The 1,112,259-nt window shown below is 40.2% G+C and overlaps 68 protein-coding genes, 2 long non-coding RNA genes, 4 other non-coding genes and 7 pseudogenes across 117 annotated transcripts; 45 read left to right on the forward strand and 36 right to left on the reverse strand.

Moving 5' to 3' along the window:
• Window positions 1-17,735: 17,735 nt before the first annotated feature.
• LOC115739734 (probable ubiquitin-conjugating enzyme E2 24) lies at window positions 17,736-24,683 on the forward strand. 3 transcript variants are annotated; one of them, XM_030672962.2, is made up of 9 exons: window positions 17,736-18,106; window positions 19,250-19,970; window positions 20,322-21,737; window positions 22,074-22,208; window positions 22,515-22,964; window positions 23,085-23,148; window positions 23,426-23,565; window positions 23,669-23,980; window positions 24,149-24,683. In XM_030672962.2, exons 2-9 carry the CDS (start codon window positions 19,914-19,916, stop codon window positions 24,386-24,388), a joined length of 2,814 nt encoding a protein of 937 aa, XP_030528822.1. In that variant the 5' UTR covers window positions 17,736-18,106; window positions 19,250-19,913; the 3' UTR covers window positions 24,389-24,683. The 3 variants fall into 3 exon arrangements, with proteins under 3 accessions (XP_030528822.1, XP_030528821.1, XP_048141590.1); XM_030672961.2 differs by having other exon boundaries at window positions 17,736-18,085; window positions 22,515-22,968; window positions 23,086-23,148; XM_048285633.1 differs by lacking the exon at window positions 17,736-18,106 and adding an exon at window positions 18,276-18,493 and having other exon boundaries at window positions 22,515-22,968; window positions 23,086-23,148.
• A 324-nt stretch (window positions 24,684-25,007) lies between these two features.
• LOC115732926 (callose synthase 11-like) lies at window positions 25,008-31,862 on the reverse strand. 2 transcript variants are annotated; one of them, XM_048285632.1, is made up of 3 exons: window positions 31,335-31,862; window positions 26,424-31,304; window positions 25,008-25,396 (listed from the first exon to the last, which is right to left on the reverse strand). In XM_048285632.1, exons 1-2 carry the CDS (start codon window positions 31,816-31,818, stop codon window positions 26,437-26,439), a joined length of 5,352 nt encoding a protein of 1,783 aa, XP_048141589.1. In that variant the 5' UTR covers window positions 31,819-31,862; the 3' UTR covers window positions 25,008-25,396; window positions 26,424-26,436. The 2 variants fall into 2 exon arrangements, with proteins under 2 accessions (XP_048141589.1, XP_048141588.1); XM_048285631.1 differs by having other exon boundaries at window positions 26,424-31,862.
• Window positions 28,720-28,799, reverse strand: LOC125316735. Its single transcript, XR_007199820.1, has one exon. It is a non-coding gene; the product is annotated as a small nucleolar RNA J33 (small nucleolar RNA).
• A 3,654-nt stretch (window positions 31,863-35,516) lies between the features above and the next one.
• LOC115739767 (CASP-like protein 1C3) lies at window positions 35,517-53,732 on the reverse strand. Its single transcript, XM_048285634.1, has 3 exons — window positions 53,439-53,732; window positions 53,247-53,349; window positions 35,517-35,868 (listed from the first exon to the last, which is right to left on the reverse strand). The coding sequence occupies exons 1-3, from the start codon at window positions 53,636-53,638 to the stop codon at window positions 35,647-35,649; spliced, it is 525 nt and encodes a 174-aa protein (XP_048141591.1). The 5' UTR covers window positions 53,639-53,732; the 3' UTR covers window positions 35,517-35,646.
• Window positions 41,660-47,113, reverse strand: LOC115733671 (annotated as a pseudogene).
• LOC115732927 lies at window positions 43,937-44,016 on the reverse strand. Its single transcript, XR_004014430.1, has one exon. It is a non-coding gene; the product is annotated as a small nucleolar RNA J33 (small nucleolar RNA).
• A 17,013-nt stretch (window positions 53,733-70,745) lies between the features above and the next one.
• LOC115739659 (E3 ubiquitin-protein ligase RMA1H1-like) lies at window positions 70,746-73,789 on the forward strand. Of its 4 annotated transcripts, none has more exons than XM_048285520.1 (2): window positions 70,746-70,890; window positions 72,941-73,789. In XM_048285520.1, exon 2 carries the CDS (start codon window positions 72,970-72,972, stop codon window positions 73,675-73,677), a length of 708 nt encoding a protein of 235 aa, XP_048141477.1. In that variant the 5' UTR covers window positions 70,746-70,890; window positions 72,941-72,969; the 3' UTR covers window positions 73,678-73,789. The 4 variants fall into 4 exon arrangements, with proteins under 4 accessions (XP_048141477.1, XP_048141478.1, XP_048141476.1 ...); XM_048285521.1 differs by having other exon boundaries at window positions 70,779-70,878; window positions 72,942-73,789; XM_048285519.1 differs by lacking the exon at window positions 70,746-70,890 and adding an exon at window positions 70,912-71,289 and having other exon boundaries at window positions 72,942-73,789.
• A 7,043-nt stretch (window positions 73,790-80,832) lies between these two features.
• Window positions 80,833-80,905, reverse strand: TRNAV-UAC. The gene has a single exon. It is a non-coding gene; the product is annotated as a tRNA-Val (tRNA).
• A 2,466-nt stretch (window positions 80,906-83,371) lies between these two features.
• On the forward strand, window positions 83,372-85,525 carry LOC115739658 (heat stress transcription factor B-2a-like). The gene is made up of 2 exons (XM_030672871.2): window positions 83,372-83,826; window positions 84,847-85,525. The coding sequence occupies exons 1-2, from the start codon at window positions 83,491-83,493 to the stop codon at window positions 85,267-85,269; spliced, it is 759 nt and encodes a 252-aa protein (XP_030528731.1). The 5' UTR covers window positions 83,372-83,490; the 3' UTR covers window positions 85,270-85,525.
• Window positions 85,526-91,943: 6,418 nt separating this feature from the next.
• Window positions 91,944-94,826, forward strand: LOC115739657 (pentatricopeptide repeat-containing protein At4g21705, mitochondrial). Its single transcript, XM_030672870.2, has 2 exons — window positions 91,944-92,290; window positions 93,212-94,826. The coding sequence occupies exons 1-2, from the start codon at window positions 92,024-92,026 to the stop codon at window positions 94,361-94,363; spliced, it is 1,419 nt and encodes a 472-aa protein (XP_030528730.1). The 5' UTR covers window positions 91,944-92,023; the 3' UTR covers window positions 94,364-94,826.
• A 1,527-nt stretch (window positions 94,827-96,353) lies between these two features.
• LOC115739656 (monothiol glutaredoxin-S17) lies at window positions 96,354-100,476 on the reverse strand. The gene is made up of 3 exons (XM_030672868.2): window positions 100,112-100,476; window positions 99,369-99,443; window positions 96,354-97,720 (listed from the first exon to the last, which is right to left on the reverse strand). The coding sequence occupies exons 1-3, from the start codon at window positions 100,280-100,282 to the stop codon at window positions 96,488-96,490; spliced, it is 1,479 nt and encodes a 492-aa protein (XP_030528728.1). The 5' UTR covers window positions 100,283-100,476; the 3' UTR covers window positions 96,354-96,487.
• Window positions 100,477-101,393: 917 nt separating this feature from the next.
• On the reverse strand, window positions 101,394-112,353 carry LOC115739649 (putative nuclear RNA export factor SDE5). Of its 3 annotated transcripts, XM_048285591.1 has the most exons (12): window positions 110,823-112,353; window positions 107,790-107,843; window positions 107,235-107,260; window positions 106,016-106,105; window positions 104,796-104,869; window positions 104,314-104,591; window positions 103,390-103,466; window positions 103,237-103,293; window positions 102,344-102,412; window positions 102,051-102,162; window positions 101,897-101,964; window positions 101,394-101,770 (listed from the first exon to the last, which is right to left on the reverse strand). In XM_048285591.1, the coding sequence occupies exons 1-12, from the start codon at window positions 111,217-111,219 to the stop codon at window positions 101,630-101,632; spliced, it is 1,443 nt and encodes a 480-aa protein (XP_048141548.1). In that variant the 5' UTR covers window positions 111,220-112,353; the 3' UTR covers window positions 101,394-101,629. The 3 variants fall into 3 exon arrangements, with proteins under 3 accessions (XP_048141548.1, XP_048141550.1, XP_048141549.1); XM_048285593.1 differs by lacking the exon at window positions 107,790-107,843 and having other exon boundaries at window positions 101,395-101,770; window positions 106,028-106,105; XM_048285592.1 differs by lacking the exon at window positions 107,790-107,843 and having other exon boundaries at window positions 101,395-101,770.
• A 5,145-nt stretch (window positions 112,354-117,498) lies between these two features.
• On the reverse strand, window positions 117,499-124,083 carry LOC115739669 (endonuclease MutS2). 3 transcript variants are annotated; one of them, XM_048285352.1, is made up of 5 exons: window positions 123,574-124,083; window positions 120,212-121,169; window positions 119,601-120,122; window positions 118,809-119,270; window positions 117,499-117,951 (listed from the first exon to the last, which is right to left on the reverse strand). In XM_048285352.1, the coding sequence occupies exons 1-5, from the start codon at window positions 124,062-124,064 to the stop codon at window positions 117,643-117,645; spliced, it is 2,742 nt and encodes a 913-aa protein (XP_048141309.1). In that variant the 5' UTR covers window positions 124,065-124,083; the 3' UTR covers window positions 117,499-117,642. The 3 variants fall into 3 exon arrangements, with proteins under 3 accessions (XP_048141309.1, XP_030528744.2, XP_048141310.1); XM_030672884.2 differs by having other exon boundaries at window positions 117,499-117,957; XM_048285353.1 differs by lacking the exon at window positions 118,809-119,270 and having other exon boundaries at window positions 117,499-117,957.
• A 2,239-nt stretch (window positions 124,084-126,322) lies between these two features.
• LOC115739715 (pentatricopeptide repeat-containing protein At3g02490, mitochondrial-like) lies at window positions 126,323-129,804 on the forward strand. The gene is made up of 3 exons (XM_048285337.1): window positions 126,323-128,291; window positions 129,471-129,537; window positions 129,671-129,804. Exons 1-3 carry the CDS (start codon window positions 126,438-126,440, stop codon window positions 129,688-129,690), a joined length of 1,941 nt encoding a protein of 646 aa, XP_048141294.1. The 5' UTR covers window positions 126,323-126,437; the 3' UTR covers window positions 129,691-129,804.
• Window positions 129,805-131,185: 1,381 nt separating this feature from the next.
• On the forward strand, window positions 131,186-136,719 carry LOC115739718. The gene is made up of 5 exons (XM_030672942.1): window positions 131,186-131,447; window positions 132,856-132,909; window positions 133,639-133,742; window positions 135,409-135,447; window positions 136,246-136,719. The coding sequence occupies exons 1-5, from the start codon at window positions 131,372-131,374 to the stop codon at window positions 136,384-136,386; spliced, it is 414 nt and encodes a 137-aa protein (XP_030528802.1). The 5' UTR covers window positions 131,186-131,371; the 3' UTR covers window positions 136,387-136,719.
• A 365-nt stretch (window positions 136,720-137,084) lies between these two features.
• Window positions 137,085-137,157, reverse strand: TRNAV-UAC. Its single transcript has one exon. It is a non-coding gene; the product is annotated as a tRNA-Val (tRNA).
• A 780-nt stretch (window positions 137,158-137,937) lies between these two features.
• LOC115739717 (tetraspanin-19-like) lies at window positions 137,938-139,846 on the forward strand. The gene is made up of 5 exons (XM_030672941.2): window positions 137,938-138,180; window positions 138,490-138,589; window positions 138,907-138,987; window positions 139,146-139,250; window positions 139,472-139,846. The coding sequence occupies exons 1-5, from the start codon at window positions 138,020-138,022 to the stop codon at window positions 139,637-139,639; spliced, it is 615 nt and encodes a 204-aa protein (XP_030528801.1). The 5' UTR covers window positions 137,938-138,019; the 3' UTR covers window positions 139,640-139,846.
• Window positions 139,847-140,155: 309 nt separating this feature from the next.
• LOC115739716 (E3 ubiquitin-protein ligase AIRP2-like) lies at window positions 140,156-144,230 on the reverse strand. 3 transcript variants are annotated; one of them, XM_048285339.1, is made up of 5 exons: window positions 143,927-144,230; window positions 143,149-143,291; window positions 142,989-143,055; window positions 142,654-142,888; window positions 140,156-140,573 (listed from the first exon to the last, which is right to left on the reverse strand). In XM_048285339.1, exons 2-5 carry the CDS (start codon window positions 143,254-143,256, stop codon window positions 140,363-140,365), a joined length of 621 nt encoding a protein of 206 aa, XP_048141296.1. In that variant the 5' UTR covers window positions 143,257-143,291; window positions 143,927-144,230; the 3' UTR covers window positions 140,156-140,362. The 3 variants fall into 3 exon arrangements, with proteins under 3 accessions (XP_048141296.1, XP_030528799.1, XP_048141295.1); XM_030672939.2 differs by having other exon boundaries at window positions 143,149-143,299; XM_048285338.1 differs by lacking the exon at window positions 143,927-144,230 and having other exon boundaries at window positions 143,149-143,900.
• Window positions 142,631-168,079, reverse strand: LOC115739823 (trafficking protein particle complex subunit 13). 3 transcript variants are annotated; one of them, XR_007199724.1, is made up of 14 exons: window positions 167,677-168,077; window positions 167,483-167,567; window positions 167,147-167,277; window positions 166,917-167,019; window positions 166,734-166,748; window positions 165,901-166,046; window positions 165,595-165,790; window positions 163,903-163,977; window positions 163,545-163,661; window positions 162,918-162,962; window positions 161,684-161,782; window positions 160,197-160,471; window positions 146,866-146,876; window positions 142,631-142,641 (listed from the first exon to the last, which is right to left on the reverse strand). XR_007199724.1 is itself a non-coding variant. In XM_030673103.2 (12 exons), the coding sequence occupies exons 1-12, from the start codon at window positions 167,952-167,954 to the stop codon at window positions 160,451-160,453; spliced, it is 1,311 nt and encodes a 436-aa protein (XP_030528963.1). In that variant the 5' UTR covers window positions 167,955-168,077; the 3' UTR covers window positions 160,180-160,450. The 3 variants fall into 3 exon arrangements, 1 of the variants encoding a protein (XP_030528963.1); XR_007199725.1 differs by lacking the exon at window positions 165,901-166,046 and having other exon boundaries at window positions 165,595-165,708; window positions 167,677-168,079; XM_030673103.2 differs by lacking the exons at window positions 142,631-142,641; window positions 146,866-146,876 and having other exon boundaries at window positions 160,180-160,471.
• LOC115739824 (CBS domain-containing protein CBSX5-like) lies at window positions 146,347-148,379 on the reverse strand. Its single transcript, XM_030673104.2, has 2 exons — window positions 147,929-148,379; window positions 146,347-147,366 (listed from the first exon to the last, which is right to left on the reverse strand). Exons 1-2 carry the CDS (start codon window positions 148,276-148,278, stop codon window positions 146,562-146,564), a joined length of 1,155 nt encoding a protein of 384 aa, XP_030528964.1. The 5' UTR covers window positions 148,279-148,379; the 3' UTR covers window positions 146,347-146,561.
• Window positions 157,840-159,485, forward strand: LOC115739825 (stem-specific protein TSJT1-like). The gene is made up of 4 exons (XM_030673105.2): window positions 157,840-158,202; window positions 158,487-158,727; window positions 158,830-158,950; window positions 159,095-159,485. Exons 1-4 carry the CDS (start codon window positions 157,979-157,981, stop codon window positions 159,286-159,288), a joined length of 780 nt encoding a protein of 259 aa, XP_030528965.1. The 5' UTR covers window positions 157,840-157,978; the 3' UTR covers window positions 159,289-159,485.
• Window positions 168,080-169,264: 1,185 nt separating the features above from the next.
• Window positions 169,265-184,771, reverse strand: LOC115739822 (mediator of RNA polymerase II transcription subunit 16). Of its 4 annotated transcripts, none has more exons than XM_048285335.1 (16): window positions 184,757-184,771; window positions 184,090-184,442; window positions 182,277-182,345; window positions 181,710-181,798; window positions 181,101-181,213; window positions 180,839-180,940; window positions 180,183-180,273; window positions 178,937-179,533; window positions 178,187-178,805; window positions 177,972-178,051; window positions 176,933-177,015; window positions 173,104-173,340; window positions 172,402-172,573; window positions 170,956-171,473; window positions 170,570-170,746; window positions 169,265-170,232 (listed from the first exon to the last, which is right to left on the reverse strand). In XM_048285335.1, the coding sequence occupies exons 2-16, from the start codon at window positions 184,371-184,373 to the stop codon at window positions 169,717-169,719; spliced, it is 3,747 nt and encodes a 1,248-aa protein (XP_048141292.1). In that variant the 5' UTR covers window positions 184,374-184,442; window positions 184,757-184,771; the 3' UTR covers window positions 169,265-169,716. The 4 variants fall into 4 exon arrangements, with proteins under 4 accessions (XP_048141292.1, XP_048141293.1, XP_030528959.1 ...); XM_048285336.1 differs by lacking the exon at window positions 184,757-184,771 and adding an exon at window positions 183,817-183,977 and having other exon boundaries at window positions 184,090-184,231; XM_030673099.2 differs by lacking the exon at window positions 184,757-184,771 and having other exon boundaries at window positions 184,090-184,618.
• A 12,044-nt stretch (window positions 184,772-196,815) lies between these two features.
• LOC115739684 (cold-responsive protein kinase 1-like) lies at window positions 196,816-202,514 on the forward strand. 2 transcript variants are annotated; one of them, XM_030672898.2, is made up of 6 exons: window positions 196,816-196,969; window positions 198,866-198,978; window positions 199,656-199,866; window positions 199,946-200,189; window positions 201,012-201,162; window positions 201,726-202,514. In XM_030672898.2, exons 1-6 carry the CDS (start codon window positions 196,891-196,893, stop codon window positions 202,050-202,052), a joined length of 1,125 nt encoding a protein of 374 aa, XP_030528758.2. In that variant the 5' UTR covers window positions 196,816-196,890; the 3' UTR covers window positions 202,053-202,514. The 2 variants fall into 2 exon arrangements, with proteins under 2 accessions (XP_030528758.2, XP_048141364.1); XM_048285407.1 differs by having other exon boundaries at window positions 196,816-196,968; window positions 198,916-198,978.
• Window positions 202,515-204,129: 1,615 nt separating this feature from the next.
• LOC115739685 (epoxide hydrolase A-like) lies at window positions 204,130-212,895 on the reverse strand. Of its 6 annotated transcripts, none has more exons than XM_030672900.2 (6): window positions 212,831-212,849; window positions 206,861-206,974; window positions 206,329-206,543; window positions 205,448-205,618; window positions 205,117-205,352; window positions 204,130-204,518 (listed from the first exon to the last, which is right to left on the reverse strand). In XM_030672900.2, exons 2-6 carry the CDS (start codon window positions 206,928-206,930, stop codon window positions 204,272-204,274), a joined length of 939 nt encoding a protein of 312 aa, XP_030528760.1. In that variant the 5' UTR covers window positions 206,931-206,974; window positions 212,831-212,849; the 3' UTR covers window positions 204,130-204,271. The 6 variants fall into 6 exon arrangements, with proteins under 6 accessions (XP_030528760.1, XP_030528761.1, XP_030528759.1 ...); XM_030672901.2 differs by having other exon boundaries at window positions 212,817-212,835; XM_030672899.2 differs by lacking the exon at window positions 206,861-206,974 and having other exon boundaries at window positions 212,744-212,895.
• Window positions 212,896-214,152: 1,257 nt separating this feature from the next.
• Window positions 214,153-220,406, reverse strand: LOC115739683 (probable polyol transporter 4). Of its 2 annotated transcripts, XM_048285606.1 has the most exons (3): window positions 220,388-220,406; window positions 216,563-216,791; window positions 214,153-216,049 (listed from the first exon to the last, which is right to left on the reverse strand). In XM_048285606.1, exons 2-3 carry the CDS (start codon window positions 216,771-216,773, stop codon window positions 214,686-214,688), a joined length of 1,575 nt encoding a protein of 524 aa, XP_048141563.1. In that variant the 5' UTR covers window positions 216,774-216,791; window positions 220,388-220,406; the 3' UTR covers window positions 214,153-214,685. The 2 variants fall into 2 exon arrangements, with proteins under 2 accessions (XP_048141563.1, XP_030528757.1); XM_030672897.2 differs by lacking the exon at window positions 220,388-220,406 and having other exon boundaries at window positions 216,615-216,747.
• Window positions 220,407-231,434: 11,028 nt separating this feature from the next.
• Window positions 231,435-239,141, forward strand: LOC115739819 (splicing factor 3B subunit 2). The gene is made up of 18 exons (XM_030673093.2): window positions 231,435-231,809; window positions 232,634-232,753; window positions 232,840-232,965; window positions 233,078-233,140; window positions 233,848-233,955; window positions 234,454-234,531; window positions 235,501-235,593; window positions 235,724-235,810; window positions 236,275-236,376; window positions 236,479-236,598; window positions 236,690-236,752; window positions 236,927-237,063; window positions 237,215-237,296; window positions 237,389-237,447; window positions 237,530-237,578; window positions 237,736-237,827; window positions 237,903-237,972; window positions 238,749-239,141. The coding sequence occupies exons 1-18, from the start codon at window positions 231,570-231,572 to the stop codon at window positions 238,818-238,820; spliced, it is 1,761 nt and encodes a 586-aa protein (XP_030528953.1). The 5' UTR covers window positions 231,435-231,569; the 3' UTR covers window positions 238,821-239,141.
• An 11,256-nt stretch (window positions 239,142-250,397) lies between these two features.
• LOC115739820 (dof zinc finger protein DOF1.4-like) lies at window positions 250,398-252,050 on the forward strand. Its single transcript, XM_048285909.1, has one exon. The coding sequence runs from the start codon at window positions 250,949-250,951 to the stop codon at window positions 251,858-251,860; it is 912 nt and encodes a 303-aa protein (XP_048141866.1). The 5' UTR covers window positions 250,398-250,948; the 3' UTR covers window positions 251,861-252,050.
• A 3,709-nt stretch (window positions 252,051-255,759) lies between these two features.
• On the reverse strand, window positions 255,760-258,717 carry LOC115739821. Its single transcript, XM_030673097.2, has 3 exons — window positions 258,525-258,717; window positions 256,460-256,665; window positions 255,760-256,282 (listed from the first exon to the last, which is right to left on the reverse strand). Exons 1-3 carry the CDS (start codon window positions 258,612-258,614, stop codon window positions 256,027-256,029), a joined length of 552 nt encoding a protein of 183 aa, XP_030528957.1. The 5' UTR covers window positions 258,615-258,717; the 3' UTR covers window positions 255,760-256,026.
• A 3,091-nt stretch (window positions 258,718-261,808) lies between these two features.
• On the reverse strand, window positions 261,809-283,824 carry LOC115739817 (protein MOR1). 3 transcript variants are annotated; one of them, XM_030673092.2, is made up of 54 exons: window positions 283,406-283,824; window positions 281,144-281,249; window positions 280,925-281,048; window positions 280,248-280,327; window positions 279,984-280,161; window positions 279,834-279,898; window positions 279,263-279,345; window positions 279,015-279,100; window positions 278,777-278,890; window positions 276,301-276,420; window positions 276,031-276,133; window positions 275,504-275,640; window positions 275,080-275,145; window positions 274,607-274,718; window positions 274,476-274,516; window positions 273,648-273,719; window positions 273,462-273,566; window positions 273,280-273,385; window positions 271,867-271,979; window positions 271,700-271,787; window positions 271,522-271,622; window positions 271,273-271,380; window positions 271,083-271,188; window positions 270,913-270,992; window positions 270,683-270,829; window positions 270,468-270,543; window positions 270,202-270,326; window positions 269,997-270,107; window positions 269,657-269,806; window positions 269,489-269,563; window positions 269,325-269,406; window positions 269,093-269,208; window positions 268,825-268,926; window positions 268,660-268,734; window positions 268,475-268,570; window positions 268,303-268,404; window positions 268,104-268,205; window positions 267,814-267,996; window positions 267,637-267,748; window positions 267,399-267,475; window positions 267,242-267,321; window positions 265,741-265,803; window positions 265,529-265,643; window positions 265,149-265,271; window positions 264,927-265,004; window positions 264,635-264,793; window positions 264,395-264,553; window positions 263,858-263,955; window positions 263,570-263,726; window positions 263,375-263,491; window positions 263,120-263,215; window positions 262,940-263,011; window positions 262,581-262,866; window positions 261,809-262,488 (listed from the first exon to the last, which is right to left on the reverse strand). In XM_030673092.2, exons 1-54 carry the CDS (start codon window positions 283,563-283,565, stop codon window positions 262,226-262,228), a joined length of 6,051 nt encoding a protein of 2,016 aa, XP_030528952.1. In that variant the 5' UTR covers window positions 283,566-283,824; the 3' UTR covers window positions 261,809-262,225. The 3 variants fall into 3 exon arrangements, with proteins under 3 accessions (XP_030528952.1, XP_030528951.1, XP_048141865.1); XM_030673091.2 differs by having other exon boundaries at window positions 274,601-274,718; XM_048285908.1 differs by lacking the exons at window positions 278,777-278,890; window positions 279,015-279,100; window positions 279,263-279,345; ... (4 more) ...; window positions 281,144-281,249; window positions 283,406-283,824 and having other exon boundaries at window positions 274,601-274,718; window positions 276,027-276,133.
• Window positions 283,825-298,944: 15,120 nt separating this feature from the next.
• On the forward strand, window positions 298,945-301,447 carry LOC115739671 (polyphenol oxidase, chloroplastic-like). The gene is made up of 2 exons (XM_030672885.2): window positions 298,945-299,887; window positions 300,285-301,447. Exons 1-2 carry the CDS (start codon window positions 298,974-298,976, stop codon window positions 301,177-301,179), a joined length of 1,809 nt encoding a protein of 602 aa, XP_030528745.1. The 5' UTR covers window positions 298,945-298,973; the 3' UTR covers window positions 301,180-301,447.
• Window positions 301,448-316,546: 15,099 nt separating this feature from the next.
• Window positions 316,547-320,353, reverse strand: LOC115739750 (uncharacterized protein At4g04980-like). Of its 2 annotated transcripts, none has more exons than XM_030672983.2 (9): window positions 320,087-320,353; window positions 319,398-319,571; window positions 319,221-319,316; window positions 318,995-319,121; window positions 317,946-318,909; window positions 317,675-317,840; window positions 317,412-317,576; window positions 317,152-317,304; window positions 316,547-317,024 (listed from the first exon to the last, which is right to left on the reverse strand). In XM_030672983.2, exons 1-9 carry the CDS (start codon window positions 320,159-320,161, stop codon window positions 316,821-316,823), a joined length of 2,124 nt encoding a protein of 707 aa, XP_030528843.1. In that variant the 5' UTR covers window positions 320,162-320,353; the 3' UTR covers window positions 316,547-316,820. The 2 variants fall into 2 exon arrangements, with proteins under 2 accessions (XP_030528843.1, XP_030528842.1); XM_030672982.2 differs by having other exon boundaries at window positions 319,398-319,577.
• An 8,154-nt stretch (window positions 320,354-328,507) lies between these two features.
• On the forward strand, window positions 328,508-329,958 carry LOC115739672 (TIR-only protein-like). Its single transcript, XM_030672886.1, has 2 exons — window positions 328,508-328,998; window positions 329,874-329,958. Exons 1-2 carry the CDS (start codon window positions 328,508-328,510, stop codon window positions 329,956-329,958), a joined length of 576 nt encoding a protein of 191 aa, XP_030528746.1.
• A 6,983-nt stretch (window positions 329,959-336,941) lies between these two features.
• On the forward strand, window positions 336,942-337,631 carry LOC125316478 (TIR-only protein-like). Its single transcript, XM_048284814.1, has 2 exons — window positions 336,942-337,364; window positions 337,499-337,631. Exons 1-2 carry the CDS (start codon window positions 336,955-336,957, stop codon window positions 337,629-337,631), a joined length of 543 nt encoding a protein of 180 aa, XP_048140771.1. The 5' UTR covers window positions 336,942-336,954.
• Window positions 337,632-351,043: 13,412 nt separating this feature from the next.
• On the forward strand, window positions 351,044-354,668 carry LOC115739807 (annotated as a pseudogene).
• An 8,717-nt stretch (window positions 354,669-363,385) lies between these two features.
• LOC115739808 (NAC transcription factor 25-like) lies at window positions 363,386-365,073 on the forward strand. The gene is made up of 3 exons (XM_030673081.2): window positions 363,386-363,762; window positions 363,858-364,165; window positions 364,265-365,073. The coding sequence occupies exons 1-3, from the start codon at window positions 363,579-363,581 to the stop codon at window positions 364,805-364,807; spliced, it is 1,035 nt and encodes a 344-aa protein (XP_030528941.1). The 5' UTR covers window positions 363,386-363,578; the 3' UTR covers window positions 364,808-365,073.
• Window positions 365,074-387,510: 22,437 nt separating this feature from the next.
• Window positions 387,511-394,114, forward strand: LOC115739816 (S-linalool synthase-like). Its single transcript, XM_030673090.2, has 12 exons — window positions 387,511-387,867; window positions 388,215-388,410; window positions 388,973-389,196; window positions 390,686-390,809; window positions 390,892-391,007; window positions 391,091-391,317; window positions 391,399-391,514; window positions 391,788-391,886; window positions 391,970-392,185; window positions 392,288-392,417; window positions 392,493-392,738; window positions 393,524-394,114. The coding sequence occupies exons 1-12, from the start codon at window positions 387,537-387,539 to the stop codon at window positions 394,019-394,021; spliced, it is 2,523 nt and encodes an 840-aa protein (XP_030528950.1). The 5' UTR covers window positions 387,511-387,536; the 3' UTR covers window positions 394,022-394,114.
• A 6,926-nt stretch (window positions 394,115-401,040) lies between these two features.
• Window positions 401,041-402,551, forward strand: LOC115739674 (annotated as a pseudogene).
• A 6,191-nt stretch (window positions 402,552-408,742) lies between these two features.
• On the reverse strand, window positions 408,743-878,448 carry LOC115739662 (equilibrative nucleotide transporter 3-like). 4 transcript variants are annotated; one of them, XM_048285729.1, is made up of 11 exons: window positions 878,251-878,448; window positions 877,984-878,035; window positions 877,778-877,882; window positions 877,238-877,393; window positions 876,965-877,108; window positions 876,742-876,847; window positions 876,243-876,406; window positions 875,992-876,146; window positions 875,552-875,810; window positions 875,428-875,454; window positions 408,743-408,803 (listed from the first exon to the last, which is right to left on the reverse strand). In XM_048285729.1, the coding sequence occupies exons 2-11, from the start codon at window positions 878,023-878,025 to the stop codon at window positions 408,777-408,779; spliced, it is 1,185 nt and encodes a 394-aa protein (XP_048141686.1). In that variant the 5' UTR covers window positions 878,026-878,035; window positions 878,251-878,448; the 3' UTR covers window positions 408,743-408,776. The 4 variants fall into 4 exon arrangements, with proteins under 4 accessions (XP_048141686.1, XP_030528736.1, XP_030528735.2 ...); XM_030672876.2 differs by lacking the exon at window positions 408,743-408,803 and having other exon boundaries at window positions 875,106-875,454; window positions 878,251-878,447; XM_030672875.2 differs by lacking the exons at window positions 408,743-408,803; window positions 878,251-878,448 and adding an exon at window positions 878,141-878,217 and having other exon boundaries at window positions 875,106-875,454.
• Window positions 444,110-450,476, forward strand: LOC115739675 (S-linalool synthase-like). The gene is made up of 12 exons (XM_048285721.1): window positions 444,110-444,438; window positions 444,985-445,177; window positions 445,793-446,019; window positions 446,989-447,115; window positions 447,204-447,319; window positions 447,403-447,629; window positions 447,711-447,826; window positions 448,105-448,203; window positions 448,287-448,502; window positions 448,588-448,717; window positions 448,792-449,037; window positions 449,856-450,476. Exons 1-12 carry the CDS (start codon window positions 444,231-444,233, stop codon window positions 450,351-450,353), a joined length of 2,403 nt encoding a protein of 800 aa, XP_048141678.1. The 5' UTR covers window positions 444,110-444,230; the 3' UTR covers window positions 450,354-450,476.
• On the reverse strand, window positions 462,147-466,725 carry LOC115739815 (serine carboxypeptidase-like 31). 2 transcript variants are annotated; one of them, XM_030673088.2, is made up of 9 exons: window positions 466,360-466,725; window positions 464,944-465,051; window positions 464,423-464,518; window positions 464,107-464,199; window positions 463,944-464,026; window positions 463,559-463,846; window positions 463,145-463,275; window positions 462,944-463,039; window positions 462,147-462,840 (listed from the first exon to the last, which is right to left on the reverse strand). In XM_030673088.2, the coding sequence occupies exons 1-9, from the start codon at window positions 466,682-466,684 to the stop codon at window positions 462,588-462,590; spliced, it is 1,473 nt and encodes a 490-aa protein (XP_030528948.1). In that variant the 5' UTR covers window positions 466,685-466,725; the 3' UTR covers window positions 462,147-462,587. The 2 variants fall into 2 exon arrangements, with proteins under 2 accessions (XP_030528948.1, XP_030528949.1); XM_030673089.2 differs by lacking the exon at window positions 464,944-465,051.
• LOC115739676 (caffeoylshikimate esterase) lies at window positions 482,807-483,946 on the forward strand. The gene has a single exon (XM_030672889.2). The coding sequence runs from the start codon at window positions 482,934-482,936 to the stop codon at window positions 483,930-483,932; it is 999 nt and encodes a 332-aa protein (XP_030528749.2). The 5' UTR covers window positions 482,807-482,933; the 3' UTR covers window positions 483,933-483,946.
• LOC115739651 (helicase-like transcription factor CHR28) lies at window positions 484,245-495,694 on the reverse strand. The gene is made up of 11 exons (XM_030672863.2): window positions 495,264-495,694; window positions 494,395-494,476; window positions 492,721-493,886; window positions 490,395-490,466; window positions 489,141-489,215; window positions 488,167-489,064; window positions 487,381-487,511; window positions 487,015-487,236; window positions 485,796-486,419; window positions 485,476-485,685; window positions 484,245-484,704 (listed from the first exon to the last, which is right to left on the reverse strand). Exons 1-11 carry the CDS (start codon window positions 495,393-495,395, stop codon window positions 484,600-484,602), a joined length of 3,717 nt encoding a protein of 1,238 aa, XP_030528723.1. The 5' UTR covers window positions 495,396-495,694; the 3' UTR covers window positions 484,245-484,599.
• LOC125316699 lies at window positions 484,711-485,120 on the forward strand. Its single transcript, XR_007199792.1, has 2 exons — window positions 484,711-484,864; window positions 484,968-485,120. It is a non-coding gene; the product is annotated as an uncharacterized LOC125316699 (long non-coding RNA).
• Window positions 500,294-510,561, forward strand: LOC115739652 (cell division cycle protein 27 homolog B-like). Of its 2 annotated transcripts, none has more exons than XM_030672864.2 (16): window positions 500,294-500,480; window positions 500,959-501,031; window positions 501,190-501,299; window positions 501,458-501,504; window positions 502,591-502,688; window positions 503,338-503,648; window positions 504,951-505,106; window positions 505,713-505,929; window positions 507,298-507,521; window positions 507,615-507,680; window positions 508,026-508,145; window positions 508,330-508,406; window positions 508,981-509,100; window positions 509,238-509,457; window positions 509,554-509,835; window positions 510,049-510,561. In XM_030672864.2, exons 1-16 carry the CDS (start codon window positions 500,376-500,378, stop codon window positions 510,097-510,099), a joined length of 2,277 nt encoding a protein of 758 aa, XP_030528724.1. In that variant the 5' UTR covers window positions 500,294-500,375; the 3' UTR covers window positions 510,100-510,561. The 2 variants fall into 2 exon arrangements, with proteins under 2 accessions (XP_030528724.1, XP_030528725.1); XM_030672865.2 differs by having other exon boundaries at window positions 507,367-507,521.
• On the forward strand, window positions 522,854-525,454 carry LOC115739654. Its single transcript, XM_030672867.2, has 2 exons — window positions 522,854-523,375; window positions 525,257-525,454. Exons 1-2 carry the CDS (start codon window positions 523,025-523,027, stop codon window positions 525,392-525,394), a joined length of 489 nt encoding a protein of 162 aa, XP_030528727.2. The 5' UTR covers window positions 522,854-523,024; the 3' UTR covers window positions 525,395-525,454.
• Window positions 530,190-531,133, reverse strand: LOC115739752 (translation initiation factor IF-2). Its single transcript, XM_030672985.2, has 2 exons — window positions 531,086-531,133; window positions 530,190-531,050 (listed from the first exon to the last, which is right to left on the reverse strand). The coding sequence occupies exon 2, from the start codon at window positions 531,045-531,047 to the stop codon at window positions 530,235-530,237; it is 813 nt and encodes a 270-aa protein (XP_030528845.1). The 5' UTR covers window positions 531,048-531,050; window positions 531,086-531,133; the 3' UTR covers window positions 530,190-530,234.
• On the reverse strand, window positions 532,473-536,071 carry LOC115739727 (endonuclease 1). 2 transcript variants are annotated; one of them, XM_048285732.1, is made up of 9 exons: window positions 535,934-536,071; window positions 535,089-535,269; window positions 534,889-534,996; window positions 534,733-534,788; window positions 534,535-534,618; window positions 533,300-533,395; window positions 533,068-533,206; window positions 532,800-532,935; window positions 532,473-532,768 (listed from the first exon to the last, which is right to left on the reverse strand). In XM_048285732.1, exons 1-8 carry the CDS (start codon window positions 536,045-536,047, stop codon window positions 532,805-532,807), a joined length of 909 nt encoding a protein of 302 aa, XP_048141689.1. In that variant the 5' UTR covers window positions 536,048-536,071; the 3' UTR covers window positions 532,473-532,768; window positions 532,800-532,804. The 2 variants fall into 2 exon arrangements, with proteins under 2 accessions (XP_048141689.1, XP_030528812.1); XM_030672952.2 differs by having other exon boundaries at window positions 532,473-532,715; window positions 532,760-532,935.
• Window positions 536,154-541,448, reverse strand: LOC115739728 (endonuclease 4-like). Its single transcript, XM_030672954.2, has 11 exons — window positions 541,262-541,448; window positions 541,066-541,163; window positions 540,844-540,990; window positions 540,061-540,235; window positions 539,318-539,425; window positions 539,165-539,220; window positions 538,803-538,886; window positions 538,109-538,201; window positions 537,348-537,415; window positions 536,979-537,052; window positions 536,154-536,586 (listed from the first exon to the last, which is right to left on the reverse strand). The coding sequence occupies exons 3-11, from the start codon at window positions 540,955-540,957 to the stop codon at window positions 536,468-536,470; spliced, it is 891 nt and encodes a 296-aa protein (XP_030528814.1). The 5' UTR covers window positions 540,958-540,990; window positions 541,066-541,163; window positions 541,262-541,448; the 3' UTR covers window positions 536,154-536,467.
• Window positions 542,057-543,441, reverse strand: LOC115739726. The gene is made up of 2 exons (XM_048285731.1): window positions 543,140-543,441; window positions 542,057-542,996 (listed from the first exon to the last, which is right to left on the reverse strand). The coding sequence occupies exons 1-2, from the start codon at window positions 543,408-543,410 to the stop codon at window positions 542,215-542,217; spliced, it is 1,053 nt and encodes a 350-aa protein (XP_048141688.1). The 5' UTR covers window positions 543,411-543,441; the 3' UTR covers window positions 542,057-542,214.
• On the forward strand, window positions 562,750-565,522 carry LOC115739725 (cysteine-rich receptor-like protein kinase 44). The gene is made up of 7 exons (XM_048285734.1): window positions 562,750-563,469; window positions 563,641-563,784; window positions 563,875-563,996; window positions 564,106-564,316; window positions 564,593-564,830; window positions 564,950-565,100; window positions 565,172-565,522. Exons 1-7 carry the CDS (start codon window positions 562,761-562,763, stop codon window positions 565,520-565,522), a joined length of 1,926 nt encoding a protein of 641 aa, XP_048141691.1. The 5' UTR covers window positions 562,750-562,760.
• LOC115739720 (quinone oxidoreductase PIG3-like) lies at window positions 573,371-598,254 on the forward strand. 3 transcript variants are annotated; one of them, XM_030672947.2, is made up of 7 exons: window positions 573,376-573,822; window positions 575,054-575,233; window positions 575,669-575,750; window positions 575,831-575,938; window positions 576,536-576,694; window positions 576,911-577,094; window positions 598,118-598,254. In XM_030672947.2, exons 1-7 carry the CDS (start codon window positions 573,571-573,573, stop codon window positions 598,128-598,130), a joined length of 978 nt encoding a protein of 325 aa, XP_030528807.2. In that variant the 5' UTR covers window positions 573,376-573,570; the 3' UTR covers window positions 598,131-598,254. The 3 variants fall into 3 exon arrangements, with proteins under 3 accessions (XP_030528808.2, XP_030528807.2, XP_030528806.2); XM_030672948.2 differs by lacking the exons at window positions 576,911-577,094; window positions 598,118-598,254 and adding an exon at window positions 598,021-598,114 and having other exon boundaries at window positions 573,371-573,822; XM_030672946.2 differs by lacking the exon at window positions 598,118-598,254 and having other exon boundaries at window positions 573,378-573,822; window positions 576,911-577,280.
• Window positions 588,995-589,733, reverse strand: LOC115739724 (annotated as a pseudogene).
• LOC115739719 (beta-galactosidase 8-like) lies at window positions 598,231-604,414 on the reverse strand. Of its 3 annotated transcripts, XM_048285720.1 has the most exons (21): window positions 604,377-604,400; window positions 604,247-604,263; window positions 603,998-604,177; window positions 603,787-603,882; window positions 603,509-603,621; window positions 603,316-603,382; window positions 603,102-603,194; window positions 602,649-602,792; window positions 602,419-602,507; window positions 602,212-602,317; window positions 602,017-602,104; window positions 601,768-601,886; window positions 601,211-601,375; window positions 600,729-600,928; window positions 600,344-600,450; window positions 599,828-599,937; window positions 599,606-599,713; window positions 599,354-599,464; window positions 599,026-599,237; window positions 598,586-598,913; window positions 598,231-598,470 (listed from the first exon to the last, which is right to left on the reverse strand). In XM_048285720.1, exons 3-21 carry the CDS (start codon window positions 604,166-604,168, stop codon window positions 598,363-598,365), a joined length of 2,535 nt encoding a protein of 844 aa, XP_048141677.1. In that variant the 5' UTR covers window positions 604,169-604,177; window positions 604,247-604,263; window positions 604,377-604,400; the 3' UTR covers window positions 598,231-598,362. The 3 variants fall into 3 exon arrangements, with proteins under 3 accessions (XP_048141677.1, XP_048141676.1, XP_030528805.1); XM_048285719.1 differs by having other exon boundaries at window positions 604,247-604,414; XM_030672945.2 differs by lacking the exons at window positions 604,247-604,263; window positions 604,377-604,400 and having other exon boundaries at window positions 603,787-603,904; window positions 603,998-604,102.
• LOC125316620 lies at window positions 619,750-627,027 on the forward strand. Its single transcript, XM_048285430.1, has 4 exons — window positions 619,750-620,414; window positions 620,630-620,948; window positions 626,650-626,658; window positions 627,016-627,027. Coding segments are annotated over exons 1-3 (969 nt in total). The 5' UTR covers window positions 619,750-619,765; the 3' UTR covers window positions 626,651-626,658; window positions 627,016-627,027.
• LOC115733554 lies at window positions 628,747-638,793 on the forward strand. Its single transcript, XM_048285431.1, has 3 exons — window positions 628,747-629,191; window positions 638,148-638,262; window positions 638,474-638,793. Exons 1-3 carry the CDS (start codon window positions 628,757-628,759, stop codon window positions 638,791-638,793), a joined length of 870 nt encoding a protein of 289 aa, XP_048141388.1. The 5' UTR covers window positions 628,747-628,756.
• On the forward strand, window positions 648,103-649,163 carry LOC125316621. Its single transcript, XM_048285433.1, has 2 exons — window positions 648,103-648,601; window positions 648,802-649,163. The coding sequence occupies exons 1-2, from the start codon at window positions 648,103-648,105 to the stop codon at window positions 649,161-649,163; spliced, it is 861 nt and encodes a 286-aa protein (XP_048141390.1).
• On the forward strand, window positions 666,058-667,777 carry LOC115739757 (vacuolar protein sorting-associated protein 28 homolog 1). The gene is made up of 2 exons (XM_030672992.2): window positions 666,058-666,163; window positions 666,798-667,777. The coding sequence occupies exon 2, from the start codon at window positions 666,921-666,923 to the stop codon at window positions 667,548-667,550; it is 630 nt and encodes a 209-aa protein (XP_030528852.1). The 5' UTR covers window positions 666,058-666,163; window positions 666,798-666,920; the 3' UTR covers window positions 667,551-667,777.
• LOC115739751 (syntaxin-124-like) lies at window positions 668,332-670,096 on the forward strand. Its single transcript, XM_030672984.2, has one exon. It carries the CDS (start codon window positions 669,015-669,017, stop codon window positions 669,918-669,920), a length of 906 nt encoding a protein of 301 aa, XP_030528844.1. The 5' UTR covers window positions 668,332-669,014; the 3' UTR covers window positions 669,921-670,096.
• LOC115739829 (ribosomal RNA-processing protein 17) lies at window positions 670,739-673,539 on the forward strand. The gene is made up of 4 exons (XM_030673108.2): window positions 670,739-670,953; window positions 671,275-671,380; window positions 672,424-672,547; window positions 672,895-673,539. Exons 1-4 carry the CDS (start codon window positions 670,826-670,828, stop codon window positions 673,137-673,139), a joined length of 603 nt encoding a protein of 200 aa, XP_030528968.1. The 5' UTR covers window positions 670,739-670,825; the 3' UTR covers window positions 673,140-673,539.
• Window positions 675,918-693,085, forward strand: LOC115739679 (putative FBD-associated F-box protein At1g61330). Of its 2 annotated transcripts, none has more exons than XM_048285728.1 (3): window positions 675,918-676,905; window positions 677,012-677,182; window positions 692,476-693,085. In XM_048285728.1, the coding sequence occupies exons 1-3, from the start codon at window positions 675,982-675,984 to the stop codon at window positions 692,824-692,826; spliced, it is 1,446 nt and encodes a 481-aa protein (XP_048141685.1). In that variant the 5' UTR covers window positions 675,918-675,981; the 3' UTR covers window positions 692,827-693,085. The 2 variants fall into 2 exon arrangements, with proteins under 2 accessions (XP_048141685.1, XP_048141684.1); XM_048285727.1 differs by lacking the exons at window positions 675,918-676,905; window positions 677,012-677,182 and adding exons at window positions 690,983-692,089; window positions 692,197-692,367.
• Window positions 693,479-694,867, reverse strand: LOC115739828 (F-box protein SKIP27). Its single transcript, XM_048285733.1, has 4 exons — window positions 694,802-694,867; window positions 694,398-694,687; window positions 694,222-694,296; window positions 693,479-694,127 (listed from the first exon to the last, which is right to left on the reverse strand). Exons 2-4 carry the CDS (start codon window positions 694,671-694,673, stop codon window positions 693,879-693,881), a joined length of 600 nt encoding a protein of 199 aa, XP_048141690.1. The 5' UTR covers window positions 694,674-694,687; window positions 694,802-694,867; the 3' UTR covers window positions 693,479-693,878.
• On the forward strand, window positions 706,157-712,175 carry LOC115739834 (protein TRANSPORT INHIBITOR RESPONSE 1-like). The gene is made up of 4 exons (XM_030673115.2): window positions 706,157-707,056; window positions 708,701-709,193; window positions 710,072-710,842; window positions 711,286-712,175. Exons 1-3 carry the CDS (start codon window positions 706,563-706,565, stop codon window positions 710,825-710,827), a joined length of 1,743 nt encoding a protein of 580 aa, XP_030528975.1. The 5' UTR covers window positions 706,157-706,562; the 3' UTR covers window positions 710,828-710,842; window positions 711,286-712,175.
• LOC115739833 (protein TRANSPORT INHIBITOR RESPONSE 1-like) lies at window positions 715,717-722,228 on the forward strand. The gene is made up of 4 exons (XM_030673113.2): window positions 715,717-716,762; window positions 718,508-719,000; window positions 719,736-720,506; window positions 721,914-722,228. The coding sequence occupies exons 1-3, from the start codon at window positions 716,269-716,271 to the stop codon at window positions 720,489-720,491; spliced, it is 1,743 nt and encodes a 580-aa protein (XP_030528973.1). The 5' UTR covers window positions 715,717-716,268; the 3' UTR covers window positions 720,492-720,506; window positions 721,914-722,228.
• Window positions 749,148-773,065, forward strand: LOC115739729 (sugar carrier protein C). Of its 4 annotated transcripts, XM_048285726.1 has the most exons (6): window positions 749,153-749,166; window positions 764,514-764,517; window positions 770,208-770,347; window positions 770,437-770,759; window positions 771,636-772,265; window positions 772,376-773,065. In XM_048285726.1, exons 3-6 carry the CDS (start codon window positions 770,218-770,220, stop codon window positions 772,853-772,855), a joined length of 1,563 nt encoding a protein of 520 aa, XP_048141683.1. In that variant the 5' UTR covers window positions 749,153-749,166; window positions 764,514-764,517; window positions 770,208-770,217; the 3' UTR covers window positions 772,856-773,065. The 4 variants fall into 4 exon arrangements, with proteins under 4 accessions (XP_048141682.1, XP_048141683.1, XP_048141680.1 ...); XM_048285725.1 differs by lacking the exon at window positions 764,514-764,517 and having other exon boundaries at window positions 749,148-749,172; window positions 770,204-770,347; XM_048285723.1 differs by lacking the exons at window positions 749,153-749,166; window positions 764,514-764,517 and adding an exon at window positions 749,182-749,210.
• Window positions 751,637-753,960, forward strand: LOC115739770. Its single transcript, XM_030673021.2, has one exon. The coding sequence runs from the start codon at window positions 752,030-752,032 to the stop codon at window positions 753,743-753,745; it is 1,716 nt and encodes a 571-aa protein (XP_030528881.1). The 5' UTR covers window positions 751,637-752,029; the 3' UTR covers window positions 753,746-753,960.
• Window positions 825,475-831,417, reverse strand: LOC115739741 (vesicle-associated protein 4-2). Its single transcript, XM_030672970.2, has 8 exons — window positions 831,406-831,417; window positions 829,186-829,505; window positions 827,156-827,226; window positions 826,825-826,906; window positions 826,581-826,699; window positions 826,137-826,214; window positions 825,881-826,000; window positions 825,475-825,795 (listed from the first exon to the last, which is right to left on the reverse strand). The coding sequence occupies exons 2-8, from the start codon at window positions 829,451-829,453 to the stop codon at window positions 825,736-825,738; spliced, it is 798 nt and encodes a 265-aa protein (XP_030528830.1). The 5' UTR covers window positions 829,454-829,505; window positions 831,406-831,417; the 3' UTR covers window positions 825,475-825,735.
• LOC115739742 (transcription factor MYB41-like) lies at window positions 843,640-845,179 on the forward strand. The gene is made up of 3 exons (XM_030672971.2): window positions 843,640-843,885; window positions 844,011-844,140; window positions 844,290-845,179. The coding sequence occupies exons 1-3, from the start codon at window positions 843,753-843,755 to the stop codon at window positions 845,095-845,097; spliced, it is 1,071 nt and encodes a 356-aa protein (XP_030528831.1). The 5' UTR covers window positions 843,640-843,752; the 3' UTR covers window positions 845,098-845,179.
• LOC115739661 (probable serine/threonine-protein kinase abkC) lies at window positions 857,225-861,432 on the forward strand. The gene is made up of 5 exons (XM_030672874.2): window positions 857,225-857,488; window positions 858,061-859,399; window positions 859,633-859,902; window positions 860,510-860,665; window positions 861,051-861,432. The coding sequence occupies exons 1-5, from the start codon at window positions 857,481-857,483 to the stop codon at window positions 861,168-861,170; spliced, it is 1,893 nt and encodes a 630-aa protein (XP_030528734.1). The 5' UTR covers window positions 857,225-857,480; the 3' UTR covers window positions 861,171-861,432.
• On the reverse strand, window positions 862,402-869,266 carry LOC115739660 (lysine-specific demethylase JMJ25). 2 transcript variants are annotated; one of them, XM_048285718.1, is made up of 13 exons: window positions 868,515-869,266; window positions 868,273-868,409; window positions 867,434-867,539; window positions 867,210-867,342; window positions 867,049-867,112; window positions 866,213-866,957; window positions 864,352-864,681; window positions 863,610-864,101; window positions 863,453-863,525; window positions 863,290-863,375; window positions 863,079-863,198; window positions 862,931-862,998; window positions 862,402-862,762 (listed from the first exon to the last, which is right to left on the reverse strand). In XM_048285718.1, the coding sequence occupies exons 1-13, from the start codon at window positions 869,067-869,069 to the stop codon at window positions 862,750-862,752; spliced, it is 2,922 nt and encodes a 973-aa protein (XP_048141675.1). In that variant the 5' UTR covers window positions 869,070-869,266; the 3' UTR covers window positions 862,402-862,749. The 2 variants fall into 2 exon arrangements, with proteins under 2 accessions (XP_048141675.1, XP_030528733.1); XM_030672873.2 differs by having other exon boundaries at window positions 862,402-862,736; window positions 868,515-869,262.
• Window positions 878,449-941,152: 62,704 nt separating the features above from the next.
• On the reverse strand, window positions 941,153-946,882 carry LOC115739681 (annotated as a pseudogene).
• Window positions 946,883-963,483: 16,601 nt separating this feature from the next.
• On the reverse strand, window positions 963,484-965,562 carry LOC115739682 (equilibrative nucleotide transporter 3-like). Its single transcript, XM_030672895.2, has 7 exons — window positions 965,447-965,562; window positions 965,174-965,317; window positions 964,967-965,072; window positions 964,458-964,621; window positions 964,208-964,362; window positions 963,747-963,999; window positions 963,484-963,659 (listed from the first exon to the last, which is right to left on the reverse strand). Exons 1-7 carry the CDS (start codon window positions 965,543-965,545, stop codon window positions 963,549-963,551), a joined length of 1,032 nt encoding a protein of 343 aa, XP_030528755.2. The 5' UTR covers window positions 965,546-965,562; the 3' UTR covers window positions 963,484-963,548.
• Window positions 965,563-980,455: 14,893 nt separating this feature from the next.
• Window positions 980,456-998,617, forward strand: LOC125316719. The gene is made up of 3 exons (XR_007199807.1): window positions 980,456-980,575; window positions 983,256-983,258; window positions 998,607-998,617. It is a non-coding gene; the product is annotated as an uncharacterized LOC125316719 (long non-coding RNA).
• Window positions 993,712-995,568, forward strand: LOC115739831. 2 transcript variants are annotated; one of them, XM_048285847.1, is made up of 3 exons: window positions 993,712-994,012; window positions 994,405-995,428; window positions 995,494-995,568. In XM_048285847.1, the coding sequence occupies exons 1-2, from the start codon at window positions 993,724-993,726 to the stop codon at window positions 995,412-995,414; spliced, it is 1,299 nt and encodes a 432-aa protein (XP_048141804.1). In that variant the 5' UTR covers window positions 993,712-993,723; the 3' UTR covers window positions 995,415-995,428; window positions 995,494-995,568. The 2 variants fall into 2 exon arrangements, with proteins under 2 accessions (XP_048141804.1, XP_030528970.1); XM_030673110.2 differs by having other exon boundaries at window positions 993,713-994,012; window positions 994,405-995,568.
• A 1,970-nt stretch (window positions 998,618-1,000,587) lies between the features above and the next one.
• Window positions 1,000,588-1,003,192, forward strand: LOC115739686 (annotated as a pseudogene).
• A 2,155-nt stretch (window positions 1,003,193-1,005,347) lies between these two features.
• Window positions 1,005,348-1,006,343, reverse strand: LOC115739687 (cytosolic sulfotransferase 5-like). Its single transcript, XM_030672908.1, has one exon. The coding sequence runs from the start codon at window positions 1,006,341-1,006,343 to the stop codon at window positions 1,005,348-1,005,350; it is 996 nt and encodes a 331-aa protein (XP_030528768.1).
• Window positions 1,006,344-1,014,135: 7,792 nt separating this feature from the next.
• On the forward strand, window positions 1,014,136-1,016,666 carry LOC115739688 (annotated as a pseudogene).
• Window positions 1,016,667-1,017,179: 513 nt separating this feature from the next.
• On the reverse strand, window positions 1,017,180-1,019,926 carry LOC115739736. Its single transcript, XM_030672964.2, has one exon. It carries the CDS (start codon window positions 1,019,829-1,019,831, stop codon window positions 1,017,483-1,017,485), a length of 2,349 nt encoding a protein of 782 aa, XP_030528824.2. The 5' UTR covers window positions 1,019,832-1,019,926; the 3' UTR covers window positions 1,017,180-1,017,482.
• Window positions 1,019,927-1,021,265: 1,339 nt separating this feature from the next.
• LOC115739737 (probable disease resistance protein At5g45440) lies at window positions 1,021,266-1,022,489 on the forward strand. The gene has a single exon (XM_030672965.2). The coding sequence runs from the start codon at window positions 1,021,266-1,021,268 to the stop codon at window positions 1,022,487-1,022,489; it is 1,224 nt and encodes a 407-aa protein (XP_030528825.2).
• A 2,096-nt stretch (window positions 1,022,490-1,024,585) lies between these two features.
• LOC115739787 (disease resistance RPP13-like protein 4) lies at window positions 1,024,586-1,027,763 on the reverse strand. The gene has a single exon (XM_030673038.2). It carries the CDS (start codon window positions 1,027,683-1,027,685, stop codon window positions 1,025,223-1,025,225), a length of 2,463 nt encoding a protein of 820 aa, XP_030528898.1. The 5' UTR covers window positions 1,027,686-1,027,763; the 3' UTR covers window positions 1,024,586-1,025,222.
• A 13,621-nt stretch (window positions 1,027,764-1,041,384) lies between these two features.
• Window positions 1,041,385-1,043,448, forward strand: LOC115739689. The gene has a single exon (XM_030672910.1). It carries the CDS (start codon window positions 1,041,385-1,041,387, stop codon window positions 1,043,446-1,043,448), a length of 2,064 nt encoding a protein of 687 aa, XP_030528770.1.
• Window positions 1,043,449-1,068,019: 24,571 nt separating this feature from the next.
• On the forward strand, window positions 1,068,020-1,069,999 carry LOC115739690 (disease resistance RPP13-like protein 4). The gene has a single exon (XM_030672912.1). It carries the CDS (start codon window positions 1,068,020-1,068,022, stop codon window positions 1,069,997-1,069,999), a length of 1,980 nt encoding a protein of 659 aa, XP_030528772.1.
• The last annotated feature ends 42,260 nt before the right edge of the window (window positions 1,070,000-1,112,259 follow it).

Consider the following 1,112,259-nt stretch of genomic DNA (forward strand, 5'->3'; position numbering starts at 1 on the left):
TCAACGTGACTCGAGAGAGATTGGAAGAATAGTGCTTACTTACAGGAAATTAGCTGCTCTTAAGCATCCTACTAGAGAGCACAATCTCCTTGGCTTTTTGTAAGGAGATGTTTACTTCACACTAAAGAACATGTTGTCAATGTTTTTTTAGCTCTATTGCTGTATTTCCGTGAATTCGATGAGCAGCATTTGAGAGTGGATTGCGCTCTCCTTCTGAAGGTCATTTTGAATTGGTTGTTTGCTACTCCGATGACACATATAGAGAGATGCTCATTCTTTTGCTGCTTAATTTGGTCCGTTAAGGGAAAAACATTAAGCAAGGGAATCCCTAGCTGGTTCTAAAGCTCATTGCCAATTGCCATAGCAATAGTACCTTCATTCACCATTACAAGCTTCGAGAATGTGATGTACCATTTCCACTCTTGATCAGAGTGGGTGAACATGCTGGATAATATAGCAATCTGTGCATTTTTGGTTAGGTAATCATCCATTTCTCGAGACAATTGGATGTAAAGAAGTTCGTAGAAGATTCTTATCATAACACAATTAGCATATGCTGATGAACTAAAGTTCACTCACGCTCGTCCTTTGGGTATTGAGATTTATAATTGGATAGGAGGGAGCGACTTTGAGTTGTTTTCGATGTTCATATTTGGTGGATTAGATTGTTCAGATGTTGAATGAGAATGGATGACCTTCATATGCTTCTCAATTAAACTACATCTTAGTGCTCCTTCTGGTCAGTTGCTTAAAAATTGGAAGGGCACAAAGTTGCTGTGGTTGGAGACGGAACAGATGACATTCTCACACCAACAGCTGCCATTATGGGACTCACATTTGTTACTCTCGAGCACCGGCATTGTTAGAGAGTGCTGTCTTTATCGTTGGATCAAGAAGAAATTTTCGATCAGTCTGTAATTCACTTATGTAAATGTCGAGCGATTTCAAATGCATATCAGCCCATGAAGTGTGGACGATGCCTATGCCAGTAACATGTGAAAGTACCACTTAATGTCATCTGACTATAACCATTGTGGTCTTGTCGATACCGCTGATAACAAATACCTCACGTGGAAGTTCGCCCATGACGGCGACTATCTCAGTTAGGAGTCTTCTAAGGTGGTTGGGCTCTTTTGATGGAGCCACCCAGTGGCCACAAGGAGGAGATGGGCCACTCGTTACCAAGGTCATGTGGGTGAATACCATAATGTGAGCAGCTCAGCAGGTCTCTCTTTCGGTAACCACAGTCTTAAACGACCAAACAATGTTCAGCAGTAACGAGAAGGGTATCTGGACTGCGATATTCGATAGCTTTTTCTTCTTTGAGGCATTCAACAAGGTTAATGCATGAGAGCTTGAAAACCAGAGCCTTTTCAGAGGAGTCCATCACAGTAAATGGCCATGGTTTGATACAGCTGCGACTTTGTTTCTGGAATTCACATTCGTTGTGACACGGTCGCCGTCCCTCTACCAGTTCGAAAGCAATCTGGACATGACTCCTTTCTTTAGTTGGTATCAATTGATGAAGTCGCCCCACAAACATATTTGAGTTCTTGCGTAATGCTTGTTCGAATTGCTTTTGCCGGTTTGATTCGATCCCTCTAGTTTCTTCTGCGTAATAGGATGCAAGAAAAAGCAGCTCTCTTCATCGCTCGAACTTTGGCATGCCACAGCAACTAGTAGTAGACGATTGTGTGAAATAACGTGAGAGAAATGTATGGAGATGTTGGCGCGATTGGTTGGGTTGTCGGGGGGATTTTCAATTGAGAGGTTGTTGCTTGTTCAAATCCCACCAGTTATACGCAACTACTCTGGGTCAGGGGCATCAGCACAAACCAAAGGCCCGATTTTCAGGGCATTACACGAGTTTGTAGGCAACTGAACTCTATGTTTGTGCCTTCGAATATTGGAAAAAAGGGTACACCATCGACCTAAACTATGTTTTGATATGAATGTATTATGTAGAGTGAGCTGGGTTTTTAATTTTTAATTTTAATTTTTATTATTAAGGTTTTGAGTGATGAATTGGCAAAGTTGTGGCCTCCAATCACATGACAATTTGTTCTGTGCACGGAATGATACATGAAATTTTGATTTGTATGCCAATCCTAATGGAAGACCAATTATAGTTGGCCCCGAATCCATTCACACTTTAGGACCGCTAGCTTCGTCGCCATTGCCGAGCGGTATGGGCGGTGCTTATGGTCACGGGAAAAAAAAAAAGAGGCAGTATGCAATGGCAGAATGCTCTGGAAGCAGAGAATCAAAGAATGGCAAAGGCAACGTGAAAAACAGACGCATTCGTCGAATTTATACCAAGTTCAAGCAGGCCAAACGACCAAACAAGCAATCCTTCCCTTAGAACGTGAACGGACGATTGAGTTTCGCTACGCAGTTGATCAAACAAATATCGGTTCTACGCGAGCAACACATTGGGATGGAGTTATTTCGAAGGTTGCAAACCAGAAGCCATTGTCCAAAGAGACACTTCATCACTTCACTGGAGTTTTGGATGCCGGCCTCTTTCCGCCTCATCAACAGCTCTTGTCAGCTTCCAGAATCACGCGACCGTGCAGGCATTTTTACTCCTGGTGAAATCAAATAAGCAGATTTCACGCTCTATCTGCGTCATGAGTCACGAGCCAGATTTAACCAGCTCGTATTCGCAGTAGAGGATTTCTAGTCATAAGGCGAGTTCATCGTAACCGCAATATTCGAGCTCGTAAGTTATGTTCGGGATGTAAGCAATCTTGGATGAGTCCTCGCCCTCATCCTTTTTCAACCTCTCCGCCAAATGTGGGCAAGCTGTGATTTTCAGGTGACTAAGGCATGCAAGCCTTCGCGTTCCTTCAGGTGATGATGTTGACGAGGGGCGGCCGATGATTTCAAGCTGTTGAAAGTGATTGAAGGGCCTCGATCTGCTCTGGTAAAGCCTTCAAATTTAAGCATTTTCTAAATAGAAAGACAGCTCGAGATTGCTGGCCTGTAGAAGCCACTGTGGGGAGAGATGCTAGTTTGGGAACATTAAGGATGTCCACAGACCGGAGCATCTTGAGTCCTTGCAAATCCAAGATGCTGTCGCTTTCGTCTCTGGATAAATCGAGCTCCTTGCAAAACTGAAAATAGAAATGCACAAAGGTTTGACAGACATCGCGAACGGAGCGAGAGGGAAGTTAACCGAGGACAATGTGTGAATTCAAGAATCTCAAGTGAAGTGAGACTATGGAACCACTCCTCAGGAAAACATTCTAGGAACTCCATCTCCATGATATGCAGCCTTTTCAAACTCATTGAGGCCAAAACTTGATTTATCAACTCTGGGCTAACCTTACCCAGCATTAACTCCTCAAGATGTGGAGTTAATGGCACGGCTTTTAAGTTTTCATAGTCATCAATCCGTGATCTGATGAACAGGCTAGGAAATGATGCTGTTAAAGTGGAGGAATGGTCTAAACCGATGCATTACAATTCAGTCAGCTCCCAGATATGTTCACATCTTCCGCAATCCTGCATCAACTAAATTCGGCAAGGAAAACACGAGATTATCCATCATCTACCTTATAAGCGACAATCCTCAAGTTCTGCAGATTTGAGTGCGCCCTCAGCCCATCCAAAAGAGTTTCATCTCTATGCCCAATTACTGTATCATTTGCATTTCAGTAGCCCCATTGAAGTTCCAGAGATTACAGAAAATGCTTCCCTATCAAGTTTGCAGCCCTGGACTCTACTATTGTATCGTTATCTGTCCCAAATTTTCAATGCTAAGGCTTCCTCGGGTTGCTTTCAAGCGTGAGATTGGAAGTTCACGCTCCAACTTGAAAGTTAAGCCACGAGGTATATGATGCTCACCTAAGACTGGCAAATCAAAATACCTAGAAATCTTATCAACTTCTATGACCGACTTGTGTTGTTGAAGAGAAGGAATCTCATTATCCACGCATAATACAGGATCAAGCCTAAATCAATGCTGCATATGAATCGCACCGAGGTCCGGTCTGAGGTCCGTGATTGGTTTGTCTAAGATTTTTTTCGTGCTTCGAGTGCGTACTCATCTAACATGCTTGCAAACACAATGAAAATGGCGGCGTTGAAGTGACGGAGATATTCATTTAGCAGATTGGTTTCATCTAGCAGTCTCTATTTTGAGCGAGGAATCTTGTCTGGTTGTTTTCGGAAAAGCTATTATCAAAGAGAACATCCTCTTTCCTCTTCCACCGAGACAAACAAGAGCAGCCCAAAGAAGGTGGTGCACAATGCTCGAGTGGTGGAGCATGGCCCAAACGATTTGGCCATAAGGCTAAAGAAACAACTCTAACTTTTGAAATAAGCATTGCAATATATGCAGTTACAAGCATGATAGATCACTGGTATTGACTCTTAATTCCTTGCAGTCGGGCTGACATGGAAGCAAGCTACCTAGCATGACCACCGAGACTGAGTTAGCTTGTCTAGTCGAGTTCGAACCGATACTTTCTCGATCAGCTTGCGAGCTTAATTGAGTGTCTATGCATTACATGGATTTTTACTATTATTTTCGCGACAGAGCATATTGAATCTACATGTAATGCTATTTTGTATCAGGTGATTACACTTTCAGCCTTTTATATAATCTTAAAAACAAACGAAAAGGGCAAGCGTGATTATTTTATCTGCATAGAATTGGGTCAACCTCGAGTATGTCGAGTTCTATATCAAGTGGAGCCTGAGAAGGAAACACTAGTAATAGATCGAGAGTCGAGTTTCTAGATTCGAGTTCATGAGTCGAATTGAGGTCAATCCTAACATTGTGGTGACTCGTTTTGCACCCCTAGGAGAAAACTTAGTCCTAATATATCTTTATAGATATAGATAGTCGTACTTTAAAAACTTGAACATAACGAGTTGCCTCGAAAGCCAAATTCTCGAAAGGAGTACTTAAAGTAGCCATACAAAGTGGTAACTGTTGGGCGTGTGTTTCCTGAAGCATGACATCACAAGATCTCACCAATTCGATACGGAAATTGAGGTGTTTAATCAAAATTAGGTCACGCAGTGATGCTACGGATATAATTTGAGAGTCCTGATATACATTTATATTGTTTCATTGTCATTACGACTAAAATACATGGATCCTTTTCTTTCACATCAACTGAAGTCTAAGGAAATAAGGGATGTCATGGATCGGCCATGATCTGTCCAGTTGCCACTAGGAAATGGGTGTTTCAAGGGTTGAAGATTGCAAAGGTTAAGATGGAGTTTAAAGAAGTCAAGTTTATTTGAGCTTAAAAAATGGCAGATAAATCATGTCTTGAAAATATCTTGTTAGGCATTATCAAGATGCAAGACCGAACAAATGCTACTCGATAAAATTTGTTTTGTGATAGATCAAATCGATCATAGCCTAGACTAAATTCAAATCTATATCCTTTCTTTGTCAAACATATCTATGCTTCACTCTTATGTGATTGAACGGCACTGATGGATGCTATTTCTAGCTTTGAGTTCATGATCCTCGATCTCTCTTCTAGGTTCCCGTTCTCCAGTGGGGGGGAGGGGGAATGCTTTTGACATTACCCCTTTTATAGTGCAAAGTTGAAAGATGGACTTTAGATATTAGCCCCACAAAACACAGCTCCAAATTCTTGGATAAAGGCAATGACCGAGCATCCCATTTCACATCATCTCCTAACAAAAGCAGAAGGAAGCAATCCTATCCACTAACCTTCCTCGCCCCTTCGATTTTTGTTATGTAGCGACTCCAAAGTGGAACTAAAAACATTGCCCATCTATGTCCCGTCTGTATCCAAAATAATTTGCTCAAATCAATTATCATGTGTCGAATTTAAGGATTGCTTTTATCCTCTTTTTGAAACGATAAATACGCCAAATGTGGTCATTCATTTGAATAGAAATTGAAAAACTTACTTTCCCGATTGATTTCGCTCTTACTTTTGATCACCCTTCTCTTGCTTTTGTTCTCCATCACATGAACGCATTATGGCACACAGGCTCTACCTCTCGTCCAAAGGACAAAACCACTTCACGTGATTTTACCTAAAAATACAACTAGATTACTAGAAGTCAAGACAATTATGATTATACCCCACGAGACTATAGGTAAGTGATGTCTCCCTTTTCTTTCAACGCTTTAAAATTGATCGACTGCATCTCATCAGTAGCAAAAACAGTAAAGAGATTTTCATATCACGATTTTCTTTTTTTCACATCTTAAACATGTCCAATTCTGAAAAATACGCGCAAACCCGTCGCAGTAGATTTCGATTGTCGGGAATAAGTCCTAAAAACAGCACATATTTTTAGATATAAAAAAAATGTTGAGATTCCTTGTGCCATTGTTCAAGTTGGGTTCAATAAGTTTGCAAGAATGACTGTGTAATAATGTTGCTACAGTTGGAACCTTCATCATTTCTTGATATTTCCTGCAAATCTCTCTTTGTGATTTGATAAACCCAAAAAAGAAGGCAATAATAGCAAAGGGAAAATTTTCATAGTGGATAGAATTATGTCTAGAGTGACAGCTGGGAGTTGTTGATAGGGAAGAGCAACAAAAAGGGTCAAATCATGGCCCAGCCCCTCCAATAATTTTTTCTCTAATTTTTCATAAACTATAGGTTCTCTCTTCTCCTTCAAATAAAATAATGGAGGGGCCAAAGGTTAAGATTGAAGAATATCCATTTCCATGAACAAAGTGCAACTCAGTGGACTCAACTTTTTGAGAGCCACCTATGCCCTCTTGGATTAAACAATAACTATTTTGGAAAATGACTTTGCATTCGCTAAGGCACTTTGTGTCCCTCCCACTTTCCATTTGAATATGATTGCGCTAATGGAATCCCCCATCACAGTAGTTTGTCACTTCATGGGGCTATCTCTTCATTATTTATTGGAATGCAGGCAACAGGAACTTAGAGAATTTGCTCACTCTGGCACTGAATTGACTATTGTGCTCATATTGTCCTTAAATTGTAGATTTGTGATGTGCTTGTCGATTTCTTGAGGCAAGCACCTCGCTTGTACTTTTTAATCTGATCGTAATTAATGTTGTTAGGTTATACATGTGAGGTCAGAGAGGTGCGGAATTCTTGGCTCTTAATAATCCCTAGTTAAAAAGATTAATATATAATCCATTGAGTTAAGCCGTTATGTGAGTTTAATGTAAGTGCAACTAGCTAGTAGGTACTTGTAGACAGTGGATTTTTTTTTGGATAGAAAAATATGGTTTAATCCGACAAAATCAAGAGTATCTCCCGCTTTATGATAGTCAATAATTTGCATAAAGCCATGCTTGATTCAGAAACTATATATGTATACATGCTTCAAGAAAAACCTATCATTTACTTGTTTCACATGCTAAAAGATACAAGACTTTTAAGATTTGTCGAGATAATTAATTCTTTGATTCAATTCAACAGAATTATGTAAATCTCCAATGTGCATACGGATCGATTTCTGTCGTTATTAGTAAATGTTAGTGTGACCATTTTTTTGTCATGTGATGAGTTGTTATATACACTACAATAACTTGAACTAATTTCGATAACATCAAATGGGTATGGCTTCGACTATTCCTCAAGCCCGCCAATTAATTGACCATTGCACACAAACTTTCTATGCTTAACTAATTGGCATATGTACATGAAGAATATTGCAGTTCAATGACCACAAGGATTCTTACTTCTTCTTTTTTCAACAGTTGATTTGTAATCAAGCACTATCGAAGTGCTCTTAGTGGACTATATTCGAAAGTAATTTCTTTTTATTGCCTAGCTCTATTTCATGGGCAAATATAAACTATCAAATGCTAAAGAGAGTGCCTTGCCTCTTCCTCTCCATTGTCGCTAATATTATTTTCTTTTGAATATGGGTGCACTGTCTTTTAGGATTTTTTATTATTATGTTGATTAGTGAATATCTAACTAATATGTTGACATGCTAACCTTGCTTTAAATCTTTGTCTTATTTTTAAAGTCAAAGTTAACATTGAAGTGGAATATTCTTCATGGCAACGCATTAGGTCTCTTAATGTCTCTCCTCACGTGCAGGTCAGATGAAAAGACCACTAAATAAGATTGCTTTTTGGACGATTATGGGGTATGTCCTAAAATTTGTTGCGATAAGGTATTTGAGTTCTAAAATTTTCATTCCGTCCATTTAAGTTCTAACCCTTACAACTTCGACGCATTTGCATCCCCTCTCAACTCCATTAATTTTAAGTAGACGAGAAATGCCACACGGTAAGTCTTATTTTGTTTTCAGTCCTACGTAGCAGTAAGACACATTTGGAAAATATAAAGAAGAATTCACATGCAAGATGGGTACTTGAAAGGTGCATAAAGAAATTGTATGGAAACTCAAATATCATGTCCAGCCTAAAAACTTAATCTGTTGGACAACTCTGAAACTTATTTTCTACCTAAAAATCGAGGGCATTTGAAAAATTTAAGAGCTCTTTCTTTAATGCATACGTGTGCATGCACATTCTATTCTTTATGATTCCCTTTTATTATAATGTTTTCACATTGGGAAAGCAAACACAGCAATAGCCGCACTACCACTAGACCACATTTGAATAGAAAATTCTCTACCAATTATTTTACATTTGCATTCGAATTTTTAAACTTAGCGGATTACAATTCTTATGTCCTATTCCTGTGCTTTAAATTTTCAGTTCTAACCGAATTATAGAAGTGTGCAACCCTGTTATGGACCTTGGTGTCAATTTAAGGTCAAGTGATCCTAATAGCATGAGCAATGGGATAGATAATCACTGTGCTGTGGATGTAATGTAACTATGAAAAATAATAGGTGAAACTCTACTTTGATTACATCCCTAAACTTTCGGCTTTATTTTTTTTGAATTTGGTTCGTGAAATTTTAATTCATCTTATCAAGTTCACGAGCTTGCATAAACTTTCTAACCAAGCCCCTCGAACACCAATTTTACTAACTTTTGAGCTTAATTGATTGTCGAGCCATGCCGGAATATAACTTGGAAAAAATGTCTGCCTCTATAGACAATTCGTGGTGAAAAAACTTCGCCTCTAGACTTGCACCATTTTATTTTCCACCATGGCTTATCCATGGTGCAAAAAATTTTAGATGTCAAACTAGCATGGTCCACCGGCTATGTGGCTCAAATAAACTAGAATTAGTGCAGGAGAGACTTGATTAAAAAATTTTACAAGCTCAAGGGATTAATCAGACAAATAATAAAATTAAGTTCGAGGACTTAATTGGAAAAATTGTGTAGGTTCCAGGATGAAAAGTACAATTTTACCATTGTAGTATGTCAAATGTCATATGTTTTTCTTGAATATAAATCAAAGGATCAGCTACGGCAACTAATACTGATAATCCTTCTTAGCTGTTAATAAAGGTGTCATGCACTCATCATAAAATTAGTGGTAAGCAAAAAAACCCGACTTGATTTGTAGAGACGGCAAATCTCGGGTTAGGGTCGACAATTAGTTGTTAATTGTCCAACATTGTCTTTGTTAAGTGGAGTTGTGCGGAAAGTACAAAAGGCTAAGGATTTGAAAAGTAGGGTGTGATGTGATTATTCTAACTTTATTTGGAAGGCCACAGATACACCCTCTATGCCACGTGTCGAACTTCATGTTGAAGACATTTATTATAATGGGGTGTTGGTCGGACCAAAATAAAGACTTCGACCGTTGCACAGTGAACCGGCCGTGAACAAATTTATTTATTTTTAATTGCCGAAAGCATCTGGATATTTTCTGGCCCCAGAAAAATGACTTTTCTAAGGCGCGCCAAACCTTTGATCCATTGGTTTTTTTTTAAAATAGTATCTTGATATTTTCTTACCAAAAAAGTTCTAAATATATTTTAGTCCTGAATTTTTTTTTTTGTCAATTCAATTATAAACATTTTTACATTTTATCAATTGAGTCCATATGGTCAGTTTCAATTGAAATTCGCTTACTTGGAAACCAGCCATCCTATATGGCACGACAAGCGCCGATGCGGAAAAAATTTAATAATTTTTTCTTTACTTTACTTTTTCCGTTTTTCCCTAGGTCCAGAGAAAGAAACGATGTAGTAAAGAAAGAAAAAAAAAACAAGAAAAATATTCAAAAAATATTGAAATATTATTAACATTTATTCACGTTAGCGTCCGTCGTCCTACGTGGCACGACCGGCATACACATCACCGATTTCCGGTGAAAATTGATTGCTTGGACTGAATTGGCACAAATGCAAAAGGTTATGACTAAATTGGCAAAAAAGAATATTTAGGATTCAAGTGGCACAATTACAATAGATTTAGGACTTTTTTGATAATTTTTCCTACCTATAGACGAGATGGTTATTGTCGAGCTTTAAATTAGCAACAGTCTTGAATCTATACCGGATTTCAGATTGATATTATTTTGTCAGCCCAATAACGAGGACAAGGAAAAAAAGAAGAACAAAAATAAAAAAAAATGAAAATGATAACTTCCCTCTCTTGTAGTTTAAAGGACATTAACATGTGCTTGGAGAAAAATAGGGACAAAATTCTCTCACTCTCTCTCCCACTAAAAAAAAACAAAGGGTACTCAAAACGAAGTAAATTTCTGGGAAATTACAAAATAAGATGGACAAGCAATGACAAAAACATCCAATCCTGAGATGTGATCTCATATTGACTTGAGTGAAGGCATGAGCAACGAGATTGAATGGCACATTCCAGTGAGATCGACGAAAATGGCGTGAGATCAATTATTTTATTCGTGTGATATGCTTGTCATCCTGTGTGACATAAAAAGAAGTTTGAGAATTGCTCGTTTTTATGTCGACTCATTATAGTACGTGCCGCGTCACATGAACTAATAATCACATAAAATATATGAAGGACATGAAATACCTTCTTATATCTTGTAGACAAAGTTATGAAAAAGCAAAATCAGAGTCAAGAGTGTGATCCTTACATCATTTATTCCCATCGGGCCATAATTGAAAGTGGAAATATTCCCTATCCACATTCATCGGCTGAGAGATTTTTTATCCATCTTCTTATTATTCACATTCATGAAATTCGAAAAAGATAAAGAGGGACAACTGAATTTAAATTTTTCAGACACTACATAGTTAAATTATTATTTTTAGATATAATTTTTTTTTGCCATGAGGTGCTTAATAATTTGTATCCAACCAAGAAGAAAATACATCATAATTGACCATAATGGCGAAGAGGTATCCGAACTGAAATTAAGTCGTCAATACTTGGACTTGTGTTAGGGTTATCCCACATCGATTGTGAAAGAGGCTAGTGATCGGTTTATAAGTGTGAGGAAAAATCTCATATTTTGGATTAACTTTTGAAGTGAGAGATGCCCAAGATCGCCCAACACTAATATCAGAGCTAGGTTACCTACTCAATAGGTCACAGGGGAGATGTGTCAACACGTAAGTATCACATAGTATTATGGAAAAAATTTGAAGGCTCCTTGTATCTTTTACAAAAATGAATACACGAAAAATGTTTCATCGTCCACAAAAATGTTTAGACATAGATAGTTGTTGATAATGGAAATATCTTTTATTAGCTAATTATTTCAAGCGATACAAGCGATTATTTTTTAGAAAATATTTTTCAAATCATTCATTTCCCACGAAATAAACAGAAACTAGATTGAACCCATCCCCTCTCTTTCTCTCTAACCTATAGTGTACATAGGCGCTTTTTGCACTTCCGGAGTTTGCTATAGTTACTCAAGAATTATACGATGTGTTTTTTTTTTCGAAATGAAAATAAACATAAGAATAAATATCATGTGATGTGAGCCACCTTTTAAATCACAAATATCTCGAACCATTCTCAAATTGCTTATCGTGGCCTACGCAACCCAACATTTTCTATTGCATGAAGATAGACATATTTTTAATTTCAGATGAATCATATTTTTCCTCCAAATCGAAGAAAACTCCTCCAACCACACTTCTTAATTAGTAAATTAAAAATGGACATCATTTATATTAATTTCCAAAAGAGAAGTGTCCACATTTGTATTACTAGCAAAAGATGTTAATTTAACATCGGATGAATGGAAACATAAGCCATAATTAAACATCACTCAATTTAATGCGATAGAAATAAATATTAATATCGCCAGGAATCTTATTATTTACGTAGGATGTAGGCGCCCCAAAAAATTATCGGCCCTAGGAGATGTATCGTCGAGCAGTGCTAATGAGCAAGCGGTAGATGGTCGCAGGTTCAAACATATTTTAAGCTGGAGTAATATTGTGTACATAACCCCGCGCGCCCTTTTTTGTACACATCTCGTATCTCTCGCCGTCGATATGAGCGATCAGTTACTTACTCCAAATAAAACTACCCTTATCGACGGTGTAATATGTCGGATATGTAGAAAAAAGAGGGTTACGCGGTCCGTGTGAATTATTGTCCGTAATATACTTTGTCAAACTCTTTTTCTCCTTTGTATTTGAGCTAAGTTTTCCGAGGACAATTGAACAACAAGAGACGGAGCTCACAAGCCATCCATACACACACGATGGTGCAGACAAGTCCTAACTTTTGGGCTCGATCTCGACTATAGAAAAGCTTTGTCGACTCAGTTGGATCGGACTAAGCTCCGACACGAATCTGCGCTGCGAGCGGATAGAAAGAGATTGCGTCGGGGGTTAACTTTAAACCACAATGGTTTCCAATAAGAAACAAAATTAAGCGGATGTTCCAGACAGATAACGACACGACAAAAAAAAAAAGAAGTGCACTCGCATGGCAAAATTGTTAAAAAAATCCTAGACTTATTTCATTTTTGTCAATTCAATCCTAAACCTATTTCAATCATGCCAATTCAATCATAAAGCTTTTGACATTTTGCCAATTGAGTTCGTCCGACCAATTTAATCAGAAATCAATGACGTGGATGCCTGCTGTCAACGTGGCACAGCTGGTGCTGATATGGACAATTTTTAATAGCACTTTACAAAATTTTCAAATTTTAGTACTATTAGTTTTATTTTCCTATTTTATGTGCTTTTTTCTGGCTGGCGAGGGTCACCATTGGCGATTTATTAAAAATTGTCCGCTTCAATTTGTCGGGTAGGATGACCGATGTCCACGTCGTCGATTTTTGGCTAAAATTGATTGGATAGACTCAATTGACAAAATGTGAAAAGACTTATGAGTCAATTGGCAAAATTAAAAGATTTATGACTGAATTGGCAAAGCACAATGGATTTGGGACTTTTTGGATAATGATTTTGATTATGAAACAAAATTAAGTGGATGTTCAAAACAGATAACGACCCGACCGAAAAAGCGTGCACTGATATAGCTTGGTAAGGTGCCTTCGTGTGCGTTACGTACAGGGCTAGAGAGAATATGAGGAGAATTGTGCTTGCTATAGAGGAAAGGCAATTTGGATCCGACTCGACACACCGTCTGATTCATACTACGACAACCCGTGCATAACTCGTCTTCTTCTAGGGTTTCGATTGGGTCGAGAGTCGTCATCACAACATGTGACCCGGTTCAACCCGGCGTCAACCATCTTTGAAAGTTGACGCTAATAGGAGAGGGATAGTGATCCACTCATTCAGAAGTTGAAAAGGACGAGCATCATGAGCTTTTTTTAGCTGCAAAAGCAATGGACAATCCACCTAGGAGCCAGCTTTGATTAAGCTAACTTTAGGAAATCATGTCGGGTTAACTCAGATGACGTCAAAGTTCAGCCGAATCGGGGCTCGACTCGAGGGTTTTGCGCTCCTCATAGTCTATTCCGCTTGTCATATTAAGATTAGAAGATACGGTCTCACACGTCAGGATCCTTGTAAATTTCTTGAGGAACCGGTGTAAATCTATGCAAGAAATTAAGTAATAAGGAAGCAGAACGGAACGATCCAAAACATATTACACCGTATGGAGAATAGCTCTATTTTACGTTGTTCCTCTTTGTGCTTATGGGCAATGGAGAAGAATAAGGTTCCGGACCATATCTTATTACCTAGGACTTAGATTATTCCCAGAATACTGTAATAACTATTCGGAACACGAAAGAATTGACTTCTAAAAGAGTTTGCATGAATGAAGGACATACAATATAGGACGATTGGCATTTATGTTGGCAATTTCAGGACAAAATTGGCGGAACGGACTCAATTGGTAAAGCCTGAAAAGGTTTATGATTGAATTGTTAAAAAAAAAAAAGTTTATAACTGAATTGACATAATTACAATAGGCTTATGATTTTTTTTTATAATTGTTTCTATATTATTTCTAGAATACAGTAAGAGCTATTTTGTACGCGAAAGAACTGACTTCCAAAAAGTTTGCATCCAGACTCTTTTAAGATTGGTGATTGGTGATTGGTGGTGTGAAGGGGACGCAACATGCGTCGACTCAATTCCATCTAAGCGAATCCCATCAGCATTTCGAGAATATACCTCCGAAGTGCTCTTGTCTATCACCAAACACCTAAAGGAATTCTAAAACAATGGATATTCGATGACATTAGCATTTGCACAAGAATTGCCGGTATCTTGTTAAGATACTGAGTTCGAGTCTTCGAGTTCGATAGTTCCACCAAAAATCAGAAAAAAAAAAAATTCGAGAAAAGTATTGGCAGATTGAAAGGAAGTTATCACAATAACGGGAGTTAGAGCCATCAAGGTTATTAGCTCAAAGAGCTGAACTTTTTGCATAACACAATCGAAACCGCAACTTCCGCGGTTTCTGAAGCACATACTTCCACGGACTCGACCGTGACCACAGCGATCTTGTAATCGCACAGCATATTAGATTAAATTTGTCCAAGAGCATGGTCCCTTGGAGATTAGCATGGGGATCTTGATATGGAGTTCGAATACGAAGCAACTTTAGGGCAAGATGCGTAGCCAAGAGCAAGAGCCAGCACTATGGAGGCCACAGGAAAAAGGCCAACAGAAGAAAAAAGTTAGATTGCGATCAGATCTATGCTGGATCTCTTTGATCCCACAGGTGGAAAAGCTAAAGCCCTCCAAAAGGTTATTAGTTAGGATTCAGTCATTTTCATCTCTCAGCTTTCCAACTTAGATTTCTGTCCAGGCACTCTTCGAATTAGCTCATTTTTTAAGCATTCTTTCTATTGCACAAAGAACAATTAACGTTGGGTTGTTGCCAAATAATCAAAATGCACTAATTGTGCCCTTCAATAATGGCATGTATGTAAAGAGGAATGTATACGACATTGCAAGTGATGTACTGCCTTTGCTTGAGTTGCAATTTTCTTCTTGGCAAGCATTCTGGTTTGAGAAAAGTACCAAAACACTCCTAAACTTATTACATTGGTACCAATTCAGTCCGAAACCTTTCGATTGAACTAATTTAGTCATAAACCTTTTTCACATTTGTATCAATTCAGTCCATCTGATCAATTTAGCCGTAACTAGCGGGCGTGGATGCCAACCGTCCTATGTGGCACGATCGACACCGACATAAATATTTTTAAATATTTTTCACTTTATGTTTATTTTTTTTCCTTTTTATTCTTTCTTTTTTTTCCTTTCCTTTTTCGTTCGGATGTTGCCAGCGAGGGTTGGCCTTTTCGAGTTGCGCCTAGGCAAGGGCAAGCGCTGATGAGGCCCCCCTCGCCAGATCTGGTGAGGCCGACTCTCATCCAGGCCAAGGCGGCCTTGGTGAAGTTCTGTTCTTACTTCAATTATTAAAGTTTCTTCTCTATAAATAGACGTAACAGTCACCTCCACATCACAAGGCACTTACCACATATAGTTCCTTCTAATGTTGTTGTGGGTTGGATGACAACCTCGTATTCCAATGGAAGATGTAATGTAACTTTCCTGGGCCCAAAACATGGTGTAAAAGGCACATGTTTGTCTGAAAATGGCATTAATCACGAACAATGACAAAACCATTTGATAACAAGATGCCATTTTTCTTTCCTTTTCCAACAAGTAGAGTTGAGGAAGTAACTCCTAAACTAATTTAGTACATGCCCATTAAGAAACACATGTCTACATGACTCATTTTTACTGGAACATACCTTTTTTGTTTGGAAAAAAAAACCCACAGAAACCCCTCAACTATATTCATTGTGACACATTTACTCCAAATTTTTATTTGTGACACAAAAAAACCCAAACTTTTACTTATGTGACACATTTATCCCAAATTATTTTTTTTGTAACACCAAAAATCCCAAGACATGCGACATATCTACAACAAAATTTGAGGTAAATGTGTTGCACGAATACAAGTTTAGGGTTTTTGGGGTCACAAGAAGAAATTTAAGATAAATGTGTCACATAGATACAAGTTTGAAATAAATGTGTCACAGTGGACATAATTTAGGATTGTTTGTGGCTTTTTCCCTCTTCTTTTTTGGGCAAATTTGATAGTCCCTTTCTTTTGGCCAACAAGAGCGGGATTCACAAGGATTTATTTAGCTGGGGAATCTTGGTCAAGACTTTCGGTAAAGATTATTCCCAAGTATATTCTTGATCCTACCCAAAGTTGCTCCTTCACTAGCAAAAAGTTCGGTCTCCTTACAAATAATATTACATAAAAAAAAAAAAAAAACCGAGACAGACGTGCTCAAATTGAATAGTGTCAAGCAAGCAGACCATGGGAGACCCAAAAACGAAGTTGTGACAAGGGAGAAAGATAGCCATTAGAAAAACAAGTCATGTTTGGAGTCAACCGTTCCTCGTTGGTGCACTCTTCTATTGGTCCACTTTGGGTTGTCATATATTGCAACTCATGATTGGACCTTCGAGTTCACATAGTATAGCCAGTTGTCGGCAACCGCATAAGACCGAAAGTCTCGTTCAAAAATTAAAACTTTCGTACGAATTTCATGTTAAATTTGTCAATGCAAAAGAACCCACAAACGGTTGGATCTTTCTTGGTGTTTTCTCCCCAACTTCTGACTCTTTTGATTGCATTTTGTAGGCCCTAAATCAATAAACGTGATCATAAAAACAGGGAATTGCCTACATCTCTGTTGTATAGAAAGCAAACTTAGCGAGAGATTTGGCGTAGTAATATCATTATTCAAAAGTTGTATGAATGGCCAACGTTATGTTAAGATGTGCTACACTAATGCCAGTACAACGAAATAGGCTAAATTGTGAACCAAACGGTCAAAATCAATTAATTTCGTACACATCGTATTTTCCAAATTTTAACCATTAAAGGTTCTTTCCTTAAAACTCATTTGCATGATATTTTTCCTTTCTTGACTTCACATGGAATTGTTTTTTTTTTTCCCTTAACATGCATATGCATGTGCTCATTTTGCTAGTTTATAGAAGAAGAAAAAAGGATTTATCGACCGAATTAATGGTAACGATCGATGGTTAATAATTACTCTTGACCCCGAATGTTGGGTTCTATTGATCCTTTGTCAATTAAGTTAAGAACATACATCTTCTAATTCCTTGCACTTATAAAGGTTGACGATAGATCATTGAGATTTAGTATGAATGATTCAAGGGTTAGGAAATGTTAGGGCACAATTTGACTTCCAATTTGATGAGAGTGGAATCTGGCCAAAAAGAAAAAAAAAAATTGGGAAATTTCAAAGAGAGAGGGGGGGCAGTATCGTAATTTCCAGTTCCAGCAGGTGTCAGTTGTAAAGGCAGGGAAGAAGAAGGAAGTACATTAGTATGTTCTGCCTGCACCGTTCGGTATATTCTCTCTTTTTTTTGTCATTGTATCTCCCATTTGGATGTGAAAGCACTCGTCTCTGTCCCTCTCTCTCTCTCTCTCTCTCTCTCTCTCTACCTCCCCTAGAATCCAAGACTCAACCCAAGCTTCTTCCCCCCTCTCTTCTCTCTCTGTCTCGCTCTCTCTCGTGCAATGTTCTCCACGGGCATCTATGGCGTGATGGATGGGATTCAGAGAGGACCTTGGCCTCTCTGAATTTTCCAGAAGAAACTTTGGTTTTCTTGATAAGAGTTTTCCGGGCCAAGAAAGTTTGAAGAAAGGGAGAAGTTCTGCTGGGTTAGTTCATGTTCTGGGTGGAGAGCTTTCCCCGTTAAAGTCAGAGCTCATGAAGCTCTCATGCAAGTTCCACGTGTCCGTACCCTAGCGCCGACAATGATTCCTTGGCGGGTATGGAATGATGGGAATATGGTAAACTCTTTCTCCTTGCTTGGCCTGCAGTAGTGTTTCTCTTCGTTTCTCGTTCGTGTTGTTGGTGTCGAGTTAATGTTGGCTATGGTGAATTGGTGGTTTTCTTTCGTGGTATTTATGAGGTTGTGTTTGCTGTTCGCCGTTCGCTTTTGAACTTATGAGAGATTTTTGGCTAGTTGAAGTTTTTACTGCAGTTCTAGGAGAGGCTTTTGTTCATGCTTGTGTATGCTTATTTACTCTGAAATTGTTGGAAAAGATTAAGGCAATTGAGGTTGGTTTACGCCTTTCGGGCAATGAATTTCTTGATCTGTATCACTGTTGATAAGGCCCGGATCATTTGATTATGGACTTGGTTGATGTCCTGAGAAGGATGGGATCGGTTGCTTGGTAAGGTTCTATGCTTTAAATACGAGGAATCCGAAAGTGTGTTGAACTCCTTCTGGCTTGATGTCGTCAAGGCTGTGGTACTTCAACCTCTGTTTTGTTCTTTGGGTTCTAAAGGCTCACCCTAGAGCTTGTTCCCTTGTCTTTGTCATTTAGGGTGAAAATTTAGAGTCGTTTGCTCTGTGAATTGAGTACTTTTTTCCTTTTGTACTTCTCGCTGAGTTGTATCATTTGTGTGGCTATCTGATGCTTTTCTCTAAGTTAATAAATGTAATGTCTAGCATCTTGAATTTGATCCAAAAGCTTTTTCTATGTAATCAAGAATTCTCTACATACTTAGCATTATTCAGTTACTTCCTGGAAAGTATACTGATTGGATGGATACAATCGATACTAAATTTGGATGACCAAGCCAGCGATTAGGTCGTCTTTGCCTTTTTCAGGTGCCGATAATTATATCTTGGTTGAGTCGGTGCTTAACTAGATATGTATAACAGCATACTTGCTTTGCCATCATCCATCATGCTCATGGATCCACTTTTCTGTGTCAGTTTTGGCTCAACTTAAAGGTCCCTCATGCAAATTTTTCTGTAATTAGTGAGATTGATTCTCTAGTAGACAGTAGTCGACCTTTGGACGGTAGGGAATTGCGATGGAACGAGTTGATGTGTATTCTTTCTTTGCTTTTATCACTGTATATTTCTTTTGTTCTATCTGAATATCTGAATCAGAATTTACTTGGGTTTTTTTGTGTTACAGGCTTCATGGAGAGCTAAGGCCTGACTGTTGATTTCTTCCTGGAGGCTTGGAATCAAATTTAGACTGGCAACAGCTTTCCTGATCTCTAGTTATAGTGGGGCAAATCTCCTTTGGCAACATATTCAGGTTTCTGACTGAAACGATTCAGGCTTTTGTGGACATTTCAAACTTTCACCTACTCAGCAAAACTTCAGCATCGCAGAAGTGCTTTGAGGAGACTTAATTTGATGAACTATCTGAGGAAATGTTGCACATGCTCGCTTTTTCCACAAGTCCATCCTTGCAGTCTTCAGCAGCTTCACTCAGACCTGTGCAAGTATTCTGAACAAGAAGTCATCGCTTGTTAGACTTCTGTGACTGGAAAACTATTCGAAAGTTTCTGCTGCTGGAAACTTTGGCTCTAAGTCCATTTTTTTGGGCAAATCTCCTTTGGCATTTCGGAGTCCTTAGTTGGCTCCGTTTATCCCTGTAAACCAGGGGCAAATCTCCTTTGGCATCGGTTCTCCAGATTTAACAGTCACATTCTCTGCTAGATATTGACTTGTTATCTGGACCGAAAAGGTATAACTATATAATATTACAAGTGTGTTACTGAAAAGATTGATCAGCTTGACACTGGAGCATACATATTGCGTCGCAGAAAAGCATCAAGAAAGTCACTTGTATGGGAAGATTGAGCGCAAGTTGTTCTAAAATTTCTCAAGCTAGTGCAAGTTTGGAGGTATTTTTCAGTATTCATCCTTCGTTATCATCTCACTGATGGCATGCATTCATCTGTCTATGATAATATTTGCTATAGTTAGGACTTTAAATAAAAGATCGTTCCCTGACTTTATAGTTTGCTGTACTCAATACATGTGATTATTATCGATGTCTTGGCTTTTCTAAAGAAAAAAATGAGCTGAGGAACTTAAAGCACACAATCCTTGTTCGTGTTTAGACTACTGTGTTGAAAGATCTTGCTTCTTTGAATAATGTTCTTGAGCTTTTTAATATGATTTTTCCATTGTTAACTTTAGCTGGAATTCGATGTTTAATGTCAGTGATGATGACGAGTTAAATGCTTCTGTAGGTATTTGGAGAAATGGATTCTCTCTTCAGCGAGTCTGACTGGGATAGTTTTAGTGAAAGCAGTGAGGAGATGGACTTACTGTTCCAAGGTCAGGCTGTGAACCTCTTGTCTAACCTGGAGGAGAGCATTGGCAAAATCGATGACTTCCTTTCTTTCGAAAGAGGATTTTTTCATGGTGACATAGTGTGCTCTGTACAAGACCCATCTGGCCAACTGGGCAAAGTCATAAACATAGATATGTTTGTTGACTTGGAGAGCGTTCACGGGAAGATCATCAGAGACATAAACTCCAAGAAACTAATCAAAATTCGCTCGATTTCGGTGGGTGATCATGTTGTTTATGGACCCTGGCTTGGAAGAGTGGATAAAGTAATTGATTCTGTCACCATACTGTTCGATGATGGGACAAAGTGTGATTTCATAGGAGTTGATCAAGAAAAACTCATTCCTATTTCTACAAACATTGTCGATGACTCGCAATATCCATATTATCCTGGACAGAGGGTGAAGGTTATGGCTCCAACTGCTTCTCAAACTGCAAGATGGCTATGTGGAAGTCGGAAGGCGAACCAAGAAGAAGGAACAGTGTGCGATGTAAAAGCCGGTTTTGTGCATGTGGATTGGATCGGGTCCGTTCTCATGGATGGTGATTTCCATTTTCCTCAACCCTCAAAATTGCAAGAGGCAAAAGACCTTGCGCTGTTGAGCTCTTTTCCGCATGCAAATTGGCAGCTTGGTGATTGGTGTATGCTTTCAGGCACAGAATGCAAGAATCGTCTTGGCAGTTCTGGAAAATTGTACAAAGGCTTTCAGAGACAGGGCACCAGTTTAAGTTCTGCATCATTGTTTGCTATTGCAAGGACGAAAACAAAGGTCGATGTTGTTTGGCAGGACGGTGGTTGTTCACTCGGAGTAGATTCGGAATCTTTGCTTCCCATAAATATTATTGACTCTCATGAGTTTTGGCCTGAGCAGTTTGTTTTAGAAAAATGCAGCCCTGATGATCCACATACTCCGATTAGTCGGAAATGGGGTGTTGTCCGAGGCATGGATGCTAAGGAAAAGACCGTAAGGATAATGTGGAAAAACACTTCGATGGAGACGCCTGATGATATTGATGGAGAACATCTTGAGGAAACCATGAGTGCTTATGAGCTACTCGAGCACCCAGATTATTCCTACTGCCTCGGTGATATTGTGTTTAGAGTGGTTCAAAATCAGTCTATTGTCAAAGCTACAAAGGATCTTGTGGAGACAGAAGCTACAAAGGCTGAGGAGGCCGTCCTCGAAAGCGAAAAGTTTGGGAGAGATCACAAGGGCAACCCCAACAATTTTTACTTGTCCTGTATTGGCAACGTTGCAGGCTTCAAAGATGGTGCTGTCAAGGTGAAATGGGCAAATGGTCTTACAACAGAGGTATAAAGTCTGGTCATCTGATGGTTTGCTTTTGTGGTTTGGAACATTACTAAACAGTCCACAACCTGTGTTATCTTCTAGGAGACTATATGTTTAGTGTTATAAACGGTACAGTGAGGTTTTTGGTCCTAAAAGAACATAAAGCAATGCCGGTATTTTATGGTTTCTAGTTGGTCGAGTGTTTGCTTGTTTAATTCTCATCTTTGAGAAGAAATGAAGTTTTGTGTTGGGTTCTCATCCTTAACCTATTATTACCTTTATTCGCCGATCTTTCTCGTACATTCTTGTGCAAAGCAAACGGGACAGGTTCGTGAATATCCTCTGCTGTTATTTCAGGTTGCACCCTATGAGATCATTCGATGTGATAAACATGAAGGTTCAACTCCATCTTCATTGCCATTTGATGGAAACATTGAGCAAATTAATCAGCAGGTGGTTGAAAATGAGACAGTACCAATCCAGAAAGGAAAGGTAAAGTCTCTCTCTCCAAAAACAAATGCATGCATGTCTACATTCTCAATGGCAATCATTTTTCAGATGCGTTATGATAAGATAGATTCAAATGGTAGGATTCATAATTTGTATAACCTAGCCTAAAATCACATGGTCTCTCCCTTCCAAAGCAGCCTGATGGTGGTGTGTCAATGAGGATGTGATCGGCATGTTAAAGTGAGACAGAATTGCCACTTGCAATTAGGATCTTTGTAGATTGCTGATGTTCAGAAATCGCTTGCTTTAGCTGCAACTCTCTGAGCACATACTATATATGTCGCGCAGGATTTGCTGTTTCCTTGTACAACTGATGAAGAATGTCGGAAGCCCTCTTCTGGAAGCACCTCCTTTTTACTCCCACAGAATGCTATGCGGTTTTTAACCAGTGTTGCAGCAACCCTATTCAGATCCTTCAGCTCGGTGTCCGAGTCAGGCTCTGTGCAATTTGCTCCGATTTCTGAAGACGAAAATGGATGTCAAGCTTCTTTTGAAAATGTGGTAGTCGAGAATTGCTGTGATACAGGTTCAGAGATTCCATCTTGTGCGGAGAATGAGCTGCCAGCATCCGAATGGACAAGTTCAAAAGTTGAAGTAAAAGATGATCAAGATGTGAGGGGCCTTTTAAGTTCATCCAAGAGCATGGATGTGGAACAATTCAAGCAGTTCGATATGGTCACGGATTGCTCCGATCACCACTTTCTTGATGGTGCTGACAAAGGAGTGGCTACATCTCAGGTTAGAAAGAATGTCCGACCCAAAAAAAAAAAAAAAAAAGAAACTTCAAAGAAACAAAGCAATTAGTTATTGCATAGCAAGAAGACAGGATGAATAATGATTTTTTTCCCCTTTATGTAGGTTAAGAAAGGTTGGTTGAAGAAGGTTCAGCAAGAGTGGAGCATCTTGGAGAAAAATCTTCCTGGTTAGCATCTACTGCCTAAAGGATCTACACTTCTCTTTGATGTGATTTCTGTCTGTTCGCTCTTCTTTGAAATGTGACTGCTCGGTTCGGCCGGAATCTACCATTTAACTGGCATACTAGTGGATTGTTCAAGTATGATAGAATTGGACTGTCCAAGCAACCTAGTAGCATAATCTTGCCGACACAATATCAAAGCTGCCGATGAAATGGAACGTGCTATTTGCTCTCCTGTAATGCCAGTCCTCTATTCTCATGAACCTTTGCTGTACCTCAACAGACTCAATCTATGTCCGCGTCTATGAAGAAAGGATCGATCTCCTACGAGCAGCTATTGTTGGTCCTCCAGGAACTCCCTATCATGATGGCCTTTTCTTCTTCGACATTTTCCTCCCTCCAGAATTTCCAAACGAGCCACCGGTAATGACGAATGGGTTTTGTTATTCTTATGTATGTATGTGCCGAATTTCAGACAACAAATTCTTGTCCCCCAAAGAAAAATGAACAAATAAATGTGGTGCAGATGGTACACTACCACTCTGGAGGGCTTCGTGTGAACCCTAACCTGTACGAATCCGGAAAAGTCTGTCTCAGCCTTTTGAATACTTGGACGGGCTCGGGCTCTGAAGTTTGGAACCCCGGAAGTTCCACTGTTCTTCAGGTTCTTGTGTCTCTCCAGGCCCTTGTGCTTAATGACAAGCCATACTTCAACGAAGCCGGGTATGACAAGCAACTCGGGAAAACCGAGGGCGAACGAAACTCCGTTAGTTACAACGAAAATGCGTTCCTCATGACATGCAAGTCCATGCTGTATCTTCTGCGCAAGCCGCCCAAGGTTAAGTAATTTCACAGTGTCTGATCCAATTCACCATGATCCCCTCTCATGTACATTGGCTATTAGAATGGCTAACTAGTGGTTATGTGTCTCAAAATGTTGCCAATATCTGATAGAATAGTGTCAAATGTTTTAGACAGAGGCTGATTGAATTATGGTACAATGCAGCATTTCGAGGCACTTGTGGAAGAGCACTTCAGCAGCCACAGTGACGATATTCTCTATGCTTGCAAGGAGTATATGAAAGGCGCTCCAGTGGGATTTGCTTCCAGAGCTGAAGAAAAAGCACAAGAAACTCAAAAGGGAAGCTCCACCGGGTTTAAGATCATGCTCGCCAAGCTATTCACTAAGCTCATCGATGCATTCACAGAAAAGGGGATGGACTGCAGCCAGTTTCTCAGTGCATGAAAACTGAATCTCTATGACTTCGTTGTCAAGAAACACGAAGCAGAAAATCATCTCTGGGGTTTCAAACACTCATACATAACGTGTGGATTTGGTGCTGTGGTGGCCTGATGGGCATTCTGTACATAGGTGTTGTGCTGTGTGCGCGCTTGAATCAAGAATAAAACACCTCAAGTGATGCAAGGTGTTGTGGATGCTTGCTGTGTTCTGATGTGTTGTTATGTAATGGCTTGGTGTAAAAGCTCTGAGAACAACAATGGCATAAGGACTGTCATGTCCTGCCCGTTGCCTTGTGTTATGCTACTTGTAGTAACATTCATATGGGTGCTACATGTCTGAACTACTTGCTGAAAAATGCTCCCTGCCGGTGTTTGGTTTCGTCCATGCTTGTCATCACGGGTGGGCAGACAGTTTCGTTACAGGTTACTGCATGACAAAACATCTAATTTGTGTCTTTTGAGAAGACTATAGTTCTCATTAAAAGATTTACAGAGACTTAATTTCACTGCTTTCTTATCTTGTAGTTGGAAAAAAAAAAAAAAGAACAAATCCTCGTTTATGCGCTCGGTACCCTTTAAGAGGGTCGATGCCAAAACGTTAGTGAACCATATAAACGCTGAAAAAGCCTCTCTACTGCCTTTCTTCAAAATATTAACTTGAAATCTACAGCTGAGTCGCAGACAATATTTACAAATACATGCTCGAGGAATACATGTGGTCGTGAGCTGAACACTAATCTATCAACTGCTAAAACTACACCAATTACAGACAAAACACCGGGCCGGAGGAATATGGGCCCCCCTGCAGATCCACATTCGCTGCAAGATTATGCTGCTGAAGGAAACTTCGGTGGAAGCTTCAGAACATCCGCCCCCCCCCTTCCCCCGGCAATAGCAACGTTAACATCCAAGATCAGATGGACCCTGCATTGCAAAACACGCGCATGTTATTGCCTAGGTCGATTATACAACCAGCTCCTTTACTCTCCATAGGACATGAAACAAATTCAACCTGGCCAATCATGTGAAATGCAAATAAAAAGACAATGAGAAAACAAGCACCGATAAAATTGTATTCCGCAGTCAATTGCAAGAGTTTGGATTTGCACCGTGCGCTCAAAATGGTGCCCTGCTAAAAGTCCAAGACATCACCAAAGAAGGAATACAGGAAGAGAGGAGAGCAGGTTGAAACAAACAATACTACAACATTCGAGCACGACATCTTCAGACGATAAGGCCATTTCTGCAGCCTGCCAAGCTGAGTTCGATGTGGGATCAGTCATATATATTCGAAAATCACAGCAGGAGTAAACTCAGAATCTAGTTAGATGCTACTTCCCTTTATAGGGCTCGATTTCACTTCTTCCAAACTTGATTCTATCACTCATCCCTTAGCTATTATACTACCACCACCTATTCATGGCAGAATTGGTTGAAAATATCAATTTGCGAGCTCGTTCTCAATCTCCTGTCAAATTCACTTTTCTCTTCTTGCTTCCTGTCACCTCTTAAGTCCTTCCTCTGCTACTACGAACTCGCTCAATTAAACAACTATCATAAACAAAATGAATAGGGCAGATCTAGCTCAGGATCAAAATATCCTACAGCCTGACGCACATGTTAATCTAAAATATGCCTCATTGCATAATTTCTATTTGGGATAGGCTTAGGCACCATGATAGCTGCTTGGGCAAATCAAGGAACAAGAATCTTCAACTTGCCAATGCGTAATAATTCAAAGGAAGACTCATGCCGAGTTGTTTATTCTAACCCCAACAAGGAAAAATACGCAATGGCAGGAAAAGGTGTGGGGACAACTAGAAAGAGGAACACAAGTTCAACTATATCAAAACTGCCTATTCACCTAATTTTAATAGCTTAGTTTAGCCTCTTAAACAAATCGAGAACAATTACTAACCTCAGACAAAAGAAACAAATTTAAAACAAAAAAAGGGCAAGAACTCATACTTTGACGACATGTCGTTAGACAAAACTAGAAATGTAAAAGTTCAAGAACTACTTAAAAGGTATGGAATTACCTCAACTTGGACATCAGCTGGACTTCTTGCCTGTGAGAATACGGGATATTTGGAGGCCCCGGCTAAATGCTTCATTAAACAAGATTCTTATCTGCATTTCCTGGAATCCCGGCAACCATGAGAGAAAAGCCACAGGAGCCATCACGATAATTCCAAACAGCATATCGTACAGCCGGGCCAACGAAACTACGGTGTCCCACACCATGGTGGACTGCAAAAATGGTCTAAGCACAAGGGCAATGGATATTAGGCCCCATCCTGTGGGGACAAATGCAAGTAGGCTCTTCACAAGGTCGAGGAATTCGAGATGAGTGAACTCCAGCAATAGGATGATCACAAGAAGCACGACCACAATGACAAGCAGCTGTATGAAACGATAGCGTATGTGTTCCTTAGCAGCATATTTATCTCGAGCATATGCCATGATCACATGGATAGCGACAGCCACAACCATGTATATCCATGATAGCAAGTATACAGCAATGCTAGTGCTACCCTGGGTTATACCCAACTGATATACAACACCATACTGAAAAAGGAAGAAACGAAGGTCTAGAATGATCTCCAAAAGCTTGCCCCAAAGCCCTGTCGTCCTCAAATGGTCTTGTTCCTCGTACCACCAGGTCTCCCAGCTATGGTCCGCCTTAGTAAGCATCCCTCCACCATTCCATATCCACTTCATGAAATCATCGTAGTCATACACTGTCTTCAGCCAATCAAAGCCTGAAGGGTTAAATATAAATGGCGACATTATCCATGAGACGACCAGGAACCAGCTGGAGATGGTCATGGCTATGTAAACGAATGTGTCCTTGGCCATGGGACTTTGTGAGGCATACACTACCAGAATAACCCCGAGCTCGATGCCCTTCACAAAGTGACTGCGTGCATACAGTCGATAGTTCTCGGCGAATCTTTTGTGCTCCACCACGAAACCACGGCCGGTGGCTCTGTATTTCGCACCCCCGTGAAGAATGGTCCGGCCAAAATAGTGCGTTTGAGTCCCCAAAGAGAATGTGTAGAAGAATGACGCAAGCTGCAACTGCATCGTAAGGAAGTCCCAAACTGCTCCGAGGAATCCATGCTCGAGAGAGTTCTCTACAATCATTGGGAGAGAAGTGAAAAGGCCAAGCTGGACGGCAAACTGCTGGTTGAGAATAGCCGCGAGAGCTTCATTGCTGGCACTATCATTCATAGCTCTCCCTTCAATGCCACTAAGAGCAAGATAAAGGCGGCCCCACAAAAATGTGTAGACGGTAAGAACCACTATCAATGAGTTGAAGTAGAACCCTATAGTTGTGTAGAAGACAGACAGCATCCGGAAAAAGTCTAAGCGGTGACCCAGCCTATATATGTCTCTGCTCAGAACCTGCTCACCATTGCCACTGGCGACCTTGGCCTCAAACAGAGATATCTGATTCAACCCAACGTCCCTTCCCTTACCCACTTGAATATATTCGTGGTGCGTTACATTCCCTCTTCTCAGTGTACAGTTGAAGCCGGCAAATATGTCCTCACTGATGTTGATCACCTTGGAAGCCTTGCTTATCCCTCCACGGGTTAAGAACCAAAACCTATCAAAAACATCCGGGTGACCATAATGCATACGTACCTTCAAAGGGTTCGCCAGAACACGTTGCCCCAAAGTCACGAAACTCGTTTCCTGGGCGGACATAAACCAGGCAAGAGAGGACACAGAGCCAGTGAAAACATTTTCACGTACTCCTAAAATCGTTGGCCTCCTGATCCCGTAGAATTTCTTGAACTCTTCCAACAGATTACGCATTTTGAGTGCCTCCTCAAAGTAATTGTCTTGGTTCATGTCGATGGTTTGGAGCGCATCCCCCCGAGTGAAGATTATTGCGTGGTTCTGATTCTCTGGCTTTCCTTCGCCGAGCTGCACAGGGCCCGGCAACTGGATCCGGTAGATCTCGACCTCCCTCTGCAGTTGCTGGTCATACTTCACCAGAACGGAGTAAAATTCTACTCCATCCCTCCCTGAGTGAACCTCATCAATGTATGCAACTCGAACAGCCTCGTTTTCCTTCATAAGATACAAAATATCATTGGCACGCTGATCTTTACCTGCCTTCTGAACGCCATAGACCTGACAGGTGATCACATACGTGAACTTCATCAGGGCGCATGCATTCTCGCTCCCCTTGAACAGAAGACTCACGCCACTGGGTGCTCTATCAAGCATCCGTGAAGCCGACATGTGGATGGAAGGAGGACCATTCAAGCTGCCATTGGAGGACCTGAGCGAATGATGAGAAGCGATGTTTTGCGTTCCCATTCTTATGTCCATCTCTGAAGCGGAGTCTAGAAACGAAAGCATCTTAAGAGCCCTATAGTAGTACATCATTCCTCTCACGGTGCGGGACAATGTCTGGCCCCGGTAAGATGCCCAGAGACGCAGCTCTCTTGATTCCAAAATATCTTCAACATCCTCCAAGCCTTCCCTGCGCATCCTTTCCAAGAAGTTCGCCCACTCGTCCTCATAGACCTTCTGCAGATAAAACAGAGTTGAAATTCCATCCTCGTTCTCTTTTCGAAGGCCAACTTCTCCGTACAGGACATCTTCGTCGTAATAGGGAGTCAATACGGTGAAAGCCATCATTTTTTCCACGTAAGGGGCAAGAGGCATGTTCATGAAGAGCGAATTGCCAAAGAAAGCAATGCGACGCCTAGCCTCGAGATTCACTGGGACATTGTGCATCGAGTCTCTGGATGTAAGAATTGTTTGCACCCGGCGCAGCTGTCTGTAGAAAACAGGATCCTCATCACCAGGAAGCTCGACAGCATTTTCAAAGAGGAATCCTGCATCAGGGGCTCGGCCAAGGGGTGCCAGGCCCTCCTGCATCAAAGCTGGAATTGACTTCTTCACCTTTGGGAATTCTCGGACAGAAAGTTCGTAGAGAGCCTGCAGTGCATTCACTATCTTGCTCATATCTTTGGTGTCGCTCAGCAGAAGCTGAAGAAGTAAGCTCAACTTTGCATGAATATCTGTAAGAATTGTCATTTTATAAACTTCCGTGAGCTTCCCCCCCTGAATGTGTTCATCGATACAATCGAACAACTTCAGGGCGATAGATTTCTCTTCGGTATTGTCTTTGATGATCGTGATAATCAAGTGCTTGATGCTATCATATGCTTCAATAACAGCACATCGCCTATACTCATTGACGCAGATCTTCAACCAAAGATACCGGTCAGAACTATCTGCCAACTCACTTGCCTGACTCAGGGCAAGAAGCAGCTCATTGCACAGGAGGGCACAGGGCCAGCGGATTACCCTAATGTCCCAACAGTTGGGCGCAAGTTCCAAAAGCTCGAATTCTCTGTCACTAATGAGATCTTCTTCCCTGAGAGTTATCATGATTTCATTCCAGATCATTGCAAACCTCGTCGCTTCCACTTGACTGGATTCTAACTTATTGTAGGGCTGACCAAGACCATAACGCAGTCTCAGCCGGCGGATCGCATCACGCAGCTTCTTGACCATCGTCGCCTGAGGACTTAGCGTCTGCTCCCCTGGCATTAGATTAAACTGTATTGCACTAGCGAAAAACTGAAACCTAAGCCGCAGCTGCTCGATATTCCGTATTTCGCCCAAATGTGAAAACAGCCCAATCGTCGCACCAGCAACAGAAGAGAAGATAGAGTACCAAATTTGCAAGTCCATAAGGTATATCAAGATAACAGGAGTCCACAAAAGTATTATAGCCATCCTATTAGTTCTACCGAAGAACTCATGCCACCCGTACGGCATATTGTGAAGATGTAAAAGAACCTTTGTTGGAGCAACTAAAGGCTTGATTTGCAGGAAATAACTGAATGAAATTTTGCTAGCCAACACCACAACCCAAAAGAGGGCATACTTCATGTTATTCACGAGCCCTTCTCTCACGCCACGACCCACGAAAATTCGAGTGTGGAACCACCATGTAAACAGATACAATATGCGCCAATCCAACTCTTCAATTCCGTTCCGGATCCAAGGAAGAATGAAAAGCGCCAAGGCCAGCAACTCTGGAATTATAAACACTAATGCAGTCTTGAGAAATACAACGATCCGCCGATCGGCCTCTTGGGACCAATCGTCATCAGTATTCTTCTGACTCCATATTCTTGCATAGAAAACCGAAAAGACGACTATCCAAGTCACAGCAACAAGACTCTTCAACACCATCCTCAACCCAAGAAAGAACGTATCTCTCGAAACCAAACTATACTGTGTCCCCGCGTCGAGCACAGATTGCAGCAACCTGAGTCCACTCCAGGTGATAAACACCGTCAATAGCTTCACCTGCACATGCCTCCTCTCCAATGCCTGCCAAGGGTACTCCGTCCCCTCCCAAGCGATGATTATCATCGATTGTAGCAAGAGAATCAACAAAACCCAGAGCCTATCGAAGCTTCGGAAGACATTCCAAAACGACCTCTGCTCCACAAAACCCGTCTTCCCCACCCTCTGGCTCTTGTCTGCTGTTGCAAAGTAATTGCAATCCAACTCGATCGGCCATTTCAGCGTCTTGAAACATCTCCTGCTCCAAAAGTACTCATTCAAATCATCGTAATTCCGCCAAGCAGAATGTGGGGCCCTCCCGTTCCTACTGCCCTCAACCTCGATCTTAATGGTCTGGTAAATGGGCATCACAATGGACTTCAAGAACGGCTTTTGACGGTAGACCGAGGGCAAGAACGGCCTGCCCGTGTTCTCATCAATGCGAGCCTCGAGAATGTCGTTCAATTCCATGGCCATATGGTGAAACACATAGCAAATGCACTCGGGCATGAACCGCAAGTTCGCGGACTCGCCCCAGATGAGCAGATAGAGAGACACGTACAGCAATTCGCGGCGAAGGCTGGGGCCGTCGGCGCCGGAGGAAAGCCGGAGGCTGGGGACGATGGTGCCGGAGGAGAGCCGGAGGCTGTGGCGCTTGCCGAGGTAGGAGCACCAGAGGGTGTAGTTGCGGAGGAGCTTGCGGCGGAAGGACTGGAGGACGTCGGGGTCGAGGGCGTCGGGGTTCGGCGGCGGGGGGTTGAGGCGCATTTGGGCGTTGGCGAGGTGGAGGACGAGGTGCTCGCGCTGGTTGCGGACGTTGTCGGCCTGGAAGCCGAAGAAGGCGCTGAGCCAGTCGAGGAGGTCGGCGCCGGCGCTGGGGTCCCAGTCGGGGAAGGGCGGCCTGCGGAGGTCGTCGACGAAGCGGAGCGCGGCGGCGGCGGCGCGCACCTCCGGGTAGCGGAGGGAGGGGTGGTCGGTGAGGAGCGAGTGGATGGGGATGATGTTGTAGACCTCGCCCGGGATGGGAGGGGGCGGCTGCGGCGGCAGCGGCGGCGCGTCGACGGGCACGCGCCCACGCGTGGGCTGGGGCCGCTGGCGCAAGTTCATGGTCTGTCCGGCTAGGCGTCTGTTCAGTGATGGAGTGCGTCCGTTGTCACGTTGGTGACCGGGAAGAAGAAGCTGAGAAGCGAGAAGAGTTTCGAGTTTTAGAGAGAGAGAGAGAGAGAGAGAGAGAATATCTATTTTCTAAATTATTTAGTCAATGCATGCTGGGAAATATTGAAAAAATATATTTTTTTTCTTTTTTTACCATTTTTTTCTCAACACTAAACCAAAAAAGTAATTAAAAAAAGGCAAAACCACTATTGGACTCGAAAGCAACCTCACCCTTCTCCCCACTTTTCTCGGACAAAATATTTCCTTCCTGTGCTTATGCTTTTTACTGCGGCATTCACTATTTTACGGAACCAACTACGGTAAACAGATCATTACTTGTACGCTTCGGAATAAGATCGCGATGTAGCGATGCCATGACAGTAAATTCTTCGAGCTCCTTCATCGCTAGACCTCACTTTGACAGAAAAACCTTGCAACTTCATCGTCCGAGCGGCCGGGTAAGTGAATCGCTCGGTCTTTCGCGAGTTCGATTCATATCGCCGCATGCCCACGAAACGCGGTCGCCCCCTCGTTGCTTAAACTGCAGCATGCCTCATACAAGAGTCCTCCGTGGCCGTCAACATCTCGATAGGGACTCGTCGTCCTTGGACTTTCGGATTGCGGTGGTGGCGACATAGTTACAATTCGATCCCGACAATCCCGATGAGCGCAGAATTCATCCAAAGGGAGTTGCCAACATTTCACCCACTTTTTTTTTATAATACCACATAAAAAAAAAACCCTTCGAATTATGTTCATTGCGACATAAATACATTAATTTTTTTGTATTACGAAAAATCTCGAACTTATAATAGTATGACAAATATACATTACATAATTTAAGGGACATTCGTACCACATTAGGCATAATTTAGGTTTTTTTTTTGTGGTATTTATTTATTTATTTATTTTCTTGGTGGAAAAGCTTTTCACCCTCTTCCGCTCGTGGGCAAAACCTGCCACGTCACGTGTTCGGATAACGCACGAAACCGATACTTGACAATGAGAAACTCTCTCCTTTTCGTGCGTGCTAGTGTCGCGGACGCGCGAGCGAGGGAGAGTGAAGTCCACGGACCAATAGAATATCCGAAAAGTGGCGCTCCCGTGGGGCCTCACCTGTCGCTGTCGCACGGTATCCCCTGGGAATAAGCGAGAAGATACAACAATTAATTAGCTGCCCCACAAAAAAAAAAAAAGAACAAATGAAAAGATATTTCTGCTCTAAGCACCAGTCCAATACGACGACGTCGCCGCTTGGTGCCAGCAATGAACCGTACGGCGGTCGTGGACAGTAGCGCAAATTCTTTGCAGTGTTTTTTTTTTTTTTTGTCGGAAGTGCAACTTTATTTCTCCATTTCTCGATATCTGATAAAAAAAAAGGTGCATCATGGGCGGAAAAGAGGGAAAAATAGCTGATAAATTCTAATGAAAATATAAAAAAAAGTTTGATCACATTTCGTCCCATGACCACTTAACCCACATCTATGTTGGAAAATATCACATGCATCGCATCAATTGTGCATGTGCCCCCTGTTCATGAAATTATTATCTTTTTCGAAAGTGACCATTTCGAATAGTAAATTCTCATGTCCATCAAAAGACACTCAAAATCAACCGAAAATCAAACTGCCAAACTTAAATAAGATGGTAAAAATCAGTTTGGAGTTAGGCGATTTGGTCTCTCGAGGGTGGGGTTTTGTTTGAAGGTATGTGCCATTTTTTTTTTTTGGGTGCAAAAATAGAAGTCTGTAGATAGTTAGTGGGTTACCCATGATGTACGTTCACGATATTTTCCATTATATAAAGTGTGGATGAAACTTTAAAGGATGTTCGAGTCAATTTATAGAGTCATTATTGCGAAATCCCTAACTAATGTCGGGTTAGTGCACATGTATCGTCGAATCACATAGGTCTCACGTGAGATCCACTTAGTCTTGATGATTCTTTTGAGCTTGGCTCACGTGCATCGAGGATCACGCAAGAATTTTATAATTTGTGAGCCTCTCGCAATATTAGTTACAGTTTTAATTATTGCATCTAATTTTTTTTGTTCATAACTTACCTTAACATCTTAAAAACAAAAATTTACCGTAATTGAATTTATTTAATGTGCTATATCTAAAACCTTTCAAAAAGCATACAAATATTAACATGCAAAATGCATTCGTGTTTGTGATAATTTCTCGTAAAAATTGTAATTGAAAAAAAGATAGACAATAATTATCGACGAAACACGAGTCTATATTCCGAGGAAAAAAAATCGAGTGGTACTAATTTTTTTTTTTTTCGTCCCTAAATAGTGATATTGGTGCGTCCACCCTCCACAGCATGCGGGTTTAAGTACAAATCTTGACATAGTTACAGTTTTGGTCAATGGGCGTGTGCCACGTGTCACTCGTAACTGGACCAAGCACCGAGCAGCTGAGCTGGATGTTGCACAATTTATTTATTATTTATTATTTTTGGGTGATAGAATAATATTCAAATTAGTAATGTGGTCCCCAGTCCCCACCACAGGGAATCTTCCAAAAAGCGGTGAACGGATCTATCTGAAAACTGGAAAGGAAAATGGACGGGTGTGATGCGCTCGTCTTGCATGGTGGGCCTTGGTGGGGGCCACTCTTCGTTTTGGCGGCTTTATGGGGCTTTTGGAAAAAAAAAATTTTAATAGTATTAAATCATATCTTAGATTGGCCAAAACTTTCTATTAACTGCACTTGTCTCATTTTGAATCTTTTGCACGGCGCTGCTCTGATGTCAATCTTATTTCAGGGGAAGCAGAAAGCGCAGAATCGCTCTATCGAAATGAAAATCAAATCGAACCGAATCGTATCCCGTTCTGTCAAATTATCGAAATTATTTTCGAGTTGGGTTTCGAGTGGATTTTCTTTTCTTTTTCTTTTTTTTTTTTTTTACCCTCTTTACTTTGGTTTCGATTAGATCCGTTTGGAAAATCTATTAACCGAAGGAAAACCGATACAACTTCTTTTCTTGAGCATTTTTTTTTTTTTGAAAATTCACACCCCTTTCAATTCGTAGTCGATAGTTATAGAAACTATGCGTTTATCTTACTCATTTACTTAGGCATGAAGGACGGACACACATAGTTTGAAAGAACGCAATGCGGGATTGACTTAATGATCAAGGAGCGGACTTACGTGTGTGGATTAGGTACCCGCATGTACACCCACCCAATTTTAACTCGCCCGATTGATAAGATAAGTGAAGGTGTTTCACGAATTTGAGTTTTACTTAACTAAAACGGGGCTTCTTCGTTATAAGAAAAAAAAAACATCGGTCTTATTCTTGTTTGACGTAGTTAAGGGTTTGAATACACAGCAAAATCGAAGTTTTGTAGAAAGTATGAAGTGTGTTCCGATTAGTTTAGTTTAGTCAGACGATGTTGTTGATCTACCTATATAAACATGTCTTGAGTTAAACCGAGCTCCTGACGGTTGGGGATTTTCTCTTCTTTTCTCATCCTATACATCGTCGAACAAAATTCGTTTAAAACATACCTCGGGATACATCGCGGGACACTATAGATAATGTAATAACCCCGAGTCAATTTCACTATATCTCCTATAAATTTCCTAATTTATGCATCCACATGTGCGAGTGAAAATTGTAGCAAGAGATTACGCCATTAATGCATACAATGTAACTGATCCTCGCTTGTATATGTTACATGCCCCCCCGCAAGGTGGCATTGGAAGGGAAGTACAAATAATATTGGTAATGCCAAAAATTCACTTTGCTAGTAGTTGATATCAGGAGAGCCTAGGGTTTGAGGGCGAAGAGAGAGTGGAGGGAGCATAAGAGGAGGACCAGGTAAATCGCCGCCGCGACGAAGCCGACGATGAGAGCGCCGATCACCCGGTCGCAGAACTTGGGGACTTGGCCGCAAATCGGTAACCAACCGGCGTGGTTGTTCCCTTTCTTGCCCACCCGGCCTATCGCCACTGTAGCGAAAATGCTGGAGCTCGGGAGCATTGCAATGACCTAGAGAGAGAGAGAGAGAGAGAGAGAGATCATATGTAGTAGCAAAGAAAATGTCATGAAATTTACTTAGAGCGAGAGCTAAATGAAGGAATTGATTGTTCGCAATCGAGCAAAGCATAGACTCGACTGCGTCCCAAGTTGATGTGATCATCGCCGGATACCGCAAGTCCCATATGAACCTGGCTGGTCCCAAGCTAAGTAATTCAGATGTTGGATCGTGATCCACCCGGTCAAAGGTTTCCAATGGTTTGGGGGCTCTTACTAGCTGAACTCATGGGAACATTTCTCTATCAACTTGTTACAGTGCAAAATGAAGTGAAATACCCATCATGATTTGCTAGGAAATGTGTTGTCTAGATCGATTCCGAGAGGGTAATCTACAAAATCATATGCACTGGTTGCTCACCACAGACACTATCTAAAAGGATGAAGATTTCATGTGGTTCTTGAATTATGATTGATCCTATTTATCACGTCGGTGTCGTAACGAAATTAACAAACAGGTATACGTATGTTCGTTTGCTTAGATTCTAGGTGGAAACACATAATTTTCTAAATTATTTAGTCAATGCATGCTGGGAAATATTGAAAAAAAATATTTTTTATTTTTTTACCATTTTTTTCTCAACATTAAACCAAAAAAGTAATTAAAAAAAGGCAAAACCACGTTTGGACTCGAAAGCAACCTCACTCTTCTCCCCATTTTTCTCGGACAAAATATTTTTTTCCCGTGCTTATGCTTTTTACTGCGGCATTCGCTATTTTAAGGAACCAACTATGGTAAACAGATCGTCACTTGTACGCTTCAAGAATAAGATCGCGATATAACGATGCCATGATAGTAAATTCTTCGAGCTCCTTCGCTGCTAGACCTCACTTCGACAGAAAAACCTTGCAACTTTATCGTCCAAACAGCCGGGTAAGTGGATTGCTCCGTGTTTCGCGAGTTCGATTCACATCGTCGCATGCCCACGAAACGTGGTCGCCCCCGCGTTGCTTAAACCGCAGCACGCCTCATATAAGAGTCCTCCGCGGCCGTCAACATCTCGATAGGGACTCGTCGTCCTTGGACTTTCGGATTGCGGTGGTGGCTAAATAGTTACAATTTGATCCCGACAATCCTTACGAGCGCAGAATTCACCCAAAGGGAGTTGCCAACATTTCACCCACTCCTTTTTTTTATAATGCCACATAAAAAAAAATCCTTCGAATTATGTTCATTGCGACATAAATATATTAATTTTTTTGTATTACGAAAAATCCCGAACTTATAATAGCATGACAAATATACATTGCATAATTTAAGGGACAGTCGTACCACATTAGGCATAATTTAGGTTTTTTTATGGTATTTATTTATTTTCTTGGTGGAAAAGCTTTTCACCCTCTTCCGCTCGTGGGGAAACCCTGCCACGTGTTCGGATAACGCACGAAACCGATACTTGACAATGAGAAACTCTCTCCTTTTCGTGCGTGGTAGTGTCAAGGACGCGCGAGCGAGGGAGAGTGAAGTCCACGGACCAATAGAATATCCGAAAAGTGGCTCTCCCGTGGGGCCTCACCTGTCGCTGTCCCACAGTATCCCCTGGGAATAAGCGAGAAGATACAACAATTAATTAGCTGCCCCACAAAAAAAAAAAGAACAAATGAAAAGATATTTCTGCTCGAAGCACGAGTCCAATACGACGACGTCGCGGCTTGCTGCCAGCAATGAACCGTACGGCGGTCATGGACACTAGCGCAAATTCTTTGCTGTGCTTCTTTCCTTTTTTTTTTTTTGGGAAAAAACCACCAAAAACCCCGAACTATGCCAATTGTGACACATTTGCCCTAAAATTTTTTTTGTGACACCAAAAATCCCAAACTTTTACTCATGTGACACATTTACCCCAAACTTTTTCTTATGACATTGAAAACCCTAAACTTATATCCGTGTGACATATTTACCCTAAAATAATTTTTTGTGACATCAAAAATCCTAAACTTATATTCGTGCGACACATTGAAGTAGGTAAATGTGTCACACGAATATAAGTTTGGAGTTTTTAGTGTCACAACAAAAAGTTTGGGGTAAATGTGTCACACAAGTACAAGTTTGGGGTAAATGTGTCACATGCGTACAAGTTTAGGGTTTTTTGTGTCACAAATAAAAGTTTGGGGTAAATGTGTCACAGCGGGCATAGTTTAGGATTTTTGGTGGCTTTTTCCCTTCTTTTTTTTTGTCGGAAGTGCAACTTTATTTCTCCATTTCTCGATATCCGATAAAAAAAAAGTTCATCATGTGCGGAAAAAGAGGGAAAATAGCTGGTAAATTCTAATGAAAATATAAAAAACAGTTTGATCACATTTCGTCCCATGACCACTTAACCCACATCTATGTTGGAAAATATCACATGCATCGCATCAATTGTGCATGTGCCCTTGTTTATGAAATTATCATCTTTTTCGAAAGTGACCATCTCGAATCGTAAATTCCCACGCCCATTAAAAAACACTCAAAATCAATTGAAAATCAAATTGCCAAACCTAAACAAGATGTTAAAATCAATTTGTGAGTTGGGCGATTTGATCTCTCGAGCGCGGGGTTTTGTTTGGAGGTATGTGCCTTTTTTTGTGCAAAAATAGAAGTCTGTAAATAGTTAGTGGGTTACACATGATGTACGTTCACGATATTTTCCATAACATAAAGTGTGGATGAAACTTTAAAGGATGTTCGAGTCAATTTATAACTCATTATTGCGAAATCCCCGACTAGTGTCGGCTAAGTGCACATGCATCTTTGAATCACTTGAGTCTCACGTGAAATCCACTTAGTCATGATGATTCTTTTGAGCTTGGCTCGCGTGCATTGGGATCATGCCAGAACTTCATAATTTGTGAGCCTCTGGCAATATTAGTTACAGTTTTAATTATTGCATCTAATTTTTTTTTTCATAACTTACCTTAACATCTTATAAACAAAAAATTACCATAATTGAATTTATTTAATGTGCTATATGTAAATCCTTTCAAAAAGCGTACAAATATTAACATGTAAAATGCATTCGTATTTGTGATAATTTCTCGTAAAAGTTGTAATTGAAAACAAGATAGATAATAATTATTGACGAGACACGACTTTATATTCCGAGGAAAAAAAAATCGAGTGGTACTTTTTTTTTTTTAATCCCTAAATAATGATATTGGTGCGTCCACCCACCACAGCACGCGGGTTCAAGTACTAATCTCGACATTGGACCCAAAAAAAAAAAGGTACTAATCTCGACATGGTTGCAGTTTCGGTCAATGGGCGGGTGCCACGTGTCACTCGTAACTGGACCAAGCACCGAGCAGCTGAGCTGGATGTTGAGCAATTTTTTTTTTTTTTTTGTGGGGGTGATAGAATAATATTCAAATTTAAATAATGTGGTCCCCACCACAGGGAATCTTCCAAAAAGCGGTAAACGGATCTATCTGCAAACTGGAAAGCAAAATGGACGGGTGTGATGCGCTCGTCTTGCATGGTGGGCCTTGGTGGGGGCCACTCTTTGTTTTTGCAGCTTTAAAAAAAAGAAAATTAACAGTATTAAATCGTATCTAGATTGGCCAAACTTTCTATTAACTACACGTGTCTCATTTTGAATGTTAACACCCCGTGAAGGGCCAACTGTTGCACGGATTGCTCTGATGTCAATCTTATTTCAGGGGAAGTAGAAAGCGCAGAATCGCTCCATCGAAATGGAAATCGAATCGAACCGAACTGTATTTCATTTTGTCAAATTATCGAAATTATTTTTGAGTTGGGTTTCGAGTAGATTTTCCTTTTTCTTTTTCTTTTTTTTACCCTCTTTACTTTGATTTTGGTTAGATCCATCCGTAAAATCTATTAACCGAAGAAAAACCGATACAACTTCTTTTCTTGACCAATTATTTTTTCCAAAATTCACACCCTTTTCGGTCTGTAGTCGATAGTTATAGAAACTATCTGTTTATCTTTCTTGTTCACTTAGGCATGGAGGATGGACACATGTAGTTTGAAACAACGTAACGCGGGGTTGACTTAACGGTCAAGGAGCGACTTTTGTGTGTTCATTAGGTACCCGCATTTACACCCACCCAAGTTTAACTCGCCTGATTCACAACCGAGCTCCCAATGGTTGCGGATTTTCTCTTCTTTTCTCATCCTATACATCGTGGAAAAAAATTCGTTTAAAACATACCTCGGGATACATCGCGGGAAATTATAGATAATGTAATAACCCCGAGTCAATTTCACTATATCTCCTATAAATTTCCTAATTTATGCATCCACATGTGCGAGTGAAAATTGTAGTAAGAGATTACGCCATTAATGTCATAATACGGTAATGCCAAAAAAATTCACTCGCTAGTAGTTGATATTACGGGAGCCTAGGGTTTGAGGGCGAAGAAAGAGTGGAGGGAGCATAAGACGAGGACCAGGTAGATTGCCGCCGCGACGAAGCCGGCGATGAGAGCGCCGGTGACCTGGTCGCAGAACTTGGGGACTTGGCCGCAAATCGGTAACCAACCGGCATTCGCTGAACACTAATCTATCAACTGCTAAAACTACACCAACTACAGACAAAACACAGGGCCGGAGGAATATGGGTCCCCCTGCAGATCCACATTCGCTGCAAGATTATGATGGACTCTGCATATTAAAACAAGCGCATATTATTGCCTAGGACGATTATACAACCAGCTCCTTTACTCTCCATAGGACAAGAAATAAATTCAACCTGGCCAATCATGTGAAATGCAAATAAAAAGACAATGAGAAAACAAGCACCAATAAAATTGTATTCCGCAGTCAATTGCAAGAGTTTGGATTTGCATCGTGCGCTCAAAATGGCGCCCTGCTGAAAGTCCAAGACATCACCAAAGAAGGAATACAGGAAGAGAGGAGAGCAGGTTGAAACAAACAATACTACAACATTCGAGCACGACATCTTCAGACGATAAGGCCATTTCTGCAGCCTGCCAAGCTGAGTTCGATGTGGGATCAGTCATATATATTCGAAAATCACAGCAGGAGTAAACTCAGAATCTAGTTAGATGCTACTTCCCTTTATAGGGCTCGATTTCACTTCTTCCAAACTTGATTCTATCACTCGTCCCTTAGCTATTATACTACCACCACCTATTCATGGCAGAATCGGTTAAAAATGTCAATTTGCGAGCTCCTTCTCAATCTCCTGTCAAATTCACTTTTCTCTTCTTGCTTCCTGTCACCTCCTCTTCAGTCCTTCCTCTGCCACTACGAACTCGCTCAATTAAACAACTATCATAAACAAAATGAATAGGGCAGATCTAGCTCTGGATCAAAATATCCTACAGCCTGACGCACATGTTAATCTAAAATATGCTTCATTGCATAATTTCTATTTGGGAAAGGCTTAGGCACCATGATAGCTGCTTGGGCAAATCAAGGAACAAGAATCTTCAACTTGCCAATGCGTAATAATTCAAAGGAAGACTCATGCCGAGTTGTTTATTCTACCCCCAACAAGGAAAAATACACAATGGCAGGAAAAGGTGTGGGGACAACTAGAAAGAGGAACACAAGTTCAACTATATCAAAACTGCCTATTCACCTAATTTTAATAGCTTAGTTTAGCCTCTTAAACAAATCAAGAACAATTACTAACCTCAGACAAAAGAAATAAATTTAAAACAAAAAAAGGGCAAGAACTCATACTTTGACGACATGTTAGACAAAACTAGAAATGTAAAAGTTCAAGAACTACTTAAAAGGTATGGAATTACCTCAACTTGGACATTAGCTGGACTTCTAGCCTGTGGGAATACGGGATATTTGGAGGCCCCGGCTAAATGCTTCATTAAACAAGATTCTTAATCTTATGTGCATGTCCTGGAATCCCGGCAACCATGAGAGCAAAGCCACAGGAGCCATCACGATTATTCCAAACAGCATATCGTACAGCCGGGCCAACGAAACTACAGTGTCCCACACCACGGTGGACCGCAAAAATGGTCTAAGCACAAGGGCAATGGATATTAAGCCCCATCCTGTGGGGACAAATGCAAGTAGACTCTTCACAAGGTCGAGGAATTCGAGATGAGTGAACTCCAGCGATAGGATGATCACAAGAAGCACGACCACAATGACAAGAAGCTGTACGAAACGATAGCGTATGTGTTCCTTAGCAGCATATTTATCTCGAGCATATGCCATGATCACGTGGATAGCGACAGCCACAACCATGTATATCCATGATAGCAAGTATACAGCAATGCTAGTGCTACCCTGGGTTATACCCAACTGATATACAACACCATACTGAAGAAGGAAGAAACGAAGGTCTAGAATGATCTCCAAAAGCTTGCCCCAAAGTCCTGTCGTCCTCAAATGGTCTTGTTCCTCGTACCACCAGGTCTCCCAGCTATGGTCCGCCTTAGTAAACATCCCTCCACCATTCCATATCCACTTCATGAAATCATCGTAGTCATACACTGTCTTCAGCCAATCAAAGCCTGAAGGGTTAAATATAAATGGCGACATTATCCATGAGACGACCAGGAACCAGCTGGAGATGGTCATGGCTATGTAAACGAATGTGTCCTTGGCCATGGGACTTTGTGGGGCATACACTCCCAGAATAACCCCGAGCTCGATGCCCTTCACAAAGTGACTGCGTGCATACAGTCGATAGTTCTCGGCGAATCTTTTGTGCTCCACCACGAAACCACGGCCGGTGGCTCTGTATTTCGCACCCCCGTGAAGAATGGTCCGGCCAAAATAGTGTGTTCGAGTCCCCAAACAGAATGTGTAGAAGAATGACGCAAGCTGCAACTGCATCGTAAGGAAGTCCCAAACTGCTCTGAAGAATCCATGCTCGAGAGAGTTCTCTAAAATCATTGGGAGAGAAGTGAAGAGGCCAAGCTGGACGGCAAACTGCTGGTTGAGAATAGCCGCGAGAACTTCATTGCTGGCACTATCATTCACAGCTCTCCCTTCAATGCCGCTAAGAGCAAGATAAAGGCGGCCCCACAAAAATGTGTAGACGGTAAGAACCACTATCAATGAGTTGAAGTAGAACCCTATAGTTGTGTAGAAGACAGACAGCATCCGGAAAAAGTCTAAGCAGTGACCCAGCCTATATATGTCTCTGCTCAGAACCTGCTCACCATTGCCACTGGCGACCTTGGCCTCAAACATAGATATCTGATTCAACCCAACGTCCCTTCCCTTACCCACTTGAATATATTCGTGGTGTGTTACATTCCCTCTTCTCAGTGTACAGTTGTAGCCGGCAAATATGTCCTCACTGATGTTGATCACCTTGGAAGCCTTGCTTATCCCTCCACGGGTTAAGAACCAAAACCTATCAAAAACATCCGGGTGACCATAATGCATACGTACCTTCAAAGGGTTCGCCAGAACACGCTGCCCCAAAGTCACGAAACTCGTTTCCTGGGCGGACATAAACCAGGCAAGAGAGGACACAGAGCCAGTGAAAACATTTTCACGTACTCCTAAAATCGTTGGCCTCCTGATCCCGTAAAATTTCTTGAACTCTTCCAACAGATTACGCATTTTGAGTGCCTCCTCAAAGTAATTGTCTTGGTTCATGTCGATGGTTTGGAGCGCATCCCCCCGAGTGAAGATTATTGCGTGGTTCTGATTCTCTGGCTTTCCTTCGCCGAGCTGCACAGGGCCCGGCAACTGGATCCGGTAGATCTCGACCTCCCTCTGCAGTTGCTGGTCATACTTCACCAGAACGGAGTAAAATTCTACTCCGTCCCTCCCCGAGTGAACCTCATCGATGTATGCAACTCGAAGAGCCTCGTTTTCCTTCATAAGATACAAAATATCATTGGCACGCCGATCTTTACGTGCCTTCTGAGCGCCATAGACCTGACAGGTGATCACATACGTGAACTTCATCAGGGCGCACGCATTCTCGCTCCCCTTGAACAGAAGACTCACGCCACTGGGTGCTCTATCAAGCATCCGTGAAGCCGACATGTGGATGGAAGGAGGACCATTCAAGCTGCCATTGGAGGACCTGAGCGAATGATGAGAAGCGATGTTTTGCGTTCCCATTCTTATGTCCATCTCTGAAGCGGAGTCTAGAAACGAAAGCATCTTAAGAGCCCTATAGTAGTACATCATTCCTCTCACGGCGCGGGACAATGTCTGGCCCCGGTAAGATGCCCAGAGACGCAGCTCTCTTGATTTCAAAATATCTTCAACATCCTCCAAGCCTTCCCTGCGCATCCTTTCCAAGAAGTTCGCCCACTCGTCCTCATAGACCTTCCGCAGATAAAACAGAGTTGAAATTCCATCCTCGTTCTCTCTTCGAAGGCCAACTTCTCCGTACAGGACATCTTCGTCGTAATAGGGAGTCAATACACTGAAAGCCATCATTTTTTCCACGTAAGGGGCAAGAGGCATGTTCATGAAGAGTGAATTGCTAAAGAAAGCAATGCGACGCCTAGCCTCGAGATTCACTGGGACATTGTGCATCGAGTCACTGGATGTAAGAATTGTCTGCACCCGACGCAGCTGTCTGTAGAAAACAGGATCCTCATCACCAGGAAGCTCGACAGCATTTTCAAAGAGGAATCCTGCATCAGGGGCTTGGCCAAGGGGTGCCAGGCCCTCCTGCATCAAAGTGCCAGGCCCTCCTGCATCAAAGCTGGAATTGACTTCTTCACCTTTGGGAATTCTCGGACAGAAAGTTCGTAGAGAGCCTGCAGTGCATTCACTATCTTCCTCATATCTTTGGTGTCGCTCAGCAGAAGCTGAAGAAGTAAGCTCAACTTTGCACGAATATCTGTAAGAATTGTCATTTTATAAACTTCCGTGAGCTTCCCCTCCTGAATGTGCTGATCGATACAATCGAACAACTTCAGGGCGATAGATTTCTCTTCGGTATTGTCTTTGATGATCATGATAATCAAGTGCTTGATGCTATCATATGCTTCAATAACAGCACATCGCCTATACTCATTGACGCAGATCTTCAACCAAAGATCCCGGTCAGGACTACCCGCCAACTCACTTGCGTGACTCAGGGCAAGAAGCAGCTCATTGCACAGGAGGGCACAGGGCCAGCGGATTACCCTAATGTCCCAACAGTTGGGCGCTAGTTCCAAAAGCTCGAATTCTCTGTCGCTAATGAGATCTTCTTCCCTGAGAGTTATCATGATTTCATTCCATATCATTGCAAACCTCGTCGCTTCCACTTGACTGGATTCCATCTTAGTGTAGGGCTGACCAAGACCATAACGCAGTTTCAGCCGGCGGATCGCATCACGCAGCTTCTTGACCATCGTCGCCTGAGGACTTAGCGTCTGCTCCCATGGCATTAGATTAAACTGTATTGCACTAGCGAAAAACTGAAACCTAAGCCGCAGCTGCTCGATATTCCGTATTTCGCCCAAATGTGAAAACAGCCCAATCGTCCCACCAGCAACAGAAGAGAAGATAGAGTACCAAATTTGCAAGTCCATAAGGTATATCAAGATAACAGGAGTCCACAAAAGTATTATAGCCATCCTATTAGTGCTACCGAAGAACTCGTGCCACCCGTACTGTATATTGCGAAGATGTAAAAGAGTCTTTGTTGGAGCAACTAAAGGCTTGATTTGCAGGAAATAACTGAATGAAATTTTGCTAGCCAACACCACAACCCAAAAGAGGGCGTACTTCATGTTATTCACGTGCCCTTCTCTCACGCCACGACCCACGAAAATTCGAGTGTGGAACCACCATGTAAACAGATACAATATGCGCCAATCCAACTCTTCAATTCCGTTCCGGATCCAAGGAAGAATGAAAAGCGCCAAGGCCAGCAACTCTGGAATTATAAACACTAATGCAGTCTTGAGAAATACAACGATCCTCCGATCGGCCTCTTGGGACCAATCGTCATCAGTATTCTTCTGACTCCATATTCTTGCATAGAAAACCGAAAAGACGACTATCCAAGTCACAGCAACAAGACTCTTCAACACCATCCTCAACCCAAGAAAGAACGTATCTCTCGAAACCAAACTATACTGTGTCCCCGCGTCGAGCACAGATTGCAGCAACCTGAGTCCACTCCAGGTGATAAACACCGTCAATAGCTTCACCTGCACATGCCTCCTCTCCAATGCCTGCCAAGGGTACTCCGTCCCCTCCCAAGCGATGATTATCATCGATTGTAGCAAGAGAATCAACAAAACCCAGAGCCTATCGAAGCTTCGGAAGACATTCCAAAACGACCTCTGCTCCACAAAACCCGTCTTCCCCATCCTCTGGCTCTTGTCTGCTGTTGCAAAGTAATTGCAATCCAAATCGATCGGCCATTTCAGCGTCTTGAAACATCTCCTGCTCCAAAAGTACTCATTCAAATCATCGTAATTCCGCCAAGCAGAATGTGGGGCCCTCCCGTTCCTACTGCCCTCAACCTCGATCTTAATGGTCCGGTAAATGGGTATCACGATGGACTTCAAGAACGGCTTTTGACCGTAGAGCGAGGGCAAGAACGGCCTGCCCGTGTTATTATCAACGTAATCCTCGTTGAGAATGCGGTTCAATTCCATGGCCATGTGGTGAAACACATAGCAAATGCACTCGGGCATGAACCGCAAGTTCGCGGACTCGCCCCAGATGAGCAGATAGAGAGACACGTACAGCAATTCGCGGCGAAGGCTGGGGCCGTCGGCGCCGGAGGAAAGCCGGAGGCCGGGGACGATGGTGCCGGAGGAGAGCCGGAGGCTGTGGCGCTTGCCGAGGTAGGAGCACCAGAGGGTGTAGTTGCGGAGGAGCTTGCGGCGGAAGGACTGGAGGACGTCGGGGTCGAGGGCGTCGGGGTTCGGCGGCGGGGGGTTGAGGCGCATTTGGGCGTTGGCGAGGTGGAGGACGAGGTGCTCGCGCTGGTTGCGGACGTTGTCGGCCTGGAAGCCGAAGAAGGCGCTGAGCCAGTCGAGGAGGTCGGCGCCGGCGCTGGGGTCCCAGTCGGAGAAGGGCGGCCTGCGGAGGTCGTCGACGAAGCGGAGCGCGGCGGCGGCGGCGCGCACCTCCGGGTAGCGGAGGGAGGGGTGATCGGTGAGGAGCGTGTGGATGGGGATGATGTTGTAGACCTCGCCCGGGATGGGAGGGGGGCGGCGGCGGCGGCGGCGCGTCGACGGGCACGCGCCCACGCGTGGGCTGGGGCGGCTGGCGCAAGTTCATGGTTTGTCCGGCTAGGCGTCTGTTCAGTGATGGAGTGCGTCCATTGTCACGCTGGTGACTGAGAAGAAGCTGAGCTGAGAAGTGAGAAGAGTTTCGAGTTTTATAGAGAGAGAGAGAGAGAGAGAGAAAAGATATTTTCTAAATTATTTAGTCAATGCATGCTGGGAAATATTGAAAATAAAAATATTTTTTCTTTTTTTGCCAATTTTTTCTCAACACTAAACCAAAAAAGTAATTAAAAAAGGCAAAACCACTTTTGGACTCGAAAGCAACCTCACCCTTCTCCCCATTTTTCTCGGACAAGATATTTCCTTCTTGTGCTTATGCTTTTTACCGCGGCATTCACTATGGTAAACAGATCGTTACTTGTACGCTTCAAGAATAAGATCGCGATGTAACGATGCCATGACGGTCAATTCTTCGAGCCGCTTCGCTGCTAGACTTCACTTCGACGGAAAAACCTTGCAACTCCATCGTCCGAGTAGCCGGGTAAGTGGATCGCTCCGTCTTTCGCGAGTTCGATTCACATCGCCGCATGCCCACGAAACGTGGTCGCCCCCGCGTTGCTTAAACTGCAGCATACCTCATATAAGAGTCCTCCACGACCGTCAACATCTCGATAGGGACTCGTTGTCCTTGGACTTTCGGATTGCGGTGGTGGCGAAATAGTTACAATTCGATCCCAACAATCCCGATGAGCGCATAATTCATTCAAAGGGAGTTGCCAACATTTCACCCACTCTTTTTTTTTTTATAATACCACATAAAAAAAACCCTTCGAATTATGTCCATTGTGACATAAACACATTAATTTTTTTGTATTACGAAAAATCCCGAACTTATAATAGTATGACAAATATACATTGCACAATTTAAGGGACATTCGTACCACATTTGGCATAATTTAGGTTTTTTTTTATGGCATTTATTTATTTATTTTCTTGGTGGAAAAGCTTTTCACCCTTTTCCGCTCGTGGGGAAACCGTGCCGCGACACGTGTTCGGATAACGCACGAAACTGATACTTGACCAATGAGAAACTGTCCTTTTCGTGTGTGGTGGTGTCGCGGACGCGCGAGCGAGGGAGAGTGAAGTCCACGGACCAATAGAATATCCGAAAAAGTGGCGTTCCCGTGGGGCCTCACCTGTCGCTGTCCCACAGTATCCCCTGGGAATAAGCGAGAAGATACGACAATTAATTAGCTCACGATCCCAGGCTTCAATACCTACTAGCTGACATCCTAGATAGACGAAAGCCACATGAGAAAAGAAAAGCTGCTTTTCCTTAGCTTTTGGATTTTGAGTAAGGCGAATATGAAAAGTGTTCCCTAAAGGGAAAAGTACAGAATCGTGGCACGTTTCTTGTTTGTTCTTTGGATATTCCTGTAGTGAACGCGCCTGTAAGGGCAGTTTTAAAATGACTAACTTCCAGCTACTTAACAGCAAACAGCTACAACGAAAACTCAAAACACTTTCTGAAATTTTTTGCCTTTGAGGTCTGAATTGATCCTCCATCTTTAATGTGGTTGTGAATTGAAGTGTCAACAAAAAAAAAAAAAAAAGAAAAAGAAGAGGATCTTGTAAGTGGCAAATAGCATGTTCAAAAACAGGTCATGCAGGTGATGTTATAAGGGTGGCCTTTTGAGTTTTGGCTAGTAGAATTCTTAGTAGCCAGCAGCCTCTTTTCCTACAACTCCTTTGCTTCTATTGCTATAACATTGCTGTTATTGTGAAATAAACTGAAACTTATGAATGCTAAAGTTCGTGTAAATTGTCTATCATTGCAGAAAACTTCTAGCCATTGGTGGAGCAGCGGCGAAGATACGACAATTATCACTTGCATAGCATCAATTGTGCATGTGCCCTTGTTCATGAAATTATTATCTCTTTCGAAAGTCACCATCTCGTATTGTAAATTTCCACGCCCATAAAAAAATACTCAAAATCAACTGAAAATCAAACTACCAAACCTAAATTCTTTGCTGTGTGTGTGACTAGTTCCTAACTAAAGAATTGATTTGCTCAACCACTTCAGGGAAAGGAACGCTATCTCCAACAAACCGCATCTCCGAACAGCGCACACCCACACGAACAAGGGGGGCTCACGGCTGAATACCACAAAGAAAAGGACAGAATTCCCAGCAGAAGACAGAAAACAAAACAGGGACAGAGAAGAGGAAAGCAAGTCGGGAAGTGTTTCTCCCTTTGTCTGCTTTCCCTTTTATCTTTTCCTCTACTTGGTGCCTGACTTCCAAGGTTTCATCTTTTAGATCCAGGACGAAACCATTCAATCAACCTGCACGAGTAATCAGTCAAAGATGTCGCAGGTGTTATGCTCGCGACGATTTTTTTTTGGGGGTGCCCGCCTCAATATCAAAGACTCGAGCAAGTGAGAAAGAAGAAGAAAAACCCCGAAAGAAGTTTCAAATTTTAAAATTTGCGCCCGCTTCGGCCGCTGGAAAAGCCTGACAGGTCAGTGAGTTTGGACCATTATTTGAGACTAACTCGGCAACCTCGTATCCCAAGACAATGACCATATTAATCGTTTGTTTTTCTTAGAAAACGGCTCCGGTTAACAGCCTTATTTGAAAATTTCTTCGTTAATTATCACTGTCTACAGGAGCAAATCATGCATAACATGGAAAAACTTTTCAAGCATATTCTTCCCCCTGGACATAATCTGTTTAGGAATGAGAAGCTAATCATTTGTTATGCGGTGGTGGACAGTAGCGCAAATTCTTTGCTGTGTGTGTGTGTGTTTTTTTGTTGTCGGAAGGGCAACTTTATTTCTCCTTTTCTCGATATCTGATAAAAAAAAGTTCGACATGTGTGGAAAAGAGGGAAAAAAAGCTGATAAATTCTAATGAAAATATAAAAAACAGTTTGATCACGTTTCGTCCCATGACCACTTAACCCACATCTATGTTGGAAAATATCACATGCATCGCATCAATTGTGCATGTGCCCTTGTTCATAAAATTATTATCTCTTTCGAAAGTCACCATCTCGAATTGTAAATTCTCATATCCATCAAAAAAACACTCAAAATCAATTGAACATCAAACTGTCAAACCTAAACAAGATGTTAAAATCAATTTGCGAGTTGGGCGATTTGATCTCTCGAGTGCGGGGTTTTGTTTGGAGGTATGTGCCATTTTTCTTTTTTTGTGCAAAAGTAGAAGCCTGTAAATAGTTAGTGGGTTACCCATGATGTACATTCATGATATTTTCCATAATATAAAGTGTGGATGACACTTTAAAGGATGTTCGAGTCAATTTATAGAGTCATTATTACAAAATCCTTTACTAATGTCGGCTCAGTGCACATGTATCATTGAATCACATGAGTCTCACTTGAGATCCACTTAGTCTTGACGATTCTTTTGAGCTTTGGCTCACGTGCATTGGGGATCACGCCGGAACTTCATAATTTGTGAGCCTCTCGCAATACTAGTTACAGTTTTAATTATTGCATCTAATTTTTTTTTTCACAACTTACCTTAATATCTTATAAAAAAAATTACCATAATTGAATTTATTTAATGTGCTATATGTAAAACCTTTCAAAAAGCGTACAAATATTAACATGTAAAATGCATTCATATTTGTGATAATTTCTCGTAAAAGTTGTAATTGAAAAAAAGATAGACAATAATTATCGACGAGTCACTAGTCTCTGTTTTGAGGAAAAAAAAATCGAGTGGTACTATTTTTTTTTTTCATCCCTAAATACTGATGTTGGTGCGTCCACCCACCACAGCACGCGGATTCAAGCAATGGGCGAGTGCCACGTGTCACTCGTCACTGGACCAAGCACCGAGCAGCTGAGCTGGATGTTGCCCAATATTTTTTTTTTTTTTTTGGGGGGTGATAGAATAATATTCAAATTAAATAATGTGGTCCCCACCACAGGGGAATCTTCCAAAAAGCGGTCAACGGATCTATCTGCAAACTGGAAACCAAAATGGACGGGTGTGATGTGCTGGTCTTGCATGGTGGGCCTTGGTGGGGGCCACTCTTCGTTTCGGCGGCTTTATGGGGCTTTTGAAAAAAAAAAAATTAATAGTATTAAATCATATCTTAGATTGGCCAAAACTTTCTATTAACTGCACTTGTCTCATTTTGAATCTTTTGCACGGCGCTGCTCTGATGTCAATCTTATTTCAGGGGAAGCAGAAAGCGCAGAATCGCTCTATCGAAATGAAAATCGAATCGAACCGAACCGTATCCCGTTACGTCAAATTATCGAAATTATTTTCGAGTTGGGTTTCGAGTGGATTTTCTTTTCTATTTCTTTTTTTTTTTTTTACCCTCTTTACTTTGGTTTCGATTAGATCCGTCTGGAAAATCTATTAACCGAAGACAAACCGATACAACTTCTTTTCTTGAGCATTTTTTTTTTCGAAAATTCACACCCCTTTTAATTCGTAGTCGATAGTTATAGAAACTATGCGTTTATCTTACTCATTTACTTAGGCATGAAGGACGGACACACATAGTTTGAAAGAACGCAATGCGGGGTTGACTTAATGATCAAGGAGCGGACTTCTGTGTGTGGATTAGGTACCCGCATGTACACCCACCCAATTTTAACTCGCCCGATTGACAAGATAAGTGAAGATGTTTCGCGAATTTGAGTTTTACTTAACTAAAACGGGGCTTCTTCGTTATAAGAAAAAAAAAAAAACATTACTCTTACTCTTGTTTGCTGTAGTTAAGGGTTTGAATACACAGCAAAATCGAAGTTTTGTAGAAAGTATGAAGTGTGTTCCGATTAGTTTAGTTTAGTCAGACGATGTTGTTGATCTACCTACATAAACATGTCTCGAGTTAAACCGAGCTCTCAATGGTTGCGGATTTTCTCTTCTTTTCTCATCCAATACATCGTCGAACAAAATTCGTTTAAAACATACCTCATGATACATTGCGGGACATTATAGATAATGTAATAACTCCGAGTCAATTTCACTATATCTCCTATAAATTCCCTAATTTATGCATCCACATGTGCGAGTGAAAATTGTAATAAGAGATTACGCCATTAATGCATACGATATAATTGATCCTCACTTGTATATGTTACATGCCCCCCCGCAAGGTAGCATTGGAAGGGAAGTACAAATAATATTGGTAGCGCCAAAAATTCACTTTGCTAGTTGTTGATATTAGGAGAGCCTAGGGTTTGAGGGCGAAGAGAGAGTGGAGGGAGCATAAGAGGAGGACCAAGTAAATCCCCGCCGCGACGAAGCCGGCGATGAGAGCGCCCGGTCACCCGGTCGTGAACTTGGGGACTTGGCCGCAAATTGGTAACCAACCGGCGTGGCTATTCCCTTTCTTGCCCACCTGGCCTATCGCCACTGCGGCGGAAATGCTGGAGCTCGGGAGCATTGCAATGAGAGAGAGAGAGAGAGAGAGAGAGAGAGAGAGAGAGAGAGAGAGAGAGAGAGATCATATGTAATAGCAAAGAAAATGTCATGAAATTTATTTAGAGCGAGAGCGAAACGAAGGAATTGGTTCTTCACGATCAAGCAAAGCATAGGCTCGACTGCGTCGCAAGTTAATGTGATCATCGCCGGATACTGCAAGTCCGATATAAACTTGGCTCGTCCCAAGCTAAGTAATTCAGATGCCGGATCGTGATCCACCCGGTCAAAGGTTTCCGATGGTTTGGGGGCTCTCATTAGCTGAACTCATGCGGGCATTTCTCTATCCGCTTGTGGCAGCGCAAAATGAAGTGAAATACCCATGATGCTTTTGCTAGGAAATGTGTTGTCTAGATCGATGCCGAGAGGCTAATCTACAAAATCATAGGAACTAGTCGCTTCTGATAGACACTATTTAAGAGGAGGAAGATGTCATGCGGTTACTGAATTATGATTGATCCTATCTATCACGTCCATGACGTATCGAGATTAACAAATATGTATATGTATGTTCATTTGCTCAAATTGTAGGTGGACACGCATAATTTTCGAGACCCTCATCAATCAAACATATCACAATCGATCCTAGTAATCAATCCTTGAACTACTTTGCATCGGCCAACTTCCATGCGAGTCCGTGTAGACAAGAAAAATGCAAAGGGGCCAAGAAGTTAAGAAACATTCTAGTCCTGCCTAAAAGGATCGAGAAGTCTTCATTGAAACAAACACAAACCAAGAACCGAAGAGAGAGTTCCGAGACTCACTCACCACATCCATCATCATCACAGCACGCCAGAACAAGCTTTTGGAAGACAGAAACAGAGAGACCAAGCTGTACCCACCGGCGACAGCCTCCGCGACCACAAAGTACCTGCGCCACGAAGATCGGAAATTTCGGATCACAAGAACCCCCACCAAGTAAAGAGAGAAAATGAAAGCTTCGCGAATCAGAGAGCTTACACGAACGCCGGTGTGTTGTTGTATCTGGCATCGAAGCTCAGGTTGAGAACCTTGGCAGTCGCATGGCTGGTGACCATGATCCCGATAGCCGCAGCTGTAGAGCCCACAGCCAGCAGCCTGAGCACTAGCGAGATCTTGGCCTTGGCCATGGAGTCTTCTCTGGCTTTCAGGGGCCGGTGATCGGAGCGGGATGTGATCATGCAATGGCGAGGCGTATACTTAAACGTCCGAATATCGGATTAGTTTACATCGGAGAGAGAGAGAGAGAAGGCGATGCGTGTTAGGAAACCAACCAGGTAAGCGATTCATTCGTTCCGATACGTGCAGGCTCTACTAGGTCAACTGCCTTAGGAATTGGATGCCTCGTTCGTTCATCTCCGGCTCACTATGGCTGCAAATTTTTCTTTTCCCTCCTGTATCTGGTGAACTAACCAAGATTAGGATCCATGACGGCAGCCTCTCGCTGCGCACCGCGTGTGATCGCTCGGCCAGTGTTAGTCTCTTCACTTCGGCAGATTTCTGCTAGATGCCCTATAATTTAAGGGAGGAAGACGATGAGCAGTTGGAAGTCGGAATTCTATAATCAGGTGAGTGCCAAGCAGGAAATTTTTAAGCATACCTAGCACGGCTACATACATCACTATCAGATTTAACTATTGCGAGGGAAAGAATCCTAGGATCTTGGACTCTCGAGGGGGAAAACGATGCAAATGGCCCTTGAATTTTGACTTGATGTGCGACATGATCTTTGAACTTTTAATTCGTTCAATGCAGCCCTTAAACTTTACTTCAATGTGTAATGTGGTTTCCCGAACTTTTAATTTGTTGGATGGGGTCCTCGGTATTTTGATACATGTTCAGTTTAATCCATTCATTTTATTGAAAATGTTCAATGTTATCTCTAAACTTGAATTAATGGAAAGATAATACTGAATATGTTCATATTTTGAACGAATAAATTACCAGTTTCTCATTTTTCAAGGGCTCGTCGGATCTAGCTATTTTATAGATCAGCACAAGATAACCAAATAAAATTGTAGAATACTAAATTATTAAATCGCGCATTCATCTAACAACTTAACCTTTATAATAGTTGACAATGGTCATATAGAATTTATCCCCTTCACACTTAGTCTCATCTTTTTACCTAGTACTAAACATGAAAATATGTAATTAGAGAGGCTAATAGAGATCCGTAAGATTCGAACTCGAGCCCTCCTTGTAGAACCATGTCGCTATTTGCATTTTCATTACACTATTAACATCATAATGAATGCACTTTTTGCCTGTAAAAAGCCCCATGCTTTTACTCTGCAAATTTTTTCCTTCACGCTCGAGAAATCTGCAGTGCAGATGAAGAAGCACCAAAACACATCACCACGATCGAGCTCTTTCAACAGAATAAATATCATGGTTTTCCTCACCACATCGAATCAAGCTGTGCTAAGGTCTTGTAACTAGTGAGATATCGGCATTTTATCTTCTCTAATTATGACGGTTCATAATGCGCAATGTGATTCTTGAACCTTTAATTTGTTCAATATGATCTATAAACTTTACCTCTATGTGCAATATTATCTTTGAACTTTTAAATTATTTAATGTGGTCTTTGAACTTTTGGTACCTTTTCAATCTAGTGCATATGACTATATGAAAATGTTCAATGTTATCTCTAAACTTGAATTGATTAAAGGGCAATAATATTTTCATACATTCATGGACTAAATTAAACATGCATCGAAGGTTTATGAACCACATTGAATAATTTAAAAGTTGAGGGACAACATTATGTATTGGTAAAAGTTTCAAAGATCATATTGAATAAATTAAAAGTTCAGAAATCATATTGCAAATTGAATAAAAGTTCGGAGACTATTTATGTCATTATCTTTTCATTTAACCGAAAGTAATCCCAAACTCTTTGTTATATAGTACATTTTCGGAAACATTACTTAGTCGATAACCATGAAACTTCTAGTTCATTGTCAATCTAGTATAATCTCTAGGGTCGAGCCACATGAAAATAATTTCCAAAAGTTGGCTCTGATACTAATTGATTTTAGGGTTAATATCACGAAAAATCTCAAATCGATACGCATATGACAAATTTACCCTGTTGCGACCCGCCTTAGACCTCCCCCGAGGATCCAACGGGTTTAGAGGTATTGTCATCGATCAATGGCTTGCACTCCCCCAAGTCCTACCTCGCGTGACATTGGATTTCTTTTTACCGATTAGCAAATTAAAATGCTATTAAGAGTCGCCACTAGCCTATTGAGGTCGGCTAGAAACCAATCAAGACATGAGAGGGTTATCTCGATTCATACACAACCTGAGCTTCTAGATTCGGGGACTTATTTACGCTAACTAGATAATTAGCACCCTTTCAATACCTAATCAATCGATATTCCTTAAGATGACCACACATTCCGCATATCATTTTAAGCACATCGGGTATCAACCAAGTGCTAAATGATCATGCATAATGTTTTTCTGTCATTTCGTGCAATTACCTATTTATCATTAACCTAATCATAATAGGGAAAGCGATTAACGAGCAATTTTTCAAAAGACAATTTTTCAAAAGACAGTGTTGTAAACACTCAATTGGATAAATATGCCAAATAAAGATCGGGATAAGCGCATGCGGACCAAATCTACGATGACGATATTTAAACAAATAACTTCGACTCGAAAGCCGAATTACAATAGTTATCAGATCGGATTGGACATCGGTCTTCAATCAACGCCAATCTAAGACTTGAAAATTCACATTAGGGGTAAAAAAAGGTCATGAAAATCATTTTTCTAATTTTCTGAAATTTTTCTGATTTTTTTTGGAATTTTTTTTTTTTTTATGAAAGGGAACCGGTTCCGGGTCGGGTTCTCGGACCCGGGCCCAGATCAGGTAGTTGGACCTGATCAGGCCCGGGAGAGAGGACCCGAATCGGGCCCGATCCGCACAACAGGTCAGGCCCAGTTTTTCTTGTCTTAACAAAACTAGGCCTAAATTTCCTTCTGGCCCAGCTCCTCAAAGCCCCGACGGCCCACATTCTTGCAACAGATGCAAACCAGGCCCACTTTACCTTCTTTTTTCTTCCACGCCAGCCCAAACTGATCAGCCTACACGAGCCCAATCTTCTCTCTTTGGAACAGCCCACCAACATCAGCTTCCCTTCTATTTCTCACGCCAGCCCACACGCCTAAAAGACCCATTCACTCTACCGTTCATCGCCTTCCTCGCGCCGCAACGTCCTCCTCCCTGCAACACCCGACGGCGACAGTAATCTTCCAAGCCTTTGCCAGGCTGCGCTCACCCCACCGCCACTTCGTCGGGACTCGTTCTCCGTACCGATACCGGGACTTGCACGTTGGGCCCTTTGGAAGCCAACCGGCTCTGCTCAATTCGGACGCCCTTCTTTGTGACCCGGGCGGCGACGTAGCTCCTCCGACATCACCGGCCTTCGCCGCTCGCTTCGCCGCCGCACCGCACGGACGCCAACCTGTTCTATCCGCCTCTTGTCTAGTTGCGTTCGTCGCCACGTCGGGTTGCCATTGCTCGGGGCCGGCGTCCTTTTTGCTCACACCGGGCCTCGTCGGCGGTCCGTGTTCGTACGCCGCACCGCTCACGCACACGTCGCCTTCGGTTCACGCTTGCGTCGCATCCGCCCAAGCTTGCATCACCTCGGCACCTACCTTCCACCGGCGCCTGAGCCCGCGTCGCCTTCGGCAACCTTCGATTGCGGCCAAAGTCGTCCGAGGCGGGTCACAAGCGTCTTCGGACCTCTAGCCCTCAACAACTCATCGCGAACGTGTAGGACGCCGCCCACCACCTCGGGTCGGACCCGGACTCGCATGCAACGCCGGCTCGGTCGGTCTCGTTTCCGCCTTCATGAACCCTTATTTTCGCAGAGCAATGTATCGGTAGCCTCCGCAACGTGGTGCTCGAACCCGGTCGACCTGTTTGGGGAATATTTCGCAGGTAGGAAACCTTCACCAGCGATCTCTCAAACACCACCCCCGTGCCAAACTAGTGGCTCGCGCGTCCGACACGGACTGCGGGACCAACATCGTCCAAGCTTCCGCGACCTACGCTCGAAATACCAGTCCTCTCGAGTAGCCCTCAGCCTATTCTTTACGTGCGTTTCACTTCGACTTTAAGAACGAGACCCGCAATGGCTGGCTGTCCACCAAAGGCGACTTGAAACTGCTCTGGATATTACCAACGCGGAAGAAACCGAACAACTGCTGGACAACATCTCGATCAACAGCTCAAACGAAAAACATGTACAAGCGCGAGGAAGATAGCAAGATCCTGGTGTCGCGGACATGCTACAACTAAATGGGGGGCGTGAATTAAACGAGTGGGGGATCTGAGCAGGTCGTGGGCAGAGGACTACATCCAGGTTCAAAAGAAACCCACGCATACATTCATCATACCGCGCCCCCCCCCCCGCGAACCAACCTGCAACCAGCCCACTCACTTTGCTTATATCTTTAACCTGCCTCCTCTCTCTCTCCCAAGTTTCCTTTTGTGGACCAGAGTAAAATCCGGCTGATGGGGACGTGGACTGATGATTGACCGCGTGAAGTGAAGTGTTTGGTGAATGTCAGTGACATGAGTTGAGGGACAGAGAGAGAGAGAGAGAGAGAGAGAGGTGAGATTGAGAAATGGGCTGTGGGGTCTCGCCCACATGGCTAGGGTGACCCGGCCCGATTCGAATTTTCATTTTTTCCCCTTTTTTATTTTTTTAATTAATAATTTTTTTAAATAAAACAAGAACAGATGCATATTTAACAAATTTGAAATATTCTATTTTAAGAAGATGATAAAATACGAGACCGCCAAAATTAGGTGTCAACTTACCCCTAACTATTTTTTTTACCACAAAAATCCCAAGCTAGTATACTTGTAACAAATGATAAATTTATTCTTTGTTAGTTTTCGTTAAATTTTACAGTCAAATGTTGAATTAGATGGCACGTGGCAGGTGATAGGTGTACTCATGTGGGTTTTTACCCTTTGTTTGTCAAAGGTGTAATAATTTAGGATTTTTCCTTGTATTAAATTAATTTAGTGAAATTAACGGAGGATAAATTTGTTGCAAGCGTATCGGTTTGGGGTAAATTTATCACATGTGTACCAGTTTGGGATTTTATATAGTTAAAAACATAGTTAGGGGTAAACTCGTCACGAGTGCACCAATCTCGGATTTTTCATGTCAAAAAATAATTTAGAGTAAATTTGCCATATTTTTATCAATTTGTGGTTTTTTGTGATATTAACCATGATTTAAATGGAAAAAAGGCAAGATAATAAAAAAAAATCCATGTTTAGAGTTATACGGGTCAACTAGACGATGGGCCAATTAACGGGCCCATCCACAAAGCAGACCATCTGCGTTAATTGGACCAACTCAATCCTTAAATTTCTCTTTAATCCTGGGCTTAAAAGGTCGTCGTCATCAACCCTATGGGTTGACCTAGTTTTCATAGAGGCATGGTTTTTAGACTTTTCGTGGAAGCCCGATCAGGGTTACGACACAGGTTCGATTCTCCAGTGTCCAGTCCATCGAATGTGAAAATTTATATGCTTGAGTTAGGGGCGTCAAAACCGATATGAAAAATGGAATCGAACCGAAAATATCGTTCATTCCAATTCAATTCGATTTTCGATTCAGATAATTAAAAAATAACCATTCTTTGTTTTCAGTTCGGTTATTTCGGTTTGGATAATCTAATCGCACTGAAATTCTCCAAAATAACCATTCCTTTTTTTTTTTCTAGTCTTTTCGTTTTTTTTTTCCTTTTTGGTGCAAAGGACCGACCCATAGGCGAGGGCCGCCACGCCCTTGCCTCACCAAATCTAGCACCGTGAGCCCTCGACGACGATTCCATATCTATAAGTTATGTTCTTATGGGACAAGCAACCCTCGACGACGCGAGATCTGGCGAAGCGAGGGCCATGACTCCCTCATCGGCCCTCGGCCGGTGCCGGCGACTCCACCGACTTTGAACCACAATAAAAAATTAAAAATTGAAAAAAAAAAATGGAAAACCAAGCGAAATCGAAACATTCAGTCGAGAGCGCGATTCTTGAAAAATCGAACAAAATTGAACCACCGACACCCCTAACTCGAGTCAAACCCTTAGGTCGAGTCAATCGTCCTGCTTACGGCTTCTGCCTCAATCCGTGAAATTAATGGGATGGTTCGCGGGTCCGGGATTTATTCGTGTACACAAAGCTTACCATAAAACAGAACTCGAAGCCGATGCTGATGATATTTTGACACCGCACCCTCATTATTAGCAACAGCAATGGATCTAACCAAAACCTCGAACGATTCACGTTCATCGATAAATTACGATTTCCGTCAATTGTACGACGACTGCTAGGACAGCACCATTAAGGGAGACCCACGTGCACGAAAATGGAACTTCAGACATAGGACCATAAAGACAAAAGGTGAGATGTCAAGACTCCATGAAAGCTCATGGAAGTTGCGGAGACGCTTCGCTTCCGGTTCTGGTCAAGCGGAGGAGTCACGAGTAAGTTGAGCACTTCGAGACTACGGTGATAGAGATCTCGAGTGTCGGCACAACTGCAAAATATTTAGAACTTTTTTGGTAATCCTCTAAGGGAGAATAGACCGGTCGGTCGGTCGGTCCAAAGAATACGTCAAATCGAGACATGAAGGGCGTGCATTAAAGTCGTGACTCGGGGTCACGGTGGTCCCTCCTCGTGCTCGAGTTTTACTTTGAGTGACTTGGAAGTCAAGAGCCTAATTCGCGATTCCCCTTCTAGAGTTTGGAAAAAAATTTACGAAAAGAACAAAGGACAGGAAACTTCCGGGCCCTCGGAGTTTGTCCGATCGATGGCGAACGAGGACTTTTAAACGGCCGCCGGGGTGTTGGTGGGGGGGGGGGGGATGAACCCGATTTCGTAAAAATCTCTAACGCGGGGGGCACGGAGTTAAGAAATTTACCAAGAGTGAAAAATTAACCGTTTAATCAGCGACGATTTACCTAATGATTCAAATTCACCTCGCTAACTACCGCATACGCGGATGATTAAGCTAGTCTAGCAAAAAAAAAGCTTCCCCTTGCCGAAAAGTTTCTCCGGTTCTTGGAGGAGCATAATTCACCCGGAAGTTTAAAAGGGTTGTTGTCTTAGGTTGTTTCTTCGTAATCCCACTTGCAAGAAATTTATTTATGGAAAGGTCAGTGGAAGTTGCGCTTTGATTTGGACAATCGAGGACATGAAAACGGTTGGAAGTGGGTCGCCTAAGGAAAGAAGAAAATCACACACATCCTCTTGATTCTGTTAAAAAAAGAGAAATAATCGAGACCCTCGACAATTAACCGAATAAGAAGTTCGAATTTTTAATGCGCTAACCGTCCCCGTGACGTCCACGTTTAATGTTACGAGGAATCGAATGTTTCACCGTAAGACGTGTTTAACGATTGCCGCACGATGCCCGGTAACAAAAATTCTCTCCTTCCTTTATATATATATATATGTGTGGAAAAGTCTAGATGCTGCTTGGAACGATAACCTATCACATTATAAATGATGCAAGCTCCGTTGAAGGTTCCGAGAATAGAAGTGTCAAAAGTTTTGAATTCGTGCCATTTAGGCCTCGGAAGAAGGTCACTTCATATGGATGATTTGGCCAACATGGTTGAAATTCTAGATCGATTAACCAAAATTCTTGCGCCAAAAAAAAAAAAAAAAATTGGACCGCCTGTAGATCGCGTGATTTTTACTTCCTGCCTGACGACTTTCTCGCCATATGGCTAGCAAAAGGGGATCCACGTTTGAATTTAAGGAAAGAATTGATTACGCGAATTTAAATGATGTTGCTATGCAATTTTTAAATATCCGAGGTGTTGGATGTGAATTGTTAATTGCTCTATGAATTGTATTTTGATGTGCGAATGCACAAAGGGTAATGCTAGGTGAAGAGGCGTTTTTTTTTGTTGGGGGGTCATGAGGTGATAGGTAAAATGACGATTTATTTTGGAATTATGATCTTCGTGTTTACAACTCTGCGATTGAATATCAGCGACGTATGTCGCTGGCGGCGGCGGCGGTAGCTACGCCGCCCCGAGTGAGTGTTGTGGCCCTCCCTTGAGCAGGCGAAGACCAAAAGCCCTCGTACGATGATGGCGCATCTACTCAACGCCACCTAGCGAAGCCATGAAATGGTGACCCTCGCACGCGGGTGGCGAGAGGTGCCACAACCACACGAATGTTGAGTGACAGGCCAGCTACTTGGGATGTGGACAGGAGCTGGGCCACTCGGGAGTCGGACTAGACCGACTGATTGGCTTTGAGCGGTTTCCGATTTTAGGTGCAGAATCGAATCGCATGGACTGACCAATATGTTTTTTATTTTTATTTTTATTTTTCTTTCGTTTTTTCTCATGAACAAAATTTCCTTTTTATTGTTCACGAAAAATATTTAGATAAAATTTTCTATTAGTTAATGACTTAATTATTTAAAAAAAAAATACATGTGAATGTGATTATTTTTAGAAAACAATAAATTCTTTTCAATTTTGGTTGCACGGGAAGAGGGCAGGAGCCGATTTTGGAGTTTCTACGGTGACCGCTAACGTCACTTTCTCCAAATTAAATGCCCCGTCACGTCGTGGCACGTGTCAATACCTTCTAGAACCTGCCGCAGGCGACAAGAATCCTTGTGATGACAATGTATATCGGTGTCGCATGCGTTTGTATATGAATAATCATACCAAAAATTGCTACAGCCCGCGTTATAAAATTCCAAGTCAATAGTTTAGATCAATTGATGAATGACGACCACCACGTCTATATAAATAGCATATAAGATTCATTGTTAAGTGATGCGATACGGTATTTCGATATCTCTTCTCACATGTAAGCCCGATCGGGAGCGGCACGTGAAATTTGACTAACCGGATGAAGCTGTACATACACGAAAGGAATGACACTGGCGATTGATACCATGTTAAAAAGTCTAAGCCAAATGATTGAGCTAATAGGTGGAGGGAGAGGTCTAGCCACCGAGCGAGGTTTATGGAATACCGCCCGAACTCCGTGAATAAGTTAAGTTTAGGGTTTTGCAGTCCGTGTCGGTGGCCCCTCAATTCTGAGCAATTTGCACGTAATTTGCGGGGTTTGAATATGTAATCTCTAGTTGCGCCAAACTAGAAATCCCTTAATGCCCTAGCCAACCGCGCCAATCAAGCGATTCAAACAGACGCTTAAGTAAAACAAGAAGTAATGATTTTCATCTTCAAAGCTTGCTTCCCTTTCTCCTTTTAACTATTTTGGCAATTCATTTGGTCGCGCCCACCTGTTCTCCTTTAACCAATCTTCTATGCATTCATGTGTCATGTGTAGATATTTCATTATTTTCATGTAATACAAGGTATTTTAAGTTTCTTCAACTCGATCGACTTTCACGGATAAATTATATTTCCAAATCGTATGCACGTTTTTAAATAATTAGTGCGATTCATTTGACAATTCGAGGTTAACTTGATTTTCCTATGAAATCAAATAATTTATGTTGCTCGCTTCTAGAAGTGCATATCCTAGACAAACTTTGCATGATTCCAGCATAAGCACTGCCTTCTAGAAGAGCATAATCCTTCGCGCAATGCTTGTCAACCAAGAGTATATTGCTAGCGAGCTGGTCAACAAGCACCGTGCGAAATATATGCCAACAATGCAGGAGCTGAAGCTCCGATGACTCGTTCGATCAATAAATGGGTCATAAACTGATTAAGTGGGTCTATCTGGGTCAGACTATTTATGATCCAACCATACCTACCCCATTTGACAGGTCTCTGTCACAAGCAATAAGTGCAGGACCAATTGTACAATTTTCCCTTATTTGGTCATTCATTAATAAGTCGCTCATTTGGCTTGTTTTGCTACATTTCAAAGCTAAAAAAGAGAGCTTTAGGTGCTTTGATAAGCACCATGTGATTCTCCACTCAATTAATTATGATACATAAGTGCCACGAACCTCACTTAAAAAATATATATATACATATATTTTCTTGACCCTTTATTCTCTGTGATTGTTCGGGTTCCTTATCATGAGGCGCTTCAAGAGCACTTTAAAGATTTCTAATGAGCAGGACTTTGTAGATTTTCATGATAAATGCATAAAGTCCTTTTCTTTATCTTTACCCTATTGATTATAAGTGCAAAAAAAAGGCAATGACATTTAAAATTTTTTACCCTCATAAGAAACAACTTGCCCGTTGATCAAAAGGGACTTGCGAGAGTATAAATCAAATGCCTTTCTCTTAAATAAATCCGACTTCTTATTTATTTAAAGTTTTAGACAATCCGCTTTTGTTTCTTTCGTCGAGAATACAATATCGTGCGTTTGTCCACATTTAAAGGATTATGTGATGTCCGTTCTTCGGATTCCTATAAATCAAATATTATTTCCAAACCTTCAAAAGTGAGGAAGGAAATTCTAGATGTTTCTTCTTGTCGATATTTTTGAAAAGTCTTGTTTATGCATCATTGAATAATGGTAATAAATTTGGAACGATAAGAACGAAAAAGAAGTGAAAGCACGTATTCAATGCTTCCATCTGGCGGGGGCGAAGTCAAGACCCTAATTCCAATAGCCTTCCCACTTTTCAAAGGTAAATTAAAGTGTACGATTTATAATCATTTGACTTAAACTCGCGCAATTAATATGCCAATTTTGATATTAAATTGATCCGATTGAAAAATTTAGTTCTAAATTGATATTAATGTAATAAATTTATGACTTTTTTAGTAATTTTTTCTCTCGTGACGTGCAAGATTAATAATATGAAAAATCGAATATTTCCTCGTAAAACGTGTTTAGCAATTGTTCGAGAGCACCGGTCAACAAAACTCTTTTTGCATTTATATTTTTGCCAAGAAGTCTAGATGCTAGTTGGGATGATGACGCATCACATGAAATGCTACAAACCCATTGAAGGTGTTAAAGCTTCGAATTCGTGCCATTAAGGTCAACATGGTGGAAATTCTAGATTAATAGACTACAATTCTTACACCAAAAATTGGCATGACTTTTGCTTACTGCTGACGACTTTCTCGCCATATAGCTTGAGAAAACGGTCCAAATTTAGAAATTTAGAAGAAATTCGATTACATGACTTTAAATGTTGTTACTGTATAATTTTGAACATCTGATGTGTCCGATATCAATTATTAATAGCTCTATGAATTGTATTTTGATGCATGAATGCAAAAAGGGTAATGCTAGGTGAAAAGGCATTTTTTTTTATGAGGTAATAGGTTAATGACAATGTATTTTAGAATCATTCTCTTAATATTTATAACTTTGCAATTGAATATTACCGATGTAGGTAGATATCACCGGTGGGCGTGGCGGTGGTGGCGGCGGTAGCGACGCTGCCTCTCCTTAGTTGGCGAGGGCATGACGATGAGCCGAGTCTTGTGGCCATCCCTTGAGTAGGTGAGACCAAAAGCCCTCGTCCAATGATGGCGCATCTACTCATCACCACCTAGCGAAGGTCGTTAGGCCCTCATGACCACCGTGAAAAGGCCAACCGACCCTCCCTCGGTGGTGGCTAGAGGTGCCACCACCACACGAATGCCGAGTGTCGAGTGGCTGTGCAAGGACGAATTGCTTGGGGTGTGCAAGAGAATTAGACCGAACCGAGCACAAGACTAGACCGGATTGAACTGGCCCGCTTTGCGCAGTTCCTAGTTCCAAGTTTTTGGAATCGAGAACAATCGATTTGATTCTCAATTTCAAGTGTGGAACCGAACCGCTCGGACCGGATAAATATGTTTCTTATTTTTTAAATTCGTTCCTTTTGTTTTAAAGAGTAAAAAAAAGGAAATCGCCATAACTCCAAATCGAACCAGTCCAACTTGAGAATCGGACTGAACCGAGACCAACCAGTCCGGTTGGATTCTGTCTTATCGATCTGGTTCTCGATTTCAGGGTAGAACTGAGCCAATGGAAACGGATCTCCTCTACCAACAGCTCCGCGACGACAATTTTGTGGTCCTATGTAATTTATCTCATAAATTGATCGTGGTGAGGACCGCACGATGGATGTCTGTGCCGTTCATCTTGACGGTCAATTTATGGTCCATTTTATCAAAACTCATGGGCGTTTTTATTGATTTTCCTTCTAGAAATGCTAGACGGGTTGCTTACGTGTTGTCAAATGTCACAACGAGTTCGAAATAAGAGAAGAAACAAAAAATGAATAATTTAATATATATATTTTTAAAATACAAATTCTCTAGCTTATAAAAAGCGAATGAATGGAATTCTTTTTATCACTCATAAAAATATTTTAAAAAGCGAATGAATGAATGAATTTTTTTTACCGTTCATAAAAATATTTATACATACATTTTTGTCGGCCCATGATCGACTTGCAGGGAAATTTTTCCGAAAACAGTAAATTCTTTTCAATTTCGGTTGCATGGGGAAGGGGCCACTAAATAATTCTGGAGGAAATGAAAGTCAACGGAGACCACTAACGTCACTTTCTCCAAATTAAATTCCCCATAACGTACCGACACGTGTCAACCCCTTCTAGAACCCGCCGCAGGCGATAAGAATCCCCATTTGATGACAATGTAGATGCATGTGCAAGAATCCCGTGGAAGAACGTATCGCATGCGTTTGACGACAATGTGTCTATATATATATATAAGTGAATATACATTAAAAATTGCTATGGACCGTGTCGTAGAATCCCGACTCAATAATTTAAATTAGTCAATGGATGACAACCACACGTATATAAATAGCATATAAGACCCGTTGTAAATCGACGTGAGACGGTATTTCGACATCTCCTCTCACGTGCAAGCCGAATCGGGAGTGGCGCATGAAGTTTAACTAACGGGGCGTGGACGTACATACGCGAAAGGAATAGCACTGGCTTTGATACTATGTTAAAAAGTTCATCTCAAAAGATTAAATTGATAGATGGAGAAAGAGGTCTGGCCACCGACGAAAGGTTTATGGAATACCGCTTGAACTCCATGGATAAGTTAAGTTTAGGGGCTTTGCAGCCTGTGTAGGTGGCCCCACAATTCATAGCAATTTGCACCTAATTTGTAAGGTTTGAACATGTAATCTTCGGTTGCTGAACTAAAAATCTCTTGATGACCCAATTAACGGCTCCAATCAAGAGATTAAACATAAGCCTTAAGTAAAACAAGAAGTGACGATTTTTATCCTCAAATATTTCGCTTTCGCTTTCGCTTTCTCCCTTTAACTAGTTTGGCCATTGTTTTGGTAGTACGCACCTGTCCCTTTTTAACCAATCTTGTATCCATTCGTGTGTCGCATGTAGATATTTCATTATGTTCTTATAGTATAATATATTTTAATTTTTTTCAACTCGATTGGCTTTCATGGATAAATGCATATATCCCCATCGAAAGCATGAATTTAAATAATTAGCGTGATTTTGACCGAGAAAATGAAAAACAATTAGCGTGATGCTTTCGACAATTTAAGGTTAATTTGATTTTTCCTATGAAGCCAAATAATCTATGTTGCTCACTTCTAGAAGAGCATATCCTAGACAAAAACTCCGCATGGTTCCGGCGTAACAGCCGCCTTCTAGAAGAGCATGCTCCGTCGGAAGTTGAAACCTATGGAAACAACAAAGTCTAACCAATAGAAGAGCATTTGAGGTTAATCGGAATTAAATTATAACGAACTATTATTTAGGTGGAATTCATACAAGTACTCTCAATGGTATAGTCCGCAACAAATTGCAAGTATTGTCTATCCCGAGCAAATGAAACATGCATGTACTCGGATGTTGGTTCAAGCGATTATAACGTGTTGGAATATCGGTCGGTCCATAAGTTCTAAACCAACTAGAGATATATCCTTATACCCAAGGTGGGAGGGCGTAAATTGCGCAAGGGGCCCTACTACACTCCGTAACTTCTTTCTCTCGAAAAGCTCTCTTATTTGTTAGATACGTCTTTGATCCGACATTATTCGTATTTGGGTTATTGTGCTTGTAGGTTTAACCACAAATTAGCATGTCATGGTTTAAAACTATCTGAACAACAATAAGTAGAGGCTAGAGAGAGCTGCGACCAACATCATCTTGTCGATGGGGGAGGTCCGACATCGCTTGTGTCCGGGTTGTTTTAGCCGTATATAAGTTTCAGGTAATGTCAAATTGACACGATGCGTTTTTATGCTATGCATGTTTGTGTGAGTTATGATTGAAGTGGACAATATCATTATGGGGTGTAGGCTCGATAAGGCTGCCTCCGGTGGTTATTCACTAGTAAGTTGCTTATTTGAAGGAAAATTACCCAATCAGCCATAAATCTATTGTATATATACTAATTCAGTCGTAAACTTTTCAATTTTGCCAAACTAGTATGCGGGAAATCCCAATGTAGTCCTATTTTCGTCGGAAATAGATGATGTTACGGTCCAATCATCGTCGGCTATCTTATTGGCACACAATCATGTCGGCGATTTCCGGCGGCAATTGACCGGAAGAGCTACGTTAAAATCAAAAGGGATTGGATAGAGTATAAATCAAATGCTTTTCCTCTCAAATACCATTCAAATCCAACTTTATTTATTTAAAATTTTAGACATTCCGCTTATGTTTCTCTCGTCAAGATTACGATACCGCATATTTGTCCACATCTTTCGGATTTCTGTAAATTAAATATTATTTCCAAACGTTGAAAAGTGAAGAAGGAAATTCTAGATGTATTTTTCTTATTAATATTTTTGAAAAGTCTTATTTATTCATCGTTGGACAAGAGAAATACAATCTAAACGATAAGAACGAAAAAGAATTGAAAGCACATATTCAATGCTCTTTAATTTCGCGAGGGAGAAGTCAAAACCCTAATTCCTATAGCCTTCTCTAGAGGCGTCAAATGGGTGGGTCGGGTCGGGTCGGGTTTGGGTCGGGTTGAATATGGTCCGACCCATATTGACCCATATAACCCGTTTTGACCCATATTCAATAATCTATACTCAACCCGACCCATACCCGACCCGACCCATTTTGACTCATATTACTAAATCGTACTAATATTCTAATAAAATCTATATATCATATTCAACCTATTTTAAGCTCTTCACACGTATATGTTACTAGATAAAAACTTTATATCAAATAAAAAAGACAATTAAATAATAAATAATTAGTAAATAAAATAAAAAAAATAATATTACTAAAATAATTTTATGCAATAAAAAATCAAGTGAAAATTTTTCCTATTTTTAAATTTTTAAATATTTTGTAATCAATTGAAATTTTTTTCCTTTTTTAAAATTTTTCTATTTTTTCGAATTTTTCTATTTTTGAAAATATTTTCAATCAAGTGAAATTTTTTACCTTTTTAATTTTTTCTGATTTCCCTTCTTCTGCACCTTGCATCCCACACGTTATCATCAACGTTGTTGGGAAAGAAAAAGCGAGATTCGGTGTTAGATCTGCTCCAACCTTCCTTTTTGATTCTCCCTTCGGATCATCAAACTCTGAACGATCTTTGTGGCTTTCACCACCGGATTCTCCCTCGCGATCGCCTCACAGGTGGCCGCCTTGTAGTCGTAGTTGCGGTTGTGCCGATCGAAGTACCGGTGCTCCTAGCGGAAGAGTTCTCCGCACCAACATCAAAATCCGGTGAGGCCTACCTTCCTCCGGCATCCGGAGCACCGAGTCACTTCTTGCCTGGGGTTTGACTCGGTCGAGGGAGGCGCAGCGGCCGTCTCTCTTCTGCTCGTCCTCGTCGCAACTTGTGAATCTTCTCGGCGGAGAACTTGAGATCCAAGGTGCCGGCGGCAGAGGAGGAGGAGGAGGATGAGGAAGTGGTGGGGGCGAGCGAGGTATCGGCGGTGGAGTACGACGGCGATTGGCGGCGGCGGGCAATGGGGTACGGCGACACACGGAGGCCGGCAGTAGGAGCACGGTGGCGTCCGGCAAAGGGACGGAGGAGTATAACGGCGATCGAGCGGCGCCATCGGATGGTCGACGGACGGCGGCTGAATAAGGTGGGGGTCGGCCGCATCGACGGAGGGTCAGCTTATAAAAATATAAAAATAATAACTAAGCCTTTTACATACTCTGACCCATTTGCAACTTGTGGGTTGAGCTGTCAATAATGGGTCCAAAATGGGTCCGAAATGGGTTAGAAATAGGTTTCATGTGTGACCCATTTAATTTCACTTCTACCTTTTCAACCTATTTTTTAGTGGGTCTCTACAAGTTAATGACCCATAGAAGACCCATTTTATACAAAATATGGGTTAGATATAGGTTTATGACCCATATTGACAGCTCTAGCCTTCCCACACTTAAAGGTGAATTAAATGTGCGATTTATAATCATCTAGTGCAATTAATATGCCGGGTAGGCGGGCACATTGGGATTGATACGCAAAATTGAGATAATAAATGATGTGATAGATTGCGCACGCAATATTTGAGTACGTGAATCATACTAAACAAGCAATAACAAACTGAAGATCCGTTTGTTTAGCGGCAAATTACTTTTAGAAAATTATTTTTTGATTTTTCGGCGTTTGGACGACGAAAATCTAATCGATCCACGTAAAACGTTTTCCATGGACCGAAACTAACAAAATTAGATAAAAGGAAAACGACTTTTTCTTTTTAGTAAGAAAGAAATCACTTTTTCCAAACACACCAAATAAATGAAAATTAACCATTTTCCTTGAAAATGATTTTTATAGAATTTCTTTTTTCTTTATCTCAAAGTTTTCAGTAAAACAAGCGCATCCAGTATATGAAATTCGTAAGTATGTATACGTATACATACTATACAATACATTTTTCATAGCGTAAATGTTGCCCGGTGACAACAGTGCCATGCCGGCGAGTGTGCTCTTGTTGAGATGCATGAGTGACTTGCGTTAGAGAAATTCCACATCGAAGAATTAATATAGTATTGAGTAGTTAATATATCCAAGTTCGTCCATAATTCAATGACTTAAGCTTTTGAGTGAAGGTGGATTCAATTAAATATTTTAATTGGCTCGAGCTTACACTCTCTCTTGATGCCGATCTCCTCGAGTATCGATCGTTTCATCTCGACCGTTGGATCTCGGGACCTCCACGCGAGATCACATGATTTGATGGTTGAGACGCGTACATGCAAGAATTGCCCCCACCCGTGTAATTATTCCACAAGACAACGTGAATACTGAATACTACTACCATAATATTTAAAAAAGGAAAACGAAAAAAAAAAAAAAAAAACGGTCAAGACTTCTATAAAATTCCTCCACGATAATCAAGCTCCTCCATTCCCCCCCGTCTCTCTCTCTCTCTCTTCTCCCCTTGTGCACGATCGCCATTGTAGCTTTGCGCAAAACCTCGGAGGCGAAGGAAGAATCCTGAAGCGATTTCACATTCGTCGCTTTCTGGTAGGCCTTTCCCCTCCTCCTCCTCCTCCTCCGGCCATGTATTCTGGTTTTTTTCCACCGTCGATTTCGCGCTTCCGTCTCGTCCGAATACCAGTAACCGGTCGTTAATTGGTTTTTCCTTGCGTCTCGCCTCTTTTTTGGAGGATTCGGAGCCTCGGATCTAGTGCTTGTAGACTTTTTCTTGTCATCCTCTCACTTTCCCCGCGTGCGATTGAAGAAATACGAGGAATTCGCTGTTCCAGAAGTCGTATCCGTCGGTCATCTTAGGGTGGCTTCGGGTTGGTATCGCTGGCTTCGAATTCGACATTATGGTGTTGTGCTTTAGGAAATTTCGGGGGATTGTATTGTGGTTGCCGTGTTTGAATCGATTTGGGAGCTGATGGTGACGTGCTTGGTGAATACGTTATGTTGGTTTTTCTTTTTGATATGGTGATGAGGTTGTTCTACAATCTGCGCTGCATTGTATGCCGGCTAATGGCGCGGAATTTTTTGAAAGTCAAAGAGGCATGCTTTTGCTTCTTCTCGAGTTGAAACTTGGAATGGGCTTCTTTCAAGTTCGCTAGTGGAATTGGGGGTTTCTGGGTGCTGGTCAATGTCTTGATCATGGCGATTCTTCTGTATAGAGCTGGGCTGTGGTTTCTCCATGCGAATAAAATCTAACTCAGAGCCAGCATGTTTGTGTAACCAAGCAATGCATAGGTGACTCTTGAGACAGAGGCTTAGGAAAAAGAGAACTTCTAAATTTCCTTTAGATGCCATTAATCATTCGAGCTGATTCAATTTTAATGTCTTCCTTTTGCATCTTTCTTCTACGTCCATAGTTCGGACGGATCAGGAAGAATGGTGGATTGATCTGTTTGTTTTGGCAGGTAGCTATTCTTGTCATTGTGGGGCATAACATTTCTACTTTCAGAAGACATGTATGATTGATCAGCATCTAGTAATTTAATCTATACAGTTCCCCTTATACACAAGTCAAAGTTCTATTGCTAAAAAAGATTAGGAACCAATTTGCGCTTTGGATATATGGTCCTGTTCTTGTTAAAGGAGAGGGGTTGTTTTATGTTTCAGACTTGCCACTCCTATTGTTACTATCAAGCGGATGCAATTGCGAGATTCGTTCTTCTTTCTGTCCTTCATTTTCTCTACAAAGGGGATAGTGGGATAGACTTATTAGTTCATTAGTTCTTTCAACCTAGAATTTGAAGTGGGCCTTTTGCGGACGAAGTCGTTGTTTGTTTTCACCATCTCCTCTATCTTGCATAATTGATTGATTGCCGTTTGGATGATTTGAAAGTGGAGAGCTAGTCAGATTTAGATAAAAGAGACAGAAAAAACCTCAATGATACTTACTTTGAGGTCTTTGGTTACTGTTTTCTGTTTTGTCATGCTCCAGTAGATTATAATCTGGTAGTAGATCTTTGAGATACTTTAGTCTAGCTGGTGCTTTCTTTTGCTTTATACATGATTGTTGTTGGAAAAGAATCTACATCACAGTGCCATTGCAATATGACCTGTCTTGTAAATTCGGTCAGGAAAAGATTATTTTGGACTCTTCACTGCTGTTGGAAGACAAGGCTGGAAACAAAATCATCTGAAAGTCAAAATGAATCTTTTCTTTTACGTAAAGCTCATAAAAAGGATGCTTCCTTTTTTTTTTTTCAAAGATGGGAGAATAGTGAAATCATTGTATCCTCCCAAAATATATAGAAGAGGACGAAAGTGTCTAATTCTGGGACCACATCTGTCATATCCTTTTGTACAACTGTTGTTCATGATATAATCATTTAGTACCTTGTTTGTTTGCTTGCAATTCTGGATCCAAAGCTGTGGGCCCTTCCGATTCTCAGTAGTGATGCATTTGCTTTATAAGGTCCATAATTGTTTGGTTCCTTCTTGTGATCTTCTCCATCTGGTGGGTCCTTGTTTGGTGCGTGTGGTATGATTTTGCTCGTACGAGCAGTTTCATAAGCTTTTCTCATTTATCTATTTATGCTGGCAGAGTTTCTTGGATTTCAATGAACTCGAGAATTCATTAGCATCTCTTCTTTTTCTTGTCACAGTTCTAATTGCAATTCTCAAGATAGATCCATGGCATTTGAGCAATACTTTGCCCAGGAGTGGAGGCCCATCTCTGGACCAGCAATAGATTCTGGAAATTGCAATGGCTGTTTCGACTGCAACATCTGTTTAGACTTTGCGATTGAGCCCGTGGTTACTCTCTGTGGTCACCTCTACTGTTGGCCCTGCATCTACAAATGGCTCCATGTACAAAGCGCCTCGCTTGCTTCTGATGAGCACCCGCTGTGTCCCGTCTGCAAGGCTGAAATATCCCACACAGCAATGGTCCCTCTGTATGGCCGCGGCCAAAGCTCTAAAGAGTCCGATCTACAAGACAAGGCACTCCAACTAGGAACAATCGTACCCCCGAGACCAGCAGCTTGCGGGATCAAAGCTCTCGCCCCTGCTACACCTAGCACCGGTCAGCAGCTCCCCTACCGTAATCCTTACCAAAACCCGTATTACAGTGCCAATTCGTTTGAAGAAGATTCGCCATCGCCATTCCTCAGTGTGGGATCCGTAGGCCTCCACCACTCGATGGTGGGAATGTTCGGGGAGATGTTTTATGCTAGAGTCTTCGGCAATTCGGACAGCATAAATGGTTACCCGAATTCGTATAGGTACATGGGAGGAAGTAGCCCGAGGCTGAGGAGGCAGGAAATGCAGGCGAATAAGTCGCTGAGTAGAGTAACTTTCTTCCTCTTCTGTTGCTTCCTGCTCTGTCTTATTGTATTCTGAGCTTTGGTGAATGAGCTTGGTTGAAGCAGGTGTTTTTCCAACCCCTCACCCGTTTAGTATACTTGTATAGCGTTAAAGAATGAATCTAAATGGCTCGGCTTTCCCTGGAGAAGGCTCTTTTGTCTACGTATTTAGAGACGGATTGCTATGGACGAACATCATAGTTAGTCCCTCCTTGAGCTCATCTTTCTTGTGCTTCACTTTTAGTCCCCTTTGCCGATAATTGTAATGTTTCTGGCACTCAAGTTGTCACCGAACGACCCTACCTAAAGCAATAGAAAATGAGCACAAAAGGGCCCGGGACCAGGACCACCACCATGTTCCTTCTCCCTTTCCTTTGGGATAAAGCCAAGTGGGGTCAAAAGAAGGAAACTTGTGTAATGAACAGCTTTGTCTGTGTCCGACGAGGAGGCCAAGCCCCCAATCGGATGGAGTGCGATGGCCCCCCTTCTCGGAGTCTAGGGTTGGGTATCCTTAGCCACGATAAATTGAAGGGCGATTTGAATTTTTGGTGGGCCTGATTGAAATCGATCTCTCTTGATTTCAGATCGCCTCTTGGCCTGTGGTTACCCAATTGCTACCGAGCTTTCAATCAATGAATGCTTAGCTCGAGTTCATAACTGCGTCATCTGTCACCTTGCTTAGGGGTAAATCATACTTGAGTGGATTGCGTGCACATGCTGAGGAACCGAATGCAATGGGAACTCCAATCAGATTCAAACCGCGGAGACTCGTCCGAACAGGGATGTAGTACGACTTACGTGAGCGTGGGGAGTTGGTTGGTGGGTCACCATTAATATCCTTCCAAAGGACGCTAACAAAGAAGACTTCGATGCATGCCTTTTATCTGCTCCATGGAATGAGCATTCAATACGGCTTTTCCAAATCAGCCCAGGATGGAATCAGAGTTTTCAATCTCGATTCCGGTTCCGTTTATGTCGCGAAAAATGACTGATTTGGAAAACATTTACCAAAAAACTGAAACTTGTATTGCTTTTACAGCGAATGAATGAAAAAATACCTTCATCGTTCACGAAAGTATTTAGACATGAATTGTTGTCGATAATAAAAATAATTTTTATTGACTAATTATTTCGAATAAAAAAATGTTTTCCTGATCCTTCGTTTTTCACGAATCAGATGACGCCTTTTCCTTTTTGTTGTTTGGCTACGAAGAATAGCCCTTCTGAAATGTAATCAGGACTAATTTGCTGAATAATCGCTTTGTATATGCTTCAGTTTTCACCCTCCGACGACGACGCGAGATTAACAGTAGAGCATCCAAAGTCCTGTTGACGAACTCTGAAAGCAGAGCAAGACAGAGGATCATGTGAGAGCTTGGCAAGGAAAGACAAACATGTCGAAAATTAAGTTCTTAAGGTATCTATAGCCTATATAGGCTTATCGGTAGTCGAATCGACAATGTGATTTTGATGGACGGCAATCTGATCAACACGAGCCTATCTAAAGTATGAGCTCCTACAAGAATTTATTAAACGTCGGGTTTTTTGGTCAAGAATAAAGGGTTGGAATCGGACCCGAGTAAGTTCTTGAAAGGTTTAAGGTGAGACATGGAAAGAAACTCCCCGATATGGTGGGGATAAAAGTATTTGGAGGGAGTTTAGGAGCTTTTGATTGGGGAAGGTAGACTCCAGGTCAACTTCAACTAGCTACTGCTCGGTAGGCAAGCACAGTATTAACAAGAGTCTTCCGTGCACTCCTTAGGCGGCAAACGTGTTTAACGAGACTGACTTTTCGTTTTTGATTATATGACGACAAAATTTAGTGTACTGAGAATAGACCGTTTTATTTATTCGATTATTTGACCGATCTCTTTTTAGCACAATAACAGCAAAAAAATCAAAATCTCTAATCAATCTTCTGGGCAGGCAAGCATAGTATTAACAAGAGTCTTCCGTATGCTCCTTAGGCGGCAAACGTGTTTAACGCGACTGACTTTTAGTTTTCGATTACATGACGATGAAATTTAGTGTATTGAGAATATACCGTTTCACTTATTTGGTTATTAAACCGATCTCTTTTTAGCACAACAACAGCAAAAAAAAAAAAAAAATCAAAATCAAAATCTCCAATCAATCTTCTTGTGAAAATAGGCCAAGCTCTCGTGACCCGTGACAAATGCATCTTTCAGTTGTCACGTGAACTATCCTTTCAACTTTTGCAGTCGAACAAACGGACGAACCTTAGAGACTCGCTTTTTGACCTGTTATTCTCACCTTCCATACGTAGCATGTGGATGGCTAGTGAGCCGTGTCGGTCAATAGTACAATTTCTTGGCACATGTTTCTTTATAGAAAGAAGTGTCAAAAAAATCCTAAATCTATTATATTAGTATCAATTCAATCCTAAATCTTTTTTTTTTGTGCCAATTCAGTTCTAAACCTTTTACATTAGTACCAATTAAGTCTTAAACCTTTTATTAGTGCCAATTAAGTCCTAAACCTTCTACATTATTGCTAATTCAGTCCTAAATCTTTTATATTTATGCTAATTGAGTTAATCCTGTCAATTTTGACTGAAAATCGTTGACGTTGACATCGATTGTCCTACATGGCACGGCTAACGCTAACTTGGACATTTTTTAATATTTTAAATAATTTTTTAAGCAAATTTTTGATTTTTTTAAAAATTATTTTTAAAAATTATTTAAAATATAAAAAATATTAAAAAAATATTCACGTTAGCGTCAATCATGCCACGTAGGACAATTGACGTCCATGCTAGTGATTTCCAATCAAAATTGGTCGAATTGACTCGGTTGGCATAAATACAAAATTTTTAGGACTAAATTGGCACTATTGTAAAAGGTTTAGGACTGAATTGACACTAATAAAAAGGTTTAGGATTTAATTGGCATAAATGCAAAAGGTTTAGGACTAAATTGACAAAAAAAAAAAAAAGATTTAGGACTGAATTGGCACTAATGCAATAGATTTATGACTTTTTTGACACTTTTCCCTTCTTTATCTATCTGAATTTTCTTTAATATACAGAGAACATGCTTAGGATTTCTTTATCTGACTAGCCAGTGGGTTTGTAGTTCGCGAATTTCACATGTAATAGTCTGGAGACATTGCATTCCGCTTGCATCGTTCACACTTGATGGCTAGACTCATGGGAATAACACTAGATGGCTGGAACAGACCTCAATTTTTTTTTTTAATGAGATGAAGGTTCGAAGATGATGCGAAGTGGAGAGTACACTCCGATGAAAAGGGTCTTTGTTTTTTTTTTTTTTTATTCATGATAATACGAGATTCATTGGCAATAGTCTAGGAGGAACTCCTGCGTGGTTCGTATCAATTTCATGCATAAGTTTGCAGGTAGGTACACGACCAGTTTTATGAATGTTAAACGTCCATTTCGAGCATAATTTGAGTAAGAAGAAAATCAATATCCAGATGGAGCTTAATTGACTCACGTCTCGAGGTTGTTTGCGAATGGGTTCCTATCTGGGTAAGATTCATACTCCCATCGACAGGATAGCACGGGAATCCCGGTGAGCTGGGCGCGGGTTCGGGGAAGCCGCCTCGGCAAGGTCGTTGGCGGCATGTATAGTTTAAACCCATAATTTATTGTAGTTTAATTTTAAGATCATGAATAGTTACTGTTATATATACTATATTTCTCTTGCAATTGACATATGTAATAAAAAAGTGAGAGGTGTTGATTATAGTGGAATTTTCTACTGGATATAGCTCTAGTTTAATTATGAACTAAGATAAAACCTTGTGTATCGATATCTCTTTCTCGCTTTTACTCTTTACTGCGTTGTGATCGTGCGCCTAATCCTAACAAATTCGAGTAATGATATGCACCCAGGCCGCGTTTGGTCATCCTAATAAAACTCAAGATATGATGTGTTTTATCTTATCCCTTGTTTGGCGATTGCTCGGAACAGGATAAATGGTGATATAGGGAGATAAAATTATCCTCAGGAGAAGGGGTGGAATAGAGCTGGATAAGATTTCTCTTATCCACAGCCTCATAAATTGTACGCTCAAGCCACCTCCTCTCCACAACGCCCAGCCGTCTCACCGGCGGTTGGCCGCCTCTCCGGTCGCTACAGGCAGCTTCTCCGGCAAAGGCGGATTTCAGCTCCGACCCTAGTAATGAGACGATGAGCACGACAAGGTTTCTCTTCTCTCAATGCCTTGACCAACCCATGTTTTTTTCTTCCTGTTTACGTTGATGCAACATTACAAGTGTCGAGCCCTCTATTAGATTCGCTTATGGACATGATATAAATGTCTGTTAGTCACTTCGCCATATAATGGAGTCGATCGCGACCCCATTTCCAGTTCTTGCTGATCTTTTCTCTCAAAAGAATGCAACATTCCATGAGTGTTCAAACTCCCAAATGCATGACGAAATCGCCGGTTGATGAAGGGTTATTTGCAGACTATTTCCGATGAAGTGTTTTCTTTGGATTAATTTGCTGGTTTCTTGATCGTCATAATCTTGTTTACCAAATGATTTTACAGTCGAGCATCAGCGACAGTGATAGCAACAGCAAACCAAAGATTGGTATTTACATTTTCAAATGAGCCTCCATTAAAGATAAAAGCGGATCCAAGAGGGTTAAGAGGTCCTCGCTCGCCGGAAAAACTTCCAAAAGCTGAACAAGAGGGTTCATTGAGTAGGCACGCCACAAAGTTACAAAGCTACTTTGCTCATAAAGTCAAGCATGCAGTACGCTTCTGGGCTTCTCTTTTCACTGTTGCGTCTCCGTAAACAGATCCGATAACTTTCCTGAGAAATTTTCAACGTTTCAGCTCGGACTCCAGCAATTCGAGCACATGACGTTCCTCAGCGACTCGTCGGCCTGCCGCCCCATCTCGTCCCCGTCACGGCAGCTCTTGGCGTGAACGAGTTTGGTAAAGGACAGTTCATTAACTTGATGCTTTGGATGTTGAAAGTTAGGAAATGGAGAGATGAGGATATATTTGGTTTTTTAAGTGGAAATTCCGCCAAATGATCGAAAACGAGCCACTCGCTCTCTCCGTCCTCTCCGTCGTTGCTGACGGCCGTGGAAAACTCAAGGCCGCAAGACAATCGCATACGATCAACGGACGGTTCCGTCAAAGCCCCAGCAAAAGTGTGGGCTCCAAATTGGCCTTATGAACCCAATAAAAACCTTACCATCTAGCAAAAAAATTCAAAGATGACCGATGCACATGAAATTAGAGGGCATACATTTTGCGAAGCACGTCCATGTGCGCCGCCCCGGTTTGGACTTTAGTCCGACCCAAGAAACAAAGATATGTCGAGACCCGATCAATCGCGGCTTCCGATTAAGCAACCGCCGAGCCCGACCGGCCGACTAGAGGCTCATGAATCGTGATGAGGTCTATGGTAAAAGCAGGTAAGGACCCCGTATTGTTGGCATGGGCTTTCGATTTGGTAAAGGCCCTGCGCTTGTTGGGCCAAGGCTGGTTTCTTTCACCTTCATTGGGCCTCAGCCCATTTTCCTCTGCTCAACGCAACAAAAGCATTGATGTTATTAGGGCAAGGTTTATGAAGATAGTCCTATGACGGAATCCGTCTTAGTTTGTATTTGTTTTTTTGGAAAATCCAGTACTTAATTCCAAGCTAATAAATTTTAAGTAAGAGCCTGAAGTGAATCTTGTTTCAAAGAAAGGTCTGAAGTGCTCTCATTGCTTCAAAGAATGACATGACCAAGGGCGTTTTCGTAGTTTACTTTTAATTTCTTTTTACTTTCATGTTTTCCCATTTCTTTTTTTTTCCCTTTTTTATTTTTATTTTTTATGTTCCTTCTCGTCGGTGGCCGGTCTCGAGTGATGGTTGGCCACCAGCAAGGGCCTCGCTTGGGTGAGCCAAGGGCGGCCCTCGCCTGGGAGAGGCTAGGGCTACCCTTATCTACCTCACCTAGGCGAGTCGAGAGTAGCCCTTGCCAGTGGCCAGCCTGCTATCGGTGAAAAGGAGGGAAAAAAGGAAAAAAAAAAATAATGAAAATATATTTGACTATGTTCTTATTTGAGAAAAAGAGGGCAATTCGTTTTCTGGTGACTATTATTTTTTTGGTTGTCGGTTCTCTGTGTACGATTTTTTGTCTTCTTTTGTTTACACTGCGGCACTCGTGGTCTAACGTCTTGACTACTCGAGCCGTCAAGTTGGAATGCACCTGAGAATCCTCCCGACATTGTGATTTCAATGTGAAGGCAGCTTTGGAGGAACTTCCATGGCTTCGACCTTATTATTTACTTAAAACATTTTAAAATCTCGCTCATTAAGGCACTTATCGCGTGCTTTCGAGACACTTATTAAGGTAGCGATCGTTAATTAAATCGCTATTCTTGGATGGTATATAATCCCTATCTTGAAAATAGAATTTTCGTAACGTAGTATCCTTACGAAGTTCTCAATCCATTTGTTAATGCGTCTACATCAAACAGAAAAGTCGACATCTTAATGGCATCTGCCATATAAGTTATTCAAGACGAATAGGTCTTCCTAGCACGTGAACTCGAACTTTTCCGACGACATTGAAGTCGGAGATTTTAGTTAAACAAGAATTTTCCAATCGAGAAAGATATCACGCAACATTAACATTCGGACCTGACATTAGACGATGCGATTAAATCGTTATTTTGCTTATTTCGACGAAATGTTCATTGGACATCGCAAATTGTTTATGACAAGAATGTATGACCAAGCGGCAACATAAATATGGCCATGTCCTGTGATATACATTTTATGTTATATGCCTTGTACTTTTTCATTTTAACCCAAGGTCTTGATTTGCTGGATGCCCAAAAGATTAAATTCACCTGGTCAATGATCTGGAGTGCAAAAAATATTGTGATAATCTTTGACTGAGGTAGAAATTTCAAGAATGGTGTTGAAGCCAATTAAGAGCACATTTTTATAATATTTGGCCGAAAGGAAAAGGGGACGTTCTTACAAAATACGATGATAATTGACGAAAAATCAAACTATATGCTATTTTCGGTTGCCCGAAAATTGCTAGAAAAGTGCTATTATTTTGGTCGAGAAATCGAGAGCCGAGCAAAAAATGAATTTCCGTCAATTAGTAGTAAATATAAATAGAACCAAGAAAAGACTAAAAAAAAAAAGAAAAAGGGACAATGATTTAAAAGGAATAAAAGGAGATGTTGCTGCCCAGGATCGAACTGGAGACCTTCAGTGTGTAAGACTGACGTGATAACCACTACACCACAGCAACAACTTCGAACAAAAGGGCAAAAATGTAACTATATATAGGTACATAGACAAAGAGATATCTCAATTATTCGATGGATTGAGATTTTATCTTTTAATTTATATTATTTCCTCACCGAATTTCGTAAGTACATTCATGACGTCGTGCATGTACGAAAAAAAATAATTTTTTTTGGTCGAAAAAAAATAATTTTTTTTAATAATTTGGATGATGGAATTAATGCCGCCGAAACATATTTGAAAAGCACTTCGATATTGTGACCATGGTCTTATGGCTTGGAAGATCTAATTGCCACATTTAAACCGGGTTCACCCAACATTGCACGTCTTGGTCTTGCTTTTGTGTAATGACAATGTTATATGAATTACTGAAATAGAAGGTAATTTGTTATGATTATTTATTTTTCTCCGCGGCTGAAGATTTTTCGGAGTTTTTTTTTTTTTGTCATTGGGGAAATAAAGAGGAAATGGTCCTACTTTCTTTTTTTTTTTCCCATAACATAGAGCAACCGACATTTTTTTTTTGTTATTAAACTTGATAATAGAAATAACATGAATATTAGTGTAGAAATTACCCAAAAAATAAATGGTAAAATGGCACAAATGGTTTTTAAATTTTGGCTCAATGTGTAATGTGATATATGAACTTTAGCCCAATATATAATGTGATCCCTGAACTTTTAATTTGTTCATTGTAGTCCCCAAAATTTATGGTTCAAGGACTAAGTTGAACACGTTCCAAAAGTTTAGAAATCATATTGGCACAAATGATTAAAGTCCAAGGACTAAGTTCAAGATCATGTTCGACTTAGTCATTAAATTCAAGGACTACGTTGAATTGACTAAGTTGAACATGTCCTTAAAAAAAAAAAAAATTGAACATCTTCCAAAAGTTCAAGAACTATAGTGGCACAAATGATCCGTGAACTTTGATCCAATGTACAATGTGATCTCTAGACTTTTAATTTGATTAATATGATCTCCGAACTTTAGTCCAATATGTAACGTGATCTATGAATTTTCAATTTGACCAATATGGTTCCTGAACTTTTGGAACATGTTCAACTTAGTCCTTAAACTATAAAAAAATGTTTAAAGTCATCCATAAACTTGAATTAATAGAATGACTACATTGAACATTTTCCTATAATTTAGAGATTAAGTTGAACATGCTCTAAAAGTTTAGAAACTACATTGATCAAATTGAAAGTTCATGGATCACATTGTATATTAGGTTAAATTTTAGTGGTTAAATTAAAAGTTTAGAGATCATGTTGTACATTAGATTAAAGTTCATAGATCATTTGCGCCATTATTCCAAAATAGAATTGAAAGGATCAAGCACGTGCCGCACGTGCATTTACTCTCTTTCTCATTACCAGTCAAATCAGGCTGGCTACTAACTCTCCAACGTCCATTTCATCTCCTGCATCCTGCGCCACCGTGCTCCCCCACCGGACGACCAATTGAATCATAACCCTCCACTTTCACCCCAAAGTCAAAGACGACTTTCAGGGTCTACTCGCCTGTAACAACGGCTATGATCAAGATCTTTAAGATATTACCGTAGAACGGATGGCAGCGGATCACACCTCGTTCGCACGGCAGGAAGACTTTTTTGACCATGGAAAAGAGAGAGAGAGAGAGAGCGCTCAGAGCTCCCCAGATCCTTCCGTTGTCTTCTTTGATCCTCCATGGCCCATTTGATAATTGATTTGGTGATTAATTAGTAGAAAGATGCTTCTTCAAAATTTAGATCAAAATTAATTAATCACTGTCCCTGCCAAGCTTAGATCTTTTTAATCACATTCCTAGCCTTAATCATGTCGACCAAATGCACATCGATGAGCCGAAAGATACGTAAATATAACAACCCTTAGCGATGGAGAATCTTCAAATTGTTCACAAAAGAGGAGAGGCGAAGGACATTATTGGATTCATTTTGTAGTAAACAGAACCAATCACATTAATAGTAAGTACAAAAAGAATATACAGCAATGATGCTGCCGGAAAGGACGGTTGTAATTTTGCTTACATCATCACCTGTAATTCACCCTTTGATCTCTAACGGAATCCTATATAAACATATGGACAATATGGTAAATGGTTATCGCGGTTAAGTACGTCATGGTTCATACATACGTGTTTCGATGTATCGTTCGTATCAAATTTAATATGGATCCGATAATTTCTCGGGAGGCGATCAATTTACTATAACTAAATAATCTCGAAAAAGAATTGCTTCGAATTCGTGTGCATAATGGCTTTGAAATAACTTCAGTAGATAAGACATTAGTTAACAAAATTTAATTAGCAGACGAGTTCAAGTTAATCTTGAGTATTCCTAGAATAGTCCACTAACACTTTTTTTTTTAAAGACAGCCACCTTAGAAAACATCACTAAAGTTTTCAAAAAGAAAGAGAGAGAAACATCCCTTCACCTTCCAGGAGACTAGCAGTTTCCTGGCGAGGCTGGTCAAGTTGAATAGTATAAAACAGAAAGACTGGAGAGTGACAGAGCGAGTGCCTTTTGCAAGAAGAAGTGACAAAAAGAAGAAGAAGAAGAAGAAGAAGACGTAAGTGACAACAATGGCGGCTCGTGAGGAAGTTTCAGAGCAAAACACCAACGTCCAGAGCAAGAGTACGAGCCCGAGGACGAGAAGCCCCGCCCCGTTCTTGCTCAAGACCTTCGATCTTCTCGAGGAAACCGGACGAGACGATCTAGGAGATGATGAAGAAGAAGATGATGGCGATGGCGACAGCGACGGCGGCGCGATGAAGAAGAAGAAGAAGATGATGATATCTTGGAACAGAGAAGGGAGTGGGTTTGTGGTGTGGTGTCCTGCGGAGTTCTCGGAGCACATGTTGCCCAAATACTTCAAGCACAACAACTTCTCCAGCTTCATTCGCCAACTCAATACCTACGTTAGTCTCTCTCTCTCTCTCTCTCTCTCTCTCTCTCTCTCTCTCTCTCTCTCTCTCTCTGTGGATCAGATACATACATCCGAACCCGCGTGGCGCTTCTCAATTCTCGTTGCGATCGATCGCATGCTCGGTTCTTGAGATGCATCGCAATCTGCCTTATAATCTTCGCTATCGATTAGAGTTTGCACTAGCGGATGGGATCATGTGACCTTGGAAAAAACAGCATTTCTCGTTCTTCTAGGGTACTTCATTGAAGGATACACAGCATCCGAGCTTAGATCTTGGCGATTCCATGTACTTTTTCTTCTCTACCTTTGCTTTGGATTATACTTCAAATTTTTATTGCTCCAGCAGCTACAAATAACTTTTTGTTGGAATCACAAGAAACGGGTAAAGCTCTTTTTTCTTCTTTTTCCTACAATAAAGAAGCATGAAGTAAGCCATGTGTTGATTCCGCGCATGAGGGTGGTGTAGCTTGGACGGAGCTTGCCAAAATTGAAATGTGTGCCTGAGTTTGGACATTGGTCAACGCAGATTTATTTGATTTCGGCTCCCATGTTACACACCCTGAGCCATTTTCTATGCTCATGTGGCGGCTTTGCTAAATTTCAAACAAAGTATTTGCGAGTCCAAACGCGAAACAAGATAAAGAAATGTCATATCAATATAGTGAGTTAGCAACATAAAGAAATGTCATATTAACATAGTGAGTTAGCGATGCATACAGCACATACGATGCACAAATAGTACCTACGATAATCACTCGTAACGAGAGGTTCGGATATCTAGAAATTTATAAGTATTTTATTCGGAGTTTCTCTTTGCTCTTTTAATGTCTATTAAGCAACATTTTTTGGGAAGCGAGTAAGGTAAGTATAGACTCGGAACAAACGAGGTAAACTAGGATATCATAATAATTTAGATACGACCGCATATTGCATGGTGTTTTTAAGCATTCCTAGGTTAGTAATTTGAGAAGGTTGGATTCATTATTGAAAAAATGAAACAAAAAAAATGCAGGGATTCAAGAAGACATCATCCAAGAGATGGGAGTTCAAGCATGACAAGTTCCAAAAGGGGTGCAGGCACAAGCTCACGGAGATCACCCGCAAGAAGTGCGAGCCGAGCGTGTTCCCTTCATTCCTGAGACCTTCCAAAGAGCACCACCAGAATAGCAGCAACAACAGCAGTAACAGCAACAGCAATAACGCACAGATCAGCGCAAGCTGGGCGGAGGGAGGTGGTCGTGTCCAATTGATGGAGGAGAACAAGAGCTTGAGGAGGGAGAAGATGGAGTTGGAGACCCAGATAGCCCAGTTCAAAGCCCTGGAGATGAAGTTGCTGGACTGCCTTGGCCAGTACATGGGCAACAACCACCACCACCACCACCATGAGCAGATAATGTCCCACCGGAGCAATTTCGGAGGATATGGTGAAGAATAGTACTTGCAGATGGAAGAGGTTTAAGGATGTGGGGTTCTGTTGCTTTTTTGCCCTTTGCATCGAGAGATTAAAACCCAATCAAGGGTGTCAGAATCTTTGAATCTTTTCAAGAAGTTATCCTGTTACTTCTCGAAGCATGTATAGGACAATCTTCTTGAAAACTCGCGAAACTGAACATTTGGTGGGCTCTTACCCCTTGCCAAGGGTTACTCCATGTGAATAATAATATCGGGGTTGGGCAACAAAAACACTCAGATCGTTCGAACTTGCAACTCGTGCAACCAAGGGCTTGTATTTCTAAAGATTGTTGAGGAACTAGGATCAAGTTTCTTTGTTCTCTACCTTCACAACAGTTCAGGTTAGTGAAAACATCTAATTATATCCATCTCTTATGATAGAAGCCAATAAATCTCATTTGTAAAATCCTTCAAAAAAGCATTCATCCCTATAACTCTTCTACAGCTAGCCCAAAAACCCCTTTTGCATGCATTAAAGCATATATGAATTCCATCAAATTTGGTCCCAAAGTCAGGCAATGGCCTCTCTATAGCTTCTATATAAACTCTAGTGGATGGGTTTTGGAGCCTACATCCCTAACACACTCCCAGATCTATGCATATTCTTTCTTGTACTACTCATTAGTGTTCTTGCCACATTGTGCTTGGCTCTTAAGCAACTGAATACTTCACAATAGCATACTTGAATTTCAAAGATAAATACAATGTATGTATGACTTGCGAAATTTTGATCATAAGAAGAATACCTACTTTTCCTTCCATCATCTTTATTCTCATCCTCTGAACTGTTACTTCCATCATTATCATCACTTTCCTCATATTTTATCTCATTAGTAGTAGCCACTGGAGCTCATTGATCATTATTTATACTTCATGCGAACCCCCAGTGATGCATTTTATTTTTGCTTGTGGAAGCTCCTCCTTCTCATCATCACTTAGGCATTCATTTTTTTTGGTCGGACACTTAGGCAGTTTGCCTGCCCCAAAGATGTGACAGCCGGAAATTTTCGCAAGTGAGATTACTATGTGGGATAGTTAATCTGGACGAAAATATGGTTATTGGCGTGAATTATTAGAGATTACTAATTCGGGGTTTAGTTATTTGGTGCGGCGGACAATTGAATTGAAGTATGATAATGGTTCATACGAAAGTCGTTCCGAGATTGGACGTCGAAGACCACCGACCGGCCTTCTTTTCTACCGCCTCTCACCCTACCCCCACTGCAAAAGGGTAAGATTTGCTCTCTCTCCTCAATCCTTCACTCGTCCGATGGCGGCCTCGACAGCAACCCCTCTGGCCAGTAGACCCACTCGCCCGCCCTCTCTCTTTTCCCCTCAGCCGCGAGCGCAAGGATGGCTCGAGGCGGCCTGAGCTTCGTTCTTCGTCAATCGAGCTTCCGTTTTCTTCGTGGATGACCCTAAGGCAAGTACCCACCTATCCTCATCCTTTTTCTGCCCAGTTGCTATTGGTTTTAGCTAGGATTGTCCGAATTAAAAATGGATATTTTGGAGCGAAGATTGGATTGCATGGAAAGGAAAATAGCTTTGTAAGAACGATTCATTGCCCGATCTAGTGTCCTTGAGTTGTGGGTAAGCGGCATTTAAGGTTGATCATTTTGTTTGTCATTGATTTGAGGTGAATCGAAGTTGGATGGCCTATGGGGGTAGTTCGGCTATGCGTAAGCAAGGAGAAAAGGGCCGCGACTTTGGGTGTTTGGATGATAACTTGAGCTCCGTATTCTCAAGCTAATGACCTCAGGCAAGTGGATTATCTACTCTTCTCACTAGCCTAGCTCTTCGTCATCTAATTGGGCGCGACGACACCAGTTGTGTCTAGATGTATTTGCTTGAATGTTTTGTAAGTAGGCGTTTGTCTGTGTGGTTTGAACGGTGTGTTAGATGTGGGGTGTGCAATGGGGTGGTCTTGCATTTGGGTCATTCAGCCAGGTGGCCATGGGGTGCGTGTGGTTGTTTGGGTTTCGCTTGCTGGATTCGTGGAGTCTTGTAGCGTAGGGTTGACAAGTTGTGTTGTCAATCGCATTTCATGTTAAGCATCGAAGTACGTTCGTGATGGATGGTATTGCTTGATGAATTCTGAGTCAGTTTGGTGTGTGTGAGCTTGATGGATAAGTGGTTGAGTTGTACTTGAATCGAACTAAAGAACTGAGGTCCCGTCGGCCTATGTCCCAACGAGGATGATATTATGTCCACCTATGTTCGGACCATACCCCGTGGGAGCCTGAGTGGAAAGCAAGAAGTTCACAGCCTGTGTCCCCTTGGAATGGAGCCAAGAGTAGGGAAAATCGAGGCATGTGTCCCCGCTGACGAAAATCGAGGCATGTGTCCCTCATGATTCTCACGGTCGGCGTCCCATAAATGAAAAGCTAGAGTAAAATCCAGAATCAAGGCCAGTGTCCCTCAAATATAAAGTGAGACATGTGTCCCTCACATAACCATGGCTTGTGTCCTATGGTTCGATTCAAAACGAAAACTGAAAATTAAATGACAAGTTGTATGCATGCTTATGCGCCCGAAAGTCATATCGTATGATGTGTGAGGTTAGTGTCAACTCTTATTCATGCCGTTGATCCGAGTCCTACTTGATTAGGTGGTAAATAGTTAGTTTAGTCGGTATGTTAGATACTTTACTTGCTGAGCATTCGCTCACTCCCGATGGTTACCCTTTTCAACTAGCCGGGTGCTTCTGGCGGTAGCCGAAAGTGACGATGGATGGAGCCATCGATGATGATGGCGGATAGTACTCGGAGTAGTTTTCCTCTAAATCTTCATAGTGTAATTGTTTGATTTATTTTAGAGAAGATAATGTAACTAACCTATATCTATATTCATATAAAATCGGATGCTTTTGATATGCGTGGTATAGACATGTTATTAGTGAGCCCTATGAAGACCATACCCTTTAGACGTGCCTGCCATTTTCTCATTTGTGCATGCACTTATTTCTCTTTTTGGGTGGCCCACTGCATGTTTTTAGTTTGCCTAACTTTCGCATGCGCCCTCTACTATCTATAATACAATATTAAATCAGAGCTCTTGATTAGCGTTGGACGGTGCCCTGGAACACCGGAGCTCTGATGGATAAGGGTAGCTACAAAATATTTATCATTTGATTCATTAGATAGAGCAATTTTCCAACCTACTCCAGTCTATTCTTTACAATTTGTTTCTGCACCAGAATATTTATGACATGTCCCGATTTGTTAAGCTCTCTCTACGACTCCAATTTATCCCTTGCCTCACTCTGTTATCCACCAAAGTCAACACCTAAGTTCAGGACTCCTTCTAAAATAAACACATCCCCAACTAGAGTACTATGTTCAATACCATCTCTTACTTCTCCTACATTAGTGTCCTCATCTTAATTATTGTAATATTGAACGGGATAAGTACACTATGAGTACCACAACTTGTGTACGGTGTTCATTTGAGTGTCATAACTTTCAAAACGTTCACTTAGGTGCCATAACTTTCAAAAATCGTTCACTTGAGTGCTACATCAACTTTTCCGGCGTGCCACGTCAGCTTTCCGGCATGCCGCATCAACTTTTCCAGTGAGCTACGTTAGCTTTCCAGCTAGCCAAGTCAGCTTTTCGGCTGCCACTTCAGCTTTTCTAGCGTCTACGTCAACATGGCACTCAAGTGAACAAGTTTTGAAAGTTATGACACTTAAGTGAATGCCGTACAAAAGTTATGACACTTCTAATGTACTTTTCCCAATACCGAACATACACATAAGCATCATCACCATAGAGATAATAGTAAACAATATCCCTACTACCATCATCATTATGCAAGTATCTCGGACCTTCTTTCAAGCTCTCACCGGGTACCTCGTAATGCACATTTTCTATTTGCATTATATGTTCTGTTATATCAATCACATATTCTTTATATGACAGCCTACTCATGTTAACTAGGACAATGTCGACATTTCACTAGCATATTCTCACTCATCACCAATAATAAATTCCCTACTATGACAAACAATAATGGGTGTAGTGGTGTCATATGTACCAATACTACACTCAAGACCAAAATAAAATTAATTTATGGGACCACAACACACAAAGCATGAGAAATTCAGAAAATTGGTCTCCAAAATCGCACCAAATTGAACAAACAATAGCGGATTTGTTTCTCGATGGACTGTAAACATCATTGTATCTCACCAAACACAATAAATCATTTATCTTTTTCTTGTTGAGAGATTCCTTCCTCTAGCACTAGGGGTGAGCATGATTCGGGTAAATAGGTTCCGGACCTAAAACCCGAAACCTATCATGTTATAACTAGTTCTCTATTTTTGAAATTTGGAATCTACCCTTTTGTTCTAGAACCTACTTTGAAACCAATCTTGTTTTTTCGATGCCGTTCCAAGGTCTACATAGAACCTCTTTTTTTTTTTTTTTGGTTTCTTTTTCTAATTTCATTTTTCTAGCAAAATAATATGAGTAGTAATAAAATAATTCAGAATAAAAGATTGAATAATAAAACTCACTATCCACCAAAAGTAACGATCACAATATGAGCAATAGGAATTTCAATCCACTAAAAACAAAGGAGGTAAGGCGAGTGAGACTATGATTTTTTTTAACGGTAGCTAAAAATCGATTCCAAAAATAGTCCGATTCCCCGGTGGGTCTTCACTTGAAACCGGGAACCGAACCGGTTTCAATCGGTTCCCAAAAGTTAGAACCCGTCTTGGGACCAATTTGAACATGAACCGAAAATCGGACCTATTTTTCGAGTGGTCTGGTTTGATTTTCGGGTAAATCCGGTTCGGTTGCACACCCCTACCTAGCACTTAGCACTAACTTTGTGTATATAGTAATAGAGAGAGAGAGAGAGAGAGAGAGAGAGAGAGAGAGAGAGAGAGAGAGAGAGAGAGAGAGAGAGAGAGAGATCAAATTGCATACAATGTCTTTTTGTCATGAAGAGTCATCTCATCGTCCACATCGGACTTGATTTTTTTTTTTTTGGTCATGTAGGAATTAACATTTTATTTAGGGATAAGTGCACTCTAAGTCTTAAAATTTATTACGAAAATACAATTGAGTTTTAAAACATTCAAAAAAGGGAATCAAATCCTAAAACATGTTAAATTGGTCTAATTAAGTCATTTTGTTAACTCCATCTGATTAGACAAACAAGAAATGTTATAATGTCCGATGAGGCGTCAACCAAGCTTCGATTAGAAATACATTGAAAAATTTTAAAAAAATACAAACTAAGTTAAATTAACAAAATAAAAGGCTAACATTAAAAAAAAAACACACACACACGCACACACACACAAAATCAAAATCAGAAGCCCTTGCCCCAAATCTGGGGGATGACACTACCCTTGCCCCAAATCTAAGCAGGGGTTATCGATAAGACCTCGTGCACAATAGGCGATGTCTCCCGGGCCCCAGGCGAGGGTTGCATCCTCACCTAGATCTGGGCTAGTAGGCCATTGTCAGGCTTCAATGAGGCCCATGCAACCTTCACACTGACCTTTTCGATGATAGGCGGCGATAAGGGCCTGCTCCTTTTTTTTTTTGTACTTTTTTTAATTAACCTTTTTAATTTATTTAATCTAATTTAAGTAAATTTTGAGAAATAAAGTGATAAAAACTGCCATGTAGGAGAGAGAAAGTAAAAGAAACGCCATGTCGGCATTTTTTGTTTGCATTGGCCGTTTTCGATGATGGGGTTTGCTCCTCCTTTTTTCCCTTGGTACCTTTTTTTTTTTTATAAAGATTATCCTTTTTAATTTATTTAATCTAATTTACTTAAATTTTGATAAATAAAATGATAAAAACAGCCATGTAAGAGAGAGAAAGTGAAAGAATTGCCACGTCGGCATTAAAGTGAGTGCCGTACAAAAATTATGAGACTTCTAGTGTCATTTTCCTTTCTTTTTCGCTATTGCCGATTTGGAGTGTTGGAAAAGTTGAACAAAATTTTCTCCTTTCTGTTGAAATTGCGAAATAGTAATCTAACTTTGCGAAAAGCACATGCCAATCGGCATGTAAATCTAAACCTAGATTTTTGAAAGCATTTCATATTAAGAAGTTACAGATTATCACCCCGAACTTTGCAAATCGTTGTAAAAGTAGCCTTTCAATTTTGATAAATTGCTAGTTGACCCCCCCGGCATTTTGATTTGTGTTGCAGTCACTAGTCTCTCAAAATGGACTAGCTCATTCTTCTTAACCAAGATTAGTCTCTACTAAATTTCTTAACTTCATCAATTAGGCATCTTCCCCAATTTTCTTAACTTTATTAACCTTATTTGACCCGATTTTTTTTTATTAACCTCATATTGTAGATTCTTTTAATAAAGAAAAATATGTAAAAGTATTTTAAAATAATATGTAAATTCCGTTTATTTCGCAAAAAGTGAATGATTTGAAAAATATTTTTCTAAAAATAATTGCTTATATTGCTTACATAAACGAATGAACAAAAATATTTTCACAATTTATGAAAATATTTAGACATAAATTATTGTTAATAATAAAAATATTTTTAATTAATTATTTATTTCAAATGATATAAGCGAATATTTTAAAAAAAATATTATCTAAATCATTTATTTTTTGGAAAATAAAAGACTCTTAATAATTAAATGAACAGAATAATTAGCGAGCGCGCTTAAAACCCTGCTTAAACCCCCACCCTCTCTCCCTCACTCTCTCTCTCTCTCTCGCTCGCTCGCTCGCTCTCCATCGATGAACGCTTGGGCGGCTCTGGTCCGCACTCAAATCTGGATACGACTTTCCCAAGCCGTGACCAGCTCGCAGAGCAGAGGTTACTACAAGAGCAGGACCCGCAAGCCCAACCTCTACTCCGAGGTCAGTCCTCTCGGAAACCCTGGCCGGAGCGTCGCTCCGGTGCTCGACGGCTGGGTCCAGGGAGGCAACAAGGTCCGGTTCGCGGAGCTCCAGCGCATAATCCGCGACTTTCGCCGCCGCAAAAGATTCTCTCACGCGCTCGAGGTTCGTCATTCTCCTGTTTTTTTTTTTTTCCTTCTTATTTTTCCCTTCGGACGAGCTGTTGATTGGGTTGTTGGTGTCCCGACCAATGTGGGTGTTTCGAGTGACAGATAGGTCGAGACTTGAGTAGTGTGTGATTCGGTGATGTTTTTAATAGGCGTGATTTTGGGATGCGGTTTGGGTCACAGATTGCTTTGTTTGTTCAAAGTTGGATTTTTTTATTTTTTATTTTTTATTTTATGACTTGGGTCAGATTATGAGATAGGGCATTCCGTCTGTGATGTAGAAATTGTGTGTATATTGGATAGGTTATTTGAAAGATTGTAATTTGGCCAATTACGGGCACTTAGTTTCACTTCAAGGGTTGAGTAGGGGTCTCTAATTCTATACAAGTAGTCTATGAATTTATGCTCCCGATTAGACAGATTATAGCACGTCATTATGTTGCTCGTGTTCTATTTGGTTTCTTATGTTCTTCTGGTAATCGTCGAGCTTATATGAAATGTGGGTGACTAGGATAGAAATGTGAGAATAGATTTGTGATTGCAATGGTAAACTGAAGTGACACTATTGTAACAAGAAAAGGGACAAAGAGAAGGATTAGTTGTATGCACGGTGTTGGTAGCCTAGCCGTTGCGAAACAGAATGAAGTCCCTTTTTTTATGACCTGATAGACAGTACCTCCTAAGAAGTGAATTTACTACCCTAAAAAAGGAAAGTCCGATTAGGTGCTGATTCCTTGGTCATGGGTAAACTGATGACTGCTATAGGCCATATCCTACACTTTTTCTTTTCCTTCAGAATCTGTTTTTCTTATTTGACAAGGGGTGGGGTGTGTGTGGAGGTATACTAGATGTAGTGCTCGATTCTAAGGCAAGTGATTCTGTTTTGTACACACATAAATTCCCCGGTCATGTTTTGCAGGTCTCTGAATGGACGCAAAAGAACGGTCTTTTTGTTTTTTCACCTGTGGAACATGCTGTGCAGTTAGATTTAATAGGGAGGGTCCACGGATTACTTTCAGCTGAAAACTACTTTGCGAACTTGATGGACCATGAAAAAACTTACAAGACATATGGAGCTCTTCTTAGTTGTTATGTAAGGCAGCACCAGGTGGAGAAGTCCTTGTCTCATATCCAGAAAATGAGGGAGAAGGGTTTTGACTTGACGGCTCTCACTTACAACAACATGATGTGCTTGTTCACAAAAATTGGACAGCATGATAAGGTACCTGATGTTTTAGCCGAGATGAAAGAGAACAAAGTGTTGCCTGATAATTTTAGCTATAGGATCTGTATGAATTCCTATGGTGAGAGATCTGACATAGAGGGAATGGAAGAACTCCTTAGAGAGATGGAAACCCAACCTCACATAGCCGTGGACTGGAATACGTACGCCGTTGCTGCAAATTTTTATATAAAACCAGGGCTGACAAAGAAGGCGCTTGATGCCCTAAAGAGATCTGAAGAGAGACTAACTGGTAAAGATGGGATTGGATATAACCAATTGATATCACTCCATACTACTCTTGGAAACAGGACAGAAATTTTGAGGTTGTGGGAACTGGAGAAAATTGCTTGCAAGAGGTGCATAAACAAGGATTATATTAACATACTAAAATCTCTGGTGAAGCTTGGTGAGCTTGAAGAAGCTGAGAAAGTGCTGAAGGAGTGGGAATCATCTGGTAACTGTCATGATTTTCGAATACCAGATACTGTCATAGCAGCTTATTCTGAAAAGGGGTTGCCTGAGAAAGCCAAAATGCTCCTCGAGAATTTGATGGACAAAGGAAAAGAAACTACTCCAGACAGTTGGGCGGGAGTGGCTGCAGGATATTGGTACAAAGGTGATGTGGACAAAGCAGTGAAGAGCATGAAGGTGGCCTTCTCTCTTCCCCTGACAAATAAAAGATGGAAGCCTGATCCTAAGTTGATTACAGCAATTCTAAATTGGCTCGGTGACAATGGTAGTGTGGCAGATGTGGAAGCCTTTGCAGGCTTCTTATCCACAGTTCCTGTTAGCAGAGAAATCGATGATGCTCTGCGAAGGGCTGGTTCGAGAGAGAGTAAGATATAGGTGGGTTCTAGACAGAACGAAAGCTGCTGACCTAGTAGGAGAAGAAACAAGCTAATTAACGTGAAAGATGTTAGCCAAACAAGATACACTGCTGTTTGGACTGGTTGAACAGGCAGAGACTTTTTTCCACTGGTATTCTGGTGAGACCTTGGCTAGCGGAAGATCAGTTGCAGTGCCATTGTTCACCTCAAGCAAGGCAACAGAGAAGTGTAAATGAAATTGCTCTTTTGCAAATCAAAGAAAATCAGGTTAATGCTTTAGCAAGCGGATCATCTGATGCATCGAGGTGCCATGTTAGCGGGGTTTTGGGATTTTTCTTTGGGGGTGCCTTGAGATTCTTCTAGTTTTTCATGTCCCCTCCAAATCTTGCTGTCTTTGCATAGAATTGGCAAAGCTGTTCTATGTCTGAAATTGGTATTAGTTCACCCTCCTTTTGGCGAAGGGGCTTCCTTTGCACGAGAAATGTGACATTTCTTTGCCAAAATAAAATTGCAGCATACCTCGAACGTCGGCGAGAAACAATGAATGAATGAATTGTTCATTCGATCCGAACCAAGAATGAACGAATGACTTGACATTAAGCAGAGAAGCTTTACTTCCAAAAGCGGTCCTCTTTCTCTTATTTGATACACGCGTATAGAAAGAGTTACATGGATAAATGTGCACACCAAGAGAAATATCTGAAGCTGTGAAGTATTGTCAGAATTGAATCCAATCATCATTTGGAGTTTGTTAGAGATTGAGGAAGTATCGCTTTTTCTTCAGTTGACCCTGTTAAATTTCTAGGGCTGAAATGTTTTATGCTCAGTGCGTTATACTGAATTTGTTCTTCTTTCTCTTATTTCTCTTGCTTCACTAGACTCTGTTTCGGATTCCTATTTCATTTGGTTCCTAGCTCGTGGTGGTGCGCCAAATTTTGAGTAGGGGGGATTGTCGAGAAATATACTCGATGTAGTAAACACATCTTTAACTGATATAAGGAAACTTCCGATGAAATATTCTATGACAAAATTGATCTTGAAAGGAGACTTATGTTGAGCCTACTAAAAAAATGTCGGAGCAAATACCACGACCTGTTTGAATAAAATCAATTATGTAGAATTTGGTGCACATATTGCATGACTTATTCATCCCTTGTACCTTGGAAGATGCCCTTGATTTTTTTTTTCTGGTGGGTGGGTGTGTTCCTTGGGGGTGTGGGGGGGCACGGCGCGAGGTATCGGAATCAATCTACCTAAATTAAGATTGTTAATCTGGCTTTGAGTGCATTGTAAATACAAGAGATGAATTGATAAACATGGTATACGTTTGTCCCTTAGTCGTCGCCTTTTTCCTGGGGTGTGGAGGAGGATAATCCTGTGCTTTGTGGACAGGACACGACATGACTGAAGGAAATTCAGTTGTTTTGTATGCTATGGCTATGGATAAGCAGACGTCACAAGAGTTGCCCCGGGACCTTATTCTACATGTACGAAGCTCCTTGATGAATTTGCTTGAAATCACAACACTATTTCACATTGGATTGACCGAAACAAAATTGGATATTTCCTTCTCTGCATAAAGTTTACATAATCCACCACAATGCTGTAAAAGCATCTACCTGTATGTCTGTAAAATTCTCTTCCTCCCAAAAACCTCTATCAAATAGAGGAACCTTGTGCTTTCTTTATTGTAGAATAAGAAAAGCTATAGATAGTTTCTATCAAGTTATGAGTGAATTTTCTCCCCAAATGAAGAGAAGTGATGTCCAGAGTGACAAACAATGTACAGTCAGCCAAACAATAAGTCAAGATGGCTGAACATCATATTCACCATAGAGATTGTTGTAGAAACCATCCTGAGCTTCACAAACAGAAGGCAACCACACAAAGCAGCAGCAACTCTTCGAACACAACGAGAGCTATGCGAGTTTCACCATCTTTACACTACAAAAAAGAAGTTTTCCCCATCTTAAAGATTGCTATTGACAATCAACGCTTTACTACTTGGAGTTGATATAACAAATTTATGGTAAAATAAAAAATAAAAACCTCTGGAACAAACAAAGCATCGACGAACATGCAAAAAGAAACTGATGTTGCTGTCCAGCTGCGTCTTGGCTTGTGGCATGATTTTGGAGCAACTCTACTCAGATAGGGTGGCCTTTAGCTCTCCACCATTTTTAAGATCCATTACAATATCACAGCCTCCTATTAGCTCGCCTTTGTAGTAAAGTTGGGGAAAGGTAGGCCATTTGGAGAAGGCTTTAAGACCTAGCCTTACTTCTTCGTCGGTTAAAATATCGAAGGAGCCGAAGGCAACCCCCTCCTCATTAAGGGCATTCACAACCTTGGAGCTAAATCCACACCGAGGAGCATCAGGGGTGCCCTTCATGAAAAGCATAACAGGTGACAAGCTAACCAACTTCCTAAGACGGTCTTCGAGATTTTCTTTCCGAACAATTCCTTTCTCGAGTAAAACCTTCTCAAGTTGCCCACTTTTCTGCATGTCCAATACAATGTCCGATCCTCCAATGAGTTCACCCTTGATATAAAGCTGGGGATAGCTGGACCAGTTCGAATAAACTTTGAGCCCTTGGCGGACCTCATCATCAGAGAGAATGTCAAAGCTCTCAAACTCCACTTTCTCTTGTCTAAGTATCTCAACTACCTTTCTGCTGAAACCACACTTGGGCTCATCAGGTTTTCCCTTCATAAATAGCATGACTTGACTTGAATTTGTGAGGCTTTCAAGCCGAGATGTAAGAGCTGAACTCAAGCCAGTGGATTCTGTGATGCCAGCCTTACCACTTCCAGTTTCTTCATTTGTTGCCTCATCAGAAGCAGCAATACTGATCCCATGACCCCTGAAAACTTCTGTCAGTTCACCACTATCATGCATGGCAGTTACTATGTCACATCCCCCAAGCAGTTCTCCCTTGCAGTAAAGCTGGGGAAAAGTTGGCCAATTTGAAAACTTCTTCAATCCCTCACGAACCTCAGTGTCAGATAAGATGTCAAATGTTCCAAATTTGACCCCTTCTTTCTTCAAAATATCTGTAACTTTTTGGCTGAATCCACACTTAGGGGCTTCAGGGCTTCCTTTCATGAATAGCATTACTGGATGAGAATCAATTAGCTGCTGCAGTCGAACTTTAAGTGCGTCAATTTTAACAGGTTCCCCATGTTGCTGCACTTGGAAAGAACCATTTCCCCTTGCAAACTCCTGCACTGTCTCAAGAACTGCAGGTCCTGCAGCCATCCCAAGACTGGCAGGAGCTGCAGGTGCACCAGGGTTGATCGATCCTGCAACTTTAGCTACTTTGTTAGCCAGACTAGATGGATTTGCACCTTCCAACGTGTCAACAACTTTACCATCCTGATAAAAATTTAGAAGAACTCAATTAGATACAGAATGCACTGTTAACAAGCATTATTCAAGGTTACTGAGATAAATTTCACGAATAGGAGGCTGCTAGAGCGTGTTCTGGATGTGTTAAATAATCTCATTAACTAGGATGGTATCCAAAATCTGCCACAACTTTCATAAGATAAAAACCAAAGCCATGATCTACTTGACATGTATATTTTTGTCATAAAAAATGGGTTAAGTTACTTCCACATAAAAAATGGGTTCTGGTCCTATGTCTAGCTTCCCCTTTAATATACTTGACATATATATTTTTTCCCCTGAAACTGCCAAGAGAACCCAATTGCAACATCTTCTTTACACTAAAACCCATTTACCAAGAAAAGCTCCAAGCTTGTTCAATAACGTGGAAAATGGAAAATAGATATTACAATGACAACGATGTCAACCAAAGTCTCATCCAAATAAGAGAGGCCAGCACTAAATGAGGTTGGCATTATTATGCAGACAGTAGTGACACATATATCGAATATATTATTCTAAACCGTCCTATAAATGCTTTTAAGTTAAACCATTTCTAGCTAATCATGACAAAGAAACCGCTTTTTGTTTGATGGGCTGGAGAAGCTGGTACCAAGACAAATTCCCTCAGGTACAGGGACTGTTCATAAATGCAAATAGACGAAATAATCACAGTTCAAATTGATTCTTACATGGTGCGGGGGGTTTTACTGATTGTTTCAGAATCTTAAAGAAGAATCTTGCACAGCACAGTCCTCAGAAATAGAAAGATTCTTTAGTCAATTAGCAAAGTTGTAAGGGATTCAAATACAAGACTAAATACAGTACAAGAAGTAAAAGAGAAGTGAAAGACTATAGTTATTCCCCCAATAACCCTTGATGTCAAGTCTTAAGAATTTTACATGAAACAAATAAAAAAAGAGAAGTGGAAGACCTACCTCGTGCCAACAGAATCAAGAAGGCATGTTACAAGAACCTATTAATCTAGAAGCAATTTGTTGAGAACAAAAAAAGGAAGTCAGTCCTCGATAACTCTCAGTATAAGAAAGAGCATTTAAGAGGTTTTAACTTGAAAATTGGAATTTATGTATCTCCAACAGTGTATATTGAAGAATTTGGTCTGTACTTTGTGCCTTTTCGTTCATTTCCTCGCACTAGCAAAGAAAACCAAAATCAAAGTGAATAAAGAAAATCATCTTGGTGTCATCAACATCAGCCTCATTTCTGCCCTCCAAAAGAGAAATATCAGCCTCCTTCCCGAGAATATTTTTGAAAACATAGAGAAAGCAGTTGACAAGTATGTGGTCATTGATTCATACATTTTTAGGAGTACAGGATAGTTTTTATAGCAATCCCAAGCATGGGCTAGATTCATCAACTACATAGACACAGGAATATGCAAAAGCATGACTTATGAATATGAAGGTATGAGAATGAAAAGTACCACCACTAATTTTACTCTATGTACACCAGAAGCAATTGCAACCCTCTTGGAGGAATATAATTGAACAACAGAGGATCTTTAAAACGTACAAAATCTTCTATTCAGAAAGACAGATAACTATTCAAACAGTATCAGCTACAAAAGTCATACCATCAAACAAAAGACAGAACGAAGGTACTCATGAAGACTCACCTTGAGAAACACAAAGTAGGGCACAGCAGACACTGCATAAGTCTCAGATATCTCAGGTTGCTCTTCAGCCTCAACCTACAGAATCATTTAGAGATGAACTCCAATGAAACTATCCCCAAGGCAAGAGACATTTTAAAATTACACAAAGCAAGAGCGCAGAGCCTCATTTGCATCTGAAAATCTATCTAAAGCAGCAACGGTTTAGCAAAGAAAACACCGGTTCTCTACAACCGGTGAGCCCAAGCTTTTTCTCACGTTCCTTTCAGCCTCAACCAACAGCATGATCCGCCATCGCAATCTCGGGATAATTAACAAAACTGCAGTGAGATGTGCAAATCAGACTAATCAACAAGCACGTCAACACTATCCTGAATTCAAGGAACCTACTCAAAGTCCAACAACCTCCCAACACTCCTGATCTCATTAGTCAAATATGGCATCGATTTTTCAGGCTGTTTCAACAGAATCCTGCGAATCAACCCTAAGAACATGTATGAAGTGTACAAACAACAACAAACAAAATACTCAAGCAAGTCCATCACATTCAACACGTGTCGTGGATCCACAGGCACAGACCGAAAAAAGCCATATTTCATCCATCTTCACAAGTCCTGGCGAGTGATTAGCGACGCGAAATACGTCGTATCAAGGCATAGGAAATCTTTACCCATCCTTCCGCACCATAAACCGAGAACCGACAAAGAAACGGCAACCATTCCGCGAAGGGATAACCAGGTACGAACCCGGAGGAAATTGGCGAGGGGGAAATCGGTGGAGAGGTGAGAGAAGACTTGGTCCATGTGCTTGGACGCATCGCACCAGGAGGCCCAGAAATGGAGGACCGACGGAGCTCCGCCCTTCACGACGGCGTCGAGCTCTTGCTTCGATCGGACTTCCTTCACAGAACCTCCCATCGATGTCAAGTGAAGATTCCCGAGTCGAAGCGCCAAGAGAGGGGGCGCGAGGGAGGCGAGACTGTACGCACTCCGTGAGCAGCAGAAACCCTAGAAAGTCTCCTCCTTTATGTAGCTTTCGATTCAAGCGTGGCAGACGCAGAGCTCGATGAGGAGCTGCTTCGTATGTTCTGTCACGCACTGGGGAGGGGATGTGTGTTCGCGATGATTTTTGCTAGACCTTTAACATGCAAAATAAATATAAAAAAAAAATTTGCAATTTAACAGTAAAAGGACCTCGTATTTCACTTTATTTCAAATGAGCCCCTATGCTTGATTAAAATGTGAATTGATCGTTTTCCTTTGGCTAATCTCCCGCGGAAAAGAAGTGGGCCGACCGCAACGCATGTGCGGTTCACATGCTCGATTTCGAGCCGATCAAGGACATTTTCATTAAAAGATAAATGATTGCTCAAGAAAAATAAAATAAAATAAAAAATAAACCCTAGATAGGGAGAGAGAGAGAGAGAAAGAGGTGGAGGTGGAGGTTGAACGGCGGCCGCGGTGAGGGCCTAGTGCCCTCAACTGGCTCAGTCGGAACGTAATATTTGCAAATACAAGATTTTGTCGGAACCTTTACTAATGGAGTCGCGAGTGAAAAAATATTAAAGTAGCAAGAGCTCGAAGAGGGAATCAAGCACTTTCGAAATGTGACCAAGCGACAACATTCGGAGATGTCTAAGCGTGTCGAGATATTCTGAGAGAACCTCTGGATTTGCAGCTCCAGGAATGAATCGAAAAAGAAATTTTTATTTGTTCTACCTCCTTTTTTTCCGAAGAGAATAAATCTTTTTATCGAAGGTCCAAGTACGTCAAGACGGCATTGCAAAATCAGATTCATGATACTAATTTGAAAGGATATACCGATTTCACTGAGCATGCTCTTCACTTGACACTCTTTTGCGAATCCCGTGGATCGTAAAGTTTTTTGAGGACCGAGAATAGTCTCTTTAAATGACCAAAGATGAGGGCCGACATGAGATGGGATGCCTGTCTCGGATCCTCCATGAATCCTTTCCTTATAACTTTCGTGGTATTCCTTTCATGGTATCGAACACAGCAACCTCATTAGCAGTTCAAGAAAAGTGTGGAAACACACTGTACTGTAGAAAAAGATTGACAGACATATCCAAGCCATGATTATTAAACCTCCATGAAGTCCTCACTTAATATAGGTGAGTTCTCAGAAAAGACAACGTTCACCAGTACTTAGACAACAACCTCAAATGAAAATATAATGTCCAGCATGTCCAAATGGCACTCCAGAGTCCAGACCAGAAATAGGTGAGCAAAGAATGACTAGAATTCTCAGCAAGGAAATTTACTCCCTGGTTTCTTCTTGTAAAAACTCAAGCGTTCTCGCTGGATTTTGTCCAGCGCGATCGAAACGTTTCCCGTGGTGCCTTCTTGAGTCCATTCGATGGATTCGTTTTCTAGAAGCTTTAGGATCTGTATGAATAAAAGCACGTATTTCAACAATATGATTAACAGTCTCTTAAAAATGAAAGAAACAAGGATCATGCGGGGTTCTCATTGAGTTCCGTTGAACTCTATGTTTAAGAAAGTGAAACTTACCCTTCGTCTACAAGCTCCTTTAAAAGTATCTACACCACTATATGATTTGACTGCAACTTTGAGGCAAGCTGACAGAAGATAAATCACGTGTTATTATCACACCACTATGTATTGTAATTACATCAAAAGTAATATGATACGGAAAGTAACTGACAGTAGATGCCGGGAAGCGACAGCAGATGACTCTTCAGGAGAATAACTGCCTCCTGGGGATCTTGTTGACGCAGGTCAAGCAAAAATTCATCGTCCGCATCTGCATTTCTGCCACAGTTCACAAAGAGAACAATAATGATGAGTGTGTTCTTTTACTCCTTCCCCAAAACCAGACTAGGGAAAAGACATGCTTAGCATGGAATATGTTTTCCATGAACAATTTTTTTTTTTCCATTTGCATTAACTCTGTTATAAGCACTGTTGAGCACAAGATCCTCTTGCAAAAGGGTAATACCTTGTCTCGTAAATCTTTTCATTGGATTCTTCATCTGCTTCACGAGCTTTGCCCTTGTGGAAGTGTCCCTGGTATAACAAAGAATTATTATATCAATTTCCCAGAAATTATTCTTTTTAAACTTACGGAGTACGGGTGATGAACCCATCCACACAAACCAATCAGCCGTAATATCTCAAAGAAGGATCACTTATTTACTTCCAGTAAGATTCTCCGTAAGCACTTGGAAGGTCACAATTGAAAATATAGCAAGTTCAACATATGGACACCACTGATTGTTAGGTCTTTGAGAACATTATCCTCCCATGAAAAACCACTTATGGTAACAAGTATGAGTGCATACCAATCCCATCAAACTAGTAGCATGATTTACAAGGCAGTGTCCACAGTGCAAGGCCAATCAAAAGAGCTCCTATCTAAAGTTGCTGTCTAAAAGGACAAGGATGTTGAATTATTTTTTCCATCAATCAATGGAACTCAGATGTCCACTGAACTGGCTAATGACCCCCTTTGGGGAGTTGGAAGAGTAAGATATTTCAGGTTGGCACTGACTTGGTCAACTTCTTCCACTTCGGCGTCATCTTCATTCTACAAACTGATAAGAATCCATTTAGCGTCCATCAACTCTTGTAACTTATTTATGAATTGATAGCAATTGAGTGGCCTATTCTTTGTGTATTCGAGTCACAACTTTCGTCGGGCTTGAATCCCTGGTAGATCAATGGAATGATGAAATCAAACTTGCCCTACTGAGATTCTTGAAGACGACTGTCATTGGCCTTCTAAACTTATCAAGACATAACTATTTTATACCCAGACGTTCAGACCAAAAGATATGTATATGTATACATATATATGTATGTGTATAATCACAGACGTTTAAAAGCTTTACCTGTTCCAAAAGTCTTTCAGCCAAAGCCCGATCTCCATTGGCATAAGCTTCAACAGCCTGATTTATAGATTGCACATAATTTTCAGCACACTTTAAACAGAAGGAAATTCAACACACGATTCAGAAACAAAAAGGTTAGGAAAAGTCACTCACTGCTCCATAGTATTCCCTCATAATTCTACGATGCTCCAATACAGCCTTCCGGAGAACTTCATATGCATCTTCCATGTCTATATTAACAGCTTCTTACTTTCTCAAATAAGGACAGGTAAAGGAAACGGCAAAAAGAGGAGAGAAAAAATCAATGCACACATCAATAGACAGTATAGCATAACCAGCTCCGCGCATTCTTTCATTTTGAACTTGAACATTGAATATTCCTGGGTGAAACTTTTCTAAGCTCGTAAATCCATCATAGAGTAAGTACACTTCAAAATGACTGCGTTATTCATGCTATAACTCTAACCTCACACAAGTTTCTTCAATGAGGAAACTGTATCTGCAGGGCGCATATCTAAGCGTTGGAGTCAGAAAGTACCAACTTAACAGGAGATCAAGTACAGAACACGGATCCTTTCATAAGAGAGAGTATAACATCGTGAAGCTGACCTATGCAGCTTCCATGGGTAAAGTTTAGATATTATGAGCAGATATTCAGAAGAAGGGAATTATAATTGGAATCTAACAAAAGCATTTTAACATGCAATCCACTATTGGCCAATATAAGTTTATCTCCAGCTTCTGCATTCAAGGACCACTACATATTGATAGTTTTAGGCCTCTAGCAACTAGAGGGTAAAGAATATCAGACATTATTTATCTTAAGACGCACAAGGAACTCATGGGATAGGAAAGCGAAAGGGTTCTGATATTGTTTGCAATCGAGAGTAACCTGAATTCACAACTTCTAAGGAACGCTAGGATAAAATGTCCCCAGTTGAGAATAAAAGCTCAAGAGTAATTTCCTGTTGAGGTCTATCTAAAAAACTCTTGAAGAACGAGTGCAAACTCCTCCAGATCATAACTTCATAGGGTCTTCCCATCATACAAGAAACGAAGTCTTAAAAAGTAAGTTACCATGGTCATTATTTTCACGGTCTGAATCTGTCCCTCGAACCTTGTCTTCAGGACTTAAATCTCCTGGTGGCGGAATCACCACATTGCCAAATGCCCTAGATCTCCTCCTAGTATTACCAAGAAATGACCTCCTCCTACCAGTTGTGAGGGGAGGTTCATCATCGTTTATCTTGTAAGCACAAAATAGTGTGGCCAAAATTTCCTTTTCTTGATTCTGCTTCTCTATTTCTTGTCTAGTCAGTTCGGCAGACTTAGGTTGGGAAGATCTACTTCTTTCTCTGCAACAAAAGAAACCAATGCATGTAACTATAAGGAAAGTATGGTGGTCACAAGCTGATTCTTTTCCCTGTGGAAATGACTATTGGTTGTAATAACTCAGTTTTTGAGACCACAACCAGAAAATAAGCACATTTGGAATTGAATGGAAAGATCTGGGTGAACGAAAACTGTTTACAAGAATAAGTACAAGGCAATAAGCATACCCTCCTGCATAGTTAGTGTCTCGGAACATTTTTTGTTGCCAAAGCGTTTCAGATGGAGGGAATATATCTCTATGCTGTAACAGAAGCCAGAAATGAGCAAAAAAAATTAAAAGGAGAGCATATATCACTATGCTTTCAAAAGAACCCAGAGATGAATGAGGGGAAATAAAAAGAAGTGACAAAATCAAACAGAAGTTAACATCCCACAATTACAAAATTAAATACAGAGAAAAAAAGAATAGTACACATCATAGCTGTCTCCCAAAGAACCAAATATGGACTCTTGTCAACATTCTGACCAGGATAAGGTATCCTATCAGGTGAGACAGCAATATGAGCTGCGGCGTCAAAATTCGTTGGTAATACCTTGAATCCAACCACATAAAACAAGCTATATCAACCAGCTCTTATTATCGTTGACAGTGATCCTTAATGAAAACTTGTGACAAACCAAATGAAGAACAAGAATGACAGAGGGCCTTGCATTGCACTATTTGACCAATCTACCCAGAGCCTTTGTGTGGATTAATGAAGTGCTATGTGTAAAGAACGACTGTGTTTCTCAATATTTGTTTGAATGTTTCAATTATCCCTCTCATGGCCCCAGATAACACCCATAAATCCATCACGATTAAGGAGCTCTGCTTCGTTCAACCCCATTTGGCAGGCCCCAAATCCACCTAGTTTAACTGGTTATTTCTTCAAACCATTTTCGCAGAACTTCAACGATTTGCAGGTAGTAAATTCACACTGACCAAATCTCTGGTGCAAGAGGAGACATGTCATTCTCCTTGTCTATAAAAGAGTAGAATTTTAGTGTTTACATGCATAATGCTTGAAATTCGGAGGCAAACATGAGTAACTGTATCAGTTCTATCTTACTTAAGATAAGAGACATTTGAAATTTAATCATCAATTCACTGAGTTAACAAACATGGCATCTTTCTGTTTCCAGTCGTCATGAGACACTTGACATGCTTGGTTTTCGGAATATATAAATTATTAAGAATAGATGTAAAACCTTACCAAAAAAAAAAAAAAAAAGAATAGATGTAAATGAAAAGATTATGAATTCTGAGCTCGTACTGCACCTTTATCAGTCGAAGAGTTCTGGTCCAAGATGACAAATTAGGTTTATAAAATCAATTAGCACTGAGCAGTCCCAGAAAATTTTAAGAAGCACTAGGTACAATCGAACAACCATGCAAGAGAAACTTCACAATTTGACCAACCTTCTTCGAGGACTCTCCATCCAAGTTGCTCCTTTCCTTTGAAGCTATGGCTGAAAATTCAATTAGTTTCTCGAAGCTCTGAGAAAAAAGAAATGCAAGATTATCAGGAGTTAGAGATAGCATAAACTTGTCTTACCATTTGTAGTTGATCATGCTATGCAGAAGTTAAACATTTACAATTAAGAATTTGACTGCACTTGAAATGAATTTATTCAACAGCCAAGTTTAGCCTACCCGGGATTTTACCCAGCGAAAGCTTGTATCAGCTATCAGTCTCACACCCATTTCTTTAAATAATCATTATTGAAGACATCTCTCATGTGACAAGTCTCTTCACGTAAGTTACCAATATGACATTCTGTCAAGAGAGATTATCTAAGCAATTTCCTCAGCAAGATAAATTGTAAAGGGTCTTTCTATGTTAATTTCAGAACTTAAGGGAAAATTTTCTGTCCTTATGCTACGAAGTGAAGTTGAACTTTTATCCGAATGTTACAACCAACAAAAGAGGCACTTACTGACCTATTTGTTGACAGGTTGGAATTTACAAAAGGGAAAGGAATGCTCGTTTCTTTGTTATTTAATCGACACATTTCGAAGTGCGTCCTAATCTTCTCTTTCTCGGATTATATTACAAGAACGAGTTTGACATTCCATTATTGTTAAAACATCCCAGATTGCATGTTTACAGGATTTATATAGGCCTCATATTCATGTAGTCTCCCTCCACCTAATAGTTTAAACTTTTATTTTACACTTTGCAACATGGTATCAAAACTAGGCTTTGTGAGGGACCCCGTTTGTCAATTCCACGCATTGTCCTCAATCTGGTTTCCCATGAGAGAGGGTGTTAAAAGTATTTACGAGCATTACGTTTATGTAGTCTCCCTTTACCTAATGGCTTAAGCTTTAGAATTGAATATCCTAAAAATTATCATTTCCTATCCCTGGCCACATCATTAATCTGTAGCAAGCAAACAAAGACACCATAACAATCGTTCAATTTCAACTTATTCACTAAGCATTCCACCGAGTTAAATAGCTAGAATCACAATGGAGAAAGATAATTATACTTGGCTTGTATCTAGCTTGCAAAGTCACTCATGAATTGTACAATATGGCCTCAACATGATCAGCTTTTCTTGAACAAGATGAACTCCAGTGGAAATAATATTGAATATGATCATGGGCAATAAATCATACATACCTTTTTCACATCGTATCCACATATCCCTGCATCAATTTTCAGAATTGTTTGTCAGCCATTTCATTGTATTATATGTGAATCCATCATGCTGTATTCAACTCATTGCATTGTAAGTGCATATATGATGCTGCGTTCATCTCACTTGTTAAGGGCATATGTTATCTGCATTCCAGCTTCATACATTATCCTCTCTCTCACCAACCATCTCATTGTATTTTATGCATGTTCTGCATATGTGTGAAGGTATCTTTCATTAGGCTGGGGATGGAATTGGTACGCATGTTCAATCAGATCCTCCAACATTTAGTTCCTGTTTAGCAGAATCTAGAAAAAAAAACCTGTAGACAGATAATTTAAGTATTCCTTTCTTTCTTTATAAGAAATTAATTTTTCAAACTCTTTTGTCTTCTTGTCATCTATGTCTGCATGCTGAAATAATTATTATCATCAGGTAGAAGAATTGCAAATCCTCTTCCTACGATTTTCCTTTTCTAAAAATGATATACATGATAACCATGGAGGCATATGAATGTTAAGCTTTAGGAAGATTATGACCTCGGAATTTACTGCATGATGACCAATATATAAAAGGATAACAAGCATGACAATCTGTAGATATTTCTGATGTGAGTAACAGCATGATTGAGTGAATTCGTTCAACAGAATAACAAGCTAATATATAACCTATGTCCACAAGCTGATATGCAAATTGAACTTATGTGATGCTTTAGGTGACACAAGATAAATTTTTAGCATTCGAGTGTCAATGGACATACAAACTAACAAGCAAATGGCGGAACTCCTCTCACCCACCATAACGTTCGTAATGCATTATTTTGGTTCTATACCTAGCACACAATTCCTTCCTTCGAAAAGTCAATCCTAGAACCAGAGTGTATTGTTGCTCGAATACAAAGGATGCAGGATAGTATCAAGCACATAAACTGTGGCCTCACTAATAACATTGTAAATTTACTCTCCAAAATCATCATTGGTGCATTCTGCCTTACAATATCAGAGTAGGAACGGTTGAGTTCATTAGCACAAGTTGCCAGTCAGCATATGGGATTCTTGCACTGATGCTGTTACGAATATTCTCCTGCTCGACCCTCTGTATTAGCCACAAGGTAGGGTCTCGAATAGCATATACTAGCAGAGGAGAATGAAAATTAATTTTGTGGTTTCCTATATTGCAATATGATACTTCCCAAAGAAAAGTATGTACATTTGTAAATATGCCATTGAGCAACATCCACCCGACCCTATTATTAACTTCGCAAACTGATATACATGGTCTTCATCTTATTATGTCATTGTAATGTAGATGTGACACTCTTGTTTCTCAGGAACCTATTCCACTGCAACAAAACTGAGACATATTGCTACAAGCAGGTCGCTACATGTACAAATTGCAATCACACAAACTGTATTTTAAAGTCTTATTTAAGATCTAAGAAGTACAATCTTATCCTTTCATCTCTTTTCATGGCTTTTAGGTACTTCTCTTACCCCTCTCAACTATTAAACTCATCCTACAATTGCACATATTCATAGGAGGATCCAAAGGCCATCATTGTACTCGTTCAAACCACCTCATATGAACTTCTCTCCTCTTGGATTAGGGCCTCAATCTCCTCTTCTCTAAAAAATACAATTCCAATCACATCTTTTCTCGAGCACACACACATCCAACAAAGGTTTGTATCTTAGCCAGATGCATTTTGTGCAAACTTTGGTGTTGACCACCCAATATTCCATGCCATAAAACATCATCGGCCCTATTCAGTGCTCACAAAAGCAATGGATGCACCTCATTTCATTCATCCCTATTCTCTTCTCTAGATAATATCTGCATCAATTTCTTCATCACTTTGGAAAATTGACCCAATTTATTGGAAACATTCATTTTTTTGGAACTTCTCATTCTCTAATTCTTGCTGTTTTGTTCCTCAAACCTCACTTCTACTGAACTTACACTCCAAATGCATTGCCTTTGACCAACAAACATGAAAACCCTTCAATTCCAAGTTCCAACATTTTCCTTTAAAGTTTGAGCTCAAATTTACTTCTACTTGAGTTTTGTCTAATACTCTATACCATCCTAAAGAATAATGCAACAAGATAGTTAATCATGAATATCCTTGGTTAACAAGATCATTGCTAGATAAAAAAAGGATGATGACTTAGGGCTATATGCAAGTCTTCCGTTTCTTCTCCATGTGTCCTTATTGGAGTCATAACTCCATCATACATATTCCATGTGTACTTATTGGAGTCATAACTCCGTCTTACATATTCTCTATAGCTTTCTTCTGGGTAATTACTCCTCCTTCTCTAAATCCAACAAATTATTTTTCTTTGATTTCATGTGCTATCTCCATGTAGACCATGGTCAAACCTTTCTACATGTCTCCACAACTAGCAAATTGCCATGATATTCCATCCAGCACAAACAATGTTGGCTGTCCAGAGTATTTAATTCTCGCTTCAACACATGGTAAATTTACCATTTTCCTACTCTGAAGTTAGCACAATTGGATACCCTCTCTATTGTGATATATGGTTCAGATCTCTAGACTCTCTTGTTCTAGCGAATTTATACACACCACTCTCTCCTTTGGTGCCCAACCATTTATAAGGTAATTACAAGCTGGTAGCATCGCTTTACTTGCATCTTCTTTTTTAATTCTTCTTCACTAATTCGTCAAGAAACTTATATGGCTAGTTCATCTATCTCTAATATCTAGGTAAATGAAGGATGAAAAAAACTAGACATCAACTTGGAAATTTCATCCATGATCATCTTTAGATTTAATTATCCGTCCATTACCATCAATGGACACAAATATGACTAAGGGCTTTTCTCATCCCCATTTTCTTGGTCTCCTATTGCCTAGTCAAATTAACTCCCTTTGTTTAAGAGGCTTATTATTATTTTTCTGTAAAACTCATTGCTTTCCATGGAGATTACTTCCTTAACGATGCTAACCTTCAAGCAGATTGATAGATATGAAAAAGTTCTTACTAATTTCTGCTCACACTTGATTAGAAAAGTTCTGTTTAATTTTGATATGTATCAAAATTTTGCTTGCGACTTTGACTTACACATATTGGATTCTCAAACATCCTCATTTTCTATACCTTGTACCTTTTGCAGATCAAAAAATTCTATTTATCTGGACGACAAAGTCAAAAGGATCTTTGAAGGACTATAGGATGCACTGAAAATCATTATCATACTCTCCTCATAATTTAAACTGCTATCTCATTTTCAAACCAATGTCCTCCTTTAGGAGTGCCAAAAAAAGTACTAAGGAAGTTCCACCATTTTCAAGAAACTGCTCATATGAGTCATCTCTCTTGCAAGCAATTGAGAAATGAGCCAATACATTAGATTGTCTCAATGTAACTTTTAGATCTTTATGATTAAGGAAAACATGACCATCTCCAAACAGAGAATAATGCAATACTATATGCAAGAATTTGCTCAGGCTCAGATAATACTTATACCCCGATCCTGTAAATTAAACTTAAAGTATTTTGCGATGTGCAAAAAATCAACAGGATAGCAGTGCTAAAAATGTTTACCAAGTACTTCTCCAATCAAATCTCTATCTAGCTGAAATCCGTCTTCAAGCATTTTGAACAGGAAATCCTCCATATCTTTTTGCATCTCCATGATGGGATTCGACTGAATATCTGGATAACTATCGGAGATGGACAGCAACTTTGCATCGAGTTTCAAAGGTTTGGCAGTCTCAAACGAACAGAGTTTGGCTTTGACATCCTCTTTTCCCCGAAAACTTGAAACACTACCCATCGAAGCAGGACAGCATTTCAGCTTTGAAGATCTGGAATTAGCACCAGCTTGAAATGGCTTAGGAGGGATGTTATCAATTGATGATGATGAAAATGACCCTTCATTCACATCACTACCAGATAAGTGGTCGATGGTATCTGCATATCTAGAGTGGTTTCCTCTCATCTTAACCCTAATGTGACCTAGGAAATCTGTTTCTTTAAGAGAGAAAAAAAACACCAAAGGCACCACAAAAAAAAAAAAAATCGCTGTTTCCTCAAAAGTGTTCTTAAATACAGCCGGACTTGACACTTACATACAAAAAGACAAAACAAAGGGCAATAATAAAAGAGTTGCCATATCATTAGGACGTAATGTGATAAGCAAAAACAGATGAATATGCACAGATGAAACCCAGTTTTCCTGTCATTTTTCTTTCTTCCTCGTCGTTTTTGGTTGGATTTTTTCTTGGTAGATGGAAAGAGTCCCAACACTTCATTAAACCTTCCTAAAGAGAAATTAACTGATTATAATGACTGGAACCTAATGTGTTAAGCAATAAAAGGTGAATATGCAGATTATCCAAAAAAAAGCCGGTCATTAAATTTTTTGTCCTTTTTGGATTTTTTTCCAACTGAGGGGGTGGTCAGTCAAATGTACGATTATACATTCTAAAAGAAGATTTTACTTAGGAGGTTTGCGTTCTTAAGATTTATGTCTCTCGTGCACATCACAACTCACAAACAAATGCACATCATTATGCAATATACAATGGTTCTATTAAGCATCAGTGCAGGAAGTGAAAGCAATGTACTTCGATTACAAAGGATGAATATGCCTGTGTATTTTCCATATTTAGGCATCAGGACTAATACAACCAGAAAAAAAAAATGACAAGCTGAGCCGCTCCAAATAATGATTAGAAAACAGTGCATGATTAACTTATTGCTGTCTGGCGAGCCCTGTGTATGCAATTGCAGTCCATATAGCAATGCCAGAATTAATAGAATCAAGACAACTCCATTCATAAAATCAGCAGGACTAAATCTCTGCTATAGGAGAACCACCCATATCAATTAGCAATAAATTGTGGAAACGGCCAGACTAAGGAGAGTAAAATGGCACAAAAACAAGATAAAACATTTGAGAGAAGTCGAAGGCACTTAATTTAAGTTCACCATGTGACGGATGAGCGCCACATATCGCATTCTTGGATCTGGTGATTTCCACATAACCTTGCTATAAGAGTTCTTAAAACAGATCGCAACACACGTGAAATCCTATTTTGCATGCCATTAAAACCATCCATCAACTGGCAATATTTTCTGTTTTGATAAATGAGCTTATCCACAGTTTCAGTTCAGGGCACCAAAACTATTTCACTAGCTAAGAAAAAGAGCTACTTCATAATGCACTCATTGTAGGTTAAACATACAGCAATTAGCACAAATAGCCAATATCTTTGCATCACTCTAGAGAAGATATTGGGCCTTCATACATTTATAGAAAAATATTGGAAAAATTGTACAAAGCAAGCAAACTTACCATGTAAAAAACAAAGAAATCTATGAGAACAAGGAATCAGAAAATTCCTAGACAACTGAAACTGTCACCCAGTGATGCATACTAAAGGCTGAAGATATCAAAATCTAATGCAGCTAATGTACAAGTGCAATCAACTTATTGCCCCGGACAACCTCGACTCCATACTTTACTTCTCGCCGGCCAAAATTTAACCAACGCCCTCACATGCTCTTTGTATCCATGTCACGACTCGCCATTGCGAGGCTTCCGAAGTAATCGGCTACCACTCACTTTCACATGGCAGCAGAACAAGAAAGGTCGTACCTTTGACCTCCCCTTATGTTCCAAATTTTAACTCCCGACTCGTGCCGGGTCCACAAGATTCAGGCTTTTCATCGTTACTCGAACGCGGGAGGGGGAAAAACTAAAGACACAAAACAATCTCTATCCCGCCATCCGACGCGATCCCAGTAAGCTTCGAAATACATCCCGCGCCTCTCTTTAACGTAGAACAAGCAACGTTTGTCGGTCGGTATTTCTTTCGGGAGAAAAAGAGGGCAGATTGCAATAGAGAAATGCACATTTTTGTTTCAAATTGGAAACCCTTTTTCCCCATAAATCAAATTAAATATATATAGATACATATAATTAGTATCACGAAAAATTTCAAATGAGTATATATGTGATAAAATTAACTCAAATTATTTTTTTATTACGAAAATCCCAAATTGATACACCTATAATAAATTTTCTTCAAACTATTTTTTTACCATAAAAATTTTCAAATGAGTACACATGTGACAAATTTATTCCAAACTTTTTTTTATCACAAAAAATATCAAATCGATATACAAATTTTTCCTAAACTATTTTTCCAGTACATCCATCAACTGCCATTTGTCATGTAAACTCAACAATTTGACACTAAAATTTAATAAATATTAACAAATGGTAAATTTGTTATAGGTGTACCAGTTTGAGATTTTTTGCGGTTAAAAAAATAATTTTGGATAAATTTATTACATGTGTACAAAGTTGGGATTTTCCATGGTAAAAAAAATAATTTTTGGGTAATTTTGTCATAGATGTATATGTTTGAAGTTTTTTGTGGTAAAAAATAATCTAGGATAAATTTATTACAAATATATTCATTTAGAGTTTTTCGTGGTATTAACCCAAAAAATATTTATTTCCTTTATATTACTTATGTGGATGCGTAAATATAAATATCAATTAACTCTATTAGGATTTGTAACAAGCTTTTATGTTGCCTTTACGGAGACAATCACCACTTATATTTAGCTTGTAATTATTGATAGATCTTTCACTTTTATCGAAATTCTTTGAGTTTTATATTTTGAGACTCTACAAATTTTGGGGAATTATTAATAAGGGCTTAAAATGCCCTCATTTTCTCAAATAAAGGTCTAAAGTGAAGCTTGTTTCAAATAAAAACTTGAAGTGCGCAAATTACTTCAAAGAAGGGCTCGACGAAAGGACATTTTTCGTCATTTATTTTTTTCAATTTTTTTCTTTTTCTATTTTCTCTTTTTGCCTTTTCTTTGTTTTCTTTTTTCTCCCCACCCCTACCCTAGCCATCGACAGCATCGAGTTACCCTTGCACGGGCCGATATCGAGCAATGTTCCTCTCGCCGGCGTAGGTTTGGGCAAGGGCTGCCCTCGCTCTTGGCCTTGTTAGCCCACGCGAGGGCTTCCCTTGCCCACCTATGCGTTGTGAGGGATACCCTCGTTGGATCATGTGAGGATTGCTCTAACCTAGCGCCGGCTAGAGTGAGGGTAGCTTGATGCCCGGCCTCGCCGGCCCGAGCGAGGGCTTCCCTCACCCACCCAAGTGCTGCGACGGTTGCTGCGGCCTGACGTCGGCCCGATCGAGGGTAGCCCGACATCGACTCAAGCGAGGGGTGGCTAGCGGGTGATGGCTTGGGAGGGAGGGGGAAGGGAGGGGAGAAAAAAAAAGAAAAAAGGGAAAAAATAAAAAAAAGTAAAGGACAAAAATGTCTTTCGATTAGGCGCTTTTTTGAAACAATTTGAGCATTTTAAACCCTTAGATGAAGTAACGTTCATTTCAGGTCTTTATTTAAAAAAATATCACACCTCGGGCTATTTTTCGGAATTTTCCCACAAATTTTTTATTGACAAAATACTATGGTGGGTTGAGGGACTCAATAGAAATCTAATTACCTCGGTAAAGTGGGTTTGGGGTATTATACCACAAACCATGATAGGGTTGGGATCGGATTGGAGAGCAATAAAAAAGTTAAGGGATAAATTTGTCATGAAATTACAATTGAGCCATAAAACTTTCAAAAATTATAATCAAATTCTAAAATTTGTCATGAAAGTTCAACTAAGGCCTAAAAATTTCAAAATGTGCAATCAAATCTTAAATTTTATTATGAAAGTGCAATTGAGTCATAAAACTTTCAAAAAGTGAAATTTATAAAAGAACTTAATTTTACCAATTTGATAAATTTTATGACGTAATTGCATTTTTTGAAACTTTTAGGACTCAATTATACTTTTGCAACCAATTTTAAGATTTAATTGTACTTTTCAAAAGTTTTAAGAGTCAATCGCATTTTCATCACAAGTTCTAGGACTTCTAATACACTTATTTCAAAAGCTAACGAGACGAGTTTGAGAAGACATTGGGCTGATTCATCTCGCTTCGGTCCCCATATAATAACGAAGCAGTTCATCATGCCTAGTTATATCTTTTTTGTATTTAAAGGACGATTTATTAACTTTGCTTTTAGTGCCCACTCTTGCAATTAAAGAAATAAGGGGTTAAATGTGCTATTAAAAGTGCTTTTGTTTCGCAAAAAATGAATGATTTGATAAATATTTTTTAAAAAATGATCATTTGTATCGCTAACAAAAACTAAATACATGAAAAACATTTGCATCGTCACAAATATTAAGGGAAATATTTTTCATTATTTATTTTCTGCGAAACAAACAGAATCTAAAAATGAAAAACTCGTAGCCTCACACTTTATCTAGTAAGTCAATCGGTAGTCCCATCTCCACAAACTAAGCATTTAGATTGGCCAATCATGTCGACATGCTAGCAATGCTAATCTAGCAACAATCTTCGAGTGCCAAGTACTACATTATGAAGATCAAACGTTTGAGAAACATGTAATGAATCCTGCTGCACTAGGAAACACAATCACCATACGCCATAATCTGATATTAGTCACATGCGGCTGCAATACACGATACGCAAGCTATACTCACACAGGCATCATGATACCCGAGACCGAAAACGCGTGAGTTGAGGAAATCGAACTCCGTCGTCTGCGCAAATCATCTGAATCGCGTTTCACGCCAACCGACTTAGTCCCTTAACGAGCCTTTTCTGAAACCTCCCGTATAAATACTTTGTCAAGCGATCCAAATCCTTTCAAGATCCTGAAAAGTGCGACCTTCAAAATGGCATCGACTAAATGGGCTTGCATTGGTGCAATCTCGCTCCTACTGAGCTTAGGAATGAGCGCTGCTCAAAGATCACTCCTTATGAGTGGTGCCAAGGGGCAAGAGGCCGGCAGCGAGCCAACAGATTTCGACTTACATGGAGGAATTGCGGGAACCTTGGGGTCATCAACTGGGGGTGGCGCCACGGCCAGCTACGACATGGGCAGCTTTGGTCAGGACATGCCCAGCAAGGCCAGGCCTGGCCATCGCGATCTGAGCATGGACAATGGATGGGATATGGATCCGGACGACAAAGACTCTGGCGATCGGCCCACTGATGCGCACGACAATGCTGGGGTGGACAAGGAACCTGCACCCATTCCAAGGTTTCCTAATGGCCCATACGACCCGTATGGCCCGCCATTAAGCCAGTGGCAGGGTCAGTTCATGTATTGCTCTCCATTGTCGTGCCAAGGGAGGAAAGAAGACTATGGCTTCGGCGGCGACGGGGATTGCGCGGGATTTAATATGTTGATTGAGTACCCCCCGCCACCTCCTGTGGACAGAAACCCAGTATACTCGCCAAACAGAGCTGACCCTCATGGCCATTCGGTTGCTTTGGACGAACCTGTTGCTTTTCCTCCAGCCTCGTACGCCACCGAAATGTCGGATATTCCTGGTGAAACTTGGGAAGAACCGACGATTCCTGGTCAGTGAGAGATTGACAAATGCAATAAGGTCTCATTGTAAGATACACAGCGCTGTGACGCAATAAAGACACTGGGGAAACGTATCTCTGGGAACCCTGCCTTCAACAACGGGATTTTATCAAAACCCTAAAAGATGATGCATGTAATTATACTTAAGAGGCCAAATTCGATGAGTTTCACCGCAGACCCCCCAGCTTTCACACATATTTGCACGGTGGTTCCATTCTTCATTAACTGGTCTTGCTTGAGCCGGACATTTTCACCTTGTTTAGAGCCCTAACTTTCACTCGGTTCCTACGAAAGCTGAGAATACTTGCTAGCTCTCACTGTACATTACCTCCCGACCATCCTGTCGTGCAATCTGCAGATTTGCATATTCATAACTTGAACGTGCCGGGATCACATGAATGCACTTGAATAATGCTGATGATGTATTCGTTAACCTTAAGCACAAACTGAAAAATCTGCAGCCTTCAAGTATTCAGAAGAGCGAAGAAATTCAAAGCCCCTAGAACTGTGCAGCCCTCAAAATCTTCAAATGTACAGGATGCGAGCAAATGCAAAAACCAAAAAAATTGAAAAATCTCGAGTCTCCTTGACAATCTCTGGGGACAAAAGAAGGTCCTTCTTGCTTGACATGTTGACTGCCATAAAAAGGAAGGGCCATATGGTTGGGACAACTTTGCAATTTGCCCTTGATCTCAGATACACAGATAATCTGATCCCAATTATCGACGTAGAAACATAATATGTACACATGCACATGTACATATGCATATGACCTCTCAGTCCATGCTGCTAACAAATCGCTCATATTCAGGCAGTTAACTGCAACAAAATTGTTCATGGAAGGCCAGAAAAACTGCTCATGGATGAAATAGCGACCCAAATTACTGAAAAACCAAAGTATGACAGAGGTAAACCAACCAAAAAACCTTCAGCTAATATATGCAACTGTACATCCATAATTAAGTGAACTTTCCTGTTCATACTTGGCAACTCGGGGATGATTCTTCAATATCTCGAGGACACGTTCCTTAACAGCTCCAGTACCCATACCATGAATGATGAAGATGACAGAGTACGAGCCTCTAGAAGAAATGGCCATGTCAAGTTCAATAGCAGCTTCCTCGACTCGCATGCCTCGAAGATCCACAGTGTTCTTTGATGTCTGCAATAATGGTCCATACAAAGAGCCCTCATCTTTTTTTCCCTCGGCTTGATTCTGGAGCTCTTCATGGTTATTCTGTGACTAAGACGTAAACAAAACCATAAAGTTAGCATCTTACTATGCGCACTGAGAAGACACCAAATACGCACCAAATACTTGGAGGGCCAGCTTATATCTTGTTCATTCGCAACAAAATATTTTCTTGAGGAAGAAAGGAAGCGCACGCAAGAAGAAAGGACACATGCAAGAACATTACAAATCATATTTATAAATTTCTGACAATCAAACAAGGGAAGAACTAAAACATGTGCATCCTTCAAATACACGAACAAGATCTAATGTAGGATACACATGTTGGGCAACCTAACAGCAATATGCATTCGCGCCGTTGATAGGAGAGAACAATTGAAATGCACCACATAAACTCCCAGTAAAGAATCATAGAAAATCTGTCAACAAGTTCCATTTAAGAAAGAGTATTTTACAACTGACGAGGAATTGGTGGCATGGCAAATCATCTTAGTGAGGCAAACTAAGAAGAGGGAAAAAACTAATGCTACAATGTACGTTGAAAGATTGGAATGGCTAAAGCCTGCAATTCTGAAAACTGAAGACAGAAGATTTGACCAGACTTATAATAAATACAGGTCGGTTGAAACTTGTAACGACTCCCAGCATAACGGACAGCAAGTCCAAGAAGAGCCTATATAAAGTTCAAAAGTTTGGACTTCATTGCAGAGTTCAATTAAGCACTGGTGAATCCATTCAAGTGCCTAGCTCAAGAAATGGATATTCACTTTCTTGCGGATCCCTAATATGAGCATCTTACTTGCCCACTGCTTCTAATGCATTCACTATATAAAAAACAATGATAAACATATTCGATAAGCATAAAAAGGCAAGATGATAATTTTCAGATAGTGGTCACACACCTTCCTCCTTAACTGTGGGATGGAACCGGAAGCTCGACTCCTTCTACTATTGGCAACAGCTCTAACATCATTTTTGTTTACCCGGACTCTCACTTTACCAAATTGGACAAGGATAGTGTCATCATCCCCAGTTTCTTCAACAACAGTAGCTAACTTATTACCCAGTCCCTTAACATGGACCTGCTCCCCATTCTGCGGCACATACGAAGCATCACCCGATCTATCAGGAAAATCTAGTTTGCCTGGTTGATGAGCTTCTAAGATAGATGCAATCGAGGATTCACATTTCCTGACAAGTGAATTAAGCTGATCAGGTCTGGCATCTTCAAGGTTATTTTCAAACTCTTTTACCACGGTTTGGATTTCCATTTCTGCTGCCTTACGTTCTTCTAGGGCATGATGCGTTTCCTTTGCCATAAGAGCTTTCTGACGGTTATCGATGTCTTCTGCCTCATGCAGGATCTTCATTTAACCACACAGAGCAAATGAGAAAAGGAAAGGACAGAGCAAATTTGTGCACAGGTAGAAGGATTGTTGTATCAGTGAATGACCCAACTCAAATAAAACAAGACAATACAAGGCACTCTATACTCATAGAGAAACCAATTTTCCCATAAAAAGACAGACATTGAGATGCCAACTTCCCTTCTGAACTGGCTTTGAGTGACATAATTTTCAAGTTTCTCCACAATTTATAAACAGTACGACTTACAGGTAGTATCTTTCAAACTATAGGCCAAACATAATAAGTTAGAACAACATTGCATTATGGTAGCGCGTTCAAAATACTACCTCCTGATAAAGATTCATAACCTCAACATGAAGAGATGCAGCCTTCTCAGCTTGAGCTTTCAAATGGTCTCTTTCCTCCAGCAAAGATTGATACAGAAAACCTTTCCGCTCTTGCTGCCTTTCTGGTCTTAACCTCTCTACCCATTCTTTTGCTCTTTCAATTATCTCCCCATCAAATCCAATTGATTTTGCAATATTTAACGCGTTTGAATCACCAGTACTCCCCCAGAGAATCCGATAAGTAGGTTGCAAGGTTTTCAAGGAGAATTCCATAGCTGCGTTCTCAAACCGCCTGTCCTCTTTCAGAAGGGTTAAATCCGCATAATGAGTAGTAACAACAGCTAAATGAATACGATTCTTGAGATACTGCAAGATGCTCACAGAAAGTGCCACACCTTCGGAGGGGTCAGTTCCACTACCAATCTCATCAATGAGGACAAGTGATTCTGTTGAGGCAACATCTAAAATCTTGCAAATCCGAGATATGTGCCCGCTAAAGGTCGAAAGATTTTGTTCCAAGGACTTCAATGAAAAACTGGAGTAAGAACAAAAAATTAACAAAACTGAAACCATCCAAAATGTTCATCAGCCATAAACAACAGAAAGACTACCTGATGGTCTCCAATATCTGCAAGAATAAGATCGAACCACGGAACTCTTGGGGAATCCTTAGCGGGCAAATACATGCCAGCTTTAGACATCAGAGAGGCTAGGCCCAAAGTTTTCATGGAAGCAGTTTTTCCTCCTGTATTAGGCCCAGAGATCACTACTACTTTGGTTCCTCGCTCGATTTTGATGTCTACAGGCACAGGAAAATCAGAACTGGTTCCTGAGTAATCGCTAGAGGTTAGCCCCCTCATACTGTTATTTAGATTAGCAAAGTGTGGGGAATTGGATGCAGCAACATCACCGGGATGCCCAACTGATGACTCAAGAAGCAACGGATGTCGAATACTTTCAATATCAACTAGTCGAACGTGATCAGCTTCAGCACATGAACCATCAGAATGATCTGAACTTAAAGTTGGACAGACTCCATTCAACCACCGGGCGTAAGAAGCTCTAGCAAATGCCAGATCTATTTCAATAACCCTGTCCAATATATGCTTTATCTGTATCCCTGCATCTGCTATTTCAGAAGTAAGCAGGCTCAAAATTGCTATCTCTTCATCCCTTTCAGCATTTGACAGCCTCACTTCCATGTTGTTCAACTCAATGGCCTCTTTAGGTTCCATAAAGTATGTGGCACCAGAACTGCTAACACTAAGAACGAGCCCTCCTGAAAGTAAATATCTATGCGAGGCCCTAATACCAACACACATCCTGGAACGGCGTTTGGTAATTAGAGGCCTGTCAATGCCCCCAGCACGAAAAACATGACCTGACACTTCTTTCAACAATGAATCCAATTCTTCCATGTTGCTCTTTCTTTCAGATCTGATGATCTCTAGATCTTCACTAGCTCTATCAAGAATTATCGAAAGATTGCACTCTACACAATATTCTATCTTTCGTTCTAGGTCCATGCAGAAATCACAGTCATAAAGAATTTCAAGAAGCGGAGAGTACCTGTTGAATCCCACAACAACGATAGAGTCAAGCCATTTGAATCTCATGGAAAGATAAAGTCAAGAGATTCTCCCTCCTTTCTAAATGGGTGAAGGAGACGCAATTCTCCTTTCACCACAACAACTCCAATGTAATAATTTGGAGGTTCATTTTATTTTAGAAAAATGCAAATCGATGAACTACCTAAATTAGTAAATACATTCAAGAGACCATCAAGCTTCCAGCAATCATAGAAATATGAGCAAAGAAGATTATGATATGTCTATGCTTTCCCCCATGTTCAAGAAAAACCTCTTCGCATTCACTAAACAAAAGTTTCTTATACAAGTCACAATAAGAAGAACCACCCACCAAGTGACGAAGTGCTTAGTCTACTATCGGGTATGACTTATTACTTTAAAACATTGAAAAGAGGTACAAGTGAATGACTGACACCATTAAAATCTCACAACAAAGCAAGAAATAATAGATCATGGTGTTTTCATGCAGTACGCTAAATCGCTACTTAATCATAAGAAGCCTACAAGCATTTTCTGTTTCTCTCTTCCAAATGAAACAACAGGGCCAATGTTCTGCCCAATTTATTTTAGAAATGCTTAACACCTATAACTCCCCTATCCATTTAAATGTTCCATCAATCAATTAAAACCAAAAAAATCATACGTGACTCCTCGAAAGAGAAGCGAGTATTGATCCAACTGGTCTACATATCAGATTAGGGAACAATAAATCCAAAAATAGAAGGCAATGAGCAAATGACACTCTGACTTTGCCCATAGGGTCCGATGTGTGAGATTCTTGCTATCTACAGTCTACAGCATTTAGAAGCAAAAGGAATCAAGAAAAATTTGCTGAGAACGAGAAGTTCCAAACATGTTGTATGTAACTTCTAACAGATCACAGCAAGAATAGCAGTGACAGAGGGAACAAGGACAAAGGGACACATGCTCTACTCCCCACCCCACCACCCACACACCAACAAATCTCAACAAACCACCACCCATGTGTGGCATATCATATCACCTGGTTATTGTCCTTGTTAGTTTGTGGCATTAGAGATAATTATAGTTTTGACAAAAATAATCAATAATTTCTTTAAAGGCCAACTTGCCATAGAGAATCAGATTATGTCCAACACAGTGTGCTACTTCCCTTATAAAATGGTCTTGTTAATAAGTCAGCTAAGTGCACTAATGGTAATTATGCATATGAACACCTTTTGAAAATACAAAATGAAAAGATTTCGAGAAAGCTGCTAAATTCAAGTAGAAACATATTAAATGGCATTAATGAGTGCGCTAAAGGCACTAAATATTCACGCTATTTTCATTATAGTCAAATTCGCGCTATCTGTAGTAGTTGTTCTTGCAGTCATGATGTGCATTTATGTTTTGAGAAAGCTACTTAATTCAAGCAGAGCCATTTACACTTCCAAAGCATAATCAGCTTTGATAAGTGCGCTATGGGCACTACAGGGTCAAATTCGTGTTATCCATAGTAGCTGTTCTTGCAGTTTTCCTCCTATATCATGACAAGATTTTTTATGAAACAGTATGTTTCTATAAAAGAGAGAGAGAGAGAGAGAGTCAGTCCTAAGCAGTGTCCACTGTAGGCATCTCTCTAATACAAAACCAAAACACAAAAAAAAAAAAAAAGAACAGAGAGGAAAGACGCAAGCTACTCTCAATCTTACGAATCTAACACCGGTTCACCACTATGAGAGTAGATTCTAGTAACACAAGTTATGGCATTTCAGAGTCAACTCGTAATTGGCATTTCCCTTAACAGCACTTCTTAAGCATCAATAGAAACTGATAGACGTTGAATGTAACAAAGTCCTCACATCGCCCGACTAATCATTCCCAAACTTACACGGCACAAGAAATGGCATTTTGCAATCAGATCCTTTTATCCACAATTAAAGCATCTCATACATATAACCACATCACAAATGCATAATCTCACTGACAAGGAGTGTAATTATCTATAAAATCCAGGCTGTAATCAAGCCAAGTCCAGTCAACCCAGGATAACACTTGAACTCGACTAGACTCGAGAGCGCAAGGCTGAGGCTTGATATTTATCATAAGCCTAATTTTCCAAGCCCGATATTGACCAAGTAAAGTACTCAACAAGCTTGAACTCAACCCGACTCAGATTTATCCAGAATAAAGCTCGAGCTAGGCTCCACATTGTGTTCCCAAAGCACAGTAAGGCTATAAAATGGCATTTTGATAATATTTTATCTTTGTATGACAGAAACAGTTATGCAATCTATAAGAAGCTTATCACCGACAGGAGTAACGAGCTGCTCGAGCCAAGTGCTACGAAGCTTAAACATCTGGGTTGACACTCTTGAGTGACTCGACTCCACTACACCGAGCACAAGAAGAAACTTACTCACCTCCCGAAAGAATCTCGGCCACCAGCCGCCGCGGCCACCTCAAGCTCCTCCCCCACCTTCCTCGAGGCGCTCAGCATCCTCCGCACCGTGCAGATCTCCCCGATCGTGAGCAACTCCCCCTTTCTCGCTGACTCCACGATGGCCGACACATCCTCAATCCCGGACAAGTCCCACTGGCGATACTCAGCCGCGAGGACCGCCGCCGTGGTCTGGTCCAGCAGCTTCCGGCTCTCCGCCGGGGTTTTCCCGATAGGGATATCGGCGTCCCGCGCGACGCCGAGTCCCATGGAGGTCGAGGTGAAGGAGGAGAGCTGCTTGCAGACGGAGCTCCATTCCAGGGTCTTCAGCGTCTCGGATTGGAGAGTTTGAGCGAAAGGGAGGCGGAGAGAGTGCGAATCGGAGGAGCAAGCGGTGGTGGTGAAAGGAACGGCGACGGGTCGTCTTGGGGAGGAGTATGGCGTGAAGAGGAGGCGGGTGGTGGTGAGTTCCATTGGAGAGTTCGAATGAACGTCGTCGGGTGGCACTTTATCCATTGGGACGAGGTGCGGTTCGTCACGTGGCATTTGTAAACCGGACCGGACTGAGGTCAGCCCCGGTCTAGCTCTACTTTTAGTGGTGAAGAAAGAATCAGAAAAATTTTAAATACGGGTATGAAGTGACTTCATTTTCTTAAATAAGAGCTTAAGATAGATTTTATTTCATATAAGGATCCGAAGTGCCCTTCTTTTCTTAAATAAGGGCTTGAAGTAAAATTTATTTCAAATAAAGACTTAAAATTGTAATGTAGTTTCAAAAGAGAACCTAATCTCAACAACATTTTCGTCATTTTTTTCTAAAAAAATTTTCTCTTTATTTTTTTATTTCTTTATTTTTAAAAAGTGAGGAAAAAAAAAACCATCATCTTCAACTTTCCCACAGCAACCATCGAGACCACCAACCCCAACGTCACCATCACCCTTAGCGAATCTCCTTCCTGTCTCGCATCGCAACAACCACCTCGAGGCCCTACCCTCTCTACTCCTTCTCTCCGTCGATCCCAAACCCAAATGCCGTCGAAATCACATATCGATGGTTTCTCCCTCCTCACCCCCTCCCCCTTTTGGCCCTCCGCCATCGCTACCGCCACCGACGGATCTTCCCTCTAGTCGACAAGAAGGCTACCCCTTCCGCCTGTGGTCATCACCCCACCGTTGGTGGGGCATCGATGATGCTAGGCGAGGGCCGATGACCTCGCCAAAATCGAGAGAGAGCTAGCTCTCTCCCGATTCCGGCGAGGTTGTCGGCCCTTTTTAAGGCACAAGCGATCCCGTAGGCTATCACCAACACCCCACCGATGGTGGGCGGTAGCCACAGGTGTTGGCGGTGGTTATCCATGGTAGTGTTGGCTATGGGAAGGAGAAGAAGACAACGGATTTTTTTTTAACTTGTTAACTTTTTTATTTAAAAAAAGGAAAAATAAAGAAAAAAATTAAAAAGTAAATAACAAAACGCCCTTAAGATTGGGTCTTTTTTTTAGATTACATGACTACTTGAGGCTCTTATTTGAAACTATTATGCCACTTTGGCATTATTTGAAACAAAATCTATTTGGGACTTTTATTTTAGAAAATGAACTCACTTCGAGCCATTATTTGAAATTTTCCCGAAAGAATTTAAGGAAAATGATAGTAATGCTAACCCTACATATGATTATTATCTCTCGTCCAATGGACAAAATACATTGTCCCTTCATAATTTATTTAGGGTACATTTATTTAGAGAAAAAACAAATAATTTGAAAAATATTTTCTTAAAAAAGTAGTTTGCATTACTTATAAAAATAAACGAACAAAAAATATCCTTATCATCCATAAAAAAATTTGAACATGAATTGTTATTCGTAATGAAAGTATCGTCATAGATTAATTATTTTAAACAAGACATACAATTATTTTTAAGAAAATACTTTTCAAATCATTCATTTTCTACAAAAATAAATGGAGCTTTAATAAAAAAAATCATCACGATAAGTTTTATATAGGTGATCCTCCCTCTCCTGCCACTTCTCTCTTTAACACTCATAGAGTTCCAGAATAATGATAGACATATTGAGATTTGCTTGTAAAATTAATTTATCGAGTGATGCGACGGATGTATGTCTCTCAATTTATTTTGTGCAATTTGATCCTAGCATCAACTCCGCAATTGAGTCCTGTGGTAACTAACACACTTAATTATGCAGACTAGACTCCAAACATATTAATAAAAAACGAAGACCGTCTTAATCCATTATTAAAAGAGCGAACAATTTTTGTGAAAAAGAGAGAGAAATAATGTAATTAAGAATGTTACAATAAAGGATTAATTTTTGTATCACTAAAATTCCTTGCTAATAATAGGCTAGGAGTGGTTTTGTCTAGCTCCATTAATTTTTGTATCACAAAAGCTGCCGAGCAAGTTATGCTTGTGCAGATAACGTTTCGAGCGATGTGTGAAGAAGGGACTTTTTCATGGGAGGCCGAGGCTTGCTTGGTGAATATTCGAGCCCTTATGGCTCAATTTAGAAACATTACTTTGGCCCACTACACCCGTTCAGCAAATTCTACCGCCGATTGGGTTACGATAGCACATCGGTTGGATTTTATCCCTAGTAATTAGTAAAAAAAGGCATGCTTTCATCCCATCCGATTTTATCTAAAATAAAGTTGTCACAAAATTTATGTTTTACAAGCGTTATCTTGCTTCTTGCTAATGTAAGTCCGAGGGCTCTAAAGAAAACCAACGGCCACAGTCATCGCCGACCGCTCCTCGTCGTCGTCGTCGTTCCATTTCATCGACGAAATAAGAGCAACCCTCGCAGCAATCATCCCAAAGATCACACGGGGATGAGAGATTCATGGGGTTTGCTTCTCTTCCGAACCTACCTCCGTTCAAGATCGAACATCCCAAGGCACTGTCCACACCCTTCCTCGCTCTCCGGCCCAAATGTGCACTCGCTTCGTCACTTGACTTCGCTTTTCCGCACGGACCCTCTTCATGACTCGCCTCCAGGACTTCCGTTTGGTGACCAAGTCGCGAGCTTGGCGATACCCAATAGCTCTTTCATGGCCAGGCCCTTCTCGTCGGAGCCGGCTGTTGAAGTGAGGGACCCGGATCACGCGGTTGTCGCCGATGCTTTCGCTAGATTCGAAGACTCGGAGGATGCGGCGAAGGAGCTGGAGTTGAACAATGTCGCCGTGAGCCGTGACTTGGTTCTGAAGGTGTTGGAGAGTCTCTCTGCTAGGCCTCGCGCTGCGGTTAAGTTTTTCGATTGGGTTTCGGAGAGGCATAGGGAGAGATTGAGCTCGAAATCGTATAATTTGATGCTGGGTATCTTGGCTGTGAATGGCTTTGTCTCGGAATTCTGGGGTTTGTTAGAGACTATGAAGAAACTGGGTTATGGTGTGTCCGGACGCTTTAGAGATCAAGTGTTGGACACGTTTGAGAAAGAGGGGAGAGAGAGTGATGCGGAGAAGCTGAGAGGTGTTTTTGCTTCTGGATCAGTTTATAACTCTGTTGAGAAGAATTCCTCCAGGATTTGTAGGATAGTGCAGAATTTGGTTTGGAGCGAAGATGTCGAGAAGAAATTGCTGGAGTTAGATGTCGAGTTTTCGAGTGATGTGGTTAAGATGGTACTGCAACATCTTGCTACCGAGCCCATGAAAGCATTGATATTATTCCGGTGGGTCGAAGAAAGTGGTTTTTTTAAACACAATAAGCAGACATATAATGGCATGGCAATTGTCTTAGGGAGAGAAGATTGTATCGATAGATTTTGGAAGCTGGTTGATGAAATGAAGTTTGCTGGGTATGAAATGGAATTAGAGACTTACGTCAAGGTATTGGGTCGGTTTTGTAAGAAGAAGATGATAAGGGACGCAGTCTATTTATATGAGTTTGCAATGGGTGGTGCCAATAGGCCTTCAGCGCAGGAAAGTACATTCCTATTGAGGAAAATAGCTGTTAGCAAGGACTTTGATATGGGTCTTTTTTCTAGAGTTGTGAAGGTTTATACAGAGAAAGGGAATGTGCTGACAGACTCCATGCTTTATGCAGTTTTGAAGTCTTTAGCCAGTGTCGGAAGATTAGGGGAGTCTGACAAGGTTTTGAAAGTAATGCAGGAGCGCGGGTTCTCACCTGGCTTCAATCTCCGGAGCAAAATTGCATTCTGGCTTAGTAGTACTGGTAAAAAGGATGAGGCGAGTAAATTCATGGATACACTAGAATCATCTGGGCTTACTTCTGATTTCAGGACCATTACATCACTAATAGAAGGGCATTGTGTTTCGGGAGATCTTGAAAAGGCTTCTGATTATTTCCATGAGATGGTTGAGAAGGAAGCGGGTTCTTCTGCTAGCTGCGCTCTTGATTTGCTAGTTAATGCATATTGCGATGAGAACAGAGAATTTGATGCTTGCCGAATTTTGAAAGATTGTGCATCTAACAATGAGTTGAAGCCTTGGCATGCGACGTACAAACTTCTGACGAAGAAATTGCTGGCTCAAGGAGGATTTGAAGATGCATTGAGACTTCTGAGTCTGATGAAGGAACATGGATACCCACCTTTCCTCGATCCTTTTATTCAGCACGTATCAAACAAAGGAACCAGAGATGATGCTCTTGCTTTTCTAAAGGCAATGACCTCGAAAAAATTCCCGTCTACATCTGTGTTTCTTCAAATGTTCGAAGCCTTCTTCAAGGTTAGGAGGCATAATGAAGCACAAGAGCTTCTTTCTAAGTGCCCGAGACACATACGTAACCATGCAGATGTTTTGGCTCTCTTTTGTTCAAAGTCAAAAGGAACTGTTGCCACCATGGCTGCATAATCCTGTTTTTAAGAATTTTAGCTGGAAAAAGAGTTTTCGTGGCATTTGTTTACTTTTTCATGTCCTCAGAGTGGCAAGCACCTCAATTTTCTTGCAAATGAAGCGGGAGGAGTAAGTCCATTCTTTACTTGCATTTATTTAGCTCATTATATAGCACCATTTTGAAGTTTTGGGTGATATGGATTACATTGATGATTGGACCCTGACATTTGCTGTACACTTGCAAGCTGGAAAATGGATGCTGTCACTGCTTGCTTTACTGTTTATTACGCATGCTTCATGTACGTCTGTTGCACTCATCCCTATTTTACATTTTGCTATGTAAGCAAGAATTTTATTGTAACGACTTTAGGAAAATGCTGATCAAATCTGCTATATCAAAAACACACCAACCTTGCTGCCACGAACCCCACAGCCAAGATCACATCAAGCACAGTTCTTGCAAATTTGAAGCTGAGCAGGGTCCCCGTACGCTGGTACAAATCAATATACTTTTTAAGTCTATGCAAGACGTCACGCTGGACTGTAGAGAAAACTGCCCTACTAGATACAACAAAAGCTAAATCATGCAACTTTTTATTCCTGGTAGCACACCAGGCAGTTTTCAGACCACAAAAGTGACTGCCCTCCCTTTCCACCGACTAGCCACACATCTCTCATACACTAAAAGCTACACCTCCTTAGCAAATGAGAGCCTCTTTGTGCACTCCAACTTTTCACTCTGCTTAGAATCTTCTAGGTCCAAGGTTCACAATTCTTTTCGGTGAGTAAGTCTCAGGTACACTTTCTCCAAGGGAATATGATGGCGCCCGTCTCCAAATGAGATTGTCATATGGTTCAGCTGCAAATGAGATTGTCATATAGTTCAGATGCACACCTTTTCCTCTTTCTGTGTGCAATGCACAGATTGCCACCTTGCTTGTGCCCTTGGGTTTAGAATTCTTATTTACTAGGCATGAAAAGCTTTTTTTTCTTTTTGATTCGTTGGCAGCATGTCAGATTAAAAGTTTCAGGAACATGAATACCTAACCCCAAGATTTTGCTCTCTGGTAGGTTCATGTCGATGGCACGACAACCATGTCTATTCACAAGAGAATAGCAAGTATCAGAGAGTTCTATGGTAAAATTTAGCGTTTCCAAGGTGATCGATCGAGCTGTATGGTGATATGGTTACCCCACATTGCACCTGTCCCCTGATTCAATGTTGCCATTGTTTACCGGCTGTAATTTATCCATCTTTGATGCAACTTCAGAGAGGCATTACAGATGCTGAAGAGAGAATGCAGGAGGCAGTATGCCTGGAAAGATACTGCAAGAGAGGAAGAGGAACATACACGGCACTCAATATTAGGTCTTCACATTCCTCAGCAAATTCTATGATTTATCAGCAAATTCCACAATGTTTAAATAGTTAAATGCCAATGTCTTTTTCCTTGTGTGGTGGGTTGTGGGGGGAGGGGGTTTGGAGAAGTGAATTTGTTCTTCTAAGCATCTTGCTTCCTCCTCTCTTGAAACAATAGTGTAATTGAAATGGTAGCTCTTTCTTCTCTCTTTTTCTTTTGATTTGGGGGGATAAAATCCTGAAAGAGAGTTCACAATTGACATCTGCTGTCAGGATGGCATTTTGAAATGTTGAAATTGTTCTGTGGGTTGCCATCATGAATTTCTTGATGAGGAAAAGTAGTCTGACAGGTAATGTTTCATTTTTTTTGTTTTGGTCGAATATAATGTTTCGTTGCCAGCAATTTCTTTTAGGAATGGCGCTCATTTAGATTTTAGATTTTCTTGTTAACGATATTATAATAAGTTGATAAAAAGTATTTTCATTATCGATGACTATTTATGTTGACGCATTTACATAGAGAATTAAAATACTTTTCGTTAGAAGCAATTATTTTATGGGAGAAAGATTTCTACATCATTCTTTTTCTTTTTTTTTTATCTTTGACTATTTTGATTATAATCTGCACTATGTATCTTGCAAGTCTGAGGATGCGCATGATAATATTTCTGAAAATGAATTTATGCTCCAAAAGACTTCTGCGGCGGAAATCTATTTGGTAACATAGCTTTTGAAGCAAAAATTTATTTGGTTGCGTAACATTATATTTCTACTTTTGAAACAAATTTTTACTTATGAAGTTGTTTTTGAGTCAATTTCAGAAGTTATAAAAAGTTACTTTTCTTTTGGAAGTAGAAATCTTTTAACATCAATATTCTCTCTTATTTTGACCTTTTTTTCATTTTTTGCGCCTCTCTTTCCCAACCACGCTTTCGCCGCCAACGGTCAATCGGCGTCACCGGTCGCCTACCCTTGCCAACCACTGCCACCCTACGTCGCCGCCTTTGGCTGCTTGAGTAAAAAATTATTTTTAAAAAGTAAACAATATGCTTTACTAATAAACATTTTCAAAAGAAATTTTAAAATATAAAAAATGAAGTAAAACTTTTTAGCCATCAATAATAATTTTTCGTAAAAGATTTTGTGTTAATATTTTTTCAAAGTAGAAATTTTTAATTATTACCAAACCAATTTATCTGGTTAAAAATTAATTTTCGGAGCAGAAATAGAAAAATTAATTTTTATTTCTAAGGAAAAGAAAATTTAACTTGTGGAGGTAATTTTTGAAGAATGTTATCATGTGCGCCCTTGACTTTTTGGGGTGGGGCGTTTCAGATCGAGCCCGGTTCAAGGCCGGTCCAGGAAGGAACCGGTCTGATTCTTGGTTCATTTAGCACTGCCGTCACCTTCAACAAGCCTCTCTCTCTCTTCCCTTCGGCTGTTCTGAAAGTGCTCGTGGGTGTGGGTGTGGGTGTGGGTGTGGCCATGGCGGTAACGACTGCGGGCCTGGTTTTCTTCTTGTCTTTCGAAACTTGAAGAACGATTCGGCGAGGGGATTCTTCTAGAAAAGTGTTTCGTTTTCCTCGAAACTTCAAAAGACGGAGAGAGAGAGATGAAACCGCAGCAATGGGCGTCTCCGTGCGGAAGCCAATGCACGAGCAAGTACTCGGCCCTCACTCAGATTCCATGTATCTTCCGATTCTCTCTCTCTCTCTCTCGCTTGCTCGCTCGATTTTCCATACTCGTTCATATAGCTTCCTCTTTGTTATTCCCATGGCGGTTTTGCGTTTTTGACGGGCTATCATAGCTCGATAATGCAACTTTAAGCCTAAAAACCGCTTTGTTTCGGGAGCTCTTTGCGTGAGATTTTTTTTTTTTTTAAATGGAGGGGAATTTGTGCTGTCGATATTGATAGAGGACAAGAAATGCGGGCGTTTGGTCGAGTGGCGAGATGACATTTCAGTTCTGTGTTCATAGATAGCTTAATGATCTGTGATTGGAAATTGCATTATGAAACAAGCATGATAGGGAATTGGAAGAGATTGTGAAGAAGTTTAGTGTTTGCATCGATCAGGATTGGATGGAGCCCCACCCCAGCAGTGCTGGTTTGGCTTATGTCCTGGATTCCCGGGTTCATTCTTGTCCTGACCCTTTGTTCTGTCCTGAGTTGGTTTATGATTGTCTTTGTGGGGAATTCTTTTTTGATAACACCCAATGGACAGAATTTCACGGTGTTGTGTAAAAGGCGATGAATTTGCTGTTGCATTGCTCGTGGACGTGCTTCACCAATTATGGTCAATTTTACCAAACTGGATTTCCAAGCTTTTTAGTTAGCGTTCCTCACCATGGAGTGAGGGTGGGGATTGCAAAGAATGTTAATTTGATTATTTATATACTGGTGGTTGTGTATATTGTCCTATCATTGCCCACCCCAACATACCCTACTCCGTCCTCACCTATCATAAATGTCCATCCGAGGGTGTCACTTCCTGTTTCTGTGTTCTTATAATAGTTGTCTTTGTTTATAGACGCTTCTCGACTGTAATTCACTTACTATGTCTAGATGATGACATTCAATTTTGTGTTATATATGTAATTGTCATGCTGTTGCTCCACATGACATGTTGCCATATTTTTATAGAAATTTATGTTGGAGATAATGGTTTTCATATTTTAGATTGACAATTGAGGTACCTATTAAATTATCTGCTGTATTTGCCTTGTAGTGTTGGATTTGCTCTTTCAGCAATGAGCAGGATAATAGCCCGTTTGTTAATAGATTTCTGGGTTATGTGGTGCCCTGCGAGTTTTTCTCTTGGTTCTTTTCCACTTCGTTTTGCTTCATGGTTACTTAATGTAAACTTCTTGGATGGAAATCTACGGATTCTTGATATGCAGGAACTATTTAGATCTTACTGTCACATTTTGCTGGTTGGTTTCAATTGATTGTGTGTCTGAAACGCAAAAACATTTGCTTGAATTGGTTGTCGCTTTTTTCCCCTTCCTTTTCTGGTGATTGACTTTCCCATGTTAAACCTCATCTCTGCTCTATCCTACTAATTGGAGTATAGTAATGACAACAAAAGGATTATGCAGGGAGAGTATTTTGCAAGAAGGCTTGTGATGCTGATGGAGAGACATGGGAAGAATGTGAGTTCCCTTTTATGTTTCGCTATCTTTTACCTTCATTTCTGGACATTACCTTCTAAATATTACAAAATATGAGTGGCTTACAAGAGTAGTCAAGATTTGAGAACTATGCCTTACTTTGGTTCAGGCTCTCCTTTGCCTCAGTGTGCACCAGGAGAAAAAAATTAAGCAATGAATTTGGGGAAGTGCTAATCAAATAAAGCATCTCTTGTCATGAAGTAGCCTATCTTTTCTTTGCTTTTTTGAGGAGGTGGGGTTTGGGGAGAGGATGGAGTTTAATCAAGAATTGATGCTTGGTTTTAATTTTGCTTGGACCCTGCCACGATACACTTAGCACATACATTTTTGCTGATTTGACAACAAAAGAACTTGTAGTGGAATGATATCATTGAGGTGAAGCATCTTTCCTCGTCCTGGCTTTGTAAAATACTCAATGTCAGCCTTAAGATCATGAAGCTTGAGGGCTGGGGAAGACACTATTGTCTAATGCTTCTCCTGTCTTTGGAGGCTTAAGTCTCGAAAATATCTGACCTAAATCTAGGGTTATCAATGTACAGATTCCTTGCCTGGTTGAAACCTAGCATTGAGTCTTCCATTCCTACTGCTCTCTCTATCTTACACATAACTTTAGCTGAAGCCTTGGGAAAGGCCACCTGACTAGATGTGCACCAAGCAGATTCATCCTTTGTCGATGTGCTACTTTTATTGACTGGGTCATTGGATTTTTAGGTGTGGAAAACTGCAACGAGATGTGTTATAAGGACCCTGTGCTAAAGGACCACCAGTGGAGTGCTTACATTGATCGCTCTCCTGGTGCTGCAACTTACTCAGAGGTTTTGATCTCCTTGTAACCTTCCATGAATATTGTAAACATTACTTTTGTCTGCTCCTTATTTTTTTTAATCTCTCTCTCTCTTTTTGTTGTATGGGCTGTGTTACCTAGTTGGCAGTGGTTCGTGCCAAATGTTCTGTCTTTTGAATCAACCTTCTGTTATTAAACCATGTTAAAGGTTAACCTGATGGTTGTCATGTATGCATTCTTGTCTGGAGATAAACGAATGATATCTCACCATAAAAATGGTGATTAGTTGCAACATTTTAACTACAGTGTTATCCCGTGGCATTGTAACTGACATTCAGCTTGCCATATTACTGTTGCGAACTCTACCAAAAGATCATTCTGTATTCCATAAGGCCTTTCTACATCACACTAAAAGCTTACTGGGGAATAGAAAATAAGTATGCACAGTGATGGAACTCTATGTGTACCGAATTTGGGAAAGATACTTGATTCATATTTGCCTGAAAGGTTTACAGATCGTGTCTTTTGGTGGTCCTTTGTTAATTACAAACAAATTAAGCTATTATTGTTAGATGGGTGAGTTGTGTGAAAATGTGGTTACATAACTAAATCTCAAGCACATATCTTACCTACCTCATGGCGATTGCATGGAAATTCTTATAAATTTTGTATGAAAATCAGTATCATATTGATCTGAAACACAAGATGATTTGGAATGCTCATCAAACTACCTATTCATATATAACAAGTTCCAACATAATGAACTGCTCTTATAAAAATTTGATACCAATGTGAAGTCCCAAAAACTTTTGTCTACTTTTCAAGGTATTGTTAAATAGTGAAGGATTTTGTTGAGAAGACAAAATTAAGTATCTCATTAGTAGTTTTTTATGGCTGAAAGATGTCTCATTAGTAGTTTAATCATATTGGTCGGTCTCTTCGTGGTTTTGACACATCAAGTGGTGGGCTCTTTAACCTATCAATTAATAAAAGAATCTAGGTCAAAGAACCACTACTTGATGTGTCAAAACCACGAAGAGACTGACCGATACGATTACAAAAATAAAAAGTAAAAAAATATAATCTCAGTAGTGTCTTTGATAACGTACCAAATTGAAAGGGGAACAAATGCACATTAGTACTTCCTTTAAATAAGACTTTTGAGTTGCCATCAAAGGAGACTAACTATAACTGGCATTCACGGCCGTTTTATGACTAGGGAGGCAATTTGGGGAGCAGTCACTGCCCCTGACCCCAGCCTCCATCTCTGGGCATGCAGGATTGCTCATAAAAACTGCGATGGGTTGTACAGGTTCTTAATGCTTGTAGAACCTGGTCATGAGTATGTCCTTATACACTGGTTCCAATTTGGTATTTGTATCTTTAAGTAATTTAAGCAAAGCAGGTTAGGAACTATGAAGTACTTATATTATTCCTTCTGGAGACATTGAATTCTGACAATAGTTAATTGAAGAATAAATAAAAACTCTAAATTTACTGAAAGAAACTGCCTCTTGAATTTGACTTAGAAGCTACTAATTATGTGGGCTGTTTGTGGAGTGACACTGGCAGGAGATCATCTCCCCAAAATTGGCAGTGCTTGGTATTTCATCGTGAATAGGGATTGTAGATATGGTTGATACATGTGTACGAAGTATTATCCACTTGACTTTCCTCTACTTCTTTTTCTTCTACAGGAATGTTTTCATGCTTGTGTATCTGGCTGCGGCTACAAGGTCAGTTAATGTGTGCATTAAACAAGTTCTTCGTTTCATTGCATCTGGGGTAATTTAGAAAGCTGAACCATCATGATAATATTGTCTCAACGGATATTATGGATGCACTTATACAGAAGCCATTTGTTGCCATTTCAAGCGTGTAATTTGTTGGCTATTGAGCTGCATCAATTACTGGACGGCACACACATGCTAAGGCTTATATGACAATGGACTATCGTGAAAGTACCTACATATATTTTAATTCTAGCATTTGAGGTTATCTTCCAGCATTCTTGTTTGGTTGCAGATTTAGAAGTACTTGCCGACATGGCTCCTTTAAGTTTTATCTTCTCTACTGCAGCTCCGCTCTGGGTAGCTATCATGTCAATCCTTTTGTCGAGTTCATGTATGTCGTCAAGAAAAAGGTTACATATTTAATGAAATTATCTCTTTAGCTCCCTAGCAATCATTTACTCATTGTTCTTTATCTACATATATGAACACCTATGAAGATGTGGATCTATTGAAATGTCAATGACCCTTATTCACATGATTGGCAGTTGGTTTTGGATGTAGAGATAATGCTGTATTTCTTGCATAAGCTTGAAAACAGAGTGTTGTGACTGTTGTCTTACAGATGACTTACCCTCTGTATTTCTATGCCTTTTTATGCTCCCCTTGATCTGGGGCCAGTACGGCGGATTAAACATAATACACAAGCTGATGAAGCTCTCTCCCCTATTTGGTCTTCCTAACTTCCTGTTACTGCTCTGCATATATTTTCTTGACACGATGATTTCCAAATACTTATTGCAGTTTGACATTCATCCGGAGAAAGCCGAGCAAGTTCGTCCAAACAGACCACTGAAGCCTCCTCCTCCTCCTGTTCAGAAGGCAACTGGACCATCTCCAAAACCTAGCGCCCTCTCCGAAGACATTCCTTGCTCCTCCGCCTGAGACGCAAAGCATCTAAGAGCTGAACTTTCAATTTTAGTAACAATAGATATCCACAGAAGGTTACAGTGGAGCTCACATGGTTTGCTGCTTTCCCGATCAGCTAACTTCAGCAACCAATTTTGGCTTACTGAACCCAATATAACGCATCGCTCACTGCCGTCCCGGATTTTAGGCTTTTTTTGTACTTCTTTCTTCTGACCTTGAGGAGAAGTTTGTGAAATTCGTCTGAGTTAGATGCAATATGTAACTTGAACCCGAATCGGCAATCCAGTACGGCATTGTTGATCCTGACATGCTATGAATCAAACGGAATGTGCCGGAGACTTTTTACTAGAGTAGCAAAGTATTGACTACAGACTTCACGATCTCATCAGATGAATGGTCACTATGAAGCATCGCAAAGGAGAATGGTCCCCTACTGGAGCATCGAAACTCATGTTTCGTCGGATTATCTTTGTGTATCGTTGAGAAAAATGTACTTAATCTGAACTGGACAAATTGATTGTTCAGAAAAATCTCCTTAATCTGAACTCGCCAAAAAAAAAAAAATCATTAATCTGAACTCGACAAAAAACAAAAAAAAAAAGCCTCGACATTCTCAACTTCGCCAATACGACCAGAAAAGGAGATTGTCCGCCGTTTGCAGATGCCAAGTATGTTTTCACTGAGTCAGCAACCATGATCAGACCCAGAAAAAATGTTGCTGCCCAGGATCGAACTGGGGACCTTTAGTGTGTAAGACTAACGTGATAACCACTACACCACAGCAACTCGGTGCGTGCTCACTAGAGCTGCGTTAGCATTACAACACATCATCCAGGATCCGACACTCCAACCAAAGTGCGATTGCCACACCGCAATGAGCACAACAGTCCAACAAATGGGTAATGTCCGGGAAGTTTCTCGCCGACATGATTGCCCATTTGCGAGTGAAGAAATCATAACTTTGGTTCTTTCACTTTTTTGCTAATTGAGTTCTATTGGCAGGAAATTACTCCCGTGGACGCTGGCCATGTCACGGCCAACACCGATGTTGATAAATTTTTGATAATATTTTAATATTTTAGTGATTTCTTTTATTAATTGTTTTCCTTTTTTCATTTGTTTTTTCTTGCCTTGTTGCAGCGACCGGCGAGAACACAAAAACAGATAAAAAGAAAAGAAAAGCAAGGAAAAATAAGTAATTAATGAAAAAATATTAATAAACTATTAAAAATTATCCACGTCAGCGATTTCATGATAACACGACTCAATTGACAAAAAAGTGAAAAATATTTAGGACTGAATTAGCAAATTTAAAAGGTTTAGGACTGAATTGACAAAAATGCAATGGGTTTAGAATTTTTTGGACAATTTTCCCTGACAAGGACAGATGATAACGCAGAACAGGAGCTCCATGTCTGTCTCTATGAAGCTTCCTCATTTTTGTCATGTTCCAAACTGAACTATGATTTGAGCAATCACACACGAAGCAAGTTCACTTGCTTCCCCCTTTCCCATGTGTCAAATCGAGCCTGTCTTTCCACCTTAAGGCTTGAGAGAATCAGTACAAAATCTTATTTTGCATAATCCATTTGTAAACTTTTTTAGTATCTTTTGAAGGAAAAGTAAGAAGGCAATTGAGGGGTCTAAGATGGCAAGAATTGTGAGGAGTTGCCTGCAATCACTGATGAAATGGGTGAACTATGTGGTGGGGATGGTTGGGTTGGCCATGATCCTGTATGGCTTTTGGATGGTCAGAGTTTGGCAGAGAGACATGGATGAAGGCTCCTCTTTTTACTCTACTGCTCCTTGGTAAGCTTGCTCTCCTCCAAACCAATGCCACTTACACGTACAGACTCTCTTTCTGAAGATAAAAGTCCAAACTTTTCGAGCTAAGCAAAAATCGGTGTCATAGGATTCATAATATGCATGTGCATTCGGCAAACATCGGCTCGCAGACGATATGGGTTACAAGTGTAGTTCAGCTAAATGGAATACAATACACTCAGTGCATGAAACCGGGTGCATTATTACAGTTTTTCCTTTCTCCAACATGTTCAATGCTATCTTTTTCAAAGGGAGATCCTACTATTTCTCAGCAAAGTTGAGACACAAATGCAGGTTCATTTATGCTTTTCTGGGGATGGGAGTTATCTTGTGCCTTATAGCATGGATTGGTCGTGTTGCAGCTGACAGTGCAAATGGCTGTTGCCTTTCCTGTGTATCCTTTTTCTTTCTACTTCTCTCTTTCTCAATTGGCTTAGATACAATGCAAGGACAAAGAGCTTCCCCATTAACAAGTTCCTAATGCAGGGTGTAGATGAAGTTAGTCCACTTTGGAAACATTCCTGAAGAACTGCTTATGAGAATGGATTAAAGAAAGAGTTTTGATAACATTCTTGGTTGCTTTGGAGGTAGGAATGCCTCTGGAAGATGAAATATCAGTTAAAATTTCCAGTCAGATATGAACTTTTAAGGTCATTTTGTGTTTGATTAGATTCTATCATATCAATTTGTTGACCCTTAATCGGAATCAAGTACATGTTGATCATGAGTTTGCTCATCCTGATTGAGGTCACAGTGGCTGCGGATATACTCCTGAATTCAGACTGGGAAAAGGTAATGTTCGAGGTTAGGATGACTAATACCTGCATGATTAGGCAAATTCCAGAAATCAACAATACATAAAGTTGTCTGTGTCTTTGCTTTTATCTATCTACTTTGATCATAACACTCAAAATATTTGTGGATTTACACTCTGATTGATGCTCTAAAAGGACTTACCTGAAGATCCAACGGGAAGATTTTCCGACTTCGAGGATTTTGTGAAGTCAAACTTCGATGTCTTTAAGTGGATAGGATTGCTAATACTCCTAGCACAGGTAAATCGTGCTCTGTCAATTTGTATCCATTTCTCAATTTATTTCGAATAAATGTGTTGAAATTTCGGCCGATTTCGAACAATTATTCAAGCTATATATCTGTTGTCAATTAGAAAAGCACAGATTTGATTTGATTGGCTAGAGTGGAGGATGTGTGTACGTGAGTCAAATCTTTCCAAAAGCTTTCAACCTCTATTCATTTGCTTCGTCTGATGCTTCAGGGATCATCGATCCTGTTCACCATCGTGCTTCGATCAGCCCGGTCACGCCGGGAGCCCGACTACGATGTCGATGACGAGTACCCTCCAACGAAGCTTCCACTACTAGGTCATCTATCTCCACCACCTCCGTACGCCGTCGCGCCGCCAACTTTTGCCTCCATTAAATAGCTCTAAAAGCTTTAAAGAGATGAAAGATGGACGCAAATTTAAGCTCTCTCTATTCATATGCGATGTGTTGCGTTTGCTGTGCTGTCTTTTCTGCTAGAACCACAAGACATTTTTGTGGGTTATAAGTCATATGTATCATGCATGCTTTGTCGTGTCACGTTTGTTTGATGTTTTGAAAACATTGCAAATTACACCCCTTATATTCACTACTGTTGGTCCCCCCACATAAGAAGAGAATGCCTAAGAGCTTGTGGACTGAACTCGAGATTTTTGTGAATTCTTCACCATCTTATAGCCTTCTTCGAGTAATCCGAAGAACGATACCTTCTGCCGTAGAACCAGGGAAGATGAGACCATGCCGGGTCATTTAATTCCATTATGTTCTCATGATGAATGTACATAGGACCATAATAGATGTTCTGTGCAAGTGATTAATCATGAGCCCCATGGGCGTCATCGCACGCATCTCCATTTTTCAAAAAGAACGCAACTACAAGTGTTAAGTAAGGCACAGTATTAAAATCGAAAGGTACGCACATTTCAAGGAAGTTCAATCTATACAAACATGTATACACAAGTGCTAAGTTCATCTTGCAAGGAGTTTATACATAGAATTGCAATGAACTTAAGGCCATCCAGCCCACAACTTACCAACCATGAATTGGTTATTAAGGGGAGAAATCAAAAGAAAACTGTGCAAAGAACTAGCTCAAGTTGTGCCATTCACCTGAGGTGAGAATCATAGGTGTCAAAAAGGGTATCAGGAATTATCACTGGCAACTTATCTATGTACATGAAGAGACTCCTAAGATTCTCCCTGGTTACTGTCTGCATGTCCACTATGTCCCTGGTGTCAGTAAGTACCCAGAGGTCACCAGAGTCCACTCTCTTCAAACTGTCGCGACAGAAAGGGCATGATTGCGATCTCATTCTCCTGCAAAATTCAAAGAGGTTTTAAGGATGGAAAACTCTTGCTCCTGCACGGAGAGCAAATAGCTCTTAATATATAGATGCGGCTAATTGTTTCTTCATGACAGGTTCTTGCTTCAAAGATGCATAGCCATTTATTTAATCAGGTAAGACCTCAGCTAGAAATACTTCAGCATAAAGCAATAACCTCTAATTGATCAGTTTGCATAAGAAACATTGCTAAGCATGCAATAACAATTCTTCATATTTTGAATTTCATGTGACAGAAGGCATATCCAAAGTCAGTATATATGCAGCAGCTTGCCAGAGCATACTTCAGACAACAGAGAACAGAACATTCAACTACTTGATCAAAATATCGCTGTCCTCCCAAAAGAGACCATTATCAAGCTAGATAAAGAATGGTCAAGACAGATAATTCTGTGAGATTGGCTTCTGCGAGACTGGCAACACATACTATTCTATATTAAAAGAATACCAAGTCCCCCTCCCTTGGTGAGAAAGTCTTATGGGCAGTTTCTGATACTCATTAGTCATAACCAGCATGGGTGACACTGATATAGAAACCTATGTGCATTAACACTTCAAACCTTATGAAATAACATTACGATACCATGTGAAAAACCCCCAGTGAAAAATTTACTTAGAACAGCTGATTATGGGAGATCAAACCTTCAACAATTATGGAGACAAATTCCAGGACCATGTTAGAAAAACCTTCTAGACAAAACCTTCTATTATATCGGAGCACAACCTGTTTCTTAATAGGACAAATATGCCCTTTGCAGAAAACCAAAAGACATATTACAAGAATTGCATTTCATGAAGTGGGAAAATATTTGACCATTGGGACTGCGTACTAGGATCATTAATATTCATACCCAGTTGGATTTGTACACTTTGTCCGCCCCTTAGCAATTACAAATTGCTTCTGTACATTTCACAATAATGGAAAAGGGCCATCCTTGCGACTATTGAGGCAGCAGCAATAGATTAAAATTCCTTAAAGCTGCAATAATACTTATAAAACCACCTTTTTTCTGGGTTTGGCAAAAGGAAAATACAAATGTCATAGTATCTACAGAAGAATCATGGGGATTAAAAGGCTCTCGAGAAAGCAAGAGTACAACATCTTAGGAAGACAAAAAAGGCACCCAAGTATAACCATTGGAGTTTTCAGAGCAGACAAGGGTATTGTCAAAGCATCATGTCCAGAGCTCCAATCTTGAAATCCCTCTTTTTTTTTTGGGTCGAAGAAATTCCTCTCCAAGAGCTGCTTTTTTCAGTCCACACAGAACAAACTCCAGAGAAAGACCCCTCCCAATGTTTTAACCCTCTCCAACAGGGCGGTTTAGGGTTTTAGAAAAGTTTTATTTATATACCATCCCCCTCCTCCTCTCCTTTTTCCTTCTCTTTAATTCCTCACCCACCTAAAGATCCTCTATTATGGAAACCAGTCAATCATTGTTTTTTCTCCTATATGGAATTATTCATCTAGGAATACCACTCTTCTATCAGAAGTTATAGCCATGGTCGCTTCTAGAATCTACTACGAGAGTCATTCCAAAAAGAAATTGCTAGTAATGAAACATAACGTATCTGTTGGACTACTTTTCCTTGTCAAAAAATTCACGAGATGGTAACCCACAGAACAATTTCAACATGTCAAAGAACCATCCCTGACAGCTGATGTGGATTGTGAACTCTCTTAAGGATCCCCCCATATCAAAAGAGAAAAGAAAGACTTACTAATTCAATTATACTATTGTTTCAAGAGAGGAGGAGGCAAGATGCTTAGAAGTACAAATTCACTTCTCCAAACCCCTCCCCCACAACCCACCACACAAATAAGGAAAAAGACATAGGGATTTAACTATTTAAACATTGAGGAATTTGCTGACGAAAATTAAAGAGAGGGTAGAGAAATGGAAAGGAGGAGGAGGAGGAGGAGGAAAAAAGGGAAGGAGAGGGAAGGGGGGAAGAAGGACAGCTCAAGATCAATAACCCAGCTAATATTTGCGTCAGTTGAAAAAAAGTAACAAAAAAGGCTGTGCGTCCTGCAATTGGCAGGTCTAAAGGATTACCAATCACGGTAGCATTTCAAGCACATAGCATGGTTGCAGTTAGGCAGTACTATTTTGCTATTCAACTCCATGCATATTCCACATTCGTCTTCCCTTTCAGTATCTACATCTGAGTGCTGTGTATGTTCCTCTTCCTCTCTCTTGCAGTATCTCTCCATGCATACTGCCTTCTGCATTTTCTCTTCAGCATCTGTAATGCCTCTCTGAAGTTGCATCAAAGATGGATAAATTACAGCTGGTAAACAATGGCAACACTGAATCAGGGGACAGGTGCAATGTGGAGCAACTATATCACCACAAAGCTAGATCAATCACTTGGAAACGTTAAATTTTACCATAGAACTCTCTGATACTTGCTTTTCTTTCATGAATAGACATGGTTGTCGTGCCATCGACATGAACCTACCACAGAGAAAATCTTGGGGTCAGATATCCATACACATAAAAGTTTTGGACATGCTGCCAATGAATCGAAAAGGAAAAAACTTTTCATGCCTTATAAATAAGAATTCTTAAGAACCCAAGGGCACCAGCAAGGTGGCAGTCTGTCCATTGCACAAGAAAAAGCAACAGATGTGCAGCTGCACTATATGACAATCTCATTTGAAGACACGCACCATCACAATCCCTTGGAAAATCTGAAGCCCTGCGCGGCATTTGCAGAGTAAAGATCTCCCCAAAAAAGACATTCCAGACATGCATGCAGAGCGGGCACACATTCCAAACTGGTGAAGTTAACAGCTCAAGCAGGCAATTGTGTAAGAATTCCATAGAGAACAAAAAATGGGAATCAATCACAAATCTGAAAGCCTTAAGAACAGATAAACATGAGCTGAAGGAAGCTCATTTCCACTTTCTAACAAGTTTTTCTTTCCCCCAACCACTGCAGATTAACAGTCGGGTAAGACCAGGTAAGCGGAAACATTAACTTCGCATTGCAAAGACAGGCACCGTACATTAGCAATACCCAAGTGACTTCCTTCAGAAAAAACTAAATTAGCGATTGACAGTGCACTGTCCAATAATTGAAAAATTATGCTAACTTCATCCTTCAGAAAACGAAAACGAGACGCAACAAACTTCAGAAGCAAAAGGCAAGGAACAAATTCAAACAGGACCAGCAATTATCAGCAAGCGAAATCAGAGCCCAGATGCAACAGAGAACTGAACTCACCTACCCATTTGCCAGCTCAACAAACAAAATTGCGACCAAAAATCAGAAATCAAGACTGAAGAAGCAGATGATCGAACGCCAAATGCGAAGCTCACTCACAGTGTATTGGCGTGCTGGATATCAGCTTCCAGCACCTTGACAGAGTCCTTGAAGGACTTGCGCATCGACCCCATGTACATCTCCTTCCTACTCTTCCCCACACCACCCCACACCACCCCACAAACCAAACCTCCCAGTCCTCACCGGACAAACACCATCAAAACCCACCGCGAGGAAGATGAGAAAGACCCTCGTCGGAGCCCACCACCAGAAACCCTAGCCCGAGGCCCCTTCCGCTCCGCCGTCGACGATCGCGTGCATATCTAGAAAAAGGAGGAGAAGGGCGGCGAGAGGAAGAGGAAGAGGAAGAAGACACGTCGGAGGAATTTATGGCGGTGACTGTCGTGGAGTGGGAGCGCGTGTGGGGCAGTGTACGGACAGATAGAGCTGATTTTGACAAATATTATCCAATAATATCTCTGAGTTTCTGACAGGAAAGAAAATTAATATTGAAAATTACGAACTAGGAAGTATTCACGACCTTATCCGGATTAAAGTAATTAATTAATACATCATGTGGATAAACATATGAGCCTCCAAAATTTTACCAAAAAAGAATGACGCCTCCCTTATTTTTCACATTCCTCATTTTCATTTTCTTTTTTGTTTATTTCTTTCTTTCTATTTTTAATTTGTCCGTCGTCGTTTTTGGGACCCAAACAAATTTCACCCGACAAAAAAGGGGGTGTTTCACCGGACCTCGTTGATCGATGCGTTTCAATTAAAAGACCTGTAGTGGGGTGGCCTTGGATATTAATTAGAACATAGGGTAGTTCTGATAATTTATTCGGGCGCAGGACGCTACTATACGATCCTACTAGTATTAGCCATTCGAAGATGACGTAGAGTCTACCTTCTCCACCATTAGCTCCCTAAATTGAAAGAAAATATTTTTCCTATTTCACCATCCTAGGAATTCCCGAATTTAACGTCTCGGAGTTTAGACGAAGCAGTTTAAGGATTTTACTCGGGTCCAAGACTTGAAGTATGATGCCCTTAGAACATAGGCTAGGTAGGACTGCAAGGTGCATTTTATTGTCTTATATGAGGCTCGGGATCATCCATCGGTTCTAGATCGGAAAAATTGTAAAAAAAAATCGTAAACTTATTACACTTTTACCAATTCAACCTTAAATTTTTTACCGATTCAGTCCTAAACATTTTCACTTTTTTCCAATCAATCCTATTGGTGAAAAATGGGTGACGTAGAAGCCGACCGTCTTACGTGGTACGGACGATTTTAACTTGAACAATTTTTAATAATATTTTAGTACTTTTTAATTTTTTTATTAATTTTTTTTCTTTTCTTCTTTTCGTGTCTCCGGGCCCTCGCAGAGGATTGCAAAGCCCTTGCCAACAGCGGGCGAGGGCCTCGACCCTCACCTAGATCTAGGTGAGGCCGGCCTCGACCAAAGCCGCATTAGCCTCGCCGGCCTCGGTCGTGACCGCATGGGCCTTGCCTAGCGCCCAATCGCTAGCCGCCAAAGAAGAAACTAGAAGAAAAAAAAAAGAATAAAGTTAATAACAAAATTCGTAGAATATATTAAAATATTATTACAAATTATCAACGTCAAAGTCTTTTGTGCCACATAGGTGGCCGACGTCCACATCAATGATTTTCAACCAATAAGATTAAATTTGTAAGAAGTGAAAAGATTTACGAGTTTTTTTTTTTTTTGGTCGGAGAAAAAATTTATGATTAAATCGGCAAACTTAAAATGTTTAGGTCTAAATTAGCAAGAATGCAACAGATTTATAACTTTTTCTAATAATTTTCTCGTTTTAGAGTTGTTAAAATGGATAATAAACTCCTTTCTTAAATGATTATGATGGGTTTTTTTTCTTGTAGTGAGTTGTTAAATTAGTTAGTTATATTCAATAAATGGTGTATAAATAAATTTAAATATAATATGAATGCTAAATAGATCACAAATGTGTTGTAAAAGATTTACAATTTATTTGGACACAATCTATCTCTATATAACTCTCTTCATTTTCCCTTACCTTTATTCGATCTCGCTCTCACTTATTTCACATTTTCAACTCAATTTAGGTATGAATTTTCCTAAATTGAATTAGATATGAAAGTGTATTATGAATATAGATCGGATGCATTGCAATAAGTGGATTATAAACGGATTAAATGCGTCTATATCATTTTGAGCCAATCCAAACCCGACCAACACACTGTTTAACAAGTCTATCCGGTCCCGGGCGTGCAAGAACCCTTTAACGAACGAAGCCTTCCCGTCATCGACAAGCGAAGGCTGATGGCTCAGCTCAGCCAGGTTCGGGCCACCGGCACATATGCTGCCGTCGGACAGTAGCGCGTGGAAGAGAATATAGTCAGTGTACCTAACTCAAATAATGCACTAAGCAAACCATCCTACAGAAAATGATGCAAAGCTTTGAGATTGCTCTCACATCATCAATCTCAATAGTTGAATTTCATCCCTAACTTCAGCAATCAATGGTCGGTTCCCATCATTGGAAAAACAGGAAATAGATTTAAGATTTGACTAAAGTTCACATCCTCAAAACTTGTGACATTCCCAGCATTCAATCTCTGCCATGTTCATGAGCCTGTTTAATCAGAGATTCAGTTCATCAATCTTGGATTTCGCCTTGCTCTGTTTCAGCTCATGGACCTTAGCCGTTCATGGAAGACCCTCAACATGCTCTTGAAGGTGACGATCCCAGCGAGGCTTCCGTCTTCCTCCACGACCCAGACATAACTAACTCTGTGCGCAAGCGCCTGAATCATCACTGCGACGAGCGAAGAGCTCGGATAACACATGATGGCCTCTGACCTCCTCACCATCCTCGCGGAGTAGCCTCCGACTCTCCCATTCCTCACGCACCCAAACTCTTCATCTGACGAAGAGGAAGACGCAGACGGCAAAGAAAACGCTAATTCCTCCTCCAGTGATTCCAAAAACGTGACCAAGTTCTTCTCTTGCAATCTTTCCTTCACCAGACGAACTAAGCCTTCCGGCGGACCACCGCAATCGATGTACGCCATGAGATCTCCGGCAGATAGCGTCAAAACAGCAGCTGATACAGTCAAGTCACAGGAACTGAGAGTCAATGGCGAGATCTCGCCGATCAGCTGGCCTTCGTCGTCGACGATGGCCACCGCAGTTTGCTTGAGGTTGGATTCGGGGATCAGACGCAAGGCCGATGCAGCAGGGTCGTAATAGTGCACGGCAAGGATCGAATCGGTGTCGATGATGCCGAGAGAATTTATCCGAAGGGCCGGTGTGGGGGCAAAGAGATTGATGAAGTTGAGGAGGTATCGAATGATGTCCTCCTGCGTGAGCCAACAGTATTCACGATGGTGGTGGAGGAGGTTTTTCCTCGGGATCGCTCCCCTGCGAGATCGCAGCGGCACCACCAGGTTCTGCGCGCCTTCAAGGATCAGCTCAATCGCATCCAACAAGCTGGAAACAGAAGAGACAGAGTCTGTCAAATGCGTTCAACGTGCAGAGGCAAGAACAAAATCAAGGCAAAATCGACACACAGATACTGTCGCAAAGACACTTCCTTTTACATTGAAGTTGGTGGCATCATGAAATTAAACCAAATTCTCATCATAACAGTCAGAAACAATCGTAGAATTACAACATTGAACGTTCCAACGAAGAACCAAATGTAAAAATCATATGAACATTCCATGAACTCCTCCCTAAGATTCGGACAAGACACAGAACAGAAGAACGAACACATGACTGGAATTAGGATCATGAAGAGCCACAGTTTTAAGGGAAAATCGACATACAATTTCATTCAGGTATGCGCGTAATTAAGTTACTTAATCATCAAACGAAACTAATTCTCATCAAAGTAGCCACAAAAGGTTCAATTTTGACATTGCAAGTCAGAAAGAAGCATCAAATCGTGCATTCATATCAGGATTCTTTGAATTTCTCGCCGAAACTCCATAATCTAATCGGATCTCAACAGATATAAGCGCCGAAACCAGGAATCCGCCAATATACGAACCTGGCGTGGGGCTCCAAGTGCCTGACAAGGCCAGCGACCTTCGGAACGATCGCTTCGACCTTAGACCGAAGCGCGGCGGCCGGATCGGCGAGGTTCTCTTCCCTGCACAGGAAGCAGACGATGTCCACAATGCACACCTTGCCCACGCACACGCATCCGCCTTTCTCGCGATCGGTCGTGGCCTCGCTCGGCGGGAGATCGTCGCAGCTCCACAGGCTAACGGCGGCGTCACCGGACTTCCTGAGGGCGGAGAGAGCGTCGCCGACGGTGGCGGCGGTGGAGAGGCACCTCAGCGCGGGCTTCCCGAGGCACAGGTCGGATATCTCATTCGCCAGCAATCTCACTGCCATGCAAATACGGGGAGAGAGAGGGGAGACGTCGAGGTCGAGATTGGGAGAGCGAAGGTTCGCGAAAGCTGCGGTGGAGGGAAAGCGCAGAGCTTTTCCGGGCTCGGGAGGGATGAAGAAGCAGAGCTGGGGACGGGATGGCATTTAAAGGGCGGGGTGCCACCGGATATTGCCGGTTGACAGGTTGCTAAACGACAAGTAACATGGGGGCACGAGCGGGGCCCGCTGTACTTGACCGTCTCGGACATAGGCATTAAGTGGGGCCCCCTCGACAGGATGACGATCAATTTGGGGAAACCCACGGAAATTAAAATACCAACGCAGGCTAATAAACCTAGTCAAATGAGAAAGCCACGCTAAACTTGAAAAAGTATTCGAATTGGATAATCCGCTATAACCAGGAAATCTAAACCTAATCAAATTTAAAAAGATTAGGATAAGACCCTCCTCCGGCCCTGGCCTAGCCAAATTAGATCTTATTCTTCAACTTCTAGAAAATCTATCTTGAAAATTCAAATGTACTCCACCTATGCTTACTTAAATATCGGAAAGGGATTGGTTTGATCGACGCGGTGTGAGTCGGGTTTGTGAGTTTGAATATCTTCAATAGAGTTTGATACTCCCACATCGATATTTATATCACATTTAAAACCTGGATTCGGTCTCGAAGTTTTCATTCAAAAGTTCATCCTTTGAACTACTTAAGCAATATCTTTATGGTAAAAGTCAATCCACAAATGCTTAATTTGTCAGGATAACGAATTCAATGAAATCTCCCATATCCAAAAAAAGGAAGAACCCTATTCTTTATAGTGTTTAAAAACTTACAGGATTTATATTTTCTTTCTTTAAACATGGGCCGATTCGAGAAGGACTTGGATTGATTTTCAGTAGAGAATATCCATGAATATTGACGGTGAGGAAATGTGCTCATAAAGTTAACCTATATGTTGGGTAACTGTCAGAAGATATATGATTTTTAGTCAAGTTAATGTTCTCTTTATATTTTGAGTTAATACCACGAAAAACCTAAAATTAGTATATTTATCTCAAATTATTTTTTTTACCACAAAAAATTTCAAATTGCTACATCAGCGACAAATTTACCAAAAAATATTTTTTTTATCACTAAAAATTCTAAATTGCTACATCCATGAAAAATTTATCTCAAATAATTTTTTTGATCACGAAAATCCCCAAATTGGTACATCCGCAATAAATTTATCCAAATTAATTTTTTGATTACCAAAAATCCCAAAATGGTGTATCCGTGATAAATTTATCCTATGTTAGTTTAAGTTAAATTGGATTAATACCACAAAAAGTCTCAAGTTGATACATCTAGTGATAGAAAAAGGGTAAAAAAAACCCAAACTAATACACCCGTCAACTGTCGCGTGTCATCCAAATCAGCAATTCGATAATAAAATTTAACGGAAACCAATAAGGGTAAATTTGTCACAAGTTTAGGGTTTTTTGTGGTAAAAAATTAGTTTGGAGCAAATTTATCACGGATGTACTAGTTTGGAGGTTTGTTGTGGTAAAAAAATAATTCGAGGTAAGTTTGTAATAGATGTACCAGTTTGATATTTTTCGTGGTATTAACTTTTATATTGTCTGTATTTGTTGACATGACAATATCTTCGTGGTATGAAAAGCGGACAACGAAATTGAAAGTTGGCTTTATATATTGTGCAGATACATGCAAAGGTTTACTTATTTGCATCAATTAAGAAATATTATAAACTTCATTTGTGAAAAAAACAATTGAGATTTCTATCTATATATAAAGACCTACTAATTGTGGACATCACTTGTACTGTTGATTACACCAGACAGCTATGACTATTAACTATACTACTAGTACTAGACATACCCTCACAGTAGCGAATATACCTTCTTTGTGCGTGGACGACCCCTCCTTGCGCTCGTTGCTCCGTGAAAACAACTTCAAACTGCCCGAGCTCCACAAGTCTAAAGTTCGACAACGATTTGTTTCATTAAAGCATCTCGTTCTCGCTTGCCGACGCGATTAATTATCGTGCTATTAATATACATACGGGGCTCGTTTGTCAATGAGACCTATAAGTTTCGATATTTTCGGGTCGGATATTCCGATAGAATATCGCACCCATGTTTAGGCTCGGTTTATTTCACTCCTACGGCACTCCACTCAACAAATTTCACATGCCATTCCTCCCTAATCCGGCTTCACGCGAGGGGTGTCGAAAGTATCTCACAGCACTTGTCAACGGGGTTTATATGTTCTTTAGACACATGTGGACTACCTCCACATATAGATTTAAGTTTTTGAATTAGACATTCTAACAGTTGTCACGAGCAATGAAATCACCAAAGTGAAAATTTAACGTTAATGAATAAATATCTTTCTCAACCATATGTCACCATTTATTTTGTGAACTTTTGAGTCAAACTTTTTTCTATTCTACGAATGCACTCCTCTGCCACAACTTTCCTCGTCAAAGATATAAGCAAACTTTGTGATTAATGGAAAGTCCAGTGTGGTGATGGTAAGGTAGTGGTAAAAATACCACACTTGATTTATAACTTATTAGCTTAAACCTTTTAACTCGATATGGTGACGCTTTGGACTTGGTCTCCCTCCCGTACTAAAGGTTTCAATTTTCTGTTGTCCGCTCTCACAACAAGATGGTATTGATTGGTTAATGGAATCCCAAGGTAGGTATTGTGGTGTATGGCTCGAACTTAGACTTCCTTTCTCTTGGAAATCTCCTCGAATGAAGGTATCTGTATATGCGGGAACACTTGAAGTTTGAATTTGTCCTTCCTCTTGGCAATCTCCTCGGATGAAGGTATCTGCTTATGCGGGAATAATTAAAATTTAAGCTTTTGGATCGGACATTTTGGTATGATACCAAAGTCATGTTTCGCCCGAGTTTATTCCTTGTGTGAGTCCCCGTTCGTCAAATTTCACGTGTCATGCCCGATCCAGCTAGTGTTAAATATTCCTTATTGGTTGTTTTTTTCTATATCTGTGGTCTGTGGGCGACATTCTAACAATAAATCTTCGAACTCTTCATGGACGTCATCTCCTCTTCGAAATGTTTTGTCTTGCGCTAGGGTTTCTTGGTGGCTATTTAAAAAAAAAGTTGAAAATTTTGTCAACCTTGCTGCTGCCAAAACCCAATTTGTTCACGTCTCTTTTCACATTGGTTTTTTCTCAGCAGCCGATCGTTTCTTCATTGATGAAAGGACAAACGACGTTATTTGCTTTTGGACATGAAGATATTCTTCGGAAGATTTACATTGGATTCGGTCCAAGTTGGGACTTGAAATCTCAACCAAATGTTAGAAGAAAAACTCAACCTCGCATTGAAGATCTTTCCTCCATAGCCATTTGCAAGACACAAGAAGAGAAGCACGAGGAATTAGTAGCATTTGAATACGTCCTCCCCTAAAGTTCAAGGAGACTACTTAAATTTTCGGAAGATAGCAAACGAATTTGAGCACGACAATGTTAAAAGCGACCTTCCCGCCAATACGATATTTCAACTCCTTCCACGTGCATAGTAGATGTACTGTCAAACACTTTAACGTGAATAATTTCGGTGGGCAAGATTGAACTATATGAAAAAAGAACTATACATAATTAAGCGATAGAGAAGATCAACGAAGTTGTATTATCGGGATGAACATTTAAGTTAAAAAGCAACCGGCCAGGGCACCACTCCACGCCACTCGAAGCCCCGCCCACCGATGCCGGTGGCCGAGAGAAAAAGCGGCGAGCATCTGTAAAATCCACGGAAGTGGCTAGGCCGCCGACCCATCTTTCGGACTCGAGGACATTGAAGATTAATAAACCTAAAAAGGCATACGACATCACTGTACGGACTGTCGTATTTAATTTATCGGAAAGAGAAACGAAAGAAATAATTTGAAAAGCATGAGGGGCAAATGAAACGACCCTACCCCACTTCTCTAGAAGGGGCGAGACATAGGGCGCCCACGAGAAAGAACGAGAGGCCAATAATCGCGAAGGCCGTGTCATCATGGATGACGACGCCAAGTCATCCTCCGTACGATAAAACGTCAGACCATCGAAAGGCGGTAGTACAGAGTTACTGTGCCACTACCGGACACGCCGCTGGGTCGACCGACACGTGTCAGTCCCCAATAGCGCTCTCTCTCTCTCTCTCTGTGCCGTGCCGAACCGTACGTGCGAGTCGAGACGAGCAACCAACCCTATCGATCGATTTGAGATGTAGATGTTTTCTTAGACTTCGCACGTTGGGGATTCTCGTGCTCTGGATTTTGATCGAACGGGGCGCTTAACAATGTGATCGCGCCAAGCGCACAAACATCGTTCCCGTAACGAAGAAGAAAGAGATTCGAATCGTCCGATACGATGATTTTGTTTTTAATTCGAGGAGATGGGAACCTCCATATCCTTGGAGAGCGATCGAGATTGCCAGACGGTTTCCACCCTCGAGCATAAAATGAGCAAACGAGGCTTGTCTGGCGTGTGAATTTTGCGAATCTAGTGCTCCGTTCATTTGTTTAAAAACGATCTTACAAAAATAAATGTGCGAAATATTTTCATCATTCATGAAAAGGTAATAGAAAATGACTATTGGGAGTACGCAGCAAAAGCTCGATATCTTCATCCGGGGAGATTACCAATAGAGAGTTCAAGTTCGAGCCCGCTAACGTATCTAGCTAGATCCATTTTTACTCAAAAGTTTGAGTCAATGAGTTATGGGTCAATTAGGATATATTAACCGCTATATACCGCATCAATTCTTCGATGTGAGACTTTTCTAACATAACTCACACGTGCATCCTAATACAAGCGATATAAGCGATTATCTTTAGAAAAATATTTTTCAAATTGCTTTTTTTTAAGAAATAAATGGAGCCTAGATGTGTTAGGACACCGGAAAATTTATAAAATTTTGGTTATAATCGACAAGTGATAGATATAATTCATGGTAGCAGAGTTTGGAGGACAACGGACTTCGTCGGTGAAAAGAACCGACAATCAATCGACATTGGAATTGGGAAGTACATGTAAATTGAATTACATGGACGTAAAACCAATGCGGAACTAAAATATAAATCTCGATATGAGGCTCAAGTGTGCGTTTCCGAATTTATTCATCACAATTTGACGCTCGGACTTTGAAATTTTCTCCAATTGAAAGATCCAAATCCACAAATGCACCTCATCAATCGACCCATAAACTCTTCAAATTGCGTCGATTTCATACTTCAAGCTATATCTTTTTAAAATATCTTGCATCCGTATTCGGGGTTTATACGTTCTTTATATACATATCGTCTCGCTCCACCTACTAGCAACTGAAACTTTTGGATTGACCATTCTATCATAGTATTAACACAGTTTCTGCCCTAGCTTAATTTCACACATGCGGCCCACTGTTCGTCAAATTCCACACGTCATTCCTAATTTGGCTTACATGCGAGAGGCGGTATTGAAGCATCCAACATTCTTCTACGTGGTTTATATGCTTTTCATATGCACGTAGTTTCCCTCCACCTATCGTTTTAAGTTTTTAGAGCCGCCGGCTGCGGTCTCACAAATTTTTTCATAGATGCAAACATAATCTACGTTGACTTAGGCGAATGGCTTTGGAGGAAGTTAGGACATTACTTGAGTGTGCTTGACTTAATTAGTCGATTATGTCGGATGGATGTATATTGAACTTGAGATCAGGAAAAGTTGCGTGGGCAACGCAATGTCCACATGAATTATTTGATAAGTCGCTCTCTCATCTTTATTCAACTTCCGACCATAGCTATCTTTTTCGTGCGAATGAGAAGAAAACATTTGTGGACGATACTTCTTAGAGACTTAGGGGCCCGAAGTAGACTACCGACCACGCGAATTAATGTAGATTCTTGGAACAAAAAATGTATTTAGCGATCGATTCATTTTCGTCGCGATAAGGATTTTGTATGATCATTGTCACTTGAATTTTCTCTATAAATGCCTGAGAAGTCCTAAAACTTACCGCGTAGCTAAAATTTTTGAAAAGTACAATTTTGAAAGCTGTAGAACTCAACCGCATTTTCCCGACAAGCATTATGACTCACACTCGCCCTTGTTTTGTCCATTTCGACGATCAATCTGCTCGTCGAACTACTATTTCTGGCTTTCGATTTTGAAGAAAAACAAAATGGTGGGTATTGGGATTTATGGAAAGGACCGTGGTCCACCCATGTAGGCTAGCACAGCCCTTGACCCACATTCGTGGTAGTTATCGGTTTTTAAACGTGAATGAGAATCACGTCTTCAGAACGTCGTAAGTCTGTAAGTTCCATTGAACACGAAAACGAGGTATGTTTGTTAATCATGATATACTTCTACGATCAATGATTAAAGTAAGACTTGTACATATTATTTTCGTGTGATTCCGCTCCGTATGTTGTGCGATGTGTTCCCTTCAGTGGGTTACAAAGCAGACCTCATACGAGAAAGAGCGGCAGATTTCAAGCCCTTTTCTCCGATCCCATTTGCTCATCGACTAGCTCCTCCGGCTCATTCGCCGGGACGAGCCCATCCTCCACGGACTCGATCGTCAACCGAGCCTCGCCGCGAGGCGGCCGCACCCGCACCACCCTCAAGAACCGCACTCCGCTCCTCTCCAACCCTATCGCCATTTGTTTCCGTTGCCTCGTCGGGAAACCTCACGGCTACACCGGAGACGGAACGGCCCAATGCTTGCCTTCTATTATCTTAAGATTTTACTTTTTTTCTTACACTATCATTCTTTCTTTTATCCAATTTATTTTTAAAACCTTTTTTTACTGTATACATTATAAAAGAAGTTCATAGCTCTTCTTAGTGTGGCGCTTGGCGGATTCCACGTCAGCCTGCGTGTCTTGAGAGAGTAATTAAAATAAAAAAAAGTCACGTTAACATTTTCCGTTAGCCGAATTGGACTGAGTTAACGGATTGACTTGATTGATCCAATTTGACAAGTTTTAAGACTAAATTGCGCTTTTGAGAGTTTTAGAATCCAATTACACTTTCGCAAAAAAAATTTAGGACCAATAGTGCAAAGTGTAAGCTAACTTCGTTTCGATAAGTGATGGAATAAAAATTTATCCGGCCTGAATGTATGTCACGAAGTACATTAGATATATTACAATTAAAATCCCGAAAGAATAATTATCTAATTACAAAGCATACAATCCCAAGCAAAATGTGTCCGAAGTGATCGGTTCCAGAACGGTAAGGTCCTGTCAAGGTTGGTTTCAAATTTTCAGAATTGAAAATCAACCTTGCTAACCAAGGACCCGGCCTGAACCGAACCGGTTGATTCTACCGTCAACTAGGGGACCAGCATATCCCCCAAACGCACATCAACTAGCAAAGAAACAGACCTAGAGCAGCTCATTCCAAGGTCACCCACAATGTCAAAATGACAGAAACTCAAGAAAGAACCCCAAAAAAAAAAATGTGGTGGCAGCATTGTTAAACAGCAGATTTCACAAGACTATGGTACACAGGAAGGAACTTTAAAGAACAGGAGCAATGAGTCAAAAACTGAAGGTAAAAGAAGGCAGGAGTTGAGAAGAACGTTGGGACCGGAGGACATTGCTGATGCTACTCCTCTCATCACTCAAACTCTATCCAATCACTACCCAGTCATCAAGCCGTAAAATCGCCGGCCAAGAGAGATCGTGAATGAAGAAGGCCTGAGTAAGCGGCGAATCCGAGAGAGAGAGAGAGAGAAGGGAAAGAACAGGATTAGGAAAATTAGAGGCGACCCGGTTCAAATGGGGTTCGGTTCCCGGTCTTTGAAACCTAGAACTGAACCGGTCCTCGTGTGAATCGACCAGATAGGGCACGTTTGGGTCGTTTCTCAATTGCTCACTCCTAAAATGTACCATGCAATAATGATTCCATGGATCCATTTGTGTAGGGAAAGTCGCATGAAATCGACCTAAGAACCATAGAACTGCTCCTTTCAAGGAACTGAAGAAGTATTCAACTTCATCCAAGCACGCGGAATTGGAAATCAATGAAGACTCCACTCCTTATCACGGCTTGCAAACCAAGCCCGGCTCAGCTCGAAACGGACTCGGATCTAGGCCAATCCGGATGCCGAGATTGTTCAGTACCGAAAAGATCCAAGCCAAAGCCTTCACAAGGACATTATCCGAAGCGGGCGAGACCCGCCCTTTCGCCACTGAAAGGGACATTTGAAATATGTTGGATCTAACTGAAATCCATGTTCATCCTAAACAATCCGAACGAACTTTGATAATCCACCTTTGTTCATGGTTTAATAGACTTTTATTTCGCGAAAAAATAAATGATTCGGAAAATATTTATCCTAGAAATGGTTGTATCGACCGAAACAATCAACAACTGAAAAAATATTTTTGCTATCAGCAGCAATTTATGCAGCTAATATTTTCATTCACAGGAAAATATTTCCCGAATCATATATTTTTTTCGCGAAACGGACGGAGCCGTGGAATGCCGCTTCTTTTCTTTTATCTTGGGCCTGGATTTGGGCCACAACAGTCAGGCCCAGCGGGCAGTCAAATGGAGCGGTCAACGACATGTTCCCTCTTGATTTCGCTGTCTCGGATTGGGGTAGTGTACTTTATTTTATTTTATTTCGAATTTTTTTTATTACTGAAAAGAATAAATATTGAAAATGAAAAGAAATTGACGAAATGTGCAGATGGAAGACGTGGAGATGACGGTGATCCCAGGAGAAAGCCGACAGGAACGAGGTGGCTGCTGACTCGGATCGGCGTCAAGTGTCCCGCCATTTTTTGTGGATAAGGCAAGGCCCCTTTGACCTTTGACCAATTCCTCGGATTCCTAGAATAATTATTACCAAAAATCTCCTATTGCTTAAAAAAAAATAAAATATTCCTGCCATATTTTATTTTATTTTATTTTATTTTCCCCTTTTTTTCCCTTAAAAAGAAAAGAAAATAATTCTTCTGTGCAACTATATGTCATGTATGTGAACATCTCGGGTGACTTATCTAATCTAAGGTGCTATACGAATATTTCTCTACGATTATAAGACATGTGTCGGGATCAATTAACGAATAGACATCTTTCGATTGTCAGAAAGGCACGAGGGATCGATAGTTATTTTTACCACGATCCGATCTTTCGATGCTTTTTGTAAAATTCGAATCATTTCATCAGATAGGCAAGACGAGCTTACCCGATATTTCATAAGTAATATATTTCAATAATAATATTCATTCGACTAATTCGTGCGATTTGGATCGATCGAGTAACATGAAATTGAGCTAACGTGGATGCACCAGTCGTTGCCTAAGGCCTCATCGTTAACTATATAAACAATTATGACAAAATATATATATATATATATATATATATATATATATATAAACAAACCCCAAAAAAAGAAAAAAAGACTAAATTATATCCGGAAATAGATCTAATTTTGGATTAAAATTACACGTGGCTTGCTGTCATTGGGCCCACCATTATGGATAACGTTTCCACGCCCGACACGACTGGCTTCCCACTATATATATATGCGCACCAAAGACCAACGAACACCTCCGTCCCATCTCTCCAATCACTGTTTGATCGATTTCCAGCGTCGCTCAAAAGCCGTTCAAGCTTGGGTTTCTTCTTCTTCTTCTTCTTCTTCTTCTGGGTGTGTTTGATCTTTGATATTGCGAAGGGAAGAAAATGTTGGGGATATTCAAGAAGGGTTTGGCTCATCCGCCGCAAGAACTCAACAGCCCAAACCCGTCGAAGACCGCGACGAGGCAGCCAAAGTTTCCCAGAGAGATCTTGGAGGAATTCATGGCTTCTCATCAGCCCAGCAGCAGCAATGCCTTCTCGGTTAGCTTCGAAGATGGCGCTGCGCTCACTTACGCTCACCCTCCGAGGTCCTACTCGGTTCATCAAAGGTTGATCTCTCTCTCTCTCTCTCTCTCTCTCGGGGTAAGTTTAGAATGATACATTGGAGATCAAGAATGTGATTGACAGCGCCAATGGCAATTTCCCTTCAAATTGCTTTTAAGCAAGCTAGAATTGCAGATGGATTTGAGTATAGTCTATACTATGTTGGCAATAAAAAAGGGTCATCGGAATCCAAGTTTTTCCGGAGAGTGGAGCTTTTTGAACAATGAACATTTGAAATGGGGAATTCCTGAATTAGGCTGAATGTGTTTCTGTTCCCTTCTCTGGGCAGATTGTTCTGTGGCTTGGACAACATCTACTGCATTTTCGGGGGCAGCCTAAACAACCTGTGCAGCCTCATCAAGCAATACGGCCTATCGAAGGGCACGGACGAGGCCATGTTCGTGATTGAGGCGTACCGGACCCTCCGTGACCGGGGGCCGTACCCAGCCGATCAGGTCCTCAAGGATCTGGACGGCGACTACGGCTTCGTGCTCTACGATAGCAAGGCTGGGACCATTTTTGCTGCATCTGTATGTTCTCAATAAACATCAATTCTGTTCATTTTAGCAAATTTTTGTGGAGAATAATAAAATGATCAAATTTGAAATCTTTCATTTTGATGATGAATATAGGGAGCAGGAGAAGGGGTAAGACTGTTCTGGGGGATCGCAGCAGATGGTTCTTTGGTAATCTCGGACAACTTGGAGATCGTGAAAGGGAGCTGTGCTAAATCATTTGCTCCATTCCCAGCAGGTTTGTATGCTGTAATTGTAATTTTCTTTATGTAATAAGTAAAATCGTGAGATTAATGATCAAGTGATTGAAAATGTTTTAAAAAGACGAGAGTATATGCTTAATAATTAAATTACAGAAGAGGTTTTTTTTTTTTTTTTGCAGGGTGTATGTTTCATAGCGAGCACGGATTGATGAGCTTTGAACATCCAAGGAGCAAAGTGAAGGCAATGCCGAGGATTGACAGCGAGGGTGTCATGTGTGGGGCCAATTTCAAGGTTGATGTCCAGTCCAAGGTTCACGCCATGCCACGTGTCGGGAGCGAAGCCAATTGGGCAATTTGGGGTCAAAATGCATGACCCCTAGGAACCCATTAATCAAAGATTAATTGAAAGTTCGATCCTGCATTTGTGTTTGTTTTTCAGTGTCTTGCTTGTAACTTCTTGTTGTTTGTTTCTCTCAAAGCTCACTTTGGTACCATGCCCTGATTTTTCTTTGCGGATGTACATAATTTGACCCTTTAGAACATCAATAAAAAGGATTCGAATTACGACATTGAGTTGAGTTTAAGTCGGAAGCTGACACAGGTCTACTTTACGGTTAAATTTGAATAGGATTTGGTAATTTCCTGCTCGCGCTGACTTAGGATATCTGTCTTAATTTAATTTGTTTGGTTTTCATAACTTATCTTCATTGGAAGGTATGATTGGGATTCCAAGATTTTCGATCTATTTGGCGAGTTCGATTTGTTCATAGCGTTTATATCTACCTGTTTTTGTTGCTTCAAATGGTCAACCGAAAAAATCCATCAGGAGTACATACTTCTCAATCATTGATGATGAACAGCTTTTGGGTGGGTTAGTAATAGGACTCAAATAGATAACAGTGAGAAAAATAGATAAACCATTCTGACAGCAAGAATGTTCTTACAATAGTCAAAACATGAATAAACAATTGACAAGGTTTGTGCCCTACCTTTTAACTTGGTCTACATAATGATATTGCAATAGACAGGTAGAGAGCCAAAATATACGAATAACCTACCAGCCATTTCAAAACAGCTTGTCGAATGCAATATCCACCTTTCGGTAGCTTACACAAGCAGTATTTAGTATAAAATCTGCTCCTTTTCGATTGTCAAGGTGATGCAAATGGATTTAACTATTACATCACTATCAACAACCATACACATAATCCAGTCGCTGAAATGTAAAACAGTTGGACCAAAAAAAAGAAATGTAAAACAGTCTTCTCCCTACAAGTACACTAGCTTTGAGACAGAAATTGGGGGTAAAAAATTAACTGACGCACCAGATATTCTGTGTGCACGTCCAGAAACTTGATCAGATTCACCAACAGGGTTGACAGGCAGAAATCTGCACTAACTTGAGGTGGATATGTACAATGACCAAGCAATGGCTTCTGTGAAGATCGTCAAAATGAACTTTTTCTCGCAAAACTCGAACACTATGGAATTGGAGTTATCTTCCAATGGTGGAACAGGTCAGATGGGAAGATAGATCACTTGACATCCACGAAAATCTGGAAGTATGCAGAAGAAATCAACAAAACGAACCAACAGCATATCATGTGCCCCATCCAATAGCAAAAGATTAGATTAAGAGATTAACCAAAAAGCTATGTAGAAATAGCATTAATTATGTTAACAATTCCAAGTCAACACTAGAAATTCATATCGAGCATGGTTTGTTGGACAAAACCATCTTGCAGACAACCTGTATGGCTTAATGAAATTTTAAGTCTCTGGAGGAGAAACGATTTCACAGGAAACCTTCTAATTTTTTAGATTAAAGAGCATATGCTTGCAATAGGTACCGAGAGTTTTCTCAGTCATCTAACGAAAAGCTTGGGAAATAATATGATAAGAAAATTACTTTTAGAGACTTTCATGTCGTTCTAAGTTTTAAAGCGGTCATTATCAATTTGCTAGAAAAGCAAAAATAAAAAAATAAAATTTTGTTATTATTCACCAAACACAGTGCCACATTTTTTAACCTTTCAAAGGTGGTTTATCTACTCAACACACAATGTATAAAGCAGTCAGTGGTATGATGTCCAATAATACTGTGAAACGTTAAAAATAAAGCATAACTTAAAATTTGTTCACCTATTAAGTCAACTTTTCCATGATTTTAGGGCAAATGTTGATATTTATTTTCCGATGAGACGGACTAATATATGCTAATAAATCCAAACTTAATATTGATTATGGAAAGATATAAAGAAAATAACATAGATCAAATGCATAATAATGAAGCTCTTATTATGCATATTAATCCCATATCTTATCATCAATCATCAAGTTAAAGAAAAAGTTCCAGTAAACATTGGCCAATAAAAGTAATGTATTGGTACTGGTATTTGGATTGAATTTTGAAGGAAAAAAAAAGTTTAAACAGCAGTGTTATTTTGTTTGAAAAATGAAAAAGTTAAAAAAGAAAAAGGGAAAAGAGCAACTAGCTCACTATGCAACGCAATTTCACCTGGCTACTCTCCTATTATGAGGTCAACACTTGGTCAACCAACCAAGTTTAATGTACTAATCTGTGTCCTCAAACCAAAGATATGTCAATTTTGCAAAGCCATAATGGATTCAGCAATCAGAATTAGTCCATTTAAACTCTCCAGCATGAGACAAAGCCCAAAAAATATCAGGGAACCAAGTCGTCTGATATGCGCACAGCAAGTTTCTGCATAGCCATTGCAAACAGAGAACTGATCAAGAGGACATACCTCCCAATCTGGCAACAGATCATAACTTTTGGCCTCTGTTATGTCAAACACAGTGATGCCTGTAATTCTCTGAACTCCGAGTTTAGTAGCAATTAAATTCTGCACCAAAAGAAGGTGACTGGAGAAATTCCTTTTGGAAGAGAAACAAGTAGATGAGATAAGAAAGGTACAAGCCAGATTTTGGGAATTAGCCTAATAAAAGGAAAAAGGATATGCGGCAGATATGTTGCATTCAAATTGATGACATATCCAAGTACTTATGATTAATAAGAGATTCATTAAGCACCTTAATATTCATCCACACAATTAAATCATCCAGAACTAGAACAATTTGAGACGAGAAAATACGTGGCTCTTGAAGCATCAGAATGCAGAAGTGCATGCAGTATGCAACTAGTACAGTTCTTGCAGGAATAAATTTAGAGGGCAAATGTGACATGAAACGTTCTCTCCCTCTCCATATTTATTGGGAAGGGGCAATTGGTGGGCCACTTCAAAGGTCAGCCACATCATTGAACATAACCTCAAATAACTGTTTGTGGAGCACCGACATTCAACTTTTGTCTATTCAGCTAATAGCAAGAAAGCTAAATTCTGATTTTAATCTGACATCAGTACACAGGAGTGAACATAAAGACACTGCACTAATTCGGTCATTTCAGGAAAGGTCCCTTGAGAAAAGGCAATGTTCATTTAGTTCGCTAGACCTACTTGAATTTATGCACGTATCGCATAACCGAGGCACATTATAATTTAAATTTGAGAATCGAGAAGCTAAAGAAGTACTCATGAGATACTCAGGCCTGTTTGCCAAATGAATTGTGGATTGGAAAAAATTTGACTCCCCCTGTTCTTTAATGATGCACGATGCACCTGACGGTCTTTTAACCCAACCGTTAATTCTAATTGTTGATCACCTACTGCATGAAGATGCAAATGGTCCTAAAAGTAACTTCTTCCCCATTCGTGTATCAACCAAACATTTCAATACATCATAAAGTGACCAAACAAAATGGGCAGGACACAATCGAGTGAGCATCTTCAAAGAAAATCAACCATAATGTGTGAGTTGGCAAATTTAGATAAAAAAGTTTCAAACCAAGCAGATAAAACTAACGTAGGAAGCTCAATTACTGAAAGAGTAATCACAATATAGTGGACAACACAGCACAGAAGCTACAGAAAAGTATACTGAAGCAATCCAAGGGAAAAGCTTGAAGAACATTTTCCATACCAGTGCAAAATCTGATAAACCAAATGCCTCCACCTTTGGTAAAGCCTACGAGGTTCAAATCAACATTTCAATAAAATAAGAAATCAAGATCCTCACTGACATAAAAGGGGCATATTTCCAAGTCACACCAATTTGACCTTCCCTTAGGTCCACCAACTGCATGCTATCAAATGATATCACAAGCTTAAACAACAATGCAAAGGCATGTTACTCCTGGAAGAACTCTCCCTCAATCTCTCTCTCTAAGAGGAAAGAGAAAGAAGTTACAGCAACAGAGGAAGCCCCAGATGAAGCACACATGTTCTGCCACGTTCATCAGTATACATGTATTCTCAGCATAGGAAAAGGTGAACGTTTAATCTATAAAGTATGTTAAGGCCAACACCGGGCATTAGGTAGGTCCACTACAGGTTCCAGTCCTGTCCCAGCCAATCTTTGTTAGTGGAGGATGGGATAATCTAGTAATAAATGAAAGGTACATATTTACAAATGGTGACGAATTTGAATGAAAAATCCCACGATGAGCTCTATGAGTACACATCTCCAATTTAAGTATCCCTCAACACACTGAAAGCTTGACAAATTTCATGCAAAGGAAGCTTTTGAAAGCAAAGACCATTTGATTACCATCTTTTGAAGACCGTTAACCATAACAGCCCTGTCCTCAGGTGAATCATTCTGCAATAACCAAACTTCAAAGGGGCCCAATTCTCGGTCCGTCAAGTTCATGAGATTGAAGCGTACCTGCAGCATGCATCATTAATTGTGCCTTCCCAAACAGTATCTTGGCGAAGATATAAGCGTTTTTTGGGATAACATAACAGTTAGGCAAGTGATACTAATAAGGTTCATTAAGGAGGACATTCATAGTTACTGAGAGAATATCATAAAGTCCTGATCAGCTACCTTAATTATTAAACCATTATGGTTTGTGGAACTTTCTATTCAGACACAAATCCTATGGCACAGTGATGATGGAACTAACCGAGAAGGATCTTCCCAAGTTAATATCGATTGGAGTCTCCACAATGCGCAAGTCAATATCCTTGCGAGTGATGGCCTACAAAAGAAAACCGTTCGAGAAAATGATATACTCTTCGGTATCAGATAGAGGTTAAAGTTACAATGGAACAACGTTGCAGTTTCTCGAATTTAAATATTTCAAGTTACATAATGCAAGATAGCCATGCCCTAGAAGTTTTCCCCGCAAAATACATCATCTCCTCATTAAAGCACAAGCAGATTATCAGCTAAAATATCCTAATGCTGCATTTGGCCCTCCGGATTTGGATTGAGATAAAATAGAAAAAGGTGGGATTAGAAATCCTCTGAGTATCCTGTGAACAGTAGAAAATCCATCCTATCTTTAGCACAACCTAAAATAGAATTGAAAATCTTTGAAGATCTTTAGATAACCCAATTGCCCAGCAAAATCTTCCTGAAATCTCAAGATCTCGCCCCTTGAACTCCCTCACCAGCGTCGTTAAACCCGCTTGCTTCGACTCCTCCAGTTTGTCTCCTTCACCGCCAGTTTAGCCAGATCCACAACCATCTTCACCTCCAGTTCATAGTCCTTGCTGAGCTTCACCATGTCGGACGCAATCTGAACACCAGCGAAGACAAGCCTAAGGTCGCCAGTGGAAGGCAGTGGGCGCAGCCAATCTGGTAGACAAGGTAGCAGAGGCCGATGCAAAGGTGAGGGCTGGTGATAGGGTGGGCAGATGCGGCGTGAAGCTCGGGTGCCACTTGACATCGAAGACAAGGTGGGGTAGTGAGAGGTGGAGAGGAGGTGGACGGAGATACACAAGTAAACAGCGCTGGCAGCAAGTAACATGGCAAGACACGCCTTCGTTGTGGATGACAACCTCAAAGGATTTGGCGCACTCGTGAGGGAGTTCGAGTTCTTTGATGGTGATAGGCATGTGACATATAATTTCTCACCCTTAGTTGTTCGAACACGATCGGCTGCCCGGCGATGACGATTGGCGTTGGTTGAAGGTGACGGCGATAGCGCAAAGTGATAACCGACTATCATGGTGGGGGTCCTCGCGCGGTGGCTGGCAAAGCAATATCTGAATTCGCCACTCCATAAATGGAAGACATCAGGTTTGTTAAGTTATTTTTAATTTTTCTATCCATTCCTAGTTTATCCCACCTTGTCTCGGCTTTCTTATTTGGCATTTTATCCAGATATATCAGGGTTAATCCCAGTCCCGAGCATGCCACCAGACATTGGATAAGATAATTTGTTATCCTATCCGAACTCAAATCCGAACTACCAACTGCAGCCTAAGGTTAGTAAGCTTGTTAATTTGCTTCTCTACCGCTACCATGGCATTTTCCAAGTAATAGCTTAAGTGGTATGCCGAATCACCTATTATGTGTCTCCTCATTGCAGTGTACCAAGACAACACCAGAAACAGACACTCTGCAAGCAAAAGCATATCACACCCAGCTAAAACCTAAGTTCATCATTGACCCCAAAATATAACAACTACCACAAAAAGAAATTTCCAAGGACAACTAAGTAACTTAAAGAGAATCCATTTAAATGAAGGAAACAGAACAACTGCAAACCACTGCATAAAAAGAAAATATAGAAATGCTTAGTCTTGTAAAGTAATGGAAGTCAGTGAACTAAGATTTCCTATCCACAAGCTCGAAGGAGGACACTTACAGTCCCAAGAATCTGCTGTGTCTGTAAACGACCAGGTTCACCCAGATTCGTGCGCCACGTGATCTGAAGCTTACCAAGAATGTTATTTCCCTCAACTTTCATTTGTACATTACTCTGCGAGGATGATTTCAACTGATAAAGATAGTTCTGAATTCCTCCACCTGATCTGATCAGGATTGGTGGCTTAAATATCTCTCTGTAAGTCAAAAATTGAGCAAGGTGTAATCATTGCCTATTGGCATTCACATTTTTTATGAATAGAACGGCATATAATCTGTGGATTTTAATAAGAGATCCTTTACATACTTAGCTGCAGAATATATCTTGGACTGGCGCTCATCAGCTTTTAAGATTGTTGCACCCCAGTATTGTGCTGGCTCAAACTCAACTTGGTCCATATACAAGTTTGATTTGGTGTGATTTTCAATGCATGCTTCCAGAAATGTAGTTTCCTGGTATATGTTTTCAAGATGTCACATCCCAAGCGAACTGAGATGTTTTATTCTCAGCATATAGGGCATTTGTTCCATGGTATGAAAAAATTTCAACCAAAATAGTTGAACGTTGGAGCACATAAATGTAGAAAATGCAATGAGCTTGATTATCAGCATTTGTGGAACTGTCTTAGCTAGGGTTTTGAGACAAAGTCTTACTAGGTTGGACAGCTTCAAATATGGTCTGCGAGAGAAAGGCCCAGTAGTTTGCAAGTTATGGTGATCAAGCTTATGCCAAAAAGGATTAAAGCAACATTTAATATGGAGTACACAAAACTTCTAGCATTACATAACAGGGAAAAAGGATTCCTTTCAACAGACTTCCGGACATTGCTATTACTCGACAAGTATTTGTAGGACAATCATCTCCTATAGAGAGGAAGGCACCTAAATAGAGAGAGAGAGAGAGAGAGAGAGAGAGATGAGGTGAATGAAAACAGAACAAATCATTTAAAGAACCAAAACCATTAATCAGTTAATTAATTTGATATTGTCATTAAGCTATCTAGTCTGATGACAAGTTGCCACTAAAACTTCTGCAAAGAGCTAGCAATAGGACCTAGCACGTAGTTCCTGCAAATGTAATACAACCATCGAGATAAAAACCATAACTTACATTAACTAAATTAGCCAACCTCAACCTACCTTGACCACACGGACCTGCAAAGACAAAAATGAACATTAAAATGGATGTCGAACACAATATCATGCGTAAACAAAGAAGAAATTCTCTCATTGCCACCCCAGCACATATGCATACTTTAAATTCAAATTTCAAGTATTACAAAGAAATACCATCTTGCAGCCAAATGAACACTAAGATAATACCTTTGTCCTCACGGAAAGTGGATTCGCAACAACGAATTTGAAAAATTGAGGTAGATATTTTCTCTCTCCATCACCGTCAGAATACAATGCCGTGCAAACCAGGCTGAAGAAAAAGAAGATTAGTAAAAAAGATAAGATGGGCAAGTTCGAAGCATACACACCTTTCGGTCACCTAATTGAAAGCAAATGTACACAGTTATGTCATCGAAACAAAGTACAGCAAAACTCACGTATGAGCTCCAAGTTCCTTCACATCATGCTCTACAATAAAATCATAACGCCCTCCTGCACGTATTGTTTCAACTGGAGACTTGGAAGTATCCAAAAGCAAAAGCCGCTGCCTCTCAGTTTGAATTTCTGCCTGTAAACTGAACTTTAGATAGACATACCAATTACAACAACCAGAGTACACCAATGAGCCGAAACGTATCTACGCCCTCTTCGCTTTCGCATCATTGACAATGCCACACATAGGCAAGTAAATGGGCACCAACCAAAGAAAAATAAAGCTCGATCATTGAACTACTCAAATTTGAAATCAGCATCTAAGAACTAAACCCACTGACCTTAATCGTGACGTCCCTGACTTCAAAAGTGGAGCTGTTGTTGATACTTATGTAGCTGCAAAACGTCTCTCCCAAATAAATCGCCCTGAAAAACACGAACAACCACCCAAATCAACGCGCCAATCCAACCGATCGACACACACGAAGCGTGCATTCACACTCGGCATCCTTGTAATCGCAAGAAGTCCACAAACCCGAAGGCCTGAGGGAGGAGGAGGAGGCCGGAGAGGCCCATGGCGTCGGCGGGGTCGCGGAGGAGGAAGCGGGAGCGGTAGGTGGGGTCGGAGGCGTCGGAGAGGTGGGAGGCGATGAGGGGAGGGAGGCGGGAGGCGGCGAGGGGGTGGTCGAGGAGGTCCTCGCCGACGAGGAGATCGGAGGGGTGGACGAGGAGGGGAGGGTCGACAAGGAGGGAGGGGCGGCATAGCCTCATCACCCGGAAGGCCAGAGAGTGAGGCCCCTGCGTCGAGCTCATCTCTGCTCCCCGCAGATCACGCAGCTTCGAGGATCGACAAACAAGCTCTCTCTCTCCTCTCTCTCTCTCTCTCCGATGTTCTTCAAACACTCGACATCGGATCTCCGATCGCAGCGCAGTACTCTACTAAGTTTTTCATGCCACGACTAGGAAATCATCCCTCCGAGGATTAACGGAAAAATTACCACAAAAATTTTTTTTTTTCCCAAAACTAAACTTTTTTCTTTATTTTTTTTTCCAATTAAGTAACTATTTGTGTTTGAAAAAAAAATATATCTTTTTATATTTGTGCTAATTCAGTCAATACAAATCAATTTCGATCGATTGATTGAATGTTACCCGTCCTATGTAGTGCGGCCGGTGTTGACGTAAACAATTTCTAATAATATCATAATATTTTTTGAAATTTTCATCTATTTTTTTTTTACTCTTTTTTTTTCTTATTTATTTTTTCTATAATTATCGATGACGTTACCACCCACTTTAGAAGAAAAGAAAATAATTAAAAAGAACAATCTTAAAATGTATTAAAATATTATTAAAAATTCTTAACGTCATTATTGGTTGTGCCAAGTAAGAAGATTGACGTCTATATTAACGATTTTCCTCCAAAATTGATCGGATTGACTGAATTTGCGTAAATGCAAAATGTACTCAATTGGCACAAAAACAAAAAGAGTTTAGAACTAAAGTATCACAATTGTAATGAATTTAAGATTTATTTTGATAATTTTCTCAAGGATTAACATGTTTCGATACGCCTATACAGCAAATGCGAAAATGACACTGGATTTTACATTCTCGAACTTTACAGCACAATCAACAAAAAAGTACTTTTCAAATTACACGACTCGACACGATTGCAAAAAGTACGAAGTGCCAGCTACAAAGACCTCGAAGCAAATAACCTTGCTCGTTGAATTTAAAGGGAAAATAGAAATATGATTATGATTCTCTAGTCCTAACTTGCATGTTAATAAGAATAACGAACCCGTTGTAATTCAATTACGCAACTTATTAAATACGTATGATGCTCTATGGCCGACGCGGATTAGCACAAATTACAATCACAACCACACCGGCCAACACCAATTACCGGGATTTTATAGGTCGGCGCACCGCATTATTTGCCGCCTCTTTCCGGCATCCATTTGTCCCTGCCGAATCCAACAGGGACAGTAGACCAATTCTCGACAGACTAAAAAAATCACAAAAACATAAACATAAGGAAGGGAATTGCCCTGTGATGTTTTTACATGTTGTAGCATGACAAATTAGGATACACTCGGGCCAGAAAAGAAAAATGCACATAAACAAGAAGATATAACCTTCTCAGCTGTACGAAATTTATTCCTTTACAACAGTGTTCCGGCATGTACTTGCAGCGCTATCAGGACTCTGGTAATTGCAAGGAACGCGGGAGTAGAAACAGATAGAAGGAACCGGCCAAATTACCGCCTTCAATGCACCACCATTTTCGTTGTCAAGGTCAAGAATCTTGGCTAGACCAAGTAGTTCTGCTGAACCATTAGGTACTGTACCAAGGTGTCTTATCATTAGGCCTTCCCCAAGGCTGTCTGGGTGCATCTCGACTTTCTCTTGGCGACACCAGAAGCCAACAACATTGCCCTCCTGAGAACCTTCCCGAAATCAACCTTTGGGGATGAACTTAACAAGATCTTCCACATGGAACGGATCAACAAATGAGAAGATAGGAGCTTCATTTATACAACAGAGGCAAAATGTAAGGAATAAGGGCCATTTACATAACCCGGACCCAAGCTCCACCACAAATTGGACATCCATGAACCCATCGGCTGATCCAATGAGTCTCCCGCTCATTTTGATTGGGTGGACTAGCGGAGCCCGGCGAAGCAAAAGCAGAAGTCTGCCTCAAGCATCTCATGCATTTATACCACATTCCATCCAGACCAGTTTTCCACACGGCTGTGATGACGTCCCTTCGAGATCCCATTATACCAAGATACGCACCCAAGCCCACCGAGGTATTCAATCCAAAAGCCGCATCTCTCTCTGACATCCTACGCTTCCTTGGCCATAAACTGAGGACCCCAGGATACGCATCAAAAGCTTCAAAAGAGCTTGAATCCGAAGTACTGTTGCTCGATTTCGGGTTATCCTCTGGACCTGCATCATCTGGATCGGACCAAGGACCACCATGCATATTGCGCCTGTACCACTCTTCAGCAGGCGGATGAAGCTCCAATTCGCGAAGCAACAAACCAGCTGCATCCGCGCCTCTAGGCCGGGGCATACTCTAGATAGCCCACCAGATAGAAAAAGGTACAAAATACTTGAGTTGATACACTAAAACAGGAACTTCGGAACTTAAAACAAGAATGTGGCATGTAAAATAGAATCCTTAGTCTGTTTCTTTTCAACCCAGTCTAATTGCCCATAAATTGAGTAGAACAAAAATCCAAAACACATGATCAGTTTGAGCATGTAAACAGATGCATCTTTGCCCATACAACAAACAAAAAACTACCAGCAAATTTGCCAACATGCAAACTGGATACTAGAACAATTTACGTGAAGAAATGAGAAAAATACATAGATTAAAGATAATACAGTAAGAGTAAATCCAGTAATACCTGCATATATGGACCCAGGGATGCTTCCACAACTTCAGGCAATACAGTGTAATTCCCATCTATGTAATGCAATCGAACCTGAATGCCGCCGCTCCCAACCTGAGAAACTGGCAAAGGATGTGCTAGAGGAGCCGTTCGGAGACAAAGATCTCTAAGGATGAGAAAAAGGACCTTCACCTACAAGACAAAGATGTCAGAGTCTTCTACACAATATCCTTTCCTATTGCCAGGGTACAGAAAAAACATTGCATTATTCATCAATTAAAAACAGAACAACCAAACTGAGAGCTGCTGAAAGATGATTTTTACTTAAAAACAGAAGTCAAAAGCTCAAAGCAGGAAATTTATTGGAAGTTAAGACCCAAAAAACTAAGCCTAATCTCTACCTCTTCGAATGTGTATCCTTGGCCAGCATTACCCGACCCCAATCTTGACCTTCCAGCAGGACCTTCTTCCGCTGCCTTTGATCCGGTTGTCACCTGACCAGCACGAGCTCCATGACCTTCATCTGACCTGGTGATGGATGATGCCGGCTTTGTGGAATTAGAATTCATTTCTTCGACCTTGCCAGGGCCACCAGGCTGTGGTTTTTGCCCATTTGAGTCGCTCATTCTCTGAGCAGTACCCGCAAAGCGAGGTAACTGGCTTCGCCGGAAGAAATAGCAGAAGAGAAGTAATTGGCACAATCTGTGGAGGAAATGGCAGTCACCAATCAGTCTAACAGCTGGTGTTCCAGGAAACGTTCCTGTGTTGATACTGATTGGCATGAAGGATGATGGACCACTTATGGGGGGAGCTGCACCGGAGGCTACTTCACTTGTGTTACTAATCTTGGCAATAGCTCCTTGTACCCAGGCATTTATCTGGGTGCTGCCAGAAGAGCTTGCAGTGCCACTTTGACCAGCTGAAGAAGAAAAGGAACACTAGAAAATATGAGAGGCTAATTAAGAAAAAACAATCTAAGTTTACAGAAGCATACCCCATGAGCAGTATGAAATTTGCATGTTTCGCAATTCTAAAAGTATAAATAACACTACTCAGGCTATGAATTGAACTTACCAACGACATTTCCTACATGATTTATTACCCAACTTTTATTCTTCGGATCAATCTATTAATGACTTAAGACAATCTGACTAAGATTACCCTATATCAGTCAATTAATACACTAAAAAACTTGGTTGAGGCTAAAGAAACTCATAAAGGCCAGACTAATCTACTACAACTTAATCAACTCTCGAAGGGAGATGGAGCCATTGTTCTTCTTCTTCTTCTTCCCTTTATTAGTATGCAATTGATAAGAATATAGATGGCAACACTGATTGAGAAGTTTTGAGATAATGTCTGGTGAGATTTTAGTCAAGTCTCATGACATCATTGATCATTACCTTGTCTATCAAGAGAGACGTGCGACAGAATTACTACTTCAACACACACAAACACAGGTGGAAGAATCACGTCCTGAGAATTTGCATTTTCCCACTAAGGTAGAATTAAGTTTGAAGGTGAAATCTTAATTAATGGGCAATATGAACACCATCTTCTCAATTTGCAACATTAATTCCTAGTTTAGGTGGTCTATCGAATCTTTCTAAGAAATTCCAGAATTTGTAATTGATCCAAGCACTTATGCTTTGATTCAATATTTAACAACCATGGTAATATGAATGACTGTCAAAGTAAGGTCAAACTTCTGTATGACCTAGAATCTTTCATCAATCCATCGAAATTGGGGTCTCAAAGAACAGAAAGCTCATACTGGAAAATCCCCAATTTTACCAAAGTTAACTCTTGAAAAGCAGCAAATTGGTTACAAAGTGGAGTGCATGTACCTTGACTTGTCGTGGGAGATGCTGATGTTTGGTTTGGACTAGTGACCATGTTCCGGTTACTGCCAGTTCCTGCATTGACAGCATGACTGGCCAATGTGCGACAAAAACTAGCATAGCGCCGTAACCTTGTGATAAAATGTGAAGCCAGATCAAGAACTGCATCAACATAAGCCTGCAACACACCTTTGACAGTCAGAAACATGTATACCATGATATCTTTGTTGTAGTTGAAGCAAATTGCCGTAGTCTGGATAGAAGAAAAGGTCAACACGATGGGGAGGAGACAGCTGGAGGGTACACAACAAATGCATTAATTAAAAGGAGATTGTATTAGATGGCATTTGAAAGTGAATGCTAAAGAGAACTCTATGCAAGAGAATACCATAGCCCTTTATTTCACACATCCAATGACAATATTGTTATATTTCATACATAGAATCATTTGAAAGCCAAAAGACATCCGGGCAGCCATTTTTTACAGCAAAAGCTACCTTTCTTTATTTAAAAGCTGATTGTCCTAGATCTTTTGTAAATGAATTTCACCCTCACATTGCCCATAATGGATTCAGTTTAGACGCTAGACATAAAGATGGTCATCAAAATAAAGGCCTCAAGCAATGGAAAAACAAAGCCAGAAGATCTGCACTTCCATATGACAACAAGGAAATCTAATATAAAAAACCAAAATGAAGGTGAAAGGACCTGTATACTAGGGACAAGTGCCGGGTCAACAGCCAGAGCTTCAGGATCGATTCCAGCAAACATTTCACTAGATGCCTGCCATGGCTCAGGTACTAAGGCTGAAGGATTCACCAAAGCAGACTCAATACCCTTCCCCAGCATATCTAGCAACAACCTAGCTTGCATATCTAGTACCATTGCCCTGACCTCTTGAGCATTTGTACCTTCCAAAAGCCGGCATTTTATACGGTCAAGACTCTGCATGTGAAGGAGAAGTTCTGTTAACCAGGAGGGATGACAATCTTTCAGCAACTCATCGTACATAGATGATACAAAGCAAATGGCAGTGTCAGCTTAACAATGCCTCGCTCTCACAAGTATGAGAAACACAGCAACCAAAAATACCAAAAAGAAACTTCACTTTGCAAACAGCTCAAAGTACGAGGAATTTGTTTCCCTCTCTCGATTTGGGCTAGCATTTTTAATGGGAACATCTACTGTCATTGTCATTTCCTACAACAAAAACCTACAAGCATGTTATAATCATCAGGAACAGTTAACAAAACCACTATTCAGAATAGCACCATATAGAGGTGGCCACGGGCTGGTTTGGGCCCAGAACCGGCCCGTTGACCAACCGAAATTGGCGGTTCCGAGCCAGTTCCAACCTGCCAATTAGCCGTTGGGCTATCTTAAAAAAAAAAGGGGGAAGGGAAGAGCCAACGGCCCAATTTATCCAACGGTCAAATGCAATGCAACGGACGGATGCTTTTTTTTTCCTTAATTTATTAAAACTATCTTAAATCTCTATAAATATCCCTCCTCCCTTTCATTTTTTCTCACAAATTCTCTCAATTCTCTCAATCCGCTCAATTCTCTCAATCCCGACTCAATTCTCTCAATTTTCTGAGCCCACTTTCTACTCCATTCTCTAAAAAAAAAGGGCAAGTGGAAGCAAATTTAGTGACGGGGGAAAGAGCGCGATGCGGATGGGGAATCCGATTATCCTCATCCTCATGAATATGATTCTCGTGAATTAATGTTGGGTAGACGAGTGTGATAATATCAACGTTATTCCCAACGTCAAACACGTCCCAACGCAAGAAAATCTTCATCCTTCTACCGGTATCGAAGAAACGTTAACAACAAAGGAGTAGGAACGGGAGGGTACATCCAACATATGGAAACACTTCACGAAGGAACATTTAGGTGAAAACAAGTATTAGGTAAAATGTAAATATTATGAGAACATACGGTTTTATAATAGGAGGCGGCTATGGAACATTTAAACAAGATTCGAGGTCAAAACATGCAACGCAAACGGGGATCAACACCAATCAACAACAAATTTTCGGGTATGCCAATCCTAACACTTTTCCTTTATTTCGTTATAATGAAAAAGTTTATAAAGAAGCATTAGCTCAATATGCTGCCATTGATCGTTTACCGATTAATATTAGTGAAAATTTTGGTTTTAATTTTTTTTATAAACATTGCATATACTCTACAAGCAAAAACCCGTTCCGAGAAATACTCTTAAATGGAAAATTTTTTAGCTTTATAAAAAAGGAAAAAAAAATTTGAAAAACTTTTTACCAATTTCAATGGACGTACGCATATAGGTAGCAACATTTGGAGTGATCCTGGGCAAACTCATTTTTATATGAGTATCACATGTTATTCGATAGGTGACAATTGGAACGTTAAAAAAAGAGTCATTGCATTTCGAGTTTTTGATGATACGAATACGGCCAATAATATTTATAAAGTAATTAGGCAAGTTTTAGAAGAATATAATTTGATTAATAAAATTTTTTCAATTGGTTTTGATAATGCCACAGCAAATACCGCTTCCATTCCCTATTTAGAAAAGATATGTAAACCGCTTTTGGTGGACAATTTTTTCACATTAAATGTGCTTGCCATATTTTAAATTTATGCGAACAAGATGATTTACGAACTCTTGATACTTTTCTCAGCCCAATAAAGAAAGCAATTCAATTTTTATGGACACATCCTCAAATTATGAAAGAAAGGGATAGATTTTGTAAAGCAAATAGAACAACACCAAAAAAATTTCCAAAAGATGTTTTTACTCGTTGGAATTCTACCTATAAGTTACTTAATCAATATTTTACTTATAATTATTTATTATGTATGTTTATTTCGAATAATGTTTCCAAAATTAATTTATTCTCACAAGATTGGGATATTTGCAAAAAAAAATAGATTTTTTAGAAGTTTTTAACGAAGTTTCTCTGGTGTTTATTATCTTACCACGCATTTATTTTTAATAGAGTGTTAATATTGCTAGTGTTTTTGAAGAATATGAAAAAGATGATCAATTAGCTCCGACTATTATAACAATGCAAGGAAAATGGCTACTTTATTATATCGAAATTCCTCTTATTTATTTGGTTGCTTTTATTTTCGATCCATGTGTAAAATTAGATGGTTTAGGTGATTATCTGAATATGATTGTTTACATTTAAATGAAACATTAAATTTTAGAATTATACAAGCAGCGGTTAAAGACACAATTGTAGAATAGTATAGTGAATTTTTTAGTACATATGATTTAGGTAATAGTGGACCTTCCCAATCTAGTGACGTACAAAGCGGGAAGAGTAGTAGAATTAATAGAGGGTACAAAATGCTGATAAGTCCGCAAAAAAGACAAAATGGAGCAACGGGTAATATTTCGAAAATAGACATTTAACCATTTCTCTTGAGATTGGTGAATCCGAAGGCACAGATTTTCCAATTCTAGAGTGGTGGAGGAGTCATTCAACTCAATTCCCAACCCTCGTTCTCATTGCAAGACAGAGATTAGCAACCCTTTGTTCAACGATTGCGATTGAATAAGCATTTAGTGCTGAAGAATTAATTTTGGATGACCGACGTTCAAGATTACATCCATATTTGGTGGAGGCTCAAGTTTGTCTCGATGATTGGACAAAGGCTCAATTTCGATAATAAGAAATGGATCGCAACGCGTAAGTCGAATTCTTCGATGATAATGATGGAAATACTACTGCCATGACTACCGGAATAGGTAGCGACGATTGACGAGGAGGTAAGTTTGAGTTATCAAAGGTAAAAGAACTACATGAGCCTTAATTCTTCTATCTCCAAAAAGATATGTAGGTGCTTAATGATAATTCATTAAGTTCAAGCCCTTTCCCCCTCCCTTCCCCTACCCCTCCAAAATTTGATTATAATGTACAATTTGATGATAATTTATATTTAATAATTTTTTTTATTTCATAATTTATTATTTAAAAATTAAATATAAAAATCGAAACCAGAACCTGCCCGGAACCGCTGGTTCCGGTTCAAGGGTGGCCACAAACCGGAACCGCCGCTTCATGAACCGGAACCGGCCGGTTCCGAACCGTGGCCACCTCTAGTACCACACCTTAACAACAAATAAGGAAAGTGAAAACCAGCATTGTCACTTAAAACTCCAAAATATTCCCCGGATAAGTCTCTCCATATTTCATTTGTGCAAACTCCAGTACTGTTTTCGGGCATACAACCAAGCAGTTTTAATGCTTAGCAAGTAAGATTTGCCTCTATATCAAAAGCTAAACCTTCTGACTTCATGTCATCATCACCCATAGTCGAGCAATATAGCAGCATTTGCTCAGAACAAGACAAACATGCTTTGATGGTTTACAATTTTGTCCTCAAACCAGACTATGTTATGGGAACCAGGGAACAAACAGTTTAGTAATACTAGAAACTTATGCACCCTAGTCCATGTCACATGAAGCCAAAATAACATCATCTAACCTGTCTACTTTAATTCTAAAGACTGCAACATCAGTATGCAATTAGTCCAACTTACAGGTCCATACTGTTGCCTGTGATGAGTCGAAGGAAGAGAATGGAAATCAGCATCCAAAACCGCAATGACACTATTGAGGGAAACTGAGAAAACAGGAAGGAAGGTATTTATTATCAAGCAAGGAGACATACTAGTCCAAACATATTTTGCAAAGAATATAAAGTATAGAATGAAACTACAAGGTTGGTATAGCAATGCAGTGTTAATGTATCATCACCATGCCATTTCATATTCTTTCCAGCCCTTCCCATCTGATAGAAAAGGATCCCATGAGACTCCTATGGGAGGCAGTAGTGGGGAATTAAAACCGAGATGATACAAATTGGTTTGAAAGGAAACAAAGTCTTCTTGAGTGAATTTGTCGTGTTCTGGTTGGATTGGATTGGTTGACTGTTTGACAGATTCCCGGTTCAAATAAAATAGTCATCTCCACCAATCGAGATCCTACAGTTAAAGGGAGCAAAATGCAAAGTATTGTTTTTCTTCAACATAGTTGACTGAAGATTATATTTTCATGTTTGACATTACCTAGGTAATGCCTAAGAGTGATTAAGACTGCATAGGCAAAATAGTTAGAGATCCAGGGTTCACATCACCACTACTTTTGTAGTTCAGAAGAATCAAACCCAAATTGACTCCTAAGGAAGGTAGCAGTAACTAGAAGTTACTGTCAAATGACAATCCAAAGATCTAAATTACCAAGGTTGGTCGATTGCAACCATCATTATTTTGGGATCAAATTGCTTTGGTTCTACCCATATAGGCTAAAACATATTAGTATATCCCAAATAATACACATGCTTGCTCCCTTGCAATAGAAAAGAAGGCAAAGGGAGCAATAGTGATATCCAGAAAATATCTAGCTAAGAAATCTTCACCAAGAAGCTATCAAGTATTGAGACTTCTTCTCAAGTGAGACATTTCGTCATCGTTAGCAGGTTTTAATCATATGACCAAACCTATTTAGAGAGATAAGATTTGGTTGTTGTAATATCATCAAAATGGGCTATAACATTTTCAGAGTAGTTTCAATGCTTACCAATCTCGCACTCGGCAGCACTCTGCGTGCACCCAACAGCATCCCACCAATCAACACCAACCATAAGACTCCACCAAAACCTGCATGGAAATACAACAGATTCCATCATGCTAAACATTGTCATGCCCAAAATCCAGATCAAGATCCTCAAAGGATCTAGCAATAAGTAACTGTTGGACACACTGGAAACTATTACTGAGAAATACTAGACCAACCTCTCAGCAATTGGACGTTCCCAGGTGGATGAGTTAGCCTTTACTTGACTACTAGGAAGAGCAGGAGGAAGGACACGAATAATCTTCAGCATGGTTTGGTCCTTCTTGCTGTCGTGCCAAACAGAAGCTGAGCAGCAGCTTGTGGAAGAGAAGGCAGGAGCAGCAATTGCAGAGCCAACATTAATCTGGTAATTATCAACAGCTGCAAAATTTGGCCCTGAAAAAATGTGGACCCCACCTCGTAGAAAAGCAATAGCGATCTCTCCACCATGTGCAGAATAGACAATTCGAGCAAGTGTTCTGACATCACTTGGCAAGTCAAAGGGATCAAAAGAGACCCTTTTCGCCCTCTCAGCGCCAGAATCAGATGTCTTCACACCATCAGAGGTAGGTCCTGTGGCAAGTGATTGATGGGATTTGAAATCACTTGTTGGTGGTATGCTTGTGTCAACTTTTGATTGCCAAACTGTTTGCATGGGTGCCTGCCCACCAAAACTAGAACTAGGGTTACCAAAGATTTGATGGATAACAACAGGCTGAAGAGATGATTCCCAGCGTTGTACTCTCCATCCTGTAATTGAAGGACCCTCATCCGGATCATAAGGGGACATGTACTGCCCTGCAAAATGAAGTATCAGTGATTGGTAAATTCCTACTCAGGGCCCACTGACAAATAATTCATCCTAACCAGAAAGAAAAAAAATTGTAAAATACAACAATAGCGGCACGAAAGAGAGCACAAAAAGTTACCCTCAACTATAACAATAGCTATAACAGAGCCGCCGCACGTAGGATCAAACGCAACAGCTGTAACACCCGAACCCCATGTGGTGGTCGCTGCTGATTGCGCTGCAGCTTCAGGACTCACATAAGCAGAAAAGTTTGAAACAGGTGAACAATGCAGAGATACTGCATCATTTAGATCTTGATCCGTCTGCCTTTTGCCTTGCTTCGCCTCAGACAATAAGTACTCCTGCCAACTGAACAAATAAGCAGCCAAAGGAGCAAAGCCAGCCCAATTGGGTGGATTGACCGAAGGTGGGACCCCAGTTGTTGCACTAGCCTTTGGAGTTGCTTGAAATCCATTTCCAGGACCAGGAGTGACCTCCCACACAACAACGGTTGAAGGGTTTACTATTGGAACGCCTGCAACATGCATCGCACCACTATCTGTTATGATTGCATCAGCAGCCATGATCCCACTGGGACCAGCACCCAAGAGTCCTTTACTTGTGTGAAACCACTTTGGCGCAACACCACTCTGACTTGGAGGCCACTGGGACCAGTTTAACTGAACAGATCCAGATGAAAAAACGGAACATACGCAGAGAAAATTGGGCCATCTAGCTGCAACAAGTTCATTTATCACATATCCAGAACTCAAATTAGAGAGTAAAGAAATTTGCAGGTCATCATATTCACAATGTCATAAATCTCTATTCGAAAGTAGAGGTCATACCAATGCTTCCTTCATGGTTCACTATGGACTATCTACATTTTTACTAATCAAATTTATATAACACCCAATGAAGTTATTAGAAGGCATAAATCAGAAAGCTTCAAATACAGATTATATTCCTACTATCATCTCTCTCAATCATTAATCTATAACAATACACTCCATTATCCAGTGTTCATTCTTTTGCAAAATACCATTGTGAATTACACAGCCAGCACACAGACCTATACTGGATTTATTGGTCAAGTGCGTGAATTAAATCAAAATGCGAAGACAATGTTCACCATTCTAATGGGTCAATTGATAAATATAATAGGCAAGATAAAAAGAGAGTTAAATGCCAAATTTCTACCTCAAAAGTTACCCTATCAGGGGGATTCCTAGGTTTACTCTCATCCAAAAGTCAATCCGAGCTGAATCCATGTAATATTATTACTTCATTCTTCTCAAATTTTTGAAGGTCTAAGAGAAAAATACTTGCCAGAAGCATAAAAAGGGATGATGCCATAAGTAAGCTCACCATGACAATAAACGTACCTGAAGTTTGTGACTGCTGGGAAAGGAATTTTTCCTCAAAAGTTGACTTCGAATTAGCGAGAGTACTAGATTTAGAGGAAAGCCACCTATACTGATTTTAAAACAAACAAACCAACAAATAGTGTTCAGAAGACCGATAATACAAACCAACCTAACCATAGCTGATGGTAAAAACCAATATAGTAACATGCAAGAGGGTGACACGGAACCATGGTTGACCCAAAAAAAAAAAAAAAAAAGAACTAGATTACTGTAAAGAGTAATGAAAAACTGGAGTAGGGAACAGACATCACTTGTAGTTCATTTTCCATCAGGAAATGGCTTACTGGACCAGCAATACATCCTAAAGCCTTAATTCTTAGAAAAGCATCCCAGATTAGAAGATATGCAAGGGCATGAAGCTACATGACGCCAGACCTTTATGAAATTTTAAGAATTCTACACATAATCAATTACACAGGACACATCGATAAGAAGGCTATTAGTAAGTTTATAAAGAGAGAGACAAGGTGTCAAACATATATCTTTGCTCATACCAGATAATAATACAGATTCCTCCATTCATCCTTTAATAAGCTAAATCAATCAATCATCAGTTGAGAATTATACAACAAAATTTAAACCAAAATTAAAGCAGAAGCACCAAAATAACATACCGGAGACACCCCAGATAACCACTTTGTAACAACAGCAATATCCTGCCGCCATTGATGCTCACATTGCCAGCAGCTAGCATCCTTTACCAGATTAGCTGGCCCCTGAAAGAAAGAAATACACTGTAATTAGTGTAGTCAAACATAATGAAAAAATTCAATGATGTAGCCCATCTCGTAAGATGGAGAAATAAGTTTATTGGCAAGATCCGTGGAAAAAGGCCTTGAGTGTATGAAGAAAACAAAATCCAGAAGGCTTGCTTACTTGAGATGGTTGAGTCCAGATAGTGACACTCCCATGAAAATTAGCTATTAGTAATGCTCGAGGGCATGAGCTCGGGGACCATTCAATAAATTGAACAGAATCTCTAGGAGAATCTGCAGAAAAATTCAAAGTAAGTACTTGTAATTCATATTATTTGGGCAGATCCTTGAAGAGAAGGGAAGATATATCACCCGTCAACAAATAACAGATTAGGACTACAACGACAAAGCTGAATGGAAACAAAGCACGAAAAGAGTACTACTCACCCCAGTGTTCTGGGGTAAGGATAGACATTAATGGTCAGTCTGTGCAATACAAAACAAAAGGAGATATCTCTGTATCATCCGAAAAGGGGGCAAACTAATCAAGCCATCAGGGTAGCAAGGCCCAACTTATCCTCAAGAACTTAAGTAAATAAACTTTTGAATACAGAATATAAGATCCTTTTTGTAAGCAACAATGGAAACATGATCATTGACTAGGCAAATAGTTCACTTTTCTCATGAAACCTTTAAGACCGAAGAACTCATATAGCAACTACACCCAGCACCATGACCCTTGGATATGTTATCTAAATGGATTAAATAGCAAAAGGATCAATCAAAGTACCTGCTTTGACATTAAAACCAGCACGCTCGGTTGGGCGCTCAGGAATAACAATATGGATAGGAATCCAGAATGGTGGATTAGCAGTCGAACTGGAGATAGTACAAAAAAGAAAGTACTAAATTAAAACGTCGCCTCAACTGCCGGAGAAAAACAAAGTAAAGGATCTTGCCCAACTCATTCAAAACTATCATGCATGCAGATCAGAATACCAATTGTGTGTTTCGGGGTGGCTTTTGCTTTTTCGCTTTTGGCTTTTGGCTTATACCTTTTCTTGTCCTTTCAATTTTCACTTCTATCTCATATTGAACACTTGGAAAACTTTTCAAATGTACATATGTCAACCCCAAAGAGCCATTAAGAGTTTTCCATGATCTATAATTCAAAGAGCTATTTCATTTTGCCAGTTTAGAAGCAACCAACTACCTTTGATAAGCTCCTCCAAAATGCACTATAAAACCAATTCAAAAGCAATTTGTGCAAAGCATTTTCATTAAGATAGCAGAATCAGCAGATCTACCACATTGTTCTGGGATCTATGGTAGTGAGAACCACAAAGAAACCACCAACCTAGGAATTCTTGCGCAAGTTTCAGACGCACAAGCTATCGCATTTAGCTTCCCACACCAAGCAACAGCACTGAAAAAGAAAACAAGAAGTGAATAGAAGAAATGAAAAGATAACTGCAGATCAATCATCACAGAAGCGCACATACACTAGCGACCTCTAATGTCTCGTATGCAATCACTGCATAAATCATCAAACACAATCCATTTTGACTCACATTTTGCACCCACAGAGTTATACCAAAAGAAGTCAACCGGAACAGCTTAAACTGTGCTCTACCCTACCCAAGCAAAATTTATATATCCCATACCATGAAACAAACAGCTTATTTTCCAACAGATGCATATCCCTAGTTTTTGCTTCACCTAGAAAAAAATGGCAGATATAAATTCAAGACCAACAGTGAGCTTTTCAGTCTGTCCTCACAGACATCCAATTTGGGACTTACAACTTACAGCCAAGAAGAGAACAACATTTCAGAGAGGAGAATATCACAACAAACATTTGAAACACTAGATGTACACAATGCTAACCGAGCACCAAACACACAACAAATCCAAAAACACACCATATAATTATCACTAGAAGATCCACATTCTACTAAGAAATCCACATAATGGAGATACCATGATTCTGCTTTTAAGCTATTAGTATTCAAAACCACCCTACATATGAGCCTTTCCATAACACTTATAAAGGTGCAAGTTCCCTTGGATTGTCTAGAGGGGTAGAAGTCCATGATTTGTTATAGCCATAGCAATCCTTTAAGAGGTTGATTTCAATGTCTAAGAAAGATTCAGAAAGTTATTATGTTTCCATTAACATAACGTCCACCAAACTGAATGACTGGTCCATCCATATAAGCTTTCCAATATTTTCACCTCAGCCGCGTGTCATGTTAATTTCAAACTGAGATCTCCCAACATGATACAAGGAACCTCGTTGAAAATTAAAGTCCAACAGGTGAATACACATTCAGGTGGAAGATGACAAAAGACCACGAATTACTCGAAATGTACAGTCCAGGAATTGGGTGGGCCATTTAACTAGCAATACGAATATTCATATACAGATTGCAATTGAATTCCTATTGCATGTTGCGTCTTCACTTAGCCTTTATAATACTCAATACGCTGTTCTTGGGAGTTTCAGTCTCACTTACCATTAAATCACTTGACAAACTATTAAGGTTGTCCCTATGATCAGCCCGACTAGAATGCAACCAACGTACGCCTACGGCAAGGTTTCACTTAGTTTTGAAGGAGACGATCAATTATTTATTGCCTCAAAAAAAAAAAAAAAAAAAAAGTTCTCTACCGCGTGAAAAAATAATACCAAAAGAAAACTGCTTCCGATGTTGCATGGTTCAGGTATGTAGGAAAAGTCTTCATCTGAGTGCCAGATTCAATCGCAAACCAAGTTAAAAGTCCCCCACCCAAAAGTTACACTTAAATCAATCGTTGCGAATGAGAACACTGAAATCCTTGTTAATACTTGGAAACACAGATATGCAACATCAACAACATGATCCCGATTGACATACTTCATTTGATGAGATTACCAGCACTCCCGCTTTCCGAGCGACAAAAGACACCATCCCTCCACTCGGAGGCCACAAACCACAGTTACAGAATTCCAACTAAATTCCACCAACCAATGTTGAGTCAATTCGAGGTACTCATCCCAATTCAGCACAACTCAATCCTTAAATACACAAACACGAATTGGGCTACAAACCTAACTCAACCAAAATCACCACAAGCACCAGCACACAACGTCACTAACCACCCCCCCCACCCAAAAAAAAAAAAATCACCTGAAATTCCGACACAGCTCGGGGACGCTCATCTTGTGCATCAAATCGGACCGGGGCTGCCTCAGCTGAATCGAGAACACGGTGGCCGGGCTGCTCACGGAGTCCTCCTCCATCGGCTCCTCCGCGCTGCAATCCTCCGGGCACTCTTCCTCGGCAGCCGCTGCGGCGGCGACGACTCCTGACAAGTCCTCCGCTTTCTCGGCCGGAGGCAACGGCGACGGCGATTTCGCAACCTCGAGCGACTGAGCCACGGCACCCGGCTCTTCCTCGGAGGCTTGACTCATCTCCGAGAAAACCCACGAGTCCCGGGATTTATACCGCGTAGCCGAGCAGGCGGAGCAGGGGAGAGAGAGGGAGAGAGAGAAAAAAAAGTGGGTCGTGAGTGGTGGGAAAGTCGCGATTGAAGGCGACAGGTGACACTGTGAAGGAGAGAGGATTAGTGGGGCTAGTGTGGGGGTGTGTGATTGGGTTTTGGGGCAATTGCTTTTTTAGGGTTTTGGCTTGTGGGTGTGAATTTGGGGGAATTTGTGCTCAACTTGGAGGGCAGAGAAGAAGGGTGGGCGTCGATTTGTCAAAGTCTGTGTCTTGTGCGCTAGAAAGCGAGAGAGAGAGAGAGATGATTGGCTTCTTTTGCTTGGCAAGTCGGAAGCTTTCGTTTGAAATGTGAAGAGAGAGAGAGAGAGAGAGAGAGGGGACAGGAACAGTGAAGATGAAGTCGTCAGCAAAGAGACAGATTCAACGTCCGATCCGGGAACTGGGAAAAAGGGCAGTAGCTCTTGGTGCTGCTCACGTTACTCTTCATCCTCGGACTCAAGTGCCCCCTCACCCTCGATCCATTTTGTGTCGGCTCTATCCGATTCGGTTCGATTTGACTTGGACACCGTGTGAAAACTCGAGACGGAACCACACCAGTGCAATCTTTTATGAAGAAACCAAACAAACAGAGCAAGAATGCAAATAGTTCTTTGTTTGAACTCGATTTTTAGATAGCTACGTTGTTAAATCCATAGAAAGCTTGGAGCTTAGATAAAGATAAAAATTAATCTTCTTTTTGGCTTTCCTGCCAAATTTTAAAATCAGGTTTCGAAAACTTGTGAAAAATGTTATATGGAAATATACATTTTTGCAATTCCGTGAAAGATTCAAATGTTTCCGATCTAATGAAGTTTAAGCGCGGGCATAGTAAAAATTTGATCAAGCAAATGGTAAAATGTACAAGTCGGTCCCGACAAACCCCCGGTATAATTTCTTATGTGTTTTCTTAAACATGAAGAATATGGAAAAGTAATGTCTATGATTTTAGTTGTCCTCCGAAAACAAGACTCCAAGCTCGAGGTCAATCTCAGTTTCCGGTGTAATTCGAGATTAGATAAAATAAAAAAAAAAACGAGGCGAAAGTAATTTGAGCAATTTATTATGGCTTGAAAACCTAGCTCGAGCCAAAAAAAAAAATCTTATGTCTTGAAATATTTGTATCCTAAAAGTTTCAATAGCCTATCTCGATATATCTCGACTTCATTGCTACATATGGCAATGGAAATTCTATATAGTACACATATCCGATATGGTGGTCTGTGATAACTCCATGGGCATACACTTCGCATTTTAGTTACAAAATAATACAAGAGAAAGGGCAAGAATTAGCAATTACTCGACGATTTCTTAATTATTTGATGAGGAATTATTTTCACTGGTTTCATTCGCTTGAGCACTTCGGAGGGCAAAATCGGGTTTTTATGCATTGTGGAATCGAGTTGGCAAAGTGTCTAATAACAAGGAGTACCAGGTGAACAAGTCGATTATTAGACACTGTGCGAAACACGAGTCCACCTAATAGGAAGTCGAAGCTTCCTTTTTGTGACTCCAAGTGCGCGGCTTCCTTTTTGTGACTCCAGGTGCGAGAGGTTATTATATCTACCTACTTAGCAGTCGTCAGTCAAAGCCAACCTGGGGTCTACCTTCCTCAACCAGAGGCCCCTAAGCTCTCTCCAAATATTTTTCTTTCCTGAAAAGAGTGAATACAGATAGAATTTGCAGGGAGATCCCTCCACTATATCGGAGAGCTCCTTCCCCTATCTCTTTTTGAGCCTTTTAAGGACTTGCTCAGATCAAAAGGTTTTAATACATCGTGGAATCGAGTTGGCAAAGTCGTTTCAATCCATCTTTAGAGGGCATGGATTCAAATCCCTTGGGTCCCTCCTGGCGTTTGTGGAAAAAGTGGGTAAGATATGCTTCAAAAGAAGTCCATTTTTCTTTTTTTTTTCATCGTTAATTGGTGGAGTTGTAGTACAGGGAAAAGGTGGCCAGGAATTTGACTCTTACGTGAATCATCACAACTCTCAATTTCTAGAAAGTGCACAATTGGTCAAGCGAGCCGATCTAAAACGGAGATGGAAGGACCAGTGGGTTCGGTTCCAACTGGCTTTTGATCTCGGGTTTTAGACGAGATTGGTACCCGTTGAACAGGTTAATTAGGCAGATCCGATCTACAAGTGGCTACCTTTATGGATATTAAATGAGTTTGCAATTCACTTAAATTAAATGAGTTTGCAATTCACTTAAACCCAACTCACCTATATGACTATTTTTTCGTTCTCTCGTCCTTACTCGATCTTGCGCTCGCTTACTCTGTAATCTCGTATCGGTTTGGTTGCGTTTGACAGTCAAGATAGAAATCGGGATAGGATAAAATTTATCCCATCCCGTGTTTGGCTCTCGCCCACGATAGGACAAAGCGGGATATAATGAGGATATAGCCTAAATAAAATTATCTCGTGGGGGAGGTGGGATAAAGGTGGATAGGATTTCTTATGTTCATATTATAAAAGTTATTGTATCTCGAATAACAAACTTCTTAAATAATAAAATTAAAATTATTATTAAATATCAATTATATTTGAATTCTAAATTAAAATTTTATTTATTTATTTATGTGTTTATAAATTTCAATTTTTTTTTACTTTATAATATATTTTTCATGCATATACACACGCACTTCATATCCACATTACATCATTACTTATTTTAGGTATGGTATTATAGTTTATTATTTGATAAAAAAAATTATTAAGAAATGATGGAAAGAAATAAAAATAATGAAAAAAGGAGATATAAAAATAAAAAATCAGTATAAAATGAAGTAGAAGAACCCAGATTTTAAATGAACAAAATTCGAACTTGAAAATGAGAATAATTCTTGCAGAATGTGGGGCAATGAAATTTCTCCTGTGTATCTTTGATTCATGTTAAAGTTTCATCACTCCTTGGTAGTTTTAACTTCCGTCATAACTTTTCTTCTCTTTCGTAGGTTTTTCGTTCACATCAAAAGTCTATGAAAGCCGAAAGAGAGTCAAAACCTATTCTCCTCCCCAACTTTATGGTTCATGTTAAAGTTTGACGAAAGTAGCGAGAGAGTCAAAACTTTTTGTAGTTGCAAATGCGAATGATCATATTTTCTCTCTTCTCGGAGTTGGCAGTGAATTGTGAAAGCTTTTTATGGTCTCCATTTTTGTATTTTTAAGTTAAGTTACATCAACGTGTGTAAATACCAAATAATGAACATGATAGGATATGAATATATCCAGCTTTATTAGTGTGATTTACCAAACAATAGACAGGATAAAGCAAAATTCTTGAATTTCATATTCTATCTTATATAATCTTATCATGGCTAAAAATCCAGACAACCAAACAGAATATAGATCGAGTCGGATGTGAATTGAATATGTGTCGGGTATAGGTCACTAGATTTGTATTTAGTTCGTCAAACGGGCAAGTCAGGTCATAAATTGTTTGACCCAAATAGATTCATTTAACCAGTTTATGACTCATTTATTACAATGTAAATCTAGAAATTAATACATGGCCGACTAATAACAACATCTACCCGATCCGACCTATATTTCTAAAACACTTACATATTTAATATTATATAGGAAAACTCATACCGAAATTGAGGTAAGAGTGCACAGTGAGTAAGCATGAGATTGAGTGACGGTAGAGAAAATTAAGAAAAAGTCATAGAGGTAAGACCCATTTAACACTTGTATTATGTTTAAAGGCGGTGCTATTTACACTCCATAAATGACTAAATTCACCCCCTTTTACACTAAAAAGACAAAACTGCTCTCAACATTTCAATTACAATCTAAAGTTATGGCCACACTCATCCTTTATTTTTTTTCTATTTTTCCTTTTGGATGATTACCAAAATTAAGCATTTAACATGTCTTGCTTTTTAGTGTATTAAAGAAAAGTGCATTTTCAGAAATTCCTATAACGTTTTATAGGCTCCATATACAAATATCTCGTTAGTAGTAAGAAAAAAGACATTCTTTGGTATAGTATAAAACCGAAATGAATCTTCTTAATCATACTTCTCTATTTTTTTGTCCCTCTTGTCTCCAAAACTCACTTTGTTGTTAAAATTTTTATTAATTTCATTAGTCTAAAGTATATGTCAAGTCTTTTTATTTACTATATCAGAGAATTTAATTTTTTTTCACTATATTGGCGAGATACTTTTATTCAAAGCCTCAGACGTTAGAGGAATATTTAGGAAATTACTATGCACGATGAGGTATTTTGATTTTTTTTTGCGTAAATAATTTAGAGGATATTCATTTTTTTAATCTAAAATGGTATTTTCAAAATAATAAAATTCTTAATTTATGCAATGTCTTGATTTAATCAAATTTCATCTACTTAATAATATATCCATAAATTATTAGCAATGTAGAAGAACTAGATTTTTTTGGAAATTTCTCTTTTCAACAAAACAAAATCTTATGGAAGTAATATCTTACATGATGTATATATGTATATATATATATATATATATATATATATATCCTTTAATATACAAGGAAAATCTTCAATAAACAAAAAACATATGAAATTCTTAATTATGTTAGGTAGATTCTACATAGATATAAAAAAAAACTAATAAAAAGAAAAGTAAATAAATCTGGAACCATCAATTTAAATTGCAATTTAAATTATAGAGGGCAATTTTGTATTTTTGATGAAAATTAAGTGGATTTAGACATATAGGGAGTGGAAACAGTGCCACCTTATATTTAAACCTATTAATGACTAATATATTAAATATAAATAAACCATATAACAAGTCGGCTCATCATATATGAGTTAAAACATAAATTTATGACATATTTTGATAGGTATATTTGTATTACGTGGAACAGATCGATTTGGGTCGGACCATTTCGACCAGATCCACCCGCTTTATGGGTTTGCTCACCTCCCACCACGTCTCAGGACATCCCATCTTCTCTCTCTCTCCATTTGTAGCCCAACAAACAAATCCATCGCTTCATAAATTTTCCTTCTCTCCGACAGAGCAAAGCCAAAAGCAAGTTTCAAAGGTCACGTCTCTCCCCCAAGAAGCCAAGCTGCTTCTCTGCTTTTCACCGCCATTTCCCAGGAACCACCTTAAGGCACGGCGATCGCAATGCGTGCTCCGCCGTACCAAGCATTCGTCGTCGCCTTTCAAGAGCTGCTCTGCCCTCAGCATTCTCGGTCCTTTCTCGGAGGCTCGCTTCGTGAAAAAAAAAAAAAACGCCTAGTTTCGCGGTGAGAGCATCAGAAGTCGAGTCTCGGACTCCCGACGATAGGGAAGAGAAATCCAACCGGTGCAAGACGGAGATATCGCAGCCACCTGATTGAAGGAATATTTACTTGTCTGAGTGATTTTTTGTTTTTGTTTTTTCTTTTTTGGGATATCATATCACCCAGCAATTCAAACTCGATGAAGATCAGGCGATCCACAAGTACTTTAAGAACTACAAGTCATTCATTTTTATTTAATCTTCTTTCTAACACAGATATTCTTCAAATTGAATGCGCAAAGGCATCTTAATTTGTGAATTACATGATCCTAACATCTCTTTCTATCTTACTGTTTTGTTGGTCACTCTAGTATAGATAATACCTCGACGCCGGATACGTACAAAACATAAATGATGCGTTCGTTTTTAGTGAAAAATTCACGATACAAAATAACATTTCAAATGGAAATCATCTTCAAGGAAGATTATTAGTTTTTACTTGCTTGGTGGTTTAGGTAAAACGATTTCTTCTTGCCCAGAGGAGAGGCCGTTTTTCCTTGATCTAAGCTTTTTGGTTTCGATCCATGGAAAAATGTTTTTCGTAGATGATTGTTTTACTCGTCCAAATAACTGTAAGTCGAAAAATCATTTCCCGAAAAAATAATTTCCCTCCGAACAAACGGACCCTTAAGTCTGCAGTAAGATCTTATGGAATCAAAACTAAAACCTCGCACTTAACCGCGAGTGGTATTTCGACTCTTGGTTGCATTGTCACCTTGGCCAATTACCCAAAAAAAAGGAATGTCTTGGTCATCTCGTGTCGCGACCGACCCCTTTTTTAAGTTTTAAGCAAAACTCCTCTTACCCTTTCCTAGAAAATGCACAAGCATATGATGAATTGAATTAGCGCTTGGTCCGAAGGATTTATTTCGATTTTTTAAAAAAAATTTGTCTCCACTCGTGCTTTCCATGTAAAATCGAAGGTGGGACAAGATGCGTTTAGTTCAACTTTCCCAAGAGGTTTGGACTTTCAGCAATGCTGAAGGCCCCATTAATGAAAATTAGCCAATTACCTATTTTACCCTCAAAACCCTACTGAAAATTAATTTTTACCCCTCTTTTGAAAGTGAAACCCGAGTTTCTGTTCATCTTCTTCTTCATGTGGGGCCGGTGAAGGGTTGATGAAGGCGGGCGACGACCGTCTAGGTCGCGCGACCACATTCGGCCTCGATCGATAGCCGTCGAAGGATTTTGACTTTTTTTGAAAAAAAATTAAAATAGAAAAAGAAATATACGGCCAAAAGTCCTTTGTAATTTTTTATTTTTTTTGCCAAATACTACTTAATACAAAGTTGCATTTTTTTTTTTTTACCAAACACCATTTGTATTTTTCCAAAGCCATTTAGGTAAATGACATTTGCATTTGATTATTTTTAAAATAAAACCGAAGGCACCCACAGTGTCTGAAGAGGGAAAATCCGCACAGCTGGTCCAAGCAAAGGAACTTGGCCGGTGGGCCGGGCCAGCAGCCCATTAGATCCATGTATGAACAGGTTACGTTCCCAAGCGGGGCCCATCAAGGAGCCACGCGAGAAAGTCAACGCGCTTGGACAATGCATTAATGGAAGGATAGTCAAACCCAACATCCTAGAATTTTCCCCGTGGCACAACACGAGTCTCTCAAACTTTCTACCAAATCACCAATATCTCAAACGTGTACCGGCGACCCCGAAATTACATTTCGTTAGACTTCAGCTCATAATCGTCATCGAAAATCTGATGTGCCGGCATTTGCGGAGAACGCTAGGTAGACAGATTTGACAGGGCAATGGACACACGCTATCAAGTCAGATTTCTTCCAGTCGTATGGACGGAAAGTACTTTTAGGCTATTGGTACAAGTTCGGGGGCATCGACGAGATGAAAAAAAAAAAAGTTTAGATTACCGGCGTTCATAATTTTGGCGAGATTATCGCTAAACAGAAAAAGGGCAGGATACTTTTGGGTAAAGGGGATTCCTATCGCTTTTGGCTCTCCTCTCGTTCCCGTCATGTGCTCTACGTTTTTCTGGCCTTTTGACTTAAGTATCAGTGGTTCCTCCCGACGTAAAATTCGGTGCATGACATTATGAACATAAAAGTGGCTGTGAAGAAGATGATTGGTTAATCGGACATTAAAATTCTAATCTTATCCAATTGACAGGGACATGGAATATTAAGGATGGTGTACTGAAAGAAATGACCCCTTTAAGTTGAATTCGATTTGACACCTTCCGCCCTCTTCTCTCTTTCCTTGTCAAGTAAACATCAAATCTACTTAAAGACTTTAGAGCCACCTTTAATCACAGGATCAGAACCACGAAATGTTAAATAAATCAACGAGAGGAGATTACGATAGCTCGAAACGCGACTCTCGAGTGTGTTCATAAAATTTTAATGACATCTAAAAGTCTCATAAACTCAAATAAAATAAAAAAAAGAAGATCTATATCGGCGCCGTCCGCACTACGTAGGATGATCGATATCCATCCGGTGATTTCGGTCAAAATTGGCAGGGATAGACTCAATTGGTACCAATGCAAAATATTTTAAAAATAAATTGACACAGTTAAAAGGTTTATGACCGAATTAACAACAATGCAATATGTTTATGACTTTTTTTTTTTACACGTTTCCCCGAAAGAAAAACATAGTAAAATTAGTTGGCAATGCTGTCGACAATTGAAATCATAATAGCAAAGAAGAGAGCTTTTGAAAATTCTCAACCTTATTCTACCAAGAACCTTCTCGAGAAAAGTTGGCAAGACTTCTAAGATATCTACTAGTGCTTTGACCGGTAAAGACAACAATTCAAAACCATTGAAATTAACCAATCCTCGATGTGGAACATAACATCACTACGTGGACGTCCCAGTGCTCATTTTCGTAAACTTTGTAGGGACAAGAATGCCACCAATGCCATCGGTAACATTACAGAAGAAGCCAAATTTTAGATGGGCTATTTTGAGAATATCACCTCGGCTCACCGTGGTTGGTCCGCGAATCGTGTAGCCGATTGGGTAGTTAAGGCCCGTAGAATAAATTCCCTAACCTCTTTTTGGATAGCCCGACAACCCCCACCAAAAAAAAAAAAAACCCCAACCCAATCCCGACAGTACATAAAATGGGTCCGTCATCTTAATATAGATAGATAGATTTCGACAAAAAAAAATTAATATAGATGGTTTTGCTTTGTGTGATATTCATTTGAGTATCTGGAGCACGGAATAGCTCACAAGATATTAATTATGATTCATACTTAATATTCATATCCCATGACCGGACTCCAAATTTTTTTTCCAAAACGCTATAAATCGAAAGATTTTTCCTTCTTTTTCAAATTTTTTTTTTTTCGCTTTACACAATTTCATCTTTCAAAATTCTTTCTAATTTGGCCGTTGAACTTTCAAAACTCCAATCAATTTCGTCCTTTTGTCAAATAAATTGACGGTGTTATAGCTCACCAGAACTTGTGGATCGTATTTACGCGGGCATCCACGTGGCTCTTTCTCTCTCTCGAAACACCCCAGGAGGCCAAGACTGTGCCACGTCACAATGGGTCAGGCACCTGCTATGGTCATAAACTCGGTGGTTTGCTTAATCAAGTCGAAAGCCCTATATACACAGCATTAACTTCTTCTGCACTTATTATTAAATTAAGTTTTTATTCAGGAAAATAATTTTTTTTTTCATGATAAACCAAATATAGTAATTTCTTATATTACTATTCTTGTTAACATTTATGTCGGGCATCATGGGAGTACCGTGATCCGCCCATACAAGTTGTTCCAACATTTTACTAAGGGAATAACTGTCGAAAGTAGTTACTACTCTTGAACATGATAAAAAAAAAAGGATCGCGTTTCTTCGGTTGTTCACTTCTCACGTTCCTTCGAGAGAAAAATAGCGAAGAACGACCACGAACTCCTGCTCCTTTCTCAAGTGCGAGATCCAGGACGAGGACTCTCTCGAGGGCTGCATCGGCGACATTTGATCCGTTAAAAATGAGGTGTGGCCATTACGTGATATACTTCTACGATTAGTGATTCAAGTATGTTCTTGGGCACAATTTTTCGAGTAATTCGCTGCGTATGTAATGGGAATGCGCTCTCCTCAATTTATTACCGTCATCTTCGTTAAGAGGAAGGCCAGCATCATGTCTCCGCACAAGCCATCTCCCATCAATCTATGTACATCGCTATTCTTGCATTTATGCTGTGAAATAAAACTTGTTAATAGAGAAAATGAAATATTTATTGGATGTATCTATCGTTTCATAAGCAAAAATCGCGAGAATTCAGCCATGTACCTAAATAGTTCTTCAAGCAAAGGTGACTGTAAAAATTCCATTTTCCAAGAATGTCGAGCTTCCTTGAGTGGACCTTATCGAAACAATGCTTTATCCCCGGATGGGCAATCAATTACCGTGCCTTAACGCATCGAAAATTTCAATGAATCTCTCATTTAATTTTCAGTCGGTGATAAGCTAGAGGAAGGCGAGATTGATGTTAAGTCATTGCATTAGGTGTTTTTAATGCTAGACGCCTGTCGGCCAAGCCGTGCTCGAGGAGAAATACAAGATTAGAAAAAGCGTCCGGCTCCTTCATGGATGCTCCACTCGGCATGGGAGATGTAGCTTAATCGGCAGAGCTCCGCCACAACAATTAGGCCGTCGCGATTACGGGGCTGGGTGTCTAATTTTCTCAGTCACGTTGTTTGGAAAAGCACATCCAAATTCCGGAGAGGACGGAGGGGTGTCCTGTTCATAGTTTGGTAGGCGTACGGGGAAAGGAGAGACTCGCGGACAAAAAAGAAAGCATCAACGTCGAAGACCGTGAATGTCGACCGAGGTTGAACGAGACGGTCAACAAAACGGAAGGTCCCCTCCGCGTCCCCAATCGATTCTATATTTGCCAATTTGGTCCAGTCTTCGTTCATCAACGTCAAGATCTCCGATTCCGGCTCGCTCTCCTCGTGCCCCGGCGCGTACATACTCGCGTATCGTGTCGGGCATGTCGGGTGTCGGCCCGAGTAAAACCTTGTAAATTACGGTATCCATGGTTCGACAAGATGTCTTCAGGATACTAAAATTTGGGAATTTTGCTGGCTTCGACTAGACTGCCTGCACGTTTAGTGGAATTAATAATGCCGTGGCAAAACGGAAAATACCGACAAAGACAAGGGGGGGAAAAGACATGGTGGGGACAAAGGGAAAGAAAGATGCGGAGGAGGCGGTCGGAATCGAGTTTGAACACGGTAGCGTGTCCAATTCATGTGCCGCCGAAGGTGCTAAGGGGACCACCTTTTAAACCGGGTTTTAGTCAACCACAACACGAACGATCACAGTCAATGATATTTTGAAAGAATGAAAAAAAAATCATAGATCAATTTTGACCTAATTTAAATAACATTTATATAAAAAATTATATCTGGACCAAAATGATGTCGTTTTAACCTTATGAAAAAAAACCTTATCATGTATGTTTTAATCAAGTCGGCGCCACGTAGGATAAACAATAATAAAAAATCACCTCAAAATTGGAATTGACGGAATGATTTGATTATACCGGTTTGACGGATTTTAAAACTTGATTATATTCTTTATAATTTTTAGGACTCAATTGCACTTTGATGATAAAATTTAGGATTTTCAATGCACTTATCCCTAAAAAAAAATTAATTAATTAATTAAATATCGATGCTCTCCTTCTTTTTTATGACCATCCGTTCGGGTTTCTCATATCGTTTATCACGTTTCGTTACATTAGGATGTTTAATAATAAGATGACCTCGTCCCTCATCGTCGGACGCCCGATGCTACACGACGATGTGGACGGCTTTTACTCGAAATGGTGCTCGACATGGACCGTCATGTTGACGGTTCTCAATGAGAATTGGTTGAAAGGACTGCTTTGGAATTTTCGTGCAGGCTTTCGAGATTACATTGGTGAGATCGGAAAGTTCAGGACTGGCTCGACATCCGCACGGTAGGTTTAAGACGGAGTTGGTAATTTTCTCAAATTGTTGCGGGGAGAAAAAAGGTAAATCGAATTGAGTTTGGCGGGGTGGTGGGAAACTCGACCGAGTCAACTCAGAGGAGCGTACAAATTTTCTCCGTTTCCTCCTCCTTCCCGGGTCACGAAAAGGGTCATTTTCAGGTTTAGTGGGAAATGTAGAAACAGAGACACGCACAGACAGCAGAAAAACGCGAGCTGGAGTCCTATGACTCGCGACAGTTTCTTGCGAAAGTTGATGCAAAGTAATCATTTTTTTTCTTCGTTTTGTTTATCTATGTTTATTCTTGCGCGGCGTTTCCAATCTTGATCCTAGAGCGCAACCGCCTACCTACCACAAACGGAGGACCCGGCAACTGTAGAATCGGATAAAGAGAGAGGCGTCGACTCGTCGGGAAGGCGATTGTTCAACTGGGTCGGATTCCGGGGGGGCCGTTCCAGAGACTGCTTCGTCCGAGGTCGGTTGCGGCAGCTGACGAGGTGAATTTTACATCTGTAGCTGTCGCAATTGCCGTTGATGCGCTGAGTTTGTCGCAGTTCATTGATGTGTGGAGTGTCGTAGCTTGTACTGTTCGATTGGTGCCCGTTGTTCGTCAAAATTTTGGCAGCGGATGGATTTTAGTGATGCGGGTTATGGTGGGTTTTGCTTCGAATTGGTCAAAGTTGTTCTTTTTTTCCCTTCGTTTTGATTTATGTCTAAGTAATTCATATTCTTTTTTAATTACATTGACTCTTGGTTAACATCATCGTTCAAAATTGGCCGGTTAATCGGGCTGGGTCAAACTGTATTTATTGATCGAAGGAATGTTGAGCAGAGTGTTATGGGAGCATCCGTGTAAGGAGATTGTAGTTTTCGATGTTGAGCAATGCACTTGAAGTATCCTTACCAGTTCGAATTTGATGCTGTAGATGAAAGTGAGCACAAGTAGCAGCGGCAGTTTGTCGCTTTGCAGTTCTACGTGAAGTTGCTCGGCGTGAATGAGATTCTAAAGCCATAGTTAATGCAGTATTTGAATTTCAAACTTCATATGCTGCTCAAACCTTCAGGATTCATGAAAAAAAGTTGTTGAATTCTTGTTTCTTCTTCTTCTTCTTCTTTTTTTTTCCAGGGATATCCCATCCTTGTTTCTGAAGGTGCAATCGTAGAGTCTGGATATCAGCATCTTTTGATCCAAGTTAAAAAATGAGTTGCAATTGCATTGGCTTTCAGTCAAAGAGGAAAACTTCTTCATCTGCTTCTTCTTCCATACAAGGCATTGAAAGTAAGCTGTTGATTAATAACTGTCACAATTTACAGAAGCTAGTTACTTCTGTTTCAAATCCTAACTCTTTCACATCTTCTTTCTGTTATATTGCGAATGTAGTTATGTTTTGCCCCAACCCCCCGTATAGCGAAAGTCGTATAATACGTGTCGACATGGAGCTTTCAAAAGGGGAAACTTGCTACTATTTTTCCAGGCTTAAATTCAAGAGATTCCCCTTTTGTGCCTGATATTATGTCGTTCTATCTTGAGTTACACCAAGTGATAAAGAGACATAACAAGTTCCATCATCGGAGAAGCATTACACTGGCCAAAGCCTATCTCACCCTTGACCACAAGCTTTCATAGTTGGGCTAGGACAGTAGAACCAGCAATTCCTGATATATGTTAACTCATGCTTGCTGCACCCTTTCACCAAGCCACCACTATACTTCAAATTAGCTTTCCTAGTTGCTCCCCATCCTGGCAATATGAGCCAAAAGTATTAGCATAAGTCTCGTAATGCTTAAGTTGTCCGCCCTTAGCTTTTTCTTTGCTTTTCCTTGGAATTAAAATTTGGTGTAACCGGTTGTTTTATCTGTACAGCTCATGCTAGTCTACAGAATGATGAGTTGGAAAAACCATAACAATGTTCCTTTTCTTCCTTGCATTAGATACGAAGATAGTTTTTCTGGGGAATCAGGCCGAGCATTTATCTCGAGAATTAGTATGTCAGATTATGCTTAGGATAATTGCAGGTTTGCGAGAACACTGAGGTACACATATTACGGGCTTTGCGAAGGAGTAGAGGATCAGCTCCACATCCCATTTGGATCGGTTTTATTGCGGATACATATAGTATACATTTTGACTATAGGGTCGGTTTTATAGCTGCATGGCTCATGAGCCATACTGGTAACTTTAGAACTATAAAATTTTTATCAGTGCTTACCCTTTGATGGTGAGAATTAACCGAAGTAAGAGAATTTTTGTCTTCACACTGAAAGCAATGTTTTTGGCTGCAAGTGATGCTAATTATCTGTAATATAGGTGCTGGTATAAGTTTCAGAAAATCAGTTTTAGTTTATTGTGGTTCTGTTAGGGAAAACTTTAAACAAATACCCAACCAAAACCACTGAAATTACCTGTTCCCTAGGTTTGATTTGAACCATTTCATAAACCAAAAATTTCAGTTTGGTTCAGTTTTGATTGTCCATTTTTGGTCTAAGCAACCCTGGATGGAGCCTGAGATAAACATTCAAGTCCTCTGTTGCAACAAACGAGGATTCTACCAGATTGGCGTTAGCTAGTTTAGTGTAGGATTGGAACTTGAACAGCAATGACATGACCTATCTAACAGGGGATGAAGCATTGTAACTGTTCCTAAGACCAAACCACAACAGTGGCAAAAGCACATGACTTTTGTCTTCCACTTATCTTTTCTTGTTTATTATCAACCCAAATCATGAAGAATGAAGCTAGTTCAGTATACATGACTGGCATATTCGCTTGTACCTGGGTAAATAATGGTAAACTCCAGTGTCAGAGGAAACTATTAAAAATGGGATTTATCCCATCCAATCATCAATTAGTTGCATTTTTCTGTCTGCCTCATGTTAATATCAAATCACTCACCTAATTTCACCAGCCCTACAGCTCATGCTTTAAAAGCATCTAGCTCAGGATACACACAATGAAGTTTGGTGTGCGGAGTGTGGAAGCAACATAGTTAATTTGAAGTGGCTGGGATTTCTTGAGTGGAGTCAAAATCTTGCTGTCGACTTGATGTAGTTTGTTCTGATTCAGTTACAGAAATTATAGAAATATCGTGTCTAATGATCCCGTACTTTATGTCTATTTGCACTTCCTAGTTCTCATATAATTTTCAATTTTTAATTCTCTCGATCTTTTTCTTAGGTAACTTGCTCAGAGATATCACTCATTTCACATTTAATGAGTTGAGATTGGCGACAGATAACTTCCATTCAAGCAATAAGATAGGAAGAGGAGGTTTTGGAACAGTTTATAAGGTAGTCAGGTTCTGTATCTGCTCTTATTATGGTGCTTAATAGTACTTTAAAAGTTCAATGCAAATATTCTTTTTCCTAATGAAACTGATAATGAGCTCAATTCTTCATAATTGCTTCTGTGGATATGCATGTAATTTGATTTTGTCTTCATATATCAAGTTATTCTGCTAAAAGTCCCCGAGTGTTTCAAGAGAAAATACGAACATTCCATGTCTCATCCTTAACTACATCTATATGCTGGCAACATGTCTAGATTATTCTTCAGCTAAGTGTATCCACATGATTTGATTCATTAATGTCTCTCCATTTGTTTTCTGACCTCGAAATTGGGCGGCACTCAAATATGAGTCAATTAATACGTTGTATACAATCTGGTATTGTTATAGCATTTATGGACTGACTTACATTCTAGAGCATAAGTTAATATAATGAGTCACCGTTCTTTCGTTTAGTAATCTTAGAATATTACTTGAATTGTGTTGGTTTAGGGCAAGAGCTGAATTACACTATTTTGTATTGTGGAGTAATAAATGTAAAGAAGGGTGCTTTCCTTAATAAGTAACTAGTCCACTTTTAAGAAGTCATTTTGGTTGAGTGCACGGGTGATTTTCCATGTGTAATTATTATTGCATAATTCAATCACATTGTTTTTTTAGTAACTATGTTGTGGCTGATAGGGAACCCTAAGAAATGGAGTGCAAGTGGCTGTAAAGAAACTTTCTGCAACCTCAAAGCAGGGACTTGGTGAATTTGTTGCTGAGATCAATACTATAGCAACTGTCAGGCATCAGAACCTTGTTCAATTAATTGGTTGCTGTGTTGAACGCACAGACAGGATTTTGGTCTACGAATATTTAGAAAACAGCAGCCTGGATCGTGCATTATTAGGTATTTCGAAGAAAGCGAGAAGTCTGGCACAGAAACTATTATCACTTGCAGCACATTCTAACTTTTCCTTCTTTGTCAGGCTTCGGCACAAAAGCTGCAAAAATAAAACTTGATTGGCAGAAAAGATCTGCTATTTGCCTGGGTACTGCAAGGGGTCTAGCTTTTCTGCATGAAGAATCGGTGCAGCATATTGTTCATAGGGACATCAAAGCTAGTAATATACTTCTTGATAAGGATTATAACCCAAAAATTGGAGACTTTGGGTTGGCCAAACTTTTCCCAGACGACATCACTCACATTAGCACAAGAATAGCAGGAACTACGTAAGTTCTTTCATCTTCTTATCTTCGATTCCACTTTAGGAAAACTCATCTTCTCATATCTTTCTGAGACTTGATCACCCTTATACCTCTGATACCAATCGCAAATCTGATTGGTCTGAATGGAGATACTATTTCCTCTGCAAATCACACTTTGATTCATTGCTTCCACTCTAGGTTCTCAAGCAGGAATTTCAGAACAATTTTTTTTTTTTGACTACTTGAGGAAACCTAAAAGCAATGGAAAAGAAGCATTTTCTATTCTGAATGTGTTGAGCATCCACGGAGCTACTTGAAAAAATATTTTGTGTAGCAGTCAGTATAATTCTAGATGCAGTCAGACACCTCATCATTTCTGAAATAGACAGCCAGGACAAACAAGCATTCTTGAGGAGGCAACTGTCTCATGTGATGGTCAAGGATTTCACATGCCAGCGGAAGGGTCTTTTTAGACACTGGAGAATTGCTTCCTCGCCGAAAAAGATTACTTCTAACCATTATTTTCCCATAATTTGTTGATAAAAGTGATGTTTCAGCGACCTGGTTTACAGGATTTTTATTATGACAAGCTTATTATCCTTGGTGGAGACTTTTCACTGGATCTTTTTAAAGTTCAGGCATTTCCTGGATTGGTCGTATGGGAATGAGCTTACAATTTCTTTCTTCCTTTTCTATTTAGTTGACTTTTTTTTTTTTGAATTATTTGTGTAGTAGAAGAATCGTTAGTGCCATAGCCATGCAAATTAAAATTATAGGGTAAAGTATAACAAGTGCCCTATTTGCAGGTAATTAATTCTAATGATTTGTTGCCTCTGCTCCATGCAGTGGTTACTTAGCTCCGGAATATGCATTTGGTGGCCAGCTGACTCTGAAAGCTGATGTATATAGTTTCGGGATCGTTGTACTAGAAATAATTAGTGGGAGAAACAGTGCAAAGGCAGATTGGAGAGGCTCACAGAAGTTCCTCCTGGAAGAGGTGTGTCAGTGGTCCTTTTTTGGTATAGCTTGGCTAGATTTAACATATTTGCTACATTAGAACAATGGAATAGTAGGTTCAGCTTTTGCTTTTTCCTTCTTCATCATGTTGTGCTTTTCTACCTCTTGGGCCGCCTGGAAGCTAATATACCTGTTAAAGCCAAAGCAAGAGAAACCAGCAGGGCATTCGGTTTTAGGTAGAAAAAGATAACCAATTAGAAAATGCGTTCAACACCCTTGTTTTGCACTTCTTCTAACAACTCAAAGTGCAGTTCCAGAAAGCTGGAAATAACTAAAGAAAATTGAAAATTTCATGAGTAGTGTGATTGTGAAACAATAATTGTCCATGAGAAAATGCAGAGTATCTACATCAAACGAATAAAAAATCATATCAAAAATATTTCCAGCAGGGTGTAAGTGGAGAACATATTGTTTAGGAAAAATTCCACTGAATTTAAGAGCTGGGAAAATTCTTTAGAACCCACGATTCTAGTTTCCTAGTAAGCAAACTTGTGGAATATTTGGCGATCCATCTAATTCTGAATGGAAAGTTTTGCTTCCTAGGCATGGGAACTCTATGAAAAGGGAGCACTCCTGGAGCTGGTGGACCCAGATTTGGAAGAGTACCCCGAAGATGAAGTCATCAGGTACATAAAAGTAGCCTTTTTCTGCACCCAAGCAGCGGCAAGCCGACGTCCATTAATGAGTCAGGTGGTCGACATGCTGTCAAAAAACATAAGGCTAAACGAGAAGGAACTAACAGCACCTGGTTTCTACCAAGATTCAGGAGGCTCAAGTGGGATGCCATCATCCACTAAAAAGTCATCCACAGACTCAAGCTATCAGATGAGTTCAGTTCCTGACACAATCACTCACGTGACCCCTAGATGAAGAGGGTTATGATTTTTTACTCATTGGTCTTCAAGGATGGTGGGTGAGATAATCATTCAATTTGAAGGAACTCTTGAATTATGTCAATTTCCTTCATGGGTCTCTTCGGCTCTCTCTCCCCCCTTTCTCTCCTGCCTCCTTCTGTGGCCAGTGCTTATATTCTTAGGTAGAGGCATTGATTTTGTATATCTGGGCGTATCGTGATGTTCTGCTGAAGCAGAGGTTGAGATGTTTATATAAACAGAAGATATTGGTAGCAGAAATTACATACATCAGTTTTCACAGAGTTTTCTGGGATTTGTTTTGTAGATCTTGTTTTGATGTGATTTTGTTTCACTCTTCAACTCGCTCTCGGCTCGGAAGTACTTTACGTCCAGGGTTGCTGCAAAAAGGATTGAAGGTGAAAAATGACTGTATTTTGCTGGCAAACCAGTGTCTTGTCAATTTGGAAAGTCACACGTTCATGAACTAAAATCATTTACCATCCGTGAATCAGTGAGGCCTTCTGGTGTTGGATGGTATCTTGTTATATGAAGGAATGACAGATGGAATGGAGGAAGAGAGGTATCGAAATGCCAATTGAAGGGAATGACAATTTCTAGGGGCTTTTTAATTTTTCAGAATATGTTTTTAGTATGCTTGGAAACGTGAAGTACTCGAAACTGAAATGACCAAACGGAGGAGGGGGAGCTAGCCAAGGCTGCTTCCGGGTTGGGTGGGACTGCATCGAGGTTGTCGTTAGCTCCAGCGAGGGCGAGTCTGGAGGGTTCGAGGGGTGAGTCCGGGAGGAAAATAAGGCTTGCGGTCGGAGAAAAGAAGAGGGTGTGGGGTGGCGAAGGCGATGGAAGAGGAGGGAGAGGAAGTGGAACAGCGGCTTTTGGAGGAAAGAGCAGATCGAAGCTTGGCTTAGCAGCAAAATGACGAAAAAAAGAAAAGAAACGTAAGAGAGGAAAACTGAAAAAATGGAAAAAAATTCAAAAAAACTAAAAAGACGGAAACGCCCTTGAGTCAGGCCCTTATTTGAAACAACAAGGGCACTTGCAGCCCTTATTTGAAACAAGGTGTACTTGAGGCCCTTATTTGAGAAAACGAAGACACTTCAGGCCCTTATTTGAAATTTTCCCGAATACGTTTTTAGTATGCTTGGTATGTCACTGAAATTCTCGTGTGCGTAGATGCGATGTCTGTTTAAGTGTTTATATCTTAACAAAATTGTAAAGAGGCCTTCTCTTCTCTTCTACTCCATCGTTCTTCATTTGGAAAAAACAATAAACCACAAAGTAATTTCACCTTTCCTTTAATTATCAAAACGATTATTTGTTGTTGTTTTTTGTTCCAAAAAGTTACTTTTAAAGTATTACAGAGGCATTTTCTTGAACGGCATTCATAGTCTATTGAACGTTTAAACAAATCTTCCTCGAGTCATATGTTCTATCTTGTCGTGTTGGGAAGGAAACGAAGCATTCCTATCCCAATTGAAAAGTGATGCCCTCGGTCCACAGTAGGAAAGCTAAGCTCCCAGCCGGACGGAGTAACAAAATGGGAACTGGAATTGCAGAGTTCATTCTATGCACGCCACCTCCGGTGGAACCTCGGTTCCGTCGCATGATTCTTCTCTTTTCTTTCTTTTCCTTTTCCCTCCCGGCCTGCTTGTCAAATCAGTAAAGGAATAGCGGGTTTTCCAAGAAACTGAAGAAAGAGCAATGATACGTTGATGCAGGTTAAGTCCAAACGATATCCAGTTACCGCAGTCATCTGTTCAGTAAGCTAACGATTGCAAATTTGAAGGCATACTGCAACACTGTAACTCAAGCCTCCCCAGAAAGTGAAGCACTCTACACCGAGGAAAGTTTTTCTTTTCTCTTTGTTGGCGAACGGAAACCGAAACTATTCTAGCGGTTCATAAAATTGATATCGCCCTGCAACCATCTTCAGTACTTGCCATCTTAAGAAGAAATCACACAAGCGCTCATGCTATCCCTCTGTCCCAAACACAGGCCTGTCTTCCCAGAGTTACACTTCGACATGTGCAGCTTCTTCTTAGTGGCAAATGATTCACTTGAATGACACAAAGGAGTAAATAGTAATGTGGTCCACGATTATTGAGTATTTTGTTCATACAAAGGACTTCTTGAGGGGAATACACAGTACATAGTGAACTTGACTTTTAAACATCTTTTTTTAACCGCGAATTCTGACAATCGCTAGCCTCGCGTTCATCAAATATGCTTTTTAAGGAAATCGAGAATTAGCCGATTCACCTCGTCAGGGGATTGCTCCTGGATAAAATGCGTTCCCTCTGGCGAATATACAATCTCTAGCTGGGGAACATATTCTTTGACCTTTCCGCTCCTGATGTACTCCTCGATGCCTGGAAATTTGAGCACATAATCCTTCTCTCCCATGACCAACAGTGCTGGAACTTTAACAATAACATCCGTTGTTCCCAGTTCCTCCTTAAACGACCTGCAATATCAGCCAGATCGTTGAAGATAATCTATCTACAGAATGCACGGCTATCTGAAGCACGTATAAACAGCAATGATAGCTTATTCACCCAGGTGATCTCCATCGGGAGATCAATTAGCGCTGCCTCTTTTATTCTCAAAGAGGGATGAACAGAGAACCTGGTTCCACGCAATATGAATAGTTGGAGAATCGCAGTATGCTAATCTCGGACACTTGTATGATATTACAACAGTCTACTTTCATCTTTTGCAAAGGCGAGAACAAAGGACAAAGCTCCAAGGTGAGTATACAGCACAAAAACTATCAGAGGTTCACCTTCTCCTTTTACTTGGTAAATATGAACAATGACAGTACAGAAAACATGTGGGGCTGAACTCATCAGGTGACACACATAATATGATGCCCTAGAGGCATTGGCATTGCTTGCATATTGAATCTCACATCAATTGTCATAAGCCAATCTCAGATCGGTTGCTTTATCAGGATGACTTCCTAGGGATCATGATCACCAATAGAGATTAATCTTGTTGGTATGGCAGAAGGGATTCATCGGCAGGGAGTCTAAAATACCAAGCATAGAGCGTGAGACTATTACCTATATGGAACTTGCAATGCAGTGCGAAACCCTGATTTCCGGTACAGAGAACCGTATTCTTCAAGATCTCCTTCTGTAAACCAAGGGGGAAGTGGGGCAGATGGATCAACTATATCCATAATCTCCTGGTTCTCTGCAGCTATTGGTATTTCACTTCTGGAAAAGAGTATGTAAATATTGCGCACAACTGTTTTGGCATCGAGGCGCCCAAAATCAGCTTCTGCCCGTCCAGGTTCCTAAAGTAGAAAGTTCAAAGATGTCACAGTGAAAGCAGATGTTATCGCTTTACCATGTAATGGTCTTGAGAAGAAGAGTCAGAGAAGCAGAATACCTGCCATCTTGAAATGTAAAAGCCTTCAGGGAGATCCTCATGATATTTAACGGGACGACTAGGAGGGCGGTATGGAATTCCTAGGGTCACGATTCCTTGGACCCTCTCTTGGTGGAGGAGGGAAAACGAGTAAGCAGGAAAAGCTCCGAAGTCTTTAGCTACAAGAAACACCTGCACTGACAATGCCCGAACCTTGTTAAAAGAAGGCTTCACTCTTAGCACATAACCACGGAACTACTTGTTCATAGATGCAACAATAGCAGCAAAACTGCTATAATGAATGTCAGGACTGATTGAACTAGAAGGAGCAACTCCATCAGATTACTGGGATGGTAAAATTATGCATGTACGTGTGAATAAGGCTTCAAACATGCCTGCAAAATTTGTGCTCAAGGAACTATGAGAGTTTTTCTCTTTCCATAACCAAAACAGCCACAGATTCTGAGTAAGTTCCCAGTGAGCCCCTGCCATAGAACTTACCAATGCATTGGATAGACCGTCTCTATGAGGCTTTGTTCACTAGATCTCATCTTGAAGGAATATGCTAAGTGGAAGGTATTGAACACAACTAACACTTGGAAAGATTCTCTATTTCCCTTTATGACAACAAGACCCACCTTAGGTGGGTAAATCACAGATCCATGAAGTACCAACTAATATCTGAGAGATCAGGTGAGACTTACACCAATATCCACAAGAAATAGCCAAGCTATTCGAAGATTGCCTGTTATTCTGTCTACCACGTCAGCATTACCAAACAAAAAGAGAACAGGACCTTTCCACTTATGAACTGTTTCCGATTCTCTCTATCCCTTTTGATTCATCTCCGTTTTCCCAGCAACCACACAGCAAAGAAAAGCGGGAAATAGTAGAATCATCACCTTATCAATGCCTAGGGCATCAAGCAAGGCAGCGAGATCCTTAATAAGGTCACTGAAGGAGGCCTTTTCGGGTTCAAGCGGTGGATCAGACAACCCGTAGCCTCTGAAATCTGGTGCTAGCGCACGGAACCCAGCTTCTGCCACAGCCACCATCTGATGCCGCCACGAGTACCATATCTCCGGAAATCCATGCAAGAACACGACCACATTTGGACCTAAAAAACACAATTCACAAAGCCAGGAACTCACTCCCAGACCAGCAATTAGGCACTGTAGTTGGAACTACTGAAATTTATGGTCAACCCATGAAAGAATTGTCAAGATCACCATAGGGTAGCATGGTTTTTGATACATTTGAACATTACAAGACTCTCCAACATGCATGGTTGATATTCTTTGAGATCTTGAAGAAAACCCAGAAACTCAAAGTGCCCAGATAAAAAAGGGGGGCTGGATCATGCTTCCAAGAAAGGCCATAACAGGTGTGTCGTGTATGAGTGAAACGAGAGAAGTTTGAGCAGAGTGAACTTACCAGAGCCGACCTCGGCGACGTGGAGCTTGAGGCCTTGGACTTCAATGAATTTGTGTTGAATCTGATCCATTTAAAGTTTTGATTTTTCCGCCCCTGAGAGAGAGAGAGAGAGAGTTGGAGTTTCAGAGTCTCAGCTTCAGGTGGAGGAGCAGGGGGAGAAGTATAGTCGAAGACGATCTTTTGGTTCTTCAATGTCGGAAAGCCACAAGCATCTCCCTTACTGCCACCCAAAAAAAAAAAAAAAAAAAAAAATCGAATTAATACACCAATAATAAATTCATCCCAAATAAACTTTTTGGCTGAAAAAAATCTAAAGTGTTATACCTACGATAAATTTATTCACCATTAATTTTCATTAATTATTGAATTAGATGACATGTGACAGTTAATATGTATACCAATTTAAAATTTTTACTCTTTATTTATCATATGAATACCACTTTAGAGTTTTTTGTTAATCCAATTTTACGGATACAAAGAATGATAAATTTATCATAGATATAGTAGCTTGAAATTTTTGGTAGTAAAAAAATTAATTCGATATAAATTTATCATACTTGTATTAATTTAAAATTCTTGATGATATTAACCCGAAACAATTTATGCCGATTTGGACCTCAGTACTTATAATTGTTAACCTATAATTGGGCTTCGGATCGCCAGATATTTTCTAAATCTTGCATGCAATCATTGGATTTTACAAGTTATTGTTTTCAACTTCATGTCCTTTCCTGTACCGATTCCAACACATCAGCACTATCTTGACTTCCAACTTCTATCGACAACGAGAAATGGGCATCGCATCGCTTGCAATTTAAGTCAAAAGAGGAAGTAAAAGGGCAAAATCGCTCTGAGAGATCCGCACACATGCGTCGTGAGGAGTAGGATTGCGAACCTGAAAAATGGAGTAGAGATAATATTGAAAAGCTAGAAAAATAAAATGTATTTTTCACAAATTTTAAATAAGGGCTTGAAGCGCCCTCATTGTTTCTAATAAGTGCCCGAACAAATGTATTTTCATCATTTTACATTTATATTTTTTTTTTCCTTTTTTTCCCTTCCTTTACACCGGTGATTGGTCTCGAGCAATGACCGGCCACCGGCGAGGGTTGGGCGACGGTCGCCTCGTGTAGGTGAGGCCAGCCCTCGCCCGTGGCCATCTAGGGCGGCCTCACCTGAGCAGGGGGAAGCGAGCCCTCGCTTGGTGGCCGTGACAAAGAAAAAAAAAAAGAAATGGGCAAAAAGAAAGAAAGAAAGAAAAAGTAAATGACGAAAATGCCTTTGATTAAGTCATTCTTTGAAATAATAAGGGCACTTCAAGTACTTATTTGAAATTTTCCTTATATATATGTTTTTGTCACTGGTATTGTTCCATAAAGTTTTGATTATAGGAGGTTTCGAATTTATTTAATCTTAACTTTATAGATGAAATCTACTTTCAATTTTTACTTATCAAAAACTGGAAAAGTTGATTACGATTTTGAGTTCATGAGCCACTCTCTGCGCTCTCTTACAATATCACTCTGTCTATCTCGATGATTATTACAACAATTTATATCCAATAATTTTTGTGGATGATGAAAATAGTTTTCGTTCATTTATTTTTGTAAGCGATTATTTTTTGAAAAATATTTTTCAAATTGTTCATTTTTCACGAAACAAACAAAGCCTAAATACAACAAACCGAGTGCTTAACAATTCACAGTGCGTATAAATAGTTTTCCTTCAGAAGAATTTTATCTCCTAGAATAACAAAACGTACAAAATGTATGGAAGACAGAAAGATTGAATGAAAATATGCACATCCAGAAATTTTGAGTTGTTGGAGCAGTGCACTGATTTATATAGGACTAACATGTTGTTCAGGGGCAAGACATCTGTGCTTGAAGTTGCGTTTCAGACGCTTCAGTTTGCAAATTGCCAGCGCTGCAAAACATAATTCTCGGCTGGTATATTATGAACTGTAATATTAGGCCGAGTATGAAAAGGTGCGGTTGAGAGGCACCGTTTGAGAGACCTTACGAAGAGGTGCGTTTTAAAGGGGGTTGTCTTCTTATCCATAATGAAGTTAAAGATAACTTCCGAAGGGGTATGTTCAGGAAACAGATGATAGAAGAACGAGCCTATGTTCTTTAATCTCTCTTTCCCTCTCTCAAAAGTACACGAACAAACGAAAGGCAATCCATGATTATTTTGAGAAACGATCAGCATTTATATTGCAGAACGTGAATATATTCCACTGTGATTATATTCGGACTATCGTGGATTAAAGATTCTATCGAGGATGCATCGGTGATTCAACGAAGTTCTTGCGCAATTCTACAAATCAAATGCCGATAAAGGTTAGTTGAATTCTTCGATGTTAAATTCCAACATGAACAGAGCTGGTAACTGTTAAATGTCGGCCTTTGGAACAACCAATCATAAGCTTTCTTATCGACTGCCTTCAGCTCTTCCATCACCGACTCAAAGTCGCATATTCTAGTTTTTTTTTTTTTTTGGTCGGACGCATATTCTAGTTGCCATGCAGCCTTTTGAAGCAACTTTTTCGAGTTCCAGTATTTTTTTGGCAGCCTGAAAGTTTTCATAAGAATACCTCAAGCAAAATTTATGTCCAGCTTCATGCATCAGATTTGCTATTGTTTGCACCAATTGCTTCTGCTCGTCAAACAAGAAAGTTCACCAACCAAAAAGTAGATCGGATCGTAAAAGCCCACCGGAATGAAGTTATTCCATGCAATCTGCTCTCTAATCCTCATATTTTACCGGACCTCCGATGTACCGAGATCCATTTGCCTTGTGATCTGGTTTTATTTTAAGGAACGAAAGTAATTTTTTCCCAGAAAGAAGAAGAAGAAGAAAGAACATGCGATGCCTTCATCCTCTGAAATATGGTCCACGGCCGCGAGCTGTCAGATGAGTTGAGTTACTGTCAAGATCACTTAGGTTACCCCTAGATGAAGACGGGTATGATCTTCTCCTATTGTTCTTCAAGGGTGGCAGATGAGATGATCATTCATTTTGACATAGCTTGTGAATCATGTTAATCTTCTTCGTGGGTCTCTCCGGCTCTCTCTCTCCCCTCCTTCTCTCCTGCCTCCTCCTGCGGCCAGTGCCTATACTATTAGGTAGAGGCATTGATTTTGTATATCTGAGCAAATAGCGATGTTCCGACAAAGCAAGAGGTTGAGATGCTTGTATGCATAGAAGATATTGATGGCAGTGGTTTAACATGACATCGGTTCACGCAAATTTGTCCAGGAATTGTTTCGGGATGATTTTATTTCGCTCTTCAACTTGCCCACGTCTCGGAAGTCCATTTACATCTGCGCTGCTGCAGAAAGGATCGAAACGATGTATTTTGCTGGCAAGATTGTCGATGGAGGCTGAGTCCAGGGGTATCCAGTCACCTTAGTAACTTGTTCAATAAGTTAACAACTGCAGCATTGAAGATGCAGACTGCAATAGCGAATCTTAAACCCCCGAAAAACTGCAGCATTCTACTCTGTGGATAGTTTTTCTCTTTGTTGGCAAACAGAGAAGTGGTTGCAGAAACCATTCTAGCGGTTCATAAGATCGTTGTCGCCTCACATCCATCTTTTACTTGCCATCTTAAGAAGAAAATCTCTCTCGGTGAGATTTTCGTTCGCACAAGTGCTCATTTATCTCTCTAGGTCCCAAACATACATCCTGCAGATCTGTTTCCCAAGAGTTTTCTTCACTTCGACACATGCAGCTTCTTCGTAGTGGCAAATGATTCACTTGAATGATGCGAAAAAGCGAATAGTGATGGGGTCCATGATTATTGAGAAGTATTTCGTGCTTACAAGAAGACCTCAAGTAGAAATATTGCAATGTGCAGAGGATTTGATTCATAAACATCTCTTTTTAATGCCGAATGTTGACAAACTATAGCCTTCCGTTAGCGTTGATCAAATATGCCTCTTAAGGAAATCGAGAATTAGCTGATTCACCTCGTCCGGCGATTGCTCCTGGATAAAATGGGTTCCCTCTGGCGAAAATACAATCTCTAGCTGGGGAACAAATTCTTTCACCTTTCCGCTCCTGATGTACTCTTCCATGCCTGCAAATTTGAACACATAATCCTTCTCTCCCATGACCAAGAGTGCTGGGACTTTAACGATATAATCCGTTATTCCATGGTCCTCCTTAAACGACCTGCAATATTAGCCAGATTGTTAAACATAATTTACTTGTAGAATGCAGGGCCACCTGAAGTCTGTATAAACAGCAATGGTAGCTTATTCACCCCACGCAATCCCCGTCCAAAGATCAATTACTGTTGCCTCCTTTACTCTAAAAGAGTGATGAAATGAGACCCGGATTCCACTCAATGTGAAACGTTCAAGAGTCTCAGTATGTTAACATTGCTGAACTTATCACGTGAGCCATGGGCAGTGCTTGAATATCGCATCACAGATCAAAAGTCATAAGCCTATCTGAGAGCAGTTGCTTTATTAGGATAAGTTTCTAGGGATCAAAGGGATCACGATCAACAATAGAGCTCTAATCCGGTAAGTGTAGCAATATGAGATTCATCGGCAGGCAGTCTACACTACCAAGCATAGAGCATGACACCATTACCTATATGGAACTTTCAATGCAGTGCGAAACCCTGATTTCTGGTACAGAGAACCGTACTCTTCAAGATCTCTTTCTGTAAACCAAGGGGGAAGAGGGGTAGATGGATTGACTATATCCATAATCTCCTGGTTCTCTGCTGCTATTGGTATTTCACTTCTCGAAAAGAGTATGTAAATATTACGCACAACTGTTTTAGCATCGAGGCGCCCAAAATCAGCTTCTGCGCGTCCAGGTTTCTGAAATAGGGAGTCCAAAGACATCAAATTGAAATACAGTGCGAATGATTATCGCTTTCCCATGAACGGTCTTCAGTCACAGAGGGGGCATACCTGCCATCTCGAAATGTAAAAGCCTTCGGGGAGATGCTGGTGATATGTGAGGGGATAACTGGGAGAGCGGTGCGGAATTCCTAGGCTCACGACTCCTTGGACCCTCTCTTGGTGGAGGAGGGAAAACAAGTAAGCAGGAACAGCTCCAAAGTCTTTACCTACAAGAAACACCTGCATTGACAATGCCCAAACCTTGTATAAAGAAGGCTTCACTCTTAGTACATTATCACAGAACTCCGTGTTCACAGATGCAATAATAGTGGCATAACTTAATGTGACCAATATTCGGCGTGTAATTCTGTCTACGGAGTTCCCACCTATGAACTGCGATCAATTCTCTCTATGCCTTCTGATTCATCTCCATTTTCTCAGCAACCAAGCATAGCATAGAACATCGGGAAAACAATAGAATCATCACCTTATCAATGCCTAGGGCATCAAGCAATGCACCAAGATCCTTAATAAGGTCACCAAAGGAGGCCTTTTCGGGTTCAAGTGGCGGCTCGGACAACCCGTAGCCTCTGAAATCAGGCGCTAGCGCGCGAAACCCAGCTCCCGCCACGGCCACCATCTGGTGACGCCACGAGTACCATATCTCCGGGAATCCATGCAAGAACACGACTACATTAGGACCTGTAAAAGCAATTCACAAAGCCAAGAGCTCGCCCATAAATCCATTAATCAAGCACTGTAGTTGGAACTACTAAAATTTATGGCCCACCCATGAAAGAATGGCCAAGATTACCATGGGATGGCTTGGTTTTTCACACATTAGAACATTTCCAAACTCTCCCACACGTATGGTCGATCATCTTGGAGATTTTTCTAAAAACCAGTAAATCAAAGTGCCCAGATAAAAAAGGGTAGCTTGATCATGCTTACAAGAAAGGCCATAACAGGTGTGTCGTGCACGAGTGAGACGACAGAAGTTTGAGCAGAGGGAACTTACCAGAGCCGATCTCAGCAACGTGGAGCTTGAGGCCTTGGACTTCAATGAATTTGTGTTGAATTTGATCCATTTCAGAGAGAGAGAGAGAGAGAGAGAGTTGGAGTTTTACAGTTTCGGCTTCAGGTAGAGGAGGAGTACAGTCGAAGTTGCTCTTTCGGTTCTTCCTAAGTTTTTTTTTTCGGCCTGGTTCTTCCTATGTTGGAAAGTCAAAACTTTTGTGCTTAAAATGCCAACAGGAAGTCTTGTTTGACCCGTTGTCCTCCTTTTGCATCCACCAACTCCACATCTCGCGTAATCGAAGATGATGAACAGTATGTTGAAGTTGATCCGGAAGGAAAGATAAGGAAGGAAAAAAAGAAAGAAAAGAAAAGATAAAAGATAAAAAAAATAAAAAAAACAAAACAAGAATTATAAAAAAAGCATTTTTTTTCAAATAAAGTTATTCACATCAGATCGATCGTGTCACGTTGTCACATAAGATAGTCGACGTCTACATCGTGATTTTTAGATAAAATTGATTGGATGGACTCAAGTGACACAAATACAAAATGTTATTGACACAAATATAAAATTAGCTAACATGATGTCTGTTATGTCACGTAAGACAATCGATGCTGATCATGACATATTTAATACCATTCTAACTTTTTTTTTCGAATTTTTCTTATTTAGGTTTTTCGTTCCATTTTTTCTCTTTTGGGCTAAGGACCTTTTTTACACATTGTCTCGGTTCATCGACCCCACCAAGAGAGAACTCATCTTCCGCAGACAGCAAACAGCTTACCTAGCCTTTTCCTTGCAGATGAATGCTGGTGGCAGTTCACCATCTTCGCTAGTTTTCAGCATTTTGAGTACTGCTGATTCTGCAGGTCGTCCATATGCTGTGACCAATGCGATGACCATCCCTTCTAAACCGTCGGAAACACGTGCAGCATATTTATTTTATCGCGAGCGAAGCGCCACAAAGCCCGAGAGGCTCGGGATGCGCCATAAGCATGCAACACAAAGCAAGCATAGAGAGGCATGTTTCGATATGGAGATTAGAATTTAACTATCGTTTGAGTGCGATAGCGCAACCATTTTCTGGAGGATAGACTATTCCATTCCACCTCATATGACCTTGATCTGCATAAAAGATTTGCTCCATTGTGGCAGTTAAAATCTTCTTTTTCCTGGTAGAGCACATTGCAGTGAGTGACATTATGGCATACACTAGACAACTTCTTGTGAGAAGGGTGCTTGCCAGACAAGAAATCGAAAAAAAAAAAAAAATGGGATGCTCAGACGTCTTTTGGCCACAAAATCGGAAGAAACCTAAGACGACCTCGTGTGATGCCGGGTTAGAGAGTACATGATCTCAGCTAAATGAATAATCGACAGGCCACGGTCGATCAACCTGCACCAAAATCTAAAACAGTCATCTCTTTTGTACGCCACATCAGATCAGGTATCGCCTGGCAATTTGAGCAGTATAGAAACACCATATCTTCCGAGAACACGTCTACTCCTGGCTTCCAAAGTCTCTCGTGTGATCGAGCCCGACATCTCACCACGCCGCTGATAATCTCTCGGGATGTAAACATAGAGATGGATCAAAAGGGGGGAAAATTTAGCTATAAGGTGATCTTTGGAATCGGTCCTCATGAATGAACTATATCTTTATATATCTTGATGATGCCTGAGGATAAGAATAAGACTCTGCAAACTAAGCTATGACCTGCCAAAGTTGATAACCGCAACAACGGAACCTTCTCGTCCTGTTCACTCGTCTCAGAATATTTTTCTGCTCGATGCAAAGGAATTCTTCAGAGAATAGGCTATCATTGGAGGGCAGAAATGATCTCCGATAAAAATTTCTGAAGTCGTGGACAAGCTAAAATGCACATTGCCTTTGCCTTGACTTGTGTATATTATAAGACAACCGATTGACTGTACAACCAAATCAATCTTTCGGAACCAAACGCTCCACATCTCCTAGTTCCACCTCTCCTCCTCGCCATTCCTTTTCATCCTGAAAGATCATCTCAATTTGCTCCAAAGATTTTCCCTTCGTTTCCGGGACACATATGTGCACAAAAATTACAGACAGCGCAGAAATAACTGCAAAGACAAAAAAGGTACCTCCAACAGTAATCAACCGCGAAACCGAGAGGAAAGACATAGTAACAGCCCCACTGCTGACCCTACTTCCCACTGCTCCAAGAGCTGACGCTTGTGCTCGAAGTCTCAAAGGGAAAATTTCAGAGGACACAACCCAACAAACAGGTCCAATTCCAATTGAAAAGAAAGCCACGTTGCCACAAACCCATAAGATTGCAAACAAAATCCCAAGTTTTCCATTCCCCATGAAGGCTAGAGTGAGGCTCAATCCAAGCAGGCACATGGTCATTCCGATGGTGCTCACATATAGCAAAGGCTTCCTGCCCACTTTATCAATAAGTACTATTGCTATCAAGATTAACATTGTTTTCGTGAACCCTACAGCAACAGTTGCAGCCAAAAGCTGAGTGTTTCCCTTGATCCCGGCTTCTTTGAATATCGTGGGGCTGTAATAGACAGTTGCATCAATTCCCGTGATCTGTTGGAAGCATTGTATACCACAACCAGTAATGAGCATCCGTCGAACTCCCGGTGTAGGGTTTAACAATTCGCGCCAAATGGCCTTGGAATCATACTTCTCGGCATTAGCAAACCTGGCAGCTTGTTGGATTTCCGACAGCCTCATTTCCACTTCCCTTTCGCTCTCATTCGTTTTAGCTAGCACGAGCCTCGCTTCATCGATCCTGTTCCGCATCACCAACCACCTTGGAGACTCAGGGATCACAAAAAGGGCAAACCCAATGAATACTGAGGGAAGGATTCCGACTCCAAGCATGACCCTCCAGCTTAGATGCACGGGCAACCCTGAAAAGGCATAGTTCGATATGTAACCGAGAAGAATCCCGAGATTAACGCAGATCTCAGGGAAAGAGGTCAAGCGTCCCCTGGAGATGGCGGGCGATATCTCAGCGATATAAACAGGAGCAATCATGACCCCGAAACCGATCCCAATTCCTGCCAACAGTCTTCCTATCATTAAAACAGTGAAAGAGGGAGCCAGGGACATTATCGCAGCGCCCGATTGGAAGACGACTGCGGCTAAGGCAATGGTCCATTTTCTGCCAATTGCATCCGATGTTTTCCCGCCAGCTAAACTACCCAGGAGAGAAATGATGCTTAGAATCCCGACAAGGACCTCCTGTTGCACTTCTGTCAGATTCAGATCTTCCTTCATGAATAGAATTGCTCCACTCATCACACCCACATCTGCAGATGATGAGTGAACAACATAAAACCAGGAATTTCAACTACCAAATGAAACAAGAACAATGCATCACAAGATAACAAACAATAAATCAACTTTTCCCCAGCTAGAATCAACTTAAACGAAATAAAATAATAACAAAGAAAGCAGTAATTTTCCAAACGCACTGGAGCAAAAAGCCTATTTATCTCTCTAACTGTCGCATTTGTTAAAATAGTCAGAACCCATCTTAAACAGTTCGTTCCGTTGACTTTGCCAATCAAACAACCAAGATATAATTTTTTTGCCCAGAATGCTGAAAGGAAAGGAATTTCTGAACTTCACTAATCTAGAATTTAGCTATCCTGCTTCGCTATATTGAAAACCAACAAGGCCATTCCTACAGAAACCTACCAAACAAAGAGAGAAACCAACAAGAATCCACTCATAAAACTCCATGAAAGGACAAAAAGAATGTGCAAAGACATAACGAGAGAGAGAGAGAGAGGGACGCATATGATTAACAACGCACGCACCATAACCCAGAAGCACAGAATTGAGAGAGGCGAAGAGTGCACAGGCGAATACGTATTTCTGGGTATCGGAAGGCTTGATTTCTTGCTGACGACGAGACTCGACGTTGGCGCCGTCGTCTTCCTCCGCGAAATCGGAGTCCATCCTCCTGTACTTGTTCTTCTCCTCCTCCAGATCGAGACCCCCATCTTCCTTACCGACCCCGACTCCCATATCTCTCTCTCTCTCTCTCTCCTTCAAAAGATTATTCCTTGTCCGATCTTATTCTTGTCGGTCGTGTTTCTCCCTCCTCCTCTTTGTACGGAAGAGGGAGAGAAACAGAGATCTGGCACCAAAAACTCAGATTCAGACCGACAGTGAGAGAGAGAGAGAGAGATTCCTCGTACAAAGGATTCGACAAACCTGTTTATGGATTTATATGTCGGACAAAAAAATTTATTGCATACATTTAAAATCTTTCAATTAATGACCATATTGTTTTATAAATTCTTTGTGAAAATTTCGATTTGAGCATCATAAAATCACAACGAGGACAAATCTTAAAGGCCTTGCTTATTGAAGATTTTGATTTTACGTTTTTCTAATCAAAAGTAATCTCCATTTTTTTGGTCAAAAAACTTAACCATCCATCTTATTATGCTCGAAATCGCTCTAATTATTTATTTTTTTTCAAAATGATTCATGTGTTTTTTTTTTATCTTTATGTTCACACAAACATCATTGCCAAACGCACTTATTTAAACGTTAAGTTAGATAAACTCTTATTATTCCTAACATCACTTCGAAAACTTATCAAATATATGAGTTTTAGTATTCCTAACAATTTTTCTTTTGTTTTTTGAGAAATGATAAATGCTGCGGACACGTAGGCCGAAAAGGCAATCCAACCGTACCAAATTACCAATTCACCCTCTCGTCTTGTGCGGGGAGAGGGGCCACTTTAAAAAACCAAGGGCACAACAGTAATTTGGATGGGGCAAGCTCAATCGAATTTGTGTTTCGGCCAATTTGGCAAAAGCATACATCAACGATGATGTCGTCGTAATTGTCAATTAGAGATGTAAATCTTTAATTGGCCCATTTTATTACTGTGTATATTTTTTTTAATATTATTTCCATTAAACTTATGTAATGCAAAATTTTCACTCTCCGGCACAAGATCGCTCGTTCGGTGAGCTTCTAAAATTATATTTATGCTTCTTAAGTTAACAAGTTCAAACAAATGGTGATTTAAATGGTTCATCCATATGAAATTCCATCATATCTGGCGGTCAAAAACATATTAATATGCATAATTCTTCACATATAGCGTAGACTCATTGTAATTACTTATCCGCTACATATAAAATTTGCAGCAAAGAATTTTATATACTTAGATAATCCTAGTTAAGACCGTGCGCGCACATCATCTCATTACATGTGCCGTGTCCTATAGACAGAGAATTGGACACGACCATCATTCATAACGTGTTGATTTAAGAAATCTCCAGCAACAAGAGATGGTGAAACCCAACGATTTAGGAAAAAGAGTTATAGGCCTTGTGATGTCGGTTGATTTAAGGCGAAGCATATCGAAGATATGGCGACTCATCATCCCATCGATAACTTTGCTCATCGATTTCGGTGCGGCGATTTATTCTCCTCGTCAGTATTGTGGTACGATAATCTGTTCTCGTCGCTTCGTTTTCCGTACCTTGATGTTCAACCGCTAATCATCTCGTGTCTTTGAATAGATAATGTGTTGAGAACCGCCTCTTGTACCATTTTGAATACATGATAGCATGCGATGCGGATGGAGCGTGCTAAGGAGACTCGCAAGATAAACTCTTCAAAGTTTGATTTCATACATTAGTGAACTATATGTACGACTAGGAAGAAGAACAATTTCGATTATGCCTCCTCTTAACCGATACATCTCATGTATTTGATATCGTGTAACACTTTTGGCAACAGGAATGTGATTGGGTCACTGCCCTACTATGATCAATTTACCAAGAAAATCATTGCTTGCAAAAATACAAAATGATACCAAAATACACCTCAAAGCATATAAGCTCCACTGGGCTAGGCACGAAGTGCAAACCACAATCCTAGTGTATGCTAATATAAGTTGGACCAAAGCTAAAAGGGTATTACAATAATGTTTTCATAGATAAATTAAAAATCAAATCTTCAAAAATTTAGACCCAAATATTTCATTGTGCATAATTTCTCGTTGCAACTTTCAATTGACTCGATTTTTGTATCTACGAAAAACTTATCATCCGAACTTTTCAAAATAATGTTTTTGGGAAACATACACAAAGAACACTCAAAAGGGAAAAGTTAGAATTTTTTTCTTGTTGTTTAAAGTCTTATTTATACGGCTATTGACTCACTATAAAGTATGTGAATAACATTTATAGTTAAAATTAACGGTCAAACACTACAAAAAGAAGTTAGACCCAACTTTTAATTGTGCATAATTTTTCGTGCAGCATTCAATTGACTTGATTTTCATATCTATGGAAAGCTTATTATTCGAACCTTTTAAAATATGATTCTATTGGTAAACTTTTAATTGATAAAATGGTTTTGGAAAATAGGCCTAAAGATTTTTGACTCATCAGAAAGCATGTGCTCTTGCAGTTAAAATTAAAAATAAAACCTTACGAACACAAATTAGACCCAAATTTTGGTTGTGAACAAAATTATTCATGCAATGTTCATTTGACACGATTTTTGCATCTACAAAATAGACCCAAATTAAGAGAAAATTTATGATAATTTTCTTATTTCAATTCTTATTAATACCGTTCTTGGTCGACTAGAAAGCAACCGACTAGGTCTTCTATGGTTCCATCGAGCAAACCGAATGATAACCTGCAAAAAAAAGTCTTATGGAAGAGACTTTAGCATCTAAAATAATTGGAGCAAAATGATTCGAAGAGGATAATTTAAAAACCGAGTTCAAGTTAAGAATTTTATGTCAGTAATGAAGATGGCCATTGTCCCACTCTCTTCCTCTCATAACTAAAGATATTTCAAATGGAAGATTTCGAAGCTAAAAACAAATAAAGCTATGTTGTGGAAATTGCGCTCACGTTGGCCTTACAATTTATAGAGAGTATATAGAAGGCAAAAGTTATGCTAGAATAAAGAATGATCTATGATGGTGATTTGTTGAGGAGAGAATGGTCCAAAATGTCCTAAACCTATTGTATGACTGTCAAACAAGTATTAAAATTTTCAATTTGATCAATGTAGTCCTAAACCTTTTCACAATTTTCCAATGTAGCCCATCGGGCCAATCTAAGCTGGAAATTGCCAACGTGGCGGTTCAACCAACGCCCTATTCTATGTAGCACGATCGGCGGCCGACGTGGATGATCATGGCGTCGTTTTGAAAATTTTCTTTCTATAAATTCTTTGATTCAATCCTAAACATTTGTGCAAAATTTAAATTTAGTCTTTCCGGCCAAGTTTTGCCAGAAATTGCTGCCACATAAGGCGGCACCCTCAGTATGGGAAACAACTTGACGGAGGAGCATACTTGCTATGGAAGGCAAAGGGTGAGGGCAACAATGGCTTCCATGGAGAGAGAAAGAAATAAATGTACGTGACAAAAGTTCTATTGTTTATATCGAAATCATACCGTTACATGTAGCTAGTAAGACTCCGCCGACTCGATCGAAAAAAATCGGGGCCAACCCTAAGCCTAAGGAGAATTGCATTAGCACATCCCGACTATTCCCGAGTTACGAGTTCATGTCAAAGGCATGTTACGAGTTATAACATCTGGGCATTGAAATGGCAAAGCCCTCACCTGATTTTCAAGAGTCTTACGCCTCTCTCTCTCTCTCTCTCTCCAAATCACTCTATAAATTACTCAAAATTTCTCTGTCATGTTGTGCCAATTTGTAAAATACAAGGAGATCAATTAGATCTAAAGAATTAATCAAACAAGAAAAGAACTAAGCATGCTGCATGATAGTAAAGCACATCATAAGCACCTTTCCCTTCATCGGCGATTCTCTTGTCTTTGAAATGTTCAATATCTACTATCTCGCGTAAAACAAACCCATCAAATAAGCATGCATCGGTTACACATAGGTATGTAAGCTGCGACGGATGGTCGCCTTAAGCTCCATTCCCTCTATGTCTTTGATTCAACTCAAAACACAGGCATACTTGGCATATAAATAAGCATTATCCATGAATTGTGACGAATATTTTTCACAAGGATTCACACGGCGTTGACAATCGAAGGTAGATGCCGTCCTTATTAAGTTTTATTAAAACTCGATTTCTCATATGGAGATGGTTCTCCGAGAAATAGTTTCCAATATCACAAGCTCCTAAGCAACTTTCGTGCTTTCTCATTGAAACTCCTAAGTTTCCTTGTGTCCATTGAACTTTAGTTCTTCCCTCCCAATCCATTCGGTCGGGGCAACTCTTTGCTAGGATGCCAAGCCTACTTTTGACATGCTTCATCTTGCTATCTCAGAAGCACACAAACTATGTCAAACATGAGTGTCCATATATGACTGTGCTCTACTACATCATAAATGGAAGATTCATAATAATTTATCTTCATACCGCTATTGCACACAATACATGAAGAGGCTGACAGCTTGGCCCATTTTGTTAGTATGCATCAGCGAGCTAACTTTCTCATTAAACTCTCGGACACTCTCCTAATATTCTCCATCTTGAGATAGGATATCATAAATTCCACAACAATCTAGCAACAAATACCATCCCGCCACCAAGCATTAGTCTAATAGAATACTTGCACGGAGTGTGAACTTGCATCAACAAGCTGGCTATGTTACAAAGCAATGAATAAATGCCGTAGATGGGTAATATGTACGTACATGACATTATTTGCTTTGTCCTCCATTTCAACTTTTTCTTTTCGTAACACTTTGATTTTATTTTGAATTGATTCAACCATGCTTTGATATATTTCATGCGCACTCTCCGTCTCAACCGAGATTTGTTATCCATCTTCATAATCTAAACAAGCAAGCAATTTATGTTGGCAAAAATCAAAAACTTCAATTCTGTCTTAGACTAAAATCCATTAGTAAATTAATACATTAAAGGGCAATTCATCGTCAAAGCACTGAAAATACCCCTAACAACATAAAAAATCGATACATAAAAGCATGAACAGATATACTTCACCATAAATCCACCTTTGTTCATCACCAAACTTCCACCATCATTCGAATAATGTTGCTCAACCACACTACCGCCAACCTCAGGCCACCACTGTTCACCGGACCTTAATTCAAAACAATGACAAGCGGTGGACTAAAATGTGCGGTGAAACCATCTCAAGAAAAGACAAACCAGTTGCTAACAAGTTTGGAACTCAACACTTAGGCTGCAACAATCGAATAGTTTCCCTATCACTAATAACTTACCAAAACTAAACAAAAGCCCATACGTCTTGTTTGTTTCTTTTACAATGTTTTTTTTCCTCTCCTCTTTTATTCATTCCTTTTTCCTGTCCCTCACGTTCATGTCACCATCTTTTATCACGACTAACAGAGATCAATTTCAATCAAAGATTCGTATGACAAAGCCTCAAATCATGAATACATCTAATCGTTCATCACCGGCCTCCACTACCAATTTCCTCTTGTCACCGGATTGCCATTGGCAACCACCACCCATTGATCATTTATAACCACAATGAACGCGACAAAAGCTTGCATTAGTAAAAAAGACTAATTCCCATCTAAAACACATTTTCGGATATGCTCAAACACGACATTGAATCTAGCTACCCCATGCGGTAAGCACAATCAGTTTGGCAATCTCATTATGCATCAAAATCAAAATCAATATCCAACAAATTAACATATCTTACACAAAAGACGTCAAAACATGCTTTAAAACCGAGGTTATTTTCAAATTTGTCAAGGTTTGGACCTTGCCTCGTTGGTGAGGAGCTACCGGCAATAGCTCGGTGAATTGAAATGAACGAGTGGGCGGGAATGCAAGCGCTCGGAAGAGGTGGTTTAGATGAGTAGACAAGCGGGCGACTCTTTTGTCTTTTCATTAGAAAGAATCAGCCAAACTCGCGACTTGTCACAGTAGAATCTGGAGGGGCCTTCGACGAGCAATGTTTTCGGAGGATTCGCATCCAGAGGAATTAACAATCGTCTCATTTGTTTTTCTCTCCTTTTTCCTCTATTTCCCCTTTACTCAAACCGTCTTCCCTTCAATTTTTCCTCTATAGATCAAATAATATATTGATCATCCTAAGCCGTGTACTTCTCTGCTTGGGACAAGGTCTCCCTCAATGAAATTATTTTAGGAAAGAGATTTCTCACGTAACACCCTTTCTTTTCACAAAATTGAAACACTTATAACTCCCTTGATGATGAGATGTGCTTAATGGGTGCTGTCTACTATCCGAAAACATTCCTGGTAAGTACTATTGTCTTATACCGAAGATGCATGTTTTACATATTTGACATTCCAAAAAATGTGTTGAAGGAAAAGAGTTACTAAGGAGGCTTTGTAGCAAACATTTGGCTTGAAAAAGGCTTACTATCCTCTTGTTAGAATCATTACAACCTTAACCCATCCGATAGAATCCGTTTGATCAAAACGTGTAATTCGGCGCACATAGGAGCCAAACGTACTGATTTTCATTGCTTAATGTTTATAACAAGTACTCTGAAGAGTTGTATTGGGTTGAGCAGGAATGCCAAATATATAGGGAACACTAGCCCACGTAATCCTATACGGATGAATGCATCTAACATGATCATTTGCCAAAGGAAATCGCATGTAAATTTCAATAAACTCTACTCTAAATCACCTAGCCTTATAAGAAATGATACTCTTTTCTCAAATGGGTCGTCAACATGGTCGTCATCGGGTATTGGAGTTCTAGGGAGCATCAGCGGTATTATTAACATGACAACAACGGATTTCTAATTTTGGATGCTAGCAAACTAAGAATTTCGGTGGTCAAATCGTTGAGAATGTTGCAACTTCCGCACATAGAGCATATAACTTTCTAATTTAAGCCTTTGCCGCCCTACGAATATTTTTTACCTTGCAATTAGAATTATAAATTTGAGTCCCTAATACAATGGCAAATCCTACCAACAGTCCAATGCCAAGCGACGCAGCCCATTTGTACGAAGCGTGCACTCGAAACAACAAACTACCGAGAGTGTAAACCATTGCATACGTACTTAGATGAGTGCGGTATATGTCCATCACCTCATTGGTCATGATTTGCATTTTGTTCCACAATTCCTCAAATTTTTTAGTCTCCTCTCTTAGCCTCGAATTCTCCTCTTCGAACCTTTTTAGTTGTTGCATTGTTCTATCCTAAGCTATAACCAAATCGGGAACATGAAAACCGGAAATCAAAACACGAGAGTCGAAACAAATGATTGAAAAAATAGAGCAAAGCTGGAGGTTCGAAACTAATTTTGAGCTAGTTGTAATGCCCCGCTTCCCTTATGAGCACGTACATCCATAACACGCCGTAAGTACTATCCCAGGATACTCTTCATGGACGGCGAATGAAATGAAACTTGCAAGCGAAAAGCGAAAGAAAATAAACCCAATTCCAGTCCATCGTCTCAATACATCCACTTAATGAGATGCGGGGAAACTAAAAGACTTTATCCATAAAAAAAAATACAAATAAATAAATAACTACGAGTCCGTACAAACGATACAAAAAAAAAAAACTAACAATATACACAACCGAGGTCAATGAGACAAGACGGCAAACCAAAAATGAAATCACCAAGCCCTAACCTAACACCGTCTCCAATAAAAAGTAGCATCAAAGTCAACCAACAACGGAGACTCTAGAAAGTACTAGTGTCCTCAACTTGACTCGCATCCTCGTCGGGATCATACTCGGAGAAAGACTCCAACTACACTTTGATTGAATCTCCGTCCATCCCGTCATCCTCTGAATCCGAAATCTCTATTACTTCTATATTCTCCTCTCCCACCGGTTTTTTTTTCGGGTATATTCCTTGAACCTATAGTGGACGCTTCAACTTCTATCTCATCCCTAGTAGGGTGGCACCAAGAAGGTACAACCCCTTCTGGCACATCTTGGGGCCTTAACTGTTCAAATACGACCCCGTTTACTCTACGGAACCATGCATCGAACCTATGAGGCTTATAAGATGCTTCAAGCTCATCTACCCAAACCACTGTCGTCCTTCTAACATATATTACATCTCCTCCTTCGAGAAACTCCTAAATATACCTAATCATTTCTTGGGGTTCACCCAATCGGACAGACAACATCTTCAATTTCTAGGATCCGAAAAAGAAAGGTCCCACGACGGGGTGAGATTTACATTTCAGTAAGGCAAGTCCTATCCCTAGGTTAGGCCGACAGTTCATTCGAGTAAAAGCAACATAAACTCAATGTGCACGATAACGTGATGCATACAACAACCATACAAAGTACATGTATAACGATAAGTATAAATTACTCAATCATGGCAATATATCTCATCACTTTACTTAAGACAGGTGCATATAACGAAACCAAGCCATGCATTCCTTTCTTTCCACCTTCATTCGATTCAAGCCTACGTGTGAAACACCTCAGGCTAGGTCCGCGTATTTACGCATCAGATCGTCTCATTGATAAAACCCACGTAAAACGCCTCGGGTTTTCAAAATCATCTCGGGCCCGTGTCGATACATCATAATTTCTGTCCCGTGTCACTTACGCATTAGGATGTTGGCCATTTTCACCTCTCGTCTTTACGCATCGTGGTACCACAATTTCTCAAGCATGCCAACAATTCATCATAATCATGACTTCAAGTTCAAATATAGCTCACACATAGAGCTAACAATAAAAGGCATGCGAGAACATAAATTTTCAACAAACAAGAGGCAATCAATATATATCAAGGCTAATCAATGAGTCTTTAAGCAATTGGCATAACACGATATCATATATCAAACAACATCACCGTAACTCACCAAAATTTGCATAATCCTCATCGTATTCAGCCAATTGAGCCCAATCGTTCTAGCCAAGGTATAAGAACTTTCTTACCTTAAGCTTAATCAGCAAAACACTTCTTTCCTTACCCTTAAACACCTCGGCTCCCACAATTTCATAACAGGGCAGCAAGCGGCCTAGAGAAAATCAATCAATTCATCAATATTCCTTCGCCTAAACACCAAATCATCGATCATACACTTCCTCAACATATCATTCCACACCATAACATGCCTCAAGGATCAAATTAAATCTCAATTCCATCACAAACAGCCCCCTCTAATCGAGTAAGAACGGAACCGAAATAGGGTACCCCCTATTCTGTTTCAATCCAGCTCAAACAATCCACAACTCAACATAATCCTTTAATTTATCCATCAATATCCTTGTTAACACCAAGTTCTATGTATTAAGGGGCCTCACCGAAAATTTTGGCTCAAGGCGACACCGGTTGGTCTTCATTTGGCGCTAATTCCTTCTTATCCGCCATTGGACAGTTTCTGCTCCTTTGAACACAACAGTGGTTCAAGGTCAAGATAGCATTCATTTTCGTCCAAAAATTTACAGCAATATCATATACATGTCTACTAAACATCACCAAAATTTGAGTTCAAAATTCATCCGTTTGGTGGTCCAATAAAATACCAACAGCAGCCTACCTCCGGTTGAGTCGGTTTCCGGTGACTCGCGGGAGATTGGCCGCCCTAAATTCCACAGTGGCTCAAATGGTGCACTTCTACTTGGAAAAGTTCGACAACAGGCTGATCTTCGCAGTGGTAGGTGGCTCATTGGCTGGTTGTTGACGGTTGAAAAGTTGGACGGCCGGGAAGTTGGCGATCAGAACCGGTCGGGGCAGATCGTTTTTGTGCGTGAGGGAGTGAAGGAAGGAGAAAATGGAGGTGATGGTGGTGTTGTTCTGTTCTTAAACGTAAGTATCCAGAAGGAAGAAAGAGAAGATGGCTCATTCTCATCCCAAATTCTCTTAGGTGTCAAGTTCATTAATTGAGCACTATGGATTAATGACATTTGGCATTGTACACATAATATCACACTTTCCTTCCAATTTTGCCCCTCCAATTTCAGCTGATATAAAGGGAATAATCAAATGACAATAATGCCCTTGTCCGATTAATAAAAATAGGATCGAAGCTCCAGGGGCAAAATCGTCTTTTCACACCCTTCGTCCGAAAATCCAAATTTTTTTTTCACCGATTTTCATTCCCGACTAGGCGTTGTCCAATCCAAACTCATTTTTTACAAATCTTCATTTCCAATTTTTTTTTTTGCGTTTATGAGATCCCATTTCGTGATCGATTTCTCGTCGTCCGTAATTTCAATTTATCTCGAACTAACGGACGGCTTTTGTGGACATTACGCGTATTGACTCTGTGATTCTCATCACACTTAGGAAAATTCAAATCACGGCTATCTTGGTTGTCATGAAATCGCAAGGGTCTATTATTAGCCCCGACGGTCGCGATCGTCATAAATCGATTTAGGGAAATTCGCAAATCATACGTTGGTTATGCGGCATCACCCGCGTCCTAATTGTATAACACTAGTAATAAATCCCTTAATCGTTCTCGGATCAGCCTCGACTCTAAATATTCCCTCAACGACCCTTATGGTTAAAATGCCGTTTTCGAATTGAATTTCCTAGGTCCACGTATCTCGTCACGCGTTAGCCTTTCTCCTTCGTTAGTTAACTCGCGATTGATCGGATCTGAGCGAGATATAACCGAAATACTTCAACGGATATCTTACAATCAAAGATCTCGAAATGACAGGAAAATCAGATTGTCACACTAGTCATAAACGAAACTAACAATCCACAATCTAAACAAAAATGGACACACAAACCGTCAATCAATAAAGTGAAAGTGAGAAGAACATATGGTGAGATTGTGCGCTAAAAGTGCATTTTTCGTGCAATGCATGTGCATCTTTCGTGAATTTTATTTTTTGTTGCTCCTTGGACTTGAGTCTCTTGTGGCTTGGAACAACATGCTAACCATGTTGCAGGTTATTCCCAATTTCCCACAGTTCTTTGAAGTAAATATCCTTATTTCGCTATTTTGTGTTTTATATTTAGAGAACTTTTTTGTTCTCTTTAGTTGTCCAACCGTGTATAAACTATTTACTTGTCTTTCAATATAATTTCTTCTCTAATTTGGGTTTGAACTTTGCTCGGGCCAATGTGAAGTCACTAGTTGATTGTGCAGTTGTAATTATATGTTTTGTGTAGGCTAAAGCATTACCATCCTTCAAGAGGTCTTACCATTGTTTATCAACCATTCGCAATTGGGACAATGACTATCTTAGGATACTACAGATCCAGAGTTGATACAAGATAGAGGAATATAATTGTTCTTTTAGTCTAAATCTACTCTTTCTCATAGTTGTAAGTTGTCATGAATATTTCTATTTGTAATGCTCCCGCTAATGCAATTATCTAATTTAAGTTATTCTTCCGGGATTTGATATGCAATAGTTGGATTTAGCAACGTCAAGAAAGGTGAAGTTGGGCCTTATTTTGGTATGTGTGTTTGTTGCCTGTTTTGGAGCGGCCCATGCTCACATTCAAGGTCGTATGGTCGGCAACCTATCTTTCATGCACCCCGAAATCATGTAGATGGACGGTCTCCTGTGGTCTTTGTTGCATTCTTTTCGCACAATTATTTTCTAAAATTTGGGCTCAAGCAATGGCTATCTCACTTTATGTGTTGTGACAGTAGCACCCAAAGACTATGAGGTTTGGCTTGAAGATCACCTCTTTGTCAAAGTTGCATGCATACAACGCATACTATGAGGTTTGGCTTGAATATCACCTCTTTGTCAAAGTTGCATGCATACTAGTATATATGTGTCGTACAAGGAGTTGTTTTTTTAGGATCAGAGCAAAATGCCTTGGGCAACTTGCCCGTGTTGTTTCTCTTGGATGAGATATTTTCAAAAGTCACTATGGGCTGGTTGTGGATCATAGGCTTAGAGAGGAATGATGTTACTAGGGAAGGAAATGATCTCACCGGGCTACGTGCAAGTACTTATCTTTGAAAAGCCTCATTGGGTATCTTTCAAATCTTGTAGTTGCTTTGAACTTTAGCACCAATTGCCTAGAACACTTGCAAATCTGGACGGATGCGAGGAGAAATGCGATAAGTGCGACAACCTTTTTAACCTTCTCCTTAGATGAATCTATCGAACATGCATAGAAAAAGCTTATGAATTCTCGCTCATTGTCTACTTGATCTCTAAAATGATCCGATTCGATATTGCCGATGCTGTAAGCTAAAAAATCTCATGGGAATTAATGGAATGATTCAAATGAAGAAGGGGAAACTTGCAAAGTTGGCTACGTACAAGAAGATACTGTATAAAAAGATCAGCATAGTAAGGGTCAAAGAAGTAAACCTAATGATGCAGAGAATATGCAACTCTAGGATTAGTTTTTAATAATGGGGGTTCCTAGTTAGGTCCGCATTTTGATGCATGAAATGGTCATCTCAGCAAAGGTGGGGCCACAATACATACCATGTCATCATGGTTTCCAATTAGACTTGATAAATGAGCGGGTAGAAGAAGACCGGTTCGGATCAAGAATCGAGTTTAAGAGTTTGTTTGGCAACAATTTCGATTCTTTGATTTTGTTCCCTAAAACAAAAAAGGATCAAAAATATGTTTGGTAACGTAAATGATTCTGATTTCGTTCCCGGAAATAGTTTGGACCAAAAACAAGAAAAAAAGTTGATTCTAAAAAAAGTATAACTTTTGAGAATCACAAAAAAGAACAAAGTCTCAATTCTTTTAGAAAGATTAAGTCCACGTAGGCTTCCACTTGACCTTCTGAACTTTAAAAAAATTAAAGTTAGATTTTAAAATTTATTAACAACTAATTTTTTCAAATACATTTTTTAAATTAAATTTAAAAATAAGCTTTAAAATTAAAACAAAGGTTAAAATAGAGGGGAAATTAAAAATATAAATATTCAAAAATGAAAAAAATTTAAAAAATGGGGGCAATTTAAAAAAATGTAAAAAAACTTTAAAATTTTCAAAAGTTAAAAAAAGAAAAATATTTTAAAAAAGATGAAACTATTTAAAAAGAGAATTCTCGCCACATGGTCGTTCTCGGGAATTGAAATTTTGTGCAGTTACCAAATGCTTTTATGTTCGGGAATAGAAACTTTATGTAGTTATCAAACGCGTTTTGATTTTCTAGAAATCATCTAGGGAACAAATCGGATAATATGATTCTAATTAGAATTACTTTTTTGGATCAAAATCATTACCAAATAGTCCTTTAATCTTTTTGCCTAGATTGTGAAATCTAGTTTTCTTTTTTCTTTTTTAATTTTTTCCAGATTTCATGCATCCGGATAAGGTATCCTACTTTAAGCTTAAATAACCGCCTTCATTATTTCATTGTTGACCTTGTTGGTGTTGGGATAGGGACTTAAAGGTAATTTGATGACTTATGTCCTTATACTAACTTATGATCATATGGGAGGCAATATACCCTTTCCATTGTGATTCGTTTCATTTCTCAAAGGGCGATACTATTTTCATTCTCATTTTGGTTAAGACACTTCTTTTTTTAGCTAAGTTACTGAAATACCCTTCGCTCTCTCTCTTCAATTTATTATTTCTTTCTTTATTAGGGTGATCCACAAAATTGTCTTTATTTATACCATTTATCTAGTTAATTTCACAATATAAATATTCCATTGCACCTATTAATATATCAATTTACTATTTTTTTTTTTAATTTTCCTAGAGAATGTGTCAATTTTAATTTATAGTCCCATATTCTCATTCACAAGAAATTCTATTTATGATCGCTTATGAACACACAACTAAGTGTTTTTTTTTTCCCGAATAGTGTGACTGAAACTATATTTCAATGTCGAAAATTAAAATATAATTTAATTATTTAGCTGATCTTGATAAAAATGGAAAATAAAATTGATCAGCATATGGAAAATCTTAATTTGTTAAAAGCATGATCAAATGTCAAACATATCTATATTTAGACCATATCTAAATATTAACAAAGGAAAAAAGCAAAAAGGAAAAAAATGAAACTTCTTGCTATTCAACTCCTACTACGAAGAAAGTAATTGATATTGATTGCAAATTCATTCTCATAGCAAATGGATCGAAACTTTAAAATGTGCTTAAAACTTTCATCTAAAAAAAAAAAAAAAAACTTGTGCGAGTTTGAAAGTGCGGAATGTGTAAATAATTTTCAACCCCATCTTGCAATTCTTGTTAAAATGTCAAAAACTGAAAAGAAAGGACAAATCAACAATATTTAACTTCATAAACTTACAAATTTATTCCGTAAAATCACCCACAAGGTCAAAATCTGGTAGATAATTAGATTGAGTTATAATTTTCAACTTTAAAATTTATTTTCCCTCAAACCATCTCATAGAAAATATGTAGTTAATTCTGTATTCATAAGCCGTTATAACTAGAGATTTCTAGTCTTTCATATAACTTTTGTATTTGAAAAAATGAGACCATGAGTTAACGATGACGGACCTTCTCTAGGCGAAGTGATAATATGATGCATGAATGATATTACATTGGGTGTAATTTGATAGTTATACTGTGAAATGGCTAATTTTAAAAATAAAATAGAAGTAAAGGCAGTTATGTTGGTTAGGATGATAACAAAAGAAATAAAAAATTGACGAGAGAAAATGATATTTCGATCTGTTAACTTAAAAAAAGAATGGCTTAGCCAAAATAGGATTGAAAATAGCGCCGCCAGGCCTTAGGCGTAGGCCCAATACCATTTAAGCACTAGCGTAGGCCCAATACTATTTAAGCCTTGAACCGGCCCAAGCCAGGCCTCAGGCGTAGACCTTGGAAATCTCTTCTCTGAAACACACGCAGTCTCTCTCTCTCTCTCTCTCTCTCTCTCTCTCTCAGTTACGTCTCGGGGTTCTATTCTCTCTCTTCCCATTTCGCTTGCCGAGAACTCGAGAGAACATCCATCGCCGATGACCGTCGAGTCGGTTCCTTACCAGAACGGCCTCGTCGCCAACGGAGATCTGGGCGGCCGCGCCGAGCCCAACGGTGCGGCGGCTAAGAAGTCTCGCGAGAGCGAGCGGCGTCGCCGGAGGCGGAAGCAGAAGAAGAACAACAGGGCCGCGCAGGCGGCCGATGCCTCCGCCGACACAGGAGGGGAGAGCGACGGCGCGGGGGAGGAGGGCGGCAAGGAGAACGCTGATCCTCAGCAGGTTAACCGGTTTTAAGCTTGCATTTCAGCTTCTAGGGTTTTGGATTGTCAATTGCTCTATTATTATATGCTTTTAGGATGTAGGGGCTATGGTTTGTTTGATTTGAGGGATTGGTTTTAGGTTAGTGGGTACAATGATTTGGGCGAATATATGTTGGCTTGCGATTGCGGGAAGGTACAGAACGAATGTTTTGCTTTCCAGGCGTGGGCAGTGGTAGTTAGGGTAGGTTTGCTACACATTGAGAACTTTTGAATGTAAAACAAAAAGTGTGCTGTGCTCTTGCCTTGTGGTTGAACCGCTTGAATAGGCTCTCTGGCTTACTTTGCATTCTCTGTGAGCGAATCCTTTGCACTTAAGGATGCACCATTACATGCTCTTTTTCGCCTCCCCTTAATCAACTATCGAGGGATGACCGTATGACGGTGGTTAATTGCGATTTGTTCAAGTTAGTTTAACAGGACAAACAGGTTTCTTGTTTTGTTTGGGTTTCTTGTTGTTTTAATTTGAATCTGCTTTATCCTCTTACACTTGAAGAAGAGAAAAATAAGTTGGCATCTAGTATGAGTTGTTACAGCTACATACTATTGGTTCATGGTAATTTTTCATGTTTATTTTATTACGGCATGGGATGGCAAAAACGGCCGGAGTTGATGATGTTCGTGGATAAGTCTATTCTGACTGTATCCTTAAAGGAAAATTTTTATGGCCGATTGCATATAGGACCTGCTATAACTGTAACTTTGGAGGAAATTTGGCATAAGTAGATGCTTTATGTTTTTGTTTTCTTTGTGTCTTTGTGATATTTCTTCTTTTTTATAATGTAGATTGTAGAGAAAGTTGAGGTGGAGTATGTTCCTGAGAAGGCTGAGTTAGAGGATGGATTGGATGATGAGTTTAGAAAGGTCTTTGAAAAATTTAGTTTCCATGAAGCTGTCGGATCCGAGGTAAATGGTGAATTTGTTGGTTGACTGGATATGTTTTGTTCTTGCCTTCGCCATTAACTGGCTTGGTGATTTGGTTTGTAATCTAGGACAACGGTTCCAAGGATGAGGATGCTCAAAATGCAACTATTAAAAAGAAGGATGATTCAGACTCTGAAGAGGAAGAGCAAGAGAACCCACAGAAGGAGAAAGGCGTGTCCAATAAGAAGAAAAAGGTACAGATCTAGTCGATATCATTGTATTGCCACCATGAAATAATCTGTTAACCTAGATATCATGGCTTTTATGATTTCACTTGTTGACAAATGTATTAATGCCATTTTCCAGCTTCAAAGGCGAATGAAAATTGCTGAACTGAAACAGATTTGCTCAAGACCTGATGTTGTTGAGGTAAGAATTGATAGTCTCTGTGTATAGACTACTTTTGAAGGAATTTATGGTGTTTTGATTAGTTGTTAAATACTAATTTTTTAACTCAATGGCATCTTTGCATGCTAAATGCCAATCCATATGTAGAGATATGCAGTCTATAGATCAAACTTTTCATTGTGTCGTTCTTAAATGTTTCTTACCTAAGTAAAGAACACTGCTTTTTCGCCCCTCTAGTCATCTTCTATTGGAAAATGAAATCTTCTAAATTATGGGGTTTATATTCTAGAATCTTGGAACTTGGGGACATCTGTACATGCTGAATGCTAGTCCATACGCAGAGATATGCCGGGGATGGATTAAAGTTTACATTGTCATATCTCAATATTTCCTACCAAAGTACCAAACAATTGCACTTTTCCCCCAATCTAGTAGTTCTTATTTTGAACATAAAATCTTCTAAAAAATCTAAGTTTTATCTGACCTTTGCCCACCTCTCACATTCTTTTGTTAGTGCTAAGCTTCGATTATGTGAAATCTGTATGTCATCCGATCTTTTAGTAGTTAATAATCATACTTTTAACTACTACTTGCAAATTGCATTGTCTCATTAAATGTTACAGTTTCCATGTGGTTCATACAGTGTGTCACCATTTGCCTTCTTATGGTGGTTGTAATTCATCAGCAGCTTAACTATTGTCATACTAAATCCTCATTTGCTCACTCAGATATGGGATGCTACGGCGGCAGATCCAAAGTTGCTGGTCTTTTTAAAATCATACCGTAATACTGTTCCTGTGCCTCGTCATTGGTGTCAGAAAAGAAAATTTCTGCAGGTTAGTTCTTTTGGAAACTTGACAAACGTGAATGCATGCTTAGTATACATATGATCAGGGGTGCAGGGTAGAGGGTTAGGAAAGATATAGTCGATAAGGTCTCTCTTATGTGTATACATCTGGTTCTTGCAGGGGACTGGCTGTGATCATCATGGAGCCTGAACTGGTAGGTAGTGGCCAAGGGGCCTTAGATTTGGTTTCTGTTTGAATACATTTGCTAGTCTGAGTGGGGATGTAGACAACTGTGGTGTGGTATGTAGTTTTAGGCAGTTGTGTGGCATTGACTATAGTGGAGGAGACATCTGTCTGCCAATAACCTTTTGCTCGCTGGACATGACAGAGTTGTTCATCAAATTGCTAATTCATTTTTCGGTTTGAATTTCAGATGCTGTCACATTGTGGTTTAAGCTCGAGTTGAGATTCTTTTATGTATGTGCTCACGATTTTTATACAGATTATTATCATTGTGTCTCATCACATCAAATGTTCAATTTACAGGGAAAGCGCGGTATTGAGAAACAGCCTTTTCAGCTTCCTGATTTTATTGCTGCAACTGGAATTGAAAAAATAAGACAGGTTTGTTTGTTAATTCTCCCAATATTTAGTATGGCCATGACATTTTAACTTTAAGGGAAGTTTGTATCTAGCTGTGGATGGTGTAACTAAAGATGATATAGTATCCCTGTTCGTATACTGACAACTTGTAATAGTCAACTTTTCCACCTTATATTGCACATTGATGTTTTGAAGATATATGAGAGAGTCCATTTAGGATGGGTCATTTCACATATAACGAGCGAGTGGGAAACTTATTTGGGTTTCCTTTTCTATAATCTCTCCATTTTGCTGTATTCCAGCATAATTTTTAATTTTTTGCCGGTACCCTTTGGTCCTAGGTTTGGGCGTGACCAAACCAAATCTATCCAGTACTATTTATCACTCAAGGCTAATGTGCTCAAATATGGGATGCTAGATACTCAAACTCTTGGTCTTGACTTGGTCAAGTGGTTCACAAATCTATTCAGTACTATTTGTCACTCAAGGCTAATGTGCTCAAACATGGGATGCTAGATACTCAAACTCTTGGTCTTGACTTGGTAAAGTGCTTCACAAGCTTGAGCTTGATTTGGCTCAACTCTATTACTATTTATGAAATATTCTAAGCTTGATTTAAGCTTCAACTTGAGTACTATAAGTACAATGAAATTGCGAAATGATGTTATACTTAGTTTTTGTATTCAGAAATTGATTTATAGTTGATTAAAATCTGTGAATAGATAAGTGAATTATGTAACAATGTGATACATAGTTAGGTTTGCGAGCTGCTAGAATACTAAATTTTCAAGCTTGTATTCACTTCCATATAATTCTCAAGCCGCCTGAATTTTACCCTTGACTCATAGGGAGCAGACAAAGAAACTCGAGCTTCCTCTCTCTCTCTCTCTCTCTCTTACACATGCTCGTCCATTGTGGGTGCACCGCAGCATACGCTACTTATGGATGCTATTCGCAGTGCCTAATTCTTGTGTTGTGGCTGCGATGCAGGCTTACATTGAGAAAGAAGATAGTAAGAAATTGAAGCAAAAGCAACGTGAGCGCATGCAGCCGAAGATGGGGAAAATGGATATTGACTATCAGGTTAACCACTTTTGTATAACCGTTTGTTTTTATGTTTCATATTCTGAGTTTTTTTGCCTAGCTGCCTGAGATTTATGGCTGATATGTGCATTTAGCTTTTGTTGTGAGACTGAGTTTCCCTCTTATGTAGGTTCTGCATGATGCATTCTTCAAGTACCAGACAAAGCCAAAGCTTACCACCCATGGCGACCTATATTTCGAAGGGAAAGAATTTGAGGTGCGATGTGCCATCTAAAATGCCTCCATTTTTGTTTACTAGTTGTACATAGTGACATGTCGTGGCAAATCAAAGTAAAATGTGTAGAACTAGCTTCGCAAGGAGAAACATGAGTGATAAGCTAATGCACCAACCCCTACTAAAGTCCTTTTTTGGGGTGGATGGGGTTGGGAGCAACCTGTCCTTTTAGAGAGATATGAGTTCAAATTTTAAATGTAGATTGCTTTTGGTTGTGCTTCTTAGATTGATCTGTGCGAGTGTCTTTCTTGGAAGTGTCTGTGCATTGTACTCTTTTACATCCGTAATTGGTTTTCAAAAGGACATACCTATGTCACTGGAATTGGTTATTTTCTTTGTCTGATCAGTACTGCTGTTGGATTTCTCGTAATTATCATTGATTCCTAAGAAATAGGATCACTCTGCAATTACTGAAGTCAAGGTTTTTCCTATTAATTTTTGGACAGGTGAAACTGAGGGAAATGAAACCTGGGATGTTATCCCATGAGTTGAAAGAGGCCCTTGGCATGCCTGAGGGTGCTCCTCCTCCCTGGCTTATTAATATGCAGGTTGGGTGATGGATAACTTTATTCATTACTAGTCTTAAATCTCTTCGTTGTTCTTCATATTAGTCAATCATTCCCCTATCAAACTGACTCCTTTTACCTCAGAGATATGGCCCTCCACCATCATATCCGCAATTGAAAATTCCTGGACTCAATGCTCCCATTCCACCTGGAGCTAGCTTTGGTTACCATCCTGGTGGCTGGGGCAAGCCCCCTGTTGATGAAGTAAATCTCCTACTTTCTTCGAGTTATCTAGTATAAATTGCATGCCCGAACCCAAGTCACTAGTCTCTGACAATATTGTTTCTTTACTCAGTTTGGGCGTCCTTTGTATGGTGATGTCTTTGGTGTTCAACAGCAAGAGCAACCTAATTATGAGGTATGTCCCTTGAATTTATTTCACCTATCTGAAGCTGGTGATTGATTGAATTGATGGAATTTGTGTTCGCCCCCCTTACCCTTTGGTTTTCAAAATTTTGCGTTCGCCTATTTTATGATGCATTATGTAACTAGAATTGGTTTAACCATTTTGTGGGATGCTTAATTACTGTAGGAAGAGCCCCTAGATAAGACCAAGCATTGGGGTGATTTGGAGGAAGAGGAAGAAGAGGAAGAGGAGGAGGAAGTGGAAGAAGAGATGGAGGAAGAAGAGTTGGAAGCAGGCATAGAATCTGTAGATAGTCTTTCAAGGTATCATGTTGTTTCATCTGTTCTTTATAGGTTGGCAATTGTGCAAAACTAGGAACTCTTTACATCTGGATATTCCAAGTGACAGTCAAAAACATGTTGCTATTACTTAGGTTTGAGTTTTTTATTCTAATGATTAATATATTGTTCACAGCACTCCGACTGGTGTGGAGACACCTGATGTAATCGACCTTCGCAAGCAGCAGAGGAAGGAGGCTGATCGGCCTCTTTACACTGTGAGTTCTTATTTGGGTTTTATCACTTTCTTGCGGCAATAATTGAAATAGCACACATGCTGTTTGTCCTCATCCATGTTCTTTGGCTGCAGGTGCTTGAGGAGAAGGAAGAGAAGATTGCTCCAGGGACCTTGCTTGGAACATCGCATACGTATGCATTTCTCAGATGTGCATGTCTGTTTTATTATCCTATAATAGTGATTATTGTGGTAATTTCTGCTTTCTGCATGCAGTTATGTGGTCAACACAGGTGGTACTCAGGACAAGGCAGGAGCTAAAAGGGTAAGGCAACACCTTTGCCTCTACATTCTTACTCAATCGACTATGGACACGTGATTATACTTGTTCGGAGTGATGCCTGCTTTATAATGTTCTTTTTGTCCTTGGCCCTAATTATTGTCTCTGCAATTTGACTTTTAAAATGTCGATCTTTTGACAGGTTGATTTACTCAGAGGACAAAAAACGGATAAAGTTGACGTCACCCTTCAGCCGGAAGAATTGGAAGTTATGGATAATGTTTTGGCTGCAAAGTAAGTATAATACTTTTCAAGTCTGACTACTTAGAAGTTCCTTGTAGGAGGGTTTTAACCAAGTGTATTCATCAGGTACGAAGAGGCGAGGGAGGAGGAGAAGATGCGGAGCCAGCGGGAGGATTTCAGCGACATGGTTGCAGAGGTTAGTTTTCCTTCCAGCTTTTTGAGCTTGTCCTTCATGGCTGAGTGTCTTGAACCAATGTGTTCTTTGGCTGTGAATTACATTCCTCATGCAATCAGGCCTTCGGTACATGATTAGGAAAGTTGAAGTCCATCCTACTATCAGGTCTAGTGGTAATATGCGCCGGATTGTTTGAGTTAGATTATACTCTTCTTGGGAAGGTCTTCAGACAACTTGCAAAAACAGTCTTGACGTCTATAGAGCTTTCATGATTATCATTTTCTTTCACTACATTTTCTCAGTCTATGTTGATCTTTGCTTATATGAAGTCAAGTTAGATTTTTTTAACAGTGCTTTCTCTTCTGATAGCTGACAGGGTGCGTTTAGTTTTATCCATGTAGTTGAAATTTTTATCCACATTTGTATTTCTTAATTCCACTTTTGTTCCTATGGTCATTTTGCTTGCTTATGGATAAACGTGGTCGAGTGGAAAATCATCAGAGTGCTTCTGTCCTTTTGGGCCAATTGCTAATTATCCAGTTGTTTTTTGTTTGACAGTAGAACACACTCCATCCCTGAGCATGCCTTAACTGGTGTGTGATATATTAAGAGTTCAGAACAAATGTCTCTTTTACTGTATTTTTCTCGCATACCAGTTGTATCAGTCCCACCTGATGTTTGACTGACTTGTTGACCAAGTTCCCTGCTATCTTATGTCCGTCTTTCCTCTTTGGCAATCATTCCCTTTGCATTTTGAGTTTTTGTAAATGATCTAATGGTGAGATGGATTGATGCAGAACGAGAAAAAGAGGAAACGGAAAGTGCAGGATAAAGACGGGAAGTCGAAGAAGAAGGATTTCAAGTTTTAGGTTCTTTCGTCTCGATCCTGTACCTAGAGGCATTTCATGTTTGGAGCTTTCGAAGGCCTTCTCCTCAAGCACTGGGTTTGACGGGTTTAGTATGAGTAATTTTTGTAGCACAGGATTCAATTTGGCAGTTGGCTTAGCCTGCTAGCTGCGGGAATCTGTTGTACAATGTCGAATGCCTTAACTAAAAAGTTTACCTATTTTAGTACCACCTTCTCTGAGCTTATTACTTGAGAAAACATGGTACCTCATTTGTGCGCTAATGTATATGCTACAAACCTTTCTTAGTGTTTTGTCCTCTTTTGTCGTGGATAGCTTATGCAATGTTTACCGGTTTCATTCCTGTGGGAGTTTGACTATGGATGTGCTCTTCTGTTGCATGTGGCATGTGCGAGGTGCTTCTGCGCGGCTTCGTGTTTAGTTGGAATGCGTTTTGTCCATCAAATTGAATCGGAAATGGTATTTCAGTAGAACTCACAGTCCGAGAAAGAGATCAATGGGTGTTAGGACTTGGTGAGTGGCAAGTAGGCGTATGAATACCCGGTCAAGCTTCCCTTTAGGACAGAACCCGAGAGCCAATGTGGAAGTCGGATGTCATTCACTCTTATAAAACGTTCTCTTCTTCGTTTGATCTTAAGTTTAGCGAGTGTTACTGTTTCAGATTGAGTCGGGCTGTCGGTTCATTTGCATCTCTTACCCCTCCAGAAAGATGTGGCTGTCATCCCAGAAAGTTACTGTGAAAGCCCTCCGTCAAATAAGTGTGAAAACAAAAAGAGTAAATTCAGTTAGGGAGAAACGCCTTGCACATGATCCACAAAATTTCTAGGTAGAAAATTTCTCGAATTGGCATTGAACTCGGGTTCGCAATTTTGTGTGTATAAATATATAATGTATACACACACACACAAAAAAACCACCAAGCAATTAAATCGAAGCAATTCCCAGATGAGTTGACTGGAAGCACGGTACGAGTGCCCACGATCAAGAGAGCTGTCCTCTATGATGTTGTAATTGGAGTTACTCTTGGTTGAACAGACGGTGATTCTATGTGACAAAAGAACAATGAGATACTTGAGATCACCAGTTTGGAAATTTCAGATGCTGAAAAAAGTCCTATTCTATTGAAAAATCATCTGAAATGTCCACTGTGTTAGTTTTTATTACATTTCACAAATTAGCATACTATTTGAATCTCAATTTCGACTAATTATAAACATTAAAGATGGCGCACGAGCCTAGCACAGCCCTTGAGCTAATAACTAATCAAGAAGTAGTCGCATGAGAAATTTTGAAATTACGGATTTCCATTGTGTCGAGGAAACAAATTTTAAGATTGGTTGGTAAGCGCCACTACATGAAGAAGTGAAGACGAGTATTACTAAAAAATCCTAAGCCTATTGCAATTATATCAATTCAATTCTAATTTTCTTTTTTGCCTATTCAATTTTTATTTTTTTGTAATTGTGTCAATTTAGTCCATTTAACCAATCGACACTGAAATGACAATTTTTTAAATAATTTTTAAATAATTTTGATTAATTTTTAAATAAATTTATGTTTTTTTTTCTTTTTTACGGTTTGTCTTTGGCGGCCTCGTATCGGCCACCAGCCACGGGTAAGGGCTCACGACCCTCACCCAACCGTGACAAGGTTCGCGACCCTAGCCAATTGAGAGTGAGGGATCGTGACCCTCGTTGCGGCCTAGTGAGGGTCACGAGCCCTCACTCAGGGGTTGGCAGGGCTACCGACCCAAACCCTAAAAAAAAAAGTAAAAATTTTAAAAAATTATTTAAAAAAATTGTCACGTCGGTGCCGGCCACCCAAATGGATTGAATTGGTATAATTACAAAGTGTTTATGATTAAATTGATAAAAAAAATAAAGAAACTGAATTGGTATAATTACAATAGGTTTACAAATTTTTTTTATAATTTTTCCAGGAGTAAAGTGAGGTGAAATCATCATAGTGCGAAACATCCTTTGATTCTACGAGTACTATTCTATCGCGCTCGACCCTAACGTTTGACCACTCAATCTACACCGTCGGATCACGAGCGACTTGCATTCCGATTGGTATCTTGCATCATTTCCTGGCGGCTTCTTCGCTATTAAGGATCGTGAACAAAAGTTGACGCCAGGTTCTTCTCTCTCTCTCTCTCTCTCTCTCTCTCTCTCTCTTTAATACTATTTATCATTATATTATGCACTACACTTTACTACACATGGTTTTGACGGGAAACAGCGTATTGGCCAAACTAAACCTTGATGGCTTTAGAATTTCATATGAATTCCCTTACCCCTCCCCTTTTTCTTTGGGGGATAATCTCAAAAATTTCCGTGGAATATCAATATACCAAAATTTTCTTGTCTCACCAACCTCTAAACTTGTTTCAATAACCTAAAGTACCTCTAGTTCGATCTCCAACCATAATGGCCGTTAAAAATATAACGTGATGCTGTCGCGTCGAATTTTTAACGGCCATTATCAACGGAAACGGTACTCTTGGGTCTTGGGGGTATTAGTTGAAAAATAATTTGGGGGTGCTGGCGTCCGGCGAGAAAAACTTAGGGATATTTATGAGATATATATATATATATTTTTTGTCTTCTAATTTTTACCCTTTTCCGCAACAGTACTTGGGATTCCGTACGGCAAGATTGACCTTTGAGACTAAGAAAAGAAATAAAGTTGACTAAGAAAAGATCGACGAATCCGAACACGACACTTGTTGTCGATCAAACCCACTTTGTGGTATAACGGAAAAAAAAAAAAAAACCCTAGCTCCTGGATTTGGTAATATTCAAATGAAATAGGCTTCAACAATGGGGTTCTCCAAAGAAAGCAAGCGACGAATAAGTTGGACAACGCCAGGGCGTGCGTCCACTCTAAGGCGCATCAACATCACTACTTTCATCCACATTCTTTACTTCCTCGTTACGGCACGGACACACAAGGACCCACCTCTCATTAGCAAAATTCTTAAGAACTAGGATGATTCACGTGGCATCGTAACTTTTGATTCGTCGAATCCGGGCTCCTCGTAATTCGAATTTTGTTTGATGCGAATCATATGAACTCTTTCGAAACACGAATACCGGCATGTTCGAATCACACATGATAGACATTGTTTGACGATAAAAAGAAAATTCAAAAGTTGGAACAGGTTTATTTTAAGATTTAGGAGTAAAAAGTGAGAGATAAAAGTCAAAAGAAGTTGTCCCGAGTGGACCCTTTCGACGTTTTTCCAAATGGGATTATGATACCTTTCGTGGCCCTCGTTTTTCTAGGCTTCGATCTTTCTTTGTCATGTGTCGTTGGACCGACAAAGAATTTGAATTGGCCATCCTTATGTCTGGAGGAAATATATGGTTTGAGTACAAGGAGAAACACTTTGGAGGGTTCTCGAAAAGAAGGGGGCATGTGTTGCCTGAAAGCATACGACGGAAGAAGATGTATAATGGGGTGGTCACTTCACTTAGAGCACGTAGACGGGGAACGATATAATTGTCCAAAAAATTGTACGGCAGCTAATTCAAAAAGCTTAAGAGGCTAATTCAAATTTTAAAAATTTTAATTTGGCCCATTTTGTCCTGATCCTAGCTGCTCTTCTTCTCAAAGGCGGCGGGGGTCATTGGGGCCTTGGCGAGGGCCGCACCGCCCTCGCCCGCCCGGATCTGTGCGAGGTGAGGGCCGTCATCCACGTAATCGATTTCTAGCTAACATTGGCGGGAAGGACTAAATTGTCAAAAAGTTCAGAATTAAATTGGCCAAATAGCCGCACAATAGGTTTGAGATTTTTTGGACAATTTTCCTCACAAAAAGACTTGCTTATATCAGTAAGGTTAATCCAAGGTTCTTCTCAAAGGCTCCGTTTATTTTTTGGGAAAACATTTTCCCCATTTTCCAATGTTTGGATTGCTTGGGAAAATGAGTCAATGGAAAATATTTTCCTAGTCAACTAGGAAAACATTTTCCCTACCCATGCTTAAAACCAGGAAAATGATTTCCTGTTTAAAAGATTGAATATCACTTTTCGAAATATTACTAGATGCTAGGGCTTAACCCGTAAACTTTGCGCTTGGACACGAGAACCCCAACGCTTGATCTCGGACCCTCGGCGACTAGGCCTGGTTTATCGGGGCCCACAAAGGGCAAGCTCGGGTCCATCGATGTAGGGCCCGGGACCCTAGTACCGGTGCTCGAGTGCCCCACGCCCGAGCCAAGGTTAATTGAGGCCGGACTCGAGATCCCCATGCTCCCCGCCCGGATCCCGTGTCCATCGATCCCGTGTCTAAGTCCATCGAGGTCGTAGCTTGGGACCCTAGTGCCCGAGTCCATCGAGTCCTGGCCCGGGTACCGGGGTCTCGGGCCCAAACCTCGATGTACCTAGGCACATGAGACGGGATCCCGAGCACGGATGCTGAGGTTCTATGCTCAACCTCTGTGGACCAAGGTTGAGGCGAAGAGGTTGGGCACAGGCATTCGGATTCTCTAGCTCGGTTTCTATGGGCTCGGGACCGGTACCCGTGCTCGTCCCCGGGAGTTGGAGATCCGGGCCTGGGACTCTTATTCTCGTGCCCAACTCCTCGGCTTTTCATGAGTCGGTCACTAACGCTTGAATAGTCTATGCGTACGCAAATTTATATAAATCAAATAAGAGTTTCCTTATCAAATAACGAAAAATATTTTCAAGTTCAATTTCGAGTTTCAGCTAAATATCGAAAAATATTGTAATTTTCGTAAATAATGACTGAATGAAAAATAATTTTCAGAAATGTCACATTTTTTGTGAAAAAGGGTTAGCTCTATAAGCAGGGAGATCGGCGATGGTTTATGCATGGCACGGAGTGTGCTGTGCTGTGCGGTCAAAATGAGCGGAGGCGAGACGAGAATGTTTCGTTAGGTTGGTGAGCACACGAGGAAAGTCATGATTAGAAATTAATGACAAATGAGTGTTTCTTCGATTGAGAATAAGTTGAGACAATTGCGTCCTTGAACTTTTAATTTATTCATTCTGGTCATTGAACTTTTGGTAGATGTTCGACTTAGTCCCTAGATTGTATGAAGATATTCAATGTCATCCCTAAACTTGAATTAATGGAAGGACAACAATGAACATTTTCATACAATTCAGTAACTAAACTGAACATGTATCGAAAGTTCAGGGATTACATTGAACAAATTTAAAATTTGGATTTGAAATTGCATATTGGGCTAAATATCGGGGACCACATTGAGCAAATTAAAAGTTCATGGATGATATTGCACATTGGACTAAAGTTAAGGGACCACATTGAACGAATTCATAGTTCAAAAGCACATTGCGCGTTAGGAGAAAGTTCAAGGACCATTTGTGTCACTATCCCAAAAGAAAATTATGCGATATTTAGAGTTTACAGAGGATCTAATCAAGAATTGAGCGGAATAGCGTAATTGGATTCATATAGCAGACCCCACCTAGTTGGCCAACGTTTTGCTCCAGATTTTTAGCAATTTAGCTTCACCATTTGATGGATTAGTGACCAAAGGACACGTGTGCAGTATTGCCAATTTTCGCATTAGCATGTATGGTCGATTTTGGCATTAGAACTCAAATTGACAATAAGCTGATTTTCCTCAATCTAGGGTTTTTCGTTAGAGACTTAGAGCAGCTCTTGACACATCTATCCTTCCATAACTATTCACTTGTCACCACTGAGATAATTACCTTGGTACCTCAGTTACAAAAAAATTGCATCAATTTTATGCTAAGACCTTAGTTGATGGTTGGACACAACTTGTCTCGTGACGACATTATTGCCCTTGAAGCTTAGAGATGTTAATTGACCATACAGTCCAAGTACTAAACCAAATCGGGTTCCCTGAGGATGGAAGGGACCCTCATAGGACCTGCCCGCTCAGCACATACGCTACGCCAACGTGAAAAAATAACACGATCTCGAGTCTCGTGTCCCGAAAAAAATAGAAGGCGGGAAACAAAAGTAGCATTCACTTCCCTTTCAGAAGTGATGCCCGGTCTCGGTCGACCATGAATTTTTTCTTTGCTTGTCATGATCATGACCATGGTTATCCCTAAGTTGTCCCACCTTGTCTATCTATGAATTGCAATTATGCAATTTCCGTTCAATCTTGACAAAAACCAGTCACATATGGAGATGCAACTCGCTTCATTTGCGACGATTAATCGATTCAGTTCATTGTTCGAAACGATGATGGGAAGATAATTTGAATAGTGGTGGAGATATGACCTGCCGCCACCACAAAATAGTTATCTCCTAGATAAATTAATCTTTAAAAATACTCCGCATCGCTTGTCCATGAAGTTCATGTACTTTGTATATACATGTGAGAAAATATTATGTAAGCTTGTCTTGCTATGTAAGTGGAAAGACACTCCACTCATTGATCGTTATGTGTCCAATTGGAGCTTGCATTTCATATTTTGTCTCTCTTCTTGCTATCCGCTTATTCTTCTTCTTCTTTTCTACGTGAGTAACATCTCCTTCCACATTGACCACGGCTTCGCCACCAACTCCACCGGCACCTTCAACACCACCAGGCTGTTTGAATGTTTCTTCATCGGCGACTCCTCCTCCGTTGTCACTCCACTCATTGGTTTTTTGTCCTTGCCCTAGCCCTCTCCGGATCTGACAAGGGCTCGACCCTTGCTAAATCCAGCAAGGGCAATCCTTTACTAGGCTACAAGGCTCACCAGATCCGGCGAGAACAACCCTCACCTGTCACTAGTGAGGGGTTGCAATGCCCTTGCTGGCCATGGCCGAGTATTGACCACAAGCAAAGGAAAAGACAGGAAAAAAGGGAAAAAAAAGGGAAGAAATAGGGAGGAAACGGTGATGAAGACAAACAGATTGACCGGTGAGGCTATCTGGACACGTGATGAGCACTGGATGGATTGTCCTACCGCTTACATAGTAAGACCGGCTTACCTAATATTTTCTCCATGTACATGTGGTCTCCATCCCGAGTTATGCCTTAGTATATAGTTTGTGTATGCAGGCCCCTATTTGTCAAATCTTGCTATTCCCCATGTCGCGTTGTCTATGGCTTCATACGCTCTTCAATCACATCCCTCCGCTTATTCGCTTATACTTTTGAATTGGACCACATCAACTCCGTATCTTTGCTTAATCAAGTTGATTAAGCAGATCTAACTAATCAATTCCACTAATCCCAGCATTAGATCTAACCTCCAACCTGGACTCCTCAATTGCCAACACGTGCGACCATCTCATTCATTCTGATAGAACGATTCTTAATTCGGCATGCGTAGTACCCACTGGCCTAGTCAATTATAAACTAATAACCCTTGGCTCCACAATTAAAATCTCACTAATTAAACATAATTAATGACTGACTTAAAAGTACCAAGGAAGGGAATGATGGGTCTTTAGCTTCTCGGTCGAATAATTAGACCCCTTCAGAATTGGAATCTAAGTACGAATTTCTCGTGGGATTAATTTAATTTAAAGTTTTCCCGGGTCGTTTTCAAAGTCGCCCGACAAACATTCCCTTCAGATTGCTACGTTTCTCTCTCTCAGAATGAGGAAAACGCCACCACAACCTCAAAGCTTGTACCTAACTGACCTGACCGTGTTTGATTTGTGTACGCATTGTCTGAGAATAATATCTTTTTATAGAATAAGCTACGATTGTTTAATTTTGATCACAATATTCTCTCCAGTCATGCACGCATTAATTATTTACTCGCACGTGGGTCTTGTGGTCCTGATTGTACAGCCGATTTTATAAATAAAAAAAAATTGTTGGAGTTGATACTTTCGTGTGCCCGATTCGACGAACTTGCTCAAAAACCGATCCCTATGGACAAAGGTCCGATAGCTACTTCTGTAGGAAGGATATCGAACCACTTGGACCCGAGCCGACTCGACCCGAGATAATTTGCACTTAGAAAGAGCTCGCATTTTGGTAGCCCAAGTCGAAACCAATCGAAACCCTAAGATTAAATTTAAGTATGATTTCACCTGAAAAACCGCCACCCCACCCACCAAAAAAAAAAAAAAACCTCGGAGTGACCCTTATCCAGATCCGATCCTAATCATAGAAGTCGCATGGGTTAGTTAAGGTTTTTTTTTTTAAGATAAAAATTTGATTAAGACATGTCTTTTGATAATCCACACAACAACTATATTTTGACTATTGAGTCTGATAATGATGAAGGAATCTTATTTACTTATTTAAAGGAAGTGGAACCCTTGATTGATTAGGAAATCTAAAGCGGAGAATTAAATTTTTAATAGCCAAACTATATATTTTATTTCGTTTATTCTGACAATTTGGATGATATTAAATTAGTGATTGTCCTGTAAACCACCGTCAAGAGCTCTCTCTTATTTTGTTACGAGACGAAGCGGGAGTTTAACAGAGAGCGCCATCTTTAACGGGGGATAACAAATTATAGGGATTAGATGTAGATTATTCTTCTGGCATCAAGGAACCACGGGCACCCTCCAAAGGCCTCCGTGTCGATGTTGGACGCATGTCGGCTTGTCATGTCCTGTCGTGTCGTGCCGCTTCGCGTGTCGATGCTATTTAGTCCGGCAGCTCAGCCCTTTTTATTTATTGGAAATATTTTTTTATTAATGCTCATTGTGCCAAACGTAATCTAATCACCAAATACTAAAGCAAGACATTAGGGTATTCAAAAGGCCTACTTGATTCGCGGCAAAAAAATATTATTTTTTATTTTCCATGAAAATGAAAATGTCCTTTTTTTTTTTTTTATAACTTGAATCGGCTTTAGCGAGTAAAGATAAAAATAGTGAACGACAACAAAATTTGGGAAATTACAATATGGATAACAATTGCGAAAACATATTTGGCTACGCTGTTGTGCAAGTCAAGACGCCCGATTTTTAATTAATAGTAGACTAATTCCATTTTGAAGGAAATGGAAGCAATTATTCAAAAAAAAAAAAATTCATCCAGTTAGTAAAATTGTGAAATTAAAATTCCTTATTTTCTCTTCAAAAAACATGAGCTTTTAATATGCTGTTTTCTCAAAATAATAAAATCCAGACATTCTTTTTAGGGTCAATACCATGAAAAACCCTAACATGGTATACATGTGATAAATTTACCTTAAATTAATATTTTTTACCATAAAAAATCTTAAACTGGTACACAAGTGACAAATTTACCTCTTCGTTCGTTTTGTATTAAATTTTGCCGTCAAATTATTAAGTTAGATGTCACGTGGTAGTTTACGAGTCGGTTTGGGGCATTCACCCTCCGTTTGTCACACGTGTACTAGTTTAGATTTTTCGTGGTCCGAACTCAATTTAATGGAAACTAACGAAGAGTAAATTTGTCACGGATATACTAATTTGAGGTAAATTTATCATAAATATATCAGTTTGAAATTTTTTGTGACAGTAATTTTTTCTTTTTATTCCGAACACAACACAAAAATTTAAAAACCGGAAGAAAAAAAATGTGGGAAAAAAAAAAACCATCTAGCCCCGGATGTCGTCACCCGTCACTTGACACGCGCGCGCATATATATATATATATATATATATATATATATATATATATATATATTGTGTGGCCGGTGATAACCAATTTGACAAGACCCAAGATTCGGTATTACCAACGCAAGTTGTCGTCGAAGCTGGCAATAATGAGTGTACTTGAAATTACCACATCCTCAGCTGCAATCCCTAGCCGTCTAGCTAAACCCTAGACGGTACATGATTGTCCTTTCCCTTATAGAAGTATACAGAAAAGGAATTGGGAAAAATGATAAGACACACAAAATAAATAAACCGACCAATAATATAGGGAAACAAGCGACCGCCCTACACGTGCATGGGATGATGAAACATGTACTTCAACTGGGTAACGTGGAATCACATGCCTATAGGCCCTTAGAAATTATCTCCAAAGATCTCATGCATCCACCCAATTCTCTATTTCTGGTCTGTACGCTCGGCAGAGGTTATGATAATGGGGGCAGGGGAGAAAATAAAAGTCATCAAACAAGCGACAGTAGAATATAACCTCACTTCGATGTCATGTTAAAAACTTCGATCCAACAGCTTTTGCTAATAGGTAGATAAAAATCGCATGTATATGAACCTCGTAAAAGAACGATGTAGCATATAGTTCGCGACACGAGAAGGTACACCAATCTGAAGATGATCAAGTAGCTTTACTAATAGGAACGAGCGAGCGCCTATAAAGTTCTTTTCTTCGCTCTAAATCGAAAAGATGAAGACCCATCGAAAGGAAGGATGGCAATTAGATCATTTGCCGATATAAATCGGATAAACCCTATTAATGTAGTTTTCTTTTCAATGATAAATTATAAAGACCAATGAAGGAAATGCGAGTCAATGAAGTTCGATACGTGCTAACAAAACTTAGGAAATTGTTCAACCGGTTCTAAACTTATTATATGGATGTCAATTCGATATTAAAATTTTCAATTTTGCCAATAATGTCCTAAACCTTTGAGCGGAACTTCAATAGAGTCGTTCCGGCCAATTTCATCGCCAACATGCCGGATCGTGATTTCTGGCGAAAATTGATTATAAATATATTGAAATTTTGGACGAAGGTTTAGGATTGAATAAAAAGTTATAGACTAAGTTGGCATATGGATGATAGGTTTATAATTGATTGGGAAATTGATATTTTGTATGCCAGGAAAGCAAGTTATTCGTGCCGTGACAAAGGAGTTCATGAGTTGTCTCTTTCACGGGTCGACCCTGATAAGGTTGATTCATGCTGGAAATTGCATGTGGAATCTCACGTTACAAGGTGTAAAGAATCTTTTCCCCCTTATTGACAAAGATTACATCTTGTCACTCACAATGTTATCATAAAACCTTTGAAAATTGCAAAAGGAACATTCATGCACGACTACGAGGAGCGGGAGAAATGTCGAAGAATTCCCGCTCGAAAAAGGGCATAAGAACTGTGAATTATGCCTAGAATATTGAGGTATTTATGGTATTCACATTGACTTTTCGAATGTAACCCACTCACTTAAGAATATCATTGGAGCTTCTGACAATTGACTGCGAATTTCTTGATGTCCCAGTCGAGGCTAGGGTCATTTGCTTCGCTCAATTCACTAGTTAAGACTATACACATTGTTCGGCACATAAGATTTAGTGAAACTTATTTATTGCTACTTTGAACATTTCTCCTTAGTCAAATACACACACCAAACATATATTGGATGTTTATTCTGAGCACATTTGGATTGCTTTGGCCACAAGGGAAAGATACATGGAATGATCCATCCAGGAAATGGTTCGTGCAACTTCCACTCAAAGCTTAATGTTTACTAAGGGAAAAAGCTAATGCACATGCAATGGCAATGGGCAATGTGGCATGGAGGGGAATGATATTCCTTTTTGGCGCACGAATACATGAGGAGGAAAAGCACTATCAACGGCAACCATACGTCCACGTGTCAGAAACCCACCTCCATCATACGTCCACGTGTCAGTAGCCCACCTTCACCTTCAGGATTAAGTAAAATCTCTCTCCCTCTCTCTATGAAAATAATGATGTGTGAAGAGGGAAGAGAAGATGATAATGCAAAATTTGCTTTGCTTCTGTGTAGTTTTTATATAAGGGCTCTCTCACCACAAGCGCGCAGAAACCAACAAGTCACACAAAAATCCACCAAAACTCTCTTGAACCATACGAAAAACCTCCCTCAACCTTCCCTCTCATGTTCCTTTCACAGATAGATTCATCCATACACAGGTACATGTAGATAGAGACAGTGAGAGAGAGAGAGAGAGACAGTTCAAGATATGCAAACTTCTCACCACCTTCCTGAACATTTCTTGGCATCATCTCGCCGGCCAAAACCATCATCACCATCATCATCCATTAGTTTTCCTGCACAGAGCACCCTTCGGCTCATAAAACGCAGTCTGGTCTTCCTCATCTTCTTCAGATTCAGATTGATCTCTCTCCTTGCGCTAAGATCCAAAGGCTAGCTTGAAAGGAATCTCTGTTGACTCTTTTTCCTCACTTTCCCTTTCTCCTTTGGTGTTTCGGAGTTCGATCAGCCGCTAGTTTGAAGCCCGGTTAGCTTTGGAGGGTGGATTTGATAGAGGAAACTAGAGATGGGTTTGAGTACAAAGCAAGTTTCGAATGATGGGTTTGATTGGAACCAGTCTTTGTTGCAGGATTGCCCCCAAACCCTAGAGATTCCCAAGTCTCTTCCAATGAAGAGGCCTCTGCAACACCAGAACCAGCAGCTCCATCAGCCATCAGAGCCGTTGAAGTGTCCCAGGTGCGACTCCATAAACACCAAGTTCTGTTACTACAACAACTACAACAAGTCGCAGCCCAGGCACTTCTGCAAGACCTGCAAGAGGCACTGGACGAAAGGCGGGACCCTCCGCAACGTCCCGGTGGGCGGCGGTCGAAAGAATAAGAGGCCGAAACCCTCTCACCCCTCCTCCGCAGCAGTGAACTCCAGATCTGCTGGCTCGCGCAGCATCTTGACCTCCGCCGCCGCCGCCTCCGGTGCCCCGGTTCAAGCCCCCGAAAAGCAAAAATTTCAAGGTCTCCAAAGTGAAGCTTGTGATCAGAAAGACCTGAACGAAATGCTCTATCAGGCATTGATTTTTCATCCACCTCCCCTCGATAACTTGTGCAGCAACAGCAACGTCTTTTTGGGCTCATCACTCTCTACACCTGAAGCTGCGAATCTTCACTTCCCTTCGCTTCAAAGCTCAAGCCCTTTGGTGAGAAACACTTGCTCTTCGACACCGATCTCGTCCTTCGGCTTCTCGTCGACTGCGGATGCTCAAACAAGAGAATACAAGCCACATCTTGAGGAGTGCTCAACAATCATCACCACCAGTGTCATGCCCACCTCCACATGCACTCAGCCATGGAATTTCGGCAATATCGGCACGGAGGTGATGAACAGCACCAGCCATAACTGGGTTTGGGATGATATGGATAAGTTGGTCTCTACCAATCTGTATTTGCCTAATTGGGATGATGGTGAGACCAAACCACTATGAGGGCAGCTTAGTTTTTTTACTATACATAACCTTGGTTTCTCTTTTTTCTTGGTTCTTTTGGGATATATCTGTGATGATTGATGTTCTTGAAATCTCTAAAATTAAACTGGGTGTCTGTGACTTGATTCTTATAACTTGTAACAAATTTAGGCAGAGAGATAGACCAGACCGTTTGAAGCCGTCTACTTTACTGCCTGCAACTCCATATCTCTCTCTCTCTCTCTCTCTCTCTCTCTCTCTCTCATGTAAGCAAAGCTGTGTATGCACGTGAGTGCATGCATGTGCAGAGCAAGAATTAATAGTGTGTCATTTCAGTTCAGATGGGGTTTGGTTTTCCTGATGATGTTTTTTTTTTTGGTCAAAATAAGTAACATTTCGTTCACTTCCTCGAAATATAAGAGAGAAATATCACAGTTCAACAGCAAATTAAGACAAATTCCAAACAATTTCAAAATAAAACAAGCTCTATATAACAAGAGGACTAATCAGAATAAGATTATAGGCCACACGCTCAAAAAGCACATCTGTAATTTCTTCATATCTAAATCAGTCACCAATTACCGAATCCGTCTTGAATAATAATGTGTATAGTTTGATTGGGCCTTGGGTTTTCCGATGATTTTTTTTTTCTCTGGGGAATGTTGTGATTTTCTGGATTGTGATAGGGATGGTGATTTAGATGAGTAGGGTCTTCCTCCAGCTGGAGTGGACTGACAAAATGAGATAGGAAGATTCTTTGTGGATATGTGTAAATCCAAATATATATTTGTCCTGAATAATTGAATCTTGCGAGTAAGGTTTTGTTTGATTACTCGTAATCTATTTCGCCACTTGAAGAGAGAATCATTCTCTCTGCTCTTGTCCAGACAGCTCTCTAGCTGGTTGTAAAGCAGTTAGAACCTGCAAAAATATAGTTATATTTTTCCTGTTGTGTTGCAAAGTATAAGAACCCAAATATGTCCACTTGGTCGGGCTATTCTCGATTTCGAATCTAAGTTTGAAATGTTAAAGTTACCGTGTAATTTTATTGGGAAATCTTTCGGAACTGAGTTGACATCTCGTATCATTCTTATTTACTTTACACGGCTCTTCTTAATCTAAATGTACTACTAGCAATTTGTTTTTGTAGTTACATTTGCGAGTGTATCATATCGACTCGCGTAAACTTCACATATTGACATAACTATAGTTAAACCTGCTTACTACTGTATTTATTTCGAAAGAATGTGTCTATTTTGTATTGGGATTGCTCGATGTATGTGGTATTATTGCTGGCCCTTTAGTAAATTGTGAGGTATAATAGTTTCTAGCAGGCCTAATACCCTAAAAAAATTCTCAATTTTGGTTCCAATCTTAGTTTTATCTTAAACTTTTTTTGTCCGGCAAAAGAGCCCAACTTTAGGTTTAGTCCCAATTCTACTCCAAACATTTTTTTGTCTTGTAAAAATCTACCAACTCTTACTTGAGTCCCAAATTTGTCCCCGTTAACCCTCCATCCAAAATTTCTCTCCGCAATCGAGAGATGTAAAACTCCCAAGCATGAGCTATTTGAGGGTCCCGAGCCGAGTGTCTTGAGCGCAAACTCTCCGACAACGAGAAACGAGCATGAGAGAGTGAAAATTGAGTGCAAAAATTAAGATCCCAAGCGAGCTAGAAGGAAAACTATCTTAAGAGTAAGAGCAATTGAAGAAAGCCAACCTAATTACTCTAATTTTTACCCAAATTTCGAATACAACAAGAAATTGTTTGGGATGACATGGAAATTGAAAAAGTAACCAAAAATATCCTAAAAATAGTGCGTTTGTGCTTAAGACAGGACATTTTTGGTAATTTTTTCAAAATGTCCTAAACATAATGCATTTGTGTTCAACCAAGAAAAATAGTACATTTGTGTCAATTCAGTCTTAAACATAATAATTTGGCCAATTGAGTTATAAACCTTTTGACAATTTGTCAATATAGTTCATCCAACTAATTTTGGCCAAAAATCATCGAAGTGGACACATGTCATCCTACATGGCACAAGCGACGCCGACATTGACAATTTTTGTAAATTTTTTTTAAAAAATTTGAAGTATTTATTTATTTACTTTTCATTTCTTTATTGTGGATGGCGAGGGTCCGGTGACTTCGCCAGATTTGGGCAAGGGCTGCCTCGCCCAAGCCTTAGGTCCTCACTAGCCACTAGCGAAAACGAAAGGAAAAATTGAAAAAGGAAACAAGAAAGAAAGAAAAAGGATAAAAATTCAAAAAAATCAAACAATTATTCACGTTAGGGCTGGCCATACCATACGGGACGGTTGACACTAACTGGACTACCAAGTTAGTATTTTATGGCCAAAATTGGTCGGAATGGCTATATTAGCAAATCATCAAAAAGTTTGTGACTGAATTGGCATGAAAGCAATGATGTAGAAATGCCACGTCACTAAGAGCAATTTTGGATGGAGGGTTAACTGACGCAAATATGAGACTCAAGTAAAAGTTGGTATTTTTTATGAGACAAAATAAATTTCAAGATAGAATTGAACCTGGACCTAAAATTGATAATTTTTTGTGAGACGAAAAAAAGTTTATGATGGACTTGGGACTGGAGCAAAAGTTCGAAGTCTTTTATGAGACTAAAAAAATTTTAGAATAAAATTGGGACTAAAGTTAAACTTGAATTTCTTTACCAAAAAAAAAAAAGGTTAAACTAGAATTTTTTTTCTTTTTAAGGGTATTAGTCCATTTCTAGCATATAACCTTGGGCATAGCTAAATATATGATGAAGAAAGAGTAGCTTTTGTGGATATAACATCAAGAGTAAGAACAATGAGAGACATCCTATTAGATTTGAAACCTTCGAGTTTTACTGAACTTTCAAAAGGATTGACTTAGTGATTAAGCGTTTAACTTAGATGTAACACATCCCCAGTGTTCAAATCAGTGTTGCCATCTCACAGTCGCAAGGATTGTTTCAAGTTTCAACTGTGTTATGACTACCAAACATAATCTACCAAATGAGTGATGAATTCTCGTTAAGTACTTTAAGATGTCCCGTTCTTGAATACTCATTTAGAGTTTTATGGTTCGGATTATGAATTATTTTACAAATTAGACCCCAACATTACTCTTGCATAAAAAAAAAAAAAAAAAAAGCGGTCACAAATATGAGGCTTGCCAACAAGAACGATGTTCAAGTGCAATCATCAAGTTTTTGCCTTTTTGTTTGTGTAGTGCTGTGAATCTGTGATCAAAATGACGGCATTAGGCCTATTTTATACGTACATGACTAAGATTGAAGTGAAAGAAGATATGCAAGAAATTACTCCTTTATGTCTGGCCAAAGAGAACGGGTCGAGAAAGAATTGAATTCGAGACCTTATGACTTATTGAAACAGAAAGCCCCAGTCACCTTACTAACAACACTACGATGTCGAGTTTATATATGTTACCAGGAGTCGGCGACATAATCACTTCTCAAGATTAAAACATGATCATTCATCAAGAGATCCACTAACTTGTCTAATCCACACTTTTACATAGGCTATGTACATATCTGACCTGTGATTGAAACGTTCGACTAGAGAAATCGAGGGAATCCGGTCCCGAGATCGACCGTTTGAGGATTTCCAAGCTGTCGATAGTAACCCCTTCAAGATCCTGCGAACACATATCAATGCATGGATGTACAAATCGCGGATGTGCATAGTTTTCGTGTATCGTACATGTGAACCTCAGCGGTTGAATTTGTATTAAGTGCAGGAGTTTACATTCTGGGCACCACATTGATCTAAGGAAAATTGCACTGAACCAGACAAATTCATTTCAAATGAACTATAATTAAGTGCACCCAGGAGGGTCATTTATGAAACCTGTGCAATCCCGTTTGTGTTGACCTAGTGAAAAGCAAGCAATCAAACGGTTTCTCATCCAAAAAGAAAGAGATTACTACATGATCTGTAAATTTTAAAAGGTTAGAAAAGCTACTTTTACTTCAGGAGCAGAATCGAACAATCCTGACTGAGCAAACATCTAATAGTAACCCAACTAATGGATGCAGTCAACCGACATCTAATTGGAACTTCCTATCATGCACACAGCTATCAATAACAATTCCCAGCTATGGTTGACACGACTTCAACAAGTACACCGAGACACTTCCGTCCGCTTACCAAAGTCGGCTACAGATTCCCCATCCTCACGCCAGTATCTCTGGTGTAAGGTGCGATAGCTTCATTCACTTTGGAATAGCTAACATAATAAAGCTCGGAAACGATGCCCGTGAAGATGATAAATGCAGCCCCAGCCCCAAAGACTCCTTTCCGCAAGGTCTCGCATGATGGGGGATTATTGGAAATTAGTGTAGTGTATTTGGTGTGGTAAGCATTTCTCACGGAACCAGCCAGCAAGCAGGCCTCAGCAATTATAAAGAATACCCTACAAGATAAAAGCCAAGAAAATAATCATGGGGTCACCACCTCGAGGGTTGACAAATATGACTAGAACTAGAAAATTGTGGAGATAAGCATCACAGCATAGTGAATTGATGCTTTAGCATTAAACCCATTTCACGTCTCAAGATAGGGGAATGTGGAGTTTTGGATAAGCACATACCAGCAAGTAATGAAGAGTACTATGGCCCAAGTCCTAGCACCACTTGGCCTCAGAGCCTTACCACAACATAAGCATCTGCTCACCGCCACTATCAGAAGCTGACTAGCCAAAAGGAACAATAGGGATCCCACGCCTAACCCAGTTGCAATGTCTGAATCATAATGACAATATTTGAACTTTTTTGCAGTATCTTCCACAATCGTGGCCTGCAGAAATAACATTCTCAGATGAGATAGACCAGAGTAAGCAATCCACACTACTTATAGTTGTCATGACTAGTATATACACATCATGTATGTCTTATATTGCACATCTTGATATGAAATATAAGCCCAAGAGAAACTTCACGAGTATTGTTGGACTGGTAGGTGACAACTGTTAATATCTTCGTGGACATGTTCCAGAGTCTTAGCTTGACTAGGTACTGACTCGAGCTGAATGTTCATATTGCACAAAGCAACAACAGAACCATCACTAACTGGAAGTCAGTAATGGAAGACAATCATGTGTGTCATTGAGACTGCACACATGGATTCATACTATGTTCAAGTACAAAAGAACAAGAAACCCAAAATTACAGGATATAACATAATCAACATGTATATTGAGACTCCAACAACACGGTCAATCCCAAAATTTCCTTTACTTTTCAAAGAAGGAAAAATTAAAGGAAAAGGAAAGCACTTCACTGTTTCTTTCAAGCCTGCATAGTCAGGTCATGGGACTTGCCATCATTTGTATAATTATTGAAAATCTTGTTGCTGAATATACACCAGAACCCCTTTTTCCCAGGTAGGTAAGTTAATCTTCATTTCATCAAGAACTTCTCGGGATGACTAGCCTCAATACAAGCCAAACAAGCTTAAAGTGAACACACTCACATAAACTACACAAACCACGCAACTAAAGCTGCCCAGTAAGCAGAATGGACAGGAGGAAATGTAGAAAGGTCAGTTAGTAAAGCCACTTAAGTAGTTAAGCATACAGTTGCAGTCATTTTTTAACTGCCAACACATGATCTAAGATCATTTTCTAGCAGATGAAATCATGATTCAGAACTTTAAATTTAGTTTACAAAGCCATTCCTCTAAAGCTACTACTTTCCCAAGTAATTCCTACAAATCTGTCCTTGCTCTATGGCAAACAAATATAAGCACAAGAACATCAAAGAGTGGATCCAGGAACCACCCGCATCCCCACTGACAACAGAGAAACCAAACAGAACACAGAGCACAAACACTGACCTCAAAAAGAGCAAGAGAAGCTCACTATTACAGACTGGATCATGTCCTTCAATAAGCTCACTATAACAAGAGCTAAAGGCTTCGAGTTCACTTGTTAAAGAACTAAATCCATCAACACTTCCACAAAGTTCAATGAGCTCACCAACACACGAGCTAAGGCTTCAAGTTCATGCATTGAAGAACTAGATTCACCGATACTTCCGCAAAGTTCATATCGATCCAGAAGAGAATAGCAAAAGGAAACAAAATTCAAAAGTAGATTTGTATCCAAACAACAGAAAAAAACACGTCACATACTATAACACCCATTATGGACATAGGAAACCAGTATAAATTCTCGGCAAGGACATCAAGGTCAACCAACTACAACACAAGCAAAACCATACGTCACTGACATCAGACAAAAAATATAGCCTCGAACGATTAAACATGCGTTCCAGCTCGAAACCGCCGGCAATTTCTCCCAGAAAATCCCGAGCCCATCTCCGACACAGGGCGCTCAAAAGTTTCAGCAGAAGGCGAGTTCTCTAAGCCGAGCAGACCACCCGCACGGCACCAACCTTTCCAGAACGACCCATGCAACAAATTCACAGCCACCAACTCAAGCTAGACAACTCATGGAAGATTCCTCGGGAAATTATCCAGACTACTCCGGAGTCTCAGACCCAAAACCTCAAAAAGTCTCAGCAGGACACCAACAAGCACACCACAAAATGCAAAGGAAAGAGAAGCGAGACAGATGCACAGAAACAGCAAAATAATAATAATAATAATAATAACAATAATGCTTGAGCTGAGCACACTGAACAGCGATCACTCACAGTGTTCCTCCGCTGCTCCGCCGCGACGGCGAGCGCGAAAGCTATCAAATCGAAGACGAACACCACCACCAAAACCAGCGTCGAAGCCATCTCTCTCTCTCTCTCTCTCTCGCTCTGAGGAAAACGAAAGCAACAGTGCAAAAAATGTCTTCTTTAAATGAGAGTAAGAGAGAGAGAAACGATAAGCTTGCGTGACAACTTTAAAGAAAGGACAGCCTTAATTTTATTTTATTTTTTGTCGAAAGGACAGCCTTAATTGACTATGTGAGATTATGTTAATAACTTCTTGAGCCGCAAAAACACCTTGAAATTTGCTAACTTAATAATTTGATAAAACCATCATTTATTTTTTATGACACGATTTTTTAATCAATGAATAAACAGTATTATCAGATAAGTATTTCTCAAATAATATTTTTAAATAATAAAAAATATAAAAATATATTCAATAAGTAAACCTCGATTAAAATCAAGAGGAGCTCTTGACAGCATTTAATACAATTCAAAAATTATATTAATGACATTTAATTAAGATTACATATATTTTTTTCCCACGTTTCAATGTCATCGAGTCTCCAACCCAAAAAAAAAAAAAAAACATGCCATCGAGTCGAACGCAATTTTGGCGTCAAGTATGCCACGTGGATTGCACTTAGTTCTGGAGGATGAGTAGATACATTTTTTTAATAAAAATTCAGGTTCGAATTTTTTTTTTTGGGAAAAAAGGGATGAAAAAAAATGGAAATTGGTCGCTCGATCATCAACAATTTTGCTACCATGATTACAAGTGCTGTTATAATTATACCAATGATCTTATCTTTTTTAAGTGTTAAACTTCTTCATATTTTATCGATTGAATTCATCCGGATAATTTTGACCGAAAAATACCGACATGAATACCAGTCATCTTACACTATACAACGCTAACGTAAAATTAATTTTATAATTTTTTATTTATTTTATCCCTGCGGGTCTTTGAGCAAGGCTGCAATGCCCTCACCGGCCACGGGAGAGGGGTTGTGACGTCCTCACCGTGCCCGCGAGGGCATCGCCTGCCTTAGCCCGCCCTTGCCTCGCCAAATCTTGGCAGCGGCGGTGTCGCTCATCAAGGTGCAAGGAAGAGAGAGAGAGAGAGAGAGAGAGAGAGAGAGAGAGAGAGAGAGAGAGAGAGAGAGAGAGAGAGAGAGAGAGAGAGAGAGAGAGAGAGAGAGCGCGCATGCCATCAAGAACGCTTTGCTCAGTCACAGCATCACAAGAAAGCAGTGTTCATGATCACAATGTCTTTTAGTGCTGATGAAAAGTATAGAGCATTCATTAACGCCTAATGACAGCTCCGTAGACAGGCAAATTCATCGAAGGCAAAAACTTCATCGTGGTCCGACATACTAGTAGGCAAAATATTTACATCCTCGACTTAAAAAAGCCCGTCCCTAATCTGTCGCGACTCGCTAGGAATCTGCATAACGAGCGGCGTGAATGTCGGACTGCAGCCAGCTGAACCGGCATCGCTTCCCGTGCTCAACAGGAGGCAAACTGAGCGGCCTTCTCAAAGCAGCCGAAGTATATTTCATCACAAGAAACAGTGAGATTATTAGGAAAAATCCTTTCCAGATTGAGATTATACCAAACAAAGAACGTGCCGGTAAATTACCTGGAGATAATGATCGCTGCAGACAAGAATAACAGGCCGAGGCTCCGTGGCCGTGGGGATCCTCGGGACGTGACCTCTGATCGCCGGACCTGGAAGCTTGACGAGTTCATCGAGAAAGGCGAGGACTGTTTGCAACGGCCTATCACCAATGGCAGCTCTTCCCAAAGTAGAATTGCATCGGCAAACAACAGGAATCAGTTCGTGTGCACACTTGAATCAAGGTAAAATAATCTGAAGCACGAGTCTCGAATGGGTTAGAGAAAACCTTCACAAGATTTTGTGCATTCCCAGTTCTTGTAGATGCTCGTGGACATTGTGGAGGACGCTGTCGAGATCAACAAAGTGTGTGGTACTCTCAAGAACCTTAAAAGTCTCGATGTCCACGACACGAATCCCGTCTCCTTCGCTCACTGGAGAAGGCAGCAACCCGCGTGTCGTCGCCCCGAGCCTCGAAACCTCCGGGTTCCTAGCGCCGTCCGGCCTTCGACTAACGTTAAGCAACTGGAACCGATAGTTGGAATACGCGACGGAGTAGCACAGCTTCGCGTTGCGGATTTTAGTCTCCTTCTGAGCTCTCTTTAGTTAATACTCGGTACTTTTGCATAAAGTACGTAGCGCTTATCGAATTTAACCTGTTCTTCGAACGAACAGAATTATAACAATTGTAAAAAACATGCTGTAATATACTCATATAAAAGGAATTCAATTACAAAACTTATGAAGCTTAATCGCGAAAATAGTCTGACATATTATTTTTCGTAATAAAAATATTATTTACTGACTAATTATTTCATACGATACAGGCATTCATCTCGAGGAAAATGATTCTCGGATCGGTTATTTTCTGCGAAACAAGCGGAGTCTCAGGTTGCCTTCTTCATTAGTGAAATGGTGATGCAATATCTCGAGAATTATTTACATGTCCAAAAACATGATTGTTCTATTTATATTCATATAGATTAATACGACATTTTTGTTAAATTCTCATTAGATAGCTCGAATTAGTGACAACATTTAGTCATTAGATACAATTTTTCACATTGATGTGAAATTATGATAATATCATCTTGCGATTCTCTTATAGTAAAACTAAAATTCTTTCACATACTTACAGGGAAAACGACCGTCCGTGTCCTGAACCGTACAATCTCCTTCTTGTATATTTGCAGAGGCTCTGAATCTGTTTAGAAATAACCTATTTGACGTCCCATTTCGATTCCATTTTTCCATTTTTTTTTTCTTTCTAACTTTCCAACACTTACGGTCGATAGCTGATGAGCCGGTTGAAGAGAGTCTTAGAAAGAACTGATAGATCGCAAACTTGGTATTTAAAGGAGGTCGAAGTTCCCGGTTACTATGGCGGGAGCTAGTGATCCTGAACCAATCGAATACTTCATCGACAATGCTGTTGCGCTCGAGAAATTACTGGTGAATTCTCGCGATGAGACGATACTCAGAAAGGATAGGTCAGAGGCGAAGAAAATGAGTGAACGAGCTGAGCTACAGCTCGTGGGGAAGATACCTTCAAGTGGTGCTGGAGGAGGTAGCTCAACCGTCCCCTAAAGGTCCGAGTTTTCTCGATTCCAGCCAGCGTAGTTTGTCCTTTCAAGCGGAGAATCGGTTCATATTCATCTGAAGCAAAACTTTGTTTCTAGGCATGTATATTTCCCATCGGGTTTTAACAGAATCAAATACAGGAAGCAAAGCTTGGACAACCATGAAACCTCAGTATATACAGAGACTCGATTAGGGAAAAGACAACGGTAAATAGGTGTCGGAAAAAAACCTAAGCATATACAAAGAACCTGTCAGACTGCAGAACACAGCAAGCATGCTCCAAGTGCTATATTGCAAAATTTCGGCGTGATTGGGGAGCACAAAATGCCTAAAGTAGGCTCCGAGCCGAATTCACTGGACAAACTCAGTCTGCCATATTTCGATAGGCAGTTCAATTGGAAACAAATTGCAGGCCTTGTGATGGTATTGCAAACGTCCTCAATCTCGCCTAACAAGGTGGACAAATCGATTTACAGCTTGCAACTGCTGCTCCCTATAGCGGCTCGAGAGTCCCACTTTTGAGTCTTTCCATACGGGCTTGAAGGCCGGACAGGGCCCTCTCGTCCATCGGACGAACTCCAGCCTGTCCAGAATCATCCATGCTCGAGTTATCTGTTGCATTCGGGATATGTCCATGTGGTACATTGCCATTCGTGTAGAACGGTGGCTTATTTCCAGAATCGAGGTTACCAGAAGCTGCTGCTAATTGGATGCTCCTCATTCTCTCTCTAATTGCATCCAATGTACCACTGCTCACTGTACTTACCAGTTTGGCATACAGCAATAAAAGTTTAATAGAAAAATATGTGAACGGGAAAAAGAGACGAGAAAACACTATCACAATTTACCTCCAGTGAGTAACCTCTCGTTTCTTTGCTCTGCCAACGGGGCATCAGTATGAGGGCCTCTCGAACTCATGGCAGTGAGAGCCCTGTCATCCTCGCTAAACGATGGAGGTAAACTAAAACTTGTTGGTTCAGGTTTCGCATGACTAGATTTTACATCGGCTGTGGAATTTGTATGAACTGGAGACAACGGTGCAAATTTGGGGGAGGAAAGGTTTAGGACAGCTGGGGGTGGTGTAGACATTAGCAAAGTCGAAGGAGTCCTTCCAGCAGCAGCACTCTTCTCCATCTGAGCAACAGGAAGCAATGTCAAAGCAAATATGAAAAATTATCCAGGGAATACGGCTAAAAGAACCACGGACCTGGGCTAAACCATCTCGAATGTAAGTTCGAAAGGCTTCACTAGCATTTTGAAGCTGAGCAAATATATCAACCTGGATTCATAAGAGTACCACAATCAGAAGAGCGAAATGAAACTCAAAATGAACCAACCTAGCAAATGAAAAGTTTTATGAGAAAGGTCAATAAGGTCACTCATTTACCTGAGGATAAAGTTGAGTGATGCGATACAATTCGTACAAGCCAATGGTGCATGTTTGCTTATCACCAATTTTCTTAAATATAGCAGCAAGTTCTTGCTGCAAATGGACCAAATTATTGGAATTAAGGAGAAGTCACAAAATAAGGAAGAGACTTTAGGAGAAAAACCCAGACAAAATAAAAGAAACACATGCTGTGGCATCAGTGAGAACAAACGACACAAATTTCACAACCAACCAACCCATGTGCAAACTAACCTTCAATTGGGCGTCTGCAGAATGTGTAGCAGGAGTTGGATTGTTGGCAGTGGAGTCACCCCAATGTGTTTGGCCAACAGGGCCAGATGGAGTTAGCATTCTAGCGGCAGCCAACGTCTATTTCAGATGAACCAGAATTATCAGATAAGCTGTTTCAACTTGACGAAAATGTGCGCTTGATTTGTTCAGTAATACCTGAAGATTAAGATCAATATAGGCAAGAATGATTGGCTGGGGTTCCATATCTATAGGAACCATGGAAAGGTGACCCTTGATTGCGGTACCACGAAGCTTTACGAGTTCATGTAGGACAGTTTTAACCATACGCAAAGGCTTATCGTCAGCCCCAGCTCTTTCCCAAGTAAATCGCATTTGCAATTGGAGGGGAGAAAATGTCAGTTCATCAAGACCGAAGGTACCTCTATATAGTACTAAATCATCTAGACATAATCACATAATTGTCGAAATAAAGTTGGTAAAAACCTTCGCCTGATTTCTTCCATTCCCAGTTCTTGTAAATAGACATGGATACTCTGAAGGATGCGGTCAAGATCAACCTCATATATAGTACTCTGAAGGACCTGGGGAAGTGAAAAAGTGACCTTGAGATCTCAAGCATCAGTAGCCAAGTGGATAGTTAAAGCACTCAATTATTGAACCACGCCTTCATCTAACAGTTCAAGTTTTTAATTACATTCGGAGCTGATCCCACAAAATCTCACATATTATACATTTCTAACGCTTTAGTTTTAGGCCAAAATCAAACCTATGTGTGAGGGGGAGTGTTAATGTATTTAAAAACCAAACCACACCTTCATCTAACAGCCTAAACTTTTAGAACTGTTGGCATTAGTCCAACAAAATCTCATATGGATAAAGCATAACAGTTAAAATTACATTCTCCTAAAATAGCCTATATTTACCTTTTAAAGATTGAAAGGACAATTTAATGAAACAGTTATAGGTGCAATAAATGTCATAGATAGACAGAATTAAATTTTGAGGGATACTAAAAATCACCTTCGTAAGTTTGATTAAGCATTTGACAACCAACTCGGAGAATTTCTGGTTCCTAGTGGCAACTGTCTCGTTAACAGCTGGTGAAGGCCATCTTGAAGGATCCAATGGACGTAAAAGGTTAATAAGGACAACAAACGACGAAGTTCGATCTGCATTATCCTGGATATGCAATGACAAATCAAGACCATTGAACAAGATACCATCAAGTAATTTATGAATTTATATTTCGTAAAAAGTTACCAGAATTTTAAGCATCAAGACATTGAGAGCTTTCAAAAGTTGGCTTCCATCATCCATACGGGGAACTCTTTCATCCAAAAGTCTAAGCAGAAGCTCAGTAATAAGGCGGTCAAGAGTGCCCTCCTTGACAGCATGTGCAAGTTGTTTATTTTGAAATGTCTGCAGCAAGGAAACGTGTCAGATAATTCTGCAATAGGCTCTTTCACATACAGATAAGATGCAAATGACTATGTAGAAGGAACAAGGTTGTATTTAAGCTAAATGACATTGAAGCTGATAAAAGTTAACTCACCTGCATGAGGGTGTTCAAAACATACTTGCATGACCTTGATGAAGCTCCCATTGAGCTAAAGTCAAATGTCTTCGCAACCTAATAACAAGCGAAGAAATCAAGAAACATTTTGAGCCCAAAAAGACCCCAAAAAAAAAAAATGTCAAGCAAATTCCGACAACTACAGCTAGGAGATGGAAGAAGGGTGGGTCGTTAGGCCCCTTAATTCACTGCTGTATTCACCTTATCTGCCAAGGCTAAAACAAGTCTATCCGCGACCTTCACAAGATCCTCCATACCACTGCCTTCTGGATCATTAGTGGCTTGCTCCAGTTTGTGGCACACAACTTTCATCCCCTCAATAGACTGTTAAATAGATTAAAGCACAAAAAAGGAAACTGTATTTCAGTAAAAGGAAGGCCATAATGTCCACCCCAAAGCAATACAAAAGTGAGCAGGTACAAGATAGTAAAGGTAGGGTATGGACACAATTTAAACTTGTGATTGCACAACTTAAATCTGGATTGATATGCACAAGGGTGAGCAAGAGCTTTAAGAAAAGCAAAGAATTAGTTCATGTTTCTGAAGATAGTCCAATACATAGTAATAATGTCGAACAGAACCTGTTCAGGAGAACCAAATGAAATAATATTCAGGGCTTCATTCCAGTCTGTGGAGCTACTAGCATGTGACACTAAGTGCCTATCCATATTAACCTCCGCATGACCATAATTCTCCCTGAAATAAAATGGACCCAGCATAGTGACAGAGGGTGAAGCAGAAAATTATAGATCAAAGTCGACACATGAATAAAATTGGGGGAAAGCCATGATACCTTGAAAATATAGGACCAGAAATAGACCGCGACAATTCTCCACTTTGCTCTGCCATGTCAGACCTGAAATTAAGAGATTACAGAGGGCTGATGATTCAATTGGTAGAAGCAGGACCTCATACTTTAGAGTTGAAAATAGTTTCAATGACATTGACTGTCTTGTTTTGACACTGCATCTAAAGGTTAAAACTCTCGCAAAACCATCAACCTACCCTCATTCTTCTTATCTTTCCAAAAAGTTGAAGTACAGACACTTCAACTTTCCTTTAAATGAACATAAGCAAAAATCGAATAACCCAAGAAAAGAAGAACTCTAGAAGGTTACCTACAGTATGAAAAGCTAAGGTAGGGGAACGAAATGAGAAACGCATATAACCAGTGTCTAAATTGTGGCATGATAGGGATAGGTTTCCTTAGATGAAAAATAACATAAAGAATTTCTTAAGAGAATGCACAGCTTACATAGAGAGCATATAGCTTCAGTACAGGGAAAAAACTGAGAATTGGGTGGCTTTGGGAGGGTGGGGGGGTGTTGTGGGGGTTGTCCAAAATGTGGCATGGAATAGGTAAACTTCAGTAGATAATACAGTTGTGATGAGACAAAATCATTGGATTGTACTTAGAACTTGGACTATTATGGTTTATGCGTTGCCAAAAGACTCATCACATAAAATTTAGAAGGTTTATTCTAAAGCCTATGCCTGGAAGAACCAGCATTTTTTATATGTTAATAAGACAAGTGAAGGTAAAATTATTCCTCACAGTGCAAAACATTGAGAACATTGATTTTTAATTTGCTAGGGTACCACAAATGGTAAGGATGTTCAAAATTGTTGCTTCAGAAATAGTGTATTATCTCAAAGGTGGCATAGTTAATTTTTTACTTTCTTCAGTACCGCTCCTGACGTGCTTTATTATCGTCATGCTGCTTGTTTTCCCTATGGCCTATAACAAATTGATTTCACTCACGATATGCCTAGAGACTAAAATTCGAATCTATGTTCTCGCTTCTATTTTGTTCAATTGCGAGTAAGAATTCTCCATTAGTTTTTTGTTGTGCTCGCTTCTTCTCGAGCACATAAAACCACAATAGTGAATATCATAATCTATCAGCTATCACCAGTTAAAGTGAAGCAGAATACAATCATGCATTGACATTTATTATTTTCAACCATTATGAACTGACAGGATATACTTGTGCAGAAAACAGACAAAAATATGAGCTCTTTCTCTTTAATTTGTGCATAAGCATCCAGTTAGCATGTGCTTTTCGGAGTATGCATGATGCAGAGCCAATTTTCTTCCTTTAATATGAAGCATACCAAGGTAAGAACTTATCAGCCTACATAAACAGACTAATCACAAAAAGAACTTGAGCAAGAAGAGACACATGATAAGCTGACAGAAGATAAATCTTCAATGTATGGAGAGCAAAGATTTCAAGCAGCAAAACAAGGCAAGTGCTATAATGCCATAAAGAGCAAGGAAATCAGAAACACACCCATTTTCCCTGACTGATCGCCTAGAAGCTGCTCTAGCTTCACCAGGCCTACCCTCCTTCCTTTGGGCCATTTCTCGGGCCTAGAATTTTGAACTACTATCAGTTAATCAAATGTAAACTAAAGAAGATAGGATTACATGTGTGAAATAGAGACAACCTTCCACTTAAATCTGTCATCTAACATGCTTTTCTGAGCATCAGTTAACTTCCCAACAAATCTCCAAATGTCCTCACCTGAAAAAGCGCATGAATAAGATTACAGATCCATATATAAACAATTAGCCACCAAGTTCAGCCAGTTACGGCGCCCACGCAAGCGAGAGAGAGAAAGACCCAGACAGAGACAGAGAGCATAAAAGCCAGCAACATGTAGCTACAGCTATGTCATTGCATACCGAGAATCTTATAACCCGTAGCAAGAGTATTAAGAGCGGCTTTCCTAATTTCACCATCACGTTCTGCTGTTAAGCTTGCAACAATTTGAAGGGACTTTAGCTGTCCAGAAATCTGTTGAACGAGAAATGTTAGACTACATTGTTATAAAAGAAGGATAATGACAAACCAGAACGTACCTCAGCTGCATGATGATCCATCAAAAATCCCACAAGGTCGGCACATTCTATCCGAGTTCGATTGTTTTTTGAACGCAACCCCTCCAGAATATAAGGAAACGATTTCGTTGAAGAGTATATATGAACAATTTGCTTCGTCAATTCCCGCATTTTTTCACGCACTTGCGCAATATTATGCCCAGACTGCAGCAGAAAAGAGGCACAGATTATAAGCCTTACAACGGTTTCACATTCTTGGTGAAGTTGCATTCGTGTCCAAAATTGAAAATGCCAAGGCTTGCTTTAAACACCTTCTCTATCAAGCATGGAAGAAATATCGCTGCTTCTGATTCAGTCAGCAAGTAATCTTCATCCCTTAATCTGTTCAAAAGCTCAGGGAGAAATTCCAGCACCTACTCATCATGTTAAAATGTTCAGAGATAGAGTGAAGCTGCAAAATCACCAATTCTACAAACAAACTACATAAATCCATTTCACCAAGAAAGTCACCTTCAACAAGCATGTCGTGTTTGACTCGCAGAACCGTAGAACTGACCACTTCAGCAGTATATCTAAAACTTCAATTATTTCCTTTATAACAGATGGGAGAGCCTGAAGGGAAAGTAAACATTATCATAACATGATGTCAAGATGCTCACACTAAGAATATCCATTTAAATACCTTCTGCAGCATCTCAAGCCCATCCACTTGCTTTCTGAAATCGGAGCTTAAAAGTCGCCGGTGCAAATCCTCTCTAAAATACTTCATCATATCATTCTGCAACAAAGGTGTAGAACCCCAAAAAAAAAATTACAAAGAGAAGGACAGTGCCTCCAACTGTCCAGCCAACACCCAATAACAGTTACCTCAAGATCTTGAATCTGCTCTATCCGCAGCTCTTCAAACTTGAACCTACGAACAACCATTCTCTCTCGGTCCTCCTATAGTAAAGTCAGTTTTTGAAATGAGGATAGTAGTGGCTCAGCTATTGTCTTTTTCATACAACCTAGTTTAGAAGCATTACTTCATACCTTAATTGAGTCCTTGGTATTTATCAAAGCCTGTGACTGCATAGCAATGTCTTGCACAGAAATCGTCGAGTCTCCTCTTAAGACCTTTGATACAGCTACCCTCTTTGCAAATGGGAAATTAACAATCAAAATCCCCATCATTCGACATATAAATCTATCACTCCATGCAAATTAGAAAGAACCAAGACAAACATGGTGTGTAATAAACAAAAGGCCCTCACCCCATCTCTAACATTATTCTGAAGTCATTAATGAGAGCTTAACATACCGAAGATACAGTCCGACTTCCAGGCTTTGATGCACCATGAGAAGCTGCTCTTCCAACTTTAGAGCTGCTTTTGGAAGGTAACCCCACAGGTATGGCTTTGGTCAATTCAAATGATTCTGCCAGCAACATTTCAGGTTCAAAACACAACATTTGAGTGTGTGTGTGTGTGTGTGTGTGTGTGTGTGTGTGTGTGTGTGTGTGTGAGAGAGAGAGAGAGAGAGAGAGAGCGCACCTTGGAATGTTCCATGAGGCTTCAATCGCTCAAGAGCAATAGCCAAAGCTGGGCCTTGAATATCTTTCAAGTGCTTCATAACCTGAACACAGCAGTAGTCGTGATCACCACATACTAAAGAAGCCAGAGAATTACTTTTTGCAACTTATGGCACATATACGTACCAATTCATGTCCACCGACTCTCAAAATTTCACCAAAGCAGGCCTCTGCAGCTTTACGAACATCTGCCGACTTATCCTGAAAAGTTACAGCAGCACTCCTCATCAATCTGAAGAAAAGGTGTGCGTCCAAAAGAAGAGATATTATGGAAGCAGGTCGTTTTGACATTACAGTCATAGCAGTAGCAGCTGGTTTCAGCAGATGCGCGGCATCAGGGAAATCACTTAAGCGACCAAGTTGCTTTCCCAACCAATCAAAAAGATCCTTGCGCCCTTCAGCCCCAAGCTTAGGATCCATTAGAGCAGCTGCAAGGTACGGAACCTGTAGCAGAGGCATCATCTTGGTTCAGTGGGGCCATAAATAAAGCATAACCATATCCCACAGGCACACACAGAAGCATGAACACAAGCACAGGTCCATGCATTCCTGTGTGCATCTCAGAGGGAGAGAGAGAGAGAGAGAGAGAGAGAGAGAGAGAGAGAGAGAGAGAGAGAGAGAGGGAGGGAGAGACCATCTTATCAAGATTAACAGCTGCAAGCCATGAATCCATCGCAGCCAAAGTACATTCCCTCATATGCTTTTTATTGTCACCCAGGCATTTCAAAACATCAGAAAGAATACCCTGCGAATAGAGAAAAGAGCACTTCTTACTTAGTATAATCGGCTTTCAACAGCACAAAAAGAAAAGTAGATAATGCCAACAGGAAGATAAGAACCTTGCTTGACTTCTCAACTGCTGGGCCCATTGCAGACGCGACACCACCGATGGTTGTCAAAGTTGCCATGACTAAATTCTTATTGCTGTCATACAGGCGTCCTTTGAGGGCACCAAGCAACTCAACTGCATGTCAAAGCAATTGTTAACGAATGAGATCATAATAATACGCAAAAAATAAGAAACCAACTTTTATCAAACTTGTCAAAACAAGAATTGGAATCAGTGTATTTAGTATCAACTAACTAAAATACAACCAACTCATACCAGTTCCATTTGGTTGAATGCGCTTGTTGGCCTCCTCCAACATTTTGTTGACAGCTTCAATGGATTCAAGACGGACCTGGGGATCGAAAGTTGTATGCATTGATAATTTGATATGATCATTATTTTGCTTATCACTGATTATCATGAAGAATATGCGCGGACAAAAAAAAAGGTATTAGAGATAGGATGAACAGCTTCACACTCGGATGCCAGACCTTCCAATCTGAACTTTCCAGATTCTTCAGCAAGGAAGGGGAGATCTTCCCACTTATATCTTCACGTGGCAGGCCATCCCCACCCGTAGACACAGCCAACATGGATTCAGAGGCCTTAACAGCTTTTTTTGGAACAGCGGCACTACCCTGCAGGATTTTTGCAAGTAGAAACTTCCAGCAAGCACTCAAAAAGCACTACAAGATAAAGCCTAAACATCATTATGATATACCTCAAATGGATTCTTCTCAAACTCTGCATCAAGTGCACTGAGCAGGGCCGGCTTAACATCCGCAACAAAGGCTTTAATATCTAGAGAGCAATAAACACTACATCCATGTAATTCACAAAGTGGGGCTATCCAAACAATTTAAGACAATAGTCTTTTGAGAAATAAATTACCTGGACCAACAAATCTATGTAAAGCGCCTATAAGCTTGATAGTAGCATTTCTAGTTGCTGCAGCACTAGATTGCAGTCCAGTATCTTTACAGAAGTCAATCAAATCCTGTATCGATTGATATTTCGCAGATGTCATAACTTGCATTATAACAATGACGCAAAACATATGGTAAAGAACAGTTCAAATAACCTTCAATTTCAAATATGACACGCCAAAGTCTTCAACTGCACTGAACATCCACGAAATTCCTTCACTGAGGACCTTAGGATTCTTGTGCTCTTTCATAATTTTGTACAACTACACGAACAAAGTACATATCTTCAATCAACACATGACACACAATCGGTTGGGAAAAACATCTACGTCATTATGTCTGTTTAGGTTCTTCTCAATCACGGATAGTTATGCCAGATATTCCTCTTAGAAGAGAGAACTCACTCTTTCAAAAACAAATCCAGGACCAACAGCTTCAGAAAAAGTAGCTAGACACTTCATCGCATGAGCACGGGTTTTGATATCTGCTACACGTTCACTTGTACCTGATATTTAATTAAGTCAAAATAAGTCTTCATATCAGGGGAATAAAAAAAAAAGCATCTCCAGATTCAATACTCACCGAGGAGGCATAGGACAACACATTTTTTTGGAAATTTAGCAGATGTGGAAGCAATATATGTAATGACATCGAGAACCTGTTGTTGGACCTGCAATACTCCAATGAAACCCACATTAACCAAGTCGATCAATTCTGACAAGTAATAAGCAGAAGGGAACTTCCAAAACCTGAACATTCTTTTCATTCCATCCAGGCACAGCACAGAGCAATCGAACCAAAATTTCTACTGACTGGTCCAAGCTCTGTAGTTGTTCCACCTGTTGTTTCAATAAGCCAATTGCTGCAAGGACATGCGAAGCTAAACATTAAACAATGGAAGACTTTTTTAGAAAAATAATTAAAAGCCGCATGTCATGAGTCGATTCTATTTGAATAATGTCATCTGCCATTTTCCCACCTCCCAAAGAAACAGGTTCAGCCTAAGTGAAATATGCACATAGGTTCAGCCTAAGTGAAATGTGCACGTACATGTTTAACCAATTGGAAATATCAATGCAGAAAAAAATAAACTACTATGCTTTCAAAGTAGAATGGAACAAACATTTGAACTATCGTTATCGTCCACTCTGAAGATGCACTGTCTAATTCGTCCCCCAAAAAAGGCGTTCACTAAGGAATCATAAACCAAAAAGAGATCTAAAAAACCAAACCCACTACAACATTCCATTTACCAGCTATTAGCATGTATCGCACGATGTTGACTTCAATCTAAAATATCTGACCATAGGCTTATAGATCTCAGCATATCTAAGGCATTTCAAATTGAAACAAAGGAAAATTGAATCTGCTTCTTAATCTGTCTTTCAACAGATGTACAGTTTTTAACTGGTTCCACTAACTCCTGCTTGGTAAAGAAAGGAAAAAAGACAAGTTTAGGGCCTGTTTGGTACGAGAAAACTGGTCCAGTTATCTGTTTTCAATTATCTGATAATGAAAACAGCACTGAAAACACGTTTGTTCATCGACTAAAAACTTTTTCCAAATGAACACAAGAACAACTGTTTTCACTCTTTTAAATATAAATGGTCAAAAACATCTTTTGTGGCTCAGGTGAGCATCCAATCCATCAGTAGTCTCTGCTAAGACGTCCTACTTTCTGCATGATAGGGAATGTCCCCCACGAAAGCATAAAAAAAATAATAATAATAATAGTAGTTTTCAAATTTTTCATCACAAAGGAGAAACTAATTTCCTTATAAGATGAAAACACATTTGTCAGCATCTAGATATCTAGGTGTATAGAAAGTACACAACATATTTCATTAGTTTTTCATGTTGAAAATTTTGTTTTCATAAACCAAACACAATTCAGAAAAACAGAATACCGAATAAAGGGGGAAAATCATTTTAACTAGAAATGAAAACATTTCCAGTTATAATTAAAATGAAAACGTCTTCATGAACCAAATCGACCCTTAGCAAAACACAGAAAGTTACTGCTTGAAGAACATGGTTCCAATAGACCAAAAAGTTAAAATGATTACATGACACAAACACCAATGACAGGACAGAGCTCAGTGAAAGCTTGGTTAACCTATTGCTCATTTGACGAATTGTTTAAGGGAAAATAGATTCCAAACCTTCAAGGCGTTCCTTCCACACAGCACTCTTCAATTGGGAAATAGTATCTGCTTGTATAACAGATCCTATTCGGCTTTCAATCTCTTCAAGACTCATCTCCGCTGGCTGTTGATGTAACACATACTTGTTCAATAATTTCAGGACAAAGAAGCAATTAATTTTCTAAGGAGAGTCTTATCACCTCCACATCTTCGGGTTCAACAGTTTTCGAAGGTTTAGCCTGTGCAGCTCCCTCTCCCTTCTTGCCACCACCAGATTTGATAGTGCCTCCCTTTTTGCCAAGATTCTGACAAAACCAGAACATCATTTAGATGAACCTACAAGTGGCAAAGCAGCCAAATTTAATAAACCAAATAGTCATGCTAACCGCAGCAGGAAGCGGCCTCTTTCCACTAAGCATGCTAGCAGCTGACCTTCTAACAAATGAACTGTCTGCAACCTGTGTAGAGAATTATTAATCCCCGCATAAGCAAAACTAAAAACAAAAAATCCCATCTTACATGACCCAAAAAGTTAAATAACTCCCAAATGACATGGAATGATACAAAACGAGCATAAATGAAATGGTAGAGAGAACATAACAAGTTTCACAATGGCGCCTGACCACTTCACCAAATATATAATCACTCCCGCCAATTGAAAACAATTTAATAAATGCGTAAGTAAAACTAACTAAAAATGCACCACCTGTTGTCAATTACCAATTGAAAGCATCCAGATTACCTTTTCAGAGATTAACAGGGAAGTAGTTCATGGCCTGGTCAGGTTTGAACTATCGAAAGCGTTGGTCGACAAAATCCATAAGAGAGGACATTTCGGTTACGCTAATTTGAAGTAATTTTGCTTTGAACTAGCCACAACGCCCCCCCTTCTTTTTCTTTTCCTCTTTTCCCTGTGGGGCCCCTCAAGGGTAAAAATGGAATACAGTCATTGGAAATAAAATGGAACAACAGGTGTCAAGCCACACCACAGGCAAGGTCAAAAGCCTTAGCAGTTGGTAAAAACAGTTCAGCTCTGGCTGCTGTTCAAAACTACCAGTAGCACCTTCGTTGACTGTTGCTGAGTGCCAAAGCTTCGGTAGACTGACTGAATATCCAGTGGCAGACAAACAGCACCAAGGAGGTCCAAGAAAATACAAACATATCTAAAGAATTCAAAAGAACTTCTGAATAACAATGTTAGGAACTGAGCTAACCTCCACTGAGGAAGAGATCCCACTAGAAGCTTGGACAGTAACTGAGACATGATTAAAACTTTAGAATATACTCACTTGAAAGGATTATCTTTAATAATCTGCAGAACAAAGAATATTTTGCATACCTGCACCAGTGCCAGTTGGAACAGCACCTCCAGAACTCCCAATCATTTCAGAGAGTTTCTTTTTTCTGACATCATCAAGTTTTTCCAGCGACCTCTCCAAAGGCCTCATGCCAACCGACTGGAAAGGAAATGAAATGTATCACCACCAGATGTGAACAATCAAAAGTTTAGAGCCCCTTTTACTAATTACTTGCTTGGCTTAATCAGAGTATTCGATTCTTTCGATATATAGGTATTCTATAACGTAAGAGCACCATATAGACTTACTTATATTTCACATAATAAGATACGTAAAACTGTGAAGAGGAAAAGTTTTATTACTGAATTACATGTTTCAACATTTTACTCCGGCAAGATCATTTAAAAGCCTCAGATAAAATTCAAATTAGTCATATTTACTAGTCATTAAATTTTGAAAAAGAACATCCAGAAGCCACAATGACTGCTGGATATAAGACTACTTGGACAATATAGATTACCTTAGCTATGGCTGCCAAAGCTGAAAAAGCAGCATCTCTGACTTCTGGCGTCCCATCATTGAGGCACTAAAAGGCAAGAAGTAATTTTATATTGCTAAAATCGCATGCCAAGGAATCCAGAGAGCAGAAAGTTTGATAAACTACATTAAGCAGAAAGGCAGCCATCATCATGACGTCCAAAAGTAGTGGAACTATCTCTTCATTGGACCATATTTAGACAAAGATCACATTTTCTTAAAAAAGAACATTTTTTAGGACTTTTCTAATCTTCTCATGAGATAAACAGAGCATGATTAGTAAATCATGGAAACCCCGGCTGCTACAAGGACTGGAGAAAATTTAAGCAAGTATTTTATGGTTGTGATACTGCAATATTTGAATGTCTTGAGCTAATAAACCATGCTTCCAACTCAAATTCACTGACCTCCATACAAATCGGCACGTAATCCTTGTGCAACTTGAGAACAACTGCCTTGCTACTTGTTTCGATACAATATGTCACCCAGCTCAAAGTTAATGATCGCACAAGAGGAACTTTATTTTTTACCGCTGCTTTAACATCTGCAATAGTACATTATGTTATAAACCCAGCAGCTACCAAGAACACCACATCTTAAGAGAATTACCCAAAAGAAAGAAATCTGGAATATTTATTTATGGTAAGGAGGTTATTGCACTTCACACCCTACATAAAACCTTGATATCCCCAACTTTCGCTAACGGACATAAATGGTGCTTATGTAGGATGTAAAGTGCAACACCACTCATAGACCAGGGGTAGAATACAATATAGGCTTATTTGTCCGCCACAGATGATCAAGTACTAAACAAATGACTGATGTGAGCAAACTATTATGCTGATTGCATTAACCGGAAGGGGAGAACACAATCCAACACTCAGTTGTCCTCAATGATCTGGGATTGAAGATAAATAATCAGATTTGAACCTGCCTTCAACAACATCGGCCAGATTTAAGCACCCAGCCTTATGAATTGCCTGAAGAGTTTGACTAAGTGCTTCAGTCATCGTAGGTTTTTTCTCCTTGAGTTTTTCCTGTTCAGCAAGCAAATTGGTACCAAGCAATAAACATGGTCTAAGTATGACCTTTTACGGAACAAATAATCAAACCCAGAAACATTTTTGATAAATGAAGATGAACCTAGAAACTTTTCTTGTTCTTATATACAGAAAATTCCCTTAACAAAGGCTGTTGTTGTTACCAGTAACACCGGAAGTAAGGAGCGGGAACTTCCTGAAAAATGGGATCTCAGTCCCCTTGCCAAGTTTCCTATGGCTTGGACGGCTTCGACTGCGACAGCGATGTTCACATCCGTAATAAGCTGAAAATTTGAAATAGCAAAAGATTTTAACAGTTTCAACCAACTAAAGATGATATGAAGTTCAGGCACAATGAGTACAGATATTGAGTCAATCACATCCGGATTTTGATCTTCCAATGCAATTTAATTCCAGGACCCAACAATATGAATATGAAGATTCAGGCAGGGTATCCTATGTTCCATTTTTCAGCTACGGTAATGATCCATAATAAATTATGCGCCAGAGGAGATCAACAATACATATCACAAGTCAATCAATCGATTCACTATGAATACCACTCACCCATTCTACCGAATTGGAATTTATTACTTTTGCCTAACAGAGGATGCAGTTTACATTATTCACTGTTCAATATAGCGTTTTAACTGCTCAATAAGTGTAAGTGAATTTTAAAATCCACGATTGATAAAAACATTCTTCTCGGTCAATCAGTAAGTTTTCTTATTCCATCATCCAGCAAGGTTAAAAACCTTTCCACGCACTAAAAGGCTGGGTACACATTCTTTTTGGTGGCAAAACAGCTTTGAATTTTTACTCCACCTTTTCCAATTCCGCATTCAGCTTAATATAACCATTGATCAAATTGACCTAATATGATGACGTCAATGACTTTATTTGATGGCGTGTTTCTATATCAGATCATGATGCCAGAAGTCAAGAGACAGAAGACACGTCGAACTCATTCTTTTCCCTTGTTCACCAGCACATGAAAGATCAAACGATTGGGATTATTGACTGCTAAATTATGTGTTTGCTCATTGTGAATGAAAGTTGCTATAAGACGGAATTCGAAAGAGAATAACAGTTCATTGAGACTTTATTAGAAGGACTAGATGCCTGGAGCCTTCACTAGCAAAGAAGCTTGAGGAATCAGTATCTTAGAATCTTGATTCAAAATCTAGGATCTTGATTTCAAATCCTTAATCCTGTCGTTGATTACTTATCTCCAAGGCACGACGTTATAACTTCTTGCTACCCAAAAACATATCACTTGAAAGTTCTAGATCTTCTACAAAGTTAAACCAAATTCTGCATCATAACAGGTCCTATAATTCTTAGCAAAGCTCAAATTATGAGGAATGTTGATCTATCATTACTATTATTGACTCGGGATACAGAGGAACTGCACTAGATTAATAAGAAAGAAAGGAGCACTGCTTAAAACAGAAAGCATTCCCATCCGCTCATGCAAAAAGCTGTGCACCGAACCTTTTCGGCCATGGGAATAAGGCCTGCTATCTGGTAAATGACAAGTCAAATGGTTAAGCACAATTTTCCTTAATAGGATAATTGCGCATTCACAGCTTTGTCAGCTACTTTCAGTCTCTCTCTAAATCCTGAATGTCAGAGCCCTTGTAACCATCAAAATTGATTTAGCTTATCCATGATTTCTAAATAAAGCTCCTAAATGACATGGCAGAGCTTTGAAGAGTTAAAAGAGGATTTTCTTTTCTTTTTCTGCAAAAATAGTTGACATAAATTGTAAGAGCAAAATAAGAATTGAAGATAACTGTGGTCTGTGTAGGTTGTTCACGGAAAGGACTACCATCATTTGGAACAATTTCCAACAATAAAAAAAAAATCTGGTTCATTATTACATACATAAGAAATGCAAGGCGGAGCATGGCTGAGCCGCCATTTGTACGAATAAGTGGGAAAAAATGATAAATCCTTCTCAGATTTTTTTATTCACAAAGGTTATTCGACAAGGCCTGCATCAACTTAAAGAATTCTGACCCTGCGTTTGGTTAGACTGAAGTAGAAACAGGAGCTGTTCAACAGGTGTAGAATATAGTGAAAATTGTAACAAAGTAGATATTGCATAGCTTGGTTCACAAGATGAAATAGCTATTTGGGGAAAATGGCTTATTTGGTTCATTAGAAAAACTGAGTTATTCCTAGTCCCATGAAACTGGTGGGGGCCCACGAACAAGAGAATGGAATAGTTGTTCTCTCAAGAATAGACTGGGAATAGATATTTGTTCCGAACCAAACGAGCATAGACTGGGAATAGAGTATCCGTTCCAGCGACCAAATGAAGTGCAACAATAATGGCATTTTGACACCCGATGATAGGAAGAGAAGTGTCATCAAACTCTGTCAACTGGAACGCTAGTACCAGATCTTTTCAGGAACAGACTGAAACATTTCAGCAGATCCAAATGTACGAAGTAAATTCCCTCTTTAATAAAGCTCAATTCACAAAAAAATATTTCTTGTAAAAGAAGCAAAATGATCCAGCTTTACTAATTGTCCCAAAATCAGATATCCAACTGCGTGATTGATAAAGTTTCAATTAACTCCTTGCATATTCAACGTCAGATAATTGCACTGAAGCAAAAAATAATCAGATACCTTCTTCAGTGTACGGCTTATCTCTGTGAAGTCACCAGGAGCAATTTTTTTGGTTGAAGCCAGCTGGGTCAGCTCTGCAACCGCCTCTTTCCTCTCTGACCATTTGGTAGCTTTCTGAGGCGTCAATAGAAAAACTTATGTAACAAACAAATATATGACATTATGAAGCAAACATACACATGATGACAAAGAAAACTAAGGCATTTCCCTGAAAATTGCATTCTAGAGGACTACTAACCACTCCCTCCCAGAAACTTGACTTCTCCAAAGGAGTCAGAATGTCAACAGGATCAACAAGCTCGTACTCATCTATTTCCTGAGGGGCTGATCCAAAAAATACCGGAAGAAAGTAGTAAGTAGAAATTCATAGCATCAACCATTCATTTCACTGCAACTTAAGCAAGTCTTTCGTACAAATAAGAAAAAGTCTAAAAAAATACACCCTAATCACCAAAAAGTTCAATCATGGGGTGGCGAGACACATACCATCAGCCACAGCTTCTTCAGAAGGACCAGGACCCACAACATCAGATGCAATTTCCTGTTCAGGCTCTTTGTCTTGTTCAGATCTGACAAGGCAAGGTAAAGGCCGAAAGTTTTTATTGTTGCTATAGCTACACTACATCTAAGTGAGGAGATTTAGCTACCCTAGCAGAGACAGGCATCAGATCTTAGATGCCAGAAAGCAAATCAGGCAAAAACAACGCAAAAATACCTGACTGTGGCATTGTCAATCAAGATAAACAAGAAACAAAAGTTAGTCTGCTCTCTCTTAATCAAGATATAACATTGCCAGCTCTACCTTAATTTATATAACATTCGTACAAAGAACCTACATGTACCTCATTATCCCCAGATACGCATCTAATGGAATGAACTTTCAGCCAGCAAAAGCTCACAGTCATCATTTTATCAGTTGTTTTTTTTATAGGGTGAACCATACATCAACTGTGTTGATTATATTGAGACACAGTCTTATCAAGAAAAAATGGTGCAGAGCAAATATTTTTAAATGTGCAAACTTGAAAGAAAACAATATTGAGTAAACATGATATACCTTATTTTGCGAGATGGTTTTGCAGCCCCTGTGACATTTACCAGCTCAGCCTCCAATTCTTTTTTCTATAGTTAATTAGAGAAAAAAATTAACCTCGTTTGCACGAATGAAAAAGAAATTTGATAAAGGTGTAACATAGAGCTACTTTACCATTGTATCTCGCATTTTCTCAAACAATATGGATTTGACAGGGTCTTTTCCAATCCAACGACAAAGCTCAAGGGTTAATCCTTTGGATGATGCCCGAACGTTTTGATCTTGGTGGTCAAAGAGTTCAGGAAGCATCTTTAATATCCTTTTTGGCGGTACAATTTTTGCCCCAAATTCACTGATCAAAATATCAGGTCTGGTAAGGGAAAAAAGGGCAAAGGAAACGCATATAAAAGCCTTCACCAAAGTATTTCATCACAATACCTTAATGCCTGGAACATAACATCAATTGCAGGGACAACAGCCTTAGCAACTTTGTTCTTGATTGCTTTCTCCATAGTGTCCTGTCATTAGACAAGACCTTGTAAATGTCTGAGGGCTGGCTAAAAAGGAAATGGGATGATTATCTCATCTAGAAGCACCAAACGAATAAACTGCTGACAGCCATAAATTGTGTTCTAATAACACAATAACCACTGACAACCTATAGTTACAAATTTATAAGTGACCAAAGAGAGAAGGTTTAAAGATTTAATGCAGCTACCAACGCAAGCTCTCACATTAACTGGACAACGCAAAGTCTAATGAGGGACAGGCAGCATAGAATTGAACCTAGCTTAAACCATTCCCAAGAAAATAACTTCACCCTTGGTATCACCTAGAGTCTAACAGAATTAAAATACATTTCAAGGAGACACAATCACCAAGTACTTAACTCATATGTTGGTACTAAAAAATGGAGGGTGATGGCTCATTCATTTCGCACAATCAGCCAAAAAATAGTAGAAAAGGTCATACGGCCCTCTTAAGCATCAAATCATCAAAGTGACTGCCGTCATTAGCACACTGATTATTTTCATATAATACTTAGTGGAACCACAATCATTAAGAAAGTTATTAAAGGAAGTGCCACATGCGTAGATATCTCAAGTAGAAAGTACCAGAAAAACTTCCACAGCCTCCAATTCCACCCATAGCATAAATACTGCCTGAGCCTTTTCCACTGTCTTCGGCCTTCCAGTCAAGCATTTCGCAGCAATCGAATCACATACTTCCTTTGCATACCTAAAGGCATGGGTCAAATAATCAAAATCAACAAACAAGAGAAGATAACAAATCTATACAATTAAGCTAAACCTAAAAGTTGCACAATAGCATACCTTCCAGCATCAGCATCTGCAGCTCGTAAAAATGCAATTAAAGCATCTAGTGCTTTCTCTTGGACAGGTGCATTGGAATCTGCAACGGTCTTCCTGAAAAATGGCCCTAAATCAAAAGGAAAGATAAAGAGTAAGCATTTGCATACCAAAAATTGTACACAAATTAGCTTTAAATGAATTATTCTATAACACTTCCCCTTATTAAGCTCTTGGAGTCTGTTTTCTCATCTATCTACTTGGCAGTTGCTTTTAATGCCTTACAAGGACACTACCAGATACATTCATGTTAAGTAGGGTTTAAGGCAATAAGCTGCGAAACTAGTATAAGAGCTAATGAGCTGTATAAAGAAACACAAACACGCAATCCAATGAATTCCATCAACTTTCCCACACTCGGTGTTCATTAATTTACTGGAACTTTTTCTCTATCCAATGTATATCCTGTCAAGCTCAAGCACAATGACCCATGTACAAGTATACATCTTTTATTTGGTTTGAGGTTATTGTGCCGACCAATATAGTAGAAGACCCTAGTTTTCTTACATCAACCATGAGTTTTAAATTCACATTTTCATACTTGATAATACCACAGTCATGTTCATTATTGATTAGTTGATCACAGTACTCATTGCTCAGATTTGATATCACAGATTACAGGTATTGGTGCGTCCACGCAATTTTTGGTTCTCTTAACATTAGGGCCTCTAGATTCCATAGAGAAATACCAAAATGCTCCCATTCAATAGTATTATAAATATAACTTTGAACCTTTAGGTCGAAATCAATTGGAATAAATTTGGCTTTCATATGCATGTTCATGTTTCTTTATAGGTATGAATTTGCGCTTCTTCAGACAGCCTCTCTGGAAAATAAGGGTTAATCCTACATGACCCCTCCCCGCACCACCACACTGTGAAAGCCTTGTGCACCCAACGCCCTTTAGCCATAAAACATGTTCACTGTAACTGGTCATAGATAGTTTTCCCAGTATTTCGGAGAAATGCTAGCAATTTGGCTCGGGGGCATGTTTTGTTTACAAACCGACGTCAACTTAACTGCCTTAGACATTTGAACTTGAGACTATCGAGCCATCTTTTAAGAGTTGAAGATGTGCAACTCTACTGAGCTCAAGTTGAGCTTCACCATCAAGTTAATGAATCAAGTAATGTTTAGCTCAAGCAGTTGACTAACTATGCTCTGTTATCCATCACATAAATGAGCCTTCTCCATATTCATTGTAGTGTTTCAACACCTCAATCCTTATTTCATGGGTAGAATCTTAGCAAACACGAGAATTAAACCCGCCTTCGTCCTATAAAATTTGCTTGCCAGTGCCACTGTATACCACACTGCTACCCATGAGGAAGCATTTTGTTTAACTTCAATCCCGTTCTACTATGAAATATAAGGGAGAGAAACTGCAAATACAAGTTAAAGTACAACGACCCATCCCAATTCATAGGAAGCTCACCCTCATATTATAGTATCACCAAAAGATATTTGAATATAATTGCTAACCTAAAGCAGCCCTGCTGCAAAACTTACATTCAAACATAATGGTATTATGAAAAGGAAAAGAAAGTTGATCAAATCATTAAAGCATAACACATTTCCCTAGAACATCGACACCACAGAAGATGTCAGAGATTCTCGAATGAAGAAAAGACTGGCGGAAAAATGATGCTTAAACGTCTGTATTGTGTTCACCAACAGAACACTTCCACTTCCACTTTAAATGCTCCACTTTACTACTAGTTTTGGAATTGGTAGGCAACAATTGTAGTTCGCATGGGCAATACCATCACCGAATTTCAAACTCGGATAAGCCATCAGGCAGGTAAATTTAGGGAAGCATCTCCTAAACATAGAAAGAGGCTCCTGAGCATTGGCGGTTTGTAAGTATTCAAACTTCCACAAACCCAATTTAATTATGACATATGAGGAGAAGGTTCAAGTAATTCCTCAAGGTGAGAGCAGCATTGCCAATTAGCCACATGCATACAAAAAACCAACATCGAATAAACCAATGACGAGCACCAAGCACTCCCATTCAAGAATCCAAACCAAAATGAACCCCAAAAATCGAGCATTTCGCATCACTTAGCTCATCCCCCACACGAACCACATTCACCCACACGAACCACATTCACTCCTAGCAGAAACAGTACCAAGGGGGAGCGAATCGACCGCCGGATCACGGCCAGCGAGATCAGATCTAAGAGCCGACCGCAACCACACATACCAGGGAGCGAGCCAACTCACCGAATTCGCGGAGGCGAGGGTCCTTGGGATCGGCGATGGAGTCGCAGAGGGAGGCCAGATCGATGTTGGCCTCGTTCCTCACCTTCCAGTTCTTGTGGAGCAGTCGATCTTCCCACGGCAGCTTCTTCGCCTCCTTCAACAACTTCTCCTCCTCCGACATTGCGGTTCAACCCCTTCCCCGCTCCAATGCCGCGATTCGCAGCCCTAGCTGATGCGCGTCGACTGATCACCCGTCTCCAGAGCTCGACGAATCGATCGATTCGGAGTGCGAGAGAGAACGAGAGAGAGAGATAGAGAGAGGGGCTCTCTCTGTAATTTTTCACTGGTTGTCTCGGCGGAGAGCCGGCGGGCGAGAGCGAGAGCGAGAGCGAGATGACAAAGCGATGGTTTATCTTTCAAAAAACGGAGAGGGAGGGGGAGAGGGGGTGCTGGGCTGGGTGTATTTTTTGAGTTGTACGTTTTCAATTTCATCGAGTGCCGTTTTAGCCTGCCCCCGTCTCACGCGCCTGCCCGTGACGGTGGTTTTCACTCGCGGGATTCCTGAAAAGACATCATCGGGCCCCTGGTCCTCAAATTCCGACCACGTTCGCATTTCTCGTTCAAAAAAGCGTGAATTGAAGTTATTAAAACCGGACCCTTTGCCACGCCCGACGATGCTGAGTAAAATTCTATTTCAGAATTGCTTCCGAAGTAAAAGCGTAAATAAAATTATCGAAACAACGACCGCCTATACTAACCAAGCCGAAGGGAAGCGAAATCGGCCCGTGAAGAATGTTTGGCAAAAGCAACTTCTGATACTACTATGATTCGGCATTCACTATGCTACGACGTAAAGCAATTTGCGTTGTTCTATTTGTGCCACATGCGCAATGTTCATCCGTACTTTTGAAACGGAATTACACCCCAGCTTTTTATATCTTGTGTATGAAATATTATCAAACCACGAATTTTGTCAATGCAATCCAACCAAACTCTTAAGGTTTTCCATTCAAAAGCGTAATCGAGTCGTGACCATTTCAGTTGATTCAATCAAACCTTAATTCCTTTACCAAAAAACCACTTAGAAAAAAAAATGCTAAACTTATGTAAGAAAAAGGGCAACTTAAAGATCTTGTGTAGGCGACTTTGGAGTGCCGTGGAGGCAATTTCAAGTATTATTCGTGGAAAAAAGACTTCTGAAAAAAAAATTCAAGATTTTGATTTGAAAGTTTGGGACTTGATTACTTTTCCTGCGTAAGTTAAAGGAATTTAAGTGCGTATTATCTTTACTTTTAATAATTCGATTTGACATTTTACTATGTTGTAACATTTATTTGGTAGCCCGACCGTGTCATGTGCGTATGTTCATGTTTGTTAGCTGTTTATACAACACACATTATTTCAATAGCCAGTCAAATGACTATAGGATCATCGGTCTACTCTACCTCAATTCACCATTTCGAACTTTATACAGAAGGTTTTTCCGTACCAGCTCCTTCTACCTATACTGTAGTTGAAGCACCTAAAGAAAAATTTGGAGTCTTTCTGGTCAGCAATGGAAGCAATCGGTGTTATGAGAATCAATCCATTAACATGGCTTCCCCTACCACTATTGAAGTTGCCAAGACTTCTTTACAGCAAAAGTAGTTATCTCAAAGCATAACCTAACAATAAGGGGTGCAATTGTCTTAATTTCTATGCGAATGCGCAAACAAAAGTTACAAGATCTATGAAATAAACACGTATAAATATCACTCATATCAAAATTTTATCCAACTTCCTAGTAGATTTCATTTTCAGAAAATCCAACAACTTATTACTACAATCTAAGTTCTAGTTACAAGGCCATGTTCATCTTATATTCATCATCTACCTTGTCATAGCATCATTTAAATGATACCCAAATGATTTATACGTCAAGGGTACTGTATGTTTCGGAAGAAATCACTTTTCAGAAAAATGTTTTGTCCCCTTTCGGGTTAGGAAATTTATTTTCCTGATTTTATCCATGCACATTTTCTTTAACTGTAAATGATTTTTCATTGACCAAAGAAGATTAGGGAATCCCGGAAAATCAATTATCATCTTATCGTAGCAAATTAAGATCGTTAATTAAATCCAAACAAGACAAATCCCTCTAGCTGTCTGCGGTTAGGATATGTTACATCAATCACCAAACAGCAGAAAACACATTGTCAGACTAAAGACTGCATCGCTAACCTAAGCTACTCAAAGAACATCTGACATCTATATGCTAGATGGCCTCTCATCATCAAAGGGTCGGTCAATTACACCCCTAAAAAGAAAAAAAAAAAAAAATGCCTGCACATGCTTCTCGTTTCCAACCCACGACCTTAGATCAACAAGAGGTTCCAATCGAAACTTCACTTAGCAACAATTTCCATTGCTTTGATGATGTTGCCCACAGAATATATAAACGGGCATTCCAGCAAAGATTTCATCTAGGGTTTCTACAAAACTTTGCCTTGTCCAAGACGGAGCATGCCGCAGATCTCCAATTGCCAGCCACCCAGATTTCTCCGGGTGAAATTTCAATGCAATCCTTCCGGCCAATTCCCACCGGTGAATCGCCGACGTGGAGATCAAGTCATCGCCGGCCGTCCAACGCGGCACACGGCCACGTCAGCAATTTTTCGGGAAGATGGGCCGGAAGGGCTACATTGGAATCTCGCACAAAACTTTATGATTGTATTAGCAAAATTGAAAAGTTCAAGACAGAATTTGCATCCGCACAATAGATTTTAGGGCCGATAGGAGAATTTACCCTTTGAGAATTCAATAAAGAGTATGTGTCGTTGACTTTTGATACATGACACCATCATTAGGTAGACTTTTTAACCAAGTGGTAAACTATTTCTTCCAGCCGTTTAAGAAAAGAATCTTGTTGATTAGGAAGATGACTGTTCAGTGGTGATCGGAGTAACTTGTGGAAAGAATCATATGTAGTTGTTTTGTGGGGATTTGGAAAACGTGCGAAGACTCTGCACATCAGTCGTAACGGTTCCACAATCTGAAAACAATCCACAAGATCATCTCCTAAGCAACGTTCGAATGAGCAATCTATCTAAGATCCATCATTTGACTTGAGGAAATCCGGAGACTCGACCCAGAACGCTGCAATTGATCTTGCGTTAGAAGTCGCGATCACGTCGAGAGTTACGCTGAAATCGTATTTTCGCCTCTTCGGGGTAAGGCGGGAAAGCAATTCTCTCGAAAACACAAAAAGAGAGCATCGAGGGAGAGAGATACCTAACTTATTTACTAGGTTTATACTATTATTAAGCTTTTGTAACTCGCGACCTACTTGATTTAGTAGCGGAATTAAGCTTCCGGAGATTATAAGGCTACTACAATGCCGATAGAGCGAGGGGGGGCAGGCGTGGACCGCCGAACCTCTAAACATAATTGAATCGCGCCATAGCTATAGCACCATTTATCTATTTCATAGCACCATCATTCCTTATTTTCTTTTTAGATCCATGTACATACCCTAGTAGATGTACAAAACTTAAGTCTTATGTGGAATCGAAATGCGGAATTTTTTTATTTAATCTCTCACATGTTTATGTTATGAGGGTTAATATTGTTGTAGAAACAAAGTACAGGGACTAAATTTGAATATTCCAAACAGCAAAGATAATAAAAAAAAATGTGGCTTTTATTTAAAGGATTGTACATGTATAGCCGATATTAACTCACTAATTTCCAAAAAATGTTAAGCGGAATTTTGTTTAAGGACTTGAGTTCTTGTTGCCGAAAAATAGCACGAGAACCAAAATCATAGCCAAACAAAAATGTGATTTCCCCTAAATCTATCAAAAATGTAATTTCCCCTAAATCTAATATATTGGAAAAAATTATCAATAAAAGTCTTAAACCTATTGCAATTATGCCGACTCGGTCTTAAACTTTTTTTGGCCAATCGAGTCATAAAATCCTTTTACATTTGTGTTAATTCAGTCCATTTGGTCGACTAATGCCGACGTGGCATCACCAGAGCTAATGTGGATAATTTTTAATAATATTTTTTATTTTAATTTTCCTTTTTATCATTTTTTTTTTGTTCATACCGTGGCTGGTGAGGGTCGCTAGAGCTCGTCGACCACTAGGCAAGGCAATCATGGCCATGAGCGAAGGTGGCCTTGCCAACCCCGAGCAAAAGTGGCCTCACCCATGGTTGGAGAGGCCATAGCCATGACCATGCCTCACGAGCGCATAAACAATTGTCCATCATGAGGATGCTATGGCCTCGTCCAATGGCCGGCGAGCTCCAATGACCCTTCCCGGGCATAGTGGGAAGAAAATATATATTATTAAGAATTATTCACTTCGGTATTGGCCGGCCAAATAGACTGAATTAACACAAATAGAAAATATTTAGAACTCAATTGGTCAAAAGAAATAATTTGGGACTGAATTGATACAATTGTAGTAAATTTAGGACTATTTTGGAAATTTTCGGAAAATCTCCCTAATATTTCATATTATTTTAAAGTGACTTTGAACTTTAAGTGCATTAAATTTTATTTAAGGAAGATTTTTCTTTTCCTTATGGAATTTTAAAAAATTTGGCAAGAAAAAAGCGAAAGTTTAATGGACTCTAGAACGGTTTGTAGTAAAAATGACCAATGAGAATCAAAAGATATTTTCAGAAATATCAGGAGAAAAAAGTTTGAATCCATGACACTGTGTCGAATATTACAACCAGTCTTCATTCATAAGTCGTAAAATTAATTATACTAGCATGAGAAAGTAATTATATCTGTAATTCATATAATTTGACTCTATTATGGCCGGATCTTAAAGTCAAGTCTAAATCTTTGTCCAAGCTCGCCAATCATAAAATCAATAGGAAATGGTGCATGTCATATAGTTACAAAATAGATGACTAAAATTGATCAAATTAAAAAAGTTTAAAACTAAGTTGGTATACGTAGCATATGTTGAGGATCGTTCCTATGATATGCACCTCAAATCAACCAAAATTGCCGGAAAAACCGTATTGACGGATCGCCAAATTGTTTAGGACTAAATTGATCAAATTAAACGGTTTGTAAAGAAAGTCGACACACGTATAATAGGTTCGGGAATTTTTGTTGGTAGATATCCCCATTGGCCCTATGGTACGCATCTCAAATCAAATTCTACAAAAGGCTTTTGCCTATTCGTGCCATCAGCACCACGTAATGTATCGGATGCGCGAAATCTATGTTTCATTTTTCATGCTTTGGGCCGTATGAAAGTGTAACGCGTCACACGCGGGCAACGAATCTAGCGCGTGAAACCAAACGAGGGAAGAGGCGCGTGGGCGGGCCTGGCCCTGTGGGGGAATTGTGGTTGGGCAGGCGGGCCCAAAAACGAGAGCGTGTGGAAGGAGCGGAAGCGAGACTCCATACTTGTAAAATAGAGTAAAGGAAAATAATCCGGTGCTTGCAGGCGTAGGGAAATCTTCTTGAAGCTAAAGATCCAGCCGTCGGATCGGTAGAATCAACGGCCAGGATCGGGGGAGTCATCAGCAATCGCGCCCGGGCTCTTCGTTAACCTTGCTTTGCCGGCAGGATTTGTTTTTTGTTTTTTTTTTTTCCTTTAAAAAGAGCGACGTTTATTTTATGGTTCTGTTGTTGAAAAATTGAAGGACGTCACGCTTAGCCACGAGCCTCCGACCATCGGACAAGTTCAAAGACACTCCTCGCCGCGGGCAGTGAGTGACACGTGTAATTGATTATGTTTTATTTTTTTTTTGCCGTAATTGTAATGCCACCATGGATTACGTGTCTCCATTATTGAAAATACGTCATTGCATCCTCAAATTTAATGATATTATCCATCTATTTACGTAGCTGCCATGATACCTTTTTAGATTCATGATTATAAGAAATTCATTTAACATGAAAAGAGAAAAGCAAGTGTACATAACTTCTTCAAGGCGGTTCGTTCGGCCGGCAGCCTTCGATGGGAAGGCTGTTTCCATTCCTTGAAGCTACGAGGCTGGTTGAAGTCGACCTAGGTAGAAGAAAAGGGGGATGAGAATATTTGAAGTGCCTATGCCGTATCACTTAATAGCCAAATTGAAGAAAAAAGATCACTTAAGTGCCTACGATGAGATACTCCGGCAAAAATTAATACGTGGCCTTTTAATTAAATTATTAATATGCAGTGGCATTTTTTGAAAAAAAAAAATAAAGTCCACGTGGACTTCTAAACTTTAAAAAAATTAAAATTAGATTTAAAAATAAGCTAAAAATTAATTTTTTTCAAAATTACAATATTTATTTAAAATATATTAAAAATTTAACAAGAAAAGCTTAAAAAAAAAAAAAAAAATAGGGGGAGAACCAAGCAGCATGGGACATGGCCGGCGGCGGTCGCCGAGGCCCGGCCGGTGGCTCAATCTTTCGCCTGTAAATTCAATGGGATGAATTACACCTTGATGATATTGAATCGGATCAATATCATGAACAATAATATTTGAGCTACCAAATCAATTCATTGTTGAGAATTGAATAGTATAACATAGGAAGAACTTTTACAGGCCTTTGCCCGGATGCGGGTAGGGGTCACGGGCCTCCCCCAGATCAGGAGAGGGTCGTTTGCCCTTGCCTTGGTCTAGCTGAGGGCAATCATAGGTGACCTCCGCTAGCGGACCCCGTTGGCCATGCCCAACCCTTGTTGCCTGGTTCTCCACCCTTTTTTATTTAATTTTTTAGCTTTTTTTTGTTAAATTTTTAAGGTTATAAGTTTCAATCTATTTTTAAATAAAATTTGTACTTAAAAAAATTTAATTAATTTTGCTTTTTTTAAAATATAATTTCAATAAAAATTGTATTAAAAATTGAATTTGAACCAAAACGACGTCATCTTAGCTACGTAATTACCATGTAAGAGAGAGCAAATATTAAAAAAAAGGTCAATATTTTTCGTTTGTCCATATGGACAGAGTTAACAAAAGGATTCGATGACACAAATTTGACAAGTTTTAGGACTTGATTACACTTTTGTAAGTTTTGGACTCAATTCTACTTTCATGACAAGTTTTAGGCTTTTTTTTGGTTGCTAACTAGACCTCTAGCGAGTCACGTCAGGCATAGATATTAATAAAAAAATGCCACGTTGGATTTTCGGCCAAACAAATCGGAGTTAGCACTTAAGTAATCGATTTTAAAAAAAATTGACATGAAAGCAAGCGCTATACAAATTTTTGGCACGTCTAGTATTCTTCTCCTAAGAAAAGGAGGTCGTTCGTTTGAGAATAGGAGTTATTTCATGTTAACAACAAAAAGCGAATCAGTTGACAATCATTTTTCTCACACTCATGACTACGCCTCTCTCGAGCTCGAGCTCACCGGGTCGAGCTATGGGCTTTGCAGCGATGACTGCTTGAGCTCTGACCTCGCTCCCTCGAAGCCCCCCTGATTTTTATCCAACTGCCTAGTTTCCAAACACATCATTTTGATGGCCAAATAGAAAGGTTGATGACGCACTCACACAAGTGAAGCCAAGGAAAAGTTGCAAGAATTAAGGGTTCATTTGTTTCTTGAAAAATGTTTTCTAGAAAATCATAACATCTTCTAGTGTTCGGTTGAAATTTGAAAATGAACTGCAAAATATTTTTCTTCTTTTGGTAGAAAAATATGATTTGATTTCCCTTTGTGTATTCCATTTTTATTATTTTTAAATTTCTTTTTATTTTTTCTGAAATTCAATTTTTTATTATTATTTATGCATTTTGTTTTTCTTTTATTTTTCTTTGTTTTTCCCGGTAATCGGCCACAGGCGAGTGACGAGCTCGTTAGCCTATGTGGCAAGATCAAGCCTTGCCAGGTCGGTGTCCTCTGAGCTTGCTCGTGGCCGACCATCGCCATGGCCGGCGATCGGCAGAAGGAAAAAGAAAAGAAAAGAAATTAAAAATTCATGTTTTAGAAAGGAAAATAAAAATAAAAATAATTATAAGGAGTGCGCGGAGGAGAAAATGCTTGATTTGGGTGAAAGAAAGCGGAGCAAAAATGATTTCCTCTCTTAAAGAAGAGGAAATCATTTTTTGCAATTTTGATGCCGCGAGCTTAGGTATAGATATAGTGTTCCTTCGAGGACAAAATGAAGAAGGGCCATATCTCATGGAAGGACGAATTTTGTTGTTTCGTGAGAAATGGCATGACGGGTTAGACGATGTTGTCGTGGAGGAAGAAGAAGAAGCAGCCATGGTCGATTCCAAGCTCAAACGCAGTCGAAGCTGGAGCAGAAGATTGAAAGGAGTTGAGCGAGACGGCGAGCAGGTGACTCAAATTAATGTCTTACGCTTCATTCGTTTCGCGGAAATGCATAAGCTGGAGCAGAAGATTGAAACGCCGCGTCGCTGTCCGTGGTTGCCTGATGGCTCACCGGCCGCTTTTCGGCCTTAAAATGCATAAGGTCCCCTGCATGTGTCAAGGACATACTGCACTTAACCGATTTATTGGGCTTGGAGTGTGTTTATAGATCTCTAGATAAACATCCCTGATTGCCCGCGGGGCCATCCCTATTGCTGACATTTAGTTTTGTTGACCGCTCTTGCTTATTTCTCTAGTCGTAGGACTGCAATGATTTTATGTCGAACTACTAAAGTTAATGCAAAATCTTCACTTAGGGCAAGTTTGTTTGAGTGAAAATGTCCTCCGAGAATTGATTTTCCGAACTTTTACCCATTTGGTTTATAAAAAATGACCCAGTTAATGAAAAACACTTTGACTAAAAAAAAATGAAAAATACTTTTCGACCAAATAAAATTTCTTATATAAAATTAGGAAAGTGAATTCATAAATCTAAAGATGTGGAACCACTTTTCTGAATTGTACATCTCGATTTTTTTTAATACTTAATTTGAATTTTAAATTTTCTTTCTTCTTTTTCTTCGTCTTCCACCGGTCGCCGAGCCCCGGCGATGGGCGGCAATCGGCCGATGAAGCTTGACCTAGTGTAGCCAGTTGTCGACATCCGGCAACCAATGAAGGAATTTTAAAAAATAGCAGAAAGTAGAAAATAAGATAAAATTAAAAATGTTTAAAATTTTGAATTTTTTTTTTTGTTATTAGATAAGATCATGAGATTTAAAATCATTTTTCAAAAGAGATCCAATCACCGTAAAACGTTTTCGGTCACATAGCACCAAATAATAAAAAAAAAAACAAACTGTTTTCCTAGAAAATAATATCCCGTAAATCATTTTCCTTTTTTCATAAAGTTCTTCCCTAAACAAATAGACCCTTAAGATGGTATTTGAAAATAGCTTAGGAAGTGCTAAATTTTGAGTGGAAGACATTGCTAAAGTTTCAAATCTCAAATTCACTTTTGCTTATTTTTGCTCTGTATCGATTTTCTTACTTCACGATGTTTTAATTAATGAGTGTTTTATGCAAAACACGCGATGATAACGTGTGTATCTATGGTAATAAATAAGCGACAGTGCTGTCAATTTGTTAGGAAAGTATTCTCCTTGTTTTAGTTCGAGAACCGTCGAACTAATTAAGTTGGATTTCATTCCATTTTATCTTTTTCCAGAAAGAAACCTAATGAGATGTATAGATTGCTCAAATGTTATCTATAAAAAGATTTACCATTGGCTTTTATTTATATTGAAGAAGTAAAGTGTAGTGTTTATACAATCTTCTGGAGTAAAAGAAATGCTTTACATGAAAAGATTTTAAATAATTTTTATTTAATATGAGAACAAGGATAAAATAGAAAACTTTGATATACAATCGATTTCATGAAATTGGGCAGCTAACTTTTGGTTGAATGTCATCTGGAAAACTAATTAGATCATAACGAAGGCATTTCTTAATTTGAGTCTTCTCGGGTTTTGGGCTTGGGCCTCCCATAACGGGCTTGACCCAAGCCCAACCCATTTGCATTTCAAAGTTTCAAAATCTTGATCTAGTGACTGCTATTTGAACATGTTTCGTCTGTGACCAAAAACAAAAAAAAACATGTTTCTTCCGGTTAAGAATGATGTGGCTTCGGAACATGTTGAGAAAGCAGCCAGTTCAGATGGGGAGATTCGAGTAACGAAAGGAATACCAATATGTGTTTACATCGGTACATGTATTCATTGACCGGTCAGTCATATCTACCTTAAATGGTTATGACCCGATTGTGGATATTTGATAGAATCAAACACCTTTTTGAGTGATGAAAGGTGCTTGGACTAGTGTAATGAGGTGGTCGCGTGATTGATATGATCGTTTGAATCGAGCCTCTAAAAGTCTGCTTGCATGTGCTAGATATTATATTCACGTGGGATACACACAAGACGGGGAAAAGTAGTAATCTCCAATCAAGTTTTGTCTAGATCAAGGGCATATTTGATTGCGGGCATACGAGTGCTAGTCCAAATGTGTGATTACACTTAACTACCGAAGCGACTAGACAAGCATTATGTCATGGACCAAAGTGATCCAGGAGTTCTTCTCGTGAGTGGAGATAGTGTTGTCACGAAGAGTGCGGGATACAGAGGAAAGACACAACTGGTTCGTAAGAATAGGCCTCGAGTCATTTGTGCTAGAAGTTCTAAAATAGAAATATCATATTTCTAAAAAACTCTGAAGGAGGGGTTGGTCTCCTGTGCATAAATTGATTGGGAATTGATGCTGCTCTCCCGATGAGGGTGTGGCGATCTGAAACCGGTTGTTATGCCATAATATTATGTGTGTCTCGCTCAATGGACTGGATGCTTGAGTTAAACCGGGCGTGATACAATCCAATACGTGGATGTTATTTCTTTGGAACAACTATAGAAGGGAGGCTGGCCTAGTGTCTCGACCGGCCGGGCGTCGTACGGGCTATTTCGCGGCCAAGGATCTATCGACCTGTTACAATTACGTGGAGCAATCTTACTTCTTGAGACTTGAGGTACGATTGCGCGTAAGGGAAAAGTACAAAAAAGCCCTATACCTATTGCATTTGTACCAATTTAGTCATAAATCTTTTTATATTTGCACCAATTGAGTCCGTCTAGAAAATTTGGCTAAAAATAACTAACATGGACACTGGCCGTCATATGACGATGGGCGCTAACGTGGACATTTTTCAATAATATTTTGAATATTTTTATATTTTTATATATTTTTTTGTTTTTTCTTTCTTTTCTATTCTTTTTTTTTTTCCTTATGGATGATGGCCGGGATGCCCCTTGCTCGATCCGGGCATCCTAGCCTCGCTCAAATTTGGTGAGGGCATCGCGATCCTCGTCGGGTTTGGGTGAGGGCCGCAACACCCTAGTCTAGGGTTGGCAATCCGCCCTTAGAAAAAACATGAATAGAAAAGAACGAAAAAACAAAAAAAATCTAAAAAATTAAAATATTATTTTAATATCTTTAAAAATTATCCACGTCAGAGTTGGCCATCCAACATAGTATGACTGCGTCTACGACAACAATTTATGATCAAAATTGGCCGGATGATCTCAATTGGTACCAATGCAAAAATGTTTATGACAGAATTGATCTAATTAAAAGGTTTATAATTGAATTGATACCGATACAATAGATTTAAAAATTTTTTGGTACTTTTTCCTTGCACCAAACTCATCAAGTTCCGCGTCCGGTCCAATTAAAAAGTTTATAATTGAATTGGTACAAATGTACTAGATTTTAAATTTTGTTGGTACTTTTTCCTTGCACCAAACCCATCAAGTTCCGCGTCCATATCTTTGGCTCTTGGAATGTGGGATAGTCAACAGCATAATTGGGGTTCTAGAATATATAGAGAAATTCATTGAAAGATGATAATTGCTGGGATAAAAAAAAAATAGGTCTGGGCCCTTGGCTCCCTTTATTTCGTGAAAAATAATGATATGGAAAGTATTTTCCTAAAAGTGATATCTTGTATTGTCTACTAAAATAAATGAATAGAAAAAATTTTGTCATTCACGAAAGTGTTTAGATAAAAATTGTTATTGGCAATGAAAATATTTTTCATCGATTAATTAATTCAAAAAATATAAGTGATCATTTTTAGGAAAATATTTTCTAAATCATTCATTTTTTGTGAAACAAGCATAGTCTAAATTTCAAGTGATTGCACAATTTTCAGTGTCTTATATCTTATAATTCATTCACATGAAAAGTACCGTAGAAGAGGTGACCCATCGAGAAACGCTCCTCGAGAGACCACGAAACGCTCCGGAAGCTCTCTATTATCTGATCGAGCATGCGTCCGCTGCCTCCTATAATGCTGTACAATCATTCTACTCTAACTCAATAAAAAGAGTTTGCTTAAAACATAGAAAAAAAAGGGGTCCTGTCAAGATTAATAACTATCTCATCCTCGCATGTCCTAGGTTCTTGTTCCTTAAATAATCTTGGATATGCACTAATAAATAGGCACGTTGAATGGGTAAAACAAGTACAGCCCTCCCCCCGATCAAAGTCGTAAACCCTAATAAGACAAGGGCTAGTCCCGGTTTACTTGTCAAGCTTCTCGAGCTACTTTCTCCATTCCTTGTGCAAATGAGTCTTCTTCCCATGGAGATGTTAGGTGTCGAGAGACTTTCTTGGTCAAATGAGATTGCTTCCTCGCCAACCCTTTTGAAGAACCCGAAAATCGGTTTCAAAATGCCAACACGGGTTCTGGATCTCCCGCCACTTGCCTTAACGCAATAGGTCGATACAGGCGGTAACGGGGTGGAAAAAATTAGGTTAAAAAATCCAACTTGGCTAATAATACATTGCATGGCATCCAACATTATCCCGCGATTGGAGGTCAACTTGAATTTTGAGACAGGACGGAGATGGTAGGAGAACGTGCGCAACTTGAATTGATTTTATACACCATATGGAGGTGATGCCCCATGAATTTGACTTTTTTCTATTCATTCGATTGCTTCTTTTCGAACTTTGAGCTCAAGAGACGTTACAAAGGGGAAATCGTCTCCATCCCCGGTCCGTCGCCGACGTTGGAGGAAGATTTGAGTCGAATTGCCGTCTTGGGTCTCTTTAGATCTGATGGAATGTCGACATTGATGATGGGAAAAAAACAATGGATCATGGGTTTGGTTTTCTAGATCATCTTGGCCACGCAACGTGCGAGTCATGGTGATTTTTGATCGAAATTTGCCTTGGTGGTTTTTTGCGTGCATTAAGCGGAAGCATGAAGCGAGATCGATGTAGAGGATGATTTGATTTTGGGAAGTCGATTTTTCGAGATGTATTTGGTTGGTGATCGTCGCGTGCAATAGGGTTTTCTCAGATCCGTGCAAGTTTGTGAGTTTCGATGAGATTCGAGCTGCTTTTTGAAAATAGACATCGACCCACGAAACCACCCGGGTTACGGACTCCCTCCATTCACGGCAAACTTATTTCTATGGATCAATATGAAGAGAAGAACTAGTCAAAATACTTAAAAATCTTAAAAATGCCTGAGGAATGGTATGAATATGAACAAGCCGAGTGTGAAAACAAAGAGGAAAGTGATGGTGCAACATTTCCTTTTCTTTATTCAGCTGATGACCACCTATAATTTGTCGTTTCTGGAGTTGGAATTATCTAAATAAGGGATTAGTTGGCACTTTGACAGTGCTATATAATCGTATTCAAAATGATAACAGTCACATATGTCACATTCTATTTGAAATGTCTTGCGTTTACGTTTGAATATTCAAAAGGATTTAAATGAGCGCTCAGTATAATTCAGGGTTAATTTCCTAAAAAAGCACCAATTTTAGATCTAATGACGATTCTGGCTTGAATATTTTTTTGCCTCATAAAAAAGCATCAACTTTAGGTTTGACGACAATTTTAGCCCGAGCTTTTTTCAATCCCATAAAAAATCACTAACTTTAACTCGAGTCCCAAATCCGACCTCCGAAAATTTGGAATCATTAGTTGACGTAGATTTAAGGCGTTATTCATTATCTTCTTAGCATAGAATTTGAAGTTTTCCATCCGCTTTACCTCGGTCATAACTTGAAGGACAACGGTTAACCAATTCATCGTCTCCTTCACTTCACCCGCAAGCATCAATTGTCTCACTAGAATTCGAAGTTGTGTATTACCACCTATAGGGAGACGCCATGGACGATATTTGCCAAATTTGCGACTAGAACCTTCTTTTTTTAACAAGCACCAACATCATCAGCGGCTTACTGTTTCGAAGCTTTGGGGACAGTGAGGAAAGTGAAAAAACAAAAGAAAAGGAAGAAACTTGGCTTACCGTGTCGAAGCTTCAAGGGAGGGCTTGGGCTTATTTAAAAAAAAAAAAAGGCTCTAGTCGTGAGCTTGGTTGATCTCGTTCATGGCGTCTTTCCATGGGTAGTAATACACAGCTTTGGATTTCATTTAGACAATAGATCCCTGCGGGTGAAGTGAAGGAGACGATGAATAGCTTAACCATTGTCCATCAAGCTGCAATCGCGGTGAAGTAGATGAACAACTTCGGATTTCGTGCTAAGAAGACGATGATTAGTGTCTTAAATCCACGTCAACGAGCCACATGGATTTAATGATGACATGGAATTACCACGTTGGACAACTAATGGATCTAAATTAACGGCGGCCGGATTTGAAACTTGAGTTAAAGTTGGTGATTTTTCATAGGACAAAAAAAAGTTTGGGTCAAAATCGTCATTGGACCTAAAGTTGGTATTTTTTTATGAGACAAAAAAAGGTTCGCGCTAGAATCGTCATTGGACTTAAAGTTGATGCTTTTTTAGGAAATTAGCCAATATAATTCATGTAAAAACTACAAATTTATTGTTTATTGATTGATTATTGTTCATTAGGTCACTCCGGGGAAGAACAGATATTTTCTCTCATCTCTACTTATAACCCAAATGTACGTGCACTGACCCGACTCTCTGAAGACTCATTGAACACATTGCAAGCCTTACAAACTGGTTTAGTTCCGATCTTTAACATATGCAAGTGTCCATGATCCAAAACATTTCGCACCTGCTCGGCAGGATTCTCATCGGCAACTTCCGGTTACTGTTTTCTATTTTGCGACGTTCTTGTATGGAAACGGTAGACTTAACTAGCTAACCATAATTAGCGACCTATTCTTTTGGCGTTCTCTATTTCCAATTCCATTCCTCCAATTTTTAACACAAAATCCAAGTTCTAAACTAGTTGCATCATTACTAATCCTCCAATATATAGAATATGCCGCTTCGATTTCCGTTGCTTAGTTTTTGCTTTTTTGTGGTTTCAATACTTAAGTGCCCAATGCAACCTTTTTATTAGGGAAACAAAAATCAACAATGGAACAGATCATAGCATGTCAGATTGCACGTTCAACGAGCAAATTGCGAGCACCAATTATCTGACTATTCTTTGTTTTGATCTGATTTCATAGACTTTTTCTCTTTTTGGATCAACCCAGAAATAAAAAAGGATTTTCAAACTAGGGTTTTCTATCACGCAATTGGAGGAAGCTGTATCACCTTCAATTTCCAACGTGCAGTCGGTCATTTTCTAATATTATCCGTCAACTTTAGAACATGTAGTGACATGAACGAGAAAAAGTCTAACCACTGTGTGCTCACAACCTTATATAATAGTGTCATTCATCTTTTGCTTAAGCATCCTAATTTTGTCCAATGGCTTCTCTTCCTTCACCGGCCGCAGCCGCCGCCAGCACCACCACGTCCTCCTCCTCCTTCTCTTCCTCTGCCGCCCTCTCCACCTATGGCCCGTTCTTCCACAAGCCTATCCTAGTCTCCCTTCACACGAAACCTAGAAAACCGTCGACATGGCGATCGACCATTTCCTGCAAGGCCTCGAGCAATGACGACTCTGAACAAACTCCTATGTCGGCCAGGCTCGACAGGAGGAATGTGCTCATTGGCCTCGGCGGATTCTACGGGGCGGTTGGGCTCGGATATGACCCGTTCGCGTTCGCAGCCCCGGTGTCTGCCCCGGACCTTACCAAGTGCGGCAAGGCCGATTTGCCGGCCGGCGTGAAGGCCACCAATTGTTGCCCGCCGCCCTCCACCAAGATCCTAGACTTCAAGCTCCCATCCTCAAACTCGCCCCTGCGTGTGAGGCCAGCCGCTCATTTGGCCGATAAGGACTACATCGCCAAATACGCCAAGGCCATTGAGCTCATGAAAGCCTTACCAGCCGACGACCCGCGTAGCTTCATACAACAAGCCAACGTGCATTGCGCCTATTGCGATGGGGCTTATCACCAAGTCGGGTTTCCGAACCTGGAGCTCCAAGTCCACAACTCTTGGCTATTCTTCCCATTCCATCGTTACTATCTCTATTTCTATGAGAAGATCTTGGGGAACTTGATTGGAGACCCGACCTTCGCATTGCCCTATTGGAACTGGGATGCGCCCGCCGGCATGCAGATGCCTGCCTTGTTTGCCGACCCGCAATCGCCGCTCTATGATGCAAACCGAAACCCGAAGCATGCGCCGCCCATGCTCGTGGATCTCGACTACAACGGCAAGGACCCGACCACATCGAACCAGGACCAGTTGTCCAGCAACCTAACCATCATGTACAGGTAATAAGGTTTGACAAGAATGAGGAACTTTAGGTTGGGTGGACCTAGGAGTAGATCTAAGTTGATTCCATTTAATTGGCCATGTAAAGTCACAAGGCAATGCTTCATTTTGCGATTGGTAAATTCTCTTTTTGTCATCTTTGAGTTTTTCTTCGTTTTATAATAATCTCTCCCATAAGTTTTCTGCGTAAGCACTGAAAATAGGTATATCCTATATATATTTTAGACTAGAGAGGATGCTATTCAGGACTTTATTATAGGTATTGCAACAAGAGTCAAACTAACGCATCGCAAAAGTCGTGTTATACAAGAATCCAGAAGAAGGAGAATGTTTGATGCATTGAGATGGTAACTGTTTAATTCAATTGCCTAAATGTGACGAATTCGGTCTGAGCAGGCAAATGGTGTCCAATGGAAAGTCGGCAAAACTCTTCCTCGGCAGCGCCTATCGGGCTGGCGATGAGGCGGACCCAGGAGCCGGGTCGGTGGAGAACACACCGCACGGCCCGGTCCACGTGTGGTGCGGCGACAGCAGGCAGCCCAACCTGGAGGACATGGGCAACTTCTACTCTGCCGCCCGCGACCCGATCTTCTTCTCCCACCACTCCAACGTGGACCGCATGTGGACCCTGTGGAAAACCCTAGGAGGCACGAAGAGGACCGACTTCACGGACCCTGACTGGCTCGATGCCGCCTTCCTGTTCTACGACGAGAACGCCCAGCCTGTCCGGGTGAAGGTCCGAGATTGCCTAGACACCACCAACTTAGGTTATGTGTACCAAGATGTCGACGTTCCATGGCTAAAATCTAAGCCAACCCCACGCAAAATAGCCAAGAAAGTGGCCAAGGCCTTCGGGAAAGTTGCTCATGCCGCGGAGATACCGCGGCCTATCGTCCAATTCCCTATTAAGCTAGACAATGTCGTGAGCACCCTGGTCAAGAGGCCAAAGCAAAAGCGGAGCAAGAAGGAAAAGGAGGAGGAGGAGGAGGTGTTGGTGATCGAAGGGATCGAGTTCGAGAGGGACGCGTTCGTGAAGTTTGACGTCTACATCAACGACGAGCACGACTCGCTGAGCAGCCCCACCAACACCGAGTTCGCGGGCAGCTTCGTGAATGTGCCGCACAAGCACAAGCACGGCAAGAAGATGAAGACCCGCCTGAGGCTCGGGATCACGGACTTGTTGGAGGACCTGATGTGCGAGGACGACGATGAGGTCCTGGTGACTCTGGCCCCGAAGTACGGGAGCGGCAACGTCACTATCGGCAACATCAAGATTGAATTGTTGGATTGAAGCCGACGGCGGCGACAGCCCCGGCGTTCTCTTGTGACGCTTCTTCTATTTAAAGTTTGAAGATTAGTGGTCAAATCTTTTTGGTTAACTGACGTAAACTTTTCGTTTTTCTTTCCTAATGACTTTTCTCTTTTCTCTTAGTCTTTCTGCATCATGCGTGTTTGAATAATGCACTCGCCGCGTTGCACGTGGCAGGCTCTTGTCAACCCTAAATGGCTACGATTCATTTAATCTAAAGGCAACGTTGATATTTTATTTGATCCATAGAGATCTGTGCGCTTATTAAATGAAAAAGCACATTCGCTTTTAAAACTAATAGGGTTTGCGCATCTCACTGTCCAAATAACTCAAACTAATCACCAACCCGTCTCCTAAAAAAACTCTAAGAATCTTGCCACGTCTCTACTATTTTTAGAGTGAACGAGGAGAGATGGAGATCCAATGTGAACTATTTGCTTGTCCTTTAGTGTCCACAAGCGGGATTATTCCAAGAGCTTGATTGATGAAAGCTTGACAATCTTAGAACGTGCAAATTCAACGCTCACGATCAAATTGACTCAAGTATACATTAAAGACATGAATCGCAAGATATGATACGGATGCATACCAATAAGTCAACTGAGAAATAGGGACTGAACAAAAGTAGCATTCAGGATTTCAAGATTAACATTAACAGATTAACCAACAGATCATGCATACGAACGTACATACATATTTTTCTATATACGTATATATATGTCCTTCTACGTGTGTGCATGTCGTGCACAACCTTATCGCCACTGAAGAACACATCTATGTCCCGGTGCGTGTATCTAGAGATAAGCATGGTTTCAAGATAGAACCCGGAAACACCGTAGGTTCCAGGTTCCGGAGAAATGCAAACAATCTAACATGGTTAATTACCTGCAAGGTGTTTCTGCATCTCCCGTCTTGTTTACGGCTTCTTCTGGTGCAGCTTTCATGAAATGATCCCACTGATCATCTCTGCGCCTGGGGGGGGGTGGGGTGGGTTCAGACCTTTGCATACTGAAGGGCTGATGGAAAAATCTTAGGTTAAGTACTAACAGCACTCTTGAGATGAAGTTGAAAGTACGAAAAGAACTCTCAACACCCTTTGTGTAGTACGAACATTCTTTTGCAGTACAAAGGTGTTTCTAAGACGCGTTATTTCTTGAATCAATAGCAATGATGATGTGTTTAATCATCGCAATAATATAAACTCGATCACGATTGGTTTGTGCCGGATGAGGATGTTGCCCGGATTTTCATATCCTATCGTTCATTTCAAAATATTCCGAACATATGAGTTTTGAATATTGTTAAAATATCCAACATCACTTGTTTACAGGATTTATATGCCATTTATACACATCTGGTTTCCTTCTATTTATTAATTTAAATTTTTGAATTGGATATTTTAATGTATTAATGTGAATAGCTCTCCCTATGAAATATCTAGTGTAGCTAATACAAGATTAAAAAGAAATTGAAAAGTGATAGCATAGTTTAACATTGATGGGAAAAGAAACATAATCTCAAGTTCCATTTATTTCGTAAAAAATGAATAATTTGGAATGCATTTTTATGAAAACGATCGATTGTGTAGCCTAGAATAATTAGTCAATGAAAATAAACACAATCGTCGTGACTACACTTAATTTTTTAGGTAATGTGCCAAGAATTTTTTTTGTTTGTCGGATTTGTGCCCAGATTAAACTCCCTACTTTTTCGGGCACGAATTATGGAGATCATAAGTAACCTATGAAGTACTACATAATGTTCAAGTATCCCGTATCGCTTATTTATACATGTGGTATTCCTCTGCCTATAGGTTTAAGTTTTTGAGATCGACATTCTAATACATATAATTGCAAATATCCCACTTAGATCCCATCTAGATTTACTACTTAATTACAAGGCTCGTAAAAAATTTTCGGAGCCATTGACAACGCCAGTCAACGATTTGTTAAGACATGACGAGGAATGGTGGGCGGGTCTTTATTGCAAAACTGAAGTCTGTCAAAGTGCATCGCTCTCGTGCTACCATTCTACGTTGATAGTTAGATGGGGAAGTTTTTGGATTAAATTAGTTAATTAAATATAAACGTAAGCAGATGAGCGCTTAGCTCATAATATAACAACCCCATTATGTACTAGTTTCATCTACTCTTAGTATCTTAATACATATTGTACCAGATTCTTAAACTTTATTCACAAATGCAGATCATAGATTATTGAAGAGGACGTCTCGAATTTGACCTCATAAAGGAAAACCGACCCAAATACATTTTCTAGTTGTGGTAGGTTTCGTAATTTGAGTGGTTTTGAGGTTTGAATACGTTTTTCCTATTTTGGATTCAAATATCATATATACAAGAGGTGAGTGTTGGTTTTTGCCTCTTCGTAAGAAAATAAACTTTTTATTGTAAAAATTAATTATGCGACGTGCTTGTGAATTACATCATGAAGAAACTGCAAGGGTTTTCAAACTAATAAATTTTGTGGTAAGGTTTGAATTCCTTTGTGAGAATATTTGACAGGAAATTGTAAGGGAGTGTTTAAGTCACTCGAGTGTATTTGTAATCGTCGTTGTATTGTTTAATCTATAGTGAAATCATGTATGGCTCCCTGTAGAGTAGGTCCAGTTGACCCAATCATGTAAATTCGATATCCGATTTATTTCCTTGTCTCGTTTTTATTATGCTCAATTGCTTGTTTTTGGCTACAATCGGTACCAAAGCCACACTCAGTTGATTTGAAGTGAATCAATGGCTATAAAAGAAGAAAAAAATGAAAATCAACACATTTGATGTAAAGGATTTCGATTTCCAGAAAATGCGAATTGAGGATCACTTGTCCCCGAGGAATATGCGCTTACCTTGTCAAAGAAGAAATCAAGTTGATGAAGTAAGCTGATTGTTCTGACCAAAGGAAAAAAAAAAGTAAGCTGGTTGTGATTTGCTAGATAGACAGCCGTGGGGTGTTCTTTGACTGACATTAGATGGTAATGTTGCGTTTTACTAAATTGTTGTGGATAATATGCATTGCGGAAGGCCAAAAAAAAAAAAAAAAACACAAGGGACCATGCAAGCTCATACGATCTTACAAATTTATTGATGATTTCATTATTTGGGACATCAACAAGAGTTCGTTTCCACATATTGAGGAATTATGGATTTGAAGCTAATTAGGGTTCAACATCAACAATAGAGGAACTAATTAATTTGCGTCCAAGGCACCAACATTGGTGAGTGTTGAGATTGCAAACTGCCCGCCTGCTCCCCCTCGGACATTGCCACACGCGGTCAACATCTTGATGACATGATGCCTCGACTCTGCTCACCATCCATGGCTCACTCGTAAAAGGATTAAAAAAAACACAAATATTCATTTTACTCTTATTATTTTTTTAGGAGACATTTATTTTGACATAGCACTGGAAGGAAAACACTTAAAAAAAAATAAATTAAAGCCAATAGTTGTATTCCTTGCATTTCCTCCTTAGCCTTGTTTTAGATTGGGAAAGAAAAATGCTAAATTTCCTTCTCAAAATATAACAAGATGAGATCAAGTGCCTAGGTACCTAAAAAAAAAATTCATAGGTTAGGGTTTTATGAGAGAGAGAGAGAGAGAGAGAGAGAGAGAGAGAGGTTATTACAAGCTAGAGTGGCCAAGAGAAAGACCAAAATCAACTTGGAGGCTTCTTGGAGGCTTGTTTCATGATTCCTTTGGGTTTAGGTTTTGATAAAGTGGTGAATGGGTTGATGGTTTGGTTATGCTTAGTAGAGCGTGCTTTGACCAAAAAGTCTATATGAACAGGTCCAGATTTATATGCTTCAAGTATCTTCATGCTGTTAAAGGCATGGTATGTCTTGATTGCTATCTGACACCTTTGGAAATTTCATCATTAAGGTACCTTCATCAGATACTTCTAACACTTTGGGCAGATTCTAGTGATTATTTTCCTTAACTTCTGTTCAAAATTGATGATATTTTGCACACCCTATTTCTCTATTACACATAAACAATCACATCTGAATATCATGCACAACTATTTGGTATGGCAGATGACATAGTCTTTCATTGTGAGCCATCGATCTATCATTAACTTGTTCTCTAGCTTAACATTTAGATATTGACTATGTTTGAATTCGCACTTAGATACGGAAAATGCTTTGGAAAAGTACTAAAAAAATTCTAAACCTATTGCATTGATGCCAATTCAGTCCTTAATTATTCAATTGGGCCAATTTATTCTTAAAACTTTTGCATTTGTGTCGATTGAGTCCATCCGAAAAATTGAGCTAAAAATTACCGATGTGAATGTTGATCATCCTATGTGACGCAGTTGATGTGGACTTTTAAACAACATTATTTAAAAATTTACTTTTTATTTTTTCATTACTTTTTTTGTTACTCTCATTTTGGTCAGCAAGGGTTGCCGCCGACCTTTGCCCAGAGCTGGCTAGGCCGCGAAGGCCTTGGGCAAGGGCTTGCTAGCCCTCGCTGGCCAAAATGAAAAAAAAAAGAGAGGAAAAACTAATTCAAAATTCAAAATTTCTTTAAAATCATAAAAAAAATGTCTATATTAGTGCTAGTCTAAGTAGCACCGACATCGACACGCGATATGACGTGACACAACACGCCGACATGTCATCTCTAAAAGAATAGAGAATTCGGACATATTGGGACATGTTGTATATTAAATGTGTGAAATTAACAATTTTATGATTATTTCAATCATATTAGTATTATTCAAATTCATACATTGGCATTTTTAAATTGTTTCCAAATATAATATATGGTATACTTCAAATGGAAATTACTTGGACATAAGGGACCATAATTTAATTAATTTGTCATAATTATGGGGACCTAAGTTTAACCCAAAAAACAAAAAAGAAGAGAAAAATCAAATAAGATGGGGATCGAATCTACACTGTTCATCACGAGCGCTAGGGTTACACTACCTTCGCTTGCTTTATAAACCATCTTCTCCATTTCAACAACCCTCATACCTCCCTTATGTATAGGTGTCAATATTGGTCCATTACCCATTTTTGAACTCATATTTTATACAAATGGGTTGCATATGGGTCCAAAGTTTTCAAAGGACCAAGTGAAAATGTGTCAAAAAAGTTAAAGTTGAATTAGATGGGTCAAAAGTGGGTCGCACAATTGAATCCACTTTCAACCCATTTTTGACCCGTGGCGTGCACCTTCCTAAGCAACACTTGTAAATAATCCTTAATTATATTAATTTATGTCTTATATTTTACATTTTATAATTTTTACTTGGGTTGGGCTAGGTTCGGGTAACTAGGCCTCAAATATATTAGTTTATATATTTTTTTTAATTTTGAAATTTTATAAGTAAAAGAAGAAAAAATAAGAATAGAAAAATGCAAAAACTGTTGAAGCCGCTACCCCGACTATTGCGGCCGTCGGGAAAAATAAAAATTGATAATTTTTTTGAAAATTAGAAAAATGAAAAAACTGTTCAAGCTACCATCGCCCGCCACCGGACCCTCGTCATCAGCGGCTAGAAAAATAAAATTTTAAAATAATTTTTTTAAAAATAAAAAAAATGATAAATTAAATTTTTATAAGAATAAAATTTATTTTCAAAAAATTAAAAATAATTTTATGGAAATTAAAAAATTCACTAGATTTGTATAGCATGAATTTGTTTTAGGAATATCATTTTTCTTAACAAATTTTAAGTAATAAATACTTCATAATTTGATAAAGTAAGAGTTAGGTATGGGTCGGATGGGGCATGGATCGTTAGAATTGTACTAAATGAAAATGGGTCAAAATGGGGTTAAACGAGTCAATATGGGCATGTCCATATTCGATCCGACCAACCTGTTTGACACTTCTACCTTTATGTGCTCCTCCTAACTCTCCCCACAACCTTGCGACCCCTCTCAACATCGCCATCCTCTCCTCCACCTTCTCGGAGCTCTCTGTCTTTATTGCCTTCTCTCCACCATCATCGCCTCGGATCTAGCCCAGTGCTCCGTCGTTACCACCCTCGCTGTCCCCAATGTCTTCCTCGCCTCGGATTTGATCGGTTTGAAAGTAAGGGTTGTTTCTAGTGTTGCAAATGCAACTTAGTTTTCTTTTTTTTTTTTTTTTTGCGTGTCTGACATGTTCGACACGAATGCCGACGATGTGTTTGGCCCGTTGACCGTGTGTCGGACGCATGTTAGTATCCGACATGCGTCCGATACCAATGCGTACACCCTCGGAGAGTGACGGTGCTTTTTAGATGCCAGCTATGTCACGTAAGACAGTCAACCATTTTTAACTAAAATTGGCCACAACGATGATCAATTGAAAATCCAAGTTCTTCCTCTCTATTCCTTCTCGGAGTGCTGGCCAAAAGAGACAATCATCATTGGAATGAAGTGGTATATTCTGATTTCTGCATTAGAGGGCTAGAGGAGGGACTTGAACATATTTATAGAGTTTCTGGCGTTAAGCCATTTCATTATGAGTCGGGCTTAACTTGACCCACACTAGCTAGCCCTTACTAAACCGATTAAGAATCTTTATATTTTACCTTATTAGACTAACTTGTAAAATGGTAAATATCAATTTTAATTAATATAAGCCCACATAGAAAAACTCTTACAATAACTTGAAGTGAATCCCTAATAATAAAAGAAGGAAAAATAAAAATTGAAAGGATTTGATGGGAAAGATTTCAATTTCTCAAAGATGTAGATTGAGGATTACTTGTACACGAGGAATCTGCACTTAACTTGTCAAGAAAGAAGCCAAGTTGATAAAGGAAGCTGATTGTGATTTGCTATAGGACAAGCATCGGGTGTTCTTTGACTAACGTTAGATGGTAATGTTACGTTTCACCAAATCGTTATGGATAATACGCATTGCAAAGGGCCAAAAATAAAAAAACAATTTGAGGATGTGAGGAGGGAAAAAAGGACCATACAAGCTCATACGGTCAAACAAATTTACGGATGATTTCATTATTTAAGACATCAACAAGAGTTTATTTCCACATATTGAGGAATTACGGATTTGAATCTAATTGGGGTTCAGTATCAACATTATGGGAACTCATTAATTTGTGTCCAATGCATGAACATTGGTGAGTCCTGAGATCGCATAATGCCCACTTGCCCCTTGGACATTGCCACACACAATCAACATCTTGCTGACACTTTGCTTCGACTCTGCTCACCATCCATGGCTCACCTGAAAAAGAAAAAAAATACAAATATTCATTTTAGTGTTATTATTTATTTGGGAGACATTTATTACGACATAGCACTGAAAGGAAAACAATTAAAAAAAATTAAAGCCAATAGTTGTATTCCTTGCATTTCCTCCTTAGCCTTGCTTTAGCTTGGGAAAGAAAAATGCTAAATTTCCTTCTCAAAATATAACAAGACGAGACCAATTGCCTAGGTACCTAAAAAAAAATCATAGGTTAGGGTTTTATGAGAGAGAGAAGGGTTATTACAAGCTAGAGTGGCCAAGAGAAAGACCAAAATCAATTTGGAGGCTTGTTTCATGATTCCTTTGGGTTTAGGTTTTGATAGAGTGGTGAATGGTTGATGGTTTGGTTATGCTTCGTAGAGAGTGCTTTGACAAGAAAGTCTATGTGAATTGGTCCATATTTATATGCATAAAGTATCTTTATGCTGTTAAAGACATTTCATGACTAATGGTATGTCTAGATTACTATCCGACACCTTTGATTATTTCATCATTGAGATATCGTCATCAGATACTTCTAACACTTTTGATCACTAATGGTATGTCTAGATTACTATTTGACACCTTTGGTAATTTCATCATTGATATACATTCATCAGATACTTCTAACATTTTTGGTAGATTCAAGTGACTATTTTCCTTAACTTCTGTTCAAAATTGATGATATTTTGCACACCCCATTTCCCTGTTATACATAAACAATCACATCTGAATATCATGCACAACTATTTGGTATGACAGATGACATAGAGTCTTTCATTGTGAGTCATCGATCTATTATGCATATGATAACTTGTTCTCTAACTTAACATTTAGATATGGACTATATTTGAATGTGCTCTGTCAATAAGGAAAATGCTTTGGAAAAGTAGTAAAAAAATTCTAAATCTATTACATTGATACTAATTTAGTCATTAATCATTCAATTGGACTAATTCAGTCATAACTTTTTGTATTTGTGTTGATTGAGTCCATCCACCAAATTTAGTCAAAAATCGCTGATGTGAGTACCGATCATCATATGTGTACTTGGTGACGTGGACATTTTAAATAATATTATTTAAAAATTGAATTTTTATATTTTCCTTACTTTTCATTCCTCTCATTTTGGTCTACAAGTGTTGCCACTGACCTTTGCCCAGAGCCAATCGAGCCGCGAAGGCCTTGGGCGAGGGCTTGTTGGCCCTCACAAGCCAAAATGAAAAAGAGAGAGAAAAAACTAATTAAAAATTCAAATTTTATTTTAAATCATAAAAAAATATCCTTATCGGCGCTAGCCTAAATAGCACCGACATAGAGACGTGACACGACATGACACAACATGCTGACACGTCATCTATAAAAAAATAGAAAATTTAGACATGTTAGGACACGTTGTATATTAAATGTGTGAAATTAACATTTTTATAATTGTTTCAATCATATTAGTATTATTCAAATTCATACATTGGCTTTTTAAAATTGTTTGCAAATATAACATATAGTATACTTCAACTGGAAATTACTTGGGTAGAGGACCATTATTTAATTAATTCGTCATAATTATGAGGATGTAAGTTTAACCCGAAAAACTAAAAAGAAAAGAAAAATCAAATAAGATGGGAATGGAATCTATACCGTCCATCACAAGCGCTAGGGTTACACCGTCTTCGCTAGCTTTATAAACCATCTTCTCTGTTTCAACAACCCCCATCCCTCTTTTATGTCGAGGTGTCAATATGTGTACATTACCCATTTTTGGACTCATATGTTATATAAATGGGTTGTCTATGGGTACTAAGTTTTTAAAGGACCAAGTGAAAATGCGTCACAAAAGTTAAAGTTGAATTAGATGGGTCAAAAATGAGTCGCACAATTGAATCCATTTTCGACTCATTTTTGGGCCATAGCCTGCACCTTCTTAAGCACCTCTTGTAGATGGATCTCAATTATCTTAATTTATATCTTATATTTTATATTTTATATTTTTTACTTGGGTTGGGACAGGTTCGGGTCAATGCGCCTCAAATATATTAGTTTATATTTTTTTACTTTTTAAATTTTATAAGTAAAAGAAAGAAAGAAAAATAAGAACAAAAAAAAAAAATGCAAAAATTGTTCAAGTTGCCGTCGGTCACCACTGGACACCCCCTAATTGTCGCCGGACCACCGCCGCCGCCGGTTGAAATACTAAAAAATTGAAAAATTAAAACATTTTTTAAAAAATGATGAATTAATTTATTATAAGAATAAAAAAATACTTTTTTAAAAAAATTAAAAATAATTTAATGGAAATTAAAAAATTCACTAGATTTGTATTGCATGAAAATATTTTAGGAATATTATTTTTTCTTAACAAATTTTAAGAAATAAATATTATATAATTTAGTAAAATATAAAAGTGTTTAAGTAATACGGGTCGGGTCAAGTATGAGTTAGGTATGGGTCGTTAGAATTGTACTACATGAAAATAGGTCAAAACAAGTTAAACAGCTCAATATGAGTTTGCCCATATTTAACTCGACCCACTCGTTCAACCACAAAAAAGACCAACTGGCACTCCACAATTCTAAATTGAACCTTGTCTCTCGGCTACCACTTTTTACAACTCAATCTCGGCAATCCAACCATTAATTCCACTAATTCACTGCTCAAAGCTGTCAATCAAGCTAAATAAGGCAATGTGCAAGCTATATTGAGCAATCTAAGAGTCGGCGATTTAGAATTTTACTCGCCTTAGTTCTACACTTGACGAGGACCACGAGATCCTCGATGTGCCTTGCTTGTGCTCACTTAGCCATGCACGAACGAGAGAGTGAGATAGATGAAGATGGGTCAGTGAGAGGTTGAGCAAGAAGGCGTCAAGAGGGAGGTGGTACTAAGTGGCTTTGGGCGAGAGAGGGTTGGAGAGGAGAGAGAGAGAGAGAGAGCTCGAGAGGCTTCCATAAAAATGAGGGAGGAGAGAGAAATTAGGGCTTAAATAGTAGGGTGGTGGCTTGGTGCATGCTTGCCACATGTCATGCATGTGTGGCCCCACGTGTCCTCCGGCCACTATGTGTCCTTCCCTCTAAATTGCTCCAATTTTCACATAATTGAGCTCTATTGGGACCAAAATTAAATACAATAAGTCCCCGCTCTTCCAACAATGACTTTCCGCGTCACTTATTAAAGTCCCCAAAATATATTTTCTTAACAATTACCGCCAAAATAATCTAACTATGTTCGTCAATCGGATTAGCGTAACTCGAGTCATTACAAATCCACGATCGAGGCATGCAACGCCCACGTGTAGACGCATCTCCAGGGCGTGCACCGCCATCCAGCGGCCTCCGGCGTCAAGTGACCAATCGAAATTCTTGTATGAATGAGACCTATCCGGCTATGTATTCAAAACAAAACTTCACAGAAAAAATGCAAAAAATAGCCCAAAAATAGAACAATCCTTGGTGGCCATCATGCGTGTTGGCACCGCGATTTTCGGCATCCCTCGGAGGCATGAGACCAATCATTTTTCTCGTATTGATGAGGCAAGTCCGAATATGTAATCAAGTACAGGTTTCACCGAATGAAAATTCTGAAAACACACCAACATTGAAAGGTTTCTGTTCTCGGTTGGGCAGCTCTGACACCAAATATAGGCCACGAATGTGGCACGCCCGAGGTCACCATAACCAGAATGAGAAACACAATATGATAGAAGAGAGGAATGGCATGCACCTTGTGTAGAATCTATCAAAACTTAACGAGGGATGGCGACAAATTGAAAACCTAAGTTCTTCCCCTCTATTTCCTCTTAGAGTGCTGGCCAAAAAAGACAACCACCATCAAAACGAAGAGGTACGTTCTGATTTCCGCATTAGAGGGCTGGAGGAGGGACTTGAGCATATTTATAGATAGTTTCTGGCCGTTGGTCCTCTCATTACTAGCCGGGCTAACTTCATCACACTAGCCAGCCCATATTAAATCGAATAAGAATCTTTATATCTTGCCTTATTAGACTGATATGTAAAACGGTAAATGCCAATTTTAATTAAGGTAAGCCCACATAGAAAAGCTCTTACATTGACTTGAAGTGAATCCATGACAATGAAAGAAGGAAAAAATGAAAATCGAAAGGATTTGATGGGAAGGATTTCGATTTCTCAAAGGTGCAAATTGAGGATTACTTGTACACGAGGAATCTGCACTTACCTTGTCAAGGGGAAAGACAAGTTGATGAAACAAGTTGATTGTGATTTGCTAGATAGGACAAGCGTCGGGTGTTCTTTGACTCACGTTAGATGGTAATGTTTCGTTTCACCAAATCATTGTGGATAATACGCATTGCAGAAGGCCAAAAATCAAAAAACAATTTGAGGATGTGAGGAGGGAAAAAAGGACCATACAAGCTCATACGGTCAAACAAATTTATTGATGATTTCATTATTTAGGACATCAACAAGAGTTTATTTCCACATATTGAGGAATTATGGATTTGAAGCTAATTGGGTTTCAACATCAACATTAGGGGAACTAATTAATTTGCGTCCAATGCATGAACATTGGTGAGTCCTGAGATCGCATAATGCCAACTTGCCCCTTGGACATTGCCACACGCAATCAATATCTCGCTGACACTTTGCTTCGACTCTGCTCACCATCCATGGCTCACCTGAAAAAGGAAAAAAAAACACATAAATATTATTATTATTATTATTATTATTATTTGGGAGACATTTATTTTGACATAGCACTGGAAGGAAAACAATTTTTAAGAAAAAATTAAAGCCAACGGATGTGTTCCTTGCATTTCCTCCTTAGCCTTGCTTTGGCTTGGGAAAGAAAAACACTAAATTTCCTTAAAAAATATAACAAGATGAGATCAATTGCCTAGGTACCCAAAAAAAATCATAGGTTCGGGTTTTATGAGAGAGAGAGAGAGAGAGAGAGGTTATTACAAGCCAGAGTGGCCAAGAGAAAGACCAAAATCATCTTGGAGGCTTGTTTCATGATTCCTTTGAATTTAGGTTTTGATAGAGTGGTGAATGGTTGATGGTTTGGTTATGCTTAATAGAGAGTGCTTTGACAAGAAAGTCTATGAATTGGTCCATATTTATATGCTTCAAGTATCTTATGCTGTTAAATGCATTTGATCCCTAATGGTATGTCTAGATTACCATCTTACAGCTTTGGTAATTACATAATTGAGATACCTTCACGAGATACTTCTAACACTTTTGGCACATTCTAGTGATTATTTTCCTTAACTTATGTTCAAAATTGATGGTATTTTACATAACCTATTTCTCTGTTACACATAAAGAATCACATTTGAATATCATCCACAACAATTTGGTATAACAGATGACATAGAGTCTTCCATTGCGAGCCATCCAATTATTTTTGCAAATGATAACTTGATCTTTCACTTAACATTTATGTGTCGACCATATTATGAATGTGCTTTGTCGATGAGGAAAAAGACTTGAGAAAAGTACCAAAAAAGTCCTAAACTTATTATATTTGTGCCAGTTTAGTCCTAAATATTTTGATTGGACTGATTTAGTCCTAAAAATTTTACATTTTTGCCAATTGAACCCGTCCGACAAATTTTATTCGGAAACCACCGACGTGAATGACAGCTGTCTTACATAGCATGGCCAACGTTTTGACATTTTTTAATAATTTTCTTTAAAAATATGAATTTTTAATTTTTTTTCTTACCTTTTGTTCCATTCATTTTGGCCGGCAAAGGTTTCTGTCAACCATCGTCCGGAGCCGATGAGGCCATGAAGGCCCTGGCCGAGGGCTTGCCGGCCCTCGCTAGCCAAAATAAAAAAAGATAATTAAAAATTTATTCATTTTAAGTTATAAAAAATGTCAATATCAGTGCCGATCACGCCACATAAAAGGACCAGCATCTAGCGTTAGAAATTTATGGTTAAAATTGGCCAGGTAAACTTACTTGGCACAAGTGCAAAATGTTTAGGCAAAATTCCAATTAAGGGCTCCAAGTGCCTTTATTTTCTCAAATAAGGGCCCGAAACAGACCTTTTTTCAAATAAGAGTTTAAAGTGCCATCTCTATATTTCAAAGAAGAGCTTGACCGAAGGGCATTTTCGTCTTTTATTTTTTTTGTAATTTCTTTTTCTTTTTCTCCTCTCACATCTCCTCTCCTCCCCTCCCCAGCCATCGCCGACCTCAGGCAATGGGCGCCCTCGCCAGCGTCTGGCGGACGACCCACGCTAGTGAAAGTGATAATAGAGCAGAGAACAAGGGTTGGCCAAGTAAACTTTTCTTCGCTTCCATCTGTAAGGTGGGAAACCAGAATTGAAGCAGCCCCACCATTTGCTGTCTAACGTTCAATCAATTCCGTAACTCCAACAGAATTTAACCCTTTTCCCAAGCAGATTTCGTGGGTTGCATTAGCTAAGGCAGCAGTTCCCCTCGCTGGCATTGGGTGAGGGTTGCCCTCATCGGTGCCGGGTGAGGGTCACCCCCTGGCCCTCGCCCGACGTAAGCGAGGGCGGCCCCAGCCTGAATCCGGCAATGGCCAGGAAGAAAATGGGACAAAGGAAAAACGAAAAAGAAAAAAAAGAAAAGGAAAAGGAAAACAGTAAAAAAAAAGAAAAAGAAAAGGAGAAAAACTTGCAAAAAGTAGGATGAAAATGCCCTTTAGTCAGGCTTTTTTTTGAAATAAAGAGGACACTTCAGGCCCTTATTTGAAACAAGATCCAGTTTGAGCCCTTATTTAAAAAAATGAAGGCATTTGGGGCTCTTATTTTGAATTCTCTCAAATGTTTATGACTAAATTGATCCAACTGAAATGTTTGTGACTGAATTGGGATCAATGCAATGTGCTTATGCCTTTTTTGGTACTTTTTCCGAAAATACTTGATTAGCTTAATAAAAACTGATTATTTAGTATCTATTTTCCCAGATAAATGACACAAATTGTGCCAAAAAATTTGTAAATAAATCGAACTCTACTGTAACAGGTATCCGTCGACAACAGGCTAGCAAACCTAAGACTGTTCACAACTCATTCGTTTCAATGTTATCATCATTCGGCTTCCAAGAGTGTCTCTCTGTCGCGACGCTCCTGAAGGGCTCAGCTCATTGAAATGTCTGGTTTTTCACAGGCATTTGTATTAGAATGTTCTTGATATGCGATTGATCTCGCAATCGATACATCGCCAGATGCTGCGTTCAACTTCCATTGTAATAGCAGATATCGATCCTTCTGATCCAAGTTGCAATGTTGTCTCCAGTCCTAGTTACTCCAAGAGCCAAGTGACTTGGCTTCACACTGTCTTGATTTTTCTGTGTGTAGGGTTGGCGAAATTTTGTCTGGATGAAAGTTGTTGCATCTCTTTCTCCTAAGGATGCCTTGTGTGAAGACACGACGGCAACTTTGCAGAGGAATAGCCACCCTGAAAGCTGCATTTTGATTGTTCTACTTTTATAATACCCAGAGAACAACTTTATGAAATGGTAAAGAATAGATCTTAACTTGATCTCTGCCTCATTCGTTGGTGATGCGCAAATAGAGTGGTATATGAGACAGAAATTTGATCCTAAAGCAGACCCGTCATTTGTAATTTGCGCGTTGTCCTTTATGTGCCCACTCTTCTCTTTCGCAGGCGGGTTCGCATTACATGCGCAAGTTCGTAATCTTAAAGTAGATGGGGCTTGGTTTGTCTTTGTTAGAAAAAGGGGGAACAACTTCATCTGGACACAATTTCGCGAACCCTACACACAGAAAACTCTAGACAGTGTGAAGCGAAGCCACCCGGCTCTTTGAGTAACTAGGACTGGAGACAGCATTGCAACTTGAATCACTAGGGTCAATTATCAGCTATTACAATGGAAGTTGAATCCAGCATCCGGTGATGCATCAAATGCGAGATCAAACACACATCAGGAACGTGCTAAAACGATTACCTTAGTGAAAAACCAGAGGTTTCAATGAGCTGAGCGCTTCAGGGGGTGTCGCGAGGGACGACACTCTCGGGGAAGCCGAATGACGATGTCAGTGGCCACCAGACACGCCCCAATTTGGGTAGTCTCTACCACAACAGATCACCATGTCTAGAACAAACGTGGGCGGGGAAGCAACTAAGTTACTAATGCCCCATCAAACACTCCAACATAATAATAATTCTTGTCTGTATATTCTGTCCAACATGGAGCGAAGATTGAGTTTAGCTTGTATCTCTGCCAGGGTCTTGGAATGGCATCTCTTAAATTGGTGTCCTAAAGAAATCTAGTAAGAGATTACTCGAATTCATCAAAAGAGGGATTAAAATAATTTATAAGGCGACCAAAAAAGGACTCTCCAATAAGATATACTGAATAGCCTCAAACATGTCATTTGGATGGTTCAATGCAGTGCCCATCTTGGATATGTTATTATAGACTGAAAAACAGATTTACTGGTGCTGCGGATCAGACTCGATCTCATGAGCCAGCTCTCTGGTGAGCTTGTCAGCGCGGTCGTCGTGGCCACCAGCAAATGTGTACACCCGGAATGCGAACTGAAAAGCCCTCCAGAGCATTTTTGTGCATCCCTGTGCTCGTTTCTCCGCTTTTGTTCCAGCATTTAAAACCTCATTCGCCTTGGCGTCCCTCTTCTCCTGCATCAAGAGAAAGTGTAAGCTAAAGAAGCGCCAGACTCGTTGGATGAAACTCAACATCTGGATTGTCCCTTTGCATTTATAGTCCTAATAGAACTCACGCTTCGTAATTCTTTTAATGCGATACCTTAAGTGCCAGTTCCATGCAGCTTGAAGATACATCCACGATTGCTTCCTTGATCCTTACGAGTATATCGAAGTCGAACTGGATGTCATAGGTTGAGAACTTCTTGGATTCTTCATCTTTTGTTCGCTCGAGTTTGTCGAGTTCTCCTTTGATCTGTTTGCAATTCATTTTGGCAAAAAATGTGAGCATTGAAGCACAAGCAAAGATTCATGGCAAAGACTCCTGATATCTTGAGGGCAAACAACAGACATTCAGTTTACCTTGTTGAAGTGGCCCTCGACCTTGTCAAGAAGCTGCCCCAAGGGAGGCACGATTTTATAGTTGTGCAACTCGACGATAATAGCGTCTAACTTCAAGTACAGCGCCGCAGCTGTTCGTAATGATTCCAACTTCTTTGTGGGGAATCCTTCAAACCTCGCCAAGACCTGTGATTCCAAGAATAAAGGGTCAGGATCTTGAGCTAATAGCGATGCTTAGATCGACAGTCCAGGAGATAGCATGGAATAAACTATCAATTGTAGACCTGTGTTTCATCAGTCAACTTTTCGAGGTGAGACTCGGCATGATTGTGGAACTTGAGCAGCTCAGCCATGTCCTTGGTTTTGAAAGAAGTGATGGTTTTCGTCAACTCCTTTATAATTGTCGAGTAGTTTTGGACGTCTTCCTCGATTTGTTGGAAGTATGCTGACCTGAGATATAGAATTTTGGCAAAATACATAGAAGATAAGGTTAGTTTCTCTAGCATGATCTTTTCTTGTAAGTACCGTTAGGATTTGTTGTCCTTGAAGACTTACCTCTTTGTCATTTCCGCTAGTGCATCAGCCATTCCCTGTTTTCCACCACTCGAGCAGCCGACCTGGCCTTTCCTCCCATTGGCGGATCTACCATTTAGGCTCGACCCTTCAACCTTTCCCTTGAGCTGCCGATATAAATTTCCAATTTGGGTCGATCTTTTCAGCTTCGTGTTTGACTTCTTGGGGCGCAAGGATTTGGTCGCACTGAGTGGAGGAGGGGGCGGTGGAGCAGCTCCTCCTTTTCCAAATGGCGGGGGCGGTAATGGTGGAGGTGCGGATCCTTTTGAAGGTGCCTGAAGGGGAGGTGGCGGTGGAGGGGGTACTGCAATGTTCCCTTGTATCTTTGGTGCTGGCGGCGGTGGTGGCGGAGGCGGTAGGTACTGATTAACTGATGAAGAAGGTGGAGGTGGTGGAGGCGGTGGTGCTAAAATCTTTGGCTGGACTTCTATTGTTGAGATCCTGCAAGGCAGCGGTGGCAGCGGTGGCGGAGGTGGCGACATAGGCGATGGCAATCCACTGGACAACATCTCAAGTGGCTGCACTGTACCTTGCAAAGCCTCCTCTTTTGCAAGTTTTTCTTTCACATCGTCAATGTCGCTAGCTTCCTCTTTTTTCTCAAGAGCTGCATTTGGAGTACTGCCAGTCTGTGCTGGAACATTAGGAAACGTGTACAGTGAAAGGCGCTTCATGTCGATCGGGTTCAATTTACCCATGGCCCTGATGCGGAGAGGAAAGAGCAGTGGTGGCGTGTAGGAGGCCTCTGCAAATTTCGAGACGTTGTGTTGTTCTGGAAGGACCGAGGTTGGACTAACTGGTGAGCCATAGGGGCTTTGGTTGTCGGGACACCTTGTGAAGTTCTTCTCGAACTGGCCGTGATCTTCGTCCTCACTGTCTTCATCCATCAGGTCGAATTTCTCGCGCACTAGTTTTATCAGGCCTTCGAGTATTGCCAGTACTATCCCCACTGCATTGGCAGAATCAGATCATTTGGTTTCGAATGTCAGGAGAAACTCAACTTTTACTTCAAGCCAACTATATTTTGAGCATACCAATTTTCTCCAAATTGTTGCACTCCATATTAGTAATCGCGTTGGTGGTGGTCTTATCGATCCATGCAGTGTTCATCTTCCATGAATCTCCAATAGATTTCAAAGCAGTGCAAAAGTAACTCAATCCCTGCTTCAAATATGTTTGGTTGATTGAGCAGAGCCTCTTTAGAGTCTGGAATCTACATTCACTGAACCATATTCGGCTCTGCATAGAGAAAGAGAGTACCTGATTGATTGCTGCTGTCTTCATCTCCGCGACTTGCATCTTCGTTATGATTTCTGGGTAAAGCTTTTCGAGATCTTCGATTGTCTCTATCACCAGCTGCAGGAGAAGATCAATCAAGGTACTTAAATATGTAATCGTGTTGATATCGGAAAGGTCTGTAACATTCCGTTTGATTACCTCATCGATGGAGATGGAACCACGACGAGGTGGCAAGTCAATGAGATCCCGAAAGATAGAAATCTTTCTCTGGAGCTCCATTGCCAGATGGTTGTCACTGCATCCATGTGAGCTAAAGATTTTCGAGCCCGCAATGCCCTTTGGCAGCTTTGACATCTCCGATTCTTTCATTACCTGCAGCAGCAAATTCCCAAATCTTCAAGATTGTCGCATCGGCAGTTACCATCAGGTATGTATTTTCGTAAGAGCTAATCAGGATAGATACTCGTATGCTTCAGCCACATTTATGAAAAACACGACATCTGATTTCACGTTATGGCGAATTGACGGTAAACGATATTATCCTTACCAAAATGAGGTCAAGATCAAAGATCGCAGATGACTATAGCAATCATGAAGAAGTATCCGATGAAGGATGAACAGCGAATTAAAGACTGGAATGACGAAACATTTTACATGATTTCCATGACAATATGATATGTTGCCCGAGAAAAGAAGCGAATTCGAGTTGCACATGTTCATTTCAGACAAATAAACAGCGCGGCACTCCTCATTCCTAAGCCATTGAAATCAAGCAAATAGACGGTAGCAGCTATGGCAAACTGCATGCGGAAAAATGAAACACGAGTTGGGAAAAAAAGATCCAAGAACATAAGCATAAGCAGTCATAACGTAACGTTCCACCGTACCTCGTAACCACAGGACTTGCATGAGCCGCAATCGCCCAAGAACGGCGAAACGCCACAGCAGCTTCGGGTTGCCATGGTGGTCGTGGACCGGATCGTGATCGACCAGGGCAAGAGTTCGACGGTGCTTCGCCAGCTCCTCCGTTGGAGACAGACCCAGATCTTATATGGGGACAGCAGTTGAAGCAGCACTCTTCAGACAAGGGAACATTCAAAATCTTCGAAGTGTCTTTGCACAGAATTAAAATAAAAAGAAGTTGCTGTCGTTGTTATTGACAATTGCTACGTGCAGAGCAATTTAAAAAAAACAGGTGGATGGCCTTTTTAAGGACAGGGCGTTTGTCGTTAAATGTTAGTTACGATAAAGTCTTCTTGTTTCTGTGTTTGTTTTTTGTGGGTGGGTTTTTCTTGGAGGCTTATCCCTCTTAAACGGCTAACTAACCCCACCCCATCCTTAATTCCATGGAACATGATGTCGGATAGACTTTTAGCGACAGCGAAGACAGGAAAACAACATCCTTTTCAACATCCTTCGGTCGATTCTTTGTCTCAGAAAAATTGTCTGAATTCATTCTGTTCGAGCTACATCACAATGCTGCTTCGCAATAGCCATCCTTATATGGACGATCCGATTGAGAAATATGTAAATCTAGTGGAATGATCCGCGGATGTACCTTAGAAAAAGAGAGAGAGAGAGAGAGAGAGAGGAAAACGAGATATTAGTGTGTGTTGAGATTCTTCTTGTTTGTCCGAGTGCTCGGATGTAATGCTCGCGATTAAATGACGCCTTACGCTAAATATACAGATTTTCACAACTAAAATTAGGAAAGATTACAAAAGTAGAGGGGCGATCTCGAACTAATTGTCCCAGTAGAGCTTCATTTTCCTCTTGTCCATTCTTTTTTTTTTATTTGCGCTAGAACTTCCATTGAAGGTCTACTATTTTCAAGAGATGCATCATATTCATCAAAAGTTCCTTGAAAAGTAAGAAGCGGGGAAAAAGAGCTGAGGGGACAAAATTATTTTAAGTGCGAAACTTCTGAAAATTGTCATAACACGTCACTATATGACTTTCTCCACAATTTTTTGAAATTCGAAAATAATTTGAATTTTGACGGGATGTGTCTTTTGCTTTTGTTCTAGTGCAAAAACAAAACAAAAGTTTTCTCGTCAAACAATTCAAAAAGCTCGGTCGGAAGATTTGTCCCAGTTGGCTTAGTCAAAGTTGTATTATCAACCATAAATAATTCCGGCTACGAAACGAAAGACCAGAGAAAAGGAGCAATCGTTCGTACCTAATCCGTAAGGTTGGTGAAAATTATTTCATGGGCTCGAAATTTATTTGCTCGAATCATATGTTCTCCTTATAGAAAACAAAAACAAAATTTGTGGTCGGTGGATGCATTTATTGTTCATTTTCAAACTTTAAAGAATAAATAATTATTGACAAGAGAAAAGTGAGCAATGCCAAAGGCAAAGTGGACAACCATCCCTTCTTCCCTAGTGCCTCCCCACCACGACCTTTCGGAGCTTAAGTGATGGCCAACATGTTCCGGAGTCAGGCCAATTCCTCATGGTCTTCGGGTCACCCCCACAACCTTTCTTCCAGATTCTAAGGGCTGCCTTTATTTTTCAAACTTGGTTCTTTAAAAGGGGTTCTGTGCTGCGTCTTTGAAAAGACAGAGAGAGGTAGATTGACTGTTTATATTGCTGCAAGTGCGAGGATTGAGACGATGGTCTCGTTATCGATAATGTTTGTCATGTCGATAATATGGAAATTCGTAAAAAGTCGAGTAGATGATTCCAATACGGCATTGTTTGCATTTGGCGGCATGATGAGTTAATCGTGCCGACCTACTTGACCTGAACACGACCCAAATATTAACTAGTCGACAAGATACGGCGTTGTAACACGATTAAATAGCGATTTGATGAGTGAATACGATTGCATCATCTGTTGTACATGAATTAAGCCGTCGACATGGGCCTAAAACGATAATATCTTCGATTTTTTTGATAGAATCTTTTACAAACTGCAATATCCATCTACAAACTATTGTTAAATCAAAATAACATCATGTTCATAGTTGATGGAATAAGCTAATCATGTCTAAAAGGTCATGTACAGTTCGTATCAATACTAACTCGCTAGTTTAAATGAGTTATACTGGTCAATTTTGCGTCTAGTAGGTTCAAAGCAACAATGAACAAGATGATACTGAAATAGACTTTATAGGAAAGAGGCAAAAGGACATCTTGGAAGGACAAGAATAATGCTCGAGACCTCAAGACTCATATAATAAAAAGACTTAAATGATGTAGTAGGTTATGCTTAAATTGGCTCGCCGACTTATAACCAAATAATACGAGTTGTTAGATCTTTCAATTTATACATTTAATATGTGAATTTTGCTATCTCGCATTGCTTGAAGGACCACTCCATAAATCTTTTCAAATACTCACTCGCCCACTCACAATTTGGCATCACGTGTTTTCAAAAGCAATGGTAAAATTTCATATCTAAAATGTCAAAATTACCGCTCCTATAACAAAGAGTGAAAAGAAAAGAAAAGAAAAGAAAAGAAACTAACTTAGGCATCGCCACAAATCTCAATACTCATAAACCAAATCTAATCTTTCTCTGGCCATCAAAGTCGACATCGGCAGCCATGTTGGTTATTACAAGCCAAAGCTAGCATTGTTCAGAAAGTCTTAAACTCAATGCACTTTTGTCAATTCAATCTTAAACCTTTTAATTTACCAATTGAATCCTAAACCTTTTTAAGTTTTGCTAATTGAGTCCATTCAGTCAATTTTAGCCTCAAATTCCTAACGTAGACGCCGATCGTCTTATGTGGCGTTGTCAACACCGACGTGGATAATTTTTAATAATATTACAATATTTTTTAAATTTTTTATTTTCTTTTTAGCTGGTGGCCTTTGATGGTCATTGTCGGTCAGAGATGTAAAATAAAAAAAGAAAAATAAATAAAGATTCGAAAAGATGTTAAAATTTTGTTAAAAATTGTCAACGTCAACGTTGACCGTACTTCGTAGGACGGCTGGCATTCTCGCTAGCGATTTTCGGCCAAAATTGGCTAGGTGGACTCAATTAATGAAATTTGAAAATGTTTAGAACTCAATTGATAAAATTAAAATGTTTATGACTGAATTAGTAAAAGTATAATCAGTTTATGACTTTTTGAATAATTTTTCTGTGCATATACATAATTGTTTTTTTTTTCTTTGTAAATTTCCTATTTTATTGTGTTCACAATGAAAGAATAGAAAATGAAATTTCACGATTAAATTACCGGAGAATGATCATCTTCTTGAGGAACTTCAGCAAGTTTTCTTGTGATTTCGTGTAATTAAACTTCGACGAAATTCTCTTTTTCCCCTTTCTATTCGTTTGTGCGTTGATTAATAAATGGGGGATGAAACAATATTTTTAATTGGTTCATAAATATTTAGTTTTAGGGAATGTCTGGATTAGTTTTTGTTTTTTTTTTCTTTGTATAAATATTTTGATTTTTTCCCACGAGTTCAAATATTGACACATAAAGTCACCTATAATATCATGATTTTTTTTTTTTGTAAATTATAATAATATGTTATTCAGATGGGAAAGTAAAAGGGATAATTATACAAATAGTCATTAAACTTTGCCTCAATGTACAATATCGTCCCTGAAGTTTTAATATATTCAATGTGGTCCCTGAAGTTTAGCCAGTGTGCTTTATCGTTCTCGAACTTTTAGTTTGTTTAGTATGGTCCTTGAACTTTTAGTAAATATTTAATTTAGTCCGTCGGCTATATGAAAATGCTCAATGTTATCCTTTTATTAATCCAAGTTAGCTGAATTTTCCGATTTAGCTTCCAATCCGCCACCTTTGAATGGTGGACCAAAGAATAACGTTACACATAGATTATCCATGTAAGACATTTAACTCCATGCATGACATTATCTTTTTTCCCACCGTTCATAAGTGCTGAATTGGAGGTCAAATTAACAAATTATGTTAACTTGAATTAATAGAAGGATAACATTATGTATTTTTATATAGTTCAAAGACAATATTAAATATGTACCAAAAGTTCAATGATCATATTAAACAAATTTAAAATTCAGATCTCATATAGTTCAGATACTATATTAAATATTTACCAAAAGTTCAATGTTATATTGAACAAATTTAAAGTTCATAGACAATATTATACATTAAACAGATTAAATGGTTAGGGATAACATTGCACATTGAGCTAAAATTTATGAACCATTTATGTCATTTTCTGAAAGTAAAACAATATCTTTTTAAAGTTTGTTCAATTGTAAACAAATAACATCCTAAGATTTTTAAATTTTTGACTACATATATAAGTAAAGCTCAAATTTGAGCTCTCTTTCAGCAATCTCCCTCCAAATAAAGGTGTCGAGTTCCCTCCTGAGATCCCCTTCAGTAGAATTTTAGCTGGAAAGGTGTTGACTGCGTTACGTGCACCAGAAGTATCTGAACCCGTCAAATTTGGTGACAATCTAACGGTTCAGATTCATTTGGGAACACATCACCAAAGAGGCGACTTCTTGATTGTAACATGTTGAAGGTCTATCCAGGATCAAATTCATCATGTCAGGTCTACCATTCAATTGTTTTGAATTTAAAGGGTCGGACACAGTGGGAACAGGGGACTTGAATTCATCGATCTGGACTGGAATTGATTGATTTCCTTTCGTGTCTTCCGCTTCGGACAGATAAGAATTGATCAACAAGGAAGGCTTCCGTCAAAGCTTATTAAAATGATTATTTGGTCTCTACTCGAACGAAATTGACTCTTCCATCAGCCAATTTGTCTAGAATGCGTCGGCTATAGTTACCTTTTCATCTGAAGTTTTAACTTTGGATTGCTCTCCAATCCAACCACGTATTCTTACTCTTTGAGTCATCTTATTCTACATTTGATGCTTTGGATTGAGTCACGAAAGATGATTAAAAACTATACTAATTTCCATTTAAATGCCATCTTAGCTTTCTATTTATTCGTCCGCGGATGGACGGCAAAGTTTTGGTTAAAGCTATTTCGAAAGTGCAATTTCGGTTCGAGGCAGTTTGGTGTAATTTTGGGAGAAAATTATCAAAAAAGTCAAAAATCTTTCGCACTTTTGCCAATTCAGACATAAACCTTTTAAGTTTGCCGATTCAGTCTTAAATCTTTTCACCATTTGCCAATTCAAGCTTATTGGCCAAAAATCGCTGACATGGACGTCAACCGTCCTATATGGCATTGCCGACACTAACGTGAATAATTTTTAATAATTTTTTTTCAAAATTTTTAAAATTTTTAATGTTTTTCCTTTCGAAATTTATTCAAGGCCCGAAACGTTTCCTTTTACTGAATTTCTTCTATTTTGCCTGATATTTCAAACTTTCGCTCAACCTATTTTCTCTCTTCCTCTTATAGGCTTCACATATTTGATGTACCTGCTATACCCGAATAGATCGGAAGGTTCATTGAATCACGGAGATATCCGCATTCTACCTTCTGCACTCTCTGAAAGGCGGAAATTATCCTCGAGAATAACTCTTTACAAGCTATTGTAGACAAGGCGGAAGTTTTTTTTTTTTTAATTTTCCAATCGCTTGAACTTCAATTTGTGCCCTAGAAGAAAATTCATGTTCGAACTTGAAGTAGCGAAGGAACGGGAGCAACACCAACCACCAAAACCCTAACCTAGTCCAATTTTCGTACGAGGTAGAGAATTCTTGGAAGCAGGGCAGCTTCAAGGACGGGATTGCAGTTTTTCCTAGCAAAATACCGAGAAATTGAAAGAAAGGTAAGCGTTGGGAGCTGTCTGATGAGCTAGAATGTTCCTGTCAGTAGATCTACTTAGAAGACTATAAACTTTTTATTGAATTGACGGTGGAAGATTTCCAGCTCAACAACAACTTGTTCGTTCAAATTCCTACTAATTGTCTGCAAACCGCTCTAAGTCCCAACCAATGTACTGACCAAAAGTCTGAATTTAACAAGTTCACGGGGTTTGCAGAGTGTTTCACGGGCCTCCACGGGGTCACGTATGTGCCCTGGATTTACAAAAATAAAAAGAAAAAATAAAAATTAAGTGAACAATTATATTTTAACTTAAGAAATCCTCTCATCATCTATTTAATTGACCAAACTTACACGACTTGATGCTGTGACGATTTTGCATCCTCTACTAGCTCAAGTAAACTTTAATGCTGATTTGACCACCAACCTTCACCCAACACCACCACCAAACCCAAAAACCAAAAAAATAAAATAAAATAAAATGTAACGCTGATTTGAAAGGCATCCATTAATGTGCATAAATTCGTTGATCGAATAAATCCTTACATCTGGTACGAGAGAAGTTGCTCGAAGCAGCCGGAAAATTCCTTCAATTATGTTTATGCCAATTCAAAGGTGGTGTTGGAGCGCTTCCTTCTTTTTCGGTGCAACGGTCAGGTGGTGTTCGAGTTAACCTTTGAATACCTAAATCGGCCTTAATAGTTCAGGCAATCTTAAGATCGCCCTCTCCAATGATTAAAAAATGTGTTGGAAATATTGAAATTTGGCATGGCCAATACTTAAATGAGCGCCGTACGAAAGTTATGATACTTGTGATGTTCTTATTTCATTTGACTTTAGTAAATGAAAAATAAGAGATTGGAAAGAAGGGTTCCAAGTTTTAAAGAAGGGGATTCGAGTATAGGAGGAAGTTATGGAAATGCCTAGAATCTAGGAAGAGGTTGGACAATGCGATGGTGTTGGCCCCAGCAAGTTATGCTTTTAGCTCTGAGTCACCCATAGGACTAAGCAATACCGATCGACCGAATCAGAAATTGATTGGAAAAGATCGAACCGTCTGGTTCGGTTCGGTTCGGTTCGGTTCCCGTGGGCTGATCCAGCTTTCGATTTCATGAAATTGAAATTAATCGGTTTGGTTCCCGATCTTAGGGGAACCAAAACTCTCGAATTGGACCGAATATTTCTTAAATGTAAAACTAATAATTCATATGTTTTTTTTATTCCTTAAATGTAAACTTGATTTCAATTAATAAATTAAAATTAAAGTCCGTGTTGCTCACCCCTATTAATAATCTTCCGATTCCATTGGATTGTCGGGGAAATCTAGCCGGACCGGCTGCCAGCCGATTTCCTATTCTTGGGTGGGACTAGACCGGATCATAAATCGATCACTAACTCATAGGCGTAGATTGTGTTTCATATTTGGCAATCTCGAGTTTGGCCTTCATCGTAGAGTCTTCCATGAGGGGCGTAGCATGCATTTGGCAACATTTTTGGGGGAAACTGATAATTGGAAAAGAATTATATCGACTTTGGTGAATCATCATCACGACAATAGAATAATACGTAGAGCAACAACAATCAATTTATTCCATATATTACTAATGAGACGTTAAAAATGTGTGTCGAGTTCGAGCCCGAAAAGGAAAATTTTTCTTATTCTACTAGGTTTCCTGATTTGAGTGGATTTCCAAGTTGGGATTGATTCCAAGTTTGTCTATGTTTCCTATTTAGGATCAAACTCTTGTCTATTTTGTAAAGAGTATCTAAGAGGCTTCATCTTTGTGAATAAATCCGAGAGTGTTTGAAGTGGTAAAAATCTCGTGTTAAGATTTTATGTTATTCCTTTATAAGATTGTGGGATTATTTTGTTAGAAATTGTGAAGGCTAAACACTATGTGAGTTATTAAAGTACCTGAGATAATAATATATCAAGAGTATTTTGAGTGATTCGAGTGTTATTGTAATCTCAAGTATGAAATTTCGTGTTTCTTTACCTGTTTACCGACTGAACCACATAAATGTTATGTCCGATTTATTTCATTGTTCCGTGTATTTATCGTTTGACCATTTGCTTTTATGATAAGAAATTTGAAATTTTCGGCGAAAGGAGGTCTCCAGAGATCCCAAGGAAAGGACGTTTGATTGAGCCTGCCAAATGATGGTACAAATGCCAAGGACCGTGCAGATTATTAGCTTAGACAAGACAACTTCTTGTTTGAAAACTATGATAGCGATGGGTGTAGTAGTAAAACATGTATTAAATTCCTAATCGCCCAAGAAACGAACGTGTTTGAAGGTCGACACAACACTTCCTATTAATCAATCAATTTCTCTCCCTTTTCTCTCTGCCTATTCGAAACAAATGCCAAGTAGTTTCTCTACGTGATACGGTCAGGCGGCCAGTCGGCCCGACCATGAACTTTTGAATAATTCCTCTTTTGACTATCAAACCATTCTCTGTCTAGTTACAACTTTTAAATTTCTGACTCTCTCGAACCCTCTCTATATATACTGCATCCTATAGCACAATAAGATCTTGTATTACTTTGAAAAAGTACCTGTGGTTGCTTACTTTAGCCTCTTGAGAAAGCCATGCAGCGATTATCCACAGCCATAGCCAAGAAAATTCATCACGGCCACGTTCTTGTACACGACAGCCAGATAATCCAGACCCTAAGACCGCCGTGCGACGTGTTCATAAGCCACCGTGGCGTCGAGACCAAACGGAGCGTCGCAGGCCTGCTGCACAACTTCCTAAGCTTGCTCGGCGTCCGTCCTTTCCTGGACGTCAGGAGCTTGAAGCCTGGAGATAAGCTGCTTGAGGAGATCAACGCCGCCATTTACGGTTGCAAAGTCGGGGTGGCGGTGTTCTCGCCGCGTTGGTGCGAGTCGTGGTTTTGCCTTCACGAGCTCGCTTTGTTGGTGGAGGCGAAGAAGAGGGTGATACCCATTTATTGCGACGTGGAAGCGTCGCAGCTTCAGGTGGACGATGCGCAGCATTCGGCCAGTGATTTCCTAAGATATAGGCACGCTCTTGAGGAGGCCAAGAGCAATGTTGGTCTCAGTTTCTATTCATCACAAGGGTATGCTTTCAATCTCTTTTGTTCTAATTTTCCACAACGACATATAGCATGACTTGTTGCAATGAAAAAATTATCCAAAAAGTTCTAAATTAATTGTTCGGCAGTTAATTTAGACCTAAACCTTTTGATTATGCCAACTTAGACCTAAATATTTTGACAATTTGCCAATTTAGTAATTTCGGTCAATGTTGGCTAAAAATAGCCGACGAGGCGGTCTAATTGGTGTCTGTCGTCATATGTGGCGTGGTCGGTACTAACGTGGATTTTTTTTAAATATTTTTTTATTTTATGAATTGCTATTATATTTGATATATATATTTTTTAGTTTTTTTCTTGGCCTGTGGATGGTCTTGGCGATGGCTGGCGACCAGTAGTAGGCGAGGGCCATAGCTTTGTAGGATGGCTGGCGCTAACTCAATCATCACGCCAACGATTTTCGGACAAAATCATTTGAAATGACTAAATTGACAAATTGTCAAAAGGTTTAGGACTAAAGCGGCAAATTGCCAACATATTTAAGATTAAAGTGATGAAATGGAGATGTCTATGACTAAATTGACAAAAGGTCGACAAGTTTAGGAATGAATTAGCACAATTGAAAAGTTTTATAACTGAATTGACCACTGTGTAATAAATTTAGCACTTTTTTTTTGACAATTTCTCGGTTGTTACGAATGATCACGAGAAATCATATCATCATGAAAAATTGTAGATACGAGCGAAATGAGAAAAGAAAAGAAGATATTCAAGGTCTAAATATCTTACTAAGAAGTACGAATTACTATGGCCACGATTAAATGCCCCATAATTTTTCGAGTTAGTGCAAGGGAGTAGATTTAGCTTCGAGTCTAATATTTTTCTACATGTTGGAACAGGGACTGGTCGAAGCTAGTGAGAGACGCATCCGATGCAGTGTTACACAACTTGCTGGAGGCAGAGGTAGAGAAGCCCCAATTATAGCCCCCAAGAAAATGAAAAAGTTGTGCACAAAGCAGTAACTAAAATGCATGCAATGGTTTCTCCCATGCTTTAATTTGCTTCATTTCCTTAATCGAATTTGTTCATTTAGTTGATTCCCTGTAACAAATTATATATTGTGGTTCATTATTCTACGGCGTTGTTATTAGTATCGGCTTAAGTTTAGTGTCACTCGCTTAATCTCCGATGATTAATAAAATTGTACCATCTTTAGTCTAAAGAATAAGCTCTTCTTTAGTACACTATTCAAATGATTATTATCCTCATTTTCTCTGACCACAACGCAAGATCAAGGAAATGGAGATCATTCGAAACTTTTTTGTTCAAAGAGCATGAACACGATGTTTTCTTACTAAACCTAAACCGCTTGTTGTCGAGAAGTTGGTGAATAGACTGTTCCGGTGATAAAAAGGACGGATTTTTTTTTCTACGTGCTGGCCAATTTCTAAAAGAGTTGGTAAATAAAAAGAAACTATTGGTAAAAATAAAGTTCCTATATCTCGATATCAACTAGCGTAGCAAAGAGATAGATAAACATGAATTTGACAATTGGCAGACACATGCTTAGGAGAACACGCTCATAAGAGCAACTATAAAGAAAAGTCTCTTTGTTTCTGTAATTTGTAATACATTTGGGTCTGAGCTGGTCCTTAAAAGGCTCAAGCAGATACAGGGAAAGGAACTCCCTAGTATGGTGGAATGATCTCCCCTTATTCCCTCTCTCTAGAGAAGGAAAATATTTGGAGGGAGCATGGGGGCCTCTGGCTAGTGAGATGGCACTAGGTCAGCTTTGACCGACCACCGCCGATTAGATAAGTATAGTAGCCTCGCGCGCCCGGGGACATGGAGGGGAAGCTTCGGCTTTCTACTATGTAGGCTCGTGCTTCGCACGGTGTCTATAAGGTAAGTAACCCCCGTATAGACACTAGGCAAAAATATAAACACATTGCTATACCTAGCACAGTGCAACTATAAAGAAAAGTCTCTTTTTTCGGTAATAGTAATACAACAAAAAGATCAAATAAACACATTGCTAACCCTAGGTGACATTGAAAAGCCCGAAAATAACCAAAAAGAAAAAAAAAAACAAAAACAAAAAAAAAAAAAAACTAAAATGGAAAAAAAAGGAAAGTGTTTCGAAGCACGCATGAACAATGGATTTTGAATATCCGAAACAACTACATACAAGAACCCCACTCAGGGAAAAAGTACCAAAAAAATCCTAAACCTATTGCATTAGTACTAATTCAGTCCTAAACTTTTCAATTTGACCAATTTATCTCTAAACATTTTTTTATTGGCACCAATTCAATTCATTGGGCCAATGTCAGCCTCATATCATGACATGGACGCCGGGGTGAGGCATCCGACACTCACATGAAATTTCTTAATAATTTTCTCATTCTTTTTTTTTCTTTTTCACTTTGGCCGATGAGGGCCGGCGTTTTCGGTGAGGGTCATGGCCCTCACTACATTTGGGCTAGTGCCGCCTCGCTCGTGGCCGGTGGAGGCTGCGAAGGCCTAGGGCTAGGCCCTTTGCGACGGTGGGAGAGTCGGCCCTTGGCAAGATCTGGCAAGGGCTTGCTTGTCCTCACCGGCCAAAGTGAAAGGAAATAAAATGAATGAAAAAAATAATATAAAGATAATTTATAAAAAACTTAAAATTATTAAAAATATAATCACGTCGGCACTAGTCGGGCGTAAGAAGACGACCAACTTTCACATCAACAATTTTCGGTCTAAATTGACTGGAAGGACGGAATTGATATCAATGCAAAAGATTTTTTAGAACTACATTGATCTATTTAAAATATTTAGAACTAATTTGATATCAATACAATAAGTTTAACGCTCTTTTGTGTGAACTCTGCCCATTCGGTCAAAGTATGGTGCTCGAAACGAGCTTTTTGGATCGGTATTACGAGTCTCGCGACTCTTTCTGAATCAAAAGTTGTGGCCGTCTTTTCACATGTTGCGTGGATTGCTGTCTCGGGTCCACCCGATGTGTTCATGGTTGTCCAAACACACCAGAAAGTCACAAGCAGTCACATTGGCATCATCTCTCCAGTTGAAATTATCCATAAAAAAATTATTGGGCAAATCTTCTTGCAATTTTCTTTCACTTTTTACCAAAAAGTCTCCACGTAGTGGTCAATAACCATGTCAATTAGGTGTCTAGGTTACTATAATTACCTTGACAAGATTCAGCAAAATTATTTTTAATAATCTTTACCTTCTTTCATCGGATTAAGGATGTGATGTTAGTTTAATGCACGTAAGACCCATGACACCGTCTAATTCCAACATCCAATCACTATGGTTGTATTATCTTTTCTATGTAGGCCCCGTTTCTTTCGCGAACAATGAATAATTTGAAAAATATTTTCACAAAAATGATCGCTTGTATTACATGAAATAATCAATCAATTGAAAATATATTCTTATCTATTCATTTTTGTAAGCGACGCAAACGATCATTGTTATTGATAATTATTTTCAAATCGTTCATTTTCTACTAAACAAACGAAGCCGCAGAGTTAGATGCATGAACAATTCTTGACGGGCCATTGATAGATAATGGATATGGGCCAGCTACATTACACTGTTTCCATCTAAATGGTTTGGCCTTGTCGATGAAAGCCTAGTTTGATCAAGTCTACGTTGCTGTATGAATTCGGGCCAGCTACATCGCACCGTTTCCATCTGAATGATTAGTCCTTGGTGAATGAAAGCCTAGTTTGATCAAGTCCATGTTGCTGTATGGATTCGGGCCAGCTACATCACACCTTTTCCATCTGAATGATTAGTCCTTGGTGAATGAAAGCCTGGTTTGATCAAGTCCATGTTCCTTTGGAGGGTTCACAAGTGAAAAAGGGTTTGAACGTAAGTTATTTCACCCCCTATCGAAATGTTCGGTCTAAGACGCCAACGAAGCACCAGTTGCTCATCGAACGAGCTTGTCACTGCAGCCTATCAGGTGTGAGTGTGGAAGCCCAAAACGATACATCTAAACCGAGGCCCGTCCTTCGCAGACTCGCCAATGTTTCCCGAGATCGAGAGTAGACCGGGGAATTGAACCTTTAAGACACTCGGACCAACAGTCTGGATGATATGTTGCCATAGAAGTCGTATGCGGCCGAACCAACTACTTTCGAGTTTCGAGACAGACATATATCCTATGAATGACCTTAGCATAAACGAAAGGGAGATTAACAAGTTGCCAAGAATAGCACTTGAACTGTCGAATGTGTGTGCCCAGAAAAGAATTTTTTTCTGCAGAAAGAAGGACAGAGAGGAGACGGACGATCCATCCTCCGACGTCTATGCTTTATTCTTCAGGCATAAAAGGTTTGGTAGCCACGTGGCACGTCTGATGAAAGGGGCGGCGTGTGCTTAGCCTTTGGACCTTCCAAAAGTCAGAGGCCAACGTCAACTGCTGAGAGTCGTTATATCATACGCTGTCAAGAAACTTCCGATGTTTTTGCGGCAAAAGTCATGCACCCGAAGAAATTATCAGAAAAGTCCTCAATTTATTTTGGCTATGCCAATTCAATTTTAAAATTTTCTTTTCTCAATTGATTTTCTGAACTTTTTATATTTGTGCTAATTCGATCCATTCGGCCAATTTCGTCTGAAAATCGCTCACATGAAAGCTAGCCGTCCTAGTTGTGTGGCCGACGCCGATGTGAATAATATAATAATTTTTAATTATTTTAATTTTTTATTTTTTCATTGTCTTTCTTTTCCGACGATCGGCTAGAGGAAGAAGGAAGTGAAGAAAAAAAGAAAGAGAAAGAAAAAAGGAAAATAAAAAGAAAATAAAAAAAATATTATAATATTATTAAAAATTATCTACTTTAACGCCAGCCGCACCACGTAGGATGGCCGGATGGACTGAATTGGCATAAATGCAAAAGGATTAGGACTCAATTGACAAAAATCATGAAGTTTATGACTGAATTGATATGATTAGAATAGGTTTAGAATTGAGTCACTCCCACCGAATGTTACGAAAAAAGAAAAGAAACATTCGACTGATGGTGGTCCACCCTGGTCAAGATTACACGTTTTTTGCCCCCAAAGATGGGAAACATTTCGCCAAATGACGTGGGAAAAATAGTGGGTTAGTTGCATAATTAATTATATTGACAGCTAGTGATGTTGAGTGATTGCTTTCACAAGTGAGGTGCTTTCTTCGACGCACCAAAGATCTCTTCTTGAATATTCGGATCAATAAAAGACATAACGCTGCATTAAAAATTTGATTTAAGCAACGTAATTCCCCGTTCGATTTCCAGAATATGCTCCTATTGATGATTCGTCTGCATCTTCTCCGCTAAAACCATGGTAGTCGTGTTAGTCAGAGAGACTTTGAACTATTATTTAAGGGATTGCTTAGGTAGATTATCTGAGGAGTAAGCATGGGTATAGGTTCAGCGAAACTAGGGTATCGAGTATCATAATATTTCTTTGACTCGCCCAAAGCCAAGGCAGAGAGGAATTAGCCCACATTGATCACGACAGGGCGGGGTGAAATTGAAGTTTTCCTTAAATTAGATCAGGACACCAGTGTACTCGAAATGCTTCGCGATCTCGACGTAAAACATCCTTAAACCATCGCTTTTAAGGTTACTTTGGCGTGCATCATAGGTTTAGACCATCGTAGAACTGACCCAGAGAGAGGTTCTTGGTCCTTTGTTTTTTTGGCTGAACCGTGACTTGACCACTTCTTGGTCTTAAAGTGCCTTGAGATCGTGAAAACCACGAGGTGGTTTTGGCTTTGACCTGGCCTACCTTCGGTTCTTCCAGACTTTCAAGGCGTACGACGGGGTGGGAAGCCGGCGTACGACGGGGTGGGAAGCCGACTCGTGGTGTTTGACATGATGAAAACGGTTAGATAAGAGGAAAAATCTTTCTGATTAGCGTCTTGAACTAAACATTTCTGATATTAACTTGTATTATTCATTGAGAAAATTATTGGCTAATTAAATTGAACAGTACCAAAGAATGGAGCAAGCGATTTCACACAACCATTTCTTCACAGACGCAAATAGATTTATAATTTTCAAGATGTCCCATGACATGATTATTGAGTATTAAAGGATGTTATAAGCAAAGTCTCACATCCACGAAAATGGTAGGATGCGAAGCAATTAATATTTTAACTAGCTGGTAATGGACTAAACCTGAACGTAAGAGGCCCCACTCTAAAGACAGATTTTTCAAAGAGACGTGCGGAGCTTCAAGCATCATCAATTTCCCATTCGAGGAAAACCATTTTTCCTTTCAACGACCGGGAGAACAAGTTAGGTAATTGTAAGGTACGGCCCAGACAATCCAGGGAAAGAAAAAAATAAAGATATGATTATTAGGTATGGCCCAAACTAAAAATAGCAGTTCTATATTAGTGAAAAAAAATATTAATGTTGTCGTAGCTGTGATAGGTCTTCAGTGGTCGGCGCACGCATCAGCTCCTGTCTTTTCCTAGAACTGAGGAACAAATCATCGAATAATCCCCGTTTAAAACCTATTGTTTTGGCGTACGGCTAAGTTAATTAAATTTAACATGGGATATTCCGAGAATAGTGCATGGGTTTGAAGACTTTTCGTAAAGTCAGAGGATGAGCTGTTCTTTTGAGTCCGAATTTCACACGACGATACTGGGGATGGAGCTGGGCAGAGACACTGCAATTTCCAAGTAAAATTGTGATCATGATCAGACCATACATTCTAGTAGTTGAATGTTTTCATGCCAAAAGAAAAGGCAAAACACAAAAATAAACGCAATTACGAAGCCGTAATAGCACCGACTCCGAGTTCGTACACCCTAATTGTTTGGGCTTAGTAAACCGAAGGTTCAGCGCCCATCAGGCGTTCGATTTTTAGTATGGAGAACAGTGAGGAGAGACGGAGCACACCGAGGATCCGCGTCCAACGGGATGATTACGCATCCAGAGAAATTGTTACACGAGTGTAACAACACAAGGCCGTTGTTCCGTCGGAATTAGGTTTCAAGAAAATCAACTCTTTGAGCAAAAAAGTGGTAAGTTCCAAAGAAACACGAGGAGACATTGCCAATAAGTAGACCTGTTAAACGGGCATGTCGGGTTGGGTTGAAAATGATCGCAGCCAAGTAGACTCATTTAAGCCGTTTTGATTTCCATGCAATGCAAATTTAATAACACATACTACACCCGACCTATAACTCAATCTAGGGAAATTCATACCCGAACCGAGGTGAGAATGCGAAATGAATGAGCGCAATATCGAGCGAAAATGAAAGAGAACGAAGATAGAGTCATATATACGAATTGAGCCTAAGTAAATTGTAAACTCATTTCTGACTCATTTGACATCCGTATTATGTTTAATCCCAGTAATAACTAACTCCTATAATAACTTAGGCCATCATATATGAATTAATAAATGGTTTTATGATCCATTTTGCCGGATCTAACTACGCAGCCCGAAACGAGCACCTGTTGATTATCAATCAAGGTCAACGTACGTGAAACCAAAAGACATCAAATCCTTAAACTACAATTTTTAGGTATATTCACAGATACCATATGTGGTCACGCCGCAAAGAAATCACATGAAATTGACCATTACCTAAAGTACAAAATCTATTCAAACGACCACGTCCGGCTCGTCAGATGGAACGTGTTTGAAGGTTTTGGGCTTCGTCTCGAAAACTCTGATTCCACTTTGAAAAAGTAAAAAAATTGTTCAAGCCTTGCTCTTTTCTCTGCCTTTTCGGAAACAAGTACCAAGTACTTTCCCCTGGCAATCTCTCTCGCTCGAACGTATAAATAACCCCATAAGCCAAAGCGTAAAGGTCACTCTACAATATACCTCGAAAGAACAATAGGGAGAGCTTCTCTGCCTAAAGTTATGCAACGTTCGGTGGCCACGGCCAAGAGCTTGATCCAGCACCGAGGCCGCGACCTCCGGCAGAGGATCCAAATCCAGTCCCCGATGCCGACGTGCGAGGTGTTCATTAACCACCGCGGGATCGACACGAAGCGGAACGTGTCGGGCCTGCTGGGCCACTACCTCGGCGTGCTCGGCCTCCGCCCCTTCTTGGACAGCAAGAGCATGAGGCCCGGGGACCCGTTGTTCAAGAAGATCAGTGAGGCGATTTGTGGGTGCAAGGTTGGGGTCGCCGTGTTCTCGCCCCGCTACTGCGAGTCGCCATACTGCCTCCACGAGCTCGCCGCCTTGCTGGAGAACGGAAAGAGGGTGATCCCCATCTTTTGCGACGTGAAGCCATCGGAGCTTCAGGTCGTGGGCGACGGGATCTGCTCCGACATGGACTTGCAGAGATTTAGGGACGCTATCGACGAAGCTAGGGACACGGTCGGACTCACTTTCGACACGTCAACGGGGTATGCTTATTACCATTACCTATATAAACATGCAAATTAATATTTCTTATTTTTTTCTTGGTCCCAATATTAGGGTTTATTATGATTTATTACTGAAATATAATGATATTTTTTTTTCCCATTTTGAAACGTAGGGATTGGTCGAAGCTCTTGAACGATGCTACTGATGCAGTGGTGAGGAAAGTGCTCGAAGTAGACGAAGAGAACGCAAGCAAGAACCCTTCTTACATTGCACAGAAATACCTAAAATTTTCTTGTCTTCCCTGAACAATAAAGATTGGGGAAAAAAAAGGAAAAATTGTGTCAAGAACATGAAAAAAAAAAAAAAATCTTGGTTCCCGAATCGTGGGTCGAGAACGATTGGGCGTCACACTCATGGTTTAATCAATTGCTTTCTTTATTGATTTGTTAATTTAATTGTAATTATATTGTGGAAAAGTACAAAGGAGGGATCTAGCACATAGGGCAATCTGACTGTGTGACTTCAATGTTTATGTTCTTCCTTTTTCTTGTTTCTTCTGTAATTAATGGCATTTAGGGTTTCCACATGGACATGGGGATCATTGTAAACAATAAGCTCCTCTTGTATTATATGTAATAGTTCATGTCACATATGTACACCCTCTTAGAGAGGAACCACTAAAATTGGTTGGATATTCAGAGATGTCGATCTTTTTGTCTATACTTTTGCCGGACAATCTGATCACCTCTATTACAAATTTTGATTCCTTTGTCTCTTAGCCAAATTCGCAAGCTTATTAGCTTTTTGAGAACACATTCTCAACGAGAGAAACAGGTAAATGTTTACTAAATATAGTTAGGGTTAATAGCAAGAGAAACTCTAAATAGGTGCACCTGTGACAAATTTATGTGAAACTAATTCTCCGACAAAAAATAATCCCAAACTGGTATACTTGTAATGACTTTACTCCAAACTAATTTTTTAACTAGCAAAAACTTCAAACTAATACACCCATGACAAAATTTACCTACAATTAGTTTCCATTAAATTCCGTTAATACCATGAAAAGTTTCAAATATGTACACTTGTGACAAATGGAATCATAACCGATACACCTGTCAACCGGCACATATCATCTAGCTAAACAATTTGATCGAAAAATTTAACAAAAACTAACGGAGAATAAATTTGTTACAAGAGTACCGATTTTAAATTTTTGGTGGTTAAAAACACCAAAAATTGTCTGAGGTTTTATTTATGAGTATCAAAACACCATTTGTATTACTTTGAATTTCCATTTTTGTTAATTCGGGAAACGACGTAAAATGCGACGGCGAGTATATTCCTATTTCAAGGTGCGCTCGAGAAGATTACACATGATTATTTGATTCATTTGATTAGAGAGAAAATACCCATATTATTGCCTCCATGAATAGGTAGGGAAATTTCCAACACGACGCAGAGCCACTTCTTAACACGCGGATTGCCAAAACAGGAAGTTTCTCATAATTGGTAAGGAAGTTACACTTGGCATCACGAGGGGCGGTTGCTCGCTAGGGTTTGCAGTTCATGCCCATTGAAGACAGCGGTGCCGACCCAAGAATATTCGTAAAGAGAATGTCACGACAATGGGCAAATTGGAACTTAAAAGGAAAGGTCTTCATTATTTGCAGGATTTGTTGTATTATATAATGAATTTGACAAATCATATTGTTTCTTCAACGTCGGTAATATATATGTAAAATCTAGTGGCTGGAAATTTAGTACTGAGATTGTGAGCTGCGAGACATTTTCGTTGCTGTTTATAGAGGGAAGGAGGTTCGGTGTAGCTTCGACGTCCGTTCTCTGACCATTGATATTTACCAAAAATTAGAGCAACAATTGGAATTATTACAGTCCCATCAATCACATCTTACGTCGGTTCCAGAGATTCTTGGAAAGCTATACGGTCGGGGGATATAAATATAACAAATTCAGTTGCCCAGAGAATGGTAGGTGGACCAACCTACTAAAAGTCCAAACTATACAAAATAAAAAGCATTAACAACTAGAATTATTATAACTAAAAATACTAAATTGGTACAGCTACGATAAATTTACTCCGAATTAATTTTTTGACCACAAAAAAACTCCAAACTGGTACATTTGCGACAAATTTACCCTATGTTATTTTTCACTAAATATTATTGCCAAATTTATGAGTTGGATGACATGTAGTAGTAGGCGATTATACCAGTTTGGAGTTTTTGCCCTCCGGTTGTCACCACTATATAATTTTTGAAATTTTTCGTGGTATTAACCTTATTTAATGAAAACTAACAAATGATAAATATGTCACATGTATACCAGTTTTGATTTTTGATGGTAAAAAAATTATTTTGGAAAAAATTTGTCACATGTGTACTAATTTAAAATTTTTGGTGGTAAAAAAATTAATTTGAGTCAAATTTGTTATAGATGTACCAATTTGGAGTTTTTCGCGGTATTAATCCTAAAAAATATTGCACGGTAAATGTTGTGCCTCAGTTAGTTTTTCAAGTTTCCTAATGAATCGGTGATTATATGATGACTTATATTGATAGAAAGTAATCTTACATCTAACATCTCTAACAATAGAATACAAAAGTCTTTTGTTGAGTGCTAGAATATATAATCTAAAACATAAGTCATATGTGGAGAAAGACCACATGCATATATAGAGTCCATGGATGTGCTATGCATGACGTTTTAATACTCCCATTAATGTAAGCCAAATTAGAAATGACAAGTGGGATTTGACAATGGGACGGCCGTGCATGCGGAATAAACTGATGTTGAACCTAGCTCCAATACATTATTATAATATCCAATCTAAGGGATACCACATAAACATCCTGCTAGTTGTGGGTCGAGTCAAGGCTCAGGAAGTCATACTGAACCCAAAACATTCACCTAGGGAGTTGCCAAGAGAAAGCTAAAGCCTGAGCCCATTAATATATTCAGTTGAACCCATCTTCACTCAAAAGTTTAAACCAATAAACTATGAGTCAACTAAGATATACTAAATACTCTATACCACACTAGTTCTCAAATGTGGAACTTTATTCTTGGAAAAATTAGCAAAAAGATCCTAAAAATATTGCAATTGTTTCAATTCAATCTTAATTTTTTTTGTCAATTCAGTATTAAACCTTTTGTATTTATACCAATTTTGTCTTAAACATTTTGTATTTATGCCAATTCAGTTTACTCGATCAATTTTTGCTAGAAATCGACGACGTGGTGCTGCAGGCACTGACGTGGTAACTTCTTAATTATTATTTTTTTGAATTTTTCTACTTTTTTTTTTCCATATCTTCTTCTTCCTCTCGAGGCCAAGGCCGGAACTCACTAGTCCATGGCTAGTTTGAGCCTTGCCTGCCCTGGCGAGGCCACCTTTGCTCAGAGATGACGAGGGCGTGCTTCGTCTAAGTCCGGCGAGTCGCTGGCACTCACCTTTGGCCTGTCGGACCTTAGTAATCAACTGGAGGAAGAAGAAGATAGGGAAGAAAAAGAAAAAGAAACAGAAAAAGGAAATAAAAAAGTCCAAATAATATTAAGATTTTGTTAAAAATTGCTAGCACATGCATCACCATGTTAGTGATTTTTGACCAAAACTGGCTGGATGAACTGAATTGGCACAAATAGAAAAGATTTAGGACTAAATTGGCGCAAATGTAAAGGGTTTAAAACTAAATAGATTTAAAACTAAATTGGCACAATTACAATGGGTTTATAACTTTTTTCTCTCATTTATTCTAACACAATGCACACATGCATTTCACCAATCACTCTCTCATGAGTTTGCTCAGTGTTAGGTCTGCTCTCTTAATTCAAGTATCTTTCGATGTCCACTTTCATCTCTGGCCTCTTTCTCCAAATCGAGTCATAAAGGTTGCATCGAGGCAGCATTCCTACATTACAATCTCCACCACCTTTACTTCACGTCCCTTCCGCCATGAAAGCTGCTTGTAAACCGCGTTGATAACAATATTCATTTCTTTAGATGTTCACCAAACAACAATACAAATTAGTAGTGTGCCATCAATCAATCACTAGCTTTGATACCATTAGATATGAGCGCATAGTAGAAGTTCAATTCCTTTACTTGAAAAGATCACCAAGAGAGAGAGAGTGCAAGTCCGAACTTGTTAACATATTAAGTTGAATCCACATTCACTTAAAAATTTAAACTAATGAATTATTAGCCAACCATGAAATATTAACTACTCCACACACACCAATTCTCAATGTTGAACTTTTTTCTAATGCAAGTCACACGTGCATCTCAAGAATTTGGTGAGCTTAGACCCACGCGAGGTTGGGATGCGACACCCTTGGCCGTTGAGATAGCAACCCCCAACCCCTCACCATGTAAAATATTGGTTTTCAACAAAAAAAAAAACTTAACGATGATTCTCGTACAGTACGAAACCGAAACAAATCATATGTGACTCTCAAAATCTTTTTCCTGTGGAAAGCCCACTTGCAATGAATCATTACAAACATTTCCAAGTATAATGGAGAAGCCATGGCACCGACTACTCGAAATGAAAATTGAAAAGTTTGAACAGCATTAAGCACTCTGATGGGGTCACAATCACGTCCCTTCTCCAAATAAAACGAATAGCTTTAAGGATAATCATTACTTTCTTTATAGGCAAATGTTATTGCAATTGCTTTACAATCTCATGTTGATCTTTCGGAATGATGTCGCCGCAACTAGGCCAATGGTTGCGTTGGAGTGGCTACGAGACTAGGAAAATCGTGCGTGGTCTGTGGAGTGGAGAGCACTGGATTTGACAGTTCCCCACACAAAAGAAAGATTCATACATGATCTTCGGAGTGGACAGCACTGAAATTGACAGATCCTTGGCGGTGTATAGCCGTTCATACTTTGACCTGCTTCTAATTGTGATGCATGAGGAAAAGCGTCCTCGAACCAAATACTAAGTTTGTCCTCATCACTAGTTTACCCCATGATGCACGACATATATTGTTTATAGGTAATTCAGCAAAAGAACATTAGAAGGTGCTAAAATTTATGTACGACACTCATTTTAATGCTAAAGTTTTTTATGATTCACTTAAGTGCCAAATCGAAGGAAAAATTATCACTTAAGTACCAAATCAGAGAAATTTTAATCAAACTGTTGCATGTCATTTATTATTAAATTTTTAATATTACGAGGTATTTTTTTTTTTTACAAATCAGTCCACGTGACCAATTTTTTTTGAAAAATTCAGTCCACATGGACTTCTAAACTTAACAATAAGGTAGTTTTTTTAAAAAAATTTAAATTAAATTTTTAAATAAGCTCAAAAAATTAAAAATTAAAAGAAATGTATTAAAAAAAGAATTAGGGCTTGTAGCGGCAAGGGCTAAGGGGCTCAACCCTCCCCACCGCCGGGGCTCTACAACCCCCGTCGACCATCCCCCATAGGCCTATGCAAGCCCTTGCCGTTGCAAGCCCTTTCCTATTCTTTTTGTTTCCAACTTTCTTTTTAGTTATTTAGCTTATTTTCTAATATTTTTAAAAAATTTATTTTTTTTATTGTTAACTGGATCCTTTGGCGAGCCACATAAGCTTAAGTTATTAATAAAAAAAAAGACACTTAGGATTTCCGGTCAAGCATATCGGAGTTGGTACTTAAGTGATTGTTTTTAAAAAAATTTAGCACTTAAGTTAATTGAAAAAAAAATGGCATTAAAGTGAGGGTCATACACAAATTTTGACACTTATGGTGTTCTTTTGTCTAGGTAATTTTGTGACAGAGATACGATGTGATGTGGAGCACTTATAATTTAATTGGCCTATATGTCGTTCATTTAAACTTTTTAGATAATGGATCCAACGGGTTATACGGATCGGATTGGATATGTATTCGCTCTTGTTGATCTCTCCATATTTGAGGTATCGACCTTCAACTGCACGTTCTACAAATGATTTCATAGAAGATGGTGGTATCAAAATTAATGATTGATTGGTGGATTCCCCAATATAGATCGGTTATCTAGGAGCAATCTCATGATCAACGGCCCGAATGAAGATTGCAATTGTAGTTTGATCCGACAAGATATGAGACCACGGATATGTTAGTGCTAAGGATTAGCCTGTTTGAGGAGAGCATACTTAACATTGGAGGTCCTCACATGTGAAGAGGAAATTTTTAAAATGAATATATGAGGGGTTTTAGAGAAGTGCGGGATCACTGCCATAGGCTAGACATAGAACTGAAGCATGGATAGATATGAAAAAAAAAAAAAAAGGAAAATAGGGGCCTTGAAAGATTTCAACTCGAGATCATTTACTCTCATATCATGCAAAATTCAGTGGTGTCATCATCGACTTTCTAAAAATTTAAATTGTCGGGTCAACGCATGAAACAAATTGATTATTGAACCAAACAAAGGAATGCTTGTTTCATCAGGAGTACAGTGGAAATAGAATAATCAATCCTGTGAACCAAAACACCATGCTGGTTCCAACTTTCCCACATATGAAAAGTGAATAATCAATTATATTTGCTGTATTGAAACCATAGTTGTTTATTCATACGTCGATTGTTGGTAGTTAAGAATAAGTAGAAGAATATGTTTATAACTCTTGAGTACATTACTTTTGCTTGTGAATCATGTAGTTGATGACTTGAAAAGGGTTTATTTATTCTGAAGTGGACATGGCGACTTGGACCTCTTTGCACTCATTGAAAGCGGAAAGTTTCCACAGAAAGAGAATGACCATCGATCATCGTCTGCGAGAAAAATCTTTCTCGTAACGATTATAACATGTAATTTACTCAAATAATCTCGACTAAAGCATAAATTCGAACATTAGAAACAAGGAGAATTAGTTAATTTGTGATGCAATGTCGAGTTGTTGTATTGAAGTAAAAATTTTCACCTCATGAGACGCTTGCGAATTAAAGCAAGAGAATATGATTAAAAAATGGGTTTTGCTAGCATAACAGTTTTTGTGTGACAGTGAGAGTAAAAGTATATTGTGGGTCACAATTCTTAATGGAGCGAATCTCATAATAATTTCTAATTATTTATGATTTTCTTTTTTTGGCTGAGAAAATTGTCCAAAAAATTATAAACATATTGCACTTTTGTCAATTTAGTACTAAATCTTATAATTTTTTCATTTTTTTTGGTTAAATAATTTTGTCAATTGAATCTTAAACCGTTTCGCATTTTGTTAATTGAGTTCATCCGACCAATTTTGGTTGGAAATCGTGGACGCCGGCCATCCTATGTGGCATGGCCGGCGGTGACATGAAATTCTTTTAAATCATTTATAAATATTTTTGTTGTAAATTTTATTAAACGTTTCTTTTTTAATTTTTTTTCCTTTTCCTTCTCATTTTCTCTTTCTGCTTTTTCGCTCTGCCGGTCATCGCCAGGTCTCATCGATAGCTGATGAAGATCGCCAATCAGAATGGACTGTTAAGTTCATAATGAATAAAAAATAGTCACATAATATTTCCCTTTTGAAAAGATGAAATCGTGGTCTGCCTTTGTTTCCCGAAAAAGGCATAAGAAGTGATAAAAGTCAAATCACTTGTTCCTTTTGCAGAAATACAAAACTTTCTACTTGTCCTTGTCAACAATGTGAAGTGCTAATGTGGGCTGAGGACCCTCGATCTTGACTTCTGGGGTCAACACTTTCCTAGGTTAATTAACATTTAACGTCGACTTTAATGACCATACTACACTAATTGAGTTGTCTTCTTGCAAATGCGATTTTCAAAATTTTATCGTCGGTTCGGCGGTTTTGACTAGTGACTTGTGATTTGGACGAGTCTAGACTTGTGTTCCGAATTCATCACAGTTGATTAAATGTGTGCCATTTAAAATAAGTTACATGCCGCCAAACCAATTAAATTTCTTTACCACATGACTCATTTTGCACAAGTCAATTGTGACCATATCGATTTACGTGTTTTTTCTTTATAGTTTTGGTTATTATGAGGTGGACTTTTTAGTGAGTTGTTTCATCCCGATCTAATCAAAATACTTGATGACTAGTTCTCATCATTTCCTGGTTTCATCAATATGAACATTGATCTCGACCCATTGCTTGCCGCCGTTGCATCTTTCACCACTGGTGCCGTGTTCGGCATCTATCGTACAGCTATCGCTTCCCACCCCCACAACAATCGGATGGACATATGTCGCGATTATGCGGGAGATAATGAACGGGATTAGAGTCCCAAACAACAAACTTCATCGAATCGGTTGAGGAAAGTGAGGTAAGTTCATACAAGGTCTCAATTGAAGAAAACTCTCCTCACATCTTTAAACACATGATAATCATACGAAAAAAAAAAAAAAACATGATAATCACAAATGTTTCAAAACTATTCCTAAAAAGAGAACTAGTATTGACCCCCTAATGGGCTGAGATATGAATATAGACTGTAGCCACAATTTCTCCTGTGCTTTTACCACGGCCATTTATGCGGGCCCAACCCAATTGATCTTACAAAAGAAGGCGTAAGCCTCTTAAGTCAGTGATTTATGTTCTTTTGGGCTTGAAGAGAAATTCCCTTTTAATTTTCCTCACTTGTCCCGACATCAATCGATCATAGAACTGAAAAAGTTAAAAAAAAAAAAAAATAACTATCACATGAAATACTTGCCAGAATACGAATCATCACGATTTGATCATAAAAAATGGTGAAACGAATCACATTTGCAAGGGGACATCATAAGTATATAGTTGGTCACATAAGTCTGTGTCACTATCACAATGCAATTCTTCGAATTTCAACAAATTTATGTCTTCGTCTTGATATATAGTTGGTCAGTTAACTTACGAAATCTTACAAAAAATCATGAACCTATTGCACTTTTACCGATTCAATTCTAAACCTGTTGTATTTTTTACAACTCGGCCCTCGCTTGAGGCCGCGACCTCCGCCGACCATTGATGAGGATTGGCGGTGGCCAGTGGAGGAGAAAAAGAAGAAAGAAATCATGATATATAGTTGGTCAGTTAACTTAAGAAAAATTGTACAAAAAGTCATAAACTTATTGTACTTTTACTAATTTAGTTTTAAACTTGTTGCATTTTTGACAATTCAACCCTCGTCTAAGGCCATGACCTTCGCCAACCACCGATGAAGCTTGGCGGTGGCCGGTGGAGGCAAAAAAGAAAAAAGAAATCATGTTATATAGTTGGTCAATTAACTTAGGAAAAATTGTGTAAAGTCGTAAACATATTGCATTTTTACTAATTCAGTCCTAAATACATTGCATTTTGAACAATTCAGCCTTCACCTGAGGCGGCGACCTCCACCAACCGTCGGTGAGGCCTAGCGGTAGAGTTGTCAATATGGGTCAATAACTCATTTCTAATCCATATTTTGTATAAAATGGGTTTTATGTGGATTGTTAATTTTGAGAAGGCCCAGCAAAAATAAGTTCAAAAAATTAAAACTAAATTAGATAGGTAAAAAATAGGTCACATATAGAGCCCATTTTTTCGACCCATCCAAAAAGGTAAGTAATCAGTTGGACTTGGGTCACACTCACGCACGCAGCTTCCGCAAACAGTCTTGCCCTCGCAACTTGCCCGCCTCAGTCGCGTGCCACCGTCTCTCCCGAGTCCGTCGCCCGTCTTCGTCTCGAGGAGGGGCGCCACCAAGGCCGTGATAGAGAAGAAGCACGGGCGGAGCAACGCGAGGAAGCTACTTTTGACGACTGTGTTCGAAGCTCTCCAGGAGAGGATCACAGCCCTGCGTTGTTGCTGGAGTATTGCTCTGCTGCTGCCGTCTAATTGGTGGTTTGGGTAACAAAGATTGGAGAAAGTGATCTCGATGGGGCGTTTTGTTTTTCATCTGCGTGCATACATTCGAACGTCTAGGGTGCCAACAAGACAAGCTCAAACAGCGGTCATCGGCGGGATTGCTTGAACGTCTTCAAGTTCTGGTGCGCCCGTGGAAGAGCGTTTCTGTGGACTTTATTGTTGGGTTGCCTAAGTCTGAAGGATATCAGACTCTTATGGTCGTTGTGGATCGATTTTCTAAGTACACAACCTTGGTCTGTGCGACGAAGGATTGCCCAGCCGAGGAAACAGCCAGACTGTTCATGAAGCATGTCGTCAAATTTTGGGGAGTTCCACAGTCAATCATGAGTGATCGCGATCCGCGATTCACTGGGAAGTTCTGGACTGAACTCTTCAAGCTGTTGGGGTCGAATCTAAACTTCTCTACGAGTTTGCATCTCCAAAAACAAACGGAGCGGGTTAATGCACTCTTGGAGATGTAGCTCTGACATTATGTGAGCGCAACGCAGAAGGATTGAGTGAAGTTGCTCGATGTAGCCCAATTCTCTTACAATCTGCAGAGGAGCGAATCCACGAACAAGAGTCCATTTGAAATCGTGACGAGGCAATAGGAGGAGGACAAAATTTTGTCAGTTTGAGCTGGACTGAGTTTGGACGTGGAGACCCACTATTCGTCTGATGGATTCAAAGGAAGTTAAGAGGGAAAATTCAATCATATTTGACCGGCTCATTTGCGCATGAATAACAAGTGGCATCTCATAAAGCAACAAGTGGCGAAGGATGGTGGCATGTTTAACAAGTGTCATTGCATGCCCAACACATGTCGTTTCAAGTTCAACAAGTGGCAATATCAAGGCTGAAACACTTTAATGCATGCAAGATAAGTGGCTGATGCATTTGAGGATTAAAAGGCAAACCATCACATTGGAAACCCCTGAGCTTGTCCATGTGGGACAAGTGGCGTTAAAAAGGGGAGGATAGAGTGAACTTGCTTAAGGGTGGCAACACTTGGCCGAAAGTTAGTAAGATATTTTGCATGCAGCTTGCCATTTGGCATTCAAAACTTGATGCTCACTCTTCCTCAGCCCTATATAAGATGGCATGAGAGCCGAGGAGAGCTTTTTTTGGCCTCTCCATTCTCGGCGACCAGCAAGCCCAACGTGAAGACCAGCAGCTTAGAGACAGGATCGGCAGAAATTCAGCTACGGAACGAGAGGAAAACTCCCTCCAACAGCAGCTCTCTTCAGATTGGAAGGCAAGAAACTCTTCCAATCGTGTCATGTAGCATTAGCTTTAGGATTTGCCGAGCTGGTCTCTTAAGTTTTAGACTGAAATGTCATGCATTTTGATGTCGTGATTATGGTGATCGAGCTAGGGATCGTGTAAACAAGGAATTTGAGTTGTAGAGTGGCGCGGTTGGTTCAAACTCAGTGTCGATAATGCACGAATGTAGGGGGTTCGAGAAAGGGAAACTCTGGTCATGAGGGTTCGTAGAGTAAGGGAAATCGAGATCTTGGTTGTTTTGCATGTGTGATTGCTCTAGTATACAAAGGAAAGCTGAACCTCATTAGGGCTGGTGAAATCATAGAACAATGAGCTACCAAAGAAGAGCTGAACCTCCTTAATACAAAAGGGAATGTAGGTCGAATGGGTAGACTTAAGTCGGGTTGTGATATTTTAAGATAATCTTGTGGAGTTGGAACGAAACTCTCGCCTTTCGGGAAAAATTGAAAGAGAGCGCAGCTGGCCGTGGTTTTGATTGGAGTCGCCGATGAGTTTAAAGAGTTCCAGAATGAGTCTTATGCCATCTAAGTTAATTGACAAGTTAATTCTAGCCTTCCAATGTTATTGTGTGCCGAATTGGATTTAGGGATATTCATGCTTGTCGATATATTGATCTTGCGAGGAATTGTTTGAGAGTTTGATTGGAATTGCGCATTGCCTTACTAAAATTGAATTGTGCCGTAGGTGTGCATGATTGGCATCTTATGATGAAGTCCTTACATTATGATTCTATACTTGGCCTTTTGACATTGTTAACACTCGTTGCTCAACGGCACATCCACGATTCCATGCTGAATTGTCATGTACAATAAATTGATATTGCTTATGCTAGATGACAGTTTAAACTTCTTGCGAACCAATTGATGCTCTAATTGAAATTGTGCATTGTTCCTGAAGAGTTGAATTAAGTCATAATTGGACATGATCAGCACGTTATGATGAAGTTATCATATTGTGGTTCCACGCATGATCATTTGGCATTGCAGACGCATGTAGCATGCTGTCATGTTCTCGGTTTCATGCTGAGTTGTTTGACATGACAATTCGACACTACGGAACTTATCATACACAACATAGCATGACATGTCTGGTGAGTATACCACTATGTTGGTAGTGAACCTTGAGCACCTCGAGTTGGGTGCAGGAAAATGCTATACAGATATTTGGGGAGCCTCGAAGTAGAGGATAGCATGTGGAGCCTCGGAGTAGAGGACGGTACATGGAGCCTCGGAGTAGAGGATGGTTAATGGAGAGTCGCAAATGATGGATCAACCACGGGTTGATGGAGAAAAGTGCATTCGACGAAGATACCTCAAGCATGCGCCATCTGCATGTTGTTTTACGCATGTACATATACATGTTGGTTCATACGTAAGGTTGCTCTATGTTATGCGAACAGATTATTGGTGTCCAATTAAGATCTATAGTAAAAATATGTATTAATCTATCCGGTTTAGCTCTTGCGATCTTGAAGGTGTTATATTTGTAATTCAAGAAATATAATAAGGATAGCTCAGGTTAGAGACGATTTGATTGGACGTTTTTCTTGCTAAGCCTTGGGCTTACCCACGTTGTGGTTTAAATTTTTTCAGATTTGCATTGTGGCGGCAATTTCACTTCATCCTGAAAATGTTAGATTCTTTGTTTGTCGTCTTGAAATAGAAGAGCACCTGTGAAATTTCGTTTGCTTGGTGAAATAGATTCGAGGTTCGTGTTGTTAGGAATTTAATGCTAAATGGGTTCTTGTTGTTTGTCATAGATTGTGGTTTAATGACCAGATTGGATCCATTTTTAAAAACCCTTAAAGATGGGGCAAGTCTTGATGTGTGATTTTGCTCTGGGACATGAATTCAGGAACCGAGATTCGATCGAAAAGTGAGTTAGGGATTTTGGGTCAAACATGCTTGATGATCGGTTAAGTTCATCAAACATATGTATATCTGCTTGCAAAAAATGAGTTACCCATACGAAATTGTGATCAATAAATATGGGTCACAACCGACCAAAAAAAAAAATAGTCATAACCCATTTTTTCAGCCTTTTTTTACAAGTATTTCAATTTATAGATTTTTTACATTTTTATTTTTTTACTATTTAATTTGCTTCTTTTTTTTTATTAATTTGATGTGAAGTTTTTATCAAGTAACATATACTTGTGAAGAACTTAAAGTAGATTAAATGAATTGTATAGATTTTTCTAGAATATTAGTATGTTTTGATAATATCAGTCAAAACGGGTCGAGTCGGTTGTAGGCCGGGTCGGATATAGGTCATTAAATATGGATTAAAATGGGTTAGACAGGTTAGACCATATTTGGACCGACTCAAACCTGACCTACCCTATCTATTTGACACCTCTATCCGACGGTGGTTAGTGGAGGGGAAAAAGAGAAAAGAAAAGGAAGAAGAAAAAAAAAATAGAAGAAAAATAAATAAATAAATAAATAAATAAATCATTCAATAAAATATTAAATTATTATTAATAATCATCTACGTCAATATCGGTCGTATCACTGGAACGGCTGAGTTTTGAATCTGCGGATTTAATACGAATTGTATGATTATGTCGGTGGACTTGCTCTTTGTTGGTGTGAAAACATAAAAAAGAACAAAGAAATAAAGAAAAAAGTCGATAAAGTTATAAAGTTGAGGAAGATTAGATCGAGAGCGTCCCCACAGTATCTTCTCTCCACTGAGCGAACAAAACTCGCATTAAGAGCCTGCTGTCCTATTGCTTCCTCACCGACAATCATCCAACCTCACATGATTGCAGAAATGCTCTTTTATATCAGCTAAACCAGTCACCGTTCTTTGAAGGTTACGTGGTGATGAGGGGTCTCGGAAATGGGCTTCTCCTTCTGGTTCTGGGCGTTGTCAAAACGGCTTGTGCTCTGAACACGAGCAACCACGAAGATTATGTGCAGTTCCTTCTTGCTAATGGAGTTGCTCGGACTCCTCCATTGGGGTGACACTCAGTTTTGACTTTAGTCTTCACACTACTATAGTTCTGCAACTAGTTCTATTGTGAATTTATCATGCACCTTCTCGTTCATAGGTGGAACAGTTGGAATCATTTTCGATGCGGTACTGATGAATGGACTGTAAAGAGCACTGGTCAGATTATGTCTTCTCCACTTACTATTTCTTGTTCATAATCATGGCAAAGATACATGTTGTGGTCTTCTGTGAAATTCATTGCTCTGTTTCCCAATAATTTCATAGAGAAACTTCAGATCTTAGTTCTGCTTCTGTCTTGTTTCCAAGCCTTTCCATCTTTGCTAGCTCTTGCATATCGTTTCTTGGATTTTAGGAACCTCTAGGTGAAAACAGCTAAAGCCATCAACTTTGAAAGTCTCTTAAGCACTGCAGTTAGAAGACCGTTTGTCCCACCAAAATCTCGAACTATTTATTTGGTTTTTCTGTAGAAGTGGAAAGTAATCTGGAAATCATTCTCCAAAGGGCCTGTAGTATTATTGCATATAGAACTGCTATGAACTGATTCAAATCAATTAGAAGAGACGCGTAGCATCCTGTTCCACTATTGAATTATTGGGATGAGAAGTAAACCTTTGAGAGCTGTGCTGTAGCTCTAACACCTGAGTTGGCATTTATCACTCGATTTGAATCAGAAGTTTGTGACTTATTCATACCATGAAACAGGTTTTCCAGCTTATAATGATGTTTTACATTCTGTTCCTGCTGTAGCTGATGCACTTGTTTCCACTGGTTTGGCTGCACTTGGATACGAGTATGTAAACATAGGTATGTGTCATTAAATCTCAGTCCTCAGTTCCTTAATTATGTCCCTTTATATTCTGCTGCTGAAGTTGTTAGCGAAGGCCCTTTTGCCACTGCTGCTGGGAAATAATGTAGTTAGACACCATGATCTTTTCTTTTCTTTTACACTTCCTATTTTGCTTTTCACATCACGAAGTGTAGAACAGGCTACTGACAGAGACAAATTTGTAAGTCACCACCAAGTTACTGCTATGGCAATGCCTGGTTTATGATTGCCATTGTACTTAAAGCCTAACCAAAAGGGTTGGCAAAAACGCAGATGATTGTTGGGCTGAGAAAAACAGAGATCAGATGGGCAATTTGAGGGCAAAGTCTTCAACTTTCCCTTCTGGAATCAAGGCCCTGGCAAATATGTGTGCGCAATGGGGCTAAAACTCGGAATATACTCGGATGCAGGGCTAGTCTATCACATTGTTTCAGAGTTTCAATAACACATGTTATTTTGGTTTGCTCATGGCAGTGATGATCTTCTTTGGATTTTGTATGCTTTTTGGTGTTAACAGGTATAGTACCTGCAGCAAGACAATGCCCGGGTCTCTTGGACATGAAGATCAAGACGTGAGAACTTTTGCCGCTTGGGTTCGTGTCCTCGATTAAATTGATCTCGGGGCAGAACTAAGTAGTACGATGCGATATGACGTAGGGGCGTTTGGCTGTAGGTAGTGGACTATTTGAAGTATGATAATTGCTACCATAATGGATCCAAACCTCAACAAAGGTCTAAATTCTGAAATTCTAGGTTTTAATGTTGTGGTTGGGGATGTTAATTCCGCGGGCTAGCATAATCATATAGTTAGGCATTTTGGACTAGCTAAACAACCAAAGTTTTCATCTGTCTTGATCTTCTGTTTCATTTGACAGGTTCTTGAGAATGAGCTATGCGTTGTAGAGAGCCAAACGGCCAATACTTTATTCCATCTGTGAATGGTATTCCGGGTTTAGTACTCAATGTGATAATCTCCCAGTATTGGTTTTTGAAGCATCTTTACTAAATCTCACTTTCGGCACAAGTTGATACAATCTCGTACCAATATGGCTTCAGTTTCTGCTAAACTGGTGTTACAGGGGAGAGGAGAATACGGCAAATGGGCTGGTCAGCTCGGCATTTCTTGGCGAACAACGGGCGATCTTAAAGACAGAGGGGATAGGTTGCATATTTTGCATCTCTTCCAACATTAACGAATCGTTCATAGGAGGCTTTTGAGTCAATATAGACTCACTTGTGCCCTTTTGAATTGTTGTCATTCAAGAGTTACCTCCATTGCGGACGTCAACAACATATGGGGAAGATTTGCCGGACCGGGCCAGTGGAATGGTGACTGACAAATCCTTTTCCTCCATTAGCTTCTTCTGTTCTCTGATCGACGAGAAGAGACATGAAGCTCCAACGCCAGCTGAGCTTTCAAATTCAATAGCACTGGTCAAGTTGTGTTTGGTCTGTAGCCATCTCGAAACATTAACCTGTAGGCTGTAGCGCAAAATTGTAGATCCCAACATGCTGGAGGTGGGCAATGGAGGGATGACTTTAGAGGAATACCGATCCCATTTTAGCATCTGGGCTGTCATGAAAGTGCGCCGTCCGCCCCGTGGCTTCCTAATTTTTCGCCTCCATAGATGTGAGATGATGCTTGAACTTGGTCCTCCTCACGGGCTCCTTTGCTAATCGGATGCGACATCCGGACCGCAAGCAGAGAAACTCTTGCGATACTCAGGAACAAGGAGGTGATCGACGTGAATCAGGACCATTTGGGAGTTCAAGCGTGAAAGCTTCGATCAAAGGATGGGCTAGAAGTAAGTTCATTCATACTTAAAACCACAGCAAGAGCCAATGATACAAGTAACCAAGATGCTAGTGTATTTAAGGCCCGCACTTGTCTTACTGTAAGTGTCAAGTTGTCTGATACGAGTGAAGTCCAGAAATCTAGCGTCCCAGGAAAAACTAAACCGGTCGTCATCTTTCAATTTCTGGAAAATGGCTGCTGTAACTTAAATGTTTTCTAAGCATTTGAGTTTCTGATGGCATGGTAAATCTCGGTGGCACGATCTTGTCGTTCTTCTGTCATCTGGATCGTGAAGGTCTGGGCCGGACCGTTGTTAAGAAGAAGAGCGGTGACAGTGTTGTGGAACAGAAGTGGTGTCGAGGCCCCTATAATAGTGGGATGGAGGGAAATCGGGCCTCCCCCCGTCGAGAGCGGTCATTGTTAGAGATGTCTGGAAGGTAATCCGCAATCGCGCTTCCTCGGACTAAACTTCCCGGATCTCTAAATTCTACTCATCATCTGTCAAATTCAAGAAATATTCTGAGACATCATCTTTGTTTTTTAATGGCAGCGTTCATTTGTTTCAAAGAGCATGAGGTTCCATTTGACTGCATTTGTAGCTCCTCACGCTTGCAAGATGTATGTGTTGACCCCGTTTAGTGCCTCAATTCAAGTGAAGAAAGTGTAAATTTGGGATGAAGTGGGTGCTATTGTTGCTGACTGGACATTGGGAGGATCAAGAATAACCAATCTCAAATTTTTGAGATTTCCATGTTTCGCGACCCGCCTTCGGCCTTCCCCGAGGGTCCGGTGGGTTTAGATGTATTGCTATAGATCAATGGCGTGGACTCTCCCAAGTCCTACCTCGCGTGATATTGGATTTCTTTTTACCGATTAACAAAATAAAATGCTATTAAGAGTCGCCACTAGTCTATTGGGGTCGATTAGAAACCAATCGAGACACGGGAGGGTTACCTCGATTCCTACGCAACCAGAACTTTTAGGTTCGGAGACTTGTTTACGCTAACTAGAAAATTAACGTCCTTTCGGTACCTAACCGGTCGGTATTCCCTAAGGTGACCACACATTTTGCATTTCATTTTAAACTTATTAGGTATCTAACCAGTACTAAATGATCATGCATAATGTTTTTTTGTCATTTCTTACAATTACCTATTTATCCTTAACCTAACAATATAGGAAAAGCGATTAACATGCAATTTTTCAAAAGACAGTGTATGTAAACACTCAATCGGATAAATATGTCAAATACGGATCGGGGTAAGCACATGCAGACCAAATCTATAATGACAATATTTAAACAAACAATTTTGACTCGAAAGTCGAATTATAATAGTATCAGATCGGATTGGACATCGGTCTTCAATCAACGCGAATTTAAGGCTTAAAAACTCACATTAGGGGTAAAAAGGTCATGAAAATCATTTTTTTAATTTTCTAAAATTTTTCTGATTTTTTTTTAATTTTTTTTATTTATTTTTCGATTTTTTATTTATTTTTTGTTAATATTTTATTAAAGGGAACCGGGCCCGGGTCAGATTCTCGGACCTGGGCCTGGATCAGGCCGTCGGACCTAATCAGGCCCGGCAGAGAGGACCCGAACCGGGCCTGATTAACACAAGAAGTTCAGGCCCAATTTACTTTTATTCTTAAATGAACTGGGCTTCAGCCCTACTTCTGGCCCAACTCCCTCACACCCAAAACAGCCACTCCCCTGAACAAAACGGCCCAGGCCCAGAAGCTTCTCTTCTTTTTGCTCAGCCCGCTCGAACAGCCCAACCTCTTCCTTTAGTTTTAAAACGGGCCTAACTCTAACTAAGAAATAAAACAGGCCCAGCTTTCCTCTCTTTTCTTTTTTCATGCCAGCCCATCCGAAGCCCGATCTCCCCTTCTTCTTCTCCTCATCTCGGGCCCGACTCTGGCACATGAAACAAAACAGGCCCAGCCTTCCCTTTTTTTCTATTTCCACGCCAGCCCAGCCTCCCAACCTCATCTCTTTCATCTCATTAGGGCCAGCCCTCCAAGAAGCCCTCCAAGAAGCCCATGACAGCCAACAAAAGAGGAAAAACGTGGAGAGGCCCTGCCACTATTCACCGTCTTCTTCCTCTGGTCCCTTTTTCTGCAACATCCCGACGACGACGCCAATAGCTTTTTGCTCACCTCGCCACTGCAACACCAGAAACCGCTGATCGCACCGCCACCAGGACATACCCTTCGAGACTGTTGGGAGCCAACCGACTCTTCCCACTTCCGACGCCCTTCTCTGTGACCTAGACGGCGGCGTAACTCCTCCGACGTCATTAGCCTTCACTTGCCTCGCCATGACCACCCCGGGGTTCGCTCGTCGCGCCGCTGCCAGGTCACACCTACCGGACCTCCCAGATGGCAACCGGTTCCGCTCGAGCCGGTGCCACCGTGCGTTGACGTTTGCGTCGCCTCCGCCCAAGCTCGAATCTTTTCTGTTCACCCTGGCATCGCCTCAGCCCGAACTCGCGGTCGCTTCTCTTCACCTTCGCGTCGCGAAATCGAGCTGCCACTGAAACAAACCTCGACCAACAGTACAGACGAAGACGCACGAGTACAAGGAAGGTGACAAGGTATGGTCGCAGACGTGTTATAGCTAAGTGGGATGCGCCAATGAGTGAGGGTATGAGCTTTTGTAGGTGTAAGAATATCAGGCTCAAGAGGGAGCGATCTAAACATTCATTGCATGAAGACAAAAAGTGTAAATGGACAGAAAAAAAAAAAAAAAACGCCAATCTTGTCTGGGCAAACAACCAAAGAAAGAAAAAAAACTTACCTGGTTGGCGAGCTGAGGAGGAGGGAGTTTTAGGGAACTTCTTCGAGCCTTTTTTTTTTCTTCCCCTTTTTTAGAAGCCCCCCCTTCTTCTCTCTCTGACCCAACCAATAGCCTGCCCTCCTCTCTCTCTTTTATGCTCACTTTGCCTCCTTCAGCAAGTTTTTTTGTGTGGATGGGCAGAAACTCCGCTTGATGTAGACGTGGATTGGTCAGTAATCACGTGAAATGTGCGGTGAAAATCTGAATAGCGTGCGTGTGTGTAGGTGACTTAATGGTAATAACGAGGGAGAGGTTCTGATGGGCTGTTGAACACAAGAAAAATTGGGCCAAAGCAATAAAAGTCATAATTGGGCTTGAAAAGAGGAGAAAGGGGGGAGACCAGCTCACGGGGGGAAAAGAAAAGGGCCCAACTGGGCACGTGGACGGGCCGCCAGTGAAGGCCTGTCCGCGAGGCTCCGGGCCTAGCGAGCCGAATCCATTTTTTTAAAATAATAATAAAAATAAAATGTAAAATATAAAAATAGAATAAAATAAGTAAAAAAATAAAAAAATGCCATTTAATTAATTATTATTATTATTTACTTTATAATAAAACAAGAAAATATGCATATTCAATGGCTTGACACTTTTTATATTTTACAAATAATACAAAATACGGGACAGCCAAAATTAGGTGTCAACACCATGTATTACGAACTTCTGATGTAGGGAGTCACTATAATAACACACTTGAGCTCACATAGTACCAGAAGATTCGTACAAAGAAAATACTAGGGGACATATTCAAGCAGTGATGCCTGTCTTCCCAAAAAAAAAAAAAAAAACCCCCTCTTCTCATCCTTCTCTGTTATTCGAATTGGACTAAGCAATTTAGAAATAATTGATTGTATTCATATGATAAGTTTCAGGACTTGATTGCATTATTCGAAAGTTTGAAGACTTTATTGCACTTTCGCAACAAACTCTAATTTCAATTTTTGGCTCAGCAACTTCTTAATTAAATTAACTAAAGGGCACGAGATGGAAATGAATAAATAAACAAAAGGGTGCAAGACTGTTAATCCTACAAACCCATATTTGGTCCATCTTTCATCCACCATGTTTATTCCTTCTTTGGCATTTCCTATCTTATCTTAGGCAAACTATCGAATTTTGAAACTCAAAAATTAAGCAGGCCAATTTTTATGTGGTCATGACAATGCTTGTGGGCTTCAAATCTATCTTAACTAACCAGCACCAATATAATATCCCCGTGAGCAATGGGGCAAGTAATGCACGTGGATGAGCAAAATTGTGCACCTAATGGTCACTCATATCAAATTATGAAACCTAATGCTTTGTTCTAGTCCCACGTTGGTGAAGATGCTTTTTTCTTCCCTTAGGTTTTTGACAACAGGTATCCTAACCCCAGTTGTTTTCACTTTGTAGTTGGGAAATTGTCAAAAAAATCATAAACTTATTGCAATTTTACCAATTCAATCCTAAACCTTTTAATTTTGTTAGTTGAGTCATAAACCTTTTCTTATTTTTCCAATTGAGTTAATCCGACCAATTTTGAATGAAAATCACTAATGTGAACGCCGGCCGTCCTACGTGGCATGACCGGCGTTGACGTGAACAATTTTTAATATCATTTTAGTATTGTTCGATTTATTTACTTATTTATTAAGAAATATTTAAAACAAACAAACTAAATTAGATTTTTTTGGGTCAGAAAACTAAAATAGATTAAAAATAAAAAGCTAAAAAAAAAAAAAAAAAAACTTAATAGCTAGGGAAAAACCCTAGCCGATAGCCGGCGGCATAACTTTTAGGAAGGGCTAGTGGGGGTCGCCTGAGCCTTTTCGAAGATTGATGACCCTTGCCAGCCCCTAGTGGGGGCCTACTAGCTAAGATATGGAAAAGGCACAACCCTCGCCTCAAACTCGAGTGAGGGTGGCCGATGAGGCCTTGACTAGCCTTGACTAGCCTCGCCCACCCCAGGTGTGGGCCGGTGACCCTCACTAGAATTTGGGAACCCTTCCTCGGATTTGGGCTAGTAGATCATCGCTGGGGGCTAGCGAGGCCTTGCTTGGGGGTGGAGAGTGTCTCTATGCTTCAAAAATACTCAAGCGACCTTTGCCGGCCCTTCTTGGCGACCGTGGCGCTGGCGGTTGGTGAGGAGTTGGCTCCAACAACCGGGTTTGCTTTCGTTTTTTTTTTTTTTTCTAATAGCTTTTTTTTTTAGTCCAATTTAGTTTTCTAACAAAAAAAATCTAATTAAGTTTGCATTTTTTTAATATTCATTGAAAAATATTAATAAAAAAGGTGAAAAAATATTTAAAATTGTTCATGTCAATGTCGGCTATGCCACGTAGGACGGTTAGCATCTCCGTCACCGATTTTCAGTTAAAATTGATTGGATAAACTTAATTAGCAAAATTTGAAAAAGGTTTAGGACTCAATTGACAAAATTAAAAGGTTAATGATTGAATTGGTAAAAAGTGCAATAAATTTAGGACTTTTTAGACAATTTCCCCTTTGTAGTTTGTACCATGAGATTCCAGTGATTAGCATGGGAAGATTCTGTTTCAAATTTTCGTGGAAAATGCGACGAGGCACACTGAGTAATTATTGGAGCATCACTGAACTGGCATGAACCTGTGCTCTGAAAATATTTGGGCGTACGTGAAATAGAAAGACAACTACGACCCATAAGAATTGAGTAGCAAGAGTCTCATACATGCTATAGTCAAGACAAAAAATAAAAATTAGAAGATATTTCTATGCTAGAGTCAACTACTAGCCCCACCAGTCCTTTTCTTCTCTCATAACGTGTAATTGAAAGTAGAAACAAAGAGCAAAGATGGACCCCATGCAGCGCATTAGATAGACCGATTGAGATTACACCTCATTGATAAATGACGAGTTGGCAACATTGTACCCAACAATGTATCAGAATTGACGAATATCTTATGGTTTTCCTAACCCACACAATGTGATCTCCAAACAGAAACAATACCTACGAAAGTTACCAAACAATAAAATCTCAACTTTTTGCACTTTTTCACCTCATATCGACCTTTTCTTCGAGAGTGTTGATCTCAACAAACGGAGTTGAGGGTTCATATGAATTAGGGGTGATCGGTTCTAGAGTGGATAGCTTCCAAACCTGAAACCTAGAATTTACCTGTTAAAACTCGTTCTTAATTTTTGGAACCTAGAACCTATTATGTTTGCGTTGGGACCTACCATGTTTTTCCGATTCAAGGGTCTACCTAACAACTTGTTTATCTTTTGTTCCGTTTGTTGGAGTCATTTTTTACATCAAAATAATACGAGCAACAAAACCATCCAACATAAAATATGATGGGGGCGAGCAAGCAAAGATGAGTCAAGAACCAGCGAGGGTTACGGGGCTCGAATGAGAGAGAAGAGGGTCTGAGCAGCGAGCGAGTGAGGAGGGTGAGTTGCGAGCGTGAGAGAGTGTGTCATAAGTGTTCGAGTGAGATTGGAGAAAACAGGGAAAAAAAGAAATAGAAAAAAAGATGTCAAGAGAAAAACTAGGGTTTTTAGGCTTTATGAAATCAATTCCAAATTTGGTCAGCTCGGTCCCGTTTTCAAGTGGTTCTTCACTTCAGACTGGTTCCGTGGGTTCCAACGGGAGCTTGAAACTGGACCGGTCTGGTTGCCCAACCTTACATTTGAGAGCAAAATTCCACTCAATTGCATATTATTTTGGGGTTTAACTGCTTTAAATCTACATAAAGTTGGTATTTGCCACAAAACCAAAAAGAGCTGGGAATCTGTTAGTGTGAATAAATCACGTTCAAAGAGGTAAACGTTAAATACACTACAGAATTCAAATTCTGTAGTTTGTTGTGGAAGAGTTATCTATAATTTAATGAATTATCCACAAGTATTAACATACCTACCAATTTAATTTAGATTATCCAGACTTCCACAAGTTAAGTGATTGAAAGACATACTTATAGGAAAAATCATACTTCTTTCTTTAACCTGATCACCTTGGTCTTTGCAAAGCCCCATCAAAGATACTTGGCAAACGCCTCACAATTGTGAAACTCACAAGAGCCTTCAATATCTTTGAAGATCTTCAAAATTTCAAGAGGATCCAACCTTGATAAAGTAATTACCATATCTTCAACATATGTATGTATGTATGTATGTATGTATGTATGTATGTATGTATGTGTCTTTCTTGTTTTTACATAGAAATTGTAACTAAAAGCTATTCGACTACAAAGAAAATGGAATGAACGGACAACATTGCAATTGCAACCTGATTTAAGAATAACTAGTGCATAAGCAGACACGATCATTGACCCATGTAAAGGGCTCATAAATGTTTACTTAATTACTATGACTTTATACTTGCTTAAATGAGGCACAATGACAAATAAAATCCGAATAGCTAATGATTTAAACATGCTAATTTGAAAGTTTTTTAGCCATTAGACATCGAGTAGCTCATAGCTAGTAATTAGTTACGTGATAACCAAAGGAAAACTATGAAAAGAAAATGGCGAAACTAAAATCTCGAAAGCATGTACTCCGATTTCGAATGCGTCCGTTGCCCTCGAGAAAATAGTTATGGAAAAAGTCTTCATTCACCTGATAAGCATGTAAGTTATTCAAAGCTATTAAGAGATCATCAAGCAGAATATTTTTCATTGTTCAATTGGTTAGTATGCTTTTGTTTTGTGCTAATCTCATAAAGTGTGACACATTTCGAAATCCGCATAAGTTTTTTCGGGAAGATTATAATGTCCAACTAAACAGCGTTAAATTATTTTTTCAAACTTTTTTTCAACTGATTCTTTCTAGATGGCGATTCAAATTAACCATGTGTAGCTGATTATGGAATATGCTTTTAATTGTAAATTATATCAGATAAACATTACAATAAGATAACCACTGCCAACGTCTGACGCTTCAAACCTAAAACCGAGTATAAAAGCAAGAGATCCAATAGAACAGTTTTGACTTTGACTTCGACTTCGACTTCGACTTTCTCCTCCTCCTCCTCCTTCTCGGACGGCCGGATACTTCTTGGATTCGATTCCAAGCAAGCGACTTCGCATCAGAATTAACACGCTGAGGTAATTTATTATATGAGCTTCTCTTGCTTTCCTTCCCCTTGCAGACATTGAAAACTTTCTTAAGAGGCGCAATTTAAACATATTCAATTGCTATTTGCTTTTTCTAAGCCTCACAAAAGAAATTTCGGGAAGATTTTTAGTGGTTATTTAGATTTTACGGTATCCCACATGATGTTTTATGTGGAATTTGTTCTTTTCTATGTTCTTTTGGTCTCCTTTTACTTATTGGTTTGAGATTTTTCGTTGGAGTTTTTAACATGTTATCCGAGTCAGGTTCTACCTTGGTTTATGTCACATTTGCGAGTTGTTCCCAATCCCAATTCCTCTTATACGTGAATCGCTTGTTTATGAGGTTTATAGGCTTTTTATACATACGTGCATGTTTTCCTCCCATCGAATATTAGGTTAAGTTTTGGAGTAGGTATTCTGACGTCGGATGTGAGAGATTCCTCCTTCGAATCGCTAGGCTACCGACTTAGAGTAATGTTGAGGGTCATGCATGTCACGTTATAGTCTCTTTACTCCTCTTTTCTTTGTTTGATTTCTCTTTCCATTTTCTGATTCCCCCTTTTTTTACTAGTTTTCATGGAAGTAATCACAAATAAGAAGCAACGAAATCGGTGCAAAAAATTTCCTAGGATTTGGTTCGGAAGCAATGCAAGATTTTAAGGGTGTAGTCAACCAATAAATTAAAATGACATAGAAACCATTCTTCCCTCAAACAAGAACAAAACCAGCATTCAAGCCTAGTTAAGCACTAGTCGGTAAAGTTGGTAAACTCTTCTTTGGCATGGTTGGTTTGTTGGATCTTTCAGGAAACGGAAGTAACTTTGTCAATCAACACACGTTTGAAATTACTATACTAAGCTTGTGTTACTTAATTGTTTTCGCTTTGTGTTTGTTAAGAAGAAAAGTCAAACCACTATCAATTTGTCCTTGTACTTTCTAATCGAGATTGGATTTGTCTGTTAGAAAGGCCTATCAACACGTGCTATGACGTCGACACATGCTCGTTCGATAATGTTAGGGATAATCTTCCGGATATCCCAGTTTGAAAAGTCCTAAACAATCGTTAATTCCATGTCAAACATTAGTCTTTCGTTCATGCTCGATAGTTCCTAGAGTCAAAGCTACCTGAGACCTTCTCTAAACCCAAAATCCTTCAGAATTTGGTTGTTTATTCTTTAGTTTTCTCTATATTTTATCTTTATGTGCGGGAGAAATGGTGGCTAATGCCTATTACATAAGAAAGGCATGACACCAAATGGCGTACAGGCAGTTCAAAACCTCCAACCCCCCACAAAACCTGTGCTTCCTCCATTTTGGTCCCATTTGCCTCCCCGTGGGGCCCCGCCCCCTGGCCACATGTCATCGAATCACCGGCTTAGGAGCGATGCGTGCCCGTTTCGCCGTCCGTCCGATGTGACACTTTGTTCACTACCTAGACAGCTAATTCTTTTGTCACAACTCATAAAAACAGACCATCTCCAGTGCCCATCTCTCTCTCTCCCCCCTTCAATTGATCTCCTCCCTCTCCCAAAATCACATGTCATAAAGTTCATCACAAACTTTCTGCAATCTCTTCCAATTCTTGTGCACTTTGATTCGCTTTCCTCAGAAGTGAGATACTTTCTAACCCGGATTTGCAAGTGGAATATTGTCGGTTCTATCTCCGATGGCGAGCACGGATTCACCGGCGGATTCGCATCATCCGCACTTGCCGCCCGGCTTCAGATTCCACCCCACGGACGAGGAGCTAGTAGTTCATTACCTTGGAAAGAAGGTCGCGATGGAGCCGCTTCCAGTTTCGATCATCGCCGAGATCGATCTTTACAAGTTCGACCCGTGGGAGCTGCCAAGTAATTAGTTACCAGTACATGCTCAGTTCGTCTTTATATTTCTTCTTTATCGTTTGCACGAGATTGAATTTCCCTTCAAATTCCCGAATTTTCAGGTAAGGCCATCTTTGGGGAGCAAGAGTGGTACTTCTTCAGCCCTAGGGACCGGAAATACCCGAACGGAGCACGGCCGAATCGGGCCGCGACGTCCGGGTACTGGAAAGCCACCGGCACCGACAAGCCTATATTTGCTTCGAATAGTAATCGCAAGGTCGGCGTTAAGAAAGCGCTCGTCTTCTATTGCGGGAAGCCTCCGAAAGGGACTAAGACAGACTGGATCATGCATGAATACCGGTGCATGGACGGCAATTCGGCTCCGAAGCCCCCTAAGGCGGATTCGGCAATGAAAAAAGGCTCTTTACGCGTAAGGAAATTTCAGACATCTTATCTTTGGTAACTTCTCATGTTCTTATGTAGTCGCATCGATAAAGTTGGGTGTGAATTTGCTTGTTTTGTGCATTAGCTTGATGACTGGGTACTATGCCGGATCTACAAGAAAAGCGGTTCGGTCCGACCGGTCGAGCCTGAGAATGAGAACTTGGCTCCACGGAACATGAATCCATCAACATCAAAAGGCGTCAACTACAGTTTGATGTTACCTGGGAATAACGATGAAGCCTTTTTCGAGGGGATTCTACCGGAAAACATCCACGGTCGTTCAATCTCTAACCAGCCGCCTTTTCCAACCGTGAATCCAGATGTCCCGACCGCCCACTCGGCCGTGGTCGCTGGCGACGGATCGCACAGATGCGCCGCGCCGATGCAGTACTGGAGCGAGGATGGGTCGGCGATCTTGGCCAAGCGATATGAGGTCAACCACGACGATCGAAAGAGTGGTGGCAACGGCAATGGCGTGGATGACGGCAGCTCTTACATCTCTTTGCTCCATCAGATCCCGCAAAACAACGAGCAGTTTCACCCGCACATGTTTCTCGCGGGTCCGATCGGGGATGGTGACTTCCGGCAGCAGTTTCAACTCCCCGGCAGCATGAACTGGCCGAACTAAAAGGATGGAATCAATGGCAATGATGCTCAGGCAAAGAACCCACAAAGGATGGAATCAGATGCTCTAATTTCTTTTTCTAGTTATTTTCTTCTTCTTTTTTCTGATTTGAAACATATGCTGTCTAGGATCAAGATGGACCTATACATGTCCATTGTAGATTATACAGCTTTATAGTTGATAGGTAGTATTACATGCAGGTACATGAATAATTGTAAATATTCAGAAGAGCAAAAGAAGAAGGAAAAAAGACATATTTTTTTCGTTCACCTTCATGAAGTTTACCATTTATTAGGTGTGTCAACAATTCAGTTCGGTTCGATTTTTTAAGAAAATCGGACCGAAAGCGTATAAGCTTGAAAATTTGGCATTTGCATAAGCGATTTCTCTTTTTTTCTTTTTTCTTTTTTCCTTTTGAATACGTATCATACTATATATATGTATGTATGTGTGTGTATGAACTTTTTGTGGTTAGCCAAAAAAAAAAAAAATATGTCACACCCACGAGCATGTGCACCAAAAGCTGCAAAATTCGATTTGCACGAGAAAGATTTTGAGTTTCAGTTATGCGAAAGGTTCGAAAATTTATTGAGAATTTTTTATTTGGCTATTTTAGGGGCGTTCATACAAGGGTACAGTAATAACTTACATGATTTGTCTTTAAAAATGTGTGGATTTTCATGTTTGAGGTTGAATATTGTCTTTAAATATACTCTATTCTTGAGAGAAAATTACCAAAGAAGTCCTACATCTACTGCAATTGACAATTCAGTCCTAAACCTTTTATTTTTTTGACCAATTCAATCACCAAACTTTTGTATTTGTGTCAATTCATTTTATTCGGCCAATTTTAGTTGGAAATTGCTGACGTGGCACGACCGACGCCGACAGGGATATTTTTTTATAATATTTTTAAAAAATTCAAATTATTTATTTATTACTAAATTTTTTATGTCTGTTCTTCTTGTTAGGGTTGGAGAGGGCTCATGACTCTCTTACCTAGTGGCTGATGAGGGCTGCCACCGTCACTCACGGCTGGGTGAGGGTCGCGGCCCTCGCTACGGTGAGCCCTTGCATAGTCTCTTGTGAGGGCTCGCAGGCCCTCACCTAGTGGCTAGTTGAAGTCGTAGGGCCTCGATCGGTGGCCACCTGCCAGCATTATAAAAAAATTAAAATATAAAAAAAGACAAGAAAAAAGATTATTAAAAAATTAAAAATAAATGAATATTAAAATATTATTTACAAAAGTTTACATTAGCATCAGTCGTGCCACGTGATAGTCGGCTGGCCAAAATTAATATAATTGTAATAGATTTAGAATTTTTTTTAATAATTTTTTTCCCTATTCTTGATAATTAGTTGTGCAAAGTTGCAGGATTGCCTTTTCTTCGTCCTTTTTTGTGGCCAAGTTCTGATTGCAATTTGCGACTAACAAGATATTATCAAATTTGATCGACGAATCGTCAATTTACTAGAGAAGATACGAGAGAATCGGATTGCTTGGTAATTTTTTACAAGGACGTCTTTACTATTCCATGTCAGATTGTCAAGTGTGATCGTTTGGAATCATTCGATTTCACTAAGGTCAATGGTGGACTACGTCATCACTCGTCACGTGTCGCCGTGACATTGAGCAAGGAAGATGCACTAACCCCAATCAACTTAATCAACTTAATCAACTTTTGATCTTGATTGGTTTGCATTTCGTAGCGTGTCTGATATTGATTGATCCTAGTAAAATCCGAACCACTTTGGTAGTGAAAAGTCCTAGAACACCTTGATTAATTAATCGGGAAAATTGTCCAATCAATTTAAAGCTTCCTGTGCGGATAACAATTTGATCGTAAACATATCAGCTTTGTCGATTTAGTCCTTAATCTTTACGTGAAATTCTCCTGAACTGTCATGCCAGCGATTTCCAGCGAAAATAAATCGGAAAAGACTACAACGGGATTACACGCAAAATGTTTAGCACTAAATTAAAAAAAATTAAAAAATTTATGATTGAATTGATATCTATATAATCATTTTATACTAGCTTTTCTGAAGAAATCTTTTTTTTTTTTTCGCCTTGCTTTGTTTTCTAAAAATGAGTATTGGAACGGACAAAATCAAACATTCTAGAAGAAATCGCAGACATAAATCCTAACATTTCTTAAGATGTTGTGAGCAAAAAAGAAACAAGGTTTCCAAGGTTCTTCTATATCTAAGACATAAATCCTAACTTTATAATATTTTGTACATATGCATCAGATTTTCATAGAACATTCATTTTTTTTCTTCTTGCCCCCCTTTTTTTCTCGTGCCGGTCAAGACTCCCTATAGAACGTGAACTCATCAAGGCTAAAGGAGCAAAATGTATCAGCAACTAAGGGCCTCATACTTCACCGGAAGCAGACGATTGATCCCCAACCTGAGACAACAAGCTACTGACCACCGCGAGATCCCGGCAAAATGCCCCCTGAAACCCTGACCCGTTGGCTTCCGCTGCCGCCGTGGCATTCTTGCTCTCGCCAGGAGAGATCCTATTGCTTGCCGACTTCACGCTTTCCATGGATGAATTGGGGCCTGGTTCGTCTTGGGTTCCTCCTCAGGATTGTTGCTCCTCCTGCGCCTGCTGGAGCTTGATCGCCGCTGCGTGCATTGCAGCAGCGGTAGAGGTAGCTTGGTTCCGCTGCTTCTCCGCTGCCACCTCCTCCTCCTCCAAGATGCACGATAGGATGCTGTCATAGCCCTTCTCCATCAACCAGTACAGCAACAGTGTCGATGTCCTCAAGCGGTCCCAGACGGACTTGTGGTCCCGCTTGTCCCAGCCTTGTCGAGCTTGTGCTTGAGGGAGAGCAGCGGGTGGGCCCGATCCAATTCGGACCGCGAGCAACCCCGTCTCAATCCGATCAGCCCATACCATAGTAATCCACATTCCTGGTCTAGACAGATGCCACCAGTTGCTACAATTCCTAAATTTTCGTGGTGAGTGTGCATAACTTTCCTGGAATTTCACGGTAATGCACGTGATGGAGCATCCAGGCCGGCCCGGGGAGTTTCCGATTGCGCAGGATCGTGTTGTATATAGAAGTTTCAGGTGTTCCAGGTGTGGACTCCGTGACTTGGCCTACAAAGCTGTATGCCGAGGCCCGGTGCATATAGCACTCGGCCAGGAATCCATGTGGGGCGGCGACTGTCAACGATTTTGGTGAAGTGGCGGATGGCCTCAGAGTGGAGGCCCGCATCAAGTGTGGCGAGGGCCAAGGTGCGGTGGCGGCGGAGGAGCTTGATGTGGCTCAGGAAAGCAACTCGAAATACCTAGGGATCAAAGGTTATGATACCAAGTTGAAGACAGATAAAACGGAAGAAGTTTATTGAAAAAGTACATTGAGAACCTTATCATAAGTTTTATGAAAGGATTGTCTAAAGAAATCAAATAGATATGCATAATAATAACTGATATAAAAAATCAAAGGAGAAATCTAAAAAATCTCTATCATCATAAATAATCGAAATCTTCAGCCTTCTAGAAATTCGAACACTTTTTTCTCACATAACTCGACTCCGAGTTAATCGTGTTCGTACATAAGATGACAAAACGTAAAAAAAAAAAAAAACAAAAAACAAAAGGGTGTCGTTTTCTCGGTGAACTGACAAGACCTTGAGAAGCGTCGTTTCCTGTCTGGGAAGTCGGCTATGACGCCAAGCACCGGGACCCTCTTATCTAAAGCCAACACACTGCCATTGTTTTCAGCTCTGTAATAACTTTCCCTTTTGGAAAACGAGAACAAGCATGCATCCTTAAGTCGGCCAAATGATGTTTTGCTCATTCTGGGGTTGATTTTAGCACGATCTGGTGTGTTAACGTCTAGCTGGAGGCCCAGCTCACGTTCACCTACCATTCTCTGGCCCGCTGAGGAAATAGAGATATGCCTCGCGTTGAGCATCTTTCTTGATTATCATGCTCAATGATTAGCCAGAGAAAAGCGTGTCGATTGGTTTTGTATCCCCGGAATGAGATGTGTGACGTGTGATTGATGGACTAGATGACTGTAATCAAGCTCCAAGGCTGAAACCCAGGAGACCCTGAAGTTGACAAAGAAATGCGTGAGATTTGAAAATTTTGATTCATGTGTTGTTGGACTAGAATCATGGACATAGCATATATTTACATTTAGTTAGTTGGTTTTGCATGTGGGTGATCGGTGCGGGGTATGTTGTTCCCGTGTATGGTGCCCCAGTACTGTCCCCGCGTTTGACGGGCGACACTCGTGGCGCAAATTAACTAGGCTATCATATGTGTTTGTTTATCGATACAATTATTAGACTCACCATTTATATAAAGTTTTAGGATGTATGTACCTCGCAACCTTTGTCGAGGTGAACCATCAAGGAAAAATTAATGGATTACCACGCAGGCCCAAATGGTTTCTCATCAAAGAGATGGTGCTGTCGCCTAAGAATTCTCCTCACAAATACCAATTGCAATCGGAAAAATTACCAAAAAAGTTATAAATTGATTATAATTATGCAACTTCAGTCCTAAATTTTTTTTTTATTTTTACCAGTTGAGTTCTAAACCTTTTGCAATTGTGCTAATTCGATCCACTCTACCGATCGGCGCCGACATGCCGGAGGCGACATGGACAATTTATAATAATTTGAGAGCTTTTGAAATCTTTTTCCTTATATTTTTTTTCTCTTTTTTTCGCCCTAGTTTCCCTTCCTACTGTTCCTACTTCCCCATCATGTTGCTGCCATTGTCGCTAGTGAGCACCGACGAGGGACGCCGGAGCTTGCCGACCACCGGGTGAGGGTCATGAAGTCCTTGCCGGCGGCGGCCTTGGCCCGGATCTAAGCGAGGGCGGCCTCGCCATGATTATCCCTAATCCCGGTGTACGATCCGCTATTTCCAGCAACAACTCCACTTTGCTTCTCATTTGCATTGCTCAGTACAACCGGGAACAAGCCAATCGACTTCGTAATGGAGGGGCTTGAACGCTAATCAGAAGGTGTAGAGTTTCTCTAGCACCCTCTTCAACCGCCAAACTTCGTCTCGGAAATCAACGGACTCATAAGTTTAGGGTTCATGAAACAAAGCGCAGCCGCGGGCGAAGGCAGCTATGGCCTCGCTAGCAACAGGTGAGGCCATTTTCACTGCGCTCGCCAAGGTCGCCGGAGCTCGGCGGCCACAGTAGCGACAGTAGGAAAGGGAAGTAGGAAAAGTAGGAAGGGAAAAAAAAAAGAAAAAAATATAAGGAAAAATAATAAAAATATTATTAAAAATTGTCCACATTAGCTTTCGTGATGCCACGTCGGTGTTGGCGAGCAAAGTGGATCGAATTGACACAATTACAAATGTTTAGAACCTTTTGGGTAATTTTCCCATTGCAACCTGAAGTTTCGATTCAACATGTAATTTTCTAACCTTTTGGAACCGCTATTAATAAGTTACGAGTCGATTAGACATCCAACCAAAATACTAGAGTATGTTTACTTCTGCGATCCAGGAATTTATAAATATGAGGATTTGATTACGCTATATTAATTTAATGTCATTTCAGTCCATTTTCTCTTTTATTTCAAAAATCTTTTGCACGTAATCTTTATCGATTTTGATCCTAAACCACTAACATGTGATGGGTGATCATGCGTGTGGGCGCATGCAATAAAGTAACACTCAGCAATCATAAGCAAATTCCTATTTATTGTGGATTGAAACGAGGATTCTACAAACTTAGACTCAAAAGGGAGATACACAAATGCTATAAGCAAGACCATCATATGAAATGCATGATTATGCGATTATGATGCAAAACTAATAAGCATGCGGCTCTACACTTGGAACCGGGAACCGGACCGGTGCCCAATTATTGGAACTACAAACCGAGCCGATTCCGGGCGGCCCGGGTGCTTTCCGGTTTCTTCGCAGACTCCTAAAGTGGAGCAGTCAAAATATAGGCATCAATAATGTATAAGTTAAGCGAGGGTCTAAGGAGGAACCCCTAACATCTCTGTTTGCTTTGTTAGGCATTACAGTACGAGAAAAGGTTTTCGGGAGGCTACATGCATGCCCCAAGCTTTTGTGGATTAGGCCCATTGCAAGCTTCCATGTGGATCAAGGACAGGCCCAGCCAACTTAGTATTCGTCAAATTTAAATTTCTTAGATTTTGCGGAAGAGTTTCATTTGTTCTAGCTTTTAATAAGTTCACCATAGAAACATGCTATGCCAATAGCGACGTCTGCGTAATAAAGAGGATATTCGGTTACATTCATATAAATAGTTTTTCTGTTTTCAAGAGAGAGAGAGAGAGAGAGAGAGAGAGAGACTAGATTTTCACACCGATCCAAGTATTTGGAAAACAAAAAGCCACAACTATTAGTTGAACCCAATTTTTTTTTTCCCTTACGGTCGAAAAGTGATTCTGGATATGCTACAAAGAAATAAATGGGCTACTTTTGTTAGGTCTAACTAATTGATATTTATTTTTTTCATATCTTGTGAATGAAACATTTTGCATGTTAATTAGATTAGCAAAATCTACAATTTGCATGTAGAAATGATAATTATTGTTTAGTGAACATGATGTTAGACGATGCTTATTATTCGGCGTAACCAATCATGACTATTTATGAAGAAATTATTCAACTAAAGGAAGAACAAGAAGAACTATACTAATCATAATGATTGCGGAAAAATAAAAAAAAAGTTAAAAATGGAAATATGACGTCGCTTTAATATACTTATACGACACAAACGGCTTGTCAATGAAAGTACTGGTTGGCATAGTCTCCATCATTAGTGACCACTTCCAAAAATGTTACCAATTGAGTCCTAAATTTAAATGTACTAGTGTCAATTCAGTCTCAAACTTTTTTACATTTGTCAATATGGTTTTGAATTTTAACTGGAAATTTAGATGTAGTTTTCTTGGCTAATTACCACAAAAAATTTCTGACATGGCAATCCACTAGCTGTCCACTTTAGTGCATCACGTAGGATGGTCGGTAGTGAATAAACACTACATTAGCAATCTTTTACGGCAATTAGCTGGAAGAACTATATTGAAATTTCACATAATGGTTCACTATTACACTGGCAAAATTGAAAATTTTAGAATTGAATTGACATTCGTCCAATAAGTTCAAAACTTATTAAGTAACTATTTGAACGATTTCCACCATGTCCATATCAATGGTTGAAGTTCCGGCTCATCCAAGGGACCCAGTTGTTCGTTATTTGTTTGTTTGTTTTTTTTTTTTTTTGTTACCTAGAACATGATGTTAATCTCGTAGTGGAATAAAGATAGTTTCATAATTATCTCTCTTTATAATATGACTATTCAAAGATTTCCGGTCAAAACTGCATGGATTCATAAAAATCGCTTCTCACAAGGCATATAGTAGGATTTGTGCAAAATTACCAAAAATGATTTAAACCTATTGCAATTGCCAATTCAGCCCTAAATTATTAATTTTTGGCCAAGTGAGTCCTCAACCTTTTGCATTTGTATTAATCCAGTCTATCCGACCAATTTTAATCGAAATCAATTACATGGACATCACTATCGTACGTGACAGGTCGGAGTGGCTGGCACCGATGTGGATAATTCTCAATAATAATTTAGTATATATTTTTTTAAATAGTTATTTATTTATTTCACTTCTTTTTTAATTCCTCTAAAGTGCCCAGCAAGGGTCGCCTGACCCTTGCCAGCCGCGACCGAGCTCACAAATGAAACTAGATAAGTCGATCAGAATGATTTATTTGATATTATAGATGAATTTATAACTAAATTCAATTTAACCAACTATGAAATATAATTATGCCCTATGGAAAATTAGGGCTTGAATTAATGCTCTACCTCCGTCAGAATATTCCTTACATGTAGTTGTTGTTTCGTTTCATTCTCATTCTTCTTTCGATTGGAGTACCTTCATGAGATTTTGTCCATCTATTGCATGCTTCCATCTATTTTTTTTTTTATATTACAATAGGCACTAAGAAGGTATGATAATTCACCTCCATAATTGCGATATTAACTGAAAATTTACATGATTTTGAGAAGATCAAGTGCAACATAATTGTTCAAAGAATTTTTTGCCTGTTGTATTTTTCTATTTGGCCTTTCATTTGTAAGCGTGATGGTAAATTAGATCTATGCACAAAACGGTATACATAATATGCTTCCTCTTCTGTACTCTTATAAAATGATTAACATGACGTGTAATTGGTGCGGCATAGACAAATCCAAATTCGACACATTTATAATCACCTCTTGTTGAAATTTACTTAAATTTAATCCTTTTGGATTTAAATTCGATCAAGCACAAAATTGACGCAACCATTTTACCCCACATTCAGCCCCTCCAATTCAACCTGTGGTAGAAATTTTAGATTTGCTTTGCTTAATTTGAAGAATGGAACATCAAAAGTGGAAATTGCAGGTCGCTTTGAAGATCTGGAAAGCTTATGGACGCATGAATGATCTTGTTGGGGCTTATCATTATGACTGTAATGTGGACCTCAGTAAGTTCATTAAGCAATGATTAGTATATCCTATATGGATTTACATAAATGGTTTGGTATTTGTTTTTCCGTTATCTTATTGAATATTCATATTACACGTGCAAACTAAACAATTTATGTATTCGTTTTGCCCAAAAAAAAAAAAAAAAAATGAAATTCTCAGATTTGATTAAATTCTCCGAGACAACCTTTTTAAAAAGATTTACGTGTTTGGTGTAATATATGATTAATCTCATATTTTTTAATCAAATATTCACATTTTTTAATTGCTTGAATGATATTACGTACCAACTTCCATGACAAATCTGCATAGACAATCTCATTAGCACTACCCTTGTCGTTGATTTGTTTTTAAATTGGAAATTACATTAATGCGAAGGATAATGCCTTTAACTCCTCAACTTCACGAGTTTTGGAGTTTTTGGAAACTTTTTTTTTATATCAATTTGTACGAATTTTTTCATCATGAAAATTAAATTTCATACATTTTGACAAAATGGGTATGAAATCTAATTTAAGGAACGTAAGTTCAAACGTGTTTAATGGAAAAAAATTCGTGCAAATTGATTAAAAAAAAGTTCCAAAGACTCTAAAATTAGTGAAGGCGGGATTAACTTACTTACCAATTATAGGCATTATCCTTCGCTTTAATTTAATTTTCAATTTCAAAACGAAATAGAGCCTTTTTTTTCAATTTCAAGTTGCCATATTTACAGGTAGCTGCCTCGGACACTTCTTGATCTAACTTACCTACCACATGCACAACTCTTGCCTCCTATATCTCTAGATCTTATCCGAATAAAAAGTCGTCCAACACATTCTAACATTTCCCACTTAATTACTTACTCACTTTAGTCCCATATTTAAAACATTACCACTTGTCAAGTTTCCTATATATATGTTGGGAGGATTAGCACCTTAGAAATGCCCTACTAACTCCTAATTTTTTCATTGGTAAAATTTTGCTTTATCCTTTTGTAATGTTGTGGACTTTCTTCTATGCATGGACATATCAACATAGAAGTTTGAGTTGGTCGGTTTTTAGCGAGTTTAGTGTTCATGGATAATGAGATGTTCCATGTTCACGGAGGGGGAATACCATCTCCATCTGATTGGTCCACTAGTTTTTCTCGAACTAATGGTGAGTTCGATGATAATTCGGAAGAACTGAGTTCGACATTACCCCTACTGAGTCCGGCTCCGAATTTCGTCCCCGAGCCTTGTATTCTTGGGGAGGGTGGAGGGGAAACTAATAGTAGCCATTTTGGATCAGCCAAATGCTAGAGGACCCATTTAGGAATCTCGGCTATCGACGCACCCATTCCGAGATTCTGACCTGTTTTGGCAATGGCATTAACTTCCTTGGTGATCTCGGTGTTTTGGGTGGCGGTTACGAGCCTTTCTTTTCTGATGAGAATGAGGAGCCCGACTTGCATAGTATAGACATGGATATGGTTAGACTTAGCTCCTCGTCTGCTATTCCAACTATGTTTCGGGTGGAAGAACCATCAGCTGCGGCTGCTGCCGTTCTCCCTCCTCCTCCTTCTGCTATTGCTACGCCATTAGCTACTGCTACATGACCGGTATTTGGGCTTTGGGCAGGTTCTGCAGAGAGTTCAGCTAGCGAGAGGCCCAAGGTGAGGCACAATTACAGTCAGTTTGTGGATGGGTCGACGACTATCCACCCGGAAATGCTTGCTTCGGGCTTCGAGTGGCCCTTAGGAGTTGAGAGAAAGAAAACGCTTTCTGCTGCTAACCTCGCCGAGCTGGCCTTGGTCGACCCGAGGAGTGCCAAGAGGCAGTTATCCCTCTTGCACCTTGTAGCTGTATTTGACACTGTTGGTACATTTATCAACGAATGCTTTATGTGGTTTCACTTCTGTGTAATGGAGTAAATGATTTTCTTTAGGTTATTGTATCATATCTTCGGACATCAAGGTAATGTCTTTGGGGGAGCAAGAGGATCAATTGCAAGATGGTAAGCATCGTTTGTGTCATTCCTCAACTTTAAACGGCCTTGTATGATGCTTAGGGCACCGTTGGATTTCTTATAGAACGTTTGCAACTTCTAGGAGAACTTTTCCTTCCACCGTGGACCTAACCAGATTTTGTATGTTCCCGTTGTTTTCTCGACAGCACTGAACGATGCGTTGAAGGACGAGATTGAACATCTGAAGGTGCTGGCTGGCCTAGTTATGCCCAACGGTGTACCAGCCGTGATGTCTTTCGTTCCTTTTGGACCAAGCCCGCTGTTTTATCCTCCTAACAACAGTGACCCGCACCCTCTTATCACTGCGTAGTCGCTCCAACAGCTGTAAATTCAACTGTCGGAGCTGCAGCGTCCGTGTGAGGGTCAGCATCATCAGCTGCCTCTTCAACTTCAACTGCCACAGTTGCAACAACCAGCAGGAGACTTCAGCTTTCACTGGATCGTGCACTTGGCGATCCAGGGTGATAACCATGCTGCGGATACTTCTTGAATGTAGGGATCTTTAGATTTTTCTAGGAAAATTACCTCATATTTTCATATCAGAGAATATAATAGCAGCCCCTAATTTTTCTGGCTGTCATGTCTTCTCTCTCGATTTTCGTCGAAGTCACTAGTTTGAAGTAATGTCTCTCACTCTCTCATGGTTTAATAGTCTGATCCCCTGCCTTTATTGTTATAGTTATCCCATATCTATTGTAAAAGGAATTGATGATCATCAATTAATTAGTACGAGGAAAAGTCTCATCTTTTGACCTGGCTTTTAGAGTGAAAAATATTAGACGTGTCAAATGGGTGGGTCGGGTCGGGTCGAACATGATCCGATCCATATTGACCCGTCTAACCCGTGTTGACCCACATTTAATGACTCATACTCGACCCTACCCACATCCGATCCATACTCGACCCGACCCGTTTTAACCCATATTACCAAAACACATTAATATTCAATTTTTTTAATTAATAAAAATAGTATTGCTAAAACACTTTTATGTAATTAATTTTTTTAAACTTTTTTAAACATTTTATCAAAAAAAAATTTAATAAAAATTTATTATTTATTATTTTAATTTATTTTTTTATAGAAAAAAGTATTATTTATTTATTTTTTTTCCTTTTTCTCTGGCTAGCGGCGGTGGCAGGCGGCCAAGATTCCTTATATATAAACTTATATGTGTGTGTTTGTAGTATATTCCCGCTACTATAATTCTTCTGCAATGGGTCCATTCGATCTCCTTCTCAACCATATCGACCTTTGCCGTCGTCTTCTTCTCCATCCTTTCTCTCTCTTGAACTCCACTTGGTTACTTCCTGCATCTCTCTCTCATATTCAAAAACCTCGGCCCCGCGTTTTCATGTGTTTTTTCACGGATTCTCTACGTGTCGTCCCACAAATTCCACTCCGTTAATATTTACCCCATGTTGTAGTCTACGCCCATGCCCACCATAAGTAACCGCACGCATCCTACTGAAGCTATAACTTCACTTGGGGTCTCCATCGGACGACCGAAACGAAATGAAGAGCCTCGCCAAGCACGAGTGCCGGTGGGCGTTGGACACCGTCCCTGGCAAGTCTCCGACGAGTGGCAGCACTTCGCCAGCGGGTACGAACTATGAGGTCCAGCTCAATTGAGGAGTTCATCGGGGTGACGCTCGACCTACAGGACGGCGACACAATCGTCCTCCACAGCGTCAAGCCCGCCACGTCCGCATTGGGGTTGCTAATCAACATCGGCGACGACGGCAGGGTCGGCGGCGGCGGCGGCGGGCGGAGGGGGGAGGCAATGGGCAACTGTCGGTGGCTGTGGGGTTTCAAAACAGTTTTTATATTTTTTAATTTTATTTTTTGCTTTCTTTTACTTATAAAAAATATGAAATATCAAAAAATATAGTTGATGTTCATTTACAAGCAGTGCTTAGAAAGCTGTAGCCCATGGGTTGAAAGTGAGTCGAAAATGGGTTGAGTTAAAACCCATTAAAACCCATATTTGAAAAGGTTTTTATAAGCTTAGACCCATATTTGACCCACTTTTTAAATTTGCAGAATTCATGTATGACCCAAGTGAATAAAAGTGAGTTAAATAGTGGGTCATTGACCCATATTAACACCTCTAAGGGAGACCCAAGACCCTCAGTGAGAGAAAGGAAAAAGAAAGAAAAAAACGGTCGGTGTCCAGGTTAGGGATTTCATATCAAAATTACTAGATGGACTCAATTGATAAAACATAAAAGTGTTTATGATTCAACCGGAAAAAATTAAAATATTTCGGACAGAATTGACAAAAGTGCAATAAATTTAGGATTTTTTTTTTATAATTTTTCTTAATTTTAGGATTTTGGCCTTTAGCAGGAAAAACTTGTGGACAAGAACCAATATTACCCATTGTTGTCGTACCTTGAGGCATTGTCTCCAACATACAAAATCAGCCATGAAAGCATATTGAAGCATCTCATCTTCCTACATTTACTTCTCTTTCTTTACTTTTGCTAAAATACTGTTCCTCCTTCCCTCTTCGTGCCTCGCGACCCCCCACGACGCCGTTGCATCAGCTGTTGTCCAACTCCTACCTGAAGGATACCTGAAGGAAAACCCGGAGGCCAACACTGAGGACTCCATCAAATTCGTGCAATTGCTGCTAGACCAACTGAAGAAAGAGTTTCTCAAACGCGTGCTCGATGAGATCTGCGATTCTCGCCGGAGCCGAGCGGGCGGCTCCACCTCGGGTGCTCGAAAGTGTTTCACATGTTCTTCAACTCCTCCAACCGCTATGGCTTGGACACGGACATGCTCCACGACTTCCAGAAAGCGGTCGTGGTCCCGCCGCTAGTCCCCAGATTGAAGCCCCTAAGGACTTTGCCAAAACAACCGGGACCATAGCCACGGGTGTCTGTGACCACAAGCCTATCCAGCCAATCGGTCTCGAGCGTTTTCCTAGGGAGAGGGTGGGAGAACATGTACAAGTCATCTAGTTCAAGGTTATGTTTAGCTAGTTATAGCAGTATGAACGATAGTCATGAATCAATCTTATTGGTTCCCCCAGCTGAAGCTACTTTATTTTTCAGAAATGTAAAGGCTATATCAATAATGAAATAGGTTTGTAAGAGTTGGCTAGGGAAAATTGTCTAAAAAAAGTCCTACACCTATTGCACTTTTGCCAATTCAATCCTAAATCTTTCAGTTGTGCCAATTAGGTCCTAAATCTTATTATATTTATTCAATTGAGTCTATTCGGCCAAATTTGATTGGGAATCACCGATGTCGATGTCGGTTGACGCTAACGTAGATATGTTTTAATCATTTTACTAAACTTTTTTTATATTTTTGTATATTTTTATTTTTTCTTTTCTTTAATTTTTCTATAGAGTGCCGGCGAGGGTCACAGCTTACCCTTGCCACTATTAACATTTTAAAAATATTTTTTCTTTTTTTAATAATTAAAATTCTCTTATGTATGAATTATACTATATTGAATAGAGAATATTTTATGAATGTTGAAAATAGATCAACGTACTTCCTTAGTTAGTTATAACTAATTGATAATTATTTTTAATTTCATAGTGTATGAATGGAGGATACCATGGAGTAATTAATACGATACAAGTTATAGTTGGACAATATAATTTCGTAAGATATTACTTTCCATTGTATAGTTTATTACTTAACCACTTGAGTAAGTCATTCTCGCTTACCACATTAGGTGATATTTTACTTAAAACCAATCGATTAAGTTGTGTGTAGGCGGTGGTTATCAAACGCACTTAATGACATCACACACTTGTGTAGTTATCAAACACGCCCTTAATCTATTATATTAATGTAATCACATTTTAAGGGTTTGTGGAAACCGACATCAATCTCACTTAAAAAGCACAAGTTTTGATACCCAATTCCCTGTTCCGTGATTGATTCCATCTGCCAAATTGCTATTGACCTAAATCCATGTTTGATGGGTGGACTAGTAACACCAAGTTAAATTTTTTTTTGGTCGAAACCACGTTAAATATTCAAAAATCGATTTTACATAATAAATTATTGTTTACGGATAAATATATATAACCATTCAACATCCCACGCGTGCCTCGCTCATTCCCGCTCTCTAGTAGTTGAATGACCACCTCGTACGTGTATGTGTATTGACAGGTTCACATGACTTGAAAGAATTGTATTAGGACTAAACTTTCCTTATGAATACCCATTTGTAAAATTCATAACAAAATGATTTGGAGCCTGTTTAGTAACGATTCTGATCCAAAAAGTAATTTTGATTAAAATCACATTTTATGATTCTGTTCTCTAGATGATTTTTAGAGAATCAGAATGCGTTTGACAATTACATAAAATTTGTTTTCCCAAGAACAATCAAGTGACGAGATTTATTTTTTTAAATGTTTTCATCTTTTTTTTAATTTTTTTTAATGCTTTTAACTTTGTTAAATTTTTTAGTTCCACCCTTTTTTATTTCTTTTAAATTTTTATTTTTTTGAATTTTTAAAAAAACTTTAGTTTCACTCCCTTCTTGAATTTTTTTTTAAATTTTTTTGTTAAATTTTAAAGAGTATTTTAAATATAATTTGAAAAAAAATGCATTTAAAAAAATTAGTTGTTGATAAATTTTCAAATCTAATTTTAATTTTTTTTTTAAAGTTTAGAAGTCCACATGGAAGCCTACATGGGCTTAATTTTTTTAAAAGAATTGAGACTTTGTTCTTTATGATGATTCTGAAAGTGATTCTTTTTTTTGCAGAATCGACTTTTTTTATTGTTGCTTATGTTTCAAAACTATTTTCGGAAACAGAATCAAAATTATTTACATTACAAAACGTGTTTCTTACCCCTTTTTTGTTCTGGGAAATAGAATCGGAGAATGAAAATCGTTGCCAAATAGACCATTGATGATTGTTTATGTGTCCTAAAATATTAATCTATGTCAAATGGGTCGAACACCCAAAATTTGACCATATAAAATTGTTTTGAAACTTAGAAGCATAGGAAAATTACCCGAGAAAATCAGAAAATCAAATCCCACTCGATAAAATGACACTTTGATTATATTTTCTACTTTTCTTGCACATGGAATGTTTCTTCGTGTCTCGATCTTGTTAATTTGGAATAATTTATGAGAAATCTTGGGGTCAACATCATTATATGACTTGTTGAGTACGTCACAGATTAAACGTATGTGATAACAAAATTGTTTTTTCCGTGAAAAGACTCATGTTGTGGCGCCGCCCCTGAGAGTACACTTAATTTCAAAGATTCACGCTGTAGATGTTCGCATTACAATTGATCACTTTGGCACCTTCTCGTCAATTCACGTGGCCTCAAGAGACACGTTTTGTGGTAAATCTAAGAGAGGGATTCATTTTTGCATGTAGTCCTGGATGAAAGATTGATGAGCGATACATATCAATTCCGTATATATTTTCTTTACGAACAGATAGATAAGAATAACGGCGAACAAAAATTGTGTAATTTCTATATATTTCTGTGTATTAATAAAGAGTACATGAGCTTATTTCTAAACTTTACTATATGACTGTCGACGGTAACGAAATTATGTTGATATTAATTATAATCAATAAAAGATATGCACAATTAAAAGAGATATCTAAGATATATAGAGAATCAATGGAAATATCTTTATTATCTAACCTATTGAGGAAGTCATTCTTACTTACCACAATAGATTAAGTTCTGCATAGGTAGTGGTTATCAAACCTTAATGACATTACACACTTGGTGTAGTTATCAAACACACCCTTAATCTATTACAATAAGGTAATCACATTTTGGAGAAGAATAGGTGTGTTCGAATTTATAGTTTTTAGACATGAAGTTTGTGTTCTTTTCGAAATAGCATGAAAAATTGTGTCCTTTTCACTATTATAAATTCAATGATTCAGTTTAATATTTACTTACTTCAACTGCTATTTTTGTTTGTTTCAAAAGATATGCAACCATTATTTTTAATGGTTTTCCTTTGATAGTTCTTGAAGAAATATAGAATTGCTATATGATATTCTCATTAAGAGACTTTATAGCATCCATGAGGATTTTTACCAGTAACCATTAGTACCGTTGTGGGAAAAATAATTTCATAAAGAAAGTATTATCACGTCTCACAGTCCGATTTCATTTCTTCCCATTCTAAATATTTTTCCCAGCATGTCCTAAAATATTATGAGTCAAACACCCGAAATCATGCATATTCATTTTGAAACTTAGAAGCAGAGGAAGATTACCCGAGAGAGTCGGGGTGCATATAGTAATGTTTCTATTCTCGGGGAACAATTTCTAAGAAAAAATGATTTTTTTTATTCTATTACTAAGAATAGTTTCTTAATAGAAGAACGTGTTTGATAACTACACGAAATTTCTATTTCCGGAATAGAAAAAGGATAGAAATGCTTTTGGTGCGGCCCCAAAAAAATTTGTTCTTGAATTTTTTTATTTTACTATAAATATTTCAGTGGAGGCAACGGGATCAGCAAGCTGTGGTGACGACCGGCAAACTGCGATCGGCGACGGTAGCCTATAGCGTGGGCGATGACTAGCTGTGGACTTATGGTTGTAAAGACGAGCACTAAAATACAGTTGTAGTTTGGGCATAATTTTCTTTTCACGGATGGTTCCATAAAATTCTGATGCATTTAGAATTCACAAAACAATATGTGTTTGCAAATGGTTTGGTTGTATTGTCTTATAATGCGATAACAATTGCCATAATTCTTATCAACAGCTAATTATAGTTGTAATAAAGGCAAGGATAGTATTCTATATAATAATGTTCAGGAGCATTTTCTTATGTATTTGTATGATAATGATGGATGTTTAGATTTTTTATGTGCTTCACTTTGTCATATTTTTAATTTTTTTAAAGTATCTTTTAAAACATTATGTAATGATGGCATGAAAAGTAATAGTCATAGGACTACTGCATTCACCGAATAAAATTAAAATTGAGTAGTTAAAATACACGGACTAGAATGTAATAGCACATATTAGTGTACATGAATGAAATGCGTACAAAAGCTGGTAAAATGGTTCTTTTCACCTTTACTTAAGCTTAGGTTATTTTTTGAATAATTGCTTCCTAGTACAGAAAAAAAAAAAAGAGAGAGAAATATCAACTCATTAACATAATAATACGTTGGCTATATACTCAATAACCTATTTCTATGGAAAGATGGGATCACCAATTTTGTGACAAATGGAGAAGAGAAGGAAAAAAAAAATAAAATCAAGAAAACAAGAATAGAGGGCAAGAAATAATCTTAAATGGGCCTACCTTTAATTTTAATAAATATTATTTGAGAGGAGTGTGTGTAGTTTTGTCCTTTAGTAAATTGAAACAAAAGAAAACGAAAGAAAAAATGGAAGAAATAATCTTAAAAATAGAGTAAGATCTCTATGTAGTCAAATCAATGCGATAGGAGGAGGAAATAGCACGAGCCTTTCTTTAAAATGACGTTGTTTCTTTTTTTGTTTCTGAAAAAAAAAACTACTTATTTTTACTTCTTGTCTCTATTCTCGGAAACGAAAAATCAATTAACGTGCACAAACGGGTTTCTGTTATTTTTTTTTATTTTGAGAAAATTAAATAACAGAAAAATAGACAATCAGAAACATTACGAAATAGACTCTTAGTGAATCAAATTCCACTTGGGAAGATAACATTTTGATTATTTTTCCTGCTTTTGTTGCACGTGGATCACCTTTTCGTGTCTCGATCTTGTTAATTTGTAATAATTTATGAGAAATCTTATGGTCAAGGTCATTGTATGACTTGCTGAGTGACGTGATGGATTAGGAGGAATCAGAACAAAATTGACTTTTCCATAAAATGACTCATACTAGGAGGAAAATTTTGATGTTTGCACGTATGGCGGCGCCGCCTTGAGAGTAAACTTAATTTCGAAGATTAACGTTGCAGATGTCCATTGTTCACATTACAAAAGATCACTTTGCCACCTTCTCGTCACTTCGCGTGGCCCCAACACACGTTTTGTGGGGCATCTAAGAGAGGGATTCATTTTCCCATGTAGTCTTGGATAGAAGATTGACTAGCAGTACATATCAATCGCTAACATGGTTGCGTGATAGGCTACTGAGTCACCCCCAAAAGAGACAAATAATGTTGAAGACAAATATTAGGACATTAGTTACGATCAATCAAGAACATGCACAATCCACAGAGATATACGCACAATCTCGGAATTAGAAACTTGTTAAGTGCAACATTTGTCGAGATATGCAACGGGGGAACGTGTCTACATAAATCGAATGCAAGCCATGTGTTTGATATAAAGATTTTTTTTTTCATCAGAATGATACCCATCTACTTAAAATAGTTTTTTATTTTTCAATGCAGAGTTTCCAGTCTAGGTCCTCCTTTTCGGTGATTACGAACTCGTGCATCTCGTGTCAGGACCATGGAAAAAATCAATGGTAGTCCCCTACATTTGATAGACAGACTCACGAGAGGACTTCGCCATTGCAGCAATTATTTCCAAGAAATACGCTGTGGTTTCGTCGTTCAGTATCAATTATTTTCAGACAAAGATAGCGACATAAGTGGTCCGTGCATTTTGGTCTAATGTATAACGTAGTCTCTGGACTTCTAATTTGTTCAATGTCGTCCCAAACTTTAACACAATGTGCATTATGATCCATGAACTTTAAGTTTGTTCAATATGGTTCGTATGCTTTTGGTATATATTCAAATTAGTCCATGAATTATATGAAATCATTCAATTGGCGACATCGAACATTTTTATTTAGTTTGAAAACTAAATTGAACGCGTATCAAAAGTACATGACCGTATTGCACATTGGAATATAGTTCATAAATCATATTGATCCAATTAAAAATTTAGAGATCGCATTACATATCAAGCTAAAAATAAGAGACTATTTATGTTAATTTTCCTTTCTATAAGTGCTGTGTATGGATGGAGTATTGGCCAAATCAGGTAAAATTCCCTGCAAAAGGACGGGGGCTGGGCAGCGCTTTTTCGGAGGGACGGGAATCGCAGGGTGTATGTGGACATTGTGGAGCGTCTGGATTCAAATTGAAGATCTGACCCAGGAAGTGGGCCTACTTTGACCACGGCAGCTAGCGGTCTCCGGTCGGCCCTTTAAAAAAACACAAAAATTCTTAGAAAATAATTGAAAATTTTCAAAAAGCACTATTAAAAAATTGCCATATCAGCGTTAGCTGGCCAGCCAAATGAATTGAATTGGTATAATTGCAAAAAGTTTAGAACTCAACTGACCAAAAAAAAAGTTTAGGACTAAATTGACACAATTGCAATAGATTTAAAACTTTTTTGATAATTCTCCCACATCTTTGTTTTCCTATGTCTCTATATCCTTATCTTCTTTTAAGTCTTCTTTGTTGATTTCACGGACGACCCCATTGACTTCCTTCATGTGAAGAGTTTTAACTCGGTGAGCTTAGAAGTTCGAAGGGCGAGCACATGGAAGAATCAACTATTCCGAATCTCGCTTGCTTCGGCTCTAGTGCTTTTTCCATATAGTCTAGCGTGGGTCCTCTATTGCTTCAACATTCGACTTATTTTAAAGCAATATTATGATTAATTTGAATCTCTCTTGCGGGTCTTCTCTTCCGATCTAGAGTTAGATTTAGATTTGGGTACTCTTTTATTCCGATCTAAAAATAGATTTGGGATTTACATGACCTTTTTTGTGTTTTTTCAACTTGTTGATGTTGTTGTTGTCGTCTCTATACGTGGATGGTGCTGGGAAAGCCAAAAATTTAGGTGCGCATTGCCTTTTGGCAAAGCTGTAACTACTAGAAAGAGAAATTTTGACGTGTATTCATCACCGATGTTGATATAAAATTCAATTATCAGCCGTCGGTTGTGCTTGATGCTATGATAGACCCATCTTTATGAAATGATCCAGTCTCTGCATGCTGTTCTAAGTTGATTTATCTTTCAAATTTACTTGTTTTGTTTAATTTGCATCTTTATTTTGAAGTTATGTACTTTTCTTTCAAGTAAAATGAAAATTTTCCTTCTGAGGAAAGAAAAATTGGATGCAAACTGTAATTTGAAGTCCTCCTTCATTGGTGAGATTTAAGAATATTTCGACATGTCACACAAAATGAGTGGGACCAAATCGTTCGGACATTCACGAAATGTGAGGTGGTAAAAATATGTTTGCAACTTAAACTATCATGTGATGGGAGCATCCATGCGCAATCAACCTACTTCTGGCGAGCTAAAATAAGAGATAGGGCTCAGACGAAAATTGCGGACACCGTTACTTGTCCTGGATCATAAGTTATGAAGTACTAAAATCACGACACATAAATTTCCATCACTTATTGTCCTCTTATTTCAATTTTTGCTGGTCCTACCACTCCAGAAATTCTTGGAACAGCCTTACCTCCTCGCGAAGCATTAATGATTTGGAAAACGTTATCTCTAAAATAATCACTTCCGTTACATGGAAAAATCAATCAATTGAATATATTTCATAATCAACAATAGTTTATGTTTGAACATTTTTGTCGTTAAAGAATTTTTTTTGGTCAAAAAAGAAAATATATTTCATTCACTGATTTTTGGAGGTGATGTGAGAAATCGCTTTTGGACCTAGGCAACCTTTATGAAACTACTTTGGAAAATTAATTTATATAAGGTACATCGCTAGAGTAAAATGTTTTTTGCACAAGTAGTCAGGAAATGGAAACTCTCGCCTATTAATGGAATGAACAGTATCGCCAAAATAACATAATTTATACATATTAGTGTCTAAACCTCACTCGTGTAATGATTTTTTACGCCCCCATTGCACAATATAGGAGTGCTTTACAACACAAATGAACATGGCAACTTATAAGTAATAAGTGAACCATATTCAAACAAAGCAGATCATAATCAAGCATAACTAATCTTTTGGCATGACCTTGAAAGTTCTTGTTACTTATATATTGAGTATAGCTTTGCTTTAATTTTATTAGGATCGTGTGGAAGAGCGATGTGGCTTATCTGAATGTGTTTGTTTCGCAAAAAATGAAGGATTTGAAAAAAAATTCAAAAAATGATCTTTTGTATCACTTGAAATATTTTTCAGGATAAACTCACACTGACATATCAATTTGGAATCCAATTTGGGATTTCCCTTGGAGGTATCTGGAAGGAAGTGAAATGTAATAATATTGATTCATATTGATATAGAAGAAAAAATTCTCTATTGATTCAAAGATTGTACCTATGTGTGTGTGTATAGATTAAAAAAAAGTTCTAAAGAGATATTTCGAAAAATAAAAAATAAAACAGCAAGTATACCTCATCTTTCGAAAGAGTTTTGTATTTTCATCATCGACAATAATTATATCTATATATTTTCGTAGATGATGATTTTTTTTCGTTTATTCATTATTATGAGTGATATAAGTGATCATTTTTAAAAGAATCATTTTTAAAATTTTCATTTTTTAGCGAAACGAAGGCACGACTCTCAAATAACTAAAGCCTCCCTTAGTTTATCAGAGATTACACGCAAAATCCTAGAAAACCCCAACCTCCCTCTCTCTCTCCCATGATAGGTGCGATAGATAGCAATAATGGAGGTTACCTGCACGGCAACAAGGTGTGGTGCAAATGGATACATGACTTCGGATTTGAGGAAAGAGTTGGCCTACCACGAAACATCTAAAGATGAAAATAGGGTTTGTTCAATCGATTTTTCTGGAGCGATTAACAAATATAGCGAACTCGTAATTTAACAGTTTAAGTTTTTGAGTGAAAGCATATTTATATGTATCTTCTATGCCTAAGTAGATCTATGTTAATTGATGCAAATTAAATTTTTTCTTAGTATTCTATCTCGTAACGAAACCGTTACAATTTTGTGATTACACTTATGTTGCGCTTCTCAAACAAACTCTATCATCTCAATTCCATTCCAATACTTCCTAGGCATGACGCGTTAATCAAGTGCTACGTCAGCGTATCATTTTTCCTTTTCCACCTCCGGACAAGAGAAGGCCCTTTTTTTTTTAGAGCCTCAAATACTAGTCAGACCAACGTCAGAGATGGCATGCAACGTACCTTAGCTCTACGCTCACGATTCACGTTTTTGACACGACAGATCCTGGAAGGAACCGGCTCAAAGTCATGCATAAATAGACCTTAGTAGGTTCATGCAATCTCCCAATCGAAGAAGCAAAGCCAAATTCTTCTCACCCAAATCTTCATGGAGTCCCAAAAGCCTTCGATTCAATCTCTCGTCAATAAGATCAAGAGAGAGGTACTCGCTCGCGGCAAGAGCTTGTGCTCGTTCCTCTCCCCTTCACCATACGACACTGCATGGTTGGCGATGATTCCCGATCCTCGCCAACACGATGGTCCCATGTTTAAGGGGTGCCTGAATTGGGTGCTCCGCAATCAAAATGAAGAAGGGTTTTGGGGAGATTATGATCACGGCGAGCATGAAACGTCCGACGGAGTGGAGTGCCTTGCTTCAACCCTTGTTTGCATGACCGTGCTCAAAAAGTGGCATGTTGGTTCGGCTTTGATAGAGAAAGGTATCGTGTACTTCACTTTCGAATACACACCGAAATATAGCCATCACAAACATAGTTTTTCTTCCTTCTAGGATAGGATAGTCTTTAGTGAGTAGACTACTTATTGTGATCACTATACTGAACTCTCTACTTAACTTTCCATCAGGTGACTTTGTTTACTTTTCACCCCAAGGCCTAACCCACCAAATCTAATGCCTAGTCAAAATAAAGTCAATCGATTATCGACGAAAGTCGAACATTAGTCAACGCGACCATGAAATCAGAGATGAATTGCAACAGTCATATAGTTTTTCACAGACTCTTCTCTAATACTTATCCATTTTTTCCGGATTTTTTTCCCGCTTCAGGACTGAATTTCATACACGAGAATACGGAATTGTTTCTTGCGAGAAACAAGGATGAAAAGTTCCCTCGTTGGGTAGCTATCCTCTTGCCTGGAATGGTTGATTTGGCACATGCTGCTGGTTTGGAGATCGAATTCCCCGAGAGCGCAGAACCTGCCATTGCCGATTTATTCAGCAATCGACGACGACTTCTCGAAACGTAATTCTAATACTTCCTTTTATTTATCGGTCCAAAATTATGGTATGCTTTTCTTTTTCAGCAAAGTCACAAAAAACTCCAAAATTATATACACATTTATTCCAAAACTTTTTTTTTGTGGCACCAAAAATCAGACTTGTACCGGTATGACACATTTATCACAAACTTTTTTTTTGTGGCACCAAAATCCTAAACTTATATCCGTGTGACGCTGAGCCACATGCTTACCACTTTGCAGTTTTTTGTGTCACAAAAAAATAACTTGAGTTAAATGTGTTAGGATTTTTGGTGTCACAAAAAGTTTTAAGAAAATGTGTCACACGGGTACAAGTTTGATTTTTTTGGTATCGCAAAACACAAGTTAAAATAAATATGTTACAGTAGGCATAGTTTAGGATTTATGATGATGTATTCTTTCTTCTTCTTCTTTTTGTAAAAAGTCGAAGAAAAGTTAAGAGGCTCAAATCTTAAAGTTAAGTTATGAATGACAGGCACCCACAACTCCAATGTTTCTTCCACCTGAGATGCAATCATTACTTTATAGGGTTTTGGCCTTTTGCAGGGAAGAAGTTGCGGACCCGAACCAATATTACCCGTTGTTATCGTATCTTGAGGCATTGCCTCCGACATACAAAGTCGGCCATGAAAGCATATTGAAGCATCTGGACGGCGACGGCTCTTTGTTTCAATCACCCTCTGCAACATCGGGTGCTTACCTGGCCACCGGGAACGAAGATTGCTTGGCTTATCTTCAATCTCTTGCTTCAAATTGTGCTTCTAACGGCGGTAAGTGAATCCTCCGGTTCAAAAGACTTTTAGATGTTTTTGAAGTATGACGTTCTTGTTTTAGATGTAACTGTCATGCATCGGGATCATTGGAGTTCGGTCATTTCTATATGAGGTGTCGCAAACAAAAAGATTGCGTCAACTTCATTTCAATCTTTTTGCTTTCGTGGCCACTTCTATGGCCTCAAGCTGGAAGCCACCTGCACACACAGGGACAGAAACTTCTAAAAATTGCGGCAAATTTGGGCCATAAACGCAAAAGCCGAAGATATTGAGAATGCGATGAGCAAAATCTTTCAAATCCTTGTAAAGGGACTAAAGGTGATATCCAAACCATGCTTTTCGATTAACTAGGCTGCGTTTGGCATGAGACAAGACTTCCGTTGAAATATAACACGCAGAAACTAACCAAGATCTTACAAATAAGTCAATGCGAAAAAGCCTAGATAAATAACGATAAACAATAAAGGACACAAGAGATTACGTGGTTCGATCCGAATATCGGTACCTATATCCATGAAGAGAGCCAGCAAAAACAATTCATTATAATCGGAGAATCAGAATTACAATCGCTCAATACGCTTGTGTTTCCCGCAATTAAATTATACCCAAATCCTAGCTATTAACAAATAAAATAACTCACAATTGAATATAATAAACTCACACACAAATTTTCTGTGTTCCGACTCCTTCGTGCGATCAAGAAAACTTCACTGCGTCGTCCCTTTTCTTTCCCTCTCGGGTCGTCCTTCTCGCAGAGTCTCACTCTACACGGCTGCGGTAATTTTTCAGCAAGGAATTCTCTATGCGGCGGCTTTTCGCGGAAGAAACCCACACCTAATATATATGGGCCCTTATTTTTTTTTCTTTTACCTTATTTCTTCTAATAAGGGTCAACTAAAAGAAGCTCCTTTGACCGGGACCCACCAAGATTCACCCTTTTCTTTTCTTTTTGCTGCAGACGTCTTTAATCGTATGCCTTAGCCAACGATGCCAAAATCTCAGCTATTAAAACCGATTCAAACTCAAGACATTAATTTTAACAACTTCAAATGCTGGATGACGAAAAGCTAAAGAGACGAAAGCTAATTTCATACGAGTAGAGTCATTATAGCATATACGTGTTGAAACAATTAAATATTAAATTATGCTTTCATTTAAATTTTTAGAATAGTTGACAGTAGTCTTATAATATCTCACTTGATATCGGAACGGAAGGTTTAGAGTTCGAATCTTTTCAAGCCTTATATTTATCTCTCCAATGAAATATTTCAACATCTAGTACTAGGCAAAACGATCGGAATAAGTGTAATGGGAGTGTTAGAGTTACTAAATATTAAATCACTTTAGAATGGTTGACAGTGATCCCACAAAATTTCACATATCAAGTTTGAAATTTCATTTATCCAATTTATTTATTTATTTATTTATCTTTTACACCATTCTTAACCCTTGAATATCTTTTGGCTTTTCTTGATGATTAAAGCAGTTCCATCTCTCTATCTCGTGGATGAAGAGCTTACAAAACTCTCCATGGTTCATCAACTGGTGAGATTGGGGTTGACCGAGTACTTTGACCGCGAGAAGGATGAAATTTTGGCACAAATCTACCGGTCGGTAAAAGTTCCCTAGGAAAAAATAAAACATAGGGACATCTCTAACTAATTTAAGCATACTGACACTTGTTTTTTTCAGGAACTACAAGCACGAAAAACTGGTCCCCAAATCAATTCATTCAATCGCGGATAAGCTATGCAAAGATTGTTTGGAATTCTGGCTCTTGCGCATGCATGGTTATAGTGTATCACCATGTACGAGTTGCGAAACTTTATAATTTGTCAATCAGTTCCTTGGGGTCTGTCGTGCATGATATTTTGTATTCTGCATTTTGCAGCTAGCATTTGTTGGTTTCTAGATCGTGAAGAAGTCCGAGATCGCATCGAAAAGCATTATGAACACTTCTCGAGCGTGTTCCTCTACATTTATAGAGCCAGCAATCTTATGCTGCCCGGCGAACGTCAGCTCGAGGAAGCGAGAGCTTTCTCGAAGAAGTTTCTTGAGAAAATTGCATCTGGAGGAACGAGAGATGGAAGCATTGTCTCGTCAAGTCATTGCAGAATGGTTAGTGTAAATATTCAGTACTTCCTTTCGTTACGTATAACAAGTTACGATATCGGTTAACACTTTGAAATGTTCGTGTAGATTGAGCATGAATTGGGTCTTCCATGGATGGCTCGCCTAGACCACCTGGAACATAGGATGTGGATGGAGGAAAAAGATGCTTGTGTACTTTGGAGGGGAAAATTTTCTTGCCATAGGTATTAATATCTCAGAAAGGAATTTATTAAGAGTGATCGGTTCCTAGTCCGATCCGGTCCCACCCTAGAATCGGGAGCCAAACTGGATAGGCTTGGGATTAGACCAACTATAACCGGTTTCAATTTTACGAAATTGCAAATCGGACCAAACCGGCCCATCAGGCTGGCTGCCGTTTCGATTGGCCCATTATGCTTAGCTCTAGAAATTATAATCTTGATTTTTCCTATGTTATAGCATGTAATAAAGTTTTTGCTGTTCTTTGGATTCATTAGGTCATCATTGGTTCATAATCAAGATATAATGCAACTTGCTCTGCAGAACTTTGAACTGAGACAATCTGTTTACAGGTTGGAGCTTGATGTAGTCAAAAGGTATGCATGCAAAAAGTACAATAATTGATTGTAAATTAGCAAGCACGTATTCCTATTGACTCTTAAGCAATGGATGAGTTCAGGTGGTCGGGAACAACCGGACTTAGCAAGATGGGGTTCGGTCGAGAGAAAACGACGTATACTTATTTTGCAGTCGCCACCTCCATTTCTCTGCCTTGCAACTCCGACGTTCGAGTGCTGGTAGCCAAGAGCGCAATCGTAATAACCGTGGCCGATGACTTTTTCGACATGGAAGGTTCATTAGAGGATCTGGAAAAGCTTACCGATGCGGTTCAAAGGTATGCTTATCATCGCCAACCGCTTTTTTGCCGACGTCACAGCCCATTCGATTAGTTTCCCTTAAAATCGCCTCTTTCTATGGGCGACGGACATTATATCAGGTGGGACGGCGAAGGACTGAGCGGGCACGCCGATACCATATTCAATGCCCTCGACGATCTTGTCACCAACTTCCGAGTTAAATGCTTCCAACAATCAGGGAAGGACATCAAGGAAAACCTTCGACACATAGTACGTCTCATGATCCTACATTATACTTCTCTTTCTTCATCACTGCTAAGAATACCCGTCTGTTTGGTTGGAAAGTGGGGGGAGACATTCCAGTCATGGCTGATGGAGGCGAAGTGGAGCAGAAGCGGAGGCGCGCCAACGACCCAGGAGTACCTCGACGTGGGCATGACGTCCATCGCAGCACACACCTTAGTACTTCCCTCTTCGTGCCTCGCCAGCCCCGCGACCGTGTTGCATCAGCTGTGGTCCGACCCCTACCATACCATCGCCAAATTGCTCATGGTCATCACTCGGTTGCTCAATGACATCCAAAGCTACCGGGTAAAGTTTTGATGAACTCTCTCATTTTCCACTCCTTTCTACAGATCGATTACATCCATGTATCTAAAATTAGGAGGAATTACAAGGTAGATCGGGTGAACGTGTTCGAGGCCATCGGAATTAGCAAAGATGATAGGACTAGGTTTAGTTCGTACAAGCTCGAAGCTCCACCACACAGTTCGCCTCCGTAGAGACTCCTCGTCCTTCGCTGCCCGTCGTCGCCGTCGGCCAGCCTACTAGCTCTAGCACGATCCCCCTCCATCTCTTTCCATCAGTCGCGACTTGGATCCGGGCTTGGGATGTTGGATTCGACACTCCAAGCCCAGATCCGGCATCGTTGCCTTCGGGCAACCTGAATCCGAGTTCATCTAAGGTGGGCCATGCCATTCATAGTCGTCGTGAGGTCCTGATCCGGATTACGCTGTACTTCTTATATCCAAGATGATGTTGAGTTTTTTAACTTTTACTACCAAATTGCCGACACAAAGGTGACCCCCTGAATGAATAATTCATTCATGTTTGAATATTGACAACTAATGTTCCATTATTGAACATCTAATCTAATTATGATCAGTAAATTTCATCATTTTCTTTGGAGTTTCGTGAAAGCTCAATGTCCAATTGATGTGCATGAAGATTTCAAGATGCCTTTTTTTTTTTCAATTATTTGGAATTAGAAGATACCAATTTTTGTGATAAAAAAATCCAACTATAATGACGTCTGTAATGTTACAACAGCAAGGGAAATTTCTACCAATTTCTTATTTGTCTCTCTCTAATCACAGAAAGAAGAAAAGGAAGGCAAATTGAACTTTGTGCTACTCTACCTAAAGGAAAACCCCGAAGCCAACATTGAGGACTCCATCAAATTCGTGCAATTGCTGATCGACCAGATGAAGAAAGAGTTCCTCCAGCACGTACTCGACAGGGACTCCAACTTGCCGGAACCGAGCAGGCGTCTGCACCTTGGTTGTTTGAAAGTGTTCCACATGTTCTTCAACTCCTCCAACCGCTACGACTCGGACATGGACATGCTACACGACATCCACAAAGCACTCGTCATGCCGCCGCTGGTCCCCAAATCGAAGCCTCTTAGGCCTCTGCCGGAGCCACCGGGACCGAAGCCACGAGTGTTTGCAACCAAGAGCTGGTCCGGCCGATTCGACCTCGATTGTTTCCCTAAGAAGAGCTTTATCAAGTATCGAACGTCTTCCCATAGTGGTCCGGCGAAGAGATGGGAGAAGATGTACAAGTCATCTAGTTTTAGGTTATGTTTCGCTTAGTTATAGCAGTGGTATATCTTTGTGTACTATAGTTGTGACAGTTGTTGTGATTATAGGTCATTAATGGCTCAACATTAGTGAGACGTCTTTTCAGTTCACGTGTAGCAATTATGTCTTTTCGGATCATGCCCTAATTGTTGCAATAATGAGTTAATGTTTCAACGTGATTATAGGTTCTACTCTTGATTTCTGACTTTAATATTGTTGTTATTAAGAGTTAATGGCTCAACAAATGTAAGATAACCGACATGACCCTTGAATTCATGTCCTTTCAATTTTTTGCACATGTTTTTCTTGTTTATGAATAGACGTATCTTTTTAGTTCAAATATAACAATTCCTGGGATAACTAATCCAAGTACTCTTCTAGTTTTCTCAGTAGTAATGCTCTAGGTGTGCTAGTTTGAAAAGTATTCGATTGGGTCATATTCATATAATGCTAATACAAATAGGTTCAAGTTGTTGTAGCTTTGGAGACATAGTTCGTGAAGCTATTTAGCATCGTTACTAGGAATTGTTGCATGGAACAAGCAATCGAACAATAAAATAGACATAACGAGAAAATAAATCGGACATCAAATGTGCGTGGTTCGGTCGTAGAAACCTACATCCACAGGGAGAATAGCAACAAATTTAACTATAGAACAAGCGATCCAATAGAGAATACAAATCACACCAAGTCATTAAAACCCTCTCAGTATTCCCAGCCCAATTACATCCAACAACTCATGCAGTGTTTAGCCTTCAATCTCTCACAAAATAATCTCTCAACCTCACGAAAGGATTTACACAAAATCTCAAAATAAGATTTTCGCTAAAACACTCTTGTTGGTGTCATTCCCCGAATTAAACGCCACGAGCAAGAACTCATACAAACGGTGCTTCCATAACCTTTTTCACGTCAACCAAAGCCCTTGAAAGAGTCCAACGATCAGATTATTTTTAGTGCCAAGATAAAGCTGCGGTAATCGACTCCAACATGCATTAGAAAATCATATTATTCGGTCAACAAGTCCAAGATTGGACTTTCTTCTTTTGACTTTGCCTTTTGTATTTTTTTGTTCTTGTTAAGTCACGTGGGCTCCCCCCCCCTCCTCTCTTTCTTTTCTTTAATTTATTATTTTATGATTGTTTATTGGTATTTTGTGCTTGGCCCATCTAATGAAATAAGCTATTATCTATTATAAATACAAGCTTGTGGCCAACCTAGGCACACATGATTTTCTTTTCTCATTCTCTCTCTAACGCCGCTCTCTCTTCTCTCCCTCTTCTTTGCCAATTTCTTGGTATCGGAGCAGGGGTTTGTTTCATTCCTTGTTTTGATCGGCCCTCACCCTCTTCTCCTCCTTCTTCTTTTATTTTTCTCTTTTCTTCTATAATGAGCATACATCAGCATGACTTCTAAGTCACGGATTTCTTGCTAAGCCCGCCCAGGTGTGTAGGCTGGTCTTCTTCTTACAGCCCCGAGGTGCTGGTGCTGTTATCTTCTTGTTCCGGTTTAGAGATGCCGGTTTCTTTGTGTAGAGACTTAGCAAGTATCTCCCTTTTTTGGAACAACAATGGCAGGAGATGATCCACGGAAGGAGGTGATCACAGGTGATGGTTCCGGCTCCAACAAGATCGAGGGTGTTGTCATTTTCCCAATGAGATTATTTGATAAAAAATTGGAAGGAGCCCTAAAGTTTCAGATTTGGCGAAAAAATATTCTTGTTTGTTTAAAAGGTATGGGTAATGCTAAATACTTGACTGATTTGCCTCTTAAGTCTACCGACCCTAATTATTTGAGTTGGGAGATTGAAGAGAATCGTATTTTCGGACTTCTCTTTATGATTGCTAATTATCCAATGGCTCGAAATATGTGGAATCGTTTGACTATGTTATATTCAAACACTAACAGCAAATCTCATGTGTGTGATGTGTTGAAGAAATTATTTCAACTTAATCGGGAGGAGTGGTCTATTTAAGAGTTTTATATTGAGTTTCGGATCCTGTTTAATGAACTTGATTTGTTGTGGCCGATTCCAATAAGTCCTGATGAGATGATTGCGTAATGGGAGCAGCTCGGTGTTATGTGTTTCTTGTCGGGTCTTCATCTTGGACTTGAGTCAATTAAAAATCAGATCCTCTCCATGAGGATTCCCATATCTTTTCCCGAGGTCTATAATTGGCTAAGTAGCGTTACCATTGGGGATCATACTCTGTATGTGCAACTAGAATCTAGTGACAAGTCCACCTTGTTCTCTTCTCTTCGGAGTGGTAGATCACGTGGTGGTCGTGGAGGCTGTGGTGGCCGTGGTGGTAGTAAGCACCAGCGTGTTTGTCATCATTGCGGTATTCCCAGTCATCTAATGACAAACCGTAATAAGTTGCACGGTTATCCGAGTAGTAAGAAAGTGGCCAATACCTTAGTACATGCATCTTTTGAGATCTAGGAGTCCTCTCTTGTTTCCGGAAGGAGAATGATTGAGATGACTGATGAGGAGTTTGCATAGTAAACCTTGTTTGCATGACCATGCCAAAAAAGTGGCATGTTGGTTCATCTTTGATAGAGAAAGGTACCATGTATTTTTTTTTTTTTTTAGTGATAAGGGTACCATGTGTTTCACTTTCAAATAAACACCGAAATATGACCACTTCAAACATAACTTTTTCTCTATTCACATTGAAATACCGCCATTGCAAATAATAATTCTCCTTTCCAGGATAAAATATACTTTTATGAGTAGATTACTTTTATGATCACTAATCTAAACTCTACACTTAACTTTCAAACTAACACACAAGTTTCAATCCCCTGTCATAAGGCCACTCAACTTTATTTGTACTTTCAATCTGGTGATTTGTACACTTTTCGACCCGCGACCTGACCCACCAAAAAGAAATCATCTACGAAAAGTTGAACTTATGTCAATACGGACGTGATATTGCCGACATTATGGAAGCATATGAAAGATGTCGAAAGCACCTATTGTTTCTAGTTTCTTCACAAACTCTATTCTTAACATATTTATAGTTTTGGATCATTTCAGGATTAAAGTTTATTCATGAAAATTCGGAATTGCGTCTCTCGAAAAGCATGGAAAGTTTCCTCGTTTGGGTCTCTATCAACTTGCTCGGAATGGTTGATTTGGCGAGTGCTGTTGGTTTAGAGGTCATATTCCCCAAGAGCACAGAACGTGCCAATTTTGCCTTTTTTTAATATGTTGAAAATTATCATGTGGTTTTTCTTTTCCTTCTTTAAGTCTACCATGAAATATCGAAAGATTATCAAAATTACTAAGGATGTTCAAGATGAAAGACTTGGGACGCTCATGACAACATTTTTGCTTGAAAAATCAACTTCCGGCCAAAAGTTGATTTTCTACTTCTACTTCTAAGTAGAAGTTGATTTCTAATCAAGGAATGTTTGATAACAAAACAAAACAAATTATGCTTTTGGAATAGAAACTTGTTTGATAACTATAGGCGGCGGTGGCGGCGACGGATGGCGGTATTGGTGGGTGGTGGTGGGCAAGGCAGCTAGCAATGGTCATGGGGGAGGGCGGTGTTCGGTGGTGGGTTGCGGCGATCGGTAGAGGTCGGTGGTGGGTGGCAAGGGGCAGCGGTGGGCAGCGACGGCAAATGCATGGTTGATAGAGAGGCGCTGAAAATGAAAAAATGCCGAAGTGAAAGAGATTTGTACTTATAAAAGAGAAGTAACTTTTTTGAATTCTGAAATTGGCTCAAAAATAATTTCAGAAGTAGAAATTTGCTTGAGAAGTAAAAATGTAATGTTACGTAACCAAACATATTTTTGCTTCAAAAGTTACATTATGAAACGGGTTTCTGCTCCAAAAGTACTTCTAAAGCAAAAATTTATTTTCAAAAGTTTTACCATGTGTGCCCTTAGTTTCTGCTGTGGCGCTTTATTAGTAGGCATAGGCATATTAGGATGAGATTTTTGTGCTTCTAATGTGGTTTTTTTCTAGGCGATTTTTTTTTTTTTTTTTTTTTTGTGTGGTGGATCTACGAGTTCCTACTTTTCTTGTTCGCTGTGTGTTTTTGCTGGTGGGAGACTTTTGAGTACATACCTGATCTGGTGCTACTAGTTGGAGAGTCGGTGCACGGTCTGATATCATATCCATAGATCTATTGTTGTCCCTTGTACCTCGACATATATACTTTCATATATAAATAAATTCGTTTCAAGAAATTTTCCTCAATTAGAAAATATGAATCACAAGCACAAAATACTACTTCAACAAAAAAATTTCCATTTCGAATTCCTATGTATACGATAACTTTGCATTAGGCGAAAACCATTTTAGGTTAGGTAAACCTCTCGGCCATGGAATACCCTTCTGATTTCGGACTAAGAATATCTAAGGGAAAATCCAGGATGGTCCAAAGAAAGGCTTACGAAAGTCTGACGCGGATACCAAAAAACTTATTTCTATGTCTGTACTTTGACATAACAAAACAACTAAGAATCTAAGCTGTACCAATCTTTGGCCAACGGGTGGAATTTGACAGTAGAAAAGTTAATCAACCAAATGTTGCAATTTTGTGCTTTTAGAGAAGGTCTTTCATGTACATAATAAATGCCTGGCACGGCACGCACTTTGCACATGACACGGATACAGATTTGCAGCTATAAATACGATCAAGTCCCAATACAGACTCGCACATTCAAAGGTTCTTTGGTTTAGGTCTTTGAGACTTTTGAGTTCACGTCTCTTACAGTAAAATGGATCGTAGGTTCGTTTCATTTTCATTCTTCTTTTGATTGGAGTACATTCATGAGATTTTTCCATCTATTGAATTCTTCCATCTATTTTTTTTTTTTTTACGGTAGGCACTAAGAAGGTATGATAATTTACCTCCACAATTGCGATGTTAACTTAAAATTTACATGATTTTGAGAAGATCAAGTGCAACATAATTGTTCGAAGAATTTTTTGCCTGTTGTTTTTTGGTTGCTAGTTCTCTTTGGCCTTTCATTTTTAAGCACGATGGTAAATTAGATCTATGTACAAAACGGTATACACGTATGTTTGGACTTCTGTACTCTTATAAAATGATTAACATGACGTGTAATAGGTGCCGCATACACAAATCCAACTTTGACATGTTTTTAATCACCTCTTGTTGGAATTTACTTAAATTTAATCCTTTTGGATTTAAATTCGATCAAGCACAAAATTGACGCAACCATTTTACCCCATATTCAGCCCCTCCAATTCTACCTGTGGCAGAAATTTGAGATTTGCTTTGCTTAATTTGAAGGATGGAACATCAAAAGTGGAAATTGCAGGTCGCATTGAAGATCTGGAAAGCTTATGGACGCATGAATGGTCTTGTTGGGGCTTATCATTATCACTGTAATGTGGATCTCAGTAAGTTCATTAAGCAATGATTAGTATATCCTATATGGATTTACATAATTGGTTTGGTATTTAATTTTTCTTGATCTTATTGAATAATCATACTACATGTGCAAACTACACAATTTATGCATTCGTTTTGGCCAAAAAAAAAAAATGAAATTCTCATATTTGATTACATTTTCTTAGGCTAAAGAACACTAGAAGTGCCAAAACTTGTGTACGGCACTCACTTTAGTACCAAAACTTTCAAAACGATCACTCAAGTGTCAATTTTTTAAAAAAACGATCACCTAAGTGCCAACTTCTTTTAAAAATGATCACTTCAAGGCCAACTCCAATTTGAGCCGACGCAGCTTATTGGAAATCCGACACGTGCTATTTTTATTAATATTTGAGTTGACGTAGCTCGGTGGAGTTGACAGTAAAGTGATTATTTTTTAAAAAAAATTGGCATTTAAATGATTGTTTTTAAAAAAAGTTGGCACTTCAGTGATCGTTTTAAAAGTTTTGGCACTGAAGTGATCATTTTTCAAAAAATCTGGCACTTAAGTGATCTTTTTGAAAGTTTGGACACTAAAGTGAGCGCCGTACATAAGTTTTGACACTTGCAATGTACTTAAGCCCATTCTCCTAATAGTTCATATAGACACCGAGACAATCTTTTTAAAAAGATTTATGTGTTTCGTGTAATGTATGATTAATCTCATTTTTTTAATCAAATATTCAAATTTTTCGTTAACTAATCACATACACTCACACATAATACATAAGCTAAAAAGATTTTTAATTGCTTGAATGATATTACGTACCAACCTCCATTACAAATCTGCATAGACAAACTCATTAGCACTACCCTTAACGTTGATTTGTTTGAAATTGGAAATTAAATTAACGTGAAGGATAATGCCTTTAACTGGTAAGTAAGTTAATCCCACCTTCACGAGTTTTGGAGTCTTTGGAACCTTTTTTTTTTACATCAATTTTTACGAATTTTTTCCATTGTGAAAATTAAATTTCATTCCATTTTGACAAAATGGGTATGGAATTTAATTTAAAGAATGTAAGTTCACGCATGTTTAATGAAAAAAAATTCGTGTAAATTGATTATAAAAAAAAAATAATAATAATAATAAAGGTTCCAAGGACTCCAAAACTGGTGAAGGTGGGATTAACTTTCTTACCAATTATAGACAGTATCCTTGGAATTAATTTAATTTCCAATTTCAGAATGAAATGGAGCCTTCTATTTCCAATTTCAAGTTGCCATATTTATAGGTTAGTTTCAGCTGTCTCGCACACTTATTGAACTTACTTACTTACCATATGCACAACTCTTGCCGACTTTATCTTTCGATCTTATCCGAATTAAAGTCTTCCAACACAGTCTGACATTGCTCACTTAATTTCTTACTCACTTTAGTCCCATATTTAAAGCATTAAGACTTGTCAAGTTTCATACACACATATATACATGTGTGCGCGTGCGCGCGTGTGTGTTGGGAGAATTAGCACCTTATAAATGCCCTACTAACTCATAATCTTTTCATTGGTAAAATTTTGGTCAGTGCTTTTGTAATGGTGTAGACGTTCTATTCTTGTGGATATTTCAATACAGAAGTTTGAGTTGGTCGGTTTTTTAGGAAGTTAAGTGTTCATGGATAATGAGAAGTCCCATGTCCACGGAGGAGGAATCCCATCTCCATCTGTTTGGTCCACTGGTTCTTCTCAAACTAATGATTCGTACAATGATAATTCGGAACAACCGAGTTCGACGTTGCCCCTATTGATTCCCACTCCGAATTTCGTCCTCGAGCCTTGTATTCTTGGGGAGGGTGAAGGGGAACTGATAGTAGCCATTTTAACCCTGACATTAGCCAAATGCTAGATGACCCGTTGAGGAATCTCGGCCATCGACGCGCCCATTATGAGATTCTGCCCTGTTCTAACAATGGCATTAACTTTGATGGTGATCTCGGTGTTCTGGGCGGCGGTTACGGGCCTTTCTTCTCCGATGAGAACGAGGGGCCCAACTTGTATGGCATATACATGGATATGGTTAGACTTAATTCCTCATCTGCTATGCCAACTTTGTTTTAGGTGGGAGAACCATCAACTGCGGCTGCTGCCGTTCTCCCTACTCCTCTTCCTCCTCCTCCTACTGTTAGTCTGCCATTAGCTGCAGCTATAGGACCGGCATTGGGGCTTGGGGCCGGTTCTGCTGAGAGTTCAGATCGTGCAAGACCCAAGGTGAGGCACCATTACAGTCAGTCTGTGGACAGGTCGACGACTATCAACCCAGAAATGCTCGCTTCGAGCTCCGAGGGGCCCTCAGGAGTTGAGAGAAAGAAGGCACTTTCTGCTGCTAAGAGGTAGTTATCCCTCTTGTACCCTGTAGCTGTATTAGATACTATTGGTACATTCACCCACAAATACTTTCATGTGGTTTCACTTCTATATAATGGAATGAAAATGATTTTCTTTAGGTTATTGTATCATATCTTCGGACATCAAGGTAATGTCTTTGGTGGCGTTAGGATCTTGTCGTGCAGGCAGCCGGCTGCGAGGTCAAGGGAGCGGAAGTTCTGTTACATTGCGAAGCTCGAGAGGAAGGTGCAAACCTTGTAGACTCAAGTCACAACACTGTCTTCTCAATTGACCCTCTTTCGGGTACACTCTAGTCAACTTAGTTAATGCTTTCTCTTCTAATTTTGGTCCTGATAGTCACAATAATATCTCTTTAATTAGGGAGAGACATAACTGGTCTGAACACCGAAAACCATGAACTGAAGTACCAGTTGCAAATTATGAAGCAACAGGTTCAATCGCAAGATGGTAAGCATCGCTGTGTCATGCCTCAACTTTAAACGGCCCTGTAAGATGCCTAGGGCTATGTTGGATTTCTTATATAACGTTTACAACTTATGGGGAAACTTTTCCTCCCATTAGGGACCTAACTAGATTTTGTATATTCACGTTGTTTTCTCGGCAGCACTGAATGATGCGTTGAAGGAGGAGATCGAACATCTGAAGGTGCAGGCTGGCCTGGTTATGCCCAACGGTGCACCAACCATGATACCTTTCGTTCCTTTTGTACCACGCCCGCTATTTTATCTTCCTAACAACAGTGACCCGTGTGCTCTTATCGCTGCGCAGCAGCTCCAATAGCTGCAGATTCGGCCGTCGGAGCCGCAGCGTCCATGTCAGGTTCAGCATCATCAGCTACCTCTTCAACTTGAGCTGCCACAGTTGCAACAACCAGCAGGAGACTTCAGCTTTCGCGGGCTCGTGCACTTGGCGATCCAGGGTGATAACCATGCTGCGCATACTTCTTGAATTTAGGGATATTTAGGATTTTCAAGGAAAATTACCTCTTTTTTTTTTTAATACTAGAGAATATAACAACAGCCCCCTAATTTTTTTGCCCGTCATGTCTTCTCTCTCGGATTTCGTCAAAGTCTCTAGAGAAAATTCCAAATAAATAACTGAATTGCTCTGATTTTCTTAAATAAGGGTTTGAAGTTGACTTTATTTCAAAAAATGGCCTAAAGTGTCCTCTTTTTTTCAAAGGGTCCTATCCAAAGAAATTTTCGTCTTTTATCATTTTAAACTTTTTTTTCTTTTTTTTTTTTTCTGTCTTTATTTTATTTTTGTTCCTCTTCTCTTTTTCCCTTTTTCTTTCCCCTTCCCTAGCCATGGCCAGCCTCAGGCGAAGGGCCATTCACGCTGTTGTTGGGCGGGTCGCCCTCACTTGGGCAGGTGTCGGGCGAGGGTTGCCTCGCTGGACCTGCTCAATAGAATTGACATTAGTTGCAACATTGGAGACAACAAGATGCTATGGAGACCTTCCTTTCCTGGTCTGATACCCAATCCCTCCATAGCATTTCTAGTCATGATTCTGCACTGCAAATGAGAAGTTTAAAAAAAAAAAAAGGGACAAAATCCACATATCCATTAAAATCTCATAAACCCCGAGCTCGAAAGAGTCGAATTTGAGCAAATAAAAGTGCAGAAGCGAAATGGGTCATTGGGATAATATCCCAAACACTTACAAAATTCTTAGGATTATGCAAAGGAAAGTGCACTTGAAATTGAAGGGGCGAAGGAAGGAGAGGTTGAAGAGATGCGTCGAGAGGCCAAGAATGCTGTCAAAGAAGTTCTAATGCCAGCCAAGGCGAGGTTGATGCCTACTCAAGCAAGGGCGACCACCGCCCTACAGTTAGGGGTGTGCAACCGGACCGGGTTTACCCGATATCCAGATCGGTCCACCCGAAAAATAGGATCGGGAATTGGTTCCTATTCGAATCGGTCCAGAAATCGGTTCCAATTTTTGGGAACCGGTTGAAACCGATCCGGTTTCTTGTTCTAGGTAAAGACCCATTTCGACCGATTTTAGAACCGGTTTGTAGCTTCAGTTTTGAAAAAGAAAAAAAAAAAACTATCTCGCTTGCCAACCTTACCTCACTTCCTCTATTTCGTGTTTCCCAAGGCCATCTCATTGAGCTCTCTTTCTCGTTGTCGCCACAATCGGCTCTCTCTCTCTCTCTCTCTCTCTCTCTCTCTCTCTCTCTCGTTGTCACAACAATCGGCTCTCTCTTTCTTGTTGTCATCACAATCGAATCATTTCATCGATACTCATATTATTTCTATGAAAAAAATGAACTAAAAAAAAACAAGAAACAAAAGGAAAATAGGTTCTCAAGTAGACCATAGAACCGGATAAAAAAACATGGTCGGTTCCAAAACAGGTTCCGGGACAAACATGATAGGTTCTCGATTTCAAAAATTGAGAACCGGTTATAATAAGATCGATTTCGGGGTCTAGGTTTGGACCCTACCCACTCGGCCCATGCTCACCCCTACCTACAGTGGCGTGGGCAAGCTTTGCCTGAAGCTAGTGTTGGCTGGGGAAGGGTGAAGAAGAAGGAAAAAGAGAAAGAGAAAGGGAAAAAGGGGAAAAAAAAAAGGAAGAAAGGAAAACAAAACAAAACAAAAAAAGAAGAAGAAAAGGAAAAAAAATTTAAAACAATAAAAGACGAAAATGTCCTTCTCAATCAATTTTTTTTTTTAACAAAAAGGGCATATTAAGCCCTTTTTTAAAATATGATCCACTTCATGCCCTTATTTAAAATTTTCCCAAGTTTCTGGTTTGAAATAACGTCTCACTTTCTCATGGTCTAATAGTCTAATCCCTCTTCAATTCACAGTTGACTTTCCTCTATTTTATTGCCCTTATTGTTGGGATTATGCCATATCGATTGTGGAAGGAGCTGATGGTCAATTTATTAGTGTAAGAAAAAGCCTCACCTTTTAAGCTAGCTTTTGAAGTGAGAGAGACTTAAGACCATCAATTTATAAATGTGACAGAAATCCTTAGTTAATAAATGTAAGGGAAAATCTCACCCTTCGAACTAGCTTTTGGGATTGAGAAAGGTTTAAGACTACCCAGCACTGGTATTACCTCTTAGTAACTCTAGCCATGTTAACCAAGAAGCACAAGAAGTTCTTTAGAAGCAAACAATTTCACAATCTCAAGTCCACCATCGTCAACTACGGATATAGTTGCATATATATATATAGTCTCTTCCCCCCTCTTCTTTCGATTCTGGAAGGAACTATTTCTCGGTTACATTGCGACCCTCGCCGACCGCTATAAGGAAAATAACAAAGAAAAGAGAAAGAAAGAAAGAGACGGTCGGCATTCATATCAGCGATTTCTAGCCAAAATTGATCGGATGGACTCGGTTGGCAAAACGTGAAAAGGTTTATGATTCGATTGGCAAAAATTAAAATATTTAAAATTGAATTGGCAAAAGTGAAATAAGTTTAGGATATTTTTGGATTATTTTTCTTAACTTTTAGGATTTTGGTCTTTAGCAAGGAAAAAACTTGTGGACAGGAACCAGTATTACCCATTGTTATCGTATGTTGAGGCGTTGTCACCAACAGATAAGATCAGCCATGAAAGCATATTGAAGCATCTCATGTTCCTACATTTACTTCTCTTTCTTTTCTTTTACTGAAATACTGTTTCTCGTTCCCTCTTCGTGCCTCGCGACCCCTCAAGACGCCGTTGCATCAGCTGTTGTCCAATTCCTACCTGAAGGAAAACCCCGAGGCCAACACTGAGGACTCCATCAAATTCTTGCAATTGCTGCTAGACCAACTGAAGAAAGAGTTCCTCAAACACGTCCTCGACAAGCTCTGCAAGTTGCCAGAACCGAGCAGGCGGCCCCACCTCTGGTGCTTGCAAGTGTTTCACATGTTCTTCAACTCCTCCAACTGCTACGGGCCTACGGCTTGACAACGGACAGTCTCCACGACATCCAGAAGGTGCTCGTGGTCCCGCCGCGAGTACCCAGATTGAAGCCCCTAAGGGCTTTGCGGAAGCAACCGGGACCATAGCCACGGGTGTTTGTGACCAAGAGCCTGCCCGGCCAATTTGGTCTCGAGCGTTTCTTAGGAGAGCTTTATTGGGTGGGAGAACTCGTCCTTATGGGCAAGCCATTTTTCCCTTTATTTTTGAACTTTTTCCCGCTGAAAATATGTGGAATTGGAAAACAAATGAAACAGAATCTTAGGGATCTGTTCTATTTTATGTTATTACTTTCACTATGTGTTTCATACTATTTTCCCTCTACTATATTAGGAATTTGGGCTTTTTTTTTTGTCCAATTATTGTTTATGGACTTTGAAATCAAAGTAAATTTTTTGACAAAACACATTTTCATAAAAAGGCCTAATACCCAAAAAAAAAAAACTCCAACTTTAGCATTTGTCACAATTATATTCAAAGAATTTTTTGCTTTATAAAAAACTCTCAATTTTTACTTTTGTCCCAATTCTGACTGTTTAATACAAAAAAACAAATCAACTTTAGCATATGTTCCAATTATATCCAAAAAAAAAATTATCTCATAAAAAACCAACAACTTTTATTTTTATCCCAATTTTAGGTCTGTCAGCATTCCGTTCACAATCACCGTTAGTTAATCCTACGTGGCTCGAATTTTCTTGCCGAACTTACCAATGAATCTTCGAAATTTAGAAACAGTAGGTTTCAACGACGATGAGATTTTAGAAAGTTCGTTCGAATATCTCCATGTCTAACCATTCCTTAGGCCATTGAGTGCCAAAGAGAAAGCGAAATGCGTCATCTTGAGTGACTATGTATCTCCCGGCAATATATAGAGAAAGCAAACAAAAAATAGAAGTTCAAGGTTTTTTCATGTCGGCTTTGCTGAGCTGTAATTCATTAATGGCGTGAAAATGACACGTAAGATTGACTAATGGTGATTATAAACGGAAGGTTAACGGTGATAGAATTGTGATAAAAATAAAAGTTGAAGGTTTTTTATGAGAAAAAAAAATAGTTTTGGATATAAAATGGGACATATGCTAAAGTTGAGGGTATTTTTTGTACTAGGCCGGTAGAATTGGGACAAAAGTAAAAGTTTAAAGTAAAATTGAGATAAAAGTAAAAATTGGAGGTTTTTTATGAAACAAAAAAAATTTAGATATAATTGTCACAAATGCTAAAATTAGAGGTTTTTTCGAATACTGGGCCTTCTTTTTAATAGATATATGGGCGGCCTGGGTCGAGCCTCAAGGCCCTTTCACAGTCCCGACCCGCTCACTTGCCAAGCGTGGAACTTGTGTCCAGGCCCACTCAACGGGTCCAAAAAATTCAGCCGAGCACGTTCATTTTATGAGTGGCCCACGGGCCATCCGCCCATTGATTAGGTTGGCCAACACACAAGGTGATAATGAAGGGGACAAAGTAGAGGAGACCGAGACCATGGTGAGAGAAGTCGGGAAGAGAGTGATTGATGTCAAAATACCATGTGATTCTCTATGTTGAGTAAGGGAGAAAGTTTTCCGATGATGTTTCACGAAACATCCTGAAAATCTTTGATCAGCAAAAACCGACAATATTCTCTTAACACGAGCGTTAAAAGTCTCTCTAATTGCTAGGAAAATTACTAAAAAAGCCATCAATTGTGCCAATTCAGTTCTAAACTCTCTTTTTTACCAATGAAATCCCAAATATTTTGCAATTGTGTTAATTCAATCTATTTTTCTGGTCGGCACTAACGTGGCAATTTTTAAATTTTTTTTGGATTTTTTTATTTTTTTCGGGGGTTTAGGAAGGGCAAGAGGATGTGGGCCACTAGGCAAGGGTCGTGAGCCCTCGCCCTTGGCCGTGGCTATCAAGCTCCTATCGGTCTAAAACCCTTTAAAAAAAAAATAAAAGATGAAAAAATATTTAAAAATAAAAAATACTTAAAAATTTTGAAAAATATTAAAATTTTATTAAAATTTTGCTAAGTCAGTGCTAACATCAACTAGCTAAATAGACCAAATTGACACAATTGTAAAATATTTAGGACCCAATAGACAAAAAATATTTTAGGACGAAATTGACATAATTGTAATATGTTTAGAACTATTTTGATAATTCGCCCCAAACCACTCGTACACAAGCGATACGATAGTTTACCCAATTAATGTAGTAGCAAGGGTTATAAAAAGCTAGAAACTCGGCGAGATTATGGACATGTTATCTATTAGGCCGAAAGCATATTCGGAAAAGGCCTACATAAGTATATTTGTTTAGGCATGAGCTTGTCCATTTAGGTTTTGTCAGGCTTTGCCCATTCTGATTATTTATGAAGAGAAAACTTATTATTTTCTTATATCATGAGCGACCTAGGAAAAAGGACTTTTGGACTCGATTCCCGATCTGAACCGGTCCTCTCATGCCCGCTCCTTGATCAAGTCAAATTGGAAACTATGATGATGTGGTATGTGTTGTGGCCCCACCTTTGCCGAGATGACCATTTCATGCATCAAAATGTGGACCTAACTAGGAACCCTCATGATTAAAAACTAATCCTAGAGTTCATATTCTTTGCATCATTAGGTTTACTTCTTTGGCCCTTACTATGTTGATCTTTTCATACGGTATCTTCTCGTGTATAGTCAACTTTGCAAGTTTCCCCTTCTTCATTTGAATCATTTCATTAATTCCCATGAGACTTTTTAGCTTACAACATCGGCATATTGAATTGGGTCAGTTTGGAGATCAAGTAGACAATAAGCTAGAATTCACAAGCTTTTTCTATGTATGTTCGATGCATCTAAGGAGACTTAGGAAGGTTAAAAAGGTTGTCACACATATTGCATTTCTACTCGTATTCGTCCTGATTTGCAGGTGTTCTAGGTGATTTGTGCTAACGTTCGAAGCGGCTACAAGATTTGAAAGATACCCCGTGAGGCTCTTCAAAGATAAGTACTGCAAGTAGCTCGGGTGAGATCATTTCCTTCCCTAGTGACATCCTTGCCCTCTAGGCTTATGATCCACAACTAGCCAAAAGTGGCTCCCGAAAATATCTAATCCAAGAGAAACAACACGAGCAATTTGCCCAAAGCATTTTACTCTAGCCTGCAAAAAACGAACTCCCCCATTTTGAATTGTACAACGAAGATATGCTAGTATGCACACGACTTCGACAAAAGAGGTGATCTTCAGTTCAAACCTCGTAGTCTTGGGGCACTGCTTTCACATTGCATAAAGTACAATAACCATTGCTCAAGCCCATATTTTAGGAAATAATTGTGCGAAAATGATGCAACAAAGACCGTAGGAGACCGCCCATCTACATGATTTTAAGGCGCATGAAAGACAGGTTACCAACCATACCACCTTGAACGTGAGCATGGGCCGCTCCAAAACAGGCAACAAACACACATATACCGAAATAAGGCCCAACTCCCCCTTTCCTGCCATTGCTATGCCCAACAATCATGTATCAAATACCAGGGAAATAACTTAAATTAGGTAATTGCACTAGTAGGAGCATTATAAAGAGAAATACTCATGCCTTTGGACAACTTACAACTATGAGAAAGAGTAGACTTAGACTGAAAAGAATGTACCCAATTACATTTCTCTTTCTTGTACCAACTTTGGATCCGTGGCATGCTAAGATAGCCATCGTCCCAATTGTGAATGGTTGATAAACAATGGTAAGAACTCTTGAAGGATGGTAATGATTCAGTCTACATAAAATATATATTTAGGATAGCATGATCAACCAGTGACTTCACATTGGCCTGAGCAAAGTACAAACCCAAATCAGAGAAGAAATTGAAAGACAAATAAATAGTTTGCACCTGGTTGGACAGCTAAAGAGAACAAAAAAGTTCACTAAATATAGAATACAAAATAGAGAAATAAGAACATTTACTTCAAAGAAATGTGAGAAATTGGGAATAACCCGCAATATGGTCAGCATACTGTTCCAAGCCACAAGAGACCCAAGTTCAAGGAGCAACAAAAAACAAAATTCACGAAAGATGCACATGCATTGCACGCAAAGTGTACTTTAACATCCGATCTCACCGATTGGTGAGCTCGGGCCTTATTCAAGATTAACTTGGCAACTTTAGGATATTATTTAAGATAAGATCTACTCTATATCGTTACACTGTAGTTGGAAAATCAATGATTGTTTTCTAAAGAGAAAAATCTGTGGGAAAATGAAATGAGACTTATAGTTAGCCTATACTAATTTTCTCCTTTTCTATATCTGTGAATCCAAAGAACCCAAGTGAGATCATTTTCCTTCCCCATTATAGTTATGACCTCTCTAAAAGTCATTGTTGCCTATGATCCACAACCAGTCTAGAGCGACTCCCATAATATCCCTACCAGCAAAAAACGACTGCATAAATGAAAATCCACCATAATTTGAGGTACAAAGACCAAGATCTGACTCGAGATGTTTCTTTAATGACAAAAGTAGCGAAAAGAGCGCAATTAAAAGTTTAGGAGAAAACTGTTAAAAAAGTCTATATCAATAATGAAATAAGTTTGTAAGAGTAGAGTAGGGAAAACCGTTAAAAAAGTCATAAATTATTGCACTTTTGCCAATTCAATTTTAGACTTTTCAATTATGCCAATTGAGTCCTAAATTTTTTCACGTTTTGCTAATTGAGTCTATTCAGTTAAGTTTGACTCGGAATCACCGATGTGGATGTCGGCCTTCCTACGTGGCATGGCTAGCGCTAACGTAGATATATTTTAATAAAATTTTCAAACCTTTTTTCTATATTTTATATTTTTTTTCTTCGTTCTTTTCTTTAACTTTTTTAAAGAGTGCCGGCGAGGGTCACCGGTCGACCCTTGACACTATTAACATTTTAAAATTATTTTTTCTTCTTTTAATAATTAAAATTCGTTTATGTTTGGATTATACTATTTTGAATAGAGAATAGTTTTTGAATGTTGCAAATAAATCAACGAGCTACCTTAGTTAGTTCTCACTAATTGATAAAAAAATTTAATTTCATAGCATATGAATGAAGGATACCGTGGAGTAATTAATACGACACAAGTTATAGTTGGAAAACATAATTCGTAAGATATTACTTTCCATTGTACAGTATATTACTTAACCACTTGAGTAAGTCATTCTTACTTACCACATTAGGTGATATTTTACTTAAAACCAATTGATTAAGTTGAGTGTAGGCGGTGATTATCAAACGCGCTTAATGACATTACACACCTGGTGTAGTTATCAAACACACCCTTAATTTATTATACTGAGGTAATCACATTTTAGGAGTATGTGGAAACCAATATCGGTCCCACTTAAAAAGAACAAATTCCGATACCCAATTCCTGTTCCATGATTGATTCCATCTATCACATTGCTATTAAACTAAATCCACGTTTGACGTGTGACTAGTAACACCATGACAAATATTCAAAAGTCGGTTTTACATAATAAATTATAGTTTACGGATGAAAAGATACACCTTGTGATAAACATATATAACCATTCAACATCCCCGGTGCACTTCGCGCATTCTGCTCTGTAGTAGTTGAATGACCACCTCGTACGCATATTGACAGGTTCATGCAACTTGAAAGAATTGTATAAGGATTAAACTTACCTTATGAATACCCATTCCTAATATTAATGACAAAATCACTTGGTGAGTGTCTACATATCCTAAAATATCAGTCTATGTCGAATGAGTCGAGCACCCGAAATTTGACCATATAAAATCGTTTTGAAACTTAGAAGCATAGGAAAATTACCCGAGAAAATTAGGAAATCAAATCCCACTCGGTAAAATAACACTTTGATTATTTTTTTCTACTTCTGTTGCGCGTGGAATGCTTCTTCGTGTCTCGATCTTGTTCATTTGTAATAATTTATGAGAATTCTTAGGGTCAACATCATTGTTTGACTGTCGAGTACGTCACAGATTAAATGTATATGAGGACAAAATTGATTTTTCCATGCAAAGATTCATATTAGGAGGAAAATTTTGAAGTTGGTACATATTGCGGCGCCGACCCAGAGTACACTTAATTTCAAAGGTTCGTGTTGTACATGTCGATTGTTGTCATTATAATTTATCACTTTGCCACCTTCTCGTCTCTTCACGTGGCCCCAAGAGACACGTTTTTTCGTGCATCTAAGAGAGGGATTGATTGTGCATTGCGTATTTCTTTTCTTTACAAACTAATAGATAAGAATAACGTGAAACAAAAAATTGTGTAATTTCTGTATATTTCTCTGTATATATCTCTTAGTGAAGAGTACATAAAATATTTCTAATCGTTATTATATGACTATCGAAGGCTACGAAATTTAGTCGATATCAATTATAATTAGTCAAAAATATGCACAATCAAAAGAGATATCCTAAGATATATAAAGAATCAATGGAAATATCTTTATTATTTAACCAATTGAGAAAGTCACATTCTTACTGCAATGGATTAAGTTGTGTGTAGGTAGGGGTTATCAAACCTTAATGACTATCATACACTTGGTGTAGATATCAAACACAGCCTTAATCTATTACAATAAGGTACTCACATTTTAAGAGTTTGCGGAAATTGACATTGGTCCACTTGAAAAGCGGAAGTTCTAATACCCAAGTCTCTGCAATATGTCGCACCATTTCATTATAGACTATCACCTTTTGATTCAAGGCACATTTTGTTTGTTTTACAAACAAACCATCAACAAGACACATAAACAGTCACCACTTCGTTATGAATTTTATGAATGAACATTGGTAAGAAAATTTTAATCCTAATACAATTCTTTCAAGTCGAATGAACCTGTAAATACTTGTACGAGTTGGATGGTGATATATGTTTATCACAAGGAGTATCTTTTCATCCGTATTCTATGATTTGCTATGAAAAACTGAATTTTTATTTCGATATAGTGGATATTAGGGGCTCTTACAATCTCTAAAGAGGTGTGTCCGAATTTACCAACATTTTGGACAAGAAGAAGTGTGCCCGAATTTACAATTTTCAGAGATGAAGTTTGTGTTCTTTTTGAAATAGCATGAAAGTTATGTTCTTTTTGCTATTATAAATTCAATGATTCAGTTCAATATTTACTTACTTCAACTGCCATTTTGTTTCTTTCAAAAGATATGCAATCATTGTTTTCAATGATTTTCCTTTGATAGTTCTTGGAGAAACATCGGAATTGCTATATGATAATCTCATTAAGAGACTTTGTTGCATTCAGGAGAAATTTTACCAGTAACCATCAGTAACATTGTGGGGAAACTAGTTCCCCAAAGAAAGTGTTATTACGCCTCACAATCTGATTTCATTTCTTCCCATTTCGAATATATTTCCTAGCATGTCCAAAAATATTTATCCAAGTTAAATGAATGGAACACCCGAAATCATACAAATTCATTTTGAAACTTAGAAGCATAGGAAGATTACCCGAGAGAGTAGAATGCATATAGTAACACTTCTTTTCTAGAGAACAATTTCCAAGCAAAAATATTTTTTTATTCTCGTACTTGAGTAACGGTTTCTTAACAAAAGAATACGTTTGGTAACTGCACAAAATTTCTATTTTCAGAATCGAAAAACAACATAAATGCATTTGGTACGACCTTATAAAATTTTGTTCTCACTATTTTTTTATTTAACTATAAATATTTTAGTGGAGGCGACGGAATCGGCAAGCTATGGTGACAATCAGCAGATTGCGATTGGCGACGATGGTCGGCTATAGTGGCAATAGCAGCATCATTGACGATGGTGACGATCGGTGGCCAGCGACAGTGATTGGCAACCAGCAACAGCTATCAATGACCAACGGCAGGAGTGTTGACGCCTAAATTTTGACTGATCTATTTTTTGCATAAAAATTAGAACTAATTTTAGTTCTAAATAAAAAATCATCTCACATATTTATTTTTAGCGTACATTGCATTGGCATATAATTGGGCAAGCAGAACACTTAATTTTGCGGGATGGAAAAATACACCGAGAATATTTGAAACTTCAGGGACTATATTGCAAATACTTAAAACTTCGGGGACCGTATTGCAAATACTTGAAACTTCGGGGACTGCATTGCAAATACCAAGAGAAGATGAAGAAGGGAAGATAATGAAGGGAAGGTGATGAAGAGAAGATGATGAAGGGAAGGTGATGAAGAGAAGATGAAGAAGGGAAGATAATGAAGGGAAGGTGATGAAGAGAAGATGATGAAGGGAAGGTGATGAAGGGAAGATAATGAAGAGAAGATAAAGAAGGGAAGATGATGAAAAGATGATGGAGAAATTTGGCTATAAAAGAGGGAGAGTTCTTGAGAGAAGGAGGAGAATTTTTGTGATAGAGAATTTAGAGAGCTCTTGGAGGAGAATTTTTGTGATAGAGCATTTAGAGAGCTCTTGAGAGAGTTAGAAGGGGGAAGTGGAAGAGAATTGAGAGAGAGTAGAAGAGAATTGAGAGAGTTTTTTAGGAAGAGTGGAAGAGAATTGAAAGAGTTTTGAGAGAGTTTTTGAGAGGAATTTTTAGAGAGGAAAAAGAGAGTTCTTGAGAAAAATCAGAAGAGAAAATTCGAGAGTGAAGAAAAGTGTTTTAGTCGAGCATCATCTTCGACGAGTCCCGACACATATTTCGCCCCCTCGCAACCCAACAACGCCATTGCTTGCCATTTTCGACGACAGCCGCGTTCTTCCAGCTCCGAGATCTTGAAGGGAACTATAACGTGTATGTGAGTAAGATTTTGTGTAATAGAAGGTAATCCTTTCCATCTCGATCTACAAAAATGTAATCGTTTGGTGTGAACATTCGTTTGTTTATTTTAGACATGCCACGTGTTCCAAATTTTAGCATTATTACATGTTAATTTATTTCTGTAAATACTCGTGATTGGCTGCGTTTTCTTTCTTTCTAAATCACCCATGGTGTATATCGTACAAAGTTCAATGTTTTACATCCCCATAAAAAAGAAGAAAAAACCAAAAAAAATTGCATCTTTGAATTTCAAGTAAAATCCATCAAAATTGCCAAATCAAATATTTTTCATGAAAATGGTACCGAAAGGGCGTTAGAGAAATCTGACGTAACCAAATCCCCGAATTCAAAATCTCCGGTTCGCGGAAATAAGATAGTTTTCTCCCGCTATTTTATTTAGGTTTCTAATCAACCTACCGAAAATGATTAGTGGCGACTCCAATTCAAAACACGTTGCATGTTAATTATTTGAATCTTAAGTTGCGATTTGGTATGGACTTGGGAGAGTCCGAGTTAGGTTAGTTAATTAATTAACCCGATAATCCATTAGCCCGAAAATAAACCCGTTTATTTTTTAGGTCGCGACAGCTTGGCGACTCCACTGGGGATCCAAAGAGGGTTTAGGCCAGATAATTTCATGAAAAAGAAATCACTTGATTTGGTAAACTTTGGTTGAATTCTCATTCTTAGGTGTTAAATGTTTTTGCAGATTAGGAGTTATAAGGGGAGGAGTGATTGGCTAACCCTTTGTTTTGCAGGCTTGGTGAATTGGAATTGTGATTTAACTTTTGAATCATTGAAGCGGTGTTTGCTTTTAATTGTTGTGCATGATTTATCGTCTTTGCACTACATCGCACACAACCCGTGACCGGACTTGAGTCACACTAATAGTTTTAAGATGGTATTTAGATGGTCCTTTAACCTTGGCGGTAAGGCTTCGCTAAAGGTTATCCCATCTGGATCCCGAAAATTTTTTCAAAAAATGGCTCAAGGGTCGTTCTTATGCACGTGAGGCTATGATGCATGAGAATTGCCCTTGTCGACCGAACCAAGCCGAAGTGATTGAACCCGACTAGTCATGACTATTGTACGCGAGGCTGCGACTAGTCATGATGATTGCGCGCGAGGCTGCGACATGTCGTTTCGTTCATCATTTTACTTTGCAAAAGCCTTTTGGATAGATAGAATAAGATTTAAACTCACAATTCATGCGCATGTCTTTGTGATTGACATTTTCTTCCTATGAACGGTAATTTATTGTCTCTTTTACCCTATTATCTCATTTTTATTTTGAGCTGGTCCATGGTTTAGGAGTATCGTTGTCTTATTTCCAATTTCGCACTTTGCTTCCGTAGCTTTTACAATTTCATCGGTTGTCCTCATTTCTGATTTGGCTTGTTCTTGTTGTGCAATTTTTACTAAATTCTACGATCGAGCTTTGAGTAAGTGCCAAACACGAAAGTTGTAGACCTATGTTTCAACTAATATCCTACAAAATTTCAGAATTAAATTCATAATTTAAGATGGCCTTTCGTTTTTTCAACTACCTGCGGTTATAACAGTTTTCTGAATGTGATTTTTTGGAAAAACACATTAAACTGATTTGACCCGTGCATTTCTAGTCCGATTAGCCAACATAAAAGTTGTTCATCATCTTCTCAACTACAAGCTCGTAAAATTTGGACATGTTTTGATCAACGTGCGAATTAATATGAATTTTTTCGTAAAAGCGGATAAACTGAAAATTACATGTTTCAATCCTTTGGTCATAATCACTTTGTTCGTTTGAGTCTAGAGGGATGCCATGGGCCGGCTCGCTATTCTTGCTCCCTGTACTCATTTTGGGTTTGTTACTGTGTACAGGTAATTTATCACGGATCCTCCACATATCACCCGATCAGTAGCAAAAAGGATGGCCGACATCAACGCCACCGTTAGTGCTGCCCTGGATGAGAAACTTGGCTCCTTGACCGAGCGCTTTGAAGGGATGATGTCCCGAAAGATGGAGGAAATGATGGCCGCCAAACTTCAATCATCCACCTCCAGCTCGCCGCTAACCATTCCTGCTCTAATTCCTCCTACGGACAACGTCGGTAAAGCCCTAGAAGCTACTCCCTATCCGACAATGCCGCTAGAGGATGTGATCATCACAGGCGTGAACTCGAGCACGCCGCCCGTAGTCCCAATCCCTCAAGCCAACCCCGTGGCCCCCGGGTTGAATGGTGATACGGTCAAACTGTTGGCCCAAATGGAACAGAGGATCCGAGAGGTTGAGGGGACTCACAACATACCCCGGATTGACCTGTCTGTCTTTTCAAAGGTCACGGTGCCAGAGAAGTTCAAGATGCCCGACTTTGAGAAGTATGATGGAACTTCCAACCCGGGTTCAAGCACGTCCGGATGTACCAGGCAAGAATGAATAAGCATGCGACCAACAGTCCCTTAATGGTTCGGACCTTCCAGGCTAGTTTAAAAGAAGCTGCCATGAGATGGTATACGGACTACGAGATCTACCGGATGGATGATTAGGAGAAGGCAGCTAATGCTTTCATCAAACATTTCAGCTTTAACTTGGACGTGCTCACCACCAGAGAGGACCTTGAGCAGCTTGAGATGAAAAAGGAAGAAACAATCAAGTAATATGCCACCAGGTGGAGGAACGTGGCATCTCAGCTGAAACCAGTCCCTCCCGAAAGGGAACTCATGAAATTGTTTGTTTCCACCCCGCCGATTATGAGAACTCGAATTTTGGGATCTCTGTGCCACGTCATTCAGCCATCTCATCGCAATGGCTGAAGAAATCGAGAACGGCATGAAGAAAGGTTGGTACGGTGATGTCGCCATGACGACTAAGAGGTTTGTGGTAAGGAAAGACAAGGAGTCGGCCCCACTGGTCAACATGACCTACAGCCAAAAACCCACGACCCGGACGCCGGTCGTACAGATTCCTAATCAGCAGCAGGCTAATTTCGGCATGCAACGACAAAGAGGGAATCAACGGTCTCCTCGGCGGTTTACCCCTCTACCGGGAACCCTGTCGCAGTACTTGCGGTTCCGCGTAAGAGAGGTTTACCGACTTCCGAGCCTCTACGACCCAGTAATACGAGCTTGCCGAGATATGATCCATCGAAGAAATGTGATTACTACTGCGGGGAGCTTGGACATGACACCGATGGCTGTTTTGTACTGAAGCATCGGATTCAAGATCTCCTGGATTCTAAAGCATTCTCATTCCAAGGCAACAAACAGCCAAATGTCCAGAATAATCCTTTGCCGGATCATTCCGGTAAAGTTAATGCTGTATTCGGGCTGGGAATCGGACAGGTTGGTGCTAGTAAGGATGAAGGAGTCTTCGATATCGCCGGTTGTTTTGATGATGTAACCATTGCTGCTATATCCGAAGACGGAGCGCATAAGGAGGAACCTTACGGCGCCTAAACCTTCCAAATCATTCATTAATGCCATATGTGATGATCCATTGGAGGGTTTAGATTCAGAGTAACATCTTTATGTTTATGCAATCCCCTACGTGGGACATTTTCTGTTTCCTTTAGGTTTTGGATCGCATTTGGATTTCTATTCTGTCTTGCACTCTTGGATTTTCTTTCCTAGAAGATGTAATTTCATATCAATAAAATTGCACCATTTTTCGAATCTTGTTGAAGTATCCCAAACCAACCCGATGACGATAACCAACGACCAACAAGTTTGTCATCATGGTAAGAACCGAGGGTTGGGCTTCTTCAAGAATTCATGTCCCACGGTTTTGAAAAAAAAAAAATAAAAAAAAAAGTTCTTCAAAAAAATCATACCGCAATTAAGCCATGTTTGTCCTTTTGATTTTGTTACTTTATGTTTCAAGGGGAGGGGAACTTAGTGGATTCAGAAGTATACGACCTAGATGAGTCCAGTCCAGATTATGAGGAAATTCGTCGGGATTTCGAACGACATGAGGAGATCAAGCCCTTGACCGGTGAACAAACTGTCTCGGTCGACCTAGGCGATGCGGAAAACCCTAAAGATGTTAAGATCGGGGCAAACCTTTCCAAAGAGATGATCGAGCGCTTGATTAAGCTCTTGAAGGATTACCGGGACATTTTCGCCTGGTCCTATGCACATATGCCCGGTCTTGACCGTTCCATTGTCGAACATTGTTTGCCGACGGATCTTTCGGCTAAGCCGGTGGTGCAAAAGTCAAGGAGGGCCAGACTAGAATTGGTCCGGAAGATCAAAGAGGAAGTCATGAAGGTGCTTGATGTCGGATTCCTTGAGACTACGGAATATTTCGATTGGTTGCCAATATAGTCCCAGTCATAAAGAAGGATGGGCGTATTCGGTGCTGCAGGGTTTGAATTGTTCTCATTCATGGACGGTTTCTCCGGGTACAATCAGATCCCGATGAATGTCAATGACAAGTTGAAAATCACCAACACCACAGCTTAGTGGTCGGGGGAATGATAGTGGTCCGAGGCGTCTCGGGTTCGATCCTAGGATTTGGCGTCAATGTACAAAGATTAATAAAAATCTTTTTCCTTCGCAGTTCAATGCCGATTGAAGCTCAGCCCGGATGGTTACAAAACCGGAGAGATAACATCACAAACATACAATCCGATCCAGATGAATCGATCTTTTCAAATTCAAAATTTACAAGGAATACGTACAAGGGTAAAGCGGTATCGTTTCAACTCGTTTAGAACATGAGAACGTACATTGATGCTTTCCCTTTTGATTTTTACGGGGGTCATCGCCTTTCCAGATAGGGAAGTATCCCTTCTCCCTAAAATTAATGAAATGAGAAATTCCTGGAGCCTTTGACAATCTCATGTCTCGAACCGGATAATGAAGTTTTGCAACTTATTTGCATGAGCGGGGGCAACTCACGATCCACGCCCTAAGAAGTTTCTTATGTGCTTGCGAATTCTGTCAACCAAGATAAAAAGTTGCTGCATTTTACATGCTCAAAAACACTTATACATTGCATAGTTTGCGCATGACTGTTCCTCATGTTTAATTTACCAACTCTGAATAAGGAACATGAACCGCATAAGATACATCGAATGTATGGAATGGGGCATGACAGGATGATGTAAGGCAATCCTTTCCCAAACACGTCCAATTTTTTCAGGCGAGATGAACGGTGGCAAAATTCCGCATTCCCCGAGGTAAAGAGTTTTCTCGCGAAAGGTACGATAACCGAAGTGACGGAGGCATTCATTTCTCTATCCTAAACACTACGGGTGATCCATTGATTACCCCTTTTGAGCGATGGTTTCATTTCTTTACCCCTGTCAAGAACCACTCCACATCGGGGTCCAGACGGGTTAATTCTAGTAGCAACACGAGGTAAATGGTTAGAAATTTTCTTGCTCGGACTAACATTAATCTTCGGGTGTTTCTTTGCATTTATACTCGAATTTTAATTCAAGTGCCTTAGGATGATGAAGAGCATTCACTTCTCTATCTATACACTTCATTCTTTGCATAGCCCACTTGACCCTGCAAATTCATTTCTTAAACCCCTGTTGGTGATCATTTGCTCATTCCAAAGACGAAGATAGCATTTTCCCAAGGATTAGAATCGGAGATGGTCGGGTCAACAGAGAATTCCCGAATGGACTCATTTCTTGTATGCTAGATTTTTTATGTTTACATAATTTTTCTTTGTAAATGTTTATGTTTGTTGTAATTCCTGGTTAAAAATCATTGGATTGTAAAAAAAAAAAAAAAAAAAAAAAAAAAAAAAAAAAAGCAAAATAAAGAGATGTCAAAGGGCTCTCAAAGAAAAAGGAAAAGAAATCTTTTCTCGAAAAAAAGAAGAAAAAAAGAAAAATGAGAGTCGGGAGTAAGAAAAGCAAAGGCCGATCTCATATGAAAATTTCAAGCATAGGAAAAGCAAAGTGCCTACCAAAAGTAAGGCCAATGCACATTCATTTGTAAAGTACTTCTGAATTTTGAATGTACATTTTTGCATGTTAAGTTGTAAATTCCATGTACATGTTTGCATTGTGTCTCTTGCAAATCCTTGACAGACACTTGTTGTGAAGAAGACTCCCCAAGAAATCGGTTTGCAAAGTGCAATTTTCAAGAGAAAACTACCATCCCTCATTCAATGATGGTATTCTTTCTGAAGACATTTCCGGAAGACCAAGATCGGTGACTAGTCGATGATGATCACCAACGTTAAGCCCCTTCTCATTTAATTTCTGAGCCAAAACGAGCCTTTTCGTTCCTCGGTCCCCAATCCTAGCCTACGTTATAACCCTCCAAAGTCTCTTCTGATTAGGGCACTTGAGTTAACGTAGAGTTAAATGATTTTAAGCATCACTCGAAGAAGTTCGAGCAAGATTATTTCTCTCATTTTTGCGGGGCTCTTGACTTGTAAATCTGGAGCAGATGATGAAGAAATTCATTTCAGCAGCCTTGACTCAACTAGAGTCCCCTTTGTAAACCTTTGACCTAGCCCTCATTACGGTCCTAATCAAGACCTCCGGATCGGCTCGGTCGTATCAATTGCGAGATTACTTGGATTCTTATCGAATGCGATGATGGAAAGATTGAGTGATTTCTCTTGAATCCTGCAGACGGGATAAATAGCTTTTCTCGAGAGTGAGAGAAAGCCCTTTCGGATCGAAAGTCCCCCCATTCAGCTCACATTTGAGGTATTCGTAATGTGAGAACCTCCGTGGACAAAATTGGTAATGCGAACTTGACAGAATGGTTATGCATGAACCATAGTATGAGTGCTTGCATTATACTCATTGTTGAATATGTTTGTGTGTGTTACCTATGACATTCTATGATAGGTAATACATTCCCGATGTTCGAGTTCCCTCCCAAGGTCTCGAAATTCATCCAAGGATTATTGAATGAGCAAGTTTTGCTGGCAAATGCCTACCAGGTACGATACTGCAATCCGCTTCGTTCCTTGATTAATCGTTTGGAGAACCCAGGTAAGTTTTCTGAACCCCTTTTCAAATTAACAACTCTTCTCATGATAGTTGTTATGATTCAATTCAGGCAATGTCGCGACCTAAAAAATAAACAAGTTAATTTTCGGGCTAATGGATTATCGGGTTAATTATTTAACTAACCTAACTCGGACTCTCCCAAGTCCATACCAAATCGCAACTTAAGGTTCAAATAATTAACATGCAATGTGATTTCAATTTGGAGTCGCCACTAATCATTCTCGGTAGGTTGATTAGAAACCTAAATAAAATAGCAGGAGAAAACTATCTTATTTCCGCGAACCAAAGATTTTGAATTCGGGGATTTGGTTACGTCAGATTTCTCTAACGCCCTTTCGGTACCATTTTCATGAAAAATATTTGATTTGGCAATTTTGATGGATTTTACTTGAAATTCAAAGATGCAATTTTTTTGGTTTTTTCTTCTTTTTTATGGGGATGTAAAACATTGAACTTTGTACGATATACACCATGGGTGATTTAGAAAGAAAGAAAACGCAGCCAATCACGAGTATTTACAGAAATAAATTAACATGTAATAATGCTAAAATTTGGAACACGTGGCATGTCTAAAATAAACAAACGAATGTTCACACCAAACGATTACATTTTTGTAGATCGAGATGGAAAGGATTACCTTCTATTACACAAAATCTTACTCACATACACGTTATAGTTCCCTTCAAGATCTCGGAGCTGGAAGAACGCGGCTGTCGTCGAAAATGGCAAGCAATGGCGTTGTTGGGTTGCGAGGGGCGAAATATGTGTCGGGACTCGTCGAAGATGATGCTCGACTAAAACACTTTTCTTCACTCTCGAATTTTCTCTTCTGATTTTTCTCAAGAACTGTCTTTTTCCTCTCTAAAAATTCCTCTCAAAAACTCTCTCAAAACTCTCTCAATTCTCTTCCACTCTTCCTAAAAAACTCTCTCAATTCTTTTCTACTCTCTCTCTCAATTCTCTTCCACTTCCCCCTTCTCCTAAAACTCTTCTCAAGAGCTCTCTCTTTTATAGGCAAAGTTCTTCATCCTTCATTCTTCACCTTCATTTCTTCACCTTCCATCTTCATCTTCTCTTCTTCATCTTCATTTCTTCACCTTCCATTTCCATCTTCCTTTCTTCATCTTCATTTCTTCACCTTCCATTTTCATCTTCCCTTCATTATCTTCCCTTCATCATCTTCCCTTCTTCATCTTCTTTTGGTATTTGCAATACATCCACGAAGTTCCAAGTATTTGCAATACGGTCCCCGAAATTTTAAGTATTTGCAATACAGTCCTTGAAGTTTCAAATCTTCTCGGTGTATTTTTCCATCCCGTGCCTAGTCTAGACGCATGCTAAATTAAGTGTTCTGCTTGCCCGATTATATGCCAATGCAATGTACGCTAAAAATAAATATGTGAGATGATTTTTTTATAATTTTTATGCAAAAAATAGATTAATCAAAATTTAGGCGTCAACAGCTGCCCCTCTTTGAGTGGAGGCTCGTAGAGGTTCCGTTCAAAGACAAAATTGAATCCTAAATTTTGATAGTGCAAATTATGGATGAACTTTTTTGGCGGGAGTTTTAATCCCATTTTTTTAATGTAATGAAGTGATGCATGATATGCAAGATCGTAAATAACATCTGTCATAATTCCTCTTTTCCATGTTAGAGAAACATGCACATGGATCGCATACAAGAATACCTGTTTTACCAAATTTCTCGTAAGCTAATGGTTCTCTTAATTTCCAAGTTTCTTTTTGCGGATGCAAGGATTTTAAGGTATTTGGCCTATCTCGTTATCGGAGACTTCTCCCTAATGCAAGACAGCGCAAGATATGTGTGTCGTTTGAGATCACAAGAGCTACGTCGTTGTGAGTCGAAAGAAGTGGGATCAAGTTCACAAGAGCTACGTCGTTGTGAGTTGATTAAATGTCGAAATCGCCGGTGCATATGTCTTCACGATTCGATAAAGGGGAACCAAAATCATAAGAGCTACGTCGTTATGATTTGGTTTGGATCAAAAATATGGGTGCTTATGTCTTCATGATTTGATAAAGGAGCCGAAAATCATAAGAGCTATGTCATTATGAGCCGACTAAAGGTCAAGATCACCGAGTGCATACGTCTTCGTGATTCGATATCGAAATCATAAGAGCTACGTCGTTATGATTTGAAGAGATGTCAAGATCGCCGGTACATATGTCTTCACGTCCCGAGATTAAAACCATAAGAGCTACGTCGTTATGATTTGATAAGATGTCAAGATCGCCGGTGCATATGTCTTCACGTCCCGAGATTGAAACCATAAGAGCTACGTCGTTATGATTTGATAAGATGTCAAGATCGCCGGTGCATATGTCTACACGACTTGACGGAAGAGACATATTGCCCGAATTGAACAATATTTGATAGGAGCACCATCGAATGGAATCGATAAGTACAAAAGGGGCATATTGCCTGAATTGAATCATAACAACTATCATGAGAAGAGTTGTTAATTTGAAAAGGGGTTCGGAAAACTTACCCGGGTTCTCCAAACGATTAATCAAGGAACGAAGCGATTGCTGTATCGTACCTGGTAGGCATTTGCCAGCAAAACTTGCTCATTCAATAATCCTTGGATGAATTTCGAGACCTTGGGAGGGAACTCGAACATCGGGAATGTATTACCTATCATAGAATGTCATAGGTAACACACACAAACATATTCAACAATGAGTATAATGCAATCACTCATACTATGGTTCATGCATAACCATTCTGTCAAGTTTGCATTACCAATTTTGTCCAGGGAGGTTCTCACATTACGAATACCTCGAATGTGAGCTGAATGGGGGGACTTCGGTCCGAAAGGGCTTTCTCTCACTCTCGAGAAAAGCTATTTATCCTGTCTGCAGGATTCAAGAGAAATCACTCAATCTTTCCATCATCGCATTCGATAAGGATCCAAGTAATCTCGCAATTGATACGACCGAGTCGATCCGGAGGTCTTGATTAGGACCGTAATGAGAGCTAGGTCAAAGGTTTACAAAGGGGACTCCGGTTGAGTCAAGGCTGCTGAAATGAATTTCTTCATCATTTGCTCCGGATTTACAAGTCAAGAATCCTGCAAAAATGAGAGAAAAATAATCTTGCTCGAACTTCTTCGAGTGATGCTTAAAATCATTTAACTCTACGTTAACTCAAGTGCCCTAATCAGAAGAGACTTTGGAGGGTTATAACGTAGGCTAGGATTGGGGACCGAGGAACGAAAAGGCTCGTTTTGGCTCAGAAATTAAATGAGAAGGGGCTTGACGTTGGTGATCATCGCCGACTAGTCACCGATCTTGGTCTTCTGGAAATGTCTTGTAAAGAATACCATCATTGAATGAGGGATGGTAGTTTTCTACTGAAAATTGCACTTTACAAACCGATTTCTTGGGGAGTCTTCTTCATAACAAGTGTCCGTCAAGGATTTGCAAGAGACACAATGCAAACATGTACATGGAATTTACAACTTAACATGCAAAAATGTACATTCAAAATTCAGAAGTACTTTACAAATGAATGTGCATTGGCCTTACTTTTGGTAGGCACTTTGCTTTTCCTATGCTTGAAATTTTCATATGAGATCAGCCTTTGCTTTTCTTACTCCTAACTCTCATTTTTTTTTTTTTTTTTCGAGAGCAGGCCCTTCTCCTTTAAGCTGAGTTTGCCTCTCCTTTTTTTTTACAATCCCATGATTTTGAACCAGGAATTACAACAAGCATAATGATCATTCGGGAATTCTCTGTTGACTCGACCATCTCCAATTCTAATCCTTGGGAAAATGCTATCTTCGCATTTGGAATGAGCAAATGATCACCAACGGGGGTTTAAGAAATGAATTTGCAGGCTCAAGTGGGCTATGCAAAGAATGAAGTGTATAGGATAGAGAAGTGAATGCTCTTCATCATCCTAAGGCACTTGAATTAAAATTCGAGTATAAATGCAAAGAAACACCCGAAGATTAATGTTAGTCCGAGCAAGAAAATTTCTAACCATTTACCTCGTGTTGCTGCTAGAATTAAATCGTCCGGACCCCGATGTGGGGTGGTTCTTGACAGGGGTAAAGAAATGAAACCACCGCTCAAAAGGGGTAATCAATGGATCACCTGTAGTGTTTGGGATAGAGAACTGAATGCCTCTGTCATTTCGGCTATCGTATCTTTCGCGAGAAAACTCTTTATCTCGGGGAATGCGGAATTTAGCCATCGTTCAACTCTCCTGAAAAAATGGGACGTGTTTGGGAAAGGATTGCCTTTCATCATCCCGCCCTGCCCCATTCCATACATTCGATGTATCTTATGTAGTTCATGTTCCTTATTCAGAGTTGGTAAATTAAACATGAGGAACAGTCATGCATAAACTATGCAATGTATGAGTGTTTTTTAGCATATAAAATGCAGCAACTTTTTATCTTGGTGGACAGAATTCACAAGCACATAAGAAACTTCTTAGGGGTGTGGATTGGGAGTTGCCCCTGCTCATGCAAATGAGTTGCAAAACTTCATTATCTGGTTCGAGACATGAGATTGTCAAAGGCTCCAGGAATTTTTTATTTCATTAATTTTTCCGGGAGAATGGATACTTCCCTATCTGGAAAGGCAGTGACCCTCGTAAAAATCAAAAGGGAAAGCATCAATGTACGTTCTTATGTCCTAAACGAGTTGAAACGATACCGCTTTACCCTTGTACGTATTCCTTGTGAACTTTGAATTTGAAAAGATCGGCTCATCTGGATCGGGTTGTATGTCCGGGATGTTATCTCTTCAAGTTTTGTAACCATCTAGGCTGAGCTTCAATCGGCATTGAACTGCGAAGCAAAAAGGTTTTTATTAATCTTTGTACATTGATGCCAAATCCCGGGATCGAACCCGGGACGCCTCGGACCACTGTCATTCCCCCAACCACCAGGCTGTGGTGATGTTGGCGTCCACGGTTGGTTCGTTTTTGCTATATTGTTCTCAAAACAGTTGGCAATCCCCTCTTTTGCTGGCCATTCCAATGATCGAACGATTTTGTCTTGGATCATACACCAACGATCGTTGTTTGAGGATCCATAATCACTTGCTTCGGATCACAACTCTGGAGGTCTTTCGGCTCCGAACCGGCTGATCAAGGTGGTGGGCTCATCATCAAAGTAATCTTCTGATTTTTCGAGCAATTGATACTCGAATTGGGCGGTGTTACTTGCTAACACCGGCGAGCAATTTCCCACTTTGTTTTCGCCGTGAGCAGTCTGACTCCTTGAGCTTGAGCTTCCGCCGTTGCTCGGAAACTTGTAGGGATGATCAACTGGTCTGTTGCTAGAACCACCAGCGGAAGGTTGGTATGGCTCGTATTCTTGATTGGGAAGTGGCCGGGTACCTTTTGCTCGATAGGTTTTCCCGGTATTGATCTTCCAATCAACTTTGGTCCGGTCGCCTTGATTTTTGCACTACTGGCTTAGCCGAAGGATCGATTGGCAAACAATGTTCGACAATGGAACGGTCAAGACCGGGCATATCTGCATAGGACCAAGCGAAAATGTCCTGGTAATCCTTCGGGAGCTTAATCAAGCGCTCGGTCATCTCTTTGGAAAGGTTTGCCCCGATCTTAACTTCTTTAGGGTTTTCCGCATCGCCTAGGTTGACCGAGATAGTTTGTTCACCTGTCAATGGCTTGATCTCCTTATGTCATTCGAAATCCCGACGAATTTCCTCATAATCTGACTTGGACTCATCTAGGTCGTATACTTCTAAATCCACTAGGTTTCCCTCCTCATGTATCCCCTCCGAATCAAAACCCTCCAGTGGATCATCACATATGGCATTAATGAATGATTTGGAAGGTTTAGGCGCCGGGTAAGGTTCCTCCTTATGCGCTCCGTCTTCAGATATAGCAGCAATGGTTACATCATCAAAACAACCGGCGATATCGAAGACTCCTTCATCCTTACTAGCACCAACCTGTCTGATTCCCAGCTCGAATACAGCATTAACTTTACCGGAATGATCCGGCAAAGGATTATTCTGGACATTTGGCTGTTTGTTGCCTTGGAATGAGAATGCTTTAGAATCCAGGAGATCTTGAATCCGATGCTTCGATACAAAACAGCCATCGTTGTCATGTCCAAGCTCCCCGCAGTGGTAATCACATTTCTTCGATGGATCATATCTCGGCAAGCTCGTATCATCGGGTCGTAGAGGCTCGGAAGTCAGTAAACCTCTCTTACGCAGAACCGCAAGTACCTGCGACGGGGTTCCCTGGTAGAGGGGTAAACCGCCGAGGAGACCGTTGATTCCCTCTTTGTCGTTGCATGTCGAAATTAGCCTGCTGCTGATTAGGAATTGCACGACCGCGCGTCCGGGTCGTGGGTTTTTGGCTGTAGATCATGTTGACTTGTGGGGCCGACTCCTTGTCTTTCCTTACCACAAACCTCTTAGTCGTCATGGCGACATCACCGTACCAACCTTTCTTCATGCCGTTCTCGATTTCTTCAGCCATTGCGATGAGATGGCTGAATGACGTGGGCAGCAGATCCCAAAATTCGAGTTCTCATAATCGGCGGCGGGGTGGAAACAAACAATTTCATGAGTTCCCTTTCGGGAGGGACTGGTTTCACCGAGATGCCACGTTCCTCCACCTAGTGGCATATTGCTTGATTGTTTCTTCCTTTTTCATCTCAAGCTGCTCAAGGTCCTCTCTCGGTGGTGAGCACGTCCAAGTTAAAGCTGAAATGTTTGATGAAAGCATTAGCTGCCTTCTCCCAATCATCCATCCGGTAGATCTCGTGAGTCCGTATACCATCTCATGGCAGCTTCTTTTAAACTAGCTTGGAAGGTCTCGAACTATTAAGGGACCGTTGGTCGCATGCTTATTCATTCTTGCCTGGTACATCCGGACGTGCTGAACCGGGTTGGAAGTTCCATCATACTTCTCAAAGTCGGGCATCTTGAACTTCTCTCGCACCGTGACCTTTGAAAAGACAGACAGTCAATCGGGGTATGTTGTGAGTCCCCTCAACCTCTCGGATCCTCTGTTCCATTTGGGCCAACGGTTTGACCATATCACCATTCAACCCGGGGCCCACGGGGTTGGCTTGAGGGATTGGGACTACGGGCGGCGTGCTCGAGTTCACGCCTCGTGATGATCACATCCTCTAGCGGCATTGTCGGATAGGGAGTAGCTTCTAGGGCTTTACCGACGTTGTCCGTAGGAGGAATTAGAGCAGGAATGGTTAGCGGCGGGCTGGAGGTGGATGATTGAAGTTTGGCGGCAAAGGCGGCCATCATTTCCTCCATCTTTCGGGACATCATCCCTTCAAAGCGCTCGGTCAAGGAGCCAAGTTTCTCATCCAGGGCAGCACTAACGGTGGCGTTGATGTCGGCCATCCTTTTTTACTGCGATCGGGTGATATGTGGAGGATCCGTGATAAATTACCTGTACACAGTAACAAACCCAAAATGAGTACAGGGAGCAAGAATAGCGAGCCGGCCCATGGCATCCCTCTAGACTCAAACGAACAAAGTGATTATGACCAAAGGATTGAAACATGTAATTTTCAGTTTATCCGCTTTTACGAAAAAATTCATATTAATTCGCACGTTGATCAAAACATGTCCAAATTTTACGAGCTTGTAGTTGAGAAGATGATGAACAACTTTTATGTTGGCCAATCGGACTAGAAATGCACGGGTCAAATCAGTTTAATGTGTTTTTCCAAAAAATCACATTCAGAAAACTGTTATAACCGCAGGTAGTTGAAAAAACGAAAGGCCATCTTAAATTATGAATTTAATTCTGAAATTTTGTAGGATATTAGTTGAAACATAGGTCTACAACTTTCGTGTTTGGTACTTACTCAAAGCTCGATCGTAGAATTTAGTAAAAATCGCACAACAAGAACAAGCCAAATCAGAAATGAGGACAACTGATGAAATTGTAAAAGCTACGGAAGCAAAGTGCGAAATTGGAAATAAGACAACGATACTCCTAAACCATGGACCAGCTCAAAATAAAAATGAGATAACAGGGTACAAGAGACAAGAAATTACCTCTCATACGAAGAAAATGCCAATCACAAAGACATGCGCATGAATTGTGAGTTTAAATCTTATTCTATCTATCCAAAAGGCTTTTGCAAAGTGAAATGATGAACGAAACGACATGTCGCAGCCTCGCGCACAGTCATCATGACTAGTCGCAACCTCGCGTACAATAGTCATGACTAGTCGGGTCCAATCACTTCGGCTTGGTTCGGTCGACAAGGGCAATTCTCATGCATCGTAGCCTCACGTGTATGAGAACGACTCTTGAGCCATTTTTTGGAAAAATTTTCGGGATCCAGATGGGATAACCTTTAGCGAAACCTTACCACCAAGGTTAAAGAACCATCTAAATACCATCTTAAAACTATTAGTGTGACCCGGGTCCGGTCACGGGGTTATGTGCGGTGTAGTGCAAATACGATAAATCATGCACAACAATTAAAGGCAAACATCGCTTCAATGATTCAAAAGTTAAATCACAATTCCAATTCACCAAGTCTGCAAAACAAAGGGTTAGCCGATCACTCCTCCCCTTATAACTCCCAATCTGCAAAAGCATTTAACACCTAAGAATGAGAATTCAACCAAAGTTTGCCAAATCAAGTGATTCCTTTTTCATGAAATTATCTGGCCTAAGTCCTCTTAAAGTCCCCAAGTGAGTCGCCAAGCTGTCGCGACCTAAAAAATAAACAAGTTAATTTTCGGGCTAATGGATTATCAGGTTAATTATTTAACTAACCTAACTCGGACTCTCCCAAGTCCATACCAAATCGCAACTTAAGGTTCAAATAATTAACATGCAATGTGATTTCAATTTGGAGTCGCCACTAATCATTCTCGGTAGGTTGATTAGAAACCTAAATAAAATAGCAGGAGAAAACTATCTTATTTCCGCGAACCAAAGATTTTGAATTCGGGGATTTGGTTACGTCAGATTTCTCTAACGCCCTTTCGGTACCATTTTCATGAAAAATATTTGATTTGGCAATTTTGATGGATTTTACTTGAAATTCAAAGATGCAATTTTTTGGTTTTTTCTTCTTTTTTATGGGGATGTAAAACATTGAACTTTGTACGATATACACCATGGGTGATTTAGAAAGAAAGAAAACGCAGCCAATCACGAGTATTTACAGAAATAAATTAACATGTAATAATGCTAAAATTTGGAACACGTGGCATGTCTAAAATAAACAAACGAATGTTCACACCAAACGATTACATTTTTGTAGATCGAGATGGAAAGGATTACCTTCTATTACACAAAATCTTACTCACATACACGTTATAGTTCCCTTCAAGATCTCGGAGCTGGAAGAACGCGGCTGTCGTCGAAAATGGCAAGCAATGGCGTTGTTGGGTTGCGAGGGGCGAAATATGTGTCGGGACTCGTCGAAGATGATGCTCGACTAAAACACTTTTCTTCACTCTCGAATTTTCTCTTCTGATTTTTCTCAAGAACTGTCTTTTTCCTCTCTAAAAATTCCTCTCAAAAACTCTCTCAAAACTCTCTCAATTCTCTTCCACTCTTCCTAAAAAACTCTCTCAATTCTTTTCTACTCTCTCTCTCAATTCTCTTCCACTTCCCCCTTCTCCTAAAACTCTTCTCAAGAGCTCTCTCTTTTATAGGCAAAGTTCTTCATCCTTCATTCTTCACCTTCATTTCTTCACCTTCCATCTTCATCTTCTCTTCTTCATCTTCATTTCTTCACCTTCCATTTCCATCTTCCTTTCTTCATCTTCATTTCTTCACCTTCCATTTTCATCTTCCCTTCATTATCTTCCCTTCATCATCTTCCCTTCTTCATCTTCTTTTGGTATTTGCAATACAGTCCCCGAAGTTCCAAGTATTTGCAATACGGTCCCTGAAATTTTAAGTATTTGCAATACAGTCCTTGAAGTTTCAAATCTTCTCGGTGTATTTTTCCATCCCGTGCCTAGTCTAGACGCATGCTAAATTAAGTGTTCTGCTTGCCCGATTATATGCCAATGCAATGTACGCTAAAAATAAATATGTGAGATGATTTTTTTATAATTTTTATGCAAAAAATAGATTAATCAAAATTTAGGCGTCAACAGGCAATATGCCCCTTTTGTACTTATCGATTCCATTCGATGGTGCTCCTATCAAATATTGTTCAATTCGGGCAATATGCCTCTTCCGTCAAGTCGTGTAGACATATGCTTTGGCGATCTTGACATCTTATCAAATCATAACGACGTAGCTCTTATGGTTTCAATCTCGGGACGTGAAGACATATGCACTAACGATCTTGACATCTTATCAAATCATAACGACGTAGCTCTTATGATTTCGGTCTCGAATCACGAAGACGTATGCACTGGTGATCTTGACCTTTAGTCGGCTCATAATGATATAGCTCTTATGATTTTCGGCTCCTTTATCAAATCATGAAGACATAAGCACCCATGGTTTTGATCCAAACCAAATCATAATGACGTAGCTCTTATGATTTTGTTTCCCCTTTGTCGAATCATGAAGACATATGCACTGGCGATTTCAACATTTAATCAACTCACAACGACGTAGCTCTTGTGAACTTGATTTCACTTCTTTCGACTCACAACGACGTAGCTCTTGTGATCTCAAACGACACACATATCTTGCGCTGTCTTGCATTAGGGAGAAGTCTCCGGTAACGGATAAGGCACCGATACCTTAAAATCCTTGCATCTGCAGAAAGAAACTTGGAAATTAAGAGAACCATTAGCTTACGAGAAATTTGGTAAAACAGGTATTCTTGTATGCGATCCATGTGCAGGTTTCTCTAACATGAAAAAGGGAAATTATGACACATGTTATTTACGGTCTTGCATATCATGCATCACTTCATAAAAATGGGATTAAAACTCCCGCCAAAAAGTTCATCCATAATTTGCACTGTCAAAATTTAGGATTCAATTTTGTCTTTGAGCGGAACCTCTACGAGCCTCCACTCAAAGAGGGGCAGCTGTTGACGCCTAAATTTTGACTGATCTATTTTTTGCATAAAAATTAGAACTAATTTTAGTTCTAAATAAAAAATCATCTCACATATTTATTTTTAGCGTACATTGCATTGGCATATAATTGGGCAAGCAGAACACTTAATTTTGCGGGATGGAAAAATACACCGAGAATATTTGAAACTTCGGGGACTATATTGCAAATACTTAAAACTTCGGGGATCGTATTGCAAATACTTGAAACTTCAGGGACTGCATTGCAAATACCAAGAGAAGATGAAGAAGGGAAGATAATGAAGGGAAGGTGATGAAGAGAAGATGATGAAGGGAAGGTGATGAAGAGAAGATGAAGAAGGGAAGATAATGAAGGGAAGGTGATGAAGAGAAGATGATGAAGGGAAGGTGATGAAGGGAAGATAATGAAGAGAAGATAAAGAAGGGAAGATGATGAAAAGATGATGGAGAAATTTGGCTATAAAAGAGGGAGAGTTCTTGAGAGAAGGAGGAGAATTTTTGTGATAGAGAATTTAGAGAGCTCTTGGAGGAGAATTTTTGTGATAGAGCATTTAGAGAGCTCTTGAGAGAGTTAGAAGGGGGAAGTGGAAGAGAATTGAGAGAGAGTAGAAGAGAATTGAGAGAGTTTTTTAGGAAGAGTGGAAGAGAATTGAAAGAGTTTTGAGAGAGTTTTTGAGAGGAATTTTTAGAGAGGAAAAAGAGAGTTCTTGAGAAAAATCAGAAGAGAAAATTCGAGAGTGAAGAAAAGTGTTTTAGTCGAGCATCATCTTCGACGAGTCCCGACACATATTTCGCCCCTCGCAACCCAACAACGCCATTGCTTGCCATTTTCGACGACAGCCGCGTTCTTCCAGCTCCGAGATCTTGAAGGGAACTATAACGTGTATGTGAGTAAGATTTTGTGTAATAGAAGGTAATCCTTTCCATCTCGATCTACAAAAATGTAATCGTTTGGTGTGAACATTCGTTTGTTTATTTTAGACATGCCACGTGTTCCAAATTTTAGCATTATTACATGTTAATTTATTTCTGTAAATACTCGTGATTGGCTGCGTTTTCTTTCTTTCTAAATCACCCATGGTGTATATCGTACAAAGTTCAATGTTTTACATCCCCATAAAAAAGAAGAAAAAACCAAAAAAAATTGCATCTTTGAATTTCAAGTAAAATCCATCAAAATTGCCAAATCAAATATTTTTCATGAAAATGGTACCGAAAGGGCGTTAGAGAAATCTGACGTAACCAAATCCCCGAATTCAAAATCTCCGGTTCGCGGAAATAAGATAGTTTTCTCCCGCTATTTTATTTAGGTTTCTAATCAACCTACCGAAAATGATTAGTGGCGACTCCAATTCAAAACACGTTGCATGTTAATTATTTGAATCTTAAGTTGCGATTTGGTATGGACTTGGGAGAGTCCGAGTTAGGTTAGTTAATTAATTAACCTGATAATCCATTAGCCCGAAAATAAACCCGTTTATTTTTTAGGTCGCGACAAGGAGCGATGACCGGCTGTGGACTCATGATTGTAAAGACGAGCACTAATATATAATAAGGTTTATGTATGTTCGCATTATTTTCACTCCCTTATTGGCTTCTAACACCCCCATATCACTTTGATTTGACTATATTATCCCTTACGGGTCCCACTGTTGATTTAATATTATTTCTTTGCTTTCTCCATTTTTCTTCAATTTACTAAAGACAAAACCGCCAAAAGTTATTTGTCGACATATATTCATATTAAGTAAATAATTACTTCTCGTTAATGTAATTGAAATTTTTGTTCGTCTCATTCTGGTGCAATATTTTTTTTTCCAGAGAGTAGCCTTTCCTAGGGAAACCAAGCATTAGTGCAGCACATTTGTTCTTTAGGCATAATTTTCTTTTCACGGTTGGTTCTATAAAATTGTGATGCATTTTAAATTCACAAAAATTTATGTGTTTGTAAATGGTTTAAATGTGTTGTCTTATAATGCGATTACAATTGCCATAATTCTTATCCATAGCTAATTATAGTTGTAATAAAGGCAAAGATAGTATTCTATATATTTATGAGAACAGAATTGATTTTTCCATGAAATGACTCATGCTAGGAGGAAAATTTTGAAGTTGGTACATATTGCGGCGCCGCCCTGAGAGTACACTTAATTTCGAAGATCAACGTTGTAGATGTCGATTGTTCGCATTACAACTGATCACTTTGCCACCTTCTCGTCACTTCGCGTGGCCCCAAGAGACACGTTTTGTGGGGCATCTAAGAGAGAGATTCATTTTTGCATGTAGTCTTGAATAGAAGATTGACGAGCAATACATATCAATTGAAGTTGGTACATATTGCGGCCCCGCCCTGAGTACACTTAATAGCAAAGGTTCACACGTTGTAGATGTCGATTGTTCGCATTACAATTGATCACTTTGCCACCTTCTCGTCTCGTCACTTCACGTGGCAAGAGACACGTTTTGTGGGGCATCTAAGAGAGGGATTGATTTTTGCATGAAGCCTTGGATAAAAGGTTGATGAACGATACATAGCAAATGCGTAAACTCTTATCTATTTTCTTTTTAACAAATTAATAGAAAAGAATAAATTGGAACAAAAATTGTGTAATTTTTTTTATTACTATGTATATATCTTTTAGTGAAGAGTACATGAGCTTATTTCTAAACTTTATTATATGACTATTGACGGTAACGAAATTATGTCAATATCAATTATAATCAATCAATTGAGCAAGTCATTCTTACGACGATGGATTAAGTTGTGTGTAGGTAGTGGTTATCAGACCTTAATGGCATTACACACTAGGCGTAGTTATCAAACACACCCTTAATCTATTACAATGAGGTAATCATATTTTAAGAGTTTGTGGAAATTGACATTGGTCCACCTAAGAAGCGCAAGTTCTAATACCCAAGTTTCTGCAATATGTCCTACCATTTCCCCATAGACTATTACCTTTTGGTTCAAGGCACCTTTTACGAACAAACCCAAGACACAAAAACAGACGCCAAGTCACTTTGTTATGAATTTTATGAATGAACATTGGTAAGAAAATTTTTTGTCCTAATACAATTCTTTCAAGTCACATGAACATGTAAATACTTGTACCAGTTGGATGGTTATGTATGTTTATCACAAGGTGTATCTTTTCATCCGTAATCTATGATATACTATGTAAAACTGACTTTTCTATTTCCATATAGTGGTTAGTAGGGGCCATTACAACCTCTAAAGAGGTGTGTCCAGATTTACCAAAATTTTGGACATGAAGCATGAAGTTTGTATTCTTTTCGAAATAGCATGAAAAGTTGTGTTCTTTTTGCTATTATAAATTGAATGATTCAGCTCAATATTTACTTACTTCAACTGTCATTTTTGTTTCTTTCAAAAGATATAAACCATTGTTTCCAATAGTTTCCTTTTGATAGTTCTTGGAGAAATATCAGAATTTCTATATGATATTCTCATTATGAGACTTGGTTGCATCCAAGAGGATTTTTGCCTATAACTAATAGTAACGTTGTGGGGTAAATAATTCCTTAAAGAAAGTGTTATCACGCCTCACGGTCCGATTTCATTTCTTCTCATTCCGAATATTTTTCCCAACATGTCCTAAAATATTTATCCATGGTAAATGAGTCAAACACTCGTAATCATACATATTTATTTCGAAACCTAGGAGCATAGGAAAATTACCCAAGAGAGTTAGGATGTGTATTGTAGGAATAATTTCTAAGCAAAAATGATTTTTTTATTATGTTCCCAAGAAAAGTTTCTTAACAAAAAAATGCTTTTGATAAGCGCACAAAATTTATATTCCCGAAATAGAAAAAGAACATAAATGCGTTTTGTATGACCCTAAAAAATTTTATTCTCAATTTTTTTATTTAACTACAAAAATTTTAGTGGAAGCAACAAGACCGTCAAGCTACGATGATGAATGTCAAACCGCAACCGACGGCGGCGGTGGCCTATAGCGGCAATGGCAACAGCGATGGCGATGATTGGCGACCAACAACCAGCGACTGCGTTCGGCGACCAACGGCGAGGCAATGACGGGCTGTGGACTCATGGTTGTAAAGACAAGCATCAATATACATTAAGGTTCTTTTCATACTCTTACTATTTTCACTCACTTATCGGCTTCTGACACCCCCATATCGCTTTGATTTGACTATATTATCCCTTACGGATCTCATTATTGATTTAATATTATTTCTTTCCTTCTTTTCCTCCATTTTATTTTCCAATCTTCTAAAAGATAAAACTACCCAAAATTATTCGTCGATATATATTTATTTGAAGTAAATAATTACTTCTCATTAATGTAATTAAAAAAATTTATTGTCTCATTCGGGTGCAATAATTTTTTTTCCAGAGAGTAGCCTTTTCTAGGGAAGCCAAGCATTATTGCAGTACATTTGTAGTTAGGGCAAAATTTTCTTTTCACAGATGGTTCTATAAAATTATGATGCATTTAGAATTCACAAAAAATATGTGTGTACAAATGGTCTAAATGTGTTATCTTATAATGCGATTATAATTGCCATAATTCTTATCAACAGCTAATTATAGTTGTAATAAAGGAAAAGATAGTATTCTACATAATAATGTTTAGGGAGCATTTTCTAATGTATTTTGTATGATAGTGAAGGATCTTTAGATTTTTTATGTGCTTAACTTTGTCATATTTTAAATTTTTTTAAAGTATCTTTTAAAACATCATGCAATGATGGCATGAAAAGTAATGATTATATGACTACTGCATTCACCGAATAAAATTAAAATTGAGTAGTTAAAATACACGGACTACAATGTAATAACACATATTAATGTTATAATTTGTTGGGAGCGCGCATAAAAAGTCCGATACTTTCACTCGGGAAGATTGCCAAGAGGGAGCCCAAGTCCAAGCCCGCCAACATATCGAGTTGAACCATCTTTCACTCAAAAGCTTAAGCCAATGAATTATGGGCCAATTTGGATATATTAACTGCTCCACACCACATCAATTATCTAATGTATGACTTCTCTAACACAACTCACACGTTCATTCCGACAATCTCCTCCTCACTTGTGAGCTCCAATGTTAGGTTTGCTCTCCTTAATTGAGGTATCCTTTTGCACCAAGATATCTCAACTTGAATCTCCATCAATGTCCATCGAGTCCGCATTGCTACACCACAACGTCCGCCGGCTCGGAAACAGCGTTGGTAACTAGATTCCTTTCTTGAGATATTCACCAAACACCGATACATATTAGGAGTAGGTCACCAATTAACCATTGACTCTGATATCATTTGTTGGAAGCACATAGCAGAAGTCCGATACCTTTACCCGGGAAGTTTAGCAACAGATAACCCAAGTCCAAGCCTATTAACATATTCGGTTCGACTCACATTCACTCAAACACTTAAGCCAATGAGTTATAGGCCAACTTGAATATATTAGCTGCTCCGGACCACATTAATGCTCCAATGTGAGACTTCTCTAACACAACTCATACGTGCATCCTAATATAATTGAACAAAATGCATACAAAAACTGGTAAATGGTTCTTTTTCACCCTTACTTATGCTTAGGTTATATTTTGAATAACAGTTCCTGGTACAAAACAAGAGAAATATCAACTCATTAACACAATAATACGTTAGCTATATACTAAATAAACTATTTTTGTTGAAAGATGGGAACAGTGATTTTGTTCCAAATGGAAAAGAAAAGGAAAAATCAAGAAAACAAGAATAGAAGGAAGAAATGATCTCAAATGGCCCCATATTTAATCTTAATAAATATTATTTTAGAGGAGAATGGGCAATTTTGTCTTTTAGTATATTGAAACAAAAGGAAATAAAAAAAATGAAAGAAATAACCTTAAATTAAAAGTAGGATCCACAAGGGATAATATAGTCAAACCAATGCGATAGGGATTAGAAATAGCGCGAGCCTTTCTTTAAAATGACATTGTTTCTCTTTTTGTTCCTAGAAACAAAAAAAACTACTTCTTTTCACTTATTATTTCTGTTCCGGGTAACAAAAAATCAATTAAAGCACACAAACATGTTTCAGTTCCTTTTTTGTTTTGGGGCTCAAAAGAACAGAAAACCAGAGAATTAGCAGTTGGTGAATCAAATCTCACTTGAGAAGATAACACCTTGATTATTTTTCTTGCTTTTGTTGCACATGGAATATTTTTTTCATGTCTCGATCTCGTTAATTCCTATTAATTTATGAGAAATCTTAGGGTCAAGATCATTATATGACTGGCCGAGTGATGTCATAGATTACATATTTATGAGAACGAAATTGATTTTCCAAGAAAATAATCATATTAGGATGGAAATTTTGAAGTTGGCATACATATCGCGGCGCCGCCCCTGAGAACACTTAATAACAAAGATTCACGTGTAGATGGCAAACATATTGCGGCGCCGCACCTGAGTACAGTTAATGGCAAAGATTCACGTGTAGATGTCGATCATGGTGCATCTAAGAGAGGGATTCATTTTTGCATGTAATCTTGGATAGAAGATTGATGAGCGATACATACCAATTGCGTAAACTCTTATCTTTTTATTATTACAAACTAATAGATAAGAATAACGTGGGATAAAAAATTGTGTAATTTATGTATATTTCTGTGCATGGTAAGCTACGCTATAGCATGGCATGCTAACGTGGTTGCGTGACAGGCTATGCTATAGCAGGTTGACATGGCTGCGTGAGAGGCTACGAAATCATCACCAGAAGAGACGAATAATGTTGAATACAGAAATATCCGTAGTAATTGAAAAGAGAATGACACGAGATGCAAGCTATGCTCCAAATGTGTACTCAGGTGTGCACTATTAGCAGTTATCAGCAGAAAAAAAAAAAAAAAAAAAAGGAGGTTAGATGCAAGGTATACTTAGGTGCGATCAGTCAAGAATATGCACAATCCATGGAGACATACGCACAATCTCATAATATAGAGAATCAATAGAACTAACTTAATTATCTTTGACACATGTGATTAAGATTGAAATTTGTTAGCCATCTTTACCCAAACTTATGACTGCACTATTGATATTTGTGATTTACGACCCGGAATTAGAAACTTGTTACGTGTGACTTTTGTCGAGATAAAAGCTTTCAGAGTTACAGAACTGATTTCGTTTTCATGCAGAGTTTCCCGTCTTAAGTCTCCTTTTCGGTGCTAAGAGGTACTCGTACAACTCATGTAAGCACCATGAAAGTCAATGGTATGTGAATTCTAGGTCCACCATTGTCGGCGATTCCGCTGCATTTGATAAATAGAATCATGAGAGCATCTCGCCATTGCTGCAATTGTTTCGACAGTGTCCCACCAAAATCTAAGAAATCGGCCGTCGTTTCGTCGTTTAGTATCAATTATTTCCATATAGAGATAGCGACACAAGTAGTCCCTACATTTTGGTCTAACGTATATTGTAGTATCTAGACTTATAATTTGTTCAATATGATTCTTAAACTTTAGCACAAGGTGCAATATGATCTATGAACTTTAAGTTTGTTAAATATGGTCCAGAGCTGTTGGTATGTGTTCACATTAGTCCTTGAATTATATAAAATCGCTCAATTGGCAACATCAAACATTTACATTCAATTCAAAGACTAAATTAAATATGTACTAAAAGTACATGAACCACATGGCACATTCGGCAACAGTTCATGGACCATATTGATCAAATTAAGAATTTAGAGATCTCATTACACATTAAGCTAAAATTCAAATACTATTCATGTTAATTTTCCATTCCACAAGTACTACGCATGGACGGAGTATCCGTCGACTGAGGTAATTCTGAACCTTAAATTACGTCAAAGTAGGCCCACTTGGGCCAGAGCTTCAATTTGGATGCAAAAGCTCACCGTACACTCTGGGGTTCTTGTCCTTCCGAAAAAGGCCCGCCCAACCCCCTTTTTTTGCAGGGACTTTTCTGAGGCCGCTATCTTCCCGTCTCTCTCCCTTTCTCGGAAAAATTATCAACAAAATCTTAAAGTTATTATATTTATATCAATTTTTTAAAAAATTTTTTTTTACCAATTGAATTTTAAACCTTTTGCAATTATTTCAATTCAATCCATTTGGCCTATCGACGTTAACATGGCAAATTTTTAATAGGATTAATACCACGAAAAACCTCAAACCGATACACATGTGATAAATTTATCCAAATTATTTTTTTGACCATCACAAACCCTAAACTGATCCACTTTTAATAAATTTACCTCAAACTGGTACATCTATGATGACAAATTTGCCCTCTGTTAGCTTTTGTTAAATTTTATCTTCAAATTGTTGAGTTGGATAACACTTAGCAATTGCCGGATATACACGTTTGGGGGTTTTACCCTCTATTTTTCATAGGTGTATTAATTTGAGGCTTTTTGTGGTATTAATCCAATTTAATAAAAATTAACATATGATAAATTTATCACATGTGTACCACTTTGGAGTTTTTGATAGTCAAAATAATTAGCTTGGTGTAAATTTGTCATAAATATACCAATTTGAAATTTTTGGTGGTCAAAAAAATTATTTAAGGTAAATTTATCACAGATGTGGCAATTTGAAGTTTTTTGTGGTCAAAATAATAATGTTGAGTAAATTTATCATAAGTGTACCGGTTAGGGTTCTTTGTGGTAGTAACTCTTTTTAATAATATTTTGTAAACTTTTAATTATTTAGAATTTTTAATGATTTCTTTTGTCCTTTCCTTTTCTTTTTTTTTTTTGTTAGGGGTGACAGGAAGCCGCTGGCCACCGGGCAAGGGCTCGCGACCCTTGTCTAGTAGTTAGTGCGAGCCCTTGCCCAGCCTCGATGATGGGCGGGGGCATCTTTTTTAAGACTTCTTCGTTGATTTCATGGACGACCCCGTTGACTTCCTCCACGTGGAGAGTTTTGTCTCGATGAGCTTAGAAGTTCAAACGCGAGCGCCTTAGAAGAATCTACTATTCCGAATCTCGCTTGCTCCAACTCTAGTGCTTTCTCCATTTAGTCAAGCGAGGCTCCTTTCTCGCTTTAGCAATCAATTTATCTAAAAGTAATGTTGTGATTTTTTTGCAGGTCTTCTCTTCTGATCTAGAGTTAGATTTGGATTTAGATACTCTTCTATTCATATCTCAAAATAGATTTGGGATTTACATGACATTTTCTATGTTTTTTTAAACTTTCGGTGTTGTTGTTGTCTTTATACGGTGATGGTACTAGGGACGTCAAATCTAGGCGCACATTGTCTTTAGGCAAAGCTGTAACTATCGAAGCGAGAAATTTTGGCGTATGCTCATCTATGATGTTGCAAAATTCAGTAATGGGCCGCCAGTTGTGTTTTGATGTTATGATAGACCTATCTTTGTGTAATGAGCGAGTCTCTACAGACTATACCAAGTTAATTTATCTATCAAATTTACTTGATTTGTTTAACTTGCATATTTATCTTGAAGTTGTGTACTTCTCTTTCAAGTAAAATGAAAATTTTCCTTTTGATAAAAGAAAATTGGATGCAAACTTTAATTTGAAGTACTCATTCAGTGATGAGATTTAAGAATATTTCGACATGTCGCACAAAACGTCTGCGACCAAATCGTTTGGAAATTCACGAAATGTGAGGTGGTCAACAACTAAACATATGTTTCCAACTTAAACTATCATGTGATGTCTGACAAAAAAAAAAAAAATCTATCATGTGATGGGAGTATCCATGCGTACTAAGCTACTTCTGGCGTACTAAAATAAGAGATAGCGCTTAGACAAAAATTGCGGGGACCGTAACTTGTCCAGGATCATAAGTTATGAAGTGCTAGAATCACGACACGTAAATTTCCATCACTTAGTGTCCTTTTATTTGAATATTTGCTGGTCCTACCACTCCAGAAATCCTTGGAACAGCCTTACCTCCTCGCGAAACATTAATGATTTGGAAAACGTTATCTCTAAAATAATCACTTTTACTAATTAGAAAAATCAATCAATAGAATATATCTCATAATTGATAATAGTTTATGTTTAAACATTTTTGTCGTTAAAGAAATATTCTTTTTTTTGTTAAAAAAGAAAATATATTTCATTCACTGATTTTTGAAGGCGATGTGAGAAATCACTTTTGGACCTAGGCAAGATATATGAAACTACTTTGGAAAATTGATTTATATAAGGTACATCACCAGAACACGGTCACCAAAACAACATAATTTATACATATCAGTGCCGAAACCTCACTTGTGTAATGATTTTTCCGCCGCCATTGCACAATATAAGAGTGCTTCACAACATACATGAAATTAGCAACTAATTAGTGAATCATATTCAAACAAAGTAGATCATAATCAAGCATAACTAATATTTTGGCATGACCTTGTAAGGTCTTGTTACTTTTATATTGTGCATAGCTGTGCTTTAATTTTATTACCATCATGTGGAAGAACGATGTGGCTTATTTGGGTGTGCTTGTTTCGCGAAAAATGAAAGATTTGAAAAAAAGAAATTTAGAAAATGATCTTTTGTATCACTTGATATATTTTTTAGAATAAGCTCACACTAATTCATCAATTTGGAATCCAATTTGGGATTTTCCTTGAGAGGTATCGGGAAGGAATTGGAATGTAATAATATCGATTTATACGGATACGTAAGAAAATGTTTTTCATTGATTCAAAGATTGTACCTATGGGATATGTGCAACCTTTATATATATACTACTTTTATAAGCAAACACATTTAGATAAAGAAAGTGTTCTAAATAGATATTTTGAATAAAAAAAACTAAAAAAGCAAAAATACCTCTTCCTTTGAAAGGGTTTTATATTTTTATCATCAGCAACAATTATGCCTATATATTTCATAAATGATGTCTTTTTCTTGTTTATTTATTTTTGTAAGTGTTACAACGATTATTTTTAAGAAATTTTTTTTTAATAACCAAAGCGCCCCTTAGTTTATCAGAGATTATAGGCAAAATCCTAGAAACCCGTCTCTCTACCCCTCCAATGATAGGTGCGACAGACAGCAATAATGGAGGTTACCTGCAGGACAACAAGGTGCAGTGCTAATGGATACCTGACTTTGGATTTGAGGAAAGAGTTGGCCTAACACGAAAATAGGGTTTGTTGGATCGATTTTTCTAGAGCAATTAACTTATACAGTCAACTCGTAATTTAATAGTTTAAATTTTTGAGTGAAAATTTATTTTTAGATATCTTCTATGCCTAAGTAGATCTATGTTAATTGGTTCAAATTAAATTCTTTCTTAGTAATCTCCCTTGTAACAAAGCCGTAACAATTTTGGGGTCCTGTCTTGCACTTCCCAAACAAACTCTATCATCAATTCCATTCCAATACTTCCTAGGTCTCACACGTTATTCAAGTGCTACCTCAGAGTACAATTTTTTCTTTTCCTCTTCAGGACAAGAAAAATCCCTGTTTGTTTGGAGCCTCAAATACTTGTCGGACCTAGGTCAGAGATGGCATGCAACAAACCTTAGTTCTATGCTCACGACTCACGTTTCTGACACGACAGGTTCTAGAAGGAACTGGCTCAAGATCATGCATAAATAGACCTTAGATGGTTCATGCAATCTCCCATTCGAAGAAGCAAAGCCAAATTCTTCCCACCCATAACTTCATGGAGTCCCAACAGCCCTCGATTCAATCTCTCGTCAATACGATCAAGAGACAGGCACTCCTCCATGACAAGGGCTCGCACTCGTTCCTTTCGTCTTCACCATACGACACAGCATGGTTGGCGATGATTCCCGATCCTCGCCGACACGATGATCCCATGTTTGAGGGATGTCTGAATTGGGTGCTCCACGATCAGAATGAAGAAGGGTTTTGGGGAGATTATGATAACAACGGGCATGAAATGTCCGACGGAGTGGAGTGCCTTGCTTCAACCCTTGTTTGCATGGTCGCGCTCAAAAAGTGGCATGTTGGTTCCGCTTTGATAGAGAAAGGTACAGTGTGCTTCACCTTCGAATAAACGTTGAAATATGACCATCACATATCATTTTTCTTCAAGAGATAGATAAAATATCCCAACACAGTGGCATCTTAATACCCTTCAAACAGGAAAAACAAATTCTAAGGAATCCAAAAAATAGCTACTCTGGGGTTTACCCATCCGCAAGAGAGTTTATAAACAAGTGCAGATCCTTGTTATCTTTCTCTATACTTTCAACATAGTTTTTCTTCCTTCTAGGATAGGATATTCTTTAGTGAGTAGACTACTTTTGTGATCACTCCACTAAACTCCCTATTTAACTTTCCATCAGGTGACTCTGTTCACTTTTCAACCCATGGTTTTCTAGTCAAAACAAAGTCAATCCATGGTCAACGAAAGTCGAACTTAAGTCAACACGACCATGAAATCTCTAATATTAAGAAATCAAGTAACTGTTATATTTGTTTCCTTATTGAATTGCAACAGTTCCCATAGTTCCTCACAGACTCTTCTCCAATACTTACGCATTTTTCTGGATTTTGTTTTTTTCACATTTCAGGATTAAATTTCATCCATGAAAATGCGGAGTTGCTTCTTACAAGAAACAAGGATGGAAAGTTTCCTCGTCGGGTCGCTATCGTCTTGCCTGGAATGGTTGATTTGGCACGTGCTGCTGGTTTGGAGATCGTATTCCCCAAGAGCACAGAACGTGCCATTGCTGATTTATTCAGCGATCGACAACGGGTTCTCGAAGCGTAATTCTAATACTTCCCTTTTTCTATTGGTCGAAAATTATGCCATGCTTTTCTTTTTCGGCAAAGCCCCAAAATCTCCAAATTTGTATCCATGTAACACATTTATCCTAAATCCGTACCAGTGTAACACATTTATAGTAATTTTTTTTATTGTGACATCAAAAATTCTAAATTTATATTCGCGTGACACATTTACCTAAAAATTGGAGGTAATTGTGTCACAAACTTACAAGTTTGGTATTTTTAGTGTTACAAAAAAAAAAATTTGAAGTGAATGTCTCGCAATGGATACAGTTTTGGATTTTTGGTGTCACAAAAAAAAATTCAAGGAAATATCTCACACGAATATAAGTTTGAAGTTTTTGGTATCACAAAAAATAAAGTAGAATAAAGATTTCACAGTGAATATAGTTTAGGATTCATGATGTTTTTTTTTTTTTCCTTTTTTTGTTTTGTAAAAAGTTGAAGAATAGTCAGAGCCTGAAATAATAAAAGTTAAATTATGAATGACAAGTTCGACCAAAAAACAAATTTCTGAATGACAAGTACCCCCAACTATGTTTCTTCCACCTGAGATGCAATCATAACTTTTTTAGGGTTTTGGCCTTTTTGCAGGGAAGAACTTGCGGACCAGAACCAATATTACCCGTTGTTATCGTATCTTGAGGCATTGCCTCCGACATACAAAGTCGGCCATGAAAGCATATTGAAGCATCTGGACGGCGACGGCTCTTTGTTTCAATCACCCTCTGCAACATCGGGTGCTTACCTGGCCACCGGGAACGAAGAATGCTTGGCTTATCTTCAATCTCTTGCTTCAAATTGTGCTTCTAATGGCGGTGAGTGAACCCTACGGTTCAAAAGACTTTTAGATGTTTTTGAAGTATGACGATCTTGTATCCATGACTAGTTCGTTTCACGAAAATAATATATTCTCATTTTTTTTTTAAAGAGAAAGAAATAATCATAGCAATTGATGGGTGGTGATTAATTTGAGTTGACGAAAACGTCATATATCGGGATCATTTAAATTTGGTCATTTTTACATTAGGTGTCACCGAAAAAAAAAATGAGAATGCGTCAGCTTCTGGATTGTGATTCATTTGACTTCATGTAACTATCATATATCGGGATCACTGGAATAATTTATATGAGGTGTCACAAAGAAAAAGAATGCGTCAACTTCTGTTCAATTTTTTTGCTTCTTTTGGCTAAACTTTTGCGGCCTCTTCTATGGCCTCCAGCTGGAAGCCAGCTGCACACATAGGAACAGAAACTTTAAAAAATTTCAGCAAATATGGGCCATATACGCAGAGCCGAAGATATTGATAATTCGATTAGCAAAACCTTTCACATCCTTGTGAAGGGACTTCAGGTGGAAACCAAATCATGCTTTTTGATTAACTAGGCTGTGTTTGGCATGAGACAAGACTTCAAATGCTAGATGACTGGAACCTAAACAGAATTCAAATCACGCTTTCACTTAAGATTTTACAATAGTTGGTAATGATCCCATAAAATCTCACATGCTATCAAAGTAGGAGGTCCCGAGTTCGAATCTTTTCAAGCTCCTATTTGCCTCTCAAACAAAATATTTCAACGCATGATACTAGGCAAAAAGATTGAACTAAGCGTGTGGGGAGTGCCAGAGTTACTAAATATTAAATCACTTTAGAAAAGTTGGCAGTGATCCCACAAAACCTCACATATCAGTCTATGTTTGAAAATTAATTTACCAAATTTATTTATTTATCTTTTACACCATTCTTAACCCTTGAATATCTTTTGGCTTTTCTTTATGATTAAAGCAGTTCCATCTCTCTATCTCGTGGATGAAGAGCTTCCAAAACTCTCCATGGTTCATCAACTGGTGAGATTGGGGTTGACCGAGTACTTTGACCGGGAGAAGGATGAAATTTTGGCACAAATCTATCGGTTGGTAAAAGTTCCCTAGGAAAAAAAAAAAAAAAAGACAGAGAGACATCTCTAATTAATTTAAGCCTACTAACATTTGCTTTTTCAGGAACTACAAGCATGAAAAACCTATCGCGAAATCAATTCATTTGATCGCCGCCGAGCTATACAAAGATTGCTTGGAATTCTGGCTTTTGCGCATGCATGGTTATAGTGTATCACCATGTACGAGTTGCAAACTTTATAAGTTCCTCAATCAGTTCCTTGGGGTCTGTTGTGGATGATATTTTGTATTCTGCATTTTGCAGCAAGCATTTGTTGGTTCCTAGATCGTGAAGAAGTCCGAGATCGCGTCGAAAAGCATTATGAACACTTCTCGAGCGTGCTTCTCTACGTTTATAGAGCCAGCAATCTTATGCTGCCTGGTGAACGTCAACTCGAGGAAGCGAGAGCTTTCTCGAAGAAGTTTCTCGAGAAAATCGCTTTCGGAGGAACGAGAGATGAAAGCATCGTCTCGTCGAGTCATCGCAGAATGGTTAGCGTAAATATTCGAAACTTCCTTTCGTTCTTTAAAACGAGTTATGATATATGTTAACACTTTGAAATATCCATGTAGATTGAGCACGAACTGGGTCTTCCGTGGATGGCTCGCCTAGACCACCTGGAACATAGGACGTGGTTGGAGGAAAGAGATGCTTGTGTACTATGGATGGGAAAATTTTCTTGCCATAGGTATTAATGTCTAAAAAAGAAAGTAATTAAGAGTGATCGGTTCCCGGTCCGATCCGGTCCGGTCCCACCCTGGAATTAGGAACTGGCCCAAATGGTCTTGGGATCGGACAAACCATAACCGGTTCCAATTTTTCGGAATCGAAAATTGAACCAAACCGGCTGATCCGACTAGTTCTTGGTTTGATCGGTCCATTATGCTCTACCATAAAAATTATAATCTTGTTTTTTACTATGCTATAACATGCAATTAAGTTTTTGCTTTTCTTTGGATTCATTAGGTCATCTTTGATTCATAATCAAGATATAGTGCAACTTGCTCTGCAGAACTTTGTATTGAGACAATCTGTTTACAGGATGGAACTTGATGTAGTCAAAAGGTATGCATGCAAAAAGTACAATGATTGATTGTAAATTAGCAAGTACGTATTCCTATTGACTCTTAAGCAATGGATGAGTTCAGGTGGTCGGGAGCAACCGGACTTAGCAAGATGGGGTTCGGTCGAGAGAAGACAACGTACGCTTATTTCGCTGTCGCCGCTTCAGTTTATCTGCCTTGCAACTCCGATGTGCGAGTGCTGGTCGCCAAGAGCGCGATCATACTAACCGTCGCCGACGACTTTTTCGACATGGAAGGTTCACTAGAGGATCTGGAAAAGCTTACCGATGCGGTTCAAAGGTATACTTATTGTCGCCGACTGCTTTTTCATCGATTAGTTACCCTTAAAATCGCCTCTTTCTTTGGGCGACGGACATTATATTAGGTGGGACGGTGAAGGATTGAGCGGGCACGCCAAGACCATATTCGAAGCCCTCGACGATCTTGTCACCAACTTCCGAGCTAAATGCTTCCAACAATCGGGGAAGGACGTCAAGGAAAATCTTCGACGCATGGTACGTCTCATGATCCTATATTATACTTCTCTTTCTTCATCTCTGCTAAGAATACCGTCTGTTTGGTTTGACAGTGGGGGGAGACATTCCAGTCATGGCTGACGGAGGCGAAGTGGAGCAGAAGCGGAGGCGCGCCACCGACATACGAGTACCTCGACGTGGGCATGGTGTCGGTTGGAGCACACACCACAGTCCTTCCATCTTTGTGCCTCACAAGCCCCGCGACCGCATTGCATCAGCTGTGGCCCGATCCCTGCCATCCCATCACTCGGTTGCTCATGGTCATCACTCGGTTGCTCAATGACATCCAAAGCTACCGGGTAAAGTTTTGATGAACTCTCATATTTTGCATTCCTTTTTACTTATGGGGTACATCCCGAATCCTTCGAGTATGCATCTAAAAGTAGGATGAATTACTAGCAAACATGATAGGACTAGGTTTAGTTCCGACGGGCTCGATGCTCCACTACACGGTTTGCCTCCGTAGAGCCTCCTTGTCCTTCCCGCCCGTCATCGCTGTTGGCCAGCCTAGAAGCTCTAGCACGATCCCCCTCCATCTCTCTCCATCAGTCGCGACTCGGATCCGGGCTTGGGATGTTGGATTCGACACTCCGAGCCCAGATCCAGCATCGCTGCCTTCGGGCAACTCGAATCTGAGGTCACCTAAGGCCGGCAATGCCATTCATAGTCCTCGCGAGGTCCTGATCCGGATTGGGCTGTACTTTTTAGATCCAGGATGATGTTGAGTCTTTTTTTAACTTTTACTACCAAAGTGCCGACACAAAGGTAATCCGTTGAATGAATAATTCATTCATGTTTGACTATTAAACAACTAATGTTCCATTATTGAACATCTAATCTATCGTCGGTAAATGTCATCATTTTCTTTAGAGTTTCGTGAAAGTTTATTGTGTCCAAATAAAAGAGAATACTTGGAGGATCTAAGTTTGAAAAATACCTTGCTGTTTATAATCGATCTGATGTGTATGAAGATCTCAAGATGCTTTTTTCAATTATTTGGAATTAGAAGATACCAATTTTTTGTCATAAAAGAATTCAACTACAATGACAGGTCTGTAATGTTATAACAGCAACACAAATTCTTACCAATTTCCTATTTGTCTCTCTCTAATCACAGAAAGAAGAAAAGGAAGGGAAATTGAACTTTGTGCTACTCTACCTAAAGGAAAACCCCAAAGCCAACATTGAGGACTCCATCAAATTTGTGCAATTGCTGATCAACCAGAAGAAGAAAGAGTTCCTCCAACACGTCCTCGACGAGCACTCCGACTTGCCGGGACCGAGCAGGATGCTGCACCTCTCGTGCTTGAAAGTGTTCTACATGTTCTTCAACTCCTCCAACCACTACGACTCAGACACGGACATGCTACACGACATCCACAAGGCACTCGTCATCCCGCCGCTGGTCCCCAAATTGAAGCCCCTTAGGCATTTGCCGGAGACACCAGGACCGAAGCCATGGGAGTTTGCAACCAAGAACTGGTCTGGCCAATTCAGCCTCGATTGTTTCCCAAGGAAGAGCTTTATCGGGCATCGAACGTCTTCCTACAGTAGTCCGGCGAAGAGATGGGAGAAGATGTACAAGCCATCTAGTTTTAGGTTATGCTTCGCCTAGTTATAGCGATGGCATATATTTGGTTACTATAATTGTTACAGTTGTTGCAATTATAGGTTATTAATGGCTCAACATTAGTGAGACATCTCTTCGGTTCACATGCAGTAGTTATGACTTTTCGAATCATGTCCTAATTGTTGCGATTATGGGTTAATGATTCAATGTGACTATGTGTTCTGTTGCAGTTTCTAACTTTAATATTGTTGTTATTAAGGGCTAATGGCTCAACAAATGTGAGCATAACCAACATAACTTTCTCAAGTTCATGTCCTTTAAGTTTTTGCATATGTTTTTCTTGTCTATAAATGGACGTGTCTTTTTAGTTCAAAGATAAGAACTCCTTCAAGTACTCTTCAAGTTTTCTCAATAGTCATGCTTTAGATGTGCTCATTCCGAGAGGTGTTTGGTGCTAATGCAAATGGGACTAAGTCATGTTTGTGCGGTCATAATACAAACAGGTTCGAGGTGTAACATCTTGCGAGACATAGTTCGAGAGACTGTTTAGCATTGTTAGTGAAAACTAATCACTTTAAAACGATTCGGTTAACCATACATTACCTCTCAATCAATTCTTTGTGAGTTTATATCTAGCAAGTTGATTTGTTTTGTAACTTTTATTTGTAAAGATTATACAAATGTTAGCTTGATTATCATCATCATCATCATCATCATCTAAGAGTTATTATCTTTTTTCATATTTTCTAGTTTCAACAAATAGTATCGGGTTATGTAAATTACATTATCCAACAATAGTCATAATCCAATTGTATAGATTTCTCCACCTATATTTCTTTTAAGAAATTGTAAAGCATAAACCAATAATGAAACAAGTGTGTAAGGGTAGACTACCCAACCCAAGTAGCTTAGAAAGAAGTTGTAAAGTCAATACAGAAACACTAACGAATCTTGTAATTAAATCAGCGCATGAGAACAAAAAACCAGAGAAATCGGACAAGAACAGTAAAGAACAATCAAAATTTACGTGGTTCGATCCGATATCTGCACCTACTCCAAAAGAAGAACTCAAGAAAAATAATTATCGATAAATGAAAAAAGTATCAATTGTTCATGCTGAGAAATAGAATAGACTTTCAACCAAAAAAGAATAGAATTCATCAAAGGTAATCTTTTTGTTGAACAAAATTACGGTGAGTTTTCCTTTGTGCACCATAGCCTATATCCCTTCATCCCATATGCATAACTCAAGAATATGCAAATTCTTGCCCCAAGCTTTAGCACGACATTACTCACACAAGGATAAGCAAGAAGGAACACTCAATTCGGTGTAATCAACAATAATGATGATCGGTTTCAAGGTGAGTCGGTTCCTACCCTGGAACCTAAAATCTACCCGGTCGGGATCAATTCCTAATTTTTGGAAACAAATACCAATCATTTGACCTAAAGCCGCATCGGGTTGGACCAGCCGATTCGATTCGATTCTAGAGCCAACCTGGGAATGGAAAGTTTTTTTCATTTTATTTTATTCATAAATAAATAATTGTTTGCAAATTATTCCTACTAAATAGTTAGACTAGTAGGTATAATATTTAAAAGATTATTCTTTTTCGCAATATGAGTGGGTGGAACATCACGAACTCGCTGAAGGTGGACCAAGTATTTTAGGGGTACTCTCTTTGTCAACTTGCATATATTTCACAAACGAAAGACAAAAAACTTAGGTAGAGCTTTTGTTATTGGACTGGTAGCACTCGCAAATGGCTAAGTTTGTGGTTCTGACTTCTATGCTGATGATCCCCACAATTCTAATACAATAACGTATCGAGGATAGTAATTTGCCAAGATCGGGGATTCGCTAAAGTAGTGAGTGTCGCGACCCTCTCCGTCGGTCCGGATCGTTTAGGTTCCGCGGCGGGCGAGTAGGGTTAACGAGCCGATCCCCCCCTTTTATATATATTTTTATGTTTTATGGGATCGCGGGTCTCTCCCAAGACCCATTACTCGAATCGCGATGTCGGGTAAAATTTTTCAAATATCGGAATTGACCTTGTGTGGTCGGGTGGCATGTGCGATGTGTACATGCAATTTTGGAGTCGCCACCGATCGATTTATTGGAAGGTACGATCGGAAAACCTTACCGAGCGGTCGGGAGAAACCGTTCGGTTCCGCGAAAACCCGAGATTTTGGGTTCGGGGACTTGGTTACGCCAAATTTCATATTTGACGCCCTTTCGGTTACCGATGTTGATTGTTTTTCTAACCTAAGAATTCATACAGATGTAATATCGGGTGAGGTAGGCCCTAACAATTCTAAGTTTTCATGCAAATGGGAATTTTCTATCCTAATCAATCACAATCGGAAAAATTAACGCGCAATCAAAATCATTACAAGCAATCAAATCAATCAAATCAAGGTTTGGTATGTCTAAAAATGGCCCTATTGGCCCATACAAAAATCAATTTTGGGTGTCGGGGTGATTTGGCAAAAATTTGGGGCGGAAGGCCCGGAAGGGTAGAATGGTCATTTTTGGGAGTTCGGGACCCGAAAATCACGAAATTGGGGTCGAGCCAGTTGAATGTGGCCATTTCCCATTTTTTGTGATTTTATGGAATTTTTCTAATTTTTTTCTATTTTTTGGAATTTCTGTTTATTTTCTAAAAATATTAGGAATTTTCCGGATCGAAATTAATCGACCCTCGAAGTCTCAAAAATTTTCGATCCAGACTTTATGAGTCCCGAATCGACCTAGAAATTTTTAGAAATTTTTTATGAAAATCCGGGAATTTTTATGAATTTTCTAAGTATTTTTTACAATTTTTTTGGATTTTTGGAAATTTCTTTTTATTCTTTATTTTTTTTTATTAATAAACCGGACCGGGTTAACCCGGTCAACGACCGGTCAACCCGGTCCGACCGCTCATGAACCACTCATCACCCAAAACGACGACGTCCCCTATTTATCTATTTATTTGTTTTTTTTTTATTTTCTAATAGATTTTCTAATATTCAGAATTAAAAAGAAATAAACGGACGGCCAAGATCAACTTGTAGATCAATCTCAACCGTCAACCTTCGCCCGAACTAAACGACGACGTTCTAGTCTACCTATTCAAAAACGGCACCGTGTCTATTGATCGAATGGACGGCCGCGATCTAACTCGGTTCTAATCCGGGCCATTGATCTTTCTACTCTAAAAACGACGTCGCGTTGAACAATGAATGGACGGCTAGGATTAAATGACACGGGCTCAATCTGAGCCGTCGGACTCTCTCGGACCAAAAACGGTGGCGTATCTGCCTTCGCCCTAAACGGCGTCACACCAATTAGTACCATGAACGGCCGGGATTAAAACTAAGATCGAATCTGAACCGTTCATTCCATATAAGCCCTAAACGACGTCGCCTAAAACTAACTAAAACGGCGCCGTTTTACCGATTTTTATTTTCTATCTAATATATCGAAATTTCGAAAATACTAAATGAAGATCCGACGGCTGAGAATCAAACCTTCCTAATTTTCTCGGCCGTCGGATCGGAACCGAGTCAGCCCGCTCGCGCCAACGGCCGAGCCGACTCAGATCCGAGCTGGCCCTATCGCACGACGACACCTCAGCCGTTTGACTCGTTTGACTCGCCACGTCGGTCGTCTTCAACCTCTCGCGACGACGCAATGGACGGCCGGGAACTTCCGGCAACGATCCAACGGTGGATCCTCGACCAAAACACACGAATCCAACTCCTATCGATTCGCCTCGTCCTCTAGTTTAACATATCTAAGAATCACAGCATTTCATCTACACAATCGACATAGACCTAGCTCGAACAGCTTCGATTTTCAACAAACAGATCTCATAGCCTGGACCATAACAATGGAATTCGAGCTTCAGAAAAGCTTAGACTAGGTCGAGAACACTTACCTCGGGCTCCGATCGAGCCCGGAGTTGCCGGATTCGCCCGGCCGAAGTCCGACCAGGCCGTGAAATGTTGGAGGTTCAACTCGTGAGATTCAAGGCAAATCGATGCAAAAATGAAGTGTGATTGTGGTTAGTGATGCTCGGGGATAAAAACGCACACATCAATTGACAGAATCATGCTTAGGAAGTCTAGATGCCATGTTTGCACAAGAACAACGCTCGAAGCTCGACTTACCCGATATGGAGGTTTGGGACCGAACGAGCTGCCGCGATCGTCTTCTAGAAGTTCGGAGAAGCTTCTGGCGGTGGTCCGGTGACCTGATTTGGCCGGGAACGACGGCGACGAAGATCTCACGGTCTCGGTCCGCAACTCTGACCAATCTTCGCCGGAGCCTCTCTCTCTAGCTTTCCCTCTCTTTCTCTCTCTATTCTGGTGTCTTGAGCGAGCAAATGATCCTCCCTCCTTGATCCGGAATGTTCCTCAGCTATTTATACCCATTTTTGAAATTTGGCGCGTACGGGGAGGGACTCGCCGACTCAATCACACGTGCAATCACGTGCGATTGGGTCGTCGGACGGTGACGGAATATGTTATGATTCCGTCCCGGTCCGTCCGACCTCCGTTGGACGTGAAACGAGCACCAATTTGGCGCGGGCTTTGAAATGTTGACTTTCCGGCCTCCGAGCCTTTGACCGGCTGCTCCGCCGTGCTCCGGCGAGCATTGGCCTCGCCGCCGGTGAGGATTGACACTCCTCAACCTACGGAATAAAAGCCCTCTATCAATTGAGTCAATTAGAGTCGAATTGGCTCTCAATTTGGTGATCAAAATTCATCTTTGAATCTGCAAATGGCGCGTGCGAGAGGTAGAAGAAGACACTGTTTGGACCGGTTCGACCGGTCCGACCGGCGATCAGACCGGTCTGAACCGGTTCAGACAGTAAAATCCATGGAATTTTCAAAATTAACCAAAATTGAGTGGGAATTTTTACAATTAAATCTCAAAATTGAACTCAGGGGCCTAGATATTATCTAGAAATATGTTTTTACCCAAAATTTCCCATCAATTTATATGAAAACCCCAAAATTTTCAATTTGCCCAAATTGGGGAAAACTTCAATTGGATGTGTAATTGATCAAATTGGACCATGAGACCCATTCCAGTTGATTTAGAATACATGAAAACATAGGGGACCAGTCCAATTTTGCCACGAAAGTCCCTCAATTAAGATTAATTTCAAAAATTGGCAAGTTGAGGGACTTAATTGCAAATAATTTGGGGATTTTGCCTAATTAGTGCAATTCATGCAATTGAGGGTGCAATTGATCAAATTGAAGTTCAAAGGGACTGCAATTGAATGTCTAGACACAAAATGTGCAAAATTTGCAAATAAAAAGACTCAATTGGTATTTTTTATGCAAATTCAACCTTAGGCGTTGTGAAGAAACACCTAAGATTAAACTCAATTTTTGATTTTTATTGAGGTCAATATTAAAAGGGAATTAAAATAAAAATATTGAACATTTTTCTGTATTTTTGCGACCTTGAAAAGTATTTTTTATGAATTTTTCAAGTATTTTCCTATTTTCGAAAATATTAAAAAAATGCGAAAAATATGAAAAATTATTTTTTGTTCCAAATTGGTTCCTTAAGCTTGGCCAAGGCTTCCAATGTTGATTTTTTAATTAATTTTTTTTAATTTTTTTTTTGTGAATTTTTAGTGAATTTTGGAAAATAAAACTAAAGGAAAATCGATTAAAAATTCGGGTGTCAACAGTGAGGAAGTGACAACCTTCAAAAGACAAGGGCTAAAGAACTATTGACGGCGATGGAGTTGTCCGTTGAGGTGGCGGACCCTTGAAAAGATTATGGCAAGCGTAGCATAGTTGGGGATGTGGATGGCAATAAGTCATCAAGAGAGGGAGATGAGAGCGCGAGAGCAAACCGGAGGATGAGAGAGATTGAACACGCAAGAGTGAGAGAGGATGGTGAGAGCACGAGAAGGAGCAAACTGGAGGGTGAGGCCGTGATAAACTTGAAGTGAGAGAACAAGAGCGAGGGAGGAAGGTGAGCCCGAAAGTGATAGAATAGTTTAAAGGTAAAACACTCACAATTCACACAACTTGACTCGATTCAAATAGTGAGACGAACATGCTTTTTCTTCTTCTTCTTTTCACCTTGTGAATTGATTACATGACTTGCCTTTATATAGACATGTTATATTACTCTTACTGTTACTCTTAAATAGCTTATAAATGTATCTAGCATTTCCACGAGATAGATTCATTGAATTTACAAACATTGACCTAGACACAGAAATATGAACTTTCACGATACATGCATGTAGGATGTTCATAAATTTGGTTTAATTACAAATATTTATATATATATGTATATATACGCACACACACACACACACACACACACATAGAGAGAGAGAGAGAGAGAGAGAGAGAGAGATGTCCAACTTCGTTTGCCCCTCTACTAAATAAAAAAAAATGTAGTGGTCTGATTTGGTCGACATAGTTCCTCATAGGGAACTAGGCACTAGACCAATTATGGTCGATTCCAAATTTGTCGAACCTAGAATCACCCAAAATTTGCCAGTTCAATTCGAGTTTGGTTCTCGAGTTGATCCAAGACCAATGCTGGCACTTAATCAGCAGGCTTACCTTATCATGTTTCCTTAGAATTTTCTAATCAGTTACTAGTGACGGTGATTTGTTCACTAACCAACAAGTGGTATTAGTTGCTTTAGACCATAAATCTTAATCTATTCCGAGATTGGATAGTAAAGAGCTAGCTCTCTCTGATTTAATTATGTTCATCAATTTTGCAACTCTATTCAACTATGGTATGTCTGCAATAATGTATTGTTTCATTATATATTCCTCCATGTAAAAGTAACCAAGCTAATTATGATAGAATTTCAGCCTTTTTATTAGTTCTCAAGCACATGGCCTTCCTTCCTATCTACTTTTCAATCATCACTTTCCATGACTTAAACTACCAAGCACCTTACTTTTGTTCTTAAGAAGACAAATCCAGATTTTCCTTAAGACATCATTAATAAAGGACAGCACATATCCAGCACTTCCCTTGAATGGAACTTGAGAGGGTCCCTATAAGTCTGAATGTACATAGCCTACAATCTCAGAGGTTTGATCAATTGTTGTACTGAACTTCACTCTCTACTAACTAACTATCTCCAGTGTTCACATTAATTCAAATTCTCAATTTAATGATCTTCCGGTGGACCCCTCTAACTCTAAATAATCATATTTCTTTTACTCGAGTCCAAGTTTCATCTGCCATTGTATTGTGTCTTAACTTGAAGCATCAAAGATCTAGCAAATGAGCCAATCATTGTCATTCCCTAGTGGAGATACAATCTAAAATATTCTCCCTTGCATCACAGTAAACAAAGATCGAGAGATCTTCAAAAGTCCACCTTCAGTGGAGATCTAGTATCCAAACTAGTTAGGAGCACTCAGTAAGATAATGTTCTTTCTCAACTCCGCTACATGCCTTGCGTTAGTCAACGTTCTCACCACTTCATCGTGCATTTTAATCTGTATTGTTCCAATCACCACTACTTCAAAAGAAGCACCATTTTTCATAAACATCTTATGACTCTCGGTGTACTAATAGGTAGTAAACTAGAGTTTATGAGAAGACACAGGATTAGAACATCCAGAGTGAAGCACTCAATCATTATCGTGATATTGAACTCTAGGTGATTGTTAACGCTTTATCTGCATCATTAAAATTATTATTTCTTTGGGTAACATTACTATTGCCTGTAGACTCTACCTTAACTCCTTTACTATAGTACTTCGAACAATCTCTCATATAGTGTCCTACCTCATCGCAATGATAACATCAATAGCTCCAAATGTTGGACCTCGATGTAGAACTATTATTCAATATGCTTACTCTAGATTCTCCGCTTCATCTCCTTTCTAAATAACCAAACCTTACATCATATCATATGCTAAGTTATCCTCTCGTAACTTCTTTCATGACTCCTTCAAAAAACAAGGCGAAGTTTATCTCTTCCGATGTAATTGTAGTGCACTTCTATAGAAGTGAATCAATATAGTGCTCAAAAGAATCCGACAAAGATGCCAACAACATCATACCTTATTTTTTGTGAGGCAATGTCTCATTAATGTTCTTCAATCCATCATGAGTTTGTAGAACTCGTTTAAGTGGGCTTTGATGGATGTGGCTTCAACCATCCAAAGTTGAAACATCATCTTCGACACATACAATCGATTGTCAAACACTTCATCGAGTAAAGTGACTCAAGTTTTGCCAACAAGGTTGTGACATCTTTTCCTTTGGCCACTTCAATCAATACCTTATCTGACAAATTTAATAGGAATATACGTTTCTCTTTCTCCATCAACTCTATCTTATCAGCATCTTTCATCGTTCCTGGCAATTTATTCATGTCATCTAACGCATTTGTCAAACATTGGGTTGTCAACAAGGTACGCATTTTAATACTCCACAACCTAAAGTCATTACTCCTATTGAACTTCTCAACTCACTCCGGACATAATTGTAGTAATAGAATTTTTCAAGCAATAATCAAACAAGCAAAAGCCCCAAATCAACTCTAGAAACTATAACATTAACTCTGATATCAATTGTTGTAAAATTAATACGAAAATGCTAACGGATCTTACAATTAAATCAATGTGAGAAAACAAAACACCGTAGAAATCCACTGAGGAACAATAAATAACACTACAAATTTATATGGTACGGCTCAATATCGATACCTACTCCACGAGGAGAGTCAATTGTTAAATTATGTCTCCAGTTTGAGCCCGCCAAACAAACACGATCCAAGTCAAAGCGAGTATCCTTTTGATAGTCTAAGCTCTATCTTTCACTTTGTTTGTTCGTGCATTAATTTTTCTACACACATGCCGCTCAAGAATGAAGAATGCGACCGGAGAGAAATGTGATCGCCTATAACCTTAAAAACATTTGCACATCCAGGTGCAATGGGAAAATTTGACAAGATTGGGCAGTAGATAATGGAGCCTATAAGCTAGTCTTCTTTTGTTGAATTTCTTCATGCCCTCACATGCAACATTCATTGAAGAGCCCATTTACATATCTTCTTTATCTATTTTCTCACCTCATTAAATGCATACACATGATCTCAAAAATTGGTGGGTGCCTATTTTGTGGACTTGTTTTGTGAGCATTTAATGAGGCCATTTTTTGTCTTGTTTCCTTCCCTTTCTTCGAAAAAAGGAGAGGGAAGTCCGAAGATGAAAATAGAACAAAAAAAGAGCCTTCAAGAAGAAAAGGCAATAGCTCTCAGTAGAGAGAGATTTTCTCGTTGTAATTACACCCGAGTAACTTAGCCGGTTAAATTCTTGTAAGTAGAATTTGTATAATTTATCAAGTGAGATTTCATTAGGAATTACGATGAGCTAGACGTTAAGTGAGTTATTAGGTGTAATTTGGGGCTGGGAAACACTAAAAGAGTCATTGAGTACTTGAGTTATTGTAATCTCTGTTGTATCACTTATTTCTATAATAGAATTTCAAGCTGCTCTCCTCGTGGACGTAGGTTCCAACATTCGCCCCTCACATGTTGGAGTGTTTCTCATAGCCAGATTACATCCAAATCCTAAATTTTTACAAATAAATAATTTGATTAGATGTAAAACTAACAACACAAATCCACCATGTTCGGAGAACTCTCCGTACAGTGCGGCAAAAGACAAAGAATGCTCGACCGGTGGCCAAACTAAGGAGCCAGAGAAGCTATTGTGCATCCCAAGGATGTCAAAAGAGTCCACAAGCACCTTCTTCTTTTCTAACCAACACCACCCACCAATTCTCTTCTTTTATATGAGCACCATCTACATCGAATCTGTTGGGTGTGTACAGCTGAAGCGTTGACACCTTCACCCGAGAAGATTACCAAGAGAGAGCTCAAGTCCAAGCCCATTAATATATCCAATTAAACCCACCTTCACTCCAAATCTTAAGCCAATGAGTTTTGGACCAACTTGGATATATTAACTATTTCGAACCACATCAATTATTCGATGTGGGACTTCTTTAACGCAAACCACATGTGCATCATAACAATCTCCCCCTCATATGTGAACTCTAATATTAGGTTTGCTCCCCCTTAATTCAAGTATCCTTCCGCATTGGCTTATCTCATGCTGAATCTCCAAGTCATTACAACGCACCAGCAACTATGCACCGCAACCAACCACCATCAACTACCAACTTAGGATTACATCACCCATGGTCTTCTATCTTGCATTACCAAACTAGCAACCAACCACCATCAATTGCTAACTTGGGATTGCATCACCCATGACTTTCTATCTCACATCACTAGACCAACTGTCCATGGTCTCTATCTCGCATCACCAAACCAGCAACCAACCACTATCAACTAGTAACTTGGGATTATATCATCCATAGTCTTCTATCTCGTGTCGCACTAACAAATATGCTTCATCAAACACCAAAATAGATTGGAGGCCTACCAATCAACCATCGGCTCTGATACCATTTGTTGGGTACATGCAGCAGACGCGTTGATACCTTCACCCGAGGAGATCACCAAGAAAGAGCCTAAGTTCGAGCACGTTAATATATCCAGTTGAACTCACCTTCACTTAAAAATTTAAACCAATGAGTTACAGGCCAACTTGGATATATTAGTTATTTCAAACCATATCAATTCTTCAATGTGGGATTGCTCTAACACAGCTCACACGTGCATCCTAACGGAATCTTACTTATAAAAGACCTCTAAACAGCTCGTTAAGTTTCCGATAGTTGTTCTCTCTTCGGACCAATAGGAAAGTACCTAACTCTTGAACAAAACTCCTCCTGTGATATATTCTGAAAATGGGCCAACTTCTATTGCATTGGACTTTCTTAATTAACATCGGATGCGGTTTTGTTCAACGGCTTAAACTCGAGATGTAATTCAATAAAAATATGTGGAAATTGTTCCATGGAGAGTACCTCCACATACTTAAATGGAATGACATTTCGTGCTTTAACCCTTTTGCTAGCCTTGTGGAGATTGGGATCTTCTCGTTAAAGTTAAGGTCAAAACAGTAATAACTCGTAGTCATATTTGATCCGGACTAAGTTTCCATGAGCATAGCACGTGTAATAAATTGAATCTAAACTATTGAAATAGCGAATAGGATATACATGTTGCAAGAGTCCCATCAAATGTGATACTTGTCCAATTTCAGTTTAGTGCAATAGTTAGGTTGATTGAATTAGAGAGAGAGAGAGAGAGAGAGAGAGAGAGAGAGAGAGAACGTGTAATTGGTGGAAATTAGAACTGTGGGCTCTTGGCCACATGAAAAAAGACAAGGTCATGAATCAATGTAATCAAAAGAAAAGTACTGAGTTATTCAAGAATAAAATAGAGAGTGTCGCTTGAGATGATAATCAAAAAGGGTAAGGGAAGATCTAATAAAAAAAAATTATGTGTAATAGCATAATAGAATGTATACAATTGAGCGGCAACAATTAGTAAGATAAAACCTTGATTTTTTTTTTCAAACTGCTAGCTTGACAGTACTTTTAGTTATTTCTGCCCACACAATCTCCTAATCAATGAATATTTTAAGCAAAATATGTGGTGATGGTGTGTAAATCTGCAGTTGAGATTGTATTATCCCTAACAAGATTGTCAGGTAAGCATTTCCTCTCTCTTTTTTTTCCTTTTTTTTTATAGAAAATAAAGGAAAGAAGGCGCGACTAGTGTCAGCAACCATTCATGCCGTGGTCGGGATATTCGATTTGAGCAACGGCTAATGCTCGAGGACTTGAAAAAATGGGCATGTACCAAATAGTAGTTTATGAAAGGGACCAATCTAAAATATGATGATCTAAACGAATAGGCATCTGCAATCCCGATGTCCTGATATATTTCCAGCGTAAATGAGTATTCAAAGCGGCTCCGAGGTTACGAGAACATTCACCAGTCTTACTCGATTGATTTAATGTAGGAATTTCATTAGTTTCTATCGAAACATTTTGAAGATTGAGGTTTCCATTTTGAATTTATCACATTTCCATAAGTGTTGAATGGAAATCGATATTCAGAACAGATCTAGAGTGAGGATTATGACTGAGACTGCCACTGAAGACTGAAAGGAGTAGAACTGCAACAACCTTTCTCTCCAACTTCACTGCTGCCAAAACTGAAAGTTTCAAACCCTATTTTATTCTCCTACTTGTGCTCCTCCCTGCTATATATGTAGCCTTAAACTGTTTCGAAAATTATTGAGTTCATACGAAAGACTCTTCCTTTTGCTCGTTTCCTTCTTCTTGCCATTTCCTCAACGAGCAGATGGAAGAGCTTGCGCGTTGAGAAAAGAAGAGAAGAGCACAAGCGAGTCACTCGGCTTGAAGACCGGCACGGCATGACCCGCCCCTCTGAATGTCGCGAACGTAAGCCCCTCGTACTCTTGATACCAACCGCTCACCTGCTTTTGGTGATACCAGGGCCTCCAAGCCTTGGTGATGGGCAAACCCAGAGAGCTCAAGCTGTACCTCGTGGACAGCACTGGGACTCTCCCATCCGTGTCCCCACTGATGCAACCAAGCAAAAAAGAACTCAAGATAGACATAAACAGAAGGTTTATGAACATAGTTTGGTGAGTTATTTGAATAATCATGGCAAAGTCTATGTTACCTGTAGACCCAAATTCTATGCCCTGCCGCAATAAGCTTCTTGTATATTGGAAGGACAGATTGCTTGGAGTCTGACCAGTCATTGAATATTTTAATGCTGCAGCAGAACATAAAGTACTAATTTAATTGAAAAGAAGAGGAGATCTTGAAAGTGCAAGATCATGCACTTGGAATATAGGTGTAAATGTTTAGAGAGAGATACTTGCAAATGCTCCAATTCTTGAGATGAAGTCCATCGCTGACATGGAGGGCCTTTTGAACGTCAGGCCTGTTGTAGAAAGCTTTGGCATACTCATCCAGGCATGGGTCATACCCACCCATTATCCTTGGCATCTGATTTATTCAGTTTAATTCACTATGTTAAGATCAAAATGAGTAGAAAATATCTTACTCAAGAAAACTTACTAGTGAAAAGAAAGACTATTGAATGGGAAAAAATAAAATTCTCTGCTTAATCTTGAGATTAAATTTACATGCGCACCGTCAATGATATTTTAAGAAGTCGATGTAGATTCATCATTTTTAGCATTTCTAAGTGAAAATCTCTAGCTTCATTGGTCTCCTTCATGGTAGATGGATAAATTCCTAGATGCAGATATGAGCACGACAAACTCACCATTCTCGATGTGCGTTTCATCATGAGTTGGTACGACTTGTCATCTGAGCTCGCCGAATCTCTGATGCACGTCGACGTGTAGAGGCTATAGATGTCAATCTGCTTGTACTGATCGAGTAATTCGTCCACGCCTTTGCTGCAATTGTCGTTGCTCCATGTATTGTTGCTGGTGAAGTCGCAGCTCTTTCTGATCACTTTGTGGGTTTCATCAGAGATCACTGCATGGCTCCATGCGTAATCCACTAGCCCCATCCAGTCCTCAGCATACGATGTTTCGGGATTACCTAGCTGCAGAACACATATTCATTGTACATATTGATTGTATATATGTGATTATACGTAGCAAAAAAAGAACAGATATTCCAAGTTATAATTATCTAATTACCAAGATACCCTTGAGATTGATATGAAGGGAAGGATCCTTGTTCTTGTCATGGATGAGCTCAGCCAGCTCCGGCACATATTTTCCTGTGGCCAAGCTTCAAATGTAATTATCGCCAATTTTTTTTGCAAAAACGAAGTTAAGAATTTACTCAGACGGCATGTACCTGCATAGCTTTCTCCAGCAATGTAAAATTCCTGTGTTCGATAGGCCGGGAACTTTACAAACCACATGTGGAGGAATGTATAAGCGTCATTCGCTGATCGATCAACAAGAGAGTCTTAGAATTAGATAAGTATTTCGTGGTTTTGATAAACAAAAGTAAAAGAGAAAAGGCAAAGGGATTAAGAAATAAGGAATTCTATTGACAGGACTAGATAGATACAGAAGATCCTTTCTGTGAAGGAAAGAGGTCAGACCGAAGTCCACAGCCACAGGTTTCCGCATAAAATACATCAAGAACCTTACAAAATGAAAATCACCTGTAAAGTCATCTCCTAGGATATCATAATCACTGCTTGTGTTTGAGTATGAAAAGCCCACACCAACCGGAGATTCCAGGAATAACATGTTGGCCTCTGCGTCAGCAACAAAAAATAAAATAATTTCATTAATCTCGTCATAACATTTGTACTAAGACAAGCACTAAGACACACCCTTTTTTGCACCTTAATCAATCTTATATATTCTTATCCATAATAATAACAATAATAATAATAAGGCAGCACTTCAAGATGGGTCATTAGAGTAAGGTAACATGAATTTTTCCAAACTTTCTTTGCTCGACATATACATTGGCATGTGTTCTATCCTCCTCTTCGAAGAATGGTCTCATGTCAAGGAATCCCTCAACAATTTGTTGGGGAAAAAGTTACTTATTTTAACGATTTTTTTTTAGGGTTTCTTATATGACTGCTCAATCACATGCATGCATGATCATGATCTCGAGAGAGAGAGAGAGAGAGAGAGAGAGAGAGAGAGATCTATTAATCTTTAATCATACCCTTATTCCAAGCGTAGGGATTGGACTTTAGTCCATGGCCATTGGTGTCCACTATAAAAGGTCCAATTTCCTGTGTTGCACCATATCCCACAGAAGAGCACCCAGGACCTAGAACACCTCACAAACACGACGATGAGCATCTTTTCACCTTACTAGAGAACAAAGTTGCACATAAAAAGTGCCAAATTGGAGTCTTTTCGAGTAAAGACTTTTTTTTTTTTTTGGTCCAAAATTCGAGTAAAGACTTGTGCGGCAACAAATTGTGAAAATGACAAGGGGGGAAAAAAGAAAGGGATAAAAAAGATTCTGTCTAGATGCAAGAATATTAAACAAATATTAAGAGACATTAGGCTAAAAATCACTATTATGGCTAAAAATCACTGAACAATACTATATTTAATAATCATGGTTACCAGAGAGTTAAAGGGAAAACAATTAGGTTATTTTCTTAGGGTCACCTATCTTTAAGCTCAACAACTGTGGATCTGCCGCACGTTATGGTATAAATGCGATTGAATTTGTTCCTCACCAAAATATATAAGTCTAAATTACATTAGGAAATTCATCACGAGAGAAATCTGTGGGTATCTTAAGCAATAGCTAGTGTTAGGACCACCTAAAAGTCTTTTTTCTTCCTTATGACCCTAGAGAGCTGAGGCTAATGAGCGCCATTGCCAACCCTATGATTGGACCGTGACCCATCACACGTACTCACTCGTCATGGATTAGGTCAACAAACTGAAATGGAGATAATGGTAGTCGACCTAATAGATTATCTTCAGTTCAATAAAGATAAAAGGGTTTATAACAAGTAATAGTGTCGACAGTCTAAGATACTATTGGAATATGAACAAGGGGTCATGCGCTGTCCAATTAACCATTCACAAAAAGTAATTCATTTCACGTGCTTTCATATTGTATAAATCAAAGTTAGAAACTTACTGGTGTAAGTATAAAGTTGGGGGACTTGGGTTGTTCTTTTTTTTTTTTTTTGGAGGAGGAGGGGGTTTTTTGTTATGGTTTGGGTTTCGAAGGTGTAAGTATAACCTACACAGCGGCAAATGTGCCCTTTTACCTTTAGTACTTGTATTTATTTGAAAAGTGATATCTTCATTTTAATAGATGTATGTATGAAGATATTGACATCAATAAAAGTAGTTTTTTTTCGAATATGTGTAGGGTTATGATATTCAAGAAATGGACATATGTTTGAAGACTTTGGACTCGGTAGCACCAAACCATTGCCCGTTGACTCAGTCAAACATGTTAGTTAACCTTCCTCTCCAAATAATTAGCGATACCTACCATTGACGAACTGAAAGCATCTTGGACAGAGGATGGAAGAAAAATGAGAGCACTTTGAGGGGTCTTTTCTCACGAAACACACAGAGAGAGTATCCATGAGCTAGGGTTTACCTCCATTAAGCCAAAGAACAAGAGGTTTCTCTTCAGGGCTAGAAGTGGCAGCCTCAAAAAACCAATAAAAGAGTGCCCTTCTGTTCCTCTCGTCCACCGGAACGTAACCCGCAAAGTGCCTGAAATCGACCGCCGGCTGGCCCGGCAAGTCCGTCACTAGATGATCCTCTACTCCTCCTCCCCCTATTTTCACTCCCTTAATTTTACTTTGACCGCTCTCCCAATGTTTCCCATGCCTTTCCCTGGCAAAACTACTCCCAAAATGAAGTGAAAGTACTATAAAAGCCAGAATTTGGTTCCCCATCACCTTTGAGAAGAACCCCATTTTTGACACCGAATTCCGCAACGAGTGTTTTGAATTCGAAGGTCTTCACACCCCGAAAGACTCGAGGGACGCTCATATATATAGAGATAGTGGAAGTAAAGACCAATCACTAGTCACCCGTGAAGGGTTTTGTAGATAAGACAAGAAATTTAAAAATCAAACAAAAAGGGGAGAAGAGCATCCTACGTGGCTAAGTGTTTACTGTGATTCGGTCGGCAAAAAGGAATGCCGTTCGACGTGGACTTTTTGGTCATGTTCTAGATAATTCTTGCATGATCAAAGCAAAGGGTAAGGGTTGCGGTAGTGGGGGGCGTGAAGCCAAGGCAACATCTTTATATATGGGTGAGAATATGTTGCCCTAATCACAATTTGTCAATAAACACAAACTGTAATCAATGTAATTTCATAGCCAAAGGGAGAAGATCTATGCTTTGATTCTTGACTAGAAGAATATTTTTTAGGCGACTACGGTGATAGGAAGGAAGTAGATATTGGAACAAAGTTGAAGAGTTTTAAAAATGAATTTTTCATTTGGAATCCAGCCTACTTAAACAACCATCGCCTTACCTGAATACTCCTCACAAAGAGTTAAAGCAATGCCGATCCTTTAGATAGAAGGTAAAAACATATATACAAGCTACTTGTAATATTTTAAGTATATATGAGATTCGGTAAATCACAAAAAATATCGAATCCAAATGGCAACACATCAAATCAAGTGTACAGCAGATCATATATCATCTAACATCCTCCCTCAAACTCAAGATGGTTGTAAGGAAACCAACTAGAGTTTGGAAATCAAGCTCTGAAAGTGACATCTTCATCAAATATGTTGTTGTTGAAGTTGTTGTCCCATATCATTTAATAACGGATCTTATATATTATTTATATTCATGTGATCTCTCTCCACCTATCGGTTTAAGCTTTTGGGTTAGATATTTTAACAGTACCGGCAATCATTTTAATGTGCTTTTTCCGTTCATGGAAGACATCATTGTGGGTAAGCACTATAGCATTACCCGCTAGAAAGCCCAACTGAAAAGTTTCAGGAGACAATATACATACATGGCACACCTCGACCAGATAATCAAGCCATGTGAAGTTGCATGAAGGACGTGGAAGCTTACTATGTTCGTACAGAAAAAATATACTAAAGTGTTTCTATATTTCGCTGGAATAATGAACACAAGCGATGGTATTCTTTATATAGTCCCCAAGATAATATGAAAACATAAAAACAAGATACACGCAATATTGGGAAGATCGGTGGGAAATTGCGGGAAACATCAAATTATATGGCCACATACCAAGTCAAGAGTACGAGGATTCCATATCTATTTGCGTCCAGTCATTTCATTGGTTTGTATATTTCAATACTTATATGCTTATTCAGTGGGCACCCTCTCACATTGAAAAAACAATAAACAGTCATGCTGATACATTTAGGAATCTCATTGGGAAGTTCTCTTGGATATGTTAGATATGAAATCAGCTTGGGGAATCAAGGTCGCGTTTCACACCTGATTTGGTCAGGTGCCAATTGTTAAAGGAAGATTTGAAAGCAAGCAAGAGAGCAGATGCGTGCATAAATTTTTGAATTTCTTAATGAACGGCTTTTTTTTCTTCTTCCACTTTACACGACATATGAGTTTTGGTTTTGTCCTATTTCCCTCCACAAAAAATCCATTAAACTTATCGGATAAACTTCTCATTGATGTATTGTTTCATCGAGATGTAATCCAAATCACGATGTCATTTTCTTGTTCTTGAATGGGCCTTGTTTTCAATTCTTTTAGGTTTATGCTCTACTCCGAATAAAAAGGTCAGACCCGATTTTTATTTGCCCGTATAGGACAAATGACACTAATAGTACATCTTATTCCTACGACTTACTTCTTTTTCAATTCAATTTATTTCCATCCATACTCTGTCAATTAAATCTTTGTGGCCTTGAGAATAAACAATACTTTCCACTTCGGTTTCTGCTTTGAAATTATTAAGGAACACGTGTAATTTGTTTTAGAAAAATCTCGGAAAACTAATGTTGGGAGCGAGCAGCAGAAGCCGGATACCTTCACTAGGGGAGATCGTTAAGAAGGAACCCAAATCTGAACCCATCAACATATCTAATTGGACCCATCTTTACTCAAAAAGCTTAAACCAATGGGTTATTAATCAATTAAAATATATTAGCTGCTCCATACCATATCAATTTTTCAATATGAAATTTCTCTTACATAACTCATGTGATCTCAACAACATTCCCCTTATGTGTGAGTTCCAGTGTCGGGTTTGCCTCCCATTAATTCAAGGTCACCTGATTCTTTCACCCGATACTTTCGCTATGAGAGATCGCTAAAAGGGAACCCAAGATCGAGCCCGTTAACATATTCAATTGGACCCACATCCACTCAAAAAACTTAAGCCAATTAATTATGGGCCAACTAAGATATAATAATTGATCCACATTACATAAATTCTTTGATGTGGGACTTCTCTAATATAACTTGCACATGTATGTCAATAATTAGTATGGTGTAAAACAGTTAATATATCTTGGTTAGTCAATAAATCATAGACTAAAACTTTTGAGTGAAGGTGAATTCAACTGGATATATGTACGAGCTCAGACTTGGGCTTCTTCTTAGTGACCTTCCCAAGTAAATGTATTCGGCTTTTGTTGCACGTTTCCTAACAAATTGGTATCAGAGCCATTTTGCTACAAGCTCCCTAGCATAAATGATGAACAAGGTGTTATGAGAAGAAGAAAACCTTCTATCATATTAACGTCCCCGTTTATTTTACGCCCTATGATCATTTTGTAGAGTAAAAAAAAAAACCATAGGTCATGCTACCAGCAAATTTGAGTTTCTCTCTTTGAAAAGATCATTCGTAGTTTCTAAAGTTTGACCCTTTTGAAGTCTAGTCTTCAGTCTATGGAAAATGATGCTTAAACCCTAACTTATCTTCTTCCTTTATCCTTGAACTTTGATGCCTCGCACAAGACCATAACATTGTCGCCTAATCTGAGCCGATAATTCAAAAGTGACCCGAGTATATTCTAGGAATTCAGCTTTCATTCGGAAATCGAGACCCGAGTTCAGTGCAATTCAGGGCTGGGGACCAAAACAGCAAAGAGGGTAGTCAAACCTCATTTTCAAAATATTAGGAATTAGACAGCAAACTGGTCACGGCCAAGGAAAAAAAAAAAGGATAGCAAACTGGTTATAATATCAGGAGCAAGATGCGATGATTTTTACGATTTTCTTCTCTTATTGATCTGTAAACTGGGTTTTACATTATTAAACATATAAAACATCAGAGTGATGGCACCTTTGGGTGATGTGAAACAGTCCAAGATCACTTTTTCCACGAGGAAGACGATAGCATAAAGACAGAAAACAGGTTCCTCCTACTCCTAGATATGGCTTCTTCACTTTCTCTGAGATTCTTAGGATAAAGTTACTTAGGACTGAGAATGCCAATCGAAGTGGAGCAAAGCCGGTCTTGATCAGTTTCTTCTCTTCTTCTTTTTTCTTTTCTTTTTTATTTTTTGGCAAAAGGTCGGAATAGTTAGTTTTTACATATTCAAAAGCTTTTCCTTGCTCAAAAGCGGAAACCGTGGGCATCTGTTCATCTCTATCTCACTATCATCATCCAATAAGAATGTCGGAGAATCGAGGGCTTCCAACCTAGGGCTACAAATATTGCAACCTAAATTTAGCTTTCATTCAAATGAACAACTTGGCATTTCAATTCAAAGAATAATAGAATATTGTTGCCACCATCTTGTTTATATTTTCTTTTTCTCATTCCTTTTCTAATATATAGTGTGTGGATTAATCTGAATCATCTAAGTACAAGCACTACTGGATTTATTCTTCGATTTGCGAGAATATAAGATCTTTGTGACGTAATTCTACTGTTGGGAAGTCTTCAAGGCACCGAGTTAAAACTTTATAATCCCATCAGCAAAAAATGCTGAATTGAGCATGTCACGGCACGTGTTGCAAGTTCTTTGATGAATGGATCGACCATGTCATTGGACAGTCGAATGTCACTTCACGAAAAGCTATGCTCAGAAAGATGTTTGCAGACATATATTCCACATTGGTGGTGCCTCTGTGGTTATAAAAAGAAATTGAGAAAAAAGAAGAAGAATCTCATCATCACAAGGAAGAAAGTGGCTGGTTTTGTGGCGAACCTTGTGGGTTGCGATTACAGGAATTTGGTGATATCAACATTGTGGTGTGAAGAAAATACGAAAGAAACAAAAATAATAATAAAAGGAAAAAGATGGAACCCAATTTTGGCTGTTGAATAATGAGTTGGATTCCAACTTTTATTTAAGTTGATAATGAGATGGAGATCATCTATGTTGAGTAGACAATCGTTTAAGCCTCCATGACTGACAAAGTCAAGATTGGTACAGGCACTATCTTCAGCTGCTTGTGCTTTGGATTTCATCTTCATGCGTACCAAAAATAACAACTCAATACTTTAATCCAGCAAAAGTGATTTCGGATGTGAGGAAAAAGTGTTAGAAAACTGTCAAATCTATTGCATTTGTGTCAATTTAGTTATAAGCATTTTAATTGTGTCAATTTAATCCTAAACCTTTTGACTTAGAGCCAATTCAGTCATTCCGGCTAATTTTGGCTAGATATAGCTGACGTAGACGCCGAACGACTTACGTGACACGGCCGACACCGATGTGGACTTTTCTTAATCATATTTTGATATTTTTTGAATTTTTTTATTTTTTCCTTTCTTTTTTTTTTTTTTTGTCTGTTTTTTCCTTTTAACCTCTAGTGGCTGGCAAGGATGCCCATGCCGAATTTGGCGAGGCCAATAGGTCACACCGAGCGAGGCTGCCCCGGCTTGGGCGAGGCCAACCTTGCCCATGTGACGGCTAGCCTCATCGGATCTAGCGAGGATGGCATTGCCAGCACTCGCCCTCGCCCTCGCCCTCGCCCCGCCGAGGCCAATCCTATCAGGCCATTGGAAGTTAGAGGAAAAAAAGACCAAAAAAAAAAAAAGGAAAATAAATAAAAAATCAAAATAAAAAATTATTAAAAAAATGTCCACGTCAACGCGGCCTAAGTCAAAAGATTTATGATTAAATTGGCACCAATGCAATAGATTTAGGACTTTTCTGACCTTTGATGACTAGATTTTCAAATTGGAAAGGAGGTTTTAGGAGTCGTATGAAGGTACATAGGGCTTGTTTTGGTTTCAGGCCTTGAGGCAATTCGTTAAGTCATACTTGAATATCACCAAGGATGAGGTATGACTTAAGCTCTGCAAATTGAAGAAAATGAAAGTTAAAAGCAAAAGCCATAATATACATCTCCAAGAAACATATCTTGACCAAATAAACTCTCTTTCGTTAATGATGAAAAAGCCCGCGCTCGATAGATAAATTTTCACCAAAAAACCCTTATCTTACATTCTTTAGAAATTGATGTTGTTCATATCAATTATGTCCTAATTAGTTTTTTCTATCCTATGCATCTTTGATTTAGAATAAGGTTAGCTCTAGACGTTATTTGGCCTGGAACTAATGAATCATAGAAAATATTATTTGTGGGAAGCTCTTTTCTAGTGTTTAAAAGATTTTCTATACGCATCAGCTGATAAAATTGGTATCAAGTCCTTGCCAATCTGGGTGTCTCACACCTTCCTCTGACCCTTATATCTAATAATTACTTCCTCTACCATCTGAGCCATTGCGAAAGTATTTTCTTGAATATTATGAATGTTTTGACATGACAAATATATTTTTAGTTTGGACCCTTATTCGTCTAGATCTCCAGTCAAATGTGAATTTCCTTTAGGTAAACTAAATGCCAAGAGCTGAACTCAAGACATCATGCCCCGGTACTTGGTTAGGAATTGATTCCGCAACCATCTTCTCCAAAAACTCAATTTGTTAAAGCGCCATGAAAAGATTATCTTATATCTTGAAATTTCCCGCCATGCGAAGATTGATTTGATGATAATGGCCTTAATCCTCCATAATGAAAGAGCAACCCAAAAATATATTCTGTACGAGTATTATGAAAGGAATTCAACTCCTCTAAATTTGTTACCAAGATGAAGTTGGGCAAAAATTTGCTTTAGAAGCATAAACTGTTAGGGTACAATTGAACATGCTTTATGGCTCCATAACAATATTACAAGCAGGAATATTAGACAAATTTTCTTTTCTTAAATGCTTAAACTGTGGGAAAGTGAGTCAGATATAGTTGTAGCACATTCATTAACATTTTTTTTTTCTAAGCAGTTAGCGCTTCAGCTAGTTTCCAGGAATTGCAAACCTATTATTTTTCTTAGTTTCCCATTTTGTTTAATCTTTGTCCGGCATCAAGAAACTATATTGTTTGGTATTTGAGGAAGATCCGCCATGACACTAAAGGGCACCTAAAATCGACCAAAAAAAAATGATCAAATAAACCACACGGTATTTCCAATCCACTTAAAAATCTGACCGATCTATTGAAAAGACTCAAATTCATCAAAATTGCAAGCTTTAGGAATTTGGGAAAAGTACACTAGAAGTGCCATAACTTTTGTATGGCGTTCACTTGAGTGCCATGACTTTCAAAACGTTCACTTGAGTGCCATATCAGAACAAAAACGTTCACTTGAGTGCTATTTTTACCGGAAAAGCTGACGTGGACATTTCACCATTATTTTATTAATTTATTAGTGCCACGTGGATTTTCTTTACATTTTTTAATATTTTCTATAACTTTCTTTAATTTTTTATTCATTTTAATGTTTTTATTTTAATTTTACTTATTTACTATTTCAAAAAAAAAAAGAGAAAATCGTGGTTTCTCGGTGGTGGCCGGCAAGGGTCGCCGCCGGCCACCACCTGCCAGCCCGGGGGCTAGGGGGGCGAGCCCTAGGCCGGCGAGGCCGCGACGGCCCCGGGCAACATCTGTCGTGGCCTCGGCTGCCGCAAGCGAGGGTGTGAAGCCCTCGCCAGATTAGAACGAGGGCCTCGCGCCCCCACCGACCAAAGGCCCCCCGCGGCAGCCGATCGTCCCCGGGCCGGCGAGGCCGCGACAACCAGCTACCGCGGGGGCCTTTGGCCGGCGGGGGCGAGAGGCCCTCGCCCGCGACAGCCGAGGCTGCGACGACCATCGCAGCCAAGCCGGCCCAAGGCGAGCCGACCATGGCCCTTGGGCGGCCAATGGTGGCTGGCGGCGACCCTCACCCGCCACCACCGAGAAAGCAAGGGTTTTGCTCTTTTTTTAAAAAAAAATATTCAATAATTAAAAATCCAAAAAATAAAATATGTAAAAAAAATAAAAACTAATGAAAATTTCCACATGTACATTAAAATATTCAAAAAATTGGTTCGTAGGTTCCACGTCAGCTTTTCCGGCGTCCACATAAGTGCTGGCACTCAAGTGAACAATTTTTAAAAATTATGGCACTCCAGTGAACGCCGTACAAAAGTTATGGCACTTCTAATGTACTTTTCCCTAGGAATTTAAATGAACAAGGTTTAAAAGTCTCCTTAGGCAAATTGTGCGAACAAAAGTCTATAGACTCGCATTATAGTCGTCCGTGTATTATGTTTCCCCATACTTGTTATGGGGGAAAGAAACAAATGAACACAAAACTTCCTATGGTTGTAGATAATGCTCATATCTTATTGTTGATGTAGCCATCGCCGTAATTATCCAGCACATGAACAATAGACCTTTGTCTCTCGATCGGGGGAAAAAGATAAGTTCGCCCTTTTGCTCACGAGAGAAAGCATATCTCAAAACCTTCTTTAACCCCAAAAAAAGCGTTCTATATTGGCCAATGGATACACACCTACCTATCCTTTACCAAACAAGCCAGTCCCAAGATCATCCACCGCAAAAAAGAAGTGGGTTTTATTTTGATCCGACAAGAGAGAAGTGAAAATTCATAAAGTCAAACCTAAGCTTTTGTTGAAGTGTGGCTCATACTTCTCATCGACAGGAAAGCATGGGAGTCTCACTCTAGTGGGGTCGGGTGACAACGCTTCCGAGCCGTCAAAGGGCTTTTATATTTTAAGTATATACTTTATTGGTAGTTTCGGCTTGAGCCTATGAATAACTACTGCTATATATACTCTCTCTTTTCGCTTGTAATTAAATAATGTAACAAAGAGACGCAATGTGCTAATTACAATGGAATCATTCACTAGTTGTAATCCTAATTTAAGGGTGAATAAGGATAAGAATTGAGTCTCGATTTCTCATCATCGTTTTTTATGCTCTATTTCATTGTGGTTATACACAGAATCCTAACAAGCTTCGATACAAGTCAACTTTCATCTTCATCGAAAAGGTAGGCCAATGTATGATGTGTGAATGAATCTGGTGTGCATCGCTTGGTCTCTTGCAGCAATCTCGAACCATGAAGAGACACGTTCGGAAGCAGCAAAGCGCGGGGACAGGTTCTTTTAGGGTTTCTGTGTGCATGCTACCCTAATTTTTTTTTATTTCTGGTCTTGGGTCCTTTTTAGGTGAGGAATGATCGATACCATGACGCAAAGGTTTAAGATAAAGCGCACAAACATTTGGCTTATTTGCTGTCTACAGGAGTAATGTGCTTGGAGTGTTACATGATGGTGCTGGACTTATGAGAGCCACGAGACTTAAGTGCTTATTACTTGATATCTCCTAATTATGGTGTACGAGCTGTCCATGAGGTACTCCCAAAAAAAAAAAAAAAACAAAAACAAAAATGGTAGATAGTAAAAAGAATGAAACAATAAAGTTTTGGTCATAACCTGAGGTTATTATTCAGAATTGCTGGAAGAACAATAATTTTTTTTTTCTTTCTAAATTTAGAGGGATAGATCGACCTCTTAAGCTTACTTTCTAATGAATAATTGCTACATCAACTATCGGCTAAAGGGTCCAGATTCAGCCACATCGTGTTGTCTAACTAGATTGCAAAGATGTCCATGTTGATTTATGACGTAGTGTTCGATACAGTATCAACTTATCAAGGACGTTGCACTCCGAATGGAAAAAGTTGATGGCTCATTAATCTTCATAGCATAAATAAGTTTTGGTGTTCGTGTGTGCTCGAATAATCATGTGAGAAAGTGAGTGCGTATTTAAAATAAAAAAGGGAAATAGCCCGACATGATCAACAAATTGGAAAGGTTGACACTGGATTGTGAATGGAGCATTCTGTGCATAAGTTCTTTTCTCAATTGCATGCATCACATTCTTATTATCTTATTGCTTTGCTTTTGATTTTCCTTACCCGAAATGAAAGTTGACGTATAAATGGAGACCTACCTTTTTTTTTTCTTCCTAGGGTTCAGTGCTCTTTCTTCTTTGTGGGGGATCACGAGAGTTATCTACTCCATGATTTAGAAGAACTTTCGATTTCCTCTTGAACTTTATCATCCACTTCAATTTTACTCGAATATAGAAGACTAGAACACAACGTGAGTTTCGTGGAAATTATTTTGCTGGGATTTAGATCATTACCCAACACCATGGTGCTTGAAACAAGTTTTAGGAAACATATTTATGGTTTATGGAAATCCACCTAAAAATTTGAAAAAATGATATAAATGGTTCCTGGCCTTTAATCCAATATGCAATGTGATTCCCAAACTTTTAAGTTGTTCAATGTGGTCCATGAATATTAACACAATATGCAATGTTGTCCTTGAACTTTTAATATGTTCGATATGGTCTATGAATTTTTTGTACATGCTCAAACTAGTTGTAGTATTATATGAAAATGTTTGATGTTGTCCCCGAACTTAAATTAATGGAACAATAAAAAAAATTTATTTTCGTATTGTTTATGGACTAGTTTGAACATTTACCAAAAGTTTAGAGATAACATTGAACAAATTAAAAATCCATGCATAACATTGCATATTGACCTAAAGTGTAAGGATCACATCGAACAAATTAAAAATTCAAAGACAATATTGCATATTGACCAAAGTTCATGAACCATTTGTGTCATTACCCCTAAAAATTCTATATCTCACTCTCCATTAGTTCAAATATTACGATATCGCGGCATAATTTCCATAGAGTTATAGGACTAAGACGCAAGGGACCTACTCCCGCCGAAACTGTTTTAAACAGGCAAATAGAAAATGCACTTGCTCGGAATGTGGCACCGAGTAAAGTTTCTATCCACCTAGAGCGAGTGGATCGGACCACGGCCGTCTCCGCTTCCTTGAGCCACACGGTATTCAAATTATCACAGAACGACCAACTATACTCATCAAATTCTTGCAAAGTAAGATTACAAATACCATCCGAATAATGTGATGATGACACGGATTGACCAACCCAATTCAATCAACACATTGATGGACATAACCCGTGAGAATTATGGATAAAATAAAGGATAAATCCTCATATTTCAGCAATAAACTAAAGCCACGTGCTCTATAAATTAGTGATGCCAAGTCTTCCATTAAGCATGTCAAGTCAAACCACAATCATTTTCTTTTTCTTCTTATCGCTTCTACTTTTTTTCACGTAATTCCATTCTAGAAAAGTGCAATTTTAGCCTTAGTGGCCATCTCCCCAATAAGAGATGCACTTACTTAAATATAATAATTTACTTTAATCTCCTTGCGTTCTCTCTCTCTCTCTCTCTCTCTCTCTCTCGCTCTGTCTTTATCTTTAACTTTCCTTGTGGATTGTGGTCTTATTGGATGCATATAAAGTAAAGGCACAAGACCAACCATATCCACCCAACAAGAATGTTTTGGATATGCCATACCAAATTGACGATATCATTAAAGGAATTTAATAATTGATTAAAAATATTAGTGAGTTGAGACGTGCTAACGAAGGTCTAACATGACCAGAAACGAGAAAAATAAATGCAATCGCCAAATGATGATTAACAATATCAGCTAACGATAAACGTGCTAACAAAGGCCTACTTACCATTTTATAAAGGAGAAGATGTTTCTATAATCATATCGATGCATGTGAACTTGACTTTAGAAAATAAAAAGGATCGAAAAGTTTGCGAAAGCGCGGAAAGATGACAAAAACCGACGAATCAAATGTAAGACACGTTGTATGTTTTGAAACTTACACCAACACTTTTCCTTTCAAGGCTATAGAAAAGCAATTAATCGTCTTAGCTTTTTACATCTTCTTAGTGCAAGTTGACTAAGAAATTTGAATGTGAACGCAACAGTCGATGTAAACATGTGATGCTAAAAGCTTGTCCAAGCTTCGGTCATGTTAGGATAACATACGCAATGAATTAGGTTTATTTTATTTTGGCTGAACTTCACGAACATAATCAATGATACTTATCATGTGATCACACATTTCCACGGCAACTTGCTTTATATAAATAATAAGCATGGGATGGCTAGCCTAAAAGGAAAAAAATTAGAGCCTGGAGCATGTCTAAACCCCATTAGAACATAACAAGACATAGTTAAGTAAGGGATAATTACAAAAGGCAACCAGATGTTTATACTAGCATATCAAAAAAAACATTCACACATTTGAAAATTACTTGTCTCCTTAATTTTGTGCCACGCCATATCAACTTACACCATGCCATTCCCAATTATCTACGGATTTGCCATTTTTCTTCACAAGTTACCCTTACCCAATAAACAACCTACAAACCCTACCCTAAACTTCTCTCTCCTCCACCATCTCTCTCCTACCCAATCACCAACTGGCCACCCACCCGCCATCCCCACTCCCTTCCTAGCCCCCCGCCGTCGCAACCGCTGCCGACCTTGGACCTGATGTCGGCGACAATTGTAGCCCCAAATGTGGTCTATGTCAAGGTCAGGCAATCCAATCAAAATCAGATCAGGATCCATATGCGACACGACTAATTCGATCTTTTTCACATAGATTGTCGGGTTCGCACATGCTCAAGTCCCCATTGTCACAAGTCGCGAGCTCCGTGAAAGATAGGAGGAGGGGGTCAACAATGGCAGGTGCCGGAAATTGCAATAGCAGGGTTTGGGGAGAGAGAGACGAATGTAGGGTTTGAGGGCAAATGGACCTTTTCCGTTTGGCGAAACTGCAAATTGTAGGTTTTTAAAAATGGACTTAGTGCTTGACATGTGAGTGCAAATCTCAGCTTACTTCTTGCAATTTTCCATTATAAGTAATGCCTAATAAAGCTAATACAATACATTGATGATTCCTTGTACATGAAAGCACTCAATTCTAGGATATGAGTAGAGATGGCAAAATGGATTTAGAATCCATATTTTATAAAGCGGGTCATAAATGGGTTATTTAATAACTTGAAGAGTCTCAATTGGATTTTAAGTTGGTCATAAATGGGATACCAAACTATGAGTCATAATAAACAAGTCATTTTTAAATTTTAGAATGTAGCCTTGTAGGAAGGGCGAGTTCTGTGGCTCGACTTTAACTAGGTACGATACTGACTTCTAGAACACACACCATAGACAGTGTGCTTGGAAATTGAGTAGTCCCGGGGAAAAGGCGACGAAGCCACGCTCATGATGTTCGAGAAAGAATCCGCAAGTAGATAAGCTTGATTTGGGGGTTCCTATAATTGAGGCTTTATTGTGAGTTTGATTAGTGGCATGGATTTGGTGATTGCGTTCTGAATTCTAGAATTGACTGGCTTAGTCTAGCTTTCTTGGTAGTTTAATGTCGTTTCGTCAACTAACAACCCTTTAAGCCTAGACGTGATCGGTGGGCGGATCTGATCGGATCGAGTATCGAGCCTAGATACCCTTATATGTGCCTGCCCGATTAGTTGCGATCGTGGAAATAACCGAATTGAATGGGCCCGACTTTGCGAGTAGCCCAAGAAAGAAACGCCTTATTCAAGCTCACTCGTTTGTCTTATGGGCTTGGCCGAGCCTGGAGCGTTGATAGGCCCGTTATCGGCTCTCTTTGGCCGGTGTCATGATGATATGACATCGATATGATGGAAGGGATTAGTTTGAGTTTGAGATGGGATGACTATTGAATAGTTATTTTCCTTTTTTTCAATTAAGGGATAAATGTATCGAAAGTCATAAGATTTGTCGATTTTATCGCAATAGTATTATCGAGTTCTAAAACTTTCAAAAAGTACAATTATGTTCTACGACTTATCACAAAAGTACAATCGAATCTTAAAACTTGCAAAATTGGTGGAATCAAGTCCTTCAGTTGATTGCATTTTTTTCAAAAAAATTTAGGACTCAATTGCGCTTTCGTGACAATTTATGAGTCAATTTGGATCGGATCATTTATGACCCGATCCGATCCACCCATTTGATAGGCCTACATTTGACTTGGATATCCCCACTCTCAATTTGTTTGGCACTCAATACGAAAAGCAAGATGGCCTAACTATTTCGATCAATAGGCGGACTGGGCTTGACATCTAACCATCCTACAAAAATCACATTTTCTACATCAAATGGTCAATCCTGGGCTGATCTACCTGGGCTCATCAGGAACCTGCTTTTAGCCTAGACGGGCTCAGCTGGCGGTAGGCCCATTATCGGGCCCCGATTAGCTTAAAAAGCGAAGCATAATTGACATTCAAAGACAATAATCCTCTCGAAAGCCTTAATTGTGTTAGATGGATACATCACAACTTCAAAAACCAACGGATCAAATCACCCATTCTCACTAGCCGAAGAACAAACCATAGTCCGTAAAAAAGCACGACATCTCTCCTCGACCATCATTCACCGGCTACAACCCCTCATCATTCAAACTAGTTTGATAGAGAATTCCCGTATATAAGTAAGTTTACCGACCTATAATTATAGATGGGTACAATAGAATATGCATGATAACGGAAATGTCTCGTACTTAAACCTCATAACCGCTCGTTTAGATTCTCCTTTATATTCTAATTTTTCACACTGTCTTACGTTTGAAGTACAAACTTGCGTGACCATAATTAATATTATCGCTGCATGAATTAATCGTCATTTCCTCTCGCAATTGAGATCACCTAATTAACACATCTTGGGTTGGGAGACCCAACATTTAGCCCGAAAGCCCACGAAACTAGTCCACTAGACTAGTTTTTTTTTTTTTTATTCAACCAAGAAAAAAAGAAAGTTTTTTTTTTTCTAATTTAGCTTATGTATGAAATTATTTATTTCCGGGTGGCTTCTACTATTGATTGTTTAATTTGCACATATTTTGTGGCACTCACACTTGGAATTGTGTTTAACATAGAGCGCTAAAAAATGTCGAAAAATATTCAAATATTGACATGTAAAATCATATGTAGGTTTTCGTAATTTTTCAATACTCAAAATAACTTACTTTTTCTTTTTCAAGTTCTTTTGGAAATTGTTCCAAACTGAATATTCATCAAAATTCGTGCACGCCCTTTGCCTCTTCTCTTTTTCTAGTCCTTTCTCTCGCATTCCTTAAGAATGATTATTCATTCAACTATTGCATTAACGTCAATGTTAAAAGTGGTTAATATCACGAAAAACCCCAAACCGGTATAACCGTGACAAATTTACTCTAAACTATTTTTTTAACCACCAAAAACCCTAAACTGGTACACTTGTGATAAATTTACTCTCTTTTAGTTTCTATTAAATTTTATCGTCAAATTAGTGAGTTTGATAACGCATGGCAGTTGCCGGATGTAAACGTTTGGGATTTTTACCCTCTATTTATTGCATAGATATCAATTTAGGATTTTTCGAGGTATTAATTCACTTTAACGAAAATTAATAAAGGATAAATTTGCCACATAAGTACTAGTCTAGTGTTTTTTAGGGTCAAAATGATTAGTTTGTGACCGGCATAGGAAGAAGGAAAAAATATTAAATATTAAATAAATATTAAAAAGATAGAGTTGAGCAACTACAGGAAGTGTTTTCACCCTTTAAATTTAGGAATTCAATTTCTTAATTATATGCATGAATTTTCAGTTGATGGAAAAGCATTTTCCGTTGACCAAGCCATTTTCGGCGAAGAGTCCAAAAAATACTTCCGCTCAAACACATGCACGCTTAGGTTTGAAGTTCAAATTTGCGTGAGCATAATTATGTTATCACTGCGTTAATTTCATGTGTCATTTTCTCCGCGATTGAGATTTGCCCAATTGACACATCTTGGGTCGAGAGACCCACAATTCAGCCCACGAAAACTAGTCCGCTAGACAATTGGAAATCCTTAATCACGCATTGCTTGTTTGAAACCAAAATTGCATGAGCCATCATAACTAAACATTCGGATTAACTTGATTGTGAATTTGATTTAGCTTATGTATGAAACTATTTACTTGGGATGGCTTCTACTGTTGATTGTTTAGTTTGTACATATTTTGGGGCACTCGGACTTGGAACTTTGTTTAACGTGAAGTGCTTAAAACGTTGAAAAATATTCAAATATCGATAGGTAAAATCACACTTAAGTTTTCGTAATTCTTCAAAACTCAAAATAACTTACTTTAACAGAATAGTCACCAACTTCGTGCATGCCCTTTGCGTCTCTCCTTTTTTTTTTTTTTTTTTTTTGTGCGTGTGCCTTTCTCTCGATTTTACTTAAGAAAGATTTATTCATTCAACTGTTGTATTGACATTAATAGAAAAAAAGTGCAAATTAGGGGAAAGAAAGCTTTGACTATGAGTTTTTTTTTCTTTCACTAATTTTGATTTGATTTTTTTTCATTATATATGCCATAATTTGATATATCAAGATATCATATTCATGTTCAAGCATTCAGCCCCTCAAATGAGATATGCATATCACTTTAATATAACAACCGATTGTATTATGTCATGATCATCATCAAGAGAGATCTATCAACACCCACCCAGTCAGCTTGTGCATCGATGATCACTCTCGCCTTCGATGGTCTCCTATTAAAAAAATATATATATCGAGAGTGACAACACATTTTCCTTAAAGAAAAGAAAAAAAGAAGAAGGTGACATAGGCATGCCAACAGAAAGAATGACGGAAAGACGAAGGCAAAGAGGCATCGGATCGAGGACAAACATGCGATGCTCCGAAAATTTGGAGGATTTTGTGTAATCTTCCCCTAAAACTTTTATGAACTTAGATGCGGAGAATGCAAATTGTGGAATATAGACAACAACATTAAACTATTTTTCTTACATAATATCAAAAATGTCCAAAACCTAATAAATGTCCGAAACAAACACAATGGGTTAGGGACGGACCAAAGACCAGCCGCACATCATCTTCCCCGTCCCATCATCATCATCATCATCGCCCCCAACACCGAGAGACGACCAGCAAGAATTTTCATGGGCGATGATGGTGAGCAGCAAGAAGGTCCCCAGAAGAACCTCAAGAACTACTGGGGCAACACCCCCGAGGAGGAAGACGACTACTTCGAGCAGCAAGGCGTCCGAGGCGCCAGATCCTTCCACACCTCGCCGCGAGGCCTCGCCCTCTTCACCCGGTCGTGGCTGCCCTTGCCCTCCTCCCCGCCCCCTCGCGGCGTCGTCCTGATGGTCCACGGCTACGGCAACGACGTCACCTGGACCTTCCAGATGACCCCGATCTTCCTCGCCCAGAACGGCTTCGCCTGCTTCGCCTTCGACCTCGAGGGCCACGGCCGCTCCCAGGGCCTCCGGGCCTTCGTGCCCGACGTCGACCTCGTCGTCGACGACGCCATCTCCTACTTCGAATCCATCAAGAACGACCCTCGGTTCCAGGGCTTGCCCCGCTTCCTGTACGGGGAGTCGATGGGGGGCGCGATCTGCCTGCTGATCCACTTCCGGGACCCTCTCCGGTACCAAGGCGCCGTCCTGGTCGCGCCCATGTGCAAGATCTCGGACAAGGTGAGACCCGCTTGGCCGATCCCGCAGGTCCTCTCCCTGGTCGCCAGGGTCATGCCCACCCTGCCAATCGTGCCGACAGCCGACATCATGAAGAAGTCGGTCAAGGTGGAGGCCAAGAAGGTGATTGCGGAGATGAACCCGTTGAGGTACAGAGGGAAGCCGAGGCTGGGGACCGTGCTCGACCTCCTGAGGGTCACCGACTACCTGAACCGGAGGCTGGGCGATGTGAATATCCCGTTCATCGTGTTGCACGGGAGCGAGGATGCGGTGACTGACCCGGAGGTGAGCCGGGCGCTGTACCAGGCGGCCCGGAGTGAGGACAAGACGATCAGGATCTATGAGGGGATGATGCATTCGTTGCTGTTCGGCGAGACGGAGGAGAACATCGAGGCAGTGCGCAGGGACATACTGTCTTGGCTGGGGGCAAGATGCGAGGGCAGAGGAGCAGGGAGTTCATGATGTTGCAAATGAAAAATGCTACATTTGACCATACTCCCCTGATTGGGAAAAATTCCCAGGTCTTCTAATTGCAATTTCACATTTTGATCGAAGGGACAATAATGCCTTCGTGACATTTATAAGAAGAGCTTGGCATGGAATCAAATTGTTCTTTTCTTCCGCGATTCATTGGTAGGTCTAGCATACAGTATTGAAATTTGCTCAGTGCGACAAGACAGGCCAATGACAATGACAGTGGTCGAGGATCATCGAGTCGGTTTTCCCGAGCAACTCTCATCAAGGTACATGAAAAGATCAGAATACGCGCTAGGCAGGACATAATTATCAAATTCACTGACCTCAAGTTTGTGATTCTATGTATACAAAAAAGGAATGGAGGAGAGAACGGAAAGAGAGCGAAAGAACCAAAACTCTATATCATTTACAATTTCTGGGGAGGGAAAAAAAATTGCATCTTTACTGTTAGCTGTTGCTATCTGTTGCTGTACAGTAAACAAATGAGGAATGGTGAAGCAGAGAGTAGATCATTCTCCTGTCAAATTGCTTCTCTTAAAATCGCTGGTATAAGGCCACCGCTGCTACCAAGAACAAACTACCAGGCAGCACTAGGTTAGTATATGATGTTGTCGCGATTCGGAAACCTGATCCGCAAAATTAGATTTCCAAATCACACCATAAACAGGTAGTTCAAGTCCTCCACCGTTAGGCGGGTTTGACGACCCGCTTTCTCATCCTCTCCGAATGCAGATGCAACCATTAGTCTCTTCTTTTGCTGATAACCCAAAAAAAAAAAAGAACACATTTACCAGGCTTTATTTTGGAAAGGAAACCCATATCCAATGAGTGATGGATGAGAAGCACATTAATCTACTAATATACCCATGCAGTAAGTTCTCTAACAAAGCAAAACGATATTGCAAGTTGAGATGAAGGTACCCATAAATAAGTGATGGATGAGAAGCACATTAACCTTCTAATATACCCATGCAGTAAGTTGTCTAACAAAGCAAAACGATATTGCAAGTTGAGATGAAGGTACCCATAAATGTCTCCTGATAATATCCTAACTGCACAAACTGCACCAACCAATGATGTGTTATTTAATAGAAACCCTTTGGTTCAGAACATATCCAATTTATATTTGGGGAGATACATTCTTCCAATGACCAAATGAACTCAGTTCACTATGAAAAGGCTCTACAGAATAGATCTCTGTTTTTTTTTTTTTTTTCAGTGACCAAAATACAAGTGTGACCAAAGTTATTTGGGTTAAAATTAAAGGGAAAAGCATGTGTGACAAGGGCAAGTTCATTTAAGGGAAAAAAAGAATATACTGTGGGCCTATTTATGTCCTACGTGTCTACAAGAACATGCACATTGGTGAGGAAAGCTTAACATTTATATGATGCCAACATCTGATCCTACTCCTGACCACTTCTATCGACGTCCAGATCACTCAACTTTTCATTCAATTCACGAAATATAAACCCAGATATTTTATGGACATGACAAGCAACAATAAAAGCTAAGGGTGCTATCTGACCTGTAGGTCCAAGATGCGATCTTCAACTGTATCTTTGACAGTTAGTCGCAAAACTGTAACTGGACGAGTCTGCCCAATACGATGTGCTCTATCGACAGCCTGGTCCTCTGTCGTAGGGTTCCACCAAAGATCCAGCAAGAGAACATGGCAAGCTGAGACCATATTTAGTCCTAGACTCGCAGCTTTCAAGGACATAATCATAACAGAAACCTACAAGTTTAAAAGGAGAAGAGACTATGAGAAAAGACTTCCAGACAATGCAGAGTGAGTGTGTGGTGTCGCTATGTTAAGAATAAGCGTGTAAAGCAGCACGTCCACACCTCAGGCAGAGTGTTGAAGTCTTTCACAGCCTTGTCTCTTGCAAGAACCGACATAGTACCATCAAGTCTTCTATATTGAATAGATGAATCTTTCAGGCGACCTTCTAATAAATCCAACATTCTTGTCCACTGGGAAAATACTATTGCTTTCTCCGGAGCTGGTTTACTTGAAAGACCTGGGCCTTTTTCCACAGACAAATTTCCTTCAGAAGAATTATCTTTGCATATGTTCCTAGGAGGCGATGACTCGCCAGAGTAACTGTTACCCATATTAGAAGTATTCTCTTCATCACTGTTTCTTGATGTACCGTCCTGCTTCTTGGACAGCGAATGCAGGACCTCTAGAGCAGCCCTGATCTTGGAGGAATCACACAGATGACCCAGGGAACGAGGGTCAACCGTCTCTATGAGTTCGGACCCCAAATTACTAGGGGGAGTGTTCTGTGCACAATGATCAGCGATGGAACTCTTCAGAGAAGCTCCGGAAAACACTTGAGACATACTGAGTCTCATTTTGCATTTTGTCGCGGGACAATGTCCATCATCACCAGTTAGGTGTTCACAAAGGCATTGGTTGCAAAATACATGACCACATACCGAAACAACAGCTTCTTCAGGTGGATCCTACAATTAAGGATTAACTCAGCTTTTTGATTCTGTGTGCTTAACCAGAAACCAAACTTGAAAGCAAGCAGTTCTGCTATTAAGATGTATAGTCCACAAACAAATGACCTTAGATAATATGGGATTGACATCATTGACACTTGTCTGTTCCATGATACCCTTCTCCTTGACATTATAGAACACAACATGTAACTCGACTAGTTTACAACAATCCCCCACCAAGGAATTAGGGAGGCCCATAACCAGTAATTATGAAAAATAATCTTTTTCATTTCAATAACCAGCTACTCCATTCAAAATGTCACAGCAGCAGCAGCCTTTTAAAGTTACATACTAGCTGTCTCGCCTTGTCCATGACTTAAATAAAAGAGAGCACAATCAAGGTATTTTAATTCCAGCATTTATATTGATCAAGAGTCAAACCCCCAAAGTCTTATGATATGATTGATTTCTTAAACCTAGCAGTCCTATTTCAAGGGGCCCAAGGGGCCATAAAAAAAACAACTAAATGTCATTAACCGTGCACCAGGTATTTGCGTCTATTGCACAAATATCCACACACGCACGCACGCACAAAGACGGATATATTACTCACATTGCAGATGCTGCAAATTGCTAAAGAAGCTTCCAGACAATTCAGAAGAAATACTCGTCTCTCCTGAGGAAGTTTCTTTGCCATCTCGAGTGAGGTCTGCCACCGAGAACCCGAGTCATATCCCCTCACAAGCAGGGGATGATCACAAGCCTGTCGAAGGCGCAAGAGCATCAACAGAATGTTCACATAGTTTTCTCTGACAGTCCCAGCAGCTGCATATTTCTGGTAGAAGAACATATATCTTCCAGAGTCAGTAACATAATTGGGGAAACAGGCAGAAGATACACGATATTAGAATTGCACATGAATGTTATCTTTCAACATGTTAGGCTCGAGAATGTAGACAAGTAACTTCTTAACACATACTTGAAATTGAGCACGAGAATCGGCCTCTAATCTCGAGTAAAAATCTCGCTCCTCTGTCGAAAATTCCACCTTTTTCAGTTCCACCAACTTTGGCGGTAAGATTATGATAGGTTCACCATCAAGAAGTGTACCTAAAACAGTATAAATTTATACATGATTAGTTGGAAATTATACCTACAAATTGTAAGGAGTCGATAGATAACCACAACCATGAATATAAATTTAATCTCAGCCACTCTCAGGCAATAAAAAGACAGATGGAAATAAACACATCATGTAACATGGGAAAAGGAAATTAGCACATTCTCTTGAAACGGAAACATAGAATATTGAACAACTTATCACAATTTCAACTCGACATGGACAATCCTTGTATTCAAGGAAGTATTGACCTACTTATATTTAGGGGAAGAAAAACGAGCAAAGGTGAAAATGAGAAGGAACCCACAAAAGCACATTTAGCCAAGTGAGCTACAACACCTAAAGCCTTGCAACAAAGAATGTGGACAAATCAAAGACAGTGATGCCAGAGACAAGATAACCAGATAGCCTAAAACAAAAATACTGAAGAACAAGTATGATACGATACAAAACATAATGGAGTCGTATATAAGCATGAAGATAAAAGGTTTTGACATCATTACTGTAAAACCAACTTAACCGCCCCAAAGACAAAGAAACATTAAGTTGAACATGTAAAATAAAAAATAAAAAAAATAAACAGGAAAAACAAACGTAGAATCCAAAGCAAAAAATGCACACACATTTTGATACAAAGCAGCAAACCTTTAGTGCGCCGGAGCATTATTGTTTTTAAGATTGCCTGCAGCTTTTTGTATCCCTTACTTGGACTCCTTTGGATTGGGGCTTTTATATTGGAAATGAATATTTTGTACACAGCATAAGGGTCAAATCTGAGAAATCTGAAATAGCTATACAAGTCATCAATTGCATTTTGAATCGGAGTTCCTGACAAGCACCATCGGCGCTTAGCGCGAAGACCCCAACAAGCCCTAGCTACTTGAGTTCTGTAATTCTTAATACTCTGCGCCTCATCCAAGACGACGCGGAACCATCCTACCTTTGCAAGAGGACCAGCACTAGACTCAAGCAATTCATTCTCCATCTTCTTTCCATCCTTTGATCTTTTCTTATCGCGATTAAAAGCATCTTTCCTCCTCTTGCCAGATGAAAGTCCAGCAGGAGGAAGATCCTGATCTGCCGGTCTTCCTTTCTCATCATCATCTTTATCAACTAGAGGCTGCTTAGGGACCTCCATGCTGACAATTGAATATGTTGTGATGACAACATCGTACTTGGCCAGATCAAGAGGATCCTTTGTCCGATTACCCCCGTGGTACACTAGGACAGAAAGGCTAGCTGCACTTGTTACTTTGTTATGCAACTCTTCTGCCCACTGTCTCAGAACACTGGTGGGACAAACCACAAGAGTTCCAGCAGCTGGCCTCCCTCTACCTCGTGCCAAAGGGCTCCCACTTGGTGGAGCTTGAAATTGCTCTCTGCCAAGCTTTGCATTGTTTAATTTAGGAACTCCATCAACATTTTCATCCTCATCCAAATCAAAAGTTTGTAACTCCTGCTTTGGATTCTCTTGACATTGTTTGAAAGACGGAGGTCTTTCCTTAAGTATAAGAGCAATGGTCGATATTGTCTTCCCTAGTCCCTGCACAAGGGTATAAAAGTCAATGTGAGAATCACCATAAGCACTCTTAGGAAATTGACACGAGATAGATTAAGACCTGATCATCCGCAAGAATTCCCCCGCAGCAATTTATGGCAGTTTCCTTTTTCACCATCCATGACAATGCAATTTTCTGCATGAGCATATGAGAAAATACTAAGTAATCTGCGATTCACAGACTACTTGCCAATGAACAAATAGTCAAAAACCCAAACAGCAAAAGTTCTATAATTGTTACAAGACATGCTTTAGACAGTTGCATGGAAACAACAATTTATGTGCGGGAGAACAGCAACAGCCATAAATATGAAGGGTCAGCCATAATTGACTACTCCAATAAAACATAATATCAAAATGGCAGGACTTCTTTTACAACATAGTACAACATGACACTGGACTTGTCGAAGGACCACTGCCAGATATTTGCCTGCTATAACAATTGTTTCTGTTCCTAGGTCTTCATAACAGGCGTGGAGTCATGAGAATGACTGCTAGGTCTCTCGTTATTTGAGACTGCAATATTCTCAGCAGTAGAGCACTCCAAGATTATCTACTTTGGGTTGACAAGGGATATTTTCCATAATCGTCAATCAGAATATTGAATGATGATTTTTGACCTACAGCATGAAAGTCCAATTCTAAATCATACTTCTAGTCTTCTCCAGTGCTAATATCCATGTAAAGTGCAACCCAACCAGAAAATAAGATTAACAGTCCACTTCTCTTTGAAGTAGCACAAGCGAAGCCCATCATAATATTATGACACAATATACATGTCACAACAAATTTGAAGGAACTAAAGCACTTACCTAAAAAAACGAAGAAATTAAAATCAGAAAATAGAAAATTAAGGAAGAGCCACTAGGCATGTGGCTTGGGAGGGGAGTGAAGACCTGAGTTCAAATCCCGGGCACAGCAAAGCAAAAGAAGAAAATTAAGAAACCAAGCATCTTAGACAACTCCAAATGAATATTGACATGTTATACTTTTAACTATCACAATCACTATCATCATAGATGCCAATAGGGCAATTTATCTTGAGATGTGGCATTGCCACTTTATGCAACAACCCTGCCATTTGTTACGCCTTCAACAGCAACACTACAAGCCTGGCCAAAAAAAGAAACAGCAACTCTACAAGAACCTTATTTCAACTAAACATAAGATGAATCACCAGGAACCTTGTCTAGAATGTCTATCACTTGTGAACGTTACAGTGCCCACTGCACAAATATCATAACATATATTTAAACATATCAATCTTGATGAAACAACACATTAAAAGGAGCTTAAAGAAGGGAGGATCTCCAACCTGATGCCTCAAAAGGGGAACTGTCAGAGCACCATCAGGTGGGGTTTCTTCTGATTTTGGCAGAGAGAGATCCTGCAAAACACGACAAACAATAGTCTCATGTAAAGAGAACAGGTGGAAGCAAAATACAACTAATCCTTTTATTCACTTAAATAACATCTCACCCCCCAGAGATCATTAGCTTTCTGCTAGTGGCATGTTGGAACAATATAGAACAAGCAAATAGTGCACAACTGTAGCAAGGCTACTTATCATTTCACTTTATCGAGCAAGAGATCAGAACATCACATCCACAGTGTATCAGTCCAAGTCAGCCCATGTATACAATTTCCAAGCATCTTATGCAAGTTTCAAGTGCAGTACAAAGAATCAATAAAATGATTTTTGTTTTGTACTTTCGCAAAAGAAAAAACAAAAAAGGGCATCTGTCCACTAGAAGCCAAAAGAAAGGATAAGTACATGCATCTCTCTACAAATTGCCAAGGAATATTCATCTCTTCAAAGGGCATGGGGCTACTGTTCCCACTTACAGTACCCCCTTACCATCCTGATGCCTGATCGACAAGATCTCACGGAGCGATCAGATGGGGACACGGCTTCCCTCTCCCCATTATATGTTTGTCTGCATAACCAGCAAAGGAGACGTGTGGCCTGGTGGGTGGTAGCGACAGGGTGAGAAATTGCATGCTAAGGTCTTCCTTGCCAGTGTGTTTTATGGTTCTCAAGTTGTCAAAATTTTTTCGAAAAAAGAATTCCAACGGTTGAGAAAAGAAAGGGACACGTGTCCTTCATTGGAAAGAGGTGACAGTACCCAGGTACAGTAACTCCACATCCTCTTCAAACACTATTCTAACTGTCTCCTCCTAATCCACTATAAAGGGATACAATATCAGGGGAAGTATATTGTTTCTGCATACTGGATAACTGAGGTGTATAAATTTGACCGGCATAGCCAGATTATGAATTAAGGTGATACAGTGCTGCAGAGTAATCATCCTCCCCACTGAACCAGCTGATGTAGTCTGATTTTGAAAAGTGAAACAACCCCATGAAAGCTTCTGTCTGCATCAAAATTGTGCAATCCAAGCACCAGATAAGATGCATTTTTACTTGTTCTTTCATGCACCTCACAAGGAAAAAACAAGTTAACCATTCTACAGCCTACCTAAAAATGCATCCAAAGTTGCCATCCATATGGGGACCTTTGCTTCTATAGTTCATTGCATCAAGTTCTCCAGGCCCATCTTCCCAAACTTGCCTTTTTTTGTAGCACCCAAATGAAAAGTTCTGAAGTTCTACAATAATCACCATCCCCCATTTTAACCCTGCATTTTTTGTTATGTACCAAACCCCCAACAAAGCACATTTTAACAGAGAGATGACTACAAGAGTTTAACCATCAGCAAATTTACTTTAGTTTTCCTGTCCTTTGTAAGATCCCTGTATAGCATCGCCAAAGCACTTTCTGCAATCCATATCACTATCCATTAGGATAGCATGTAATGCCACCCCAAAATTGCAACTTCTCACAAAAGCCTCCAAAAGTCAATGTGTCACACGTCCACCAAACCATCTCACGCAGACTTTCAATTGAGTAACGATTTTGGTCATAGTAGTTCCGCTGGGACCTACCTAAGCAAGGGGCTCTCCTCTCAATTGTTGAACACCAATTCAAGTCTGATACACTTACTCTCTATTTTTGAATGGGAAAGTAGTACCAACGATCATCATCCAAACTATCAAATATTTTTCCTACTTAGTGCTCAATTTGTTGAGCTAATTCCCCTATGTATATCTGGCTAAACTTAACAATTTTCATAATATGGTCCCTTAAGCATAACTAGCATTTTGACATCATCCAGGACTTCAAGTGCTCTTCTTGGATATCATGCACCACCTACTAAAGTCCAAACGATGCTAGCATAAGAACCTGACGATATGACGATGCCACCACCTACAATTCATGGGCATCAACCCCTGCAATTACACTTGAAAAATATCTATTCTGCTCTTCCAGACAGGCCAACAGCATTTTTTGGGTACCTTAACGACATATGAGGAATAACATAAAGAGTATAATATTCAGGTGATGAAAGCAAAGAAACAAAGACTGAAAGAACTGACTGAACAAGCTTTCATCAATTCATCTCACCAATAAACCAAATGGTTAGGGCACTTAGAAGAAAGGAATTTTATAACTACAAAAAAGAAAAAGAAAAATCATTTGCACGGAAGGTATAGGGAAGACAAAACACAATACGATACAGAGAGAGAATAACAATGTTTCAGATTATGTCCTGCAACCATCTACGTAATATAATCATACCTGCAATGCCGCTCGGAGAATTAACTGTTCGGAATTTGTCTTGGGGCGTTTACCACCCACTCCATTGTTATAGGGAGAAATATTACATGTGGCTCGTTGGTCAGAAACAAGTCCATTTCCAGGTGCTACAGATTGAGGGGTTGGTGCAGGATGACTCATCTCCTCAATGATACAAATATCAGAGTCATCATCACCTCGTGATCTGCAATCAATTGAGCTACTCTCGGTTGATTCAGGGCTTAAACTCGAAGACTGAGAGGCAATATTATTAGGTTTAGTCAATGTACTAGAGCTTTCACTCTTGATGCAACCAACATGCTTCTTGCCAAATCCGAATGGCTGAGGATAAGCAAAGGATTGTTCTGAAACATTTAAGTCCAATTGCCCATTGTGAGTGGAAGATATAGCTCTGAAACCATCAGCAATATCCATAGAATAACGAGCCCTTTTAGATGCATTAGCAATGGCACCATCCCCAACCTTTTCACATACAGTAATATTCTGATTCACCATATTAATTGAAACGGAGGAGCCCTGCAGAAAGTCTTTGGTCCAAACAGCTTTCCCATCGGCAACACAGAAGTTGTTTCCACAAATGGGTCCATCCGTAACTCCAGAAGAACGGACTGAATCATTCGCAGAAAAAATTGAATCCAATTTTTCATCTTTCATACGATTTATGTCCTTTTCTCTAGACAAGCTTAATTGAGGCCACTGGCATGGCTGTTCTGGTGCAACATCCTGTACAGCAAGCGCATAATTTCCATTATTGGGTAACATCTGATTATTATCTTCATACTTAGAGCTGCATCCCATCGCATCAAATCCGCCATCTGGCAGATTAGTAGGTGAGTATGGACTGTGAATTCGAAACCTTAACATCTCATCATCTTCGTCAATCATAGACCCTTGATTCATGGGGGAAAAACAACCATGGCCACCATACCTATGAAGCCATGGAGAATCGGCAAAGGCGGAAACATTGTCCCCAAAGGAGCTATCACGGTCGTGAAAGATGGAAAAATCTGAAGAGGGTATACTCTTATATGACAGATCTGAGAAGAGCATGTCCATGTGTAAATTTCGATATTCAGGAGCCCCATCATTTTCAGTGCTAGTCTTATTGAATGAATCATGATTTCCAATGTCTGGAGCTTGGGAAGCATCTGCAGTAGTAATAAAGTAACCAAAAACAGACTTTAGAAATGGAACAAAAATAGATACATGCTAAAGGCATAAAGAACTGTGTTTTATGCCGACTAGGATATACAGATTCATACTAGAACAAGCATATACATCAATGGCTGCCAAAAAACAGGTATAAATTACGAAGAGAACTCTTGTCCCACTTCTATACTAAATACTAAATCCAATTCATAGAACTCAGAACGAAATGGTTCTGACAATACAATAAGTAATTAGCATCAGACTAAGTAATTGTAGACAACGCATGCACAGCAACAAGACACCTGTCTATCAGCATACTCTCTCATGAATCTGAAAGAAGTCCATAGTCTCAAACTAACAAAGTTCATCGAAGGATTCACTCTGCGGAAGGTTTTACCCTTCCACAGCCTGAGTCACTCAGCCCACAGTCAAATTTTCATCAATCTAACAGCATGAATGATATAAGCAGCACCTTCTAACAGCTGATTATCTCATAAAATTACTTACAGCTTTCACTCTGAGAATCATTGTGGTTTCCACCACGAGGAACCGATCTACTCGCCATGAAAGATGAATAATTTGAAGTACCCTGCAGAATGACATTCAGGGGTTCATAATGTTTCTTGAAAATAGCGTTGCACAAAATAAGCCATTCCAACCACAATACAATGGCAAGAAGTTATCAAGAATACAATGGGACTACTAAGGGAATAACCTTGAATTCATGCGCACTATGAAATGATAAACACAGTTCCACTAAGAAAGCACCAAGGGGATACTGCCCATCAGAATGGCTTTCAGAAGAATAATAATTTGTTTCTAATACTTCCATCAATTATCAGAAAAGTTTCCTTGAGGAACAGGGAGATTTTGTCTAAAAGGGTAATGGTCATGACACACAGAGGAGATCTAAAGGACTTTGCCGAGACCAATCTGGGGATGGTTATATCAAGAGCGGGGCTTTATACTTGATTAAGCTCACTTGTACTGTTCTATTGCTTCCTTGTGCTTATCTTGGGCCATCACAAAAAGTAAATCATATATCATCTTAACATACTGGCGAGACATATGGGATGCCAAAAGCAAATGCAAGACGTAACTCGCCTTTCTAAATGCAAACATGTATGCCAAGTGAAACAAAGTCAAAACGCTGTATCTGGATTTTGCACTTTAACAACAGCACTGAGAATCAACGCAGCACACTTAAAACAAATTATAAAACAATGACAGACATAATTCACATCAAACATCTCTATCTCCAGATTCTGCTGACCCAATCGGAGATCCGGAACACCCAAAACATTCATCCCCTCAAAATCGAAAAACACTCAACCCACATCCCCAACAAGCAACGCGATCGAAGTGAAAAGCCACACCTGATCAGGCTGACCCGGCACCTCCTCAATCAAACCCATGAACTCATCGTAATCAATCGCAAGATTATCATCTTCCCCAGGACCAAATTCCGCGGAGCCCCAAGAACCCGAGCTTTTGTCCGCCATCAACATCGCTCGATGCCGGCCAAAACTCCAGAGCAGCCCTGTGAACCTCCTAGCTGGGCACTTGTGAATTCCACCGAGACGAATCTTCCATGCAATTATTCAGCTCCAATTTCTCCGCGCGTACACGACGAACTGATCAATCCGCCAATCGACCAATCAATCAAGTCATCGGGCACAGGATATCAAAAAAGGAAGGGCGGTTTCACACGTAACGCCAAGAATTGACCGCGGATCGAGCCAGCGAGAGGTGTTTCGAGGAAGGTTCGACGACGACGCCGACGACTTTTTTTTTTTTTTTGAGAGAGAGAGAGGGGGGGAAAGGGTTCGAAAAATTGGACAAAAAAAAAGTTAAGAGAGAGAAAGCGAGGTGAAGAAAGAAACTTCCTGGGGAGCGTGAAGAGCGAGGGTGTGCGCAGGTTTAAATAGGGTTTGGGCTCTTTCGTTCGGGGAGTGTGCGCAGGATAAGGACTTTTTCTCCTGATTTCGGGTTCTCCGATGAAAAACAAAACGAGCGACTCGGGACGCTCGTCTTCACACCGGCGTTTCCGAAACTTGGAGTTTTAAAGTGATTTTCTATATCGATTTTCTCTTTTCGGAGATAAAGTGTCTTTTGATGCAAAATTCGATTTCACGAGAGATTATGGAAGCCCAGTTTTCGTCGATCCGACAAGGGATTTTCGGCATCTTCGAACCGGTAAATAATTTTCGAGGGACTAATTGTTTTCGTGATTATGAGCGATATATAACTTTAAAAAATCAAATATTTTCCCTTATCAAGTATACTTCGTGGGTACTTTTATCGAATCGTGTCTTGATAGGCATGAGGGCAGAGACAAGGTGTTTTGTTTATCGATCGCGTCGAATTTAGCGATCGCCTAAGTCGGACCCACAACGAACCTCAACACGGTTACGAAAAGATATAAAGAAAGATCGGTATGAGAAACTTTCGCATGTGACATTGACCTGAAAAAAAAATCCAATGAAATATCCATGTGGTCGGGCCAAATTTGTAGCATCACGAGCAAACAAATGAATAGAATTGCAATTTAAACAGTCTAAGATAATTGTTAGCTAATTTCATAAGTACCTTACTTTCCAAAATTGAATTTGAATCTCGCATCATACGTCGATTTGAATTTCCTTCCTAATTTGATTCGCATCTCCAAGCCTTCTTTCTCCACACGAGTATGTGCTCCCTCTTTCGTCAGCGACAAAGTAAAAGAAAACTTCAACTGTTTCGTATAGTCACAAAGGCCTCGGGCACGAGACATCGAATCCTTACGGATCTCGGAGTTTAACTTATTTTCTTACTAGTTTTTCTTTACTCGGAACCCCTTATTTTCCTTGAATTTTCTTTTGGAGGGAAAAGCATCTTTTAATGCGAAATTCGATTTCACGAGGGATTATCAAAGTCGGTTTTCGCCAATCCGACAAAGGATTTTGAGCATCTTCGAAGGCATCGTGATTTTCAAGGCGCCGATTGTTCCCGTGTGAACGAGCGATATGTAATTGGAAAAAAGGGAGTATTTCCCTTTATTAAGTGTACTTTGCGGCTCTGACCCAAAAAAAAAAAAAGGTATACTTTTCGTGTACTTTATCGAATTGCATCTTCATATTTTATGAGTCTGAGAGTGAAATCTTTTATGTATCGATTGAGTTGATTTTAGTGATTAGCCAAGTCGGACCCACAACAAACCTTAGCACGGTTCCGAAAAGATACAAGGAAAGACCACTATGAGAAATTTCCACATATGACATTGACCTAAAAAATCTAATGAAATGTCCATATCGTAAAGCGAAATTTGTAGCATAACGAGAAAATAAATGGATAGAATTTCTTTCCTAAATTAATTCACATTTCTAAGCTCTCCTTTTTTATTGTGGTCTCACAGACCTCCCATGCAACATCAAATCCTTATCGATCTAAGAGTTTAACTTATTTTTCTTACTACTTTTTCTTTACTTGGATCCCCTTATTTTTCTTGAATTTTCTTTCGAAGGAAAAGTGTTTCTTCAATGCAAACTTCGATTTCACGAGGGACCATTGACATCGGTTTTCGCCGATCTGACTGATGAAGGTTTTCCGGTATCTTCGAAGCTGACGCGATTTTTGAGGCGCATGTAATTCGAAAAATCGAACATTTCCCATTGAAGTCGCATCACAAGCCCTTGTCCCCAACAAAGAAAAAAAACCCAGGAACTTGGGATTGGGATCTCATGGGCCGGTCAAATCAAAGAAACAAACCTAAATTCGCAAAGAGCCTTGGGAAAAATTAACGCTGCATGTATGATTTTCCCCCTTTTGCCCAATTACCCCCGATTTGTGCGACAATTATTCGGGGCTGGCACTAATTGGGAGCAAATCCCGGAGCGTACGATGATGCCCCGGATAATCAATGGCCGACCAATTGGGGATTAAGGTTGCCGGGCGGTGGGCCCCACCCCAAAAAAAAAAAAAAGAGAAAGGAAGGAATTAAATAGCGGCGACCCATGGTGGGCTGCCATGTTTTGTCCGCTACGCGAAGTTTCCCCACCCACGCGCGCCTCTTTCGCGTGCCGACATCTGTCCTTTTTTTCTGTTTCTATCTTTTTACTTTTTGCTTGTGCTTCTTCTTTTTTTTTCTTTTTTTTTTAATCACAAATAAAAATAGGGGTTGACGGGTCAAAATTTTCGAGCCAACGCGGAAATCGATGCGTGAATAGTCGGTGGAAAATTCCAAAACATCCACTGTAGTGGTAGTTAGACTATTAATTGCCGCCCTCCCCACCAAAAATAAAAAATAAAATAAAAAATAAACCGACAATTATTTCCCCAAATGAGCCTTTTTAATAGGTTAATCGATTTCACCGTGGGTTGATTTCCATTGGGAAACCTAGAATTGAAACAGGCACGGTCGATTCCTGGTCCAGTTCTGGACAGGTCCCTAAGTAAGTGATATCTTCTTCTTCTTTTCTCCTTGTCTATTCACTGTAAGAGGGAGTTTTCCAACATTAAGAAAAATTAATAATTTACGAATTAGGATTTGCTTCAAAATAATAATAAAAATACTAAGGAGTCTTGGCCGATTAGTCAATTTGGTCCGGACAGTTCGGTCGGTATGGTTCCTCATGTGGAACCGGGCACCGGATCGGGCTCCTCGAGAATCATCTAGAATCAATCGATTCGGTCCAGTTCTCGAGTTTGATCGGGACTGATGCACATCCCTATTTTTAAGTGCACAAATCCGTCTTGAGTTGTCTCCGATCTCATCGAATCGTTCAAAAGCCTCACGGCCAGCGACGCTCGGTTCCCTTCACGTGCTCCCCTTTCGAGGTAAAATTGAAGGGCATTGGCGGAGTGAATAAGCTCCGTCCGTACATCGCTTTTGACCATGACAAAGTTGCGAGGTAAATTTGCGAGGCCATGACGGCTTAATGGTGTTGTTGGATTCTCTCTGTTCTTGCAAATTGATTTCTTTGAGATTCGATTTATGTGAGGAAGGGTTTTTTTTTTTTTTTTTCGTTTTTGTAAGAGGATGTTCTCGTGCAAGATGGTGGGTATAACTCGTTCATTTCACAAATGATTTCGATTTGCATTGGAATGAGTTGCGGGAGAGAAGCATTGTGTCCCCGACGATGAGGTTTCCGATGGTCCGATGAGATTTGCAGCGTTTTAAGAAAATTGTGTACAGTACAAGAAGGGGTGAGTACAGATTTAGGGTAGAATTAGGAAGTGGACCGAACCGGTTCCAAGTTGCCGGGGTTATCGGGAAAAGAAAAAACTAAAACTGGTACTATGCGGTTCGGTTCTTAATTCTTTGGTAAGAACCGAATTGGGAAGTAGAGAACCGGACCGAGAAATAATGAACTGGAGATTATATATTGCAAGTGATGTATATATCTTTTTATATTGTAATATATATAATATGAGTGAATGTTCTATTTAATCTCTTTTTCTTTTTTTATATGGATTTTCTTAATGATTTGATCACATCGGTAAATAGAACTTACGAGTTGGAGTGTAATGAATATATATGGTGAGGTTTTTTAATAGTAATTTTAATTTGAAACTATTATTAATCGATTATCTATGCTTATTTTTTTTTGTTTCAGGTGATTAGAATTTGGATTAATTTTTCATGGACAATTGAGGACGTTGTTTTATAATTCATATTTTATGTCACGTGTTGAATTTTTTATTATTTATTTTATTTGACGTGACACAGGCCTCCGCAAAAGTAGCTAACCGAAATTGACATGGTGTTTATGGTCGCCACCGGCCCACCGCCATCCTCCTACTGACCATCATATCGTTTCTTCTCTAATAGCGGAGAATACCCTCTTAGTGTTTTATATCTAAAGGAACTCGAGGTCCAATTGAGCTTTAGATGTAGTAGTTTAAGGGCTTACTAAGGTCATATCTTTTAATTATTGTTGCTATTGACAAATGGAGAATTTTTTGTTGTTGCGATCACTTCCATTTTACTTGATTAAAAATGAAACAAAAAAAAGCAACAAGAAAACGAAACAAAAGGAAAAAGAAAAGAAATCAGGTAGTTTCTAAGTAGACTCTGAAGCTGATTGATACGATAGATTCTAGGTTTTAGCTTAAAAAAAAAATTAGGGAACTAGTTTCGATACGGTAGATTTCAGATTTCAGGTAGAATCTAGACCGACCATGCCCGAGTACAAGGTGCAAAATGGGGAGGAAAAATGCTGGCCAGTGGGGCACTTGGATTGGAGAATCTAGTATTCATACTGTGTTAATTAACGGCCCAAGTCTGTCCGGGCCAGAAAGTCCAAGGCCCAAAATATTCGGGCAAAAAGCTCGCTCGGCCCGACCCGTTCCGGCCCGTGCCAATCCGAACTCACGCACGTGACCGGAATGGTTCAAAACAGGGGACGGCACGTGCCGCACAAATTTTTTGAACCTGCAAGCGCACGGGAGCAAGGAGCAGCCCCCGAAGCACCGTCTCTCTCGTCCCTCTCTGTGAATCGGAAGCAGCCATGGAAGCGATACTCGTGGAGTGTGTGCAGAACAGCCTGCGGCACTTCATGTACCGAAACGCCATCTTCATGTGCGAGCGCCTGTGCGCCGGGTTCCCTTCCGAGGTATCTTCGACGATCCTCCTTCTTCGGCCTGATTGGTCGCGGAAAGGCTGCAAAAATTCGGGTCGAATCGACTTCTCTTCCCGCTGATTCCTATGGTGTATTGTGCGCTGGGGGTGGGTTTTGTTTTCCTTTTCCGGTCTTGCTCTTCGGGTGGGTAGAGTTGGGGTTGCAATCTGTGGCGGCTGCATTTTTGAATTTCAGCGTCCGATTTCACTTCCTGGACTCACCGTGCTTTTGGTGTAGCTATTGACGTGAATTTGCAGTTGCGGAACACTGTTTTCTGGGAGCTTGTGTAGAGGTCTAGAACTTCATGTCATTTTATGAAGCTTCAGAGGATGAATTTTGAGTTTTTCCCTCCTTTTTCTACCCTGGTCCTGACACGACGGTGTTGCATTGTTCCCTGATTTCTTCTGACTTGATTGTGCTCCCCAATTTTATCATGTCGAAGTCGATTTCTCGGTCGTTTGGTTGCTTTCAGGTGAATCTGCAGCTATTGGCTGGCTGTTATCTGCACAATAATCAAGCTTACTGTGCTTACCATATTCTAAAGGGTAGGGCTTGTCCCCCGTGTCTTCTTGTTTCACTGATTATGCATCTTTGCTGAATATCCCGTGATCCTGGGGTGTTTCCCCCTTGTCTCTCAGCATCCTTATTTAAATTTTCTGGGTTCTTTGTTTCCCTGATCGATTGAATTGCTCTTCACGTGAAGGGACACAAATGCCTCAGTCACGCTACTTGTTTGCAATATCGTGTTTTCGGATGGATTTACTTAAGGAGGCTGAGGCAGCGTTATGCAATGCTAATGAACCCGGGGCAGAGGTACATGATCTGCAATGCAAATGAAACTATTGGTCACGACTTATTTCATTATAAAAAGCATCATCAGTCTATATCAGGCTATGCTCATGTTATTTCCTGGATATTTTATTGCACATGCTTGGTTTAATAGATGCGCTGCTGTTCCTGTCTCCTGGCAGGTTCCAAATGGTGCTGCCGGTCACTACCTTCTCGGGCTTATCTACAGGTTGCTCTCGTGTTTTCTGCAGAGTCATCCTGATAACATCCTTTCTTATTGCATTGTCACTGTCCAAAGTCGTTAAGATGGTTTCTTATTTCGTAGTCAGCATAAGAGAGATAGGTAATATCAAGGTGTGGACAAATGTGAAAGAAGCCAAAAAAGTTGAAAATATAGTTTTCTTTGAAGTTATTTTCTGAGAGATAAACTAAATTCCATCAATAAGGTGCCAAGGGATACTATCCTTATATAAAACCGCTTCAGAAGGTGAACCACCTATATACAAAAAGTTATGCTCAAAGATTGCATTTTCAAGGGCAGTAACTTGTAACCATGGTTTTAGGAGGAAAGTGAGATAGTAATATGAGTTTCTGTAAGGAAGAAAAGGTAAGAGGATGTACTCTTGTCTGCAAAATAGAAGGGAAGTAGGCGTGCACATCTTGTCCACTCTTCAAAATTAATAATGTAAAGTGCTAGGGTGGATGAGCTAGTGTGGAAGGAAAAGCTTTATCCTTTTAACAATTTATTCAGAAGCTTTAGCTCGTCTGTGTACCATTTACGCTGCACTGTTGGAATTCTTTGTGGTGTACTTGCAGTATTTTAATCCCAACTTGTATATGTCTAGATGTGGCTTATATAGGTTGCATGACTGAGAGCTATAAGTATTAGCAAATGCTAAATTAGTTTTTATGATATATTGTCAGTGCAATGATAGGAACCATGACGCACCGACTCTTTCACAATCTGAACACATGTTCTCACTCATGGCACACTGGCAATTCAACGTACGAAGTTAATGATCCAACCAGTATTAGGCTTTACTTTAAGTCATGAAAGTTCTCTTTGCCTTTCTTTCATGTTTCTACTAGAGCGTTTCCGCACAAAGTGTAGTTCTTGTGGTTTCCAGATAAATTGTGTTCAATTACTTGTAAATGTTCAGAATTACATTTTTTGTTGTTAGTTTTATAGAATCGCACATGGCATATCTCTGACTGATTGACGTGTAGTGATGCAATATGGTGTTCTATGCTAGTTAATGGTTTTGTGTGTATATATGAGACGCCCTTATCCATTTAGGTTTGCTTCTGTTCACAGATATACTGATAGAAAAAGAGGTTCCATCCATCACTTCAAGCAAGCTTTGTCAATAGATCCTTTACTTTGGTCTGCATACGAGGAGCTCTGTGCCTTGGGTTTGTATTAAAGATACCTTTGTTATCTCATATGACTCTGAGTTTTGGTGATAATAATTGGCTTATTTCAATAATTTGATTGGTTCGATGTTATTTATGGGAAGTGCTTTGTTGATGGACTCGGAAGTAGTTATAGACAATTTGTACTTAAATTTGACCTGGTCTGCTCTTAATTCTCACATTTAAGATGACCGCTCTTGTTTAGTAAATAAAACCCAAAAATGTTTCATGCACGTAGCAATAACCTTTTTCTGACTATAAGCAACTTCCGACTTTCCCATATGTATTCTTGAATTTGTATGGATTATGATGACAACCAACAAGCATACATCATGTAAATTCTGTGTCAAGTGCATGATTTTAAATTTAAATTGCGCATGCATGTCGCAAGTGCTTTTTTTTTTTTTTTTGTGCCATGAGGCTATAAGTGGGATTGAGTTTCTTGATGTACCTGTCTAATTAGTTTGAAATATGTGCCTATTCTTGGATAGTGGCTCTTTCTATTGATAGCAAGTTGTTCTTACGCTAGTTATTAATTATATTGGACAGCCACTCGCTTCATGAATCTTAACCTTGATATTGGGTGCTCATTAATAGGATTTCCTCCACCTAGGTGTCCTATTCATCATGTTTTCATGACTCTGTTTAGGTTCTGCTGAAGAAGCGGCTGCAGTTTTTGATGAGGCAGCTGCTATTTGTATTCATAAGCAGTACTTGCACAATGGGGTTGCCCCTCCAAACGCACTTATGTCTTGTGAGGATCAAAGCTTGAATTTTGCCAGGTGCTCAACTGATGATGTTAGCACTAAGCAACTGAAACAAATGGTAGGCAATAATACAAGAGATCTTGCCGGAAGCTACCATGGAAGTACTGCATCTTCCCAAGTTGCTAGTCAGGCTCTTAATGGTGGATCTGCTCATCTATCTCTATATAATACTCCTTCCCCAATAGCTACACAGGTAAGGTAATGTTTTCTTTGGTCATAATAGGTGAAAGTATGTGTAGTATAATTAAGTTAATACTTCCATATTTTCAGTACTTGCCATAGCCAGCGATGACAATTTGACATGACTCGGGAAGGTGACCTAAACACGGCATGTCATACACTAACACTACACAAATACAAGGATGGCAATAGACACACAACAGGAAGTTGATGAACGCTTAAGGGATATGTAATAAAATAGGATAAAAGAAATCTATGGAGAAACCCGAACTAACTTGTCTAACTCGAAACTGCAGGCCTAGACACATTTTCATGAATTTTTAGTGAAAAAACAAAATCCATACTATTTCTGTAACAATATGAAATGACATGAATGATGATGCAAATATGATGATGTCGCATAAATTGCCAGCCGCAGTTATAAATAAGTGAATGTCTTATAAAACATGTGACAAGCTAAGAACTTCATTTCACTTGAAATAATGTTTGGTCTTATTTGTAGTTTCCAACTGACCTCCCCCAAACTTGATTGGTTTATTAATTGATGTCCACCAGGTCAACTAATCTTTATTCCCTGGCAATCTGTGATTTTGAATAAATGCACATTCCATCTTATGGTGCACCATAGATTTGGAACTTGAAAATGAACATTCCCATTGTTCCTATGCAAGTGATATTTTTACTTTCACACAATATAGTCATTTTGGCAATATATTTCTGTAAAATGAAATTATTAAACTATGTTATTTTTTTCTAGGCTCAGAACTTATTGTTTTTACTATGATTTAAGCATATTGTATTATCTATATTGTTCTCAATTTAGCTTAAAAATCATGGTTTATTCGAACTCCATGTCCAAAAGAAGTCTATCACTATTGCATCACATTTTTACCGTTTCCATTCGATGTACTGGAGCTATGCTCCGGTTAACTTGTGTCATCCTTGCGTGAGTCTTGATTCTTCATTTTGTTATTCATCTCAGTAAAATTCATGTGTACATACTTCGTTCGTTCTCTGCATGCTGGAGTCATGTTTGAATTGGGAAAACAGTTGCGACATGCTATAGTGTTTGGCAAGCAGTTCTGGTAAAAACTATTAAAAGGATGTCATAATATGTTGGTCTAAATTTTCAACCATGTTTCACTTTGCTACCGTCCTCATAAGAGTGGAATAGCAACTTCTTTTCTCATGTTGAGTTCTTTATTGGAATGAGCATGAGCTTATAAAGCTCTGTCTCATCCAGTTTTGTCTCTTAACTTCTGATCATTAGTATTGTAGAGACCATTTGGATGTTTCTCTTTTAAAATCTCTGCAGTTGTCAGGTGCTGCACCTCCTCTACCATGTAGAAATTTGCTGCCGAATGGACCAAATTTGAGTGCATTTGGTGCTGATAGCGCCCAACGGTCAACTGTAAACCCAACAATTCAAGCACCTCGAAGAAAGTTCGTAGATGAAGGAAAATTGCGAAAGGTTAGAAGCTTCTATCCTTTGTACTTGTATGGCTGTGCCACAGCTTAGATTGGCTGACCACATGGAAAATGCATCTTAAGTTGTGAAACGGGTATATTCACCTTAGTGAAACAATTCTTAGGTGTTTTTGCCTGAGTGCCTCCTGTTGAGACTTTGATTTATACGTTTTCACTAGATGCTCATTTCTTGGGCTGCACAGGTGAATCCAGGTACGAGAGGTGGATTATAGATGTTCCAGAGTCCTTGGCAGAACAATAGGCTGAGTATTTTCCCACACCCAAAGTAAAAATAACAGAACAAGTAAAGTAGGCTAATAAGTGAGATCTCACTTGTTTAGCAAGAATGCTGTGGCTTTTGAGACCACTAGTCATCTAGAGGACATTTTTTTTTCTAATGTTCGATTGTATCAGTCATTTCTCTGGGCTTTCTGCTTTTGAATTATTTGGATGGACTCATGCTCCTTCAAAGTATGTGCTCCGGTGATTACCTATAGAATAGTGACTTGATGGATATATGTAGTTTATACGGCATATGTCCGCTTTTATCTTGATATTAGGGTGAGCATTGCAAGGCGAATTTCCTGTAATTTGTGTTTTTCTATTTCAGATTTCAGGAAGATTGTTTTCTGATTCTGGTCCTCGAAGAAGTACAAGACTTGCTGGAGATGCAGGGGCAAATGCAAGTACAAATGCAACATCAGTTAGTGGAAATGGTACTAGCAACTCCTCTAAGTATCTTGGAAGTTCAAAACTGAGTGCTGTGGCCCTCCGTGCCGTGACTGTACGAAAAGGACAGTCCTGGGCCAATGAAAATTCTGATGAAGGTTAGTTCTGGTCAACTAATGATTTTGTTTCCATTCTTAACATTGATGGATTTGCTTCATATTTGTAGAAAAGAGAGCATGGTCTATCACTTTGACGGTAAAAGCATGGTTGTTTCAAGTTTTATCAATTAATTTTAGTTACTCTGATCTTGTAATGTCCATATGATCGTTGATATGATGGTTTTGAATTCATAATGTTGGAAGTATGAAGCGAACTCGACTGTGTGCCTTGAAATTTGATGAGACCAAAACAAGTACTTATATAGGAATCTAGATTATTTTTGTAATGGGTATATGACGATATACCCTTTCAATTTCTTATATTAGGTATATTAATAGAGATATTGTTTAAAGCGGATTGTTTGGAACTTACTAAGGGCGGCTAATAGATGTTCTGGTATAGTCAAATGTCAAGATGTATGTATGGGGGGTTGTGAGACTGAATGTCATGCTTGAAACAGTGAGGGATTTGCAAGAATATCCGATCCAACAGCTTAAGCTATAAGGTGGAGCAAAATGACATGAATACAACACCAATTTAAACCCTAAAGACAAGCAATGTGGGATACTTTAACACCCCATCTCAGGTGTGAAACAGATTGAGAAAGCACATGGAGTGGACAAACAGGAGCCTCATGTGCGAAATAAATCTAGGGTGGAACTTGACTTTGACATCATCTTAAAATGTCTGACCAAAAGTTTTGGTGGAGGAAACCACGTGCATAAGATCATTTTAAGACAAGCGATGTAGGATACCTTAGCAAATGGCGGTGCATGCGGAATTTGAAGAAAATGAATAATTGCCCATTGAAGAATGGAAACAAGACCCGAAGACACAATTGCTGACACCTTTGGAGGTCCTTGCTGTTTCTAGCCGGGTTAAGATTTTAAAATGCATTGTTTGCTCACACGGGTTGTTAACTGAATATGTTCTTATGAACAGCTCAGAAATGTTTAGAGAAGTGAGCACCTGTGATCTTTCGACTTTTCTGCTATTTGTGTTCTGCTCAATAAAAGGATATTTAGTCCCAAAACTATGACTAAACATATTGGAAGTGTTCGTATGGTGCTATTTTCTCAAGTCTCCTCTTTTTGATGTTTACGTGTGTGCAAGGGACAGGCATTGGAAAGAGCTCATTCTGTGTCCCAAATTTCCACATTGCTGCAGGAATATTTTTTAACCTGTGCTAGATCCTCTTTCAGATTGGTGGAGCTTTTTTCTTTTTTGGTTGTTTTGCCAAATCCACAGTAAATTTTTCCTTTGTTCACACAGCTTCCACTCTTGCTGCTTTTACTTCAATTGTAGTCACCATTTATTTTGTTCTTATGACCTCCCTGACTAGAAGTTGTTTTTATCGCATCCTTTAGGAGTACGGAATGAGGTTTCTGATGATTCTCGTTCCAGTTCTACATTGGGGAATTGTTCTTGTCCTTCAGGGGACAAGAGATCTCTTGATCAAGAAGGAGCAAGTATGCCTGTTGCTGGGTCTGTACTGACTAATACAAGGGTGTTAATGGGTACGGCAGAAGTATTAGGTCTTCTAAGATTATTTGGGGAAGCCTATAGGCTTTCTTGCTTGTACAGATGTCAGGTACTTCTGAATTGCATTTTATAGTAGCAAAAGATGGTATTCTCATCTTTGATGTAGTGTTCCGTTTTCTGAATGTAATGATCTTTTGTGCAGGATGCACTAGATGTTTACTCGAGACTTCCACACAAGCATTACAATACAGGATGGGTGCTTTCGCAGGTAATGTTTATGGAAATGCCCCATCATGAGATCTGTCGTCTTTTTCTGCATGTTTGGTTCTCCAAATTAGATGAATACAGAAACTACCAAAAGGACTTTTTCGTCGGCTTTCCTTTTAACTGCAATCTTATAGTTTATAGATTATGGTGAGATCTTGAGAATGTGTTGACATTTAATTTTTTGTGGTGGTTCGGTGGTTTGAATCAGTAAGATGATGAAATGTTCTTCGCTGCCAGTTGATGAAAAGAACCAGAAACATTGCGCAATGATGTTTTTGTTTCTATTAGCAATTTTGGTTTACATGCAGTAAAGATATATTATGTGAATAAGCATGGTGAAATGCAGGTTGGCAAAGCGTATTTTGAGTTGGTTGATTATATGGAAGCAGATCAAGCCTTCAACCTCGCTCGTAGGACTACACCTTACAGTTTAGAAGGAATGGATATTTACTCGACCGTTCTTTATGTAAGTGCTCCATCCTTCTGATACTTTCTTCTATTGAATGAAAATTCTGAACCTGTCTAATAATTCAAGTAACCATAGTTTGGTTCCTATCCATGGTTCTCCCTTTCCTAAGATACCTAATTATCAGTAAATTAATCTCTTCACCTGAGAGTTTTCTTATCATATTTTTTTCCTCTCTTTGCAGCATTTAAAGGAAGATATGAAGTTAAGTTACCTAGCTCAAGAACTGATTGCGACAGACCGTCTAGCTCCTCAATCTTGGTATATTTTCTCTAGATTATGTAACTTAATTGTCATTTCAGAAGCAACTATTCCCTGAGTAGCTTTGTGCCTTGGATACTGATTTTGATGTTAACAATTCTCCAGCATTTAAAGCAATTATTATTGGTATCAGTAGGATTGTCACTTTTTTCAGCAGAAGATTCTTATGATCAATGAAGGTCCTAGTTATAAAATGCTGCATATTTTTCTAGCTATAGTATGGGAAGATTGACTTCTTTGACACTGCTTCGTACTGATTGAACCAAGTAACTTTGCAGCTTTTCCTTCCACTTCTTGAAGAGTTGAATGAAAAAAGTTTCATAATGCTCATGGCGGTGTCTTTCCTTAGATGCTCACTGTTACAGATCTCCTCTGAGTACTTAATATAGATCTGCTGGTCGCTGTAACTGGCGACTTTTTATTCTGTTGCATAAATGTATTCGAATAATCTAAAACTATGCCTTATAAGGAATAATGCTATCCTTATAGACCTTTGGGTCTCTGCTAGGAATGGTCTGTCAATTGCAAGGACTTTTAGTTCCCTAAGCTTATTCCTTTGTTCAATAAAATGTAGGTGTGCCCTGGGTAATTGCTATAGCTTGCAGAAGGATCATGAAACTGCTCTGAAGAACTTCCAGCGGGCAGTGCAACTAGATTCAAAATTTTCCTATGCCCACACACTCTGTGGTCATGAGTATGTTTTCCGCCTTTCTTGCCCCTTTATAGTTTTTATCCGCCTACATATGCAGGACAAAATCTTCTAAACTGCTGGTCAATTGTTTCCAGCTGTTTATCATGTCGTCTTAAGTTTAATGCGTATTCTGTGAACAGATACGTTTCTTTGGAGGATTTTGAGCATGGAATCAAAAGTTATCAGACGGCCCTCAGGATCGATGCAAGACACTATAATGCATGGTATGGGCTTGGAATGGTTTATCTTCGGCAAGAGAAGTTTGAGTTCTCAGAGCATCACTTCCGCATGGCTTTCAAGATAAATCCGTGTTCTTCGGTTATAATGTCATATCTTGGAACAGCTTTGCATGCCTTGAAGGTTGGATCACTAGTTGCATTGAAGCATTTAATACTTTGAGCAGGAACCATATGTGTTCTGGTTGTCTGTCTGAAATTTCACTTCTTCATCTGGCAGAGAAGTGAGGAAGCTTTGATGATCATGGAGAAAGCTATTCTAGCTGATAGAAAGAACCCTGTTCCTGTGTATCAGAAGGCTAATATACTCATGAGCCTGGAAAAGCTTGACAAAGCTTTAGAAGTCCTAGAGGAGCTGAAAGAATATGCTCCTCAAGAAAGCAGTGTATATGCTCTGATGGGCAAGATTTACAAGTCACAAAACATGCATTCTCAGGCAATGCTTCATTTTGGCCTTGCTCTGGATCTGAAACCGTCAGCAACTGATGTTGCAACCATTAAGGTGATTTGACTTTTCTCCTTCCTTGCTGAATCGAATATAATCTCCTATAGTTTTTGATTTTTAGAAATATGCTTAAAGCGGTTATGTGAGAATATGCAGGTGACTTGTTTAACTTATTTAGTTTGCTTCTCCTGCTGTGATGATCTCACGACTGCCTCTTCCTGCTAAGCATGGCTCAGTTTCTCCTCTCTCATCTATTTAATTTGTTGACAGGCTGCAATAGAAAAGTTGCACGTTCCAGATGAAATAGAAGAGAGCTTGTAATTTTAAGGAAAAAAGGGAAAGTTGAGAAGAGAGCACGACATGCATTATCTGGCTCTGATTACTTGGCCTTGAACGCGGCCTGCTTGTGCTTTCGAGGGATGGCAAAAAAGATTAGTCCCCAACCCATTCAGCGGGTGGGAGGCTCCTTGACCACTTTTGTAGATTACCGGACACTAATGGGATCGAGCGACAAACCACAAGGAAGGCTGAGTTGCATGTATGCTCATTGACCATGTTAAAATGTAACAGACATTGCATTCATCTTCTTCAATTTTTTTTTTTTTAAAGTTTGGCCAATTTTACCTCTTATTTTAGGATCCAATCCATTGTACTAAGCTTGTACTAGTGCTTCAATTTATTGAGCTTCCTTTATGTCGGCACTCACATATTTTATACGGTGTTCTGAAAGAAACCTTGATTAGAAATAGAAGAGAATAGGATATTTTAAACTAAATCCTTTCACTAATGGATGATGTTCATCAGAAATGAGTCTCGTAAACTTTAAAAATACGGGTTGCATTCTTGTTCATGGGGCTTGCAATGTATTCCATGGGCCGCCGAGTAGTCGGGCTTCTATGCTCATGCCCTTGGATTAAAGAAAAGGCAATTGTAACGATAGGAAACATTTTTCATGCATAACTAGGATTGACCTCGTGCTTTGAGCAATGATATACGAGAGCAGCAACTGAAATGACCTGCCAAAACGTGTGGTTAGTTTATAAGTAATGACTCTGTTAAGAGATTATTCATTAAGACATTTAGCTGATTTCGCTCCAAATATCTTCAGTACTTGGAAAACAAGAGTTTATGAGCCCTTACGATCCTGCATAGAACATATCATCCAATTTCTTTGTTCTTGATGCATACAATATGTTAAGCGCTATGGTTCTGAAATTGAAAATCCTATGCGATGTTGTTATCAGCTGTCAGCGCAGCCGGCGATGACCCCATGGAAGGGTCGCAGATGGACAAGAAGATTTACATTGTTTTGGATAAGGATTCTTCTCTCGACCCACCATTGATAAGCTCCTTGGATCCTCCTAATCCTACCATGTACCGTCAGCCATGATTCCGCTAAAGGACAATGGGTTTGACAATAACCCAACAAACTCCATTCCACAATCAACAAGACATGAATCAGCACAAGGAAAATCACTTAGATGTTACCAACAAGGTCAGATGCTGCCTCATCTTTCTGGCCAACATTCCTAGCCAACATCGACCAGACCAACACTCTTCTCGTGCCATCCGTTGGCCTCCTCGTTATACGTTTCAACCAAATCGTTACTTGATATTTCCATTTGCCAGTCATAAGAACCACAGAAGCCAGTTGAAGGTAGCTTAAACTTGTCACCTCCCCCAGCACTCCAATGGGTTCAATCCCTTCCCCACCACAGCCCGTAACCCGGGAGCCGTCCCCTGAGATCGATCGGTTTGGCTACCGGGTGTACGTTTCTTTTTGCCTAAGGCAACCGACACTAACCACAAACAACATATCTAACTGGATAGAGTGCTACCACCCGTATAACCACACGTGTAGTTATGTTAGCTCGATTCCCGGGATAACTGAGAGCTATGTCTTGAAGGGTTTCGCCATGGTTTCGCTCCGAGACTCGATCTACATCGTTGGTGGTCGACTATGCTACAAGGAAATGGTTCATGTTTCGGATGAATTGGCCGACTTGGTGGATGTGGAGGTTGAGGTCCTATCTACAGTATTGCGTTACGATGTTCGAACCGACCGATGGTCTACTTGTGCGCCTCTTCAGGGCCCCCGAATCGGATTTCGCATGCACGGTATGCAACGACAAAATATATGTCGCCGGGGGACAGCCCACTTCGTCTAATGCTAGGGGAATTTCATCCGCAGAGGTGTATGATCCGACTTTAGACGAGTGGAGTTCTCTGCCTAGCATGAGCATGCTCCGATACAAATGCGCAGGGGTCACGTGGAATGGTAAAATCCACGTGGTCGGCGGGTTCGCAGAGCGGTTAGACTCGGGTTGGCCGTCGCCTGGCATCATGGAGCGGAGCTCGGCCGAGGTGTACGATCCTGAGACCAGGAGATGGGAACTGAGGGCGAAAATGTGGCAACCGGATGTTCGACCTACCCAAATTCTTGCCCTCGACAATGGGAGGCTGTACGGCTCAGGGGATTGCCTCAAGGCATGGAAGGGCCACATCGAGGCCTACAATCCCGATGCCAACATGTGGAACATCGTACCCGGGTCGCAACGGACGACTCGATCTTCATCGGCGCACCCATTAAATGTTGCGGACGGCACATGGCCAACAATCCAACCAACGTACGTTACGGTTGCACCGACCGGGACCCATTTGTACTTCTTGGTCGGGTACCGGACCTCTGGGGACTTGCCAAGGATGATGTCGATGGTGCACATGTTCGACACAGGCACGAATACTAACTACTGGACGAGTTTCGGGCTGGTTGAAGAGGATGGCGAGAAAGAGTTTTGCAGCCATTGTTGTGTTGTTCAGCTACCTTGAGAAGATCAGAAGCAAAGAGAGTCCTGGTCTGTGTGGAATCTTTCTCCTCAACCAGTTCCTTGTGATGTTTTTTGACCACCCATGAACTCCAATTCCAATTTTACTTTGTCTATTTCCATTTTGAACGTTCTAAGATGTTTCTGATGTTCTCAATTGAGGGGCAGAACATCAAATAACAAGAAAGAAGCCATCACCATACACTCCTTAGGTTTTTGATGATTAATCAACTAATCCAATCGTTCTTATACTGTTTGGCAAGATTTAGACATGTGATCGCAATCTATTTTCCTATGCTTAATCTATTTACCAAAATTGGCTTGCTGTTGCTCTTTCCTTGCCTTTCCAAATTTGATATGAGTAAAAAGCTCTTAATGATCGTTTATTTTGTTTGATCAGATTCGAACAGATAATCATAGGGGTAATTATCAAAAAAGTTATAAACCTGTTATAATTATCTCAATTCAGTCCTAATTTTTTTTTCAAAAAATTTCAAATAAAGACCTGAAGTACCCTCATAATTTCAAATAAGTGCCCGAAGTGGCCATGGATTTTTCAAAGAAGTGCCTGACCTCGCCGGCCGATCAAGAATATTTTTGTCAAAATATAATTTTACTTAATTTATAGTTAAATTAAAATTGAAAAAAAGAACTAAAAGTAACAAAAAAAAAGGTTAATATTACGAAAAATCCCAATCTGATAAATCTATGACAAATTTACTCCAAATTATTTTTTTGATCACGAAAAATCCCAAACCGGTATACTTGTGACGAATTTACCCCAAACTATTTTTTTGACCATCAAAAATCTTATTATGACAAATTTATCCTAAACTAATTTTTTGACCACGAAAAATCATAAATTGGTACATCTGTGATAAATTTACCTTTCGTTAAATTGTGTTAGTACCATGAAAAATTTCAAATTGATACACATAAGACAAATAGAGGGAAAAAACCCTAAATTGGTACACCCATGAACCGCCATGTGCCATCTAACTTAGTAATTTGACGGTTAAATTTAAAGAAAATTAACGGAGGGTAAATTTATCACAAATGTACTAGTTTGGGTAAATTTATCATAAGTATACCAGTTTGAAATTTTTTTTGATAAAAAAAATAATTTACAATAATTTGTCACAAATGTAGCATTTTAGGGTTTTCCATGATATAAACCAAAAAGAAAAAAAGAAAAAAAGAAATGGCGATGGCCGGCGGGATTGCCAATGCCTCGATGAGGGCTAACTACATCATCGACTAGCTCGGCAGGGCTGGAAGAGGGCCGTGACCCTCTTCTAGATCCAGGTGAGGGTTGGGTCTCTGACCCAAGGTTGGGGGAGGGCAAAGGCCCTTGTTGATGCGTTGGTAGCCCCGACGACCATTGTCGCTACCCGTCCCTCTTGTGTTTTTTTTTTTAGTTAACTTTTAGTTTTCTAATTAAAAAAAAGGAAAAGGAAAAAAATAAAAAAAATAAGAATAAAAAAGTAAATGACGAAAATGCCTTTAACCAACCAATGAGTCAAACCCTTTTCTGAGATTGATATGACTACTTTAGACCTTTATTTGGAATAATGTCCACTTCAAACTCTTATTTGAGAAAATGAAAGCATTTCGGACCTTTGTTTGAAATTTTCTCCTTTTCTTTTACCCGACCAAGTGGATGCTAATAAAACGATAATCTCTAAACGTTGTGGCGGGGTCAATCGGGTTTTCGTGTGTTCCCTAGTTCGGGAATTGAAAGTCACTTGTTCGGATCTCCAAAAATGCATGCAAGTTACTCCTTGTCAGAGCACTTGTATGGTCCAAAGACATGGACATAAACGATTCAGGAACTTATAACAGGTTCCATGGACCTCTAGATAGTCGGATCTCTTGCGCTCATATTCTTGGATTATCAAAAAGATAAAATCGACAGGTCAATTTCCGAGCGCGATCAAGAATTCTAAAATCACAAGAAGGTTGCCGTCTAGATTTCCACCTTGTTTTACTTTGCCACATGGACTAATCGATGTGCTAGGCCCACACAGTGATCGAGGTGCGAAGCCTCAAAATAATATTTAGAACGGGTTATTAGCACCGATCGACCATCCTCACCCTTCCATCGATTAAAACGAAATCCATAGTTGAGGACGCCCGCCCGCCCGCCCGCGCACGCTCGATCCGATCCACCTCAAACATCCACGTGAATGATTCACTAGGAAGTGATCATGTTACAATCAATTTGCAACTTTCAATTTGGGGCTGCGTAAATTATTATTTTTTTCCTCGTTAGACAAGACGAATTCTTGATCGATATAAACCAAGTGTTAAAGAAATGGTTTGCATCGATGCTGTTGTCCGTAGATATTTTGACATTGAATTTCTCTTTAAGATACAAATATTAAATCGTCCTTTTAAATTATTTTTTGAGACAAAATTCCAAATAAATGTCCGAAGTGCTCTCGTTTTCTCAAATAAAAATCCGAAGTGATCCACATCATTGTTTCAAATAAAGACCCGAAATATCCTCTTTGTATCAAATAAAGATCGAAAGTGGAAGTGGCCATAACTTTTTTTTTCCCCCTCCTTCCAAATGACTCTTTTCAGGGAAAATGGCTGGTGAATGCTACTTATGAAACTATTTTGCAGTCTCGTTCTCTCACCATAGTTTAGCCAAAAATGACTTTTCTTTCGTCTAGATCTATCAACTTGATTGTTTATGGGATTATTCTCGATGCTACCATATGCATGCACAAGTTCATTAATAAAGAGGACAGACTACAGTTTGCCTTTTTGAGACTTTCTGTTCGCACGCGAAGAAGAAAACCAGTTAACTGGTTCTGCACGTTCCTTGGTTGGCCGGGTCGGGTCGATAAGTTGTTGTGGTCCTAATTCGGGTTGAATTTTTAATTGCAGCAAAGGACTATGGGAGGTTGGCTGGCGACGGATCTCGGGTTGGGTCTCTGGCATGGAACAATCACATCTTCACTTCACCGGATCGAAGAGCACACAGCCACTGCCCTTCCCGGGGGGAATTTGCTGGCTTCCAGTGGAGGTGATCGGATCACAAAGTTTCGGAACACCCATACTGGCGCGTGCTTAAACTCTCTGGATACCGGTTCCCAGGTCTCTGCGCTGCTATGGAACAACAAGGAGAGAGAGTTGCTTAGCTCTCATGGATTTACTCGCAATCTGCTCACTCTTTGGAAGTACCCTTCAATGGTAACGAATGCAGAGCTGACTGGTCATACTTCTAGGTTGCTTTTCATGGCACACAGGTAACCTTTGCAAATTCGCTACTTTCTGGTTCTAGAAATTGCATTTCTGCATTCACTACCTTCTGATAAGTTTCAGATCCTCAAAGTAGCAACATTGTCTCTTTCCTGTTCAGAGCCCGGATGGTTGCACCGTAGCATCGGCGGCGGCGGCGGGGGATGAAAAGCTGATGTTTTGGAATGTGTTTTGGTGTTCCGGAAGTGGCTAAACCAGCTCCAAAAGCTAATCCAGAGCCTTCTGCTCACTTCAGTTGCATTTGCTAAACGAAAAGTCACCACTGCTGGTCCTAGCTACAGTTTGTGATTACTTGCAAGCCGAGAAGACCATCACAATTCTCCAAGTATTGTGAATAGTTAGAAGACAAAATATGTAGGCACATGTACAAAACCGACACAGTGATGGGTGCTCACGAATATTCAGCAGCAGTCGCCCTGATTGTGTATATTTGTACATTTTTATAGTCAAAATAAGGTCAAAAGTTAGTGCATTTGGTATTGGATGCTTCATTCCTTATGCAGTCGCGCAATAGATTTGCCATGTTTAAGTAGTGAATAGAGAACCCTCCCCTAAGATCGGAGCAAGATCACAATCTTATTGTTGATCATTCAACTTTGAAATGTTAACATATCAACCTCACTTTTGTTCCCTAACGATTGCATTATGAACTTCCAAAGCTGCCCACTGAACACACGAACATTTATATAGTTCGGCACCGAGAAGCCTGTTACTTGACCATTTGTGATCGTGCTTACCCCCAAGAAGCTCGCATTTCCCAGTACCTGGAGGATCTCAAGAATGAATTCGACCGCATAAATGGAGCTCAGATCGAAACTGCTGCTAGGCCAGGCCTTGTGCTTTCGTCAACTTTGACAATCCTCTTGTTTTCTTTTTCTTTTGGTGAAACAGAAATCGCAGGCGCGATGATTCCTTGTCGTGCATCCAAATATAGATCTGCCGGTTTCTGTCACCGGCGATTTTTCATTCTGTTCCACACATGTATCCAAGTAATCCAAAACTATGCCTTGTAATGCTTTCTTTATTGACCTTTCTGGGTCTCTGCTAGGAATGATCTGTCAATTACAATCACTTTTAGTAACCTGGTTTCATTCCTTCGGTCAATAAAATGCAGGTGTGCCATGGATCTAATGGTCTAAGGGATTGCGTTTGCTGTCTTTTGGATTCCTTACTTTGCAATTGAGCAAACCAATCACGAGTTCATAACTTCAGTGGGTTCTATATAGTTGATTTTTTGGGGGAAGTTCTTTAATTCTTATCTTGATGGTGGATTGATGCTTTGCTTATCCCTCTCTTATGTACCTTAACTTCAGTTGGAAGCTCAGTGGTACTTCTGTATTTTCCAACGCCTAGTCAGCTTCGCCAAATTGTTGATGTCACACGGTCAACCTAGCTTGAAATCTAAGCATGAATTTGTTTTCTTCTCGTTGAAGTAGTTGCTGTCGTCCCACATCGCCTAACAACGAGTCTTATTCTCTCTTTACCTTCCTCTCTCCCGCACCCTCTAAGCGTAGGCCGACAGCTCTCCCCGTCACAGCTGCCATCTTCTCCGTCGCCCACTGCCTCGACTTGATTTCATGCTCCATCACTCCGATGCCTCCGTCTCTTTCTAGTCTTAATCTCTGTCGTTAACTTCTGTAGATTACAGGACGTTGATGGGATCAAGCGACGAAACAAAAGGAAGGCCGGAGTTTACATGTATGCTCATTGGCCATGTTAAAACGGAACAGGACCCTTCATTCGTCTTCTTCAACTTTTGCTCTTAGTTTAGCCAATTTTACCTCTCATCTATTAATCTCTCTCGACAAATATATTAGAGCGCGCAACGAGGAAAAGCTCTTCGTAATGCGATTTGATTGATTCTTTCCCAAAATGGCAAGGAAATACAAAGACCCAATTAATGATTGTGTATTCTGTTTGGTCAGCTTCGAAAGTGTAATCATATGTTTAACATCATTGCTAATCCCACTTAAGAAAAGGAGGTTTTTTAACTTTGTCTTATCGAGTTCATGTACTTTTCATAATTCATTCTTGTTAAGCCGTACGTTCTACTTTCACAAATTTACTAAAACATCATTCGCCAGCGTAACATGCGCATGTCTCCAACATGGCTCGCACCCCTCCCGGACCGAAAGTATGTGAAAGACAACTTAAAAAGAAGCGCAGTTTGCTTTGCGTTTTCTTCTCTTGTAAAAAACTTCCCGATGTTTTTAGAGACAGATTGATATATCGAGAAAAAAACTTAAATTATTAGGTGAAGAAAAATACGCTACTTGTATCGTGCGGTGGTATTATGTTTATCGTACTACACATGCAGGCGTCATAAAAATGTTACTCTTTTCCTTTTCCATTTTAGGCCTTCTCGACGTTTCCTCGTACCAAGTGCAACATCGTCATAAACTAAAGTGCGCAAGCACATTATGTATCGAAATCTTAGTCTCTCCAACAAGTCATGTTAACGAGTGTTCTAAGAATACTCAATAAGCATATGAGACGAGACGATTAATTGCGCATACTGAGAGATTTACTCCATATTTTGAAAAAATTTCTTTTTCGTGTCGAGCTCTCTCGGAAAACGAATTCAGTCTTCGATTTTAAATAGATTAGAAATTTTCATTAATATGAACAAGTTTGCTTAGGTTTAGGCTCGACCGTTAGTCAGGTCTAATTGAGGCCAACCAGAAAAGCATTTTTTGCTTGTGTAAATATTGACTTGGAGAGAAATTCAAAATATTCGACTAAAGATTTTTTTTTTCCCGTTGGCAAGGACCTTATGATTTCGAAAATACTTGTAAGGATCGTGATCATAAGCTAGGAAGCAACGACACTCCTCGGGAGTCTTCGTGTTGTGTTCGACACTCCAACACTCTTCGACATGCGTTTGACACGTGGTTAGCACCAAAAACACGACGACGACACTCGAATCTAGCATTCCGACATCCCATTTCGACACTCACGATGTCAATTTTAAGCATTTTCATTAAATTAGAGGTTAAAATGTAAATTTATCAAAAATATATGTACTTAGATCATATACCTAGTTACCCAATATTAAGATACCCAGATTGTCCAAAAAAACTTAATTATGAATCCTTAACGGATAAAAAAGAAAATAATAAGAGACTCATTGTTGATATTTTTATATGTCGGAATTCTTTATTTTTGAAAAATGATGTGTTGGCATATAGTTTCGTATCACATGTCTTGTGTCGGTGTCGGTATCGGTATCCATATCGATGCTACTAAGGTCACAAGACTTTGGACCAAAAAAAAAGGTCACAAGACTACGTGCGAATCACAACCGTTGAAAGTTGCGACATCCGTACGTTGAACGGTTGCGATTGCAGGATGCCATGAACATGCAATCCTGCAATCGCGACACCTCCCCGAGGCGAGAGAAACCGCAATCTTCGGCGCCGCACGTGCCTGTGGAGGACGCGCACGCGTGAGGTAGTACGCTGGAATCCCCTGCCTGTTCTGTTACTGTACTTCCGTACGTGGGTGTCTGATCGCTCCTTTGACGCACGCAAGTACTCAACATCAACGGCCCCAATCTCATCAATCCCCGAGATGAGATCAGGTCCGTCCGATCAGAGGCTAGTCCCAAGAGCCCGGTCATGGTCCACAATTCGTGGTGAGAAACCTGAAAAGTCCGACAGCTTTTTCTTTTTTTTTTTTCTTCTCCTTTGCTTTCGGGTTTGGGAATGAGTAAGAGACCTCTTTTTTCTTTCTCTTTCTTTTGTTTTTTTTTTTCTTGCTTTTCTTTCGTGTTGATACAACCCCGACAAAGTTGAGCTCCTTCGGAGCGTGGGGCCCATGAGTGCCACGTGGCGAAAGAGGGGAGTGGTGGGGACCACCTTGGTTTCGGAGGTTGAGGGGAGCATTTAGGTGCGGAGCCCAATGCATGTGAGGCACAATTTTAACCTAATTTTTAACTGACTTAAATTAAAAGTTAAAAAAAAAAGTAAGAAATACAGGCGAGGTCGCCGAAGACTAGAGGCGAGGTCGCTTATAAATGGCCTTGCCTCGCCTAATGCCGGTCGGCCGCGGGTGAGTGTTGTCTCGCTTAGCGAGGGCCGGCCGCGAGAGAGGTGACCTCGCCCATATCTGGCGAGAGCTGCTCTCACTACCGCAAGCAAGGGCAGCCCCTCTCGTTGGGTGAGGCAAGGTCGTCCCTCACCGGTCTTGCCTATGCCCGGCGAGGGTGGCCCTCGCCCAGCCCAATCCGGGCAATGCCGGTGGCTGGCCAAGGGCAAAAATGAAAAAGTAGAAAGACTAAAATACCTTTAGGTCAGGTCCTTATTTAATATTGATATGGCCACTTTAGATCTTTATTTGAAATAATATCCACTTCGGATCTTTATTTGATACAATGAATGCACTTCAATCTCTTATTTAAAACGAAATTCAATTTATGCCCTTATTTGAGAAAATAAGAGCACGTTGGGATATTTTTGGATTTTTTCCTTTCCTAGGACCCACAAAAAAGGAAAAAAAAAAATAGAGCTAAAAATGCAAAATATTCACGAGGAGCATGTTTACTAATGTCCAACAAAAATGAATAGTTTAGCTTTTAAAGTGTTGATTATGCTAATGCGAAAGAATAGCTAATCTATTGGAAAGGCAAACTTCCATAGGAACGGCTAATTTCGATTCATATAAGAATTTCGCAAGTGAATGTTCTCATGGTACTTATTAAGTAATCAGATTTGAGAAAGTTTGCAGTTTTCTCTTTTCGTGAAAATAATACATGCACTTATTATTGAGATGACTTTACGATTGGAAGATAACTTCCATTTACATTCAATTGGTCTTTTAACAAAAAGTCACAACATTTTCGAGGATATCCTTTCGAAGGGATGGATAGTCATCAATTCTCTTCATTATCTGTGGTTCACTTTGCAATATCATTCGATGGCCATCTAATAAGTTCAATTCGGCATGTTCCCTCTTGGAAAGCATATTCAATGTAGAAAGATTAGAATCTGATCACATCATTTCAAGGATAACATTTCAAAGTGTGCGCTTCTAAATATTGTTACAGCACCAACAACAATGAGCATAACCTGCTTAATAAAAGTGACGCAATCTCGTCCATCTGACCTCTCGATCGGTTTAAGAATATCGCTTATTAACATGTAAAACATTTCACGGCGTGTACAAGATTTGTATGTTATTCATATACATGTAATCCTTCTTGGTCTATAAAAAGGAAAGACCAAGTGGCCATGTCCTTGTGCCATTGAGAGGAAAAGGCAAGGAGTCGTCTCTCCTATTTGCATGGACAAGATAGAAGGTGGTGGGGGATTGATGTTTTGTTTCCTCCTCGTGGGGTCCACTTAAAAGTATTTTTTTGGGGTCCCCCACAAAAACACAATTAGAGGTGCTTTTATTTTCTCTCTCTTTTTTTTTTTTTTTTTTTTGCTTTTTGATGATTTCATCATGTGTTGGATCCTATTCATTATAACATAAAAGATTAAAGGCCTTTCCTACTAAATCCAACATTACTAAGAGGATTTCTTTTTAATCCCATTATCAACTTATGAGGATATCTATTTTATTTTTCAGCCTCCAAAATAAAATAAAATAAAAATAGATTTTCTTTTTATTCTTTTGTTGCTGAAGTTTTTAAAATGAAAAAAAAAATAGATTTTCTTTTTATTCTTTTGTTGAAGAAATTTTTAAAATAATTTTTTTTTATTCTTCTGTTGCTGAAGTTGGGTGGGGACAGATTGCATTGTCGCTGGCCAGACATAAAAAATTGGGTACAATGTACATGTACTCTTTGTTGCCTTGCTTGCTCTTTGTGGTAATTTATTCAACATATGATCGATTCCCCATTTCCTCTATTTCAATCTTTTATAATTATTATAAGGATAACGTCTGTATTGGAAAATAGGAAAAAAAATTGAGTTAATACCACGAAAAACTCCAAACGATACACATACGACAAATTTGTCCCAAATTATTTTTTCGACCACAAAAAATTTCCAACTAATACACTTGTGGTGAATTACCCCCAAACTAATTTTTTCATCACCAAAATTCTAAGACTAATATACATGTGGCAAATTTATCCCAAATTAATTTTTTGACCACCAAAAATCTCAAATTAGTACATTTGTAACATATTACCTTCCGTCAATTTCTGTTATATTTTACTGTTAAATTGTTGATTTGGATGACATGTGGCGGTTGATGAGTGTACCGGTTTGGGATTTTTACACTTTGTTTGTCACGGATGTAGCGGTTTGGGATTTTTCGTGGTATTAATCCAATTTAACGGAAACTAGGCGATGGTAAATTTGTCACAGATGTACATTTTGGTGGTCAACAAGTTAGTTTGGAGTAAATTTATCACAGATGTACTAGTTTGGGGTTTTTTGTTATAAAAAAATTGTTTAACTTAAATTTATCACAAATATATCAATTTGAAGTATTTACCACATGTATATCAATTTGTGATTTTTTATGATCAAAAAATTAATTTATCATAAATTTATCATAAATATATTAATTTAAAATTTTTTCTTGATATTAACCAAAAGAATTTGCCTTGTCCTCTCCCTCTCTCTCTTTTTTGGTGCTTGTGAAAGATATCTATCAACTCTGCCATGAAAAGGGCGACACTAAAAATGGAAAAGCAAATGTCTTGTCCCCATCTTTAATAAAAATTCGCTTTTTTGTCTAGGAATTATACTCCCATTATTGCCTGGTGCTTCCAGGGGAAATTATACACCAAAAAGATATTCCCATGGGCCTAGCCTTATTCTTGGATTTTCCCATTATTGCGGGGTTGTAAGAATTCCCATATTTTTTGAAAAAAAAAAACAAACAAAAACTAATAATGTAATCTTGAATTTGTGCTTTATCAATCCGAGTCGATTTAATTTTTTTTTTTCCATCCATTTCTAATTTATCTCTCGAGCATATAAAAAGGTAAAGCCATCTTACGTCCTCAAAGCTAAGCAGTGCACAAGAACAAGACAAGCTCCCCAAATTCCAAAGCCTTCTGTCTCCCTCTCTCTCTCTCTCTCTCCTGTGTTTTGAAAAGAACTCGAACAGCTCCAGTTCTTGCACGGAGGCCCACACGCTGCTTCGTCACGCTGTACACAGGCCTCAAGACTCTCAGCGCTGCTCGGAAGACGTCGATGGCGAGAGAGCGAGGATTGAGCTGGGGCGGCGGTCATCAGTGGCCGCCGACCGGAGCTCCTCACTACCACCACGTCCACCACCCCCACCACCCCCCTCGTCACGACCCCAGCTCGTTGACGACGCCGGGCGTCCGCGACGCCGGGAGCCAGTACGAGTACGACTCCGTCAACGCGGTGTCCTTCGGCTTCGTCGCCACCGCCGTCCTCGTCTCCATGTTCTTGGTCATGGCCCTCTTCGAGAAGTTCCTCCGCCCCTCCCCCTCCCTCTCCCCCTCCGGCAGCGCTCGGCGGCGCGAGGATCTGGAGGCCCGGAGCCTCGCCGGGAAACTCGGCCACCCATCTCCCAAAGTAAGTTCCTCTTTACTCGGCTAGCCAAAAAAAAATTCATGCACTTTCGTGTACTTTAAGGTAAAAAGAAAGAAAGGGTTTTTTTCTTCGTCTTTCATGCGATTTTCACTTTGTAGAGCTTTGCATGAGATCTTTTATGTGGTTATAGAAAAATCCCTTCTTGAAAACTTTGTTGAGCTCAGTGTGCAACGCCATTTGACATGGGCTAAAATCGAATTCAGAGATAGTTTGAGAGGGTCGCTGTATCATCAGAATCATTACAACTTGGTAAAACAGATAAGAAAAAGTTTCCACCTTTAAAGTGAAAATTATGAACGTAATAATTCATCCTAAACTCAGGACCTCAGTCAACTGGAGTGTGGGATTTCTTGTAGTGGGCTTCTTTTTCTTAGTTTTTGTAACTTTTTTTTTTGTGTGGAATTTTTCGTTTCTGGGACCATCTTAAAGGTTGTAGGCTTGTAGCTTCCTTTGTAACCTTTTCATTGGGCACGTCTGGTTCTCGCCTCTGACTGCTTCTGTGACTTTCAATTAGAGAAAAAGGTGGGATTTTTCATAATGTGGAGGAAATTTCTCGTTTTTGACCATCTGGGGTTAGAATGATGATTGTGATTCTTGCCGATTCTTCACTCTCCATATTCAAATCTCATCATATGTGGAAAAATTTTGGGTACTGAGAAATATTTGGCTGACTAACAACCAACATTACATGATCTATAATGCTAGGAACAAGCATGAAGAATGATCTACAAAATTTATTTAAATAGTGATGTTGACAAAATTAGTATTATAGAAATCGGACAAAAAATGTGCTGCAAAACTTGTGTAATAGTAGCCTTTATAGCATCGTAGCATTATTCTTGATAATAAAGAGCCTCCTCCATTGTAGATTCTATATCCTCCACCTGCTTATCTAGACACTAAGTGTCTTTCTTTACTGTGAATACTAACTATGTGACTGTGTCTGCCTCCCATGTACTTGCACTCTAGTTTCCGCCACTTCCTGCGACACACAAACCATCAAGGACCATGCAAGAATCACTTTCTGATCCTCCGCGGATCAGCTTATGTAGCCCCGACTTTTTCACTTTAAAGGTTAGGAAAGCGCGACAGCTTCTTAGGAAAGTAATCCTGTGACCCCATCTTTTCTCAGTGCGAAATAGTGTTGATCGCAGCCGTTTCTGTGGACATTTCCTATTGCCTTCGTGGGAAATTTCGTGAATGAGTTGTCGATTAAGTGAATAGGTCGAAACTTAGTTGACGAGCACGTTGACCGAAAGATGTTCTGATTCAGGCTAAGCACCCATAGAAGCCCGCCTTGTGCAACACTTACTCTCAATTTGGGTTGCGAGAAGGTCAAAATTTGTTGATCAGGTTTAGTTTCCTATACGCTGGTCACCTTTATTAATCAAGCCGGATTTGATTGGAAAAGAACAAGAGAAGATGCATCACCAGTATCACTTCCATGTGATTGTAACTAATGGTGCCTTGCTGATTCTCATTTGTTCTGCTTGTTGCCATTTTGCTTTATTTTATTTGGTTTTCCAGTGAATACCTTACGTTAGCTTGTCCCTTGCCACTTGATATTTAGGATCGTCTATGTCGTGCTGCGGCGGTTTGACCGTTTGAATTTGAACGCACTTCCCGCACTCCCTCTGATCTCGTGATCGGAATGATGGCAATGTTGCAAGATTGTGCGTCGAAAAATATGTTCACCATGCGTTCTGAGATTGTTTTCTGATGGCTTAAAGCTTTTTGGTACCACTGGTCCAACAACATGAATCAATAGCTGCAATTTGACCACACTGAAGTGATCGTTAACGGGGGCGAACAGCTGCACTTTCGCAGAACAGGCTAACATGATTTCAACATTTGTGGATGCAGATGACTCTGTATGATGATGGAGTTTCGGTGCTCATGCCGGGGGACGACTTGCCCTCATACATCGCCCACCCAGCTCCGGTGCCTTGCTCCCGGGAGAACATCTTGTGGCCTTATCACCGACCCGATGCCCCATCTTGATCGCCTCGCCGGCTCATGCTCGGTCACCACACGATCTCCCGCTGTCAGCACCCATGGCATTGAGCTCCCTAATATTTCTTGGGCAGATCATCATAGAGTTTGTAAATGAAGGCCGAATGTGGGCATATTTTAAGCCCCCATCTAGTTAGCCGAGTGTTCCTTCGATCTAGTCTTGAACTTTATTTTTCCAAGATGCAATTTCAGGTTCTCTGCCCACCCTTTTTTTAAGTTTATAGGTGAAAAAACAAATGTGCATGAACAATTGGTGGGTTATGCCCACAAAAGAATGAAAAAGGTAATGACGTTTTGCCCTTTTGCAATCGAGTATGTAAATTGCTTTTTTAAGTTAAGTATCTCAAATTTTCAAATTTAGCGCGACATGGGACTTCATTAAATAGATTATCAAGCCGGTATATCTAATAAATGCATCCTTTTCAAAAGTCGGAATTTGTTGCATGTATTAGCTCTAGAATTACTACGGTTATCATATGATTTTACTTACCATATGATTTTACTTACGGCACTCGATTACTTGGTAAAGATTATGTCACCTCCATTGACAAGATGAGAGAAGAAAGAGAGGGAGAGGGATCACATTGGACGCTGTGGACAATATGTTTCCAAACATGTTTATCGTCTTTTTCTTTTTGGGTAATAACATCAAATTAGAATCGTTGCTGAACAAACGGTTCTAAACGATGTTAATGTTCATATTTGTAGTTTTTCTCCGTGATTTTAACACATGCCTCACATTAGTTTGTATTGGAAAGGTTGAGCTACTTAATTGAAAAAAAAAAATTACTCAGTTTGTAAAATGGGTGTAAATTCAAATGCTTGAGATGTGATTCTTTAAAAAAAGAAAAAAAGGACAATTAAATAAGTGGATGAGTTGCCAATGTAAAATACACAAATAAACAAATAGATAAATAAATATAATACAATATTTGGGCTGGAAAGAGGAAGCACGTTAGGCTTTAAAGTATGATCCATAAATAAATTCTTTAGTGGCATCGCCCAGGCCCATTCCCTATATCATGCCCAGCCCAATTTTCTAAACGAACGATTTGAAAATTACTTTCCTTAAATTGATTCCTCGTATAGCTTACATAAATAAATGATCGAAAATTTATTTTTATCATTTGCGAAAATATTTAGGTATAAATTGTAAGAATCAGATTTACTTTAAGTAGCACTGGCACCGGCACCGACACGCGACACTCAACACGACACGACACAATACGTCGAAGCGTTATTTCTAAAAAAAATATAGAATTTTGACACGTTGGGACACGTTGTATATCAAATATATATTTATAAATTTACATGATAAATTATATCATTGATGAATTTCTTCATATTCTTCTGTTAGGGATTCACAATTTTTTTTTTTAGAGCTAGCTAAGTATTTTAATTTCTGGGTGGTTGAGTATATTTGATAAATTTACATTTTGACCACTAATTTGTTGAAAATTCTTAAAATTGACTCCGTGCGAGTCAAAATGGCTTGTCGGGATGTTGGACTCGCGTGTCGTTGATTCGCTGACATATTTAGAGCACTGACCATTTGTTGGAGAGTATCGGAGTGTTGGACATGATACGGAGATTCCCGAACAGTATCTTTGCTTCATAAGATTTACTTGCTGGGCACGTGGTTTTTTTTTTTTTTTTGTTGAACGTTGCCTGCAGTAATAAATGCCGGCGCAAGAAAATGATAAATATTGTTATTATTATTATTATTATTTTTTTTTTTTGGGTTTTTGTTTTTTTTCTTTTGCAATTGATAAGGAAAATGTCCATTTACGTAAGTTTATTACCATGCTCCCGACAGCTCCATGACAGGGTTTTCCCCTCCTTTGGTCGCTTGTCGTCGGAAATTCAATTCAATTTCATGGAACGGTACAATGGTTGGCGGAAAATATTACGTTGAAAAGAAATGAAAGTATTTAGGAGTCTAGCGATGTTTTTTTTTTTTTTGGGTCTGAGGAATCTAGTGATGTTTGGTTGAAGCAATTCGTGTCAATTTATATAGATAATAAGGGTGAGCAAGACGGATCGATCGAATCGGGAATCGCTCCGACCATACTGAATTGGCCAGCTTGATCTAGTTCCTAGGGGCGTCGGTTTGGTTCTCGATTCCATAAAATTGGAATCGGTGATTTTCGGTCCTATTCAATTGAACCGCCCGGAAATCATACTGGGCCGATCAATCTAGTCTGGTATGGTCTCAAGACTATTCGATCTAGTTCCTGGATGGGACTAGACCAGGAATCAATAACTATTAATAGACAGCTTGCATCATGGGAAGTATGAGAATGTTTTAACATTGCAATTTGGGATTTTAACATATATGGAATGTTAAAAAAAAAAATGTTTACTTGCTTGCTTCTCCGGTTATAGATTGATTAAATTAGTCTGATTATCAAGAATTAAACTATGGATTTAACTGACGATGATGTATTTGGTATTTTCAAGTAGAGCGATGTAAGCGATCATGGGGGTGATATGTGCGGTATACTCTTGAAAACTTTTTACTTCAATGGGTAAATCGTAAATGTACCTAAGGTATTGGGTGGCTAAGGTTTATTAATTTTGGAGAAATTAATGATGGAGTGGACCCAATCTCATGGTAGGGTGTACCTTATTTCTTGTCACTATATGACCCTTTCATTACATAGTAAAATTTTGAATAATGAATGATCAATCCCAAGTTGGGAGCTTTCATTCACATATATATCTTTGGATCCGATCCCCATGTTAAAATCTTTTAGTACAATTTACACGATCCATGATGGTTTTAGACGAATCCACGTAAAGTTGGAATTCAAGATCAAAAGGATGATCTTGAATTACTTTTCACGGTCTCTAACCTTTTTACCTTGTGTTGAACTTAGTGAAACTAGGAAAAGTGTAAAAGAAGAAGAAGTTATAAACACATTGCATTAGTACCGATTTAGTCAAAAACCTTTTAATTGAACTAATTTAGTTCTTAATTTTTTTGTATTGGTACCAATTGAATCCATCCAACTAATTTTAGTTAGAAATCGCCGACATTAACATTCTTAACAATATTTTATTTTTTTTCCTTTTCTTTGATGTTCTTAGGTTTTTTTTTCGAAGGCCGGCAAGGGGCGACACTCGACGCTCACCACGCGTGGCCTGTCGCCCATAGCTAGTGAGGGCCGTGATGCCCTCACCGAATTCGGGCCGGGCAAGGGCGCCGCAGCCCTCGCCGAACCCTAGGTGAGGGCTGGTTGACTGATGGTGCTCAACCAAAAATAAAAAAATAAAAAGAAAAGAAAAAAGAAGAAAACAAACAATAAAAAAAAAAGAATATTATTAAAAAAATATCTCTATAAGTGTCGATCGTGCGACACAAGATGGTTGGCGTTCCACGTCGGTGATTTTCGGCCAAAATTGGTCGGATGGACTCAATTGGTACTAATATTGTAAGTTTAAAACTATATTGGTCTAACTAAATAATTTATGACTGAATTGGTACCGATACGATAAGTTTAGGATTTTTTTTGTACTTTTCTCTAGCGAAACTCGGATTACCAATTAGCGATCTTTCACCGCAGAGATGATTCAAATCACTTGTGTAAAATTCTTTCTTACACTGACGGGGTATGCTATGACCGAATCTCGCTTTGGTTTTGGGGGGGCCTAGAACTTTTGTTAAAAATGCCTAATCATGATTATTCTTGCAAGACTCGAGCTGCTTTGTCTGGTGGCCTACAAGAATGAACACGGCAAAGTTGGATCCTAACATAGAAGGACAAAAGAAAAAGAGGATAGCATGAATTGAATTGAATCCAAAGCTTCTCGGCTTTGTGGTACAGTTAAAAGTTTACGGCCGAATTAACCATGGTAAAATATGTTTAAGATTTTCAGGACAATTTTTTCCTATTTAAGACTGATCGGGTAATTTTTCCACGTGAATGGCCACTAGTTGGGGGCCCACTTAGTCCATCGGGACCGGATGGAGGGTAGACTAACATTTCGGATTCATCCTGTTCGATTCCCATGTCCGTGCACCCGAGCCGAATCCCTCCCGACGCATCATTTCGGACTTAAACGGGGTGCAGGAGCGATCATGCGCTCGCCGTCGTCGGGAGTTTTACCCGCTGCAATCGGCACAAGCTGAGGATGGGCGCGGGTTTTACTCCGCGGTCATTTCTCAGAAACAACCTATTCTCACTTCGGGCAAGCGCCCCCCCCGTCGGGGCAATGAATGCTGACGTGGTACCGTGTGAACAGAGAAAACGACAGCGTTTCGATCACGACCCGGCGCTCAAGTCGAGAAATAGAAAATGCATTAACCAGCCCAACTGATCTGCCCACCAACCAAACATAAATAGCCCCCTTTTATTTTTTTTCCCGACTCCTCACATGCAAATATTATAATAAAATTTTCATCCAACCCCAGCCCCAGCTGTACTTTTTCTTGTCCTTATTTGCAAAAAAAGGGGGGTCAAACCCTTTACCCAAAACCCCCCCAACTAAAATCATCGCGACGCTCCGAAAGTGAAGTTTACGTGATTTCCTGCATGCAAAGCGACAGCGCACCAAATTGAAATTCAGTAGCAAGAACATAAAGGTCAAAAAAGAAGAAGAAGACAAATTTAGGGTCACTTTAATTGCGTTACAAAGAAAAAAAAATTTGCGTTGCAATCTTCCCATATCCACAAATGTCAGAGTTGACTTACCTATTCATATATTCTAAAGCAAAGACAAAAAAAGGAATTTACCCAAAAAAAAAGGGGGGTGGGGGGGGCGGGTAATAACAAAAGTGGGGGAAATTGAAAACTTAAAAACATTTTTTGGGGCCATTTTGCAATTTTCATAGGAATATGAAGCACTCCAAAGAAACAAGCGGGTTTTCAAGGGACTCCTTGGCGCTACTTGTCCTTTTACCGCCGCCACCACCACGAGCCTCATGGTTCCTGCCCTCCGTCGGACCCGGCCTGACCCGTCCCGGAGACGGGTTGGTCCTCCGAGCGGACGGGGTCCGACCCACAGCTGGTCCGGCGGAGCCGACGACCCGGCTTGTCGCCGGCGACCCCGACCTCCTCCCGGACCTCTCTCCGGGGTCCGGCCTACCGCCGCGGGCCGACACCGCCCGAAAGGAACCCGGTTCTCGGCTCTGGACCATCCTCAGCGACCCGCCAGAGTTGACGCGCGCCGGAGACCGGTCCAACCGCTTGGCGGGCGAATTACCCGACGCCCGAGATCTGTTGCCGTGATCGTTACGAACCCCAACGTCGCGGGGAAGGGACCGGGACTTGGCCGCCGCCTGGCCCCGGAGCTTCGCCGGGGGTCTGTTGCCAGCCCTCGGTTTGGCGTCGTCGGTGAGGTTCGTGGCGGTGGACAAGCTCTCGCTCAAGCTGCAAATCTCCGAGACCTCCTCGGAGGCCTCGTCGGCGGCGGCGAAGACGGCGGGGCTCTTCTCGCGCCTCGCTAGAAGCGGGTATCCGGCTTCGCGGGCCGCGGGCTTGGCGTTCGGGCAAGTGGGTGTCTCGGAGAGCACTTCTTTGACGGTCTCCTCGTCCATGGAAGGGGGTGGAGCTCTGCTCTCGGTGGATTTGGCTCTCCTGTGATCCGAGGAAGACGAAGCAGAGGGTCGGCGACCATGGGTGCTCGCGCAGCAACCCATTCTCGTGTTTGCGTGATCTTGAGCGTGTGTGGAGGGATTGGAGTTGGGAGTGAAGGGTTGAAGCTTGAAGGTGAAATGGGACGATGGGGAAGTTTGTGGGAATAATAAAATGGAGTCGGGATCGGTTAAGGGAAGGTCAATGCAATGAATTGAATGTGTTCTTTTTGGGTCACTCCCCCCCATGTGTTCCCACAGTCATGGGCATGAAGATATGATGAGAGACTACTGTGCTTGTTGGATTAAGTTGGGGAATACCAAAAAAAAAAAAAAAATTGGTAGTGAAAAAAAATGGCGGATTAGAGAATATTGCCCGTGCCATAAATTTGGAAAAATTATCAAAAAAATCTTAAATTTATTGAAATTGTGCCAATTCAGTCATAAACTTTTTTTCTTCAATTCAATCCTAAACCTTATACATTTGTGCCAATTTAATCCATTAGGCCGGCCGATCTTGACGTGAATAATTTTTAACAATATTTTAAGATTTTTCAAACTTATTAATTATTATATATATTTTTAATAACTTTTTTATGTCCTTTTTTTTTTTTGGTTAGGGTCTGCAAGGAGGCCGTGGAGGCCACCGGGGGAGGGCCTTTGAGCCCTCGCCCGCCACCGCACGAGGGTTGTGAGCCCTCGCTCGCAGCTGGCGAGGCCTCATGGTCTTCGCCTAGATTTGGGTGAGGTCGCAAGCTCTTGCCCAGCGACAACCAAGTGGTCGGCGGCCTCCTAACAAAAAAGAAAAGAAAAAGATAGAAAAAAAGTTATTAGAAAAATATAAAAATATTATTAATAATTTTCCATATCAACATTGATGGCACTACGTAAGTGCCTGCCGACCAAATGAACCGAATTGGCATAAATGCAAAAGATTTAGCACCAAATTGGGAAGAAAATGTTTAAGACTTAATCGACACAATTGCAACAGATTTAAGATTTTTTTGGCAGTTTTTCCCAAATAAATTACTATGAGAGACTTCAATCACGTCCCCTACAAAAGACCAAAAAAAGCAACGGCCAATTAGGTATTTTTCTAACAATAGAGAAAGAAACTTACTATTAACTTAGGGATACTGCTGCTCTTTTTGGAAATACTACGAATCATAAGATCTGCAGAACTTAAGATGACAAAAAAGAAAACTAAATCCTATAAACTGAAATAACATGTACGGAGTAAACTTTTGTTAGTGAGGACGATTATGAATGCCAAAGAAAAGTCACGATCGGGGTCCGGTCCATTTAAGGACCCCATGTTAGCAATAAAATTGAGGAATGAAGGAAGCGGACGCTCGAATTCACTACGACAGGCCACCCGACCCTCATCAACCACGAAAATACGGAAGCCAATGTAGGAAATTAACGTTGATGTAGACATATGCAACAGATGGAATTAAATAGGAATTAAATCATATTGCAGATCAATCATCATTGCCTCAACAAGAATATGAATCGAGGACCACTTGCTTTGTTGAATGACATACAGTTTAGACTATAATTGGAGAAATTACGTGAACAAAGACATCATTAAACTTCCCAAAATAAAAATAAAAATTGGAGCGTTAGTTCATGCTATTAGCACATGAGGGGACATGTCTGTCATTTTTGGCTCTTTTTCATGTCTCTTTCATCTAGCTGATTAAGATTATCCATGAATAATAACTTAAGCGTCAACGTAATTGGCTTTGTTTTGTAATTTCGATTGAATTAGTTGTTTTTATTCTAGGCCAATGGTTTTCCCTATTATGAGAAATGAGATTTGCCTATGTTGGTGATGCAATCCCATGTTCTTGGTCATCATCGGCAAGAACCCGGTTCAAAAACATCGCCAGCCGGACTCCGCCTTGAGCGACTCTCTTCATGACGATCGGCATCCTCGAGTTGAAGTAGTCATCTGTCATCACACGACATTTCAACACGCTTAGTGTAGAGCTAATGTGCAGTGATATATCTTTGTAATGTTAATTAACATTCTGCAGATGTCCAGCTGATAATAAAGAACCCTATTGAGGCTATAAATCTTTACCTACAAGAGTGACGCCGGACTCGACGCCTTTGTAACCATATTTGCAGGCGATGGCTATGCTCTCGTCCGCGTACTTGGTCGGACAAGAGTCGAGGTCGTCACAGTGGGTCCACGACGAAATATCATCTGACCATGCCCCCTTATTTCACAACAGAAGAAGGCAACAACAAATCTAATTACAAAAGGCATTTCAGACACGTTAAGATCACTTTGAACTAGAGAGAAAGAGTACATCAGTGAAGTTGGCCTCAATGTCTTGAAGGAGGAGGCTCGTGTCCTTCTCATAGTAATCTGCTTCTGCTGTTAAAATGATCTCCCTGTCCCATACCTAATCATACAGAAAGAGTGAACACATAGTCAAACAGCATCTACATCTCTGTCAGTTGGCCTGCCGGCTTCCGGGGATACCGCACTTGCACGTCACATGCATGCACGTGTGCACACCATGCATGAGAAGCTACCTGAATTCCGGCATGTCTAAACAAGACACAAGATTCATGTTCACTTCGACCTAATTATGATCTTGTCGTATCACCCCGCAAAGAAGTTTTATTACAGTATTTTTGGTGCATTTAGCATTTCCTTCTAGAAAGATGCTATACTCTTCTGTGATTTGATATTGGGTGTGTTTATTCGAGTGAAAGTGTTTTTTGGAAATTCATTTTGCTAACTTTTACCTGTTTGGTTCGCCAAAAATGAATAATCAATCGAAAACATTTTCCCGCCAACAAAAATATTCATGTATAAATTAGAAAATTGATTTTTTTTTATTTTTTTTTCTTTCCATCGGCCAATCACAACACCTCGGCGACGATATGTAGCAAGGCAAGCATGAGCCCCGCCAAATCCTAGCGAGCTCGAGCTCGCCCGAAGAGGCTCGACCTCGCTAGTATCGAGTGACGCCGAGCCTCGTCGGATCTAGAGCTCGAGCTATCCCAAGCAAGTCAAAAGAAAATAAAAATAATTTAAAAATTCATTTTTTTTTGTCTCGCATGAAGTCATTTGAAATCATTTTTCAAATGAGAACCAAACACCGAAAAATATTTTCAATCACATGTCATATGTCACCAAACAAAACCATTTTCCTGGAAAATGATTTTTGAAAAATAATTTTTCTTGTTCATGAAGTTTTTCATGTAACAAACGCGTCATACGTGAGTGATCATATAATATCGGTCCCTTGAGAGATGAATTCAAGAGAAAGTAGTTAGTCTCGTTAAAATAATCGGATAGAAGATGCCAAAATAAAAGGTGTTATGTAAATGTCGTGGTACGGCCTAATGAAGACAAAAAGGTGTTAGGCAACCCAATGAAGGATGTGTATCAGGCAAGGCAAGGCTACGCTATTTTTAGCCTTGAAGTTATTCCATCTTTTGCCTTTAAGCCTTTCCTTTTAGCCTTAAAGGCAACGCAAAAGCTCTTTTTGAGCAAAAGCCGTGGACGTCAAGAAACTGGGTTAATGCTTACATGATGCAGATTAGACTTGTGCCTGAACCAGTGCAACTCGATCGAGTTCCCTCCTCTGTCGCTCGTGTACCCGATGTGCATCGGCTAGCAGAAAACGCGATAATTAGCAAATATTATTTGGAGAAGGCGACTATCATCTTCGTAAGCTATAAAGATCATGAATCAAAAGGTAGTAACTTTTAGAGCAGGCTGGAGTACCTGATGAATATCTCCCATGAAGTGTGACAAGAACAGCAAGGCTTCTGTCATGTTATCTGCAATGCTAAGTAACTTACATTAGGATATCATGCTCACAGGCTAAATTAAATTTAACCAAAAGGGTATTTCTTGAAGTAATTAGAAAGTTTTAGTTACATCTTCGATCTGCAGTTCCCTCTTTGAAATGCGAGAGCTGAGAAGTGAAGTTCTGGATGGCACCAGCAACGCACATGTTCTTCTTGCCATGTGGATCATGGCAATCCCCTAATGAAACCACGAGAACATGAGTTTCCATTAGTGCTTTACCTTTCTGTACAGACCGTAAGGCCACAGAAATTGAGCTTAGAGTGTCTTACTAGCATACTCGAAGGTGCAATCGTTGTCCGGGGTGTCGATGAAGTGGAGCGGACTCGTCCACTGGTACTTGTGCCAGTGCCGGATTTGATCTGGCCACGTGCAGAGTGACGAGAGGTCGCCGTCCGCGTACGGCGGCAATAAATGCCGGACGACTTCAGCTGCCTCCGGCTTCAGTAGAGACTGCAAAATAGGGAGCACTGGTTAACTTATTAATCTTATAGCATGTGTGATTTGCAAGCTTTTACTGTTGGAATTAGTGAAGATATTCTCTTCGAAAATCCCAGGGCATCTGGCGTCACGCCTTTTGTTTAGGTGATGACAGATCGAATGAAGAGCAGCGAAATTTATAACTTTTAAGAGGTAAAATCGGCAAGCTGCAAACAGTTTAGAATGTCTATTTTCAGTTGACCACGTCCGCACGACAAAGAGGAAGATTTTCTCGGTCTTCATAGGAGACCGATAGACTGGAATCTGAGCAGAATCGAAATCGTTATTTTTTGTTCGTTTCCTTGTGATTATATGATGAAGTGGGCACAGATTACCTGATAAAAGTTCGAACGACTACATGGCAACCAGAGCTCTCAAGAGCCTGTTAAAGGCTAAAAAGAGCTTAAAACATCAACTTATTAGGACATGGTCTTCTTTCAACAAGTAAGAATCCGAGCAAACCTTAGTCTGAAATGCACAATATATGTAGAAAACCCAGAGTACGAAAATGCCGTAGATCATTTCAATTCACCCATTTTCAGCTGCGTTGGGAAATTTTCCATTAACTTCCAGAGGATTTTCGATTAAGGAAATGGATAGACAAGAACTGCCTGGACAGCATACTGAAAAACATTACCTGTGCAATTTGACAAGTCATGATGTGCCCTTCTTTGCTCCAGCAATGGACTCCAGTCACTAACATGAAAACCATACTCATCGAGACAAACAACTGGAGAGAAGACATTTTCATCGGATATCAAAACAATACGAGCTTCCTCTCAAACCAATCTTTGCTGTATCGCAGTTGTAAGTGAATTGCAAAGATGAAAAACGATCACAGGAAGGCCAATGAGATATATATACACAACTTTTGAGAACATTTCCATTGCTTGCACGTAAGCATTTCTAACTGTTGTTGCTTGTCCCAAACGTTTGACTGCCATTACATAGAGAACAGGGCATATTCTGGGATATACATAGCATCAGCATGTAAAATAGGATGGAGAGGATTAGGTGGCCAAGGAGTGTAATTATTTTTTGCCCTTAAAGGTTGATAAAAAAAGAGAACGGCTAGTCAATTCCGCTTAGTAGATCGTCCATGTGGCTGAACCGAATTATCAGGTCCCCATGCCGTGAGCTTGAGAAACAGTTGGTGTACTCCAATAGTCTTTCATTCACGTGCAGTTTGCTTCGGAGAAGCGAAAACCCGGTTCAGGATCGCCGCTAAGCGGACCCCTGCCTGAGCTAGTCTCTTCTCTACAATAGGCAGCCTTGAGAGGAAGTAGCCATCTACATGGAAGAAGATCAATATGCTATTAGTATGTGAAACGAAAAGACTATGCAATGAAATCGAGGAAATTAAAGTTGTGATATGTCTAGTGCCACCCCCAAGGAGGATACTGGCAGATAAGTAAAGGAAAAGATCAACAAATTTGAATGAGATCTCCTCTTGAAGCAATTTTGAAGTGGAGTTGTCATAAAACAATTGACATCGCTGCCTTTTCATCTCCATTACAATGCATGTTACAGCTTCTGACCTGTTTGATGCCATAGCTTTTACAGCACATAAAGCAGTAAGCATGTGTTGGACAGTTCATACCTCTCAAACAGGACATGCGATCTTTCAATAATATGGCATTACCAGAAGGTGATAAATGATGAAAAAATAAGGAAAGAAGAACCTGTTAGAGTGCTTCCTGGTGTGGCGTTCCTGTATGCGTATTTACATGCCAGCTTGATGCTTTCAGAAGCGTAACTGCAAAAAGACAAAAAAAGATGGTAATGATGTTCGTCTAAATGACAAGATAAACAGTCAACTTTTTATCCAATCGAAGAGAAAACTGTATCTCGAGCAAATATTTGCTAGATCAGCTTCACTGTGGGATACTCTTTGCAGGGTAAAAACTACACTCATAAAATAGGCAGCCCGAAGAACTCATGCATGGCTGGAAATGTTATAAGCACAAGTCAGTGATGCATAACGTGGCGTCCTGGTGAAACAATCAATTCAACAACGATCAGCACATGTAAAAGCAAAAGAGGAGACTTACGGATCTGGACAAACTGTTTTGTTAGATGCACAATCTCCCCAAGATGGTACATCATTGGACCAGCCATCCTAAATCATCAAGATATATAGAAAGGGTAAAGAAAAGACAGTTGCACAGTTATAACAGTTGTTCATGCTTAATTTTGCATGATGGGTCGCACTCTCACCAAAGAATTCTAAATTAAGTGAAACCAACAGCAAGCAAACTATAGAAATTGTAAACTTGAATCATTCTAAAATAAGCATCATTTGAAAATTAGGTAAAAAATGTTAATCGGACAAAGGAAAAAGTGCTAACAGCTACAAAGACAGAGCGCCCCCTCCACCTGAAACAAGTTTATGAAGTGTCCTCAATATGATCAAAATCAGGCTTTTATAGGGTGCAATGGCATAAAAAAGGTCCATAAAATACTACTGTTATCAAACAAAGAAACAGAAAAAACTTCACTTTACACAGCTACTACATGATCAAAATCATGGAAGCCATATTCTGCACTTTATAATTAGATAAGACTCATTCCAGCGGTCGCATCCCATGACACAACATCTTGTGCTTTCAAATGCACTTTGTGAGTTTCTTTTTTACTTTCTAATCCCTAGAATAAAGAAACTAAATGGAGCTTAGTGAATCATATGCCTCATGAGAGTGATTATATTCTTTACTTAAGCAAGACATATTGCTACAACACCACGTAATTTTCACTCGAGAAGTAGAAGATGCTGAAAAATACAATAATCCGAATAAATATTGGCAAAACCTACCGTAATGTTTCTCTGAATGGCTTGGATCATTTGAGAAAGATCAGACTGATAAAATGTTTTTAATGCAGAATCAATAATCATGTTGTCCCACACCTGAAATGATATTGTTTTGACAGATGTAAGGATATCTTGGTTTAATTTATATCGTCATGACAACTGGATCTTCCAACTTGATCAGAGCAGTCACTACTTGCTAATTGGCAAAGCTGACAAACAGGAAAACTACAAGGACACATAGTCAAGATCTGGGTAATACTAAAGAAACTAGACCTTGTCCCTTGCACATAGGGTTGGCCAGTTATCATGACTCTGGATTACATTAGACTGATTGAAATCAAATATCCTACCTAAGAATAATACATAAATGAGTCCATATTTAGACTTAGTCGATGTGCTCCATCATGCATAAATCAACTTAGTTTCACACAAGCTTTATTCTTCAGAAGACATCTTAAAAGTTGAGGAGAGACTAACAACATAGAAATTCCAACGGGGTCAACCTTCACCCTCCTTCACATAAAATTTCTAAGACAAATACTCAAATTGTAAGGCATTTCAGAAGATTTGATTCCTACTATCTTAGAGCACAGAACTGCTTCTTGTCATAAATCTTGCACACTTGATTTTCTCAATGTCCTCCATTGACAATGGACTGGACAGGCCACGAAGCTTGATCAGTGGAAGGAACACTTACATGGTGTAAATTAGTCTTCCTCCGGTACCAATGAACAATTACCGTATTTCCACCCAAATCTCCAGTGAAACCAACGTGCAGGGGCTGCCAGACAGAAGAAGATAGTTAACCTAAGATTTTCTCATAGTTTATGGTTGAGGAGGAGCATGGATTCCCTAATGGTAAAGTCATACACAATTAAGGATTTCCTACTTGCAGTAGCATGTCTAGCCCACGCAATATGTTTCTCCATGACTACCACACAATTTACTCTTGGGAGAATAAATATTTGTGAAATAAGCAAAAGGTGATTGTTTGACAGCTATTAAACATTTCGCATATCTCATTCTTTGTCTTTGCTAAGAGATTCCAGAAGTGAAAACCTGATGGACATCCCCAACAAAATGTGATAAGAAAAGAAGTGCCTCTGTTAAGTTGTCTGCAAACATCAGAAAGGAGTGAGACGCCAAGATGGAGGGATCCTGAAGGAGGTAAAGGACATATATTGATGCATCCTTAAAGCAAACGATGTTTACAATTTGTTATTGCATAGGAGTCGCCAACTGCTTCGAGTTGCCTTGTATAATTGTAGATTGCCCCGGTAACGCACATATCTTTGTGCCCGGAAGAGTCATGGCAATCTCCTACAAATAGAAGGTAGAGAGTATTATTTTCCCCTTTTCTGCACTAGATTTATTAAGAATAACCGTGGGCAAGGCCCAATGACAGACATGCGGAGCATAGTACGTGAGGCCAATCAAGCATAGCTTAAACTCAGCTATTATGATCTCTAACATAGACTCTAGAGTGACAGAGAGGAGTCTTCGCACGATATAAAGAGACTGTTGTCAACTAGACTCTTACATAAATTTCAACAGCAAGGCAACCAATGTTAATAGCCACCACTTAATACTGCAAGAAACTGCAAGCAAACATATGTCCTATGCATCAAGAGAAAATATAGCATGATTAGTTTGGTTACTCAAGCGCCAAGTCACCTCAGCCCCCTGAGTGTGCTTTGCGTAATTTGGTAAATCAGGAAAAGCAATAACTTGCTTGCAATATCCAGCATAGCTTAGATGATGTGAGAGTATTAAAATTGATGATACTGCCAATACATATATCAAAGTAGTATGACATCAGATTCATAAAGAGTACAAGGATCAGTTCAACGGAAGCTTAATGCTATCCCACAGCAAGAACAATATGGCACGTGCCGTAAAAAGATATAGGGGCTAAGAGAAGAAGATTCACAATGCAGGAAATGTAGACCACTCACTGCAGTATTCATAGTTACACTTGAAATCTGGCGTGTCAACATAGTGCAAAGCAGCACTCCAGTGATAGTGAAAACGAATCTCATCAGGCCAGGAGCAAAGAGATGCAAGATCCCCTCCAGCATAATCAGGAAGCAAATGTTTTACCACAGCCTTGGCATCTTCTGTTAGAAGCTCCTTATGCATTTAAAAATTTAAAATCAATTATTTTCCAACCAAAAAACAATACTGATGAAGCTTCCATTTCATCACTTTATGTAAACTGATTTTTACTTAACTATGTGATGATGGGAACTGGAACCAGTTATCATTCACCAATCCCATGTCTTTATATCTAACTGGGTGAGCCCCTTGGATCTTTATTCGTACGTGATTATCAAATTCATGCATTCAATTGGAGCATTGAAATGAGATCTAATACAACTTAGCTTCCAACAACCCCTTTAATTTATTTAGCAATTCCGTTGCCTCACAAAAGTTATTTCGGAATCTCTAAACCACAAAGTCGACCTTTTTCTGTACAGCGACCTCCAAAGTCGACCAACTAGAGTCTGAAAGCAGATTGGCATAACCAATCCTGTTGAGAATCAAGTAACTTAATCAAGCAGAACGCTAAAAGCCTCCACAGAACCTATCCAACGACACAGCTTTTATCTGTAGAAGCAAACTCATGAACGGTCCTTATGAAGGACAAATCACGATCATAGCGAAAATTTTCAGAACTCATTTCAAAAAGCCATCTGGATTGTCCTTAACCGAAGCAGATCAATAAATGGTGAACTCACCTCTGCTATTTTGCAAGTTGCGTAGTGACCTTCCTTTCCCCAACCGAGAACACCACTGATCAACTGAAGAAGCACGACAAACCTCCAAGCCAGAAGAAACCCATTTCCACCCATATCCCGCCAGAAAACAGATCTTGAAACCGGTGTCTTATCAAATTAAGCCAAGAGTCAACTTCAATTCGGTAGCTCATCAACCATTGCGTGAATACCAAGAGAACCCACCACTTAATTTGCGGGTCACACAGCTTCAAGAACAAAATGGAGAGTCTGAAAGTTCTGATTTTTACAGACTCTTCACGACATGAGGAACGGCAACTGTTCTGAGTTCAAGAACTCAAATTCGTCATCAACCCTCGGCCGGACGACCGCATTAGCAGAAACCAACATGAAGACTAAGATCTTAGTAACACGAGATTACCTGACTGATTCTTCAGAGCATCAATGGATTTTCTTCGTGGGGACTCTGCTTGTTTCCGGTGTAGCTGTCGTTCAAACGATCAACGGAAATTGCAAAGAGGTGAAAATCCCAAAAGATCAAACATAATTTAAAAACAGAAGAAGAAAGATGATGAAGCGACAGCGACGTGCGCATCGTGCTAACCGTCTGATTAGTGATTGGCTTTCCGTCTGAAAAAGTGATTCGTTTCTTCAATTTACCGCCTACTTTCATTTGCACAATTGCGATTCGTCCCTGGATTTTGACGTTTGTTTCAATTTACTTCACCCGACCCACAATTTGTTATAAAAAAAATTGCAAAAAAGTCCCTGACTTATGCGAATATCCCTAATTATATGAAAATTTTTCTTTAATACTTACGTCGTAACCATCACAATAATGTTCAATATACTTCTCTTACTTTACGCAGTGCTTAAATTTTGAATTCGCTCACATTTAACATAAATTTTCAAATCGAGCGGGTTGAATCTAATGTCGTCACTATCGATGGTACGATAAATATCCACCATCCGAAAAGAAAATTAATTCCGTTCACTAATGTGTTGATATCTGATTTAGCGAAAAAAATGCAAGCAGATGCAGCTCTCTTGTTTTAACCTATGGTCCCCTTCATACTACACAACTTCGCCAGCTAGATCAGTCTTATTAAGTAGACAAATCAAGTATTAGTTAACGCTTGATTCATAGCTAAGATTAGCCAAAAGAAAATCAAATGCGAACACAAATTAAGTCCCTATGAACTGAATTATTACGTCAAAATAACAAATTTCATAGAAGAACACAATTTTATTACAAAGATATCAAAGGTGGATTTGTAGTTCAATCTCCAACCTCGTTATTTTATGTGAGAATCATCGAACTTTCACGACAACATATAGAAGTTTGTAATATTTGGATACTTGGCAATGAGTACGTTATTTTCTGCAGATCATGCCAATGCCGTCTTCCACTCCACTGCTGCAACTCAGCATACCATATTGCCTCAGCAAGGAGACCACCTTGTCCCCAGGGGTGAACACGCAAGAGGCGCAGTCCGATAAGAGGAGAGAGCTCGTCCTGTACTTGTCCTCGCCGCCAACAACCGCCATCTCGACCCCGGGCTTCGCCGGGTTTGCAAAGTCCGCCCTGTAAGTCCTCCCCAGAACCCCGTCGACCCTCGGCGAGAGCCCGAAGAATCGGAACTGCACTTCCAGATGGGCGAAGCTGTCGTTTCTCGGTATTCCGTAGCCGTGTATCGTGTTGTCTTCCTCAGTGATCGGAACCACACTAACAAAGAGCTCTAGGGTTTCCTGAATGAGCAATGTGACGCTGTTCTTGCTCACTGTCCTCTCCAATTTGATCTCGTTGCGAGGCGAGTTCCATTCGGAATTGTGGGTTTCTGGTAAGGTTATGGACGTCCCGTCATATGAAAACCTTAGGTGGTCGATTTCATCGCTCCATGTCTCAGCCCTAGTGGCTTCAAGAGTGAATGTGTGGGAGCCGAACAGGAGACCCAAGGCTTGGATCCATGTGAAGTCGCGGGCTGTCCCGACGGGTCGGAGTCCAATGAACCGGGCATTGACTTGGAGATCGGTGTCGGATACCAGCGCATAGTGCTTGTTGCTCCTGCCGTGGAAATAGAAGACAATGTTGTCCCCACCAACGAACCGGGGGTCATAGCATGCGGCCCCCGTCCCGCTGCAATTCGGCTTGCGCTCTGCTCAAACGAAACGTGTTAGCTACATGACCCTCGTTCACTAGAGAAATGCCGTTTCATAAACTCCTATAGCAAATGACCCGACAATGCACAAATGGTCCAAAGATCGAAGGTTGATTCGGACGCTGTCTGTGATTACTTACTTCGGCAGACAGCTTCGCACTTGGGCGAGTAGCAATCCAGATAGCAAGCTTTGGCCATGGGATCTTCGGGCTTCACCTGAGGGCACTCGACCGGACATGTCACGGGCTTTAGGAAGCACTCGCTCCTGCGACTGTTGCACGTCACCTGCTGCCGTTTTGCTTTCGCCGAGCTCGCCGTGCCGGCATCCACCGGCGTCTCCAAAGAAGCACTCATGAGCACAAACGTCATGATCAACATCAGCCGACGAACACTGACAAATGCAAACTCCATAATTTTTTTTTCCCCTCCTGAGTTATGATTGCAGATGTTATGAGGTACAGAGACACGAAAATCAGCCTCGGGCTCTTTAAATAAGTTCTCGCACGAAGTGGGTTTTTGCTAGATGTTAGGCAAAGTCTAGTACCTGCTGGTCAGATTGTAGAATTATAGGCTAAGACTAACTATTAGTAAATCAACACGACTGAAGTTTTGAACAATTTCACAATTTTGGTTTAGTCATCTTCAAAATTGACGCTTTACGGTTCGCGCATTACTCTGTTTGATATTTTCACTTTAGTCCATGATCTTGGAAAGATTGAGATTTCAGTTTCTGAACCTTTGGTGTCTGTTGAATATCGAAATAATGTTGAACGTAGGTCACAATGGCTGAGATTGCATTCGAGTTCTATGGTTCGGTATGCAAGTCTGTGTCGCTATTCAAATACGTCGCGGTTTAGCTTGGTCGAGTACAAGAATTAAAAATAAATAAATTCGGAAGTTTAGGGCTAAAACGCATTTATTAACAAATGTGTTGACTATAACGCGAAAATGCCAAACTTGAGGGACCATGGATTACAATTTTTTTTTTTTTTTTATAAATTTGGGAAGAGTTTGGTTCTTGTATAAATGGAAGGAGAGTTAAGTGGTGGGTTGCCTAACTGGTTGCTTGGCGTTTCGCATAAAATTAAAGTAATGCACATCGAACTAACAATATTGCGTGCGGTTTCGTTTTATTAGGAAACCCCAGGTTTTGGATCCATTAAATGAGTCAATATCTGGAGATATCTCAATTAATGAATTGTATGTTTGTTAGGATTACTTGGGGAAAAGAATATTATGCTTCATAATGTATAAGGTTAGCAAGTACAAATATAAGGAGGAAAATTTACCCAATAAATCTTAAATTTGATGCAATTGTGCTTGATTCGGACCCAAACTTTCTTTTTTTGGGTTTTTGCCGATTCAATCTCAAACTTTTTGCAATTGTGTCATTTTAGTCCGTCCCGCGACATAATTTTTTGTGCTTGTTGAATATTTTTATTTATTTTCTGTCTCTCCTTTTTATTTCTTTTCTCTTCTTCTTCTAGCGGGTTGCCGGATCTAGGCGACAGTTGGCGAGTCAACGAAGCTTGTCCACCCCTGCCAAGGCTCACGTTGCCCAATGATGGCGGGGCTCCACCTCGCTAGTGGCCTAGGTGTAGACATGGCCAAGGGTCGGTTTGGGCCTGGAATGCGCTTGTGGAAGAACTGGAACCGGCCCGGCCCCTCACGAGCCGATTCCAGTTTTAAAAAATTAGGAACCGGCCAAAAAAAATTGAAGAAAGAGCCGGCTCTTTCCCTCCCCCGGGCCCCACCCCTCCTCCCTCTCCCCCCCAAACCAAAACCCCTTTTGGTCGTTGCAATTATGAAAACCCCCCTACACTTTTTTTTTTTGCTTCTATAATTTCTATAAATACCATTCCATCTCATTTCATTTTTTCTCATAATTTCTCTCAAATTCAATCAAATTCTCTCAATTCTCAATTCTCTCAATCTGCTGAATCCCGGCTCAATTCTGTCAATTTTTTGAGTTGCCTTTCCGCTCAATTTTCTAAAAAAAAGGTAAGTGGAAGCGGAGGCGGTGACAAGGGAAAGAACTCGATGCCGATGGGGATAGGGGAATCTGATTATCTTCAACCTCATGATCAATATAATCCTCGTGAGTTTACATGTTGGGTAGACGATGATGATATTATCAACTATGTTCCCAACGTCGAGCATGTCCCAATGCAAGAAAGTCTTCATCTTCCTACCAATGTTGAAGAAACATCGACAACAAAGGAGCTGGAATAGCAAGCCCGGGAGAGTACATCCAACTTATGGCAACACTTCAACAAGGTGCATGTAAGTGGAGACAAGTACAAATAAATTGGAAACATTATACCAAATCATACAATTTTAATAAAGGAGACAGCTATGGAACATACCGTTGGCATCCGACGCAAAAACATGTAATGCAAGCGAGGATCGACACCAGGCAACAACAAATTTTCGGGTACACCAATCCTAACACTTCTCCTTTATTTCGTTATAGCGATGAACTTTATAAAGAAACATTAGCTCAATATGTTGCCATTGAATATTACTTTCTATTACTAGTGAAAATTTTGGTTTGAATTTTTTGATCAACACCGCATGTACTCCACAAGTAAAACATGTTTCGAGAACTACTCTTAAATGCGAACTTTTTAGGGTGTATAAAAAATAAAAAAAGGTTTTGCAAAACCTTTTTACGGATTTCAATGGACGTGTGCATATAAGTAGCGATATTTGGAGTGATCCTTGGTAAATTCAATGTTATATTAGTATCACAAGTCATTGGATAGGTGACGATTGTAACATTCAAAAAAGTGTACTTGCATTTCGAGTGTTTGATGAAAGGCATACCGCCAATAATATTTATAGAATAATTATGTAAGTTTTAGAAGAATTTATTTTGATTAATAAATTTTTTTCAGTTGGTTTTGATACTTCTGTGTCAAATACCGCTCCACTTCCATTCTCAATTTAAAAAATATTTGTGAATCCTTTTTTGGTGGACAATTTTTTCACATTAGATATGCTTGCCATGTTTTAAATTTATGTGTACAAGATGGTTTACGAACTCTTGAGACTTTTCTCACCATAATAAAGAGAGTAACTAAATTTTTATGGAGTCGTCCCCAAGTTATGAAAGAATTGGGTAGATTTTGTAAATCACATGAACAAAAATCAAAAAGATTTTCAAAAGATGTTCCGACTTGTTGGAATTCTAACCACGAGTTGCTTCATCAATCTTTTGCTTATAAAGATTTATTATGTACATTTTTTTCAAATAATGTTTCCAAAATTACTTTACTCCCTCAAGATTAGGTTGTTTGCAATTTTTTTTTAGGTTTTTGAAAGTTTTTAATAATGCAACTTATACTTTATTTGATGTTTATTATCATACTACGCATTTATTTTTAATAAAGCATGTTAATATTGTTGGTATTTTTTGTGAATATGAGTAAGATGTTCACTTAGCTCCGACTATAATAGCAATGAAAGCAAAATGGCTGCATTATTATGCATGCATTCTTCTTATTTATTTGGTTGCTATTATTTTTTATCCACGTACTAAACTAGATGATTTGTATGATTATCTGAATGATTATTATTATGATTGTTTACATTTGAATGAAATAGTAGCTATTAAAACTATATAAGTAGAGGTTAAAAACGCTATAGTAGCATTATATAATGAATTTTATAATAGATATGGTTTATGTAATAGTGGATCTTCTCAACCTAGTAGCTCACAAAGGGAGGAGAGTGGTAGACATAGTAGAAGGCACAATCTGCTAATTAATAGACTAAAAAGACAAAAGGGACCAATATGTAATATTTTCAAATTAGAAAATTATTTAACCATTGCTTTTAAGTTCCGTGATTCCGAACACAATACTGATTTCAAAATTCTAGAGTGGTGGAAGGCTCATTCAATCCAATTTCCAATCCCCGCTCTCATCGCAAGACATATGTTAGCAACTCCTTCTTCAACGGTTGCAGTTGAACAAGCATTTAGCGCTAGAAGATTAATTTTGGACGACCGCCATTCAAGATTAAATCCGGATGCGGTGGAGGCTCAAGCTTGTGTCCATGATTTGACAAAGGTTAAATTTCGACAACAAGAGATGGATCGAGATGACGAATTCTTCAATGATAATAGTGGAGATACCACCGCCACAGGTACCACACGGATAGTGACAATTGACGATGAGGTAAGTTGGGGTTATCAAAGGTAAAAGAACTACATGAGCTTTGATTTTTCTATCCCCAAGAAGATATGTAGGCACTTAATGATAATTCATTAAGTTCAAATTCATTCCCTCTCCCCTTTTTTTCTCCCAAATTTGATTACAATGTACAATTTAACTATAATTTATAATTGATAATTTTTATTTTTTAATTTCATAATTTATTATTTAAAATTAAATTTTAAATTTGAAACCGGAACCAGGCCTTGAACCCGAAGGGAGCCGGCGGTTCACGGCCCATGGCCATGTCTAGCCGTACACAAGTTTTGACACTTGTAGTGTACTTAAGCCCTCAAAGGAGGATCCCGAAACGTGACGCTTATCGTTAGAGAAGTTGGTCTTTGCCCTAGGCGCGGCATCTCGAGAGGGTCGGGCCACAAATTTCAGGTAGACAAGATTGAGGTACTAGTAGACCCGGCCCCGCGTGCGATGCTTTATAAACCGGACGCTTCCGGATGGCTAATTAGTGAGGCGGCAGAGTTGATCCAATGCGATGTTCGGGTCCTACTAAGAACTGCAAGGGCTGAGAGGGCCAATCGGGGACGCCCCATGTTCAATCGGGGTCAATATGGTTTATCGAGAGATTCTCGTGGTGACTTGTTCAAGATCATATTAATAGATAAGATCGGATCTCGGAGCAGTGCAAAGGCTAAGACAAACGCTTTGTTGATTAGAACGTGGATTGTCTCCGTGCAATGCCACAAGCCCGCTATTGCTAAGAGCTCGCATGAAAACACTTCTTCAATCGAGAATGGCTTCTAGCAAGAAGTTGGTTTTTCTACTTTTGCTTTTGAGTAGAAGTTGATTTTTCAATTTTCGCTTCAGAAGTTGATTTTTGGTTGAGAAATGCATTTGATAACTGAAATAAATTTCAGCTTCCGACAGAGAAGAGGAGTTCGCAATAGAAGCCATTCGGGACCGAGAGAAGTGAAAATTCTTTACTTCTCGGATGAGACTCAAAAAACGATTAGGCAAGATTTTTCACTGCGGAATTGAAAAACACAACCGGAAGTCAATTTTTTTATCAAACGGCTTTCTACTTCGATCGGGTTTTTATCAAACGTATTTTTTTGCTAGATGGGCTTTTGGCGGAGAAATAAAAATTTTGAAGTGTTTTCTTGCGGGCCCTAAGTTTCCACTGAATTATGGGTAGACCCAGCTTCACCTCGTTCGTTGATGTTGTGCATGCATGTGTTTCCCATTCCAAGCTGTCATTGACATTCTCATTTCTCTGTTTTGTGTTTACATGCTTGTCTTTTGGGCGGAGCCGAGAGTCGAGTGGTTGCTCCATGGGAACTTATGGCAAATGTGTTAGGATTCCACGCACGATCACAACTGGATCTTCCAACTTGATCGGAGCGATCAACTATACTGTTCATTTTTAGAACTTCAGTTCTTTAATTTTCAAATTTTTGCTACTTTCCAAAAGAGATACGGCCTTTTTTATGATTGTTTCCCTAGAGAGTTTTTGGCGAAATATTAGAACCACTATCTAATATTATTCTCGTTTGAAACTTTGTTGTATCCCGGAGGATCTTTGCCGATAACCATTAGCAACATTGTGAGGCAAATAATTTCTTAAAGAGAGTACTATCACGCCTTATAGTCCGAACCCATTTGCTAGATTTCTCAACATAAACCACCCTCAATCGGGCATTCACCTGGTGGTGGGTCTCTCGTCGGGCTACTCAACGACACATGTTGATAGCCTATAAGTTAGTGTGAAATCCGTCATTATCAACTATACACGTTTTTTTTTTGGGAAAAATATGTTGACTATCGACGAGGATAGGGAGCGATCGCAAAGACCAGAAAGGGCACCGACACATTGTGGCTCCCGGCCAGCAGATTTTTTTAGGACGAAGAAAAGGGTCGAGAAATAAACCGGATCACTCCATCGAATCGGAGGAGAGTTTCCCTAGACTATAAATACACGTGAAACAGGAGCTGACCTTAAAAGATGCGTGTTGGTCCAAGACAGGGTTGATCCTATACTTTGAGCGTTCACAGCAGGTGACTTCTTATAATTTTGATTTTTGGTAATTTTAGTCGATGCACTTTGCATAACCACCGTCCAAATATTATGTCGGTGTTTTCCAGGAAAGCGCCAACATGACAAAGAACTAATACGCGGGAGGCCATTAGTCTTGCTCGGGGTTGACTAATCATTGTCCCTTAAAGTCTTTGATCCTTCTCATTCTTGACTATTGTCGCGACCTAAAAAAAAATAAACGGGTTAATTTTCGGGCTAATGGATTATCAGGTTAATTAATTAACTAACCTAACTCGGACTCTCCCAAGTCCATACCAAATCGCAACTTAAGGTTCAAATAATTAACATGCAATGTGATTTGAATTTGGAGTCGCCACTAATCATTTTCGGTAGGTTGATTAGAAACCTAAATAAAATAGCGGGAGAAAACTATCTTATTTCCGCGAACCGGAGATTTTGAATTCGGGGATTTGGTTACGTCGGATTTCTCTAACGCCCTTTCGGTACCATTTTCATGAAAAATATTTGATTTGGCAATTTTGATGGATTTTACTCGAAATTCAAAGATGCAATTTTTTTGGTTTTTTCTTCTTTTTTATGGGGATGTAAAACATTGAACTTTGTACGATATACACCATGGGTGATTTAGAAAGAAAGAAAATGCAGCCAATCACGAATATTTATAAAAATAAATTAACATGTAATAATGCTAAAATTTGAAACACGTGGCATGTCTAAAATAAACAAATAAATATTCAAACCAAACGATTACATTTTTGTAGATCGAGATGGAAAGGATTACCTTCTATTACACAAAATCTTACTCACATACACGTTATAGTTCCCTTCAAGATCTCGGAGCTGGAAGAACGCGGCTGTCGTCGAAAATGGCAAGCAATGGCGTTGTTGGGTGGCGAGAGGCGAAATATGTGTCGGGACTCGTCGAAGATGATGCTCGACTAAAATTCTTTTCTTCACTCTCGAATTTTCTCTTCTTATTTTTCTCAAGAACTCTCTTTTTCCTCTCTAAAAATTCCTCTCAAAAACTCTCTCAAAACTCTCTCAATTCTCTTCCACTCCCCTCTAAAACTCTTCTCAAGAGCTCTCTACCTTCTCTATCACAAAAATTCTTCTCCTAAAACTCTTCTCAAGAGCTCTCTTTTATAGGCAAAGTTCTCCATCCTTCATTCTTCATCTTCACTTCTTCACCTTCCATTTTCATCTTCTCTTCTTCATCTTCATTTCTTCATCTTCCATTTTCATCTTCCCTTCTTCATATTCATCTTCTCTTCTTCATCTTCCCTTCACCATCTTCCTTTCATTATCTTCTCTTCACCATCTTCCTTTCATTATCTTCTCTTCACCATCTTCCTTTCTCCATCTTCTTTTGGTATTTGCAATGCAGTCCCTGAAGTTTCAAATCTTCTCGGTGTATTTTTCCATCCCGTGCCTAGTCTAGACGCATGCTAAATTAAGTGTTCTGCTTGCCCAATTATATGCCAATGCAATGTACGCTAAAAATAAATATGTGAGATGATTTTTATTTAGAACTAAAATTAGTTCTAATTTTTATGCAAAAAATAGATTGGTCAAAATTTAGGCGTCAACAGCTGCCCCTCTTTGAGTGGAGGCTCGTAGAGGTTTCGCTCAAAGACAAAATTGAATCCTAAATTTTGATAGTGCAAATTATGGATGAACTTTTTGGCGGGAGTTTTAATCCCATTTTTTTTTAATGTAATGAAGTGATGCATGATATGCAAGACTGTAAATAACATGTGTCATAATTCCTCTTTTCCATGTTAGAGAAACCTGTACATGGATCGCATACAAGAATACATGTTTTACCAAATTTCTCGTAAGCTAATGGTTCTCTTAATTTCCAAGTTTCTTTTTGCAAATGCAAGGATTTTAAGGTATCGGTGCCTTATCCGTTACTGCAGGCTTCTTTCTGGTGCGAGACGGCGCAAAATATGTGTGTCGTTCGAGATCACAAGAGCTACGTCGTTGTGAGTCGAAAGAAGTGAAATCAAGTTCACAAGAGCTACGTCGTTGTGAGTTGATTAAATGTTGAAATCGCCAGTGCATATGTCTTCACGATTCGACAAAGGGGAATCAAAATCATAAGAGCTACGTTATTATGATTTGGTTTGGATCAAAACCATGGGTGCTAATGTCTTCATGATTTGATAAAGGAGCCGAAAATCATAAGAGCTATGTCATTATGAGTCGACTAAAGGTCAAGATCACCGGTGCATACGTCTTCGTGATTCGAGACCGAAATCATAAGAGCTACGTCGTTATGATTTGATAAGATGTCAAGATCGCCAGTGCATATGTCTTCACGACCTGACGGAAGAGGCATATTGCCCGAATTGAACAATATTTGATAGGAGCACCATCGAATGGAATCGATAAGTATAAAATGGGCATATTGCACGAATTGAATCATAACAACTATCATCGGAAGAGTTGTTAATTTGAAAAGGGGTTGAGAAAACTTACATGGGTTCTCCAAACGATTAATCAAGGAACGAAACAGATTGCTCGTATCGTACCTGGTAGGCATTTGCCAGCAAAACTTGCTCATTCAATAATCTTTGGATGAATTTCGAGACCTTGGGAGGGAACTCGAACATCGGGAATGTATTACCTATCATAGAATGTCGGAGGTAACACACACAAACATATTCAACAATGAGTATAATGCAATCACTCATACTATGGTTCATGCATAACCATTCCGTCAAGTTTGCATTACCAATTTTGTCAGGGAGGTTCTCACATTACGAATACCTCGAATGTGAGCTGAATGGGGGACTTCGGTCCAGAAAGGGCTTTCTCTCACTCTCGAGAAAAGCTATTTATCCTGTCTGCGGGATTCAAGAGAAATCACTCAATCTTTCCATCATCGCATTCGATAAGGATCCAAGTAATCTCGCAATTGATACGACCGAGCCGATCCGGAGGTCTTGATTAGGACCGAAATGAGGGCTAGGTCAAAGGTTTTACAAAGGGGACTCTAGTTGAGTCAAGGTCTTGAAATGAATTTCTTCATCATCCGCTCCAGATTTACAAGTCAAGAACCCCGCAAAAATGAGAGAGAAATAATCTTGCTCGAACTTCTTCGAGTGATGCTTAAAATCATTTAACTCTACGTTAACTCAAGTGCCCTAATCGGAAGAGACTTTGGAGGGTTATAACGTAAGCTAGGATTGGGGACTAAGGAACGAAAAGGCTCGTTTTGGCTCAGAAACTATATGAGAAGGTGCTTGATGTTGGTGATCATCGTCAACTAGTCACCGATCTTGGTCTTCTAGAAATATCTTCAGAAAGAATACCATCATTGAATGAGAGATGGTAGTTTTCTACTGAAAATTGCACTTTGCAAACCGACTTCTTGGGGAGTCTTCTTCACAACAAGTGTCTGTCGAGGATTTGCAAGAGACACAATGCAAACATGTATATGGAATTTACAACTTAACATGCAAAAATGTACATTCAAAATTCAGAAGTACTTTACAAATGAATGTGCATTGGCCTTACTTTTGGTAGGCACTTTGCTTTTCCTATGCTTGAAATTTTCATATGAGATCGGCCTTTGCTTTTCTTACTCCCGACTCTCATTTTTCTTTTTTTCTTCTTTTTTTCGAGAAGAGATTTCTTTTCCTTTTTCTTTGAGAGCTCTTCGACATCTCTTTATTTTGCTTTTTTTTGTTTTTATTTTATTTTATTTTTTTTCGAGAGCGGGCCCTTCTCCTTTAAGCCGAGTTTGCCTCTCTTTTTTTTTTACAATCCCATGATTTTGAACCGGGAATTACAACAAACATAATGATCATTCGGGAATTCTCTGTCGACCCGACCATCTCCAATTCTAATCCTTGGGAAAATGCTATCTTCGTCTTTGGAATGAGCAAATGATCACCAACGGGGGTTTAAGAAATGAATTTGCGGGCTCAAGTGGGCTATGCAAAGAATGAAGTGTATAGGATAGAGAAGTGAATGCTCTTCATCATCCTAAGGCACTTGAATTAAAATTCGAGTATAAATGCAAAGAAACACCCGAAGATTAATGTTAGTCCGAGCAAGAAAATTTCTAACCATTTACCTCGTGTTGCCGCTGGAATTAACTCGTCTGGACCCCGATGTGGGGTGGTTCTTGACAGGGGTAAAGAAATGAAACCACCGCTCAAAAGGGGTAATCAATGGATCACCTGTAGTGTTTAGGATAGAGAACTGAATGCCTTTGTCATTTCGGCTATCGTACCTTTCGCGAGAAAACTCTTTACCTCGGGGAATGCGGAATTTAGCCATCGTTCAACTCTCTTGAAAAAATGGGACGTGTTTGGGAAAGGATTGCCTTTCATCATCCCCGCCTGCCCCATTCCATACATTTGATGTATTTTATGTAGTTCATGTTCCTTATTCAGAGTTGGTAAATTAAACATGAGGAACAGTCATGCGCAAACTATGCAATGTATGAGTGTTTTTGAGCATCTAAAATGCAGCAACTTTTTATCTTGGTGGATGAATTCGCAAGCACATAAGAAACTTCTTAGGGGCGTGGATTGGGAGTTGCCCCTGCTCATGCAAATGAGTTGCAAAACTTCATTATCTGGTTCGAGACATGAGATTGTCAAAGGCTTCAGGAATTTCTTATTTCATTAATTTTTCGGGGAGAATGGATACTTCCCTATCCGGAAGGGCGGTGACCCCTGTAAAAATCAAAAGGGAAAGCATCAATGTACGTTCTCATGTTCTAAACGAGTTGAAACGATACCGCTTTACCCTTGTACGAATTTCTTGTGAACTTTGAATTGAAAAGATCAACTCATCTGGATCGGATTGTATGTCCGGGATGTTATCTCTCCGGTTTTGTAACCATCGGGGCTGAGCTTCAATCGGCATTGAATCGCGAAGCAAAAAGGTTTTTATTAATCTTTGTACATTGATGCCAAATCCCGGGATCGAACCTGGGATGCATCGGACCATTGTCATTCCCCCAACCACCAGGTCGTGGTGATGTTGGCATCCACGGTTGGTTCGCTTTTTGCTATATTGTTCTCAAAACAGTTGGCAATCCCCTGTTGAGAATGAAATAAGATTAAATTAGAGTTTGAAATGATCGAGAGCCAATTGGGACGATACGGAGTTACCCATCTTTGAGCCCGCTTGGCCTTTTACTCGTATTCTCCCAAGTAAGGCTATTCGGAATCTCTCGTTACGGGCGTTCGGAGGCGTCGTCCACAAATTGATTTGCTACAGGCCTAGCTTAACAAGGAACTCACGCATTTGATAAGGGAGGAGAAAATTCGCCTTTTAACTCTAGGCAAATTCTAGACAACTAGAAAGTAAAAAAAATATCCCACGCAGGGGAACTATACATGGAATCAAAGAAGTATTCATGCGAGATTGGTTCCACCTCTCTTGCTGGCCATTCCAATGATCGACTGATTTTGTCTTGGATTATACACCAACGATCGTTGTTCAAGGATCCATAATCACTTGCTTCGGATCACAACTCGGAGGTCCTTGACTCCGAACCGGGCGATCAATGTGGTGAGCTCATCATCAAAGTAATCTTCGATTGATACTCGAATTGGGTAGTGTTACTTGCTAACACTAGCGACGGATTTCCCACTTTGTTTTCACCGTGAGCGATCGACCCCTTGAGCTTGAACTTCCGCCGTTGCTCGGAAACTTGTAGGGATGATCAACCGGTCTGCTTGCTAGAACCACCAGCGGAAGGTTGGTATGACATGTATTCTTGATTGGGAAGTGGCCGAGTACCTTTTGCTCGGTAGATTTTCCCGGTATTGATCTTCCAATCAACTTTGGTCCTGTCGTGTTGGTCCCAACCTCGCATCGTGCTTCCTCGCCTTATCTCTAACCCTTTGAAGGTGATTCGTGACACTTTGCATGGTGAGTCCGTCTATATTCATTATTCTGTACAGACCATTGGTCGTCTTGAATTGATTCCTAGCCGTCGAACCGCCTCAATGAATATAGAATGAAGCTTGGCGGACCAAAGGGGCCTTTTCTTTTGGACAAAATCGTCGTCATCAGCTTGGTCGTAGTTTTTTTGTTCGAGTAATTGCTTCCTTACGACATGCTGCCAAATGTTTTGGAGCATTCGAACGCAGATCGGCTTCGTAGGACGTCTCGAGCACCATGTAATGTGGCCCTCGTTATGAACTCGCGATCATTACTTGCCGATACTACGATGACCTGTATGTCTAACTCGGAATCAATGATCTTTAAGAGACCGAAACCGTCCATATTGATCCCTACCACGGCCGTGACGACGATGTCAAACTCTTCTTTGTACCGCCTCAGCACTTCTAAGGCATCCGTTGCCTTCGCATAAGCAAAAACCCCGTACATGCAACTTCTCAGATAGCAACGAGGATTGAGAGGGAAACGGGGTTGCCATCAATGGCCATGACTCGCAGATCCTCGGGATAGGAAGGTTCCCATACTTCCGCTTGGAATGAACGTGTTTTTCTTTTAAAACCTTCCATATGTAGACCGAAAATGGCTGTTTCGACTAGAGAATGAGCTTTAGATGTTCTTGGACTTGCAAAAACAAATTGCCCGAAAATCACAAAAGCGATGATGGCCTTTCGTGACGGATTCCGAAGGTCGCTAGGTGTATGGAGACTTCAAGTTCTTTATAAACTTCCTCTCTTTTTTTTATTAGTCTTGCGAGACGGGTTTTCGCTTTCTCTACGAAAGAGGACAGCTTTTTCTCTCCTTTTCGGTCTTAGTGCCTTGGATCCGTTTCGTAATAACTCTCATCTCTCACTCCATCTATCATCTTCTTCCTTTTCTGATATGGAGGAGCCCTCAAATCTTTTCACTTTCTCTACAAACGAGGCGAGTTACTTCCCTCCTCAAATCTTTTCGCTCCCTCCTACGAGCGAGGCGAGTTATTTCCCTCTTCAAATCTTTCCGCTTTCTCCTACGAACGAGGCGATTATTTCCCTCCTCAAATCTTTTTGCATCTACCTATGTGAAGGCTTTTAATGCTTTTTCTTTCGGCGTTCAGTCAAATCGACAAAGAATTCACGCATTTAAGCATGACGATATTTGCGGATAATCTTGTTCTTTGCCCCTTGATTATCTCTAGGCGTAAAAGGAAGAATGTCTCGCATGGGGACTTTGTAACAAACAGTACATTCATTCACGCATGTCTCTACTTCTCTTGAGAATTCATAAGGGCTAGCTAGTAATGCTCAAAAGAGTGATATTTTGAAAGCCCATAATAAAAACTCAAGCTTCATGTAGGCTACTGATTCGGAGTTTCATCGGTGTTGAATTGGCCGATTGTGACATCGTGGAAACTCCAATTGTAGTGATGCATGTCACTTCCCTCGAAAGGCATCGGTTACGCCTCCGCAAGGCCGACTTTGCGGGATGTATCCCCAACGAAATCCGATTGTGCGAGAACTTGCTCGGGAGGATGAATCGATAAATGAGCATTTTCAATGCTCGGATGTGGCTCATCAAGGAACATGCCACTAAAGGTGATGGGGTTCTTTGCGAGACATGGCAAATAGCGATGTTAAGAGCATCCCTATACCTCTTGATCTCTCTTCGAAGCTCTTCATTTTCTTCCTTTAGAGACGCAAGTTCATGACTTTCACTGCGAACTTTTACTCGGGCCCGCTTGTTTTGAAACCAAAACCTGACCTTCAAGGGCTCCATTCCTAGCTTCCGGCTCAACTCATTTTTTCGTTTCCCGTTCACGTAAGGGCACTCCTTGAAGGCAGCTTCGAGCTCTTTGATTTGATGTTTTCTTTTACGGGGTTGACTACGGTTTGCTGCTGCTGCTATTGTTGTTCTTGTTATCGAGATCTTGAACTTCACCGCCAAGGGAGTTGGGTTTTACGGCCTTCGCTTGGATCCGGCCTCGAAATTCAGCGGTTCATTCTCGGGGATGTCTAGGTTGGTTGCCTCCAAGTAAGTCTTTGGTAGCCTCCAAACATGTTGGATTGAAATACTTCTTACTTCCTTTTGTTCACTCTACTCTCCGTTGTATGCTTACTCTCTCCAAATTCTTCCGAGTAAACATGCATGTTCCGTAGTCTCCCTTTTAACGTGGATGAAAACCACCAAGCCGGTGCTTCTCCCAAGATTTCATGTTTCCCGCTCTGTCTTCTTCATTTCCTTCGACATCTTTGGGACCCTCAAATCTTTTTCTGCAGTATGCTTGTCCCTCTTTTAATATGGCGAGACCTTTAAGTCATTTCGCAACTTTTTCGAATTGGTGAGCCTCGAGATGGTAGATCCAGTGATTCACGGACGAAACGTCTGTAGTTTTGCCCGAGATAATTAACTCGGCCCCCACAATAATTATTGCTATAACTTTTTCTGCCCTTTAAATTAGGATTTAACGCCGAGACGATTATCGCTTTCATATCTTCATCTCCAACCTTCTAAGCACTCTTTCGCATCCACTCTTTTTTAGCGACTTCGACAACAATGGCCTCCCTCCCCGCACGCGTCTTCTCGGCTGAAGTTTTGGCCAAATGGGAGAAACTTTATAATCTCTTAGGCCGGGGCTACTCTTATATAGCCAACCATCCGGAGGTCGAAACCGAAATCCGTCTCATGTTTACGGATATGGACACCGTTTCTATTCAAGGTACCGAGTTAGAAAAGGAATATAGGATCTTCCCTACCCTCTTCACTAACTTCCTGGAGGCTTACCATCTTGCTCATCAAGATGTTACTTTGGCTCATCTTGTGAGAGCTCGCTATCGGGATCGGTCGGACAGACTTGGTGTTGGCCGGTCTTGTAGCCGACAATCATAAGAAGGCCCTTGACTATGGTAATGAACAAGTCTCGCTGCTGATTCGTGAGAGGGGAACTTGGTGGAACGTTTGGCCATGTCCCGGACCATCTTCGAGCGCGATCCGCTCGATATCGTTTGAAATTCCAATGCACATGGCTGGAAGAAAGGCTGGACGATCGACCCTGGATATAGCCCGCGGGAGAATGTTGATCCATGACTTGGAATCTGCCGAGTATCACGAGGACAGGGTGGCCAAGCTTAAAGAGAAATGTGAGCTCCTCCTCTTTAAGCTGGCGGATCTCGATTCTCGAAGCGATCGGTGTAGGCGGAGCATCAACCGTATGGAGAGTCGGTTAAACTCCTTTGTGATGCTCATTAGGGCTCGGTTTGGCTTTACGTTCCCACCCCGATGATCTGTTTGTAAGGTTTCCCGATGGATGGAATAAATGCAAGTTTTTCTTGATTTGCATTTCGCTTTCGCATTATTCCTTCTTCCATGTCTCGATGATTTTATCTTGGTCGTCATATTTTTTTGCAAGATAACCCCTTTACTTTGTGGATATGTAAATCTCACGCTCCCGATGATCAATTCAATTGGGCCGGAGAAACCCCCATTTGAAATAATCTCTCAACAAACGAATGCCCGAATGTGAACAACTCGCGGACCTGTCTTAATATTATAACTCGATTATGAAAACATGAGAGTAAATCAAGTATAATATTTTTTTACAGCATCGGAATTGATTGGATTGGTAAAGACACGACCATCCATCTCGGCTAGAATTAAAGCACCACCAGGGAGCACCTTCTTTACTATATATGGACCACCATAGTTTGGAGCGAACTTCCCTTCCGGGAGTGGGACCATTGGCAACAATTTTCGCAAGACCAGGTTATTGATCCGAAAATATCGAGGCCGAACTTTTTTGTTGAATGAATTAGCAACCCTCTGCTGATAACATTGGCCATGACATATAACCTTAAGTCTCTTTTCATCGATCGGATTCAATTGGCTCGCCCTCTGCTTGGATCCATTCGGCTTCCGTCAAGCATAGCTTGAGACAAGTATACGTAAGGAAGGAATTTCCACTTCAACCGGTAGAACAGCCTCCATTCCATATACAAGAGAATACGGGGTTGCCCCGGTAGATGTCCGGATCGAGGTCCGATACGCCATAAGTGCAAATGGCAACCTCTCATGCCAATCGCGATAATTTTCAGCCGTCTTCGCTAAGATTTTCTTGATGTTCTTATTGGCGGCTTCTCTTGCTCCATTCACTCGAGGACGATATAGGGAAGAGTTCGGATGCTTGATCTTGAACAATTCGTCCATTAGCTTGTTGTTTAAGTTCGAGCCATTGTCGGTGATTATAGCTTCGGGTGAACCGTATCGAGCAATGATATCCCGGCGGATAAAATTCACGATATTTCGTGCCGTGACCGCTAAATAGGATGCGGCTTCGATCCATTTGGAGAAATAGTCAATTGCCACCAAGATGAATCGATGGCCATTGGATGCTTTAGGGTTGATAGGGCCGATAACATCAATGCCCCACATAGAAAACGGCCATGGTTCGGATAAGCGATGCAACTCGTTTGGAGGGACATTAATCTTGTTACCATGAATCGACATTTGTGTGAGCTTCGGACATGCTGAACCGGGTTGGAAGTCCCATCATACTTCTCGAAGTCGGGCATCTTGAACTTCTCCAAGACCTTGTGACCGAAGTTGTCCGTAGGGGGGAACTAGAGCGAGGAAGCGGCGGGCTGGCGGCGGATGATTGAAATTTGGCGGTGAAGGCGGCCATCATTTCTTTCATCTTTCGGGACATCATCCCTTCAAAGCGCTCGGTCAAGGAGCCAAGTTTCTCGTCTAGGGCAGCACTAACGGCATCGTTAATGTCGGCCATCCTCTTTGCGGCGATCGAGTAATATGTGGAGGATCCGTGATAAATTACCTGCATACAGTAACAAACCCAAAATTAGTACAGGGAGCAAGAATAGCGAGCCGGCCCATGGCATCCCTCTAGACTCAAATGAACAAAGTGATTATGACCAAAGGATTGAAACATGTAATTTTCAGTTTGTCCGCTTTTACGAAAAAATTCGTATTAATTCGTACGTTGATCAAAACATGTCCAAATTTTACGAGCTTGTAGTTGAGAAGATGATGAACAACTTTTATGTTGGCCAATCAGACTAGAAATGCACGGATCAAATCAGTTTAATGTGTCTTTCCAAAAAAATCACGTTCAGAAAACTGTTATAACCGCATGTTGTTGAAAAAACGAAGGGCCATCTTAAATTATGAATTTAATTCTGAAATTTTGCAAGATATTAGTTGAAACATAGGTCTACAACTTTCGTGTTTGGCACTTACTCAAAGCTCGATCGTAGAATTTAGTAAAAATCGCACAACAGGAATAAGCCAAATCAGAATTGAGGACAACCGATGAAATTGTAAAAGCTACGGAAGCAAAGTGCGAAATTGGAAATAAGACAATGAAACTTCTAAACAATCAACCTAAACCATGGACCCGCCCAAAATAAAAATGAGATAACATGGTACAAGAGACAAGAAATTACCTCTCATACGAAGAAAATGCCAATCACAAAGACATGCGCATGAATTGTGAGTTTAAATCTTATTCTATCTATCCAAAAGGCTTTTGCAAAGTGAAATGATGAACGAAACGACATGTCGCAGCCTCGCGCAAGAGTCATCATGACTAGTCGCAACCTCGCGTACAATAGTCATGACTAGTCGGGTCCAATCACTTCGGCTTGGTTCGGTCGACAAGGGCAATTCTCATGCATCGTAGCCTCACGTGCATAAGAACGACCCTTGAACCATTTTAAAAAAAATTTCGGGATCCGGATGGGATAACCTTTAGCGAAGCCTTACCGCCAAGGTTAAAGGACCATCTAAATACCATCTTAAAACTATTAGTGTGACCCAGGTCCGGTCACGGGTTGTGTGCGGTGTAGTGCAAAGACGATAAATCATGCACAACAATTAAAAGCAAACACCGCTTCAATGATTCAAAAGTTAAATCACAATTCCAATTCACCAAGCCTCGCAAAACAAAGGGTTAGCCAATCACTCCTCCCCTTATAACTCCCAATCTGCAAAAACATTTAACACCTAAGAATGAGAATTCAACCAAAGTTTGCCAAATCAAGTGATTCCTTTTTCATGAAATTATCTGGCCTAAGTCCTCTTTGGGTCCCCAGCTGAGTCGCCAAGCTGTCGCGACCTAAAAAAAAATAAACGGGTTAATTTTCGGGCTAATGGATTATCAGGTTAATTAATTAACTAACCTAACTCGGACTCTCCCAAGTCCATACCAAATCGCAACTTAAGGTTCAAATAATTAACATGCAATGTGATTTGAATTTGGAGTCGCCACTAATCATTTTCGGTAGGTTGATTAGAAACCTAAATAAAATAGCGGGAGAAAACTATCTTATTTCCGCGAACCGGAGATTTTGAATTCGGGGGATTTGGTTACGTCGATTTCTCTAACGCCCTTTCGGTACCATTTTCATGAAAAATATTTGATTTGGCAATTTTGATGGATTTTACTCGAAATTCAAAGATGCAATTTTTTTGGTTTTTTCTTCTTTTTTATGGGGATGTAAAACATTGAACTTTGTACGATATACACCATGGGTGATTTAGAAAGAAAGAAAATGCAGCCAGTCACGAATATTTATAAAAATAAATTAACATGTAATAATGCTAAAATTTGAAACACGTGGCATGTCTAAAATAAACAAATAAATATTCAAACCAAACGATTACATTTTTGTAGATCGAGATGGAAAGGATTACCTTCTATTACACAAAATCTTACTCACATACACGTTATAGTTCCCTTCAAGATCTCGGAGTTGGAAGAACGCGGCTGTCGTCGAAAATGGCAAGCAATGGCGTTGTTGGGTGGCGAGAGGCGAAATATGTGTCGGGACTCGTCGAAGATGATGCTCGACTAAAATTCTTTTCTTCACTCTCGAATTTTCTCTTCTTATTTTTCTCAAGAACTCTCTTTTTCCTCTCTAAAAATTCCTCTCAAAAACTCTCTCAAAACTCTCTCAATTCTCTTCCACTCCCCTCTAAAACTCTTCTCAAGAGCTCTCTACCTTCTCTATCACAAAAATTCTTCTCCTAAAACTCTTCTCAAGAGCTCTCTTTTATAGGCAAAGTTCTCCATCCTTCATTCTTCATCTTCACTTCTTCACCTTCCATTTTCATCTTCTCTTCTTCATCTTCATTTCTTCATCTTCCATTTTCATCTTCCCTTCTTCATATTCATCTTCTCTTCTTCATCTTCCCTTCACCATCTTCCTTTCATTATCTTCTCTTCACCATCTTCCTTTCATTATCTTCTCTTCACCATCTTCCTTTCTCCATCTTCTTTTGGTATTTGCAATGCAGTCCCTGAAGTTTCAAATCTTCTCGGTGTATTTTTCCATCCCGTGCCTAGTCTAGACGCATGCTAAATTAAGTGTTCTGCTTGCCCAATTATATGCCAATGCAATGTACGCTAAAAATAAATATGTGAGATGATTTTTATTTAGAACTAAAATTAGTTCTAATTTTTATGCAAAAAATAGATTGGTCAAAATTTAGGCGTCAACAACTATATATCAACATACATTGTACCTGGTGCATTAAGGAAAGGGAAAGAACTCCCCACTTTCAGCCAAGTCCCAGAAAAAAAACATGACAAAGCTTCTTGCAATCCTCATTTTTATGTTTAGCTTTCTCACCCTCGAAACCGAATCAACCATAACTATCAGCAAGCATTACTGCTCGAATTCAAGCACTTTCAGTCTGAAAAGCGCCTACGAGGCCAACCTCGACCTCCTCCTCGAGTCCCTTTCCTCTCATGCCAACTCGAGTAACGGATTCTTCAACACGAGCACAGGGAAGCCAGGTGACACCGATGCCGTGTACGGCAGCTTCCTATGCAGGGGAGATGTGACCAAGGATGTGTGCATCGAATGTGTGACAAATGCTAGTGTCAGGATCAAAGAGATCTGTCCAATGGCCAAGGTGTCCATCATCTGGTTTGATGAGTGCCAGTTGCGGTATTCAGACCATAACTTCTTCTCAGCCGCAGACAAAGCGCCTCTTATGTACCAGTATAATAAGGAGAATGTGAGGGATCCTGCCGATTTCATGAAGCTATTGAGCAAAACAATGGACCAGTTGATAACTCCTGCTGCTGAACGACCCGATAAGAAGTATGCTTACAAAGAGGCCTATTTCAAATCAAGGGGGCTATATACCTTTGCCCAGTGCTGTCCTGATATCTTGGTGGCTCGCTGCGAGGATTGCCTGCAGAACGCGACTTCGAATCTCCTGACAATCCAAACTGGGAAAATCGGGGGCAGAGTCTTGCTTCCAAGTTGCTTCGTCAGATTCGAGGTGTACCCTTTCTATGAAAACGTCTCTGAAGGTAATGAACTCAAATTCCTTTTTTGTTTTTTACTAGTTATAATGCGTTTCTCCTTACTGTCTCGATCATGTTTGGCGGCATGTAAATTATTCAATTGCCTGCGCCATGTATTTGTTTGATGCTAAAGGTAATGCGACTATACTAATGAAGCTTTCAAATAATGAAATACAGTTGAAAAGAAAAGGCATTCTTCATCAAGATTAGTTGTTGGGATAAGTTCTGCAGCTTCGGCAGTCGTGTTACTTTGCATTGTGCTCTGCTTTGCCCTCAAAAGAAAAAAGAACAAGAGAAACCATGTCGAAGAAGATCCTATTGGTAAGTAATGTCATGGATCTACACTGCTTGCATTAGTCTTTTTCACTTACAGTTTATTCAAAATGAAGAGTTGATGGCTTGCTGCTACAGTTGGGAGCAAAATTTCTGAACTCCATTCCCAGCAATTTGATATGTGCACAATTGAATCCGCCACATCTTACTTCTCGAATCACAACAAATTAGGGGAAGGCGGGTTCGGTCCAGTTTACATGGTATGAAGTTTTAACGTAGAGATATGACATGAAGCACTGGCTAAAGACTCGATCTCTATTCATGTTGTGTCTTAACGTGGGATTTTGATTCATATTCCGTCTTTTGCAGGGTACACTTCCTTGTGGGAGAAAAATTGCAGCAAAAAGGTTATCTCAAAGGTCGAAACAAGGCGCGCAGGAATTCAAAAACGAAGTGGAATTGGTAGCCAAGCTTCAGCACCGAAACCTAGTGAGGCTATTAGGTTTTTCCATGGAAAGAGAAGAAACGATACTGGTCTACGAATACGTTCGCAATGGAAGCCTCGACCAGTTGCTTTTCAGTGCGCACCTCACTCTTCATCTTCCTTAAAAGTGATTCCACTCCACTCAGTTCAGTTCAGTTCTTTCTTTCCAATCCTGGTCACGATCTAGAAAAATTCCAAGGTTTAAGCAAAAGTTCAGTATTTATGTCTTGGGACATTCTTCATACAAGTTGATGATGGTTTCAAAACAAAATTACATGTGACCATTTGTCAGTTACATTCAGACATGAAGTAGAGCTTCTTCTGACTCATGAAGTAGAACTTCTTCTGACTCAAACATTCTGGCGTACACAGATCCTCAGCGAAGCATACAGTTGGATTGGTCAGCACGCCACAAGATTATGGTTGGGGTGGCGCGCGGTCTTCTTTACCTTCATGAAGATTCTCGGCTCCGAATTATCCATCGTGACCTCAAAGCTAGTAACATTCTGCTTGATGACGATATGAATCCGAAAATCTCAGACTTTGGTATGGCTAGAATTTTTTGTGCTGAGCAGACTCAAGGAAGTACCAACAGAATTGTCGGAACTTAGTAAGCTCGAATTCATACTACTTCGGTCCATTGTAGGAACAACCCGCCAGATAACTTGCATTAACATCTTCATGTCACGAGAATCACGACTATGTCTTCCACTTTGAACTGCTTTGCAGTGGCTACATGTCTCCTGAATACGCAATGTATGGGCACTTCTCAGTAAAATCCGACGTGTTCAGCTTTGGTGTGCTCATGCTAGAGATCATAACTGGCAAGAAGAGTCAACAATCTTATGTATCAGACCACGATGCGGGCCTTCTAGACTATGTGAGTACAATTTGATCTTGCAATATCATTCTTTTTTGATAAATAAATTATAGTACCAACATGTGTTCTAGGTTTGGGAACACTGGAGAATCGGAGCACCTTTGGAAATCGTGGATCCGGCACTGAGTGAATCTGTCTCTGCGAACGGAGTGATTAGATGTATTCACATTGGCTTGCTCTGCGTTCAGAACGACAAAGAGGCCCGACCTGCTATGGATACAGTTGTTCTTATGCTTGGTAGTGGAGATTCAGTTAGCTTCCCCATGCCCGAGCAACCCACGTTCTTCATCCCAAGTGTGAAGCACAAACAACAATCACAAGATCCAAACTCGAATCAATCAAGCGAGAAGGTCGATAGCAGCAAGGTAATGCCGAAGTGTTCAGTGATCAGCGGCTGTATTACTGATGTGGCTCCTCGATAGAGAACCCCGAAATTCACTGATCAATATACAATTCATGAACCGAGGGATCAAAACCGAGTATCCCACAAAGAATACAAACTCCTTTGCTGGGAACATCTTTAAGCTAGGAATTACATAGTGTGTATATGTTAGAGAAGCATGTTTCTGTCAACTCTTTAGTTTGGTATGGTTTTTTCCCCTTTTTCCTTCGAGACAATAGAATGGATTGCTCTTATAAGAGCATAATTCTGTATTCTTTACTTAACATAAGGATTTCCTTTCCCTACTAGTAAATTTGTTAAGTACTAGTAAGTGTCAAGAACTGTTGATTAAAATCGATAACTTTTTTTCAGGTAACTTGTTAGGAACTTACTGACATTATTACGAAATTATCCGACTTTCTTTGACAATTTGGAGGAAGTAACTAACTTGTACTACCATACAAATTTTTATTTGTATAAGTTACTAACACTTCAAATTTGTAGCTCTTACATAAATTACCAACCTAAATTCGAATCACTTACCAACTTTGGTTAAATTACATTGCCAACTAATTTTGACTCATCAAATCTTAGCTTTCTAACATCAATTTTGGCTTTTCTTTAATTTACCTTTTTTTTTTTTGAGTTATTGATTTTATTTATCTTGATTAACATTCACTTAAACTTTACTAATTTTTTTTCTTTAGATTACCGACCTTAATTAATGTGACTTACTAAGTTTGCTCCAATTAAGCTACCACGTAGTATTTGGTTACCAACTTTTATTTAAGTGGTTTACTAATGTCTATTCATTTGGACAAAGGCACAAGAAATCCTATAATTAATCGAGAAAGTGCTTTTAAGTCCTAAAATTTCCAAATAGTAGAAACGGCCGTGCTATTTCTACTCTAGTTTTGGCTTTGACACTCCCAAAATAGCGCCTTCGCCATTTTCCCCCTCTATCTTGCATGTTTTGGTCAAAATTTTCTCTTTTTGTTTATTTATTCCTTCTTCCTTTTCTTGTGCGTCCCGTGTTCTTCCTCCTCCTTCCTTTTCTTGTTTACCGTATGTTGGAGTCGGACAATATCGGCAGGGGAAACTCCAGCGACGAGACCTCTCTTACAATGACTCGATGACCGGCAAACTCTATAAGTTGTCCAAACCGCTCAATGAGCTTAGGCGCTAGCTGCCAGAATCGTCATTGATCACGCAGGCAGCATGTGATGAGGGCGTCCTTCAGCGTGTGATGAGGATGAGGATGAAGACGATGACTATGAGGAAGAGAATGAACAGAATAGTGATTGCGAGGGAAATGAATGAGGCGAAGGGCAGAAGGGTAATATTGTAAAAATATTATATTTGGTAGTAAAGTCAAAACTGAGGTGAAAATAGTACGGCCTAGTTAAAATCCTAGAACTTGTCTAATAGTGCGACCGACGACCTACTTTAACTCCGATCAATTCTAATGACGAAAAATGCTGACGTGACATCTTTTCGAGGTTATGTGGGCCTCAAGGGGTAGGGATGGTGGCAGGTCGAATGGGCGGCAACAATTGGCCGGGCGATGACCAACCGCGGTTTCATGCGTCGGTGGCCCTCGGTTTAATGCCGTGGTGGCACCAGCTGCGCCTCCCAGAAACCAAGGGCATGGAAATTGCAGAATCCACTTTCTCTTGATCATAACAAAGCTTCAAAGGAAATGCTTTGCATGAAATGTTAAAACGGAAAAATGCAACCATTGCCAAATCCAGCCGCCTCAAGCACCCCGTAAAATGGTCGAAATCTTCTTAGCTTAGGCAGAGACACACTGCATTCGTTCCAAATTTGTCTTCTCAACGCCCACAAAAGTGTTCTCCCATCCTTTCACGAACCTTTCCTTAGATCCAAGATTCAAGCTCAAGATGAAAGTAATAATTTGAAGGTGAGACACTCCCAACTCACACAACTCGAGATGGCGCAAGAGATGGATAGATACTTCCTATTTTACCTCAATTCACCCATAACAAAATTATTACAAGACTTACCTTTATATAAGCTTATTAAATGGCTCTTAATATTGCTTCTAAATGACTCATAAATGTATTTAGCATTCAATGAAATAGACTTCTAGAAACATGAACAGCCATGATGCATTTACAAAGCATTAACTAGACATTGAAATACGAATAGACTATTGAAAATTACACTACAACAAAGACTCTTAATTCTTGAACCAGCCTTGACACTCACATATTCACATTTGCAATCAATTTATTATTTTGTTCTCTTTGTTCAAGGTTCATATCTTTCATGTAGACAGCATAACCTTTTGATAGAAGCTGTCCCAAGCACAAGATATTGCTTGACATTTTTTGTACCTAATAAACACTAGTAATAAACTAATGTGCACCATTTTTCAAGCGAATTAGAATTGTACATTTACCTTCGATATGAATTTTGGAATTATCACCAAACGAGACTTTTCCCTCGATCGTGTTATCCAATTCAGCAAACATCTCCATTCGCCTGAACATGTGATTGCTTGTACCAGTGTCCAATTACCACGTATCACTTTTCTTACCTTCATCTTCTTTGAAGACAACTTGCTCAGCATCATTCAGCAAATTTTCCTTTTTGTCTGCCCAACTTCTTTCGTTGCTCCAACAATCTAAAGTATAATGGCCAAGTTTATTACAATGATAATATCAAATTTTAGATTTATCATACCATTGGCCACTCGAGCTATTTCCTCTTCGGTGAACACTTCTCTGATTCTAATTTCTATTATCATTGCGAGCAATATCTCCCCTATTTTGTCCACGATCTCTACCTAGAAAATGTCCTTGGCCTCAACCACGATCTTGATTCATCCCTTGGGTTTGCACGAGACCAATGCTTTGCTCCTTTTCATCTCGGATAGTCAACTGAGTTTGAAGTACTTCCTCCACCGACTCATGCTTGTTTCATCTATGTCTTTCTTCATGGGCTTGCAAAGAACCCAAAAGCTCATCGATTGTCATGGCATCCAGATCTTTGGACTCTTTGATTGTGACGCTAATGTGGTTGTACTTCTTGTCTAAGGACCGAAGTATCTTCTCAACAACGCGAACATCTTCATTGTTTCTTTTCAGCTAGTTGATAATCACTAGAACTCTTATAAAATAATCAGCAATTGATTCATATTTCTTCATATGGATTACCTCGAATTCGCCTCTTAAAGTTTAGCCAATCTTCTTCACTTTCTGTACTACTTGGTGTGTGTTGTGAAGATGCCTCCTTAGAAGTAGCGGCGTTCAAAACCTTCTTATACACAGAATCATCTAAAGCTTGATGATGACCGAAAAAGCGTATTTGATCGAACCTTTTCCAAGGCATTCCTTTGATTTTGACTCAAGGTGGCTTCGTCATCTGGCTCATCATAGCCGGAGTTGACAATTTCTCATACACTTTTAAGCACTAGGTAAAGCTTTCATTCTAATAACCCGGTTGCCATAATTTTCATTGGTAAGACAAGGGTATTGAAGAGTAAGTTGAGTGTTTGTTGAAGCCATGATCATGAATTGTAAGCTCCGCTCCCAATTTGATGGGAAAAATTCGAAGGTAGAACACTCACAACTCACACAACTCAAGAGACAAGGAGACGAATAAACTTTTTGATACTTCTATTTCACCTCAATTCATGCATAACAAAATGATGACAAGACTTGCTTTTATATAGGCTTGTTACACGACTCTTCATATTACTCTCAAATGACTTATAAATATATCTAGCATTCCAATGAGATAGGCTCCTAGAAACAAGAACAGTCGCAGTGCATTTACATATAACTAGACATCGGAATGTGAACAAACTCTTGAAAACTACACTACAATAAAGACTCTTAATTCTTGAACCAGTCTTGGAAGTCGAACATACTTCGACATCGACATCGATTCTGGAATATCAACATCGAGGTAACAATCGACGACTTCAACCTCGAATCGACAACTTCTTCGCATGATCGGCAAATCTCTCAAAGTGGATTTGGTTTGATGTCTAACAAGAAACCTCTCCTGGACTGAAACATGTTACTACGTGGTCCGATTCAACTAGATCTCCAGTCCTCTTAACGCCAGAAGTGATTATGGGGCGGGCCAACTCGGGAGAAAATCCCGCGCGCCTGTTCGCAATTGGAGACTGACTTGTCCGTCAACCTGGTCTGCAGAGAGATTCTCTTGGCGATTGATTCAAGGTCAGACCAGATTAGAAGAAACCGTCGGGCGGCAAACCGTTTCAAAGGTTAAAATCAAGACGAACGCTTTCTTGAATTGAGATGTCCCCATGCATGTGTTTCGCGTTCCTCGCCATCATTGATTCTGACTTTCCTGCCTGTGTCTACATGTTGTTCTTTGGCCCACCAATCTATATTCTCGAGACTTTTATTCGGCGCGGCAATCACGTAGAAACATCGTCACACGAAGGACTTAAGGCATCGACGCGTACACAATTTGTGATTTTGGTGAATAGATTCATTGCATGAGCGCATAAGATTTTTCATTTCTCGAATTTTTTGTGTAAGAATACTTTGTGCTTACGGTGTACCTATATTAATTTTGCGATTTTCGCATCTTACTTCCAGATAATTTATACCTGAGGAAAGACATTTTGGCTCTAACATGCAACTAAAGCGTTTGGATTGATTGGGACACTCGACAATTTTAGAGGGGATAAAGTTGGGATGACCTTTGGAATTCCAATTCTCCTTGGGAGAGCATTTCTTGTCGATGAAGGTAATGACACCAACAATCCTTAAATTTTTGCTCAATGTTGTCTATTAGTTCAATGTGATCCTTTCATTAAAATTATTGACGAAATTTGCTGAAGTGGACGGAGAATTTCGTTAGTTTCTAACTTATCATTATTCTTTGTTCAATTTCGGCCTCATACTTTGTGTTAGGGGTCAATTCTAAGGTCTATCCATGTTTCATCTATATTCTTAATTGGACGATTGTAATGAATCATCACCTTTAATTATCATTATTTGCTACTACAATTCACTGACCACTACTCGTATTTAGACACAAAAAGCATGAAACATTAACAAAGTAAAAATCTCAGTCCGGTGACCGTTTGGAGGAAGAAGAGGGAAGAAAAAAATAAAATAAAAAGAAAATAAAAAATAAAAACGATTCGTAAAAATATTAAAATATTATACCGTAGGATGGCCGGCGTTGACATTAGTGCCGACCAATCAAAATTGGCCGAATAGATTGAATCTGTACAATTGCAAAAGATGTATGATTGAATCGGCCAAACAAATATTTATGATTGAATTGGCACATTCACAATACGTTTAGGACTTTTTTGATAATTTTCCCTATACAATGACGGAGCTAGAAATTAGACTGCGTAGGAGCGAAATTTTCCGTCATAAGCAACTTAGAGATTTTGCAAATTTCCGTTACTAATAAATAGAGAGAACGAATATCTATAAATAAACAGAGATATTCACCGAAGTGGTGTATTTAGTGAAGAAAATAAACTATACATATCGACAAGGATGGTTGTAAAAGTGAGATAGTGCAGTCCGAATGACTACTTGTGTACCATGGAATTGGGAGACATGGCATTATAGAATTGTCATGGTATCATTAACATTTTTATGGCATCAGATTTGATTCATTTTAGAAATGGCAATCCACGGCCCACTTTTATAATTCTAAGTTACTGTCGCACTAAGAAAAGTTACAAGCCTGTTCATTCTCTTTGGCACCCATAAATTCCCACTATGATAAGTAGGAAGGTCATATGGAAGGTTTCGCACAAAAAATGGCGAAAATATGAAAATTCTCGCACATCTAATGCTCCATTTGTTTTCACGAAAAATGAAAGATCTGAAAAATATCTTCATCAAAATGATCACTTCTATCGCCTGAAATAATTAATCGACGAAAATATTTTCATTATCATGACAACATATGTTTAAACATGTTCCTGAATAATAAAAATATTTATTTTTTATTTATTTTTGTAGATAGTACAAGCGATCATATTTATAAATCGTTCGTTTTCACGGAAAAAAACGCACTCTAAGGTGCATTTCCTATGAATCAACCTCACCCCACATGTGCCACCGAGCATGGTGGTCCAGTAGTGCAGGAGATGCGATCTCCCACGAGATTATAAGTTCAAGTAATTTGACAGTACCTCTAGCCAGCTAAAGTCTCAAGCAGTGCTACCTCATCTGAAGAGATTTCTTGATTTTTTGCACGGCAACGAGGCTGCAGTGACAGCCCGGTATGCCTATGGATAGATATTAGATAGTGTACTTATTCTTCAAATCAAACATTTTGCAACGAGGGTAAGACTATTACGGTAACACTCAGAGGAGATAGTCGTGGAGATCGCTCGTCTCTGCCTTTTTGCTTAAAAAGAAGCGGCTCTTTCCACCTCTTCCCGTCATTCCCTTATTATTTTAAGGGTTATTATCACGAAAAATTCTAAACTAATACATATGTGATAAATTTACCCCAAATTATTTTTTTATCACGAAAAACTTCAAACTAGTACACATGTGATAAATTTGCCCCAAACTATTTTTTTGACCACCAACATCTGAATCTGGTATATCCGTGATAAATTTATCCTAAATTAATTTTTTTGACCACGAAATATCCTAAACCGATACATTTGTAATAAATTTACCTTCCGTTAAATTGAATTAATATCTCGAAAAATTTCAAATTGATAAACCCGTGACAAATAGAGCGTAAAAGCCCCAAAATGGTATACCCGTCCAACTCAACAATTTGACAATTAAATTTATTGAAAACTAACGGAGGGTAAATTTGTCAGAGATGTATTAATTTAGGGAAAATTTGTCACAAGTGTATCGCTTTGAGATTTTTTGTGGTCAAAAAATTAAGTTGAGGTAAATTTATTACGGATGTACAAGTACCGATTTAGAATTTTCCTTTATACTAATCCTTATTTTTAAACATCTAAAACAAATGGCCTTGCCCAACGTATATTTCTTTTAATTTTTAATTTTGTTTACTTTTTTCTTTTTTTCTTTTCCTTTTTCCTTTTGTTTATTTTTTCCTCTTCCCTGCCTCGGCAGCCCTCACCTGAGGCCGGTGGGAAAAAGAAAAAAGAAAAGGAAAAGGAAAAGAAATAAACCAAAAAAGGAGAAAAGAAAGGAAAAAAGGGGGAAATTTTTTCAAAAAGTAAAGGACGAAAATGCCTCCTATCGACTAGGTCAGACCATATCTTTATTTGAGACTAATGTGATCACTTCATGCCCTTATTTCAAAAAAAAATGACATTTAATATATTTATTTAAAATAAAGTTCGTTTCATATCCTTGTTTGATCCTTATTTGGAATTTTGATCATTGCTTAGGAGCTCCGCTGGACCTGGTTCAAGATCAAGGGCGGCAAGGTAAGTCACCATCTAAGAAAACACAAGCCTTTTGACCATTGGAATCATAAGGACCAATCTCTTTTGCCCCCACAAGTTTTAATTTTCTTCGAAATGGAGTGGAGAGTTAAAATTTAATCTTAGTAAGGCCGCGGAGACGGCGAGGGCTGCGGCTTGGTCTGCTTGAGCTCGATGAGAGATGTCGGAGCCCCAAGTGCTATTGCTCAACCCCTCTCTCTCTCTCTCTCTCTCTCTCTCTCTAAGGTTCACTTTTGTTATTAATTTTGAAGAAAAATGCCCCGAGCAACCTCCGGAAACATTCCGGTGAAAAGAAATTACTCGCCGGCCGGCCGTTTATTTCGCCGGCGATGAGCTTGGGGAAAATTTTGATGTAAAAATCTCGACTTTAAACGTATTCTGAAACAAAATCCGAACTTTGAAAAAACGAGCATATTTGAAGGGATTCTTGAAATTTTTGCCGAGCAATATGCCAAAATAAGTAATCGAAGGCCAATTTGAGAACCACCAGCATGAAAACTCTTCCCATCTGCTTCTTCCTTCCTTACACGTAGCGTTGCTATCCGCAGTGGAAGCGAAGACCCTTTTGTCTGTTTCCACGCACTCGTCGCTGAGCTCAACACTTTTGCTCTTCACTCTCTCGCACCACCCATTAGGGACGCGAACGGCGGCCATCTCAGCGAAACCCGACGATGAAGGCCGTCGTGATCACAACCCCGGGGGACCCGGAAGTGCTCCGGTTGCAAGAAGTCGAGGACCCGAAGCTCGAGGACGACCACGTCCTGATCAAGATCGCGGCCACCGCGCTGAACAGGGCCGACACGCTTCAGAGGAAGGGCATGTACCCGCCCCCGAAGGGCGCGAGCGAGTACCCGGGTCTCGAATGCTCCGGAACGATCGAAGCTGTTGGGAAGGGCGTGTCTCGCTGGAAAGTTGGGGATCAGGTGATTTTTGCCTCTACTTTTTTCGCTTTATTAGCTGAGTTTGTGGGCGAAAAAGTTGGATTTCTTGGTACTTCTTTTTCTAAGGGTTGAATTATGTGATTTGGGCGTTGTTGTGTAGCTCTCTCCGGGACTTGTTTGTGAATACAATCACCCTTTTTTTTTCCCCCTTAGATTGAAAGGGTTGAATTTCCACAGTTTGAGGATGAAGTAATTGTGGAAAGCTGCTGTTAGTTCTTTAATCATGCGGAGTAGCAATTACTCGTCCTTATCTTTGGTTTTTCAGTAGTGTATCCTAGTGAATTTTGCAGTATATAATTGCTTTTGGATGTGCACTTGGGTTTAAAGTAGAAATTCATTGTAATGTTTCCTTGCAGTTCGGACATAAGCCATTCATATGAGAAAGTATGACTCTTGTAAGAGAAATACAGTAAATATGCTGACAGACTAGTCCTCTGTGACAGTCTGCATGGTTTAAGGTAGTCAAATGGTTTGAGACTGGATGGCCTATGGACAACCAATTTGATGGCGAACCAATTGTATGATGATCTTCAACACATTACCTCATATTTGTTCGCGCTAAAAGAATTTCCAGTTCCTCTTAATGGTGAAGAAAATTTCATCAAGAAGGTACCAAGACCGTTCTGCCCCCACACGAAACGGCTTCAGATAGGAGCCACCTATATAGAAAATTATGCACAAAGTACTGTTTCAGGCATTCCCAACTAACTAGATGTGTTATATGAACCGAATTTTCCTGGTTGAATTTTTCACTTAAGCAGCTTTTTGGTAGCAGATACGCACTTAATTTTCTGGTGTTGAGGAGATCATTTATACATTCTACTGGAAAACAATAAGCTTTTGAGATTGGGGTCAAAGTGCAACACCCTATGATTGAGGGATGCTAATTTCAATATCACGAAGAAACTGCAGCTGGGAACCGTATTTGTATACGTTTGAATCCTAGAATTTAGTGAATCTTCTTAATATCCAAGAATATGGATTTTCCATATTCTGGGTGGATATATCCATATTCTGGGTGGACATTCATGGATGTCCGGTTACTGAGGAAATCAATTTTCTTTGAGGCAATTTCTATGGGAACTTTTATAAGCTTGAAGCGTGATGACTTTAACTTCTTTTAGTTATTTGAGGACTGCCGGCTTTTGAGATGTTTAAGGCAATATTGACACAATTACACAAAAGTGGCAATGTGATAATTTGATGATGTCAGGTTTGTGCTCTGCTTGCTGGAGGAGGTTATGCGGAGAAAATAGCGGTTCCAGCAGGGCAAGTTCTTCCTGTTCCTGCAGGAATTTCGCTCAAGGATGCTGCGAGTTTCCCAGAAGTGGCTTGCACTGTTTGGTCCACTGTCTTCATGATGAGTCACCTCACTGCAGGGGAAACATTCTTGGTAATGGCTCTGAGGCTATGAGTGTGGATGTCTTATGTAGTCATGTGATTACTAATGTTTAGTGAAGATAATGGTGTCTCACATTTACTGCTTAGCCTTGGGAAGCAATTAGCTTTTGTACCCGAGCTTTTTCACTTTTTCAGTTGCTCTCTTTTCTCTTAACAATTTTCTAGGATGCATCAATATAGACATACATTGTTATGAGCAAAACTTCGGCAGCACTTCACTTCAGGTCCGAAGGACATCTGATAGTAATGCCTGGGAAGGCTAGCCTAGAATCATAAGTACAGGTAGAATTTTTTTAATGAGAACAAGCAAATTTCCCGTGGGATGGAAAGTGGCTTCTCCATTTGCTTAGCTTCATTTGGCTATTAAATTATTCCCAATTACTTCTACCATTGTTTTCATTCATTAGCATACTAATGAAAATTGCAGATACATGGTGGCTCTAGTGGAATCGGCACATTTGCTATTCAGATGGCAAAATATTATGGTGCTAGGGTATTTGTAACAGCAGGTATTTATGAACTAATTGTGGCTTCCACAGACTTGGCACTTTCAAACACTATAACTTATGTGCTGATCTTCGATTCACAGGGAGTGAAGAAAAGTTAGCTGCTTGCAAGGATCTGGGTGCTGACGTTTGCATCAACTACAAGACAGAGGACTTTGTTGCACGAGTGAAAGAAGAAACTGCAGGAAAAGGTGCATCATGCATATTTTTTGTTCTTGATATCGATCAGAGTCATCACGCATAATCACTTGATTGGGAGCTAAGTGTTCTTTATTCATATGAAAGATGAATTTGCATATTGTTTCACACATAAGAGGGAACAATTGCTAAGCCTTTTTTTTTATGTAATCTTACTGTACTAACTTCCTGCATTTCCCGCAACTCATTATTCGCGTCGGCTTTCTTGTTCTTACTCTGTTACAGAGGCAATAACTAGCCTTTTTACGTTTTTTTATTTTTTGGGTAAGGACTAGCCTTTTTACGGTGTTATCTGCACCTTGTTACTTTGGTTGATTAAAGGGGAAGTTCTGTATATGTATAGTTAAGTTAATTCTTTTCGCACTGAATCACAAGCTGTTGACTGATGTTGTGTTAAAGCTTTATTAGGTGATTTTAACTTGGCAAAGCCATGTCTTGACATAGAAATCGTTCTTTTAAACATGGATCCAGTCATTCTGATTGTTGAGACATATAAGTGAGATTTCACATAAACCACAAAGTTATAGATGAACCATGTGACATATGTTGGTCTGTGAAAGGAATTTATTTCCAAAAGTTTGTTTTGGCAGGCGTCGATGTGATTCTGGACTGCGTTGGTGCGCCCTACTTTCAGAGAAACCTCGATAGCTTGAATTTTGACGGCAGGCTATTCATCATTGGCTTTCAGAGTGGAGCAGTGACGCAAGTGGATCTGAGAGGTCTTCTGGCCAGACGGCTCACTGTGCAAGGTTCGCTAAATGCATTTTGTTGGTTCTTAAGATTTATATGGTTGCCAATTGGATATGTGGATTGGTTGAGGATTCTTCTGATACGGTTAATGCCATAGAAACCATTACCGTAAGGAACTTGGGCACTTCAGGCTTATGAATTGAGCAGGTCGAACGGTGATATCGGCAATATTCTTTTTGCGAAGTCATTGTAAACTTATGTATTTTTGTTTGCAGCGGCGGGCTTGCGTAACAGAAGCACAGAGAATAAAGCTGCGATTGTAAGTGAGGTAGAGAAGGAAGTTTGGCCGGTGATCGAGCAAGGCAAAGTGAAGCCCGTGGTTTACAAGTATCTTCCTCTAGCCGAAGCGGCGGAGGGCCACCGGCTCATGGAAAGCAGCAAGCATGTCGGGAAGATTGTACTTGTCACATAAAGTTGGGGACTTGTATTGTCTCTGTCTTGTTAAATTGCGTGAGAGTGTCGCTAGTCATGTGAAGGAGAACAATGCACAGTTCCTGTTACAATCAAATTGGCAGAGAACTGAAATAAACTAAATAACTGCCTTGTTCTTTTACTAAGAGATATGAAAGCCCTTTGGAGGAAAAAGCAGAAGAAAGCCTAGAAACAAGCCTAGTAAAGGAAATTACTCTTTATGAACTACAAGCGTTGGCTGCATAGAGCTTCAACGGCCAAAACTTTAGGACAAGCGAGCACGGCAGGTAAGTGGACATAAACTAGAGCAAACAAAGAGTGTCAAGACTTTGTTTTCTAAGTTTTCTTTTGAGTGCTTTTTTGAGAGATTGTGAGATGATAATTGTTGATTTGTTTTGAATGTAATTGGAGGCTCAAAAACACCGAGTGATTTTTATTTTTATTGGAAAATACTGAGTGATTAGGTGATTGTAAACTCTGAATTCTTGGGACCTGTAGTGACTTGCTGTCCAGCTCCCCTCGTAAAATTCCCGTCGATACTTTAATTGAGCAATGCAAATCTCGTGTTTCTCTCTCCGTTCCACGTTGGTTTCTCCAATAATTTCCTTTTCACATTCGACTTGACTAGCAAGATCATATAGTTTCCTTGTTATTTTCTCAACATTGACCATGCCATGTGGGATGGTTAGTAATAATCGGACCGCCAGTTTATAAATTTTAGGTAAAAATTGATGGAAAGGATTATGTTGGAATTTCACTTAAAGATATAGGATTAGATTGGAACAAATTAAAATGTTTAGGATTATTTAATAATATTCCCCCTCCTTAGGGTATTGTTCTTTTGCTGTTGTGTGGATTGACATCACAAGTGACTGTAGGAGCATAAGTCCACAGTAGACCCTAGAATCGAACAGGACTGGTCCTACGCGATCAGCTCTGGTCTATTATCGAGTTCCAAAATTTTGGAGCCAGCTATTACCGGTCCAATTCCCAAATCCCTAGTGCCGAATCGGACTGAATTGGATCGTACTAGAGAATTGGACCGAGAAACTCTAATTCTCTCTTTTTAGTTTTACCTTGCATCTTGTATTTTTCCTATACCATACTTCTCGCTTCTTTTTTTTTCTCGTCACTACTGTTTTGCTGTAACTACTATTTGTCTTGATGATAAATAGAGATATACTTTCGAGGAATAAAAAAATGAAATGACAAAAAAGGGAATTGGTCGGTTCCTTGGTAGACTTTAGAACCGAATTGGACCGATATGATCGGTTGTAGGGTCTACATGGTAGATGTCAAATTCCAAAAAACTATAAACCGGTCCCGACAGGATAAATTTCAGATTCTAAATTTGAAACCTACCCACACTGGAACCGCTGATGCTCATGTGTGAAAAAACCTTATTCCTCCACTTTGTAAAGAATTCACCGAAAACTTGCAAATATCTACTGCTAGATAGAATATTAGGGCGAGGATAGAGTCTTATGCATAATGCATATTGGTGCGGTTGATGTTCAACTTATTGACTAGATCGCAATAAAGCATCCTTTGCTTCCCAAGGGTACTAGGAATGGCATGTGAAAGATAAGATCCTCTCAGCTTGGCGCTCTCGGGACCGTGTATGCCGGAACCACCGGTCACCTAACTTGCCGACGAAGAATTACAGGTTTCTAATAACTAATTGTCCCGAGACTTGTTTTAACAAAGGCTTTGTCAATATTTAGCAATTCCTTCTCAACACACCTCAAGTTCATTAATATCTAAATGCTGATAAGGGCATACAAGCTGCGGTCATTCGTGGCAACATTTCTTCGCGAAATATGTAGGATAGGGAAAAGCTAATTGTTCTGCACCCCAGACTGTCATATCACAAATGGATGTTCCGCTGATTGTGATAGATCAACGTAATTCAATCAGAACTCATGAGCATAACAGTGGCAGTTTACCATCCGGAAAGCGAAATTATTCCATGGATTGGATAGAGCACACGGTCTGGACAATTGTCAGTGCAAGCAACACCGCCGCAACGGTGAGGGAGAGGACCGCCCACGGGCTACTGCAGTAGTTGCGCTTGAAAGTTGCCTTCCACTCGTTAAGAGGCCATTTGTAATGCTTGATGAGATCTTGCCTGAGGCTGCCGAAGTAGGTATTCCTCGTCCAAAGGGAAATGTCCTTGCAGTATCTGTTGATTAGGTCCGAGGCAGCGTGTTCACCGCCGAGCCAGTTCTCGATGATTCCCTCGTCAATTAGCAACTTTGCGTCGGCCGGGACATTGACCAGTTGATCGATGAAGACCAAGTAGTCGATCAGACAACTGTCGTCCTCGTGATAACATTGCTCCAAGGCGATAATGTTCCGGAAATGGGATTCCGTAATGCGGTAAAGATTGAGTGGCGGGATTTCGAGGACTCCGTTCTGGAACTTGATGTGGAACAAGCACTTGCTTTCACCTGCGAGCATTGTTAACATAAGATAAGGAAAACGGAATGAAATAGATATTCAAAGTGACAAAGGTCAACTTTCACTTTTTCTCAGCTTGACTCCGGCCCCCACCAGGTCCGTCGCATTCGGAATGAACTTGATCTCCTTGTGCATCTCACCTGGCCCCGTCCTCATCCTCAAGTACTGGAACCTGATCGCGTCGAGGATGTGCTTCACCTCCGAATCAATCACCGGCACAGGCTTCGGCACCCCTATCATGATCACCGGCAAGAAGAACCTGTACGTAAAGATGACAAAATGGGTCAAGAATCCATATCATAACTCAGGTAAAAGAGTGTGGGTCATAAATGAATTACTCAACAAACTTAAGTGGGTCACATTTAACAATTTAATGGGTCTTAAATGGATTTTAAATAGGCCATAAATGGATTAGCAAACTATCTTAAGGTTTCGTTTGTTTCGCGAAAAATACAAGGCTTTCGAAAAATGTTATCCAGTAAGTTATTTTTCAAGAAAAGGACAATGTTATCCATTGTTTGGTTAAAATATAAAAAAGACGCAGAAATATTTTGTGTCATTATGTATGGAAAATTGGATTTGATTTTCCTCCATTGACTCCTTTTAATAATATTTTATTTTCCTTTTTTTATTTTTATTTTTTAAAATATTTTAATCTTTTCTTATTTATATTTGTATTCTTTCTCTTTTTATTTTTTAATTTTTTTCTTCTGTATTTTGCCGGTCGCCAGCCACAGTAGCGTAAGCCGGCGATCGGCCGCAGGAGAGCGCTCGGCTTGGCCAATCCTGGCGACCTCGTGCTCGCTCGCCAGATCAGCTCGGCTCCCACCAAATGTCACAAGTATGCTAGACCTCCTACGTGGTGCAGTCAGCCTTTGTGCCCGCGCCCACTTCCCTATCTCGTTTCTCCACCACGCATGCAACGTCGCCCCAACGCTCATGTCTTGAGCCTCTTCTTAGTTTTCACCCTCTTCCTCTATTGGACTGTCATACTCCCACAGGGATAAACAAATGGCAGCTGCAGTCTCCTTCTTCCTTCTTGCGAAAATCATGGCCGATCACCAGGCGGTCGGCCGTCGCTGAGGTTCGCGGTCAGCAGAGGAAGGAGGAAGGAGCGGTGGGTGGAGGAAGCAGGAAGAAGGAAAAAAAAAAAAAGAAAGAGAAAAGAAAAAGTTAAACAAAGAAAAAGAGAAAAAAATAAATAAAAAAGAAAGTAAATAAATAATTATAAAGAAAGGAAGTGTGAAAGAGAAGAGGAAGGAAATATGAGAACATTTTTTCCCTAGAAGACCGAAATATTTTCCCCACTTTTAAATGGTTTTTTTTTTAAATAAAAAAAATATTTTTCTAGACTAACTTATTTTTTGCTAATCAAACGCGGAAAAATCCCAAAAAAGTTTTCCTAGAAGTCCTTTTCCGCCAAACAAACGGAACTAAGTGAGTTAATTTTTTTATCTTTATTTTTTAATTATATAAATTATCCACAAATATTTTAGTAATATAATTATTTATAAATTTTTCTAAATTAGATTAAATATGAAACTATTTTAGTAATATGGATAGGGTTAGATATGGGTTGAGTCGAGCATAAATTGTTAGATTTGTATTATATGAAAATGGATCAAAACAGATTAAATGGATCAATGTGGATCGGACCATTTGACCCAATCCGACCCACATGTTTGACATCTCCACCTGTCCGCGAGCTCGAGCAGCCGTTCCGGGTGCGATTCGTACATCATCTCGAACAGCCCTTGGATGACGAAGAAGGGCATCTGGTTCTCCAGCAGCAGCATGTCGCGGCGAACATTGTTGAGGATCCATGGCTTATCGAAGATCCGATCGCCGTCTGGCCTCCGCTCACGGTTCCGGTATATCAGGAAGAGCTGGACCATGAAGATGCCGTCGAGGACCATCATCTCGGCGAACTCGTCATTGCTGAGGCGGATGTGCTCATCGTAGCAACTCTTGATGCGACTCATCCAGGACTTGATCTTCTCTATGTAGTGATGGAAGCGCTTCGGGCTGCGTGGCATGAAGCTGGATAAGTAGAGCAGCTTGTGACTTTCCATCGGCTTGAGGCTTTGATTGCCTCGGTGATAAGGTCCGATCGCAATGACGCGGGGCGTGTAGGCCTCTTTGTAACTCTGCTGCAGCTTCTCCGGCACACGGAAGATGCAGCACTCGGAGGATGGCCGAGGTGATTCTCGGAGTAATTCCCGCAACCTGTGCTCCTTCCTCCAGTCCTCGAGCGTCTTTCTCCTGTCCTTCCCGAGATTTTCAAGGTTGAGGCTCTCAATAGTGACCGATGCATGGTCGTCTGCGGATATCTCCATAAAAGGTACACAGGTCTTCTTCTTCCCTAATTTTGAAGAGGTTTTCTGGTGCTTCCCCCCTCCTCTCTCCTCTTCTTGTTTTTGTCACACCCCGATTCCTAGCAAATGAAAAAAAAGGATGACACGGTCATCCTTCCATGCGAAAGATGCAACTTCAAATCACCCAAATATCAACTACCAAATGTTCCCGTCGATAACGCTCTCACTCTATAAGCCGGTAACGAAGGAACCTGAAAACATTGGGAAAGGAAGGGGTGAGCACCTACAATACAGTGAGTGGTGCGTATCTCTTGTAAATAGATCGATCTCCCACTATGCGGATACCAAAAATTCATGAACCAAACCCAAGATATAACATATATATCAATCAAGTATGGAATGTTCAATTTCAACAAAGTTCATATAGCTCAAAAATACTCATTTAAATCACTATCACAATTCAAATATCAATGGTCGAGTCTATTGATTAATCTCTATCATATCACACGTCAATGGTCTATTCTATGACATGCTAATAGTCCAGTCCATTGGCCAAACTCGTAATCTCGTCAAAACATATGTCAATATCTATCCATTGTTCAATCTCATAATCTCGTCAAAATATATGTCAATGGTCTATCCATTGACCAATCTCGTACTCAAGAATCCAACCATAATCATGTGTAACACCTCGTGACAAAAGGCAATCAAGATTCCTCCATTGGCAAGGTCTTCACCTATAATGCCAGTGGCTCGACCCACAAGAATATCCTAAACTAGTATGCGCATGCCCATAAACTCCTCAAATGGGTTCACAACAATCTTGAGCACCACAAACTCACAATAATAGCATCCTCCAAAATTTTCAAAGCTAAACCAAAATATACATACATATATCATCAATCGGTTTCACAAATCGAAGCACACAATCATTCCACAAACACAACTCAATTTACCGATTATTTCGCAAATAAATACCCATAACCTTTCATAAACTAATTTGTAATGCAATAGATATTTATTAACTGTCACAACCTCTTAAACACGTTTCTCAAAACACCCTCAAATGACTGAAGAGTAGTAAATGCTCGATCCATATTTTTATGCAATAAAAAAATGTCATTTCGTTACTCATAATGCATCAAATTCATTTTGCCTTCAAAATATGAGTTTATAAATTTGAAGAAGAGATAGCATCACTCACCTAAAAATGCCTAAAACCAACAACACGTAGCTAAACAAACCATCGATCTCGTAATCCTAACAATTAAACGAGAATCGACATCAAAACTAAGCAAAATACTATAACAACTGCAAATAGACTAAAATACGCTTAAGCGCTAACAAAACGACTCTTACGCACGAACAAATCGCACAACCAAGGCAATTATTCAAGTTGTCTGCAATGCAAAACTCACATGCGAAGCCCTTAAATTCTCGCTCCACCCAAATCATCGCTCCAAAACAACTCCCATCAAACCCGATAGCTCTCTATCGCCATAATCCACCATCATAATGAAATCCCAAAGCTCAATAACTGAAAAAGCGGACTTCATATCTCAAACTTGACATAACTTCAAATTTGTACCCTAATCCCAAATCTACTCAGATCAGAAGAACAAGGGGCGCGAGTGCTTACTGAGCCTTGCAAATTGAAGTTGAATCGTCTTGATGAGGCGTCCGGGTCGTGTACATGGTCCCCTTTTTTCTTCTTCTACTTCTCCACTGCCCGAATGTTTTCTCTCTCCCCATTATTGCCCCCTTCTTTCTTTTATAATAAGAGTCCCCTTTTTTCTTCTTTGACTTTCCAATCCCTTTCTTTTTATTTTCATTTGAATTTTTTTTTCCTTTTTGCTTTTCTCTTTGACTTGGTCAAAACCATATTTTACAGTTTCTATTACAGTCATTCTCCAATGTGAGGTTTGGACCAAAAAAAAAAAAGCCTCCAATGTGAGGTTCCCGAGTTTGGGTTCTTTTTATCCTAGTAAATTTGTTGAATCTAGAATCGTAACGCGCACCTAGGACATAGGCAACATACTTGGACAGTCGGGGTCAAATTCATGGACAGCGCATTAATTAGGGACAACGAAATACGAGTAATAAATTTATCACAAGTATATCAATTTGAGATTTTTGATAATTAAAAAATTAGTTTTGGGATAAATTCATTATAGATGTACCCACGTGAGATTTTTTTTTAATATTAATTCAATGTACAATTATTAGTCCTTTGTCTTCTCTATATGGTTGGAACAATGTTTTCTTTTTCTCATGTGAATGCGAGCTCTAACCGCTCAAAGGATGGGGACATGTCCGCTGATTTTTCCCGGTGATACACGTCATATAGTAGAATGCTGCCTGGCTAAGCATGTTGGTGCTCATCTAGAGGATACCATACGTGTCTAAAATGTCACATCCCCAACACTACAGGCTCAGGAACAATCACACGACCGTCCTTCCATGGATGAATAAGGAAAAATGATGTATCGGAAAAATAGAATCAAATTTTGAAGCGTAGATTCACTTTTTTTAAAGAATTACTTGTCATTTCATAAATTGTAATATATCTTATTCATATCGCTTTCAAAATATGAGTTTATAAATTAATAAAAAAATGTAGTACCACTCACTTGGAAAAGCTAAAAATTATCATTTTGTTGTACTATGACAAAAAAGGCTTTTTTTTTAAATTAATTATCTCATAAAGCATACGAGACTTCTTCAATATGATAATATTCTTTTGGTGCACGAAATTCAAACGTATTTTCTTTTATTATTGGCAAGTTCATCGTGTAATTCCGAATAAAAGAGTGGCCTCGTGATCTCCGAAAGCGGATTCCTTCACTGATTGCTGGGCGGTCCAGAATTGAGGTCTTCTGGAGAAAAGTCTTTCCATTCTGACAAGTTCTATCCGTATTCTCTACAGCTTGATGAATTTATAGCATCTACCATATGACAGTCGACAGCTATGATTTTAAGCCACATTTGCCTATTTGAAAGAGATATACATCCCTACTTGTGAGTCACGTTGATGTAGATCTCAAAAGATTTCTTAGTTTTTAAAAAGTTTTGTAAAACCTTATTTCTTCTTTTAATTCTTAGAATTTTATTGATGAGCGCTAGAGGACACTTATTAAGAAACCATAGAAGCTTTGTAGGTTTTACATAACGCAATGACTTCTTAGCTTTACATGTAATCGTTGCTTAAACATATCTTTAATAAGGATCCTCATCAAGTACTTCTAAACCTAGAGGACTCATTACTTACTAGTATGAACTTCATTTATTACTAGCGATAGAGAAAACGTGTTGTGTATGAAAATGAACATAATTAATGAGATATCTTGAAAGTATAAGTTGAGAATATATGATTGTGGAGTCGGTCCACTTAAAAAAATGAACGCAAATCTTTGTCAAAGTAAGAAGGATTTAACTTTCCGAAGATAACAAATAGCTCAGATCTAAATTCGAGGATTATGATGTGCTACAGATTTAATTTACCAATAAAAAGATATCCTCTACTTAGTATTCTACTATTGTGATGTACTTAGTATAATATGTGGGCTTTCCTTCAAAATTAATTGGGTTTGTATAATCATATAGAGATTTTTTTTTCTTTTTTGGTCGAAATTTAGAGAGGTTTATGAGCACAAGCATATGCGTGTTCAGAAAAAAGTTTTGGATGTGTGGGCGGAAAGAAAAATTGTCTGAAGATATTTGAATAGCCCGAATATTTATGATATTAGGTAATATAATCTTAATTGAAAAAATTGCAATTTTATTCCCTTTTGTTATACTATGGTCTATAGTGTCTTAATACATCTTTGCAAAAGGATATTGACAGTTTGACCACCCCACACCTGTCCATGTTTTGGATGATGTGAGAAAGTTTGTCTAGCCGGGTTATTGTATTTCAACTTGCATTTGAAGATTATTTGCTTTCTATTTAGGGTCTATTCTTCTTCAATTAAAGAACACGTTTTTGTCCACACTGCTTGTCATGAGCACTAGAAATTCAGCCGAGCTTCGAGCTGAAATACAATTTATTTACAATGATTAAGTTACCAATATATTATTTTTAGTAACTAAAAAAAAAATCAGTGTTTTTCAAAGATTTTTTTTTTTCATTTGAAATGCCTTCTATAATTACAATCTCAATAACTTTTACTAAAGTCAAAAGTAAACCAATTCATCATTTCGTTGTACTATGACAAAAAGATGTATTCTCTATTTAAACGTCTCATTTTCGTAATTTCATGAAAGATAAGTGGTAAATTAATGATTTCTCGATATCTTTAATCTATGTTTGATAATTTTTAATGTAATTGCGAAATAATTATCTCATAAAGCATATGAAACTTCTTCGATAAGGTGATGTTATTTTCACATAAGAAGTTTAATTTATTTTTTTCTATTGTCGAGTTCAACGCGTTGTTATAAACTTAGCAAGTGAATAATTTCCTAGTAGAGTCCTACTTTCTAAACTTTTTTGTACTTCAACGCTTACTAATAAGGCTAATGTATAACAATCTTAAATAGTTATTAATCATCTAGATATTTTTAGCGGAAGACTTTTCTGTTGAGTTTTTGTCTTATTTTATGTAGTTTTTCACCGGACACTACAGACTTTCATAATTCACAGTTGTTTGTCCGATTCATTAAAGTGGTGGCCTCGTGATCTCCGACGGCAGATTCCTTCGCTGTCTTCATCAGAATTGAGGTCTGGCTGCCACGTATCCTAGACCAGGTTGGCCATAATTTTCACGGATCTTAACAAAAGTCCATCGATTCCGACAAGTTTTGTCCGTGTTCTTTAAAGTTTGATGACTGACATGTCTGGTTCTTCGGAAAAGTCTATTGATTCCGACAAATTTCGTCCGTGACATTTCAAATCACGCAATGCACGCGTAGGAATAATGCCATGACGGCTGCGTTTGGAAAGACTTTTGGGGAATGCCTTTGGGAAAATGCAAATGTCTTTGGGCTAAAGAGACTTGGTGAAATGCAAATACTATTTGGTAAACTGAAATTGAAAAGTGCATTGAGATGTAGCTTTAGGAAAAATGTTGTTTGATAAATTTATATTTAGAAAGTCCTTTGGCATGTGAATTTAATTTTTTCAACTTCAATTCTTTTAAAATTAGGAAAAAAATAATGACGGCAACTTTTATGTTTTTTTTTTTGGTAACTCAGGGAACCCCCGCACGGCCGACAGCCGGGGAGTAAACCCTAGGGTGACGCTAGCGGAGGACCCACCACCCCGACGCCACGCTTAAGATCCCTAATGACTGCGCTGGGTTTCGAACCCTTTCCCTTCGTGAGGGGAAGAGAGCCCGAAGCCAACGCAGCCACCACAGGCGGGGGTGGCAACTTTTATGTTTTCACGTTGAGAGTAACTTAAAAGGCACATATTAACAAATTTATAAGTTACAAAAGTCAAAATACAACTATTTGCATGCAATGATATCAAAAGATCATTATAATGAATATGATCACATGAATCACGAGGATAGAAATAAGTTTCATATTACAAACTTCCTTAACTATTAATTCAATCCATAAATTATGGTCAACTGAATATCCACACTTTTGGCAAAAAAAGAAAAAGAAAAAGAATACCCATGGTAAAGTGTAATTTCTTGCCATCGGATTTGCCTCCTCACACTCAAAACTCTTTTCCATGCAAAAGAAGTTTAGGAACAGAAACAAGAACTTGATAAAAAAAAAAGCATGGCTCCATTAAGATTACATTCATTGACAGATGAAATTAACTCCCAACATATTAACAAATGACTTTCCCCCAGACACCAGAGGACACAACTATGTCTATAGAAAAAAGATCAAAATTTTCACATCTTCAAAGAAACCTTCCTCCATCTCTCTGTCTCTCTATCGCAAGAACCCACGATCAGCGAAGACAAACGGCGACTAATTCGTGGAAGCTATCAAGACCAGAGACCCACATCTTTGGCAGTCCAACATGCCTTTTCCTTTGATGAACTTGACATCCTCTAGTATTGAAAAGATAAAACTGTCGGTACCATCCTAGTGCAAACAAGGGGATCTAGTAAGAGAGCAAGACATTCACAAGTCATTTGACAACAAAAAAAAAAGCCAAGACATTCCAAGATAGTTTAATCTTTCCAACTTAAAACAGTGACACGCTCAATAAGATGCAAGCTCTTGAAACAAGAACACAAGCTATCTTGACTTTCCTGTGATTATAATAGACATTCCCCATGTATCGAAATGCTGGTTGTATCTAATTACTCTGATTCCATGTTCTCTTAACTTTGCAGATAGCGCTGATATGTCATATGGGTAGCCACCAAAGAAGAATACAAGAATGATAAGATTAGCCAAAGCATCAAGGGATCACCGCAAGACAATGTATGCATGCTAGATAAATGAATGGGAAGGCCTACAGAAAATTTTGCCATCGCCAATCTCCCCTGTTCTTGCCTCCTCAATTATTTTGTCAATTATTGCTTCAACCTAAGGAAGAGTAAATTATGGAACTGATGAGATCACAACACCAGAAACCAAAGTTGTTTCAGCACACTGAGTAACAATGCAAAATATACACGTCCATGAAAGTTCAGTCAAAGAGCAGCTTAATGGCTAGTAATATGATACCTGCTCCTTGCTCACCACAATTTCCATCTTGACCTTAGCTGGGAACTTATCTTCAGAAAATTCGATTAGACGCAACCATTTGGAGTCGGCAAAATTAAAGCTCCTCACTTCAAGGACAAACAACCAACATTATCATCTTTCGACCCACTTCAACAAGTCTTTGCTCCTCCACACACCTTAATTGAATATATCATGTGTAATGCAACTGGATAATACATTTCCAGAACTTATCTATTAACCAAACTATCGAGAAATCTTCACCCTTTCACGAGTTCTTAATACAAAGTCATATTTTCTTCCTGAAGAGTTCTCACAATTTATACAGCCTTTTCATTAGTAGGCAATGATGTTTCAAAGCACTCAAAAGTCAAGCAATGACCATCAAATGACGATTGTCCCAACCGGTTGAAAGGGTTCAGACGGTTCAAATCATGCAGTGCATGAAAAGAATTGCAAATCAAAATTATCAATAGCATCTCACACAGACCAAGCTTCAACCCAAAGGCATGCAATCACAATATACTGAGCTAGCAACGAAGCAGTACTCAAATACTGATCCAAGGAGGCCAAATATGCTCCTCGTCTTCTATCATAATGCCACAAGTGCAATTTTTGAAATTCAAAGAAAGAGGAAAAATGTGGGAAATTTGCTCCAAGAACTTACCGAGGAAACTCGAGGGATACGCCATGGCCTGTGTCATTCTGAATTCACCCATCGAAAAGAAGGAAAAAAACCAACTAAACTTCTTTCAATTGGGTTTTTTGTTCAAGTATAGCGGAAAGCACGTTCATTTACAGCATGCAAGAATGCAATCACAGCCCAATTTTGTCAATAAGAAGGAGAATCGAGAAGCCTACCTTAGAATCGCTTCTATTTTTGTAGAATTTGGCATCTGGAAAATACTCTGAATGAACAAAGAAAGAACACATGAACCATCAAACCAACAAGAAGCCCAGACCAATCTTGGAATATCACAACGACCAAATAATCGAAACCCATTTTCCCCACGAACCTGTGGTGCTGCTCTCGGCTCTGATAACAGGAAGAGCCGAGGCATTTCTAGCGCTATTAATCTTCCCACTGAGCCGATGGAAGCGGGAAGCGCCGAGTTTGAGGAGGGAAGAGGTCGAGGCCACGAAAGCAAGTTCTTTGAGTTGGCGATCGCGAGTCAGGAGGGAATGTTGCTGGTCTCGCCATTGCATTCGTGCAACCCATGGCTGAAGCTCAACTTTGCTTGGGAAGTACATGCCAAGAAAACCGGCAACGGGCGTGAAGCTTCTCACAATTTGAAGCAACCCAGATGGACAGATTGCGATTCACAGAGAGAGGGGGACGCAAAAAGGGTGAGTGACTTTAGCGCATAGGAAAGTGCAAGTGAAGTGGAGGAAGCTCGCTCGCTCGCTCGCAGTTGGCCCATTCTATTAGTGGTCGAAACAGAACGGGATATGGATGGGGATCGCGGTTATGTAGAAAATCTGCCCTGCCACCGTCATGTCTCTCGTGCACACCGGCAGTTCTGATCGCCCCAGGCGGGACACCGCTACTGGCGATCTAACAAGTACACATACAAAGGGGGAACGAGACTCACCCAGGTTTCGCAGGCCAATCGGCTAGCAAGGGGTGGCGGCTGGGTTGTGCGGGCACGGGCTGAGGTCAAAGATTGAGAGAGGTCCGATGATGACGGTTGCGGCGGCCGTGCGAGCGAGAAGAGGAAAGAGAGGCGAGAGAGACCTGGGAGGAGAGGGAGGCGGAGCTGATGATAGAAAAAGAAATGGGAGGTCATGGTTTCTAAAGGGCTAACTTGGAATTATAAAAAATTTGTGAGGACAATAAAGGCAAAATAAAAAAAAATTACTCATTCTCGGTAGAGCATGCCGAGAATGCTGGAAAGCTCAAAGCAGCCTTGAGGGTGCCTTGAGCTTTCAGCCTTCAAAAGGTTGACTTTAGGCTAATGGCTTTTCAAAAATATTTCCCAAACACCTGATCTTTGGCCCAAGTAGCTTTGGACGCCGAAAGCTCCTTGGGAAAGCACTTCCCAAACGCAACCGACATCTCCTTCCGGTAGTTGAAGCTTTCTTTTTCTTATTCACCAAAAATTGCGCCTTCCTTCATGGATGTTTTGATGACGTCATGTGCCTCACGTCACCAAAATTCATGTTTAAATGCGTTGGACTTGATTCCAGTGGACCATACTAATAAAAAGACTGTTGTCTTTTCTAGTATAAAACTACATGCAGTAGTTAAGGAATGGAACCCAGTGTGTTGGATTAAATGCGTGATTCAAAGAAGCATAAGTAATATCCAACGGCCTTTCTCACGATCGCGAGTGATTTTATTTGGGATGCAGAAAGTTACTTATCTCTTTTAACCATCTTTTCATTTACATATTAGAAGCAATATTTTAGCTTTGCGTTTCCCTCTCAATTCAAGTTGAGATTATACGAAAGCAACTGCCACCACCTAATTAATGCCAATAAACAGACATTTTGGCTTCTATCGGCAAGTCGAACATGACTCATAGAGGCGACAAACGAGAGGTGGGTCGGGTCAAATTGGATTTTAGATGATATTCAGAGAGAGCCATTTAAACTTAATATCAAATCTGGGAATTAGTAGGATTACACTAGGTGGTCACACCGCAATCCGAAGGCAAACTAACAGATCCTAGCTTTCACTCCTCGATAGGAGCTTGACTCTAATGTAATACATATCATGGATTTTATTTTATTTTATTTTTTGGAGAAAAGCCGGTTGTGCGATTGCAAAAGTGATTGAAAAGTAGGAAACTTAAACGCTTACGAGGTTAAAGTATGAGAAATCGAAATTTTCACCGGAATAAAAATACATAAATGGGAAATTGGAATTGATGAAATGTGCTTAGAGAGGCTCAAACTTTTTAACTTTCAAACAAGAGCGACGTCCACACATGAAATTAATTCTCTCTCTTCGAAGTACAACATCCATAAAGTAGAATATTAAAGTAGTTGTAGGAAAGCCAAATTAGAGTTTCTCATAAATGGAACATCTGTAAACCAAAACCCTAGTCTTTTTCTGGTAATATACTTTTCATCAGCAGAAAGCCATTCAAGATTAATCAAGCAACAACCAATAAATAATGGAAACTTATTTTGTAAAGGAACCCAAGAGAGCTTAGATAAGGGTACAGTCAAGATGGGTACACTCTTGGCACAATACATATATGTACGCCAAGGGACAAAACCTGAAAGCTCGATATGGACGAGCCAAAGCGGACAATCTCTCGAGCGAGTTGATACAAGAATGTCACATTATAGTATCAAAGCGGGGCCTCCTCCGGTATGTGATTCGAGAATGAACTACATGGAAGTTGGTGGGCTTGCAACGACTCATTCTGACAAGAGCAGGGAGTGATTGCTAATATGAGATGGCCTCGAGAAGGTGAGGTTCCCAACAAGCTTCTATGATAATGAAGGGGTCACAATTAAATTTAATTGTGCACCGAAAAAAGGGAGAGCGTTCCGAATTATATGTGTACATTTCAACACAATTTTTCCTCTCCTTATGGTCCAAAACAAAATGGGATGGCTGCAAAGAAAAATCATTCTTTACAGGAAAAGGTGAGAACCATTTTCATTGCAAGCATAATTCCCTCATATTTTTCCCAGAAGCCGTTTCAACTTGATGTTAAATTATAAATTGAGTCTTTCCTGGACCATTATTTTTTTGTTAAAGTGCCTTAAACACCAACTGTTGTAGTTAGATGTACGTTAGGGTGTATGCCAGACAACACAGCTCACGTAGTGGGAGTTATTAAGAAGCAAATGGCTAATCTAGGAATCAAGTACTGGGATACTGTAAAGTGGCTGTTAACATACATAAGAGGCACTTCATGTGCGTCATTATGTATTATGAAAAATAGTGTAACTGTACAAAGCTCTGTTGATGCAAATCTTGGCAGTGACTGTCACGACCCTCGAAGAACGGGTTTAGAGGCGATCGCTGATTATCTATGGATCCATGACGATCCATAGATCGGCTTGGACTCTCCCAAGTTCTCGCCTCGTGTGACGGCGGGATTTACAGACGGTTTCGACCTTAGCATGCGTGGTCGGGTGACATGTGCATAATGTACACGCTTCGAAGTCACCACCAATCTTTGGAGAAGGTAAATTGGAAACCTCGCCGAGCGGTGGGAGGAGTCGCTCGACTCATACGGAACCGGAGAAACGGAAACGGGGACTTAGTTACGCCAATGTCGTTATTGACGCCCTTTCGATACTTAAATTGAATGATTTTTCTAACTAGGAGTAGATGTAGATAATTTGGGATGAGGAGAGTCCTAAAATCTAGGAGTTTATGCAAATGGAAATATCTAACCTATCAAACACAATCAGTAAAGAAAGTGCGCAAATTAATGATCCAAATGTGCAGATAAAATGCATGAAATTATTACATGGCATCCCTCTTAAAGTCCTAATGGCTTAGAGAAAGGATATTCGGAATTCGGAAGGAGTTTGGGAATGATTGGGGTTGATTTGCTCATGAGGGGCAAAATCATCATTTTGAAAAAAAAAACTCGGAAGAATTTGGAGACAATTTTCCCTTCAGGGGAAAAAATGTCATTTTGAAAAGATTCACAATCAAAAGCTTTAGAAATAGAATTGGCCAGTCGAAATGACCAATTTTCTAATTTCTGATATTTTTTGGAATTTTTCTGAATTTTAAGAGCAATTTGCCCAAGAGGGGAAAAATCATCATTTCAAAAATAATCGAAAGGAAAAATAACCAAAAATAGGATTAGCTAGTCAAAATAGCTCATTTCCTAATTTTTGGGATTTTCTGGAATTTTCAGGAATTTTTTAGACAATTTAACCTTAAGGGGCAAAATCGTCATTTTCAGAATAAAGTGGGGGAAAAATCGCCAAAAATAGGATTGATTAGTCAAAATAACTCATTTTCTAATTTTTGGGATTTTTTCGAATTTTTGGAATTTTTTCCAATTTTTTCTGATCTTCTATGATTTTTCCAATGTTTTTTTGGATTTTTAAAATCATTTTTTGAAATATTTTATTTAAAATATGTTATCCAGACCGGGTTGGGTTGACCCGGACCACGCCTTGCGGGTGCTCGGCCCAGACCACACGGGTCCAAAGCGGCCAAGACAAAACGATGTAGTTTTTGGATTTTGAAAAGCTCCCCCCAAAAACGGTGTAGTTTTGGACTCGCGCTCAAAACGATGTAGTTTTGGGGTTGTCTAAAGCAGATTTTTATTTTCCCACCAAAAATTTGAATTTTGATCGGACGCCTAATATTGAGACACGTGGCGAATCTCGACCGTCTGATATAAAAAGAATTTTTAATTCATTAATTCTAAAAATCATTTTTTATTTTGAAAATTGCCGATCGGGCCATGTGGCAAAATCATGGTGGTCGATCGGGATTTATTTTTTATTATTTATTTTGAAAACAGATAAAACCTTCGGGCCGACGTGGACGCGCACGTGGCAAGCCACATGGCGCTCCGTCATTGTTGATTGGTCAACGAGGGTTGACCAATCAACTTTTTTGCTGGAGAAAACGACCGACGCCGGCGATTCACGCCAGAACCTTTGTTCCGACGTTGAAACTTCACCAAAACTCCACGATTTTCACATCAACTGATTCCTCATCATCACCTAATCAACATATGTCTATTTTACGGTAAAAATAGGCCTAAAACTAGCCTAACCAGCTCCGGCTGAAGCTAGTCCCCAGCGAAGCTTCGCCTTAGCCGTTTCTAATGCAAAACAAGCCATACGAATCATCAAGCATCATCTAAGGAGTGTGAGAAGACTTACCTGATGGTCGCGAAGCCACGGTTTCGCGCGTAACGCACACACTAGCTTGAGATAGGTTTTCGGCTTTGGGGTTAACTCGATAGCTTTCATGCAAGGATCGCACAAACGAGGCATATAAGCATGATCAGAGACGCACTAGGAGTAATCTGGACTCAACAGACCGGATTCCAGGAGGAGAAAACGAAACCTTCCTGCCAAGATACCGAGTATCGTTTTTTGCAATTTTGGAGTCCGGATTACTCCTCGCTTGCTCCTCAACAGATTGTTGTTCCCCCGATTTTCAGTTCTCGCCTTCGCGCTTCTGTCGCCGGGAAGGTCTCGCACGTGCCATCACGTGCCGAACGGCTCGCTGGAATCGGGGTCAAATGGGCAGTTCGAGTTTCTCGTTTTGAGCCCCGATTGTGCACGAACGGAACCTTGATTTGCCCTTTCTTCTTTCCCTGCAAGCTGCGCGTGCGAAGAATGGGGAAAGAACCAGACTTGGTTCTGTTCATAACCCGGGTTAACGGGTTGACTGGGTCGGGTTTAACCGGCCCAGTTGACCCGGTTAAAAAGAATGGTTCAATTAATCTTTAAATTGTTCATTTTTCGCAAAGTTAAACCCAAAATTGGAATATATGACATGAATAGCATCAAGGAATGAAGGCTCAGGGTTTAATTCGTTCAAATAGATAAAAATCCCCTCCCTCAAAGTTTGACCCGAATGAAAAATTTGTCAAATGAGGGCCCTTAATGACAAATTTGTGTCAATATGACCTCACCAATGTGTTTAAAATCCTGAAAAACCTATGGGTGAAGGTTTCATCTGTGCATGGGTTTGTCTTTAAAATGACCAATTTGCCAAAAGCCCTAGATTAGGGACAAAATTGAAAAATTTTAGTGCAATTAGGTCCTTTTTGCCAAAATTGAAGTATTCCCCAAACAAATAGACTAAAATGACATGCGAGGCCTTAGAGGCAAACGTCATGACTCAAAAAGAGTGAAAAATAAAAAAAATAAAATGTCTCAAGAAGTATTTTTCAAACTTAGTTTGGGTTTACGTTTGTGAAGAAACATATGATCCCGAATTGAATTTTTCCAATTTTAAGAGGCCAAAATGAAAAGGGATTTAAAATAAAATTAAGGGATATTTTTCCATTTTTTTGGCCATATGTGCTATTTTTGTAATTTTTTATATTTTCCTAATATACGAAAAATATTAAAAAATGTAAAAAATACCGAAAATTATTTTTTATTCAAAATTTGTTCCTTGAGCTTGACCAAGGCTTTGAAAGTTGATTTTTCAATTTTAAGAATTTTTATGAATTTTTAAAGATTTTTTTAAAGAAAAACCGATTAAAAATTAAGTGTCAACAATGACTTAAATAGCAGGAAGAGCACCTCGGGTTATGTTATTGCAATCAATTTGATGTCTAGACTTTGAAAATGTTTGTGTCTTTCAGTTACTAAAGTAGAGTATGTTGATATATCTTAAGCTAGCAAGGAGATGATTTGGTCGAAAGTTTTTCTAAAGGAGGTAGGTAAGGAGCAGGACAGCCATTTTCTTTTAGATGACAATCAAATTGCTATTTTCCTTGCATAGAATTCGGTATTTTATTGAAAGGTAGATTGCATTGAGTTGAAGTATCATCATATTTCGTCGGCAATAGATGATGGGACGTTGTCATTGAAGAAAATTGTTGGTGCAGAAAATCCAGCAGATATGTTACAAAAGTTGCCACAATTGAGAAATTGAGGCTATGCATTGACTCACTTGGCCTCCATGGTTAGTGATGAGGGGGTCATTGCACTAGGAGCTTGGGTGACAAAGACGAGTGAATACTATGAAATCTATTATTGTTTTGAAGATTACTTCCAAGTGAGAGATTGATGGAGTTCTGGAGTCTAATATAGGAAAGTAATATTAAAACTCGGAGCTTTTACTATTACTAGCATATATGTAATTTTCATGTCAAAGCAAAGAATAGAGCTTTTCAACTAATGTTAATGACATACGTGTAATTTTAATCATAACTATGTATGTGTTAGACTCCTACTATAGGTTGGAACCATATCTTTTGCAGTTGTAACCTCAAAGCTTGTAACTGTGATAGTGATATTGATACCAATAGTTAAGAGATTACCTAGTGTGACATCGCGATTTTTTTCCCTTTTTGATTTCAAAAGGGATTTCCATGTAAAAATTCACTTGGTTTCTTCTTTGATTTTTCTCTTCAAAGATTCGCATTCCTGACACTTGTTTCTTTGGTTGATGAAAGGGAGGCTATAGTAACAAGGGACAAGAATAATAAGAGTGTCCTAACTTTCGTACGACGCTCACTTGAGTGACATAATTTTTTTTTTTTTTGCTCACTTAAGTACCACATCATAGTGAAATCAATTATTTGAGTGTCATTTCCGGTAAATCGATCTAAGTGGATTTTTCACTTAATTTTTCATTCCAATGTGGAATTTTTTTTCAAATAAACAAAATTACTACATGGATTTTTACTATTGTTTTATTACTTTTTCTTATTATTTTTATTTTTAGTTCAGTGCCAGGAGGGTCGCTTACCCTCGCTGACCGGCCAGGAAAAAAGGAAGAGAAAAATACAAAAAAAATTAATAAAAAATTAATAAAAAAATTCAAACAAAAATTGAAAAAGAGAGTCAACATTAGCACCGGTGGTGGCATGTCGGATTTTTTGGCGTCCACAATTTCCGGCTAGGCAAATCACCGATGGCCTTTAAGTGATCGACTTTCGAAATTTGTGGCACTTAAATGAGAAAAAAAAAATTATGCCACTCGATGAGCGCCGTAGGAAAGTTATGGTACTCTTGCTGTTTTTGTCCTAGTTACGTTGATCCTTTTCGCCCTGAATCACAACCCATTGACTGATGTTGTGTCAAAGCTTTATGAGGCGATTTTTAACTTGTCAAAGCCATGTCTTACATCAAAATATTTCCTTTAAACACGGATCCAGTCATTCTGATTGTGGAGACATGTAAGTGAGATTTCACATAAACCATGCAGTTATAGATAAACCATGTGACAGTATGTTGGTCTGTGAAAGGAATTTATTTCCAAAAGTTCGTTTTTTGGTAGGTGAGGATGTGATTCTGGACTGCGTTGGTGCGTCCCCCTTCCAGAGAAACCTCGACAGCTTGAATTTTGAGGGGAGGCTCTCCGTCACCGGCACTCAGAATGGAGCAGTGACACGAGTGGATTTGAGAGGTCTTCTAGCCAGATGACTTGTTGATATGCACGTGTAAGTTGTGTTAAAGAAGTCCCAGATCGGAGGATTGATATTGTATTGAGTAGTTAATATATACAAGTTGGCCCATAACTCATTGGCTTAAGCTTTTCAATGAATGTGAGTTTAGCTAGATATGTTGATGGGTTCGAACTTGGGCTCTCTCTTAGCGGTCTCCTCGTCCGAAGGTATCGGACTTTTGTTGCGTGCTCCCAACACGCCTCATTGTGCAAGATTTGTTAATTGCATTTTTGTTTTGATTCTTAAGATTGATGCGGTTGCCATTTGGATATTTGGATTGGTTGAGGATTCTTCTGATACAGTGAGTGCCATAGAAACCATTACCGTAAGGAACTTGGGCACTTCAGGCTTATGAAATGAGCAGGTCTGATAACGTCAATATGAATATCCATTTCGCAAAGTCATTGTGAACTTATATATTTGTGTATGCAGCGGCGGGCTTGCGTAAGAGAAGCACAGAGAATAAAGCTGCGATTGTAAGTGAGGTAGAGAAGAAAGTTTGACCGGCGATCGAGCAAGGCAAAGTCAAGCTTGTCGCGTGATGTTGTCGACTTGTATTGTCTGGTCTTGTTAAGTCCCGCGAGAGGGTCGCTGGTTATGTGAGTGAGCACACTATGGACATTACCTTTTACAATCAAATGGCAGAGACAACTGGAATAGACTGAACAACTGCCTTGTTCTTGCTCTTACAAAGAGATACAAAGGCTCTTGGGGGGAAAAATAGAAGAAAGCCTAGAAACAAAGGCAAGCAATGAACTTTATGGAGGGTTAGCCTTAGCTGCATAGAGCTTCAACGGCCAAACTCTTTAAGACATTCGGGCACAGGTCACCGAGTGTATTCGTCGTTACAGGTATCGAGCATGCCTCCCGACCGATACATACCTGTCGACAAAACGTCGAAAATCAATTTATGTACTTGTATCGCAATTTACGACCTTCGGTTTGTGATGATTTGCTTATTCTGATAAAAGAGTAAGCAATAAGAAAGAAGACTTACCTGCTCTACAGTTGAAACTACATCGGAGTGACAACCTCCTGGAGCAAATGAGCCGCAGCTTCCTTGAGGATTCCCAAAGCTAGCGAAGCTGATCGAAGTGATGAGCCATCCCGCTTCACAAGAGAGTCGAACTTGCGGGCCGTTCCACGTGAGCTCTGAATTCGATTTCCAAGAATCGACGGGAGAAGGATCCGCTTCGGATATCACTGCGCATATTTCTTGGCCGGTGCGTGTTAGCACGGAAACTTTAGAAGGATCTCCTCCGATCTCTTCGTGAAGAACTAGCAGATTCTGTCCCGGATTTATCCAAGAGCGCGGGACGTGATACCTTAGTGTCAGACAACGAAACCCACCGTTAGACTGGGCAAGAGATAAAAACCGTCCGTGCCTCAGACCAACAAGTGCAGATGAAACAAATCATAACATGTCAATGATCTCACAATGTTTGGGCAGGCTTGCCACAATCCTTTTGACATTTGGATGCGTCATAACTTCCTCTGTAGTCGCAGTTGTCGGTGCAGCCGGTCGTGGGCGAGAGATAGGCAGGCCAGTACCGCCCAACGCCCTGCCCGTTCACCCACGCTTGTCCTTTCCCCATGCTAGCGAGGTTCAACGCTAACGGGCCGGTTCCTTCAGGAGCCAAAAACATCACCTGAAGACAAATGGTAAGAGTTGAACAAAACTAGCTCCAGTCTTTATAGAATCAACCCTCAATGTGTAAATCACTATGTATTTCGGAAAATAAAGAGCTAATACATCAGTACAGACCTTATACCAGATTAAGCTCTCGTTAACCGGCACGAGCTCGCCCTTCGTCCAGAACGAACTATTTGCCATGCCTACTCTATCTAATCCAAGATGTTCGCCTTCAGTTCCCACCTGAGAACAGGGAAACAAAAATTCTGGTTGGTTTACTTTCTTAATGAAGAGAATGATATGCTGCTGAAAACATGTGAGAATAGACCCAACTTTGATAATCTGATTAACATACTCAGAATGCAAACTGAAGGTATCTCTCACCTGATAGGTCCATTCTGCAGAAGAGAGATCGGTTTTACCATTTCCAAGTCCATCGACAATGACGGAGAAAGGTCCTGCTCCTTGGACGTCGAACCAGGGCCCGTAGTTCTGGTGAACAATGTGTGAAATCATGAAGAGAAGAGACACCTTAAAATGAACATGCGATCTCACTTATTCATTTCAAAATTTTGCCATTGATTTTAGTCGAGATAGTCCTTTTACCTGGAGACCAATCATCATACTCAGCACGTCCAGTGTATTATTTCCTGGGTTAAGATTAATCTTCTGAGTCATGGAAAAATTTGCAATGTCGTGGTTGCCGTATCCGAATCCTGCAATATGCCAGAAAAACAATGGGTGAGTTTTACTAGACACAAGAAAGCTTCGTGCCTCAGTTGACGCGATTAAGGAGCTAGACGGACAGATTAGTTTTCATGGAGAAAACCTACAGAGCAAGAAAGTTCCCTGATGTTTAGTTAATCTCCTAGACATTCACACTTACCAAACAAGAATTATGAGCATTTATGGTTAGGTGCGACATGTAATACTGGTTCGCAACAAATTCCATGTCTTAAAACTCTGAAGCAGATGGTGGCTCCTCAAGCCAAAAAGAATGAGTAAAGACACCAACTTTTTGCCGAATATCGGCGCCTTTGGTTTAAGTATACACTTCGAAAGAAGAACAGCCAAATTTATACATAGTTCAGTCCCGAGTATGATTTGGAGAAAGGTACCCACCGACAACTTGTTTGTTAATGAAAACAAGAGCTGCATGGCCCAAACTCACAAGAAGCAGAAGACCTTCTTTCTCTTCATTTGATGCTCCATTCTCATCTACGTAGATACTGCCACCATTGCAGAGAAGCATCAGATGGCAAATGCAGCAGCAACCCAACAGCCGTGACAAAACATTCGCACAATGCCGGTTAAATTGGAATAATTATGTACACAACAGAGTAGGATGTAACTCTCTAGGGAGACAGTAGAAGTGCTTCTTCGAACCGGCAATGTACCTCCATTCTATAATTTCCTAAACTTTGACTTATGTTGAATAGGTTGGTCTAGAACCAAATCAGATAGTTTGCAAAAAATCACTACAAGATCCTTGGATGAAGCGCCTTACCTGGTCGTGTACCATAGGAAGTCGCTAGTGTCTTTTGTCGTATTTATCTGCTCCAATAGGCCCGGGCTAGTGAAGGAATTGTTGCCCCAGATACCAACATGCTCTTTGTACCAGCTCCAGGACGCTGGTGCAATAGAAGTCTCTCGCGCAGTGGTTGTACGAGCAAATGAGTTATCGGCGACAGTCCTTTGTGAAACAACCTGCAATTGTTACCAGTTGTAAACGACATGATCATGCTCCACGAGATTTGTCAGCTAAAGGATTTCAACCAGCCAAAAATGGGGAAACCAGAAAAGTAAGCGAATCTAAACTAGTCAACCGGTCAAAGCATCATGCTTGTTGTTGTCTCCAGTTTCATAAACATGTCATAATCTGTATCATCGAATAAAGGCCGGTAGATTGAGAAGCTATACAAAAAGAACATGGAATGTCAATTCAACCATAATCTATTGGATGTGCATTAAGTGGTACAGTATCTATACCTTTGCAGTATTATAGATGGCAGTTTTGCAATCTGGGAGGATGCTCACAGACCAAGCGGGGAGGAAGTACGAATTCCCGTTAAATTGGACCGTAGCATCTTGACTGCTGTCATAATTTGCAAGAAAAGCTGCACAGTCGTTTGAGGACTTATTGTAGACGTGTGCCTGAAGAAAAGTATTTCCGAGTCAGGCTGAGATGGTAAGAGGCTTGTCCGGGCAATAGAATTGCCAATAGGTTAGGCTCAAGGATCACAAGGAATATGCAAAAGCAACTTCTTAGATCAGTTTACTAAGACGAGAGTCCACAGCAGATCATTGATCCTAACACGAGAGTTGCACATGATTAAGTTGGTCCATCGGAAAACGCTGAAGAAACTGCTGTAGCTAATACAGTGAGCTTTCCAAATGTGCCAGAGCTTCCTGATAGTACAACTGATAAATAGCAGGACCTTATGTCATTCGATTTTTGGTTGCGTCGATGAAACTAATGTTACGTCCCTCGTGCTCTGTAATCTTTCATGTCCCGCCAAATTGAAGCCAGGCTATTGGATTCTCACCTCTAAGTTGGAGCCGAGTTGCACATGAGTCGGCTCGGAACTGACCAAATGATCTTCACATAGTTTTATCGCCTTGTGTAGGTCGCGGAGGTGCCCCCACTTCGGCTGCCTGATAAAACCTGCATTCAGTTTCCCTTGTAAGATACGCATCCGCAACCGCAAGATGCCTTAGAGAAATGTCACAAAAAATTCCATAATTTGACCCTGAGTCGACGACGTGTGAATGTTTGATTGTATGAAATGTCTTACCGTATTCGTCCAAAGGAGCATCGTAATCATAACTTGTCGCAACCAAAGGGCCGCCAGCGGTTCGTCCGAAGTTGCTTCCTCCGAAATACTGCCAAAGTATCAGCCCTTAAAATTTATCGCATGACGGTTGCATGCGCAAAATTGCGGGTTGAAATGCAGGATAAACGAACAAAGCTTACTGATACAGTAGCTCACCATGTAATAGTTCTGAAAAGTACCGCCGTATTCGTAAAAGCGCGCCACCGCAAAAGCAAGGTCCTCAACTGGTCGATACGGAATTGGGTAGCCGAATGCAAGAAACCTACAAAAGGATCAAGAAAGACGATACAAATTTTACTGAATGTAGAATTTCATTATGCTATTAGGCCTCTGGTTTAACGAAGTTATGCCCCAGACAATTACCATCCGACGTAGTTCTCCGTCCACATTTTGGGTTTTGAAGGAGAGTTCGGAGTGAACTGGTCACAGTAAAATCCGTTGCAGGTGTTGATCTGCACCGACGGAAGAAGATTAGTGAGCTCTTGAAACCAACATAGATTGTCATGAGAAGAAGAGCTTTGAGTTTTTCCGAACCAGAAAACATTTGTAAATTGTAGCTAGAAAACAACCTTGTCACAAAAATGAATGCTTACAAGCGGATCCGGAGCATCGCTTTGCGCGCACATCACCCAAGGTACGGATGTGTTCATGTTAACAGCAGTTTCTGCCGCCCATTGGACGTATAATGGTCCGCCGACTCCATATGCCCCTTCGACATTCCCGTACTCGTTCTCTACCTGTCAGCAGCATTTGAGGTACATCAAGCAGAATGAAAGAAACTCTTGCGATCAAGAAGATAGCTTTCGGAAGGAACACGACACGCTTGTGGTTTCGTCTGTCGTGTTATGCAGGATTAGTACGGATTTTTACAAGCAAGTAACCTTGCATTGACCTTGTCGAAACAGTCTTTTTCATACCTGTGGATTACTGAAGCTAAGTTAGCACAGATTCACCGAAACGAACAGAGTTCGACGAATTCACCTGAACCCTGAATCTGCAATATGATTTAGTAAGTGAATACAAGTCAGAGGACACTCATTGATCACCTGTGCAAGAATGATGGGTCCGCCTTGGGTCGCAAAGAGACTCTCCTCCTTCATTAATCCGACTATTTTTCCGAGAAAAATCTCCATTTCGGTCTGTATATGACAATTCAACCAGAAGGGGTAAGGACTGAAACCCAAAGGAGCATGACGAAAAGCTCGATCATCCTGAGAACTCATTGCGGCAAACTCAACTACAGTCAAAATGCGAATTCACCTTGAAAGGCGCATTGTTAGTGCGGAATTGAATTCCTGGAATGAAGTGTAGCCACATCGGGAAGCCCCTGTCTCGACAACTCAAGAACGTCACAAGATCATCCGGTATTACACTGTTACTTATAGCAACTAAATGAGATGAAGCCATCAAATGTTCCAGAAAAACAGATGAGAGCAGCTTAAGCAGAGCAGACCCGTAATTCCACTCGGCACAAGCATATGGCCCGATTCTCAGATGGACGAAGAGACCGGCTTCGTGCACCGCCTTAACAAACCGCACGAGGTCGAATCTTCCTTCAAAATAGTACTGAAAAAGGTTCAGTGAAGGATGTATTAAGAAGACAATCAAAAAGCAATTTGCTTTATGATAACAAGGAGAATGTCACTATCATCTGCCTCAACCATTTTGAAATTCTGCAGCTCATGAGTAAACAAACTGGTTTCACGCGGAGTTCGCAATATAACACAGTACCTGTCCCTTGACGGGCTCGTGATAGTTCCAGAAAACATAGGTCTCGATCACATCAAGCCCGCCTTCCTTGGCTTTCCTTATAAGCTTCGGCCACACCTAAAAATTTCACATGTCACAGCTCGCACGATCACGCAACACGACGAACGACACCTAACATTACCAAATCAGTGATAGGATCATCCGAGAAACGAGAACCGAACCGAAGACCTACCTCGGGCGTGGTTCGCGGGTAATGGATGGAGCCGGACTGCAAAATCCTCCTCTTTCCATCAATGACCAGTGCTCTACCATCGTAAGTCACACTGGTACAGACTACTCCCTCAAAAACCAAGACGACGCACAATAATACCAATCCTACTAACTTCTTCTTCTTCTCCGTCATTTTTTCTCTCTTCAATTCGCAGCAGGCCGAATGCAGAATTCGTATCGGGGGGAGTTCAACCGCCTGAAGTTAAAATACCGCTAAATGGCTGTGACCTTCACGGCAAGAACCGTACGAAATGACGTGAAGACCTTGCAAATGACAAGAAGATGAGATTATGGTAAGGATAAGACAAGCATGTGAAGATCAAAACTTTGTTTTCTTGCACATGTTCGTGTGTTGTTCCGGGAATAAGACCCGATGGCCAAAGAGATGGCCGGGACGTAATTAACGCGTTTTTGGAAGTGGAAACAAAAAGAAATATAATCGAAGTTGGACTAAAGGGACCCTTGAACTATGCCTCTTCATTGTGAAAAATTACTAAAAAAATCTTAAATCTATTATAACCGTATTAATTCAGTTCTAATATTTTTTATTTTGCTAATTGAATACTAAAAATTTTGCATTTGCATCAATTCAGTCCATCGGGCCAATTTTAGCCGGCCAGGTCTGACGTAGATAATTTGTAATCAAATGTTAATTTTTTTTCAATATATTTATTTTCTTTCTTTTTTTTTCTTCTCATTCTTCCTCCAACAGATTGCTGACCTCACCCTCGTCGTCAACTTTGCCGGCCATTGCCTCTGGCCGGTTCGCCAATCCGGGAACCAGCTAGAAGAAGGAGAAGACAAAAACAAAACAAAACAAAACAAAAAAAATAATTCAAAAATTATTAAAATATTATAAAATTTGAACACATCAGTGCCGGCCGATCAAAGTTGATCGGGTGAACTAAATTGGCATAAATGTGAAAAAAATTTATATTTAATTGATAAAGAAAAGTTTAAGATTGAATTAAAATAATTACAATAAAGTTATGAATTTGTTTGGTAAATAGGGTTTTGAGAATGTCCCTGGTGGCCCCGTAGGCCCCCTGGATAAGATCATCCTCATGTGCTCCTTCCTTCACATCCAAAGTCGAGAACATTGGCTAGGCCTTGGTCTGTGCTTGCCAGCTTTTTTGTCGGTGCATGTTTTAGAGAGAGATGATCGAAAGATTTTTTTTTTCTTAATTCTATATTATTATTTTCTATTATATAAGTCACATTGCGTGCGTCATGTGCATATTAAAAAATCATGCTCTCTCACTCATTCGTTTTCACCTCAAATTCCTGACAAAGTTGGGAATCGAACTCCCCACTTGCCTTTTTCCAAATGAGAAGGGTGGCCACTGAGGCAACCCTAGTAATTCGCTGTTAGAAAGATCGAAAGCAAGAAACGAAACGCCATTTTTGTTACCAATAGATGTATCTACCCATCTATTTATCTATATGTGCTTCGACTTGTCTCTTTCTGCTGTTTCCCTTCTTTTGATTGGAAAATATGGAGGCCACACAATGGCCACACAGAAAGCGGCTAGCACGTTCCATTTCCCATCAATCTTCGTCTATCTTTTGCACTCATACCCATAGTTTGTGGATCATTTCTCGACGAGATAAGGACGCGGGTAATTTTTAAACTTTGACTTAATATATAATATGAAATTTTCATAAAATTTAGGAATTATATTGAATATGTAGAAAAGTCCAGAACTATATTGAACAAATTAAAAGTATATGGACTATAATAAATATTGGACTGAAGTTCGGGGATCATATTGAATATATTTAAAATTCAGCGATTATCTTACGGATTGAGTCAAAATTCAAGAATCATTTGTGTCATTTTCTCTTTTCTTAATCGAACCATGGGGAAGTCCATCCCTTCTTCCTCCTTGCAGCAAGTGATGGATGCATGGGTTGAGCCTGTTCCTAGCGTTTGTATTGACTCCTCATTGTCTTCTTCCTCTCTCAGCACATAGCCTGTTCCTGTTTATGATCCTATACTTTCAAATGATCGGTTCGTGGAGATTCGAGCTCAATCGGAGCATCCGATATCCGGTAAAAGTAAGGTCATTTTATGCATTAGAAGATTAGCCTTTGAATCCTTTCGAGATTCATCCACCGCTTGTTCCATGTCTATAATACACCACAAAGACATAACTTTCATGTCTAGTTTGCGGATGCATGGACATATCATCATTCTCTCTCTTAGATTTTTAGGAAGAAAATGTTCTAATACTTCATACACCTTTTCCTAGGATGTCGCTTCCCTAAAACGATAAATAGCATCATGCAAGGATGTCTATTCAATCGATTAGTGACAACACTAATTTGGATTTTAAGCATATGGATTTTGTAAGAAGATTCTCCAAATTTAGGGTTTGGCAGGATTCTATACACCTCATATTGTCATAATAATTGACACGAAAAACTAACATGTGCATCACGTGAGGTTTGCCATCTGTAAAAGTTAAGAAACATGTCATCAGTTTTTTCCTAATACTAAGCTTTTGGGAATTAGAAACAGTACCTTGTACATTCTTTTGTTACCTTGTCTTTTGACAGATTTATCTAGGGCCAAAGTGGGTCACCAATTACCCGTTTCGGTATAAAAAAAAAAGTGAGACTGGGGTTGGTTTGTTATCATTCAAAAAATGGAAAGGAAACCACAAGACGAATTTTGACCGAAAACAAAATTCTCTATCTTGCTTTTGTTAAAATACTAACCAGATCTTCTAGATTTTTTGCAAACTTAAAATTTTATTTCCGGAATATAAAGTAAATGCCAATTTCATTAACTTAAAGAACTCGTTACATTTAGTCTTACAAAGCTTAGCATAAAAAATGTTCCAATTAATTTAGTGGTGGAGTTGGGACGTGTTACTTGGACTGGTTTCAATGGGTTGGTTCCAATAAGAGTCAATGCAATTATAAATAAGTCCATATGCATTAAAATGAGTCGTCATTATCCTTCAAGCTTGGAACTCCAGGGGGTTTAATGGATTGTCAAACGGGTGCGAATGATCCTCTTGCGATGTGGTGCTTATGCTTTGCACGAACTTTTTCAAGCCCTACAGATCGCAACTTCGTTCCTCATTAACTATTCAGTTGATGTTAGCCAGGGCATTGCTCGTAGCCCGAGCGAGATCCACCACCCCTCGACTCACCACCACATTCACATCCTCGTCCATAACCTGACCCCCGAACTCGTCCATGCAGTTGTTCTTGTCCGTCAGTGCGTAACTCACCCATTTCTCCACATTGCTCGCGCACCACTCGAAATCCTACCCCACGACCCGACCCGAGCACTCGAGCTCCCTCAATGGCTCTGCAAACCGGTCCACTAAATGTCCCATTCTTCGAAAGAAAAAATTTGAGGATAAAAATCATCAACAGTCGAAGCTCAAGTTGGCTCGGGTATTCGTTGAGTCCGAGTTAGGTTGCCAAAGACGTATCGTAAAAATATGGGTCAATTTGGGCCGAATTATTTCGACCCGCCCGTTTGACAAGCCTAATCCCGTATGCGACTACCATTACCCTTTTTTTTCTTTTAAAGATGGACAAACATAATTTAATTCCCCATTTTGCAGAAATTCCCTTTTTAAGAATGTGACTTTTCATCGTCTAGTTCAGGAACCGAAATGAGAGTGAATAACAGAAATGACATCAAAATCATATCAAGCTTCGTCTTGAAGCCCATGAAATCTAAAGGGCCATGAATCAATGTGGGCTGTGCATTCAGAACCCAATCTCACTTCAACTTGTGGTGATGGTTCAGATTCCGTGCATGGGAATATAATAACTGTTGGTCTTGGTCACACTGTGTCGCCGTTTGGCAACATCCTAGGATCTGGTCGGTGCTCATATAACGCCTTGTTCCCCACTCTTCCTCTATTTTTGACTTTGGGAAAAAACTGCTCCAACCGTCACCTAATCAACTCTGCCGGTCGGTGTCTCGTCCATGCAAATCATTGTTTAAGAGAGAGTGTTTGAGTATATGACTAAATATAATCCATGATTAGAGGCGCCAAGAGGGGTCAAGATCTCTTGTTCTTCTATAATTTATCGTTTGGCCGGATAGTAATCGACTCGGGTATTCGGTAGTTTTATCGCGTGAGAGACCGGAGGACTATAGCACACTGATAGAGCACTCGAAAGCTCCCGGTATGCCACACCTACAATCGGTCTAAAAAACATTTTGGCGGGCAATGCCGTCCATTGCTTAGGTGGCTCCTTCGCATTTTTGATTTGGACTTGATATAAGAACGATATTTACACCTTCAAAAAGGATGAAATACATGTTTGGAATTAGTGATGCCACGTCAAAATATCACATCATAATTAAATAAATAAAAATCGAGATAATTTCACGAATGTCATCTCTTCTTCGCCTTCATTTCTCACCCTCTCCAATTTCAAATCCTTACACGGGGAAGGCATCTATCCTCTTCACCGAAAAGTTGAACACCATAAGGAAGACACAATAGAATAACCATACAGTTGACGAGAGAGCGCATAGGCACGCAAAAAGAGTGTAAATCGGGAAAATTGTCCAAAATTTTTTAAATTTATTGTACTTTTACCAATTTAGTCATAAACATTTTAATTGTGCTAATTAAATCCTAAATCTTTTTTCACGTTTTGCCAATTGAATTCATAACCGAAAATCGCTAACATGAACGCCGGCCACATGGCTTGACCGGTACTAACGTGAACAACTTTTAATATTATTTTAATTATTTAATTATTTTCTTTTTTTCTCTTTCTTTTTTTTTTCTTCCCGTCTTCCTCAAGCCAATCGCCGGGTCTCAAGAATCGACTAGAGGAGAGGGCCTAACGAGGGCGAGGCTTGACCCGCCTAGCATTGCCCAACGACGACAAGGCTTGGCCGTGGCCGGCGATGTTGACCGAGATAGCCCTCATCTTGGGCTGGTCGTCGGCCATTGCCAAGGCTTAGTCATTAGCTAGAAAAAGAAGAAAAGAAAAGAATAAATAAATAAATGAAACTTGAAATATTATTAAATATTATTAAAGATTGTCCAAGTTAATGTCGAGTGCGCCAAGTAGAATGCCCGGGGTCCACGTCGGCAATTTTCAATCAAAATTAACCGGATTAACTCAGTTGATAATACATTAAAATATTTAGGACTCAACTGGCATAATTAAAAGATTTAGTATTGGAATTGGCAAAAGTATAACAAATTTAGGACTTTTTGAATAATTTTTCGCATAAATTTGGGGTCAATCTCGAACCCGGGTCGGTGTTGACTGGTTCCGAAGGTGAGGAAGATCAAGTCTTAAGTCAAGAACAGGAAACCGTATCCTCATTGGGATCGTAGGCCACCGCCCACGTTTGAAGTGTAGAAGGAAGGAGGTTTCACTTTCTCTGCATTTTCCTGGAAATTTTGACGGGAGGGATAACACTGATATCAATCTTTTTTTTTTTTTTTTTTTTTTTTGGTCGGACACTGATATCAAGATCGGTCGAGCAAGAAGACGACAAGGAGGTCGTGTCGGCAGATGAACGGTCACGATTCGGTTTGCAGTTTTACGGGGTCACGGCAATTTGGGGGGTGTGACGGGGTTAACAGAAAGTGCGAGACCGTGGAAAGTCCCAACGTTCGTGTCTTTTCTTAGTTCAAGTGGGGCCCGTTGAACCTTATCCCGTGATTTTTATTTTTCTTGCAAACTTCAGGATAAATTGCCACCTTTTTTGTCTTTTTCTTTTTTGGGAGTCGAAAGATAAATTGCCGCCTTAAGGAGTAAGATTTAATGTGGAGCAGGAATTCTCATTGTTCTATCTCATCTAAAATCCAAATTATATCCTTTTTCTAACTGAACAAAAGATTTTTTTTTTTAAATTAAAAGAAGGCTAAACTCTTGTGCTCGTAAATGCTCGAAGATCCTCTTAAATTGCACTTCACAACCGACAGCCGACAAATTGTGCTATTTCCAAATTGAGTGGCTTGCCAAGAAAAAAGTCAGTTTGATTATGTGATATATTGTTTGACACAAAAGGACGAGCTTATAAGTAGAGGAATATCACATGCATATGGAGAGTACGTTGCAATCTAGGTTTAAAATAACACTCGGCATTTGAGCAATGAGGGGTTGTATGAGCGAAATAAACCGGGCATTACCCAACTCTTATATCATGTTAAAAGGTTCGACCCATGTCACATAGTAATAATTGCCTTAGACATGCTACCTCATATAAGCAAATTAATATTGGCTACGCCATATCATCACGCGATTACTTAACTAAAAAAAAACCGATGCAATTGTCATGACGTTCTTGTTATTTTTTTTTTATTTTTTATTTGTAAGAATTGTTATTTTTATTTATTATCTGTTGCTAATCAGCTCACCTCATGACTAAGGGATAATTACCTAATCTCAGCTCTAAACTTTTCAGTTTTGCCAATTTAATCCTAAAATTTTGCGTGAAATTAATGTGGCCATTCAGGCAAATTGCCACTGAAAATCGCTGAGTTATGGACACACAAGGCCAAAACATTTGTGCCAGGAAGATTAGGGCCCATATTGAGCAAATTAAAAATGTAAGGACCACATTGTACTTTGAACCATAGTTTCAGGACTATTTGTGTCAATTTTTTTTTATCTTATACGCAGAAACCAATGCTTCCAGAATGGCAGGCTCCGTTGAATTCTATTTTCAACTCGAGTAGTTTGATGAGTCGAGAGTCGAGGGCGGTCATGAATTCAACAGAGCTTCTTTTCTCGAACACATCGGTTTGATTTGGTGAAGAACACGCTCTTCACGCATGTTCAAGCTTGGCTCAAGTCAACTTGATTGTATCAACAGCACGATTCCGACAGAACCTCGACTTCTAGAAAAATGGGGTGAAATTGGAAAATGAATTCTGCTACGCCACTTGCATAGCAAGCCGCACGAGCATTACGAAGCTCTAAAAATAAGATGGTCAAACGACAATTCATATATTTCAACTTGTATGACAATAAACTCATATTTATTAGGGGTGTCATCGATTGAGGCCGTGTTTCTTGACGCTCGATCTGAACACGATTGTTATAAGTTTATGGCGGCTCGAACCGTGACCCAAATCGCATAAAACCCGAACAAAAAACAAGGTTGGCTCCGGACGGTTCGGTTCCCTTTTGCTTTTTATGGGTGGGTTCATCGCATGAAACCCACTCTCAGCAACTCCTTACTCTCTGGAACCAAAGAAGAAAGATTGGATCTTTTCAAGCTGACTCCGTTTCGACCAGAAAAATAAAGAAGACTTCGCAAACGACGAGCAGCCTTGTCCTCTTGCTCAAAAATCGTCCACGCTTAGTATTGGGTAGGATTCTACACATCTTACATGCTCAAAAATCAATTGTTTGTTTTTTGTTACAAAAAAAAAAAGTTGAGAAGAAACTCTAATCCGTAGATCACACGAAGCCCGCTAGCTAAATAGTTACTATAGTCTTTTCCTTCTCCATAACATGCTCAAATCGAGAGAGCTATTCACGTAACTCTTTCATTCATCTACAAAGGTCAAGAGCATGTTATTAGTTAGGAATTCGACATCACATGTATTATTTTCCTACCGTGTCTTTTGACAGATTTATCTAAGGTGGAAAAGTTTAATCTTGTTTGCGACTGCAATTGATTTTATTTGAGATAGACAAATATAATCTCATTCCCTCCTAAGAATGTGGCCTTTTTAGGGTTTAAATTAGGAATGGAATTGAGAGTAAATCAAAGAAATGACATCAAAATCAAAATCAAGATCAAGCTTTGTCTAAAAGCCCATGAAATCTAAAGGGACCTGAATCAGTGGCCCAATCTCATTGCAGCTTTATGATGATGTGGCGATTCTGAGGATGGAATGTAACGGTTGGTCCTTGTAACGACCAGAAAGGTCCTTCGACCTAGGATGCCGCCATTTGGCAACGATCTAGGATCTGGCCGGTGCTCGAATAACGGCTTGATTCAGACTCTTTCACTATTTTGACTTTGGAAAAAACTGCTTCAACTGTCACCTAATCAACTCCTAGCGGTCGGTGTCTCATCCAGGCAAGTCATCATCCCATGTAATAAAGAGTGTTTTTGAAGTTAATGACTAATATATTTGGACCAGAAAAAAGAAATGACTAATATATCGATGTTTGAGATTTGTCGAGATATCGATGAAGGCGCCGAGAGAATTGAAAATCACCTTCCTTCCGTTATTAATCTCTGGCCAAATAACAGCCAATTTGTGTATTTTGGTAGTTGTACTACACGTGAGATCGGACTATCGTATGCAAAATAGAATGCTCAAAAGCTTTCGATACATCATACCCGTTGTCAATCCAAAAAAGAAGAAACCGTCTTTATGATCTTGATGCAAGAAGAGCATCTCCATGCTATTCGGGTAGGATGATATAAGGGAGAGAGGTTGACTATTCACCAGATGAAACAACGGAATTCATGACGGACACGACTAAAAAATTATGGAGTTTGCTAACATAAAAGTCTTTGGGCCACCGTGAAAGTAACAATATGTTATGAGCCATAAATTCTTGCAGAGAAAAATTACTAAAAAAAAGGTCCTAAACCCGTTGAAATTATGTCAATTCAGTCATAAACTTTTTTTTTCCTAGTTGAGTCTAAACATTTTGTAATTATGCTAATTCAATCCATTTTAGCACACATTAATGTGGCGTCGCTGGAGCTAATGTGGATAATTTTTAATAATAATATTTTTTTCTTTTTTCTTTTTTTTTTCCTTTTTTTCCTTCCTACTCTTGCTACTATGGCCGGCAAACAAGAAAAAAATTTTTTTAATAAAAACTGTCCACATCAACACATGCTAGTAAAGTAGATCGAATTGATACAATTATAAAAGATTTAAGACTCAATTGTAAGGGTGAGCAAAAAAATCGGGGATCCACCCGCACTGGACCGCCTTGTACCGGACCGACTCATTTTGGGTTGAACCCACAGGGTACCGGTTCGATTCCAAGTTCCAATTTACTAAAAGCGGCGGGTATCGGTTCGGTTCCCGGTAGGAACCACCCACCCGGACTAACCGGATCAGACTTTTAATTTAGCCATTTCCCTCAATCACATAACTCCCTAGGTTATGAAATCATTATGCAGGATAGAAGCGATTTAACTTCTCACATCAAAAATACAGTTCGTGCCTCTGTAGTTATACTTCTCACTTCAAAGCACTAGTGATTTTTTTCATGAATTAGTCAAACAACTCAGCAAGTGCACCACCAATGCTCGTGCCATCTCTTTATCCCATGGAGTGGCTTTATTGGTTCACTTGTGTACAATCTTTTTTAATTGACGTTGGTGCTCGATACTTGTTAGGACCGGTTCCATAGACTCACCCAGAAATCGGAACGGATCTGGTTCCTGGGTGGGTCCATGAAACAAAAGGATGGTAACATTTATAATAATCTATTGTTTGGTTTTTTGCGGGCAATAGTGTCCATGAGTCAAGTGGTTCCTTGCATTGGTTGATTAGGAATTGACCCAGTAATTTCAAATCCTTACAGGGGAAGAAATCTGCCCTTTTTCACCATAAAAGTTGAACACCATACGAAATACATATTAGAATAATGTTAATAGAGAAAAGAGAGTGAATAAGCCCGTAAAGACGGTTTAAATTAGGCCGTCACTCTCTCGAAGGTGAAGAAAGATCAAATCTAAGTCAAGAACAAGGCCACCGCCCACGTTTGAAGTGTTAGAAGGAGGTTTCACTTTCTCTGCATTTTCCTGGAAATTTAGACGGGAGGGACAATACTGATTTGAAGAGCGGCCAAGGAAAACGACAAGGGGAGGAGGTCGTGTCGGCAGATGAACGGTTAGGATTCTACGGGGTCAAGGAATTTTGGGGGTGTGACGGGTTAACAGAAAGTGCAAGACCGGTAGTTGTTCCGATGCGACAAGTTCTACGTTCGTGTCCTGTCTTAATGTTAATTGGGGCCCCGTTTAACCTTATCTTGTAATTTTTTTGGTGGCAAATTTATGATGTTTTGCCACCTTAAGGATAAGATTTAATGTGAAGCACGAATTATCATTCTTGCTACAGTGTTCCTTGCTTTAATTTCTTATCGTTCTATTTCGCCTAAATATTTGTTTTTGCAGGGACAAGTACATGGAACTAGTTAGAAAAGTTGACAAGTTCGAGATTGTTCTTTTTTTTTAGTCGAAACAAGTTCAAGGGCTTGATTACGCACAAATCACAAATTTCAAGGCCATATTGGAAAAATAGTGCCAGTTCAAGAATCGAATTTGTACCATTTTCCTAATTGGATTAAGGGAAAAAAAAACAGATAAATCATTTGGTGCTAGACAAAAAATCTCTAATTTGAACCCGATTAATGAATATCTAGATTTAAATTGCAATTCACAAATGACAACGAACATATCGAGCCATTTTTAAAGTTGAGTCGCTTGGAAAGGAAATTACAAGGGTACATGACATATCGAGTCGATATCGATATCACACCAAAGCAATTACAACAGACGTGTGATCTCGCATTAGCAAATTTAATACCGGGTACACCGAATTCAAATGATTATGCCGTTGCTTATTTCAAATCAACCCAATACAATTCGTATAAATTACATTTAAACAACCTCTCGCTCGCTCGCCCGCTCGTTCGCCACCTGTAAACATGGGAGCGTGCAGTGTGCACGAATACGAAGCATCTGTGGAGAAAATATCAGCTGAAAAGATTATCCAGGTTTTAAATGGACCGACCAACAGCCATCCCTTTTCCGACACATGCGAGGAGCGGGAAAGAGAGAGAGCACTATCCTAAAGTAGTGGAGACATTTGGAAGGCCGTGTTCGTGTGGGCGTGGGGTAACGTTAATCAATCTAGAAGCCGCTAATTCACGGCTCGAATTGGCCTCCAATTTGGATCCTATACGATAAAAGGTATGGTTATGCACAATGGTTAGCAACTTATCTTCATCTATTATATATATATGAAAAGACAGAGTTAGGAAAATGTTCGCTCCCGTGGCCATTGAGTAACACTTAACCTTACCTTTGTGAACGCCACATGACAAGCCTCGATGGCTCTATCTTTTATTTCGACACACTCGATAGACAACGGAGACATTTCAAAAAGCTTTTTTTTTTTAGAACACGAAGCTCTACTGGATTCATGTCATCAATACCTCAACCTTCAAGCCATCAAAGCCTTCGGAATCCAAAACTTTCGGGATGTTTGATTTGAGATTAAGCCATCAAGGCTCTTGATTCGCATTTTGTAGAACAAAGATTAATATGACTTTGAGGATTCTATATTGTAATCAAAGATCGTACTTTGCTCACCGAAATTAATACAATCCGATAAATGTTGTCCGATCTAATTTCAGTCGAAAATTTCGTATGTGTACAATAATATATAATCATCTCACTTTGATCGTGCCTCAAACACTAGTTGTTCATTTACCATAAGCCCGGCATGTCATTGAAATGTTTTCGGACAACTTAATTGAGAAATCGAAAGAGGTTTTTAATTTGGTTTATAATGTTCTCCGAGATTCTTTATACCCGATAAATTTCCCCCCTTATAGAGATAATTGCACGAATAGTCCCTGAACTTTATATTAATGTGCAATGTCATATTTGAACTTTTAATTTCATTCAATGTTGTCTTCCAATTTTTGGTCCATGCCCAATCTAGTCCCCGAATTATTATATCCCCAGATGCAATCCGGATCCTAGATTATTATCTAGTCTATGGATAAAATAAAACAAGTAATAAAAATTCACGGACCACATTAAAACAAATTAAAACTTCAAAAGTAATATTGTATCTTGGATCAAAATTTAAAGACTTTGTGTCATTTTTCTTTTCTTTTTTATTGGCTTCTCCCATAATCTATGTGAACGTGAATTGAAGAGATTGGGATGGGGAACGATATCCGGAAGTTTTATCACCTCATCATCGTAAAACACAATTGATTAAGGTGGAGTCAAATCAAAAGCGAGGCGTCGGCAAATTAATCTCCTGTTTTTTAAGATGTGAAGTAGGTGTTTTGTAGGTTTCGGTACTTGGCGTGGGAGGAAGATGTACACTTGTGTGCATTATACACCGTCGATCTATTGGAGCGAACGATGTTGACTTGTGCCAGTCTTATAGTCTTGAACCAATGCGGACTGCAACACTTGTCGTGCGTTTCTGGCAAGAACACAGTGCCTCATCATTGTGGGCGATGGGATGCCATGTCTTTCCTAACCAAATTGGCTGTCAGCATCCGCTGGGAATTTCGAGGAAACTTCCAATTTCAATTTTTTCAGATTGACATGTTATACCTTAGGTGGAGATTCTTGTTCCGTGTCCTCTATTGAGAAAAGTGTAAAAAAAGTCTTAAATTTATTACATTAGTGCCAATTCAGTCCTCAATCATTTTTTATGTCAATTTACTCATAAACATTTTGTATTTGTGCCAATTAAGTCCTAAACCATTTATTAGTGCCAATTCAATCATAAACATTTTACAACAATGCCAATTTAGTCCTAAAAATTTTACATTTATGTCAATTGAGTCAATTAGGCTAATTTTGATTGGAAATTACTGTCATGAATGTCAATTATCATGCGTGATACGTTGATATTTTTTTAATTTTTTTTAATATTTTAAATAATTTTTAAAAATAATTTTGAAAAAACAAAAAAATGCTTAAAAAATTGTTTTTAAATATTAAAATAATATTAAAAAATGTCCCAAGTTAGCGCTAGCCGTGCCATATAGGACAATCGATGTCCACGTTAGCGATTTTCGATCAAAATTGGCCGGATTAACTCAATTGGTATAAATATAAAAGATTTAAGACTGAATTGGCAATAATACATAAGGTTTAGGACTAAATTAGCACCAATAAAAGGTTTATGACTTAATTGGCATCAATGCAAAAGGTTTATGACTAAATTGGCAAAAAAAAAAAAGGTTTAGGACTGAATTGGCACTAATGCAATAGATTTAGGACTTTTTTGACACTTCTTCCGTCCTATATTTGATTATCAACCCCAATTGGGAATGATTTATATGTTAATCTCCGCCCGTTTGCCTAGTGATTCAGTAAAGATATTGCTTCGATACCATTTATGACAACCCAAGTGAATTATTCGTACTGCACGGGTTTGATTTAGAGACATGCTAAGCATCACGACAACCTGTCATTCGTTCAAGAGACGGTGTTATTTCGGAGACCAAGTCTATTTAGGAGGATATGGCGACCGGATACGGAAAAAGTTGCGGGAAATCGTTGGCCAATACAAGTGGCTCTAGATCCAGAGCGATTTTGCACGGAATTGGCGAAATTCAAACGGGGTTATCTCTAGCTCTTGAGCTGAAAATCTCCCAACACTCCCGACCTATTGCTAGAACATGGGGTTAAGGACTTTGTCATCGTCTATGCCCTCTAGTCTCTGGTACAATCAAAAGAAGTTTAAGATGTAAATGGGGTTAGTTTAGTTAGACAAATGAAGAAGTTTTTTGTTTTGAATTTACCGTTGAAAGATAAAACGCATCAACAAGATGAGGAAGAACAAAAATTAACGGGCTTCAAAAGTTTTTTATGGAAGTCTAGTAGCAATTTGTGATTGAAAATGCACCGTTACATTTGAATGAGTAAGAGCACCGTCACATAAGCAATTGTTCTTTAATTTATTACTCGCTTTTAAGATTCTATGTAACTCTTGCATGAATACGAGGTGCCGTCGTTTTAATTGAGCATACTTATACTCGAAGTAGCACCGACAACGGGTCACAGGCGATACAACACGATTATCATTTTTATGATCATTTCAATCAAGTTAATTCGATTCAAATTCATAAATTAATAAATAATAAAAAAAAAAGCCAAGAATGAATTTCGTTTTTTTAGATATACAACATATTAGAAATTTTATTTCACATTTTTGCAAAACATAAAATTTCGAGCAGAAAAAATGAGTATACGTGTTTTGTTGTCTCCTTGTTAAAAGATCATTGATGAAATAATAAACATTTGGCTTTTTTAAATTTTGGTAGATTTCCAATTTTAACCCTAAAAAATATTGAAAACTTTTAAAATTGTCCCCGCGCACTTCGAGATTCCCGAATCGCGCGTCGCTACGTGTTCGGTAGAGTTGATCATGTGTCGGTGTTCGACAGGGAGCCCTACGGAAAGTACCCGTGCTTCCTACTCATGCACTTGGCCACCTCGGGCCTGACCCACGACCCGCACTCAGCCACAATCCGTATGCTCAGCCACGATCGGTGACAACCCTTAGGAACGACCTTGGGCCACAGTCCGACGGCCTCGGCTTGATCAGGGTCGCAACCTCTGTCATCCATCACTTGGCCACGACAAGGCCATCATCGAGGCACAACCCGTGCGCTCAGCCATGGTAAGGCCATGACCGAGGAGCGATCAGGGCCACGATAAACGCGGTCGGTTGCGATCCGTGATTAACTAAGGATGCCGTCTTATGTGGGTGCATGACGATTTTTTTTAATCCTATAAACCAATGTCTCCGAAATTGAAGGCTCCGCGAACAACGGCTCAATCGAATTACCGTCAGGAAAGGCTACCGACTTTGCAAAGAATCCCTAAGTCTCCACACGTAAAGCAATCCCTCTTTTTCTTTTTGGAGCCTCTCCTTTTTTTTAACTTTTCTTTTTGGCCTTTTTGGAGCACCCCCGCCTCCTCCTCCTCCTCCTCTTCCTCCTGAGCTTGATAAACCGTTTCAACCAAATTCAAATCCTAACCAAGCTGATTTAAGTAGGTTGGTACCCTTGTTTTGAACTCGATTAGCTTGACAAGTTGAGACCCGACTATCGTATCGAATTCAATGGATCTTTGATTTTGGAACAGAGGGGCTCGATTCGGGAAAGCATGTGCGTTCTTCACGCATGTTCGAGCTAGGCTTAAGCCAACTTGATTGTACCTCGAACCAAATTGCGATATAATCTCAACTTCTAGAAATGCAAGAAAATTTGGATGTTAGATGTTGCTGCTCCGCTAGCATAGCAAGGAGCGTAACGGTCATGATGCTCTAAAAAAAATGATAGAATCGATAAAACAAACACTTCATGTATTTCAAACTTCAATTAATTTAGCATATCGTCATCAATGGCGGGTATCATCAAAACCGATGAGTTGCTCGGACCTGATAATTATATTTCATTGCCTATATTGGTCACCTCTCGATTTTTCAATTTTAACAAATCTAGCTGTGGAACTTTTCGACCCGATTAATGTTAATACAGAAATCGCCTCATCGTCTTCAAAGCAATTGAAAGCGAGACATTGAACTCGAAATGTCGGTTTTATCCGTTCGGCTCATTCGGTTGACGGTCAATATCTGATTGAATTTTCTAGTATTCTCGCTACGACTTGTCAACGAAAAGCCGGTCAACTGATCTCGTCAGCCGGTAACTCGCCTTATCTGCAATTTATTAATTCCTAAAAAGTATTTTTTTCCCGAAAGGAAAGGAAGGTGAGTGGACTGACGGTGGGGCCCTCAGGTAAGGCACTTCGGCACTTCCCACACTAACACAGCTGTACTCGTCCCGCGCCTACCGTCGGATCCGATCGAACGGCTCCAAATCACCCCGAAACTGCGTCTCCCTCTACACTCTTCGTCTTCGTCTATTTATAGCTCTTGCAGAAACGCCGGTGGATCCTCTCTCATCACCGAACCTTCACTAGCAAGCTCGCACTCTCAGACTTCACTGCGAAACAATCGTCACTCCCATTGTCGAGATGGTGTGGTCGAGCACTTTAATGGCGTCCCTGAACGCTCTGCTCGTGTCTGCTGGCGCCGTGTCCATCGCCGTCGCTCTCAGAGCCTCCGTTCCGTCGATCTCCGACTCTCTGGCCCCTCGGTTGCCTCCCGTGCTGGACTCGCTCCTCTCCTGGTTCAGGCCTCCGTACCTCTTCATCGTTGTTAACGGCATAATCATCACCATCGCCGCCACCTCCAGGTGCTTCCAACGCGTGCAGCCCGAGGCCGTCCCTCCGGAGAGGGTCGCAGTCGCGGAGGAGATGGAGGTCGCGGAAGCGACGCCCGTGGCAACCTCCAGGTGCTTCCACCACGTGCAGCCCGAGGCCGTCACGCTGGAGAGGGTCGCGGGGGCGGAGGAGATTGATGTCGCGGAGGCGACGCCCATGGCGGAGGCGGCGGACCCGTTCGATGAGCTTAAGGATTTTGAGGAAAAGAGAGTGGTAGTGGTGCGGAATAACAGGGGATTCGGCGGCGGAGATGGATATAATGGTGACTGCGAAGGGGAGAGGAAGGTAGCGTTCGGGAGGTCGGCTTCGACGCCGCGGAGGCGAATGGACTCGTCGGAGAAAGCTCTGGTTTCGCCGAGACTTGTTCGCCGGAAGGCTGCTGAAGGCGACCACCTTCAAGGTAAGAAGGGGAAAAAGAGGGAATATCAATTTCGAAATTTGCATTTCATACGAACAAGAAACCGACGAGGATGACGGGACTGTTTCTTTTGATTTTTCGGTCAACGGATTTATGAAATCAAGTCAATATATTGACGTAATATCGCTTTTTTCATGAGATTTATTTATTTATTTATTTATTTTTATTTATCAAAATCGACTTTGTATTAATTTTAGGGGGCAAAGCTTTGAGAAGAAGCTCGAGGAGATCCAACGAGAGCATGGACAACGTTTGGAAAGCGATAGAGGAGGCGGGAGCGATGCCGGTGACACGACACGTGAAAGCCGACGATGCCGACCATCGGATTAGCTTGCTGGAGTCGCCTTCGAAATCGACGATGTTCAAGGATCGGACCAATCGGCTGAGGAAGGAGCTGAGTCCGGAAGAGCTTAATCGCCGAGTCGAAACGTTCATCAACAAGTTCAACGAAGAAATGAGGCTGCAGAGAGAGGAGTCCATAAATCAATTCAAGGAGATGGTAAGCCGTGGAACGTAGTAGGATCGTAGAATTCGTCGAAAGAAGTAAGTAAAGTGAAAGGTTTTGTGACGAGAATGAATTTTTTTTTGTTTTTTGTGAAAACATAGTGGGAGGAAATGATGATTTTTATTTTCATTTCCCTAAGTTTGTGGGAATTATTTTTCTGAGTCATACTATAGTTAGGTCCAAAGACAGCTGTAAATTTCCTTGTACAGCAAAGATGGAAAAACCAGATATATATATGTTTGATTTTAATGGTGAAATAGGGAAAGAATATCTTCATTTTCTTGATTCATCAACAAATTCTTGTTCTTTATATATCTTCTCTTCTTTTCCTAATCCTAAAGTTTTCGAATTAGAAAGTCGGTATCCCATATAATCTTTTCCTTTACCTTGTCTTTTGACATATTTATTTACAGAGGAAAAGTTTAATCTTGTACGCTGCTATCATTGACTTTACTTGAGACAGATAAACATAATCTCATTCTCTTTTTAGGAACGTAAGTTTTTTACCGTCTAGATTGGGCATGGAATTGAGAGTAAATCAAAGGAACGACATCAAAAATCAAAATCAAGCTTTGCCTTGAAGCCCATGAAATCAAAAGAGACCTGAATCCATGTGGCCCAATCTCATTGCTACTTTATGAAGAGAGGAAGATTCTGTCGATTACGGTTGGTCTTTGCAACAACCAGAAGGATCCTTCCGTCCTGGGATGCCGCCACTTGGCAGCAACCTAGGATCTGGTCGGTTCTCAAATAACGGCTTGTTTCACACTCTTTCACTAGATTTGACTTCGGAAAAACTGCATCAACCTTCACCTAATCAGCTCCTGCCGGTCGGTGTCTCATCCGGGCAAGTTATTATCCCATGTATTTAAGAGTGTTTGTGAAGTTAATGGTTGATATATCGATGTTTGAGATTTGTTGAGACGTCGATAAAGGCGCCGAGAGAATTGAAAATCACCATCCTTCCGTAATTAATTCCTACCCAGGTAACACTCAATTTGTATATTTCGGTAGTTGTATTGCACGTGAGATTGGACTATCGTATGCAAATAGAATGCTCGAAAGCCTTCGGTGCACCGTACACATTGTCGACAGAAAAAAGAAGACCCGTTTTTATGATCTTGATGGAAGAACAGCACCTCCATGCAATTCACGTAGGATGATATAAGGGAGAGAGTTAGACGAATCGCCAAATGAAACAACAGAATTGTTGACTTACACGACTAAAAAATTATGGGTTTCGCTAGCATAGCGATCTTTGGGCTCTTGTGAAATTAACAATATATTGGAAGTCATAAATTCTTGAAGGAGTGAACCCCATAATAATTTATAATATTCATTATTTACTTTTTTGTGATCTAGAACAGACAGTTATTCTCACTTTAGATTAAAAGATTGTCACTTAATCATTTCTCAAAAGTTATTACCGTTATTAAAACGATTACTAATTGTGGATCAAAGATCCGTGGATGCAGTTCATGAATTTATATTAGACATATTAGAATAATGTTAATAGAGAAAAGAGAGTGAATAAGCATGTAAAGACATTCCACTTTATCGACCGGTTCCGGAGGTGAACAGAGATCAAATCTAAGTCAAGAACAAGGAAACCGAATCCTCACGCATAATTTGGGATCAGAGACCACCGCCCACGTTTGAAGTGTAGAAGGAAGGAGGCTTCACTTTCTCTGCATTTTCCTGGAAATTTTGACGAGAGGGACAATACTGATATCAAGATCGGTCGAGCAAGAAGACAACAAGGAAAGGAGGTCGTGTCGGCAGGTGAACGGTTACGATTCGGTTTGGAGTTTTACGATGTCGAGGCAATTTGGGGGTGACGGGTTAACCGGAAGTGCGAGACCGATAGTTGTTTCGGAAGTTGAAAGTCCTACGTTCATGTCCTGTCTTAATTTCAAGTGGGGCGCGTTTAGCCTTATCTTGTAATTTTTTAGTGCCAAATTTATGACGTTTTGCCACCTTAAGGATTAAGATTTAATGTGGAGTAGGAATTCTCATTCTTGCTACACTGTTCCTTGCTTTTCTTATCGTTCTATCTCACCTAAATTTTTGTTTTTGTAGAGACAAGTTCATGGCACTGGTTCGCAAAGATGACAAGTTCAATGGTTTGATCACGCAATTTCAAGGCCATATTGGAAAAACAACGCCAGTTCAAGAATCGAACTTTCACCCCTTCCCTAACTGAATTAAGGAGGAAAACAAAAGATAAATCCTTCGGTTGCCGGACAAAAGATCTCTAATTTGGACCCGATTAATGAATATCCATAGCCCTCTTAAATTGAAATTCACCCAACAAATCGAACCATTTTCAAAATTGAGTGACTTGTAAAAAAAAAAATTACACGAGTATATGATATGATATGTTGAGTCGATATCGATATCACCCCAAAGCAATTACAATAAATGTGTGACCTCGCATTAGCAAATATAATACCTTGTATGCCGGATTCGGACTATTCCATCACGCCACCACTTATCTCAAACGAACCCCGATACAATCCGTATGGATTACATTTGAACAATCTCTCTCTCTCACTCGCTTGCTCGTCCGCCACCTGCAGACTTGGGAGCGTGCAGTGTGTACGAGGACGAAGCGTCCGTGGAGTCCACACTTCAAAGATGAAGAAGCTCCCCCATCCTCCTCGAGAACATTTCAATGGAAAAAAAAATCAGCTGAAATGATTACCCAGGTTTGAAATGGACCGAAACAACCATCCCTTTGCCGACACGAGAGAGAGAGAGAGCGCTTTATCCTAAAGCAGTGGAGACAATTGGAAGGCAAAAGAATAAGTAAGTGGAGACAATTGGAAGGCCATGTTCGTGCGGGTGTGGGCTAATATAATCAATCTAGAAGCAGTTAATTCACGGCTCGAATTGACCTACAATTTAGATCCTATACGATCGAGGGTCTGATTATCCACGATGTTTAGCAACAAATCCGTGGTTCTTTATCTATTATATATAGGAAAAGATTGAGTTAGGAAAAATGTTCGCCCCGGTGATTGATGACTCTATTTTTTATTTCAACACCCTTGATAGACAAGACAGACGTACCAAAAGACTTTTTTGGAGAACACAATGCTTTACCGGATTCATGTCATCAATAGTAATACCTCGACCATCTAGCCATCAAAGCCTTCGGAATCCAAAACTTTTGGGATGTTCGATTCGAGATTAAGCCATCAAGGCTCTTAATTCGCTTTTGACAGAACAAAGAATAAGACGGTTTTAAGGGTACGATATTGTAATCATCGTTCATTGAAATTAATACCATCATATGAATGTTGTCCGATCTATAATCATCTCACTTTGCTCGTGCCTTGGTTGTTCATTTACAATAAGCCTGATCTGTCATTGAAATCTTTTTAGGAAACTTAATTGTGAGATCGAAAGAGGTTTTGAGTTTGGTTTATAATATTCTCTGAGATTCTTTATACCCAATAATTTTTCTCCTTTATAGAGATAATTGCACAAATAGTCCTTGAACTTTATATTAAAGTGCAATGTCATCATTGAACTTTTAATTTCATTCAATGTGGTTCCCGAACTTTTTATCCATGCCCAATCTAGTCGCTGGAATATTATATCCCCGGATGCAATTCACTTCCTAAATTATTATCTAGTCTATGGATTAAATAAAATATGTACTGAAAGTTCAAAAATCATATTAAAAAAAATTAAAACTTCAAGAGCGATATTGGATGTTGGATCAAAATTTGAAGGCCTTATGCCATTTTGCTCTTTTTTTTTGTCTTTTTTTCCTTCTCCCTTAATCTATGTAAACATCAGTTGACGTGACAAAACATAGAAGAGATTGGCATGAGGAACAAGATCTGGAAGTTGTATCACGTCACCATCGAAACACAGTTGATTAATGTGGGTCAAATAAAAAATTAGGCGTCCCACAAATTAATTTTTCGTTTTTTAAGATGTGAAGTTGGTGTTTTGTAGGTTTCGTACCTGGCATACGAGGAAGATGTACACTTGTGTGCATTAGAAACCTTCGATCTCTTTGACTCAACGATGTTGACTTGCACTAGTCTTATTGTCTTGAGCCAATGCGGCTACCACACTTGTCGTGTGCTTCTGCCAAGAACACACTGTCTCAACGTTGTGGGCGATGGAATGCCATGTTTTTTCTAACCAAATTAGCTATCAACATCTGCTGGGAATGTCGAGGAAACTCCCAATTTCAATTTTTTGAGATTGACATGTTTTATCTTAGAGCCCGGCCCTAGCCGGCTCGAAACTGAACAGTGTCAAGCCCAATTCGGACCGAACCCTCTTCGGGCCAGGTCGGATTGGTTTTTTATTTTTTTTATTTTTTATTTTTATTTTTTTTATAATCAAAATCACTTGACATATTCGTCGAATGAAAGAATATAAAAAATAAAAATGAAAATAAGATAAATTAAAAAGAAAACGTGGGTGAAAAAAACAAAAAAAGGAGCCGAGCCGGCCTGACCCACCCCAATCCTAACAATACCAAGCCGGCCCGAAAGGCCCGAAAATTAAGATGAATTTTCAAGCCAAGCCAGGTCGGGTTGGATTGGCGAGGGCTTTTTTTACACTCCTAATCTTAGGCGGAGATGTCTTGGTCTGTGTCGTATATTCAATTATCAACCCTAACTGGGAATTATTTCTATGTTAATCTCCGTCGGTTTGCCTAGTAATTCGGTAAAGATATTGCTTTGATATCGTTTATAATGACTCGAGTGGATTGTTCGTATCGCACGGGTTTGACCGAGAGGCATGCTAAGCGTCACGGCGGTCTGTAATTCGTTCAAGTGACGGTGTTATTTTGATCACCGAGTTCATTTAAGAGGGTACGGCAATCCGATATGGAAAAAGTTGCGGTAAATGGTGGTTATATAAATTTATTATTGAAAATCCAACTCGTAAAGTATATCTTTCTTTAGACCAAAAAAAAAAAAAAAAAAGTATATCTTTCTTAAAACAGACGCCATTAAGGATCGTCCTTTTTCATTGTCCAAATTTTTCTCTACTTTTTCTATCTAAGATCTGTGTTTAATTCTGAATTTTCACCTAACGAAGCCTTTCATTCATATGTCCGAATCCCAATGGACTTCTCGTTGATAATGTATCTTCTACGAGATCTTCCGTTAACTAATCGTCATGTATCCTCAATTATTAGAAACTTGGCAAAAAGTAATAATTTAAGAGCAGCCAAACAAGACCCCCTTCTTTTCTTTAAAAAAAAAATCCAAATTAACAATGTTGATTATCAATAGCTTACGGAATGCCCTCCTAACCCCATGAACCGGTTAAGTGGAGACCTTTGGCATGTACAAGTGGCTCTGATCCGGAGCGATTTTACATGGAATTGATGAAATTCAAACCTAAGAAGTGCGGACATTCTCCGAAGTCTTAGTGTCACGTTGGACGCTTGTTGGACACACGACACGCGTCCGACACGTGGTCAACATGTGTCAAACATTCTACACATGATCAGCGTTCCGGACACGCCGGTGACACGTGAGTCTAGCATCCCTACACGCTATTTCAACATGGACCAGGTTGGTTTTAGACATTTTTAATAAATTAGGAGTCAAAATGTGAATCTATCAATACTAGATATACTTAAGTTACATACCCAATCCCCCCCTAAAAAAAAAAAATTAATATACCCAGCAAGCTCCCAAAAGGAACTAATCGTGAATTCTTAACAAGAAGAAATTCACCGTTGATATTTTTATCTACAATACACATTTATTATATAACGTGCCCCAACGTGTCGAAATTCTCTATTTTTTGAAAAATGATATGTCGTCGTGTCGTGTAGTATCGTATCGCTTATCGCGTGTTGGTGTTAGTGCTATTTAGATTCAAACGGGGCTGTCTCCAACTCTTGAGCTGAAAATTTCCCTACACACCCAACCTACTACAAGAACATGGAGTTAGGGACTTTGTCATAATCTATGCACTCATCTGGTACAACCAAAAGAAGTTAGAGATGTAAATGGGCTTAGTTTAGTTGGACGATGAAGAAGATTTTTGTTTTGAATTTACCGTTGAAGGATAAAATGCGTCAACAGAAAGAGGAAGAAGAAAAATTAACGGGCTTACAAAAGTTTTTTCCGAAAGTCTATTAGCAATTTGTGATTGAAAATGCGTTGTTACATTTGAATGAGTAAGAGCACCATCACATAAGCAATTGTTCTTTATTTTACTTACTTCTAAGAAGATTCTATATAACTCTTGCATGAATACGAGTGCCGTTGTTTTAATTTAGTATAGTTATAGCCCTACTCATGCACTCGACCACCTCAGGCCTGATTCATGATCCGCAGTTGGCCACAACCCGTATGCTCAGCCATGATCGCTCACAATCCTTAGGAACGACCTGGGCCACGGTACCATGCACTTGGCCATGACCTTGGCGGTCAATTGGCCTCGACGGGGCCATGACCAAGGCATTACCCATGCGCTTGGCCACGATAAGGCCATGACGGAGGACCACGATAAACACAGTCGGTCGCGATTCATGATTAACTAAGGATGCCGTCTTATGTGGGTGCATGACGATTATTCTTTTTAATCCTATAAACCAATGTCTCCGAAATTGAAGGTGCCGCGAATAACGGGGCAATCGAATTACGGTCAGGAAAGGCTACCTACTTTGCAAAGAATCCATAAGTCTTGACACGTAAAGCAATCCCTTTTTTTCTTTTTCTTTTGTTGCTTTTTGGAGCCTCTCCTTTTTTTTACTTTTCTTTTTTGGCCTTTTTGGACCCACCCATGCCCCCCCTCTCTCTGTGCTTGATAAACCGTTTCAACCAAATTCAAATCCTAACCAAGCCGATTTAAGTAGGTTGGTACCCTTGTTTTGAACTCGATTAGCTTGACAAGTTGAGACCCGACCATCGTATCGAATTCAATGGATCTTCGATTTTGGAACGGAGGGGCTCGATTCGAGAATGCATGTGCGTTCTTCACGCATGTTCGAGCTAGGCTTAAGCCGACTTGATTGTACCTCGAATCAAATTGCGATATAATCTCAATTTCTAGAAATGCAATAAAATTTGGATATTAGATTTTGCTGCTCCGCTAGCATAGCAAGGCGCAGAAAGGTCGCGGAGCTAAAAAAAAATATATGATAGAATCGATAAAAACAAACACTTCATGTACTTCGAGCTTCAATTAATCTAGCAAATCGTCATCAATGGCAGGTATCATCAAAACCGATGAGTTGCTCATACTTGATAATTATATTTCATTGCCTATATTGGCCACCTCTCGATTTTTCAATTTTAACAAATCTAACGGTGGAACTTTTCGACCCGATTAATGTTACTACAGAAATCGCCTTATTGTCTTCAAAGCAATTGAAATCGAGACATTGAACTCGAAATGTCGGTTTTATCCGTTCCGACTCAATCGGTTGAGGGTCAATATCTGATTGAATTTTCTGGTATTCTCGCTACCGACTTGTCAACGAAAAGCCGGTCAACTGATCTCGTCAGCCGGTAACTCACCTTATCTGCAATTTATTAATTCCGAAAAAGTATTTTTCTTCCAAAAGGCAAAGAAGGTGAGTGGGCTCACGGTGGGGCCCTCAGGTAAGGCGCTTCCCACACTAACAAAAACTGCACTCGTCCCGCGCCGACCGTCGGATGGATTGAACGGCTCCAAATCACCCCGAAACCGCGTCTCCCTCTACACTCTTCGTCTTCGTCTATTTATAGCTCTTTTGCAGCGGTGGATCGTCTCTCATCAGCGAACCTTCACAGCTCGCACTCTCACACGTCACTGCGAAACAATCGTCGCTCCCATTGTCGAGATGGAGTGGTCGAGCACTTTAATGGCGTCTCTGAAAGCTCTGCTGGTGTCGGCTGGCGCGGTGTCCATCGCCGTCGCTCTCAGAGCCTCCGTTCCGTCGATCTCCGACTCTCTGGCCCCTCGGTTGCCTCCCGCGCTGGACTCGCTCCTCTCGTGGTTCAGGCCTCCCTACCTCTTCATCGTCGTTAACGGCATCATCATCACCATCGCCGCCACCTCCAGGTGCTTCCACCACCTGCAGCCCGAGGCCGTCGCGCTGGAGAGGGTCGCGGCCGCAGAGGAGATTGAGGTTGCGGAAGCAACGCCCGTGGCGGAGGCGGCGGACCCGTTCGATGAGTTTAAGGATTTTGAGGACAAGAGAGTAGTAGTGGTGGGGAATGACGGGGGATTCGGCGGTGGAGATGGATATAACGGTGACTGCGAAGGGGAGAGGAAGGTAGCGTTAGGGAGGTCGGCTTCGACACCTCGGAGGCGAATGGACTCGTCGGAGAAAGCTCTGGTTTCGCCGAGACTTGTTCGCCGGAAGGCTGCTGAAGGCGACCAACTTCAAGGTAAGATGGGGAAAAAGAGGGAATATCAATTTCGAAATTTGCATTTCATACGAACAAGAAACCGACGAGGATGACGGGACTGTTTCTTTTGATTTTTCGGTCAACGGATTTATGAAATCAAGTCAATATATTGACGTAATATCGCTTTTTTCGTGAGATTTATTTATTTATTTATTTATTTTTATCAAAATCGACTTTGTATTAATTTTAGGGGGCAAATCTTTGAGAAGAAGCGCGAGGAGATCCAGCGAGAGCATGGACAACGTTTGGAAAGCGATAGCAGAGGCGGGAGCGATGCCGGTGACACGACATGTGAAAGCCGACGATGCCGACCATCAAATTAGCTTGCTGGAGTCGCCTTCGATGCGGAAATCGACGACGTTCAAGGATCGGAACAATCGGCCGAGGAAGGAGCCGAGTCCGGACGAATTGAACCGCCGAGTCGAAGCGTTCATCAACAAGTTCAACGAAGAAATGAGGCTGCAGAGAGAGGAGTCCATAAATCAATTCAAGGAGATGGTAAGCCGTGGAACTTAGTAGGATCGTAGAATTCGCCGAAAGAAGTAAGTAAATTGAAAGGTTTCGTGACAAGAATGAATTTTTTTGTTTTTTGTGAAAACATAGTGGGAGGAAATGATGATTTTTATTTTCATTTCCCTAAGTTTGTGGGACTTATTTTTCTGAGTCATACTATAGTTAGGTCCAAAGACAGCCGTAAATTTCCTTGTACAGCAAAGACGGAAAAACCAGATATATATATGTTTGATTTTAATGGTGAAATAGGGAAAGAATATCTTCATTTTCTTGATTCATCAACAAATTCTTGTTCTTTATATATCTTCTCTTCTTTTCCTAGTCCTAAAGTTTTCGAATTAGAAAGTCGGTATCACATATAATCTTTTTCTTTACCTTGTCTTTTGACATATTTATCTACGGAGGAAAAGTTTAATCTTGTACGCTGCTATCATTGACTCTACTTGAGACAGACAAACATAATCTCATTCCCTTCTTAGGAACGTAAGTTTTTTACCGTCTAAATTAGGTATGGAATTGAGAGTAAATCAAGGAAACGACATCAAAAATCAAAATCAAGCTTTGCCTTAAAGCTCATGAAATCAAAAGAGACCTGAATCCATGTGGCCCAATCTCATTGCTACTTTATGAAGAGAGGAAGATTCTGTCGATTACGGTTGGTCTTTGCAACAACCAGAAAGATCCTTCCGTCCTAGGATGCCGCCACTTGGCAGCAACCTAGGATCTGGTCGGTTCTCAAATAACGGCTTGCTTCACACTCCTTCACTAGATTTGACTTCGGAAAAACTGCATCAACCTTCACCTAATCAGCTCCTGCCGGTCGGTGTCTCATCCGGGCAAGTTATTATCCCATGTATTTAGGAGTGTTTGTGAAGTTAATGGTTGATATATCGATGTTTGAGATTTGTTGAGACGTCGATAAAGGCGCCGAGAGAATTGAAAATCACCATCCTTCCGTAATTAATTCCTACCCGGGTAACACTCAATTTGTATATTTCGGTAGTTGTATTGCACGTGAGATTGGACTATCGTATGCAAATAGAATGCTCGAAAGCCTTCGGTGCACCGTACACATTGTCGACAGAAAAAAGAAGACCCGTTTTTATGATCTTGATGGAAGAACAGCACCTCCATGCAATTCATGTAGGATGATATAAGGGAGAGAGTTAGACGAATCGCCAAATGAAACAACAGAATTGTTGACTTACACGACTAAAAAATTTTGGGTTTCGCTAGCATAGCAGTGTTTGGGCTACTATGAAATTAACAATATATTGTAAGTCATAAATTCTTGAAGGGGTGAACCCCATAATAATTTATAATATTCATTATTTACTTTTTTGTGATCTAGAACAAACAGTTATTCTCACTTTAGATTAAAAGATTGTCACTTAATCATTTCTCAAAAGTTATTACCGTTATTAAAACGATTACTAATTGTGGATCAAAGATCCGTGGATGCAGTTCATGAATTTATATTAGACATATTAGAATAATGTTAATAGAGAAAAGAGAGTGAATAAGCATGTAAAGACATTCCACTTTATCGACCGGTTCCGGAGGTGAACAGAGATCAAATCTAAGTCAAGAACAAGGAAACCGAATCCTCACGCATAATTTGGGATCAGAGACCACCGCCCACGTTTGAAGTGTAGAAGGAAGGAGGCTTCACTTTCTCTGCATTTTCCCGGAAATTTTGACGAGAGGGACAATACTGATATCAAGATCGATCGAGGAAGAAGACAAGGAAAGGAGGTCGTGTCGGCAGATGAACGGTTACGATTCGGTTTGGAGTTTTACGATGTCGAGGCAATTTGGGGGTGACGGGTTAACCGAAAGTGCGAGACCGATAGTTGTTTCGGAAGTTGAAAGTCCCACGTTCATGTCCTGTCTTAATTTCAAGTGGGGCGCGTTTAGCCTTATCTTGTAATTTTTTAGTGCCAAATTTATGACGTTTTGCCACCTTAAGGATGAAGATTTAATGTGGAGTAGGAATTCTCATTCTTGCTGCAGTGTTCCTTGCTTTTCTTATCGTTCTATCTCACTTAAATATTTGTTTTTGTAGAGACAAGTTCATGGCACTGGTTCGCAAAAGATGACAAGTTCTAGGGTTTGATCGCGCACAAATCACAAATTTCATGGCCATGTTGGAAAAACAACGCCAGTTCAAGAATCAAACTTTCACCCTTTCCCTAACTGAATTAAGGAGGAGGAAAACAAAAGATAAATCCTTCGGTTGCCGGACAAAAGATCTCTAATTTGGACCCGATTAATGAATATCCATATTTAAATTCACCCAACAAATCATTTTCAAAATTGAGTGACTTGTAAAAAAAAATTACACGGGTATATGATATACTGAGTCGATATCGATATCACCCCAAAGCAATTACAATAGATGTGTGACCTTGCATTAGCAAATATAATACCATGTATGCCGGATTCAGACTATTCCATCACGCCGCCACTTATCTTAAATGAACCCGATACAATCCGTATGGATTACATTTGAACAATCTCTCTCTCACTCGCTTGCTCGTCCGCCACCTACAGACATGGGAGCGTGCAGTGTGTACGAGGACGAAGCGTCCGTGGAGTCCACACTTCAAAGATGAAGAAGCTCCCCCATCTTCCTCGAGAACATTTCAATGGAAAAAAAGTCAGCTGAAATGATTACCCAGGTTTGAAATGGACCGAAACGACCATCCCTTTGCCGACACGAGAGAGAGAGAGAGGTCTCTATCCTAAAGCAGTGGAGACATTTGGCAGGCAAAAGAAAAAGTAAGTGGAGACAATTGGAAGGCCATGTTCGTGCGGGTGTGGGCTAATATAATCAATCTAGAAGTAGTTAATTCACGGCTCGAATTGACCTACAATTTAGATCCTATACGATCGAGGGTCTGATTATCCACGATGTTTAGCAACAAATCCGTGGTTCTTTATCTATTATATATAGGAAAAGATTGAGTTAGGAAAAATGTTCGCCTCGGTGATTGATGACTCTATTTTTTATTTCGACACCCTTGATAGACAAGACAGACGTACCAAAAGACTTTTTCGGAGAACACAATGCTTTACCGGATTCATGTCATCAAAAGTAATACCTCGACCATCTAGCCATCAAAGCCTTCGGAATCAGAAACTTTTGGGATGTTTGATTCGAGATTAAGCCATCAAGGCTCTTAATTCGCTTTTGACAAAACAAAGAATAATATGGTTTTAAGGGTTCGATATTGGAATCATCGTTCATTGAAATTAATACCATCATATGAATGTTGTCCGATCTATAATCATCTCACTTTGCTCGTGCCTTGGTTGTTCATTTACAATAAGCATGATGTGTCATTGAAATCTTTTTAGGAAACTTAATTGTGAGATCGAAAAAGGTTTTGAGTTTGGTTTATAATATTCTCTGAGATTCTTTATACCCAATAATTTTTCTCGTTTATAGAGATAATTGCACGAATGGTCCCCGAACTTTATATTAAAGTGCAATGTCATCATTGAACTTTTAATTTCATTCAATGTGGTTCCCGAACTTTTTATCCATGCCCAATCTAGTCGCTGGAATATTATATCCCCGGATGCAATTCACTTCCTAAATTATTATCTAGCCTATGGATTAAATAAAATATGTATAGAAAGTTCAAATATCATATTAAAAAAAATTAAAACTTCAAGAGCGATATTGGATGTTGGATCAAAATTTGAAGGCCTTATGTCATTTTGCTCTTCTTTTTTTTTTTTCTTTTTTCCTTCTCCCATAATCTATGTAAACATCAGTTGACGTGACAAAACATAGAAGAGACTGGGCTGAGGAACAGGATCCGGTAGTCGTATCACATCATCATCGAAACACAATTGATTAATGTGGGCCAAATAAAAAATTAGGCGTCCCACAAATTAATTTTCTTTTTTTAAGATGTGAAGTTGGTTTTCTGTAGGTTTCGTACCTGGCATACGAGGAAGATGTACACTTGTGTGCATTAGAAACCTTCGATCTCTTCGAGTCAACGATGTTGACTTCTACTAGTCTTGTAGTCTTGTGCCAATGCGGCTGCCACACTTGTCGTGTGCTTCTGCCAAGAAGACGGTGTCCCAACATCGTGGGCTATGGAATGCCATGTTTTTCCTAACCAAATTAGCTATCAGCATCTGCTGGGAATGTCGAGGAAACTCCCAATTTCAATTTTTTGAGATTGACATGTTTTATCTTAGAGCCCGGCCCTAGTCGGCTTGAAACCGAACAGTGCCAAGTCCAATCCGGACCGAACCCTCTTCGGGCCAGGTCGGATTGGTTTTTTTTTTTTTTTTGTTCTAATCAAAATCACTTGATATATTCGTCGAATGAAAGAATATAAAAAATAAAAATGAAAATAAGATAAATTAAAAAGAAAACGTGGGTGGAAAAAAAAAAAGGAGCATGGGTGAAAAAAAAAACACGAACCGAGCCGGCCCGACCCGACCTAATCCTCACAATACCAAACCGGCCCAAAGGCCCAGAAATTAGGATGAATTTTCGAGCTAGGCCGGGTCCGGTCGGATCGGCGCGGCCTTTTTTGACACGCCTAATATTAGGCAGAGATGTTTTGGTACGTGTCGTATATTCAATTATCAACCCTAATTAGGAATTATTTCTATGTTAATTTCCGCCGGTTTGCCTAGTAATTCGGTAAAGATATTGCTTCGATATCGTTTATAATGACCCGAGTGGATTGTTCGTACCGCACGGGGTTTGACTTAGAGGCATGCTAAGCGTCACGGCGGTATGTCATTCATTTAAGTGACGGTGTTATTTTGATCACCGAGTTCATTTAAGAGGGTACGGCAATCCGATATGGAAAAAGTTGCGGTAAATGGTGGTTATATAAATTTATTACTGAAAATCCAACTCGTAAAGTGTATCTTTCTTAAAACAGACGCTACTAACGATCGTCCTTTTTAATTGTCCAAGTTTTTCTCTACTTTTTCTATCTAAGATCTGTGTTTAATTCTGGATTTTCACCTAATGAAACCTTTCATCCATATGTCCGAATCCCAATGGACTTCTCGTTGATAATCATACGTATCTTCAACGTGATCTTCCGTTAACTAATCGTTGTGTATCCTCAATTATTAGTAACTTGGCAAAAAATAATAATTTAAGAGCAGCCAAACAAGACCCCCTTCTTTTCTTTAAAAAAAAAAAACCCAAAGTAACAGTGTTGATTATCGATAGCTTACGGAATACCCTCCTAACTCCATGAACCGGTTAAGTGGAGACCTTTGGCATGTACAAGTGGCTCTGATCCAGAGCCATTTTACATGGAATTGATGAAATTCAAATCTAAGAAGCGTGGACATTCTCCGAAGTCTTAGTGTCACGTTGGACGCTTGTCGGATACTCGACACGCGTTCGACACGTGGTCAACATGTGTTAAACATTCTACACATGTCGGCGTTCCGGACAAGCCAGCGACACGTGAGTCTAGCATCCCTACACGCTATTTCAACATGGACTGGGTTAGTTTTAAACATTTTTAATAAATTAGGAGTCAAAATGTGAATCTATCAATACTACATATACTTAAGTTACATACCCAACCCCCCCCCAAAATAAAAATTAATATACCCAGCGAGCTCCCAAAAGGAACTAATCGTGAATCCTTAACAAGAAGAAATTCATCGCTAATATTTTTATCTATAATACACATTTATTATACAACGTGCCCCAACGTGTTGAAATTCTCTATTTTTTGAAAAATGATGTATCGTCGTGTCATATAGTATCGTATCACTTATCGCGTATTGGTGTCGGTGCTACTTAGATTCAAACGGGGGCGGTCTCCAGCTCTTGACCTGAAAATTTCCCTACACACCCAACCTACTACAAGAACATGGAGTTAGGGACTTTGTCATAATCTATGCACTCATCTGGTACAACCAAAAGAAGTTAGAGATGTAAATGGGCTTCGTTTAGTTGGACGATGAAGAAGATTTTTGTTTTGAATTTACCGTTGAAAGATAAAATGCGTCCACAAAAAGAGGAAGAAGAAAAATTAACGGGCTTAGAAAAGTTTTTTCCGAAAGTCTATTAGCAATTTGTGATTGAAAATGCGCCGTTACATTTGAATGAATAAGAGCACCGTCACATAAAAGCAATTGTTCTTTATTTTACTTACTTCTAAGAAGATTCTGTATAACTCTTGCATGAATACGAGTGGCGTTGTTTTAATTTAGCATAGTTATAGCCCTACTCATGCGCTCGACCACCTTAGGCCCGACCCACGATCCGCAGTTGGCCACAACCCGTATGCTCGGCCACGATCGCTCACAATCCTTAGGAACGACCTGGGCCACGGTACCATGCACTCGGCCACGACCTTGGCAGTCAATTGGCCTCGACAGGGCCATGACCGAGGCACGACCCATGCGCTCGGCCACGATAAGGCCATGACCGAGGACCACGATAAATACGGTCGGTCGCTATCCGTGATTAACTAAGGATGCCGTCTTATGTGAGTGCATGACGATTATTCCTTTAATCCTACAAACCAATGTCTCCGAAATTGAAGGTGCCGCGAATAACGGGGCAATCGAATTACGGTCAGGAAAGGCTACCTACTTTGCAAAGAATCCGTAAGTCTTAACACGTAAAGCAGTCCCTTTTTTTCTTTTTCTTTTTCTTTTTTTGCTTTTTGGAGCCTCTCCTTTTTTTTACTTTTCTTTTTCTTCCTTTTTGGACCCCCCCCTTCTCTCTGCTTGATAAACCGTTTCAACCAAATTCAAATCCTAACCAAGACGATTTAAGTAGGTTGGTACCCTTGTTTTGAACTCGATTAGCTTGACAAGTTGAGACCCGACCGTCGTATCGAATTCGATGGATCTTCGATTTCGGAACGGAGGGGCTCGATTCGAGAATGTATGTGTGTTCTTCACGCATGTTCGAGCTAGGCTTAAGCCAACTTGATTGTACCTCGAACCAAATTGCGATATAATCTCAACTTCTAGAAATGCAAGAAAATTTGGATGTTAGATGTTGCTGCTCCGCTAGCATAGCAAGGCGCAGAACGGTCACAGTGCTCTAAAAAAAAATGATAGAATCGATAAAACAAACACTTCACGTATTTCAAACTTCAATTAATTTAGCATATCATCATCAATGGCGGGTATCATCAAAGCTGATGAGTTGCTCGGACACGATAATTATATTTCATTGCCTATATTGGTCACCTCTCGATTTTTCAATTTTAACAAATCTAGCGGTGGAACTTTTCGACCCGATTAATGTTAATACAGAAATCGCCTCATCGTCTTCAAAGCAATTGAAAGCGAGACATTGAACTCGAAATGTCGGTTTTATCCGTTCGACTCATTCGGTTGACGGTCAATATCTGATTGAATTTTCTAGTATTCTCGCTACGACTTGTCAACGAAAAGCCGGTCAACTGATCTCGTCAGCCGGTAACTCGCCTTATCTGCAGTTGATTAATTCCTAAAAAGTATTTTTTCCCGAAAGGAAAGGAAGGTGAGTGGACCGACGGTGGGGCCCTTAGGTAAGGCACTTCGGCACTTCCCACACTAACATAGCTGCACTCGTCCCGCGCCTACCGTCGGATCCGATCGAACGGCTCCAAATCACCCCGAAACTGCGTCTCCCTCTACACTCTTCGTCTTCGTCTATTTATAGCTCTTGCAGAAACGCCGGTGGATCCTCTCTCATCACCGAACCTTCACTCGCAAGCTCGCACTCTCAGACTTCACTGCGAAACAATCGTCACTCCCATTGTCGAGATGGTGTGGTCGAGCACTTTAATGGCGTCCCTGAAAGCTCTGCTCGTGTCTGCTGGCGCCGTGTCCATCGCCGTCGCTCTCAGAGCCTCCGTTCCGTCGATCTCCGACTCTCTGGCCCCTCGGTCGCCTCCCGTGCTGGACTCGCTCCTCTCGTGGTTCAGGCCTCCGTACCTCTTCATCGTCGTTAACGGCATCATCATCACCATCGCCGCCACCTCCAGGTGCTTCCACCGCGTGCAGCCCGAGGCCATCGGGCCGGAGAGGGTCGCGGTCGCGGAGGAGATGGAGGTCGCGGAGGCGACGCCCGTGGCAACCTCCAGGTGCTTCCACCACGTGCAGCCCGAGGCCTTCGTGCTGGAGAGGGTCGCGGCGGCGGAGGAGATTGATGTCGCGGAGGCGACGCCCGTGGCGGAGGCGGCGGACCCGTTCGATGAGTTTAAGGATTTTGAGGAGAAGAGAGTGGTAGTGGTGCGGAATAACAGGGGATTCGGCGGCGGAGATGGATATAATGGTGACTGCGAAGGGGAGAGGAAGGTAGCGTTCGGGAGGTCGGCTTCGACGCCGCGGAGGCGAATGGACTCGTCGGAGAAAGCTCTGGTTTCGCCGAGACTTGTTCGCCGGAAGGCTGCTGAAGGCGACCACCTTCAAGGTAAGAAGGGGAAAAAGAGGGAATATCAATTTCGAAATTTGCATTTCATACGAACAAGAAACCGACGAGGATGACGGGACTGTTTCTTTTGATTTTTCGGTCAACGGATTTATGAAATCAAGTCAATATATTGACGTAATATCGCTTTTTTCGTGAGATTTATTTATTTATTTATTTATTTTTATCAAAATCGACTTTGTATTAATTTTAGGGGGCAAAGCTTTGAGAAGAAGCGCGAGGAGATCCAACGAGAGCATGGACAACGTTTGGAAAGCGATAGTGGAGGCGGGAGCGATGCCGGTGACACGACACGTGAAAGCCGACGATGCCGACCATCGGATTAGCTTGCTGGAGTCGCCGCTGCCGCCTTCGACGTTCAAGGATCGGACCAATCAGCCGAGGAAGGAGCTGAGTCCGGACGAGCTAAACCGCCGAGTCGAAGCGTTCATCAACAAGTTCAACGAAGAAATGAGGCTGCAAAAAGAGGAGTCCATAAATCAATTCAAGGAGATGGTAAGTCGTGGAACGTAGTGGGATCATAGAATTCGCCGAAAGAAGTAAGTAAAGTGAAAGGTTTCATGACGAGAATGAATTTTTTTTTGTTTTTTGTGAAAACATAGTGGGAGGAAATGATGATTTTTATTTTCATTTCTCTAAGTTTGTGGGAATTATCTTTCTGAGTCATAGTATAGTTAGGTCCAAAGACAGTCGTAAATTTCCTTGTACAGCAAAGATGGAAATTAAAACCAGATATGTTTGATTTTAATGGTGAAATAGGGAAAGAATATCTTCATTTTCTTGATTCATCAACGAATTCTTGTTCTTTATATACCTTCTCTTATTTTCCTAGTCCTAAAGTTTTCGAATTAGAAAGTCGGTATCACATATAATCTTTTCCTTTACCTTGTCTTTTGACATATTTATTTACAGAGGAAAAGTTTAATCTTGTACGCTGCTATCATTGACTTTTACTTGAGACAGATAAACATAATCTCATTCCCTTCTTAGGGACGTAAGTTTTTTACCGTCTAGATTGGGTATGGAATTGAGAGTAAATCAAAGGAACGACATCAAAAATCAAAATCAAGCTTTGCCTTGAAGCCCATGAAATCCAAAGAGACCTGAATCAATGTGGCCCAATCTCATTGCTACTTTATGAAGAGAGGAAGATTCTGTCGATTACGGTTGGTCTTTGCAACAACCAGAAAGATCCTTCCGTCCTGGGATGCCGCGACTTGGCAGCAACCTAGGATCTGGTCGGTTCTCAAATAACGGCTTGTTCCACACTCTTTCACTAGATTTGACTTCGGAAAAACTGCATCAACCTTCACCTAATCAACTCCTGCCGGTCGGTTTCTCATCCGGGCAAGTTTTTATCCCATGTATTTAAGAGTGTTTGAGAAGTTAATGGCTGATATATCGATGTTTGAGATTTGTTGAGACGTTGATAAAGGCGCCGAGAGAATTGAAAATCACCTTCCTTTCGTAATTAATCCCTACCCAGGTAACACTCAATTTGTGTATTTTGGCAGTTGTATTGCATGTGAGATTGGACTATCGTATGCAAGTAGAATGCTCGAAAGCCTTCGGTGCACCGTACACATTGTCGACCGAAAAAAGAAGACCTGTTTTTATGATCTTGATGCAAGAAGAGCATCTCCATGCAATTCACGTGGGATGATATAAGGGAGAGAGTTAGACGAATCGCCAAATGAAACAACGGAATTGTTGACTTACACGACTAAAAAATTATGGATTTTGCTAGCATAACAGTCTTTGGGCTACTGTGAGATTAACAATATATTATAAGTCATAAATTCTTGGAGGAGTGGATCTCATAATAATTTATAATATTCATTATTTACTTTTTCGTGGTCCGTAACGGACAGTTATTCTCACTTTTGATTAAAAGATTGTCACTTAATCATTTCTCAAAAGTTATTACCGCTATTAAAACGATTACTAATTGTGGATCAAAGATCCGTGGATGCAGTTCATGAATTTATATTAGACATATTAGAATAATGTTAATAGAGAAAAGAGAGTGAATAAGCATGTAAAGACATTCCACTTTATCGACCGGTTCCGGAGGTGAACAGAGATCAAATCTAAGTCAAGAACAAGGAAACCGAATCCTCACGCATAATTTGGGATCAGAGACCACCGCCCACGTTTGAAGTGTAGAAGGAAGGAGGCTTCACTTTCTCTGCATTTTCCCGGAAATTTTGACGAGAGGGACAATACTGATATCAAGATCGATCGAGGAAGAAGACAAGGAAAGGAGGTCGTGTCGGCAGATGAACGGTTACGATTCGGTTTGGAGTTTTACGATGTCGAGGCAATTTGGGGGTGACGGGTTAACCGAAAGTGCGAGACCGATAGTTGTTTCGGAAGTTGAAAGTCCCACGTTCATGTCCTGTCTTAATTTCAAGTGGGGCGCGTTTAGCCTTATCTTGTAATTTTTTAGTGCCAAATTTATGACGTTTTGCCACCTTAAGGATGAAGATTTAATGTGGAGTAGGAATTCTCATTCTTGCTGCAGTGTTCCTTGCTTTTCTTATCGTTCTATCTCACTTAAATATTTGTTTTTGTAGAGACAAGTTCATGGCACTGGTTCGCAAAAGATGACAAGTTCAAGGGTTTGATCGCGCACAAATCACAAATTTCATGGCCATGTTGGAAAAACAACGCCAGTTCAAGAATCAAACTTTCACCCTTTCCCTAACTGAATTAAGGAGGAGGAAAACAAAAGATAAATCCTTCGGTTGCCGGACAAAAGATCTCTAATTTGGACCCGATTAATGAATATCCATATTTAAATTCACCCAACAAATCATTTTCAAAATTGAGTGACTTGTAAAAAAAAATTACACGGGTATATGATATACTGAGTCGATATCGATATCACCCCAAAGCAATTACAATAGATGTGTGACCTTGCATTAGCAAATATAATACCATGTATGCCGGATTCAGACTATTCCATCACGCCACCACTTATCTTAAATGAACCCGATACAATCCGTATGGATTACATTTGAACAATCTCTCTCTCACTCGCTTGCTCGTCCGCCACCTACAGACATGGGAGCGTGCAGTGTGTACGAGGACGAAGCGTCCGTGGAGTCCACACTTCAAAGATGAAGAAGCTCCCCCATCTTCCTCGAGAACATTTCAATGGAAAAAAAGTCAGCTGAAATGATTACCCAGGTTTGAAATGGACCGAAACAACCATCCCTTTGCCGACACGAGAGAGAGAGAGAGGTCTCTATCCTAAAGCAGTGGAGACATTTGGCAGGCAAAAGAAAAAGTAAGTGGAGACAATTGGAAGGCCATGTTCGTGCGGGTGTGGGCTAATATAATCAATCTAGAAGTAGTTAATTCACGGCTCGAATTGACCTACAATTTAGATCCTATACGATCGAGGGTCTGATTATCCACGATGTTTAGCAACAAATCCGTGGTTCTTTATCTATTATATATAGGAAAAGATTGAGTTAGGAAAAATGTTCGCCTCGGTGATTGATGACTCTATTTTTTATTTCGACACCCTTGATAGACAAGACAGACGTACCAAAAGACTTTTTCGGAGAACACAATGCTTTACCGGATTCATGTCATCAAAAGTAATACCTCGACCATCTAGCCATCAAAGCCTTCGGAATCCAAAACTTTTGGGATGTTCAATTCGAGATTAAGCCATCAAGGCTCTTAATTCGCTTTTGATAGAACAAAGAATAAGATGGTTTTAAGGGTTCGATATTGTAATCAACATTCATTGAAATTAATACCATCATATGAATGTTGTCCGATCTATAATCATCTCACTTTGCTCGTGCCTCGGTTGTTCATTTACAATAAGCCTGATGTGTCATTGAAATCTTTTTAGGAAACTTAATTGTGAGATCGAAAGATGTTTTGAGTTTGGTTTATAATATTTTCTGAGATTCTTTATACCCAATAATTTTTCTCGTTTATAGAGACAATTGCACGAATAGTCCCCGAACTTTATATTAAAGTGCAATGTCATCATTGAACTTTTAATTTCATTCAATGTGGTTCCCGAACTTTTTATCCATGCCCAATCTAGTCGCTGGAATATTATATCCCCGGATGCAATTCACTTCCTAAATTATTACCTAGTGTATGGATTAAATAAAATATGTATCGAAAGTTCAAAAATCATATTAAAAAAAATTAAAACTTCAAGAGCGATATTGAATGTTGGATCAAAATTTGAAGGCCTTATGCCATTTTGCTCTTTTTTTTTGTCTTTTTTTCCTTCTCCCTTAATCTATGTAAACATCAGTTGACGTGACAAAACATAGAAGAGATTGGCATGAGGAGCAAGATCTGGAAAGTTGTATCACGTCATCATCGAAACACAGTTGATTAATGTGGGTCGAATAAAAAATTAGGCGTCCCACAAATTAATGTTCGTTTTTTAGGATGTGAAGTCGGTGTTTTGTAGGTTTCGTACCTGGCATACGAGGAAGATGTACACTTGTGTGCATTAGAAACCTTCGATCTCTTTGACTCAACGATGTTGACCTGTACCAGTCTTATAGTCTCGAGCCAATGCGGCTACCACACTTGTCGTGTGCTTCTGCCAAGAACACAGTGTCTCAACATTGTGGGCGATGGAATGCCGTGTTTTTCCTAACCAAATTAGCTATCAGCATCTGCTGGGAATGTCGAGGAAAATCCCAATTTCAATTTTTTGAGATTGACATGTTTTATCTTAGAGCCCGGCCCTAGCCTGCTCAAAACTGAATAGTGTCAAACCCAATCTGGCCCGAACCTTATTCGGACCGGGTTGGATTGATTTTTTTTTAATTAAAATCACTTGACATATCCGTCGAATGAAAAAATATAAAAAATAAAAATAAAAATAAATTAAATTAAAAAGAAAACGTGGATGAAAAAAAAAAAAAAACCGGAGTCGAGCCGGCCTAACCTGGCCCAATTCTAACAGTACCAAGCTAGCCCAAAAGGCCCAAAAATTAGGGTGAATTTTCGGGGCCGGGCCAAGCCAGGTCGGGTCGGACCGGCGCGGGCTTTTTTGACACCCCTAATATTACGCAGAGATGTCTTGGTCTATGTCGTATATTCGATTATCAACCCTAACTGGGAATTATTTCTATGTTAATCTCCGTCGGTTTGCCTAGTAATTTAGTAAAGATATTGCTTCGATATCGCTTATAATGACCCAAGCGGATTGTTCGTACCGCACTGGTTTGACTTAGAGGCATGCTAAGCGTCACAGGGGTCCGTAATTCATTCAAGTGACGGTGTTATTTTGATCATCGAGTTCATTTAAGAGGGCACGGCAATCCGACTCGTAAAGTATATCTTTCTTAAAACGGACGCCGCTAAGGATCGTCCTTTTTCGTTGTCCAAATTTTTCTCTACTTTTTCTATCTAAGATCTGTGTTTAATTCTGGATTTTCACCTAATGAAACCTTTCATTCATATGTCCGAATCCCAACGGACTCCTCGTTGATAATGTATCTTCTACGAGATCTTCCGTTAACTAATCGTTATGTATCCTCAATTATTAGAAACTTGGCAAAAAATAATAATTTAAGAGCAGCCAAACAAAGAAGACCCCCTTCTTTTCTTAAAAAAAAAAAAATCCAAATTAACAATGTTGATTATCGATAGCTTACGGAATACCCTCCTAACCCATGAACCGGTTAAGTGGAGACCTTTGGCATGTACAAGTGGCTCTGATCCAGGGCGATTTTACATGGAATGGATGAAATTCAAGCCTAAGAAGCGCGGTCATTCTCCGAAGTCTTAGTGTCACGTTGGACGCTTGTCGGATACTCAACACGCGTCCGACACGTGGTCAACATGTGTCAAACATTCAACACATGTCAGCGTTCTGGACACGCCGGCGACACGTGAGTCTAGCATCCCTACACGCTATTTCAACGTGGACCAGGTCAGTTTTAAACATTTTTAATAAATTAGGAGTCAAAATGTGAATCTATCAATACTACATATACTTAAGTTACATACCCAACCCTCCCCTCCAAAAAAAAATAAATAATAAATAATATACCCAGCGAGCCCCAAAAGGAACCGATCGTGAATCCTTAACAAGAAGAAATTTACCGTTGATATTTTTATCTATAATACACATTTATTATACAACGTGCCCCAACGTGTTGAAATTCTCTATTTTTTGAAAAATGATAAATCATTATGTCGTGTAATATTGTATCACTTATCGCATATTGGTGTCGGTGCTACTTAGATTCAAACGGGGTGGTCTCCAGTTCTTGAGCTGAAAATTTCCCTACACAACCAACCTACTACAAGAACATGGAGTTAGGGACTTTGTCATAATCTATGCACTCATCTGGTACAACCAAAAGAAGTTAGAGATGTAAATGGGCTTAGTTTAGTTAGACAGTGAAGAAGATTTTTGTTTTGAATTTACCGTTGAAAGATAAAATGCGTCAACAGAAAGAGGAAGAACAAAAATTAACGGACTTAGAAAAGTTTTTTCTGCAAGTCTATTAGCAATTTATGATTGAAAATGCGCCGTTACATTTAAATGAATAAGAGCACCGTCACATAAGCAATTGTTCTTTATTTTACTTACTTCTAAGAAGATTTTATGTAACTCTTGCATGAATACGAGTGCCGTTGTTTTAATTTAGCATAGCTATAGCCTTGCTCGTGCACTCGGCCATCTCGGGCCCGATCCACGATCTGCAGTTGGCCACAACTCGTATGCTCGGCCATGATCGCTCACAATCCTCGGGAGCGACCTGGGCCATGGTACTATGCACTCGGCCACGACCTTGGCAGTCAATTGGCCTCGACAGGGCCATGACCGAGGCACGATCGATGCGCTCGGCCACGACAAGGCCATGACCGAGGACCACAATGAACTCGGTCGGTCACGATCCAGGACTAACTACGGGTGCCGTCTCAACGTGGGTGCATGACGATTTTTTTAATCCTATAAACCAATGTCCCCGAAATTGATGGCTCCGCGAATAACGGCTCAAACGAATGACCATCTGCCCACTTTGCAAAGAATCAAGGGAAAATTTCGTTTAAGGGCCCGAAGTGCTCTCGATTTTTCAAATAAGGGCTCGAAATAGACGTTGTTTCAAATAAGGGCCTGGAGTGGTCTTTTTATTTCAAAAAAGGGCCCGAGTATGGGCGGTTTAGTCATTTTCCCTTTTTTTTAAACTTTTTTCCTTTTCTCTTTTTTTCCTTTCTTTTTTTCTTTTTTCCTTTTTATTTCTACCCTAGCTCACCGTGGCTGGCCACCGGCGAGGGCGGTAGCGGCCTCGCTCGGGCAAGCGGAGGGCGGCTCTCGTTCGCTTCGCCCGGCCTCGGCTCGCTCGGGCGAGGTCGAGGCCAGCCCTTGGCTCACCCAAGAGTGGCCAACGGGGGCGAGATCCGCCTCAACGCCTTCTGCATCGCAATGCTTGCCTTCACGGCGAGGGCCGCCATGTCCGAGGCCTTCGGGCGGTGCTAGAGCCTCGACTTGGGGAGCACAAAGTAGATCCGGTTCTGCACGAGCTCGTCCTCATTGGTTAGGGCCGGATGAGCTCCTCGCAAGGAGTTGCGGATGAAGCCCGAAGAAGAAGAAGACGGGGACGACGCACTCTCAGATTTGAAATTTTTGTGAGGGCTAGAGGCCCTAGCTAATGGCCGGCCGGGTCGCCGGCACTCGCCGAGGCGCCGGCGACCCCGCCGACCCTCGTCGCCCCAGCCGACCTCCACCGGTGGTGGGCCGATGACCACAAGCGGGAGGGGCGGCCCTCTCGCTGTGTGGCTTTTTTTTTTTTTAAATTAGAAAAAAGGAAAAATTAGAGAAAAAATGAATAAAAAATTTAAAAGTAAAATAAAGAAAATACCCTTCAGGCTAGACCCTTTTTTGAAATATTATAGCCACTTCAGGCCCTTAATTGAAACATACCATATCACTTCGGGCCCTTATTTGAAACAAGGTCCATTTGAGGCCCTTATTTGAGAAAACAAGATGACTTCGGCCCCTTTTTTGGATTTTTCCCAAGAATCAATAAGTCGTAACACGTAAAGCAATCCTTTTCTTTTCTTTTTGTCCTTTTGGGGCCTTTCCTTTTTTCACTTTTCTTTTTCTTTTTGGAGCCTCTCTCGCTCTCTCTCTCTCTATTTGCACATACGTACAGATTGCACTTCTCCTTAGCTTGATAAATCGTGTCAACCAAATTCAAATAGCAACCACACCGATTTAAGTAGGCCGGTAACCTTGTTTTGAACTCGAGTAGCTTTGACGAGTTGAGACATGACCGTCATCTTGAATGTCACGGAGCTTCATTTTCGGAACGGACGGGCTTGATTCGGGAAAGCACGTGTGCTCTTCACGCATGTTCGATCTCGGCTTAAATCAAGGATGTAATTGCGTTATAATCTCAACTTCTAGAAATCCAATAAAATTTGGATATTAGATTTTGCTGCTCCACTAGCATAGCAAGCGGCACAAGGGTCATGGAGCTCTAAAAAATGATAGAATCGATAAAACAAACATTTCACGTATTTTAAACTTCGATTAATCCGGCAAATCGCCATCAATAGTAGATATCATCAAGATCGATGAGTTGCTTAGATCTAATAATTATATTTAATTGCCTATGGTGGCCGCCTCTCGATTTTTCAATTTTAACAAATCTAGCGTTACAACATTTCGACCTGACTAATGTTACTACAGAAAACGCCTCATCGTGTACATGGAGTAGCGAGTACGACTTCAAAGCAATTGAAATCGAGACATTGAACTCGAAATGTCGTTTTTATCCGTTCCGACTCAATAGGTGGAGGGTCATGCGAGTCGATCTCGAGCCGATCGATTACCGAGTCGAGCTGGAGTCATTCACTAGTAGCTTCTTCATTCGACATGACCCCAAAGCCTGTCCCTCTTGCGTAGCATTACAAAGTAGAACTATAAGATGCATGCCCCGTGAAAGTGGGGGAGTGTCCCCACGTTGTACCATGAAAAAAGCTGCCTTTGGACAAATCAAAAGGCATTGTCTCTCTGTCTCTCTCACTCTCTCTCTCCTTTCTTCTTCCTCTTGTCGATAAAAGTAGCATGCCAAATCCCCATTGCAATTATGACCAAAAAAAAAAAAATCCCCATTGCAATCCGGTGAGTCAAAAATGGCTGCAAAGAGGAGGAGAACATAGTCGAGAAATTTCTTTTTAACACGAACGTCGTTGAGAGCTGACTCTCACCTTGACTCGCCTCTTCATAATGAGTTTAGAAAGTTTCATTGGCCGTTTGCATGCATCGTTTGTTTCGCGAAATATATTTTCTAAAAAAAAAAAAGAATTTTGCTCATTTTTTTTGGCGTTTGAATTGTTGAGGAAAATGAGTCGACGGAAGATATTTTTATTTTTAGTAAACTGAAAAACTTCTGCTTAATTTCAGGATAATGATTTCTTCTATTTAAAATCGAAAATTATTTTCCAAAGTTACCTATAAATCAACTGATCTCGTCAGCCGGTAACTCACCTTATCTGCAATTTTATTAATTCCTAAAAAGTATTTTTCTTCCAAAAGGCAAAGAAGGTGAGTGGACCGACGGTGGGGCCCTCACGCGAGGCACTTCCCACACTAACACAGCTGCACTCGTCCCGCGTCCACCGTCGGATCTGATCGAACGGGTCCAAATCACCCTCTACACTCTTCGTCGTCGTCTATTTATAGCTCTTGCAGAAACGCCGGTGGATCCTCTCTCATCACCGAACCTTCACTCGCAAGTTCGCACTCTCAGACTTCACTGCGAAACAATCGTCACTCCCATTGTCTAGATGGTGTGGTCGAGCACTTTAATGGCGTCCCTGAAAGCTCTGCTCGTGTCGGCCGGCGCCGTGTCCATCGCCGTCGCTATCGGAACCTTCGTTCCGTCGATGTCCGACCCTCCTCGGTTCCCTCCCGCGCTTGACTCACTTCTCTCGTGGTTCAGGCCTCCCTACCTCTTCGTCGTCATCAACGGCATCATCATCACCATCGCCGCCACCTCCAGGTGCTTCCACCACGTGCAGCCGGAGGACGTCACGGTCGCAGAGGAGATCGTGCTCGTGGAGGCGACGCCGGCGTTCGATGAGTTTAAGGATTTCGAGGAGAAAAGAGTGGTGGTGGTGGGGAATGGTGGGGGATTCGGCGGATTCGGCGGGGGAGATGGATGTAACGGTGACTGTGAAGAGGAGGGGAGGGGAGCGTTTGGGAGGTCGGCGTCAACGCCGCGGAGGCGAGTGGACTCGTCGGAGAAAGCTCTGGCTTCGCCGAGACTCGTTCGCCGGAAGGCTACTGACGGCGACCACCTTCAAGGTAAGAAGGGGAAAAATAGGTGATGTCAATTTCGAAATTCGCATTCCATACGAGCCAGAAACCGACGTGGATAAGGGGACTGTTTCATTTGATTTTTCGGTCGGATTTATGAAATCAAGTCAATATATTGACGTAATATCGCTTTTTTCATTAGATTTATTTATTTTTATTTATCGAGATCGACTTTGTATTAATTTTAGGGGGCAAAGCTTTGAGGAGAAGCGCGAGGAGATCGAACGAAAGCATGGAGAACGTTTGCAAGGCGAAAGCGCAGGCCGGGGCGATGTCGATGACGCGACGCATGAAAGCGGACGACACCGACCGCCAGAACAGCCTTCTGGAGCCATCACCGCGGCCTTGGATGGGGAAATCAGTGACGTTCAACGATCGGACCGATCAACCGAGGAAGGAGCGGATCCTAGCGAAGCCGAGCCTAGGCGAGAATGACGAGTTCAACCGCCAAGTCGAAGCGTTCATCAACAAGGTCAAGGAAGAAATGAGGCTGCAGAGAGATGAGTCGATGAATCAACTCAAGGAGATGGTCAATCGTGGAACGTGGTAGGATCGTAGAATTGGCCGAATGGAATAAGTGGAAGGTTTCAGGAGAAGAATGACTATTACTATTATTTTTTTTATTTTTGTGAAAGCATAGTGGGAGGAAATTATGACTTTTATTTTCATTTCTCTAATTTTGTGAAAATTATTTTTAGGAGTCATACTATAGTTAGGTCCAAAGACAGCTGTAAATTTCCTTGTTCTAAGGACACCATATACTTTTTTTAAGGCATTTTTTTGGGGTTGGTGCAAATTCTTGTACAGCAAAGATGGAAAAGCCATATATGTTTGATTTTATACCTTCTCTTCTTTTCCTAGTCCTAAAGTTTTCGAATTAGAAAGTTAGTATCACATATATCATTTTTTGTTACCGTGTCTTTTGACAGATTTATCTAAGGTGGAAAAGTTTAATCTTGTGGGTTACTGTAATTCAAATAGATAAACATAATCTCATTCTCTTTTTAGGAACGTGACTTTTTGATCGTCAAGATCGGGAATGGAATTGAGAGTGAATCAAAGAAACGACATCAAAAATCAAAATCAAGCTTTGCCTTAAAGCCCATGAAATCTAAAGGGACCCGAATCAATGTGCCCCAAACTCATTGCAACTTTATGCCGAGAAAGAGATTCTGTCGATCGGAATATTACACTTGGTCTTTGTAACAACCAGAAAGATCCCTCTTACCTAGGATGCCGCCTGTTGGCGACAACCTAGGATCTGGTCGGTGCTCAAATAATGGCTTGTTTCCCAATCTTTCACTAGGTTTTAACTTTGGAAAAACTGCGTCAACCGTCACCTAATCAAGTGCTAACGGGCGGCGTCTCATCCAGGCAAGTCATTATCCCATTCATTTAAGAGTGTTTGCGAAGTTAATGACTAATATATCGACGTTTGAGATTTGTTGAGACGATAAAGACGCCGAGAGAATTGAAAATCACAATCCATCCGTAATTAATCCTTGGCCAAGTAACACTCGACTTGCGTATTTTAGAAGTTTTATTGCACATGAGATTGGACTATTGTATGCAGATAGAATGCTCGAAAGCTTTCAGTGCACCGTGCACATTGTCGATCGAAAAAGCAAGAACTTTTTTTTTTTTTTTAATCTTGATGGAAGAAGAGCATCTCCCTGCAATTCACGTTGGACATTATAAGGGAGAGAGTTCGACGATTCGCCAAATGAAACAACAGAATTGATGTCAGACACGACTAAAAAATTTCGAGTTTTGCTAGCATAGCAGCTTTCGGGCTATCGCGAGATTAACAATATGTAGTGAGTGATATAGAAAAGGGCGTGAATAAGTATGTAAAGACATCCCACTTTATCGACCGGTTCCGGAGGTGAACAAAGATCAAATAAATCTCAGTCAAGAGCAAGGAAACCGAATTCTCACGCATAACTTGGGATCAGAGACCATCGCCCACGTTTGAAGTGTAGAAGGAAGGAGGTTTCACTTTCTCTGCATTTTCCTGGAAATTTTGATAAGAGGGACAATACTGACTTGAAGAGCGGCCGAGGAAGAAGACGACAAGGAAAGGAGGCCGTGTCGGCAGATGAACGGTCACGATTCGGTTTGGAGTTTTACGATGTCAGGGCATTTTGGGGGTGACAAAGTCAACACAAAGTGCGAGACCCGGTAGTTATTTCGAATGTGGAAAGTTCTACGTTCAATGAACGTAGTTCATGTCCTGTCTTAATATTAATTGGGGCCCGTTAAACCTTATCTTGTTACTTTTTCAGTGCCAAATTGACGATGTTTTGCCACCTTAAGGATTAAGATTTAAAGTGGAGCAGGAATTCTCATTCTTGCTACGGTCTTCCTTGCTTTTCTTATCGCCCTATCTCACCTAAATATTTGTTTTTTCGATCTCACCTGAAGCCTTCGGTCGCCGGACAAAAGATCTCTAATTTGAACCCGATTAATAAATATCTAAAGCCCTCTTAAATGGAAATTCACCCAAAAAATCGAGCCACTTTCAAAATTGAGTGACTTGTAAAGAAAGTTACATGAGTACAGAGTACATGACATGCCGAGTCGATATCGATATCACGTCAAAATAATTACAATAGACGTGTGAGCTCGCATTAGCAAATTTAACACCAAGTATGCCAGGTTCGGATGATCCCATCACCCCGCTGCCTATCTCAAATGAACTCAATACCATACATAAAAATTACACTTCAAAGATGAAGAAGCTCCTCCGTCTTCCTCAAGATCCTTTCAATGGAGAAAAGAACGGCCGAAAAGATCATCCAGGCTTTAAATGGACCGCCCAACAGCAACCCCCTTTCCGACACAAGCAAGGAGAGAAAGAGAAAGAGAGAGCACTATCCTAAGGTAGTGGAGACATTTGGAAGGCCGTGTTCGTGCGGGCGTGGGGTAACGTTAATCAATCTAGAAGCCGCTAATTCACGGCTCGAATTGACCTCCAATTTGGATCTGATTATCCACACAACATTTAGCAACTAATCTGTGGTTCTTTATCCATTATTTACAGGAAAAGACGGAGTTAGGAAAATGTCCGCCCCTGTGACCGTCCCGATCGTCGAACAAGACTTAATCTTACCTTTGTGAAACCTGTAAGGTAAGCCTTGATGGCTCTATCTTTTATTTCGACACCTTTAATAGACAATAGAGACACATCGAAAGGCTTTCTTTTTAGAACGTGAAGCCCTACTAGATTCATGTTATCAATACCTCGACTTTCTAGCCATCAAAGCTTTCGGAATCCAAAACTTTTGAGATGTTCGATTCGAGATTAAGCCATCAAGGCTCTTGATTCTTGTTTTATAGAACAAAGAATAAGACGATTTTGAGGATTCGATATTGTAATCAAGGTCGTACTTCACTCATTGAAATTAATACAATTTGATAAATGTTGTCCGATCTAAATTCAATCGAAGATTTCGTACGTGTACAAACATATATACTCACCTCACTTTGCTCGTGCCTCAGACACTAGTTGTTCATTTACAATAAGCCTAGTCTATCATTGAAATCTTTTTAGGAAACTTAATGGTGAGATCGAAGTGACGGTGTTACTTCGGACACCGAATTCATTTAAGAGGATGCAACAACCGGGTATGAAAAAAGTTGCGGAAAATAGTGGATGTTATTGAAAATCCAACTCACAAAGGATATCTTTCTTAAAACTGACGTTGCTAAGGATGGTCTTTTTTAATTGTCCAATTTTTTTTCTACCTTTTCTATCTAAGATCTGTGTTTAATTTTGGATTTTCACCTAATGAAAAACCTTTCACTCATATGACCCAATCCCATTGGTCTTCTCATTATTAATCGCACGTATCTTCTACGAGATCTAAGTAACAGTAGGGTGTCCTAACTACCGAGAGGCTACGGAATGCCCTCGTAACTCCATGAACTGGCTAAGTGGAGACCTTTGGCCTGTACCAGTGGCTTTGATCCAGAGCGATTTTGCATGGAATTGGTGAAATTCGACCGGGGTGATCTTTGGCTCTTGAGTTGAAAATCTCCCGACACTCCGAACCTACTGCAAGAACATGGGGTTAACGCCTTTATCATAATCTACGCACTCTTATGGTACAATCAAAAGAAGTTAGGGACGTAAATGGGGTTAGTTCATTTAGACAATGGAGAAGTTCTTTGTTTTGAATTTGCCGTTGAAAGATAAAATGCATCAACAAAAAGAGGAAGAAGAAAAATTAACGGGCTTCAAAAGTGTTTTTTTTTTTTTTGGAAGTGTAGTAGCAATTGGTGATTGAAAATGCACTGTGACATTTGAATCAATAAGAGCACCGTCACATAAGCAATTGTTCGTTAATTTACTCGCTTCTAAGATTCTAGATAACCCTTGCATGAGTATGAGGTGCCGCCGTTTTAATTGAGCATACTTATACTCTATATAGCATCGACACGACATGTCATTTCTCAAAAATAAAGAATTCTAACACGTTAGGGCGCGTACGACTTGTCCATACATATATATATGGTAAATTATTATTGTTATGATTTTTTCAATCAAATTTTGATTCAAATTCATAAATAAATAATTAAAAAAGCCTAGAATGAATTTCTTTTCTTTTTTTTTTTCAAATATCCAACATATTAGAAATTTTCTTTCGCATTCTTGCAAAACATAAAATTTCGAGCAGAAAAGATGAGAATACGTATTTTGTTTTTCCTTGTCAAAATATTATTTATGTATTAAAAAACATTTGACTTTTAGGTTTTGATAGATTTTCAATTTTACCCCTAAAAAAATATTGAAAATTTTCAAAATTGACCCGTGCATGTCGAAATAGCATGTTGGGATTTTCGATTCGCTTGTCGTTGTATGTCCGGTAGAGTTGACCACGTGTCAAAGTGTGTCTGGCACCTACAAGTGTCCCACACAGATACGGAGCCCACCCGAAAGTGTATTCATGCTTCCTAGATTTTACTTATAGGGGGATACGTTTAACACAAGTGTCACAACTTTCGTACGGTATTCATTTGAATGTCATAACTTTTTTTTTACCACTTAAGCGCCATAACTTCTAAAAACCGTTCACTTGAATGTCATGACTTTCAATCGATCACTTAAGTGCCAATTTTCTTTCTAAAACATTTTCGAAGTCTTGTTAATCCGACATGGCGTAGCACTTTTGGTGAACATTTTTAAAAAGTTATGGCCTTGTAAGGATCGATTGAAAATTTCTATGGCACTCAAGTAATCGAGAAAAAAGTTATGGCACTCAAGTGAACGTTGTTCATAAGTTATGATACTTAAGTGACCGAAAAAAAAGTTATGACGCTCAAGGAAGCGCCGTATGAAAGTTATGGCATTCGATGGCACTTGTAGTGTCCTTATTCCTACTTAAAGGATATATCCCTACTCATGCACTTGGCCACCTCGGGCCTGACCCATAATCCGCACTCAGTCACAACCTTTATGCTTCGCCATGACCGGCCACAACCCTTAGAAGCGACCCGGGCCACGGCCCCATGCACTAGGCCACGACCTCAACCCTTTCGGGGTCACGACCTCATCCATGACTTGGCCTCGACAGGGCCATAACCGAGGCACGACCCGTGCGCTCGACCATGATAAGGCCATGACCGAGGATCAATCCGTGCCACGATGAACGCGGTCGGTCACGATCCATGACTAACTATGGGTGCCGTCTCAATGTGGGTGCATGACGATTTTTTTTAATCCTATAAACCAATGTTTCCGAAATTGAAGACTCCGCGAATAACGGCTCAATCGAATGACCGTCTGCCCACTTTGCAAAGAATCAGTAAGTCTCAACACGTAAAGCAATCCTTTTCTTTTCTTTTTTTCCTTCTTGGAGCCTTTCCTTTTTATCACTTTTCTTTTTCTTTTTGGAGCCTCCCTCTCTATCTGCACATACATACAGATTGCACTTCTCCTTAGCTTGATAAATCGTTTCAACCAAATTCAAATCGCAACCACGCCGATTTAAGTAGGTCGGTACCCTCGTTTTGAACTCGAGTAGCTTTGACGAGTTGAGACCCGACCGTCGTCTCGAATCTCACAGAGCTTCGTTTTCGGAAAGGACGAGCGTGATTCGGGGAAGCACGTGCGCTCTTCACGAATGGTAGAGCCCGACTTAAATCAACCATGCAATTGCAATAAAATTTGGAAGTTAGATTTTGCCGCTCCACTAGCATAGCCAAGGCGCACGAGCGTTGTGAAACTCTGAAAAAATGATAAGAGCCGATAAACAAACATTTCACGTACTTCGAGCTTCAATTAATCTAGCGGATCGCCATCAATAGTAGGTATCTTCAAAATCGATGAGTTGTGTCACGCCCCGACTTTCAAGCTTGCGACATCCCTACCAATCTACCACGGATAAAAAAGGACGACGTCCCATACACGTCATCGACCCATTCGTTTTAATATTTTATTACGCATGCGGAACGTGCAACTTCCAAATATCAAGTCGAACAATATGGATAGTTAAACAAACTTCACAACAATCAAATCAAGACAAATTAGTAAAAACCACATTGTATTTAATTATCTTTGTTAACCCAAAGAAGTGAATTATCTATAAGCCCATTCTTCGAGCCACTTTCTACAACTCTCAAAGATACTAGGTCGGAATTAACACGACTCATAAACTATTCCAATAAGATTCACGCCACTTCCAGTTCTTCAATACTAAGGGCCCGAAAAAGGGTTAACAACGACGGGATGAGATATGAATCTTAGTGAGTCAATGCCTAAACCTGGCTAGGGCGTTGATTAGCTCGGACGTCCTAATAAACAACCACAACATCTCATAGCAGATATTTTAACCACATGCAAGCCTACCCTCCAAAAGCTACACATAATGCAATGCAGACGACTTGACAGTCAAATCAACAAATCCAATTTATTGGCAATGCATCACATCACTTGCATGCACGGGACACCACACGAAGTACATTTATTAATCGGTGACCCACACGACTAACGTGGTCGACGCACACGACTGGTGTGGCCCCAATAATACGACTGACAGTGTCTATTGGCAGGACCAGACATCGTCCCTTATTTCTAGCAACGGCGATTGAAAGCTATGTATCCAGTGCGACTGGCACAGCTCACTAAAAAACCAGCAATCGGTGTCGAGTTGGGTACGAGATTTTCGGATTGGATCGTACTGTTCACGAGGTTACTATTCACGAGCATTGTTTACCGTACTGTTCACGGAGGTACTGTTTACAGAATAGTAATTTCAGCGGCACGTGTTCGGGACGACGACGGGATCTCGGCGATTGGGGCGATGCACGCGGGTTGTGGGTCGCGAGGTTACGCAGGGTTCAGCTCACCGGGTTCGTGTGAAGAGAGCTCCGGATCGGGTTACTATTCACGAAACCATGGGCTTCGGGTCGGTTGAGGTAGTTGCAGGGCCGTAGGTCCTCGAGGCTCAATGTTGGCGGCTGGTAGTGGAACGGCGACGGTATCCGGCTAGGTGAGGGCTGAACAGAGGCCGGCGACGGAGGTGGCTGAGGCTCGGCGGAACTGCGAGGCTAAGTGGCAGCGGCTTCGATGGTAGATCGAGGCTGGCAGTGGCTGGATCTGGGTCGAATATGTGTCGACGGTGATTGGCCGAGGCTTGTGTGGCTATTGGGGTGTCTCGACGGGGCCTCGGCAAGGACGACGGGCGGTGGTCGGGTGTCGGGACCGTTGGGCGGGTGGAGGCACAGCAGCGAAGCGACCGCAAGATCTCGCGGTTGGGTTGAGCTCGCTGACGACGACAACACGGACTAGCGGAGGCAAGCTGTGGGTGGACGGAAGTGGAGGCCGCAAAGCTTCGACGGACCGTGAGGCGCAGCGTCGAAGGGCTGGTGTGGTAGAGGACGGTGGCGGACAAAGCGGCAGTAGCGGTGTGGTGACTGGTCGGTGGAGGTGGTGGTCGCGCAAGTTGAGCTAGTGGGGAAATGGTCGGGCTGCAGTCAAAGAAGAAAATAAGAAGGAAAAGAGAGAGAGAGAGAGAGAGAGAGAGAGAGAGAGAGAGTCCGTGGGGCTTGGCTGAGAGAGAGGGAGAGGAGAGAGAATGAGTGGGTGGGTGATGATGGAACAACCGAACAAGTGGTGTCCCATAAGTCTTTTGACTTTTTTATGCATAATTACCTGAAGGAATATTCGATTATCCGATAATATAGAACTGGTTGGACATTTGGCTCAACTGACTGAAAATAATTTTGATCTTTTCACAGATCGGGCTCGGTCGGAATCAAGCTCGAGTATGAGGATTTTGATCCTAATTAGCGACAACTAAAATTATCGGATCCTAATCTAATTCGATTGACAAATCGGGACTCATCCAAAATTCGTCACTTACGTCCTTACGATTCGAAATTTGATACCGACTGGAATTTAATATTAATCCTTTTTATTGAAGTCGGATTTTTCAAGGCGTCACAAGTTGCTCTAGTTGAAACAAAGCCCGATAATGATATTTTACTAGTCAAACAACTCGACATTATTTTGGCTACCTCAATTTTTTCAATTTTAGCGAATTTAACGTTCCAAATTTTCCTACCCGATTAGTGTTAATACAGAGATCCCCTTATCTCGTACATGGGGTGAGTTTTGTGACTTCAAAGCAAATTGAAATCGAGACATTGAACTCGAAATGTCGGTTTTATCCGTTCGACTCAACTGGTCGAGGGTCTGATTAAATTTTCTGGTATTCTCGCTACGACTTGCCAACGAAAGCCGGTCAATTGATCTCGTCAGCCGGTAACTCACCTTTATCTGCAATTTTATTACTTCCTAAAAAGTATTTTTCTTCCAAAAGGAAAAGAAGGTGAGGGGGCCCACGGTGGGGCCCTCAGGTAAGGCTCTGCCGACACTAACAGAACTGCACTCTTCCCGCGCCTACCGTCGGATCCGATCGAACGGCTCCAAATCACCCCGAAACCGCGTGTCCCTCTACACTCTTCGTCTTCGTCTATTTATAGCCTTGCACAAACGGCGATGGATCGTCTCACGTCAGCGAAAAGCCAGTCAACTGATCTGCAATTTTATCACTTCCTAAAAAGTATTTTTCTTCCAAAAGAAAAAGAAGGTGAGTGGCCCCACGGTGGCGGCCTCAGTGTACTCGTCCCGCGCCGACCGTCGGATGAATTGAACGGCTCCAAATCACCCCGAAACCGCGTCTCCCTCTACACTCTTCGCTTCGTCTATTTATAGCTCTTGGATCGTCTCGCATCGCGAACCTTCACAGCTCGCACTCTCACACGTCACTGCGAAACAATTGTCACTCCCATAGTCGAGATGGAGTGGTCGAGCACTTTAATGGCGTCTCTGAAAGCTCTGCTCGTGTTGGCCGGCGCGGTGTCCATCGCCGTCGCTCTCAGAGCCTCCGTTCCGTCCATCTCCGACTCTCTGGCCCCTCGGTTGCCTCCCGCGCTGGACTCGCTCCTCTCGTGGTTCAGGCTTCCGTACCTCTTCGTCGTCTTCAACGGCATCATCATCACCATCGCCGCCATATCCAGGTGCTTCCACCACGCCCAGCCGGAGGCCGTCGCGCAGGAGAAGGTCGCAGTCGTGGAGGAGATGGAAGTCGCGGAGGCGACCCCAGCGGCGGAGGCGTTCAATGAGTTGAAGGATGTTGAGGAGAAGAGAGGGGTGGTGGTGGCGGGGAATGGCGGGGGATTCTGCGGGGGAGATGGATATAATGGTGATTACGAAGGGGAGAGGAAGGCAGCGTTCGTGAGGTCCGAGTCCACGCCGCAGAGGCGAACGGACCCGTCGGAGACAGCTCTGGTTTCGCCGAGACTCGTTCGCCGGAGAGCCTTCGACGGCGACCACCTTCAAGGTAAGAAGGGGAAAGTGAGGCGACATCGATTTCAAAATTCATTCCATGTGAACCGAAAATCAACAATCTTTTCATTTTTGGGTCAACGGATTTATGAAATTAAGTCAATATATTCAAGTAATATCACTTTTTCAGGATATCTTTATTTATTTGTATTTAACGTAATGGACTTTGCATCAATTTTAGGGGGCAGAGCTTCGGGAAAAAGCGTGAGGAGATCGAACGAGACCATGGATAACGTTTGTAAAGAGATAGAGGAGGAGGAAGCGATGCCGGTGTCACGACACGTGGAAGCGGACGACACCGACCGTCAGATCAGCGTGAGGAGATCGAACGAGACCATGGATAACGTTTGTAAAGAGATTGAGGAGGAGGAAGCGATGCCGGTGACACGACACGTGGAAGCGGACGACACCGACCGTCAGATCAGCGTGAGGAGATCGAACGAGACCATGGATAACGTTTGTAAAGAGATAGAGGAGGAGGAAGCGATGCCGGTGTCACGACACGTGGAAGCGGACGACACCGACCGTCAGATCAGCGTGAGGAGATCGAACGAGACCATGGATAACGTTTGTAAAGAGATAGAGGAGGAGGAAGCGATGCCGGTGACACGACACGTGGAAGCGGACGACACCGACCGTCAGATCAGCGTGAGGAGATCGAACGAGACCATGGATAACGTTTGTAAAGAGATAGAGGAGGAGGAAGCGATGCCGGTGACACGACACGTGGAAGCGGACGACACCGGCCGGGCCGAGCTGCACCGTCAAGTCGAAATCCTCATCAGGAGGTTCAACGAACAAATGAAGGAGCAGAGACAGGAGTCGATGAATCGAATCCAGGAGATGATCAATCGTGAAACGGAGAATTCACCGAAAGAAGTGGAGTGAAGTGAAAGGTTTGGTGACAAGAATGAATTTTTTTTTTTTTTTTTTTTTTTTTGGGTTGGTGAAAACATAGTGGGAGGAAATGATGATTTTATTTTTATTTTTAGGAGTCATACTATAGTTAGGTCCAAAGACAGCTGTATATTTCCTTGCTCTAAGGATGCCGTGTACTTTTTTTTTTTTTTTTTAAGGGCTGTTTTTGTGGGGTTGATGCAAATTCTTGTACAGAAAAGATGGAATAAAACCAGACATGTTTGATTTTAATGGTGAAATAGGGAAAGGATATGTCTTTATTTTCTTGGTTCAGCAACAAATTCTAGTTCTTTGTAATATCTTTCTCTTCTTTCCTAGTGATGGGTCCACGATTGGAAGAAAATGGGCCTCAGTCTCTGGGCCTTCTCCATGTGGTCCGGTTTGACCCGAGTCCACTAGGGTAATAGTGTCCAACAATAGGTTAAGCCCAAAAGAGAGACAAACAACAAGCTTTAGTTACTAATTTTATTAAGAAAAAAAAAGAAAGAAAATGGAGAACGAGAAGTCCAACTAACGTGAAGGCAAAAAAAAAAAAAAAACCTTTGTGGAAGCAATTGGAGCCGATGAGGATTAGACCATCAAAGAGGCCAGGCGAGGCGTCGCTGAGGTCGCGCAACCTCGGGCGGCCCAAGCTAAGCAACGTCGATGTTGCGCCAACCTCGATCACCCAGATCGCACAATCCCAGATCTTGGCGAACCTAAATCACAGCAAACATAGAGGGGGCGAGCCTTGATCTCGACAATCCAAATACCATTTACCCAAATTTCGAAAAACCTAGATCTGGGCGAACCCAAATCTCAGCAAACGCATATTGCGCAAACCTAAATCTCGGCGATCCTGACCTTTGATGATCCTTGTGCGATCCTCGCCGACCCTTGACCCTCCACATCTTGCCTGAACCCTCTAGGGCTACCTGTTAGACTTGCCCTCGATGACTGTCCCTCGACGACTGGCGACTCTAGGATCGCATCAACTGGAATTTAGGAGACAATCAACAATAGGGTGATGGAAAAACAAGAATAAGTAAATATTAGCGATAGCGAAGTTGGAAGAAAATTTTTTTTATTAACCTCTAAATAACATTCCAAAAATGCCGAAATGCAAATGTGGGTATAACTTGCATTGCGTTAAGGGATATTGGAAATGCTGTCTTCCGGTCGAAGGCCTTTGGAATTATTGCTAAATACCTCAATTTTGGCACAAATCAAAATCCTCTGTAAATGCTGAACTAAACGCACTAAGTGACGTGGCGGACTACATGAAGATATTGAAACAATTTTGTAATGATGTGGCAGGTTGCAAGCTATTTTCTTAGTTGGTATTCGTTTCGATTAGTGATATCTATCTTCTTATTTGGAATTCGTTTCGATTAGTGATACATTTATACTATATGAACGGATTGTCCGAATAATGATTTCGAATTGGGTGTAGCTTTTCCTCCCCCACTCGTATGTTATTTGCTTTTCATTAGAGACTGCTCACATAATATAATTTGAAATAGTTAAACACACTAGGGGGCAGAGCTTTTAAAAGAAGCGAAGGAGATCAAACGAGAGCATGAAAAGCATTTGGAAGGCGATGCCGGAAGCAAGAGCGACGTCGCTCGACGCGTCACGTGAAAACGAATCAATCCAGACACGATATCTCTATAGCTGTAGCATAAATGTCTCGCTCTGCTTTTGTAGAAACACAATTAAATTTCATACTAACCCAGGAAGTGTCGTATAATGTGAATGGATTGTGTCGAGAAATGGATCATGGGGGATAATCATCGGTCCCTACTTAGCATCATCCCTTGTCTCCTAGCGTTTGTTAACATCTGTTAAAAGAGCAAACATGGTTTTAAAGAACCTTATAATGATGTTATCGGTTGTTTTGAGTTTTGTCCGCTTCAACTTTGGTATAAATTAGAAAATAAAAGGAAGTTCTGACGACTATTCAAAGAATCAATTAAATTGCATATTAATCATACAGTGATCATGCGGAGGCCCATTGGCCCAAAATGAAGCCTAGATTGTGAGCCCACATCTTACCTGAAAGGTCATTCGGGTAAAGTTGTTAGGTTTCGTTTAGTTCAGCTTTTTGGCGAAAGATTTAGGAAAAATGCGAATGACTTTAGGTCAAATAGTTTTTTCGAAATGTAAATTATGTTTCGACAACGTACAATGTAAAAGTGCGTGGGGGAATCAACTCTGGTTAAATATCGTTTGGAAAAAATCACACTCGTAAATGACTTTTGTTGTAAAAATATCTATTGAATCTTAGATCGTTGGACGCCGGTTACCCGGACTAGATCTGGCACGTTGGCATGTCGTCAGGGTCTCTTTGAGGGGGAAAATGGTGGGGGCATCTCTGGAATTTCGAAAATTTAGCGAGGACAAAATTGGAAGAAAAATGTAGCTAAAGCCCAAAACTCATATAGATTTGCCTTTGGCTAGGGGACTTTAAAGGAATTTAACAATTCAATGCATTTCCGGAAAAAAAATTTCAAACAAATTGTGAAAGGCCTTTCGAATTTGGCCAAGAGTCTTTAGAGGCCGAAGGACCTTTGAGAAAGCGATTTTCAAGCGCAGCCTTAGTCTTACAATGTGTGTTATACTGACGCTGTAAGGACAATAGAATGATACTCATGCGATACATTGAATTGGTTGTGGACATTGAAAGAGTACTATGATCTTTCTGCCATTACAAATACATAGTTTTTCTATCGAAATGGAAATAATAGAATTATTTGAAAAGGTTGAAAAGGGAGATAAGACAAATGACCAAAATGAGATAAGACATATCACCAAAATTAGATATGACTTTCACAATTTATTAGAACCTTATTATAGCACGTCATGCAAACAAACACTCAAGACTTGAAAAGGTGCACATAAGTCAATTTAAGGAAATTGGCAATGACAATATCGTTCTGGCCACAACACAAGAAGGGAAGGTACCGAGCATGGGTAATCGGTTCCAAAGTGGGTCATTTCTCAATTTGTAGAGTCGAAAACCGATCTTGTCCACCATGAAATCGGATGGAATTGAACAAGCTGATCACGATTCGATTCGTGAGTTGTTCCGAGAACTTGCGATGTGTTTTTTTTCTTTTCCAAGAGTTCTTAGATATATTGAAAATTACTTCGGACAGGTCACAAGAAAGTTACTAGTAAAAGAAGAGATTACTATCTCAAATAATCAGTGCCTTTTCCCCTCGCTGAACAAAATAAATAATATACCTTGAACCAATTTAGCCCCGTTCGGTCCAGTCGGTCTAATTCCTCCATAGGAATCAGGAACCTGATTAATTCCCTCTAGAACCATTCGGAACTGGCCGGTTCTATCCGATTTTCGAGTTGAACCAAGATTGATACACACCCCCCGGTATCGGGCGTCAAAATTTGCCTCCAGTCCCACATCGTTCGCGCTTGGACTATTGGGACGAGTAGATAAAACGCCGCGTAATCTCGAACTAACACGACGCATTCCGAAGTCCGCCGTGAGGAGGTGAGCGAATCGCCGCCGGAATGGACCGGTTACGACATCGCAATATCTACCGCCGACGGATTCGAACGGGAGAAGGGTGAGCGCCCCACCCGAACGATCTAAACGAGAAAAAAAAAGAAAGAATCGAAAAGGTGATGTTGATGATTGGATGGATCGCAGAACAGACGAGATTAGGGCTAGGATTAGGATTAGGATTAGATTAGGGAAAAGTTAAAGGTGGTTTGGGGGCAGAGACGTCGACTTCAAACCAATGGCAGCAACACCCAACTGCTACACGCAGATGGCGTAATCCTCCTCCCCAATCATACCTCTCCCCTACTCCTTCTCCGTCCCACACGCTATCGACATTTTTAGGCACGCCGCGATTGATGGACGTGGAGGCGGGGGGCGATCTACCTGCATCGATCGGGACGATGATGCTACTACGTTCGTAGCCTGCCCTTGTTCTGCCCGTAGCTGTCCCGTCGCAAGTTGTGCTGACGTTTAAGACGAGTCGGCTTTTGATTTTCAAAGAGTTTTTAGCGTCCTGTGGTACGAGTGAATCTTTTCGGGAAAACCCGACGCTAATCCTTCCTGAATTTTGATCTGCTATGTCACGTGCCACGTGAGCTTTTAATTTGTTCGCCGTGATCCCCAAACTTAAGCCATGAGTACGACGTCGTCCCTAAATATTTAGTTTAGTGAATGTAGCCCCCCTCTATATGAAAATATCCAATGTTTGTCCTTGAAATTGAATTAAATGAATAACAACATTGGGCGTTTTCATGTAGTCCGGGACTAAATTGAACAAGTACCAAAAGTCTAAGAGTCACGTTGAATAAATTAAAAGTTCAAGAATCACATTGCACATTAAATTAAAGTTTAGGAATCACATTGTATATTTAAGCCAAAGTTCGGAGACTATTTGTGTCCTTATCCCAATGTTTTTTAATAGACGATTTTCAAATAAATGCCAGATGCTACTGAAGAGAATTCGCAAAAGAAGGTGAGTTTGCGTTCTGCTCTAATACCATATTGCTTCTTAATTTTAAGAACATGACGTGTCTATCTAATTATAGTTTTCTCCACACTCAAATGAATTCCCTTCATATCCTATGGCACCATGTCCATCGCCGTGCTTCTTCCACCGCCATCACGAGGATGGCGGGAACTAATTTTTGAGGAACTGAAGAAGTCACCCATCGCCCCTGTCGGCCACTCCACCACCATGCCTTCGTGCTGTCTCCAGCCATGCTATGCTAGGGTTCGGGTCAGCCTCAGAGGGATGGAGAGCCACGGGGTTTGACGGAGGTCGCAGATGACGGGCGGTGGCGGGAAACACGACGGAGGCGACGGTGGAGGAGATAAAAGAAAGGGAGAGGGGTTGAGATTTCGAATTCTATTCAATTTGGATAAACACAAATGCAATGTCCGAGTGTCACTGTCCAATGCTTCATTTAAAATTATGTCCATTTCACATCCAGCTCGAAAGCACTAATGGAATATATAATATAGAGATGAAATCCGGTTTTCAAATTACTTAACTTTATTTGATAAGTGAGCAAAAAGCTACCCCAAAATTTTGGATGGGCCGGACTACAAAAGGAAAGAAGAGATTTTAGATAATTACGAGAAAGAAAAAAAAAAGAAGAACCGATTTAAAAATCGAGTTGTAAAGTCGCTTGGACGCGACCTTCGCACAATGTCTTTGAATCAAGGGGTACGTCGCCGACGAGTCGGTAAAGGAAATGAATGTTTGTAACTTAAATATTTTTTTATGTGTTCATTATAAATACAATAAAAAAAAAAAAAGCTACCTTCATGCTAGAAGGAAACTATGGAGAGAAAGTGTCACTAAATTTCAATTGTCCCCTTCGCTCCTTCCCTAAAAAAAATTGGAGATATCCCACCCCCATCGCTAGTAGAGCTTTAGCCCTCTTATTTCTTTGATCCATACTTTTTTCCGCCCGAAAATAGAATAAGAATAGAACTGTGCTTGGTAACGTCGGTTAATTTTTCTTTTCCCGAGAACGGATCGGTGGCCGGGGAATAGATTTGAAATAGAAACAAGAAGCAAACAAAAAAAAAGGAAAAATTCCAATTAAGAGCCGGAAGTGTTCTTTTTTTCTCAAATAAGAGTTTGAAGTGAGCTCATTGTTTCAAATAAGGGTCTAAAGTAAACATAATTATTTTGGACGAGGGTATGACTTTGCTAGCCGGCCAAACATTAAGGCCGATCAAAGGCATTTTCGTCAAAATATAATTTAAACTTTATTTTATTTTTTTAACTAAAAAAAAAAAACGGAAGAAGGACAGAGAGGCGAGAGGGCTGTCAGGCATAACCGGTGGGATTTCCGGTGGGGCATCCACAAGTGGGAGGCGGTGACTAAATTTTTCTTCTTCCTTATTCTTTCTCTTCTAGATTTTTTAATATTTCAAAAAACATAAAAAATAAGTAAATGAAAAAAAGGCCCTTAACTCTTGGTGTGTCAAGCTCTTTTGTTGAAACTGATATTAACACTTTAAGCCCATATTTGAAATAGTGTTCACTTCAAAACCTTTTTTGAATTAAAGATGGCACTCTAGGCTCTTCTTTGAAATAATAATGTCCACTCAAAGAAGGGCACTTCGGATCTCAGTTGAAATTTTCCAAAAATCAAATTACTTCTCGATTTTCGAGAGCAAAATTGGATAAAATCATTTCTATTCAGAAATTATTCCAGATAACAATACGTTACTAAACAGGCCCCGAATATCTCCCAACTGAGCTCTTTGAAAAATAAAAGCCATTTCGGTGAACATTTTTTCCCCAAATTCTAACACATATTTTTTTAAACTCAAACTCCACCGTACAATACTCAAACTGCGCCTCGACTAAACTTTTATTTTCTACTTAATATAGATCTTGTTGTGAACGCACTTTACCTGTTTTTCTAAGTTCGAAACACCTCGAAAGTTTCGGAAGATAACATGTAAATTGAGATATGATATTTTTGAAATTTTTTTTTGAAACTTTGATAGTATGTATAATTTTGACCGGAAAAATTAAAACATACATTTTAATAGTTAAAGACCATAAAAAAAGGGCCCCTCAACCTTAATCATCTAGAACTTAGAACGCAAATCGAGTCTCTACTTTCTGTTCTTACTATATATATATATAAAGAATATCCTTCACAGTTCACACCCAATTTCCAAAAAAAAAAAAAAAGTGAAAATTGTAGGTCTCCTTCAGTTTGCAATCTCCATCTCTCTCTCACGAGACACACAGAGAGCTCAACGATACAAACCTGCGTCCTCGCTCTCTGTAAGCCATTTCCTCTCTCTCTCTGTCTCTCACGTATCTCTCGATTCCTGTATGTCATCTTGGCTTTGTGTGCGCTGGCTCATCGTCATCTTCAAGCTCGGTAACGCGTTGGGTCGTCCATTGACTTCGTCGTCGTGGCGATCTTCAGTAATGGTTTCTTCGTTTCAGCTATGCTAGTTCGATCTAGGGCTTTTGGGTATCTTTGAGGTTGTGGGTTTCACTGATTGGTGGTTTGATTCTGCCGGATCATGGGTTAGACGTGTGGGTTCTTTCCCTCTGTTTCGATTCATCGTTCTCTGTAAATTTCTAATCTTGTGCGCGTTCCCGAAGGTTGATTCGTGGAGTTTTCCGGGCTTTGTTTCTGCAAAACGATGAAGATAGTCTTATCATGAGCTGCTAAAGTTTTTATCTTTTTGTTCATCTTTAATCTTTTTCCATTAAAAAAGGGAACTTTGGTTGATGATTTTGTTTCCTCGTACTGGATCAACCCCAGTATGATGATTCGTTTCTTGGGTCTTTGTATTCACCACCGTTTATTTTTCTGCCATCGTAGATTTGTATCTATGCTGTGTATGCGATGTTGAGTCGAGCTCAAAAGCTTGAATTAGCTGATTTTGTCATCATGGCTGTTCAGTGAAGAAGGTTTCTTCTCTTTGCGCGTGTCCCGTTCCCTTCTCCAATCCTCCACACTGTCCTGAATTCATAATTTCCTCGTATACCCGATTCCATACACACTGTATCTCTCCGAGAAATCGTGATGGAGGTCAAGCTATGGAATGACAAGCGCGAAAGAGAGATGTACGAGAATTTTGCCGAGCTGTATGCTATCATCCGAGCCACCGAGAAGCTGGAGAAGGCGTATATTCGCGACACGATCTCGCCTTCCGACTACGAAACCAATTGTCAGAAGCTGATCGCACATTTCAAGACTCTATCCTCCACGCTGAAGGACACGATCCCGAGCATCGGGCGCTTTGCGGACACGTATAAGATGGACTGCCCGGCTGCCATCAACAGGCTGGTGGTGTCGGGAGTTCCCGCCACAGTGGAGCACCGTGCTGCTGCGGCTGCGAGCTCCACCACATCGGCTGCTATTGTCGCAGAGTGTGTGCAGAACTTCATCACGGCAATGGACTCGTTGAAGTTGAACATGGTGGCAGTGGATCAGGTCCATCCTTTGTTGTCGGATCTCTCGACCTCGCTCAACAAGCTTACGATATTGCCGCCGGACTTTGACGGGAAGATGAAGATGAAGGAGTGGATTTCGAGGCTTTCCAAGATGGGGGCAGCAGACGAGTTGACCGAGCAGCAGTCTCGGCAGCTCCACTTTGATCTGGAGTCGTCCTACAATTCATTCATGGAAGCGTTGCCTAATGCCGGAACTTGAGTGTGCTTTGCTAAGTTTGTCAAGCAAATCGATTTTGGTTTTTACCCCTCTATTGTGGCTGCTCTTTGGTAGATAATTCTTTATATTGTCGCCGCTCTGTGATTAGATCGAATTGGAGCTTAGGGTGGTTGATTCTGCAATTGTGTGCCTTTTGAGAGTGATGGTATTTTGATTTCACAACTGTAAGAACGAGAATTCGGCCTTGTAAAGATTGGATCTGTTCTTTATATTCAGTTTACAATGTCGTCGGATGTCTGTATCGAGGGGTGAGAAACAGGCAATAACCTATTTTAGTTAAGCTGACACGATCCTCATACTCTTCAAGGTTCTCTTTTGGCTATCATCCTCTTCAAGATTGACTCTCTCTATTTTAGAATCAATCAGTTGGGTATGCCATGCCGGTTTTGGTGATTGGCTCTGTCGGATATCTGTAGCGATCCACTGTCTCGTATCACTTGCTCTGCTTCTGGAACAGAACTTTGAGTTATCGACCTGCGGAAAAGAAGTCTAGTAAGATCGATTTTATGTGCTCTTTGAATCGGATAAGCCCCGATATTTCCTAGCCGGGAACAAGATGGGAGAAAGTGAAAGCGAGATAGGACCAAGTTGGAGCAATGTAAGATCGAATGGGATTAGGCACGAAGCTTTCGGTTCGGGGCGTCTTGCAAATCCTAATGATTCGTGTCACAAGCGTCACCGACCGTCCCTATGTTGAATCAATTTGGAACAGAGGTGAGTTGGGAGTTGCAGCATCAAGGAGAGTAGGAGGGTAGGTTAACCAAGGATAGTCTCATTCATCGGTAAGTTTGTGTCACACTCGAGCAGGTACCTGTTACATTCCGAGTATGTGTTCATCAATCACAAAAAAGATTGGTCGATCGAAATTCCCCGACATGTGCATTTTACACACGCTGGATTCTCAGTAGCGTCTCATGAAAATGCAACGCAGTTAATTTTGTAGTTAGGGTTATGCAGTTAATGGATGTGGGAAGTCAACGAGTATTCTTAGGCAAGAAAGGGAAGAGAAGGACCAAGTCAACTCAGACAACCTCAATCCTCCAAAATTCTCATGAAAGGCAGGATGCCACATGTTACATCGGGAGCAACCAATGGAGATTCTCAGCTTTCTTGAACGGCTCTCGTATGTTCTATAGTCCCAAAAATAACCGCAACCCCTCTTTTGTGTAGCACTCAAACCTCTGACCCCAAAGATTAAGGAAGGCTCATATGATGCCCCAATCTGCTGGTGGGTTGATTTTTGCTGTTTGCCACCTCCCCATCCTCCTTCACAAGGAAAACTTCAGAAAAAAATCATCTTCAGACATTGAAGAGGAGGATGAATCTCTTGATCATTAGCGTCTAGGGTTCCTTCGTGTCCTTGTACCTAAGACAAGACGGGAAAAAGATAATTAGAAGTCATCCAAAGGGGAGATCAAGAGGGAAAAGAAGCAAAGTTGAGGCAAGATGAATGACCTGTTCTCCGGCTCGTTCAAGAAATACACGGACCTCAAGCAACAGAACTACCTCGACGACATGGAGGCGGGGAAGGAGACGGTGAACCTTGACAAGTTCTTCGAGGACGTCGAGAATGTCAAGGAGGACATGAACCAGGTCGAGAAGCTGTACAAGAGGTTGCAAGAGGCCAACGAGGAATGCAAAACCGTCCACAACGCGAACACGATGAAGGAGCTCCGGTCCCGGATGGACGCCGATGTCGGACTGGTCCTCAAGCGGGCCAAAATCATCAAGGGCAAGCTCGAGGCCCTCGAGCGGTCCAATGTGGCCCACCGGAACATACCTGGGTGTGGTCCCGGCACGTCGGCGGACCGGACTAGGACGGCGGTTGTCGGGGGGCTAGGGAAGAAGCTCAAGGACTTGATGGATGACTTCCAAAGCTTGAGGTCGAAAATGAATGAGGAGTACAAGGAGACGGTGGAGCGGAGATACTTCACGATCACGGGGCAAAAGGCGGACGAGGAGACGATCGAGAACTTGATCTCGAGCGGCGAGAGCGAGAGCTTCCTGCAGAAGGCGATCCAAGAACAAGGGCGAGGCCAGATTCTAGACACGATATCAGAGATCCAAGAGAGGCACGACGCCGTGAAGGAGATCGAGAAGAACTTGCTCGAGCTGCACCAGGTGTTCTTGGACATGGCCGCGCTCGTGGAGGCCCAGGGCCACCAGCTCAACGACATCGAGTCGCACGTCACCCACGCCAACTCGTTCGTGCGGCGAGGCACCGGCCATCTCCAAGAGGCGAGGGAGTACCAGAAGAGCTCGCGGAAGTGGACGTGCTACGCGATAATCCTCGTCATCATCATCGTCGTCGTGCTCCTACTACCGCTCTTAAGGTCATTCATGCCATTCTAGAGGGAAACAAAAGCAAAGTGGGAAAATCAAAGGCAAAATCCAGTTCTCAGGCTTGAGAACTGAATTTTCCAAGAAATTTTTGAAGCCCATTGCGTTACAATGATTTGAAGGGAAAGCTCTTTTCCTCAGATATAGAAGTGAACGTGATAGTACAGAGATTCATTTTTCATCTGGTGCAATGAGAACAGAAGGTTTTTTGAAGTTCTTGAGGTTAACCCAGAAAGCCATTGTTTCAAATGGGCTTATAATGTAGGTGGCCAAATGAAATGGAGTTTTGGACCCACAAAAAAAAAAAAAAAAATTTAAATGGAGTTGCAATAATTGCAATTATGAATGTTTTCAATGTGTGGACGAACTGATCAGCCTGCAAATTGTAATAGCTTTGGGATCTAATTTCATAGAAATTTCCTTTGAAAACCATGGGAATCACATGGCGAGAGAGTCCAATGTGTAGGAGGGTCATGATGAGAGCAATAGGTAAAAAGCTTGATCACCAAAAGCAAACCATACAAGCATGTCCAAAAGTAAAATTAGAAAAAACTAAAATAGAAAATGAGCATGCTTGTCGAATTAAGGTTGTTCTTAATGAAGTAGATCCAATTTCGAAATAAAGTAAATGATGCCTCCATGTATTTATTCGCCAATTTACCTCATAAAATAACGACGGTGAAAGGTCAACAATCGGGTCGGTTCGATCTCAAAACTGAATTGAACCCGCCTTACTCGACCGTTTCCGAGAAGATCCGGTCTCGATAGAACATGAAAGAGACTGGTAGGCTCGGCCCAAATAATATGAACCCTAAACCGAAACATGCGTCCCAAATCGGGTCGTTCAAACTGGAAAAATTGCGTCTTTCTTGCAACAGCAAAGAGTTTGAGCTGAAGCAGGAGGTGGGTCATTGTCAATGGGGGACGAAGTGGAGATTGAAGACGATGCGAACCAGGACGCGCCTCGCGTTCGAGGCCGTCACATCAGGAAGCGAGCTCTCAAGAACAAAGCTCTCTCGGTCACCTTCGACGAGAAGGACCTCAGGTACTACGATAAGACTAACTGTATGCCGTGCTCGTTTTTGTTCTCACTCTCTGGCCAATCCAGAAGAAGGGTGTGCAACTGTTGATTCGAGCATTGATTTTCGTGCTCTACCCATGCGTTTGACGTGTGGTGTTGTGCTGATTGACGCGATGACGATGAAACTGCATTAATCTCGGAGCACTTGAGTTTTGAGTTGGTGAATTTGTCCCTTGAACTTGTTATCGCGTAATTCCGATTTAGTTGGAACCTCTGTGTGTGTGTGAGACAAGTGTTTCGAGTGCAGTTATTTTGTTTTAACTTATAGTTTGGGTCTTGACAAAGGGACTTTGTGACGGGGTTTCACAAGAGAAAGAAGAAGAGGAGAAAGGAAGCGCAAAAGCAACAAGAAGAGGCGCAGCGCCGCAAGCGAATCGAGCAGCGAAAGAAGGTATGCACTTTGTCATCTTTGCTCTCACCTCGTTCCTAGTTTTCTGGTCGAACAAATTGTTCTTCACAATTAATGGAATTGAAATTGGTTCGTCCTTTGTAAGTTGGAATCAAATGCAATCAATGACTTTAAGGAGTGGTTCCTAAGAGGGTTTTTGTCATTTTGTAGCTCATAGTCTGTATGAATTTGATGTTTCACTGAATAAGTTTTGCTTCATTGGAATTATATAGAGGTGTTGATCATGGATTTGCCTTCATGTGTGAGGCTTACATGGCAGCATCGCATATTGTGGGGGAAGAAATCTTACAAGCCATATGAATCATTTTTTGTGTGCTACCTTTGTTTTTCATGGAAGAGGCTTTGCACGTCAAGTAGGCTTTGAGAAAAAAGATGAGCAAGGGGGTTTTTCGATCCTGATTAAAAAAGAGCATATTCACGCTGTGATTTTGGTGGATTGAGTGCGTGAAGCTAAAGTGATGAGTCTCATGACCAGCATATCTTTATTTCATTTTAGGACGTCCACAGTCTGTCATTGTGCTATATCCTTAAGATCGGGATAGAGTCCCTTGTATGCCTCTAACCAGAGAAGAGATCATAATTGAAACTGATGCCACAACGGAACTTTTATGTCGCCTGACTCTAAGTGACAGTTCTAATCTTACAAAGAGATCAGAGTCATTGCTTTTCTGTCGTACTCTTTATTGCATCGGCTTAGCTTTTCTCTTTTACTTGGTGGGATGCCTTAATAGTGAATAGAGATTACAAAATAAAGCAGCCAACTTGCTCTTTCTTGATCCGAATTTATATAAAAAAAAAAGAAAAAGAATCTAAGTTTGTCACTTGTATGTTAGTACGTTGATCGACTTGGTTGTGGCTTTTGTATGTTACCTCCCTTCCTTTCTTTTCTCATTCTCATACCTTTTAGTTTCAATCTTGATATTATTCATGTCCAATTTAGGTATTTGTTAGGAGGGCATTGCATTGCACTGGTATTTGTAAGATTATGAACTTTGTTAAACTGAACCTTGCAACTTGTGTTCCAGAGAAAGCTAGAAAGAGAGCTTGCTTATTATGATGGAGGTCCTCCATCGAATGATACTGAACTTGATGGAGACGATGAGCTCTTAGAGAATGATGAGGAAACCCAGCCCCAAATATCTACATCAGGTATATTTAATTGCTTCAAACTTTGATGAGATTATGTACATCTTTTTTAGCATTTATTTCGAGGATCTAATGGTTAATGGATTGCGATTATTTTGCAAGTGAGCAACCAATCATGAGTTGACAAATTCCATGGGTTCTGTATGGTTGATTTTTGTCAGTTTGGTATATTGTAGTTCATAATTATTATCTTGAGGTGGATTGATGGTTATCCCTCTCTTATGTACCTTAACTTCAGTTGGAAGCTCTGCGGTACTTCTGTATTGTCAAAGGACTATTCAGTTTGAGTGGCATGAGATCTATGCCTTATGCTAATATACATTTTTTTTTATATTAATTTTGGAGGATAGCAATGGCAGTATATGATAATGGAGACATGAAGGTCACTGTGAAAACAAGTGAGATCGCGCCAGACGAAGAAAATGATCCCATTGAGAAGACTTGGACCAGCAAAGCTACTCGAGCTGATAAGGGGCACAGTGTACCTGTGAATAAGAAATCATTCAAGGAGGTGGCAAAGCATAAACCACACAGAAAGGTGCAGAATAAGAGGGAGAAATATAAGGGCAAGAAAAAGAACAAGAAGACACGCTAACTCTTTGTTGCCAGTCTCACTTGAACTCCATGCGAGATTGATGCGGCTGCTTTTGGCTGTCTGGAATTCCTGGCGGGGCAAAGGTTTTGTTTATGAGCCCGCCAGTTACGTAACTGCTGAGTGCTGACCTCCTTCCATGATCATGGACGCACTTCCCAGTAAGCTAGCTTCCCCTGCTGTAATATATTTCTTGGTTACTTTTCTTCAACAGAATAGTGTATTCAGAAACATGTTACAACTTTCACTTTCTTTTTGTTGGGAAGTCCAACCTGATATTATTTATGCTTCGTGCAATATGATGACCGGATGTGCTTAGGTAACAAATGCTTGCCCGGTTTCTTCTCAATCCTGTTATAGTTTCTGTGCAATAATTGAGAAAGAAATTGGAGGTCTTGCCACTAAGGATTGGAAGGTTGAACTGACAAATTAGTGCCTGCACTCAGTTGCTTAAGTTAACGCAATAACGCTATTCTCTGTGTTGTACATCTCTTTTATTGCCAACGAAACTTGGCTCTCTTTACCTTCCTCTCTCCCACGCACTCTTAGCATACACTGACATCTCTCCGTCCCAGCTGGCGCCTTCGCAACTCCAAACTGGCACAAACACCACCAGTCTCTGTCACCCCTGACTCGACTTGATTTCCTGCCCATTGCTCTAATATCTGTCTCTTTCATGTCTTAAATCTGTGTCGTTCTCTACCAATGAGAGCTTGACGATGGTGTCGGGCCTTCCCATTGAAGAGCTTCATGCAGCCTGTAGCTCTGAAAATCGCGTGCAAGGGCCTCATCTGATTCTGTGAAATCAACGAGATCTGTGAAAAGCCTAAGTGTGCACAGCGATTCCGAGGAGAGAGAGAGGTACCATGGAGGAAGTGAGCCCAAGAGGTTTGACCTGGTGGAGGAAGAAGAGGTTGGCTAGTGGACTAGAGGCATCAGAGACAGTAGTGCGGTCATCATGGTGGCGACGACCGGCGTCGGTGCTAATAGAACGGGGAGAGTGAGAGTGAAAGGGGTGCCTCGTGCATCTTGGGGCTGAGGTGTAATTTTCCTTTCTTCCAGCTGAAGGTACATGTAAGGTTGTGGGGAATGTGAGGAATGTACGCCAATTTGTCCAGGTAGCAAGGAGGAAGTGAGCCCAACTTGTGACCATCGGCCGTTGGACGCTGTAGCGGAGTTGAGGTCAGATGTTCAAATTTGCATATTCCCTCCACTTGTTAATTTGCCCACAATTCCCATCCTGTTCTCTGATCGTCATGTGCTACGTTCACATCGTGTTTAACATGTCCAGTCAAGTCGAATTCATGCATAGTGAAAGAGGAAAAGAGGATCGTCGCCTTTATTCCATACAACGAAAATCAGTCATTCTTTTATTATGACGATTAATTCATGTAAAGTATGTTTGACGGGTCCTAAGATGGGACTTTTGTTTGTTATACGGACAGTATGAAAAACAAGGTAGGTGCGAGTTTGAATTGAGGATTCCGTACTAAAAACTGATAAGATGGGACTTCTATTTGGTATATGGATAGTACGTGGAAAATCAGTCATTCATTTATTATACAACAGTTAATTCATGTAAAGTATGTTTGATGGGTCCTAAGATGGGACTTGTGTTTGTTATACGGATAGTATGAAAAACAAGGCAAACGCGAGTTCAAATTGAGGATTCCTTATTAAAAACCGATAAGATGGGACTTCTGTTTGGTGTACCAATAGTACGGCGAAAATTAGTCATTGATTATTATACAACGGTTAATTCATGTAAAGTACGGTCTTAAGATGGGACTTTTGTCAAGTATACGGATGGTATGAAAAACAAGATAGGCGCGAGTTTGAATTGAGGTTTCCATACTAAAAATCAATAAGATGAGACTTCTGTTTGATATATATAGTATGAGAAAAATCAGTTATTTATTTTTTGTACAACGATTAATTCATGTAAAGTATGTTTGATGGGTCCTAAGATGGGACTTATGTTTGCAGATAGTATGAAAAGCAAGGCAGGCACGAGTTCGAATTGAGGATTCCTTATTAAAAGCTGATACAATGGGACTTCCGTTTGGCATACCGATAGTACAACGAAAATCAGTCATTCATTATTATACAATAGTCAATTCATGTTAAATTATGTTTGATGGGTCTTAAGATGGGATTTCTATCAAGTATACGGATAGTATGAAAAATAAGGCAAGCACGAGTTCAAATTGAGGTTTCCGTACTAAAAATCGATAAGATGAGACATCTGTTTGGTATATAGATAGTACGACGAAAATCAATTATTCATTTATTACACAATGGTTAAATCATGTAAAGTATGTTTGACGAGACTTCTATTTGGTACACGGATAGTACGAAAAACAACACGGGCGCGAGTTCAAATTTGGGTTTCCGTACTAAAAACCGATAATCGTTTCGCTAGAGCTTGTTTCGACCAGCCCATCATGGCATACATCATCTCATTAAAGGCATTTAAAGTGCCGAAATGGCACCAATCGATCTGGCCAGAAAAACAAAGGGTAAGTTCATTATAGTACCCAAGGGAGGGACGTTCATGTTTTAAAGGAGAGATGGCTGTTTGGGCAAGCAAATCAATGCAGACATCTTATATAAGACCATACTGATATTTCTTTTCATTTATGGAACAAAGGAATTGTTCTGGCCTTTATGTCGTGCCCTTATATTTGAAAAGCACATTTTGGAAAGCACATCATCTCTGCTTATAAATACACATTATCCCATCTGTGCTTCTCATAAATTTTCGTAGTATCACCTGGAATTTTGATAGGACCGGCTCTTTCGATACATGCTTGTTGGCCGGAGACAGTGAAGGAAGTCTGCGAAAATGGTCCCATCATCGTCGAAAAGGATCAAGGTAGAGTCCGACCATCCTCTCATTTCTACCAAGAAACGCCGCGTCAGGAGAAAGCCGTTGTCCGACCTTCCTGACGACGTCCTAGAGCGCATCTTTACGCTCTTGCCCATCAGACAAGCGGTGCGGGCTGGAGTTGTCTCCACAAGATTCAAGCAAGTTTGGCTTTTCAGCAGGAACTTACACTTTGGTAGATGGTTCACAACGCACAAAGGCATCCTAGAAGCTATCTCGATTATTGACCATGTTTTCAGGGCTCATGCAGGCCCACAGATCCAAAGCTTCAAGTTATACATCGATCCAACGGATATCGAACCGATGGTCAGGAAGTGGATCGAAATCTCTATTTCAAAAGGGGTGGAGGAGCTGGAGTTGAACTTTATCGCGGCGAGGATTGATCCTTTCCTGCTTTCTCGTGACTTAATCGATGTGGAGTCGTTGAGAGTTCTAAAGTTGACCTTCTGTGAAATTGATTTTCCACCAGATCTCAATAGTCTGCATCTCCTGGATACCCTGATTCTGAAGAAGGTTGAGATCACATCGGAGATGATCGAAACCTTAATTCTCAATTGCACCCTCCTCGAGACTCTTGAACTGGTACATTGCGATGCCATCCATCAGTTGACGTTGTCCGCGCAAAATCATAAGAGGTTGAAGGTTTTCAAGTTGGGAGATTGCTCAGATCTTTCGCTAGTTGAAATCGACGCTCCGAGCCTTCGCTCTTTTCATTTCTATGGTCAAGTACCTCTCTTCCTCTTTGAGGATATATCACAGCTGAAGGATGCAGTAATAAATTTCATACCCCCCAAAGGATTCATGAGACATTCTTCCATCCGGAACACTTTGGACGATCTCGCTAACATCAGCATTCTCACAGTGAACAGCATCGTTCTGGAGGTATCTCACGTTCCGATAGGTCGCCTTCTTTCGAAAACTTTGTCTAGTTTAGCAGGATATCAACTTCTATTCGCATTTATTACATAACCATAATGTCTGGATTCAGGGCATATCTCCAAACTATGAAGATCTAAAGCACAAAACACGTGGACTGCCGTTTTCGTATCGCAACCTGAAGGAATTCCAATTAATCCTGCATGGCGCTGTCTACTGCAATACCTATGATATTGCTGCTTTTCTCAACAATTGCCCATTCGTCGAGAAAGTATTTATCGATGTAAGCTCTTTGGCCCTTGTGTTCGTTCACCAAATCTTGTAGCTAAGCTACCCAACTCAAGAAGACTGGCGGAGATTTTTTATTTCAGTGCCTAAGGCTTTGCTTTGATCTTTGCAGCTTAATGAATGCTCTTTTGAAGGGAGCATTTATTGGGAACTGCTTCAGAAGCAAGAGCTTGAGTCCTTCCGCTTTCTCTGCAGCCTTAAGTTTGTCAAAGTGAAAGGCTTCAGGTTTCAACAACATGAACTTGAACTGGTCAAGTATTTTCTACAGAAGGCGATCAATTTGGAGACTCTTGCTCTGTGTAGTGCGAGGAATCGGCTTTATCCGAGATGTTACTCGGATAACATCAAGAGGTATGAAAAGTTCTTCTTGTGGCGGACTTCGCCGAGAGCAAGAGTGATGTTTTCAAACGACGGCGAAGACAAGACAACCCGCCCGACGCATCAGAAAATTTAGCAGAAATAATGCAGGTTGTGCGTGCTTTTGCTCTTCGAAGAGAGCATTCGGACTCTCATACTCGGTTCAGGGAAGCAAACTTGGTTACAAGTTCTATAGAGCATCTGAGTCTGTGATTTAAGCATTTGTTCGTCTTCAAGAAGAGCCTGGCAATCAAGTATGAGAATGGAAGTAACGACATCTAATCACCAACCTTGTTTTCTCATTTTCTTCTTGTAATAAATTGGAATTTCGCCTACCGGCTTAATAATTTCAGGTGATGTTGCATAATGTTTTACAATCTGCAATTACAAGGATGCCTTTTTTATCAGGCTGTTCCTGTGAATTTCAACAGTGTGACTCCAGCATTATTGCCAAGAATCACATCAATCTTCTATTGTTCAGATAGGATCACGATCCTTACCCAAGAACGGAAATTTAGGTGATCTCAAAATAGCAAATGACTGTTCACCAGCTAATCGCGAAGCATCAAATCTGAATCGTTTTGCTTTCGGAAAAGAACTTTTGACAACGTTTATTTATCCATCTCTGTTTGATGATCATGTCACGATCTAAAAGCACCCGAAAAGTAAATCATTCCCGGAATCATCTCTAAGGTAGCCGTAATAAAGCCCTATCCCGGTTTCGCTTCCATGGATAAGTCGACCAAGGTCGAGCCAAATCGATACCTCTCCAAGACCGTGGAGATATCAAATCCTCAAAGATTCATCGTTAAAATTTCAAAAGCAGGCCAGAAATTTCAAAATGAAAACACACAAGAACAAATGAAACCCAGATAAGAACGGAACAGAAGCAAACATATGTATCATTTCTTAGTTTTATTACACAGAACAAGGAAAGTATGCAGGTGACACGGTCTGGCGGAATGTATCGATCCGGAGGTTTTCTATACACGACGGACCTTGATCTTCCAAGAGAGAATGGATGAATCTCGTAGGTTTTTTTGAGTATTCTAGAATAATCCTAGGGCAATTGTTATGGGAATTACACATTCTCATAATTAATACGGGAAGATGGGTTTGGAAGATTATGCACCGTTCGATTGAAGAGAGATCTGCTGCTATTATCAAGAGAGTCTTTGTATATAAAGGTCTCCTCCCCTCATTTGTATCATCTCATTCACAAGTAATATAATTCAGTGCTACTCTCTCTAAAATCTCTCTCTACGATCTTTGGGAAGAAGATCTAAGTCCGCAAGGGCAATATTTACAATATACACACGAACAAAAAGAACTTCTGAAGCCAAATTCAATGAAACATTTGAAGAAACCGTGGCTCAACGATTCTTTCTACATGTACACATTACCGTATTCGTCAGCCCCTCTCTCTCCCCGCCGCCTAATCTGTGTCAACCACAATCTACAGCAGCAAATTCATCTACACTCTATAGAATCCGCGTCCAGAGTACTGATGGGTTCATCATATCTCAGTTTCCATGAACAAACCTCCTCTTCTGGTCCACTGTCCTACATCGGGCAAGGTGAACAGCATCGTCGTGACATCAGCGAGCTTCTTCCGGCTAATCCGCGACCTGAAAGCCCTCAACGGGCATTCACGGCTTCAATCTTCTCGCAGGCACACGGGTTCCTGAACGCGTGCATCTTGGTCGGCGTCGTGTATGCAAAATGCCAATACTTCGCCATAATTAGACCTATCAAATGGGGGATTGGATCGAGTTTGGGTCGAGTCACAAATGGTCCGACTCAAATTAACCCATTAATCTATTAATGATCTATTTATACGTAATGCATATTTCTTAATCCATTCCCGACCCAATCCATGTACAACTCGATCTATATTACTAAAACACTTCTTTATCAAATCATTATGGACAATTTTTATTTAATTTAAAAAACCTGAATTTTCTTATTTTTATTTCTTTTAAAAAAATGATTTTTTATTTTTATTTTTATTTTCTCCTTTTAAAAAATTAGATTTATTTTCCTTTAAAAAAAAAAAAAAAACTGGCGAGGCCTGGTGTCGTGGGCTAGAGCCTCCCAACTCCACTGCCCACCCGCCACCACCTAACCCGCCACCACCTACCCCGCCACAGCCGGCCCGTCAGGCGCACTGGTTTTTCCTTGGCGATTCTCCCTATTCTCTTCTCTCTCTTTTCACGTTAGCCAGTAACCATCAGGAATAACAGAGAATGTGGACTGAGTAGACTTGCGAGCATTTTGGACATCCAAAAGTCGTTCCGTTTGAGTCATGTTCTCTCTCTCCACCTTCACCTTAAACTTGCCAACCCCCACTTTTTCTCTCTGTGTCTTCCCATTCCCAGAGCACAGCACTAACCCATTCACCTTCACTCTCTCTCTACATGCGACGAGAATGGGCTATCTATGCACCTGCTTCTCGCGCAAACCAGTGAAGAAGAGACGCGTCGCCACGATGAAGTGCATCACCAACCACAGCCGGCTACCATCGTCGCTTCCCAGTTCGAGCAGCCGGTGGAACCGAGCCCGATCATCGTGCAAGGACAATGTTTAAGCTCTGATGCGGGAGCAGGCCGTCGCTGCAGCAATCCTCTTCCGACGGCACCGACAGGATAGCGATTTTGCGCCTCTCACTCAGTTATCTGAATTTGGGCCCTGCCCGAGAGCTGGAGCTCGCTTGCGTGGGCGCTCACTGATCCTCTGTTGTGGCCTAACCAGCTCGTCAATCAAGTTTGGGTCGATTCCTTGGCAACCTGTGGAACATTCTTGGTGTAGATCATAAACCGATGCGGCCATACAAGAAATCCGAGGGCGAGGGGTGACCGGCAACCGGGCGGCGGCGGCCGACGGCACGACCCTTGCTGGCTTCATAATAAAAAAGGAAAAAAGAAAAGTAAAAAAAGAGAAAAAATAAAGGAAAATAAATGAAAAGTAAAAGAAAGGTAAAGCCTTTACATATGTTGTCTTAAGTGGGTTGTAAATGGGTCCGGCTTCTTAAATGAGTTATCTTGTATGTTGAACTATTAAGTTTGTTATCATCAATTTGGAATCCAGAACCTTCCTTGCCAATCCATTTCCAGTGTCGAATCCAGAATCTACCCGAGAACCACCCTAATTTCTTTTACTTATCAGGAGTTCACAGCCGTCTTAGTGATTTATGCTCAAAAGTTAGAGGGCAGCACGACTATAAAGGAGGAAACAAACAAAATCATAAAGAGATTGACATATTTTCTCCGTTGAGCCCATGTTTGTGATATGTATGAATTGTTCAACTGTGCATATATGAATTGTTCGGTTAGATCTCCCGATTTAGGTGAAATCTAGGCAAACTTCTCAGCATCATAGCACACTCTCTGGCCCCTGGTCGCGCGCTGACTGCCAAATTCTTCAGAGGTACGGGAATCATCATGAGAACCAAACACCAAATCGTCAACCAGACATTCCTTCAAACAGGTTGTCGGCAAAGCATGTTCCGGTTTGCAGAGAAGACCTGTGAATAATCTACACACACCCATTCCATCTATAGCGAAGCAGTGCTCAGTATTCGACAAAAATTGCTAAAGCTCACCCCTCGGAGTAAGTCCCCTTTGCCGGAGAGGAGACTTTGCTTGCAGCCCAAGAGAGAGAGAGAGAGAGAGATGAGAGGCGGATGAGACTTGAGCGGCAAGAGTGAAAAGAGAATTTAGGGTTAACAACGCTAGAGCAGCAAGCAGTAAATCTCTCAGAACTTCAATTCACGGCGAAGGATGAAGGTTTACTTCGGCGTTCTCTTCACCGAACCAGAGAACTTCTAGGGTTTTTTTTTTAGCTCTCATCTGCAATCTCGATCGATGATCAGAAACTGCTCCAATGCCGCAACCCCTAGAAAAAATAATTATTTAACCAAAAATTTTCATGGGCACTAAGTTGGTAGGAGACGGCCACAGCGATGAAGACTATAGCCGTCGAGGGGTGATCCCGACAATTCAATCGATTTTCCCGACAAAAAAAAAATGAGAATGCGATTTTTTTTTTTTTTTTTTTTTTTGCGGAAATAAGAAATTCATTCATCAAACATTAAAATGATACCATGAAAACCCTCCAAAATGATACATTTGTTACAAACAATGAGTTTTGGACCATTTTGACAAGTCTAGTCACAACAGTATGCAACATAAGAGAAACAAGTTAACCGCCGCTCCAAGAAAGAAATTAAGCATAGAAAAAGATTGCAATATCATTGCAGATGGAACTTACTGCTTCACGTGAGCTAGCTGCTTCAAATCGTCGTGCTTGACGTACCCAACTGGTCGATCATCAAACCCATAATCTAAATTGTGCCCTTGATGTAAGGGGCATTGAGACCAGACTTCTTAGAGTCGTCGAGCAACAACAACCTCCCGCTGCATTGACTTTTCATTGGAGCTCCGAAGTCAACAGGATCGGCTCGCCTTGCAGGTGCCTCAGGACCCTCGGACTCTGACAACCCAGGCTCGTCATCTACTAATACATGCTCTGCTTTAATCTCATATATATAAATAATGGCGCATGTGGAAGACTCTAAACCAAAAACAATAAGCGACCATAAGGAAAACACAAGTGCATACAAACGGGCAGACATGCCTAAAAGGTATGGTCCTATAAAGGTTCACTAACAACACCTAAAAATAATACATAAACCATCATGTAGCAATAACATTTGGTTTATAGCCAGTTCTTTACAAAAGTTCAAAACATTATCAAGAGGATTACAAAGCACGATAACTACTCCCAATCTAACAATCTAACAACATCATCGGTGAGCCTCATCTTCACCACCAGCATCCATGGTTACTTCTCGCGGCTGCCATCACAAGCTAACTAACCTAAAAAAGGTCATATCAACGGGAGGAGCTACAAGCTCAGCAAATAGATATCTAGCCAAATAACTGGGCAATCCATTTATTCAATTAGTCAAGCAAATTTTATCAAGCAAACAAACAGCTGAATTCCAAATAGGAGGCAACACAAATTATAAGCACGGAAGATTCACAAAACACAAAAAGGAACAGGAAAGAGCCGCCAGAATATACTGAACCTCCCTTCCATATCTCAAGGCCGAATACTTATATAATTCCGATCCCAATTCGCGCCAAACTGGCGACTTACTGGCCGATCCCGCTCCAATTTCAGCTTACCCATAGCCCGCTAGTAACCATATAACCACAAAACTTACCTCGCTCATGTTCCGAACCTCACAAATCTTTTCCCCAAACCATATAGCCGAACTTCCCTCTATATGGTGCCACGTCATTGCATAAAAAATTACCGACAATCAAGACGGTCAGCTCAAATATGCCACTTACCCAAGACTCAGAAATGTCAATTTAAGCAATGAACGGCACATGCAACCCCATCTTCCCTGTCGTACAAGCACAACGATCAATCGATATTTCTATGCGCAAAATCGACGTTCCACGCTAAACAAACGATAAATGGGCAGTCTAGTGAAGAGGTTAGACATCTACTTGCTTGGACTTCTACGCAAAAGACCCACCACGAGACCGAACCGCCATGACCACTAGCTCGGCCCCGCCTTGATTTCTCGCACAAATCGATCATGACCTCCACGCCAACTTCGAGCTCGCCTTTCCTTCGCACGAGCACGAATACGAGCAAAAGCGGGGGACCGACGAGCATTCTGATACGGTCTTCTCTTGTTAATTGACTTCAAGACGAACCAGGTCGGATTCAAGTCACGACACCCGCAAATGGAAACGACGGACAAATTCGTCAGGAGATTGAAGGGAGCAGAGCAAGACGAACCTGGTCGGATTCGACGGTTTCTGAATTCTTCTCCCCGAGACTCGATCGATTCGTGTGGGTTAAGTGTGTGTGATTTCGCTTTTCCTTCAAACTTGCGTCAAAACACCGCCTCTTCTTTTATATATATATAGCCGTTAAGAAGAGATTAATTGGTTGGGATAGATCGAATTCAGAACGATTGCTATACCACAGGGTTACTATCAAAACTTGAATATTTGCTTTACGACATGCTTTCGGGGTTCAATTTGAAAAGCCACATAGAATTAGAGGCTAATTTGAAATTGCATCAATGTATATATTTTGAGTCTGCAGACCCAAAACAAAAACAAAAAAATCTATTTGAGTCTTAACTAATTATATCAGTTGATGTTCCTTAGATCGATCACTCGAATTATCCAAAAAGTGTAAAAATTAAAATAAAAAAATACGGGTTGTGTCCACGGGCTACAGGTTCATCAGATCGAACGCCACGTGCCCCTTCAAGTTTGGTGTCTTTATGTGGCGATAAATAAAACATTTGAATAATATTTTGTTTAAAAAATGATCGTCTATATCGCTTACGAAAATAATTGAACAATTTTTTTTTCATTAATGCATAAATTGTAGTCAATAATAAAAATATTTTTCATGAGCTAATTATTTCAAGAAATTAATTTAAAAAGTTAATTTATTTATTTTTCGCAGAACAAACGGAACCTTCAAGTCTTTTTCAAATCGAGTCTCATTCGATTCGGATAATAAATAAAGACTCAGATATTTTCGGCGTTTCGATTCAAGTTTTGGTTTGAGTCAGGGAAAATTATCAAAAAAATCCTAAATTTATCGTAGTTATGCCAATTCGGTCCAAAACTATTTTTTTCTTATCGCTTTATCCCTAAATCTTTTGTAATTGTATCAATTCGGTCCATCCGGTCAATTTTGGCCGGATTGCGCCGGCCGTCAGAGACATAATATTTTAATAATTTTTTGAATTTTGAATTTTGAATTTTATTTTTCTTCCTTTTTCTTCCATTCGCTTCCGCTAGTCGGTCGTCGGTGACCGATCAAGAGGCGACAGGCGGCCCGAGGAGGTTAGTTAAATTGACACAATTGCAATATACTTAGAACTTTTTCAATAATTTTCCCATTTGAAAAATATGTATACATGCTTTCGAGTCAGTAATGAAAATCGAACTACAGCGGCCCATTGACAGTCCCCGCGACCCTAGGGGCGGTCTCAAAGGCCCCAACAGCAAAGAGAAGTGAAACACCAACGAGCCCGTGACCGAGCCCGTGATCTTTCCCAAATTTTGCCATTTGCCTTCACCCCTCTCCCTTTTTTTAGGCGCGACTCCTTCAATTTTATATACGATTCTCGGTTCAGTCGCACGCATTACCAATCGGATGATCCAATGACCCCCCGTTCCCGACCCTTCGAGCATTTTTTTTTAGGTATGGTCCATCTTAACCCACTGAGATCGAGACCATACAATCTAAATGGCTCGTACGAATCAAAGTAAACAACAACCAAGAACCTTAAACATCTGCAAATTTGTCATCTCTTCATTATTATGTCCAAAAGAACACCTTCCTCCCACGATTTGCCCGGACCATCCAATCCAAGAAAATCCCCCTCCCCATAAATACAAACCGAACCCTCGGGGTTTGGTGTTCATGGCCGATGCAATCGATTTGATTGGCTCGTTGGCGTGGCGACGGTCGAGCAGAGGCCACATGGTCGAGCTGTGGAGATGGGCACGTTCGGGCGGGCGGTGGAGGAGAGGAAGGGAGAGGATAGAGACTGGCTAAAGTGAGGATAGAACTGGAAATTAGATAATATAAAGATGGCAGTCCAAGGAGAAATTTACCCATTCCTTTATCCAATAGAAAACTCGGGGGCCAAACTAAAAACCAAGCATGCGACAGCAGGAACAGTCGTCGTCAAAAATGGCCACGACAGTGCAAAGAAACTCACCATGATTCCGAAACCTAACGCCTGAAGCTCAAGCCGAGCCTACCGATTCCCACCCTGACCGCCGACAACGTTCGAGCAGAGGGAGAGCGAACGTTCAGAAGCGACGGAATCGAAATCCGAATCCATCACGAGCATTGAGCAAGGTACCTTCTCGCGGAGCTGATTTCTCTAGCAGCAAAAGCAACGTTCCTGTGGCGGAGCGACGGAGAAGAAGGCAAACCGACTTTCGTGAAGAAGATAATGGCCTCATGACGAGGCCAGTATTGATACAAAAAATTTACTTTAATCATTCATTTTTTGTAAAATAGATAAAATTTTAATGGCAGAAAGACATTAGGAGTATCAATATTTGTTTACGGTGCTCACTTTAATGTCAGTATTTTTTTTTTTGTTACTTAAATGCCAATTTTTTTGAAAAATGGTTATTTCATTGCCAACTCCGGTGAGCTTCTTCGGAAATCTAACCTTGCATTATAAGTTAGCAATAAAAAAAAGGAAAAAGTTAAAAAAAAATAAAAAACTAAAAAATAAGCTAAAAAACTTTTTTTTAAAAAAATATGTTGTAGCAGCTAGGGCTTTGAAGCCCTCGCCGCCGCCGCCACCCACCATCGCCGGCAATGCTGGCAATGCTGGCCGGCGAGGGTGGGAGACGATCGGCGGTGGTCGCCGACCCCCCCAACCGCAAGCGAGGCCAACCTTGCCTAGCGACAGCAAGGCGTCGCCGACCCTGCAAATCTGGGCGAGGTGTAGCCTCACCCAAATCCGTGTCGACCAGGCCCCATTGTTCCTAGCAAGGCCTCACCTGCGACCGACGAGGGTCGTTGGCCACACGGCAACCCCCACCAGCCATCCCCCACCCTTGCCAAGCATTGTCGACGATGGTGGGCGGCGGCGAAGGTGAGAGCTTCCAAGCCCTTGCTGTTGCAAGAGATCAATTTGATTTTTTAAGTTATTAGCTAATTTTTAAATTAAATTTAATTTTTTTAAAAAAAATTAGTTTATTTTGTAGAAAGATATTACACGATCAATTTCCTTTTCTTTAAGTTATTAGTTAAAATTTAAATGTAATTTAATTTTTAAAAATATTTTAGCTTATTTTGTGGAAAGATATTACACGTGGCATCCACGTGGCTGACTTTTTTTTTTAAAAAAAGTTCCACATAATATTAAAAAATGCCACTCGTATTGTTTGGCAATTGGCACTAAAGTGATCTTTTTGGCTGGAATTGACACTTAAGTGATCATTTTTTCTTCGATTTGGCACTTAAGTGACAACAAAAAATATTAACACTAAAATAAGTGCCGTACACAAATATTGGCACTATTAGCATCCTTTTACCGAACTTTAATCTCGAGTCACACTCGACAAAAATGTAAAAAAAAAAAAATACATATTTGGCAAATTAGTGATGCTATGATTATAATTTTGACTTTTTTTCCTCTCTTAACACGGATCGAGTCACTACTCACTTTCATTGATTCACTACCCATACTGTCTATACTAAGTAAAAAAGGGAAACTAAAAACTAAATTTAGAAATAACCAAAAATTCGAATATTCTCAAATGTGAAATAATACTCATTTGACTTAACTCTTGTATTACAAACTGTTCCAACGTGACCACAAATGTTCTCTTTTATAGGATTTATGAAAGCTTGTCAATTTCAAGTTAATTGCATTGTATTGACTCGTGTCACAACAAAAATATTGTTTTCAAAAAACTTTATTGTGCACAAAAATGTTTAAACATAAATTATTATCGATAATAAAAATATTTTTCATTAGATAATAATTTCAACCGATACAGATATTCATTTTTAGAAAACTATTTTCTAAATTTTTCATTTTTCATTTTATTATCGACATAACATACCGTTAGAACCTTCTCAGTCTCGGTCCAGTTCTTGAAAGAGGATTTCCTTAGTTGTCCCTTCTTGATTTGCTACATTAGTGGAGGTTACTTCTTGTTTTCTCTTTTTTTTTTTATAGGTCCACAAAGCTTCCACATTTCATACCCCGTTCTCAAATTTCCCCTTTTCTCACATCGTTCGATTTTTCTCATTGCGGGTTGATGATTTCTTTCGAAAACTGTGTTTGTGCATTTTGAAATTTTGTGGGTATCTTTGTTGCAATCGGTTCTTTTATGTGGGAAGAAGACAACTAGGGTTTTCACAGCAACAGAAGCAATTCATGTGTTTCTCTGTATTAGTTTCCAGTATTAGAGCATTTTGATGTGGAGCTAATGCGACCCTTTTTGTGCTTTCAGCAGCGATTGTTTACTTCGCTATGGGTTACTATGGTTCTGGAGAAACTGCGAATTTGATTGGGGAATGTGGAGAACTCATATGTGCAGTGTTTGTGATAAGTTGCATTTTTAAGAGTTTTGGATAGTAATAAGCAAGTCTTGGAGCAAATTGTGCCATCGGTGGCGAAGTCGGGATACAGACAGAGATGATAGGGACACTTTTGTGAGTCAAATCCCCTTCGCTCTGCTGTTGGATATAGATTTCCTTGATTCCTCTAGGGAAATCAATGATGAATCAATTGCTCATGTCGATCAGACCAGTAGCCCTCACATGCCTAAACAAAACATCTTTCACCAGTTTGCGACTAGTTCGGAAGATTTGTTGCTGGCGACCTGATCGATAATTACCTCAATGAATGGAGAAGTAGCATCGTGCCTCAAATTTGGAGACTTCCCGAGTAGCTTCGAAGATCAAATTCATGCAATCTGTTCGAGCACTCCATCCGATGAAGTGATTGTTGATTCGGCGTACAATATTATCTAAGACGTTACCGTGAATCGGATGGAAGAAGTTTTCACTAGCATTTCGATGCAGACTAGGATCTCGCCAAGTGCAGGACTCTTGTATTCTGACAATCTCTTTGAATGCGGATTTTATTCGTGTTTTATCTTGCTTTGCTAGTCTTTGGACTCGGTGGCTATTCATTCCTATAACCAGTTTGACCTCCTTTTTATCCGAATCTTAAAGGCACAAGTGTGTATCTCTCGACATGCTACTGAAACTTGTGGCAATTGGATTCAGAAATTCGCTCAACAATTTCTGCACAATTGTGTAACAAATTGATTGATTTAGCATTCCCTCACCCCGTGCGGCTTAGAAATTTCTTCCCAAGTCAATTTTTCCCAGACAACTCGCACTCACACTCACAAGGATCATATAGAAAAAACTCAAGAGAGATGAGCTCTAATTGTATAAACTTATGAGAATATGCAAATGAGCGGAGAGGTCCCCTATATATACTAAGGCTCTCTTAATTATAACCGTTGATCTATTCGAGGATATAATGGTGGAGATCACACCTCCATATCTACCAATAAGGGCGCACCTCCCTATTGCCCAATCACATTACAATGAATTCTCTAGAATAAGATACAATTACAATATTGCCTGCACTAGGAATCTTCTAGAGAACCCGAAAGAGATGTTTATTCTTTTTGCATGCTCGAAAGTCCTCCGATCATTTATGATCGAAACTGGAAAATGGCCTTCGCTCATTTATAGATTCCCATTTAGGATTAGGACGTAAAGTTCTCTGCTGCTGCAGTTGCAGGAGTGGTGGTGTAATTGCAAAGAGTGCTCACCATTTGAATCTAGTCCTCCGACAGTCCTGATGGACCATACCATTTGCATCCCTTTTCCGCTTACTTGCCAAGACCAGTTTGGATGACTTCCGCCATCTTTCCTTTGCTCGGAGTTTGGCTTTACGACTGCTGATTTTGCTGCATCGGTCGATCACACATTTTTGGTTTTGTTGGAAATTTGGGATAAATTGATTGGTGAATGAATGAAAAATTGATGCTCAAAGAACACTCTTGAGTTGAAAGTGGGAAGTGAAAAACCACTAATCCTACATTGAAAAGATAGAAGGCTTTAGAGTGATTTATATATATTTACACTCCTTTGGAGTGGTAACTATTATAGCACAGGTACTATGCCTCGCGTGCAGGCGCAGGGGTGCAAATCCCAGGCCTTGACGAAGGCTTTAGAGTGATTTATATATAGTTACACTCCATTAAAGAAGCTATTTCTGGGTGATTCATTTAAGTGTTTAGCAATGAGGAGGGAAAAAGAGTGTTAACTTGGACATTTTAGCTTTGCTGACATGGTATCACCTCAAGAGGGTCTTGACGCACGCACATAGATATGCAGAGTTTGCAAAAAGAAGTCAGAGAATGCATGAAGAACTTAGGTTTTCATCACTGCAGTACCTTCCAAGTGATAGATACTAAATACCAAATTTGCAATCCTAGGATGTTGACTCCTATATGATGAGTGAAAGAAATACAGATCACTAGATTTGCATCTAGAACTTAGCATTCTGTGAGGACAAGTTGGTTACTTTTTTCAGCCTTCTTAGGACAGAGCATGGAAAATACGAGCCACCCATGAAGTTAAACTACAGAAGATTCTGGCTGGTAAACACGTGAAGTTAAGCTATGAAAATACGAGTTGGTTACTGTTTGTCAGCCGTCTCCGTCGCCTCCATCTCGACTTTATTTCATGCCCATCGCTCTAATATCTTGCTCTTTCAGGTCTCAATCCGTCATTGTCTACTAATGAGAGCTTGACGATTGTGTTGTGCCTTCCCATTGAAGAGTTTCACGGAACCTCTAGCTCTGAAAATAGTGTACAAGGGCCTCATCTGATTCTGCGAAATCAACAAGATCTGTCAAGGGCATAAGGTCGCATGGCGATTAGGACTCTCCCAAGGAGGGAGAGAGAGTAGTGCAGTTGTGGCGGTGGCCTGACGGTGACGACTGGCGTGGGTGCTAATAGAACAGACAGACAGAGAGTGAAAGAGGGACCTCGTGCGTCTTGGGGGCTGAGGAGTAATTTTCCTTTTTCCAGCTAAAGGTACATGCAAGGTTGTAGGGAATGTGAGGAATGTTTGCCAATTTGTCCAGGTAGCAGCAAGACCTCTCCGGATCTTTAATCCACTTCCTTTGACCAAGCATCCGATTCATAGCTTGAACGCCTCACTCTGCTACTTGTGACTACTGGTCGTTGGAGGCTGCAGCAGAGTAGAGGTCAGATGTTCAAATTTGAACATTCCCTCCTCTTGTTAATTTGCCCTACTATTCCTCTTGTTTTCCAAACGTCGCGCGACATGATTACGATTCACATCGTGCTTAACATGTCAAGTTGAGTAGAGTAAATGCAGACGGCAAATTGCAGCAAAACATATTATCTATTTCATAGTGAAAGAGGAAAAGTACGCCGCCGCTTTTTCCATACGACGAAAATCATTCATTCATTTACAATACAATGTTTAAGTTATGAAAAGTATGTTTGGCGGGGTCTTAAGATGGGACTACTGTTTGGTGCACGAACAGTATGAAAAACAAGGTAATTGCGAGTTTGAATTTAGGTTTCCGTACTAAAAACCGGTAATTGTTCCGCTAGAGTTCGTTTCAGGCATCCTGTCATGGCATACATCATCTCATTAAAGGCATTTAAAGTGCCCAAACAGCGCGAATCGATATGACCAGAAAAATAAAGGGTAAGTTCATTATAGTACCCAAAAGAGGACCGTTCATGTTTTAAAGGAGATGACTGTTTGGGCAAGCAAAACAATGCAGACAGCTTATATGGAGGATACTCATATCTCTTTTCATTTATGGAACCAGGAATGGTTCTGGCCTTTATTTTTTGCTCTTCTTTTTTCAAAAACACATTTTGGAAAGCAAATCTTCTCTACTTATAAATGCAGGGTCTCCCATCTGTGTGCTTCTCATAATTTTCCATAGTATCACCAGGAATTTCGAAAGAAACGGCTCTTACGATACATGCTTGTCGGCTGAAGGATTGAATAAAGATTGCAAAAATGGCCCCGTCATCATCGAAAAGGATCAAGGCAGAGTCCGATCTTCCTCTCATTTCTACGAAGAATTGCCGGAGTAGGAGTAAGCTGTTGTCTGACCTTCCTGATGACATCCTAGAGCGCATCTTTACGCTCTTGCCCATCAAACAAGCAGTGCGGGCCGGAGTTGTCTCGACAAGATTCAAGCAAGTTTGGCTTTTCAGCAGGAAGTTGCACTTTGGTAGATGGTTCACTACGCAAAAAGGCATCCTAGAAGCTATCTCGATTATTGATCATGTTTTCAGGGCTCATGCAGGTCCACAGATCCAAAGCTTCAAGCTATATATCGACCCGACTGATATCGAACTGATGGTCAGGAAGTGGATTGAAATCTCGATCTCGAAAGGGGTGGAGGAGATGGAGTTAAACTTTATCGCGGCGAGGATTGAGCCTTTCCTGCTTTCTCGCGATTTAATCGATGTCGAGTCATTGAGAGTTTTAAAGCTGACCTTCTGTGAAATTGATTTTCCACCAAATCTCACTAGTCTGCGTCTCCTGGATACCCTGATTCTGAAGAAGGTTGAGATCACGGCGGAGATGATCGAAACCTTAATTCTCAATTGCACCCTCCTCGAGACTCTTGAACTGGTGCGTTGCGATGCCATCCGTCAGTTCAAGTTGTCCGCACAAAATCATAAGAGGTTTAAGGTGTTAAAGTTGGGTGATTGCTCGATTCTTTCGCTAGTTGAAATCGACGCTCCGAGCCTTCGCTCTTTTCATTTCTATGGTCAGGTACCTCTCTTCTTCTTTAATGATATATCACAGCTGAAGGACGCAGTACTAAATTTCGTACCCCCAAAAGGCTTCATCAGACATTCTTTGGTCCGGAACATTTTGGAAGATCTCACTAACATCAGCGTTCTCACAGTGAACAGCATCTTTCTCGAGGTATCTCACATTCCGATGAGTCGCCTTCTTTCGAAAACTCTTGTCTAATTTAGCAGGATATCAACTTCTTATCGCATTTATTACATGTCCATAACGTCTGGATTCAGGGCATATCTCCAAATTATGAAGATCTAAAGCACAACATACGGGGACTGCAATTTTCGTATCATAATCTGAAGGAATTCCAATTAATCCTGCAAGGCGGAGTCTACTGCAATACCTATGATATTGCTGCTTTTCTCGACAAGTGCCCATTCGTCGAGAAAGTATTTATCGATGTAAGCTCATTGAGTTTGATATCCTTCATGGAAATGTAGCTAAGTCTCAAGAAGACTAGTGGAGATTTTTGTTTTCAGTGCCTAAGGTTTTGCTTCTAATATTTGCAGCTTAATGAATGCTCTTTTGAAGGGAGCATTTACTGGGAACTGCATCAGAAGCAAGAGCTTGAGTCCTTCCGCTTTCTCTGCCGCCTCAAGTTTGTCAAAGTGAAAGGCTTCAGGTTTCAACAGCATGAACATGAACTGGTCAAGTTTTTCCTGCAGAAGGCGATCAATTTGGAGACTCTTGCTCTGGTTAGCGCGAGGAATCAGCTTTATCCGGGATTTTACTCGGACGATATCGAGAACTATCAAAAGTTCATTATGTGGAAGACTTGTCCGAGAGCGAGAGTGACGTTTTCTAACGACTGCGAAGACAAGACAACCCGCCCGACGCATCAGAAAATTTGGCAGACATAATGCAGGTTGTCCGTGAGTTAAGCATTTATTTGTCTTCAAGTAAGAGTCTGGCAATCAAGCAGGAGAATGGCAGTAACAACATTTGAATCTTTCTCCAACCCTTTTTTTCCTCATTTTTTCGGTTGCAATGGATTGAATTTTGCCTACCCGCTTTGTAATTTCAGGTGATTGTTGCATAATCTTTTACAATCTGCAATTACAAGATGCGTTTTTTCGTCAGGCGGTTCCTGTAAATTTCAACAGTGTGACTCCAGCATTGTTGCCAAGAATCACATAAATCTTCGAATGTACGGATAGGATTACGATCCACACCCAAGTTTGGAAAATTTAGGTCATCTCAAAATAGCAAAAGATGACTGTTCACCAGCTAATCACGAAAGTATCAAATGTTAAAACTGAATCGAAAAGAACTTCCGGCGACGTTTATCAATCCATCATTTGTTTGATTGATGATCATGTCGTGATCTAAAAGCATCCGAAAACTGAACCATTCCAGGAATCACCTCCAAGATCTTGGACATATCAATGCAAATCCTCAGAGATTCAAAGTTCAATTATCAAGTGCATACTAAAGAGATTGGTGGTGCAAATGTCAGGCCACAAATTTCAAAATGAAGGCACACAAAAGCAGATGAAACCCAGAACAGAATGCAACAGAACAGAACAGTATATTTCTTAGTTTTATTACACAGAACTAGGAGAGTATGCAGGGTTAACTGTAACACTCCTCTCTCATGGTTTTATCAGCATGGGAAGAAGGGCCACAACAGGATAGCCCCTTCATCAAACAACTCTCGAAATCGCCTAAAAAATCTCTCTTTTACAATGTGTACACAAAAAATAAACTTGTGAAGCCAAATCCAATCCATCTTCAATGAAACAATTGAAGAAACCGTGGCTCAATGATTCTTTCTACATGTACATCATACCCCTATTCGTCGTCCCTCTCTCTTCCCGCCGCTGCCTAATCCGTGTCAACCACAATCTACAACAAGAAATATATCTACACTCTACAGAACCCGGGTCCGGAGCACTGGGACTGATTGGTTCAATCATGTCTCAGTTTCCATGAACAAACTTCCTCTTCTGGTCCACTGCCCTTCATCGGGCGAGGCGAACAGCACCGCCGTGACATCCGCGAGCTTCTTCCTGCTAATCCGCGACCTGAAAGCCCTCAACGGGGCGTTCGGGGCTTCAATCTCATCGCAGTCACTCGGGTTCTGCAAATCAAAGGAGTTCCTGAACGCGCGTATCTTCGTCGGCGTTGTGTATGCAAAATGCCACTGCTTCGCCACGACAGTCTGCAACACAAGAGAAACGAATCAACTGCCATCCCGAGAAACAAATTAAGCATAAAAGAAGATTAGATTGCAATATTATTGCAGACTAACTTACAGCTTCTTTGATCGTCTTGGACACGCGAACTAGCTGTTTCAAGTCGCCGTGCTCGACGTGACAGAGTATCCTAATCTGTTAAAACGAATAATAGGGATCATCACATCATAATCAAAACTGCGCCATTGATTTGAGTGGCGTTCGAGCAAAATCCAAAATGCAAGCCAACTACTCACCAGAACGTCCTGAGGCAAGGCTTCGAGACCGGACTTCTCGGAGCGGTCGAGCAACAGCAACAACCTCCCGCTGCACTGCCTCTTCAGCGGAGCTCCGAAGCCGGCGTCGCCGGCCCGCCAGGGAGCCGCCGCCTCGGGACCCTCCGAGATGCCGACCCTCTTCCTCCCGAGGCCCCGCGTGCACCTCACGAGCCCGAACCCGGATCCCTCCCCCTCGCTCTCCCCGACGCCGCGCCCCTCCTTCAAGCTCAACGCAATGTCGCCGCACAAAGCCATTCTCTGCTCCCTCTCTGCAGAAAGCCAAACCGGAGTCAGTCAAAGTCACGACACCCCCCCACGAAATGGAAACCGCCGTCGGAGGGACGAATTCGTCGGGAGGTCGAAGGAGCAGAGCAAAGACGAACCTGGTCGGATTCGACGGTTCCTTCCTGACTCGATCACTTCCTGTGAGTGAGTGTGTATGTTTTCGCTTCTCCTTGCACGCCTTTGCGTCAAAACACCATGGACGGGTCCGCTTCAATATTTATACAAGCGTTAAAGACTTGATCAATTTCATTTTTCATTTTTCATTTGGGTCTTCTTAAAAAGTGAGAAAATAAAAAGGAAATTTTGAAAAGAGGAGGGGAGAGAGATATTCACGCGGTCTTCGATTAATCACCTTCACGCGAAAGTACTGGAACTCTCGCGCGCGTGGGGACATGGGACTTTTTTTCGTTTTCCCTTTTTTTTTTTCTTTTTAAATTGATTTCTCTGTTTCTTATCGCTTTGGAGGTTAAATTGAACTAGCCGTTGGGAGGGAAAGGGACACGTGGGGGGTGGGGAAGGGGGGATGACGTGGCGAGGTGGGCGGTCCGAGTCGGCTGGCGGGGTTGGTCGGTCGGCTTGTTGAGCACGCGGTTTTTTTTTTTTGTGTGCGTCATCGGATGCTTCGCGGACGGAAGGGCGAGATCTGAATCTGATCGAGCGTTGGTGGGCGTGCCGAGTGGGAGATGTGGTGGTGGAGACTGGAGTGCGTTGGGAAGTGGGGGCCGTTCCTGTTCGCACAGGAAGATTATTTGATTAATTGAATTGAAATGCCCACCAAAATCTCCTTTTGTCCCTCAAAATTAATTAGAGATTTTAGCGACAAACCCGGAAATTAAGAGAGAGACAGAGACAGAGAAGTCCTTGGTCAACATGGAGGATGATTATCATGCATCAATCTCAAACAATTTGGCATTTTCATGTCTTCCTTGTCCCATAAATTGGAGATATAAAAAAAAAAAAGAAACAAAAAAACGAAAATGTAAATTGTTATATAACCAATCCCCGACGACATCATTGAAATCCTATTGGATGGTCGCCGGATGTGCGTGTGAGAATTAGGAGTGAGCATGATCCGAGTGGGTAGGTTCCGGACCTCCAACCCAAAATATAATTTGTTATAACTTGCTTTAGTTTTTAGATCTTGGAACACCTATACCCTTTTTATCTTAGAACCTGTTTTGGAATCTACCTATTTTTTCCGTCGACGTTCAATGTCTACCCGAGAACTTGTTTTTCTTTTCTTTCTTGTTTTGATTTCAATTTTTTCCAACAAAATAACGTGAAGATGAATAATAAAGCTCACTATTCGCGAAAATCAACAATCCCTAATATCAGTAATGCAAATTACAATCCACCACAAACAGAGGATGTGAGGTGAACGAGATTAGGGTTTTTTTTTCCTTAACAAGTAGCTAAAAATTGGTCCCAAAATCTATCCAGTTCACGAGTGGGTCTTCATTTGGAACAAGGAACGGGATCGGTTCCAAGCGATTCCCCAAAATCAGAACCTGTTCCCGGATCGATTTGAACAAAAATCGATTTTCGGACCTGTTTTTTCGGGTGATCCGGTTCGATTTTTGGGTAAACTCGGTCCAGTTGCATACTCCTACCAGGAACAATGTTTTAGAACACCTATGAACTAACCTTACCGATAGGGGCACTACGAACGACCCCTCTCTTGTGCGGCCGTGGGTGAATTATCTTCAAACAAATGAAGCGGGTCGAGTTCATATAGGACGACCGTGTCAACGGAGCCACGTCTTGCATTGCTGACATGGGGCTTACATATACAACTTCATATCCCGTTATTTCGATTCACCCCCAGAAGTACTTGATTTGATCCAAAATATTACAAATCGCACCTGACCCAAGATTGGAGGATAAATTGTAAGAGGGAGGAAGGTCGAAGTTGGACAGAGCAGGTGGATGGGGCGGGCGGGCGGGCGGGCGGGCGGTGGTTTCTGGTTCACCCAATCGGGTTCACAGATTTCATTCCAACTTGGCGGCCGCAGAATCGGTCGGCGGACACGTCAGAGGCCCCAGTTTCGAGAAGGGATAACGTTGGGCGGGATTTGCCATCGGAAGCTTCCCACGTCGGACCAATGTTGGGGGGGAAAGACTCTCGCGGCTCGTGAATGCCGTGTCGGGGAAGCCAATAGCACAATTTTTTTTATTTTTTATTTTGCTTTTTTTTTTTACTAAATTTATGAGGAGCTGACTTTGACCCTGCAAATTTGAGGAAATTGAGGGCAGACATCCTTGGGGGATTTTTGTGGATAATGTGATATCAAAGTGTGCTGTGGAAGAAACTTAATCTTCACCTTCTTTTTTTTTTTTGGTTTCGTTTGCACTTTTTTTTATCGAGAAATTTGGAAGTTTGGAGCAAATTTGGATTTCTATGGGACTTATGAACGTTTGTTGTGATTATATCAGTACAAAAAGATCATCATAGATGTTGTGAATCTCTGGGCCAAGGAGAGGAGAGGATGATCCACTGATGTTGGTTGGAGTTGATCATCTAGACTTTTGACCGGCTAAACAAAAGTTGATGAAAAAAAAAAAATAGTGCCCAAGTACACTACCTATATAACACCGACACGACACGACACGACACAATGATACGTGATTTCTAAAAAAATAGAGAATTCCGACACGTTGAGACATGTTATATATTAAATGTATACTTTTAATGTGTATATAAAACTATCGGTGTTGAGTTTCTTCTTCTTGTATAAGAGATTCACGATTAGGTTTTTTTTGGGTTGGCTGGTTATATTAAATTCGGGGTGGTTAGATTTGTGACTTAAGTATATATACTTTTGATAGATTTACATTTTGATCTCTAATTTATTGAAAATGCTTAAAATTGATCTCGTGCGTGTCGATATGCTAGACTCCGATGTCGTTGGCGTGTCTAGAGCATTGACCACGTGTGGGCCATATGTCGGAGAGTGTTAGAATGTAGGAAAGTGTCCAACACGATACGACACGACACGATACGTAGGCTCCCAAAGAGTGTCTGTGCTACATAGTACAGTACATCTTCAGATTTTCATTCAAGGTGGAGGTGAGCAACATGGTCGGTTTAACTAGAGAATTGACCTGAAACGACTTTGCCCGACTAGTTTCGGGCCGGTTTCACGTGAGAATTAGTTTGGTTCCGAGGTTAAAAAATTCGAGAGTTGTTGTTGATAAGCTCGATTCCCAGTTTTATACGAGGAAATAATTTGAACCGATTCAAAACAAATCATAAATCAAGTCTCTTAAACACTTTCTCATTCTCCTTTCTCATTTTTGATTAAGGTCAACATGGTATGTGAAATCCGTCAAGGTTGTAGATCTTCCATGTCTTTGTAGTTAAAAAAAAAAATGAAACAAAGATTAAAAAAAAAAAAACGGGTTCCGGGTCAACCTTGGAGCCGGGTGGTTTGGTTCCAAGCAAGTTCCAGGGTTGATCAATTTGATTTTTAGATCCAAAAACTATGAACCAATTCTGAAAAGGTAGATTTAAGGTTCTCAATCTGGGTCCTACCTATTCTGAAATCGATTACTCCTTTTTTTTTTTTTTTTGTTCGAAGATTACTCCTAATTTGAAGTGTTAAAATATTATGATGAGAAAACGCATCTTATTATAGCTCATGAAAGGTGCTAGCAATCACACAGGCTTGGTAAAATGTGAATTAGAACCTCGACGAATGGCCGAAACATGAAATAATTTGCACTTGAAGGGGCAATATCTCTCCTATGTCTATGTAAATGAGTTGTCTTAATCAGATTGGACTGATAGACTCAGATTGATAGACAAATTTTGGTCATCAATATTGTTTTTAGCGCGAAAAGCAAAGAAGATCTGGAGGAGGAAAGCAGAGTGGGGTCAAAATGTTGCTTTTCTCGATCGTAATGACAAATAACGTAAGACCATCCAATAGAGTAAGCACAAAGACTAATAATTTACATCTTAGTTATGTTAATATATCATGCTTTTGCTATCTTCTCATAGGATTTAGCCAACATATTCAGTGAAAATTACCAAAAACTCCTTAAACCTGTTGTATTTGTGATAAGTCAGTTCTAATTTTTTTTTCTCAATTTGCCAATTGTGCAGCACAAAACTTTTTTTTTTTTTTCGGATGCAGCACAAAGTTTAATAATTTACATCATGATTATGTTAATATATCATGCTTTTGCAATCTTCTCTTAAAATTTAGCCAACGCATTTAAGGGAAATTATCAAAGAAGTCCTAAACCTATTGTGCTTGTGTCAATTCAATTCTAAACATTTTTCACAATTTGCCAATTTAGTCCTATTTGCTCGAAATTGCTGAAACCATCGCCCACCGCCGACTTTCACCGCCGCCAACCACCGCCCTCGGTATCCCATTGCCGACCGCCACCGACCACCACCCATCGCCGCTTGCCATCACTCGCCGCCTCACCGTACGCCACCGCCGACCTTCGCCGATCGCCACCACCCACAGCCTTGACCATAGCCAATTGCCGCAACCAACCACTGCCCACCGCACACCTTCGCTGCCGCCAACCACTGTCCTCGGTCGCGCTGCCACCGGCGCCGCCAACCACCACCCGCAGTCGGCCCCCGCCTCACTGCCGGCCGCCGCCACCCACCGCTGGTCACCGCCAACCTCTATCACCCACCGCCAACCGTTGCCGCCCACCACCGCCATCGCCGGAGTAAAAAATAAACTATAATTTTTTGTTTTTAAATAGTAAATAATAATTTCTAGAAGTAGAAATTTTCAACTATTGTCAAACAAACTTACATTCCAGAATCATAAATTTTATGTCGTTATGAAACGCATTTTTTTGCTTAAAAACTCATCCAAAAACAGAAATAGAAAAAATCTATTTCTAACCGAAAATCTATTTCGGGAACAGAATGGTTGTCATGCACCCCTAAGTGACATGGTCGACACTGACTTAGACAATTTTTTCAATTCTCTTTTAAAAAAATTGAATTTTTTGGGATAATTACTTGCTTTTCTTAATGGGAATGGCATAAAATGTTAGACCATCCAATTGAATAGCACAAAATATAATAATTTACATCTTAACTATGTTAATATATCATGCCTTTGCAATCTACTCATAGAATTTGGCCAACATATTCATATACATTCTCTTCTTTATTACTTACTTTCTTCTTTAGGAAAACGCCAAAAGACAATTATGTCTCCTCGTGGTATTCGTGGATAAACATGCACAAATGGACAAAAAACAGACACCTTCCATGTTCCTAGTACAACCTGGAGCTCATCGAAGAAAAATTATGAATTATGCTTCTCTTTCTCGTTGAGGCCGTCTAGGGACAAATAAAGTCGAGCTTCAATTATATCAGAATTGAATGTTTCGTACGTAGAGGTGTGGTGCAGTCGCGACAACCTCAGACTTGCAATGTGGAATGTTCCTAATTATCAAGTATTTTGAGCTCTAACGCATGCTCGGGAAAACTTAAGAACACTGCATGGGACCATCCGTTATGAAAGTTTAAGCAATTAAGTTATGGCGTATGATGTAATTTCTATAGGGATGATTATCCAAAAAGTCATAAATTCTATTGTACGACGGCCAATTCAGTCCGAAACATTTTAATTATGCTAATTAAGTCATAAACCTTTTAATGATTTGTCAATTCGGTTCCAAACCTTTCGGTTGTGTTAATTTAGTCATAAATCTTTTGACCTAATTGCAATATTAGTCGGTTCGCCCAATTACCAAAATAATAAGTTTAGGACTAACTTGGCATATCTTTGAAAAGTTTAAGACTAAATTACTAAATGACACAACTAAAAGGTTTGAGATTGAATTGGCAAATCGTCAAAAGGTTTCTTGAGACAATTCTCGACTCTAAAAAAATAACGCAATTCAAAGGATTATGACTAAATTGGCCGTCGTATAATACGTTTATGACTTTTTAGACAACTATTCCAATTACTTTAATCAATACTCCCCTTTATGTGCAGGTTGATTTGATGAAAATGTTAAAATAAATCTCGATATGCGTGGTCTGCAAGCGATGGGTTTGTTGAAACCCATGCAATACGGAAAAAGGGAGTTTATAAATGAGTAAAATGGAGGCGCGAGGAATCGAACTGGGGACCTCGGACTCCGATGTATTCTTGAAACCACGCATGCATGTCCTCTTCGGCTACGTAACCTTCTTATATCCTACCTCAATTTTCCCGAGAAAACTCTTTCTTGGATGGAAGAAAACAGACGCCCTCGAGAATCGAACTCCATTGCAACCTCCTCGCGCCCTCCATTCTTGATCGCACTCACATTCTGCACTCTTCTCCTCTTTTACTCCCCTCGCGTTTTCTTGAACGTACGGGTTGGTTCAAGATTCGCAATTGGACGAGGATCGGAAATGGGGTTTTCACCGGATCGGTGTTCCGTGATTTCTTTTGCCGGGTGGGACGGGGAAGCGACTCTAGGTGTCACACGCGAAGGGTATGAAGGCCAAGAAGGCGGCGGCGGCGGCGGCCCGAATGTGTGTGTAGGACAGACCCAGTACGTGGTGGATACAGATTCAGAGGCTTCGCCGGAGGGCGACTTTCCGGCAACTGGTGGCGACCCGGGATGGCCGGAAAGGTGGCGGTTACGGTGGCATGACCTGAAGGGTGCGGAAGAGCTTATAGAGATTGCATTGGATTTGGATGGGGAGGAAAGAGAACATGGTTGAGATTGAAGTTTCTCCAGCGAGGAAAAATCCCATTTTGGGATGAAAACCAGGATGATCGAGCCCTGTCAGGAGTTCTCGGCGCGGGAGAAATTTTTACATGCCCCTGGTAAATGTGAACTCACTTGATTTCAGCGGAAGGCTAAGATAAATCGGGCTCACATAATCCGGGCGATCGATCGCGCTACCGAGGCCTTATGGATAAGATTGAACGAGTTAGTTTGCTGGGCCGGGCTGGGCCAATCCATGAAGGTTCAGAATGAATGGGCTTTTAGTGGGCTCTTTCTTGTTCTCTGTTCCTCCTTTGGGTGGTGGCAAGAACGAGAGCATGTGATGGACTATGAGATTCTCTCACGTTCAAATGATCCTGACCAGAATGAACTTCGCTTGTAGGGAAAAGTCTCATGGTTGTGTGACACGGGGACCAGCAAACGTCGGCGAGGAGAAGGCGGTATGATGCGAGGAGTGTTGTCGAAACCGGCCCTCGATAGCAACCACCGAGCGTCGTCGACCCGGCGGTGGTCGCGTGGCTAAAATCCTCTTTCAAGTAACCGTGGGTTCGAGCATGCGACAACAGATCACCGACCGGCGACAAGAGTCCCGCGACACAAAAATTCAATGGTGCATGTGACAGGGTCAACGAGATGTCGCCCCTCCTACCCCCCCCGGGGAGCTGTTTCGCCCACTACTAGACAGTAGACAAGCTGTCTCCGTAGGATCGTGTCTCGGTTCTTGCAACGCACTGGGTCGGCGACACGTGGAGGCCGGAGGTTGCATCCGTCCGGGCCTCGTGGGCCGACGTTGATTGGATAAGGTTGTGGGCCCCCCCCGCCCCCCCTCTCCTCTCTCGGCCATCAGAAAGAGATATGCAACGATGTACGATGCCCTTATCTTGTTCGGGGACAAACACTAGAAAAAAGGGTTTTGTCAAAGAGCTCTCCGCAGTTTTTCTTGCAATTTCGTGAAAAGGGGCCTTTGAATTACTCCCCGACGCGTTTTCTAGGTGCCCCTTCCCAATCGCAGTTCCCTGCTGACGAATGATTTCCCTCTTCCTTTTCGCATCGTTACCAACAGATGATCTCGAGAATATCCGATGCCCCGATCATGTAATAAGAACGAAAACTCGGTCATTTGCCGAGCTGATGCTCTCGCCTATCTACGCGAGCTCAAGAACTAATCCGAGTCGGGATCGAATTCGGCGGACCTTCCTCCGACGTGGAAATGGTTAAGGTTTTCTTTTCGAGCATGAAATTGGGGAAACTAACCTGGGCGAATGGATAGAGAGGGAGGGAGGGGGGGCGATAATTCTAATGGCCAGCAACAAAGAACCAAGGAGCGTGGAAATATCTAGATTATATTTCATCTTTAATGAATTTTTTGATATTTTTTTTTTTGTAAATCACCCTACTATTTTAAGCAGGAAATATTCTCTCTCTCTCTCTCTCTCTCTCTCTCTCTTCTTTTTTTTCCGACATGATCGTGATGTTAAATAAGCATTAGGGTCTGAAACCGAAAAAGGGCATCAACCGAGGGGGACTGGACCACCACCCAAATTTAATGGAACTGCCATGGAAGTCCAGCAAATGAAAAGAGAGCAAAAGAGGCCAAATTATAAATAAATATATATTTATAATTTGATTGTTTAATAAAAGACAGACCATAAAAAAAAGTAATTAAAAAAAAAGGAAAAAGAGAGAGGGGAAAAAAAAATTTTTAAAAAAAAAGACCACATCGTTCCCATTTGTTAAATGGACATGGGAGTGGGCACGTGTCTCCCTGTCCACCTAAACTTTTTGGCACCGTTGAATCACACCCCCACATCACAAATAATTCAACTTTGGCCCCCCACAATTTACCCAAATATTTGTGCTCCCACCACATCCCTTCTTCACATGAATTTATAGTACCTAGATACATGCGTACCCCGTGACAGATTCACTCCAAACTGATTTTTCGGTGTCATAAAAAGGTCCCAAGCCAGCACACTCGAGATACATTCATGTGAAATTAACTTTTGTACCATTAAAAATCTCGAGTCCGTACGCCCATGACACGTTCGCTATAAACAGACTTTTTATGAGCCATTCGTGCTGTGATTTTGCTATATCGAATTCACATCAGACGAGTTACTTACCGCGTGTATTTCCGCATCAGTAAATTGGTCGGGTATATTTCACGTGGAAAATAACAAATGGCATATTTGTCACGGGCGTACCTGTTTGTGGCCCAAATTTAGGATTTCTTATTTTTAATGATATCATCACTCGTTTATTGTCCATATCGCGTCGACCCAATAATTTATTCCAAAATCGACGTGGCATCTGTGGGCCCCGTCGTAGTTAAGGACGCCTACATGCATCACGGGTGTAATTTTAAATTAATCGGCATTATGTTAATAATTTGGTACAAAACATTAGAAAAGTAATATTATTATTGGAGTATGGGCTTGCTGAATATGCATTGGATGTCTAAGCAAAAGAGATTAAAAATTGGACCCCCCCACCCCTTTCGGGGAGTGTTGGGGGAAAGGGTGCTGCGGACGTCACCCACCATTGGCCATGATTAGAGGGTGCACCAATGGGGTTGGAGTTTGTTAAGGATTTGACATTGTTAGGAATATCTTAGATGCTGATTTTTCTTTTCTTTTCTTTTCTTTTCTTTTGCGATTTTCTTTTCGAGATGGGGGCATGGCCCGACAGTCCGTCACGAGACATGCGCGTGAACTTGGAAGGCGATATAGACGCTACTGGGAGCGCGTTTCATATCCCTCTCAGGCTCCGCGTATTTCGTAAAAAAAAAAAATGAATGATTGGGAAAACATTTTTCTCGAAAAATGATCGCTTACAAAAGCGAATGAACGAGAAACATTTTTTTCGGCCTAAAAAATATTCATTCGTACAGATAATATAAGTATTTCCATCGGCCAATTATTCTTGAATTTTCTTTGAAACTATAAAATCGATTAATCGCGATCTGCCCTACTCTATGGTTTTTTTTTAATTTGAAAATTGTGAATTTTTTTTTAGGATTAACCGCAATATTTAAAGAGAATTAATAGGAGAGAAGATGGTTTAGCTTCTTCTTCTTTTTTTTTTTGGGCCCTTCTGAAGATGGATTGCCAGTTGCTCCAAGCACAAAGCTTCCCTTGTTGATCGTTCCTTTTGTTTTTCCTATGATATTTTTTGGGGTGCGCCATGCGGGCTTTTAAAAGCGAATCTTAATGACGTAATTATTATATTTAAATATAGAGATTAAGGAAAATTAAATGTTTAAGACTGGTGAGCCATTAATCTTAATGTAATGAGATGCTTCATGTTCAGAGGCCATCACGTGAAGTTGCACGTGGGATTGTGGGCTTTTGCCAGCTTGCTTTGCTCCACGTATTTTGCAACCAAATTGAAAAAAAAAAAAAAGCACAATCCGAAAATTTGGGCCACAAATAGGTAAGCCTGTGACAAAAATTTCGACCAAAAAAAAAAAAAGGTGAAAAGAGAGAGAGATCACACACGACCTTTTTAGGAATAAGTGGACCGTAAAGTCTAAAACTCGTTACCAAAGTGCGATTAAGTTTAAATTTTTTAAAAATTTTTAATTAAATTAGTACTATTAAGAACTCATATTAAATTCGTCTAATACGACGGACATACAACGTTAACGTGGTATTTTTTTTTAATGTCCTATGTTTACTCTTCTCTTTGGTCGAATAGGTTCTATAATTTTGTCTTTTTCAAAATACGAGTTGTGCGTATATGTGTGATTTTATACGTAAGAATTAAGGGCAAAAATAATGCGTGTTGATGACCCTAGACTCGAAGTTTTAGTTAGTGATTTTCACCGCTAAAGCTTCTAATTCACAACCATTGATCAGCTTATGCTAAATGCACATTATTATTTATCCATATTCGATTTTAGATTAGCTTCATTTTATCTATATCACTAATCATACGAAAAGGTCCTAGAGCTGGGGGTGACATCAAAACGTAGGAAAGAATATATATAGCCTTCGCCAAACCGAGGAACATATGTTGACTCCTGATGTCGACACGGTAGTTGGTCGAAAGTGTCGGGAAAATTCCAACTCGGGAATCGAAAGCCACTCGTTCGAATATCGTACGCAAACTGCTCTTGAATAAGGGCAATCCATGTAACGTCAAAAGGTCTAGACTCAACTGATACATAGGACTAGATGTTGAGTAAAGATCCACATCGGTGCCTCTAAATCATTTAGATTTCGTCCGTAAACGATGAGCATTCGATCAACGCATTCGAATCTCTAAAATGATTAGCGTCGGAAATTTCTCTTTGGACACCTGAAGGAGCTATCACTTGCGCCTGTTTTTAACTCATCTGGTTGGCCCAAAATGAATATGAATTATGAATATATTAACATTTCCTTACATAGGAAAAAATGATCTTAACCTTCTTATTTAGTCCTCGCATCAACTGCGAGATCTCACTCATCCGATGCCGCTCCTTATGTTTACCCAGCCGCATCTCTCCATCGTTGACCATGGATCGGACGGGCTTCAGCACGCCACGTCGGCGGCCAGGGCTGTGTTGGACGGTTCGGATGCGCTTTACCCCAAGCGATGCATCGCCCCGAGTACTGTCCGAGCGCGGACAGCCGTGGCTCCCACCCCAAAGAAAGGGAAAAGGCCAAAACAGCGGTCCACGTGGCGGGTCGTGACTGGTCGGGCCTGCGAACGCACATGAGCGGAGGTTAGGTACGGTGGTGGGCTGCGATACCCCTCTCTCTCTCTGCGATTTGCCATTTCTGTGTCAGCTACAGCTTTGAGCGGAGCTCAACAGGGGGATCACAATTATAGATCCCGAATTTCCACTGTTTCTTTATTTTTCATCTTCTTCGTCGACATCATTCGGCCATTCATTATCGTGGGTTCCTTGCTTTCTCTCTCTATAAGACGCATTGCCCTATCTCCCTCTTCCTTTTGGCTCTTCGTGCACTCCCCAAAGTTCTCTCCTTTGACTTGCAGAAGTGAGAGAGAGAGAGAGAGTGGGCAGAGGGCTCTTTGGTTTTGTCGAATTGGGTTCGGTTTTCCTTCGTCTCCTAGATCCATAGCTCTCCGGATTCTGGGGTTACCCGGTTGATGCTCTGCTGCTGACGAGCTGCTCTGGTTGTGTCGAGCTCGTCCCTAATTCGCATGGATCCGAAGAAATCGCGCGACTCGGCCGAGTCGGCTCGCGCGGCGCAGTTCCCGGACGAGGTCTTGGAGCGGGTGCTTTCGCTCCTGGCCTCGCACAAGGACAGGAGCGCCGTGTCCCTCGTCTCCAAGACCTGGTACAACGCCGAGCGGTGGTCCAGGACGCGCGTCTTCATCGGGAACTGCTACTCGGTGACGCCGGAGATCGTCGCCCGTCGGTTCCCCAACATCCGCAGCGTCACGCTCAAGGGGAAGCCCAGGTTCTCCGACTTCAACCTCGTGCCCCAGAATTGGGGCGCCGACATCCAGTCCTGGCTCGCGGTGTTCGCGGAGCGGTACCCGTCCCTCGAGGAGCTGAGGCTCAAGAGGATGACCGTGACGGACGAGAGCTTGAAGTTTCTAGCTCTGAAATTTCAGAACTTCAGGGCTCTCTCGCTCATGAGCTGTGATGGGTTCAGTACCAATGGTCTTGCGGCCATTGCGGCTCGCTGCAGGTGGGTTCATTGCTTATCATATCTAGATCGCTTAAATTGTTTGGTCTTCAGTATGGTTTAGATTATATTTTGTTCAAATTAGCTAGATTTGTGGTTGGTGAGAGCTAGAGCGACCGCAAACTGCAATAGATAGTTGCATTGCCTCATGTCACATTTGATTCCGACTCGACCTAATGCGATTGTGGACTGGACCTCTTGATAGGTGTATCCACTTCTGGTTCGTGGAATCCAATTAAGGCACCACTTGGTGGAGCAACAAAGTGAATTGGAAAGTTTGGAGACAGCAAGTGTAGTGCAGAGTCTTTCTTCTTTTCTTGTTATCCATTGGGTTGAATCTGTAGTTGAATCAGAGATTGATTCATTGTGCTGTTTATCTGGTCGGGATCTGGGGAGGGCGGTTTTGTACTTCTGCTTGTGGTGATTGAATTTGGGGAAAGTTGGCGTTAAGTGCTTCTGCTTTTCTTTCTTTTCCCCCCATTTCCTTCTCTGACAGTGATGTTTGACCTGTCAGTTTAGCATTTAATTGGTGGCCTATTAACTGAGGTCATCTTAAGGAGATGTGGATTTATGGGGGAAAAACTTTTGCTAACCAATTCTTCAGAACTCACATTTTTTAGAAGGGACGAATTTGGAACTACTTAGATTTAGTCTCACCATGCGATTGTCTTTTCCCCAGAATGTCTTTATTAACCCCTTTATGACAGGATTAATCTATAGAAACTCCGGGATGGACCTATTAATTCTTCTGGATAATTACGAAAATTACTGAGAGAAGCTGTCTCAATACATTAGAAATATACAAGATATAGACTGTTTTTTTTTTTTTTGGTGGGGGGTGGGGTCGAAATAGACTGGTTAGTATATGAATACTTAGCTGCTACAAAGATCAAGGACAATAAGTTTCGGATCCTTGTTGAATCATTTAAAGACTGGATAGACCTATGATGTGGTCATAACAAGTGAACAAACTGTTGAGCCAAAAGAGGTCACTGTGTGATCTTGTTGTGAACCTTGATGATTTGAGTTTTGTTAACGGAAAGAGCAAACGATAATGCTGCAAATCTGGCACGAGTAGCCCTTCTCACATTTAACTTGTGTGATAGTGGGTGGTTGATGGGTACACTGATAATGGGAGATTAGAGCGTGGCCATTCAATTGTAAAAGATGACATTGAGTGAAAGCAAAAGAATAAGCTGCATCTACACGGATTCACCACCTTGGGAAATGGTCACTGGTTCCAAGACATGTAAAGTTGCTGTCTTAATGCCATTGGTTTTCCAACATCAATATGTGTAGAGGGAATATGATCTTTTTACTGGAGGCCCTTCACTATTTTGCGATGCAAAAAATTAGTACATAGTAAGCATTAAGGCACGCTCCTTTTGTCAAATGCTGACTGGTTGAATATGTTTTTTGTGCAATCTGTGATTCATTATCTTTTTTTCTCAGTCTATCTTTACTTTATATGGTAACTGAGTCAATGGTCCGCGATTGCTGAAGCGAAGCAAGTACTGTATTTGGCATTTCTGTATAGAACCAACTGTTCTGAAAATTGATTAGAATCCAATAGTTAAATTTCGACTGGATTATATGTTACGTCTTCATTGGATTTCTTCTAATATTCCTTATACTTTTGGTAAGCAGGAACTTGACTGAGCTGGATATTCAAGAGAATGGCATTGATGATAATAGTGGTGACTGGTTGAGTTGCTTTCCTGAGAACTTTGTGTCTTTGGAGGTGCTCAACTTCGCAAGTCTAAGTAGTGATGTTGATTTTGATGCTCTCGAGCGGCTCGTAAGTCGGTGCAATTCACTGAAGGTTCTTAGGGTTAATAGAACTATTACACTAGATCAATTACAGAGGCTGCTTGTCCGTGCTCCTCGGTTAACTGAGCTTGGTACTGGCTCGTTTTTGCAAGACCTTAATGCTCACCAGTACTCAGAACTTGAACGAGCTTTTGGTGGTTGCAAGAATCTACACACGCTCTCTGGATTACATGATGCTACGGCATTGTATCTCCCAGTTCTCTACCTGGCTTGTGCAAATTTGACTTTCCTGAATTTAAATGATACTGCTTTGCAAGATGAAGAACTTGCCAAGGTTCTTGTTCACTGTCCTCGTCTTCAGCGCCTCTGGGTATGGTTTCCTCCTTCATTTACATCTTTGAAAGTAAAATCTATCGTTTGTGCTAGGGTAAAAATACAATCTCTTCTGTTCTGCTTTTCTTTGATGTAGAGTTCTTTACTAAAGGCTTTCACTCATTTGCAAGTTTGTCTTGTTGTGTAGAAATAGAAAACTCTATTACAAAAGAGGTGCGCAATGGTGTTTGTCGTAGTGCCAACACCGTTTAATAAACTCACTCCTTTCATCTCATCACCCTTTGGTTAATCTATTCTTTAGCATGAAGCAGAAACTTCCTCGATTTATGTCTTGGATCATTTTCTCTTTTACATGGATTTGTTACACATAAGGCAGTTAAAGTCAGTGTATAGCAACTGCAATGGTTTTTGTCTTAATTTCAACTGTATGGAATGAAGTGCGTTTGCTTCATCTTCGATTCTATTATATTAACTGCGACGCATTTTGTCCTAATTTCAATTGCACGGAATGAAGTGTGTTTGCTTCAACTTTGATCAACAAAATTCCAACCGAAGGAAAAGATCGTCTTTCTTATCAAGCATTCACTTTGATTCCATTTGTATGATATGGTGTTTTTTTCTTTGCTTGAGTGAGAAGACAAATGACGACTTCTTCCAAGTTTTATGTATTCTCATTAAATTTCAGCTAGAATAGTCTCGCATTTTGTCAGCAAACTACAGGTGCTTTTCCTACTGCTAAAAATAGCTTAGTGGCAAATGTGTGAATGCATCTGTGGCATTACAAGTTGTGAGGTTAATTTGTCAATTATAATCGAAGCTATATCATCATTTATAGCAGGGGAGATCCTCCTGAGCTCTAATCTTCTTGGAGTGGTATCTCAATAACTTATATACTAATCAAGTGGCCCACTGCAGGTACTTGACACTGTGGGAGACGAAGGACTGGAAGCTGTTGCACTGAATTGTCCACTCCTCGAGGAGCTTCGGGTCTTCCCAGCCAACCCTTTTGACGAGGAAGTTAATCATGGCGTTTCTGAATCGGGGTTTCTTGCCGTGTCGTATGGCTGTCGGAGACTCCGCTATGTACTGTACTTCTGCCGTCAGATGACAAATGCAGCTGTAGCCACGATTGTGCAGAACTGCCCTGATTTTACCCACTTCCGTCTTTGCATAATGAACCCAGGGCAACCTGATTATGTAACAAATGAACCTATGGACGAGGCTTTTGGTGCAGTTGTGAAGACTTGTACTAAACTCCAGAGGCTTGCTGTTTCAGGTCTCCTAACTGACCTGACATTTGAGTATATCGGTAGATATGCTAAGAATCTGGAAACGCTTTCTGTAGCTTTTGCTGGAAGCAGCGACTGGGGTATGCAATGTGTACTGGAGGGTTGTCCAAAGTTGAGAAAACTTGAGATAAGGGATTGTCCATTTGGCAATGCAGCTCTTCTCTCTGGATTGGAGAAGTATGAGTCTATGAGGTCTTTGTGGATGTCGGCATGCAAAGTGACAATGAATGGGTGTGAGGTACTGGCTAGGGAGAGGCCTAGATTGAATGTTGAAGTAATGAAGGATGAGGAGAGCAGTGATGGTCAAGCATATAAAGTTTATGTTTACCGCACTGTTGCTGGACCAAGGAGAGATGCCCCACCTTTTGTTTTTACTCTCTAAAATGATTATTTCAAGGTACTCTCTTTGGTATGGAAATGCTAGCAGTTTTTTTCTATCAGAATGATTTGAAGTAGGTATCTGTTGTGTTTAATTCTGCTCATACTAGCTCAGCTTGATACATTGCAACTGCACTTTTCACACATACTCCGCTGCGTACAAACTATATACTCATGCATCCTTCTCATTGTCTGTCCTCCTGTACTTCCCCAATGCAACTTCTGGCAGAAGTCAGATCAACTGTGCATGTACTGCTGGAGTTTTGCTTTGCTTGATAGGTGTGCCCGTTCATGCGTTGTGTCGTGCGTAATGATATTCTCTCATTTTTTTTTCAGAGACATGTATGGAATGTGTGCCATCTGCATCTGTCTGACTGACGTGGAGAGTGCTGGTGCCCTATGAGTTCAAGTGTTCAGACATGACAAAAGAACTTGATCTTTCCGCTGTCTTTATCTCTACGGGCATTTTGTTGCCATGTGAATTTTGTCTGATTGAAGTGGAGAGCACCGGTGCAGAGAGTCTTTGAGGGTGCGGAATTAACACAATGCTCGAACATTCTGTTACCTTGGTTTCTGCAGATCAGCTAATTCCAGATTGTGAGGGCAAACAAAATGGATCCATCTGGTGGGAAAAATGAAGTGCAAGTGTCCTCCTCCATTTGCTTGAAGGTGCTGGAAAGCGTATGATGCAGTTGGTGAGACGGAGTTCAAAAGAAACACCAGAGATCTCCCAAATGTTTCGGAGCATCGGCAGACAGCTCGGGGACTTGAGAGGAGCATGAACCCATCAATTTTGACCTTGCAAGCACATCAATCTCTGTAACATTCTTCATCAATTGCAAGACATCAACAGCCAAGAGAAAAAGATGAGGGTGATGTTCCTGATGTTTTGACTCATCTTTCCTTCAGTTGACTTCCATCCACAGCAATTGCAAAGAATCCTTTCTGGACCTCTTGCTTGCAAATATGTGATGGCGAAGTTATTCTCAAACTTGAGTGAAGATAGCTGTTGAAGCTATGGTATATGAGAGAACGTGGGTCGGGTTCCGAGGTGCTGGTGGCGACGTCCAATACGCTTCTTCTCAATGATCTTCTCCGATCGCTACATCTCTGTGAGACTTTTTCCATTTATGCGGACGACAAACACATTTCCAGATTTGGAGGTTTTGGCATTTCAGATCAGTGTCTGTACCAAGATCGAGACTGTCAACTGTTCTTTTTTTGCTAGAATGTCAACTGGATTGTATGACATTTTCAGCCGGAAGCATCCACAAGTGATTCCGGCAATCATTCGCGAGTCGGGTTTTAGTTTTTCTTTTAACGGGAAAATATCAAATAAAAGTTCCAAATTTTCATCTAGCGGCCTGTAGTTGCTGGCTACCTTGTGCTTTCTTTTTTGGTTGTTTGGTATTGTTGTGAGGTTATGCTAAAATGGATTCTAAAACGCTACTCGAAAGACGTCCAGATGATGAGTTGACACTTTCAGTGGACTTTGCCAAGTGGAAGGGGAATGAATGCTCAAGAGCATTCTTCATAACGCATCTTGATATGATAGGATTCACATTGCATTCCCACAAAGAGCTGCCCTAACATAATAGGGTTACATTCATTGGAGCGGTACTAATTAAGCGCTAAATATAATCAATATTATACACAGTGTAGGCAAATCTTGCATCAGATTATTGCAATTGTTTGAGATATATGTGCGCTTCATTAACGTCATGGGTACAAATGTCTCGTTTATAACATGGGATATTCGAATCTTGCAGCTTGATTAATCCCTACATATGCACGCAAATCGACTCATTCACATGCATCGTGTCAGGCTGCACCCACAACTTGATTGGTGTGGCCCTCCAAGTTTCATATAATTGAGTGACATTGGGATTTAAATACATGATCCGTTAGATTCTAATCAAGGGCTTAGCCACTTACAAAGCCGCTGAGGTCTTTACCTTATGTCTTCTCTCTTAAAAATGCACATTCTCATATAAAAGAAAAATTTAGAGGGGAAGAGTAAAAAAAAAAAATCCTTAACCTATTGTATTATACTAATTCAGTCACAAACCTTTCAGTTAGACTATTTAGTCTTAAACTTTTTCACGTTTTGTCAATTTAGGCCGGAGATCATTGGCGTGGGTACTGGTAGTCCTATGTGGCACGACCGTTACTAACACATTTAACTTTTATTTATAAATTTTCTCTTTCTCTTTCTTTCCCATCTCTTTTTGCTAATCGCCAACCACCGGCCCATCGACAAGGGGCCCCCTTTGCCAAATCTAACGAGAGCGAGGCCGCTTTGGCTTGGGTATGGGTTGACCTAGTCGAGACCCTCACCCAAGCCAGCCCTTGCCTTGGCGATTCCCGACGAGGCCAAACCTCGGCTTGGGCGACGGTTGGCCTTGCCGGGTCTAGCGAGGGGGCCATCGCCGGTGCTTGCCCTCACCAAGGGGAGGCCAACCCTCACGGGCCATGGCTTGTGGCCGGAAGAAAAGGGAAAGAAAAAAAAGAGGAAAAAAAAAGCCAAAAAGAAAAATAGTTCAAACCAAAAAAAAAATTTGTCAACATTCGCGTCATTTGTGCCTCATAGGACGTGCGGCATCTAATCAGTAATTTTTGGTCTAATTTGGCTGGATGGACTTAATTGGCAATCGTAAAATATTTAAGACTAAACTGACATAATTAAAATGTTTAAGACTGAACTAATACAAACACAATATGTTTATGACTTTTTGGATACTTTTTCTAAAATTAGAGTGACTCTACCAAAGCGCCCCCCACCCCTCGGGGGTCGAGGGCACATCACTTGCTAGCTGGCAAGTCCAACCCCTTGCACGTTCTTTTGCATCACTTTAAAATGCTAGAAGTTTCACCTGAAAAATGTGAAAGGCGTAGCAGTTTGCCAAGATACGCTAGAAGGTATCGCTGTTATACCATTTATTTCTTCCGTAACGCGGGCGGACGGTTGCAATAACCCGGCCACCCGGAGGAGAACTAGCGCAACGATCCACCGCCGCGGTCTTCGCGCATAAATTCGAATCCCCGAGGGCAGGAACAAAATCCAGAATCATCGGATCGCAACCCCGAAAGAGCAGGAATGCCCTTAGCATCGTGCGTCGCTGCTTTACCATTTAATCGTTCGGCGGCTGCCATGATAGGCATCTTGTTTTCACTTTCTTACGTTCCTAATGTTATAAAGAGGATTTTAGAATGCACACAGGCTGCACAAGAAGTTGATCGTGGAAGTACGTACATTGTACGATTCTTTTAAAATCATAAAAAGTACGATGACAACTCAAGCGTGACAAGAATATTACTAAATGTCAATTAGAAAATAGGATGGTAACTGAAGCACGATGCTGACTTATATGTCAAGTGTTATGACCACTAGAGCTGTTAGTTTATAATAAGTAGTGTCCACTTTAGTATCCCCGTAGAATTGGGCGAGCAATTTCTAATCGTGTATCATAAACATGTCTTGTCATAATCCTTTTTTTTTTTTTTTTCGTGTGTATGATTCAAACCGAACACGTCATGTCAACTAATTTTATTATGAGTTTGAAATTCGGCAAAAAAATAATATAATTATTGAATAGATTAGAAGATACGGCATGCTTAAACATTTTAAACAATCATATGCTTTTGTGCATAGACGTGTGGAAATGGATTAAGCTTAACTCGAATACGCTCAACGGACGTTAGAAGATTTGCCGGTCCGGTCCCGTTGGAACCACCTGAAACACTATAGAGACCGCTGAAAACGGAAATTAATTTTTCTGCTTTATGTTGGATAAGAAATGCCCTAGTAATAGCTTCTTTTAAAAAAAAAAAATATTTCATCTATGTTTTACTGGGTTCAAGTGATCTATCTTTGTAAAAAAAAAAAATGTGAATCCGTGAACATATTTTCCATTATTACAAATTTACAATTAGGGTTTGCTCAAAAAACATTTTTTTTTTTGTGAAGGGACAGACCATGTTGACAAAAGTTTAGTGGGGATCGAAGCTGCTTAAATCAATGACTCATATTAATTATCAAAATACAAAAAAAAAATAAAAAATACATATATATTTTTAAGGAAACTTTGAAAATATGAGTGGGGTCCCCCATTGAATGTACTTACCAACCATCTCTGTCTTGCCACATGCACAGGAGATGCAATTATCAAAACACACATATTTAGTAAACAAAGAACGAACTCAGTTAGCGGAATAGCTCTTGTACTGTGCATTCGCCAATTGCTATTTATTGAATTTCCCCTTTTAGTTCGTTTTAAGAATATTCCAAGGGGTTTTTTTTTTTTTTCGAGTTCCGAAGAGAAAGGAAAATAGGAACCTTATTCTTTACCGTACGAGCGAGCCAATCTCTCTCGCGAAATGCTCGAGCATTTTTTTTTTCCGATGTCAACGGTCAGGATTGCGCACAAACATAACGGTATGTGTGCATCGCCTTGGGGTTACTCCCAATAGCATCGGCTAGTCGCGCGAATCTACTTAGAGAAGATCAGTAGAGTGCCATGGCACCCGGATTAGCGGGCACTTTTTAAGTATCCAAGTGAAGAAATACTACAATTCTCACTGTGCTATAGATGAGTTGAAAATACAAAGGAAAAAAAAAAGGAAAATTCAATGTAAAATAAAAGATGGCATTCTTAAATTTTCCGAAATTGCTCTATTACCCTCAAAAGTACGCTTCCAGCAAAGGTCACACTAAAGTCAATGCCAGACACAGTCTTCATCTCCGATAAGGTCCGTCCACGTGGCGGCATCCCGTAGGCTGTCCACCCGGGCGCACATGAGGCCCGAGATTAGGTATGGTGGGCTACGACCCCGACGATTCCTCCCTCCGTCCCTCCTTCCCCCTCCCTCTCTCTCTCTCTCTTCTCCCTTTCTCTCTCTTCACCCTTTCTCTCACTTCTGTGTCTGCCCAAATTGCCATTTCTGAGTGTGTCAGCTTCACCTTTGGGTGGAGTTAAACAGGGATCACAATAATCTCCTCCATTATTGTCATCTTGACATCGACTCTTCTCTCTCTCTCTCCTCCTTCTCTCTCTATATTACCCATTTCGCCTCCACCCTTCCGCTTCTTCTCTTCCCCCTTTCTCCCCCTCCACGCTCCAGTTTGTATCACTCCAACTCCAATCTCAATCTCCTGGACCCATGTATCAAATCTGAATCTTTGCTCTCTGTTTCCAATCTCCAATCGAATCTTTGACTCCCGGTCTTCGAATCCTCTTCTGGGTCTTTTCCTCGCGTCCCTCTCGCTCGAGTGAGAAGGTTTTTCCAGCTCGTTCCTCAAGCAAAGACCCTTTGCGACCAGCTAGCTACATTGAGCTTTGGGGTTGACCATCGTCCGCCGTCCACGATCGATCCGGAACGAAGTCATGAGCTTGGGGTCTTGGTAATTTCCACGTGGGGGTGGGGTGGGGTGGGGTGGGGGAGGTCATGGATCCGAGTAAATCGCGCGACTCGGCCGAGTCGACTCGCGTGATACAGTTCCCGAACGATGTCCTGGAGCGGATTCTCTCCCTCATAGACTCGCACCGGGACCGGAGCGCCGTCTCCCTCGTGTCCAAGGCCTGGTACAACGCCGAGCGGTGGACGCGGCGGCACGTCTTCATCGGCAACTGCTACGCCGTGTCGCCGCAGATCGTGGCCCGCCGGTTCCCCAACATCCGCAGCGTCACGCTCAAGGGGAAGCCCCGGTTCTCCGACTTCAACCTCGTGCCGCCGAACTGGGGGGCAGAAGTGCACGCGTGGCTCGCGGTGTTCGCGGATCAGTATCCGCTGCTTGAGGAGCTGAGGCTCAAGAGGATGACCGTGACGGACGAGAGCTTGAAGTTCTTGGCTCGCAAGTTCCAGAAGTTCAGGGCGCTCTCGCTCCTAAGCTGCGATGGCTTCAGTACGAATGGTCTCGAGGCAATCGCAACTGACTGCAGGTGCGCGAATACCATATCTGTCTGTTACCCCCGCTTAATTGGTTTCGGAGTTCTCAATTCCAGTGAATACTAGCTTGCTTAAGCGATGGTGAAAGATTAAAGATTCTTAGCAAAATTAAAGCTGATTCTTCTTAAACTGCAAATGAATATGTGTAGAATGAGGGATTTAATCTGATTTGTGTTGTTTATTCCATGAGGGATTGGGAGGAGGAACAAAGGGTCGTGTTCGTTTCTTTCTTTCATGTGGTGTTGAATTTGGGAAAGTTGGAGTGAAGTGCTTCTGCTTTTCTTTTTTGGCCCTTTCTTTTCCTCATCTTTTTGGTGTTCCTTTCTTGATGTGACGTTTGACCTGTTAATTGAGCATTTAATGGGTGGCCTCTATTAATTGAGGTCGTCACACGCAGAATTATCTAGATGTCTATTTATGGGGGCAAAAGGCGTGACAATGTTAGCTGTGCTGGATGAATTATTGGAGAGAATTTTTTTATCGCGGTCTTTTGTGCAAAACACCTGTAAATATAAATGAGTTGGGTATCTACGAGCTATGTCAGACATTTGATTTGTATTTGCCGCTTCATGGAAGATTTGAGTTGAACGAATTGTGATTCTATACTCGAGAGTAGGATTGGTGCAACGGCACTGGCTCACACATTGCAAGGACATGGGTGAGCAATCAATCTTTGCTATGAAGGTCTGGGGTAAGGGGTTCTTTGTGCTACAGAGGATACACAAATGTAAGTGAAGAAAGGGTTTCACATTTCGATTGGAATCAGCAGAACTTGGCGTTTAGATGGCAATAGATGGCACGGTGAACTTGAAAACCTATGAATGATCTCTTTCTACCACAATTTTTCGGCCAGTGTGCTGGGGGGGACTAAGAAGAGTTTTAAGTCGTAAGGAGTAGAGACTGATTTTGCAATAAAGTGCTCATTTTTTACTTCCTTCAAACACGAGATAGGAAGGGCTAGATATTTGATATGTAGTGGATAGTTCTACTTAGAATTGTCTTTATGTAAGTGTTGACTTACCATTGATATACCTCAATAGAATTTTTTTAGCTTTTATAAAAGACAAAAAGATAAGCCAATCTACTTCCTTCCACGTTGTATAACTTTAAAAAACAAGCGAGTTACTAGGAGGAGGAAGAAAGGAGGGGGGAGACTCAGGCTCGGGCATGAGTGGCTGTCCTCTGGACACTCTTGACTTGCACAATGCTGTCTGATCAAGGAGTAATGCCAGCCTTTGATTGTGTTAGCACATGACTCTATCTTCGAGTGAAAAGAATGAACTTCATGCACATATATTTTATTGCCAGGTAACTGGTCATTTGGTTTCCAGGAAGGTATCACTTATGTGCGTCAATTAAGATATTAGATTTAGCATCAATATGTTCAAACATCTGACACGAAACACGGTAATCATCTCTTTGCTAGAAGTCCTCCAACTGTATAAGATGTGAAAATAATTCAGCATTCTACTTCCAAGTATTGAAGTTCCTAATAACTAAATGTACCTCGTTATGTCAATCAAATGGTCCTTTCCTTCTGGTGCGAGGGCACATCGTTCGTTTTGTATTCTGTGGTCTATGTTTAGTTTTTGTGATCATTACTTGCCAAAATGAAAGTTACTGTAGATCATGATTCTAGATAATTGATTATACTAGACGCTGAATTCAATCTATCAGTAAATTCTTGATTGGTGGTATGTCATACACTTCTCATTTTTCAATTGTTTTTGCTGAATAGACATTTGACTGAGCTGGATATACAAGAGAATGGCATTGATGATATCAGTGGCAACTGGTTAAGTTGCTTCCCCGAAAACTTCACATCATTGGAGGTGCTGAACTTTGCAAGTCTGAGTAGTGACGTGAATTTTGATGCTCTTGAGAGGCTCGTAAGTCAGTGTAAGTCACTGAAGATTTTGAAGGTTAATAAAAATATTACGCTAGAACAATTACAGAGGCTGCTTGTCCGTGCGCCTCAATTGACCGAGCTTGGTACTGGTTCGTTTTTACAAGAGCTTACTGCTCACCAGTATGAGGAACTTGAAAGAGCTTTCATTGGTTGCAAGAATCTGCATGCTCTCTCTGGCTCATGGGAAGCTACGACACTATATCTACCAGTTCTTTACCCAGCCTGTACAAATTTGACTTTTCTGAATTTAAGTTATGCTGCTTTGCCAAGTGAAGAACTTGCTAAGCTTGTTGCCCACTGTCCACATCTTCAGCGTCTCTGGGTATGCTTTTCACCTTTAATTTTATTCTTGACTCTTGAGAGATTAGCTTTGCATTTTGTATGGGAAAAATTACTCTTCAGTGGAGAAGATCTCTGCTACGAGTCTTTGAAGTAATGCTGAGTCGGCATGTGAAGTTAGCGTCTACTAGACTCAACTATCTTTTTACACCGGACTTCACAATGTTTGTGCTTGTAGTAGTAACAGTATCACAGGCATTCACTGCTTTCTGTTGTATTCAATTTAGAGGTTCTGTTCATTAACCAGTCTGAGTAATGCAAGCAAAAAAAAGGAGAAATGGATCCTCATTTTCTATGCGAGATCCTTCTCAATGTTATGTGAAACTGTATGAGATCAGCTTCGACTTAGATCCATTGCCAACAATATCACCATTCACATTAACTAGTTATGGCCTTCTCTACTTAGAGATCCATATTTTTACTTTTAGTTCAAGTAAGGTGACCGAGGACAAGCTCTCTACGGTGTATATGTTAATCGTTTATTTTCAGCTAGAATGAACTCTGCTTTTTCTTAGTTATTTGTTGGTGTTACTCTAACAAATAGACATTAACTGCAAATCCAGATAATGCACCGGTAGTTTCACAGATCTTTAGCATTGCTTTTTAGGTCATAACTGGTGCACTGCTCATAAAAAGTGACTGGAGAAAACATTAAAGTTGCACTGCTTGCAGAGTGGTAACAAGGGAAGTTCATATCTGAATCAAGTTCCCACTGCAGGTACTTGACACCATTGAAGATGTAGGGCTTCAGGCTGTTGCCTCGAATTGTCCCCTTTTAGAGGAGCTTCGAGTCTTCCCAGCTGATCCTTATGACCAGGACATTAATCGGGGTGTGACTGAATCAGGTTTTCTTGCTGTGTCGCTTGGCTGCCGCAAGCTCCACTATGTCCTATACTTTTGCCGTCAGATGACAAATGCTGCTGTAGCCAGAATTGTGCAGAATTGCCCTGGTTTTACCCACTTTCGTCTTTGCATAATGAAGCCCGGGCAACCTGATTACGTAACAAATGAACCTATGGACGAAGGTTTTGGTGCAGTTGTGAAGACTTGCACGAATCTCCGAAGGCTCGGGGTTTCTGGTCTTTTGACTGACTTGACATTCGAGTATATCGGAAGATATGCTAAGAACTTGGAAACGCTGTCGGTGGCTTTTGCTGGGGGTAGTGATCGCGGAATGCAGTGTATACTGGATGGTTGCCCAAAGTTGAGGAAACTTGAAATAAGGGATAGTCCATTTGGTAACGGAGCTCTTCTTTCGGGCCTGGAGAAGTACGAGTCAATGAGATCTTTGTGGATGTCTGCTTGCAAAGTGACGCTAAATGGTTGTAAGATGTTGGCTAGGCAAAGGCCACGGTTGAATGTTGAGGTAATGAAGGATGAGGATATGGATGATGGCCAGTCTTATAAAGTTTATGTTTACCGTACTGTTGCTGGACCAAGGACAGATGCTCCATCTTTTGTCCATACTCTATGAAGTTGATAATTAGAGGTAATTAATCTCTCTCTCTCTCTCTCTGTGCATCCACAAATGCAGAAGATTATGGCGCTTTACAATTTCCTTGTAGTTAAAGTCAGAAACAAGCAATATTCATCATAGATGGGGAGAAAGAAAATGATTCAAATCGGTGCATTCGAAGAGAATGTAAAGGATGTTGTGCTAAATTTATTTACACACGTACTTTCTAGAGGTGGTTCAGTTTTAGAATGCGCATGCATCTTGCGTTAAACAGATACCTTATTTCTATTGAGCAAAAACTAGTATCTGGGCTCCTGAATTATATATTTCTCACATGTTATGTGGAAAGTCACGTGCAGATTCTACTAGAACTTCAAATCTACTAGATAGTTCTGGTCCCCCTCCGTTATACAATCACCCTTACAAAATGTACTTGCCATGTGGGGTGCTGTTTTTTTCATTGTAACGTGGGCTCTTCATGGTCAAGAATCCCATTTCATGATAAGACAATGAGCAATCAACATTAAAAGTAGAAAACCAATTGGTCCCTAAGAGCGGTCCCATTCATGGCATATGGGAGAACCGGATAGTTTGTTGGCTTGTTTTGCTGAAGTATATGATTTGAATTCTTCTCTCTTCTTTTTTGGGCATCATTACATTCGAAACTTGTGCAATTTTTTGAGTCACTTGTCATCTTCTGGATTGTTTTTGCCATTCCTATGGAAAACCGTTGAGAAGAGGGCCTTGATCTTAGAGCCTAGATCTATCTTCAAATGGAAGCCCACTCTGCTTGCAAGTTCACTGCATATCCTAGCCCTTTTACGAGAAAGCTGAGTGGGAATAGATCTGGAAACTAGCACCACGACACGCTTTAATCTTCATCTTGTTGCCTCGCCTTCATTTAAAGGCCCCCAGGAAGTTCTGCTTCATGAATAGGGGAATTAATGTTACCATAGTCTGTCCTCTGTCTAACGATACAGAAAACATGACCATTAACTCAGGGAGTTTGGACTCTTTTAGATTGCCCATTGCCACCTGAGCCAGATACTATTCAGTTGGCTGGCGTTTATGTTGACTGGCTGCGGAGGAATCCTTTTATGGCCCAGTGACCGTGGAAGTTACTAGCTAGTTTGCTTGGAAAGTTTCCATCTCTGATAATAAACTTTCTAGCTTCAAGTTATAAATCAATGTTGAGAAAATTACTAACACATTGAGGAAATTACTAGCAAGGATACTGCGTTTGCAACATGGAACTGGCGACAGACCCTCCGGAAGAACTGTTTTTTACAGATATATTTGACTCTGGGCATATCGTTTTCTTTTTCTCAATTGGGGTCAACTGAATGACAGGTTGAACATGTTGCAACATGTCATATTTTATGCCTTTCAGTATGCGTTCTGCTCATAATAGCATGTCGATTCATGCGTATCTGATTGCAGGAAGCTGGTGCCAGGATTCTGGAACTTTGGAGGGCAGCCTGTGTTGTGCAAAGTTGGCACTCGTGCTAATGCTGTAGCTGGGGGGATGGGACAGAACTCGCGTTCCTGTTGCCTCGAACTGTTTCACAAGGCTGCCGCCTGAGGTGCTCAATTTGTTGTGGCAAGACGCCTTGAAATTTAACTTCTTGTAGACTCGTGAAATTTCCTTCCTTTTATTGTATTTCCTACCGAGTGTCATTTAACTCTTGTTGATGTAAACTCTGCTGTTTAGTAATGAAATTATTTCTTCCTCTTACCAAAAAAAGCCGCAGCTCAAAATCATTAGACTATGTATTGCTGAATGAAGATGGGCAGGGATCTGGATCTCCTAACATTGGGGATCCATGTTAGGGGTAACATAACCCTCATCGGGCCGTCCATTTCTTATCAGATGGTCAACAATCAATTGTGTCAATAAAAAAAAAATTTCCCACCAAAATTTTCCTCCTCTCAAAATTTGAATTGACTGATTGTTGACCATCCGATGGGAAATGGACGGCCCCATGAGAGGTTATGTTACCCCTAATATGGATCCCCAATGTTAGGGAATCCATTTCCGATGGGCAGGAGAGCTTAAGCGTGGAGAAGAGATTGCACTTTCTGCTGCCTACCTGGTATATGGATCAGAAAATGCTGAAGGCGAACAAATAGGGTAAGATTGTGACTGGTATATGCTTAAAGTTTCTAGGAAGATGCATGGCGCTACATAGTGATGGCAAATCTGAGAGGAACTTCGGCTATTGTCTGAATGCACAAGAGTTTGGCCTACATAGCGTTGTCTGAAGCTCCCGGAAGGAGCTGCCATTTACATTTGCAACCCAGTGCACTTAACTTCCTCGTTTGCCGGCGGCAAATGTTTCAGATTTCTTTTACTTCTGATCTCCTCAGCGCTTTTATTTGATGCCCTTGCAGTGCGACTTCAATCGATTAGTAATATTCCGGCCAGTGTGTTTGGCAAGATTAGTCTGTGTTTAGTCGCTAACGGTACGTGATATCTCAGTTATTTTGGAACTCGGTTGATATTGAAATTCGCTAGTAAAGAGTACAGAAGAGCAACGTTCAGGTGGTGAGCCGCTGCTGCTGTTAATTCGATTCGAAGATGGTTGAGTTCAAAGGTTCTTGCGACTAGCCGGTGGGGCAAAAGCTTGAGGGAGACTAGCTCGGGGTACTATACTAAATCGATAGTGGCATAGGTAAATTATGATTTGGGTACCAAAATGAATTGTAGTGATAAGTTTAAGCGTGGGAAAATTATCAAAAAGGTCATAATTCTGTTGTAATTGTGACAATTCAGTTCTATTAATAAAAAAAAAAGTCATAATCTTTTTTTTGGTCGATTCGATACTAAACCTTTTGTAATTGTGCCAATTCAGTCCATTCGGCCAAGTTTAATTTGCTAGCGCTAACGTGGATGCTGTATGACGATATAATATTTTAGTATTTTTTTCTTTTTCTTTTTCTTTTTTTTCCTTCCCTCTTCTTCTTCCTTTGGCCAGCACCTCACGGGCCTCAAGTGAAGCTCGTGGAGGGCCTCGCCCTTGCCTGTGGCCGATTAGGGCGAGCTTCCCCTGAGGTTGGCGAGGTGGACCTCGCTGGCCGTCGCATTTAGCCACTCGGCGGCCGGAGGAAGAAGAAGATGAGGGAAGAGAAAAAAGAAAGAAAGAAAAAAATAAAAAAATATTAAAATATTATGTCGACGGATTGTTGGTGTTGGTTGGCATCTATGTTGGTGCCAGGCTGCCAAAATTTGTTAGGTGGATTGAGTTGGTACAATTACAAAAGGTTAAAGACTTAAGAAGTAAAAAAAAAAAAAAAATTAAGACTGAATTGTGGCACACTTGCAATAAATTTAAGATTCTTTTTGGTAATTTTCCCGTTTATGTCTGTATATGCAATTTAACCCGAAAAGAAACCAAAAATGCTCTCCACATGGTATGGGAAGGAAATAAAATCGCAATTATGGGTGCACTTGTTTAATTGCAAAGTCCATGATAAAGGAATATGTCTTTCATGAACATCATCATTGTTTGGTGTTTTTAACCAAAGTAATTTCTTTCTTATGAGAAGGTGAAGTTTTCCCCTAACCTATGAAAGATATTTTTCGTAGATCGATTAATTGTACCATCATCAAAATACCAAAAAGCCAAAAAATAATTTCCTCAAAATATTTCCCTTCAAATGGTCAGACCCTATGAATCATGCATAGAGATTCACTCCAGCTTGAGAAATTTTTTTTTTTTGGTCAAAAGCTTGAGAGTTGATAGGCCCCGAAAACAATGCAGTTTTCGGTACCTAATCATACGAATCACAATAAATTTAAACTTTACACTTATGAGAAATCTTACTTTTCTCTGCCTAACTTCTGCAATGCTCCGTGGTAGTACCGTCACATGACAAAATTCCTATAGAGAAAATTTTTCTCACTCACGATATGAATACTTAGATTTCTCCACGTGATCATGTACAGACCATTCAATCTTCAAGCCAATCATCCGGAGCCTATACATTTGGAATATGCTTTACTAGTACGGCACAATCAATTCTGAAATTAGTTACATTCAAATGGTGATCACGCATGTCATAAGCCCATCCAAATGTACCGACCCAATCGAGTTGCCAAGGTATTTAGAGCTTTGGCGTCTCGAGAAACGTTATGTTTCCAGCTCGTTTTCAGCTCGACCAAAGTAATCACGTTCGCAATGCGCGCTAGACGTGCTTGTGAATCAACAAGAAGCAAAGATGGTTAGAGTTTCGACTCGTAAGATTTGCACGTGTAATTGATTCTCAGTGTGCCTACCGCGTGCCAATCCCTTAAAGAAAGATAATAAAATTAGGGTTCTCAAGTATGGCGTCATGTCGGTATGTGCTGCTCTTGATTCACCTCATCGTAAGTAACGTGTTTGTCCCAGCCCCGCCGGCTCCGGTGATGAATAATTTCAGGTCATTACCTAACTACTACCATATTCCCACGCCGATGTGACTCCGAGTCCCTATTGATGACTTCCATATGTCATTTTTAACGGCTAGGAATAAGTGAATGCTTCATGCCACCGATCCGAATACTGTATAATCTGCATCATATTTACGTCATCATAACCTTTTAAATCAAGATTAATGTCCCATTAATCGTACAAAATCCCTTTCTCCCTTTCTTCACGACGTTGAACGCATTGGTCGAAAGTGGAAATTTGGTGAGTGGTCCATTTTCCCTTTTTCTTCCTTGGGTTTCCTTCCGTCTTTATCATAACATGGCTTTTGTCACAGCTTCGCCTGTAATCTAAGCTAGGTTTGATAATCGAGAAATAGAAAAAATCCAAGCTAGGGTTTCGGTGACATGTCTCATTCCACTTTAAGGTTAGTCATTGACCCTCACCAAGTTCAGTCAAGTGATGGTGGGTCAAGAAGTGGAGACTGAATCGAAGTGATGTTAATTCAAGCTGTTGGTACGTCAAACCAAGAATTATGGATACCAATCAGTTTTTTCTATGCATAAAGCCTCAATTTTTTTGGTGGACTTGTAGGTTAACATGAGCAACCACCAATCTTAAAATGTCTTTATCGAGCAATGTCTATTCACATCGAGTACGCGATATGCATCACAAATGTGTATGCATGGTAGATGAAGGAGACAACTAGGGTCTATCTTTGTAGCCATCGGTTTTAACCTTGTTTCGCACTCGAGATTGTTCTGGAACAATGGGCTACTTTGTGGCCCGCCCACCGCCGCCGCCACTGCCACCGGTGAGTGCCCGCGTGAATATGAAAAGCTGCATCTTCTAAGCTAATTCTTCCAGCGAAGAGCCAAGGTAAGCAAGTTGCCGGGTTTGATACCAATTAGGCTAAAGATTATGAAGCAAAAGCGAAGGCCGGTGCATAAACCCAAATAGAAATTGGAAAGAATGGTTTTGTGGAGCGAGAGCTCTCACCTTGATAGTAAGGCAGCACCTGCATCAAAATCAAACAAAGGAGATTCAAGCATTGGTTAGTAAGCGGTGACAATTGGAAAACCCAATGATTTATGAGGCATATACTCATGACATTAATGGGAACTAGGCGGACACTAGGCACGATATATACTCGATGAAGTTGTCGTATTCAATGGCCTTGTTCTTGCCTCTGCTTTTGTCGAACTTGGAGACGAGCAAGTCGAGAACGATGGACGAGACGGAGAATCCCCAACTCAGAAGTGCCACTCTCAACTCATTGGCGTCGATCCTGCCGCTCCTGTCCCTATCAAATCTATCAAATATGCTCCGAAGAAGTTATTAACAACACAAATTAGTGACGTTGGAAGCATATAAGTGAATATCTTGTGACAGCGGTGGGCAGGCGGGCAATGGCAGTAGGCAAGCAGGCGGGCAGGTGGAGGTGAGTGAGAGGAGGGCGGGCGGGCGGTGGCAACGGGCAATGACTGCATTGGGGGGTGGGTGGCTGTTTACAAGTGAATAAAAGTGGTCTTGAGAAACATGAGGCCACAGGTCGAAAATGGGTTGAGTTAAAACCCATATTTGAATAGGCTTAATAGGCTTGAATCCATATTTGACCTATTTTTTAAATTTCTTGATCCCATATTCTACCCAAATGAATAAAAGTGAGTTAAAAAGGGGATCGAAGACCAATATTGACACCTCTAATTATGCGCATGCAATGGATTTTGTCTCAATTTCAACTACATGGAATGAAGTGCGTTTGCTTCATCTTTGATTCTATTATATTAACTGCGATGTATTTTGTCCTAATTTCAACAGCATGGAATGAAGTGCATTTGCTTCAACTTTGACCGATAAAATACCAAACAAAGGGAAAGGTCGTCTTTATTGTCATGCATTCATTTTGATTCAATTCGTATGATATCATGTTTTGCTCTTTGCTTGAGTGAGAAGACGAATGACAACTTGTTCCAGGTTTTATGTATTCTGATTAATTTTCAGCTAGAATAGTCCTGCATTTTGTCAACGAACTACAGGTGTTTTTCCTAAAGCTAAGAACATCTTATTGGCAGATGTACCAATGCATCTGTAGCATCTCAAGTTGTGAGGCCAATTTTTCAATAAAAAATTGAGCTCTATTATCATCAATAGCAAGGGAGAACCTTCTGAGCTCTAATTTTATTTAAATAGTATGTTAGATACTATTTCAAGTGGCCCATTGTAGGTACTTGACACAGTGGGAGACAAAGGACTGGAAGCTGTTGCATTGAATTGTCCATTCGTGGAGGAGCTTCGGGTCTTCCTAGCCAACCCTTGTGACGAGGAAGTTAATCATGGCGTTTCTGAATTGGGGTTTCTTCCTTGTCATATGGTTGCTAGAGACTCCACTATGAATTCTACGGGAAAAGTACACTAAAAATACCATAACTTTTGTACGGCGTTCACTTGAGTGCCATAACTTTCAAAACGTTCACTTAAGTGCCATAACTTTCAAAAATCTTTCACTTGAGTGCCATGTTGACGTGGCAGCCGTAAAAGCCGACGGTGGCGCCGGAAAGCCGACGTAGCACACCGGAAAAGTTACTGTAGCATTCAAGTGAACGATTTTGCTTCGACGTAGCACTCAAGTGAACGATTTTTGAAAGTTATGGCACTCAAGTGAACATTTTGAAAGTTATGGCACTCAAGTGAACACCGTACACAAGTTAAGACACTTCTAGTGTACTTTTCCTAAATTCTACTTTTTTTGTCGGATGACAAATGCATCTGTAGCCATAATTGTGCATAGCTGCCCTGATTTTACATACTTCGGTCTTTGCATAATGAACCATGGGCAACCTGATTATGCAACAAATGAACCTATGGAGGAGGCTTTTGGTGCAGTTTTGAAGAATTTCACCAAACTCCGGAGGTTTGCTATTTCAGGTCTCCTAATCGACTCGACATTTGAGTATATCGGTAGATATGCGATGGTCAGGGTATGCGGTGTGTATTGGAGGGTTGTCCAAAGTTGAGAAAACTTGAAATCGGGGATTGTCCATTTGGTAATGCAGCTCTTCTCTCGGGATTGGACAAGTATGAGTCTATGAGGTCTTTGTGGATGCTGGCTTGCAAAGTGACAATGAATGGGTGTGAGGTATTGGCTAGGGAGATTTTAAGAGTACTTTGTCCATATTCTATACCCGTATAAACTCTATTTTAGCAGAGGAAGAGCTTGTTCTATATTTATGACCTCATGGAAAAGATTTGAACTATTGGGGAGATTTTTTTACCGTGGTCTTTTGCAAAGTACCCGTAAATAGAATGAGTAGGGTATCCACAACCAAGTGTCGAGATTTACGAGAGACTTTAAGAGTATTTTGTGCATATTCTATACCAATAAAAACTCTATTTTCGTAGAGGAAGAATTTGTTATGTATTTACGACTTCATGGAAGATTTGATTTATTGGAGAGAATTTTTCACTGTGGTCTTTTGTGAAATACCCCGTAAGTAGAATGAGTAGGGTATCTATGACGCATGTCGGGGTCTTCAAGAGCTTTTAAGAGTACTTTATCCATATTCTATACCAGCATAAACTTTGTTTGAGCCAAAGAAGAGGTTCTGTATTCGTGACTTCATAGAAGATTTGAATCATTTGAGAGTTTCCACCATGGTCTTCTACAAAGTAACTGTAAATAGAATGAGTAGGGTATTTACGACCCACATCGGAGATCTTCGGGAGACTTTAAGAGTACTTTGTCCATATTATATAACAATATAAACTCTGTTTTAGCAGAAGAAGAGTTTCTTCTATTTTTGTGACTTCATGGAATATTTGAATTATTGGAAAGAATTTTCCATCGAGGTCTTCCACAAAGTACTTGTAATTGGAATGAGTTGGGTATCCGTGACTCATGTCGGATATCTTCGGGGGGGCTTCAAGAGTACTTTGTTCATATTCTATGCCATATGAACTTTGTTTTAGCATAGGAAGAGTTTGCTTTGTATTTGCGACTTCATGGAATATTTGAATTATTAGAGAGAATTTTCCACCATGGTCTTCTACAAAGTAACTGTAAATAGAATGAGCATGGTATCTACGACCTATGTTAGAGATCTTCGGGGAGACTTTAAGATTACTTTGTCCATATTGTATACTAGTATAAACTCTGTTTTTGCAGAGGAAGAGTTTGTTCTCTATTTGTGACTTCATGAAAGATTTGAATTATGGGAGAGAGTTTTTCACCGTGGTCTTTTGCAAAGTACCTACAAATAAAATGAATAGGGTATCTTATGTCGGAGATCTTCGGGAGACTTTAAAAATACTTTGTCCATATTCTATACTAGTATAAATGTCATGTCTCGACTCTCAAGCGCGCGACATCCCTACCAAATCACCCTTAGGTCACGAAGGATAGCGTCCTAGGCACACTATCGACATATGCACTTACAGCGCATGTGGAACGTGAACTCTCCCAAACAAATAAAAGCAAAGGGATAGTAAAGTAAAGTAGGAAACCACAATAGTTAATCGGGGAAAAGACAAATTCATTCATTAACCAAAAGCATATGAGTTTTAACCCTACATAGCTATCTATTAACATATACAACCCCATATTTCGGGGCGGCTCTCTATGACCTCAAAAAGATACACGGTCTGATAAGGTTAAACTCTCATCTACTCCAAAATCCTACATTTTCCTTGTCATGACGGCCATGGGGCTCCAAAAAGAGGGTTGCCACACCTATGCCCTAAAACCCCGACCGGGAGAGCACTTTGACTCCATATCTGACTTGGGATCCACTATCTCCCCATCCGGCGTATCCAAGTCTATGGGATCCCAAGAGGGGATGTAAGGGTGCTGGTTTGGCGGTCCCTCAAATCCCCATGATGGGCCATGGAGTACACCATGGTCATTTAGAAGCCAGGCCTTGAAGAGGTACAACACTAGGTGCGGCAACCCTTCCTTGACCCGGATCCGAGTGACATGTCGCTTCCAAACCCACCCCGAGGGCACTTCCTCAAGGTGGATAACATAAAAGTACTGGTCGGTAGGGACGTCGAATCGGACAGGATGCTCCATCACTTGAGTCCTGAAAGGTTAAATAACGAGGTGAGAATAGTCTTAGTGAGTTAACGCCTAAGCCCGGTTAGGGCGTTGATTCGCTTAGAGCATTCTACTAAACCAATCACAACGTCACATAATAGGTATAGCAACCACATGTAAGCTTACCCTCCAAAATCCACACATAATGAGATGCAGACACTACCCGATAGTCAAACCAACCCAACCAATTCATTGGCAAAGTAGCACATCACTTGCATATACATGATACCACACGTAGTTCATTATTTTATTAGAAACGACCAATGAGTCTAGCACACAAGTCGGTTGGTGCTTTCATGGCAGGACCGGACATCGTCCCTTACCTCCGGCGATGGTTTTTGATAGTCCGTGTGACCTCGCTCGACTAACCAGAAGAGAATGATTGTTGACATGGCATGAAGCTAACGGGAATCCTTATAAAGGCTTCGGTCCTTTGCAAGCTACGACCGGCAAACAAACAGCCAGAAGACAATGACCGATGCGTATCTAATAATCAGAAGACAATAATTGTCGGGACCGACTAATCGGAAGATAATGATTGTTGGAATTCCCGATTACGTGATCATTCAAGCAATTCGACATCCAGCCAGTACATTTCTTTGAATTTAGTCGAATGCTCATACACGCATGCTCAAATACTTGGCCCAATGCTGTTTTCATTGTAAAATATGTAATTTGATTTCATACGTGGTCACTAGCAACTCGAGGCAACTAGCCCCCAATCAAACATCGTGACAATCAACGATCGACTCGGGCATTCAAATCCAACAATTCAAGAGACGAATAATCAAACGAAGCTAGTCGATTTCGATACCAATTTCATATCCAATCGACAGTCAATTGTACGCTCATCTCTAACCTATCGCTCGTTCGCGGTCATTCAATCACAATCAATCAATTCTACACATCAATTAGCCACAGATGACCTAGCTATTCAATTGACTTAATTAATTACAATCATTTACCATAAACCCAGTTTCTAACTAATCAGACTGTAATTAAACTACCTAAACACTATATCTAGCTAGTTAATCTAATTTTAAGTGCAATTAGCTCCCTAATTGAGGTTTAGGGGTTTAACTCATAAGTTAAACTAGTTCGGGTGACAACGGCGACAACGGTTTGGCTCATTAGACTCTCGGGTGGTCCTCGACTCCAAGCTTGGGCGTGAGTGGTTGGGGTGAGGCGATGACACTTCGGGACAACGGTACGGGGTTCGATGGCGGCGGCTGGTGCCTTCCGGTTGCCGAAACATTGGTGGCCAGCAGCGGGCAGGGGTGAAAAAGAACAGGGGACGTAGTGCCGGGGTTGATTGGAGAGTTCTCGAGCGGTCCAAGGGCTGAGGGAAGCTCGACCAAGGTCGAGGGGTTTTCGGGGTGGCTGATGGTGGCGGCGTTGGCTATGGGACATGGTGGCGGAGCTTGAGCAAAGGCGGGGAAGCCTCGACGCCAAAGTAGGGTAAGGAGTAGAGGAGGATGGACGGGGTTAAATCGGGCTTCACGGGTGTCGAACGACTTCCAACGGCCTCGAGAAACGACGAGGGGTCAAGGGTGGTTGTTGGGGGTGGTCATTGGGGGTGGTCGGGAGCGATCGAAGCAAGGTTGAAGCTGCTGTAGTAGTCGCGGAGATCGGGTGATGCAAAACAAAGCAAGCCGACGTCGAGGTCTCTCGAGGGTTGTCCGACCGCTCCGAGGCAACATATGGCGGTCAAAATGGGCCCGGTGGTCGGAGGGATGAAGGGGTGGTGGTGGATAGCGGTTGGAAGCGGCGTTGAGGGCTGGCCCACTAGGAACCCAAAGCTGAAGCCAAAACCGGGTAGGGGCTCCTTGTATGTCCAGTGGCTCACGGTGGTTGGCGACGACGTCGGAGGGGTCGGTGGTCTTGCGAGGGGGGGTGGAGTAGCGTTGGGGGTGGTGGTGGCGTCACACGTGTACAAGGGAGGATGAGGTGCTGGCAGTGGTGGTGGTAGCGCGATGAACAGGAGAGAGGGAGAGGGTTTGCCGAGAGAGAGAGAAAAGAGAGGGAAGAGAGAGAGAGAGAAGAGTGGGTAGGGGATTAGGTTGACTAAGATGGGATTGGTTGGTGGGGAGAATTGATTTGTAGGGCCCATTTAGGATTTTGAATTTTCTTGTCCTATATGCATAAAAGAGAAGGGTAAAGGGTAATTTGATAAATCGAGACCGAACCGATATTTAGCGTATTGAAAGGAGGGTATTTTGATCTTTTCACATGTGGGACTCGGTCGGGGTTAGGTTTGGGCGCGAGGATTTCGATCCTAATTCGCGGCGACTAAGATTTTTGAAACATAATCTACTCTGATCGATACTTCGGGAATCATCCAAGATCTGTTCCTTAATTCCTTATGATCCAAAATTTTATACCAACCGAAATTCAATATTCATCCTTTTATTGAATTTAGGCACTTTTAAGATAACGAATTTCCAAGGCGTCACAATAAACTTTTTTTTCGCAGAGGAAGTGCTTGTTGTATTTTTGCGACTTCATGGAAGATGTGAATTATTGAAGAGAATTTTTCACCATGGTTTTTTGCGTAGTACCTATAAATGGAATGAGCGGGGTATCTGCGACCCATGTCAGAGATCTTTAGGAGACTTTGAGAGTACTTTGTCCATACTCTATACCGGCATAAACTCTATTTTAGTATAGGAAGATTTGTTCCGTATTTGCGATTTCATGGAAGATTTTGAATTATTAAAGGGAATTTTTCACCGTGGTTTTTTGTTAAGTACCTGTAAATAGAATGAGTAGGGTATCTACGACCCATGTCAGAGATCTTCAGGAGACTTTAAGAGTTCTTTGTCCATAGACTATACTAATATAAATTCTATTAGTAGAGGAGTTTGTTTTGTTTATATGTCTTCATGGAAGATTTGAATTATTGGAGAGAATTTTTCATTGTGGTCTTTGTCAAGTACCTGTAAATAAAATGAGTAGGATATCTACGACCCATGTTAAATATCTTTGAGAGACTTTAAGAGTACTTTGTCCATATTCTATGCCGGTATGAACTATGTTCTGGCAGATGAAGAGTTTGTTCTGCATTTGCAACTTCATGGTAGATTTGAATTGTTGGAGAGAATTTTCCACGATGTTCTTTTGCAAAGTACCCGTAAATAAAACGAGTATGGTATCTACGACCCTTGTCGGAGATCTTTGGGAGATTATTCCATACTAGTATAAGTAATTCCTCGAAGATGGCATATCCCAGGAACACCATAATCAAAATAAAAAACACAATACAATAGAGGAAATGAGATTCACGGACCTGGTTTAGAACCCATCAAACTTGATGTGGAACGGCGACGATTTGGAACTCAAGTGCTTCCTGTCTATTTCCCTCACCGGAACACTAGCCGAATGAGAATGCCACTCTCGAATGGCTGCATTCTTCTTTTATGTGAGATAGTTTGTGCATCAAAGGGTTGGAGGAGGGACTTGAACCCTATTTATAGAGTTTTTAGCCATGAGCCCTTTCAAAATGAGCCTGGTCCAACTTGGCCCATACTAGCCAGTCCCATATTAGGCTGATTAAAAATCTATATATCTAAACTTAATAGACCAACCCCATATGGTAAATATCAATTTCAGTTAATGTATGTCCACACCAGGAAAACTCTTACACTATAAACTCTGTTTTAGCCGAGGAAGAGCTTGTTCCGTATTTGTGACTTCGTGGAAGAATTGAATTATTGAAGAGAATTTTTCACCGTGGTCTTTTGCAACGTTCATGTAAATAGAATGAGTAGGGTATCTATGACCCATGTCGGAAATCTTCAGTAGACTTTAAGAGTACCTTGTCCATACTCTATACTAGTATAAGCTTTGTTTTAGCAGAGAAAGAGTGTGTTACGTATCTACGACTTCATGGAAGATTTGAATTACTGGAAAGAATTTTCCACCGTGGTCTTTTGCAAAATACCTGTAAATAGAATAATTAATTTTCATGATTTGATAATTTCAATATCAAGCTCGATAATTTGGACTCTGACGATTGTCATTGTAGTTGATGGGGATTCACTCCTACTTGAGAGTTTATAGGCCTTTAAAATGATGCAGTTTTCGATATCCTTGGACCCCAAATGATAGTGCAGTTTTGGGAATACCAATTGATCATAATTTGACAGTTCCTAATGATACGAATCTTAATAAATTTAACCCTTGAATATATGAGAAATCTCATTTTTCACTTACTAACTTCACGTGTTATTATAGAGAAAAATTTTCGATATGAATACTTAGATTCCGTGAACATATCTATGGGTTTTCACGAATTGGATACTTAACTCCGCGCAGTTGGATTAGTGGAGAATGCATGAATTTGTGAGTTTGAATTAAGCATATGACGCATATCCATTTCTCCGCATCATCAAGTGCAATCAATTCAATCTTCACGCCATTCGGTGCTTATACATTTGGTATATGCTTTACTAATACGGTACAATCAATTATGAAACAAATTGTATTCGGTCGGTGACCATGCATGCCATAAACCCATCCAAATGTACCTGCCCGATCGAGTAGCTAGGGTGTTTAAAGCTTGCGTGTCTTTGGAAATATCATGTTCTTGGCTCGTTTTTAGCTCAACCAGATTAATCGTGTTCAAAACATGCACTTGACATGCTTTTGAATCAACAAAATGCAAAGATGGTTAAGTTCCGAGTCATAAGATTTGCATATATGATCGATTCTCTGTGTGCCTATCGCGTGTCAGCCCCTTACAAAAGGATAGCAAAATTAGGTTCTTGAGTATGCGTCACATCGGGATGAATCGATCTTGATTCACCTTATTGTAAGGGACGTGTTTTTTTGAGCCGCTGCCCGCCTTGGTCAAGAATTGTTTCGGATCATTACCTAAATACTACCATATTACTACATTGATGTGCCTCCAAGTCCCTATTGATGACTAGGAACTAATGAATGCTTAATGCGGTCGCAATGGTCCTACCACAATTCGCGATACGACATACCAATCCTCATACTATTTTTGGGTCTCATGAGTCTAAAGGATTTACGTTAAGTCGAAGTAAGACCGAATACATGAATTGTGAGTTCGACATGGCGAGAGGAGGAGATCAAGAATCTGTGAATATGCTCGGACGGGAGGTACCCAAGAAAAATGCTTTTAGATATTTGGGATCAATATTGCAAAAGGAGGGAGAGATTAATGATGATGTAAGCCATAGAATCAGAGCAAACTGGATGAAATGACGCAGTGCATTAGGGTTTTTGTGTGATCGCCAAACCCCTCTTAGGCTAAAAGAAAAATTTTATAGAGCAATAGTAAGGCTTACAATGCTATACGGAGTTGAATGTTGACTAGCAGAGAGGCAACATGAGCATAAAATGGGAGTAGCGGAAATGAAAATGTTAAGGTGGATGTGTGGTCATACAATGATGGGTAATATAAGAAATGAAGATATTCGACAAGAAGTTGGAGTAGTACCGATGACAGAAAAGATGAGAGAACATAGATTGAGATGGTTTGGACATATTCATCGAAGATCCCTAGATGCTCCGGTAAGAATAAAAGTTTTTTACCGAGAGCATGACAAAAAGAAAGGAAGATGTCGGCCAAAACTTACCGGGGGAAAAGTAATAAAACAAGATTTAATGAAATGAGAAATATATTGGTGTACGGTTTATCTTAGGACGGAGTGGAGGAAAGCTATTAACATTGTGGAGGGGCAGAATTCCTATGTTTCAGACTGTCCTTTTTAGTCATTTTTCCCCATATATATTTATATATTTTTATTTATATATATATATTTTTTCCTCAATCGGTCTTGCTTTTATTGTATTTATTTTTGGGTTCATCGACCACCGACCCCAATTAGTTTGGGATAAAGGTATTGTTGATGTTGATGTTGATAGTTGACGTAATATTGGTATAATCTGCATCATATTTACGTCATCATAACCTTTTAATTCAAGATTAATGTCCAATTAATTGTACATAATCTATTTTTCCATTTCGTCACTACGTTGAGCGCATTGGTAGAAAGTGGATATTTGGTGAGTGGTCCATTTTTCCTTTTTCTTCCTTGGGTTTCCTTCCGTCCGTATAATATCTCATAATTAATCTTTATCTTTTTTTTTGGTCGAAATAATTAATCTTTATCATAACGTGGCTTTTGTCACAGTTTCACCTGTAATCTAAGCTAGGTTTGATCACTGAGAAAAAGAAAAATCCAAGCTAGGGTTTTGGTCAGCCGTCTCATTCCACTTTAAGGTTAGTCACTGACCCTATCATGTTCATGCAGGCCCTAAGCCCGATCCTAAACAGATGGACTCCACCATACTCTTTTGATTCACGCTATTAAAAAGGTCCATGCCTGTCTCTGCAAAATGCCATCCAAAATATGTCTGAAACTATGAAAAATCAAGAGAAGAAGAAGATCAAGCTCATAGATCGATTTCATGGATCAGCTAAACGAGCGACTTGGTTGGAAATTAGGCAACACAGTGCAGCAAACAACCTCACCAAGTTCAGTCAAGTGATGGTGGGTCAAGAAGTGGCGACTGAATCGAAGTGATGTTAATTCAAGAGTTTGGTATGTCAAACCAAAAGTCATGGGTACCAATTGTTCTTTTCTGTGCATAAAACCCTGATTTTTTTTCGTGGATTTATGGTTTAACATGAACAACCACCAATCTTAAAATGTCTTTATCAATCAATCTCTGTTCACATCGGATATGCGATATGCATCACAAGTGTGTACGTATAGTAGATGAAGGAGAAAAGTGTCGCATGCCCTTTTTCTCTTCAAGTTGAGGGTGCATCTTTGCAGCCATCGTTTTAATCTTGTTTTGTGCTCGAGATTGTTCTGGATGAATGGCCACCTTGTTGCACTTTCTAGTCCAAGAAAAATGGGAGCCACGTGAGTCTGGAGCATGGGCCATAGACTATGCTTAACCATATCATATGTTCCTGTGTCCAAGAAACAAAAGGAACAGCTTTGGAACCATAGAATATCGTACCAGCTTTGTTAGATTCTTCACCAACATGTGATACAATGGTTTTTTGTGGGATGTTTCACCTAAAAGATATCCTTCTGTTTGTGATCATCGATACTTTATCCATTGGCGTATAGACAATTGAACATCACCTATAAAGTGAAGTTAAGGGAGTCCGAAATTCTCCCATCTGCAAGTACTTTCGTTGGGAACGCTCAAAAGTTCTGTGTTAATATCGTTTTGATGATATGGGAATCCAGGGTAGTCAATGAACAAATTTCACAGGGCGAGATAAATTGTTGGACATGTATTGATTATAAAAAGTCGCAAACATCATATGCATACATTCGCATAATCATTCAAATCACTTGTTCGAATTAGTTTTTGACAGATGGTGATGATGTAAGTTTCTTCTTGTTAATTGGATATGCCTCGTGAACATGACATTGAAAAAGAGAAAAAAAAAAGTAGATTTAAGTACAAAGACACCAATAACACAACATGGGCGAGAGATAAGAGTCCACTTATGGTTGGCAAAAATATGCATGTACTCCCAAAAAGGACATATAGTGAAATAGTGGATAATAGAAAATTGAGGGCCATGTGCCTCCAATTATACAATGCGTTGGAAGTTGAAAGAGAGGGGCCATTTTCTTTTATTTGACGGAACAAACAACTTGTGAATGATGGAGTTTCTCCACCAGCACAACATGTGTGTGATAAATGAGACAACTAAAGTGGATTGTGGCCAACTTTCCCACTTTGGAGAGATTAAGAAAATAAACTGAATTAGAGATTATTATTTGGCGACCAAAGAGAAAATGTGTACTTCTTAAACCTCGCTTTCCAAGAGTATTAACTTTATGGCATGCTCTATATCACACAAAACACACAACCCTTATTTCATCGATATAGTAATTCAGTACGCTCAACGGTGATGACACGATCGAATGTGTAATGAAATCATGTGAAAGGTAGAAGTACAACAAATTTAGACCTAATTATTTCATTTTGTGTCATTGCCTTCTTGTGAAGTCATTTGTCATCTCTCTAGCTTTTTCCTTATTTTTTTCCTTTTTTGCTCTTTAATTTAATGAGCAAGATTCTCTTAATTTCTCTTCTTCCCTTTTCCATGAGCAACCTAACCCTCGCTTCCTCAAAAGCTTCCATTGCAATTCAAGTGTATGAATTGGCGGGACGCTCTCTTTCTATGCCTAGTTTTGCCTTTTAGCATTGCCTTTTACAATTCGCCATGAGATGACAATTTTTTTTTACCTTTTTCCCTTTTCGCTTCATGTTGTAACAATAAAGTCTCAATTTCCCACACGGATGCCAAAAAAAGGTATTCACATTCAAATTACCTTTGCATATGTGTGCTCGCATTTTACCTTATTCACAAGATTAGTGACATATTTCATGGCTTCGAGATTTACCCGTGAAGCGAGTTTACTAGATAATTATCTTCATGAACAAGATACAAGTATTCTAGAAGTACCCACATGTCTTTATCTCATGGTCTCGGGGGCATTAATGTTTCAATTCCATTTGCAAGACAAGTCCCTTTTGGAGCAAAACTTAATGTGGGTTCTTCGGCCTTTCCATTTCATCAACTTTAAAAAAAATAAATGAATAAAGAAAAGCTATACAATGAAGTAAGACATTTAGGGAAAACCTCTCTTCACCGTGAACCCTATCAAAAGCCCACTTTCACTAGGATGATACATAGCTAGGGTAGAAATTTATGCCTTACTTTAGTCACAAAAATGTCTCTTTAGCTTTCAAGTCTAAAGAGACAAAAGTACAAAGAAAAAGGAATTCATGATACATAACATAAGTTTCTTCAATAATGTCTTATTAATTGGACTTGTCTCGTAAACATTACTTTAAAAAGAAAAAGAAAAATAGAACTAAAGTAGAAAAGACAGCAATAATACAACATGTGCCTCCACTTATACAATGCCTTAGAAGCACAAGAGACTGGGGGGCCATTCTCATTTGTTTGACACGACTAACACTAGTAACTGATAGGGTCTCTCCACAAGCACAGCATGTGCAAGCACTGAGGACAGTGTGTGGTCAATGGACAACTAAAGTGGATTATGGCCAACTTTTCCACTTAGGAGAGAATGTAAAGATGAAACTGTACTTCAAGAACCTCACTCTATGAGTATTTAACTTTATGACATGCCCTATTTCACACCAAGCGCGCAACCCCCATATGAAGTCAAAAAGCTCAACCGTGATAAGAGGATCGAATATGTTTTTTAATGAAAATATTATCAAAAAAGTCCTAAGCCTTTTGCAGTTGTGCCAATTCAATTCTAAACCTTCATTTTTTTGCCAATTGAGTCTCAAACTTTTTCAAATTTTGCCAATTGAGTGCATTCGGTCAATTTTGACCGGAAATTGATAACATGGATGCCGACTGTCTTACGTGACACTACCGACAATGACATAATTTTTTTTAAATCTTCTGTCAAACTTTTTCTATCTTTTTTTTCATTTTTGTTATTGTCAAGGGCCACTAGGCGAGGGCTGCCAACCCTCGCTAGTAGCTATGAGGATCGTGGCCCTCGCACTCAATTGGGACTTCATGCCAAGCGGCAGGGGCTCGCCAGTCGAGTGCAAGGGCCTCAAGCCCTCGCCTAGTGGAAATAATAGAAAAAGAAGGAAAAGAAAAGAAAAGAGGACATAACAAATATTAATAAAAAATCCAACAATGAAAAAAGTAAAAAATTTCACGTCGATGTTTGCAATGCCACGTAGGGCAGCTAGTGGACAATTGGTATCCATGTCATCAATTTTCTGTCAAAATTGACCGGATAGACTCAATTGACAAAATTTGAAAAGGTTTAAAACATAATTGACCAAAAAAGAAGGTTTAAAACTGAATTGACGCAATTGTAATAGGTTTATGAGTTTTTTTTTAGTGATTTTCGCGTTTTTTAATCATGTGAAAGACAAAATTGCAACAAAGTTAAACCTAATCAAATCATTTGTGCCGTTGTCTTCTTGTAAAGTCATGTGTCATCTCTCTAGTTTGTTTTTTCTTCCCTTCTTTTGCTTTTTAATACAACGAGCAAGATTCTCTATATTTCTTTCCTTCCCTTTCCCGTGAGCGACCTACCCCATGTTTCCTCAAAAGCTTTCCCCACAAGTCTAGTGTATGGGTTGATGGGATAGTCTCTCTCTCCTTTTGTTTTCAATGCCTAGCTTTACCTTTAGCATTGTTCTCAATGGGTATAACTTTCTTGGAGGGCATTTTTGTCTGGCCATTGTCAACACTGAAACTTCACAAGAAAGCAATGAAAAGGGATCAATTTCCCGACGCCTTCTCTCAGTAAATTGTCTTCAAAACTCTTTCCATTAGTTACTCGCTATTTGAAAACGGTGAACTCTATCTCAGGGCATCTCCTAGGATGGAGCTTCACATGTTTGGAGTGGAAAAAATTGTTATCTCTAAGGCTTAAGGATAATGAAAAGATGCTAGTGATTGACCATCAAGGGACTTCTTCTTCTTCTTCTTCTTGGGGGAATTAACGTTTCAATTCCATTAGCTTGTCTCTTTCTTTCTCTCACAAGCTTAGTTTAGGGAGAGCAAGACAATTCCCTTTTGGAGTAAAACATCTTGCGGGATTTTAATGAAGGTTCTTCGGTCTTTCCATTACCTCAACTTTATCAAGAATAAAGAAAAAGGTTAAGTCATTGCATATCGGTTTGGGGTTTTTAGTGGTTAATTTTTTTTTTTTTGTTGATGTAAATATTATAGAACAGATGAAGTACAACAGCTTAGGGGCTCCCCAAAATTACAAATAGAGCTAATAATTCAAAAAGATGGAGGTGGGAAGTTTCCACATAGTAGCTAAAACTACATTTGTTTGGGAAGGTCGAATTTTTTGGTAAAGTCAAGCTCTACCTCTTATATTTTTATGCACCTTGACCAATATAATATGAATATCAGTTGACTGTTTTGGAACCATCTCTATTGCGCTCCATCCAGAAACAATATATGGTTGCGAGGAAAGATACCTTTAGGAGTCTCGCCGCTAAATATTTGCCTGTTGTTGTCCTAATCATCTATGAAAGTTCCTCATTCCATCCCCCTTAAGAATACCTAATCCCATGTTGCGCAAGGATACTGCGCCGGATGTTGCTTGTCCACTCACACTGGAAGAATAAATATGATTTGTCTTATATACTAGCCCTACAGAAGTTACATTGGATATCAATTGAAGTCATCCATCGTGCTACGATTTCTGCTATCGATATTCTATCTCCGTAAACTAGCTAGCCAATAAAGTTGTGTTTGTTAATGCCGCTGCTCCAAATTAGGTTGTACCACTCTACAGCTGGTTCCCCATTTTTGAATTCATCATATATATCTCGACAACAATACCGTGAGCTAGATGTAACTGAGGTAAGAAAAGGTCGCAATTTGAGGAGACATCGCCAACTCTAAGCCATACTACCCCTCATGTCTAGTTGCATAAGTGGGGTGTCTCTGCGTTTTGTGTTGTGAACCCAAATGCTCCAAAGGGAAGAGGATGGATGATTGATGAGGTTCCACAGCGTACGACCTAACAAAACTTTGTTCCATAAGTTCGGAATGAGCAATCCTAATCTTCCTTTCCTTGTAGGTGAGCAAACTACTTTCGAGCCAACCTATAAGAAATGTCAAAATTAGTTTAGGGTATTAGTTAAAAATTCCAACGGAATTTGACTAATTGGGGGTGGATGTACATTCGCAAAAGGAATAACATTGGCTCTGATACCATGTTAGAAATTCCAACTCAAAAACTTAAGATGATATAGGAGGAAAACCACATAAATATAAAGAGCATATATGGTCCATTTTTAAGCGATGTGGGACAACAAGATCAACAGTATTAACCTTAAAAAATATCTATATAATGAATTAAGACTTTTAGGGAGAATCTCTCCCCCATGAACCCTAGGCAAAAACCCACTCAGGAAGGTGATACATAGCTTTCGACCAAAAAATAAAAAAAGGGGTGATACATAGCTAGGGTAGAAATTCATGCCTCTACTTTATTCACAAAAATGTTTCTTTGGCGTTCGAGTCTAATGCTGTCTTGCACCAAAAGTTCATTTCCCTTTTGCTTTACCCATGAAACTCCTTCATAAGAGTAATAATCGGAGCAATAAACCCAAAAGGCAAAGTTGAGAGATGTTGGAGTTTATACGAGGTTATTAAAAAGGTAATTATCAGATCATGCGAAATAATAGAGAATACTTGATGAGATAAAGGGGAATAATTCGATTAATCCTTTGGAAATTATGAGTGCTAATCAGTTGCTAATCAGTACTTCAAGATCATCGATATAACAATGTTGAATTCAAAATATGGTGTCACCATGTCACATGAAATATGAAACACTTTCCGCCATGAATTCAATACCATAATGCCGCCATCCAGCTATAAATTTCCGTCCGACCTCAGATCATCCTCAGTCTTCACCATCACCGTGAAACCAGACAGGTGGACCGACGGTGATCTAAGCAAAGCAAGAGACGACATGTCACCGGTGAAGCAGCAGTGAGCATGATGGCTCGAACGCCACTGTCATCGCTGGAGTGTTCCGGCTTTGCCTCTCGACCCTATCCACTTCTCGACCTACAATTTCAACGGCTGGCGTCTCTGCTCGAATAGTTCTTCCGTTCTGTCGAGTTTTTCTGCCACTTCAAATTCGGTTCGCGTTGCTCGGATTCTGGCTTTTTCTAAGGGATCAATCATGGAATGAGCCAGCATTTAACGGAGGAATTCGAGTTTTTCCACAAGAAGACCTGTTTGAGCAGAGATGCCGACCATTCAATATTGGAGTTTGAGAGGTGATACGGTTGAGAACAAAAGGGCGGAACACTCCGGCAACTACAATGGCATCCCCGTCAGTCAGGATCGCTGCTGTTTCTCCGCCTCGCATGTGGTTGCTCGCTTGCTGAGATCACCGTCTGTTCACCGGTCTGATTTCAGAGTGATGGTGAAGACTGACGATGATCGAGAACGGTCGGGATTTCATATATGTTGGCCCGGCATTATCCACTTGAAAGCAAGGCATGTGAACTGTTTTCACCGTATAATGGATGTCATAACATCTGTTTCCACTGTATATTTCCATATCAATCTCTCGTATAATCGATGAACTGTTTCAAGTACAAGAAAGCTAAAAGAGTATAATTAATTAGCCAACTGCTAATTAAACTCACTTTCACTCTCCCCTTCTGTATACCTCTACATCGGCACAAGTATAATCGAATCGTGGGGACAAGTAGCTCTGTCATTGGACCGGCGGACACCTGAACATTGATGCAATTTTGAACAAATTGAGAATCGCATGCTGGTATAAATTTGTAGTAGTTATGCTAATCACAGCGCCCAAATCCCTGCTAAAAAAGGATCCAACCCCATAAAAACAGCGTGCGACCATGTGGCCGATCGTATCAACTGATCAAATCTGGGACAGGTCAATACCTAATTCACGAGCAAACAGTTTTTCCCTATGAATCATGGAGTTAAACTCCGATGCAATCCTCTTAACAGTGCTTGGATGATCCTTGGACATGGAATATCCACTTCGACGTGCATGTTCGAAGCAGAGCATTGGCACTCAAGGACAATGCATAAAGACACTCATTTCTAATCGGGAAGGAGAATCAAATCTTAGGACTGAGAACCGCTAAGAGAGGAAGTAGAATTGCAGCATCTTGTTAACATATAGGAAAGTAACGAATGCACGGCAGACAACTGAGTAGGGACGATTTTCCCCGGCGTACATGTTTGCGAGCACTCGATGAGACTATCATGGTTGGGCTCCAGAAAGAATGCAATCTGCAGCTGGTGAGAATATGAGCATAAATAGGATAGTTTTTAACAGAAATATTAGCAAAAATTAGTCATTAAGAATGGATAAGGTAATGAATGAAAGATGAAAATTAGGGAAGGGAAATAATAAGGCTTCTTTTGCTAAAACTAATGTGGATCATACCACTGAAGATAATCTCAAGTTGACAGGAATTTCCTAAGAGTTTGATCACGAGTTGAGATCATGTGCAAAGTTCCCTTCTATCAAGAGAGTGGTCCCGACATCCTCCATCGCTGCAGTTGGGTACCCCGGACGACCCCTGACATCTGGTGTGATACTCGATGAGACATGGTTCTCTAATCCGGCAATCTGCCAGGAACGAAACATCTGTAAGCAAGCTGTCTGTCTGACTCGCCTTTACTGGTTCATCGTACGCCTATTTGATTACGTCCTCGACCTTTCTCGCACTCGTTTGCACCCTTTTTTTTCCAACATAGGAGCATCAGTCGGGCGCTTCTCGTGGAAGAGATCTAAGTAATTTGTATGTCACGAAGAATAACTACATTCTCTAGTCCTTTGAAGTTGGTTTTTGCCGAATGGCTGATGAGACAGAACTAATCGGTGTCGAATTGGAGTCGGTTAACTCCCCGAAAGGTTAGGCCTAATTCTTCTCCAACTGGACAAGAAAAAGTCCATTCTATCCTCTATGAGCAACACTTGAATAAGTCATATTTTCATCCTTATTGGCTTAGCCGACATGCCCGAATCATTTGGAATGTATGCAGATGTGAAGACGACAGACCTCTGATGTCGGGTTATAGGGTATCGACGGAAGTGTGGAAGGCTCGGGCACGACGTTCGCTCCTTCAGAGGTCGGTGTACGAGATGACGTCGAAAGACTCATGGAGAAAAAGGTTTCCCCTTGGTTTGAGCTTTGGAGAAAGGGAAACGCTACAGCTACATCAGTATACACTTGCTGGGGACATCAGAGCCATCTAATAGGGTTTCTGATGAAGCAATGTGCTCTTCTCTTTAATTTTGCACAGTTTGGTTAGGGTGCGATATATCTCACTCACATCTTGATTGGAGTTTGCCACCTCTAAACTTGAAAACCCGACCTATATTAAACATCATTTTGTCGAGTTGATATTTTGCAATATTTGTCAAATTGGTGCAATCAACTCCATTCATTAACTCCGTTCAACTCGATAAATGAAAAATGCTCTTAAGTTTTAGGACTTGATTGCACTAACTTGATAAGTTTTAGTACTTGATTGCACTTTTAAAAATTTAAGGACTTAATTGCACTTTCGCTACAAGTTGTAGGACTTCTAGTACACTTATTTGAAAAAAGATAGTAAAATTAGGGTTCTCAAGCATGCGTCACGTTAGCGCATATCGACCTAAATGTAAGTAACGTGTCTATCCCAACCCTGCCCCGGTCGTGAACTGTTTCCGGTCATTACCTAACTGCCACCATATTGATGTACAGACAATTAATTATTTGGTACTTTAGCTTCCCAAATTTTTTTTTTTTGGGCTAAATTTGGTACTTTAGTTTAAAGGGGCAGACGTTGTTGCTATGTCTCATTTGCCTCCAAAGTCCCTATTGTTGACTCTCATGCGAACTAGTGAATGCTTAACGCGGTCGCAATGGACCTGCCACAATTCTCCATACGACATACCACATCCTAATGTTGCTGTTCTATTCATATTTGACGTACAATTGGAATAATCTGCATCATATTTGCGTCATCATTACCTTTTAACATCAAAATTAATATCCAGTTAATCTTACGTAATTTCTTTCTCCCTTTTGTCCTTTTTTTTTTTTGGACAGATTTTCTCCCTCTTGTCACGACGTCGAACGCTTTGGTAGAAAGTGGAGATTTGGTGAGCGGTCCATTTCTCCAGTTTCTGTTTTTTTTGGGGTTTTCTTCGGTCCGCATGATATCTCATAATAGATATTTGTCATAATGTGGCTCTTGTTACTGTTTCCCACGATCCTACCCCATATAAACCGATACCTTCACGCGGTAAATTGCCAAGAGAGAAACATATATAGCGTGTCCTCCCAAGCTTAAACTAGGAGACGAGAATTTTTTCTCAAGATATTCACCAAACATTAGAACAGATATGAGACCCACCAATTTGCCAGTGGCTCTTGTTATTGTTTCCCACAATCCTACCCCATGTAAACCGATAAGGATTGCGTAGCATAAAGTGATACCTTCACGCGGTAAATTACCAAGAGAGAAACATATATAGCGTGTCCTCCCAAACTTAAACTAGGAGATGAGAATTTTTTCTCGAGATATTCACCAAACATTAGAACAGATATGGGGCCCACCAATTTGCTCATATGGGAAGGGCGCTTAATTCCGAGCACATTAACATATACACTTAGACGCATATTTACTTAAAAACTTAAGCCAATGAGTTATGGGCCGAGTAGGATGTAGTAATTGTTCCAATCACATAATGCGAGACCTTTTTTTGATACAATTTACACGTGCATCTCAATGCAACTTCTCAATAATTTTTATATAAAAAAAATGAGTGTATCCAATCTAAGCTAGGTTTAATTATAGAGAGAAAGAGTCTAAGCTGGAGAATTGGTAAGCCGTCCCATTCCACTTTACGGTTAGTCATTAACCCTATAATGTGCATGTAGGCCCTAAGCTTGATCACAACAGATTGACTCCTTTGACTCTTGTTGTTGAAATGGTTCGTGCCTGTCTCTACCACATGCGATCCAAAAGATCACTGAAATTACGACAAAATCAAAAGAAAAATAGAACCTCATCAACCGTTTTTATAGATCAGCTAAACAAGTGACTGGATTGGAAACTGGCAACAAAGTACAGCAAACAATCTCACTAAGTTCAGTCAAACGATGGCGGGTCAAGAGGGTTGACAAGTGATGAAGTGCCCATCAGTTTTGACAACTAAATTAAAGTGATAATAATTCTAGCTTTTGGTGCGTCAAACCGGGAATCATGGGCACGAATCCGTTTTTTCTGTGCTTAAAACCTAATTTTTCTGAGAATTTATAACTTAACATGAACAACCACCAATGTTAAAATGCGTGCATCAAGCAATCTCTATGCACATCGAGTATTGCTATATGAATCACACGTGTACATTAGAGCAGATGAAGGAGAAAACTGTTGCATGTGTTCGGAGCGGCGCAGCAGAAGTTCTATACCTTCACTCGCGGAGATCGCCAAGAGAGGGCTCAAGTCCGAATCCGTCAATATATATAATTGAACCCACATTCACTCAAAAGCTTAAGTCTTATGGATCAACTAGGATATATTAACTGCTTCACACTACATCAATTATCCGATGTGAAATTTCTCTATTACAACTCACACATGTATCCTAACAATCTCCTCTTCACGTGTGAGCTCCAGTGTTAGGTCTGTTCGCCCTTAATTCAAGCATCCTTCTGCACCAACATATCTCGACTTGCACCTCTCTCTTCAAAACTAGGGTTAATTTTTGTAACCGTTGGATTTAACCTTGTTTTGCACGCAAGATTGTTCTGGACCAATGGCCACTTTGGTGCAGTTTCTAGTCGAAGAAATCTGGGAAACCCGTGGCTCTGGAGTTTACTGAAGCTCGTATAATGTAACGTTTATGAATGGCTCAATCCAAGCAGGTATCTGCGCACTAAAATGACCATACCATCTGTTTCAACATCCAAGAACAAAACTCAAATAAAAGGCATAGAAGCATTGAAATCGTAGAATAACGCATAATCATGGTTAAATTCTTCACCAACGTGTACGGTGAATATGACAATGTCGTTTCATGCGATGGATCATCGAGTTGTCGCATCACGAGCAAAAGGACTTTAGGTGAGCCAACCCAGTACTATTACTTCAGGTTAACGCCATGTACAATGAAGATAACATCGTTTCGTTTGCCATCGATGCCATATCCATGGACACATCGACAATTTAACAGCACTTGTGAAAAAGCAAAGATAAGGGAGTCCGAAATTCTCCTATAAGGATCCGTCTTCTTTTGAAATGCTTAAAATTTCGGGTCAAAATTGTCTTATGAATACAAGTATCTAGAGTAACCAATGGATATATTTCATAGGACTAGATGAATCTACTTTGGATGTATGGAGTAAATAATCCCTAAGATCGTATCCATACATTCACACAATCATCCAAATCACTTTGAGCAAATTGGTTTTCAGACAAATGGTGAAGATCTATCGTAGTTTCTTCAATAATCGTCTTGTTAATTAGATGTGTCTCCTAAAGATCACCCTAAAAAAAAATGATAGAACTAAATAGAGAGACATCAATAATACAGCATGTGGAAGAGACAAGAGTACTGTGGTTGGCAAAAAATATGCATCTACTCCAAAAAAAGGCATTTAGTGGAATAGTGGATAGTAGAAGATTGAGGGCCATGTGCCTCCAATTATACAATGCCTTGGAAGTTGAAAGCACGAGAGAGAGAGAGAGAGGGACCATTTTCATTTGTTCGGCACAACACACAACTTGTGACTGATGGAGTTTCTCCACCAGCACAACATGTGTAAGCACTAACTAAGGAGAGTGTGTGATAAATGAGACAACTAAAGTGGATGATGGCCGACTATCCCACTTAGGAGAGATTAAGAAAAATAAACTAAATTCGAGATTACCATTTGGCAATAAAGATGCAAATGTGTACTTCAAGAACCTTCCATTCTACGAATATTTAACTTTGTGACATGCTTTATATTAAGTCAAAATGCTCAATTGTGATCAGGCGATCGGATGTGGTATTTAATCATGTGAAGACCTAATCATTTCGTTTTGTGTCATTGTCTTCTTATAAAGTCACCTGTCATCTCTCTGGTTTTTTATTTTCCCTCCTTTTTTGCTCTTTGATTTAATGCGCAAGATTCTCTATATTTCTTTCCTTCCCTTTTCCTTGAGCAACCTACCCCTTACTTTCCTTAAAAGCTTCCCTTACAATTCAAGTGTGCGGAGATGGATGGGGTGCTCTCTTTTTTATGCCTAGTTGTGCCTTTTAGCATCGTTCTTAATGGGCATAGCTTTGTTTGGGGGGGTGCCTTTTTGGCCGGCCATTGTCACTACTAAAAACTTCACAGGAAAACAATGAAAAGAGATCAATTTTCCCCACACCTCTTTTCATCAAATTGTCTCGAGAACTCTTTCCATTTAGCTAGTTACTATTCAATAATGGTGAACTCCATCTCAAGGCATCTCCTGGTAAAAGGGGCTTCACATGGTTGCAGTGGAAGGATGTGTCATCTCTAAGGCTTAGGGATAATGAGAAGATACCCTTTTCCTCCTTTTCACCTAATTGAAGCGGTGTCCTTATTAAGGGATGTTCTAGGAAGGGTCCTTCTCTCTCTGTCTCTCTCTGTCTCTGTCTCTCTATCTCTCTCTGTCTCTCTCTCTCTCCTAGGGCATTAATATCTTAATTCCATTAGCTTGTCTCTTTCATTCTCTCACGGGTTAATACCACGAAAAACTCTAAAATGGTACATATGTGATAAATTTACCAAAATTAATTTTTTGACGACAAAAAATTCCAAACTGGTACGGTTGTGATAAAATTATCATTTGTTAGTTTCCGTTAAATGTTACTATCAAATCGCTAAATTAGATGATACCTGGCGGTTGACGGGTATACCGGTTTGAGATTTTTACCCTCCGTTTGTCACATATATACCAGTTTGGGGCTATTCGTGGTATTAATCCAATTTAATGAAAAATAATGAAGGGTAAATTTATCACTACGTGTACTAATTTGAGATTTTTTGTGGTCAAATATCTAGTTTGGGATAAATTTATCACAAATGTATCAATTTGAAAATTTTTATGATAAAAAAAATTAGTTTGAAGCATATTTATCACATGTATACCAATTTGAAATTTTCCGTGATATTAACGTTTTTCTCACTAGCTAAGTTTAGCGACAGCAAGACACCGGCCCTTTTGGAGTAAAACTTCATGTGCCCTTTTAGATAAAGGGTCTTAGGGGCCTTTCCATTTCCTCAACTTTAGATAGAAAGAATAAAGGAAAAGCAAATATAATGAAGTGAGACATTTAGGGAAAATCTCTCTTCACCGTGAACCCTACGCAAAAGCCCACTTTCTCTAAGATGATACATAGCTCGGTTAGAAATTCATGCCCTACTTTAATCACAAAAAGAGTCTCTTTCCTCTTCCATCCTAATGGTGTCTTGCACTAAAAGTACATTTCCCTTTTGCTTTCCCCATGACACCCCTAAAATAAGAGTAATAACCGGAGCAATAAAACCCAAAACCCAAGTTAAGGGTCATCCACATCATGCAATTAATAAAAAAAATATTATACCCGATGTCATTTGATGCTCCATTTTCAACCCATGCCATTGTCAAACTCAGAGCTAAGCTGCCACACATCCGAACCTTAATAGATACAATGAACTTCTCGTATAACCAGAAAACCAGCTCTACAATAAGGAACACGAGACATAAACCGGGTTAGGTTTGCGGATATGCTAATTAAGGCTATGTTTGTGAAGGACTCAACAAGCAATCGACTAGTTCGGTTTCGTATCCTATAGTTTGTTGTGGAATAAGGTTGCCTCCATTGAGCTCACGGAGCATACTGATGTGTAGTGCCCTAATGAAAGGTACATGTAACTAACATTTTCCTAGGTAAACTACCTAATATAAAATAAGCATATTCATAGCAGTTAACTTAATGCTTTCACTAAGCTGGAATGGCACTATTTGAAGACTTTATGTCATCATGTGTGACATAAGTGAAAGCTGCCGACCTGCACTGCTGTACCATGATCATTTTTTATTCCGCACTTGGCGAGGTGACCGGTGCAACAAAAAATCTCCACCATTATTTTTTAATGCGAAGTAGAATTAATATTCCCTCCCTTTTCACCTCTTGCAACCGAAATATTTAGCGAAATTACCAAAACCATGCCTGAATTCTCACGCGCGACAAAAAGAACGTACATATATTTGTAATTATATATGTTTGACTCGAGGTTGCGATGCCACGGATATTCTCAAATCAAGACCTCAAGGGCAATGGAGCTCCTGCGACTGCGAGACAGAGAGGGAATCACAGAAAACGATTGAGAACAAGGGGATCCGAGGGTCTAGTGGCTCCGCGACAGTGGCGGAAGGGGTCGGGCTATTAGTGGGAGACACCGGCGGTGGCATCCGCTGAGCAAGTTTAGATTCTTTGCCATGTTGATTAGGGTTTGGATGTGTGTGGGTGTTAGAAGATGGAAAGTGTATTCTTGGAGAGTGAAATGGTAATCGTGTAAAGAAACCTACGATTTTGCTGAGTTGGAGTACGTAACTTGTAGATTTGAAGATAGATTTATGCTTTTTGGTTATTGGATTAAAAAAAAAACTCGAGCATATTTTTGGTTTTTTCCCTAAGATCACCAGCATAACGTTAATAACTTCTACGATTACAAGCTCAGCAATCTTTGCATTTTCCCTTTTGATGCCAAGTGATTATCAGATGTATCATTCACATTGCTCTACTTCATATCACGAAATGTGATGCGTCCCGCGATTTTCAGTTTTGCACATCCAATACGATATCGTCTCCAAATCTTAACACTTGATTAACGAAAGGGGAACAATAGAAGAGTACCATGTTGAGGGCACCTTGTTAAGCATTCTTGAAACAGATTAGATTCGATTAAAAAGTGCCGAGTAATGCTTTGAAAATAACCGAACTAATCGATGGAACAATCTTTTAATTAAAAATACAGCCTGAATATGTCATGTGAAAATATGAGATGCTCCCCCACACACACGCACACACTCAATCTCTCTCTCTCCATAAATTCGTGACTCAACCACCTCCATCCCCTGTATCTGCTCCAACTTCAAAACTGGTCAAGTCGCCAAAGCCACGCTCTTACCATCCGTTCCCGGAAACGCCCCTCCTCCTCCGTCACCATCCTCCCTCGACCCTTCACTGTCTCGCGCTCCCAGTAGGGACAGTCGTGCGAATTCACACGCCATTAGCTCCAATCTTCTTCCAAACACACAGAGGATAGCCAAATCTCTCTTAGCCAGTCCCCTCACTCTCGCTCCGTCTCTCTGTCTCTCTCCCCCGTGATAAGGTAGTCCCTCTTCTTGGATACCTCACAAGTCACGGCTTCAAGAAGCCAGTTGCTTCGTCTCTGCCTACAGCAAAGACCCAGAAAGTAAAAAATGGTTCTTTTGCTCCGAACCCACTGAGATTCTTGCGAAAATGGCGGGAGAAGAGACGACCCACGAGGTGAAATCAAGACAGAGCAGCCTCAAACGCGCCATCGAGCGCTCGTGCTCGTTGATTTCTCTGTCTCACTCCGTCAAAGTTTTCGCCTTGAAATGGCAGCTCATAAGGAACAAGCTCGAGGAATTGAATTCCGGGTTGGTCTCGATCGAGGACGCCGGCTCCGGGCGGAACCCGGCGGTTTCAGGCTTGGTGCGCGCGTTGATGGTTGCGTTGGGCGAAAGCGGCGATCTTGCCAAAAGATGCGTCGATCTTTCGTACAGTGGGAAGCTCTTGATGCAGAGTGATTTGGACATAATCTTGGCCAAGTTCGATCGTTTTGTGAAGAATCTTGCGGAGATATATTCGACAGGTATTTTGACTCCTGCGAACGCCATTGTTGTGTCTAGGCCTGGTCTTGGTGCTTGTAAGGAGGATATGAGGTTTTACGTTAGGGATTTATTGACAAGAATGAAAATTGGTGACACTATGATGAAGAAGCAGGCTTTGGTCAGTTTGCATGAAGTGATGAACGAGGACGACAGGTATGTGAGGATAGTTGTGGAGGTTGGTGGCATTGTGAATGTGTTGGTGGGCTTTCTTGATTTCTCGGAGGTGGCGGAGATTCAAGAAGAGGCAGTGAAGGCGGTTTTGGTCATTGCCAGGTTCGATTGGTGTAAGGGGGTGTTGGTTGGTGCAGGGATAATTTGGCCGCTGATTAGGGTTTTGGAGTGTGGGAGTGAAAAGGGCAAGGAAGGGTCTGCAAGGTGTTTGATGAAATTGACGGAAAATGCGGATAACGCGTGGTCCGTGTCCGCTCATGGCGGAGTCACAGCTTTGCTCAAAGTTTGTGCTAATGGTAATTCGAAAGCAGAGTTGATTTGTCTTGCTTGTGGGGTGTTGAGAAATCTTGTTCAGGTCGAGGAAATTAAGAGGTTCATGGTTGAAGAAGGTGCGGTTTCAACGTTCATCAAGCTTTCGCAATCAAAGGTTGACAATGTGCGGAATAGTTCGATCGAGTTCCTTCAGAGCATAGCATCTGAAGATGATTCGATCAGGCAAATGGTCATAAGAGAAGGAGGAATTCGTGCGCTAGTACGCATTTTGGATCCCACATTGCTGATATCATCCAAAACCAGAGAGTTGTCTCTTCAAGCCATCGAAAAGTTATGCTTCTCCTTGCCAAATTGTATCGACATGTTGGTGAGTTATGGATTCATTGAGCTTTTGCTTAATTTCCTTCGCAAGGGTGAAGTTTCAGTGCAAGAATTAGCTCTGAAAGTGGCAGCCAAGCTATGTGCCACTTCGGAGGAGGCGAAAAGGGCACTGGGGGATGCAGGGTTCTTGCCCGAGTTTGTTAGGTTTCTCGATGCAAAATCATTTGAAGTTCGCGAGATGGCGGCGGAAGCGCTCTCAGCGATGGTTCTAGTCCCGAAAAACCGGAAGAGGTTTGTGCAAGAGGACCACAACATTGGATTACTGATTCGTCTCCTTGAGCCAGAGGAGGTAAATTCCAGTTACAAGAAGTTCTTGCTTTCCACATTGATGGCGATAACGGGTTGCCACAGGGGGAGGAAAAAGATTGTGAATTCTGGGCATCTGAAAACCTTGGAAAAGCTCGCGGAAGCGGAAGTTTCGGACGCCAAACGGCTCGTCAGGAAGCTATCCACTAACCGATTCCGCAGCATGTTGAGTGGAATTTGGCATCCTTAAGAAGCACCCTTCTATTTTTTAAATCAAATTCACTGTACATGTACATCTAAAGTGTTTTCCAGGCAGGTCTGTCTCTTCCTCTTTGGTTTCTTCCCTTTCCCCTCTTCCAGAAAGAGATTTTAGGACAGCTTTTTTGGTTGGTTTAGATTGTAATCCATCAAGAGTAGTACATGCCCAGAAATAAAGCTGCTATATTGAATATTGCTTCCAAGATAGTAAGCTGGCATTGTGTTGTTGGATTCAATTCCGATTTGTCCTTTCCTTTTCTCCTCTTCTGAGCAAAGAAGAACAAGAATGTATTAAATAGTGGCGAGGCAATTAATTAAAGATAGATGAGAAGGAGGTTCGGAGAGCTTGTTTTGTAGGCATGTAGAGAAGAGCACATGGGAAAGGCACGAGTCTCTGTGAACGGGCATGTGAAGAGTAAGCAACAAGGTTTTGTCTTTCTGCCAATATGATAAGCCAAGTAAGGATGGCCGACTGATGAAGGTTCCTCTTGTGCAAAGGCTTGTCTTTTGCGTCTTGCCCATGTCTCCTTGCTTGCTAAGGCTAGCAATGATAGTGTCATCATGTTGGAAGTTGTAATTTACTTGTAAATCTGTACGTTATTTTTCCTGGATTTTTTAGGACGCTCGTGTCTTGACCATCCAAGAGTGTCCATGCCGGAATCTGTATTATCCGGAAAGCAAAGGAAGCCTGAAAAGAAAAGACAACAATAACTGTTCCAGTTGCCTTCTTTGTCGTCGCATGACCTTACTTGTTGTCGCGTTGTAAAGACACGAGATTTTTTACCACTAGAGATGGGATTTCGAGACATAGCGGAAACTGAACGCGATTGGCAGTGGTCCTACTGGTGGTAGGTTGCTGTGGAGTCGTGGACGCAACAGAGGAGGGAATAGCCAGCTCACGGATGGAAGTAGTGTGGACCATGAACACTTCCATTTTTTTACGTGTCAGGGGTGCAATGCAGAGGTGGGACGAAACCCTTCACATCGAGACTTGATGCCTTCTACGATCAACTGTCGAGGTCTGAACGTTTTGCCAGGTCATTTCGCCGATGCCACAAGATTCGACCTCACCGTGCCTCCCAGTGATGCTAGGTAGCCATGCTGCTATTACAGGATCAACTGATCTCTTCATTTTTGTGCCTCTGTGTGGACCATCTGGTGCAATGATCCTGGCACCAGGTGCTATACAGAGAATCAAAAGTTCTTGCAAGGGGAAAGACACCATTAAAATCTGCATCATGGGCCGATACAGTTGTGAAGCGTTACGCCCAGAATTGCATTCAAAAATGAGGTGGGTCTCGAGTGTTGCTGAAGTTCTGTCCACTCATGATGCGAGGAAGCTTTTATTATTGGTATTACTGCCGTCTCGTCTCCTGTTTGTCCATTTATTGGCCAACACACTACTATTCTCTCTCTCCTCTGGTTCATGTGTTCTTGCTCTTCCATGCTTCAGCTTCGATCCTTTCAGGCCCTCCATACTATGCTCGCTCAAATTCTTGCTTTGTCCCATCAAATCGTATTTGTTTTGTCAGATATTTAGCTAAGTACCTACTCTCACAGCCATTATCTGTCAAGCATAAGGGGATAATGCAGAACACAGCATGGATTGTTGACATCAAATCATTTTTGGTCAGATATTTAGCTAATCTCATCGGTTCAAGATGGTCCCTGTAAGGACAGCGGGCCACCATTTAGATTACTAGATTAACTATCTAGTAAAAGATAACAATATAAATGATTCTTAAACTTTGACTCAATGTGTAATACGATCTCCGAACTTTTAATTTGTTCAATACGGTTCTTAAACTTTAGTCTATTATGCAATATGGTGCCTCAATTTTTAATTTCTTTGGTGTGGTCCATAGACTTTTTGCACATATTTAATGTAATTCCTGAATTATATGAATATGTTCAATGTTGTCCTTCCATTAATTCAAGATCAATGACAACTTTCAATATTTTTATATAGTCCAAGGACTAAATTGAACATGTACCGAAATTCTATGGTCCACATTGAACAAATAAAAGTTTGGGGATGACATTACACATCGAGGTAAAGTTCGGGGACCACATTGGACAAATTAACAATTCAATGACCACATTGCATATTCCACCAAAATTCAAGAAACATTCATGTCATTTTCCCTTCGAGTAAAGATAAGTGAGCGATACGATGAGGAAAGTTATTTCACAAAATTTTATGGACAAACGTTCCATAAAATTGATATCAGCAAATGGAAGTCATTGTGAATTCTTTTAATTAAAAAGCAAAGGGTTGGATCCACTTAACCTAATTGATTAAGAAATTGAATGTGCTTAAGCAAATTAATTAGTCTAATATTCAGATACAGCTCTTACGTAGCATGGTGTGAATTAAATGATATATTGAATGGATAGTAGGATGATGATAATGGATTCGGACAAGCAAGCACCAAAAAAAAAAAAAAAAAAGAGGATGGCCTTTCATTTCGAAATCTTTCTGGAGCCATTCGTTTCAAATTTTCAATCTTGATCACATCAAATTTGGGCCCATGTGTTTCTGCTTCAACAATTCACAAATTGGGCCTTTTGATAAAGTTGATTCCTTGGTCGGATGTCTACTTAACAAGGAGCAAGGCCCATGGGGTACAAGGGCTTGGACTAAAGAATGCAAGACAAAATTGGCCCAACTCAGCTTTGTGCATCTTACCCATTTGTCGAAGAGAGGCGAACAAGCTAGCAGATTGGGTGATTAAGGCACAGGGGGAAAAAGAACTCTCCACTAATTGGTTATCTTTTCCTCTGAAACCTATGTTGGATATTTTAATTTCTGATGTTCACGAACTTACTTTGAATTAATGAAATTTCCAGTTTTTCGACCAAAAAGAACGAACAAAGATGATTCCTATGGTTATATAGGCCTTTAGCCCGATCTTCACCTATATTTCATCTTCAACTTGCACTTTTTAATATAAGTTTTGGGGTTTAATTGCATTTCTAAAAAAAAAGTTTAGGACTTAATTGAACCCATTGAAAGGTTGATGACGCGATTGCACTTCCTCGTGAAAATTTTTGGACTTGATTGAACTAATTGAAAGATTTAGAATTAAATAATACCATCTACATTAAGTTTAGGGCTTGTGGAGAGTTTTCCCAGATGTTTCTAATGACATTAGATTTGATCCTGTCTCAAAGAGGCATGTCAAAGGACCTAGTCTGAACTTGCAAGGACCCCCAACTCAGTTCAAAACTTCTTGCCATTTTGTTTTGTTTTCCAAAAGTTGCCGACTTCAATATGATGCTTGGGCTCTTTCAACCTCTATTTGTCTGTAAGGTTTGAAATGCGTAGCTGTAGCCGATAACAATGCTTTCGTGATGACATCTAGAAAGGATATTTTCGCTAGTCACAGTTCTCCTACCTCTTTCGTAACATAAAAAGAAGGGTGAAAGAGGAGCGTGAGGAACCAAATTCAAAATATCTGCTCAGTTTGGATATCAAAATCGAGTACGTGGGTCTAAAAGCTTAAGTTAAGTGAAAACGGCACAAAGTACGTTTCTTTATCATCAGCATGGACATGATAAAGAGAAAACCTTTTGAGAAGATAGCGGTTGTATGATAAATATTACGAAATGCCAAAATCATACTCACAAACCATAAGAGAAAAAACAAAGTGGGAGAGCGCTTGTGGATAATGAGAATTAAATATGAGATTAGCTCGACATTTCTTCTCCTCCGGCAAGGAATCCCTCTGATAATTTAAGTACATAACTAATAATTTTAGTACTTTATTCTTAATAGAAACATGACAAGATTCACTACAAGTCAAAAGTCACATCGATTGACCCACTAATTATGTCCCCCTAGAAGTGACTTCAGTCTTCGGCCTTTGGAGTATTACTAAGATTGTTTCTATATGCAACTTGGTGACTCCAAGCTGAACAGTGGTTCATCTTAATTGGCGCGCCAAAAGTCAATCATTATTACCGCATCATCACATTAATTAACACCATATATTTATTTTTCTATTTATTTGATTATTTTTCTTATGCTCTTTCTCTCCAATTAAAAAAAAAAAAAATAGAAACGCGCTCATGACAACACTTCTACCTTTAGAGAGAAGTAATATTCTTTTACTTCTTCAAGTGGTTGCAAAACTACTTCTGAAGTCAAAAGATGCTTCAAAAATAGAAAAATGAAATTGCGTAATTAAATGGATTTCTGCTACGTAAATTACGATATCAAATGAATTTCTGCTCTATAAATACTTCTGATGCAGAAATTCTACTAAAAAAATGAGTGTAAATAAATGAATGAAGAGTGGTTTTGATTGGAAGATAAGAGAGTTGAGCATAATGACTTGTTCCATCAGAAGCATCAGACAATTTGGAGTGGGAATTACATCAATTTCAGACAATTAATTTCAGGGTTCTTTTGCTAAAGCACGTGGAAGGAAACTTCGTGGGATTTTGATGTATCGGACGAATTGATGTGGTCCATATTTTCGCTTTATTTTGAGCCCTTTGCTTCTGCTCCCTTTTCCTTTTATTTTACCCTTTTAATCATGAAATTGGTCTACAAAAAGGAAAAAAAAAATAAAGAAAAAGATGACTTATCAATCGACTTTTGATGTACTTTGACAACACCTTACCCAAAAAATACCCGGATTTAATTTGATAACTAAACTCGTTTTCAACTTATGTTTTTTTTAACCAGTGAAATTAGTAATTTTTTTTTATCACCACACCGCTACCGATGTTTATATTAGAGTGCCTTTTGTTCTCAAAGTCGTCTCCAACGTGAACCATTTATATGGTCCCAATCAAGAACATCGAGATTGTTCATCTAATTTGAAGTTTTATAATAGAAGTGTAAAAATTCAGTATCGCGGATGACGATGCAGTAGGCACAATAAATCTAACTATAACTTTTCGGTGCACAAATTAAATACTAGCGGAATCATTGACCAGCTCAATCGGGACGAGGCAGTGGAAAACCGGATGTTGATGATAATTAGGTTTGAGTCATCGGTGGTTCTTTACCCTAAAACAAGAGAATGGTTTCCAATTTAAGGTGCAATCACTGATTACTATTCCTTGAATGTATCGTTATCGCCGATCGGTTCCCATGACAACGAAGGATGAAATGAAACATTGTAAATATTAGGGTTTTTCAAGGTTTGTCTTCATGTGGAGAGGTGTGAATGTAGAATCAAGAACCAAAACTAAAACAAAGGGCGAGGCCAAGAAGATGAAGGCGTGTATGAGAGACCGATGCGGTGTGGCGAACATTATCTTTTCGTAGGGTTTGGAATGGTGAAAATTACCACAAAAAATCTTAAATCTATTATAATTGTGCCAATTCATTCATAAACTTCTTTTTTATTTTATTTTACTATTTAAGTCCTAAATCTTTTGCTTTGGTGTCAATTTAGTCCATTAGATCAATTTTGGCAGGAAATCGCCGACGTGGACATCGATCGTCTTACGTGGCGTGACCCGTACTAATGTGGACACTTTTTAATAATATTTTTTTACAATTTTTTTGTTTATTTGTTTATTTTCCTTTACTTTTCCTTCTCTTTCTTTTTTTTTTCCCCTTCCCTTATTCCTCTAGCCGGTTGCTAGATCGTAGCGATCGACCGGAGGTGAGGGGCAGTGGGATCGACCTCGCCAGCCACTAAGAGACTCAACTTTGCCGACATTATCAAAATGAATATTCATGTGTTTATAAGTAGTAAGCCAATTCATGTTTAGTGTAACACGAAACGAATAATCGATATCCATAACCTATTCGTTAAAAGACAAGTTCTCAGTGATAAATAAGACAGAGTCATCACCATCCAAGACACCATCAACAATTACAGCAATATCAACACAAGACTCAACTCTAATTTCCTTACATTTTCATTCTTTAGCCCAAGGCAATCCATTCTCAAGTGACCCCTCTTGTCACAATTCCAACAAACAATACCACTAGTTCTAGAACGATTTTGTCTACTTAGGTTTGCACTATTCCAGCTAACACGAGCATTAGTTTTTCTTCTACTTTCACCTACTAATGCAACAAACATAGATTCCTAGATTTTTTTTTTCTGCATACATCCCTCCAAGAATCGAATTGCGAACCTCATCAAATGTCAAACTTCTTCGCTCAAAGGAATTACTAAGAATAATAATAGTAATATCCTAACTATCGTGTAAGCACGTACCTCATCATCAAAGTTAACCTCAACTGAACTTAATTGACTAACAACCGCATTTAATTCGTCGATATGTGTAGCAATCGACACATTTTCGCCCATCTTTAAGTGAAACAGGCGTCACATCAAGTAGACCTTATTGATCGCAGAAGGTTTATTGTACATATTTGATAGATCATTCATCAGTCCCGCAATGGTATTCACTTTCATGATGTTAAACGTGACGTTACGAGCCAACATCAACAAAATAACACCCAATGCCTGTTTATTTAGCAATTCTTAATCAACTTACTTCATTGACTCTGGCTATTCCTATATAGGGGTAAGTGCGGATTCATCTAGCACAGATAATCTTTAGTTTGAGTATTCCGGAATAAAAAAATCATTCCTTTCAAGCCTATCGATTTTAATTTTCCTTTGTTCGATCATATCAAATTGCTTCAACTCAACCAAACCTAACTTATTGTGGAAAATGAGTGATCCAAAATAAATTAGATACCATGTATACATGGGTCGATCAGTGTGATCTAGATTCATGAGGAGAGCTGCTGCACGAGATTTCACTATAAATCAAGCGATAAAATAGAGATTGCGACAACACTCGCATTACTTAAACACTCTTAGTGTTTTTTAGGTTCCAATTATCCTAAACAATCCACATAGTATTAGCCCTCACAATTCCTTATGAAAATAATCCCTTAATCCCACAAAAGAATTACACAAATCTTACCACAAAACTTATTAGCTTCAACACTCTCAGGTTGCTTTATGGTGCAATTCAGAAGAAACCGCCTCGTTGATGCTCTTAACAACGAAGACATTTCTTGTGTACAAACGAGAGTTGGATCCAAAACAGGAAATCCATTTTAGAAATCATACTTCAACTAGTAAGCAACTCAACTAAGAAACCTATTCAAACTAGAAAATCAATTTGAGCCGGTTTTTCTTCACGAGCTCAAACTCCTCTGCACAAGAGATATGTGCGAACCAATTATATCAATTGATCTTTTTGGCCAAGAAAAATCTTCCGAAGGATTTCATATTATCCACGGAGGCCCCCCTTCAGTAGACGTACTCAAAAACTTTTCTGTGGAAATTTAGAAAGAACAAACATTATTTTCTTTGCGAGAGAGTCAATCCTAAAGGGGAAAAGTGTCAAAAAAGTTCTAAACCTATTGCATTAGTGCCAATTCAGTCCTAAACATTTTTTTGGTGCTAATTCAGTGCTAAATTTTTTGTATTGATGCTAATTAAGTCCTAAACCTTTTATTAGTGCTAATTTAGTCCTAAATCTTTTATAGAAGTGCCAATTTAGTCCTAAAAATTTTGAATTTATGCCAATTGAGTCAATTTGGCCAATTTTGATTAGAAATCACTGGCATGGATATCAATTATCATACGTTGTACGGTTGGCATTAACATGGATATTTTTTCAATATTTTAAATAATTTTTAAAAATAATTTTGAAAAGACCAAAAAAATGTTTAAAAATATTTAAAATATTAAAATAATATGAAAAAATGTCCAAGTTAGCGCTAGCCGTGCCATGTAGGACAATCGATATTCACGTTAGCGATTTTTAGTCAAAATTGACCGGATTAACTCAATTGGTATAAATATAAAAGATTTAAGACTGAATTGACAACAATACATAAGGTTTATGACTAAATTAGCACCAATAAAAAGTTTAGGATTTAATTGGCACCAGTGCAAAAGGTTTAGGACCGAATTGACACCGATACAATAAATTTATGACTTTTTTGACACTTCTCCCATTCTAAAGTGACATAGGCATATTCATGGTCCCATGCACGAGCCCATAATTTTGCAAGCTTCGTTTTCCCATGCGCATCTCTGGTCGTAGCAAAACGAGGGTGACGGTCAACTCTTTCTCATCGAAATGGTTGACTTTTCCCTTCTTCTTGTTTGCTTTTTTTATTTTTTGTTTTATGAGATACATGTTTTGTCAAATTGGAGATAAGCATACTCTTTATTGGGGCTGATTGTTATCGTTTGACGCGCTATGAGAATCAGCATTTAATCTTTGGGGATGGTTTTCTTTTGGGAGGCAGACATACCAAAAATAAAAAAAAGCATGTAACATGACCATAAGAACTATTGTTCAGGTTTATTTACTTATTTCTACTGTCTATAAACTTTGGTGAGGGTAATTTGTTTAAAATGTCGCCCCATGGGCATGTCTAAATTGATTAAATTTCGATTTTTTTACAAGCGAATATTTACCGGGACATGATTAACTAATCACTGCAGAAGATTCAAATATGTTAACAATTTTCGTGCTAGATGCAGTTAGCATTTTGAAAAAATATAGTGTTTTCAACGATCCCTTTTTAGAAATCACAAAGAACAATAAACACATTTGTTTTTTTTTTCCTTTTTGGAATAATTTATCTACTTCATTTTAACCTCTCCCAAAGTTATGATATGTTGACATTAACGAGGGAATGTCACATGGCCTTTTTCTTTATTTTTGATTTTTGGGGTGTTATTTAAATGAACAAATTTGGTCAGGCTGAGCTGGTGATCTTCATGACAAGTCATGTCATCAAATATTCTGGCAACCTTAATTGAATAGAAGCCGTCGCATGTGGGTGTGGGTGTGGCATGTCTGGCAAGCAGCAGCCACCTATTTATTGCTAAGAAAAATTTTAGCGTATGTGGCAAATACTTTTGGAAATTTGATTATTGGTTTTACTAACCTGGCCAGTCCATTCTTTCCGTGAGCAGCTCATCCACGTACATAGGATAAAATATTACCAATAGGGTCGCGAGCAAAACCACATTTCAATTTATTATTATAAGCCATTCTGAACTGCTCTCGTAGGATAAGATCCGTCTCCTTAAATTGATTTCAACGAGATCGCACCGTCGATTGTCCATTCCAGAAACGGCATAAATATAGATGTGACATGTCATGTGACATACGGATCATCAATTATCACATATTCAATGGAGATCATCCCGAGAGCATGGTGTGGATGCTTCCGAAAGTTGCACAGTATCTTATTAAAAAAGTTGCTACATCAAAATTTTCCTCCCGCAGCCTTCCGGCTAAGATCAAACACTAAATTTCAAGTACATCTCGAATTTTTCTTTCGTTGAATACGCTGCATGAATACGTATGTGTCACGACAAAATACAAAGCGTAGTGTCGGGGGAGGAGGTGTGAAAGCGAATCGCGGCACGTGGGACCCGGGGCCGGGCCCGATCTCCGGCAAAACGACGGTGGATAATGACTTGGACGATTGCGTCCATTGGCCGCTTTGGGGGCCTGTTGTTCTTTTCTAATTGGCTGACTTTCATGGTCAAGCCTACCATGTTTGACATCAGCAAACCCCCCCAAAAGCATTCATTGGTGTCTTCTGCTTAACCAAATCTGTTTTTATCAGCAAGTTGCACTTTGGAATAACCAAGGACACTCGTAATGGGTTTCGAAGGGATAAGTTTAGGGCGGCATGTTACCATCGTCACTGGTCCAAAGCAATCCCTTCTGATCGATTTTCTGACTTGTGGGTTGCAAGATTGAACATCACTCGGCAACAATTTCTGGTTGCGTTTGTATGGGGGCGATGTCTACATTTGTAACCGTCCAATCAGAGAAGTCCATCAGGTTTGGAGAAAGCCGGGATCCTTTTGTTATTATCTGTTTTTGCATGATTTGTGTAAAGATTCGCATTTTTCATGATTTGAATAAAAAAGATACATATCGTGGATATGACGGTGACCATGTAAACTTTTCTTGTGACACAGATTGTGCATTGTGAAAAAAAAAGAAAGAGATAAAACATTCTTGCCAAGATTAGGTCCGCTATGGATGTAGGTGAATTACGATTGTGACGCTATCTTTATGGTCATCGGCCTGCCATCGAGCATGTAAAATCTCTGCACACCGAGCCATCTCCAATACGAATATTCAGCTTCGAAGTGCTAAATACGGTCAAAAGATTGCGAAAGCACAATAATACAGAACATTAATTATGCATGTTATGAGGAAAGTCGAAGAAAATTAGTGCACCGAACGTCCTAAAACGTACTTAGACCGCACCAAGGCCCAATGCAACAACCAAGCTAGTTCGTCGGTCCTTTTACAAGCATCGCATTGCTCCAAACTATCTTCCCTGCGGAGTACGACATCGGATGAAGTGTCCTAAGCAAAACAAGAACCAGTGATCCTGATGTGGAACCGGGTCTACCTCGTAGTCAACGGTGACGGTCTGGTTTTTTTTTTTTTAACATCTGGTCAATCAAAGACAAGTGGGTGCAAGTTGGGCAAGTGTTCCTCTGTATTCTTCTGGCAGATCCAACGTTCGCCTCCTGTAGTCTGAATCATACGGGGCGTGGTGGGGCTTTTGAAACGGGGAGCTGAATTTACAGTTTGCGAGGCTCATCGACCTGTGAGTCAACGGTCATGGCAGGGTCCAAAGCCCCATGGATAGGGAAGTATCCCTCCCACACCCACAATTTGGAGAAGACCAAAAAATTCTCTTCGCAAGTGTCTTCCCTTGGTTAGGGCAATCTAGGCGATGGTCCAAGTCCATTGGCAAGTTATGGCATAGAGAGTTGGGTGTCTCGATTAAGTAACGGTTATGTTTGTGTTGCTCGTTTTGACTTTGAAACTTGTGCAAATGATGATTAATCGATTAAGCTTGGACGTTTGGTTAGTGAAGATGATCTCAGCCCAGAATAGTTTGCATACAGTCGGTGAAATTTAGGATAATAATACAAATGGGTCATGAACTTTATCCTAATATATAATGTAGTCTTTGAACTTTTTATTTGTTCAATGTAATTTATGTATTTTTGGTACATGTTCAATTTAGTCCTTGAACTATATGAAAATGTTCGTTATTATATTCATTGCTCTTCATGAACTTGAACTTAAACTATAGATGCTCTCCATGAACTTGACCTTAACTATAAAACGACAACATTGAATATTTTCATATAGTTGAAGGACTAAATTATACATGTACCAAAAATTTAGAGATCACATTGGACAAATTAAAAGTTTAGGTGCAATCTCAATTCTACCCTAAACTTTTTTTGTCCCATAAAAAACCCTTAACTCTAAATCTAGTCCTAATTCTACCACAAACTTTTTTTGTTTCATAAAAAATCCTCAACTTTAGATCCAGTACCAATTCTACCATAAATTTAGGCACAGTCCCAATTCTACCATAAACTTTTGTTGTAATTTTTTGTCTCATAAAAAATCCTCAACTTTAGGACCAATCTCAATTCTATCATAAATTTTTACTCTAATTTTTTATCTCATAAGAGATCGCCAATTTTACTTGAATCCTAAATCTACCTCCATCTCACCCTCCATCAAAGTTGCACTTTGTGGTTTTGCGCTCGGTCTTTGATCGCTTGTGCTTTTGAATGTTCTATCTCTCGTAGTGGAAGAGCTCACGCTTAGGACACTCGAATAGCTCGTGCTTGAGAGTTTTTCATTTCTCGGTTGCCAACGAGAAATTTTGGACGAAGGGTTAATGGAGGCAGATTTGTGACTCAAGTAAAAGTTTATGATTTTAGAGTAAAATTGGGATTGGACGGTAAAATTGGAAAAAAAAAAAAAACCTAAAGTTGGGGTTTTTTATGAGAAAAAAAATATGATAGAATAGGGACATAACCTAAAGTTATTGGTTTTTTATGGCTAAAAAAAAAGTTTATTGTAGAATTGAGACTGGACTTCAAATTTGAAGTTTTTTATGAGACAAAAGGTAGAATTGGGACAAAAGTTAAAGTTTGAATTTTCTAGGGTTTTAAGCCCATTTTAGCAGGTCCATATACACCCACCGCCCATGCGCCCGACCCACCCCTTAACTATCATTACCATGCAGAAAAGCTAGGGTTTTCCAGACCTACGTGATCATATTTTGAATTAAACCAACTTCTTTAGTCAATCAAGAGTTGAAAGGAGAAATAGGAGTAGTTCTAGATACATATTTAGCATGAAAAGAGCAGAGTTTCATGTTTAGTATTTCATGACTTCGTTTGGAAAAAGATGGGACAAGAAGGGAGGGAAGAAGACGAGGAGTGCATTTAGAAAATAGATGAACTCTAAAAATTTTGTAATTTCTTTACCATGTTGTTCTTCCCTTAACTTCACCTCCTCCCAAGGATAGCTGGTCCAATCATGCTTTTCGAGTCTCATTGACTTTTCCCCCTAACTTCGGGCGAAATTGTTGGCTTGGGACCACAGTTTTTGCTTTGGCCAGGAAAGATCAATGCCTACGCCAAAATGTCAATTTTTAAAGAATTGATCCGGAAGAAGTTATACGGTGAAATCAAACAATAATTATATGTTTTATGGTGATACGTATCATTCGAAAGCTATCTTCACTGGTTTGTCTTCTTTACTCTTCTCTGCAATCTTCTAAGGTAAGTTCCTTCCACGCTTTTACTGGTCTTTCTTTAGTGTCCCCGAATAGGATTCTTTCACTTTCATGAAAGCAATAAATGGTCACTCTTTTTGGAAGGTATGTGGAATTGTTCTTTAAGAAGCTTGTTGGTTGAATAAAACGTAGTGTTCCTTAAAAGATTGAAATTGGTTCACTTGGCAAGGATTAAGGAACCTTTGAGAGGATCCAAGGGGCAGATTGAGGAGAAATCGACTTTTGAGGCTTAAACTAATTAATGTAGTTCTCAAATGAGAAATTGTCAAGAAAATCCTAAATTCATTGTAATTGTGACAATTCAATCCCGACATTTTTTTTTACTAATTCAATCCTAAATGTTTTTCAATTTTGCTAATTTAGTCCTAAACTTTTTGTGTTTGTGCCAATTCAGTTTATCCTGTCAATTTTGGCCGGTTGGTGTTGATGTGGGCTGCCATTGATGCTTCTTTTTCTTCTTTTTCTTCTCCTTTTCCTTTTCCTTCTTTTTCTTGTTGGAGGAAGATGAAGAAGAGAGGGCATGCAAGGGCTGAGACGCTGCCCTCACCATCGCCGGGCGAGGACAAGCTTGCCTAGCCACGACTAGGCGGGTCACGTTGACCCTTTCCTTCGGCCAGTCCCCGAGTCATCGACTAGCTGGAGGAGGGAATAAGAAGAAAAAAAAAACAAAAAAAAAAATGGAAATAAGAACCTCGTAAAAAATATTAAAATATTATTAAAAATTTTCACATCGGCGAGACAGTGCCACATCCGCGCAAGCCGACGTCCATGTTATCTCCGGCCGATCAATGTTGGTCGGATGGACTGAATTTATATAAATGCAAAAGGTTTAGGACTGAATTGACACACACGAAAAAAATTTAAGAATGAATTGATAAAAAAAAATTATGATTGAATTATCGCAATTTTTTCATTTGGGAAATGCATTAGGGGGTTTTCTTCTCTTTGGGGCCAGAATTAGTATGCTTGAGGTTGACATTAAGCTCCGATTCTCTTAGCCCTTGTGATATTCTACAATGTATAATTTCGTCATAAACCCTAACTCCTTTTTCCAAGTTCTTAAGGATTCAAAGTAGAAACCCGTATCCTCAGGAATGATTATATGAAGAAGATTCGAATTTCGATGATGTAAGAGAGATGTGAAATCAGTTGTCGGTCAGTGTCAACGATTTGTTCAATAACAATGATAGCCAAGACTCTAGGGCTACGTTCATTTATAGTTTCGGAAATAATTTCTCCCAAGCAAGAAGCAACAACACATAGACTTTGTGTATATTTTATCGATTCCCCTTGTTGAAACAGGGTCTTGGCGAGTTTTTCGGAAGTACGCGATCCCACCATATTCAATCTAGAAATATTTGGATTCTTAATCCGTTGATTGCACGTAACTTCGAGAGATACATTACATTGAAAATGATCATCCCTTTTCTTTTATTGTGACGATTAATAAATATTTTTGAGGCACGGATTAAATAAAATCTCTCCAAATATCCTTTACAGTACACGGCATTTGTCGATACCGGTTACTTCGAACGAAAATTTCACATAGATTATGTAAAGAATTAAACCTTAAACTCTGCGTATGCAGATAACACTAAAGCCATATCCAAATGAGTTTGCTGCATTAGATGCTTCGCTTACGTGGGTGTACTGTGTCACCCCAAATTTGTCGAGGCAGTGGTGCCTAATGTTGTAAATCTAAAGCTTGTCGTTATCTAATCGGTTTAACTTTCATACAAACGAGGGTTTCACGCTCGATCACGATATCATCGCTAGAGGTGGGAGTTTAGTTCTTTACACTACCTTTCCACCCCCGATACGATTTTCCCTCGACGGTCGTGGTTTCACCTATATCCACCTAAACACACTTTGCAAAAAAAAAAGGGACTCTACTACAAGATCCACGTCACTCTACCGATCGCGATTCCAAGGAGGCAACCATATAAGATAACCATTCAATGAAATCCACCTAATTCTTGCGTGTCCAAGTTTCCACTTCATATCCTAGTCGACATTATGACGTAAAAATTTGTCCCCCGTCTCTCGCAAACACAAGAGACGTCACCAAATGCCTATCCTCTCGAAATCAACCGATCAAATCCTACAACATCCTCCTAAAGTTTGTGACCTCTTACCTTGGATTGGATTCACGTGTTTCACTACCATGTTCTTGCTGTAAAGTCCCCTCCTTCCCTTTCTCGAGTCACGCATATCCACCGCAAGAAAAATTAAAATAAAATAATTAATCAATCCGTTTTCTAATTAACGCAATCCAACGTTATCCGAAAACCCCACAAATTCCGGTTGACCTAGCTCTTGAAACCGCACATATATCCAATCTTGTATTTATTACGTGAACACTTTTGCTTCGGTCTTCCCACATTTCAGCGTGCCCTTTTTCGGCCGTGGCTCGTGAGTAGTATCCGACTTGGATTTTTGGAGATTATCCAAAACTCGACCGACTTCTCGTGTTTATCTACGAATCTGCTCTAACTTAGTGGGCGAGATCTTGTTGAAATCAAAGTCAATTAAGTGGAGTAAATTATATTAATTAACTTTGGTTTTTTTCAAGGCAACCTCATCTCTATCGCCCGCGCTATAATTGTCTGTGGGTGAGTTTGGAGGGCCGGTTCCGGCATCATGTCCCGTTTGAAAGCAAGAAAAAGAAAGTCATCTTCCCTGTGTTTCAAGAACATGGCTATGGAGTATATCTTAAGATTGTACAATTTCTGTTCATTTGATAATAAAACAAAATAGTTGCGCCCAAAAAAGTCAATAGGAAATCGTGATTTATAGATCGGTTTATCTTTCCGGAAAGGAAGGCTCGAATTGTAAAATATTGCGGGAACCATATCAGATTTTATGAGATCACATTTTATCGTTTATCGACTTTTGCGTTCATACTCGAGTATTCAAGGACACACTTTAGGGTTTTATCGTGCGCAACATTTTGCCATACGGTAAGTCAATACTTCCGGTCAACCATTTTCTTCTTGGAAAAATTTACGCTTGATGGGATTATCTTAATTTCTTTCACTTAGTGGGTCCCGCCCTCGAGCGTATTTTTGTTTTGTTGCTAAAGTATAGTCTCAATTAATTTACAATATTTCTCGGGCACCGTTTGCTTTCCGGGCTTTCAAACTGAACCCTCATCATTCTGACCCAAAAAAAAAAAAAAAAAACTCAACCCTAATCATCATCAATAATCCACAACATATTCGTTGGACAGCAGGGCTGCTATTATCTTATTTGACCTTAAACGGTATTATTTGAACTTTGAGATATAACAACGGAAAATACATCAAGCGCAACCATTTCTCCCATGTTAATGTCGGCAAAGTCAACGGTCGACGCCCGGGGAGGGAGAGAGACTTGGAGACAAAGTGAGCTATAATCCATTTACTTAGAAATAGATCAAATTTCCAGTTTTTTCAACATAATCCATCCCCATTTAACAGGCTGAATGAGAATGACCGGAGTTTAATTTTTTTTTTTTTTTTTTTTGGGTCCCGATCTGCCAAGTTTGCGGTCCGCCCAAACGGCTAATCACGGATTAAGAGTAATTCACGAACTTATCTACCGAATCCAGATTAAGAAAACAATTAGAATGATTAAGGTAAAAAAGAGAATATGTTGGTTCAAAATTAAGATATTGGGTTTTTGACAGCTCAACGGTCCTCCATTTCACATATGCTCCTTCTCCTTCTATATAAGCACTCGCCATCGCAGTCCAAAAGCTCTATCTCATTCCTCTCTCTCTCTCTCTCTCTCTCTCTAGTCTGATCTCTCGCAACACTCTGTCTCGTCGGTTTCACCTGATTTGAGATTCAAAGAAAACCAGCAAAGAAGGAGAGAGAGAAGCAGACATGCCGGCCGTCGGAGGAATCGCCACTGGCGGGAAGGAGTACCCGGGGAACCTCACCCCCTTCGTGACGGTGACGTGCGTCGTCGCCGCCATGGGCGGTCTCATCTTCGGCTACGACATCGGAATCTCCGGTAATCGCCACACCAACAAGCACGGAGCTCTGTTCTGTCAAGTGGGATGTTATCGCGACTTGAATCTTCGTTTGTTTTGTCGCTCGCAGGTGGGGTCACGACGATGGATTCGTTCCTGAGGAAGTTCTTCCCGTCGGTGTACAGGAAGAAGATGGCGGACACGACGACCAACCAGTACTGCAAGTACGACAGCCAGAAGCTGACCATGTTCACGTCGTCGCTGTACCTGGCCGCGCTCGTGGCGTCCATCGTGGCGTCCACCGTGACCCGCAAGTTCGGGCGGAGGCCGTCGATGCTGTTCGGCGGGATCCTGTTCTGCGCCGGCGCCATCATCAACGGGGCCGCCAAGGCCGTCTGGATGCTCATCCTCGGCCGCATGTTGCTCGGTTTCGGCATCGGGTTCGCTAATCAGGTACAAGATTCGTCGACCCTTTTCTTGGTCTCGAAATCTACCTTGTTTCCCTGGATTTAGGAGATGGGTTTTCTGTTCGTCATCTGTTTTAATCCGTACTTTTTTCTGGGTCGTCGCTCTGAGTCTTTCTTTCGCCATGTGAGGTCATTTCAACTTTCGAGCCGCAGATCCGGGAACTGATAGGAAGAAGAAGACGAGCGTGGTTTTTCATTGAAACAAAAGCTGCTCTTTTTTCTGACCCAGATGTTGAGATTTCATATCCACTAATTTTTTTCCTCATTTATCCTTAATTTTTCTACTTTTACTTTTGATTTTTTCTAAAATTAATTTTTTTTTAATCTCAAGTGACTTTAAAATTACTTTTCAAGTGAAAAAATATTTTTACTTGAGAAGTTAAAAAATAAAGTCACATGACCGAACAGATTTTTCGAAAGTGTTGCCATGTGCGTCCAAGGTTGCTCAGGAAAAAAATCAAAACTCCGACAGAGACGGATACTTAGAACTCCGATCTATTTATTTATTTATTTATTCATGTTTGATTTTGTATCTTTTTCCAGCTTACGAAACCATCGGCCAGCTCGTCACCATCCTCTTTGTCAAATTAATCAATTTTTCCAGGTCATGAATGGCAAATTTGTCTTTGTACATTTTCTTGGTCATGTCTGTGTGAACTCTTCCCCCAAGCGTTTACTCGTGACAGCAACGGCGTTGAATAGAATAATTGAACCTTGATGCCTACAATTATTATCATATTAAACCGATTATTGATTTGAATTGGAGTGGGCCCCCCCTCCGCTATTTCTGACCTAACCTTTTCCATTTATCCAGTAAAACTTTAGTCAATGAAGATTTCTGAATTTTTGTTGGTAATTACAGTCTGTGCCACTGTACCTCTCTGAGATGGCCCCATACAAGTACAGAGGAGCACTGAACATTGGGTTCCAGTTATCGATCACGATTGGCATTTTGGTGGCCAACATCTTAAATTACTTCTTCGCCAAGATCAAGGGCGGATGGGGGTGGCGGCTCAGCCTCGGCGGTGCCATGGTCCCGGCCCTCATCATCACCATCGGCGCCCTCGTCCTCCCCGACACCCCCAACTCAATGATCGAGCGGGGCCAGAGCCACGAGGCCCGCGAGAAGCTGAGGAGGATCCGGGGCATCGATGATGTCGAGGAGGAGTTCCAGGACCTTGTCGCGGCGAGCGAGGAGTCGAAGAAGGTCGAGAACCCGTGGCGGAACCTGCTGCAGCGCAAGTACCGGCCGCACCTGACCATGGCTGTCCTGATCCCCTTCTTCCAGCAGTTCACCGGCATCAACGTGATCATGTTCTATGCGCCCGTCCTGTTCGAGACTATCGGGTTCAAGAGCGATGCGTCTCTGATGTCCTCCGTGATCACCGGTTGCGTCAATGTCGCCGCGACGCTGGTCTCGATATATGGCGTCGATAAGTGGGGAAGGAGGTTCCTCTTCCTTGAGGGAGGGACCCAAATGTTGATTTGCCAGGTAACGTAGCTGATTTACTGAAATTATCTGAAAGCTTTTCAATTTGTCGTATCACAGAATCATGCACACATTATTTACTGGAGCCTAAGTTCTGTTTCGGATGAATGCAGGTGGTTGTGACGGCGGCCATCGGAGCTAAATTCGGAGTGGACGGGACCCCAGGGGATTTGCCCAAGTGGTACGCTATTGTCGTCGTCCTCTTCATCTGCATCTATGTTGCCGGATTCGCCTGGTCCTGGGGGCCGCTCGGCTGGCTCGTGCCCAGTGAGATCTTCCCGCTCGAAATCCGCTCTGCCGCCCAGAGTATCAATGTGTCGGTCAATATGATCTTCACGTTCTTGATCGCCCAGGTGTTCTTGAACATGCTCTGCCACTTGAAGTTCGGCCTGTTCCTCTTCTTCGCCTTCTTCGTGCTCGTGATGTCTGTGTTCATATACTTCTTCCTCCCCGAGACGAAGGGCATTCCCATCGAGGAGATGGGCCAAGTGTGGAAGACGCACTGGTACTGGTCGAGGTACGTTGCCGAGGAGGACTTCCAGTACCCAGGCTTCGAGATGGGAAAGAATGGCCCGGCGGTGAAAGAAGTCTAGCTGAAACCGGAGGACTTATAAAGTCCAATTAAACTATTTTAGCTCCTTCTTGATAGAAGTACATATCGTCAAACCGACATTGGCTCAATTGATCTTACGAGTTTCAAATGTGTTCAAGGTGTGTCCCCGTCGTCGAGCTTCTGACGCGAAACAGTTCGGTATATCGCGTGAAATTAGTGAAATTGAAGTTCATGAATTTGAGATTTGCCATTTTCCTAGGTGGGTTTGCTGTTGTTTGCTTGATGTAGAAGCAGTAAAGCGATCTCTCTGTTCCGCGAAAGCAGACACCTATGTATAAATAATGTGATTGACCGCTAACAACAATTGAAAGGAAAAACAACACTAGTCCCGGCTACTTTTGGTCACTAAAGGGAGGAACGGGTTATTCAGAGCACAAGGTTGACAATTTCAAGCACCGATGTGAGATTTGGACCGTGGTTTCGTCTGAAATCTCGAACCTAGGTGTGGTGGCATTGTAAAAACACAATCATTCGAGTCGGGTCATCACAAAGCCGGTTTTTGCTCGAATGTTCGATGGTGTTCTACTCGCCGTCGATTGGGAAAGTCACTCTGGAATCACTCCGGAATCGGATCCTCTGTTGTTGAATCGGCAAACTCGATACGTCCTATCGCAATACCCAGGTTGCTGTCGTCTTAACTCAGCAGCCTGTTGCTTTTTCATTGACTGTGAGAGGTCACCTGGTGGTCTCAAATGGCCAACGTCGCCGAAACAGCTCTACGAGAGCAAGTGTCGATCGCCAAGCGCTAACATGTCGCCATTTTTTCGTTTCGAATTGGCCAATTTAGCTAGTATTGGTTTTACTCATTCAAATATACAGATGGCCGTTCCTCTTTATTTAATTACCACAATGTTCTTGAAAAGGTTGCGACGAGCGAAATGTGAACCTCGATTCACTTCCCAACCTTGGAACAACAGTAATGTCGTCAAACTCATCTGATTTCTTGGTTGACCAAACAGTTCGCTCTAAGCATGATGTAATGCGAATTGGGCCGATGAGAAAAGAGGCGAGATACGATGTCCGCGTAATCGTAAGACTACCGTCAATCAATCTAAATATAAAAACGTTGCAAGCGAATGCATGGGAAAAGTGCCAAAATAGTCCTCAACTTATTGCATTAGTACCAATTCAGTTCTAAACCTTTTAATTGAACCAATTTAGTCTTAAACCTTTTTCCATCGATGCCAATTCGGTCCATCCGCCAAAATTTATGCCATAATTTGTTGAGATAGACGTCGATTGCCTTATGCGTCTTGGCTAGCACCGATGTGGACAACTATTTTAAAATTTTTATATATTTTTCAATTTTTTTAATTAAAATTTTCTTTTCTTCCCTTTTCCTTATTTTTTTTTCCACTATGGTTGGCGAGGGTTGCTGAAACTATCCATTTGTTGGGTGAAGGCTGCGAAGCTCTCGCTTGCTGTCGGTGAGGGTTGCGGCCCTCTCCCGGCCTTGCCCAAGGCTAGGCCAACCTAGCCATGGCCCGGTCGACCGCATGCGATGGTGGCTTGGCCCATGGCGTGGGCTTTGCGGCCCTCACTCGGCCTCACCTTGGGCAAGGCCAGCCTAGTCGATTGTGGACGAAGGTGGCTTGGCCCACGGTCGGCGAGGCCATGGCCACCTTCACCCGTGGTTGGAGAGCTCCGGCGACCCTTGCGCGGTACAATGGAAAATAAAAAAGAAAGCAAGTAAAAGAGAAGAAAAGGAAAAGTAAAAGAAAAAATTAGTAAAAAATTCGAAAAACATGTTTAAAATTTTAAAAAATTATTTTAATCGACGACAGCTGTGCTATGTAAGACGGCTATCTTCCACGTCAGCAATTCCGGCCTAAATTGGCTTGACGGGTTGAATTGATACCAATGTTAAAATGTCTAAGACCAAATTGATCCAAGTAAAAGGTTTACGATCGAGTTGGTACGAATGTAACAAGTTTAGGACTTTTTTAGTGCTTTTCCTGCGAATGCACCACTCCGTTCATTATCTAACGCAATTCGCAATCATTTGCGCAATGAAAATTGTTTGATTGTGGAAGCACAAAGAAGCCCCGGGAAAGGGGGGCGGGGGGTATGAAAGAGGGAGATGATTGCGCATTGGACTCGAGAGCGCTTTCGTGAGGACAAGTGGGGAATCGATTCACATGCTTTAGAGGCGATCTCCATCATCTTTTTACTCGTTTGCAATGAATGACAATACGCGACTTTTCGGTGGACAAAAACGTGAGAATCAATTCAACCCTTCATTATTTTCCCCCTTCCAAAATCGTAAAAAAGGGCGGTTCATGAATTGGATCACGGTCCTTGCTTGGAAAAAAAACCAAAAAAATTGAAGGAGAATCGCATGACTCCAATTGGATTTGTGTAGAGAGCTTTTTTCAGCATCCCCTTCTTTCCCTTGACAAAGTTCCTTGTGGATATGTTTGTTGTGGATAGGATTCTAATGGATAAGCTTAGCTAACATTCTACTTCTCCAATGGCTACTTGAAAGTTTGTGATGACGTTGGGAGAGAAACATGGGAATCATATGATGCTTTGCTACTTTTTTCGACCCTTTTACGGTCCATGCCACACACTTGTTCGGTAGCCTTACGGGAGAAGCTTCTTTTTTTCATCTTCTTCCCATGATATAATGAGATTTGTGTGGCGCTGGGTGCGTAATATATGTCTGGATTATTGTCGGGTCTATGGTTAGTATAAGAGAAAGCATGCTGATTCACCGTTGAATGAGTGACATGTGTGTTTGGAGGTAGTTTTGTAACTGAGTTCTTCCACTTATCAGTAGCCCCACAGTAAACGTAAGTAATTTCTTGAACTGACAATCGATTTTTTTAAAAAAAAATCCCATGTATATATATACTGTTAATATAACTAATTTTAAGAAGGAAACACATATACCAAAAGTTGATGCGATGATGTGTATCTTCTCTATAGATTCTGTCTGGGAAACATTTGATGGACTCATGCTTTTGTCTTTCTTTTTATGGTAAGTGTAAAGTTACCATTCCTAAATCACAGTTGTCAAAATTCATGATCACATTACGAAATTTGCAAATTAATGACCACATCGTTTGCTTGACTATGCTATTTCATTTGCTTTGGACTTTGTAATTGGACTAATATGGACCTTTCCTTGCAAGAAAGCTTATGTGTTGTATGGGCTCACTACAGCTAAATGGACCTGCACAGATTCTTCAATATGACCCATCCAAAGTTGTGGATAGACCCATTTTGGCAATCGATCTGACCAACTTAATGAAAATTCAGAGCCAGGCCACTGAGGACTTGTAAGGAAGCTGGTGGACTTTTCTAACGAGTCCAAAATAATTTGGTCCTTTTAGCAAAAGAGATTTTGTTGCCTTGAAAAAGAAGGAATTGGAACTTAATTATGTGAACTTAAGTCAAGATTAGTATCCTCTCCATGTAGTAGGGGATTACTTGACATCTTAAACTCATAACGATCGAGATGATTACACATCACCGATTCAACACGCGCTCTCGTATTGTTATCTTCTTATCTTTTTAACCATTTTCTCTCGATTCCGTTTTCTTCTTCCTTCACTATCGGCTTTGCTCATTATCCGAAATTCAAAGAGAGAGAGAGAGAGAGAGGGGAAAAACACTTAAGGTATTATTGCTCTAACAACAAGTCACCATGCAAGCTTAGCTTTCCACAAGAAGCTACATTATTATCACCTGATCTTGTCCATTGCCATATTCCCACCGACTGCATGTCTTTTTTTTCTCCTCATGAAAAGCCAAAGACTGCTCAATAAAAGGTCATCTTATTGATGCAAAGCCACTGGCCACTAAAGAGATGGTTGCAGTCGATGTTCATGTTGAAAATGCGGAAGTTTGCGAGGTTCATGTGGAACTTCTGCATCACATCGTCGCACGATTCGTGGCCCTGCACTCCATACACAGAGTGGCATTGTAAGCCCACTTTTGGTATGCCGCCCTCATCATCTGCGCATAACGGGAAAAACCCTAGTTATAAGCATGCAAAAGATCCACCTTTTCTTGATATTCTGATCGAAGCACATAAATTCTAGTTTGTATATGTTGAGATGTGGTTCATACTTTCCATCGAAAGGTGCATCACCCCTAGGCTCCCGAAGGGCTTTAATAGTTTGTATTAGTATTTATTGGTAATTTGGGCTTGGGTTCATGAATAGTTATTGAGTAGCTTATGGCTTTCTCGGCCCCCATGGTTTTATTGTAACATTTATATATAACCTATTTCTCTTGTAATTGAAAGTTGTAATAAAGAGGTGGGAGGTACTAATCATAGTGTAATTCTCTGCTGGAGGTAGCCCCGGTTTAAGGGTGAACTAGGATTATCCTTGTTTCTCGATTTCTTTTTTTTTCCTTTACTATCTATTTCGATGTGCTCATGCGCCTAACCCTAACAGTACAAGTCTCGTAAGAAAAAGGTTAAGCCAAAGGAAATAACCCTTTTCTTCAATGTCAATGCTGGACGGCAGAATAAAAAAAATTCGAATTAAATAATATTAGAAATTATCCCATTAACGCTAGTCATGCCACATAGGATGGCCGGTGTCCGCATCAGTTTTTACTAGTCAAAATTGGCAAGATAGACTGAATTGTCACAAATGCAAAATATTGATGATTGAATTGGCCAAAAAAAAGTTCAAGACTGAATTGTCATAATTGCAGTAGATTTATGATTTGTTTTTTTTTGGCAATTCTCTTGAGAGAGGAAGTAGTTCTGAGATAAATCAAATCCATCACTTAGACAACTCTGGGCCGCGTTCATATTAGATATAAGTTCGGGCAATTATATAGGATTAATAAGGAAAACTTGGCTTCACTTGTTGGAACGACTTAACAAAGATATCTTACGCCAAAGGTCGAATTGAGAATATTATTTGTCCCTGTTTATGCATTTCGTCCTAGCGAGGACGGCCTTTTGACTCTGGTGACGTAAGCTTTGTCTTCCTAATTCTAGTCTACCTTATTACCCCACTAATTGGATTTGAGACCATGCTTAACACTAATCATTGTAAGAGGGGAGAGAGAGAGAGAGAGAGCTCAAAACACGAAAAGGAAAGCATTCCATAATAAACAATAAGAGAGAGATTTATTGAGAATTCAAAATGAAAACAACAATGCATTAAGCATTATTCTCCAAGAGGAGAACACTCATCTCCTTATTTTCCGACAGTAATGGAAATTGACACGGTCCAATCTCTTCTTTCTTCCAAGCTCGTAACTTCATGGAAGCACACAGAAAGCATTTCTCTAGAAAAATACGGCATTGGTGCAAAGCCATTGACCAACAAAGAGAGCGTTGCAATTGAGATTCGGATTAAACAGGCCGAAGTTTTCTTGAGCCAAGTTGAACATGTTCGCCACGCCGAGGCACGTATCTCCGCTCTTCACTCCATAAACCGACTCGCACTTTAGTCCGAAGGACACGAAAGTATCTACTTTGAATGGACCTTCAAAGTCAAAATGTGAGCTTACAAGCTAGTTACTACAGCAATCGAGATATTTATGCTTGAGGGAATGTGATACAATACGACTCCATTTCAATGAATAAGAAATATTTCTAGAGATTGAGGGAGTAAGTGATTTATTGTTATTTTTCCTCACCAAACAACAAGATGTACAAATTTGACTTTTGAATGATGTCAAAATTCTTGTATGTGTTTCAATACTTTCAGCTGCTAAAAATAAACTCAAAACTTACTGTTTTTCAGCATCCTTTCGGCTGTAGAAACAGTGAAGCAAAGAGAGATCACCAAGAAGAGGCTGAAGAGCATGGTCATTTTGCTGCTGATTCTAGCCATCTGGGCTTATGTGCTTCTTTCTATCTTTCTCTGAATGGAAGAATTTTGCACAAGTGCGTGTTTCCTCTCAATCACAACCCGTCCTTTATATAGTGGCAAACCCAAGGCAATCAAGAAAAATCAAGAAGAGAAACAAATTAGTGAACGATATTTTTTATGTGGTGCACAACATAGTCCTAAATGGAGTTGCATCGATGTCTTTAGGAACAAGGCTGACCAAATAAGACAATTATGTTAGATGTTATCAAGGTATCATTGCCTAGCAAATGTAACGAGAACAAGGTTTAGCTATAGATTTAGGCTCCGTTTGTTTAGCGGAATTTTTTTTAGAGAATACACTTTTCAGTGTTCGGATCACTTAGGAGAATGAGTCAACGGAAAATATTTACCTAATTAATGTAAAATGTTTTCCTACCAAAATTTAAATTCATGAACTTGATTTCCTCCTTGAAAAATCAAAAATAATTTTCCAAAATATGACCACATATCGGCGCTTGGTCTAGAAATTTTGCGCTTAGGCACTGGAGCTCCAATCCTCATTTCCGGACCATTGGTAGCGAGGCCTAGGTCCCCGGCGTTTGGTCTCGGGCCCAAAACCTTGGCACCTTCGTATGGGTCCATCCGGGCTGTGCCCGAGACCTCGGCCACCGTACTCCGATCTATCATGGCAAGGCCCAATTATATCGAAGCGAGGCTCGGGTCCTCGGTGTCCATGCCCAAGTCTATTGAGGATGGGCCTCAAACTCTAGTGCCCATGCCCCGGTTTGCGACTTTCGAGCTTAGGTCCATTAAGGCCGAGCTCGGGACTCTCGTGACTTTTCCTATCATCGATGGACTCGGGCATGTGCGCCAATATCCTAGGCTCGGACACAAGGACCAAGACTTGGCCTCGATGGACTGGGGCATGTACCCTAATGTCTCGGGCCCGACCTTAATGGACTAGGGTGCGGGACCCAACCTTGATGGAATCGGATGCTGGATCCTACCAAGGCTTGAGCATCGGGGACCTAGGCCCAACCTCTAGAGATTGGGGTTGGGGCACTAGAAAGCATGCACGACTATCGAGTTCTTAGGCTTAGTTTCAATGTATCCAAAGCCCGTGCCTGAGATCGGGGATCCGGTCTTGATGCCTTGGTGACCATGTCGGGTTCCTTGGCTACCTATGCTTAGACACTGGCTCCCGAATTGTGTATGTCTATTTAGAAAATCCTTACCAAATGACAAAAAATATTTTCTAATTCATTTTCAGATCTCAGACAAGCATAAAAAATTATGGTTTTCCTAGAAAATGACTTGTGAGAATTATTTTTCAGAGATATCATATTTTTCGTGAAACAAAAAGAACTTTATTACGATAACTAGTAATGTAACGTGTACCTAACATACACGTATGTTTATAAACTTTCTTCTTGTACTTCCTAAGGGACAAAGTTGGATGCTTCGCGTACCATGTGTTTTGTGTTATGTGAAGTTTTATTTGAAAAAATTACTACAAAAAAGTCCTAAACCTATTATTATTGTGTCAATTAATCTTAAAACTTTTTTTTCCCAATTGAGTCCTAAACCATTGCTTTTGTGCTAATGCGGTTCATTCGGTCAAATTTGATTGGAAATCGCTGACATGGATATCGGGCATCCTAATTGGCATGGTCGGCATTGATATAAACAATTTTAATAATGTGTTAATATTTTTTCTAATTTTTTATTTATTTTTTCTTTACTATCTCTTTCATTTTCCCCTATGCCTCTTCTCCAACCAGTCACCGGACCTTGGCGACCGGCCAGAGGCGAGGGGGGCCCCGACCTTGCCATTGCTAGGCGAGGCTCACCCTTCACAGTTTTTCGTGGCGGCGAGCTTCGATAGAGGTCGACAAGGTCAACCTCACCGGCCCTCGCCTCTGGATGGTCTTCGAGGTCCAAGGACCGGCTGGAGGAAGAAGGTAGGGAAGGAAATAAAAAAGAAAGAGAAATATAAGGAAAAAAAAGAAAATAAAAGAATCAATAAAAAAATTCGAAAAAAATTTAAAATATTATCTATAATTATTTACTTCAGTGTCAACCATGCCATGTAGGATGACCTGCGTCTATGTTAGATTTTTTCGGCCAAAATTGACTAGATGAAATAAATTGGCTCAAATATAAAAGTTAGAACTGAATTAATATAATTACAATAGATTTATGACTTTTTTCGTATTTCTGCCCAAGTTTATTTAAGTGTGCCATGTTGTTATCCGTTTTTCAATTGGGTGAAGCACGCAAATTCAACAGCTGGAGCAAATAAAAGATGATAATTTTATATTTCTTGATCCAAGTTGCAATTGCACTCGTCTCATCTACTAATTCTACTAAAACATTGTCCCCTAAATTCAGCAGAATTATTCTCGTAGCCTTTTTCAAGATACCATCCTTTTCAAGTACTCCTTCCAATCCTAAATTCAAGCTCTATTTCTCCATCAATTTGCACATCTTAGTGTGCCATAGGTCAAAATCATGCTTGCTTAGTAAATTTCTCCAACTCATATTTCCCAAAAGCCATAGTGATAGTTGCACATAGACAAATTCTGGATACACTCAATCAACCATAAACCTTAGGGCTTTGATACCAATTGGTTGACAAAAGCAGGAAGGCACACAAAACCAAAGTGATTCGAGCAAGAAAATCCAGAAAAGTAAACTTGACACAACGTATATACGTGGTTAGGCGGTGTGCTTCCTCCACGAATGGTCCACAATAATCAGCAAAGGGCAAAAAATCCTAAATCTATTGCAATTTTGCTAATTTAGTCCTAAACCTTTTAATTTTGTCAATTAAATCCATTAGGAAAATTTTGGTCGGAAATAGCTGACCTAAACGTTGGCCATTCTACTTGTCATGACCGGCGCTAACATATACAATTTTTAATAATACTTTTCTAATATTTTTATTTTTCTTTTCAAGAAAATTTCAAAAATACAAAATAAATTAGATTTTTTGGGTCAGAAAATTAAAATAGATTAAAAAAAAAGATGAATATTCAAATAGAAAAAAGACCTAAACTCAACGGTTAGGCCAAGCCATCCTTGGTGGCCGGCCCCACAGTCGGCCGGGGTCACCTGGTCCTTCCCCAAGCCCTGAGACCCTCGGCGGCCCTAGGCAAGGGCCTATTGGCCCAGATCTAAGCAAGGTCGCCGGCCCACTCCTGGGACCAGAGATTCCAAGCCAAACCAGGTCTGACTTCAATCTATGATAAACAATTTGGTTGGTCTAAATTGATTGTGGTTAAAAGGTTGAAAGAGTAGATTGTAAATTTGTGGTTCCCGTATAAAGGAATTAGTTTGGACAAATGGTGAAATCGATCATGTAGACAATTCTGGACCACGTACAAATACGATATAATTTGTGGCAAACATAGTGGAATCTCCACTTCTCTTATTGGAACGGCTTAAGGACGATCTTTAGACTCTAGTCACCTAAGATTTGTCTTCCTCATTCTAGTCCACCTTATTACCCCATTAATTGGATTCGAGACCATACTTAATACCAATCATTGTAAGAGAAGAGGAACCACTTATACAACACTTCATATATATATATATATATATATATATATATAAGAGAGAGAGAGAGAGAGAGAGAGAGAGAGAGAGAGAGATTTATTAAGAACTCAATAAGAAAAAAAAAAACTATTTATAACAAGCATTATTCTCGAAAGGAAGAATACTCATCTCCTTTTTTTATGACATTAACGACAATTGACGCATTTCCAATATCTTCTTACTTCCAAGCTTGGAACTTCATGGAAGCAAAGAGAGGAAATTTTAGAAATCTATCGCCTTGGTGCAAAGCCAATTGTCCAACAAAGAGTGCGTCACAATTGAGGTTTGGATTGAACACTCCGAAGGTTCCCAGAGTCAAGTTGAACATCTTTCGCCACGCCAAGGCAAGTGTCTCCGCTCTTCACTCCATAAACCGACTCTCATTTGAGTCCGACGGACACCGGCGTATCTATTTCCAACATCCAAAGTTAATAATGTGAGTTTACAATCTAGTAGACGGACATTGAACAGAAAATATTATCGCAATTTTTTTTTTCTAGCCTAGATGATAACATTGAGGGACTCCATAACCTTAAAACTCAATACTTACTGCTTTTAATCATCGTTTCGGCTGTAGAAACAGTGAAGCAAAGAGAGAGCACCAAGAAGAGGCTGAAGAGCATGGTCATTTTGCTGCTGATTCTAGCCATGCTAGCCTAAATGATTCTAACTTTCTTTGAATTGAAGAGTTATGCAAAAGATTATGTTCTCTCTCAATCGGAAGGCCATTCTATTTTATAGTGACGAACCCAAGTCAAGCATAATAATTTCCGAAGAGAAGAAACTTCGTTAATGAACGATATTTCATGCCAGCGTTTCGACGTGGTGCATAATGTGGTCCTAAAATGGAGTTGCATTAGTGTCTTTGTTATTATGCCTAAGTAGAACGGTGATTTCTTGAACCAAAAGAAAATACAACGGTGATTTAGATGATGTCAAGGTCATTGTTTAAGTTTCCCTCTGGGAACTGCTTTCCCAGGGGTCTTTGGGCTTTGGACTCCAGAGACCCTTGGGCAAAGGTAAATACTGTTAAACAAACTTTTTGGAGAGTTTCAGGAAGACGCAATTGCATTACCTAAGGCCTTTAGCTCAAGATAAGTCAAGAAGTGCTTTGAGCTTTAAGAATTTTAGGAATGCAAATAATTTTTTTATTCTAACTTTGCCCTTGCTAAACTTTCATGATTTCGGAGATGTCTCTACCTGAAGCGACGTCATTGACAAGCCTCTAGTGAGGCATAATATCGATGGTGACGAGCCAAATTTGGCACCGGCAAGGTTTGGAACAAAAATAAGAAGTGAAAATTTTCTAATTTTCTCTTTATGAAATAGAAACATGAATAAAAACTCCTCTCGTTGTTGGTCCCTAGCCGCCGTCTACCTGTCTCCGGCCACCATCCTCTGTCTATCTGTCGCTTCCCCTGGCTGCTGGTTACCAGTCCGCGTAGAAATTTTATGCTGACGAATTTTTGTTCCGAGAACAGAAATTTTGTCTCGTTATCGAAGTATCTCTCTGCTCAGAAACTCATCCAGGGAATAGAAATAGAAAATCTATTTCTTGCCAGAAATTGTTCTGAGTAACAGAATGATTATTATTTGCGCCCTTACATGTCTAAACTGCTTTCACATCCTGGTCAGACGTTCGTTCTTCTCGTTTCAGACCCATAGTAGCCTTCAGCCTTCGTTGCTTCATTCCATACGTCAAATTCATGATTTAGGACGTCCGAATGTGTATCTTTGTGCACTCTGAAATGATTTGCTCGCTCTAGATATCCTTGAATCAATTCAAGTTGGTTCTCAACCAAATTTGGTTGGTATAAATTAGTTGTGTTTAAAAGTTTGAAAGAGTAGCCAGCAAATTTTTGGGTAACAGTCTAACAGAGAGAGGCAGTAGTTCTGAGATGCAATCAAATCCACCAGTTACACAATTCTGGGCCACGTTTGGACTGTATAAATGTGGCAAGTATATAGCATTAATAAGGAAAACTTGGTTTCACTTATTGGAACAATGTAACAAAGATATGTTATGCAAACGTTGATATTAAGGATGTTATTTGACCCAGTTTATGAATTTCGCCCTAGCTAGGACGACCTTTCGACTCTGGTCGCCATCGCTTTGTATTCCTAATTCTGGTCTACCTTATTACCCCTCTAATTGGATTTGAGACCATACTTAACAGTAATCATTGTAAGAGAAGAGGAACCACTAATACAACACTACATCGAGAGATCGAGATCGAGATCGAGAGATGGGAAGAAACATTCTATAATAAACAATAATGGAGAGATTTTCAAAGAAAATAACACTGCATAAAGCATTACTCTCAAAAAGGAGAAGACTCATCTCCTTATTTTCCGACAGTAATGGAAATTGACACATTCCAACCTCTTCTTACTTCCAAGTTAGGAACTTCATGGAAGCATACATAGAGCGTTCATTAGAAAAATACAGCCTCGGTGCAAAGCTATTGACCAATGAAGAGCACATTGCAATTGAGGTTTGGATTGAACAGGTCAAAGCGTTCTTGAGTCAAGTTGAACATGTTCACCACACCGAGGCAAGTATCGCCGCTCTTCACTCCATAAACTGACTCGCATTTTAATCCGGCGGATACCAGATTAGCTATTTCGAATCCGCATGCAGAGTCAAACTGTGAGTTTACAAGCTAATAATAAACGGCATATGGGAATAAGCTACTGTAGCAATATAATTTGTTCTATATAGCTGATGACATTGGCGACTCGACTCGTCTGCTAAGAAAATCCTGAATATCACGTTCATTACGCCAAGATATTTATGCTTGACAGAATGTGATATACGATATGTTTCCATTTCAATGAATAAGAAATACTTCTAGAGATTGAGGGAGCAAGTGATTTATCGTTATTTTTCCTCACCAAACAACAAGATGTACAAATTTAACTTTTGAATGTAGTCAAAATTCTTCTATGTGTTTCAATACTTTCAGCTGCTAAAATCAACTCAAAACTTACTGCTTTTCAGCATCCTTTCGGCAGTAGAAACAGTGAAGCAAAGGGAGATCACCAAGAAGAGGCTGAAGAGCATGGTCATTTTGCTGCTGATTCTAGCCATTTGGGCTTATGTGCTTCTTTCTATCTTTCTTTGAATGGAAGGATTTTGCACAAGTGGGTGTTTCCTCTCAATCACAACACATCCTTTATATAGTAGCAAACCCAAGTCAAGCAAGAGAGAAAAAACTTAATTAATTAGCGATATTTTTTATGTGGTGCACAACATAGTCCTTAATGGAGTTGCATTGATGACTTTAGGAACATGGCTGACTGAATAAGACAATTATCTTAGATGTTATCAAGGTATCATTGCCAAGCAAACATCCATTTACGAGAACAAGGTTTAGTTTAGAGGATTAGATTTAGCCTCCATTTATTTTGCGAAAAACATTTTTCAAGAAAATATTTTCCTCATTTTCTAGTGTTTGGATCACTTAGGAAAATGAGTCAACAGAAAATATTTTAATAGTCAACGGAAAATGTTTCCCTACCAAAGCTTAAATTCAAGAAAATGATTTCCTCTTTAAAAAATCGAAAATCATTTTTGAAAATATGACTAAGTATCGGCACTTGGGACAAAAACTCTACGCTTGGGCATGAGAATCCCAATGCTCGTTCTCAAGCCATTGGAAGCACGGCCCCATTTAGGCCGTGCTCGAAACCCCGGTTGCTGCGCTAAGACCCATCAAGGTCGAGCCCAAGACACCGGTATCCGAGCTTGGGACGCTAGGCCCGATAATATTGATGCCGGGCACATGTCCTCAATGCCCGTGCTTGAGTCCATCGAGGCTCGGCCTCGGACCCAAGCGCCCATGGCCAAGTCTTCCTAGCCTGAGTCCATTGATGCCGAGTCGGGGATTGGGGTTTGGCCTGGATGGACTTGGGCATGTGTGCCAATGTCCCGGGCGCGCACGCCGGGGATTGAGGCCTGGCATTGATGGACTCGGGCGTGCACGCCAATGTCTCGAGCTTGACCTTGATGGACTAGGGTTTGACTTTGATGGACTTGGGCGCAAGCACCAGTACTAGAATCATGGGCTTTGCCTTGATTGCCCCATGATCGGGCGCGAAGGACTTGGTCCCAAGCTTGGGTCCTACCAAGGCTCGGGCGTTGGGGACCTGGGTTGGCCTCTAAAGGCTGGGGCTAGTGCACCGTGGAGCCATGCACAGGCATCGAGTTCTCCATCTTAATTTCAATGTATCCAAGACTAGTGCTCGTATCCGAGAGTTGGGGATCCGAGCTTGAGGCCCCTGTATCGTGTCGTGTTTCTTGGCTACTTATGCACAAAGACTAGCGCCAAAATAGTAAATGTCTAAGACAAATTGAATAAGCATGTAATGCACATAAATGCAAGTAGTTTTCTAAAGCCAATTTGCATGTGTAACGTCAAATTCAATTATTTTTTTATTTGATGAAAGATATTGTAAAGAAGGAATACAAGATCTATTAACTTATATTTGTCGATGGCACCTATTAATACCTAAATTTTGACGACCCATTTAGTCATTCATTGCATAAGAAAATTAAAGATCGGTCTCGATCATTGAGAAAAAATATTATTAATTTGCATTTGTATATAGGGGAGAACTTAGCCTAATTAAATTATCTGGACTAAGCCTATAGGCTTCATGAAATTCGGCCAAAAGCCTAATTCTCTCTACTAGCCAAAATTGGCATGTGCATAGCCCGTGAACATCGTAAATTAGGAGAGATTTGATTCTTCGATCAAATTTGGAAGTCTTTTTTTCTTTTGGTCAGATATTAAATTTGAAGTCACTAGGGCATATTCAGTGGAAGTTTTCGGTCATAAAGGAAAATAAGGGAGATATCCTAATTTCATAAATCACATATTCTCTTAATCTAAACTAGGAAATGAGGATATCACTTGTTCTTGAAAGAAAGCCCTAGACCCAAGCTTATATAAAATAAAAAACATGTGCCTAAGTTCCATATGCTAGGTGAGCATGGTCCGGATGAAGAGAAAAACTCTCCTTTCATTCAATGATTATTATTTTTTTCTGTACATTTACAATACTCAATCCTGTCATATATATATAGGACATTTGATAACCCTAATTATGAGATATACAATAGGAAGGATTCTATACTAGGAAGCATACTATACAATAAAAAACTTCCTAACAAATAGGCTAAAATAGCTCACGACCACACCGGATTGGTCCGGTTCCCCGTAGAACTAGAGACCGGACCGATAGTCCTAATTCTCAATTTCTAGAACTAGAGACCGGACTGATTCTTGGGCGGTCCAATGAAACCGGTAAAGTCAATGCTTTTCTTCGCTATTTTGCTTCAGCTCCTGTTAAAGTTGAACCGACGTGAATTATGTGCACCTTGTCCAACTTTGCACTATATCGGTCATCGGGTCTTCTTATAGGCATGACCTATGAGAGTGAATGTCTGACAAAGAGTTGACTGTTTATTTCATCCATTGAGATTGGACACATCTAAAACCGGATTACCTTAAGTGATGTGCTTGTTGAACTGAAGTTAAATCCAAAAGTGAGGATATAGAAGGATGACTGTTAATCATGCCATTCTTGTAGTTGTTTGAAAGTTTTACCAATAACTAGTGTCCGAGCATGTATGGTGGAGGCTATCTCCAGGAGTTAGAGCTTCCAGCTTTGCATGTATTCAACTTCACAATGGAAATTTTAATCCGTTGATAGTTTAATTACTTAAGGATTGGTTTTTCGGTGGATTCCTCAAAGGCCCAAAACCACCCTTAGTTTACAACCAAATAACAGCCTAGTACCGCATTAGATCGTTGATTGCATTCTTTAAAGCTTTAAAGAGCTAGTCTTTTCGGAGAAATGATTTATTGGACTCTCATTCTTTGGAGGTCTGGATGTGATTTAAAAGATTAAAATAAATTGAAAATTTGTCGGTCCGAGTGGGGCGATCCATCGGTCCGGTTCCTCCTTAGAACTAGGAACCAACTACCCGGATAATGGTTCCATCTTGAGGAACCGGGGACTAGACAGGTGACCTTCAGAACCGGACCAAACCCGTCGGTTCGGTCCGGTCCGGACGGTTCACGGTCCGGTCGGTCCATCTTGCTCACTCCTATATGCAACAACCTTGTCTGATTAGACTCTAACAACGTGGATGAAATGGCAGCGGCCGAGCCTGTGACTATATGTATCCCTAAAGGTAGAAGAGACGGCATGTCCGTTTCCTCTTCATGACCAGGAGTGTACCTTTGACGACCTTCACAGTCCTAGACTCTGAATTCCACCCACAACCCGGGAATCCAGCTTACCCATTACATTCAGCTTGTCCTTCAGCTCTAAAACATGTCGAACATCTTGCAAAGTTTGCCGATCGCCTCATGCATTGGTCTGTTGAAGATACGGTTGCCTTTGGAATGAGAGATCAATGAGAGATCTTGATAGCGATAGCGATCTCATTTGATACTAATTGATTTGATTGTTTTTGTATGATAGGAATTGATTTTATATTATTCTGTATATCTCTTTTTTCTGTTTTTAGTTTGACCTCTATGTATTATAAATAGGTTTGTTATTCTACAGTTTCATTGAGAGAAAAAGCAATACAAAATACAATTCCTCCATAGCTTTCCTTCATTGCTTTTTCTTACATGGTATCAGAGCAACATTTCAACCTAGCTTCCGCATATTTTTCTGCCTAGCCATCCACTTTGCCTTCTTCGCATATAACCCGTGAAGAAATTTTTTTTGAGTCACATCATATATAAAGCCAAAAACCATGCCTAAAAACCAAGGCTCAAAGTCCGGAACCTCCGAGGATTCGGACAATTTTTCCAATAATCAAGGGTTGGGCAATCCACCCTTGGACCCTCAATCAACTCTGATAAATGATACCCGGACCACTCGAGAAGAACATGAAGAACTTTTGGAGCCAACGCAGCACAACAGTGGGCCCATTCAGCCCAACACGTAACAATTTTTTGGAGGGCCATATGTTCAATGGGTCCCCGTTTCTGTACAGCCTCCCCAGAGCAGTATGGGCCCTACGGAGAGGACCCACCCCGGGAGTAGTGCACCAGGAGGAGGCCCTACAATTTTTCCGGAAGGCAATCCAGGGTCCGGCTCTGGATGGACCTACCCAAGTCAAGATCAAGCGCCTGGACCTGGTTGGGCATACTCGGGTCCCAACATTTCGAGTCCGACGGGTCCGACGGTTTTTCCTTACCCCGGTTTTTTTTCCTTTGCGGGAACCTCCAGCGGTCGACCGGAGCTAGGGGATCCCCTATACACGACCGCCGCCGACTGACCCGAGCTTCGCCTAATCTCTACACAACTCTTAGGGCCAGAAAACTACTCCGTCTGGTCCCGAGAGCTTCGGCGAGCACTCACGACGAAGGACAAAGAAGGGTTTCTTGATGGTTCTATCCCTATTCCGGTCGATGAGCGGCTTGCACGTCACCGGAGGAAGTGCAACCAGCTCGTCCGAACATGGATTGGCAACCGCCGCACCCCCGAAGTTCTTGCCGGACTTCCTCCGACCGAAGACGCTCAAAAATTTTGGGAAAACATCCGGGAAATGTACGGGAAGCTCGATAGGGCTAAGATTTTCTCAATAACCCAAGCCCTATCGGAGCTCGTGCAAGGCAATTCCTCAATTTCAACAATTTTCAATCGGCTTTCCGCGCTATGGAACGAATTGGAGGAAGCCGAAGAAAAGCTTCGAGGACCGGAGGAAACCCTAACTCGGTATCACGCGATTAGGGAAAGGGAGAAGGCAACAAGGTTTCTATTGATAACGAACGAGAGTTATCTACCTTTTCACAGCCAAATCCTCGCCATGGAACCGGTTACATCGCTCGGCCGGATCTACCAGCTTGCGGTGCAAGAGGAGTCGCAACGTCCGGCTTCATCGGAGTATGTCAAGGTAGGAGATCGGGTCGTCCTCGCGGCTAAGGTGACACCGGACCAACGCCCGCTCGTGGCAAAGTCCGGCCATGGCACCTATGGAGGCTCGGGAGGAGAGAGCTCACAGCGCATAGGGCTACTGGAGGAAGAAGATGTTGCTCTCTTGTCAAGGGACGGTCGAGATTTGTTCGGCCCATCCGACGGCTCCAAACGTGTAAAACCATTACTCAATGCAAACGGTTCTGATTTGCTCATGGGATTAGACGGCGCATATTACCTCGTGAGATCCAACGGTCGGGGATTTGTCATCGCGGCGGGCGGATCAAACGGAGGACAACGCTCCACGGCTTGGAAAGGATCAAATGGCCAGAATTTTTCCAACAAATCACATGCTAATAAAGGGAAAGGTAAATTTTGTGATTATTGCAAACGTCCTTACCATACCCGTGAAAATTGTTGGAAGTTACATGGCAAACCAGTAGACAAGGAAAAAAAGGAGCTAGACATTTCTATTGCTGCACATGCTAAGGCCGATCAGCCGATCAATAAGGATCACATTCAGCAGATTATGAGAGCCCTAAGTCAGATGGGAACACAAGATAAAGCTACTAGCTATGCAGGTACTTCTCACTACTTAAGCTTAGTTTCAAGCAAAGCATGGATCATTGATTCCGGTGCTAGTGATCACATAGTCCGCAATGAACATTTCCTCTCCGATATTCACAAATCCACTCATCATACATCCGTAAGTCTTCCTAATGGAGATAAAACTATTGTTACCAAAGTCGGGACCATTCAACTTAATCCCTCCATCACTCTAAAAAATGTGTTACTCATTCCCGATTTTCAGTTTAACCTCATATCGGTTTCCAAACTCTGTGAAGACAACTCTTGTCGAGTTATTTTCAATCCCGACACCTGCTTCTTTCGGGCCCTTTCGATCGGGAAACCGATGGGCTTGGGTAACAATCACGAGGGACTCTATTTTTGGGCTGCTTTTCCCACTGGTTTCGATGTTTCACATTTTCCCTTCAATAAGGACATCTTATGTAATGCCGGTATTAATGAAAAAACCATTTTATCTCATCAACGTTTGGGTCACAGTGCTTCTTTTCCTCACCCAAAGTGTCCTATTTGTCCTCTCGCTAAACAATCGCGTTTATCCTTTCCACATAGTGCATCACAAGCGATTGCAGTATTTTCTCTATTACATATGGACATTTGGGGACCATATCACACCCCACACCGTGATGGATCTCGTTTTTTTCTCACAATCGTGGATGACCATACACGAGCAACTTGGGTTTTTCTGATGCAATCCAAGGCCCAAGTCCTTTCCATTCTCCGAAATTTTCTCGTTCTCATCAAAAATCAATTCCACAAATCCATACAGCGGATACGCATCGATAATGCACGGGAATTTTTTAATCATGAATGTTCTTCTTTTTTCATCGCCAATGGCATCCTTCATGAAAGTTCCCGCACATACACTCCTCAACAGAACGGTGTTGTCGAAAGAAAACATCGGCACCTCCTTGAAGTTGCTCGTGCACTTAAATATCAAGCCTCTATTCCGGAAATGTTCTGGGGAGACTGTGTGGTCACAGCGGCATATTTGATCAATCGGATGCCAACTCGTGTTCTCAATGGACAAACCCCTTTCGAATTGCTTTTTGGAAAGAAACCAAATATTGGTCACCTTCGTGTATTTGGATGTCTCTGTTATGTATCTCTTGTGGGGCCTCGGACTAAACTGGATCCTCGTGCCATTAAATGCGTCTTCATGGGATACCCTACTCTTCAGAAGGGATATTTGGTATATGATACATCCACCAGGAGGTTCTTTGTCGATCGAAATGTTATTTTCCATGAAGATGTTTTCCCTTTCCACGAAGAATTATCTTCTCATCAACAGGTTGGTGCGACTAACGATCAACGACCATTTTTGGTTGAAGAAATTTTTTCATCACAACCACAAGTGATGATCCCTTACTCGACATCTCCCGTGGCATCTCCGGCCATTGATTATGATGCAGCACCATCACCAGCCTCAGAAAATATGACTCCTCATGTTTTACACGATATTCCATCGCCGTCTCCATAACCAACTTCTTTGGGTGATGTAGCCTCGGAAACACTTGGGATTATTCCATTAGCTCCACCACGACGTTCTCGTCGTACTACACGACCTCCCACGTGGACAGCAGATTATATTTGCCCTACCTTGGAGTCATCTGGTACACGATATCATGTCTCTTCGTATGTAAGCTTTGCTCGTCTTTCATATGAACACATGTGCTGTATTAGTAGAATATCTGAAGGACAGGAGCCACCCTCTTATCATGAAGCTGCCAAAGACCCTCATTGGCAACAAGCAATGGCTGATGAATTACAAGCCCTAATGGACAACAAAACTTGGGATGTTGTTCCTCTACCCCCTCATCGAAAATCCATTGGCTGCAAGTGGGTTTACAAAATCAAATATAGGGCGGATGGCTCCATTGAACGCTACAAAGCCCGACTAGTGGCCAAAGGATTTACACAACGAGAAGGTTTTGATTACACTGAAACGTTCTCTCCAGTAGCAAAGGAAGTCACCGTTCGTTCTTTCCTCTCTATTGCAGCACTTCGTGATTGGCCCCTTCATCGGATGGATGTTCATAATGCATTCCTTCATGGAGATCTCGAGGAAGAAATTTACATGGACCTCCCACCGGGTTTACGCAGACGGGGGGAGAATAAAGTGTGTCGTCTCCGTAAATCCCTATACGGACTCAAACAGGCCTCTCGTCAATGGTATGCAAAATTCATCGCCGCACCGACAACCGCCAACTTTCAACAATCCAAACATGATTATGCCTTATTCACATGGAACCAAGGTACATCATCGATATTTTTACTTATATACGTTGATGATATACTTATCATGGGGAATGACGATAATGCCGTTGAGAAGTTTAAAAGCTACCCGCACTCTACCTTCCATATTAAAGATTTGGGACCTCCCAAATATTTCCTGGGAATAGAGATTGCACGATCAGACAAAGGAATTTGCTTGAGCCAACGCAAGTTTGTCCCGGAGATCATATCAGAAGCGGGATTATCGGGATCAAAACCAGCTGTTATTCCAATTGAGCAAAATATCAAGCTAACGACAGCCGAGTATGATAAAGAATCATCACCCGTGAATGGAGATGCTCTACTCGGTGATCCATTTGTTTATCAAAGACTTGTCGGGAAACTTATATATTTAACCATGACTAGACTCGACATATGTTATGCCGTGCAGATTCTCAGCCAATTCATGCATAATCCAAAACAGTCTCACATGAATGCAGCACTTAAAGTCGTGAAGTATTTGAAGGGTTGTCCGGGTTTGGGAATTTTCTTGTCTCGAAATAACAACATGGAAATGACAGCGTATAGTGACACAGACTACGCTACATGTCCCATGAGTAGAAAATCTATCACAGGCTTTTGTATCAAATTGGGGGATTCATTACTTTCTTGGAAAACAAAGAAACAAATGATCGTTTCTTTATCATCCACCGAAGCGGAATAACGAGCAATGGCGAAAACCAGCTGTGAGATAGTCCGGATAAGAGGATTACTTCAAGATCTCGGTATATGGGTTAAAAAACCTACCATTTTGTTTTGCGACAATGATGCTGCACTTAAACTCGCAATGAATCCAGTTTTTCATGAAAGAACGAAACACATAGAAGTTGATTGTCACTTCATCGGGGATAAGATTCAGAATGGAATAATCAAGACAAGAGGGATAAGAACAACAGAGCAGCCCGCGGACATTTTCACTAAACCCTTATGTCAGAGGCAACATGCGTATCTATTAAGCAAGCTTGGCGTCCTTGATGTATACCGACCACCAGCTTGAGGGGGAGTGTTGAAGATACGGTTGCCTTTGGAATGAGAGATCAATGAGAGATCTTGATAGCGATAGCGATCTCATTTGATACTAATTGATTTGATTGTTTTTGTATGATAGGAATTGATTTTATATTATTCTGTATATCTCTTTTTTCTGTTTTTAGTTTGACCTCTATGTATTATAAATAGGTTTGTTATTCTACAGTTTCATTGAGAGAAAAAGCAATACAGAATACAATTCCTCCATAGCTTTCCTTCATTGCTTTTTCTTACATGGTCTGTACTGAGCCAATGCCAACGACTATGCACTCAGCATTGTTGTCCGAAACACTACACCACTTTAGATTTGGGCAACCAGAATCCCTGACTCATCTCCAGTTGAACTGATAGACACACACGAACAAATTGTAGCCCGAATTCTACCCACTGGTTTGTGCCATATTTATGTCGCCCTTTGCTCTCTTCGCTTTATTTAGGGCATAAGGACACTTCAAGTGTCAATATTTATGTACGGCGCTCACTTTGATGCCAATTTTTTTTTTTGATTCACTTAAGTGCCAATTTTTTTTAAAAACGATTATTTAAGTGCAAACTCTGGCGAGGTCACCGGAACTTCTCGCCGTTGGCACTAAAGTAATCGTTTTTCTCTGATTTGGTACTAAAATGATCATGTTTTGGATCACTTAAGTACCAATTTTTTTGAAAAATGATTATTTAAGTGCCAACTCCGGTGAGGTCATTGGAACTTATCACCGCTAGCACTAAAGTGATTGTTTTTTCTTTGATTTGGTACTTAAGTGATCCAAAAAAAAATTATTGACATTAAAATGAGCGCTGTACACAAATATTGACACTTGAGTTATCCTTATACCCTTTATTTAGTTTAGGGCAATTCTTTGCAATGTGCCCCTCTTTCTAATAGCTGGCATCTAAAAGGAGTTCTCCTCGTTCTAGACTACGATATAAATAAACTAGCATCTACAGCTAAAACCCTCTCTGAGTTCCTACTTCTGACCATCAGGCCCTTAACGTCCCCTCCTCGGATCGTCGCTTGCGATTTCTTCTGTCACTGTATCGAGAATAAGGCAGACTTCACTTCCTCTAGGGATATAGTCTCACTCTCATCAGAAAATTACAGAGGTGCGCATAATAACTGGACAAAGAACAAACCAACATCCTACCCTACCATTGATCAGATACCTTTTCATCCACATTCTTCAAATCCTTGGTTACTTTACTTTGTTAGACTATACAAGTGATCTTGGATTGACGTTTCCTCAATCATCTTGAAGGTAAAGTAAGGTTGGATTTCCACTAAGTACAACGCTTCAAGTTTCCGCCAAGTTGCGATTGCACTCGTCTCATCTGCTAGTTCAAGTACAACACTGTCCCCTAAATTCAGCAGAATTATACTCGTAGCCTTTTTCAAATTGTCATCCTTTCCAAATTCTCCTTCCAACGCTAAATTTAAGCTCCGTCTCCATCAACTTGTACATCTTAATGTGCCAAAGGTCAAAATTCTTCTTGCTTAGTAAATTTCTCCAACTCAGATTTCGTAAAAGCCATAGTGATAGTTGCACATAGACGAATTCTGAATACACTCAATCAACCATAAAACTTAGGCTTGATACCAATTTGTTACCAAAAGCAGGAAAGGCGCACAACCCCAAAATGATTCGAGCTAGAAATAAATGCAAACAAGTAAACTTGACTCAACGTATTGACGTGGTTAGGCGGCGTGCCTCCTCCATGACGATATCGATGAGATGGTGCACTATAATTAGCAAAGAGGATATTACAATCATTCCATCACACTTACTCACAAGTGTTTCCCGGCCCCCAATACACCCAAATAAGGGCAATTTTTTTGAAAAAACCCTAAATCTACTGCAGTTTTGCCAATTCGATCATAAACTTTTCATTTTACCAATCGAGTCATAAACATTTTCATATTTTTTTCAATTGAGTCCATTTGACCAATTTTGGCTGGAAATCGCTGACGTTGACGTCATCCATCCTACGTGTCAGCAACGATACTAACATGACAAAACACAAATGCGGAGAAGCATAAGCAACCTTTTCATGAGCAACAACCCCTCGGCAAATCACAAGATTCAACCCTTATAACAAAGAACTACAAAGAAATCAAACTTTTTCACCCACAAACTTAGGTAATAAAGAGAAAAAGACAGTAAAAAATCACCCGATCTGTGGTTTTCGGTGGAGAAGCGGCGACGGTGAGGTGGCCGGCTTGTGGGTTTCTCGGATCCGTGGGTCTCGGGCTCGGATCGTTCAAGAGCAACAGTCCCTCCGCAATCAAGACGGGGTTGCTGCTGTCGACGGCGGAAACCTGGGAGCGGGCGGCGACGGCCTTCTCTTTGACCTCAAAAGAGCCGGAATCGAGGAGCTTCACGAGGACGGGTCCCTGAGCGACGGCTACAAGGACGTTCCTGTCGTCCTCGGCGAGGAGGGGCAAGAGGGAGTCGAGGGCGGAGATCTTGGAGTGGGGCGCCAAACTGGAGGAGGGTCGGGAGGTGGCGGGACTGGACATAGGACAGACTTGCGCTTCGAGGAGGAGGAGGAGGAGGGAGGGTCGGGTAGGAGGACATCGCAATCGTGAAGGTGGCGGAGGAGGAGGGAGAGGGTGGAGTCGGGGAGGCAAGGGAGGTGGCAGGTGAGGGCGAGGAGAGGCAGTGACAAATGCGAGCGACAGAGAGAGAGAGAGACCAGAGACAGAGAGATGCCTTTGCAATGAGGGAGGGGCGTCGGAGGCAAGCCCTAATTCGCTTGTTTTGCAACGAACCAATGATCATCGTTGCAAAACAAGCGCGTGAAATACAGACATCGTTGCAAATTTTACGACCAAAAATATTTTCGTGGTCATATTGAGACGAAAGATTTCTAATGGAAAATTTTGCCACGAATCTCTATTTTTGTTGCAAAACAATTGCGACGAAAATACCATTTTGTCCCAACGTAAGGAAACGAAACCTAATTTGTCTCCATTTGCGACGAAAAATTTCTTTTGTGGCAAATTTTGCGACGAAACTTTCCCTTCGTGGCAAATGTTGCTACAAAACTTTGCTTTCGTAGCAAATTTTGCGACAAAGTTTTTTTTCGTCGCAAATTTGCGATGAAATTGTTTTGTTGCAAGATTTGTCGCAAATTAGTGACGAAATTGGTTTTCGTCGCAATTTGCGTCGCAAATTGGCCACAAAATGTTTCCATCGCAAATATTTAGTGGCAAAAGCCCTGTTTTTTTGTAGTGAAAAATCTTATGCTAATTTACGCAAATCAGACTAATGATTCCACTTGCCTATAAATTTAATGGAAGGTCATGAACAATTTGCATGGGAACGAAAGTTTCACCACTCAATGGATTGATAATAGCTACACGGGCTGTGTAATGACAAAATTATCCTATCGAAACGAAGCGATGTAAGTTCAAATATAAAGAATACAAGAGTTAGATATTTGGTTATGATATTATGGAAAGATCATGGCTAAAATTACAATGGATTACTTTATTGTTTCGGATCATAAATATTACTAAAATAGATCTCGAGTTTGAGCTTGTGAAAAATTCAATCCAAAATACACGAAAATTCGACTCATGTTGTGTGGCTGTGGGATGTGGGGTCCTTTTAGATCTTAATGTGTCCAAAATTGGTGAAGCTCTCATGAACAGGTGAAGAGCTTGTTGTGAAATTGAGTTGGGAAAGATTGACCACGTCAATGTCAATGCTGGATGGCAGAAGAAAAAAAAGCTAAATAAAAATTAAATTAAATAATATTAGAAATTATCCCATCAACGCTAGTCGTGCCTCATAGGATGGCGGCGTCCACTTAAGTTTTTGCTGGTCAAAATTGGCAAGATAGACTGAATTGGCACAAATGCAAAAGATTGATGATTGAATTGGCCAAAGAAAAGTTTAGGACTAAATTGACATAATTACAGTAGATTTATGATTTTATTTTTTTTTTGACAATTCTCTTGAGAGAGGAAGTAGTTCTGAGATAAATCAAATCCATCACTTAGACAACTCTGGGCCGCATTCATATTAGATATAAGTTCGGGCAATTATATAGGATTAATAAGGAAAACTTGGCTTCACTTGTTGGAACGACTTAACAAAGATATCTTACGCCACCGGTCGAATTGAGAATATTATTTGACCCTGTTTATGCATTTCGTCCTAGCGAGGACGACCTTTTGACCCTGGTCACGTAAGCTTTGTCTTCCTAATTCTAGTCTACCTTATTACCCTACTAATTGGATTTGAGACCATGCTTAACACTAATCATTGTAAGAGGGAGAGAGAGAGAGAGAGAGAGAGAGAGAGAGAGAGAGAGCTCAAAACATGAAAAGAAAAGCATTCCATAATAAACAATAAGAGAGAGATTTATTGAGAATTCAAAATGAAAACAACACTGCATAAAGCATTATTCTCCAAAAGGAGAACACTCATCTCCTTATTTTCCGACAGTAATGGAAATTGACACATTCCAATCTCTTCTTACTTCCAAGCTCGTAACTTCATGGAAGCATACAGAAAGCATTTCTCTAGAAAAATACAGCATTGGTGCAAAGCCATTGACCAACAAAGAGAGCGTTGCAATTGAGGTTCGGATTAAACAGGCCGAAGCTTTCTTGAGCCAAGTTGAACCTGTTCGCCACGCCGAGGCACGTATCTCCGCTCTTCACTCCATAAACCGACTTGCACTTTAGTCCGAAGGACACGAAACTATCTACTTTGAATGGACCTTCAAAGTCAAAATGTGAGCTTACAAGCTAGTTACTACAGCAATCGAGATATTTATGCTTGAGGGAATGTGATACAATACGACTCCATTTCAATGAATAAGAAATATTTCTAGAGATTGAGGGAGTAAGTGATTTATTGTTATTTTTCCTCACCAAACAACAAGATGTACAAATTTGACTTTTGAATGATGTCAAAATTCTTGTATGTGTTTCAATACTTTCAGCTGCTAAAAATAAACTCAAAACTTACTGCTTTTCATCATCCTTTCGGCTGTAGAAACAGTGAAGAAAAGAGAGATCACCAAGAAGAGGCTGAAGAGCAAGGTCATTTTGCTGCTGATTCTAGCCATCTGGGCTTATGTGCTTCTTTCTATCTTTCTCTGAATGGAAGAATTTTGCACAAGTGCGTGTTTCCTCTCAATCACAACACGTCCTTTATATAGTGGCAAACCCAAGTCAAGCAAGAAAAATCAAGAAGAGAAACAAATTAGTGAACGATATTTTTTATGTGGTGCACAACATAGTCCTAAATGGAGTTGCATTGATGTCTTTAGGAACATGGCTGACCAAATAAGACAATTATGTTAGATGTTATCAAGGTATCATTGCCTAGCAAATGTAACGAGAACAAGGTTTAGCTATAGATTTAGGCTCCGTTTGTTTAGCGGAAATTTTTTTTAGAGAATACACTTTTCAATGTTCAAATCACTTAGGAGAATGAGTCAACGGAAAATATTTATCTAGTTAATGGAAAATGTTTTCCTACCAAAATTTAAATTCATGAACTTGATTTCCTCCTTGAAAAATCAAAAATAATTTCCAAAATATGACCACATATCGGCGCTTGGTCTAGAAATTTTGCGCTTAGGCACTGGAGCCCCAATCCTCATTCCCGGACATTGGTAGCGAGGCCTAGGTCCCCGGCGTTTGGTCTCGGGCCCAAAACCTTGGCACCTTCGTATGGGTCCATCTGGGCTGTGCCCGAGACCTCGGCCACCATACTCCGATCTATCATGGCAAGGCTCAATTATATCGAAGCGAGGCTCGGGTCCTTGGTGCCCATGCCCAAGTCTATTGAGGATGGGCCTCGAACTCTAGTGCCCATGCCCCAGTCTGCGACTTTCGAGCTTAGGTCCATTAAGGCCGAGCTCGGGACTCTCGTGACTTTTCCTATCATCGATGGACTCGGGCATGTGCGCCAATATCCTAGGCTCGGACACAAGGACCAAGACTTGGCCTCGATGGACTGGGGCATGTACCCTAATGTCCCGGGCCCGACCTTAATGGACTAGGGTTCGAGACCCAACCTTGATGGAATTAGGTGCTGGATCCTACCAAGGCTTGGGCATTGGGGACCTAGGCCCAACCTCTATAGATCGGGGTTGGGGCACTAGAAAGCATGCACGACTATCGAGTTCTTAGGCTTAGTTTCAATGTATCCAAAGCCCGTGCCTGAGATCGGGGATCCGGTCTTGATGCCTTGGTGACCATGTCGGGTTCCTTGGCTACCTATGCTTAGACACTGGCTCCCGAATTGTGTATGTCTATTTAGAAAATCCTTACCAAATGACAAAAAATATTTTCTAATTCATTTTCAGATCTCAGACAAGCATAAACAATTATGGTTTTCCTAGAAAATGACTTATGAAAATTATTTTTCAGAGATATCATATTTTTCGTGAAACAAAAAGAACTTTATTACCATAACTAGTAATGTAACGTGTACCTAACATACACGTATGTTTATAAACTTTCTTCTTGTACTTCCTAAGGGACAAAGTTGGATGCTTCGCGTACCATGTGTTTTGTGTTATGTGAAGTTTTATTTGAAAAAATTACTACAAAAAAGTCCTAAACCTATTATTATTGTGTCAATCAATCTTAAAACTTTTTTTTTCCCAATTGAGTCCTAAACCGCTTGCTTTTGTGCTAATGCGGTTCATCCGGTCAAATTTGAATGGAAATCGCTGACATGGATATCGAGCATCCTAATTGGCATGGTCGGCATTGATATGAACAATTTTAATGATGTGTTAATATTTTTTCTAATTAATTATTTATTTTTTCTTTACTTTTTCTTTCATTTTCCCCTCTGCCTCTTCTCCAACCAGTCACCGGACCTTGGCGGCCGGCCAAAGGCGAGGGGGGCCCCGACCTTGCCATTGCTAGGCGAGGCTCACCCTTCACAGTTTTTCGTGGCGGCGAGCTTCAATAGAGGTCGACAAGGTCAACCTCACCGGCCCTCGCCTCTAGATGGTCTTCGAGGTCCAAGGACCGGCTAGAGGAAGAAGGTAGGGAAGGAAATAAAAAAGAAAGAGAAATATAAGGAAAAAAAAGAAAATAAAAGAATCAATAAAAAAAGTCGAAAAAAATTTAAAATATTATCTATAATTATTTACTTCAGTGTCAACCATGCCATGTAGGACGACCTGCGTCTATGCTAGATTTTTCCGGCCAAAATTGACTAGATGAAATAAATTGGCTCAAATATAAAAGTTAGAACTGAATTAATATAATTACAATAGATTTATGACTTTTTTCGTATTTCTGCCCAAGTTTATTTAAGTGTGCCATGTTGTTATCCGTTTTTCAATTGGGTGAAGCACGCAAATTCAATAGCTGGAGCAAATAAAAGATGATAATTTTATATTTCTTGATCCAAGTTGCAATTGCACTCGTCTCATCTACTAATTCTACTAAAACATTGTCCCCTAAATTCAACAGAATTATTCTCGTAGCCTTTTTCAAGATACCATCCTTTTTAAGTACTATCAAGTACCGCTTTCCTATTCCTCGGCTCGATGATCTTCTCGATCAACTCTATAGTGCTACCATTTTCTCCAAAATTGATCTTCGGAGTGGATATCATCAAATCCGGATGAGAGCTGGAGACGAATGGAAAACCGCTTTCAAAACTAGAGGTGGCCTCCATGAATGGATGGTTATGCCTTTTGGCCTCTCTAATGCTCCTAGTACTTTTATGCACCTCATGAATCATATTTTCAAATCATTTATTGGCAGCTTTGTTGTTGTTTACTTCGATGACATTCTTGTCTATAGTTCGACACAACAACAACACTTGGAGCATATTCGACAAGTTTTTCAGGTTCTGCGAGAGCAAAAATTGTATGTGAACTTGAAGAAGTGTCATTTCTTTACCAATAGCCTTATCTTCTTGGGCTATGTCGTTTCTGAAGAAGGCATGAAGATGGATCCCAGCAAGGTGGAGGCGATCTTGAGTTGGCTGGTGCCATCATTGATTCATGATGTCGGGAGTTTCCATGGCTTGGCTTCTTTTTACCGTCGATTCATCAAGCGTTTCAGCACCATCATTGCTCCTATTACAGAATGCTTGAAGGGAGGAAATTTCAAGTGAACGAAAGAGGCACAACATAGCTTCGAACTCCTTAAAAGGAAAGTAACCGAGGCTCCCATTCTTGCACTTCCAAATTTTAATAAAGTCTTTGAAGTTGACTGTGATGCCTCTAATGTCGGAATTGGCGCGGTTCTTAGCCAAGAAAGAAAACCACTTGCGTTCTTTAGTGAAAAGTTGAATAATTTCCGTAAGAATTACTCTACTTACGATAAGGAATTTTATGCTATTGTTCGGGCTTTGGATCATTGGCAACATTATCTGTTTTTCAAAGAGTTTGTTCTTTATTCGGACCATGAAGCCTTGAGGTATGTAAATACTCAACATAAACTCAACACTCGACATGCTAAGTGGGTTGAGTTTCTTCAAGCTTTCACTTTTCTCATCAAACATAAAGTTGGAGTTCTTAATCGCGTTGCGGATGCATTAAGCCGTCGACATTCATTGCTTTCCACTATGAAAGTGAACGTTATAGGCTTCGACGTGATCAAGGAGCTTTATGAAGATGATCCAGATTTCGGTAAGATTTGGAAAGATTGTTCCAAAGGTCCAATTCAGCAATTCTTTCTACAAGATGGATTTCTTTTCAAGAATAATTGTCTATGCATACCTAGAGGTTCTTTGAGAGAAGCCATTATCAAAGAAGCGCATGGAGGAGGCTTAGCGGGTCATTTCGGAAGGGACAAGACGTACTCTCTTGTCAAAGAAAAATTTTATTGGCCTCGAATGGAGAAAGACGTCATGCGGTATGTGGATCATTGTCGAACTTGTCATATTGCCAAAAGTCATGCTCAAAACACCGGTTTGTACACTCCATTGCCGGTACCAATGGCTCCTTGGGAAGATGTGAGTCTTGATTTTGTGGTTGGCTTACCTCGAATGCAAAAGGGTAAAGATTCAATCATGGTGGTCATTGATTGATTCTCCAAAATGGCGTATTTCGTGCCATGCAGCAAGACATTGGATGCGACTCATGTGGCAAATCTCTATTTCCAAGAGATTGTGAAACTTCATGGTATTCCAAAGACAATGACTTCCGATTGGGATTCCAAATTCGTCAGTCATTTTTGGCGTACACTTTGGAAAAAGCTCGGCACAACCCTTCAATTCAGTTCTTCTCATCATCCTCAAACCGATGGACAAACTGAAGTTGTTAATCGAAGTTTGGGAAATTTATTGAGGAGCTTAATTGAAAGTAATTTGCGATGATGGGATCTCACTTTGGCTCAAGCTGAATTTGCTTACAACCGTTCTTCAAGCCAAACAACCGGAACGAGTCCTTTTGAAATTGTGTATAGGAAAAATCCTATTAGTCCATTGGAATTAGCTCCACTTCCCATCACTCATCATTTTAGCAGAGACGTTGAAGTACATGCTGATTATTTAAAAAGGCTCTATTCCCAGATTCGAGAAAGAATTATGAAGCACAATGCCAAGTATCAAGAAAGAGTGAACAAGCGTCGACGGTCTGCGGCTTTCAAAGAAGGAGATTTGGTTTGGCTTCATCTTCGGAAGGAACGATTTCCTCGAGGTCGTCATGGAAAATTAAAGCCTGGAGCAGATGGACCTTTCAAAGTTCTGCAAAGGATCGGTGACAATGCATACAAGATCGAACTCCCTGGTGAGTATGTTGTTTCTGCAACATTCAATGTTGCCGATCTTTCTCCTTACCATGAAGAAGACAACAAGGGAAACTCGGGGACGAGTTTTCACGCAGCAGAAGCATCCGATGCCAGAGCAATCCTTGAAGTCGTCGAAGGGCATTAATAATTTTTATCTTTTCAAGAGTAGTTGAGTCACCTTTAGATTTCCAAGTCTTATTAAATTATATCGCGTCTTTCCTAAGAGTCAAGTTCTAGTTCCTAGACTTTAATTGTGTTTTTTATTTTCCAAGAGTCTTTCGATATTTCCTAAGAGCCTCATTTACTCAAGCTTGGAGGGTTGTTCCATGCTCGCCTATGTTAGGGCATTTCGATGAATGAGAACGGCAGACTTGTTGAATGATTAATTTATTTGAGCCTTTGGCTTGTTAACAAGAAGGAGTTCTTGTTTCTACTCTTATCCTTTGGGTGGATTCCCACTGGTGGCGAGTATTCTATCCCTTAATTACTCACTTGTGTTACCTCCTACTTCTCTACGCTTTCTCTCGGCGTCAGAATTGAAGAGTCATGCAAAAGATTATGTTCTCTCTCAATCGGAAGGCCATTCTATTTTATAGTGACAAACCCAAGTCAAGCATAATGTGGTCCGAAGAGAAGAAACTTCGTTAATGAATGATATTTCATGCCAGCGTTTCGACGTGGTGCATAATGTGGTCCTAAAATGGAGTTGCATTAGTGTCTTTACTATTATGCCTGACTAAGTAGAACGGTGATTTCTTGAAAAAAAAAATTACAACGGTGATTTAGATGATATCAAGGTCATTGTTTAAGGCTCCTTCTGGGAATTGTTTTCCCAAGGGTCTTTGGGCTTCGGACTCTAGAGACCCTTGGGCAAAGGTAAATACTGTTAAACAAACTTTTTGGAGAGTTTCGGGAAGACTCAATTGCATTACCTAAGGCCTTTAGCCCAAGATAAGTCTAGAAGTGCTTTGAGCTTTAAGAATTTTAGGAATGCAAATAATTTTTTTATTCTAACTTTGCCCTTGCTAAACTTTCATGATTTCGGAGATGTCTTTACCTCAAGTGACATCATCGGCAAGCCTCTAGTGAGGCATAATCTGGATGCTGACGAGCCAAATTTGGCACCGACAAGATTTGGAACAAAAATAAGAAGTCGAAATTTTCTCATTTTCTATTTATGAAACAGAAATATGAATAAAAATTCCTCTCGTCGTTGGTCCCCAGCCACCGTCTGCCAGTCTCCGGCCACCATCCTCTGTCTATCTGTCGCTTCCTCTGGCTGTTGGTTACCAGTCCTCGTAGAAATTTTATGCTGACGAATTTTTGTTCCGAGAACAGAAATTTCTCGTTATCAAAGTGTCTCTCTGCTCAGAAACTCATTCAGAGAATAGAAATAGATTTTCTATTTCTTGCCAGAAATTGTTCCGAGTAAAATAATGATTATTATTCACCCCCTTATATGTCTAAACTGCTTGTACATCCTGGTCAGACGTTCGTTCTTCTCGTTTCAGACCCATAGTAGCCTTCAGACTTCGTTGCTTCATTCCATACGTCAAATTCATGATTTAGGACGTCCGAATGTGTCTTTGTGCACTCTGAAATGTTTGCTCCCTCTAGATATCCTTGAATCAACTCAAGTTGGTTCCCAACCAAATTTGGTTGGTATAAATTAGTTGTGTTTAAAATTTTGAAAGAGTAGCCAGTAAATTTGTGGGGAACAGAGAGAGGAAGAAGTTCTGAGATACAATCAAATCCACCAGTTGGACAATTCTGGGCCACGTTTGAACTGTATAAATGTGGCAAGTATATAGCATTAATAAGCATTAATAAGGAAAACCTGGTTTCACTTATTGGAAAAATGTAACAAAGATATGTTCATGAATTTCGTCCTAGCTAGGACGACCTTTCGACTCTGGTCACCTTAGCTTTGTATTCCTAATTCTCGTCTACCTTATTACCCCACTAATTGGATTTGAGACCATACTTAACACTACTCATTGTAAGAGAAGAGGAACGACTAATACAACACTACATCGAGAGATCGAGATCGAGAGATGGAAGAAACATTCTATAATAAACAATAAGGGAGAGATTTTCAATGAAAACAACACTGCATAAAGCATTATTCTCAAAAAGGATAAGACTCATCCCCTTATTTTCCGACAGTAATGGAAATTGACACATTCCAACCTCTTCTTACTTCCAAGTTAGGAACTTCACGGAAGCATACATAGAGCGTTTTTTAGAAAAATACAGCCTCGGTGCAAAGCCATTGACCAACGAAGAGTGCATTGCAATTGAGGTTTGGATTGAACAGGCCAAAGCGTTCTCGAGTCAAGTTGAACATGTTCGCCACGCCGAGGTAAGTATCGCCGCTCTTCACTCCATAAACCGACTCGCATTTTAATCCGGCGGACACCGGATTAGCTATTTCGAATCTGCATCCAGAGTGAAACTGTGAGTTTACAAGCTAATAACAAACGGCATATGGAAAGAAGCTACTGTAGCTATATAATTTGTTCTATATATAGCTGATGACATTGGCGACTCGAATCGTCTGCTAAGAAAATCCTGAACATCACGTTCATCACTCCAACATATTTATGCTTGACAGAATGTGATATACGATATGTTTCCATTTCAATGAATAAGAAATACTTCTAGAGATTGAGGGAACAAGTGATTTATCGTTATTTTTCCTCACCAAACAACAAGATGTACAAATTTGACTTTTGAATGTAGTCAAAATTCTTCTATGTGTTTCAATACTTTCAGCTGCTAAAATCAACTCAAAACTTACTGCTTTTCAGCATCCTTTCGGCTGTAGAAACAGTGAAGCAAAGAGAGATCACCAAGAAGAGGCTGAAGAGCATGGTCATTTTGCTGCTGATTCTAGGCATCTGGGCTTATGTGCTTCTTTCTATCTTTATGTGAAAGGAAGAATTTTGCACAAGTGGGCGTTTCCTCTCAATCACAACACATCCTTTATATAGTAGCAAACCCAAGTCAAGCAAGAGAGAAAAAATTTAATTAATTAGCGATATTTTTTATGTGGTGCACAACATAGTCCTTAATGGAGTTGCATTGATGACTTTAGGAACATGGCTGACTGAATAAGACAATTATATTAGATGTTATCAAGGTGTCATTGCCAAGCAAACATGCATTTACGAGAACAAGGTTTAGTTTAGAGGATTAGATTTAGGCTCCGTTTATTTCACGGAAAATGTTTTTGAAGAAAATATTTTTCTCATTTTCTAGCTTTCGGATTACTTAGGAAAATGAGTCAACAGAAGATGTTTTTCTACCAAAGCTTAAATTCAAGAAAATGATATCGGCACTTGGGACAATAACTCTACGCTTGGGCATGAGAATCCCAATGCTCATTCTCAAGCCATTGGAAGCGAGGCTCCATTTAGGTCATGCTCGAAACCTAGACCGCCGCGCTTGGATCCATCAAGGTCGAGCCCAAGACATTGGTATCCATGCTTGGGACGCTAGGCCCGATAATATCGAGGTTGGGATAGGTCCTCGGTGCCGTTGCTTGAGTCCATTGAGGCCTGGCCTCGGACCCAAGTGCCCATGGCCAAGTCCCCGACTTCCTAGCCTGAGTCCATTGATGCCGAGTCGGGGATTAGGGCCTGGCCTGGATGAACTTGGGCATGTGTGCCAATGTCCTGGGCCCATAAGCTAGGGATTGACGCCTGGCATTGATAGACTCGGGCGTGTGCGCCAATGTCTCAAGCTTGACCCCGATGGGCCAGGGTTTGACTTTGATAGACTTGGGCGCAAGCACCGGTACTAGAATCATGGGCCTTGCCTCAATTGATCTAGGATCGGGCGCCAAGGACCTGGTCTAGAGCCCGGGTCCTACCGAGGCCCGAGAGTTGGGGACGTGAGGTTGACCTCTAAAGACCGGGGCTAGTGAACTAGGGAGCCACGCACGGGCATCGAGTTCGCCATCTCGATTTTAGTGTATCCAAGACTAGTGCTCGTATCCAAGAGTCGGGGATCCGACCTTGAGGCCCCTGTACTCATGCACAAAGACTAGCGCCATAATAGCAAATGTCTAAGACAAATCGAATGAGCATGTAACGCACATAAATGCAAGTAGTTTTCCAAAGCCAATTTGTATGTGTAACGTCAAATTCAATTATTTTTTTATTTGATGAAAGATATTGTAAAGAAGGAATACAAGATCTATTAACTTATATTTGTCGATGGCACATATCAATACCTAAATTTTGACGACCCATTTAGTCATTCATTGCATAAGAAAATTAAAGAGCAGTCTCAATCCTTGAGAAAAAAAAAATTATTAATTTGCATTTGTATAGAGGGGAGATCTTAGCCTAATTAAATTATTTGGACTAAGCCTATAGGCTTCATGAAATTCGGCCAAAAGCCTAATTCTCTCTACTAGCCAAAATTGGCATGTGCATAGCACGTGAACATCGTAAATTATGGGAGATTTGATTCTTCGATCAAATTTGGAAGTCTTTTTTTTCTTTTGGTCAGATATTAAATTTGAAGTCACTAGGGCATATTCAGTGGAATTTTTCGGTCATAAAGGAAAATAAGGGAGATATCCTAATTTCGTAAATCACATATTCTCTTAATCTAAACTAGGAAATGAGGATATCACTTGTTCTTGAAAGAAAGCCCTAGACCCAGGCTTATATAAAATAAAAAACATGTGCATGAGTTCCATATGCTAGGTGAGCATGGTTTGGATTAGTCCGGTTCCTTGTAGAACTGGAGACCGAACCGGTAGTCCTAATTCTCAATTTCTAGAACTAGAGACCGGACCGATTCTTGGGCGGTCCAATGAAGCTGGTAAAGTCAATGCTTTTCTTCGCTATTTTGCTTCAGCTCCTGTTATAGTTGAACTGACGTGAATTATGTGCACCTTGTCCAACTTTGCACTATATCAGTCTACCGGTCTTCTTATAGGCATGACCTATGAGAGTGAATGTCTGACAAAGAGTTGACTGTTTATTTCATCCATTGAGATTGGACACATCTAAAACCTGATTACCTTAAGTGATGTGCTTGTTGAGCTGAAGTTAAATCCAAAAGTGAGGATATAGAAGGATGACTGTTAATCATGCCATTCTTGTAGTTGTTTGAAAGTTTTACCAATAACTAGTGTCTGAGCATGTATGGTGGAGGCTATCTCCAGGACTTAGAGCTTCCAGCTTTTGCATGTATTCAACTTCACAATGGAAATTTTATTCAGTTGATAGTTTAATTACTTAAGGATTGGTTTTTGGATGGATTCCTCAAAGGCCCAAAACCACCCTTAGTTTACAACCAAATACCAGCCTAGTACCGCATTAGACTCTTGATTGCACTCTTTAAAGCTTTAAAGAGCTAGTCTTTTCAGAGAAATGGTTTATTGGACTCTCATTCTTCGGAGGTCTGGATGTGATTTAAAAGATAAAAATAAATTGAAAATTTGTCGGTCCGAGTGGGTGATCCATCAGTCCGGTTCCTCCTTAGAATCAGGAACCGACTACCTGGACACTGGTTCCACCTTGAGGAACTGGGGATTGGACAAGTAACCTCCAGAACCGGACCAAACCTGTCAGTTAGGTCTGGTCCGAACAGTTCACGGTTCGATCGGTCCATTTTCCTTACCCCTATATGCAACAACCTTGTCTGATTAGACTCTAACAACGTGGATGAAATGGCAGCAGTTGAGCCTGTGACTATATGTATCCCTAAAGGTAGAAGAGACGGCATGTCCGTTTCCTCTTCACGACCACGAGTGTACCTTTGACGACCTTCACAGTCCTAGACTCTGAATTCCACCCACAACCCGGGAATCCAGCTTACCCATAACATTCAGCTTCTCCTTCAGCTCTAACATATGTCGAACATCTTGCAAAGTTCGCCGATCGCCTCATGCATTGGTCTGTACTGAGCCAATGCCAACGACTTTGCACTCAGCATTGCTGTCCGAAAACACTACACCACTTTAGATTTGGGCAACCAGAATCCATGAGTCATCTCCAGTTGAACTGATAGACACACACGAAGAAATTGTAGCCCGAATTCTACCCACTGGTTTGTGCGATATTTATGTCGCTCTTCGCTCTCTTCGCTTTCTTTAGGGCATAAGGACACTTCAAGTGTCAATATTTATGTACGGACTCATTTTGATGCCAATATTTTTTTTGCATCACTTAAGTGCTAATTGTTTCGAAAAATGATTATTTAAAGTGCCAACTCCGGCGAGGTCACCGGAACTTCTCGTCATTGGCACTAAAGTGACCATATTTTCTCTAATTTGGTACTAAAATGATCGTTTTTTAAATCGCTTAAGTACCAATTTTTTGAAAAATGATTATTTAAGTGCCAACTCCGGTGAGGTCACCGGAACTTCCCGCCGCTAGAACTAAAGTGATCGTTTTTTTTTTTTTCCGATTTGGAATTTAAGTGATCCAAAAAAAATATTAGCATCAAAATGAGCGCCGTACATAAATATTGACACTTGAGTTATCCTTATACCCTTTCTTTAGTCTAGGGCAATTCTTTGCAATGTGCCCTTCTAATATCTAGCATCTAAAAGGAGTTCTCCTCGTTCTAAACTTCGATCTAAACTAGCATCTACAGCTAAAACCCCTCTCTGAGTTCCTACTTCTGACCATCAGGCCCTTAACGTCCCCTCCTCGGATCGTCGTTTGCGATTTCTTCTGTCACTGTATCGAGAATAAGGCAGACTTGACTTCCTCTAGAGATATAGTCTCACTCACTCTCATCAGAAAATTACAGTGGTGCTCATAATAACTGGACAAAGAACAAACCAACATCCTACCCCACCATTGATCTTGGATACTTTACTTGGTTACCTTACTTTGTTATACCTTTTCATCCACATTCTTCAAATCCTTGGTTACTTTACTTTGTTATACTCTACAAGTGATCTTGGATTGACGTTTCCTCAATCATCTTGAAGGTAAAGTAAGGTTGGATTTCCACTAAGTACAACGCTTCAAGTTTCCGCCAAGTCGCAATTGCACTCGTCTTATCTGCTAGTTCAAGTACAACACTGCCCCCTAAATTCAGCAGAATTACACTCGTAGCCTTTTTCAAATTGTCATCCTTTCCAAATTCTCCTCCCAACGCTAAATTCAAGCTATGTCTCCATCAACTTGTACATCTTAATGTGCCAAAGGTCAAAATTCTTCTTGCTCAGTAAATTTCTTCAGCTCAGATTTCGTAAAAGCCATAGTGATAGTTGCACATAGACGAATTCTGAATACGCTCAATCAACCATAAAACTTAGGCTTGATATCAATTTGCTACCAAACGCAGGAAAGGTACACAACCCCAAAATGATTCGAGCTAGAAATAAATGCAAACAAGCGAACTTGACACGACGTATTGACGTGGTTAGGCGGTGTGCCTCCTCCCTGACGAGATCGATGAGATAGTGCACTATAATTAGCAAAGAGGATATTACAGTCATTCCATCACACTTACTCACAAGTTTTTCCCAACCCCTTATACACCCAAATAAAGACAAAATTTTTCAATAAGTCCTAAATTTATTGTAGTTTTGTCAATTCGATCATAAACCTTTTTCATTTTGCGAATTGAGCACTAAGCATTTTCATATTTTTTTTAATTGAGTCAATTTGGCCAATTTTGTCTGGAAATCGTTGACATTGACGTTATTCGTCCTACGTGGCACAATCGGCTTTGAGATGTACAATTTTTAATTTTATTTTTTTCAAGAAAAATTCAAAAATACAAACTAAATTAGATTTTTTTGTCATAAAAATAAATTAGAATAAGAAAGCTAGCAATTCAACAAAAAAAATAAAAACCAAACTCAACGGCTGAACCAAGCCCTCGTTGGTGGCTGCAGCTGCCGAAAAGGGCTGGCGGAGGTGGCTTGGTCTTTCACCGAGCCCTACGACCCTCGCCTTCCCCTAGGCAATGGCCTGCTAGCCCAAATCCGAGCGAGGTCGCTGGCCAATGCTTGGGGCCAACGAGTTCCAAACCAAACCAGGTCTTGCTTCAAGTTATAATCAACAGTTTGGTTGGTCTAAATTGATTGTGGTTAAAATGTTGTAAAAGTAGCTAGTAAATTTGTGGTTCACATATAAAGGAAGTAGTGAAATCCATCATGTCGACAATTCTGGACCACGTACAAAACGATGTAATTTGTGGCAAATATAGTGGACTCTTCACTTCTCTTATTGGAACGGTTTAAGGACGACCTTTTCACTCTAGTCACCTAAGCTTTGTATTCCTAATTGTAGTCCACCTTATTACCCCACTAATTGGATTTGAGACCATACTTAATACCTATCATTGTAAAAGAAGAGGAACCAAGAGAGAGAGAGTGAGAGAAAGAGAGATTTATTGAGAACTCAAAATGAAAAAACACTATATAATAAGCATTATTCTCGAAAAGGAGAATACTCATCTCCTTTTTTATGACATTAACGACAATTGACGCATTTCCAATCTCTTGTTACTTCCAAGCTCGGAACTTCATGGAAGCAGAGAAATGAATTTTCAGAAATCTATCGCCTCGGTGCAAAGCCATTGACCAACAAAAAGCGCGTTGCAATTGAGGTTGGGATTGAATGCATCGAAGGTTCCCGGAGTCAAGTTGAACACCTTCGCGACGCCGAGGCAAGAATCTCCACTCTTCACTCCATAGACCGACTCGCATTTGAGTCCGATGGACACCGGCACATCTATTTTCGATCCATGTCCAAAGTTAAAAATATGAGTTTACAATCTAGTAAACGGACATTGAACAAAAAATATTATCGCAAAATAATTTGTTCTACCTAGCTGATAACATTGAAGACTCAATACTTACCGCTTTTCAGAATCCTTTTGGCTGTAGAAACGGTAAAGCAAAGAGAGAGCACCAAGAAAAGGTTGAAGAGCATGGTCATTTTGCTGCTGATTCTAGCCATGTTGGCCTAAATGGTTCTGCTTTCTTAACTTTCTTTGTATTGAGGAGTTATGCAAAAGATTATGTTCTCTCTGAATCGGAGCACCGTTCTTTTTATAGTGGCGAACCCAAGTCAAGCATAATAATTTCCGAAGAGGAGAAACTTAGTTATTGAACGATATTCAGGCCGGCATTGCGACGTGGTGCACAATGTGGTCCTAAAATGGAGTTGCATTAGTGTCTTTACGAATATGCCTGACTGAGGAGAACGGTGATTTCTTGACCAAAAAAAAAAAAAAATTTGCAACGGTGATTTTGATGTATCGAGGTCATTGTCTAAGGCTCTGTTTGGAAACCGCTTTCCCAAGGGTCTATGACTATGAGCACCTAAGACCCTTGGGCAAAGGAAAATACTATTTGACAATTTTTTTTTTTTTTGGAGAGTTTCGGAAAGATGCAATTCCATTACCAAAGGCCTTTAGCCCATGATAAATCTAGAGGTGCTTTAAGCTTTAAGAATTTTCGGAATGCAAACAAATTTTTTTCCTTTCAAGTCTGCCATTGCTGAACTTTCGTGATTCCAAAATGTGTCAACCACAAGCTACGTCTTCGGCAAGGCATAATTTGGATGCTGACGCAGCCTGGGTCGCAAGACCTAGGGGACAGCCACTTGAGGTCACGAGACCTAGGCTAGCCAACAGTTTTCTGAGGTCAGGTGGCCTCGTTGGCCACCTACCGGCCTCTGAACCATTATCGGATTTTGAGTTATCACTTTTTATAAGAAGACAAAATTGCTTTATAGAGTGCTTTTTCCAACACCGTTTAAATCAAAGTTGTTTCTCAATGCAATTTTAAATCATAATTTACCATATATTACTTGCATTTCAAAAACCCTTTTAACCTAAAGGTATTTCATTTTACCATGCACTTTCTCCAAAAGTCAAACCGAACGCACCCTAATTAACATGCACTCAAAATATGTAAGTTTAATTAAGAGGACTAGACTTAGTAACTAGAATTAATATTGTAATGACTAACGCCAAAACATGAACAAATGAAATGACTCAAGCAAGTAATAAATTGCAGAGATTAAACCCGAACCAAATGGATTTTCGTGGTTCGAAGGTGTGCTTGCTCCACGGGAATAGATCGACGAGATGTTCCCCAAGTAATCAATAAAGATGAGATTATAATCGTTCAATCACACTCACTCATAAGTGTTTTTCAATCCTAAATTAAACCTGAGCCAATAATAATCAATAATAAGAAATGAGTTTTCTCTCACTCTTAACTCTCTTGGATGATAGCTCTCAATGCTCTATCTTTTTCTTAGAATTTTTAACACACATTAAGCACACAAGACTAAACTCAACAACATGTTTAGTTAAGAGGACAAGATCTAGCGGCATAACCATTACTATCTATACATATAGAAGTAGGCGTATGTGTATATATTCTCTTATTGCACATCCTGTGGGATAAAGTTCGATGCTTAAATCGTGTACCAAGTGTTTTCCATAGTGTGAAGCTTTATATAATCGTGCGATAATTTTTTTTTTCTTTAATTGAGCGAAACAAGCAAATTCGACAGCTTTTATTGAGAAACAAAAGATGATATTTCTATAATACTTGATTCTTTGATTGTTTTGGACTTAAGTTTCATTGGATCATGAAACAAAATCGCCTCAAAATGAAGAAATTTATCTAAAAAGTTCTAAACCTATTATATTTTTGTCAAGTCACTCACAAGCCTTTAAATTATATCAATTGAGTCCTAAACTTTTTCAAGTTTTGCCAATTGAGTCATGTCTTGTTTATTTGACTACATTATCCTTTGTAGGTCCCACTCTTGATTTAATCAAGACAAGGATAGTTTCTATGTAATAATGTATAGGGTGCATTTTCTTATGTATTTGCATGCTAATAATGGATGTTTAGAATTTTTTATGTGCTTAACTTTGTCATAATTTTAATTCTTTTTAAAGTATCTTTTAAAAAGTCATGAATGATGGCATGAAAAATAAATTGTTATAAGACTACTGCATTCACCGAATAAAATGAAAGTTGAGCAATTAAACCATATGGATTACAACGTAATGACACATATTAATATTATAATTGAATGAAGTGTGTATAAAAACTAGTAACGGTTCTTTTCACTCTTACTTATGCTTAGGGTATTTTTTTTTTTTTTTGGTAGATTCTTAGTAAAAAAAAAAAAGAGAAACAGCAACTAATCAACACAATAATTCGTTACCTATCTACTCAATAAATTATTTATTTTGGAAGATAAGAACACCAATTTTGTTCCAAATGGAAAAGAAAAGAAAAAAACAAAAAGAAGAAGAAAAAGAAGACAATAAATAATATTAAATTAAGAGTGGCCCCACATTTAATCTTAACAAATGTTGTTTGAGAAGAGCATGGGTAGTTTCATTTCTAGCAAAATTTTTATAAAAAAAAACCCGAAGAAAAGAGAGGAAATAATCTATAAGTTAAGAGTGGGACCCACAAGGGTTAATGCAGTCAAATTAATGTGATAAAGCATGTCAAAACATGAAAAGATTTAACACTCAATTGATACAATAAAAAAGTTTAAGACTGAATTGGTAAAAGTACAATAGGTTTAGAAATTTTTGGATAATTTTTCCACTGATAATGTTCCTAAGACAAATCAAATGAGCATGTTATGCATATAACATTAGATTGTAGATGCCAGTACTTTCCTAAAGCCAAACTGGATGGTTGACGTTGAATATACTTGTTTAATTAAGGGAAGACACTATACAATCGGATTTGGAGATCTGTGTAGTAATAATTCTTGATAGCACCAACACGCTTACCATCACGAATGAAACTGAACATGACATTTTTTGTGGGTCAATGTAATTTTACGAAGGCTAGTTATAATAAAAGTTGCCAAGGTTTAGTGCTGTGAGGCACCCCAAGATTCGCTCTACATTTTCTATTTGGAAAATTCAAGATGTAAAAAATATTTGACATACAATTTCTCATGTCACGTGAGGTTTTGATTCCTAATTCTTGTCCACTTTATTACCCCATGGATCGGCTCTGAGACCATACTTAAGAGAGAGAGAGAGAGAGAGAGAGAATACAAAATATAGAAAACACTGAATATTAGGCATTATTCTCGAAAGGGAGCATACTCATATCCCTTTTTATGACGTTAATGACAACTGACAAATTTCCAATCTCTTCTTACTTCCACGTTCGGAACTTCATGGAAGCAAAGATAGGAAGTTATAGGAAGTTTTAGAAATCTATCGCCTCGGTACAAAGCCATTGACCGACAAAGAGCGCATTGCAATTGAGATTTGGATTGAAGACGGCGAAGGTTTCTGAAGACAAGTTGGACATGTTCGCCACGCTGAGGCAAGTATCGCCACTCTTCACTCCATAAACCGACTGGCATTTGAGTCCGACGGACACTGGCGTACCTATTTTCAATCCACATCCAAAGTCAAAATGTGAGTTTACAAGATAGTATTTGACGGCACATCAAAGGAAAATTATTGTCATAAAGTCGCATTCATCACGCCATTATACTTACAATTGACAGAACGGGTCATGTGCATGGTGCTTATTTTTCATTATACGGGATATATAATACGGTATGCTAAGAAAACTCAAACTTACCACCTTGCAGAATCCTTCGGCGATGGAAACAGTGAAGCAAAGCGAGAGCGCCAAGAAGAGGTTGAAGAGCATGGTCATTCTGACTCTAGCCATGTTGGCCTAAACGATTCTGCTTTCTTAACTTTCTTTGAATTGAAGAGCTCCGCCGAAGACGATGCTGTTTCCGAATTGGAACACCCTCCTTTTTATAGTGGTGAACCCTAGTCTTGCGCAATAATTTATGAAGAGGAGAAAATTAATGATTTTTCACGCCGGCGTTTCTATGTCGTGCACAATGTAATCCTAGGATGGAGTTGCATTAGTGTCTCTAGGAATATGCCTGAGATGATTTAGATAATATCGAGGTCATTGTCTAATATAGTAAAAATATCTTATGTATAATATTTAGGGTATTGCCCGTTTAATTAATCATTTAATCTGATTTCACTTTTTGGGTATGTAGTAGAAGTTGACACTTATCTTGGGAAGATCTCCAAGATAAAGCGTGGGAAGATTGATTCGTCTCTTGCCCTTTTTCTGGAGATCGTGACCGGCTACCCACCCTTTTCCAATTGATCTCCTTCCAAATTTCTTGTTCTCACGTGCGCAATCCGTCCGTCCCTTTCTCATTTTATAAGCATGATTCATAGTCCTTCATGAGGTCCAGCATATTCAGAATATTTTTTTTCCATTTAGCATGTGCCAACCAGAAGTGCCTTCTTTGCTCTTTGGATCGAACTCAAGCATTGTTGGGTGGTCTTAGGTCTCTCTCATCCCAAAAGCTAGTAGGATGAGATTTTCTCTCACACTTATATAATCTCCCTCTCACACATCGGCCCATGGATCAGAGCCGCAAAAACCCGTATCTCTCCCGTGTGACTGTTGAGTCCGGACTTATTGATAACCCAAGCTTTAATATTAGTTTCGGGCTATCTAGGGTCTCTTGCATTCTAAAAGCTAGCTCAAACGATGAGGCTTTCCCTCACGCTTATAAACCGACCACCAATCTCTTCCACAACCGATGTGGAATAACCTCAACAAGCATGACATTTATTTGATTTGGACATACTTTACAATGTCTTTTTGTTTTTGGTCCTACATACTTTACAATGTCTAAATGCCAAAAATGCTATGCAAAATCTAATGTTTTCGTTTAAGGGTCGGGATTGATCCTTAAATTTCTCATGCAATAAATGACTAGGTGGAAAAGTCAAATTTTAGGTATCAACAATAAAGTCATGTTAAGATAAGTCAAGTGACCTTAGTGTATGCCATTGAGACTGGTACCAAATACATGTATGTCAAATCTCAACACAAAGGTGGACGACCGTCAGATCCACGATATATGTATAGCTTGTCTATTTAACCTTATTACACATTATTTGGCTAGCTTTGGTACGGCCTGATGATGATTGAAGCAACGGATTTCCCCTAACATGCTTGGATCTCTCGTAGTTGGAATTTCCAAGATAATTTGCGCAGAATGCAGCGACGATGAATCAAAATTCGAACTTAACATAACAAACGCTTCCAACAAATTTGCATAGAAGAAGCAAATCAAAGATGCAATTATTTTATTTTATTTTTTTGATAAAGGTAAGCAGTATCAAATCAAAGACGCATTGATCACCACATTCCAAGAGAAATGAAGGTAAGTTATTGTGGGTGTATGAAACTATAGAAGACAACATGAGAACGTTGGTGGGAATAATGGGATGAAACTGCTCAAACAAAACTCTGTACGAGCTATGGAAAAAGAAGTAACCTAATTTGATTTGGTTGATTGTAGTTCAGATTGTACTATCATATTCGTGCCATGTGAGCAAGCTGAAGTTGTCATATTCCTAAATCTAGGATTTGACGAGTCAGAGAGATAGCTAGGTAACATGACATTTCAGATTGAAGCAATTAGTTTATGTTTCCCAAGTGCAAACTGCCAAAACTTCAAGTTACGAAGATGCTCATTTCCCCCTCTTTCCCTCTGCCGCCCAGCCTCCTGGTGAAAAGCGATATATGTAGCTGTAAAATTTGTAGTTAAGATTTGCGGTAGAAAGTTCAAAGTTGAGAGAGTCGCCAAGAAATTTGTGACTATGATGCGTAGAGAGAGTTGGAAGACATGGGGAAATTAGTAGCTGGTGCCCACAAGACAATTTGGGACCATATACAGGATTTGTTATAACATATGGCCTTATGCTAGTTTGGTAGCTGGTAAATGTTCACAACCTTTGTTCATCTAATAGGAGAAATTTTCGAAACCAATCCCTAATTTTGAATCCTTATGAATTCTGAGCTAGTGGATTAAATCTAGGAGTTCTTAAGCTGAGAAATTATGGGAGATTGATAGTTCAGAGTGTTGTGGAGCTATACGACTTTACGAAACTCGATTCAGACTTATGGTTTGCTCGAAAGGAATTTTTGAAGTTACGCATGTGTACTGGAATAGTGGCGAATTTATTTTGGTGATGGTTTTGGCCCATCTTCGGCCGTCTTTAGAGTTGACAAAGCTTGGGATATCTAAGCATCACAAAAGGGCTTCCGTTTGACAGTAGATTTGCTGAAATTAGGGTTGGTTGGAGAGAGTTGTGACGCGAAGAAATCGAATGCGCAAGCTGCGCTTAGCAGACAGTAGTGCACATCTGCTACCTTATTCGATTTTGGGCATTTCCAAGTGAGTGGTTCTAATCCCTTCTTTGGTTTTGTAAAACTTATGTCTTGAAATAATAATGATTACATACATATACACGTATATATATATGAGCCAAGAAGAGCATATTTGTCGCATAAAGATAAATCGTGTATTTACTTCTTTTTGGTTATTGTGAGATGGTTTTATGAACCACTCTTGAAAGGTTAGGTGTGCTAATTTGTGAATCTAAAATATGAGATAACTTATGAAAAGATTGAGAAATTAACTATAACCTAGATGATAGCAAGGTCATTGTTTAATCAATGTGTATTCAACATAAGAAGGTTTAACTTAAGAGGACTAGACATTGTGACAACTATTAACACCGTTACAACTAATGCAGAAGCGTGAACGAACAAAATGACGTGTTGTGCGTCGCGTCGCTCATGTTTCCGGAATATTAGTTTCCTTGTCCTCGTTTCCATTGTGTCATCTAGTTATCCTACCTGCTCAAATTAATCCTACAGGGCTATGGTGTAATCTTCACTCCATTAAAATGTAATCACAATATCTCAAAGATAATACTTGCCGAACCATGCAATTAGTGACCTAATGAAGGAAGACAAAGCGTGAATCGACTTATGTTTTTTAGAAAAACGAAATTTAAATTTTTCAGAAATGGGAATATTCGATATATCATTAGGATGTATGGGAGATTAATATTACCATTTTGCTCATAGTTTAAAAATATGTGGTGATGGCTCATTGGAATTATTATGGGAACTTTTGGAACTTATTACTGAGACCACACTTGATCATAATAATTATGAGAGAAGAGGTACTTCACCAAGTTCAAACTATTTATGTAGTTTTATTTGTTGGATAACAAGCGTTATTCTCGTAAGGGAGAACACTCATCTCCTTATTTCCGACATTAATGACGCCTTCGACATGAACGACAGACCGCACATTCCAATCTCTCGTTACTTCCAAGCTCGGAACTTCATGGAAGCATACATGAAACCCATTTTTTTTCTAGAAAAATACAGCCTTGGTGCAAAGGCATTGACCAACAAACAACACGTCGCAATTGAGGTTCGGATTGAACACACCGAAGATTTCTTGAGTCGAGTTGAACACGTCCGCCACGCCGAGGCAAGTATCTCTCCTCATCACCCCGTAAACTGACTCGCATTTAACTCCAACGGACACCGGTATACCTATTTTCAATCCACATCCAAAGTTAAAATGCGAGTTTTTTCTTTTCTTTTCCTTTCTTTTTGTCGGAAAGTTAAAATGTTAGTTTGCAAGATGGTAACAAACGGGACCCCGAACGTGAATTATCATCGCAAAATCATTTGTTCTAGCTAGCTGATGACATTAACGACTCGATTTTTCTACTAAAGAAAACCTGAAAACCACGTTCATCGCAGCAATATATTTGTGCTTGACCAAATCTGACTCGTGCTAAGAAAACTCAAAATTTACGGCTTTTCAGAATCCTTTCGGCTGTAGAAACATGGATGACAGCCGAAGGAGCCTCCTTTATCGGAAGTACCTTTTTCTTAATTTCGATGAGAATGACAAGGCTGGCTAATCGTACGCAACAGGCTCCAAGAACCCTGATTCTGGAAGGCACGTGAGTCCGAACACTATGTTGAATATGCGACCGACACTATACTTCGTAGGTACCTGTGCAGGTAAGGCGTCGGCTGGTACTAGAAACCACGTTGCTTTTTGATTGATTCAGGGTGCAATGAAGCCAAATTCAATCAAGGCACTGAAGCAAAGAAAGAGCACCAAGAAAAGGCTGAAGAGCATGGTCATTTTGCTGCTGATTCAAGCCAAGCTAGCCTAAATGATTCTCTCTCTTTTTTCTTTAACATTCTTTGAACGGAAGAGCTATGCAAAAGATTATGTTCTTTTTGTAGTTTGACGAACCCAAATCACGCATAATAATTTCCGAGAAGTACCTTTAATTTATCAACTATATTCCGGGCCAGCGTTTCAATCTGGTGCACAATTCAGTCCTAAGTAGTTGTATTAGCTTCTCTGGGAATATGCCTGATTCTAAGGGGGACAAGGATTTAGATGATATCAAGGTAATTATCTCATTAATGTGCATTCAAATTATGAAGGTTTTAACTTGGAGGCAACTATTAATGTTTGGGACAATTGTCCAAAAAGTCCTAAACATATTGTACGGCCTCCAATCCAATCCTAAAATTTTCAATTGTGTCAATTTAGTCATTAACCTTTTAGGGATTTGCCAATTCAGTCCAAAATCTTTGAATTATGTCAATTTTGTCCTAAACTTTTTGAAGTTTTGTCAATTTAGTCCTAAACCTTTTTAAGTTTTGATAATTTAGTCTTAAACAAGTTGGACATGATCTTTACATGGAAAATGGTTGTGCAGTGACTAACGATTTTGATGAAGCTCCCTTGTCTTCCTTCAGGTTATGTTAAAGGACTACATTGACAAATCATCAAAAAGTTTTGAACTAAATCAGTAAAATTTCAAAAGGTTTAGAACTAAATTGGCATAATTAAAATATTTTGGACCGAAATGACAAATCGTAAAAAAATTTAAGACTGAATTGGCTCAATTAAAAGGTTTAGGACTAAAATAATGGCCGTACAATAGGTACAGGACTTTTTCGACAATATTGTTATGACTAACGCGGAACCGTGAACCCACGAATTGAGTTAAGCTAATAACAAAGTGCAAAAATAAAATTTGAACGCAGCCCATTTATGTGGTTAGAAGGTGTGCCTATTCAACAGGAAGAGATCGATGAGCGTTTTTACAATAATCTGCAAAGATGTGATTACATCAGTCAATTATACTGCTCATAAGTATTTCCCAACCCTAGATTAAACCCAAGCCCACATAATCAATCACAAGAAATAAACTTTTTCACACTGAGTCAACTCTTTTGGAAGACATCTCTTAATGCTCTGTCTCTCGCAAGTTATCATGTAATCTGATGTGTCAAAGATAATACTTGTCGAACCACACAAATAGCAACTAACTTAGTGCAACCTTTCTTCATGTATAACAGTTATTATGACATTAAAAAAAAGAGAGAGAGAAAAGCATAAGAGTGTGCAAAAATTTGAAAAAAGAAAAAAAGAAAAAAGGTAAACTAATGATGGAAGATAAAGTGTGAATTGGCTTATAAATTTTAGAAAATGAATTTAGGAACGGAATGATTTAATAAAACATTCGAATATATGAGACATTGATAACATTTTTGTTTCTTAAGTAAGGTGTTTTGTATCACCCTTTTGCCCATACTTTAAAAATATGTGGTGACGGCACATTGGATATTATTGGAACTTCTGGACTAAAGTTGAAGATTGAAAATGGCAATGATAGGGAGAGATCTCGAGCAACGAGACTATCCAACAGGAAAAATTATTCAAAAGTCCTAAACCTATTGCACTTTTGCTAATTTAGCCTTACGCTTTTTTATTTTCTCGATTGAGTCATAAACCCTTTTACATTTTTTCAATTGAGTCCATATGGTCAATTTTGCCAGAAAATCGCTGATGCGAATGCCAACCGTCTTACATTGCACGGCCCGTGTTGGATGTCCGACGTGCCAAGTTTTGTATTCTTTTTTTTTCTTTTTTTTTCTTGTCCTTTTTCCTTTTTCCCTCCACCGGCCTTAGGCGAGGGTCAAGCCTTGCTAGCAAGCCACTAGCGAGGCTCCATCTCGCCGTATCCGACAAGGCGACCTCTCCCGACACAAATTCATGAATGGTTGGACGAGGGAAACCCTTGCCTGAGGCTAGCGATGGCCACTAGAGAGAATAAAGGCAAAGGGAAAAAGGGAAATGAAAATGAAAAGAATTCATAAAAATTATAAAAATATATATATTGAAAAAAGTGTCCACGTCAATGTCAACTATGCCATGTAGGATGGCTAGCGCTAAAGAGAGCGCCATGTCAGCATTTTTCGACCAAAATTAGTTGAAAGTACTGAATTGGCAATTCCTCAAAAATCTATGACTAATTTGGCAAATCGTCAAAATTTAAGGTCTAAGTTGGCAAATTGAAAATTTTAAGATTAAATTAGTTAAATTAAAAAGTTTAGGATTGAATTGGTATAAGTGCAATAGATTTAGGACATTTTCGATAATCTTATCGTCATAAATGGAGCTCGAAGTATGACCTCAAACTCTTACATGCATGCGTGTACGCAAAAAATATATGGAGAAACGGCCTGACACACATACTATGGAGAAACGGCCACAGCCGCCGTGTTAACTTTGGCAACGGGGACGCACGGTGGAGACTACTACCACAGGTGGTGGCTTTGGCATGGCTACAGCGTCCATGGTGATGTGTTCCGGAGTGGGACATGGCTAAGACCGCCATCACCATTGAATGCTCCAACCTCGTACTCTGTTTTTTTTTTTTTTTTTTTGCCTATTAACATGGGGCCACCAACATACCATATAGCCGGGAAAATTATAAAAAATAAATTTAAAAAACCCTAAATTTATTACACTTGTGCCACTTCAATCCTAAACTTTTTGACAAGTTTCCAATTCAATCCTAAACATTTCAACTATGCCAATTTGATCCTAAATCTTTTAATGATTTGCCAAACTAGTTCTAAACCTTTTCATGAATTACCAATTTAGTCCTTCCGAAAAATTAGTCAAATAATAGGTTTAGGATTAAAATGGCAAAATTTCAAAAGATTTAGGATTAAATTGGTATAATTGAAAGTTTTAGAACCGAATTGACAAGTTGTTACAAGATTTAGGACTAATGATGGGTTTGGTTCAGCATTTGTAATTAGCTTTGAGGAAATGTAAATACCATCAACCTAAAGGGATTTAGGAAAATGCTAATTAGGTTTGGTAAAATCTCATTTAAAAATGGGCTTTGGATTGAATGGTGATTGGTAAAAATAACATTTCAAAGGAGCTTTGAATGTAATTTTTAATTTGTAATTAAAAAAATTACCCCGTTACTAGACCAACGAAGAAGATAAACAATAAAAGAGGAGGGCAAAATCGAAAATATAGGAAATTGATGAGGTTAGTTTTTGAAGGAAAAAAATCTCTTAACATTTGATCAAATGCTGAAAGCCCAATGTTGGTAGGGACTAGCATTAGGCTTTTAGCTTTCCCAAGACCAGCATTTGGTCAAATGCTTGCTTAAAACTAAACCAAATACTTCAACATTCTCCCAATGAGCTTTGAGAGATGAAAACCCCTTGGGAATGTTGAACCAAACCCATCTTGAATTGGCACAATTAAAAGGTTTAGGGCTAAATTGGCACAAGTACGATAGGTTTAAGATTTTTTTGGTAATTTACCCCTATCTAGCCACAAGCTTTGGTTTAGGCCCACCAAACCTTTGGTTCACCAACATATCAACGGTGGTCGAGAACGCCATCGTACGAAAGATCGATGAAGGCGTTTGAAAGACCTAATTGAAAAATCCGAAAACTCATAGCCATCGATTGATCGATAACGCGCGTTTGATTAGCCAAAACATTAAAAACATACCATTCGAGATGCTTGCATCTCGTCTATAATTGTTTGAACTTATATCTTCTAATGAGCAGCCACCACACAAACAACAAAACTTTAAAAACATACCATTCGAGACGCTTGCATCTTCTCTGCAATGTTCAACTTTCGCTCCTCCCTACTGCGCTTAACATTTCGTAGCAAATAGGAGTGGAGTGCTCCTCCTCCGCACCTCTCTGCAATGTTCAACCTCTGCATCTGTGTTACGCTCGACGTTTGCAGTGAACCGGAGTGAAGCGCTCAACCTTCGCCCCTCTCTGCAATGCTCAATCTACCTTCGCCCCTCTCTGCAATGCTCAACCTTTGCGCCTCGCTGTTGCGCTCGACCTTCACAATTAACTCAACTGGAGCGTTCGATCTACGCATTTTTCTGCTACCCTCAACTTTCGCAAGGAACTGGAGTCAAAAGCTTTGAAACCCCCCTCGAGCATATGCTGTAGAAATTTGGTAAAACGACGAGAGACAGCCTCTGAAAGATCGACTTTTCATGATGATCCTTGCAAAGCCCTATTTTTTAGACGTTTTCATGGCTTCTCTCCAACGGAGATTTCTCCTTCTGAAACGAAAACGAATTGCCATTGCATATTCGACTTACATACCACAGAGAAACAAAAAAGAGACAGACCACCGTCTCATTCTCTTCATTCTATTGCCACTCCACATTCCGATTTACATACCGGAGGAGAAAAGCTTAATTCTTGTTTTCCCTTTTAATTTGATTGACCAATTGGGAATACAATGAGCAGACGCTGCAGATTTCACTACACACGACTCACCACTCAACGCAAAATTCGGAAGCGTACTAATTGGAAATGCATTGCCAATAACAATATGTCGAAGAAAAATTATCCGCCTTTGGCATACTTGGTACAACGACGACAAACGGGGAGAATTGGTGAAGAATGATTGGTGCATCGACAGACTCGAAGGCAACTAAACCGGACAATTTCATGTATGGTAAGGAGCAAACCGACGTTATCTACAAGCACCGAGTATCTTGCACCTCAAATCACAGAAAATTAACCTCGCTCTTTTTACAAATGAAGATGTAGTTTCCTGCACAATTCCTCGGAGACATCTCTCGCATTACGCTAAAAGAAAAAGAAGGGGCACGGGCCAAAAATGAACCCAACAAAGTCCAGTAAATTTTTAATCAACCCTGATTAAATCACTCGGTAAACAAACCTTACACCGAGTCCACCCCTTCAACCTGCTGTCGCGCGAGATATCTTTCCCTTCTCTCCTTCTACACACATCAGAGAACATATGACAGTCAGACAGCGAATATAAATTACCAAATGAACTTTAGTTGAATGTCCGGATTGACGCACCCATTCATCAATGACGAGCCCTTCTCCAATGATCTTTGGCCCAGTATCTTCTGGAGGTTTCTTCCGTGCCTCCACGGCAGCATCAGCTTCGGCCAACTGGCGCTTCAACTTTTCCAGAGCCTAACGGATAGACCAAGAGAAAAAAATGTCCAGAAATCTCCGAAGTGGCATAGTTCAACAGCGTGATGCACATAATTCACATGCAAATGGTGTTCATACAAAACTACATATAAGAAGCACAAAGAATGCCACGTACTGGACTAGGACGCTCGGGATCTAGAAAAATAACCCGCAGTATTCGCTCTACAACAACCTGATCCTTCTGCTCATCAAACTGCATGAGAGCAAACGTCAAAATAACATGAGTAACATGTTCAAGCCAAAAGCAAGCCTAAGCACATCTTTGCACAGACTGAGTGAAAATAGATAGGGTTGGTATTCAGAGCAATCATGAACATGCATTCAACAAAGGCAACTAGATGACTTCCTTTTAACTTAATGACATTTGATTAAATTTCGTGGACCAGAAATCATTGAACAAAGATTCAAGCAAGTGGAAAAGCTACAAGCCTATGAAATAGAGCATCCAATTATTGGTCATCTACAATAGTTAAACAAGAATGGACTGTGTACATCTCCAATTAGGAAATGCAAGAGCATCCTGATGGCAGGACAGGATCAAGACAGTTGTTGTACCCACCAGTTCAGGTACATAATCCATCATTCCTTTCACCTTCAGACACATGATCTTGAACTTAACCCTGCTCTTCTGATTCATCGGCTTTTCGTTGTTCTCTGGATGCTCCACAAACTTGAACACTAAAACAACACCATACACATCTAAGATCAACACGAAAAAAACATTGTCTGAACCTAATCTTTACGTATGCACATACAACAGATCAACAAAAGAAACAGCTCGTTCAACATAACCATATTCTTACCTGTTGCTATGATACTTTCACCAGGAGCAAGGATTGCCCCAGGAGGACGCATGAAACAGCTTTTAGGTGCAGTTGTTTGAAACTGCAAAAAAATGAAAACAAAAGAATACTGAAGTTCCACACACAGATATTATTACAGGGGAAAATGCATAAAAGAACTCATAAAGTACACAAAAGGGCCCAAAAAACTCAATATATCAGATCAGAACATTTTGTCATGTTTATGCACCTACATCCATGGGTCACACACAGACACATGCATAGATACCCACTACAGAATATACACAAAGAAGCAAACGAACTTCAATAGTATAGAAGCTATAGGGAGAACCTTGAAAGCCACATGAGATTTGCTGATGTTTTTAATCTTGATGGCACTCCTAACTTGCTTGCCAGGTTCATCTACATAAAAAATGCAGTTTAATAGTGGATAATAATGTGAAGAATGACTAATCAATGATAAATGTCAAGCATGTTATTCAACTTTTTCAGCAGTCATGAGAGAGCAAAAAGGAGGGAGGACACTGCTCACTTGGTTGACCGGATTGTAGAGCAATAACATAGGGACCTCAAAACATGTTTTTCATTAGGTAATAATTATTAAGATGGTTGGTGTTTACTATGAAATGTGAAGCGCAATATTGCTTTCATCCATAAGCAATTGACAATTATGAGGGGGTTAGCAACAAAAGCAGCAGATGGCATAAACAGTACACAAAAGTTCATAATAGTCTGAGAAATTTGGAGTAATGTGTCATCCCAACATGCATATGATGCAGCAAAGGAAGTCATAAGGGACTATGGCACATTCCATTGCCGAGATTATCTAATAGTAGCCAACCTGAACAATGTTTTGAGCACTTTAAAATATGACAAGTCCCTCCAAGATGAAGCTGATCTCTCTCTACACATCCACACTATCTCACCCAAGCAAAAAGCAGTTTGTCAACGATCCTAAACATCACTCTTAATCAGGATTGGACTGGACGTGACATCTACATTACAGCCCTTACTTGTTTAATTTAGCTTCAGAGCCATAACATGACAAAATGCAGCATGATATGGAAATATTCCTTTGATAATCCAATAATAAGAAAAATTCGCAGCATCAACCCACCACTGCAACTTTTACTGAGCTAACATTGCCAAGAAGTGACTATGGCACTAAGAATGCGGAGTCTAACATAACTCAACTTAAATTTAACAACTGTGCACCTTCAGGGCCCCAATATCTCAATTTTTCTCCATGACCTCTAAGTGTCCTTCAGTCACTACTGCTCGATCACATAAACTAACACCAAACAACTTATCACAGCCTCAAACAGATATGAAATACGACTATCACAGGTAGCCACTCAATAAGAACAACAAATTGTGTTTTGCTTATGGAGCAATTTTCTAGAAGTCTCCAGTTTGGGATGGAGAGGGTAATCTCAAGCAGATGGAACACTAAAGATATCATATCCAGCATCCAAATTCGAAATAACACAGAGCGAGGATTGTACTACAAAAGAAGCTATAAGTCGTGAACTGCCAGATGGATCCAAAAGTGAAACTCTGCAAGTCATGACTGCAAAGTCAGGAAGGTTGATGCCTTGTGCAATTCCTTTTTTTTCTTTGGTTGGACAACTAGCAATTGAGCAACTAATCTGGGAATGATGTTTTGACAAGTGATGCAGATGAATGTTCCACTTCAAGAATGAAGTGCCCACTGCTTCTAAAACTATTTCCCCCAACATCTGGAATAAAACTGGGAAAGCAGAATCAAGTAGCCAGCATTCTTGTAAGCTAGCTGATTCTCCCGACAATAAGCCATAATTAGGTCATAATAAGCCATATGCTACATAAAAATCCAACACAAACAACTAATTGCTAATACAACACAGTTAAAGTATATCATATATAAGCAACTCGAGTGCTTCAGTAACAAAGCTACTAAACACAAGTAGATCAGACAAGAGGCTAATAATTTTTCTTAGCTTGCCTGTGGTATACTACACAACAAGCACACAATGCCGATCAGATATCACAAGGCAACAACTTGAACTAAATGAATAAATACACTTAAAAGGGACCTTATCCACAATCATTAAGTATGATCTTCTGGGCAACCGTTAATTTTCATGTCTGCTTCCTCAACAAGCAGTCATTTTCCAAAAGCAAACTACTCTAAAAAATGCCAATGAGAGAAAACGCATCAATTGAGCTCCCAAACTCAATTTACTTAATAAACAACATTCACACACACCAACACGAAATCACCAAAAGCAAATCAACACCCAGACCTCAAAAGATCGCAATCAACATTAATTAGCTCAGAAGACCAAACTACTTCAAGAATTCAAAGAGAAATCAACTCACATGGGAAGTAGAGCTTCGTAGACGGATCGAGCTTCAACCTCCGCCGAGTCGGGAGGAGCGATTTCGCGACGGACGACACCGAGCTCGACCCATGATGCCCATCCGATCCCTCGACCTGTGGACCGCTCGGGTGGTGGTGACCCCCCAGGTGCGAAACCGCGGACGCCGACGAGCTATTCGGAACGCCCCCCGAGCTTCGAAACGGCAACTTGAAGAAGCCCCAGACTTTGCCCTGATCAGAACTCGGTTTCTGCTCCACCACTGCCATCACAGCCTTTCACGACCATATAAATCCCAAAAAAAGCCAAAAAACAGAAAAACTCTCTGTCTCTCTGTCTCTCTCTCGCTCTGGCTCTGCCTTTTTCGATCCGAAACACAGACACCCACAAACCAAAGTCGAATCTTTCGAGCTACTGAATGCGAATGACGCTCTTCTGGGTTTGATTCGATCGACCAAGAAAAGTACTCGTGCTTGAAGACGGGAGGATTCAATTCAAGAGCGCTGAAGCTGAAACCGGGGGAGGAAGACGGATCTGAGAACGAGGATTGAGGTGGGTTTAAGTACGTGAATTTCACGCCCGTTCCCGAGCGCTTCCTCTCCCTCTTCTTTATCGAAGTTCTTATCGCACTGTACCTGATTAGCGGGGGACAAGGTCAGGTTGCAGTAGGAGTCGTCTCACTCGAAAACGACGTCGTTGCTGGGATCCACGCGTTTTCCTTCATCACTCTCTTTCTCGCGATTCTTATTTTTCAAAATCTTATTCAAATTCCTGTGTTTATGCACGCAGCCTTGAGAAAAGTTGATTTTCAATCTCGTTCAAAAAGGTGGGCTTGATCTCGCACACAACTTTGAATCAAGAATGGACCCTTATGCATAGCTTAGAAATTAGATGGATGGTATGAGTCAAATCGTCCGCTCGGTTTCAGCTCAAAGTTTATTTTGTGACACGTACATGAGATGATTGGATAAATTGTTGCGATGAAATTTCATATAACTAGAGCGAAATTTTCCTACATCAGAAAAATGTATGTCTTGTACAAACAGCGATAAAAAATAATCATTAGAGAGTATAAAAAGAACAATGCTAGAATTTTTTATTAGTATACTAACAATGTTTTCTTTTTCTATTTAATAAAAAGATAAGGAGAGCAACGAATACTAAGAATCCTCTCTAGACGTTGTAAGAAGGATTACACATGTTAATAGAATATTCGATTTGAAAAATAATCATTCCGCCCAGCCCGCGACCTAAACATCCGATGCTATAGGTCACATCACCGCAATCCCACAAAAATGCTATAAGTCAAGAAGTATCTCCATACGAAACATACCATTGTTAAATGAGCAGTTCGAAATATTCGGAAGTTCGCTTTACGTGAATTAAATTCATGATCTCATAAAGATAAAAGAGTGGCCCGTTTATCCGAACAAAGTGAGATTCACTTAGACTGTTATTGTGTATAAAACATTCTGCTATGTCAAATTTAACTTCTTCTATTTTTACCAAAAGTTTTTTTAGCTTTGTTGGTTTTTTTTTTTTTTTGGTCAAATAGCTTTCTTGGTTATATTTACATAAATAAATAAATAAAAAACGATTTGATGGAGTCCCACCAGGGGGGACAAAACCTGGGGTGGTGGAAAACGGGGGCAACTTTTCAGAGAGCCGTTGACGGGGGGTGGGGTTGACTTCGGTGGAAGTGGCGTAGGTTGATGTCTTTTTGGTGGCGTGTGATTGGAGTTCTATCTTTGTTTTTTTGGGTGAGGTGATTAAGTGGGATTAGCTGATTGCTTAATTAATTAATTTCTTTGTTGATTGATTGAGAATTCGAACCAAATGAATGTGAACGCAAGGAAATTTGGTGGGAAAACTAGTAAAATTCACTTTTTTTTCAAGACATCTTTGACCCCTTGCCATTATCCAAAAACCAAAGTAAACTGGGGAATAAAAAGACCACTAAAAATAGACAAGTTGTAACTTTTTATGAAAAATGAATGATTTGAAAAATATTTTGAAAAAAATAATCACTCATATTGCTTACATAAACGTATGAAAATTTAATTGTCAACGAAAATATTGTGATATGAATTATTGCCAATAATGAAAAGATTTTTTATCAACTAATTATTTCAAACGATTCAAATAATCATTTTAAAAAATATATTTTCTATTATTTATTTTATGCCAAATAAACGAAGTTTATAAATATGATGATTCTTACAACTCTCTGAGTGTCCGACCTCCCTATTTGCTCTGAAAAGTTAAGTGAAACATAATATGGAAGTGTTGTTTTATACGATAAGATCCATCATGGATTAAGTTGTTGCAGAGTTTGGGCAAATTTAGCTTGCATTGATAAAGTAAGTTACAATATATACATAAGGTTTAGGGCTAACACAATACAATGACAATTATGCCCTTTAGTATAAACCTAATCTATCAATACTTCCCCTCAAGTTGGTGAATGTAAACATGTCAACAACTTGTTCTTAAAATTACAAAATAAATCACATGTGACCGATTTCATAAACAAGTCCTCAAGTTGGGAGTGATCGGGAACATGAAGAGTACGCAAAGTGTCATCTTGAATTTTTTCACGAACCAAGTGACAATCAATCTCGATGTGTTTGGTGCGTTCGTGGAAGACAGGATTAGTGGCGATGTAGATGGCCGCTTTATTATCACAAAAAAGATCGGTAGTGGCGGTGTTGACGTGGAGATCCAAGATTGATAATAAGTTGTATTTGAAAGAGGGAGCGCAAAAAACATTATCAAGGAAGATAGTCGAGGTAAGAAGGCCCGAACCACCAACATCATTCGAAATTCCAATGGTGGGATGTAGAGATGGATAGTGTGTCGGGTTTGTAAAGTGACGGGGTTCAAATGTGATGTGGTTGGTGGCACCGGTGTCAATGACCCAAGTATCAGAAATATATGAATTCGAAGATAAGCCAAGAACATTACCCGAGAGGTTAGCCTTCGGGATGTTTACCTCTTGTAGCAAGCGTATCGGTTGCTTATATTATTCATTTGTGAACGGAGGAAGTGCCGCATCGGAAGGATGGTTGGACTTATTGTCCGCAGGCCGAGAAGAGGTAGATGGCTATTCACGGCGCTGCTTTTGGTTGGGAGGAAAGTCATGAAGTCGATAACACACATCTCGTGTATGTCTCGGGATGCCACAGTGGGCGCATCTTTCTCGTCCACGGGACGTATTCATCCATTTAGCTAGATTAGCGGACGGAGCGGGAGCGTCAAGAAAGCGGGGCGGTCCATGGGATGAGGAATTCATGTATGACCGTAGAGCATGGTTGCCGTGAGTGATAAGTAAAGTACTAGTCCGATTGGACGGTGGGTGGCTCGATTAGATATGGCGATGCGACTCATCTTGAAGAACTAGTATATATGCATATGCAACACTAGGGAACATATTCATTAGTAAAATCTGATCGACAACATTAGCGTACTTCAGATTGAGACCCATGAGAAATTGAAACAAGCGCCGATTCTCTTGTTGTGTGGTGATGGTAGAATGAGTCGAACAAGAGCATTGCGGTAATGGATCCAAATTATTCAATTCATCCCAGCAGCCTGCAAGTTGTTGTAGTACTTGGTTACAACATTGTCACGTTAAGCAAGAGCACAAATCATTTACTCGAAATGAAAAATCCTAGGACCATTCGATAGCGAAAAAAGTTCATGGAGATCAGCCCAAATATCATCAACTGACTCTGTGTAGAGAACAGTTGGCACCAAATCTGGATGGATGAAATTAAGAATCCAAGATATAATCATATTGTTCACATGAATACGGGACGGATAGGCAAGATCGGTTGCAATTGATTTTTTTATTTCTCCAGTAGCAAACACCATCTTGTTCTTGACGAAAAGGGCAATCTCCATGGCACAAGACCAATTGTTGTAATTCTCACCTGTAAGGAGTATGCCGACGAGATTAGATCCAGGGTTATCATAATGATGCATAAAATAAGGGCTATCCGGCCGCTCATGTACGAGAATGGTGGCTGAAGAGTTTGGAGTCCCAATTGCCATGGTGACTTGCGGATCTAGAGGATTCGGGGGCCGGTAGTCGAAAGAAATCCTAGCACTTGATTGAAGCTGCTCCAGCGTAGGTGGGCATCAATGTCGCGACCTCTTCCCTATAGCAACAACAGCAGATGATCACAAGTAAGAAGATCGACGGGAGAGAGAGGACGTGAGAGATGGCCTCCAAGGATCACCGCTTTGATATCATGTAGAGTTTGGGTAAACTTAGCTTTCATTGCTGAAGTAATTTACAATATATACATAGGATTTAGGGCTAACACAATATAATGACAATTATGCCCTTTAGTATAAACCTAATCTACCAATAGTTCCGATGGATTAATCTACCATGCAAACTTGCAAGGTTGAGAAAAAAAGTCGAAAATGAGGAAAGTACTTGGAAATTTGTCCAAATACTTGCATGTAAATCTAACATTGGGGTAGTTAAGTGTTAACGTTGGGGTAGTTAAGTGTTAATGTTGGTATTGTTTCAATTGTTATTACAATTATTATTGTCACAATCGTCATCTTAATAAATTAAAATTGGGGGGTTGACAACTGATTAACCTAACACAAGGAGAGTAGCTTACAATTCTACTCTACCTTCACCTACTCCTACTTTCTACTCAGCTCTCATTTTTTATGTTTCCTTTTTTTTTATGTAATTTTTCATTATTTTTATGCAAATGATCTAACAATATATTATATTTGTAACTGTCAAAATATTACATACCAAAATAAGGTATACCACAGTACACCAAATGGGAATACAATGTGATCTTGACATGAATAAAGCATGTTTGGATTGATATTAATTGCATTTGTGTAGTATCCATATATCCGCATTTGATTGAACTTTTATGCAATGTGCGTACTTTGCTAATTCTTCAAGTGAAATTAACATGATGTGTCCCATAAATACTATAAAGAAATAGATGATGTATTTCTTCCTATGTTAATTAGGTTTCAATACATATTCACGAACTTATAACGGGGGAAGGCATTGAACTTTTCCGTGAAAAGTTAGGTTATAAACTAGCTATATTCGATATATGGATTATCAATTTAACTAAGTTGTGTCTCAAACTTTTTAAAGATGTGTCACGTATTAGAAAATGTTTGTTCAAAAGATTGAAGAAAAAAGACTGTGCTTAATGTACATAGACCTCATCTCATTGATGGGGGCACGAAGTATGTTGGAATGATAAGTTATTGCAAAATACCAAATACGAATTCATTGAATATATATTTTCTCGTCTTTACCTGTTTGCTAAAAACTCGTTCATTGAAAATAACAAGTAAATCCTTACTTGAGAGAGAAATATCGGAAAATCTGATAATAAGATAATAATAATCCCCAAAAACGTCATAAACACACCTTATATAGGTTGTAAACCCTAATCCTAACCATAGTAGAATTTTAAATATCAAAATCCAAAATTACAAAACTGCCATTAATAAATCCCGAAAATACTAAAAAAATAGGAAAACCTATCTAGACATTTCTGAATCCCCAAAATCCATCGTTAGTCACGGCCAAAGGCAATGAATATTGATTAGGACGCCGTTTCGCTTCAGCTGACCGAATTTGAGCTCGATCCGATGTCGTCGACCCAATCCTAAGTTATTGGCACGTCACCGTTTCGCTTTCGGATTATATTTCTGCCTGCCCAATCAATCCAGAAACGCACTACTAATACATTCCGCATCATTCATGATATATCTTCCAATGCCTTCCTTTGAGTGAGATCGGATGATTCATTGAATTATCCTAGTCCCACTTCCCACATGAATTGAAGAGTACGCAAGTACATTCATTGATGCGGCGAATGCAAGCTCCTGGTGGAAGCTTTTCCATGAGATTCCCCAACTACTGCAATCTTAAAAGAATTAAAAAAAAAAATAATCACATGTATAGCTATTCTCAATGTGCCGAAAAACTAGACGACCTAGTGGATTTGGCCATCGAGTTGATGGGACACGTGACATGTTTGAAACTTCAAATAGCTTTGAGGACTCAGTGTTTGTCAATTCATTAAGGTACGATGACAAGCCCTTTTTATGTAAAAAGAAAGTACACTCCAGAAGTATATCTTGCTAGATTTGATCATCTATCGACTTCGTGGTGTTTAGAACCTCACAAGATTACATGCACAAATTGTAGAGTCAACGCAAGCCCATACAAGTTGGGCCTAAACTTTGAATCCTTTCGGCGAAAAAGCCTCGGCCCCTTTCACAATGACTAATGAAAAGACAAGACCATATACTAGTCATAAGGAGGATATATGATTCTGAAGATAGGTTGGCTTTGTTGTAAATGAGTCTCATTGTCTTTTTCGAGCCCATAAATTTGATTCACGTCATGAACAAACTTCTAAATAGCTCGTGCCTTTAGTGGATGGCTCGTGCTACAACAAAAGATCTAGAATCATCTCTATGTTATGCAAAACATCCTTACGCCACTCTCAAAAGATGGAGAGGAATTGAGTATCTGAGAAATAACTAGGGGATGGTTTGAGCCACTTACTTCACAAGGTGGATTGCACTTTGCATCGTGCCCTACACCAGGCATTTTATTAAAAGCATTTGAATTTCTCCTTAAGCCTTGGATCGGAGTGCTACATTAATCATGCCGGGTTTCTTAAATGGTGGTGGAGCTTCCAAGGTTTTGGCCCAAAGACTTGAAGCATTTTCATTCATCACATGGTGATACATGCCATGAACCAAATAGGTTATCTTAGAGTTAGGATCACGTGATTCAAATTCTTCACCGATGTCTTTGTTTGAGTGAAAGAATTTTTCGTAAGTTAGTTTTCTTGACTTTCACGAGTTTAATTAGCTAAAAATGACCGGTCGATAAAAAAATCATTTACAGACAAAGAAAATCTATATGTTTAAAGCTAAGAAATATATTCTCTAACCTAAAAAGGGAAAACATTCTCTTGAAAAGTGATATCTCCAAAAATAATTTCCTTTATCTGAAATTTTTTCAAAAAATAAAAAAAACCCTTATTTTGAAAGGCATGATACTCCGAAAAATACTCAACTTTAGCTCCAGTCTAAATTCTATCTTAAACTCTCTTTTCTCTCATAAAGAACTCTAAACTTTTGGTACGGTCTCAATTCTATCGTAAACTGTTTTTGTCTCATAAAAAATCAAACAACCAACTTTAGATATAGTATCAATTCTTCCCTGAACTTTCTTTTTTGTAACGAAAAGTCACCAACTTTTACTTGAATCTCATATCCGCTCCACGAACCCTCCGTCCAAAATTGCCCTTAGTGATGCGATGTTTCCACGTTATCGCTTTAGTTTTTTTTCCGCAAACTCCATATCTAAGAAAACATCTTTGGAGATGGATTTTCATATCATTCCAAATGATGTTTTATCGAATTTAAAATTTGGGTAAAAAATTAGAGCAATTAGGTTGGCTTTCTTCAATTGTTCTTATTCTTAAGAGACTCTTCTTTCCATCTCGCTTGGAGATTTTCAATTTTGCACTCAATCTTTAATAACTCGTGCTTGGGAGACCTCCATCTATCGCACTAGGAGAGCTCGCGGTCCGGACGCTCAAACAGCTCACGATCGAGAGCTTTCTATCTCTTTATTATCAAGAGAAACTTTGGATGGAGGTCAAAGAGGACATATTTGGGACTCGAGTAAAAGTTAGTGATTTTTTAGGAAAAATGATACAAATGATCCTTAAACTTTGATCCAATGTGTAATATGATCCATGAACTTTTAATTTGAGCAACATACTCCATGAACTTTAGTCCGATGTGCAATATGTTCCTAAACTTTTAATTTGTTAACAAAAAATTATAGTTGAATTAAGACTAAACATAAAATTTTGAATTTTTTTTATGATATAAGAAAAAATTTAAGATAGAATTCAAACAACAGCTAAAGTTTGAATCTTTTAGGGTATTCGAATTTTTCTCCAGAAGTTATTAACATCAAATATACTGCAAAGACTGCTTACTTTCTTAATGAATGGACTTCACTCAATCAGTTGAACTAATCGTTCGGTCACTTACTTTCATCCTCGTACTTCCCGACACTACTGATTAGTTCACCAGAAATTCCTCAATTAGATCTCAAGGTTGGACAGGCTTGGACTTGAATCTAGCAACAAATAGCTGGAAACGACTGCTAATACTCGTAGGCTGAGGAGCAAAAGGAAGAAGAACAGAAAGCTCACGATCGATCTGTCTGAATCGGAACAGTTCACGATGTCTTTTCCGCCTTTTATGTTTAGAACAAGTCTCTTATAGTTAGACCTAAAAGAAAAAGAAACTCGGAAAACTATCAAAACCAATCCTTACGAGATTTCACCATGTATACATCTACGTTTATACGTTTATATCTGACTATATACATATACTTACAGTATACATACAAGTATACGGATTCGATCAATTCGGACCCCAGTTACAGCTCAGGAACATGATGGTCCACAGTGACTCCTCGGCTCGCCTGGACGCCTCGCCATCATGCTTCGAGGCCTTGACCGCTGGCGAGTCCAGAGCACCGGAGACTTGCCTCGCCTGCTTTGAGTCCCTCAGCGACTTCATCGCCGCCGACGAGGGCTGGTCTCTGACACCCTGCATCAGCCGGCTCGCCGCCTGGTGCGCGGCCCTCCCCATGAACCTCAGGCTCACAAAAAAACCCGTGGCAAACCAACGATGAAACTGACTATGCTTTGGAGTTGTAGCACAGAACTTTGAGGATAACAGTAGCTGGCGAAACAACGTTCTTACACACACACATATAGAGAGAGAGAGAGAGAGACACGCACAGAGGGAGGGATGGGCTGCGAAAGCGAATCTAGAAACTCCTGGCGGGACAGCGGTATGGGGAAATCCTGTGGGCCAGTGCCACGTGGATATTGCGTGGCGGCGGTGATTTGTAGATTCTTGTAAGGATAAGGACGAGCTCCATTTGGGGATATGGATCATAAGATGGTGGAGGAATGGACATGCGAGCAGCAAAAGGCTGGAACTTGAAGGTCAAGGAACGTGAAGAAGGCTTTCAAGTAGGGATGTGCCATTTCAGGACCTGTCAAGATTTCAGATGGAATTTGAAACCTACTCTATCGAGATTGGCTTTTGAATTTTGTGATCTGAAATCTACTCTATATATTATGAAACCTAGAACCTACTCTATCAATCGATTCAGGACATACCAAGAATCAACCAATTTCTTTTTCTTTTTTAACTTTTTCTTCCTTTTTTTTTTGTTTCATTTTTAGTTAACAAAATAAAAAGTGCACGCAACAAAAAAAATCCCTATTTATCAATAGCAACGATACATAAAATATGAACTTGTAAAATAAAATAGATAATAAAAATTCAAAGCACGTAACACAAAAAGTTTCCGGTTTCGGTTCTCACCCAGGAACCAACAATCGGGAACCGTATTGCACCGTACCGATTTCACTTTTTTCTGGAATCAGGAATCGGACAAGCAACCGCGAGAATCTGGAGCCGGATCGGTTCTTATGGCTGATTCGAACCGATCCGGTTTTGCAATACCCAGATCCATTCTCATCCCTAGCTTGAAGGTCAGAAAACGTAAAAGTTGCAATCCATTGCTCAATCACAAGGAATTGGTACTGCTATTGGAACTTAGTAGCAATTCGTTCTTCAAGGGCAGGCCCAAAACGATCATTGTCACCCATTTTGTAGCAACATAAGTGAAGCCATCGACTAGTTAATAGGGCCCAATGGCCTCCTAACTTTCTTGGGCTTGTGAAGTGTGAAGCCTTTTCTTGTTCAACGACTCCGTCTTTCACTGTAGAATTGATTTTTGTGGCTTCATTTGTTTCTTAAAAAATGAATAATTTAAAAAAAATATTTTTAAAAAGAATAATTTATATCATTTAAAATAATTAGCAATGGATAATGTTTTGATTGATGACAAGAATTTATGTCTAAATATTTTCATGGACGATAAAAATATCTTTCCTTCATTCATTTTTCTTAACAATATGAGCAATCATTTTTCAAAATCATTCATTTTTCACGAAATGAAGACAACATAACCTTATTGTTCGGTGGCTTGTAGCTAATCTTTTCTTTTTCCGGTAGTTCGGATTCTTAGTTTATGAATGTGTAATATGAAATGCAAATCGCATAGGATTCTAACTTCCCAAAATTGTTTTTATTTGCCAAGGAGAGATTGCTTTCCTTTTATCTCCCTACTCAGCCAAAATCAGATACAAATTTTACTCCATCACTTGATTGTTTCACACAAATTGATAATCGCGAAAAGTAAATTCTTTTAGTTATACCTTTCAATCTCAAGACTTGGCGAAATTTAGATCCCTCGCAAACCTTTCACAAAATGAACTAGTTCGAAATTCGGATGCCTAAATTTATCAATAAGCTTGTGTTATGAACTTTGTTTTCTTGATTATTTTTCTCATAATTTCCACAGTTGTACGTACCTTAGTTCACTAACATGAAAAGAAGTAAAATACAGAAAGAGACTTCTTTAAACAGTAACGGATGAGTCCACATACGTGTTGCACTAGACCTCGTATCTAGAACAGCCCAAAACCATGTGAAACAAGTTTTTTTTTTTTTTAAAAGAAAAAAATTGTTCTAGATGCAATAGAAAGATGATTCGGACAATATTTTAAGTTTCGTTGGAGAAATCGAAATGCCATGGTCACCATCCAAGAACAATTATCTAATCCATGACGTCTGCATATCGGCTGGTCAACTCGTACACGGAAGGCACCTTCTTTGGGCGACTCGATCCACAAGCAAGCCCTAGGTTTCTGCCAAGTGATTACCCCTATCAAGCTTGGATTAGCTTTCCTTGAATTAATTAGTTTGATATTGCTTAGTGGGTAATCTCCTGTTTAATCACATAAAATTAATCTGATTAGTAGCTTTCTGAACGTGGTGGGCACTTGATATTGGTCGGATGAACTGGGGCTGTCTCCATGACATCGTGCATGGAGACATAGACCATAAAATTATGCTATAATTTATGATTAACTATGACCATCGAGTGTGTTCATGTTATACTTTCTTTGGTATATGATATAAGACAAGATCACCACAAAGAACATATTATGGGAAAAAAGAGATAAGACGAAGCCCTTAAAGCAATCCAAGAGATTTTCTTGGTTTTGGTCAAAGATAATCTGCTTTGTCATTCAATAAAACAACCTTAGTGAAGTAAAAAATCTCAGGAAAATTACATTAAATTAGTGTTTGACCGCAAAGTTCGTCCCTCAAAACTAGACGAGACACGTATGAGGGTTTCTAAGCCAATGAAGAGGGCTTCACGTGAAGTTTCTTATCAAATGATGTTGCATGGCCCTTGATTTCTCGTCTTACTACGATTACGAGGGAAATGTAGAAATTTCTAGCTCTTGCCCGGTAGTGATTATCATATTTTCGTTTTGGATGGCACCATGATTGGCTATTGGGTTTTTGATAGTTGCTTCTGTGGTCCAGAATATAACGAGGGTCCTTGCGAGCTTAGATTAGGGTTTGTATTTTAATTGATGACCATCGCGTGGATTTATGCACCACCTCGTCCATAAAAACTGAAGAGCTTAAATCGTTAACCACGCCTTTATCTACGAACTCAATTTTTTAGATGAATCGGTTATCGCACCTTCAAATTCCTGCGCGAAATCACCTGTACAAACATTTTAGGCTCCTAACTTGCCTCTCCGTGCTAAGAGAACAGTTTTGCGATATTCTTTCCGACCTACTCAGTGAGGAGAGCGTGGAAGGGGTATAGTAATTATGGACGCGACTCCATCTTCGGTCTTTTGTGCAGTTGTTATAGTACGAAATCAACTCATTGCAAGAGTTAATGATGTGATCTGCTTTTCGCTTGAGATTTATGGAGCAAAAGTAGACGATAGAGTTTTCAAATGACCAGCTGGAAGAAGATGGCGATTGACAAGGAGATGGCTACTACTTGATGTGAGAATTTCCCCTAAAATTTGTTTGCTATGATGAAGCTACGCAGGGTTACTGCGGATAGTCCACACCAAGTTGAAAGCTATGAAATGATTCGTTCAATCATTTAGGGCAAAGTCAATGAAATTGAGTTCTTTCACTTCTTGCTCGACAGCAGATCATCATCAACGTGTGGTCGAGATCGAGAGAGAGAGAGATATTTGCGGCCAAGGGTTTTAGAAAAAAGTACTAGCTAGTATCATAGATTTCAATTTAACGACTTTTGATTCGCGCACACCATTTGATTGTTGATAAGGGCCCGAGTTGGCGGTGACAGAGATAAAATCACAAAGGACTGATCTTCAAGTTACCACCATGTGTAGAATTTGTGGTAGCACCCAAGGTTGTTCCATCCAACTATCTCCCTCAACCTCGGATCCGAGTATTAGCATTGGCTCGTCAAGAGACCTCATCCTTCCGAGGAAAAATTATTCAATCAATTCTAAGCCTATTATACAGATGCAAATTCTCTCTTAATTTTTTTTTGGTCAATTTAACCCTAAATATTTGCACGGATTTTGAATGTAGTCCTTCGTGCCATTTTTCGCCGGAACTTGATGAGTCAAAGAGTTTATTCGAGGGCTCTCTCTAGACATCCCCTTGTTCCTTTTCTCTCGGCAGGAGACAAGCGATCAAGGAGTCGAGGGCTTCGCAGGGACGACACTCCGATGACAAGGCCCAGGCTGCACATCCGATTACACAAATTTAACTAGATAGAAATGTGGGTGATATCCACATGCGGATAACTAATCGATCATTTCCCTCTAACCATGAATGACAGAGAATATGACCCCTTTTAGCAATGTATAGAAAGTTGTTCTCCGAATGCTTGTTAATCTTGCACATCAGCACAAAGGTGCAAATTCACCTCAAGGAGAAATGAAAGAAGTCTTCGATCCTCGTTCTTGTCATTTCTAAAATGTGTATCTTTTCTTCATATGTTTGTACGTAATAGTTATCAGGATTTTGCTAATATAACACTCTTTGGGTGATTGTTTACTTCCGTGCTGCTCTTATATTGCTTTTTCTTTCTACGTTCTTTCATATTTGAGCTTGCATAATCGACTTCAAATCCTCTTCTTGGTTTAAGAGAAGTGATCTTGAATTGGGATCTTTTAGCTCAAATAACCCCATTTTTTTTATTACCTTGAATTGGTCAAAACATGCAAAATTTCTTACTTTTCGTGGAAGATTAAATCGTAATTGGGATCCTATAACCTAGTAATAATATATTAGAGGTCACAAATTCTTGAAACAATAAACCCCCACAACAATTATAATTATTTTTTAATTTATTTTTTTCTATGATTCAGAATAGATTATTTTTTTTTATAAGGAGATTCAGAATAGATTATTAATCTCATAATAAGTTAAGAATGGCCACGTTGTCATTTCCCTATTTGTGGTCATCAAAGGGCGAGAGAGACGTGGCGAAGAAAACTTAGTCACTATTTTTTGGGGCAAGCACCGAAATCGATCAATTATTGCCACCTTGAATTAAATGCTCACGGCAATAATGGCACCCATGAAATTTTCTCAGCAGACCCAACCCTCTTCTTCCGTTTCTTTGACCATCCGTACAGTCAGCGAAATCCCGATATTACCCTTTTACCGTTCGAATCAGCCCATACCAAGTCCATGGTGCATAGAACTTTTTGAAATTATCTGCCTCCATGATGTGATTTTGTGAATAAATTAATTGCGCCCGCGACAATCGGACGGCTAACTGGGGTCATTTCGTCATCTTGCTCTTGCCCATGTGTCCTCTCATCCGGGTTGTCACGTTTTTTGTCTCTTGCTTGCGGAGAATATAATCGGCATTACAATAATCTTAATCGAATCGAGTTGAAATTTTCGAACTGACCCTTTCGATTTAACCCTCGAATTGGTCATGTTTGCTCCCGCGCTAAACACCTTTCCCGTGTAGAGTCGGCCCATGTAACGATCCAACATGAATACGATTCGTAATTAGAGATTTTTTAAATAAATATAGCCATGCATGCATGGGCAAGAGACGCCGTGAATGTTGACGTCATAGAGTTGCTTTCACAGAAAAAAAAAACATTATGTCAATTTTCCAAGAGTATGTCTTTTGTTTTTTTTTTTTTTTAACCCCATGAAGGCGGGGGGGTACGTGGCCCTTTCGTGCTCGGTGACAGCTAATGTGAATCCGAAAAGCGAGGACAGGTCAGGGGAGCCACTTCTCTTCTCTTTCGTCGCCGGAAATTGACGGGCCAGGAGAGAGAAAACTAGAGAGAGAAAGGAACGGCCACAGCTTCCTCTCCGGGGAAAAAAAAAAGGCAGGACACGTCGCTCTCTCTCCCCAAGAGGACGGCACCGAATCCTTTTGACTTGCCCTCCTCCTCCTCCGTTTTCCTCCATAAGTGCTTCTAACTTCGCCCCTATATATACAGGTACATCTTCATACGGAACTCTTCGCCTTCGTCTTCTCTCTCTCTCTCTCTCTCTCTGCAACAATCAACGACGGGCGTACGAGGAGAGCAGTACGCCGGAGCTGTCCCTGGAAAAGATATGGGAAGGACGCCGTGCTGTGACAAGAACGGGCTGAAGAAGGGCCCGTGGACGCCGGAGGAGGACCGGAAGCTGATCGACTACATCCAGAGGCACGGCTACGGTAACTGGAGGACCCTCCCTAAGAATGCCGGTACTTATCAAGGCCCATTACATCCTCCAAAGTTCTGTCCCCGTGTTGCGTATGCCTTGTTTGTTTTTAGGGATCTTGGCAGGGTCATTGTTCTGAGCTCTTGGTGCTGTTGTTTGTTGTATTAGGGTTGCAGAGGTGTGGGAAGAGCTGCCGCTTGCGGTGGACCAACTATCTGAGGCCCGACATCAAGAGGGGTCGGTTCTCGTTCGAAGAGGAAGAGACCATCATTCATCTCCATAGCTTGCTGGGCAACAAGTTGAGTGGTCCTCCCCTTCTTCGCTTTGCATGAACATGAATCGTTTCTCTTTCACGTGGTGCCCTGCCTGTAGAACTAAAAAGTTAATGCACCGTCCTAGAAAAAGAATGGGCCTTCTCTTAATCATCCTTGCTGTGCTGGTCGCTAGGTGGTCCGCCATCGCCGCCCGCTTGCCCGGGAGGACGGACAACGAGATCAAGAACTTCTGGAACACCCACATACGGAAGAGGCTTCTCCGCATGGGGATCGATCCGGTGACCCACAGCCCCCGTCTCGATCTCCTCGACCTCTCCTCGATCCTCAGCTCTTCTCTCTACCCTTCATCCAACATGAACTTCTCGAGATTGGTCGGAGTCCAGCCCCAAGTTGACCCCGAACTACTAAGTCTTGCCACTTCACTCCTATCATCTCAACATCAACGTCACGATTATCTTTCACAAGCCCCGCAAGAGATTAACCAAAGCCAATGCCAAGCGCTGCCTGAAAACTACCAGATGCAAGCTCCGATTCAAGAAGTCCCCGTTTGCATGTCGGCAAGCGCTGACCGTGCTTCGTTTACCAACGAAGAAGCCTCGAGATTCCTTCAGTCCAATCTAGAGCAACAATTCCTGTCGAATCTCGCCGGCTCGAGCTGCCAAAGTACTCAAGTCATGGATTGGACGGATAATGGGCTGCCCTCGAGCTTTACAGATGACTATGCTCTGATCCCACATGACTACGAGAACCTCTGCGTTCTTGATCAAGCCATATCGAATTCCTCAGCTATATCAACGCCTTCATCGAGCCCGGCGCCAATGAATTCAAACTCAACGTGCATCAACGGCTGCGGCACTGAAGACGAAAGCTATAGCAGCAACATGATGTTAACATACGAAGTACCGGATGTGCTAGATTGTAACGAGCCCCAGCTAATGGGAAGCTACCAATTTTTCGGGTCTTGGAGTCAATGTTTGTAGTTGTGGAGCTTTCTTGTATCAAACTTGTTGTAACTCTAATAACATTAATACGAGGAAGCAAGATCATCACTGTTCTTTTCAACGGAAAGTCTCTCATTACTACCCCTAAGTTTTTTTTTTTTCCTTATGTCGTTCTGCTTTTATCTTCAACATGGTTGAATATAGATGGCAAGTCAAAAATTTTTAAACCTTGTATGCGAGCTCAAGTCAATAAAAACCGCACAAGCTCCGCAGTTTTGTATATTTCAAACACTGTCGCACTAAATTTTCTGTCGCCTGGATCCTGTGCAAGATCTTCCCCCAAGGCATGTACATCAGCACCAGCATGGTATCAATTCATGTAAAATTTTATAAAGCAACTGAAGCACGTAACTTTAGAAGGAAAATTTTAAATTTATTTTCAAGATATGACGTCCGCACTAATGAGGTTATACTGTGGTAGCATAATTTATTTATATAATCGGATGCTTATCCTATGTAGTATAATATCGGACAAATGAGGATTTTCATATCGACCTGCATGTTCTTTGGCTATGTATTTCTTCTTTCTTACGATTTTTTCATACCGACCTGCATGTTTTCTGGCTTTCAGAATTAATCCTAGTTGACATTTTTATGTTTGAGAACCGAAAGAGTGCTTAAAGATATTCGTTACCGATAACTTTTCTAACTGGTTATTGTGTGCTTGGTTTATTGCTCATCAGATTATGACCTTCACTTTAAGTTTTAGATGAGATCGGATATCGAACGTCTTAAAAGGTTATCTTTCCAAAGAAACTGTCGATCTTCAAATTAGAAAACATTAAATTTAAGTTCATATCAGAACTTTGCATAGTTGACTTTAACAAATTTTTTCTAATTTCTGATGCATGGGAGAGTCAAAACTACATTCTAATTGCTTCAAAGCCAAGTCTAACAAAATTTCAATCCATTCAAATTAAGCTTCAAAAACCACTAATCATAATATCGCGTTACTTTCAATAGGCATGCAGCCCTCTTGATAAATGGATTAGGGGAGTGGGATTGCTAATATCATAGGTACGGGGTTCGACTCCGCGCTACACGAGAGAGTTAAAGTAAAATTCAAAGAGAGAACATTTGGAGATAGGACAGATAAAAAAAAAAAAAAAATACTATGGCGTTAGTTATTCACAGAGTAATACTAGATCTACTAAATGTATACTAAGATTGGTACACTGAATGAGGCGGTTCCCTCTTCAAGAAGTTTGAAAGACTCCCCGAAAGATTGAACCTCTTCAATCACATCAATGCACTTTACCTTTACCTTAATTCTAAAACATGAAGCAAGATGGCGCATACTTGGAAATGATTGGCAAGGCAAAGATGATGGATTGATGGCGGGTGAGAGAAGAGCACGGCCGATCCCGCGACATGGGCAAGGGCATGATTGGACTACAACTTTTTGGGATTGTTCTTCTTTCTATTTCGTTATTTGACGATTTAAAAATTATAATGTTTTGTTCGTTTTGCGACACAAACATCATTTAGTAAACAAGAGTTTGTAGGGTTTAGTAAATGCAAACATCACTCTTGTATGAATTTTGGCCAAGTAAAAGAAGCAACAGGCAAAGAGATCAAGACAAAACAAATCACGAGAAATCAATCTAGTTTCGTGACCCCCCGACACAGAGTCAAGAAGCTCCGGCGATCTAGGCCGGACCAGATGGAGACAACACCTGTCCCGGCCACGTGTACGGCGATCTGTCCCTCAGGTGTCGAGGTTCGAGTGGGGACCACCGAGGAAAAGGCGTTTCCGTTCGCTTTATTGAAAATCTGGGGCGGGGTTCTTGTGCTGCTCGTCTCTTTCTTCGGATGGTGGTGCCATTAATGGCATCATTGCCGAGACTAAGGGCTCCCCTTGTTGATTACGTCACGGTTGGTACACGTGGACGCAGCACTTGCTCTTGGTGGTCCCACCTTTGGTGCTTTGGGTAAACCGGTGGCCAAGTAGCATTGGGGTTTCTCGTCCGGTTAGAGGGATAGAGCCAATTTGACCAACACTTTGTCCGAATGTATTTGACTATTACTCCATGGATTTAATGCATTACGGAAAGTCCTATCCAAGCACGTGCAATTACAGGGCTCTTTATAGATGGATATAAAGTTATATTATACGGTCTAAAATCATAAATGTGTGAATGAACTACTCTTGTTACAAGCACAATTACTTATATTTTAGTTTTAGTGTTGCACGTCCGAATTATGCGACGGCCAAATTAAGAACACCGAGTAGAACGCGGGATTTGTGGTATTCCCTTAGGACCCATAAAATCGAACAACTCAATTGAAAGATTTGAACATAAGAAAGTTGAAAATCGGATGGCGACACTTGTGGCTAGAATTTCGATATAGGGTGTGGTGGGTTTATTAAGAGAAATAAATATATTCTCCCTTACATAAAGTCTGATAAGGTGAGCGAAGACATGAAGTATGTCAACTGTGTACTAGGTGCGCAAAAATAGTTGAAAGTGGTGATGTATAAGGAAGTAAAACTCATTATATCATGATGATAAGTCTTAAGATTGAGAGCAACCATTAGCACCAAAGTCTCAATTGGAGTCAGAAAAGACTCTGATTGTGATAAGCTTTTGCAAATTCTACTTAGAATTTGACCTATATGGGTTATAACTTTAGATTCTCAAAGGCTTATGTAGATGGTTCATCTCATGATAAGCAGCTGATGCTAACATATGGCCAATGAAATGAAGAGTAAAGTACACAATAAAATGGTGATTAGTCATCCTTTATTACCTTTTCTATCCCTAAATCGTGAAAATAACACTGCTAAAATTCACCTCAGACAGATTCCTCGGACCCCTTCTACACGGTCGTAAAGCAAGTTTTCATGGCTCGTTCATGTCTTGTCTGAGGTTTTGAGGTTTTCCTTTAACGACTTTTAACAATCTTTAAGATGTCTCTTGCACCATATTTATGACCTTTTTCATGAAGTGACTGTTTCAATTCTTGATCGTTTTAAAGCAAGAACGCGTCTTAAGATTGACCGACCAAAAAGGAAAAATAAAAGTATGTGATGTGTCAGCATCATATCAAGATCCCTAGCTGATTCGTTTCCATGGCCTGTGTACGCAAGGTCCATACAAATCGGAAATGGATCGTATAGGATATTCCTCTCGAACCATTACACAAGAGTTTATACGATTGCATCTAACGTAAGGTACTCACGACCCAACGTGGAATATGGTAAGTTTAGGATCAGTACGCAAGCTTTGTCACAACTGCCTGACATGCACTTCCTAATTCAAGGGCTAAACGTGCCATGAAATGCGATGTCATGAGTTTGATCATATTTCTCTTTGGGTTCGATCTTTTAGGATAGTCAACAAGGAAGTAATACCTTTGAAGTACCGTAGTTTTTCTTGGGGATTCGAAAGAATTGATAATTAAAATCGCTTGCGAGAATGGTTAAGTCAAAACTCATACTCAAACCGAGGTGAGAGAGAGAAGTGAGCGAGGGAGAGAGAGAGAGAGAGAGAGTGAAGAAAGAGTTATAGAAATGGGTTAGGTCTATAAGTAAGTTGTGAACCCATTTAATACTTATATTATTTTGGATTTTACCACTCTAAACGTATTTAGTGAATATAACTAACCCATACAACAACTTAACTTATTAAACGGGGGTTAAGAAATTGGCCTATAACCTAATTTGACTGGTCTAGTAAGAACTAGCCCATTAATTTATTTTAAAAAAAAAAATACTAAAAAATGTCAACATTAACACCAACCATGTCAAGTAGAATGATCGGTATTTACATCGGCGATTTCCGGTTAAAATTAATCGGATGAATTGAATTGATACCAATACGAAAAGGTAGACTATATCGGAAGATTAGCAATCATTTCATCGAAATATGGCATTTTAGTATAGGATAATGTCGGTCCCTTTAGTCAACTCTCTCCATGTTCATGCTTACCGAAGTACCACAAATTTCATCGAAAGATTGCCAAAAGTGTAACTTCAGCTGTGTCTATTTTTCTTGGTCGACGAAGTTCTTGACTTCCTATAGGCTCTCTAAGGTCAAATCTTCTTGCACGTAATCTATACATCACTTTGCCGTCATGTCGAGTTATTACAAATTGTTATTGTCTACAAAAAATCGGTGCATTCATGATTACTAACATGGAGTTGGTCATGCCTTCGAACATATTTTCAAAGTGACATATAGTCTATCAAGGTACAGAATTGATTTATTTTATTTTGAAATTATTGGTTGGACTTACCAACAAGATTAGTTAATTCTTATTATGTTAGTGAATAAAATTGAGATCAACCTATAACATTAGCTAATAATGGATATTAACAGTGTAATTATGGCAAAAAAAAAAAAAAATTGCCGTAGATCATATCTAAGCCACACGTATGGAGTAAGACTAACAAAATTTTGAAAAGCGTACTTGATCCAACCGTTAAACCAATTCAATTAGGGTGCGATCGAACTTGTCCTACATTTTTCGTGTCCGGTTCTTCGTTTATCTATTGACGCAAAGCTAGTTTAACCCGACATCGGATAAGGACTTCGACACAAGATATTGTCGAATATCGAAATTCGATCCTATCAATGATGCAAGAAAGTAATGGAAATTCGCACAATACAAGAATTTACGTGGTTCGTGGCGAGAGATGTTCCGCTTACCTACGTCCACGGGGAGATGAAATCTGTTTCACTAATAACGTAGAAAAGTGTACAGCCGCTCTTTCTCACACCCTCTCTATATATTAGAGACCTGTTTCGCCCTAAACATATATAGCGAAACCCTACATGACACAAATTACAAAATTGCCCACATAGCCTAAAATATTTAATTTTTTCATAGAAAACCTTCTATAACCGAATATAAAACGCCTCCGGCGGCTCGGGGGCGCCGCCCCCGCGACCCCCACCGGGGCGGCCCCCCCGGACCCCCGCCCGCTCACCGGGGAGCGGGACCCCCGTCTTGTCCGGTCGTAGGGGGCCTTTCGGAACCGCCTCATAATCTCTTGAATAACGGAATACAAGACATCAACCTCAACGGATATAAATTAAAATATTGATTTGAACAATCTCACTATAAATGATGGGGATAGTTGAATTGTAACATAAGATTTCGAGTCTTCTTTGATACAGTAAATGTGATTTAGCACAAATGATAGTTACAACGAACCTTATAGGGACAAAAACACAATTATCATCAAGAGAACGTTTCCAAAACAGATACGCACTTTGGAAAAATGAAAAAAAAAAAAAAAACCCTAGAACAATTGAAAAGAAACCCTGACAGTGCTTGGCGTGGTGTCATTAAGAGCATGAGGAAAATATGCCACGCGAAGACGTCGACAATGGGGGGCTACAAAGCATGACGACCTGGGCCTTTGACCACCGGCCGACACCGCCGGAAAGCGACAAAGTCTCGCTTTCCGCCTCAGCCGCCCAAGGAAAAAGGAAGAGGGGAAAGTGTCCCGTTGATCTACGAATCTTTCTCTGTCGTCCCATGTTTCGTTTCTCGGTTTCCTGTGTCGGCGTTGAGATTGACAAAAACCTCGACAATTTCCCCAAGCAAAAATCGTGCACGAGCGAAAGTAAGCAAAAGGGGGCCCTCCTCCTCCTCCTCCTCCTCGTGATGATGGGGGGTGACGCCTTAATTGGCCACAAAACGTGGGATATGCAACTTCTTAGATAGGTTTAGAAAACTGACAAAAAAAAAGAAAAGAAAAGAGAAGAGATAGGTCTAGAAAAGCTGCTTCTTCTTCTTCTTCTTCTGCTTTTTTTTCAGTTTTGGGTCGTCCAAGAAGATGGCCACTTCCTAATAGGGTCTTACTAGCAAGATAGTATGACATTATGACGGTGAATTACTAGTCATAAGATCGGAGGTGGGTCTCGTCATTATTGCTATATATTTTTTGCCATTCATAACACTTATGGTTGAGATTGCACCGTTATCTTGTTCTAGTGTCAGCTTCTCGAATTCCTTTTTGATCTTTGTGCCGCAACTAGAGGGGCAAGCATGTGTTCTTGGCTTTTGGGGTATGAAAAAGTGTTGGGGAACTACTAAAAAAGTTGTTGGTGAGATGATTGAATTGATTGTGGTCCCCATACCACATGATATAGTCACACAATCACTTTCCATGTCGAGCAAATATGCTCAAGGATTTAAATAACCTAGAGTTGTGGTTAAATTTGAGCTTACGGACCAACCAAATTTGGCACATCCGATGAGGAGGATGTACTCGGCTCGAAAATTTATTTCAATTTGTTCAATCACAATCTCGCAGTTTCGTTTGTCAAAGTACTCGAAATTATCTGCAAAAGTCGGAAATGAAAAAGAAGAAAATGGGATCGTGCACCGTGTAGCATGGGCATGAAAACCAGTGCATTCTATGTGTGAACGCGATGTAAAATAAAATACTTTTAACTCTTCATATGCCCTATATTCCATCCAAACTTGTCAAAGTGGCTTCAAGTTCGGGGATAGATTGAGACATTGCGCAAAAATGTCGGCGGGGATGGGGAGAAAATTAAGAACAGATGGGGGGGCGAAGTGAGACTACTCTCAAGCTACACGGATAGAACTGTAATTTCCCACTTGCGTATTTTGGCCTTGGTAATGCTGTCCATTGTCCAAGCAAAAGCACTTGTGAAAAATTTTCCGTACAGTTATTGTGGTGAATATCATGCAGAAGCTAACTAATCTTGCAATTCAAGCTCGACGCGATAGAAGGAAATCACTAGAGAAATCAAATAAGAACGTATGTGATCCGATTTGAATCGATATCTACTCTATGAGAAGAGCCATTTGTCAAGAAATCCATTAGAAATCTAGAGAGCACAAAGTTTACAATTCTTAAGTGCTTCCCGACCCTAATTACACCAAAAGCAAACTGACAAATGTTGTCTCCCAGAGAATTCACATAAAACCCACAAGAAAAAAAAAAAGCCTAAAATTCCTCTTATTTGCTGTAGTGTCTAATAACCTAAGTAGCATTAACACCGACACGTAACACAAGACGCGACACGTCACGACATGACACGATACGATAGATTGACACGTCATTCTAAAAAAATAGAAAATTCTAGCACGTTGGGGCACATGTATATTTTAGTATATACATGATAAATTAAAATATCAGCAGTGAGTTTCTTCTTCTTTTTCTGTTAGGATTCACGAATAGCTTTTTTTGTTGTTGGAAGGGTACATTAATTTTTAAGTGGTTGGGTATATGACTTAAGTATATAGATTTCTGATAAATTTACATTTTGACCCATAATTTATTGAAAATACTTAAAATTGATCTTGTAAGTGTCGAAATGACATGTTAGGATGCATGACTCGCGTGTTGTCGGCGTGACCGGAAGGCTGACCACAATCGGTCGTATGTCGGAGAGTATCGGAGCGTGTCGGAGTGTCGGACATGACAAAACACAACAAAATATGGAGGCCTCTAGAGAGTATTGGTCCTTCCTAATTAATAACAAAGTAGAACCCTATTTTTGCGTGTGTGCATGTATATGTGATATTTATATCCAAAATAGGAGATTCATTCTAACTAGAAAACCATTCAAATTAGAGAATATACTTTGATTGGATTTCTTTTACTGATTCAAACTCGAGACATCTTCTTAATAGCTATGATATTATAGGGGGCAAAATCCTCGACATTTAGTCAGTGTTTAAACCGGTACATGTAGGCCACATATATCAATATGTGCATGCGAAATAACAGGTTTGTGTCACATCCAGAAAAGTCAATGTCTTTGGCTCCGCACATTAGGTACATAGCCGCATTATTGGGAAAATGGCTTCAGCAAATAGGAAAATTGGATGATCCACTTAGATGATAAGGTCAACTGCAAAGGGGCAAAGAAATGTACAACAAGCTCAGATTTCTTTCACTTGAGTTGCGTGGGCGCTATAAAAACATCATTTACTTTTTCGGCGTCCGTGTAAGCAGGTTTTCATAGATCCTCATTGACGGAATTTTCAAAGAGGATAAATGTGTCACACATGTACAAGTTTGTGATTTTTTTCTATCGTGGAAAAAAAATAGGACAAACGTGTCACGGTTGGCGCATAATTTCGGGTTTTTAGTGACTTTCACCCGTATATTTTGAAAGATCCAATTGATAGGTTCTAATGGTGATTTTTACAAACTCGGAGAATATAGAAAAGATTACCGTCGAAGTTCAACAATTTCTCAAGTTACAAGACACTTAAAACACACACACAAAAAAAAAAAAAGAGTTACGAATCATGCACCTTGAAAGGACAATGTCGTGGATTAATTGAGTGATCGAAGAGTCCTCGTTCAGCTAATATTCTTAAGAGTGATTTAACGAGAGAGAGAGAGAGAGAGAGAGAGAGAGATTTCCAAATGCGGGTCCGAAAATAATAGCGGGTTAGGAAAGCCCGAAAAGCCCAAATCTTCACCTAGAGAAGTTTTCTTTTTTTGAGCTGGGCTTGGAAGGGGCTACAATGGCCTACTCTCTACGCGATCCAAACGAGTCCCACTAATCTTCATGTGGCTTTCTAGCCAGCAAATTTAACAAGCTTTTAACTTGAATTTACATGTTCAAGAAAGAAAGACAATTTGTACATCCGAATAGCTCGAACCGACACTAGCGGAGACGTATGACTACTTTCGCAATATAATGTGCGAGAGGACTTGTGAAATTCCTGAAACCTATGAAATTAGCATGGTCGCGTAGCTTACGAGGTGGGTATGTAGTTTTCCCGTATAAAGAAATTTCGAACCGGCAAGTCTGGGGTAAGTTTCTCGATCTGTGGCCATATCCCACCCTATGGAAAAATTGCCAAATATTGTCCAAAAAGTTCTAAATTTATCGCATTTTTACCAATTCAATTTTAAACTTTTTAATTGTGCTAATTGAGGTCTAAATCTTTTCACGTTTTGTCAATTGAGTTCATCCGATTAATTTAGGCAGAAAATCATTAGCGTTGATGTCGAACATCTCACGTGGCACAGCCAGCGATGACATGACAATTTTAATAATATTTGATTCTTTTCAATTTTTTATTTTTTTTATTTTTCCTATTTTTCTTTTCTTCATTGACGTGACACCCGTGCCCGCCAGATTGGGGGATGGCAACCCACGACCGCTCGGGCAAGGGCAACCCTTGCCAGGCCAGGTTCGGGCATCCCTCGCTTGAGGCCAACCACCTCCGCTAGCCATCGACGAGCCTCGGCGATGGCCGATGGAGAGAAAAAGGGAAAAATGAAAATGAAAAAAAGAAAAGAAAAAAAGTAAAGAAGAAAAGAAAATAATTAAAAATAAATAAAATTCATAAAAAATTTAAAGATATTACAAACGTCCATGTCGGCGTCGGCCATGCCACAAAGGGCGGCCAGTATCCACTCGGCGATTTTCGATCAAAATTGGATGGGTTCAATTGACAAAATGTGAAAATGATTAGAATTTAATTGGCTAAATTAAAAAATATATGACTGAATTGATAAAAATGCAATAAATTTAAAATGTTCCGGATATTTTTCTCCCACCCTATGCCCAATATCCTCCTCAATCTAAAGTCGACTCTCTTGACTTTTTCCGTAGTTTTGTTTCCCTTTATTTGGTTGATAAAAAACTGAGGTATTTTCATTGAATTAGGCAATATAGTATTCCTTATCACATGGAGAAATCTCCACAAAATCATATTTTACATTCCTTATTCACCCAAAATTCTTTGGAAATAGACTCCCCTATAGCTTCGGATCTCATACTTCCTGCCCGAACTAACATATGATTTGTCTCATCAGGGTCGCGCGACTCCAGGCCCTGTCGGAGTGGGGCAATGCCTACCTAGCCACCTCTAGTTTTTGCTCTCCCCCTTTCTTTCATATGCATTTGTGCTCGAGCAGAGTTGGCGGAGATGGCGGGGTGAGGCTAGCGAAAACTTGGCAGCCCTTGTTGCGCGTCGGCGACCCGCCACCGCCGCCCACTCCTGCCCTCCTTTCCTTATGGCTATGCATGAATATGGGAAAGGGTTAGCGTTTTTTCCGTTATTCCTCCTTTTTGTTATTATTAGTGAAAGCACGAGTCTTATCAGCGTTACATGATATACCCCGTTAGGTTCCTTTTGGATATTTAACAGAAGGATCAACTTGCACAAAAAAAAAGAAAAAGTTCTAGAGGGCAACCGATTTCACCACCATCACTTCGCCGGCGTCACTCGCTCCAATCGTGTCTCCTGTCCCCGTGGCTGATTCCAAATCGAGGTCCGTGCTGGCGCAACAAAAGACTGGATCATTTCTTCTCCAGCTAAAGTCGACCTCGCGTTCCCGAGTCGTCTCCTGATTTCGCCGCCATGCATCGGATCGGCCGTGTCGAGCCGTCGACGAGTCACGGCACCATCGCACTCGTGTCGCGGTCAACGCTGCGAGCCACCATGACCTGCTCGTGTTGCCGTCGAGTTGAACTCAGGATCGAGTCTTCACCAAGTTGGCTAATCCTTGCTGGCCTGTTCTAATCAAATGTCTATATTTTACTAAATTACAAAACGATCACTATACTTGCTGGATCGCTTGATTTAGATTCTGGTCACGACTTGGTTGATCCTTCAGCTTGATGGTGGCCGCCAAGCTTAATGTCGAGCTTAATCCCATGGTTAATAAGTCCTATTAGGCTCAATGTTGTCTCTCATGGATCGTTTATTTTGCGGAAAATGAATGGTTTGGATAAATTTCTTCCTGAAAATGATCGCGTGTATCGCTTGAAATAATTAATCAATAAAAGATATTTAACTACATATACCATGAATGCCGGGTTATGCTTTGAGTATAATATCTTGTTTTTTTTTTAAACTTTTCTCATATGTTTGTCCGAGTTGATCAATGATTAACGTGACAATTATAAGTTTCAAACCAGAAGTAGAAATTATATTCAGATTCGCAAAAGTAAGTATGATATTCCTGATTTTTTTTTTATGGAAAACATGAAGCGGTAACTTGTGTAAAATACTATTGAGCCGGAATTCGACTCAAATATTTTTGCCGAAAGTTGTTTGATCATCATGAGAAGAGACAGGTTCTATGACGATTCAGCACAGGAAATATCGCAGATAGACAACAAATTCAATGACTTCACTTCAAACATAACCGACCGTACATGATAACTTCACTTTGAACAAAACTGAATGTACACAAACCGTGCCAAAATTTAATTGACGACAAAGCCTAAGAATGTAATCACCTCAAACGAAATTGAACGTATACAAACTATGCCGTAGTCTAATCGGCGACAAAGCCTAAAAACGTGATGATGCAATGTTAGAACTTAATCAACAACGAGGCACCCCCGATATGCAACAAAGATATACACCCAACTTTAATCGGCAACTCGAATATGGAAATTACAGCTAAGAGAACACACGTGAATTTAATCGATGACTCAAGTCTAGAAACTATAATTATAGTGTATGAATTGAGAGATAATAGAAAGACAAAATGTTTGTTTGTGCGTGTGCGCCGAAGAATATGATGTAGATATTTAAAGCCTACGACCGACTGTTATAAGCATATATTACAAAGGGAGGTTACAAGCATAGATTACAAACAGTTAATACACTGACTCCATTAGCTTGACAGCATTTTCGACTCCACTATCTTGACAATTGTTGACTCTTCAAGTTATCAATAATTCTATTCATCTCTCATCGACTAAATCTATCACATGCCGATAATAACTAAAAAGGAGGTCAATTTTTTTTAGTGCAAACACATACCTAACATTTAAATAATATGCTTAAAATTCTCGATAGACTTTTAAAGGAAGAAGTATTATATATGATAACAGCCTTTGAATGATCGTTATGCAAATCATCTTTGGGCCATAAAAAAAAACAATTAAATAAAAATTATTGTGGGGTCTACTCGTTTAAAAATTTGCGGCTCATTCTCACAGTCGTCCAAAGACTGATATGCTTGCAAAGTCCATGGTATACCATCCGTCTAGTTTCCTTATCGAGATAGATAAAAATAATTTTTGTGTTTTTCTTTTAATAGTCAAGAAAATAAAAATAATTTAAAAAAAGGGAAGTGGAGACTTTTTAGGTCGGCGAAGGACCGCAGGCTTGGCTTAAGGCCCAAGAGAGAACACGAAGTCCAATGTCCATGGGTCCACGCTCCTCCTCCTCCTCCGCCTCCTCCTCCTTCCTCCGCCTCCTCGTCTTCGATCTCTACCCCCTTCCTTGTGCGACCCCGCCGTTCGCGTTCGGGCATCGAAGTGGAGAACTCGATCTCCCGGACACCCCGCTCGTGACTCGGTCGATGAGAAAATGCTGGCAACGACGACTCTCCACCACCTGCCCACGTTGACGCCCTCCTCCGCCTCCTTCCTCCCGTCGAGATCGCCATGTCAAGGTCAACCTTGGTTCCTTTCGTTCTCGCCGTTCTTTCTGTTTTGGGCATGTCGATTCGCCGTGCGCTTGGATATGGGTCGTGCAAATTTGTGGGGGCGGTGCAGGTTTCTCTTCTGGGTTTCCTTGTTGAGCTACTTCTAGAGGGTTTCCGACGGAAAAAATCGTTTCTTGTAATTTGGATCGGTGGTGCGTGTCTTGAGGTTTATTTTGTTTCCTCTCTTCGTGATTATAGGTTTTCCTGTAGGAGTAGTAACAATGCGTTTTTGAAGGCGACGTAACTTTTTGCAGGCTTTCATCTTTGTGGGGGAATATGTGCTTTACCTGTCCCTTTTGGTACATAGTTAATAGTGGTTTGCGATTCCTTCGTTATTAGTTTCCCTAGATAATGTAGCGAAGTAATTTTTCTGGATGGTAGTTTCCAACAACCTGGGAGATGCAACTTGTTGCTAAGGATGGTGAGACTTAGTTTTGAACATCCTATGGTCATTCTGCGGCCTGTGTGATTTAGTGATGAAGCGAGCTAGCTCTTGACTATTGAAACTGGCTGTAATGTTTTTAGTTGTTTCAATGCAGATTTTTGACGATTTCTAGTATCAGGAGAGTTGTAAATTCAATTTCAAGTAATCCGCGGAGCAGTTACACTGGAGTTACAAAGTGTGCGGCAATCGCTTCAGCTGGGTTGGCGGTGCGACCATACAGGTTATATGGACAGTGCAGATTTCCCAGAAGAGGGCGTGATGTTTTCCAGCAATATAGTCCTGGACAATGTTTCTACATGTGTTATTTGTCAAGGAAATTTTCTGTCTTCTCTGTAAGCAGTGCAATGAGCCATCATGCCCAGCTCACTTGGAAAAGGATCTCGCAGAAGTGCCGTTCTAGTGGCGGTAGTTTTCCGCGCACAAATAGGATAGCTCAAGCAGTCAGTCTTGGCTTGATTCGCTCGCCGCTTGTTGTTCCCGGTATTTTTGCTTTCACCACAGGGCAGCTAGCATGGGCAGAGAGAAGTTTTGTCGAGGCAGATTATTACCCATCACCGAATGCTTTCTACAAGCGTGCCCAGCACGGGCATGCTTTTGTCGCATCGCTAGTGTACTCAGTTTATGAAGGCATCGTGTTACTTTTGAGAGCTCTGTATCTAATGATTTTGTTCTCACCCAGCATAATGATGGCACCATTTGCGGATTGTTGTGGAACCCAGTTTCGGAGATTGTGGCTTCAGGTTGTTCACCGAACACTGGAAAGAGCTGGTCCTGCATTTATAAAATGGGGTCAGTGGGCTGCTACAAGGCCAGACCTCTTTCCTAGAGACTTATGCGCTCAGCTCTCAGAGCTTCACATGAAGGCCCCTCAACATAGCTTCAAATACACAAGAAAGAGTATTGAGAAGGCATTCGGTCGCAAACTCTCTGATATATTTGAGCATTTTGAGGAGGTTCCGGTGGCATCTGGCAGTATTGCTCAAGTGCATCGAGCTTCTTTGAGATTTCGGTACCCTGGTCAACAGGCAAAACCCATGGTGGTTGCTGTAAAGGTTAGACATCCCGGCGTTGGTGAATCCATTAGAAGAGATTTTGCAATCATCAACCTGGCTGCAAAAGTTTCAAATTTTATTCCTACTTTGAAGTGGTTGAGATTGGATGAGAGTGTCCAGCAGTTTGCAGTTTTTATGATGTCTCAAGTTGACCTTGCAAGGGAGGCTGCCCATTTGAGTCGCTTCATTTACAATTTCCGGAGGTGGAAGGATGTTTCTTTTCCAAAGCCAGTGTATCCTCTTGTTCATCCAGCTGTTTTAGTGGAAACTTATGAGCAAGGGGAAAGCGTCTCACACTATGTCGATGGACTTGAAGGACATGCTCGCCTTAAAAGTGCACTAGCTCACATAGGGACGCATGCACTTCTGAAGATGCTTCTGGTAACATTTCATTTATTAAAGCTGGCCAAAACATGAATTAATTCTTTTTCACTATCTAGTTTGATGCTTCAGTTAAATCTTCATTGAGAAATGGAGGACTCTTTGGTCGATATGTGCAAGATCTTTGAGTGACATAAGTGGCCCAATATATGACTGCATGGAACTAATGTGACCTGAGTACATGTTGCATGCTTTACCAGCTCACTTAAGCGTTGGTCTCATGTTTTTTGCAGGTAGACAACTTCATTCATGCAGACATGCATCCTGGGAACATCCTTGTCCGGGTAGCTGAGAACAAATCTTCTCGGAAACAGCTGTTTAAGTCAAAGCCCCATGTTGTATTCCTCGATGTTGGCATGACAGCTGAACTGTCTAAAAGTGACCGTGTAAATTTATTGGAATTTTTTAAAGCTGTAGCTCGTCGTGATGGCCGTACTGCTGCTGAATGCACACTTAGATTATCAAAGCAGCAAAATTGTCCAGATCCTAAATCCTTTACAGAGGTACTGTTTACTTAGTGTTTGTGGCATTTACTTTGTTGAGAATTGAATCTTTTCGAAAATTCGCAATATATAGTACCTTCTCAAATGATCTAGAAAAATTCAAAACCTTTATCTGCATGCCTTCATATTAATTATGAGCATCTACTCAGTATTTCTATTGTCCGACTTTAAATTGATTTGTCTGTTAAAATTTTCACTTGGCATGAGTGATGAGATCTTTCTTATTAAGAATAGGCAATTCCTAATTAGTCTTTATTTTCTTAAATATTATATCTTTTAGTTGGTTTTTAACCACCCTCATTGATGGATTAGTATCATGAGGATACTTGTTTCCTGGTGATGGCACTACACTGGAGAGTTTTGGTACTCTGTTATGGATAATTAGGCCACTTTCTAAGTGCCTGAGAAGGATCCATTTAGAATATTGTTTTGCAAAAGACCCTTGCTTTTCGCAATGTAATGACTGCTTGTAATAGCTTTTTGTAAATAAAGAGCTTATTGGCTCACTGATGCACCTCATGAGAGCTTTTTGCAAATCACAGTAGTTAATTTTCTTTCTGTTATTATCCTTTTCTAATATGAAAATGTCAAACAAAATGAATGACAGGAAGTTGAGGAGGCTTTCAGTTTCTGGGGAACTCCTGAAGGTGATAAGATCCATCCTGCCGATTGCATGCAGGAGCTACTTGAGAAAGTTAGGCGTCATAGAGTTAATATTGATGGCAACGTGTGCACTGTGATGGTAACTACTTTGGTTCTCGAGGTAATTTCTCTGTCTTGTTAGCTTGGCAATTTGAAGCAACTGAAGACATGGCAAATATTACGTGAAGCAATGATGATCCTTGCATCACAATTATCTCAAGCTGTTCAAACTGATTCTCTTTCCCAAATCCCATTTTATTTGCAATGGCATTGGGCTTTTTCTGTAATGCCTCTTGTTTTTGCAATTCCCTTTAGCCTCTTCCACTCATTTTTCTATGAAATAGCTGTTGACATATATCAAAGAGCATGAAGATACAATTACCCTTGATCTGGGCTTCGGGCTTTTTAATGTTTTTTTTCCAGCTCACGTTCATGTTTGTTGTAGTGTTTGTTTATGTCAATTAAACAAGTGATTCATTTCTCATGGCTGGTTGATGGTTGTACAGGGTTGGCAGCGGAAGCTCGATCCTGGGTACAATGTGATGCAGACTCTGCAGACTTTGCTGCTCAGAGCTGACTGGGCAAAATCTCTTTCCTACACGATCGATGGGCTTATGGCCCCATAAGAAGGGTTTTCTCTGTGTAGCTACTCTTCCGAACAAATTTGACAGCGGAAACGATCCTAAGTATACAGGCCTTTCAAGAAATAACAAGCGGGCTACAGGACCTCTTTTTTGTTTTAGGTATTTTTGCTTGTACTCAACCATATTCTTAGTTTGATTTCGTGTACTTAAAAACAGTTCCAAAAGTTTTGACTGCTGAGTTTGGACTTCCAACCGACTGATGCGAATTGCTGAAAATGGAAATAAGAGTCTTATTATTCCCCTTCTTGACTGCTTCTTCCATAAACTTCGGTGCAACCCATCTTAGATTTCGATATGGAGTCCGCCTCACTCACTGATATGGGATGCAGAAGAGTCAGTTCTGGGGTTTAAGAGTCCCTACGAGTGCTTAAAACGTACGAGTCGTGGCGGGATTCTAGCTCTACCCAAGACCATTTTTTTTTATATTCAGTTGTCAAGTTAGGACTTGGGAGCACAATCAGATGCCACTGTGCTGGGTGCAATCTGGATCTTGTCATTCGGTAGTAGGAGCTACCAAGCAATCTAATGTATGGCAGTGCACATGACTTAGGTTTAAGGGGTAGTAGGAGCTACCAAGCAATCCATTTTTCATGTGATATTTTTCTTGATCAATTTTCTTACATTAATTTGTTTTTTTCAAAACACATGATAGGTAATCAATTTTTTTTTTATTTGACCTTTTTGTTAATGAAGTCATTATCCTTTTTAGCGAATTTGTGTTTACTTTTTCTTGAAATATCTTACTTATTATATTAAAGTGGCTATTTTCGTCAAAATTGAAATTATCTTTCTAATAATATTATTATCTATTTCGTTGCTATATTTCTTTTCATTTGTCGAAAACAATTACGTGTAAAAGATAGATTTTCATTAATAAAAAAATGTGACAAAAATGCACTGGTCTCTTGAAAGTAATGTAAAAAAAAAAAATGTGACAAAAATTGCACTTGTCTCTTAAAAGTAACGTGCATTGCATATGCCAAAGGATCACCGACCGTAATAAAATGAAAGTTCAGGAGCATCGTGTAAAAGTTGGAAGCTTTGGGGCAAAGGCGTGCTGCACACCAGCCCGGCCCAAAATTCAGGGGAATTTTGCGTAATTTCCCCCAAATTAAACAAAGTTTTTGACTTTCAACCCAAAAAATAAGTAAATAAATAAATAAATAAAAACAAAGTTTTTGACCAAGAGATGAATTGGCTGGCATGAAGGCTTCAATATGTACCTGAGAATCTATTGATAGAATGGTCAATCAACTCAATCTATTTACATTCCGAACCAATTGATCTCCAACTAATGATTTTCCAACATATACATGCTGAATGCAGTTGATGATTTGAACTTCTGTACACAGAGAGAGAGAGAGAGAGAGAGAGAGAGAGGTATCAAAATTTCTGTAGGAAACATGCCCTTCTATCTGCCCAAATCATAAATCCAGGGATGCTGAATATCTTGATGAAGCAATCTGGTCAAGACCTGGCACTTCCACATGACTTCCCCTAACATGCCAGAATCCTTTCAAGATACTCTGCTAAGCCTCGGCAACATCCCTGAGAATCCACGTCAGTCAGGACACCTTTAACCACACTCAGGTAAGTAAACAAGCAAGTAAAATGTAGGTACACAAGAACAAAAAGAAGCAAAATATGAGTGGCAAACACCGAGTGCCCGACGTAAGAGGAGAACAGAAGAGAGAAAAGGCGAAACTAAATCATAGGGAAGAAGCATTTGGACTGTTACTCACTTTATGGATGTAAGGTCGCATATTTCGTCAATTGCTCTGCTCAAACTATTTACAGTCATTTTCTTCACCTGCATCACGATAGAGGCATTGTAGATGGAGTAATTTCGACATCCACAATTGGAAGGATAATCCCGTTAGTAAAGCTTACCTCGAGCTTGTCTACTCCGGCCTCATGATCTTCTGGAAGGAGGCGGAGTTCGTCAATCAAATGGATGCACTTGGCGGCGCTCTCAGGTGAAACAAAGTGCAGAATTACATTTACACTAGGCTGCAACGATACATAAACCAAATGTGCCATGAAGAAAAGAAAGTAGTTGGTAAAGCACATTAATGTAGTAGCTATCAGAAATTGTTATTACCTTGGGATTTCTAATTTGATAGGGGCACCCGGCAGGAATAATGACAGCCTCGCCAACGTGTTGCTCAAAAGTCCAGGGTTCGATTTCTAGAAAACCAAGAGAGGATAAGTCAAAATAAGGAAATGCTGAACTATATAGCGAAATATGATGACGGACATCGTACCAAACTCCTCCTTGAGCCTCAACTTGTGATATTCATCAAGAAAGTAACACTGATCCAGAATTGGATGGACAACCTGTCACGTGCAAGGCATCAGTCCAACAATCTGGGATATTTGGGGGCCCATATATAGGCCGAATTGACTACTTCATCAACTTACATGCTTCTGAGATCCACACGGCTGCATGAATTCAGCAGAGTATCGCCCAAAGTATTCTACAAGCTTTGGCACATCTTCTCTGCGGAACACATCCCACTGGGCACCACAAGATTTTCCCACTTTCTTCATGTAATGGTTATGGCTTTCTGTCTGATTCTCATAAAGCTTCTGCTCTTTAGCGTGTTGGATATCATCCATTGATGTGCTATTGTGATCTTGTTTCTGTTCGATATCTCGGTCAATTAGACAAGTCGGTTCTTCCGAGGCCGTCGCCAGCCAAGTAAATCTTGCCATTTTCTTCCGTATTTGCATCTCTTCTATACTCACATCGAGCTCCTCACTTGAATTTTCATTGTCAGTTCCCAAGAGTTCACCATTTGGAGCACCAGTTGACTCCTTTTTATCCTGAGCCTGGCGCTTCCGCATCAGCTTTTTGATTCTATTAATTTTGTCTGGCGAAACATCATCTGTAGTATTCGCCAAAATATTAACCTATTTTTAAAACAAAGAAAAGGCATAAATAGGAATGGTAAGACACGTCTTCTGCATGCTCATTCTTTCATCATCCATCTATGCAGGCTAAGAGCAATGCATCTTATAAATAACACATGCATGGGATTCAGAGTTAAAAAGATACAAGACATAAAATGGGCTTCGTGGTTCCAAGCATGCAAAACATAAGCCAAAGAAAGAAAAAAACACAAGAAAACTGAAAAAGTAACTGGAGGTTGGAGCAACATACCACATCACACAAGTCATAGCACAGTTTTGACCCAAAATGTGCAGAGGGATGTTCATTAGGACTGCGATAGGAGATATAAACATATGGACCAATTTCAGCTGACATATTTTCCAGAGGCAACACTGTGGCAAGATTTAAGCGGCCTAGATCTGGGTTCATGTAATCCTGAAGTGGTAATGCAGAGAGAATTTCAGCATAATGAGCAGGAAATTGTTCACGAAAATATCGGGAGGAAAGCCAACTCTTTATCTCCAGTTTCTCATGTCGAATACTTTCACGTGCTTTCCCTCTAAAAGAGCCAATAAATGATTGTCTCATGCTGATTTCTACCTGCCATGGACAACATAAGCTAATGTAATATCAATTAGCACAGTGCACTAAGCAAGGAGACAACAAGAAAATCATTGGAGCATGTACGGACCGAGCAATGATTAAAAATATCTTCATAAATTGTGAAAGGTCCCAAAAACAACATAGCCGGAAAAATTACTCCATGTTATATGGAGGATAGCGAATCTATAATGCTTTCCAGAGGCAGTGGAAAAGGGAAAAGAAATTCAAGTTAAAGCCCAATGCCTCACTAGTGACTAGTGATCCTACCTATCACGTGTCCAAAAAAGATGTAAACCTAGCGTTATGTTTCTAGTTGCTGCTCATTGCATCTTTAAGTAGAACCATAAGCCTCAACTTCAATTTAAGCAGCTTCATAATCGCTGCCATTGTTGCTATTATGGATTATCCTTGCTCGCATGGTCTATCAATAATTTTCCGGCTCTGATGCCACATGTGATTTGGCTGGGGTAGAAGCAAAATAATTCCAACTACCAACTGGTAATCGGAGAATCACCAAAGTCACCAGCTTTGGTTCAATTATAACAGTTTAATCTGACTATATTAAGTAGGATCCCATCAGAAAGATAATATGCATATGCTTTTACAGAACCCAGAAAAATCATAGTTCTGACCAGACTAAGATTAGGCACAAGTCACCCTATATTTTCCATTTCGAGGATAAAAGTGGCATGTTTGCCAAAAAAGCTACATTAAGAGATTGTTTTGATGCACTAGCCAAGAGCAATTTCTTAATGCGTGAATTCTAGGACAAACAACAGATTGGTCAGTCCTTAAGATAATCAAACATGTGGTCTTAAATAGGCAGTTCTGTCATTAGGTGGTCTGTAAAGTCATTGGATCTGTATGTCTCAATATATATATTTTTTACTATAGCCTGCGCAAATATATATGTATGTCATATTCTGAAACGTTACTCAGGGTTTCAATTTCATTCCAACGACAAGAAGATCAACTTTAGCAAATCTGACATCATATCTACCTGAGTTGCTGGTCCTGATGAAAGAACCATTTGAGCCATTGTATCAATGCAGACTGCAATGAATTCTCTCAATGACTTTGCAGATTCAACATCAGAATTTGCTGTTCCATACTGTCTAATCTCCTAGGTCTTTCAGCTGAAGTCTCTATCTAATTCTTCATGAGTCCTACAGGAAGGACTCCCGCTCGAGTGAAGCCCATAGCTCGCAAAGCAGCTCCCCCCCCCAAAGAAATACGACCTCTCTGAGGCTTGTTACGGAATAACATTTGATCATCAGTAAAGTCAAGGAACATGAAAGACCATTTTGAGCCATTGAATACGGGTTTATTCATTTTTGGACTGTTATGGGGGTGTCCCTATTTTAAAACATATAAGGAAGATCTCCATTCTATTCTTTACGTTCACAACAAGAATCTAATAGAGAAGCCATATGTGATGCACATTGAAAGGAAAAGGAGGGTAATCTCTTTTACCAGTAACTTAGATAAGGCATTTTACATGACGAATAAGTCAAGTAGAAACACTGACCTCAGACCACTCCAGGCAAGGACTGGCTTTTGATGCTTCCTTTTCATTTTCACACCTGGTAATGCCAGCCTCAAGGTAGGTACAGAACATAGCAACCGGGTCCCAACTAAGACCTGATGTCCTCCAAAGTATGTCACGTACAATAACTGGATGACCTCTAACCCAGTGCTTCTGAAAGTGCTCGCACTTATCAGCATAAACTTCCAATGCGGTTGGGTAATACAGGAAGTTATCATTCGAAGTTCTCCTTGTTGCTGCCTGTTGCAACTGCTTGCTTACAGTTTCATGATTATCCCCATGACACAAGGGGCAACACAAATTACCATCTAAGTTTTCTCGTAAATCATAGCTGCAAACAAATTCTTCAGCCTTTTTCTCTAGCTCTTTACTCCAGTTTACAGGGAGAAAGGATTGCAGGTTGAATTGGCCATTACCACAACAGTCAAACTCCCATGGTGGGCATGATACATCATTGCCGTTACAAGCTTTTGAAGTGGTTAACGGCATTGAAACAGTTAGAGATTTACCACCATATTTTTGCTCAAGTTTGCTTATTGACTTTGCAGAAAGTTGTTTATGACCCTGAACAGAGGCTTTCCTCTTTCTATCATGTTTATTGTTGGGTAACTTCACTCCTTTTGGTAGAACACCTCGATAGAAATCCCAATAACAACTTAAGCAAAGAGTGTTAGAACAACTTGAACAGCTCCTATGGAGATCCAGGATCGATGTTCTGCAATTATTGCTGCCCCAGGAACGATGCCAAGTGTCAGATATGTGATCCCAACTTATTTAAGAGACTAAATCATGGAACTTCTAATTAGCAAAGGACATACCAGTAATATTGCTTATTAAAGCCACATTCAGCTTGATGGATTTGAACTTGAGAAACTTCCACTCCTGCAGCAAGTAACAGATATTAGATCAATTACAAATTATATCGACTGCTGAAGCATCATATCGATAGAAAAATTCCAATAACATGTGAAATTCAAACCTTTTAATTTTGCCTCAACCTCAAGCTCAATGCTTCGTTCTTGATTTATTTCTTTCAGTACAGGAAGAAGAACAGAGATCAAGTAATGAGAATGTAAAATTTTGTCAGCTCTACTGTCATCACTTGAAAGTTCCTGGAACAAGAGATCAGAAGATATAAGCAAACGCATCTAATGCAAACAAGGAATCCTCTAGATCACATGTCAATAAAATCACAATTCACACCTGACAGGCACTGTCCTTATATTTGTAAGCCAAGCACACCTTGCACCTGCAAGTTTTGCGACAAACTGGACATTCCATCTTAACTTCTTCTTGTGTGTCGAAGTACCTGGATTCATTTGAATTTCATATCTTACAGACCACGGAATATGTAAGAAAACTAAATAACGAAATGTCAAAAATGACCCTTCCTACTTGTTAACAATGACCAGATATGAGATAATCAGGTTGACCTTTCTAGAGATTTGAAAAGGAAAATATCAATACTCTCAAAAGCATGGGCCTGAAAGGATATTTTTTTCTTGACCGTATCACAATGCCAAGGATTCAGAGTGGTATTAGCCCAAGAAAGGATGGCAATGTTTTGGCTATCCAGTCTAAGCAAATAAGTTATGCTATAATTCAAGTTGACCACAAGTTTAGCAGATGTACTACAACACAAAGACATGACCACCTATGCTATATCCCCACGCCAGAAAACTGACTAGTTTCCATTGTCCCCTGTATGCAGAACCAACTCTCGTGTAAAATCGACAGTCCAGATCCTTTATTAGCAATCAATTGATTTTTACCCTTTTCCTTTTTCTGCATTTATGATGTATCAAAGACAACCTTCCTCACTCGAGCAGATACTAAAGTCAAGATGAACACACTTCAATCTCTAAATCCAATGAAGATTGATAGCATCCCAGGAGAAAAGATAAACATTGATAGCCACCAACAAAAACTGATAATCCACAACAATTCAATTGAGAAAAAAATAATAAAGGAACAACCCACCATTGCAACCAAATAGAGACTCCGAAAAAATATCAAAATCAAATAATCACAGAAGCACTAACCGCCCTTTGATGCACTCCAAGCAAAAGAGATGCTTTCTACAACTCGAACACTTGATCAAACTCGCGGCATTGCTGCTCTTACACCAGTGACACTTCTTCCTCCCGACCTTCTCCACATTCCTTTTATATGGCATAACCTTGCGATTACCAAACAACGATGAATCAAGAACAAGCAAAGGAAACTCCCCTGATGGAAGCAGACCCAAAGAGGACAACAGAAGCACACGACATATAGTACCCACCTGAACTGCCCCAATTGGCAGTGGCTCAAGATTCTTAGAACGGAACCGCCTCCTCGGAGCAACATTAGCATCGACTCCTACCTTAACATCGCACTGAGAACCCACATTGTCGTTTGCACCACCGCCGCTCTGCTGCCGCCGTGCGGCGGATTGTGAAATCACCATAACGCCATTGGGCAAACGCCGCATCATATCCTCGCCGCCACTCCCCTCCACCTCGCGCCGCTTCTCCGCCTCTCTCTTCACCACAATCCTCACCAGCTCCCTCGCCAAATTCTTCCTCTTCAGCCTCACCGCCCGCTTACCCGGCTTCTCGATCTTCTGAGCCCTAATTTTGAGATTGTGGAGCGGAGGGACCTTGCCTTCCGATTTCCCAGTACCCCTCTGGATCTTGAGCGACTCGGGCACTTTTTCCTTGTGCTGGCGGTGCTTGCCCTGCAGGTAGTGAATCTCGCAGAGCTTCTTGTCCTCCATGACCGGGCGATTGCACCGCCATTGACGGCCGTCAGTCCGGTTGCACCGCAAATGGTCCGGCAGAGCCTCGTCTGCCTTCATTGCCAGACCGTCAATCGAATTTTCCCGGAAAAAAAAAGGGGATTTTTCCGGGAAATCTTGTGATCTCTGGCCGAAAATCAGCAGACCCAGGAGGTGGGTTTTGCGCTTTTGTGGGTGACGAAGGAAAGGGTTTTAAGCATATGAGGTGGGTATTTATTCTGGGAGAGAAAAGAAGCAGAGATTCAGATACAGTGTGTGGGGGAGTGGCATTCTTGATAATTGCGAGGAAACAGAGAGTCTAAATTGGCATTCGAAATCATGAATTCCTTGGGTTTTAAGCGTGATTTTGGTCTGGATTTGGATTTTGGTTGCCCAGAGATTTTATCTCTTTCGAAAAGATTGCAACTTTTTCCTGGCCAAACCCACCAAGATCCGTATATGATATGGTTTTCCCTGATACGCACTGCAAAACTTTGATTGCGGCATTCATTTTCTCTATATATTCTCCTTTTCTGATCCATTTGTGATTGGCTTCTCCTTAATTGATTTCTGCAGCACATTATTGGGACAGATCAGGGGAAATATTATGGCTTTTATAGCTTTGAACTTGATGTATCTGAAGGTTTCTGGACTTGATGCGGCTGCTCTGCTCTAGAGGAAATGACAGATGGTTTTTGTTTACGCTCACAGATTTTGGTCAGTCAATAGCGTAATTTGCAACCCATAATGCCAGCTAATTAATGTTGTGAAGCAGATATTTTTCCAAGTCATCATGTTTTGAGGACCTGTGATGGTTCCCTCAATTCAGGCAAATTCTACGTTGTGATGTTACAGGATCACAGGGAAAATGTCAATGAGCATTGTTGATGTGTTGAATCCGCACAGAGGTCCTCTAGGCATGTGTCTCTCTGCCCCCCACAAATCCTGCGGAATGAATCGCAACAAATTCCTCTCGCACCTATCGGATAGGTGATTCATGTCTTCTACGCTCTACATTATGAGCAACTGTTAGGTGCTCGGGCAGCGATGCCCGTGTCTCGATTGCAACGAGTGATCACGTGCGAGAAGAAAGGAGTACGCTCTCGATAATTACTGTATATGATGACTTTACCATCCGCTCACTCAATTTCATGAGATTTGGGACGCTTTGCTTAGTGTTTGTAGTTTGAGGTCGACAACATTTAGAAAGTGGACTTCCCTTTCTTGGATTCGCAGATTTATCAGCTTGTTTCATATCAGAAAAAGCATAAATTTTCTAATTATCCTGAGGACGACACCAGGAATGGCATAAGACCCTCTGTTGAAAATGCACAGGCATGAATAGAAGAGTGATGGCCCTCTTAAGCCTACAGTCTCAAGTCCCATGGGTTAATCCTGAACAGGAGGCGGAAACTATTTGAGTTCCGATCCCGGCAGGGGTAGAGCGGGAAATTCCCGCCCTTCCTAGAACACAGTTTGCGGGGAGAGTCGTGACATCGGCTCGCCGAGGTGCAGGAATCGATCTGTGAAGTGATGCGATAAAGTTTTTGGTCAGGAAGATGAATGAATCCCATTTACTTATCCATTTGAGCAATTTGCAATCTTTATATGCATTTCCCAGTCCAAAACCAAGAGGGATGGCATTTCAAGATCGTAGGCTTTCCTTTTTCATCACCGCAAACCCAATTCCACAGTAGTTTTCTCCTGAAAGTCAAAGCTTTCGGCACATGTACATTGCTTGGCACGCCATAAGAAATTCCTTTCCTTTATTTTAAAAGCTTTCGTGCTGATGGAAATCAAACCACGAATATTCTTCGTTCTAGGAAAGTTAAATCGAGTTGATGGCAAGAGGCTTATTCAAATGCGGTATTTGCTCATATACCCTTTTGCAGAAGTTAAGCCTAACCGATGTTTTCTCACATAAACGTATTGCAGAACACGTCGCCAACTAGGCAATCTCAGTTCCCCATCTTGCTTGTCCGAGCGGGAAGTGAACGTATATGATTCTTGCTCGCGTCTCATTTCTCCCGTCCCAGAGCGAAATTGCTTACCCTTTAAATTACGTCCAAGACCAGACAATAAACTGTTAATGAATTGGTTTGTTGTTTCTTTAATTTTCGTCATAGTTAGAGGACGCGCGAAGGAGATGTATATGTTGGAGAAAGCCTCAAACCAAGAACTGCTCTTGCGACATTTTGCAGATGAAAGAAACTTCATCTTTGCCTATATGTAAACTGACCAACTGTACATGATTTTCTACATTTTCCTAAGTATCGGTCAAGTCCTATCTAAAGCTTCACAATTTCTACATTGCCTAGCAAAGAAAGAATGATGACAAATGATGAAGAAAAATCTAGGAAAGAATTGGAAGTGAAGCGCTTCGTTATCGTCTGCGGAGAACAATCTTTCCTTCCGCGTCTTCGAGAACGATGGGCAAAACTTCGTCAGGCGGAGTGTTGCGCCAAATGCGGAGCCTCTCCGACTCATGCCCCATTTGAGCGAATTTGTCGGCGGCTCTATTCCCTTCTCTGTAAACGTGAGTCACGATGCAATTGTCGAGCTCCGGAAGGATCAAGTTGATGTGGCTCAAATGATGTTGAACTTCGGCGCACTTGACCTGCCTCCTCTGCGAGATGATTTCGACCAGAGTCTTCGCGTCCCCTTCGAGCCACACGTTGCTCCATCCGTTCTGAAGCACCAGGTCGAGGCCTCGCCGGAGCGCGGCTAGCTCGGCGATGGTGCTAGTGGTTCTCCCGATGGGTTCGGCGTAGCCAAGCAAGAACTTGGCCCTATAATCCCGGAACACCCCGCCGATGCTGGCTTTCCCGGTCCTACCCCTCAAGGACCCATCAAAGTTTAGCTTGGTCCAACCGAGTTCAGGCTTTTCCCAGGAAACCGGAATAGGTTTCTTGTGAAAACTCCTATTGAATACACTCAATGGACATGATTGGATCAACCTCTGGCGTATGAAACTCTTACATGCCGTCGCCAAAAACATTTTCTTAGCTATGCGCTTTACTTTCTCAAACTTCAGCACCTAAAATGAATAAAACCAGCAACAATTCTCCGGAGAAATTGAGAGAAAATGCAGGACTCAACTCAAATATTCGATCCGTTATAAAGGAATTGCTGAATGTGGTAGGAGAAGAAAGCACCAGGAGGACCTATACGTCACCTAGGGTTAAATCAAGAAAGCTGATGAAGAACAAATATTAACCTCAATCACTAACGGCGGACTCGCGATACAATCGGCTAGCCCCAAGGAAGATGTTCGCATTTAAATGCGGTACTTTGCAAATCTCTGACAAAAACAATGGGGATCACCCTCCTCCTTGTAGATGATGAACATGCAATTTTCATGCAAAGTTGTGTCTTATATAATGGTTTTTGAGTGCAGAGGGAGCAAGGTACGAAGATTCAGGTTACCTTAACAACAAGCCATCCTTTCGACATACAGCGAAGAAGAAGAAACAAAAACAAAGAACAGAAACCTTCGTGACGAAAGCAACACATGATATGTCGTGCATGTTTCTGAAACAGGAGTTCTCGAGAAGAAGTTTTTGCATGCTTCACCCCATGGATAAATGGACTTCTAGACGTGTGAATGTCAAGTTAGTGGACGGGTTTCATTTGGTTCCGACGGTTGACAGTTGACTGTTTTCCCGCCTTGGCCCAAAGAAGGAAAGCCGTTGTTTCAACTTTGAGTTCACCAGAGTCATCCAAATATTGGAAGTTAACCCTTAATTTTAGGTCCCATTACCTGTAAAACCTTTTTCTTCGGAAAAGGATGAGAATATTCGGTGCTTTTCTCCTTTTTATTTATTTCTTTATATCTTTTTGGTATTTGCTTCTGACTAAAAAGGCACACGGATGTTCACAAGTAGAGCTGCTCTTTGGGCATATTCGCATCGAGCTTGCTTGGGCGCGAACCTCCCGAGGTCCCGCCTTAGTTCGCCCACTCCGATCCGAGGAAAAAACACGGGCGACCACCCTTTTTTATTTTTTATTTAAATTTTATACTACTTTTCCTCTATTATATTAGAAATTTGGGCATATTTGGTCCGTACATAGCTTATAAGCTTTGAATGTGAAAGTAAACTTACTGATATAACATATTTTATATCACCTTCAGAACTAGATGGGCGGGCCGGATCGTACCTCAAGGCCCTTGCACAAGCCCGTTCATGTTATGAGCAGCCCAGGTCACCGGCCCATTGATCAGGTCATCCCACCAGGTGAAAAAGAAAGGGATAAACTAGAGGCTAAGTAAAGGGAGAGAAAGTGATTGATGCGAGTGCTTAAGCCTCTCAAATCACTCGTACACGAGTGTGATGATAGCGTAACCAATTAATGTAGTAGCAAGAGGAGTAGAAAGTTAGAAACTAGAACTGCATTGGATTTGGTCTGAGCCCATCTATTTAGGGTTTTGTCGAGCACTGCCTAGATCCGATTGTTTAACGAAGAAAAAACAACTTGATATTTTCTTGCATCAATATGACAAACGCGACCTTGGAGAAATGACTTTAAGACTCGGGCTCTCGCTCCGAACCAACCCTTCCATTCCCACCCATTGATCGGGTTGAATTGGAGACCATGATGATAGGGTTTGGCGTTGTGAGCCCACCTTTGCTGGGATGCCATCTCATGCATCAAAATGTGGACCTAAAACTAGTGACCCTCATGATTAAAGAAACTAATCCACGAGTATCATGTTCTCTGCGTCTGTGGTTTTTTCTTCTTTGGACCTTACTTTTGTTGATCATTTTATACGGGACCATCTTGGGTGTAGTCACCTTTGCCAGAGAGTATCTTCCCCTTCTTCAGTTGAATCATTTCATTAATCTCCACGAGACTTGTTAGCTTACGGTACCAGCATATCGAATTAGATCAATTTGGACATCAAGTAGACAATAATCTAGACTGCATAAGCATTTTCTGTACTTCTTCGATCGATCGAGAGACGAGGGATGCGAGATCTTGGAGAGGAATCACGCAGCGAGAAGAGAGAAATTGTGTTTTGAGAGAGAAAGAGAGGGTGTTTGAATTTTGAACAGATGAGTTTACAGAGAAAAGAGAGTGAAACAAGAGTTTTATCACGTAGAATTTTGACGGTCGTATGTTCAAACAAAGAACAAGTGTTAATAAATAGCTCAAGCCTTTGGTATGTGAAGATTTATACTCAATAAATATTCTTCGACGACAAACCACTAATTAAAAAAAAAAATCATGCATCGATTTGAATGGTAATTCAAAGACAACATTGCAATTAATTTGCTCATCTTGTTTTTCTTTTTTTTTTTTGGGTTGGATTTTGTTTATCTTGTTAAAATTTAAATTATATGTTGTATCTCGATTGTTACCTTTGTCATCGACAAAGAAGAATGTCATCACCAAATAAGAAAATAAATTCTAAATAAGGGTACGAAGTGCTATAAAAATCTCAAATAATGATATGAAATGGACCTTGTTGCTAATAAGCGCCTGAAGTTGCCATATTAGTTTCAAAGTAGGGTCCGACCTCGCCAACCATTTATAGTAAAGGGCATTTTTGTCACATACCTTTTTTTTTACCTCTTTTTTTTTAATTAAATTAAAGTAAAAAATAAACTAAATTTATTTATACTGAAAAAGAAAAAAAACCGGCGCAGGCATGGCCCTTCTTGACCCTCACTTTGTTGATCTTTCTATACAAGACCTTCTTGTGTGTAGTCACCTTTGCAAGAGAGAGTCTTGGCCTTCTTCAGTTGAATCATTTCATTAATCCCCATGAGACTTGTTAGCTTAAGAATATCGAATTAGATCAATTTGGACATCCAGTAGACAATAAGCTAAGATTGCATAAGCTTTTTTCTGTGCATCTTCGAGTCATCTGAGCTGTAGGAGAACTAGGAATGGCCGAAAAGGTTGTCATACATACAGTATATCTAGTCGCAGCTGTCCGGATTTGCGGGCGATGGTTGTTCTAGGCGATTTGTACTAAAGCTCGAAGCAGCTATAAGATTTGAAAGATACCACAAGTTAATTAGGCTTTTCGAAGATAATACTACAATGTAGTGAAGCTGATTAGAACTGCTTTGTTGTCTTGCTGCAGTATCCATTTCTGTTTGTCCTTTTTTCCCCCTTAGGTCCAAGTGAGAAAGTACAAGCATTTTCGGCATACTGAAACATTTACTTGTAATTGACAGATACAAATGTATTACATTCTAATTGAAGAAGTGACGAGCATTCATCTGAAGAGAGAGCGGCTGCGAAGTGAGACTTGTAGTTAGCCTAACAACTGAACCTCTCCTTTTCAATATCTGCGAATCGAAAGTACCCCAGGTGAGACCATTTCCTTCCCAGCAATGACTGCTCTCTAAAACTTGTGATTGCCTATGATCCACAACCAGCCCAGAGAGACTCCCGAAAATATCCCTCCTAAGAGAAACAGCACGAGCAAGTTGCCCAAGGCATTTTGCTCCGGTCCCTGAAAAAAAACACAACTCACCCCATTTTGAATCTGAATAGAAATTATGCTAAAATGAACACAACTTCAACAAAAGAGATAGATCTTCAGGTCAAACCTTGTATCCTTTGGGTGCTACCGTCATAACACATACGGTGAGATAACCATTGCTCAAGCCCAAGAACGAAATGAGCATTATCATCCACCCTTGATCGCCATACTTTGCCGTGAAGTAGAATGCGGGGACAAGCAAGAAACGGGCAAGAATCACTAACATGAGACCCTTTCGCGACTCTAACTTGAGCCAACCGATGAGGGGAATGTACCGAGACATGAGATCCCATACATTGTACATAGCAACTAGAACAAGCGGGTACCTGAAACAGAACCGATGAAGCAAGATCATAGTGAGTTCAAACACCTTTGTAGAAGGAGCCATACAGAGGATCTAATATGCGTACAAGCAGCAAAAGCATATGGAATTATTTTACGAAAACAAGACAATCTTAAAGAAAATAATCCATTGTAGAGAGATTGGCTTCTCTTATCAATACTAACCACGACCCCAATTGGTGTTTTCCGGTATTCTCAAAAACAAAGCCCGGAAATATTGTCAGTGTCAAAACATATATAAGATATAGGTCAATGGCATAGTCTATGTTCTGAAGCAACAGTTGTTTGTTGCTCAATCGATCTTCTTTAGAGTCTCCATCCTGCCAAAATTTAAAAAAATTTCAAGGTTTATGACACATTAAAAAAGGAACAAATTTTGCAACTACAACAGAGAAAGTTACAGTGCTATGATGCACCTCTCTTTGGATTCCAGCAGCAGCAAGGTCAGCTGAGACAGTTTTAGACCCTTCCGAGGCCGCCTTGGAGCGGTAGTACTTCACAATCGGAATCTTAGCAAACAAAGTCGCATACAAAATGATGCAAATGAACTCGAAGAGTGTGGAGATTGCCAGAAACAACACTGAAAAAGAAATTCAAGATTGATAAGAGTAGTCTGCATATTAGTTTCACTTGACAAAGCTGATTATTGCGTAAAGAGCTTCCTCTGTGTACATGCAAGGCACAACATATGAAGCTGGGTTTTACCTACTTTGAATAACACCTTGAAATTTGAGATGAAATCATGTTGTGACATTAAACTTAAGTCCTTAAGGACTGCAGATTATCTGCATGTGACCACAGATGACTATCTAACCAAACTAGACTTGCCCGAGTGTTAAAATTCCAATAACAACATGACAGGGGATGAATCTGGAAATTGAGAAGATTTTCTGATGACCGCAAAGAATTACATACTAGCTCCCTTGCGAAGACCGTCATGAGCCTTGTCAAAAGCTGCTTTTGTGATCAGCCTCAAACCAGATGTTAGAGCTCCTGATGCAGCTAAACCAGCGAAAAACGACTGCATAAATGAAAGTCCACCATATTTTGAGATAGAAAAATCAGTATCTGACTCGAAAGATGTATCTAATGATAAGTTGCGAAAAGAATGCAACAAGAAGTTTAGGAGACTGCCCACCTGCATGAATTCAGGACACATGAAAGACAGATCGCCGACCATACCACCTTGAACATGAGCATCGGCCACGCCAAAACAAGCAACGAGCACACATATACCGAAATAAGGCCCAACTCCCCCTTTCCCTGACGTTGCTACATCCAACTATTGTGTATGAAATGCAGCAATGGAGTTAATGTTAGATACTGGAATTCAGGGATAATAACTTAAATTGAACAATTGCAGTAATAGGAGCGTTGTGAATAGAAATATTTTGGCCTTCGGACAACTTACAACGATGAGAAAGAGTGTACTTAGAGTGAATAGAATGTAGCCAATTATATTCCTCTTTCTTGTATCAACTTTGGATTCGTGATACGTTAAGATCGCCATTGTCCCAATAGCGAATGGTTGATAAACAATGGTAAGCACTCTTGAAGGATGGTAATGCTTCAGCCAACACAAAACAAAGAATTAGAATAGCGCAATCAACCTGTGATTTCACAATACCCCGAATCGATTACAAACCCGAATAAGAGGAGAAGATATTGAAAGACAAGTAACATTTTTGCGAATCCTAAAAGCACTTCTTAGATGATCACCACTTGATTAGCAAAATTCATTTGGACACACCTGTTTCCTAGTCAGACGCTGCTAAGTAAACAATTACTGAGCTAGAATTCTCAGAACTCGAACAGAGTCAAGACTCTTCATATCAACATGAGACAGCTAAAGAGAACAAAGAGTTTACTAAATATAGAACAAAAAACAGAGAAATCAGGGTATTTGTTTCAAAAAAATGTGGGAAATTGGGAATAACCAGGAATTGATTACCGGGAACACTTTGTAATAATAATCTCCAATGGTGAGCATGCTGCTCCAAGCCACAAGAGACCCCAGACCAAGGACCCAACAGAACACCATGGCTTTGAACTTCCCCTGAAAAATTTGGGAAATTGACCCCAACATGTCTTTAACACCCGTTTACCAGTTTGTAAAACTACAAAGCAAGACAAAAACAAGTGAATTGAGACACAAACCTCAAGCCTAACTGGAACCCCAGTTTCATCAGCTGTGGTCATAGTTGCTTCCCTGCAAAACTCACCAAAGCAAAACAAACTCAGCTCACAAAAAGATTTACTCTTGAGACTGGTCAATCAAAATCCTCAGGACGTAAGAGAAATTGCAGAATGATCATCAGGGCGTGAGCTGGTTACACCCAACAGAAACAAAAGACACAATGAAGAATATCTGCTGTTCTGTATCAAGGAGAGCGCAGAGAAAGAGAGAGTAAAAGGTGCAGAGACCTTTATTTTGGAGGTGCAAACTAGTGCGGGTGTCGACAGCTGAGCGTGGACCCGCGTGGTGATCAACATGAAGCGAAGTAAAAGTGCATCTACACAAGAGAATCTTCTTCTTCTTCTTCTTTTGAAGGATTCTTGAACCTTTTTTTTTTTACCTTCGTGGAGCTAAAGAGCATGAGAAATGAGACCGAGTTATGGGGTGATGGATTCCACGTCGCCCAATGCAAACGCAATCCGTTTTGACTGACGTTGATGGATAAAGTAGCGGCATGTGGCAAAAAATATAGGAAAATAAATTTGAATATATATTTTCGATAAAAATTTTTTTTGAGCATATAAAATAAAATAGGTTGTGTGAGGCGTCAGACTTCAGTTGTGTTAACAACTCTTTTCCTCTTTTTTGGTTTTTGGCCTAAGATTAGGGATGGTCTTTTGTGGTTACTTGGATTAGTCAAAGGTCCTTGTGTAGATTGATGTCTGCTGAACATGATGTATGAAGATGTTGAAGCGTAGAAGGCAGGCAAGATTCATCTTGTCAATCATGTTTAGATTTTTTCAAGCGAGATTGGTTGAGCTTGTTCAAGTTATTACTATTATTAGCTCATTTATCACGTTTTTTATTTTTCAATTGGGACGAAGTTGTGTGGACAGGATTAAGAGAACTAAATAACTAATGCGTGAAGTACCCGTAAATTCCCTTTTCATCCCAATAAAATTTTTAAGAGCTTATTGTCCAGAATCTCTAAGTTAACAGAGAGAGAGAGAGAGAGAGAGAGAGAGAGAGAGAGAGAGAGAGAGAGAGAGAGAGAGGACGATGGAGAATATGACTGGGTGGAGAAAGCTTCTCTCGTTTCTCATTTACATTATTATTCCATCACTATAGATGGACTTCCGAAACGATCTGTTTATTTAATAAGATTTCAATAATAACGAACAAGCTACGTCGCCGCTCAATGAGTGCGATGATGTATCTTCTTATCTCATCAATGATGGGTTGATAGAGAAGATCCTCTCCTTTGTCCTCCACAAAGATTACGGCCAGTCCCCCATGGAATTGCAACTTGTTTTTAAGGAAGGACAAATAGAAAGTGGCCGTTCAACGGCATAAGAACCCAAAGGAAACATCCAAATACAAGAAACAATTCGAGCCATGTCTTTTGATGTAGCCATTATTTTCACATTCGGCAAAAAAGTTCGTATTCAAGAATCAATATGGACGAAAAGATCTTGCTCGCGTGCGTTCTAGGGTTCACACCATAAAGGTTCCTTTGAGATTCCATTGTTATCCTTAATGAATCTTCGGTGGGAGACTGTTCGTGCATTAGCTTTCAACGCCCTTGCTTTTCAGGAAAACCACAAAAAAAAGGGAAAAAAGGTGAATTGACTTGCTTATCTGGATAGGCCTTCGATTTTCTATTGTAACAACTAACAAGTGAGATTTAATATTGGTGGGAACTTTTGAACGGAGTTGATGTTTGCTTTTTCTTGTATATAATTGTTTAATTGTTTTTTTTTCTAATAAAAGCAGTTCTTATCTGGGGTTTCGGCGACCCATTGACATGCAATGACAAAAAAAATTGAGGCCTGTCACGTCAGAAACATTAAATGAAAAACTATACAGGATAGAATATTCATACAATATATATATATATATATATATATATATAAATATATGTGTGTGTGTGTGTGTATGTTGATTAACAAATAAGACAAAAACAAAAAAGGAAGATTATGTGGCAGTACTCCTACATACGATAGGATACAATTTTGTCCGATGTCTTGTGTTTCGGGATTTGCGTTTCCAGTTGGGAGGCTCTCCTCGGCATGTGGGCATCCTTGAATAGTACTCAAATGTGGATACTTCTATGGAGTTTTAATAGGAAGCTTTAAGCTTGGTGGGGATCAGTGTCCGCGTTTGGGAACCACTTTCCCAAATGGCTTTGGACATCCAAACTCCTTTGAGCCAAAGATTAGGTATTTGGTAAATTTTTTGAAAATATCTTCGGCTCAAAGTGAGCCTTTACAAAGCTGAAAGCCTAAGGCAGCTTGTGGGCTACCTTGGCATTTTGACATTCTCGGTAAGCAACGAGTACGGGATAAGTAAAAAAATTATTTTGAAACTACCCTCATGTATTTTTTTATTTTGCGGTTTTGGCCATGCACATCCTTGCTCATCATCTTCTTCGCTTACACCTTGGCCGGCGTGGCTGTGAGGGAACGGCGACCGGCCGAAAGGGGGCCGGCGTTGTTGTGCAACCCAACGACCGTCGCTCGGGCTCGCACGACCGCCGCAAGGGGTCACGCGACCCGTGCGAGGGCCGCCTAAGGTAGTGCGACCTGCGCGAAACCCAAGCGAGGCAGCCCTTATCGGTGGTCGGATCCGGGTCCTCGGTGTAGATCTAGGTCGCTAGCGTGAAACCTACGTGAGGCGACCCTTGTCGGTGGTTAGATTTGGGTGGCGGGCGAGGCAGCCCGCGCGAAACCCAGCCGCGTAGCGTCGGATCCGGGTCGCCGGTGGCCTCGCCTGGGTTCGTGACCCATGTCGAGAGTCGCGCGACCCCAGGCGGCCCTCGTCGGTGGTCGCAGGGGCTGCCTGGGGTTGTTCAAGCTCGGACGACGGCTGCCGGCGCCAAATCTGAGTCGTCGGCGGTTGCCCGCCCTTTGCCGGCTCTGGCGAAGGGTTTCAACTTTTCTTTAATAAAAAATGAAAAAAGTGCCTTGCAAGTATAATTTTTCCAAACGTTATTTTATCCAAAGTTATTTTGCAATGAGCTTTTAAGTTACAACTTACCAAACATAATTTGCATTTTGAAAAACTCCTTCAACTTAAATTCCTTTGCATTTTCCCAAAGATTTCCCCCAAAGTGTTTCCAAACTAGCCATTACTTTAGGTTTAATTTCAATTTTTTTAAATTTTGTTTTGTCTTATAAAAAACCTCCAACTTTAAGTAATGTCCTAATTCTACCCTAATTTTTTTTTTGTCCAATAAAAATCCCAACTTTAAGTCAACTCTCAATCTACCTTAAACTTTTTTTGTCTCATAAACATTCAAGTCCCAAATATGCCCCATTAGGCCTCCATTCCAAATTTATCCAGATAGTCGAGAGATAAAAAAGCACTTGAGCATGAGCTATTTGAACATCCTGAGCACAAGCTCTTCGACTGCAATATATAGAAGACTCCCGAGCATGAGAGATTGAATATTGAGTACAAAATTGAAGATCCCCGAACGAGATAGCGGGACAGCTCTCATAATAGTAATAGCAATTGAAGAAGACCAACTCTAATTACTTTCGTTTTTATTGAAATTTCAGAACCAAGATAATGCCGTTTGGGTTGACATGAAAATTCATCTCCAAAAGACATATTCTTGGATCTAAAATTTAGGAAAAAACTAGAGTAATGTCGTGGAAATGCCACATCACTAAGGGTCATTTTGGACGGAGTATTAATGGAAGCAGATATGGGACTCAATTGATGATTTTTTATAAGTCAAAGTTTATGATAGAGTTGGAATTGGATCTAAAGTTAGTAGTTTTTTATGAGACAAAAAAAAGTTTAGAGTAGAATTGGGACTAAACCTAAAGTTGATAGTTTTTTAGGGTATTAAGTCAATCAACTTTTGTTGATGTTAATTTGGTTTCAAGCTGAAAGAACTCAAGTTGATGTGATATTTCTTCTCGAGTAAAGAAATTGGATTCACTGGAGCCAAAACCATTGATCTCCGTTTATTTTGGACAATACTTTATATCAAAAAACATTTTATTCATTTTCTATTATTTACATTGCTTAAAAAAACGAGTTAGCGATTTTCTTTTCATAAACAATGAAAAATCTTTGTTTAAATTCAGAAATGTCTTTCTATGAAAATCATAAATCATTTTTCAAAATACAACTAGACACTCGGTGCCTGAATCAGAGACCTTGGTGCTATAACATGTGCACCATGTGTAGCACGTGTAGCCCTAGCACGGGCACTGGAGTCCCGTGCACGGATAGTGGGGTCCTAAGCCTTCCCTTGATGAACCGGGCTTGTCCTTGGTGAATTCCGATAGACCCGATCCTAACTTCTAGTCTCAGCCCCATTGCTAAAGGCTTGGAAACGAATGTTGGGTTTTAGTGACCAAACACATATTTTTTGACCCAAGAACTGGTATCTAGTCATATTTTGAAAAATAATTTTCGATTTTTTAAAATGAAAATCATTTTCCTGAATTTAGCTATTGGTTTTCCGTCGACTAGGAAAATATTTTCTCCGTTAACTCATTTTCCTAAGAGATCCAAACACCAAAAAATGTGGTGAATGTTTTATGAGAAAACATGGGGTCATCATTTTTAGCACACATGATCATGTACAACTACTATATAGGTCAACTATATAATCAGTTTTGAAAAAGAAAATACTTTCCCGACAATATCGTTAGGGATGATACAATCTCAATCATGTGTTTTGCATAAAACATTCATTCATTGAAAATTGTGTGGTTAGAAATAAGCGACATTACTCTCAAACTGTCGGGCTAGCAGCTTTCTTTTGTAAATTACCTTATTATTTTTTCGTGCATACTAAATTATTTATTTCCTTCTCACAACATTGTGATTTTGGGGACTTGGAAGCACACCTCGACTGTTGCATGCATCTTGATTTTTCACGTTCTATTCTGCAATAATTGTGATATATGTGTCCTTCTGAGTCAATATCACAAGAACGGTTCTTTCTTCAACATAATCAAGGCACTTCCTCGTTCATTTATTTGGCATTCCATGCTCATAGGTATTACGGATAAATGCACGGTCGGTCTTTTAACTTTTGCAAATCTTTGAATTCAGTCCAATAAATTTTTGTGCTACCGTGTCTTAAAATCTATGATTTTCGTTTGTTTGTTCAAGTTGGTTCTTTCGTAAAATTATGGAAACCAAAATATTGACGTGACATTGATTGCCGATAAATGTTGACGTGTCCCTTATGTAACATCTTACACGGTAATTAGACAAAAAGGGTAAAAGCAAAGAAATGAGAAGGGAATTAGGATATTCGAGGGATAATATGAGACGTGTATATTTGTGATTTAAAGAATTATTGTGATTAGTGGGGTGGTTGGTAGATAGAGAGAGATAGATGTATGGCTGTAGCTAGAGATGCTCAAGTATATGAAGGGATCACCTCCTCCTCATTTGTATTATCCCAATGATTGAAGAATAGGATCATTCTCTCTCAAACACTTTCCTCTTTAGAATAGCGAGGCATTCTCTATCAAATTCTAGGTCCCACTGTGAAAGTACAACCATTTTCGACATATTTGAAACATTTACTTGCAATTGATGTATACAAATGTACCATTGCATTGAAGAATTAATGAGCATTCTTCTAAAGAGAAAAGCGAAATGAGACTTGTAGTTAGCCCAAAAAGTTAATGTCTCCTTTCAAGACATGCAAATCGAAAGAACCAGGAGCGAGATCATTTACTTTCTGGTGACAGGGATGACTGCTCTTTACAACTTCTTGTTGCTTATGATCCACAATCAGCCCAGAGTCACTCTTGAAAGTATCCCGCCCATGGAAAATAGCACAAGCAAGTTGCCAAATGCATTTTGTTCTGGTCCCGGAAAATACAGCTCACCCCATTTTGAATTGTAAGAAAAAATTATGATAACATGAACAAAACTTTGACATTAGAGATGAGTTCAGGTCAAACATTTTATCATGTGGGTGCTACTGTCGTAACACAGGCAGTGAGATAACCATGGATCAAGCCCTAGAATGAAGTGAGCATTATCATTTACCCCTGACTTACCCCTGATCACCATACCTTGCCGTGAAGTATAATGCGGGCACAAGCAAGAAACGGGCAAGAATTGGGACCATGAGGGCCTTTCAGGACTCTAACTTGAGCTAACTGATAAGGGAAATGCACAGAGATAATCTGAAACAATAGTTGTTGTTGCTCAATCGATCATCTTTGGAGTCTCCATCCTGCCAAAATTGCAAAACTTACAAGGTTTCAGACTCATTAATAGGAGCACAAATTTTGCAACTACAACTAAAGAAGTTCCACTGCTATGTTGCACCTGTCGTTCAATTCTAGCGGCAGTAAGATCAGCTGAGACAGTTGGAGCGGTAGCAATTCACAACTAGAATTTTAACGAACCAAGTCGCATACAGAATGATGCAAATAAACTCAAAGAACATTGAGATTGCTAGAAACAACAATGAAAAACAAATTGAAGATTGTGTTATAACCATGGGTGTCAATGGCTCGACATAAGTGAGAGGTTACTTCATTCACATCTCTTCCGTTTACGTATCTCTTTGGTTCACGTGACTCTTCATTCTATTGCACTTACTATCTTTAATATTATTTTTATTAAGGGTTAATGGCTGAACTAATGGGAGCCTAACCGATAGAACTCTTGAGTTCATGTCCCTTTAGTTTTCCTACAGCTATTTTCCCAATCTACAAATGGTCGTGTGTCCTTAGTTCAAAAACATGAACCAATCCGAAGAATTGCTCAAATTGATTCTCTAGTTTTCTCTCAGTCGTCCTCTAAGTTTGCCGATTTTGAGAAATGTTCGACATAGTCCTATTCGTATATTGCTAATACAAATGGGTTTGAGATATTGTATCTTGAGAGGCATAGTTCGTGAAGATGCTCAATACTATTGGCAAGAGCTAATCGCCTTAAGGAGATTCGGTTAGCCATACCTCACCTTCGATTCCATTCTTTTTGAGTTTATAGCATCAATGAAGTCTATATTTGAGTTGCAATTCAGTATCTCTATTTGAAAAGACAACATAAACATTATTTGGTTATTATTACTGAATTTGTTATCTCCATCTTCGTGTTGCTATTTTTCTGGTTACTACAAACAATATCAAGTTGCGTGTATATATTACATTTTTTGCCAACAGATTGATGAGACGAGATATGCACATTGCTTTCACTTGACAAAGCTGATTATTGCAACACGAGTTATAGATAAGGCACAACATATGAATGTGGATTTTACCTACTTACTATTAATATGATCAAACATGAGACGAGACCATGGTATGACACAAAATCTAAATCCTTAAGGACTGCATGCTATCAGTACGTCATCGTAGTTCAAGTCCAACTAGACTTGCCCGAGTGTCAAAATTCCACAACCAACAAGAACCCTACATGATCGGATGAATATAGAAATTGATAAAGATTTTCTGACCACGACAAAGAATTACATACTAGCTCCCTTGCGAACACCGTCATGAGCCTTGTTGTCGGAACGTCATGAGGCTTGTCAAAGGCTGCCTTTGTGATCAGCCTCAAAGCAGATGCTAAAGCTTGCTTAACCCCATGGATAAATGGATTACTAGACGTGAATGTCAACTTAGGGAACGTGTTTGATTTGGTTCTAACGGTTAACTTGTTAACGCGTAGCTAATAACCGGTTTTTCCGCTATGGCCCAAAGAAGGAAAGCCATTGTTTCAACTTGAAGTTCTTAAACAGCATGAGTGCTATAATATTCATTGGGCACTCACATAAGTGTCATAACTTTTTCTTTTGCTCACTTAAGTATAAAATCCATAATTTCAGTGTCATTTCTAACAACATGTGCATTTTTTAATTAATTTTCCATGACGTGAATTTTTTTTTATTTCTTTTTTATTTCTTGTTGCTGGTGACCTCACAGAGACACTTGCTAACCGCGGAAGCCCTCACCGTTGGAGGCTTGGGGTGAGTTCATTGATGGTTGTGGCCCTCGCCCAGTCTGTGTGAGGCCTTTATGGCCGGGGAGGGTTGCTGTCACAGGAAAAAACAAAAAAAGAGGAAAAAAAAAAACATAAGATTACAATAATTTCCACGTTAGATTTTTATGTTCCCACGTTAGCTTTTCCAGCGTCCACCTCGAAATTTTCATGAGGCAAATAGCCTATGGCATTTAAATGATTAATTTTTCAAATTTGTGGTACTTAAGTGTACGAAAAAAAAAGTTATGACAGTTAAAGTGAGCGTTGTACGAAAGTTGTGATATTTCTGCTATTTTTATCCCCTTGACAGCTGTCCAAATATCGAAAGTTAACCCATAATTTTAGGTCCCATCACCTGCATAACCTTTTCTTCTGAAAAAGAAGTATTTGGTGCTCTTTTGCCTTTTCTTTTTGTTGTATCTAGTAATATCACTTTGAGGGGGTGACTAGGTGATTTTGAAGAGTTTTGAAACTTAATGTGGAATTTGAACGAGTTTAAAACTCATACTAAATAAGTTTAGTAAAGAGATGTGCATAAATCTAAACACAGTAAAATAAGTTTAGGATAAAAGAGAAATGCACGCAGAGTATATAGTGGTTTAGCTTTAGCAAGACTACGTTCACTCTCCTGTACTAACAAAGATTGGCTGAATTCCATTATATGAATCGTTGATAGGTTACAAGAGATGTCATACTTAATCACTCTCACAAAATCTTTCAAAGATATGACTTATAGCTCTCGAGAACAAGTATGTGAATCTGAACAACTCAAGAACTTTTAAATTATATGTTCTGATCTCTCTCTTTTACCGATCACCATGGATCTCCCTTTTATATTCCTTTACCTCGAAACTAGCCGTTGGATAGGTCTTTAAAGGATTGCTCTTCAATCGCTGATTGGACTCTACCAATATTGATTGAACGAGATTGTATCTAGGAAGATTTAATAGCCGTTGGAGTAGAGTCTGAACCTTTCAGATTCAGTCGCTCATCCAACTAAATCCTTAGTTTCCATAAGTAGCGTCTACTCAAATATACAAAACATCTTGCTTCTGGAAGGTAAAATCCAATCGAAGATATTCTCCTAATCTAATTGGAAAATAATCCTATCAATCAAAGAGTACAGACTTCGATAAATAAAGCAGTCAAACCGAAAACCTACCAAATATGGGTGTTGCAGAGTCTAAACATAATTCACAAGTAGTCTTGAGAAGAAGAAACTCTTTGAATTTGAATAGACTAGAACAGTGACTATGAGTTCTAGTAAAATCATTGCCGACGTGTCACATAAGTCTTCTAATATTAAGTCTTCAGAGGCAACATTTTCCTCCATCCGAACAAAAGATTTTAACTATCTTAGAAGCAAATACATGACAATTACACCTTGACTTTGAACGCCAAGTTTGGAACATATTATTCACGTATTCATTCCTGCAATAAAAATTTTATTGGCATTAACCAGATTCTTTCTAAAGAAGAAGGATAGTTTTGTCAGAATCAAAATATTCAGAATATTGTTTTTTCAACAATCTCCCTGTTTAGATGATGACAAAAATTCCTCAATAAAACTAGACTTCGAAAAAATATTTGAATAAAAATTAAGCACTGTAAAGATTTCACAAAATTATAAACATACATGCCACGTGAATCTTTTCGAAAAGACGTGCATTTGAAAGATGCAATAATTGATTGTATGCACTTAACAAAGCTGTAAAAATATCACCGTCCGTGCGTGTGTCGTTGTCTGCGAGATACTTTTTGGCGCATGAAGTACTCATAAACTTTCCTCCATAATGACTTGCGGATTTGCGCATGTGTGATTCTGCAATTATAATATTGATGTATCTTTTCTCCCTTTTTTTGTCATTAGCAATAAAGATCAATAAAGGAGATAACACACCACAAAGGCTTTATTCAAAATAGCAGGACTACCATGCCATAATAAGAAACCGGTGTTTTTAGGTCCGTAATTGAGCATCTTTTCTTTGGAATGTAGCATATCGAGAATCAAACAAGATTAAATGTTGACGAATTTGTTCTGCTAAGTGCTAAGCTATTTTTGCTTCACTATGCGCAGCACATGGCGTGTGGTCCAACAATTTCAGGAAATTCATGGTTGGTTTACAGAAGAAACCCCGAAAGAAATGGTCACCCCAGAAAGGAAATAACTAGATGCAGAACAAATTGAAGGGAAAAGAAACCAGAAAGAGCAAGAAGAGAGACAATAACGAAAAATCACCCAAAAAAAAAAAAAAAAAAAAAAGAAGATGTGGCTGGTTCTATTGGTCCACTTGGGAACCGGACCAGACCAATCGATCCGATCCAGTCCGGTTCTAGGACCCGGTGGCCCAATTCCCGTTTACAGAAATTGGGAACCGGTCCCCTCGATACAATTCCTGATTTCAAGGTGATAATTCGACCACCAGGGAACTGATCACCCCTAGAGCTCACATCGACGGGGAAATTACCAAGAAAGTCCTAAACATATTACACTTATGCCAGTTTAGTTCTAAATCTTTTAATTTGGCAAACCGTTTGACTATTTGCCGTAAGTCATTTCGGCCAATTTTAATCAGAAATCGTTGACGCTTACCTTATTTTTTTTGTAGCCTTCTTATTTTATTTATTTATTTATTTTTCTTCTTAGCCTAGAGAGGACCGCGAAGCCCTTGGCTAGTAACCCTCTAGGTAAGGGCCGCGATCGTCGCCTATTGTCGGCAAGAGCCGAGACCTTCGCCTACTAAGGCAAGGGGTTTGCGGTCCTCGCCCGGAGGCCGACTTGGGTCGTCACCCCTCGCATGGGGTCGGCGAGGGGTGGCTTGCCCTTGCCGGACTTTGTAGGAAAAATAAAAATAAAATAGGATAAATATTATAAATAAACTAAAAAAATTGTAAAATTATAAAAATTATTCACTTTACGGCGGCCATCCTATGTGGCACTGCCAGCTTCCACATTTGCGATTTGACTAAATTGACAAATCTGGTCATGTTCTCCATGACTAACCATACACCTAAGTCGAGTCTCGTCATTCGTACACTAAGGTTTTTTTGGAACCAATAATAGATTGTGGAATCGAACGCACCAATTTCAGTTTGCAAATCAAGTTAGGACCCTTCGACCAACCAACATGGAGGTAAGTCGGTGTTCATGATAATTCGACTTTGCAACGACTTAGGAACCTCAACAGTAATTATCAAACTTCAGTGCAGAAGTTATAACGTGATGTTACAAATTCTTGGATTGTGGAAGAATTTTGTACTAATGCGAAATACAGCATCGTTGATTCAAGGAGATCGAATCTGCCACACACACTAAATAGATTTATTTGTTTGATTAGGCTGAAAGAGACAAAAGGGATGCTCACGATGGGATAAATTGAAGGTGAGGCACTCATAAACATTTACAAGACAACTCAGGGAGGACAAGGAAACCGATAGACTTTTCTATGGTTTTGGTATTCCCCTCAATTTACCCATACTGAAATTGTTACAAGATATACCTATTTATAGGCTTGAAACATGACTCTTGATCTATTCTAGATACATAAAAAAATGCGATGTAAATACTTAACATCGATACATGAACATACTCTTAATAAACTCACCTAATTATGACTCTACAATAAAGACTCTAAAAAGCGACGCTTACAATGAATATTAATCTAGGTTGTGCATCCATCTTGGCAGTCAAACAGGTTTCGGCATGCTAATCTGCAATCTTGAATCTTCTTATACATTAAATCAGCAACTATTCATGATACATGAACATACTCTTAATAAACTCACCTAATTATGACTCTACAATAAAGACTCTTAAAAGCAACGCTTACAATGAATATTAATCTAGGTTGTGCATCCATCTTGGGAGTCAAACAGATTTCGACATGCTAATCGGCAATCCTAAATCTTCTTATACATTAAATCAGCAACTATTCATGAATTTAGTTCAATTTCTAACACTTCCCTTTAAACCAAATTCTCTTCCATCAATTCAAAGCAAGCCCTTGAACTTCCGAAATGCATCAATCTTAAGAGATTTAGTAAAAATATCTACTACTTGGTCTCCCGTCTTCACATGTGAGACTTCAATTTCTTTCTCTCGCACTTTATATCGAACAAAGTGATATCGAACATCGATATGCTTGCTTCGCTCATGAAAGACTGGATTTTTCATTACTTTTTCCACAGTGAGCAGGTTTTTGAAAAGTATCCAAAAACTAACAAGTAATCGTCTCTGATTGAATCATTTTTTTCGTTACTTTTCCAAAGTGAGCAGATTTTCGCAAAGCATTACTTACTGAAGCAAAGTCGGACAATATGGGCTACACAGCATCTTTGGAAGAGAACTTGAGCGATGCATGGACATCATCTTCTGGACCACTCATCGCCTCATGCTTATTTCTTTGTGGGACTTATGAAATTGGCGGATGTAGCAGATTTGCTAGAGATAAACAAGGATCAAATTTACTACGTGTTCATGATAATTTGACTTTGCAATGACCTAGGAACCTCAACAGTAATCATCAAACTTCTGCACCGAAGTTATAAACCAATTGAATTTGACATGAAGTTACAAATTCTTGGATTGTGGAAGTATCTTGTACTAATGTGAAATACGGCACAGTTGAATCAAGGAGATCGAATATGATAAACACATTAAATAGGTTTATTTGTTTGATTAGGCTGAAAGAGATAAATGAGATACTCCCTCATTGGTGGTACGTTACGTGCGAGAAGCTCACGTACCAAAAGACGTCGATAGGAAGCACATCAAGGGATTGATAAACCAAATCAAGCTTGGAAAAACATTAATGCTCATTGCTTCAGCAATGCCGAGACGCCATTTCTCTGACCCTTCATCGATGTCACTGTGAACATCGCTCGTGTTGCGCATATGCTTTACAGGTTTGAAGATGGGTATGGCGTCCAGGACAGGGATATTCAGGGGCAAATTCTATGTACTGTGATCAAGAGAGTATCGCCCCCAAGTTTATTCATTGATTTCATTACTTCCCATGGGACTTGTCAGGTTCCAGAGCCGACTTACCCAATTAGATGACTTTGGACTTTAAATAGACAATAAGCTAGAATTCATAAGCTTTTTCTGTTCGTTTTCAACTCATCTGAGCTGCAGGAGAACTATAAAAAGGTTGTCATCCATATCGCATCGAAACTCGCAGCTGCACGGTTTGCTGGCGAGGCGTGTTCTAGGTGACTTGTGCAAAAGTTCAAAGCAGCCATGAGATTTAATAGATATCCCAAGTGAAAATTTCCGACGATAAGTACTACAATGTGGTGAAGCTTATTATAACTGCTCTGTTGTCTTGCTGCAACACCCATTTATCTTCGTTCTTTTTTTCCTTTCCCCTTTCCAGAGGTTGCTGTATAGAGTTTTCCCCTAGTGTGAAAGTACAAGCAGTTTTGTTGTAAATGAAAGGGGAAGTCCTTGTTACTAGATAACGATGAATTACATCAGTATGTATAGTAAGAACTATGGGCTCACTAATAAAGAAGAAGACTAAACTACCCTTACTAACAATAAGCACAAATAATTAACATTTCAACACTCCCCCTCAAGTTGGTGTATAAACATCAAAGAGCCCCAACTTGTTACACAAAGTAATCACTCTACTATCCCGCAATGTCTTAGTGAAAAGAATAGGAAGTTGGTTTTCGATCCGTATGTATTGAAGTGTTATTTCCTTCTTCTGAATCATTTTTCGTACAAAATGACAATCTATTTCAATATGCTTTGTGGGCTCATGAAAGACTGGATTTGAAGCAATATGCATAGCAGATTGGTTATCATAACATAGAACCGAGGAAACTGGGGATGGCATGCTGAGTTCGGATAACAACATCCTCAACCAAAGCAACTCATAGTCACATGAGCCATAGCCCAATATTCCGCCTTTGCACTCGATCGAGACATAACCTATTGCTTCTTACTTTTCCAACTCACAAGAATACATAACAGTCAGAAGTCAATCTCCTATCAATAGGAATTAGAGTACTCAATGATCCTAAGATGTCCATGATTCTTGAACAAGAGTCCTTTACTTGGTACTCCCTTTAAGTATTTAACAACACATAACACTGTCTCCCAATATGTAGTGTGAGGAGTACTCATAAACCGACTAACCACGCTAACAGCAAGAGAAATATCTGGTTGGGTGACGGTTAAATGGTTGAACTTACCCACTAGTCTCCGATATTTACTTGGGTCATAAAGTAAGTCACCATATTTACTATTGGAGTATCATAGGTGTCGCGACCCGATCTTGAAGAATCGGCATAATGGATTACTAAGCCTCCAGGACGGGCTTCACTTGGTCCCTCCCAAAACCCACACCAAATTGCGGAGGGAGATATAGAATTCGATCTTAATGTGATCGGATGGCATGTGTTTGTGTACATGCAAAAAGGAATCGAAATGGACATTTGAGGAAGGTAGATCGGAAACCTTATCGAGCGGTCGATAGATGCTATTCGATTCTACGCAACTAGAGATTGAGGCTCCAAGGACTTGATTATGTCGGTTTTCCACTGATGCCCTTTCGGTACCAGAATTAGGTGTCTTTTTGAAGTGCTCATATAGGTATGTGTCTATCCCATCAATCACAAACAAGGCATATAATGTGTGCAATCAAGGATTTAATGACGTGCGAATAAAATGTATCAATCAAGCATGACTTCCTTAGTAAAGTCCTAGAGCTCAAAGAATGGTGTGATTAAAGTTTGGAACAATTTTGGGACAACTTGCCCAAAAGGGCAAAACCGCCATTTTCAAGGGTTTTTAGGGTCGAAACCAGGGAAAGAAGGCTAATCTAGACATTATGACTAACTCAACAAATCTAGGTTTTGAAAAAAAAAAAATCTACGTTAACCGATCTAACTAGGATTTTAGCCTATCAATATAAGACTTAAACAAACTGACAGATCTTATCCCTCTTTTTTTTTTTTTACTTTTTTTATTTGATTTTTCTATTTTTTTTTCCTATTCTTGCCCCTTTTTTTTTTATTTCTCTTTTCTGTTATCTTCCTCGATCTTTTATTTCTTTTTTATTATTATTATTTTTCGTTATTTTTCTCCCCACGTCGTCTTCTTCACCGAAGGACTTGCACTTGCACTTGCACAAGCTTTCAACGAAGCCCCCATCGTGAACGATACTCACCAGGACTTCCTCAACTTTCACCGGCCGACCTCCGCCCGACGCCAACTAGTCCTCGCCGATCTAAGCTCGTGTCAACCGCTCGACTAAGATCTCCTCCCCAGTTGTCTTCTTTGCTGCGTTTTTCTTTCTCTTTTTTTGGCTCCAGACTCCAACAAATCAGCTCTCTCTCTCTCTCTCTCTCTCTCTCTCTCTCTCTGGTGCACTTCATGAATGGCTGAGACAGAAACAAAGACCAAACTGGGCATTTGCGAACTAACAGCGAACAATGACCAAAGAGAGACAAAAACCTCACCCGAGCTCGACCTCGAATCAACATTTTCAGCAGACAACAGACATGCTAGAAATCAACAAGACAAAGCTGAATGAAGTCACAGATACGCGAGCAGAGGGCGGCGAACCTTGGTTCGTTATTTCCAGCGAAATAGAGGCGTCTTGGGTCTCGGGTTTACTTGGGCCGAAGGCGGGAGCTGCTGGTCCGGGCTTCGATGTTCAGAGGTGGTGGCCGGCCGATCGGGCTGCTTTGGTCGTCGCCACGCTACCACTGTGGTCCGACTGTTCAGCTCGCGTCGCCTCTGGCGACCAACAACTTCACAGCTGCCACCAGCGTCGGCCTGGCGGGAGCAGAGACGGTACGGTCATGGCTCGGAACAGCGGCTTCCGGATAGCTACGCCGCCGTCGGGAACTACTGGAAGAACACCACTGGTTCGGGTCTTGAGGATGTCGAGGCCCAGTTGCGTTTTATTTTTTAACCTTTTCTTATCTCAAAACCCGCCAATATCTCTGGGGCTCCAAACTCTTGGAACTTCCCCCTTCAACTGCTCAGAACCTTCAGCCCTCTCTTGACTTTCACTCCTCTTTTTTCTCTTTCAGCCTTCGGGGTCCTGTTTTTGGCTTTTAGATCTCATCAGGGAAGAGCTGTGGTTTGAGCAGCAACTTGGGGATGGGGTTGAGCTGACTTTAATGTCTTTTTGTCTTGGGTTTGGTTGTTGAAGGAAAGAAGAGAAGGGCGTTCCCGCTTCTGCCTCTGGCAGAGACTCGCTGCTCCCGTGCGTGTTCTGCCACTGCCAGTTCAGTCAGACCGGAGCGGTCTGACCGGTCCGGTTCGACTGAACCGGCAGGATGAAATTGGGCCGAATTGGTCCCATTTTCACCGGCTTTTGCAAGGGAAAAGGCATGGCTTCGATCCCGAGCGCATTTGGGACTTTATCGTGGTAAGAACTTGCCCAATCGACTTTGAAAACCCCAAATTTTGCCATCAGATCGAGTATGAACTAGGGCTTTTCCTATGACCCAAATCGAACCCTCGAAAATCTAAAGTGGCCAAATGCAAGAAAATCTTTGACTGTTTTTCCAGATTTTTTTTCTACCTTATTTGACATTTTTTTTTCTAACTTTCGGCTATTTTTAAATAAAAAGAAATTCCAAAAAATTCCACCAAAATACGAAAATATTTTTTGTTCAAAATTGGTTCATTATGTTTGGCCAAGGGTTTCAAAGTTGATTTTTGATTCTTATGAATTTTTCTTGATTTTTAATTAATTTTTCAAAATAAAAATGATTAAAAATCATGTGTCAACAAGAGGTTTCGCTCCAAGAAAACCAACCTCACTCGGAATATCTAGGATACACACAATTTTTACAACAACTTGGATGGGCAAGAGCCTCTGTAGTAGTAGTTGGCACTGACACAACAAATAAAGAAGCAACAAATGAGGAATATGTAGAAGAAAGACAATCGTAGGATAAAAACCGAGAAAGAGGATGATGAGTATGTTTACAACAAGACAAACCAGTATATGGAGCAAATCGGAAATTGGGTTGACCAACGCAAGAACGCGTACTTTTGCTCAATGCAATGGGAATATCGGTAGTAGCATCATGTTTAGAAGAAACCGGTGGATTAGAGTCCGAAACATGAATTGGTAGAGTAGCATGCATATCCAATGCAGGCGATGATGGTACTACTTCACATTGAACAGAATAGCGTCATTGATAAGTCCGGTCAAAAAATTGAAAATTGGGTGATAGTCTGAGCACCCTCATCAAGGGGACAAGCGATAGTGGAGCCGTGGTCGAGGACAAAGTGACTTTAGAAGGAGTCACCGGTTGGTCAAGAGAGGAGCAATATGTTGGTCCTAAAAAAAGGTCACATCTACCGAGACATACAATAACCGTCTAATCGGACTATAACACCTGTATCCTTTCTGAGTTCGAGAATACCCAAGAAATGGAAAAAGTACACTAGAAGTGCCATAACGTTTGTACGGCGTTCACTTGAGTGCCATAACTTTCAAAGCATTCATTTAAGTGCCATAACTTTCAAAAATCGTTCACTTAAGTGCCATGTTGACGTGGTAGTCGGAAAGGCGACGTGGCTCGCCGAAAAGCCGACGTGGCTCGCCGGAAAGCTAACATGGCACTCCGAAAAAGTTGCTGTAGCACTTAAATGAACGATTTTGCTCCGACGTGGCACTCAAGTGAACGATTTTTGAAAGTTATGATACTTAAGTGAACGTTTTGAAAGTTATGGCACTCAAGTGAATACTGTACACAAGTTATAGCACTCATGGTGTACTTATCCCCCCAAGAAACACACACTTGTCAACCCGTGGATCGAGCTTATCATGACTAGGACCAAAACGATACACAAAACAAACGCATCCAAACACACGGAATGATAAAAAAAAAGTGGACTCGTAAGATGGAGAGTAGAAAAAGGGATGCCTCCCATGAAGCACAGAGGATGGAAGACGATTTATGATATAGCATGCTGTAAGAATAGCATGGCCCTAGAACATTTTGGGGAGGTTCATATGAAAAAGTAGATAATGAACAACATTCAAGAGATGACGATTTTTTCGTTCTGCCACCCCATTCGCTTTGGGGGTATAGGAACAAGATGTCTAATGCAAAATCCCATGAGATGTAAGAAATGATTGAAAACTAGAGGAAATATCCATATATTCTTTCGTATTATCATAGCGTAGACATTTAATAGAAACATGTACTCATTGAGAATCTCAAAGTAAAACATATGGAAATAGGAAAAAGCTTTAGTTCAATCTTTTATTAAATATAACCACATTATGCGAGAATAATTATCCACAAATGTAACAAAACACTTGTAACCAGACATATCTTTGGTACGACATGGTCCCCAAACATCATAATGGACCAATTCAAAACAACTTTACACACGACTCTAAACACGGGAAGGGAAAGATACACGATGATGTTTGCCAAATTGACAAGCATCGCACTGGATAGGACTCAGAGACTCTGAAACAAGAGAGAACGATGAAGTATGTTAGATGACGGATGACCCATGCGACAATGCATCTAAAAGAAGTTGGAGGTGGTGCTTTTCTGAATAGTAGCGACTATAAGATCTTTGTTTAGGTAGTACAGCCCATTGGATTCGTGCCCTCCACCAATAATCCATCATGTCCTCGGATCCCGAAAGACACAACAAGTAGAGGAAAATGTCACAGAACCATTCAAATATCTAGTAAGGGAACTAACAGAAAGCGGGTTACATGGGAAAGTTGGTAAATGATAAACCGATGAGAGAGAAAGAGAGGGACCTAAGGTTACATCCCCTTGACTAGTAATACGGGACCGTGAATCGTCGGCAAGTGTAACGTAACTAGGAGACATAGAGGTAATACTAGATAATAAATTAGAATTACCAGTCATATGATTGGTGGCACCCGAGTCTACGACCTAGAAAGTGGGTGTTGCAGAGAGTAAACAAGATGAATTACCTAAAGAAGTCTATGCCAAAGTAGCAGTAGGAGTACGAGAATCTACCACTTGGTTGGGCGAACTAAGGACTCATAATTAGCACGAGACAACACAATAGTGCTAGGCAACTCTCGTGACTAATCGGGAACCTTCTACACTGGAGACTTAACAGCATCGACATAAGCAGCCTATGGACAAAGCTTAGGATGTAAGGGTATAACAATAAGTTTCAGTATGACCGACTCGCTAATAGAGGCGGCAATGACGAAAACTTCTAGCACCCCTAGCTCCATCACGGCCGCGACCAGGAGAGAAACCCGATTTTCCACAACCACGATGACTACATTGTTGACACCCGAATTTTTAATCGGTTTTCTTTAGTTTTATTTTCCAAAATTCATTAAAAATTCACAAAAAATTAAAAAATTATAAAATCAACATTGGAAGCCTTGGCCAAGCATAAGGAACCAATTTGGAACAAAAAATAATTTTTCATGTTTTTCGCATTTTTTTTAATATTTTCGAAAATAGGAAAATACTTGAAAAATTCATAAAAAATACTTTTCGAGATCGCAAAAATACCGAAAAATGTTCAATATTTTTCTTTTAATTCCTTTTTCATATTGACCTCAAGAAAAATCAAAAATTGAGTTCAATTTTAGGTGTTTCTTCACAATGCCTAAGGTTGAATTTACACAAAAAATACCAATTGAGTCTTTTTATTTGCAAATTTTTGCACATTTGGAGTCTAGACATTCAATTGTGGTCCCTTTGAATTTAAATTTGATCAATTGCACCCTCAATTGCACGAATTGCACGAATTAGACAAGAATCCCCAAATTTTTTGCAATTTAGTCCCTCAATTGGCCAATTTTTGAAATTACTTTTTATTGAGGGACTCTCATGGTAAAATTGGACTGTCACCCTATGTTTTCATACATTTAGAATTGATTGGCATAGGTTTCATGATCCAATTTAATCAAATTGACACTCAATTGAACATTTCCCTAATTTGGGCAAGTTGAAAAATTTGGGGTTTTCATGTAAATTGATGGGAACTTTTGGGCAAAAATACTTTTTTAGATAATATCCAGGGCCCTAAATTCAATTTTGAAGTTTAATTGCAAAAATTCCCAGCCAATTTTGTTTAATTTTGAAAATTGCATGAAATTCACGTCCGAACCGGTTCGAACCGGCTCGACCACCGGTCGGACCGGTCGAACCGGTCTGGAACAGTGTCATCTTCCTCACCAATTCGTGCATTTTGCAGGTTTGAATGTTGAATTTCGACGACCAAATCGAAGGCCAATTCGTGCCTAATTGAATCAATTTGGGTGGGGGTTTTGATCCTCGGACCAAGGTCTATCATTTGGGACCGGCGGCACGACCCGTCGTCGCCGGAACACTGCGAAATCGACGGTCAAAGCTCCGGCGACGCAAGAAAGTCAACATTTCGTAAATTGTCCAAATTGAAGCTCAAAATGTGCACGCCGGATCGTCAAACGGGCTTGGACGGAACACTGTTCCGTTCCCGTCACCGTTCGACTCACTTCGCACGCGTGGGCACGTGCGAAGTGAGTCGGCGAACTCCTCCCGACGCGCTCTTTTTCAAAATTGGTATAAAAGGGAGGAAGCTTCGCGAATTGAAGGAAGAGAGGCTCATTCGGTTCTTCTCGCAATGTAATAGAGATAGAGAGAGAGAGAAAGCTAGAGAGAAGAGGTCTCGCGGCCGCCATTGCCGCTCATCCAAGCTCGAACCGTGAATCGCTCGTATGTACGATCCAGACCACACCAAGCTACACAAACACTTCCAGAAGCTTGCCGGAGCTACCAAGAAGCGATCGCCACCACCCTAGTCGCCCGAGACCGCCTAAATCGGTGAGTCGAACTTCCATTTCTTCCATCGAGCATCAATGGCATCGCACCGATTTACGCACGATCCTTGTGATTTTTGTGTGCGTTTTTGTCCTTATGCATTGCTGACCACGATCGCATGTTTGTTTTGCTTTGATTTCGTATGAAAATCCTCAATCGAGCCCGTGAAACTCGACCGCCGTAGCTCAAACCGGCGAAGCCTACCTAGGGAATTCTAGGTCACGCGAGCTCAATCCGAGCTCGAGGTAAGCCTCTGCAACTTCTATTTGAGTGATTCCGTGAAGGAATTGGATTATTGTGCTCTATATTGTGTGTTTGAACTAGGCAATGCCGAGCCCGTGATAGCTTGATTCTTGGTGATTCCATGGACGAAATTGCTTGATCTTTGGATATGTTGGTCTAGAGGTTAGATCGAGTCGTTTGGAGTTGGTTTGGTGTCATTCCGGCGAGATCTCACCGTTGGATCTCGCCGGAAGCTTTCTAACCGTCCATTCTGTTGTCGTCGCGGTGAAGAAGATGACCGACGTGGCGGTCAACGGAGTCAAACCGCCCGACGTGTCGCCCCGTGATTCGTCCATGTCATTGCTGACTAGGTTAGTCGTTGGCGCGAATAAGCCTAGTCAGATCCGATCCAACGGCCGGGGTAATTTCCTAGGTTTGATTTAGAGCCGTCGGATCTTGATTTTTGTATTTTTGATTATTAGATATATTAGGCAGAAAATAAAATAGGGATACGGCGTCGTTTAGACTAGGTGATCATGCGACGTCGTTTAGGGTGTTTGAAGAACGAACGGTCCGGATTAGATCTAGGTTAGATCTTGACCGTCCGTTCATTAAAGGCGTACGGCGTCGTTTTGGTCTAAGTGCAATGAACGGTGCGGATTATAATTGAGGTAAATCGTGGCCGTTCGTGGGTTTAAGTAATGCGGCGTCATTTTTGAGTGTGTAGACCAGAGGCGACGTCGTTTCACTTAGGCAAGGATCGACGGCCGAGATCGATTCCATAGTTGATCTCAGCCGTCCGCCCATTTTCTTTTATTCTGGATATTAGAAAGTATTTTAGAAAAATCAAAAATAATTAGATAAATGCATATACGGTGTCGTTTTTTTAGGGTCCGAGCGGGTCATGGGCGGTCGGACCGGGTTGACCGGTCGTTGGCCGGGTTGACCCGGTCCGGTTTAATAATATAAAAAATAATATAAAAATAAAAAGAAATTTCCAAAAATCCAAAAAATTGTAAAAATACTTAGAAAATTCATAAAAATTCCCAAATTTTCATAAAAAATTCTAAAAATTCCTAGATCGATTCGGGACTCATAAAGTCTGGATCGAAAATTTTTGAGACTTCGAGGGTTGATTAATTTCGATCCGGAAAATTCCAAATATTTTTTAGAAAATAAATGAAAATTCCAAAAAATAGAAAAAATTAGAAAAATTCCATAAAATCACAAAAAATAGGAAATGGCCACATTCAACTGGCCCGACCCTAATTTTGTGATTTTTGGGTCCCGAACTCCCAAAAATGACCATTCTACCCTTCCGGGCCTTCGCCCCAAATTTTTACCAAATCACCCCGATACCCAAAATTGATTTTTGTGTGGGCCGATAGGGCCATTTTAGACATATCAAACCTTGATTGATTGATTTGATTGCTTGTAATGATTTTGATTGCGCATTAATTCCTCCGATTGTGATTGATTAGGATAGAAAAATCCCATCCGTATGAATACTTAGATTTTTTAGGACCTACCTCATCTGATATCGCATCTGCATGAAATCTTAGGTTAGAAAAACAATCAACATCGGTAACCGAAAGGGCGTCAAATATGAAACTTGGCGTAACCAAATCCCCGGACCCAAAATCTCTGGTTTTCGCGGAACCGAACGGTTTCTCCCGACCGCTCGGTAAGGTTTTCCGATCGTACCTTCCAATAAATCGATCGGTGGCGACTCCAAATTGCATGTACATCTCGCACATGCCACCCGACCACACAAGGTCAATTTCGATATTTGAAAAATTTTACCCGACATCGCGATTCGAGTAATGGGTCTTGGGAGAGACTCGCGATCCCCCATATATATGTCTATAAAAAGGAGGGGATCGGCTCGTTAGCCCTATTCCACCCCCGGGAAGGAAATTTCCGGGAGGGTCGCGACAGACCGGCGACTCCACCGGGGAATACTTTAAGAGGATTTAAGCCGATAAAAATGCTGATTGTTTTCTAACCTCGTTTTCTGCAGATGCTCTTGAAGATGAGGTACGTCCACTAACAAAAAAGTGTTAAATGTTGATGCAGATGGGAGTTATAAGGGGTGGCGTCTATGCTAACCATTTTTGATGCGGATATGGAGTTTTGGATTGTTTGTTTATTTATGCAAATTTTGAAGCGGTGTTTTGAATATAAATTGTTGTGCATGTCTCGCATATTTTGAGGATCACGACACCGCACACACAAGCGCCTAAACCCGAGCCGCGAAATCACCTTTTAGGTCGCCATAGATAGGGATCGGTATGCGAAGCTCTTGTGTTTGATTGCACTTGGGTTGACCATATTTGATCCCGCTCGCTATGCAAGATTGATGGTCCTACCCACTTGTTGTTTGATTGCGCTTGTGGGCGGCCCATCGATTTGTATAGCGGGAGCCTTTTTAGGTCCATACCCGAGCCTTTTTGATTTCTTTAGAGTTAAACCTCACCTGTCTCATGCGCATGTGAAATGGATGGTTGGTATACCTAAAACCAAAAACCAAAAAAAGAGTAACATCGGTTGGTAAGGCTTTCTACCCTTTTTATTTTGAACTTGTAAATTTAAATTTTGCATATCATACATTTCCACTACATATCATCACAATTTGTAAGATCGTTTAAGTGATCGGGGTTGAAAGTCAAATTTTCCTTTTTAGGATAGATGGCGCCCCAAAGTCGTGTTGATGCACCCGATGTATTCACATGGGAGCGGAGGACCATTCGACGCGAGGACCGAGTACCCGCTACATTCCGAGTTTTCGGATTTGTTCACGGATGAGAGCTCAACGGACGGAACCGCATCCGTAGCGAGAGTTGCGATTATACCCGATGTGGACGATATTTGGAGCTCGAGCGCGAGAAAGAAAGAATCTGGGAATTGTACATGAAGTTGGCGAGGAAGCCTCATGCTACCAAGACGGCCCCAAAACATTCTCCGATTAAGAAGAAGGAAATCATCACCATATCCTCCGATGATGAAGAAGATATCAAGCTTCCCGAGATAGTAGAGATTTCATCGGATGAGGATACCATTCCCACTGTCTAGATTAGTACGACTTTGGGGCATTTTCTAGGTTTCATTATATTTTGAGTCTATTATGTACTTTCATCGACATTTATTGTCCGAACATCTCTGGATATTATCATGTTCTATCTTTTTTGACTTTATTGTATTAGACTTGTAAATTTCATGAGTTGTCAATTTGTGAACGACCTTTTACCCCGATTACGCTTAAACGATCCTAATCAAATTACATGCCATCTTTGGGTGAGATTTGGTCCATAATTACCCTATTTGGCTTATTTGGGTCAAGTGGGAGTAGTTGACCCTCATGTTACCAAAAGATGACATGGAATTTGGTTAGCACATTTGCATCACATTACATGCATATGCATATTAAACTGTGGTAATTGACTTTAGGATCATCATTTTTGCATTCTTAGATCATGGGGAATGGAGACATCAAAGTCATCCCAATACCGCGCAAGGAACTTGCTATATGGTGGGATCGCCTCGACATCGTCAACAAAGCCTATGTGGAAGGACGTTTGGGACGACTTGTAGATTTGATCAAAGTGGAATACCAACCGGCGCTCATTCAAGCACTAGCCAAGGCATGGGACGCGCGAACAATGACGTTCAACTTTCGAGGATTGGAATTGACCCCTACGCTTGAGGAGTATACCGCTATTATCGGGGCCAAATTTGAAGAACGTATAGCTCAACCCCCTTTGGACATGGATTCCACTCGTTCGTTATCGAGTTTCCTTCGCCTTAAAACTTCTGAAATTGAAAAAGTTTACAAGTCCAATTCCAACAAGTTCACATTCTCGTTCCTTTTCGATAACTATTCCTCTCTACCCACCGAAACCGGTCATAAATCGGGAAAGGTGTTCATTTTGGCTTTCTTTGCATTCGTTCTATTCCCGACTTCTAGAACTACTTTTGACCCCTCCATAACTCATATAGCCGACGGGCGTGTTGTCACTGGGATTATTCGTACATGATCTTAGTCGAGACTTTTCTCTCCCCGAATCGTTCCAAGTCTTCAAAAAGGCCGTTTTCCAAGCGTCTAGCGGATTACTCCACTTGTGGTTCACCTCTCATATAAAGACTTTCCAACTCCGGGTGGGGTGTTATGAGATCAATGAGCACGTTCACCCCCTTAGATCCTTCCTTAAGTGTCAATCCCTTGTACCCAAATACTCATTCAAAAAGTGGGTTGAGCTATTGGACAATTTGAAACCCGAGCATATTAGATGGCGTTTGACTTGGCCCAAGATCGTAGAAGCTCGCATTTCGGGTATTGAAGATAACCCTATTCCCTTATTGGGATGTACCGGCGCCGTGGCGTATTACCCCATTCGAGTGGTGAGGCAATTTGGAGTTCTACAAGAGATACCACCGGATGTTTGTCCCGGGATTTTCTCATTTGATATGACACGAGGAAAGCTCACTAAGGAAACAAAGGAGTTGTATCGGGCCCGGATCAAGCTTATTCTTCACGCTTTGAAGAATTCCCCACCGCAACAAGTTGAATGGCCGGATTATTTGGATAATGAGATGAACATTCACAGAGCTTCCAAGGAGTATATCAAGAAGTTTAAGGAGTATCGCCAATCAATGGTAGAGCCATATGTACCCGAGTGCGTATCTCCTCGGATTGAAGAAGTAGAGTCATATGAGCCAGAGTACATAGTACCATATGTACCGGGAGTAGAACCGTACATTCCCGAAGATCCAGAGCAGTGGATATCGAAGAGGGAGAAGACCCATACTTGTGGGATTCCGATGGACCGAGAAGAGCAAGAAGAGTGGAAGCGTCCCCGACTTGGATAGATCCATTCCCCCATTTAGATTTTACATATTTGTTATCTTTTAGATACTTTTGAACAATTTGGTTTGTAATAAATACATACTATTTCTTTTATGAGCATTTCATGCATACATATAGAAAAGTCAATTACCACGGATCAATGTCTCCAATCCTTTAATATTTCCCATACTCGATTTGATATCCCGAAAACGGGTGAGCGATAAATACGAGGACTCGTAGCAAAACGCGCAAGTTAAGGATGGAACAAGAAGAGCTCGCACCTCGTGTGGGTAATCTGGAAAATCAAATGAATGTGATCGCCACAATGGTGGCGGAGATGAAGGCAATGATGATTGCAAGCCGGGGAGATACCCCGTTGACCCTAACTCTCAAACTCTGCGGGGCCATCCGATGGGGCGAACGCTAATCCGGCGCCCGCCGCTAGTCCCACTCCGAATCCGGAGAGACCGCCTAAGGATCCTCCCATTGTGATTGATCTCGGAGAAAAAGGAGAAGCAAGTCCTCAAAATGGAAGAGGAAATTAAGAGGCTCGCTAAGATCGAAGAGTGTTTGGCGAGTCGGGGTTATGAACTCTCGAGATTCGATAAGGTTGCACCGTTTGAAAAGATAGAGGTTCCCGCTGATTACAAGGAACCGGACTTTGTGAGGAGATATAACGGGACCGGGTGTCCCAAGGCGCACTTGAAGTATTACTTGCGCCGAATGTCTCGGTTCTCGACAACATTCCACTCTTGGTTAACACCTTCCGAGAAAGCCTATCCGGGGCAGCCCTGGCGTGGTTCATTGAATTGGAGCCGGAGAGGCTCGCCGATTGGGATAAAGCGGCGAGACGAGTTCCTTCGGCAATACAAGTTTAACACTCGACCGCCCTAACTAGAGAGGACCTTTTAAGGACCGTAAAAGGAAAGAGCGAGACCGTTCGCGCCTACGCCCGGAGATGGAGAGCACTGGGTCGCGCAGGTAAAGCCGCCCGTCCCGGAAGAAGAACTAATAGATCTGTTTCTCAAGGCCCTTCCATTTGAATTTTTCGACAAACCGAACACCCTCGGGTGTCGACATTTGCGCACCTAATCAAGGTGGCGTAACGCCACGAGTGGGCATTAAGAGAAAAGAAGATACCCGAGGCGCCTTTCAAACGCCAATACCCTTTGAGAAGGGATATTAGGGAGCAAATTGGAGAAGTAGCTTTTGTCCCTAATCCGCCAAAGCCCAGAAATTTTTCGCCTTCAATTCCTACCCAAGGAACGTCCTCCTGGACCGCTTCCAAACCACCGGAATTCGGAAAGAAAAACCCAGTTGTTTTTACCCCACTACCCCGACCCTTATCCAAATTGTTACCCATGCTATTGGAAAATCGCTTAGTTGCAAAAGAGCCACCTCGAGCTCACCCGCCAAGATTTCCTGGGTATGATGAGACCCAGACGTGCGTATACCATATGGGAGAAAGGGGGCATAACGCGGACAACTGTCTCGCTTTGAAGTTCAAGGTACAAGCATTGATCGACGGAAAAGTTCTGGAGTTTGATAAAGCCGAACCGAATGTGCAGCGAGAACCCGCTACACGAGCATCGCGAGGTGAACGCGATTTTTGGAGGTGAAGAGGAAGAGGTTCTTGAATTCATAGTGGACATGAGTAAGATGCGGGATATCTTGACATTGGCCTCGCAATACCCGGAAGGAGAGAGTATTTCCCGGGAGCAAAAAGAGGCTTGCTTGGAAAAATTGATTAGCTTGGGCGTCATAGGAAGAATGGAAAATGTCGCTTTCAAGGGGACCTACGTGGCGGTGAACATGCTTTGTCCGAGGAGTTCACGATGAAACCTACGAGGGGAGCTGTTTTAAAAATACCCTCGGGATATTTGATGAGCATCAAAGATGGTCAAGAAATTGAAGAGATAGACGAATATGAAGTCCGTCTGGATAAGGTCCGCCGAGGCGATAGAAGATTTTTTGCGAGAAAGCCCTAGAAAGGGGCGAAATAGTTGATAACCTGGGGGAAGATAGTGGTGGGTACAACTTTAAAGTGCTATATTCGGCGCCCCCGAGTTTCTTTGTTGACTCTGGAGATGTAGTCCCCGATGGGTGGGGTGGAATGGATGACCCCGCAAGCGATGAATTTGTGGGAACGATCGATGAAGTTAAGGACCAAGCGGCTCCTCGGAATGAACAGGAGAATCGAGAGGTCGATATGCGACTTTCTAATCTGGAGACGCACATGCGTCATTTAACAACTATGGTAGCAGATTTATCGCAATCGACGACCAAAAGGAATACTATGGCGATAGAAGAAAGCATGCAGATTCTGGAGATACGGCGGACCATGGAGACACAGAATCGAAAGATCGCTCTACTTCAAGAGCAAGGAGATGACGTGTCGAGGAAAATGGATGAGTTGAAGGAGCTGATTACGCCACTTACTCAAGCAAGAAACGTCCCGCCTCAAGGTGTGAACCCGAGAGTGGTCTTCCGCACGAAGTATAATGGCGCTGGGTGTCCTCGGCGCATGTCTCATACTATCTTCGCCAAATGGTTGGCCACCAAGAAGATGACGAAACACCGATCCGGAACTTTGGACAAAGTTTAACGGGCCCCGCACTAGCATGGTTTCGATTAATTGACCTAGACCGGGTCCCGAGCTGGGAGGATTTATCGGAGCACTTCTTACGTCACTTTGAAGCTGGGATTAGGGGTTATTTCACTAAGGCTAATTTGTTGAACATCCGGAAAGGTGAAGATGAGAGTTTTGAGCTCTTTGCAAGAAGGTGGAAGAAACACGCCGTGATGGTGCAACCGCCGTTGTCGGAGAGAGAAATGCTGGAGTTTGTACTAAAGTCACTTCCGGCGGAATACTTTGATCGCATGTGTGCATACACGTACTCATCGTTCCAACATCCGGTGGAGATTGGCATGAGGATTGAAGGGATCATCCCGAGAGTCGAAGAGAAAGGCGAGAGGGATTTCGATGAAGAAAATGCCACGCTGGTAAGGCCAGGTCCGTAACATAACCCCGATGACGTTCATGAGGATGGAATGATTGGGATGGTAGATGCCCCAATTCGTTTTGTGATTGATTTGAACAAAGTTGATAGCTGGGAGTTAGAAGCTTCTAGTTCGGAAAAACCATCAACATCCGAATCACCACCGGAAAAGATCATACCGGTGAAGATTAAGCTACCGCCCGTGGAAGAGTACAACTCAAGGGCGGTTCATGGGATTATGGAACGGGCGAGATTGACGCCATAATGAGATCCGGAAGATGTTATCCCCGAGAGAAGCGGATTTCGAAAAGAGAGTCCCAACTGCAGAAGAGGTTGAGAAGTTGCAATCGGTCGTGAGGACCAAAGTGAATATGAGGTCGTTGATCAACTGCGGAAGATGCCCGCATGATTTCCCTTCTTGGATCTCTTCAAAAATTCTGAAAAGCACAAAGACGCCCTTTTGAAGGTGCTAGATGAGGTGCATGTTCCGAGAGACAATTAACGAAGTGCAATTGGGAGACCTTGTGGGTGCTATCCTTCGAAGGACCAGATATCCTTCTCGGACGAAGACTTCCCGAAAGAAGGGCGGGTCCACAACAAAGCCCTTTACATAGCCGTGAGGTGTCACGGAAAAGAGGTGCCTCACGTCTTAATTGATAATGGTTCCGCTTTCAACTTTGTGTCCACTAAGCACTTTGAGAAGCTTGGGGATCAATGAAGATTTTGTGAAGACATCCAAGGCCACCATCCGATCATTTGATGGAGTCTCCAAGAATGTTGTAGGAGAGATTGAGCTGGACATTGACATTGGACCGGTAACTTTCTCTACACCGTTCCAAGTGTTGGATATTCCAAGCGCCTTCACCCCGCTCCCGGGAAGACCGTGGATTCATGTGTCCGGAGCGGTACCTTCCTCTCTCGCATCAAAAGTTAAAATTTGTGGTCAAAGGTCGGTTGATCACCGTCCATGGCGAGACGGGACATCGAGCGACTTTAAAAGGGATGGTCCCTTACATTGAACCCTCAAAAGAGGAGGAGCTGAGTTATCACACCTTTGACATTGTATCATCATGCATGTGTCACCAAATGCAAAGGTGGCTATACGCAGAGCTTTCGAGACCCGCAACTATGGCGGGAAAAGTGCTACTCTCGAATGGATTTATTCCGGGTCTTGGATTAGGGAAATATGGTCGAGCAATTCGTAACCCTTTGAATTTGGGCTCAAATGACCACAAGGTTGGTCCGGGTTATAGCGGAATAGCGGAAAATAACATAGGCCGAGGCCGAGGTCGAAACAATCGTTATGGAGACCGTGGACGCCGTGGACGCCAAGGTGGCCGTTTCATAGGTACCGATGTATGGAAAGCTAGAGGAAAAATGCTCCTAAATCCTTTATTCGAGGTATTTTCTAAAGGAGGCAAATGGCTGGAAGATGAGGACATTTCGAGAATGCAGAGCCAGACTTATTCAACCCGTTCCTGGATAATCGGGTGAACGTGATAATTGAGTGGCCGGACGATGATTTCCCCACCCCGAGTAAAAGGCTCTTTCGAACTTTATCTTTTAATGCATTTTGATTACCGCATTTGCTTTAAAGCTTTTTGATGTTTTAGCACCCTTTGGGTCACATGTCGTGATCCAGGAAGTGCGATCTGTATTGTTCTTAGTTGCATTTATTAATGAAAAACATTTCAAATTTGATTACGGACATGTGGAGCAACGGATTGGTCCGATGATGACAATTGATTCTACCATGAAACTTGAGGCACGATCCGCCATATGATCTAGGATTTTAAACAGCTTTTGAGAACCGGGATGTCCGGGAAGATCGTGGACTAGTTCTCCTTTCCTTATCTAAGAAAATTGAAATTTGAAAAATGTTTTCGTGATAGGAATCATGCATCCTTCAATTTTATCTTCTTTGAATACTAACCTTTCATGGTGCATTTCGGGCATGTCATCCCACCCATACATAACAAGGTTAATATGTGACTCATATCAGCTCGATGACTATGCATGCGAAGTTGATATAGACGAGGTTGATGTGAGCGATATCAAGAAAGAATGGGATTGTTTCGAAGAATCTAAGCCTCCTATTTCGAAGAACCTATCACTATTAATTTGGGAGATTCTCGATTGCGTCAAGGAAGTGAAAATAGGAGGACACCGTCTGCAGCGCAGATATTTTAAGAATGACGGTGTTACTCAAGGAATATCAAGATATCTTCGCCCGGTCGTATGCTGACATGCCGGGTCTAGATCGTGAGATTGTGGAGCATGCTTTGCCCACAAATCCTTCTTGCACACCAAGTAAATCAATCGCCCGGAAGAATGAATCCCGAACCGGCGGATAAGATCAAGGAAGAGGTGATGAAGCTCCTTAAAGTTGGATTTATCGAGGTCTGTCCCATATGCCGATTGGGTCGCCAATATCGTACCGATTAAGAAGAAGGACGGAAGAATTAGAATATGCGTAGATTATCGGGACTTAAACAAAGCTAGTCCGAAGGATGATTTTCCCTTACCGCACATTGATGTGCTCGTCGACGATCTTGCGGGCTTTGAATTATTCTCCTTTATGGATGGATTCTCGGGATATAATCGAGATCATGCTGAAGGAAAAAGATAAGATCAAGACCTCATTCACTACACATTGGGGAACTTTTTGTTACAAGGTGATGCCATTTGGGTTGAAAAATGCAGGTGCAACATATCGAGAGGGCTATGGTGACCCTTTTTCATGATATGATACATAAGGAGATCGAGGTCTATGTGGATGATATGATTGCCAAATCCAAGCCTGGAGAAGACCATGTTAAAGTGCTGAAGAAGTTATTTGATCGATTGAGAAAGTATAAGCTCAAGTTGAATCCTGCGAAATGCGTATTTGGCGCAAGATCCGGAAAGCTGCTAGGGTTTGTGGTGAGCAGCCGTGGTATTGAAATTGACCCTTCCAAGATTAAAGCCATATGGGAAATAGGAACTCTCTTATCGTTAAAGAAGTAAGGGGGTTCTTGGGAAGATTGAATTATATATCCAGATTCATATCCCAACTATCGAAACGGCGAAACCCTTCTTCAAGTTGCTAAAGAAAGGTGCAAAGGTGAAATGGGATGCGAAATGCCAACAAGCATTTGAGAAGATCAAGGAATATCCGGTACAACCTCCGAGTATTGGTACCTCCTATCCCCGACGTTCCTTTAACTCTATATCGACGGTTAATGATGAGTCCTTGGGAGCTTTACTTGCCCAAACTAACCCCAAGGATCGTAAAGAGCGGGCCATATATTATTTGAGCAAAAAGTTTACAACATCTCGAAGTCAAATACCCAACGGTGGAAAGGACTTGCGTAGCATTGGTTTGGGTCCTCCACAGATTGAGGCAAGTATACGCTGCATTATCATATAGAATTGGTCACCGAGAATGACCCCATCAAATACCTTTTGGAGAAGCCAACATTGTTGGGAAAGATGGCTAAATGGCAAATACGCTTTCGTAGTTCGATATCAAAACCTCTCCCCAAAAATCTGTCAAGGGAAGAGCAATTGCTTGACATGCTAGCCGAGAATCCTCCTAAGGACGTTTGAGCAAAATAAGGGAGGTCAAATCCCGAATATATCCGAAGACAAATGGACAATGTACTTTGACGGTGCGGTGAACCTCATCGGATCGTGCATTGGGCGTTTTGATATCCCCCGAAGATCAACATTATCCGGTTTCAGCCAAGTTGGTATTCCCTGTACCAACAACATTTCGAATATGAAGCCCGCATACTAGGATTACAATTGGCCATCTCATTAAAGGTGAAGAAGCTACTTGGTATATGGAGATTCCATGCTAATCATTTTACAAACTCAAGGGGAGTGGAAGACAAAGGATCCCAAGCTTATTCCTTATCATAAATACCTCGAAGAGCTGATCCAACACTTTGAGGAGATTACTTTCGAATATCCGCGAGAACTCGGAACCATTTTGCTGATGCTTTGGCTACATTATCAGCAATGTTACAAGTGCAAAATGGTCTTGAGATAAAGCCATTAAGGATTGATATTTTAGAGCAACCCGCATACTGCATGGTCATTGAAGAGGAACCCGACGAAGAACCGTGGTATCATGACATCAAGAATTACTTATGAAGGGCGAATTCCGCGGGACAGTCAACCGGAAGATAAAAAGTACATAAGCAAGATGGCATCTAAATTTTTCCTCAGCGGACAGATCCTATACAAGAGATCCTTTGACTCGGTCCTGCTGAGGTGCGTGAATTCCAAAGAAGCAAATCTCATTATGAAAGAGATTCATGAAGGGGAATGCGGACCGCATATGAATGGCCACCTCCTCGCCAAAAAGATTATGAGACTCGGGTATTATTGGTTGACTATCGAGTCGGATTGCAACCAGCATGTTAGATCCTGTCATCAATGCCGGGTATACGGCGACAGGGATAAATGCGCCGCCAACCGAGCTACATCAAATGTCGAGCCATGGCCATTCTCGCATGTGGGGAATTGATATGATTGGCCCTATCAACCCAAAGGCCTCAAACGGACATCGCTTTATTTTGGTGGCTATTGACTACTTCACTAAATGGATTGAAGCCAGCTCATATGCCAATGTCACTGCGAATAGTGTGGCTAAGTTCATCAAGCGAGATATCATCTCAAGATATGGAGTGCCAAGAGCCATCATTACGAGACAATGGCTCAAATTTGAACAACAAGGTTGTCGATCAACTATTGGAACAATTTAAGGTACGACACCTTAATTCTTCACCTTACCGCCCGCAAATGAATGGAGGCGTGGAAGCGGCAAACAAGAACATCAAGAAGATATTGGCCAAAACTGCTGAGAAATATCGAGATTGGCACGAAAGATTGCCATATGCTCTCATGGCCTACCGAACTTCAATTCGTACTTCAACCGGGGCAACTCCTTACTCTTTGGTATACGGTATGGAAGCGGTCCCTACCGGTAGAGGTGGAAATCCCCTCTTTAAGGATTCTGTCTCAAGTAGGGCTCACGGAAGATGAGTGGAGTCGACAGAGACACGAACAATTGAATTTGATTGACGAAAAGCGATTAAGGGCTATCTGTCATGGTCAAAGTTATCGGAAGAAAGTGGCCGAGCTTTTAACAAGAAGGTTAAGCCTAGAAGTTTTGAAGCGGGGATGCTAGTTGTGAAGAAAATGCTCCCAAATGCACAACACCCGGGAGGCAAATTCATGCCAAATTATGAAGGCCCCTATGTGATTGAGAAGGTCTTATCCGGGGAGCTCTTATACTTGTAAACATGGATGGAGAAGAATTGGCAAGTCCAAGTGAATTCGGATGCCGTGAAGAGATATTTTCCTTGAAATAAATTGAGCTTCGGAGCGGTTGATGAGCAGATATGAGTCACATGAAAATTTTGCATTTGCATGACGTCCGCATACATGCATTTGCATACGTTTGTATTTTGTAGGTGGACCGGGAATCATGAAGAACTTTTGCGAGCAACCGATCAAAACAGGGAAGTTATACGTTACTTTGGATCACGGATTTTGAATATCTTGGACTAATTGTTTCCTTTTGTTCTTTACAGGGAAAGGAGTCGACACCCGAAAGAGGAGACAGGAGTCAACATCCGAAGGAGATAAGAAGAAATCACTTCGGGATTTGAAAATTTGAATATCTTGGACTGATTGTTTCCTTTTGTTTTACGGAGACAGGAGTCAACGTCCGAAGGAGACGAGAAGAAATCGCTTCGGAACTTAAAATTTTGAATACCTTGGACTGATTGTTTCCTTTTGTTTTTACAGGGGACGGAAGCCAATATTTGAAGAAGACAGGTTTGAGGTTCTTTTTCTTTACAAAGAATTTTCATACGCCGTCGTGCTTGAAATTGAAAAAACTTGGAATTATAGAGCCACAAGGCCCTTTCAAAGAAATATTCCTTACAAATTACAGAAACATCTTTTGAATATTATCTTTGATGAGAACATTTGGCAAACGATGAATTTTGATGAAAACGCCCGAGTTTCTATAAAAGGGCATGCTTTGAAAGCTTTTCAAAAGAATGATCCTTCAAATGAAAAGAGGCAAACTTTGTCCTTAAACACGTCCCCGACACACTTGAGCGATGAGTGAGAGTGATAGAGCGAAAGAGCTTAATTTTGGGACGTAGGGATCATTCGCGGTGATTACATGGATTTAAATGATGAAAGGCATTTCCATTTCAAAATTATCCATACACATTTGTATCCCTTGATAACCACTCCGAGCCAAAAAGGGAGAATTTTATGAATATAACCCTGTCAAGAACCACCCCACAATGTGGCATATTTGGAGGTTCATTGGATGATTCCTTGGAGAAAAGGTCGGGTAAGACTTTATTGTACTTGACTCGCATCAATCTTTTTGTGATTAGCTTCAGGTGATTTCGGCAAAGACTTGGAACACCTCAAAGTGAAGAAAAGCATTTCATTTACGTATCCCAAACACTTACCCTTTGAAAAGCCAATTTGAGCCTTTGAATATTCATTTCTAAACCCTTGTTGGTGATCACCCCCCACACCTGGGGCAAAGCAAAGGAATTACCAGCAATGAGTCAAAAAGCATGATCGGAAGAATTTTGATACCGGTCTCAAAAGAGCCGGTCAGTGCGAAAATGATGAAGAATGAAAGGGCTAGAAAAAGCAAAGTGCCTGGTAAAAGCAAGGCCAAAGCCCATGAAAAGAGCATCCCGAAAAGGGGCAAATCCTAAAGAAAAATCATTAAGATGAAAAGAGGAAAATCCTCAAAATCAATTGGAAAAAGAATGATCGTGAATCTTCCGCAAAAGGCAAATGAAAGCTGGAGAAATGTCAAGGTGATCACCAAAGTTCACCCTCTTTTGAAAATATGGCCGTTCTTAAAGAGCCCACCTTAAACCAAAATACAACCTGTCACCGAACTTTTCCGATCTAAGAGGTGTTTCGGTCGATGCAAGAAATCATACGAGAAGCTACCGCTAAAGGGGTAAGTACAATCCTGTCTTATCATGACTTCGGGGTTCTTGACTTGTAGACCCGAAGAAACTATTGTTGATCAAAATTCATTTCTAAACTTCAAAATGAATATCCTTTGAAAAGCCTTTGACCTGGCCCGAATTACGGTCCCTTTTAAAATGCCTTCTCTCGATTAGTCGGATTGTATGAATCTCGAATGATCCCGAAACCTCGAGGTTAGGTTTCCTATGAGCAGATTTGAATTTTAAGAAAAGCCTTCCTAAATGGTGAGAAGCCCTCTTGGATGAAGGAAAATCCTTTTGAAAATTTTTTAAAACAACCTTTTTGAAGAACACTCGGGATGTGTCATTCAAAGTCCATCCCCGATGGAGATTTGAACTTGTGATTGGACACATTCCTTCGCAAATACTCTTTAAAAAACTTGTCCGGAATTCTTAAGTTTCTCCCCGTAACTTAGAATTGTCATTCGATGATATTTGATTGGACTTTTCGCGGGTTTCCGGTGATCCCAAATCCTCGGAAAAGTTGCATTTTTAAAATTCGATTAACTTGGATTTCCTGCGGGTCCTCCGCGTCCCCGTGTCCTCGGGTCTCGCTTATTTGAAAATTTGAAATAGGGTTTGAGCTCGTAGGTACACTAGTCAACCTAGGTCCTCGGATGGCACCCTCTCGGACGGTTAGTAGTTGGAGAGACGAAAACCGATCCGCTTATTTGAAAATTTGAAATAGGGTTTGAGCTCGTAGGTACACTAGTCAACCTAGGTCCTCGAGATGGCACCCTCTCGGACGGTTAGTAGCTGGAGAGACGAAAACCGATCTCGCTTATTTGAAAATTTGAAATAGGGTTTGAGCTACGTAGGTACACTAGTCAACCTAGGTCCTCGGATGGCACCCTCTCGGACGGTTAGTAGCTGGAGAGACGAAAACCGATCCGCTTATTTGAAAATTTGAAATAGGGTTTGAGCTCGTAGGTACACTAGTCAACCTAGGTCCTCGGATGGCACCCTCTCGGACGGTTAGTAGCCGGGAGAGACGAAAACCGATCCGCTTATTTGAAAATTTGAAATAGGGTTTGAGCTCGTAGGTACACTAGTCAACCTAGGTCCTCGAGATGGCACCCTCTCGGACGGTTAGTAGCTGGAGAGACGAAAACCGATCTCGCTTATTTGAAAATTTGAAATAGGGTTTGAGCTCCGTAGGTACACTAGTCAACCTAGGTCCTCGGATGGCACCCTCTCGGACGGTTAGTAGCTGGAGAGACGAAAACCGATCTCGCTTATTTGAAAATTTGAAATAGGGTTTGAGCTCTGTAGGTACACTAGTCAACCTAGGTCCTCAGATGGCACCCTCTCGGACGGTTAGTAGTTGGAGAGACGAAAGCCGATCTGCTTTTTAGATGGTGAGTCCCCGCATGGAGGATAGCCAATCTCTTTTAAATAGGTGAAACCCCTTTGTTACAAGGGTGAACCTCCCTCTCAGACGGTTAGTAGCTGGAGAGACGAAAGCCGATCCGCTTTTTAGATGGTGAGTCCCCGCATGGAGGATAGCCGTTGACGCCTAAATTTTGATTAATCTATTTTTTGCATAAAAATTATAAAAAATCATCTCACATATTTATTTTTAGCGTACATTGCATTGGCATATAATCGGGCAAGCGGAACACTTAATTTAGCATGCGTCTAGACTAGGCACGGGATGGAAAAATACACCGAGAAGATTTGAAACTTCAAGGACTGTATTGCAAATACTTAAAATTTCGGGGACTCGTATTGCAAATACTTGGAACTTCGGGGATCGTATTGCAAATACCAAAAGAAGATGAAGAAGGGAAGATGATGAAGGGAAGATAATGAAAAGAAGATGAAGAAGGGAAGATGATGAAGGGAAGATAATGAAGGGAAGATGAAAATGGAAGGTGAAGAAATGAAGATGAAGAAGGGAAGATGAAAATGGAAGGTGAAGAAATGAAGATGAAGAAGAGAAGATGAAGATGGAAGGTGAAGAAATGAAGGTGAAGAATGAAGGATGAAGAACTTTGCCTATAAAAGAGAGAGCTCTTGAGAAGAGTTTTAGAAGGGGGAAGTGGAAGAGAATTGAGAGAGAGAGTAGAAGAGAATTGAGAGAGTTTTTTAGGGAGGTGGAAGAGAATTGAGAGAGTTTTGAGAGAGTTTTTGAAAGGAATTTTTAGAGAGGAAAAAGAGAGTTCTTGAGAAAAATCAGAAGAGAAAATTCGAGAGTGAAGAAAAGAGTTTTAGTCGAGCATCATCTTCGACGAGTCCCGACACATATTTCGCCCCTTGCAACCCAACAACGCCATTGCTTGCCATTTTCGACGACAGACCGCGTTCTTCCAGCTCCGAGATCTTGAAGGGAACTATAACGTGTATGTGAGTAAGATTTTGTGTAATAGAAGGTAATCCTTTCCATCTCGATCTACAAAAATGTAATCGTTTGGTTTGAACATTTGTTTGTTTATTTTAGACATGCCACGTGTTCCAAATTTTAGCATTATTACATGTTAATTTATTTTTATAAATACTCGTGATCGGCTGCGTTTTCTTTCTTTCTAAATCACCCATGGTGTATATCGTACAAAGTTCAATGTTTTACATCCCCATAAAAAAGAAGAAAAAACCAAAAAAATTGCATCTTTGAATTTCAAGCAAAATCCATCAAAATAGCCAAATCAAATATTTTTCATGAAAATGGTACCGAAAGGGCGTTAGAGAAATCGACGTAACCAAATCCCCCGAATTCAAAATCTCCGGTTCGCGGAAATAAGATAGTTTTCTCCCGCTATTTTATTTAGGTTTCTAATCAACCTACCAAAAATGATTAGTGGCGGCTCCAAAAAATGAAAAATCTTTTGCAAGATAATCACATGAACCATAAGTTGCGATTTGGTATGGACTTGGGAGAGTCCGAGTTAGGTTAGTTAATTAATTAACCTGATAATCCATTAGCCCGAAAATTAACGTGTTTATTTTTTTTAGGTCGCGACAGCTTGGCGACTCCGATTGGGAATTTAAGAGGACTTAGGCTAGATAATTTCATGAAAAAGGAATCACTTGATTTGGCAAACTTTGGTTGAATTCTCATTCTTAGGTGTTAAATGTTTTTGCAGATTGGGAGTTATAAGGGGAGGAGTGATTGGCTAACCCTTTGTTTTGCAGGCTTGGTGAATTGGAATTGTAATTTAACTTTTGAATCATTGAAGCGTTGTTTGCTTTTAATTGTTGTGCATGATTTATCGTCTTTGCACTACACTGCACACAACCCGTGACCGAACCTGGGTCACACTAATAGTTTTAAGATGGTATTTAGATGGTCCTTTAACCTTGGCGATAAGGCTTCGCTAAAGGTTATCCCATCTGGATCCCGAAATTTTTTTCAAAAAAATGGCTCAAGGGTCGTTTTTATGCACGTGAGGCTACGATGCATGAGAATTGCCCTTGTCGACCGAACCAAGCCGAAGTGATTGAACCCGACTAGTCATGACTATTGTACGCGAGGCTGCGACTAGTCATGATGATTGCGCGCGAGGCTGCGACATGTCGTTTCGTTCATCATTTCACTTTGCAAAAGCCTTTTGGATAGATAGAATAAGATTTAAACTCACAATTCATGCGCATGTCTTTGTGATTGACATTTTCTTCCTATGAACGGTAATTTCTTGTCTCTTTTACCCTATTATCTCATTTTTATTTTGAGCTGGTCCATGGTTTAGGAGTATCGTTGTCTTATTTCCAATTTCGTACTTTGCTTCCGTAGCTTTTACAATTTCATCGGTTGTCCTCAATTCTGATTTGGCTTGTTCTTGTTGTGCGATTTTTACTAAATTCTACGATCGAGCTTTGAGTAAGTGCCAAACACAAAAGTTGTAGACCTATGTTTCAACTAATATCCTACAAAATTTCAGAATTAAATTCATAATTTAAGATGGCCTTTCGTTTTTTCAACTACCTGCGGTTATAACAGTTTTCTGAATGCGATTTTTTGGAAAAACACATTAAACTGATTTGATCTGTGCATTTCTAGTCCGATTGGCCAACATAAAAGTTGTTCATCATCTTCTCAACTACAAGGTCATAAAATTTGGACATGTTTTGATCAACGTGCGAATTAATATGAATTTTTTCATAAAAGCGGATAAACTGAAAATTACATGTTTCAATCCTTTGGTCATAATCACTTTGTTCGTTTGAGTCTAGAGGGATGCCATGGGCCGGCTCGCTATTCTTGCTCCCTGTACTCATTTTGGGTTTGTTACTGTGTACAGGTAATTCATCACGGATCCTCCACATATCACTTGATCGGTCGCGAGGAAGATGGCCGACAGTCTTGCCCTAGACGAGAAACTTGGCTCCTTGACCGAGCGCTTCGAAGGGATGATGTCCCGAAAGATGGAAGAAATGATGGCTGCCTTCGCCGCCAAACTTCAATCATCCACCGCCAGCCCGCCGCTAACCATTCCTGCTCTAATTCCTCCTATGGACAACTCCGGTAAAGCCCTGGAAACCGCTTCCTATCAGACAATGCCGCTAGAAGACGTGATCATCACCGGCGTGAACTCGAGCACGCCGCCCGTAGTCCCGATCCCTCAAGCCAGCCCTACGGCCCTTGGATTGAATGGTGATACGACTAAGCTGTTGGCCCAAATGGAACAGAGGATCCGAGAAGTCGAGGGGACTCACAACATACCCCAGATTGACCCGTCTGTCTTTTCAAAGGTCATGGTGCCAGAGAAGTTCAAGATGCCCGACTTCGAGAAGTATGATGGGACTTCCAACCCGGTTCAGCATGTCCGGATGTACCAGGCAAGAATGAAAAAGCATGCGACCAACGGCCCTCTAATGGTCCAGACTTTCCAGGCTAGTTTAAAAGAAGCTGCCATGAGGTGGTATACAGACTACGAGATCTATCGGATGGATGATTGGGAGAAGGCGGCTAATGCTTTCATCAAATATTTTAGCTTTAACTTGGACGTGCTCACCACCAGAGAAGATCTTGAACAGCTTGAGATGAAGAAAGGAGAAACAATCAAGCAGTATGCCACCAGGTGGAGAAACGTGGCATCTCAGCTGAAACCGGTCCCTCCCGGAAAGGGAGCTCATGAAGTTGTTTGTTTCCACTCGCCGCGAATTATGAAAACCCAGACTGCGGGATCCGTTGCTACGTCATTCAGCCATCTCATCGCAATGGCTGAAGAAATCGAGAACGGTATGAAGAAAGGTTGGTACGATGATGTCACCACAACAACTAAGAGGTTTGCGGTAAGGAAAGACAAGGAATCGGCCCCACAGGTCAACATGACCTACGGCCAAAAACCCACGACCCGGACGCCGGTCGTACAGATTCCAAATCAGCAGCAAGCCAATTTCGGCGTGCAACGACAAAGAGGGAATCAACGGTCCCCTCGGTAGTTTACCCCTCTACCGGGAACCCCGTCGCAAGTACTTGCGGTTCTACGTAAGAGAGGTTTACCGACTTCCGAGCCTCTACGACCCAAGAATACGAGCTCGCCGAGATATGATCCATCGAAGAAATGTGATTACCACTGCGGGGAGCTTGGATACGACACTCGATGGCTGTTTTGCATGAAGCATCGGATTCAAGATCTCTTGGATTCTAAAGCATTCTCGTTCCAAGGCAACAAACAGCCAAATGTCCAGAATAATCCTTTGCCGGATCATTCCGGTAAAGTTAATGCTGTATTCGGACCGGGAATCGGACAGGTTGGTGCTAGTAAGGATGAAGGAGTCTTCGATATCGCCGGTTGTTTTGATGATGTAACCATTGCTGCTATATCTGAAGACGGAGCGCATAATGAAGAACCTTACCTGGCGCCTAAACCTTCCAAATCATTCATTAATGCCATATGTGATGATCCACTAGAGGATTTAGATTCAGAGTAACATCTTTATGTTTATGCAATCCCCTACGTGGGACATTTTCTGTTTCCTTTAGATTTTGGATCGCATTTGGATTTCTATTCTGACTTGCACTCTTGGATTTTCTTTCCTAGAAGATGTAATTTCATATCAATAAAATTGCACCATTTTTCGAATCTTGTTGAAGTATCCAAACCAACCCGATGACGATAACGAACGACCAACAAGTTTGTCATCATGGTAAGAACCGAGGGTTGGGCTTCTTCAAGAATTCATGTCCCACGGTTTTGAAAAAAAAATAACAAAAATAAATAAAGTTCTTCAAAAAAAAAAATCGCACCGCAATTAAACCTTGTTTGTTTTTCTGATTTTGTTACTTTATGTTTCTGGGGGATACATGAGGAGGGAAACCTAGTAGATTTAGAAGTATACGAGCTAGATGAGTCCAAGTCCAGTTATGAGGAAATTCGTCGGGATTTCGAACGACATGAGGAGATCAAACCCTTGACCGGTGAACAAACTGTCTCGGTCAACCTAGGCGATGCAGAAAACCCTAAAGAAGTTAAGATCGGGGCAAACCTTTCCAAAGAGATGACCGAGCGCTTGACTAAGCTCCTGAAGGATTACCGGGACATTTTCGCCTGGTCTTATGCAGATATGCCCGGTCTTGACCGTTCTATTGTCGAACATTGTTTGCCGATCGATCCTTCGGCTAAGCCGGTAGTGCAAAAGTCAAGGAGGGCCAGACCTGAATTGGTCCGGAAGATCAAAGAGGAAGTCATGAAGGCGCTTGACGTTGGATTCCTGGAGACTACGGAATATTCTGATTGGGTTGCCAATATAGTCCCGGTCATGAAGAAGGATGGACGTATTCGAGTCGTGTCGATTACACGAGATTTGAATAAGGCCGATCCTAAAGATGATTTTCCCCTCCCACATATTGACATGCTCGTTGACTGTCTTGCAGGGTTTGAATTGTTTTCATTCATGGATGGTTTCTCCGGGTACAATCGGATCCCGATGAATGTCAATGACAAGTTGAAAACCACTTTCACCACACCATGGGGAATGTTTCATTACCGGGTGATGCCATTCGGTCTCGTAAATGCTGGGGCTACTTACCAACGAGCCATGGTTGCCCTTTTCCACGACATGATGCATAATGAGATTGAGGTTTACGTTGATGACATGATAGCAAAAACAAGGCATGGAGAAGATCACGTCGAAACGCTCAAGAAATTGTTCGACGGACTCAGAAAGTACAAGTTACGCCTCAACCCCGCCAAGTGTGTCTTTGGGACCAGCTCGGGCAAGCTGCTCGGATTCGTGGTAAGCAATAAGGGTATTGAAGTCGACCCTTCTAAAGTCAAGGCTATTCGTGAGCTTAAGCCGCCGACAACGGTTAAAGAAGTTCGAAGTCTGATGGGTAGGCTAAACTATATTGCTCGATTCATCTCTCGGTTATCAGAAACCTCTAAGCCATTCCTCAAGCTGTTAAAGAAGTATGCGCTAGTCCAATGGGACAGCGAATGTGAAGAAGCTTTTGAGAAACCGAAGCAACATCTCATGAATCCACCCGTGCTCATTCCTCCAACGCCGGGGCAACCTTTAATCCTCTACCTCACAATCCTTAGTGAGTCTTTGGGTGCTATGTTAGCACAAGAGAGGCAGGAGGATGGAAAAGAACGAACCATTTATTATCTGAGCAAGAAATTCACTGCTTCAGAAATGAAGTACACCGAAGCGGAGAAAACATGTGCGGCGTTAGTCCGGGTACTGCACGGGCTTCGGCAATATACCTTGCATTACCAGGTACTTTCGGTGACAGAGTGCGATCCTATCAAATACTTGCTTAATCAACCCGCCTTGATTGGTAGACTTGCCAAATGGCAAATCCTCATCTCCGAATTTGATGTTCAATATTTGTCCCAAAAGTCAATCAAGGGACGGGCTATAGTAGATGTCCTAGCTGAAAATCCGGGGCGAGATGAAGATGCCTATTATTCTGAGGATCGGATCATGTCGGTGGAGGATTACATCTGGACTATGTATTTTGACGGAGCTGTCAATTTATCGGGATCGAGCACGGGCGCGGTTCTGATATCTCCCGGTGGTCGGCATTATCCTGTGGCCGCAAAATTGGTATTCCCTTGCACAAATAACATAGCGGAATATGAGGCATGCATCCTCGGTCTGCAGGCTGCGATTGAAATGGGGATAGCCCGACTCAAGGTGTTCGGAGATTCCGCTCCGATTATCCTTCAGATCGTTGGAAAGTGGAAGACGAGAGATGCTAAATTGCTACCCTACCATGAGTATCTGGATAAACCGGTGGAGGAATTTGAGGATATCTCATTTGAGTATCCGTCCCGGGACTCATAATCGATTCGTTGATGCATTGGCTACCTTATCTTCAATGTTACAAATCGCCAATGGACTTGAGGTTGACCCATTGAAGATCGAGGTATTAAAAAAGCCGGCATATTGTATGGCCATGATCAATGAACCCGATGGTAAGCCGTGGTACCATGACATCAAAACTTATATTCAGAAGCGGCAGTTCCCTGAAGAAAGTACCGTGTCTGACCAAAAGTACATAAGGAAGATGGCTTCGAAGTTCTTCTTAAATGGAGAAAATTTATACAAGCGATCATTCGATTCTGTCCCGTTAAGATGCGTTGATTCAACCGAGGCGGTTCGTTTGATGATGGAAGTGCATGAAGGGATCTGTGGTCCACACATGAATGGCCACATGTTAGCTAAGAAGGTTATGAGGTTGGGTTATTATTGGCTCACGCTCGAAAGAGATTGTATTCAGCATGTCCGGAGTTGTCACAAATGTCAGATTCATGGTGACAAGATTAATGTCCCTCCGAATGAGTTGCATCGATTATCCGAACCATGGCCGTTTTCTATGTGGGGCATTGATGTTATTGGCCCTATCAATCCTAAAGCATCCAATGGGCATCGATTCATCTTGGTAGCAATTGACTATTTCTCTAAATGGATCGAAGCCGCATCTTATTTAGCGGTCACAACACGAAATATCGTGAAATTTATCCGTCGAGATATCATCGCTCGATATGGTTCACCTGAAGCCATAATCACCGACAATGGCTCAAACTTGAACAACAAGCTAATGGACGAATTGTTCAAGGAATTCAAGATCAAGCATCCGAACTCTTCCCCATATTGTCCTCGGATGAATGGAGCAGTAGAAGCCGCCAATAAGAATATTAAGAAAATCTTAGCAAAGACGGCTGAAAATTATCGCGATTGGCATGAGAGGTTGCCATTTGCGCTTATGGCATATCGGACCTCGATCCGGACATCTACGGGAGCAACCCCGTATTCTCTAGTATATGGAATGGAGGTCTGTTCTACCAATTGAAGTGGAAATTCCTTCCTTACGTATCTTGTCTCAAGCTAAGTTGATCGAAGCCGAATGGATCCAGCAGAGAGGACGGCCCAATTGAATCTAATCGACGAAAAGAGACTTAAGGCTATATGTCATGGCCAGTGTTATCAGCAGAGGGTTGCTAAATCATTCAACAAAAAAGTTCGGCCTCGATATTTTCGGATCAATGACCTGGTCTTGCGAAAATTGTTGCCAATAGTCCCACTCCCGGAAGGGAAGTTTGCTCCAAACTATGGTGGTCCATATATAGTAACGAAGGTGCTCCCTGGTGGTGCTTTGATTCTAGCCGAGATGGATGGACGTGTCTTTACCAATCCGATCAATTCGATCTTTGTAAAAAAATATTATACTTGATTTACTCTCATGTTGTCATAATCAAGTTATAATATTAAGACAGCATTCACGAGTTGTTCACATTCGAGCATTCGTTTGTTTCCTCACTACTAATCTTTGCTGAGAGATTGTTTCAAATGGGGGTCTCTTTGGCCCAATTGAATTGACCATCGGGAGCGTGAGATTTACATATCTACAAAGTAAAAGGGTTATCTTGCAAAAAATATGACGACCAAGATAAAATCTGTCGGCATATAGAAGATGGAATAATGCGAAAGCAACATGCGAATGAGCAAAAACTTGCATCCATTTCATTCAGCAGAAAACCTTACAAACGGATCGGCGGGGTGGGAACGTAAAGCCAAACCGAGCCCTAATGAGCATCACAAAGGAGTTCAACCGACTCTCCATACGGTTGATACTCCGCCTACACTGATCGCTCCGAGAATCAAGATCCGCCAGCTTAAAGAGAAGGAGCTCACATTTCTCTTTAAGCTTGGCTACCTTGTCCTCGTGACACTCGACAGCAAATTCCAAGTCATGGATCAGCATTCTCCCGCGGGCTATATCCAAGGTCGGATCATCCATCCTTTCTTCCAGCCATGTGCATTGGAATTTCAAAACAATATTGAGCGGATCACGCTCAAAGATGGTCCGAGACATGGCCAAACGTTCCACCAAGTTCCCCCTCTCACGAATCGGCAGTGAGATTTGATCATTACCGCAATCAAGGGCCTTCTTATAATTGTCGGCTACAAGGCTGGCCAACACCAAGTTATCCGTCCGATCCCGATAGCGTGCCCTCACAAGATGGGCCAAAGTAACATCTTGATAAGCATGATTGTAAGCCTCCGGGAAGTTAGTGAAGAGGGTAGGGAAGATCCTATATTCCTCTTCTAACTTGGTACCTTGAATAGAAACGGTGTCCATATCCGTAAACATGAGACGGATTTCGGTTTCGACCTCCGGATGGTTGGCTATATAAGAGTAGCCCTGGCCTAAGAGATTATAAAGTTTCTCCCATTTGGCCAAAACTTCAGCCGAGAAGATGCGTGCGGGGAGGGAGGCCATTGTTCTTGAAGTTCTTTGAAAAAGAGTGGATGCGAAAGAGTGCTTAGAAGGTTGGAGATGAGGATATGGAAGCGATAATCGTCTCGGCGTTAAATCCTAATTTAAAGGGCAGAAAAAGTCATAGCAATAATTATTGTGGGGGCCGAGTTAATTATCCGGGTAAAACTACGGACGTTTCGTCCGTGAATCACGGATCTACCATCTCGAGGCTCACGAAATTCGAAAAGTTGCGAAATGACTTAAAGGTTCCGCCATATTAAAAGAGGGACAAGCATACTCGAGAAAAGATTTTAGGGTCCCACCATGTTAGAAGGAAATGAAGAAGACAGAGCGGGAAACACGAAATCTTGGGAGAAGCACTCGGCTTAGTGGTTTTCATCCACGTTAAAAGGGAGGCTCGGAACATGCATGTTTACTCGAAGAATTTGGAGAGAGTAAGCATACGGCGGAGAGTAGAGTGAACAAAAGGCAGTAAGAAGTATTTCAATCCAACATGTTTGGAGGCTACCAAGACTTACTTCGGAGGCAACCAACCTAGACATCCCCAGAGAATGAACTCGCTGAATTTCGAGGCCGGATCCAGCCTTGAAGCCGTAAAACCCAACTCCCTTGGCGGTGAAGTTCAAGATCTCGATAACAGCAACAACAATAGCAGCAGCAGCAGCCGTAGTCAACCCGAGAAAAGAAAACATCAAATCAAAGAGCTCGAAGCTGCCTTTAAGGAGTGCCCTTACGTGAACGGGAAACGAAAAAATGAGTTGAGCCGGAAGCTAGGAATGGAGCCCTTGAAGGTCGGGTTTTGGTTTCAAAACAAGCGGGCCCGAGTGAAGGTTCGAAGTGAAAGTCATGAACTTGCGTCTCTAAAGGAAGAAAATGAAGAGCTTCGAGCAGAGATCAAGAGGTATAGGGATGCTCTTAACATCGCTATTTGCCATGTCTGCAGCAACCCCATCACCTTTGGTGGCATGTTCCTTGATGAGCCACATCCGAGCATTGAAAATGCTCATTTATCGATTCATCCTCCCGAGCAAGTTCTCGCACAATCGGATTTCGTTGGGGATACATCCCGGAATGTCGGCCTTGCGGAGGCGTAACCGATGCCCTTCGAGGGAAGTGACATGCATCACTACAATTGGAGTTTCCCGATGTCACGATCGGCCAATTCAACACCGATGAAACTCCGAATCAGTAGCCTACATGAAGCTTGAGTTTTTATTATGGGCTTTCAAAATATCACTCTTTTGAGCATTACTAGCTAGCCCTTATGAATTCTCAAGAGAAGTAGAGACATGCGTGAATGAATGTACTTGTTTGTTACAAAGTCCCCATGTGAGACATTCTTCCTTTTACGCCTAGAGTTAATCAAGGGGCAAAGAACGAGTACTATCCGCAAATATCATCATGCTTAAATGCGTGAATTCTTTGTCGATTTGACTGAACGCCGAAAGGAAAAGCATTAAAAGCCTTCACATAGATAGATGCAAAAAGATTTGAAAAAAATAGCTGCCTCGTTATTAGAGAAAGCAAAAAGATTCGAGGAAATAAGCGCCTCGGGAGGAAGTGAAAAGATCTCGAGGAAGGAAATAAGCGCCTTGTTCGTAGGGGGAACCGAAAAGATCTCGAGGAAGGAAATAATCGCCTCGTTTATAGAGAAAGCGAAAAGATTTGAGGGCTCCTACATATCAGAAAAGGAAAAAGATGACAGATTGAGTGAGAGGCAAGAGTTATTACGAAATGGATCCAAGGCACTAAGACCGGAAAGGAGAGAAAAAGTTGTCCTCTTTCGTAGAAAAAGCGAGAACCTATATGCGAGACTAACAGATCAGAAAAAGTTTATAAATGACCACCGGAACTCGTCACGAAAGACCACCATCACTTTTGTGATTTTCGGGCGGATTGTTTTGCAAGTCTCGAGAACATCTAAAGCTCGATCTCGGTCGAAACAGCCATTTTTGATATACATATGGAAGGTTTTAAAAGAAAAACACGTTCATTCCAGGCGGAAGTATGGGAACCTTCCTATCCTGAAGATCTGCGAGTCATGGTCATTGATGGCAACCCCGTTTCCCTCTCAATCCTCGTTGCTATCTTTGAGAAGTTGCATGTACGGGGTTTTTGCTAATGCGAAAGCAACGGATGCCTTACAAGTGCGAGGCAGTACAAATATGATTTTGACATCGTCGTCGCACTGCCGTCGTAGGGATCGACATGGACGGTTTCGATCTCTTAAAGATCATTGATTCTGAGTTGGACATACAGGTCATCGTAGTATCAACAAGTAATGATCAGCAGTTCATAACGAGGGCCATATCGCATGGTGCTCGAGACGTCCTGCAGAAGCCGGTCTGCGTCCAAGTGCTCCAAAACATTTGGCAGCATGCTGTAAGGAAGCAATTACTCGTACAAAAAAACCACGACCAAGCCGACGACGACGATTTTGTCCAAAAGAAAAGGCCCCTTTGGTCCGCCAAGCTTCATTCTATATTCATTGAGGCGGTTCGACGGCTAGGAATCAATTCAGCACGACCACCGGCTGTACACAAAATGATGAATATAGACGGACTCACCATGCAAAGTGTCACAAATCACCTTCAAAGGGTTAGAGATAAGGCGAGGAAGCACGATGCAGCTTGGGACCAAGGCGACCGGACCAGAGTTGGCTGGAAGATCAATTCCGGGAAAACCTACCGAGCAAAAGGTACCCGGCCACTTCCCAATCAAGAATACATGTCATACCAACCTTCCGCTGGTGGTTCTAGCAGCAGACCGGTTGATCATCCCTACAAGTTTCCGAGCAACGGCGGAAGCTCAAGCTCAATGGGTCAGATTGCTCACGGTGAAAACAAAGTGGGAAATCCGTCGCTAGTGTTAGCAAGTAACACTACCCAATTCGAGTATCAATCAGAGGATTACTTTGATGATGAGCTCACCACCTTGATCGCCCGGTTCGGAGCTGAAGGACCTCCCGAGTTGTGATCCGAAGCAAGTGATTATGGATCCTTGAACAACGATCGTTGGTGTATGATCCAAGACAAAATCAGTCGATCATTGGAATGGCCAGCAAGAGAGGTGGAACCAATCTCGCATGAATACTTCTTTGATTCCATGTATAGTTCCCCTGCGTGGGATATTTTTTTTACTTTCTAGCTGTCTAGAATTTGCCTAGAGTTAAAGGGCGAATTTTCTCCTCCCTTATCAAATGCGTGAGTTCCTTGTTAAGCTAGGCCCGTAGAAAATCAATTTGTGGACGACGCCCCTGAACGCCCGTAAAGAGAGATTCCGAATAGCCTTACTTGGGAGAATACGAGTAAAAGGCCAAGCGGACTCAAAGATGGGTAACTCCGTATCGTCCCAATTGGCTCTCAATCATTTCAAACTCGATTTAAGCTTATTTCATTCTCGACAAGAGATTGCCAACCTGTTTTGAGAACAATATAGCAAAAAGCGAACCAACCGTGGACGCCAACATCACCACGACCTAGTGGTTGGGGGAATGACAAGTGGTCCGAGGCGTCCCAGGTTCGATCCGGGATTTGGCATCAATGTACAAAGATTAATAAAAACCTTTTTGCTTCGCAGTTCAATGCCGATTGAAACTCAAATTGGATGGTTACAAGACCGGAGAGATAACATCCCGGACATACAATCCAATCCAGATGAGTTGATCCTTTCAATTCAAAGTTCACAAGAAATTCGTACAAGGGTAAAGCGGTATCGTTTCAACTCGTTTAGAACATGAGAACGTACATTGATGCTTTCCCTTTTGATTTTTACGGGGGTCACTACCTTTCCGGATACGGAAGTATCCCTTCTCCCCGAGAAATTAATGAAATGAGAAATTCCCGGAGCCTTTGACAATCTCATGTCTCGAACCAAATAATGAAGTTTTGCAACTCATTTGCATGAGTAGGGGCAACTCACGATCCACGCCCCTAAGAAGTTTCTTATGTGCTTGCAAATTCTATCCACCAAGATAAAAAGTTGCTGCATTTTATATGCTCGAAAACACTCATACATTGCATAGTTTGTGCATGATTGTTCCTCATGTTTAATTTATCAACTCTGAATAAGGAACATGAACTACATAAGATACACCAAATGTATGGAATGGGGCAAGACAGGATGATGAAAGGCAATCTTTTTCCAAACACGTCCCATTTTTTCAGGCGAGTTGAACGGTGGCTAAGTTCCGCATTCCCCGAGGTAAAGAGTTTTCTCGCGAAAGGTACGTTAGCCGAAATGACAGAGGCATTCAATTCTCTATCCCAAACACTACGGGTGATCCATTGATTACCCCTTTTGAGCGGTGGTTTCATTTCTTTACCCCTGTCAAGAACCACCCCACATCGGGGTCCAGACGGGTTAATTCTAGCAGCAACACGAGGTAAATGGTTAGAAATTTTCTTGCTCGGACTAACATTAATCTTCGGGTGTTTCTTTGCATTTATACTCGAATTTTAATTCAAGTGCCTTAGGATGATGAAGAGCATTCACTTCTCTATCCTATACACTTCATTCTTTGCATAGCCCACTTGAGCCTGCAAATTCATTTCTTAAACCCTTGTTGGTGATCATTTGCTCATTCCAAAGACGAAGATAGCATTTTCCCAAGGATTAGAATTGGAGATGGTCGGGTCAACAGACAATTCCCGAATGGACTCATTTCTTGTATGCTAGATTTTTTATGTTTACATAATTTTTCTTTGTAAATGTTTATGTTTGTTGTAATTCCTGGTTCAAAATCATGGGATTGTAAAAAAAAGGAGAGGCAAACTCAGCTTAAAGGAGAAGGGCCCGCTCTCGAAAAAAAAAAAAAAAACAAAAAAAAGTAAAATAAAGAGATGTCGAAGAGCTCTCAAAGAAAAAGGAAAAGAAATCTCTTCTCGAAAAAAAAAAAAAAAGAAAAAAAAGAAAAATGAGAGTCGGGAGTAAGAAAAGCAAAGGCCGATCTCATACGAAAATTTCAAGCATAGGAAAAGCAAAGTGCCTACCAAAAGTAAGGCCAATGCACATTCATTTGTAAAGTACTTCTGAATTTTGAATGTACGTTTTTGCCTGTTAAGTTGTAAATTCCATGTACATGTTTGCATTGTGTCTCTTGCAAATCCTTGACGGACACTTGTTATGAAGAAGACTCCCCAAGAAATCGGTTTGCAAAGTGCAATTTTCAGTAGAAATCTACCATCCCTCATTCAATGATGGTATTCTTTCTGAAGACATTTCCGGAAGACCAAGATCGGTGACTAGTCAACGATGATCACCAACGTCAAGCCCCTTCTCATTTAATTTCGAGCCAAAACGAGCCTTTTCGTTCCTCGGTCCCCAATCCTAGCCTACGTTATAACCCTCCAAAGTCTCTTCGATTAGGGCACTTGAGTTAACGTAGAGTTAAATGATTTTAAGCATCACTCGAAGAAGTTCGAGCAAGATTATTTCTCTCTCATTTTTGCAGGATTCTTGACTTGTAAATCCGGAGCAAATGATGAAGAAATTCATTTCAAGACCTTGACTCAACCGGAGTCCCCTTTGTAAACCTTTGACCTAGCTCTCATTACGGTCCTAATCAAGACCTCCCGGATCGACTCGGTCGTATCAATTGCGAGATTACTTGGATCCTTATCGAATGCGATGATGGAAAGATTGAGTGATTTCTCTTGAATCCTGCAGACGGGATAAATAGCTTTTCTCGAGAGTGAGAGAAAGCCCTTTCGGACCGAAGTCCCCCATTCAGCTCACATTCGAGGTATTCGTAATGTGAGAACCTCCCTAGACAAAATTGGTAATGCAAACTTGACAGAATGGTTATGCATGAACCATAGTATGAGTGATTGCATTATACTCATTGTTGAATATGTTTGTGTGTGTTACCTCGACATTCTATGATAGGTAATACATTCCCGATGTTCGAGTTCCCTCCCAAGGTCTCGAAATTCATCCAAGGATTATTGAATGAGCAAGTTTTGCTGGCAAATGCCTACCAGGTACGATCCGAGCAATCGCTTCGTTCCTTGATTAATCGTTTGGAGAACCCGGGTAAGTTTTTCGAACCCCTTTTCAAATTAACAACTCTTCTCATGATAGTTGTTATGATTCAATTCGAGCAATATGCCCCTTTTGTACTTATCGATTCCATTCGATGGTGCTCCTATCAAATATTGTTCAATTCGGGCAATATGCCTCTTACGTCAAGTCGTGTAGACATATGCACCGGCGATCTTGACATCTTATCAAATCATAACGACGTAGCTCTTATGGTTTCAATCTCGGGACGTGAAGACATATGCACTCGGCGATCTTGACATCTTATCAAATCATAACGACGTAACTCTTATGGTTTCAATCTCGGGACGTGAAGACATATGCACCGGCGATCTTGACATCTTATCAAATCATAACGACGTAGCTCTTATGGTTTCAATCTCGGGACGTGAAGACATATGCACGGCGATCTTGACATCTCTTCAAATCATAACGACGCAGCTCTTATGATTTCAGTATCGAATCACGAAGACGTATGCACTGGTGATATTGACCTTTAGTCGGCTCATAATGACATAGCTCTTATGATTTTCGGCTCCTTTATCAAATCATGAAGACATAAGCACCCATATTTTTTATCCAAACCAAATCATAACGACGTAGCTCTTATGATTTTGGTTCCCCTTTATCGAATCGTGAAGACATATGCACTGGCGATTTCAACATTTAATCAACTCACAACGACGTAGCTCTTGTGAACTTGATCCCACTTCTTTCGACTCACAACGACGTAGCTCTTGTGATCTCAAACGACACACATATCTTGCGCTGTCTTGCATTAGGGAGAAGTCTCGATAACAGATAGGCCAAATACCTTAAAATCCTTGCATCTGCAAAAAGAAGTTTGGAAATTAAGAGAACCATTAGCTTACGAGAAATTTGGTAAAACAGGTATTCTTGTATGCGATCCATGTGCAGGTTTCTCTAACATGAAAAAGGGAAATTATGACACGTGTTATTTACTGGTCTTGCATATCATGCATCACTTCATTACATAAAAAATGGGATTAAAACTCCCGCCAAAAAGTTCATCCATAATTTGCACTGTCAAAATTTAGGATTCAATTTTGTCTTTGAGCGGAACCTCTACGAGCCTCCACTCAAAGAGGGGCAGCTGTTGACGCCTAAATTTTGATTAATCTATTTTTTGCATAAAAATTATAAAAAATCATCTCACATATTTATTTTTAGCGTACATTGCATTGGCATATAATCGGGCAAGCGAGAACACTTAATTTAGCATGCGTCTAGACTAGGCACGGGATGGAAAAATACACCGAGAAGATTTGAAACTTCAAGGACTGTATTGCAAATACTTAAAATTTCGGGGACTGTATTGCAAATACTTGGAACTTCAGGGACTGTATTGCAAATACCAAAAGAAGATGAAGAAGGGAAGATGATGAAGGGAAGATAATGAAAAGAAGATGAAGAAGGGAAGATGATGAAGGGAAGATAATGAAGGGAAGATGAAAATGGAAGGTGAAGAAATGAAGATGAAGAAGGGAAGATGAAAATGGAAGGTGAAGAAATGAAGATGAAGAAGAGAAGATGAAGATGGAAGGTGAAGAAATGAAGGTGAAGAATGAAGGATGAAGAACTTTGCCTATAAAAGAGAGAGCTCTTGAGAAGAGTTTTAGAAGGGGGAAGTGGAAGAGAATTGAGAGAGAGAGTAGAAGAGAATTGAGAGAGTTTTTTAGGGAGGTGGAAGAGAATTGAGAGAGTTTTGAGAGAGTTTTTGAAAGGAATTTTTAGAGAGGAAAAAGAGAGTTCTTGAGAAAAATCAGAAGAGAAAATTCGAGAGTGAAGAAAAGAGTTTTAGTCGAGCATCATCTTCGACGAGTCCCGACACATATTTCGCCCCTTGCAACCCAACAACGCCATTGCTTGCCATTTTCGACGACAGCCGCGTTCTTCCCGGCTCCGAGATCTTGAAGGGAACTATAACGTGTATGTGAGTAAGATTTTGTGTAATAGAAGGTAATCCTTTCCATCTCGATCTACAAAAATGTAATCGTTTGGTTTGAACATTTGTTTGTTTATTTTAGACATGCCACGTGTTCCAAATTTTAGCATTATTACATGTTAATTTATTTTTATAAATACTCGTGACTGGCTGCGTTTTCTTTCTTTCTAAATCACCCATGGTGTATATCGTACAAAGTTCAATGTTTTACATCCCCATAAAAAAGAAGAAAAAACCAAAAAAATTGCATCTTTGAATTTCAAGCAAAATCCATCAAAATAGCCAAATCAAATATTTTTCATGAAAATGGTACCGAAAGGGCGTTAGAGAAATCTGACGTAACCAAATCCCCGAATTCAAAATCTCTGGTTCGCGGAAATAAGATAGTTTTCTCCCGCTATTTTATTTAGGTTTCTAATCAACCTACCAAAAATGATTAGTGGCGGCTCCAAAAAATGAAAAATCTTTTGCAAGATAATCACATGAACCATAAGTTGCGATTTGGTATGGACTTGGGAGAGTCCGAGTTAGGTTAGTTAATTAATTAACCCGATAATCCATTAGCCCGAAAATTAACGTGTTTATTTTTTTTAGGTCGCGACAATAGCCAATCTCTTTTAAATAGGTGAAACCCCTTTGTTACAAGGGTGAACCTCCCCCCCCTCGGACGGTTAGTAGCTGGAGAGACGAAAGCCGATCCGCTTTTTAGATGGTGAGTCCCCGCATGGAGGATAGCCAATCTCTTTTTTTTGAATAGGTGAAACCCCTTTGTTACAAGGGTGAACCTCCCCTTTCAGACGGTGAGTATTTGGAGAGACGAAAGCCGATCTCCCCCCCCTTTTTTTAAATGATGAATCCCTAGTGGATAGTCAAACCCATTTTAAATAGGTGAAACCCCTTTGTTACAAGGGTGAACCTTCCTTCCAAATCTTCAAACCACCGCTCGACACCGGACGGACGCCGACCATTGCAGAATCGCGCCAAACCGTCCACAGGTAATTCCGTACACTCGACTTTTCAACCTCGGATCAACAAATCTCAAACCATAGACAGGTGAGCTACGGGTAAGTCTCTCTCTTCTCATTTCTCTTTCACATAAGACGAGCATGAACTCGAAATAATTCCCCACGAGTTAGAGCTTTAACAACAAAGGTAAAGCAATCGAATGTCAAGACTAGTTTTCTTTAGATTTTTCCCCAGCAGAGTCGATTAAGGATCCAGGTGTCACCTTGTCTTTGAAAGCAACCTCCGACCGAGATTACTTTCAAAGAGGGGCAGTTGTTGACACCCGAATTTTTAATCGGTTTTCTTTAGTTTTATTTTCCAAAATTCATTAAAAATTCACAAAAAATTAAAAAATTATAAAATCAACATTGGAAGCCTTGGCCAAGCATAAGGAACCAATTTGGAACAAAAAATAATTTTTCATGTTTTTCGCATTTTTTTAATATTTTCGAAAATAGGAAAATACTTGAAAAATTCATAAAAAATACTTTTCGAGATCGCAAAAATACAGAAAAATGTTCAATATTTTTCTTTTAATTCCTTTTTCATATTGACCTCAAGAAAAATCAAAAATTGAGTTCAATTTTAGGTGTTTCTTCACAATGCCTAAGGTTGAATTTACACAAAAAATACCAATTGAGTCTTTTTATTTGCAAATTTTTGCACATTTGGAGTCTAGACATTCAATTGTGGTCCCTTTGAATTTAAATTTGATCAATTGCACCCTCAATTGCACGAATTGCACGAATTAGACAAGAATCCCCAAATTTTTTGCAATTTAGTCCCTCAATTGGCCAATTTTTGAAATTACTTTTTATTGAGGGACTCTCATGGTAAAATTGGACTGTCACCCTATGTTTTCATACATTTAGAATTGATTGGCATAGGTTTCATGATCCAATTTAATCAAATTGACACTCAATTGAACATTTCCCTAATTTGGGCAAGTTGAAAAATTTGGGGTTTTCATGTAAATTGATGGGAACTTTTGGGCAAAAATACTTTTTTAGATAATATCCAGGGCCCTAAATTCAATTTTGAAGTTTAATTGCAAAAATTCCCAGCCAATTTTGTTTAATTTTGAAAATTGCATGAAATTCACGTCCGAACCGGTTCGAACCGGTCTGACCACCGGTCGGACCGGTCGAACCGGTCTGGAACTGTGTCATCTTCCTCACCAATTCGTGCATTTTGCAGGTTTGAATGTTGAATTTCGACGACCAAATCGAAGGCCAATTCGTGCCTAATTGAATCAATTTGGGTGGGGGTTTTGATCCTCGGACCAAGGTCTATCATTTGGGACCGGCGGCACGACCGGTCGTCACCGGAACACTGCGAAATCGACGGTCAAAGCTCCGGCGACGCAAGAAAGTCAACATTTCGTAAATTGTCCAAATTGAAGCTCAAAATGTGCACGCCGGATCGTCAAACGGGCTTGGACGGAACACTGTTCCGTTCCCGTCACCGTTCGACTCACTTCGCACGCGTGGGCACGTGCGAAGTGAGTCGGCGAACTCCTCCCGACGCGCTCTTTTTCAAAATTGGTATAAAAGGGAGGAAGCTTCGCGAATTGAAGGAAGAGAGGCTCATTCGGTTCTTCTCGCAATGGAATAGAGATAGAGAGAGAGAGAAAGCTAGAGAGAAGAGGTCTCGCGGCCGCCATTGCCGCTCATCCAAGCTCGGATCGTGAATCGCTCGTGCATACGATCCGGACCACACCAAGCTACACAAACACTTCCAGAAGCTTGCCGGAGCTACCAAGAAGCGATCGCCACCAGCCTAGTCGCCCGAGACCGCCTAAATCGGTGAGTCGAACTTCCATTTCTTCCACTGAGCATCAATGGCATCGCACCGATTTACGCACGATCCTTGTGATTTTTGTGTGCGTTTTTGTCCTTATGCATTGCTGACCACGATCGCATGTTTGTTTTGCTTTGATTTCGTATGAAAATCCTCAATCGAGCCTGTGAAATCTGACCGCCGTAGCTCAAGCTGGCGAAGCCTACCTAGGGAATTCTAGGTCACGCGAGCTCAATCCGAGCTCGAGGTAAGCCTCTGCAACTTCTATTTGAGTGATTCCGTGAAGGAATTGGATTATTGTGCTCTATATTGTGTGTTTGAACTAGGCAATGCCGAGCCTGTGATAGCTTGATTCTTGGTGATTCCATGGACGAAATTGCTTGATCTTTGGATATGTTGGTCTAGAGGTTAGATCGAGTCGTTTGGAGTTGGTTTGGTGTCATTCCGGCGAGATCTCACCGTTGGATCTCGCCGGAAGCTTTCTAACCGTCCATTCTGTTGTCGTCGCGGTGAAGAAGATGACCGACGTGGCGGTCAACGGAGTCAAACCGCTTGACGTGTCGCCCCGTGATTCGTCCATGTCATTGCTGACTAGGTTAGTCGTTGGCGCGAATAAGCCTAGTCAGATCCGATCCAACGGCCGGGGTAATTTCCTAGGTTTGATTTAGAGCCGTCGGATCTTGATTTTTGTATTTTTGATTATTAGATATATTAGGCAGAAAATAAAATAGGGATACGGCGTCGTTTAGACTAGGTGATCATGCGACGTCGTTTAGGGTGTTTGAAGAACGAACGGTCCGGATTAGATCTAGGTTAGATCTTGACCGTCCGTTCGATTAAGGCGTACGGCGTCGTTTTGGTCTAAGTGCAATGAACGGTGCAGATTAGAATTGAGGTAAATCGTGGCCGTTCGTGGGTTTAAGTAATGCGGCGTCGTTTTTGAGTGTGTAGACCAGAGGCGACGTCGTTTCACTTAGGCAAGGATCGACGGCCGAGATCGATTCCATAGTTGATCTCGGCCGTCCGCCCATTTTCTTTTATTCTGGATATTAGAAAGTATTTTAGAAAAATCAAAAATAATTAGATAAATGCATATACGGTGTCGTTTTTTTAGGGTCCGAGCGGGTCATGGGCGGTCGGACCGGGTTGACCGGTCGTTGGCCGGGTTGACCCGGTCCGGTTTAATAATATAAAAAATAATATAAAAATAAAAAGAAATTTCCAAAAATCCAAAAAATTGTAAAAATACTTAGAAAATTCATAAAAATTCCCAAATTTTCATAAAAAATTCTAAAAATTCCTAGATCGATTCGGGACTCATAAAGTCTGGATCGAAAATTTTGAGACTTCGAGGGTTGATTAATTTCGATCCGGAAAATTCCAAATATTTTTTAGAAAATAAATGAAAATTCCAAAAAATAGAAAAAATTAGAAAAATTCCATAAAATCACAAAAAATAGGAAATGGCCACATTCAACTGGCCCGACCCTAATTTTGTGATTTTTGGGTCCCGAACTCCCAAAAATGACCATTCTACCCTTCCGGGCCTTCCGCCCCAAATTTTTACCAAATCACCCCGATACCCAAAATTGATTTTTGTGTGGGCCGATAGGGCCATTTTAGACATATCAAACCTTGATTGATTGATTTGATTGCTTGTAATGATTTTGATTGCGCATTAATTCCTCGATTGTGATTGATTAGGATAGAAAAATCCCATCCGTATGAATACTTAGATTTTTTAGGACCTACCTCATCTGATATCGCATCCGCATGAAATCTTAGGTTAGAAAAACAATCAACATCGGTAACCGAAAGGGCGTCAAATATGAAACTTGGCGTAACCAAATCCCCGGACCCAAAATCTCTGGTTTTCGCGGAACCGAACGGTTTCTCCCGACCGCTCGGTAAGGTTTTCCGATCGTACCTTCCAATAAATCGATCGGTGGCGACTCCAAATTGCATGTACATCTCGCACATGCCACCCGACCACACAAGGTCAATTTCGATATTTGAAAAATTTTACCCGACATCGCGATTCGAGTAATGGGTCTTGGGAGAGACTCGCGATCCCCCATATATATGTCTATAAAAAGGAGGGGATCGGCTCGTTAGCCCTATTCCACCCCCGGGAAGGAAATTTCCGGGAGGGTCGCGACATACATCCCCGGCCTCCACGGCCACCGGATGACTAAGAAACCATAGCACTTGCTATAGGTGTGGTAGAGAGTGCAGATGACTAAGAACCCGAGTCTACGACCTAGAAAGTGGGTGTAGCAGAGAGTAACCAAGATGAATTACCTAAAGAAGTCTATGCCAAAGTAGCAGTAGGAGTACATGAATCTACCACTTGGTTGGGCGAACTAAGGACTCATAATTAGCACGAGACAACACAATAGTGCTAGGCAGCTCTCGTGACTAATCGGGAACCTTCTACACTGGAGACTTAACAGCATCGACATAAGCAGCCCGTGGACAAAGCTCGGGATGTAAGGGTATAACAATAAGTTTCGGTATGACCAGCTCGCCGATAGAGGCGGCAATAACGAAAACTTCTAGCACCCCTAGCTCCATCACGGCCATGACCAGGAGAGAAACCCGATTTTCCACGACCATGATGACTACATCCCCGGCCTCCACGGCCACCGGATGACTAAGAAACCATAGCACTTGCTATAGGTGTGGTAGAGAGCGCAGATGATGGGTCGGGTGTGCATCGAAGAACTCGAGAAAAGACCTCATCAATTGATAGGAGAATACCCCGAGAAGTAATTTGCTGTCGGAGTGAAGAATGAGTAGGAACTAGGGGTGATTGGTTCCCGGTCCGGTCCGGTTCCTCTCAAGAACCGAGAACGGGACTGGTGGCCTTGGTTCTCAATTTTTTGGAACTAGGAATTGGACAACCGGTTCAGTCCGATTCCCGGGAGGTTCCATTGGACCGGACACGTGCCAAAAAAAAATATGCACCATTCCTAACATGGAGCACATGAGCTTGGTTACTTTCAAAAAATAAAACAGAGTGTAATTAAAAAGACTTCTACATTGGAGAACAAAAAATAGAGAATGTCAATAGCTTCTCAATTTGGTAAAATTTCTTGGACACGCTTAACAAGTAAAGAGAGGGTAACTTAAAAAAAAAAAAATTTCAATCGGTCCATTCCGAGCGGTCCGGTCCTAGGACCCTAGAATCGGGAAACAGACCTCTCCCTCTGGAGCCGGGAACCGGACCACCGGTCCCGATCCGGTTCGGGTGGTCCGATTTGCTCACCCCTAGTAGGACCAAGTCCTCGGAGAAATAACATAACTCTCATATCCTCCTAACGCTTGGCCAACTCTTTAATATCATTAGTGGCAAGTAAATAAGTGTCCAGTCTTTCGCAAAGAGTGGTGCACCCGGAATAATAATATGATATATGTCTCCCGCACGTAGATCAAATAATTCCTCCCAAACATCACAAACACTAGTCATATTATCTCGACCTAAAAACATAAGAGCACACTTGTACCAAATAGCTTTGGCTGATGTACATCGCATAAAATGTGGACAAATCTTGGAATCCATGGTATTCCATGATAATGTCTGAATGGCAGCATCACCGTAACGCCAATCATCCTCCTTTGTTTCATCCGAAGGTGGAAGTGAAGTAATATAACTTTGCTATTTGGTGGCCAAAAGATATGTCTCGACTGCCATAGACCAAGAAGGATAATTGGTGCTGAGCTCGACAAAACTCAACTTCAAATTAGTAATACTAGTCTCCATGCTCATAACAGGTTCAATAGCATGATTTTCATCCATAACTCAATAATAAAAAAGCGAACTTAACATCAGGAATTCAATAATCCAACACAGCTGAAAATATATCACCACATAATAAAGTCTCCACAACTCATAAACATCATCAATCAACAACTTGAATCAGCATGTAAACAGAAATTCCTAAGTTCTTCCTCACTAGAAGCAATATACTCTCCTTCGCTAGTATTCAGCTTAGGACAAATGAGATAAAACCACTGACCAGAGCCAATCAACGAGAGTCCAAGTCATCTGACTTCAAGGATGTTTCCGGTGTTATCACTAAAAGAGTTAGGGAAGCTGGTGAACCAGACCATGAAAAAGAAAGCCAGTGGCCCCAAATATCCTGTCACTGGAAAGAGGATTCAAGGGATTCCTTTTTTAAGACCTGCTGATCCACGAAGAAGAGAGATCCCAATTATTTCGCTACTGCTGATTCAAGAGATTCCTCATTTCTCAAGTGAGACCTGCTGTTCCGTCACTAGATGAAGCCGGGGCTGGACTCCCCTGCCTAGCTGATGCCGAAAGACACTAGATTTTCGCTGGCCTAGGCAAAGTCGGATCATGACAGGTCCAGGCTTTGCCGGCTTAAATGACGTCGGATAACGTCGGCTTGAGACTCACCGGGCCTGGGTGATGCCGGATCTGGCTTTCCTAGCCTAGGTGATGCCTTATCTGAGGATTCTGACTAGGTTTGTTGACTTCGGCTGGCTGGTTGTAGGTGGGTGGTCGACGGTGGGGGCTAGAGGTTGACGGTACAGTGGGGGCTGGTGGTCAATGGCGGTGAGTGATTATCTAGGGTTTAGGATTTCAATTTGGCTCTAATACCATATAAACGAAAGGGGCAGTCATTGTTATTAGATAACGATGAATTACATCAGTGTGTATAGTGAGAATCAAGGCTCACTAATAAAGAAGAAGATTAAAATACCCTTCCTAACAGTAAGCCCAAATAATTAACATTTCAACATCTCCGAAAAACAATACTTGCAACTGATAATACAAATATACCATTACATTGCAGAATTACCGAGCATTCATCTAAAGAGGGAATGAAATCAGACTTCTAGTTTGCCTAGCAATTGAATGTCTCTTTTTCAATATTTGCGAATCGACAGAACCCTAGGTGAGATCAATTTCCTTCCCTGGCGATGACTGCTCTCTCAAACTTGCCATTGCCTATGATCCACAACCAGCCCAGAGCGACTCCCGAAAATGTCCCACCAAAGAGAAACAGAATAAGCAAGTTGCCCAAGGCAATTTGCTCCGGTCCCTGAAAAAACAGCTCACCCCATTTTGAATTGTACGGAAAAAATTATTCTACAATGACGTTGTTAAGTCCAACTATCATGTATGAAATTCAGCAATGGGGTTAATGTAAGATAATAGAATTCAAGGAAAATGACTTAAATTAAATAAATGCACTAGTAGGAGCACCATAAATAGATTAATGCCTTCGGACAACTTACAACAATGAGAAAGAGTGTACTTAGAGTGAAAAGAGTGTATCCAACTATATTCCTCTTTCTTGTGTCAACTCTGGATTCATGGTACGATAAGATAGCCATTGTCCCAATTGCGAATGGTAGATAAACAAGTGTAAGCACTCTTGAAGGATGGTAATGCTTCAGCCATCACAAAACTTCGAGTTAGAATAGTGCAACCAACCTATGACTTCACATTACCAAGAGCAATTTGTAGAAGAAAAAGATATCAAAAGACAAGTAGACAGTTTGCTAGTCCTAAATTAGCACTTCTAAGGTGATTATGTTAAGAACTCATCCGGATGTCACCCAGCATAGCAATAGATATATCAACCATATAGCAACACACTCGTATTGCCCCGAGGCAAGTGATGAATAAAATGAACCATAGCCATAATGACGATGATGAAACCATGGTACGACAAATCAACTTGATTAGCAAAATTCACTGGACACACCTATTTTCTAGTCAGACACTGTTCAGTAAACAATTACAGAGCTACGAATTCTCGGAACAAAAAGAGTCAAGACTCTTCCATGTTTATATGAAACAGCTAAAGAGAACAAAAAGTTACCAAAATATAGAACAGAAAACAGAGAAATCAAGGTATTTACTTAAAAAAAATATGGGAAATTGGGAATAACCCGCTACAGATTACCGGGAAAACTTCATAGTAATAATCTCCAATTGTCACCATACTGTTCCAGGCCACAAGAGACCCAAGTCCGAGGACCCAACAGAACACCATGCCCTTGACCTTCCCCTGAAGAACTCGGAAATTGACTCTAACATGTCGTCAAACAGGCGGAGACCATTGATCAAGATAATAGCATGTATCGCCTTTCCTAATAAAACTGTAAAACAAGACCAAAACGAGTGAATTAAGATGCATGCCTCGAGTCTAACTGGAACCCCTGTTTCACCAGCATTGGTCATTGTTGCATCCGCGCTCTCCATGCTTGCAGCTGCTTCTGGTTTAGTCTGGGAATGATCGAGGGCCTGGTGACGACCGAGGATGATGGAGCAGGAACGGAATTTGCGGCCTCATCCTCTTGAAAGCAAGGCACGTGACAACGCTCAGTCGATTGAAAGTACGCGGGAGGTGGTTAGAAGTAAATTTATAGAATCACATCCATTTAAAGAATCTTAATTAGTGTCGCCAACAAAATATTCTCTACAATTAATCTTTAATTAATAAAGTAACAAGATTTAGTTATGATATCATATCCAAGGTCTGAGATGTGCAAAATCAGTAACAAAATGGGGATAATTGCCAAAGAAGTCATAAACCTATTGCAATTGTGCCAATTCAATTATAAACTTTTTTTTTGGTTAATTTTGTCTTAAACCTTTTGTACTTATGTCAATTAAATCCTTTCCGGCCAAGGTCGGATGGAAATCGCTAAGATTAACACTGGTTATTCTACATGGTACTACTAGTACTCACTTGGACATTTTATAACAATATTTTGAGTTTCTTTTTATAATATATTTCTTTTTTATTTTATTTTATTTTACTTTTTTTTTCCCATGTACTTAGGTCGGCAAGGGTTGCTGGCCGACCCTCGCTGGCTCTAGTCATGAAAGCCCTTGCCCAAATCTGGTGAGGGCTGCGGTGCCCTCGCTTGGTGAGGGCGTTGCGGCCCTAGTCGGACCTAGGAGAGTGCATTGCGGCTCTCGTTGGGTCTAGGTGATGGTTGTCGCTGCCTTCGCTTAGACCCGGCAAGGGCCGCGACACCCTCACCTAAGTACAAGGGAAAAAAAGTAAAGACAAAAAGAAAAATTATAAGAGTTAAAAAACTAATGAAAATATTATTAAAAAATTCACGTTAGGCCGGCCGTGCTACGTAGAATGGCCGGCGTCCACATCAATAATTTTGATTAGAAAGGACTGAATTAACACAAATATAAAATGATTTAGGACTAAATTGCCAAATTAAAAGTTTAGAACTGAATTGACAAAATTGTAATAGATTGACGACTTTCTTGATAATTTTCCCGAAACGAATAGGGTGTATCACATCTCTTGATCTGAATTGTCTAGATGAATTAGAGCAATGTGCTTAGTAATCTAATAATGACTAAGTATTAAAAGGGAAATAGATATATGAATTTTTTTTTTCATTCGTGAGAATTCGGGCATTAATCTTTTTGGTTGCAAGAGGGAGAAAAGGAGTTTGGTACGACCTAGTTTCTTTTCCCCCCCAAAACCCGGAATACGTTTCCTGCGAAAACTTCTATTGAATACATGTAATGGACATGATTTGATTAGTCTTTGGCGTATGAAACTCTTCCCGGTTATGATGCCAGGAAACTGGAAAAGGTGAAAACTTTTAGCTATGCGCATTACTTTTTCAGAACTTCAGTACTGTGAATATAGCGAGCAACTATTCTCCGGAGAATTAGATACTCGCGACTTGATTCGGGGATCAAAGAAAATATAGAACTCCAATATTTAATCTGTTATTCTTCAGCACAGAAACTTAAGTTCAACTACATAGCTATGCTTTACAAAGGAAGGAGAAAAATGTTCAAGAAGTCCAAACCCTATTGCTCTTTTGTCAATTTAAAAGCAAATCATTCCATTTTATCAATTGAATCTCAGACCTTTTCACAATTTGTCAATTGAGTCCATCCTACCAATTTTGATCGAAAATTAATGACATAGACACTAAGCATTCTACGTAGCACGACCGACGCTGACGTGGTCATTTTTAATATTTGCAAATCGAAAGAACCCTGAAGTCAGTTCCTTCCCTAGTGACAGCGATGACTACTGTCTGAAACTTGTCATTGCCTATGATCCACAACCAGCCCAGAGCGACTCCCGCAAATGTTCCACCAAAGAGGAACAGCATAAGCAAGTTGCCCAAGGCATTTTGCTCCGGTCCCTGAGAAAACAGCTCACGGAAAAAAATATGCTACAATGAACACGACTAAAAAAAATGAAGTTCAGGTCAAACCTTGTAGCCTTTAGGTGCTACTATCATGACAGAGACAGTAAGATAACCATGGGTCAAACCCAAGAACGATACGAGCAATATCTGTCTGTAAAATATGATCAAATGGGATGAACAAAGGAATCAAACTCTGAGGCGTGATAGCACTTTCTTTAAGGAATTATTTGCCCCACAACGTTGTTAATGATTTTCGGCAAAAATCCTCCAAGATACAACAAAGTCTCAAGCGAGAATATTATATAGCAATTTTAATATTTCTTCGAGAACTCTCTAGGAAACAATTGGAAACGAAGGCTGTATTTCTCTTGTTTGAAAGGACGAAAATTGAAGTTAGAAGTTGTGAACAATGAGCAGAATAGTTGAATATATAATGAGAAAAGAACACACATTTTGGCTTCCGAAAAGATGTTAATTCTCACATACCTTTTCATTGTTCGAAAATAGTTTTTTTGTTTTTAAAATTGCAACTCTTCGTGTTTAATAACTGATAGTTCAAACATATCTCTTCACGTTCGAAACTATACATTCAATCACACATTTTCATGTTTGAGTCGGTAGTTATTTTTGAACAAACACAAATACTCCAAAGGTTGTAAAAGTGTTTTTAGAAAATAACCACCAATTGAATGGACACGACCTTTGTGTCCTTTCATTAATTGAACAAATAAAATAACTGTCAAGTGGGACAAGACACCTCCTCGTTTGTTTTATAAACAAACCACCAACAATATCATCCACCCCTGATCACCACACTTTGCTGTGAAATAGAATTCTGGGACAAGCAACAAGCGGGCAAGAGTTGCTAACATGAGGCCCTTTCGAGACTCTAACTTGATGATAAGAGGAATGTATTGAGATACGAAATCCCATATATTGAACAGAGCAATCAGAACCAGCGGATACCTGAAACAAAACCGGTGAAGCAAGGCGGTAGTGAGTACACAAACCTTTGCAGACACATAGAGAGAGTAACTTGATTTGCATACAATCAACAAAAGCATATGAAATTATCTTACAACTATAGGATTGTAATCAAGAAGTGTATCATTTACTTGAAGTAGAGCAATTGGCTTCCATTTAAGTACTCACCATGATCCCAACTGGTGTTTTCCGGTGTTCTCGTAGAGAAAGCCTGGAATAATTGTCAGTGTCAAAACAAGTATAAGATATAGATCAACGGCATAATCTATATTCTGAAATATCATTTGTTTGTTGCTCAGTCGATCATCTGTAGAGTCTCCATCCTACCAAAATTTCAAAATATTCAAGGTTTCATATACATTAAATGGAACATAAATTTTACAATTACAACAGAGAAAGTTCCGCTGCTATGACGTACCTCTCTTTGGATTCCAACGGCAGCAAGATCAGCTGAGACAGTTTTAGACCCTTCTGAGGCTGCCTTGGAGCGCCAGTACTTCACAACCGGAATCTTAGCGAACCAAATCGCATATAAACTCAAAGAACGTGGAGATTGCAAGAAACAAAACTGAAAAACAAATTCAAGATTGATCAGAATAGTTCTGCATATTGCTTTCAATTGACAAAGCTGATTATTGCACCCCAAGTTTCCTCCGTGTATAAACGAGGCAAGAGATAAGGTGGATTTTACCTACTTAATGATAATACGTTAAAAAATGAGATGGGACCGTAATATGATATAAAACCTAAGTCCCTAGGGACTGAATACCATCAGCACGTGATTGCAGATGACTATCAAGTCAAACTAGACTTGCCCGAGTGTTCAAGTTCCACAAACAACAAGACCCATGCATACATGACATGATGAATCTAGAATTTGGTAACGTTTTTCTGACCACGAAGAATTACATACTAGCTCCCTTGCGAAGACCGTCATGAGCCTTGTCGAAGGCTGCTTTTGTGATCAGCCTCAAAGCAGATGTTAGAGCTCCTGATGCAGCTGAACCAGCAAAATACGACTTCATAAATGAAAATTCCTCCAGAAATTGAGGTAGAAAACACAAGATCTGACGCGAAAGATGTATGGGAATAAGTTGGGGAAAGAATGCGACGAACACTGTAGGGGATCGCCCACCTGCATGAATTCAGGACACGTGAGAGATAGATCGCCGACCATACCACCCTGAACTTGAGCATTAGCCACTCCAAAATAGGAAACGGGCACACATTTACCGAAGTAAGGCCCTGCTCCCCCCTTCCCTGACGTGGTTAAGTCCAACTATCATGTATGAAATCCAGCAATGGAGTGAATGTAAGATACTATTATTGCAGTTTTAGGAGAACCATGAATACAGAGATTAATGCCTTCGGACAACTTGTAACTATGAGAAAGAGTGTGCTTAGAGTGTAAAGAGTGTATCCAACTATATTCCTTTTTCTTGTGTCAACTCTGAACTCACGATACAATAGGATAGCCATAGTCCCAATTGCAAATGGCAGATAAAGAAGTGTAAGCACTCTTGAAGGATGGTAATGCTTCAGCCAACACAAGGCACATAGTTAGAACAACGCAATCAACCTGTGACTTTTCATTACCCTGAGCAAATTACAAACCTACATAATTAGAAGAATAGATATCGAAAGAAAAGTAAATAGCTTGCTAGTCCTAAAATAGCACTTCTAAGATGAATATATTAAGAATTTGTCCGGATGTCACCCTGCATAGTCATAGTTATATCAGCCATGAGGCAAGTGATGAAGAAATAGAACCATAGCCATGATGGAGATGATGAAATCATGGTGCAACAGATCGACTTGATTGGGAAAATTCACTAGAAACACCTGAGTCAGAGACTATTGACTAAACAATTCAGAGCTACAATTCTCAGAACTCAAGCAGAGTCAAGACTCTTCCATATCAATATCAGACAGCTAAAGAGAACAAAAGTTCACTAAATTTAGAACACAAAACAGAGAAATCGGTGTATTTACTACAACAAAAAGTGGGAAGTTGGGAATAGCTCGCAATTGATTACCGGGAACACTGTATAGTAATAATCTACAATGGTCATAATACTGTTCCAAGCCACGAGAGACCCAAGTCCAAGGACCCAACAGAAAACCATGGCCTTGAACTTCCCCTGAAAATTTTGGGAAATTGATTCTAAATCATCAAACAGGCGGAGAGCATTGATCAAGATCATTCCCAGGTACCTCTTTTCCCAATAAAACTGTAAAATAAAACAAACGAGGGAATTGAGACACAGACCTCAAGTCTAACTGGAATCCCGGTTTCACCAGCATTGATCATTGTTGCTTCCCTGCGAAACTCACCAAAGAAAACAAGCTCAGTCCAGAAAAAAGTTACTTTTGAGTCTGGTCAATCAAAAGCTATAAACGTAAGAGACATTGAACGGTGATTCCTTAGTGTTAGAATAATTGTGAAATTTCTGTTTGTTATTCGTTGTCTATACATGAGCCTATCTATAGCCTTTACAGAGGATTGATTTTGTTAGATATATTTCAGTAATCAGAATCGATTGTAATTGACATTATAATATTACGTTACTATAGATAGCGGCTCTGTAAAGCCTGTACAGACAATGAATAACACTTAGGGAGAGATATAGTTACTCTGAACAGAAGCTTAGACGAAACAAAAGACAGCAGAGCGTGTTGGTCAACTGGGAGGAAATAAAGGAGGATTTTTTGCCTTTTTCAGTTGATGGAACGAAAAGTGCATGGAGAGAATCTACTCTATTTTTGGAGAAATTTTTTGGAAGGTTTCGACCTTATTCAAGCAATAGAGTGTCTAAGAGTATCTATAAGTCCACTTTTTCGTGAATAATATAATCTTTTAGGCTTAAAACAAACTTTTAACAATGAAAGCGTTGCCCATGTTGAAAAAAGTCACAGCTCAGCCCACCCTCACTTTCCTTCAACAGGTGCTGCTTGTGAACGTAGAAGGAAAAGAAACCCAAGTGTGACAAAAACAAAGAAAAGGAGAAAACAGAGAGAGAGATTTTCGTGTACCTGTTTCGGATGTCTGAACAAGCCGAATCAATTCGGTTTTGCAACACCAACTAAGGATTCGAGCCATTTATTCATATAATCAGAGTAATTACCGAATTTAAGTCGTAAATTTCAAGTCATATAAATTTTGAACTAAGGGGTCCGATTGTAAGAGTTGTTAAGCCATAGAGTTTTGTGGAAACTATAGTTTCAGGCATTGTGAAGCCATGGAGTGGCATTCATGTCTTCTTTGTTTTTGTAAAACTCATATCTTGAAGTAAAGATATAACATGGGTTAAAAGAGACATCACATGCTTTGATGTATCTTTGAAAAGGAAAAGCGGTGCTCAGGGCATATTAAATACACAAAGTCGGATCGAGTATTTACTACCATTTTCTCTATTTGACATAAAACAGTATGGTTTGATTATAGTTTAAGCTGATTACCTGTGAAGGGCATTGTGAAACCTTCTTGTGAAAAAAATTACGAAATTGCTTGACTTTGAACTTTGAATTTGTTTTTTGAAAGGTACTATTTTAATGAATTGGATAATGAAAAATCATATGATTTGGGTTAGAGAACCTAAGTTTTGAGATGGATTCTGGATTTGATTTATGGGTTGTTGGAGAACGTAGTTAGTGTATTATGCTCAAGGCACTATGAGTAGAACCCATGGAGGGATAAGTATGCATAGTGTTAGCAGCAGCTTGGTAGCCTTTGTCATGGGAGTTAAGTGTGATTATAGTTAGATACTGAGGCTTAGATTGCTTGATGGAATGGATTATTGACATTTGATTTGATAGAGATTGGTCAATGAAATATATCCAATTCGCCTAGAGGCTTTGTTGGACAATGTAATTGAACTGTAATCAAGTCATATGGCCGCGAGCAACGAGCTTTCCAGTGAGAGTGTTTCGCCGGATTTTTTCCTTCAATGAAGTATCTTTCACCATAAGTCGATCTTCGGCTTCTAATTGCGACAACTTGCAACTTTATATAGAGACAAGACTGTACAAACACAAACTATGCCGGAGTTTAAACCGAGCTGATGCTTACTTTTCTTCTTGTCGGTTTGGAGCTGATGTTCAGTTGAGTATGCTAGTTTTATCGTTTTAATCGAAGAAAATAGTGTTTACCTGTTGTCTTAGCGACCACTAAATTCGTCAAATGGATGGGTCCGATCAGGTTTAGATCGGATCGAAAACAATCCGACCCCAATAAACTCATTTAATCCATTTCCATCAAATGCAAATTAAGTGATTTATACTCAATTCGACTCATCCCAACTAAGGGTGAGCATGGATTGGGTGGGTAGGGTCCAAACCTAGACCCCGAAACAGACATTGTTATAACCGGTTCTCGGTTTTTGGAACCAAAAACCTACCATGTTTGTCCTGGAACCTGTTTTGGAATTGACCCTGTTTTTTGATCCGGTTCCATGGTCTACCCAAGAACCTATTTTCCTTTTATTTTTTTATTTCATTTTTTTCGTAAAAATAATATGAGTATCAATGAAATGATCCGATTGTGGCGACAACGAGAAAGAGAGAGCCGATTGTGGCGACAATGAGAAAGAGAGCTTGTCACGACCCGAACCCCGCGAGCCGTCGACATCCCACCCGGCTACGGCTGTGTGCAGTTCTCTAGGATCCAAAGGCCAAGAAATACCACACTTGGGGAAGCAGAAACAATTCCCTGTACAGAAACCAATTAACATCACGATGACTTGGGACGGTAAAATAAACTTATGTACATATATACATAATTGTTACAACCTTCAAACCTAGGGCTTCAGAGGCCATTGTATAAGCCCGTGACCACCTATAACAAAAGATTACGTGGTCGAAGCCCGCTATGCTTCCAAAAGAAAATACTCTACAAAAGCTTAAGAGGCCAACTACGTTAGGCCTCGTCCTCGCTATCCGGTACTATATCATCTCTTGCCTCAAACTCATCCTCGTCGAGCTCGGGTGGCTGTTCCGCATCCGATGGCTCTACAACCTCCCCATCTTTTCCTGGTACCATGACCTCGGGGAATACCGAATCTCCTAGGTGGATCATTCATGGTTGAGGCGAAGTGTACGAAAAATGAGAACCTACGACGGGGTGAGATAAAATCTCAGGAAGAAAGCCCCTAACCCTAGGTTAGGGCTCTAGTGCCTCCAGACACGTCCTAGGCGAGCAATTTCCAACAAATCATCGGACAATAAAAAATTCCACAAATAAATTCCCGAATATTCCATTCTTTCTCCAAAAATTGCCACACCTTCACAAATATTCCACGTACCCCCATATCGATATTTCACGTCTCAAACTGGAATAAAAATATTCCACGTTGCTCCAAAGCCTGCGTTCCATGCCTCAAGCTATCGTATAAAATTTCATGTTGGTCCAGGGCCCGCATTTAACGCATCGGGCTATATTATAATTGGACAGACCCGCGTAATAATGCCTCAGGCCATTATAAATATTCCACGTTGATCCAGAGCCCGCGTTTAACGCATCAGGTTATCATATAAAACTCCACATTGGTCTAGAGCCCGCGTTTAACGCATCAGGCTATATTATAATCGGGCGGATCCGCGTAATAACGCCTCAGGTCGCTGCAACCCGCGTAATAACGCCTCGGGTAAATATCCCGCGTTTAACGCCTCGGGATAAAATAATAAGCATAACCCCGCGTTTAACGCCTCGGGGTAAAATAATAACAACAGAGCCCGCGTCATAACACCTCGGGCAAAATACGGTCTTATAAAATACGAACCCCGCGTCATAACGCTTCGGGGTAAAATTTCACCTTTCCTCTCGGTTATTCCACTTAAGACCGTATACCACAATGATTCCTCGATCGCTCGTCCGATACCACGCAATCACTTAAATACTTCCAATCAATCAATCTTTGCTACGTGATCTTGCTAAATTTCCTGATTAGCGGATCGAGACCATCCGGTCTCACCAATTTCCTACGATGAAAGATCGGAACCACACGATCTTCTCAATTTTTCTCCAACAAAAGATCGGGACCACACGATCTTTGTAATTTTTCTCAACTGCCCGATCGAAACCACTCGATTAAATTGTCTTAGGCGGATACTCGATCGGAATCACGTGATTCACTCATGTTAGAGAATTTAATAAATCGGGACCATCCGATTAGGTCACACAAGACCAATGGTCAATCGGGCCACACGATTAATTTTTGTCACCACAAAAATTAATCTACGCCGCACGATCAAAATAATACCCACGTAACAATTTATAACTACCGTACGATTAGAATTATACTAACGTACGTTTAATACGTACCATACCAGTATCTATACTACCATGGCATTTAATCGTGACCGCACAATCGGAATATTCTAACGTGCGATAAGTCTCTATCACTCGATCAATCTCCACTAAGCAGGAATTAATCTCGGCCATTGGATCAATCTTCCTCAACAAGATTAAACGTGAGTCGTTCAAATAAAGCAATATCAACTAGATTAAATCCTAGCCGTCCATTAGTAATCATGAAAAATCACTATTCATTCAAGAACATGTCTACTTCTCTCTCCTCTCCCTTCATTCTCAGCCAAGGCATAAAAATGGCCAAAAACCACCAATTTTTCACCCAAATCTACCCATTCTCAAGTCTATTAGCACCCTAGATACCTAATATAAGGTTAGGGACCAACTTACCACAAATTTGGCAAGTTTTCTAGCGAGAAACGGGTGAAGAATCTTGGTTTCAACCGGCGGCTCCGGCGAGTCCTCTTGACCGGCTTTAACCCATGGAAATCCGGCGACTCCGAGTAGCTCATGGTGGTAGCTCGGCTTTGGTGGTTCAAGGTGAGGCTGGTGATGGTTTGAAGAAATTTCGGCGGTGGTGGTGGTGGCGGCAAGGAGGAAATTCGGCCAAGCTATAGGATAGAGAGAGAGAGAGAGTAGTGAGGTGAGAGAAAGCCTCTTGAAATTTTTGAAGAAGATGACCAAAAATCAATATATTAGGTTAATATATTTTTAGGGCAAGATATTTTGGTCTTGAAAGGCAAGAAGGGCAAATTGGTAATTTCCATCAACATTGACTAGTCAATTTCGGCCATGGAGGTGATTTGACCGAAATGCCCTTCGGTCCAAGTGAATAATTGGGTATTCTTCAAGGGCAAATGAGTAATTTCCCATTTCCAGTTCAAATTTATTTTTCCTGAACCTCTTGGGGCGAACCGCGAAGAATTCGTACACTGGATGAGAAAATGTCCAAAATTTATTTATTGAAACCCCTAAAGGTCCGACGTCAAACTCTGAAGCTCGATTCGCGATCAATCTCGATCAATAGAAATTTCAGCGTATCTCAAATTAACGGGCGGCTTTTAGAAGTTACGCGTATCGACCCGTGATTAAAATCACGCTTAAGAATTACTCGAGCCATGACGACCTTGGTTGTCATTCGATTGCGAGGGTCAATCACTAGTCCCGATGGTCGCGATCATTAGAAAATAATTTAGGGACGTTTGGAGCCCATACGAGGTCAAACGGAATCGCCCGTGATCCAAGCATAGGGTATTATCCAAATCGTTCCTTAATCATTATAGGATCGGCCTATATTAGTCCAAAATATTCCCTCGATAATTTTCATGGCCAAAAAGTCAATCCAAGATCAAGTTCTTAAGTCCACGTACTTGATTTTCCTAGCTAACCATTCCCATTTGGTTAGTCCGCTCGAGAGGGATCAACTCCAAGTGAGATCAGGGTGAAATACATCAATGAGATATTTCATTCATTCATAGCTTCGAAAGTGGGTCGGAATTCGGAATGTCACAGAGCTCAACGAGATGGCCTTGGGAAACACGAAACAGAGAAAGTGAGGTAAGGTTGGCAAGCCGGATAGTTTTTTTTTTTTTTCAAAACGAAAGCTACAAACCGGTTCTAAAATTGGTCCGAATGGATCTTCACCTAGAACCGGAAACCGGACAGGTTTCAACCGGTTCCCAAAAATTGGAACCGGTTTCCGAACCGGTTTGACCAGGAACCGAATCCCGACCATATTTTTAGGGTGGGCCGATCCGGGTATCGGGTAAACCCGGTCCAATTGCACACCCCTAATCCCAACACATACTCAACCGATCCATATTGCTAAAACACTTTCATATTTTACCTAATCCAAAAAAATTCATACTCAACTAAGGTGAGAGTACAAAGCGAGGGAGCGAGTGATGGCTAGAGAGAATGAAAACATAACCATATATATTGGTTGGGCATAAATAAGTTATAAAACCCATATTTATAACCCATTTACTGAATATAAAAAACCCATATAACAATTAGTCCATCATATATGAGTTAAGAAATGGATTTATGATTAATTTTTTTTATAGATCTAGGGATCAATAAATCGACATGTAATGACGTGACCTTTGAGGCATGTGCTGGAGAGAAACATCCAATGAATTTGTATAGAACAAGATATGCATAAAGCCCAATGCAAAAGAAATTTTTTTAGACGTCTCATGTGTAGGAATTCGCATTTCCACTGGGCAAACATTCATTGGTCCGACGGTAAATTTTTTTTTTGGTCCAAAAACTTTAGTACTTGAACTTAGATACTTTTGTGGACTTTTTCACTGGGAACTTTAAAGTTAGCAAGCTCCCTGTTGGTTTTGTTGACAATCAACCTTTGTTGACGTCAGCTTGGTTTCAAGCTAAAAGAGCTCGGGTAGATGTGATATTGATTCTTGTGTAAAGAAATTGAATTCATTGAAGAGCCAAAACTACCTCCAAACCGGTCCACAAAGTTCCCATCCACTACAACAAAATAAGGATTTAGCCACGGATTTTGCCACGAAAAATTGACCAAAATTCGTCGCTAAACCGATTTGCAACGAAAATTAGCGACGAAAAAAAATTTGTCGCCAATTTGGCGTCGCAAAATTTAGCGACGAAAAAATAAAATTCGTCGCTAATTAGCGACGAATTTTGCGACGACTATTTATCCGTGGCTAATTAGCGACGAGTAAGTTTCGTCGCAAATTAGCCACAAATTTTGCGACTAATTACTCTCCGTGGCAAATTAGCAACGAAACTTATTCGTCGCTAATTAGCCACAAAAAAAAATGTCGTCACTAAATTTAGCAACGAATTTAGTGACGAATTTTCTGTTCGTCGCTAAATTTAGCGATGAAAAAATAATTTTTCGTTGCTAAATTTTACGACGCCAGATTAGCCACGAATTTTGTTTCGTGGCAAAATTCATTGCAAAACCCAATTAACGACGAATTTTACCGAATTTTTTGTGACAAAATTTGCTACGAATTTTTATTCATCGTAAATGTTTGTCGCAAAAAGCGCGTTTCTTTTTTTAGTGTTCCTTTTTATTCAATGGCATAGGGGGTGAGGGAGTCTTGCATGGCAGCGGGTCGAGGGAGTCCCCGAGCTGAGGTGGATGGCGACGGGGCTGGAGAGCTGGACGGTGGCGGAGGGGGTGGGTCTCAGCTGGAGCAGGGAGTGTCGCAAGCAGAGGAGGAGCAGAGCAGGAGGGTAGTCGGGGTGCCGGGACAAGGAGAGGGAGAGAGACCGAGAGATGGAGATGGAGGTCAGGGCCTCGGGCTCGGGCTCGGGCTCGGGCTCGGGGCGGACGGCTGGAGGGACGGCTGGAGGCTGTGGGCGTTGTGGCCTGAGTTGTGGGGAACAGAGAGGCGGTGGGGTGGAGGTCGACGACGGCTACGCGGGGTTGGCAGGTGAGCGGCGATGGCCGCAACGGCGGGGTGACGACGAAGGCGGGTGGTGGTCAGCTGGAGGCTGGCGTTGGCTGGGGAGGCTGCCGAATGAAGAAGAAGAAGAAGAAGAAGACGAAGACGAAGAAGAAGATGATGAACAGGGGGGAAGGGGGGTTTGTTCGCACCAAGAGGAGAAAGAGAGAAGGTGAGTGGGGGGAAGAGAGAGAAGGACGAAGAGAGAGAAGGTGAGGGGGAGGCTGCCGAATGAAGAAGAAGAAGAAGAAGATGATGAACAGGGGGGAAGGGGGGTCTGTTCGCACCAAGAGGACGAAGAGAGAGAAGGTGAGTGGGGGGAAGAGAGAGAAGGACGAAGAGAGAGAAGGTGAGTGGGGTTAGGTGGGGGAAATTGAATGATGTGGAGAGTGGAATGATAGAAAGGGGGCGGAAGAGTATATAGAATGGGATTAGGCGGGAGGAGAGAGTGGAAATTGCAAAATTTCAAAAGCTCCCTAAAAAATTTAGCGACGAAACACATAATTTCGTCGCTAATTTTAAAAAAAAAATTTGCGAAGAAAGATGAAATTCGTCGCAAAATTTGCGACAAATTCTCATTTCGTCGCAAATTGCTGATATAAATTAAATAAAAAGGAAAAAAATAATTAGCGACAAAAAAATAATTTCGTCACTAATTTCCACAATAAATTAAATAAATTTGCGACGAAATGTATTATTTCGTTGCAAATTTAGCGATTAACACTGTTTTTTCGTCGCAAATTAAATAAATTGAACATTTTTTTTTATTTCCTTCATATTAGCGACGAATAATACATTTCGTCGCTAAATTAGCGACAAAAATAATGAATCGTCGCTAATTTTAATATTTTCTTTGTTATTTTTATTCATAGTGCTAATTTTGCGACGAAAACAAAAGTTCGTAGCTAATTAGCGACTAACGTTTATTTTCGTCGCTAATTAGCGACAAACGTCGATTTTTGTCGCTAACTTTTAATAAAAGAATTTGTGACGAAAAAGGACGTTCGTCGCTAATTGGCGACGAAGCCCATTTTCGTCGCAAAGGAAATAGCAACGAATAATTATTTCATGGCCATTTTCGTCGCTAATTAGCCACGAAAAATTTTTCGTGACTATTTTCGTCGCTAATTAGCCACGAAAAAGTTTTCGTGGTTATTTTCGTCGCTAATTAGCCACGAAAAATTTTTTGTGGCTATTTTTGTCGCTAATGGGCGACGAATGTTTTCGTCGCAAATAGCGATGAATATTTATTTTGTCACTATTTTCATCGGAAATTAGCGACGAATTTTTTTCGTGGCAAATTTTTCGTGGCTAAATCCGTGTTTTTTTGTAGTGATCTAAGCATAGGACTGTTGAGCAATAGTGGTGCCTAACTTAAGTCCAAAAGCAAAGTTAATGGTCCATATCCTTAATGTTCTCTTACAGCCATCTACTACTTTCTAATGTTTGCCCATTTTTACATTATTTAGGTTTTCTTTTCGAGGGCTATAGTTTCTTTCGACCAGAAGGGGTAGAAAACACGGCCCTCCTCAAATTGTATAACATAAAGAAAACACCTATCAGACTTTGAAGTTCGATTCCAGTCAATTCTCGAACTGAAGAAACTTCGGTTAGTCTACCAAGAATGGGTTTTGACCATGTCTTGGGCTCGTTACTGTCATCATGGAGACGTAGTTTCACCCTGCAAATTGAAAGGATCTAACTCGCGAATTTCTGTTTGCACAAAAGTAAGATCGTTGCAGAGAAAATGGCTTCAAATTTCAGCTAAAAAAGCATAAGGGTGGCTTGGTGATGGGACCCTCTTCAGGCATAAAGTGGACTCTCAGAAATACATGGAGTTGTATGGACCGATTGTAGAGGAGATATGCCATTTATAAGAGAAAATTGTCCAATTCAGCCATAAATATTTTCATAGTTTGCCAATTGAGTCCATCCGGCTAATTTTAATGGAAAATTTAGTATCCGGGGACCGCCTTCCTATGTGGAATAGCCGACGCCGACATGACATTTTTTAATAATATTTTAATTATTTTTCCTTCTCTTTTCCTTGTTTACTAATATATTTTTGTCTTTTTTTCCTCGCCTCTTCTTTTATATTTTTCACTTTTCTTTTTTCCTTTTTCCCTTTTCCTTCCATTGGCCTCAAGCGAAGAACGATCGAGCTTGGGATGGCGAGGGTGACCCTCGCTAGAGGCCAGCAAGGGTGATTCTCACTAGGGTAGGCGTAGGTATTCCTCGCTTGAGGTCGAGGAGGAAAATAAAAAAAAAAGACAAAAGAAAAAAAAGAAAAGCATAGAAAAGTAAAGAAAGTAAAGAACGAAAAGAGAAGAAAAGAAAAATGAAAAAAAATTCAAAATTCAAAAAATTATTAAAATATTATCCACGTCGGCGTCGGCCACACCTCGTAGGACCGTTGGCGTCCATATCTACGATTTTCGGCAAAAATTAGTCAAAATGGACTTAATTGGTAAAATGCGAAAAGGTTTAGAACTCAATTGGTACAATTAAAAAGTTTAAAACTGAATTGGTAAAATTGTAACAAATTTAGGACTTTTTCGATAATTTTCCGAGTTTAACGTACTCAAATTAGTTTAAACTATGAAAACTCAAACTAAAGCTTTTAGAGAAGTTGGCTTATATATATAAAATGTGCTTATTTATTTGCATATAGAGCCCAATAAGAGTTTCACAGGCCTCCACAACCAAGCTAGTCTCATCCGGATTAGCATCTATTGTAGGGGTGAGCAAGATGGAGTGACCGAACCAGGAATTGCTAGGCCTAATCGAACCGGCTGGTTCAATCTAAAATTGGGGTCGTTGCACCTGTTATCGGTTCCGGGGGGGACTTGATCGTCCGAACCGGATTGATTATTTTTTATTTGCTTTTTCTATTCCTTAAAGATAAATAATCTGCCGATTATTTTTTTTAGTTCTTAAATGCAAATCTAATTCTATTTAATATACTATAATTAAAGTATTTGTTACTCACTCTTATTAATAATCCACCAGTTCTATTGGATCGCTCGAAAATAGGACTGGATTGTTCCCAGGACCATTCGGTCCAATTCCTAGTCCAGAAACTAGGAATTGGTCCTTCCGATCCTATTCTTGATTCTTGGGTAGGACCGCATCGAGAATTGATCACTCCTAATATATACCTGTACACAAACACATATGAAGTCATTCAAATCTTCAATTCAATCATTCCATGATTGAACATTATCTCAATTAATTAACACATGTAGTACTACCCTTGAAAATGATGAATTTCTGTGTGGATCCTACCTGAATGTCGTCAGATGTAACAATCCAGATTCAATTCAGTATATATACTAGGTTCACTGAGTAATTTTATCACTTGCCATGAGAAACCGAGAGGCTAGTGGTGACTAGAATCATTGCTCAAAATGGCCAATCGATCACATGTTAGGTACGGTTACGTTTTAGTAATAATATAATAAACTTAGTGTCCAGTTGGTGCTTAATTTTGTACCTTTCTTTCTTCCTTCTGTTAACAAATCATCAGCCTACTCATCCTTCATTTAGGATACTCATGAGCTGTAATATGATGCAGCACTTTTGACATATGCTACTAGTTAATGAGTTGCTATGGAACATTTTTGCAACTATCACCTTAAACTTAATAAGCAGGCAACCGAAGACTTAGGTCCTTTTAGTCTTTGCGATGGCATAATAGCATGTCAGGTGACATGAGCGTCACACGCGCAAGACTGTTTCCCTGCCGTACAAAGAGAAGACATTAGTTCGCCTATTGTATCTTCACTATCATTTGAACCAATGCCTCACTTTCCTTTTATAATTCTTTTTATGAAAGATGGTATGTGCTGTATGCACTTACATTATGCATATGTGGGAGATGCTTGCAGATGTGCTCCATAATGCATTGCTTGCCATTTAGAGACTATTTAATAGCTTCTACTTCCTAGGGCATTCGAGCTCTCAGCATGCATCATGAGTTTCTTTTTATGTTTCCAAGATTTGCTAAAGGGACAAGAATCTAAGAGCACCCCATGTTATGGTTAGATATATCGAAGCGCTAGTGACCAATGAGATGAGTCCAAGGGAGTCTGATTGCCAGAGTTTTTCATCAAAACAGGTATGAGAACGGTGAAGTAAACAGATGCTAGAGTCTCCAGATCTTTTGAATCATAACAGTTGTCGCTATTACGACCAGGTGGAGTGTCAGATATTTGCTTCTTGGCTTTATGTCTAGATATTGATACCTTCACGCAGTAATTTGCTGCTTGATAACAAAAGATGACATTCCATGCAGAAATTTGCTCGCTCATTTTCATATTCATTGGCATGTTTAGACCAAGGAAGGACATTCTGACATCTCTAGGGCGCGAATGCTAACCCAGAAGATTTAGCTCATTCCTTATTTTTGAAGGCCACAGGCATCTCCACCCGCAAGAACGCCCCGAGGAGTAAAAAAAAAAAAAAATTAAAAAATTGGAATTCGTTTTTCAAATGAGAACTAAATACTGGAAAACTATTTCCGTCACATATCATCAAACAAAGGAAAACAAATCGTTTTCCTAGAAAAGGATTTCCCAGAAATCATTTTCTCTTTTCATGGAGTTTTCAATGAAAAAAAGCATTTTTGGGTGAAAGTGTTTTTGGGGAATCGGTTTTCCAAACTTTCGCTCGTATTGCTTGCCGAAAATGACTTAATCAACAGAAAATACTTGTGGGTTAATGGAAAATCCATGCATTAAATTGGGAAAGCAAATTCCCCATGATGTGAAAACACTTTTCGGAATTACTCTTCTCAAATTTTTCATTTTTTATTTTTTTATTTTTTATATTTTACTTTTTCAAATTGGACTCTGCTAGCCCGGATCCGGGGAGGCTCAACCTCGCCAGCCTCGCCGTCGCCATGGCTAGGTGAGGACGCCCTCACCGGCCCTTGGCATGGTTGACTTCGCCGGCCAGCCATCACCTCTAGCAGGTCGCCAACGGTGACCAGCTAAAGGAAGAAGAGGGAAGGAAACAAAATAAAGAAAAATAAAAAATAAAATAAAAAAAATAAAAAAATATTAAAGTATTGTGTCGCTGGACGACCGATTTTGATCAACGTCCACTTTAGCACCGGCCGGCTAAAATTAGCCGAATGGACTGAATTGGTACAATTGCAAAATATTTAGGACTGAAATGGCTAACAAAAAGTTTATGACTGAATTGACACAATTGCAATAGGTTTAGAACTTTTTTGGTGATTTTCTTGATGACTTCATATACATGCATAGGTCACCCTAATTAGTTTATGTCGCTACATAATGTTGTAGTGTTGATCAATTTTAGAAAAGTCTCAGAGTCCTCTAGAAGTCTCTAGTTAGTAAGTAAAGATGGTGGTGTCTAGCTTAACTAGTGGTGGGATAACTAGTGGCCAATAAAACGGCCAACATGCAATGTTCAGAGATATTTGCTCAGGTCTCGGATGATACTCAATTCACGCACAGATGAAACCAACCTAAAACAAGTTACGCTCATCAGCCTAAGAACTAAACCCATAGCTTTTTAACCATTCTCACTCAGCAAAAGTTATTTTCTTATTTTGACAAAAAAAAAAAGTCGTTTTCTTATACATTGCCTTGAAGTCTTCCACCAGCATTCTTATGAAATATCCAAAGACTAACAATTAATCGTCTCTGATTGAATTATCTTTTTCGTTACTTTTCTACAGTAAGCAGATTTTTGCAAAGCATTACTTACTGAAGCAAAGTGGGACAATATGGGCCACACAACATCTTTGGAAGAGCACTTGAGCAATGCATGGACATCATCTTCAGGACCACTCAGCTTCTCATGCTCATTTCTTTGTGGGACATATGAAATTGGTGGATGTAGCAAATTTGCTAGAGAGAAAGAAGGATCTGATTTACATCGTGTTCATTATAATTCGACTTTGCAATGACCTAGGAACCTCAACTATAATTATCAAACTTTTGCACAGAAGTAATAAACCAATTGAATTTGACATGATGTTACAAATTCTTGGATTGTGGAAGAATCTTGTACTTATGCGAAATACAGCATCGTTGATTCGAGGAGATCGACTCTGCTATACACACTAAATGGATTTATTTGTTTGATTAGGCTGAAAGAGACAAAGGAGAGGCTCCTGATGGGATAAATTGAAGTTGAGTCACTCATAAACATTTACAAGACAGCTCACGAAGGAGAAGGAAATCAATAGACATTCCTACACTTTTTGTATTCACCTCAATTTGCCCATACTGAAATTGTTGCAAGACACACCTATTTATAGGCTTGAATACGACTCTTGATCTACTCCAGATACATGAACAGATGTAATGTATATAATTAACATCGATGCAATGAATATTAATCGAGGTTATTCATCCATCTTGCGAGTTGAACGGACTTCCACATGCGGATCGACAATCATGAATCTTCATATACATTAAATCAACAATTATTTATGAATTTGGTTTAATTTCTAACACTTCCCCTTAAACCAAATTCTCTTCCATCAATCATTCCAAGCAAACTCTTGAACTTCCGAAATGCATTGATCTTGAGAGGCTTGGTAAAAATTTATGCTACTTGGTCTCCAGTCTTCACATGTGAGACTTCAATTTCTTTCTCTTGGACTTGATCTCGAACAAAGTGATATCGAACATTGATATACTTGCTTCGTTTATGAAAGACTAGATTTTTCACCAAAGCAATGGCAGAAACATTATCGACATATAGATTTCTATGGATTTCAACTGCTCCAAATGAATCTCCTTGAGAATTCTTCTCAAGCATATTGCATGACATACACATGAGAATGCTACAATATATTCAGCTTCACATGTGGATAGAGTAACACTTGGTAGCTTCTTTGATGACCACGTGAAAGTAGTGTCACACAACAAAAATACCAAGCTTGTAGTGCTTTTTCGATCATCAGTGTCTCCCCCATAATCACTATATGAATAACATCCGAGCAGAAAGGATTCGGACGGATAATAGTGTAAGCCATGAGAGACATTACCTTTGATGTAGCGAAGTATCCTCTTTGCAGCTTTAAGATGAGTCGATTTCGGTTTCTCCATGTACCGACTCACAATTCCTACACTGTACATGATATACAAACTCATACATGTCAGATATCTCAAGCTTATAGTCAAGCTTTGGTAATACATTGGATCAACATCGACACCATCATCAAACTTCGAGAGTTTGGCTCCGCACTCCATTGGTATATTAATTGGTGTACAATTCTTCATGTTGAATTTTTCAAGAATATTTTTGTATGTCCTTTTATAGAAATAAAAAGCTGATTGGCACTGTGCTTCACTACTATGCCAAGGAAATAATTCATGAGACCATAATCGGTCATCTCAAATTCCTTTACCATGGATGCCTTAAAAACATCAATCATTGTTGAACTATTTCCTATAAAGACAAGGTATCATCATATAAATAAGCCAATAGAACATCACCTTTCTCTTGCTTCAAATAGAGTGCATGTTCGTATGGACATTGAGAAAATCCATTAACCTTGAAATAGGCATCATTTCTGGAATTCCAAGCTCTGGTTGCATGTTTAAGCCCATAAAGAGCTTTCTTCAACTGCAACACTTTATCTTCATCACCTTTGGCAATAAACCCATGGGGTTGTTCATTGTAAATTTCCTCATCAAGGATGTCAATTAAAAATGCTGACTTGACAACCATTTGATAAATTTGTCATCCATTTTGAACGGTAATAGAAATCATCAATCTAACCATTTTCATGTGGATAATAGGGGCAAAGACCTCATCATAGTCGATGCAGCCTTTTGCTTGTATCCCTTCGCGACAAGTAGCAATTTAATGGGATAAATTGGAGGTGAGGCACTCACGAGACAACTCGCGAAGGAGAAGGAAACCGATATTCCTATGCGTTTTGTATTCACCTCAATTTACACGTACATAAATTGTTACAAGATACTCCTATTTGTAGTCTTGAAACACAACTTTTGATCTACTCCAGATACACGAACAGATGTGATGTATGTACTTAATATTGGTACATGAAGAAACTCTTGATAAACTCGCCTAATTATGACTATAAAATAAGACTCTTAAAAGCAACGCTTATAGTGAATATTATCGACAATCATGAATCTTCATATACATTGAATCAACAACTATTCATGAATTTGGTTTAATTTCTAATAGCTCCTTCATCAGTGGTATGTTACGTGCGAGAAGCTAACGTATCAAAAGACATTGATAGGAAGCACGTCAAGGGATTGATAAACCAAACCAAACTTGGAGAAACATTAATGCTCATTGCTTCAACAATGCCGAGATGCCATTTCTCCGACCATTCATCGATGTCATTGTGACCACCGCTCGTGTTGTGCATATTCTTTACCAGTTTGAAGATGGGTTTGGTGTGGATAGGAAGCACATCAAGGGATTGATAAACCAAACCAAGCTTGGAAAAGCATTAATACTCATTGCTTCAGCAATGCCGAGATGCCATTTCTCTGACCATTCATCGATGCCTCTGTGAACACCGCTCGTGTTGCACCTATGCTTTACCAGTTTGAAGATGGGTTTGGCGTCCAGGACGGCGACATTCAGGGGCAAATTCTATCTACTGTGATCGAGAGAGTATCTCCCCCTTCTTCATTTGAATCATTTCATTACTTCCCATGAGACTTGTCAGGTTCCAGTACTGGCATATCGAATTAGATCAATTTAGAAATTAAGTAGACAATAAGCTAGAATTCATAAGCTTTTTCTGTTCATTTTACCTCATCTGCGCTGTGGGAGAACCATGAAAAAGTTGTCATGGATATCGCATCTCTACTCGCAGCTGCACAGGTTTTGCCGGCAAGGTGTGTTCTAGGCGACTTGTGCTAAAGTTCAAAGCAGCAATGAGATTTGATAGATACCCCAAGTGAAAATTTTCAACGATAAGTAGTACAATGTGGTGAAGCTTACTATAACTACTTTGTTGCCTTGCTGCAATACCCATTCTTGTTTAATCTTTTCTCCTTTCCCGTTGCCAGTGGTGGCTGTATAGAGTTTTCCCCCTTAGGTCCTAGTGTGAAAGTACAAGCATTTTCGTCATACTTGAAAAATTGTACTTGCAATTGATAATACAAATGTACCATTACATTGCAGAATGAACATTCATCTAAAGAGAAAGTGAAATGAGACTGCTGGTTAGTCTAACATCTGAATGTCTCGTTTTCAATATTTGCTAATCGAAAAAACCCTGTTGAGATCAGTTCCTTCCCTAGTGACAGCGATGACTGCTGTCTAAAACTTGTCATTGCCTATGATCCACAACCAGCCCAGAGCGACTCCCGAAAATGTCCCGCCAAAGAGAAAAAGCATAAGCAAGTTGCCCAAGGCATTTTGCTCCGGTCCCTGAAAAAACAGCTCACCCCATTTTGAATTGTACGGAAAAATATGCTACAATGAACACAACTAAAAATGATGAAGTTCAGGTCAAACCTTGTAGCCTTTAGGTGCTACAATCATAACAGAGACAGTAAGGTAACCATGGGTCAAGCCCAAGAACGACACGAGCAATATCATCCACCCCTGATCACCATACTTTGCTGTGAAGTAGAATGCCGGGACAAGCAAGAAGCGGGCAAGAGTTGCTAACATGAGGCCCTTTCGAGACTCTAACTTGATGATAAGGGGAATGTATTGAGATATGAAATCCCATACATTGAACAGAGCAATCAGAACCAGTGGGTACCTGAAACAAAACCGGTGAAGCAAAGCCATAATGAGTACACAAACCTTTGCAGAACGCCACATAGAGATTATCTTGATATGCATACAATCAGCAAAAGCATATGAAATCATCTTACAACTACAAGACATTCTAAAAAATACACCATTGTAAGCCAAAAGTGTATCATTTATTTGAAGTAGAGCAATTGGCGTCCGTTATCAGTACTCACCATGATCCCAAGTGGTGTTTTCCGGTGTTCTCGTAGAGAAAGCCTGGCATAATTGTCAGTGTCAAAACATGGATAAGATATAGATCAATGGCATAATCTATGTTCTGAAACATCAGTTGTCTGTTGCTCAATCGATCATCTGTAGAGTCCCCATCCTCCCAAAATTTCAAAATATTCAAGGCTTCAGATACATTAAATGGAACACAAATTTTACAACTACAACAGCGAAAGTTCCACTGCTATGATGTACCTCTCTTTGGATTCCAACGGCAGCAAGATCAGCTGAGACAGTTTTAGACCCTTCCGAGGCCGCCTTGTAACGCCAGTACTTCACAGCTGGAATCTTAGCGAACCAAATAGCATACAGAGCTATGCAGATAAACTCAAAGAAAGTGGAGATTGCCAGAAACAAAACTGAAACAAATTGAAGATTGATGAGAAGATTTCTGCATATTACTTTCACTTGACAAAGCTGATTATTGCACCACGAGTGTCCTCTGTGTATAGACAAGACACAGCATAAGGTGGGTTTTACCTACTTACTGACAATACGTTGAAAAATGAGATGAAAGCATGAGATGACTAAAAACTAAGTCCATAAGGACTGGATGCTATCAGCACGTGATTGCAGATGACTGTCAAGTCTAGCTAGACTTGCCCGAGTTTTCAAGTTCCACAAACAACAAGACCCATAAATACATGATAGGATCAATCTAGAAATTGATTAAGCTTTTCTGATGACGACAGAGAATTACATACTAGCTCCCTTGCGAAGACCGTCATGAGCCTTGTCAAAGGCTGCTTTTGTGATCAGCCTCAAAGCAGATGTTAGAGCTCCTGATGCAGCTGAACCAGCAAAATATGACTGCATAAATGAAAATTTTCCATTATATGATGTAGAAAATCTGGCTCGAAAGTTGTATCTTTAAGGGAATAAGTTGCAGAAAGAATGCAGAGACTGCCCACCTGCATGAATTCAGGACACATAAGAGATAGATCGCCAACCATACCACCTTGAACTTGAGCATTGGCCACTCCAAAGCAGGCCACAAGCACACATATACCGGAATAAGGCCCAACTCCCCTTTTCCCTGACGTTGCTAAGTCCAACTATCATGTACGAAATTTGGCAATGGGGTTAATGTAAGATACTAGAATTCAGGGTAAATAACTTAAATTACATAATTGCACTAGTAGGAGCACCTCAAATGGAAAGATTAATGCCTTTGGACAACTTACAACTATAAGAAAGAGTGTACTTAGAGTGAAAAGAGTGTATCCAACTATATTCCTCTTTCTTGTGTCAACTCTGGATTCATGATACAATAAGATGGCCATCGTCCCAGTTGCAAATGGTAGATAAACAAGTGTAAGCACTCTTGAAGGATGGTAATGCTTCAGCCAACACAAAACATAGAGTTAGAACAGTGCAATCAACCTGTGACTTCACATTACCAAGACCAATTTGCTGAAGAAAAGATATCAAAAGACAAGTAGATAGTTTGCTAATCCTAAATTAGCACTTCTAAGATGATTACGTTAAGAACTCATCCGGATGTCACCCAGCATAGCGATGGTTATATCAGCCACATAGCAACAAACTCCTATTGCTCCAAGGCAAGTGATGAATAAAATGAGCCATAGCCATAATGACGATGATGAAACCATGGTACGACGAATCCACTTGATTAGCAAAATTCACTCGACACACATATTTTCTAGTCAGACACTGTTGGGTATACAATAACAGAGCTACAATTCTCAGAACAAAAAGAGTCGAGGCTCTTCCATGTTTCTATTAAACAGATAAAGAGAAAAAAAAAAAAAAAGTTACCAATATATAGAACACAAAGCAGAGAAATCCGGTATTTACTTCAAAAAATATGGGAAATTGGGAATAACCCGCGGTAGATTACCGGGAAAACTTCGTAGTAATAATCTCCAATGGTCAGCATACTGTTCCAGGCCACAAGAGACCCGAGTCCAAGGATCCAACAGAACACCATGCCCTTGACCTTCCCCTGAAAATTTGAGAAAATTTGGGAAAATTGATGTCATCAAACAGGCGGAGAGCATTGATCAAGATAATACCATGTGCCGGTTTTCCTAATAGAACTGTAAAACAAGACCAAAACGAGTGAATTGAGACGCATACCTCAACTCTAACTGGAACCCCTGTTTCCCCAGCATTGGTCATTGTTGCATCCGCGCTGTCCATGCTTGCAGCTGCTTCCGCAGAAGGCTAGGGATGATCGAGGGCCTGGTGAAGACAGCGGAGGTGGAGCACGGACGGAATTTTCGGCATCATCCTCCTGAAAGCGAGGCACGTGACGACGCTCAGTAGATTGAAAGTGGGCGGGAGGTGGTTGAGTAGTAAATTTCTAGAATCACATCAGTTTTAAGAATCTTAATTAATGTCGCCAACAAAATATTCACTACAATTCCCCTTTAATTAATCAAGTAATGAGATCTACTTATAATATCATATCCAAGGTCTGAGATATGCAAAATCAGTACAGAATGGGGAGAATCACCAAAAAAATGCTAAACCTATTTGGAAAGAACTAAATTGGCACAAATGCAATTGTGTTAATTCAATATATACATTTTTTTTTTGCCAATTTCATTTTAAATCTTTTGCATTTGCGCCAATTTAGCTCTTTCCGGCCAAGATTGACCCGTTAACATAAACACTGGCCATCCTACGTGGTACGGCCAGTGCTGATGGAATATTTTTTTAACAATATTTTAATATTTTATAATTTTTTTTACCTTTTTTTTCCCATGTACTTAGGGCTAGTGAGGGTGGTCAACCGACCCTCATGGGCTTTGGGTGAGCGGTCCCGTGCCTAGATTTGGAGAGGGCCATGACGCCCTCGCTAAATATGGCCAGGAAAAGATGTTGTCGCCTTGACTAGCCCCGGATGAGTACATCACGGCTCTTGCCGGGTATAGGCAAGGGTTGGCCAGCCACCCTCGATAACCTTAAGGGTGGGTTTCGTTCGACTTTGCAAATGGGTTTTGGGGAAATGCAAATACCTTTAGTTTAAGGGGATTTGGAGAAATGCAAATAGTATTCGGTAAAAAATACTTTGAAAAGCAACTTTAGCCTAACTAATGTTTGGCAAGAAAAATTTGTAAATGAGATTTCTTACAATATTTCTTTTTAAATAAAATATAATTAAAAAAAAAGAAAAATCAAACCTAGGGCAAAGGCCAATGGCCGCCAGCGAGCTAGATTTGATGCTAATGACGATCGACCGAAGCCACCGGGGGTTGGGCGACCTCCGACGATGGTCGCCTAGGCCGCGCGACCCTAGCAAGGAGGCTTGAGGTGGCGCGACCCGGGGGACTGTCACCGGGGTTGCACGGCCTAGGTGATGACCATTGCCGGGAGTCACACAACCCCTAGCGGGCTCCGACAAACTAGATCTAGCTTGTCGGCAACCTAAGGTTTCACTTTCTTTTATTTTTATTTTATTTTTTATATAAAAATAAGGTACAAAATCGAAATTTGAAAGAAAAAGTGAGGATATTTTTTGAAGAAAAAATCCTAGCTTGGCATTTAGCCAAATACGGAAAGCTCAATGCTAATAAATGCCGATCCCTATCAGCATTGAGCTTTCGGCATTCTCAAGGCCAATTTTTATACCAAAGTCGCTTGAGAATGGTTGTCAAATGCCCTTCATTTTTCCCAAGGGGCTATTGGGCTCCAATGGATCTAGGAAAAGCTGAACCAAACCCACCCTAAATGTAATAAAAAAAAAAGGTAAAGAAAAAATATATAATAAAAATTCATAAAATTATTAAAATAATAATAAAAAAGTCTAAGTCGGACCGGCGGTACCACGTATGATAGCTGGCATCCACATCAACAATTTTCGCCGTAAAGGATTGTATTGACAAAAATATTAAAAGTTTAAGACAAAATTGACAAAAAAAAAGAAGTTTAGGATTTAATTGGCACAATTACAATGGGTTTAAGACTTTTTTTGATAATTTTTCAGCATCAAATCTCATGATCTGAAGTGTTTAGATGAATTAGAGCAATGTGCTTGGTACATCCGATAATGACTTAGGATTTAAAGGGAAATACATATATATCTTTTTTTTGTCATGCGTGAGAATGCGGGTATTAATCTTTTTGGTTGCAAGAGGGAGAAAAGGAGGAAAGGTGAATTCTCTTTCTCATTAGAGATTATGGCGGAGGGCTCTGATTCCATCTATTTGAGATATTTTAGATATTGTCTAAAGATATTTAGGATATTTCATATGATTTCGTATTTATATTTTGATTATGCATATCCTTTTTTCGGTCGAAATTATGCATATCTGATTTGACATACGTTGATTTCCTTAAATAGTCTTTTAATAAAACCTATAGGTAGGCTCTCCATGTACTCTTTTATAGATACCTTGAAATATACATAAATTCTTCATTTCTCTCTACCGCATTATTCTTATATTGTGTCCCCAATTCCATTTTTTTATTTTATTTTATCATTCTCTATTTGGACCTCGTCCACCGCATGCACTTGTAGCAAAATAAATTCATCTCCACCCCTCGATAGTGTTCATATAAGTGCTTCATTCCATCCGAGTAAGCTCCATGGTGGTCAAGTTACAACGTCGGCGACGCGTTGCTAAGTCGTTTTTTTTTTTTTTTTCCACGGAGGTATTTTTCAATGCTGTGAAGACCCATCTTCACACAGTAACCTTTACTTAGCAGGTCTCGTGTTATTTCGCTTGCTATAGCCACCAGCTGTATCGGCCACATTTGTTAGTTATTGTCCTAAGAGTAATGTCCATCACAAAGGACCCATGCTGATCGCTCAAATGGCCTCCGATTATCGACTTTTCACTTCTCATTTCGAGAAGCCAACATGGAGACTAGACTTGTCACTCTCAAATGAGCCTGATTTGGTAGACATCGCCTCACACATCACACCACTCGAATCCACCAGGCCCGATGTCACGCAAGGTGTGAGAGCACTGTTTCACATTGATTCAAACTCAAGGTGATTTAGTTGGACAATGTTAGAGATAGTTTAGATATTTTCTAGAGATTTTTAAGATGTTTCCCATGATTTTCTATATCTATTTTGATGAGAATGGCAACATGAATAGAGACAAAGAAAATATGAAGGGAAACAAGAGGAAGTTTACTGACACCACCACCAACAAACAACCTAGCAATAGTAGCACATTTAAGAAGGACAACTCTTGCTTTTACTATGGTAAAAAGGGCCAGTACAGGGAGTGATGCAACCGAAAGAAGCAAAAGGTTGACACCAGAGAAAATATTATGGATCAAAACATCAACGAATTAGTAGCTATGGTTTCTGAATTGCATATTGGGATGGTGACTGAATTAAACATGGCAACTGTGAATGATTCAAAGGGTTGGTGGTTTGATTCCGGTGCAACTATGCATGTCTGCAATGATAAAAGCCAATTCAAATCTTATACTCCTATGGAGAAGGAACAACAAGTGTTGATGGGAAACCACAATACTGTAATTGTTCTAGGGACATGCACTATTGAATTGCAATTCACCTCCGGAAAGAAATTGAATTTGATCAATGTGCTGCATGTTCCTGATATTTGTAAGAATCTTGTATCAACAAATTTGTTGTGCAAGAATGAAATTAAGGCTATGTTAGAGGATGATAAGCTTATCCTGCCTAAGTACGAGACATTAGTTGGGAAATGGTACTCTTATAACGGAATGTTTAAATTAAATATTAACGAGAAATTCGTTTCTATTTATATGCTTGAGTCATCTTCTTCGTGGCATAATAGACTATCACATGTTGTATATAGTACTTTGAAATTTATGAATAAAAGTGGTATGATATCTTGTGATAATTTGGATAAGAAAGATTGTGAAATAGGTTCACAAGCAAAGATGACTAAGAAATTGTTCTCAAAAGTGGAAAGATCTACTAAAGTACTTAAACTTGTGCATTCTGATATTTGTGAATCAAATGGTGTAGTAACTAGAGGCGGAAATCATAATTTCATTACATTTATCGATGATTACTCTAGATGTACTCATGTTTACCTGATGAAATCAAAAGATCAAGCTTTTGATATGTTCAAGATATAAAAGGCTGTTGTTAAAAATCAAAGGGACGCAAAAATCAAGGTTTTGAGAAGTGATCATGGAGGAGAATATTTCTCAATAGAATTTTCTATATTTTGTGAAGAAAATGGTATTGTGCATCAAGCAAGTGTGCCTTACACACCACAACAAAATGGATTGGCAGAAAAAAAGAATCGAAGTTTGGTGGATATGGTTAATTCCATGATCTTACAAGCAAAATTGCCAATAAATTTATGGGGAGAAGCACTTCTTTGTGACATCCCGTATTCTGACTCGTTTTCGAAGCTTTGAATAAATGAAATGTCTCATTGATGTATTTCAGTTTAATTTCACTCGGAAATGGTCCATTTTGAGCAGACTAACCAAATGGAAATGGCTAGCTAGGAAAAATCAAGTACGTTGACCTAAGAACTTAACTTTGGACTGATTCTTTGGCCATGAAAATTGTCGAGGGAATATTTTGGACCAATATAGGTTGATCCGAGAATGATTAAGGAACAATTTGGATAATGCCTTACGCTTGGATCACGGGTGATTCCGTTTGACCTCGTATGGGTTCCGAAAGTCCCTAAATTATTTCCTAACGATCTTGTCCATCGGGACTAATGATTGACCATCGCAATTGAATGACAACCAAAGTCGCCATGGCTCGAGAAATTCTTAAACGTGATATTAATCACGGATCGATATGCGTAACTCCTAAAAGTCGCCCGTTAGTTTGAGATACGCTGAAATTTCAATTGATCGAGATTGATAGCGAATCGAGTTTCAGAATTTGACATCGGACCTTCGGGGGTTTCAATAATTAAATTTTGGACGTTTCCTCATCCAATGTACGGTACTTCGCGGTTCGCTCGAAAGGGTTCAGGAAAAATAAAATTTGGAATGGAAATGGGAAAAGACTCATTTACCCTTGGAAGATATCCAATTTATCACTTTGGCTCAAGGGCATTTCAATCAATACCCCCTCTTGGCTGAAATTTTGACTAGGCTTAGTGGAGGGAAATTTCTTTTTTGTCCTTCTTGACTTTGAAGACCCCAAAAATATCTATGCCAAATATTATCCAACCTTTTATTAATCAATTTTCTTAGTCTTCTTCTCCATTAATTCAAAACCACTTTCTCTCTATACCTCGCTCTCTCTCTTGGCCGAAAATCCCCTCTCACCATCCTCCATTGCCGAAAATTTTCCAAGCTTCCGCTGGTGTCGAATTGAACCGCCGGAGCTTAACCTCCACCGTGAACTGCCTGGGACCGCCGGAGTAACTAGGGTTGAAGCCGACCGAGAGGAATTGCCGGAGCTGCCGGTTGAGATCAAAAATTTCTCTCGACTTCTCACCGGAAAATTTGCTAAACCTTGGGTAAGTTGGTTTCTAACCTTAGATTAGGTATCTAGGTTGCTAATAGACATTTTATTGAGTAGTTTTGATGAAGAATTGGTTGGATTTGGCCTAGTTCATGCTATGGCCAAAAATTTGATGAAGGGGAGGAGAGAGAAGAAAAAAATGAGTTCTTGAGTGAATAGTGATTATGCATGATTGGTATTGGATGGCTAGGATTTAATCTTACCTTTCATGCTTTAATCCAACGGCTTATATTGAATCTTGCTTAGGATGATTGATTGGATGGCTGAGATTAAATCTTGCTTTATGTAGATTAATCGGGTGGTGGAGATCTAATGCACGTAGGGTATTTAAATCGTACGGCCCCGATTAATTGCCACGTTAGTATGGTTTATTTGTATGGTACGTATTAACTGTACGTTAGTATGATTTCGATTGGGCGGTGATTATTAATTGCTACGTTAGCATAATTAATATCGTGTAGCGTAGATTAATTTTTGTGGTAGCATAAATTAATCGTGTGGCCCGATTGGCCGACAACTTGAGTATGATTTAATCGGGTGGTCCCGATTTATTATTTATTCAACGTGAGTGAATCACGTGGTCCCGATTGAGTATTTATTTAGTATATTTAAATCGAGTGGTCTCGATTGAGCAGTTGAGAAAAATTAGAAAGATCGTGTGCTCCCGATCTTTTGTCGAGAAAAAATTGGGAAGATCATGTGGTCTCGATTTGCTAATTGGGAAGTTTAGCGGGATCGTGTGGCGAAGGTTGATCGATCAGAAGGATTTAAGAGATCGTGTGGTATCGGACAAGTGATCGAGGAATTATTGTTGTCATATGGTCTTTATGAGGATTATTTGAGAGGAAATGCAGAATTCTACCCTGAAGCGTTATGACGCGGGGTTCGTGTTTTTATAAGACCATATTTTGCCCGAGGCATTATGACGCGGGCTCTGTTATTATTATTTGACCCTAAGATGTTAAACGCGGGGTTGTGCTTATTATATTATCTTGAGGCGTTATTACGCGAGTCCGGACAATATAATGGCCTAAGACGTTATTGTGTGGGTCTGTCCATTTATAATATAGCCTGATGCGTTAAACGCGGGCTTTGGACCAACGTGGAATTTTACATGATAGCCCGATGCATTAAACGCGGGCATTTGAGTAACGCGGAATTTCATATGTTAGCTTGAGGCGTTAAACGTGGGCTCTGGAGCAACGTGGAATATTTTATTTATGGTCCGAGGCGTGAAACGTCGATATGGGAGTAACGTGGAATTTTTATAAAGGTGTGGCAATTTTTGGAGAAAGAATAGAATATTCTGGAATTTATTTGTGGAATTTTTTATTGAAGGAAGAATTATTGAAAATTGCTCACCTAGAACATGTCTAGAGGCACTAGCGCCCTAACCTAGGATTATGAACTTTCTTACTGAGATTTATTCTCACCCCGTCGTGGGCTCGTTTTTTTTTTTTTTTCAGACCTTCCGCCTCAACCATGAGTGTTCTGCCCCCGAGGTTCGGCATTCCCCGGGATATGGATACGCTGGTGATAGAGTATCCGGTCGAGGAGGATCAAGTGTATTATAGGCATGCTACTACGGTTTGGGTGGACACCGGAGAGCTCTACTGGAAGCCCCAAACATACGTGACATGGACTTATCGTCACGGGGATTTGACAGTGGGACCGCTGAGTGGTTTCGACATTCCCTACGATGGTGTTGGGGAATGGGATCCTGCGAATGCTGCACCTCCGGATGGCGTGGTGGTGAATCCCGATGCTGGATCTGAAGTTTTGGCGCCCGACCCCGAGATTACTGTACCAGGAGAAGATGGGGAAGTTGTAGAGGCATCCGATGCGGAGCAACCTCCAAAGTTGGATGAGGACGAGTTGGCATCCATAGATGAGATAGTACCTGATAGCGAGGATGAGGCCTAGGGTAGTTGGCCTCCCGACCTTTGTAGAGCGTTTATTTTGGAAGTGTAGCGGGCTTTGACCACGTAATCTTTTTGTTATAGGTGGTCACAGGATTGTACAATGGCCTCTGAAGCCCTAGTTTTGAGAATTGTAACAACTATGTATATATGTACATAAGTTTGTTTTTACCATCCCAAATTATCGTAGCGTAGTTGGTTTCTGTACGGGGATTCGTTTCTGCTTCCGCACGTGTTTCATTAATTTTTGTTAGCCTTCGGATCCTAGAGAACTGTACATGAGCGTGGCCGGGTGGGATGTCGACGGCTCGCAAGGTTCGGGTCGTGACATTCTTACTGCATGTCATATTCTCAACAAAATTCCTTCAAAGAAATTTAAGATATCTCCATATGAATTATGGAAAGGAATGGTATCGAATATCCAATACTTTAGAGTATAAGGATGTCTTGCATACTCTAGAGTTCCCTATCATTAACAAACTAAATTAGGACCAAGAGTATTGAAAGGTGTGTTTCTTGGGTATGCTGAAAATTCTAAGGCTGATCGGTTATTGGATGTTGGATCTAATGTAATTGTGGAATTAAGAGATGTTGAATTTCTTGAACACAAGTTTCTTAAATATTCAAGTGATACTTCATCATATTCACAAATAGCAATTAATGCAAGCAATCCTTCATCAATTAAAAAAAAAACTATTTAATTCTCCAAGCGAGCCAAGGAGAAGTCAAAGAGTGAAGAAAACGAAAGATTTCAATTATGATTTTGTAACTCTCCTAGTAGAAGGAGATAGGAAAAATGTTGTGAATAAATTACCCGTGTTATTTTACTTGGATGAAGATCCAAGAACGTTCAGTGAAGCAATGGCATCTAGAGATGTATCATTTTGGAAAGAAGCAATTAATGATGAAATGGATTCGTTTATTGCTCACAATACATGGACGTCGGTAGACTTGCCTCCTAAATCAAATCCAATCAGATGCAAATGGGTATTTAGAAGAAAGTATAACCCCGACGGCACATTACAAACCTTCAAGGCAAGGTTGGTAGCGAAAGGTTATAAGCAGAAAAAAGGAATTGATTACTTTGATACATACGCACCGGTTCCTCGAATAACATCTATTAGAGTTCTATTGGCTTTGTCATCAAATTATAAATTGCATGTGCATCAAATGGATGTTAAAATAGCTTTTCTAAGTGGTAAATCAGAAGAGATGTATATGGAACAGCCTAAAGGTTTTATTCTACCTAGAAATGAGAATAAGGTTTGTAAGTTAAACAAATCATTATATGGTTTGAAACAAGCACCGAAACAACGGCATGAAGAGTTTGATTTAGTGATTTTATCATATGGTTTCAAGTATAACAATGTTGATAAGTGCATTTACTCAAAATTTACCAAATAGTATGGAGTTCTAATTTGCTTATATGTAGATGGTATGATGATTGTTGGTACAAATATGCATGGTATAGGTGAAACTAAAAGGTATCTATCTTCTCAATTTAAAATTAAAGATTTGAGAAAAGTGGATAAAATTTTAGGTATCAAAGTAGTCAAACATAATGGGGGTTATGCGTTAAGTCAAGACCACTATGTGAAGAAAATCATTCAAAAATATCAACACTTGAGAATCAAAGAGACAAATGTATGATATGATGTATCACTGAAATTGATGGAAAATATTGGACAACTTTTACCACAATTAGAATATGCTAGTGCGATTGGAAGTTTGATGTATGCTATGTATTGCACTAGACCGGATATAGCTTTCATTATGTGTAAATTATCCAGATTTACTAGTACTCCCAACACTATACATTGGAAGATGATAGGTATAATTCTTGGTTATTTAAAGAAAACAATAGATTATGGTATATTTTATGAAATACAACCAGCAATATTGGAAGGATATTCACATGGTAGTTGGATAACTAGCACAATTGATAACAAGTCAACATCTGGATGGGTTGTCAAGCTTGCGAATGGTGCGGTCTCTTGGGCATCAAAGAAGCAAACTTGTATAGCTCATTCAACAATGGAATCTAAATTTATAGCACTATCGGTGGCTAGCAAAGAAGCTGAATGTCTACGGAATTTGCTATTGGATATAGAGTTGTGGCCACAACCAATGGCGACCATACCTTTACATTGTGATAGTGAGGCAACTATGTCTAGGGCATACAATAAAATATAAAGTGGAAAATCTAGACAAATTAGTTTGCAACATGAGTATGTTCAACAATTAATTACTGATGGAATTATTTCAGTAATATATATTCGAACAAATAATAAATTGGCCAATCCATTGACCAAAGGACTCTCGAGAGGTTTAATAAACAGCACTGCTAAAGGAACGGGTCTTAGACCAATTGATAATAGTCAAGCATAGTGGAAACCCAACATTATAATTTCTAACGAAGTTATTTTCACGACCTAAAAAAATCAGGCTAATGGATTATCAAGTTAATTTTAATAACTAACCTAATATGGACTCTCACAAACCCTACCAAATCGCAACTTTGATTAACTAGAATGATTTAGAATTCGAAATCGGCACTAACCATTTTTGGTAGGTTGATTAGAAACCTAAATAAAATAGCGGAAGAACTATTTTATTCCTACAAAGTAGAGATTAAGGATTTGGGGATTTCGTTACATTAACTAATTAAAGTTAATGCCCTTTTAGTACCTTAATTCCATGAAATATCCTAGATATGACAACTCAAGCTTGATTGAATTCACTTTAAGCTCGAACGAGGTGTTTTTTTGTTTTCACTTTCTTAGATGCAATGCATGAGTGACAATGAATGCATGAACCAACAGAAACGAATGCAATAACATGAACAGATGACTAAATAAAGGGATGCAATGCAAGACAAATAAAATTAAAGCCATGTTTCCCTATATGTGAAATTAACTAATCAATTTGCACACACGAGATGACAAAGCATAAACTCAAATCATGATATAAAATGCAAAGCAAATCACAAGAACATGATATGATTGTCAATCAAAACTAGATTAGACATGCAATAGCCATACAAGAATTCATATTCAATTAAAAGGACATGCCACCTTAATTTAGCAGCTCAAACATTGAATTAACTAGCCTAAAAAAGCACTTGAACCTAAACATGAATTCTAAATGACATAGCATAATCATATAATTACATGGCATAAAGGCAACCAAATATGGTGTGGCAAATTATGATATGCAATATGTAAACATGCAACATGACAATTTATAGCAATGCAATTTTTCGAAAAAATATGGCAAGAAGATGAGTGAAACTCGAAAACTTGATATGCGAGTGAGGTATGCAATATATGCAATGAGATAAACAAAGAAACATGAGATACGCAATGCGATATTTCTCTTTTCTTTTAAATGAAAAGTGAGATAAGTGATACTAAAAAAATATGCAAAGATATGCAAAATGTGACATAAAGATATGCATGAGACAAATGCAATATATGAGCAGAATTTTTTTTTTTTTTTGGTATTTTTTAGAAATATGCATGAGACCAAAGATAAGCATGATATATGAATGATATTTTAAAAAATATGAAATGCAAGATATGACACTTGAAAATATGAAGTGGATGTGCAAGATATGTAGACAAGATATTCGAACTAATGCATGAGGATATGCCAAATTTTGCTTGAGATTTTTTAGTTCTTCGGATGCAATTTTTCGAAAAAAGATAGGCATGCTTGAATTGATTTTTCTTGATCTTGATTCTAAATTGAACTTAATGAGATAAAGTTTCTAGAAAACTTTATCTTCCTAAAGATTTAATTAGATATATTTTCTAGGAAACTATATCTTACTAAATGTTTTAGGAATTTTAAGTTCATAAGAAAATTCAAACTAGACATAGTATCAATAAGCAAGTCCAAGATAGCAAAGCAAAGCACATCAAAGAAAACCAAGCCTTTTCCTCTCACAATTTTTGAAAAAAGGATATTCCTAAATCTAAAATCAACTTTTTGAAGATAGCAAATTAGATCTAATTGGTAATAGATTAGATTAACTAACTTCCCATCTTTACTAAGTTGGGAGGTCGAATCCGAATGGCAATGGATAAGGTTAAATTGGGTAAGGTTGTCCAACTTAACGTAGACATTGCCTATTAGGAAAAAGATTTTCCTAACTTAGATTTAGGGATTTTATTCTGAAAAACATATCCAATAAGTTCAATTAAAATCCAATTTTTGAAATTGTGGTAGAAATTAGGGTTTTGATATGCGAAAGTTGTTCTTGAATATTTTCGAAAAAAAATTTGTGTTTACACCGAAGAACAGAAAGCAAACAGCCTTCAATCCATGCAAAACAGCATCTAAAATGCATCAAATACTTACCTTTATTCTCCCGCAAAAATCTGCTTAGTTAGTGATCATAAAACATGCAAAAAGGGCCTTGATTTGGACAAAACAGCACACAAACAGCATAAAAACAGCATGTGAACAGTGGCAAAACAGCTTGTTTTTTTAATGTAAAAAATCTAGGCCGCGACAAATCGTGGATTATTGTCGAAGCGGGGGTGGGCGACAAGATAGTTATCTGTGAACAAAAGAGAGCCGTGATCACAACCCGAGTGGTCTTCAAGAGCCAAGAAATTTTTGTCCACTTGTATGCTCCTTTTCCCTCCCCTCAAATTGTCGTATCCTCTCTCTGGATGAAGCTTCTCTTCCTTTTCAGACTTGTGGCCGTGTATATTCAATCCCTTAGTCTTCTCGAATTCTGGTGGACGCCTGCAGGAAAAGGAAACACAACTCTCTCGCCCTCTCGTGTGTAGCTCTAAAAAAATTCTCGATATTCTGAGCTTGGAACCCTAACCTAGCCATAATAATGTATATATAGATCATGGGTTTACTAGTAGGTGTAGGATTCAATCTAGGCCGCTAGCTTATAAGCTCTAACTAGGATAGGATTTAACGATAGCCATAGGATTGAAAATTTTGATAATTAAGAGTCCTAAACTATCAAAAGACTTCAAAATTTTGGCCACAAGAGGGAAAGCATGGGCTGGCCGAATTTCACTAATGTGCTCAAATTAGGCTTTATTCGGGTAATGGATCAATTAATTAAAAGTCTTAAAATTTTAATGAGCAAAGATGGACCGATTTGAAATTAAAAAAAGGTCCAACCATATAAGAAATTTGGCACACCAATTCCTAAGCTCGGTCGAATTACTCACATCCCTGTTGGTACAGTCGCACATCTTTTGAGCTCAAATAAGGCTTTGTTTCAAATAATCGACATTTAATTAAAGCCTTTTTTAAATTATAAGCTCCTAAATAGGCCCAATCTCCTGTACATTTTCGGCACAAATACTCATGAATTACCAAAAAAATTTCCGTCAATCTAGGTCCGAATCGCCTAACAAATTAAGTTTAAACACCTGCTCGAGTGACGAATGCTAATGCAATGCATGGGTGAGAAAAATTAAATATGTTATGCATGAAAATTATTTTTGGCAAGAACCAAAGTTAATTCTCATTTTTATGAAATATGATTGATTTAAGGAAAATCAAAATTTAGGTGTTAATAGCTATTAAAGTTAAATGGGTAACAACAAATTATTGTAACTTGACGGTGAACAAGTACTTGGGAACAAGGTTGGTACTCATGAAAAGTTAGGAGGATCAGTGAAGAGAACATTCTTAATGAAGTTCAAGGCTTTTAGCAAGGCAATGCTAATGTAATAAATTAAGGACTGCCCTTATATGAACATAAGAAGTGGTGCCGCTTCAACAAAAGTTGGATGAACTTTGTAAATGTTCATGAATGTAGGAGGGAGCACAAGGCCATAAAAGTACTGAGGCATAGGAAATTTCTAACAAAATGTATGTAAATCCACATGTTGATAGTTTGATTTACAAATGGAATCATGGTTCCAAGTTTTATCTACCACTGATTTTGTTAATGAAATTATTTACACTAATTGAAGGTTCAAATCTTAACGGATACCTTCTTGTATGCATGTAATTATGTAAATTAGTGGAGATAACAAACTAAGTAGGGGATTGTTGAAATAGTTTGTAATCATAAAGATGTGTCTCTTCAATGAAAAGAGATGACTCTTCGTTTCGAAAGAGAGGTTAGTGGCAGTTTTGAAAGGAAGTTAGTTTAAATGTGAAGAGTGGTGATGGCTAGGGATAAGGTACCTATTCTCAAGAGTTGTATTGATTTGGTATCTTTGAATGGACGCCAAATCGTATGTTATTGATATTGATGACAACTGTTCACAACTTCACAGATACATTACCCTCTTCGTCTTTTTCTCTTTTTATACACACAACACATTCAACGTGAAATTTCCAAGAGAGATTGAGTAATTGCCGAACTCGTTTTCTCTGCGGCTTTGGTGTATATCCTGAGGTATATTTGTTCTAAACTTGGCAGCAATAATAGTGGGGGCAAATAATACCTTAAGGACATTGATCGTCATCACGCATCAAAGCATCCAGGATTTGTTTCTACTAGTCTATCTTCATCAGATTCTCAAGTTTACCCCAACAGGTTTTGTAGCGACAATGCTGAAGGAAAAACTAAGCATAAAAAGATAGCATCCCACCAATCCATGCACTTGAATTGTAAGGGACGCTTTTGAGGAAGTAAGGGTAAGGGGTAGTTGCTCATGGAAAAGGGAAGGAAAGAAATTAAAAGAATCGTGCTCAATAAATTAAAAAGCAGAAGGTGAGACGGTCAACTAATGACCACAAATTTTTTGTTGCAATTCATTATTTTGACTCCACATTCCCCCTCCTTTTTTTTTTACTTTTGTGTGTTTTTATTGTAAGTTAAAATTAGAAGACAAACTATACAAGATAACTATGTTTCTATTTTTTTTTTTTTTTTTGAGTTATTAAGAATTGAGAAAAGCTAAGATGACATTCCGTGAGAGTGACGTTTCCACGTATACCACATATCCACGTGATATGCTTGTCAGCCAAAAGTCCATATCTGACATGTACGCATCACATATCTGTGTGATATGCTTGTTAGCCAAAAGTCTACGTCTGACATGTACGTACTACATACCGCATGATATGTTTATTTGTCAATTGGATATGTTTCATTAGAACCTTAATTGTGTGAGCCCTCTTATAATTTTGTCTTCTAATTTTAGCTTATAATAAAAACACATAAAAAAAAAAAAGGAATTGGGCAATCAAAATGACGAAACCGGATTAGCAAGTGATCCAGCTTCAACAAACGACATTTGTGGTTGTTAGTTGACTATCCCACCATCTGACTTGGTGCTGTTCCAATGACTTTATAAGTAGACAATGGTACAAATGAAACGATTGGGTCTAACTTTGTTGTAATTTTGTCTTTCACATGATTAAAAGATACATTTGTGCGTCTCGTCACGGTTGATCGTTTTGACTTAATATGTGGAATATACAAGGGTTGTGCGCTTTGGGTGACGTAGACCGTGTCATAAAGTTAAGTACTCTTAAAGCATGGTTCTTGGAGTACAGATTTACTCTGGCCAAATGCTAATCTCTAAACTACACAAAGTGGGAAAGTCGGCCATAATCCACTTTAGTTGTCTCATTCATCACACAATCATGTTGTGCTTGTGGAGAGACTCCATCAGTTACAAGTGTTTGCTGTGTCAAACAAATGAGAATGGTCCCACACTCTTTCGTGCTTCTAAGGCATTGAATAATTTAGGCACATAGCCCTCAATCTTCCATTTTCCCAAATTTCACTACGTCTTTTTTCAAGTAAATGCATTTGTTTTGCCAGCCATAGTAGTTCTGTCTCTTGAACATGTTGTATTATTGCTGCCTTTGTACTTTACTTCTATTTTTCTTTTTCTTTTCTGTCATAGCCTCCTTCCATTATGATTTGCGCATGGAAACTACAAACGGCGCCAATTGATAGGTATTAGTTTACGTATTCAGTATATTTTCCAAATACGCAATTATACGATCATCCATAAATTTCTTAAAGGGTTTTGCTAGCGTGACAGTATGACAAGACGACGGTGAATTGCCAGTCATAAGATCAGAAGTGGATCCACCATGATTGCTCAATATTTTTTTCCATTCATAACACATGTAGTTGAGAGTGCACTGTTATAATATTATACTGTGAGCTTCTCAAATCTCTTTCTTAAATAACATAGTATCTTTCTAGAAATAAGTATGTTAAATGTTGCATTAAGTGCATTGTAATGACAAGCTTGCATGAAATGCATTCTCATGCTCATAAGCTCACCTAACGTGAAGGTGTTCACGTGATGCACCCGTACCTATCGAGTCGACAACTGCTTGCATGCAGCAAACAGAACACTTTATTTTGCACGTTATGCTATTAGTTTGTTTTCCCCACTCAATTCCTATTTCAGTTTGGATGGTCTGTAGTGCTCGATTCCAACAACCTAATCCTCATCTTCATCTCTTTTCTGAATATGAAGCTCGACGATCTTGTCAATCAATATTGAAAGCTGGACTCCATATGATCTTTGAGTTCACATAGTTTGACTTGGGTATGGTTAGAGGTGGCCAATGGGTCAAGAATCCATATATTAACCCACATTTAAGAGCGGGGTTCATATATGGGTTATTTAACAAACTTAAATGGATCATAAAGAGGTCATTTAACTACTTCGGGTAAGATCAAATGGACTTTTCACATACTCAGCCAAAAAGGGTTTACTTTTACGGAATTTTCTTAATAAATGTCTCGGTATTTGTCAAGTAATTAACTAAACAATAATTATTTTCATGATATACGAGGGTCGTCAAGTTCTGCCCCCGCTGGCATTGCCCTGGCAAGTGGAGGGCGGCCCTCACTAGCCAGATCTGGCTTCTCGTCAGCAGGGTAGACATAGACAACCATAGGCTTGCCCTCGAACTTAGACAGGCTCACATTCTTGCCATGTTGATCCTTCAGCGTGAAGGACGGTGGGGCTTGGCCTTTGTTTACCTGCAAGAAGTTTTCAGAAACAGAAACGAGAAGAGAAATTAACCCCTCTTGGGTTGACCTCCGAGTGCTCAAAATCTCCGATTGTCGGACAATGTACCATGGCAAAAATGGTGCTTTTGGCATAGAACGAAGAAGGGGTGCAGGGAGAGGAGGACTTGGACAACTTAAGGCCAAGGAACGAGTGCTTCAGGAGTGAAAGCAGGGCCATCATTGAGACCAGAATCAGACACAGCCCTTCGTGAGGCCGATGAGGGCCGCCCTCAGCTTGCCCAAGCTAGGGTCGCCTTCGGTTCACCGGCCTTGCCTGGGAGAGGCGACCCTTGCCGGGCTCGCCTAGCCCTCGTTGATGGCCTACCCAGTCATTGGCAAGAAGCAGGGGGAAAAAACAAAAATGAAACAAGAAAAAAAAAATGGTAAAAAAGAAAGAAAAAGGAAAAAAAAATTGAAAAAAGGAAATAGCTAAAATGCCATTAGTCAGGCTATTCTTTGAAACAATAAGGGCATTTCAAGCATTTATTTGAAATAAAATCTATTTCAGACCCTTATTTGAGAAAGTAAGGATACTTCCGACCATTATTTGAAATTTTCCCACTTTTAAATTGTAAACTCAAATTCTGCAAAATTGGGAACATTAGGTTATATGGATTTTCATGAAATCTTTTTAAAAGAAAATTCGATCCTTTTTCAAATTTTCTTTTCAAACTATCAAGATAGTGGGATTGGAAATTTCAATTTGAAGTAAGACCAACAACTAATATGAATTGTAATAGACTTTTTGTCTAGATGGGATCTCAACTGAATTCTATCCGTGATTGGAGAAGGTTAATGCATTCAAAACTAGGGTCAAAATGGCGGGGGCTTGCGGCGACATCCAGGGACACCCCTCCTCTTTGGTCTTGACAACTTCCTTTTCCAAATCATGATTTGGCATCTTGTTTCATCGCTTTTGGAGTGTCGTTTGGGTCAATCTCTCAAGTGTTTAGAGATGTCCTTATCTTTCTTCGAAGAAGAAAAATCTTCACAAACGTTCGACACTTTGTGGATCACGCTCTCCTAAGCGTGATGTGGTCCGCATATCATTGGAAACGGACCCAATCGGGGGTCCAGGATTACCACCTATCGTTCTTATGTTGACATGATCACATGACCCGAACTTTAATCAGGTCATGTGGCCGAAAGCAACGACCTTTAAAGTGAGGGTGCTCCGCTGGAATTTCTCCCGCAGCTAAATATCTTCCGCCATAAGTCGGTCTTCGGGTTTTAATTAAAGGAAACCAGGTTCTATGCCAATTCCAGACAGAAATATCACACGCGATTAGGAACCAACAACTTGCAACTGGATATAGATAAAGGACTGTACAGACACAAATTCTGCCGGAATTTAAACAGAGATGCTTACTTTTCTTTTTGTCCGATTGGAGCTGATGTTCAGTTGTGTATAACAGTTTCACCGTTTTAATCCAAGAAAGCAGCATTTACCTGCTGTTTTAGTGACCACTAGATTCATCAAATGGATGGATCGGGTAAGGTTCAAATTCAATAGAAAATAATTCGATCCAAATAGATTCATTTAACTCATTTCCAAAAAATACAAATTTAGTTATTTATATCAAATCCAACTCATTCAAACACATACTCGACCGATTCATATTGCTAAAGCACTTTCATATTTAATCCAATCTAAGAAAATTCATACTCAACTGATAGGAGAATACGGAGTGAACGAGCGCGGGAGCGAATGATGGCTAGAGAGAATGAAAAAGAACCATAGATGTTGGTTGGGCCTAAATAAGTTGTAAAACTCATTTAACACCGATATTATATCGAAATCATATATGACCCAATTACTAAATATAACTAATCTATATACGATCAGCACATCATATAAGGGTTAACAAATGGATTTATGATCCTTTTTTTATAAATCTAGCGACTACTAAACCGACATGTAATAACATGACCTTTGAGGCCTGTGCTCGCGAGAAACATCCAATGAATTTGCATAGAACAAGAGATGCATATTGCCCAATGCAAAATAAATTTCTTGAAGCGTCTCATGTCTCGGAACGCATTTCCAGTTGGCAAGCACTCGTTGGTCCGACGGTGTCATTACTTTAGTACTTAAATTTAGTTACTTTTGTGGACTTTTTCATTGGGAACTTTAAAGTTAGTGGGGCTCAATGTTGGTTTTCTTGACAATAAACTATTGTCACCATTTCCCTTTGCGACTTGCCTTTTTAACAATTTACCAAAAAAAATATTGTTGACTTCAGCTTGGTTTCAACCTAAAAGAGGTCGGGTAGATGTGATATTACTTCTTGAGCAAAGAAATCGAATTCATTGAAGAGCCAAAACTACAAGATATTAGTGGATTTATGTTTTATTTCGATCTGCTAAATATGGTTTCCACCTCCAAATCGGTCCACAAATTTCCCATCTAAGTATAGGATTGTGGAGCAATACGGGTGCCTAAATTACGTCAAAGGCAAAGTTAATGGTCCTTATCCTTAATGTTCCCTTACAGCTATCTAGTACTTTCTAATGTTTGCTCATTTTTGCACTCTTTAAGTTTTCTTTTTAAGGGCTGTATTTTCCTCATATGCTGATTGAACGAAACTTCCTCCAATCATCTTCTATTGATCCGAGAAGACTAGGTGAGCCTTTCTTGTATAATCTAGAATATTCCAAGGGGCGGACAATATGATAAATGTACCATAGTCTAGAGCATTCTTGTAATTAGTGCAAGTAGTTGGTAAAGGGGCAAATGGAATCTCCACCATTAGATTGAGGAGAAATGCACAGTTGTAATTAGAGGAGTCTCTCTTTATGTAGGGGTCTCCTCTATCTTTCCATCATTTATATCATCTCATAAGAAACACAATTTTAGAGCTTCACTTTCTAAATTTTCTCCCTTTACGATACTTGTGATTTGGGTGAAAAAGACTGACTTGGCAAGAAATTGTGAAGGCCGCATGGGTAAGGGTTCTCAATATCAACTGACCTATAACACCTCAGAATAAATTTACAGACTGATAATATTTTCCAATGATGACAAAGAATTACACTAGCCCCCTTGCAAAGATCATCATGAGCCTTGTGAAAGACTGCTTTTGTGATCAGCCTCAAAGCAGATGTTACAGCTTCGAAAGATAGTTCGAGTTAGAAAGACCAAGATATGACTCGAAACTATGTTCGGTGGTGATAGCATCCTCAACATCCGATGGAGTCTTAATGGTGAATGTCGATGAAGTAGCGGAAGCCGTCGATGGCATGGTGGAAGTTGATGCCTTGTCTCTAGTTTTTGGTTTCTTCAAGGTGAAATGTAGAGGTGGTCCGGCCAAAAGTATGGCATCAATGACAGCGATCCCTAGCGACCTTGTTTATGTAAATGGTGGCATGGCTATCGTCGAAATGAGTCAAATGACAACTGGTGATCTCGCGGCTATGGATGAAACGTAGTATTTCAAACCAATATGGACTCGAGGAGAGCTATAGTCCGGTGATCTTGCGATCATGATGGAAACCTAGCATCTGGGACTTATCCAAACTTGAGGACACCATCTATACTATCCTAAAGAAAGGCATTTAGTTTAATTACCCAATGTTTTGAAAAGTGCAGGAAGTGCTTAATTTAAAAGCATCAAGTAAGTGAGAGGTAAGTGCGATAACTTAAACGAGAGAGATTTTTTTTTGCTTTTGCTTCAACCACATAGACATGCACATGTGCTAGTGAAGTTAGACACATAAGAGACTGGGGTTCTAAAGGCTTAAGACTCCTAGCTTGTTTTTTTTTAGTCATATCATATCTTGGTTTTTGTAAATCAAACTATGTTGGATTGTCATCTATGCAGTCCCTTTTGTCTACTTTTATGGCTTGAAATATGTATCTTTAAGGAGATAAGCTGCAAAAAGAAATGAATATGAATTGTGGGAGCCCGCCCACCCACATGAATTTAGGACCCATGAATACGCGCAATTTATTTTTCATCTCAATAAAATATTTACAGGCTTAGAGATTCGGATCTCCGAGTTGCGAGAGACGAGTTGGTGGAGAATGTGATTGAACGGAGAAGGCATCCTCATTTTTTGTCACAAACTATGTAATAAAACCTACCTTCAAAGTATTTTAGTGTTGAAATTAAGGAGTTACAGCAATATTCCATCACTTTACATGGACTTTCCATAAGATCTTTCTTACTAGGGGGATTCAAATAGTATCACATGAGCTATGTTATTGCTCAACAAACGTGATGAAATATCTTTTATCTGATAAAAAAAAATTGAGTTCCTAGTCAAGATCCTCTCGTTTGTCTTCCGCAAAGATGAGGTTATGCCAACGGAATTGCACCTTGTTTTAAAAAGTGATTTAACTTTGGCAATTCACATATAATTGTAATATAAATTTGAAGAAATTTGAATTGGGTGGTGACTAGTTATATCAAAAAAATATATATATAGGAAATGTCTAGTCAACGGCACTAGAGCACAAAGGAAACGCCAAATACCAGACACAATTCGAGCCGGATCTGGTGCCCTAAAAGCAGAGAGAGAGAGAGAGAGAGAGAGAGGATCTTGAAAGTTCTTTTTGTGATTCCATTGTTATCCATTTTGAATTTTTGGTTGGAGACTTGGACACTTTTAGACGGAGCTGATGCTTACTTTTCTTCTTGTCGGACTGGAGCTGATGTTCAGCTGTGTATAATAGTTTCGTGCTTTCAATCCAAGAAAAGCCGTGCTTATCTAGTATTTCAGAGACCACCAAATTCGTCGAGTTAGATTTGGATCGAATCGAAAGTGACCCTATTAAAATAGACCCATTTAACCCATTTCCATGCAATGAGATTTTAGGGATCTATACCCAACTCAATTTATACCCAACACATAACCGACCTGACACATATTACTGAAATACTTTTATATTTAACCAAATTTAGGAAAATTCATACTCAAATTGAGATGAGAGTGCGGAATGTGCTAGCGCGAGAACGAGTGATGGCTAGAGTGAATGAAGAGAAAATCATAGATGTTAATAAGTTGTAAATTCATTTAGCTCACATGATATGTCTAAACTCATTTATGACTCCTTTATTGAATATAAATAACAAATTTAATAGCCCAGCATATCATTTACGAGTTATATATATATATATATATATATATATATATATATATATATATATATTTATATATTTGGACAAGCCTACCGCTCACTAAATTGACAAGTGATGACATGATCGTTGAGGCCTGAGCACGGGAGAAAACATCCAATGAAATTGTACAGAGCAAGAGATGCATTTAGCCCAATGCAAAACAATTTTCTTGAAACGTCTCATGTCTCTGATTTTCCTTTCCAGTTGGCGTGCTCTCATTGGTCTGACGGCATCGTTATAACAGTACTTAAATTTTGATACTTTTGTCTTTAGTGTTAGTGGGGCTCAATGTTGATTTTGTTGACGACCGACTTTTGTTGACTTCAGTTTGGTTTCAACCTAAAAGAACTCGGGTAGATGTGATATTGCTTCTTGAGCAAAGAAATTGAATTCATTGAAGAGCCAAAACTTCAAGATATTAGAGGATTTTGCTACAAATAAGTTTATTTCTATTTGCTAAATATGGTTTCCACCTCGAAACCGGTCCACAAAGTTCATATTTATGTATAGGATTGTTGAGCAATTGTGGGGGCCTAAATTAAGTTGAAGGCATAGTTAATGGTTCATATCCTTAATTTCCTCTTACAATTATCTAGTACTTTCTAATGTTTACCCATTTTTGCACTATTTAGGTTTTCTTTTTAAGGGCCATATTTTCCTGTGAACGAAACTTCCTCCAATCATCTTCTGATTGATGGGTTACAAGTTGTGGACATCACCTACTTGCAAAACTAATTATGTACAAATGTGGTTGATGTTTATGACTGCAATTGACCAATCAAAAGGGCGATTGAAGGAAGTTTCCATTGGTTTGGGGTTTCCTTCAACCAGAATGGGAGGAAAACATGGCCCTCCTAAAAATCTTTTCAGTCCGATGTGTTCCTTTTCAAAGCCATTTCCTCGACGATCGTCCTACTTCTTATACGTTGGAGGCAGGATAAGAAGCACATCTATGATTGATGGACTTTAATCTGATCTCTGTAAGTCATTAATCAAAACTTATAAATTAAAGAAAACACCTATTAAACTTAAAAGTTAGATCCTTCAGTTCATAGGGTGAAAGTACGTCTTTAATTTACTCCTCAAATAAATGACATCAACATGCTTAAAACTAACACTGCGAATTTAACTTGATGCCTGACTCCCCCAAGAAATCGTAGTCTCAAATCACCAAACTTCTCTTCACTTTCTTGTTATTACACGCCTAATCACTGATCCAATTCACCGAAGCATCCATACCCGTTGGCGGGTGAAGCCAAATAATTATTAAGGGCTTTATTTTTTTTGGTCTTTTCTCTTCTTTATGTTTTTAGGTTAAAAGCTATACCTCATATATCGGTTATTAAGAGATTGTAGCCATTAATAGCAGAGAAGAAGATAGAGAACAAAGGAAAAAGGGAAAAAAAAGAGAGGTCGTGATGGCTTTGTGAGTGTTTTCAATCTCTTTGTTCCCTGATCTTGTGAGAAGATTACCATTATATTCCTACTTTCTTCGAGTCTAAGGGATTCGCAAAGTTATTATACGCAAAGACATAGCTCAAATTTGGGCAAACTTCAATAACAAATTCACTGTGTTCTTCCAATTATGTTATTTTGTTATCATAATCTACCGTGTGAATTGTTTGCTTCCATTATTTTTCTGAAATCAGGGTGTGATTCCTAGCGCATCCATCCACCAAGCCAAAGTTGCCCTTTTGTCTCTACCCACCACCACGATTTACGACAACACTATCTACTCTCTCTCTCTCTCTCTCTCTCTCTCTCTCTCTCTCTCTCTCTCTCTCTCTCTCTCTCTATGATGAGAGTGATGAGCCCCAGACCTATGCTGCATTTAAGCTCAAACCCATATTTTGGTAGGCCTGTCAAACAAGTAGGTAAGGTCATAAGTGGTTCGTCCTAAATTGATACATTTAATCCGTTTATGACCTATTTATTTGTAGCGTAAAAATCTCAACCCATACTCAATCTGACCCAATCTGTCTTGAGATTCACTTTTGGCATTAAAATATGTTTACGGTGTCCTAGTTGTCCCCACCATAATGTTCGTGCTCTTCTTGGTGTTTTACACGAAGAACTTGGATAATGAATTAAATGAGTTAGTGGTAGTGAATAGGGCCGTGAAATTTTGGTCATTCCATTTAGAACCCATTTATGGTTGGCCTGTGAAATTTTAGGCAATACATTTATAATTCATTTCAAAGAACTTGAGCTAATGGATAGATTATAAACCAATTTTGATGTCTAATTCTTGATAGACTGACTGAGGTTTCTTGAGTTTGAGAGTCGACCATGGAATCCAATACGTGAAATTCTGTTTGCAAAACTAAGTTTTAAACCATTTGACCGATTAATTATTACATGTAGCATACGTACTACACTTGAACATGAGAGATTTTTGTGTTGATCTTACATTAACTTCATTGAATCTAACGGTCCAGGTTCAGTTCAGTATATGTACTAGGTTTATCAAGTAATTTATTGCATGACACGGGAAACTGAGAGACTACTGGAGAACTCATTGCCCATATAGCCAATCAATCACACGTTAGGTACGGTCACATTCTAGTAATAATAAAAAAAATTGGAGTCCGGCTGGTGCTTAATTTTGTACCTTACTTTCTCCCTTCTCTTGACGCATCATCAGCCTATGAGTTGCAACGTGATGCAGCACTTTTGACATCTGCCACTAATTAATGATTAAATCCAATTTCTTCAAATTAAGAGAAGATTTTCTTCTTAATTTACCCTCTTTTGGTCGGTTTTATGGATTAAGCAATGCTAGTGAGATCTTCAAAAGTTGAGATTCGTTTGGCCACATGTGATGTAAGAAATTTTGTAGACCTACTGCTTCTTACTAACTATTTTGGTGTTCTAGGAATATTTTTAAGCCAAATAATTTCCAATTTTTTTAATAATCTTTTGGGAGTTTAGATGACGACGCTTTGGTACAACTTCGTGCCGGCCATGAATATAGAACATCAGGCGATTAAAATACGCCATAAAATTCATATATTAAAACAGTAGATGACATGGCGATGACTTGGCTATAGTTTATTAAAATCCACGCAATGAGCTTATAGGTTCTAAACTCCTTGTTTTGATTGACTTTATCTCTTCCACTCGTCTTCACATTTTTCATCTCTCCATCTTTCAATTTGAATCTTTTTTCTTTTTTTAGTTTGTGGGTTGTTCTTCTACGTCGATTTCAGATCAGCGGATAAAAACTATCTGGATTTCCACATTTAAATGAAAGATTCTGTTAATAAGTGTCTTTCGAGTACTTGTTAAACATCTAACTAAAGAAATTTTGTCATTTTCAAAGCATTGTTTTTCTCGTGTTATGCGCAATGAATACATTGGAAATTATTTTGCCGACAATGATAAGAATACAATTTCCCACAACACAATGTTTAAAATATTGCTACTTGTATAGCTGAAGTCGGGAATCTTAATATTTCATTGCTAAACGACCTTCGTAGATATCAATCTCCTAATGCCACTTGTGCAAATATATATATATATATATATATATATATATATATATATATATATCTTTTTGCACAAGATTTTTGTATGGAGACAACAGTAAAAATTCCAATCTTTCCACTGCAAAACTCTATCGTTCTATGCTCAAAAGTGCTAAATTTTTTCCGTGCTTGTAAATTTCAATAACTATTGGTAAGTATCAAAGATGCCTGTTAGTAAGCACATGACCAGTGACTTTTTTTCCTGGTAATTTATTAGTGACTTTCATGTTTATTTGTCAAATTACAATTTTTATATCGATTGCAAATTAAAAATTTTTGTATAGTTTACTAACTTTTATTTGCGTGCTTTGAAATTACAATCTCTCATATAAAATCAAAGATCTAAATCAAAGTGATTTACTAATAAGTTTTAGGTTACCAATTTTAGTTTGATTTACTTATTCACGTTTAATTACTTTTTTATTTATAAATTTTCTATGGGGTTATTAATCTTTATTTTCCTTGGTTAGCAATCTCTAATATTTACTAACTCTTTTTGAAGATTACCAACCTAAATTAGTGTGACTCGCCCAATTTTCTTCCAATAGATTGGGTTACATACTGTAACTTCAATTATTTACCGATATTTATATTAATTTTTTGTTTCAATCCTTTTTTAAGAAATTATCAACCTTAATTAAAGCAACATTCTGAACTCTCTCTAATTACGTTATCATATAGTTTTGGTTCACCAAACTTTTATTTGAATTACTTATGAAGTTTTTTTGCTTTAACTTACTAACTTTTCTTATCTTTTACCAATTTTTATTCACCTTTCTTAATTAATCCATAAATTTACATATGAAAATAAGGAATTTGATTTAAGTGAATAGTCATGATTACTTAATAAACTAGTGTTTGATTACCAACTCTCACTTGAATTAGTTATCAATGTTTACTTGAACTTTTTAATATATCGACTTTTGTATTTGGTTAAACGTTGGGAAAAAAATATGGTATGTCACTAAATAAAGGTTGGTAATTCTATATGATAGTAACTAGTAAGTAAATTTATGGTTTTATTCAGAAACTTAAATCAAAGTTGACAAATAATCACATAAACGTCTCTTTGTTAGAGATAGAGAAATTGGCTCTTTAGGAAAACCCAAATAAACATTAATGCAACATTGCTTGATAATTTAATCGTAGACAATGGTTTGTTAATAAGGAAAATACAAGTAGTAATCCAAAATAAAAATTGTTATATTGACCAAAAAAAAAAAAACTTATGTACAAGCAACTCAAATAAGAGTTGTTAAATCAAAAGTAGTTGGTCGGAGAAAATTAGGTAATTTCGCATAATAGTTAGTTAATTCTAAGGCGTTACTAAGATAAATAAATAAAAAGTGATATAACCTTTTATTTGTTGAAAAAAAATTGTTGATATAACTATGAGTATGTTTTTTTTTTAATCGGAATTAAGAGAAGTTGGTAATTTAAAATAGGACAAAAAAAGTTCGTTGGCAACCAAGTCAATAAGAGTTAGTAAAGCAAATCTAATTGGTAACTTGATCGGAGAAAAGTTAGTAGTAACTCTCATTAAGGTTGGAAGCTTAAAAAAAGAGTGTTGATATGAAAATCTTGCAAGCAAGTAAAATGAAAAATAGCAACTGAAAAATTAATTAATAAATGTAACAAAAAAACATATAGATTTTGGTGGGCAACTCAAATGAGAGTCTAATTGCTAATGCAATCGGAAATGTTTTTGTAAGTGACACAAATAAAGATAGGCACGTTGATGTGTAGAGTCCGCCCTCTCGTCCCTTTCCCCTGTAATAAAAACACATGGTCGGCCGTAGAAATCAAGTCCTATGGCCCAACGACACTAACAACACACGAGCTGTCGTCTTCTTTCTCTTTTTGTCCAAACTAATATCACCAAATCAAATTTCTGCATTTTGTTGTAGACCGTTTGTAAATCTCTACGATGAAACAACAAGTTCTAACACGATCTTGATGTTCACTAACGCGTTTTAAGTCATAGAATCATATCAACTGCTTTTGAGAGACTAAATTTAATACGATCCCGACGTCTCGGATTTACCATAGCCCCCCGGAATTCGATGAATCAAGTATACACAGTGGGTGGACACGAGTTCTATTTATTGTGAAAGAAATCTAACCATTTAAATTTTACCTTACTTTTTTAGTAATGGCCAAGTCAGTATGACCGAGCATATCATGAATCAGAAAAATATCGTAAATTGATTTTGAATCGTCGGATATGAGGAAACCCATAAAAGATCGGCCGTTCTTAACGATTCAAATTGTATTTAGTATGTGTTTTAGGTTGATGCAATAATTTTGGCCCACAAGAAGAAACAATCTATGTGCAATGTCCCTTGCCATGAAAAGAAAAAGTAATTCTTTGCCGTCGTTTTCTTCAACTCTCTCCGAGCATCTTTAGGAGAACCTTCCCTTTGTGGTCGCACACTAACACGTTATCTTCATCTCTCTACTCGCCTGGAATCTTATATAACCCTACCTTTTTTCCAGCTTTTATGCCACTCTCACTCCTGTCCAAGAAAGAAAATATGGCCACCCACCACCCTCTGGACCTCGACCCCACCGCCACCGCCAACGACTTGCTCGCGTCCTCCCCACGATCCGAGCACCACCACCCCCACGATCTCCACCTGCTCGTCCGCTTCATGTGCAGCTTCGGCGGCAAGATCCTCCCCCGCCCGCACGACAATCTGCTTCGCTACGTTGGCGGCGACACCCGGATCATCGCCGTCCAGCGCGCCACCACCTTCAACGCTCTCCTCAACAAGCTCTCCAAGCTCTCAGGCACTAATCAAGACCCTATCTATATAGCCATTCTGATCTTACGTTCATATGCTTTAGAAATTACATATGTTTTTGATTGATTTCTTGTTATCTGGACTATATCGTATGCTTCAAATTCAAGAATTTTTTTTTTTTTTTCAATTATGCAATTTGTAACGATCTGGTTGACATGAGAAAGATCTTGGATTGATCGAACCAGTATCATAGGCCAATTCTGGACTTATGATGACTGTTTAATTTGTTCGTAATAAATAATATCGCGTTTCATGATAAAAATAAAGTTTTTTTCGGAGGGAATAAGAATAATCGGCCTGCTTTGTCTGTTTTGCTGTCTCCTTCGTTGTGTCTTTCATTTTTATTGACGAAATACTTGGTTGGAATATATTGTGTAGGTACGACGAACTTCACAGTGAAGTACCAGCTTCCCAATGAAGATCTGGACGCCTTGATTTCGGTGACGACGGACGAGGATGTAGAGAACATGATGGAAGAGTACGATCGCGTCGCCCACAATCACAACCCGCGGTCGGCTCGGCTCCGGCTCTTCCTCTTCAACAAAGGCGACGAGTCTCGAGCCAGCAGCATCGGCTCGCTCCTCGACGGCTCGTCGAACCGCGACCAGTGGTTCCTGGACGCCCTCAACGGTGGCGGCTCGCCTCCTGGCCTGGGTCTCGAGCGCCTCCGCTCTGAGACCTCTTCGATTCTCTCGGAAGTCCCGGACTACTTGTTTGGGCTGGAAACTTCGGAGGACAACCAGCCCCGCGAGCCCAAATGGAAGGCCCGGAGCAGTTTTCCCGATTCCGTCTCAATTTCGGACCCCGGTTCGCCCGCCCCGGTCCCCAATTCGCCGTATTGCTCGACCTCCTCAGCGTGCGTGCCATCCATGCCGGACCTTCCTCCGGTGAAGACAAAGCCCGAGAATCCGGTTCCCAAATCCGATCCGCAGGAGAGTCAGAGTATCGCCGAGACGGGCGAAACCATAGTCGTGCAGCCAGGCGGGTATCCAGGCAATCCCGCGGGTTACTACGCCCCGGTTTCTCACTATTCCGGGCCTCCGATGCAGCCTATGCCCTTCTATTACATCCGGAGCCCCATGCCTCCCAGTAACATGTCGGTCCCGCCCATTATGGGCCCAGGACCTTATGTCCAGCAGTACCCCGCTTCAGCGGGTCAAGTACCCATCGGCTACCATCAGCCCGCCCCGAGCCCGGGTCAGGTGTTCGGCGGAGTGGTGAGGTCCGTGGTTGCTGATGGCATGAGCCACCAGGTATACTACGGGGTAACCAATGGAGGCATGGTGCCGACGTATCCGCCGGGTACGGTGGTTCCGGGTCCGGGCGGAGAAGATGTTCAAGCAGTTGCAGCGGAGGCAAAGCCGGGTCGGATCTCCCAGCAATCATGACACGGAATTATTGGGTAGAGAATATTATTAATTTTTTTTTTTTTTGGAGGAGGGGCTTTTCCTTCTATCTGATTATTGGGTTGCATGTGTTTGTTGATTGCTTTATTGATGATATGAGCTATGGAACGCACTATAATCGACCCGTTGGAGGGGACAAATGGAAGGAAAGAGAGAGAAATTGTCCATAGCAGTATGCTGTACAACTGTGTTTTCAATTAATTATATATAAAATATATATATGTTTATGTGTATAATATGTGGTTTAACATATGTGATATTAAATTATCCAATACGGGAAAAAGTCACTATAATTTATGATGTAACACTTACGTTTGACCTATGCTCGGGCCAGCTAGGAGCCATGTAAAGCATCGGAGCTCGCCTTACATCTTCTAACCAAAGATCTTATGTTCGACAACTTGGTTTTGTCAAGTTTTATTTAACCTAGTTTCCTGTACCTTTGTTGTTTTAGATTAATCGCTAGCCTATGCAATTTTTTATTTTTTATTTTTTTGGTTTCTTAACATGCCAATTTAAGTGGTCATGGGCAATCATGCAATCAATAAGATGAATCACTCAACAACAATAATAATAATAATAATAATAATAATAATAATAATAATAACAATAATAATAATAAAATTCTACTCATGCATTGGGCAAATTTAACACATGACCTAGTAATAACACTCTCGATTCACAACCGTGTGAGCTATGCACAAAAATTTTTTATAAAAAAAAAAAGGAAAGTCTTTCAACTCACTTAAGAAACTCTAGATGATATGCATTAAAACTAGAAAACTAATCCTATCATGAAATGCAAGAAGAGTCTAAGAGGGTGAATGATAACCATTATGTTCCGGAAATAGATTTCTAATTAGAAATAGTTTTTTCTATTTTTGTTTCTGGATGAGTTTACGTGCAAAAAAATGTATTTGATAACGATATAAAATTTCTACTTTTGAAAAATGTGTCGGTCAGCCGGCGACCGGCGGCGGAGGGGCGACCAGGCGGCGGCGGGTGGTGCGGAGGCCGGCGGCCGGCGGCGGCGACCGGCGGCCTGCCGGGGGGGTGGTGGTCGGCGAAGACGGGTGTTTGAAAAAAAATGAGATTTCTATTTCTGTTTCTCGGAAAAGTAGAAAATTATTATTTCTCATTTCTTCTTCAAATCTATTTATGAAACAACTTTTTGTTTCGGAAATGGAAAAATAGAATTATGTTACCAAACGAGTTTCTGTTTCGGAAATAGGTTTGCAACAGAAATTTTGTTTCTGGATGGCTTTCATGCACCCCCTAAATCCATCTATTTCCGTTTTTCAATTTTTTTTTCTTAATGACATTATCTAAATAAAAAAAAATCAAATCTACATGCTAAAAAATAAGAAAAAAAATGATAAGAAAATGATGTTGCCGAAACCGAGGCTTACGCATCTCCATCATCACCTGTCCTGCAAAAAGAGGTTAGGGCAATTCCAAAGGCATATGAACGTGTCTTCACAGAGAAGCCGGTAGAGAATTTATTTGAAGGGACTCAAACGTTAGCCGCCATTCGAACGCAATTGGCTCTATCCACGGGCCCACGACCTACGTATCCTCGACAACTCGTGTCGGTTTTCATAACAAAACTTGGAAGCGGATCCTACAAGAGCGATGCGATTACATCGTACGTGATGCCGAAATGGCCGAATTCATGACGACAAAGACAGAGGGCATCGAGATCGGCCTGGGGGAGGCACCAACGGACCGAGAGAGGGCTGAACGCTTCCTGCTTGAACCGAGGGCGGGCTGAACAGCGAGCATTCAACCCACTTCCAAGCTTAGAAAAGACCGAAAAGCATGCCTCTGGAGCAGTCCTGCACCAACCGCTAAATTATTGGATTTGACGAGATCCACCCAGGTATGTGACCTATCAAGTTTATTATTTTATTAAATATTTTTCGCGCATATATTTGTTACATCCAATTGGATTTCTAGAATCCTTACCTTTAAACCTTAATAGATGATTGAGATTTGAAAGGATCTCTTTTTATGAAGAATGGCTATTGCATTTTTACGCTTCCATTTCTTCCACAAAATCACAAGAGAGAAAAAAATACACGCTCCATCATAATTATTATAGAGGAGAGTGGTGAAAATCCATACTCATAAGAAGATATCTGCTCTCTCATCGAATCAACAATGTCTTCTTTTGATTCGGTTATGTTTATTTATCAATTTATTTTCATGTGATTGAAAGATCCAATAAACTAACATGTGGTATCGGAGCAGTGGTTTGTTCAACGCACGGATATAGTTATAATGTTTATTATGATCCTTCATCTCCTTTTATGATTGATTCATGGTATTTTATTGATGATGGAATAAACATATGGCGATAATCGATTTTTTGAGAATCGTATGCAATCATGTGTTTTATTCGTTTTGTATCAACGACACATCGGAAATTGTTGAATACTGTTGTAAATTTTGGTTATCGTTCATGTGATCCGACCATTAAATGACCTAATTTTGTGTTGTTCCCTTTTCTTTTGATTCGGCAAGTATTGCTAATGCATAAATCTGTTAGAATAATCGTGATTGTTTCTCAATACTTGCTTATATTCTTTTGGCAATTGGGTTGTGTTAAAACTATAAAGAAGACTCTAGTATGTCGAATAAAATGTATTCTTTATTGCAGTTCTAAATTGTTTGAATAGTAATTGGCACAACGGAAGATTATTGTTTTAAATAGATTTAGATTTTGATAAGACCGTCTTATTTTATGCTCATTATTAAATTTGTAACTAGCCCAACGAAAAGTTAAGATATTTAATTTCGAGTAGAATGATAATCTGATAACCGGATAGATTGCAAATATGACATTCAAATTAATTTTACCCAACAGTGATTTTAATTTGATTTTTTATTACCTTATGAAATTTGCTAGTAAATTATGAAAGAATCTATTTAAAGTGTTTATGGCCGGCCCAACGGAAGGCTATAGATAATTTTTGGATTTCTTTTGGTAAGTATTTGTGTATTTTACCTTTCCATGTAAAGGACTGTTTATTTTTCAGTTTATTGTGATGATGAATTAAATCATTTATTTGTTTTTGTGGATTTCCTTAAAGATACTAATGTGCACAATTTTACTAATCTAGCACACAACCCTACTGCTATTACGAGTTATCTTTCCTTCATTGAACCATTGAGTGGTACAAGTTTTACGAGCTGAAAAGAGCAAATAAGCCTCATTTTTTGGGTCATGGACTTAGACTATGCATTATGTATTAACGCTCCCGCTGAACTCACGAATGAAAGCTCAAATAAGCAGAAATCTGCTAATGAAACGTGGAAGCGATCCAATAAGATATCTTTAATGATCAGCCCAGTCTTGCCCTTGTTGTTAAGGGTAACAAATTCAACCCGTTGTAATGCCCTAGAAATCAACTCGAGCTTGTACAAATGGATCATGTTCCCTATGCATCTACAATAGAGAGTCTTATGTATGCTCAAGTATGTACTTGCCCGGACATAGCATATGTGGTTGGGATGCTTGGTTGTTACCAAATAAACCCAAGAATGGGTTGTTGGAAAGCAGCTAAGAAAGTGATGCGCTACTTATAGGATAAAAAAGATTTTATGCTTACCTACAAGATAACAAATAGCCTTGAGGTTATTCATTATTCTAATTTTGATTATGTTGGATGCATTGACACCAAGAAATCCACATCGGATTACATTTTTATGCTCACTGGAAGACCCATCTCATGGAAGAGTGCAAAGCAATCCATAATTGTATCTTCCACTATGGAGGCAAAGTTCGTGGCATATTAAGAGGTAAGTTTTCATGGTTTATGGTTGAAAAACTTCACTATGGGGCTTGAGGTAGTTGATACTATTTCGAAACCATTGAAGATTCACTATAACAACCAAGCTGCTGTTTTCTTTTCGAAAAACAACAAGTCCAGTGGTGCATCTAAACATATTGACATTGTGAGAGAAAGAGTTGAAAATCAAATTGTGTTCATTTAGCATATTAGTACGAAAGTCATATTAGCGGATCCCATGACGAAAGGCTTGCCACCCAATCTCTTTGGAGAACATGTTACTAACATGGGTTTGGTTGATAGCCTTTATTTTATACCATGGTTTTGGATATATTTTGTGATCATCTCATGTAATGAATTTTCAATTTATGGTTTGTTGCTTCTTGTTATATGTGCACATTTGAAGCCTTTTAAAACAAACAATTATGTATGGACCTCATGAACTTGTTTATACTATAAAACATTATTATTCATGACTATTAATCCATTAGATGTTGTGTTTGATGTTTGTGCTGGGATAGTAACCGGAGAACGATACTTGTGGCATCGAGCATGGATATTGGCTTCGATTCTTTATGTATAAATGTCAAACATGACCTTACTTGAGGGATGTTTTATATGCCCGATTATATTGTGCTAAGCCTCATGAATTAGATAGATAATAGAAACTTTGGCCAAATGGGAGAATGTTCGATTTGACGATATCCACCCAAATATGTGGCTTATTAGGTATATTATTTAATTAAATATATTACGGGCATATATTTGTTACATCTAATTGGGTTTCTAAAACCCCGATTCTTAAGCCTTGATGGACGGTTGAGATTTGGCAACTTTAGGATTAGTCCCATTAGTCCCTCTATATAAGATCTCTTTTTTGTGAGAACAGCTATTGCATTCTTAAGCTTATGCTTCTTTCAGAAAATCACAAGAGAAAAAAAATACACCCTCCATCATAATTATTATAGAGGAGAGAGGTGAAGATCCATACTCATCGGAAGACATCTTCTCTCATCGGATCAACAATGTTTTCTTTTGATTCGGGTTTGTTTATTTATCAATTTATGTTCATGTGATTGAAAGATCTAATAAACTAATAGTACGAACGAAGGTACAAATTAAGGTGACTATGAACTATTTACGTCTTCTAATGATGATGTCAAAATAGAGAGTTCATTCAGACGAAAATGGAAAACCGCCCAATTAAGCATAAATCTTTACTCGACTAGGTGCTTTTGATAAGTTTTCCGGAAACTTTCGAGGGATGAATGTATCAACGAGTGAAATTGTTATTGAGCTCATATCAAGAGGTAATTCACAATATGAAAAAACGATGGGATCGAGTTGCTCACCTCAGCACGAAGATGGCAGCGGATGGGAACAACCTCGGAGAGACGTCGAGGACCATGTCAATTGCACGGAATCCTGCCCCTCCCCTCTCGATTCTTACCTTGCTTCAAGTGGTCTGAAGGGGCGAGCAACCATGAATGCCCATTTCGGTCGAAAGAGATGGAGGGGAAGCAAGGAGTTGAATTAGTAGAAAGAGAAAGGGAGATGGGCCGGGCTTATAGAGTCTTGCAGGGTTTGAGCTTCAGAACCGAAATGAGCAGAAAATATCCTAGTTTGAATGCGGCGCAAGAACGGTTTAGGTCGGGTCGCATGTCGGGCCGGTTCACAAAAATTTGTGAGCTTTGCTAAGTCGATGCTCGGTGAGGCATGCCATGCTTAAGGAAAAATAAATCCCTAATTTCTCATCGCCAAGAAATTTAGTAAGGAATAAGCATGCAATGCAACTTTGGCATATTTGCTGAGGGAGCAAATTAGACGGATTCAATCCCTACTTCTATGAAATGCGAAACAGACCTTTGGGGTGTAAACTTTTAGGTGTACAAACTTATTACATCACATCGACTTTTACAAATTTTGCATGAGATTCCCTTTTGAATAAAGGAAAAAATGTCCACACATTTTCGTACCGAACGGAAAAAATCACGAACGACCCAAAACTTCTACTAATCACCAAGAACAGTAGGATACACAAAGTGTTTCTCTCTAGTCACATACTAGAGGCTCAACATCAAGCTTACGAAAGTATTTCCTCACTATAAAGGTGGAACAATATAAAAAGGGGCAAGAAAATCCTAATTGCGATTGGAAAATTCAGAGACGAATCTCAACGAACAAAACCTATCAACTCGTAGACCTCGGCCTCACGAGCAACATACTCAAATTTGAGCCAATTCCGTCAACGATTGACCTTCGAATCGGGACCACAAAGTTGCGCCCATTTTCTTCTCTTATTTTCTCTCGGTTTCTCTTTCACCAACGCGATTCTCTCTCCTCCTCTATTTTTCACACTCTCGGCCACTATATGCACGGAGACAGCAGCCCACCTCTTTTCTTTCTTTTTGCTTTTTCCTTGCTTTTGTCTTTTTTTTTTCTTTTGACTTTTCTTCTCTTTTTGTCTTTTTCTATTTTCTTTTATTTTGCTAGCTGGGCCCCACAAATGAGGCGGGCCCAGCTAACAGGATGCGATATCGAAAACTGCATTTGGTAGCAGCTACATGGAAGGCAAAAGTGTTTTTGAGAACGTGGTCAAGTTGAGATTGATGATAGGAAAAGTTTCTTCACAAATAAGATTACCGGGAATCAGGTATCTAATTTTTACTCAAACTTGACGGCAAGAGAAACCAAGAAAAAGGGGAAGCTAAGATGTGCCAGATCATATGACATGGAAGCTTCTAAAAACAATCAGACATAGGACTTGGGATGATTTTCATCCTATGTAATGCAATCATTATTCTAGGTGTGTCTGCTGTTTGGTCTTTTGGACTTGTACAACGGACAGGATGCAATAATATAGAAACTGCCTGGAGTTTTTGCATCTTATACTATGATTCGCAAATGAACGAGTACTTGGGTTTTGTAACCCTTGCTTGCATGGCTTGCTATTGTTACAGTAAACTCTGGAAATCGACTTACGAGATTGAGATAGAGAAATCTGAGAAAGGGTTACGGGAAGCTGTGCTGAAGATCATCAAAAGGAGACAACAGAAGATGAATTCAGGAGAGATGGAGAGCTATGGGAATGATTTTCTAGGGTTACTTTTAAAGGGTATGCAATATGCCGACGAGAACAGGAAAAGAACGTTCGATAATGTCATTACAGAGTGCAAGACGTTCTATAGTGTCGGACATCAAACCGTAGTCTCATTGCTTGCATGGACAGTCTTCCTCCTAGCAATTCACACTGATTGGCAACAAGAAGCAAGACGGGAGGTCCTCGATGTACTTGGAGATCGATATCCCGATTTCGATGGGATTACAAAGCTCAGGAAGGTAATTTTCATTGACGGCAGAGGTGATAAATGTCTACTTCCGAAAGCTCTCTGGTAATGCTTGCAATGAGATTATTTCGCTTGTGCGCACATATTCTTCAACAGCAAAGAAGAACACAAGCTTCTTTACCATCTTGTTTTTCGAAAGCATGTCAATTATTCTTCTCCTCATGAAGGACTCTGGCACTTTTGTGTGTGCAGATGGGCATGATAATAAATGAATCTCTCTGCTTATATCCTCCCGCAGTCGGTGTCACTAGAAAAGTTCCTTAGGCAGGCAAAACTCGGCGATCTCATTCTTCCTGCAGGTACACTGGTACACATACCAATCGTAAAGATTCACCACGACCCTCAAATCTGGGGAGATGATGCACATCTTTTCAAGCCAGAGAGATTCTCAGAAGGAGTCGCTAAGGCTACAAACAACAATCCCGCCACGCTCCTTCCCTTCGGCCTTGGAGAGTGAAGTTGTGTTGGCATGAATTTTGCGACGGTCGAAGCTAAAATTATTCTCGCTATGATTCTGCAGCGATACTCCTTCACTCTCTTCCCTGCTTACATCCACTCCCCTGTCAGACTTCACACTTCTCGCCCTCAATATGGAGTTCAGGTTATTCTCAACTCGGCATAGCGTGAATTATGAAGATGTATGTGTGTAAGTGGGCGAAAAAAGGGATGCTGATGTGTATGCTTTCGCTGTTTTGACACTTCATCAGATCAGGTTCCATCTACCTATTTAATTGGCACAGATCGGTGCCTTTCCAGATTGAGATCACACTATTAGGCCTCTTGAATGCATTGCCTTTCCAGCTTGAGATTCAAAGAGCTTCATATCGCAGCGCAATGATCGCCCAGAACTGAGATCATAGCATGTTGAAGAGGGAATTCTCTTATGACCTCAGGAGTGCTCCATGGTAACATATGGAATTTTGGGTGTTTCTCAACCTCACTACAATGTAAACATCAACTTGTATCTTTCATTGACGGATGTGTGCCTCGGCAGCAAATTGTTCAAGAGCTCATATAAAGCCTTGAAAGAAGAAATTTGTTTTCTTAACGCTCCATTTATTTTGCAAAAAATGAATGATTTTAAAAAATATTTTATAGAAAATTATCATTTATATCATTTGAAATAATTAGTCCATTAAAAATATTTTTACTATCGAGAACAAATTATGTCTAATCATTTCATGTACTCTAGAAATATTCTGCATTCATTCATTTCGTAAGCAGTACAATCATGAGTTATTCCCCAATGTCTATTTTAAATGAAGTCCACATGCTTGAAAGATGAGATTAAAAGCTTAAACAACTCAAGTTGGATAAACTTTGGAGCTTGATTGAAATTAAAGTAGGAACTTTGCTTGTTGTTTTGGAAGGGAAAAGAGAAATTGCACTTGAAGATAAGAAGATGAAATTGCACTCCGAAAAGGAATAGGGAAAATTGAAATTTTCTTCCTTCTTTACTTAATTTAAAAAATTAATTTCAACTCCTGTTAACTAACTAGGGTTATAATTATGACATAAAATAGCTAGAGTTAGAATAATAGATCTGAAATAACATGAGTTAGAACGTCAAGTCATCGGCGATGTCATGGATGACGTAATCTCAAGATTTAAATATAACTGATATTAATTAACTAAGGTTAAAAATCATGATGAGATTGGGGTGGAATAACTAAGTGAAGAATGAAGAGAAGTGTCAAGCAAAATGGTGACAAGTGGCTTGCTTTGGGTGATTAAAGCGAAGATATTTGCTAATATGTGAAGATGTTTCATATTTCGGCAAATAAAACAAGAAAGATGGTATTTGTTCTAAAGTCTGACGAGTCAGAAAAATGTTTCGAACTCGCTAAAATTATCAACAAAAGTTATTGAACGTCAAGAAAAATCTCAACTTAGTAAATTTTAACTTTGAAAATTATCCGATACATATTTCAAAATACATCGGTCCTTGCCGACAAGTATTATGCCGATAAATATTTCAGCGTCACTCTATATAATAAATCCATATATCATTAATTAATTTAAGCATATTAAAATTAACAAACACACATTTTTAATTTATCTCCCTGAATTATAACGCCTTGTAATTTCATAATCCGATCGAAATCGCATTCTGAAAAATCGCTCATAACAAAAGTATCTTTTGAATTTTCTGCACATCATAAAATTAGTGAACTGATTGAAATTTTACAACAACGTCCAAAAATCCAGGTGAATTATTATTATGAACTAATTTAGAAAATTTTGGATGTCGAAGAAAATGATGACGAGCATCCAAGGTGGAGCAGTCGAGTATGGAGGAGGCTAAGGGCTGGAGGAAGAAAAGAGAGAGAGAAAATTAGAGTTAGGTTCGGTTTGTATTAGATTTGGTGAGGTTTAGAATAGGCTGGATTGTGATGGGTTTGGGATGGATCTAAGTTGGATCATATATGGATGGTTAAAAGTTTACTACATGAAAAAAGATCTATATAGGTTAAACATATCCATTTGGATCGGGCTCATTTATAATATATCTAAATCCAATCCGCATCTCTCATTTAACGGACCTTACGAGCTTAGTCTAGTATGTGTTAATTGTTTGATGGGTACTTTCTTCTTTATAATTGCCTTTCCCTTTCGAAAGCTTAGAAACCAAACAGAACCGAAATATATATATTACTTTATTTTTTGAGATTCCCATTCACATTGTTTAGCAACTCAATGTATCAGGCGACAGGCAAATAAGAAGCAGAATAGTCTTTAAACAACTACACGTATAGATTCTTGTATTTAGTGGAACTTCAAAGCTTCAAACCAGAACCGCGCAACTTCTCTTCCATGACACCGTCAATTCTCTCCCCCATCTCAGCACTCATGTGATTCACCCAATCTCCGACCTCGCCTCTCCTGAAGTACACCTTGTTCTCTAGTCTAGTCGATGACTTCCCGCTCTTATTCACCTCCAATGCGCTCAAATTGTCAAAGCTGCACATCCTCAGTATCCCCTCCACGGTCCCGTCTCTCAGTTCTTCCTCGCTGAATGGACACCCCACGAAACCGGCCAACCTCCTCACATGAGCACGCGGGTCTTCTTTCATCTCCTCGTACGTCATGAACAACACCTTCTCCGGCATCTCCAAGCTCGCCTTGTGGTAACTCAGCACGTGGTCCCAGTAAGGACCGTAATGGCTCATCCCTCGACAGAAGTTGTCGAGGCACTCCGGGAGCGGAATCTGGCCTTTCTCGGGATTGACCTTGTTCATGAAGTGCCACAGAGAGACGAAGGTGTCCTTAGGGTTCCTACACAGGTAAACCAGCTTGCATTCGGAGTCCCTCACCGACTGTGGAAGCGAGGGATATGGCAAGTGGGTAGCAAGGAGCCTTGGGGACGTGAAAGCAGCAAGATTGGGATTTTCTTGCTGGGAAGGGACCTCCAAGTAGGGCACGAGGTCGTGGGGGTTTTGGGTTAGGAGAGGGTGGCATGCTTGCGAGTCGGAGTCGGAGGACTTGGCACGGTTCAGGAGAGCGAACAGGATGGCCATTAGCCAGGTGGTGCCAGATTTCGGGTTGCTGGCGAGCAGGATGTCGGAGTTGTGAGCTTGGAAGTGGTTTTGGCAGGCGAGGGTGCCTCTCAAGGTAGAAGGCAAGAGCCAGAAATCCTGGTACATTTTGAGAGAGGCCGCGACCCAGTCTTCTCCTGGAGGGAGAGAGGGGAGAACATCTTTGCATGCTTGCGACATGTCATTGCCTGGCAAGTTCTTATCAAGGGAAGGAGGAGGAGTTTGAGAGCCTTGCATGGTGGTGGTGGTGGTGGTGGCGGTGGTGGTGCAGGAGGAGGAGGAGTTGGAAAGTGGGAGCGGACGATTATTCTCGCTAGCTAGTTATAGGGCTCTGCTGGGGAAGCATGCCGCATGCCCCACGCAACAAAGTTTGACCTTCTTTTTAAAAGAACTTTCAGGAGAAGTTTAAGCATCTTTCAATGGTGTCATTCGCACTTTACTAGTCGCATGGAACGTGCTTTATTTTATTTTGACTTTGTCAACGCTTACCTGTCTTGCCCATTGCCAATAATTTCAAATGATAGCCTAAAATGCTTTCATTTTCTCAAAAAAAATGACTTGAAATAGATCTTATTTCAAATAAGAACTTGTCATGCCCTCATTATTTCAAAGAACGGCATAATTAAAGGGCATTTTTGTCATTTATTTTTTTGAATTTTTTTCATTTTTTTTTCATTTTTTCCCTCTCTCCTCCCCGACCATCGTCGAGCATTGGGCGAGGGCGACCCTCGCCCGTCGTCGGCCTCTAGCGAGGATCACCCACCCTCGCCCTTGCCCGGGCTAGCAGGTCACGCGATGTCTGTAGACAAAAATGTCCTTCGGTCATGTCTTTCTTTGAAACAATGAGAACACTTCAGGTCCTTATTTGAAATAAGACTCACTGCATGTCCAGATTTGAGAAACTGTGGCTACTTTGGGCTCCTTTTTAGAATTTTCCTTCATAAATTTTTTAAAAGAAGGTCAAACGTGGTTGCGTGGGGAAGCTTTCTTTCATTTATAATTACTCATGAGTCTATACAAATAATTTCATTTGTTTATAATTACTAGTCACATGTGGCGTGCTTTATTTAATTAAACGCTTATCGCTCATGTCGCCTTTTGTCAATAATTCTGACCCAATGCACATTCTCTCTTTCTTATTTATGTGGGGCTGAAAAATGGGGACTTCTTGACGTAGAGCTGAAGTGTATACGGGATTTATAAGGGTTAATACACGGGATAATTACCAGAAACTGTTGTATCCCGCCGCCGCCTTCGACTGCAAACTAGGATCGATTTGACGCCACCACCTGATTCTTGGTATTCAAAGCCGCCACCATCGCTTGCCGCCGCCATTTTCTTTGCTTACTGTCCACCACCCGCATACGGCCACCGCTGACCATCGTTCTGTTAACACCTAAGATTACCCCCTGGGTGAGGGCCACGTGACGAGCAAGTGTTTTGATCGCCTATAGATAAGAACACTGAAGAAAGACTTAGAAAAACCTCGGAAATGCCACGTGTTAGAAAAATTTTGGCGGCATCTTCCTTGAAAGACGAAAGAAGAACTGCGTGAAAAGAGCCATGATCGGAGCGATTAATTAAAGATTAGTGGTAATCCCCACGAGGTGAAAAGAAAGAGTGCAGAAACCAAGGAACTGCCAAGGGACCACCCACATGGCTTACGAAAAAGATTAGAACGTGGAGCCAAAGAAAATAATCGCTCGACGGTTACCGGATTTAGTCTATAAATACCTTGCGGCCACAACAGGCGAAAGAACAAACAACACACACAAACACTCGTCTCTATATTTAGTCTTTAGCCCTTAGTTTAGTTATAACTTCCAGATTCTCATCGTCGATTCAATTCCGGTGAGGTTCATATTCAGAGTTAGGTGTCGTCGATTAAATTACGGCGTCCGCTCATTAGGTTCAATACCGTCGGTTCAATACCGGTGTTGTTCCCATCACCCATCCTATCCAATACCGTTGATTAAATTCCGGTATTGTGTCATACATCCACCGTCCAGTGTCGTCGATTAGATTCGAGCATTGTGTCATACAATTTTGGTTTGTCCTTGTTGATTAAATTCCGGACCCAAATCCCAAGTCCTAGTGTGTCGAAGTTCGTTTCATTGTCGAATGAGTGGGTTGTCGAATTGATAAGAGTCTGTATCACGCCTCTCACATTAACACAAGTATTTTTTCGCATTTGACACTTTCTCGTCCAAAACCGACCCGAACTCATTATTGGAAAACAAACGGATTAAGTTCAATAAAAGATTCCCGTGTGGATAATCCTTTTGGGCCTCAACCTCATTTGGGCCAAAGCTCGAGAACCTGTTTGGGCTTAGTCAAGGGATTTTTTAACGCGCAACATGTTCACAATCCATAGCCACCACCAACCGCCATAGCAAAGGTCGCGAACCTCTACCGCCACCTGAAAAACGACCCTTTACCTCCATAACAAAGGTCGCGGGGCTTTCTAAGATTTCTAGCGTCAATTGAGCAGCCACGAAAAAGAGTAATTCACGGCTAATTGTCAAACCTATTACCACAACTACTTGTCCCCGTGGTAGCAGGTCTTGATCTCTTTTTTTCTTTTTCTTGGTAATTGATGTTTCGGAAAAATATTTTCTACGAGTCAAATTTCGCGCTAAACAAATGGAAACCACGTGTAGAAAAGAACAGTTCAAACATCTTTATTTCAAGAGAAAATAAATGTAGGATTACTGGTCGCAATAACAATGGTGGAAAATATTTTACGCACTTGTAGTCATGAGAGAAAAATATCCATGATCTAATGAAATGAACACGGTGGTAAACAATTAAACCTTGAATACATGTAAGTATCTTAACTCTGCTTATGGGGAAACATTTTTTATACCGTCAATGTAAAAATTAAAATCCGTAAATATATAGACATGTGGTTACTAAGATGCAATGAAACACCTACAAGCCACATGAAGTAGTATAATGGTCAAATACTAGCCGAGGTGGCTTTTACAAGTCACTCTTACCCGAAGTAATTTGCAAGTGGATTGAATGGATGACTTCCAGTTTTTAAGCTGACAATTCTTCGATGCTCCGACCACCCTAAATGTGAGTAAGAGAGACTAATTCGTGTTACAAAGTCAAAATGAAAGAACTTTTCGTTATTGAGATACCAAACCTATTGCACTTTTGTCAATTCAGTCTTGAACCTTTAAATATTATCAATCAGTCTCAAATCTATTCGGATCTCATGTTCTGAAAGGGAACAATTCTCTTCCCCCTAAAATGTCCTTAATTAGGCAATCTACAAATATTCTATCTATGAATAAATAAGTGAATTAATAATTCTGTTTTATTTCTCATGTATTTTGGTTCCAAAAGTTGAATCTCCCCAATATTGTCAACGACCTTGTCCCAAAAAAAAAAAAAAAAAACCAAGTCCGACAAAACCGTCCCATTGTTCTCTGTGTATATTACTAGCGGTAGACAAAAATTCAATGCACAAAATTGATTTACAAAGGGGTGCTTCACCTTTTTGTGTGCAGATCGGCTTGGACATAAACGAATCCGTACGGCTATATCCTTCGGGAACTTTTATCTCTGGAAAAGTTAGTAGGCAAGCAAAACCTGGGAACCTCATTCTTCCTACTTTGCATGTTCCAACTCTAAAGATTCACCACGACCCTCAAATTTGGGGAGACGACGCTCATCTTTTCAGGTGGGGGAGATTCTCGGACGAAGTCGCTAAAGCTACGAGCAACAATCTCCGCGAAGTTCCTTCCTTTCGGCCTCGGACCCAGAATCTACGTTGGCTCGAACTTCACCGTGGTCGAAGCTAAAGTCGTTCTGTCGACGATTCTGCAGTGATACGCTTTCACTCTCTCTCCGGCATGTGTCCACTCTCCGGCTCAACTTCTCATCGCTTATCCAAGTATGGAGCTCAGGTCCTTTTCAATTCAATATGGCCTTACAGATGCCTCATCAGCAAATTCTTCTGTTCAATGAAAAGTTGTTGCTTTGACGGTTGGCAAAGAGTCATAGTAAGAGGAGACATTTTTGTTAACTTAGGTCAGTAGGAGATAATTATGTGAGATATCTATTCTGAGTGTTTCTTTGCTAGGGGGATTTCTTTCTACAGGAAAATCGTTCTGTCTTGAGCAGTAATGCAATGCTGATTCTCTAGGAATTGTTGAGAAGCATGTATGAACCTATGGCTGTTCTGCTAGGAGCTTCATAGTGATAATGTTTGGATTGAACGATTATTACACACATTACCAATTGAGTCAATCTGACCAATTTGTGTTTCACGGTTTGAAGTTTCTGGACTCATGGAGAGAGAGAGGACAGAAAAGACCTGGGTAGAATCTGACTGTAGTACTTTGGTAGAGGCGGTCAACGGAACAGGGGTCATTAGTTGGGAAGCCGAAGCCCATATTGTCGAAGTGCAATCCCTTTTAGCCCAGATGCAAAATATCTTCATAGCCCATTGTGACAGAAGAGCCAACGTTGTAGCAGACTGGTTAGCAAAACGCCTCCGTACAAATTGCGTTCCTGCTTCTTGGGCTTTTACACCTCCTCAGTTATGGAATTTAATTTGTGTTGATGCCCCCTAAGCTGGGCTTTCTTGTATGGACACTTGATTTACCTTCTATGCAATATGTTTTCGACCAAAAAAAAAAACTGACCAATTTTACCCGGAAATCGCAGACGTTAACACTAGACATCGTACGTGCCATAATCGGCGTTGATGTGAACAAATTTTATTTGTTTTTAAAAAAAATTGATTTTTCGCTTCTTCTCCTTCTCCTCCTCCTCCTTCTTCTTCTTCTTCTTTTTGGTTTTTCTTTTCCTTTTTTCTACCAAGTCTAGCCAGATTTGATTAAAAAAAAGGAAAAGAAAAAAAAATAAAGAACTAAAAAAATTCAGATTTTGTTTAAAAAATTCAATTTTTGTTAAAATAATTACAAAAACTGTCCACATGCTGTCTATTTTATGTGGCATCACCTGCATCTAAGTTAGCGATTTCGTGTTAAACTCGGCCGGATGGACGCAATTGGTAAAGTGTCAAAAAGTTTAGGATTTTAATTGGCAAAATTGAAAGGTTTGGGACCGAATTAACCAAACCGCAATATGTTTAGACTTCTTCGATGATTTTTCTGGTTATAATGAGTAAAGTATTATCATTCATCTTGATGGCGGCAACGTGCTTTACACTTGAATCAACAAACTCAAGGGAAAATTGTCCAAAAAGTCATAAATTTATTGCATTTTTGCCAATTCGGTCATAAAACTTTTAATTGTTTCAATTGAGTGTTAAACATTTTCACGTTTTGTCAATTGAGTTCAGCCACATTAAGAAATAATCAAAGAAAAGAAAAAAATTAATTAATTAAAAAATTAGATGAAATATTCAAATATTATTAAAAATTATTTATGTCACATGGGATAGCTGGCATCCACATAAGTGAATATAGGCCCAAATTGACTCAATTAGTAAAACGCTAAATGGTTTAGAACTCAATTACCAAAATTAAAAGGTTTAGCACTGAATTTGAGCTAGTAAAATTACTTTAAAATTTTTCAGACAATGGTCCACCTAATAATTTTTTACACTAATGGGATCGGCAAAATGTACACAAACAACTTTCCAGGGGAACAATGCCTGCTACTTTTGCAATGGATGGATACTTTAGGCTAGTCCCGGAATTGTTGAGAAGCTGAGGTATAGAGAGACCAATTCCATCAGAATTCGAAGTAGATGGACTCAACTGAAAGAGAATTTCTACATACCGTACAATCTCCCACTTTCACTCTTCTCGTCCGAACCATGCTTATCTTTTCCGCTTTCCAAGGTGCACTTCGTCTGGACTTTCCAAGTAATCATAAAGGCCCGGTCTGACAAGGGAGAGGAATCATCGCCGAGGCTAAAGGCTCGGACAAGGAATGATTCATAATAGAATTTTAGAATAACGATGGGAGCAGGAATGAACTGAATTGCACACCAAACAAGAGAGAGAGTACCTACGTTATATATGGGAAAATTGGAGCTAGCTCATGGAGGCTCCTTTTAACGCAACGGGAAGTTTGGTTTTGGAACTTCAAAGTTAAACGTGATTATGCTAGAATAGGAAAAAAACAATAGGAAAAAAAATATGTGATTCATTCTCTCCAACAATAGGAAAAAAACATGCGTTCCATATTTTTTTTATTGGTAGTTTGGGTTTGGGTCCATGAATAGCTACCGTTATATATACTTTTTTTCATTTATAATTGAGTAATGTAACGAGAGATATGAGGTGTTAATTTTAGTGAAATCCTCTGCTGGACGTAGCTCTAGTTTAAGGGTAAGCCAGTATAAAATTTCGTGTCTCAATTTCTCTTTCTAATTTTACGCTTTCCGTAGTTATGATTGTGCGCCAAATTCTAACAATTAGCACGGGGGACCTCTTAAGAAAGTGTTTGTCTGTACGCTAAGGGACAAAATCGTGAGTCTCGGGATGAAATGGGCCAAAGGAGACAATACCTCGAGTCTTGTAAACTTCCCATTGCTTATCCCCGAATACAAAGTTCGAGTATAGTCATTTTGAATTCAATAATCAATAAGTTGTGCCTGTGCCCCTGACACATATTTCTTCTGTTAAATCAGTACATAGAGATGTTGCTGTTAATGAATAAAGAGTCAGATTCGATACGAGACCTTTTTTTTTTTTTTTGAATTTAACGATATTTCCGCCAATTTAATAATGTTCTTTTTTCGACCGTGCGAAGTTTCTTTGCCGACGGTGGAGTGGATCACCAGGAAAAAAGAACCAACTTGTGCTTGATAGGAGGCTCTGCGAGGCTGGCATGAGATGGGGTTGCTTAAATTGACGTCACGGAATCAATCAAGGTCCATAATTTTTCGTCAATGATCCTGGCCCCTCGATACACATATCGTCTGTCTTATCCAAGTGGGCTGGAAAATGGAACTTTGGACCTATTTGATTCAGCATTTGGAAGGGGCTTCAGGCTCTAAAGTCTCTCGATCAAAAGCAAACAGCATTTGGTTCGTTTTCTTGCTCAACTTCAGGAAATGCAATTGCATTTTCAAGTCCATTGGTGCTGATTGTAAACATCATCAGCATCATCAGCATCATCATCATCACCATCATCATCATCATCATCACCATCATCATCACCATCATCATCATCTGATCTTTAAGCCTGTTAGGGTTTGGTTCGACACAAACATCATCATCATCAGCTGATCTTCAAGTCTGTTAGTGTTGTTTGTGAACATAACCGATTTGCGATTCCTTTCATTCTGTCTTTGACACATTGTGACGGACATCTGCAACATAACCGATGTTGCTGTTAAAGGACGGAGCTTTGTGTTTTGGGATCATGAAAATTCTTGGAGAGGTTTCTCCAACACAAAGCTCCGTCCTTTAATTTTTGCCATGCGTTCATATGCCTTCCATGAGGTCGAGCAGCCAGGTTCAGCTTGAATGTTAGTCATGAACCCTTGATTAGTCAATCCGAGATCTCTAAAACCAAGGCCACCGCAATTCTGGACAACCTTTTTCAATTGGTTTATTTTTTATCACACGATCTCTCAATCAATGAGTTCTTTATGCAAAATACAAGATGATAATGTGTGAATCTGAGGTTGAGATTGCACTGTCCTTACAGCACTGTCAGGAAAGCACCTCCCTATATTAAAACTCTTGTTCATGAAAAATTCGTCATAGTTTTCCATATTCGCAACAAACCCTTTTGGCAAGAAATTAGATGCATTTAACAGAAGTCGGGCAACTTGTAAGTTCCATTTCATACCGTGGACGGCTAGACCTTTGACTTTACGATCATTTCATGCCGTGGACGGTTAGACCTTATGCATTTATTTGCGGGGGACCTCCATGCATTCAATCTTGTTCCACTTGTAAAGTTTGAAGGCCAGACGTATCGACCTATGGGGCAAGTCTGTATTTGCTCAATATTGTCGAACACCCCTCATGGAGCCGAAACCAAACGACTATAAGAATCAGTCCCAGGCCACAGCTCTGTAAAACAGCCCTTCACTCCCGAAAGAAACATGGATTTCCTCAGCAATGGGGTGTTCCTCTCGTTGTGCTCTCTGGTTCTGTCTCTTCTCTTAGCTCTTGCCGCCAAAATGCTGCACAAACTATGGTGGAGTCCAATTCGAACGCGAAGGGAAATGGCTGCCCAGGGAATCAGAGGTCCAGCTTACAGGTTCTTCCATGGAAGCATCAAAGAGATGCTTCAGATGAAGAGAGAAGCTTCCAGCAGACCCATGAGCCTTTCTCATGATATCTTCCCTTACGTCCAGCCTCACTTCCACAAGTGGGCTCAAACTTATGGTAAACAATAGTCTTGTAGTTGACACAATTTATCGGTGTTACGATCTCAAGATATCGTCTGCCAAGTACTTTCTGATCGCCAATTTGGTTGAGAGGATGCGACGTGCCATTTGAGAGGATTTGGATTTGTATTTCTTTTTAAGAACAGACTCATTTTTAACTCTTCACTATATGTCACTCATGAGAATTCAAAAATTTCCGCAGGGAGGAATTTCTTGGTGTGGCATGGCCCTCAAGCTTTCCTAGTTGTCTCGGATCTGGACATGGTCAAAGAGGTGCTTAATGATAAAGACCACGCTTTCTCAAAAATTTTCCTCCAAGACCAAGTGAAGAAGATTGTAGGCGATGGACTTGTGATATCCGAAGGTGAGCAATGGGCAAAGCACCGAAAGCTGGCGAATGCCGCTTTTCACGGGGAAAGTCTGAAGGTACGGTTGAAACAACATATATATGCAAGCCATGTGTGCCTTGCTTCCAAAACTAATGGGACAGGAATCAGAATTAAGGAAGTAATTTTGTGGGAGTGCATTGGACACATGAGAATGCCTTTCAAATTGTGCTTATGATGGAAAGCCCTTTCCTGTGGTATATAGAGTATGGTGCCGGCAATGGTGGACTGCGCTCATATGATGATCCAGAGATGGAGTGGTCGAGAATGCCAAGAGATCGATGTGTATGAAGAAGTTAAACTGTGCACATCGGATGCGATATCGAAAGCTGCTTTTGGGAGCAGCTACATTGAAGGCAAGAGTGTTTTCGAAACGTAGTCAAGTTGGGATCGACAATGGCAAAAGCTTCTTCACAAATAAGGTTACCGGGAATCAGGTAACTGCTCTGTACACACATCTAATGGCAAAAGAGAAACCGAGAGAAAGGGAAAACTAAGATGTGAAGATGGAAGCTAGCAAAAACAATCAGACATAGAACTAGGAATGATTTGCATTCTATGTCATGCACCTTTATGCAGAAATAGATTGTAAACCCCTAGAGTTCTTTTATCTCTTACTTACTCTGGCAGATGAACCAATTAATTTGGTTTTGTAATTCTCGCTTATACAGATTGTTATTGTTTCAGTAAAATCTGGAAACCGGCTTATGAGATTGAGGCAGAGAAACTTGAGAAAGGGTAACGGGAAGCTGTGTTAAAGATTATCGAAAGGAGACAACAGAAGATGAATTCCGGAGAGATGGAGAGCTATGAGAATGATTTCCTGGGGTTACTTTTAAAAGCTACGCACGATGTCGACGAGAGCAAGAAAATCACGTTCGATAATGTAATTGCTGAGTGCAAGACGTTCTATTCTGCTGGACATGAAACCTTAAGCTCATTACTTGCATGGACAGTCCTCCTCCTAGCAATATACACTGATTGGCAACAAGAAGCAAGAAAGGAGGTGCTCGATGTCCTGGGAGATCGAGATCCCGATTTTGATGGAATTACAAAGCTCAAGAAGGTAAGAATGTGATTGTCTAACAAATTCCACAGAAGACAGAGCTTCTAATTGTCTATTTCTGAAAGCTGTCTTGTAGGATGAACACATATTCTTCTACAGGAAAGAACGACACAAGCTTCTTTATCTTCTTGTTATTTCAGAGCATGTTCTTCTCCTCATGAATGTCTGGCACTTGTGCGCAGATGGGCATGATAATAAATGAATCTCTCCGCTTATATCCTCCAGGAGTCGGTGTCCCTAGAAAAGTTACTAGGCAGGTAAACCTCGGTGATCTCATTCTTCCTGCAGGTATAATGGTGCACATACCAATCCTAAAGATTCACCATGACTCTAAAATTTGGGGAGATGATGCACATCTTTTCAAGCCAGAGAGATTCTCTGAAGGAGTTGCTAAGGCTACAAACAACAATCCAGCGATGTTCCTTCCCTTCGGTCTTGGACCCAGGAGTTGTGTTGGCCTGAATTTCGCGACAGTCGAAGCAAAAATTGTTCTTGCTATGATTCTGCGGCGATATACTTGCACTCTCTCCCCTGCTTACATCCACTCCCCTGTCGAGCTTCACAATTCTCGCCCTCAATATGGAGTTCAGGTTATCCTCAATGCAACATAGTGTGAACTGTGAAGATATATATGTGTAAGCGGGCCAAAAAAAGAGGATGCATGTATGTCTGCTTTTGCTGTTTTAAGACTTAATAGAACTGGGACCGCCTGCCGATTCAATTGGCACAGATAGGTGCCTTTCCAGATTGAGATCGTGCAATTGGCCTCCTGATTGCATTCTCCTGTGATTGTTTTTCCCTATTTTTTATCGCATTTTCTCCTGTGATTGTTGAAGGATGTCCCACTTTCTGTTACCCACACCATACTTTCGAGATATAAGAAGCATCATATTGTAACAATGCAGTGATTGCACGGAACCGAGATCATAACATTTTGAAGAAGTGATTCTCTTACGATCTCAGGAGTGCTCGATGGCCACAATACGGAGTCAAGTGATTCTCGACCCACAATGTGTATGCGTGCCTCAGTAGCAAACTCTATAAGAACTCATATAAAGCCGGCTGAAAGAAGGAATTTGTTTATTTACATGAGCGTCGTTAATCCACCACATGCGCAGACTAAGTACACAATTTTTTTCTCGAAACAATGGTCGAAAAAGTTCCATGATGTTGCCTACTTCCCATTCAAGAACTCATAACATCCAAATCTGCAACATGGACAAGTTTTGCAGGCTCTTGCATACCGATTTTGCGTACTTTTAGACATGACCAGACTGTAGGCCCAGGAGCAATCTTCAATTCCAAGATTGGTATTAGGAGACAAAAGCAAACTCAAACCCACAGCGAAAGCCTTTCCCTATTTCAGTCTTACCTTTTACTTATCTGGGAGATTGGCAACTGTGACCTCAGGGCCAAAACCTTACTAAAGAAGAACTTCTGATTGCTAGAAGAAAGTTGTCAAATCAAGAATTACAAAACTTGTAGAGAAGATTTTGCAACATTGCAATTTCAAGATGAAGTTTCTACACAAGAAACATTTCTCAAGGAAGCATTTCTCCTTATTCTAGGAAAATCGACGCGATGGTGCTTCACTTACCAATGATGAGCTTTGCTCTGGCATGGCCTTCATTGATCTGGAACTGCTCTCCAATACCAAAGTGAGCCATCAATAGCCAAACAAAAGTTACAAGCTCGCCACCCTTACTAAGTACCTGGGCATGCGTTTCGGCTCTGCAATGACTGGCTGCATATGACAACAGTTCCACCCATATCTTGCTCATGATCTTCCACTTAACTTCCTTTAGTTCAATCAGCTCTTTGGCCAAGATGCATCCATCGAACAACACGGATTTACTCCGATCACCCTTCACATACACTGGTTTGACACTTGTGTCCACATCGTAAATCTCACTGCAAGCGTCCTTGAGTCTATCCTCATTTTCCTCTTCCTTGCGTTTCATATTAGGAGCCGTTCCAATCCGCCGTCTGCTGAAGAACTTCGTGGCCTCGGCGCAGGTGTCTCGGAACCTAATCTGGCCGATACCCACAACACCCGACATCATCTTGGGTTGCTTCACTAGAAGATACAACATGTAGTCCGATAGGATCTTACTGAATATCCTATACTTTCGGTCATCATTGCTGGGGCCCTCATCTTTCTGGTAGCAGATCTCTGTAGCAATGTGCCACAATAGAAGACTACGGTCATACTCGACTTCCTCAACATATTGCATTAAATGGGAATAGTCTTGCGTCCACTCGCTGTCCTGGAGAACCCATTCACCTCGTGCCTCGCATATCTTTTTGGCCGTCTCAGCGTCGTCTGCGAACGATGCCTTGCCTTTCAACTCCTCGAATATAAACTCCCAAAGCTCCTTGATGAAGGCATTCTCGAACACATATTTGATTTCGTCGAAAATGTCTGCTATTCCCAGTTTATTGGTGATAAAACCGAAGATAGTTCCCAAAACGTGAGCGATACGATCAAACATGTAGCCCAAACACAAGCAACTAGAAATTGATTCACCAATGGAGCTCAGACAGGACATTACCATTCCCACAACATAGCATGGAAAACTTACGATTTTACTGAAACAGCTGCTCAAGCACCCCCGCGGTTTGGGTATTCCTCTTGGACGCTCTTTCAGACAATAGGATAGCAGGTTGTACGCCGAGATGGTCTCAGACCACCTTCGGAATGGTACTCGTGTTTTGAACACATCATATTCGACACTGCCTATTCGACATTTAGTTATGCCCAAATCCTTCCTCAGGTCCATTATAGAGAGGAATGGTGCACCAAAGTATCTATCGAACAGGGTCGAAAGTCGGGATCTTTTCTTGATGTTTTTTAGGGTAGCAACAGTCCAATCAGAGAAAATGGCCATAAAAAGAGCTATTGCATCGAGAGCAATAGCCCCATAGAGCAAGCAGTAGGTAATTCTGACATCAAATCTATGGAATCCATTCTTCTTCAGGCAGGTGAACAACACGAGAGCTACCGCAATATTTGCAAAGGCAATGAATCGAAAAATATAACCAATCACAGAATGTACCACCCGCACTTTTGTGTAGAGGACCTCATACATGAAGTTGAGCTCGACCGCGATGACTCTTAGAGCATCCTCTGGAGTCCTGTGCTGGAAAAACTGCCGGCTCTCGTGCCGCTCGCGAAAGCTGAAGATGAGATCGACAATTAGACCCCGGAAGATATTAAAGAAGTAATAAGCATGCATGATGACCTCGCTCTCAGAAAGAGTCCCTTCTTTTGCGCCCTCATAGCTCATGGTCTTAGATTCTCTGTCGGGTTCTCCGGTGATCGTGATTTTGGCTGGGAGTTTGGCATCCTTCCGTGACGAGTACTCATCCATAAGCTTTGCATAGTTTGGACCCGGATCAGGTTCTTTGAGCATGGATTCCTTGAAACTCTCCAAGCTTGCAAGATACAATGCTCTAGTCCTCTCTGCATACTTGATCAACCCAGCAACAAGCATCAGTATGGTCGGGACTAATAGCTTGTTATGGGGCAATGTCTGGAGGAATACATAGCCCGCAGCAAAAACTTGAAAAAGAAGGCCGAGCAAGTGCCGGAGCCAGAGGGCATTATCTTCTAGGGCAAAGGCAGTAATCGTGTCCGGGCCGCCAAGATGCACCAGAAGGAAAGGTGCCCAGAATGCCAAGAGATCTCCGTTGTCGGCCAGAGCAGAGTCATTCCCTTGGCTGTTGGAAATGAGTCCCACCGCAAATGCAGCGGCCCAATCAGCAAGCAAGTAAGCCGACCAGACTACGAACATCATGAACATGTTGGTCGTCCTCTTCCTGAACGGCGCAAAGAAGATGAGGATGGTCTGAAGAGAGAGGCTCAAGATGATGAAGCCCCTGAGGTTCCATGTGTCCCAAACCTTCCGGATGCTCTCCGGAATGGGATCAAAAGCCATGTTCCCTCTTCTGATTGCTTGAAGTCGAACCTTTCTAACAACCTCCCTCAAGCAAATCAAGTTTCAATCTTTTTGGAAAAAGAAATCCGGGAAACTCAAAGGCAGGAGAAGAAAAGGTCAGTAGTCTGAGAATCAAGAAAACAGAGATCTTTTTTCCTGAGGCATTGATCACTCAGCCATACTTGGTGAACACTTGCTTCCCAATTTGCAGGTCAACGCAAGCATACCCAGCATCTCTTTCTTTTTCCACTAAAGTTAAAAGCTAAAATAATCCATAAAAACAATGACTTCACATGGCAAGTCTCCCAAAAGACACTGCAAGATAGAAAATAGAAGCTACAAAGAATAACCCATCACTTTGTCTTTCAGGATGAAGCACGCGATGGACTGGAAACCGTCTCAGAATTGGTTGGAACAGTGCACAAAACGAGTAAACAATGACTCGACTAACCTTTTTGTTGTGCAGAGGGCAAGTCTCCCAAGATCTGCCGACAAAATGAACAGCTTGCTCAAGAATTTCGCTGTTCTCTCTCTCTTCTGCTCGACCAGAAAGGCCTCAACTTGTGCTTGTTTTAATAAGGTCGAAGGCCATCGCCGTTCACATTTCTAACTCCTCTTTACCTCTCCCTAAAGGGTATGGCACAGATGACAGAACCAGCTAGAAAAGCACGTGAAGTATTTTACATTTGCAGCTGAAGTGATTACAGTGCCAGTGCCGTGATTTATTACTATTTTTTATTGGTGGTAGGCAATCATTTTTAAGAAAAATATTTTTTAAATCGATCGTTTTCGTGAAACAGACGAGCAGCGAAAAATATTTTCGGCTTATTATATATACGGTGAGTTAATCTTTCTTGCTGTGTTGAGGCACGAATCACAAAGTACCTAGTGAACAGGACAACAAACATGTCCCACCCAACATTTTCTTTTGCAAGTCGTCATCATCAGAGAGAAAATAAATGTCTTTATATCCAGGATTCAACTCAGGTGAGAAGAAAGAATTCTCCATCTTAAATCTTCTCAACCTCGGATTAAATGGGCGACCTTCGAGGAAATCTATGAATAGGAAGTTCAGAACCATGGTTTGACCATTCAAAATTGGATGTACCCTACCCATGATCTCCCTGTTTGTTGTCTGTATGAAGAGCAAATCTCCGCACAAAATACAAATTTGGAGTAATTAATCAGGTCACCACCATTTATCTGATGCGCCAACTCTTAAATTCTTCATTATCATCGGGCCAACTGCCTTAGCATTTAAAAAAATTTGCTTTCCATGTGAAAAGTTGCAACTTTCAATGGCTTTTTTAAGGTATCTTTCAAGGCTTTGAAAGAAACGAGCATATTCATTAATCATATCAGAACTCCAGAATTGCTTTTCTGGGTAAGCATCCTTGGAGGCATTTCATCTGACAGCATACAGAATCAAGTGCAATGCCTCCAGATGGTGATGCCTCTCTCCTTCCACAACCACTTGAAGAAGAAATGAGGAATGATTCAGGAGTCAGTATGGCTCTACAGATCGAGCAGTACCTGCTGGAGAAGTTCGAAGCTGGGCTTGAAACTAGAGACAAGAGTGGCTCCAAAAGTGCATTGTACAGCCACTTCCGGGAGCTGAAGGAACTGCTTGGAGATGAACTCCACTCAGCTTCATGCGAGGGAAAATCCATCAGGGACAATCTCTATTACCTCAATGATGTCCTTACCGACTGCCGGACACTGTTGAAGAAGCAGATTCTGTCCAAATACAGAATTAAGAGGAGCCTGGACAAGATCAAGGAGGAACTTGTGCGGAATTCAGGTACCGGCTGGAGCAGTGATACTACTCAGGATAGCAATGGTGGAAGCTCAATGAAGAGTCGTGAAGTTTCCGGTCCAATTCCTCTGCAAGCAGATTCCGTGAAGGGATTTGCCAGTGAAATGGAGTTACTGGAATCTCTGTGCAAGAAACCAAGCTCCAACGAATTCAAGGCGATTGGCGTGGTGGGGAAAGGAGGGATTGGCAAAACAACTCTATGCCAATTGTTCTTCAGCAACGCACAAAAGAGTAGAGAGTTCATTCCTAGAATTTGGGCGAGCTTGTCCAGACAGCCTACTGAGAATTCCGGAAAAAAGGCAGAAATTGTCAAGGCAGTGTTGTTCCAGCTAGGTGTTGAAGAGGAAGTCAGCGATATGGAAGCTAATTCTACGTCTGTGGATCATAAACTAAGTGCTCTCGTCGCTTTACTCCACAAGCATCTGTGGGGGAAGAAGTATCCGATTGTCTTGGATGGCGTTCACAATGCAGACGATGAATGGTATTCTGATTTGGGCTCGAGCTTAAGCAAGGGGGCTCACTGGGGTCTCCGCCTTGCGCACGGATTGCCGAAAGGGTACGGCGGGAGAGTCATTGTCACATGTAGGAACGAGGAGATGGCCAGGAAAATGGTTGGAGAGGACAATCTGCACCAGATAATGCCACTTTCGGATCCTAAAATTTGCTGGGCGATATTCGAGAATTCAACCAAGCAACAAGGAAAGCAAATTGATTCTACCAAAGAGGAAGAGCTGAAGAAGGATATCGAGAATAAATGTGCTGGCCTCCCCGTAGCTGCCAAACTAATGCGTCAAATGTATGAACCAACAACTTCAGCAGCACCAGCAAACTCAACTCCATGACAGTAGTGAGACTGAATTGAAATTTTGTGCTCCTTGCAAAGCTTGTTTATTACTGTGTAGAGTTCGTATAATTTGGGCATTCAATCAATTATTTGCAGCAAGAATATCGATCAGTAAATTACATGTTGGATTCTACCTCGTATTGCATCTAGGGCTCTCCGGTTATCTTATTCCACAACAAAAATAATGACCACTACCCCGGTGTTTATGCTTCGGTAACACAAGGGCCAAAATCTCTGTACTCTCAAGTAGCAAGTTTTTCAGCAGTTCTGAATAAGAATCCTACAAGTCTGAATGAATGAACCATGTAACTAAATCTAATCTTCTGCGATCAACATTCTGCTAAAGATTGATGCACATAAGACACGCTGAAAGTTTTTGGGTCCTGATGAGGAGTTCCAATGCGCTCACATTATACAGATCTAGTACACATACAACATTGGTTTGCTCTCGTTTAAAAGCTACTCGACACTAGACATGTGCCTAAAAAACTTCATTATTCTGTTCTCCATGATCGACTATGGTTGCCAGGGTATGAAGTTATTTATAAACAGCTTGAGATGCGAACATCTTTTCTCGATTATATAAAGTGGGAAATCTCTTAAAAAAAGAAATTTATGGTTGTGTGGCATTCTGGTAGTAGCAAGAGAAATTGATCACAACTTGGCAGGAATCTCCAAAGTCCATACAAAGCGAAGTCATGAGAAACTGTGCACTTTCTGAAGACTTTGTTTCTAACTTCCTCTGCCCTACCTTGATGATCATCTGCAGGATTTCTACTCACAGTACCTGAAGAAATTGTCTTATGACATGATGCTCATGGTGGCTTTGACTGGTGAGATGGATCAAATGCGAACATCTTCAATTGCTTCGAGCACGTGTATTACCCTGCTGCTTGAAACTTTTAACCAACAGATCGACATGGTTGACTCTAGATGGATGATGCTGTAACTTTTTAGCTGATGTATCCTCTCAGATGTGCAATACAGCCCTCTGGAAAGTCTGGTTTTAAGAGTGCTCCTCATTTTGAGGAATTTGAACCAGGAGAGTTTCCTTTGTGGTTCAAAACAGAGCTTATCGAATGAAAAGGTGCAATAAAATATATCATTTGCATTACAATAGGTTCATTTACATGAGCCTGATGTCCTAAGCACGCACCAGAAAATGGAATGTGGGGTCCGATACGGATGTATATGATTTGGATTATTTCTTTTCAGGGAAAATTTCAATTAGGGTCTGAAGTGGCTACTAATCAATTTTCGGAAGAGAACATTGCAGTACCTTAACATGGAAGACATCAAGACCGATGTTACACAGGAGGTTTCCTGCTGGAAACAATCAGGAGTATAGTTGTGTACTTCATCTTTTCGAAACATACCGACCCATATGGTACTACATTCAAAGGTCAAGGTGAATTGGAAAATGAAATCATCTCAAACAGTGCAAATTGTTTGCATAGCTGTAACTGTAAGCAAGCCACTAGAACCTGACAACTAATTGCCAATTCTTATCAAATCCCTTACTCTTTCAGTTACTGCTTCCTCTCTATTCTCACGTAGCAGCATCCTGCTCCTCCCAACTATATGTTTTGCGAGTCTTTCTCGACAAATTTTGGTTCAAATGAGTCTCCACTTTGGCAGGGTCGTATTGTCCCCCAAAGTGCAGCTCTGTGCTTTTGACAAACCAAAATTTCTTGACTTTTTAATGAGACCCAGAAGAAGAAATTGCTGAAGTCTGCATACCGTCTCATGTGAGCATTTGCTGCTCAAAGTAACTTTAGGAACATATAATTAAGAAATTGTGACTAGTGAATGAGCATATGTCCTCAGGACTGATAATGGCCACTGTGAAATCCATATTAGGGGAGTCCTTGTTCTCACAGTTAACCAGTTATTATCAGGCAGCATATATCTAAGTGTGTAGCTTACAGCATATATCTAAGTGTGTAGCTTACAGATAATCACCGAGATTAGCACTCAGAAAGTTAGCAGCTTCACAAAGTGAATGCAAAGTATTCCCTGCAGGAAAACTATGTAAGGTGGACGTGAATACAAAGCCAAACCACCCACAGATTTTATCTCATGCAGCATAACTTAGAAACAAGGAATAATCAAAACTGCTTGACTGATCAGACAAATACAAAAATCAATGTGGTCTAGCAGTTTCTGAATCCTGCAACTGATGATGGCTGATGTCTGAACAAAAGCCAAAGAATTCCCTGACAGGAGAACTATGTAAGGTGGACATGAATACGAAGCCAAACCATCCAGAGAGATTTTATCTCATGCAGCAAATTTAGGTGTCAACACTTAGAAACAGGCAGCAATCAAAACTGCTTCATTGATCAGACGATACAACAACCAATGTTGTCTAGCAGTAATCCTGCAACTGATGATGACTGATAGCTGAACAAAAGCCTTAGATGCGTCAAGTGCTGCTGCGACAAAGTATGAACTAATCAATAAGCATAGTTATCCAGTTTGCTAAAAAAACGATGGGGTCTCCTTTTCACTTGGAGTGATGGAATTCCATGTATCTCCTGAGACCAAGCAAGATTTCTTCTCTCTCTGAATTTGACTGAAAGTTTCCCATCAACTGTAAAGGTGAAAGACTTTCATTGCATCAACAGAATGTGAACAAAGCAAAATGATACTCAAAATTACAAACATAATCCTTGATGGTCATCTGGCAGTCCACATCTACCAGGAATGTGCACAATCGAACCAAGAACTATTATGGTTTAGTGTTGGAAGAAGAAACAGGGGTAGGACAAATGGTATCCTTATGTTTAAGAAAAGACCAAGACAAACTCAATCCCGATTCTTCCATCCGTTTGGCTTCCATTTCCCCGTTCAACCAAACTCCACGCTCATCGCAGGGGAAGAAAGAGAGCTTGGGACATTTGACCTTCTCCAAGTAAATTAGATTCGGAAATGACTTCTGCAGATCTCCCCAATCCATCTTCAGTTCACTTAAGAACTTCAGACACAATATCCTAACTTCCCATGTTATCCTCTCTCTCTGAATAGTACCTAGTTCTTGGAGATTTCCTCCACTTATGTAAAGACACTTTACCGGCTTCAATTTGCCTTCTATCAACCAAGCAGGAGCGGCAGTCCCTGGGAAGCACTGGAGCTCCAATTTCTCCAAGCCGCTCATATCTCCTGCATTTGGAGAAGAGGTCTCAGTAGGAAGGCGTCCCTTGAAGGCAAGTGCCCTGCTCAGTTTTCTCCGTGCAGGAGCTGTCTGTGCTGGTTGAGGAGGTCCTGAAATGTTGTCTTGCTGAGTTTTTGTGCTGTTTGTTTTATCACCCATCTTGACACTGTCTGCAGTGCTTGACTTTGCTGAATAGTTCGGTTGTGTAGAATTCTCATTTTGTTCATCCTTGGACGGTTTCCCTCCCCAAGCTATTGTTAACTTCTGAAGATACTGAAAACCTTCTAGTACTTTTAGCTCATCGTTTGTTGGAAAATTTTCCCTCCCTGTATAGATGCTCAATTTTCTTAACTTCATCAATCCTTTCAATTCTTCAAGAGTACATGAGTCGGTGCTGATCGAGTCACCAATGACAAACCCCTTGAGAACCTGGAGCTGCGTGAGGGAAGAAAGCTCTTTCGGAATGTGATCCAGCAAGTAGCACTGTGATATATCCAAATGCGTCAGCTTCTTCAGTGCACCTATGTTCTTAGGAAGCAACTCTAAATTGTGGCATGCATTAAGATCCAGGATTTTCAAGCTGGTGAGCTTGCAAATGGAATCTGGGAGGTCCGTAATTCTAGAAATGCCTTGAAGACTCAAGAATTGAAGATGCTTCATAAGCTTTAGCCCTTTCAAGAACTCTGTGCCCTCAACTTCTATATGATGCTTGGCAAAATCTTGCCAACTACCAAGGTATAGTACATTGAGATTTTTCAGCTTCGAGAACCAATCTAGCTTAAAATCAGGATAAGGATCATTGACGTTAAATATGGTTCGCAGTTTTTCCAGATCATTCTCCTTTTTTGTCAACCTCTCCCTAGAAGATTCTCCTTCAGTTCTTACCAAGCATGCTCTGTAAGACCACGAGAAGTCTTCAGTAGGAACTCCCATCGCATTGAAACCGAAGAACCCAACTTTCTCCGCAATGGCAATTACCGCAAAGCGGACCAAAGGATCCATCTTGAATCCGGTGACTTTGCGTTTCTTGAGCACAGGTTCAACAAAGCCTTTCGCGATGAGCTCCTTGAAGATACCATCAACACTTGCACCGTCGGAATCCGCCAAACCCTCTCCAATCCACCAGTTCACTAGAAGCCTCTTCCTCAAAACAGCATTCTCAGGGAACACAGAGAAACAAAGCAAGCATAGCTTTGACCTCCGATCGAGATCCTCAAAAACACACAAGAGATCATTGAAAAACTCATCGAAAGCAGGGGCACCCATGACTTTTTCCTTCATGTCTTGTTTCAGCATTTCGTCGACCAGGTAGTAGGCGTTGAACACGAACCCCGTGTCCAATTGATGAGCATTAGTATTAGAGGTAGACAGTTTGTGAAGAGAAGGAATCTGGAGTTTCAGATTCGTCACCATAGCGCTGATAGAGCGAAACTTGTTGTGGACCTGCTGACTGCTGGTCGCGCTGGTGCTTTTCTGAACCTGAGCCATACTACTCAGGATCTGATCCAGCGCACGGCGTTGCTCCTCAATGTTCTTAAACTGCAAGCCGAAGTCCACCTCCAACTTCCTGAACTTGGACAGCGCGCGCTCGATATAATTGAGGTCTCTGCGCAACTTCTCCGCCTCATTCCGAAGCGTGCCATTGCTCCCACGAGAGCTCGCGCTCCCGCTCCCGCCTCCGCCTCCCTTGCTGTCGCCGCCGCCTCCTTTGGCGCCGCTGGTGTTTCTACGGCCGCCATTGGGAACCGCGTCAGCCTTCTTGCTGCCGACGCCCTTCTTGCCGCCGGCGAATCCGCCGCTCCAGCAGCGGACGGTTTCACCGCCGTCGTCCTCGGCCTCGATCTGCTTCTCCTCGGCGGCGACAGCGCCGCCTGCGCTCTGGATCTCAGGCTCGGGAAGAGAGCCCTTCACTTTGTTTACGAAATCTAGCAGCGCGGGGATTGTCTTGATGATGGTTTCGACGTTTTGGACATCTCCGTGACTCGGCAGGGGAGGTGGGCCGTCCGGCGGCAGCGGAGGCATGGTCGATGCGATGGACATGAGAGAGGTGAAGAGGTTGGAGCTCTGAGCTGAATCTTTCAAGCATCAACGCAGAAGGAGATGAAGATGAAGATGAAGATGAAGAAGAGGAAGGAGTGCCATGCTGCTGGTCTGAAACGAAACGAAGTAAATGCGAAGTCAACGGGCTTCCCCCTCCTCCTTTTGCTGAGCTGGAAAAGGAGCAGCCCAAGCTGACGTGGCCGAGGAAATTCATGCACGCGCGGATTTAACGTCACGTGCGTTGCACGTCGCTGTGTCCATCCGTATTAAAATATGTTTCAGTATAGATCTATATATAGCAGAACTAGAAGTGTTCATCTCATCTTTTTATTTTCCCATTTAGCCCTCATGTAGGATTAATATCACGAAAAACCTCAAATTAATACACTTATAACAAATCTACTCTAAATTATTTTTTTTATTACGAAAAATTCTAAACTGGTACATTTGCGACAAATTTACCTCAAACTATTTTTTTACCACCAAAAACTTAAATTGATACATCTGTGACAAATTCTCCCTAAAATAATTTTTATACCACAAAAAACTCCAATTGATACACTTATGACAAATATACCCTTCGTTAAATTGGTTTGATATTTTTCAAAATTGATACATCTATGATAAATAGAGGGTAAAAACTTCAAACTGTCATATGCTATCCAACTTAGCAATTCGATGGTTAGATTTAATGAAAATTAACGAAAGGTAAATTTATCGTAAGTGTACCGATTTGGTGTAAATCTGTCACAAGTGTACCGGTTTGAGATTTTTTGTGGTAAAAAAAAAATAGTTTAGGATAAAAATTTTACAGGTGTACTAGTTCATGGTTTTCTATGACATTAACCCTTATTGTAATGTGTTTTGATTTGGAATAGGAAAAAAGGTAAAAATCGACCAAAAAAGAGGATGAAAAGGTGAAAGGAAAAAGTTAACCACTCCCTCTTCCCAATTAAAACTATAATCGGAGGAAATTCTTATTGTCCTTACAGTTTAGGAAGCACGCACATTCTTTGGGGACTTTCGAGTCGTGTCGAACATGTGTCGGCACTTCAACGACATATGGTTAGCGCGATTAACATGCAAGCGACACACGAGTCTTGCATCCCGACACGCCTTTTCGACACACACGAGGTCAATTTTAAATATTTTCAACAAATTAGAAGTCAAAATGTACCTAGCTAATCCCAAAAAAAACCTAATCATGAATTATTAACAGAAAAAGAAAAAAAAACTCAATGCTGATATTTTTTTTTTTTAGTAAGGGTCAATGCTGATATTTTTATATATACATAATGAATTTATCATGTATATATAAAAATATACATTTAATATACAATATATCCTAACGTGTCGAAATTCTCTAATATGCCGGAGTGTCGTGTTGTCGCCTGTCGGTGTCGATGCAACTTAACTTACAGTGCAGCAACCAACTTTATGTCGCTTATTTTCTTTTCCTCAATCTAGAATGTTTATTCAATATTTTCTCTGAAAGTGGTAAACAAAGGAAATGGTCCTTAGATATTCAACTTCTCCATCTAATTGGAGTTAGCAATCATTTTAATTCATCATGATGTTGCATAAGGAATGAAAAACAATGGAGCACGGGCATGAAATCTAGCAGTAAACTAAGCTAAAAGAAACTAATATCTCTATTTTTTCCGAAGATTTCGAATGAATTTTTACATAGAAAAGACGTAATCAAAGTTAAGAAGAAAAGCGAAAGCTCCAAAGCAGATCATAATATTTATCAAGCTAATGGAGGGATCCAATTTAAAAGAGTTAGATGGCCAAACTACGTGTTAAATTAATGTCTCCAGTTTGAGCCCACGAATAAATGGCTTTCTGCTAACAAAAAAATGAAAGAAAGAAAAGGTATATTGCTAAAAAGGATTGGAATATTGATTGACATGTGTTCCATTCATGAGAAACTCTAATTTGGCTTTCCTACAGCTGCTTTAGTATTCTACTTCATGTTTGTTGTACTGTGGACTTCACTTTAGTTTCAAAGTTAAGAATTTGAGCGTCTGCGAGCACATGTTTCTTCAATTCTAGTTCCTAGTTTGTCTTAATTCCCGTTTCAGAATGTTCGATTCCCCGTGCTTTAATCTCGCAGGTGTTTTCAATTCCTCAACGTTATAAGTTTCCTCTTTCTCAATCACTTTTGCAATCGCAAAACCTGCTTTTCTCACGAAAAATCCGTGAACTAGATTATGTTTTGGTAAGTTCCAATCAACGAGTGAAAATCAGGATTTCATTAGTTTGCCTTTCAATGGCGGTATTACCACCCTGCCTCAGTCCGACTTCTTCCCACATTTGAATTTTCATAAGCCAAAATGACTTGAATCTGAATATGATTCGCAATCGAAAAGATGTGATCAAATCCGACCCGACCCATCATTTGTCGCCTCAACGAGTCATGTTTGGCTTCCTTATGTAAGTCAAGCTGTCTGTTTACCGGCATCAATTAGGTGGTGGCTTTTGCTTTCGTATAATCTCAACTAGAACTTAAAATTAAAACAGGAGTATGGAAACAAAAGAAAAAATTTATGGATTCTAATATGAACATGACAAAACCATGCAATAAAATAAAATAAAATAATTCTTCGTCCAGAATAAGATCATGGCAACTTGTGCTCATGAAAAAAGTCGGTCAGATTTAATGTTGTGTAGTATAATGACAACTTGAACAACCGACACATGCAAGCATCAATCGGGCACAAGAAACTAGGTGCATCTTGCTTCAATATAATCACCACTTGGAACTTATAAAACACAAACGTGAGTGTCAGATACAGACATAAAAAAAATTGTTGCTGACATACGTTTATTTCTATGTATTTGCTCTTTTCGTTTGGTGGGTACCGTATGAATTAATATTTTCCTAATGTCGGTGGCCCATGCGGGGCGGACCACCTTCAAGATCGCCGAATGTTCAGTCAATTTCGAAGAACGTGACCGGCTGCAAAGAAAAAGAAAATATCACGATGTGGGCAACACCTCTCGAATAAATAAATCAAAAAATAATTGATCTAAGTATTATTTAAATGGAATAGCGACAATAACAGCTTGAACACTAACACAAACACAAACATCAGTTCATTTCAAAGAACGTGAGCTGGCTTAGCTTAGAGAATTAATTTCCTGTTCGTCCGCCGAACCCACCAACTGAGCGAGGTATCCACTTGCAAAGCGACGTCGTACAAAACTAGTAAGAGCTTTATGCAAATAAAAAAAAATGGCTATCACATTTGAAATTATGAATCGGATTAGGTAAAGAGATTAAGCGACATCATTTGAGCGGTTGGTTCTGATAATTAGGCATTTGGGATCTAACATTTCTTTCTAGTTTACCATGTCCTTGACCTCGTTTACTTCTGCCAATATTAGCTATATTGATTGTTCAACTAAAAGTCGATATTTAGGCTCCATTTGTTTAGCGAAAAAAAAAAAAAGAGTGATTTGAAAAATATTTTCTCAAAAAATGATGAGTCATTTACAATAATTAGCCAATGCATAATATTTTCATTATTGATAATAATTTTCTGTTTCAGCAATTTTGTGGACCACAAAAGTGTTTTTCATTTATTCAATTTTATAAAGTGATTCAAGTGATCATTTAGGGTGCGTATGTCACGCGAGAAACGAGTGATTTGAAAGATATTTTTCTAAAAATGATCACTTGAGTTGTTTATAAAAAATGAAGCAACGGAAAATGTTTAGACATAAGTTGTTGTTGATAATGAAAACATTATCAAAAACTAATTATTTGAAGTGATATAAACAATCATTTTTTTAGAAAAATGCTTACTTAATCATTCATTTTCGACGAAAGAAACGGAGCGTTATTGGAAAATATTTTTCAAAACATTAGTTTTGGTCGGAGCAAACATAATCTTATAAACAATCATTTTTTAGGAAAATGCTTACTTAATCATTCATTTTCGACAAAAGAAACGGAGCGTTATTGGACAATGTTTTTCAAAACATTAGTTTTGCTCGGAGCAAACATAATCTTATAAACAATCATTTCTTAGGAAAATGTTTACTTAATTATTCATTTTCGACGAAAGAAACGGATCGTTATTGGAAAATATTTTTCAAAACATTAGTTTTGCTCGGAGCAAACATAATCTTATACATTCAGTTATATCCAGATTTGTATGAATTCTGTGTTGAAAGTAACTTGAGGGCATACAGCCGGGGCGGACGAGAAGACGGGAACAAATTCTATTACTTATGAGTGAAGAATAAGGAAAGTCCACCAAGCTCGTGACCCATAAAAGAAGACATGGAGAAAGTTTAGGTGAAGCCCAACACTAGTTGTGTTCTCGAATCATGACAAGAAATACGACCAAAGAAAATGACCATGTTTTTCGGCGTTTTGCTAAAATGTGAAAGAGACCCGGAAGATATTTTCCGTCGTTTGGTATGGAAAATCATTTGATTTTCCTCCATAGACACCTTTTTAATAAAATTTTTTATCTTTTCAAGTCAGGTTATCGATTGCCAGAAAGCAGGCCCGTTTAGAATGAAGCAGGCCCAATGCAAATTCCAAGACCACGAAGAGGACGCTCGTGACCGATAACTTTTCCTACTGAACTTTTCGGGAATGTTTGAATAAGTTGCTTTACTTTACCTAATTAAAAGATTAGTCATGTTGGGCGCGTGTGTAAAGATTTTCCGAGAAGAACGGAATTAAGCTATCGACCTTTCGAGAGTAATGTCTCGTGATTTTCGGAACCGAAAGGGATGTTTCCTTGTTAATCTTAACATCGATAGAGGTACCACAGTTCTTCATCCTTTCTTGAAATTTCAAAGGAAGTAACAAAGATAGGCTTGCTTATATCTTTTTTTTTTTTTTCTATGGGCTTGGTAGGATTACGTGTGTGGACAAAATTTTCTTTAGGAAGATAGGAGGGCAAAAAAAAAAAGAAAAAGAAAAAAAAAGACCTACTTGACTTCATGAGATGTTATTTATCCTTTTATTTTCCATGAAACAAACAGAACATTAGCGACGGCTCTTTTGCTTGTAATTAACTACCAAGAAGAGATCACCGATCCAAACAATCATTATGTTTGCAACTGTTTGGTTGTCCAATCCCTTTATGCTGCATTTGGTCGTCGGGATTTCTAGTCGGATATGATTGGATAGGATAGGATAAGAAATCCAAGGATTTGGCCATATCATATCAACTGTTTGGTGAATCATGGATTTAAAGTCGGATATTTTCATATCCTATCATATCTTGCATTTGATAGAAAGCGTATATCAATATAAATGACATATATGCCCCTACGTGATGCTCATGAAATATTCCAATCTTTTTACTATTAAAATAACGTTCTCATACACAAAAAAAACTTGCAAATATACATATTTTATTAGATTTTCAAACCTCTTTGCAAAAAAAAAAAAAAAAAATAGAAACAAATGAGACAAAAAAGTTGTCGTTATTCTAAAAGTTAGCTTTTAGATGACGGATAAGAGAAATCCTATCCGACCTTATCCTACCCCCTCCCCTCGGATGTTTTTATCCGGGTTATATCCCTTCTATATCCGACATTATACTATCCGGGACACCTACCAAACACGGGATATGATAAAATATATCATATCCTGAATTTTATACGGACGACCAAACGCAGCCTTATGGTCTAAATGGTAACGGGGGAAGCATGCATGGAAGAAAAGCTGAAGGCGAGCACTCGCATATTAAGTAGAGATACACTACAGGGTGAAAGGAACATAAGTTGATGTAAGCTATCAAGCGACAAAGGAAAGAAAGACAAAATATGAAACCATCAGAAGCCCATTGATTTACTTCTACCCAAGCCGAAAGGAAACTTGACAGACCCCAGACTTTTGGTTCAATATGAAACCATCAACCAACCGCGGTGCGATAAATTCGGCCCTGTCTGGCCCAATAAGTTCTTTAGTCGCAGAACCATTGCTGCTACTCACCGATTGTGAAGCAGTAACCTAGGCCGATTCTGGCCCAGTTACTTGGGCTGTGGAAGAACTATTGCTACTATCGGTCGGTTGCGGTGCGGTAACCTGGGCAGATTCTGGCCCAGTTACTTTGGCTATGGAAGAAGAACCACTGCTACTGTTGACCAGTTGCAGTGTTGTAACTTGGGCCGATTCTGGTCCAATCGGCTGTGGTTCGGTTATTTGGGTCAATTCTGGCCCAATTACTTGGGCTGTGGAGGAAGAGCCACTGATATTGTTGACCAGCTGCGGTGCTGTAACCTGGGCCGCTTCTGGCCCAGTAACTTGGGCTGTGGAAGAACAGCTGATACTGTTGACCGGTTGCGGTGGAGTAACCTGGGCCACTGCTGGCCCAGTCACTTGTGCCATGGAAGAACCCTGATACTGTTGATCGATTGCTGTGCCTGTTACTTGGGCTATGGGAGAACCAATTGTACTGTCGACCGGCTGCGGTGCTGTAACCTGGGCCAAATCTGGCTCAGTTACTTGGGCTTTGGAAGAACCAATTGTACTGTCGACCAGCTGCGGTGCTGTAACCTGAGCCGCTTCTTGCACGGTTACTTGGGCTATGGAAGAACCATTGTTAGTATTAGCCGGCGGGATCTCAGTACCTTGGGCGATGGGAGCTCTCCCTCTATCATCCGGCTGTGGTGCAGGACGACTACGTCCGTCCTGTCGTGGCTTGCCACCGTAAGACCGGCCCATCAGATCAGCCATAACTGGGTGCCCACCAGCTCCCCGCACCACCGATCTCCGAAGTTCTTCTTCTACCTGAAGAATCAGAAAGTATGCCATACCACAGATTAATATTGATCTGCTTGTTTATAAAACATGTCCACCGACTTTTACATAAAAGGGGAAATACTACAGAGAGAGAGAGAGAGAGAGAGAGAGAGAGAGAGAGCCAATTTACATAATTCTCTCTAAATCACTTTGGCTCCTCCCGGTTTGGATGCTTTGAATCCTCGAGAACCAATTCTCCATCGTCAATCAGACGAGAGGACCATACAAAGAAGATCTAATCCGTTCGTTTGCTATAAATTCTTTCGGCCAATCATTTGAACATAAAGCTACTCTATGAAAGCAAACAGGTTCTGCAAAAACATTTTGTGCTCGTCTTCCTACCTCAGGATTAATGTCAGCACCACCGGATGCTTTTTTGAATATGACCCAGCAATCTTCGTCCGTCAGAGGAAGAAGATGGTGCAGATTTTCCTTACCAACCATCCTCTCCACCACTTTATCGCTCCTCCCGTTGACGATCACAGCTCCTCCGTATCCTTTCGGCAGCCCCAAGCCCAGGCTTCGACTCCAGTCCATCGAGCCGACCCGGGAGAAACTCTTGCCTTTGTTTGACTTGTGCTGGATCGAGTAATCTGAGATGGATCTGGCTGAGTCTGGGGAAGAAATTTCCTTGGCGCAGCCCAAATTATACCATTCATCCGCATCCCATGCGTCGTCTAGCACGATCAGGTACCTCTTGCCCGCTAGTTGCCGGTGCAGAAGAGAGACCAACCCCGGAATTATATCCTCGGGCTTCTTCTTGATGATCTTCTCGATGATCTCCTCGTCTTCTCCGAGGCAAATCAGCATCCTCCGAGCCACGGCGACCTTCGGTTCTGGGTTGTCGCCGGGTTGCTTTGTCATGCAAACCCAGACACGAGGAAGGAAGTGCTTTTTCACTTGTTCGCTGTTGAACATCCTTTTACAGATGGTAGTCTTTCCACTACCTGCCGTTCCCACGATGCCAAGCGCCGTGAATTGATTGCAGTTACTTTTGCTCTTATCAAGCAAGCCATGGAGGAGGAATGATTCTTCGCCTTCACGCCCAACAAACTCAGATTGATCGACCGGCCACCCGTTGGTCGGCTCGACGTAGTCAACGTTGTTTTTGTCCGGCCTTCGGCCTCGCAGCCCAAAGGGTATTGTAAACACCATATCCATGAGGGTTATACAGGCTTCACTTTGGTGCTGTCCGGCAGGATAATTTCACGGTTTTCTTTCGGACGCTTTCCTTGGGTACGGAAATTTTATGAGCAGTTCTCCCGCTGATCAGAGGCAAGAATTTTATCGGAGATGGAAGAACAGGCTGTCATATCCGAATATTACGTGGGTCGGTTTTGCCACCTATCTAAGTGGTGATTTGCTTTTCAGATTTTTTTTTTTTAGCTGCTAGCTTAACAATCTAACAGTATTATCTCTTATTTCTAATTACACAATCTTCTAATTAACAAGTATTTTATACAAAGCACGTGATAATATTATGTAATTTTACTGTTGAGATTATACCGTTCCTGGGAGTGGAAGCATTTCTGATTTTTCTTCTATCTCTCTCGTTACTCTCTCTGTCCTCTCACTGTCTTCTTGGTTTGCGTACTGTTTTCTTGGTTTACTTTTAGCAGGCCATGGACCTCGCTCGTCCATGGCCAGCAAAGAGAACAAGAAAACAGTGAGAGAAGAGAGAATAAACGAGGAGAGAGGAAAAATCTCAAAAGTGGGCCCGTTATGAACATGTGGCGAGAACATGTGGTGAGCGATTAGTGAAGTGACTCACGTTTTCGGCTTATGTGACAAGACAGATTTACTTAATATTTTCTCGAAGCATAAGCAAACTTTCTAGCAAATCTCTAATTCTGATTCATATATTTGTACGTATATTTACGGATCCCATTTTAATTCTTATGTATATATAACTCTTACGATATCTATACATAGTGAGAAGAAAAATGTTATATTCCAGTATAAACTATTCTATGATTGCATGGATTTTCGTGACAAATGTTTTAATAATATTTGTTATGTATGTGTTTATATATATATATATATATTAAATAGAAGAATCAACTGTCATTAAGGCTTTCACGCATCTGAGTTGTAAAGAAAAGGAAAAAAATAAGGAGAAAAGTAAAACATTAAACTAAAGAGAAAAAGAAAATGTGTAGAATGTATTTTATATATATATATATATATATATATACACACACACACACATATTACATTTAGCAACGTCTCTGTATTATTAGATAAAAAAGCTAGAAGATACTAATCTCGCAAAACCTTATAATAATTGCTTATGTATACATAGATTCTACGTTGGCATATCTTTTTGAAAACACGGCTGAGAGTTATTAACACATGATTAGTCATATTTTTTTCGGTTAATGCCACAAAAAATTCTAAACTAGTACATCTATGACAAATTTACCCCAAATTATTTTTTTTACTACAAAAAATCCTAAACCGATACACTTGAGATAAATTTAACCCAAACTCGGTGTGATTTGACAAATTTACCCTATGTTTGCTTTCCTTAAATTTAAGCATCAAATTGTTGAGTCAGATTAAATTTTTCGTGGTATTAACCCAATTTAACGGAGGGTAAATTTGTCATAGGCGTATCAATTTGGGGTTTTTCATGATAAAAAAATTTAATTTAAGGTAAATTTATCACAGATGTGTCGGTTTATGGTTTTAGATGGTCAAAAAAATAATTTGGGATAAATTTTTCATTGGTGTACCAGTTTGAGATTTTTCGTGGTAAAAAAAATAATTTGATGGTAAATTTGTCGCGGGTGTACCAATTTGAGATTTTTCGTGGTATTAACCCTATTTTCTTATATGAACATAAGTTATGAATTATAAATTACTTATTAACACCATTAGTTTATTCAAGAGAACAATTACTTGAAAAGGTCTTCACGACATGATAATACATATTTCAACATGAAAGTTGCTAGTCCGATAGTGTGACATATTATCAATTATTTCTGATCACAAGATCTCCCAGCCAATGAGTACTTTACGCAAAATAAGCGTTGATAGTGTGTGGATTAGCGGTTGATATTGTACCGCCCCCGACACTATCGTCAGGAAATCATTTCCCTTTCAATAATATATGATGTTCGAGGGATCATCGGAGAAGTAATATGAGCTGGTATATAAAGATAGGATCAGGTACCGTGCTGCGGTAACAAAAGTGCAACATGAACCGCAGAAATATGTCCAAAGAGACATGCTTTCGAGCTTTATCAATAAACCCGATATTCGCGATATTTAAAGTGGTAACCCTGGAAAAACCAGAAGTTACGAAGGGTACGTAACGTAGCCAATTATAACGCCGAGTTCAAGGAAGTAGATCAGCGCCGACGGTTTTCCACGAAAGAGCCGAAGCCTCATCCAAGAACTGTTCTATGATCGGCCGTGTGGATTTCACTAACGTCCGATGTTTCTCACGTGCTGCTCTGAGTTGCTCCAGCTGCTTTGAGAGTTCGTCGATCTTTGTATCCAAATCAGCCATGGTGCCTTCAGCGAATTTCTTCGCTTCACTACCAAAGTAGGCGCCCACTACTCGGGTCAGGTGTTTCTCAACACGGCGCACGCGGAAGTTGGCACGCCGCACGACCTTCAAGCGGGCCCACCACGTCATAAGCATCCGCTCGGTGACGTCCTCGATTTTAGTCCTGTACATGCTGTACACGACGTCGCACAGCAGAACGAGCACAAACGTCTTCACTCTAGGACTCAAGCTGGATGGTCCAGGAATAAATTCCCCAAGTTTGCGCGTCAGTTTCTCCAGGATGTTGGCGAAGTCGCGAGTGATCTGGTGCTCCCCGACGTAGACAACCTCGGCGTCCAAGTTGTAGGACTTGATCAATTCTTCCCAGGGTAATGTAGCAGCGTCAAGCCTTTTTAAGAGCTGTATGAAGGCATCACGTGAGTAGGGGAACCATGCCGGAAAGTCCGATGAAATATCTCCAGGTATTGACAGATTCTTGAATTCCTTCAACTCATTCTCATTCTTAGTCAAGGAAACGTATATCTCCTTCAAAGTTGGCCTTGATTCCGCCGTCTCCTTTGGCCCCTCATCAGGGTGATCAGAGTTCGACCCTTTACTAACCGCCCGGCCGGGTATAAGTTTTCCCAACGTCCTCAACTCGACAACATCCCCTGTCTCTCCCTTGAGCGAACACAATACCTAGCAACGAATCATCAGTTTGTTCGGCACGATCAATTGTCGGTTAAAATTCGATAACTCCTAAAAATAAATCGAAAGCATGGAGAGGTAATTTAAACTTCCTCCTCCTCACTCTTGAGGAGGGGTATCCCAACAGAATTGGATGCACCAGAATGTCATTTTTGCCAGCGATTAAGTCACAAATGGAGCCAATAATGCTACATTGGAGGCAAAATACCAGAAGGAAGTGGAGAGCAAATGTCAATAACCAGCATTACTGATGAAAGGAGGGGAACAACGTCCCATCCTTACCAAACTAGTTACCACTATCGGGGCAGACCATTCATTCAGGGTTGAGTTTCCGTGATACCCGAACCGAACCGAAACATAACAGATATGTGTTAGCTGTGACTCGAACCGAGATCTGACCCGAAAATGCCCTAATAGAATATTGGGTTCAGGATCCGGCAATGCCATCTGATCATACTTGTGCAGTTATGAAGAAGCAAAAGGACAATTTCAAGCTCACCATGGTACTTTCTAAGGATGAATCTAACAAGGGAAACAGAACTTAGCCATTCTTGAAGTTGATGGTCTCTCCGTCAGCAAAAGAAGAAACAGAGAAAAGGAACTTATACTATTTCACAGTATTTCCTCCAGCATTTACAGATTAGGCTAAGAAAGCAGAGCAACGAACGAAAAACAGAGAAAGGAAGCAAAAAAAAAAAAAAAACAAAGGATAGAGATTTCCGCGGAGGCAACAGATTTATACCAAGAACAAAGATGGGAAGCTCCGACAGCAAAGAAGCTAATAAGACTATATTCATCTCTCTTCTCACATAATCAGAAACTTACCTCTGAGTATTGCAACCAAGAGATTCATTTGATTTTTCATAAACAAAAAGGTAACTAAAATGGACGAGGTGAAGCTAAGCCCTATCGTTATGATCAATCACGGGCATTGCAAACTATCACGGAAACACCAGAGCAAAACCGATCCTGCAAAATGCACTCGAGATCAGGACAGAGATGAGTCCAACGCCGGCGAAACCTGGAATCAGAGAAGGAATTGCAAAAGCCTGGAGATCGGATTCGCGAACCAAAAGGAGACCTTACCCGAAAAGACCCGAAATATACTGTTCAGCTCGGGTTTTTTGTTGCCGACCATGGCCTATCACTTAAAAGAGTGGATATTCACTTTTTTGTGGTCCGGGTTTATTTGTAAGCATCTCCCAGTTAGCAGAATAACTCATTGGAAGAAAGGACTGTTTTTCTCCAGCCGGATGGAAAATGAAACATGACTGGGGAGGTGAACTGGGCAAGGATGCAGAGCTTTGAAAGAACCAGGCGTACCTCGGATATCACGCATGTAACGTGCACGACGTAGTAATGATCTTCCGAGTGGTAAACGCAGTCCCTTGGATCTCTCCTTTCCGGGCAGAAGTCGCAGTAGTACTCGCCGCCATCGTTCTCGGCATATGAATCGGCGAGAATGAGGGGCATATCGAGGAATTGGGGCGGCTGGATCTTTGTTGGCAAGGGGCCGCAGAGAAGATGGAGGTTGAAGCCGCACCGGGTGCAGTGAAAGACTGGCAAGACCGGCGGCGAGTCACAGGGACGACCACACTCGTGACAGGGAGGATTGTGGCTAGGGATATCCTCGAGGACAGTAAGTGGGTGAAGATGACCTTCGTACCACACTGTCGGCTGCTGCATCTCTCTCTCTTCCGCCATCGCTTGGTTCAGAGAGGGATGATGAAAATGGTGGTGGTGGTCGTGGTGGTGGTAGGATAGCTGGATTTATTCGGCTTCCTTATAAGTTTAGCTATAGTAAGATAACAGAAAAATTGTATTTAGATTGTATTTCATGACTATTCGCGAAAACCGCCATGAATTCTATTACGCGCTTGCGATACTACCAGTGAAAGATTAATGATCAATGGAAAATATATTCATCATCCACAATAAGCATGTCTAAAAATTTTCGTAAACGATAAAAATATTTTTCGTTCATACATCCTTGAAGTGATATAAGCGATTATTTCTAGAAAAGTATTTTCCGCGAGCCTATAGTAATAAATGGTCAATAGTATAGGAGAGAGATTCCAAGTTCTGTATAGATTACACCTGAACTAGAACCTACGTCGAAATAGGTTCCTCGTTTTTTGGAACTTGAAACTTACCCTGTCACAAGTTCCAAGATCGATTCCGGGGCCTGCACAAGTTCTACCTGTATTCTTAGTTAAACAATTGCAGTGAATCATTACCTTTTATTACCACCATTTGCTGTTACAAACCACTATGGCAACTCACATTTAGACACATGAATAAATATGAATTATTAACAAAGTAAAAATCTCAGTCATAAATATCGTCAGAAATGAAATTTCAGATTAGTGATTCCAGATTACATACTCATTGTAGGATACTATAAAACATTGCTAGATCACACAAAGACAAACCAAGAAAAATACAAAAACTTATTACATGGAACTCGCTCGTCGGAAGAGATTCCCTAATTTTTAGAACCTGAAACCTACCATGCATCCCTTGAAACCTGAAAATGAATCAGTTCCCCAATTGGTCCGGTTTCAGGTTCCCCAACTGGTCTGGTTTTAGGCTCTAGATTTTACCTTGAAACCATGCTCACTCTTGAGCAATAGTGAACCGTGGGATAGGAGTTATAAGGCCGAAAGAAGAGGAGAAAAAGTAAGCGAGGCGAGTAAGAGCGAGCAAAGCACTCAAGTCCCACCATGGAGCTACCGGGTTCTGACAAGTTGAAGACGATGTGGGAGTTATGGGATATCCGGGTGTTCATGCTGGTCAGTCTCTCACTCCAGGTCGTGTTGACGCTGCTGACGCCCTGGAGGAAACGCACCGGAAACGTGGTTGTGATCTCGATGATCTGGTCGGTCTACTTGCTTGCCGACTGGGTGGCTGCCGCCACGGTGGGCAAGATTTCCACCAAGCAAATCAATCGTTGCCAGCCCTCTGAGAACTCCGTTATAGCGACCTTGTGGGCACCTTTCCTCCTACTCCACTTGGGAGGCCCTGACACCATCAGTTCCTTCTCTCTCCAGGACAACGAGCTGTGGCCTAGGCACCTTTGCGGGCTTGTTCTGCAGGATGGCGCCGCCCTTTATGTCTTCCTTAAGTCGCTTCCAGGAGACAAGCTGCTGTCGCTGTCGACCATGCTCGTGCTTATTGCAGGGACCATTAGGTACGCCGAGCGAATACAAGCCCTGTATGCAGCGAGCTCGGGTGGATTCGGGGATTCGGTGTTCCGGAAGCCAGATCCAGGACCCAAATACGAGAAAGTTGTGGAGATCTACAATTCCTTGAAACTGAGCGGCCTGCCGACGCAGTTTGTGACGATCCAGCGGCGCGAAAGCAGCTACTTACCTCGTGCTCCCAATGAGCAGGCAGCCCCGATCCACGAGAAATCACAGAGGGCGGTCCTAGAAACTGGGTACCAGTTTTTTGAGACCTTCAAGGGACTCATAGTCAGCTATGTCTTCACCGCCAAAGAGCGCCAGCAGAGCCGCAACTTCTTTCTCTACCAGGAAGCCCGACACGCATTTCGGCTGGTAGAGGTGGAGCTCAGCTTCCTGTATGAGGTCCTCCACACCAAGACATTTGTCTTGCGACACAAATGGGGATGGATCTGGCGCCTCATCAGCTACTGCTCCATCTTGAGTGCCTTCGCCTCATTCTATGCAGTCGGGAAGGATGGATTCCGCAAGTCAGACGTCATCATCACCTACCTCCTGTTCTCTGCAGCAGTTTCCCTAGATGTGATCTCCCTCTTCACACTGTTGTTGTCTGATCGAACCGCCATTGCCATAAAAAAGAAATGGTACGATCCCATTTTGCGAATGATGAGCAATAGAAAGAGGTGGTCAGGAAAGGTGTCCCAATGTAATCTACTAGAATTCTGTCTGCATAAAGAGAGCGAAACCCTTAACACGATTGCTGAACTCGTGCGTATGAGAGGTCGTCTGGATAAGATTAGGCTAAGCTTTTGGCTGCGCAATCCTAAGGTGGACAACCATCTAGAGGAGTTCATCTTCAAGGAGTTGAGAAGGAGATCCTTGGTCGCCAAGGATGTCGCAACGGCTTCTAAGATTTCTTCCCACCGAGGCAATTGGGCTCTTTCGGACGCTGGCATAGATCTGAACAGCGAGTTGTATAGTAGCATTGTTGAAGTTCCCTACGCTCAAAGCGTCCTACTGTGGCATATAGCCACTACGCTCCTCTGGTGTGAGGACGAAAGAAAGAAAGGCGGCGAAGAAAAAAGAGAAGTTGAGGGCAGCCCATATCGAGAAATATGCAAGACACTCTCGGACTACGTGTTCTATCTTCTGGTCTTGCAACCCAACATGATGTCCGCCTTGTCGTCCAATTGGCAGTTGATGCTCCAAGACACCTGCGCGGAGGCCAAGAGATTTTGGAAAAATTTGGACGAGCGCCGCGCTGATCTGGAAACCACATGCGGGAAGATTCTCGAAGTGGATACGCCGGTTAAGCCAGTTTATGTCAAAGGTTACGCGAGCAAGTCTGTGCTATTTGTTGCTTGTGGCCTCGCGAGATGCTTGAGAGACGAGCTCGATTCGAGTAAATGGAAGATAATGGGAGGAGTGTGGGTCGAGTTACTGTCCTATGCTGCGAACAACTGCAAGGTGGATGTAAACGCAGAGCGGCCGAGCAAGGGCGGTGAACTTCTGACCATCGTCTGGTTTCTGTTGAACCATCTGGGCTTGGGAAAGCAATTCGACGCCGATGATGGGGCTAGGGTCCAAATTGTAGTGAAGAAGTAATGGTAGTATGAGGATCAATGTTTCCTTCCGTACCCGATCATCCGAATAGCAAAAGAAGTGGTAGTATAAGGATTAATGTTTCCTTCTGTTTAATGTTTCCTTCTGTACCTGATCATCTGAATAGCAAAAGAAGTGCTAGCATAAGGATTAATGTTTCCTTCTGTACCCGATCATCCGAATATCAAGTTGCAGTAGCAACACGCTGAGGCATTTCGTAAGCTTTTTCATTTTAGCGGCAACTTATTAGTTAAGTCCGCATTTCTGTTTACTTTATTAATGGAAGGACCAATTCGAGACGAAGAATATAGTTTGGGGATCCAGTTGGCAAAGAAAAATCAGGGGACTAGATTGCACAAATTCAAAAAGTTTAGGGGCAATCTATGCTCTATCTTTTCTTTTTCTTTTTTCTTTTTTTTTTGGGTGAGAATATTTGGCTTTATCTGTGACATGGTCTTCCATTCGAGGTTTAAAGACGCTATTGGAAGTCGCTCCTCCACATGGTTGTATCGAACTTTCTTGAGTCATGGGACTTCGCCTCTAACCATATGTGTTCCCCGGTGTTGTCTGTGATGCCAACTCAGAGCACATCGTCTGTTGGGAGCATGTAGAAAAAGCCTCATACCTTTTGTTTGGAAAGATCATTGAGAGGGAGTCTAAGTAATTAGACTTATCTTCACTCAAAAACTTAAGCCAATAAATTATGAACCAATTAAGATTAAATTCTTATAGGTGGAATTTCTCTAAAACAACTCACACGTCTATTATAACAGAGAGAGAGAGAGAGAGAGAGAGAGAGAGATTGGGGGGAAACAAGAATTAATTGTGAGAGAGACGGAAAATTTTCTTGAGGATGATAAGTTTTTGCCGAGACCTAAACTAGTAAGCTAAGTTTACTACCATGGCTGTTTTCATAGGACATGCGTGAGAAATTGAGGTGAGATCCACAAAATCAACGGTCTTGATTCATTTGGTCCAGTGGATCTAGGTCAACTAATCTGTAGTGTCGTTCTCTTACACGGTTCAAGCCTTCACAAATGAAGGGTGCATTTGGTAACATTTCTATTCTCGGAAACAATTTCTGTTCAAAAATAATTTTTTTTCCTATTTCTATTACTTGGACGAGTTTCTAAGAATAAGACCGCGTTTGTTAATCGCACCAAATATCTATTCTCGGAATAGATAAAAAAAAAAGAAATACGTTTGATATGACTCTAAAAATTTATATTTGCAATTATTTCATTTAATTAGGATAAAATTGGACTTTTATAAGGACTTAATTGAGCAAAATATTCTGAGATGGCTTGAGAAAATCCAACGTAATAGTTAGTTTTAAAAAAAATTTAAAAAATAGTCCGTCTGTCGTGACCCTCCACGAGTTTGCATTGAGGGTTAATAGGTCATCTTCATCCACACTCGCAATGGTATGGATTTCGGACGCGGGGGTCTCCCGAGGCCCATTACCCAAATCGCGACAGCGAAGTCGTATCATTAAAAAAAAAAGAAAAAGAGGGTTGATCCCTTTCGTGGAGAGGGGTCAGACCCATGAATCATGACATGTGCGTAGCGTGCATGCCAACGAAGTTGCCAATTATTTTTTAGAGGGTATGATTGAAAACTCTATCAAGCGGTCGAGAGAGTCTGTTCGATTCTACAAAAACCAAAGAAAATGGTTTGGGGACTTGGTTACGTTGAGATTATCACCGACGCCCTTTCGGTACTTAAGTTGAGTGATTTCCTAAACTAAGAATTCATGCAAATGCATTGAAAGGTGAGATAAGTTCTAACAATCTAAAGGATATCATGCAAATAGGAATTTTTTAACCTATCAATCACAATCAGTAAATGAAAGTGCGCAAATCAAGGAATCGGAAACATGGGGATAAAGCGCATCAAATCATCAATCAATAGGCCACATATCATGCTTAGTATAGCCCTAAAGGCTTAGAGAATGATTCATTTAAGTTTAGGGGTGGTTCGGGAAAAATTTAGGATGAATTGTCCAGAGGGATAAAATGGTCATTTTCAAAGGCTTGGGAACCCAAAATCGAAAAATTTGGGTTAGGCCAGTTAAATGTGGCCATTTCCCTTTTTTTTTTTGCGATTTTTGAGAATTTTTAAGAAATTTTCCTATTTTTTAAGAAATTTTTATGAATTTTTTTATTAATTTTATTAATTTTTTTAATTAATTTTTTATTTTTTTTATTAATTTTTCAAATGGGGTTGACCTGACCCACACAAACCGTACGCCCGACCTAGACCCTATTGGTCTTGGGTTGGCTTAAAACGACATTGTTTATACATTTTTATTTATTTTCTAATTTTTCTGATTTTTTAAATCTATTTTCAGAGAATTTTAATTTTTGATATTGGATCTTATGGTCTAGGTTCATCCATGTGGCTAATCCACCGCCCTCAGGTTAGCATACTAAAATCTACGGTCAAGATCGAACGGAGACTAGATCCTAGACCATTCGATCAACATACTAAAACGTAAGGCCGAGATCGAACGGGGAGATTAACTCTCAATCGTTCGATCTACATACTAAATCCTATAGCTAGGATCAGACGGTGAGACTAATTCTCGACCGTCAGATCGGATTATTATTTTTTATTCTGAAAATAGTTTTTTCAAACCGGAAAATCGATTTTTATTTTTGAAAAAATCTCCGATCGCAACACGTGGTCTAATACCGGATGTCCGATCCGAGTTTTACTTTTTATTTTTGAAAAATGTATCAAAATATTTGCCCAGGTGACGTGGCCACTACGTGTCAAGCCACGTGGCGTCATGTTAGCGCCACGTAAACATTGACGAAGTCAACATAGTTGATTGGTCTTCGTCTTCCTTACCGAGACGACAACTAACGGACGACCGAGGATTCTCTGGCGTTGATCGACAGTGAAATCTTGGCCGATTGGCCTGAAATCGGTGTTGATCAACTCGTCTACTTCTCAAATCAACATATATCAAATCTAGCTAAAAGTATCGAGGAAACCAACATCAATCAAGCTCAAACCCGTACGGCCATGGTTAGACATGGCCATATAGAACCGTGGGCTCGGAACCGGCCCGTTGACGGGGCCCACGGTTCCATAATTGTGGGAACCGGCCCGGAACCGCCGACCCTTTTTTTTAAAAAAAAAAGATTTGGGCTGGTGGGGCGGAGAGCCGTTGGGCTCTCCGCCCCACCGTGCCCCCCTCCCCTCCCCCCCAAACAACGGCTCTTTGGGCCGTTTGGCAATGGCCAATTGGCCTTTTGCACGTAACGGCCAAATTGACTGTTGGTTAAAAAAAATTGAATTGTTTTTAATTCTTGCCTATAAATACCTATCCTCCCCTTTTCATTTTTCTCACAAATTCTCTCAACAATTCTCTCAAATTTTTTCAAATCCTCTCAATTCGCTCAATTCTCTCAATTCCCCCTTAATTCTCTCAATTGGATTTCCGATCAATTCTCTCAAAAATGACAAGTGGAAGCGTAAATGCTGGAAAGGGCAAGATGACTATGGGAGATTCCGAGTATCCCATTCCCGAATATGATCCTCGTGAATATGCATGTTGGGAAGACAATGACGATAATATCAACATTGTCCCGATTCCGAACGTCGAGCACATCCTAACACAAGAAAGTCTTCATCCTCCTATTGGTGTCGAAGAAACGTCAACGGCAAATGAGCCGGAACGGAATGGCCGAGATAGGACATCCGACTTATGGTTACATTTCGACAAGGTACGTGATGAAGGCGAAGGTAAGTATAATATAAATTGTAAATATTGTTCGCAAACATATAAATTTACGAAAGGAGACGGCTACAGAACATTCTGTCGGCATCTCATGAAAAAACATCCAACGCAAGCGGGGATCGACAATACGCAACAACAAATTTTCGGGTACGCCAATTCTAATCATCATCCTTTATTCCGTTACATCGATGCACTTTATAAACAAACATTAGCTGAATATGTTGCCCTTCATCATGCTCCGTTTACTACTGGTGAAAATTTTAATTTGAAATATTTGATAAATACCGTATTAGTTCCGCAAGCACCAACTATTCCAAAAAGTACTCTTAAACGCGAATTTTTTTTTTTTTTTGGGTAAGGTAAGATATGTATTGACTTTTCAAAAGCGCGATATACAAGGGAAATGGCCGAACACAAAAACCTCGTACCCATGGAAACACCAACATGTGTCCACGGGTGCAAAGGTGTACAACCAAAGCAAAAAACAACCCGAGTAAGGGCGCAACGGCCAACTAAGACAGTGGCCACAGGAGATACAACAGCAAAGGCCTAGAAGAAGAGAACAGCCAGCAACAACTCGAAACAAAAGGCCAAAACAGGGGCCAAAACAGAATAAACGCGAAATTTTTCATCTTTATAAAAAAGGAAAAAAATCTTTAGCAAAATTTTTTGCGGAATTCAATGGACGTGTGCATATAGGTAGCGATATTTGGAGTGATTCTTGGCAAATTCATTCTTATATGGGTGTCACATGTCATTGGATATGTGACGATTGGACCATTCAAAAAAGACTTATTGCATTTCGAGTTTTTGATGAAAGACATTCGGCTCATAATATTTATAAAATAATTAGGCAAGTTTTAGAAGAATATAATTTGATAAATAAAGTATTTTCAATTGGTTTTGATAATACCGTTGCAAATACCGATTCTATTTCCGAATTAGAAAATATTTGCAAACCCTCTTTTGGCGGACAATTTTTTCATATTAAATGTGTTTGCCATGTTTTAAATTTATGTGTACAAGATGATTTACGAACTCTTGACACTTCTCTTGCCCTAATAAAAGGTGCAATTAAATTTTTATGGAGTCGTGCCCATTTTATGAAATCATGGGAAAAATTTTGTAAACAACATGGGAGAATGGCAAAAAGATTTCCAAAAGATATTATGACTTGTTGGAATTCTACCTACGAGTTGCTTCGATAAACTTTTGATTACAAAGATTTATTATGTATGTTTATTTCACAAAATATTCCCGAAATTACTTTACTTCCGCAATATTAGGACGTTTGCAAAATTTTTTTAGATTTTTTGAAAATTTTTAATGATGCTACTAAAATTTTATCTGATATTTATTATCCTACTATGCATTTATTTTTAATAGAATGTGTTAATATTGATAGTTTTTTTAGTGAATATGAAAATGATACTGAATTATCTCGAACTATTTTAGTAATGCGAGAAAAATAGTTGCATTATTATTTCCAAATTCCTCTTGTCTATTTAGTTGGTATTTTTTTTTATCCACGTATTAAATTAGACGGTTTACTATATTATTTGAATGTGTATTATCATGATTGTTTACATTTGGAAGATTCAATAAATATTTCAAATATACAAGAAGATGTTAAAGAATCTATATTATATGGAGAATTTTGTAGTAGATATGGTTTAAGTGATTATGGATCTTTACAATCTATTACCTCACGTAGCGAATGTGGTAGTTCACTTAGTAGAAGGTATAATATGCTCAAGAGTAGGCAAAAAAAAAAGGGGGGGCAACATGTAGTATTTCTGAATTAGAAAAGTATTTAACCACTCAATTTGAGTTTCGTGATGCAGAACATAGTACAAATTTCAAAATCCTAAAGTGGTGGAAGAGTTACCAAATCGATTACCCGGTTCTCGCCCTCATCGCTCGCCGGATATTAGCAACCCCTTCTTCAACGGTTGCGGTTGAACGAACATTTAGCGCTGGAGGATCAGTTTTGGACTCTCGCCGTTCAAGATTAAGCCTGGAGTCTGTGGAAGCTCAAGCTTGTGTCGACGATTGGACGAAGGCGAAATTTCAACACCAAGAGCTGGATCGAGAACACGAATTTTTTAGCGAGGATTGTGGAGATACCACCGCCATGGGTACCACAACGGGTAGCGACGATTGACAATGAGGTAAGTTGGGGTTATTAAAGGTAAAAGAACTACATAGGCTTTGATTCTTCTATCCCCAAGAAGATATGTAGGCGCTTAATTATAATTCATTAAGTTCAAATCCATTCCTCCTCTCTCTCTTTTTTTCCCCACATTTTATTACAATATACAATTTGATTATATTTTATAATTTATAATTTATTATGTTTACTTTATTATTTATTATTTTAAAAATTAAAATTAAAAAACGGAACCGGCCCGGAACCACCGGTTCTAAACCGAAATCGGAACCGGTATTTCCAAGGGCCAATTATGGTTCCAACTTTTCGTGGAACTGGAACCACTGGTTCCCGAACCGGAACCGGCGGTTCCACGGAACCGGCCATGACTAGCCATGGTAGATTCAATCAAACAAACTAGAGCATAACCGAGCTCAAACTCACGAGAATAGCATCCAATGAAGTTCAAGAAACTTACCCGAGGTCCTAATTGGCCTGTGGATTGCCATATTTTGATGGCCAAGTTACAATGAATTTGCGACTAGTAGGAGGTTCAACTTAGGGGAATTATGCAAAATCAAAGCGAAAATGAGCTGTGATTGTGCTTAGTGATGTTCGGCGAGCAAAACGCCTCCATAAATTCAAAGAACAATCGTTGGAATGGCGAGTTACCATAACACACAGAGGAGAAGCTCAAAGTTCAACTCACCGGTCTCGAGGATGATGAGCTGCGAGGCTAGTCGTGATCGACTCCTTGGAGCTTGGTGAAGCTTCTTGAGGTGGTGGCATGGTCTGATTTGGCCCGGATCGCCCAAGCTGAAGTTGAGAAGCTCCGGCCTGAAGCTTTGTCAATGGCGAAGTAGGGAGTTTGCGAGAATGCCTCTCTCCTCCTCTCCAATTCTCTCTCTAGTTTGTTTCGTCGGAGAACAGAAAAATGAGCTCTCCCCCGCCCAAAGCGCGTGAGGCTCCTCTTATGCATTTCGAACAGATTTTTACATGGGAGGTGTTGTTGCCAACCTTGAATTGCACGTGACCTCACGTGCAATTTGGTCTAAACGGCGCTGGGGATGGAATAGGATTCCGTCTAGACCAATTGGTCCTTCGTCGAACTCAAATGGACGGCCAATTTACACGGTTTGTGTTGGGTTGACTTTTTGAATTCTTGCGGCATTGACTATGTCACAACCCGAACCCTACGAGCCGTCGACATTCCACCCGGCCACGACGTGTACAGGTTCTCCATGATCCAAAGGGCAACAAAATAAAATTTCGCGGAAGCCACCACAATCTCCGTATAGAAAACCAATAACACTACGATAACTTGGGATGGTAAAAACACACATATATACATATATACATAGTTGTTATAAACTGTCAAACCTAGGGCTTCAAGGGCCACCGTACAAGCCCGTGACCACCTATAACAGAAAGACACGTGAGCGAAGCCCACTACGCAACCAAAATATAACGCTCTACAAAAGTCGAGAGGCCAACTATCCTAATCCTCGTCCTCGCTATCCAGCACAAACCCGTATAAGGCTGCCAGCTCGTCCTCACCCAACTCGGGAGACTGCTCGGCATCCGAAGGCTCCACAACTTCGCCATCTTCTTCTGCATGTACCGTAGCTACGGGGTCGGGCGCCAAAACTTCAGGTGCAGCATCGGGATTCACCACCACTCCATCCGGAGGTGCAGCATTCGCAGGATCGTACTCCCCGACTCCATTAAAGGGAACATCGAAACCGCTTAATGGTCCCACGATCAGGTCCCCGTGGCGATAAGTCCATGCCACGTACGTATGGGGCTTTCGGTAGAGCTCCCCCGTGTCCACCCAAACTGTAGTTGCATACCTATAATAAACTTGGTCCTCCCCGACGGGATACTCTGTCACGTGCATATCCATGTCCCGAGGAATACCGAACTTCGGGGGCGGAACACTCATGGCAGAGGCGGAGGGTCTGAAAACAACGAACCCACGACGGGGTGAGATAAAATCTCAGTAGGAAAATCTCTAACCCTAGATTAGGTCGCTAGTGCCTCCAGACACATTTTCAGTGAACAATTTCCAATAATTCCTCCGACAACCAAAAATTCCACAATTTAATTCCAAAAAAAATTCCATTCTTTCTCCGAAAATTCTCACACCTTCTCAAATATTCTACGTTACTCCCGTTTCGGCGTTCCACGCCTCAGGCCGACAATAAAATATTCTACGTGCTCCGAGGTCGCGTTTAACGCATCGGGCCATAATATAAATATCCACACTACTCTGAAAATTTCCACGTTACTCCAAAAATATTCCACGCTACTCTAGAATATTCCACGTTACTCTAAAATATTCCACGTCACTCCAGAATATTCCACGTTACTCCAAAAATATGCCACGCTACTCCAGAATATTCCACGTTACTCCAAAATATTCCACGTCACTCCAGAATATTTCACGTTACTCCAGAAATATTCCACGTTACTCCAAAAATATTCCATGTTACTCCAGAATATTCCACGTTACTCCACCGCCATCATATAAGTTCATGAAATTGAGCCTTGGACCTTTATGGAACACGGCTATATATATATCTACCGGGGTCTCGGACACAAGGGAATACGACCCATAAATCTCGGTCTTGGACACATAGGAACACGACCGGATTAAGTCTCGGACAATTAGTCGAACACGACTCACTTTGGTCTCGGATGATTTAATTGAACATGACTTTCATACTTTCTCGGTCTCGGATAATCGGACGAATACGGCTCACTTTGACCTCAAACGACTTGATTGAATACAACCCTCATATTTTCTCGGTCTCGGACAATCAGACGAATATGGCTCACTTTGGCCTCAAACGACTTGATTGAATACGACCCTCATATTTTCTCGGTCTCGGACAATCATACAAATACGGTTTACTTTGGCCTCGGATGACTTGATTGAATATGACCCTAATATTTTCTGAGAATAAATCGGGACCACGTGATTCGTTCACGTTAGAGAATTAATAATTCGAGACCACCCGATCAATTTATGCTACGATAGAATCCAACCCACACCATGCGACCATATTATGCTAACATAGCAATATATAAATAACGTACGATTAAAATTATACTAACGTGGGAATTTATCGGGGCCGAACAATAATAATTTTCTAACGTGCAATTAATTTACGACTATAGTACTAAACTATAGTAATGCCATATTTAATTAGCACCATGGCATAACAACATTTTGACACATAAAAGTAACTATAGTTAAAGTATAATCTAACAATGGTTCAAAAATTAACTAGAGTCAATAACTAACCTAACTATGATTAAATAATAGCATAAAGTAACTATAGTTAGGCATAAAGTAACTATGGTCCAACTTTGACCACACAAATCCTCTTGACTTTACTATTCACTTCAAGAACATGTTTCTCTCTCCTCCTTCATGCAAATTTTCGGCCACCTCCATTCCAAGCTCAATTCCAACAAATTTCTTCATCAAAATTTCACAAATTCATAGTCTCTTAGCGACCTAACCGCCTAATTTAGGTTTAGAAATAATCCTACCTCAAAAACTAGCAAAAACCTCCGTTGAATGGTTGAGAAAAGCTTGAATCAAGCGGCGATTCCGGCGGTCCTTGCACGGCCGGCGACTCAACGACGATCTAGCAAATCCAAGAGATCCAAAGCGATACCGGTGAAGGCTTGAAGAGTTTTCGGCAATGGAGGGTAAGAGAGAGAGAATTCGGCCAAGTGAGGGAGAGAAAGTGAGCTAGAGAGAGAGTGGGTTCTTGAAAAAATGAAGAGGAAGAAAGCCAAAATAATAAATAATATAGGTTAAGATAATTATTTGGGTCCACAAAGTCAAGAGGGATAAAAAATAATTTCCTCCCCACCAAGACTAGTCAATCTCAGCCAAAGGGGAAAATGACCAAAATACCCTTCGTTCCAAGTGAAAAATGGGGTATTTTTCGTGGGCAAATGGGTCTTTTTCCATTCCCCATCCAAATCTATTTTTCTTGAACCTCTTTGAGGCGAACCGCGAAGGAATTGCACACAGGATGAGGAAACGTCCAAAATTTTATTTATTGAAACCCCTGAAGGTCCGATGTCAAATTTTGAAGCTCGATTCGCGATCAATCTCAATCAATAGAATTTTCAGCGTATCTCAAACTAACGGGCGGCTTTTAGGAGTTACGCGTATCGACCCGTGATAAAATCACGTTTAAGAATTACTCGAGCCATGGCGACCTTGGTTGTCATTCAATTGCGAGGGTCAATCACCAGTTCCGATGGTCACGATCGTTAGAAAATAATTTAGGGACGTTTGGAACCCACACGAGGTCAAACAGAATCACCCGTGATCCAAGCGTAGGGTATTACCCAAATCATTCCTTAATTATTCTAGGATCGGCCTATATTGGTCCAAAATATTCTCTCGACAATTTTCATGGTCAAAGAGTCGGTCCATGATCAAGTTGTTAGGTTCACGTACTTAATTTTCCTAGCTAGTCATTCCCATTTGGTTAGTCGGCTCGAGAGGGATCAATTCCGAGTGAGATTCCACCGAAATACATCGGTGAGACTTTTCATTTATTCAAGGCTTCAAAACGAGCCAAATTACGGGATGTCACAAACTAGCTTCGTCGTCGTAACTCTAGTGGCCCCGGGTGATGAGACCGAGCTTGATCGACGTTGGATGATGCGGCAGACAAAACCCCTCCTCAAGCTCCTCCAATTGTTGATAATTTGATCCTCAATTTGGTGATCAAAATTCGGCCTGCAAGTGTTTGAAATGCACGGGAATAGTTGGGAAAGAAGAAGGTTCGTCCGGGTCACCGGGTCGGATTTGGTTTGACCCGACCGACCAAAAATCCTCAAATTAACTAATTTAAACCTAGAATTTGTCAATTTTAATCACAAAATTGGACTCGGGGGCATAAATTCTATCGGAAAGTGTGATTTTTCCCAAAAATAAGCTTGGAATTATATAAAAACCATTTCCCATTTGACCCGGGAATGAAAATTGTGTAATTCAAACCACAAATAGCCAATTCAGTCCAAACTCCCCCACCAATTGATTTAAAAGGTTGAAGACTATAGGGTAGTGGTCCTATCTTGCCATGACAATCCCTTGATTAATTTCACTTTAATTGAAACCTTGGGACTAAACTGAAAATTATTTATACGTTTAGGTCCTTTTAGTCCAATTGTGTAATTTTATAAAAATTTTGGCGTAAAAATGAATGTGAAGGACTTGAGGCAAATTTCACAACTTGCAAAAAGTGAAAAAGGAAATTTAAATGACTCAAAATGTATTTTTAGGCTCAATTCGAAATTCTGTTCAATGAAGTAGCCCATAGTCTTGAATTTAATTTTTTAGATTTTAGGAGGCCAAATGAAAAGAGAATTAAAATAAAAATATTGACTATTTTTTTTTATATTTTTTCGGCTTCAAATGCTATTTTTTTGGATTTTCCAAGTATTTTTCCATTTTCAGGAAATATTAAAAAACGAAAAAAAATATGAAAAATTATTTTTTGCTCAAGAATGGTTCTTTAGGCTTGGCCAAGGTCCCCAAAGTTGATTTTGTAATTTTTTTTTTACTTTTTATGGATTTTCTATGAATTTTCTAAAAATAAACTAATGAAAAATCATGTGTCAACACCGTCATTGGCTTATTATGAGAGAGTGGCATGGCCTAAGAAATAGAATCAGAATATATTATCAATTACCTGCCAAACGGGTGGATCAGGCCGTGTTTGGGCCCGGTCGTAATTAGCTCGACCCATATTGACCAATTAACCTGTTTATGACCCATTTATGTATGATACAAAATTTCCCGACTATATCCATACTCGAAACCCGACCCAACTAATATTGCTAAAACACCTCCATATGTAACACAATATCATAAAACTTGTTTCTTATGATTTTTCAGAAAAAGTATGTTGCTAAAAAACCCTTCTATGCCATACAAATCTAGTGGACATTTTTTTATTATAATTTTCTAAAAATTTAATGTTTATTATATGTTAATGGTTTTATTTTCTTCTTTCTTTTTCTTTCCTTTTTTCCTTCTACGACTGGTGGCGGTGACCCAAGGCCAAGTTGCGGGAACAAGATGATTATGTTTCTCTTTTTGTTCCCATGAGAAAAAAAATTGTTTTTTACTTCTTGTTTATGTTTGAAATATATTTCCTAGCCACCGATCTATTCTAGAGAATAGAAAAACTAATTAATTTATGCAAATAGATTTTTATTTTTATTTTTTCTGTTCTGGGGAATAAAAGAACAGAAAAATAGAGAAATAGACCAGTTATCAGAAAAACGGAATAGTGCTGTCCTTCCTCGTTTGTTGTTGCTTCTCCGGTCAAAATAAAGTCACTCTCCTATCGCATCATACTAAGGCTGTGTTTGGTCATCGGGATATAAGCCGGGATCCTGTCCTATGTTTGGTAAGTATTCATGATAGGATAAAGGGAGGTATATGAGGGATATAGCTTGGATAAAACTATCCTAGAGGAGGGGAAGATATAGATCGGGATAGGATTTCTTAAGAGAGTAAAATTAGTTTTTTTCTCACAACCACCACCTCTCCTCCATGTTGGGCCACCTTCACCGTGCCGGACTACATCTTCGCCATGCCAGGCCGCCTCTTCAACAGTGGCAATCATCAAGTGTGACCGTCTCTCCGGCGACTCCCGGTTAGGGTCTCCCATCGTAAAGCCGAATATCTCCACAACCTTATTTTTTAAAGGATTTTTTTTGTGTGATATGACATTATGTCCCTTATTCTTTAACCGCTTGAACATTTTCAATAGTCGAAAGGGGTCTTGACATACTATAAAGAACTCGAAGTTGATCGTCGACTTTCAAGGTGTCTCTCTTGGGCGACTTGCATGAGTGCTTCTTCAACTTATGAAAAAAAGGCCTCATAATTAGATTTTTTATCACTTGTTTACTCACTCAACAAGACAACGAATAAGGCCACGGGTCATTCTCAAAGGATTCGACTCCAAATCAAGACCCCTACTTCTACGAGGTCTGCTCCATTGATGTTGTGTCCAAATTCAGTTGGCAAAAACCTATCCTCAACAATAATTCACTCATCATAACTCATCATTAAATAATTTCTGAAGCATCTTAATGTTTCAGCAAAATATAGTCGATCTCATATACGTCTTACTTCTGCTTATCCGACTTTAAATCCTTAGTTCACCAAATAGTAGATAGGATTTGACAAAATCTTGGGATTTGTTATTCTATCTTATCCAGTTCTATCCTAACTAGAAATTCGGACGACTAAACACAGCCTAAATAAGATTACTCTTTTCTCTTTATCTTACCTCATTCCCATGGCTCTACTTACGTGACATTACAAACTCTCAATTAACGTCAAGAGGGAGAACAAATCCACAGATATTGACCTAAAAATCTCTCAACCTATTGTTTGAGATACATGGACATATTTTTCTGCATTAATGTTATCTTTATATTATTAGTAGTGAAAAACTATAAGATAGTCTTGAAAATATTCATGGAAAACATATTTCAAGTCATTCTAGCTATAATTGTAAGAATAAAATGATCGAATAATTATTTAAATTCTAAAACATATGGATTAAGAAAAGGTGCATCTAATGTGTTTTGATAGAAGGCACCTCCTGAAGAGGCACCTATTAATAGACTTAAAAGAGCCTAGTCCTCTCTCCACCCAATAATGACGTAATATCCTCCATTACATAAAACAACATAACAGTAAAGGGGGTTAAAGGAGAGAAATCAGAGCCCATCGTCTCCTCTTTATGCAACAGTCGTCTTTGAAGTTTAATGCTATGGATTAAGGTACATCTTGATCCTTCTTCTCATGAAAATCCTAAAGATCGAAAATCCATTGTTGTTGTATTGCTGCATAAAAGATTCACGTATGTTTTCTAATAGTTGGTATCATAGTCTAGTTTATGATTTCATGATTTTTTGATTATATATGCCTTACGCATCTGTGCCCGCGGGAAGGCGATTAATTTTCGTGGGGTTTCATGAATTTTTTGAGGGTTTGCTGAACAAATTGAAAGTCGGGCAATTTTTGGCTGAGAAATAAAAACGCTTATTCTGGCCAAATTCTGGTGACCCACCACCCAGCTTTGGACTTGTAGTGTTGCACCAACATGGGCAACAAAAGCCCTAAGTTAGTTCGGCATTATAGTGATCATCAGAGTCGAATTGAAAGGCGGAAGTCATGGTGGTTAGGGTTTGCGTGCAAGGGAATTTTGCTTGATTCTGGCCAATTTCTTGGCTTTTTCACCGATTCTCGTACCTATGTGGTCATATCGGCATGCTGTTCAAAACCCACAACTCAATTTGGTCGGAAGTGGGATGTCGGAGAAGAACCAAGAAAAGGAAGACATGGCAAAGGATAGAAATCGAGGCTATTCACATGAAGAATAAAGGACACGTATGACACACGTGCCCATGTGCTACTTCACGCGACACGCGCCTACGTAGGGTTATACGGTTGCCTCCCTAGCGCCATGATTTTCCATTTTTTTCCCCTGGACCATTAATTTAGTATTTTTTTCCTTTAACGCATAAATTTATAGTTTGCCGCCCCATTCATTTACTGATTAATTATGAAACAGTTATTGTGTTTTACAATTTTTTAAATTAAATTGATTGGTTTGTTAGTCACCGATGTGGCTAAACCTTATGGACTTTTGATTTTGAAATTTAGAATATTTTTTTCAATTACCCATGACTAATTGATGCTATGATGGAAAATTGATATATTACATAAAAATAAATGTCATGAGTATTTTGAAGTTCATTTATTATAAGAACTTCGGGATTGACCCAAAGGTTATTCAATTTCGTATAATTCATGAACGTAATAGTTGGTAATTCATAAGTCTTATTAGGTTTATTTGTGTATCCAAGGATAGCAAATAAATTTTAAGAAGTTATATTAGTAATTGCCAAATAAAAGTTTTTAGCATCATTATGGTTAGTAGGGGTGTCAAAACCAAACTGGAAAACCGAATTGAACCACTAATTGAACCGAATTGAATTGAAAGTTTCATGCATTTCAATTTGGTTAGGTCTTCGATTCAGGTAATTGAAAAATAACCATTCTTTTTTTCTAGTTCGGTTATTTCGGTTCGGTTCGGTCGGTTAACCAAATCGCATAAAAAATTTTCAAAAAACTATTTCTTTTATTTTCTTTTTGTCTTTTTTGGGGCAAAAGGATGTCGGCCACTAGTTGAGGGCCGGTGGCCCCTAGGCGAGGGCTAACTAGGTTGTCTCCCTTTGGGTTAGGGCTTTGAGACCCTCGCTTGAGGGTCGCTAGCCCTCGTCGGTGGCCCATGGTTCTCGCTAGCTTTGAACCCAAAAAAAAAAAAAATGAAAATAAGAAAAAATGAAAATGAGAATAAAAATCGAAAACCGAACCGAATTGAACTCGATTTTTGGTATAATTCATATTTAGTTTTTGGCAAGATTCAGTTCAATTCGAGTTTGCACCTTAATGGTTCAATTCTGTTCGATTTTCCTTAAAAAGGGAACCGAACTAAACCATTGACACCCCTAATGTGTAGTATGTTTGTGTATCATAGGATCTCCTAGAGTAGAACTATGATATACATGTTTTGTTTTTTTGAATATGATTTGATGTTTTCAAAGTGTTAATGTGGGAGAACTATGACATGCATGTATTTTTTTTTTTAACATGATTTGATGTTCTTAAAGTGTTAATGTATAAGTATTTCTTGCATACTTGCAGTATTCGTACTTGTTTCTCTTCATTCGCATGCTTCGTCTGTTCCATTAGTTAAAGAAATAAATTTCTCTAACTGGTGTAAACAAGTCTAGTTCCACTTAGGTGTCTTTGTGACATCCCGTATTCCGACTCATTTTCGAAGCCTTGAATAAATGAAAAGTCTCATTGATGTATTTCAGTCTGATCTCACTCAGAATTGTTCCCTCTCGAGCGGACTAACCAAATGGAAATGGCTAGCTAGGAAAATCAAGTACGTGGACCTAAGAACTTGATCTTGGATTGACTCTTTAGCCATGAAAATTGTCGAGGGAATATTTTGGACCAATATAGACCGATCCTAGAATGATTAAGGAACGATTTGGATAATACCATACGCTTGGATCACGGGTGATTCCGTTTGACCTCGTATAGGTTCCAAACGTCCCTAAATTATTTTCTAACGATCGTGTCCATCGGGACTAGTGATTGACCATCGCAATTGAATGACAACCAAAGTTGCCATGACTCGGGAAATTCTTAAACGTGATATTAATCACGGGTTGATATGCGTAACTCCTAAAAGCCGCCCGCTTGTTTGAGATACGCTGAAATTTCAATTGATCGAGATTGATCGCAAATCGAGCTTGGGAATTTGATGTCGGACATTCGGGGGTTTCAATAATTAAATTTTGGACGTTTCCTCATATAGTGTACAATTTCCTCTTGGTTCGCCCTAAAGGGTTCGGGAAAAATAAAATTTGGACCGAAAAGGGGAAAAGACCCATTTACCCTTGGAGGATACCCAATTTTTCACTTTGGCTCAAGGGCATTTCGGTCAATACCCCCTCTTGGCCAAAAATGTTGACTAGTCTTGGTTAATGGAATTACCATTTTTCCCTTCTTGACTTTGAAGACCCAAAAAATATCCTAACATTTTTCTAATAAATTTTGTTGCCTTCCTCATAAATTGAAAACAACTTTCTCTCTTTACCTCACACTCCCTCTCTTGGCCGAACTCACCATTGCTCTCTCTCTCCCTCACCGAAAAATTTCCAAGCTTCCACCGGTGTCACCTTGAATCGCTGGAGCACAACCACCACTGTGGGTCACCCGGGACCGCCGGATCTTCGTGGGTTTTAGCCGAGCAAGGGGAGTCGCCGGAGTCGCCGATTGGAATCAAATTTTCTCTCGACTTTCTCGCCGGAAAATTTCATAGATTTGTGGTAAGTTGATTTCTAACCTTAGATTAGGTATCTAGGTTCCTAATAGACATTTTATTGAGTAGTTTTGAAGAAGAATTGGTTGGATTTGTGCTTGAATATGGCTTGGCTGAATTGATGAAGGGAGGAGAGAGAAAAAAATGTGTTCTCGAATGAATAGTGAATATGCATGATTGATAAAGGATGGCTAGGATTTAATCTTGCCTTTCATGCTTTAATCCAACGGCTTATATTGAATCTTGCTTAGGAAGATTAATCGGACAGCCGAGATTAATTCCCGCTTAGTGTAGATTAATCGAGTGGTGGAGATTTATTGCACGTAGGGATATTTTAATCGTACGGCCCAGATTAATTGCCATGTTACTATAATTTATTTCTATGGTACGTATTAAATGTACGTTAGTGAAATTTCGATCGAACGGTAATTATTAATTGCTATGTTAGCATTGTTAAGATAGTGTGGCGTATATTAATTTTTGTGGTGACAAAAATTAATCGTGCGACTTGATTGGCCGACGGCTTGGGTATGATCTAATTGGGTGGTCTGGATTTATTAATTATTCAACGTGAGTGAATCACGTGGTCCCGATCGAGTATTTGCTTAGTACAATTTAATCGAGTGGTCTCGATTGAGTAGTTGAGGAAAATTAAAAAGATCGTGTGGTTCCGATCTTTTGTCAGAGAAAAAATTGGGAAGATCGTGTGGTCTCAATCTGCTAATCGGGAAGTTTAGTGAGATCACGTGGCGAAGATTGATCGATCGGAAGGATTTAAGAGATCGGGTGGTATCGGACGAGCGATCGAAGAATTATTGTTGTCATATGGTCTTTATGAGGATTATTTGAGAGAAAATGTGAAATTTTACCCCGAAGCATTATGACGCAGGGTTCATATTTTATAAGACCATAATTTGCACGATGGGTTATGACGCGGGCTCTGTTATTACTATTTTACCCCGAGCCGTTAAACACAGGGTTGTGCTTATTATATTATCCCGAGATGTTAAACGCGGGATAGTGACCTCATGTGTTATTACGCGGGTCCGGACTATATAATAGCCTGATGCGTTATTACGCAGGTCTGTCGAGTTATATGATTGCATGATGCGTTAAACGCGGGCTTTGGATCCACGTGGAATATTTATATTATAGCCTGAGATGTTAAACGTGGGCTCCGGAGCAACGTGGAATATTTTATTTACGATCCGAGGCATGGAACGCCGATATGGGAGTAACGTAGAATTTTTGTGAAGGTGTGGCAATTTTTGGAGAAAGAATGAAATATTCTGGAATTTATTTGTGGAATTTTGATTGAAGAAGGATTTGTTGGAAATTGCTCACCTAGGACGTGTCTGGAGGCACTAGCGTCCTAACCTAGGATTTGGGACTTTCTTGCTGAGATTTATTCTCACCTCGTCATGGGCTCGTCTCTTTTTCGGACCCTCCGCCTCAACCATGAGTGTTCCGCCCCCGAGGTTCGGCATTCCCCGAGACATGGATACGCTAGTGACAGAGTATCCGGTCGAGGATGACAAAGTATATTACAGGCATGCTACTACGATTTGGGTGGACATCGGAGAGCTCTACTGGAAGCCCCAAACATACGTGGCATGGACATATCGTCACGGGGATTTGACAGTGAGGCCGCTAAGTGGTTTCGATATTCCCTACGATGGTGTTGGGGAATGGAATCCTGCGAATGCTGCACCTCCTGTTGGCGTGGTAGTGAATCCCGAAGCTGGACCTAAAGTTTTGGCTCCCGACCCTAAGGTTACGGTACCAGGAGAAGATGGGAAGTTGTGGAGCCATCCGATGCGCAGCAGCCACTAGAGTTGGACGAGGAGGAGTTGGCAGCCATAGATGAGATAGTACTTAATAGCGAGGACGAGGCCTAGGGTAGTTGGCCTCTTGACTTTTGTAGAGTGTTTTATTTTGGAAGTGTAGTGGGCTTCGACCACGTAATCTTTTTGTTATAGGTGGTCACAAGCTTATATAGTGGCCTCCGAAGCCCTAGGTTTGAGAGTTTTAACAACTATGTATATATGTACATAAGTTTGTTTTTACCATCCCAAGTTATCGTTTTGTTGTTGGTTTCGGTACGGGGATTTGTTTCTGCTTCCGCACTTGTTTAATTAATTTTGTGGCCTTTGGATCCTGGAGAACCGTACTTAAGTGTGGGCAGAGGGGATGTTTGCGGGCTCGATAGGTTCGGATCGTGATAGTCTTAGACCTTGATTTAGCACTTCAAGTTTAGAAACGAAATACTATTATTAACGAGTGTATTGACGATGAAAGATCTTTCCATAAAGCTTGGGAAAGATCGGATAGATTAAGCTTAATGTATATGCAGATGATGGTTGCAAATAACTTAAAGACTACTCTTCCCAAAACTAACAATGCTAAGGAATTTATGAAATTTGTGGAAGAGCATTCTCAAACCGCCGACAAGTCACTTGCCGGTACATTAATGATACTTTGACCACCATGAAATATGATGGTTCACATACCATGCACCATCATATACTTGAGATAATAAACTTAGCAGTAAATTAAGGACTTTGGAAATGAACGTGAATGAGTACTTTTTAGTACCATTCATACTTAATTCCTTGCCGCATGAATAGTATGGGCCATTTCGGATGAATTATAGCACTATAAAGGAAAAGTGGAATGTAAATGAATTGGTCAGTATGCTTGTTCAAGAGGAAATAAGGATAAAGAAATCAAAAGTGCTCATTTCTCAAGTCATCAAGAAACCGAAAAGAATTCCAAAACGAAAGGTGGAAAGAGTAAGAAGAAATGATTACACATCCTGAATGACTCTTCTAAGGCTTCAATTCGCAAGAATGAACACAATCTTATTAAGTGTCACTTTTCTAATAAAATTAGACACTTGAAGAAAGATTGTGTGTCCAACAAAAAAAAAAATGATTGCTTCAAGCGTAAAGCTTGGTTTGAAAAGAAAAGTAAGCCTTGTGCTTTAGTATGCTTTGAATAAAACTTTACTAAAAGTTTCTCATAATACTTGGTAGATTGATTCTAGTGCCACCACTTATATTTTCAATATGATGCAGGGATTTCTTACGATCCAAACCATAAAGCCAAATGAGAGCTATGTATTCATGGGGATAGAAACAAAGCTCTAGTTGAAGGCATTAGCACTTACTATTTGATCTTAAATATTAATCATTATTTGGATTTGTTTTGAACCCTTTATGTACCTACATTTTCCTCCAATGTAGTTTCTTTGCTAAAACTTGATGTAGCGAGATTTTGTTTTAAGTTTGGTTATGGATCTTTTACTTTCTTTAAGAATGATAATATTATTGGAATTGAAATTTTATGTGATGGTCCATACAAGTTTAAACTTGATAATGCTTTTGCTGAGATTTTAATGCCTTTTCATAATAGTGTTGGCACTAAACGCAGTTAGTGGATGAGAGTTTTGCTTACTTGTAAATATTTGGGCCACATATCCAAAGAAAAAATGCAAAGATTAGTGACGAATGAAATTCTTCCGAATTTGGATTTTATTGATCTTGGAGTGTATATTGGCTATATTAAAGGTAAACAAACAAAAAACACTAAGAAAGGTGCCACAAAAAGCATAGACTTCTTGGAATTATACACACCGATATATGTGGTCTTTTTGATGTTTCATCTTTTGGTAGAGAAAGTTATTTTACCACATTTATTGATGATTTTTTATGTTGTGGTTGCATTTATGTATTGCATGATAAATCTCAATCATCGAATGCACTTGAGGTGTATATTAAAAAAGTTGAGCGGTAATTAGATAAAAAGCTGAAAAGAGTAAAGTCGGATAGAGGTGGTGAATATTATGGAAATTATAATGAATTTGGGCAATGTGCGGGTCCATTTCCTAAATTCCTTGAAAGGTATGATATTTGTGCTCAATGCACGATGCCAAGTACATCCTAACAAAATGGTGTAGTGCCAAGGCATAATTATCTTTTAATGGAAATGGCTCAGAGTATGATAAGTTATTCATCTTTACCCTCATCTCTACCCTTATCTTTGTGAATGTATACATTAAAGACTTCTATGTATTTATTAAATACGGTTCCTAATAAGGCAATTGCAAAGACTCTCCTTGAACTGTGGACAGATGGGAAACCTAGTGTATGACACCTATATGTTTGGGGTTGTCTAGCAGTAGTACGAATTTACAATTCACATGAAAAGAAATTGAATTTTCGAAACGACCATTGGTGACTTCATTGATTATGCATAAAAATCCAAAGGATATGATTTTACTATCCTAATCATAGTACAAGATTGGACATGAACATGCTAGGTTCATTGAGAATGGCGACATCGGTGGGAGCGAAAGAACGCGTGATGGTTGCATTCAAGAAGTTAGGGTGGAAGTTCCTATACACAAAACTTCCAAAGTTCTTCCTAATATTATAATTCATCCCAACAACAATCAAGAACAATAAACAAATGATCAAACACTCCACAATGAAAATGTTGATAATGAACCTATAGTATTTAAGCCACAAGAAATTGAATTAAGAAGATCTCAAAGAGAAAGAGGTCAGCTATTTCCAATGATTATGTAGTTTATCCACAAGAGTAGGAAATTAACTTAAGAATTGGTAATGATCCAAGTTCATTTTCTCAAGCCATGGAATGCGATGATTCTACCGAGGGGTTTAATGCCATGAAAGAAGAGTCAAAATCTATGGAGCAGAATCAATTCTGATATATAAGGATGTAAAAAGGTTGGTGTAAATGGGTCTTTAAGACCAAACGTGACTCAAAAGGAGATATCGAATGGTATAAGGCTAGAATCATTATGACTTTGGTGGCTCATTCTGATTAAGAATTACACCAAATGAATGTCAAAACTAGATTTCTTAATGGGAATTTAAAGGAAGAGGTTTATATGGGCCTTACCCGAAGGCTGTTCAGTTAAAGGAAAAGAACACGTGGTGTACAAGTTAAATAAGGCAATATATGGACTTAAACAAGCTTCGATACAATGGTCTCTTAAGTTTGATGTTACCATAACTTCCTTTGGATTTAAAGAAAACACCGTTGATAGGTGTATATATATGAAGGTTAGTGGAAGCAAGTTTATTTTTTTAGTTCCGTATGCAATGGCATTTTGCTTGCTACTAATGCTTTTGATCTATTACATAAAACCAAGAAATTTCTCTATAAGAATTTTGAAATGAAAGATATGGGCGAGGTAATGTATGTACTAGGAATAGAAATACCCGTGATAGATCACAAGGATTATTAGGATTGTCTAAAAAAGCCTACATTAATAAAGTTCTATAGAGATTCAATATGGATAAATATTCAACAGAAGTAGTTTCAATGCAGAAAGGGACAAATTAGCTTTATCTGATCTTCAAAAAATAAATTGGAACAACATCAAATGAAAAATATTCCTTATGCATCTATTGTTGGGAGCTTTAGGTGCGCATGACAACAATTATAGAGTAGAATTCTTGCTCCATAAGTGTTCTAGAGCAAAAATTCGTTTGGTAATGCAACTTATGGAGTAGAAATCCATTTGGCTACGTAACTTCATTTTTTTACTTCTAGAGCATTTTTTGCTCCAAAAGTAGCTCTGGAGCAACTTGAAGAAGTTAAAAAAAAAGAAATTACTTATCTCCTAAGTAGAAAATCAACTTCTGCTCAAATGTAGAAATGGAAAAATTAACTTCTAACCAGAAAGTTGATTTCTAGAGTAGAAATGTTGCCATGCACGCCCTTAATGTATGCTCAAACTTGCACCGGACCAAACATCCGTTCTGTTGTCGGAATGCTGGGTAGGTATCAAAGTAATCCAAGATTGGATCACCGAAAAGCTGTAAAGAAAGTTCTCGGATATTTGCAATGAATGAAGGATCATGTGCTCACTTATAAAAGATTTATCATCTTGAGGTGATTGGATATTCAGATCCGGACTTAGCCCGATGCACCGATACAAGAAAATCAACATTTGGTTATTTGTTCCTTTTTGCTGGAGGGGCAATTTTTGGAAAAGTATGAAGCAATTAGTCATTGATGCATCTACTATGGAGGTTGAGTTTGTTGTATGTTTTGAGGCCACTATTAATGAATTATGGGGGCGGAACTTTATTTTATGGCTTGTGATTGTCGACAATATTGCTAGGCCTTTAAAATTTACGATGACAATCCTGCTACAGTTTTCTTCTCTAAGAACAACAACTATTCTAAGGGTGCTAAACACATGGAAATTAAATACTTGTCCGTTAAAGAAGAAGTTCAGAAATAGAGAATGTTAATTGAGCATATAAGCACCAACCTTATGATTGCAAATCCTTTAACAAAAGGACTGTTGCCCAAAATATTTAATGAACATGTTGAAAGGATGGACATTATTGGACTTCATTAATGATACAATGTTATGATTCCATGAAGTTTATGTACTTGACACTCCAAGCTCATTTATGTGTTTATGATATTTCCTGTTTTCTATTTAGTATACATGATGACAGTAGATGAATGTTTGACATGAAAGTCTCTAACAAAGACATTATGGCTGGACCATTGCTATAGGTACATTTATGAATCATGTTAAGTAGACAGATAAAGCTGTAGTACGTAGAAGGGATTGTGTCGATTAATGACATACAACCACTATGACTCGCATTAGTTTTTTCTACTTAATTATGATTATTATGTGATAGCCAATTTAAAAAAGGTTTAGCATAAAGTTATTGTGCACATTATGGTCTTTATTAAATCATGAAAAAAATCTCTTACAGACCAACTGGGAGAATGCAAGAATAATTGTGGTCCATATGATAAATTAATAGTTTAATAATTATTTAAATGCTAAAACTCATTGGTTATGAAAATGTGCAACTAACATGCCTTGATGGAAGGCACCTCTTGAAGAGGCACCTATTAATAGAGTTAAAAGAGTCTGGTCCTCTCTCCACCTAATAACGACGTAATATCCTCCATGGAATAAACAACGTACTAGTAAAGAGGGTTAAGGGAGAGAAATCAGAGTTCCTCATGGTTTCCTATTTTGGCAACAATCATCTTTAAATTTCAATGCTATGGATCAAGTTATATTTTCGTCATTCTTATTGTAAAATCATGAAATCGAAGATCTATTGATTTCTGCATAAAGGATTCTCACATGTTTTCTAACAATACCTTCCTAAAATGATAGGACAGACAACATATTCTACAAAACTCTAACTCCAAGACAATTTCTATTCAAATATTTGTTTTTCTCTTTTACATAGCACATGGCATAAGTCTAGTTTCAAATTTAATGGAAAAGAAAAGAAAAAGAAAAAGAAAAAGAAAAAGAAAAGGAAAAAAAGGGAAATGCTTCCCTAACAAGATCGTCCCGAACGGTACAATTTCAATTATAGACCCACACACCATCACACGTGTTTTGTCTAAAGCACTCATTGATTGAAAAATCGTGTGGTTAAAAATAACTACAATATTGTCAGACTGTCAAGCTAGAAGTTTCCAAGAAAAAAAGTCAACTTTCCCGCTACTTAAGGAGACAAGGAGCGAGCACGACCGGACTTTCCTATCCTTCATACTTGGTGGTTGTTTTGCTCTTGTTTTTCTATTTCTTCGGTTACCCTTCCAGGCTTGAACCCTCCCCTGGAAGCCAACTGAGCTCTAGTTCCTTTGTGCGCTTCACCTCTATTCCGAGGACTTATGGCTTCCGTTAAAACCATGGACTCAGATGATAACCGTTCAGAGTCTCTGTTTGATGAGGCGAACTCGATATATAAAATCAACGACGTCTCTGTTGGAGGAAGTGTGAATAATGATGGGAGGCGGAGCGACCGCGACAATATCAGCAAAGATCAGGTTCGAGGTCCTGATGGTTGGCCACCTGAGGTTACTAAGCTGCATGAGAAAATCCAAAGCCATCTTTCTCACTTCAAGTTGATCTTGGAGTTGTGGCGCCGGAGAGCTGATGAGTTAGCTAGCGAAGTGAGCAGCATGATGGATGCAAAGATCTTGGCTCCCCACAAAACTCTCCAAGACAAGCTGCAGGAGATGGAACTGGAGATCTCGAGTTTGAAGTTGAAGCTGCCTGCTCCTCCCAATCTTTTGAAGGCCAAATCAAGCACGCCTGGCCTACCCAAGGTTGCGGCAGATTCAAAGAGCGGCCAGATGTTTCCAAAACTGCAAGACAGATTCAAAATGTCCACGAGCCGAACTGCCCAGGGCGTGCGGCAACTTTATGATGGATTGGATGACAAATCCAAGAATCGCTTGCTGTGTCTCACAGCTTTCCCGGAAAAGGCAGTCATAAAGAAAAGGGTTCTCATCAATTGGTGGGTTGGGGAGGGATTCCTAGTCCCGGATTCAAACCAATCCATGGACATTGAGAAAGCTGCGGAAAATTTCTTCAAAGAGCTCGGCGAGAAGGGCTTCATCATGCTAGTTCATAAGAAGGGAAAGCGGCGAAGCCCTGTCCCCAACAGCTGCCAGCTCCACCCATTTATGCGGCGGGTCCTGATAACTTTAGCAAAGGAGGCTAACTTCCTGGACTTCGATTCCCAGGGTAATGCGACGCCAACGTACTCTCAGTGCACCAGGGCATGCTTGGTCGAAGGTGGACAACTCTCGAAGCCAATGTTAGTGAGCGGGGCACGGAAATTACAGATATTGTTCAACATGAATGAGCAGTTTCTCGATTTGAAACTGGATTCGTTTACTAGTTGCAAAGTTGTTCACCTAGGCCGGTGGGTGGTGTCCCCGGATCATAACATCGACGTGGACGATGCGCCATCCCTGTTGAGAGGAATTGGCGCGATGAAGAGTCTGAGATACTTGAGCCTTCAAGGTCTGGCAAAGATTGCAAAACTTCCTGCTTCTATTTGCCAGCTTTATGAACTGACAATACTCGATCTAAGAGCATGCCAAAGACTGGAAAAACTTCCCGAGGAAATTGGTTCTCTAGAGAAACTCGCGTACTTGGACTTCTCCGAGTGCTACATGATCAGCCACATGCCCAAGAGTCTCAGAGACCTGCGGCAGCTCCAAGTGCTCAAGGGGTTTGTGCTTTACCAAGACGGAAAACAAAACGAAGAATCTTGCGTGCTCTCTGATTTGGCAAGTATGCCGAAATTGTGGAAATTGAGTTTGCGACTGGATAAAGCAGATGAATTAGGAGATAAACATAAAGAAGATTTATCCAAGTTGCCTGAACTGAAGTCATTGACGATTACATGGATCCAAGCTCCTAAGAAATCCAGCTCATCTCCCAGGGGAACGGAAGGCAACTCGAAGAGATGCCTGAAATCCTCTAAGAAGCACAAGAAATCCGACAACAGTTGGAGCAGAGGCGAGCCTTCTTCCGAGCCTTTTCTTGGTAAGCTGATGAAGCTAGACTTGCGTGGCTACCCAAGACCTTCCTTGCCAAAGTGGCTAACTCGTGCAGAAGCAAAAAATCTGGAGAAGCTCTACATCAGAGGAGGTAACCTTGCGAAACTCGACTGTGATTCTTGCCTTTCTGATCCTTGGTTGGTCAGGTTCTTGCGACTCAAGTTCCTCCCTAACTGCGAGATCGAGTGGTTGGACCTGCGAGCCCATTTCCCATCTCTGGTCTACTTGGAAAAGTTTCAGTGTCCAAAGCTCCAGTTCTTCCCTTGCGATGGCTATGGCGTGTGGATGAATCCCCATGCTAAGGAAGAGGAATGAGCAAACTTTCCATGCATTTTTTTTTTCAGTTTTATGTTGAATGTCTGTATGATTGTTCGGTTTCTGCATTCCTGTCTACTCGAGTGTCGCAAGAGTTTAAAACTATGTATTTGGTATTATACTAAGTATTGGCATCGATGTGAATTTTAGCAAGAGAAGTAACATGCAATTTGTTATAAGAAAAAAAAAAACTCACGTCAATAGAAGTTTTATTCTTACAATTTGAAAATAATATCGAACTTGCAATATTTATAAATTGAAAATATAGGTACATGCATTGTTTCGAGCACGGAAAATAATATGAATCAATAAGAAATATAAAGCATAAAGTAAGAATTCAAATTTACCTTGTTCGATATATTTCTTCTATGGGCTTTGCTACCATAACGATCTGACAATACTTTCATTATTTTTGACTCTGCAATTTTTCAATTAATAAGTGCTTTATGCAAAACACGCGATGATGGTGCGTGAATCTACGATAACAAACAACCGACAATCTTGTCGGACCGTCACGAAAGGATTTTCCTTCCTCTATAGGTCATAATCTTCTATTTGCGTCATTGCCTTATTGTAGGAAAGGCAGGCAAGTCATTTGTGTAGGATTTTATTTTTCTTGATAGTAAAATGGTTTCTTCACTGTTCTCCTTTTTATCTACACAGAGTTAGAGGTGATTTTTTTTCGAGATAATCTTCCAATTCCGGATATTTCATCTTACTTTTATTTTTATGGAAATTCTGCTCTTTTTTATTCTATTTTTTTGGTAACCATTTGATATCTTTCTGTTTTGGCTAGACTTGATGTATATCTCATCATTCATGACACTATATAAAAAAAATGGTTCGATATCTTGAAAAAATATGCAATTTAAATTAGTAATCTAAAGAGATTTTCAATAATGCATATTCAGCGTTCAGTTGATTTATTTTTAGATTAACAATATTCGCACATTCCTTCATTTTCTTGTGACAACTTCGTTGTCAAGAGTTGTTGTTGATATCCTCTGCATTTATTGATACTTCGACAATTATTTTTCCCAACTTTGTAAGATTTAAAATTGGCTGTATTGTGATTATTTTTTTTTACGTAACGCTACTATTTACTATGTTATTAGACGCTCATGTCACTATAATCAAATATTGGCTGTCGATAATCTAACTGTTGCGCATCGAAATCCTTCGACAGGGCTTTTTTGGTTATGGGTTCTAGGCCCAAAATGATTATAGCCCAAAAAGGGTTACTAACGCGAGAATCTTTTATCGAACTTAATCCGTTCGTTTTCCGAAAAGGAGTTCTGGGTCAGTTTTGAACAAAGAGTGTCAAATGCAGTAGATTGACGCAAAAGGCGCGTTACAAATAGATTTTCAACAACTTCGACGGCCCAATATGTGCAATAGTAGAAGTATGTAACAAATTTCGACACGATCCTGGAATTAAATCGACAGGATCGGGAGATGATGTAGGACACAATGCTGGAATTTAATCAACAGCATTGGACGGGGGATTGTAGGACACAATACCGGAATTGAATCGACGGTACTGGACAAGATGGGTGAAGGGTGCAACACCGGAATTTAATCGACGGTGCGAAACCTAGTGAGTAGACGTCGAAATCTAATCGACGACATCTAACTCTGGATATGATACTCGCCGGAATTGAATCGACGACGGGGATCTAAAAACTATAGTTAGGCTAGGCTAAAAGCTAAGAGCTAGTTGAAAATGCAAGTGTTTTGGGTTTGTTGTGTGTGTTGTATCTTGCCACTGCAAGGTATTTATAGGTGAGCTCTTTGGTAACCGCCGAACGGTTTCTTCCTTTGGCCCCACGCTTTGCCCCTTTCCATAAGCCACGTGGATGACGGTTTCCCAATCTTCGTGCCTTTTCTTTTTACCTCGTGGGGATTACCGCCAACCGCTTCGATCGTGGCCCTCTTCCACGCGCTTTTCTTGCTTTGGAAGGAAGTGGCGCCAGAATTTACCCCGATACGTGGCACCTTTTTGATTGGCACGTACCTTACTTCGGTGTTCCTTCCCGTAGTTGATTATCGCTCCCTCATGTGCTTGTCACGAGTCTTTCTTGGATTATTTTAAGTGTCAACACATGCCCCCTTTAAAAGATGTAAATCGAAGATTTACCTCTTTTAAAATATTTTCCTCTAGTTTGATGGTCTCCAACTGTACAAATGATGATTACGCTTTCCCCTTGATCTCTTTTCCCAAAACGCAACCTTTTCGACTTCGTTATCGTGCACCGGCTCTTTTCATCTCGCTTTTAAGGATCTTGAAAAAGCTTCCAATTGTCGTCTTTCTTCATCCAAGGTTTTCCTTAAACCCTAAACCCCCTTTTTTGAGCATTCCAAGCTTTCATGGCGACCGAAACCCCTGAGTTCCTTCCTCACCAGTTCATCGCCCGCTTCGATGAGATCATCAATAGTGATGATGCTGATCATTGTTTCCTCAAGTTGTTAAACACTCAACGAGAGTATGCCGGTCTCATTCTTGGGCCCAGCCTCCACGATCACCACCATGTTCCATCGTCTCTTCAATCTTGCTTCCCAATGCTGGCCGATGAACGACTTCCTATTCAAGTCTCTCCACTAAAGGATATTTGGTCCATGCCGGCTCGGCGATTTAGGAGTTTTCCATCATTTGATGACAGGGCTTATACCTGGTTCCAAAGGCTTCAAGAGGATATTCAAACAGTCGGTCTCCGGGAAACGGCGCAGATCGGGACAGCGATTGAGGTCAGCATGTTGTCCCACGATTTGAATAGAGGCCTACCGGGGTCCGTTACAAGCTTCCGGTCCTCCTCTATCAATTGCTTTTTCTTCCCATGGGGTCCCATGTCTGTAACCCTTCTAGATACCTTTGCCATAGCTGGTCTCTCTCCTTATGGGGCTTCTGTCAAAAATCTGGGGAAAACCAAGGACTGCCCCATCTCTGATGATACTCTTGCCTACGGGAAGTTCATTGATGCTTACTGTAGAACATCCTGAGCTATTTCCTTTGAGGAGTGAACGGCTTTCCTTCTTTTTTGGTTGTCGAAGTATCTATTCTTTAGTCCAACTCTCAAAGTATCCAAGGACTATTATGACCTTGCCTTACTTTTAGCAAAAGGGAATCTTGTTGCTCTTGGCCCTCTTGCCTTGGTGTCTCTATAGAAGTATTTCTTATCTTGCTCGACTAATGTCAAATTTTGAAGAAGACAGTGTGCTGTCGAGTCCGCTCTGGATTCTTCAAGCTTGGGTCGCATTCTATTTTCCTTTCATGTTCGAGAGCGTTCCTTCCTTCAATCCTAACATGGTTCCTTTAAAACTTGGTATACGACTACTCAAGTTGCCCCCTCAAAGGCTCCTGGTGATGTTCAACCTTTTCGGTTCTTTCTTCGACAGCTACTGTCTTATGAGGCCGATCAAGTAGACTTCTTTCCTTACCGCTTAGGCGAATTCAACTTTTGTTTCAGCTCTCGAACCTTAAAACGGTTCAATCATCGTGACTTTTGGACCTTTGTCCTATTCCCTCGAGACCTTCCAATCCGACTATGTCTTAAGGGAAGGTTCTATCCTGGTTTTGAACCATATTCTCCTCATTACTTGCGCCAGCGGTTCGGCCTTCGACAGCAAGTGCCTATGCCTATCCCTTATCTCATGGAATTCCCATCGATGGACAAGAAGGTCTATAACATCAAGGTTGATGGTCCGTTCGTCCGCTCCGCCGAGATTACGACTATGATGTATCGGCGGTTTTCGAGGGACATCCCGACAACACTACGCTCTAGTCCCGGTGTAACTTCCGAGTTTACAACCTGGTGGACGTCCTTTGCCTTCGAGAGCCCTTTTGAAGATGCCATCTCGTCCATCCTTAAGAGTAGCCGGATACAGCCCTTCGGTCATACGTTGAAGAAAATCGGGAAAAAGGGTGCAACCAGATCCCCCTCAATTGGTGGCCGCAAACGTCCGACGACTTTTTCTGGTGAGTCTCTTTCTTCCTAACTTCTCGGTGTTACCGGCCCGTAGTGACTGTACTTTACCTTTGCTGCTAGGCGACGACTCAGATGATGAAGCCGATGAGGAAATGCTCATTTCTCTTAAACGGCGAAAAATGAGAGCAAAAAAGAGCAAATCTCCGGTGGAATCTCCAAAAGTCCCTCAAGATGTCGAAGCACCTCCAACCGCTTGTCCGGAAGATCCTTTGGTGGGTCTTGATCCAACTGTTGGGGGGGCCAGCAATATTACCGTTGCTGGAAGTTCGTCTGAACCTGCGGCTCCTTCGCCTATAAAGCGTCGAGGGGAGCCTTCTTCACTAGCCCTTGCCATTGTCCCGGCCTCGATGGTCGAAGCTCTTTCGATGGTCGAAGGTCCCTCAACAATTGAAGATCCTTCATCCGCGGACGTTATCTAGGATCTTCCTGCTGCTTCTTTTCTTCTATCGCCCGTCGAAGACATTCAAACCCATCTTGCTGGATCTTCTCGCTCTTTAGATCATCCGAGTATGCCTCAACCAAGCAACTCCACCGACTCGGAGACTTTTAGTAAGTTGGGAATTATGCTGTCTTGCTCCTTGGACCTTGTTCATTCAGGGGTGGCCTCCTTTGTCGATAACCCATCGAATATTTAAAGTATCCAATCCGTGATGGAATGGTCGATCAAAGAGGAAATCAGCGCGAAACTTCCCGTGGGTCTAGTTCGCCGGCTGAAAGCATTCTTGGAACACTTTCCTACTCCCTTTGTGCATTTTCGACAGTGTTGGGACAAGATGCTTGCTCTGTCGAATTTTCCTAATCAGCTCTTTCCTCCTAGCTCCGAGACTCAAGAGGCGGGACAACTTGTGACTCAGGGGGAGCAATCCCTTCGATCCGCCATTGACGAGCTTGCTGCCTTGGACAGAAAGAAGCTGCTCCGGGAGTAACGTAGGCTGGCGATAGAGATGGAACTAGCGGAAACTCGAAGGCGACGATCGGATGTACTCTCTCGTCGATCTTCCATAGAAGACCAGCTGAAGACGTCCGTAGCTTCCTTAGAGGAGAGGAAACGAGCCGATTGCGCTCGAGTAGTGCGGGCATAGGTAGACCGGCGTCGCACTAGGAACATGTACATAGATAAAAATAGGAAGTTTGAGCGTTTACTCTGTGAGCTGCTTGAGGGGATCAAGACGACCTTGTATCCCGATAATCATTAATGAAATTTCCCCCTTCTTTCCTCTTTTCTCGTGTCACATTCTGCCACGATCTATGTAATTGCCCATGTCTAGGTAACTGTCATTATCATCCCAAGTCGGTTACTTCAAAATCCCTTATAAATAATGATCGCCCCCAAATGCCAATCCACATGAACTTTGCCACGTAGTTCTCATGAGTACTCACGCAGCTTTCTACTTGTCGCGCTTCGATGCTTTTTCTCACAATGAAGCCAAAAGGGAACTTTCCTTATCCTTCATGAATCACCAACCCGGCAATGGTCACATCATTTTGGGTCCGCATCTCACAAGTTTGCCACCTCCTTCTTTACTGATTAATTGCTTTCCCCGCCGCTCCGAAGAAATCTTACCCTTTGAGCAATCTATCATTTGTACCTCTGCTTGGTTGTCGGACAATTATAGATTTTCTTCATATCCATCTTTCGACCATCAATTTTATAACTGGTACAAACGATCGGGAAGAGAGGCAACTACCATCTGGGCACAGGCCAGGATAGATGTCATATTATCCTTTTGCGGTACATCTATTGATCCCTCCGAGTATGGCCTCATTGGCAGTTTCTGTTGCTTTTGGTCATCATCATCGAATTATTTCTTTTTGCCTATTGGTCCAGTGACCCCTACCCTTCTTGATATTTGGTTCCTGGCCGGTCTTTCTCCATTTATCGATGGTGACTCTCGACCTCCGAACGACCAATTTTTTCCCGATATGTTCTGTTGCCCTTGACTGTCATATGGCAAATTCATGGATCACCATGCTAAATCTTCAGGACCCATTCTCCTCGGGGAACATATAGCTTTCCTTCTGTGTTGGCTTTGCAAATATATCTTTTGTCTCCCCACATGTCGAATTTCCTCGGAATTCCTTGATATGGCCTATGAACCGGCATGTGGTGTTGATATTGGACTAGGCCGGATGTTCTTGGCTGCATTGTATCGGGGGTTATCGGATGCTCAATCTTCGCTGATGGACAAACATCCCGCTCCCTTTTCCGGTCCTTTATGGATTCTGCATTTGGCTCCGAGCGTACTTTCCTCATATGTTTTTTGATCAAGCGCTCACTTCGACAGGTGAGCCATCGAAAATTAAAGGAAATGATGTACCCATGGCGTTCAATCGGACCCTTAGTTGTGCTCCCGATAACCTTAACCCTTTCAACGACTTCCTTATTGAACTGTTGTCTCTCACCAGTTTTGATTTTTTCAGGCTGCCTGTCAATGATGATGTCTATAGCTCCTCCAGAGCAGGTCCCGATTCTCATCTTTTCTGGATGAGCGTGTTAGTCCCAGCTGACTTAGCCATGAGTTTGTCTGGCGGCGGCGAATTCTCATCGGGATTCGAGATTTATAACCTTCATTATTGTGCTCGCCAATTCGGGCTTACTCAAGGAATTCCAATGCCGGTGGTGTATTCCATGAATTTCCCCTTTTCTGGTTGCAAGGAGGATGTAACCGACATGGTGGGCCATATCGAAGTTGCACATGCTGTTCTCGGGCGCTTTGTATTTGTCAGCTTCTCCGGCCATCCTTGTAGTTCCTCATTTTTCGACAAGTGGTGGCTCTCCTATCGCTCCTCTTTGTTTTCAACCGGTGCAAGGGACGTTCTTCCGAAAGTCCGTCGAAACTCATTGGGCTTGCTGCATCCTCTAAGAAAACCCGCTCCTTTCCTTATACCGAGCATTATACTTGAGCAACCAATCGATAAAGGTAAACCCTTTATTGATATAGGTATACAAATAACCTAACAATGAAAGTTGGTACTTCTTTGCATTCTTGCTTGATGTAAGTATTGATCTAACTTCCTCCACGGATGATTCACTGGCTGCCGACGGCCGCACGGATGACCCGCCAATAAATCGTGGGTTGTTCATATGAACATGGCGAGTGCCTCAGCCGGCCCATCGAATGCTCTTCGCTGCGACTATCCATATCTTCGCAGCAAGTGGTTACGCCCGCATGATTTACTGGGAAGAGGATATGCCGATATATGCAACAAAGCATCTGTTGAGGACAAGATCAAAGCTCTTCTTACTTTTTTGGCTCATTTACCCTATCCGATCCAATGTCGTGCCCTTGGATTTGCCATTAATGAACTCTTCTTCACATTTGGCTCGACTTTAAGGTCCTTCGGGACAAGGCGGTGTGAACTAGTGATCATCGACAAATTGGAAACAGATTCTCTCCTTGCCGACAATGAGCTAGCTTATCAACGTAGTATTCTTGATACCCTGGAAAGTAACGGTTTGTACCACCCCGCAAGTACTATCTGCACAATTGAAGGCAATCAAACAGCAAGAGACAATTTGCAAATCATCGCACCTTGATATGATGCAGGCCAATCATCAAAAGGAAGCAATTGTTGACGCCAATTGTCTTGAGTCTTGAACGGCACGTGTTGTAGTCCGCTGTTGCTAGTCCCACATTAATGCCACCTGTCTTTATCATCTTAATCTATCATTGAACTGTCGGTCTTAGTGTCAATTCTCCAAAGTTCATCATGACATGATCTTCTCAAGATCACCCTTTTTCCATGCGGCATTTAATGAAAGACGTCGTTTCCGATTCTCCTTCCGAATTCAAATCGTCATGACGGTTTGACGTGGTCAATAGCCAGCGGGAAACCCGCCACTCGCGTCATTATGGTTACTTATGTACTTCACCAATCGCGATATACCTCCTCGCCTCGATAACCGTCCACTAACTTTACCGCCTCGATCATCGGAAGGTCGTGGGCGAATACTTAGCATCGTGGGACTAACTGTTCCTTGGCCTTTATCTATAAATAGGATCACTTGCCTGGAGTAGGTCCTCATCCAAACCCTTTGCCTTTCATCCTTAGAGCAAACTTCTCAAAGCCTTAATGGAGCGTGCGTCTTCTTCTTCGGCTTCATCTCCCCCTACACCATACTGGTGGTGAAACCACGGGCTCTTGAGAAACCGAACGCCCCGCTCAACCGCTTTGCGCCCCAAAATCTTCCCTCCGACCACCCGTTCCAGTCGGACTACGAAGAGTTCATTACACTCTTCGACTATGGGCTGGAGAAGTTTCCACGGAATCCGGCGACCATGTCCCAGCACGATCTCACCAAACATGAAGTTTGGTGTAAGATCGAAGAGATTGAGAACGGCGAGGTGGTGCACAAGGAGCTTTGCAACGTCCAAGAAGCCCTTCATGCCTCTTACGCTAGCGTCCTTCAACTTCGGAACATTGTTTCCGACCGCTCGACTACCGCCCAGCGACACCTGCGCAGGCCTCTGAAGGATTTCGAGCAGCGGGAACACGAATTGGCTAAAGCTTGTGAGACCCGGTCCTTGGCTTCCATTAAAGCCCCATTGGAGGGTCTCAAGACCATGCTGGATTCCACCAGCGGTCTTATGCTGGCTAAGAAAGAGCACCTTCAGCGGCTGGAGAGCGAGAAGGACAAGCTGGAGGCGGCACCGGGAGGAGTTGGTCAAGCTCACCACCGTGCGAGGGAGAAGAACGCCAAGTTAGAGTGCCGACTGTGGGGTTTCGTTGTTCATTTCAGGGAGCACTTCCAGTGAAGGTTTGCTGGGGCAAGCAAGAGAAAGAGAGAGAGAGAGAGAGAGAGAGAGAGAGAGAGAAGGAGAGAGAAGGAGAGAGAAAGAGAGAAAAAGAGAGAGAAAGAGAGAAAGAAAGAAAGAAAGAATGTAAGAAGGTTTCTTAATGAATGAAACCGAACTTTCTTACTCCTTGCCCTCCGACTCTTCTCACATTTCCTACATCGATGGGTAGAATTTTTTCAAATACTTCCCATTAATCGAACGTTGTAGTTCCCTTCCATCGATTTCCATTACTCGATACGCATTCCCCGGGAGGGCGTCTATTATCAAATATAGTCCTTCCTACTTTGATGACCACTTGCCAAATTTCTTGATATCGAGGTTCATAGGCAAAATAGTTTTCCACACCAAGTCTCCCACGTTGAAACGCTTAGCTTTCACGTGTTTGTTGTAAGCTTTGGCAACCCTTCGCTTCTGAGCCATTAATTTTTCCAAGGCTGTGGCTCGATTCTCTCCCAATTCATCAATGTTGGCGTACATCATCTCATCGTACTGTTCTTTAGCCATGTCATCTTGGAGCTTTACTCTTAATGATTGCACCGTAATCTCCAGGGGTAACACGGCCTCTTGTCCATATGTTAGCATATAAGGAGTGACTCCAGTGCTTGATCTTTTGGAAGTTCGATAAGCCCATAACACTGTCGACAACAGTGAGTCCCATTCCCTTGGGTTGTCCTCCAAATGGTTTTTAATCAATCCGATGATTATTTTATTAGAAGCCTCTGCTTGGCTTCGAATGAATCATCTTGATACCCCTCGACTTAGTAAAATCCAGTATTTCTTGCCCCGTGAAGACTGTCCCTTGGTCGGCGGTGATCGTCTCTGGAATCCCAAATCGATGGATAATACACTCTTCGATGAACTCCCCGACTGTTTTTTGTGTCACGCTTTTGTACGACGCCGCTTCAACCCATTTTGTGAAGTAATCTATGGCCACTAAAATGAAATTATGCTTCTTCGACGAGGGAGGATAAATTTTTCCTATTATGTCCATCGTCCATCCCCGAAAAGGCCACGGCTTGATAATTGGGTTCATCGGTGCGGCCGGTACTTGCTGGATTAGTCCATGCCTTTGGCATGATTGACACCCTTTCGCATAGTCAATGCAGTCTTAGGTGATTGTTGGCCAAAAATATCCATGTCGCCTTAATAACCACTTCGTTTTCAATCCAGACTGATGCGCACCACAAATCCCTTCATGGACTTCTGTCATGACTAGCATTGCATCCTCCCGCCCCAAGTACTTAAAAAGCAATCCGTCGATTATCTTTCAATACAACTCGTTGTTGATCAACAGCTATTTTAGGGCTTTTCTTTTGAAGTCCTTCTTGCTAGAACCCGAGTTTTTCAAGTAGTTTACCAAAGGAGTTCTCCAATCTAGTTGGCCGTTGGTTTGTCCCGAGCTTTCAATCATCATTATCCGAGCATCTATCGACGGTAAGGTCCTTACACGGGTAATGATGTGGTTCGCTAGCTCCTTCGATATACGATATCCCGATGCCATTTGAGCAAATTCATTGGCTTCTGAATTTTCACTCCTTTTGACATGGATTAGTTCGTACTCGACGAACTTCGACAACAATTCTTTTGCCAGGTGGTGATGTCTAATAATGTTTTCATTCAAACATTGATACTCACCATTTAGTTGTTTGATCACCAACCGAGAATCGCCCTTCACTTTAATAGACCCGACCCCCATGTCAATTAAAACATTCAGTCCCACGATCGGGGCTTCATATTCGGCTTGGTTATTTGAGCATTCAAAGTCAAGCCCGAATATGAGTTTTGTTTTCTGTCGAAAGGGTGATATAACCATGATTCCCTGTACTGCTGAACCGGATGCTACCGACCCATCGAAATATAATATCCAATGTGCAATACCAAGATAATTTTCGTCATCCTCGACTTTTAAGCCTAACGGGTATTCAGTAATGAAATCGGATATTGCCTGCCCTTTTATCGCTTTGAGCGGCACATAAATCGGATCGATTTCTATCGTAGTAAACGCCCATTTTGTAATCCGGCCCCTAATGATAGGCCTGGACAATATGTACTTAATCACGCCTGTTTTGCAAATTACATGTACCGTAGTCGGCAATATATAATGTCGTAATTTTGTACAGGCATAGTACGATGATAAACATAGTTTTTTGATGGGCGTGTATCTCGTCTCGGCATCGTTGAGCATCCTACTTAGGTAGTACACGGCCTGCTCTTTTCCTTCATTGTTTTCTTGAGCCAAGATACTCCCTATCGTTGTATCGGCGGCCGATAAGTACAACTTCAATGGCCGTCCAGCTTTTGGTGGCATCAACACTGGTGGCTTGATGAGATACTCTTTTAACCTGTCGAAAGCCACTTGATGCTTCTCTCCCCACACAAACTCTTGTTCATTCTTCAATTTGAGCAACGGGGAGAAAACTTCGATTTTTCCTAACAAGTTAGCTATAAAACGCCGCAAGAAATTTAATTTCCCGATTAACATTTGCAGCTGTTTTTTATTATCAGGAGATGGCAATTCTAAAATAGCCTTAGCTTTATTCATGTCTACTTCTATACCTCTTTGATGGACAAAAAAATCAAGGAAATTGCCAGCTTTTATCTCGAAAGCACATTTCAAAGGATTCATCTTTAACTTAAATTTCCGCATTCTCTCAAAAGCTTGTTCTAGGTGGCCCGGATGACTTACCTGGTCTGTCTTGACGATGACGTCATCGATGTAGACTCGCATGAATTCCTCAATCATATTGTGGAAAATGTAATTCATTGCTCTTTGATATGTAGCACCGGCATTCTTCAATCCGAAAGGCATGACGACCCATTCGAATGTACCAATGGCCCCGGGGCATCTCAAGGCCGTCTTGTGAACGTCCTCTGTTGCTATAAGTATCTGATTGTACCCGGAATGTCCATCCATGAGGGACATCATTTCATTAGTGGAGGCCGAATCGATCAACATATCGGCCATGGGCATCCGGTACTCATCTTTCGGGGTAGCCGTATTGAGATCGCGGAAATCAACACACACTCGGAGCTTACCATTCTTCTTCTTGACTGGTACGATATTCGACAACCATTCGACATACCTTACTGATCTTATGAATCCGGCCGAAAGGAGGCGCTCAATTTTCTCCTCAATTTTAAGGATTACTTCGAGAGCGAATCTTCTAGCAGCCTGTTGGTGTGGTCGAAATCCCCTCTTAATTGGCAATCGATGCTCAACTATGCTTCTCGAAAAGCCAGGCATCTCATGGTAATTCCAGGCAAAACAATTCTTATATTTCCTTAATAGATTTACTATTTGAACATTGTATCGTTGATCGAGTAGTTGGCTCACATAAGTAGGTTGAGGGCGGGCCTCATCTCCGAGATTGACTTCTTCTAGTGGGTCTTGAGCTTGGCTTACTTTGTCGTCCTCCTTAATTGGGGATTCTTCGAAATCTAGAATGCCATATGCAAGCTGTCTAGCTTGATCATTTTGCTCGGCCTTGTAGGCCGCATACCTCTTAGCGAGGTTTTGTGCAAATGACTGAGTTTCCATCGAAAACGGGTCGATTGGTTCCACCGGTTCCTTTCTCGGGATCCACTCGGTGCTCCCTTTATCGAAACGGCAGAATGCAATATCTCTTGAGTCCGTTTCGGGCGGCTTAGATACGTGAAGGCAATCATCCGGCATCACTTTGTCCCGGCCGGATATACGGGTCCAGGTAACACAAGTCTGAGGATTTGCTTTTACATATTCTACTTTGTCCCCATTCCGTAATGCCAGCATTTGGTGAAGTGTTGATAGGACACATTGGTTTCCATGTATTTAATCCCGTTCCAACAGCAAGTTATAAGACCCGTCGGCGTCGACGACGAGGAAGGACGTCCTCGATGTTTTAGATCCGACGGTCGGGTCAGCGAAATATACTCCCTTTACTTCGATAATCTCACCAATGAAATCAGACAACCGTATATTCGATGGGATTATTTCGTCATCATTCCTTCCTATTTTCTTGAAGAAGCGGTATGGAATGAGGTTTAGCGTTGATCCCCCATCTACCAGCACTTTCATTACCGGTCGCCCGTTGATTTTGGCATTTATGTTGAGCGACCTCAAGTGATTTGAGACATCTTCTATGGGTTTTCCGAATTCCATGGTTTCTTCATCGTTGAAGCAAAACCGAGCCCCTTCCTTCTCTTGCGTCGTTTGTTCGTCGCCGCCGTCAGCCGAGGTCGACTCAAGTCGAAACTCGTGTGGCAATTTAACTCGTACCATACAAGAGCTTAGAGGGGATGCTGACATGCTAACGTGCATTTTAAACCCGGATTTAGACGCAGATGTTTTCTGTGGCTTTGTACCCTTGTCCTCTTTTTCTTGAGCTGGTTGTGTCTCTTTCGGTCATCGCCGCCAAACCAGATTTCTTATCCTCCGAAGCTTAGTGTGGTTAGGAGCTGTTGGTACCGACCCATGGCTGGCTGGGATCTCCTGTTACCGTAGTATGCGGACCCTATTCTTTCTTTGCACCCTTCTCTTCTGAGTTCGGGTCAAGATTTTCTCCTTTTCTTAGTCCTTCGTCACCTCATACCACGATCCCTCTACAGGGTTGCCCGGTATCTTAAGAGTTCGTCGACGATGTGGCTCATGGGGGCTTCGTCGAAAATTTCTGTTGAACTCCTTTCCCCATCCGTAATGGATTCTTTCTTGAGGATGTGGAGGTGGCGGACCATAGCTTACGTAATAATCGAACTTGCCACTTGGCTCACCTAAAGTACCAATTGTAGGGTCCCTCTCATCATATCTCTGTTTAAATGACTTATAAGTTCTCTGATGGTTGGGACTTCTCCGAGGTCTGGTACTTTTGATGTGAAGAGGTGTCTTGTCTCTTTGACCGCTCTTTTGGTACCCTTCCTTGGGTGTACTCATGTTTCTCAATTTTCGTCTACAATGAGCGCATACATTTATTGACGTATGCCCTTTATTTGATCGCTTTAAAGACATCATCTCGGTCATTACCGGAAAAGAATCGGTGTCCACATCCATCGGGGGCTTCCCTTTGTCCTCGCCGAATTTGATCTTCCCTTGTCGAATCGCTTCTTGAATGTTCTTTTTGAGGACTAAACAATCCGAAGTGTTATGGCTCCACGAATGGTGCCATTTGCAGGACTTCTTCCCCGCTAATTTTTCTTTGGACGGTATCTTCTGTCCTCCTGTTAGCCTAATTTGTTCGTCGGCCAGCAATATGTCGAAAATTTCTTCCGCCCGATTCGCATCAAATGAATAATACACTGCCTCTTTTGCTTTAGCCATTATAGTTGACTTCTCTTTCATCCTTGCTAGCTTGAGTGCTTGGCAAGTGTATGGCTTGGCGATGGTTAATCGGGCGACGGCCACTTCGACAAGATCTGTTGATTCTTCGTCGAAATCGGGTGGCTCGACAAAACTTACATCTCCTCTTCGGGTATGCCTCTTGTCTTTTTCCTTGAGCAGACTCTCATGCTTTGCCGCAATCGTGGACAATTCGAACAGATTTGCACATGGATGTCCCACCATCCTATCCCGTTTGAACCTTGCAATAAACCGGTCGACGGTCTCATTTGTCATTTGCTTCATTGTTGACAAATCCGCCACTGACAAGTTCGACACCGCTCTTTGAAACCGGCCATGAAACAAAAGTTCCATCTACTCCCATGTCAACACCGAATTGGGTGGTAGTGCGGTATACCATGTAAAGGCTGTCTTTGACAAGGATAATGGAAAGAGCCTTAATTTCCAGTGATCCGGATGTGTAGCATCTCCACATAGTGCTAGAAAACGATTGATATGTTTATATGTGGACCGATCATCCTCACCAGTAAAAAGTGTGAATTCAGATATTTTAAACCCTCTTGGATACGGGATCGTATCCATCCAATCTAGGTATGGTTTTCGGTAGACATTAACCCGGTATCCTACCATTGGGTCAATGTATACGGGTGCCTGGTCGAACACCGGCCGATGGTACTGCCGTTGATATGGCATTTGATATCCAGGTTGTGGTGCATGATACATGGGTTGCACAACAGGCTGAAACATAGGCTCGGGACCTGGTGGTTGTAGAGCCCGATTCATCTGTCGATATACGTGTCGTATGGCCCGATGTCCAAACCGCCCTGGCCCCCTAACCCGGGGAAATTGGTCCCGCCCCCTAATCTGCCATTGCCCCCTAAAGGGTGTTGCCCCATGATTTTCGAAGATCATGGGTACAGGTTGTTCATTGACAGGGACGGGGTTATGCTGGGCAGAAGCCTCCCGACGAGCAATATTCTCGTCTTGTCGAACAGGGTGTCTCGGAAACATAACGGTGTCCACAAGTATATCTTGTCGAATATGATGTCTAGGGAACATACCTATGTCTGCATTTACCGAAGGTCTAGGTTCGTTGGCAGGTAACGCCTCCCCTCGTTGTAGAATCCTCGCAAGTGCTAAAGGCCGAGTAGTCTATCCTACGGGGCCTACATTTGGCGGTGTCGTTATCGGTAACCCGCCACTTGCTGTTGGTACAAAACCGTTCCCTTCTTGAACATGAGGTGGGTTAACCGTGATCCCATGTCGTCCCGCAGCACATTCGTGATATGCGTTGATGATTAACGGCCCGACAACCTCGATCATTAGTTGGACCATGTGATCAGCAAACTCGTTCTCGACTTCTTCGATGGTACGCCTTATCGATGTTAACATGACGAGCGTCATTTCCGGATTTCTCCTTGGCTCCTCGACGTTCTGTCGAGAGACCTCAACGTCCTCTTGATGAGCCGTGGATGACTCCATTCGTTGTATTTCTTCCAGGGTTCGTCTCTCTCGAACCGACACCAATTGTCCCACCGGGCGTGCCAAAAAAGATTGTTGCGCGTCGAAATCCTTCGATAGGGCTTTTTTGGTTATGGGTTCTAGGCCCAAAATGACTATAGCCTAAAAAGGGTTACTAACGCGAGAATCTTTTACCAAACTTAATCCGTTCGTTTTCCGAAAAGGAGTTCGGGTCGATTTTGAGACAGAGAGTGTCAAATGTAGTAGATTGACGCAAAAGGCGCGTTACAAATAGATTTTCAACAACTTCGACGGCCCAATATGTGCAATAGTAGAAGTATGTAACAAATTTCGACACGATCCTGGAATTAAATCGACAGGATCGGGACATGATGTAGGACACAATGCTGGAATTTAATCAATAGCACTGGACGGGGGATTGTAGGACACAATACCGGAATTGAATCGACAGATCTGGACAAGATGGGTGAAGGGTGCAACACCGAAATTTAATCGACGGTATCGAACCTAGTGAGTAGACGTCGGAATCTAATCGATGACACCTAACTCTGGATATGATACTCGTCGGAATTGAATTGACGACGGGGATCTAAAAACTATAGCTAGGCTAGGCTAAGCTAAAAGCTAAGAGCTAGTTGAAAATGCAAGTGCTTTGGGTTTGTTGTGTGTGTTGTATCTTGCCACTGCGAGGTATTTATAGGCAGGCTCTTTGGTAACCGCCGAACGGTTTCTTCCTTTGGCCCCACGCTTTGCCCCTTTCCATAAGCCACATGGATGACGGTTTCCCAATCTTCGTGCCTTTTCTTTTTATTTCGTGGGGATTACCGCCAACCGCTTCGATCGTGGCCCTCTTCCGCGCACTTTTCTTGCTCTGGAAGGAAGTGGCGCCGGAATTTACCCCGACACGTGGCACCTTTTTGATTGGCACGTACCTTGCTTCGGTGTTCCTTCCCGTAGCTAATTATCGCTCCCTCATGTGCTTGTCACGAGTCTTTCTTGGATTATTTTAAGTGTCAACACTAACATATCAGAAAATATACAAATTAGATTAAAAGGAGCATGATATATTGTTTAGAAGTGATAATAGAGTTTCAATAAGATATATCTGAAAGTGTGGAAACTATACTTCGCACTTAGAAGATTAATATTTGATAAACAAAAAAAAAATTGAAAATATAAAAATCACAAGAGTGCCAATAGTTTATAATATTTTTAGTGTGATAACCAACTCTATTAAATGAATTGAATATTGATCGGTATTGTCTTTACCGATTTAAAAGCTCGTCAAATCTCGTTATTTTCCATTAAATGTGTCAAAGCACATACCCTTTATCTGATATTTCTTAGAGAATTAACTCCCGTGGTGAAAACTAACAACATGAAATATTTGTTATAATAGAAATCCCGAAAGTAATGGAGAAAACATTTTCATCATTGCACATGACGAAATTAATTGAAGCATACCAAAGAACTTATAACATTTTAACCCAAAGCAAATGCCAGCTGACACAATATATCTTTACATTACCCTTTGGTTACTCCATGTTAACTTGGTATTTATAACTCCACAGCCAATCTTCAAGAGATATCTGCAGCAGCTAGTTTACGTCGAAGTCTTTCAACTCGATCCTCTAGAAAAAGGAAACAGAAAAGGTAAAGAAAAGAAGATGCCGGTTAACGTTGACTCCAGCATAATGGAAAGGGATACATCATAAGTAAATGGCTTATACAGCTCGATTAAATGGTTCATTAGTCATCACTAAATGGAAATGTAAAAATCAATGTAGGTTTTAGTAAAGATTTTTAACTAGCAGAATGGACTGACCAAAACAGCCCTACATACTAATAGAGACAACTACAACATCATTTAGCAAATCAATGAACATAAGAAAATTTTAAAAAAATGAAACAGACTAAAACATTCTTACCTTGTCAACTCCAGTTCATCTTCTGCTAGAAATCTGCACGGATGACGAGATATCTCAGGAAAAAAAAAAACAAAACTACATATTTACCATGTGATTGGCACTTGGCAAAACAGAGGTGTGAACCTTGACCAATGATCACTCAATTTAGAGAAAGCAAGTCATTGGATCTGTCTACCTATGAACCTTGATTGGATGTTCTCTAAGCCAATAGGGCTCTATTAGGAATGCCATGCTAATTTGATGTGATTTATCCGCATGATTTGATTCCTTGATTTGCGCACTTTCTTTATTGATTATGTTTGCTAGGTTAGTTATTCCCATCTGCATGAACTCCTAGATTTAGGATTCATACCCTACTCATCCGCATGAAATCCCGAGGTTAGAAAATTTAGTCAACTTACGCATTGAAAGGGTGTCAACTCTAAGTATTGGCGTAACTAAGTCCCATGCGTTTGGGCTAGAAAGACGACCCATTAGCCCTCACACTCGAGAGCGCTCGAGGAGGGTCACGACACCCGAGCTAGCCGAGATCCATGCGAACCCGAGTCGCCGCCACCCGTGACCCCCACATCACTCGAGTTTCAGCAGCAACCTCGGTTGCCCTCAGCCCAACTCGCAAGACCCACTCGTTGGTCGCCGCTTAGGCCCGCGACCCACCTGTTCCGAGATCTATGGAGCACCCCCCCTCCGACCCGAGAACCCACAGCCGGCCGCGACCCCAACCGGATCCCAGCTGCTATTGGTCATCCGAGATCCGGACCCATGAGCTATCACCTTCGCCGTCATAAACCCGTCGGCCGCCTTGAACTCGTGAGTTACCCGCCATGTCGAGCCCAACCCAAGACCCTCTGACCCGAACCGCTGCCCCTTCGTTTCCATACCACCGTGAACTTAGCCCGGCGCCCTACGCTCACGACCCCGTCATTGTCATGGTTGTCACCGATACGCCCGAGTCATCACCGAACGTCATTAAGTTGTGAGTTAACCCCTAACCCTCGGTTAGAACGTTAATTACATTTAGGGATAGATTAGTTATCGTTAACTGTGAATTAATTAGTAATTGTGGTTGGTTTAGATTAGTGAACCTGGTTAGGTTAAATGACCACAATTAGCTAAGTTAGACTGTGGCTAGTTGATGTTAAACTGAATTGATTGACTGGTTACGCTTGTTTGATAGCGAGCGAGTGAGCGATAGGTTAGAGCCGAGTGGGCGATCGATTGTCAGATATATCTAGCTTATGTCGGCTCGACCTTATGAACCTGGTATTAATTAATTACAGTTGAAATAATTAATTGTGACAAGAGTAATTAATTATATTGGTTTAATTATTACTACCGATTGCTCGATTGGGTGATTGCTAGTTGATTGTTGTATGTACCGATTGGGTATATTATTATATATATGAGAGTTGATCACCCGTTATATGATGCTAAGTCTGGTGGATAAACTGTGCATTCATGTGACCACGAGTGGATCAAATTACATATTTAAGCATGAAAATGGCCGTGGGCCGAGTCTTCGAGCACGTTTATATGAGCATTCGGCTAAGTGTAAAAGATAAAAATTAGCTAGTTGTTGAATGTGCTTGAGTGGTCACAAAGGTTTCCTTGAAAATTTCGTGTCGTGTCAACCGGAATCACATGACTTGTTACATGTATGATAATCCATGTCGCCGGATTGATCGGTTCTTGGTCCTAGCTTGTGATGGACCAAGCCCTTACTGGGATTCCTAGTAGTTCCATGCCATGTCGATCGGAATCACATGGACTATCGGAAGCCGTTGCCGGAAGTAAGGAACGATGCCTAATCTTGTCAGTAGAGCACCAACTGTCTAGTGTACTATGCACCAATTGTCTAGTGTGTCGGGCCGAATGACCATTAATAACTGAAATACATGTGGTGTACTATGGATGCAAGCTGTGTGGTATTCTGGTGATTTGCCTTGGTAGTTGTAACCGATGAGTCAAGTCGAGCATTGCATTACGTGTGATCCAAGGCATGGTAAGCTTGCGTGTGGTTGTAATATATTACTGGGTTGTGCCTATTCCTATGATAGCTAGAGCGTGGCATAAATCGCATGCTATTGATTTGTCGTCGACATGCACCGTATGTTTAGGCCGCCCCGAGCGAATCAACGCCCTAGCCGGGTTTAGGCATTGACTTACCGATATTTATATCTCACCCCATTGTTGTTACCCCTTTTTCAAGCCCTTAGCTGTGGAGAACTGGAAGTGGGCGCAAATCTTATTGGAGTAGTTTGGGGAGTAACTAAACCTTGACATGATATTCTTTGTGAGTCGTAGGAAGTAGCCCTACAGTGGGGCTTGCGTGTATAAACGTACTTCTCGGGGTTATCAAATAGTCTTAAATGAAATAGACTTTTATGGAGGTTGATTGTTCTATATCCTACTTTAATGTCCTTGCTTTGATGTGTTGTTTGCGAGTAAATCATTTCCACATGGACTTAATTAGAAGATAAAAAGAAATGGGTCGATAATATGCCTGGGATGTTATCCCTTATGACTTGAGGCGTTTAGGTAGGGATATTGCGTACCCGAAAATAGGGGCATGACAAGGATCCTTAGAGAAGGCAAGATCGATGTCAAGAAAGTAGTGGCTTCGCCTCAGGGGTGGATGAGCGTTGCGGAGCAACAGCTTGTCTCAGTTGACATCGAGGCTGTGTGGCCGTCGATCGGAGAAGACGGCAGCAAAAATGGCATGTGGCGACTATCGAAGTCTCAGCTAGGGCTGGTTCTTCGCCAGACTCTCTTTTTCCTCGTGTTTCTTATGTGTGTTTTGAGATTGAATATTGTTGACCTCGTGTTATAAGGCTTAAGTGCACTTAAATAGACTTTTCTAGGGTTTCGTGTACGATGGGATTATTTGTGGTAAGATTTTGTTCAATTTGGTCCTTAATTGCCAGCCTAAGGCCTCCTTTCTGTTCCTTCTAGGCTTAATTTTGGACTTTTTCCTTATTAATAAAGATTTAATTTAAATATATTTTTTAATTAATTAACTTTAATGAGCTGAGTTAAGCTCCAAATAAGCCCTGAAGTCTTGAGATTTTCGACCATACCTCCCCCTTGCCTTGGCCAAATTTTGCAATAAGTTTGGCCCATATGTTCATCAATTTCGAGTATGTTTTCACCGCCAGTCCAATTAAATGTCGATTTGATACATGCAGAAAATTAAACTATCATATATGCAAACTATATTAAATTGATTTAAATATTTTTACTAGGGACTAAAGTTAGTCCCTAATTTTTTATGCAATGAATGATTAAATAAAAAACTAAATTTTAGGTGTCAATAGCAGCCTCTTTTTGAGCGGAGGCTTATAGAAGTTTCACTCAAAGATAAATTGAAAATTAAATTTTGACCATGCTATGAATGATATCTTGTTGGGATTGCTAGTCCCCATTTCATAAAGTATTCTACCTTGTCTAACGACAGTTACCCAATATTCAGGAGATCCTTTACCCATTTTTATGCAAATAATTATAATACATGAAATCCAAATTGCATACAATTTTTAAGGAAAAAGTACACTAGAAGTGCCATAACTTTTGTACGGTGTTCACTTGAGTGTCATAACTTTCAAAACGTTTACTTAAGTGCCATAACTTTAAAAAATCGTTCGCTTAAGTGCCATGTTGACATGGACGTCGGAAAAACCGACATGGCAGCCGGAAAGTTGACGTGGCTCGCCGGAAAGATGACGTGGCATGTCAGAAAGCCGACGTGACACGCTGAAAGAGTTATTGTAACACTCAAGTGAACGATTTTGCTCCGACGTGGCACTCAAATGAACGATTTTTGAAAGTTATGGCACTTAAGTGAACGTTTTGAAAGTTATGGCACTCAAGAAAACGCCGTACATAATTTATGGCACTCATGGTGTACTTATCCCCAATTTTTAACGTACTCCAAGGTCACACCTTGAAGTAAGGATCACTTTATCTGGGTTCGAAACTTAACTCAGACACTTGACATAGCTGGGGATGGAGAAATACATGTATCTTGATTCAAGTAACTCTATTGAGGACAAGTCAAATGAGTTGAGCTGTTGGTTGTAACTGATATAAATGTGTCTCTTGGCGACCGGTACCATCGTTGGGCATGGCCGCGAGGCGATAAGGTTTTATCTGTTGCAATCGACCTTTACATGCTCTACCATGAGGCAATAAAAGTACTTCTTGGCGATCAAAACCATCATTGGGCGTGGCTATGAGGCAGTAAAGGGTTCTTCTTGGCAACTAAAACTATCGTCGAGCATGGCCATGAAGCGGCAACTCCGATGTTTTGGTGACCAGAACCATCATGGGGCGTGGCCATAAGGTGGTAAAAGTGCTTCTTAGCAATCGAAACCGTCATCGGGCGAGGCCATGAAGTGTTGACTCTGGATTGCTTTTGTCTACTATTTAGACGTAGGAGTTTATCCTCTTTCGGACACTTGTGAACCATGTCTTACTGTCGACATGGTAAAAAACAACATGTATATATCGACTACATGTTGTGTTAACTTTTGAAAGGTAAGAGATATACTTACATGTTTTGTCCCCTGTCGGACATTTGTGAACAACATGTAAATATCGACTACATGTTGTGGTTTTAACTCCTGTAAGGTAAGAAACGTACTTACCTGTTCTGATTTCATCTCCTGTCGGACGTGACTGTTTTGCCCCCTGTCAGATATTTGTAGACCATGTTTTTCCTATCTAACATGGTTAGAAAAATGTATATATCGACTTCATGATGTATAAACTCTTGATGTAGTTCATGCGTAATTGTTTGCATGAACTCTGGTTGGGGATTAATACACCAAATATGCTCTTGAATGGGGACTCTAGTCCAAAAGGGCTCTCTCACTCTCGAGAAAAGCTGTTTATCCCGATTGCAGGATTAAGAGAAACACTCCATCTTACCATCCTAGCATTCAGCAAGGATCCAAGTAATCTCGCAATTGGTATGACCAAGCCAATCTATGGGTCTTAATTAGGACCATAATGTGGACTAGCTTAAAGGTTTAACAAAGGGGATTCCATATCCAGTGAAGGCTGTGAAAGAAAAGTCCTCATCATCTAATTCGGATTTACAAGTCAAGAACCCTGAAAAATGAAAAAAAAGAAAATTCTTGTTTGCACTTCTTTGAGCAATGCTTACCACCATTTAAACTCTACGTTAACTCAAATTTCCTAATCTGTAGAAACTTTTTAAGGGTCATAACCTAGGTTAGGACTGGGATTGAGGAACGAAAATGATCGTTTGGCTCATAAAATATATGAGAGGGGTTTGATGTTGGTGATTATTGCTATCTTGTCATCGATCTTGGTCTTCTGGATTAGTCTTCAAATGATACCATCATTACTTGGGGATGGTATGTGCTCTAATTGTGGATTGCATACTGCAAGTTAATTCGTGCTGGATATTTTTCCCTTAAAGAGTTATTTTACAAGTATTCTGCACATAAACTCCATGCAAAATTGTTGATGTATTTACACTAAAACAAAGTTGTAACGCATTAGTCTTCAAATGATACCATCATTACTTGGGGATGCTATGTGCTCTAATTGTAGATTGCATACTGCAAGTTAACTCGTGCTGGATATTTTTTCCTTAAAGAGTTACTTTACAAGTATTATGCACATAAACCCCATGCAAAATTGCTTATGTATTTACACTAAAACATAGTTTTAATGGGCATTGGCCTTGCTCTATCAGGCACACTGATCTTGAGGCCCCAAAATTTCTGTGGGATCGGCCTTGCTTTTATAGGCACATTGCTTTTTTCGTGATCCCCAAATTTCGCATCCTATTTTCTAGAATTACAACATGTAACTTTTGTTGTTCACATGTTCTATATAATTAATGATTTAGAAAAATCAATATATTTGGAAATTTCTGTGATCCCAATTCTTCTTCAATTTGTCTTGCTTGAAAATGCCGCCATCTTCTTTGTCCAGGCATGGGTAATGATTACTGATAGGGTTGAAGAAACGAAAATACAGGCTCAAAACTAGGTCATACTAGTGGTAAAAGTGTCTAGGATAGAATAATGAACGCTCTTCATCATCATAATGCACTTTAGTTAAAGTTCGAGTTCAACACAAAGAATTATTCGAAGATTGATGCAAGTTCAAGTAAGAAAAAATCTAACCATTTTCTCACCTTGTGTTGCTGCTGATATCACCTCCATTTAGCCCAATGTGGGATAGTTCTTGACATGGGTAAAAGAAAAATGAAACTCTGCTCAAAGGGGCTAAACAAGGGATAACTTGTAGTGTTTAGAATGAAGAAATGAATGTCTCTGTCACTTCCGCTATTATACCTTTCACGAGAAAACCCTTCACCATAGGAATGCAGAATCATACCGCTCAACTCTTTGGAAAAGCTGTGTGGACAAGGCTTGCCTTTTATCATCATCTCATCCCCGTTTAGTATATTTGATGCATTCTATGCAATTTCACATGTTTTACTCCCCTTTTGGAGTTGGTAAATTAAACATGCAGAAAGTATATAAGACATAACCACATGAATAGTATCATTTATTGAGTGGGAAATGTTTGAAACAGATAAAATGAGAAATGAAACGAAGGTGTTAGATTCTCAAGGGCAATAATTCATCACCAAGAAACTGTAATTTGGTTAAATTTTACAAAATTTCTCTAAATAACTTGGGTTCATCAAGATTAATCGAAATAAAGTTCATTATTTAGTACTTGTTGCGAGATTTATCTTGAATGGCATTCTGCTAATGGAAAGAAGTACACTTAAAAGGACTAGAGTGTTGGTTCACACGTGTTTCATTTACGAGAAACTCATTTGGATTTCTTCCAACCACTTTAGTAATCTCCTTAATGTTTGCTGTACTTTGAAGCAAGAGAATTAATTCCAAGAGTGGACTTCGCTTTAGTTTCAAAGTTCGAGTTTGAGCGTACGTAAACACATATTCTAATTTCCAATTTATTTTATTTCCAATCAGGATTTTGATTTCTCGCACTTTAATCTCTCAAGCCTGCATTTTAACCACTTTTGGAATCGCACAACCCGATTTTATCACGGAAAATCGATGCATAGTGAAAATCAGGATCCAATTAGTTTGCCTTTGGATCGCGCTATTCCACCTAATGTAGTCCCACTCCGCATTTGACATTTTCTAAGCAGAATTGACTCATATCCATTTTTTTATGAATTCAAATTCGATTCGATCGATAACTTATTCAATCTCTCGTTTGTTGGTTCCACGAGTCATGTTCGATAGAAGCAAAGATGTCAATTTTATGGCATCAACTAGTGGGTAGCGTTTGCTTTTATATAATCTCAACTCGAACTTAAAATAAGAACAATAGAGGAAAACTCACAGAAAATTATTGCTTCTAATATGTACAGAGACAAAAACATTCAAAATCGAAACACTTTTTACATCGCGTATAAGATGGCTTGTGGACATCAGAAATACCGTTAGCTATTACTATGCTTTCATGCATCATGCATGTAATCCACACACTAGGTTTCATTCCTTACCCACTGCACGTTGCTTTCTACTAAAGAAAAATAGTAGCTTTTTATTTATATGATCCATTGGAGTTCAGTCCAATATATTTATACATGACTTTGGTGTCCGGACATTATTCCTGAAATGTCGCATTAGTAAGATCCATGAAATTATGGGAAACGAGAAACTAGGCTGTGATGAAGACCCAGACCGAGGAGTACCCAGCAATCAGTGAAGGAGTCTGCTTTCGGAGATCCCGAGACCCCTTCTGTAATGAATCGGACAAGCAACTTTGAATTATTAAACTTGCTTGTGAGGTGGCCGCTTTATTTGAGCTATTATCTGCTTTAAATCCGGTCTATGCGCGACTATCTTTCCAAAGCATGTATTATTAAGCCCAATCTTTTTGCTTTTTGTCAGGAGGGAGGGGTTGATTAGGTCCCAAGAAAAGTGAGGCAAAAAATGCAAAAGAAAGACGGGACCCACAATGAAAACTATAGCAAATAAGACAAAAACTCAAAAGAAAAATCTTCCCCCAAAAATATCTAGATATTTCAAATTTGTTATAGTAATTATAGAAGGCACTTCAAATGAAAAAAAAATCCTTGAAAAACACCTAACTTATGTTTTTGAGTTCTTCTAAAGTTAAGTAATTGTAACGCAAATGTACGACAATTCAAATATCTTCTCCGAGCCAATTCATGTCATTAAATAATTTTTCTTAAGGCCCACACACGTTCAAAACTTCTTTTGAACAGGCATATGCCCGCGCTCTTAAATCTCTCTATTATACAAACCCCAAAAATAGTTTAAACCTCTAGTACTAATTTCGAAGAAAAGCCCACATATCATAATAGTACAACAGTAAATAGGGGTTACAATTATAGTCAGTGATTAAATCTCTGGCATATCATAACTCTTGAATTTATTTCTAAACATTTGTCATCTTTGATAAGTAAAATCGTCCTTACTCTAATAAAAATTTGCGTACATTTTTCTGAATGGACAGCTCTACAACCATATATTATCGACATATATAGTTTCAACATATCTTGTTATAGTCGTTTTTAAATGCAAAAGGTTCGCTCTATTGCAAGAAATAAATAAAGGCCATTCTAGTGAGTAATGAGTCCTCTGGAAGTACTTGTTGAGGATTCTTAATAAATTAATGTGTAAACAATGGTTACATATAAAGCGAAAAAGTCATTGCATTAAATAAAACTTACAAAGCTTCTTTGGTTTCTTATTAATTTCCAATAACACTCATCATTAAAATGAAGAAATGAGGTTAGTTACGAAACTCCTTTAAAAAACAAACCAAGTCTTTGAGATCTGCATCAGGATGACTCACTTGTACCTTCGAGAATAAATGCTATCGTATGCTCTATTTATTTCCTATCAACCTCACACCAGCTTTACTTTGTTGCCGTTCATTTAGCATATCAACATCGTAACTACGGGTATTTTGTCGGAACTCACTACTAGCGCTAATCCTATTTCGAGTGAATCTATCAACTTGAACACAGAATGACTTGAAGCCCACTAGTGGTCAGGCGGTGACTCACACGTACCTTCGAGAATAGATGCTATCATGTGCTCTATTTATTTCCTATCAACCTCGCGTACCTTCGAGAATAGATGCTATCATGTGCTCTATTTATTTCCTATCAACCTCACGCCAGCTCTATTTATTTCCAATCAACCTCGCACCAGCTTTACTTTGTCGCCATTCGTTTAGCACATCAGTATCATCAGTACTGGTATTTTGTCGGAACTCACTACTAGTGCTAACTCTGTTTCGAGGGAATCTATCAGCTTGAACATAGAATGACTTGAAGCCCACCGGTAGTCGGGCGGTGACTCGCATGTACCTTCGAGAATAGATGCTATCATGTGCTCTATTTATTTCCTACCAACCTCGCGTACCTTCGAGAGTAGATGCTATCATGTGCTCTATTTATTTCCTACCAACCTCGCGTACCTTCGAGAGTAGATGCTATCATGTGCTCTATTTATTTCCTATCAACCTCGCACCAATTTTACTTTGTCGCCACTCATTTAGCATATCAACATTGTAACTACGGGTATTTTGTCGGAACTCACTACTAATGCTAACCCTGTTTCGAGGGAATCTATCAGCTTGAACATAGAATGAATTGAAGCCCACTAGTGGTCGGGCCTGTATTTTATTTTCCTCTTGCATGGCGATGGTCTTGCGTCCAACGTTGATGAATGGCCTGACACCGTATCGTGTGCTTGGTGAAGTGCGATCGCACCAGTTATGATCCTATATTTGATTTCTTGGCATATGCCTTGACTCAAGAAGCTTCATATACGGTTCTCTAACGAAGATTCACCGAATCAAGTAACTGTGGCTGGATAGTAATCCGAAGAAAGAAGACTTAGGCCAAGAGAACTTGTTTCTGGAGCGCATGCAATTGAGGACGGTCTCAGAAAGACCCCAAACTGGGCTTACAGCTTCTGATGTGGACCGTCTCTAGTAGCCCTACTAAGGGTGCCTTTGGTTCGGTATTGGGGAAATGCCTTTGGATTAAAGGGGTTTTTCGAAATACAAATAATGTTTGGTGAACTGTATTTGAAAACACAGTGGGAAGCAATTTTGATTTAAATGCCGTTTGATAAAGACAACATTTTGCAAAGGACTTTTGCTAGTTTTTTTAATTTAAATAAGCTTTTAAGCTATGTGCCACCAAAACTAACCCGCCAGCTAGCCTCACTGACGTCGCGTGACCCAAGTCAACAGCAGCCAAGGCCTTTGCAAGCAAAGTTAGTGTTTTCGAGGACATTTTTGAAATTATTGAAGTTGCGCGAGTACAAAGTTGTAAAAAAAAATTGTATCTACATTTCGAAAATGTGATGTTCCTAGAACCTTCGTACTTGCCTTGGGCGAAAGGGCTTAGACGTTTTTGAAAATGCAATTGATTTCCCCAAAGTTCTCCAAAAAACCAATGAAACGCTATTTGCATTTGCCATTGAACTTTAAGAGCGCAAGCATATTGGAGGAGATTCCACTATAATACCATATTGTTACATCCTTGACTCTCTTGAGGCACTATCCGCTTTGGCCCGTCAATATCGAGCCTTGTTCATGTTTGTTTTGTCCTTTGGCATATAGGTAAGCATCATCCCAATAGTTCTCCCATCCTGACAGCACTCTATTTGAGCACATTGAACTTGGGTTTCTTTAAAACTTAGGTTTCCCTTATTTAGTATATTTGGTTAGCATAACTGGTGTACTAGTTTTTTGTTTTTTTTACGCGAAAATTAGTTTGGATCACGAGTAACCAGCTTGAGATTTTTGAATGTATTAACACCCCCAACACAACCCACACAACAACCCCCCCCACCCAATGCAAGCGGTAAAAGTGTATCGGATAGAATAATGAACGCTCTTCATCATCCCAATGCACTTCAGTTAAAGTTCGAGTTCAATGCAAAGAATTATTCCAAGATTGATGCAAGTTCAAGTAAGAAAAAATCTAACCATTTTCTCACCTTGTGTTGCTTCTGATATCACCTCCATGTAACCCAATGTGGGATAGTTCTTGACGGGGTAAAAAAAAAATGAAACTTTGCTCAAAGGGGCTAAACAAGGAATAACCTGTAGTGTTTAGGATGGATAAATGAATGTCTCTGTCACTTCGACTATTATACCTTTCACGAGAAAACCCTTTACCTTAGGGGTGAGCAGTTCCCGATCCGGTCCGGTTCCGATCAAAAACCGGGAACCGGACCGGTGGTCCCGATTCCCACTTTTCGGAACCGCTGACTGGACCGGCCACCCTTGGAACCGGGAACCGGACCGGACCGTCGGTCCGGTCCGGTTCCGGGACATTTCCAAGGGTTTCCTGTCCGCGGTTCTGAAAAATAGATGCACACTTTGTAGACGGTGCCAATGAAGTTTGAGGCGAGACAAGCGGTAGGATGACTCAAGACTCGTCTGTGTAACGAAATAAGTGGAGATTGGATAGTGGAAAGGTAAAAAAAAATGTTTGCGGCACTGCACTGAAGTGAAGCAAAGAAATCCTAAAGGACCTAAACCTAAACAACAAGTAAACGTCAGGTTTATCTTTTAAAAAAATTTTAAAAAAAGAGTACCGGTCCGGTCCTAGGCCTTGGAACCGAGAACCAGACCGCCCGGTCACTGGTTCCAATTTTAGGAACCGGGAACCGGACCGGATCCCCCTAAAATCGGGAACCGGACTATTTATCCCAGTCCGGTCCGGGCAGTCCCGGTCCGGGCGATCTTTTTTGCTCACCCCTACTTTACCTTAGGAATGCATAATCATACCGCTCAATTCTTTGGAAAAGCTGTGTGGACAAGGCTTGCCTTTTATCATCATGTTGTCCCCGTTTAGCATATTTGATGCATCCTATGCAATTTCACATGTTTTACTCCCCTTTTGGAGTTGGTAAATTAAACATGCAGAAAGTATATAAGACATAACCACATGAATAATATCATTTATTGAGTGGGAAATGTCTGAAACAGATAAAATGAGAAATGAAACAAAGGTGTTAGATTCTCAAGGGTATAACTCTTCACCGAGAAACTCCAATTTGGTCAAATTTTAAAAAATTTCTCTAAATAACTTGGGTTCATCAAAATTAATCGAAATAAAATTCATTATTTAGTATTTGTTGCTAGATTTATCTTGAATGGCATTCTGCTAATGGAAAGAAGTATACTTAAAAGGACTAGAGTGTTTTTTTTTTTTTATAATCCAGGATCCGCCAACTCACCAGCCACCCTTCGGGAGGGGCAAACGCGACTATTCCTGGAGGGAGGCTGGCTCTGCAACCCACCAGCAAGGGCCCTCCACTTAAGTCCGCGGAACGAGTTAGGAGAAATTCGAACCCCTGACTGTGGCTTACGCCGGTGCCAAAAGGTTTGATTCTCACCAACTATGCTATGCGCGTGGTGGGTAAAAGGACTAGAGTGTTGATTCACACGTGTTTCATTTACGAGAAACTCATTTGGATTTCTTCCAACCACTTTAGTAATCTCCTTAATGTTTGCTGTACTTTGAAGCAAGAGAATTAATTCCAAGTGTGGACTTCGCTTTAGTTTCAAAGTTCGAGTTTGAGCGTCTGTAAACACATATTCCAATTTCCAATTTATTTTATTTCCAATCAGGATTTTGATTTCTCGCACTTTAATCTCTCATGCCCGCATTTTAATCACTTTTGGAATCGCACAACCCGATTTTCTCACGGAAAATCGATGCATAGTGAAAATCAGGATCCAATTAGTTTGCCTTTGGATCGCGCTATTACCACCTAATGTAGTCCCACTCCGCATTTGACATTTTCTAAGCAGAATTGACTCATATCCGTTTTTTATGAATTCAAATTCGATTCGATCGATAACTTATTCAATCTCTCGTTTGTTGGTTCCACGAGTCATGTTCGATAGAAGCAAAGATGTCAATTTTATGGCATCAACTAGTGGGTAGCGTTTGCTTTTATATAATCTCAACTCGAACTTAAAATAAGAACAGTAGAGGAAAACTCACAGAAAATTATTGCTTCTAATATGTACAGAGACAAAAACATTCAAAATCGAAACACTTTTTACATCGCGTATAAGATGGCTTGTGGACATCAGAAATACCGTTAGCTATTACTATGCTTTCATGCATCATGCATGTAATCCACACACTAGGTTTCATTCCTTACCCACTGCACGTTGCTTTCTACTAAAGAAAAATAGTAGCTTTTTATTTATATGATCCATTGGAGTTCAGTCCAATATATTTATACATGACTTTGGTGTCCGGACATTATTCCTGAAATGTCGCATTAGTAAGATCCATGAAATTATGGGAAACGAGAAACTAGGCTGTGATGAAGACCCAGACCGAGGAGTACCCAGCAATCAGTGAAGGAGTCTGCTTTCGGAGATCCCGAGACCCCTTCTGTAATGAATCGGACAAGCAACTTTGAATTATTAAACTTGCTTGTGAGGTGGCCGCTTTATTTGAGCTATTATCTGCTTTAAATCCGGTCTATGCGCGACTATCTTTCCAAAGCATGTATTATTAAGCCCAATCTTTTTGCTTTTTGTCAGGAGGGAGGGGTTGATTAGGTCCCAAGAAAAGTGAGGCAAAAAATGCAAAAGAAAGACGGGACCCACAATGAAAACTATAGCAAATAAGACAAAAACTCAAAAGAAAAATCTTCCCCCAAAAATATCTAGATATTTCAAATTTGTTATAGTAATTATAGAAGGCACTTCAAATGAAAAAAAAATCCTTGAAAAACACCTAACTTATGTTTTTGAGTTCTTCTAAAGTTAAGTAATTGTAACGCAAATGTACGACAATTCAAATATCTTCTCCGAGCCAATTCATGTCATTAAATAATTTTTCTTAAGGCCCACACACGTTCAAAACTTCTTTTGAACAGGCATATGCCCGCGCTCTTAAATCTCTCTATTATACAAACCCCAAAAATAGTTTAAACCTCTAGTACTAATTTCGAAGAAAAGCCCACATATCATAATAGTACAACAGTAAATAGGGGTTACAATTATAGTCAGTGATTAAATCTCTGGCATATCATAACTCTTGAATTTATTTCTAAACATTTGTCATCTTTGATAAGTAAAATCGTCCTTACTCTAATAAAAATTTGCGTACATTTTTCTGAATGGACAGCTCTACAACCATATATTATCGACATATATAGTTTCAACATATCTTGTTATAGTCGTTTTTAAATGCAAAAGGTTCGCTCTATTGCAAGAAATAAATAAAGGCCATTCTAGTGAGTAATGAGTCCTCTGGAAGTACTTGTTGAGGATTCTTAATAAATTAATGTGTAAACAATGGTTACATATAAAGCGAAAAAGTCATTGCATTAAATAAAACTTACAAAGCTTCTTTGGTTTCTTATTAATTTCCAATAACACTCATCATTAAAATGAAGAAATGAGGTTAGTTACGAAACTCCTTTAAAAAACAAACCAAGTCTTTGAGATCTGCATCAGGATGACTCACTTGTACCTTCGAGAATAAATGCTATCGTATGCTCTATTTATTTCCTATCAACCTCACACCAGCTTTACTTTGTTGCCGTTCATTTAGCATATCAACATCGTAACTACGGGTATTTTGTCGGAACTCACTACTAGCGCTAATCCTATTTCGAGTGAATCTATCAACTTGAACACAGAATGACTTGAAGCCCACTAGTGGTCAGGCGGTGACTCACACGTACCTTCGAGAATAGATGCTATCATGTGCTCTATTTATTTCCTATCAACCTCGCGTACCTTCGAGAATAGATGCTATCATGTGCTCTATTTATTTCCTATCAACCTCACGCCAGCTCTATTTATTTCCAATCAACCTCGCACCAGCTTTACTTTGTCGCCATTCGTTTAGCACATCAGTATCATCAGTACTGGTATTTTGTCGGAACTCACTACTAGTGCTAACTCTGTTTCGAGGGAATCTATCAGCTTGAACATAGAATGACTTGAAGCCCACCGGTAGTCGGGCGGTGACTCGCATGTACCTTCGAGAATAGATGCTATCATGTGCTCTATTTATTTCCTACCAACCTCGCGTACCTTCGAGAGTAGATGCTATCATGTGCTCTATTTATTTCCTACCAACCTCGCGTACCTTCGAGAGTAGATGCTATCATGTGCTCTATTTATTTCCTATCAACCTCGCACCAATTTTACTTTGTCGCCACTCATTTAGCATATCAACATTGTAACTACGGGTATTTTGTCGGAACTCACTACTAATGCTAACCCTGTTTCGAGGGAATCTATCAGCTTGAACATAGAATGAATTGAAGCCCACTAGTGGTCGGGCCTGTATTTTATTTTCCTCTTGCATGGCGATGGTCTTGCGTCCAACGTTGATGAATGGCCTGACACCGTATCGTGTGCTTGGTGAAGTGCGATCGCACCAGTTATGATCCTATATTTGATTTCTTGGCATATGCCTTGACTCAAGAAGCTTCATATACGGTTCTCTAACGAAGATTCACCGAATCAAGTAACTGTGGCTGGATAGTAATCCGAAGAAAGAAGACTTAGGCCAAGAGAACTTGTTTCTGGAGCGCATGCAATTGAGGACGGTCTCAGAAAGACCCCAAACTGGGCTTACAGCTTCTGATGTGGACCGTCTCTAGTAGCCCTACTAAGGGTGCCTTTGGTTCGGTATTGGGGAAATGCCTTTGGATTAAAGGGGTTTTTCGAAATACAAATAATGTTTGGTGAACTGTATTTGAAAACACAGTGGGAAGCAATTTTGATTTAAATGCCGTTTGATAAAGACAACATTTTGCAAAGGACTTTTGCTAGTTTTTTTAATTTAAATAAGCTTTTAAGCTATGTGCCACCAAAACTAACCCGCCAGCTAGCCTCACTGACGTCGCGTGACCCAAGTCAACAGCAGCCAAGGCCTTTGCAAGCAAAGTTAGTGTTTTCGAGGACATTTTTGAAATTATTGAAGTTGCGCGAGTACAAAGTTGTAAAAAAAAATTGTATCTACATTTCGAAAATGTGATGTTCCTAGAACCTTCGTACTTGCCTTGGGCGAAAGGGCTTAGACGTTTTTGAAAATGCAATTGATTTCCCCAAAGTTCTCCAAAAAACCAATGAAACGCTATTTGCATTTGCCATTGAACTTTAAGAGCGCAAGCATATTGGAGGAGATTCCACTATAATACCATATTGTTACATCCTTGACTCTCTTGAGGCACTATCCGCTTTGGCCCGTCAATATCGAGCCTTGTTCATGTTTGTTTTGTCCTTTGGCATATAGGTAAGCATCATCCCAATAGTTCTCCCATCCTGACAGCACTCTATTTGAGCACATTGAACTTGGGTTTCTTTAAAACTTAGGTTTCCCTTATTTAGTATATTTGGTTAGCATAACTGGTGTACTAGTTTTTTTTTTTTTTACGCGAAAATTAGTTTGGATCACGAGTAACCAGCTTGAGATTTTTGAATGTATTAACACCCCCAACACAACCCACACAACAACCCCCCCCACCCAATGCAAGCGGTAAAAGTGTATCGGATAGAATAATGAACGCTCTTCATCATCCCAATGCACTTCAGTTAAAGTTCGAGTTCAATGCAAAGAATTATTCCAAGATTGATGCAAGTTCAAGTAAGAAAAAATCTAACCATTTTCTCACCTTGTGTTGCTTCTGATATCACCTCCATGTAACCCAATGTGGGATAGTTCTTGACGGGGTAAAAAAAAAAAATGAAACTTTGCTCAAAGGGGCTAAACAAGGAATAACCTGTAGTGTTTAGGATGGATAAATGAATGTCTCTGTCACTTCGACTATTATACCTTTCACGAGAAAACCCTTTACCTTAGGGGTGAGCAGTTCCCGATCCGGTCCGGTTCGATCAAAAACCGGGAACCGGACCGGTGGTCCCGATTCCCACTTTTCGGAACCGCTGACTGGACCGGCCACCCTTGGAACCGGGAACGGACCGGACCGTCGGTCCGGTCCGGTTCGGGACATTTCCAAGGGTTTCCTGTCCGCGGTTCTGAAAAATAGATGCACACTTTGTAGACGGTGCCAATGAAGTTTGAGGCGAGACAAGCGGTAGGATGACTCAAGACTCGTCTGTGTAACGAAATAAGTGGAGATTGGATAGTGGAAAGGTAAAAAAAAAATGTTTGCGGCACTGCACTGAAGTGAAGCAAAGAAATCCTAAAGGACCTAAACCTAAACAACAAGTAAACGTCAGGTTTATCTTTTAAAAAAATTTTAAAAAAGAGTACCGGTCCGGTCCTAGGCCTTGGAACCGAGAACCAGACCGCCCGGTCACTTGGTTCCAATTTTAGGAACCGGGAACCGGACCGGATCCCCTAAAATCGGGAACCGGACTATTTATCCCAGTCCGGTCCGGGCAGTCCCGGTCCGGGCGATCTTTTTTGCTCACCCCTACTTTACCTTAGGAATGCATAATCATACCGCTCAATTCTTTGGAAAAGCTGTGTGGACAAGGCTTGCCTTTTATCATCATGTTGTCCCCGTTTAGCATATTTGATGCATCCTATGCAATTTCACATGTTTTACTCCCCTTTTGGAGTTGGTAAATTAAACATGCAGAAAGTATATAAGACATAACCACATGAATAATATCATTTATTGAGTGGGAAATGTCTGAAACAGATAAAATGAGAAATGAAACAAAGGTGTTAGATTCTCAAGGGTATAACTCTTCACCGAGAAACTCCAATTTGGTCAAATTTTAAAAAATTTCTCTAAATAACTTGGGTTCATCAAAATTAATCGAAATAAAATTCATTATTTAGTATTTGTTGCTAGATTTATCTTGAATGGCATTCTGCTAATGGAAAGAAGTATACTTAAAAGGACTAGAGTGTTTTTTTTTTTTTTATAATCCAGGATCCGCCAACTCACCAGCCACCCTTCGGGAGGGGCAAACGCGACTATTCCTGGAGGGAGGCTGGCTCTGCAACCCACCAGCAAGGGCCCTCCACTTAAGTCCGCGGAACGAGTTAGGAGAAATTCGAACCCCTGACTGTGGCTTACGCCGGTGCCAAAAGGTTTGATTCTCACCAACTATGCTATGCGCGTGGTGGGTAAAAGGACTAGAGTGTTGATTCACACGTGTTTCATTTACGAGAAACTCATTTGGATTTCTTCCAACCACTTTAGTAATCTCCTTAATGTTTGCTGTACTTTGAAGCAAGAGAATTAATTCCAAGTGTGGACTTCGCTTTAGTTTCAAAGTTCGAGTTTGAGCGTCTGTAAACACATATTCCAATTTCCAATTTATTTTATTTCCAATCAGGATTTTGATTTCTCGCACTTTAATCTCTCATGCCCGCATTTTAATCACTTTTGGAATCGCACAACCCGATTTTCTCACGGAAAATCGATGCATAGTGAAAATCAGGATCCAATTAGTTTGCCTTTGGATCGCGCTATTACCACCTAATGTAGTCCCACTCCGCATTTGACATTTTCTAAGCAGAATTGACTCATATCCGTTTTTTATGAATTCAAATTCGATTCGATCGATAACTTATTCAATCTCTCGTTTGTTGGTTCCACGAGTCATGTTCGATAGAAGCAAAGATGTCAATTTTATGGCATCAACTAGTGGGTAGCGTTTGCTTTTATATAATCTCAACTCGAACTTAAAATAAGAACAGTAGAGGAAAACTCACAGAAAATTATTGCTTCTAATATGTACAGAGACAAAAACATTCAAAATCGAAACACTTTTTACATCGCGTATAAGATGGCTTGTGGACATCAGAAATACCGTTAGCTATTACTATGCTTTCATGCATCATGCATGTAATCCACACACTAGGTTTCATTCCTTACCCACTGCACGTTGCTTTCTACTAAAGAAAAATAGTAGCTTTTTATTTATATGATCCATTGGAGTTCAGTCCAATATATTTATACATGACTTTGGTGTCCGGACATTATTCCTGAAATGTCGCATTAGTAAGATCCATGAAATTATGGGAAACGAGAAACTAGGCTGTGATGAAGACCCAGACCGAGGAGTACCCAGCAATCAGTGAAGGAGTCTGCTTTCGGAGATCCCGAGACCCCTTCTGTAATGAATCGGACAAGCAACTTTGAATTATTAAACTTGCTTGTGAGGTGGCCGCTTTATTTGAGCTATTATCTGCTTTAAATCCGGTCTATGCGCGACTATCTTTCCAAAGCATGTATTATTAAGCCCAATCTTTTTGCTTTTTGTCAGGAGGGAGGGGTTGATTAGGTCCCAAGAAAAGTGAGGCAAAAAATGCAAAAGAAAGACGGGACCCACAATGAAAACTATAGCAAATAAGACAAAAACTCAAAAGAAAAATCTTCCCCCAAAAATATCTAGATATTTCAAATTTGTTATAGTAATTATAGAAGGCACTTCAAATGAAAAAAAATCCTTGAAAAACACCTAACTTATGTTTTTGAGTTCTTCTAAAGTTAAGTAATTGTAACGCAAATGTACGACAATTCAAATATCTTCTCCGAGCCAATTCATGTCATTAAATAATTTTTCTTAAGGCCCACACACGTTCAAAACTTCTTTTGAACAGGCATATGCCCGCGCTCTTAAATCTCTCTATTATACAAACCCCAAAAATAGTTTAAACCTCTAGTACTAATTTCGAAGAAAAGCCCACATATCATAATAGTACAACAGTAAATAGGGGTTACAATTATAGTCAGTGATTAAATCTCTGGCATATCATAACTCTTGAATTTATTTCTAAACATTTGTCATCTTTGATAAGTAAAATCGTCCTTACTCTAATAAAAATTTGCGTACATTTTTCTGAATGGACAGCTCTACAACCATATATTATCGACATATATAGTTTCAACATATCTTGTTATAGTCGTTTTTAAATGCAAAAGGTTCGCTCTATTGCAAGAAATAAATAAAGGCCATTCTAGTGAGTAATGAGTCCTCTGGAAGTACTTGTTGAGGATTCTTAATAAATTAATGTGTAAACAATGGTTACATATAAAGCGAAAAAGTCATTGCATTAAATAAAACTTACAAAGCTTCTTTGGTTTCTTATTAATTTCCAATAACACTCATCATTAAAATGAAGAAATGAGGTTAGTTACGAAACTCCTTTAAAAAACAAACCAAGTCTTTGAGATCTGCATCAGGATGACTCACTTGTACCTTCGAGAATAAATGCTATCGTATGCTCTATTTATTTCCTATCAACCTCACACCAGCTTTACTTTGTTGCCGTTCATTTAGCATATCAACATCGTAACTACGGGTATTTTGTCGGAACTCACTACTAGCGCTAATCCTATTTCGAGTGAATCTATCAACTTGAACACAGAATGACTTGAAGCCCACTAGTGGTCAGGCGGTGACTCACACGTACCTTCGAGAATAGATGCTATCATGTGCTCTATTTATTTCCTATCAACCTCGCGTACCTTCGAGAATAGATGCTATCATGTGCTCTATTTATTTCCTATCAACCTCACGCCAGCTCTATTTATTTCCAATCAACCTCGCACCAGCTTTACTTTGTCGCCATTCGTTTAGCACATCAGTATCATCAGTACTGGTATTTTGTCGGAACTCACTACTAGTGCTAACTCTGTTTCGAGGGAATCTATCAGCTTGAACATAGAATGACTTGAAGCCCACCGGTAGTCGGGCGGTGACTCGCATGTACCTTCGAGAATAGATGCTATCATGTGCTCTATTTATTTCCTACCAACCTCGCGTACCTTCGAGAGTAGATGCTATCATGTGCTCTATTTATTTCCTACCAACCTCGCGTACCTTCGAGAGTAGATGCTATCATGTGCTCTATTTATTTCCTATCAACCTCGCACCAATTTTACTTTGTCGCCACTCATTTAGCATATCAACATTGTAACTACGGGTATTTTGTCGGAACTCACTACTAATGCTAACCCTGTTTCGAGGGAATCTATCAGCTTGAACATAGAATGAATTGAAGCCCACTAGTGGTCGGGCCTGTATTTTATTTTCCTCTTGCATGGCGATGGTCTTGCGTCCAACGTTGATGAATGGCCTGACACCGTATCGTGTGCTTGGTGAAGTGCGATCGCACCAGTTATGATCCTATATTTGATTTCTTGGCATATGCCTTGACTCAAGAAGCTTCATATACGGTTCTCTAACGAAGATTCACCGAATCAAGTAACTGTGGCTGGATAGTAATCCGAAGAAAGAAGACTTAGGCCAAGAGAACTTGTTTCTGGAGCGCATGCAATTGAGGACGGTCTCAGAAAGACCCCAAACTGGGCTTACAGCTTCTGATGTGGACCGTCTCTAGTAGCCCTACTAAGGGTGCCTTTGGTTCGGTATTGGGGAAATGCCTTTGGATTAAAGGGGTTTTTCGAAATACAAATAATGTTTGGTGAACTGTATTTGAAAACACAGTGGGAAGCAATTTTGATTTAAATGCCGTTTGATAAAGACAACATTTTGCAAAGGACTTTTGCTAGTTTTTTTAATTTAAATAAGCTTTTAAGCTATGTGCCACCAAAACTAACCCGCCAGCTAGCCTCACTGACGTCGCGTGACCCAAGTCAACAGCAGCCAAGGCCTTTGCAAGCAAAGTTAGTGTTTTCGAGGACATTTTTGAAATTATTGAAGTTGAGCGAGTACAAAGTTGTAAAAAAAAATTGTATCTACATTTCGAAAATGTGATGTTCCTAGAACCTTCGTACTTGCCTTGGGCGAAAGGGCTTAGACGTTTTTGAAAATGCAATTGATTTCCCCAAAGTTCTCCAAAAAACCAATGAAACGCTATTTGCATTTGCCATTGAACTTTAAGAGCGCAAGCATATTGGAGGAGATTCCACTATAATACCATATTGTTACATCCTTGACTCTCTTGAGGCACTATCCGCTTTGGCCCGTCCATATCGAGCCTTTTTCATGTTTGTTTTGTCCTTTGGCATATAGGTAAGCATCATCCCAATAGTTCTCCCATCCTGACAGCACTCTATTTGAGCACATTGAACTTGGGTTTCTTTAAAACTTAGGTTTCCCTTATTTAGTATATTTGGTTAGCATAACTGGTATACTAGTTTTTTGTTTTTTTTACGCGAAAATTAGTTTGGATCACGAGTAACCAGCTTGAGATTTTTGAATGTATTAACACCCCCAACACAACCCACACAACAACAACCCCCCCCAAACAATCGGCCAAAGGGGACACCCACCCACACACCCACCGAATGGATTGAATAGCTGTGCCAAAAACTCTACACGTCTTTATGGGATTGCAGAGCGATAAAACAAGAACATTTCTTTTGTTTTTCGAAAGGGATAGTGCATTTGAAGTCCTAATATTTATTATAAAAGTGCAATTGAGTCTTAAAACTTGCAAAAAGTACAATCAAGCTCTATAACTTGTGGGAAAAGTACACTAGAAGTGCCATAACTTTTGTACGACATTCACTTGAGTGTCATAACTTTCAAAACGTTCACTTGAGTGCCATATCGGAACGAAAACGTTCACCTGAGTGCTATTTTTGCCAAAAAAGTTGACGTGGACTTTTCACTATTATTTTATTAAATTATCGGTGCCACGTGAATTTTCTTTACATTTTTTTAATATTTTTGAAACTTTCTTTAATTTTTTTATTCATTTTAATGTTTTTATTTTTATTTTAGTTATTTAATATTTCAAAAAAAAAAGAGAAAACCCTTTGGTTTCTCGGTGGTGGCCGATGAGGGTCACCACCGGCCACCACCGACCGACCTAGGGGCTAAGGTCGGCTCGCCCTTGGGCCGGCGAGGCCGCGACGGCCCCGGGCAACGACCGTCGCGGCCTTGGCTGCCGTGGGCGAGGGCGTGAAGCCCTCACTAGATCTGAGCGAGGGCCTTGCGCCCGTCGCCCAAAGGCCCCCCAAGGCAGTGACGACCGTCGCCCAAGGCGAGCCAACCACGGCCCTAAGCGACGGCCCTTGCGGCCTCGGTTGCGGCGGGATGCCTTTGGCCGGTAGGAGCGCGAGGCCCTCGCCCAAATCGGGTGAGGGCTTCGCGCCCTAGCCCGCGGCCGTTGAGGCCGCGACGGTTGTCGCCCATGGCCATCGTGGCCGGGGGCGATCCTCGCCCGCCACCATACAGAAAGCAAGGGTTTTACCCTTTTTAAAAGAAATAAACCCAGAAAAATAAAATCTGTAAAAAAAAAAACTAATGAAAATTTCCACATGTACATTAAAATATTCAAAAAATTGGTTCGTCGGTGCCACATCATCTTTTCCGGCATCCACGTAAACGTTGGTACCCAAGTGAACGATTTTTGAAAGTTATGGCACTCAAGTGAACGATTTTTGAAAGTTATGGCACTCAAGTAAACGTTTTGAAAGTTATGTCATTCAAGTAAACGTCGTACAAAAGTTATGGCACTTCTAGTATACTTTTCCCATAACTTGTTAAATTAGTGCAATCAAGACATTCTGTTAGCTTCATCCAACTTAGCTAACGAAAAATGCTAACATTGCTTTTTTAAATACGTTCTCTCTCCTACATAGTTAAAATGATGTCATTTTGGTCCAAATATAATTTTTACTATTTTTCATTTAAATTTCATTAAAAAAATAAGCAGCGACTAGAAATAGGCGGTGAGGAGCTGCCCACCATTATCGGGAATGGTTGGCATTGGTGGGGAAATGGTCGGCGACCCACACCGACCGCAGGCAAGGGCCTACTAGTCTCGCCCAAATCCGGGCAAGGGTCATTGGCCCTTAGCCGGGGCTCGGCGACCCCCGCCGACCATATCCGCGCCACGGCTGGCCCTTCCCGATGGTGGTAGGAGTGGCAAGGGCCGAAAAGCCCTCGTGGCAATGTCGCTAGAGCCTATTTAGTAAAGATTCTAGTTCTCTAATTTTGTTCTTCAAAACAGAAAAAGATAAGCAACCTGTTTGGTAATGTAAATGATTCTAATTCTCAAATTGTCTCATTCTATTCCCGAGAATAGATTTGGAGCGGAAACAAGAACAAAAAAAAAATTGATTCTTTGTTCTAGAATTACTTTTGAGAAACAAGACTAACAAAGTGAGAAGGCTCAGGGAATGCCCTCACTTTGTTCACTCGACCAAAAAAAGAACAAAGCCTTGACCTGCCAACTCCCCTCGCTTGTCCGCCGCCAATAGCCGACGCCTTAAACTATTGTCATCAACCACTGCTGATCGCCGCTGCCGGAGAAAAAGGAATAAGGAAAAATAAAATTAAAAACACATTTTTTAAAAAATAAAAAATAGTTTTTAAAAATGTAAAACTCAATTTTTAAGAAAATACAATATACTTTTATAAAAAAAAATAAAAAAAAAAAAAAAAATTAAATAGATTTGTGTTGCATCAAAGTTTTTTAACAATATCATTTTTCTTAACAAATTATAAGAAACATATATTCCATGATTTGATTGAACATAAAAATGCTTAAGTAATACGGTCGGGTTGGGTATGGGTTGTCTATGGGTCGTTAGATTTGTACTACATGAAAATGGGCTTAAGTGCACCCCAAGTGCCATAAGTTGTGTACGGCGCTCATTTTAGTGTCAAAACTTCCAAATCGATCACTTTAGTACTAAGTTTTTGTAACTTCGATCACTTAAGTGCCAACTTCTTTTAAAAACGATCACTTTAGTGCCAAAGCTGACGTGGCTTGCCGAAAATTCGACATGTGCTATTTTTTATTAATATTTGAGATGATGTGGCTCAGTGAATTTGACACTAAAATGAT

The sequence above is a fragment of the Rhodamnia argentea genome, chromosome 9, assembly GCF_020921035.1.
Source record: "Rhodamnia argentea isolate NSW1041297 chromosome 9, ASM2092103v1, whole genome shotgun sequence".
Taxonomy (NCBI): domain Eukaryota; kingdom Viridiplantae; phylum Streptophyta; class Magnoliopsida; order Myrtales; family Myrtaceae; genus Rhodamnia; species Rhodamnia argentea.

What these genes read in the sequence shown, in the direction of transcription:
- LOC115739734 (XM_030672961.2), top strand. Translation starts at nt 19,914, where the DNA reads ATGGGAAGATTGAGCGCAAGTTGTTCTAAAATTTCTCAAGCTAGTGCA. An exon ending in AAGCTAGTGCAAGTTTGGAG is followed by an intron (nt 19,971 to 20,321) that starts GTATTTTTCAGT and finishes ATGCTTCTGTAG; the next exon opens with GTATTTGGAGAAATGGATTC. An exon ending in CAAATGGTCTTACAACAGAG is followed by an intron (nt 21,738 to 22,073) that starts GTATAAAGTCTG and finishes CTGTTATTTCAG; the next exon opens with GTTGCACCCTATGAGATCAT.
- LOC115732926 (XM_048285631.1), bottom strand. Translation starts at nt 31,818, where the DNA reads ATGAACTTGCGCCAGCGGCCCCAGCCCACGCGTGGGCGCGTGCCCGTC.
- LOC115739767 (XM_048285634.1), bottom strand. Translation starts at nt 53,638, where the DNA reads ATGATCACATCCCGCTCCGATCACCGGCCCCTGAAAGCCAGAGAAGAC. An exon ending in AACAACACACCGGCGTTCGT is followed by an intron (nt 53,350 to 53,438) that starts GTAAGCTCTCTG and finishes TTCGTGGCGCAG; the next exon opens with GTACTTTGTGGTCGCGGAGG. An exon ending in CTGTGATGATGATGGATGTG is followed by an intron (nt 35,869 to 53,246) that starts GTGAGTGAGTCT and finishes CTCTCTCTCTAG; the next exon opens with GTCATTGCAATGCTCCCGAG.
- LOC115739659 (XM_048285519.1), top strand. Translation starts at nt 71,258, where the DNA reads ATGGTGACGTGCTTGGTGAATACGTTATGTTG. An exon ending in TTGGTGAATACGTTATGTTG is followed by an intron (nt 71,290 to 72,941) that starts GTTTTTCTTTTT and finishes TTCTTGTCACAG; the next exon opens with TTCTAATTGCAATTCTCAAG.
- LOC115739658 (XM_030672871.2), top strand. Translation starts at nt 83,491, where the DNA reads ATGGCGGCTCGTGAGGAAGTTTCAGAGCAAAACACCAACGTCCAGAGC. An exon ending in TTCGCCAACTCAATACCTAC is followed by an intron (nt 83,827 to 84,846) that starts GTTAGTCTCTCT and finishes AAAAAAATGCAG; the next exon opens with GGATTCAAGAAGACATCATC.
- LOC115739657 (XM_030672870.2), top strand. Translation starts at nt 92,024, where the DNA reads ATGAACGCTTGGGCGGCTCTGGTCCGCACTCAAATCTGGATACGACTT. An exon ending in GATTCTCTCACGCGCTCGAG is followed by an intron (nt 92,291 to 93,211) that starts GTTCGTCATTCT and finishes CATGTTTTGCAG; the next exon opens with GTCTCTGAATGGACGCAAAA.
- LOC115739656 (XM_030672868.2), bottom strand. Translation starts at nt 100,282, where the DNA reads ATGGGAGGTTCTGTGAAGGAAGTCCGATCGAAGCAAGAGCTCGACGCC. An exon ending in CCCTCGCCAATTTCCTCCGG is followed by an intron (nt 99,444 to 100,111) that starts GTTCGTACCTGG and finishes ATGATTCTGTAG; the next exon opens with GTTGAGGCTGAAGAGCAACC. An exon ending in CCTACTTTGTGTTTCTCAAG is followed by an intron (nt 97,721 to 99,368) that starts GTGAGTCTTCAT and finishes AATTTTTATCAG; the next exon opens with GATGGTAAAGTTGTTGACAC.
- LOC115739649 (XM_048285591.1), bottom strand. Translation starts at nt 111,219, where the DNA reads ATGAGAGGAAACCACTCTAGATATGCAGATACCATCGACCACTTATCT. An exon ending in CGAAGAAGGTTGGTCAAATT is followed by an intron (nt 104,870 to 106,015) that starts GTGAAGTTTCTC and finishes CTTCTGTTACAG; the next exon opens with CATAGAGATATATTCCCTCC. An exon ending in GTCGCTTCCCGGCATCTACT is followed by an intron (nt 101,965 to 102,050) that starts GTCAGTTACTTT and finishes ATCTTCTGTCAG; the next exon opens with CTTGCCTCAAAGTTGCAGTC.
- LOC115739669 (XM_030672884.2), bottom strand. Translation starts at nt 124,064, where the DNA reads ATGGAACTCACCACCACCCGCCTCCTCTTCACGCCATACTCCTCCCCA. An exon ending in GGCCGAGATTCTTTCGGGAG is followed by an intron (nt 121,170 to 123,573) that starts GTGAGTAAGTTT and finishes GGGATTCAACAG; the next exon opens with GTACTCTCCGCTTCTTGAAA. An exon ending in CAGATATTGGAGACCATCAG is followed by an intron (nt 120,123 to 120,211) that starts GTAGTCTTTCTG and finishes TTTTCATTGAAG; the next exon opens with TCCTTGGAACAAAATCTTTC.
- LOC115739715 (XM_048285337.1), top strand. Translation starts at nt 126,438, where the DNA reads ATGAGAGATTCATGGGGTTTGCTTCTCTTCCGAACCTACCTCCGTTCA. An exon ending in TGTTCGAAGCCTTCTTCAAG is followed by an intron (nt 128,292 to 129,470) that starts GTTAGGAGGCAT and finishes GCTCTCTGGTAG; the next exon opens with GTTCATGTCGATGGCACGAC. An exon ending in AAGTATCAGAGAGTTCTATG is followed by an intron (nt 129,538 to 129,670) that starts GTAAAATTTAGC and finishes ATGCAACTTCAG; the next exon opens with AGAGGCATTACAGATGCTGA.
- LOC115739718 (XM_030672942.1), top strand. Translation starts at nt 131,372, where the DNA reads ATGAAACCGCAGCAATGGGCGTCTCCGTGCGGAAGCCAATGCACGAGC. An exon ending in TGGAGAGACATGGGAAGAAT is followed by an intron (nt 132,910 to 133,638) that starts GTGAGTTCCCTT and finishes TTGGATTTTTAG; the next exon opens with GTGTGGAAAACTGCAACGAG. An exon ending in GTGCTGCAACTTACTCAGAG is followed by an intron (nt 133,743 to 135,408) that starts GTTTTGATCTCC and finishes TTTCTTCTACAG; the next exon opens with GAATGTTTTCATGCTTGTGT.
- LOC115739717 (XM_030672941.2), top strand. Translation starts at nt 138,020, where the DNA reads ATGGCAAGAATTGTGAGGAGTTGCCTGCAATCACTGATGAAATGGGTG. An exon ending in TTTTACTCTACTGCTCCTTG is followed by an intron (nt 138,181 to 138,489) that starts GTAAGCTTGCTC and finishes ACACAAATGCAG; the next exon opens with GTTCATTTATGCTTTTCTGG. An exon ending in TGAATTCAGACTGGGAAAAG is followed by an intron (nt 138,988 to 139,145) that starts GTAATGTTCGAG and finishes ATGCTCTAAAAG; the next exon opens with GACTTACCTGAAGATCCAAC.
- LOC115739716 (XM_048285338.1), bottom strand. Translation starts at nt 143,424, where the DNA reads ATGGAATTCTTACACAATTGCCTGCTTGAGCTGTTAACTTCACCAGTT. An exon ending in TAAGAATTCTTATTTATAAG is followed by an intron (nt 143,056 to 143,148) that starts GCATGAAAAGTT and finishes TCTCTGTGGTAG; the next exon opens with GTTCATGTCGATGGCACGAC. An exon ending in AAGTATCAGAGAGTTCTATG is followed by an intron (nt 142,889 to 142,988) that starts GTAAAATTTAAC and finishes ATTGTTTACCAG; the next exon opens with CTGTAATTTATCCATCTTTG.
- LOC115739824 (XM_030673104.2), bottom strand. Translation starts at nt 148,278, where the DNA reads ATGGCAGTGAGATTGCTGGCGAATGAGATATCCGACCTGTGCCTCGGG. An exon ending in CACTTGGAGCCCCACGCCAG is followed by an intron (nt 147,367 to 147,928) that starts GTTCGTATATTG and finishes TTCTGTTTCCAG; the next exon opens with CTTGTTGGATGCGATTGAGC.
- LOC115739825 (XM_030673105.2), top strand. Translation starts at nt 157,979, where the DNA reads ATGTTGGGGATATTCAAGAAGGGTTTGGCTCATCCGCCGCAAGAACTC. An exon ending in GGACCATTTTTGCTGCATCT is followed by an intron (nt 158,728 to 158,829) that starts GTATGTTCTCAA and finishes TGATGAATATAG; the next exon opens with GGAGCAGGAGAAGGGGTAAG. An exon ending in ATTTGCTCCATTCCCAGCAG is followed by an intron (nt 158,951 to 159,094) that starts GTTTGTATGCTG and finishes TTTTTTTTGCAG; the next exon opens with GGTGTATGTTTCATAGCGAG.
- LOC115739823 (XM_030673103.2), bottom strand. Translation starts at nt 167,954, where the DNA reads ATGAGCTCGACGCAGGGGCCTCACTCTCTGGCCTTCCGGGTGATGAGG. An exon ending in CTCCTCCCTCAGGCCTTCGG is followed by an intron (nt 167,568 to 167,676) that starts GTTTGTGGACTT and finishes CGTGTTTTTCAG; the next exon opens with GGCGATTTATTTGGGAGAGA. An exon ending in AAGATATATTCTGCAGCTAA is followed by an intron (nt 165,791 to 165,900) that starts GTATGTAAAGGA and finishes TTTGACTTACAG; the next exon opens with AGAGATATTTAAGCCACCAA.
- LOC115739822 (XM_048285335.1), bottom strand. Translation starts at nt 184,373, where the DNA reads ATGAGTCAAGCCTCCGAGGAAGAGCCGGGTGCCGTGGCTCAGTCGCTC. An exon ending in AGCTATTGTTATAGTTGAGG is followed by an intron (nt 178,806 to 178,936) that starts GTAACTTTTTGT and finishes TTCATTTTGCAG; the next exon opens with GGCAGTACATGTCCCCTTAT. An exon ending in GAACGTCCAATTGCTGAGAG is followed by an intron (nt 178,052 to 178,186) that starts GTTGGTCTAGTA and finishes ATTTCCATGCAG; the next exon opens with GTTTTGGTGGAGTCTTATGG.
- LOC115739684 (XM_030672898.2), top strand. Translation starts at nt 196,891, where the DNA reads ATGAGTTGCAATTGCATTGGCTTTCAGTCAAAGAGGAAAACTTCTTCA. An exon ending in TTCCATACAAGGCATTGAAA is followed by an intron (nt 196,970 to 198,865) that starts GTAAGCTGTTGA and finishes TCTTTTTCTTAG; the next exon opens with GTAACTTGCTCAGAGATATC. An exon ending in CCTGGATCGTGCATTATTAG is followed by an intron (nt 199,867 to 199,945) that starts GTATTTCGAAGA and finishes CTTCTTTGTCAG; the next exon opens with GCTTCGGCACAAAAGCTGCA.
- LOC115739685 (XM_030672899.2), bottom strand. Translation starts at nt 212,813, where the DNA reads ATGGATCAAATTCAACACAAATTCATTGAAGTCCAAGGCCTCAAGCTC. An exon ending in ATGCCCTAGGCATTGATAAG is followed by an intron (nt 205,619 to 206,328) that starts GTGATGATTCTA and finishes TTGTCAGTGCAG; the next exon opens with GTGTTTCTTGTAGCTAAAGA. An exon ending in GCATTGCAAGTTCCATATAG is followed by an intron (nt 204,519 to 205,116) that starts GTAATAGTCTCA and finishes CTGATATTGCAG; the next exon opens with GTCGTTTAAGGAGGAACTGG.
- LOC115739683 (XM_048285606.1), bottom strand. Translation starts at nt 216,773, where the DNA reads ATGGGAGTCGGGGTCGGTAAGGAAGATGGGGGTCTCGATCTGGAGGAG. An exon ending in TTCTGTGCTTCTGGGTTATG is followed by an intron (nt 216,050 to 216,562) that starts GTGCGTGCGTTG and finishes CATCATCTGCAG; the next exon opens with ATGTGGGTGTGATGAGTGGA.
- LOC115739819 (XM_030673093.2), top strand. Translation starts at nt 231,570, where the DNA reads ATGACCGTCGAGTCGGTTCCTTACCAGAACGGCCTCGTCGCCAACGGA. An exon ending in AAATGGATATTGACTATCAG is followed by an intron (nt 235,594 to 235,723) that starts GTTAACCACTTT and finishes CCTCTTATGTAG; the next exon opens with GTTCTGCATGATGCATTCTT. An exon ending in TCAGCGACATGGTTGCAGAG is followed by an intron (nt 237,973 to 238,748) that starts GTTAGTTTTCCT and finishes GGATTGATGCAG; the next exon opens with AACGAGAAAAAGAGGAAACG.
- LOC115739820 (XM_048285909.1), top strand. Translation starts at nt 250,949, where the DNA reads ATGGGTTTGAGTACAAAGCAAGTTTCGAATGATGGGTTTGATTGGAAC.
- LOC115739821 (XM_030673097.2), bottom strand. Translation starts at nt 258,614, where the DNA reads ATGGCTTCGACGCTGGTTTTGGTGGTGGTGTTCGTCTTCGATTTGATA. An exon ending in CGGAGCAGCGGAGGAACACT is followed by an intron (nt 256,666 to 258,524) that starts GTGAGTGATCGC and finishes TTATTTCTGCAG; the next exon opens with GCCACGATTGTGGAAGATAC. An exon ending in GTACTCTTCATTACTTGCTG is followed by an intron (nt 256,283 to 256,459) that starts GTATGTGCTTAT and finishes TTTATCTTGTAG; the next exon opens with GGTATTCTTTATAATTGCTG.
- LOC115739817 (XM_030673091.2), bottom strand. Translation starts at nt 283,565, where the DNA reads ATGTCGGAGGAGGAGAAGTTGTTGAAGGAGGCGAAGAAGCTGCCGTGG. An exon ending in GAGTCGGTGGACATGAATTG is followed by an intron (nt 269,407 to 269,488) that starts GTACGTATATGT and finishes TGCTGTGTTCAG; the next exon opens with GTTATGAAGCACTTGAAAGA. An exon ending in ATGACAGATTTAAGTGGAAG is followed by an intron (nt 267,322 to 267,398) that starts GTTGTCTCTATT and finishes TCAAAATTCTAG; the next exon opens with GCCCGAGAAATGGCCCAAAG.
- LOC115739671 (XM_030672885.2), top strand. Translation starts at nt 298,974, where the DNA reads ATGGCTTCTCTTCCTTCACCGGCCGCAGCCGCCGCCAGCACCACCACG. An exon ending in AACCTAACCATCATGTACAG is followed by an intron (nt 299,888 to 300,284) that starts GTAATAAGGTTT and finishes CGGTCTGAGCAG; the next exon opens with GCAAATGGTGTCCAATGGAA.
- LOC115739750 (XM_030672982.2), bottom strand. Translation starts at nt 320,161, where the DNA reads ATGGCAACCCGAAGCTGCTGTGGCGTTTCGCCGTTCTTGGGCGATTGC. An exon ending in CAACAATTTGGAGAAAATTG is followed by an intron (nt 318,910 to 318,994) that starts GTATGCTCAAAA and finishes CTGCCAATGCAG; the next exon opens with TGGGGATAGTACTGGCAATA. An exon ending in TCGAGGGCCACTTCAACAAG is followed by an intron (nt 317,305 to 317,411) that starts GTAAACTGAATG and finishes AATTGCAAACAG; the next exon opens with ATCAAAGGAGAACTCGACAA.
- LOC115739672 (XM_030672886.1), top strand. Translation starts at nt 328,508, where the DNA reads ATGCAGCGATTATCCACAGCCATAGCCAAGAAAATTCATCACGGCCAC. An exon ending in AGTTTCTATTCATCACAAGG is followed by an intron (nt 328,999 to 329,873) that starts GTATGCTTTCAA and finishes ATGTTGGAACAG; the next exon opens with GGACTGGTCGAAGCTAGTGA.
- LOC125316478 (XM_048284814.1), top strand. Translation starts at nt 336,955, where the DNA reads ATGCCGACGTGCGAGGTGTTCATTAACCACCGCGGGATCGACACGAAG. An exon ending in ACTTTCGACACGTCAACGGG is followed by an intron (nt 337,365 to 337,498) that starts GTATGCTTATTA and finishes TTTGAAACGTAG; the next exon opens with GGATTGGTCGAAGCTCTTGA.
- LOC115739808 (XM_030673081.2), top strand. Translation starts at nt 363,579, where the DNA reads ATGGCGAGCACGGATTCACCGGCGGATTCGCATCATCCGCACTTGCCG. An exon ending in CGACCCGTGGGAGCTGCCAA is followed by an intron (nt 363,763 to 363,857) that starts GTAATTAGTTAC and finishes CCGAATTTTCAG; the next exon opens with GTAAGGCCATCTTTGGGGAG. An exon ending in TGAAAAAAGGCTCTTTACGC is followed by an intron (nt 364,166 to 364,264) that starts GTAAGGAAATTT and finishes TTTGTGCATTAG; the next exon opens with CTTGATGACTGGGTACTATG.
- LOC115739816 (XM_030673090.2), top strand. Translation starts at nt 387,537, where the DNA reads ATGGAGTCCCAAAAGCCTTCGATTCAATCTCTCGTCAATAAGATCAAG. An exon ending in AAATTGTGCTTCTAACGGCG is followed by an intron (nt 389,197 to 390,685) that starts GTAAGTGAATCC and finishes TGATTAAAGCAG; the next exon opens with TTCCATCTCTCTATCTCGTG. An exon ending in CTTACCGATGCGGTTCAAAG is followed by an intron (nt 392,186 to 392,287) that starts GTATGCTTATCA and finishes ACATTATATCAG; the next exon opens with GTGGGACGGCGAAGGACTGA.
- LOC115739675 (XM_048285721.1), top strand. Translation starts at nt 444,231, where the DNA reads ATGATTCCCGATCCTCGCCGACACGATGATCCCATGTTTGAGGGATGT. An exon ending in AAATTGTGCTTCTAATGGCG is followed by an intron (nt 446,020 to 446,988) that starts GTGAGTGAACCC and finishes TTATGATTAAAG; the next exon opens with CAGTTCCATCTCTCTATCTC. An exon ending in ATGACATCCAAAGCTACCGG is followed by an intron (nt 449,038 to 449,855) that starts GTAAAGTTTTGA and finishes CTCTAATCACAG; the next exon opens with AAAGAAGAAAAGGAAGGGAA.
- LOC115739815 (XM_030673088.2), bottom strand. Translation starts at nt 466,684, where the DNA reads ATGGGGTTCTTCTCAAAGGTGATGGGGAACCAAATTCTGGCTTTTATA. An exon ending in TGTTCTTTGGCTTAATGGAG is followed by an intron (nt 465,052 to 466,359) that starts GTAAACCCTAGC and finishes GAGGTGTTCTAG; the next exon opens with GTCCTGGGTGCTCTTCTGTG. An exon ending in TGCTGGAGAAAGCTATGCAG is followed by an intron (nt 464,027 to 464,106) that starts GTACATGCCGTC and finishes GCTTGGCCACAG; the next exon opens with GAAAATATGTGCCGGAGCTG.
- LOC115739676 (XM_030672889.2), top strand. Translation starts at nt 482,934, where the DNA reads ATGGGCGATGATGGTGAGCAGCAAGAAGGTCCCCAGAAGAACCTCAAG.
- LOC115739651 (XM_030672863.2), bottom strand. Translation starts at nt 495,395, where the DNA reads ATGTTGATGGCGGACAAAAGCTCGGGTTCTTGGGGCTCCGCGGAATTT. An exon ending in TTCTCCGAGCGGCATTGCAG is followed by an intron (nt 490,467 to 492,720) that starts GTATGATTATAT and finishes CGTGTTTTGCAG; the next exon opens with GATCTCTCTCTGCCAAAATC. An exon ending in ATCGCATCTTGGACCTACAG is followed by an intron (nt 484,705 to 485,475) that starts GTCAGATAGCAC and finishes TTGGGTTATCAG; the next exon opens with CAAAAGAAGAGACTAATGGT.
- LOC115739652 (XM_030672864.2), top strand. Translation starts at nt 500,376, where the DNA reads ATGGAAGCGATACTCGTGGAGTGTGTGCAGAACAGCCTGCGGCACTTC. An exon ending in CTTCTCGGGCTTATCTACAG is followed by an intron (nt 501,505 to 502,590) that starts GTTGCTCTCGTG and finishes TTCTGTTCACAG; the next exon opens with ATATACTGATAGAAAAAGAG. An exon ending in CTTCCCCAATAGCTACACAG is followed by an intron (nt 503,649 to 504,950) that starts GTAAGGTAATGT and finishes AAATCTCTGCAG; the next exon opens with TTGTCAGGTGCTGCACCTCC.
- LOC115739654 (XM_030672867.2), top strand. Translation starts at nt 523,025, where the DNA reads ATGGCGAGAGAGCGAGGATTGAGCTGGGGCGGCGGTCATCAGTGGCCG. An exon ending in TCGGCCACCCATCTCCCAAA is followed by an intron (nt 523,376 to 525,256) that starts GTAAGTTCCTCT and finishes TTGTGGATGCAG; the next exon opens with ATGACTCTGTATGATGATGG.
- LOC115739752 (XM_030672985.2), bottom strand. Translation starts at nt 531,047, where the DNA reads ATGGGTTGCTGCGCGAGCACCCATGGTCGCCGACCCTCTGCTTCGTCT.
- LOC115739727 (XM_048285732.1), bottom strand. Translation starts at nt 536,047, where the DNA reads ATGAAAATGTCTTCTCTCCAGTTGTTTGTCTCGATGAGTATGGTTTTC. An exon ending in GGGAACTGCAGATCGAAGAT is followed by an intron (nt 534,789 to 534,888) that starts GTAACTAAAACT and finishes TTAGCATTGCAG; the next exon opens with ATAACATGACAGAAGCCTTG. An exon ending in ACAAGTCTAATCTGCATCAT is followed by an intron (nt 533,396 to 534,534) that starts GTAAGCATTAAC and finishes CTGTATGATTAG; the next exon opens with GTATGGGACAGGGAGATCAT.
- LOC115739728 (XM_030672954.2), bottom strand. Translation starts at nt 540,957, where the DNA reads ATGGGTGGAAATGGGTTTCTTCTGGCTTGGAGGTTTGTCGTGCTTCTT. An exon ending in GTGTAACTATGAATACTGCA is followed by an intron (nt 539,426 to 540,060) that starts GTGAGTGGTCTA and finishes TTCTATTTGTAG; the next exon opens with GAGATTGCCATGACTCTTCC. An exon ending in CTCCTATGCAATAACAAATT is followed by an intron (nt 539,221 to 539,317) that starts GTAAACATCGTT and finishes TGATGTTTGCAG; the next exon opens with ACAACTTAACAGAGGCACTT.
- LOC115739726 (XM_048285731.1), bottom strand. Translation starts at nt 543,410, where the DNA reads ATGGAGTTTGCATTTGTCAGTGTTCGTCGGCTGATGTTGATCATGACG. An exon ending in GTGCGAAGCTGTCTGCCGAA is followed by an intron (nt 542,997 to 543,139) that starts GTAAGTAATCAC and finishes TCGTTTGAGCAG; the next exon opens with AGCGCAAGCCGAATTGCAGC.
- LOC115739725 (XM_048285734.1), top strand. Translation starts at nt 562,761, where the DNA reads ATGTTTAGCTTTCTCACCCTCGAAACCGAATCAACCATAACTATCAGC. An exon ending in CCTCGACCAGTTGCTTTTCA is followed by an intron (nt 564,317 to 564,592) that starts GTGCGCACCTCA and finishes TGGCGTACACAG; the next exon opens with ATCCTCAGCGAAGCATACAG. An exon ending in ATGCGGGCCTTCTAGACTAT is followed by an intron (nt 565,101 to 565,171) that starts GTGAGTACAATT and finishes CATGTGTTCTAG; the next exon opens with GTTTGGGAACACTGGAGAAT.
- LOC115739720 (XM_030672947.2), top strand. Translation starts at nt 573,571, where the DNA reads ATGAAGGCCGTCGTGATCACAACCCCGGGGGACCCGGAAGTGCTCCGG. An exon ending in CTGCAGGGGAAACATTCTTG is followed by an intron (nt 575,234 to 575,668) that starts GTAATGGCTCTG and finishes TGAAAATTGCAG; the next exon opens with ATACATGGTGGCTCTAGTGG. An exon ending in AGAAGAAACTGCAGGAAAAG is followed by an intron (nt 575,939 to 576,535) that starts GTGCATCATGCA and finishes TTGTTTTGGCAG; the next exon opens with GCGTCGATGTGATTCTGGAC.
- LOC115739719 (XM_048285719.1), bottom strand. Translation starts at nt 604,168, where the DNA reads ATGACGGAGAAGAAGAAGAAGTTAGTAGGATTGGTATTATTGTGCGTC. An exon ending in TGCTCCTTTGGACGAATACG is followed by an intron (nt 601,887 to 602,016) that starts GTAAGACATTTC and finishes AACTGAATGCAG; the next exon opens with GTTTTATCAGGCAGCCGAAG. An exon ending in AACTCGGCTCCAACTTAGAG is followed by an intron (nt 601,376 to 601,767) that starts GTGAGAATCCAA and finishes ACTTTTCTTCAG; the next exon opens with GCACACGTCTACAATAAGTC.
- LOC125316620 (XM_048285430.1), top strand. Translation starts at nt 619,766, where the DNA reads ATGGTGTGGTCGAGCACTTTAATGGCGTCCCTGAACGCTCTGCTCGTG. An exon ending in TGAAGGCGACCACCTTCAAG is followed by an intron (nt 620,415 to 620,629) that starts GTAAGAAGGGGA and finishes TATTAATTTTAG; the next exon opens with GGGGCAAAGCTTTGAGAAGA.
- LOC115733554 (XM_048285431.1), top strand. Translation starts at nt 628,757, where the DNA reads ATGGAGTGGTCGAGCACTTTAATGGCGTCTCTGAAAGCTCTGCTGGTG. An exon ending in ACTGCGAAGGGGAGAGGAAG is followed by an intron (nt 629,192 to 638,147) that starts GTAGCGTTAGGG and finishes GGGGAGAGGAAG; the next exon opens with GTAGCGTTCGGGAGGTCGGC. An exon ending in TGAAGGCGACCACCTTCAAG is followed by an intron (nt 638,263 to 638,473) that starts GTAAGAAGGGGA and finishes TATTAATTTTAG; the next exon opens with GGGGCAAAGCTTTGAGAAGA.
- LOC125316621 (XM_048285433.1), top strand. Translation starts at nt 648,103, where the DNA reads ATGGCGTCCCTGAAAGCTCTGCTCGTGTCGGCCGGCGCCGTGTCCATC. An exon ending in TGACGGCGACCACCTTCAAG is followed by an intron (nt 648,602 to 648,801) that starts GTAAGAAGGGGA and finishes TATTAATTTTAG; the next exon opens with GGGGCAAAGCTTTGAGGAGA.
- LOC115739757 (XM_030672992.2), top strand. Translation starts at nt 666,921, where the DNA reads ATGGAGGTCAAGCTATGGAATGACAAGCGCGAAAGAGAGATGTACGAG.
- LOC115739751 (XM_030672984.2), top strand. Translation starts at nt 669,015, where the DNA reads ATGAATGACCTGTTCTCCGGCTCGTTCAAGAAATACACGGACCTCAAG.
- LOC115739829 (XM_030673108.2), top strand. Translation starts at nt 670,826, where the DNA reads ATGGGGGACGAAGTGGAGATTGAAGACGATGCGAACCAGGACGCGCCT. An exon ending in GAATCGAGCAGCGAAAGAAG is followed by an intron (nt 671,381 to 672,423) that starts GTATGCACTTTG and finishes CTTGTGTTCCAG; the next exon opens with AGAAAGCTAGAAAGAGAGCT. An exon ending in GCCCCAAATATCTACATCAG is followed by an intron (nt 672,548 to 672,894) that starts GTATATTTAATT and finishes TTTGGAGGATAG; the next exon opens with CAATGGCAGTATATGATAAT.
- LOC115739679 (XM_048285728.1), top strand. Translation starts at nt 675,982, where the DNA reads ATGGTCCCATCATCGTCGAAAAGGATCAAGGTAGAGTCCGACCATCCT. An exon ending in TGAACAGCATCGTTCTGGAG is followed by an intron (nt 676,906 to 677,011) that starts GTATCTCACGTT and finishes GTCTGGATTCAG; the next exon opens with GGCATATCTCCAAACTATGA. An exon ending in TCGAGAAAGTATTTATCGAT is followed by an intron (nt 677,183 to 692,475) that starts GTAAGCTCTTTG and finishes TAATATTTGCAG; the next exon opens with CTTAATGAATGCTCTTTTGA.
- LOC115739828 (XM_048285733.1), bottom strand. Translation starts at nt 694,673, where the DNA reads ATGGCTTTGTGCGGCGACATTGCGTTGAGCTTGAAGGAGGGGCGCGGC. An exon ending in CCTTGCCTCAGGACGTTCTG is followed by an intron (nt 694,297 to 694,397) that starts GTGAGTAGTTGG and finishes TCGTTTTAACAG; the next exon opens with ATTAGGATACTCTGTCACGT. An exon ending in CCAAGACGATCAAAGAAGCT is followed by an intron (nt 694,128 to 694,221) that starts GTAAGTTAGTCT and finishes CTTGTGTTGCAG; the next exon opens with ACTGTCGTGGCGAAGCAGTG.
- LOC115739834 (XM_030673115.2), top strand. Translation starts at nt 706,563, where the DNA reads ATGGATCCGAAGAAATCGCGCGACTCGGCCGAGTCGGCTCGCGCGGCG. An exon ending in GCCATTGCGGCTCGCTGCAG is followed by an intron (nt 707,057 to 708,700) that starts GTGGGTTCATTG and finishes TTTGGTAAGCAG; the next exon opens with GAACTTGACTGAGCTGGATA. An exon ending in CTCGTCTTCAGCGCCTCTGG is followed by an intron (nt 709,194 to 710,071) that starts GTATGGTTTCCT and finishes GGCCCACTGCAG; the next exon opens with GTACTTGACACTGTGGGAGA.
- LOC115739833 (XM_030673113.2), top strand. Translation starts at nt 716,269, where the DNA reads ATGGATCCGAGTAAATCGCGCGACTCGGCCGAGTCGACTCGCGTGATA. An exon ending in GCAATCGCAACTGACTGCAG is followed by an intron (nt 716,763 to 718,507) that starts GTGCGCGAATAC and finishes TTTGCTGAATAG; the next exon opens with ACATTTGACTGAGCTGGATA. An exon ending in CACATCTTCAGCGTCTCTGG is followed by an intron (nt 719,001 to 719,735) that starts GTATGCTTTTCA and finishes TTCCCACTGCAG; the next exon opens with GTACTTGACACCATTGAAGA.
- LOC115739770 (XM_030673021.2), top strand. Translation starts at nt 752,030, where the DNA reads ATGGCGGGAGAAGAGACGACCCACGAGGTGAAATCAAGACAGAGCAGC.
- LOC115739729 (XM_048285725.1), top strand. Translation starts at nt 770,218, where the DNA reads ATGCCGGCCGTCGGAGGAATCGCCACTGGCGGGAAGGAGTACCCGGGG. An exon ending in GCATCGGGTTCGCTAATCAG is followed by an intron (nt 770,760 to 771,635) that starts GTACAAGATTCG and finishes TGGTAATTACAG; the next exon opens with TCTGTGCCACTGTACCTCTC. An exon ending in CCCAAATGTTGATTTGCCAG is followed by an intron (nt 772,266 to 772,375) that starts GTAACGTAGCTG and finishes GGATGAATGCAG; the next exon opens with GTGGTTGTGACGGCGGCCAT.
- LOC115739741 (XM_030672970.2), bottom strand. Translation starts at nt 829,453, where the DNA reads ATGGCAGTGGTGGAGCAGAAACCGAGTTCTGATCAGGGCAAAGTCTGG. An exon ending in AATCTCATGTGGCTTTCAAG is followed by an intron (nt 826,907 to 827,155) that starts GTTCTCCCTATA and finishes ATTTTTTTGCAG; the next exon opens with TTTCAAACAACTGCACCTAA. An exon ending in TGAAAGTATCATAGCAACAG is followed by an intron (nt 826,700 to 826,824) that starts GTAAGAATATGG and finishes GTGTTGTTTTAG; the next exon opens with TGTTCAAGTTTGTGGAGCAT.
- LOC115739742 (XM_030672971.2), top strand. Translation starts at nt 843,753, where the DNA reads ATGGGAAGGACGCCGTGCTGTGACAAGAACGGGCTGAAGAAGGGCCCG. An exon ending in GACCCTCCCTAAGAATGCCG is followed by an intron (nt 843,886 to 844,010) that starts GTACTTATCAAG and finishes TTGTTGTATTAG; the next exon opens with GGTTGCAGAGGTGTGGGAAG. An exon ending in CATAGCTTGCTGGGCAACAA is followed by an intron (nt 844,141 to 844,289) that starts GTTGAGTGGTCC and finishes GCTGGTCGCTAG; the next exon opens with GTGGTCCGCCATCGCCGCCC.
- LOC115739661 (XM_030672874.2), top strand. An exon ending in CACTTCTGAAGATGCTTCTG is followed by an intron (nt 859,400 to 859,632) that starts GTAACATTTCAT and finishes TGTTTTTTGCAG; the next exon opens with GTAGACAACTTCATTCATGC. An exon ending in TAACTACTTTGGTTCTCGAG is followed by an intron (nt 860,666 to 861,050) that starts GTAATTTCTCTG and finishes ATGGTTGTACAG; the next exon opens with GGTTGGCAGCGGAAGCTCGA.
- LOC115739660 (XM_030672873.2), bottom strand. Translation starts at nt 869,069, where the DNA reads ATGAAGGCAGACGAGGCTCTGCCGGACCATTTGCGGTGCAACCGGACT. An exon ending in GCTATGACTTGTGTGATGTG is followed by an intron (nt 864,102 to 864,351) that starts GTATGTTGCTCC and finishes TTTTAAAAATAG; the next exon opens with GTTAATATTTTGGCGAATAC. An exon ending in CGTGTGGATCTCAGAAGCAT is followed by an intron (nt 863,526 to 863,609) that starts GTAAGTTGATGA and finishes TGCACGTGACAG; the next exon opens with GTTGTCCATCCAATTCTGGA.
- LOC115739662 (XM_030672876.2), bottom strand. Translation starts at nt 878,025, where the DNA reads ATGACCACAGCTGATGAAACTGGGGTTCCAGTTAGGCTTGAG. An exon ending in GGGTTCCAGTTAGGCTTGAG is followed by an intron (nt 877,883 to 877,983) that starts GTTTGTGTCTCA and finishes CAAATTTTTCAG; the next exon opens with GGGAAGTTCAAAGCCATGGT. An exon ending in TGTGTCCTGAATTCATGCAG is followed by an intron (nt 876,848 to 876,964) that starts GTGGGCAGTCTC and finishes TCATTTATGCAG; the next exon opens with TCGTTTTTCGCTGGTTTAGC.
- LOC115739682 (XM_030672895.2), bottom strand. Translation starts at nt 965,545, where the DNA reads ATGGCCATCTTATTGTATCATGAATCCAGAGTTGACACAAGAAAGAGG. An exon ending in GTACACTCTTTCTTATAGTT is followed by an intron (nt 965,318 to 965,446) that starts GTAAGTTGTCCA and finishes CGTACATGATAG; the next exon opens with TTGGACTTAGCAACGTCAGG. An exon ending in CGGTCTTCGCAAGGGAGCTA is followed by an intron (nt 964,622 to 964,966) that starts GTATGTAATTCT and finishes AATTTGTTTCAG; the next exon opens with TTTTGTTTCTGGCAATCTCC.
- LOC115739831 (XM_048285847.1), top strand. Translation starts at nt 993,724, where the DNA reads ATGCCACTCTCACTCCTGTCCAAGAAAGAAAATATGGCCACCCACCAC. An exon ending in CAAGCTCTCCAAGCTCTCAG is followed by an intron (nt 994,013 to 994,404) that starts GCACTAATCAAG and finishes TATATTGTGTAG; the next exon opens with GTACGACGAACTTCACAGTG.
- LOC115739687 (XM_030672908.1), bottom strand. Translation starts at nt 1,006,343, where the DNA reads ATGCAAGGCTCTCAAACTCCTCCTCCTTCCCTTGATAAGAACTTGCCA.
- LOC115739736 (XM_030672964.2), bottom strand. Translation starts at nt 1,019,831, where the DNA reads ATGGCTTTTGATCCCATTCCGGAGAGCATCCGGAAGGTTTGGGACACA.
- LOC115739737 (XM_030672965.2), top strand. Translation starts at nt 1,021,266, where the DNA reads ATGCCTCCAGATGGTGATGCCTCTCTCCTTCCACAACCACTTGAAGAA.
- LOC115739787 (XM_030673038.2), bottom strand. Translation starts at nt 1,027,685, where the DNA reads ATGTCCATCGCATCGACCATGCCTCCGCTGCCGCCGGACGGCCCACCT.
- LOC115739689 (XM_030672910.1), top strand. Translation starts at nt 1,041,385, where the DNA reads ATGGAGCTACCGGGTTCTGACAAGTTGAAGACGATGTGGGAGTTATGG.
- LOC115739690 (XM_030672912.1), top strand. Translation starts at nt 1,068,020, where the DNA reads ATGGACTCAGATGATAACCGTTCAGAGTCTCTGTTTGATGAGGCGAAC.